General features: G+C 44.3%; 2 protein-coding genes and 1 pseudogene across 3 annotated transcripts; all 3 read right to left on the reverse strand.

Moving 5' to 3' along the window:
• Window positions 1-56,549: 56,549 nt before the first annotated feature.
• Window positions 56,550-118,803, reverse strand: LOC144681720 (protein FAM3C-like). 2 transcript variants are annotated; one of them, XM_078543622.1, is made up of 10 exons: window positions 118,699-118,764; window positions 114,175-114,236; window positions 95,896-96,014; window positions 77,815-77,922; window positions 74,637-74,766; window positions 72,067-72,125; window positions 71,915-71,965; window positions 66,867-66,951; window positions 64,073-64,199; window positions 56,550-57,261 (listed from the first exon to the last, which is right to left on the reverse strand). In XM_078543622.1, the coding sequence occupies exons 3-10, from the start codon at window positions 95,906-95,908 to the stop codon at window positions 57,172-57,174; spliced, it is 663 nt and encodes a 220-aa protein (XP_078399748.1). In that variant the 5' UTR covers window positions 95,909-96,014; window positions 114,175-114,236; window positions 118,699-118,764; the 3' UTR covers window positions 56,550-57,171. The 2 variants fall into 2 exon arrangements, with proteins under 2 accessions (XP_078399748.1, XP_078399749.1); XM_078543623.1 differs by lacking the exon at window positions 114,175-114,236 and having other exon boundaries at window positions 118,699-118,803.
• Window positions 118,804-225,414: 106,611 nt separating this feature from the next.
• cfap20dc (CFAP20 domain containing) lies at window positions 225,415-769,059 on the reverse strand. The gene is made up of 16 exons (XM_078543624.1): window positions 768,871-769,059; window positions 768,455-768,541; window positions 726,180-726,273; window positions 650,412-650,484; window positions 529,983-530,097; window positions 524,449-524,605; window positions 523,919-524,083; window positions 492,870-493,006; window positions 484,920-485,106; window positions 475,725-475,871; window positions 443,011-443,375; window positions 400,907-401,284; window positions 380,012-380,230; window positions 326,745-326,833; window positions 228,874-228,983; window positions 225,415-226,782 (listed from the first exon to the last, which is right to left on the reverse strand). Exons 1-16 carry the CDS (start codon window positions 768,889-768,891, stop codon window positions 226,670-226,672), a joined length of 2,457 nt encoding a protein of 818 aa, XP_078399750.1. The 5' UTR covers window positions 768,892-769,059; the 3' UTR covers window positions 225,415-226,669.
• Window positions 484,307-485,051, reverse strand: LOC144681417 (large ribosomal subunit protein eL24 pseudogene; annotated as a pseudogene).
• Window positions 769,060-1,153,433: the final 384,374 nt, after the last annotated feature.

Below are 1,153,433 nucleotides of genomic sequence, written 5' to 3' on the forward strand. Positions count from 1 at the left end.
TTTCGTTACAATTACGCTTACATGAGTGAATTGCAAAGTTGCCATTCCATTACGTGAAGCAGGCTTTTTGTTAAATGAGTTTGAATGTCTGAATTGCAAAATTTAAGGTGAACTAATAGACAAGTCCAAAAATTATATAAATACAGATATCATTACGTATTTTAACAATTGGTTTGGAGAATCAAAACAAGTATAACATCTTGTTTGCGTTTCTCAAAACCAAGGCCTCATATTTTACACCTGATCAGCCAACAATTTCTTTTTCTGTCATGCCCAATTTGATAAAAATAAGTGCAAGAGGGAGTTGACTTTATCATTGTTGACTTTGTAAGTAAACTGTTCAAAACCAACTAATATCAACATTTCTTACCATCAACTCCTTTTAATCATTGGATATCCTTTCAAGGACAAAAGAAGGTAATTTCTGGCCATTAGGAGCCCTTTCAAGACTGTTCTTTGTAAAGCAGACACATGATTTATGCTAGGTCTTGCTCTCAATTTGATATTCTGAACAAAAATAACGGGAGAAGGGGTGAAACATGTAAGTTTTCTCAAAAATCTTCTTCCCCAGAATATCCTCATGCTTGTTTATATTATCAGAGTGAAGATCAAAGCTTCATTCCATTTAGTTGTGATATGACAACTGTTCAGGATTTTTATATGAAAATACAAGTTATCTTTTAGAACTACATTGGTCCACTTAGAACATCACAAATGTATCTGGTCTAGGAGTCAACACCATTTTCAACTCTGCTGCTCAGGCATTGATCTGGGAAAGTGGATTGACCACCCATTGCAGAACCCACTTATTGAAATCAATGGGATGGAAATTGTTTGTGTTCAACAATGGACGGACAATCTTGTATATATTACAAGGGAAAACTGAGCACTCTCAGCTGGGAGCCATGCTTGAACAAAGCTGAAGCAGGGCATTGGGATACCCTGTTCCAGCTCCAGTCCAAGTGTGGCTTTTCCCAGGAACACAGGAGAACTTAAATTGCCAAATGATCTTACACAAAATGAAAATATTTGGAGACAAATATTACTTTGAAAGAAAAATTGATTCAGCAATCTTTCCTGCAGAGATAGCCAGATATTTATGAGGCTTTTCTCCTGATCATTTTACATATGGAGGTCTCAACCTGTAAGCTGTAATATTGCACTTTATTTTGATTTAGCCAGGCAACTGAATTGTTCCCTTTGAGTATTCACCTCAGATAATGAAAACAAACCCCTGGCGCTGCTCCTCTCCAATTCCTCCATAGATAATATTCTAGAACTCTATTAGTGGAAGTGGTAACAGAAAAGCTCCTGACTATGATGATTGGCCATTCACTGCAAGTTTCTGGTCAATGTGATGTAACTAACCAGATAACTGATTGCCCTTGGCATAATAAGGTAACCCAGCCTGTTTGAATTCTGTATAATTAATTTGCAAAACCAATCACTTCAGGAAACCAGAGGACAAGGAGAGAATCAGAGTAATAATAATCCCCAGGGTGATTAGCTTGCATTTGCAATTCCTATTGGCCGGGCTCTGTGTAGTATTGGTAGATGTCTGGGAGCAGGTCAATTGCCCACTCCTAAGTTTAGTGAGTGGCAGGGGAGGGGAGACAACTTCCCATGCCGATAAAAGCTCAGGCAAAGGATGATGGTCCCAAATTCAATCTTGGCCTATGGTAATTTGGTTAATTTCTGCCAGAGCAAAGCTGATGGTTTTATTATTGTCCTCAGTGTTCCAGTGTTGGTGAGTGGAAAACATAACTAGAGTTTCCATTCCTCACCCCCTAACAAATGGACATTGCTGAAAGGGCAGGCTTGTGAGTTTCAGATAAAAAACATCACATGGCTTAGATATGATGCCCTCTATGGTTGAACAGTTTGCTGGTTCTCACCATCAAGGCTCATATGCCCACAAGCTATTCGGATGTGATATAATGGAGTTGCTTGTACCCAATGAAACTGTTCCATGACTTAGTGTTTTCAGGAAATGAAATGATGTGAGACACTATGTTAGATTTCCAAGAAGCATCTTTAAGGAAATGGTAAACTACTAGTAAATTTGTTTGAATTTCAAGTTGATGGAAACCCTTGATGTAACCCATGATGTGGCACCTAAAATGACAAGACATTAAAGACTTTATAAAATGCAAGTGGACCACATTAATTAATGGATTCCTGTACAGCTTAGTGTTGTAGTATGCCTTTAAGGGATAGCAGCATGACATCTCTAGAAGGGAAGTGTGTCATGCGATCCAGTTATGGTTTCACTTTTGCTTTTGAGCAGAACACACACATGCACAGCTCTGCTGCTGATGTCTTCAATCTTTCTACCTACAATAAATGTTCTCATGTGCCTGGTCTTAATAAATGAACCCACAACATGTTTACCCAACCCATTGATCTGAAGTGGATTGACCACCCATTGCAGAGCCCACTTATTGAAATCAATGGGATGGAACTGCTTATGAGTGGTGGTGCCTTTATATCATTATAACAACACAACATAGTGCTCAGCGGTGGTCAAACAGCCTGGCAGCATGATTAAGTACAGGTACAAAATGGCGAACAGCCTTAGGTCATGCTACATAGCATCAGACAACCCTCGAAGTTCTGGTCAGACCACAATGGAGCTGCAATGTCAGGCAGTGTTGAAGTCACAGGGTGGTGACTGCATAGAAAAGCTTTGAAGACACAGTGCTGAGATAGGCTCAGATAAGGAGCTGGTAAGCAGATGGGTCCCTCGTGATGAGGTTACAGCGCTTAGCCTGTCAGTCCAGTAAGTGGGACAGCAATTTGAGAGGACCAGCACTGGGCTAGCTCAGTCAGGAAAGGCAACTGACCAGGGTGTGGGCTGGATTGATAGTGAGCAAGGGAGAGTCAGACAAATAAAAAAAAACAAACAAAGCCGTCATAGAAATTGGGCCAGAGAAGGTTGCGATTATAATGGGTGGAGCTTTCGAAAAGCATGTGAAAACAGCTACAGCGACACTCATTCCAAGTACTAATGGAGAAGGAAGGCCAAAGAGATATTGTCAAAATGTCCACAAAATTCCCCTGTTTGAATTTGGATGCAGCTGACCAAATTCAAAATCTTTAAACAGCGTACAGAGCTATGGTTTCTTGATTCAGATGTGTCTGAACCAGATAAGCAAGCCATAAAAATTCACCTAGCAAATGGGAATGAGGGTCTACACAGGCTGAACACGCCAGGATTAACAGCAGAAGAGCTAAAGGATCCCCAGGAGATATAGACTACATTGGAAGACAGGTTCACCATCAGGCTAAACTTCCGTATTCATTGACTAGAGTTCATGTCATTTCGACAACAGCCTACAGAATCCGTAGGCCACTTCGACAGCAGATGTGGAGAAAAGGGTACGCACTGTGATTTTTTTCAGATGCAGAGCTAGCAGACAGAATTGTTGAGTTGGTGAATGCATCCACTCCCATGGAAGCATTCCAGAAAGATATACATGAGGTGACAGTCAAACCAGAAAGTGATGATGATGTGCACGATGAGAAGAGTGGTGAACATGTTTCACACCATCAATCTTGTGGAAAACCATCACACCGTCCGAAGTGTTTGCCAAGATTCAAATTGTCTGTCCTAAGAAAGTTGGCAACTATTTATTATTGGCCAAGACTGACACAGGGGCATGCGCTAACATACTACTTCTGCGGATTCTAAAAGACCATATATCCACAAGCCATGGCAAAACTTATTACTGCGCAACTTTCAACGTACAATGGTTCACTAATTCCATGTGCAGGATCCATAGTCCTGGAATGCAAGTACAATCAATCATCCTGGGTTTCACAGATGTTCTACACCCAGGAGACTAAAGGCCCAGCGAATGTAGGTCTGCCAGCATGCTGTGACCTCGCACTAGTGACAATCCACGGAATCAGTCAGACCTCACACAGCAGATCAACCTCAGAAACTACTCCAATCACCTCAGTTCATGACCTAACATCGAAATATCCAGAATGCTTCAACAAAATTGGCAGTTTCAAGGGAGCTACAACGTTATGCTTGTAGGAGAATACAAGTCAGTCAATTGATCTGGTACATTTTGCACAACACAAATGCCAGCAACTACAAGAAGAAACAGCAAAAGATTCTACACTACAGAAACTGTGGAAAATCATCGCTGAAGGATCGCTTGATTCAATTCGGCATATCCACAAACACTTGAGATGATTTTAGCCTTACTGGGTTGAGCTAGACATCTCCAAGGGAGTCATTTCCAAAGGCAGACAGGTCATCATACCGGAGTCTTTGAGACCTGATATTCTTCAACACCTTCATCACTCTTTGAATTTCAAGTTGATGGAAACTCTTGATGTAACCTCTGATGTGGCACTTAAAATGACAAGAGATTGTAGACTTTATAAAGTACAAGTGGACCATGTTAATTAACGGATTTCTTGCACAGTTTAGTATATCGACATTTATTAATTCACATATTCCTGGTTGCCAGGTAAACATGCCTAAAACAAACCTGAAGTGCTCTTACATTCCCATCTTTTAAAAAGCTGGTTTAGTGCTGGCAGTCTCATCAGTACACAACGTTCCTGTTCTTTGACCTGCAGAGGAGGTTTCCGGTTTATAACAGTGTAATGCTGGGTAATGAAAGTGTGGGTGTTAAGGTATTGATGATTCATTTGTGATGTGACCAAATGAAAGTAACTGTATAGAGAATTTATTGATAAAATATTATAAATACTAGGCAAGAGCAAATACAAGACCAGAGAAGGCAGAGGCAAAAAAAAAAACAAATGTTCACAAAGAGGCCCAATTTCCAATTTCCAAGGTAAGTACTGTTCATTTTTACAAAACAGTGATGCCAAAATGGTTAATGTTCATGATTTGGGATTCAGGTATGCCAAAGATCAGAAGCCAGGTTTATAAGTTTAGAAAGGCTAAGTTCAAAAGAATTAAAACAGATTGGAGGAATGTGTCACCAACACTTGAAACGCCATAGCATACAGGGCTACGGGCCAAGTGCTGGAAAATGGGATTAGAATAGAAAGGTGCTTGATGGCCGGCACAGACAGGATGGGCCGAAGGGCCTGTTTCTGTGCTGTATAACTCTATGACTCTAACATTCCAGTAGAAGACAAATGGAATACCTTTAAAAGAATAATGCTGGACAAGCAGGACAAGGCCAAGGAGCGCAGATTAAACAAATATGACCCTAAGTGGATTAACAAATTCTTTTGAAGGGAGATAAAGATGGAAAATGACTGCTACAAACCCTGAAGAGAAAAAGGAGATCTCTGGGATGAATCTGGGCTTGTGCAGATACATGTCAAAAAAGATGGTCAGCAAGAGAAAGGTGCCAAGGGAAAAGACATGGGCGGAATTTTCCATGCCCTTTGCCATCAGGCATGCTTGGCAGCATGAGCAGACAATATGGCGAGAAGACCAGAAATTGGTTTCACAACGTTGTGAAACCAGTTTGCGATCGTCCGCTCAGTCCATCGATGGTGGGCTGTGTTTCCTGCCAGCGGACGTCAGGAGCCTCATTGTAATACATCTTCACATCATTATAAGGCCAGCCTGCCCGAATCGCCCCCCCCACCACAGCTGCCGCCCCCACCCCCACCCCCACCCCCCCCAGCTGCCGCACCCCACCCCCCCCACAAAACTGTGTGATCGCCCGCCCACGTTGGCATGATTGCATGCCAACGTGTTCCACAACAGCATATATAAGGCACTTTGCAGAGTGCACTTTGAGGGGAACTCGGAGGTGAGTGCACAGAAACGTTGCACAGCAATTGCCCAGGTCGCTAGTTGGACTTCAAGGTTGAGGCGCATTGGGAGGGGTGGAGGGCTGGCCTGTGGTTGAAGGTAGTGCACAAGCACACGTGGGGTGGGGAGGAGGGAAGAGGCCACACTTTAAGGAAACCTTGTATAAAGTGACCATTCCTCTGCAGCTGAGACAGTTCAGGCATGGCCACATTGATATGATTGGAGTCGGGCCTCTAGCTTATCTGCTCACTCAAGCAACGCAGATGAAAGTGCCACCAAGTGCCCCAGAGCTTTTCACTCCTCGGGCACAGACTGCAAACTCATGAGCTTTTTAGTGGGCTGCAGAACAGTCGGACGATTGGGCACGTTGTACAATCTCCTTGCTAAAGCTGGCCATGGAGCAGTCACTGGTGGGGGCACTCACAGCCCCTTGCAATGTCATCATCCTGGTTTGGACCAGTCTCCCCCATGGTTCAAGCTAACAGTGCAGCCTTGCAGTGTGGGTTGGGAGAATGTCCAGGGAGCATGAGGCCGATCCATCGCTTTGGTCCGAAGGCTGCACAAAGCACAGGGAAGACGCCCTGGACTGAGACACCTGCCTTTATCTTGTGCAGAAAGACACAAACACTGCTCATCAGAACAAGGAGCCATAGGCAGGGAGACATTCTTGAGAGTTTATTTACAATAGTGAACGTTATGTACAAGTGATTAACACCCATGCCCAGGCTGTGCAAGGTGTCAGCTGTGGCTCAGTTCATAGCACCCTCACCTTTGAGTCAGAAGGTTGTGGGTTCATGTCCCACTCCAGGACTTTGAACAAAAAAATAGTCAAGAACTGTGAATGTACTCGAAAGAGTTACATCTTCCTAACCTTGCCGCTACATTTTGGTGTTCCCTGGACATCCACAGCAGAGGTTTCTTCGGGGCTTGAGTTGAGGACCTGGGCCGTAGACTCCGTTGGCTGTTTCCCAGATGTGACTGCGGAAGCAAGGAGAGATAATAAGTGCATGGCAGTGGCCTGTGAAACAGGACACATCACTCACAGCATGGTCATCTGATGGATGCTGCTTATTTGGTAGAGCACCGTTGACCTCACCGTCAGCACAGGACCGGTCCAGATCCTTGCCAGCCAGCTGGATGGTTCTGTTTTCAAAGTCCATGAGGACCTTGATTTCAGGCATTCTTCCACCAGTCTGCAACCTCTCCCTGTTGCTGTGTGCCAGCTTGCCCTGCATGAATAGAGATGGAGAAAGTGTAAGCAGGCTGCCTGTCAGGCTAGATAATAAGGATAAAAACAAAAAGCTAAAAGCTACTGTGGATGCTGGAAATCCAAAACAAAAACAGAATTACCTGGAAAAACTCAGCAGGTCTGGCAGCATCGGCGGAGAAGAAATCAGTTAACGTTTCGAGCCTTCATGGCCTTTCGGCAGAACTGAAGCATAGTTAGGAGAAGGGAGAAATATAAACTGGTTTAAGGTGGGGTGGGGGGTGGGGGGCGGGGGGGGAAGAGGGACGTTGAGGGTGTGGTGATTGTGGAGATAAGCAGTGATAGGAGCAGATAATCAAAAGATGTCACAGACAAAAGGGTCAAAGAGGTGTTGAAGGTGGTGATATTTGTCTAAGAAAAGTGCTAATTAAGAATGGAAGACAGGATACTCAAAGTACAGCTCTAGTGGGGGTGGGGTGGACAGACTAACAAGGTTTTAGTTTTAGATTTAAAAATAATGGAAATAGGTGGGGAAAGAAGAATCTATATAAATTATTGAAAAAAAAGGGTGGGGGGGGGGCGGGGGAGAGAAACGGGGTGGGGATGGGGGGAGGTTGAGTTTAAGATCTAAAGTTGTTGAATTCAATTTTCAGCCCGGAAGGCTGTAAAGTGCGTAGTCGGAAGATGAGGTGCTGTTCCTCCAGTTTGCATTGGGCTTCACTGGAACAATGCAGCAAGCCAAGGACAGACATGTGGGCAAGAGAACAGGGTGGAGTGTTAAAATGGCAAGCGACAGGGAGGTTTGGGTCATTCTTGCGGACAGACCACAGGTGTTCCGCAAAACGGTCGCCCAGTTTGCGTTTGGTCTCTCCAATGTAGAGGAGACCGCATTGGGAGCAACGAATGCGGTAGACTAAGTTAGGGGAAATGCAAGTGAAATGCTGCTTCACTTGAAAGGAGTGTTTGGGCCCTTGGACGGTGAGGAGAGAGGAAGTGAAGGGGCAGGTGTTGCATCTTCTGCGTGGGCATGGGGAAGTGCTATAAGTAGGGGTTGAGGAGTAGGGGGTGATGGAGGAGTGGACCAGGGTGTCCTGGAGGGAACGATCCCTACGGAATGCCGTCAGGGGGGTGAAGGGAAGATGTGTTTGGTGGTGGCATCATGCTGGAGTTGGCGGAAATGGCGGAGGATGATCCTTTGAATGCGGAGGCTGGTGGGGTGATAAGTGAGGACAAGGGGGACCCTATCATGTTTCTGGGAAGGAGGAGAAGGCGTGAGGGAGGATGCGCGGGATATGGGCCGGACACGGTTGAGGGCCCTGTCAACGACCGTGGATGGAAAACCTCGGTTAAGGAAGAAGGAGGACATGTCAGAGGAGCTGTTTTTGAAGGTAGGATGCCTGGCATGTGTGGGTGGTGAGTGGTCCCATGGATGGGATGAGGACAATGAAGGTGTGTATGAGAGAGTGAATGGTGATTCCCTTGAACTGGCAGTGAGTGAGGTCCCTGTGGATGTGTGATGGATTTGTGAGTGTGCGAGTTGAGTTATGAGAAGAGTGACTTACTCTGGTGGAACGGAGGAGATCATTCATCCTCTTTCTGCACTGGTTGGCTGTCCTCTTTTGCAGGGTGTCAGCGCTGACCACCACTGCCACCACCTCCCAAGCTGGATTGGTGATGCCACTGCCCCTCTTGTGGCCAGAGAAAGGGTAGAAGACATCATGGCAGACCTCCATGGTGTCCAAAAGGTGCTCGAGGATGCGTCACTAAACCAGGGGGCTAGAGCCATTTTGCCTTTCAGGGCTATCCCATCTTCTGTGCAGCAGTCGTGGGATGGAAGCATTGAGAAGTGAGTGCATGGCTGCACTTTAAGTATGGCGCCCGGCGTGATGAAGCGGTGAGGTGATGATATGGCAGGCGAATGAGAGCTTGCCCGCTATCGAAATGGCCTGTTTCCCAGTAGTGCATAATTAATGCGCTAGTTTGGGACGATATGGCATGAGAAGCCTCCATTGCGGCCGACGGGTAAAACATTGTTTTCCTTGCCCACCACTGCACTTAGTGCAAATCTGGGCAATTCTGCCCAGAATCAAATAGGAAAAACATACGGTAAAAACAATCTCAGTCTTACAATAGCAAGAGAACGGTCAGACAAAAAGTGCAGATCCAAGAGATCCCCCATCATGAACATTGCTCACATCACTCACCTTACTCTCCTGATCATGCAATTTTGTGTGTTCTCCACTTCCATGTCACTCCAACTTAATTTGTTGCTTACCTGCAGACTCAGGCCCACTGTATCTCATGCCCTGAGGGCCTGCTTAGGCCAAACTTGCTCTCCAACCTCTCTAAGCAAAATCTCACCAGGACTGCTCACAGCTCAACAATATGGTACTTATAAAATTGCCTGCAAATCAAAACAACAACTGAACAAAACGTTCCAGCATATTTGATTTCGAAGATAACACTACAAGTCACTGTTATTCAACTGCTGTTCTCAATGCCCCAATGTGCTTGGGGCTGTGGTGCTTCATCGGTGTTTGATCAGTTTTTTTTGAGATCTGTAGAATATTCAGTCCTGTCCATCTGGTATGTTAAATACCTTAATCAACATAGTATTATTTTAATGAAGAGAGGAGCCAACTTCACATATCATGTTCTGCTATTAACACATTCTGCTATCTTACCTTTATGCCACTATCAGCACCTTCTTTACTCTTTATCACTACCATTAACACTCCCTTTGTCTTGTGTCCATGACATTCTTGTCAATCTCTCCTTAGCTCCCATCTATCTCTGACCTTCTATTTTGATCCACCTGCTCCAGCCCCTCCATCATATTTCTACTTTTCTTTAGCTCTGAAGAAGAGTCATACGGACGCAAAACATTAACTTTGTTTCACTCTCCACAGATGTTGCCAGACCTGCTTTTCCAGCATTTTCTGTTTTAATTTCACATATCAACTACTCTATTTCGAAAATCTTATCTTAATCTTACTTGAGGGTGTGGGTCATCTTTGTTGGTGGTACATTCATCCAGTTTTTGAGGTCCTTTAAAAGATAATTTTTTGTCTATGTTGATCTCTTTTACCATCAATCTTTCCCATCAGGATCAGACTTTCTAATTCATAATTTCTTATTACTTGCCCAAGAAATTCCAACTGTCTCTTTGATCTTGGTCAGCAGAGTTCTTTTGGTCTCAGATTTTACTAGCACCTCTTCATTTGTCATTTGACTTGTCCGAGATATCATCATTATTCGCCTCAAAAACCCACAACCCGGCAGCCTCAATTTTTCTCTGCATTGCTTCACCGATCGTCCAAACTTCGTTACTGTATATCAAAATTGGTGTGATGTAGCATTCTAGGATTCTCAGCTTTGTTTTCATTGTTAAGTTTAAGTTGATCATAAACTTTTTCATTTTTTTGAAATGCATCTTTGGCCATTCCAATCCTTCATCTTATTTCCTGGTCGCACTTTCCGTCTGATGTTAACATACTTCCTAGGTAACAAAATTTGTCTACCTGTTTGATCTTCTCATTCTTCGCTGGGGGCTTAAATTCTGTTAAGATTTTCTTTTTGGGCACTACCAGACATTTTGTTTTCTTACAATTTATGCTCAGCCCCTTCTTCTCACTTCAACTCACTATCTTTTGCAGTTTCTCTTCAGAGTCGGCAATAAGAAAGGTGACACTGGTGTATCTTATATTATTAAAACTGTAACCTCCAACTAATAATCCAGGAAGGTCTTCAATCTCTCTAAAAAATATTTTCACTATGCAAACTGAATAAATCTGTAGAGAAAATACACCCCTGTCTGACCCCTCTTTTAATCCTCACAAAATCGCTGAGATCGTTCTCAACTCTTACGGCTGCAGTTTGTTCCCAATAAAGATTTATCACTCTAAGATATTTGCCATCAAGGTCAGGAGACTCTAAAATACTCATTAGTTCTTCATGTTTCACCTTATCGAATGCCTTACTATACTCAATAAAACATCCTAGAGATAGCATTTCTCGTTCTTCTATCTTCTACAAAACCACATTGAAGAGCTGAAATTTCTGGCTTTATCTTACTCCTCACCCTATTTATCAGTACTCGAAGAAGAATCTTAGTAATGTGACTATTCAGCCTGATAGTGTGATGGAATTCACATTCAACTGCCCCGTGTTTTTTAAAGAGCGCAGTGAATATTGATTTACTTAAGTCTGCTAGGATTTCTTCCCTATCATAAATTTGATTAAAGATGAGAGTCAGCTTGTCTATTTCAAAGTCTTTTAAACTCTTAATTTGTTTGATGACTATTTCATCTGGGCCTTTGGCTTTATTGTTTTTCATATTTATCTTATTTATTGCTGTTCTTACTCTGTCTTTTATGATCTTTGGACCAGCCATGTTTTTCTTAATTGTTGACTTTTCTTCTTGTCTGTTGTCCTCAAATATGTCTTTTATGTTGTCACAATTTGCTTAGGGACCAGTGACTTTTGTTTAAAGTAGACAAAGTTTGAAGTCCCAGGTACTGACGAAGAGAAAAATCCACAAGATTCCATGGTTTTTTAAATAAACAAAATAAACTTTACCTTACAAAGTCAGAAAATTAAAACAATTTACAATATCTGTCACACACTCTAACATTCAGAAGTAACACGAGGTAAGTATGAATGAGAATGAACAAGCAAACTGTGGTTGAACACAACACGGTGCACATAAATGGCAGATGTGATGAAGACAGATCCCATGGATTTCTCAGCAACCCACTAGACATCAGTGCCCACTGTAAATTACATAATCTCATTAAATCCCTCATGAGGGGTTTCAAGACCTCACTTTTGAAGATCTAGCCTCTGAATTTCTGCTAAAAGTCACTCTGACTCAAATTGTCTCAACAACTGCTCATCTCCTGATGGTTTAATTTCTTCTCCAGAGACTATTTTCGATTGGCTTCCCGAGGCTGTACTCAAGCACTGACTCACAGGTACAACTCCAGGTCTTCTGCCATGCCAAGCAGAACATTACTATCCCAAAGGGTTACCTTTGCCCCAACGGCCCTCAACACAGAGTCACTGACTCTCCACTGCCCTTACATCTCTCCAGGGCTTCTCCTGAGCCTGCCAACAGTAGCACCTTTGCTGCCTGGTGTTATGAGACAGCCTTTTGGTAAAGCTGAGTTATTTAAAAATCCAAGAGGGAAACTTTAAACAACTGTCATTACCTATATTTTTAAGTGGTATGTTTGAGATGCAACTCTAAGTTCAGGAATCAGACCACCAGTTCTCGAGAGGTTTTATATTAAACTAAACGAAACATTTTATTAATTTACACAAGTTAAATATATACACATGGCTACAAATTACTATCATAACTTATAACAAATTCCCAAACTAATCTCCATTAAGGCAACAGCAACCCACAGGGCAGAATTTTATGACGGCGGGACAGCAGTTCCCACTGTCGTCAATGGGATTTATAATGGCCCGCTGCATTTTATGGTCCCGTCCCCACTGAAATGGGGCCATAAAATTCTGCCCATAGATTTTTAAGCAGACACCAAACAAAACATTTTCACCTTACAAATTCAAAATGAGGTTCATTTCACTTTGGTTCCTGTGGAGACAGGTGTAGGCTTATAGCTGCTTTGATCTTCCATTGCCTCTGCTCTGCACACACAAAAACTGCTGAAGTTATACCTAGCACAGCTCAATGAATGTAAATTCTCATTGTATTACCAGCCTCTTCTAACAATAAAACTCCTTTCATAGTACCAGTTTTATTAGCAATATAAACATAGTGCTTGGTCTCTGCTCGCTTGGTGCCAGATTTCACTCGCCTTCTTGGAAGCTCTATTCAAAAAATGCAAATGCACTCTACCTCTCTTACATCTCAAAACTAGTACACATCAAAGCACCCAGACTGGCTGACTTTAATTCAATTAAAACACAGACTAAGCCTGTATTTTAAATGAAAAATATTTTCCAATAATATTATATACATTAATAGCTTCATGACACCCAGAGCCTCTTCCTCTGCTCCTCTCCCAGTGGTTTCTCTCCCTGGTAGTTACTACTGGTGGTCGCCTCCTGGTGGTTCCTTGCTCGGTGGCCTCTCTCTGTCTGGATTGTCCCTCTCCGAGTCCTCTCCCTGAGTTCTCTCTCTCTCTCTCTCTCTGTCCCGGACTCCCCTTGTTATGGTGCCAAAACTGGGTCCTGTGATCATTGTTTTCACGCCACGCTGGCAAACCCTGAAGCTGTGAAAAGATTGCTGAAAACAAAGCATGCGGGGCCTGAAACCCCGCTGTGGTCCGTGCATGCACTGGAACTCTTGGGCCTACTAGAAAATGGAGTCCTTGGCCTTTGCCTGGAACAAGGTCAGTCCAGATTTCTTAACAATGTATTCAGTCCATCTTGCAAGCACTTGGTCCCTTTCCATGATAACTTCCCCATGTTTCTCTTTGATGCAGCCACCAGATGCATCTTGTGTTTTCCCTTATGTCTTTATGCAGCATCAAGGAGATCCTCTCCTACCCAGGAGAGGATGATTAGTCATGTGCTATAGGTGACACCGGATATTCATCCTGATACTGTTAGCATGAAAAAGAGCATCTGCATTGGAACATGGAATGTGAGAACCCTGTTACAACCTGGAAAATTGATGAATGTCAAGCATGAAATGAAGCGTTTGAAAGTCAACATTCTTGGTTTGACTGAAGCACGCTGGAAAGATGCAGCTAGTTCTACATCAGGTGGCATCACATTCCTCTACTCAGGTAGTCAAAAACACGAGGCAACTGTATGAATCCTCCTCAACAAAGAAGTTTCAAAATGTGTGCAGAGTTACTGGACTATCTCAGAGTGATCCCAGTTAAAATCAAAGCCCAGTCTCTCAATCTTATTGTCATCAAAGTCTACACACCAACATCTGACAGCGAAGAAGAGGATACTGATCACTTCTATGAAAACCTGATGACAGCTAAGAAGAGGATATTGATCACTCCTATGAAAACCTGGTTAAAGCCAAACACCAATGTGAGACAGATGATGTGATTTTTGCAATGGGTGGTCTAAATGCAAAAGTAGGTTCCATCAGGAAGGGCAACATAGTTGGACACCATGTCCTCATGGATTGATTGGTGTACAGCAAGTGATCAGGTTATTCTCAATACCTGGTTCAAGGAGCATCCAAGAAGGGAATATATCTGGAAAAGTCCTGGGGACGTGACCAGAAATCAAATTGACTATGTGACAATAAACAACACATTCTGAAACGCAGTTCAACAAGCAAAGACCTAACCCAGCACTGATTGCGGAAGTGACCATATACCTGTAGTTTGCACCCTCAAATCAAAGCTGAGGAAGTTGAAAAAAACAGGGATATTAAAGAGACTAGCTTATGAACACTCAATACAGAGAGCTCAAAGAAAGAAAAAAATTAAAGTGAAAGTTCAAAACTGTTTCGAACAGCTTGAAGACCAAAGAAACTATTCAACATTGGACATGTTCAAAGCATCAGTATTAAAATTATCAAAAAACATCATTCCGATTAAAGAAAAACAAAAATGGATAACAGATGAACTATCAGACCTGATGGAGCACAGGAGGAAGGTAAAGCAAATAGATCAGTGATAATATCAGGAATTGGATAAATGGATCAAACAAAAATATATTGAAGAGAAGGAAAAGTGGTTGAATAAAAAATATGAAGGAATAGAAATGTGTTAAAATACAGACTCAAGAACAATGCAACACTGGAATGACTGAAAAAGAAGATGTTAACCCCCTCCTATAAAGGATAGAATGGAAACTTGATTGTGGAGTGAAGGAATGCACCCCAACAGAAAAATGAAAGCTTTTATCGATGGCAGCAAGAATACTGGTAGTTGACTTGGATTGCACGTTGCAAAGCTAACACATGATATCAAAGTTCAGAGGAATTTAAAAATTAAGTTTTAATTTCATATATTACATTAGCATAGGCTTTGATTTTATTTAGTTTTAAGATTTCATTTATATTAATTATATTTCATAAAAACATTAGATATTCAATTTACTGAACACAGATTCTTCTACTAACAAGTGCTGTTTTGAAGCCAAAAAGGAAAAATGGATCCTTTTAAAACCTGACGCATGAAATGAACAGGTTTAGTTTATACGTCATTTCACGCTTTCTCTACTCATGTCCTTAGCTGATGCTCTGGAGCTTGCTAAACCCTGAAATTCCCTCCCTAAACCTCTCCTGCTCTCTCTCCTCCTTTAAGATGCTCCTTAAAACCTATCTCTTTGGCCAAGCTTTTGGTCATCTCTCCTGACATACAGTCAGAGTCATAAAATCATTACGACATAGAAAGAGGCCATTCAGCCCATTGGAACCATGTGGGCTCTCTGTAGAGCAATTGAGTCAGTTCCATTACCCCACTCTTTCTTGTAGCCTTGAAAGTTTATTTCCCTCAAATGTCCATCCAATTTTCTTTCAAAATCGTTGATCATCTCTGCTTCCAAGAGTTCATTACTGCTCACTGCATCAAAAAAGTTCTTCCTTGCATCCCCCTGGTATTTCACGCCCAAAACCTGAAATCTCTGTTCCCTAGTCCTTGTACCATTGGTTAATGGGGAGAGCTTTGCTTTGTCCACCGTATCTAAATTTGTCATAATCTTGTACACTTCTATCAGATCTTCCCTCAACCTCCTTTGATCCAAAGAGAACACCCCATCTCTCCAACCTAACCTTGTAGCTAAATTCTCTCATCCCTGAAGCAAATCTGGTAAATCTCCTCTGCACCCTTTCAAGGACCTTCACATCCTTCCTAAAGAGCAGTTACCAGAGCTGGACAAAATATTCCAGTTGTGGCCTAGTCAGTTTCTTTTTTATAAAGATTCAGCATAACTTCCCTCCTTTTGTACACAACACCTCTATATATGAAGCCCAAGATCCCATATGCTTTGCTATCTACTTTCTCAATATGTCCCACCACCTTCAAAGATCTATGTATATGAGTCCCTCTGTCTCTGCACACTCTTTAATACTGTACCATTAAGTCCACATTAACTCTCCTTCAGCCTTCTGCCAAAATACATCACCTCACAGTATTAAATTCCATCTGCCACATATCAGCTCATTCTGCTAGTCTATCTATGTCCTGTTGCAGTATTTCCTTATGTGGCTTGGTGTCAAATTCTGTTTGATAACACTCCTGGGAAGTGTCCTGTGGTGTACATTAAACGCTGTATAAATGTAAGCTTTGCTGCTGCCAATACATCTCACATTTCAAGCCATCTAACTATACCACTTCAACTGATGAATTTCAAACATGTCAAAAATTGTTATCTATACATCCTTTCTCATATCAGGTTATTTTCAAGGAGCGTCCAAGAAGGAAATACACCTGGAAAAGTCCTGACTATGTGACAATAAACAATATATTCTGGAATGCAGTTCAATAAGCAAAGACCTAACCCAGCACCGATTGCAGAAGTGACCATATACTTCTAGTTTGCACCCTCAAATCAAAGCTGAGGAAGTTGAAAAAAACAGGGATATTAAAGAGACTAGCTTATGAACACTCAATACAGAGAGCTCAAAGAAAGAAAAAAATTAAAGTGGAAGTTCAAAACCATTTCGAACAGCTTGAAGACCAAAGAAACTATTCAACATGGGAAATGTTCATTGAACAGTGAAACGCAAAACCTCTGGGCATCCCAATCAATAATGACCCAGATCCTCCAGATCATTGGAGACTGGACGCATGACCCAAGATATGCATTGGGGCCCTGCCCAGGAAGTTTGAACTTCCAATGGACAATTCCCCTGCTCTCTGGGACCCTCATGAATGTCTCCAACTGTGAGCCAGGTTTGGAGACTTTGGACAGTTCCATAGGACTTACCTGGATAGTCACCCAAGAAATGTTAGATGGAAAAAATCATAGTCTAACTCTTGGATAACTAGAGAACTGACCACCCCATTCACTCACACTGACACCCGTCGACTCCACATTGACCCCCACCCCCCCACCCCCAACCCCGACTACTCGCCCGAGCCAACTACCCACTGATTCACCTATCCACTGACCAACCTGCCCATCTGCAACTCTACCCATCTGCTACCCCTATGCACATACCACCTCACCACACTGCTCAACTACCACCCTACCCACCTGCCACCCTTCCCACCTACCACCTCACCCATCTACCACCCCACCCACCTACCACCTTACCCACCTACCACCTTACCCACCTGCCACCTCACCCACCTGCCACCCTACCCATCTGCCACCCTACCCATTTACATAGGAGCATAGGGACAAAGGATTTAGGAGCATGAGTAGGCCATTCAGTCCTTTGAGCCTGCTACCCAATTCAATAAGATCATGGATGATCTGGCTGCGGTGTCAGCTCCACTTTCCTGTCTGCCCCCATAACTCTTGAACTCCTTGCCTATCAAAAATCCATCTAACTCGGCCTTGAATAAATTCAATGACCCTGCCTCCACGGCTCTCTGGGGAAGTGAATTCCACAGATTAATGACCCGCTGAGATGAAAAACATTCTCCACATCTCAGTCTTAAAAGGGAGGGCTCTTATTTTTAAACTGGGTCCCCTAGTTCTAGTCTTCCCCATGAGTGGAAACATCTTCCCAGTATCCACCCTGTCAAGTCCCCTCAGAATTTTAATGTTTCTATAAGATCACCTCTCATTCTTCTAAACTCCAGTAGGTATAGGTCCAATCTGTTCACCCTTTCTTCACTTACCTCACCCACCTATCCACCAAACCACCCTGCCCATTCAATCAATCACTAACATTCATCCATTCACCCATTCGGTAACTTCACAGTGAACACTTAAACATACCTTAGGGCTGTTAGTGCCATAAAAATGGAGTGTGGCTTGTCTTCTCGCTGATGCCACAGCTTTGTGATAGAGTTCCTTCCTGGTCTGTACGGTATTTTTGACAAAGCCGGGCTTGGAGGACCTGACCAGAAAAGCAGAGCACCATCGGGGCATTGAAAAGTTCGAGCAGATTGGCAATCCAACTATGATTGCTGCTTTGGCAGAAGATCCGGGCCAATGTGTAAACTTTGCCCTGGGCTTTCAATTGCCTCACAGAACCCTAAGCTTGCCTGCATTTGTGTATTACACTGTACTACATGCACACATAAAGGTCAGAAGATAACATGTTGCAGATGGAAGTCAATTTGTCACAGTAATTTAACAGCCAGAGCTTGTATTGTTACATTCATCTTGGCAACACCTACGTTCCTCACTGTTTACATCAATTTATCACAATTTATATTCACAAGGCGTGGCATTTGTGTCAAGCCAGGTACATTACAAATTAAATAACAGGAAATTATGTCTAATTGAAGATCATTTAAGCCATTCATTTGGGAATCGTTACGCTTCACAGATCGGTGAGTTCCAAGAGTTATACAGAAGGTCTATAAATGCAAGATCACAGCTTACAGGCTGCACATTTAAAACTCCAGCTTAATTCCAAAATTAGCTGCATGTTAGCTATGAAATCACCATTTCTTGTTGGCAGTGAGAGCTTATTGCTTAACCTGGCTGTTTGATTTCAATACTATTTTGTGATGTAATAATCAAGTTGCCTAAATCTAGGGAAAAAAATCCAAATTTGTGAACCAATGATATGTCAAAATGACATCAGTTCCTGCAAGAAGAGGGATTCGTTAACTTGTTCCATTGGATTAATAGAACAGTTTCATCTTTGCTAAAAAGCATTTACGCAGGCTGGGTTTTTTTAGAAAATGGAAAACAGCTATATTAGAATAATTTTATCAGATTTAATGAGCAGGATAGATCACCATCCAATCACCCCATTGCAGTAATAAAGTTGTGGATACTGACATTACCCCAAACCAGCCAGATATCTCCCCCACAATAGAATACCAAATATCAGATTCTATTTCACACTGGGGTTACATACCCTGGCCTTCTGTTACAACTGAGCAGGGTCACTGTTATTAATAGGGCAGTAATGGGGTTGGTAGCCTCATTCAGCCCAATGATACTGCTGGTGCCATTTTGGCAGAGGACTATCATTGGTGTTTGAAGCATCCACCTATTTCAGGCTTTGGCCCCTTTCAATTTGCAAATCAGAGCCAGAGGATCCCAATTGCAATTTTAGGTGAGAAATGGTTGGAGTATGTGACGTGCTGCCATCTCAGAACCCACCCCTGTGATTGCGATCCTCTCCCCTCACTCACATTTACTTCCCACAGGTTGGAATAGCCCGATATTGGTAAACTTCAATTTGACTGGCTGCATCAAGTGTCTCCGTGTCAGAGTTAGTGCTGTTAGATGGAACAATCAAATTCTACTGCACTAGCTCTATATGTTAATTCCTACAAGAGCTTACAGCCACTTGATTGCATTCAACTACCCAGATGCTCATTTGGAGCCCCACAACTCGCCAGCAAATATTAATGAGGTTACAGCTCAAAAAGCACTGTCAGTTCGCCAAGCGCGGTGATTGACCAACACTCAAAATGAACCTCAGTGGATAGAGGCGCTACTTAGGTAGCCATAAGCCATGCACACTAAAAGTTCTCCTTTCTGAAACTCTCTATGAAGTCAGCTAATCTCAGCTGAGGTTGTGGCAGGGAGCTAAAATTGAGCTCAGCAGGAAGTGGTTAGGGAGGTGGAATAAAATCAACCAGATTTACTTACTACTTAGACAGTTCACACGTGTGATTGTCAGGTGAGAGTGGCAGCAGTTGTTGTATCCTCCATAGTTCAAGAGCCCGGTGACAGCTAGGCTTACACATGAGGATTGAGGGCAGCAGACACCCATAAGAAATGTCAGATGATGGAAGGGGCCATTTTGGGGAGAATTGGTAGAAAAATATAAATAGAAAACAGTAACTGATATCCATTAGGGGAGGTTGAAGGTGGATAAACAGAATAACAATACACGACTACATGCATGCTAAGCAGCAACAGCATGCTACAAACAAAGCTAAGCAATCCCCTAACCAATGGATCACGTCAAAGCTCTGTTTTTCAGTTGTGAATGGTGGACAATTAAACAATTAGTGGGTGAAAGGGACTTCATGAATATTTCCATCCTCAATGATGTCAAACCCACCACATAAGTGCAAATGGTAAGGATGAAGCCTTTGCAACCACCTTCAGCCAGAAATGCCAAGTGGATGATCCACCTCATTCTCCTGCCGAAGCCCCCACCATCACAAATGCCAGTTGCCAGCCAATTTGGTTCACTCCATGTGACAAAGAAATAGTTGAGTACACTGGATACAGCAAAGGCTAAGGACCCTGACAACATCCTGGCTGTAGTTCTGAAGACTTGTGCTCCAGATCTAGTTGTGTGTCTAGCCAAGCTGTTCCAAAACAGTTACAACACTGACATTTATCCAACGAAGTGAAAAATTGCCCAGCTAGGTCCTGTCCACAAAAGGCAGGACAAATCCAGTGTGGCAAATTGTCACCCTACTCTCATAGTGATAGAGTCATAGAGGCCTACAGCACAGAAAAAGGCCCTTCGGCCCATCGAGTCTGCACTGGTCAAGCAAGTACCTAATTATTATGATCCCATTCTCCTGCACTAGGCCTATAGCCTTATATGCTTTGGCATTGCAAGTGCACATCCAAATACTTCTTAAATGTTATGAGGGTTTCTGCCTCTACCACCCTTTCAGGCAATGAGTTCCAGATTGCCACCACCCTCTGGGTGAAAAAATTCTTCCTCACATCCCCCCTAAAACTCATGCCCCTTACCTTAAATCTATGCCCCCTGGTTTTGATCCCTCCACCAAGGGGAAATGTTCCTTCCTGTCTACCTATCTATGCCCCTCATAATTTTATACACCTCAATCATGTGCTGCCTCAATCTCCTCTGCTCCAGGGAAAATAACCCCAGTCTATCCAATCTCTCCTCATAACTAAAACTCTCCAGCCCAGGCAACACCCTGGTAAATCTCCTCTGCACTCTCTCTAGTGCAATCACATCCTTCCTATAATGTGGATTCCAGAACTGCATGCAATACTCTAGCTGTGGCCTAACCAGCGTTTTATACAGCTCCAGCATAACCTTCCTGCTCTTATATTCTATGCCTCGGCTAATAAAGGCAAGTATCCCATATGCCTTCTTAACCACCTTGTCTACTTGTTCTGCTACCTTAAGGGACCAGTGGGCATGCACACCAAGGTCCCTCTGATCCTCGATACTTCCCAGGGTCCTACCATTCATCGTGTATTCCCGTGCCTTGTTTGTCCTGCCCAAGTGCATCATCTCACACTTATCAGGATTAAATTCCATTTGCCACTGATCAGCCCATCTGACCAGCCCGTCTATATCCTCCTGTAACCTAAGGCTATCCTCCTCACTATTTACCACCCCACCAATTTTCATGTCATCCACGAACTTACCTCCTACATTCAAGTCTAAATTATTTATATATACCACAGCAAGGTACCCAACACTGATCCCTGTGGAACCCCACTGGACACAGGCATCCAGTCACAAAAACACCCCTTGACCATCACCCTCTGCTTCCTGCCACTCAGCCAATTCTAGATCCAGTTTGCCAAATTGCCTTGCCTCCCATGGACTCTTAACTTCATTATCAGTCTCCCATGCGGGACCTTATCAAAAGCCTTACTGAAGTCCAAGTAGACTATGTCAAAAGCATTGCCCTCATCTACACACCTGGTCACCTCTTCGAAAAATTCAATCAAATTGGTCAGACATGACCTCCTCTTAACAAAGCCATGCTGACTGTCCTTGATTAATCCCTGCCTCTCCAAGTGTAGATTAATTCTGTCCCTCAGAATTGCTTCCAATAGTTTCCGCACCATTGAGGTTAGACTCAATCATCAGTAAAGTGATTGAAAGTATTGTCGACAATGCTATCATGTGACACTTGCTCACTAACAACCTGTTCACTGGCCCTCAGTTTGGGCTCCATCTGGATTACTTCTTACACCCGTGATCCAAACATGGACCAAAAAACTGAATTCCAGAGATGACGTGAAAGCAAATCCCCTTGACGTCAAGAGTGCATCAAGGATCCCTAGCAAAATTTAAATTTATGGAATCAAGGGAAAAACTCTTCACTGACCAAAGTCATACTTAGCACAAAGGAAGATGGTTGTAATTGCTGGAGGCTAATCATCTCAGTGCAGGACATTGCTGCAGGAGTTGCTCAGGGCCGTGTCTAAGGCTCAACCATCATCAACTGCTTCAGCATTGAACTTTCCTCCATAAAGTCAGAAGTGAAGATGTTCACTGATGATTGCACAGTTTTCCGTTCCCAACTCCCCAGATGATGAACCAGTCTGTGCCAACATGCAGCAGATTTAGACAAAATCCAGGCTTTGGTTGCTAAATGGTATGAAACATAGACACCAGACAAATGCTGGGCAATGGGCATCTCCAACAAGAGAGTCTAACCGCCCCCCCTTGACATTCGGTGCTGTATTATCATTGCTGAATTCTCCACCATCAATATCCTCTTTCTCAATTGAATAGAAACAAAAGTGGACTGGGCACATAAGTAGTGTGTCTACAACTGTAGGTCACAGGCTGAATATTTTGTGGTGAGTGTCTTACGTCCTGACTCCCCAAAGCCTTTTCATCATTCACAAGACACAAGTCAGGGGTGTGATGAGATACTCTCCACTTGCCCAGATGAGTGGCTTCCAACAACATTCAGGAATCCTCACACCATCTAAGACAAAGCAGCCTGTTTGATCGGCACCCCATCAACCAGCTCAAACATTCACTCCCTCTATCACTGCACACTGTGGCTGCAGTGTGCACCATCTCCAAGATGCACTGCAACAACCTGCCAAAGGCGTCAACAGCAACTTCTAAACCCACACCAACTACCATCTGGAAGGACTAAGGCAGCAGCCACATGGGAACACCATCACATCAATGTTCGATTCCAAGTCAGACACCATCCTGACTTGGAACTACATCACCATTCTTTCATCATCATTTTGTCAAAATCCTGAAACTCCCTCCCTAACAGCACTGTGGATGTATCTACAACCACATGGATTGTAGTTGTTCAAGAATGCAGCTCATCACCATCTTTTCAAAAGCAATTATGGATGGGCAATAAATGCTGGCCTTGCCAGTGAAGCCCACATTCCATGAATTAATTACAATAAATGATGGTAGGGATTCTTTTATGGGGTAGTTTAACAAAAAACACATTTTGACAGAAAGGCATTTATCCAGTTAGAGGGCAGGAATTATGTGCTGCTGTTGAACATGTGGATCTTTTTGGCTATTTTCTTTGCTCCATTAGTTAAATCTAATCTCTAAGAACAACTTGGCGTTGATGCTGGACTGCTCTGGTCTGCCTTGGGAGGAGTTTAGCCAGCCAGGTCCTCCTACGGTTTTTAAAAACCTAAAGAACAGAAGTCAAACAATGTTCTGTCCACTGCAATCCCTCTCTAAAAGTGAATGAAAGGACTCTTTGATTTTATGTCTTGTTAATGGAATTACAGCTGGGCCTCATGTCCATTAGATTGGCAGGCTGGCCAGCCCATCACATCAGATACAAGCCTCCCACCCACATGCTGCAAATTCCAGTGGGAATCCGGACTGTATTTAAAGACTGAATGCACTTCTTCTGGGGAAACATAGACACCTGACAAATGCTGGGCAATGGCCATCTCCAACAAGAGAGTCTAACCACCTCCCCTTGACATTCAGTGCTGTATTATCATCGCTGAATTCTCCACCATCAATATCCTTATTCTCATAATTGAATAGTAATATAACTGGACCAGGCATATAATTACGGTGTCTTCAACTGTAGGTCAGAGGCTGTGGCTGCTGCCAGGAAAGCACTACTGGAGTCCCAGGATTGTGGGTCAACCCAGGCCACAGGGAGAGGGGTGTTGGGGGGTTGGCAGCAAGAGCAGGGGGGTGGCTCTCAGCGGCCCCCCCTCTTCCTGATGTCCAGTCCTTCCCAACCCCCACCATCCACCAGGAGATGACAAGCTGTCAATGACCATTACAAATTACATACCATTTAGCAACCCAAGCCTGGATTTTGCCTGAATCTGCTGCATGTTAGCACAGACTGGTTCATCATCTGGGGAGTTGGGAATGGAACATTGTGCAATCATCAGTAAAAATTTTCACTGATGGGAAATACTGGGTGGAAGTTGCTACATAGAAGTTGCAAATATTTCAGGATGGCTGGTGAGAACATTGAAGGTGGCCCTCAAGGTCTTGAATACCTCCTTAGAGGTCCTGCTGTTGGCCATGAGGGCCAGGAGCAAGGCTCCATTTCTCAAGTGCAAGAAATACAACTCTCTGTCTAAGAAGGAGTAGCTGGGGGTTGCACAAGAGTGAGCAGTGGACCTGGATACAGTGCCAGTAAAGATTCAATGACTTCCCTAGGTCCGGGAAGGCGAGTGTCGCATTACCCACTTCTTGCTGTGCACCTGCTCATAGTCACTCTCTTCCCACTTCCACTACTTACACCAATCCTCATCCATATATCACTTCCCTACCATCAATCACAGGATCATATTCCTTATTCCAAACATGCTCGTGTACCTCCTGCTTTCTCTTCTCATCAGTGCTGAGGGAGCACTGCTCTGTTGGAGGTGCCATCTTTCAGATGAGACATTAAACTGAGGCCCCATGTGCCTGCTTGGATGGATGTAAAAGATCCCATGGCACTATTCTGAAGAAGGACAGAAGAGTTATATCTGGTGTCCTGGCCAATATTTATCCCTTAGTGACAAAATGACAAAATACAGATTATCTGGTCGCTATCACATTTCTGTTTGTGAGAGGTTGCTGAGTGCATATTGGCTGCCGTGTTTCCTACTTTACAACAGTGACTACACTTCAAAGAGTCCTTCATTGGCTGTAAAGCGCTTTGAGATGTCCGCTGGTGGTGAAAAGCGTCGTATAAATGCAGGTCTTTTTTAGAGAGCAACCAGTTTGCCAAAGATACCAAACTTGGAGGTGTGGCAAACAGTGGGGATGATACCAATCAACTGCAACAGGCCATAGATAAGCTAGCACAATGGGCAGACAAGTAGCAAATGGTATTTAATGCAGATGATGCATTTTGGCAGAAGGGATAGGAAGAGGCAATGTGGTCTTAATGGCAGAGTTCTAAAAAATTGTGCAGGGATAAAGAACCTGTGGGTTCATATGCTTAAAAGCTTTGAAGGTGGCAGGACATATGAGAGGATAGTTAGCAAAGCATATCAGATCCTGGGCTTCACAAATAGAGGTATTGAGTACAAAAGCAAGGAAGTTATGCTGAACCTAATGAAGTTCTGGTTAGGCCGCAACTGCATTTCGTCCAGTTCTGGTAACTACACTTTACCAAGGAAATGAAAGTCCTTGGGAGGGCATGGGGGAAGATTTACCAGAATAGTCACAGGGATGAGAAAATTTAGCTAAGAGGTAAGGCTGGAGAGATGGGATTAATCTCCTTGGAGCAATGGAGGCTGAAGGGAAATCTGATAGCGTTGTATAATTTTATGACAAGTTTAGATTATGATCTAAGCTGTTCCCATTGGCTGATGGTACAAAGACTAAGGGATACAGATTGAAGGTTTAGGGCAAGATGGGCGGAATCCTGTTGAAGTGTTGGGAGTTTTGCCTGCTGGCTGGAGAGCCAGTGAGAGACCCACACTGCCTCTTTTCGGAAGGCCCACTGAACCACAAGGTAATCAGGCAGTGGTGAGGCCAGTGGTGGGCCTTCCTCTGGAATCAAGATCCCGGAGGTGGAGGTCTGACTTACGGAGAGCTGCTGGCATCTCTGGTGCACAGCAGTGCCACAGGGAGGCTGTGGCTGCTGCTGGAAAAACACCTACTGGAGTCCCAGGATAGCAGAGCGACCCAGGCCCCAAGGAGAGGGGTGCGGGGGTTTGGCTGCAAGGACAGGGGAGTGGCTCTCAGCAGCCCTCCCCGTCTTCCTGATGTCCGGTCTCTTCCCCCCCACAGCCCCAGAAGGTTGCAAGCTGCTGTGCTCACCACAGAGTGACAGGCCTGCCTGCAGCTGGGTTAACCAGTGGTGGCAGGATGAGGCCCTAATGTGGTTATTAATTGCTACTTAAAGTCCTTAATAGGCAGCAGAGCCAGAGGGCCGACCATGGCCTACCCGCCCAGAACTTAATTCTGGCGGAGCGGGAGGGTGGCAGGGTCCTGGTGCACCACCACCTCGCCTAAATACATGCCCATCTCACCTCTAAGTCCACCACCAGTGAGAGCAGAAGATTCCACCAGAGATGTCAGGCAGGATGTGAGGAAAAACGACTTTTCCACAGTGAATGGTTATGACCTGGAACTTGCTGCTTACAAAAGCTCTGGGCGGGTAGGCCATGGTCGACCTTCCGGCCCTACTGCCTATTAAGGCCTTTAAGTAGCAATTAATGACCACATAAGGGCCTCATCCTGCCGCCACTGGTATTAACCCAGCTACAGGGCCTGTCACCCTGTGCTGAGCATGGCAGCTTGCCACCTCCTGGGGTTTGTGTGGGTGGAAGGGACTAGATGTCAGGACGGGGGGACTGCTGGGAGCCACCCCCATGCCCTTGCTTACAAAGGTGATAAAAGCAGAGATGATAAATGATTTCCAAAGGAAATTGAATGAACACTTGAAGGAAATAAGATTGCAGGATTATGGAGATAGAGTGGGAGAATAGGACTAGCTGGATTGCTCTGCAGAAAGTCAACATGGATCTGATGGGCCGAATGGCCTCTTTATGTGGTTTGATTCCACAATCCAACTCTCCCTACCTTTCCTCTCTCACTGACCAACACATGGTTATCTTTCAGGCAACACAAACATAAAAACCACCACCCTAAGCACATTGCAAAATTGAATTTTTAAAATTCCATCATTCCTTAATGGATACAAAAATAAACTAATCACCTTTGTGCAATCCCTTAGTGTCTGTTTTCTGTGTACATTTGCTTATTCTAGTGCTCCGATCAGGTGGTTCCCTAGTGATTGCAGCATGGGGAAGGATGCTGTTCTTTAATTGAGGAGACTGGATTGGCTTCAGCGAATGACCTTGGGCAGCTCTGGGCCTACAAGGCCTGGTTTCAGACTGCACCATCTTGGCTCAGGCTGCATTAACCTTGGCAATCTGGCTGGCAGGCAAGAGCAAGTTAAATGGAAGCAGGAATGTTGTCATCCCGAGATCACAGTAAGTTCCTGCTCCATGAAGCCATTGCTACTCTAGCAAGGCAGTGCCTCAGAGAACTCACTGATTTGTTGGAGAACAGATTAATGGATTGCTGCAATGTCCTTTGATGGAAGCTGCTATATTGCAATGGAAGCTGTAACATCGGCTATCAAATGCTGAACCAAGGTGGGTCCCATAGGTATCCTAATGGAGGTGACCAAGTAAAGCCCTGTGCCAGTTGGTGCTGGTCTCCATCCTCTTTGATATTAAGGGCAGACTTTTTGGCAGGATTTCCACTGCACCAATCATTTGGTGATGTACACCCATCAGTATTCTTCTTATCCTGACTTATTGAAGATCACATCTGATTCTGCTGCAGGAGAGCTAATGTGCGGCCTTGCTTATCAGTGGGCTGGCACCTGCACTATCCCTTTCCCCCCACCTTGGCTTCAGCACACTCGTGCCTGGTGTCTCACCACATGCAGATCCCTCCTCTATCCCAGCCTTTAAAATAAACACAGTGTCAGCCTCTGAACTGGTGATTGTGAGTGTAAGATCAAGTGATAGTGCATTCTTCCCCTTCTTTCTCTGATTGGGATGGTTCCAACTCTTGGGTATCTGAAATATAAAAGTGACAGGGTTGCGTTGTGGTGAGGGGAGAGGATAAAGTAAGTGTGTGCTTACACCATCTACAGTTTGAAGGGTTGCAAGAGATTGTGGGATGTGGAAGAAGTGAGATGAGAGCAGGTGAATTAAGTGTGTGGCTACCCTGAAGATTGATCCCTTCAGCCCTGCCAGTAGCCATTACCTCAGGAGTGCCCCACCCCATGATATATAGCACTGTCTTGTCAACGGATGTTAAAACATAGATATGCGCTTGTTCTCCCCCAGTTGTTTCTTCCTGTCTCCTATTATGCACCACCTTCTCATATAAGAAAGAGGGAAGTGTTTCAGTGAGTGCCCTGAAATATGTTTGGATGATGTGACTGTCATGGTTGAATAGCTTCCGGTGTGTTAGTCACGGGGGCAGGCTTGCAGAGGCTAAGCGTGTGAGAGCAAGGTAAAGCATATGAATGGTAGGGTTGATTCCTGATTGATAGAGATTGTTGGTAGATGGGTGATGGGGCTGAGAAGAATTGGGCAGTGGAGAAGGCTGGTGGAGAAGTTGGCAGGACATGTCATGTGAAGATTGAACTCACTCACCTTGACACCTTGTGTCAGGTTGTTAAACCTCTTCCTGCACAGCATCCACGTTCTTGGAGCAACATTTCTGGCTATTGCTTTTTCCAACTACCCCCTAAGCATATGTCTGGAGGATTTCCTGCCCCAACCGATACAGAATGATGTCTTGCATCAAGATCTCCAGTCATTGTCGGAAAGATTTGGAATCACTATCTTCCATGTTCAGCCATTGCTCAAAGTATCACAGAACAGATTAATTTTTCAAAGGACTCCCACTCCAATGCACCTTCCCTCTAAGAGATGCAGGCTGCCTTTACTTATAGTCAATCACAATATTGGGTCTCCTGCTGATGAATGCAGCCAATGAACAGAGCAGGTAGCACTGGCCGCATGGAGCAATCATTTAAAACAGTAGGCAGCAAAAATTTAACATCTCAATGAATGGACATAGGTTATTAGATTATCATGAACCCTACATTCATGTTCAGGGTTATCCAATTTAATCTTTTGTATCTTAAAGTGGCTTGCATGTCTCAACCTGAAAATGTACAGAGTGCATGTTTCAAATTACAGAAATAAATTTAAAAAAGTCCTCCAAACTGTGAAATGTTATAAAACATGTTCCTTCATATGACTTTGTCACATGAGCAAGCACATGTCATTAATGAAATGTTTTAATTTTTATTTAATTTTTAATAGCTGTTGGAAAACTCATCCTGCCTGTGGATGAGGTTTCCTAGAAAGTGCAAAGGCTGCTTGGCCATTTTCATTCAATTACCTTTTTAATGGCCTTAATAGGCCTTTTAATTGTTGGTGGGTGCGTTGCCAACTCCAGCACACACCTGCTAACCGAAATATTGCGTGAGTGCGCCATGTTATCGGGACGCTCACCAGACATCATCGCTCACCATGTTAAGCTTGTTCAGGTCAGGCGCGCGCCTACCTGACGAGTGTTATATTCTGGCCCATTTGCTTTGAAGTAGATTCCCTGATACATTTAAGAATGGCAACTTGGTGCAGCTTGATTGACACAACTGAAAATGGGTTTAAAACAAAAAAGAAGTATCTCAGCAGATGGAAGTGTGGTGAGGCGATGGGACTGCCAGGTAGAAGAAGAGGAAGGCCTAAGACCAGATGGAAAGAGGTGGTAGCGAGAGGCTTGAACGCAGCGAGATTGGAAGAGGGAAGGGTGACTGACAGGAGGGGATGGAGAAGGGTGTTCAACCAGCATTGTGGCGACCCCAAGTAAAAATGGAGAAGCGGAAAGAAGATGACAAAAGAAACGCATTTGTCATCAATCCACCACCTGAGAGTGACACAATTTTAAATTACTGAAAATAACTTTAGAAGCATACAGAACCATTTGCTAGTTATATTGTGGCATGGTAGACAGTTTCTTAGTAAGTTAAAATAGTGACATTTAAAAGCCTTTTGCACATGCCTATCAGTGTCCTTGCACTGAAAAGATGCACCTTCATTTTTGGATCCTTCTTGAAAGCCTGTGATGAAGCTAAAAGGTGATTAATTCACTGTGGAGTGCAGCCAGCTTTCCGATCAACGTGTTTAAACTAGTGCAAAGAAATCAGGGAAATTTGAGCATAATTTGCATTTAAAATTCAGCGATAAACCAATATCAGGCAAGTTACTCAAAAGCCCAGGCAACGCAACCCTTGATGTTTTCTTCACTGATGTTGACATTTACTTAATGATATCATATAAAATGCAGAATAAGTGAGTTACAGGTGCTGCAAAATTGTATTCGTCCTAGTGCTAGCTCGAGAACTGTCCAATCCCAATTGCCTAATAATTTATTGTATTGTGTAGAAGTTTGTAGATATTTCAGGACAGTCCAGGCTAAAGCTAGATAGTGTAATCTGTATTATAGACTATATTGTATAGATATTGTATATATTGTATATTGTAGACTATATTGTATAGACCTACTTATAGGATAATGTCAACAAAATTAGAGAAGTGATATATGCATTGCAACAAGAAATATTTTCATTAAATTGCAAGTACAAGTTGTGATGGAATATAACAGGTAAATCTATGACAGACCAATTTGCATATATAGAATCACAGAATCACAGAATTATTACGTTGCAGAAGGAGGCCATTCAGCCCATTGTGTCTGCACCGCCTCTCTGAGCGTTTTAACTTAGTGCCTTTTCCCTGTAACCCTGCACATTGTTTCTATTTAAATAGTTATCCAATGCCCTCTTCAGTTCTGCTGAAGGGTCATGAGGACTCGAAATGTCAACTCTTTTCTTCTCCGCCGATGCTGCCAGACCTGCTGAGTTTTTCCAGGTAATTCTGGTTTTGTTTTGGATTTCCAGCATCCGCAGTAGTTTTTTGTTTTTAGCCCTCTTGACTACCTCATTTGAATCTGCCTTCACCACACTTCCAGGCAGTGCATTCCAAACCCTAATTACTCGCTGTGTGAAAAAGCTTTTTCTCACCTTGCATTTGCTTCTTTTGCAAACCACTTTAAAACTGTGCCCTCTGGTTCTCGATCTGTTTATAAGCAGGAACTGTTTCTCCCTATCTATTCTGTCCACACCCTCATGATTTTGAAAACTTCCATCAAGTCTCCTCTTAGCCTTCTCCTCTCCAAGGAAAACAGACCCAACTTCTCCAATCTTTCCTCATAACTGAAGTTTCTCATCCCTGGAACCATTCTCGTAAACCTCTTCTGCACTCTCTCCAATGCGTTCACATCCTTCCTATAGTGTGGCACCCAGAACTGTACATAATACTCCAGCTGAGGTCTCACTAGTGTCTTGTATAAGTTCATCAAAACCTCCTTGCTCTTATACTCTATGCCCCTATTAATGAAGCCCAGAATACTGTATGCTTTAGAAACAGCTCTCTCTACCTGTCCTGCCAACTTTAATGACTTATGTACACTTACACCCAGGTCTCTCTGCTCCTGCACACCCTTTAGAATAGTATCCTTTATTTTATACTGTCTCTCCATGTTCTTTGTACCAAAGTGTATCACCTCACACTTCTCTGCATTGAACTTTCATCTGCCACCTATCTGCCCACTCCACCAATGTATCAATGTCCTTTTGAAGTTTTACACTGTCCCCCTCACAGTTTACAATTCTCCCAAGTTTTGTGTTGTCTGCAAACTTTGAAATTGTCCCCTGTACATCAAGGTCTAGACCATTTATATATATCAGGAAAAGCAATACAGACCTCTAGGGAACTCCACTACAAACCTTCTTCCAGCCCAAAAAGTACCCATTAACCATTACTCTGTTTCCTATCCCTCAACCAATTTTGTATCCATGTTGCTATCATCCTTTTTATTTTACCTACATTTACAGCTCAAGGAATGCAACTTCACAAGCACGAATTTTTTTTAAAAAGGCATAGCTTTTTAAATTTATTAAAGAAAATATAATCAGGATAAAGTACAAACCTGCTATTGGAAAACCTCCACCAATCACTAACTCCAATAATTCAATGGCTCACAGCTGAAGAAAGGGGATATTCTGAAACATAAATCAGAAATCCAACAATAAAACAGCAGCACCATCTGGTGGTGTACGAGGTCCATCCATTAAAATCACCCCAGTCTCATTCTACTGTGGGTGGACAGGAAACGACTTGGCCAACACAAATTCCCATGGAAACCTGCTGATAGTTAAAATCCAGGTTCAAATGTGTGTAGGCAACAGAACCTATGAACAAGATTGAAGTAACAGTGTTCAACTATTCACTCATAGCAATAGCTTAATCCAACAGGAGCACAGGGGTCAGTAACAGCACCAAAGTAACTCAGACAAGAAGTACTGACTGAAACATTGGAGAGTTAGATAATATTAGCCTTGTAAATGTGTGCTGGGTTTTAGTGTAGGGTTTCATAAATTGAGTTGATAAGCTTCTATAATGGCCATTATAATTTAATCTTCAATTATTAAATGTAGCTTTCAAAAGTCATCTGCTTTTTAACATCATTTTCTATACATACCTAATATGCCATGTGGCCGTTAGAAAAAAAGATTTTCCAATAAAATCTTAAGGCAAATATTTAACATTGAGAGGCAGATTCCTCTCACTGTGTGAACTTGAGAATCAAAAGGAATTCAAGTTTAAGAGGTTGAAATTCATTAGTTTTGCCAGCTACAAGGTGCTAAATTCTCCTTTGACACAGCAATTCAGTTGACCCACACAGGAAGTAAGCATGAAATTCGGTGCCTGCCGTATGGTTTGAGGCATTATCTTAGGTGTCTCTGGCAATGAACGAACGCTGGGCTCATTAAAATATTTAAATAGGGATCCTGCACTTCTATTCGGACCCTTTTGGGAAATTGGCACCTGGGAACATTTATTTTGGCCATTCTGAAGACCTCGCAGCAAACATGGCTCAATGAAGGCAACAGTTTAAATGAATCCTCCCTCCACCTGTTGTAGGTTGCTGGCTGCTTTAGCTTAATTTGGTAAATTTGCATTGCGCAAGTCTGAGGGAAGATGCTGATCCGCTCTGTCATCTCTGTGCACTTTGGCTGAACATGTTGTTGGAGACCTTCCTGCCTCTTGGTAAGGGAAGAGGACATTCGCCTCCAGGCCTCTTCCAGCAGTGCCTCCAAAACAAGATCCAAGAACCAGAGGGCCCTAGCAGCTTCCTTCTTGTGTTAGCGACAGTTGCCTACCTGAAGGGTTCTCAAAATTCCCACGTTTTTCATATCATCAACAAGGATATAACTTTTGGACTTTTAAACTGCTGAGTTAAGTGTAAAACCCTGCAGACAGGAGGCTGGGCCCATGAAACCTGGGGCTGCTCATGCCCAGGCTTGTTGAGTACAGTGGGGATTGTTTTACCTGAAACCAGACAACGAGAGGAGACAGAATATGCATTCTTCCCTTTAATATAATCAACCCAGAGAAAGACTTCACCTCACACGAAACTGAAGCCCATCAAACTCTTGCATAAATAATCACTACTAACTACTAAGGCAGGAAGGGACAATCAATTCAATTATGCGAATCCATCAATGCTCCACACATACAATGGCTTTCAGTTCAAAAACTAGTTACTAGGCAGGAAGACAATGATAAACATCATGCGAGCCCATTAAAAATGAGACATACAATCACCTAAGGAAGTCAAACAAAGAACTAACCTTAATTTGGATTCCGATAAGAAATTCGAAAGACAGTATAACTGGCCCGGTCTGTTACGAGAGAGAGAGAGAGAAACCAGCTAGCAGAAGGGTGAGAGAGAGAAACCTGCTAGAAGGGTTGCAGTTTTGAAAGCTGACAGAGAGGGAAACCAGCTAGCAGGCAGTGAGCAGCTGGGAGCGGTTGAAACAGAGTTTAAGCAAGAAGATCTGGGGGTGGCAGGCTCAACCGAAGACAACAAGGCCGCAACCGCAACCCTCCACGAAGATCGACCACCCACAACCGCGTCCTCCACTCAACTGAAGAACCTTCGCAGATTCCACAGACCAGGACCACGTGGGGACGGCAGGCCCCAGAGGACAGAAAGAGCGTACCCCAAAGCTGCAACCGGCTTACCTGGCTGGATTTCGAACTGTCAAGGAACCCTGGGTTGGTGAGCATGATCCCTGACCTCTCCTAGTTCAATTTAGTTAGGTTTTGGAGGTGGGACAAGGGTAAGGGGATTAGTAGCGTGATTTTCCCTTGTTATGCCGTGTGTTCCCCATTCTTAACTAAGTATACCTAGTAGGTCTGTATAATCTCAGTGTAATCCTAATGTTATAAATTCATTTGTGACTTCAATAAACTCAGTTTTTTTCTTGCACCAAAACCGGTTGTCTGCTGCACTTTGTCACAACCCCCAAATAAGTCTAAGGTCTAGAACCCAGGGAGTGGGAGCGATTGGAACTGCTCAGAAGTCAGAGGTGAAACTGACTCTCACCACCACCCCCTATAACCGGCAAAGTGCACCTCCCCTTTAAGAGGTGTAAGCTGCCTTTAAATAACACCTAATGTTCCTACTCCCAGATTGGCAAACTATCAATCATTAGGATTAGCTACATTGGCATGTTGCATATTTAATGAAAGCAGGTTCCTAACCGGTTTGGTTCCTAATTGTGCCCATATAGCCTGTACAGGCTGATTTTGAGACTGAAAACAGGCCTTGGCAAATTGCTATTCTTAATACTTCAGCAAAGGAAATACATATCGCCAGTGACATTCAAGGAGTCTCACAGAGATTTTAACACCAATATTTCTTAAACATTCTATACTTTGTTATATCCTGTGTCAGTTTTGTTAGCTTCCTTTCATGTTCAAATATTTCAACTGTCCTTGGATCAAAATGCATTTTTATAACAATGAATGATAAAGAGTTATTTTTTAAAGAAGTTTCTAATACTCACTGAGGGTGATTTTAACTGTGTGCAAAACAGCCAGTAACAGGGTGGCTGCCCATTACAGGTCCTCATAAATTTCCTTTCCACTCAAGTTGATAAAGGGAAAAATTGGGTGATGTATATAATGGATGGTCAATTGGACAACATCCTTTATATACCATCAGTTAAAATGAGCCCTCATATGTTGCAGAGACACATGGGACGGAATTTTTTGCCTGTCGGGCGGGCGGGCCCGACCCAATCTCCGGCGGGCGGGGAGCCGATTCCCACCAGCGAAGCGGGCCCCACCGCCATTTTACGTGGGCGGGCCAATTAAGGCCCGCTCAGCGTGACGTCCGGCGGGAAGCGCTATGTGCTTCCTGTGCTGGCGGGTGGAGGTTCCCCAAAAGCGAGAGTGCGCTCTTTCGTGCATGCGCATGAAAGAGCACACATTTCCCTGAGGCTAAGTGCTGCCTCAGGGAGATCGCTTACACTTTTAAAAAGATTAAAAATAGAAAAAAAAAACCCTAACATGTCCCCCTCATGTGACAATGTCACATGAGATGGGACATGTTCATAATTTACATAATAAGTTTATTAAACTTTTAAAAACCCCACATGAAACCTCATCCCACCGGTGGATGAGGTTTCATGTTTTTTCTATTCCCCGCTGGGGCTCCTGGCCCGCCCGCCAACCTTAAGGTTGGACGGGCAGGTCCTTTAATTGTATAATTGACCCTGTCAATGGATTATGTACATGGTGCACAGAATTTTGACTATAAATTTATTGATGTCATTTATAGTACACACATTGAGGTTAGATCCATCCTTATAATATTCATAGTCACTTATGGATGTTCATTAGCAATGACCAGGTTTAATACACTGTCACATTACATGTAATTTTATGATCTATTTTACAGGATTGAATTGCCATCTAGTGGGCACTTAAGACATAGCCATCATCACTTGCCTGCATTGTTTTGCACAAACCTATCATAAAGTGAGATCAGATTTAGTTATCAAAATATTTAACATACCAATTGGAAACATCACCGAAGCAAAATTGTAACATAAGCCAGGATCTTAAGGCCCCTCCTGCCCGGCAGGACATTACGGTCTCGCCGAACTGAATGGAGATTTAAATGGCTCACTGCATCTGCTGGGGGGAGACATGCTGCAGCAGGGCTGTAAAACCCTGGCCATAATGTATTAGTACTGTTGGAAAACTGTCTATTTTGAACTATAGATGTCTAGAAGAAAAATGTCAATTTCGCGATGCAATGTCAAAGGCAAACCACATTATAAATTCACCAAGCTTTCCCAGATCCACAGGCTGAGCAGCAGTTTGATTTATTAATAAACAAATTAAGCTTTTGTGCATCTTCAATTTGCATAAATTCATGGTTACGAAGAGAAATAAGAATTCATTCAAGGCAATTTTCATTTATTGAGGAGTTATTGAAATTGTGGGACATCACCACTGTGCTTCATAGAATGTTCATTTTTGAAAACAGAAGCACTAACTCAAAGAATCCCAATTTTAGATTTTTTTCCACTATTTTTTGAGCAATATACTCAGGACTAAGAATATACACTCTGAAATTCTTCTTGCAAATGTATACAAGCTGTGACCTGTGGGTGTGAGGCTTGCAACATTGCTAAATACGTGAGAGTGAGGTGAAGCTATGAATGTGAGGCATAAGTAATGCTTGGTGGAAATTGTTGCTGGGTGAGTAATAGGGGTGTGATGAATTGAGCAGTGTTTGAGGCTAATAGTTTAAATAGTGGGTGTGACATTTGAAGATGCATTTATAGACCTTGATCACTCATGTGGGAGTCATTAAACTTCTAACTGCACTGCATCAAGGTCCTTAGGGCTAGACTTCAGGCTGTGACTGCAAAAGCTATCTGGTCCCACTATCTTCACAATATCTGTCAGGGGGGCATATTGGTCCCCAGTGGATACAGGACCTCTCTCTTCTCCTTCACTTCCTACACTAAGGTTTCCAGTGCTGCATCTAAGAACCTTGGAGCATATTCTTTGATGTTTTGCGCCATTAGCCACTCTTCTTCCTGCTCTGAATGTCTTCCCCCGGCTACTTTTACAACGTGCACCAGCTAGAATGCAGCCTGGCTTTAACCAGTGCTTAAAGGTGTGCTTTAAGCAGCGCTAGCCTGGCATGAATGTGGCCTCACTGCTGAGACATGGAGCTACTGTATTTACCATTGGGCTGCACACAGTAATCATGTAAATGAGGAGGCACACACATTGGAAGGAACATGTGCAGATTAATCACGTATTACAAACTCCGTGCCCAGTTTGAGGGCTATCCAATTTTGCCTCTTCAAAGTCAGCAAGTTATATCAGATATTAAACAAAAAATGCCTACAGTGCACAGTGAAAAAAGAAACAAACACAGAGCCTTCCCTCCAGGCATTATCTGTGTTTCAAAGGGTTAAGCTTTATTCTCTCATCTCAGAAAATAGATGCACCTCACACCCCCAGCAACCCCTACTATCATTTTACATAGTTCAGGTCTGAAATTAATAAATTCAGTGTTGAGATCAGAGGGCTGCATTGTTTCCAAAAAAACAGATGAAATTCTCTTCCTTTGTAGGGGTCCAGAATGGAGAGGTTATGGGAATCGTATTGAGAGTGGTTAACTAGAAAGAGGCTAGGGTTACACTGGCAGACAAAACAGAAGTTTTAGGCATAGTGATAATGTAATCTGCAGTTGATCTCCCCAGTGTGGAGCAGACCATACTATTAGTGGCTGCTGTATACTAGGTTGCAGTCTCAACCAGAGGGAGTGAATGTTGGGGCCTTGACCAATGATATTGATGAAAAAGGTGTCAGGGAAGTTCAAATGTATGTTAAGGTATTGAGAGAGTGAATCGGGGTGCTGTGAGGAACTAGTCTCCTCAGGAGGAGATTCTTGCTTTCTCCATGGGCAGAATTTTCCGGTTGGTGTGTGGGGTGGGCCCCACACGCACGCATGTAAAATGATACACGGTGACATCAGGCGAGCGTCCCGACGTTACCGCACACCATCGCGATATTTCGTTGGGCGGGCGCGCGATGATCTCCGCTGCATGCCCGTCATTAATTAACGGGCCACTTAAGATCCTTGAGGCACCAATTTACGGTGATTTTTCAGCAACCGTGCAATCTTCAGGTCGTCGCACGGGCGCAACGGGCAGGCAGGTAGGAGACATTTGTATAAACCTCATCCACGGGCGGGATAAGAGGGCTCAGTGGGGTTGCGAGTGTGCTCTGTCAGATATTGTTTTTTCAAAGTTATTGATACTTGCCTGTGTGATCTGCAATACTTCAAAATGTATACCAGCTGCTTGGTCTGGACTCACAATCTTCAGGTCAGCACTCTGCAGTGAGGAATCTTTTTTGGGCCTGCAGGTTTCAGGAAGCCTCCCCTTAGCCTGGGAATGGGAGCTGTACTCTCCACTGGAGACACCTCCTCTGAGGAGGAAGGGAGGGCTAGAAGGGGAGGAGGCCAGGAGTGCACATTCAGCTTCCAGGGGAGCCACCTTTGGGAGGTCAGGCGCAGGCACAAGGGGCGCAGGGCCAAGAGGTATTCCAAGGTGGAAGGGGCCGCAGAAGATGCCACTATCCTGCTGCCAGGGTTTACAGGCAGTGAAGCAGCTACCTCAATATGTCTGAGGTGCAGTGCCGAAGGAGGCTCCGTCTCTCAAGGGAGACAGTCAACTATATCTGTCAGATGATTGGGCCTGAGATCTCCCCTAACTGTGTGGGTGGACACCCCATGCCAGTGGCTCTAAAGGTCACAGCTGCCCTCATCTGCTATGCTTCTGGCTCCTTCCAGGGGTCGGTGGGTGATCTTTGCGGTGTCTCCCATTCAGCTGTCCACACTTGTGTCAAGCAGGTTACAAATGCTTTTATTTCAGGTGTGCATTGACCTTCATCCACTATCGTTGGGACTAGGCAAGTCAGGTACAGCGAGCCAGAGGCTTCGCGGCCATTGCTGGCTTCCCCTGCGTCCAGGGTGCTATAGACTGTACACATGTGGCCATCAAGGTGCCAGCAGGTGAGCCCGGTGCCTTCGTCAACAGGAAGGGCTTCCACTCCATGAACGTGCAGATAGTGTGTGATCACAGGATGGAGATTCTGCAAGTTTGTGCAAGGTACCCAGGCAGCTCCCACAACGCCTACATCCTCAGGCACTCCCAGGTGCCAGGGCTCTTCAGTGCTCCAGGCCGGCTGGATTGATGGCTGCTGGGTGACAAGGGCTATCCCCTCAGAAGGTGGCTCATGAAGCCTCTCTGCCATCCAAGAACAGAAGCTGAGCAGCGGCTGTGGTGGAGAGAGCCATTGTTCTTCTCAAGATGCACTTCCGATGCCTGGACTGCTCAGGGGGCGCACTTCAGTAACTCCCAGATCGTGTGTCACTGATAGCGTTTGCATGCTGTGCTCTCCACAATCTGGCGCTGTGGACGATGAAGACGTAGACGCAGTGGCTGCACACGATGAGTCCAAGGATGAGCACACAAAGGGAAATGCTGAGGGGGTAGATGCTGACCCGGGCATACTCCAGGGAGGCAGGGACACCCGGGAGGCTTTAATCAGCTAGCACACCACAGATGGACCTCCAGGACAAGCCTGGGCTGTAGGCTCCATATTTGAGACCTAAGTGCAAAATCTGCCTGGTTAGGAACATTAACTAAGATCCTTGTTAATAAAGCTGAATGTCCCACAGAACACTTATTACATTATTGGAAACCATCCACTTGCAGAAGAAAAGAGGCACCCTTAGCCATGGTGATATGTCTGAATTTAATATTGCAACCAGAGAAATTTAATGAAGCAAAATGAAAAAGGTGTTAAAAATCACACCAACTCATAAAGACCTCATCTCGGGCCAACACAAAAGCACCAGTGATAAACCCGTGGTGTGCCTAAGGTGCCTTATGTTTACGTTTTCGGGTGCTACGTCTTGGTGCTGCCCCCTCGCTGGGAGTGGTATCTGAGACAGCCTGCTGACTCTGCTGTCCTGTTGGTCTCGATGACCTTGGCGATCGTCCTCTGGCCCGTGGAGCCTGTGCTGGCCCCACCTGGGAGGGAGCTGCCAGTTCCATAGCTGGCATCGTCCCAGTCGTTACAGCCTCACCGGATGCAATGGTCACTGGCAGAGGGGCGGAGGAGCTGCCGCCCTCATCTGGAATACCCTGAGAGGAGCCCGCAGAGATGACTGACAGCTGCTGCGCCAACGAGAGGTCACTTCGGACCTCCCTGTTCACCGTGGATGGATGGGCACCGAGCTGGGAAACTTGGTGCCCAGACCATCTCCAACACTGCCACTGACCAGCTGAGGTCAGTCCCGATGTGAGGGCTTGCTAGTCCGAGTGAATCCCCAGGAAGCCCTGATGGGTCTCCTGGATGAGCCTCTCCACGAGAGTCACCACTCACTCCATGGAGACACATGGCACTCGGACATGTGGCTCATTGCATCAGTGATAGTCCGTGTAGACTCCTCCACCACGGACACCAAGCCAAGCATAGCCTCATGTATCTCCCCCAGATGCTGCTGCACACCCGGCTGCATTTCCTGCGTTTGCTGCGTCGCGGACGACTCCAGAAGCACATCATCAGCCACTGACTGAGCATGTGTCTGGTCTCCTGCTGTCCTCTGACTGCTGGCGCTATGGGCACCTCTGTCTCTGCCAGCTCCTCCAGCGACTGTGAAGTGCCCTCACCGCTGTGCCCCGGGACACTAGCCGATGTTCTAATTCCCACCGAGGTGCTAGTATCTGCGCTGGTGCCTGCCTGGCAGAGATGGTGTGACGCTGGTGAGACTTCAGGGCTCTCAGGTGTGAGAGGGGACCCCTGCTGCTCCTCCTCCCGGCCCTGCTCCGCTGATGCTGAAAGGAAGAACAAGGACATTGGATCAGTTAACGTGGAGACAATGTCAGTGTGCATCCTTGTCCCCCGGATCATTATGTGCTCATCCTTCCATAACCAATGGTCAAACCCTGTTGCAAACTTCAATCACTGAACATTCGGCACTGCCATGGCTGTTGGGAGAACAATGGTGACCTCAGAGCTGGGCAAACATACCTGCCCGTGGCACCCCAGCCTCACTGACACTGGTGGACCTGGGCACATGGCGCCTCTCCAAATCTAGGATCTCCTGCTCGAAGTGGCTGAGAATCAGCAACTGTGCCGGGCCGCTGCCAGTCCTCACCCGCTCGGTGGCATTATGTGCATTCTCCTCCTGAAAAGGAGAGAAGAGCAGTGATTAGTGCTACTTGTACCTGGACTCTCTTCGCAGATGGCCCACCCCAACCAGAGTGGGACATTGCAGGGCTCCAGTGTCTTCTCATCCCGCTGCTGTCAAACGCTCACACAATGACGCTAGGCGTGTCTCCATCTCACCACCCCCTTGGCAAAATGCTGCCTACATCACATTAGGCACCACATGGTCTAACCTTCCATACCAAGGAGGTGCAAGCATGTGGAGCGCAGAGGACAGCAGATCGATCGGTGCCGCGCCACCTTGAAGCTCCCCTCCCAGCATGTCAGCACCCTGACTTTGACATGCCCTGGAGTTCCAGCACTGTGCCTAGGTGCAGCCCCTCCAGGTTGCCCCCTGGCTCTCAGTGTACCACATGCAGCGGGGGTAGAACCCCGCGAGTCACCATCCTCTCAGGGTGACCTCGGCATGGACAATATCTGCTGGCCCACCCAGCGAAGGACACATGCTGTCAATGATTCAATGCTGTCACTACACTCAGACTTTGGGGGGGTGTGCGGGCACCAGGGGGGGAATGCCTACCTGCTGGGTTAAGTAACCTATGCCAACATTGGTACTCACCCTTCCTGAGCGCAACAGGTCATTGAAGCGCTTGCGACACTGGATTCAGCTGCACCGCACCATGTCGTGGGAGCTCACCACCTCCGCCATCTCCTCCCAGGCACATTGGGTCATGTGGGGGGGAGCCTCCTCCTCCCGTCCTGGGGTACAAGGAGCTCCTGCCGTGCTGCCACCTCCTTGAGGAGGGCAGCAAGGCAATCATTGGAAAAACAAGGGGTACAGTGCGCCCCTGCCCTACCCTCCTGCCTGGCCTGCTCAGCAGCAGCGCTCTGGGGAGCCCTTCCACTGGCCATGATTCACAGCCTTTGAAAGGCTGCAGCAGCTTTTTTAGAACAGGCCGTCAGGTCACCATTGGGCCTGGCGGCCATTGCAATCCCGCCATTGCCCGCCCACTCCCGCTGTCCCCAGGAGCCGCGAATCACGCTGGGCGGGCCTTAATTGGCCCACCCGCGCAAAATGGCAGCACGGACCCGATCGTGAGTGGCAATCCGGTCAGGCAGACATGATGGGAGAGCCCGATATCGATTTCGGACTGGCTGGCCAATTAATGGCGAGCTAGTGTGAAACGTGCACTGCAATGTGGAATGCTGCTGGGGTGGGGGCAGGAGGGGACGAGCGTGGAAGTTTGCGCATGTGCGCAGGTGTGCGTAATGAAAGCTGTCTCAGGGAGCTGAAGATTTTTAAAATCAAAAGTAACTTACAGATGTTAGAAACATGTCCCCTCGTGTGACTCTGTCACATGAGCAGGGACACGTTATAAATGATATTTCAACTTTTTTATTCCTAATTCCTGTTGGAAACCTCATCCCACCCGTGGACGAGGTATCATAAAAAATCCCAAGGCTGCCTGGCCGATTTGCCTGCCCGCCAACCGTAAGGCTGGATGGGCAGTGAAAAATTACATTTAATTAATACTTTAACGGCCTTAATAGGCCTGTTAACTGTTGGCGCCTACTGACCGAAAAGTAGCGCGAGTGCGTGATGACGTCGGGACGCGCGCCTGATGTCAACGCGTGTCATTTTACGCTTGAGCGGGTCGGGAGCGAGCCCACTTGCTCAGTGCAATATTCAGCCCAATAAGTATATTCATACTGTAAATACAAATTCTAAGGGGAGGACCCACCATCCGTGGTTAACTAAAGAAATTAAAGGAAAGCATCAAACTTAAGGAAAAAGCATACAACTGCAAAAATGAGTGGCAGGTCAGATGATTGGTCAGAATATAAAGAATGGCAGAGAATGAGTGAAAGGTTAATCAGGAGAAAGAAATTACAGTATGAGAGGAAGCTAGCTAGAAATGTAAAAACGGATAGCAAGAGTTTCTACAGGCATTTAAAAAGAAAAAGAGTAAGTAAAGTGAGTGTTGGTCCTGTAGAGAGTGAGAATGGGGAGTTAATAGTAGATAATAAGAAATCTCGAATAGTGTGTCCTTATTTAAGGAAGGATGTAAATGCATTGGAGGCGGGTTCAGAGGAGGTTTACTGGGTCGATAACTGGAATGAGCGGGTTGTCTTATGAGGAAAGGTTGGATAGACTGGGCTTGTTTCCACTGGAGTTCAGAAGACTGAGGGGTGACTTGATTGAAGTACACAAGATCCTGAACGGTCTCGATAAGGTGGACGTGGAAAGGATGTTTCCTCTTGTGCGTGTTTCCAGAACTAGGTGGCACTGTTTTAAAATTAGGGGTAGCCCTTTTAGGACAGAGCTGAGGAGAAGCTTTTTCTCTGAGGCTTGTGAGGCTTCGGAATTCTCAGCGTCAGAAGGCGGTGGAGGTAAGGTCACTGAATATTTTAAAGGCAGAGGTAAATAGATTCTTGTTAAGCAAGGGAATCAAAGATTTTTAGGGGTAGATGGGAATGTGGAATTTGAAGCACAAACAGATCAGCCATGATCTTATTGAATGGCAGAGAAGGCTTGAGGGGCCGAATGGCCAACTTCTGCTCCTATTTCGTATGGTTGGCTACAGATGAAGAGGTGGTCTCTCGTGTGTCGGCCTGCTTTGAGTGCAGCTGGCATCTATTGCGTCAGGACTAATCAGGTGCTGGGCTGCTTATTTACATATGCAACAGGCCTAACATCTGTGTCAGGTGTGGGCACTGCACAATGGTTTTTTGGCCTTTATGGCGAGTAGTCCACATAGTGAGCGTATGCTTCTTGCCTGTCATATTGGAGGCTTAGGAGGCCATTTAATACCCAAAATCTGGATGTTGAGATGCCCAATTTTTAAAAACCATTACCTTGCAAACAACAAAATTGTATTATACAATAGTTCAGTGCAACATCCTGGTGTAGATCTGATCAAACAACGTGTAATACCTTTTAAACTGTTCCTGCTCCAATGAATATTGGCATACTTGGTTGAAAAATTGCCAGTATTTACATAACCAAAACAATCCTGATAATCATTAACCAGTTTTAAGGCTTAAAGTACATTTTGGAACAATGAAGGAGTTCCTTCTAAAATTTGCCTTCATAAAATCAAATCTCAATTTGGATACAAAGAATATAGGAATATTTATATTTAGCTTGAAGTCAAGGTGACACAGTGAGGAACCATGACATGACAAGAGCAGACTCTAACCAGAAATCAAATAGCCAGTGACACATTCCCTTTAATTTTGGCTTTAAATCCAGCCCATTTTCCCCCAAATCAAAGGGCAGCATTTGGAACAAATGGGAAAGAGAGAGTGGAGAAAAAGGAACAACAACTTAGCCAACTGTAGTAATACTCAAAAAAAGAGCAGGATTGGATTGACAGAATACACATTGTGCATCTTTATTGCCAGAGCGTCCTCATTAATGCCTGTCCAAACTTGAAGCAAGAGCATGGGCTGTAACGTCTGAGCTCCCCGGCGTCGGGTTTGGAGGGTGCCCCAAAGATGAGCTGGGGAATCCCTCTGGGAAGTTCCCAGGTAAGGGTTTGCATGGCAATTGCCCAGAAGTGCAAACTTCCTCTGGGTAATTGTGCTGCGCTGGGAACCATCTGAAAATACGGTTTAAATTGTAAACTTCGGATGGTTCCACTAGGGTTATGCCAATAGTTAATCAGAAAAAGGTAGAAGAATCAAATCCTCTTCTAACTTCTGGGTAGCTATTGTAAAGACCCAGACCGATCCCCACACAGGACTCCCCCATCCCTGACTAACCAACCCCATGGTATTCCCCAACTGCTGACCCCCCATGGGACTCCACCCCCCACCCCCCCCACCCCCCACCACTCCCTCCCTCCCCGCATGGGACTTCTTACCCGACAACACCACCCCCACTCTATGGGCACGACTCCTACTCCCCCGACCTGATCTGACTCCCCACCGCCCCATGTCTAACCCACAACTTCAAAATTCCAACCCCCCCAACCCCTCCTGATGTCCAAACCCCCAGCCCCACCCCACAAATGTGCAAACTGCTCCACTCCCTCCCCCCAATGCCTAACCCACTCCACCTCCTTCTGATGTCTGAACTCTCCACCTCCCCCTGATGTCCGAACTCCCTACCCCCACAAATGTCCGCCCCCTCCCAACGAATGTTCAACCCACTGCACACCCCCCACCGATGTCCAACCACCCCAGCTCCTCCCCCCCGCCGAATGTCTGACCCCCCAACTCCCCCGATTGTGCGGCCCGCTGCATCCCCTCCCGAAGTCAGACACCCCTCCCCCTCATTATGATCAGCCAGATCTCAAAGGGCTGAATGGCCCACTCCTGCTCTTAGTTTCTATGTTTCCCCACACCAACCGCCTCCCCCCCATCCGCACCTGACCTCTGAACAACCCCACCCCACAAATCCTTTTCACTTACCTTAGGCACTTACCTTCTCTCTGGCCTGTCAATTTCAATGGGACCTTTAAACAGAACTGCTTTACGGCAACTAATGCCGTAAAAAAAGGGGGCATGTCCTCCTTCAGTTGGATGGTGCTGGACTGCAACGTTGGACTTGGGACAGCCGGCCTGAGTTGGGAGGTTGGGCGAGACAGGCACAGAAGAAATTTGGCATAGGTAAGTGGGCACGGAGTGGCAATCCAATGTCGATTTCCACTCCGAGGAAGTTATGGCCCCATATACTTTTCTCTGTATTCATTTTAATCTGAACACCTCCAGTCATTCAGATTAATGGCTGCTGTGTTCCTTCTTAAAATGATCAAATTGTTCATGTCTGAGGCTTTTCAAGTAGCTGTTCTAATGCACAGTTCAGAGACAGAGGGCATGGCTCGGTTTCTACAGTAGCATTAAGAAAGCTGTCGATCCTGTTATAAACACATACAAGGGAAAGGGAAACCAATATTTACACAAAATGAAAACGTATATTTTCAAAAATACTTTGCAAAAACTTAAAATAACGTCTAAAGTAAAATATATGTTATTTTAAAAACAATATTTTAATGTGTTAGTTCACAATGAAACAATTCATATTATCTGGTTAGTGTTACAGTATTTTGACAATGTTCACAGCACAGTCCCTTCTATCAACTGCTACTAATATAGTACAGCAAATAAAAATTTTTAGAGCTGAAGACATGAATCATCACAAATATTACCAGAAATATTTCACTTATTGCTATATTTAAGGATTGAAACTTGTCATGATCTTGAGGAAGAGCATTAACTTTTAAAAAAGAAATGTGAACTCCCAGTTATTACCTGAAAGAACCACACTACAAGGATTCAAGTTTGAAACTAAAACTTTTACTGTACAAGAATTAAACAAAGCAAGTATTATTAACTTAACTCTATATTTTATAAACTCTTATTATTTAAACCCCAAAATCTTCATAGACCACTTCCCATTCTGTTTTTAATTCCACCCAAGAGTTCCACTATATTTTCCAGAATCTTGAGAGTTATTTCACCTTTCCTGATACCAAACCAAGGTATGCCACAGCTCTCAGCAATTCATTTTAATTCCCCTAAGTTTTCCAGTCTGGCCCTCAGACTTCCAGAGTGCTCTCTCTCGGTACAAGGATTTCACTGACGATCTCTTCCACTCACTTTATCAGGCAGATCTGCACATTTTAATTCCTCATGAGCTTGGATTTTTCATTCTGAGCATGGGCTTTCTGCTTAGTGACCCCAACTTAAGAACACCACTGGTTTGCAATAACCTCTATGCTCCTTGTTCTGGTTGCCGGCAGATGTACCACCACCTTCTCATGATTTTCCAAGCTCACTGCTGTATCTGTGAGAAAAGCACACAGATTAACCCAAAACAAAAGAATACTTCACTGTAATCTATCCCCACAACAATGTGGCATACCTGGTACCAGATAAAGATTTTGATTAATTAACTTCAATTTTAAACTGGTCCTTTGATTTAAAAAGTGTATGGATACTTTAAGGTCTTCCCTTATTTGCTACAAAACATTTATTTGATCAGGGACCCACAGGAATAATTTAAATCACTTATAAAGACAACTGTTATTGGTTGGTTGATTGTGTTGTTAAAGATATACAGGTGATGGGCATTGTCTGATTAAAAACTGAGAGCACATATAAAGAGAGTCAGCTAAGGCATTGGGTGAGTTGTGAGGAGGTAGAGATCTGTGATACTCTTTCGAGTTATCAACAGTCACAGATTGCAACTCTTTTGAGTACAATCACAGTTCTTGGTTTCCAGGAGTGGGACATGAACCCACAACCCTCTGATTCAAAGGCGAGGGTGCTATGAACTGAGCCACAGCTGACACACTGCATCCTGTGAATAAACCTATTAACAAGGAAAAGATCTATGTCTGGTTTTGCATTTTGTTATCTGGCTTAGCTCCATTTACCAAAGTAGCAAAAAAAATGGTTGCCTAAAGGTGAAGATTGGAAATTAAGATTTTTTTCTTCAAACAGAAGGTTGTAATCTGAGTTATTTTTGAGAAGAATGGCTGAAACCAAGCATAAACTGTGAGGGTATGATTTCCTGCCTATATTCTCTGAATCTGGACCTTCTGGCCAATGGAAAATGAAGTAGATATATGGACATGAGTTATGTCCTTACCAAAGAGAAAACAAGGTATGACCTTGGCACTGTTGCTTCCTAACAAAAGCAGGATCAGAGCAATATCCAGGCTTGTGCTGATAAGTGGCACGTAGCATTCATGTCACACAAGTGCCAGGCAATAACCATCTCCAACAAGAGAGAATTGAACCATCTCCCATTGACGTTCAATGGCATTATTATCACTGAATCCCCCACTATCAACATCCTGGGGGGGTTACCATTGACTGAAAACTGAACTGGACCAGCTACATAAAAACTGTGGCTACAAGAACAGGTCAGAGGCTAGGAATTGTGGCGAGTAACTCACTTCCTGACTCTCCAAAGCCTGTTCACCATCTACAAGGCTCAAGTCAAGAGTGGGATGGAATACTCTCCACTTGCCTGGTTGAGTGCAGCTCCAACATCTTTTACAAAGCTCGTCACCATCCAGGACATAGCAGCCCGCTTGATTGGCACCCCATCCACCAACTTAAACATTCACTCCCTCCACCACCGATGCTTAGTGACTGCAGTGTATACCATCTACAAGATGCACTGCAGCAACTCACCAAGGCTCCATCGACAGCATCTTCTGAACCCCTGAACTTCTCCACCTGGAAGGACAACGGCAGCAGATGCATGGGAACACCACCATCTGCAAGTTCCCCTTCAAGCAACATACCATCCTGACTTAGAACTATATCGCTGTTCCTTCACTGTTGCTGGTCAAAATCCTGCAACTCCCTTCCTAATAGCACTCTGGGGTTTCCTACAACATGTGGACTGCAGCACAGGTTCAAGAAGACAGCTCACCATGACCTTCACACAGGCAATTCAGGATGGGCAATAAATGCTGGTCTAGCCAGTGATGCCCACATCCCATGAAAGAAAAAAAGGTGCAAAGTACTTTTGGAGCTAGAGACTCATCAGTTGGACACTGAAGTAGGTTTAAATAATCTATTAAAATTTATGTATAAAATTTATAAGAAAGATGATCTATTAAATGCATAGAGGCACGTTTAGACTTTGATAAATTTAGAAAGATAGGTGGTTATTCTATTGAGGAATGTATTATGGAATTTTACAGGCTATACACAATATTGCAGAATTTCTATTTGAAAATTTCTTGTTCAGTGCTCACTTTCAAATTGTCAGACTTGCTAAGGTGGTGCACATGGATAGGCTCCTTGTCTTAACTGGAATTAGATTCTTAGAAAGACACACTCTTTTGGAACAGATATCTAAGGCTTTAAAAAAAAATCCTGGCAAAGCAGTAATTTCCAGGGCCCTCATGGCACAAGTGAGACATTCGACGGTATCATAAGATATGGAGGATTCAATGTACATGGCATTTTGAAACATTTCAGATATGCAGGGCAGGCGTCAATGCAACAGAGGAATCACAGACAAAAGAAATGAGGATTAAGATCTTTCTGGTAGATCTGGCAGACAACAGGAATGGAGTATTGATAACAGAAGAGTGAATGCCAGGAATTCCCAGGGAATTAGTAACAGGTGTTTTAGATATGGTTTGAAATATCATTGTGGCAAATTGTCCGAAATGGAAAAATGGAGTTCTCAAGGCAGCGCACCACATGGAAGGTTCGGAAGGGGAAGATGATATTGATCAGACTGATGGAATTGTACTGGTCACAAGCTTCAGGCTGGTAATGAGTGTACTGTTGTGGATTAATTACACTGTTTTGGACAGTGGTTGCACATCCACAGTATGTGGAATAGATTGGTTGAAATGTTATTTGGACTCACTTTGTAAAGTCAAGGGATATGAAAGTTCTACATGCTTCAGGTTCAGGAATGACAACATGTTAACATCACTGAAAAGGGTGGTGATTCCATGTAGAAAAGCCAGGGTAAGCCCCTTTATTAGAAAACAATTATCTTTGAACAGTCCGCAGATTTGCAATTTACCCAATTAGGATATTATTGCATTCCTTTAACAAAACCTAGGATCTTTAATCAGAATGTTAAAGAAGTGCTAATTGCATCATGTGATAGGAATTTGAGGAAAAAAAGCAAATTGCTTTAAAGTTACACCAACAATTTGCTCATCCATCTTGTCACAGGTTAAAAATCCTACTAAAGGATGCAGGGGTAGTTGATGATGAATACACAAAGCTTATTGAGGAGATTAGTGCAAAATGTGAAAAATGCAAAAATTATCAGGGGACACCATCACGGTCTATTGTAAGTCTCCCATTAACACGAGACTTTAATGAAGTAGCAGCTATGGATTTAAAGGTGTGGGACAAGGACAGAAACATTTTATTTCCATTTCATAGACATGGAAATATGATTCAATCTGTCTACAATAATACACGGTAAAGACAAAAGAGTGATTGTAGATAAAATCATAGAAAAATGGATCAGGACCAGACTGGGGGCAATGGCTAAATTCCTAACTAAGGAGGGGGGAGGGGGCGAAATTTGTTAATGACTAATTTAGAGATGTGTGAAAATATGAACATTTGAGTGATGAACACTGCAACTGAAAGTCCTTTCAGTAATGGGCTTTGTGAAAGAAATCACATGGTGATTGACAAGATACTCCCATAAGATCTTAGCTGATCAACCAAATTGTAAACTAACATCTACCCTAGCATAGGCAATCCATGTGAAGAATTTTCCTCAAATGGCTTGGGGCTATAGTCAGTATCAGTTGGTCTTTGGGAGATATCCAAAAATACCTTCAGTGGTGTGTGATCATGCCACAGCCATGGAAGGGACTACAATGAATTCCACCTTTTCTGTGCACTTGAATGCCCTACACATAGGGAGAAGGGAGTCCATCAAGGCAGAGGTTTCAGAGAAAATTTGGTGAGCTTTGCGGCATCATAAGACCGTCAGAGATAGACTTTAATCCTGGGGATTCTCCCTCTCTGGGAGAAGGTCAAAAAGAGTGGAAAGGTTCAGGTAAAGTGATAGGGTGTGATGGGAAGATAGTGGTTCTCCAATGTAGTAGTCAAACTATTAAGGTACATTCATCTAGGTTAATCTGGATTGATTATAAACTTGCACACTCTGAGCAATTAGTAAAGGTGATGAGGCACCCTGAACCTCACATATTTGTATGTTTGACAATTATGAGGAGCAGAATATGGTAGATAAGGGGCTGGATGACAATAGGCAAAGTGATAACAATGTACAGGATAGGGCTATTTTTCCCAAAAGATAACAGCCGAAAGTCGATACTAGGGTAACATGTGTACCAGAAGGGTCCAGTGAATGGAGGGATGCCACCATTGTAGGAGAACAGGGAACGCCATTGGCAAATTCAAACACTGGCTAATGTTCAATATGATGGACAAGAGGGAAGATCTATGGACCAACAAAATGAGGTGAAACATTGGAAAGCTAGAAAACACAGTACAAGTTCCCATAGCAGATCTGGAAGTAACATGAGGCCCTAGGAAATGATCACGTACCTGCAACAGAACCTCTGATTGTGGGAGGGAGAGATCACATAGCTGTGGTCCAAAACAAGATAGGAGGGCAAGGCCAGGCCTCAGTTTGACTAGAACAACTACTGTAGAATAAAAGAGGAATGTCACTAGAAGTAAAAGCCCTTATAATCGGAAAGTTTTGGTGGCTATAAACAAATTAGAAGATAAATTGATGACAGGTAAAACAAAAAGAGTTGGATAGTTGGAAAGAATTTGAGGTCTCTCTGAAGTGCCCAATAGGGGAGAGCCAGCCTTATCAAACAGGTGGATATATATGGAAAAAGTACACCCTGATGAGATGTATAAGGCTAAAGAGGGACTAGTGGCTGGAGGTTTCAGAGAGAGACTTGGTGATCAAGATGGTAGAGTGGACTCCCTCACTGCAGGAAGAACGATCTTGAAGATTTTCTTAGCTCTTTTAGCCACATATTGGTGGGAATGTAAGTCGATTGATATAAACACTACATCTTTGTGGGGTGAAAAGTTTCAAAGAGAAGTGATTCTGAAACTGCCGAAAAAGTGAATGATATAGAAGGGAAGCTGTGGCAGCTAAATGTGTTTATGGATTAAATAATGCATCGAGGGTATGGTATTTCCCAGTTAGGTCTGTCTTGCTGAAAGTAGGCTGTATTCAGCTAAAAGAAGACCCAGCAATGTTCTATTGGCATCACAAAGAGAAACTCACAGGCATCTTTACGATGCATGTCGATGATTTTCTATGGGGTGGGGGTGGGTTCTGCAGAATTTGAGCAATTTATTATAGGTGAGATAAAAGAGGAATTTAAGATTAGAAGTCAGGCTTCAGAGGTCTTTAAATATATAGGGTTAGATATTGATCAGAATAGGTCCAGAGAATGTCTAGAAATTATTAATCATATCATGAAAAATCGGGCCAGGTCCTCATAAAAAGGTGATATTGCATCCAAAGAAGAACAGAACAGTTAAGAAGATTAATTGGACATTTAAACTGGCAATGCAGTCAGACAAGACCCAATGCCAGTAATGAAGTATTGGAACTTAGTACTATGATGAAACACACTACAGTTGAGAAGGTTCTGAGAGCAAATAAAACATTAAAGAAATTAAATTCGGTGAAAAACACACTCGAGTTTCTATCCTTGGGTGATTTGAAAGATAGGAAGTCAATTGTTTTCAGTGAAGTTTCCTATGTCTATCTTCCGGATGGTATTCGACTACAGCTCGGTTTATAATATTCTTGATGGGTGAAAATGGAAAATGTTGTCCCTTGGCCTTGGAAGCCAAGAAAATAAAAAGCATGGTTAAAAGTACCCTAGCTGTAGAAACACGGGCGCTAATGGAAGCTAGATATGGGATTGTACCTCTCTAACATTCTAAAGGAAATCCTATACAAAGGGTATTCTGAAAAAGTTTGCCCATTGAATGCTATGTGGATGACCATTCTGTCTGGGGTAATGTTCATTCAGCAAAGAATTTCATTGAGAAAAGGTTGAAGATTGATGTTAAATTTTGGGAGAGAAAAGAGGTTTCTAAAATAAAATGGGTAGATACAGATACAATTATCAGACTGTTTTACAAAGAGGAATGCTCGCTCCATGAAATTGTTAGGAGTCCTAGAAGAGGGATGTCTTGTCTTATGATGAGTTGTAAGAAATATGGAAAACCAAATTTTTTCTTTGACTGTATTGTAATTAGTTAAATATGTTATAAAGTTTTTGTTTAAAGAAAGAAAGGGGAATTTGTTAATGGTTAGTTGATTATGTTAAAGATACAAAGGTGATGGGCATTGTTTAAGGACTGAGAGCACATATAAAGAGAGTCAGCTGGGACACTGGACCAGTAGCTAGGCGGCTGAGACCTGTGATGTTGCATCCTGTGAATAATCCTACTAACAAACAAAAAAATCCGCATCTTGTTTCACACTTCATCTGGCTTGGATCCATTTAACATAGGCATCTTGTCTCTATCAATAAACTCAGGGAGAAGTTACCCATTGTTTAGTGTTTTCACACTTCCACCTCTGACCTCGAAGTAAACATGTGGTAGAATTTTCCACTCGGCATGCGGGTGTGCGCCCGACACGCTGGAGTGTGAAATAGTGCGTGATGACGTCTGGCGAGCGTCCCCACGTTATCGCACACTTGCGTGATGTTTCGGTCGGCGGGCACGTGCAAGAGTCGGAGGTACACCTGCTGACAATTAAGAGGCCTATTAAGGCCATTAAAGTAGCAACTGATGGCGATTTTTCACTGCCCGTCCAATATTACGGTTGGAAGGTGGGCGAATCGGCCAGGTGGCCTTTGCCTTTCTGAGGAAACCTCATCCAAGGGCAGGATGAGGTTTCCATGATTAATTCAAAAAAAGATTACAATGTTTTGAAACAATTTCCATCGTCCATATGTTGAGGTGTCTTGGTCTGACGCGTGGACATTTTTCCTGATTTTACATTCTGTTTTGATTGATTTTAAATTCATCAGCTCCCTGAGGCAGCTCTCTGCCTTCAGGGAGCTTTCCTTCCGCGCTCCCCCGTGCCCGCGCTGACTTCAGCGCTCGCCCTCCTCCCGCCCCACTCTGGCAGCACTGAGCCTTTCAGTGTGCCTTTCACGCTGGCTGGTTGTTAATTGGTTGGCCAGAGTGAAATCACGGTCAGGGCTGATCGCGGTCCCCTTCCCCAGCCGCTCCCGGGCTCACCGATCCAAAAACCCTACCCATGGACTATCCTTTGAATGGTAATTATCTTAGGGATGTTTACCTGTTTTTCAAATCCAGGGTTTTCCATTTACCTTACATTTAATAAGAACATAAGAAATAGGAGCAGGAGTAGGCAATTTAGCCCCTCGAGCCTGCCCTGCCATTCAATACGATCATGGCTGATCTCATTTCGGCCTCAACTCCAATTTCCCGCCCTCTCCCAATAGCCTTTCAACCCATTACTAATTAAAAATCTGTCTATCTCCTCCTTAAATTTATTCAGCATCCCGGCACCCACTGCACTCTGAGGTAGTGAATTCCACAGATTCACAACCCTTTGAGAAAAGTAATTCCTCCTCATCTCTGATTTAAATCTACCACCCCTTAGCCTAAAACAAAGAATGCCCCACAAGGGGAAACATCGGCTCCACGTCTACTTTGTCTATCCCCTTTAGCATCTTATATACCTCAATTAGACCTCATCTCATCCTTCTAAGCTCTAGTGAGCATAGGCCTAAACTGCTCAATCTCTCCTCATAAGACAAGCCCCGCGTCTCTGGAATCAATCTAGTGAACCTCCTCTGAACCGCCTCCAATGCAACTACATCCTTCCTCAAGTAAGGGGACCAAAACTGTGCACAGTACTCCAGGTGCGGTCTCATCAATGCCTTGTACAACGCTTCCCTATTTTTATACTCTATTGCTTTAGCAATAAATGCCAAAATTCCATTTGCCTTCCTTATTACCTGTTGTAGCTGCATACTAGCTTTCAGCAATTCATGCATGAGGACACCCAGATCCCTCTGCACTGAAACATTCTGAAGTTTCTCTCCATTTAAATAATAAGTCGCCTTTTTATTCTTCTGACCAAAATGGATAACTTCACACTTATCCACGTTAAACTCCATCTGCCTAATTTTGGCCTATTCACCTAACCTGTCCATAGCCATTTGCAAATTTCTTATTTCTTCATTGCAGCTTACTTTCCCAACTATTTTGGTGTCATCTGCAAATTTAACTATAGTACCTTCTATCCCTGAATCCAAGTCATTAATACAGATTGTAAATAGTTGAGACCCAAGGACTGAACCCTTTGGCACCCCAATAGTTACAGCTTGCCACCCAGAAAAAGACCCTTTTATCCCGACTGTCTGCTTTCTGTTGGTTAGCCAATCCTCTATCCAGCTAATATATTACCCCTAACTCCGTGTGATCTTATCTTGTGTATTAATCTTTTGTGTGGCACCTTATCAAAGGCCTTCTGGGAGTCCAGATATACTACATCTACAGGATCCCCATTATCCACTTTGCTTGTCACATCTTCAAAGATCTCTGACAAATTAGTCAAACACAATTTACTCTTCATAAAACCATACTTTAATCCTAACTAAAAGTTATATCCCTAAAAAATACGAATCATGAAATTAGGCATTTTCATAACAAACTTTTCAGAAAGCTATTTTGAAGGAGGTAAAACTAATTGATCAAAGTGAACTATAAATTTGAGATATTTTGAAATTTTTTTTCAAGTGAGGGTTATTAGTGCAGAGAATTGAATATTTTCATTTTTGGGTACCTATTATCAATATTCAGCATTCCTAGTTGCCCAAGCAGCTGCAAAGTAATGCTGTCGCTAGCTTGTGTCGATGACTTGTCTCAGCCTTGAATGTAGCAAAGCAATGTTCATTGCATCAGCACAATACTTTCATTTCCCAGAAGCAGCTGTTCTTGCCCTCTCTCTGAATAAGATTAACAACCAATATCAAACTTTGGACAGCTTAATGCTATAGGTTCATATCCTCTGGGAACTGGAATCAAATTTCCCAAACTCATTGCACATATGGAACTTACAGTCAGCAGGGATCAGAGAGAGAGGAGAAATCTCTCTTATGACTCTGGGCTAATAGGTAATTGAGTTAACTTGCAGATACCAGGTGCAGAATCATAAAAGCTGCCAAGTAACAGTTCAAACATGTCTGTAATTATCCTCCAATTGTCAAATTCATTATATGAGTGTTACAATATTTCTCTCTCTTTTTCTTTAATTTGTTTGTGGGATTTGCACTTAACTGACAAGGCCAGTATTTATTGTTGATCCCTAACTGTCTTTGAAGAGGTGCTGGTGAGCCACCTTCTTGAACCACTGCAGTCTGTGTGTAGTTCTAGGATTTTGACCCAGCAATGATGAAGGAACATCGATATGTTTCCAAGTCAGAGTGGTGTGACTTGGAGGGGGACGTAGTGTTCTTGCCCTTGTTCTTTGAGGTGGTAGAGTTCATTGGTTTGGAAGGTGCTGTTAAAAGAGCCTTGGAGAAGTGCTGCAGTACACCATGTAGATAGTACACTCTGCAGCCACACTGTTCCAGTGGTGGAGGGATTGGATGCTTAAGGTGCTAGATAGGTTGCTGCTCAAATAGGCTGCTTTATCCTGAATGGTTTTGAGCTTCTTGAATGTCGTTGGAGTTGCAGTCATTCGGGCAAGTGGTCAGTATTCCATCACTGTCCTGACTTGTGCCTTGTAGATGGTAGAAAGGCTTTAGGGAGTCAGAATATGAGTTACTCACAGCAAAACACCCAGTCTCTGACCTGCTCTTGTAGCTATAGTATTTATGTGGCTGGTCCAGTTAAGTTTCTAGTCAATGTTGGCACCCAGCACGTTGATGGTGAGGAAGTCAGTGATGATAACGCCATTGAATATGAAGGAGAGATGGTTAGGTTCTCTTTTGTTGGAGATGGTCATTACTTGACACTTAAGTGGCAAGTAACATTTGTGCCACACCTCAGTCCAAGTCTGGATGTTGTCCAGGCCTTGTTGCCTGTGGGCACAGAATGCTTCAGCATCTGAGGAGTTGCGAATGGTACTGAAAATTGTGCAAGTATCCCCATTTCTGACCTCATGATGGTGGGAAACTGCTTCTAATCGTACCTATCCGACACCGTGTTATGGTGAGTTGACTGTATAATTGAGATACCTGAAAGGCGTGGGGTGGTACAATAACAGAGCATGTTATGTCGAACAAACAAATTTGCAATGAAATATATGTACACACTTGAATTTACAGCAATAGCATTAGCATGAAATGTAATATGCAAACAAAGTGCACTGTTAGAATTTCCTTAGTTTTATCAGTGCAATCCGGGAGAAATTGGCTGAACCAATGCAGAAGGTCAGGAAATTTTAAACGCAAGTTACAGCAATAGTAAATTTAGTTTTTGCACTCTGTAACATTAGTTCAAGCATAATTTTCCCCAAAACTGACTCTGCCCATGAAACTGGCCACAACCCCAGATTGACATAATGAATATGGCCAGTTTCAGTCAATAACAGTCTTTAAATTGTAAAGTATTAGTTTCATTTCTGACTACATACACCCACTCTAAGTTCTGCCATCCAGCCCTTGTATCATTTTGTTCCACATTAAACAGTGTAAAATGCATTTCAATGGCCCAGTAATGCAAACAGACAATGAAATTTTACATGGCGACAATAATAAATTTGTGAAGATGGTAAAAACTTTTAAAATGGTCATTTAGTGGTGATGGGAATGGTGTGCCAATGCGGTGCCTCCAAAGAGTTAAAAAAATATAGCAATCTATCAAGAAGTAACTAATCCAGCTTCCTTGGCACGCAACCCTCCATTTCTACTGCTTCAGGCCAATCTCCGTACTTATTCTTTGCTTTGTCGTTCTTCAGGACCTGTTGAAGAAAAATGCATCCTTAATGACAATACTCATGGGGCCGAATCTTCCATTCAGGGTCGGAACCCCTATTTCCGACCCTGAACAGACAAAAAAAAATACACACTTACCTTCCTCCAATATTTCAGGGCAGTCTTCCGAAGGAGAATCCTTCCAAACTGACTCGGCACTGGAAGCCTCAGTGGGAGCAGTGGAGAGAATCCGTGCAGAAACTACACCCCCTTTTTACAGCACTTACTGCCATATTTTGTAAGTAAAGAATTTAAATGTCCCAAAGATTCTTTGAAAAGCTACGGAGAGAAGGTAAGCGGGTGGAGTAGGTTGGGTGAGGGGCTAGGATGAGTAAGGTGAGGAGGCAGGGTGGTGAGGTCAGGTTAGGTTGAGGGGAGTCGGGGTGTCAGGGGGATAGTCAGAGGATCCGGAGGGGGTTTGGGGCTAGTTAGGTTGAGTCAGGGGGGGTGGGGGGGTTCAGTGAAAACGATTTGGGGGTCCATTGTATAGTTACCGAGATGTTAGACCAGGTTTTAATCTATCTAACATTCCCTGTGTAACAATTCTGGTAAATAAGTCAGAACTGTCCAAAGTCTCTGACTCTGACTCAGAGTTGGAGTTTTTAACCAAGGGGTCCTGGGGAGCAGGGGAACTGCCCATCAGGTTCAAACTTACCGAGCAATTCCCACAGAGTCATCGTGTCGGAACTTCGCACATCTTAGAGGGTATGTCCATCCAGTCTCCAACAAATGGAGACCAGAATATCTGGGCCAAAGTGTATCTTTGTTTCTTGATTGGAAGGTAGCCATTCTCAGTGACAGTTGTGATATACTGTTCTTTGTTTGGGACTGAACAAGTTTTCTCCGATTTATGGACCTTCCCAAAATGTACAACCAACAACAGGTATTTAAGTATTTCAACACTTCTAAGTGAAGAATTTACAAAATGTTCCAGTCCCACAATGAAGCTGGGGCTGTGTATCCAGTCTTTGCCTGAGTTCACACTAGTACATCCTTTTTCATTGTTATCCGTAAGGTTCTGCTGTCCTGTTCTCTGTTAAACAGACAGAAACAACTCAGCATCTGGGCAGCAATAGCATTTAAAGATGGGAAGTTGCATTGGGTCTACACTTGAGAATAGCAATGAATAGACTGGACATTGGCATGCTTGGAACATTGGTTTTCACCCTCTGCCCCATGCTTATGGTTGTCAATAGGGAATTTCATGAATGAAAAATAACAGATTGTGAATTGTCAGATAGAAATGTAAAGTGTGAACCATAATGTGCGCAAATGTGAAATTGTCCATTTTGGCAGAAAAATTAAAACAATAAGCGTATTATCTAAATGGTGAGAGATTACAGAGCTCTGAGATGCAGAGGGATCTGGTTGCCCTAGTGTATGAATCACAAAAGGCAAGGCTTGTATGTAGGTATAGCAAGTAATTAGGAAAACTAATAGAATGTTATTGTTTATTGCAAGGGGAATTTATTATAAAAGTAGGGAGGTTATGCTTCAGTCGTACAGGACACTGGTGAGGCCACATCTGGAGTACTGTGTACAGTACTGGTCTCTGTCATGAGGATATTAATGTATATAATGTTATTGGAAATTATTTTAAATTGGACTTGTAGTAGGGTCTGTGTCTGTGGGTGCGAGTGTGTGTGTGTGTTAATTGGATTAAAGCCAGCTAGTCTGGGTACTTTGATGTGTAGTAGTTTTGAGATGTTAAAACAATAAGGTAGAGGGTATATTTGTATTTTGTTGAATAAACCATTTAAAGACTGGGGGTGAAATCTTGCTCCTAGCTAGGAGACACCAAGCAATATGTTTATATTACTAATAAAATTACTAATAAAATACTATGAAAGGGGTGTTATTTTTAGAAGAAGTGGATTTCAAAGGGCCTGGTGATATGAGAATTTACACTCAAAGGGAAGGCTAGGTATATACATAAGGGTTTTGTGCAGAAGTCAGAGGCATGTAAGATCTAAGCCTGTAAACCTACCTCTGTGACTGCGAAGGAACCAAATTGAAAGAAATCTCATTTTGAATTCGTAAGATAAAATGTGCTTTGCCTGGTGTCTGTTTAAGTCTATAGGTTATTGTTGCCTTGGGGAAGATTACCTGGGAGTGATTAATTTGGGGATTTGTTTAATAGTTATTATGGTAGTAATTTGTAGATGTGTATGTGTTTAATTTCTTATTAAATTTAATAAGTTTTTAATTTAATTTATATAAAACATCTCTGGAGGCTTGGTGGTTTCATTTCTGAATTCAGAGTTGCATCTCAAACATACCAATTGAAAATATAGGTTATGACAGTTGATTAAAGTTTCCCTCTGGGATTTATAATAACTCAGCCATTACCAACTGCTGTGTCATAACAGTCGTCTTATTTAAGGATGGATATAAATGCATTAGAAGCAGTTCAGAGGAGGTATACCAGACTAATACCTGGAATGGGTGGGTTGTCTTATGAGGAAAGGTTGGACAGGTTAGGCTTGTATCCACTGAAGTTTAGAAGAGTAAGAGACAACTTGATTGAAACCTTTAAGATCCTGAGGGGTCTTGACAAGGTGGATGTGGAGAGGGTGTTTCCTCTTGTGGGACAATATAGAATAGGGGTCACTGTTTAAAAATAAGGGGTCGCCCATTTAAGAAAGAGATGAAGAGAATTTTTTTCTCTCAGAGGGTAGTGCGTCTTTGAAACTCTTTTCCTCAAAAGGCTGTGGAAGCAGAGTCTTTGAATATAAGGCAGAGATGATAGATTTTTGATAACCTCTCATCCCCTTGTTTATTGGGGGGTAGGCGGGAGGTTACAATCAGATCAGCCATGATCTTATTAAATGGCAGAGCAGGATCAAGGGGCTGAGTGGCCTACTTCTGCTCCTAATTCATATGTTTGTACGTTGACCAAACCATGAGTACATTCATCAAGATATCTGAAAACTGGACATATAGTTCATGCACATTACATCGACTGGAACTATGGGTTGCGGTTTCCTGTTCCCAATCAGGACGGGCATGTTCAGTTGCAAGATATCGTGAGATAGCCCTAGGCACGTTTCCCGCCGACGTCAAACCAGGAAGCGATTGTCCACTCCCCCCATCAATAGCGGGGCTGCGTTTCCTGCCACCAAATGTTGTGAACGTCATTAACATGTATTTGCATCTCATTATTGTGGCCATATGCCAGAATCATCCCCCCCACCATGTCAAATTTAAATGTCGCATCAGCGTGTAGGAGGATGGCAGGATTTACAATTGCTTTTAAAAGACATGCAGCTGGCAAACTGAACTTCGAGGGGAACTCGGAGGTGAGTTCACACAGCTTAGCGCAGTGCTCATGAGGAACCCTGAGAGGCATGCAAGGAATCGGTGCTGGGGATTGAGGTGGGGAGTCACAGGCAGGTGTTCACAGCGGTTTCTTCCTGGCTGGCTTTTAGTGTGGTGCTGGGGCGAGGGTCCAGTATGAGGGCGGGGGGGGGGCAAGGTAGCACGGACTGTAGGAAGGGAACCTCGGGCCAAGGGCTCCAGTGTGTGTGAAGAATGTGGAAGGTTGCACACAAACACATGACTGCAGGGGTCGGGTGGGGGTAGGGGGGAAGGAAGGGGCCATGCAAATGGAGAAATAGTTCAAAAATGCGGCCTCTGCTGCAGCTGAGCCTGGTTAGCATCAGCTCAGTTGACATGCTTGGAGTTAAGCTAGTGAAGCAATTATGCTCAATCAAGCAACACTAATTCCTGAGAGTGCCAATGATTGCTCCTCTAGTTTTAACACCTCGGGCGCAGACTTCAAAATCAACTGAGTGTTATGGAGCAGCAGAACCATTGGGTGACTGGGCAAACCTGAGGATCCCCTTGGGAGAAGTGGGAATGGAACGCTCACTGAAGCACTCCGAACCCCTAGCATTATTGTTATGTAGGCATTGAACATTCACCCTCATGGTCCAATGAAACCACGCAGCCTTAGTGTGCAGGTTAGGATAATGCTAGTGCCTGAAGAGAGAGCTCAGGATGCAGTGAAGTGGCCTAAGCTGTCGTCGCTTGGTCATGTAGTGTGGGGCAGTGCAGAAGGTACAATGAGACTCATGCCGCAACCTGGACTTTGGTGGAGCACACCATTGGGATCTTGAAAATGAGGTTCTGGTGCCTCGATGGATCTGGAGGAACATTCAGGTACACTCCCCAGAGGATGGCACGCATCATCGTGACTTGCTACGAGCTACACAACCTGGAGATGCAAAGTGGGGAGGACCTAGATGATGAGGAGGTGAAAGCTGCATGTTTCCTCCGATGAGGAGGAGGCAGAAGGGGATGAGGGTGATAAGGTCTTGGAAATGGAGGATGCAGGCGAAGAGGCCATTGCACTGGCCAGATGAGGCAGGCGTGCTTGTGAGGCCCTCATTGCCACAAGATTCCATGAGGAGGATGACAAGACGCAGGGAGGACACTCCTGAGATCTTCACATCACGTCTGGGAATGTCTGACACCTGTCTGGCTCAGGGCAGCGCACGTACACTCTGTGAAGAGGCTCATATCATGGAGACGCTGCTGAGATACAACGGGCACATGGACTTGATCCTTTGGCAGGCTTCATCACCTGTTCCCTTCAGCACCACACCTTTACCTGTCAGGAATGGTGTCAAGATTGTGGGGGGCAGCCCTGCCTCAAAGGCGCTGAGAGCACACAGAGAACATCACAGGACCCAGTGATGCTTGAGTACGAGATTCTTGCAGCAAACGCAATCTACATCAAGGTGCTGGCTTCACTGATCTGGAGAGTGACTTTGAACCGGGTCAATTACTATGGTCAGAAGGTTATACACTGCACAGAGAAGAGGCCCTGGACTGCGACACTTGCCTTCAGTTTGGGCAGGAACAAAAGTTTTACATCTGGAGGAAAAAGAGGAAATTTGAAGGAAACTGAGAAAGAACATCACATTTATGATGTAAAGGATGTAGCACGGATTCAATGCCAAAGGGGAGAAGTGTTCCCACTGCCTGCTCCTAAAAATGAGAAAATGACACAATGAGACAGAGTGGATGGAGATAATCAAACAGTATATGAAGAGGGGTGTTAAGAACGAATTTAATGAAAGAGGGAAATGGTTTAAAAGAGCAAGCTCAGAAAGGAGAAACAGATGGAAGAGGATGGTGATGGAAAAAGATAAAGGGTTAGGTGGAGGCTAAGAGGTTTAGGGTTTCAAATCTATTTGATTAAAAAGTCAGGAAATGGGCTCAGTGGAATGGAGAGATGTTAAGATAGCCTTGATATAAATTGGCTTTGGCCAACGCTGGACTGAGAATTAAATATCCCAAGTTATAACATTTTCAGGAGGCAAAGAAAATTAAAAAAACTGGGAAGAGGGATGGCATTAATACTAAAATACACTATTACAAGAATAGAAAAGAACATTTATATTAATGCCAGTACGCAGTGTTTTTCTGGTATAACTTATGATACAACTTGCATTTGCGAATTAGGAACCTAACTCCTGCTTCATGCCACACTGCAAGATTAGTTTGCCCTTTACTCAGGAAAACCAGGGGAAAAATTTTTCCCCATTGGTGGGGAAGTGCAGGAGTGGGTGTGGGCCCGATCGGGGGCGCGCTGCCATTTTACGTGGGCAGGCCACTTAAGGCCCGCCCAGCATGACGTCCGCCAGGAAACACTATGCGCTCCCTGTGCAGGCGAGGGGGATTCCCTCAGCCGAGAGTCGAGCGAAAGAGTGCATTGATCTCCCTGAGGCTAAGTGCTGCCTCAGGGAGATCGGCTCCAAATTTAAAAATGCTAAACAAATGATAGCAAGATTTCCCTGACATGTCCCCTCATGTGACACTGTCACATGAGTCGGGACATGTCCATTACTTTTACTGAAACCTTTATTAAATATTTAAAAACCCTCATGAAACCTCATCCCGCTCGTGTATGAGGTTTCATGCTTTTTCTTAAGGTTGGATGGCCAGGTCCATTCATGATGTTAATTACTTTTTAAATGGCCTCAATAGGCTGTTGACAGGTCGGCGGGCACGCAGCTGATTCGGCTACGCCCCTGATGCTGGGTGATGTCGGGAGTTCCACCCCAGGAAGATCCTCCCCCAGGTCGACATGTGGACAAATGGGCAGCCCTTAAAGCAACTATGGTAGACCACAATCAATATAGTCTTAAAATATACTTACCTGAATGTGGAGCTGGGAGCTGGGAGAAGGACCCCACATTCAAAGAATGCAGGCGACCACCTCTCTCCATCATTCTGATTGCTGCCACTCACCTCCCCTGCCCAGACATATTAAATCGCTGCTTTCCACCCACTTCCTTGCTTATCTGAAGGCCACAATGCAACACCAGCAATGGCCTGATCTCCAATCCTGTTTAGCTGGCAAGCTGTCTGTAACTTTTCACGGCTCACTAGGCTGATGGAAAAGAGGCCCACGGCCCAATATCTGGGCACCTCAGGCCATGCCGTTCAGGCACAATGTTTGTTGCCTGTGCCCTCATGGACAAAAGTGGGCGGGTTTGAATTTTCGGGCAAGAAAAGTATGCCCAAAGATGCCATAATACTTTAATTTTGCTTTGCTTAGTAAAGCTTCATAAAAATAGTTTGAAGTATTACAAGGTGGAACAGAACAAAACTGTTAAACACCACAAGTACACAGCCATCAGCACTCAAATCATGAACATACAAAAAATTTGTACATAAACTAATCAGCATTCAATCCACCTATATATAAATCAATTGTGTACAAACCATCAGCACTCAAATATTAGATCAGATTAATTAATTTGGGTTGAAATGATATTTTGTTCATACCTGTTCAAATGGACTTTTCTCCTTAATTGGTTTTCCTCCAACAAAAACCCAGTTGTCTCGAAAATTCACATTATGAATTAAAGAGCTTCCTAGCTCAGTAAAAAGTGTTCTTGCTTCATCAGTCATCCTAAAAAAGTCAGTGAAAAAATTATACTAATGATCTTTAATTTATAATAATAATTTATAATAATGTTTAATTTATATTTACTTCACGCAACCTCACTTTTTTTTAGAGAAACGCAGGCTAAACTGCAAAAGTGATAAATAAGAACTATTATGAATCAGAAGAGTCTGGATGACACTCTGAATTAACACACTGCCCTTTGACTTCTGGAGCTGTGTTTTAATACAGCTGAGGCTGAGGAGATGAAGCCCTCTGCATGGCTGCAAGGGAACTATCTAAATGAGTTTGGACAGTTGATATATTTGGTGTGAGGCACAGGATGAAGATGTGATATTCAACATTTCCACCTAGCAACAATAAAAACTTCCATTTATATAGCGCCTTTACTGCTGAAAAATTCCAAGTCACTTTCTAGAGGTGCAAGGAAAATACCAAAGCAAGTGATATTAATCGTGATGATCTTGACCAAGAGGAGGCTAAAGTATGGCCTTAAAGGGAGAAGAGTGTGGAGGGGTAAGGGAATTTCAGTCAGTGGGACCTAGACAGCTGCTGAAGGCATAACTATCAATCGTGGAGCAAAGGGAGGAGGGAGGCACAAGATGTTGAAGCCAAAGAAACAAAGTTTGGTAGTGAGGATGGAAAGAGGTTACAGAGATGTGGAGGAATGAGGCCATGAAGGAAGGAGGCCTAAACTTTTAAATTTGAAGTTTTGGGGCACTGGAAGCCAATATTGGTCAGAGAGGACAGGGGTGAGATGTGAGAGTGAGGATGGGCAGCAGAGTTTTGGGAAGGCTGACTTATGGAGGAGGGAGAATGAGAGTCCAGCCAAAAGAGCATTCGAATAGTTGAATCTGAAGCTGCCAAAGACATAAATGAAGGCTTCAGCAACAGACGGGTTGAAGTAAGGTTGAAAACAGAGGTGGGAGTGGCCGCCCTTGAGGTAGAAAAGTCATGGGATTGAAATATTAACTGAAGTTCAAATTGCATACCAAGAATACTGACAGTCTGATTGAACTTGACACAATGGCCAGGATTGGGGATGGGGTAAATGATAATGTTACTGAGGTTGTGGTACGGGCTGATATAGAATTGATCTTTCCATCAATTAGCTCATCCAAGACAAGCATTGTTGCATGTGATTTATTTACATTCTCATAAAAACCATTTGCAAATCTGCACAACATGGAATTCACATAGAAGTTATAATTTATCTCAATGACCCAAATACAAATATTGTCAACTTGCTTTGGGGTGATGTCTATGCAGACTTAAGTTAGTTATATTTTGGCATTATTTAATTTTATTCCAGGATGCTGGCATCTAGGCATCATTTACCCTTTAGAACCTGGCTCTCATATCCTAGTAGCAGGTGCATAAACATTTTTTTAATAAACTGCATTTATAAACCGCATTTTAGGGTAAGGAAATCTAATATAAACTTGGAATGCTGGCACACAGATGAGCAAGAGCCATTAAAATGCAAAGTGTGGATACTGAAACAATGGCTACCACAGACAGACCCACCCAAAATCAGCTTGGAAATACACAATGGGTGAAGTAGAACAGGCCATGATACAGCTACTGCAAAGAGATTGCAAGTGACACAGGTAATGTCAAGAAAGTTTTCAGCAGAGGAAACAGGCTGAAAAGCTGCGCTCTCTCCCTCTCTCTATTTTGGAAAAAGTGTATGTCACCCAGTTCAAGAAATTAACCATCAGAAGCCCATCAGTGAACTGAGAACTGTATATTATTTTAACTTTTTTTGTTGGGCCCTAACTTCCCTTATTTCTGATATGTCTGTGTGTGTGGTGTGCATATGTGAGTGTTTGTGTGTGTGCGTGTGGTGTGCGTGTGTGAGTGTTTGTGTGTGTGCGTGTGGTGTGCGTGCGTGAGTGTTTGTGTGTGTGCGTGTGGTGTGTGTGTGTGAATGTGAATGTGTGTGGGTGTGTGTGAGTGAGTGAGTGTGTGTGAGAGCCTGTGTGTATGTGCGTGAGTGTTTGTGTGTGTGGGTGTGTGTGTGTGTGAGTGGGTGTGTCTGTGTGTGAGTGTTTGTGTGTGTGGGTGTGTATGAGTGGGTGTGTGTGTGAGTGGGTGTGTGTGTGTGTGAGTGTTTGTGTGTGTGGGTGTGTGTGTGTGTGAGTGTGTGTGTGTGTGTGTGAGTGTGGGTGTGTGTGAGTGGGTGTGTGTGTGTGTGTGAGTGTTTGTGTGTGTGGGTGTGTGTGAGTGGGTGTGTGTGTGTGAGTGTTTGTGTATGTGGGTGTGTGTGAGTGGGTGTGTGTGTGTGAGAGTTTGTGTGTGTGGGTGTGTGAGAGTGGGTGTGTGTGTGTGTGAGTGTTTGTGTGTGTGGGTGTGTGTGAGTGGGTGTGTGTGTGTGAGTGTTTGTGTGTGTGGGTGTGTGTGAGTGGGTGTGGGTGTGTGTTGTGATGTTGCATTTTCATTATTTTTCTCAGGTTTAATGATTAATATTTGTTCTCTTTTTAACTCAAGAAAACCTTTATTGCTCACTGCATAAATAGTTAAATACATTTGGATTCAGAAAAGGCATATCCTCGTAAAAAATAAAGTTAAAACCTTTGTTGTGACCAACTGAGGAGGCTGAATAGAGAGCCAGTATACTCCTTCTCACCTGGTCTTAACAATGACCCATGATCCAATCCTGCCTTTACTTACTTTGTTGCCGGATCATCAAAAGAAGCAAGTAGAAAAAGAGTGCCAGGTTTCACCCGATTTAAGAAATTCAACAGCAGCTTAACATCTGGAAAAAAGGAAATTAGAATTCCCTTACTTTTATTAATTTAATTTTCTTATGATATGTAGATCTGTTCATTGGTTTGCATTTATAGATAATGGGCCAGAACTTCCGAGAGGTGGCAGTCACAGTTGGATTCCACTATGCTCCTTCTTCCCTATCTTAGTCGGCACTGCACATTCCTTGCCCAGCCTTCTGGCTCGGGCCTGGTGAGAAAGGTGCTCTGCAGCGGTTCCCAATGCCTTCAGTCAAGGGCAGCAGGGCTGGAGGAAAGGAAGCCATGCCCCTTTTTTTTCACAGAGCTAGCTACCATAAAGCAGATAAGTTTAAAGTTCCAGTACTTTGAGAAGCCAGGTACAAGGTAAATATGTAAAGTAAGTGGGTAGGATTTGGTGGTGGAGGTTGGGTGGTCATCGGGTGGGGGGCGCGTGGATCATCTAATCAGTGGGGCGGTTCGGGTGGTCAGTCGGAGGCGTTGTCGGGGGTGGGGGGGTAATCAGGTGGGGGTTGGGAAGGTAGTTGGGGAGTGCTGGACAAGTAGTTGGGGGTTGTAGTTGGAGGTGTGGGGGTAGTTGGGAGTCAGGAGGGTAATTAGCAGGTGGGGAGGGTAGCTGGGGGTTAGTAGGGTGATCAGAAGGGTAGTTGGGGGTGGGGGAGCTAATTAGGGGGTCCAGTGGGGGGTTGGGGGGGGTGGGGAATCAGTACTATAGTTATTCAGGAGTTAGAAGTGGTTTTAATCTTTCTAATTTTTCCTAGGTAACTATTCTGGTAAGACAGTTGGAACCATCTGAAGTCTCTGATTTAAATTGGAGCATTGGATGGTTCCCAGTGCAGGGTAATTGCCCAGTGGAAGTTTGAACTTCCTGGGCAATTTCCATGCAGCCCTTGCATGGGGACTTCATGGTGGGAACTCCACGCCAGCACAACTTTTGGGGTATCACCAAGGGCCCAGGAGAGAGGGCTGCAGATGGTGCCAAACATTGGGATCTGGGGCTGGTGGGGATGGGGGGGGAGGGGTGGGGTGTCCGGGCTCCATGTTTTAAACAGAGTTTCTCATCATCCAGTCTGAACAGCCAGAGCCGCAGACCAGCTTAAAAAATTTGGAAGTGGAGAGATCCGATCTTTTAAAATCCAGTCTGTTAGTGTCAATTTCACCAGTTGATGCATTGCTTCCGACCTTCAGGCAGCTTCGTTGTTCCAGTTTTTCTTTTGAAAAGCCTGCCAGAAAACCGAAGGTCAACAGCAGCGCAGCAAATGTCAGGAGTGTTCTTGCTTGAAAAATGGTCAGTTAAATCCCTGCAATTTTAGAGTGTGAGTGTACATGTGGTGCACGTGTGGTACATGCAGTGTGTGTGCGGGTACATGCGGTGTGTGTGCGGGGAGTTTAAAGAATGAGTGGGGGTGGTTGGTGCAGGGAGGTTGGAGGGGGAGCTGGGGAGGGAGTGGGGAGCTTGGTGGTGCAGAAGGGGCAGAGGCTTGTGGGGGAGGTGGGGAGGGGGTGGGGGGTTGTTGGGGGGAGATTGGAGGGAAGGTTAGACAGGGCATCGGGGGGAGGTTGCAGTGCGGGTTGGAGGGAGGTTAGAGGGGGTGTTGGGAGAAGATTAGAGGGGGGTTGGCGGGGAGGTTAGAGGTGGGGCTGGGGGGAAGTTGGAAGGGAAATTAGAGGAGGTTTGGGAGGGAGGTTGGAAGAGATTTTGGGGGAGCTTGGAAAGCGGGTTGGAGGGATGTGGAGGGTTGAGGGGAGGTTGGGGGGGTTGTAGGGGGCCTTGGGGAGGTTGGAGGGGGTGTTGTGTGGGAAGGTTAGCTACAGAGTTGAATTGTCTTGGAAAATGCAGTGATTTCTTTGTAGGCACTTTCCTAAGGTCAGTTAATTGTTCCGTGATTAATTATCCTTAGGGAATCAGCATTGGGCTTCCAATTTCACCATTGCTACAGTCACTCTGCCTACTGCATGCAGATGTAATGAAAGAAAAACAAAACCTACATTTATACAGCACCTTTCATGATGTCTCAAATCGCTTTACAGTAGTTAAGTACTTTTGAGCTGTCGTCACTGGTATAATGTAGGTAATGTTATCAAATGGCGGAGCAGACTCTAGGGGCCACATGGCCTACTCCTGATCCTAATACGCACATTCGTATGTCATCTGGGATGAATGAAATGAACTGGGCTAGATGGCTGGCGAACAGAGGGTGGAATGATGGCTGGAGTTCTGTTTATTTCGCTGCTGATGAAAGTTTACTGTGAGCAGGCTTTGTGGGTGATATTGCCAGGACAGGAGTGTGTAATGGGCTCATAGTAAATCAGAAACCTGTTTTACACTGCACATGATTCTCATGAGTCTTTTCCATTGACTTCAATCTTGTCCTTTTGTTTACTTACCTATTATCCCACTCTATCTTGTTGCTTTTATGAGTTTTTGGAGGTATTGAAAGGATGTGATAAAGTTGTGTTGCATAGTAGGTATTGAAAATATATTGTAGCATGAGGCAGCAATCAGCAGAGTGTTCAGACTTGCTGATCAAGAAAACACAGATACAATTGTGAACCATTCAGTCTCTGTCCTCTGGCCTCTGTTGTGTTGCACAGACACACCTGAGAGCTCCAAAGTTTCTCACTGAGAGTGAAGACCTATGTTGTTCAATCATTCCACCTTGTTGCTCAGGAGTCATTTGATCTTTCTACTCTGTAGGATTACTGATAAAATAGAACCCTATTACACCCCTTCTGTGAAATAATTATATTGAACAATATCATGCACCCAGGCAGGAGAAAGTCTTCTACTTCTACAGAATGGAAAAGATCTTGTGCAGTTTAGTTGCAAGTATTGAATCTTTCCCCCTAATATGAATTGACTGCCACTGTGTCCATAGGGTGCAATGTGCAGGACATGTTAATGAGGGCTGAGGCAATCACCAAAATTAGTTTTTATCATCTGCACAGTGTTACAAATAAGTGCTGGGATATTTTCCTGTCAACTGAACAATATTGCACAATACTGTTAAAATAAAAGTTGTACTCTCTAGTTCATTTAATAGTTGCAGTGGGATCACCTATAGGGTGCACACAAATTAACACTGCATTATATTTTTGCTGCTCTTAATATTAAAGAGCCATGCTGCATATATAAATATCAGACGGTATTTGTAACCAGATTCCAACAATGGCCCTAGTTATCAGTTTACTAGGGAACTACAGGCCAGTCAGTCCAACCTCAGTGGTGGGGAAACTGTTGGAAGAAGCTCTGAGGGACAGAATTAATCTACACTTGGAGAGGCAGGGATTAATCAAGGACAGTCAGCATGGTTTTGTTAAGGGGAGGTCATGTCTGACCAATTTGATTGAATTTTTCGAAGAGGTGACCAGGCGTGTAGATGTGGGCAATGCATTTGACGTAGTCTACTTGGACTTCAGCATGGCTTTTGATAAGGTCCTGCATGGGAGACTGATAATGAAGGTAAGAGCCCATGGGATCCAAGGCAATTTGGCAAATTGGATCCAGATTGGCTGAGCGGCAGGAAGCAGAGGTCAAGGGGTGTTTTTGTGACTGGATGCCTGTGTCCAGTGGGGTTCCCCTTGCTGTTTGTGGTATATATAAACGATTTAGACTTGAATGTAGGAGGGTTGATCAATAAGTTCGCGGATGACACGAAAATTGGTGGGGTGGTAAATAGTGAGGAGGATAGCCTTAGATTACAGGAGGATATAGACGGGCTGGTCAGATGGGCTGATCTGTGGCAAATGGAATTTAACGCGGATAAGCGTGAGGTGATGCACTTGGGCAGGACAAACAAGGCACGGGAATGCACGATGAATGGTAGGACCCTGGGAAGTACCGAGGATCAGAGGGACCTTGGTGTGCATGTCCACCGGCCCCTTAAGGTAGCAGGACAGGCAGATAAGGTGGTTAAGAAGGCATATGGGATACTTGCCTTTATTAGCTGAGGCATAGAATATAAGATCAGGGAGGTTATGCTGGAACTGTATAAAACGCTGGTTAGGCCACAGCTAGAGTATTGCATGCAGTTCTGGAATCCGCATTATAGGAAGGATGTGATTACACTAGAGAGAGTGAAGAGGAGATTTACCAGGATGTTGCCTGGGCTGGAGAGTTTTAGTTATGAGGAGAGATTGGATAGACTGGGGTTATTTTCTCTGGGACAGAGGAGATTGAGGGGGATAGGACTGAGATGTATAACATTATGAGGGGCATAGATAGGGTAGACAGGAAGGAACTTTTCTTCTTGGTGGAGGGATCAATAACCAGGGGGCATAGATTTAAGGTCAGGGGCAGGAGGTTTAGAGGGGATGTGAGGAAGAATTTTTTCACCCAGAGGGTGGTGAGAATCTGGAACTCACTGTCCGAAAGGGTGGTAGAGGCAGAAACCCTCATAACATTTAAGAAGTATTTGGATGTGCACTTGCGATGCCATGGCATACAAGGCTATGGGCCTAGTGCTGGAAAATGGGATTAGAATAATTAGGTACTTGTTTGACCGGTGCAGGCTTGATGGGCCCAAGGGCCTTTTTCTGTGCTGTAGACCTCAATGACTCTATGACCTTTCTGTGATTGTTTGGTGAATTGTTTGGTGAATGTTGAAAGGGAAAAAATATCATGCAAGATTGAGGGGGTTGGCGGGGGTTGAGGGGTGGGGGGGGGGGTTAAATTGGGGGGTGGGGAGGAATAAGGGACCCAGAACAGAAGAAATCGATTTCTCCCCCTGGCCATGCATACCACCCCAATATGACTCTCGTGAGGTTAGAAGTTATGCGCCATTAATTGATATTGAAACTATTATCTTCTGTTTGTGCTTATATTGAATCTACCTCACTCCCCTCCCTCTCCCCCACAGCATCTAGCAATGGTGAAAGGTGATAGATTGGGTGGATTACATTTCCATTTGTGCAGGATTTGAAAACAATTGAGTTAAATCAAAGCAAATACAGTTAAATTTTAAAAAATCTTACCTCCACTCCACATGTCAAAAAAGTCAGTTGCTAATAGTTGGCCAGTCGAAGCTGTAGAATAAAGAATAACATTACATATTACAAATAATTACTTGGCAATATGAAGCTATAGGAGTATTTACACATTACATGTTCTTGGACAATTTACTCACCATTAACTAGAGCAATGTTTAACCCTCTTCCGATGTTATTCCTTATACCACTCATGAGTCTATAGGAAGGGGAAAAAAGGGATATCTCAAACAGCAAGTCATTATTTTACCAGGATTTTGAACTTGTGATTAGTGCAGTGTCTATGTGATAGTCTTTGACAGTGTAACGGACACTTTAAAACAGGCTTGTCCAACCGGCAGACCATGGACCATGTGCCGCTTTTGAAGCCAATTTTCAAAATGCTGGTCAAACTATTGAGCCTATCAGCAGCAAATGTGGGAGAGAAACAGTCTCTGATTGGAGGAGCAGTGAACACCAGCGGCGGTGAGCGTGCTGGAAAGAGTTTTTCTTTCGGGTGAGGTGGTGGCCGAACCAAAGCGCTGGGGCCCGGAGAGTGAGAACACAAGCTCTGGAGACTGGGGAGCGGGAACACGAATGCCGGGTCCCGGGTATGGGGAACAGAAGCACTGGGGCCTGGGGAGCGGGAACATGAAGGCCGGGTCCCAGGGAGTGGGGAAAGGAGTTGGCGGAGCCTGGGGAGCAGGAACGCGAGTGCCTGAACCCAGCAGCAGGGAACCAGTGTGCCGGGGCCCGGCAGCGGGATGTTAGGAAGAGCATGGGGAGCACATATAAAATAAAGGGTACAACTCTAAAGCGGGTGGTGCAGCAGAGGGATCTGGGTGCATATGTGCATAAATCATTGAAGACGGCAGTACAGGTTGAGAGAGCAGTTAATAAAGCATACAGCATCCTGGGCTTTATTAATAGGGGCAAAGAGGACAAGAGCAGGGAGGTAATGGTGAATTTGTATAAGTCACTAGTTCAACCTCAGCTGCTGTATTGTGTCCAGTTCTGGGCATCGCACTTTAGGAAGGATGTGAAGGCTTTAGAGAAGGTGCAGAAAAGATTCACGAGAATGGATCCAGGGTGAGGAATTTCAATTATGAAGATAGATTGAAGAAGTTAAGACTGTTTTCCTTGGAGAAAAGAAGGCTGAGAGGAGGTTTGATATTCAAAGTCATATTGATAGTCAAAATCATGAGGGTTCTGGACAAATTAAATAGGGAGAAACTGTTCCCACTCGTGAAAGGATCGAGAATGAGAGAGCACAGATTTAAAGTAATTAGCAAAAGAAGCAAAAGTGATATGAGGAGAAACTTTTTTACGCAGTGAATAGTTAAGGTTTGGAATACACTGCATGAGAGTGTGGTGGAGGCAGGTTCAATTGAAGGAAATTAGACTCTTATCTGAAAAGATGAAATATGTAGGGTTACGAGGAGGAGGCGGGGAAATGGCACTAGGGTAGTTGCTCATTCGGAGAGCTGTTGTGGACACGATGGGAAAAATAGCCTCCTTCTGCATTGTAACAATTCTGTGATTCCGTGATTTTCCAAATTCTTGGGAATACAAGCCTCTTGGAGAAATATCTCTTTGTAATTTAAACCTTGGAGTCCTGGTATCAATCAGGTAAATCTACGTTACACTCCTTCTTAAGGCAATATATTCTTCCTAAGGTGTGCTGCCTAGGGCTGGTACTAGGTACCAGGATCTAACTAGGACTTTGTTTGGCTGAAGCACAGTTTCTATCTCATTGTATTCTAGCCCTCTAGTTCCATTAGCCTTTTTGTTCACTTTCTGTACCTGTTCATGACATTTGGGAAATACTCTGATCTATCCTTTTTCGGTCTAAGTTCAAACCCCTCACACATGTCTCTCTATCCATCTTTAAGCCACTCCCTAAAACGTACCTGGTGACTAATGCTTTTGGTCATCTGCTCTTACGTGGCTTGGCGTAAAATTTTGTTCGATAACACTCATGTGAAGCTCCATGAGGTGCCTTACTACATGAATGGCACTATATAAATGGAAGTCATAATTGTTATTGTTGTTTTAGGGCCATCCATGCGCTGCTGGTGCCAGATTGGCAGAGCTTCTGCTAATGTCACTCCAAAAGGAATGGATGGGTGTGGCACAGGTGGACTTATTCTGTGATCAACCTTCTCTCCTCCAGATAAACATCTCATTCACTTGTCTCCTTCACAAGATGGGTTGACATGAGGTGGGAAACGCAGTATGCTGCCAGTGCTAGGGACCAGCCAGCACCCTCATAGATGCTAAGGCACTATAAATGTACTGATTTCTGAATTAAGTGCAATGCTCATTTCTATCCAAACATGACAAATTTCTAATCTTTTCTAAGATTTCAAAGCAAAGTACTGGGTAAGCACAAAAATAAATAATTGAAAGCCAAAGATTAGATTTAGAAATAGAAATAGAAACTACTAGAAAAACTCAGCAGTTCTGACAGCATCTGTGGAGAGAGAAACAGAGTTACCGATTCGAGTCCGTATTACCCTTTTTCACAGCAAATCCAAATATCCGAATAAGGGGCCCGACACCTGTTTGAAGACTGGGTGACCACTTAGCAAAACGCTTCCATTCAGTTGGAAAGCACGGCCCTGGGCTTCTTAGATTTAGAATAACCTTCAACAAAAGAAACCTTATGGAATGTTTATAATTCAAAGAATGTTTACGATCCAGTTGCAGCAGTTATATCTTGGTTACTCACACTTTATCATTGAAACAAATGTTGGGTCCGACAACACTAGCTGCCCCACTTCTGATTCTAAATGAAAAATGGTTTTCAGGACAGTGTATTTCCATTCCACACAGGGGCTTCTTAACTCCTCGTTCTGCAACTGTAAAAAGCAAAACATTTATAATATGCTCCTTCTAACTCAAAAATGCTATGGCCTAGAAATTGGTTGATGTCATTCCTGCTTTCCAGGTGTAAAATGGGTGTCAAAGCATCCAATGTGGCAGGTGGAAAGCGTGCACATGTACTGCTGCCTGACATATCGAACTGCTGCCTGACATATTGATAAAGGCAGAAAAGGAAGCATCCAGGGACAGTGCTGAAACAAGCAGTAGGCACTTCACATATCCAAATAAGGGACCCAACACCTGTTTGAAGACTGAGTGACCACTTAGCAAAACACCTCCTCTCAGTTGGAAAGCATGACCCTGAGCTTCTGGTAAAGCCCCAAACACTCCTTCCAGATGAAACAGCATTTTGGGTGTACTTCTTTCAGTTTAGTATACTGTAACTGCTGTTCACAGTGTGGGTCTCATCTACATTGGGGAGACCAAACATGGATGGGGTGACCACTTTTGTGGTCAATCATTCTGACCGGGTTCACAGCTGACAAAAAGTCATATGCCACAGCAGCTCACAATATTTTACGTAAAAGTGCGCATGCATGATTAGTTCAGCTACACAGAAGTCCCTTTGTCAAGCTTCTTGGCTGGTTGACTGAAGAATAGGGAACAAAGTGAGTACAGGTGAGGTAAGAGTGAATAGGGAAAACAACAGTGCATCTCTGTAACCAATCAGATTGAAGGATTATAAAATTAACAATGTGAGAACTGAGAAGGAAGTGTGGGTTAGTATGGATACATTTATGTCAAATCAGATACAGGGTAAAAGAAATAATGAAATGAAAATAAGTTTGAATTGAGAGAGAGAAATGAGAAACAGAAAGGAAAAGTAAAAAAAAAAACATTTTTAGTATCTCAAATGACAATTAAAAACTGACAAAATGAGACTCTGCACTTGTAATAGTTAAATTTTTGATGCCAGAGAGGATGATTGGCCGTATTATAATGATCATGTTGTTAAAAAGATAATTAGACTGAAATGGATAAGATTTAATTTTCTGTGGTGTATTTAGTTTGGATGCACTGAGCAAAAATAAGGGGCTGAATTTTCATCCCCATATGTGGGCCGGTGGGCACCATCGTGCCCCCAGGCCTTTTCCTGGAAGCATGATGGGGGTTGGAAGTAGTGGGTAGCCAATTAAGGGAAATTAAAAGCTTGTTGTTAGAAACTGGCTGAAATTTTACAGTCAGTCTGAGGGCCCAGAGAGGTGTCAGGGACCAGGTCTGCTTCTTGGAGGCAGCCTTTAGCTGCCAACCATGGGGCCACTGCTTCAAGCAGGCTTTGAGGCCCTCGACCTGCCTGGCTACAGCTGCAGTCATAGACTATCCTGCAGAGGGATTCCCCTCCACAATGGTGGCCTGGATGTTGAATCCATTTTTAAATTTAAAAGTGTAAAAAGTTGAAAGAGAGGTCACCTTAAAATGGAGGCACTCTATTTCTTTCTCACCTGAAATGTAAGCTGCTACTCTTTCTAAGCTGTAGGGTTTCTTATTGGCCCCACCAGCTTTGAGAGCCCATCCGCCATCCTTAATTGGATGCAGAGCCCACTCTGACCATTAACTGGCCAATTCAGTGACTGTTTCCATGAAATGTGGGGTCATGGCCCCATTTGACTCCAATGTCAGGGTCCCGACCCAAAACCCAAAATCCTGCCCAACCAACATCACACCATTCAATGCATTTCAATGATGAGTCAGTGAGATGTCACCTTCACAAAACTAAGGTTGGAATGGTGCATCTCAGATAGCAAACTTTGGCTTTCCACTTTCAACTATGCATCTACTGATGCCTGAAGTTGCTGTAGCATTTGTGAAAAACAGAGAGCACAATTTACCTCACCATTATTTTGTCAGTGTATAGATATGAAGAGTACTGGTTTAATTGAAACTTCCAGGAATTTGTATGTCAAGGTCTTAGGGCAGCATAAAAAGACTAAGAAACATAGTTAAGATCCTCTTTAAACAAAAAGAAAAACTATGAAATTTATAATTAAGAAAGGGAAATGATATAAAACTGAATGGAGGTGATTTTTCATTCTTGCTGAAAAGAGAGACATGATGCTGAAGCTTTTCATCTTGCATTCATCAGGACAAACACAAGAATGCCAAATTTCAAATGATCACAACAATTTATACCACACAAGAAAAGGATGCTGATTAGTTGGCAACGATTGTCGTAATCGTTTGAAATTTGCCTTTCTTCTCTTTGTCCTGATGAGTGTAAGACGAAAAGCTTCAGCAACATGTCTCTTCTTGCAACAATATTCAAGTTCTGTACTGCTAAGTGACTGATCTTTCATTTTTGCTGCTGGGTGGAAAGTGAGCAGTAGCAGATTGCCTGTTTTACATGCCATCTGAGTTTTGGCTTCAAAGAATAAATAAATCAGAACATGTGGGTATAACTGGATTTAATTCCATGATCTTACTGGCAACATCAGAAGTTTTAGTAAAACTGGGCTGAAACTCTTTAAAACATAAATATTTCTTGTTCCAGTTAGCAGGCAATTCGTAACTGCAATTGTTCCTCAATGCCCAAAGCACCGGACAAAGCCAGAGATTATTTTCTCTCAGTCAAGCACCCAGCTGTTGACTTGTCAGGAGTGAAACTAAATATTGGAGCAGGTTGTCCTCTGAGCAGACATGCTTAGTTTTATTACTCAGTCGTGCTGAAATAGTTGGGAGTTCAATTTGAACCCAGGACTCTTTACTTTGGCATTCCTTGGGTAAATGAAAACCAAAGCAACCGATCACAGTTCTGACCAAGATGCAAACTAAAGCGTTAACACAGCTCTCTCTTTCAGGTGCTGACTGAATCACTGTGTAATTTTTTGATCTCATTTCAGATTTTACCTGAATTGATTTTTTGTCAAAATTCTTAAACCATTGTCCAGGTTTATACTTCAATTTTCAGCCTTGATCAAATCTAACAGTTGCTCTCACTGACAGAATGAAGTAAATATTTCCAATAGAATATGTTACCTCTGCTTTTCATCTATTAGTATTATAAATATTGAACCCAGTGTCCATACCTTTGATATTTTTCACATCATTCAGCTTTTCTTTAGAATCCACGAGTTTACTTGCCAAAAACAATGTGAGACCACTGACGAGCAGCACCACTACACCACGTATCAAAGCTGTAAGATAACATGGAAATGAATTATTCTTCTGTAGTAAGGTGAGGTACCCTGTCCTTTTAAGAGAGTGCACGTGTACTGATCATGTGACAGCACTGATGAATCACTGTACAGCGCAGGCAACTGGGAACTGTAAGTTTAGTTCTGGAGGTTTCTGAGTGAGCACGTATAATCTTGTGCTCTGCCCTATGTCTCAATAAACCATCACTGTTTATTCTTACATCAGTCTCTCCCCGTTATTGATTGCAAACAGCAATTGAGGAGAACAAAGGAAGGTGTGCAGTTAGAGTTTGGTTGGCCAACTAACTCATTTACCCAAGACATAAAAGTGGCGACAACAATAAAGAACAAAAATAAATAAATTTCAAGATGGGTGAGCAAAGCATTGGAAAGAGCATAGGCAACAGCTGGCAATCGAAGCAGAAAGCAGTGCTGCAAGTTTAAAATTTTAAAAAACCTTGTAGAATCGTGATCACGGGGATCCCGCCAAAACTCAAAAACAGCGCAAAACCCAGCAGAGAAAAACCGACAGCTACAGATGCAGAGTTAAAAAAAACGGTGACTGCTCTTAAACTGGCAATACATTTAAAAGGGTAAATGCATGAAAGATAGCTATGGACAGAAAATTATAAGAGACCCCAGAGAGAGGGCGACTCCATGGTAAGCCAAACACCTAAATTTGTCATTACCTGGAAAGCCTATTGGAAGTGCAGTCCCCTTGCAGTCATTCACGATGCCACAGCTCGAGAGTGTCAATCCATTCAACCCCATTGCAGACGACTGGTCTCAGTATGTTGAATATCTAGCGTTCTTTTTTGCCATTAACGACATCATGGGGGAGGAGAAGAAGAGGGCGATTCTTTTGTGCTCATGCGGGAGCAAAACGTATCGGCTGATCTGCAGCCTTAATCGCCTAGCGCCCCAGACTCAAAGACTTTCGACGAATTAATAAAAATTGTACAGAGCTGCCTGAGACCAAAAGCCCTTAGTTACAGCACTTTAAGTTCAATTCAAGGAACAGGCTTCCAGAGGGGACAATAGCTGACTATGTGGTCGTTTTAAAGGCATTAACTGAGCATTGCAAATTTGGAACGTCCATTAGTGATATGTTGAGAGACCAGCTGATATGCGGGATTGGAGATGATGCTATCCAAAGGCGTTTGCTACCTGAACCTAGTCTAGACTTCAATAAGGCATTAGAGTTAGCTACCGCGATGGAGAGTACTGTTAGAAATTCCAAAGTTTTAAAAGGTGCACAAAATGGCGCCGTGCATCTGGTCGAGTGGGATAATCTGGCAACAAAAGGCGTGAAAACGTCACACTCCACGGAAAGGTGGGAAACGCTCTCTAGCTCCAGACCATTGAAAAACAATGGTACTGCAGTGAAAACCCACAAAATGAATGAGAGAAATACATCCAGGCCTCCAGTGGGCTAACGACGGCTCAAACAAGTTGAGGCCTTTTTCTGCCAGCGCTATGGCCACATAAGGCGGCACTGCAGAGAAAGGCTAAAGCAACATTATAAAGGCAGAAGGAAAAATCGTGAAATATGCCTCATGGAAGAGCCAGAAGAAATAGAATCAGACATCCATTCGTTATATAACCTCAAAGTGAGTAGAACTGAACCAATCCAAGTAGCCATAATGATCAACAGACCACCCATTAAGATGGAAGTTGATACGGGAGCAACAATGTCTGTCATTAAGGAACCCATCTTTTGAAGTTAGAATTTTCGGACACAAAGCTGAGGACATATAGGGGTGAAGAAATAAGACTGAAAGGGTTATATCAAATCTTGGCAACGTATAGAGATCAATCTGAAAGGTTGCCCTTGTTAGTGGTAGCTGGAGAGGGCTCCAGCTTAATAGGCCTCAACTGGCTTGAAAAGATTAAATTGAAATGGACCGCAATTTTTCAAATTACAATGAAAGGCTTACAGGAATTGTTGCAAAAGTATGCTTCCGTTTTCAACGACGTGTTAGGAAGGATTCGAGGCCAGAATCCATGTAGACCCAAATGCAACCCCCAGATTTATAAGAGCCAGGCCAGCCCCTTATGCTCTATGGGACAAAGTTGAAACCAAACTGGACAGACTGGAAAAATTGGGCATCCTACAACCAATGCAATTTTCTGAGTGGGCAGCACCTGTAGTACCTGTACTGAAGCTGGACCAAAGCGTGCGTTTATGCGGTGACTATAAGCTAACTGTCAATAAGTGGACAAACTTGATAGACACCCGATACCCAAGATTGAGGAATTGTATTTGAACCAGGGCACACCACAAATTTGAAATCAGACATGAGCCATGCCTACCAGAAGGTAGCATTGGTAAAGGACTCTAGGGAATTCGTCACCATTAACACACACCGAGGTTTGTATCAATACACATGTCTACCTGTTGGAGTCTCCTCGGCGTGTGCTATTTTCCAAAGAATGAAGGAAAACTTGCTCCAAGGATTGCCCCATGTTATCGTTTACTTGGATGACATATTGGTCACAGGACTGACCAACGATGAACACTTAGCAAATCTAGAAGAGATGCTCAAGTGCTTGACACAAGTGGGGGCATGTTTAAAACAAGAGATGTGTCTGTTCCAAGCTAAGGAGGTCATTTACTTGGGCCACAAGGTTGATGCGCAGGGCCTGCATCCAGTGGAAGAAAAAGTTCAGGCCATTTGTGAGGCACCTGCCCCAAGAAATACCACAGAGCTTAAGGTCTTTTTAAGCATGGTAAACTACTACGGCTGATTCCTCCCAAACCTCTCGATTGTGCTGGCCCCATTGTACAGCCTGCTTAAGAAGAACCAGAAATGAAGTTGCCAAGCCTCACACCAGGATGCCTTCCTGAAAGTGAAGCGATTGTTAAGATTGTCGGCCTTGTTGGCCCACTTTGACCCCAAGAAGGAATTAACTTTAACATGTGATGCGCTCCCTTATGGAATAGGGGCTGTCCTTCACAATCGGATGGCGGATGGTTCCGAACAACCCATTGGTTATACATCTCGCACACTCAGTGTCGCAGAGAGACAATATTCCCAAATTGAAAAAGAGGGTTTATCTATTATGTTCAGCGTCTGGAAGTTTCATCAATATCTCCACAGGATCCATTTCCATATTATAATCGGCCACAAGGTCCTACTGGGATTATTTGGAGAAGATAAAGCAATACCACCTGTTGCATCGGCTCACATCCAGAGATGGGCACTAATATCAGCCACCAATGAATACACTTTTGTTCACCGTTTGGGAGCTCAAATCGCACATGCCGACGCACTAAGCCGCCTTCTCCTGCCAGCTAATAACGGGGAGGCTCCCATTCCCCAGGAACTGGTCTTAGTGCTAAATTTTCTGGATCCCTGCCCTGTTCAGACCAGACAAATCCGTGAGTGGACAAGTCGGACCCACTATTGTCTAACGTCCGGGAGCCGGTCTTGAATGGTTGGTCAGGTAGGTTTAAATCCGAGGAGATGAATCCCTATTCTGATCACTAATATGAAGTCTCCTGCCAGGGCAGCATATTACTCTGGGGAGCAAGGGTTATTGTGCCCCTGCGGGGGTGAAGGCCGTTATTAGCCAAGCAACATAGTGCACACCCGGGCATTTGCAGGATGAAGATGCTCGCACACAGCTATTTGTGGTGGCCAGGCATGGACTTGGATATAGAAACCCTGGTCAAAAAGCTGTCCTCAATGCCAGCAGGTGCAAAAGCTCCCCCCTTAGCTCCTTTGCATCCATGGGAATAGCCGGGGAGACCATGGATGCGCCTCCATGTTGATTATGACTCCCACTCCAAATGGATGGACGTCTATGAAGTCCGGTCGCCCATGCCAGCTGCCACCACAGACCGTTTACGGCAGAGTTTTGCAGTGCATGGGTTGCCGGAGGATCTCATGCCCGACAACAAGACCGCTTTTACCGCTTTTACCAGCGGGGAGTTCCACAGGTTCATGACCCTTAGTGGCATTACCTATATCAAAAGCTCACCCTACCACCCAGCATCAAACGGTATGGCTGAGCGGGCAGTCCAAACCATTAAATCTGGGATGAAAAAGATGGAAAGGGATTCCATTGGCACGAGATTGTCCCGGTTCTTGTTCACATACCGGAATATGCCACACACAACGACCAGCATTGCAACTGCAGAACTACTAATGAAGGGACGTCTCCGCACCAGCCTGACCTTTATCCTGCCGAATTTAGTGGGGAGGGTGGAGAAAAGCCAAGAGGCACAGAAGGCCAGGCACGATGGTCATGGTCGCGAAAGAACATTCACAATGGGAGATGCTGTCCTCGTGAAGAACTTTGGAGGTGGGCCCAACTGGCTGTTAGGCGAGATGAATGCAGTAACTGGACCCCTCTCCCATAATGTATTGGTAAATGGCCGAATAATTAGACAACATGTGGATCATCTCCGCAAAAGAACATCAGTCCTACAAGAAGAAATGCAGTCTTCATCTACGTTCGAGTTTGTGCAGCATGTAGAGGACAGGTCACATGATTGGGAAGCGCCGGTGGGGCCTGTGGGACCCGAGGGGGTCAGGGAGACAAACCTGCCAGTTTCAACTGAGGAGCCTAGAGGACAACTATCCCCTGAAAAGGAGGTCTTGGAAAAACCAGCCGCGGATTTTGGACTGAGACGCTCAACACGTCCGAGAAAGCCTCCCGCAAGACGTGACCTGTAAATAGTTCTTGTGTAAACAGTTAATGTGTTTTATGCTTGTTAGCTGTACTTTTAAGTAAAGGGGGAGGGATGTGGTAAAGTGAGATTCCCAGTGACTTTAAGAGAATGCAAGTGTACTTAGCATGTGACATCACTGATGAATCACTGTACAGCGCGGGCAACTGGGAACTGTAGGTCTAGTTCTGGAGGTTTCTGAGTGAGCACGTATGATCTGGTGCTCTGCCCTATGCCTCAATAAACCATCACTGTTTATTCCTATATCAGTCTCTCCCCGTTATTGACTGCAAGCAGCAATTGATGAGAACATAGGAAGGCATGCAGTTAGAGTCCGGTTGGCCAACAAGTTCATTTACCCAAGACATAAAATCTTCATATCATTACAAGTGAACTTTACTGTTCATAAGATAGTTTCTGGGTGGTCAGCTCCCTATGGACCTCCTTATGAGTCCATCTCTTTTCTTGGCCACCAATTTCCCTTTCTCAACCAATCTCCTCTTTTCCGCTGTTTAAGGCCCCCTGCTGCTAATTATTACTGCATTTTAGCCGCAACTACAAGTTGATTGCCAGTGTAAACTGTCATGGTCCATTCCCTGAGTGGGTCTTCTCTTTGCTTCCCTAAATGAACAGTGAATCTTTTCTCAAACTTGGCTTCCAACTTCTTGGATTTCTTGATGCCTGAAGATGATGTTTTCTGCACTGGATTATACTGTGAAACTCAGCTGCTTTGTCTTTGATCTGCTACTCTGTTGTTTTAATCTGTTTACACAGTAACTCTGTTGCCTACTTGCACATGCTCATTCCCCACCTGCTACGCCCACGGTTTCTCCTGCCAGTGATGTCATTGTTGTGAGCTCTGTGTCCACCTCCGTTCGATGCCCCTTTCCCAACCCCTCACCGACACGCTAACTGCTGCTTTCCCGACCCCTTCCTAACCTCTTGCCGTTATGCTTGCTAACCCTCTCCCAACCCCTCTCCTGACCACTCACCATCCCTGCTGTATCTCTCCTGATGCCTCGCAGCCTGTCTGCTGACCCCTCGCTGTCAAAATTGCTGCCCCTCCCGGACCCCTCGCAGCCCCTCTCCTAACCCCTCGCTGTCAAGCTTGCAGCCCTCTCCTGCTCCCTCGCTGCCCCACTCCCGGCCCTTCGCTGCCCTCTCCTGACAGCTCACTGCCATCTCGTGACCCCTCGCTGCCATGCTCGCTGCTGCTCTCTACCCATTCACTGACCCACTTGTTATCCCTCTCCTGACCCTTTGCCACTCTGCTAGCAGCCTCCCACTCACCGCTTTTTGTAGCAGGCCCGCACCACACCTCTCCTGTGCCCTTGCCACCTCGCTTGCTATCCCGGTAACCACCTGGTGAAGGGTTGTGTGTGGGGTGGTGAGGGGAAGGCAGGTGGAAGAGGTGAATGGTAGGGAGAGAGGCAGTGAGTGGAGGAGATGAATGATAGGGAGAGGGGCAGTGAGTGGGGGAGGTGAATGGTAGGGAGAGGGGCAGTGAGTGGAGGAGATGAATGATAGGGAGAGGGGCAGTGAGTGGGGGAGGTGAATGGTAGGGAGAGGGGCAGCGAGTGGGGGAGATGAATGATAGGGAGAGGGGCAGTGGGTGTGGAGGTGAATGGTAGGGAGAGGGGCAGCAAGTGGGGGAGGTGAATAATAGGGAGAGGGGCAGCGAGTGGGGGAGATGAATGATAGAGAGAGGGGCAGTGGGTGTGGAGGTGAATGGTAGGGAGAGGGGCAGCAAGTGGGGGAGGTGAATGATAGGGAGAGGGGTAGTGAGTGGGGGAGGTGAATGATAGGGAGAGGGGCAGTGGGTGGGGGAGGTGAATGATAGGGAGAGGGGCAGTGGGTGTGGAGGTGAATGGTAGAGAGAGGGGCAGTGAGTGGGGGAGGTGAATGATACGGAGAGGGGCAGCGAGTGGGGGAGGTGAATGGTAGAGAGAGGGGCAGCAAGTGGGGGAGGTGAATGATAGGGAGAGCGGCAGCGAGTGGGGGAGGTGAATGGTAGGGAGAGGGGCAGCGAGTGGGGGAGGTGAATGGTAGGGAGAGGGGCAGCGAGTGGGGGAGGTGAATGGTAGGGAGAGGGGCAGCGAGTGGGGGAGGTGAATGGTAGGGAGAGGGGCAGCGAGTGGGGGAGGTGAATGACAGGGACAGGGGCAGTTAGAGGGAGAGATGAATGGTGGGGAGAGGGGCAGCGAGTGGGGGAGGTGAATAGTAGGGAGAGGGGCAGTTAGTGGGAGAGATGAATGGTGGGGAGAGGGGCAGCGAGTGGGGGAGGTGAATGTTAGGGAGAGGGGCAGTGAGTGGGGGAGGTGAATGATAGGGAGAGGGGCACTGATTGGGGGCGGTGAATGGTAGGGAGAGGGGCAGTGCGGTGGGGAAGGTGAATGGTAGGGAGAGGGGCAGTGAGGGGTGTGAGGTGAATGTTGGGGAGAGGGGCAGCGAGTGGGGGAGGTGAATGGTAGGGAGAGGGGCAGTGAATGGGGGAGATAAATGATAGGGAGAGGGGCAGCGAGTGGGGGAGGTGAATGGTGGGGAGGGGGGCAGCGAGTGGGGGAGGTGAATGGTGGGAAGAGGGGCAGTTAGTGGGAAAGATGAATGATGGGGAGAGGGGCAGCGAGTGGGGGAGGTGAATGGTAGGGAGAGGGGCAGCGAGTGGGGGAGGTGAATGGTAGGGAGAGGGGCAGCGAGTGGGGGAGGTGAATGGTAGGGAGAGGGGCAGCGAGTGGGGGAGGTGAATGGTAGGGAGAGGGGCAGTTAGAGGGAGAGATGAATGGTGGGGAGAGGGGCAGCGAGTGGGGGAGGTGAATGATAGGGAGAGGGGCAGTGAGTGGGGGAGGTGAATGATAGGGAGAGGGGCACTGATTGGGGGAGATGAATGGTGGGGAGAGGGGCGGTGAGTGGGGGAGGTGAATGGTAGGGAGAGGGGCAGTGCGGGGGGGGGAGGTGAATGGTAGGGAGAGGGGCAGTGAGGGGGGGAGGTTAATGGTAGGGAGAGGGGCAGCGAGTGGGGGAGGTGAATGGTAGGGAGAGGGGCAGTGAATGGGGGAGATTAATGATAGGGAGAGGGGTAGCGAGTGGGGGAGGTGAATGGTGGGGAGAGGGGCAGCGAGTGAGGGAGGTGAATGGTAGGGAGAGGGGCAGTTAGAGGGAGAGATGAATGGTGGGGAGAGGGGCAGCGAGTGGGGGAGGTGAATAGTAGGGAGAGGGGCAGTTAGTGGGAGAGATGAATGGTGGGGAGAGGGGCAGCGAGTGGGGGAGGTGAATGATAGGGAGAGGGGCAGTGAGTGGGGGAGGTGAATGATAGGGAGAGGGGCACTGATTAGGGGAGATGAATGGCGGGGAGAGGGGCGGTGAGTGGGGGAGGTGAATGATAGGGAGAGGGGCAGTGGGTGGGGGAGGTGAATGTTGGGGAGGGGGGCAGCGAGTGGGGGAGGTGAATGGTGGGGAGAGGGGCAGTTAGTGCGAGAGATGAATGGTGGGGAGAGGGGCAGCGAGTGGGGGAGGTGAATGGTGGGGAGAGGGGCAGCGAGTGGGGGAGGTGAATGGTGTGGAGAGGGGCAGCGGGTGGGGGAGGTGAATGGTGGGGAGAGGGGCAGGTAGTGGGAGAGATGAATGGTGGGGAGAGGGGCAGTTAGTGGGAGAGATGAATGGTGGGGAGAGGGGCAGCGAGTGGGGGAGGTGAATGGTGGGGAGAGGGGCAGCGAGTGGGGGAGGTGAATGGTGGGGAGAGGGGCAGCGAGTGGGGGAGGTGAATGGTAGGGAGCGGGGCAGCGAGTGAGGGAGGTGAATGGTGGGGAGAGGGGCAGCGAGTGGAGGAGGTGAATGGTGGGGAGAGGGGCAGCGAGTGGGGGAGGTGAATGGTGGGGAGAGGGGCAGGTAGTGGGAGAGATGAATGGTGGGGAGAGGGGCAGTTAGTGGGAGAGATGAATGGTGGGGAGAGGGGCAGCGAGTGGGGGAGGTGAATGGTGGGGAGAGGGGCACTAAGTGGGGGAGGTGAATGGTGGAGAGAGGGGCAGCGAGTGGGGGAGGTGAATGGTGGGGAGAGGGGCAGCGAGTGGGGGAGGTGAATGGTGGGGAGAGGGGCAGGTAGTGGGAGAGATGAATGGTGGGGAGAGGGGCAGTTAGTGGGAGAGATGAATGGTGGGGAGAGGGGCAGCGAGTGGGGGAGGTGAATGGTAGGGAGAGGGGCAGCGAGTGGGGGAGGTGAATGGAGGGGAGAGGGGCAGCGAGTGGGGGAGGTGAATGGTGGGGAGAGGGGCAGCGAGTGGGGGAGATGAATGGTGGGGAGGGGGGCAGCGAGTGGGGGAGGTGAATGGTAGGGAGAGGGGCAGCGAGTGGGGGAGGTGAATGGTAGGGAGAGGGGTAGCGAGTGGGGGAGGTGAATGGTAGGGAGAGGGGCAGCGAGTGGGGGAGGTGAATGGTAGGGAGAGGGGCAGTTAGAGGGAGAGATGAATGGTGGGGAGAGGGGCAGCGAGTGGGGGAGGTGAATAGTAGGGAGAGGGGCAGTTAGTGGGAGAGATGAATGGTGGGGAGAGGGGCAGCGAGTGGGGGAGGTGAATGATAGGGAGAGGGGCAGTGAGTGGGGGAGGTGAATTATAGGGAGAGGGGCACTGATTGGGGGAGATGAATGGTGGGGAGAGGGGCGGTGAGTGGGGGAGGTGAATGGTAGGGAGAGGGGCAGTGCGGGGGGGGGAGGTGAATGGTAGGGAGAGGGGCAGTGAGGGGGGGAGGTTAATGGTAGGGAGAGGGGCAGCGAGTGGGGGAGGTGAATGGTAGGGAGAGGGGCAGTGAATGGGGGAGATTAATGATAGGGAGAGGGGTAGCGAGTGGGGGAGGTGAATGGTGGGGAGAGGGGCAGTGAGTGGGGGAGGTGAATGATAGGGAGAGGGGCAGTGGGTGGGGGAGGTGAATGGTGGGGAGAGGGGCAGCGAGTGGGGGAGGTGAATGGTGGGGAGAGGGGCAGCGAGTGGGGGAGATGAATGGTGGGGAGAAGGGCAGCGAGTGGGGGAGGTGAATGGTGGGGAGAGGGACAGGTAGTGGGAGAGATGAATGGTGGGGAGAGGGGCAGCGAGTGGGGGAGGTGAATGGTGGGGAGAGGGGCAGGTAGTGGGAGAGATGAATGGTGGGGAGAGGGGCAGGTAGTGGGAGAGATGAATGGTGGGGAGAGGGGCAGTTAGTGGGAGAGATGAATGGTGGGGAGAGGGGCAGCGAGTGGGGGAGGTGAATGGTGGGGAGAGGGGCAGCGAGTGGGGGAGGTGAATGGTGGGGAGAGGGGCAGCGAGTGGGGGAGGTGAATGGTAGGGAGCGGGGCAGCGAGTGGGGGAGGTGAATGGTGGGGAGAGGGGCAGCAAGTGGGGGAGGTGAATGGTGGGGAGAGGGGCAGCGAGTGGGGGAGATGAATGGTGGGGAGGGGGGCAGCGAGTGGGGGAGATGAATGGTGGGGAGAGGGGCAGCGAGTGGGGGAGATGAATGGTGGGGAGGGGGGCAGCGAGTGGGGGAGGTGAATGGTAGGGAGAGGGGCAGCGAGTGGGAGAGATGAATGGTAGGGAGAGGGGCAGTGAGTGGGGGAGGTGAATGGTAGGGAGAGGGGCAGTGAGTGGGGGAGGTGAATGCTAGGGAGAGGGACAGTGAGTGGGGGAGGTGAATGGTGGGGAGAGGGGCAGCGAGTGGGGGAGGTGAATGGTAGGGAGAGGGGCAGTGAATGGGGGAGGTGAATGGTGGGGAGAGGGGCAGCGAGTCGGGGAGGTGAATGGTGGGGAGAGGTGCAGCGAGTGGGGGAGGTGAATGGTAGGGAGAGGGGCAGTGAGTGGAGAGCTGAATAGTGGAAAGAAAGGCAGTGAGTGAGGGAGATGATCCAATCGAGCTATATTAAAATCATTAAGGGATTCAATAGGGCAGTGAGGGGTCGGGAGGGGCACTGAGTGTAATAGTGAGCGGAGGTGGACAGTGGGCGCATAATAATGTCAGAGCTGGGAGAAATCGCGTTGGCACCAGTGGACAGAACGGATGCAAGTAAGCATGTGCAACTGGTTCTGTGCAGCAGCAGCAAATGCAGCCGACTTTTAAAGCATCCGATCAGTTTACAGCCCTTCCCCCGCCCCATCCCCTCACTGCTCTTCACTACGAAGCCTGTGGCTGACCTGTACTGGCTCAACTGGTTTTTCAGTTTCAGCTACAGTCTTGTTCTTCACCACAGATTCACCTCCAGGGCTGAAGTGTATTTTGTTGATTCTTTGGGATCTTATCTTCGACTTCACCATTGTCTTTTTTTCTGGCCAGCAGGTAATTCTGCACTAACGTCTAGATCTTTATTCCCATGGAAATGCTTCCATCAGTACATCCCCCAATGCCCTTTCCTTTCAAGTAGCTTCTGGAATTCATTCACCCGTCACACCCAACTCTGAACTTGAGCAATAGTTTCTTGATGCCATGCCAATTCCACCCCACCTACATGTACTTCATCCCTTCACAAGACATTGGACTTTAACTCTAGACTCCTTCCTGCTGTCCCATCTCTAATCTCCATTTACTACAAGGGTATATGTATAATTGCTCCATAACCAGGCTAATGTAATTTGAATTAAAGCAACATACTGCAGATGCTGGTGATCTGAAATAAAAACAGAAAGAGCTGGAAAATCTCAGCAGCATCTGTAGAGAGAGAAACAGAGTTAACGCTTCAAGTCCAATGTGACCCCTCGTCAGAGTTCTGAAGAAGACTCATATTGGACTCAAAACCTTCTCTCCATAGATGCTGCCAGACATACAGAAATTTTCCAACACTTCCTGTTTTTATTTCCACTCTAACTAGAGTTTCCCTGTATTCCAGTGAAGCTCAACGCAAACTGGAGGGACAGCACCTCATCTTCCGACTAGGCACTCTACAGCCTTCCAGACTTAATACCGAGTTGAACAATTTCAGATCGTGAACTCTCTCTTCCATCCCCACCCCCTTTCCGATCCCCCTTTTTCCAATAATTTATAATTTTTTTTACAAATATATTTTTCTTTTCCCTCCTATTTTTAAATTTATTTCAATCTATTGTTTCATCTCCACCTTTTAGCTCATTTCGATCCCTTCCCCCCACCCCACCCCCACTAGGGCCATCTGCCACTAGCTTGTCCTGCTTGCTATCCTTAATGTCCCCATTAGTACATACTTTAGATAATATCACCACCGTTAACACCCCTTTGTCCTTTTGTCTATGACATCTTTGGCAGTCTCTTCTTGGCCTCCACCTATCACTGGCCCCCTATCAAGCTCCACCTGTCCCACCGCCACCACCCCCCCCACCCCTTCCCCCCCCCCACCACCCCCACCCCTCTACCAGCTTATATTTCATCTCATTTCTATATGTCTCAGTTCTGATGAAGGGTCATACAGACTCGAAACGTCGGCTGTATCCCTGTCAGACTGATGCTGTCAGACCTGCTGAGTTTTTCCAGGTATTTTTGTTTTTGTTTGAGTTTCCCTGTGCTCGTTCATGTGTGTTTTGGCTGATTTCCCGACCTAAGCTCCTTACTTCTATTTCCATTTGTTTTTCTACCCCAGTCAATTTGTTTTGCTTTAAGATAAAAGCAAAAAACTGCGGATGCTGGAAATTGTCCCACCCCTCCCCTTAAATCAGCTTATATTTCATCTCTCTTCTATTTTTACTTAGTTCTGTTGAAGAGTCATACGGACACGAAACGTTAACTGTGTTCCTCTCCGCAGATGTTGCCAGACCTGCTGAGTTTTTCCAGGTATTTTTATTTTTATTTTTATTTTTGTTTTGTTTTTTCTTTACCTTTCCTAGACTCCTCCTAGGATCCTTTCGTTATGCCTCATTTCACTTGTTTCTTCTGAAAAACTCTGCCCTCCAAAATCCTTAGCCCAACTCTTACTCCCTCAGCCCCTATACTTCTGTCATCATTCACAGGTTTCACTTCCTCTCAGATAAGCTTACAGCTTCCTGTGTGCTTCCCTTGACATCTTCTGAAGGGCCCCATCAAACTGCTCATCATTGCTTGCTTATGAGCAGCAACTCCAAATTGCCCCTCCTATTCTCTTGCTGACCTTCCTAACCAGCACCTGCCCGGTAGGGGCCAATCTTGCCGATTTCTTCCTTGTCCAAATCAACCCTCCAAGCGCTAAGCCTGTGGACTCTGCCTGTGGATCAGTTATCCCTGCCCTTCTCCGCATCTCCCTCCAGATTTTCTGTTCACTTGTATGTAAACAAAGCCAATCCATCAACCCTGTGCCAACTGACCTACAGTTGTTCCTGGTTAAGCAACACCTCAATTTTAAAATTTGCATCTTTGTTTTCAAATCCTTCCATGGTCTTGTCCATCTCTATCTCAGTTATCTTCTTCAGCCCTAAACCCTCCAAGATATCTGTACTCATCTAATTCTGACCTCTTGATCATCCCGATTTTAATTGCTCCACCATTGGTGGCGAACCTTCAGCTGCCAAGGTCCTAACCTCTGGAATTCCCTCCTTAAACCCCTACACCTCTCTTCCTTTTTTAAGATGCTCCTTAAGAGCTATGACTAAGCTCTTGGTTATCTGTCCTAATGCCGCCTTATGTGGCTCAGTGCTAAATAAGGTCCCTTGAGCACCTTGGGACATTTTACAATGTGAATGGTGCTCTTTAATACACACTGTTGTTTTTAAACACTGTGATGAATATTCTGATATGCACATTGAACAGTTCTGAACTGGAATCAAAAAAAATGCAAATCATGTGTCTTATAATATAAAAACAAAAAACTACTGCGGATGCTGGAAATCCAAAACAAAAACAGAATTACCTGGAAAAACTCAGCAGGTCTGGCAGCATCGGTGGAGAAGAAAAGAGTCGACGTTTCGGGTCCACACGACCCTTCAACAGAACTGAGTATAGTTAGGAGAGGGGTGAAATATAAGCTGGTTTAAGGTGGGGGGGCGGTGGAAGAGAAGTTGAGGGTGGGGTGGTTGTAGGGACAAGCAAGCAGTGATAGGAGCAGATAATCAAAAGATGTCACAGACAAAAGGATCAAAGAGGTGTTGAAGGTGGTGATATTATCTAAGAAAAGTGCTAATTAAGAATGGATGGCAGGACACTCAAGGTACAGCTCTAGTGGGGGTGGGGTGGAAAGATTGACAAGGTATTAGTTGTAGATTTAAAAATAATGGAAATAGGTGGGAAAAGAAAAATCTATATAAATTATTGAAAAAAAAACAAAAGGGAGGGGGAGGAAACGGGGTGGGGATTGGGGGAGGGGGAGTTTAAGATCTAAAGTTGTTAAATTCAATATTCAGCCCGGAAGGCTGTAAAGTGCCTAGTCGGAAGATGAGGTGCTGTTCCTCCAGTTTGCGTTGGGCTTCACTGGAACAATGCAGCAAGCCAAGGACAGACATGTGGGCAAGAGAGCAGGGTGGAGTGTTAAAATGGCAAGTGACAGGGAGGTTTGGGTCTTTCTTGCGGACAGACTGCAGGTGTTCTGCAAAGCGGTCGCCCAGTTTGCGTTTGCTCTCTCCAATGTAGAGGAGGCCGCATTGGGAGCAACGAATGCAGTAGACTAAGTTAGGGGAAATGCAAGTGAAATGCTGCTTCACTTGAAAGGAGTGTTTGGGCGCTTGGACGGTGAGGAGAGTGGAAGTGAAGGGTCAGGCGTTGCATCCCCTGCGTGGGCATGGGGAGGTGCCACAGGTGGGGGTTGAGGAGTAGGGGGTGATGGAGGAGTGGACCAGGGTGTGCCGGAGGAAACGATCCCTACGGAATGCCGCCAGGGGGGGTGAAGGGAAGATGTGTTTGGTGGTGGCATCATGCTGGAGTTGGCGGAAATGGCGGAAGATGATCCTTTGAATGCGGAGGCTGGTGGGGTGATAAGTGAGGACAAGGGGGACCCTATCATGTTTCTGGGAGGGAGGAGAAGGCGTGAGGGTGGATGCGCGGGAGATGGGTCGGACACGGTTGAGGGCCCTGTCAACGACCGTGGGTGGAAAACCTCGGTTAAGGAAGAAGGAGGACATGTCAGAGGAACTGTTTTTGAAGGTAGCGTCATCAGAACAGATGCGACGGAGGCGAAGGAACTGAGAGAATGGGATGGAGTCCTTACAGGAAGCGGGGTGTGAGGAGCTGTAGTCGAGGTAGCTGTGGGAGTCGGTAGGCTTGTAATGGATATTGGTGGACAGTCTATCATCAGAAATTGAGACAGAGAGGTCAAGGAAGGGAAGAGAAGTGTCAGAGATGGACCATGTGAAAATGATGGAAGGGTGGAGATTGGAAGCAAAATTAATCAATTTTTCCAGGTCCCGACGAGAGCATGAAGCAGCACCGAAGTAATCATCGATGTACCAGAGAAAGAGTTGTGGGAGGGGGCCAGAGTAGGACTGGAACAAGGAATGTTCCACATACCCCATAAAGAGACAGGCATAGCTGGGGCCCATGCGGGTACCCATAATATGATGTGTTACAGTGAGGTCCAACTTTCATTCCAACTGTTCCCCAAACAATGGGTTCTGAATTAAGAGTAAATTTTGGAATTACTCAGCAGGTCAAGACGCATCTTCTATCCCACAATGTCCCACAAGTTCAGATCATAACCACAGCTAGCATATTTTCAGAGGTACAGCAGACACTGTTAATTATTCTGCTCTTGTCGTTTACACCCCTCCTAAACCTATTTTTTGTTCTTTTATTGTCCTCTTACCAAGCTCTTTTGCCTTGTAGCATCATCCCTTTTTGTCACTTAATCACTCCTGCTTTCCGCCTGATCACAGACCTCTTTTTCTTTCCTTCCCTTCCTTCTTTCCCATTACTTAAAACCTTTACTTTCTCTCTAACCTTTTCCAGATCTGATGAAAGGTCATCAACCTGTTTCTCTTTCCGTAGATTCTTCCTGCTCTGCTGGGTATTTGCAGCATCTTCTGTCTCTATTTCAAATTTCCAGTATCTGCAATATTTTGCTTTTGTATTGAGAAGTTCTGAATGCCAGCCAATCTACCCAGATGCCTTCCCACAAGGAGAGAAAACTGATAAACAAGCCCATTCAATCAATTTATGCAACTAGTTATAAAACATCAGACTAATTGGCAATGGAATGCTGTCCAAGGAGATATGGAAGGAGAAAGGAGAAGGGATAAAATATCTTATTTTAAAACATATAATCTTCTATTGTTAGAAACAGTGAGGGATTAGTGTTGTAAAATTCATGATGGATTCTGATATAGCCAAGTCCACCAACATTTGGGGGTTTCTGGTTTCTTTGATACATGGAGCTGAAGTTTTAAACGACCACTGAGGCGAGACTGGGGGTGGATGGGCCTGCAATCTTCTAGCACCGGCCGGCTGGTTTGCCAGCACGTTGTCGACTTTGGGTAGCCAATGATGACCCTTAAAGGGCCTATAAGGCACAGTCAGCGACTGGAGTTTTTTTTTCAAATTATCCTTACCTGCACTCCCTAGTTTTGTGGTTCTTATCCCCTTCATTATTTTCCAATCAACTCACCCAATTTTAACTCTATTCATTAAAATCTGCTTTCTTGAAATCTGGATCAGTTAATTGTGTTTTTCTTATTTAAATCCAACAACATTGCAAGGGGAAATATTCCCCAGTCTTCAGATATTGTACCATTTAAGATCAAGATTGGCCTCTACTTTTTCTCTATTAACTATTTGAGAATTCATCTCTTGGAATGTGTAAAGCCTCATTTCAGTTTATTTAGATTTAATTAATGTGCCCCACGACTTGGATCCTCCTATCTCAGACCTCTTTTTTTTTTAATACAAAAACAAAAATACCTGGAAAAACTCAGCAGGTCTGGCAGCATCTGTGGAGAGGAACATAGTTAATGTTTCGAGTCCGCATGACTCTTCAACAGAACTAAGGAAAAATAGAAAAGGGGTGAAATATAAGCTGGTTTAAGGAGGGGCGGGGTGGGGGGGTGGGACAAGAAGAGCTGGATAGAGGGCCAGTGATAGGAGGAGATAACCAAGAGATGTCACAGACAAAAGGACACAGAGGTGTTGAAGGTGGTGATGTTATCTAAAGGAATGTGCTAATTAAGGGTAGAAAGCAGGACGAGCAAGGTACAGATAGCCCTAGTGGGGGTGGGGTGGGGTGAAGGAATCGAAAAAGGCTAAAAGGTAGAGATAAAACAATGGATGGAAATACATTTAAAAATAATGGAAATAGGTGGGAAAAGAAAAATCTATATATTTATATAGATTTTTCTTTTCCCACCTATTTCCATTATATATTTATATAGATTTTTCTTTTCCCACCTATTTCCATTATTTTTAAATGTATTTCCATCCATTGTTTTATCTCTACCTTCAAGCCTTTTTCGATTCCTTCACCCCTTCCCACCCCCACAAGAGCTATCTGTACCTTGCTCGTCCTGCTTTCTACCCTTAATTAGCACATTCCTTTAGATAATATCACCACCTTCAACACCTCTTTGTCCTTTTGTCTGTGACATCTTTTGGTTATCTCCACCTATCACTGGCCCTCTATCCAGCTCTACCTGTCCCACCGCCCCCCCGCCCCCCTTAAACCAGCTTATATTTCACCCCTTTTCTATTTTTCCTTAGTTCTGTTGAAGAGTCATGTGGACTCGAAACGCTAACTGTGCTCCTCTCCACAGATGCTGCCAGACCTGCTGAGTTTTTCCAAGTATTTTTGTTTTTCTTTTGGATTTCCAGCAGCCGCAGTTTTTTGCTTTTCTCTCTTTTTTTAATCATGCGTATGTCACTTTATCAGTTTACAGCACTTGTTAATTACCATCTAACTCAACCTGGATGTTTACTCTGAAGTTAAACTGACTTCCTTCACAACAGCTGCATTGTTATGTAACAAGTGACCACGACTCTGAATTTCATTTTCTGTCCCTTCTAATCCATGTTTAATGAAACTCATTGCCACTTTCTGATCTGAACCAATTCTCCAGTAAACTGATTAAATCCACCTGCACATTCCATGCATCAGTCTCTATCTCCAGTCCCTTAATTTTTTTTGTATCAGTATAAATTTCCCCAGTTATCAAAAACAATTTGTCACTACAAATTAAGTATCAGGTGGTCTGGTCCAGTCTCTTTGTTAACAGATAGTACCCACACATTGTTGAACTGTAATTACTTGTATAATCTCACCTCTTGGTCAAGCCTATCTTACAAATTCCTTTTAAATTGGGAGTCGTAGATCTTCAGTGAACATCTCTTATAACAGAATTAATTCTTATATCACTGCAGTGGACAAACAAAATTCTAAATGGGAAAGCTGCCATGGCCAAGTTACTTGAAGACTTTGAAAGTGAAGTTCCTACCTGTGATCCTCATTTCTTATGAAGTACAGTATGCAGGGTCTCAAATATAATTTATTTGTGTTTTCAAAACTGTTCCAGTTACTTCCTTGTAAATGATCATTACATCACCTCAGTACTTCCTGAAACGGCAGATCAATTATCAAAGTAATTAAATTGCAAATACAGCCTTTTTTAGTCACTGATTACTCAGTTGCTCTATCATATGTTTAATTCACTAAACATGAATCTTGAAAGATATGATGTCAATATAAATGCACAACATAAAATGCACAGAAATATCTAACAGTGGAATGGTGCTATATTTTTCATTCATCAAATAGCAGTGTTCTCCTCAATTGCCCTGAAATATTTTCTACCTAGCACTGCAGTTCTATTTTGAGCAAATGCAGAGGGTAGAATTTTGCTGTCGGCGAGCAGGGGGCTCGCCAATGCGTAGAATGACGTGGGATGACATCGGGTGGAACCCCCGATTTCACCGCGCCCCATTTAAATTTTCAGGTAGGCGGGGGCGCAGCAAAATCAGCTGTGCGCCCGCCGACCTGTCAATGGCCAATTGAGGCCATTGACAGGATCAATTAAACAATTAAAGGACCTGCCCGTCCAACCTTAAGGTTGGTGGGCAGGCCAGAAGCCCCAGCGGCAAATAGAAAAAACATGAAACCTCATCCACTGGCAGGATGAGGTTTCATAGTGTTCTAAAAAGTTGAATAAAGTTTTACTGTAATTTATGAACATGAGGGGGACATGTTAGGGAATTTTTTTTTCTATTTTTAATCTTTTTAAAAGTGTAAGCAATCTCCCTGAGGCAGCACTTAGCCTCAGAGGGATGTGCGCTCTTTCATGTGCATGCGCGAAAGAGAGCACTCTCGCTTTTAGGGAATCCCCTCCCTCCTGCACAGGAAGTGCATAGCTCTTCCCGCTGGATGTCGCGCTGGATGGCTGCAGGGCCCACTTCTATGGCGGGGATCGGCTCCCCGCCCGCTGGAGATTGGGTTGGGCCTGCCCACCCGACAGGCAGAAAGTTCTGCCCAGAGAGTTTGCAGAGAGACATCAACAGCTAAGATACCTTGATCTTTCCAGCTAGAAAATATGGAACAGTAATCAGTGTCATGAATAAATAACAGAGAAAACAAGAGTAACAGCAGTTACAGAAGATAAAAGTTTGGAATAAGAAATGGCCACTCAGCCCATCAAGGTTCATTCTTCTAGTACATCTCACAATGGTTGTTTTGTTTTAGAGTTTTTTCTATGCTGCTTACTCTAGATTTTATGGTAGCCATATCTGGGATATCTCTCCATGGATGAATCCTACCTCCATTTGTGAGTATAGGTAGCTTGCCTCATCCCACATGCTTTTTATTCTACTTAGTTAAGCTTGGGGCAAAATCCTGATTGTACTTTTTTTAACCTTCTTCAGTAGAATTTTCTCAGGCTCCTGCTACTGAGGGGGGCCTTGCATGTAGCCTTGAGTTTATCAGGATGTCATGGGTGTGGTGATATGAATAGGTAGAAAATCACAGGAAATCTACTTCCTGCTGTATGTGAGGCCCCAGTGATTGTGAGGTAGCTCAGAAAATACCGTGCTTAATGAATACTAACTGAATAAAGCAACACCCATTAAGCTAAAATTATTGCTTTATCTTTGGCACAATGATATGTATAATTATAATGGGGGCTTCAATTATCCAAATATAGGCCAGGATTTTCCCCTCGGCGATTTGGGGACGGGGCCTGCTCGCTGTGGGGAAAATAACGCGGAATGACATCGGGCGGAACGCCCGACTTCATCCCGGTCCATTTAAATTTTTAGGAAAGCGGACGGACAGCGAAATCAGCTGTCTGCCCGCCGACCTGTCAATGGCCAATTGAGGCCATTGACGGGTTAATTAAAGTAATTAAAGACCTGCCCGGCCAACCTTAAGGCTGGCGGGCAAGCCAGGAGACCCAGGGGGCTCCAGATTATTCATGAAACTTCATCCACTGGCGGGATGAAGTTTCATGTCCATTTTGTAAAATATTAGTGAAGTTTATGTGTTCATTATTAACATTGTCACATGAGGGGGACATGTTAATAATTTTTTAATGTTTATATTTTAGAAGTTTTTTCCACTGTCAGTATTCTCCCTGAGGCAAAGTCCTGCCTCAGGGAGCAGTGCACTCTTTCGCACGCATGCTCAAAAGAGCACACTTTGACAGATGGGGATTCCCTCCGCCCCCTTCCCCCCCCGGAACAGGAAGCGTTGGGAAGGCTGCTGGGCGGGCCTTAATTGGCCCGCCCACTCAAAATGGCGGTGGGTCCCATTTCAGTGACAGGGGTCGACTGGCCGCCCGCCGCCAAGCCGGTGGGGCCCGCTCGCCATCCGAGGGCAAGATTCTGCCCATAGACTGGAAAGAAATAGTGCAAAGGGACAAGAAGAGCGAGAGTTTCTGGAATGTGTTCAAGATAATTTTCTGCAGCAGTATGTTTCCGGTCCAATGAGAGGGCAGGCAATGTTGGGCCTGGGTCTGGGGAATGAGTTGGCCCAAGTGGATCAAATATCAGTGGGAGAGCATTCAGGGGACAGTGACCACTATATCATAAGAGTTAGGTTGGTCATGGGGAAGGACAAGGAACAATCCAGGGCAGGGATAATTAATTGGGAGAAAGCCAACTTCAATGGGATGAGATAAAAGCAAAATACTGCGGATGCTGGAAATCTGAAACAAAAACAAAAATAGTTGGAGAAACTTAATAAGTCTGACAGCATCTGTGGAGAGGAATACAGTTAATGTTTCGAGTCTGTATGACTCTTCATCAGAACTAAGGAAATATAGAAATGTGGTGAAATATAAGCTGTTTGAGGGGGGTGGGACAGGTAGAGCTGGATAGAGGGCCAGTGGTAGGTGGAGGCAAAGAAGAGATTGCCAAAGATGTCATAGACAAAAGGACAAAGGGGTGTTGACGGTGGTGATATCTGAGGAATGTGCTTATGGTGACATTAAGGGTAGAAAGCAGGACGAGCAAGTAACAGATGGCCCTAGTGGGGGTGGGGTGGGGGGAAGGGATCGAAATGGGCCAAAAGGTGGAGATAAAACGATAGATCAAAATAAATTTTAAAATAGGCGGGAAAAGAAATATATATTTTAAAAATTATAAATTATTGGAAAAAGGGGGATTGGAAAGGGGGTGGGGATGGAGGAGAGAGTTCATGATCTGAAGTTGTTGAACTCAGTATTCAGTCCGGAAGGCTGTAAAGTGCCTAGTCGGAAGATGAGGTGCTGTTCCTCCAGTTTGCATTGAGATTCACTGGAACAATGCAGCAGGCCAAGGACGGACATGTGGGCATGAGAGCAGGGTGGTGTGTTGAAATGGGGGTGTTGGGGGTGGCCTGGCAGCACAGACTGAAGGAAGTACACAAGCACATGCCGGGAAGCTGGTGGAAGGTGTGGGGTGGGGAGTGGGGGGTTGGGGGGGTGGATGGTGGTGATGGTAGTGAGGGAAGCAAAAGCTTGTTAAGAGTGGGCATTCATCCGCAGCTGAGACCATTCAGCAGCTACATTGACATGCTTGGAGTCGGGCCTCTGAAGCTTTTCTGCCCACTCAAGCAACGCAAAAGCATGAAAGTGCCTCCAAATGCTCCAGAATTTTTTGCCCCTCAGGCACAGACTGCAAATTAATGTGTGTTTTAGGGGGCAGCAGAACAATTGGCCGACTGGGCAAGTTGTACAATCCCCTTGTGAAAGGTAGGCATGGTGCAGTCACTGGTGGAGGCACTCATAGCCCCTTACACTGTCTTTATTATGGTTTAGAGCAATATACCCCATGGTCCACGCTAACAGCGCAGTTTTGCAGTGCAGGTTAGGAGAATGCCTGTGCCTGAGATGACAGCACAGCATGCAGTCCAACAGCCAAAGCTGTCAACAATCGGTCAAGTGGAGTGGGGCGAAGGTGGGTGGGTCATGAAGCGCACTACACGCTGGCCAACCTAGTGGTGGCTAGCACACGCCTGCATGCATGAAGGGCCTTCAGACTTAACCAAGTGAGGTTCTTAGGACACATATGCTAACCCGCACCTCTCTCTTTTTGATCCTGCAGGAGGAGGACATCAGCATCATGGAGCCTGGTGATTTGGCAGTGTGCCTCATGGCTTACAGGGAGCAGAGAAAAAAAAGAAGAGAGCGGTGGAGGCGCCTGGCTTGGCAAAGGGAGGAGCACCTCCCTCAAAGTGAAGGGACGGCAGGGTCTGCTGTGCACGCAGCTGAAGATTCACAGCGAGCTGTCACTTGTAGGTGTCTTGCTAGACCCAGGGTCTATAGATGGCGCCTGTCATTCTTGGAGGTGATTACGAACCAGTGTCGCTGAAGACTGCACATGTCTGGGGAACTGGTCAGTCACATATGCCACCTGATGCGGGATTTGGTGCTACGGGGACATGGAGGACATCCACTGCCAGCGGCTGTGAAAGTAATCGTGGTGCTCAATTTTTATGCCAGGGGTCCACAGGTGACCTGTGCAGGATCTCGCAAGCCTCCATGCACAAGTGCATCCAGGAAGTCACAGACGCCATCTTCGTGAAGGCACAGAACTTTACGCCATCAACTGTACTTATGTGGCACTTAGATCTCTGTGGCAACAAGCGGTCAACTATGTCAACTGCAAGGGCTTCCAATTGCTGAATGTTCAGCTGGTGTGTGAGCACCGCAAACACATTCTACAGGTCTGTGCCGATTCCCAGGGAGTGTCCATGCCTCCTACATCTTTAACAGGTCTCACATCCCTGACATCTTCCAGGGTCCACAGAGGCTGCAGGGTTGGCTCCTCAGGGACAAGGGCTACCCACAGAGGACATGGCTGATGACGCCATGTGGCTGCAGCAGAGAGGTGGTATAACGTGGCTTATGTGTGACTCAGATTTTGGTGGAGCAAACGATAGGAATTTTGAAAATGAGGTTCAGGTGCCTCGACAGGCCCGGTGAAGCACTGCAATACAGTCCCCAGAGGGTGTCAGGCATCATCGTAGCTTGCTGCACGCTCCACAGCCTGGCGCTGCAACAGGGAGAGGACCTGGTTGAGGAGGAGATGGAGGAGCTGCATGTATCCTCCGATGAGGAGGGCGGCGAAGGAGGTGACAATGATGAGGTCGTCGAAGGCAAGGATGCCGGCCATGAGGCCATCGCATTGGCCAGACAAGGCAGGCGCAAGATTCGTGAAGGATGATGACAAGATGCAATGAGGACAGTCTTGGCATCCTCACCTTGCATCTGTGAATGTTTGACTCCTGTGTGGCTGATGGCAGCGCACATACCCTCAGTGCTCAGGCTCATGTCATGGAGATGCAACGGAGGCCCTAATAGTCACTAGATTCCAGGAGGATGATGACAACATGCAGTGAGGACACTCCATGGATCTTCACATTGCCTCTGTGAATGCCTGACTCCTGTCTGGCTGAGGGAAGCTCGCTTGCGCTCTGTGATCAGGGTCATAGCATGGAGACGCAGCCGTGAAACTTTAAATGCACCTGATCCTTTGTCAGCCTTCAGCACCTGACCCCTTCAGAAGCACAGCATCACTGGTCACACTGGTCCCACCTTAAAGGTGCTGAGAGCACCCAGAGAGAATGACGGAACTCTGTGACACCTGCCCATGACATTCTGGCAGCAATGACATGCATCATCGAGGTGCAGGCATCAGTAATGCATCAAGTGAGTGTGAAGTTGGACCATCACTTTGGTCTGAAAGTTAGACACTGCACAGGGAAGAGGCCCTGGACTGAGACACCTGCCTTTATCTCGTGCAGGGACCAAGGTTTCACTTCTGGGCGATACGACTGTGTTCATCATGACAAGGAGCCATAGGCAGGGAAACATTCTTGGGAGTACATCCATGCCCAGGCTGTGCAACTACATCTTCTTAACATCTTGGTGCTCCCCTGACATCCCCAGCGGAGGTGGAGGCAGCCTGTGATGATCTTGGTGAGTGTCCTCTGGAGGGCCGAGACCTGGAGGGCCCTGGCCTGCTTTCAGGATCCTGCTGTGTGGCAGTGGTGCGCTCCTTGGCCTGTGGAGCTGGAGCTGCTGAGGTCACAGGAACAGGTGATCTGGATGGGCCGGGCACGCCCGGAGATGCCTGGGTGAATGGTCCCAGGGTGTGCACCTGCTGATCCTCCTCCCTCTGGGTGCCCGAGGGCCCCTTGATGACTCCCTGAGGAGAAGAAGGAACTGGAGTGAGATCGAGCTGGCCTGCACCCCTCTCAAGTTGACACTGTTGGAGGCCAACTATGGTGTCAGCAATGGAGTTGAGCTCGCACAGCAGTGCAGGACCAATGTCCTGGACCAAGGTCTGCATGACGGCCACCATCCTACCAGTGTTGACCTCGGTGCTTTGGCATGCTGGTGCTATCACCTCAGACTGAAGGTGGACAGACTCCTCCATTGAGCCTTGCAATCTGAGGAGTACAGCAGACATTCCTTCCTGATGTTCTCGAGCTTCCCTTTGCAGCTCCAGCAACTGAGGTATGACCGAGCCCAGAGGCTCCTCATATGCCTTGGACTCAACAGATTTCTGGCCTCCAGCAGTCCTCCGAGTGCGGGAAACCTGGGAAGTTCCTAACACTGCCTGCTGTGGATCAGACAAGTATGATGTGCTCACCAGATTGTGACCCCAAGGCTACTCTAGAACTAGGTCTCTCTGAGTTGTGTGTCTTTGCGCTGGTGAAGGGTGTGGGGGAGCGCTGTGATGGGTCTTCAATTAGGGTGCCATCCAATTCTTCTTCCAAGTTGTCTTTGGGGCTTGAGTCGAGGACCTGGGTTGTGGACCCCCTGGGCTGCTTCCCAGATGCGCTTGCGAAAGCAAGGAGAGATAATTAGTGCATGGCAGGAGACTGCGGAACAGGGGAACTAACGCACAGCATGGTTGTCTGATGGATGTTGCATCGCTGGACTTGGTTGAGCACCACCGACCTCACTGTTAGCACAGGAATGGTCCAGATCATTGCCAGCCAGCTGGATGATTCTATTTTCAAAGTTTGCAAGGACCGTGATGTCGAGCATTCCTCCACCAGACTGTGACCTCTCCCATTTGTTGTGTGCCAGCTTGTCCTGCATGAATACAGATGGAGAGAGTGTAAGCAGGACACCTGCCAGGCCAGATGATAAGGATGCCTGGCATGTGTGGGTGGTGAGTGGTGCCATGGACGGGATGAGGACACAATTCGCAGGACAGATGAAGGTGTGTGTGAGAGAACGAATGGTGATGTCCCTTTAACTAGCAGTGAGTGAGGTCCCTGTGGATGTGTGATGGATTTGTGAGCGTGTGAGTTGAGAGTAATGAGAAGAGTGACTAACCCTGGTAGAATGGAGGAGACACTGGATGGCTGTGCTCATTTGGTGCTGACCACCACTGCCACTGCCTCCCATGCTGGATTGGTGACCTTGCTTGCTGGTCTTCATCCAGAGTGGGGATAGAGGGCTTCATGGTGGGCCTCCACTGTGTCCAGTAGGTGCCCAAGGCAGGTGTTGCTAAATTTGGGGGCAGCATGTTTCCTCCCTTTGGTAGCCATGACTTTCTAGCAGCTTCCAATCCCTTAGAGAGTGCTAGCTCTGTGCAGGGGTGCCCCTTAAATACGGCACCTGAAGGCCTGAGGTGACAGCAGGGCAGGAAAATCAGAGGCCGTCAGGCAGTGACCCGGTGTGTTTCCTGGGAATGCATTATTAAGGAGGGAATGTGTCGGGAATGGGAGCATGAAAAGCCACCATCATAGCTGGCAAGTAAAAGGTTTTTTTTCCCACCCACTATCGAACCTAGTTCAAATCTGGGACTGTTCCACTCTGTCTTTCTGCACCTGGTTTTTGATATAAGGATACAAGAAAAGGCCATTTAATCCCCTCCTAAATGCCAACCACCAACTTCGTTTTGGACTTAACTCAATTAACTTAAATTCCTGACAAAAGATTATGCAAATTCTCTTGTACCAAAGCCAAATCAAAAATAAGGGCCAGTATTTTTACATCCTGCATTGTAAATCTTCAATCAATGACATTCATTTTTGGAGCTAAGCCTACTATTCAAAGATACTAATTAATCAGCAGTCCATTGCATATATCCACGGCTTGGGACTCCTGATCTTAGTTCTTATCTGAAGTTCATTACTCACATCAGCAACAACAACATGCATTTATTTATGTAGTGCCTTTAACTTGGAAAAATGTCCTACGAACATACAGACAAGGAGTAGTAGGCCATTCAGCCCCTCGAGCCTTCTCCGCCATTTAATAAGATCATGGCTGATCTGATAGTAACCTGAAACCTGTATCCCACCTACCGCCGATAACCTATCACCCTCTTGCTTACCAAGAATCTATCCACTTCTGCCTTAAAAATATTCAAAGACTCTGCTTCCACCACCTTTTCAGGAAGACAGTTCCAAAGACTCTCAACCCTCTGAGTGAAAAGATTTCGCCTCATCTCTGTTTTAAATGGGTGACCCCTTATTTTTAAACAGTGACCCCTAGTTCTAGATTCTTCCACAAGAGGAAATATCCTCTCCACATCCACTCTGTCAAGACCCCTCAGGATCTTATATGTTTCAATCAAGTTGCCTCTTACTCTTCTAAACTCCAGCGAATACAAGCCTAGCCTGTCCAACCTTTCCTCATAAGACAACCCACCCATTCCAGGTATTAGTCCGGTAAACCTTCTCTGAATTGTTTCCAGCGCATTTACATCCTTCCTTAAATAAGGTGACCAACACTGTACACTGTTCTCCAAATGTGGTCTCACTAGTGCTCTGTACAACCGAAGCATAACCTCCCTACTTTTCTATTCAATTCCCCTCACAATAAATGATAACATTCTATTAGCTTTCCTAATTACTTCCTAAAACACTTCACAAAAGTGTAAACAAAAGTGGACACCGAACTAAAAGAGATATTCGGAGGGATGAGCAAAAAGGTTCGTCAAGAGGTTTTAAGGAGGCTGGTAAATGAGGTGCAGGTGGAGAGTGAGTTTATGGAGGGAATTGGAGTATTGGAAGCAAAGGGAGCAGGTGATAGGACCGCCAATGGTGGAATGAAGGGAGACGGAAATGTACAAGAGGCTAGAGTCAGGGGAATGAAGAATTTGGGATAGGGTTACAGCACTGGAGGAGGTTACACAGATAGAGGGGAACAACGGCGTGAAAAAAGAGATTTTTAAATTGTGGAGTGCAGTGATCTGGAGCCAATTTAGGTCAGTGATGACTAGGGTGATGATGAGTGGTACAGAATATGGCCAGCAGAGTTTTCCTCTTGGACTGTGCTCACGATCCAAGTTAAACAGCCAGCTGAAATCTACATAATAAAATTGTTCATAGCATTAAAGACCTTTGCTAAATCTTTGCTGTAATGAAAACAATTTTTAATCTGAGAATAGCTATTGATAATTTAGGGTTCTTAATCTGGAATTATCCTAAAGGCTGGTTGCTATGTTAACCTTAATGTTTTCATTATTAACAGCCAAGACCCAAGAAACAAGCCTGAAGCAACTTTCATGTGCAATGTTCTTTGTGTGCACTGAATACACCAATTATAGATTGGTATTGTGTGCAAAACAATCTGGATTCTAACAATGACTTGCAAGTCTAAGCAAAGGTAGAGATGTGTTCCAAACCACACCTTATTTTACTCCAGTTTCATTTTACTGCTTGTCATAAGAAACATGAGCACATAACAGGATTAGGAATCATAAATGAGGTGGGGGAGGTGCAGAATAATGCATGCCAATGAGAATCCAGGTGTTGGGGAATCTGTGAGAAATACACGATGGAATAAAAACAATCCGCAGATAGAAAGAGACAGATTCCTAGTCACTTATTTTGAGCATATTTGATTGTGGAATCAATCTGGTGTTTCACTGTGAACTTAACTTATTCAGTAATAATGGCTCAGGGTCTTCCGATCTCCAGATAATTGGAGGCCGGACATATCCTGAAAGATGCACTATGGGACACTTCGGAAGTGCCAACTGACTCCTTGGGAACAGCCCGGGAATTTGAACATACAATGGGCAATTCCCCTGTTTCCCAGGAATCTTTGGAAAAGTCTCAAACTCTGAGTTAGAGTCGGAGACTTTGGCTTACTTACCTGAATAGTAATCCAGGAAATGTTGGATAGAAAAATCCTAGTCTACCTCCTGGGTAACTATACCAAACCATATCCCAATACTTCACGCTGACCCACTACACCCACAATCCCCACCACCACCCATCATCCTTCCCCCCACCCCCGACCACCTCCTGTCTTCCCCCCACCCCTCACCATACCTCCTGACCCCTCCCGACTTCCCCCGAAACCTGACCTCCTGACCTCACCACCTGACTCCCCCCCCAACACTCCTCGCGGCCTGACCTGACCCAACTTCCCAACCTGACCTCACTAGCCCACAATCCAATACCCCCTGACCCGACCTGACTAGCCTCCAACCTGACAACCCCTCCCGACACAACATGACTACTCTCCGATCCACCTACCCAACTCACCCACCTGTTACCCTGCCACCCTACCACCTCACCCACCTGCCACCCTGCATACCTACCACCCTACCCACTTGTCAACCTACCCACATGCCACCTAGGCCCAACCATCTTCAGCTGCTTCATCAATGACTTTCCCTCTATCATAAGGTCAGAAGTGGGATGTTCATTGATGATTGCACAATGTTCGGAGCTCCTCAGATACTGAAACAGTCTGTCTCCAATGTAGCAAGACCTGGACAACATTCAGGCTTGGGCTAATAAGTAGCAAGTAACATTCGTGTCACATAAGTACCAGGCAATGATCATCTCCAACAAGACACAATCTGACCATCTCCCCTTGACATTCAATGACATTACCATCACTGAATCCCCCACCGACTACATCCTGGGGGTTACCATTGACTAAAAACTGAACTGGACCAGTCATAGAAATACTGTGGCTTCCCAAGCAGGTTAAAGACTGGCAAGAAACTCACCTCCTGACTCCCAAAAACCTATTCACCATCTACATGGCACAAATCAGGAGTGTAGTAGAATACTCTCCACTTCCCTGGATGAGTGCAGCTCCAACAACACTCAAGAAGCTCAACATCATCCAGGACAAAGCAATCGCTTGATCAGCACTCTATCCATCAACTTAAACATTCACTCCAATCACCACTGATACAGTGGCAGCAGTGTGTACTATCTACAAGATGCACTGCAGCAACTCACCAAGGCCCCATCAACAGCACTTTCCAAACCCACAACCTCTACCACCTAAAGGGACAAGGGCTGCAGACACATGGAAACACCACGACCTGGAAGTACCCCTCCAAGCCTGGACAACATTCAGGCTTGAGCTAATAAGTAGCAAGTAACATTCGTGCCACATAAGCGTCACGCAATGACCATCTCCAACAAGAGAGAATCCAACCATTGCCCCTTGATGTTCAATGGCATTACCATCACTGAATTCCCCCACTATCAACATCCTGGGGGTTACCATTGACCAGAAACTGAACTGGGCTAGCCATATAAATACTCTGGCTATAACAGCAGGTCGGAGGCTAGGAATCGTGCAGTGAGTAACTCACCTCCTGACTCCCCAAAGCCTCTCCACCATCTACAAGGCACAAGACAGGAATGTGGTGGAATAGTCCATATTTGCCTGGATGAGTGCAGCTCCCACAAAACTCAAGAAGCTTGACATCGTCCAGGACAAAGCAGCCTGCTTGATTGGCACCACATCCACAAACATTCACTCCCTCCACCACCAACACACAGTAGCAGCAGTGTGTACCATCTACAAGATGCACTGCAGAAATTCACCAAGGCTCCTTCGACAGCACCTTCCAAACCCACGACCGCTACCACCTAGAAGGACAAGGGCAGACACATGGGAACACCACGTGCTGGAAGTTCCCCTCCAAGTCACTCACCATCCTGACTTGGAAATATATCAACGTTCCTTCACTGTCGCTGGATCAAAATCCTGGAACTCCCTTCCTAACAGCACTGTGGGTGTACCTACACCACATGGACTGCAGCGGTTCAAGAAGGCAGCTCACCACCACCTTCTCAAGGGCAATTAGGGATGGGCAATAAATGCTGGCCCAGCCAATGATGCCCACATCCCATGAATGAATAAAAAAAAGTCACTCACCATCCTGACTTGAAAATATATAGGCTTTCCTTCACTGTTGCTGGGTCAAAATCCTGGATCTCCCTTCCCAGCATCACTGTGGGAGTACTTACACCACATGGCCTGCAATGGTTCAAGAAGATGGCTCACCACCACCTTTTCAAGGGCAAATAGGGATGGGCAAGAAATGCTGGCCTTGCCGGTAACACCCACATCCCATGAAAGAATAATAATAAAAAAAGTGTTGAAGGTGCAGAGCAGGTTGAGAAAGTAGTTAAAAAGACACACAGGATTCTGGGTTTAATAAACAGAGGCACTGAGTACAAAAGCAAGGAACTTGTGACGGACCTTTATAAAACAGTGGTTCGGCCTTAACTGAAGGATTGTGTCTAATTCTGCGCGCCCCACTTTTGGAAGGAAATGAAGGCTTAAGAGGGGGTGCAGAAAAGATTTATGAGAATGGTTCCAGGATTGAGGGACTTCAGTTACGGGGATAGATTGGGGAAGCCGAGGCTGTTCTCTTTGGAGAAGAGAAGACTGAGAGGGGATTTGATAGAGATATTCAAAATCATAAAGGGTCAAGACAGAGCAGATAGAGTAGAAACCGTTCCCATTGGTGGAAGGGTGGAGAACTAGGGACACAAAGTTATTGAAAAAAAAAACCAACACTGACATGAAAGTTTATTACGCAGTGAGTGATTAGTGTCTGGAATGCACTGCTCAAGAATCTGGTGGAGGCAAATTCTTTCAATAGCAATTTGGGTAAGCGCCACAAGAGAAAACATATGTGGGCTACGGGGAAAGGGCTGAGGAATGGTGCCAGCTTAGTTGCTCTTGCACAGGGCTTTTATGATTCTCTGATTCTAGGAAGTGAATGTGCATTATGAGCTGGCAGGAGGCAGCTTCAGGAATTGATTCTGAAGCTTACAAGCAATTTATTGACAGCTATTCGATGAGTATATTTACAAGCAGCTATAATTATCTTGATTCCCAAAAGAAGCATTATGAGAAACAAAAACAAAAGTAGCTGGAAAAACTCAGCAGGTCTGACAGCATTTGTGGAGAGGAACACAGTTAACGTTTCGAGTCCGTATGACTCTTCATCAGAACTAAGGAAAAATAGAAATGAGGTGAAATATAAGCTGGTTGAGGGGGGGTGGGACAGGTAGAGCTGCTCCCTTAACCAGCTTATATTTCACCTCATTTCTATATTTCCTTAGTTCTGATGAAGAGTCATACGGACTCGAAACGTTAACTGTATTCCTCTCTGCAGATGCTGTCAGACCTGCTGAGTTTTTCCAGCTATTTTTGTTTTTGTTTCAGATTTCCAGCATCTGCAGTATTTTGCTTTTTATCAGAAGCATAATGAGGTTATTTTTAAAGGAACAGGCCAGATTTACCACTAAACATGATAATCGTGCTCCAATCCTCAGGCTAGCCATAAACAGCACCACAGTAGCTCCAATAGTATAAAGATGATAATATTGAAGAATGCTCCACCTCCATTTTCTTCCTATTCTAAGTTCCTCAGGTTTGATGATGACAGTGGTGGGTGGCAAAGGCTGGGGGGTGCAGAATTCTTGATGGGAATATTATTAGCTCCTCTTGATACGTTTACAAATTTTTTTGGAAGTTTGTCTCTCCAACCCAGTCAGAGTGCACTTCAAGAGTAATAAGTGGCTATTTTTTTATGCTTCACAGCAGAGCCTAAAGTTTTTGTTTTAGTGCAGAGCTTTCATTGGTACTATGAATGCTTAAAAAGCCCCAACCTCAGAGTAATATTGTGCTTTTCCCCCTCTTTCCATGTGACAAAACAACGGAATCATGTAGGTACGGGACGCATGAGCACAGTACAGACAGGAGATTATGGGCTGAACTTTCCCGTTGGCGTGCGGGGGCAGGCCCCACATGCACGCACGTGAAATGACGCGCGGTGACATCAGGCAAGCGTCCCAACATCACCACGCGCCATCGCGATATTTCATTTGGCAGGTGAGTGATGATATCCAATGCACATCCGCCATTAATTAACGGGCCACTTAAGGCGATTTTTCAGCACCTGCGCAATCTTCGGGTCAGCGCGCGGGCGCAACGGGCAGGCGGGTAGGACACATTTGTATAATCCTCAACCACGGGCGGGATAAGAGGACTCAGTGGGGTCGCGAGTGTGCTCTGTCAGATATTGTTTTTTCAAAGTTACTGATACTTGCCTGTGTGATCTGCAATACTTCAAAATGTATACCAGCTGCTTGATCTGGACTCACAACCTTCAGGTCAGCACTCTGCAGAGAGGAATCTTTTTTGGGCCTGGAGGTTTCGGGAAGCCTCCCCTTAGCCTGGGAATGCGAGCTGAACTCTCCACTAGAGGTACCTCCTCTGAGGAGGAAGGGAGGACTAGAAGGGGGAGGAGGCCAGGAGTGCACATTCAGCCTCCAGAGGAGCCACTTTTGGGAGGTCAGGCACAGGCACAAGGGGCGCAGGGCCAAGAGGTAGTCCAAGGCGGAAGGGCCTGCAGAAGATGCCACTATCCTGCAGCCAGGGTATACAGGCAGCGAAGCAGCTACCTCAATATGTCTGAGGTGCAGTGCCGAAGGAGGCTCCGTCTCTCAAGGGAGACAGTCAACTATATCTGTTAGATGATCGGGCCTGAGATCTCCCCTAACTGTGTGGGTGGACACCCCATGCCTGTGGCTCTAAAGGTCACAGCTGCCCTGAACGTTTATGCCTCTGGCTCCTTCCAGGGGTCGGCGGGTGATCTTTGCGGTGTCTCCCAATCAGTTGTCCATGCTTGTGTCAAGCAGCATACAGATGCTCTGCTCAGGCGTGCATTGACCTTCATCCACTACCGCTGGGATGATGCCAGCCAGACACAGCGAGCCAGAGGCTTCGCGGCCATTGCTGGCTTCCCCCGCGTCCAGGGTACAATAGACTGTACACATGTGGCCATCAAGGCGCCAGCAGGTGAGCCCGGTGCCTTCGTCAACAGGAAGGGCTTCCACTCCATGAACGTGCAGATAGTGTGTGATCACAGGATGCAGATTCTACAAGTCTGTGCAAGGTACCCAGGCAGCTCCCACGACGCCTACATCCTCAGACACTCCCGGGTGCCGGGGCTCTTCAGTGCTCCAGCCCAGCTGAATGGATGGCTGCTGGGTGACAAGGGCTATCCCCTGCGAAGGTGGCTCATGACGCCTCTCCGCTATCCAAGAACAGAAGCTGAGCAGCAGTACAATAGGAGCCACGCCTCCACAAGGGCTGTGGTGGAGAGAGCCATTGGTCTTCTCAAGATGCGCTTCTGATGCCTGGGCCGCTCAGGGGGTGCACTCCAGTACCCCCCAGATTGTGTGTCACTGATACTGGTTGCATGCTGCGCTCTCCACAATCTTGTGCTGGAAAGGGGGGATGCTGTGGATGATCCTGATCCTTCGCTGGGAGTGGCATTGGAGACAGACTGCTGACTCTGCTGTCCTGTTGGCCTCTGACCTTAGCAGTTGTCCTCTGGCCCGTGAAGCCTGTGCTGGCCCCGCCTGGGAGGGAGCTGCCAGTTCCACAGCTGGCAAATCCCCAGTTGTCACAACCTCACCGGATGCAACAGTCATTGGCAGAGGGGCGGAGGAGCTGCCGCCCTCATCCAGAGTGTCCTGAGAGGAGCCCATAGAGATGACTGGCAGCTGCTGCGCCAACATGAGCTCGCTTTGGACCTCCCTGCTCACCGTGGATGGATGGGCACCGAGCTGGGGAACTTGGTGCCCAGACCATCTCCTACACCGGCACTGACCAGCTGAGGTCATTGCCGATGTGAGGGCTTGCTGGTCAGAGCGCATCCCCAGGAAGCCCTGATGGGTCTCCTGGAGGAGCCTCTCCACGAGAGTCGCCACTCTCTCCATGGAGGACGCATGGCGGACGGACGTGTGGCTCATTGCTTCAGCAATAGTCCGCGTAGACTCCTCCACCATGGAGACCAAGCCAAGCACAGCCTCATGTATCTCCCCCAGATGCTCCCACACACCTGGCCGCATTTCCTGTGTTTGCTGCGTCGTGGACGACTCCAGAGGCACATCATCAGCCACCAACTGAGCATGTGCCTGGTCCCCTGCAGTCCTCTGACTGCTGGTGCCATGGGCACTCTCTGTCTCTGCCAGTTTCTCCAGCGACTGTGAAGTGCCCTCACCACTGTGCCCCGGGACACTAGCCGATATTCTAATTCGCACGGAGGTGCCAGTATCTGCGCTGGTGCCTGCCTGGCAGAGATGGTGTGACACTGGTGAGACTTCAGGGCCCTCAGGCGTGAGAGGAGCCTCTGCTCCTCCTCCTCCCGGCCCTGCTCCACTGTTGCTGAAAGGAAGAACAAGGACATTGGATCAGTTAACGTGGAGACAATGTCAATGTGCATCCCCCAGATCATTATGTGCTCATCCTTCCATAAGCAATGGTCAAGCCATGTTGCAAACTTCAATCACTGAACATTCGGCGCTGCCATGGCTGCTGGGAGAACAATGGTGACCTCACTACTGGGCAAACATACCTGCCCGTGGCACCCCAGCCTCACCGACACCGGTGGACTTGGGCGCAAGGCCCCTCTCCAAATCTAGGGCCTCCTGCTTGAAGCAGCTGAGAATCGCTAACTGTGCCGGCCCTCTGCCAGTCCTCACCCCCTCAGCAGCATTATGTGCATTCTTCTCCTGAAAAGGAGAGAAGAGCAGTGATTAGTGCTACTTGTACCTGGACTCTCTTCGCGGATGGCCCACCCCAACCAGAGTGGGACATTGCAGGGCTCCAGTACCTCCTCACCCAGCTACTGCCGAACACTCACACAAAGATGCTAGGCCTGTCCCCCCCCACTAACCCTCTACCCCCTTGGCCAAATGCTGCCGACATCACATTAGACACCACATGGTCTAACCTTCTATACCAAGGAGGCGCAAGCAGGTGGAGTGCAGAGGACAGCAGATCAATCGGTGCCACGTCACCTTGAAGCTCCCCTCCCCGCGTGTCATCACCCTGACTTTGACATGCCCTGGAGTTCCAGCACTGTGCCTAGGTGCAGCTCCTCCAGGTTACCCCCAAAACAGTAATGTGGGTCTCAGGGTACCACATGCTGTGGGGGCAGAACCCATCTCTTCACCACCCTCTCAGGCATGGGCAATATCTGCTGGCCCACCCAGTGAAGGACACATGCCGTCAATGATTTAATGCTGTCACTACACTCAGACTGGGTGTGGGGTGTGGGGTGTGGGGGGGTGCACTAGGTGGGAAAGCCTACCTGCTGGGTTATGACCAATGCCAACATGGTAACTCACCATTCCTGAGCGCAACAGATCGTTGAAGCGCTTGCGACACTGGATCCAGGTGCACCGCACCACGTTGCGGGAGCTCACCAACTCCACCTCCTCCCAGGCACATTGGGTCATGTGGGGGATGGTGGAGGGGGGTCCTCCTCCTCCCATCCCGGGGTAAGAGGACCTCTCGCTATGCTGCTACCTCCTCGAGGAGGGCAGCAAGGCAATCATCTGAAAAACGAGGGACACAGTGCCCCCCTGCCCTACCCTCCTGCCTGGCCTGCTCACCAGCAGCGCTCTGGGGAGCCCTTCCACTGGCCATGATTCACAGCCTTTGAAAGGCTGCAGCAGCTTTTTTAAACAGGCCGTCGGGTCACCATTGGACCCGGTGGTCATTGCAATCCCGCCGCCGCCCACTCACTCCCGCTGTCCTCGGGAGCTGTGATTCACGCTGGGCGGGCCTTAATTGACCCGTCCGCATCAAATGGCGGCACAGATCACGGGCGGTGATCAGGTCCATGCTTGCCGGCGCTCACACCCACTCCACTAACCCCCCCCCATGCCAGCCACAAAATTCTGCCCTATGTTCCCTAGATATGTCTGCTGGTAAGAACAGGTTCTGCAGAGACCAACAAGATAATCAGCACTTCTGATTTAAATGTAGCTTCATTTTTATTTAAGTCAAACTAAAAAAAGTAAAGTGCCATTCTGCTTAAAATCCTTTGTGAAAGGGTCTATCTACTTTGTGACCGAGTTTTTCAGTTACTCTTGTTAAAACTGTTAGACCAATTAATCATTCCAGCTACACTCTTGATCTTTTGCTTTCATATGGAAAGCATACAGAAGTAAAATGATGGGTAAATAAACTGTTCATTTGAACCATTACCTGAAACGCCCATGACTGTCAACAAAGGAAATTTTGAAATGAATCATTCTAATCACTTGTACCTAAAATAAAATGATGAATGAACATTTTTGCCTATGTTTAATTGCTCTCAATCCAGAACTTGATGTTGAACATCTTGTTTTACTTGATGTTTTGACAAAATTTCATGATGTATTGTGTTCCATGTTAATCTGCTGAGTGCATATTCTTTTGTTAATCCAGGATGGAAACATATTGTGCAACCTTCCATTGTTTATTTAGGGACTTTCAAGATTTTCAATTATTTTCAATTTGTATTCAGTCATTTTAATCGCTTTTCCATTAAAAATAAGTGGTAATATATGGCACATGTTTATTGAGGTGTAACAAGCACATGATCACCCCCTCAAGTGGGTTGGGGCAATATTGCCATTATTTTAAAATTACTACGGGGATATGTTGTAATGAATGAACTAAGACAATTGGATCATGCGTTACTCTGTACAGTTGCCTCACTGTGGGATAAAACAATCGAGCAATGCCGCAACCAGTGTTATTTGGTCTGTCTTCAGAAAATTTGGAGAAATATATATACGTAAAGGACATGGAAATGTAGTTCAGGTCACAAGGAGATCCATTCTCAAACCTTGGGTGCTGCTACTGTACAAATGGATAGAGGCCAGCGTGAACCAACTCTCATAGAAGTAAAAGCAAAGAACTGCGGATGCTGGAAATCCAAAACAAAAACAAAAACAAAAATACCTGGAAAAACTCAGCAGGTCTGGCAGCATCGGTGGAGAAGAGCACAGTTGACGTTTCGAGTCCTCATGACCCTTCAACAGAACTAAGTAAAAATAGGAAAGGGGTGAAATATAAGCTGGTTTAAGGGGTGGGGGGGAGTTTGGGACAAGGAGAGCTAGGTAAAGGGCCAGTGATAGGTGGAGATAACCAAAAGATGTCACAGACAAAAGGACAAAGGTGTTGAAGGTGGTGATATTATCTAAAGGCACGTGCTAATAGCGAAAAGGGTAAATAGGGTGGTCAACAGGACTTTAAACTAGAAAGTGGGGGGGTGGGGAAGGGAAGGGTAAAACTCCAAGAAGTATGACTAATGGGAAACAAAGCAGCAGGTTAGCGTGTTGGGGTGTGGGGGGGGTTGGATTCAACCTCATGGAAAATTATGAAAAAACTGAAAAGAAAGGAGAGCCCAGGAGAGGCTATTAAAGTCTCCAGAACACAAAATAGGACAGAGTGTTTGGAAAGGGCTAGGAATCTAACTTCAAGCACATCAGATAAAGGGACAACAATGAGAAAAGGGACGGGAAATACAGGACTGAAGGTGTTATATCCGAATGCACGCAGTATACGAAATAAGGTAAATGAGCTTGTGGCGCAGATTGAAATTGGCAGGTATGATGTGGTGGGCATTACGGAGACATGGCTGCAAGGGGATCAGGACTGGGAGCTAAATATCCAAGGATATACATCCTATCGAAAAGATAGGCAGGTTGGCAGAGGGGGTGGGGTTGTATTGTTAGTAAGAAATGAAATTAAATCAATAGCAAGAAATGATGTAAGGTCAGATGATGTAGAATCTGTGTGGGTAGAGTTGAGGAACCGCAAAGGTGAAAAAACCATAATGGGAGTTATGTACAGGCCTCCGAACAGTAGTCAGGATGTGGGGCACAAGATACACCAGGAGATAGAAAAGATGTGTAAGAAAGGCAAGGTTACAGTGATCATGGGGGATTTCAATATGCAGGTAGACTGGGAAAATCAGGTTGGTAGTGGATCCCAAGAAAAGGAATTTGTGGAATGTCCACGAGATGGCTTTTTGGAGCAGCTTGTGGTGGAGCCCACTAGGGAACAGGCAATTCTAGATTTAGTGATGTGTAATGAGGCAGATTTGATAAGGGAGCTTAAGGTGAAGGAACCCTTAGGAGGAAGTGACCATAATATGATAGAATTTACCCTGCAATTTGAGAGGAAAAAGCTGGAATCAAATGTAATGGTATTACAGTTGAATAAAGGCAACTACAGAGGCATGAAGGAGGAGCTGGCCAGAATTGACTGGGAGAAGAGCCTAGCAGGAAAGACAGTGGAACAGCAATGGCAGGAGTTTCTGGGAGTAATTTGGGAGACACAGCGAAAATTCATCCCTAGGAAGAAGAATCATACTAAAGGGAGGACGAGGCAACCATGGCTGACAAGGGAAGTCAGGGACAGCATAAAAGCTAAAGAGAAAGCATACAATGTGGCGAAGAGCAGTGGGAAGCCAGGGGATTGGGAAGCCTACAAAGGCCAACAGAGGACAACTAAAAAAGAAATAAGGAGGGAGAAGATTAAATATGAGGGTAAACTAGCCAGTAATATAAAAGAAGATTGCAAGAGTTTTTTTTAGATATATAAAGGGTAAGAGAGAGGCAAAAGTGGACATTGGGCAGCTGGAAAATGACGCTGGAGAAGTAGTAGTGGGGAACAAAGAAATGGCGGAGGAACTAAATAGGTACTTTGCGTCAGTCTTCACAGTGGAAGACACGAGTGACATCCCCAAAGTTCAAGAGAGTCAGGGGGCAGAGGTGAGTATGGTGGTCATTACCAAGGAGAAGGTGCTAAGAAAACTGAAAGGTCTGAAGGTGAATTAATCACCTGGACCAGATGGATTACACCCCAGAGTTCTGAAAGAGATAGCTGAAGAGATAGTGGAGGCGTTTGTCGTGATCCTTCAGGAATCACTGGAGTCAGGGAGGGTCCCAGAGGACTGGAAAATCGCTAATGTAACCTTCCTGTTTAAGAAGGGAGTGAGGCAAAAGACAGGAAATTACAGACCGATTAGCCTGACCTCGGTCGTTGGTAAGATTTTAGAGTCCACTATTAAGGATGAGATTTCAGAATACTTGGAAGTGCATGGTAAAATTGGGCAAAGTTAGCATGGTTTCATCAAGGGGAGGTCATGCCTGACAAATCTGTTAGAATTCTTTGAGGAGGTAACGAGTAGGTTAGACAAAGGAGAGCCAATGGATGTTATCTACTTGGACTTCCAGAAGGCCTTTGACAAGGTGCTGCACAGGAGGCTGCTCAGTAAGATAAGAGCCCATGGTATTAGAGACAAGGTACTAGCATGGATAGAAGATTGGCTGTCTGGCAGGAGGCAGAGAGTGGGGATAAGGGGGTCCTTCTCAGTATAGCGGCCAGAGTTCTGCAGGGGTCAGTGTTGGGACCACAACTTTTCACTTTATACATTAATGATCTAGATGAAGGAACTGAGGGCATCCTGGCTAAGTTTGCAGATGATACAAAGTTAGGTGGAGGGACAGGTAGTATTGAGGAGGCAGGGAGGCTGCAGAAGGATTTTGACAGGTTAGGAGAAGGGGCAAAGAAGTGGCAGATGGAATACAACATGGGAAAGTGTGAGGTCATGCACTTTGGTAGGAAGAATAGAGGCATAGACTATTTTCTGAATGGGGAGAGAATTCAGAAATCTGGAGTGCAAAGGAACTTGGGAGTCCTAGTCCAGGATTCTCTTAAGGTTAACTTGCAGGTTGAGTTGGTAGTTAGGAAGGCAAATGCAATGTTGGCATTTATTTCGAGAGGACTAGAATATAAAAGCAGGGATGTGCTGCTGAGGCTTTATAAGGCTCTGGTCAGACCACATTTAGAATATTGTGAGCAATTTTGGGCCCCGTATCTCAGGAAGGATGTGCTGGCCCTGGAGAGGGTCCAAAGGAGGTTCACGAGAATGATCCCAGGAATGAAAGGCTTAACATATGAGGAACGTTTGAGGACTCTGGGTCTATACTCGATAGAGTTTAGAAGGATGACGGGGGATCTGATTGAAACTTACAGAATACTGAAAGGCCTGGATAGAGTGGACGTGGGGAAGGTGTTTCCATTAGTAGGAGAGACTAGGACCCTAGGGCACAGCCTCAGAGTAAAGGGAAGACCTTTTAGAACAGAGATGAGGAGAAACTTCTTTAGCCAGAGAGTGGTGAATCTATGGGATTCATTGCCACAGAATGCTGTGGAGGCCAGGTCATTGAGTGTATTTAAGACTGAGATAGATAGGTTCTTGATTGGTAAGGGGATCAAAGGTTACGGGGAGAAGACGGGAGAATGTGGTTGAGAAACTTATCAGCCATGATTGAATAGCAGGGCAGACTCGATGGGCCGAATGGCCTAATTTCTGCTCCTATGTCTTATGGTCTTATGGTCTTATGTATTTTACCTAGAATAACCAGTTAATGATAGTGACCCAATTACAGGATATTTATTCAGTAATAATCTGTAGTTAAATTCCAGAAAATAAGTCAGTGTGTAAAATAATCCTTTTGTTTACAAATATGAACCGATCACCAAAGACACAAAAAAGTACAATGGCCTCAATTGAATTAGATTCTATCAAATTATTTTTTAGAGCTGAAAGTCCATTGAAAAAAAAGTAAGTAGCAAATAGAAAATTCAACAGCACTAAACTGAAAATGAAACTATGGTTTTCCTTTTTGTTAATGGCTGAAGTAAACCAAAATATAAAGCAGTAGAACTTACCTGTCGTTCAGCCATCAAATCACCAGCTCTGCATTGACTGTCTAGTTGTTTTTACCTCGGTGCTTCTTGCAGTGTCCGAAACTATCAAACCAAACTTTGCATTTTGCTGGTAACAAAAGGGGGAGGAGATTGTGACAACGTGGCATCTGCAACCAAAGAAGCACACCCAGTTAATACATTGAGTGTTACATGGATTGGACTCAAGGCTAAAGCTTTAATAACCCTGTAATTTCAATGGAAGAATTACATCTTGTGTATGTAAGTGACACCCAAAGATCGTTCTCCTACAAGTTGTAAATTGCCAGAGGACCTATAGTTGCATCTGTCGCTGAAGTCATCAGAAGGCGGGTATAACTTGTATAAATCAGAAAATAGAGTGTATGGAATTTAATCCATTCCTGTTATAAAACTTAGTTAAGTACGATGTTCTATTAAACAAGTGTACACTCACCTTTGAACTTGACAGCTTTTGCCAATTCCAAAAAAGAAAACAGAGAGCAGGATACAAATTAGCAGAAATTGGAATGATCACTTAGTTTTGGTTTTGTTTTGCTTCTAATGAAACTTCTTAACAACCTTGATAGCAAATTCACAACTTAGATATGAAAAAAAAATACGCTTTCAAAATTAGACTTTTAGAATCCTGTTTTATGTATTCATTTTAGAATTTTCTGGACAGTTCTATATTTTTGATTTGTAAAGTTATCAACTGTATGATGTAAACTTGAAACGATGGATGGCAAAAAACTTGGCCCAAAGGTTGGGTATAGGGAGTGTCTAAAAAATACATCTGTTATTAACTTTTCTAGTTCTATATTACTAAGCACATATCTATAATAATAAAACATGCTCATATAAATTTATATTACTGTAATTACACTCTCCTACCAGTGGTAATGCTGCACTACCTGTTTTACATCACCAAGCCCTTCAGTCTGACCGCAACAAGGTTCCTATAGTCCACCCAACTGCGATTCTGAAATCAAATTAAATTTTGCAGTACATCTACAAATAATATCAAAATATTATATGAAAATATAACCATAATTCATCACTTTAAAATGAGAATTGATTTAGGTCAGGGAATGCTGCTTTACCTGAGAGTACACAGGAGCTCTTGTGAAGATACTACAACGATATCATACCGGATATTAACCTTTGATTTGGGAAAATAGCAAAGACACCACTTAGAGGAATTGATGCTTGTGTTCTGGGATTCCTGCCCTTTCTGTCTGCGCTTTTCACCATATATAGAAACAGCATTCACTGCTTTTAGCTGAATAAAGGTGCTGCTCCCCTCGGTTCTGCTGTTCAGTTTATCCAAATTTTGAGAATATTGCAGGTTACAAAGTTTATGATGGAGACTTCAGATGTATTCTGTGCAGGTGAGAAGCAAAAAGATTTTGTGCACTCTAAGCAAAGTCTGAAAATATGAATAACATTGAAGACACAGAAAACGCTACAAAGTCATCACTTATGTCTCACTTTTTCAAAAATAGAACTGTAGAATGGTTGGATTCTTGGACACTTAGATCAAGTGTGTGGGAGAAGAATAGGTCAGGTAAGCAAAAACCACATGGATCATGCTCAAAAAATTTAAAATGACAGGGGACCCCTTTAGCTTTCCCAGTTGAACATCTTACTTTACCTATGTTACATGGAGAGCAATTAATTCAAGTCAGAATTATTAATTAAGAAAAGAAAGCAGGCTATACAGTGTTTTTCACAACCACTGGACAGCTCAAAACATTTAACAGCCAATGAAGTTCTTTTGAAATGTCAGCTTTTGTAATGTAGGAAATACAAATAGTTGTTTGGTAGTACAGAACTTGAATATTGCTGAACAAAGAGACGTCTAAGCTTTTCATCTTACACTCATCAGGACACTTGCAAGAATGCCAATATAAGGGGAAAACAACAATTTATACCGTATGTGAAGAGAGTGCTGATTGGTTGGCAAGTGGTATTGCCATAGAGAATGCAACAGTGATGGTGACTGACAGTTAACTGCCAAGCATTGTTTGAAATTTAAACCAGGCAGCTTGACCCTGATTGGCCAAGGAATGAGTCAGTGAATGGCTGTCACTTATTTTGTTTAGCTGAAACAGGTACAATGTGTGTACATGTAGATTGTGGAGGTCGGTGGGAGTACCTGTACCACAGATGGAAATCTCCTAAATCCACTCGAATTGACACGAACTTGCACTTTTACATAATTGATCCTGCTGCAAAACCCACAATGCAATGAGGTGTAACTGTGCCTTTAACAATCTAAATTCATAACTGCTGCTAGGCAGCCTCTCTTACCCTGGAAAACTAATTCTAAAATTGTGAAATGTCAAATTTCTCAAGTTTATATTTCAGATTTTACCTTAATTTCATGTATATATACCAAACTTCATTTTACTGTCTGTAAAATAATTAAAAAGTGAAGGTGGTTTTTATCTCCTGGCTTGCTGTTTGTGGGAATTCTTCAATGCGATTGCTGCTTAGTTTGCTTGATGGCATCATTGTTGCTGGATACCATGAGATCCCCTTTAGCTAACGTCAAAATCAAAATAGCACCAGGAGGGGGGAAATCCACAACACAGAAATTACTAGATCGTTGTAGGCAGGTGCCGTTGCTTCACTGCTGACCATGAAATATGAGCCATTCAATTTATTTTCTCACTTAAGTATCATAGAACCAGCTAATTATTGGCATATTGGTCACAGATAAAACGGTTCATACATGTTCCTACTAAACTCGTATCTAAACAATTCAAGTACCACTGAAGATATTAAACTACTAACCAGGCTGCATAAACAAACATAAACCACACCTAGAACAATAGATCACATTACCCATTTGATAGAAGGAAGCTTTTATTTTTAACTGACCAACAATATCTTGCCCAAGAACACAAAGGGCAGAAATTCAATCTCGACCATGAGCTAGTCAATGTGGTGATGAGTTACAACAGGCCACAAAGGTTAAGATGCAGGAAAAGAATTAGAGATTCTGCATTAGACACAGTGCTATTGGTTGCTGAAGGGCTCCCTCCTCATTTTCTCAGTACCACATAAGATGGAAAATATATTGCTCAATGCTAAGGGGAATTTTGAGCTCTGCTCTGCTGACTATATGGACTGACTAAATTGTAACACTAATAATTGAAATCACAAGTTTCATGTGCAAGCTTGTTTTTTAATGTGTTCACCAGTCATGAAGATCACAATATATTCTCTTGTAGAAGCAATGACATAATGTGGTACAAAAGTACAGGATTAATGCGCCATATAAGGAATACTATTTTTCAAAATGAACAGGGTTATTATTGACAAAAGTGTGTTCCAATTCTTCAAAACATACCTTTATATAGCACCTTCCACAACCTCGGGATACCCCAAAGTATTCCACATCCAATAATTTATTTTTTAAAATGTTGTTTCAAAGGCAAACATTGCAGCCGATTTACACATAGCAAGGTACCACAAACAGCAATAAGATAATGAGGTGTTAATCTGCTTTGGTGATGTAGGTTAAGAGTTAATGTTAACCAAGACACTGGGTAAATTCCGATTGTCTTCGAATAGTGCCATGATATCTATTATGTTCGCCTGACAGGGCCTTGGTTTAATATCATATCAGAAAAATAGCATCTCCAACAGTCCAACTGACCCACTGAAGTAACAGCCTAGATTATGTGCTGGAGTGAGGTTTGAACCCACAGCTTTCTGACCCAGAAGAAAGAGTGTTACCACCGGACCAAGCTGGCAATAGATAAAACGCAGCCAGGAAATGTCCAGAAGTTAGGTGCACAATAAATACCATAACAAATCAAATGATGCGGCTAACCAATATAGCAAGCTGATGGACCAGCATTAACATGCAGTGAGGAAGTTGATATATTCCACACACATAAGTATCAATCTCGACTGAGCCCTCATATGCAGACAACAGGTGAAGTCTTGGGGTGTGGGCATTGTTGGTAAGGACAGCATTTATTGCCCATCCTTAATGGCCTTGAACTGAGTGGCTTGTTAGGCTATTTCAGATGGCAATAAGAGTCAACCACATTGTTGTGGGTCTGTCACATGTAGGCCAGACCAGGTAAGGGTCCTACCCTAAAGGACATTAGTGAACCAGATGTGTTTTGACGACAATCAATGATAGTTTCATGGTCACAATTACTAGCTTTCAATTCCAGATTATTTTTCATGAATTGAATTTAAATTTCACCCCTCAGAGCATTAGCCTGGGCCTCTGAATTACTAGTCCAGTAACGTTACCATGACCCTACTGTTTTCCTGTGTCAGCCCGCAATGCTGCCAAATACTCCCCAGCTGCAGAATATCAAAAGCTTATTGTTTTTCTCTTCCAACTATGTTCCAATTATTAAAATGAGGCAGGAAAATAGAATCCATTTATTTTTGCCAGGTTGATACTATGAATTGAATTCCCCTGCTAAGGGAATTTTTAAGTTGGCATCCAATCACCACAAAATAAAATTTTAATCATGTATTTTGCAAATAGAATACACAATGGGCATGTAGAATTCAGAATTTATTTAATCTGTAGTGAAGGTTGAACCATTGGTGAACTACCACATTTAATTTTTTGGGTTTTTCTTGCTACCAGAATAAATTCAGTATTTTGCATTGTTTCCCATTGAATGGCCTCTTTCGACATTATGCAATTTCTTTTTTCAACTGGTCTTTCACAATCATAATTCATTGTCTAAAAGTGACAAAGATCTTTCAGTAACTTCTCACACAATTCCTCCAATAAATGAGGCATACACACTTCCATAGCTTCTGAATATCAGAATAAGTCTTAATACTGAAAGATAAATAAGTTGAATCTGTTTAAATTAACATTCGTTCTTACAATAACTGCTACAGATATCATAGCTACTTTGTTTAATGTCTCTCTATGATAGTTAAGTATGGAAAAAAGTCATCTCGAAGCACAATGATACAATTAACCATATTTGAACACTTGGTAATGCAAAGCAATACTTCAGATATAGAATCTTACATTTGTGTCCCTCCTTCACACTCCCACAGCAAGCATTTGAAAAAAAACAACCTACTTGATTGATTTTTCTTCCATAGAATATAAGGCTTTCTTTTGACCCGCATGTTTTATTACTGTAAATAGCACCTTGAAAGTCTGTCGGAGTCAGACCATCAAAATTCACCAATTTTATAAAAGCAAAGAACTGCGGATGCTGGAAATCCAAAGCAAAAACAAAAATACCTGGAAAAACTCAGCAGATCTGGTAGCATCGGTGGCGAGGAGCACAGTTGACGTTTCGAGTCCTCATGACCCTTCAACAGAACTAAGTAAAAATAGAAAAGGGGTGAAATATAAGCTGGTTTAAGGGGTGGGGTTGGGACAAGAAAAGCTAGGTAGAGGGCCAGTGATAGTTGGAAATAACCAAAAGATGTCACAGACAAAAGGACAAAGAGATTTTGAAGGTGGTGATATTATCTAAAAGAATGTGCTAATTAAAGGTAGAAAGCAGGATAGGCAAGGTACAGATAGCCCTAGTTGGGGTGGGGTGGGGTGAAGGAATCTAAAAAGGCTAAAAGGTAGAGTTAAACCAATGGATGGAAATACATTTAAAAATAATGGAAATAGGTGGGAAAAGAAATATCTATATAAATTATTGGAAAAAGGAGGGGGAAAAAACGGAAAGGGGGTGGGGATGGAGGAGAGAGTTCATGATCTAAAATTGTTGAACTCAATATTCAGTCCGGAAGGCTGTAAAGTGCCTAGTCCTCTGACACCCTACATCACATCAACAATTTACAGTTCCCTGGCCCAAACCGCCTCCTCTTCACCATGGACGTCCAATCCCTCTACACCACCATCCCCCACTGGGATGGTCTGGTGGCTCTCCGCATCTTCCTTGAACAGAGGCCCGAACAATCCCCATCCACCACTACTCTCCTCCGTCTGGCTGAACTTGTTCTCACACTGAACAATTTCTCCTTTAACTCCTCTCACTTCCTCCAAATCATTGAGAACTGTCGGCGTGTCATTAGTCGTCTCAATTTCTCTGCTCCTCTCACCCATACTAACCTGTCTCTCTCTGAACTTGCTGCACTCCGTTCTCTCAGGTCCAACCCTGACATTGTCATCAAACCCGCTACAAGGGTGCTGCTGTTGTTGTCTGGCGCACTGACATCAACCTCACAGAGGCTGAGCGTCAACTCACAGACACTTCCTCCTACCTCTCCCTGGACCATGACCCCACCACTGAACATCAAGCCATTGTTTCCAGGACTGTCACTGACCTCATCTCCTCTGGAGAACTTCCTTCCACAGCTTCCAACCTCATAGTCTCCCAACCTCAGACGGCCCGCTTCTACCTCCTACCCAAAATCCACAAACAGGACTGTCCCGGCAGACCGATCGTGTCAGCCTGTCCCTGCCCCATGGAACTCATTTCTCGCTATCTTGACTCCCTTCTCTCTCCCCTTGTCCAGTCCCTTCCCACCTACATCCGTGATTCCTCTGGCATCCTACATCACATCAACAATTTACAGTTCCCTGGCCCCAACCGCCTCCTCTTCACCATGGACGTCCAATCCTTCTACACCTCCATCCCCCACCGGGCTGGTCTGGTGGCTCTCTGCTTCTTCCTCAAACAGAGGCCCGAACAATCCCCATCCACCATTACTCTCCTCCGTCTGGCTGAACTTGTTCTCACACTGAACAATTTCTCCTTTAACTCCTCTCACTTCCTCCAAATAAAAGGTGTGGCTATGGGTACCCGCATGGGCCCCAGCTATGCCTGTCTCTTTATGGGGTATGTGGAACATTCCTTGTTCCAGTCCTACTCTGGCCCCCTCCCAAAACTCTTTCTCCGGTACATCGATGATTACTTCGGTGCTGCTTCATGCTCTCATCGGGACCTGGAAAAAGTTATTAATTTTGCTTCCAATTTCCACCCCTCCAACATTTTCACATGGTCCATCTCTGACACTTCCCTTCCCTTCCTTGACCTCTCTGTCTCAATTTCTGGTGATAGACTGTCCACCAATATCCATTACAAGCCTACCAACTCCCACAGCTACCTCGACTACAGCTCCTCACACCCCGCTTCCTGTAAGGACTCCATCCCATTCTCTTAGTTCCTTCGCCTCCGTCGCATCTGTTCTGATGACGCTACTTTCAAAAACAGTTCCTCTGACATGTCCTCCTTCTTCCTTAACCGAGGTTTTCCACCCACGGTGGTTGACAGAGCCCTTGACCGTGTCCGGCCCATCTCCCGCGCATCCGCCCTCACACCTTCTTCTCCCTCCCAGAAACATGATAGGATTCCCCTTGTCCTCACTTTTCACCCCACCAGCCTCCACATTCAAAGGATCATCCTCCGCCATTTCCGCCAACTCCAGCATGATGCCACCACCAAACACATCTTCCCTTCACCCCCCCTGGGGGCATTCCGTAGGGATCGTTCCCTCCGTGACACCCTGGTCCACTCCTCCATCACCCCCTTCTCCTCAACCCCCTCCCCCGGCACCTTCCCATGCAGCCGCAGAAGATGCAACACCTGCCCCTTCACTTCCCCTCTCCTCACCGTCCAAGCACCCAAACACTCTTTTCAAGTGAAGCAGCATTTCACTTGCACTTCCCTCAACTTAGTCTACTGCATTTGTTGTTCCCAGTGCGGCTTCCTCTACATTGGAGAGACCAAACGCAGACTGGGTGACCGCTTTGCGGAACACCTTCGGTCTATCCGCAAGCATGACCCAGACCTCCCTGCCGCTTGCAATTTCAACACTCCACCCTGCTCTCATGCCCACAAGTCCGTCCTTGGCTTGCTGCATTGTTCCAGTGAAGCTCAACGCAAACTGCAGGAACAGCACCTCATCTTCCGACTAGGCACTTTACAGCCTTCCGGACTGAATATTGAGTTCAACAATTTTAGATCATGAACTCTCTCCTCCATTCCCACCCCCTTTCTGTTTTTTCCCCCTCCTTTTTATTTTTTCCAACAATTTATATAGATTTTTCTTTTCCCACCTATTTCCATTATTTTTAAATGTATTTCCATCCATTGTTTTATCTCTACCTTTTAGCCTTTTTCGATTCCTTCACCCCACCCCACCCCCACTGGGGCTATCTGTACTTTGCTCGTCCTGCTTTCTACCCTTGATTAGCACATTTCTTAGATAATATCACCACCTTCAACACCTCTTTGTCCTTTTGTCTGTGACATCTTTTGGTTATCTCCACCTATCACTGGCCATCTATCCAGCTCTTCTTGTCCCAACCCCCCATCCCCCTTAAACCAGCTTATATTTCACCCCTTTTCTATTTTTACTTAGTTCTGTTGAAGGGTCATGAGGACTCGAGACATCAACTGTGCTCCTCGCCACCGATGCTGCCAGACCTGCTGAGTTTTTCCAGGTATTTTTGTTTCTGTTTTTGTTCACCAATTTTATGTTGTCTGATAGATAGATCATTATCAGGAAGAGGTCAAATGTAACAATTATGGTAATGACTGGGTCACCCAAAGACACAAAGGGCAGATTTTTTTGATTCCTGTCAGTGGCGGGACTGGATGTTGGAGAGCTGGAAAATTGGCATTGAAGAGTGACATGTTGGTTTGCCAGCATGTTCCAGCCCTGGATAATTTTGGTAGATGCAGGTTTGGGGAGTGGGGGGAGAGTGGGGGGGAGAGTGGGGGGGAGAGGGGAGGTGGGGGGGGTGGGTGGGGATTGTGGGTTGACGGCTTGCACCCACAAACAGTGCGTATTCTGTTAATGCAATTAAAGGCCCAATTGAGACCAATATTTTAAGGCCAACTGGGGGGGCCAGCATCATTTTAAGTGCCCCCCCATCCCCATGAAACAACTTTCACTCCCTTCCCCATGGCCAACATACTGAGATGGCCACAGTTGCAGCCACATGCTACAAGTTTCCCCCTCCACAGTTGGGTTTGGCATCTGTGGACAGTTTTAATCTAACCTTTTCCAAAAGTCTCCGGAGACGCATTAAATCCATCGTGAAGTGGCTCCTCTCTCCTACATACTTCAGCAGCTCCCCACCTCTGATGATGGGGCTGCTGATCTGTGAGTGCTGGAGGACCTCATATTGATCCTCCAGCCTCAGGAGCCCAGCCAGCAACTTACATTGGACACTGAGTGCATTCCCTGGCCATTAATTTGCCAGATTGTAAAAAAGCAAGTCTGACCTCATGCACCGATGCAATGGGACCCCCATCCCAGAACTAAAATCCAGCCCAAAGTGTTGGACCTTAATCGAGACACAATAAATGAAGTGGGTTTATAAGACCTGATTCTGTGGGGTCCCACTGACCAATGGTTGAAAAACTGGTTGCATTCAATTTGCAAGACTAATTCTCTAACGTGTAACCACAGGCAAAATCTGAGCTGAGCCCATACACTGGCACATGGGTATCATTTTAACAATAAAGATCTCCAAACAAATCTTTGGTGAGGTTCTTCTCATACAAACTAGGCACAGTCATAACCTGGCCTAATCAAGTATGCCTCTTTAACAGAGTTGATGGTTTCTGGTTAGAGAGTTGTTTTGCGTTTAAACGCTGAGTTTATCCACATATTTTGTTTTTTTTTGCAGCTAGGTACATAGAACCTGGCTTACTGCTATGTGTCTGTCACTGAGCTTCTTCTGTCAGCTGACAGGATTGCTTTCATTTCTAAAATGGAGCAACTCTCCATTTGTGTGCACTTACATGGCACAGACACACTTATCAGAAGCTCGAGTGATGGGTCCTGCTACATTTGTAATGGAAGTCCCTTCTCCTAATTTGAATAAGAGACTGGCACAGGAAGAGCTCGTTTGGAGTTTGAACTGGAGCTCAAAATGCAGTGAGGTAACAACTTTGAAAAGTCAGAACAGAAAATGCAAGAAATACACTGCAGACCTGGCAGTATCTGTGTTAATGTTTCAGGTCGATGACCTTTCATCAGAACTGTTCTGAGTTTTCCCTCCTCTTCTCAGATGCTGCCAGACTTGCTGAGTATTTCCAGCATTTTCTGTTTGTATTTCAAATTTCCAACATCTGCAGCATTCTGCATTTTGAATAGCTTATACAAGTTCACAACATGTCATAAAAGGGGTAGTTGTGGTGATGCCAGAAAAGTGGGCTAATTATTCCATTAGTCCAGTGCAGATGTATGGACAGCAGGGACTGCTTTCTATGATGTTGTAGAGATGAAGGTGCTGCTGTGGAAAAACCAGTTCAGCCAGTTCAAGCTTGAACTGGCACAAACTGGTTTTGAGCAGGTCTCAGCTAGATTTTACTGGAAGTGATCGATGAACTGTTAGCTCCACTGGACTCATCTGGAATCCAGTAGGGACTCCCAGTTTGTCACCAGTACTTCTCAGCCAACTTGAGCTGGAACCATATGGCACCTGTTGTCAATTTTACTTAACCAAACACCAGTGAATCTTCTCTCGATTATTCCTGATTATGTCATGATCTCAATGACTGACTTTGTTATTCATTTTAATTCCATTAAAGTGCAGGTCTGGGTTTACCCTTGCATCTGCCAGGTGAATTTCCGTGGGGTTGCACGCAGCCTTGCCCACCAGATGCAGCAATTCCCCCGCTCCCCATACAGAAACTGGACGTTACCGTACTCCCCTCCTCCAACAATGTAGTAACTGGCCACTGTTTCTCTTTGTCTCCTAGCTCCAGCTGTCTCTCCTCAACCTCCTCCACACCCCGGCCATGTCTCTCTCCCTCAGTCTTCCTCCTCAGTCTATACCCTCCCTGCAACACCCAACATTTATCTTGTCTCGTGATTGGCGTGTTGTCTTAATGAAGATCCATCTGAGGGGCATTGCAGAAGCAAAATTGCAAAAATTACATAAGTGACAATTTCAATGGAGATTTGCTTGTGTGGAAATGTATCTCTACATTCATATCATATTTATCTTTGTATATTTATAAGGAGAATTGGTATTTCTGTGAAGTGATTCATTACTGTTTTATTGACAGGATTACATCACAATGACAATAAACTACTTCATGACATCAATCATTTGTTTTTATTCTATTAGAAATCCTTGGGATTGCATTTACACTTGCACCCACCAGGCGTTTTGCGAATATGGGATTGTATAACTTGGCTGTCCTAATTAACACATTTTTCTCCACGATTATACATGTGAAATTCTGGCCCCGCAGTGCACAGCAACTAGGTCTCACAGCTACAAAATGTTCAAATGTACAGGAGTCTAGTTCAGGGGCACATAATTTGGAAAATACACAACGTAGTGTATATCACCGAGCTCAATTTTAACACAGGTGGCCACTGCTTCTTCAGCCAGCACTGCCTGGATGTCAGGAGAAATTCCTGTGCAGATCCTCAGGCGTGCAATGCATCGTTTCTGGATCCTGGAATGGGCAGTGTCTTGCATCAGTAGTTCTTTGATCATCATTAGGTAATGACCTTGAAATGCCAAGATGGTTTGCAGCTGTTAAATTTGTTGGTCACCAAATAAAACAAGTGCTTTATTTCTTTGCATATTTTCAGCTCTGTACTGCAGTGGATAAAAAAACACCCCATCTTTGCACATTCTATAATATCCATGAACTATTTCATCCCTAACAACAGTGTAGCTGTTACTTCTTAAGGATTGAAGGCCTGCATGTCATCTTTGCCAAAAAGATCTACCTCTCCAAGGGCTGGGTTTAGCATTGCACAACAGAATCTTCTAATAGTGAGCTTGCAAACTTACCCTTCAGGAGTGGCAGATTTTGCATAAGGAGAAACTTATGCATGTAATGACACAGTCGATGGTAAATGCTGAGTTGTTCAAATCCCAAAGGGAAACTTGGAACAACCGCCATAACTTGTTTTGTAGTTTGTATAAATTTTAAGTTGCGTGCCTTGAATTAAGTCGTAATAAGACCATCAAGTCTTATAGGTTTTATAAAACCAGATTAAACTTTTATTAATAAGGGAAATGATTTTTAAATACATATATAGATCTACAAATTACTACTATGATAACTTTTAAATTCCCCTAATCAATCTAACTCCCAGTTACACTTTTGTTAAGGCAACAGGAAGACATATGGATTTTAAAAGACCCAAGCAAAGAAACACGATACCCTGAACAGTCCAATTCAAAGGAGTTTTCTTAACTTCAGTCCTTTGAAGACAGTAGCTTGAGGCATAGATGCTGAAGGCTTCTCACACTTGTAAGATTTTAAAAAGGCCTTCCCTTACAGTCTTCTCTCCTTTATACATATTTTTCTCTTCGAATGCAAATACCCCTTGTTTCACTATGTCTTTGGATTTTATCTTCCTGATAATCTTCCTGATAATAAAAACCACTCATATCACTAAGTTTTACCAGTAATCTTTGGGAAAAATAAACACACTGTTTCCAAACTTCACCTGGCTAGGTGACACATTTCACTCCTCCTTTGGAAACAATCTGGTCTGTTTTTTTTAAAAATGCAAATGTTCCCTTGACACCTGTGTTTCTAAACTTCCCCATGTTTACCTAATTAGCATTTCAAACCTAACTTCTCTTCTTACATAAAAGCACCCAGACTAGCTGCCTTTAATTCAATTAAGTCTCTCTCACATTCACATACAGATGCATAGACACATCCCACTATTTTGCAATAAATTGCAATAACATTATGAGAATTATATCTTCGTGACAATGCACCACTTGGGAGATAATTCTCCGAGGCCCTTTGAGTTGTTGCTTCACCTGCCAATTGGCTGCCTTGAAGGGGAAACAGGAGTGATTTGACAAGGGGTCCCACAATTCTACGCTTTGTGGAAGACGGTCAGCAAGTGCACATTAAAGGTCATGGCATCATCACAGTACAGAATTTGCACCCTGCCAACGAATGAATAAATCATTGCACCACATTTGCATACCTCATCGGGAGGAATTGATTTTTGTAATGGGAGGAAAGAAACCTGCATGAGCACCACCCAGCGATTTAAATAAATATCTGAAAGTATTCCGTTTAAACATGGCAAGCTGTAGAACAATAGCCACATGTACCATTCACAGGTACATGTATTTCCTTTCAGCTGATGGTCTCGGGGACCTTACAGCAAAACTTGGTGGCTTAATGGAATGCAGACGCTCATCCAGCACCGCTATACTTCAGAGACACCCAATGTAATATTCCTCGCTTGCTATTGAGGAGAGCCACAATTCAGTTAACTGTCTGGCAACTCCCAGTAGAAGGCAGTGCATGAAGTATGGAGGAAATCCCCAAGATAATGGAAAATGTGGCAAGTTCACAAAAGGTACTAGGTCCCTTAACACTGCTAACTGTCCTTCCTTCATCCAGTGCCCTTGACATGTCATAAAGTATTTCATCATTCCTCCTGTCCTCATACTCACAGACGTCTATTGGGTATTTAATAACCCGGTCTACTGTCTTCCCAGGATGGTAGCACAAGTCACACCCATGATATCCATTAAATTTGACTGCATTCTGATTGCAGCATGTTCGGGAGAATCCTTCCAGCGGCAAAGTGGATACAATCTGCTGGTTACCACTTCATCCCCTTGTTTCCATTCAACTCCTTCTTCCAACAGTCGCCTTGCTTCATTGACAACTTTATCCAGGAATAATTAGATTTTCAGTTCACATTTTCTGAATCGCAATCCAGCTAGAATAAGATTACTCATTCTGAGTTTTGGGGGTCCAGCTCGATGATCAAATATACAGGCCACAATGAGAATTTGGAAGTTTAATTTGGGAATTTAAATACTGGATGCCCATCTAAATTGATTATGTATGAGAAGTTGTTTCTATCACTAAGTAGTTGGCCTTCCTCAGACACGTTTCTGTAATATGCTCTGTCATATACGTTCTCAATATGTCCCTCTACCAAATTTCTATGGTTTTTCTCTGTACTTCAGATTCTCTCTTATTTAATTTATTAGGAAGAATGTCTGCACTTGTGCTTTGAAATCTGAAGTAACGAAGGAGTTGCCTCTGCTTAGATTTTTAATGACATGTGGGTGCTCACAATTGGGGCATGGCACCTCTTTTTCTTCAAGGGCTCTGCAAGAGCTGAGATAACTACAGCAATACAGATAATAGAAGCAGAATCGTAGGCTGGCTGCATTGCTGCAAAAGATTTTTTTTTTTGAGAATTGACTTTGTGGAGTTAACTATCAACCTCCCACATAACATATTTACAAGTTCCAGGAGATGCAGCTGACGATAAACAGTGTCTCATGGCGAATGTTAAAACCAACAACATTGCCTCCGCCTTTCTGCATTAAGATCCTGGAAATAGTAGCTCATTGAATGATTCATGGAATAAATGCCACCGGCCCCTCACTGTCTTCATCTTGTTGACTCTCCTCGGCTTCACATTCATGTGCATATTCACTATCTGCAAAGGAAAACAGTGGGTGAAGGTGGAACAGCATGATTGGAGATGGTTTCATGAGGATAGGAAAACAGTGCTGCCTTAGTTTCTCTTAAAGGCTATTTACCATCACATATCCTTTTTAAAACTTCCTTGGAAGCTAAGTCGAAGAGGAGACATTTACCATTCAGAGCAAAGTGAAGCTTCTGGCTGCTCAACTCAGGAAACATTCACAAATTCAAGAGCCTGACTGGAGATTTTATTGCAGCAAGTTGGAAGCTCTTGCACACCATCCTGGGCATATTTTGGCCAAGATGTCATGAATGGTGAGGTCAGGCAGTTTTGGCAGTGGCATGCATCATTGCGAAAAGCGGGGCTGTGTTTAGACTTTAATTGCTTCCAAATGCTTGTGATTGAATCACATTAGAAGTCGTATAGCTGCACCTGGATCCTCTGTGACTGATTGTTCACAAGCCCCATGATCATCAACAATCTCTCAGTGGTGCAGCGCACCTCTTTCTCCGGAATCCTATTCAACAGAGCAATTAGCATGTGATAGTGATGGCTAACTTAGCTTCCAAGCCTAATATGTTGGTCATTTTTGGTGCCAGATGTTCAAGCCTTACCAAACCTTTGGACGATGTCTCTGAAGCTCCTGGTTGATGTATTGCCATCCTGAAGTTCATCCTGCTGTTGCTCTGATTGTATCATTTCAGGTTCCTGCTGTTCTGCATCATGTTGCTGTTAAGGCTAGCCATAACCATTGTTCACATTTGCCAGTGCGTGCTCTTCCATCAAGCGTGACATTTTCCAGCTCTACAGAGTTGTGTGTTCACCACCTGGCTCAAGATAAAGCTTGTAGTTACGTACGCCACGTCTTCTCACTGGCTCCATGGCTGGTCAAATTCAATCTCACTGGAATTCGGGGGCGGGGAGAGCGGTTTGAGTAAGAGACAGTGTAAGGCTATTGAACCCAGAAAACTTCTCCAGGTTCAGACAACAAAGGTTTTGCTGTGGGGATTCAGAGCCTGGCAGCATTTTTCCACTTAATGCCTTAAGGCCTCCTTACGGCAGTCTGGGGTGGTGGGGGTCTTCAGAACCGGACACTCCAGCCCATAAAGAGGGGGCCATCAACGCCAAATGCTGCTGTTGGATCAGCAGGACCTGCCTCCTTGGTCACTCTAATCAATTTAATTTTTTATTGCCTCAGAGGACACCTTTGCCACGAGCAGAGCCCACCTCACTCAGTGGAACTGCCGATGCCGATGCCCTGTGACTGGGTCAGCAGCATCGGGAGTCTGCCCGCTGTCCTTAATTGGATGGCCAGCTCAGAGGCGGCTAATTGGGAGCTATCTCATGGGAAACAGCCTGACTGGCTTCCAGCAAGTGCAGGCCTGACGTCAGGGTCCTGACTCCTGTGCAGAAAACCTGCCTTACTGCTTATTCTCCATGAAACGCCGAATTTAAATATGCCATAAAATATGTATACAATGATGTAAGTTATTGTAATACATTATAATACGTGATACATCTATGTAAAATACATATATAAACCATGCAGAAATTTGAAGTGGGAGAAGGAAAATTATGCACATCAGCATCGTTTCCATTTTAATCTTTATCTACATTTAATATGCCAATTCCATTGCAGTGGCGCCCTACAATGGAACCCCCCGCGCACCGAGGCTGGTGGAGTTGGCCGTGAGAGTAGCTGTGGCCGGCAGGGAAGCCCTCTGCTGTGTTCTCTGCTGGGGGAATCCCTGTGTCCCAGCAAGTTAATGTCAGGGAAGCCCCACTGTGCTCTCCATCAGAGAATCCCCAATATAGACCTGGTTGGGAAACGGGATCCCCCGGGCTGAAGTCGAGGCAAAAAGTTTAAACGTAATTAAATTTAAAAAGGTTACATTTAATGAATGTCCTCAGTATTAACAGCAATGCTAAACTTTCTTGTGGCAAGATGAACGTTTCATTAATGTTGAACTCCTGGACTTACAAATACAAGTTCCAAGATGGCGCCGGTTGGTTAATTGCTTTTCTTTTTTGGCACCCATTTCAAAGTCTCCCATCATCCCCTTGTGTGTAAATCAGAAGTTCCACCCTACTCAAAAGCCGATTGGCTAGTAGCTGTCCCAATGCTGCTCACTGATTGGCTACTGTGCATGCCAGGTTTAAAAACATTTTGAGTTATTCCCTCATGCAGCAAAGGTATAGAGCGGTGCAGATAAGTGCATCTTGGTGCCAAAAAACAATCTGGGGAGAGGAGGAGATGTTTTAAAAGGGTCATATGGAAGAGGGGGTTGGCTGGGAAAGAGAGAATTTAACAATGGTATGGTCATTGAACTTTCACAACTACATGGGAAGAGATTTTAAGAGCCACAGTAATAGATTTTAAAAGCTGGGGGATCGCTTACAAGGGAGATGATTGGGAGGAGATACAGAGTCAAGCAACAGCCTGACATAGTCAAACTCGTGGAATCATTACCTACAAATCATGTCCTAGACACCACCATCACCATTCCTGGGTGTGCCCTGTCCTGGCAGGACAGACCCAGCAGAGGTAGTGGCACAGTGGTGCCACCACTGTGGGAGGGAGTTGCCCTGGGAGTCCTCAACCTCGACTCTGACCCCATGAAGTCTCATGGCATCAGGTCAAACAAGGGCATGAAAACCTCCTGCTGATTACCACATACCATCCCCCCTGAGCTGATGAATCAGTAATCCTCCATGTTGAATATCACTTGGAGGAAGCACTGAGGGTGGCATGGATGCAGAATGTACTCTGGGTGGGGGACTTCAATGTCCATCACTAGCAGTGGCTCAGTAGCACCACTACTGACCGAGCTGGCCGAGTCCTAAAGGCTCTAACATAGCTGCTAGGCTGGATCTGCGGCAGGTGGTGAGGGAACCAACAAGAGGGAAAACCATACTTGACATCCTCACCAACCTGCCTGCCACAGATGCATCTGTCCATGACAGTATCAGTAGAAGTAACCACCACACAGTCCTTGTGGAGATGAAGCCCCATCTTCACATTGAGGATACCTCTACCATGTTGTGCGGCACTACCACCGTGCTATATGGGATAGATTTCAAACAGATCTAGCAACTCAAGACTGGGCATCCATGAGGCACTGAGCAGCAGCAGAATTGTACTCGAACACAATCTGCAACCTCTTGGGCTGGCATATCCCCCACTCTACCATTACCACCAAGCCAGGGGATCAACCCTGGTTCAATGAAGAGTGCAGGATATGCCAGGAGCAGCACCAGGCATACCTAAAAATGAGACGTCAGCTGGTGATGCTAAAATGCAGGACTACTTGCGTGCCAAACAGCATAAGCAGCTAGTGATAGACAGAACTAAGCGATTCCACAACCAACGGGTCAGAGCTAAGCTCTGCAGTCCTGCCACATCCAGCTGTGAATGGTGGTGGATAATTAAACAACTTACTGGAGGAGGAGGCTCCACAAATATCCCCATCCTCAATGATGGAGGAGCCCAGAACATCAGAGCAAAAGATAAGGTTGAAGCATTTGCAACAATCTTCAGCCAGAAGTGCTGAGTGGATAATTCATCTCAGCCTCCTCCATAGGTCCCCAGCATCACAGATGCCAGTCTCCAGCCAATTCGATTCACTCCACGTGATACCAAGAAACGGCTGAAGGCACTGGATACTGCAAAGGCTGTAGGCCCTGATAATATTCCTGCAATAGTGCTGAAGACTTGTGCTCCAGAACTTGCTGCGCCCCTAGCCAAGCTGTTCCAGTACCGCTACAACACTGGTATCTACCCTGCAATGTAGAAAATTGCCCAGGTATGTCCTGTCCACAAAAAGGAAAAATCCAACCCGGTCAATTACCACCCCACCATTCTACTCTCGGCCATCAGTAAAGTGATGGAAGGGGTCATCAACAGTGCTATCAAGTGGCATTTGCTTAGCAATAACCTGCTCACTGACGACCAGTTTGGGTTCCACCAGAGACACCCAGCTTCTGACCTCATTACAGCCTTGGTTCAAACATGGGCAAAAGAGCTGAACTCCAGAGGTAAGGTGAGAGTGACTGCCCTTGACATCAAGGGAGCATTTGATCGAGTGTGGCATCAAGCAGCCCTAGCAAAAGTGGAGTCAATGGGAATCAGGAGGAAAACTCTTCACTGGTTGGTGTCATACCTAGTACAAAGGAAGATAGTTGTGGATGTTGGAGGTCAGTCATCTTAGCTCCAGAACATCACTGCAGGGGTTTCTCAGGGTAGTGTCCTCAGCACAACCATTTTCAGCTGCTTCAATGACTTTCCCTCCATCATAAGGTCAGAGGTAGGGATGTTCACTGATGATTGCACAATGTTCAGCACCATTCACAACTCCTCAGATACTGAAGCAGTCCATGTCCAAATACAGCAAGACCTGGACAATATCCAGGCTTGGGCTGACAAGTGGCAAGTAACAATCATGCCACACAAGTGCCAGGCAATGACCATCTCCAACAAGGGAGAATCTAACCATCACCCCATGACATTAAATGGCATTAGCATTGCTGAATCGCCCACTATCAACATCCTGGGGGTTACCATTGACCAGAAACTGAACTGGGCTAGCCACATAAATTCTGTGGCTACAAGTGTAGGTCAGAGGCTTGGAATCTTGCAGCGAGTAACTTCCCTCCTGACTCCCCAGAGCCTGTCCACCATCCACAAGGCACAAGTCAGGAGTGTGATGGAATACTCCCCACTTGCCTGGATGAGTGCATCTTCCACAACATTCAAGAAGCTTGACACCACCCAAGGCAAAGCAGCCTGCTTGATTGGCACCACATCCTCAAACATTCACTCCCTCCACCACTGACGAACAGTGTATACCATCTACAAGATGCACTGCAGAAACTCCTTAGGCAGCACCTTTCAAACCCATGACCACTACCATCTAGAAGGAGAAGGTCAGCAGAAACATGCGAACACCACCACCTGGAAGAACCCCTCCAAGCCACTCACCATCCTGACTTGGAAATATATTGCCATTCCTTCAATGTTGCCGGATCAAAATCCTGGAACTCCCTCCCGAACAGCAGCATGGGTGTACCTGCACCACAGGGACTGCAGCAGCTCAGGAAGGGAGTGCACCACCACCTTTTCAAGGGCAATTAGGGATGGGCATAAATGCTGGTCTAGTCAGCGATGCCCACATCCTGGAAAACATGAATAAAATTAACATTTTGTCAGGGGTCGATTCTGTATTTTAATTTTGTATAGTTGCCATTTTTCACAGTAAAATTTGCACAGCTTTTACTTTTATGCTGAGCATTTCATCTGGAACCTCCAAACCTGCAGAATCACCCTTATTAGCCTTGGGTGCCTCCATCCATACAAATACACATTGGAAGGGGACTGTGTACTTGTAGCTATTGACATCAGTTGACACTCACTCGAGCCTGCGTCAGCAATAAATATAATAAATAAATTCATAAGCAATAACTATGGACAGGATTGTTCACTGACCGGGCGGGCGCGTGCCCGAACCTGCTCGAGCATAAAATGACACGCGATGGCGTCGGGACGTGTGATATTTTGCTCAGCAGGCACGCGCAGGAGTCGGAGGCGCGCCCACCATTAATTAACAGTCCGATTAAGGCCCTTGACAACCCAATTGACAGCGATTTAACATTGCCCATGCAAGTTTTCACTCGTTGCACGGGCAAAACGGGCAGGCGGGCTGCACAATTTGCAAAACCTCATCCACGGGCGGGATAAGAGGGGTCAGCAGCATTGTCATTATGAATAGTGAGGAGTTTTGGAGATAACTTGCTGCTATTGGCTTTTTGAGACTTGGCAGCTTATTCTCTAATTGGGGCTTCATTCTTAGCATTTCAAGGCCTCATTCCTACACACATTGGTGTCTTCCAGGCCCCCTGAGGACTCAGACCATGTGGACCTTTCCTTACCCTGGTAATGGGGATTGTGGTCTCCACTGGAGGCACCTCCTCTGAGGACGAAGAGAGGGGCAGAAGGGAGAGGAGGCCAGGTGTCCCAATGCAGATTCCAGGGGAGAGACCTGTGGGAGAAGAGGCGCAGGCACAATGGGCGCAGGGCCAGCAGGAAGTCCAAGGCGGAAGGGGCCACAGAAGACACCACTATCCTGCTGCCAGGGTTTACAGGCGGCGATGCAGCTACCTTAATATGTCTGAGATGCAATGCCGAAGGATGCTCTGCCTCTCAAGAGAGACTGTGATCTCCATTTGTCAGATGATCGACCCTGAGATCAGCTCCGACTCTGTGGGTGGACACTCCATGCCAGTGGCTCTGAAGGTCAAGTGGCCCTCAACTTCTATGCATCCAGCTCTTTCCAGGGGTCAGTCGGGGATCTGTGTGTCTCCCAATCAGCTGTCCACAGTTGTGACAAACTGGTGACAGAAGCTCTGTTCAGGCGGGTATTGACTTTCCTTCATTTCTGTACAGACGAGGCCAGCCAGGCTGAGCGAGCCAGAGGCTTCGCAGTGATTGCTGGGTTCCCCCACATCCAGGGTGCAATCGACTCCACACATGTGGCCATGAAGGCGCCAGTGGGTCAGCCGGGTACCTTCGTCAACAGGAATGGATTCCACTCTATGAACGTGCGGGTAGTGTGTGACCACAGGATGCAGATTCAGCAAGTCTGTGCAAGGTACCCTGGCAGCTCCCATGATGTGTACATCCTCAGACACTCCCAGGTGCTGAGGGTCCCCAGTGCTTCAGCCTGACTGGATGGGTGGATGTTGGGTGACAAGGGCTATTCCTTGAAAAGCTGGCTCATGATTCCTCTCCGTCACCCAAGAACAGAGGCAGAGCAGCGGTACAACAGGAGCCATGCCTCCACATGGGCAGTGGTAGAGAGAACCATCGGTCTTCTCAAGACGCGCTTCTACTGCCTGGACCGTTCAGGGGGCACACTGCAATACCCCCCAGAGTGGGTGCCACTGATCAGGGTTGCATGCTGCGCTCTCCACAATCTGGCTCTGGCAAGGGGGGACCCGCTAGAGGAAGAGGCAGCTGCACAGGCCACAGAGGATGAATCCAGTAGAGAGTCAGAAGAGCAGCACGGTGAGGAGAATGGTGAGGGCATGGAGGCAGACCTTGGAAACCTCCAGGGAGGCAGGGACAGCCGGGACACCTTGATCCAATGCTCCTTTAGCTAGGCTGCCAAATAATTGCTACTACCTCATGCCAGGGCTGCCGCCTCCATCGTGGATCACAGAAATGATCCTTTCCTTGGCCCCCAAAATACACTCAGTGCCTGTGCAATAAAGGTTTGAGCCACTCACTTCCAGTATTCCATACTGGCACCTAGCTGGGATACTGGGTGCCCCATCCATCTCACACATGGAGACTGACCAGCGAGGTCAGTGCCCGTGTGAGGGCTTGCAGGTCCAAGCACAACCCCAGGAACCCCTGATTCTGTCCCTGGAGCTGCCTCTCCATGAGAGTCACCACTATCTCCATGGAGGAGGCAGTGCGCTCGGCCATGAAGGTCAACGCAGTGCTCACACTCCACAGGGACTCCTCCACGACGGAGAACATGGCACGCAAACCCTCTATGATCTCTGCCAGATCCTCCCGCACATCCCTCTGGAAGTCCAGCATCTGCTGCCTAATGGACGACTTCAGAGGCTCATCATCAGCCATTAACTGAGTTGTGGGGATCCCCGCCAGTCCGCGACCCCTCAGCATTGTTATGGCTTGTCTTCTCTCTGAAAGGACAGAGGAGCATTGATTAGTCCACTCTGTACCTGCAGCGCCAATGCAGCCTGGCCAACCCAACCAAGGAGCACCTACAGGGCACATCCGATCCATGGCCCTCAAGGCGCAAGGCACTCAGTCAAAGCAGCCAGGGCTCAGCCCCTTGGCCAGCGCCGGTGTGATTGACAGTTGGCACTCAGACTCTAACACCCCTGAGCCCCACGGGGGGTGGGGTGGCCAGCCCAAAACAACTGAACGCACTGACCCATGCCAACACAGCACTCACCCTTCCTGAGCGCAGCAGGTCATTGAAGCGCTTACAGCACTGCACCCAGGTGCGCCGTACCATGTCATGGCTGCTCACTATTGCTGCCACCTCCTCCCATGCCCTCTTGGTGAGGACCGGTGGCCTCCTCCTCCCATCCCTGTGGATAAGGGTGTCCCTCTAGCAGTCACCTCCTCCAGAAGGACAGCGAGGCACTTGTCAGAAAAACGGGGTCCACGTGCCCACCACCCCCCCTACCTGTCCTCCCACCTGGCGTTTGCTGACAGACAGGACTCCATCCTTGCAGCGGCAGACAGATGTCATTCCCTGGCAGCCTTTCTGGGGGGCTGCCTGGGCTGTTTTTAAACAGGCCACCGGGCCTCTGCCCAGCTCAGCCCTTCCCAGCCAATGACGAGCCGCATTTCACATTGTGCGGGCCTTAACTGGCCGGCCAGCGTGAAATTGCGGTCGGGCCCTGATCGTGGGCGGCGGTTGGATTTTCGCCTGCCCTCGCCCGCCTCCGCTGAGCCTGCCCAACGGGGTAAAAATTCTGCCCTATAAGTGCGCTCGAAATAAAGACCACTGGATAAAGTGGAAAAATAACCAGCTCGGACTGGTACTAATAACATAACCAGTTTTAGTGGCATTTCCCAGTGGCACGCTAATTCAGAACTGTTTTTCATTTCCCCCTTCGGCTGGGCCTAGCTGGCACCAGTGTTACTGGAACCTCCTCCTGGGTTAGCTAACTTTTGCCTGTCTTATAAAATTTTTGAAGGCAACACTAGAGCAGTTAATCAACTGACAGAGAACATCTGGCTACAGAAATATGTTTAAGTTGCTGTTAATGGTTTTTGAATTAAGAGCGTAAATCAGAAAAGAACCGACAAACCCAGAGCGACTTGTGGGGGTGGCAGGGAATTTAGGATTGATGATGTGATCTCAGTCATGCTCCTATGAGGACATTAGATGTCTCCCCATTGCCTTTCAAGGGTAAAATTAGGAAACACTTCTACACACGAAGAAGAGAAGTTTGGAACCCTCTTGCACAACAAATAGTTGATACAAGGTCAATTGCTAACTTTAAATCTGTGATTGATAACGTTTTGTGAACAAGAGGTATCAAGCGATATGAGGCGAAAGGCAGATTTGTGAATTAGGGCCACAAACCAGCCATGGTCTCACTGAATGGCGGAACGGACTCGAGGGACTAAGTGACCTACCCCTGTTCCAATGTTCTTGCAGTAGGGAAGGAGAGAAAATTGAAAATACTCCCTGACCTCTACCAAGAGCTGGGACCAGCTCAAAATGGCATTACTGGAGGTTTAGGAGTACTTTCCCATTGGAGCTCCGTAGTCGAGAGAGCCTGGGGAACCTAAAGAGAAAGTTAAAGGTTTTTCATATGCCTAAATCAATAAAAAGGGCAGCCTAGCATACTTCAAATATTTTCCTATGAACAATCCTGATTTCATTGTGCAATGCCATCTGAGGATCCAGCTGCTGTAATGGTGAGTGACAGGAAGGATGTAGACACACACACGCTAATAAAATGTAATAGGAACTGCAATCCCCAAAGAAAAAAACAATGAAAGACCTCAATCTACAAATGCATCTGAACCTAATTTGTGAGAAGCTTGATAAATTATTAGTGGTGCAAGTGATTTCGAACACACAGACCATTTTAATTTTAATATAATTTTGCACGTAAAATAAAACTGCTGTGTTCTGTGAAATTCCCTATTATACTTTGTGAAACATATCAGTAAAACTGAACGATTGACAATACCTTAATTACATCCTGATTGCAGTGCATATCATCAACTAATTTTTTTGCATAATCTTTTTATAATGGCACAACATAATGATTACTTATGGTTCATTTCATAATGATAACATAACTATTACTTAGGATTTAATTTTAGTCTTTGCAATGATGGAAAATGCTGACTTACTCAAATGTATAAAATCAATCACAGTGCTGAATTACTGTAGAATTTAATGGTAAAACTGAATAATGAAACCCCTCAGTAGCAATTTATAATAAATGAACATATCACACTAATAATCATTAGTATTTTCGCAAATATGATTACATAGACGTTTCGTATATCCATGTTGGCTACACTTGTTTGCTCAGTCATTTACCATTTATGTGCAAATGAGACAAAAGTTGATTTGGTTTGCATCAGTGTACATAACTTGTTCGTAATGAGGTTTCATTCTGTTCAATTTCTTCCCATGTACACAGAATCCACAAAAAACTAGCACACACAAAACAGAAGCACTGGATCCAAACTTCATTCAAAGCCTGCACTTTGGGCTTACTGAAAAAGTTAAGTAAATTTCAGCGCAATCTTCATTCTGGTTCCATCAAAAACTTCATTCCAAAAGATTCTGCAAGCAGAAAAAAGTTATAAGAGTAAAGTATGCACTTGTTGAACTTAATCCGATAATTCAAATTATTCATCAAATGCAATGCTGTAAACATAATCCAGTATGGGAAGCAATCTTTGAGGAAAGTGAAGGTCCATAACTCACAAGCACTGAGCAAGGATTCTTCCAATTGTGAAAGATTGGAACTTCATTAACCAATAAGATGCTCCCCTTACTGAATTGTTTCAATGCGTCTTTAAACGAAAAGAAAGCTCATGGGCTAAATACAACAAGAAAGAATATTGTTGGTAATATGTGTCTCAGATACTTTGCTATTTTGTCATATGCTAGTCCTAAATGTTCAGGCATTTACAGAACCTCTCTATGGATAACAAGAAGTGGATGCCGTGTGATAGTAGCCAAGACAATCCTTGATGTACACCCAATCCTTGTCACTTGGAAAAAGAACATTGGTACCTCTTAATTAAGGTTCCAAGTTGTACCCTTTTTTAAGTCATGGAAATAAATTAAATGGAATCAGATGGTGACTTTGAGGGCCCAGGCTTCTGGAAAAAGCTGCTGGCACACATCAGGAAATACTGGATGCACTGGATGGCCAGCCAGCGAGTTTGCATGGATTAGCTCAGGGCATGGGAAGTCCAGCTCCAACTTGCGTCAGAGCTTCGCAGAACATGGTGACCATTCTGTCCAACATGCAGCGACTGGCCCACTCCATGCACAGAACAGTGGCACCCAGCAGTGCCTCTTGCTGGCAGCCTCCCTGACACTGCGGCAATGGAAGCTCAGGCGGTTGTCACCTTGGCTCCAGGGACCAGTGTCAATGGAGACTTTTAGAGTGTCGCGTCACTCCTGCATTCTGTTCTTGTGCAGATCCATTGAGAAGCTGAGGCACAGTCCAGGAGAGTGGCCTTTGGTTCTTGGGAGAGTCGCTTGCTGTCCCCTTTCAGATGACAGTGTGTCTGCTCCCCACCACCCACCGCACCAACTCTGCCTTGTTAATGCAGCCAGCTGGATCAGATGCCTCCTATCCACGGTGAGATAATGCAGTCTGTAGCTGGACCCCGAAAACTCAGAGCTGCTAGAGGGCACCCATCATGGGCAGCTGAAGTGTCATCAATGGAAGCTCAGCAGCAATTCAGCTCCAAGCTGTATTCCCTGGGATACAATTCATAGAAGCACTGGGATAGGTAAATATGCACAAAGGACAGACATTAGAGACAAAGGTGATTTTTAAAAATTAATCCTGTTAAACATTACATGTAGATTGTATTAAGTTGTTGGATTTTTTGAAAATTCTGGATTTGGTGTTGGTTGTCATAGTGAAGTGAGGGCAATACCCTTAAGGCTGAACTGAAAGAGGGAAATCGGATAGTGCTAGAAAGGGTGGTGGTGATGAACATTGTGAAACATTCCGGGATGAGCTGATCTCTGAGAGCTCTCAGAGCTGGGGCGCAGTGGTTGATGCAGCTTGTGTTCCTTTTCGTGCTGCTCTTTCTCCTCTTGCTCTTCTTGCTGCCCATGTGATGGTAAAGACTGGTCCTCCAATACAGCAAAGTTATACAGCTTGCAGCAGATGGCCACAGATCTAGATACACAATCAGGGCTGTGCTGAATAGCTCCCCCTCAGCGCAGCATCATCACTTGAGCTGCCTATGCCTCAATATCATTTCTGGTGACAGCATGGCTCACATTGTAGGCACTTCTGCATCTGTGCCCAGGCTCCTGACAGGAACGATGAGCCATGTCAAGAGGGGAAAGCCCTAGTTGCTAAGTAACTGGGCTGTGAGTAACAGGAATAAAGGTGGCTCAGAAGACTGATACAGGATAAATAAATCATGAATACTGCCCAGGCACCTGAACATTGTTCTACACCCTGAGCTGCTTGTACTCACAACAGAGCTGGAAATTGAGTAGAATCACTTTCTATTCAGAAAGATGCTAGGATGGTTAATTGTGAAGATGCAAGGCACTTTGTGTTCAATGTGGGGAAGCCTGCAATGTGGGTGAAGCCCAGTACTGACCCATTCTGCTTTGATCTGTCCATCGGGAAGGAAATGCAGTTGTTCCTCCTGGCTTAGAAAGCCTCAGTAACCTCTAATAAGACAGTGAACAGAAAACTGGGAGATGTCACCTACTGCAGCCTGAAAGAGCCTGTTGAATAAAATGTTAAAGGCCACAGTGATCTTGATCAGTGTTGTCCATGGCCTGAAGACTGGAATTGTGGCAGCTGCAGGTGACATAGCTCAGTGAAGCGAAGCTGTCTGCCATATTGCTCCTCAGTGAAGTTAAGGTGGGAAAAGCTGTCCCTGAAGACACTGTTAGCATGGCCTCTTGGGCAGTGCCCTCTTGGTTTCCCCTCTTCTCCCAGCTGCTCCTACTTTCTCTTGTTTTCCTCGTTGCTTCCTCTTGTTCTACAGCCCTGAATGTAGACTGACCAGACCACCCATGACTGCAGTGAAATTGCTTTGAAGGCAGCCAAAAATAGTCAAGTATCAGCAAAACCTTCTCAGCAGAAGATACAAATCAATGTACAGGTCAGAAAATAAATCAAGAAACGCTCTTAGGTTAACCAACAGCAGCTGAAAAGGATAAACCAGCAATGATCCTGTGTGTAGGGGATGAGTCCTTTAATTAGTGCAGTGGAACAACCTTTGCTGCCTATTAGACCAAGAACTGCGGAGGAAGTTTATTGTGTGGCAAGTCAGACGTAGGGATAGACCAATTTTAATGAGTGTTGCATAAGCAGGAAGAAGTATATAATGAAAATGCTGTAGAAAGCATGTGTCAATGCTTTTACTTAATTAGAAAGAAAGAGACCGTTTGCTGCCTTCAAGACCCAGTGGCGTGAACGGACTTGGAGAAGCCATCTTCATGACTCCTCTCTAAAATCCACATGAGGGAGTGTCAGACATGAAACTAATGTGTGCCACTCAGTAAGGGCGCTTAGGCTGTTTAAGATGAATGTTTGTCAATAATTAAGTGAATTATGAGACATTTTACTGGTTTAAATTAGTCTAAAGGATGATGGGCTGATCTAACACAAACCATTTAGTGTGAGGAATGTCAGGATCAGCCTTGATGGGCAAATTAAGAGAAACATACAAGAGTGTTTGGTTGACGTGGCAAATGTCTTACTGAGCTCCCAAACATGGCTCAAAATAACAAATGAGATCTAGTTTATGAGAATGAGGGGGGGTTATATCCAGGAAGTGTTATGGCACACCTTTAATGACATCACTGAGAAATACCTTCTCAGTAAGATCCCAAAAGTTCTTCCAGAATTTGCAGCCTCCCTAAAAACGCAACATTAGCCCAGATTTTTGCAGTCAGTGGCAAAGAAGCAGTGCTTGCCGTTCACCTTGCTGACAGCTGCCCGCAAAGTTTTTGCAGGATTTTGATCGGGGCATTTCTCTAGCCTAGCATTTGATTCAATGTGGCGCCCTCTACAGGGCATCAGTGGCATCCTTGAGTAGGACAAGGAACAGCGAGGCTCTTCAACCAATCAGAAGAATCCTCACTGAGACACACAAAATTCAAACTTGGCGGTAGAAAGCAGGCTGTATCAGCTAGATTAACAAAGTTAAATAAAGATTGGGAAAGACAGCTGGGGTTAAAAGAGATAAAAACAGAAAAAGTTTTTTAAAATTATTTAAAAATCTTCAACACTAAATACATGCTAAAGGAATGAGACTTCACTGCTGCAATATTAAATTTACAGGACCAGAGAGATTGTTTAACTGTTATTATTAACACTTAATCTAGGCCAAATGCTTAACATCAAGATCTTGTATTTATGTAGCGCCTTTAAATAGCAAGATGTACCAAGGCACTTTATTCACAGGAGTATTTATTATCAAACAAAATTTGATGCTGAGCCGCATAAGGAGATATTAAGACAGGGGACCAAAAGCTTGTTCAAAAGCATAGATTTTAAGGAGCATCTTAGAGGAAAGAGAGGTAAAGAGGCAGAGAAATTTAGGAAGGAAATTCCAGACTACTAATGGTGGAGCGATTGAAGGGAACACAAGAAGCCATAATTGGAGGAGTGCAGATTTCTCAGTCAATTGTAGGGGAAGAGGAGATTACAGAGCTAGGAAGGGTTGAGGTCATGGAGCAAATTAAAACAAGGATGGGAATTTAAAAATGCTTCATGTAGGCCAGCAAGCACAGGGGTGGTGGGTGAGCAGGACTTGGGGGTGTGCGTTAAGACATGAGCAGGCCTCAAGTGTACAAAAGGTAGAACGTGGGAGACCAGCCAGGAGTGCATTGCAATAGTCACTTCTGGAGGTAATGAAGGCATGAATGAGGGTTTCAGCAGCAGGTAAGCTGAAACAAAGGCCCAGTCCAGCGACGTTACAGAGGTGGAAATAAGCAATATTAGCGATGATGTGAATATATGGTCTGAAGCTTATCTCAGGGGCAAATGTGACACTAAAGTTATAAACATCCTGGTTCAGCTGCAGACAGTTGCCAATGAGAGAGCTAGAGTTGGTAGCTAGGGAGCAGATTTTGTGACAGGGCCCAAAGACAATGGCTCCAGTCTTCCCAATATTTAGCTGGAGGAAATTTCTGCTTATCCGATGCTTAATATTGGACAAGTAGTCAGAGATTTTAGAAACTGTGAAGAGGTCGAGTGAGATAGGACTGGGTGTCACCTGCATACATGTGAAAGCTAACACTCTGCTTTCAGATGATGTTGTTGGGGGGCAGCATGTTGTGGGGGGGCGGGGGGTGGGGTCAAGGATCCCTGGGGGACACCACGGATACAGGAGTGGGACAAGGTGATTTTCGTCCCAATGTTCCATTAGCGCAGCACCATTGCAGCCTGGCCAACCCCAGCTGAGGAACACCTTGTAGGACACATCTGATTAATTAGACAATAATAGAACCAGGTAAGAGCAGTCCCACCAAGCTGGATGATGGCGGAGATGCGTAAGAGGAAGGTGGTGTGGTCAGCTATGTCAAAAGGTTGCAGACAGAAGGATGAGGAGCGATAGCTTGCCTTTGTCACAGTGACAAAGGACAGCATTTGTGGTGGGGCAGAAACCTGTTTGGACGGACTCAAACATGGAGTTCTGGGAAAGATGGGCAGAGATTTGGGAGGCAATAACATATTCAAGAACATTGGAGAGAAAAGAGAGATTGGAGATCACGTGGTGGTTTGAAACGGTAAAGGAGTCAAGGGTTGGGTTTTTTTTAAAGAGAGAGGAAAGGGTGGTAGGTTTGAAGGAGAGAGGGACAATAGCTGAGGGGAGAAAACCATTAACAATATCAGAAAACATGCGAGGCAGGAAAGGAAGGGAAGTGGACAGTAGTTTAGTGGGAATAGAGTCCAGGGAGCAAGAGGTGGGTTTCATGGACCAGATGAGCAGGGCAGGAAGGGGGATAGGAGAGAAGCTAAAGTAAAATTTGAATTCAGGGTTAGGGCAGAGGGGAACCTTACAAGAAGCGTGACCAAGTGAACTAGGGGGAGGGAGGGAAGCAGCAGAGGCAGCTGAACAGATGGTCTCAGTTCTGTCACTAAGATTGTGCTCTTAAAACTTACTGGAGGTGAGATGGAGGAGGTAGGGGAGAAGGGTTAATAAAAACAGTTTTCGGAATGACCCTGGAACAATGAATAATTTTGCCAGACTACAGCAGGACTTGATATTGCACTATGTCCGCAGCCTTCTAGGAATCTGCAAGGAGGTTTCAAGGGATCTGCCAAATAAGACTCAATATTCAGGAGCATAACTTGCTTGACCGCATCAATCAAGTCACCCCTGCATCAGAAGTGCTAACTGATGAACTGAAAATCAATCACTGAGGCAAGTTGACTGGTGCACATGGTAGCTTTGATCCCCGCCATTTTGAAAGGTTTGCTTAAATAGGTTTCAGGGACCAGCAACTGGGTTTCTGGTGGATAGTTCCTGTATCATTGGTTGCCCCGTAACCCTGACTAGCCTACATTGTGAACCCAAGGTGGTCTTTTGGTGTAGGGGGTAACATATTAGCATGGATAGAAGATTGGTTGGCTGGCAGAAAATAGAGAATATGCATAAATGGGTCTTTTTGACTGGCAGGATGTGACGAGTGGAGTTCCGCAGGGGTCTGTGCTGGGGCCTCAACTTTTTACAATTTATATCAATGACTTTGATAAGGGGAGTGAAGGCATGATAGCTAAATTTGCAGATGACACAAAGACAGGTAGGAAAGTATGTTGTGAAGAGGATATAAGGAAGTTGCAGTCAGATATAGATAGGTTGAGTGAGTGGACAAAAATATGGCAGATGGTTTATGATGTAGGAAAATGTGAAGTTGTTCACTTTGGTAGGAAGAAATAAAAAAGCAGAGTATTACTTAAATGGAGAATGGCTGCAGAATTCCAAACTGCAGAGAGATCTAGGTGTTCTCGTGCTTGAGTCACAAAAAGTTAGTATGCAAACACAGCAAGTAATTAAGAAGGCTAATGGAATGCTATTCTTTATTATGAGAGGAACTGAACGTAAATGTAAGGGTGTTGTGCTTCAGTTATACAGGGCATTGTTGAGACCACATCTCAAGTACTGTGTGCAGTTTTGGTCTCCTTATGTAAGGAAGGATGTAAATACATTGGAGGTGGTTCAGAGGAGATTTACTAAATTGATACCTGGAATGAGCAGTTGCCTTATGGGGAAAGGTTAGACAGGCTAGGCTTGTTTCCACTGGAGCTTAGAAGAGTGAGGGGTGACTTGATTGAAGTACACAAGATCCTGAACGGTATGGACAAGGTGGATGTGGAAAGGATGTTTCCTGGATAAGTGTGAGGTTATCCATTTTGGTCAGAAGAATAAAAAGGCGACATTATTTAAATGGAGAGAAACTTCAGAATGTTTCAGTGCAAAGGAATCTGGGTGTCCCCATGCATGAATCGCTGAAAACTAGTATGCAGGTACAGCAGGTAATAAGGAAGGCAAATGGAATTTTGGCATTTATTGCTAAAGGAATAGAGTATAAAAATAGGGAAGTGTTGTTGCAACTGTACAAGGCATTGGTGAGACCGCACCTGGAGTACTGTGCACAGTTTTGGTCCCCTTACTTGAGAAAGGATGTAGTTACATCGCAGGCGGTTCAGAGGAGGTTCACTAGATTGATTCCAGAGATGCAGGGCTTGTCTTATGAGGAGAGATTGAGCAGTTTAGGCCTATACTCATTGGAGTTTAGAAGGATGAGAGGAGATCTAATTGAGGTATATAAGATGCTAAAGGAGATAGACAAAGTAGATGTGGGAGCGGATGTTTCTCCTTGTGGGGCATTCTAGAACGAGAGGCCATAGTTTTAGACTAAGGGGTAGTAGATTTAAATCAGAGATGAGGAGGAATTACTTTTCTCAAAGGGTCGTGAATCTGTGGAATTCACTACCTCAGAATGCAGTGGATGCCGGGACGCTGAATAAATTTAAGCAGCAGATAGACAGATTTTTAATTAGTAACGGGCTGTGGGGAGAGGGCGGGAAATTGGAGTTGAGGCCGAAATGAGGTCAGTCATGATCGTATTGAATGGCTGGGCAGGCTCGAGGGGCTGAATTGCCTACTCCTGCTCCTAGTTCTTATGTTCTCTTGTGGATGAGTCCAGAACTAGGGGGCACCCTTTTAGGACAAAGATGAGGAGAAATTTTTTCTCTCAGAGGGATGTGCGGCTTTGGAATTCTCTGCCTCGGAGGGTGGTGGAGGTGGGGTCATTGAATATTTTTAAGGAGAGATAGATTCTTGTTGGGCAAGGGAATCAAAGGTTATTGGAGGTAGATTGGAATGTGGAATTCAAAACAAAAACAGATCAGCCATGATCTTATTGAATGGCAGCCAGGGACCGAATGGCCTACCCCTGCTCCTATTTTGTATATTCAGAGATTTATCAGCTGATAAGCGTTCTTTTTTACTACTGTCACTCTGCCTGGTAAAGGCTCAGTCACAGTCACACAGGCTGGATTCTGTGCTCCCTAGCTCACCAAGCCCTTTCACTTGTCATTGGCCTAGAGAAGATCCAGTATTCAGATCCAATGTTAGTATTGAAAACTAGCCCCTGTGCACCTGGCCAGGCGGTGGAGTTGGCATTTTATCCTCTTCTCTTGCTTGATTTATGCCAGTGCTGCCAGATAGCAAATGGCTCCAGCAGCACTTTTCAACGAGCCACTCTGAAGGAACTTGGACTTGAAACTCTGGATTACAATATGTCTGACTGTAGCCATATGACTCATGGGAAACCAATAACCAAGCTAATGTCAGCTTCCCATCCCCAAAACATTCTTCTTCAGCTTGATGTTTGATTCACCATTTCCCCCTTTGAATTTAGTCTCTAAAAATTATTTTGGGGGTTTGGTTACCATTTACCCCCTTTTACTAATTTCTGCATATTTAGGTTGATCATTTTTTGCTTTTTGATGAATCATTTCAAACTTGATCTCTTCAGTGAGATCCTCAAAGGAGGAGAAAATGCCAAAGGAGTATGAGGACAGACCAAGCTGTGATTTGGGGATAAGGGCCACCTTGGCAGTCTGGCGAGGGAACGTGGTGGGAAGCTAGAACCAAGCAGAAAGACTCCATTAGGGGAAAGGTGTCATCATCCTCAACCAGGATTCCCTCAAGACCATGATGTCAATGCAGTCATCCACAATACACATGGGATGGGAGAGTTGGATGAGAAGGATTAGCCCCAGAGAGGTGTGCTAGGGAAGGGGCAGTCAGGGTTGCTGCTCATAAGGAACCAGAGACGGGCCTCATTAGGCCCTTCAGAGGTACAGGGGGAAGCTGGATGCATATCAAAGAGGGATTCAAGCCTCGGGCAGTGGCAGGAGAGTAGGAAGGTTGAGGGATGCTGAAGGGTTAATCCATTGAGTTGAGAGGGTACAATATGTGAGAGGTGAGAAATGGGAAGAGGCAGGACAGCAGGAGTGAGGGCCTTAGCAGGGGTAAAGAGAAAAGAGTTTTAAAAAGGGACAAAAAGTGAAAAAAGAAGTGATTTGCTCGGGTGTGGAGCGACAGCCAAAATATGCATGTGAATGAACACAGGGAGAACACAAATAATATAGGCCTGGTTATGTAGCAATTTTTAGGATAAATATCCCAGTGGTAAATGATGAATTGAGAAGAGACAATAGGAGGGAGTCCAGAGTGCAGGTTAGAGGTTCTCTGGTGGAATAAAGTTGATGTAGGTAGAGTGGAATTGGCATCAGTGAACTGTTGCCCAAGTTCAGCAGGAAGAAACCCCCAACTGCACAACTTAAATGGATCAATAATTGTTTTCAAGTTCATTGCCCATTGATTTCTACTGGCTGTTGCTACGATTGTACATGTGTTGGGGCTTTCTAGAGTTCCTCAAAGTTGCTGAAGTCGACAGGGAGTGATGGAGCAGGTGCTGAAGGACTTGGTCCTGACTTCAAGGCTTCTTCTCAAACCATTTGCTCCCAGACAGGGAGTCAATAGTAGATATGTCTCTTGGGATACAGCACGACTGGAAGAATGAGCAGATGGCACAATGAGCAGGACAGGCTGTGAGAGGAGGATGAGGGGGAGGGGAAGGAGGACCCTCAGCAGGAGAAGCAGTATGTGAGACATTTGCATTTCGCTAAGTATGTCCTCACTGAAATCTGCCACCTACTGCAGCCACCTACTGCAATGCCTCACAGCATGGCAGTGAAGGTGAACGTTTATGCATTGGGCTCCATCCGGGTAGGAGCTGGAGATGTGTTCGACATCTCCCAGTTTGTCATCTACTGATGTATAAAGAGGACTGTGTATTCAAAGAGAGCTGACTATATCTGATTCTCTCTTGCCAGAGAACAGCAGCCAGAGCAAGCGCACGGTCTTGCTTGGATTAGTCTTCACCATGATGTAGCAGGCACACACATCACTTTGTGGGTGCTGCATGCCAACCCTGAGATGTATCAAAAATGAAAAGGATTCCAGTCCCTCAGCATCCAGCTGGTGTGGAGAATCATGCAGGTGAATGCCTGATACCCTGACAGTAGTCAAAATGTCTTCATACTGTGGCAGCGCACTCTGCCATCTGCATTTGAGCCATCGTGGTGAACCAGGGGCTGGCTATTGAGTAACAAGGGCTATCCACGGACAACATGGATGATGACTCTGGTGCACAAATCACACATACACAAGGGCAGCATGCGAACAATAAAAGCCATGCTGCCACACCAAATGTGATAAAGCTGACCATTAAAGTGCTGAAACAATGTTTCCACTGCCTGGACTGCTCTGAAGGAGTCTACAGTGTTTGGCAGAGCAGTTATTAAGCTTCATGTAGTCCTAGTGTTCCTACGCAGAGTTCAGTGTTTTTTCAAACATTCATGGGATGTGGGCTTCGCTGGCTGGACCAGCATTTATTGCCCATCCCTACTTGCCCTTGAGAAGGCAGTGGTGAGCTGCCTTCTTGAACTGCTGTAGTCCATGTGGTGTAGGTACACCCACCATGCTGTTAGGGAGGGAGTTCCAGGATTTTGACCCAGCGACAGTGAAGGAAGGGGGATATATTTCCAAGTCAGGATGGTGAGTGACTTGGAGGGGAACTTCCAGGTGATGATGTTCCCATCTATCTGCTGCCCTTGTCCTTCAACGGCTGCTGCACGGCTGGTGGAAAGCTGCAGACTTTCAGCGCAGATGGTCTTGAAGAATAACTTCAGACAATGCCATCTCAGCATGTTGGCTGCTTGGCTGACAGGTAAAGGAGTTGTAGCATTAGAAGGATGGGCGCTGCCATCCTGAGGCTTCCAATACAGCACCCAGAAATTGGGCAGCTTCTGTTTGTGTTGCAATGGAAGTTGGGATAGTGGCCACCAGATGCTGCATCATGGTTGTGTCTGCAGATGTTCTCATGAAGCTGGCCACCACTTCCATGCTGGAAAGGGTGGGCTCCAAGCTCTGCACAAAGCCCTGATCAAAGTTGGCGCAGGACGCTCCATGTCACTGACATTGCAGGCCTGCCAATGCACCAGGCTTTTCATGATCTATTTCCATCAGCCTTCTCCTGTAGCCTGCACCACTGAAATGCTCATCTGAGTCCTCTGCAGCAGAACTCATGCACAACCCTGCTCTCCAGGGAGCTGGCACCTGCACTACCCATGCCCCATGCTCTGGCTACAGGTCACTTGTGCCTAATGTCTCACCACATGCAGATCCTGCCTCTAAGCTACCCTCTAAATTATGTGCAGGGGCAATATGAGAGTTAATCAATATCCTGGGGGCTATAATTGACCAGAACTGAACTGGACTAGCAATATAAATACTGTGGCTACAAGAGCAGGTCAAAGGCTAGGAATCCTGCGACGAGTAATTGACCTCCTGACTCCCCAAAGCCTGTCCACCATCTACAAGGCACAAGTCAGGAGTGTGGTGGAATACTCTCCACTTGCCTGGATGAGTGCAGTTCTAACAACACTCAAGAAGCTTGACACCATCCAGGACAAAGCAGCCCACTTGACTGGCATCCCATCTACAAACATTCACTCTGTCCACCACCAACGCACAGTAGCAGCAGTGTGTACCATCTACAAGATACACTGCAGGAATTCACCCAGGCTCCTTAGGCAGAACTTTGCAAACCCATGACTGCTATCATCCAGAAGTCAAGGGCAACATACACATGGGAACACCACCACCTGGAAGTTCTCCTCCAAGTCACTCACCATCCTGACTTAGAAATATAACGCAGTTCCTTCGCTGTCGCTGGGTCAAAATCCTGGAACTCCCTCCCTAACAACACTGTGGGTGTACCTGCACATGAACTGCAGTGGTTCAAGAAGGCAGCTCACCACCACCTTCTCAAGGGTAACTAGGAATGGGCAATAATTGCTGGCCTAGCCAGTGACACCCAAATCCCGTGAACAAATAAAAAAAATGGCTGCAGATGTGAGATTGAGTGACATTGTTTCTTCATCATCACTGTCTTCTGCAACTTCCACTACTGCCTGGCCAGGTGGCAGTTCTTGGCTATCCGAAAGGAGAAAGGCACAAGGATGAGGCTGTGATGAGGGGAGGGGAAAGCAACTGGTGCATGCTTACATTATCTGCAGCTTATAAATCAGAACAGCTTGTGGGATGAGGAGGAAGTGGCATGTCAGAAGTGAGATTAGGTATGAGGATACTATCATCTTCTATCATTTCAAGATTACCTCTCACCACTCCAGCAATGCTCACTCCAAAGATGGTAGGCACTGGCTCCTTCATGGGGATATGGACATGCATCACTGCCTATCCCCTGTCAGTTAGCACCTGCTGCGTTGGTTGTGTGCCACCTTGTCTTGCAAGAGAGAGTGAAGTATGTCAGTGAGTGTAATGCAATCTGTCTGGGTGATGTGGCTGTCGAGGATGAATAACTGGCAGTGTGTGTGTAAGCTGTGAGATGTGGGTGTGAGGCTTTCAGCAGTGCTAAGTGTGTGAGGATGAAATGAAACTATGAATGTTAAGTATAATTTATCATTGACAGATATTGTTGGTAGGTGAGTGATGGGGGTGCAGTGCATTGAGCAGCGTGTGAGGCGAGTGGCACAGTTGATGGCACATGGCATATGGCACTCATGTGAGGTCACTGAACGTTTTGTGACACAACTTGTAGATCCTGGGGCTTGATTCCTGACACTGGCTGCCTTGGCTACCTGTTCCACTGTTACTGTCTGTCTGGAGGCCCCAGTGGACACAGCACATCTCTCCTCTTCTGCATCTCCTCAACCGAAGCTTCCAGTAAAATGTTGGAAAATCCTGGTGCCTGCTCACTCCCACGTTGTGGCATTATTCTATCTTTTTCCATGTCAGGATAAGTTCCACAACAACTTCCAGCACCTGCTCCAGCTATGCAACTCCCCTTTAAGAGGAAGCACTGAAAAAGCTCAGCAGATCTAGCAGCTTCTGTGGAGAGAAAAACAGAGTTAACGTTTCAAGTCCGTATGGTTCTTCTTCAGAGCTAAAGACAAACTGCATTCGTTGCTCCCAATGCGGTCTCCTCTACATTGGAGAGACCAAATGCAGACTGGGTGACTGCTTTGCGGAACACCTTCGGTCTGTCTGCAAGCATGACCCAGACCTCCCTGTCGCTTGCCATTTCAACACTCCACCCTGCTCTCATGCCCACATGTCTGTCCTTGGCTTGCTGCATTGTTCCAGTGAAGCCCAACGCAAACTGGAGGAACAGCACCTCATCTTCCGATTAGGCACTTTACAGCCTTCCGGACTTCACATTGAATTTAACAACTTCAGACCATGAACTCTCTCCTCCATCCCCACCGCCACCCGCCCCCCCACCTTTTTTATCTCCTTTTTTCAACACTCATTTTTATTTTTTAATTTCTATTTTTTATCCACTTATTTTTATTTATTCTCATTTTTATTCATTGTTTTATCCCCAGCTTTTATCCAATTTTTGATCTTTTTTCCCACCATTGTCCCCTCCCCCATCCCACCCCTACTTGGGCCATTTGTCATTTGTTCATGTTGTTCTTTCCAGAGTGTTTACCCCTGTCCTGCTTTTACCACATTCTGCTTTCTGACCTTAATGCCACCATCGGGCCCTCCTTTAGCCAGTATCGCTATCATTAACACCTCTTTGTCCCTTTGTCCATGACATCTTTGTCAATCCCTCCTTTACCTCCACCTATCGCTGGCCTTCTATCCAGCTTCACCTGCTCCACCCCACTTAAACAGTATAAATTTCATCACATTTTCACTTCTCCTTAGCTCTGAAGGAGAGTCATACGGACTCGAAACATTAACTCTGTCTTTCTCTCCACAGATGCTGTCAGACCTGCTGAGTTTTTCCAGTGTTTTCTGTTTTTGTTTCAGATTTCCAGCATCTGCAGTATTTTGAGAGGTGCAGGTTGACTTTAGGTAGTGCCGTTTAGCTTTAACTTGTATTTGCCCCCTGCTGAATGATGCAATCATTCAACAGCACCGTTAATGCTAGTTGCATAATGCAATCATATTAATCAGTAGGTATGACAAAACTGGGGAAGCAATGGGCATGAGTTAATCCTCTGTCTGAGGACATCTAGTTTAGCCCCCAGTAACTCTTGCTCCTCCAAATACAGACCAATAGCAAAGAAAAAAAAAACTCCCTTAATTATTATGAACTAGTTATTTTTGTACTTCTTGAACCCCACATTGATATAGAACAGAGACCTATTCACAAAACACGAATGTAAAATCTTACCTAAAATGTTAAGCACTAGAACTAAAAATGTTCTTCCTGACCAGAAAGAGAAAGACCAAATTGGATTTATTAAAACTAGAATCAAAGGTGTATCACAAGGTAGATAAATAGGGTTGAACTCCACTGAAAATGAAAAAGCTGGACAAGTGCAATGCTTATTGTATACAGGTCAGAAATTTTGACTTTGAAGAAAACGTTATTAGAACTAAACAAACACTGTAAACACATCATGTCAAGGCAAATCCTGGCTTAAACCCATTTTATTGACTGAAGCTCACAATGCAATCAGCATGTTGCTTCAAAGAAACCTGTTAGAGATGACCCCAATTTCTAAAAAAGAATGCATTATAGCTGTTTGATCTCGTCTGACAATTCAAGTTAATATCCCTTGGTGGTACAGAACATGAGTATTGCTGAAAAAAGAGACATGCTGTCAAAGCTTTTCGTCTTGTACTCATCAAGACAAACTCGCAAGAATACCAATTCTAAAGGGAACAACAATTTATACTGCATGTGAACAGAATGCTGATTGGTTGGTAAGTGGTCTCTGATTGGTCAAGGTGCTGTCATGGAGAATTCACCAGGGAACAGTTAACTGCCAAGCTTTTGTCTAAATTCAAACAAAGCAGGTAGACTCTGATTGGTCAAGGCATTGCCATGGGGAATGAACCACAGAATGGCTGATTTCCAAGCTTTTGTTTAGTTGAAAAAGATGCAATGTGTGGACATGATCTTTCTGTTTACAAAGGACAGTGCTCTGTGTGTGAATATACGTAGCTTCTAGCACATGTAAGTGAGCCACACTGCAAGTCTGACTGATAATCTTACACTGGTTGTCAGCGTAATTCTTAGCACTATCAGGATTGCTTAGCAAGTGCTGTCCACTCACGGAATCATATCTGATGTTGGACACAATATTTTGAGTACTGCAAGCACAGGCTGATTAGGTACGGTCAGTACTTTGCCTGTTGCAGACAGCCGAAGGGGCATGCTGTTTGATATGATCCACTGTTGGGATGTACGGCCTACATACCTGGCATCACACCACCCCTGAAATTCATATACAAAACTACTCATTTGCATGATAGGCAGAACATTTTTTGGCTTGACGGCAGTATCCTGTTAGTGGAGAATACTACTTGTGTTGTTACTGCATAGTAGCAGCGTGAAACGTTAGCTTCACCTGTTGTTCAAATTTTTGAGACACGTTACCCTAATCTGAGGTAGACTGGGCACTTTTCAGGACCAAAGTGACAGCCTTAGGCCCATTCATGGGTTTGTGCAATATACGGTGAGCAATGATCTGATCAGGGTAGTCATTATTATCCCAAAGGATGGATTTGATGCGCCTACTTCAGGATAATGGGAAGAAGGCAGGGGGATGGCGCTAGGAGCTTTATTAACTGCTCTCTCAACCTGTCCTCCCACCTTCAAAGACTTAAGACTTATACACATATACACCCAGGTCCCTCTGCACCAGCATCCCCTTTAGAATTGTACCCTTCATTTTATATTGTCTCTCCATGTTCTTCCTGCCAAAATGAATCACTTCACAATTCTCTGCATTGAACTTCATCTGCCAACTCTCCACTCATTCCACCAACTTGTCTATGTCTTTTTGAAGTTCTACACTATCCTCCTCACAGTTCACAATGCTTCCAAGTTTTGTATTATCTGCAAATTTTGAACTTGTACCCTGTACACCAAGGTCTAGGTCATTAATGTACACCAGGAAGAGCAAGGGTCCTAACACCAATACCTGCAGAACTCTACTACAAACCTTCCTCCGGACTGAAAAATATCCATTAACCACTACTCTCTGTTTCTTGTCACTCAGCCAATTTCATTTCCATGTTGTTACTGTCCCTTTTATTCCATGAGCTAGAACTTTGTTCACAAGTGCCTTTTGGAAACCTATGTTCATCACATCAACAGCACTGCTCTCATCAACCTTCTCTGTTACTTCATCAAAAAAACTCAAGCAAGTTAGTGAAACATGATTTCCCCTTAACATATCTGTGCTGGCTTTCCTTAAATAACCTGCAATTATCCGTCTGACTATTAATTTTGTTCAAAATTATTTTTTCTAGAAGTTTCCCCACCACTGAAATTAAAGTGACTGACCTGTAGTTACTGGACTTATCTTTACATCCTTTTTTGAACAAAGGTGTAGCATTTGCAATTCTCCAGTCCTCTTGGACCATCCCCTTGTCTAAGGAAGATTGGAAAATTATGGCCAGTGCCTCTGCAATTCCACTCTCACTTCCCTCAGTATCCTTGGATGCATCTCATCCAGTGCTGGTGCTTTATTAACTTTAGGTATAAACAGCCTATCTAATACCTCCTTATTAACTTTAAATACTTCTAGTATATTTATTACCTTCTCTTTCACTGTAGCTTGGGTAGCATCTTCATCCTTGGTAAAGAGGGATGCAAAGTATTCATTTGATACCTCAGCTATTCCCCTGCTTGGTCCCTAATCAGCCTTATTCCTCCTTTTACCACCCTTTTACTATTGATTAGTCTTTGAAAGACTTTGTGATATCCTTTTGTGTTAGCTGCCAGTCTCTTTTCATACTCCCTCTTTGCTTCTCTTACTTGCTTTTTCACTGAACCTTCCATATTCAACCTGGTTCTCCATTGTATTATCCATCTGACATCTGTCATAAGCACACCTTTTTTTCCCCTCATCTTAATCTCTATCACTTCTGTCATCCAGGGAGCTCTGGATTGATGATGTGATGTATGTTTGAAGAACATTGTTCAAACATAGCAAGGTTAATTTGCTGGACAAAGGGAGTCATTGAGGCTTGGCAAGGGTGATGTGTGCATGCTGCTTGATGCGGGAGAGGGCATGAGTTTTATATTAGCCAAGTTTTGTGAAGAGTGGAAGACTAATGAGGATAACAATTAAGAAAACAATCCTAGAGGCACAGGCTTAGGGTTTCAAAAGCATTGGACAGAGGTAAGAGTGTAAGAAACAAGGTTCTGAAGATGAATGCACTCTTTGCAATGGGCCAAATGTGGGATTTGAAGTAAACAGGAAAGCAATGAGCAGCCAGGGAGTCAGGGATGGAATCGGAGCCAGTGGCATTAAATGCTGATGGGGTTTGAAAGGATGGCTTCAATTTTACCTACGTTGAAATAAAGAAAATTTTAACAGTCAAAGTGAGGCTGAGTATGAGAAAGAGCAAAACAATCATATGAGAATAATCTAGTCTATTCTTCTGAGCCATTATTATTCCCAACTTGGAAGTGCTTGATTTTAGCCCAGAGGTGAGTTCTGAGTTGGGGAACTGTTGAGAGATCAGGAATTTGGAAGATAAAAGCACTGACCTCTACCTCGTAGAGGCTGAGTGTCAACTCGCAAACACTTCCTCCTACCTCTCCCTGGACCATGACCCCACTACTGAACATCAAGCCATTGTTTTCAGGACTGTTACTGACCTCATCTCCTCTGGAGATCTTCCTCCCACAGCTTCCAACCTGATAGTCTCCCAACCTCGGACGGCCCGCTTCTACCTCCTACCCAAAATCCACAAACAGGACTGTCCCGGCAGACCAATCGTGTCAGCCTGTTCCTGCCCCACGGAACTCATTTCTCGTTATCTTGACTCCATTCTCTCTCCCCTTTTCCAGTCCCTTCCCACCTACATCCGTGATTCCTCTGACACCTTACGTCACATCAACAATTTACAGTTCCCTGGCCCCAACCGCTTCCTCTTCACCATGGACGTCCAATCTCTCTACACATCCATCCCCCACCGGGATGGTCTGATGGCTCTCCGCTTCTTCCTTGAACAGAGGCCCGAACAATCCCCATCCACCACTACTCTCCTCCGTCTGGCTGAACTTGTTCTCATACTGAACAATTTCTCCTTAAACTCCTCTCACTTCCTCCAAATAAAAGGTGTGGCTATGGGTACCCGCATGGGCCCCAGCTATGCCTGTCTCTTTATGGGGTATGTGGAACATTCCTTGTTCCAGTCCTACTCCGGCCCCCTCCCACAACTCTTTCTCCGGTACGTTGATGATTACTTCGGTGCTGCTTCATGCTCTCGCCTGGACCTGGAAAATTTTATTAATTTTGCTTCCAATTTCCACCCCTCCATCATTTTCACATGGTCCATCTCTGACACTTCCCTTCCCTTCCTTGACCTCCTTGTCTCAATTTCTGGTGATAGACTGTCCACCAATATCCATTACAAGCCTACCGACTCCCACAGCTACCTTGACTACAGCTCCTCACACCCCGTTTCCTGTAAGGACTCCATCCCATTCTCTCAGTTCCTTCGCCTCCGTCGCATCTGTTCTGATGATGCCACTTTCAAAAACAGTTCCTTTGACATGTCCTCCATCTTCCTTAACCAAGGTTTTCCACCCACAGTGGTTGACAGGGCCCTCAACCGTGTCCGGCCCATCTCCCGCGCATTCGCCCTCACACCTTCTTCTCCCTCCCAGAAACATGATGGGGTTCCCCTTGTCCTCACTTATCACCCCACCAGCCTCCGCATTCAAAGGATCATCCTCCCCCATTTCCGCCAACTCCAGCATGATGCCACCACCAAACACATCTTCCCTTCACCCACCCCGGCGGCATTCCATAGTGATCGTTCCCTCCACGACACTCTGGTCCACTCCTCCATCACCCTCTACACCTCAATCCCCTCCCATGGCACCTTCCCATGCAACCGCAGAAGATGCAACACCTGCCCCTTTACTTCCCCTCTCCTCACCGTCCAAGGGCCCAAACACTCATTTCAAGTGAAGCAGCATTTCACCTGTACTTCCCTCAACTTAGTCTACTGCATTCGTTGCTCCCAATGCGGTTTCCTCTACATTGGAGAGACCAAACGCAGGCTGGGTGACCGCTTTGCAGAACACCTTTGTTCTGTCCGCAAGCATTACCCAGACCTCCCTGTCGCTTGCCATTTTAACACTCCACCCTGTTCTCTTGCCCACATGTCCGTCCTTGGCTTGCTGCATTGTTCCAGTGAAGCTCAACGCAAACTGGAGGAACAGCACCTCATCTTCCGACTAGGCACTTTACAGCCTTCCGGACTGAATATTAAGTTCAACAGTTTTAGATCATGAACTCCCTCCTCCATCCCCACCCCCTTTCTGATTTTTCCCCCTCCTTTTTGTTTTTTCCAATAATTTATATAGATTTTTCTTTCCCCACCTATTTCCATTATTTTTAAATGTATTTCCATCCATTGTTTTATCTCTACCTTTTAGCCTTTTTCGATTCCTTCACCCCACCCCACCCCCACTAGGGCTATCTGTACTTGCTTGTCCTGCTTTCTACCCTTAATTAGCACATTCCTTTAGATAATATCACCACCTTCAACACCTCTTTGTCCTTTTGTCTATGACATCTTTTGGTTATCTCCACCTATCACTGGCCCTCTATCCAGCTCTACCTGTCCCACCCCCCTTAAACCAGCTTATATTTCACCCCTTTTCTATTTTTCCTTAGTTCTGCTGAAGAGTCATGTGGACTCGAAATGTTAACTGTGCTCCTCTCCGCAGATGCTGCCAGACCTGCTGAGTTTTTCCAGGTATTTTTGTTTTTGTTTAGGAATTTAGAAGAACTGGTTTTCTGAAAGATCTGCAGTTTTTGACTGCAGGGCTCCTTTAATTTTTTTCTGTTGCTTTCCTGCACACAGGCAGACTGACAGTCAGACTGGACGGCTCAAGGGTAAGAAGTGGGGGCGGGGTTGGGCTGCAGACAGCTCATGGTGGTGGGAGGTTTAAGTACTAGCTTGTTGGAGTACAGAAAAATACTTCTGCTTCTCCTGGTCCACAAGCAATACGGTAAAGGTTATGAATTCAGCCCTTCACCTCTCCTTTCAGTTGCCAAGTTACCCATGGCCTGGGAAAGCTGGCTAAAATAAGCTAAAAATCGAATGACTATTAAAATAAAGGCGGGCAACCTCATTACAATATATAAATGACTATGCCCAGTTCCTGCGAGTGGATTGGACACCCACCCTTCATCCTGCCATCGTTGAAACCAGAAGTGAGTGGATTTAAGAGTTGGACATTCCTGCTTCAGATTTTTTGCATTTTAAGTTCTGACCTGACCCCAGGTCAGCCCCAAGTTATCAAAGTGATAAATACTCTCTCATCTTACATTTTGACATGCACATGACTGCTTTCAAAATATCCAAGAGCTGCTTCTGTGGATTTGTATAAAATAAACAAAATTCAATATTAAAATACTCAGTGAAAAAGTGAGCCTTTGTAGGCTGAAAATAATCCATAAAATATGTTTTACTATCATGTTTATGTTTTATTTCCATTTTGCTTTTATGTTGTACTGCAATATAAAACCTCAATATATTATGACTACATCAAAAGAGAAAACTAAATTAGTGAGATTGCAGATAGTCTCATCAAAAATAATATGTCTGTTATTATTTTACCTCATCTGAATCATTGCTGTCTAGATGCTGCCTGCAGGGGGCAGCCTCCTCTGAAATATTCAGTTCCTCATGACGCCTCAGTGTTGAATATATATATGTGTGATTGCTGCAATTGTACAAACATATTAATAATTAAGCATAATTAATTAAGCTTATGATCATAAGATGATGTGGTAAATCAAAAAGATGTTTGTTGCACAAAACATAGGGCTGTAACTTCCTCGGAGTGACAATCAGCATCGGATTTCCGCCCACTTACCTACGCCAAATTTCCTCTGTGCCTGTCTCGCCCGACCTTCCAACCCAGACCGAGTGAGATCCAGGCAGCACAGCTGTCTCCGAAGTCCAGCATTGAAGTCCAGCACTGCTGAATTGAAGGAGGTCACGCCCCCTTTTTTATGGCATTAGCTGCTGTAAAGCAGGTCAGTTTAAAGGTCCCACCGAAATTGACAGGCCAGGGAGAAGGTGAGTGCCGAAGGTAAGTGAAAACGATTGGGGGGTGGTGGGCGTGTTCAGAGGTCGGGTGGAGATGGGGGGAGGGGGTCGGACATCAGGAGGGGCTGCAGTGGCCCGCACATTTTGGGGAGGGTTGGGGCGCTGGACAATCGGGGGAAGCGGGAGGGATGGAGGGTCAGACATCAGGGGGTGGAGGTTGGGGGGATGGGCATCAAGGAGCTTGGGGGTGTCAGACATTGGGAAGGGGTGGAGGGTCAGGGGGGTTTGGACATCGGCAGGGGTTAGAGCGGGCTAGACATTCGGGGCGAGTGGAGGGCTGCGTGTTTGGACATCAGGAGGGGGTGGGGGTATCAGACATCGGTTGGGGGGGCTGGACATTGGGGGGAGGCTGGGACCGTTGGACATCGGGGGGGGCTGGGGGGTTGGAATTTTGGGGGGGGTGTGGGTCGGACATGGGGGAATAAGAGTCGGGCCCACTGGTGGGGGTGGGGTGTCAGGTGAGGAGTCCTGTGCGGGTGGGGGGAATCCCATGGGTGGCTGGCGGCTGGGGAATACCATGAAACGGGGTAGTTAGTCAGGGGTGGGGGAGTCCCCTGAGAGGTCGGGGTTCTGGGGGGAATACCGTGGGGGGATCGGTCTGGGTCTTTACAATAGTTACTCAGAAGTTAGAAGGGGTTTTAATTCTTCTAACCTTTTCTGAGTAACTATTGGTGTAACCCTGGCAGAACCATCCGAAGTTTGCGATTTAAACCACATTTTCGGATGGTTCCCAGCGCAGCACAATTATCCAGAGGAAGCGTGCACTTCTGGGCAATTGCTGTACAAACCCTTACCTGGGAACTTCCCAGAGGGATTCCCCAGCTCATCTGTGGGTTACCCCCCAAATCTGGAGAGATCGGAGGTTATGGGCCATAACTTAATGATAAAATAAGCTATAGGTAATGGCTGGGAAGAGAGACATGTTGCCAAAGCTTTCCATCTTGCTCAGGACAAATGCAAGAATGCCAATTTTCAAACAATCACATCAATTTATACCACAGGAGAACCGCCTTTGTCCCGATGAGAGCAAGACGAAAAGCCATGGCAAGAACGCTCTTTTTCCAGAAATAGGTAATTACCTTTTGTTTAGTCCAAATTCAGATTCAGCATTTAAAAAAAGGATGGAGAATACACAAAGTGCCATGCTTCTGTACGGGAAACCTGAAAAAACCGTCTTATCACATTCATACATGTGTGGAAATGGGCCATTTCCACTTTTTTTGCCATCATTCCCCCTCCTGTTTAATGCATTCACAAATCTAGATTTGGAACATGTTAAATCTCATTGGTTGCCATTGATTTAAACAGATCCAGAAACTCCTTGATTGTTCAAATGAACTATTCAGATAAAGCTCTGTGCGTTGATAGCAAGAGAAGCCAGTATTGAAACTGAACCTAACTTGAATTTAAACTTGAGTTGCAGGGACAAATTCACATTTTATTTTTATGTTAACTTAAACTACCCCTAAAAATGTCTGTCATGTCCTCTGAAATTCCACATTCCCCTTCCCTGGCAAACCATTTGCGATGAGATAAATGTTTGTATTGATTTCTCCACAAGCACCTTGCCTTCAACTTTAATCTTCTTGCTCCCAAGAGACCTTAAACAATCCCTCACTTCCGTCACTCTCCCGGTACAGCAGCTACTTCCACAAGTCAGAAGCTCAAAATAGCCAGATATGCAAAAAATTCCCAGTTGAGCTTTTGTGGTTGCGACTGGTGTCAGTTAAACCCTGACAGTTGTGCTGTCAGGAAGTAAGACCAAAGGCTTTAAATAAATTTGGAATCCATGAGGGAAAAAAAGCCACCAAACAAATGTTCAGTGGAATTGTGTTGGGAAGTAAAGAGAAAGAAACAAGACACTGAAACAGTGAGAAGAAGAAAAAATCTTATAATGAATCAAAAAAAATAGCATTGGATAGTCATTAAGAAGCAATTTAGGGAGTTCCATTAACTGAAGGATTACATTAGATGGCATAATAGAGTGCGGACAGCTGTAACACGGCTAAATGTCTCTCAATTTAATCTGGGTGCTTGGAATTATACAATGGCACAATAAGAAAGTCAAAACATTTCCATTAAATTAATCCTAGGACCAGGTTTGGACACTGTAAAATTGAACTTGAGGCCTTCTTGCTCAATATGGCTCAGCTACTCACCAGATAAACTCATTGAATTATGAGGAGCTCACTTGGCCCCTTTCCTAAATCCTTCCTTTCTATTACTGACACTCTTTCAGAGTCCTCTGTATGCATGAGGAACAGGATGGACAGATGTTCTGTTCCATTCTTTGTTATGTTAAATGTATTCTACCACTTAATGTGCAAGGGGTAATGTCAATTCATGCTCAATTCTATGTTCAGTACCAAAATCTGACAGAGGGTCTGGTTCAAACAAAAAACTCACCTTGTGGGAAATAAAGCACTATCAGTTATAATTTCTGACTCTAGTAATTCATGAGCAATAAAATACTATGCCTATATGTCACCCCACCATGCTTTGGTCTTATATCAAACTATTTAATTTCCAATATGTTGTAGATTCATTACAGGTAATGAGAAACACAAATTCTGCTGAATCACCAATATCTATAATTGGTGATAAGTTTAAAATTACAACCCTACAAAGTGATACATTAATATATATACAAGGTTTTTAAACATCAAAAAGTTACAATCCCAAAGCACATTATTAGTCATAAAGCTACAAACACACACATATCTCCCTGAAGACCTCAGATGCATTTTTCAATTTGAATCAGATAGGCAGCGGATATTTTTTTAGAAGGGCGAGATCAAACAAATTTAAATAACAGTTAAAATCCAAGAGCTGTCAAGCAAATATATGTCAGAACACATTCCATAATATGTATATATTTGAACTGCATGACTTAGCCTTTTCCTTGGATACCTCACTCAATCTGCACTTGCAACTGAGGAAGGCTGTTATTTAACTTCCTAATGTGCTTAAAATCAAAGTGCCACACTACAGTTTAGACAATGTTCTTTCCATGTTAGAATAACATGACTCCTCAGATACTGAAGCAGTCCATGTCCAAATGCAGCAAGACCAGAACAAAATCAGGTTGGGCTGACAAGTGGCAAGTAACATTTGTGCCACACAAGTGTCAGGCAATGATCATTTCAAATAAGACAGAAACTAACAATCACCCCTTGATATTCAATGGCATTACATTGCTGAATCCCCGACTGTCAACATCCTGGGGGTTACCATTGATCAGAAATTGAATTGGGCAAGCCACATAAATACTGTGGCTACAAAAGCAGGTCAGGGGCTAGGAATCCTGTGGCGAGTAACTCACCTCCTGACTGCCCAAAGCCTGTCCACCATCTACAAGGCACAAGTCAGGAGTGTGATGGAATACTCCCCACTTGCCTGGCTAAATGCAGCTCCAACAACACTCAAGGAGCTTGACACCAACCAGGACAAAGCAGCCTGCTTGATTGGAACCCCATCCACAAACATTCACTCCCTCCACCACCGACGCACAGTAGCAGCAGTGTGTACCATCTACAAGATGCACTGCAGGAATTAACCAAGGCTCCTTAGCCAGCACCTTCCAAGCCCACGACCACTACCATCTAGAAGCACAAGGGCAGTAGACACATGTGAACACCACCACCTGGAAGTTCCCCTCCAAGTCACTCACCATCCTGACTTGGAAATATATCACCGTTCCTTCACAGTCACTGGGTGAAAATCCTGGAACTCCCTTCCTAACAGCACTGTGAGTGTACGTGCAATACATGGACTGCAACGGCTCAAGAAGACAGCTCATCACCACCTTCTCAAGTGCAATTCCGGTTGGGAAATAAATGCTGGCCCAGCCAGCGATATCCACATCCCATGAATGAATAAAAAAAATACTTGACCATAAGTGTCCATTGAAGACAATCCAGTGTTTAGGAGGAATTAAGCAGCTGAAAAAGAATCAGAGGAGTAAACAGAGTGTGGGAAGCTGGTACTGCCATAGGCACAATGAGCCAAATGGCACCTTCTGTTCTGAAATGGGAGAACCAGATCTCCCAGGCTCCCGATTATCGGAGACTGGATGTACAACCCAAGATGCGCATCAGGACCCTGCAGAAGTCCCAACGTGCTGACCTCTCTGGGAATTGTATAGGAAGTTTCGGCTTCTGAGGGGAAACTCGTCTGCTCCCTGGGACCCTCTGTGAATGCCTCCAACTTGGAACTAGAGGTGGAGACTTCAGACAGTTCTGTGGGACTTACCAGAATTGCTACCCAGGAAACGTTAGACAGAAAAATATTCATCCTGAACTGGCTCTTCAATCACTCACACTGACCCCCCCAGCAACACCTTGACACCCAACAACTACTTCCCTGACCCCCCGACACCACTAGACTACCACCCCCCGCCTGACCAATCCCTGACCCCAACCCACCTGCCATCCACTCACCTGCCACCCTACCCACCTGCCACACACCCACCCTCCATCTTACCCACTTGCCACCCTACCCACCTGCCACCTCACTTTCCTGCCACCCCACACATTCACCCACTCACCCATTCACTAACTTTCACATGGGATATTTAAACTTATAGTGTAGCAGCTAGCACTGTAAAAAGGGGTCATGTCTTGACTACCCCCCCCACCGCCACCCCCACGACACTGCTTGGCTGCGATGGGGTTCTCTAAGTGACACTGTGTTCTGCATTTCTGGAAAGCTGGACACGGAAGACCCGGCAAGAAATGTGGAGCTGTGTCGAGGCGTGGAAAATTTTCACGGAAGATCCAGGCCAAAGAAAAAGTCACACGTCCGGTAGAGTACACAAACTTAACTCCCACAGCGGATAATCCCACTGTATGTCATTTAGAACTAAATCTCACATGTGTGGACAGTGAGCAAATTTACAATTTAATTGGATGCACTAGCACAATAGTGCCACAAGGTGGCAGGATACAATCACATCGTATGTGTGCCTAATTCTAATAGCAACTTCAATGCAGATTTTCCCATTTCTTATCCAAATTCTGCACGAATATTTGTGCTTTATGAAAATGGCTACTGAAAACATACTTTCAGGATTTTCTGCAGTGTTTTGGTGCAGTTGCCCTCCTCCATGCCATTGTTGCAACTTGACCCTAGCTGATGAGTTTAGCAAAATGTAAATAGCCTCAATGAGCAATGTATCTATATTCTTGTGAAAATCCTCTCTAATCTAAGTGAACAGGGATGCTATGAGTTACTAACTCGGTACGAGTTAACAACTACTTACAGTCAGTTTTATCCCTCATTCTGAAGCAGTACTGAGGGACTGCTACAATGTCAGTGGCATTGTCTTTTAACTGGAACCCTAAACCAAGGCTCCACCTACCCTCTCAGGTGGACAGTAAAGATCCCATGGTGTTACTCAAAGAAGACCATGGTGTCTTGGCTGATATTCATCCTTAAAACAATACCACTAAAACAAATTATATTGTCATTTATCTCTTGGGCTTTTCTGCTAATTAGCAGTGTGTAAACTGAGCACGTGGCTACACTAAAAAGAAACATAGTAAAACGCGTTAGCGCAATCCGAGATTATGAAAGGCGATACACAAATGCAAACTCTTCCTTTTTTCTTTACAACAATGACCTGTATTTACATACAGGGCATTTAATATCAAAAAATATCCCAAAGCATTTCACTGAAACCTAATCAAAAAGAAAAGGTCACTGAGCCAAGAACAGATACATGCACTGGGACCTTCTGGCCCCACCCGCTGTGGGAATCATTGTGGGCGGGGCAGAAAATTTGATGGACATGCAAAAGGTCCGTTGACTTTGGGCGGGGATTTCCAGTCCAGCCTATTAAATGCAGGGATCAAAAGTTTGATCAAGCAGCTGGGTTTTAGGGTGGGCCTTAAAAGGGGAGTGGGATGCAGAAAGGTAGAAGATTTTAGGGAGATAATTTCAGAGTGGGGAACTCAGATGGCTGAAGGCACTGTTGCTAATTGCGGAGAGAATATTGTATACGCATGGGCTAAAGTTACAAATAAAGAAGTCCTTACCTTTGACGAAAGCAATACTTTCTGACAATGTAGCTCGCAGATAAGAAAGCTAACAGAGTCACAATCACTACAGTTACAACAATGCCTGGGTGGGGCTGGATCTGCAAAAGTTCAATGAAAGGAAAAGTTATAGTAATATTCAAAAACAAATTGTGTACTCGCTTCCTTTCTATAGCCTGCAATTAAAATTACATTAATCTTTCTTCTTTTGATCATCAAGTCTATCCAACACAATAATGTTGAAACTCAATCTGTATCGTAAAATTTCGAAAACATCAGAAAGTTAACCATGTGTTTTAACCGGGGGTATGTTGGAAGATAGTTGACTAACCTGCTCCAAAGTGGCTGATCAGGTATTGAGATATGTTAATGAGGCTGAGTGGCCCAAATTTTACCAGCATTTTATTCTTGATGCCCATGGGCCAGGTTTCCCAGGCCTTAGGAAACTCAGCAACTCAAGAGAGGTAAGAAAGGCTGGATCCATCCAGCAAATGCCTTTATAGTACTGCTTATGGCCAGGAGTAATAGGAGCACTTCTCCACCAGCCCCCCAAGCCCCTCCAAATCTCACTGTCCCAACATGTCATCCTCCCACCATCTGTCCGAAATCCACCAACTCCCTCAGTGACCTTCCATCCACAATTTGCCCCCCCACAACCATCCATCCACAAGTTGCCCCCCCACAACCATCCATCCACAATCTGCACCCCCCACCCAACCATCCATCCACAATTTGCGCCCTTCAAACTTTCCATCCACCATCCACAGTCTGTCCCTCACCCCCCACCAAACCTTCCATCCCACAATCTCCCTCCACTCACCTTTACCCTTAATTTCCCCCATAACAATCTCTCCCTCCTTCCATCCTCCCTGCACAGGCCTTCTTGCCAAGAGCTTCTCAATCTAGCTGGCTGCCAGCTGAGAAACGGGATTAAAAAAGAGATCCTGCCATTAAATTTAGCAGGACCTCCATATCACTCACTTTTCCAGGTTTCTAGCTGCAATGACCCATTCCCCTGCCCCCTCCCTGTAAATATTTGGGTGTCAAGAGTCTTGGAGAGCTGTGGGACTGGAGGAGATTACAGAGGGAGTGAAGGAAAAGTCTGTTAAGGTTTTTAAACATGAGGATGAGAAGTTTAAAATTGAGGCGTTTGAGAAACCAATATAGGTCAGGGAGGATGTGATGGGCAAATGAAACTTGATACAGGCCACAGAGTTTTGGATCAACTGAAGTTTATGGATGGTGGAGGGTGGAAAGTTAAACAAAAGTGCATCTGGAACAGTCAAGTCTGGATGTGACAATGCATTACTGAGGATTTCAGCTGATACAGAGAGGCTGGAGTAGGGCATCAATACTACAGAGATGGAAATGGGCAGTCTTTGTGATAGACAGGGTTTGAACCAGAAACTCAGTTCAGGAACAAATAAGATGCCAAGGCTGTGAAGAATGTGGCTCCAGCTGAGACAGTGGTTGGAGAAGGAGATGGAATCAGTCACGAGATTACAGAGCTTATGGCAGAGACCAAAGTCAATGATTTTGGTCTATCCAATATAACAGCAAAATATTGTGGATGCTGGAAATCTGAGATAGAAATAAAAAATGCTGGAAAAACTCAGCAGGTCTGGCAGCATCTGTGGAGAGAGAAACAGAGTTAACGTTTGAGTCCATATGACTCTACCCAAAACAAAAACAGAATTATCTGAAAAAACTCAGCAGGTCTGGCAGCATCGGCGGAGAAGATAAGAGTTGACGTTTCGAGTCCTCATGACCCTTCAACAGAACTAAGTAAAAATAGGAGAGTTCTTAGTTCTTATGGACTTAGTTCTGTTGAAGGGTCATGAGGACTCGAAACGTCAACTCTTTTCTTCTCCGCCCATGCTGCCAGACCTGCTGAGTTTTTCCAGGTAATCCTGTTTTTGTTTTGGATTTCCAGCATCCGCAGTAGTTTTTTGTTTTTAACTCTACCCAATGTTCAACTTGAGGAAATTGTAGCTCACCCAGGATTGGATTGTGGGCAAACAATTTGAGAACACAGAGATAATGGAGGGGTTAAGAAAGGTGATGAAGACATAAAACTGACTGTATCAGTACATATATGGAACCTGATCCCATGTCTTCAGATGATATTGCTAATGGAAAGATAAGGAAGTGGAGGAAGCTGAGGATAGCTCCGGAGGGATTCCAGAGGTAATGGTGCTTCAGATGCTCCAGCTACAATTGGCTAGATAAGAGTGGAATGAAGCAAGGGCTGTCTCACTGAGCTGGACAATGAAGTAGGATGATGAGGTGACCATGCCAAAGACTGCACAAAGATCGAGAAGGATTGGCAGAGAAAGTGCATCATGGATATAGTCTTAAAGGATGTAATTTGTGGCTTTGATTAGGGCCATTTCAATGCTGTGACAGGGGTAGAAACCCGATGGAAGAGCTTCAAAGATTGTGTTGGACCAACACATCCATGGAGCTTGCAGAGGAAAGGGAGGTTGGGAAGGGCAGTCATTTGCACTGGCAGAGAGTGGGGTTTGTGAGCTGACGCTGTTTAGGGTTTTGAAAGGAGCGGAACAATATCTGAGGAAATTCATTTTACAGATTAGAACATGGGGGCTAGGAAGAAACATTGGACAGTCAGTTTAGTGGGAATGAGGTCAAGCAAGTAGGAGGTGGGTCTCAGTCAACTGGAACTCAAGGGCTGAACATAAATAGAAGATCAGCTAGAAAATGATGTAGGTTCAAGTCTAAGACAGGGGGAAACCTTGGGGCAGGTTTGGCTTGTGGAGCAAGGTAAAGAGGAGAAATGACGGCCATCAAACAACTTACAGATCAAACCTTTCTGTTGTTGACATAGACTGAAGCTTCTGAAGTCTATTTGCTAAAAGTTGGACATTCTACTGGGCTTTATTAACCTCTGAGATTATTTCCATTAAATATGGCGATATCGTCATTTCCTAATTACGGAAATGGTTTTCCCTTAAAAATGTATTTGAAAAGAATGTTCAAAACATATCACATACTCCAAATCGGCATTTAAGTTGCCCCCTAGTGTATGAGAAACAAACCACAAAGGAATTTCATGTACCACTGAATTCATCTTATTTTTAGCCTTAAATTAATTTGTCCTGGTTAATATTTTAACAAGGAATATTTTAACAGAGCAGATTATGAAGAACTTTAGTACATGATTATATCATTACAATTCAGCTGTTACTTTTTCCTTTCTGTGTTAGCAGTTCAGCCAAGTCCAGGGATATAAATCACAACCAACGGACTTCTCAAAATATTCCCGATATTTTCTTTGCAGAAGGAGTAAATGGGACTGACAGCAGTGGTGAGAGATAAAGAATTAAAACCAGACCACAAGGGGGTGCTATTCATCAGTCACAGAAAGAGAATGTCACGTGGCTCTCTTTAAGGCCTGGGGATGTCTGACTTATCAAGGTAGAGCAAGCACAAATCAAGAAGCAAGATTTTAGAACATTTCATTTAATAGCATTCATTTTTATACTTTGGAAAACAGAAGGTCATTTCCAGGACTGTGGAAATAATGGGAACAGTATAATTAATTAGCCTCCTGACTACCAAACAATCAAAGACCGACCCTTCAGAATAAATGGGCAGGTGTAATAGAAATCAAAAGGGATTAATTCAGTTCTGCTCTGCCAACATTTATTACTTCACGATAAGCTCATTACTCTAGTTTAAGAGTACAGTTACATAGTAAGCCTTGAATATTAATCAATCCTGAATAAATAGAAATTATTTTGGCCACAAAATAAATACACCAAATAGCATCCACTTTAGGAAAAATATATTTGAAATGACTATTAAAGCAGCCTAAGAGATGGAAAATGAATAGTGTAGAATATGGACATTGCTACATTTACACCCACAAAGTCAAAGGCATTTAGTCATCTGCTAATCAATTTGAAGTCTTCCAGCATGTTTTTATCTGAATATAATTGGCTGCTTGATTTGTTGCTTCATTGTACTTTTTTTTAAAAGCAGATAGATATTTTGATTAGAAAAAGTGGGGGGGGGGGGGGGTGCTACCATGCAAACAAGTTAAAAGATTATTCCTTTCCTTCATTATTTTTTAAAGATGTGTACTTACACAATGGCTGCTTATAAAATAAATGAGGGGAAATTAATTTTGAGGAGTTACTTAATCCTGGAGCATGTGATTGTCATACTAACAACAGAAACATTTCCTTCAAATTTTCTTGTTTTCAGAGGAAGTAGGTGTTCCCACTGTGGGAATACATGTTGCAGTGAAAAATGTAATTGGTCATGAATGGAAGGCATGAGGTTGGATCAAGCCCGAACCTGTCTGCTGAGAATCGTTGGACACTGATCCCACACTAAGGAGTTACTTAGCCCTGCAGCATGTGATTGTTATAATAACATCAACAGACACAATTATTAATCAAAAATCAAGCTAGTTGGTCACTTCAAATGCATGTTAATCCAGCCTCCTCATGCTATTCAGCCAACAGTTTCGGTAGCAAAAGAGATCAGGGGTCACTCACTGGTTGACTATCTTATTGTTCCTGAGGGAAAATGTTTAATCTCGACTCTGTGTCTCCCCTTGAAATCATAACTTATATCATGATTTCTGTTTTATGAATATATCCAGGGTCTATCACTCATTGCAAAACAAGTTAAACACTGTATCCTCTGCAGCAAACATCTCGTACCTATATACCCCAAAATTACTGTTCTTTCACGAAGATCAATATCAACTTTTTGACAGAATTTGTCTCTGCATGACCATTTTCTGATGTTCAAAGTTTAATATGATCAACCTCACCTGCAAAAGGGAAAGTGATTCAAATGTTTTATCTGGGGATATTACAAGTACTACCCCTGATTTTCCTGGAGGCTTGTGACTGGCACAAAACAAAGAGGAAATTATAGAGGAAAACAACTTATGCCATTAATTATGCCACTTGTGACAAACATCTGGGAAAATGTGCCAAAATTGCGAGCACTGTCCCACAAATTAGTTAAAGCAAGCAACAGTCTGACATAGTCACACTCACCGAACCATGAGGTGAGAGTGACTGTCCTTGACATTAAGGCAGCATTTGACAGAGTGTGGCATCAAGCAGCCCTAGCAAAACTGGAGTCAATGGGAATCAGGGGGATAACTCTCCGTTAGTTGGAGTCATACCTAGCACAAAGGAAGATGGTTGTGGTTGTTGGAGGTCAGTTATCTCAGTTCCAGGATATCACTACAGGAGTTCATCAGGGTAATGTCCTAGGCCCAAACATCTTCAGCTGCTTCATATCAATGACTTTCCTTCCAGCATAAGGTCAGGAGTGGGGATGTTCACACAATGTTCAGCACCACTTGCAACTCTTCAGATACTGAAGCAGTCCATGTCCAAATGCATCAAGACCTGGACAATATCCAGGCTTGGGCTCACAAATGACAAGTAACATTCACACCACATAAGTGTCAGGCAATGATCATGTCAAAGAATAGAGAACCTAACCATCGCCCCTTGACGTTCAATGGCATTAATATCACTGAATTCCCCACTATCAACATCCTGGGGGTTACCATTGACCAGGAACTGAACTGGACTAGCCATATAAATACTGTGGCTACAAGAGCAGGTCAGAGGCTGGGAATTCTATAGCAAACAACTCACCTCCTGACTCCCCAAAGTCTGCCCACCATCTACAAGGCACAAGTCAGGAGTGTGGTGGAATAATCTCCACTTGCCTGGATGAGTGCAGCTCCTACTACACTCAAGAAGCTTGATACCTTCCAGGACAAAGCAGCCCACTTGATTGGCACCCCATCCACAAACATTCACTCCCTCAACCACTGATGCACAGTAGCAGCAGTATGTACCATCCACAAGATGCACTGCAGGAACTCACCAACACTCCTCAGACAGCACCCTCCAAACCCACAACCTCTACCACCTAGAAGGACAAGAGCAGCAGACGCTTGGGGACACCACCACCTGGAAGTTCCTCTCCAAGCCACTCACCATCCTGACTTGGAAATGTATTAGTTCCTTCACTGTCGCTGGGTCAAAATCCTGGAAGTCCCTCCCTAACAGCACTGTGGCTGTACCTATACCACATGGACTGCAGGGTTCAAGAAGGCAGCTCACCACCACCTTGTCAAGGGCAATTAAGGATGGGCAATAAATGCTGGCCTAGCCAGCGATGCCCACATCCCATGAATGAATTTTTAAAAAATCATACCTTACTATGAATGTTCCAGACTCCACTATCGCAATTCCTGGGTCTGTCCTGTCCCACCAGAGGTGGCAGCACAGTGCCATACAGTCAGGAGGGAGTGGCCAACATATACTCCAAACCCCAGGAAGTCTGATGATATCAGGTCGAACATAGGAAAGGAAACCTCCTGCTGCCCTTCCTCAGCTGTTTAATCAGTACTCCTCCAAGTTGAACATCACTTTAAGAAGCACCATGGGGAGCAAGGGCACATGTAGTAGGGAGGGAGGGACTTCAATGTCCATCACCAAAGGCGGCTCAGTAGTACCACTCCTAACTGAGGTAGCTGAGTCCTGAAGGACATATCTGCCAAATTAGGTACATGACAGGTAGTGAGAGAACCAAAAAGAGGGAAAATCTACTTGGCCTTTTCCTCACCAATCTACCTGTCACAGGTGCATCTATACCTGATAATATTGGTAGGAAAGACCACCGCACAGTCATTGTGGAGATGAAGTCCCGTCTTCACAACGAGGTACATTCCACCGTGTTGTGTGGCACTACTACCATGCTAAATGGGATAGATTCAGAACAGGTCTAGTTGCTCAAAACTGGGTACCCACGAGGCACAGTAGGCCATCAGCAGCAGAAGAATTGTATTCAACCACAATCTTTAATCTCATGGCCTGGAATTTCCTCCACTCTACCATTAGCTTCAAGCCAGAAAATCAATCGTGGTTCAATGAAGAGTGCAGGACAGCATGCCAAGTAACAGCACCAGGCATATCTAAAAATGAGGTGCCAATCTGGTGAAGCTAAAAAAGGACTACATGCATGCTAAAGAGCAGACACACCATGTGATAGATAGAGCAAAGCAACTCTACAACCAACGGATATGATCAAAGCTCTGCAGTCCTGCCACACCCAGTCATGAATGGCAGTGGACAATTAAACAACTAACAGGAGGGAGAGACAGCTCCACAAAAATCCCCATCCCTCAATGATATGGGAGACCAGAACATCGGTACAAAAGACAAGGCTGAAGCATTTGCAAACATCTTAGACAGAAGTGCCGAATTGATGGTCCATCTTACCCTCCTCCTGAGGATCCCAGCATCACAGATGCCAGTCTTCAGCCAATTTGGTTTACTTCGTATGATATCAAGGAACTGGATATAACAAAGGCTGACTTTGTGGCTGTGGTACTGAAGACATAGTCCAGAGCTAGCCATCCCTTTGGCCAAGCTGTTCCACTACAGCACTGACATCTAACTGATAATGTGGAAAATTGTCTAGGTATGTCCTGTCCACACAAAGCAGGACAAATCCGATCCGGCCAATTGCTGCGCCCTCAGTCTACTCGCAGTCATCCAGTGATGGAAGTTATCAACAGTGCTATCAAGGGGCACTGACTCAGCAATAAGCTGTTCATCAATGCTCAGTTTGAGTTCTGGCAGGGCCACTCGGCTTCAGACTGCTTTACTGCCCTGGTTCAAACATGGACAAAAGAACTGAATTCCAGAGGTACAGTGAGAGTGACTGCCCTTGATATCAAGGCAGCATTTGACCAAGTGTGAATCGAGGAGTCCTAGCAAAATTGAAGTCAATGGGAATCAGGGGACAAACTCTCCACTGGTTGGAGACTTATCTAGCTCAAAGGAAGATGCTTGTAGTTGCTGGAGGCCCACCATTTCAGGCTCACAACATCACTGTAGGAGTGCCTCAGTGTATTGTCCTAGATGTTATGCCTAGTACAGGCATGTAGATTGAACAAATTTATAAAGGTATTTTTAAAAGCCACATTTTTAAAGACTGCAAGAGATGGTATCCGGGGATCAATAGACTTTTCTTGTGGATTGAAATTAGCATGTCTCCAGAGAGAACAAAAGAGTACATTACTGACTGATGTGATTCGTTGTAGGTCAGACCAAAGGTAAACAAAAGCCATCAACACCTCATTGGAATATATACAAAGGTGTTTGTCTGAAACCACAGGTGTGAAAAGCCACAGTGCAGAATGCTAATCGAATTGATGCACCACCTTACTTGGACAATGACTTGGCACTGGATATGAAGTCACATGGTTAAGGCTGCTCTCTTTGCTCTCTGCCTTTAAAACATTACAGCAGACTTCCAGCAGAATTCCATCAGAAATCATTGGACTGCTGCAATCAACTAAGCAGCCAAGGTAGCCAACTGCAATACCTTGAAAGAGAAAGAAGGATTCTCTTATATCCTGTTCCAACTTCAAGTTCAGCTAAGAAACCAACCTCCTGGCAGATCCACTAAAGGAACCATTGCAACCACTGAGAAATCTGTTTATCAAGACCTTCACTCCAGCCAAAGCATTAACTCAGCTAAGAAACATCAGGCTTGTGATGAAAGAGAGACTGAGATAAATTTCATTTTTATAACAACTGTTTTTATCTTCATCTATATTTGTGTGTGTGCGCGTGTGTGTGTCTGTCTGTGTGTGTGTAGTTGTGTGGGTGTGTCAAGTGAGTGAGACATCGTGTTTTAGTTAGCTTCCGGGCAAGTATGTAAGAAATAAGATAACCTTCCTCATTTTTAAATACACAAAAGCTTGCTACTGGGTTATTAAAAATTGAGTAAACCAATTCAAGGGTAAGAAAACACGTACATCGACATACAAACATATTGATCATGGGCAATAAAAAGAAAGCACATAAAATTTGTCCATGACATAAGCTTAACTGTCTCCAGTTGTTTCATCAATAACTTTCTTTCAGCGTAAAGTCAGAAATGGAGCTGTTCACTGATGTTCAATACCATTTGCAACTCCTCAGATACTCTTTCAAGTTATCAACAGTCACAGATTGCAACTCTTTTTGAGTACAATCACAATTCTTGGTTTCCGGGAGTGGGACATGAACCCACAACCCTCTGATTCAAAGGCGAGGGTGCTATGAACTGAGCCACAGCTGACACCTCCCACTTGCAACTCCTCAGATACTGAAGCAGTCCGTGCCTGCATGCAGCAAGACCTAGACAAAATTCAGGCTTGGATTGATAGTGCAAATAACATCCATGCCAAACAAGTGCCAAGCAATGACCATCTCTAACAAGAGAGAATCTAACCATCTCCCCATGACATTCAATGGCATTACCATCATGGAATCCCCCGCTACTGACCAGAAACTTTACCAAACCAGACAAATATATACTGTGGCTACAAGAGCAGGTCAGGACTGGGGACTTGGTGGTGGGCTGGTCACCTCATAACTTCCCAAAGTGTGTCCATCATCTATAAGGCACGTCAGGAGTGTGATGGAATACTTTCCACTTGCCTGGATAAGTGCAGCTCCAACAATGCTCAAAAAGCTCGACATCATTAAAGACAAAACATCCCGCTTGATCAGAACCCCATCCAGCCCACATTAAACATTCACTCCCTCCACCACTGATGCAGAGTGGCGGCAGTGTGTACCAGATACAAGATGCACTGCAGCAACTTGCCAAGCCTCTTCCAACAGCACCTGTCAAAACTGCGACCACTACCATCTGGGCAGCAGACGCATGGCACCACCACCACCTGCAAGTTCCCCTCCAAGTCACACATCATCTTGATTTGGAACTATATCATTTCTTCACTGTCCTGGAACTCCCTTCCTAACAGCACTACATCAGCACAAGGGCAGTTAAGGATTGGCAACAAATGCTGGTCTCGCCAGCAACGTTCATGTTCCAAGGACAAATATAAAAAAAGCTCCATATTTTCTGGGGACTTTTGTGCAACTCTTCTATCATCTTCACTGAAAATAGACAGTAATTATTATAGATCCACCTCCCATTAAAATCAACGCTGGACTCAATTTTCTAGCATTTAAACCAATTCTGATGTATCTGCCACTTAGACAGAAAGATAATTATCTAAGTAGTCTGGCAGCAGTTGATTTATTGCTCCCAAGATAAGATTTAAACATCTCGTTGTTAGAAATATATTCCTGCTGCAAAGATTAAACAACCAGAATCGTTCAGTGTCAACCCTGCACCTGCAATTTTCAATTTTATTATCAGCACACCATTCAACTCATTGCATCATTTTCAAAATTTAAAACACCCCTTCTCTTTTCCCACCATGTTTGACCTCACTAGAGCCGTAAACACAACAAATATATATTTTCTGTTTTCTCTACTTGACTTATTCATCAATATTATTTCAATCAGTTATGAGTAAATTGGTGTACACATATCACAAAATAATTTCAAGACTAACTACCGAGGAAAGTCAACACGTTTTTTTTTGCTATCTTCAAAGTTTTACAAACTTCAGACACATTCAAACCCAGAACTTTTATAATGTTGGATCTTGAAGTGGCCTGAACTCAGATCAACACAGCGGTGAAACAAACAAAAATCTTGAAGCTCAAATGGGGACACTACAGCTTAAAACAATTACAAATGGAAGCTTATTTAACTAGAGAAATAAAGAAGATTTTTAAAATTAAAAATTAAAAACTTAAACAATGTTAAAAACATGTCCCCTCATGCGACTCTGTAACATGAGTAGGGACATGTTATGAATGAAATTTTTTTTTTAATTATTTAATTTTTATTTGCTGTTGGAGATCTCATCCAGCCTGTGGATGAAGTTTCCTAAAAAAATCCAAAGGCCGCTTGGCCTTTTTGCCTGCCTGCCAACTGTAAGGTTGGATGGGCAGCAAAAATGTTCATTTAATTATTACTTTAATGGCCTTAATAGGCCTGTTAATTGTCGGCGGGCGCATTGCTGACTCCCACGTGCGCCCGCTGACCAAAATGTCGCGCGAGTGTGCGATGACGTCGGGGCACTCGCCCGATGTCATCGCGCGTCATTTTACACTCGTTCGGGTTGGGAGCACGCCCACCCGATGAGTGCAATATTCTGCCCGTGAAGAAGGAAAGTAAATTGGAATGGATACATGAGAGTCAAATATGGTACAGAAAGAGAAATAAAGAGAGGGAAAGATAGATTGAATTAATAGAGAGAGAAAAAGGGACAGAAAGAAAAAGCTAAACAAATTAATTTAAAATTTCAAATCTCTTAGAACAATTTACCACCTGAAGGATTGAGACATCACAATTTAAATTGCTCACTTTCTTCGCCAGAGTGGTTGATTACCACTGCATTAACAATGATCATGCATTACGCATATATTATCATGCAAGTTTTAGAGATTCACAACTTATGGCCTATCCCTCAATTCTTTAGACTTGCTGGTCAATTTGCACATTAATAACTGTGTCATCATTAATGTGCCATTATTTTTTCAGCAAAATTGAATGCCTGATTCGTTGCTATGCTTGCTGTAACATAATCTAACTAGAAAAACCAGCAGAATTTGAAGTTATCAATAGCTAGGTTTGATGCACCAGATTCCAAGGTTTACAGTACACATCATCAGTCTTGACATTGCAAAAAAAAATGAAGCTGCTATTAAGTTTTGTTAGGTCAAAGTCACAAGGAAGTACCATTTTGTGACACCAAAATGCTGTAACTAGAAACTTTATTAGAAAATTTTATAGGCCATCCTATGTTGTAAAAATACACACAAGTTGCTGTAGTTGTTAAAAATATTCATTGCCATGAAGGATAAAAATATTGTAAACCACCCAGGGCTTGTTACATTATTCATTGAATGCATGAGATTATTAAGCTCTCCAAATGCTTAGTCTAGTTAGTTCATAGGCAAACAAATCAGGGAAGATATCAGCAGACTAGGCAATGTAAAATGAAAGGAATTCTCATGAAGGACTACAAAAGAAATATGGTGCAAGTGCACCTCTGAAAGGTCACATTTATTCGTAACGGAACAAGCCAGCAGATATGAAATATTAGAAAAGTATGGTTTATTTTCAGCTATGAGGAACATTGACTATCTTTCAGATACTAGTTGGGAGTCACATTACTGCTGTGCTGTTATTTACTTCTTTTTGTCTTTTCCTCCCTCACAATCCCTCGGTTTTCAGAAAAGTATCATCACTGACAGCAAACTGGCGCTAACATTGTGAATATACCATATTGCTTTGTAATGTAATAAATTCTATTTGTTCTCTGGTCAATAATGTACATTAAAATTGTGCCTTTGATGTAGCATTACATCTCAAGGCACTTCTCAACTGGAGATCAAAGAATTATTTGAAAATAATAGGCGAAATTTGGAGAGATGGCTGAAGGCATGGGTGAAGAGGTCTTTGAATTGAGAAATACAGCTAGGTAGATGGGTATGGGGAGAGATAGTAGAGTAGAAGATGGGAGGGGGAATAAGTGAAATGTACAATGGACAATAGTCTGTGAAAAAGGAGATGTAGAGCCTCCAGTTTCAGAGATAAAGTGGAATAAGAGCAAGAGTAACATTTTCTTCATCCGAGTGGATGGGGAACCAATGGAAGATAGCACGATCATGGGGATTAATGAGTGGAACTTTGTACAGAATAAAACACAAGTGGCAGTTCATATAGCGTGGAGTTCAGGAGGGAAACAAGTAGGGTGTTCATGTTCAAAAACAAAAATCAAATTTAGAGATGACAAATGCCTGGCTGTGGATTTCAGCAACAGTGAGGTTGAGCCAGATGGGAAATAATTCAGAGCTGGAAGCTTAGAGCCTTGGACTGGATGTTTTGGTTTGGAGACCAACTCAGAGTTGAAGGCTTTTTACGCCATCAGGTTGAATGAGCATCCAGGAAGATAAAAGCATGGGGTCTCTCAGAGGCCAGATGAGGATGGCTTTGGTTTTACCATTATTGATTTGGAAAACGGTTTGAGCCGAATCTTCTGAGGAGTGACAATCAGGCAACAAATGGCAGCTGCGGGTTGAAAAGTGGAGATGGAAAGATAAAGCTAAGTAGTGTGGGCAGACACTAGAAATTTATCTTGAGGTATTTAAATAAATGTGATCACTGAATTTCAGCTCTTTTTTGAACGGAAGATTGTGCAGTGTAAGGAACAGAATGCTAGCTAGTTGTTACTGCATATCAGGATTATACTGGGAAGCAAAGAGCAGTGAATTAGTAAATCTAATTAGCAATAATAAAAAAACAAGTGCTATCTCGGCAGGGTTTCCTTTTCAAATGCACTACCAATTATATTCTTAATACCACTTAATCCCTGCAATCGTCAATTTTCTTTCCCCTCTTGCGAAATTCAATTATTTCCACCCTCGCGATTTGCTGGGATCTATATAGTGGAAATAACTCACTGTAAGTCCATGCTCAACTAATAAGCAGCGTTACTAGCAACTGGAGGAAACTTGGATTTGAGGCTGTGGTTGGGTGTGTGCATTCACCTGAGTTGCTGAGTCCACTGTTCCCTGTGAGCTCTTCCCTGCCTTTTTACCAGCAGATTTTACCACCTCGGGCCCGCTGTTTAAGTAAGAAGCCGAAGCCGCTTCTTTGGTACTGGCGCCTTTAATAAAGAGCCAGGTTGCTGCGTAGATTACATTTAGCAGCAATGCGCCCCACTCTCTCTGCGACATTTCTCTGCCGGTTTGTACCCGACCCGCATCTGCCCAGCAACCACTGGCAGCTTCATTCTGATTGGCTAAAGTCTTCGGACTCTGTGACGTCCCAGCCCAGCCTATGCCACTTTGACTGCTCACCTGGATCAGTGAGTCAGTCAGGCACACCTGGATCAGGCGGGCCAGGCACATCTGGATCAGCAAGTCAGGCACGTCTGGATCAGCGAGCCAGGTACAATTGGATCAGGGAGCCAGGCACGCCTGACTAATGCTGTACATAATTTCAGCCTGGATGCCAAAACACAAATTGCTTTGTTCTGACACTAACATTGTACTGTAAATACTTCCTAAATTGCTCTCATCTTCATTTTAGTCTCCAGGTTCATTTCAGTCTTTCTGCTCCTTCATTTTAATTCCACTTCATTCTCCCTTTCTGACATTTAATGCCGCGGGACTCGGCTGAAGGAAGAATCGGAGCAGCTTGGAACTCGAGTTGCATATCAATTCAGCATGTACCTACTTACAAAACCTATAGTGCAGCCTCACTTAGCTGAGATTTTCTTGTTTCAAATCCCACCAATCTACTGGAGGAACAGCTATTTCTACTGTTGGGTGAAACCATAAGATGGAGCCCCATGTCTGGCTAAGATAATGTAAAAGGTTGTGTCTGATCTGTGAGCTGGTTGTTGCCTTGTCAAAAATAAAATCACTGTTTACTCATTGTGCATCTTTCAAACATCAACACGAAAATCAGAAGTGAAGATCATAAAAGTCAAGTACAAATGATTAGAATCAAGGGCAAGTTACTGTACAGTGCATGATTATTAAACTAACCTAATGTTTTCAATCTATTCTAATGAGTTTAATATTTTGTAATGCTATGTACAATTTCCAGTATATATCAAAGAAATTGAGACCAGAGTCAATTTAAATCCGTCCCCCCATTTCTCAGTGAGATTAGTGCCTTATTGTATACTGATTATGCATTCTTTAAACACTAAACTACATTATTAAATAGTGTATTATTCTGATTGCCAGGTGTGAAATAGACAAGTTCAGTATCAGATTTGCTTTATTCCTGCAACTGGGAAAGGCGGCCTCAGAACAAATGTCAGGGAAACATTCAAAAATTGGAAATGTTAATTTGAAGTTAGGATAAGACTGAATTGACCTGCAAAATCAGGTGCACTGACCAAATTGGGGCAGTTGAGTGGATAACCAAATATTAAATTGATATATAAACCCTGTGTACTCACTGGAATACTGATTTTTTGAAAATTAATAATGCTCTCAGCAAGCATTTGCATTTAGACTCTGTTCATTGCTAATGCAACAAAATTCCAATGGAAGCTCAGTCTTGATTTGAAAACTGTGAGCTGTACAGTTAATCTTACAGGCAGTTTTTATTAACATTGTTTTAAAAAGTAATTGCTCTTTTACTTGCAGTTGAATGGACACTGGTGTGAGATCTGGCAAACAACATTGAACTCACACATGTACCTAGGTTGTTTAAGCTCCCCGAGTCCACCCAATTTTCATTCATTGTTTATATTTCAGTGGTTCATTTCAATAAATTTAAGTAATTAAATAAGGGGAATGAACCAATTTGATTGAGCTCCCTCAAATGGCTTCTTCTAAGCCTTATTTCTCTCTCTCCATGTAGCACCCTCAGTTGCCCAAGGGTTGCTAATCATGGCTGTCCACACATCTCTATTTCTAGCAGCCTTTCCATGAACACCATATCATAATGGGCAAGTGGAAGAGGAAGGCCCCATGAACTACCATAGCCAGTACAGGGATTGAACCCACATCGTCAGCATCCTGAAGTAACATGCTGTTAACCAATTTAGCTACCTGACCTTCTGAGCCAGATAGCCCTGATCTACAACAGCCAGTTTGTGATAATTCACCTCTCCCCTCCCCCTAACATATATAAACAGGGGTTCATAATGAAATCTTACCTATACAGGATTATTTGAAGTCTATTAATTCCATTTACATGTATTGAATGTAGAATGAACAAGTGAACTATCACTGAGTCTAAGTGCTACCTTTAGTTTTCAGGAAACATAAGTAGCATTCATATCGAGTGAACCAAAAGAAAGAGCAGGCATTAATTCACGTTAAAAGCCTGAAATCTGAACGTGAACATTGTGATGTTCTGTAGGAGATGTTAATACTGTATTCATTGTCACATTCTAATAAGGGATTTCAAAATTGCCATATCCACTAGTAGTTACAATAAATATTCCAGTGTGTTTTATGCTTGAATAAGGAACCCTTGAGTTGATTAAAGCACTTAGCTGCAACTTGCTTTTAATCAGTTCCCTGTCTCATATTCCTGCATAAAACATGCTGTAACATTCATTATACAATGGTTCCCACTTAGCAATCCATTTTTATTCTGAACTCCACTATAATTTGCATCTATATCTTCAGAATCAATTAATTTGCACAGACATCATGGCCGAAGCTCCGCAGTGGTAATGACAAGGAAACCGTCAGCATTCGCCATCATTACTCCACTGAAACTGACAGCAATTTCAGGAGTCTGCACATGCGCAGAATAATGTGCAAATCCAGAAACTACTGCCATTGATTAAACACTCCTCCACAAGGTGCGTTGTTAAGGTCCCTTCAGATTGTAATCCCTAAGCATCACAAAATTTTTCCTGGTGTGACCCCATTTTAATGCCTCAGACTTCATGTGACCCCAGAGTGAAAATCTGGGGTGGGGGCAGTATGAGAGCTATTGGGCAGTGGCGGGGAGGGGAGATTTTAGTTTCTAACTGGGGAGTGGAGGAACAGGAGTTCATTGTTGGGGGAGTTGATGAAAAGGCAGGGTTTCTACAAAATCAAATAACATTTTTTTTGCTGCAGCAGTCCATTGGGCCACACCCAGCAATAGAAAGAAATGTGAGGATTTAGAGGGGACTCACAGCTATCAAATCTTAGTCTGAACTCCATGACAGCCATTGCTGCCTTGGAGTTCATGACCCCAAAATATCGTTGTGTGACCCGACTGAGGGCTGTGACCCACAATTTGGGAAGCTCTGCCCTGAGCAATTCCCCCAAGTCTGGAACCCTCCGAAACTCTGAGCTAAAGTCGGAGAATTTGGATGGTTCCGACTTATTTACCAGAATGGTTACCCAGGAAAAATTAGAATGATTAAAGCTATACTATTGACACCCTGCCCCCGATTATATCCCCTGATCACCCTACTAGCCCACCAGCTAACACCCCCCCCCTCCCCACCAACTAGCACCCCCGGCCGACTACCTCCCCAGCTATCCGACTACTTTTCCAAACACCAGACTACCCTTCAACACCCCTGGACTACACTTCAACACCACTGGACTACCCTTCAACACCCCTGACTATCCTTCGACCGCCCGAGAACTATCTGACCCCCCAAATGCTCCCTGGCCCAACTGCCCCGACTCCCGACTACCCCACTGACCCGACTAACCCCCAACCCGACTACTCTCCCTGACCACACAACTACCCCGACCCCCGACTAGCACCCCAACCCCCTGATGACCCCTGACTAGCACCCCTAACTCCCCAGACTACCCCCAGAACCCTGACTACCTTCTGAGCCGACTATCCCTCTGACCACTCCCCAAACTAACTACACTTCTGACCTGAATACACCCCAACACACACAACTACCCCCAATCCCCAAATACCCCCGACACCCCCACCCCACCCAACCCCCACACCCACTTATTTGCCACCTTACCCCCTCACCCACTTACCTTTTCTACTTAGCTCTTCAAAGTGGCTTTGGGACCTTTAAACTTACCGGTATATGGCAGCTAGCGCTGCAAAAATGGGGGTGTGGCTTGGCTTCCCCCTATAATCCTGCCTTAGGAAGGAAGGAATCACAGAACAGGTACGCTCCACAATTCTGAGGAGGCCCGGTTTGGAAGTCTGGGCGAGAAATGTGGATCTCCGGTGCAAGGTAAGTAAGTAGGAGCAGAATGGCAATCTGACAATGACTGCCACTCTTCAGAAGATTCAGCCCATTATTTTTTGTTCATAATTCTAGTCTGCAAGACACAAACAAAATCATTTAGGGGAAACATCAGAAGGAAACACCAATTTGTTCAACATTTTTGATACAGCTTGTGAAATCTTAATCCAATTATTCAAATTTTCTAGTTAGTTACATAAAGTTTTTTTTATAGCTGATTCTATTAAACTTAGTTAGCCTTTCTGAATCATATTATTGTGCAATGAAGCCCATTTAATTGAAGACATTGTACGTGAATATGAACTTAAGCAAATAATAACTCAGTTTTGAAGTCTTTTTCCTCCAAGGGCCCACGGGTGAAAGTTAATTTTGGACTAAGTGAAGAATGCATACTGGTGGATCAGCTGACGGGTATACATCCCAGCTGACGGGTACACATCCCAGCTGATGGGTATACATCCCAGCTGACGGGTACACATCCCAGCTGACGGGTATACATTCCAGCTGACGGGTATACATCCCAGCTGACGGGTATACATTCCAGCTGACGGGTATACATCCCAGCTGACGGGTACACATCCCAGCTGACGGGTATACATCCCAGCTGACGGGTACACATCCCAGCTGACGGGTATACATCCCAGCTGACGGGTATACATCCCAGCTGATGGGTATACATCCCAGCTGACGGGTATACATTCCAGTTGACGGGTATACATTCCAGCTGACGGGTATACATCCCAGCTGACGGGTATACATCTCAGCTGACGGGTATACATCTCAGCTGACGGGTATACATTCCAGCTGACGGGTATACATTCCAGTTGACGGGTATACATTCCAGCTGACGGGTATACATCCCAGCTGACGGGTATACATCTCAGCTGACGGGTATACATCTCAGCTGACGGGTATACATTCCAGCTGACGGGTATACATCCCAGCTGACGGGTATACATTCCAGCTGACGGATATACATCCCAGCTGACGGATATACATCCCAGCTGACGGGTATACATCCCAGCTGACGGATATACATCCCAGCTGACGGATATACATCCCAACTGACGGATATACATCCCAGCTGACAGATATACATCCCAGCTGACGGGTATACATCCCAGCTGACGGGTATACATCCCAGCTGACGGGTATACATTCCACCTGACGGGTATACATTCCAGCTGACGGGTATACATCCCAGCTGACGGGTATACATTCCAGCTGACGGGTATACATCTCAGCTGACGGGTATACATCTCAGCTGACGGGTATACATCTCAGCTGATGGGTATACATCCCAGCTGACAGGTATACATTCCAGCTGACGGGTATACATTCCAGCTGACGGATATACATCCCAGCTGACGGGTATACATTCCAGCTGACGGGTATACATCCCAGCTGACTTGGAAATATATCGCTGTTCCTTCGCTGTCGCTGAGTCAAAATCCTGGAACTCCCTTCCTAACAGCACTGTGAGTGTACCTACACCACATGGACTGCAGCAGTTCAAGAAGGCAGCCCACCACCACTTTCTCAAGGGCAACTAGGGAGGGGCAATAAATGCTGGCCCAGCCAGTGAAGCCCACATCCGGTGAATGTATAAAAAAAACTCTGGTCCCTCTGACTACACAAAATATATTATTTTGCTTTAATTAGGAGGGCATACAAATATTTTCTCTTTATTCTTTCATGGAATGTGAATGCATTTGTTGCCCATTCCAAATTGTCCTCAAACTGCATGGCTTGCTAGGCCATTTCAGAGGGCAGTTAAAATCAACCACATTACTGTGGGCCTGGAGTCACACATAGGCCAGACCAGATAAGAATGACAGATTTCCTTTCCTACAGGACATTAGTGAACCAGATGGGTTTTTATGACAATTGATGATAGTTTCATGATCACTATTACTGAGACTAGCTTTATATTCTAGATTTTTATTCATTGAATTCAAATTCCACCAGCTGCTGTGGCTCCAGATTACTAGTCCAGTGACATTACCACTATGCGACCACCTCCCCAAAGGGAGTCTGGGTCTTTATGAATGCAGGCGACTCCTTTTAATATTGAAATGAGGCCTGTGCTCATTTAAAATGGCTCTGATCAATTTAACAATGGCTGAACAAACAGAAGAGGATGCTGGCTTCAGCACCGCTAAATAAGTTATTGTTATACCTGTTTTAGGCTCATAAAACATACAGTTATTTGGATTTAGACACCAGTGTCGAAAGGTAATAAAGCAAGGATGTTTTAAACGAGACCAAATAGCATCCATTTTAAATAGGATCATAACAGTTTGAAGATTGCAACATCTTAGCTGATCAGTCGGCTGTGATATTTTGCATGTACACGTTCTGCTGACAGAGCTTGCTTCAATTGGGACAACTTGTTTATATTTGTGCTTTGAAACCTTGATTAACTGGTTTCTATTTCAACGGCACATTTCAACAATATTGACAATTTCACGGTTGCAACATGATGTTGGTGCACCCAAGTCAACAGTGAAGAGGATTGACCTCACTTAAAATTGAGGCAAGCAAGAATTTTGCCCTCTTAAAGGGCAAAAACAATATTTTTAAATGTGTTTGAAGAAACTTTTGTGGAAGCTAAGTGCAGGGCCAATGTGAGCAGCATATCCCTTTCCAGGATGGTGCATTGAAGGTCTTCATGTATGTGGTGCACTGTTTTGAATTGGAGTTCAGTGAAGATGCATGGATGCAGTATTTAAGACAGTCAATGGCATATTACAGGATGTCCTCAACATGTGACCACATTTGAAGATTAAAGACCATATTTTTCTCTCTCCATTAATTTTACTGGAAATGTGTAAGCATGACTGATGAGCAATACTGGCAGAAAGTGGGAATGGACTATTCTTTAGGATTTCACCGTGATTAGATACTTGCTTCCATATTATGATGCACTTATGAAAGTAACCCCACAAAAACTTTGCTTATTAAGTACTGTTAAATCCTTGAAATCAAGATAAGGAGGCAGTTGAGGAATTCAAGCCCCAGGCTACGACTTGAATGCATTTGTGTTAATTTTCAACTACTGACTGCCCACTTCTAGTCACTGAAAATTGGAGGAGACCCTTTAGCCCCACCATACACACCGAAGGCCAATCTGATGAAGTTTTCATTTCAGTCTGTAAATGGATGAGCAGCATGCTGACCTGTTTCTGGCAGGAGACTGCTTAAATGTGCAAATCTGTGTCCTACGCTGGTTATAGGAATCTGATTGCAAATGTTTAGGTACAAATGGGCAGAGCATGTACGCTCCAAAGCAAAAGGTTTGAGTGGCTACTTAAAAATCTACTGAAGAGTTTTTTTTTGATGCTAGGAGGTGATCTCCTCCTTGCCAAGGCCTGACCTGCTGGGTCAGCTGAACACTGGAGCCTCCCCATTTTCCACCCTCCTGGTGAATTGTTGCAAGAAATCTGTTTGGCGCCTGCCGGTCCTTTTCCTTCTGCTAATGCTAATGAATTCAAGTGGATAGAAAATGCATAACAAAATGGCACCTAACCACATTCTTAATTTGCACCTTTTAAATTCTACAAATAAGAGCTTTACCCTATTGTTGAGTAGGTGGAGATAGAGTTATATGACTGTCGTCCAATTTTGCAACCAGCACTACCTCAAAGCTCAACTCCCTGCAGAAATGTAGAATTTCTCCTTATATTTCTGAGTTCCATAAAATTCATTCCTCATTTCAGTTATGTTGGGATTTAGTCAAGCTGAATTAAACAGAAGCTTTGGAACTCTATTAATATTGTCACAGATAGAATCATGATAAGGTCATTTACTGCAATCATATCTATTGTAATGTAAAAAGATAACGGTAGAGACTTTCACCCAGCAAAGACCTCCTGATCTTATTGAATAGCGTATAGTCCATTTCAATTATCTTAGCATGATATGAATGCCCAATATGTCAAATTATCTAAAATTCATTTGCAATGAGAACCAATTCATCTCTTGTCATGATTCACTCATGGTTCAGAATTAGTATTTGGTTTTTTTTAACCCCAGTTAACCTGATGATCGACCATCTTACTAAGTTTTTTAAATAAACTGGTGTGAGAGTAAGCAGCCCGCTAGCTTTATGGAAAACAGTCAAAATGCTGCTCTGGGTTAGATTCATAAGAGGAGCTCTGCGGGACAGCATGTCACCTTAACCTTCAGTTTATTTCCAATTTACGTTTTAGTAGAGCCCTCAGCTTATGAACCATCAAATAAAAGGCGGTGATAATAAAAAAATCTGCTTTAATTGACTGTATAACATGTAGGCTGCATTTTATCATTCTTTCCTTGCAGTAGGAAACTGAACCAAATTATATCAACAAAATTTATAATTAATCAATTGTTAATGATCACATGAATGACAAATAGCAATCCTTGATATTCTGAAAAGAGAAATTGAATATTCAAAGTACTGAGAATAATTTAATAATATGTCACTCTAAAGCAATAAATCTGGTTTCTGTTTCAATAAATTCATATGAGTCAACTGGAAGGCAGAGCAAATGAATCTCTGTAAATAACAGTGGAGATCTGCATGAAATTATCTGAACCATCAAAAATCTAATTTCAAATAACACCTAAACTATAAATTTATTGAGCAACATTTCTGATTGCAATAGGATGGGTTTGCTTTTACAGATATGTAACTTGCTTCACAATGAATTTTAATATGCTGCACTGACCAATCTCATATCAACTAATTTAGAAAAAAATTCACTAACAGTCAAGAGAAAAGTGTATGACAAGTCCAAATCCACAACCAATTAATTCAATTGTTTGTTTGTGTCCACTGGGAGTACAATTTGTGCAAGTGTTTGCTAAGTTTTCATTCAATGTACGACAGCCCTGATTTTAACTCTAGACAAATGTGGTGGGAGGCTTACAATATGACTTAGAAATTCAATCACTGCAACAAAACAAAAACAGGCTTAGGATATTTTAAGTCCTGGGTTTCATTATCATCTCATGAGTGGGTTTCTTTATAGGTCACTAACACAACAGGAAATTTTCCCAACTTTGCTCTAGTGCAGTCATATTGATTGTGGTTATGTTTTCTGTAAAAATTACTAGCGGGGAAATGATGCAACGTATCATGTGATTCAGACTCAGTCTGCTGTGAGGAACCAAACAGGTCAAACATATGTATAAGTTCTCCAACTTTGTAATACTTTGTTTAGGGGGAGGTGATGGTTTAGTGGTATTGTTGCTGGACTAGTTTATGGGGAGGCGATAGTTTAGTGGTATTGTTGCTGGACTAATAATCCGGAGTCCCAGGGTAATGCTCTGGCGATCTGGGTTTGAATCCCATCACGGCAGATGGTGGAATTTGAATTCAAATTAAAAAAAATCTGGAATTAAAAGTCCAATGATGACTATGGAACCATTGTTGATTGTTGTTAAAAAAAAAAAATCCCATCTTGTTCACTAATGCCCTTTAGGGAAGGAAATCTGTCTGGTCTGGCCTGCCTGTGACTCCAGACCCACAGCAGTGTGGTTGACTCTTAAATGGCCGAGCAAGCCAGTCAAACTGCTACAAAGTCACAAAAATGGAAAGAAACTGGGCAGACCACCTAGCATCGAACTAGGCACCAGAAATGAAAACAGCTATAAAACAGGACTACTTGCATGCCAAACAGCATAACTAGCAAGTGATAGACAGAGCTAAGTGATTCCACAACCAACAGATCAGGTCTAAGCTCTGCAGTCCTGCCACATGCAGTCGTGAATGGTGATGCACAATTAAACAACTCACTGGAGAGGAGGCTCCACAAACATCCCCGTCCTCAATGATGGAGGAGCCCAGCACAGCAGTGCAAAAGATAAGGCTGAAGCATTCACAACAATCTTTAGCCAGAATTGCCGACTGGATGATCCATCTCGGCCTCCTCCGCAGATCTCCAGCATCACAAATGCCAGTCTTCAGCCAGTTCGATTCACTCCACGTGATATCAAGAAATGGCTGAAGGCACTGGATACTGCAAAGGCTATGGGCCCTGACAATATACTGGCAATAGTACTGAAGACATGTGCTCCAGAACTTGCGGCGCCCCTAGCCAAGCTGTTCCAGTACAGCTACAACACTGGCATCTACCCAGCTATGTGGAAAATTGCCCAGGTATGTTCTTTACACAAGAAGCAGGACAAACCAACCCGGCCAATTACCACCCCATCAGGCTACTCTCGATCATCAGTAAAGTAATGGAAGGGGTCATTAACAGTGCTATCAAGCGGCACTTGCTTAGCAATAACTTGCTCACCAATTCCCAGTTTAGGTTCCGCCAGGGCCACTCAGCACCTGACCTCATTAGAGCCTTGGTTCAAACATGGACAAAAGAGCTGAAATCCCAAGGTGAGGTGAGAGTGACTGCCCTTGACACCACGGCAGCATTTGACTGAGTGTGGCATCAAGGAGCCCTAGCAAAACTGGAGCCAATGGGAATTGGGGGAAAACTCTCCGCTGGTTGGAGTCATACCTAGCACAAAGGAAGATGGTTGTGGTTGTTGGAGGTCAGTCATCTCAGCTCCAGGACATCAGTGCAGGAGTTCCTCAGGGTAGTGTCCTAGGTGTAACCACCTTCAGCTGCTTCATCAATGACCCTCCTCCCATCATAAGGTCAGAATTGGGGATGTTTGCTGATGTTTGCACAACGTTCAACACCATTCACGACTCCTCAGATATCGAAGCAGTCCATGTCCAAATGCAGCAAGACCTGGACAATATCCAGGCTTGGGGTAACAAGTGGTAAGTAACCTTCACACCACACAAGTGTCGGGCAATGACCAGCTGAACGAGAGAATGCGACCATCGCTCCTTGATGTTCAATGGCATTACCATCGCTGAATCGCCCACTATCAACATCCTGGGGGGTTACCATTGATCAGAAATTGAACTGGACTAGCCATATAAATACTGTGGCTACAAGAGCACGTCAGCAGCTAGGAATTTTGCAATGAGTAACTCACCTCCTGACTCCCCAAAGTCTGTCCACCATCTACAAGGCACAAGTCAGGAATGTGATGGAATATACCCTACTTACCTGGATGAGTGCAGCTCCTACAACACTGAAGAAGTTGGACACCGTCCAGGACAAAGCAGTCTGTGTGATTGGCACCACATCCACAAACATTCACTCCCTCCACCGCCAATGCATTGTAGCAGCAGTGTGTACCATCTACAAGATGCACTGCAGGAATTCACCAAGGCTCCTTAGACAGCACCTTCCAAATGCATGACCACTACCACCTAGAAGAACAAGGGCAGCAGATAAATGGGAACACCACCACCTGGAATTTCCCCTCCAAGTCACTCACCATCCGACTTGGAACTATATCGCTGTTCCTTCACTGTCACTAGGTCAAAATCCTGGAACTTACTTCCCAACAGCACTGTGGGTGTACCTACACCACATGGACTGCAGCGGTTCAAGAAGGCAGCTCACCACCACCTTCTCAAGGGCAACTAGAGACGGGCAATAAATGCTGGCCCAGCCAACGAAGCCCACATCCCGTGAATGAGTAAAATAAAATACTGCTACCAACTTCTCAACTCCTTAATAAATGAATCTACATATTTGTGTGATAACCAAACTCTTATGTGTGGCCGGTGCCTTGTTGTTTATTCATTCTCAAAGAACAAAGAACAAAGTACAAAGAAAGGTACAGCACAGGAACAGGCCCTTCGGCCCTCCAAGCCTGCACCGATCATATTGTCCGTCAACTAAAACATTTTGCACTCCCGGGGTCCATATCCCTCTATTCCCATCCTATTCATGTATTTGTCAAGCTGCCTCTTAAACACCACTATCGTACCTGCTTCCACCACCTCCTCTGGCAGCGAATTCCAGACACTCACTACCCTCTGCGTAAAAAACGTGCCCCGCACATCTCCTCTATAGTTTTCTACTCTCACCTTAAATCTATGTCCCCTAGTAATTGACTCTTCCACCCTGGGAAAAAGCTTCTGACTATCTACTCTGTCCATGCCACTCATAATTTTGTAAACTTCTATCAAGTCGCCCCTCAATCTCCGTCGCTCTAGTGAGAACAATCCGAGTTTCTCCAACCTCTCCTCATAGCTACTAACCTCCAGACCAAGCAGCATCCTGGTAAACCTCCTCTGCACCCTCTCCAACACCTCCATATCCTTCTGGTAATGTGGCGACCAGAATTGCACACAATATTCTAAGTGTGGCCTAACCAAGGTTCTATACATCTGCAGCATGACTTCCCAGCTTTTATACTCAATATCCCTGCCAATGAAGGCAAGCATGCCATATGCCTTCCTGACTACCTTATCCACCTGCGTTGCCACTTTCAGTGACCTGTGGACCTGTACACCCAGATCCCTCTGCCCGTCAATGCACTTAAGGGTTCTGCCATTTACTGTATAATTCCTGCCTGTATTAGACCTTCCAAAATGCATTACCTTGCATTTGTCCAGATTAAACTCCATCTGCCATTTCTCCGCCCAAGTCTCCAACCGATCTATATCCCGGTTGTATCCTTTGACAATCCTCTTCACTATCTGCAACTCCTCCAACCTTAGTGTCGTCTGCAAACTTACTAATTAGCCCAGTTACATCTTCCTCCAAATCATTTATGTATACTACAAACAGCAAAGGTCCCAGCACTGAGCCCTGCGGAACTCCATTGCAGAACACAGCTCTCCATTCAGAAAAGCACCCTTCCACTGCTACCCTCTGCCTTCTATGACCAAGCCAATTCTGTATCCATCTTGCCAGCTCACCTCTGATCCCGTGCGACTTTACCTTCTGTACCAGTCTGCCATGAGGGACCTTGTCAAAGGCCTTACTGAAATCCATGTATATAACATCCTCTGCCCTTCCATCGTCGATCATCTTTGTCACTTCCTCGAAAAACTCGATCAAATTAGTGAGACACGACCTCCCCTTCACAAAACCATGCTGCCTCTCACTAATACGTCCATTTGCTTCCAAATGGTAGTAAATCCTGTCACGAAGAATCTTCTCCAATAATTTCCCTACCACTGACGTAAGGCTCACTGGCCTGTAATTTCCTGGATTATCCCTGCTACCCTTCTTAAACAATGGAACAACATTGGCCATTCTCCAGTCCTCTGGGACCTCACCCATAGCCAGTGAGGATACAAAGATTTCTGTCAAGGCCCCAGCAATCTCCTCCCTTGCCTCCCTCAGTACTCTGGGGTAGATCCCATCTGGCCCTGGGGACTTATCCACCTTAATATTCTTCAAGACGCCTAACACCTCCTCTTTTTTGATCTCAACATGATCCAGGCTATTTACACACTCTTCACCGCTAAGTCCTTCTCTTTGGTGAATACTGATGAGAAGTATTCATTTAGTATCTCTCCCATTTCTTCTGGCTCCACACAGATTCCCACCTCTGTCCCTGAATGGGTCTACCCTTTCCCTGGCTACCCTCTTGCTTTTTACATATGTATAAAAGGCCTTGGGATTTTCCTTAATCCTGGTTGCCAGTGACTTTTCATGACCCCTTTTAGCCCTCTTGACTCCTTGCTTAAGTCTCTTCCTACTTTCTTTATATTCTCCACAGGCTTCATCTGTTCCCAGCCTTCTAGCCCTTACGAATGCTTCCCTTTTCTTTTTGACTAATCTCACAATCTCAAGCACAAGGATAAGAAAAACACATCAATAATGAGCTCTAGAGCTGGAGGTTAGTCACCCCAGTTTTACCATAATTTAGAACCTCCTCCTTAGTGCTTCACACTCTGCTTACTACTTCTACCTCCTGCACTGCCCTTCCCACAACCAGTGCTGATGTACCTGTCTTAGGGCAGAATGTCCCCCCCCGTCGGGGGGGTTGTGCGGGGGTGGGCAGGAGCAGGCGCGAACCCGATTGGCGCCCCCGATCGGGTCTGCGCCGTCATTTTACGTGGGCCGGCCAATTAAGGCCCACCCAGCATGATGCGCACCCGGAAGCGCTGAGTGCTCCCTGTGTGGGCCTGAGTCGGGGCCTGCACAAAAGGGCATAGAAATCTGTGCCTCAGGGAGATTAGTTAAAGTTTTTAAAAGCTAAATAAAGAAAAGAAAATATTTTAAGACATGTCCGCTCATGTGACTGGGACATGTCAAGTAACATTAATGGAAAACTTTACTTAATTTATGAAAACCTCATGAAACCTCATCCCGCCCGTGGATGAGGTTTCATGAAAAATGCGAAGGCCGCCTGGGCTCTTTGCCTCCCTGCCAACCTTAAGGTTGGACGGGCAGCTCATTTAACTATTTTAATTAGTTTTTAACAGGCCTTAATAGGCCTTTGACAGTTCGGCGGGTGTGCAGCTGAGTGGGCTGCGCACCCACCAAACTGGAAATCTAAATGACACGCGGTGACGTTGGGATGCACGCCCGACATCACCGTGTGTCATTTTACGTGTCGGCAAGTGGGGGCAGGGCCCACTTGCCAACTGGAAAATTCTTCCCTTAGTGTTCCCAGTCCCTGGGGGTCAGGCCATTGTGCTTTTCTACTCTGTTGCCAAACCTACTGCTCCAAGTTATCTCACTTTCAGCTGACTTCTGCTAAATCCCACATACCTGACTCCAATTTGCTGCATTTTTCCTAGTATCTTCCTGTGTATCCTGGGCATTAGTACAAAGGTAACAGGTAGAATGAATACATACCAAAAGGACATATAGCAATCAAGATATTCATTGCACTTTATACTGAAAAACATAAATTGCAGAATTCATTTTCTGGAAGGTCAACAAAAATCATAGAATAGAACATAAAAGACTGTCATATTCATTTGCCATACATCTTTGATCATAATAATATATTGTATGTTATGTGACACAACACTTCTGATGGTATAGAATGGTATAGCCTCTGGCTCATTGTGATCTGCTGGTTGATCTGCATAAAATTTTGAGGACATCCACAACACTCCAGAGTCATATTTCAAAGCATCAAAATATAAAAGAAAAAGAAAGACAAACATTCTGGTTTTTTTATCCTGAATGGAGCTGGAAATGTACAAACACCTGATTCACAAAATTCATCTCTGTAGCATAGCTAGAGATGACGCTAAGGGAGCTTAGTACCACTTTGCTGGGACAGTCAGTGCCGGAAACCTGTGAAGCAGCTTTATGCTCCAAACCAGCTGCTGTGATGCCAGGATACCAGTCCGGGCAATGGTAGTGTACATCACTCTGCAAAAAGGAGTGCAAAGATGGGCCTTGTATTAATATTCTTTAAAGTGCTAGGTATCCAAATAGAAGGTAAATTAACTTTTAAAACATCTGCTATTGCAAACTGTTTGGAAGTACTCTGGAGCATTTTTAGAGGTGCTGTGATAAGTTCCTAGATTTGCCAGAGAGTGTTGTTGTATCCTGACAAGGAGGAATTTGGTGACCTGATCATCTGCAGGTTGCAACTGGTGTGAGGACAGCAGTGGCAGTGCCTCTGGATCAACAGAGAGACAGAGCAGAGGTTGCTGAGAGGGGGAGCTCTGTGCCATGCCCTCTGCCAACTTAGAAGCAGACTGCTCCATGCTCCTCGACAGTGACAGGAGGCTGTCTGGCAGGCCAACCAATGCATCCAGAATCTCAGTGTGCAAGCCCATCAGCGCTTTCCTGTGTGCTGTCCCATTGAGGTCCTTATCTGAGTCCCCAACAGCAGTTCTCATCTGTCATCTCATTCTCTGGTGAGCTGAAAAATGAATCATCCTTTACCCCTGCCTGGCTGCAATCTACTTTTGGCTGCATGACTCACCATGCACAGATCCCAACTCTACAGTAGGCTCCAGGGTACATGTCATGCCAGTATTAGAAGTGATGACTGAGTGTCAAATCAAGTGACTGGGCCTCTTCATTAGAGCTCTGCTGCTGTGCTCTCTGTTTTCCTCCTTGGGTTGCTGTGGCTGGACAGGCAGCAGTTCTTGGGCGTGTGAAAGGAGGAGATCAGAAGGCAAAGGTTGGAGTGAGAGAAGGGAGTTGGGGTGGAAAGCAAGAGGTTCATGATCACTTAAACATTGTGCCAGATAGCAAGGTGAGGGTGAGCTGGGAAGTGAGAAGGGATGTAATGCAAGAACATATTGAGGAGAATCTGGATGTTAAGCCTGAGTCCTGAGTCCCAGGGATTAGTGCTAGGTGAGTGAAGGGGGTGTGGTGCATTAAGCAGTGTAAGAGGTGTTGTTGCAGTGGATAGAAGATGTCATGTAAAGGTGTCTTCACTGACCTTGACCATCTACATGAGGTCATTAGGTTTCTTGTGGCTTTGCTGCCAGGTCCTCAGGTCCAGAAGCTGGGAATTGACCTTCCTGGCCACCTGCTCTCACTTCCTCCTTCAGGGCCTCCTGCACCTCCAGCCCCCAACCAGGAACACCTCCGTGCTGCATCCTTTATCCTGGAATCCTGACCCTGCCTTTGTGTTTGATTTTTCATCACTTAAATCGCCTCCAATATTATTCAGTGCAGTTTCCATTTAAGAGGGACAGCCTGCTTTTAAGAAGATCAGGCTGGTGCACAAAATGGTATCTGCACAAAGCTCTTTGGACCCCTGCTGAGCACAGGGGCAGCCTGGAGTGTGAAGAAGATAGAAGTAGCAGGGGACCCACTTGGCCACAAGCAACAATCATATATATGATTTGCATGCTGTTAATTCGATTGGAACTGGTGCAGGCAGGTTTCTAATTGTGACCTGCGTATCCCAAAACTGACATGTAAATTTCTGGCTGCTGGCATCCTACAAACTTCCCTCACCAAACAGCAGTTAATCTTTGACTGACTTGGATAGTGGTCTTAAAGGGACAGACCAGATTAGCAAAAAAACTTCAATCATACTCCAAATTCTACAGTGCCTTTTCTTTGTCTTCTGCTCCATCATCATTAAGGCTGGCAAAGTTAGACAGAAAATCTGCCTGTGCAACTAAATGGGCGATCTGCTAGATTTCTATCATGGTTATGGTGGCAGAATGGGACTTGCCCCTACGTAGGTGTCAGCAGTACCATTAGATATCAGTTAGTTGGGCAATAACAGAAGACTATAGAGTAACATGATATCTGTAACATTTGTATTAGTGTTATTGCCTTTTATACATTTTCATCAAAATATCGAGATTTTAGAATCTCTTTAGAATCATTTCTACATCAGTGCTCTTTAGCTTTGGGTATTCATTTTATTTGTCAGAATTGTTTAGTAATTAGATTAAAAACATTTCTTATTTCCCTTTTATCTTTCAACTGACTTAAAATTACATTTTTGTATATCACAACATTTCATTTCTATCAAAGCAACTCGGATGAAAATACTGCTCATGATTTGTTTGGGTGACAGCTTTCTGTGTGCAGTCATGTTGACCATGGCCTTTTATATTAGCAAAAATGCACTGTAGGTCAATATTCCCTTTAGTTTTTCGTTGAAGTAAGCATTTTTATGAACAGGAATATTTATGTGCTTACAAAATTCTACTCAGGCCACCAAAAGTTCATGTCAACCAAGTACAGCTGTAAGAAAATTGTTGCAATTTATTAAATTGTACTAAAGTTTATTACTTGACTGACCATTAGTAAAGGATTTAAGCCTCTCACTACTAGTGTTACTTGAAAATGGAATGCACCTTCTGACCTTCCTAAGGTAATTTCCCAATGGAGGCATTTTGGAAAGGTTTCAATATATTTCTAGAAAAAAACACAAAATTAATTTTAACAAATCCTGAGGCATTATAAGCCCAGATCATAAATCTAGATTCATCTGACCAACAAATATTAAATGAAGCTTAAAATTTCCTGAAAGTTGATCATATTAAAGTCCAGACCATATAATGACAACTTTGGTTTCACAGATTTGACTTTGTGGACAAACCAAGAGCTGTCCCAGTAAACAAAGATATGTGAGTGAGCCTCATGCATAAAAATTGGTATCACATAGTGAAAGAGTCAAGCAGAATATCTATTATAAGTGAACGTTGGATAGAAAAATGTTCCTGCCATAAAATTGGCCAGCAGAAGGCATGGGAACAATCCCTGTGCCTGAATGGACAGGCCAAGGGCATACATATTATTGGGTCTTAGGCATCATTATTGAACTGGTGAGCTGTGGATACCAAATAGGCATCCGCAGGCAGCTCACCTGAGAAGAGGCAATGAAGATCAGTCCCTTGCATTGTTGACGGTGACCCTCAGATAAGTTATCAAAGAGGACTTGGAGACAGAGGGCAACCAGGCATAATAAACTGGTGCAGCACAATCAAATTTCTAGGCCAACATTTTTGAAGGCAGCATTAAAAGTAGAATTTTCTTTCTGCTTTAGTTATTCACCTTCATGTGGAAGTGGAGATCACAGGACTTGTCCCTCTAAGTTTATATCTGTGTTGGTAACTTCATTGTTTGGCCATTTCCATTAATAAGACAGTGGGCATGGAGAGGCTGTGTGATGGCTGGTGGAATCATCAGAGATGGGGGGAAGATGTCTCCAATGGTTAGTGTATGTTTGATATTTCAGGAAACTCATGGATGGAGGAATCGATTCTGAATAAGGATCTCATGAACTTCCCTAGCACACTGCACTCTCCCCACCCATCCATAAACAGAAAGGTGTTTTTGATTTGCTTCGCCCTTTATAAGCGGTGGTGTATTTACCAACCCCAGAGTTCTGGTATGATCTAATTTTCTATTAATAACCCCACAGCAAACTCAAGATAGGATAAATTCAAAGGGTTAGTTTATTTGAACACTCTCAAAATGTGGGAGGAGGGTCACAATGTTGCCTCCTTTGCATTCATGCAGTAAAAGGGGGGTGGGGAAAAAAGATTTACAGAGTAGAGACCACAGAGAAAACAAATTGTTTCGCATGGGTTCCAGAGTCAAGAATCAAAGTCCAATGAGCTATTCCTTCACAGAGGTTAGTGAGCTGAAAACCGATGCTGGATAATTCACTTTTTCAGTGGTGTTGACTTTAAAAGATAAGATTGACGTGCAGAGATGAATCAGCCTTGTAAGCGATGGTACAGGATTCCTGGTAAAATCAGTGTAGATGGGGCCAGGTGTCCAACCTGGGCCAGAGTTCCTTTTCTGTGAATCTGCAAGTCAAATGGTAAAAAGGCAGACTGAGACTTTGCAGTCCAGCAAGGCAATATTACCGGTTCCACAAGCCAGAGGCCCCATGTCACATGACTCCTACCTCTCTACACTGTAGAGAAAAAGTAACAGTGACAGGGGAATCTATAATTAAGGGAACAGAAGGTCATTTCTGTGGCCACAGATATGAATCCAGGATGGTATGTTGCCTCCTTGGTGCCAGGATCAACGATATCACTGATTGGCTGCAGAACACTCTGAGGGAGTATGATGAACAGCCAGAGGTCATGGTCCATATCAGTATCAACTACATAGACTGAAAGAGGAACGAGGCCCGGCAGACAAATATTAGGGAGTTAGGAAGGAGGCTAGCAAGCAAGACTTCAAAAGTAGCAATCTCTGGTTTACTCCCAGTGCCACATGCTAGTGATCATGGAAATAATAAGATAGCAGATGAATGGGGGAGGTGGGGGTGGGGTGCGTTGGTGGTGGGGCTTTAGATTCCTGGAATATTGGGATAGGTTCTGGGGGAGGTGGGACCTGTACAGATTGGTCAGGTTGCACCACAACAGAGCCAGAGCCAGAACCAATGTCCTCACAAACTGGTTTGCTAGTGCTGCTGGGGAAGGTTTAAACTAACTTAGCAGGGGAATAGGAACCAGGATGTAGCATTGAAAGACAAACAAGATCTATAAATGATTGGGATAGCATTAGAGTAAAAAATAGTAACGTATTAGGTGAGTAAGAAGGAATGCAATAAGGTCTAATTTAAGTTTACAGGTCAAGCACGTAAATACATGAAGCATGGTAAATAAGGTTAGAGAACTGCAGGCGCAGATAACCACATGGGAGTATGTTGGTAATAACGAAAACCTGGCTCAAAAAAGTGCAGGACTGGATATTAAATACTACTGGATACAAGGTGTTTAGGTAAGCTAGGGAAGGAATAAAAAAGGGGTGGCAGTTTTGATTAAGGAGAATATTACAGTGCTGGAGAGCCCTAGAGGGCTCAAGGACAGAATATATTTTGTTAGAATTAAGAAATAATACATGACTCAGTGTATTCTATAGGCAGCAACTAGTGGGAAAGATATAGAGGAGCAGATTTGCAGGGAAATTAAAGAGAGGAGCAAAATCTATAGAGTAGTGGGACGTTAATTACCCTCATATAAACTGGGATAGTAATATTGTAAAGGGCAAAGAGGAGAAGGAATTTTTGAAGTGCATTCAGGAGAATTTCCTAGGTCAGTAAGTTTCCAGCCCAATGAGGAAAGAGGAATGCTGGATCTGGTTCTGGGAAACAGATGGGTCAAGCATGAGTACGGGAACATTTAGTGAATAGTGATTAATGTATCATAAGGCTTGGGTTAGCCATAGAAATGAAAAGGAGAATTTAAAGTAAAAATACTTATTTGGACGAAAGCCAATTACAGTGGGGTGAGAATGGATTTGGTAAATTGGAATTAAAGATTGACAGGCAAAACTGTAGTTGAACAGATGGCGACTCTGGTACAGTCAAAGTACATTCCCATGAGGGAGAAAAGTAGGACAACCAAACCAAAGCTCCCTCGATGATAAAAGGAGAGAATCGGATGAAGCAAAAAAAGGGTGCATATGACAGATATCAGACTAATAATGCAAGTGAGAACCAGGTTAAATATAGAAAGCTCAGAGGACAAGTGAAAAAGGGAATAAGGGAGGCAAAGAGAGAGTTTGAGAAAAGGCTGGCAGCTAACATAGAAGGCAATCCAAAAGTATTCTATACGCATATAAATCGTAAAAAAGCTAGAAGAGGAGGGCATGGGCCAATTAGGGACCAAAAGGGGGATCTACGCATTGAGGCAGAAGGCATGGCTGAGGTATTAAATGAGTACAAAAGCAAAATATTGCAGATCTTGAATTCTGTTTAGAACTCTGAAGCTTATTGGGTCATCTTACTGGGTGAGAAAACCTTAAGTTATTCACAGCCCCAGAGCTATAGTTAAAAGTTAAGGTAAAAATCCTGAGAGCATCATGCAAAAAAAAGCAAGTTAAATGAGCCTCACAAGGAAAATTGCATAATGAGTCCAGGTCCAGGAAGGTCCTATTTGACAAGGTTAATGCCAAAGCAATTCCCATCATCAAAGTAAACAATCCAGACTGTCTAAGGAGGAAGATACAATGACAATATGCTTTACTTTTGGTAAATATATGAGCTAGCAATATGTCAGTGCTGTCAAACATGCAGAGATAGACCAACAAGTATGGTGAGACTATCAATAACCATATCTGAAATCAAATGAATCATTAACGGCCGATATCATATTTCAGTAATGAACTGGTATAGCAATGAGTTTAATTTTACTGGCACTCAGAACGGCAATTTGTTGAAATAAATCAAGGATATTCCAGAGAGGGATTACAAGGACCTTATGTGAACACGGGTCAAATAAAAGATCAGGTCATACATCACCTGGAAGACAAAGGAGTATTTCAGATAACTTGACAATGTCAGAAAGAGGTCATTTTGGAAAATTAATGAGGGAAATGAAAGACTTGCATGAAAATTATGTCAGTTGCTTTTCACCATAATGTAAACTTGAATATGCCAGCAATAAAAAGTTTTTATAAAGTTATTCTTGTCCATAAAATGCGTTCAAGAATGGATCATGTGATGTCAATATTGCCAATGAAAGAGATAACTGTGCTTGTATGTTACTACAGTGGTTATTAACTATTCGAGGATTATAGTTTGGTGCTAAGGATGTCACCAGCAGACAGCATTCTCTTTTTTAATTTAATCTTGCATCAAATTCCATTGCAGGGAGTTTAATGATCTGGACAGTTATTCCAGTTGCAAAATCAAAGATATCAGTGACTGATTTACTCATTTCTGGTATAGAGTCAATGGAGAGATTTTCACTGACACCACTGGGTAGTAGAGCTATAGCAGATGTAAAAAAAAAGGTAAAGAAAGGCTTTGTCCCATTTTGCTTCTCCCAATTCAGCTGACAAAATCTTTGTAAAGCCCTACCAATTGGTGGCCAGAACGTTAGTCTAGTTCAGCTGGTAGGCCCTTATACTACATAAATGCTCTACAAAAAGACCCATTTGCCATTTTGGGACACAATCGGGTGGACCAGCTGAAAAGGAGGCAAAAAGATATGCTTTTGTTTTTGCTGGGGCAAGAAGAGCAGAAGTGCTTGTTTGGGCTCCACAAAAGTAATGTGGGTTGTGTTGTGATATGCCTTTAAGGGATAGCAGCATGCCATCACTGGAAGAGAAATGTGTCATGTGATCCAGTTTTAGTTTCACTTTTGCCTGTGATCAGAACATAGCACAGCTTTCATGTCTTCAAGCTTTTTATCCATGTTCTTATGTGCCTATTCTAAATTAATGAACCCACACGTGTTTCCACAATCCCTTGTGAATGATTGGTGCTTTCATATCATTATGATGACACAACAGGTTGCTGCTGCACTGACCTCCCCCATTACTCCCTCCTGTCAAGAGCCTCCTGCCCCAGGCATAGCTTGATGCTGGCTATGCAGGCCTAGGGCCGCCCAATATTGCACCATCCCCCCGGAGCCAGTGAGCTGCAGTAGGATACCCATTTGTTGGCTCCAGCCTTCTGGCTGTATATAGTCATAAAGTCTGACCCTCAAAATGGACTGAGACTCCTGTTGGTTAGGATTCCTGGTTGGCATTGGTCTACTGAGTGATCCCCTGAACTTAAACTCTACCCCAATGACTCTTCTGCCAAAATCTGTTGGGACACATGAACTGTCAAATACTGAACATCAGAGAATATCTGGTTATGTTAAGCTGTTATTGATAGAATTCTCCACAGGCCATTCTAAAGGAGTGGAGATGACCTCAATTAGGTTTGTCAAAGGATCACCACCTGAAGCATTAACTTGCTTTTGGCTCTGCTGGGTAAATCCAGCTTTTTCAGTTTTATCCCCTGGTGACATAATAGCAGTGACTTTACAAATAAAGGTTTTATGGTAGGATGGGTTATGTTATATATATTCTTCTAAAAATCCATCAATTGTTCTGTGAGTTTGCCTCATTAGGTGTTTATATTTTAACTTTAACACATACAGTGATGACTTTCCTTCAAAAAATTTGACTTTAAGATTTTGTTAGAAATAAAGAAAATAGGAAATCTTCCAATTATACTCACAATGCAATACATATATTGATCATCCAGAAGTGTACCCACTGCCGTCACAGAGCTGAACAAAATTAACCAACTTTCAGATTTAAACATATCACACACCAGTATTTTATCAACTGTTTGAAAGTGCCCAAAGAATGCAGGGTAGTGATGTAGTTTTCTTACTTTCCTTCAGGACTATAACAAGAGCACATCTTATATCTCTAAATACCATTGGATCAAGAAAGCAACACACACATCCTAGATTTAAACTAGTAAATTGGAATAACACAACTCACAGAGAGACTTTGCTGTTGGGTGATGCATATTAATACTTCTATTAACCTTCCTCTGTGTGAAGTATAAAACTGGGTTCGTTCACTCTCTTGGTCTATTATTTCCTGTCAAGTTGATGTAAAGTGGCAGTGAATTTTCTTTAGGATTGTAATTCTACTATTAGTCAGCAGTTTAATATTTTTTACAAGTTATTCATTTGCTACTTGCTAATAATCAAATCCGTAAGGTCATGAAGAATTGATAATTATCATCAACTTTAAGAACTTCTCTGAAAGAATGGAATGGTAGGAATTTGCATGAAAAATTCTTGCATTTCCTTGACATAGATTTTAAGATTTTTGTCCTTTGCATGGTCAATAACATGAACAATTGATATCTCTGAATAGCATTCCAAGCCCTTGTCTCAGATGTCCCCCAATATCACGGATACATGCAGCTGTAAATGTTCTTCGATTTGTCCTTGAACAAATAATGAGGCAATCTACTCTTTTTGATCAACTGAAAAAGAAGCATTTCTTTTCAGTACCACTTGATGTCACTTTCTCTCTTGCCATGAGATTTAGGAGCATCAATTCTCTGAAATTATTTTTTGAGTTTTAGGTTGTAATTAAATGGGGACTGCATTTAGACTAGTGTCCCTATAGTGTAATAAACAGCCAGCAGATGCAAATTCTGGCTTTTCCTCACATTTGCCTGGTTTTCGCATAGGCATGGAGGCTCCACAGCATATCCAAAATTTCGGACAGACCCTGGATCCAGAAATCATGCTCCCACATCCAGCAGAAGCTATTTTTGCTGGGGATGGGGAGACAGGGGTGGGACATCACCCCCACTTGTGAGAAACCCAAACTCAGCGGGGCCATTTGAATTCAGTGCTATTCAAATAGATCCCCACTTTCGTTGCAACAAGGGTCTTATTATGAAATGTGTGAGTTACAAATCTTTAAATGCTCTTAACAGGCAGATATGGTATAAGGAACTCTCAAGCTGTCAAGGTATTTAAATTGCCAACCCTTTAAAAATTGAAAACCCTGCCTGACTGTGTCTGAGAGAATTATAAAACCTCAAGCTGTCAAGTTATTCAAAAGGACGGCTCTTTAAAAATTGCTAAAAACACAGCCTGCCTATTTCTGTGAGAGTTGAATAAAATTGGTTCCAGCAGTTTCAATAGCCGTTTGTTGACATAACCTTAAGTGCTATCATTATAGCATTATTAATGCTTGGCTGATTTCCGCAACTTACAATTACCACAATGCGAGTTGGAATGTTGTAAGTTCACAGTTTGATTGATGTTCAAAGAGGTTATTAAAGGATTAGCTGTCATTGATGTGAGATTATGAATGCAAGTCTGTTTGTTTTGATAAGGGATTAAGGACTTGAAGGGATTTCAATGTTTGAATGGGCTTTCATGAATTAGTGTTTTTTATATAATGAACTCTGTAATAGATATTTAAACTTTAATTTATTTCATCTCAGCATTGCTCCTGAGGTCTGCCCATAGTGGATTCTGGATGAGTTGGCATGGAGGGTGTAAGGGCAAAGGATGCTGAGTGGGAGGGGTCATGAGTTGGCATGTTGGCACTAAATTGGCATGGGAGCTATAAGGGGCCATGGGAGTGGATGGGGGCATGGAGGGCCTGAGGGGACAATGGGGGTGTGGGGGTCATGGGTTGGCATGTATGAGCATGGGAAGTGGGTAAGTGATGAAGGAGTGTGAGGGATCAGGGCTAGAGGGCCTAATGTTTAAGAAAATAACTGGGACTCTACAACAGGCCTTTTATACTGCTCTCTTGCCCACATGTCTGTCCTTGGCTTGCTGCATTGTTCCAGTGAAGCCCAACGCAAACTGGAGGAACAGCACCTCATCTTCCGACTAGGCACTTTACAGCCTTCCAGGCTGAATATTGAATTCAACAACTTTAGATCTTAAACTCCCTCCCCCCATCCCCACCCCGTTTCTTCCCCCTCCCTTTTGTTTTTTTCAATAATTTATATAGATTTTTCTTTTCCCACCTATTTCCATTATTTTAAAATCTATAACTAATACCTTGTCAGTCTTTCCACCGCACCCCCACTAGAGCTGTACCTTGAGTGTCCTGCCATCCATTCTTAATTAGCACATTTTCTTAGATAATATCACCACCTTCAACACCTCTTTGATCCTTTTGTCTGTGACATCTTTTGATTATCTGCTCCTATCACTGCTTGCTTGTCCCTACAACCACCCCTGTCCCCCTCAACTTCTCTCTCCCCCCGCCCACCTTAAACCAGCTTATATTTCACCCCTCTCCTAACTATACTCAATTCTGTTGAAGGGTTGTGAGGACTCAAAACGTCAACTCTTTTCTTCTCTACCGATGCTGCCAGACCTGCTGAGTTTTTCCAGGTAATTCTGTTTTTCTTTTATACTACCTGCCTTGGCACTCAGCAGCCTCTGTGTCCACCTCCGATCTGTGTCTGGGGGGGGAGCAGGCCAAACTCCATCCCGCCCCTGCCCCCCCACCCCCACCCCCACTCCACCTCCCCAAACAGACTGAATAACTCGCCATTCAGGGCACTTTTTCCTGAGGCAGGTGCAGCAAGCCCAACCCCCACTATCCCATTTCCCAACTCTCACTATCTGACTCAGGAGTGAAAATGCAGGCTATCGAGATCAGCAACAACGATTTCAGCACATACTTGATTGAACATGTGTACTACTCTCTGGGAAGTTAGGTTTTAATGTTAAAGAAGTATGCTTCTTAATATTAAGATATTTAAAAGTAAGGTTATGAAGTTCTCAGGTAGCTCGAGTAGATTATTTTTAAAAGTTGGCTTCTTACTACCTAGGAACAACGGTGCATTCAATAAAAGCAGCGTCAAAATATTCTTTCCGAGTGGATGACAAATTTTATTTTAGTGTGCTCAGGAATCAAAACAACAAATGAACATTGAGCACTCAAAACCATTCACATCAATGCAAAACCTATAGCATAACTATTCTCTTACAGAGCACTGTGCATTGTCAAAAACCTTCAAAGTGACTCATTTGTACGTTGGAATTTCAATTGCCACAGGATCCCAAATTGCATTTAAAAGTGAACCTTCTGCCTGAAATAGCCAGGCACTCCAGATATCCATCTAAAAGTCCCAATGGAAACAGTGGTGGTCAGCATGCCTGAGTAAACAATAAGTGACCGAATGCCATTTTCAGGCAGCTACTGCCACATTTATTCTTGTCAGCCAGAGTTAAAATTAGCCTCAGGGACTCTCTCATTAACAAGTAGCCCTCAACATTTTTGAAAGCTTTGAAAGACTTTGACAGATAATTATATCCCAACTGCTGAAAGTACAAATATTGGATCCTGATGAATGTACATTCATTTTCTATGTAAGGATCACTCAGGGAAGTGTTCTTGTCCCTACTTCATTACTTTAGTTGTCAAAAAACTGAAGTGATGAAGATCTCATTGTTGATAATTCCACATTCTATGAAGTGGTTCATTCCTAATCTGAAAGGCAATCGATAGCTGGAATACGCAAAGATAACACTATGAAGTCGCATAGCCATGATGTCATTGATCATGATGTCACTCACCAACTTCAACTCAATAAATTTTTATTTTCTTGGATTGGTAATCAAATTGAAACTATGGAAAAATGTTGTGAAAATGAATGAAAGAGCTTGCGGAAGAAAGGGAATCCTCATAGTTGGTAACTTTAATGTTCTATAAAGCCAGTATTCACTATAGCAATACTGCAATGCTCTGGCTGGCTGCGGAGGAAATATAAATCAAATTCTCGCACTAGAAACAGTCCAGTCATGCCAGAAGACATCCTGTACAACTTCAGACAGATTTAGTCAGCTCATCAGTACTCTAAAACATAAAAGTCTTGACTTCCACATGATGCTCCTCATACCTTGCCATAACCTCAATTGGAGATCGATGAAATTCCATTAAAATAGTTGAGAATGGCCAGTTTTCCCGTTCCTGTGGGAGTTCTGACGATCTCGTGTTGGAGACCTTACAGAGAAATTTCAGTTACGTGACTATAACAAGAGTTACCAGGGCGTAAAGTAGGTATCCACATTTATGTCAAAACACAAAAGCTGATGTACCTCAGCATTCTGTTTCAGTCCAAAACTTCTGCAAGGATTACCAACAGTGAAGCTTTAACCAACATATCTCCTGCCTATGGACCTAACCTTCAGACAGCATCATCTGGTACTTATATACAGCCTTTAAAACATAAATACAAAAGCAAAATATTGTGAATGCTGGAAATCTGAGATAAAGATAAAAGCTGCTGGAAATACTCAGTAGGTCAGGTAGCATCTGTGGAGAGAAACCGAGTTAACGGCTGAATTTTATGAACCCGTCATGGCAGGGGTGGGGCCATAAAATGTGGCGAGCGTTCAAAAGTGCATTGACTTCAGTGGGATCATAAAATCCCGCCGGCATCAAATGCCACCCAACATTTCAGGTCAATGACTTTTTCTGATACCGTATCATGAGATCCACACTCAATACCACGCACTGCACATGCATTCTCTTGCCCCCTCTCCTCAGCAGCACCAGCTCACTCTGTCTCAAAGCTACCCAGGTCCACATTTCATTTCATCCTTTGCCTCACCCAACATTTTTAACAGAAAACTTTTTTCTTCCTTTCAGATATGAAGGATAGCCAATTTCCAGAACTGATGGGTAGCAACACCCTTCTGGTTCTTCCCTTTCACCCCTCATGTTATGGTGCCAAAACTATCCCGTTATTGTTGGTTTTGCGCCATGCAGGTGCACTACTGATGTCCAAGATGATCAAGCCCTTTAACTAAAAAAAACAAAGCCAGAAAGGAGCATGCACAGCCTGTCACCCTGATGTGCTTTGCACATGCACCGGAACCCTTGGGCCTGCCAGGAAATGGAGTTCTTGGCCTCTGCCTGGAACAAGGTAAGTTCACGTTTTTAACAAGGTCCTCTTCTAGAAGGGTGGCAGCAGGAGGTCACCTCATCGTGTAGTAGAGGTAGCTCTCTGTTCCTCTCCCTCCAATTCCTTCTCCTCTCTCACCTCCTGCTACTGTTACTCCGCTGATGAGCTATCTTCTTCCAGGGCCTCACCATGCTCAAGGTCCACGCCTCTCTGGTGGGCAATGTTATGGAGAGCACAGCAAACCACAACAATGACTGAGAACCTTGCAGGGTATTGGAGGGCACCACCCAACCAGTTCAAACACCAGAAACGCATCTTCAGAAGCCAGCTGGCCTGCTCCATGGTCGCCCTGCTGAGCAAGCAGGTGGCATTGACTGTATTGTCTATGCCTCTGTTTGGGGGTCCCGTGGAGGAGTCAGTAGCCATCTCTTCAAGGGATATCCCAAGTCCCATAAGATCCATCCACGCACTTTGGGGGTTGTAGTGAAGTCCTGAAGCAGCCTGGACTGGTGGATTATGAAGAAATCATGGCAGTTGCCAGTAGGCAAGTGCACACATGGAGAAAGCTCTGTTATGGTAGCAGATCAGTTGAACATTGAGAGATTGGAAGTGCTTTCGATTGATGGAACTCACTGGCGAGTCGCTGGGTGCCATGATGGTCACATTGTTGCATTTCATGATGCTCTGCACCTGGGAAATCCAGCAATGGAGGTGAAGCCCAATGTCCTTTGTCCCTGCGAGACCGTGCCTGTTGTTAAATGAATGTGTTGGACAGCTTTGTGCTGAAGTTGGCAGGCGGCAGGTAGTGAGAGCTCGGGAGAAGTTCTGGCAAACCGAGAAGGTGACAGGAGGTTGCTAGCTCCATGTTGGAAAAGGTTAGGGCTCAGAAGAAGCCCTGGCATTAGATCTAGGTTAGCAGTGACCAATGAGATGCAGTGGTGTGCAGTTGTTTTTGAGATGTCACTAAGGTATGTAAATGGGAAGGAGGCAAAAGCGAAGAAGTTCAAGGCTACAGTGACTTTGATGGCCACTGGCAGGGCATGATGACCAGTGCTGCAAGGTGCTAGGTCTTCAGTAATGAGAAGACAAATTACTGTGACCATCTGCCTGTAGAGTCACAGTCTTCGGCAAGACTAGGTCATGCTCATCTCCAGGTAGCTCCATCTTCAGTGATCGATCCGGTGTTAAAGGTTTCACTCTCGTTGCATTTCCTGCCCTTCTTTCTTCTCCCATGCCCTCCTGATGTCTGGGTTTTGCTGTTCCTGCGAAGGGTGTTGCCCCACTTCACCACTGGACCCAAAATCTGACAGTTGTGCTCCCATTCCCACCTGGAGCCTTCCTTCTGGGCAGGTGGCTGTTCAATTATCCTTTGTAGCTCTTCCCCTGCTCTTCTGCCTCTTTGATGGCAGAATGATGCCAACTTCATTCAAAGGCCACTTTGCAGGGCAAAAGGCATCCTCTTACCAAATGCCCAGGCACCCTTTGCCCCACTGTCCCTCTTATGCAACTTGAGCGCTTCCCTGGGGCAGCCATAATCAGCTCCCTACTGTAACCACCTCCCCTCAGCTGTTATGAAACCGACAGCTTCAAAAATCACCCCAGCTTCCCCAACAAGTTGAAACAAGCTTTTTAACATTCTTGGTTGGCCTCAATGGGGAGGAGAGCGGGATTCCTGTCACACCCTGGTAACTATTGCCAGCACTGGGATCAATGCCTTGGAGAGAATTTTGTCACCACACGAGGTGAGATCATGGCGGAGAGGGGTTGGAGGGGTAAAATTGGGGGTGTCCATGCCACATCAAATCCCCAACCATGTCTCGTCATGGGGAAATTTTACTACAAGGAGGCTAGAAGAAAATTTAAATCTTCAAATGCCCTATTAAGGGGCTATTTTACCAGGCTGTCGGCATTTTGCCTACTTAACATTTCAAATCTAGCTCATCTTCTACCACATCAAAGCCTTCAGACCAGCTGCCTGTAATCCAATTAAGTTTCACATGCACACACACAGACACATATGGACACAGATACCCCACTATTTTACAATAAATTCCAATAACATTTTGAGAATTATTATATCTTCTTGACACTGACCAGGTCTTGTTTGATATATGAGTTTTGTTTGGCAGTGTTCAAGAATAGCTGAGTTTCTTGTATGCAGAAATGAAGAGATCAAGAGTGGCTTGCAAATCTGGTGTGGAGTGGGAAATTACATTACAAACTGTAGACCATGTATGTCTACAGTGGTCAGTTTAGTTTTGGCACGGAGGCAACTGAGGTTAAAGAGTTTTCCATCTAGATGGTACTTAATACTCACACCAGAGAGCAGTTGATCTTTGTTGAGGTGAATAGCCACCATCAGGTAGATTGTAAATAGTAAGGGGGATATCACACAGCCTTGCTTGACACTGGTCCAGATTTTGAAGGTGCCTGTTTCACATCTTCCACTCAAGACAGCTGCAGTCATATCTTCATGAGGCAGTTGCAAGATTGTGATGAAGTTTGTTGGATCCAATCTCTGGAGCACAATCCATAGAGCCTCATGATTTATTGCCAAATGCTTTGGTCAGGACGATGAATGCAATGAAGAATTCCTGGTGATGTTCTCATCATTTTTCTTGGATTTGTCAGGCAATAAAGACCATGTCAGAGGTTGATCTGGAAGGTCTATAGACGCACTGTGTCTTTGGGAGGATATCCTCATCCACAGGAAGTAGGCAATTCAGGAAAATGTGTGTCACAATTTTTCCTGCTATGGACAAGAGGGAAATACCTCGATAGCTTCCGCAGCATGATTTATCACCCTTCTTGAAGGTAGTTACAATTGTCAAATTCTTGGATTTGGGTGGAGAGGGGAGACAGAGAGGGTTCTTTTTCCTCTCAAATCTGCAGGATGAAATCATGATGGGATCAAAAGCCTACCCGCTTTAAAGGCCTCAGCTGGAAACCCATTAGGGTCATAGGCTTTGTTGTTTTTCATCCATTTGATTGCTTGTTGCAGCTCTCCCATCAATGGTGGTTCACCCATGGATTTTACAACACAGGGTATTGGGGGATAGCCAGGAGGTTATCAGTTGCCATTGTGGATTCATGGTTGAGGAACTGTTGGAAATGTTCTTTCCAGTGTTGACCGATGGCACTGTCATCCTTAGGAAAAGAGATATCATCCTGTGAGTGAAGAGAATTTTGTCCATTTGACCTATAGATGACCCTGGTGGCTTCAAAAAGGTCTCACGTTATGAAGGTCAGTATACGATTGGATGTCTTGGACTTTCTCTTCCCACCACTTGTCCTTTATCTTCTGGATTTGTCTATGGGTGCCACCCTTGAGCTGTTGGAATGCTGCCGTCTTGACTCGCAACCTTGGGCTGTTCTGCCAGGCAACGAAGGCTTATTTTTGTTCAAAGAGGTAACATATTTCTGCATTGCTTTTGTCAAACCAGTCCTGATGACGATGATGCTCAAACCCAATGGCTTGAATCACAGGAGTCTACTACAGCTGACTTTATTTGATCCCACTGTTCTGAAATTGAGTTGGATGTGTGAAGATTTTCCAGGTTGGTTGTGAGCTGTGCTTGGAATTCCTCTCTTCAGTCAGGCTGCTTTAGGGCTGAGACATTGATCTTCTAAGTTAATGATCTGTCCAGCAGGCATCAGTCCCCCAAAAGGATCGACTGATACGTACATCATTTAGATCTTTGACTTGAACAATGACATAATCCAGGAGGTGCCAATGCTTTGATCTAGGATGGCTCCATGTGGCTTTGTATTTGTCCTTCTGGCAGAAGAGGGCATTTGTTATAATAAGGCCACGCTTAGCACACTTTGTTAGCAGGAGGACACCATTTGCATTGGCGTTTCCCACACCATTCCTCCCAATGGTTCTTCTCCAGGTCCAAGAATCACGGCCAATTCTGACATTAAAGTTTCCCAGAGGATGATCTTTCTTTCCTTTTGGGAATAAAATAGAATGGAACTTTTTCTTAACAACTTAATCGGAGTCAAGGGTCAGGTCATAAGTGCTGGTGATGGCGGCATATTGATTACAGCTGAGCTGTAGGTGAAGTGTCATTAATCTTTCATTTATACAATTGGGGAGTTCTTGCAGAGCATCCAAGATATTATTCTGGATGATAAAACCAACTCTGTGAACACAAGGGCTGCTGTCAGCTTTTCATTTCCAGTAGAAGGCGTATCCCCTGCTTGCTCATTTAGCTGCCCCCTCCTCAGGAAGGCGGGTCACACTGATTGATGGTGTCAATTTGAAGTCTTGATGGTTCACCTGATATAATTGCAATTCTTCTTTCTGGATGGTCACTCTTGAGATAACCATGAATGTTCCTGTTGAAATCAAAAGCATTTATTGGCCAAAGCCTAGATTTTTGCTCCCAGGTCAGGTGCGCAGAGATGGAATTCCTGGATCTGCGAACCTGGCCTTTAAAATTGGTGGCCCGCAGTTCCAATTATCATTCCATGGGGCAGGCTAGATTAGAAGTTGGGCCCTCCGCCCCTGGAATGAATGCGGAGGGTACCGGGTGCAGAAGCGGGCTGGGCAGAAGGCCTGCCTTTGTGCTCTGAAACTTTGTTGAATTCAATAAAAAGGATTAAAGCAAGAAACAGTCCTCCAGCCCTCATCCCTCACACACAACCCATGCCCCATCCATGCTAACCCATGCCCCTTACCCACCCCTCATGGCCCCTAATAACCCCTCTTCCCCCACATCCCATTGGCACTTTATAATCCCTATGCTAATTTAGTGATAACTCATGCCAATTCCATGTCCCCCACCCACCACCCTTTGCTCTTACCCCTTCCATGCCAACTCACCTAGTAACCACCATGAGCAAACTTCAGGAGCCATGGTGACATAACTTTATTTTGTGTGTCTATTGATGACATCACTATTTTAAACAAAAAACACTCTCATTGATAAAAAAAAATTCAATACACACAAATTCCTTCAACTAATCTCTAATGAAAAACATTTCTATTCTATAATCACTTAGAGCTGTCAATCAAATTTCTCACTTAACAGCACCCCCCACTATAATAATCATAAAATCAGTCATTGCAGCACAAATCCTATAATGATAACCCTCAGCCTTATATCAACAGACAGAACGAAATATCAAGCACTGATTTATTTGAACTCCAGACTGTTTTTAAAATTTAAAGCAGAGTTAAATCCATTTGACAGTTTTAATTTTGACAGTTATTTGACAGTTCTTTGACAACCTGACAGTTCTTTGACAGATGTGACAGTTCTAATGAGTTTATGTACAATCCCAAAACATGCCTTATCTCTCCCAAAGGGTGGCTTACCTACTCCAAAGAATGCTTTACCTCTCCCAAAGGTGTCCCGGGACCATAATCAAACACACCTTATCTCTCCAAAGGGGTACCCTGGCTATCCAAATGAATCCACCAAGTTCAGATTAGCTTTTACCTGGCCTAATCTGCACATTCTGGGTTTCAAACTCCTGGCCTACCCCTACCAAAATCGCACTTCAGTGGAGGCAACTGATGGTTTAAATGGCCAGCTGCCTCCATAAAACGTGCATGCGTGAAATCTGGCCCGACTCCAGTCCTGGCTCAGTGAAAATAGGAAATGCTGTGTTTGGGGGTGGGTCTTAGGATTTTCAGACATTTCTACTATTTTCGCCACAATGGAGAGGCTCAAGTCTTTTTAGTTAGTAAGCAACTATCAGGGTCAAATTTGTAACATATCTGTACTCATTACTGTCACCTCACTGCACCCTGTTGAAAAGAAATGGAACTGTTCAAAATCTACTGTTTATTACCGTGTACAGGTACCGGACCTCGTTTCTAGGAAGCTCGGGACCAGATGTGTGCCAGATTTGGGGGTTTTACGGAATTTGGGTCCTAGGCCTAGCATATGCTTATAATAAATAAAGAATAAAAGGATTTTGTTCAAATTGCTAGCCAGGGCAGCAGCCGGTTTTCGGGTCCTTACAGATTTTCGGACACCGGATAAGGGGTTCGGTACCTGTAGCAGGTCAACATAATCAGAAATATCCCCTTTTGCATTTTCATAAAACTCTGACCGCTGAGGATTCTGGCATTATTTTTTGTTGTTGCATCATTTATTACTGTCTACAATATTTTGAGAATAAAGCCATCAAATGAATCTCTTAAATCAGGTTTTGAGCTTTCACTCAGTTATGAAACTCTTAAGGGAGAGAAGAAGTTAAACATGGCTGTTTTTGGAAGATTTTATTTGTCGTCTAAGATCATTTAATTTAATCAAAAACAAATTTTGACACTTTGTACTGTCTAAAATATGTTCACGTTGAAACTAGTCCTTCAGCTCTAAATAGGTTCAAATTTAAGTAAAAATTATAAAGAAAATCTCCTGCACATTGAATTATTTCTGGCACAAAATTATGAGCATCTCAACAGCACAAAAATAAATCACAAGACTACTAGTGTGATTGAAAATTAAAGTTTTGCAGCTGTTTTACAGGTTTACTTTCACCAATTTTCACAAGTTATTTATAGCACATTGAAGGGAAAAATTGGGTTGGCTAATCTACTCTGTGAATGAAATGCCAACATGACTGCTGTGACTGAATTGCATGCTGCAATTGCACACATACTGACAAATATAATGGCCTGGATTTCGTGGTCAGTGGCAAAGTGATGGTGCTAGTTCGCTGATCTTGAATAAAGCTGAACACAAAGATCAAGCAATTTCGATGTCATGGATTTCCCCTTTCCCAAAGCCAGTTTGAATCTGGTGTCAAGGGGATCTTTAGGCATCCAGCACTAGTGCTGTCATCAAGCAGGGTAAGCAGGCATTCACATTGAGGCATTCTCACTGACAGCAAACCAGGAAGTAAAATGCATTGATTTTTTTTCACTTTTAATTAAAATTTTACAGAGAATGAAATAAACTGTTGGGACTTACAGATAGGATTAATAAAGTAGCTGAATTATTATAAACAAATTTCTTAAAAATCTTTTAAAACGTGTATTTTTTTTATCATGATGGAGAAAATTAACATTCTACAAATATAAACGATAAAATTAGTTTTTCAGGGACAGTAAGGCTATCATAAACTTAGTACACCATGAAAAACCCATTTACACCTCATTCAACAAGGCATTACATTTCCAAGGGTTTTTATAGTGAGGCTAATAGCTTAAAGGGGCAAGTTTTCATCAGTTCAGCGATTTCTACTTGATTGCAGCCTGAAAGGACTTCAACAGCGCACCCTGTGGAAGATGGTGTTAGCTGATAGTAACTTCTGGATTTTTGATCGTCATTACTCCCACAAAATTTGGGTCATTGTATTTCCTAATCAGTTTTGCCATTTATGTGTAGTGCTAGTTTGTTAATTTTTTTTGCATAAATGATAAAATAGCTTATATTATCCAAACTACCAGAAATAACGAAATACATGTTGCTGGTCTAAAAAGGCTGTTATTTGGTGACAATTAAATCGATATCAACACTAAGTGCTAACCAATTTTTCTTAATCTTGGAGAAAACTTGAATACATTTTAACAAAGATAAGCAGACTTTATTGAATACTATAATAAGCTATTGATGCCCACACCCTGTGAAAACAAATCAGTAAAAAAAAAATCATTAGATTATATATACCTTTCCCCAGGAACTATAGAAACACATTACAACAGTAAAACTTCACATTTCAAATCTTAAATCAAACTACACAAAACCACATTGGGAGCATTTGCAGCATGAAATATCTTTCAAATTTCCCACATCAAATGACACATTAGTTCTAATTCAGCTCTGCACTGTTACAGCACTGACATTAACCTACTGTCTGCACCAACTGTAGTCATATTTGGTTTTCATACATCAACATGAAATAAGTGAAGCATTACACGGATGAAGTTTAAGTAGTGAAATAAACGCACTCCTGCAGGTGGCTCTACATTTTCTAGATAGGTGCATTTAACTTTATAAAAAGGAATTCCTTTATAAAAAATCTGCTTTGCCTTTTGCAGGCCATTTTTATTCTAAGAGAGGAAGGGTGAACAAATACACAGAAGTAAATGAAGCCATAATAAAAATAATATACTGAGGAAGAAGACACCAGAGATTAACACAATAACAACAGAATATCAAATTCGGAATTGGTTCAAAGGAAGTTAAATGAGCTAAAATATATGAAACTGCAAGGTTCTAAAAACTAAAAGGACATCATGAAAGAACTAGCTCATTGGGCAGCTGACAAGGGAAGTCAGGGACAGCATAAAAGCTAAAGAGAAAGCATACAATGCGGCGAAGAGCAGTGGGAAACCAGGGGATTGGGAAGCCTACAAAGACCAACAGAGGACAACTAAAAAAGAAATGAGGGAGAAGATTAAATATGAGGGTAAACTAGCCAGTAATATAAAAGAAGATTGCAAGAGTTTTTTTAGATATATAAAGGGTAAGAGAGAGGCAAAAGTGGACATTGGGTCGCTGGAAAATAACGCTGGAGAAGAAGTAGTGGGGAACAAAGAAATGGTGGAGGAACTGAATAGGTACTTTGCGTCAGTCTTCACAGTGGAAGACACGAGTGACATCCCCAAAGTTCAAGAGAATCGGGGGGCAGGGTTAGTATGGTGGCCATTACTAAGGAGAAGGTGCTAGGAAAACTGAAAGGTCTGAAGGTGGATAAATCACCTGGACCAGATGAATTACACCCCAGAGTTTTGAAGGAGATAGCTGAAGAAACAGTGGAGGCATTAGTGGTGATCTTTCAGGAATCACTGGAGTCAGGGAGGGTCCCAGAGGACTGGAAAATCGCTAATGTAACCCCCCTGTTTAAGAAGGGAGTGAGGCAAAAGACGGGAAATTACAGACCGATTAGCCTGACCTTGGTTATTGGTAAGATTTTAGAGTCCATTATTAAGGATGAGATTTCAGAATACTTGGAAGTGCATGGTAAAATAGGGCAAAGTCAGCATGGTTTCATAAAGGGGAGGTCATGCCTGACAAATCTGTTAGAATTCTTTGAGGAGGTAACGAGTAGGTTAGACAAAGGAGAGCCAATGGATGTTATCTACTTGGACTTCCAGAAGGCCTTTGACAAGGTGCCGCACAGGAGGCTGCTCAGTAAGATAAGAGCCCATGGTGTTAGAGGCAAGCTACTAGCATGGATAGAAGGTTGGCTGCCTGGCAGGAGGCAGAGAGTGGGGATAAGGGGGTCCTTCTCAGGATGGCGGCCAGTGACTAGTGGAGTTCCGCAGGGGTCAGTGTTGGGACCACAACTTTTCACTTTATACATTAATGATCTAGATGGAGGAACTGAGGGCATCCTGGCTAAGTTTGCAGATGATACAAAGATAGGTGGAGGGACAGGTAGTATTGAGGAGGTGGGGAGGCTGCAGAAGGATTTGGATAGCTTAGGAGAATGGGCAAAGAAGTGGCAGATGGAATACAACGTGGGGAAGTGTGAGGTCATGCACTTTGGTAGGAAGAATAGAGGCATAGACTATTTTCTAAATGGGGAGAGAATTCAGAAATCTGGAGTGCAAAGGGACTTGGGAGTCCTAGTCCAGGATTCTCTTAAGGTTAACTTGCAGGTTGATTTGGTAGTTAGGAAGGCAAATGCAATGTTGGCATTTATTTCGAGAGGACTAGAATATAAAAGCAGGGTTGTGCTGCTGAGGCTTTATAAGGCTTTGGTCAGACCACAGTTAGAATATTGTGAGCAATTTTGGGCCCCGTATCTCAGGAAGGATGTGCTGGCCCTGGAGAGGGTCCAGAGGAGGTTCACGAGAATGATCCCAGGAATGAAAGGCTTAACATATGAGGAACGTCTGAGGACTCTGGGTCTATACTCGATGGAGTTTAAAAGGATGAGGGGGGATCTGATTGAAACTTACAGAATACTGAAAGGCCTGGATAGAGTGGACGTGGGGAAGATGTTTCCATTAGTAGGAGAGACAGAGAGACTAGGACCCGAGGGCACAGCCTCAGAGTAAAGGGAAAACCTTTTAGAACAGAGATGAGGAGAAACTTCTTTAGCCAGAGATTGATGAATCTATGGAATTCATTGCCACAGAAGGCTGTGGAGGCCAGGTCATTGAGTGTATTTAAGAGCGAGATAGATAGGTTCTTGATTGGTAAGGGGATCAAAGGTTACGGTGAGAACGCAGGAGAATGGGGTTGAAAAACTTATCAGCCATGATTGAATGGCGGAGCAGACTCGATGGGCCGAATGGCCTAACTTCTACTCCTATGTCTTATGGTCTTAGGGTGCAACACAGCGTGCACACATATTAATAAGAGTGATTGAAAGGAAGCATTATTCTTCCATGTGGGCAAGTCATTCCGTTGTACTTATGGCTGAAGACTGAATGGCATTGGTCTATGCCGACATGTAGGCTGTCTGCTCAGCATGCTAGTCAGGCAACAGCACTTGATAACCAAAAAAGGGGCAAGAAAATAAGTTAGAAATATGAAAAATAAAAGCAATACTTTATTTACATATATTGTATTTTTTGACATGTTGGAAGAAGAGCCTTACATTTTTTCATTGTTCTGTGGATTTTCCAAGCAACACTCTAACTGGATCTGAGAATGTTGATGAATGACCCACTCTTAGATCTATGGCAGTTAGATGAAATTCATGAATTAGTTACTCAGAAGTGACCACAAGTACATAGGCTAAAGCTGTTCTAAATCATCCACGCTCTATTCCCAGGTACATGGTACATGGTACACTCAGTAGTTTTCCACATCAAAACTGCTGAGCAAGGGAATTTAGTGCCTTAAAAATTCTAACAAACTAATTTATGGATCTCATAATTTCAGTGGAAAATCATATTTCTTAGCAATGAGTCACAACACAAAACAATACACTGTTCAATGTTATTTTTGCCTAATATAAGGGGTGTCAACCAGTGCAAGGAAATGGAGAAGTATATTTTTTGCAGCCAGTCTGCTCTTCAGTTTGATGGCCAGTGCGCTTCCCAAGGAAAGCTTTGTCCTCCACAGCTCTTTTTTGCACAAAAAGTAGGCACAATGAGGTCCATTTGGTCTCCAAAGGTAATAACAGGATCTGTGTTAGCCATGGAGCACTTGCTAATGCTGCCTGAACTCAGAACTGAAGAATGGCAACCATGGAATTCCACCTCAATGTAACTTGGCAGCTTGGTGAGAAAGAGGGAGAAAAAATTGAGGAAAAGGGTATTTTTTTTCACCTCTGGGAAATGGGTTTAGTCTGATACCAACAAGAACATCTTGTTGTGTCTTTAATATAAAATATCCAAGGCGTTTCACAGGACCATTGTAAAACAAAATTTTACATTGAGCCATTAAAGAGATATTAAGGTGATCAACCAAAAGCTTGGTCAAAAATCTATTTTTAATGGAGCATCTTAAAGGAGGAAAGAAAGGTTTAAGGAGGGAATTCCAGAGGTTTGGGCCTTAGCAGCTGAAGGCGCAGCCACAAATAATGGACCAATTAAAATAGGGGTTTCTCAAGAGGCCAGAATTAGAGGACTACTGATATCTCAAATGGTTGTTGGGGCTGGAGGAGGTTACAGAGATAGAGAAGGGCGAGGCCATTGAGGAAATTGAAAGCAAGGGTGGGAATTTTAAATGTGAGTTGTTGCTTAATTGGGATCCAATGTAGGCCAATGAGCACAGGGGGAAATAATCTTCTGATGAAAAATCTTCGATCTGAAACGTTTACTCTGTTTCTCTCTCCACAGATGCTGCCAAACCTGTTGAATGTTTGCAGCATTTAGTTTTTATTTCAGATTTCCAGTGTCTAGAGTATTCTGTTTTTATATTTGTGGAAATTGTCTTCTGTCTGGGCTGCCCTGCTCGATGCGAGTTTAGACAGCTCTGAATCAGTGTTCTTTGCCAGCGTGCGGTAATAGTAGAAAACAGCTGATAATTCTGCACAAATCCATATTAAAATTGTCAGTTTTATTTAAATCCACAGGAATTGCTGTTATAAGATGTGGAAATACAGCATTGATATGGTGAGACTTGTTTCCCTGACATTGGTGTAATGTTGGGCAGTGTATCAGAAGCTTTATGCTGCACAATCCATTGCTATACCTGATTTGTCAATTGCAGGCTGTTGACTTTCAAGTATCTAGGATGTCCATCAAACAAATGGATTTGGACCTGATTATGCAAATTAGTTTAACTGCGCTTATTTTCGGACACTATTTGCTCCACCCAATTAATCAGGATCTTCAACTGCCTAACCAGTAGTCCTTAAAGGCACTGCTGAAGGCTGCCCTCAAATAGGGAAGTGAATTTTTAATAGTTTTGTTTCTGTGGGAGCTAGGAGAGGCACTGGTCTGGGTTTACTCTCGCCAACTCACCTCTTGGAAAGCGGGTACCTGCAGGCTGGTTTGGCATCACCATCAACCAATTTCTTCAGGCTCCAACTTGTGAGCTGCACCCAGGAACTCAGTTAGTGGTTTTATGCAGATGAGGCCAAATGTCTAATTTTGAGTGGGCCTCAGGTAACATCATTGGACATGCGATGACCATTTTGCAGTGGTTTCCAGCAGGGAGCCAGTTTCTCAGCCTCTACGTTTACACTTGTTAGCTTTCCAGCAGGGGTTACTGAACCAGAGATGGAAACTTGGCTAAAATTAATCTTAGGGTATATTCACCCACTTAGCACAAAAAGAACTGGGTCAGTGCTCCAGTTTAATGCACCACATAGTTCCCTTTCTAAATCTTTTACAAATTATTAAAACCAATTAATTTTGCGCTTTGCCATTGTGGGGAAACTCTTTGCTCAGCTTATAGTTTTGCCAACTTAAAGCTCTCCTTTAAAAAGTGATGTAAAATATAAATTCAAGAACCATTATAATTTGCCAAAACTAGTTTTTTGCTGAGATATTTATGAATGAATCTGAATAACTCAAATGTTCGGCAATTTATCGTCAAGATAATAATTATGAGGTTACCACTCTCCAGTACAGGATAAAATCAGTGATATATATTTTATACAGTGTATGTGCTGCATCGATGTGAGCTTGACCAACTGCAAACGCAAGGGACAGGATTTTTCATATTGGGTTTGGACCTTGACGTCAGGGTCAAATGCATACCCTGACCTCACATTATATCAGGAGCGGTAATCCATCATCAATTTTGGCTAGATTGGCCAATTAGTGGCCAGAGGGCATGCTCACCGTCCAATTAAGGATTGCGAAGTTGAACTCGCGAAGTTGAAGGACCAATAGGAGGCCTTCCAGCACTGAAGGAGCTGCAGCCTGACATTGTAGTTAAGGGAGAAAGGGGGCACCTCCAGCCTGAGCACTTTGAAATATTTGAAATAAAAAATGGCCGCAGCTGCTGGACCACCACTGTAGGCAGGGTAATCTGAGAGTGATCTTGGGGTGTTGGTCCTGTAGTCTGATGTTGGGAGGCTGCCTCCAGTCACCTGCCACAGTCACCTGCTGCAGGGGGCCAAAGGCTGACTGGAAAATTCCAATTGGTCTCTTATCATTGGCCTTGGTTGGCCTGTTAATTAGCTTAACAAGCTACCCACTGTTTGCAAACGAGAAGCCCGATCTGGCCTTCCTGAAAATGGCTCAGGTGTGGGATGGCGTTGGCAAACCAGCTGAAATTATGCATCCGCCCATCTCAGTTCCTTTCCCCCACTGGCCTCTGAAAATCTTCCCAAAGTTCCCTATACCTAGTAATAACATTTGTGAAGGCCATTTCTAAATTTGACAAATTTAGTTATAATGCTCTATTTGTTAAATGCTAATTATATTTCCTTGGTTTCAAAATAAGACATGGTTCACACTAAACAGCACATGCATGCAAAAACACAAACATGCACTTGAGAACATAGTTAGAAAAAGAAATATAAGAAAGCATGGATCTGTTCAGTTACAATGCTTGATAATTAAAAAGAGGGTGATGTGTGCTGAAATGCTGCTGCAGACCTCAGATGCTGGATACATTCATTTCTACATCATTCTGTCTTCTTTTGGATTGAAGTATTTTTATCTGATTTTATGATGACTGCCAGGGTTGTCTTTGAAATGATATGCTCTTGGGGGTCTCAGAAAAATTCAAGCTGTTACCATGCAATCGTGTTGCTTCAAAGGTCTCAGTCTTCGACTCATGCTAGTTCATAGTATTTTCCTGTTTTTGGATCAAAGTAACAATTCAAACAAGGATCGTACAACAGATCCAGTACTTCATCCTGATCTTCAGTATTACTTGCAGTATCGTCTGTCAAATATAACACCAAAGGATTAGGGGGCAAAAATGAAAACACTCTATTTTCTTAAAATGTCTTCCTCTGCACTTTTTACATTTTGGCTCAAGACACCAAGATCATTGAATAATGTAGGAGTCATAGTAGATTCGCTCACTTGCATGAAAAACAATAAGGTAGTACATATATAAAAACAAAAAGCTAAAAGCTACTGCGGATGCTGGAAATCCAAAACAAAAACAGAATTACCTGGAAAAACTCAGCAGGTCTGGCAGCATCGGTGGAGAAGAAAACAGTTGACGTTTCGAGTCCTCATGACCCTTCGGCAGAACTGAAGTATAGTTAGGAGAGAGGTGAAATATAAGCTGGTCTAAGGTGGGGGGGCGGGGGGAGAGAGAAGTTGAGGGTGGGGTGGTTGTAGGGATAAACAAGCAGTGATAGGAGCAGATAATCAAAAGATGTCACAGACAAAAGTAGTACATATTTTGCGCCAATTACCTCTAATGCTGGCAATTCATCAAAACTAAATTTATTGATTATATCTTTTTTCTTCTAATACTTTTAAGATTCAACCTTCAATAATTTCACCTATGAGTCACAAGGCTGTAGGTTCAAGTTCTACTTCAGGACTTGAGCACAACAATTTAGGCTGCCACTCCAGTGCAGTACTGACAGAGTGCCACACTGGAGTGACAGCCGTCTTTCGGGTGAGACATTAAAGGGAGGCCCTGTCTGCCTTCTCAGGTGGACATAAAAGCTCAGCTGTGCAGCCAAATCTCTAGACCTATGTTTTTTTCCTGTTTGTGTTTCACTATGAAAAAAAATCTATTTAACATTTACAGAAGGAAGCTAAACTTGTTGGTAGAATTGGGAAATATTTTGTAATTCATTATGATTGAACATTATATTCAAATTCCCTCATCCTCACATTTTGCTGGTATGTTTTCATATATGTTTTCAATATTAAACGTGCAATGGAAGTACAGCTGATAAATAACAAACATTTGTTCTTATCAAAAGAAATATTTGTGTTTGATGTGCAGACTACCAGAATTTCAAACATAGCAAGATACTACTCTTTAATCCCATTTTAACAAATACTTTGAAGTTATTAGAAATTCCCAAATTTGTGATTAAAACTCTCGGACTGCTTAGATATCTAATGTTATCATTAGTGTTTAAAAATTCTAACCAGTGTTTTGATAAAATGAATAGACATCAGCACCTGTATGTTGCGCACTAAGTAATTATTGCTTAAGTATTCATTTATAATGAATCATTATATACATCCTGTCATATAACACACTCTGTTCCTTAGATGCACATAGAGCTATAATGGCACAGGGGGAGGCCATTTGGCCCATTGAATCCATGCTAGCTCTCTGCAGAGCGATCCAGTCAGTCTCATTCCCCCACTTTAATCCAGTAGCCCTGTAGTTTATTTCCCATCACACTTCTTTTGAAATCATTTATCATCTCCACTTGCATCACCCTCATGGGCAACGCGTTCTGGATCATTATCACTCATTACATTAAAAAGTTCTTTATCACATTCCCCCTGCATCTCCTGCCCAAAACCTTAAATATGTGTCCCCTAGTCCTTGTATGACCTGCAAATGGGAACAGCTTTTTTTTGTCTACCTTATCTAAACCAGTCATAATCTTGTACCTTTATCAAAACTCCCCTCAATCTCCTTTGCTCCAACGTGAACACCCTGAGCTTCTCCAACGTAACCTTGTAGCTAAAATCACATCCCTAGAATCATTCTGGTAAATCTCCTCTGCACCCTCTCAAGGACCCTCATTTCCTTCCTAAAGTGTGGTGACCAAAACTGGGCATTTTACTCGAGTTGTGGCCTAACCAGAAAGGTTCAACATAACTTCCCTGCTTTTGCACTCAATATTTATTTATGAAGTCCAAGATCCCATGTGCTTTGCTAATTACTCTTTCAATATGTCCTGAGACCTTCAAAGATTTATGCACTTAAAATGTGAGGCCCCTCTGTCCCTGCACTCTCTAGCACTGTGTCATTAAGTCTATATTGTATATTGCATCCATTTGTCTTGGTAAATTATTAAGTACAATAGATATGAAATTTTCATACTTCCTAAATCCTGAAGAACAGCAGGTTGCCTGGGTGAAAGGGTATTTTTCAGATCTTTCAGCTGTTCACTGGGTAGAATGATGGGGGGACTGTAAATATTACCCCAGTCACTGTAAGACATAAGAAAATAACGATTTAATAAAATGGAAAATAAATTACAGCTAAACTTGAAAATGTTATGTTGGAAAAACCTAATCAATATCAATTGCAAAAACATTTCTGAAAATGATATGGGACAGAAACATTCAACTGGCTACTGAAATATAACAGAATTAGTAATTAAATTACTATTATGATTAGTATTGTATCTATAGCATCACTAAACTCTTTGGGTTAACTTAACTGGTTGTTGGCTAGGTTGCTAGATGGAGTGCAGAAGGTTCATGGAGTGAGAAAATACTGCAAAAATGGAGTTCAGCCCCTTGGATGATCATTACATCATAATATATTGCACCATAATATTATGTTAAGAAAGTCAATCATCATTAAATTATAATTAATCAGCAAATATAACAAGGAGGAATTTAAGGCAACATCTTAAACACAAAACTGCATTCTTTTTCTGCTTGATAACTTCAGGATAATTTGATATGCAGTTCAAGTACTGCAAGGAATTAATTCTGACAGACCTGTGGTAGGTGAGGGTTGAGGGATAGACCCAATATGTTACTGCATTTTAATTTTGGTAGCTTAACACAGAGGAAATTATAATTTTGAAATATTGACTATAAAATTAAACCATTGTTTTAATACAACATCTTACGAGAGAACTAGAAACAGTGCATTCTAACTTTTTCATCTGAAATTGCATTATTATTCATACAAAATTGGAGAGGTGTATTTTATAATTAAAAATTGAAATAGCTTTAGATGTGTTTTCATCCTGGCAAATATAGCCACTTATACAAATTGAATAGCACAGCTGTTAAAAGGGTCCATTCACTCACAAAATATGTGCATCATTTCTCAAAGGCAGTAAAACCACTCATTACTTTTATTGACCAAAGTGGGTCACGAGATTCCAACTATACCATCACATCATAGGCTTCACATCCAACCACTTAATATTTCAATGTTGACTTCGGGGTATGCTGCTTTGCTTTTGGTACCTGATGTGATTGTTCCAAATTAATAACCATGGTTATCAGTGCATGACAGCTTGCCACTCCATCACATTCACATGAAGAACTGTCTAAGAAGCAAATATCATTACTTACCATTATTTCCATGGAGTGGGGTGTGAAAATTCTTTTTAATATACACAAAACATTTTCCTAAATATTTTATCGTGAATGTTGATGTGTCACACCCTGTATGAGAAATAAAGTTTGTCGGAAAATGGACTGGAACTTGTACATTAGGTTTGTCCAACTACCCACATTCAAAATTACAGCCTTGACAGGGTAATTGTTTTAAAATATTTTTTTTAAATGGAGGTTAATAGTTTAAGGTCAAATTAGATATGTTTCTTTCAGAAAATAACATTTTGGATCAGTATATATGAGTAACTGGAGATTTGACATGTGGCAAATATTGCATGTTTGGGAGGGACCATGGTTGCCAAAGCCGTGCACCTTTGGGGTTTTTCACATGGCATTTCTGAGCCACGTGTAGACTAAATAGTAGAGATTGATTACTATGATTTGGGTCAACAACTCTATTATTATTGTATCATGTGACTACCAGGAGGGTAGAAGGTGAACTAAATGGACCTTGGTTTTTTTACTTCTCGTAATTCGAGTAATGGTGGGGGAATTTCAGTACTGAAAAATAAAACATACTTCAATTTTTTTAAACCTAGAATCAGAATTTAACAATTGAAAGTTTGCACAGCACAGATGACATGCAAAGCAAGATTCCCTCTGCACTGCTATGCACCTAAGTCCAAACCAACTTCAAAAAGTCTGGCTTTCAACCAGAGAAACCTTTCTAAGCTCCGCATTTTGCATAGCCTTTTTCTTCAGTCCAATTAGTTTTGAATTGTGCAGTGCTCTTTACTACAGACTTGTGCTGTCTAGAAGCTAATTGTATTGAGGACCAACACATTTTGGAACACTTTCACTATTTTCCGACAAAAAGGAATTCGGAAAAAGAATTAGTTTTAAATGCTGAAGTTTTAAAGAGAAGTATCTTCACATAGTTCTAAAAAGGTACTGAATGATAACTGGTTAAGAGGCTGAGAAAAATAGACTACAAGCAGATAAAAGCAAAATACTACAGGGGCAGAATTTTTCATATGGCAGGCAGGCTTGGCAGGAGTGGGTGGGGGCAGGCATAGAGCCGATTGCTGCCCGCGAGCCGCCATTTTACTTGGGTGGGTCAATTAAGGCCCGCCCAATGTAAGACACAACTGGTAGCACGCTACCTGTGCGGGCGGGGGGAGGAGGGAAAGAGCACTTCAATCTTCCTGAGGCACAGAGCTGGGCAATTATCGCGCATGAGCATGGGTCAGGACTTCTGAAGGGGCTTGATGTACGCCATTGCTACATTTGCTGCTGATGGCATCAGAAGATCTGGCCTAATGTTTTAGGTTATTCCATTAGAATTCAAAGAAATTAGAGATTTAACAGTATTTAAGCAAGTAAAAAGGCAAGGAAAGTGTGGGAGAAATGGGAGGAACAAAAGGGAAAGTCTGTGCTCTGGCAGAAGTCAGGAGAGTTCATGAGATTGGTCCCTGGGTTGAGAGGGTTGTCCTATGATGAGAGGCTGAGCAAATTGGATCTACATTCTCTGGAGTTTAGAAGAATGAGGGGTGATCTCATTCAAACATTCAAGATTATGAAGGGGCTTGACAGGGAAGGCACTGAGATGTTAGGCAGGGTTTTCCAGTCCCACCAGCAGCAGGCGGAATGGGAAAATTCGGAGTGTGGCCAAAGGTCTGTTTCCCGCCAGCATAAAAATGGCTTGCAGTTTTCCGCTCCCGAGTTTCATGGCGGGTCAGGTAGCCCGCAGCGCCATGTTGGGAAATGTATTTGCATGTATTTGAATATCATGAATGCTCATTAAAAACCTAGCTCACTGGAATCATGCACCCCCCTCCAAGTTACCTGGCCACACTAGTGTGAATCATGACCAGATGAAACAAATGTGCACCTGGCGAATGGCACTTCACTTGCAACCTCGAGGTTTGTATGGGCAGTGCTCGCTTACCTTTCACAGTGCTGTGTTTGTGGCTGCGCTCGCAGCTGCTCCAACTCCGTGCCGAGGCTGCTCAGGCAAGACCAGCAGGACGTTGGGGGGGGTGGGGAAACGTTGGAAGGCAAAGACTTGACTGGAAGTGGGGGGGCGTGTGTGGTGAGAAAAGACAGAGGCAAAGGAAGTGGTTGGAAGGCAAAAGCTTGGTGGGGAGAGGGGGGCTCGAGTGGAGCCCAGGGGGGAAGGGGAGGAAAGAGAACATGACTCAGCTGGTCAGGGGCAGGGTGGGGCTGGGAATGACTGGGAAAGGGTATTCAGAGACACATGACTGGGGGGTGGGATGACTTGGGAAGGGATGGACAGAGAACATGACTGTGGGGAGGGTAGGGATGACTGGGGAAAGGGTGTTCAAAGACACAAGACTGAGGGAGGGGGATGACTGGGGAAAGGATGGACAGAGACACATGACTGGGGTGGGGTGGCAATTAGGCAGGGCCAGAAAGCACAGGCAGTCCTGTTCTATTATGTACCATATAACAAGGCTGTGCTTGGCGCGCAAGTCCAGGTCCCAGCCCAGGGAGGGGGAGGGCCTGTCTGTCCCTTGTCAGTCGTGCACAGCATGGTGTGCAGGGTATGATCAATCCTTCACACACTTTGGTCTTGGGGGGTTGGTGGCTTAGGACTGCGCCACAGATGGCACAGTAGCAGTCAGGGGAGGCATCTGCAGCCTGTAAATTGGGAACAAAGGGCAGAATTTTCCCCCCATTGGGGGGGAAGTTTAGGAGCAGGTGTGTGGAGGCGTGCCTCCGATTGGCGCCCCCAATCGGGGGAGCGCTACCATTTTACGTGGGCGGGCCAATTAAGGCCCGCCCAGCGTGACATCCGCCAGGAAGCGCTAAGCGCTCCCTTTGCGGGTTGGGGGCGGGGGGAATCCCTAAACTGAGAGTGCGCTCTTTCGTGCATGCTCACGGAAGAGCGCACTCATCCTCCTGAGGCTAAGTGCTGCCTCAAGGAGTTCGGCGCCAAATTTAAAAATGTTAACAATAGAAAAAAAAATTCCCCTGACATGTCCCCTCATGTGACACTGTCACATGAGTTGGGACATGTCCATCACTTTCATTAACACTTATATTAAAAATTTACAAACCTACATGAAACCTCATCCCGCCCGTGAATGAGGTTTCATGCTTTTTCCAATGCCCGCCAGGGCTCCTGGCCTGCCCGCCAACCTTAAGGTTGGACAAGCAGGTCCATTAAATACTTTAATTACTTTGTCAATGACCTCAATTGGCCATTGACAGGTCGGCAGGTGCACAGCTGATTCTGCTGAGCCCCCACCCACCTGAAAATTGAAATGCGGTGGGGTGATATCGGGTGTTCCACCCGACGTCATCCTGCGTCATTTTACGCGTCAGCGAGCAGGCCCCGCACGCCGACCGGGAAATCCTGGCCAAATAATAGTGGGGTGCACTTGATGGTTTCACAGGACTCGGTGCATTATTGTATATTGGGCCTCAAGATGAGGAGGGGTCAAGTCAATATGGGGAATCAGGACCTCCACAGAAAATGGTTCGGGGTTGGGGGGAAGGACAGGGAGAGCAACAATGATCACAATGGGATCCAGGATTAGAGGGAGAGGAAGAAGAGTGATAGGAGGGAGGGAAACCTGCATGTGATGCTCTTCCAGGACTATCAGATGGTGATGGGGTGGGGTGGTTGGAAGCTGATTTCATAATACAAGCAGAGCAGCACTATTTCACCAGCCGATCCAATGATGCAGTTGATAATAAGCTATGAAAAAAATCACTGGGGAGGGGTCTGAGGGCTTGTGGGAGGAGTCAGTTACTGCACTTTTGGGCCGACTGAAAAGGAACCCTAATAATTTCCGCATCAGGACGTTGACAGCAAGACTCAGCTTAGACATGTCAGGAAGACTCAAATGTCAATTGAAGTATTTCAGAATTTAACTCATGGTGCGCATTCTTGCAAAAAACCATTGTGGCTTGGGGCCAAATGTTGATTGGGTTTGAATAACCATTTGTCCCTCTCATAGGAATGTGCAAAGGTCAGAAGGATTGCAAAGGGCCAACAGCTAAAGTGCATGTGCAAAAAAGCTCCAAAGACCTCCACACATCACAGCTGAGAGGTTCAGGCTTTACATGCCTCAACCAGTGCAGTCATTACATTAGTGCAAGGTTGGGCTCCAGTCTAATTCAAAGGAGATAGCCTGACAGTGCCCTGGCTGAGGCTGCTAGTGCCTGACTGTACTCATCCAGATCCTACTCCCTTTGTGAAAGCACTGATGCCTGGGCCGTTTGAGGGGAATGTGCTTCCAGTGATCATTAAGGCTGTGCGACAGCTGCAAGGGACAACCTGGGGATGGAATGCCTGGAATGAGGCAGCCCAAGGGCTTCACAATGACTACTTAGCTTGGCAATGGAAGGTGATCATTGCAAGGTTCTGTTCAATCATATCTCTCTTCAATGTCCCACAGAGATGAGGAGGAGTGCAGAATGGATGGAGCAAGCAATGCTGCCTTTTTCATGGCAATCAGGCAACTAAGGAGGAGAAGAAGGGCCCGTCGCCGTCAGGCAGGGCAAAGGGAAGAGCCTTGCCCTGAGGAACATGAGCCAGCAGGGCCCTAAGACGACCCAGAAGCTGAGGCTGACAGACCAATACTACAGAGCCGTTTGGCTTGACCGAGAATGTACCCTTCTCACACCTACAGATGAGTGAGAGTCAGTGCTGTAGACGCCTTCGCTTGTCAAGGGATGTTGTGGCTCAGATCTACCACATTCTTCTGGATGAGCTGATGTCACATGATCTGGGAGGCTATCCATTGTCAGTGGCTCTAAAGGTGACTGCCACACTCAGCTTTTTTACAAGTGGCTCGTTCCACTGGGGACCTCTGCGGGACATCACGATCCTCCACTCATAAATGCACCTGAGAGGTTACCGAGTCCCTATTTAGCAAGGTACACAATTACGTCCAGTTCTCCCTGGATGACCCAACCAGGTTGCCAGAGCAGTTTGCAAAGGTGCAGGGTGCCATCAACTGCACACATGCGGCATTAAGAGCTCCCTGGCAGCAGCCACTACAATTCATCAACAGAAAAGGCTTCCACTCTCTCAACGTGCAGCTGATCTGTGACCACTTGAAGTAGATTATGCAGGTCTGTGCGAGACACCCTTGGAGCTCGCACGACTCTTACATCAGATCTTCAAGAGCCCTCAGTGCATTCAGGGTTGGCTCATCATTGATAAAGGCTATCCCCAAAAGACGTGTGGCTAATGACAACTATTCGGAGGCCATAGAGTGCTTCAGAGGAGAGGTACAATGCGGCTCAATCTGTGACATGCTCCTTGATTGAGCAGACCATTGGCATGCTGAAGATGCATTTCAGTAGTCTGGACCAGTTAGGTGGTGCTCTCCAGTACTCTCCCCAAAGGGTGTCCTACATCATTGTAGTTTGCTGTGTGCTACACAACCTGGCACTCCAAAGGGGGATGAGTTGCCAGATGGAGTTGGAGGAGCTGCACATCTCCTCCGATTAGGAGGGCATCGAGAAAGATGAGCTCGATGAGGGTGAGGAGGTTGAGGCAATAGCACGGACCAGACACTGCAGACGTGCCCGTGAGATCCTTTTAGCCACAAGTTCCAGGAGAATGATGACGACTAGCGCATATGAGCCTCTTTCACCTGTGCCCTCCATGCAGGCTCGACAATAGCACCTTCTTTCATATCCTCAGCATCTCAATGAAAGACATCAATCTCTGAATGAGCAGTTACAATCTTATGTGACAATAGCCTCATCTTTGGAAGGCTAGGCAGCCTCTGGAGCAGGTGGCATTCTGTTATGGGATAAGCACTCCACCAGGGCACATTGTGAAGAAACTAGGCACGGTTCAGTCTTTTCAAGCATCGCGCCAACATTTCACTGCCCATGGCAGCCTTTAAGAGGCAAGATCAGCACTGCAAACCTCAGCCCATGCATAGCAGTATGCCTGGAGCATTGCAAGGTGCCTCAAGGAGGACAATCATCAATCGCTTTAACACCTGAGGTCTGATCTGAATCCGGGCTGCGCTATTTCTCCACAGGCCATCCTCCTGCAAGAATAATGTTCTAGCCTCATGATCATACTGAGTCCCCAGCATAAGATTGTTCTTTAGGACGCAGTGATCTGACATTCTCAGTCATGGATGAGAGCCTGAGAGTCCGGTCACCTTTGTCTGCACAGAGAGAGCTTCAGCAACATCATCTCTGACCATTGATAAGCACTCATGACTGAGCCTTCATATGGAGCTTCCCAAATTCCTGTTCAGCGATGCCTCGGCATCTGTAGCCCCAAAAATGCCAACACTACATTTAGGCATTAATTAGTAACTTTGCTCATATATAGTGGAGCTTCGCTCTGAGTCCATTTGAGGCCTCCACATTTTCATTCCAGCAGTTTCAGATATACACACGGAAAGCTGTCACACTGAAAACATTGTCACAATCAGATAACCATGTCGATCGCCCATTGGAGAGCTGGCTCGGGGATTATGTCAAGACACGCCAGCCAGACCTTCAGGTTCAGAGTGGCATCCTTCCATTTAATAGTCCAGCATCATGAGCCTAGACACACACCTCTGATCTCGCATAGTCGTTACTGTTTAGCAGATATTTCAGGAGTCACCAAGTGTCCGCTAGGTCCATAGCTCTGCATTATGCAAGTGGAGCATGGAAACTACCATAGGGGTGATGTCTAGCTGCTCACGCGGTCACAACTTCATGCTACAGGTCGTCATGAGTACCTAAGATCCCAGACTTTAATTTGAAATGTAGCCCATACTCAAACATGACAGACATTACATGGAGGCCATTGAAAGATGCACCAAGTTAGATTGACCCCAATGCGGCTCGATATCACAACCTATAAGATCCACATCGACCAGTCTTCAGTGCAGAAGCATCAGGAAAATAAGCCAAACTGCAAAATCTACTCATGAGGCTACGTATGATCCTCTGACGTAAGTCTAAGAAACGCACTGCCCAACCATCACGTTGATAGAGCAAGAGGCTTTGCTCATGTTGCTGCTGTGGACATAAAGGCAACTCATTGTACTGAGATTGTGCAAGACACCATAGACCTGAATCACGCGATGGGAGATTAGTGAGGAGGGAGAGCACCTGTTACACTTATATGACCTCAGCGCATTGCATCAGATAGATGAATCATTCACTAGATGAGAATTTCAGAGAAACACAATATATTTACAGATGTACAAAATATACACAGTGAGTGAACACCCATGCCACATTTGGGCTCTTAAAATTTCTTAATTTTTCTTATCCTACCACTACGTCTTGGTGCAGCCCCAACATCCACAGCAGAGGTGAAGACAGCCTGCTGACTGCTATGTCCCGTTGTCTGTGATGACCTTGTCGGGCATCCTCTGGAGGGCCCAGACCTGCTTTGGGTCTCCTGCTGTGGGACAGGTGCACCTCTCTTGGCCTGAGGAGCTGGAGTTGCTGGGGTCACAGGCAGAGGGTTCTTGGAATGGTTGGACAGCCCTGGTGGGTCCTGGGTGGATTTCCCTTGGGTGTCCAGCTGATGCTCCTCCTCCCTGTGGATGCCCGAGGGCTACTTCCTGGCCCTTGAGGAGAAAGGGCTCCTGGAGGGAGATTGAGGTGCCCTGTCTCCCTCTCATCTAGCCACTGCTGGAATGCTGTCATGGCAGAAGTGATGCTGCGCAGGTCCGAGCACACATTCAGCACAAACTGTTGCACCAAGGTCTCCATGGAGGTCACCACCCTTCCATTGGTGACCTCAATGCACTGGCATGTTGGTGCAATAGCATCAGACCGAACGTGGACGGAGTCCTACATCCTCTGTTCTAATCAGGTGACGACCTCTGACAACCCTGCCTGTCTTTGAGCTCTAACATCACCTAAGGGCTGATTCAAAAGGATTGTCATCAGACTCAGACTCAGCAGGAGCCTGGCCTCCAGCAGTTCTTCCAGTGTCAGTGACCTTGCTTTCATCTGCTGTGGACTGGAATCTGTGCTGTGCTCACCAGGTGGTGACCCCAAGCCTGCTCTAAAATTAGGTCCCACTGAGGCTTGTGTCTCTGCGCTGGTGGAGGTGCAGGTGAATGCAGTGACGGCTCTACATCTAGTGGGTCCTCAGGATACTCATCTGAGGTGGTCTGGGGTTGGGGCTGATCGGCTGACTGGCGGTGTGACTCCTCCTTTTCTTGTTGGTGCCTATAATAGAGAGAAGAGAAAACTAATGATTGGCTGGATAGTCACCGACATTAAAAGGCACTCACAGTTTTGGAGGGTGGGCGAAGACTAGCGGATGGGGCCTCACTGGCTTGTTGGGGACGCCGATCTCGCATTCAGTGCAGGAATGGTCCCAGTCCTCACCTGCCAGCTCTGCCGCCTTCTCCTCAAAGGGCATGAGTGGTCTGACCTCCAGCAACCCCCTCCGTTCTAGGATCTTTCCCTGTTGTTGTGGGCAATCTTTTCCTGCACAATGACAGATGGAAAGACTGTGAGCAGGACAGATGCCAAAGCAGATGATAAGCTTGCCTGACTTCTGTGTTTACTGATTGGACTTATGCAAGGGCTGAAGACGTGACACGTGCAGGATGTGACAAGAGATGAAGATGTAAATGCGTGAGTGAGAGAATCAGTGATGATTCTCTGGTGCAGATACGATGGGCTGAATGGCCTCTTTCTGCGCCATAACTTTTCTATGGTTGTATGATGATGTCCCTTGTGCTGGTATTGTGAGAGATCCCTGTGGACTGTAAACCTGGGAATGCCGATGGCCTTGTGAAAGTATAAGTAGAGACTGAGGAGAAGTTTGACTTCCCCTGGTGTAGCGGATGAGATCATTGATCCTTTTTCTGCGCTGGATAGTGGTCCTCTTCTGGAGACTGCTGGCACTGACAGCACTGGTGACATCCTCCCAAGTCTTGGTGGTGAGGTTGGTGGACCTCCGGCTTTCATCATGGGATAAAGGCCTCCCACTGGTCCTTGACTGCCTGGAGGAGTGCCACCAGTGCCTTGCCACTGAACTTAGGCGCACTGCGTTTATCTCTTCTCAGGGTCATCACTCGCCACAAGTCCTTGGCTGCAGAGATTTACTGTGTGTGCAGGTGCTTTATAAATACAGTGCCTGGAAATATGAGCTAATGAGGTAATGGCAGGGTGGATGAATCCCAGCCTTCCGCACCATGAGATATGGCGTGCTGCATGTTTATGCATACATAATGAGGTGAAAAGGGAATGATCCAGCACAGCAACCCCCATACCAGCCGGTGGGAGCCACATGGCTTTCCTGCCCACCGCTACACTTAAGTCTCCGGAGCATAAAGTTCCACCCGTTGTTTCCCCTGGCTGGGGAATCTAGAGCAAGGGGTCACTGTTTCAGGATAAAAGGCCAATCATTTAGGACTGAGATGAGAAGAAATTTCTTCACTCAAAGGATTGTGAATCTTTGGAATTCTCTACACCAGATAGTTGTTGATGCACCATCATTGAATGCATTTAGTGCTGAGATAAACAGATTTTTGGTCTCTTAGGGAATCAAGGAATATGGGAGTGGGCTGGAAAGAGCTGAAGCCCAAGATCAGCCATGATTGTATTGAATGACGGACAGGCCTTGACAGTCCGTAAGGGCTTCTCCTGCTCCGATTTCTTGTTTTATGTTCTTATGAATGATTAAATGACAAGCAAAAGGGACAAGTTGTTGTTGTAGCTGCCAGGAAGTTTAAGTACAAAACAAATATCAAACAAAAATATTACACTGTTCTTGTATATAAGGCCTTGATTAAGCTTTATTTAGAATAGTGTCCAGCTTTGGTCCTTCACATGGTGAGTAATACAAACACCCTAGAAAAGGTTCAGGAGAGAGCAACTAGGCTGATATTAATTTGAAGGTCATGTTATACAAAGACATTGAACTGTGCAATAAATTGCAACTAGTGCAATCAGTGCAAATGCACTGCAAATATTTTTTAAAAAATGAACAAGCTCCTGAGTGTGGTTGATATCATATAGGAAGTAGCTGGGAAATTGGAAGATGCATCTCCTGGTCACTGTTTTTTCCTGGAAACTAGGATTGAAAACACATTTCTCCAGGATGTTTCCACCACCATGCCCCCTGGCCAAATGCTGGCATGGCTCACATCTTTATCTGTCCAGCAATATTCTCATTTCAGACAGGGTCAAAGCATTGGGTCATTGGGCAGGCATTGACCTTGCCCCTCTCTTACAGCAGCAGATCAGAGCCTTAATTCTTCTAGTGACTGTTACTGGCCAAATCAAAATCCACTGACCTCCAAGATCCAGGATGCAATAATAGCTACTACAAACAAATACAAACAAAAAGAAACAAGGGGAAAGTACACCAAATATCTTGTGGAAGGTAGGAATGATCAAAAACAAGGTCATTTGAACTAGAAAATAACACATTGCAAGTGAAATGAATCAGGAAACCAGATAGAAATTGACAGCTAGCTCAGATTCCAACAGCCTATGATTCAGAATATCAATCAACAGCTGCCTTGATCTCTAATCCTCTATCTGCAAAATCAATTTAACAGCACAAACAAGCAAAAAAATCCAATTGGGAGAAAAAGAAAAATGAAACTGAAACATAAAAATTATGATAAATGACAAATTTAAATTAATTATGGTCTGGCCAAGCAGTATATACTGACAACTATCAACAATTCTTCCATATTTCTTTGCTAATAAAAAGCAAACTAACAAACAAACAAAAAATAATTACAAGGTGTGATTTTGAACTTTCAATATAAGGTTATTTTGCAAAGAAGTTGAACAGAAAATTTATTTTAATATCATTCAAGATACTGAGCATTTTTTCTGTTGTTTTGTTTGAACAGGAGTTTATTGTAACCAATAAGTTTGGGACCCTACTGTTTGAAATTGACAATTCAGATAGACTTGCATTTATATATTTTCACAACTACAGAATGACTCGAAGAGCTATACAGCCAAAGAAATAATTTTGAAATGTGGTCGCTATTGTAATGTAGGAAACATGGCATCCAACTTGCACACAGTAAGCGTCCACAGACAGCAAGGTAATAATGATCAGATAATCAGTTCTTTTTTTAAAGTGGTGTTGGGTGAGGGGTAAATATGGGCCAGGATACCAGGATACCCTTGCTCTTCTTCAAAATAGTGTCATGGGAACTTTTATGCCTACCTCAGGGTGCAGTGAGGGTCTCGGTTGAACATATCTGAAAGATGTAATCTCTGACAGTGCTGCGCTCTCTCAGTACTGCACTGGAGTGCTAGCCTAGTATTTTGTGTTAAACTCTTTGGGTGAAACTTCAACCCACAACCTTTCCACTTTGAGGAAAGAGTACAACCCAATGAGAAATGGCTGACTCTGTCGGCACAAATCAAACTCTTGATTAAATTAATTTTACCTCAACCAGAAATTACATCTGTGTATTGATGCTTGTTGTACTCTGAAAAAAGTATGAGGCATAAAAAATCCTTAACAATCACTAGTTGCATTACATTTGTGGTGGAGTTAGACTGTAGGTCAGATTTCAGGATCTAGCACGCCTCGCTCATGAATTACAGTTAATCAACCACAAACAAAACCAGGTGAAATTTACCACTTACCTCTCAAGGTGCAAGATTTGTTTTATTTTATTTCTCCATTCTACCTGCACCAGTATTATCCTCAATGGGAAACGAGGTAGTGGTTGGGTGGATTTGCCAAATACAACACTTGAAATGATGTATGAATAAATTGAACTCAATACAAGTAAATTGCTTTGAGAAAAAAATTGCTAATATCTGCCAAAATCCAACATTGTGACTGCCTCTGTTGTCATTTTCTACGTTTCAAGCCAGTATGTTTGTTTTCTTAATAATAATGCAGTACAAACAGAAACCTTTCAAATTTGTAGTTAATGGATTTCTGCTAAGGCTAATGTAATTTGTAGGTTGAGTGATATGTACAGCTGGGACTTAAAGAATTACTGAAGTGTGCATCAGCTAAACATCTTGCAGCTTTCAAAAACAAAAAATTACGAATAAATAAGCATGTACTAACAAAGCAAAATTAACATCCACGTGCTCAATCACTGCTTCACTTTAGAAAATTCTCATTGTCAAATGAGATAAATTCAGATTATTTTTCCAGCACACATGGTGAAACACTTGAGTAAGTGTTAATATAACAAGGAACCTTGGAATAGAAATTTGTCTCGATCAGAAGCACAAAATGAATGGTATCGTACGGCCCAACTGTTTTGCACCCTGTTCAATGGGAGCAGCCAATGGGATACCACTCATCTTGCCTTACTGGCCAAGACAAACTTCTATCCTAAAGTCCCTGAGAAAGATCAATATTCACCACTTAAAACTACATTTTCAAAACATGGATATTTCAATCTCAAAAACAGCAGTTACACCAATCTTTAGATTGGCTCTAATTTTTCTGTCAAGCTTTAAAAGGCTTTAAATATTTAGGTGCGAATGCAAAGATATGAGGGTTACATTACTAATTATCTCCAGCTATTTGCAACTATTCGTTGTGACTGCAAAGATAGTCTGATCTACCTGTGTTATGGTCTGTTAAAGCAAACATCATTAAAATGATTAGATTACCTGCTCCATGAGGTGCCCATTCCATGAACTACAACAATGCCCTTAGCAGATTTATCTGAGCTGCTAAGCCTTGATGACCCTCCTTCAACCAAAAAAGGCTGGGGATATATCAGGTACTCACACAATTAAATTGCAGCAGCAGTAGAAAGAAGCTCATGGCTAGAAGGAAAATTATTTAAATAATTAGACTGTGCTTTGATTTGTTTCAGAAGGATCTGGATCTGTCAGTAGCTTCCAAATCAGTTACCACCACCTTGCAACAAACATTATGAGGGAAAAATGAGATGGTGGCTTGTACAGCATATTTACACCTAGATAGAGTTATTATATGACTTTATAACTAAATATGTGGAGCTGCAATTTGGGTTAGTAAAGCCCTTCTTATAATAGAAAAGGTACTCCATTGTAAAGAGCTTTGGGATATCCTGAAGTCACGAAGGTGCTATATGTATGCAAGTCTTTCTTTCTTGGCTGTAAACACTAAAGATAAACTGGGAAAACCTAGCCATAAACTGCTCGTTCCTTCGGGCCATGTGTGCAATCAACTGAGTATGATTGCATGAACTTTTTGTATTGGCTTTCACAGTTTTGCCTATTCTGACCTTGAACCAGCAGTTGAACAGTGCTGATCAACAGGGACCCATTTCCTCACTTAACTGCTTTTCCCTGCAAGAAGTGCTTGATCTCAGAAATTCAGTAGAGGGGAAACAATAAGCAAGTACCTGTGCCCTATAATGCTGTTGGACAGTGTCCTGGAGCTCAGTGGTAACATTCTCGCCTCTGAGTCAGAAAGTGTAATTTCAAGTCCCACTCCAGAGATCTAAACTCATGAATTTTACCAACCTTCAAGGGATGGTGGGTGGAGGGTGGGCATAAAATAGCAAGGGAAAGGGCAGTGGGGTGGAATGCCTGCTGCATTCCTGACACCATGGGATTTTATCGGCAGCGGGTAAGGTGAAGGACAGCTACCCACCCAGAGGCCAACTGAGGCCCTTCAGTGGCTAATTAAGAGCTACCTAAGGGCCTCTTCCTGTTGCTGCTGCTGGCATTTTATCAGTTCTGGTAGGCCCCCTGCCGCATGAGAAGACCACTCAGTAAAACTCTGCAGGCGCAGTGGGGGAGCCCTCCTGATTGGGCACTCTGTGACCCACGGAGGGGTACCCTGGCAGCAAGGGCTGAAACAGTGGAAACAACCCCCTCTACTCTCACCAACCACACCCCTAACTCCCCCTGCCAGCCAAGGCCCGCCTGACTGGCCTTGGCAACCAGCAACACCACTTATCTTGTGGGGTGGTTGGCGTCCATTTTTGACAGCTGCTGTCCCAGAGGTAGCCACCATTGCTGGTGTCACTGCTGAGAGCTGCCAGCCAATTGGAAGGCTGGTAGCTGTTGGGGGTGGGCTCCTGTCTTTAAAAAGGATGAAAGCCTCAGCGTCAGGCAGTTGATTGCCTGCGCGCTGAAAAATGAAGCTGCGGTTCCCCCACAGGGCCAAAGTGGGGCTGCCCTTTACTTTCTGGCCTGGCAACAGGAGACCCATTACTCCCTCAAAATTCAGCCGAATCTAGATGAATGTTCCAGTACAGAACAAGGGAATGCTGCATTATCATCGCTACCATCTTTCAGATGGGATATGAAATCAAGGTTCTGTCTACCTTTTCAGGATGTAAACGATCCCATGACACTATTCTGAAGTAGAGCAGGCATGTTCTACCCAGCATCCTTGCTAATATTCACCCTCAGCCAATACCTACAGTAAATAATCTGTTTATTATTTTATTGCTGTTTCTGTCTAAATTGGCTGCCTTGTTGCCCATATTACAACAGTGACTATGCTTCAAAAACACTTTGTTAGTTATATATTGCTTTGAATGTCCTGCAGTTATGAAACACGCTATATAAATGCAAGTCTTTCTTTCAAACAAAAACCACCTTTAAGAGCTATTTGTACTAGAAGTTTCAGTGGCATCATATGAGCATACAAATTAGGAGCAGGAATAGGCCAACTTAAGGTTGGACGGGCAGCTCATTGAATTGAATTAATTAGGTTTTGAATGGCCTTAATATGCCTTTGACAGTTCGGTAGGCGCGCAACCGAGTCGGCCCCACCCCCGCTCGCCAACGGGAAAATTCTTCCCCTTATTTTTAAATAGTGACCCCTAGTTCTAGATTCTCCCACAAGAGGAAACATCCTCTCCTTCTCTGAACTGCTTCTAATGCATTTACATCTCTCCTTAAATAAGGAGACCAGTACTGTACACAATACTCCAGTTGTGGTCTCACCAGTGCCCTGTACAAATGAAGCATAACCTCCCTGCTTTTGTAAACAATTCTGTTCTGTTCTAACATTCTGTTAGCTTTCCTAATTACCTGCTGTACCTGCATACTAGCCTTTCGTGATTCATGCACTAGGAAACCCAGACCCCTCTGAATCTCAGAGCTCTGCAATCTCTAACCATTTAGATAATAAACTTCCTTTTTTCCCCTGTCAAAATGAATGATTTCACATTTGCCCACATTATACTCCATTTGCCAGATCTTAGCCCACTCACTTAACCTATTTATGTCTCTTTGCATGTCCATAAGACCATAAGACATAGGAGCAGAAATTAGGCCATTCGGCCCATCGAGTCTGCTCCACCATTCAATCATGGCTGAGAAGTTTCTCGACCCCATTCTCCCACCTTCTCCCCGTAACCTTTGATCCCCTTACCAATCAAGAACTTATCTTCACAATATGTCCTCTTCACAATTTACTTTCCTACCTATCTTTGTGTAATCAGCGAATTTAGCAACCATTCCTTCGGTCCCTTCATCCAAGTCATTTATATAAATTGTAAAAAGTTGAGGCCCCAGCACTGATCCCTGTGGCACACCACTCATCACATCCTGCCAACCAGAAAAAGACCCATTTATGCCAACTCTCTGCTTCCTGTTAGCTTGCCAATCTTCTATTCATGCTAATATTACCCCTATATCTTTTTGCAATAACCTTTGATGTGGCACTTTATCAAAAGCCTTCTGGAAATCTAAGTACAGTACATCCACTGCTTTCCCTTCACCCACAGCACATGGACTTCTTCAAAGAACTCCAATAAATTGGTTAAACCTGGTTTCCCTTTCACAAAACCACATTGACTCTGCCCTGATTGCCTTGAATTTTTCTAAGTGCCCTGCTATAATACCTTTAATAGTAGCTTCTAACATTTTCCCTATGACAGATGTTAGACTAAGTGGCCTATAGTTTCCTGCTTTCTGTCTCCCTCCCTTTTTGAAAAAAGGAGTTACATTTGCTATTTTCCAATATAATGGAACCTTCCCTGAATCTAGGGAGTTTTGGAAAATTAACACCAATGCATCAACTGTCTCACTAGCCACTTCCTTAGGGAGAAGTCCATCCAGACCTGGGGATTTGTCAGCCTGCAACCCCAACAATTTGCTCAACACCATATCCCTGGTGATTGTAATTTTCCCAAGTTCCTCCTTCTCTTCCATTCCCTGATTACAGCTGTTTCCAGGATGTTACTTGTGTCCTCTATAGTGAGGACCGAAGCGAAATACCTGTTTAATTCATCTACCATCTCCCTATGTTCCATTATCAATTCCCCAGGCGCACTTTCTATAGGACCAACGCTCAATTTGTTAACTCTTTTCTTATTTAAATATCTATAGAAACTCTTATTATCCATCTTCTATATTACTAGCTAGCTTTCTCTTATACTCTAATTTTTCCCTCTTTATTAATCTTTCTGTCATTCTTTGCTGTTCTTTAGATTCTTTCCAATCTTTTAACCTGCCACCCGTCTTTGCGTTATTATATGCTTTTTCTTTAAGTTTTATACTATTTATAACCTTTTTAAGGGTCAAGGGTCCACCCCTTGGAATTTTTCTTTCTCATTGGAATGTATCTATTGTGCATTCTGAAATATCCCTTGAAATGTCTGCCCCTGAACCTCTATTGACCTAACCCTTAACCTCATTTGCCAGTTCACCAGCTGGTTCTGATTTCATGCCCTCATAGCTGCCCTTATTTAAGTTTAAAATGCTAGTCTTGGATGCACTCTTCTCTCTCTCTCAAATAGAATGTAAAATTCGATCATATTATGATCGCTGCTACTGAGGGGTGCCTTCATTATGAGGTTATCACTATGAGGTGCTCAATATCAGGTCTAGTATAGCCTGTTCTCTGGTTGGCTCCCGAATGTGCTGTTCTAAGAACTCCTCATCTACGCTACCTTTGTCCATCTGACTTTTTCAAGCTTTATGTAGATTAAAATCCCCCATGATTATTGCTGTACCTTTCTAACAAGCTCTCATTATCTCTTCTTCTTTGCTGCTCTACCGTTTAGTTACAATTAGGGGGCTTGTACACCACTCCCACAAGTGATTTCTTGCCTTTATCATCTCAACCTAAACCGTTTCTACATCCTGGTTTCCTGAACATACGTCATCCCACTCAAATGTGCTAATACCATCATTAATTAACAGGGCCACCTCTCCACCCTTTCCTAACTTCCTGTCCTCCCTAAATGTCACATACCCTTCAATATTCAGGTCCCAATCTATGTCATCCTGTAGCCATGTCTCTGTAATGGCTATCAGATCATACTTATTTATTTCTATTTGCACTATCAGTTCATCTGTTTTGCTTTGAATGCTATGTGCATTTAGATATAGAGCGTTTAGTTTTGTTCTTTTATTATTTTTGTAGCGTCTATCCTTATCTGCTTATTTACAGATTTGCATTCTCTGTCCTTTCCTGTCACAGTCTGTTTATTATTTCCCATATTAATACCTTGCTCTCTTGCCTTGTCTCTACTCTTTGGTTTACCACATCTTCCCAAATTTGATCCTTTGCCCCCACTATTCAGTTTAAAACCTTCTCTACTTCCCTAGTTATGCGGCTCACGAGGACACCAGCCCTAGCATGGTTCAGGTGTAGACCATCCCAACAGTACAGATCCTATTTTCCCCAAAACTGGTGAAATGAAATTAAATAAAGGAGTTCATAAGATTTCAGGTGTGGTGGGAAGTGTATATATTACAATGCATGAGATATCAAAATTGCGTGGGACAGGCTGGATGGACCTGAGGATACTTTTACCTTTCACTGTTCATATAGTGGTATGTTAAGCTCATTTTGTGAAGCGGCAGGGCAATAATTTGTCTGATTTCAATCATGTTGATAAATAATTAACCTACATCTCTGTTAAATTACCTGGTCCTAGACCAAGCGATAGCACAGAGTATCACATTAGGTCATATGACCGCTGGGTTAGGAAAGGAAAAATCAAACAGAGTTCTTGCTCATTATAGTCAGATGTGATAGGATTAAGCTGTAAGCACATTTTGATTAGCTTACATATGAAGTGTGACCATTTAGAGAAGATACCAGAATTGTCTAGTGTCAAAAAGAAACAGAGAATGCTGGAAATACTTGCCAAGTCAGGCGGCATCTGTGGAGATAGAAACAGAATTAATGTTTCAGATCGATGGCCTTCATCAGAACTAACATCCAGCAAGGAAACAATGCTTGCACAGAGAAGGGGGAATAATTGGCAAAAAATGGAAGAAAAGATTGAAAATATGAAAGTACATTTATCTTGAGAATCATCAATGGAAACTCAAAAACTGCAACTGTTTTGATCTGTTTCCATATTTTGAGGTGCCTTCATGTGCTCATGTCTTACTGTACCTTGATGAGGCTTTGAGTTTGACTTGAGATAGTCAGCATATAGTTTTTCTTGAAACTTTATTAAGAACTATTTACAAAATCCTCAGGGTAAGTACATGGTTTCCAGGACACAGGCTGCTCAGCGTCGTGATCTCTTGGAGCCTCTCAGTCATCTGACTCTTGATGTCATACTTACATCATTATTAGCCTCGTCGTCTCATTAACATAATCATTAACCCATTACTTTACAAAAACCATTAGACAGAAAACGTGGTTGTAGAAACACCTGAGCCACTATTTTGCCTTTTTAATTTATCTTTGACAGACTGATCTTATGAGCATCCCAAAAGTCAGGATCTAAGCTATTTGGGACATTATCAGTAATCTTACAATTCCTGGCAAAAATAATTATATTACTGCAACTCTGGAGTCATCTCAATGGGGAAGATTTTCCCCTCGTCGGGCGGGCACAGCATGCAGGCTGGGGAACAGCTGCAAGACTGACCGCTGCCCACAATCGGGCTCCGACCGCGATTTCACACTGGCTGGCTAATTAATGGCCTATCAGTGTGAAAGTCACGCTAAGAGCCTCAACGCTGCCGGGGTGGGGGCGGGAGGAGTGTGAGCGCTGAAGTGTATGCTTGCGCGGGGGAGCATGTACTGACAGCTCCCTGAAGGCACAGAGCTGGCTCAGGGAGCTGAAGGATTTTAAAATGAAAAATAAACATTTTACATATGATATAAACATGTCTCCACACGTTACTCAGTCACATGAAGAGGGACATGTAAAAAAGGATGTTAACTTTTTTTTAGTGAGCGTTAGAAACCTCATCCCGCCCGTGGGTGAGGTTTCGTTAAAAGTGCAGAGGCTGCCTGACCTATTCACCCACCTGCCAACTGAACGGTTAAGTGGGCAGCAGAAAATGCAACTTAATTAATTACTTAAGGGCCTCTCATGTGACCCCCGCCGCCCGAAAGACCGCAAGAGTACGGGATGATGTCGGGACGCTTGCCTGACATCATCGTGCACTATTTCACTCCTGTTCAGGTTGGGTGCGTGCCCGCCCGCTGGACAAAAAATTCTGCCCAACGTTACATAGTCAAAAACAATGATTTTAAAAAGTATCCCGTTTGAACTTCCCTTGCTCGGCTACAAACTGCAGGATGACCTGCCCCAATCACTTTGTTAGGATTGATATTTTCCAAATGCATGATTATCATTGTGGGGAGAGAATTCTTTGTGTAATGTTGTTCTGAAAATTCATTCTTTATAAACAGGATTGCAATTTTGTTACACGTAGTGCACAGAAGAAGTCATTCTTTTTTGGTGGAAAGATTTTGGCAAAGCTTTTTTTGTTTGTAAATATAATTTAAACTTCAATTAATGGGTTATAATAAGCATATATGGCACTTGCAATTACTGCCCTCACTCATTGGGAGGAATCGTCCCAGATTTGCTCTAAGTGCAATAGCGGGCGGGTAAAACATTGTTTTACCTGCCGGCCACAATGGCGCTTTTCATGCCGTATTGTCCCACAGCCACCGCACTAATTATGCATTCCCGGGAAACACACCGTTTCCATGCCGGATGGGCTCTCATTCTCCTGCCACACCATCACCTTGCTGCTTCATCACACCAGGTGCCATATTTAAAGTATAGCCGTGTGCACACCTTTTAGTGCTTCCAGCCCACAACTGCTGCATGGAAGACATAGCCCCGAAAGGCAAGAAGACTATAGCTTCCAGGTTCAATGACACGTCCCTTGAGCATCTTTTGGATGCAGGATGGGTAGCAACATCACAAATCTGGCTTGGGAAGTGATGGAAAAGGTGGTCAGCGCCAATGCCCTGCAAAAGAGGACACCCACCCAGTGCTGTAAGAGGATGAATGATCTCCTCTGTTCCACCAGGGCAAGTCACTCTTCTCATCACTCTCAACTCTCACACTCTCAAACCCATCACACATCCATAGGGCCCTCACACACTGCCAGTTCAAGGGACATCACCATTCAGTCTCTCAAACACACCATCATTGTCCTCATCCTGTCCACACATGCCAGGTATACTTATCATCTGGCCTGGCAGGCATCGTGCTTACATTCTCTCCATCTTTATTCATGTAGGACAAGCTGGCACACAGCAAGAGGGCGAGGTTACAGACTGATGGAGGAATGCCTGAAATCAATGTCCTCAAATGTTTCACAGGCCACTGCCATGCATTAATGATCTCTCCTTATTTCGCAGGCACAAGTGGAAAACAGCCAAGAGAGCCCATGACCCAGAGCCTCCAATCAAGTCCCAGAGAAGCTCAGAAGAGGAATCCACTGAAACCCTACCTGAAGATCCATCACAGCACTCACCCACACCCTTCACCAGTGCGGAGACACACACCTCGATGGGACCAACCTTACAGTAGCCTCAGGATCAGAATCTGGTGAGCACATTGCACTTTCTGATCCATAGCAGGTGGCAGTAGGGATTTCCCAGGTGTCCAGCAGTTGGAGGACTGCTGGAAGCCTGAACTTTGCTGAGTCTGAGTCAGATGATGAGCCCCTGGACTTGGTCATGTCACAGTTGCTGGAGCTGCAAAGTCAAACACGGGAACATCAGGAAGTGATGTCTGCTGCACTTCTCAGATGGCAAGGAACAATGGGGGAGTCTGTCTGCCTTCATGCGCCGGCATGCCAATGCATTGAGGTGAACACTGATACATTGGCGGCTGCCATGGAGACCTTGATCCAGGGTGTCCCTCCAGCACTGCTGCATGGGCTGAACTCCATCGCCGACACCATAGTTGGCCTCCACCAGTGTGTACACGAGAAGGGTGCAGGTCAGCTCGATCTCACCCCAGCTACCCCTTCTCCTCAAGGAGTCAGCCAGGGGCCCTTGGGCGCTCATAGGGAGGAGGATCAGCAGGTGCACCCCTCAGGGCCATCCACCCAGTTGACTGCGGTAGTGTCTAGTCCATCTGAATCCCCTCTTCCTGTGACCTCAGCAGCTCCAGCTCCACAGGTCGAGGAGAGTACCACTGCCACACAGCAGGACCCTGAAAACAGTCCTGGGCCCTCCAGGTTTCAACCCTCCAAAGGATGCCTGCCAAGGTCATCGCAGACAGGGTGTAGCAGTCAGCAGGCTGGCTCCACCTCCGCTGTGGACATCCAGGGTGCATCAAGACAGAGCGGCAGGGTGAGAAAAGTTAAGCAGATGTAGTTGCACAGCCTGGGCATGGGTGTTAATCATTTGTACATAATGTTCACTATTGTCAATAAACTCTGGTCTGGTGGAGTCTTGCAATATAGTCCACAGAGAGTCCACAGAGGATGTCACACATCGCCCTTGCCCTTCACAATCTGGCACTGCAATGGGGAGAGGAGCTGGCTGAGGAGGAGATGCAGGAGCTGGAGGTCTCCTCTGGTGAGGGGGATGTTGACAGTGATGAGGATGAGGGGGCCATCGAAAGCGACAATGACAGTGACGAGGCCCTCACACTGGCCAACCGAGGGAGGCGCACTTTAGAGGTCCTTATAGCTGCTGGTTTTGTGGAGGATGATGACGACATGCAGTGAGGAGGCACCATAGATCCTCATATTGCACCTATGAACATTTGACTCCAATCTGGTTTATGGCAGCGCCAAATCCTCTGTGATAATTCTCCTGTCACGGAGACGGAGTGGAGTCCCTAATAGTCATTTGATTGCAGGAGGATGATGATGACATGCAGTGAGGACACTCCACAGATCTTCACATAACCTCTGAGAATGTCTGACTCCTGTCTGGCTGAGGGCAGCTCACTTGCGCTCTGTGATCAGGGTCATATCATGGAGACGCACCCATGAAACTTTAAAAGCACCTGATTCTTTGTCCGCCTTCAGCACCTGGTCCCTTTAGGAGCACAGTGTCACTGTCACAGATGCCCTCTCCCTGCCTATGGTTCCTTTTTATGATGAGCAGTGTTCATGTCACTCAGATGTGAAACCTATCCGCACAACATAAAGACAGGTGTCTCTGTCTAGAGCCTCTTCCCTGTGCTTTGTGCAACCTTCAGACCAAAGTGATAGTCCGATCTCACACTTCCTGGACACATTACTGATGCCTGCACCTCGATGGTGCTTGTCATTGCTGCCAGAATGTCATGTGCAGGCGTCACAGAGTTCCATCATTCTCTCTGTGTGCTCTCAGCACCTTTGATGTGGGGCTGCCCTCCATCTCTTCAGCGTCTGTGACCAGTGACACTGTGCTCCTGAAGGGGTCAGGTGCTGAAGGTGGACAAAGAATCAGGTGCTTTTAAAGTTTCATGGTTGCGTCTCTGAAGAGGAGATGTTACACTCTCTGATCCTGCAACAACCACACAAGACTCAGGCTTCCTTTTAACCGGTTTTATTCAAGCATGTGCAAGGGAGCCGCAACCATTCCAAAGAATGGAGACCCAACTCCCTGATTGATTACATTTCATTACTTTTGTACTTTTTCTTATCATAACACATTTGAGTACATTTGAATACATCCAACTGGTAACCGACACACTGGTTCCATACTATCTCTATCCTATTGAGTACATAAACATGTGATTTTGCTTTCCAATTATTCTAAAGGATGTATACATAATTATATTATCCAATCAGAGTTAAAACATGTACACAAGGACCTTGGTTTTTGCAACTCAAGACTGTTTGTGTTTCATCAAAGCCCCTTCTTTGTCCATTGTTCATCTTCCCATATCTAAGCTAAAACCATTTGTCCTCTCCTTGTCTGAGAGATGAGCATACTTAATCCAATTTCATGCCATGTTTTATCTCCAGTCTGGCTCTCAAGGCTGTGCAATGTCCATCTGGTTATCCTCAGTTGTTAGTATGTTTAGCATCAATGGCTGCCTGGAGATTTAAGTGTGATCAGCAAATTCTTACTGTGTTTTCGTTTAATGTATTTAATTTCCCCCCTAACAGTCTCCATGATGTGACCCTGATCACAGAGCGCAAGCAAGCTGCCCTCGGCCAAACAGGAGACAGACATTCTCAGAGGTTAGGTGAAGATCTGTGGAGTGTCCTCCCTGCATATCGTCATCATCCTCCTGCAATCAAGCGACTATTAGGGCCTCCACTTCGTCTCCTTGACAGGAGAATTATCATAGAGGGTTTGGCGCTGCCATAAACCAGATTGGAGTCAAATGTTCATAGGTACAATATGAGGATCTATGGTGTCTCCTCACTGCATGTCGTCATCATCCTCCACAAAACCAGCAGCTATGAAAATCTCTAGAGTGCGCCTCCCTCGTCTGGCCAGTGCGAGGGCCTCGACACTGTCATTGTCGCTTTCAAGGACCTCCTCATCCTCATCACTGTCAACATCCCCCTCACCGGAGGAGACCTCCAGCTCCTGCATCTCCTCCTCAGCCAGCTCCTCCCACCATTGCAGCGCCAGATTGTGAAGGGTGCAGCAGGCGACGATGATGTGTGACACTCTCTGTGGACTATATTGCAAGACTCCACCAGACCAGACCAGAGATATCACAAGCCTTCACCCGCAAATGCATCCACGAGTTCACGGATGCCATCTAAACCGGTCCAGGCACCGGAACCTCATTTGCAGCATCCCAAAGGTTTGGCTCCATCAAGTTATGAGTTGCAGCATGAGCCTCATTATATCTTCGCTCTGCTGTAGTCTGAGACCCCCGCACGGGTGTCATCAGCCACATCCTCTGCGGATAGCCCTCGTACCCTAGGAGTGAACCCTGCAGCCTCTGTGGGCCCTGGAAGATGTCAGGGATCTGTGACTGACCGAGAATGTAGGAGTCGTGGACACTCGCTGGAAACTGTGCGCAGACCTGCAGGATGTGTTTATGGTGGTCACACACCAGCTGCACATTCAGTGAATGGAAGCTCTCGCGGTTAACATAACTGCCCCCTTGTTGAGACAGAGATCTGAGCGCCACGTGAGTGCAGTCGATTGCACCCTGCCTGTGGGAAACCCAAGCTCTGGGCAAATCCAATCACTCTTACATCCTGACTCCCTTGGTCCCGGACAAAATGCACAAAGTTGTGTGCCCTCACGACGATGGCATCCGTGACCTCGTGGATGTAGTTGTGGGTGGAGGCTTGTGATATCCCACAGAGGTCACCTGTGGAACCCTGAAAGGAGCAACTGGCGTAAAAATTGAGCAACGCTGTCACTTTCACGGCCACTGGCAGTGAATGCCCTCCATGTCCCCATGGCGCCAAATCCTGCAGCAGGTGGCAGATGTGATCAACCAGTTCCCTAGACATGTGCAGTCTTCAGTGACACTGGTTCTCGGTTATCTGCAGGTATGAAAGGCAGCGTCTATAGACCCTGGGTCCAGCTAGGCACTAACCAGTGACAGCTCGCTGTGGCTCTTCAGCCTCATGTGCAGGAGCCCCAGCCACCCCTTCTTCCTGAGGGTGCTGCTCCTCCCTCTGTGCAGCCAGGCATCCCCATCACTCTCTTTTCCGTCGTCTCCATACGCCATGAGGCAAACAGCTAGTTCACCAGGCTCCATATTCCTGATGTACTCCTCCTGCAGGATGAAACAGAGAGATGTGTGGGTCAGCTTGGGTGGTCTAAGAACCTCCCTTGGGTAAGTCTGAAGACCTCTTAACACATCCCAGAGACTGCTGGCCACCATTTGGATGGCCAGAATTTAGTGCGCTGCATAGCTGCCCGAAACCCCGCCCACCTCCGCTCCATTCCAGCTGACCAATTGACGGTAGCTTCACCCTTTGGACTGCATGCTGTGCTCTCAGCTCAGGAGCAAGCATTCTCCTAATCCACACTGCAAGGCTGCGCTGTTAGCTTGAACCATGGGGGAGGCTGGTCCAAACCAGGATGATGACATTGCAAGGGGCTGTGAGTGCCCCCACCAGTGACTGATCCATGGCCAGCTTTAGCAAGGAGATTGTACAATGTGCCCAATCGTCCAACTGTTCTGCAGTCCACTAAAATGCTCATGAGTTTGCAGTCTGTGCCTGAGGGGTGAAAAACTCTGGAGCACTTGGTGTTACTTGCATGCCTTTGCATTGCTTTAGTGGGCAGATAAGCTAGAGGCCTGATTCCACGCATGTCAATGTGGCTGCGCCTGAACTGTCTCAGCTGCTGAGGAATGGTCACTTTATGGAAGGTTTCCCTACCGTATGGCCGCTTCCCTCCCTCCACTACCTTCAACTGCAGTGCAGCCCTTGCCCCCAACCCCAAGTCATCTCAACCGAAGGACAGCCCTTGCCCCCATCCCCAAGTTGCCTCAACTGCTGGGCAGCCCTTGCCCCATGTCTCCAATGCGCCTCAACCTTGAAGTCCAACTGGCGACTTGGGCGATTGCTGCGCAACATTACTGTGTACTTACCTCCGAGTTCCCCTCAAAGTGCAGCCCGCCAAGTGCAGGCCATATCTATGCTGTTGTGAAACACGTTCAGCATGCAATCACGCTGACGGGGGTGGACGATTCAGCGGGGGCGGGATGATTCCAGTGGGCTGACCTTATAAAGATATGCAGATGTATTATAATGAGGTTCCGATGGCGGGAAATGTGGCCCGCCATCAATGGGCTGAGCGGATGATCACAAACTAGTTTCACGATATCGTGAAACTGATTTTTGGCTTTCTCGCCATATTGTCCTCTCACACTGCCGAGCACGCCAGCTGGCACGGATGATTCTGCTGATTGTTTAAAGTACTTACAATGCTTACCATGAATGCCTATGAGATTAAGGGCAGAATTTTGCCCTTGGTGGGCGGGCGATTCCCACCGGCTCGACGATGGGCGGGCAGCCGACCCCCGCCGCTGGAGTGGGCCCCGCCGCCATTTTAAGTGGGTGGACCAATTAAGGCCCACCCAGCGGGCTGCCCGACGGGAAGCACTATGCACTTCCTGTACGGGGCGGGGGGGGGGAATTCCCCAACTGTCAAAGTGCTCTGTTTCGTGCATGCGCGCGAAAGAGTGCACATCTCCGAGACTAAGTGCTGTCTCAGGGAGATCACTAAACGTTATTTAAACATCAAAAATAGACAAATAAAAAATTTATTAACATGTCCCCCTCATGGGACGATGTCACACGAGATGGAACATGTTAATAAAAAGGACATAAAGTTTATTAAATATTTTTAAAACGGACAGTGGATGAGGTTTCATGTTTTTTCTATTCCCCGCTGGGGCTCTTGGCCTGCCCACCAACTTTAAGGTTGGACGGACAGGGCATTTAATAAACTTAATTATCCTGTCAATGGCCTCAATTGGCCATTGACAGGTTGCCGGGCGGACAGCTGATTTCGCTGTCCGCCCGCCTTCCTCAATATTTAAATGGACCGGGATGACATCGGGGGTACCCCCTGTCATCCCGCGTCACTTTCGCGTTGGCGAGCGGGCCCCGCCCCCAACTCACCGACGGAAAAATTCTGGCCTAAGTACCCATTATACCCCAGCCTAACTAGAAGTGTTCTTTCACAAACATCCTTACAAATATTCTGCACAAAATAATCCTCCCATCTAATGTAACTGACTGTTGCAAATACATGTCATTGCACTCCAATAGGATACATGCTGAAGAGAGGGTATTACTGGTGTAATTTTAATTTCTCTCTTTCAGGTAATTAAGTCTTGGTGCAAGCATTGGAAGGTGTGGCTAACAGAGTGTGGCTTTGGTGGCTCAGTGAAGTAGTCAACTAGCCACATGAGGTAAAAATCCTCATCCTCGTATTCAAATCCCTCCAAGACATAACCCCTCCCCCATTTCTGCAGCCTCCCCAGCACTATAAGACTTCAAGATCTCTGCGCTCCTCAAATTCTGTCATCCTATGCAGCCCCAATTTTAATTGCTTCACTATAGGCAGCTGCCAAAGCCCTCAGCTCTGGAAATCCCCACCCTAAATCTCTCCACCTCTCACTCCTCCTTTAAGATGCTCCCTAAAACCTACTTCTTTGACCATGCTTTTGGCCATCTGTCCTAATACCTTCTTCTGTGGCTGGCAGTCAAAATTGTTTTTAAGGCTGTTTTTGTGTCAACACCATGCTAGATGGCACACTTCACACACGCATGTGTAGGTGGTGTTTTGCAGCGTTATGTCACTGTGAACGACAGACCAGGCAGCAGCCAGTAAAAAAGATGGTGCTGCTCATATCCTCACAGTGCGGAAACAGAAACAGTTCCGAGCCTCAATATCCTGAGAACTTGAGTTTTGTTTTTATTGATAATGCTCTTGTTTAGTACCTTGGGATTTTTTGTCACGTTAAAGGTGCAATATAAGTGCATGTTATTGTTTTTTGTCCAGTATCATGTGGGCCAGTTTTGCAACACCATAGCCCAAGGAGCTTTTGACAACACCAGGAAAATCTGCAGAAACCCCTCCTCCTCTTCTCCTCAACCTGACATGCTAGAAGCCCTAAGGGCAGCTGGCACCTCTCCCATGGATACTCGACTACAGCCACAGAGGTCTGTGGCTGCAGAGTAAGATGGGCTACCTCTTGCAGCTTTGACAAACTTGGGAATTAAATAAAGGCCATCACGTTTATGTATAATATCAATCAAGATCCATCAGGGATAATTCACTAAAAAGACAAAGAAAGAAAGGATAAGGCAGTTTAGAGAGTGTGAGGTTTCAGGGTGTTCATGGACTAGCTGGAGACTAAAAAGTTCTTGGGACACGTGCCAATAAAGTTATATTCTGGAGATCTTTGCATCTGAGTTCATTTGAGAAAATGAATCAGGGATACTGATTGTCCACATGCACGAGGGTTTTTTAAAATGCTAGCACTTTAGAGGCAGCAACATCCACCAGTTCCACAAGAACAATAGTCCATATATCTTTCTGACTTCCTAGAACTCTCTTCTGAAGGGTAGGGAAGCTTTTCTCCTGCTAGTCCAACAATGCCATGCACTGATAGCTCTAGGGCAATGGTTCCAAAAACAATTTTGGCTAAAGAGCCCATTCCAAATGAATTAACAATCATGAATCCCACATTTAAATTATAATATTATATAATACTCATAACCTGGAAGCGCCACAGGTAAAGAGCGTTTTCATAATGCCTTAAGAAAGCAACTATTTATTTGCAGATAACAGTGAAATGGATATGCCTGCTTCTCACAGCAATGTCTGTTGATCCTTGGCAGGAACACCGAAAGGGCAGGAACTTGGAGAAAGAAAGCACTAGGGGAGCAAGGGAGAGCAGGAACAAGGTGGGTACAGAGCTCAGAGTGGGCAGAAGTACCAGAAGAGAGTACTTGGGGAACAGGAGAGCAAGAACACGGGGCTTGGTGTGCAGGAGGTGGTGTGTGGTGGTAGTGGTGGAGGAGAAGAGCATGCTTTCTGACACTGCTCACTTAACCACAGGGCCCTGGGTGGTCGACCATGTCTCCCACCCACAAAACCAGCTCTGTGTTTCAGTCCTTTGGAAAATCATATATCTCCACTTTTTTCAGGCAGTATCCTGTGAGATTAAGCTAATTTTTATTCCTAGTTTATATTTGTAGCTGCAGTGTCGGGGGTACAGTATTGTATTTTTCTCTTAAATCTATTATATAGTTTACCATTACCCTAAGAGAAGCATAACTACCCAGTAGAATGTGATAGACTGCAATTCATTTTTCTCTTGCTCGATGCAGCTACCACAAGCAAACAAAATCTTTATTACTCGTATAAAGATAAGTGATAATTTTAGAATGCAAGACTCTAGATGCTGAGCAAACCCAAATTAGGTTGCAAAGCCATAGCTCACACAACAGATGGTTCACACTGGGAACCTGATTTTGCAAAATTACTCCCAATGACTGTTTCAAAATTGCTGTAGCATTACAAAACATAACAAAACCAACATATTATTGTTCATTTTAAGAACATATGGTGAATTATGATTTAATTATGTGAGTCGCCAATCTTACTCCATAAAATTATCCATTGGAAATTTGAAGTAAATAATTTGAGCAGATATTAGATGAAGGAAAACATGCAGTCTCCGAAAGCAAAGGTTTTCTGGCACTCAAGAGAATGAAGTGTTCCACTGCAGATCATTAATTACATTTAACTTTTCTTACTCTGAAATTGGAGCTCTGGAATCTGACATTACGAAGATAAAAAGCAAGGTTGATTATAGTTTTCTGTGTCCACCTGGTATCTTTCATCATACTGGTGAAGCTAGAAATTATTGATAAAAAAAAATCTTTTGAAAACAATGCCGTTTATCTAAAATAAAAATGGATGGCCCATTTCGGAACAATTCCTAGCTAATTATAGAATTGTGTCTCCTATTCCTTTAGTGGCTTTAGTGCCTTGAGCAATGATCATTATCCTTTGTGTTATGTCATATGCAATCCTATGAAAGGAAAATATGGCTGCTATGCATTCTGTTATGATGTGAGCCAAAAAAAACAGTTGGAGCACTTAGAGCCTTCAACTTTATTTAAATAAGAGAAAAATTACATGGAACACCTGGAGTACCTAAACATTGGTCCAGCTCTTTTGTTCCCAGGAATGGGTTTGGTGGGGGGGAGTGGGTAGTACCCCAGAAAATGGGCTGGGGAATCCCCCGGAAGTTCCCACACAAAGACTGCAGGGGAATTGCTTGGGAACTTCAAATTTCCAATGGGCAATTACTCTGCACCTGGAACCATCTAATACTCCAATTTAAATCAGAGGCTTCAGATAGTTCCAGCTCTCTTAGCAGAATAATTGAACAGTTACCCAGGCAAAGTTAGAAGGTTTAAAACCATTTCTAACTCCTGCATTTTAAAAATTGCCCTTGAGAAGGTAGTGGTGAGCTGCCTTCTTGAACCGCTGCAGTCCATGTGGTGCAGATACACCCACAGTGCTGTTAGGGAGGGAGTTCAAGGATTTTGACCCAGCAACAGTGAAGGTACAGAGATACATTTCCAATTCAAGATGGTGAGTGTCTTGGAGGGGAACTTCCAGGTGGTGGTGTTCCCGTGTACCTGCTGCTCTTTTCCTCCTAGTGGTAGTGGTCGTGGGTTTGGAGGGTGATGTCTAAGGAGGCTTGCTGAATTAATGCAGTGCATCTTGTAGGTGGTATACACTGCTGCTACCATGAGTTGGTTGTGGAGGGAGTGAATGTTTGTGGATGGGGTGCCAATTATTTTTTTAATCAATTTTTTAAATCAATAATTTGTAGTTTCACCAGTATGATGAAAGAGGCCAAATGGACATAGAAAACTATAATCAATCTTGCTTTTCCATCTTCATAATTTACTATACTAGTGACCTCCTTGACCCCCATTGACCCTCCGACTACACACCCCCACTCCCAGACTCCCCTCCTGCCACCCTGACTAAACCCCATCTCCCAGGTTACCCTTCCCTCCCCTCTGACTACTCCCCATCCCCTATCCTCACCCCCGACTACCTACCCATACCCCGACTAACACCCCACACCTGACTACCCCCCCACGTCTGACTACGCCCCCACACCTGACTACGCCCCCACACCTGACTACCCCCGACTATCGAACAACGACTACTCCCCCAACCCCACCCCAACTACCCTCCCGACATCCTGACAAACACCCCAACCCCCCGACTACATTCCATCCACCCGAATGCCACACTCTGACTACCCCACTATCCTCCCCGACTAACCCCTCACCCCCGACAACCATCCTAACACCCCCGACTGCTCTCCCCACCCCCGACTACCCACCCCAGCTCATGACTACTCCCCCAGCCCCGGTGAGTACCCCCTAACTACCACCCGACCCTCTGACTAACCCCCCTGAACCCTAATAGACTCTCTGAAGACACCCTACCACAGGAGCCCCGACTACCTCCCACCCCCACCGACTACCCTCCCGACCCCCGACTACCCTCCCGAACCCCTAGCTACCCTCCCGACCACTCCCCAAACCCTCGGCTACCACCCCAAACTGCCGACTACCCACTCCAGACCTGACTAATCCCCCACCCCCTGACTGCCCTCCTGACCCCCTCTGACTGCCCACTAATCACCCAGACTCTCCAACTACACACCCACCCACCAAAGGACCCCCCCAAATGGACTCCCCAACTACCTCCCACTCCTTGACTACCTCCCATCCCCAACTACCCTCCTGACCCCCCTGACTACCTACCTCAACCCCCAACTACTCCCGCTCCCCCACAACTACCCTCTCAACACCCCGAATTACCAGCCCCACCACCGATTATCCCTGACTACCACTCCATCCCCGACTACCCTCCCCACCACCAGACTACCTCTGACTACCCTCCCCAACCCCCAACTACACACCCCAAACCCACTGACTACCTCCCCCAACCCCCTTCTGCCCCCCATCCATCCTAACCCCAAACCATCCAAAGCTCCCCCGACCTATCCAATGCACCCACCCCCCACACGAGCACTCTAACACCTCACCCACTTACCTTATACATTTACTTTCTCCCGGCTTCTTAAAGTGGCTGGGATCTTTAAATTTATCTGCTTTATGGCAGCTAGTGCCATAAAAAGGGGGCCTGGCTTCACTTCACTCTATGCTGCTGTCCTGCACTGAAGAGCCCCAGGAGCCGGTACGCTGCACATTTCTCACCAGGCCCGAGTCAGAAGGTCGGGTGGGAAATATGCAGCTCGCAACTAAGCTAAATAAAAAGGAGCGAGTGGCATTCTGACTGTGATTGCCATTCCTCGGAAGTTCCAGCCCATTGCTTTGGATGTTCAATACTCATTTAAAAAGGGCACTGCAAGGGAAGTCCTTTGGGACAGAACTTTTGAGGATTGGCATCCATAGTTGGATTGCCACTCCACTCCTTTTTCCTACCTTGGTTGGGAGCTATACATTTCTTACCCGACTTTCAATCCTGGTCCTGGTGAGAAATATGCAGTGTACCTGGTTCCCAAGGCCTTCCAGTGGAGGGCAGCAATGTCAGGGGAAAGGAGGCACTAGCTGCCATAAGCCAGGTAAGTTTAAAGATCCGTTTTTTATATGTCACTTTGAGAAGCCAGGGAGAAGGTAAGTTTATAAGGTAAGTGAAGTGGTTAGGATGTGTGAGGGGTGGCGAGGAGTGGGTACGATCGGCTGGGGGGGGTGAGTGAGGGGGTAGATGGGGGGGGGGGGGGGGGTTGGGGGTGCAGTCGGGGTGGAGGAGCAGTCGGGGGGGCAGTCAGATGGTGGGAAGATAGTCGGGGGTGGGGGTTATTTGGTAGGTGGGCGGGGATAGTTGGGGCTAGTCAGGGGGTGGTAGAGGGTAGTCGGGGTTGGGAGGGTAGTCAACAGGTTGGGAGGGTAGTCAGGTGTTTAGGGGGTGTAGTATAAGGATCTGGCACTTGTAGGGTTAACGTGGGACTGAGTATAGTATTGTTCACACAGTGATGTAACAGAGCACATGATATGCACCTAGGGGTCAGTGTAATGTTGGACAGAGCTGTGTGCACAAGCAAGCATGGAGACAGCTCCTAGCTTGAACCTTTTACTGTATATATGTATACAGTTTTGTAGTTAATAAATACATACAGTTAACCTACTTAAGACTATGAAGGCTTCATTAAGACCTACCAAACAGGATCCAACACCCTACAACATGGTGGCAGCAAATGGAAAAAACCCAAAACTTCACAAAAAATGCAGAGAAAAACTAAAATCTTACAAGATTAAAGAAAAATTCGAAGAAGTATTCTGACCTGAAGAAAAGCTTGAAAAGCAGATGCGCAGAGGAAAATCACCAGTGGAAAGCTGCAAAGAAAGGCTTGGAAGCTGAAGGCAGGAATTTAACATTCCTCACTGCAGCAGAAGATCCCAGGGGATCTTTTGGAAATCTAGCTTCAATTCCCAGAGTGCAGAGTCAGCAGACCTAGCAGGGGTGAGTTAAAGCTTTTAAATTCCAGGATAAAGCAAGTCCTGAGAAACTTTTAAATAGTTCGGTGGCCAGAAATTTACATTTAAAAACTCATTTGAAAAAACCAGATTTCTGAGTTGGCACCTGAACACGTGGCACCGAGCTTGGTTTGAGAAACGAAAAATAATTCATTAATTTGGAAGTATCGCGACTTTTGAATCAGCTTTAAAGACCAGCAAAGGCCAGGATTCAATACTTTCACGACCCTAAAGCATAGCGCTGAAACAGAGAAATCTGCAGCTAGTCAGTCCAAGCAGCCATTGTTTAAAATTTTTCCAAGGAAGAGCTTGAGCTCCATTGCAGCAGCAAACCCTTTATCTTCAAACAAACGGCGGTGCATCTTGAATTTCAGCAATTTCTCAAAGCTAAACCTACACTTTAAAAATTTTTAACCGTGAGTCCGAAATCCATTCTTCCAGATCAATTTGGACTTATCCAAGGCCCAGATCAATCACATAATTGGGCACTTTGGGGAAAAAGATTCCTTAGATATCGATTGCTTCAGGATAAAAATACAGAAGCTCAACAAGTTAACACACTGCTTTATTCACTAGGCTCGATAGTGGATGACATTATTGCTACATAAGGAATCAACAAATCATCTGCTAAATGTGATGAAGTACTAAAATCATTTGGTGTTTATTTTAACCTAAGAAGCAACAAAATCCTCGAAAGGGTTAAAGTTAATAAGCATGTCCAGCAGCCAGGAGGAACTGTTGACTCATTCATTAATGAGTGTACAGGATGACTGAAGACTGCAAATATGGAGACCTAAAATCTGAACTTATCAGGGACAGAATAGTTGTAGGAGTAGTGGAAGATGCACTCTCAGACATGCTGCAAGTGAAGGAAGATCTAATCTTTGAGAAAGCTATCCAAATTGTTAAGCAGCTTGAATTCTGCATGTAGCACTGGTCCATTTTAGGAAGGGAAGGCAAACCGTGGTACAAAGGAGACCCTGCAGTCCAGTTAGTTAAACAGCACAGAAACAAGGACACTCCAGGCCAAGGGAAGCAATACCCTAACCGACCAGCAGAGCAACCATGCCAGCACTGTGGAGCAAAGTGCCCCCATAGGCAAGATCAATGTCATGCAATTTCAGCCCAATGCTTTCAATGTCATAGAATTGGACACTTTGGCAAACAGTTCAAGGCCAAAACATCTAAACGCACAGAAGACCCATAGATGATTCATGAGGTTGAATCTGCACACCAAGAGGATGCACAGTCATGTCTCTTGGGTGAAATCAAAGATCCTGGATTTTAATATTGGGACGTGAACATTTTGGTTAACAGCCATCTCACAAACTTTAAATCTGACTTCCAGTCATAGGCACAATTCTGGAACCACTAATGTATGGTGGCAAACAAATCTTCGAGCTAACGTATGTCATCCATAGCTAGTCTTTCTCTCTCTTGGGCAGAGATGCCTATGTAGCCCTGAATCTCCTCAAAATCGCAGATGTCAAGACAACTTCTGTCGTAAATTATACACAACTGTAAGTTCCTGAGGGCTCAAACAGGAAAGAGTATCCTGACTGGGACTACAGCTCCGAATTGTCTTCTCTCTTTGCAGAGCAGGTTTGTTCAGTTTCATTACAGGTGCTGTAAAGCCCTCATTAGTCACACCAGCCAACCACTCAGACGGGTACCTCGACACCTCCAGCGGAGGATAGACAAGGGAGCAACCAACAATCCTTCGCCTCTGGTACCAACGATTGTTGCTAAGGTCAACATTGCAACCACAGAGCAAACGCTGCAACTTCTGGCCAGCATGACAGTGCCACAGACGGTTGCTGACACCACATCACACAGTCAAACGCAAAGTTGAGCTTACTGAAAAAAACACATCCTCATAACAGGAAAGGCCATCTTCTGTCGCAGGACATGACGATGACCCACACGACAAATGAAGAGGAAATAAATGACATGGAGATGAGCCCAACAGTCATTCAACCTGTAAGAAACAGGATGGAACAACAACCACCTATCTCCACAACTGTTGAATCAACCAAGAGCAGTTCGATACCAAGGAATGGAAAAAGAGGATAAAAAGATATCCGGATGCCAGAACAATTTCCAAATCAACACAGCCTACCACTCCTCCAACAGTAGTGCGAACGAGATATGGAAGGGTATAAAGCCTCCAGACTGCCCAAACCTACAAACTCTGAAATTTGAAGCAGGGGGGAGATAGGGTAGTAATAACAATATAAATACAAGGGGTAAACTAGAAGAACTTGAAATACATTGGATAAAGACTTGGGGGAAGATGTAGAATAAGGGACTGGGACATGTAGGGTTAAACTGTGGATGCTGGAAATCTAAAACAAAAACAGAATTACCTGGAAAAACTCAGCAGGTCTGGCAGCATCGGCGGAGAAGAGTTGACATTTCGAGTCCTCGTGACCCTTCAACAGAACTAAGTAAAAATAGGAGAGGGGTGAAATATAAGCTGGTTTAAGGTGGGGAGGGCGGGGGGGGAGAGAAGTTGGGGGTGGGGGTGATTGTAGGGACAAGCAAGCAGTGATAGGAGCAGATAATCAAAAGATGTCACAGATAAAGGAATAAAGAGGTGTTGAAGGTGGTGATATTATCTAAGAGAATGTGCTAATTAAGAATGGATGGCAGGACACTCAAGGTACAGCTCTAGTGGGGGTAGGGTGGAATGGAAAGACTGACAGGGCATTACAGGTATAGATTTAAAAATAATGGAAATATGTGGGAAAAGAAAAATCTATATAAATTATTGGAAAAAACAAAAGGGAGGGGGAAGAAACGGAAAGGGGGTGGGGATGGACGAGGGAGTTCAAGATCTAAAGTTGTTGAATTCAATATTCAGTCCGGAAGGCTGTAAAGTGCCTAGTCGGAAGATGAGGTGCTGTTCCTCCAGTTTGCGTTGGGTTTCACTGGAACAATGCAGCAAGCTAAGGACAGACATGTGGGCAAGAGAGCAGGGTGGAGTGTTAAAATGGCAAGCGGCAGGGAGGTTTGGGTCTTTCTTGCAGACAGACCGCAGGTGTTCTGCAAAGCGGTCGCCCAGTTTACGTTTGGTCTCTCCAATGTAGAGTTAACGTGGGACTCATTACAGTACTGTCCACACAGTGATATAAGAGAACACATGACCTGCACCTAGGGTATATTTCTTGTGTTTTTTTTAATTCTTTCATGGGATGTGGCATCACTGGCTGAGCCTGCATTTATTGCCCATCCTTAATTGCCCTGGCTTGCTAGGCCATTTTGGAGGGTCAACCACATTGCTGAGGGTTCTGGAGTCACTTATAGGCCAGACCAGGTAAGCACAGCAGATTTCCTTCCCTAAAGGACATTAGTGAACCAGATGAGTTTTTATGGCAATTAACAGTGGTTTCATCGTCATCATTAGACTTTTAATTCCAGATTTTCCTTTTTAAATTGAATTCAAATTCACCATTTGCCGTGGTAGGATTTGAACCCAGGACCCCTGAGCATTACCTTGGGTATCTGGAGTAATAGTCTGGTGACAATATCACTACACAACTGCCTGCCCTATTAACTACAAGTGCCTTGTAGTTAATGAATACATACAGTTAACCTACTTAACCCTACCAAGACTTAATTAAGACCTACCAAATAGTATCAAACACCCTAAAATAGGGAGTAGTATGGGGAGGTGCTAGGGTAGTTGGGGTGATAGCCATGGTGGGATGGGGTGTGGGGGTTGCCGGGGGGTCCAATGGGGGTGGGGGGAGTTCGGTAGTTGATTCGTACTATGGTTACCTAGGAGTTATAATGGTACTATAGTTACCCAGGAGTTAGAAGAAGTTTTAATCATTTTAATTTTCTTGGGTAACTATTGTTTGAAACCATCTGAAGTCTCTGATTTAAATCGGAGTATCAGATGGTTCCCAGTGCAAGGTAATTGCCCATCAGGAGTTTAAACTTCCCAGGCAAATCCCATGCAGTCCTTACTTAATGATTTCCGGGAGTCCCCTAGTGCATCCTCTGGGGTACCTGTGGGGTACAACCCCGAGAGATTGGAAATAAATGGCCTTTAGGGTTCTTAAAGTAGGCTCTTTAAGAAAATATTGCCAGTACCTGTTCATTATATAATAATGATGCTATGGTGCCGATATAGTTGATCTATGTCTGCTTTGACATTTAAGTACAAAGGCACTTCAAGTCTGTACAATCAGCTTCTTAAAGCTGTGCTTCAACTTAGCTAGCTCAACTTATGTGCATCAGGGTTATTGTATACTGTGCTGCTTATAAAAGTATTTCTTTAGGCAGCTTTCTTCTTTCAAGTTTTAAAAGAGATCACCAGACGATGGATGCCAAGCAAACATGTTGGCACCTTTCTTAGGATATGTCATTCACCTGTCTGTACATGCAGGTAGACACCATCATAAGAAAACTACAATTCCATAAGAAAGTTGTCATGCAAGTGCACATATTACTGCAGTAAAAGTTAAAAACCAATTAAACAGAGATGTCAGTGCTGATCAAAGTACCTGCTGCCTTGAACTTTGAATTGAGTAACTGAAGCCTGTTCCAGCCTGTAGTGCACTGCATATGCCACAGATGCTTGTTTGCAAGGGCTGCTCAATTCATTTATTCCTTCCTAGAAAACATGCAGCAACACAACTTAAACCTACAAGGGGCCTTGCCATAGAGGAAGCAGAAGATGAGAAGCAGTAACTGGTGGTAAAAGATGACCCTGACAAGTATTTTCATAAAAACTCATTACTCAACAAGGTTCTAAAGGCAGGCTATAATTAATGATGCAGCGGTTCAAGAAGGCGATTCACCATCACTTTTTCAAGGGCAATTAGAGATGGACAATAAATGCTGGCCTAGCCAGTGGCACCCACATCCCATGTATGGATATAAAACAAAATTAAATGCCTGAAACATCTAATGCACAAGTCATTTAAAATTAGCTTACACCTTGGCCTAAGAAACTAAATCATTGTAGCCAACATCCACAGTCCAACATCAGAACCCACCAATATAACAGCATTTCTTCTCAAATATCTCATGCTGTCTTAGTTGGAATAAAAGGCAGTCTTTGGAGGGGAGTGCACAGGCTGCAAAACCCAGAGGATGTCGACCAAGAACATCTCAGTAGTTAGAGCAGGGATCTGAAGAGCTTGCCCCTGCCTCTGTTGAAGCCAAAGGGGTTGCATCATGTAAAAGTGCTAGGAGAAAGAAGATTAAATATTTGTTGTTGCACAAAGGTATGCACATAGTTTTGTTAGACAATGTTAGAATGTAAGTTTCAGTTTAATTTTTGAGCCAACTAAGTAATATGTTTCCACCAATTTCCCATGTTGCCATATGTAGTTGTTGCCTGGCAAGTGGTCTTTTCACTTCTGATGAATGGTAAGACAAGTATTGGTGCCACAAGATTCCATGGTTTAAAACAGAAGAATTTAGAAGAGCATTATGGCACAGCTGATGGTAAATGCTAAGTTGTTCAAATCCTCAAGGGAAACAACTGCCACAACTTGTTTTGAAGTTTGAATAAATTTCGGGATGTGTGCCTTGAATTCATATCGTGCCACGATATTCATAGCAAAGCTTGCAGATTCACTGTAGGAGACAGTTTTTGTGCGTAGTTTTGGAAGTGGACCTTGTTGGGTTCCTGGTATAATTGTCTCAGAAACTTGTCCCTTGTCCTTACAGGTGGAAGTGGAAGGCCGAATTGTTTGTAAACACGTGAACCATCTTCGGATTGGGGAGACATTCCAACAACCAACTATTCTGCCTGTGATTAACGTCGAGCCATCAATCCCTGAGGTGACAGATCGACCTAGAATAAACATGCCCGATGTCTCTGTAGAGTTGCCTAACTCTGAACTACCACTTTCTAACGATGTATCTGGTGCTGCAGATTCTGATCATGTCGATCCTGTGGAAGAACCCAAAATGGTAGAGCTACGCCACTCTAATTGAATAAGGAAAACATCTCAGAGGATTAGGGTGGAAATTTCCATGCCCGTCAGAGATTCTTGATCAGTGGCGTGAGTGGGCAGTATGGTGCGATCGGTTTTCCAACAGCAGGAAACCAGTTCATGATCGTGTGCTCAGCCCACTGGCAGCGAGCCACATTTCCCCCCATTGGATGTATAGAACCCCATTTAGTACATCAGCATATCATGATCAGGTCAGCCCACCGGAATCGCTCCCCCCCCGCTGATCATCCATCCACGTCGGCAGGAAAGCACGCCGACATATTTCACAACAGCACATAAAAGGTGTGCACTTGGTGGCCTGCACTTTGAGGAGAACTCAGAGGTGAGTACACAGTAACGTTGTGCAGTGCTCGCCAGGGTCGCCTGTGGGATTCAAGCTTCAGGGGCGTTGGGGGTCAGGGTTAAGGGCAGCCCTGCCATTGAGGCAGCTCGTGGCAGGGGTTAAGGGCAGCCCTGCCATTGAATATAGCGCACAGGCATTTTGGGGTGGAGGGTAGGGTGGGCGAGGGAAGTGGCCATGCATTAGGGAAACCTGTATAATGTGACCATTTCTGGTTCCCGATTATTATTTCCCCAGCCTTATTCTCTAAGGGGCTTATGTTCACTTTGGCCTCTCTGTTCCTTTTTATATATTTAAAGAAGCTCTTACTGTCTGTTTTTATATTACTTGCTAATTTCCCAAAGTTTATTTTCTCCCTGTTTGTTATTTTTCTGGTCATCTTTTGTTGATTTTTAGAACTTTCCCAATCCTCTAGTTTACCACTAATCTTTGCCACATTGTATGTTTTTTCTTTCAATTTTATACTATCCTTAACTTCCTTGGTTAACCATGATTGGTTTATCCCCTTCCTAGAGTCCTTCTTCCTTACTGGGTATATCTTTGTTGCGAGTCATGAACTATTTTCTTAAATGTCTGCCATTGTTCTTCAACTGTCTTTTCTGCTAAAATCCTTTTCCAGTCCACTCCAGCCAACTCTACCCTCATTCCTTAGTAATTACCCTTATTTAAGTTTAGCACTGTTGTTTCTGACCCAAGTTTCTCACTCTCAAGCTGAATGCTAAATTCTACCATGTTATGGTCACTGTTTCCTAAAGGATCTTTTATTCTGAGATCATTTATTAAACCTGCCTCATTACACATTATCAGATCCAAAATAGCCTTATCCCCGGTTGGATCCACAACATATTGTTCTAGGAAACTGTCCTGAATACACTCAATGAATTCTTGCTTGTGGCTACCTCTGCCAATTTGATTTTCCCAATCTACATGAAGATTAAAGCCACCCATGATTAATACACTGCCTTTTTTACATGCCCTCATTATCTCCTGATTTATTCTCTGTCCTACAGTATAGCTACTGTTGGGGGCCTTTAGACTGCTCCCATCAGTGTCTTCTTCCTCTTATTATTTCTTACCTCCACCCATATGGATTCTACATCTTCCAGTCCAAGATCATTTCTTGCTATCATACTCATTCCATCTCATACTAATAAAGCTACCCCACAACCCTTTCCTTCCTGCCTGTCCTTTCGAAAAGTCGCAAATCCCTGAATATTTAGTTCCCAGCTTTGATCTCCTTATAATCATGTCTCCGTAATGGCTATACGATCATACCCATTAACCTCTATTTGTGCTGTTAATTCATTTATTTTGTCCCGAATACTACATGCATTTAAGTAAAGAGCCATTAATTTTGCCTTTTTGCCATTTTTTTGCCCCTTTGACCGTATTTGCTGCTTTTTAAAAATGTTTGTACATTCTGTTCCTTCCTGTCACACTCTGGGTATCATTACCTAAATAGATGCCCTGCAATGCTGCCATATCCTTTTGCTTTATAAGCCTACGTATCCCCTTTCCAGAACCCTCCCCCCTCTATTTAGTTTAAAGCCCTCTCTACAGCCCTAGTTATTCGATTTACCAGGACACTGGTCCCAGCACGGTTCAAGTGAAGCCCATCCCACTGGAACAGCTCACTTCCACCCCAGTTATGGTGCCAGTGCCCCATGAACTGAAACCCTTTCCTCCCACACCAATCTTTGAGCCACGCATTTAACTCTTTGATTTTATTTACCCTATGCCAGTTTGCCCATCACTACCCTCAGGTAGTGATCCCGAGATTATTATCTTAGGGGTTCTGCTTTTTAATTTAGCTCCTGACTGTTCAAATTCTTTCAGCAGAACCTCCTTTTCAGTCCTATTAATGTCGTTGGTACCAACATGGACGAGGACAACTCGTCCCTCCACTCCCACTCCAAATTCCTCTCCAGCCTGAGAGAATGAGAGAGCTCTGTGGTGCCTGCCCACTACATTTTGGCAGCAATGACAAGCACCGCCGAGGTGCAGGCATCAGTAATGTTTCCAAGGAGTGTGAGTCCAGACCGTCACTTTGGTCTAAAGGCTGAACAGAGCACAAGGAAGAGGCCCTGGACTGAGACACCTACTTTTATCTTGTGCAGAAAGGTTTCACATGTGAGTGACAAGAACACTGCTCACCAGAACAAGGAGCCATAGGCAGGGAGACATTCTTGGGAGTTTATTGACAATAGTGAACAGTATGTACAAGTGATTAACACCCGTGCCCAGGCTGCGCAACTAATTATCCTCAACTTTCCTAATCCTGCCGCTACATCTTGGTGCTCCCCGGACATCCACAGTGGAGGTGGAGGCAGCCTGCTGACTGCGATGCCCTGTCTGTGATGAATTTGGTGGTGTCCTCTGGAGGGCCAAGACTTGGAGGGCCCCGGCCTGCTTTTGGGATCCTGCTGTGTGGCAGTGGCATCCTCCTCGGCCTGTGGAGCTGGAGCTGCTGAGGCTACAGGAAGAGGGAAGTTGGATGGGCTGGACACTCTTGGAGTCACCGGGATGGATGGGTCCGGAGTGTGCACCTGCTGATCCTTCTCCCCACGGATGTCTTGGGCCTTGAGGAGCAGGGGTAGCTGGAGTGAGATTGAGCTGCCTGGCACCCCTCTCGCATACACACTGTTGGAGTCCAAATATGGCATCAGCGATGGAGTTGAGCCTGCGCAGCAGTGCAGGAGTGAAGTTCTGGACCAAGGTCTCCATTGCGCTGCAACACCCAACCGGTCTTGACCTCGGTGTGTTGGCATTCCGGCACTATCACCTCAGGCTGAATGCGGACAGACTCCTCCATCATGCCTTGCAATCTGAGGAGTGCAGAGGACATCCCTCCCTGACGTTCCTGAGCTTGCCGTTGCAACTCCAGCAACTGTGACATGATCGAGTCCAGGGGCTTGTCATCTGACTCCAGTCTCCAGCAGTTCTCCAAGTGCCAGAAACCTGGGAAGTCCCTGCCTCCACCTGCTGGGGCTCGGACAGTGCAATGCGCTCACCAAATTGTGATCCCGGGGCTGTTCTAAAGCTAGATCCCACTGAGGTGTGTGTCTCTGCGCTGGTGGAGGATGTGGGTGAGCGCTGTGACGGGACTTCAGGGAGGGTGCCTCCATATTCCTCTTCAGAGGTTTCTTCGGGGCTTGATTGGAGGCCCTGGGTCATGGACTCTGTCGGCTGTTTGGCAGATGTGCCTGTGGAAGCAAGGGGAGATAATTAGTGCACGGCAGTGGCCTGTGAAAGAGGACACATCACTCAAGGCATGGTTGTCTGATGGATGTTGCATCGCTGGATCCTCACTTGTTAGAACACACCAACCTCACTGTCAGCACAGGAACAGTCCAGGTCCTCGCTGGCCAGCTGGATGGCTCTGTTTTCAAAGTCCGTGAGGACCTTGATTTCAGGCATTCTGCCACCGGTCTGCATCCACTCCCTCTTGTGTGCCAGCTTGTCTTGCATGAATAGAGATGGAGAAAGTGTAAGCAGGACGCCTGCCAGGCCAGATGATAAGTATGCCTGGCCTGTGTGGATGGTGAGCGGTCCCAAGGATGGGATGAGGGCAATGAAGCTGAGTGTGAGAGAGTGAATGATAGTGTCCCTTGAACCAGCGGTGAGTTATTTTTATTCATTCATGGATGTGGGCTTCGCTGGCTGGGCCAGCATTTATTGCCCATCCCTTGTTGCCCTTGAGAAGGTGGTGGTGAGCTGCGTTCTTGAACTGCTGCAGTCCATGTGGTGTGAGTACACCCACAGTGCTGTTAGGAAGGAAGTTCCAGGATTTTGACCCAGCGACAGTGAAGGAACGGCGATATATTTCCAAGTTAGGATGGTGAGTGACTTGGAGGGGAACTTCTAGGTGGTGGTGTTCCCATCTATCTGCTGCCCTTGTCCTCTAGATGGTAGTGGTCGTGGGTTTGGAAGGTGCTGTCAAAGGAGTCTTGGTGAATTCCTAAAGTGCATCCTTTGCATTCCTGAGTGAGATCACTGTGGATGTGTGATGAGTTTGTGAGTGTGTGAGTTGAGAGTGATGAGAAGAGTGACCTACCCTTGCGGAATGGAGGAGATCATCCATCCTCTTACGGCACTGGGTGGCTGTCCTCTGTTGAAGGGTGTTGGCACTGACTACCGTTACCACTGCCCCCCAAGCCGGGTTAGTGCTGTTGCTGCCCATCCTGCGGCCAGAGCGAGTGTAGAGGACATCCCAGCTGGCCTCCACGGCATTCAAAAGACGTTCGAGGGACGTGTCGCTGAACCTGGGGGCTTCAGCCTTCTTTGGTTTCAGGACCATGTCTTCCGTGCAGCAGTGGTGGTCTGGAAGCACTGAGATGTGTGCTTGCGGCTGGACTTTAAATATGGGACCCGGCGTGTTGAAGCGGTGAAGTGATGGTGGGCAGGTGAATGAGAGCCCACCTGCTATAGAATCAGCGCGTTTCCCGGGAGTCCATAAATAATGTGGCAGGTTTGGAATGGTACGGCGTAAAAACCCGCCAGCCGTTTCACCCGCCCACTACCGCACTTAGTGCAAATCTGGGATGATTCTGCGCTCAATCTTTAATCACCTGAGTTGTATATATGTATATGTTGTTGGATATTCACATGGTCTCTGTAAATAGAAACTGTAAAAAAAAACTGAAGGGGGAGGAAATGTAGTAACTGAAGGTATAGGCTTTTCTAATGTCTATCAGGGGTCACATGATTGTTCTTGGAGGCTCCGACCAATGAGCCCTAAGCGTGGGTAATCCTGGGGGGGGTGCTTCCAGTCGAGCATGTGGCATCTGAAAAGCTCTCTGTAATAAAGTTCATCTGTTTCTTGTTGAAACCTGTCCGGTACATCAAGGTATTACAGTTCTTTTCCCAATTTCCTTTTTCAATTAGGGTATCTCAAAAAATACAAGGTTTCATCACAAATTCCATCACAGTACCTTTTCTTGTCGTGTCTTCAGCCCCTTCAATTGCCACTATAAGACCATAAGACAGAAGCAGAAATTAGGTCATTCGGCCCATCGAGTCTGCTGTGCCATTCAATCATGGCTGATAAGTTTCTCAACTCCATTCTCCCGCCTTCTCCCCGTAACCTTTGATCCCCTTACCAATCAAGAACCTATCTATCTCCGTCTTAAATACACTCAATGACCTGGCCTCCACAGCCTTCTGTGGCAATGAATTCCATAGATTCACCACTCTCTGGCTAAAGAAATTTCTCCTCATCTCTGTTCTAAAAGGTCTTCCCTTTATTCTGAGGCTGTGCCCTCGGGTGCTAGTCTATCCTACTAATGGAAACGTCTTCCCCACGTCCACTCTATCCAGGCCTTTCAGTATTCTGTAAGTTTCAATCAGATCACCTCATATTCTTCTAAACTCTATCGAGTATAGACCCAGAGTCCTCAAACGTTCCTCATATGTTAAGCCTTTCATTCCTGGGATCGTTCTCGTGAACGTCCTCTGGATGCTCTCCAGGGCCAGAACATCCTCCCTGAGATATGGGGCCCAAAATTGCTCACAATATTCTAAATGTGGTCTGACCAGAGCCTTATAAAGCCTCAGCAGCACATCCCTACTTTTATATTCTAGTCCTCTCGAAATAAATGCCAACATTGCATTTGCCTTCCTAACTAACGACTCAACCTGCAAGTTAACTTTAAGAGAATCCTGGATTAGGACTCCCAAGTCCCTTTGCACTCCAGATTTCTGAATTCTCTCCCCATTTAGAAAATAGTCTATGCCTCTATTCTTCCTACCAAAGTGCATGACCTCACACTTCCCCACATTGTATTCCATCTGCCACTTCTTTGCCCATTCTCCTAATCTGTCCAAATCCTTCTGCAGCCTCCCTGCCTCCTCAATACTACCTGTCCCTCCACCTATCTTTGTATCATCTGCAAACTTAGCCAGGATGCCCTCAGTTCCTTCATCTAGATCATTAATGTATAAAGTAAAAAGTTGTGGTCCCAACACTGACCCCGTGGAACTCCACTAGTCACCGGCTGCCATCCTGAGAAGGACCCCCTTATCCCCACTCTCTACCTCCTGCCAGACAGCCAATCTTCTATCGATGCTAGTACCTTGCCTCTCACACCATGGGCTCTGATCTTACTGAGCAGCCTCCTGTGCGACACCTTGTCAAAGGCCTTCTCGAGGTCCAAGCAGATAACACCCATTGGCTCTCCTTTGTCTAACTTACTCGTTACCTCCTCAAAGAATTCTAACAGATTTGTCAGGCATGACCTCCCCATGATGAAACCATGCTGACTTTGCCCTATTACCATGCACTTCCAAGTATTCTGAAATCTCATCCTTAATAATGGACTCTAAAATATTACCAAAGACCGAGGTCAGGCTAATTGGCCTGTAATTTCCCATCTTTTGCCTCACTCCCTTTTTAAACAGGGGGGGTTACATTAGCGATTTTCCAGTCCTCTGGGACCCTCCCTGACTCCAGTGATTCCTGAAAGATCACCACTAACGCCTCCACTATCTCTTCAGCTATCTCCTTCAGAACTCTGGGGTATAATCCATCTGGTCCAGGTGATTTATCCACCTTCAGACCTTTCAGTTTTCCTTGCACCTTCTCCTTGATAATGGCCACCATACTCACCTCTGCCCCCCCACTCTCTTGAACTTTGGGGATGTTACTCGTGTCTTCCACCATGAAGACTGACGCAAAGTACCTATTCAGTTCCTCCGCCATTTCTTTGTTCCCCACTACTACTTCTCCAGCGTCATTTTCCAGCGGCCCAATGTCCACTTTTGCCTCTCTCTTACCCTTTATATATCTAAAAAAACTCTTGCAATCTTCTTTTATGTTACTGGCTAGTTCACCCTCATATTTAATCTTCTCCCTCCTTATTTCTTTTTTAGTTGTCCTCTGTTGGTCTTAGTAGGCTTCCCAATCCCCTGGTTTCCCGCTGCTCTTCGCCGCATTGAATGCTTTCTCTTTAGCTTTTATGCTGTCCCTGACTTCCCTTGTCAGCCACGGTTTCCTCGTCCTCCCTTTAGTATGCTTCTTCTTCCTAGGGATGAATTTTTGCTGTGTCTCCCAAATTACTCCCAGAAACTCCTGCCATTGCTGTTCCACTGTCTTTCCTGCTAGGCTCATCTCCCAGTCAATTCTGGCCAGCTCCTCCCTCATGCCTCTGTAGTTGCCTTTATTCAACTGTAATACTGTTACATCTGATTCCAGCTTTTTCCTCTCAAATTGCTGGGTAAATTCTATCATATTATGGTCACTTCCTCCTAAGGGTTCCTTCACCTTAAGCTCCCTTATCAAATCTGCCTCATTAAACATCACTAAATCTAGAATTGCCTGTTCCCTAGTGGGCTCCACCACAAGCTGCTCCAAAAAGCCATCTCGTAGACATTCCACAAATTCCTTTTCTTGGGATCCACTACCAACCTGATTTTCCCAGTCTACCTGCATATTGAAATCCCCAATGATCACTGTAACCATTGCCTTTCTTACACGCCTTTTCTATCTCCTGGTGTATCTTGTGCCCCACATCCTGACTACTGTTCGGAGGCCTGTACATAACTCCCATTATGGTTTTTTACCTTTGCGGTTCCTCAACTCTACCCACACAGATTCTACATCATCTGACCCTACGTCATTTCTTGCTATCGATTTAATTTAATTTCTTACTAAAAAAGCAACCCCACCCCCTCTGCCAACCTGCCTATCTTTTTGATAGGATGTATATCCTTGGATATTTAGCTCCCAGTCCTGATCCCCTTCTCCGTGATGCCCACCAGATCATACCTGCCAATTTCAATCTGTGCCACAAGCTCATTTACCTTATTTTGTATACTGCGTGCATTCAGATACAACACCTTCAGTCCTGTATTTCCCGTTCCCTTTCTCATTGTCATCCCTTTATCTGATGTGCTTGAAATTAGATTCCTAGCCCTTTCCAAACACTCTGTCCTATTTTATGTTCTGGGGACTTTAATAGCCTCTCCTGGGCTCTCCTTTCTTTTCAGTTTTTTCAGAATTTTCCATGAAGTTGAATCCACCCCCCGACATGCTAACCTGCTGCTTTGTTTCCCATTAGTCATACTTCTTGGAGTTTTACCCTTCCCTCCCCCACTCCCACTTTCTAGTTTAAACTATGTTCTCACCTTCTAGAGACCAGGGACATGGTTACATAGTGCCCAAGGGTGTGGGAGTGAGGGGGCAGCCCTGATAGTAAAGGATGACATAAGGACATTAGTAAGGAAAGATCTTATTAAGTACAATCAGAATGGGTGAAGATTAGGAATAGCAAGAGTCAGAAAACACTGCTGGAAGTGGTTTATAGGCCCCTAACAGTGGTTTTAACATTGGACTGGGCATTAGACAAGAAATTATTGGAGCATGTAGCAAAGGCAATGTAATAATTGTGGGGAATGTTTATTTTCATATAGACTGACCAATCAAATTGCCCGGGGTAGTCTAGAAGATGAGTTTGGAGAATGTTTTCGTGTCAGTTTCCTGGAGCAATATGTTGTGGAACCAACTAGGGGTAAAGCTACTTTACATCTATGAGGCAGGGTTAATTAGTAATCGCACCAGTAAAAGATCCGCTGGAAACTAGTAATCATAATACAATTGAATTCCGTGTTAAGTTTGAAAGTTACATGCTTCAATCGCAAACAAGAATCTTAAATCTAAACAAAGCCAATTACATAGGTATAAGGAGAGAGCTGGCCATGGCTTCTTGGGTAAATTGTGACGGTAAATAAACAGTAAATAAACAATTCAAAATGTCCAACAAAAACACATTTCATTGAAAAACAAAAACTCAGAGAGAAAGATCCATCCTTGGCTCACTCAGGAAGTTATGGATAGCATTAGATTAGAAAAAAAGGCTTTTAGTGTTGCAAAGAATAGTAGCAAGTCTTGGGATTGAGAGTGTTTTAGGAACCAGCAAATGACCAGCAAAAAGTTGATAAAAAGGGAACAATTAGAAAACAGGAACAGATCCAGGAATATAAAAGCAGATTATAAGAGCTTTTATATAAATAGGAAGAGAGTAGCTAAAGTAAGCATTGGTCCCTTAGAAGCAGAAACAGGAGAGATTATTATGGGGAATGAGGAAATGGCAGAGACATTGAACAAATATTTTATGTCTGTCTTCACAAGACACAAACTGCATACCAGAAATAGAGGCACTAAAAAGAGTGACGTTAACCTCAGCAGAGAAAATGTATTGGAGAATCTTAAGGGACTAAATTGTGACAAATCCCCAAGATCTCCTGGCCTACATCCTACAGTGCCAAAAGAGATAGTAACAAAGAAAGTGGATGCACTGGCTATGATTTTCCAAAAGTCCCTAAATTCTGGATTGATCCCAGATTGGAAGTTAGCAAATGTAACACCACTATTAAAGAAAGGAGGGAGATAGAAAACAGCGAACTACAGGCCTGACATCAGTCATCATGAAAGTGCTGGAATCTATTATTAAGGAAGTCTTAACAATGCACTTTGAAAATCATTAGACAAAATCAACATGGTGTTACGATAGGAAATTGTGTTTGACAAATTTATTAGAGTTTTAGAGGATGTAACCAGTAGGGTAGATAAAGGGAAATCTGTGGACGTAGTATAACAAGGGTTCCAAAAGTTTGATAAGGTGTCACACAAAAGGTTACTAGGCAAGATAAGGGTTTATGGAGTTGGAGGTAATATATTAGCATGGATAGCATATTGGTTAATGGGCAAGGAGCAAAAAGTAGGAACAAATGTGGCAATTTTAAGTTGGCAGGCTGTAACTAGTGGAGTTCCACAAGGATCAGTGGTGGGACTTCAGTTATTTACAATCTACATTAATGACTTAGATAAAGAGATGGAGAGTAATGTATCTAAGTTTGTTGATAATACAAAGCTAGATGGAAATTTAAGTTGTTAGAAGGATGCAGAGAGACTGCAAAGAGATATAGACAGGTTAAGTGAGTGGGCAACAGATGACAGATGGGAGTAAATTCTGGGGAAGTATGAGATTATTCACTTTGGTACAAAGAATAGAAAAGCAGGATATTTTTTAAAAGACATTAAACTTGTAAATGCTGATGTTCAGAGAAACTTGGGTGTGCTTGTACAAGGAACACAGAAAATTAGCATATAGGTACAGCAAGCAATTAGGAAAGCAGCTGGCATTCTGGCCTTTATTGCAAGGGGATTGGGCTGCAACAATAAAGAAGTCTTGCTATAATTAAACAGGGCCTTGGTGAGACCATACCTGGAATACCCCCAGTTTTAGTTTCCCTATTTAAGGAAGGATATATTTGCATTGGAGATAGTACAGCGAAGGTTCACTAGGTTCGTCCCTGGGATGACAGAGTTGTCATATGATGAAAGGCTGAGTAAATTGGGCCTATAATCTCTGAAGTTTTGAAGAATGAGAGGTGATCTTATTGAAACATACAAGATCCTGAAGGGGCTTGATAGGGTAGACACTGAGAGGTTATTTCCACTGGCCGGGAACCTAAAACACAGGGCACAGTCCCAGGATAAGGGATCAATCATTTAGGACTGAGATGAAGAGAGATTTCTTCATTCAAATGGTCATGACTCTTTGGAATACTCTACCCCGGAAGGTTGTGGATGCTCCAGCATTGAATATATTTAAGGCTGGCATAGACAGGTTTTTGGTCTCTCAGGGAACCAAGGGATATGGGGAGTGGCAGGAAAGTGGAACTGAAATCCAAGATCAGCCATGATTATATTGAATGGCGGAGCAAGCTGGATGGCCTATATGGTCTACACCTGCTCCGACCTCTTGCGTTCTTGTATTGCTTTCACTGGTGAGTTCCAGGAAGCCTGGGAAACTTGTGTACCCACAGATAAATACCAAAAGCCATCTTAATATCTCTGATTGAACAATTAACGTACTGAAATTGACACCCTCCTCCGCCAAGGGAGTTGCTCACACCTACTCTAATGTGCTGCAGCTAAATGCCAAATTGGGCAGGTTGGAGCTGGCTTCTTGGTGCGCTGTCAATTTCTCCACTTTTAAGCCTCTCCCCACCTGCTCCCAAATTCACATGCTCCTGCAAGGTAAAATTTACCCAAAGTCTCACTACACATTATAGTTTGAATGATAACAAACTTAATTTAACCACTATGTGATGCAGATGTCTTCCATACAGTTTGTGAGAGCGTATGGTACATGCTTTCTAGCCTTGTGTTCCTCGGTTAGAAAGTCAATAGGACTCCTGCAACAAAGGACACAATGTATATTGATGCAGACACTGACAGTCTGCATAGCAAATCTGTCACTATTTTAGTGGAGTAATTCAATGTTATAGATGTCATATTGCTTTGAGAAGCACTGACATGATCAAGACCATCTCCTGCTCCTGGACATTCCCTCATCTGGCCACTGATTGATGTACAAGCAGACATCTGGGCAGCAATGAAATTCATTCTTGAACATGGTGAAAATCCAGACAAGTTGGATTGCTGTAACTCATGGTCTATATTTCCCTAATCAAAGCACCATTGAGATTTTGAACTCAGCTAAGATGGACTGCATGGTAAATGACTCTAGAGTGGCTCTGCTCTCCATGGTTATCTACAGCTGCGTCAGGCAGCACTGCACATATGTGAATTGTGGAGTCCTCCATACTTACCCAAATGCTACAAGTGTTTGACAGACTTTCAAATGACTCCAGGAGAAGCTGAAATTGAGGTATCAAGCTGCATTAGTGAGTTCAAAATAAAATAAGAAAATGGGCCCAGTGGCTAAAGGACCGTTAGAGCCTTCCCTCTGGCCAACAGGTTATATCTCTTGAAACTTCACCCTCACTTGCCCCTATTGATTCATTCTATGTGCATAAATAAGTGCATCCTCCTAAATCTAATTAGCCTTTCCATCCAGATTACATATACCTGCGTTGGTCTGCAACTGCAGAAATGGTTAATGCAGGGTGCTGAGATGCTTGGGGTTCTTTAGTGGGTAGTAACTCATCCTCCTTTAGATCACTTAATCCTGATACTGTAATGCACTCTCCTCATAACAAGTCACAGTTTAGGTTAGTGTGTGAAAATTTCTCCTGCAGGAAAATCTAAAAGGGAAGTGTATCGGCAATAGTAATGTATAATATGTGCCACCAAAGTGCCTAGGCCACGGGGTACAATATTGAAGCATGTAAACATGCAGCATTCATGAACCTTATGTTGGCAGCACTCCTGGTGCTTCTTGTTTGTCACATTTAATTGTGCATAGGGTCCATACAATGTAAATCACATTGCAGAGTATACAACATGATGCTGCTATCTGTGTATGTGGACAGTTTGCGAAATGCAAGGCACTACTTTTCTGTGATTGTACACAGAGTTTAGATTGAAGTGTATGGTAATGAATAAGGGATTATTGCTGAGAACGTCATCCGTGCTGCTCCCACATTACTGCCATAACTTTCCCAGAATTATTGCGTTTCCACTAGACTTCCAGCAAAATTATGGCAGAGTGAGAGCAGCTCTTAGTTAAAGCCCAATTTCTTCTCCATCTGGTTCCATGTTTGGGCCAGATGTGACTGCTCTGCCACTGTTCTTTATTGCAAATTGGCTGCTCATCCATTTAGAGCAATCCTTTATTCCAGGTATTCTTTCAATTAAATAAGTTAGAAAGGAACAGGGGTCACAAGTTGTGTAAGGCCAAATATAGCTTAGGGGCTGAATTTTCTAGCCTTTTGGAGACAGGCTAGGAGGAAGGAGGGCTGGCAATATGGCGGGGGAAAGTATTGGAAGAGGGGCCCAATGTCTTCCCGCTGGCGTGGCATATTGCCAGTGGCAGGAACCTCAGTAACATGGCTGCCCACCAGGCAGGAAATTGAGCCAATTAAGGCCCCAATTAAGGGTCGCTTTCTGCCCACATGGGCATTTTGCCAGGTAACGCCTGGCAGCCTCCCAGCAGGTTCTTGGGGTTCTACCTTAATGGGTGCTCCCTGACCAACGGAGGGTCCCTGCTGGTGGGAATGAATGCTCCTGTACCTGTTTCCACAAATTGAATCAAATCCGCCTCTCCCCCAACCCCTTGCCCCATTGCTCAGCATGTTCCATGCACAAGCATTGAGGCACTTTCTCTCTCATGCTGGAACATCAGCAGTGGCTGTTTCATCTTGAGTTCAGGGTGCAGATGGAGTTTCTTTAGGGTTTGCCTGCTACCCAAAGAATGCTACCATAGATTGTTATTTGTAAAAACCATTCTGGTTTATTTACAGATCTATATACATCTCAGTACTCTACATGAGGTTGTACTCTTGTTTCCCGCCAGATCACAGTTTCTTAGACATGTGACATTGCATTATAGTTACATCAGTATCAGGTGCTCCTGGTGTTGACCTTTTACTCTACAGTGGCTACCTCTAGTGTGGCACTGACAAGACTTTCGAGTGCGGCTCTTCAATTGGATGGCAGTCCTGGCGGTGCCCTATTAATTGGCCACCGCCAGTAAGATGCTACCCAAGTTCCTGCTGCCCACCAGAGTGTGGTTGGCTCCTTCTTTTGGCCCCAGCAGTAGGGCTTGAATAGAGCCCAGAATGAAAAAACAGTAAAAACTGGGAAATAAGAATACTGGTCTGAACTGGTCTTGTATACCTTAAAATGAAACACCAGTAAAAACTGGGAAATAAGAGTATTGGTCTGAACTGTTTTTCCTTCTGGGAGGTCACAATTTTGAGTTGTGTAAGGTCAAATCTAGCTAATGGGCTGAATTTCCCAGCTCTTTGGAGGCAGGCTGAGAAATGAGAGAGCTGGCAATGTGACAGAAGAAAGCATTAGAGGGCGGTGGGGGGCCCAATGTCTTCCTGTCAGCATGGCATATTTCCAGCGATGGGAACCTTAGTAACATAATTTTGTCAGACAGCCTGAATGCACCCGGGGACCTTCAGCTGCCAATCATTGTTTGTGTGCTCACTCGTATTCTTGCACATTGTCACTAAATTGGGCTGTTCATTCTCAGCCAATTTTTTGTTCCTCTGAATAAGGATAACTTCAAGGGTATCAGCAGCTCTCGAAGAGCCAGAAAATATGGCTATTACCTCATCACTCATGTTCCAGGCAATGGGAGACTGAAAGATTATTCAAATTTCCTGACCATGTTACAGCATGAGGTTAGTTTCTTGCCCACAAGTGCACATAATGCCTAATGGAACAGGAACATATTATCATACCCTATGGTGTCTTACATTCAAACATTTATGTCTTCAGGGTTAATGTTAGGAGGCTGAAAGATCTTTACAGTCAGTTATTTGTATTTATGCAAAACATAAATTAACCTTTGCTTCCTGAAGTGTTTGATTTTCATTTCTATGTACATTCACTGCTTGTTGCAGACCTGTAATAAGTCACAGATTGAAGATTTGACGAAGTTTAAATTTCATACACCTTGATAATCCCTTGTAAGTCAGGCCAAAGACCCTTATCAAACCATACCTAAGATAAAAATAGGAATGGCTGTAGTAGAACACACAATTTAGATCACAAACAAATTGTAAATATTTACTCAAAGGAGGAGTTGGAACCTCTCTTTACCATTTCTCCCCTGTAGGAAGTAATTCATTCTGTGATAAGACGTGGCTGCTAGAGGCTGTCTGGCCCTTATCCAACCAACCACTCTTCTACATGTAGGCATACACAGTGACTGTTCACAGATTAATTAGCCAAAGAAGGCATTACAGTAGTGAGAGCCCAAATACTTCCTCACATGTGCCCAGATTTTAATGGAGTCACAGAGTTGGAAACCTGCCCTATTTCCGACAGACCCTATTTTCACCAGGGGTGCGGAGAAAGGGGATGGGATGTGATTCACATGTGGAGGAAAACCAAACCCAGCAGGACCATTTAAACTCAGTGCTGAGTTCAAACATACCCCATTTTTACTGAATCAAGGTCTGTTTTCCACAATGTGACTTACAATTTTTAAGAGTAGGTATGAATGTACATAAAAGGTGGTTAAGATCTGTGGGATTGTCAAACTGTCAAGTTATTTAAATCCTCTGCTCTTTAAATTTCGAAAACAAACAGCCTGCTGTGTCTCTGAGTTAAAAAAGGTGCTGCAATTTCAATAGCTGTTTGTTGGCATAAGCCTGAGGGCTATCGTTACATTATTATCACTGCTTGACTGCTTCCACAACCTATCATCAACACAGTGGGAGCCTGTAAATTCACAGTTTGATTGACAGATCCAAGAACTTATTAAGGGAGTAGCTGACTTTGATGTGAGCTGCGAATACAAATGTTTGCTTTTAAAAGGTATTAAGTTCTTGAAGGGATTTAAATGTAACAAATGGACTTTTATCAATGAGAGTGTTTTTTATATCGTGAAGCCTGTAATAGAATCTTAGAAGGTTATTTTGTTTCATCTCAGCATGGTTCTTGAGGTCTGCCCACAGTGGATACTGGGCAGTTGGCATGGAGGGTGCAAACCATAGTGGGTAGGGGGCATTGGTTGGCGTAAGTTGCACTAACTTCGCAAAGTGGCTATAAGGGGCCATGGGATGAGTGTCAGCACAGGTTGGCACTAAGTTGACATAGGGACTATAAGAGCCCAGGGGTGGGTAGAGGGGTGTAGGTTGGCATGGAGGGAACGAGGGGCCATGGGGATGAGTAGAGGGGCATAGGTTGGCATGGACCATATGAGGGGTGATGGAAGGCGGGTAAAGAGGCATAGGTTGGCATGGAGTATATGAGGAACCATGGTGGGGTGGGTGGGGACATGAGTTGGCATGGAGAGTGGGTGAGGTGTGTGGGAATGTGAGTGGTGAGGGCCAGAGGGCCTAAATACTTTTGTTACAACTGGGACAAAGTCCCAGAGCACTGTGGCGGGCCTTTTAAACAGCCTTCCTTTGCACTCAGTAGTCCTCGTGGCTGCCTCTGCACTGTTTCCGGAGGTGGTGGGCTCAACTCCAGCACAATCCCATCCCCCAGCCCCCGGAACGAAAATATGGCCATTCAGGTCTGTTTCTCCCGAGGTGGGTGTGCTGAGCCAGGAATTCCCCCGACTCTGCACACCCGCCTCGGGAGCGAAAATCCAGACTCTGGTGTGCACACTCTCAGGTGCAAGCAAGTTTGGGCGTGGCAGGTAGAACAGCCATATTAAGTTTTACTTAATATAAAATAGATACACAGACACACAACCATATTTCAGATTGATTCTACAATGTGGTTGTAAAAGTGCACAGTTGCGCCTGGAGTATTTGAGGCATTACCTCATTAAATGTTCATGAGAAGAAATCAGAAATGTAACCAGATAGTCAAGTAAATGTAAGGGAGTATCCATCTGTGAATAATGTGTTATGAATATACTGGATAGAGATAAGAGATTGAAAGCTATGAGAATTCATGTTTGGGAATGTCCTGAGTGTAATTAACAACCTGAGACATAATGAGCATGCAAAACAAACAATAAAGGCTAACATTGTCACTAAACAAACTTACTTTTCAATTGCATATGCATAGAACATAATGGCATTTTGTGCCCATATATGTCCTGAATAATTAAACATAAAAAAGGTGCAACACAATGGCGCTTCTTGGGGACTTTAACATAGTCTTGCTGAGGATAAACAATCAAGGTGACATGCTTGCAACCTCCTGGTAAGTCCTTTGTACTTTAGTAATTATCGGTACTTATCCCATGTATACTGCATGTAAGAATTATATGTTATCACAGAAATATTACAGCACAGAAGGAGACCATTCAGCCCACTGTGTCTGCATCAGCTCTTCATATGAGCAATTCACTTAGTGCCATTCTCCCGCCTTCTCCCTGTAACCCTGCACATTCTTCCTTTATGGATAACAACTAATTCTTTTTTGAATGCTTCAATTGAACCTGCCTCCACTGCACCCCCAGGCAGTGCATTCTAGCCCAAAACCACTCTCTGTGTGAACAAGTTTTTCCTCATGTCACTTTTGCTTCTTTTACCAATTACTTCAATTACTTTACTTTCATTTCAGGAATGGGAACAGTTTCTCCTTATCTACTCTGCCCAGGTCCTCTGACCAGATCTCATTGACTTGATCTAATGAAAAGTATAAACCAGAAAGTTCAGTGTTTCCCAATCCTCAAATTTGATCAAGAGTTAAAGGTCACATGATAATATTATATAATACCTCCACAAAAGGACAACAATATACATGACGAGCACTCTCTCTCTCTCTTCAGGTACTATGCCCTAAGAAGGCGTTAGCGACCACGGACTGCCATGCGTAGGCCCATGGTTATGCCTGGCAAGGAACTGCAGTTGTTTGCCATTGTTTATGCAGGTTCTGGCTGACCAGGAAATCTCCCGCTCTTACGCCCTGCCATAGGCATAGCAGAAGGATTTACAGGTTGACAGTCAATTTGCTTGGCCACACCACTAATGTCCTTCTGTAGCCATTAAGTCCTGGGGTGGGACTCAAACCTGGAGCTTCTGCCTCAGAGATAGGGACGCTATCCATTATGCCACAAGACCTCCTATCCATGACAATGGCCCAGATCTTCTCTTACCCGAAGGGTCATACCCCGCAAGGTGCATTGCGGGACCCCTTGCAAGTCCCCTGGCAAGTTTCAACTCCGATGGGCAATTACCCTACGTCTGGAATCCTCTGAAACTCTGATTTAAAATTGGAAAATTTGGGGGGCTCTGACTTTGTTAGCAGAATAGTTACCCAACAAAAAGTTATGAAGATTAAAATCAGTTCTAACTCCTGGGTAACTATGCTTTGTTTTATTCATTCACAGGATGTGGGCTTCACTGGCTGGGCCAGCATTTATTGCTCATCCCTAGTTGCCCTTGAGAAGGTGGTGGTGAGCTGCCTTCTTGAACCGCTGCAGTCCACGTGGTGTGGGTATACCTACAGTGCTGTTAGGAAGGAAGTTCCAGGATTTTGACCCAGCGACAGTGTAGGAATAGCGATACATTTCCAAATCAGGAGGGGAACTTCTAGGTGGTGGTCTTCCCATCTATCTGCTGCCCTTGTCCTTCTAGACGGTAGTGGTCGTGGGTTTAGAAGGTGCTGTCGAAGGAGCCTTGGTGAATTCCTGCAGTGCATCTTGTAGATGGCACACACTGCTGCTACTGCGCGTTGGCGGTGGAGGGAGTGAATGTTTGTGGATGTGGTGCCAATCAAGTGGGCTGCTTTGTCCTGGATGGTGTCAAGCTTCTTGAGTGTTGGGAGAGCTGCACTCATCCAGGCAAGTGAGGAGTATTCCATCACATTCCTGACTTGTGCCTTGTAGATGGTGGACAGGCTTTAGAGAGTCAGGAGGTGGGTTATTTGTCGCACTATTCCTAGCCCCTGATCTGCTCTTGTAACCACAGTATTTATATGGCTAGTCCAGTTCAGTTTCTGGTCAATGGTGACTCCCAGGATGTTGATAGTGGGAGATTCAGTGATGGTAATGCCATTGAAGTCAAGGAGCGATGGTTGGATTCTCTCTTGTTGGAGATGGTCATTGCTTGACACTTGTGTGGTGCAAATGTTACTTGCCACTTGTCAGCCCCAGCCTGGATATTGTCCCGGTCTTGCTGTATTTGGACATAGACCGCTTCAGTATCTGAGGAGTCGCGAATGGTGCTGAACATTGTGCAATCATCAGCGAACATCCCCACTTCCGACCACATGATGGAAGGAAGGTCATTGATGAAGCTGCTGAAGATGGTTGGGCCGAGGACACTATTGGCCATCCCAAACCCCCAGACTACCCCTGCCCCCGACCCATCCTACCCACTTACCCTTTGTCCTGTCAAAGTGGCTGGGCCATTTAAACTTACTGGTTTACAGGCAGCTGGTACCATGAAAGGGGGGAGGTGTGGGGATGTGGCTTCACTTCCCCCGACAATCCTGCACTGCACTGAAGGCCTCCAACAGCAGCTAGATACAGATTTCTCAGCAGGTCCGAGGTGGAAATCCGGGCAAGAAATGTGTAGCTCTAGACTAATGTAAGTAAAAAGTAAGGTAAGTAAAAATGCAACAGTGATTGCCATTCCACGGAAGATTTGGCCCATAATCCCGCAGAAATCCAACAACACACGCATAAACTTTTTTTTCCTCCTGGTTGATGCTTATCTCACCCAGCTAGTTAAGCATACGAACATAAATTGTTACTTTGGTGCTGAAGTCTGGACTGGTCTTAAATCATAACCAACCATTTTTGGTCTGAATTGATTTATACCATTAAGACTCTAATTTCCAAGGTAACTTGATTTCAAAACTATTATTGTAGAGAGAAGTAGCATATGAAGTAACTTAATATTCTACAATATAAGATGTGAAATTTTCAGCATTACAAATTTATAATTATATTTGTACATGTAGGATAATAAGACATGATTAGAAAAAATTGTCTTAAATGCTAAAAAGACCAAAAAAAGCAGTTCAACAGTCATAGTGAAAAGGGATTGTGACTGTACGATTCAGGAAAAAGAAACATTCGAGCATCCATTGAGCAACGTTAACCCTTAGGAAAAGAAATCTGTTTATTCTGCGAAGTGTTACTCAGGAACCAATCTATAAATCATGCCAAATAATTAGCTGGTACCCATATTTTTAAAAAGTTAATGACTCCATTAAAATGAGCGAGAAAGGAATTAGATATAAATGCATGATGAGCTGATATGGTTTTCAGTTATTTTCAGGCTAATATTGCTTGTTGGTTATACCATAAAACCATACCATACTAATCTGCCTTTCCTCACGCTTATGGGTTGCATGAAAATAATTTATTTCCAGTGAGTTGTTTCTCAACTTGACAAATATATTTCACAAGATACATTCAAATGAGAAAAGACCTTCAAGTACATTTGATCTCATCCTTACAGAATACCAACCTGTTTTCCTAAGACTGTATCTGATCGTTCCTGCATTGAATCCAGTGGCCTGTCATCAACCATCCATCCAAGTAACACTTTGCAGTTCCTAATCATCCTCTGTACATAGAAATAATTCCATCTCTCGTCTTAAATTTGGTCTGACCCTGTACTTCCTTTTAGTATTGCCCTGGCATATCTGGAAGCATGGTTTCTCTATTCTGTAAAATATCCTGTATAACTTTATGAAGTCCTTATTGAGACACAGCTTTTCGAGCTTCAAGGACCCTGGCTTAATTAGTTGTTCCTAACAGCATTCCTCTCTTAGACTGAGGCTCAGGTATATTGCTCTCTGCTACATTGAGCGGAATGGTCCCAGATTTGCACGAAGCGTGGTAGCGGGTGGGGAAACGATGTTTTACCCACTGGCCACAATGGCTGCTTCTCACGTCGTATCGTCCCAAACCTGTCGCATTAATTATGAATTACCAGGAAACATGCCGTTTCGATGGCGGGCAGGCTCTCATTCGCCCGCCACGCCATCACCATCACTTTATCACACCAGACACCACCTTTAAAGTGCAGCCGCGTGCACACCTCTCAGTGCTTCCAGCCCAGGACTACTGCACAGAAGACAGGATGGCCCTGAAAGGCAAAAAGACTGCAGCCCCCCAGTTTAGTGACGCATCCCTCAAGCGCCTTTTGGACGTAGCGGAGGCCCATTATGTTATCCTCTACCTCCGCTCTGGCCACAGGAGGGGCAGCAGCATCCCCAATCCAGCATGGGAAGCAGTGGTCAGCACCAATGCCCTGCAAAAGAAGATAGCCATCCAGGGACGCTACAGGCTGAATGGTCTCATCCATTCTGCCAGGGTAACTCACTCTTCTCATCGCTCTCAACTCACACACACACAAACCTATCACACATCCACAGGGGTCTCACACCTCAAGGAACAACACCACTAACTCTCACACACACCCTCACATCTCCATCAGGCTTATATCCTCTGGAGCTCACATCCTCACCCTGTCCATGGCTCCGCTCACCACACAAACATTCCACACAGTGCCATGTGTCCTGCTCACACTCTCTCCATCTGTTTGCATGCAGGAGAAGCCTGCTCACATCAGCAGGGAGAGGTCCCAGAAAAGGGGTGGAGTGGCTGACATTAGGCCCCTCACTCACTTTGAGGAGTGTGCCATCACACTGACTGGTGAGGACGTGGACCATGCCTGTGGTGACGGTGAGGTCGGTGGCGAACACCCTTGTGAGGACCCTGCACCACATCATCCCTCTCTCAAAACAAATGCGAGTATTACTTTTGACTCTGCTGCCATGCACTAATTATCTCTACTTTGGCTCACATGGAGCTCTCCCAAGCAACCAACACCCTCAGCCAGCCAGTCCCTCAACTCCATCCAGGTCCTCATCTCCAGCCAAGAGGACACCTCCTCCATTGAAGAGCTGGAAATAAGCAGCCTGGAAGACCTGTCACAGCGCTTATCCACACCCTCCACCAGTGCAGAGACACACATCTCGATGGGACCTAGATCTAGAGCGGGCTCAGGTTCGCAATCTGGTGATCACTGCACAGACGCATGTCTGCAGCAGCAGAAGGCAGGTTCAGCCAAGCTCCCCAGCACTTGGGGGGCTGCTGGGTGAGAGGCATCTGTGAGGTCTGAGTCAGATGACGAACCTCTGGATTTGGCCTTGTACATCTTCCTCTTCCAAACACAGCTGGACCTTCCTCTCCACCCTCTTGACCATCATCCATTGTGAGCAGACCCTCAGCGGTGACTTTCCAACTTCTGGGCTGCTTCACAGTAGAGCCATGTCCATGAGAATCCACCCAGCATGTCACAGACGTTCCTCCAGTGTGCTGTTGCTGTTGGGCTCCAGCGTCTTCTGCTCCTCGGGTGTCCGCAATGTGAGAAAGGCCCTGGCGATAAGTCCTGACTTCTGCACATCCTACTTGTCAAGACGTGTTCTGCACCGGCGTGCAATTACGTCGATATGGGCAGATAATCCCGGCCGGCTGGCCTTGTAATAATATGCAGACGTATTACAATGAGGCTCCCGTCGTCTGATGGTAGGAAATGCAGCCCGCCATCAACGGGCTGAGCGGACGATTGCAAACTGGTTTCACGATGTCATGAAACCGATTTCTGGCCTTCTCACCATATTGTCCGCTCATGCCGCTGAGCATGCCCGACGCCAGCGGGCACAGAAAATTCCGCCCATTGTCTCTGGGGCCTGGATGATTCCTCATTTCACAGGGATTAGAATGTATGCAGTACTTCAGGTGCAGCCTGACCACAACACTGTTCAGCATTACTTCTAGAGATATAAATTCAACAGATATGAATTCCAAGATCATACACATAGTAAATGATGTTTATGCATTCCTGATGAGAGCAACACTTTATTATGACCTCTCTCACGCAAGCCATAATAGCAAGCAAAACTCTGCACAGCAGAGATTGATTAATGCTTGCTTTCTATGTCGCAATGCTGTAATTATAAAATCTGTTACAAATGTATTCATCCTCTGTTATCTGCCACTTCATAATTCACATAATAGTCAGCTCAGCTCAAGGCTGAACTCACCATTACATCCAGGACAAGAGTGTATCAAAGAGCATGTAGCACCTTTCACAATGGTAAATTTGCACATAATATTAATATCTTAATTTTTACAAGCTACCTGAGATGAAATGCTAAATTGACTGAAAGTAAGCTATGAATAAAGTACACAGCCCTGTCAAGTATCCTCTACATTATTCATTGCTCTCATTCCTTGTACACTTCATGCTAATTTAGATATTTTAGGTTACATTATAATAGAACCAGTTTCACAAGGTTAATTTATAAATTAAAGCACTTTACAGCGCAAATCTTAAACTAAGATGCAAAAAATCAGAATAGGTAGAAAATTATGATTAACAATCTAAAATATGAGTGAAAACAGGAAGTGCTGGAGAATCTCAGCAGCTCTGGTAGCATCTGTGGAGGGAGAAATAGAGTTAATGTTTCGAGTCCAGTATGACTCTTCTTTGGACTATTTGGGACAGAATTTTCTGGCTGGCAGGGGGCGGATGGGTGCGGACCCGATCGCCACCTGCGATTGGGTCCACGCCGCTATTTTATGCCGGCGGGCAATTAAGGCCCACCCAGCGTGAATCGTGGCTCCCGAGGTCAGTGGGAGTGGGCGGGCGGTGGCGGGATTGCAATGACCACCGGGTCCAATGGTGACCCGACGGCCTGTTTAAAAAAGCTGCTTAAGCCTTTCAAAGGCTGTGAATCATGGCCAGTAGAAGGTCTCCCAGAGCGCTGCTGCTGAGCAGGCCAGGCAGGAGGGTAGGGCAGGGGGGCACTGTGGCCCTCGTTTTTCCAATGATTGCCTTGCTGCCCTCCTCGAGGAGGTGGCAACACGGCGGGAGGTCCTGGGCGGGAGGAGGCCCTCCCCACATGACCAAATGTGCCTGGGAGGAGGTGGCAGAGGTGGTGAGCTCCCGCAACGTGGTGTGGCGCACCTGGATCCAGTGTCGCAAGCGCTTCAACGACCTGTTGCGCTCAGGAAGGGTGAGTACCACGTTGGCATTGGTCATTTAACCCAGCAGGTAGGCTTTCCTCCCTGGTGCCCCCAACCTCACCACCCCCCCACCGCCAAAGTCTGAGTAGTGACTCCATTAAATTATTGACGGCATGTGTCCTTCGCTGGGTGGGCCAGCAGATATTGCCCATGCCGACGTCACCCTGAGAGGGTGGTGAAGAGATGAGTTCTATCCCCACAGCATGTGGTACACTGAGACCCACATTACTGTTTTGGGGGTAACCTGGAGGAGCTGCACCTAGGCGCAGTGCTAGAACTCCAGGGCATGTCAAAGTCAGGGTGATGACATGCTGGGAGGGGAGTTTCAAGGTGGCGTGACACCGATCGATCTGCTGTCCTCTGTGCTCCATGTGCTTGCGCCTCCTTGCTATAGAAGGTTAGACCATGTGGTGCCTAATGTGATGTAGGCAGCATTTGGCCAAGGGGGTAGAGGGTTGGTGGGGGGGACAGGCCTAGCATCTTTGTGTGAGTGTTCGGCAGCAGCGGGGTGAGGAGGCACTGGAGCCCTGCAATGTCTCACTCTGGTTGGGGTGGGTCGACCGCGAGGGGAGTCCAGATACAAGTAGCACTAATCAATGCTCTTCTCTCCTTTTCAGGAGAAGAATGCACATAATGCAGCCAAGCAGGTGAGGACTGGTGGCGGGCTGACACAGTTAGCGATTCTCAGTTGCTTCAAGCAGGAGGCCCTAGATTTGGAGAGGCGCCATGCGCCCAGGTCCACCGGTGTCGGTGAGGCTGGGGTGCCACGGGCAGGTATGTTTGCCCAGCAGTGAGGTCACCATTGTTCTCCCAACAGCCATGGCAGTGCCGAATGTTCAGTGATTGAAGTTTGCAACATGGCTTGACCAGTTTATGGAAGGATGAGCGCAGAATGATCCAGGGGACAGGGATGCACATTGACATTGTCTCCACATTAACTGATCCAATGTCCTTGTTCTTCCTTTCAGTACAGCAGAGCAGGGCCAGGAGGAGGAGCAACAGAGGCCCCCTCTCACAACTGAGGGTCTCAGTAGCATCACACCATCTCTGCCAGGCAGACACCAGCGCAGACACTAGCACCTCGGTAGGAATTAGAACATTGGCTAGTGTCCCGGGGCGCAGTGGTGAAGGCACTTCACAGTGGCTGGAGGAGCTGGCAGAGACAGAGAGTGCCCATGGCGCCTGCAGTCGGAGGACTGCAGGGGTCAAGGTACATGCTCAGTCGATGGCTGATGATGTGCCGCTGGAGTCATCCGCGATGCAGCAGCTGCAGGAAATGCGGCCGGGTGTGTGGGAGCATCTGGGGGAGATACATGAGGCTAGCTTGGCTTGATGTCCATGGTGGAGGAGTCTACGTGGACTATCGCCCAAGCAATGAACCTCATGTCCAAGCACCATGCATCCTCCATGGTGAGAGTGGCGACTCTCGTGGAGAAGATCCTCCAGGAGACCCAAAAGGGCTTCCTGGGGATGCGCTCAGACCAGCAAGCCCTCACATCGGCACTGACTTCAGCTGGTCAGTGCCAGTGTGGGAGATGGTCTGAGCACCGAGTTTCCCAGCTCGGTGCCCATCCATCTACGGTGAGCAGGGAGGTCTGAAGCGACCTCACATTGGCACAGCAGCTGTTGTCTCTTCGGGCTCCTCTCAGGGCGCTCCGGATGAGGACGGCAGCTGCCCCTTTGCCAGTGACCATTGCCTCCGGTGAGGTTGTGACAATTGGGGAGATGCCAGCTGTAGAACTGGCAGCTCCCTCCCAGGTGGGGCCAGCACAGGCTCCACAGGCCAGAGGATGACCACCAAGGTTGTTGAGGCCAACAGGACAGCAGAGTCAGCAGGCTGTCTCACTTGCCACTCCCAGCAAGGGATCAGCACCAAGACGTAGCACCTGAAAACCTAAACACAAGGCACCTTAGGCATGCCACAGGTTTATCACTGGTGCTTTTGTGTTGGCCCGCAATGAGGTCTTTATGAGTTGGTGTGATTTTTAACACCTTTTTCATTTCATTCAGTTTCTTTGGTTGCAATATTAAATTCAGACATGTCACCATGGCTGAGGTTGCCTCTTTTGTTCTGCAAGTGGATGGTTTCCAATAATGTAATGAGTGTTTTGCGGGACATTCAGCTTATTAACAAGGACCTTAGTTAATATTCCTAACCAGGCAAATTTTTGCACTTAGGTCTCGAATATGGAGCCTGCAGCCCAGGCTTGTCCTGGAGGTCCATATGTGGTGGGCTAGCTGAAGGTTCATTGGATTAAAGCCTCCCGGGTGTCCCTGCCTCCCTAGAGTATGCCTGGGTCAGCATCTACCCCCTCAGCAATGCCTGTGTGTGCTCATCCTCAGACTCACTGCTGGAGTCATCGTGTGCAGCCGCAGCCAATGCGTCTACATCTTCATCATCCACAGCGTCACCTCTTTCCAGCACAAGATTGTGGAGTGCGCAGCATGCAACCACTGTCAGAAACACACGATCTTCAGGCTATTGGACTGCGCCCCCTGAGCGGTCCAGGCATCGGAAGTGCATCTTGAGAAGACCAATGGCTCTCTCCAGCAGAGCCCTTGTGGAGGCCTGGCTCCTATTGTACCACTGCTCAGCTTCTGTTCTTGAATGGCAGAGAGGCGTCATGAGCCACCTTCTGAGGGCATAGCCCTTGTCAGCCAGCAGCCATCCATCAAGCCGGGCTGGAGCACTGACGAGCTTCAGCACCTGGGAGTGTCTGAGGATGTAGGTGTCGTGGGAGCTGCCTGGGTACCTTGCACAGACTTGCAGAATCAGCATCCTGTGATCACACACTATCTGCATGTTCATGGAGTGGAAGCCCTTCCTGTTGACAAAGGCACCGGGCTCACCTGCTGGTGTCTTTCTGGTCACAGGTGTGCAGTCTATTGTACCCTAGATGCAGGGAAAGCCAGCAATGGCCGCGAAGTCTCTGGTCGCTCTGTCTGGCTTGCCTGGTCCCAATGGAAGTGGATGAAGGTTAATGAACGCCTGAACAGAGAGTCTGTAACCTGCTTGACACGTGTGGACAGCTGATTGGGAGACACCGCAAAAATCACCCACCGACCTCTGGAAGGAGCCAGAGGCATAGAAGTTGAGGGCAGTTGTGACCGTTAGAGCCACTGGCATGGGGTGTCCACCCACACAGTTTGTGGAGATCTCAGGCCCAATCGTCTGACAGATATAGTTGACTGTCTCCCTTGAGAGACGGAGCCTCCTTCGGCACTGCACCTCAGACATATTGAGGTAGCTGCTTCGCCACCTGTATACCCTGGCAGCAGGATAGTGGCGTCTTCTGCGGCCCCTTCCGCCTTGGACTACCTCTTGGCCCTGCACCCCTTATGCCTGTGCCTGACCTCCCAAAAGTGGCTCCCCTAGAGACTGAATGTGCACTCCTGGCCGCCTCCCCCTTCTAGCCCTCCCTTCCTCCTCAGAGGGGGTGCCTCCAGTGGAGAATTCAGCTCCCATTCCGAGACTAAGGGAAGGCTTCCTGAAACATGCAGGCCCAAAAAAAAATTCTCACTGCAGAGTGCTGACCTGAAGGTTGAGAGTCCAGACCAAGCAGCTGGTATGTGTTTTGAAGAATTGCAGATCACACAGGCAAGTATCAATAACTTTGAAACATCAATATTTGACAGAGCACACTCGGGATCCCAGTGAGCCCTTTCATCCCACTTGTGGATGAGGTTTATACAAATGTGTCCTACCCGCCTGCCCGTTGTGCCTGTGTGCTGACCCGACGATTGCACGGGCGCCGAAAAATCGCGGTTGATTGGCGTGTCAAGGACCTTAAGTGGCCCGTTAATTAATGGCGGGCACACATCAGAGATCATTGCGCGCCCACCCAACGAAATATCGCGATGGCGCACGGTGAAGTCGGGACGCTCGCCCAATGGCACTGCGGGTCATTTCATGCACGTGCATGTGGGGCGGCCCAACGGGAAAATTCTGCCCTTGGACTCGAAATGTTAATGCTGTTTCTCCCTCCACAGATGCTGCCAGGCCTGCTGAGCTTTTCCAACACTTTGTTGTTATTTCATTCTCCAGCATCCACAGTATTTTGCTTTTATTTTTTATTACAATATGATCCTGTCATGTCCTTCATTAAATTTCTAAAATAAATTATTTTTAATTTGTTTTTGTCATTCATTTTTCGTCACAATCGACTTAACACTTAGCCACAGCTTTGAGAACAATGTCAATTGAGTAGTTATGTTGGATAATATCAAGTGCTGATTTACTAAATATATACATATTTTCCTTCATTTATTCATTGGACAAAGGAATCTCTGGCAAGGCCAGCATTTACTGCTGATCACTAATTGCAAAACTGAGTGGCTTGCTAGGTCACTTCAGAGGCGAGTGAAGAGTCAACCAAATTGGGTCTGGAATCACATATAGGTCAGACTGTGCAAGGGTGGCAGACTTCCTGCCCTAAGTGGCATTTGTGAACAGATGAGATTTTACAATAATCCAGTAGTTTCATGGTCACCACTACTGATAGTAGCATCTTGTTCCAATTATTTTAATTAAATAACTACATTCAAATTCTCCATTTGCTGTGGTGAGATTTGAACTCATGTCTCCTGTTCTTTAGCACAGGACTCTGGATTACTAGTCCAATAGCATAACCATGTAGCCCAAAGAAACCCAAGGTATAAATTGTCTGTTACAGACAGGGATGAGAGAGAACTGAAACCCCTGTTCCCTTCCCTTTACTGTCTGTAACCAGTGTGTTTTTGATAAGGAAGTGGTTCTTAACCCCCAAGTGTATGGCCAATTTGAATAACAAGCAGCATGCTTTTGTGGGTTAAACAAAAAGTGTTATTTATTCATGTGTTCGTCCCAAAAATCTAGTGCTATGTCACTTGCACACATGCACACACACATACACACACATATAGAAAAATACAGTTAGAGAATAGTGCATTTTTACAAGTTATAAACAAAAGAATAGTTCATAATTCACGTGTCTGGCTCATCTTGAAAGAAAGCATGCATTGCAGGTCTGATGAAGAAGATGTTTTCACTCCTGCACTGTAGTCTCAGTGAATTCAATAGCCAAAGCCATATATCAGAATTGTTGCAGGATTCTCTCAAAGAGATGGATTTTCAGCAGGTCGTGAAGTTAGTTACTTGTAGTCTTGATACCAGGAGGTCGGTTTTCTGTATTGGTGGACTTGTAAAGGAATAGGCTTGGAAATTTAATGCTGCTGCTGTCTCCAGGTCTCAAGGCATAGATGTTGTTGCTTTTTCTGCTGTTGCTGTTTCTGCAGTTGTTCTATGTAGTTCTGCAGACATCATTTAAAGCCGTGTGACCAACATGGCTACCTTACCATGTGGTCTTTCTCAGATCTCTGCCAAATAAGGTGTTGGGCTTAAGTTAATTAGCCACAGCCATCCACTCTGGGGTTTGTCTTGGTTTCATAATGACCTATTCAAGTCAGAAATGCAGTTTGGATGGTCTCAGGATATGGGTATTCACACCTCTTTCGTCTGGAATGTTCCTTTGTCCTATCGAAACAGTGTGGCAGTTTTTTTTGAAACCACAGACCAAGAGTCAGGTGACCCCTTAGCAGCCATCTTTTGTAGCCCAACCATGTTTAAAAGAAAAGTTAGTTCCTGAAGATTCCTAATTACAGATTACAGTTCGTGTTTTAGAAGTTATGGATAGGATATGCCTCTACTGGGCATGACACATCTAATAATCAACAATTATGTAAGAAATTACTAGCAGATTCACATTTTAGCTACAGTATAACACAGAAATAGTTCATCATCAAATAATTTCTTTCTATAGTATCATACTAGTATTGGAAAACTATTAAATCAACAAAAAATATTCTGAATACAGTTTTTAATGAAGATTTTCTTTGGGCTACAAACAATCAGCAAAATTGCTCCAAGTTTTGCAATCTATCACAGATACACTAATATTTCATGGATAATATAAATATCCTAGTTTATAGTTAAACTATAACTAGCATTTCTTTAAAGTTTTGTCAGAACATTATGAAACTTATTTAACTATCTTGAAATGCAGCAATAATTCCCTTACCCACAATAGGTGCTGATACCCTGCTAAATCAGTTTGATTGATTTGCATGTTCTAAGGCTGCCAGTCAACTCAAACATTTGACTCCAAAAGAACAAGTAACAAGTTTTGAGTTTGTGGACTTCCAGTACTTGTGACCCATTTGATTTACTCAAAAGCGTTTAATCAGTTTCTTGTTGAGTCACTGGATGAAATGCAGCATGAATGTTTCAACTCAGGAAAAATATCCTGAAGTGTTTTTTATTGGTGGCAAGAAATCGTGGCTGAGCAGGGCATTTAGTATCACTGGTAAAAAGAAAGTGGAAGGATATTGGCTGAAAGATGGAAGCACCATTTTTAAAATAAAACTATGAATAAATTGGCCTGGAGCTTTTGCTAGGGCGCATTGATTTTGTTGGTGGAATTCACCCAAAATCAGTAAAATCAGCACGAAAAATCACATAATTTTCAGTACAAATTAAGTACAGCGCAAATTGAGTTTCTATTTTAGTCATTGTTTTCTGGTTTCCAAAGTTTTCCCAGTCTTCTGGCCTACCAATAATCGTCACAGAATTGTATGCCTTTTCTTTCAATTTGAAACCATCTTTAACTTCCTTAGTTGGTCAAAGATGGATCATCCGTTGCACAGAGTTTTTCTTTCTCAATGGAATATATCTTTATTAAGTGATATGAAATATCTCCTTAAATGTCTGGCACAGCTTACATACCGTCTTACCTTTTAACCTGTTTATCCAGTCACTCTGTCTTTACACATTTATAATTGCCTTTATTTAAGAGACTTGTTTCAAGTCCATCTTTCTCACCCTCAAACTGAAAGTGAAATTCTATCAGGTTATGATCACGCTTCCCTAGCTTATCCTTTACTGTGAGATCATTAATTAATCTTATCTTATTACATATTATTAAGTTTAAAATAGTCTGTTCCCTGGTTGGTTCCAAAACATGTTGCTCCAAGAAACTGTCCTTAATTCACTCTTCAATCTATTAATTTGTCCTCAAGGCTACCGTTGCCTATTTGATTTGTCCAATTTATATGAAGATTAAAATTTCCCACAATTATTGCAATACCTTTCTTACAAGCCCCCATTACTTCATCATTTATACACTGACCTACATTGTAGCCACTGTTAGGGGACCTCTAAACAACTCCCACCAGTGACTTCTATTCCTTGTTATTTCTTATCTCCACCCAAAATGATTCTCCAGCTGTCTCATCAATGACATTCTTTCCAACATTAGGTCACAAGTGGTGATGTTTGCTGATAATTGCATAGTGTTCAATACCATTTGCATCTCCTCAGATAATGAAGCAGTCCATGTCCACATGTAGCAAGCAAGACCTGGATAACATAAGTAGCAAGCAACATTCATGACACTCAATTGGCAAGCAATGACTATCTCCAACAAGAGAGAATCTAACCATCTTCCCTTGACATTCAACAGTATTACCATCGCTGAGTCCCCCACCAACATTTTGGTGTTACCATTGACCAGAAGCTTAACTGGACCAGTTTTTTAAATACTGTGGCTACAAAAACATGTTACAGGCTGGGCATTCTGTGGTGAGCAACTCACCTCCTGACTCCCCAAAGCCTGTCCGCCATCTACACAAGTCAGGAATGTTATGAAATACTCTCCACTTGCCTGGGTGAGTGCAGTTTCAACAACATTCAAAAAGCTTGAAACCCCCTAGGCCAAAGCTACACAAGTCAGGAATGTTATGAAATACTCTCCACTTGCCTGGGTGAGTGCAGTTTCAACAACATTCAAAAAGCTTGATACCCCCTAGGCCAAAGCTACACAAGTCAGGAATGTTATGAAATACTCTCCACTTGCCTGGGTGAGTGCAGTTTCAACAACATTCAAAAAGCTTGATACCCCCTAGGCCAAAGCAGCCCGTTTGGATTTCCACCCTATCCACCACCTTAAGCATTCACTCCCTCAACCATCAGCACAAAGTGACAGCTATGTACACTGTTACGAAGAGGAGGGGGTTTAATTTAAACAGCCCTGATTTCTCCTCTCACCACCAGTCTCCCCTTTATGTTTGGTGGCATATTTTCCTAACCCCTCAGTTTTGGTGTAATCCAATTTGCTATTAATAACCCCACAGCAAACTCGAGATAGGATGAACTAAAAGAGCTAATTTATTTACACACACTAAAAGGGGGGTGAGATGGGGGTCAGAACATGACCTCCTTCATGCATACAATAAAGGTGGGACAGAGAACAGAAAGAGGCACAGGGCAAAGACCACAGACAAAATACAAATTATTGTTTCACATGAGTCCAGAGTCCCGAATCAAAGTCCAATGGTGAATTCTTTCACAGAGTTCACCAGCTGAAAACGGATGCTGGATAATCCACTATTTCAGTAGAGATGGCTTTCACAATGGGATAGGCACATAGAGATGTGTTAGTCTTGTTGGTGCTGGTACAGAAGTTTAGGGCTTCCAGTAAAAAATGGTGTAGGTGGGGAGCCAGGTACTCAAACCTGGACAGAGCTCCTTTTCTGCAGCTGGCTGCTGGATGGAAAATGGCAGTCTGTTTTTCAGCTCCACAAGACAGAGAAACTGGTTCTCCCAGCTAAGGGGTCATGTGATATGAACCCAACTTCACCACTTTGGTTTGGACAAAGGATATACACTCCTTTGTCTAGCTTTCTGAAATGGTTAATGTTTCCACCATTAATAATTTCAAAAGAGATTTCAGGATCCTTTGTCCTATCAGAGAGGTAGTCTCTGTTGGTTGGGTCTGGCCTGAGAAATGTAAATGGCCCTTGTAGAATTCCTTTGGAATTTGGTCTCTGCAATCACAGGTTTTTGACAGCTTTTTTTAAACTTATTTGTTCATGGGATGTATGTGTCACTGGCAAGATCAGCATTTATTGACCATTCCTGATTGCCCTTGAGGTGATGGTTAGCCTCCTACTTGAACTGCTGTAGTGTAGGTAAATCCACAGTGCTGTTAGAGAGAGCTTCAGGACTTTGACCCTGAGACAGATAAAATTCCAAGTCAGGCTGATGTGTGGCTTGGAGGGGAACTTGCAAGTGACAGTGTTTCCATGCATCTGTTGCCCTTGTCCTTGTTTTAGTCTCTTCTAATGGCTGTTACAATCTTATATAAAGTGAGTATGAAGCTAGTTATCAATGTTACAAGTCAATAATGCAAAACTGTCAGAGTGCTGATGCTGTGTGTTGAAGATATTTTATTCCCCAGTAGTGACACCGTTCACATTGATGAACACAAGTCAAAGCTCACCAAAAGAAATGGAAAACTGGCTACATTTGTTACCCCATTGTTACATAAAGTATCAATCAGGAATTCTGCAGCAAGCTCATTTATTCAATAATAATTCAACACATTTGATTTTTATATTTATAATATTAAGCTCTATCGGTATACATAAAAAGACAAAAAAAAATCATTCTAAAGCAAATCGAAATCCAATTCTTCTACCATTTCTAGAAGACCTGAGGGTAGTTTCTAATGAGTTATGGCTCAGTTAACAGTGTCATTTGTCTTCCATAATGCAAACAGCTTCCAGCCATTACCGTTTTATTTTCTTTTGATGTATATGGCTCACATCTTATTTGTTTATAATAGGCAGCTAGAAAATTCAGACATATGATAGCCTAACGTTTTTATAATGGGAAGAATTAAAAAGTTACTGCAAAGTGTACAATGGTCAATAGTAATAGATCTGAACCAGCATCTAATTTACATAATAAAAACAGAAGGTGTTGGAAATACTCAGCAGGTCTGGCAGCATTTGTGAAGAGTGAGAAACAGGCCTGGCAATGTTTGTGAAGAGAGAGAAACAGAATTAACGTTTCAAGTTGAATATGATCCTTCTTCAGAGTAGCTTTTTCATGTTTTCCACAGGTGTGCAGCCACATTCAGAGAGAAAAAGATTTATCAGTCGTTAGACTTATCACTTGGTAAACTAGAGTTTGCACTAAATACAAGAATAATCAATTTCTAATATTTCTCTTAAAATTCATGCTTGCCTAAGCCAGTAACAGAGATTTCATGGGTAAATTCTATAGCTTTGAATTACCCACAGCAAATGCATATATCATGGCCAGGATTTCCTGGTCAGCGAGCGGGCATGGGGCCCACTCACCGACGCGTAAAATGAGGCGGGATGACGTTGGGCACAACGCCCGACGTCACCCCACATCATTTCAATTTTCAGGTCAGCGGGGGCTCAGCCGAATCAGCTGTGTGCCTGTCAACCTGTCAATGGCCTATTGAGGCCATTGATAAAACAATTTAGATAATTTATAGGGCTGCAAACCTTAAGGTTGGCGGGCAGGCCGGGAGCCCTGGTGGACTTCAGAGAAAGCATGAAACCTCATCCACGGGCGGGATGAGGTTTCATGTAGGTTTTTAAAAATTTAATAAAAGTTTAACTAAAAGTGATGGACATGTCCCAACTCATGTGACAGTGTCACATGAGGGGACATGTCAGGGAAATTTTATTTTTCTGTTTTTAGCATTTTTAAATGTGGAGCTGATCTCCCTGAGGCAGCACTTAGCCTCTGGGAGATGAGTGCGCTCTTTCGCGCACATGTGCGAAAGAGCGCACTCTCGGCTGATGGGAATCTCCGCCTGCGCAGGGAGCGCATGGCGCTTCCTGGCGGACATCACGCTGGGCAGGCCTTAATTGGTCCGCCCACGTAAAATGGCAGTGCGCTCCCAATCGGGGGCGCCGTTCAGAGGCGGGCCTTCACGCGCCCGCTCCTGAACTTCCCCCCGACGGAGGAAAAATTCTGCCCCATGCCTCAATAGAACTGGAGTGAAACAAGTGGAAGGAACATGGAAGTGATCTGAAACAGCAAGCAGATCACGTGGAAGGAGGAATGCGGAATGGCTAACATTCTACAATTTAAATATTATATTGTGAATTATTATATGTGGGTTCAGCTTGTTGCATACAGGACTGCTGAAATTAGTGATCTGATATTTTTCATGGGATGATCATATTTACTTTGGCATGGATCACAGGGACGAAAAGTCAGGATCTATGAGCACTAGATGTACTCATGAACAGTAATCGGTTAAAATTACTCTTTAACAAGAAGGGTGGATTTTAACCCAGAGTGGATTTGAGGCAAAATGTACCTACTGGCATAAATTTCAGGCTGTGGTAGTTTAACTGCCAGGCTTCATTTACATGCGGCCATAGGTAGCTAGCCAATACTAAGGGAGTTGATGTGGTTCTTTGACACTTTTCTTCAGTGCGGTACATAGGGAAACCTGGTTTGTGCCAGTCACCTTCATGTTGTAAATGCCCAGCTCGTCATTATATCAGGCAAGGTTCCGTTTGAAAAAGATCTAGCAATCTCTGCGGCGTGGATTTCATCTTTCCTGATGTTACTTTCATTCCAACTCAATGGGATCTCAGCGTCCAGCAACAGTGATATCATCAAACAAGCTAAGCAGACAATCTCACTTAAGAATTCTCACAGACAGCAAACCAGGAAGTAAAGACCACTTATTATCCTTCACTTTTTCATCATTTTACAGACAGCAAAATAAAACTTGGAACACGCACATGGGATTAAGTTGGAAACTGAAATATCATTAACAAACTTTAAAACAATTAAAATATCTATGGGTTTTATCATAATGAAGAAATTTGACATTCTAGAAATATAAAATTAGTTTTACAGGGCCAGAGAAGTTTTAAGCTGTAATTATGAACTTAGTGCGCTGTTAAAAACCCAGTTATATCTCATTCAACAGGGCAAATTTGTTTCAAGGGTTTTTACAGAGAGACCTACAGTGGTTTTGAAAGATTTGCATCGCACTTCAACTGTGCACCCTAAGGACGAGTAGGAAATCACTGGCAGCAACTTCTGGTCTTCTTGGTTTAACTGTAGGAGTGGGTGCCAGAAATTGCTGTCAGTTTCACAGTGATAATGAAGGTGAACACTGACAGTTTCACCATCGTTACAACTGTGAAATCTAGGCCAAACAGCTTAATCTCTATTATGCTAGGCTTCCAACTTCATCTTCAGCCAGAAATGGCCATGGATAATCCATCTTGGCTTCTTTCTGAAGTTTCCACCATCACAGATGCCATGTGATTTCAAGAAATGGCTGAGTGCACTGAATACAGAAAAGGCTAATGGCATTGACAACATCCTGACTATAATGCTGAAGACTTGTGCTCCAGGTCTAATCACGCCTCTAGCAAGCTGTTCCAGTAAAGCGACGACAATAGCATCTACCTGACAAAGTGTAGAATTGCCCTGGTGTGCCTTGTCCACGAAAAGCAGGATATGCCCAATCAGCCTACTCTTATCGTCAGCAAAGTGGTGGAAGGTCTCACCGAGAGTGATGTCACTTACTCACCAGTCACATGCTTACTGATGTCCAGTTTGGGTTCTGCCAGCAACACTTGGCTCCAGACTGCTTTACAGCCTTGATCCAAACATGGGCGAAAGTGCTGAATTCCAGAGGTGAAGCAGCATTTGACCCAGTGTGGCATCAAGGAGCCCTAGTAAAATTGAAGTCAATGGGAATCAGAAAAAAAGTCTCCACTGGCTAGAGTCAAATCTAGCACAAAAGACAATGGTTGTGGTTGTTGGAGGTCAGTCGTCTCAGCCTCAGGGCATTGCAGCAGGAATCCTTCAGGACAGAGTCCTAGACCTAGACATCTTCATTAATGTTCTTTTCTTTGTTAGATCAGAAGTGGGGATGTTCACTGATAGTTGTACAGTGCTCAGTTCCACTTACAACTCCTCATATCATGAACCAATATGTGTCTGCAAACAATAATACCTGGACAACATTCAGGCTTGGTCTAATAAGTGACAAGTAACATTTGAGCCACACAAGTGCCAGTTAATCTCCAATGAGAGAGAGAGCTTAACCAGGCTAGGCTCTTTCCACTTAGATTAGGAGAGATAAACACGAGAGGACATGGCTTTAGGGTGAAAGGGGAAAGGTTTAGGGGGAACATTAGGGGGAACTTCTTCACTCAGAGAGTGGTGAGAGTTGGAACGAGCTGCCATCTGACGTGGTAAATGCGGGCTCACTCTTAAGTTTTAAGAATAAATTGGATAGATACATGGATGGGAGAGGTCTTGAGAGTTATGGACTGGGTGCAGGTCAATGGGATTAGCGGAATAATATTTCGGCACAGACTAGAAGGGCCGAATGGCCTGTTTTCTGTGCTGTAGCGTTCTATGGTTCTATCTCTGTCTGACATTCAATGAAATTACCATAACTGAAACCCCCCACCTTCAACACCCTCTTCCCCATGAAAACGTGAAACAAATTAACTTTGTATCTAGGTAGGAATGCCTATTAGCTATCCTTGACCTCAACTCCCTTTTAGCTTAGAAGTAAATGGATAATTTACAGATCAATTGTTTACAACACAATACCTACATCATCTTTCTTGGACTTTGGGAGGCTCAGGATCTACTCAGACTGCTGCTATTGTTCCCAAGTGTAAATACCTTGCACCTTCTTCCCAGCAAAACAATCGAAACCTTCCTTTATAAAAACAAAAAACTACTGCGGATGCTGGAAATCCAAAACAGAAACAGAATTACCTGGAAAAACTCAGCAGGTCTGGCAGCATCGGTGGAGAAGAAAAGAGTTGACGTTTCGAGTCCACATGACCCTTCAACAAACCTTCCTTTGATCTCTAACAATCAAACCACCCAGGCTTACTGTCAGGCAGACTGTAGAACAGGTCACATGACCCTTTCAGGTACCCTAAATTTAAAGCTGCAGTCCCAAAATCTTATAAACCTCATAATTGCAAAATACCTAACCAACCAACAGCTGATCTGGCCATTATCACATTGATGCTTGTGGAACATTGCTGAATACAAATTGGCTGTTGCATTTCATACATTACAAAAGTGACTACATTGAAAAAGTATTTAATTTGGTGTGAAGTGCTTTGGGACATCCTGTGGTCATGAAATACACTATATAAACATAAGTCTTTTTTTGTCCTTATTTCATTTTACTGTTGTTGAAAATATTGAATCAAATGGGTGCATAACTTTGCCCCATTCCTCTTTCGGGAGGTGGATTCAGAAAACTTTTCATCCACTTTAAACATGGAATTTGGAGCTAGAGTATACGTATGTCCAGATACTCTCTCAGCTTCCAACTATTTCATGAGATTCTCCCCCTGAATTTTATAATACTCTAGAATTTTCAATAAAGCCAGAACTGATTCTGAACATTCCTCATGAGAACAGAATATTTTTTTGATTATTTTCCAGGTGCAGGAGTCATTGATGGCATCATACTGATCACAGGTATAGACTGCTGCAACTGTAAAAATTGAGCCATTCAGAATTACAGTGCTGGGGATATATTGGTCATACTGTACCTCATTGAGAACATTTTATATCAACTATGGAATCATATTTTGATCATAAATTAAAGGGTCTTAAATAAGAATTTACTTCACTTCAAGCTTTTCTACACATTCTAGCAAGTATGAGGAAGGTCTATGAGATAGCCAGGTTGATTAATGAACATATAAATGCAATTTTGTAATTAATAAGTTAGGTTTTGGTACAATAATGCTGGTATGTTTCTTCATTCTATGTAATTGAAAAATAATAAAAAGTTGAACAATATGATAAATACACACGTGAGCATTTAAGGGTCCCATTTAATGCATATGCTAAGTATAAAATGTCAGCTGTGGCTCAGTTGATAGCACTCTCTCTTCTGTGACACTAGATTCTGGGTTCAAGTTCTATGCCAAGGCTTGAGTATAAAAATCTATGCTGACATTCCGGTCCAGTACTGGGGAAGCGCTACATTGCTGGAGGTGCCATCACTCAGATGAGATGTTAAACTGAGGTCCTATCCATCTGCTTGTATGGTTGTTGAAGATCCCATGGCACCAATAAGAGGAGGGGAGCCATCCCTGGTATCCTGGTTAATATTTATCCCTCAATTAACATCACAAAAATCCGATTATCTGGTCATTGTCACATTGCTATTTATGGGAGTTTGGTGTGCACATATTGGCTGCTATGTTTCCTACGTTACAACAGTGATTATACTTCAAAAAGTAGTTCATTAGCTATAAAGTGCTCCAATTATCATGATCATAAATATAAATTTGTCTTTCTATGACTATGTAAATTTGTGCACAAGGCAACTGTTAAGTCATGTGATCTGGTTTCCTCCTCACAGTATATATCAATTAGTCACTTATTCTATGAGTTTGATATTGTCTGTCTTGGAGTTGATAATTAATATCAAAGTAACATTTGCACAAACAAATTTTAACAAAAGTTACTGCTTTATTTATGGTCTTTTGATGGGAGATTTCGCATTTGGATTCAGTTGAACCAATCAGAATTAATAGCAGCATTAGTAATGTTTAACAGAGTTCAACTCCGTGAATATCTCTTTAGCAGTTTATTTAATATTTGGACCAAATGCATAATTGCACCCTATCAGATCATCTGTTGTGGAGGGCTTCCAACAGGTCTAATCTTACATTAGTTGCACTGTTAAAATAATGTATTCCTGAAAATTCATTTGAACCCTGATAAAACAAAATAATGCCGGTTTATTCTTTTCCCTACAACTTCATAGTGAAGTTAAAGGGCTCCTAAATTACTCCACTACACTTTAAGGAACAACACTAAACCCCCAGTAAACCAAGTTTAATAGTGTTATATCACTTCAAGCTTTCCTTTAAAACTATTTAAAATTAGATTGGTAGGTTTTACTGTAACTCACAAAAGGTTCTCCCAGTTGGATTCTGCTTTTCTTTCAATGCTGTACTGCCATCAAAATAACTGGCTTTTTCTAAAATCTATTCTGGTCTCTAACAATGTCATTCCTTACAATCACAGTAGAATTCACCTTTAATCTGGGTAAGATACAACTGCAAAGAAATATCTGAAGGTGTGCATGATTGCACATTTATTTTCAAAGGATTTTGTTTAAATGATGCAATAAGGGAAAATCTAAAATTTCTTTTCTTAAAAATATATTCTGTGAAAACAAGTACAGAGGGAGAAAATTAATTTTATCTAATGTGATGTTACTATTCCTAAGAGGTTTATAGCATCAAGAATTGCCAAGTAATTCATTTAAGTTGCTTTCATTTGTGATATTCAAATTTGGTTGTAGAAATCAACGCTGAATATTGTACTTCAGATATTCTAGCTCGGCCATGCTAAGCAGTGATTTTCATTTTTAGTAGCTGTTTCCCATTAAAAAATGTCTCTAACAAAAGTGACCTTCACTTGGAATGAAGGACAATGCACCAGGACAAGAAAAATGAATAGTGTGAAGATCCAGCCAGTGCAGTGAATTCAAGTAATTATTGCATGTAAAGCTGGTTTCTATGCCAGCATCACTGCCAAGGTGGATTGGGGTCAGTTACTATTTATCACTTGTCAAAGTCAACACTTTTTGAGTAACTAATTACCGGTGTACTGGAGTCCCAAATATGACATAGACAAAACAAGGATTGAGCAATATTTCAGAGACAGCTCTGCTTTATGCACTTAATAAAAACTATAAATGAATCTGCATCATTACACACCCTAAATAATATGCATTACTGTGCCACTGATGGACTTGTAATAGTGTGCATTCCAGTTCTGTGCTTTGGATATGCCTTGAGAATGTGTTAATGTTGCACCACATTGAACAAGTTTGTATCAGTTAATAGTACAACATTAATCCTAAATAATTTGCATTCATTCTAAAATTGGAGGACAAGAATCAATCAATCTTGCTCAAGAATTCATGATTTGTATAATAAAATGACAACATACCAGATTATGTGGTGGAACTACAGGAAGTGACACCTTGAAATGCCTGGTCTAAGGTCATGCCAGAGAACTTTTGTTAAGTATCTGCTCCTTAACCACACACTGTGGAGAGACGCCACACAGAGGTCAGGTGTGAATCTCTCCCCTCACATCCATGGATGTGAAAAGCAGAGAAAAAATTACTTTGGGCCACTAAAGTGAGTGGTAAGCACAAGAGCATCATAAATGGAAACCTGGGTTCTCATCCCAAATCAGGCAGAATGGAGTCCAGACAGCAAACAAAATGACCGCCGAATGGCGCGGCCAGAAATTCAGCCTCTGCTTCTGATCTCCACCATTTTCCCAAGGGTGGAGGAGGGAGAAGGCCTTGGAATCTGCCACTGCTATTAATACTGCAATTTGCATTGTTGTGGGCTCATCAAGAGCCCAGCCCAGTAAGCTTTCCAATTTTCAGCAAAGTGGCTGGAGTTCAGCAGCTGTCAGGAATCAAATCTGCGCAATGGAGGCAGGGACAGTGTTGGTTGTAAACTTATGTGAAAAGATCCAGTTTGAAATGGCATTGAAGAGACTGTGCATGGCAGAAAAGTCTGACCGCATTATGTAAAAATTCACTGATCTTAATACCGTGTAACCAGCCTACCCTATCCTGGGTTCTAGGCCTCCAACTGCCCTCCAAAATGTGGGAAATTTGAGCTTTGGCAACTTTTCTCCTAAAACATTAATTTGCAAAAGGCAGCCACACCAATGGCTGCCAATTTGGACCAGAATGATGCCCACTTCCTTGGTAACCCGCCTCCATTCTCATCCGCTGGCTACTAATTTGGTATCAGACCTGTCTCTAGGCCCATTCCCTGGAAAGCCCCACTTCCTGGCAGGCTGGCGATGGAGGTGGTTTCGCACCCTGGAATTGAACCCACTTCCCGATTCCTGCCACCGAGGGGAAAATCCAGTTCCCTGATACCAAGTTGCTTTACCCTCCCTCTCTCTGCCAAAAACCTGGAGACTGATTTAAGAATTTGGGGCTTTATCACACAAGCTGAGAAAATTAAAGGATTGACCTGATAAAGGGCTGTAAAATTATGAAGGGCTATGATAGTCAGTCAGACCATAACAAGAGGGCACAAATTTAACACCTTTGAAGTCCTCGGAATGTTCCAAAAGTCCTGATAACAAAAGAAAACAAATCTTGAATGCTAACATGGGTGAATATCGAATAAGAGACCTGTGTTGATTTTCCCACCAGCAGATCTTTGCCATCATTAAACAGTGATGCAAGATTTGTCATCATTATCCAACAAAAAAGTCAAACACATATTTTGTAGGCATATGGGGCTGAATTCTTGGGACCCCCAAAGATGGGAATGGAGGCAGGCAGGGGGGGAAGCAAAAATAACAGCATCAGGTGGCATGTGAATTTCAAGGTGTCGATCCTGGCGCTGGCAATAATGAGCAGCACGGGTGAGATCAAAATCCTGCTTTCATCCCCATTAAGGCCAATTATACCATTAAAATGTTGTTTAGAGCTTGTGAAAGGGGAAGGGTGGGATATTTAAAGGGGCAGACAGGTTGTAGAAGCTGTTCAGAACAACTAAAGGGAGGCAGGTGCACAGAGGGGAGGCAGTCATGGCTTCATAAGAGGGTCACAGGAACAAAGGATGGCTGGACACTTGGTACAGAGATGCTCTTGGTGCTCCACAGGTGGCAGGGAGAGTGGGCACAGTGCCTAAGCTTTGAATGTGATTAGCAATCCCCAGGATCACAGGGGCAAGACTACCAAGGATAACTGGGCTGCCACCTGCTTAAAAGGAAGGCTCCAAGGTGGCATTTGGGACATGACTCATATTCTGGGCCCCTTGGCAATGACAGACAACATCCTTTGTAGGAAGGGCAGAATTCCAGGCATTGGGATAGCATGAGAAAGGAAAGAAGGGCATGAAGGCAACGGAGGCAAAACGCTCAACAGGATCAACCACTCAAGGTGGAGCTATCTGCAGATGATTTGCAGATAAGACCCAGTGCCACAGGAGACTGCGGCTCTCCAGGAAGATGGTCACAGACATCTGTGCCCTCATCATTGAAAACCCTTGCACCTCACAGAACTGGTCGCCATGTCCTGCCAGCGGCCAAAGTCATTGAGCCTCACTGTGGCTTGAACTTCTTTGCTTCTGCCTTCTTTCAAGAATCAGCTACTGACCTTAGTGGCATCTCAAAAATGGCTGCATCTTGCTGGTCACCCGTTCTCTCTTTGCCAGGGCTTGGATAGCAGATTCATTTAACAAAGGGATAAAGAGCATAAGATTTTTCCTCCATTGCTGGACTCTCCCAAGTGCAAGGCATCACTCATTGGAACAACGTGGTCATCAAGTACCCAGTGACTAGCAAGTGTGATCAATCAACAGGAAGGGCTTCTACTCCCTCAATGTCCTGATCTGCTACCACAGCAAGAGCTTCTTCCTTGTGTGCGCTTGCTTTCCTGGCAGCTATTCTGACTCCTTCATACTCAGCCAGTCCAGGCTGCCTCATCATTCCAATCCCCAAAGTGCATGGATGGAACCAAGGGTAGGTACAAGGAAGAACCATGGCTACTACCCTCCCTACTGGAGTCCAAGGCAGAGGCACAGAGGCAATGCAGCCAATGCCACTTGCTCAGCAGGACAACTATAGAGCAGGCCCACGGGCTTCTGGATATGTGATTCGGTGCTTGGATGAGTCGGATGGTGCCCTCCAATACCCTTCTGCTAGGGTTTTGGTCATTGTGGTGGTCTGTTATGTTCTCTATAACATTGCCCTTCAAAGAGGTGTGGACCTTGAGGATGGTGAAGCCCCGGAAGGGAACAGCTCATTGGCGGAAGAGCAGGAGGTTAAGTAAAGGGAAGGTATTGGAGGTAGAGGGAGATGGCATCAAACGGACAGGTGTCCCTGGTGCATGACAAGGTGGCCTTTTCCTGCCACCGTCCAGGAAGAGGACCTACCCCCTTATCCTCACGGCCTTCAGCATTAGATCCAGGTTGGCATCGATGAAGTGAGGGTCTGCCCTGCCCCTGGTGCCAGGCCTTCAGCTCTCCTGTGATATCTCCCTTCCCTCTAGCACTTTGGAAAGCTTTGGCACAATCAGCAGACTTCTCTCTTAGGACAACAGGCAGCCTCAGTGATGGCTGCAGTGGGGTGTCTAAAAGAGCCCCATGCTCCTCTGACCCACCTCCATTCCAGCCCCCACTGGCTCCAAGTAGACAGCAAACTCGTCTCCATATCAATTAAGGACTCAACTCTTTGAAAATCTGAAAGTTTCCCACCGGAGGTGGATTTCAGACCCCAAACAGACCCAGTTCTTGTTCCCTTCTCCATGGCAAAAATTCAGCTCATCCCGCCCTACATGGTTGACCTGTACAATAATGATGAGCTAATTTCTACTTTTTTTTGCACTCTCACGTTTTGGTTGGATCATCAAGTGCCAGTAGCTAGTAAAAAGATGCTACCTCCCATTAAAGCTGAAGCGCAGTTTGGCAAATAAAAATATGGGGTAAAATGACCTCTAAAACATTGTAGCTTATGGAGACCGGCAATAAAGAGCGCCAGGAACATAGGATAATTGCAGAAAAAGGTCAGGGTGGACAGACGTGTAATGTCTTTGATTTCCCCTCCCTTGAAAGGCTATTTAAAACAAGGGCTGAGTGAGCATGAAACAATAGTAGATGATGGGATTAAAAGAAAATGGGAAGCGGCTTTAGGTTCAGTCAATAAAGATAATTGAAAAAGAGAACATCACTTTTTAAAAAAATAATTGGTTCCTATCCGCTGTTACATTTCTGTGATTTATTTGTGATTTCATAGCTATTATGTGTGATTGGCTTAAATTAAGAAATTTCAATTATTGTACATTGATTAATTGGGTTTTCAAAGTCTTCAGGAAGTGACAGTAGAGGGCAATATCACTACAACTCACATTTGCTTATGTTGTTAAGATAGATAATATTAATCTCTGACTGAAATGATGGAATAGTCTTTTACCACCGACGCTAATCACTAACTGAAACATACAGCTAATGTACGAGTAAGCAACTGTAGCAGAGGATTTAATTCGATAAATATGTTTAAATCTGGCCATGATGTCAAGTATACAATAATTCAAAATATACAGAAAATGTATTAAAAAGTAAGTAAACATGTTATTCAGTGATCCAATGTGCACCAATGTGTCTTCATAAAGTGCATGCAACCCATTTCGTTCCTGTGCCATTAAAATAGGATGTGCACATTTCATTTTAAATGCTTCGCTGTGCTAGTTAGCAATCCAGTCCACAAATGAGTAACTGCAAGGATAAACAAATTAGTCCTCAAAGTAAGATTGATTACTGCTTCCATGTCTGTAATGCCACAGTTCTACACCTTTCCACACATTATCAATTCCTTTCATGCTTCTAAATACAAAGGCCATGTCAGCCAACACAGTGCACTGGGTCAGCAACATGCAGTCATGTAGTGTCTTACAGGAGTAAAGCACAATTCACACTTACAGTACCCCTTACTGTAGGCAATCATTTTCAGACATTTACAATGATCTTCAGCCAGGAGTGCCGAGAGGATGATCTTAGTCTTTTTCTGAGGTTCCCACCATCCTGGATGCAATAATTCAGTCAATTAGATTCAGTCTGCATGATATCAAGGTCACATGGCAAAGACTACGGGCCTTGACAACATTTTTGGTGCACTATTTCTCCAGAACTAGCCACACCTCTAGCCAAGCTGTTCTATTATATCCAGAACAATGGCAAATACCCAATGAAGTGGAAATTGCCCAAATACATCCTGTCCACAAAACGTGGGACAAATCTAATCCATCCAATTACTGCCCCATCAGTCTATTCACAATTATCAGTAAAGTGATGAATGGTGGCGTCAACAGTCCTGTCAAGCAGCACCTACTCATCAATAACTTGTTCATTGACACTCAGTTTTGGTTCCGCTAGGACCACTTGGCTGCAGGTTGCATTACAACCTTGATCCAAATATGGGCAAAAGAGCTGAATTTCAGAAGTGCGGTAAGTAACTGCCCTTGACATCAAGACAGCATTTGACGAGGTGCGGAATCAGGTAACCTAGTAAAACTGAAGTCAATGAGAATCAGAGGAAAAAGTCTCCAGTGGTTGCAGTCATACCTAGCACAAAGGAAGATGGTTGCAGTTATTGGAGGTCAATCACCTCAGCCACTGGACATCGCTGCAGGAGTTCTTCAAAACAGTATCTTCTGCCCTTACGCTTCAATAGCTTCATCAACGATCTTCTCTCAAGCGTAAAGTCAGAAGTGATCATGTTCATTGATGCTTGTACATTTTTCTGTTCCCTTCACAACTAATGAAGCAGTCTATGTTCACTTGCAGCAAGAGCTGGACAACACTCAGGTTTGGCCTGATAAGCAGCAAATAACATTTGCATTACTCAAGTGCCAGGTAATGTCCATCTCCAACAAGAGGGAATCTAACAACTTCCCCTCGACATTCTATGGGATTAACAATATCAAATCAACCACTGAGAGTCTTCATTGACCAGAAACTTAACTGGACAAGCCACATAAATAGTGTGGCTACAAGTGCAGGTCAGAGAATGGGTATTCTGTGGGGATGAGCTCATCTCCTGACTCTCCAAAGGCTTTCCATCATGTACAAGGCATAAGTCAGGAGTGTGATGGAATACTACCCACTTGCCTGGATGAATGCAACTTCAGAAACACTGAAGAAGTCCAACACCACTCAGGAAAAAGCAACCCGCCAACTTTAAGCAATTATTCCTTCCACCACCAGTACACACTGCAGACATGGTGCGCCATCCACAAGATGCACTGCAGCAACTCACCAAAGTTTCTTCAAGAGCACCTGCCACACCTGCAAGCTCTACCAACTATAAGGACAAAGGTAGCAGGTGCACTGGAACACCACCACCTGTGAGTCAAACATCATCTGACTTGGAAACAATATCACTGTTCTTTTATTGTAGCTGGGTCAAAATCCTTGAACTCCTGCCCGAACAGCACTGTGGGTGTACGTACACCACTCGGACTGAAGTGCTTCAAGAATGTGGCTCACCACCACCTTCTCAAGGGCAATTAGGTATAGGAATAGTTGTTTTGTAGTACAGAACTTCAGGATTGCTGAAAAAGAGTCATGTCAAAGCTTTTTGCCTTGCACTCATCAGGACATTTGGCAAGAATGTCAATATAAGGGGAACACGACAATTTGCTGATTGGTTGGCAAGTGCACTCTGATTGGTAGAGGTGTTGCCATGAAAAATGCACCAGTGATGGTGGCTGACAGATAACTGCGAAGTAAATTTCAAATAATGCTTGGCAGTTAACTGTCTGTCACCATCACTGGTGCATTCTCCATGGCAATGCCTTTACCAATCAGAGGCTACTTTCCAACCAATCAACATTCTCTTCATTTACAGTATAAATTGTTGTTTTCCTCTTATATTAGTATTCTTGTGAAGTGCATGATGAGTGCAAAACAAGAAGTTTTGACATGTCTGTTTATTCAGCAATAGGCATAGGTAATAAATGTTGGCCTTGCCAGCGATGCCCACATCTCATGAATGAATAAAAACATCTCTAGGAGAGGCAAGCATTTTTAGCATGGTGCCTACCTTTTTCCCCAATGAGATTTTGCCGGAGCAGAAGCTTATATTATCAGATAGTCCATCAAGATTCTATGGGCAGAATTTTCTGCCTGTTGGGCGGGCCATGCGGGAGTGAGCGTGGACCTGATCGCTGCCCGTGATCGGGTCCGCGCCGCCATTTTTACACGGGTGAGCCAATTAAGGCCCGCCCAGTGTGAAATGCGGCTCCTGAGGGCAGCAGGGGTGGGCGGGCAGCGGCGGGACTGCTATGACCACCGGGTCCAATGGTGACCCGGAGGCCTGTTTAAAAGAGCTTCGGCAGTCTTGCAAAGGATGTCAAACATGGCCAGCAGAAGAAGGGCTCCCCAGAGCGCTGCTGGTGAGCAGGCCAGGCAGGGGGGTAGGGCAGGGGGGGGCACTGTGCCCCGCATTTCTCAGACGATTGCTTTGCTGCCCTCCTCGAGGTCCTCATTCCCAGGGACAGGAGGAAGAGGCCCCCTCACATGACCGAACGTGTCTGGGAGGAGGTGGCGGAGGTAGTGAGCTCCCACGACGTGGTGCGATGCACCTGGATCTAGTACCCCAAGCATTTCAATGACCTTTTGTGCTCTGGAAGGGTGAATACCATGTTGGCATTGGTCACTTAACCCAGCAGGTAGGCTTTCCCCCCTGGCCGCCACCCCTCCCCCCCCCCCAACTCTGAGTGCAATTACTGCATTGAATCATTGACGGCATGTGTCCTTCACTGGGTGGGCTAGCAGATATTGCCCATGCCAAGGTCACCCTGAGAGGTTGGTGATGAGATGTGTTCTGCACCCACAGCATCTGGTACAGTGACACCCACATAACTGTTTTGGGGACAACCTGGAGGATCTGCACCTAGGTGCAGTGCTGGAATTGCAAAACATGTCAAAGCCAGGGTGCTGACATGCTGGGAGGGGAGCTTCGAGGTGGCGGGCCACTGATCCATCTGCTGCCCTTTGCATTCCATGTGATTGTGCCTCCTTGCTTTGCAAGGTTGGACCGTGTGGTGCCAAATGTGACGTAGGCTGGATTTGGCCAAGAGGGGTGGTGACAGGCCTGGCATCTTTGTGTGGGTGTGCAGCAGCTGCGGGGAGAGGAGGCACTGGCGCCCTGCAATGTTCCACTCTGGTTGGGGTGGGACGGCAGTGAAGAGATTCCAGGTACAAGTTGCACTAATCAATGATCTTCTCTCCTCTTCAGGAGAAGAATGCACATAATGCCGTCACTCGGTTGAGCACTGGCAGAGGGTTGGCCCAGTTGGCCATCATTACCAGGTTCGAGCAGGAGGCCCTCGATCTGGAGAGGCACCATGCGCCCAGCTCCACCTGTGTTGGTGAGGCTGGGGGTGCCACGGACAGGTATGTTAGCGCAACACTGAGGTCACCACTAGTATCCCAGCAGCCATGGCAGTGCTGAACGTTCAGTGATTGAAGTTTGTAACATGGCTTGACCAATGCTTATGGAAGGATGAGTGCATTATGATCCGGAGGACAGGGATGCACATTGACATTGTCTCCACGTTAACTAATCAAATGTCCTTGTTCTTCCTTTCAGCATCAGCGGAGCAGGGCCGGGAGGAGGAGCAGCAGGGGGCCCCCCTCTCAAACCTGAGGGCCCTGAAGTCTCTGACCCACCAGCGTCACACCATCTCTGCCAGGCAGGCACCAGCGCAGATACTAGCACCTCAGTGGGAATTAGATCATCAGCTAGTGTCCCGGGGCACAGCGGTGAGGGCACTTCACAGTCGCTGGAGGAGCTGGCGGAGACAGAGAGTGCCCATGGCGTCAGCAGTCGGAGGAGCTGCAGGGGACCAGGCACATGCTCAGTCGGTGCTTGATGGTGTGTTTCTGGAGTCATCGGTGAGGCAGCAAACGCTGGAAGTGCAGCAGGGTATACGGGAGGATCTGGAGGAGATACATGAGGCTATGCTTGGCTTGGTCTCCATGGTGGAGGAGTCTACGTGGACCATCGCCACTGCAATGGGCCTCAGGGCTCAGCGCCATGCTTCCTCCATGGAGAGAGTGGCAACTCTCGTGGAGAGGCTCCTCCAGGAGGCCAATCAGGGCTTCCTGGGGATGCACTCAGACCAACAAGCCCTCACATTGGCATTGACCTCAGCTGGTCAGTGCCAGTCTGGGAGATGGTCTGGGCACCAAGTTTCCCAGCTTGGTGCCCATACATCTATGGTGAGCTGGGAGGTCCGAAGCAACCTCACGTTTGCGCAGCTGCTGCCTGTCGTCTTTGCGGGCTCCTCTCAGGGCGCTCTGGATAAGGGCGGCAGCTCCTCCGTCCCTCTCCCAGTGACTGTTGCATCCAATGGTCTGCAACAACTGGGGAAATGCCAGGTGTGGAACTGGCTGCTCCCTCTCAGGTGTGGCCAGCACAGGCTCCACGGGCCAGAGGACGGCCGCCCAGGTCATCGAGGCCAATAGGGCAGCACAGTGAGCAAGTTGTCTCAGGTGCCAGTGCCAGTGAGGGGATAGCACCTAGGCGTAGCACCCAAAAGTGTAAATTTAAGGCACCTTAGGCACACCACGGGTTTCTCACTGGTGCTTTTGTGTTGCTGCAATGAAGTCATGGTTAGTTGGTGTGCTGTTTAACACCTTTGTAATTTTGTTTCCTTAAGTTCATTTTGTTACATCATTAAATTTAGACATGTGACCATGGCTGAGGGTGCCTCTTTTCCTCTGCAGGTGGATGGTAACCCATAATGTTATGAGTGAGTTGTGTCACGTTGAGCTTTATTGACAAGGCCCTTAGTTAATGTTCCTATCCAGGCAGATTTAGCACTCAGGTATCGAGTATGGAGCTTGTAGCACAGGCTTTTGTTGGAGGTCCATCTGTGGTGTTCTAGCTGAAGGTTCATTGGATTAAAACCTCCCGGCTGTCCCTGCCTCCCTGGCGTATGCCCGGGTCAGCGTCCACCCCCTCAGCATTTCCCTATGCGTGCTCATCCTTGGACTCACTGCTGGACTCATCGTGTGCAGCCGCAGCAACTGTGTCTACATCTTCTTCGTCCACAGCGTTGCCCCTTTCCAGCGCAAGATTGTGGAGTGCGCAGCATGCAATCACTATCAGCAACACATGATCTGGGGGGTACTGGAGTGCGCCCCCTGAGTGGTCCAGGCATCGGAAGCGCATCTTGAGAAGACTGATGGCTCTCTCCACCACAGCCCTTGTGGAGGCGTGGCTCCTATTGGACCGCTGCACAGCTTCTGTTCTTGGATGGCGGAGAGGCGTCATGAGCCACCTTCTGAGGGGATAGCCCTTGTCACCCAGCAGCCATCCATCCAGCCGGGCTGGAGCGCTGAAGAGCCCCGGCACCTGGGAGTGTCTGAGGATGTAGGTGTCGCGGGAGCTGCCTGGGTACCTTGCACAGACTTGTAGAATCAGCATCCTGTGATCACACACTATCTGCATGTTCATGGAGTGGAAGCCCTTCCTGTTGACAAAGGCACCGGGCTCACCTGCTGACGCCTTGATGGCCACTTGTGTACAGTCTATTGCCTGGACGCGGGGGAAGCCAGCAATGGCCGCGAAGCCTCTGGCTCGCTGTGTCTGGCTGGCCCGGTCCCAGTGGTAATGGATGAACGTTAATGCACGCCTGAATAGAGCGTTTGTAACCTGCTTGACACAAGTGTGGACAGCTGATTGGGAGACACCACAAAGATCACCCACTGGCAGCAGGATAGTGGCGTCTTCTGCGGCCCCATCTGCCTTGGACTTCCTGTTGGCCCTGCGCCCCTTGTGCCTGTGCCTCTCCTCCCAAAGGTGGCTCCCCTGGAGGCTGAATGTGCACTCCTGGCCTCCTCCTCCTTCAGGCCCTTCCTTCCTCCTCAGAGGAAGTGCCTCCAGTGGAGAGCACAACTCCCATTCCCAGGCTAAAGGGAGGCTTTCTGAAACCTGCAGGCTCCAAAAAGGATCTTCACTGTAGAGTGCTGACCTGAAGGTTGAGAATCCTGTCCAAGCAGCTGGTATTAGTTTTGAAATATTTCTGTTCACACAGGCAAGTACCAGTAACTTTCCCAATTAAATATCTGACTGCGCATATTCACGACCCCACTGACCCCTCTTATCCTACCCGTGGATGAGGTTTATACAAATGTCTCCTACCCACCTGCCCATTGCGCCATTGTGACGTCCTGAAGATTGCACAGGCCTCGAAAAATCGCTGTCAATTGGTGCCTCAAGGGCCTTAAGCGGCCCGTTATTTAATGGCAGGCGCACATCAGAGATCATTGCATGCCCACCCACCGAAATATCGCGATGGCGCACCGTGGTGTTGGGACGCTCGCCGACGTCACCGTGCATCATTTTACACGTCGGCATGTGGGGCCCGCCCCCGCACACCTAAGGGAAAATTCTGCCCTATGTTTTGAGCACTGAAATACAATGGACATCACAAATAATTTATACACAAAGCTGTTAAGTATTGCAACTGATGATCTCAAGTGTATTGTAACACTTCTAATTGTAATGAGTAATAGATAAACACTTTAGTGAAACAATACTGGAAAACAAAATGCAAACTCAAGTCTTGTTAAAATCAGACACCTTACAGACTGAAAACAAAAGAGACACTGTCAATGTTTGGGTGCTTGAAATAGAAACAGAAAATGTTATAAATAAAACACAGATCTGTCAATGTCTATAAAGAAGAATGACAGTTAATAGGAAGGATATACTTACATTGGAAGCAGTTCAGAGAAGATTCACTAGGTTGCTTCCTGGCTTGAAAGGTTTGCCTTATGAGAAAGGTTGAGCAGATTGGGTCTATTCTCATGGGCGTTTAGAAGAATGAGAGGTGACCTTATTGAAACATACAGGATTCTGGGGGTCTTGACAGGATAGATGCTGAGAGAACGTTTCCCTTCTTGGGGGATTCTAGAAATAGGGGGCACAGTTTCAAAATAAAGGGTCTCCCATTTAAAATCGTGATGAGGAGGAATTTATTCTCTCAGAGGTTGTTAATCTTTGGAATTCTCTTCCCTAGAGGGCAATGGGGGCTGGGTTATTGAATATATTCAATGCTGACTTAGATTTTTGATCTACAAAGGGGTCAAGTGTTATAGTGGGCTGGCAGGAAAGTGGAGGTAAGGCTACAAGCAAATCAGCCAAAATCTTATTGAATGGTAGAGCAGGCTCGAGGGGCCAAATGGCCTACTCCTGCTCCTATTTCTTACGATCTTAAAACTGCAACGGAACATGGGACTGAAAAATAGGCAGGCAGGTTTATAATACTGGAATGAATTATATCCTGCACTTGTTGCTCGGAAGGAATAGTTGGTGTTGGATTACCATCTAACCTCATACCAATCTTTTGACCATATTCATTATATGTTTGAAGCTAAAATTTGAGACTGTTTAGGCCAAAGTAGAGTGTGCTGTACAGGTTTTTGACATTTAATTAAGCATAATGAGCAAAATGATTTGTTGAAATAATACTGGGGGTGGGGCAGACGATGACATGAGTTTATTGTCATCTGTAAGTGCTTGTATTTGATTTTGACGGCGAGATGTGATAACCACACATTTACTGCTGAGTTAGAAAAACAGTGGTAGATAAAACCCTCCAAACAAAATTCAATCAGATCTTGTAAATTAAACAGTTCAGCAACTTGAAAAGCACCCCTTGTTCTTTGTTAATGAGTGTGAATTATTGCACAGTGGTGTCAAAACTGGTTAAATTATACACAAGTACAAGGTAACTCACATCATTGATGAATAAAAGCTGTAAATATTACGACAATGATTCTTTAAAAGCAAAAGGACATCGAGATTGTTCCCAATAAAATTCCAACGAGTTTTGGATGTCAAAATGCTTCAATTAGTGCAACACAAAGAAATACTAATAATCAGAAATCTGGAGTCTTAGGAAGCTGAATGATTTGAGGAGGGTGGCTGAATTAAGCCTTGAAAGTACATGATCAGAGATGTGGCCTACTGGTTTCCATTCTCTATGTGAAATGTGTGTGTCTTTCAGAACAGACCTACCTCCTAATTCAGATCCAATTGGAAACCTCACTCTGAGTGAGATTTTGTGGCAAAAGAAAACAAATAGAGGGTACTCTCCTGAGGTTGAGGCATGTTGTTGGGAATAGATATAGGTGCACACTGCATTCAACAGTGTTGCAACTGATCTGGAAGTGCTTGACACTAGTACTGAGTAACTGAAATGGGAAAATTTCCATTCCCAGCACTAATGCCACTACCCTGATAAGCACAAAAAATTATCAGGGAGGATCCTCAGATATTGGAAATAAATTTATTTTCAAATATGAGATGACTTGTACATATGTAATGCGCTATGTATAAATAAGAATATGTATGCAATGTATATAATATACATTATAAATCTATAAAATGTCATTCTTCCAATTTTATCATTTTTTTGCTAATTTTGAAACCAGAGTGGTTAATTTCTTGGACAGCAGTTTTTATGATGAGCATCGTCTGATTAAAAAATATTTTTAAAAATGCAATGTCAGTGTCGACATCGATGATTTTTTGCATTCAAAATATAGGATGAATATATTCTTGAAGAACGCATAACTGTGCCTGGGAAAATGAATGCCACAATTTGCAATAAGGAAAGAAGTGTGGCTCGTGGGCTACTTCAGAGGCTGACCTTTTGGAGAATCATTCCAGTGAAGGTTATTGACAAACTTTTGATAGAAGTTAATGCATTTTATGAATTGGAACTAGTGAAGATAACTGATCTATTTTGAAATAATGTAAAAATGAAAATGTCCATTTATATTAAAGACAAGTTAAATAAATAGTTGATTTTTTTAACCAATTCACTATGTTATCATTTCTCTGCATGAAGGCAGATTCCAGTTCAGAATTCTAAAACCCCCAAATACTGCAAAGTGCTTTAGGGTCCTGCACTTGCAGTTTGTAAAGTATTTCAGAACTCACTGATTCTCTAGGTCATTCTTTCTGTAATATATACATCTGGGAGGTGGCTTGTTTTGTCTCAATTTATACAAAATGTTCTATGGGAATTTGCATTTGTCCAATTAAATCAAAGTTGTAGTATGTTTCAAATTGCTTGGATTGCTCAAGGTGCATTGTGAATGGCACTTTAAATGTTGATATTATTATAGTTATCTGACACATAGTAGATCTGTTTTTATCAATATATATATTACAGTAAATTGTCTAAATGAGTGTAAAATATTAAAGATTACGTCAAATGCAATTTTATCTTGAATTCATTAAATAGTCCCAAAATGCAGGCAATTTTAGACAAATTCTATGCTGTAATATTTAGCTCAATTGGTATTTTAGCCATTGTGCCCTAAGTCACTACAGCTAGATCTAACAGCAGGTGGAAAACATAAACTTGTAGTAATTATCATAAACGTTACATAAGCATCACTACAAACATGTAATGAGGTTAATGAATACTTGATGATTCCTGTAACAGAGATTGTAGTTTTCTGAGTATTATACCCAAACATTTTCTGTTTATGGTGCTGTTGAGGCATTTGTAAAGCTTCAGGCAACAGCATAGAAAAACCCCAAACTCTCAATTGCCACACGACTAAAAATTTATAATGCCTGTGTACTAAGTTGTCTGCTGTATGGTGTTGGACTACACATCAAAAGCAGGAGCACAGACTGAATTCATTCCTTTTATTTTGCTTGAGAAAAATTCATAGGATCCATTTGCAGCATTGAGTCCCCAACACTCAAGCTGAGGTACTGCAGCTTTCAAACTCAAAGTATCATGGGAATGTTCAAGCAATGCGACTACGATAGTTCAGCCATGTCGTTAGGATGGATGATGGTCACCTACTAAAAAATGCACTGTACCTGATGCTGAGAGCTTAATGCTGCCAGTGGACCTATTGGATGGCCAAAACTAAGATACAAGAATTCATGCAAGTGAGATATTATTTCATGCTGATTGACTTCAACAACTGGGAACAGTCTGCGTATGACTGAAGTGCTTGTTGCCAAAGTCTCTACGCTGGAGCATGACGAACTACATCGTCAGATTGACACAAAAAAGGAACAGTAGTCCCTGCATCAGCAAATTCTTTTGTTATATTTGCTAATGGGATGTGGGCATCACTGGCCAAGCCAGCATTTATTGCCCATCCCGAATTGCCCTTGCTCAGAGAGCATTTAAGAGTCAACCACATTACCATGGGCCTGGAGTTACATGTAGGCCAGACCACATAAGGACAGCAGATTTCCTTCCCTAACAGACATTAGTGAGCCAGGTGGGTTTTTACAATAATCAGCAATGGTCATCATCAGACTTAATTCCAGATTTTTATTGAATTCGAATTTCACCATCTTCCATGGTGGGATTCAAACCTAGGACCCAGAGCATTACTCTGGGTCTCTGGAATACTAGTCAGCAACAATACCAGTATGCCACTGCCTCCCTGTAAATGATAACTTATGATGGCCCTACTGCAACTGACAATGCCTTGCTTGAATTGGACTGAACACTCACAACAAATGGGCAGTGGATGTGAATTGTCGGCAACAATGCAAAGCCAAAGAAGATGTGCTGAAAATGAAGTTGAATATCTCGCCATGGCAATTGGTGGAATTTCAAAAATACAATTAATTTGGAATACAAAGCTAGTCTCAGGAATGGTGACCATGACAATCATTGATTGTTGTAAAAACCCATCTGGTTCACTAATGTCATTTGGAGAAGGAAATCTGACATCCTCAACTGGACTAGCCTATGTGTGACTCTAGACCCATAGCAATGTGGTTCACTCTTAACTGCATCCCGAAATGGCTTAGCAAACTACTCAGTTCAAGGGCAATTAAGGATGGGCAACAAATTCCATTTATGCCAGCAACAGCCAGATCAAATGAAGGAATAAAGAAAACTGTTTACACAGCTTCTTAATTACAGTTTAGAGAGAAGAAATAATATTAATTCTTAAACAAATAAATATTTGCAAAAGGACTGAGCCTATTTCACCTGGGCATACAGATATTGTGAGTGTGTAAACCATCTTCTCAAGCATGCCAGATATTCAATCATTGTTTAGTTAGTCACTTGGTAGTACAGAATTTGAGTATTGCTGAAAAAAAGGGATATACTGTTGAAGCTTTTCATCTTGCACTCATCAGGACAATTGACAAGAATGCCAGTATAAAGGTTACAACAATTTATACTGCATGAAAGGAGAGTGCTAATTAGTTGGCAAGTGGACTCTGATTGGTAGAGGCATTGACATGGAGAATGCACCGGGAACACATAACTGCCAAGCTTTTGTTCAAATTCAAACCAGACAGGTCGACTCTGATTGGTCAAGGCATTGCCATGTGGAATGAACCAGGGAATGGGTGCATTCTCCATAGCAATGCCTCTACCAATTAAAGTCCACTTGTCAGCCAATCAGTACTCTCTTTTCACGCAGTATAAATTGTTGTTGCCTTCACTTTTGGTATTCTTACAAACTGTCCTGATGAGTGCAAGGCAAAAAGCTTCGATAGCACGTCTCTTTCTTCAGCAATACATTATTCAATTACAAAAAGTGTTGCATTTGGAGTTCACTGGTAGTTTACAGTCACCTGCATGAACACTGATGAAATGAGACAGAAAAATGAGCAGATTCTGGGTGCACACCCTAAGTTTATTTTCGTTGTATTCACAGATGATGCTTAGTCAGCTGCACTCTTGGTAATAGCTGCAGTTGAGGAAGTGGAAGGTACGTAGGAATGGGCTATCTCAACTTGACCATTTCTGGTGGCATGAAGCCTGTCTGGTTCAACTGATGGTGTGCCCATGTTATAGTGCCGATCTGACTAAAATATCCTTCCTGCATTTTGGGACTGTTTAATAAAGCATGTGTTTGGTGTGATTTTCCTCTATGAAAGTGTCCAAACACTAGAGAGCAATGCCAGATTACATGTTCATTGAAGCTGAAGTGGGTAGAAGACAAATAAAACACCAGATTACTTTTTTTGTAAAGTTTTGTTTAAAGATATAAAGCAGACAGATTATGGTAAGAAAACTCAATAACTGTGAAATTTCCTCCTAATCCTAAAGGTAAAACAACAATGAAACCATAAACCCAAAATAGTGCTACCATTCCTCAAAGGATTAAGGATAGAAACATATTCATACTAACATCTGGTTAATAAAAGGGAAGAGGGATTCCAAGGGAGGAGTTTATAATAACTCTTGGTAAAGAAATACATCACATGGCTGATATTCCAACATCAAAACATCAGAATCATGTTTAACAACCTTATCTTTGTGGGTTTTTTTTAATGAACAAACTAGTCTAATCCTGAGATGGGTTGAAAATGTGAAAAGATTGCAGAGGCAAATTTTGGTAGGAGTGTAAAACTAATTGAGAGATCAGCATGAATGCTGCAACACATTAAGATGAAACTTTGATAGTATTAATGAAAAACCTGAAATGTACAATCATTATCTGTGCTTACCGTGGGTTTGAAAGAAGAAGTGGATTCATTTTTTTCTGAGACAGAGTCAGAAGCATTTCATTCTGGTAGTGATGGCCTTGATTGGCTGGCTGTAAAAGTCAGGGACATGTGTTAGGTATTGACACGCAAAGATTCTTTTAAACTGATACTTCATTTTTAATCAAGCAAGCAAATCTAAAGACTGGTCCTCCTAAAGGACTTACATAATATAAAAGAATAAATATAAAATTCCATAGTCCTTGTCCTGGGTTGAGTTATAGCAAGATGAGTTTATTCAATTTCTAATTGCACAATTTCTCCAGTGGCTTGATGTGAGAAAACTCATTACTTTTCAAACGAAATTAGTTAAAGACGTTGCTTCATAATATTTAGAACAAGACAGTTCTGCACCAGTTTTATGCAAAGGGAAGAAAAACATGACCTATAATTCACATAGAAAAATAAATAAATGGGAAGATATGAATATACCACAACTCCCTATCTCAAAGGACAGAGGTTTTCTTTTAAAAAGATTCTTATCAGAAGACCTGGCAATCAAATTAAAAAGGCAAATTATTCCACACAAGAAAAGTGGAAAAGAGAATTTATTCCAAGTATTCAGTCAATTCTTACCATCAATCAGCAGCCAGTGAAGTGCTTGTAAAATATATTTATTTATAAACTAATAAGCCAATATAAATCATGTGTAGAACAGGTCAGAGGTTTGCTATTCTGTAGTGAGTGGCTCAGCTCCAGGTGCCTGGATAGGAGAAGCACTGGAATACCATGGCTGCAGCAGCTTAATGTACATGGGATGCAGTGCCGCAACTCAACCAGGCATCTTCTGCAGTAACTCCCAAACCTCCCTCCACATTGGAAAAGGGCAGCAGACATATGGGAACATGATTACCTCCAAGTTGTCCTCCAAGTCACCCAGTGTTTTCCCCTGGACACATATTCCTTCAATGTTGTTGGGCCAAAAATCTGAAACTTCCTACTTAAGAGCATTGAGAGAGTACCTTGATCACATGGACTGTAGTATTTTAAAAAGGCAACTAAGGATACACAATAAATGGCAACCTTGACATTGATGTCCAAATTGCAATTAAATGGTCAACTTGTGTTTAATTTGCAATCCAAGCAGACATAAATACTTCTGTATTTCCTCATAATAATTGGAGACATTAAAAGCCTTAACAATAAGGTTTTGATTTGAAATTCTAAACATTTGTTATTGTAATGCACTAAGCTCTGGAATTCCCTCCTTAAACCTCACCACCTCTCTTTAAGACACTCCTTAAACCCAAACCTTTTTCCCAAGATTTTGGTCACCTGTCCCGAAATCTCCTTATGTGTTTCAGTTCAAATTTTATTTGATTATGCTCCTGTGAAGAGCTTTGGGATCTTTTATTATGTTAAAGGCGCTTTATAAATGCAATTTTTTGTTGTTGCAACTTTTTCCAATTATTTTTGGCGGGTAACTAGAAATTTTTAATTCAATACTAGATGGGTCAAAAATAGAACCTTTAAGAAAATTCATTTTTACAAGGTTAAATCACAAATATAGGGTGGAGTCTTCCCCTACCGCCTTAAGTTCTGTGGCGGGATGAGGAAGTGGGAGTAATTCCCGTTGTGGAGCAGGGCAGGCTTTTGTGCGGAATCGTGCAATTCCCCCTTGTTAATTATGCAGGCGCATGTTCCACATCGGGTCTCGTGGCGGGGCGGGCAGGAAGTCGGACAGCCCACCGACATGTCCGGGCACCATATTTAAAAGCCCTTCAATATTGGGAAGAAGGAAAGGATGAGCAGGAGAAGGTAGCAAGCCGTGGCTCCCAGCTTCAGCGACTCATCCCTCAAGCATCTACTGGTGGTGGTGCAAGAAAGGCAGGACGTCCTCTTCCCCAGGAATGGCTGCAGGAGACCATCCCAGCTGACCACTGCGGCCTGAGAAGAGGTAGCCAGGGCGGCCAGCATCCATGTGGTGCAGAGGAAGACCGCACTGCAGTGCAGGAAAACCGTCAATGATTTAATCTGCGCCATGAGGATCAGTGAACCCTCTACCCTTCCAACCCACCTCATCTTATCTATGTTTGTCTCATGGGACCTGGACGTTACTGGCAAGGTCACCATTTCTCTGGTCCATCCCTAAATGTCCTTGACAAGGTGCTGCCTTATGGAACCCCTGCAGTTCATGTGTTGTGCTGTGCTGTTAGCGCAGGAACTGCAGCATTTTTACCCAGCCACAGTGAAGGCACAGCCATGGGGTGGAGTGCTGGGGAATTTGAAGGTGCTGCTGCTCCCAAGCATCTGTTGCCCTTGTCTTTCTAGCTGGAAGAGCTTTCAGGGTTGGAGGGCGCTGATCAAGGAACATTGGTGACATGCTGCAGTGTGTCTTGTACATGGTACACATTGCACTTTTTCCACTGTGCACAGGTGGTGCAGAGACTGAATGTTGAGGGTGCTGGATGGAGTGTCAATCAAGTGGGCAGCTTTATCCTGGGTGGTGTCCAGTGTCCTTGGAGATGCACTTATCCAGGCAACTGCAGACTATTCCATCTCACTCCTCACTTTTTTTTCTATTCATGGGATGTGGGGTCATTGGCTAGACCAGCATATATTGACCATCCCTAATAAGAACATAAGAACTAGGAGCAGAGGTAGGCAATTCAGCCCCTCGAGCCTGCCCCGCCATTCAATACGACCATGGCTGATCTCATTTTGGCCTCAACTCCAATTTCCTGCCCTATCCCCATAACCTTTCAAACTGTTACTAATTAAAAATATGTCTATCTCCTCCTTAAATTTATTCAGTGTCCCGGGATCCACTGCACTCTGAGGTAGTGAATTCCACGGATTCACGACCCTTTGAGAAAAGTTATTTCTCCTCATCTCTGATTTAAATCTACCACCCCTTAGCATAAAACAAAGAATGCCCCACAAGGGGAAACATCGACTCCACGTCTACTTTGTCTATCCCCTTTAGCATCTTATATACCTCAATTAGATCTCCTCTCATCTTTCTAAACTCTGGTGAGTATAGGCCTAATCTGCTCAATCTCTCCTCATTAGACAAGCCCCACATCTCTGAAATCAATCCAGTGAACCTCCTTTGAACCGCCTCCAATGCAACTACATCCTTCCTCAAGTGAGGGGACCAAAACTGTGCACAGTACTCCAGGTGCGGTCTCACCAATGCATTGTACATTGCAACAACACTTCCCTATTTTTATACTCTATTCCTTTAGCAATTAGTGCCAAAATTCAATTTCCAATTGCTCATGAGAAGGTGGTGGTGAGTTGGCTTCTTGAACCACTGCAGTCCATGTGGTGTAGGACACCCACAGTGCTGTTAGGAAGGGAGTTCCAGGATTTTGACCCAGCGACAGTGAAGGAGCGACGACATATTTCTAAATCAGAATGTGTTTGGCCTGGAGGGGAACTTCCAGGTGGTGGTGTTCCCATCTATCTGCTGCCCTTATCCTTCTAGATGGTAGTGGTCATGGATTTGGAAGGTGCTGTCTAAAGAGCCCTGGTGAGTTCCTGCAGTGCATCTTATAGATGGTACACACTGCTGTCACTGTGCGTCGGTGGTGGAGGGAGTGAATGTTTCTGGATAGGGTGTCAAATAAGCAGGCTGCTTTGTCATGGATGGTATCAAGCTTCTTGAGTGCTGTTGGAGTTGCACTCATCCAGGCAAATGGAGACTTTTTCATCACACTCCTGACTTGTGCCTTGTGGGATGGTGGACATGCTTTGGGAAGTCATGAGATGAGTTACTCGCCACAAGATTCCTAGCCTCTGACCTGCTCTTGTAGCCACAGAATTTTGTGGCTAGTTCAATTCAGTTTCTGGTCAATGGCAATCCCCTGGATGTTGATAGTGGGGGATTCAGTGATGGTAATGCCATTGAATGTCAAAGGGCGATGGTTAGATTCTTTCTTGTTGGAGATGGTCATTGCCTGTCACTTGAGTGGCATGAATGTTATTTTCCATTTGTCAGTCCAAGCCTGGATATTGTCCAGATCTTGCTGCATTTGGACATGGACTGCTTCACCTGTGCCATGCACATGGTGGATGGACTTTGGAGAGGCACGAGGTCAGTTAGCAGCCACAGAAGTAACGGCCTGTGACCTGCTCTTTCATCATACGTTCTCACAATCCATCTATCCATCTTTATGCAGAAGATGGTGGCCCACAACAGGAGGGAGAGAGAGAAAATGGGAGGGACATTACGTGAGCTCCGGCCCCTCTCACAATTTGAACAGCAGGCTGCTGAGCTGGCAGGGGAGGACCGTGACCATGCCTGTGCCAATGGCAAGGTCAGGGTCCCCCAGCCATTTGGTGAAGAAGCATGCATTATCCAGACAACCTCAGAAAATCAAGGTGATTGATGAGTGCCAAGTTTCAGCCAGCCTAGGCAGTCAATCCTTTCTTCCTCTCTCCATTCTAGATGCCAGCAGGAAGAGGGCGAGGCCAGCTCCCACTCCTGAAGTCAGCCCCAGCCTGCAGGAGACCGTGGAAGAGGACGAGGGCAACTTCTCAACTGTACAGCCATCACAGTATTCACCTGAACCCTCCACTAGCCCAGGGACACACACCTCGGTGGCTCATGTATCTAGTTTAGGCTCGGGCTCACACTCTGGTAGTCATCGAGCATACACATGTCCACAGCAGGAGGAGGCAGTGACAGCCAAGGTCTCTGGCACTCAGTCTGAGTCAGATGATGAGCCTCTGGAAGCAATTATGGAGAGGATGCTGCAGTATCAATGAAACGCAGGGTAACATCAGGCAGATGTGTCAAGGGCCCTCAACAGAGCAGCACGAGAGGCGGAGGAGTCCGTCTGCATGATCTCTGATGTAGGAGCTCCGACATGCGAGTGCATCGAAGCCTCCATGGGGACGATGACAGATGCCATGGAGAACCCAGTTTCTGCTGGAGATGTGCTCAGACCTGCACTCTGTCACTGTAGCCATGGGTGAACTTTCACAGTGGCTGCACACGAGGAGTATGGGGCATCTCGACTTCCCTCCAGGTGCCCCTTCTCCTCAAGGAATTGGGAGGCGGGTGCCCTCAGGCTCCCAAAGAGAGGAGAAGCATCAGGTAGACAGCCTGGGGGCATCGACCCAGGAATCTCCAAGAGTATTCAGGCATTCCCACTCCCCTCTTCCGGTGACCATAGCAGCTGTTGCTGCTCAGGCCGAGGAGGGTGCACTTGCTCCTGAGCAGGAGACCCAAAGCAGGCCAGGGCCCTCCAGAGGATGCCTGCTGAAGTCATCACAGACAAAAGAGCATGGTAGTCAGCAGGCTGCTTCCACCTCTGTTGCAGATGTCGGGGAAGCACCTCGATGTAGCGGTAGAGTAAGAAAAATTAAAAAGTATGAATGAACTGTGTTGGCAAGGGTTTTGAATCATTGTAAATAGTTTCTGCACTCCCAAGTATATGTTCTGTTGCACTATTTGGAAGTCTTCTACATTCATTCTTGCTGCTCTTGGTTTTAATAGTCGCATGCAGGGGGAACCAAGGATGGATCTTCTTCCCCCTAATACATGGATGTGCATGGAAACATCGCTCTTAAACAAGGGTGATGACTGCCATGTGAGAGGCCTTCCACCCGCATGATTCCTCTTGCGTCCACTGCCCTCAAAACTCTATGGACAGACCGTGTCACAATGGAAAGACTGACCGCATGAGCCTTTGTCGGGCAGGTCCATTCCCCCGGGAGGATGGAGGTTTGCAGACGCGATTTGGTTGCCATTCACCGCATGCCCCTTGTAAGCATTCTCCTCCCTCCCTTCCCCCACTCTTTCCCTAACTCTGCCTGGAGCTGATAGCCAGTGGCTCAGGGTGAATGGCAGCTCCATACCTTGCTCGGATCCTGTTGTGAGAATCCTCTGTGCCAGACCTGCTGCCGTGTGGCCTTCACCAAATAGTGAGGAATAGCAAATGAGAAAGCTTTCCTACATTTTCCACGTTTATTATGATTTTCCTTTAGTTGCCCATTTGTGCTGACCTTCAGCTCCACCCACCTGAGCAGACCGTCCCCCAACTTCGATGTTATGCAGTAGGACATCAAGGGCATTGCCTTGATCTGGAGCTGGCTCTGTCTCAGGATGGTGCATGTTTCATTTCAAACTGTCTCTACCATGTTTCACCCTCCCCTGTCACCCACCAACTTCCCCTAATCATTGTCGACCCCCCCAGTATCACTTTCGCTTTCCCCTCAATAACCTTTGAGCCTCCCTGCATCACCCTGGACCCTATCACTGTTAATTTGGACATGCCTTCCCTCCCCACTCAGCCCACCCAAATCAGGGTTTCTATGCCCACCCTGATCCTCCCCACTCCCACAATCTGTGTCACAATCTGTGTTGCTATCCTTGTCCCCATCAATGACACCCCCTCCCGATGAGAACTATACCTGCCATACCTTCTCCCACCCTACTGTGTCCCGCTTCCCCCTATCAGTCACCGTCCTCTCATATCACCAGCGCCCCCAGTTCTCCCCTCAGGATTTGAATGTTGAATCAACTGGCCCCTCACTGTGAAGCACTCTGGCCCCACCCCACCTCTCTCTCTCCCCGTCCCCTTCATGCTTTCCTTCCCCACTCACTCCATCCAAACTCCCACCCTGTTCTCATCCAAACTCCAGCTTGTTCTCTTCTGGATCCCACCTCTGGTTCTCCTCCAGAACCCCCCTTTGTTCTCCTCTATCCCCCCTTCTCCTCTGGACCCATTACCCCCAACTTCGTATCTTCTGCGCGCACCATACCTGTGGACAGTTCCAGTTGTGCAGCCAGCTTCAACTTCAGGCAAGTACTTTAAAATTCTCTGTTGCCGGGTGCACACCACAAATGCCCATTCAGGTTACAGAATGGTGTGAATCCCCATTGGTGGGGTGAAACGTTTGGCAGGGCACACGGTTCCAGTCTCTGGGTGGTTTAATGAGCATGCATGAGGTGTATAGTGGATTCCCACTGAGCTTCAGTGGGAGACCTGACCCACCATCAACCTGCCATGTACGTTGGGAAAGGACGATCCTGGCTGGCTCCAGATGTCAGGAAACCAATTTTTTGCTCCCGGCCATATCTCCTGCCCCTGCCCACCACGAATCCTGTTGGTGGTGGGGGCAGTGTGGGAGCTGGTAAGATTCCACCCATAATTTTGAATTATATAGTACTAAAGGTCCTTTTGAATTTAACTATGGGAAAAATATTTCCTCCGTCAGGCAGGGTTGGGCGGGGGCGGGTGCGAACCCGATCGGCGCCTCCCATCGGGGATGCGCTGCCATTTTAGGTGGGCGGGCCAATTAAGGCCCACCCGTCATGCGCACGTGCCCGGAAGCACTGTGCGCTCCCTGTGCAGGCGGAGAGATACCCTGGGTGGTTCCCTGCGCTCTTTCGAGCGTAGAGATCTCCCTGAGGCACGAAGGTGCCTCAGGAAGATCCGTTTGACATGTGTAAGTTTAAATAAAGGAAGGAAAAACTTTTGAAACATGTCCCCTCGTGTGACACTGTCACATGAGCTGGGACACGTCAAAGAATTGATGTAGAAAATATTTATTACATTTTAAAATGCTTCATGAAACCTCATCTCGCCCGTGGATGATGTTTCATGAAAAATGCGGAGGCCGCCTGGGTTCTTCGCCTGCCCGCCAACCTTAAGGTTGGACGGGCAGCTCATTTAATTGAGTTAATGACTATTTAAATGGCCTTAATAGGCCTTTGACAGTTTGGTGGGCGCGCAGCCGAGTCGGCTGCACACTCCGCCGAACTGAAAATCTAAATGACGCCCTATATTTTGCCCGCACATATCACTACTAGAGTTTCCACTTACCACTTGGTGGTGCTGTAACCTTATTTTTATGCTTCATTTAGTGTAAGGCTTTGGGGAAATTATTGAACCTTCTTGAAATCTGAAATTTCTGTTCATGCATGAAATAACTGCGGTCAGATAAACACAAATGACAAGAGTGGCCATTACAAAAGCTCTATTCCTCGATACAGAAGCTAATAAATGATATTTATTCTGTAATTCACTATAACAAAAATATCTGAAAGAAAGTGTGTGAGGTCACCTTGCTGAAATTCAAAATGTTTGCTTTGCCATCGATGGCAGAGCCAAAAAACATAATATCTATCTTTGCTTTTGTAACTAGCTGGAAACAAAACAACATTGCCTTGTTTTACAATACTAATTAAATGGCCTAATTATGCTTGCTTCTGATACTTTACTTTTGGTACTAGCCTGAGCAAAAATGAGCTATCAGAACTGAAGCATATATATTAATAGATTTACCGTTATAGAGGTACTCTGCAGTGCTTCTACCTCAAATAATCGATCATTTGATATAGGTCAGAGAATTTTTTTTAACAAGGGAAAGGTGACACGTCGGTTCCTACTTTTCCATTAGGGTATTTCTCAATTTTCCCAGTCTTGAAATCTACAACTACATGCCACCATTCTCTCCACTCTAAATCAGACTAAATTTTCTTGATAACATGTAATAGAACAACAGACCAACATACTCAAAGAGATCATTGGGGCTGGTTGAATTGCTGGTGTTATAAAATGATCAATGTAGGGTGATTATGGGCCAGATTTTGCAGTTAGCAGTGAAGCAAGGACGCACTCCACAAAGTAAGGTATTAGTAATCTCTCTGATGAGAATTTCAACTCTATCGCTGTGAAGTGGTGCTGCAACTGACTGCAGTGTTCTTTACTGGGCATGCGCAGCAAAGAGCAGCAGTGATATCATGAAGCTGTCCAAGCAACCAATCACGTTAATGGATTTTCACAGGTGAACAGGAACCAAAAAACACAGAAATAAACTAACTTCTAAAAATTTTTACATAAGGCAAATTAAAGATTGAGAAATATACAAAGGGTGAAGGTAGAAGCTAAAATATTCTGAAAAAAGGTTTTGTTAAATTTTTTTTTAAAGAAATTAGCTTTAAAAAATCTACTGATTAATCATTTAACATCACTCCATGATTATAACATTTTTTTTTCATTCTTTCATAAGATGTAGCATTTGTTGCCCATCTCCAATTGCCCCAGAGAAGGTGGTGGTGAGCCTCCTTCTTGAACTGAGTGGTCTTGCTAGGCCATTTCAGAGGGCATTTAAGAGTTAACCACGTTGCCGTGGGTCTGGAGTCACGTGTAGGTCAGATCAGGTATGACAGATCCCCTTCCCTAAAGCACATTAATGAGCTAGATAGGGTTTTTACGACAATCCATGATAGATTCATGGTCACCATTACTGAGGCTAGTTTTCAATTCCAGATTAATTAACTGAATTTAAATTTCACCATCTGCTATGGTGGGATTTGAACCCATGCCACCAGGGCATTAGCCTGGGCCTCTGGATTATGAACATACAAAAAAGGAGCAGAAATAGGCCATTGGGCCCCTCGAGCCTGCACTGCCATTCAATAAAGTCATGGCTGATCTGCTTGTGTTTCAAATTCCACATTGCCATTTTCCTCCAATAACCTTTGATTCCCTTGACTAACAAGAATCTATCCACCTCCGCCTTAAAAAGCTCAATGACCCTGCATCCACCACCTTCTGAACACAGAGTTTCAAAGTCGCACAACCCTCAGAGAAAAAGTTTCTCCTCATCTCTGTCCTAAAAGGGCAACACCTAATTTTAAAGCAGTGCCCCCTAGTTCTGAACTCACCCACAAAAGGAAACATCCTTTCTATGTCCAGCTTGTTGAGACCGTTCAGGATCTTATATACTTTAATCAAGTCGCCCGTCATTCTTCTAAACTCAAGTGGAAGCAGACCCAGTCTGTCCAACCTTTCCTCATAAGACAACCCGTTCATTCCAGGTATCAATCTAGTAAGCCTCCTCTGAACCATCTCCAATGTACTTACATTCATCCTTAAATAAGGAGACCAAAACTGCACACAGCATTCGAGATGTGGTCTCACCAATGCCCTGCATAACATAAGCATAACATCCTTACTTTTATGTTCAATTCCTTCCATAATAAAGGATGGTATTCCATTTGCCTTCTAATTACTTGCTGTACCTGCATACTAAGTTTTTGTGACTCATGTACTAGAACACCTAGATCCCTCTGCACCTCAGAATTCTGCCGTCATTCTCCATTTAATTACTACTCTGCTTTTTTATTCTTCCCGCCAAAGTAAACAACTTCACATTTTCCCACACTACACTCCCTCTACTAGATTTTTGTCCACTCACTCAACCTATCTATATCTGTCTGCAGCCTACTTATGTCATCTTCACAACATACTTTACTACCTAGCTTTGTGCCATCTGCAAATTTAGTTACCATGCCTTCGCACCCCTCATCTAAGTCATTGATATAAATTGTTAAAAGTTGAGCCCCCAGCACAGACCCCTACGGGGCTCCACTCGTCACATTCTGCCAATCAAAAAAAGACCCATTTATGCATACTCTCTGTTTTCTGCCAGCCAGCCAATCTTTTATCGATTCTAATAAGTTACCCCCTCCACCATGAGCTTTTATTTTCCGCAATAACCTTTGATATGGCACCTTATCAAATGCCTTCTGGAAATCCAAGTACAGTACATCTACAGGCTCCCCTTGATCCACAGCACATGTTATTCCTTGAAAGAACTCCAATAAATTGGTTAAACATCATTTCCCTTTCACAAAACCATGCTAACTCTTCATGATTACCTTGAGTTTTTCTAAGTGTCCAGTTATAACTCCTTAATGGTCAATTCTAACACCTTCCCCACAACAGACATCAAGCTAACAGGCCTACGGTTTCCTGTTTTCTGCCTCCCTTTCTTCTTGAATAGAAGGGTTATAAGTGCTACTTTCCAGTCTGATGGCACCTTTCCAGAATCTAGGGAATTTTGGAAAATTAACACCAACACATCTACTACCTCATTCGCCACCTTTTTTAAGGCCCAAGGATGAAGTCCATCAGGACTCATCGAGACTTGTCAGCCCGCAGCTCCCTCAATTTGCTCAGTACCGCTTCCCTAGTGATTGTAATTTCACCAAGTTCCTCTCTCCCTTTCACCTCCTGATTTACAGTTATTACTGGAATATTTTTTGTATCATCTATAGTGAATTCAGAAGCAAATTATTTGTTTTTTTCATCTCCCATTTCCTTATGATCTACCATTAACTCCCCATTGTCACTCTCTAGAGGACTAACGCTGACTTTACTTACTTTTTTCCTTTTTGAATAGCTATAGAAACTATTGCTATCTGTTTTTACATTTCAAGCTAGCTTCCTCTCATACTAATTTCTTTGCCCAATTAACCTTTCTGTCATTCTCTGCTTTTCTTTATATTCCAACCAATCATCTGACCTGCTACTCACCTTTGTGTAGTTATATGGTTTTTCCTTAAGTTTAAAACTTTCCTTAACTTATTTAGTTAACAATAGGTGGTGAGTCCTCCCCTTAGAATTTTTCTTGTTAATAGAAATATACTTATTCTGAGCATTCTGAAATATCCGCTTAAATGTCTGCTACTGCTTCTCTATTGATCTATCCTCTAGCCTAATGTCCCAGTTCACTTCAACTAGCTCAGCTTTCATCCCCACATAGTGATCCTTATTTAAGTTTAAAATACTAGTCTTAGAGCCACTCTTCTCCCCTTCAAACTGGATGTAAAATCTTGTGGTCGCTGGTACCTAGGGGTGTCTTTACTCCGAGGTCATTAATTATTCCTGTCACATTACACAATACCAAGTCTGCACTCTCGATTGCTTCTAAAACATGTGCTCTAAGAAACTATCTCAAAAGCACTCTATTAACTCTTCATCCAGGCTACTCCTGCCAATTTGATTTTTCCAGTTTATAGTAGATTAAAGTCACCCATGATTATTGCCATCCCTTTTTCACAAGCCCCAATATTTTTCTTGTATACTTTGCCCTACATTGTGGTTACTGTTAGGAGACCTGTAGAGTACTCCCACTCGTGACTTCTTTCTCTTACTATTCCTCATCTATACCCAAACTGATTCTACATCCTGATCTCCTGAAGCAAAGTCATTCTAACTATTGCACCAATGCCACCTTTGATTACCAGTGCTACCTCTCCGTCACCTTTACCTAGCTTCCTATTCATCTTGAAGGTCATATGCCCCTCAATATTCAGGTCCCAATCCTTGTCATTCTGCAGCCATGTCTGCGTAAAGGCTATCAGATCATATTTATTTACTTCAATGAGTGCTAGCAATTCATTAATTTGTTATGAATGCTATGCGCATTCAGATACAGAGCCTTTAGTTTTGTCTTTTTGTTACCTTTGTAACATCTAGTTTTGACTGTTAGTGTATTCCTAGGTTTTTTCATTCTGTCCCTTCCTGCCATTCTCTGACCCTCATTTCTCATATTACTATTTTGCTCTCCTGCCTTGACTCTGTGCCTTGATTTGCTACATCTACTCAAGCTTGATGCCTCTCACCCCTTGTTTAGTTTGCAGCCCTCTCTACTTCTCTAAGCAGCTCACTAGAACACTGGTCCCAGCATGGTTCAGGTGTAGGCTGTCCCAACAGTACATCTCCCACTTTTTCCAGTACTGATGCATGAACCTGAAACGACTTCTCCCACACCAGTTTTTGAGCCATGCATTCATTTCTCTAATCTTATTTGCCCTATGCCAATTTGCATGTGGCTCAGGTAATAACCCAGAGATTATTACCTTTGAGGTTCTGTTTCTTAATTTGGTGCCTAGATCTTCATACTGACTTTGCATAACCCCTTTTCTTGACCTGCCTATGTTGTTGGTACCTGCATGTACCGCAACTGGATCCTCCCCCTCCCACTGTAAGTTCATCTCCAGCCCTGAGCAAAAGTCCCAAAGCAAGTGTCCCAATTACTCAGGGCCAGTTCTGATATTCATCAAATTTTAATCACATCACAATGAAAAATCCTATTACACCTGATCAAGCAAGGTGAAGCTTTTTAAGGGGTTTCAAATGGTGATGTGATTCAAATAGCGATGCTGAAATTCTCACTGATTCCATGATTACTGGGTCTGTGGGGGTTCACAGCATAGTCTATGTCAAAACCCTAAGTGACTGGCTACAACTTCAGGATACTGCACTAATGTGTGTTTATGCCACATCTTGAAGTTGCGGTCAGTTTCAGAGGGGTAATGACAGTAAACTTTCACATTTAACATTCAATCACCCACCCCTACCCCTGAAACTTCTTAAGCCTAGTTGAAAGGAAGCAGTTCTTGAGTTAAAATTGCATGGGTAGACTCACCATCAACTTAATGGCAGTTTATTTTCAGTGTCATGAATACGAGCAATTTGTAATCTTATGACGTCTTAAGACCTTGATGCAATTTTAGTTTCCCAGTGTTGAACCCATTCAGTAAAGCTTGGATTGATTTTTAAAGTCTGTCAGGGGACTATGACTTCACACTCGATATTTCAATAAAATATACATACATATTTATATATATACTATATATTATATATATATATATATATATATAGATATGTGTATATTCTCATCGCTAATTTCTAAAATGTTGAAAACTGGACAAAGACCTTTTAAAATGGCTGAAGCTATGTCTGTCTGTGATCCTTGAACAAAAGGAGCTACCATGGCAGTATCGCAGGAACTTATACTTCATTATCTCTGAAGAGGTGCTAATAGCCTCCTGTGGGCTGCAGAGATCAAATTCAGAGACAACTATTCAAAGGCTATCTGCATTTCATAAGACAGGCCTGGCCAACCGGAACCTATTTGTCTGCTGGGACAAAGGACCCCGCAACCTCCCTTTCAAGTTTTAATGGTTGGAACATTTAACAATCTTGGGGACCCAGACAAAGGGATACACAACCTTTGTAAAAGCCAGAGTGGAGAGGTGGGAATCATGTGGCATGAACCGCTAGCTGGTGGAACCAGTTATATTGCCTTGCTGCGCTGCACACTCAGTCTGCCATCTTACCATCTACAAGCAGCAGCACAGAAAAGCTGCTCTCCCCAGATTGAATACCTGGCTCCATCTTCATTGTTTCTTCTGGAACTTCTGTACCATTTCCTACCAGACTGATATATCTCTGCGTGCCTATGTGAACTCAATTCCACCGAAAAGTGAATTATACAGCATTGGTTTTCAACCTGCTGACCTCCGTGAAGGAATACCTCATTGGACTTTGATTCTGGACTCACATGAAACAATAATTATTTTCTCTGTAGTGTTGCCCTGTATATTGTTCTTTTCTCTATCCCTCTTTTACTGTATGAATGCAAAGGAGGTGAAGTTGCTACCCTCCTCCCGCATTTGAGTGTGTGCAAAGAAACAAACTCTTTTGAGTCCATCCTATATTGAATTTGCTGCTGAGTTATTATGAAAAATTGGATCACACCAAAACTGAGGGGTTGGGAAATACACCACCACTTATAAAAGAGGAAGCAATTCAAAATCAAAACACCTTTCTGATTATGGACAAGTGGTGAGAGGAGAAATCAGGACTGTTTAAATTAAACTTCTTCCCTCCTGGGAGGCAATGGCATAGTGGTATTGTCACTGGACTAGTAATCCTGGGACCCAGGGTAATGCTCTGGGGACCCAGGTTTGAATCCTGCCACGGCAGATGGTGGAATTTGAATTCAATAAAAATCTGGAATTAAAAGTCCAATAATCAACAATTGTTAATTGTTGTAAAAACCCATCTGGTTCACTAATGCCCTTTAGGGAAGGACATCTGTCGTCCTTACCTGGCCTACATGTGACTCCAGACCCACAGCAATGTGGTTAACTCTGAAATGGCCTAGCAAGCTACTCAGTTGCTGCTACTCAAACCACTACAAAGTCACAAAAAAGGAATGAAACCGGATGGACCACCCAGCATCGACCCAAGCAACGGAAATGACAACTGAAGCCCTGTTGGCCCTGCAAAGTCTTCCTTACTAACATCTGGGGGCTAGTGCCAAAATTGGGAGAGCTGTCTCACAGACTAGTCAAGCAACAGCCTGACATAGTCATCCTCATGGAATCATACCTAACAGATAATGTCCCAGACTCCACCATCACCATCCCTGGGTATGTCCTGTCTCACTGTCAGGACAGGCCCAGCAGAGGTGGCAGCACAGTAATATACAGTCGGGAGGGAGTTGCTCTGGGAGTCCTCAACGTCGACTCCGGACCCCATGTTTGACCTCATGGCATCAGGCCAAACATGGGCAAGGAAACCTCTTGTTGATTACCATGTACTGCTCTCCCTCAGCTGATGAATCAGCTCCTCCATGTTGAAGATCACTTGGAGTAAGCTTTGAGGGTGGCAAGGATCCAGAATGTTCTCTGGGTGGGGGACTTCAATATCCATCACCAAGAGTGGCTTGGTAGCACAACTACTGACCGAGCTGGCCGAGTCCTAAATGACATAGCTGTTAGACTGGGTCTGCGGCAAGTGGTGAGGGGAAAACATACTTGACCTCATCCTAACCTGCCTGCCGCAGATGCATCAGTCCATGACAGTATTGGTAGGAGTGACCACCTCACAGTCATCGTGGAGACGAAGTCCCGCCTTCACATTGAGGATATCCTCCATCGTGTTGTGTGGCACTACCACCGTGCTAAATGGGATAGATTTCGAACAGATCTAGCAACTTAAGACTAGGCCTCCATGAGGTGCTGTGGGCCATCAGCAGCAGCAGAATTGTACTCGACCACAATCTGTAGCCTCATGGCCCGGCATATCCCCCACTCTACAATTACCATCAAGCCAAGGGATCAACCCTGGTTCAATAAAGAGTGCAGGAGGGCATGCCAGGAGCAGCACCAGCATACCTAAAAATGAGGTGTCAACCTGGTGAAGTTATAACACAGGAGTACTTGCATGCCAAACAGCACAAGCAGCAAGTGATAGAGCTAAACGATCCCACAACTAATGGATCAGATCTAAGCTCTGCAATGCTGCCACACTCAGTCGTGAATGGTGGTGGACAATTAAACAACTTACTGGAAGAGGTGGCTCCACAAATATCCCCATCCTCAATGATGGAGGAGTCCAGTACAGCAGTACAAATGATAAGGCTGAAGCATTCGCAACAATCTTCAGCCAGAAGTGCCGAGTGGATGATCCATCTTGGCCTCCTCCGGAAGCCCTCAGCATCACAGATGCCAGTCTTCAGCCAAGTCGATTCATTCCATGTGATATCAAGAAGCGGCTGAAGGCACTGGATACCGCAAAGGCTATGGGCCCTGACAACATTCCGGCAATAGCACTGAAGACATGTGCTCCAGAACTTGCTGCGCCCCTAGCCAGGTTGTTCCAGTACAGCTACAACACTGGCATCTACCCAGCCATCTGGAAAATTGCCCAGGTATGTCCTGTACACAAAAAGCATGACAAATCCAACCTGGCCAATTAGCGCCCCATCAGTCTACCCTCCATCATCAGTAAAGTAATGGAAGGGGTCATCAACAAGGCTATCAAGCAGCACTTGTTTAGCAATAACCTGCTCACTGATGCCCAGTTTGGGTTCCGCCAGGGCCAGCTCCTGACTTCGTTACAGCCTTGGTTCAAATATGGACAAATGAGCTGAACTCCAGAGGTGAGGTGAGAGTGACAACCTTTGACATCAGGGCAGCATTTGACAGAGTGTGGCATCAAGGAGCCCTAGCAAAATTGAAGTCAATGGGAATCAGAGGGGGAAACTCTCTGCTGGTTGGAGTCATACCTAGCACAAAGGAAGATGGTTGTGGTTGTTGGAGGTCAGTCATCTCGGCTCCAGGACATCACTGCAGGAGTTCCTCAGGGTAGTGTCCTAGGCCCAACCATTTTCAGCTGCTTCATCAATGACCTTCCTTCCATCATAAGGTCAGGAGTGGGGATGTTCGCTGATGATAGCACAATGTTCAGCACCATTCGTGACTCCTCATATACTGAAACAGTCCATGTCCAAATGCAGCAAGACCTGGACAATATCCAGGCTTGGGCTGACAAGTGGCAAGTAACATTTGTGCCACACAAGTGCCAGGCAATGACCATCTCCAACAAGAAAGAATCCAACCATCATCCCTTGATGTTCAATGGCATTACCATTACTGAATCCCCCACTATCAACACCCCGGGGATTACCATTGGTCAGAAACTGAACTGGACTCGCCATATAGATACTGTGGCTACAAGAGCAAGTCAGGGTCTAGGAATTGTGTGGCGAGTAACTCACCTCCTGACTCCCCAAAGTCTGTCCACCATCTACAAGGCACAAGTCAGGAGTGTGATGGAATACTCCCCACTTGCCTGGATGAGTGCAGCTCCTACAACACTGAAGAAGCTCGACACCATCCAGGACAAAGCAATCCACTTAATTGGCACCACATCCACAAATATTCATTCCCTCCACCACTGATGCACAGTAGCAGCAGTGTGTACCATCTACAAGGTGCACTGGAGGACGTCACCAAGGTTTTTTAGACAGCACCTTCCAAACCCGTGACCACTACCACCAAGAAGGGTAAGGGCAGCAGATAGATGGGAACACCACCACCTGGAAGTTCCCCTCCAAGTTACTCACCATCCTGACTTGGAAATATATCGCCGCTCCTTCACTGTTGCTAGGTCAAAATCCTGGAACTCCCTTCCTAACAGCACTGTGGGTGTACCTACAGCACTGTGGGTGTACCTACCCCACATGGACTGCAGCGGTTCAAGAAGGCAGCTCACCACCACCTACTCAAGGGCAACTAAGGATGGGCGGTAAATGCTGGCCCAGCCAATGAAGCCCACATCCTGTGAATGAATAAAATAAAATTCACAGGATGTGGCTGTCACTGGCCTTCCTGAACTACTTCAGTGCAAGTGGTGAAGATATACCGGCAGTGCTTTTAGGTAGGGAGTTCCAGGATTCTGATTCAGCAACAATGAAAAATTTCCAAGTCAGTGTGACTTGGAGAAGAGTTTGGAGGTGGTTGTGTTCCCACACTTCTACTGCCTTCGTCCTTCTAGGTGATGGGGGTAGGGGTTTTGGGAGTTGCTGACCAAGAAGCTTTAGTGCATTGCCCCTCTGTTTGGGAAACCAAATGCAGGTTGAATGATTGCTTTACTGAACACCTCCCTTCAACCTGAGCTGTTATCCTGAGTGTCCATTTGTTTGCCATTTTAATTCTTACTCGCATTCAGACCTCACTGTCCTTGGCCTGCTTCATTGCTCACAATGAAGCTCAATGAAAGCCTGATAAGCAGCATCTAAATATTTGATTAAGCGCTTTGCAACCTTCTGGGTTCAACAATGATTTGAATAACTTCATATCATAACCATTGTTCCCATTTTTCTTGGACAGCAGGTGCAGGCAATGGTTCTTCAGTTGCTATTTACTGCTCCTTTGATTTGTGGAATCAAAGCATAATGGCACGCGGAGACTGACCTCAACTCCGCCCCCACTCTTGGAAAACCTGCTCCAGTCACGATTGGGTTATTATTTCAGGTTGACTCTTCACAGACGCTGTCTGACTTGCTGACTATTTCCAGCATATTGTGTGTTTAAGAGGAGGTTTATTAGATTAATACCTGGAATGCGCGGGTTGTCTTATGAGGAAAGGTTGGACAGACTGAGCCTGTTTTAAGAGCAATAGTTCTTTGGTTCTGGAAACAAGTCTATACATTCTCTCGCATTCAACAGGAGTTTTAAACCAAGAATTTAACCAAACATGCCCAGTAAAACTGATCAACTGCCTAATCTGCACCATACCCAGTGTTTGGCTCCACTGAAGTTAATGAATATGCTAGGTTAAAATTGAGGCTTTAGACTTTCCAGCACCTTAATCTTTTGTTGCCATTTCCTTCCAGAACCTGCCAGCAAAAATAATAGTTAATTTACCATGAGAGGCCAAGTAGTTTTCATTTCCATCAGTACATTCTAACATTTCGCCAGTAATAAACCTCAACCATTAGTATTTTAATTTCTTTCCTGGATAATGGCCATACTTATTTATGGCAATTGAAGAAGGAGGCAGAATGTACAGTACTAAAGTCCCTATGATATATGTAAAACTTTTAACGGGAGGATAATGAATACAAATTTAGAACCAAAGAACCAAGGAAAAAATTTCAGGCATTGCATCAAAGGATTTTGCCATTATGCAAAATGTTGGCTATCTGGCAGATTTTGAGTTATCAGGACTTTTGAAAGGCTTATCAGTCAAATTAAATTGACAATTTGCAGCTAAATAATAATGTGCTCATTTGCATATATAATATGAATTAACTGCTGCTTTGGATTTAAAAAGACCACTAGCATTTCAAAAACACTTATACTGCAATTTTTAGTCTTTGCTGGAATTGTGTATTGTAAATTTGTCCACAGGTACTTTTCACAGCAGGATTTATGAAGCATTGGTGGGGCGGTGGGGGGTCCGTGGCTGGTGGGGAGGGGAGTGCAGTCTTTGATTTCCATCAGGACAGGTATTTTTGGCAGCATGAGTCCCAGGCCATTTTGAGGCATTGACCTCATCTCGATTTGGTAAAAAGTGGCACCAATTGATCTCGCTGTTACATCTTGCCAATTTTAGGAGGGTAAGACAACTGGTCAACTCAAGGCTTAAATGATAGAGAAGGCAATCAGGGAGTTTCATATGATCAGGTAACAGGGCAGAGTTGTTTTGGTGCTTCTTAAAATAAATTAAACATTTCCTTAGTCATTTTGTGAGTGGCTTCCAGTGATCCCTTTAAGATCACCCAAACACCTGATACAAATAGATGGAACAGGCAAGATACATGCTGCCCCCATCTGCACCTGAAAATTGCAATCATGGTAGTAGGACCACAATTTGCATATTAAAACAACTTTCTTACTTTTCATTTACAGACCTTCCTGAAAAGTACAGGAGGTGGGCTTAGCAATAGTGGGATAGTCAAGTTACCCTCACCAGTCTCTTTACATTTTCAGCTGGCAGTTGTCTATTTTTTAAGTGAGAAAAGGGCAGCTGATGATTGAAAGTTGTCCCCATCCTCCCTCACTTAATAAAATCATCAGACCAAAGATGTAAGGTACTTTCCTTTCATAGCTACATGTTAAAAAGCTATATGTTGCAAAACAGAACATCCATTTTTTGGAGTCACTTCTATCAAGACAAACTCAAATATTTGTAATAGGGAAGGCTTCACAGATATAGTGCAAAGGTAGTATAACTTGAACTTTCCTCTGAAAATGTTGATGTCTTTATTTGACTTACTATAATCATTATCATAGGAACATACACAGAATCAGAAAAGACTCTGCTGTTAATTTGGCTGATCCCAAAAATTGGTATAGTTCAATCCTACATTCTCTCTGATTACAATCAAAATTTCCCTTTACATTTTCTACATTTCTGCCTGTACTGCTTTCACAGGAACATTGGAAAGATCAATATGACAAAAGTGTGTTTAAATGTATTTTAAAAATGCTATTATTTTAACACAAGGGGTATTCACCTGCATCTACATCCTGGCACATTTTTATAATGGCATGGAATTTCCTGGAGGCTCTTATAAATCTGGAAGCCTACAAGCAGCAAATGACATTAATAACCAGTAAATTTTGTTTTGGTGGTCTACTTTGAGGGAGCTATTTTTCCCAGAACAGTTAGAGAACTCTCTGGTGTTTATTTGAATAGCACTATGAGATTTTTTACATTCATCTGAAAGAGCAGACAGAGCTTTGATTTAATGTCTCATCCGAGAAACAGCACTTTCAACTAGGCAGCATTCTTCAAGACTCCACTGAAATGTCACTTTTGATAAATGTTCAAGTTCTGCAGTGGGAGTTCAACTCACAACCTCTGACTCCTAGTTAAGAGTGCAAGTTAAAAAAAAACAAGCTGCCATTTTATGACAGAAAGCAACAAGTAGCAATTCCAATTCACTTCTCAAGATTATTTTCTTTTTCCATCTGAAACTGATGAGGCGTCAGAGACCTGATTTTAACTTGTGTAAGTTGAAGGGTTTTGAGTGAGTTCAAAATTTGCACTAGGAACGTAAACCTTGTTATCTGCTTAGTAGGGTGTTGCTTCCTGCTAAGTATAGCTCAGTGACAGAAACTCTCAAGCTCTGCACTGCATTAGATGAAATCTATTGCTGATTGCAATATTAATATCTAATTTTGTGAATCTAAAGAAATCTCTCCTTTACTAATAGCCATCAATGATATCTTACTTACTGGAGCCCAACAACAATTCAAAGGGTAGGATTTTGGCCCTGATGTAGGAGTGGGAAAAGATGGTCCGGCAGCTCTGGCTATTCTTAATTTCAAATACTTTAGAAGCGCTGAGAGGGTTCCTCAAGATGGAGGTGCCCTCTCTCTCCCCTACCTGCAATGGTAGACTGCAGCAACTTTTGTACTGGAGGGCCTCCTATTCCCTCGTGGAAAAATCAGTTGCCGCCAGTTGGAAAACCCAATTGGGCAAAACTGGCTTTTACTGGAATAACAGGTCACAACCGGTTTTAACTGAAATAACTGGAGATTATGGGTGGAATTTTCCGAACCCGCAGGTGGTGGGCGTGATAGGCGGGGTGCATGGAAAATATGGCAGGACCCACTTCACGATGGCATGAAGGCAGGTCGCGATCTTCCACTCAGCCCGCCAATGGCGGGCTGCGTTTTCCACCATCGGTTGGCTGGGAGCTAATTGTAATACATTAGCAAATTATTAAAAGGCCACCCCGCCAGGCTCTTGGAACCCCGCCGAATAGTCCATCCACATCGGCGGGAAAGCACACCGACGTGTTTCACAACAGCACACAGGGGAGGTGCACTTGGTGGCCTTCACTTTGGGGGAACTGAGGTGAGTGAGCAGCAGCGTTCTCCACAGCTCGTCTGTTGTTTACAGGCTTCAGGGGCGCCAGGGGGCGGTGGCAACTGATGTCTGGCCTCGCAGGCAACTGCTGAGGAGTGGGGGGTGTATGGGGGCAAGTGCTGGCTAGCCTCAGAGGTGACTGCTGAGGGGTGGAGGTGTTTGGGGCAAGTGCTGCCAGCCTCAGAGGTGACTGCTGAGGGGGGTGGGGGGGGGGGGGGGGGGGGGGGTCAAGTACTGCCCTGACGCTGCATCTCGTGCACAGGTGGGGGACATGGTAAGGAAGGGAAGCAGCCACGCATTAGGGACATCTATATAAACTGACCATGCCTCCGCAACTGAGACAGATCAGGCACAGCCACAGTGATATGATTGGGGTCAGGCTCCTGGCCTGCCCACCCATGCAAGCAACGCGGAGGCACCAAAGGGCCAACAAGCACTCCATATCTTACCCCGCCCTCCCCCCAGCCCCCCACCCCCCTGGCACAGACTTGGAGTCCGTTACCACTTTACTGGACTGCAGAGCAGTTGCACACGTTGTACAATCTCCTCACCAATGCTGGCCATGTAGCAAACACTGCTGGAGGCGCTCAAGCCCCTTGAAATCTCAGCATCCTGGTTTGGACCAGTGTCCCCCATGTTGCAGGTTGACAGGGCAGCCATGCAGCACATTCATTTCTGGCCATCCAAGGGGTGACCAGCACTCTCCGGGAAGCATTAAGGGCAGTCACACAGGGCCAGGAAAGGTGCTAAGTACAGCCATGATAACAACATCGCTCTCCCTTTCATGCTGCAGGAGGACCATGTCAGGATCATGGGTCCTCGTGACCTAGCTGTATGCCTAATGGCCTACAGAGACCATAGAAGAGGAAAGAGTGACTGAGGCACCTGTCTGCGCATAGGCAGGAGCAGCAACCTCATGCAGAAGGGGCAGCAGGGGCTCCCACACACGCTGCCCAGGAGCAACAGCGAGCTGTGGCTGGTCGGTGCCTAGCGACACCCAGGGTCTATAGACGTTGCCTGCTATTCCTACAGATGACTGAGAACCAGTGTCGCTGACAACTGTGCATGTCTAAGGACCTGGTGGCTCACATCTGCCACTTACTGCAGGACTTGGCGCCATGGGGACATGGAGGGCATCCAGTCCCAGTGGCTGTGAAAGTGACTGCGGCTCTCATGAGGTCACGGATGGCATCTTCTCCATGGCACACAACTTTGTATATTTCGTCTGGGACTGGGACAGCCAGGATGCAAGGGCCATTGGATTCGCCCTGATCTTGGGGCTCCCACAGGTGCAGGGTGTGATTGACTGCACTCATGTGGCACTCAGGTCTCCACTGCTACACTCAGTGGACTTCATGAACCGCAAGGGCTTCCACTCACTGAACGTGCAGCTGGTACGCGACCACCAGAAACGCATCCTGCAGATGTGCGCACGGTTTCCAGGGAGTGTGCACGACGCCTACATCCTGAGTCGCTTGCAGATCCCTGACATCTTCCAGGCCACAGAGGCTGCAGGGTTGGCTCCTTGGGGACAAGGGCTACCCGCAGAGGCTGTGGCTGATGACACCTGTGCGGCGGTCTCAGACTGCAGCAGAGCGACACTATTATGAGGCTCATGCAGCAGCTCGCAACTTGGTGTTGAATTCTGAGTGAAGAAGGGAAAATTTGTTTTTTTTTAATTTTCTTAGCGAGGAGCAGGTGAGGATTTGACAGTTTTAACTGGAGGCAGGTCTGAGACTATGGAACTGCTTTAACATAACTTCTTTAAACATTCAAATAACATCTTTGCTCTTTTTTCAGACGGATCTCTTTTTTCACTTAATTTTTCAATGCCTGTCAGTGTTTGCCTTAATTAATTCCTCAATCAACATTATATCTGTCGAATTGTACAGTATCACATCAGCAACATAAATCCCTATATGGTGCAATGGATCCCATCAAAGAGTGGTGGACTAAAAGAGATAGTAGAAAGTGGATTTCGAGTTCTAAGCTCATCCTCATGCAGTCAATTGTTAATTCTCCTTGGAGTTTCACTAAATACTTTAGCAGAGAGGTCAGTGACTAGGGGGAATGATTTGCAGAATGATTAGAGAGTAGGTGAGACAAACATTTTTCACGCAGAGTTATAGAGGTCTGGAGCTCACTGCCTGAAAGGGTAGTACAGGCAGAAACTCTCAACTCATTTAAAAGTTGTCTGTATATGCACCTGAAGCGCTGTAACCTACAGGGTTACAGACCAAATGCTGGAAAGTGGGATTATAGGCTGGGTAGTTTGTTTATCAGCTAGTGTAGACACGAAGGGCCAAGTGGCCTCTTTCTGTGGCATAAACTTTCTATGATTCGCACAGATAGATTTCAGAGATTTCTTTTCATCAAAAGGGGCGAGAAGATTTGAGAATCTTATAGCACTTGGAAACCATTTGCCTGATACAATGCCCCAAACAACTAAACAGGTAAATCTAAAATGTGCCGTGTAATGCCATTAAATTATTCTTGATCCATAGACAACTGTGAAGAGATCAAACAGAAGGTACAGAGTGGCCCAAGGTTCAGGGTGTCCAAAAGTGTGAACATCACTGTCCAGGACAAAAGCAGTGATGACAATACCCCCGCACTGGAAGAAACGAGCACTCAAAGATGCAGCCAGGGTAAATACCTTCCCATTGATTTCCGTTGTGAATGGTTTATGAGATCTAAAATCAAAGTTAGATGTTTTCAAGAATATCTTCTCTCTGACAGAATTAAGAAGAAGTCTGCCTGCAACAAAGGCCTGAGAACAACAATGGAACAGAGAATGACTATAAGGTAGATTTGCTAGCCTCCCGGTCCAAGAATAAGCAGCTGGAGGTTATGAGCCACAAGCTACAGGAGGAAATTGTGGAACTGTCAAAAATATGTGAAATACAACGGTTATTTTAATGTTACATAGTACACCACTTTCTGTGACTAATGCAGCTCTGTCTAGTCGGAAACAGATGATAGTGTGAATTGGATTTTTGTAACAGTCCCCCCCAACACTGATATATGAATGATGCAAATTATTTTTCATCATGTTGCTAGGTGAGGTGATCCACCAGCACCACACAAAGAGTGTTGGAGATGCCTGCACCCACTGCTGCAACGACCTGGGCAGAGTCAGCAAGCCCCCTATAGAGAGCACAAAGAGACCAGTGAGCAGTTATTCATTGCAATTGATGGCAAGGTAATGATTCTTGGAACTTATTTTCAAAACATTAGATAATCAATGTTGGTTTCAACAAAAAATGACAAATCATTATGACAGTAGGTGCAGTGTTAATCTTGCCTCCATCACTAATGATTTGTCATTCATTGAGACTGAACTGTTGACTAGCCTCACGTAGATTCTAGTTAATCTATTTTACATGTAGGATACTGAGCATGTCCCTGATTCTACTCTCGGGTAAAACTGCCAGGTAGTATTGCGATACCAGAGGGAATGTGGAATAAGTCACATGGCCAAAGGTCGAATCCATAATGCGTCAAGACTTTGGGCAGAATCGACCCAGATTTGCACTAAGTGCGGTAGCGGGTGGGAAAAACGGTGTTTTACCTGCTGGCCGCAAAGGCGGCTTCTTACACCATATCATCCCAATCCCCCCACATTAAATATGCATTCTGGGAAACATACTGTTTTGATGGCGGGCAGGCTTTCATTTGCCTGCCACACCATTACCTCGCCGCCTCATCACGCTGGGCGCCATGTTTAAAGTGCAGCTGCGCACACACCTCTCAGTGCTTCCAGCCCAGGACTGCTGCACAGAAGACAGGATGGCCCTGAAAGGCAAAAAGACTGCAGCCCCTAGGTTCAATGACGTGTCCCTCCAGCACCTTCTGGATGCAGTGGAGGCCCGCCATGATGTCCTCTGCCTCCACTCTGGCCGCAGGATGAGCAGCAATATCGCCAATCTGGCTTGGGAGGCGGTGGCAGAGGTGGTCAGCGCCAATGCCCTGCAAAAGAGGACAGCCACCCAGTGCTACAAAAGGGTGAATGATCTCCTCCGTTCCACCAGGGTAAGTCACTCCTCTCATCACTCTCAACTCACACTCACAAACCCGTTCCACATCCACAGGACCTCACTCACTGCCAGTTCAAGGGGCATCACTAATCACTCTCTCACACACCATCATTGTCTTCATCTTATCCATGGAATCACTCACCGCCCACACAGGCCAGGTATACTAATCATCTGGCCAGGCAGGCGTCCCGCTTACGCTCTCTCTATCTCTATTCATGGAGGACAAGCTGGGGCACAACATGAGGGAGAGGTCGCAGACTGATGGAGAAATGCCTGAAATCAAGGTCCTCAAGGATCTTGAAAACAGAGCCATCCAGCTGCCCGGCGAGGATCTGGACCTGTGCTGAGGTCAGCAGTGCTCTACCGAGTGAGGATCCAGCAGTTCAACATCCATCAAACAACCATGCTGTGAGTGATGTGTCCTTTTTCACAGGCCACTGCCATCCACTAATTATCTCCCCTTGCTTGCAGGCACACCTGGGAAACAGCCAACGGAATCCATGAGCCAGGGCCTCCAATCATATCCCAAAGGCACCTCAGAAGAGGACTCTGAGGGGATCCTCCCTGAAGAACCGTCAAGGCGCTCACCCACAGCCTCCACCAGCACAGACACACCTTGGTGGGACCAAGCTTTAGAGTAGCCTTCGGATCACAATTTGGTTAGCACACCGTGCTGTCTATTCCACAGCAGGCGGCGGCAGGGACTGCCCAGGGCTCCGGCACTCGGAGGACTGCTGGAAGCCAGAAATATGACGAGTCCGAGTCAGATGACGAGCCTATGGAATCGGTCATGTCACAGTTGCTGGAGCTGCAAAGGCAAGCTCGAGAAAATCAGGAAGTGATGTCCGCTGCACTCCTCAGATTGCAAGGCGTGATGGAGGAGTCCGTTTGCCTTCAGGCTGAGATGATAGCGCCGGCATGCCAATGCATCAAAGTCAACACTAGTAGGATGACGGCTGCCATGGAGACCTTGGTCCAGGACATCGCTCCTGCACTGCTGCGCAGGCTGAACTCCATCGCTGACACCATAGTTAGTCTCCAACAGTGTGTATGCAGGAGGGGTGCGGGGCAACTCAATCTCACTCCAACTTCCCCTCCTCGTCAAGGGGTCAGCCAAGGGCCCTCAGGCACCCATATGGAGAAGGATCAGCAGGCATAGCCCCTGGAACCATCCACCCAGGTGACTCCGGAAGTGTCCGGCCCATCCGGATCCCCTCTTCCTGTGACCCCAGCAGCTCCAGCTTCACAGGCCAAGGAGGGTGCTACTGCCACACAGCAGGACCCCAAAAGCAGGCTGGGGCTCTCCAGGTCTCAGCCCTCCTGAGGACACCTGCCAAAGTCATCACAGACAGGGCGTAGCAGTCTGCTTCCACTTCCATTGTGGATGGTTGGGGAGCAGCAAGATGTAGTGGCAGGGTTAGGAAGGTTAAGAAAGTGTAGTTGCACAGCCTGGGTATGGGTGTTAATTACTTGCACATAATGTTCACTATTATAAATAAACTCCCAAGAATGCCTCCCTGCCTATGGCTCCTTGTTCTGATGAGCAGTGCTCATGTCACTCAGATGTGAAACCTTTCTGCACAAGACAAGGGCAGGTGTCTCAGTCCAGGGCATCCTCCCTGTGCTTTTTGCAGCCTTCAGATCAAAGTGGTGGTCCGGCTTCAATTCACTGAACATATTAGCGATGCTTGTCATTGCTGCCAGAATGTTGTGACCAGGCGTCACAGAGTTCTGTAATTCTCTCTGTGTACCCTCAGCACCTTTACAGTGGGGTGGTCCTCACCTCTTCAGCATTTGTGACCAGTGACGCTGTGCTCCTGAAGGGGTTAGGTACTGAAGGCAGAGAAAGTATGTGCCCAAGGAGTGAAAAGTTCTGGAGCACTTGATGGCACTTTGATGCCTCTGCGTTGCTTGAGTGGGAAGAGAAGCTAGAGGCCCGACTCCATTCATGTCAATGTGGCTGCACCTGAACTGTCTTAGCTGCAGAGGAATGGTCACTTTATACAAGGTTTCCCTAATGCATGGCTGCTTCCTTCCCCCTCAACCCTGCAGGTGCTTGTGCACTACCTTCAACTGCAGGGCAGCCCTTGCACCCCCGCCCAAATCGCTTCAACCACAGGATGGCCTTCTCCCCGCTCCCAAGTCGCTTCAGCCGCAGGGCAGCCCTTAACCCCACTCACCCCCCCAACACGCCTCAACCTTGAAGTCCAACAGGCAACCCTCGTGAGCGCTGCGCAACCTTACTGTGCACTTACCTCCGGTTGCCCTCAAAGTGCAGCTCGCCAAGTGCACACCTTATGTATGCTGCTGCAATCACGTCGACGTGAGTCGTGAGTGGACGATCCAGTGATGGAGGATGGTTCCAGTGGACTGGATTTATAATGATATGCAGATATATTACAATAAGGTTTCAAGCTTCTTGAGTGTTTTGGGAGCTGCACTCATCCAGGCAAGTGGGAGGTATTCCATCACACTCCTGACTGACGTCTTGTAGATGGTGGACAGACTCTGGGGAGTCAGGAGGTGAGTTACTTGTCATGCGATTCCTAGCCTCTGACCTGCTCTTGTAGCCCACTACGTATATGGCTAGTCCAGTTCAGCTTCTGGTCAATGGTAACCTCCAGCATGTTGATAGTGGGGGATTCAGTGATGGTAATGCCCTTGAACGTCAAGGGGAGATGGTTAGATTCTCTCTTGTTGGAGATGGTCATTTCCTGGCACTTGTGTGGCGTGAATATCACTTGTCACTTCTCAACCCAATCCTGGATATTGTCCAGGTCTTGCTGCATTTGGACATGGACTGCTTCAGTATCTGAGGAGTTGCGAATGGTGCCGAACATTGTGCAATCATTAGCGAACATCTCCACTTCTGACCTTATGGTGGAGGGAAGGTCACTGATGTAGCAGCTGAAGATGGTTGGGCCTAGGACACTACCCTGAGGAACACCTGCAGTGATGTCCTGGAGCTGAGATAACTAACCTCCAACAACCACAACCATCTTCCTTTGTGCTAGGTATGACTCCAACCAGCGGAGAGTTTTCCCCCGGATTCCCCATTGACTCCAGTTTTGTTAGGGCTCCTTGATGCCACACTCGGTCAAATGCTGCCTTAATGTCAAGGACAGTCACTCTCACCTCACCTCGGGAGTTCAGCTCTTTTATCCATGTTTGAACCAAGGCTCTAATGAGGTCAGGAGCTGAGTGACCCTGGTGGAACCCAAACTGGGTGTCAGCGAGCAGGTTATCGCTAAGCAAGTGTTGCTTGATAGCACTGTTGATGACCCCTTCCATTACTTTACTGATGATCGAGAGTAGACTGATGGGGCGGTAATTGGCTGGGTTGGATTTGTCCTGCTTTTTGTGTACAGGACATACCTGGGCAATTTTCCACATAGACGGGCAGATGCCAGTTTTGTGGCTGTACTGGAACAGCTTGCTAGGGGCGGGGCAGGTTCTGGAGCACAAGTCTTCAGTACTATTGCCGGAATGTTGTCAGGGCCCATAGCCTTTGCAATATCCAGTGCCTTCAGCTGTTTCTTGATATCACGGAGTGAATCGAATTGGCTGAAGACTGGCATCTGTGATGCTGGGGACCTCCGCAGGAGGCTGAGATGGATCATCCACTCGGCACTTCTGGCTGAAGATTGTAGCAAATGCTTCAGCCTTATCTTTTGCACTGGTGTGCTGTGCTCCCCTATTATTGAGGATGGGGATATTTGTGGATCCTCCTCCAGTGAATTGTTTAATTGTCCACCACCATTTGCAACTGCATGTGGCAGGACTACAGAGCTTAGATCTGATCCGTTGGTTGTGGGATTGTTTAGCCCTGTCTATCACTTGCTGCTTATGCTGTTTGGCATGCAGGTAGTTCTGTGTTATAGCTTCACCAGGTTGACACCTCACTTTTAGGTTGCTCCTGGCATGCCCTCCTGCACTCTTCATTCAACCAAGGTTGATCCCCTGGCTTGATGGTAATGGTAGAGTGGGGGATATGCCAGGCCATGAGGTTACAGATTGTGTTCGAGTACAATTCTGCTGCTGCTGATGATGGCCCATAGCACCTCATGGGTGCCCAATCTGGAGTTGCTAGATCTGTTCGAAATCTATTCCATTTAGCACACTAGTAGTACTGCACAACACGATGGAGGGTATCCTCAATGTAAAGGCTGGACCTCGTCTCCACAACTGTGTGGTGGTCACTCCTACCACTACTGTCATGGACAGGTGCATCTGCAGATGAGGACAAGTATGTTTTTCAGGGATGATGATGTCTGGGACATTATCTGTAAGCTATGATTCCGTGAGGATGACTATGTCAGGCTATTGCTTGACTAGTCTGTGAGACAGCTCTCCCAATTTTTGCACTAGCCCCCAGGTGTTAGTAAGGAGGACTTTGCAGGGTCAACAGGGCTGAGATTGCCATTGTCATTTCTGGTGCCTAGGTCAAGGTGCTAGGTGGTCCATCTGGTTTCATTCCTTTTTTGTGACTTTGTAGCGGTTTGTTATAACTGAGTGGCTTGCTAGGCACTTCAGAGGGCATTGCTGTGGGTCTGGAGTCATGAGTAGGGCAGATTTCCTTCCCTAAAGGGCATTAGTAAACCAGATGGGTTTTTACATGGTCATCATCAGACTTTTAATTCCACATTTTTGTTGAATTTATGTTCCACCAGCAGACTTGGCAGGATTCGAACCGCAATCCCCAGAGCATTACCCTGGGTCTCTGGATTACTTGTCCAGCGACAATACCACTATGCCATCACCTCCCCCTATTTGGGGTATCCTTTGATGACAAGTTACTATACAGAGACACATTAAATTTGTTATGACACAAACTATCAAAGAACTCAGAGGGTGATAAGAACACACTTATCAAATGTGACAAAAATCCAATGAAGGGTTTCAATTATTGGCTTTAACACTGCAGAACTGATAGATGAACCAAACAGACACGTGTGAGGTGTCAAGCATATTGATTTTTGAAATGCATCAAAACTAATATCTGATTAAAAAACACTTTTGAAGTTTGATAATAACCTGAAGAAACATTTGAAATTGTGATCAAAGGCAGTGCCAGTGTGTCTTTTCACTTCAAAATGATGGGAGTGAAAGGAAACTAACAATAAAACCTACATGCATTTTTAATGACTATTCATAATTAGCATTATAGTCTGCAAATATAATGGTTTAAGTTGAGTCATTTAAGGAATAGTTCTGTGCTTCATGAATTCCTCTGGAATTACAAGTTGTCTTGCTATCATGGTTCTTCCACACTTGCAGAAATTGATTTCCCTTAAGATAAACCCTTTATTTGATAAAAATTAAGCTTGAATTTTTGTTACCTCCCTATGTCATTGTGGCAAAGGATAGTTATTAAAAATGAATGTCCTCTCTTGCCAAACCCATGCTTGGCTAGCTGTATCTTTCCAATTCCACCATCTATTCTCAACAAGGTAAGAAAAATGTTCCTCCTATGAGGCAGCAAAAAAAACCCTGACATTAGGCTCCTAGAAGCTATACAAATAAAGCTTTAGTTGATTGGGAATACACCATTGAGAAGAGGAAACTCCTAAGTGGGTACAAATCGACTCAGCTCCAGGATGAATTGACATCTGTTTTTAAGTTAACTGCACTTTAGAAAGAATGTACCTAAGTATGCATTTTAATTTTCCTAATTTGCTTTCTTTTCTACTGGAACCATTTTTAAATTTAAACAAATCTGACCAAAATGAATTGTGTTAGCCTACTTCTAGCTGAACCAAAATGTTCCAAAAACCTCAAGAACAGCAAAAGATAAGGTGGCTATTACCTCAACCTCATGGCCTCTATCCTCAATAAGATCAATTCTGATCGCTTTCTATTATCCTTTACCACTCACATTCCCCTACTCCCTTGAACTTGAAGGGACAAAGATGCTGGTCATTTTGTGGAATTAACCATAATGGGCAAGAGTAAAGATGTTGCTTCAGACCGGAGCATAAAGGTGGTGGGCGAACGTGAAATGCAGTTGTTGGAGAAAATTTCAAGTCAAGGGGATGGGTAGGTAACTTTAACTTTGTGTGCTGGGTACTCTGCATCAGGATCCATTGGCGTGTGGAGGATGTGATCAGAAGCAAAAAGCAATGAATGGTCATCAACCTGAAACATTAATGCTGTTTCTCTCTTCACAGATGCTGCCTGCCCTACTGAGCATTTCCAGCATTTTCTGTTTTTGTGAAAGCAATTACCTACCTGTTGTAGATCTACAGCCACAAAATTGGGATGCACAGCACTTGTTTTTTTTGGGCACTACCAGCAGTCATAGAGGTCCAATATCATGTGGGCAGTGCGCATCCAGCAGAAGTGTGCAGAGTAGACAGATCATGCCATTAATGCTGAGTTGATGCTAACACTGCCATTTTGGAGCTCAGCACTCCAGTTAATGCCCTCTCTTGATCATGAATGGATAAACACACATTCAGCAGCAAGAAGGAGCCCTTAGCCCAGTGCTATTTATAAGGAAATCTATTATTTTCAGGTTAGTTGATCATTGATTTCTATTGGCTATTGCTACAATTGTACATGTGTTTGGTGCTTTGATTAGGATATTGACTGAACAGGAGGAGGCAGATAGTAGAAATAATGGACAGATACTCTAATTGGCAGCCTGTGACTAGTGGTGTCCCACAATGATCTGTGTTGGGTCCTCAATTATTCACTGTATTTGTTAATGACTGTGATAATGGGATAGAAAAGCACATATCCAAATCTGTTGATGACACAAAGTGGCATTGTAAGCAGTGTAGTTGGAAGCATAAAATTACAGATATGTTGATAGATTAAGTGAAGGGCAAAACTGCAGCAAATGGATTTCAATGTATGCTATTGTGAGGTCATCCAGTTTGGAACTAAAGAGGATAGAACAGGGCACTTTCTAAATGATGGAGAGTTAGAAACAGTGCAGGTACAAAAAAACTTGGGAGTCCAGATACACAAGTCTTAAAATATCATGAATAGGCACAGAAAATAATCAAAAAGTTTAATGGGATACCATTGACCGCACACACTTTGAGATCACTGTTTGTCAACTCTGAGATGTACTGAAACCAAAAGGAATTCTACTCCCTCAATATCCAGCTGGTGTGCAGCCAAATGCAATCAATCATGCAGGTCAATGCCGGCATCCTGGCAGCAGTCATGACTCTTTCATTCTGCGGCAGTCCGCTGTGCTATCTGCATTTGAGGCACCAAGACAGACCAAAAGATGGCTATTGGATAACGAGGGCTATCTGCTGACCACATAGCTAACGGCTCTGGTGCACAACCCACGTACATGTGGGCAGCATGCATACAATGGAATCATGCTACCGTAAAACATGTAATAGAAAAGACACTGGCGTGCTGAATCAACCACTGCCTGGGCCACTCCAGAGGAGGCCTGCAGTATTTGGCTGAGTGAATGTCACGATTCATGGTTGCCTGCTGTATGCTGTACAACCTCACCATCCTAAGGATGCAGTCCTTGTTACCAGTTATATGGTGAGCAGCTGAGGAGCAGGAGGAGGAAGAGGAGCTTATCCTGCTCCAGCTGAGCTCAATGTGATCATGTCATCCAACTATGGTACCAGTGAGCACAACCCCAATTCCCCATTGCCAACAATCTTACACCTTATCTGTCCTCTGTTACTGACATTACAGCATCTGATTCACCATAATACAAAAATAGAAGCCACCACAAATAAACAATCCTAACCAAATTTATAAACTAAAGCATGCCATATTGCACACAAATGTCAACCAATCACCCTTGTGCATTTCTTTAGTGTCTGTCTTCTGCGTGCCTTTGCCTTTCCTAGTGCTCCTATCCATTGCTAGTGGCTGCAGCTTGGCTGGTGAAAGGCTGCTGGCTTTTACTGGGGGAGACTGCAGATCCCCTTGGAAGATGACTTTGAGCAGCTCTGGGCCTAGAAGGACCAGCTGTGGACTGCATGGGTGACAGCAGTCTGGGCTGGCTTGCTGACAGAAACATCAAGGGCACTGGCAATGTGGCAATGTTAGGAGGATGAATACTGTCGTCCTGAGAGAGGACAATAGGTTTGTGCTCCCCAAAGCTATTGCCACTTCCCAGGACTGCACCTCAGCAATCCTATTAATCAGGAAGAGGGCAGATCACTGGACTGCTGTGACATCCTGAAAATCCCTTTGAACACTGGTAACTGCAGCCATGTTAGCAGCTGTCTGAGTTTGCAGGACCTTCCTGACCTTCCACTGCAACATTCAGACATTGTGTTCTTTCTGCTTGCTATGCAATGGAACAGAGGACATTGATCATCAAACGCTATGATATTTGGGTTCACAAGTGTGCTAATGGTGTCAGCTACCATTTCCACACCGGAAAGGATGGACTTCAAGCTCTGCGCAAGTCCCTCTGCAAATTGGTGCTGAACTCCTCCATGGTCCTAGACACTGTATACAGGTTTTCTGGCAGGCCTGCCAATGCACCAAGAATTTTATATGCACATCCATAAGCCTTCTTCTGTAGTCTGTCCAATTGAAGTGCTCATCTGAGTGCCCTGCTGCTCATGCCCTGTGTCTCATCACATTCATGTCCCACCTCTAAACTATCCTCCATATCTGAATTAGTGATTGCAGGAATGATATTGAGTGATGGTGTTTCTCTATCATCAGTGCCTTGTTGCTTTTCCACTGTTATGACCGGTCCCCGGGCGAAGTTCCCCCAAATTGTTATGCTCCCGGGTGAGGAGGGATGAACTGGCTCCCCTTCTTTATTCAACCCTCTCGGTTGGCTGCAACAAAGTTGATTTGAAAAGGATCCCTTCCCTCATGGAAACCTTTTCCCAGTCCAAATGTATTTATGTTTCAAAAGGGAGGCAATTTAACCAGGCTGTCGAGTCAAAGAAAGAGTCAGCTTATTAGTTACTAAACACGAGAAAAAATAATAAAAATGCAACACACATACACACAGATTAGAAATGAGATATTGAGTCCAAAAATAAAGTTTTAAAAGATATACGAATCAGTCCTTTGGCTCGTTCGTGAGGAGTAGATGGTGAAATGTTGCAGCCGTTAAGTTGGGGTGATTCTGGTAGCGCTGACTTTGGCAGTTGAGCAGTTGGTTTGGAGATTTTTGATTCTGTAGGTTAGCTGAAAGGAGTTGGCCTTTTTCCTTTTCAACTGTGGCTTTGCTGACTTTTGCCTTGCTTCCACCAATCAGAGAGAATTTTTTTTTTTAACTTGCAAGCACAGGGATGCCCAGTTGGTGTTCTTCAGCTGTAACCTTCACAGCACACACACATCAGAACAGAACACCAGAACCAGGGTTGCAGTTGGCTTTTTTAAACCCCTTTCCTTGTGTATTCCTGGAAGGGAAAAAACAAACGTGGTTTTTACCCAGATCTGTTCTCTACTCAACTTAGTTCATGTTCACAGTCTGGGATATACCTCAACAGGTGGCGGTTTCGACTGAGATAGTAATCATTTTCCATTTTCTCCACAACCACAGGAGATCGCAGTTCAGTTTGCATTGTATCTTTTCCTTTGAAGTGTCTCTGTCTGAAGTAGGCCGTGTCTCACCTTTGAGGTGCGACATTCCGTTCTCTCTGAACTAGTTGGTCAAGTAATCCATATAGAAATTTTCCAGCAAGTGGTTACCTTAGTCTCAGCCAGCTTTTGCTTGTATGTCCTTTTTTAAAAAAAACACATTTTACTTAAAAGTTCAATATGTCCATAAGTAATTTGGGGAAAGGATCTGTGGGATCATGACACCACTTATTGGAGCACTGTTTGCTATATGCGGGTAAGGACATGCAGCTGTTCCTCTTCCCTGACAGTGAGCACCTGCTGTCTCTGGTTGTGCACCAGCTTGTCTTGCAAGGTACAGGGAATTGTGTCACTGTGGGCAGAATTTTCCGTTTGCCGGTCGTGCGGGCCCGACCGGGCAATTGCCGCTGAAGAAACGGGCTGCACTGCCATTTTCCGCGGGTGGGCCAATTAAGGCACGCCCTGCGGGTAAGCGACTCCCGTGGAGAACGGGACAATAGTCGCGGGGGGGGGCAGCAGCCTGCATAAAGAATGGCCAGGCAGCCTGCTTGAGGCAGTGCACCACGGCCACTCGTGGAGAGAGGGAGGGGGGTGCGGATGGAGAGCAGCATGAGCAGGTAGAGGGGGGCAGGCTTCAGGAGAGGCCAGCGGGAGGCCACTGTGCCTCCCGATTTTCCGATGCATGCCTTGCTGTCCTCCTGCAATCCGTCGGCAACTTCTGTATCCGGAGGATGGGAGGAGGAGGGCCCCCCATGTCACCAGCCAGGTGTGGGAGGAGGTGGGTGACGCTGTAAGCGTCCATGACAATATGCGGTGCACTGGCACACAGTGCAGGAAACGATTCAATGAGTTGCTGCGCTCTGGAAGGGTGAGTGCCATGTCGGTCTTGGCCATTTGACCCAGAAGGCAGCCTTAGCCCTTGACCCCGCCCCCCCATGTCTTGCTGTTGTTACTGCAGAGGGCATCTGTCGCATGCTGGGTGGGCAAATGGGTACTGAACATGCTTACACCAGCCTTAGTGGTTGAGGAGAAGAAGGGTTCTCCCTGCAGCATATGTTGGTCTTTGTGGCATTTGAATAGTCTGGGGGTAACCTGCAGGGGACGCCGCACGACACATACTCAGAACTCCAACACATGTCATATTGATGGTAATGAGATGGTGCAAGGGGTGCCTCGAGGTGTTTTGGGCAAGTGCCATCTGCTGGCATTGGTGCCACACCTAGTTGCGCCTCCTTGCCATGGGCGCTAAGAGCCATGTGATATTCAAAGTGATGGACGCCGAATGTGTCCAAGGTGGCCGTTGGGGGAGGGGGTTGGGACCAGCCGTACTATCTTCTGGGGACTGATTACCAGTAGTATGGACAGGAGCCGCTGGAGGCCTCAGATGGGCTACTGTGGTTGGGGTGCGACGTGCATGTGCAGACTACATGAGCAAGCAGCCCCACTAAATCCTCTTCTCTGTTTTGCAGGCAAAAACTCACCACAATGCCCGGGAGCGCCAGAGGACTGGAGGTGGGCGCGCCCTCCTGCAGCGCCTCACGCCTTTTGAAGAGCGGGCCAAGGAGTTGGGCAGCAGTCAGGAGGCCAGGGCGGCCGGGGGCGGTGAGGCTGGGGTCCGGCGGCCAGGTATTTGAGGTCCACAGTCCCATCCACTCTGTCTGCACACCATCCAAACCACTGATGGTTGCTGCAATCGTTAATGCTAAAACACTGCTCATTCACAGACTGAGACACTCTGATGTGTGGGTCATACAGAAGGGTCCCTCGCCCCCTTGAGGAATCGCGTCTCCACCACCTTCCAAAGTCACCTTACCCATTTGTGACCACTATCACCATGGTCTAATATGCCATTGGATCTCTGCTGCACAGCCAAAGACTTATTTCATCTTAGGGGGTTTGGGACCTCCAGCACCTTTTCAGCCAGTGCGCCCCACATTACTTTGTCCAAAAGGTCCTCAGCACCTCAGCTGTGAACATCATGGCACTCAACTTAGATGAATGCCACCAAATTACTCATCCCTGCGGCAAGGGGAAATGTTGCCTTCTGCCCACCCGGCCTATGCCCCTCCTTACGGAATGGAGGCCAATAATGTGACCTCTCAATCTCCTGTGATCGACGGCAAATGTCGCTACTGTTTGCGATGTTTCCTCAGCCCCGCAACTATCCAGGCCACAATGCATCCACGTCAGGTACCTCTGCATTCTCCCCACTCCAATGGTTCATAACATGCCATGTGGCATTCCTGAGGCCATCTGACCAGCCTGTCTGCATGTGCGTTTAATGTTTGGGGCTCGTCTTGACTCTTTTTCAATTCACCAATGTTCTTCCCTTACGGGTCTTGAAGGATGAGCGACTTATGAGGCTGGGGGGAAAGGGTTGAAAGGTTGAACTGAATGTACGCTAACTGATGCACTGTCCTTGTTGTTAATTTCAGCATCACCACCAGAGAGTCCCGCACCTCGACCCCGCGGCCCCCACTCCACACCTGAGGGCCAACAAGTGCAACTTGCGGCACATCATTTCAGCCAGCCAGGCACCAGTGTAGACACATACACCTCGGTGGGGACTTTACTGTCGGCTAGTGTCCCGGGTCACAGTGGAGAGGGCATATCACAATCGCTGGAGGAGGTGGAAGGGGCAGAGAGTGCCGATGGCTCCAGCAGTCGGAGGGCTGCAGGGGATAAGGCACATGCTGACTCCGGCACTGATGACGTGCCTTTGGAGTTGTCCCCATTGCAGCAGCTGCAGGAAAGGTGGCAGGAAGTGCGTTTGCATCTGGCAGGGTTGCATGAGGGAATGGTTCAGTTGCTCTCTGCGACGGAGGAGTCTAGGCAGAGTGCAAGCGAAGAATCCACCCTCAGGGCAGAGCTTCAGGATTCCTTCAATGAGAGATTGGCGACTCTCATAGAGAGGGGCTTCCACCAAATGGATCAAAATATGATTGGGTTACACTCTGACCTGCAAGCCCTCACAGCGGTTCTGGCCACAGGTGGTGTTTTACATTGTGGGACTTGTTGTGGACACCAGGTGCCGGCATTCAGTGCCCATGCATCTGCGGTGAGCCGGGAGGTAAATTTGGGCCTCACGTTGGCGTAGCAGCTACCTGCCATTGCTGTGAGCTCCTCTCATGGTGCTCCGGATGAGAGCAGCAGCTCCTCCGCCCCTCTGCCAGTCAACGTTTCTTCCGTTGAGGCAGCGACAACTGGGGAGGTGCCAGTTCTGGAACTAGCCACTCCCTCCCAGGTGGAGCCATCACAGGCTCCATGGGCCAGAGGACGTCCACCAAGGTCATCGAGGCCAATAGGACACCAGAGTCAGCAGGCTGTCTCTCAAGCCACTCTGAGCGATGGGGCGGCACCTAGACGTAGCACCTGAAAACATAAGCATAAGGCATCTGAGGGATGCCACGGGTATGTCACTGGTGATTTTGTGTTGGCCTTAGAATAGGGACCCATATTTTTGTGATCGCTAACAAGTGTGTGTTTTTGTTTTGGACAAAATAAAGTCTACCTTTGACCATGGCTGAGGGTCTTTTGTTTGTGGTGCATTTTTCTTTTTCACATATTTATCATGAGTGTTTGAGTGGACATTGATGTTTCTGTACTAAGCCCTTATTTGCAGCTGAACAGGTGGAAGATGTGGCACCTAAGTGCCACGTGTGGAAGTTCCAGGCAATGCTGTTCCTGCTGATCCATGTGTGTGGAGCTAGCTGAAGGTTCTTTGGATTAAATTGTCGTGGGTATCCCTGCCTCCTTTGTGTAAATGCGGGTCATTGTTCTGCCCCTCATCATCGCCCTGTGCCTCCTCATCCTCTGAGGCACTGTTGGATTCATCATGTGCAGCCTCATCCAGGGCGTCACGGTCTTCATCGTCAACTGCATCCCCCCTTTCCAGCGCAAGATTGTGCAGGGCGCAGCAGACTACCACTATCAGAGAGACGCGATCTGGGGGTACTGGAGTGCGCCCCTGAACGGTCCATGCAACGGAAGTGCATCTTGAGAAGACCGATGGCTCTCTCCACCACAGCCCTTGTGGTGCCCTGGCTCCTATTGTACCGATCCTCAGCTTCTGTTCTTGGAGGGCGTAGTGGCGTCATGAGCCACCTTCGCAGGGGATAGCCCTTGTCACCCAGCACTGAAGAGCCCCGGCACCTGGAAGTGTCTGAGGATGTAGGCATCGTGGGAGCTGCCTGGGTACCTTGCACAGACTTGTAAAATCTGCATCCTGTGATCATACACTATCTGCATGTTCATGGAGTGGAAGCCCTTCCTGTTGACAAAGGCACTGGGTTCACCTGCTGGCGCCTTGATGGCCATGTGTGCAGTCTATAGCACCCTGGACACGGGGGAAGCCAGCAATGGCCACGAAGCCTCTGGCTCGCTGTGCCTGACTTGCCTGGTCGCAGCGGAAGTGGATGAAGGTGGATACCCATCTGAACAGAGCATCTGTAACCTGCTTGACACAAGTGTGGACGGCTGATTGGGAGACACCGCAAAGATCACCCACCGAGCCCTGGAAGGAGCCAGAGGAATAGAAGTAGAGGGCAACTGTGAGCTTCAGAGTCGCTGGCATGGGGTGTCCACCCACACAGTTAGGGGAGATCTCAGGGCCAATCATCTGACAGATATAGTTGACTGTCTCCCTTGATAGTCGGAGCCTCCTTCGGCACTGCTTCTCAGTCATATTGAGGTAGCTGCTTCGCCGCCTGTATACCCTGGCAGCAGGATAGTGGCATTTTCTGCACCTTGGACAACCTCTTGGCCCTGCACCCCTTGTGCCTGCGCCTGGCCTCCCAAAGGTGGCTCCCCTGGAGGCTGATTAACCAGTCCTGGCCTCCTCCTTTTTCTATCCCTCCCTTCCTCCTCAGGGGAGCTGCCTCCAGTGGAGAGGTCAGAACCCATATCCCCAGGATAAATGGAGGCCTCCAGAAAGCCGCAGGCCCGAGAAAGATTACTGTCTGCAGACTGGTTTCGAAGTTCAAACTGGTTCCAAGAAGCTCTTGGAAATCGATGAGAACTGCTAACAATCACACAGGCAACTTTTAAATACTTTCATCAATTATAACTTCGTCAAAAATATGAACAACCCCTGAGTCCACATATCCCGACATTGCAAATGTTTTCTTAAATAGTCTCCTACCCGCCTTCCCGTTGGGCCCGTGCGCTGACCTGAAGTTCACATGGGCCCCTCAAAATCGTACACAATTGGCAAGTTAAAGGGCTTAACGAGCCCTTCAATTAATGTCGGGCGAACTGAATGCGCCTGCCCACCAAAATATCGTGATGGCGCGCGCTGACGTTGGCACGCTGGCGCAACATCAGCGCGCGTCATTTTACGCACTGACGTGCGGGCTACGTCATCCGCACGTCAGCCAGAAAATTCTGGCCTGAGTGTTGGTTCGTGTGATATGGTCAGGGTAGGCAGGAATCTTCCTCTTATAACCTGCTTTTCACTGCATTCGATGCATTCTTCCTTAGTCCCTCCTTCCTCTAAGTAACACAGGGGAGACCCCTTGTGGAAAGAACAATGACTTAACCCCAAAGCCATCTTACAAAGCCCCTTAACCCACACAGTTGAGAATAAGAAAACAAATGCTCTAAAAAAAAATTCACCAACAGTCAAAGAAAGACAGTTTGAATTGTACCTGTAAGTTGCTGGCTGACCTTTGACTAACATTTTATGTAAGGCACAGCCTGTCAAGATGCAATTTATATGGGCCTTATTAGTAAGTGAGGTTGCACCAGCAAAATGCCCAGTAAAATATGAACTACCACACTAATGTACAATGAAGCTATTGCATTTCACGATTAAGGACCTTCTTCATCTGCCCCAAGCCATCAGAATGGCATATAATGTTCAAAAGGTTGTGGAATCCAGGATTATGGTTCTGCGCTCCATTTTCCAGTCAGTTGCATCAGATGAATAATGGCTGCACACTGGTTGTTCTTGACACAAAAATCAGCTCCCACATTTTTTTTCACTGGGAAGCATCACACCCACACATTTTCATAAACTTCGGAAGGGGAGTGCATGCATCTTTTATCTTCTTCCAGAAAAAAATGAACTAAAGCTTGCAGGATTGGAAAAGACAAATCATACACCTATGAAGTCGCAAAATGGGAGGCTGCTTTTTATGTGATTTATCTCACAGCACAAAATTAGATGTTAATAACTCCTGCAGTTTGTGGAAGTTTATTGAGATCTCAATAAAGACTATAACATAGGGAAGTAATTTATTTTTTGTGTGCTTGCCATGTGATGAGTAGAGAATGTAATGATATTGATTATGTCATTTTGAACTCCATGAACAATATATACTGGGTTGCTTACAAAGCCTGTGCCTATCAGTTGCTAATTAAGCCAAGCCTGCCTGAGCTAGTCTGTTGTAAAGAAGACAGATTCTGAATTCTGTTTCTGCTGGAAAGACAAAGTGTTTCTGACTATGAGCTAGCTTTAGTCTCTGGACAATGTAAAGAGCACTTGACAACTGAGGGATCACCACAGGTTCAAATGCTTCTGGGAATGTATAATCAAATTGATGCTAGGCACACAGATTAAAATTCCCCAATCCCCTGGTGATGGTACCTGTCATTTCAACTAACTTAAGTCGATCATACAACAAAATCAGACCAGGCTGACTTGATCTCCTGGTTACATTAAAAATATGCAAAAATAGTTCCTTCAGAAAATAGTTTCTGGATCAAATAACTATCAACTTCTACAGATCTTATGTTTTTAGTTTTCAAATTAAGGAGTAGTAACAGAGATATCAACATCAGGGGCATGCTACTTATAAAAAAGGGAAACTGCACATCTATTTAAATATTTAGAACTATGTTTACTTTTAAAAGTGAGATGTCTGAAAAAGGTGACATTTCTAAACCAAAATGAGCAATCGGGGATGGGCAACAAATGCTGGCCTTGCCAGCAATGACCACATCCCATCAAAGAATAAAAAAAATTCTCACTCTAGATGACACGCCTGTGCAGAAAGATTTCCCTTTATTTTAGGAAGCATCTTGCATTTATTAAGAAAGCTGGATAAGGGATAACCTTATGGGCGTCATAGTGAATAACTTGAGTAAGCAGTTTTATTTTGGTGAATGCGAATATGACAGGTCTTTCTAACATGGTGTTCAATTTATTTTGCTTGTTTTTCAAATTATTGTGAGCTTTTGTTAGGCTATGACTGGGATTTTCCACGCCTGATCACGTTTGGTGGCGTGATTGGAGAATCCTGCGAGAATACCCTCAGCACGTTTCCCAACGACGTGAGTCCAGGAAGCAAATGTCCCCTCCCCCAATTGTTAGCAGGCCGCGTTTCCCGCCATTGAATGTCAGGAACTTAATTTGAACGCAATTGCATTACTGTGGCCACTTGCTGGAATCGCCCCCGCCCACCCACATCCAATTTAAAGCCCATGTCGGTGTGATTTTACGACAGCGTGATTTACAACTGTCTTTAAAAGCTGTGCACCTGGCGACCTGAACATCGAGGGGAACTCGGAGGTGACTGCACACAACTTTGCATAGCGCTCACGATGATTCCAATGCAAGGAAGTGGCTCTGCAAATTCGGTGGGGGGGCGGGGGTGGTGTCATAGGCAAGTATCCACAGTGGCTTCTTTGTGGCTGACTTGTGGTGCTGGGACAAGGGCGACAGTGCTGGGGAGAAGAGGACCTCAGGCCAAGGGCGACAGTGCAAGGGGGGAAGGGGGAGACGGGAACTCCAGGGCAAGGGCGTCAGTGTAAGGGGGGTGTCATGGCAGCACATGATGGCAGGGGGGAGGGGTGGGGGAGAAAATAGCCAGGCAAATGCCAAAACTTCACAAAGATGAACGCCCTTCCACAGCTGAGAGTGTTTAGCTTGAGCACAATTGACATGCTTGGAGTTAAGCTAGTGAAGCAATTGCACCCACTCAAGCAGTACTAATTCCTGACGGCGCCAATGATTGCTCCTCTACTGTTAACCCCTCACACGCACACTTCAAACTCGAATGAGTGCTATGGTGCTGCAGACCCATTGGGCGACTGGGCAAGCTTGAGGATCCTCTTGGGAAAAGTGGCCATCAAATACAGATGGAGGGGTGTACTACTAGTTCCTTGCAATAGGTTTAAGTTGACATTGAAAATTCACCGTCATGGTCCAAGCAAACTGCAAAACCTTGGAGTGTAGTTTAGGACAATGCCTGAACCTTGGGTGAGAATTCAGGGTGCAATCGAGTGGCCAAAGCTGTCACTACTTGATCATGTGGTGTGGAGCAGTGCTGGGTGGGGCATGGTGAGACAACATACGCACTAAACATTGGGCATCCATGTGGTGGCCTGGATTCTCTGGCATGCGTTAAGGGACCATGAGAGGTAGCCGCAGGTGATGGCTTGACCAAGGGTGGTCCTTAGAAGTCAACTGCTGACCCCCATCTCTCTCTCTTTGATACTGCAGTGAGGAGACCATCAGCAACTTGGAGTCTGGTGATCTCACTGTCTGCCTCATTGCTTGTAGGCAGGAGAGAAGGTGAAGAATGCGACAGAGGCACCTGGCTCGCCAAAGGGAGGAGCAGAACCCTGAAGACCAAGGGGTGGCACAGCCTCCTCTGCACGCAGAGGATGATCCCCAGAGAGCCGTCTCTTATAGGCATATCGTTCGACCCAGGGCCTATAGACGGCGCATGTGCTACCTGCAACTGAGCAAGAACCTGTGTTGCTGAAGCCTGCGCATGTCAAGGGAACTGGTCATGCACAGGTGCCACCTTCTGCAGATTTTGGCACCACAGGGACTCGGAGGGCATCCACTGCCAGTGGCAGTTAAAGTTACCACTGCGCTCAATTTCTACAGCAATGGAAACTTCTCGTGCTCCACTGGGGACCTGTGTGGGATCTGGCAAGCCTCCCCATAAATGCATCCAGCAGATCATGGACACCCTTTATGCCAAGGCACACAACTTTGTCAACTTTGACAGAGATCAGGGAAGTCAGGAAGCAAGAGCGCTGATATTTGCTGAGATTTCCGATGTCCCACAGGTGCTGGGTGACATCGACTGCACTCACATGGCTCTTAAATCTCCCTGGCAACAAGCAATCCAGTATGTGAATCGCAAAGGCTTCCATTCTTTCAATGTTCAACTGGTCTGCGACCATAGCAAATGGATCATGCAGGTGTGTGCAAGATACCTCAGAAGCGTTTGCAACTCGTGCATCATCAGCAGGTCTTAGATCCCTGACATCTTCCAGGAACCACACAGGATGCAGGGCTGGCTCCTCGGGGACAAGGGCTAACCCACAAAGGGCATGGCTCTTGACGCCCATGTGGCAGCCTCAGACACCTTGTGAGAGATGGTACAACGAGGCTCATGCCGCAACCCAGAATTTGGCTGAGTACACCATTGGCATCCTGAAAATGAGGTGCCAGTGCCTCCAGTACACTCCCCAGAGGATGTCATGCATCATCATGGCTTGCTGTGTGCTACACAACCTGGCAATGCAAAGTGGGGAGGGCCTGAATGATGAGGAGAAACAACTGCACGTTTACTCCAATGAGGAAGAAGTCGAAGGGGATGAGGGCGATGAGGTCGTGGAAGGTGAGGTTGCAGGCGAAGAGGCCATTGCACTGGCCAAACGAGGCAGGTGTAGTCGTGAAGCCCTCATTGCCACAAGGTACCAGGAGGATGATGACGAGATACAGTGAGGACACTCCTGAAATCTTCACATTGTATCTGGGAACACCTGACACCTATCTGGCTGAGGGCAGCACACGTACACTCTGTGAAGGGGCTCATATCATTGAGACACTACTGAGATACAGCAGGAAGATGGGCTTTAAGACAACTTGATCCTTTGGCAGGCTTCATCACCTGTTCCCTTCAGCACCACACCTGTCAGGAATGGTGACGAGATGAGTGTCTCTCAGGTGCTGAGAGCACACAGAGAATATCATGGAACCCAGTGACGCTTGGGTACAAGGTTCTTGCAGAAAACAAAAGCCATATGGAGGTGCAGGCATTACTAATCTGGAGAGTGACCTTGAAGCCCGACAATCACTTTGCTCACAAGGTTACACACTGCACAGGGAAGAGGCCCTGGATTGCAACACTAGCCTTTATTTTGTGCAGGAATCAAGGTTTCACATGTGATTGACATGAACACTGCTCATCATAACAAGCATCCATAGGCAAGGAGACATTCTTGGGAGTGTATTTACAATGGTCACCATTAAGTGCAAGTGATTAACACCCATGCCCACGTTATACAATTAAATCTTCTTGACCTTTCTAATCCTGCTGCTATGTCTGGGTGCTCCCCTGACGTTCACAGCAGAGGTGGAGGTGGCCTGCTAACTGTTATGCCATGTTGTTTGTGATGACCTTGGTGGACATCCTCTTGAAGGCCGAGACCTGGAGGGCCCTAGCCTGCTTTTGGGGTCCTGTTGTTTGACAGTGGAACCCTCCTCAGCCTGTGGAGCTGCTGTGGTCACAGGAAGCAAGGATTCAGATCGACCGGACACTTCCGGAGTCACCTGGATGGATAGCCCCAAGGTGTGCACCTGCTGATCCTCCTCCCTATGCGTGCCCAGGGGCCCCTGGCTGACTCCTTGAGTGGAAAGGACAGCTGCAGTGAGCTCAAGATGCCCCACCCTCCTTTTGCGTTGATACTGATAGGTGCCAGCAAGTACCTCAGCGATAAAGTGCAGCTCCTGCAGCAGTGCAGGATCGATGTTCTGGACCAAGGTCTCCATGGCAGCCGCCATCCTATCAGTGTTGAGCTCCATGTGTTGGCATGCCTGCATTATCACCTCAGCCTGAAGGCGGATGGACTCCTCCACTGTGCCTTGCAATCTGTGGAGTGTAGCGGACATTCCTTCCCAATGTTCCCGAGTTTGCCTTTGCAACTCCAGCAACTGTGACATGACCGAGTCCAGAGGCTCCTCATGTGACTTGGACTCAGCAGATTTCTGGCTTCCAGTGGTCCTCTGAATGCCGGCAACCTGGGAAGTCCCTGCCACCGCCTGCTGTGGATCAGACAATGCAATGTACTCACCAGATTGTGACCCCGAGGCTACTCTAGAGCTAGGTCCCACTGAGGTGTGTCTCTCTGCGTTAGTGGAAAGTATGGGTTAGCGCTGTGCCAGGTCTTTATTTTCAGTGTCTGCGGATTTCTCTTCCATGGTGTCCTTGGGGCTGGAGTCGAGGACGTGGCTCGTGGGCTCAATCCGCTGCTTCCCAGATGTGCCTGTGAAAGCAAGGAGAGATAATTAGTGCATGGGAGGGGACTGCGGAACAGGGGAACTCACTTACAGCTTGGCTGCCTGATGGATGTTGCACTGCTGGATCCTCACTTGCTTGAGCGCCGTCGACCTCACCATCAGCACAGACATAGTCTACATCGTCGCCGGCTAGCTGGATGGCTCTATTTTCAAAGTCTGTGAGGACCTAGATGTCGGGCATTCCTCCACCGATCTCTCCCTTTTATTGTGTGCCAGCTTGTCCTGCGTGAATATAGATGGAGAGAGCGTAAGCAGGACGCCTGCCAGGCCAGATGAGAAAGATGGCAGGCATGTGTGGGTGGTGAGCGGTGCCATGGGCAGGAAGGTGTGTGTGAGGGGGTGAATGGTGATGTTCCTTGCACTGGGAGTGAGTGAGATCCCTGTTTGGTTTGAGAGTGTGTGAATTGAGTAATGAGAAGAATGACTTACCCTGGCAGAATGGAGGAGATCATTCACCCTCTTTGGCACTGGATGGCTGTCCTTTTTTGGAGTGCTTTGTGCTGCTCACCGCAGCCACCGTCACCAATGTAGGATTTGTTACCTTAGATGAGGTTCTTCGCCCAGAACGGTAGGTAAATGGCATCGCAGTGAGTCTCCACTGCGTCCAGTAGAAGCATCGCTAAATTTGGGGGCAACAGGTTTTCTCCCTTTGGTAGCCATCAGTTCCCAGCAACTTCATATCCCTTGAAGAGTGCTAGCTCTGTGCAGGGGTGGCCTTTAAATATGATGCACAGTTTACTGAAGACCTGAGGTCACGGCAGGGCGGGCAAATCAGAGGCCGCCCTGCCAGTGATCTGACGTAAAAGCTCTGCCTCGCAATTTTTCAAATAAAGTGGCGCACGATATGCCGGAAAAAGCTGCCATTGCTTTTGGCGGGTCACATGTCAATTTCCCCGCCCAATATTGGACTTTGTCGATTTCTGGAACAATTCCGCCCTAAAAAAACTTCACTTCAAAAACCTGAACCTCTCTTTCTATGAATGAACAGCTTTATTCTATTCTAACCCCTATAGTCTCTGCATATTCTAGAACTTGAAAAGTTAAAAATTCTTTCCTGGTTGCACATGTTTCACAATATAACCCTATATTGGCCTCTAATTTTCTAGAAACTAGCACCAAAACACCGGCTTAGGGAACAGCATAATTGCGATTTTAAGAGCAAAAGGTTGATGAAATCTTGGCATTAGTAACATATATTTACGTTGGTTTTTACACTACATCCAAGCTTCCTTAGTTTTTTTGCGCCAAACTTCTAAACCTGTGCTGAAACCCTCTGGTGCTCATCAACTCTATCCCCACACAAAAGAACATTTACACTAGATTTAATAGTACTGAAGACTTGTGCTCCAGGACTTGTCGTGCCCCTAGCCATGCTGTTCCAGTACAGCTAACACTAGCATCTAACCAGCAATTGTGGAAAATTGCCCAGGTGTGGCCTGTACACAAAAATCAGGACAAATCCAACCCAGCCAATTACCGCCCCATCAGTCTACTCTCGGTCATCAGTAAAGTAATGGAAGGGGTCATCAACAGTGCTGTCAAGAGGCACTTGCTTAGCAATAACCTGCTCACTGATGCCCAGTTTGGGTTCCACCAGGACCACTCAGCTCCTGACCTCATTAGTGCCTTGGTTCAAACATGGACAAAAGGGCTGAACTCCCGAGGTGAGGTGAGAGTGACTGCCCTTGACATAATGGCAGTATTTGACCGAGTGTGGCATCAAGGAGCCTTAGGAAAACTGGAGTCAATGGAAATCAGGGGGAAAACTCTTCACTGGTTGGAGTCATACCCAGCACAAAGGAAGATGGTTGTGGTTGTTGGAAGTCAGTCATCTCGGCTCCAGGACATCACTGCAGGAGTTCCTCAGGGTAGTGACCTATGCCGAACCATTTTCAGCTGCTTCTTCAATGACCTTCCTTCCATCATAAGGTCAGAAGTGGGGAAGTTCGCTGATGATTGCCCAATGTTCAGCACCATTTGCGATTCCTCAGATACTGAAGCAGTCCATGTCCAAATGCAGCAAGACCTGGACAATATCCAGGCTTGGGCTGATCAGCAGCAAGTAACATTCGCGCCACACAAGTGCCAGGCAATAACCATCTCCAACAAGAGAGAATCCAACCATCGCCCCTTGATGTTCAATGGCATTACCATCACTGAATCGCCCACTATCAACATCCTGGGGGTTACCATTGACCAGAAACTGAACTGGACTAGCCATATAAATACTGTGGCTACAAGAGCAGGTCAGTGGCTAGGAATTGTGCGACGCGTAACTCACCTCCTGACTCCTCAAAGCCTGTCCATCATCTACAAGGCACAAGTCAGGAATGTGATGGAATTCTCCCCACTTGCCTGGATGAGTACAGCTCCTACAACACTGAAGAAGCTGGACACCGTCCAGGTCAAAGCAGTCCGCTTAATTGGCACCACATCCACAAACATTCACTCCCTCCACCACTGACGCACAGTAGCAGCAGTATGTACCATCTACGAGATGCACTGCAGGAATTCACCAAGGCTCCTTAGACAGCACCTTCCAAACCCACGACCACTACCACCTAGAAGGACAAGGGCAGCAGATAAATGAGAACACAACCACCTGGAAGTTCCCCTCCAAGTCACTCACCATCCTGACTTGGAAATATATCGCTGTTCCTTTACTGTTACTGGGTCAAAATCCTGGAACTCCCTTCCTAACAGCACTGTGGGTGTACCTACACCACATGGACTGCAGTGGTTCAAGAAGGCAGCTTACCATCACCTTCTCAAGGGCAACTAGGGATGGGCAATAAATGCTGGCCCAGCCAGCAAAGCCCACATCCCGTGAATGAATTAAAAAAAAATTCTGAAGTATTGATTTAAAGCTATAAAAAATAGCAAAGCATAAACCAAAGCTACTATTTATGGAATTTTACAGCAAGTTACTTGACAATTATTTTTATTTAATCTTCCTGAGGCCTGCACTGTACGACTTTTCTGGGCATAAAAAAGTACGGTATTAAAAATGGAAAAGATTCTATGGTCGCACTTTCTTGGAATAGGGATTTAAAGAAGGCACATGCGCAAATGCTGCAATTTCCTTAAGCACCAATTGTTTACACTGGTTTCTGTTTGTTTATGGTAGTTTTCATGTTCCGGCAAATGCTAATGAACTTGGCAGGAATTTTGCATAAGTATTGGTTGGCAAGTTCAATTTTAAGAGCCTGAAGACTGAAAATAAAATGGAATAAATATTTTATAAACAATTAATATAACCCATCTTACATATAATAGGAATGATAGTTTAACATACTAGCATAGAAATATTAACAAGCCTTTACAACATTTTTTGTGCGCTATTTCAATGGAGGTGTTAATCTGTTTATATTGAATAGGATAACACCTTGTTAGAATGGGAGGAATTAGCAAGAACTCACTATGGCGATTCATTGAGTCTGTGGGCAGTAACAGTTTTATGGACAAAGCCGGGCTTCCAGCACAATGCTTCTTAACCAGCACATTAGGTTGCGCAAACTCAATTTATGCTCAAAATTCCTCAATCGTTTCTGCTGGTTTAGCCAATTTTAGGCAAATTGTGCTGGAAAATCCAGCAACTCTGCGCCAATGTGTCTGCATTTTTTTTTGGAAAAACCTTGATTAACAGTCACTTGTAATTACACGGTTGCAGACACTAGGATCAAGCACAACATGATAGTTACATGGGTTAGAATACTTTAAAGCAAACAAAAGGAAATTGAATTAGCTCCAAAAGAAAAGGGAAAAGCCAAAATTATAATAGACTGAAAATAAAAGGAATAAATATTTTATAAACAATTAATATAATCCATTTTACATATGAGAATAGAAATTATAGCTTATCATATTAGCATAGGAATATTAACAAGTCTGTATAACATGTTTTGTGTGCTATTTCAACAGAGGTATTAATCTGTTTATTTTCAAAAACACCTTGTCAGAATAGTGAACAGAGCAATAACAATAATATAATACCTCTAAAATAATAAAACATCCTAAAATGGAACATAAAACAAAATGTAACACTGAGCCACATAAGGAAATGCATGGACAGATGGCCAAAGCTTCGCTGAAGGGGTAAATTTTAAGGATGAGCTCAAGGAGGGAAGAAAGGTAGAGAGGCGGATAAGGTTAGGGAGGAAATTCCAGAACTTAGGGTCTTGACAGCTGAAGACACAATCACCAATGATGGAACATTAAAATCAGGGATGCTCAAGAGACCAGAATTAGAGGAGCCCAGATATCTCAGAGTGTTGTGGGGCTAGAGAGGGATATAGAGATAGGGAGGGAGAAGGCCTGTAGGGGCGTGAAAGCAAGAATGAGAGTTTTAAAATCGAAGCATTGCTTAACTGGGAGTTGTTGTAGGTCAGCCAACACTGGAGTGATCAGTGATTGGATGACCTCAAATTTCCAGATGGTAGAATGTGGGAGACGGGCCAAGATAGCATTGGAAAAAAATCAAGTCTAGAGATAACCAAAGCACAGATGAGGGTTTCAGCAGCAGACGAACAGAGGGAGGGGTGGAGTTGAGCGATGTTGTGCAAGTGGAAATAGGCAATTATAGAGATGACGCAGATATGTAGTTGGAAGATCATCTTGGGATCAAACATAACACCAAGATTGCAAACAGTTTGGTTCAGCCTCAGTTTCCAGGGAGAGGAGTGGAACCAGTGCTTAAGGAATGGATTGTCACTCCGCTCCTTTTTACTCACCTTAGTTTGGAGCTGCAGACTTCTCACCCAGACATCCGACCTGGGCCTGCTGAGAAATGTGCAGACTAGCTGCTCCTGGGGGTCTTCAGTGCAGTGCAGGATTATCAGGGGAAGTGAAGCTATGTTCCCTTTTTACAGCACCAGCTGCCATAAACCAGGGGAAGGGCTGGGGGTGGGGGGGGAGGGTGTCAGGAGGGTAGTCAGATGGTCACAGGGTGTAGTCGGAGGTTGGGGGGTGGGATGGGTTAATCGAGGGGTGGGGATTAGTCAGAGGTACAGGGATGGGAGGGAGTTGGGAGGGTTGGGGGGTAGTTGGATAGTCAGAGAGAGGGGGCAGTCGGGTGGTCGGGGCTGTTGAGGGATGGGGTTGTTAGTTGGGTGGTCGGAGGGGGTCAGGGGTGGTGTGTTAGTTGGTGGGGTGGAAGGTGGGGGGATAGTCAGGGTCTGGGATTGGGGGAAGGTCAGTGGGTAGACGGGGTGGGGTGGGGAGGTCAGGTGGTAGTGAGGAGGTGGGGGGGTTTAATCAGGTGGTTGGGAGGGTCATAGGATGTGAGCATTAATTGGGGGTGTGAGGGGTGGGAGGCAGTCGGGTATGAGGAGGTCGGGAGGTTAGTCGGATAGTCGGCGGGGATAGTTGGAGGGTTGGGGAGGTAGTTGGTGGGGTCCAGTGGAGGGGTCTAGGGGGTCAGTAGTATATTTACCCAGGAGTTAGAACTGGTTTTAATCCTTCTAACTTTTCCTGGGTAACTATTCTGCTAAGAGAATCTGAACCATCCAAAGTCACCAACTTTAAATCAGGGTTTCGGAGGGCTCCAGACTTGGAATAATTGCCCAGTGAGAGTTGAAACTTCCCGGTTAAGTAACGCTTCAATTGTAAAACTCTCATCATTGTCTTCAAATCTCTCCATGGCCTTGTCCCTCCTTATTTCTGTAATCTCCTCCAACCCCACAACTCTCTGAGATAACTGTGCTCCTCTAATTCTGGCTTCATGTGCATTCCCAATAATAATTGCTCCACCATTCATGGCAATGCCTTCAATTGTCTCGGCGCCAAGCTCTGGCATTCCTTCCTGACACCTCGCCGCCTCTCTACCTCCCTTTCTCCTTCAAGACACTTCTTAAAAGCTATCTCTTTGACTAAGCTTCAGATCACCTAACCTAATGTCTTGTTACGTGACTTGGTATCATATTTGGTGAAATGCCTTTATTATGTTGAGTGTGCTATATAAAGTTATTATTGTTGCTGATGTCATGAAGGAGCAGTACGTACATGAGAAATAAGAGGGGGGCAAGGTCAGATCCTTGGGGGAATACCAAAGGTAAAGGTACAGGTGTGGGAAGAGAATCTGGTCCAGTTGATTCTCTGGCTACAATTAGATAGGTAAGAATGAAACCAGGCGAGTGCAGTTCCACCCATCTGAATGGTGGTGGAGAGCTTTTGGAGAATGGCAGTGTAGTCAATGATATTAACCGCTGCAGGCAGGTGAAAAAGGACAAGAAGGGATAGTTTACCTTCATCACAGTCACATATGATGTCATTTGTGACATTGACAAAAACAGCGGTGTTGCAGGGGCAAAACCTAATTAAAGGGGAAGATGGGCATGGATCTGGGAGGTGACAGTACATTCAAGGACTTTGAAGAAGAAGTGATAGTTTACAAGGACTGTGTGGTCAAGGGTTGGTTTATTGGGGAGAGGGGTGATGATGTCAGATTTTCATTAATCGCTCACAGACTAACTTTTTTTATTTTTTCATGGGGTGTGGGTGTCACTGGCTAGGCTAGCATTTATTGTCAATCCCCAATTGCCCTCGAGAAGGTGGTGGTGAGCCGCCATCTGGCTTATGTGGATGTTTTCCTGATTTCCCTTGTTATTGCTGTGTACATACAAACTGCACAACTACAAAACTGACTGTAAATGCACATCTGAACAATTTATTAAGCCATTCTGTCAGACTCACTGGTCCTGTATGCTGGGTACTCCAGATGCTTGTATCATCACTGCTTGTGCTCATGCTATCATCACCGTAGACACAGTATCCAAGCTGAACGGCATTTAAATGGTTTGTCTTCCCATCATCCTCCATTTCTTCAAGTTGCTGTCTTCGTAAACTAGCCAGCATTCTTGCTTCATCAGATTCACTCATATCCTTTGGCTGATAATTCAACCAGTTATATTCCTAGCAAGGAAAAATAGTAATAATGATATAGCTCCAACATTGCTTTTCTTCACCAGAACTCATTACCAAAAGAAGGTAACAGGCATAGACCTGTGAATGTCATTCATTCTTCATTGAAGAACATTGTTGACACTTTTCTAGTTATTGGTTTTGTGCTTCTTAAGTGATGAAATATTTTTTCTGACACATTTTTCCAAGTATTTAAAAACATGTTGTATAAATCAAACATTAAAAACATGCATTTATATTCCAAAGCAATCTCATGGGTTTAAATTTACATTATCTTGTCATGAAGTCTCCACTGATAAACTTTCCTCTTTAGGTGCATGCAATGAATGACATACCAATTCTTCACTGCCTGTCAACAGCAGCTGATGATCAGCCAACAAAAGCAGCCATTTGTTGACTGATCCTTTTAAATAAGCTTCTTTAAAAACAGTCTGCATCAGCAGAAAATAGAGTTGGAATCTGTTCTGTAAACTCTGTGAAGCACAACCAAGTCAATCCTCAAAAAAGGTAATATTAATATACTCAGTCTCTTCTTTTGGTTATCAGAAAAATGCATTCTTCAAAAATCTCTCTGAAAGCAGAAATTTGACTGTAATCACATGCTAAGATCCTTCCAATTTTGCACAAATAGCTGCTGAACAACCATCTTATCAAATCCCTTCACATTGAATGCAGGAATTCTTGCATTGTTTCATCAATGTGTCAAAATCAATTATTTGGATTCAGATTTCGAACCCCTCACGTCTTCTCCTTCCCCCTCAAAACCTGTCGAGAAACTTCTTGTCTCAACTTGCCTTCTCTTCTTGACATCCTGATGCACTCAAGAATTTATCATGTGGAGAACTGGTGAATTTAAACCTGCATCTAACTTCTCTGTCGCGCAGCTCATTCAAAAAGAAAATTACAGCACCATTATACCATTTTATTTTTCTGCTTCCATGTCCTCCTACAGTATATCATTCACTCCCTTATCAGCTCTACTCTGATCTTTTTCAGAGGTATGCGAATATAGCCTTGATTGAATCACAACCAACTTTCACTCCATCCTGGTAGGGAAGTACCTCTCACACAGTTGCAACGTCTTCCAGACTACTTTATTAAAATCCAGAACGTGTTTCATAGATAATTCTGGGCATGATTCAGATCTGGATCAATCTGCAGCACAGCCTGCTGTTACACTGGCACATTAGTCCATTATGGAAAATTGTTGAAGTTTGGACATTAGCTTCACCATCTATTATTTTCTTTATCATCCTTAAGGGTCTCAATTGTTCTGTAGAATTCTTCCAATTATAAGTGTATTCAAATATTCCCATGGACATTGTAATTTATTCCAGCATCAACTTACTTTTCCCTAAGTCTTAATATATTTTTCTCCATTTTCTATGATTTGATATTGTGACAATTTTAACTTCCACATGCACACTGACAACACAGGCTCTACTATCCTTGTCCATTGATATAAATGGCTAATATATAACTGTCTAAAAGACCTCCTTCTTTGCTGTAACCATTCTATATTCTATATGATTGTGTTTCTGGCCTTAATTCCGCCAACATTCCAATAGCCAAGATCTGTCAATTCTCAGTGGGCCACTTGACCCCAAGACAAATTTCTGCTACCAAACCTGTTCTGTTACCAAGGTTGCTTTCTTCCACCTCTGTATCTTTCACTTTCCTGCTTAAAACTGAATCTATACTTTTAATATCTTGAGGCTAGTCTTCTTCGGTGTTCTTCTAGAATGGTCCCAGGGATGAGGATTAACACTTCATGGATAAACTGGAGAAGCTGGGGTTGCTCTCCTTAGAGCAGAGAAGGCTAAGTGCAGGCTTGACAAAGGTATTTCAAATCATGAAGTGTTTAGATAGATTGAATAAAGAGAAACCCTTCCAATGGCTGAAGAGTCGATGACCAGAAGGAACAGATTTAAGGTGACTGACGAAAGGATCGGGGCAACCTGAAGAATAACTTCTTATGCAACAAGTGGTTATGATTTGGAATGCACAGCCAAACAGTATGGTGGATACAAATTCAATAGTAATTCTTAAAGGGAATTGGTTAAGGTTTTGAAGAAGAAAAAATGCAGGGATATGGGGAGAAAGCAGGTGAGTCGGACTTACTGGATTTCTCTTCAAAAGGGTCAGTGCAGACTCAATGGGCTGAATGGTCTTCTTCGTTGCTGTATTATGCTATTATTCTAGGTAACCTTCAAACATTCATCATCCACAAATCACAATTAATTCAGAAAACTGAAGACTGCGTTGTCACCTCCAATTCCTCATCACCTTTGACCTCTCTAAGTTCTATTGGCTCCTGTGTCCCAGCAGTTCAACTTCAACAATAACTTACGTTTATAAAAACTTGCATTCAAGATCCTCATCCTTATGTTTAAATAACTTCATGGTCTTGCTCCACTCCATGGGCAGAATTTTCCGTTTGTCGATTAGGCGGGCCCGACTGACTCGGTGGCGGGCAGGCAGTCGATTGCCGCTGGCGAAACAGGCCGTGCCACCATTTTCCGCGAGTGGGCCAATTAAGGCCCGCTCTGCGGGTAAGCGACTCCCGTGGAGAACGGGAAAATAGTCGCGGGGGCGGGCGGCTTCAGACCGCCAGTTCCAATGGGGAGCCGGCAGCCTGTATAAAGAGTGGCCAGGCAGCCTGCTTGAGGCAGAGCACCATGGCCACTCATGGAGAGAGGGAAGGAGGACCGATTGCACAGCAGCATGAACAGGAGGAGTGGGGCAGGCTGCAGGAGAGGTCAGCGGAGGACCACTGTGACTTTCTGATGCATGCCTTACTGTCCTCCTCCAAGAGGTGTCTATCCGTCGACACCTGCTGTATCCGGAGGATGGGAGGAGGAGGGCCTCCCATGTCACCAGCCAGGCGTGGGACGAGGTGGGTGACGCTGTCAGTGCCCATGATGATGTGCAGAAAAAGATTCAATGATTTGCTGCGCTCTGGATGGGTGAGTACCATGTCGGTCTTGGCCATTTGATCCAGAAGGTAGCCTTACCCTTGGAGCCATTCCACCCCCCCCACCCCCCGCAACGTCTTGCTGTCGTTACTGCAGAGGGCATCTGGCGCACGTGGGATGGCCAAACGGGTACTGACCATGCTTATATCAGCCTTAGTGGTTCAGGAGAAGAAGGGTTCTCCCAGCAGCATATGTTGGTGTGTGTGGCATTAGAGTAGTCTGGGGGTAACCTGCAAGGGAGGCCGCTAGACACATACTCAGGACTCCAACACATGTCATATTGATGGTGATGAGATGGTGCAAGGGGTGCCTCAAGGTGTTTTGGGCAAGTGCCATCTGCTGGCATCGGCGCCGCACCTAGTTGCGCCTCCTTGCAATGGGCGCTAAGATCTGTGTGCTATTCAAAGTGATGGACGCCGAATGTGTCCAAGGTGGCAGTTGGGGGAGGGGGTTGGGACCAGCCGTACTATCTTCTGGGGACTGATCACCAGTAGTATGGACAAGAGCCACTGGAGGCCTCTGATGGGCCATTGTGGTTGGGGTGCGGCGTGCATGTGCAGAGTACATGAGCAAGCAGCCCCAATAAATCCCCTTCTCTGTTTTGCAGGCAAAAAGTCAGCACAATGCCCCGGAGCGCGAGAGGGCTGGAGGTGGGCACGGCCTCCTGCAGCGCCTCACAACCTTTAAGAGCAGTCCAAGGAGCTGGGCAGGAGGCAGGAGGCTAGGGCGGCCGGGTGCGGTGAGGCTGGGGTCCAGCGGCCAGGTATTTGAGGTCCACAGTCCCATCCACTCTGTCTGTCCACCATCCAAACCACTGATGGTTGCTGCAATCGTTAATGCTGAAACAATGCTCATTCACAGACTGAGACACTCTGATGTGCGGGTCATACAGAAGGGACCCTCGTCCCCTTGAGGATTCGCGTCTCCACCACCTTCCAAAGTCACCTTATCCCATTTGTGACCACTATCACCATGGTCTAACATGCCATGGCATCGCTGCTGCACAGCCAAAGAATTATTGCATCTTAGGGGGTTTGGGACCTCCAGCAACCTTTCAGCTAGTGCGCCCCACATTACTTTGTCCAAAAGGTCCTCAGCACCTCAGCTGTGAACCTCATGGCACTCAACTTAGATAAATGCCACCACGTTACTCATCCCTGCGGCAAGGGGAAATGTTGCATTCTGCCTACCCGGCCTATGCCCCTCCTAATGGAATGAAGGCCAATAATGTGACCTCTCAATCTCCTGTGATCCATGGCAAATATTGCAACTGTTTGCGATGTTTCCTCAGCACCACAGCTATCCAGGCCAGCATGCATCCAGGTCAGGTACCTCTGCATTCTCTCCACTCCAATGGTACATAACATGCCATGTGGCATTCCTGAGGCCATCTGACCAGCCTATCTGCATGAGCATTTAATGGTTGCGGCTCCTCTTGACTCTTTTCCACCCCACCAATGTTTGTCCCCTTAGGGTTTTGAAGGGCGAGCGACTTATGAGGCTGGGGGGGAAAGGGCTGAAAGGTTGAACTGAATGTACGCTAACTGATGCACTGTCCTTGTTGTTAATTTCAGCATCACCACCAGAGCGATCCGCACCTCGACACTGCAACCCTCCCTCCACACCTGAGGGCCAACATGTGCAACTTGCGGCATATCATTTCAGCCAGCTAGGCACCAGTGTAGACACAAACACCTTGGTGGGGTATTTACCGTCGGCTAGTGTCCCAGGTCACAGTGAAGAGGGCACATCACAATCGCTGGAGGAGATGGAAGGGGAAGAGAGTGCCGATGGCTCCAGCAGCCGGAGGGCTGCAGGGGACAAGGCACATGCTGACTCCGGCACTGATGACGTGCCTCTGGAGTTGTCCCCAATGCGGCAGCTGTAGGACAGGTGGCAGGAAGTGCGTTTGCATCTGGCAGGGTTGCATGAGGGAATGCATCAGTTGGTCTCTGCGATGGAAGAGTCCATGCAGAATGCACGTGAAGGTTTGACCCTCAGGGCAGAGCTTCAGGCTTCCCCCAATGAGAGATTGGCGACTCTCATAGAGAGGGGGTTCAATCAGATGGAACATTTTATGATTGGGTTACGCTTTGACCTGCAAGCCCACACAGTGGTACTGGCCACGGATGGTCATTCCCAATGTGAGAGATGTTGTGGGCACGAAGCATCAGCACTCGGTGCCCATGCATCTGCGGTGAGCAGGGAGGTCGAAAGGGACCTCACGTCGGCGCAGCAGCTGCCTGTCGTCGCTGCGAGCTCCTCTCAGGGCGCTCCAGGTGAGGGCAGCAGCTCCTCCGCCCCTATGCCAGTCAACGTTTCTTCCGTTGAGGCTGCGACAACTGGGGAGATGCTAGTTCAGGAACTGACCACTCCCTCCCAGGCGGAGCCGTCACAGGCTCCACAGGTCAGAGGACGCTCGCCAAGGTCATCGAGGCCAACAGGACACCAGAGTCAGCAGGCTGTCTCTCAAGCCACTCCGAGCGATGGGGCGGCACCTAGACGTGGCACCTGAAAACGTAAGCATAAGGCACCTTAGGCACTCCACAGGAATGTCACTGGTGATTTTGTGTTGGCCTTAGAATAGGGACCCAAATTTTTCTTATTGCAACGGAGTATTGTTTGGTTTTCTTTTGGACAGAATAAAGTCCACTTTTGTTACCATGGCTGAGGGTGTTTCATTTGTGGTGCATTTTTCTTTTTCACATATTTATCATGAGTGATTGAGTGGACATTGATGTTTCTGTACTAAGCCCTTAGTTGCAGCTGGACAGACCATAAGACCGTAAGACATAGGAGCAGAAATTAGGCCATTCGGCCCATCGAGTCTGCTCCGCCATTCAATCATGGCTGATAAGTTTCTCAACCCCATTCTCCCGCCTTCTCCTCGTAACTTTTGATCCCCTTACCAATTAAGAACCTATCTATCTTGGTCTTAAATACACTCAATGACCTGGCCTCCACAGCCTTCTGTGGCAATGAATGCCATAGATTCACCACTCTCTGGCTAAAGAAGTTTCTCCTCATCTCTGTTCTAAAAGGTCTTCCCTTTACTCTGAGGCTGTGCCCTCGGGTCTTAGTCTCTCCTACTAATGGAAACGTCTTCCCCACGTCCACTCTATCCAGGCCTTTCAGTATTCTGTAAGTTTCAATCAGATCCCCCCTCATCCTTCTAAATTCCATCGAGTATAGACCCAGAGTCCTCAAACGTTCCTCATATGTTAAGCCTTTCATTTCTGGGATCGTTCTCGTGAACCTCCTCTGGACCCTCTCCAGGGCCAGAACATCCTTCCTGAGATATGGGGCCCAAAATTGCTCACAATATTCTAAATGTGGTCTGACCAGAGCCTTATAAAGCCTCGGCAGTACATCCCTGCTTTTATATTCTAGTCCTCTCGAAATAAATGCCAACATTGCATTTGCCTTCCTAACTAACGACTCAACCTGCAAGTTAACCTTAAGAGAATAGGTGGAAGATGTGGCACCTAAGGGCCACGTGTGGAAGTGCCAGGCAATGCTGTTTCTGCTGATCCATGTGTGTGGAGCTAGCTGAAGGTTTTTTGGATTAAATTGGCCCAGGTGTCCCTGCCTCCTTGGTGTAATTGCGGGTCGTCGTTCTGCCCCTCATCATCGCCCTGTGCTTCCTCATCCTCTGAGGCACTGCTGGATTCATCATGTGAGGCCTCATCCAGGGCATCACGGTCTTCATCGTCAACTGCATCCCCCTTTTCCGCTGCAAGGTTGTGCAGGACGCAGCATATTACCACTATCAGAGAGACGCGATCTGGGGGGTACTGGAGTGCGCCCCATGAGCGGTCCAAGCAACGGAAGCACATCTTGAGAAGACCGATGGCTCTCTCCACCACAGCCCTTGTGATGCCCTGGCTCTTATTGTGCTTATGCTCAGCTTCTGTTGTTGGACGGCATAGTGGCGTCATGAGCCACCTTCGCAGGGGATAGCCCTTGTTACCCAGCACTGAAGAGCCCCGGCACCTGGGAGTGTCTGAGGATGTAGGCATCGTGGGAGCTGCCTGGGTACCTTGCACAGACTTGTAAAATCTGCATCCTGTGATCACACACTATCTGCACGTTCATGGAGTGGAAGCCCTTCCTGTTGACAAAGGCACCGGGGGCTCACTTGCTGGCGTCTTGATGGCCATGTGTGCAGTCTGTTGCACCCTGGACCCGGGGGAAGCCAGCAATGGCCGCGAAGCCTCTGGTTCACTGTGCCTGACTTGCCTGGTCACAGCGGAAGTGGATGAAGGTGGATACCCATCTGAACAGAGCATCTATAACCTGCTTGACACAAGTGTGGACGGCTGATTGGGAGATACCGCAAAGATCACCCACTGAGCCCTGGAAGGAGCCAGAGGCATAGAAGTAGAGGGCAACTGTGAGCTTCAGAGTCGCTGGCATGGGGTGTCCACCCACACAGTTAGGAGAGATCTCAGGGCCAATCATCTGACAGATATAGTTGACTGTATCCCTTGGGAGTCGGAGCCTCCTTCGGCACTGCACCTCAGTCATATTGAGGTAGCTGCTTCGCTGCCTATATACCCTGGCAGCAGGATAGTGGTGTTTTCTGCGGACCCTTGCACCTTGGACAACCTGTTGACCCTGCGCCCCTTGTGCCTGCACCTGGCCACCCAAAGGTGGCTCCCCTGGAGGCTGATTGTCCAGTCCTGGCCTCCTCCTTTTTCTATCCCTCCCTTCCTCCTCAGGGGAGCTGCCTCCAGTGGAGAGTTCAGAACCCATACCCCCAGGCTAAATAGAGGCCTCCGGAAAGCTGCAGGCCCGAGAAAGATTACTGTCTGCAGACTGGTTTCAAAGTACACAAAAAGCTCTTGGAAATCGATGAGAACTGCTAACAATCACACAGGCAACTTTTAAACACTTTCTGCAATTAAAACTTTGTGGAAAACATGAACAACCCCTCTGCGTCCACATATCCTGACATTGCGTGAGTTTTCTTAAAAAAGTCTCCTACCCGCCTGCCTGTTACCCATGCGCCAACGAAGGTCGCACAGGCCCCTCAAAATCCTGGACAATTGGCAAGTTAAGGGCCTTAACGAGGCCTTCAATTAATGGCGGGCGAACGCCCCGCTGCTGAGCGTGCCTGCCAACCGAAATATCGCGATGCTGCGCGCTGACGTTGGCACGTTCACGAGCGAAATGTCAGCGCGCGACATTTAAATGCTGATGTGCGGGCTCTGCCACCCGCACCTCAACCGGAAAATTCTGGCCCATGTTACCAGTCTTCTCAAAGCATATGCCTCCATTTGCACCACCATAACACTGGGTCATACCTTGTTCCTTTCTTCCTTCCTCCATTTCGAAATTGGAAGTTAATCTTTTAGCCATGTATGTCCACCTTTTAGAATTCTCTACCTAGATCACTCTGCTTTGGCACATTTCTTGTTATTTTTAAAACCTTCCTCTTTGACCATATGCTTGACTCTCCACCCAACCTTCTCTGTTTTCCTTTTGTTTCATTCCCACCATTTTCCTCCTTGAATATCAAATCAAGGAAATTCCTGAATGTGAGGAGCATAACAGAAATATAAGTTGATGTTGCCATTTAAATTACTTACACACAGACCTATTTCTACATGATACTCTTTTCATTTTAGTTTTCCACTTGTTTACTTTATGTTTAGGGATTTCTCCTCAACTATTATAACAAATTTATCCTGCACAACTGCTCTTTCCAACTTTAAAATTCATATTTTGGAATGTTCATTTTATCAACAGTTACTCCAACCAACACTACAATGCACTGAAACTTGCTTAAATAAGTACAAATCTGCACTGTGTATTTAGCTTAGCTGGCATTGAAATGAATGCAAGTCACTGCACGTCTGCACTCATTGATGTACAGTATATGTGCTTTGTGATATCAAGCATGTCCAATAGCATACCAAGGTTCATAGCACATGATGTTTGACCCACCTGACAGAACAAGTTGAATCGACTCAACAGTTTGAGCCTAACCATTCAAGGGGCTTCAACAAAAAGGGAGTATTTTTAGTGTATGTCATGTGGAATGTTTCCTATCCACAAGTGAAATAGAATTTTATGCTGGCGGGATTTTACGGTTCTGCTGAAGTCAATGGACTTTTGAACGGCTCGCTGCATTTTATGGCCCCTTCCCCGTAAAGTTCCGCTGATGGAAAGAAAAAAATTCTAGGATAACTGTGCAGTAATCAAACTTAAACCTCAAATGTTAATCTTGCAGCACAAGTTGAAATATGAAAGTCTTGTAATTTGTAATAAGGATCTGGTTTGAAGATATTCAAAAAAGTAGCCAGTTTTCAATTTTACCTTGCTTCATTTTCAGTACAGATTGATTGCTAATCTTTTTGATGTTAAACACTGAAGTATAATTTAAAAGGTTTTGCTGAATGATATTCTTCACAAACCGAGAAATGCCTCGGTTTGAAATGATTGAACAGCTGCATTTAAAAAATGGTCTGTTGTGTACCTACTTAATGCACTGAATACTGATAAATGGCTATCAAGTTTCTGAAGAAATGGGTCACCATTATTTTAAACCAAATGTAAAAAAAAAGTAAACTATTGCATTCAGTATTTCATTTTGAATAAACAGAAAATATTTAACATATTTTATGCAGAAATTAGATTATTTTTCTAAAATGTGCTGCTATCTCCATATTTATTCTCCAAACAATTAAGAAACTGATTCTGGAAACCTTTAATACCGGAATGAAGAACATTGTGTGATGGAATTGAATGGGAAGTAGTTTGCTTCATTTAAATTCTAAGCTTGGTTCTGGTGTACTATTATCTGGAGTTGATTGACCTCTGTCACCGTGTCACCAGGTATAGGTTAAGGTATAACTCGATCTTAAGGTATCAGATCCCACCCATACCTGGGTCTTAGAGTTTTCAACAAAATGGGGGTGAGCTGTCTATTGATTGCCAGGTTAATGAATTGCTCATCATATACTGTCTCTAGGGAAACAAGGATGAAACTCAGCTCAAAAGCATTTAACCACCTGTTGCCTTTGTCTTTTTCTTTCAACTTGTGTCAATATGCCTTGCTTTAAAAAGCAAACATTTAAAAGGAGCTCCTGTTTATCCCTGCAGAAAAAAAAAAATCCTACAATATAGCACAACTTTTTACCCAAGACAGTTTCACTAACAGAACAGACAAAATAATGGACAAAAGGCACATTGAGATCCCCTGCATCACAGATGTCAGTCTTCAGCCAGTTCGGTTCACTTCACATGATATCAAGAAATGGCTGAAAACACTGGATGTTGCAAAGGCTATGGGCCCTGACAACATTCCAGCAATAGTACTAAAGGCTTGTGCTCTAGAATTAGCTGCGCCCCTAACCAAGCTGTTCCAATACAGCTATAACACTGGTATCTACCTGGCAATGTGGAAAATTGCCCAGTGTGTCCTGTTCACAAAAAGCAGGACAAATCCAACCCAGCAATTACTGCCCATCACACCACTCTTGATCATCAGTAAAGTGATGGAAAGTGTCATCAATGGTGCTATCAAGCAGCGCTTACTCAGCAATAACCTGGTCACTGATGCTCAGTTTGGGTTCTGCCAGGGCCACTCAGCACCTGACCTCATTACAGCCTGGGTCCAAAACATGGGCAAAAGAGCTGAAATCAAGAGGCGAGATGAGAGTGACTGCCCTTGACATCAAGACAGCACTTGACCAAATACAGCTTCAAGGAGCCCTAGCAAAACTGAAGTCAATGGGAATTAGGGGAAAAAGTCTCCACTGGATAGAGTCATACCTGACACAAAAGAAGATGGCTGTGGTTATTGGAGGTCAATCATCCCAGGACATCGCTGCAGGGGTTCCTCAGGGTAGTGTCCTAGTCCCAACCATCTTCAGCAGCTTCATCAATGAATTTCCCTCCATCATAACGTCAGAAGTGGGAATTTTTGCAGATAATTGCACAATGTTCAGCACTATTTGTGACTCCTCTGGTACCGAAGCAGTCTGTGTTCATATGCAGTAAAACCTGGACTGTATTCAGGCTTGGGCTGAGAAGTGGCAAGTAACATTCGTGGCACACAGGTGCCAGGCAATGATCATCTCCAACAAGAGAAAATCTGACCATCGTCCCATGACATTCATTGGCATTACCATCGCTGAATCCCTCACTATCAACATCCTGGGGGTAACCATTGCCCAGAAACTAAACTGGACAGCCATAAAAATACTATGGCTATAAGAGCAGGCCAGAGGCTGGGAATTCTGCGGCGTGTAACTCACCTCCTGACTCCCCAAAGTCAGGAGTGTGGTGAATTGGAGAATTCACTCTCCACTTGCTTGGATGAGTGCAGCTCCAACAACATTCAAGAAGCTTGACACCATCCAGCGCAAAGCAACCTGCCTTATTGGTACCCTATCCACCACCTTCAACATTCATTCTCTCCACCACTGACACACTAGTAACAGCAGTGTGTACCATCTACAAGATGCACTGCAGGATCTCACCAAGGTTCCTTTGACAGTACCTTCCGCGACCTCTACCACCCAGAAGGACAAGGGGAAGCAGATGCATAGAAACACCACCGCCTGCAAGTTTCCCTCCAAGATGCACACTATCCTGGTCTGGAAATATATCAACATTCCTTCACTGTCACTGGGTTAAAAATCCTGGAACTCACTACCCAAAAGCATTGTGGGTTTTCCTACAGCATACGGGGCGGAATTTTACACCAGTGGGATTTTACAGTCCTGCAGAAGTCAATGGACATTTGAACAGCTCGCCGCATTTTACAGCCCCACCCCTGCTGTGACAGGGTCGTAAAATTCCACCCATGGACTACAGTGGTTCAAGAAGGCAGCACACCACCACCTTCTCAAGTGCATACGAATAAATGAACATACGAACAAGGAAAAGGAGTAGGCCATTCAGTCCCTCGAGCCTGCTCCGCCATTTAATAAGATCATGGCTGCTCTGATAGTAACCTGAAATCTGCAACCCACCGACTGCCACTAACTTATCACCCCTTGCTTATCAAGAATCAATCCACCTCTGCCTTAAAAATATTCAAGGACTCTGCTTCGGCCACCTTTTCAGGAGGAGAGTTCCAAAACCTCACGGCACTCTGAGTGAAAAAATTTCACCTCCTCTCTGTTTAAATGGGCGGCCCCTTATTTTTAAACAGTGATCCCTAGTTCTAGATTCTTCCACAAGAGGAAACATCCTCTCCACATCCACCCTGTCAAGACCCCTCAGGATCTTGTAAGTTTCAATCAAGGCACCTCTTACTCTTCTAAATTCTAGAGGATACAAGCCTAGTCAGTCCAACCTTTCTTCATAAGACAACACACCCATTCCAGGTAGTAGTCTGGTAAACCTTCTCTGAACTGCTTCCAACGCATTTACATCCTTCCTTAAATAAGGTGACCAATACTGTACGCAGTACTCCAAATGTGGGTCTCATTAGTGCCCTGTACAACTGAAACGTAACCTCCCTACTTTTGTATTCAATTCCCCTTGCAATAAATGAAAATATTCTATTAGCTTTCCTAATTACTTTCTGTACTTGCCTTTTGTGATTCATGCACTAGGACATTCAGATCTCTCTGCACCTGAGGGCTCTGCAAACTCTTACCATTTAGATAATATGCTTCTCTTTTATTCTTCCTGCCAAAATGGGCAATTTCACATTTTCCCACAATATACTCAATCTGCCAGATCTTTGCCCACTCACTTAACCTACCTATATCTGTTTGTAGCCTCCATATGTCCTCTTCACAACTTACTTTCCAACCTTTCTTTGTGTCATCAGCAAATTTAGCAACCATCCCTTCAATCCCTTCGTCCAAGTCATTTACATAAATTGTAAACAGTTGAGGTCCCAGCACTGTGACATGCCACTCATTACATCTTGCCAACCTGAAAAAGGACCATTTATGCCTACTCTCTGCTTCCTGTTAGCCAGCCAATCTTCTATCCATGTCAATATGTTACCCCCTACACCATGAGCTTTCATTTTCCACAATAACCTTTTATGTGGCATTTTATCAAATGCCTTCTGGAAACCTAAGTGCAGTACATCCAATGGTTCCCCTTTACCCACAAAAACCTTTACCCCTTAAAGAACTCCAATAAGCTGGCTAAACACGATTTCCCTTTCACAAAACCATGTCGACTCTACCTGATGACCTTGAGCTTATTCAAGTGCCCTGCTATGACTTCTTTAATAATACCTTCTAATATTTTCCCTACGACAGATGTTAAGCTAACTAGCTTGTAGTTTCCCACGTTCTGCCTCCCTCCCTTATAGAATGATGGAGTTGCATTTGCTATCTTCCAATCTAATGGGACTTCCCCGAACATAAGGAGTTTTGGAAAATTAAAACCAATGCATCAGCTATCTCACTAGACACTTCTTTTAAGACCCTAGGATGAAGTCCATCAGGACCCAGGCTCTTGTCAGCCCGCAGCTCCAACAATTTACTCAGTACCATTTCTCTGATGATTGTAATTTTTCTGACTTCCTTTCCCACTTCCATTTCCTGGTTTATAGCTGCTTCTGAGATGTTACTTGTATCCTCTATAGTGAAAACTGATGTAAAATACCTGTTCAATTCATCTTCCATCACCTTGCTTTCCATTAGCAGTTCTCCAGACTCACTTTCGATAGGACCAACATTCACTTTGATAACTCTTTTCATTTTGAAATATTTATAAAAACTTTTACTATCCGTTTTTATATTTCTGGCTAGCTTTCTCTCATATTTTAATTTATCCCTCCTTATTAGTCTTTTAGTCATCATTTCCTGTTCCTTATATTCTGTCCAATCTTCTGACCTTCCACCTATCTTTGCACAATTATATGATTTTCCTCTAAATTTTATACTATCTTTAACCTTTCTAGTTAACCACGGTTGGTCTCTCCGTCCCTTGGACACTTCTTACTCGTTGGAATGTATCTATTCTGTGCATTCTGAAATATCCCCTTAAATATTAGCCACTGCATTTCTATTAATCTATCCCTTAACCTAATTTGCCAATTCACTTTAGCCAGCTCACCTTTCATGCCCTCATAATTGCCCTTATTTAAGTTTAAAAACTTAGTCTCAGACTCACTCTTCTCTCCCTCAAACTGAATGTAAAATAAAATCATATTATGTTCACTGCTACCTAGGGGCACCTTCATTATGAGATCATTAATTACTTCCTTCTCATTGCACAATACCAGGTCTAGTATAAACTGCTCTCTGGATGGCTCCAGAACATGCTGTTCTAAGAAACTATCCTGAAAACATTCAATGTACACCTCATCTAGGCTATCTTTGCCCATCTGCCTTTCCCAGTCTATATGTAAATCAAAATCTCCCATAATTATTGCCATGCCTCTCTGACAAGCTGCAGTTATTTCTTCCTTTATGCTCAACCCTACCATGTGGTTATTGTTAGGAGGCCTGTACACAACTCCCAGAAGTGACTTCTTACCATTACCATTTCTCATCTCTACCCGATTCCACATCCTGGTTTCCTGAACTTAGGTCATCCATCTCCATTGTGCTAATACCATCATTAATTAACAGAGCCATGCCTCCATCTTTCCCTTGCTTCCTGTCCTTCCTAAATATCCTATACCCCTCAATATTCAGGTTCCAATCCTGTCCTCCTGCAGCCATGTCTCTGTAATGGCTATCAAATCGTAATAACTTATTTCTATGTGTAGTCTCATATCATCTGTTTTGTTTAGAATGCTACGTGCATTCAGATACAGAGCTTTTAATTTTATCCTTTTATTCTTTTTGTAACCTCTAGTTTCATCTGTTGATTTACTGTTAGATTTGTACTCTCTATCCCTTCCCGTCACAATCTGTTTTTCATTTCCCATAATAATACCTTTGTCTTTTGTTTTGTCTCTGCTCTTTGATTTACCACATCTTCGCAAATTTGATCCCTTGCCCCACTATCTAGTTTAAAATCCTCTCCACTTCCCTAGTTATGCAGCTCGCAAGAACACTGGTCCCAGCACAGTTTGGGTGTAGACCATTAGGGACAGGAAATAAATGCTGGCCTGGCAAGCAAAGCCCACATCCCATGAATGAAAATAAAAAAGAATGGAAATGTTTGGTTCGGGGAGAGTATTGGAAAAGTTGTCTAGAGGTAAAAGCAGGGCTGAGGGTTTTAGCAGCCCGCAGGTTGGATCAGGAATGGAGAACGGATGATGATAGGCAGATGAAAATAGGCAGTCTTTGTGATCGAAAGAATATGAAGTCAGAAACTCACCTAAGAGTAAAATAAGTTGCAAAAGTCTGGCTCAGCCTGCGGCAGTGAACAGGGAGGGGGATAGAATTGACAACTAGGGAATGGTGGTGGAGGTTAAAGTCAATGGCTTCCTAATATTTAATAGGAATAAATTCTTGACTCATTCAGGCCTGGATGTTGGACAAGTCTGATAACATATTGGCTGCAGGAGTTTTGAGACAGGTGATGTGGTCAAGAGCTGGGTATTGTCAGGGTACATGTGGAACATAATATCATGGTCAGGATTTTCCATTCGTTGGGAGCGGTGGGAACGGGCGGGGGCAGTTGCGGAGCTGACCACTGGGTTTGGCCTTTTCATCTGCCCACCAACCATAAGGTTGGACAGGCAATGTAAAATTCAGCTTAATTACCTCATTAATGGCCTTAATAGGCCTTTCAATTATCAGTGGGCGCGCAGCCAACTCCCGTGCATGCCCGCTGAATGAAATATCGTGAGTTCACGATGACATCGGGACACACAGCCGACATCATTGTGTGTCACTTTACATTCCGGCGTGTCGGGCGCACGCCCGTACGCCGAATGTAAAATTCTGCCCCGTGTCTTCTGATGATACCGTCAAAGGGCAGAATGTAGATGACAAATAGAAAAGCTGAGGCTAGATCCTTGGAGGACTCAAGAGGCCACAAAGCGGGAAGAGAAGCTGTTGCAGGAGATTTTCTGGCTGCAACTAGATAGACAAGAGTGAAATCAGATGATGGCTGTTCCACTAAGCTGGTTAATGCAGGAAAGTAGACTGATGTAGTCAACCATTTCAAAGTGTATAGGCAGGTGGAGGAGGACGATGATGGATATTGCACTGCAGTCACAGTCACAGAAAAAGCCATTTGTGGCTTTGATGTGGGCTGTTGCAGTACTATGGTAAGGGCAGAAACCTGATTGAAGACATTCAAAAGGGAGTTGTGGGAAAGGCGGAGATGGAGTTTGGAGGCATTTATTATTATTTCATGGGATGTGGGCATCACTGGCTAGGCCAACATTTATTGCCCATTCCTAATGGGCATCTAAGAGACAACCACATGGCTGTGGGCAGACCAGACCAAGTAAGGGCAGCTGATTTTCTTCCATTAAGGACATTAGTGAACCAGACAATCGGCAATGGTTTTATGGCCATCATCAGACTTTTAATTCCAGAATTTTTATTGAATTCAGGTTTCACCATCTGCTAATAGGGATTCGAACTCGGGTCCCCAGAGCATTACCCTGGGTCTCTGGAATACTAGTCCAGTGACAATACCACTATGGCACCACCTCCCCAATAACACATTCAAGAACTTTAAAGAAAAAACAGAGGTTGGAAAAGGGGTAGCAATGTGCAAGGACTTGGGGATAAGAGGGTTTTTATAAGGAGAGTGTGGTGATATTAGCAGATTTGAAAGGAAGGACAGGGAGCCATAGCATCGGTTCCAGGAAGCTAGGTGATCAGCTTAGTGGGAATAGGTTTGAGAGAGCAGGAGGTGGATGTCTTGAACAAGTTGTGCTCAGAGAGGATATGAGAAATGGACAGGGGAAATAAGAGGGAATCTAGAAAAGGATGCGAGTTCAGGGCAAGGTAAGGAGAAACCATGGCTTAGTGGGTAGGGAGGGATGCAGAACAGCAGCTAAATAGGTGGGCTCAATGTTAGTGACAAAAATATTCATGAACTTCTGCACTTGTTGGAGGTGAGGATGGAGGCAACAGGGGAGAGGGGTTTAAGGAGATGGTTGGTAATAGAAAAAAGAAGCAAGGAGTTCAAGATGGTCCTAGAATATGGAGCAATTTTAGCAGAAGAATGTGAGGCTCCATTTTTTTCCAGGCATGTCTGGTTATGAATGATTATGCCAGTTGTGTACCATATACAGTAAAATTTGCCTCCCTTGGATTTGAGGGAACAAAGGTGTAAGCCATACCAAGGAGAATGGCCAGGGTGGGAGAGAGGAAGGATTTTACTTGGGACAAGGGAATCAAAGATAGAGGTGAAGCTGTGATTGTAGAAGTATCATGGTAAATGGAGGGCCAAAGGCTAGACAATTAGGTGTTTTAAAAAGCCGCTGTATGAATTGCAGGGGAGCTTTTTATAAGGGCGGGCACAGAGGAAATAGAGTTGGAAGGGAGTTGAGAGTGGTGAGGTAGAGGCTTGAGCAGATTGCTCTGATGTTGGACATGCCGTCTCTTGTGTGATACATTAAACAAAAGCCCTGTCTGTTTTCTAAAGTGGACTTTAAAGGCCCCATGTTGAAGAAGAGCAGGAGAGTTATCCCTGACGCATTGACCAATGTTTACCCCTCAATCAACATCACAAAAGTAGAGTATTTAGTCATTATCACATTGCAGTTTGTGGGAGCTTGTCATGCTGCCATGATTCCTACATTACAGATTGTCTACACTTCAGAAAGTACTTAATTGGTTGTAAAACGCTTTGGGAAATCCCGAGGTCATGAAAAGCTCTATCAAAGTGCATTTTTTTTCTTTTTAGTATTAACAATTAGACAATGAAGAGATACATCCCTTTCAAATTGCACAACTTCTCTTTTTGCATAAAGCACAATAATCCTTCCAAAATGCAGAAAAGATTCTGAACTGTGGAAATTCATTTGATCTCCAAATATCCAATCAACAATCAATGTACCTACAATTTATAAAAAAAATTGGTTTAAACTGAAAATTGTTACTTCTTAGTTTTAATAAGTTATTTTGTTTAATTTATATGCAAGCAAGGAATTCACAATAAATAAAACACACGCAACATCAACAGCAACTATTGCAATTACTTTTGCCACGAGGCAATGCCTCGTTATTTTGATAATATGATTTTCAACTTTCAACTGGCTGGAAATTTTGAAATTTGAACAGAGACAGGAGCAAAGTGCTTAAAAATGCAAGGCCACATTCCAATGTGAAGATGAGAGACAAACAAATCAACCTCAGGGGAATGTGAAGAAAGGGACATTTCCTATAATACAGACACCCATCGAAACTTGTAACTGTCTCGGGAAGAGGCATTAAAAATGCAAAGTAGTGGATATTGAAACAATGGCCACCACAGACAGACACACCTGAAGCCTCTTGGAAACACATAATGAGTGAAGTATTTAAGACAAGGCTGCCAGCTACTAGAGAGAGATTGCAAGTGACACAAGCCATGTCAAGGAATTCTTCAGCAGAGGAAACAGGCTAAAGGCTGCTCTCTCTCCACCTCTCTCTTTTGGAATAAGTGCATCACCCAGTTCAAGAAGCCAATTCTACCAGAAACCTACCAGTAAACCGAGGTCTCGTAATAGTAGCAATATCTTCTACATCTGACCACCTGCAAGAAACCAGCTACCCCAAATCGGCCGCAATGTTTAAAATCTATGTCTCAAGGACAAAGGACATTTAACTGTATATTCTTTTACCTTTTTTATTTGACTCTAACTCCCTTTATTTCTGATACCTGTATACGTGTGTGCATGTGTGAGTGTGCGTGTCTGTGTGCATGTGTGTGCCTGTGTGTGCATGTGTGTGCCTGTGTGCGCACGTGTGTACATGTACGTGTGCGTACGTGCATGCGTGCCCGAATGACTGCATGAGGGCCGAATGCCTGATGTCGCGTTTTTATTATTTTTCTCGGGTAGTGGTTAATAAATTTGCTTTTTCTTTGACTCAAGAAAACCTTGTTTGATTGGCTCCTTACTGTTCTCGGTTTAAGCAGTTAAACACATTCTGATTTGGAAAAGGCATATCCTTGTAAATAAAGAAACTTAAACTTATGTTGTGACCAACTGGAGAAGGTTGAATAGGGGGTTGCCAATTCATCACTTTTCACCTAGTCATAACATATTTTATAAAGCATAGTGAGATTTAAGTCTAGTTTGTTTACAGCAATTAAGATTGAGGCCACATCATAATTATCGCTACCATCTTTTGGCATTCCAGATAACAGTTTTATATTATGTTTTTGTTACCTACTGCTCAGAAATTAAATTTGTGCTATTTACTGAGCCAAACTACTCATAAACCTATTTGAAACGCAATTAACATTTAATTTTCATGCCTGACCTTACAGAAATAATTGTCTAGACAGTTAGCAATATGTTCCTTAGACATCTCATTTATAACACAGTGCCGTTAAACACTGATAATAAATTCACTCATTTGGAGAGTTTACAGTTGTTTGACAGCTCCAAAGTTCAGTCTCATTTTCACATCTGTGTGGTATTTTTCATTACTGAGAGGGATAAAGACAAGGAGAAACTCCCAGATCAATAGTCGAACAGACAAATCGAGAGATAGAAAATATTTCAGGATTACTGCTGCCAAAGCAGTTTGATTCTAAAGAACATAAACATGTAGAAACATAAAAGGCTAGTTATGTAGAAACATAAAAGGCTAGTTAGTTCATTCAACTTACTCTGGCCTCAAATTCATGAGTAAAGAATCAACCTTGACTCATTTCCTTTGAATGCACAAATGTATTTACTACATTAGTTGGATTTCAAATGATGATTATCCCAAGTAAGAAAGTTTCTTTTTAAATTATAGTTAGTGACTGATTTGGTTTCTTGCATCATCCTCAATTTTTCCTATTCTTCATTCTGAGCTTTAGGAAACAGAATACCTCTCTACATTGGCAGTGAAAGTTAACATCTATCCCTTTGACTACACTTCAGCAATTTTTTTGTCCAGTGAGCATAGACTGAGTTTCCTGGTACTCTCTTCAAGTCTCACCTAAAATATGGAATTCACAAACGAGCACAATATTTCTGAGGTTTCACCAATTCTTCATCACTCCCATTTTCTCTTGATCTTGTATTTTATGGATCTATTTAATGTATGACATTTTATCTGACTCTTTTTTTATAACCTTTCATAAGAATAATGAAATGGGAATTTCACAATTTCTATCGTATTAGCTTGTGACAGATTTATGACTCACAGCAATGTACAATTAGAAGTAAAGTCCATCACAGGGTCAATAACAGCAATACACAATAAATTGGAATAATTAACGTCTTGAATTGGCTGAGAAAAATAACATTATAAAACCCAAGCATATTGTATGGAAGTATTAAATGATCAAAATAAATTGATATTCCACAGGATTTTTCCTATAATCAACCTTGAAGCTCAGCATTTTCTTTCTAAATTTAAATTTATTTTTATAATAGGGAGACAAAAAAAAACTTGGCAAAGCATTAAAGGTATTATCCTTTTATTCTTGCTGACTGAGTTCAAAAATAAGCCAGGTGACGGCATGGAAAATATCCTTTCAGCTTGCAAAAAGATGCAAAAAGTATCTCCTATTTTCCAGCACAAACACCTTGATAAGCAGACAAATTAAAAAATATATACTTTTTATTAAATAAAAACCCCATCTTGAATCAATTCAGATTTTAAGAAATAAAGTACAAGAGAGTTTTAAATCAGGAAAAAAAACTTACACAAGTCTCTGTCGTTAGTCTTGGATCCTCTTTTGGGATTTCTTTTAAGGACCTTTTTACCATTGAAGTCCTGGATTGGCTAGCTTGACCATCTTTCACCTTTATCATGCCTGATGTAGAATCTGGAGCATCTATTCTGGTGGGAGATCTGCTTTGGACTGGAGTGATACTGCTGTGAATTTTTTCCTTGTCTATTTTGCTCAATGCAGGAAAAGGAGTTCCTTTTAAGGTTTGTTCACTTGAAGCAGTTTTTATTGTTCTTTCAGAGGATACAGACATAGAACTATGGGATATATGGCTGACCAATGAGGCTTCAGAGTTCCTGGAACTTGTCCTGGCATCTGAGGGCCGTCTGGTAATCCTATTCAGCAAATCATCCTGAGGTTTGAAAAAGAATTTTGTTACTCAATGTGAAATTTTTATCTAAAATGAAAATCACTCACAAGCAATAGGGGAATAATTATTACACAAAAGAGTACATGATATAACATCGCTTCCTGTCCCCTATTGGCTTCCTCTACTCAGGTACTATCCCCCTCCCTTTCAAATCTGCCATCATTACCCCACCTCCTTAAAAAAACAATGCTCCTCTGCCCTTGCAAATTATTGCCCCATCTCCAGCCTGCCTTTCTTCTCCAGTCCTTGAATGTTTTGTTGTCTCCTTAATCCTGCTAATCTTTTCCACAACTTCAATTAGGTTTTCACTCAGAGCATAGTACTGACATCTCCTCCGACTGTTAACCAGGTGCATTTCCCTTTTTGTCCTCTTGCCCGCTCTGCATCCTTTGACATGTTTGATTACCCCATCCTCCTCCAACCTCTGCTCTGTTGTCTAGGCTAGTTGCACTACCCTTACTAGGTTCCAATCTTACCTGTCAAGCTGTAGCAAGAGTATCTTCAGCAATATCCTCACTCTCTTTACACATATTGTTACCTATTCAGTCACCCAAGGATCTATTCTTGGCTTCCTCCTCTTTCTTATCTGAATCAAGCCCCTTGGTGACATTATTCAAAGACAAGGGGTCAGCTTCCACAAGCACACCGGTGACATCCAGCTCTACCTGTTCATCATCTGTCTCAACCCCCATAACTGCCTGCGTGTGTCAGGTTGCTTGTTGAACATCTAGTCTCAGATGAGTTGTAATTTCTTTCAGTTAAATGTTGGGGTGAATGAAGGCATCACCACAAACATTGTACCCTTGCCTCCCCCATCCTGCCATTTTCTTATGTTGAATCAAACTGCTCACACTTTGGTATCCTGTTTGATGCTGAGCTGAGCTCTAATCCCATATCCACTCCACCTCAAAGACTTCATCTTTTACCCACATTGCCCTGCCTCTACCCTTCTTTTAGCTCATCTGCTGCTGAAATCCTCATTGATATCTATTCTATCTCTAAACTATTTCAGTGCTCTCCTTGCTGGCCTCCCATCCCCAAGACTCTGTAATTTTCAGCTCATCCAAAACTGTTGTGTACCCAATCCTGGACAAATCAATCACTCATATCCTTTCTGATCTATTTCAACTCCCACTCTACCAAGGTCTCATTTAAAATTCTTACACTTGTGATTGATGGTCTTATCCCTCTCCATTTCTGTAACCTCTTCCAGCCCTAAACTCCTCCCAGGCCGTTCCTTCGACTCTGTCCCTCCCTCCTTCATCCCCGCATTGGCAGCCACGCCTTCTGCCACCTCATCCTCAAGATCTGGAATTTCATCCCTAAACCCCTCAACTTCTTTACCTCCCCCTTCTCCTTTAAGGCCCACCTTCAAACTCAACTCTTTGGCCAAGCTTTTGGTCACCTCTCCCAATAACACCATCTTTGGTTGAGCATTCATTTTCATCTGATTTTGCCTCTAGGAAAGACATTGAACTTTTTGTATGGTAAAAGCAGTATATAAACACAAATTTTCATTGCTGCTTGCTCCTTTCAATGAAATCACATTTTCAGTTATTGCATCTTTCAATAAAATGCATTTGAGTGCTTTCGCTCACCATTAAATTAATTTTTATGCAAAACCATGTATTTTGCTTGTTTTTTGATAAACTATGTCAGCCCCTACAACTTATTTTAAAATCCTTGTGGATTCATCTTTTGACAATTCCAGCAAAATTACCTTTAGGAAAAGCTGCTTAATGTGGAATCCATTTAAAAAAAATTATCTAATGATTTTCTATTCCGTTGGATAACAGCCGATTAGTTGATACATTTCAAATGTCATTCATGTTTCAGAGAAACAGGAATCCCTAAAGCTATCATTAATGAAATCAGGAGGTCCTATGTCATTACAAGGAATGACGAAGCACAGCAATGTTGTCTTCATCAGTTATCATCTAGCCATCTTTAAATAGATTTTCAAACTGCATGACCACACTATTTTTAAAATCAATAGTATGCGTAAAAAAATATTGAAATGGTATGTTTAATCCAACTGGTTTTGGGGTATTAAAATAGATAGTTTACTAATTAAAATTTAGAGCAATCATATTTAACTTTTTTGTTGCTTATGTCAAACATGAAAGAATTGCACAAAAAATGAAGATAAAGTCTGATTAAATATTTAGTCTCGTAACTTGCGTGGGCAGTAATAAATGGCTATGGTGAACTTCAAGTTCAAGGAAAATCAAGTGTTTCTGTAAACCAAGTGGAACACATCCCACCAACTCCGAGAGCCCCGCTGCCATTTTACGCTCTTATGAGCATTGATTGGCAGTAGGCAGGACTTCCGGCCCTCACTCAGGAGAAAGTCCTGCCTTGCATCAGATTGGTTGACAACTCTCCAGTCCCTCCAGGAACAGAACAAAAACAGAATTACCTGGAAAAACTCAGCAGGTCTGGCAGCATCGGTGGAGAAGAAATCAGTTAACGTTTCGAGCCTTCATGGCCCTTCAGCAGAACTGAAGCATAGTTAGGAGAGAGGAGAAATATAAGCTGGTTTAAGGTGGGGGGAGGGCGGGGTTGGGGGGGAAGAGAGAAGTTGAGGGTGTGGTGATTGTGGAGATAAGCAAGCCGTGATAGGAGCAGATAATCAAAAGATGTCACAGACAAAAGAATCAAAGAGGTGTTGAAGGTGGTGATATTTGTCTAAGAAAAGTGCTAATTAAGAATGGAAGACAGGACACTCAAAGTACAGCTCTAGTGGGGGTAGGGTGGAAAAGACTAACAAGGTTTTAGTTTTAGATTTAAAAATAATGGAAATAGGTGGGGAAAGAAGAATCTATATAAATTATTGAAAAAAAAGGAGGGGGGGGCGGGGGAGAGAAACGGGGTGGGGATGGGGGGGGAGGGGGAGTTTAAGATCTAAAGTTGTTGAATTCAATATTCAGCCCGGAAGGCTGTAAAGTGCCTAGTCGGAAGATGAGGTGCTGTTCCTCCAGTTTGCGTTGGGCTTCACTGGAACAATGCAGCAAGCCAAGGACAGACATGTGGGCAAGAGAAGAGGGTGGAGTGTTAAAATGGCAAGCGACAGGGAGGTTTGGGTCTTTCTTGCGGACAGACCGCAGGTGTTCTGCAAAACTGTCGCCCAGTTTGCGTTTGGTCTCTCCAATGTAGAGGAGACCGCATTGGGAGCAACGAATGCAGTAGACTAAGTTAGGGGAAATGCAAGTGAAATGCTGCTTCACTTGAAAGGAGTGTTTGGGCCCTTGGACGGTGAGGAGAGAGGAAGTGAAGGGGAAGGTGTTGCATCTTCTGCGTGGGCATGGGGAGGTGCCATAGGTGGGGGTTGAGGAGTAGGGGGTGATGGAGGAGTGTCTGATTCTTTTGTCTGTGACATCTTTTGATTATCTGCTCCTATCACGGCTTGCTTATCTCCACAATCACCACACCCTCAACTTCTCTCTTCCGCCCCGCCCCCCCCCCACCTTAAACCAGCTTATATTTCTCCTTTCTCCTAACTATGCTTCAGTTCTGCCGAAGGGCCATGAAGGCTCGAAACGTTAACTGATTTCTTCTCCACCGATGCTGCCAGACCTGCTGAGTTTTTCCAGGTAATTCTGTTTTTGTTTTGGATTTCCAGCATCCGCAGTAGCTTTTAGCTTTTTGTTTTTACCTCCAGGAACAGTGCTGCAGTGGCTGGAAGAGGCAGAGAACCGGAGAAAGAGGTGTGTCAGAGGTCTGAGTGGAAGGGTAGGGAAGGCCTGGAGGTCGCAAGGTGGGGCAATTGGTGTCTGGGGGTATAGGCTGGGGTGGGGTGGGGGGCGGGCGGTGGAGGTAGGTCTACAGATCACTGGGCCTTAAAAGGAGGGCACCCCCCAGTCAGAAAGGGGCTTCTGATGGAGGCGCCTCCCACTCCCCAACAACTCTGCCTGCCAGAGATCTTAACTCCCTTCATTTCCGGCCTTTCCCCCTGAGCTGTCATCCACCCATCAGCCTAAAAATTGAGGCTGGGCGGAAACGGTCTCCCTTCAACCCCCCACCTCAAAACCTGCTGGGAAAGTAGGGGAGCATAAAGTTCTGGCCAATGGATTTTCAAACCAGGTTACCTAGACTTTAGGGGATCCATGATGAGAACCCGGGGTGCGGGTGGGCGGGGGGTGGTGATGTTCCGTGAGATCATCACATTTCTGTGCTTGTTATAGTACTGCCACATTATTTTTGTTGCTGTATTATAAAGAACAATTTCTGCAATTATAATATTGTTTACCTTTGAACATCAAGACAGGAGGTCATCAGAAGTGTGTGAATATTTGCAAAAGGGCCCCATATAAGTAAACTGCTTGTGTAAATGATCTTTTAAGGATATCATGTGGTAATAAATTTCACCTTTTTCAACAAAACACCTTAGTGTACAACAGCGATGGAAAAGGTTCCAGATTTCTTCAATGTCTTTTCTTCTAACTACATAAAATCTCGCCTCTACAATCATACATAAGCACACTGCTTTTTACTTCATATCTCAGCATCAACAGAATAGGTGCAGCTGCAAACTCACAAAGGTTGACAACATTCAGGAAAGAGAAATACCACTTGATTGGTACCGATGCAATTAGGCTCAATATTCACCTTGCCCATAATGGGCACACTGTGGCTATAGTATGCACCACTAACAAAATGTACCACAGCCACCTACTAATCTTACTTTGACAGCATGTCCCAGCCCTGTGATCTCTATGATTAAAAACAAGAAGAGCAGCAAGATCAAGGGAACACAATGGGCAGAATCTTTGGGTCAGCGTGCGGGGGCGGGCCCCGCTCGCCGACACATAAAATGACGCGCGGTAACGTTGGGCGTGCGTGCCGATGTCACTGCGTGTCATTCCAATCTTCAGTTCGGTGGGCGCGCACCGGAGTCGGCTGCGTGCACACCGAACTGTCAAAGGTCTATTAAGACCATTTAAAAACTAATTAAAGTAATTAACTGAGCTACCCATCCAACCTTAAGGTTGGCAGGCAGGTGAAAAGCCCAGGCGGCCTTCTCATTTATCATGAAACGTCATCCACGTGCGGGATGGGGTTTCATGAAGTGTTTATAAATTGAATAAAATTTTTTATTACAGTTCACTGACATGTCCCAGCTCATGTGACACTGTCACATGAGGGGACATGTCTTAAAAATATTTTTTTTCTTTATTAAAATTTTTGACAATCAAACTAATCTCCCCAAGGCAGCTCTGTGCCTCAGGGAGATTTCTGCACTCTTTCGTGCGTATGTGTGAAAGAGTGCAGGCCCCAACTCAGCCTACTCCCCCCCCCGCCAGCACAGGGAGCGCACAGTGCTTCCGGCTGCTCGTCACGGTGTGCGGGCCTTAATTGGTCCACCCACGTAAAATGGCGGCACACAGCCAATCGCAGGCAGCCCCCTCGATGGGGAGAAAATTCTTCCCAATCAATTTCAAGTTGCACACCATCTTAACTTGGATGTAATTATCATTGCTGGGACAAATACTTGGAGTTCCCTTTCTGTCACCAACATGGGAACATCATTAGCGCAAGGACTAAAAGAAAAGGCTTATAAAGTTGCCAGAAGTAGTAGTAAACCTGAGGATTGGGAGATTTTTTAGAATACAGCAAAGGAAGACCAAGAAACTGGTAAAGTAAGGGAGAATAGAATATGAATGCAATCTAGCAAAAAACAAAAAAAAGAACTGTAAAAGGTTCCAAAGGTATGTAAAAAGGGAGCGTTTGGCTAAGACAAATGTGGGTCCATTACAGCCAGAGTCGGGTGAATTCATAATGGGAAATAGAGAAATGGCAGAGAAGCTAAATGATTACTTTGTGTCTGTTTTCACTGAGGAAGATACAGGAAATCTCCCAGATTTAGAGATCCAAGGGACTAGAGAGAATGAGGAGTTGAAGGAAATTAGTATTAGTAAGAAGGTTGTATTGGAGAAATTAATGGGACTGAAAGTTAATAAGCCCCTGGGACTTGATATTCTGCATCCCAGGGTGTTGAAAAGGTTGCTATATAGTGGATGCATTGGTGGTCATTTTCCAAAATTCTGTGGATTCTGGAATGGTTCCTGAAGATTTGAAGATAGCAAATGACACTCCACTATTTAAGAAGGGAGGGAGAGAGAAAACAGGGAACTACAAATCTGTTAGCCTTACATCAGTAGTAGGGAAAATGCTAGAATCTATTATAAAGGATGTGATAAATGGATACTTGTATAATCACGATCTGACTGGGCATAGTCAGCATGGTTTGTGAATGGGAAATCATGTTTGACAAACTTGTTGGAGTTTTTTGAGGAAGTTACTAACAAAATGGAGAGAGAGTCAATGGGCGTAGTATACTTGGATTTTCAGAAGTCTTTTGATAAAGTCCCTCACAGGAGGTTGATTAGCAAAATAAAAACACATGGGATAGGAGGCACGATTAAGGATTGGCTAACAGGCAGAAAACAGAGAGTAGGAATAAACGGGTCATTCTCACGTTGGCAGGCTGTAACTAGTGGAGTACCACAGGGATCAGTGCTTGGGCCCCAGTTGTTCACAATATATATCAATGATTTGGATATGAGGACCAAATGTAATATTTCCAAGTTCGCAGATGATACAAAGTTAGGTGTGAATATGTGTTGTGAGGAAGAGGCAAAGCGGCTTCAGAAGAATTTGGACAGAGTGAGTGGGCAAGAACATGGCAGATGGAATATAATGTGGAAAAATGTGAGGTTATCCACTGTGGTAGAAGGAACAGATGTGCAGTGTATTTCCTAAATGGTAAGAGATTAGAATGTGTAGATGTGCAAAGGAACCTGGGTGTTCTTGTCCATAAGTCACTGAAAGCCAACAGATGCAGGTACAGCAGGCAATTATGAAGGCTAATGGAATGTTAGCCTTTATTGCAAGAGCATTTGAGGACAGGAGTAGTGAAGTCTTGCTTCAATTGTATAGAAGCTTGGTTAGACCGCATCTGGAGTAGTGTGTGCAGTTTTGGTCCCCTTATCTCAGAAAGGATATTATTGCCATAGAGGGAGTGCGACGAAGGTTCACTAGGCTTGTTCCCAGGATGGTAGGACAGTCCAATGAAGAGAGATTGGAGAAACTGGGCCTGTATTCTCTAGAGTTTTGAAGAATGAGAGATGATCTCGTTGAAACCTATAAAATACTTAAAGGAATAGACAGGGTAGATGCAGGTAAAATGTTTCCCCTGGTTGGGAGTCTAGAGCCAGGGGGCACTATTTGTGCCTTTAGATCATATAGCTTAATGAGAATGCTGCGCGCATTCAGTGCAGAGTGCCCTTAACTTTGTCTTTTTGACATCATTTTGCATTCGAAGCATACTCAATGCTCTGCTTTGTTTCTCCTGCCTTCGCAAAACTCATCTTCCACAATTTCAAAATAAGGGGGAAGCCACTTAGGATCGAGGTGAGGAAAAACTTCTTTACTCAGTATTGTGAATCTTTGGAATTCTCTACCCCAGAGGGCCGTAGAGGCTCAGTCATTGAATATGTTTAAGGTAGAGATTGATAGATTTCTGATTAACAATAATGTAAAAGGTTATGGGGATAGTGTAGGTAGTTGGCATTGAAGTGTTCGATCAGCCATGATTGTATTGAATGGGGCTCAAGGCCTGAAGACAGGAGGGAGCGGGGTGGGGGAGAGTTCGGAGGCTGGAGGGAGGGAGATGTGGGAGAGTTTGGAGGCTGGAGGGAGTGGGTGTGGGAGAGTTTGGAGGCTGGAGGGAGGGGGTGTGGGAGAGTTTGGAGGCTGGAGGGAGGGGGGTGGGGGTGAATTTAAAGGCTGGAGGCAGGGGGTGGAGGAGAGTTTGGAGGCTGGAGGGAGGGGGTGTGGGAGAGTTTGGAGGCTGGAGGGAGAGAGGTGTGGGGAAGTTTGGAGGCTGGAGGGAGAGGGGTGGAGGAGGTTTTGGAAGGAAGGGGGTGGAGAGAGTTTGGAGGCTGGAGTGCAGGGTGGGCTAAAGAGAGTCGAGACTGGAAGGGGAGAAAGTGGGGAGAGTTTGGACCCTAAGACTGTGGTTGCGGGGTAGTGGGGAAGAGAGTGCTTAGGCCCTGAGACTGGAGAGGGGGGAAAGTTTATACCCTAAGACCTGGTGGAAAATATAGACCGAGACTAAAATGAATGAAGAACTGATGGGGATCAGGTGGTACTCTAAGCATGTATTGTATGGGGGAACAATTTTTTTGCACTAATAAAAAACTGAATAAATTCAGATATTATTTAAGCAATTAATTTCCTTATATTTTTCAACACTGGTGGCTGAATGCATTGGATAGCTTGAGTGCGTTGGATAGCTTTGAGCGTACTATCAAATTTGACGTCAAACTCATTCCAAATGAGAGCTTTTGATGTCAAATTGTAATTGAGAGCATTCAGTACAGTTGAAAGCAAAAATGATGTTAACATTTTTGGGTAGGGTTATGAGCAAATGCTGTGCATTTCCAATTTTTATTCAAGATTTACAATGTGTGTGGTTTCTCTCTTTATGCCAATTTTTAGAAGATTTTTGGATCAGTCATAACATGTTCAGAAACTATCTCTTTAAATGTTGTGATCACTAAAATATATATTAGTCTTCAACAAATTAGAAAGTTGATTATTTCCAAAAAACATTGATCAACTTTGCAAGAATAATTGCTGTGAGACGTAAGTATTCTGACAATGAGAATGATTTCCCCATGGAACTGGCTGTGCCACAACTGAACAAAACTCTACAATGGATGATGCAGATAAACACTTAGATGAGAGCTGAAAAAGTGACTGCATTCCCTGAACTATTATTCAAAGATAGGATGAGTTATTGAACATGGAAGGTCATTTAGCAGTTACGAGAATAGCAATATATGTGGACGTTTTTACTTATATATACTGTTTCTTTCAGGAACTGTTGAAAACCAGAAAATAGTAATGTAACTAAATCATGATGTTGGCATTGATTAGGCTTTGTGGAAACTTGTTCTGTTTACATTTTCTGCTGTTGCTTCCATCTTTTCCTTATTGGCCTGCAGTTTGGAACACTTTATTACTTTGCCTTCAATCACAGTAAGGTGGCTCAGCACAGCCACCTGCTATTACCTAAATTGCAATGTGTCAGGATTTTCAAAAGGATCCATTTGTAAGACTTCTGGAATGTTCTCTGCCCCTCTGGTACCATCATGTGGTTTGCTTGGGAATTGCCTTTTTGCCATTTTATGGGAGTTTTCTATCCCTCTTTTTACGCTCTGTGCACTCCACTACTTGAAGGTTAAAGTATTTGTCAAAGGCTTTTAACATTTCATCAAAACTGGTTGAGGATTCATTAATGCACTGCATTAGGATTGTTTCATCAGCAAGTTCACCAAACGAGTATAAGTGCATTAATCTGGACTTCCTCTGCTTTTCTACTTAGGTCTGATGTTCTCCAGTAATTTAAATTTTTTCTTCTCCAGGATGCCTAATTTGCATTAGGTTTGGCCCTTGCATGAGTCCAAATTGGTCTGGTAAGATAGATTTTTGATCATGGTCATTAAATTTAAATGTGTTTACAGCTTTAAATGCTATTAGGAAATCCAAGATGGTACTGCTGTGCACTTCTTCACAATGGAGTTTCCTGCACTTGCTGATTTTGACGGGCTCCTGCAGTAATGGTGTTCGCTATTTCTCGGTTTTAAATTTTCAGTGGCAACTCCCCATATCAACCTTTCTGATTCTTCCCTGCAACATCTAAGTATTTTCGGCTTGTGAAACCATCAATTCCTGGATTTTTCTCAGTCTTTTAACTGCCAATTATTTGTTCCTTAATTATTTTATTTTTTGATTGGAGTGAGCTCAGCCGCCATGTGGTCAGGCACCGACTCAGAACCCGGGCTTTGTAAAACTGACAACTCTGACTGCTGCTGACTGAAAAGCTTCTTTAAACGCGTTCTGGCCAAAACTTTAATTATTTAGCTTACTCTTGCTAGTTCTTCTGACTCTGCACTCTTTGGGTATTGAAGCTGGACTTCCACAGGATTCAATCGAGTCTTCTGCTGCAATGTGAAGTTTTATTTCTGCCTTCTGCTTCCAATCCTGCTTTAGAGCTTTTCTTTATCGATCTCTTTCTGTGCCTTCGCTTCTGGTGCTTTTCATCAGGTCAGAATGCATCTTTTTCAAACTTTCAAGTTTTAAATTTCTGCTCCAGCTTCTGAGAGGTCCTGGCTTGTTCCAATAGCTGCCACCAAGTTGTGAGATGTTGTGTGCAATTCAGTAGGTCTTATGAAGAGGTTCTGGGTCTTGCATAGCTTAACAGTAAGTGTTTATTAATTACGAGTAACTATAGGTGGAATTTTCCCTGAATTGCACTAAGTGTGGTGGCAAGCTTGAAAAAAGACGTTTTCATGCCGTATTGTCTGCCGCCTGATTGATTATGCAGGCACAGGAAACACGCTGTTTCGCTGCCGAGTGGCCTCTGAGTCGCCTGCCACATTGTTACCTCATCATTTCCTCACTCCAGGTGCCATATCTCAACTGCAGCCGTGCACACAATTCTCAACGCTTACAGCCCAGGACTGCTCCAGTAAAGATATGGCCCCAAAAGTCAACAAGAGTTCAGTAACCTCTCCCTGGAATGCCTTTTGGAGGCCCAGCATGATGTCCTCTACTCCCGCTCTAGCCGCAGGAGGTCCAGCAATCTCACCACTCAGCTTCGGAGGCAACGGTAGTGCTGGTCAGTGCTAATGCTGCACAGAAGAGGCTGGCCATCCAGTGCAGAAAGAGGATGAAAGAAATTATCCGTGCCGCCAGGGTAAGGCAACCATCTCATCACGCTAAACTCACACTTAGTAAAGTAATGGAAAGGGTCATCAACAGTGCTATAAGCGGCACTTGCTCAGCACTAGCCTGCTCACTGACGCTCAGTTTGGGTTCTGCTAGGGCTACTCAGCTCCTGACTTCATTACAGCCTTGGTTCAAACATAGACAAAAAAGCTGAACTCCAGAGTTAAGGTGAGAGTGACTGCTCTTGACATCAAGGCAAAATTTGACTGAGTGCAGCATCAAGGAGCCCTAGCAAAACTGGAGTCAATGGATAAAAGCAAAATACTGCAGATGCTGGAAATCTGAAATAAAAACAGAAAATGCTCGAAAAACTCAGCAGGTCTGACAGCATCTGTGGAGAGAGAAACAGAGTTAACATTTCAAGTCTGTATGATTCTTCTTTAGAGCTAAACAGAAGTAGAAATGTGATGAAATTTATACTGTTTAAGTGGGGGGTGGAGCAGGTGAAGCTGGATAGAAGGTCAGCGATAGGTGTGAGCCAAGGAGAGCTTGACAAAGATGTCATGAACACAAGACAAAGGGAGTGTTAATGGTCATGGTAAGGGCTAAAGAAGGTGCTGATAGTGGCATAAAGGTAAGAAAGCAGAATGTGTGAATAGCAGAACACGGGTCAGCAACTCTGTGAAAGAACAACATGGAACAAGTAACAGATGGGCCTTTTGGGGGTGAGGTGAGGTGGGGGGGGGCAGTATTTGGGAGAGAAAGGATAGAAAAGGGATTTTATAAAAGGGAATAGAACAATGAATAAAGGAATAGAAACAAAAATAAGTAAATAAAGAATAAAAATACATTTTTAAAAAGGGATTAAAAAAGGGGTGAAGATAGAGGAGAGAGTTCATGGTCTGAAGTTGTTGAACTCAATGTTAAGGAAGGCTGTAATTGGAAGATGAGGTGCTGTTCCTCCAGTTTGCGTTGGGCTTCACTTGAACATTGCAGCAAGCCAATAACAGACATGAGGGCATGAGAGCAGGATGGTGTGATGAAATCGCAAGCGACAGAAAAGTCTGGGTCATGCTTGCGGACGGGCCTAGGGTGTTCCGCAAAGCGGTCACCTAGTCTGCGTTTGGTCTCCTCAGTGTAGACCAAACACTGGGGAGACTGCATTGGGAGCAGCGAATGCAGTAGACCAAATTGAAGGAAGTGCAAGTGAAACACTTCTTCACCTGAAAGGAATTTCTGGGCCCTTGGACGGTGAAAAGGGAAGATGTAAAGGGGCAAGTGTTGCACTTTCTGCTATTGCAAGGGGAGGTGCTGTGGGAAGGGGATGAGGTGTTGGGCGTGATGGGGAAGTGGACCAAGGTGTCCCGAGGGAACGGTCCCTACGGAATGCTGACGGGGGAGTGAGGGGAAGATGTGTTTAGTGGTGGCATCATGCTGGAATTGGCAGAAATGGTGGAGGGTGATCCTTTGAATGCGGAGGGTGGTGGGGTGAAAAGTGAGGACAAGGGGGACCCTATCATGATTCTGGGAAGGAAGGGAAGGTGAGGGCAGAGGTGCGGAGTCAATGGGAATCGGGGGAAAAGTCTCGGCTGGTTGGAGTCATACCAAGCACAGAGGAAGATGGTTGTGGATGTTGGAGGTCAATCTTCTCAGTCCCAGGACATCACTGCAGGAGATCCTCAGGGTAGTGTCCTAGGCCCAACAACCTTCAGTTGCTTGATCAATGACCTTCCTTCCATCATAAGATCAGGTGGGGATGTTTGCTGATGACTATGCAATGTTCAGAGTCATTTGCGACTCTTCAGACACTGAAGCAGTCCATGTACAAATGCAACAAGGCCTGGACAATATACAGGCCTCAGCTGACACATGGCACACCTCACAAGTGCCAGGCAATCACTATCTCCAACAAGAGAGAATCTAACTATGGTCTTTGACATTCAATGGCATTACCATTGTTGAATCCCCCACTATCAACATACTGGGGGTTACCATTGACCATAAACTGAACTGGACTAGCCATATAAATACTGTGGCTACAAGAGCAGCTCAGAAGCTCAGAATCCTGTGGTGAATAACTCACCCCCGATTCCCCAAAGCCTGTCCACCATCTACAAGGCACAAGCCAGGAGTGTGACAGAATACTCTCCACTTGCCTGGATGAGTGCAGCTCCAACAACACTCAAGAAGCTTGACACCATCCAGGACAAAGTAGCTCGCTTGACTTGCACTCCATCTATGAACATTCACTCCCTCCACCACTGACACACAGTGGCAGCAGTGTGCACCATCTACAAAATGCACTGCAGAAACTCACCAAGCCTCCTTAGACAGCACCTTCCAAACTCATGATTACTACATTCTAGAAGGGCAAGGGCAGCAAACGCATGGGAACACCACCACCTGGAAGTTCCCCTCCAAGCCACTCACCATCCTGACTTGGAAATATATCGCGTTCCTTCACTATCGCTGGGTCAAAATCCTGGAGCTTCCTGCCTAACAGCACTGTGGGTGTACCTACACCACATGCACTGTAGCGGTTCAAAAAGGCAGCTCACCACCACCTTCTCAAGGGCAATTAGAGATAAGCAACAAATGCTGGCCTTGCCAGCAATGCCCACATTCTGAATGAATAAAAAAAGCTCAAGTGTATCACACATTCACTGGCATCCCACTCACTGCCCCATGAAGGGACATCACCACTCACTCTGTCACACACGCCATCACATCTCCATCTGGCCTCATCTCCTCTGGAGACTGCCTCCTCAGCCATCACCATGTGTACCCACACACACCCTGGGATACCCCCTTCCCCAAGCAAGCCCCAGCCCTGCAGCCATTGAAAAGCCTTACCGTTGGTCTGGTAGGTGGAGGCCTGCCCGTGACCCCCCATAAAAGTGATGTGGTGTTGCCTGCGAAGTCTGGCGCTGATAACCATGAGTGCTGCCCGAAGCAAGGTAGGCAAACGAACCTCGAAGTCCCGAGCGAAGTGCAGGTCGCCAGGTGCGTATCGATTATGTACCGTTGTGAAACATGTTGGCACGCAATCACGCCAACGTGAGCGAATGATCCAGTGTGGGGGAATGATTCCAGCCAGCAGGGCTTATAACGAGATGATAAAATATTGAAATTCGGCTCCCGATGTGTGGCGGCATGAAATGGATGATCGCAAACTGGTTTTACAACGACGTGAAACCGATTTTTGTGATCTCCCAATATCTTCTGCTCCCGCCTGCTATGATGCCTGCCACAAATGGAAGCGGAAAACCCTAGCCTATGTCATATATTCAGCATAAGGTATAAGCTAGGAGCTGTCTCCATACTGTCTCCAGTCCAAGGTTGCCCTCTAGACTGGGGTCTTGTGTTCCTTTACGCCACAGTGTGGGCGGTACTATACTCAGTCCCATGTTAACTCTTTCTATGCCAGACCCTTATACTACAGCTATTGGCTCCAACAGCATTACAATGCCCCAAATCAACAAGTAGGACAATTTACAATGATTTAAATTGTGCCAATCTGCACAGCTAGTTCAAGAATTTAAAATTTGCTCCCACAGTTCTGGAGACTTCATGGATCAATATAACTTGTAGATATTAAACTTCCCTTACAAGCTCAAGCATCATTACACACCTCCTCTCCATTTCCTGTCCCTTACAGAGATGATAAATGCCATTAGCCAGCAGTACTCTAAATTGACATGTTGTTAAATCCAGGTTTATTAAAAATATGCCAGAGAATCCATATTTGACAATTTTGAAAATTATCACTCACCATATAAAACAAAAATACCACTTGTGCCTTGAGTACCAGTAAACATCGTGAATGTTTCAAAATTGCACTGAGCAACAATGCTGTCAAGAAATATACAACAGAAAAAGGAAAAACCTACACTTGTATGTCTTAGTAGTGCAGAGGAAAGTTAACTCTACCAGTCCTCAGCACTATAATCAATTCACTTACACCTCTGCAAGGGAATAACTGTGATCGATAACAGGAAAACGTAACTCTGACATAGCTACTGAATACGTAAATTGAAGGAGCTGAGGTGTGCATATAAGCATAACAACTTCATTATTTTAAATCTGTTGAAAAACCGAGCTTTCTCCCCCTCAAAATTTGAGTCATGTGCATTTCTTAATATGTTTCTATTTTGTCTCTTATATTTTTCAAAAACATAAACATATCAGAATTGGCCGTTCTGTTATCAGGAAAATTAAAGAAAGGATTTTCATCTTCAATCCCACCTCTGCCTTGGTTTTTTTATTCTTTCATAGGATGTGGACATTACTGGCAAGGCCAGGATTTTTTGCCCACCCCTAATTGCCATTGAACTGACCTTGCTCAGTCAATTTAGAGGACATTTAAGAGTCAACCACATTGTTGTGGATCTGGGGTCACATGTAGGCCAGACCAGGTAAAGATGGCAGATTTCCTTCCCTAAAGGACATTAATGAACCAGATGGGGTTTTGTGACAGTCAAAGATAGTTTCATGGTCACTATCACTGAGAATAGCTTTATATTCCAGGTTTATTAACTGAATTCAAGTTTCACCAGCTGCCATGGTGAGATTTGAACCCATATCCCCAGAGCATCAGCCTGGGTCTCTGGTTATTACAGACATTACCACTAAGCCACCATCTCTGGGGGTTGGCCCTGCTGCTTCTCAAAGCAGGTCCGAGGCAGCAATGGAGGTGGGCAACTGCAAGGTGGGTAGGTTAAAGGCCTGACTCCATCCGATGGGACATCTGCCCAGTTCTATTAACGGTTGTTAGGCCCCTTAGCTCTCACCCCTCACACCCCCACTGTGACACATCCATACACCCCATGCTACCTCCATATCACCCATGCCCCCTCGATATACCCCATGCAAACCACCCCATCACTGCATTCTCCATACCCACTTTTCCAGTATTCACTAGGGCAGAAACAATGAGCCCTATAATAACACTGGCAAGTCTTTGAAATTAAGTCTTTGTAATTAATGATCTCATAGTGAAGGCGCCCCTAGGTAGCAGCAACTGCAATATGATTGAATTTTACATTCAGTTTGAAGGAGAGAGGATTGGGTCCGAGACTATGGGCAGAATTTTACGGCCCCGTTTTGGCGGGGACGGGGCCGTAAAATGCAGTGAGCCATTATAAATCCCATTGACAACAGCGGGAACGCAAAATCCTGCTGTCGTAAAATTCTGTCCTATGTTTTTAAACTTAAATAAGGGCAATTAATTATGAGGGCATGAAAGCTGAGCTGGCTAAATCGAATTGGCAAATTAGGTTAAGGGATAGGTCAATAGAAATGCAGTGGCTAATATTTAAGGGGATATTTCAGAATGCATAGAATAGATAAATTCCAACGAGCAAGAAAATGTCCGTGGATAACTAGAAAGATTAAAGGTAGTATCAACTTAAAGAAAAGGTAAATAATTGTGCAAAGATACATGGAAGGCCAGAAGATTGGACAGAATGTAAGGAACAGGAAATGATGGCTAAAAGACTAATAAGGAGGGAAAAACTAAAGTATGAGAGAAAGCTAGCCAGAAATATAAAAACAAATAGTAAGAGTTTTTACAAATATTTTAAAAAAAGAAACGAGTTAGTGTTGTTGTGTTGTGTGTTGGTCCTATAAAAAGTAAGTCTGGAGAATTGACGATGGAAAACAAGGAGATGGCAGATGAATTGAACAGACATTTTGCATAAGTTTTCACCATTGAGGATACAAGCAACATCCCAGAAGCAGCTATAAATCAGGAAATGGATGTGGGGAAGAAAATCAGAAAAATTACATTCACCAGAGAAGTGGTACTGAGTAAATTGTTGGAGCTGCAGTCTGACAAGAGTCTGGGTCCTGATGGACTTCATCCTAGTGTCATAAAAGAAGTGTCTGGTGAGATAGTTGATACATTGGTTTTAATTTTCCAAAACTCCCTAGATTTGGGGAAGGTCCCATTAGATTGGAAGATAACAAATGGAACTCCATTGTTCAAAAAGGGAGACAAAAAGTGGGAAACTACAGGCCAATTAGCTGAACATCTGTCGTAGGGAAAATGTTAGAAACCATTATTAAAGTGGTTACTGCAGGCCACTTGGATAAGCTCAAGGTCATCAGGCAGAGACAACATGGTTCTATGAAAGGGAAATCACTTATTGGAGTTCTTTGGGGAAGTAACAGGTGTTGTGGATAAAGGGGAACCGGTGGGTGTACTGTACTTAGATTTCCAGAAGGCATTTGATAAAGTGCCCATTATTGCAGAAAATAAAAGCTCATGGTACAGGAGGTAGCATATTGGCATGGATAGAAGTTTGGCTGGCTAATAGGAAGCAGAGACGATGCATAAATGGGTCTTTATCAGGTTGGCAAGATGCAACGAGCGGTGTGTCACAGGGATCAGTGCTGGGACCTCAACTGTTTACAATTTATATAAATTACTTGAATGAAGGGATGGATGGGATGGTTGCCAAATTTGCTGATGACACAAAGGTAGGTAGGAAAGTAAGTTGTAAAGAGGACATAAGAAAGCTACAGAAAGATGCAGGTAGGTCAGGTGTGTGGGCAAAGATCTGGCAAATCGAGTATATAATGTGGGAAAATGTGAAATTGTCCATTTTGGCAGGGGGAATGAAAGAGAAGCATATTATCTAAATGATGAGAGATTGCAGAGTTTTGAGATCCAGAGGGATCTGGGTGTCCTAGTGCATGAATCACAAAAGGCTAGTATGCAGGTGCAGCAAGTAACTAGGAAAGCTAACAGAATGTTATCATTTATTGCGAGGGGAGTTGAATACAAAAGTAGGGAGGTTATGCTTCAGCGGTAAGGGCACTTGAGAGACCACATTTGGAGTATTGGTCACCTTATTTAAGGAAGGATGTAAATGTGTTGGAAGCAGTTCAGAGAAGGTTTACCAGACTAATACCTGGAATGGATAGGTTGTTGTATGAGAAAACGGTGGGCAGACTAGGCTTGTATCCACTGGAGTTTAGAAGAGTAAGAGGTGACTTGATTGAAACATATAAGATCCTGAGGGGTCTTGACAGGTTGGATGTGGAGAGGATGTTTCCTCTTGTGGGAGAATCTAGAACTAGGGGTCACTTTACGAATACGGGGGTCGCCCATTTAAAACAGAGAGAAGGCGAAATATTTTCACTCAGTGGGTTGTGAGTCTTTGGACCTCTCTTCCTGAAAAGGTGCTGGAAGCAGACTCTGACTATTTTTAGGCAGAGGTGGATAGATTCTTGGTAAGCAAGGGGGTGATAGATTATCAGGGGTAGGTAGGATGCAGATTTCAGGTTAATATGACATCAGCCATGATCTTATTAAATGGCAGAGCAGACTCTAGGGGCTGAATGGCCTACTCCTGCTCCTTGTTCATATGTTTGTATGGAATGCCCATGAAACTGTCAAAATAATCAGTCAAAATCCCCTTGAAAAAAACTGTCTCTCATATGAGCTCATAAAAGTGTCAAACACAGTTAATCATACTCCTAAAGAAAAAAGCTTTAATCCTGAAAACACCTCTTAATCTTGTTAAAATAAACAAACCTGCCAATCGACTGACCTGTCAAAGAAGTCAGTTCACTGTATTCACCTCTGGAGCCTTTGTTAATACAGCTGTGCAATGGAAGCCCATTATGAATGCTTGGCTGAGCCTCAAACCCACTAATAGATCCAGCTCTGTAGGTGATTGTTTACACAGCTATGAAGGGAATTTTTGGCTTTGTTTGATTAACAGTTTTATGAGCCTGCAATAACTTCATCCTTCTTTGAAGTGGAATGCCTGTTTGTTTATTCTGTTTTGGATATATAGTCCTTATTTTATGAACAACATTAAAGAGAAATAGCGTTAACTGAATCAACATTAAGTGAGGACTTAACCATACATGTTGCCCCTTGGTGACATCACCCAAAATCACCGCGCAAGTTTCCACACATATATTGATGACACCCATATCTACCTCAAACTACCTATCTTGACTGCTCCACTGTCTTTAAATTGTGAAACTGCTTATCCAAAATCTAGCATTGGATTGGCAGAAATTTCCTCCATTGTCTTCAATCCCTGTTACAAACATTGTTGCCTTGCCACCAATTTGATCACTCTCTGAACTAGGCTGTTCGCAGCCTTGCTGTCATATCTGAGCCCAAAATGAACTTCCAACCATATGTCCGCACCATCATATCATGACTGCCTATTTTTCAGCTCTGCAACATCATTGAATTTTGCCCCTAACTCAGCTCTTCTGCTGCTGAAAACCTTATCCATGCCTATGTTGCCTCTGGACTTGACTACTTCAATGCATCCCTAACCAGCCTGCCATGTGCTACTCACTCTAAACTTCAGATTATCCCAAACTCTGATGCCTGTATCCTCACTCGCACCCATTCACCCATCAGCCCTTCTTGCTGTCCTGCATTGGTTCCTGGTAAAGCAATGCATTGATTTTAAGATTCGCACCCTTGTTTTTGTTAGGATCCCCAGCCGAGGCTATCACTGGACAAGGCTGATCCCAGGGTGGAACCCAGCTTGATAGATCCTAACTTTCATTTATTTGTTTAGTTACATGGAGAAGGGCTACTGAACAGAGCCACTGGAGTCAGCTAATGAACTTTTAACAAAAGCATAAAACATTTATTAAACAAGAAAAGATTAACTATATTACAATACTCCTTCACCCACATCTATACCTTTACCGATGTATACAGATTTGTAAGGCTAACACAAGTTACATAAGCTATCCTATACTTTAATGTTCACAGTAAGTACATAGTCCACATAAACCAATTGGCAACCTGTTTTCAGGCACACCACACTCTGAAACCAAGTGAAGATGCCACCTCAACCAGATACTATGCATCTCTCCTCAACTTCCCCCAGATGCTTGTCACACTGTGAGCCAATCAGTCTCACTGAACTCCACCTTTCACACGAGGGTTTTCAATCACCACTCTCCAAGAGCTTGCCTTGGAATCTTCTCCCAAACGGACACTTTCTCTCAGACGCCTTCCACAAGGGTTCATCTCTAGGGTTTTGGACTCTCCTTCTGATGTTCCTCTCCCCTGGGTCACCACATGCATTCAATCTCTCTTCCATTCACTCTTTCTCACCGACTTAGCTGTCAACAGTACATCACTGCTTCACATGCCCATAGCAACGAGTTACAGACCTTCAGTTGCCTCTTTGGCAAATCTTCTGGCTTCTCACAAGCTTTTATATTGCTTTGATTCTGCTTCCTGCAGCTTGGGGCTTTAAGCTTGAAGCCTTTCTTTACCCCTCAATCTTATCTTCACAACAGGATGTTTTCCAGTTTCCTGTCCTTCCTTTGACTAGAAGGTCTTCTTGGGACTTTCTCCTGTTACGCTCTCCTGGATTTTGGGGGTCTTTTCTTTAGCTTGTGTCTGGCTATCTGTCCCCTTTGCTCCAGTCTCTCCTGGCAGCTACTTTCAAAACCAACTGAACTCAAACAGCTTCCAAAACAAACTGCTGTTTCTAGTTTCTTGTGTGTGTGTCTGTGGGAGGGACCTGCCTCTCTGGACCCCTGTTGTTAGGCAACAGCCCAGTTTCTCTAGTCTTGTTTGTTTAACTTAGAGTCATAAAACTCATTAGAAATGCAGGGACCTTTTAAAATGAAACTAAAACTCAATTTGACCTTCTCTTAACACACAGATCCAGAAATACAAATCAAACTTAAACATTAAAGCTAAAACTCATTCCTAACACCCACAAATACAAATGTACCTTACTTAAACTATCTCTATTTCCTAACATTTTCAATTTCTTTTTAAATTCCTTCTTGAGATGTGAACTTCTCTGGCAAGGACAGCATTTATTGCTCATCCCGAATTGATCTTAAAGAAAGAAAAAAAGACTTGCATTTATATAGCACTTGGTACAACCACCGGATGCCTCAAAGCGCTTTACAGCCAATGAAGAACTTTTTAAGTGTAATCACTGTTGTAATGTAGTTAACATGGCAGCCAGTTTGTGCACAGCAAACTCCCACAGCAATACGATGACGATCAGGTAATTTATTCTTTTATGATGATGATTGAGGGATAAATATGAGCCAGGACATTGGGGTAAGTCTGGTGCTCTTCTTCAAAATAGTGCCATGGGATCTTTTACATCCACCCAAACAGGCAGATGGGATCTGGGTTTAAGATTTCATCCATAATGCAGCATCTCTGACAGTGTAGCATCCTCTCAGTACAGCACTGCGGTGTGAGCCTTGATTTTTGTACTCAAACCCTGGGGTGGGAATTGAACTCAGAACCTTGTGAATCACAGGTCAGTGTGCTACCATGGCTGACAGAAAATGGTGCTCAGCTACCTTCTTGAACTGCTGCAGTCCATATACCGTAGGTACACCCACAGTGCTGTTAGGGAAGGAGTTCCAGGATTCTGACCCAATGTCAGTAAAGGAGTGATGGGGCAACATTTTCCCCCTGTCGGCAGGGGTTGTGTGGGTGCGGGCGCAGGTGGGCGGGTTCTTGATCAGCGCACCAGGTTGGGGGTGCGCCGCCATTTTACGTGGGCGGGCCAAATAAGGCCGTCCAGCGTGACGTCCGCTCGGAAGCGCTGTGCGCTCTGTGTGGGCAGGGGGATTCCCTGAGTTCTCATTCCTGCCCATATCTAAGCCTGGTCTCCGTTATACTCCAGTGATCCAGAATTCATTAATATTTTACTGCAAACATCTGCTTTGGGACAAACTTTACTATTTCCATTCATCATTCTGGTTGCTATCTCAATCTGTTTGCATGCTGAAATATGTTCTGCTGGATGCAGACTGTGTTTGCCTTATAAAGGCTTTTAACTTTTTAATTGGCACAATTCTATATTAGCTTTTAATAAAATGGTTTTCCAACAGAAGAAACTTACATTTGATTTGTCTTGCTGTTTCTTATATCATTAATATTCCCCAATTCTGGGCATGAACAGCACAAAATGGATACAGCTCATTCATACTGCCACAATTTAATGAGATGATTAAAATTGAAGGTTAGACCATTAAGAGTCAAAATCATTAGCAATGTGCCAACAACCACATTAAAGAGCTAAGTTAATGTAATTTCAATTTTTTTCTGCCTCATAAACAAGGATATCAGGTTTTAATATTTATAAATGAAATAGAGTTGAAAGCAAAAATAAACCCACATCATTACCTTTCCTTTGCTTTGTAAACAATTTTTGCATGGCAGAACTATTAATGTCAACATTGCAACATTTACTCTACTTTCCGATTAATTTTCGAGCCTGAAGTCTATACCACACAATGGATGATGACAACACTGATGCATGGCTTGTAAATAAATTCATTTGTGTCAACATTAATCTCTGACAGCAACAGTTAATCATCATAAAATGGAATACAACTGCAGTTTTTGTTTAGTACACTTTTCCAAATTAGAAAATCTAAAAAGACTTCTTGAAGCAGCAGATTTACTTGAATTATGTTATCTAAACAATGAAATGAATTTTCACTTATGCTGCTAGGAGGAAAATGGGTGGAAGTTGACTGGTCATCCCCCTCACACATTGTTCAATTTTTGCTTCCATTGACAATACTATTTCTACATCTGGTTGTACATAGGAATGTACAACATATAAGCCACCAAACATTGTGTTTGTCAAAAAATATCTTCCATGATTTCAGCAATAGCGTTTTCCATTTTTATTGTGTGTAAAACTGGATAAAGCAGCCATAATCAATTTATCTTATGAATCATATTCTGTTAAGTATTTGTGGGTGTTAGGAATGAAGTTTAAAATGGGCAACATTTTTAGCTTGGCGGGCGGGCACGCGCCCGACCTGCTCAAGCGTGAAATGATGCGCGTTGACGCCAGGTGAGCGTCTCGACATCACCGCGCAGTCATGCGATAGTTCGGTTGGCAGGTGCACTCAGGAGTCGGCAGCGCACCCGCCAACAATTAAAAGGCCTGTTCAGTCCTTTAAAGAATCAATTAGGTTAAATTTTTCGGTGTCCATCCAACCTTATGGTTGGCAGGCAGGCCAATTTTTTGGAAACCTCGTCCATGGGCGGGATGAAGTTTCCTAAAGCAAATAAAAATAAAATAAAAGTTTTAAAATTTAATTAATTAATAACATGTGACAGAGTCACATGAGGGGACATGTTTTATTACATTTTTAATTCTTTATCTTTTTAAAAAAACTTCTTTATCTCCCTGAGGCAGCTCTGTGCCTCAGGGAGACTCTGAAGCTCGCACTTGCTTGCCCCGCTCGCCCTCCTGCCCCACCCGCACAGACAGCGCCGTGCGCTGCCGCTCACATTTCACGCTGGGCGGGCCTTAATTGGCCTGCTTTCCGGCCTCGATCGTGGGTGGCGGTCGGCCTTCTGACTGCCCCTGTCGAACCCGCCCGACATGGGCTAAATTCTGCCCTATGTGTTTCTGTACTGGTCTGTTAAGAAAAGAGGAAATTTGAGTTTTAGTTTGGCTTTAAAATATGACTGCATTTTAATGAGATTTTATGAATCTTGAAGGGGAGTTGAAACAAACAAGATAGGAAAAAATAACTGTGCTGTTGCCTAGCAACAGGGGTCCAGAGAGAGAGGCTGCACACACGCACACACACACACACTAAAAGCAGTTTGAGTTCAGTTGGAAGCAGGTGCCAGGAGAGACTGGACACAGCAGAGGGAACTGCAGAGGAAGCAGGTTTCCCCAAAGAACAGAAGAAGGAAGGCCCAAAGAAGACCTTCTGGTCAAAGGGAATAAACAGGAATCTGGGAAAAGTCCTGTTAAATGAAGTTAAGTGTGAGGAGCAGAGAAAGGCTCCAAGCTTAAAGGGAGAAGCTGCGAGGTGCCAGAAGATCCAAGGAGACAGCTGAAGGTCTGCAACTCTTTACTATGGGCAAGTGAAGCAGTAGCGTTCTGTTGGCATGGCTGAGTCAGCGAGAGAGTGTGTGGAAGGAAGCTTGAATGAATATGGCGATCTGGGGGGGGGGAACATCAGAAGCAGAGCTCAAAACCCTGGATGTGGCCCTTGCAGAAAGCGTCTGGGAAAAAGCGTTAGTTTGGGAGAAGATTCCAAAGCAAGTTCTTTGAGAGTGGAGATTGGAAACTCTTGTGTGAAAGACGGAGTTCAGTGAGGCTGGTTGGCTCAGGGTGTGACAAGTGTCTAGGGGGAGTTGATGAGAGATCCATAACATCTGTTTGGAGTGGCATTTTCATTTGGTTTCAGAGTGTTGCCTATTGGTTTACATGGACTGTGTACTTACTGTCAACATTAGAGTATGTTAGCTTTTGTAACTTGTGTCATCCTTATGAATCCGTACAGATCTGTAAAGGTATAGTTGTGGGTGAAGGAGTATTGTAATATAGTTCATCTTTTCTTGTTTAGTAAATCACAGAATCACACAGTGCAGAAGAGGCCCTTCGGCCCATCGAGTCTTTACTGAAACGTGAGAAACACCTGACCTACCTACCTAATCCCATTTATCAGCACTTGGCCCATAGCCTTGAATGTTATGACATGCCAAGTGCTCATCCAGGTACTTTTTAAAGGATGTGAGGCAACCCGCCTCTACCACCCTCCCAGGCAATGCATTCCAGACCGTCACCACCCTCTGGGTAAAAAGGTTTTTCCTCACATTCCCCCCTTAACCTCCTGCCCCTCACCTTGAACTTGAGTCCCCTCGTGACTGACCCTTCAGCTAAGGGGAACAGCTGCTCCCTATCCATCATGTCCGTGCCCCTCATAATCTTGTACACCTCGATCAGGTCACCCCTCAGTCTTCTCTGCTCCAACGAAAACAACCCAATTCTATCCAACCTCTCTTCATAACTTAAATGTTTCATCCCAGGCAATATCCTGGTCAATCTCCTCTGCACCTCCTCCAGTGCAATCACATCCTTCCTATAATGTGGCGACCAGAACTGCACATAGTACTCCAGCTGTGGTCTCACTAAGGTTCTATACAACAAATGTTTTATACTTTTGTTAAAAGTTCATCAGCTGACTCCTGTGACTCTGTTCAATAGTCACTCTCTACGTATCTAAACAAAAAATAAAAGTTAGGATCTATCAAGCCGGGTTCCACCCTGGGATCAGGCTTGTCCAGCAGTAACATCAGCTGGGATCATAACAATTCTTATACATTAAAAATACTGAGTTATAACAATACCTTTCAAACTGCATGGACCCCATCTATAGCCATTGTGGACATGTTAACATTTTTCCTGTAATACCTGTGATAGAGGTTCCATTTTTTATTTTAAGTGTTCTGTTTTTGATAAAACATTATAAGGCCATAAGACCACAAGGCATAGGAGCAGAAGTGGGCTATTTGGCCCATCGAGTCTGCTCCGCCATTCAATGAGATCATGGTTGATCTGATATTCCTCAACTCCACTTTCCTGCCTTGTCCCCATACCCCTTGATTTCCTTACTGATTAAAAATCTGTCTATCTCTGCATTGAATATACTTAACGACCCAGCCTCTACAGCCCTCCACGGTAAAGAATCCCACATATTGACCACCGTCTGAGAGAAGAAATTCTCCTCATCTCTGTTTTAAATGGGTGCCCCTTACTCTGAGATTATGCCCTCTGGTTCTAGACTCTCCCACAAGGGGAAACAACCTCTCAGCATCTACCCTGTCAAGTCCCCTATGGATCGTATATGCTTCAATAAGGTCGCCCTTCATTTTTCTAAACTCCAATGAGTACAGGCCCAACCTACTCAACCTCTCCTCATAAGAAAATCCCTCCATAACCGGGATCAACCTAGTGAACCTTCTCTGGACTGCCTCCAATGCCAGTATATCTTTCCTCAGATAAGGGGACCAAAATTGTTCACAGTATTGTAGGTGTGGTCTAACTGGTGTCTTGTATAGTTTTGGCAAGACTTCCCTATTTTTGTACTCTATTCCCTTTGAAATAAAGGCCAACATTCCATTTGCCTTCCCTATTACCTGTTGAACTTATATGTTAGCTTTTTGGGATTCATTAACAAGGACTCCCTCTGTGCTGCAGTCTTTCTCCATTTAAATAATATTCAGCTCCTCTATTCTGCCTGCCAAAGTGCATAGCCTCACATTTTCCCACATTATATTCCATCTGCCAAGTTTTTTCCCACTCACTTAGCCTGTCTATATCCCTCTGTAGATTCCTTGTGTCATCCTCACCACTTGCCTTCCCACTTATTTTTGCGTCATCCGCAAACTTGGCGATAGTACATTCACTTCCCTCATCTAAGTCATTAATATGTATTGCAAATAATTGAGACCCCAGCACTGATCCCTGTGGCACTCCACCAGTTACAGGTTGCCATCCTGAAAATGCCCCCCTTATCCCAACTCTCTGTCTTCTATTAGTTGGCCAATCCTCTATCCACGCTAATATACCATCCCCAACACCATGGACTCTTATCTTATTACATAGCCTTATGTGCAGTACCTTATCGAACGCCTTTTGTAAATCCAAATATATTACAACTACTGGCTCCCCTTTATCTATCCTGCTTGTTGCTGTCTCAAAGAATTCTAATAAATTTGTTAGGCATGATTTCCTCTTCATGAAGCCATGCTGACTCTGCTTGATTAGATTATGTATTTCTAAATGTTCTGCTATTACATTCTTTATAATAGACTCCAACATTTTCCCAATGACAGATGTTAAGCTAACTGGTCTATAGTTACCTGTTTTTTGTCTCCCTCCCTTTTTGCATAAGGTTGTTACATTGGCCGTTCTCCAATCTTCTGGGACTTTTCCAGAATCTAAGGATTCTTGGAAGATTACTACCAGTGCATCCACTATCTCTGTAGTTAAGCTACTTCCTTTCATAGCCGAGTATGCAACCTATCAGGTCCAGGGGACTTATCAGCATTGTCCCAGATTTGCACTAAGTCTGGTAGCAGGTGGGAAAAACAACATTTTATCCACTGGCCACAATGGTGGCTTTTCACATTGTATTGTCCCAATGTCGCCTCATTAATCATGCATTCATGGGAAACATGACGTTTTGATGGCAGGCGGGCTCTCAGTTGCCCACCACGCCTTTACCTCACAGCTTCCTCAGGCTGGGCACCATATTTAAAGTGCAGCTCCAGGCGGATCCCTCTCAGTGCTTCCATTCCAGGACTGCTGCACAGAAGACGTAGCCCAGAAGGCATGAAGACTATAGCCCCCCGCTTGGCAAGAAGATTGCAGCCCCCTGATTCAGTGACATGTCCCTGGAATGCCTTTTGGATGCAGTGGCGGCCCGCCATGACATTCTTTACACCCGCTCTGGGCAAAGTCCAGCAGGTCATCAATCTAGCATAGGAGGCAGTGGGAGCGGTGGTCAGCGCTAATGTCTTATAAAAGAGCACAGGCACCCAGTGCAGAAAGAGGATGAATGATCTCATCTGTTCCACCATGGTAAGTCACTCTTTTCATCACTTGAAACTCTGACAAACCCAACCACATCCACAGGAATCACACTACTGCCAGTTCAAGGGACATCACCACTCACTTTCTCACACACCATCACTGCCCTTATCCAATCCATGGCACCACTCACCACCTGCACATGCCAGGCATCCTTATCATCAGGCCTGGCAGGCGTCCTGCTTACACACTCTCTCTCTGTATTCATGTTGAACAAGCTGGCACGCAACAAGAGGGAGAGGTCGCAGACTGGTGGAGGAATGCCCGACATCAAGGTTCTAACAGACTTTGAAAATAAGTCATCCAGCTGGCTGGCAACGATCTGGATCATTCCTGTGCTGATGGTGAGGTCAGCAGTGCTCTACCAAGTTACGATCCAGCAGTGCAACATCCAGCAGATAACCATGCTGTGAATGATGTGTTCTGTTTCACAGGCCACTGCCATCCACTAATTATTTCTCCTTGCTTTCGAAGACACTTCTGGGAAGCAGCCCAGGGCACTGAGGTCCTTGATTCAAGCCCCGAAGAAACCTCGGAAGAGGAATCTGCTGAAGCCCCAACTAAAGACCTGTCACAGCGCTCACTCACATCCTCCACCAGTGCAGAAACACACACCTCGGCGGGACCTAGTTCTAGAGTAGCCTCGGGGTCACAATCTGGTGAGTGCATCACACTGTCTGATCCACCGCAGGTGGCAGCAGGGACTTCTAGATTTCCAGCACTTGGAGGACCGCTGGAGGCCAGAAATCTGCTGAGTCTGAGTCAGATGACAAGCCTCTGGGCTTGGCCATACCTCAGTTTCTGGAGCTGCAAAGGAAAGCCCGGGAACACCAGAAAGGAATGTCCACTGCACTCCTCAGATTGCAAGGCACGATTGAGAAGTCCCTCTGTTTTCAGTCTGAGGTGGTAGTACCGGCATGCCAATGCACGGAGGTCAATACTGGTAGGATGATAGCTGCCATGGAGACCTTGGTCAAGGACATCGGTCCTGCACTGATGCATGGGCTGGACTCCATTGCTGATGCCATTGTTGGCCTCCAATATGAGAGGGTGCGGGGCAGCTCGATCTCACTCCAGCTTCCCCTTCTCTTCAAGGAGTCAGCCAGCGGCCCCCAGGCACCCATAGGGAGGAGGATCAGCAGGTGCACATCCCGGGGCCATCCACCCAGGTGACTCCGGGAGTTTCCTGCTCATCCAAATCCACTCTTCCTGTGACCCCAGCAGCTCCAGCTCCACAGGCCAAGGAGGATGCCACTGCCACACAACAGGACCCCAAAAGCAGGCTGGGGCTTCCAGTCACTGAAGCATCCTTCTGTCATCACCCTCTGTCTCCTACAACTAAGCCAATTTTGAATCCACCTTATCAAATTACCCTGTATCCCATGTGCATTTGCCTTCTTTATAAGTCTCCCATGTGGGACCTTGTCAAAGGCTTTGCTGAAATCCATATAAACTACATCAACTGCACTACCCTCATCTACACACCTGGTCACCTCCTCACAAGATTCAATCAAATTTGTTAGGCATGACCTCCCTCTGACAAAGCCATGCTGACTATCTCTGATCAAACCTTGCCTCTCCAAGTGGAGATAGATTCTCTCCTTCAGAATTTTCTCCAATAGTTTCCCTACCACTGACGTGAGACTCACTGGCCTGTAGTTCCCTGGCTTATCTCTACAGCCCTTCTTAAATAGCAGAACCACATTAGCTATTCTCCAGTCCTCTGGCACCTCCCCCATGGCCAGAGAGGAATTAAAAATTTGGGTCAGAGCCCCTGCGATCTCCTCCCTTGCCTCCCTCAGCAGTCTGGGACACAAATCATCCGGACCTGGAGATTATCCACTTTTAAGCCTGCCAACACCTCTAATACCTTGTCACTCTCTATATCAATTTGCTTAAGAACTTTGCAGTCTCTCTCCCCAAGTTCGATACCTTCATCCTCATTCTCTTGGGTGAAGACAGATGTGAAGTATTCATTCAACACTCTAGCGATGTCATCTGGCTCCACTCATAGATTGCCCCCTTGGCCCCTGATGGGCCCTACTCTTTCCCTGGTTATCCTCTTCCCATTGATATACTTATAGAATATCTTGGGATTTTCCCTACTTTTACCAGCCAGAGTTTTCTCATATCCCCTCTTTGCTCTCCTAATTGCTTTCTTAAGCTCATCTACTGGAGTGCTGCCCTTCTCGCCCCCCCCCCCTCCACCAACTAGTCTCAACTGGAGTGCTGCCCATGCACCCCCCCCACAACTCACCACAACCAGAGCAATGCCCTTGCCCAACCCCCAAACTCACCTCAACTACAGTGCAGCCCTTCCCCTGGCACCCCACTGCCAGGCAGCTGGGAAAAAGCAACTTGTCTGTGCCCTCACTTTAATGTGTGATGCCTCAACCTTGAGGTCCAACAGGCCACCCTCGCGAATGCTGCACAATGCTACTGTGCATTGACCTCCAAGTTCCCCTCGGAGTGCAGCTTGCCTAGTACATGTACTATAAATGCTGTTGTGAATGCCCGGATGATCCAGTGCGGGGGGATAATTCTGACGAGCTGGGTTTATAATGATATGCAGATATATTACAATGAAGTTCCCGACGTCTGCCAGCAGGAAATGGGGCTGACCATTGACAGGTGGAGCAGACGATTGCAAACATGTTTTACAACGGCAGGAAACTGATTTTTGGCCTTCCCACCATATTGTCTGCTCACGGCCACCACTAGCGGGCACGGACAATTCCGGCCTATGTGACAGCCTAACTCTCTACATTTGATTTAGCTTTTGAGAATAGATATGAAGCGATGACTAAAAAAAATTGAAGGCATAACACTACAGATGTCAAAAAACTGAAATAAAAACAGAAAATGCTGGAAACATTTAGCGAGCCAGGCAATGTTTGTGGAAAAACAAAAACTGTTAGCATTTCAGATATTACGGCCCTTCGTTAAGAGATTTATCTGGTTGTGCTTGGAGGCTCTGGCCATTCAGTGCAGCAAAAGCACAAACTGAAGCAATTGGTCTCTTCCTGATACATCAAAAAAGGGAGACTTTCATTTATATAGTGCTTTTCACGACATCAGGACATCTCAAAGCTCCTTAAAGCTAATGAAATACTTTTATGAAGTGTAGTCATTGCTTTAATGTACGAAATACGGCAGCCAATTTGGACACAATAAGGTCCCACAAGCAGCAATGTGCTCGTAACCAGATAATCTGTTCTAGTGAAATTAATTGAGAGACAAATGTTGGCCAAGACAATGGGGATAACTCCCATTTTCTTCTTCAAAATAGTGTCACAGTTCTTTTATGTCCACTTGAGAGAGTAGATGGGACCTTGGTTTAATGTGTCATCTAAAATACTGCTGCCCTGACAGTGCAACACTCCCTCATTATTGCACTGGAGCGTCAGCATTAATCGTTGCAATCAAGTCCTGCAGTGGGACTTGAACCCACAAAACTTCTGACTCAGAGATGAAAGTGATACCAGTTGAGCCATTCTGCCTAGTTTGGTGACTTGCTGTATCAGTATCTTCACCGCTGCATCAAAAACCTCAGGGAACTGCTGGAATTCATGTTTCTTGCTTCTCTGCAGTCTGTTCTCCATGATAAAAGAAGTAATCCTTTAAAGTGTTGCTGCATACCTTTAAGAAGCAGCTGCACGACTAATTTTCTGCTTCTTATTCAACAAATTATCTACTGGGAGCATGTTCAGTTATTGTATTATAAATAGAGTTATCAATCATATAGCAGTGTACTATTTAAATGGAGAGAGATTGCAGAACTCAGTGGTAGAGGGATCTGGGTGTCCTGGCACATGAGTTACAAAAAGTTAATATACTGGTACAGCAAGTGATTAGGAAGGCAAATGAAATGTTGGTGTGATATTGCAACATGAATGGAATATAAAAGTAGGGAAGTTTTACTGCAGTTGTACCAGGCCTAGGTGAGATCACATCTGGAATACTGTGTACAGTTTTGGTCTCCTTATTTAAAAAAGGATATAATTGTGTTAGCAGTTCAGAGCAGGTTCACTTGACTCATTCCTGGGATGAAGGGATTATCCTATGAAGAAAGGTTGAACAGGTTGGGCCTAGACACATTGAAGTTTAGAAGAATGAGAGATGATCTAATTGAGACATAAAATCCTGAGGGACTTGATAGGGTGGATACCGGGAAGACGTTTCCTCTTGTGGGGGAGGCTAGAAATAAGTAGAAGACAGTTTAAAAATAAGAGGCCTCCCCTTTAAAATGGAGATGAGGAGAATTTTTTCTCTCAGAGGGTCGTCAGTCTGTGGAATTCTGTTCCCCAGAAAGCAGAGGTGGCTGGGTCATTGAACTTATTCAAGGCTGAGTTAGATATGTTTTTGATAGACAAGGGAGTGAAGGATTATGGGCGACAGACAGGAAAGTGGAGTTGAGACCACAATCAGATCAGCCATGATCTCATAGAATGATAAACGACCAGGCTCAAACAGCCAAATAGTCTACTCCTGCTCCTCAACCCTATGGGTGGGATTTTATGGTGGTGGGATTTTACGGTCCAGCCAAAGTCAATGGGCTTTTGAATGGCTTGCCGCATTTTATGGTCCTACCCTCAACGCGACAGAGCCGTAAAATTCCGCCCTATGTTCCTATCAGAATTGAATACTTCACAAGGTAACTCCTCCTACCAGCATTGTACATGCCTTTCTTATTGCCTAGTTAATTACCACACACACACACACACAAGTGGGAAGGCAAAGATGTATGTGTGACACAGTTTGCTCAGAAGTAGGAAGACACAAAAGCAGGCTCACACTCATCTTTGAAGCTTATGATATTGTTCAGCATAAGTGGTTGTGTGCTGTGTTTATCAAGTCTTTTTTGCATGCTTGTCTGAAGAGATATTTGTCACATATATTGTGCAGTTTTCACAAGCTTTCTGGACAGGATTATGTAATACTTTGTAGGGTAGACTTTGATACAGTAATATGAGTGCAATCTGGGCAGAATCAGGAAAATCAGCACAAAAGATCAGGGAATTTTGAAGATTACATTTAGGTTTTCTGCAACTTATATGTTGGTTTAAGATTCAATTCACTAGATAGGGGGTGCAGAGGAGATTCACCAGGATATTGCCTGGGATGAAACATTTAAGTTATGAAGAGAGGTTGGATAGACTTGGGTTGTTTTCGTTGGAGCAGAGAAGACTGAGGGGCGACTTGATCGAGGTGTACAAGATTATGAGGGGCATGGACAGGGTGGATAGGGAGCAGCTGTTCCCCTTAGTTGAAGGGTCTGTCACAAGGGGGCATAAGTTCAAGGTGAGGGGCAGAAGGTTTAGGGGGGGATGTGAGGAAAAACTTTTTTACCCAGAGGTGGTGACGGTCTGGAATGCACTGGCTGGGAGGGTTGCCTCACATCCTTTAAAAAGTACCTGGATGAGCACTTGGCACGTCATAACATTCAAGGCTATGGGCCAAGTGCTGGTAAATGGGATAGGTAGGTCAGGTGTTTCTCACGTGTCGGTGCAGACTCGATGGGCCGAAGGGCCTCTTCTGCACTGTGATTCTGGATCAGGCCTTGTCTACAAATCAAGTCACAACGTCATGCCAAAATTGCATTTTCAACCAATTGTGTTGGTTTGGCAAGGCTCTTCAATTTGTGCTCATTTTCTTAAGTGCACAGACACTAGGAAGTACGTTCAAAAAGTTGTTTCATATTAAAAATATAAGAAACTGACTAGTTTTTAACCAATTAAACTTATTTTGAGTCACATTAAGTGATGTTAAGTCATCTGGACAGCTGGAGGACTGAACACCCTAATTAAAAATACTTATTTTTGATGATAAATTGGTTTCAGCTGTATTAATAAAACTGTACCAAGTTACGATTCTTAAATACATCAAGGAATACGACTTAATGGAAAGATAAAAAAATAAAACTATTATGTTCTGTTACACTGCCCAATGGCACTGGCTAATTAAGATTTTATGTTTGGGATTATGAAAACTTATTTTACTGGAAACTTGATCTGTAAGGTAAACCAGCTCAATTTTGAGTGCATTTTAGACACAATTCCCTGATTGTGCCCAAAGTAGAATCGTTATCCCTGTATCTTGGACATTATGGGCAGAATTTTATGCCTGTCGGGCGGGTGAGCCCAACCCAATCTCCAGTGGGTTGGGAGATGATCCCTGCCGGAGAAGCAGGCTCCGCTGCCATTTTACGTGGGCGGGCCAATTAAGGCCCGCCCCGCGTGACATCCAGCGGGAAGCACTATGCGCTTCCTGTGCGGGCCGGGGGGGGGGGGGGGGGCTTCCCCAAAAGCGAGAGTGTGCTCTTTTGCGCATGCGCACGAAAGAGCGCACATCTCCCTGCGGCAAAGTGCTGCCTCAGGGAGATCGCTTACACTTTGAAAAATATTAAAAATAGAAAAAAAAATCCTTAACATGAGATGGGACATGTTCATAAATTACAGTAAAACTTTATTAAACTTTTTAAAACCCTGCATGAAACCTCATCCCGCCACTGGATGAGGTTTCATGTTTTTTCTATTTGCCGCCGGGGCTCCTGGCCTGCCCGCTAATCTTAAGGTTAGATGGGCAGGTCCTTTAATTGTTTAAATGATCCTGTCAATGGCCTCAATTGGCCATTGACAGGTCGGCGGGCCCGCAGCTGATTTTGCTGTGCCCCCGCCTTCCTGAAAATTTAAATGGGGCGGGATGATGACAGGGGGAACCCCCGACTTCATCCTGCGTCATTTTACGCGTCGGTGAGCGAGCCCCACCCCCTGCTCGCCAACGGCAAATTATGCCCTTTGGAATCAAAATGGATTCTGGCTGGTTTTGGTGACATATCACAAATTAATTTCTTTTTGGAAAGAAAAGAGAAACAATATGAATGTAATCTCAACTGGGTAACTGAGGAACATGATTTTCCTCCAAGTTTTTAAAAAACTCCTCTTTTGTGAGCATTTCTTTAAGATATAAAAATGGTTATCCATGGAGTTTCCTTCGCACTACATAGAAAGAAACAGAAGAAACAGTAATATGTTTCATGCAAAGGTTGGGTCCATGTCCTGTTTCTATGAAAACACTGGACAGGATTTTGAGCTCGGTGTGCAGGCATGGTCGTCGGGCCTGGGAGCGGCCGGGAAACGGGCCGCCTGTGATCAGCCCCAGACCGTGATTTCATGCTGGCTGGCCAATTAACAGCCAGCTAGCGTGAAAGGCGCGCTGAAATGCTCAGCGCTGCCAGGGAGGACAACAATGGTGAAGTCAGCGTGGGCGCGGGGGAGCGTGGAATGAAAGCTCCCTGAAGGCAGAGGACTGCCTCAGGGATCTGAAGAGTTGAAAAGCTCAGAATAAAGATTTTGAAATGCCAAAACAAATGTCCATGCATCAGAATCAGTCACCTGAGCATCTGGCTAATGAAAATTCTGGCAAACATTTTTATTTTTTAAAATTAATATTGGAAACATCATCCTGCCCATGGATGAGGTTTCCTCAAAAAGGCAAAGGCTGCCTGGCTGATTTGCCCGCCCGCCAACCGTAACGCGATTCTCGCGCACAACAGCCAACCGAAATATCACGTGAGTGCGCGATGACATCAGGATGCTTGCCCAATGACATCACGCGCTATTTAACACTTGAGCGGGTTGGGCGTGCACCTACATGCTGAGTGAAAAATTCTGCCCACTGTCACCTTTTCATGTGTGCTTAATCTAGTGTCTGGAATAGAAATAACTCAATTCATTGGTGTCATTTAGAATGAGGATATCTTACAACAGTTTTCATTATAGTTTTCCTATGATTTAATTTATTCCATCCAAATAAATTTTAATGAACCTCAAATAGGTACTTGTAAAAAAGCAACTGCCTGTATCCAATACATAACGGCTTAAATGAAGCTTCAAATTCTGACTTTGTTAATACGGTATCAAGACATAATAGGTACAAACATTTTGGATTATTATATAATTTTGTATGATACATCAGATTGGTCTGATCCTCTGAAATTTCAAATTCTTTTCCGATTTCAGTTAAGCACATTTAATTTGGTTTATTTTGAAGGGTTTTCCCACTTCTTTGGTTGGCCTCAATGCCACTTCTATTTTTTTGTTTGTGTGGCTGTATGGGTGGTCTGCCTTGCTAACATTTTCCTCAATGTTGTCAGATAATTGCAATTTTCATTTGATGCTGCCTGGGCAACTTGACCAACAATGGTAGCTCATTCCTGCGAGAATCCGAGTCCAAGTAACATTAAAGTTTTGGACTGAATTTCTATTCTTCTTGTTTAGGACCTGAATTTAAGCAGTTTCAATACAGAACCTAGTAGAAGTAGGCTCACAACCTGAAACTGCAATCATTCAACAGCAAAGAGTTGAAGTTCCTATCCTTGGGAATTCTAATGAAAAAGTAGATGCAGTAAAAATCATGCAGTTTATAAAGTGTTAACATACCATTCATCTATTTCTGGCACTTCTCAAGGAATTCTTTGTCCTTTAAGAGAGAATCAATGAACCTTAAAGGTGGGAAAACTGCCACCTTGTGCTTGATTAGGCCTTGTTAAAGGCGAACTGTGGAAAATTGTTCACAATTTTGCAGCATTAGGAGCTCTTTGAAAAGTGCTGGTGTTACTGTCAACTTAATGAATGGCAAGTCTTGCAATATAAGCACAGCAGCTACAATGTATAATATAGAGGAGCTCTGTATCTCACATCATGGGTGCAGCCACATTTGCTTAGCTTCTCTCAGAGGAGGCAGTGGCAGAATGGGAGCACGAAAGAGACTTGGGGCCCATGACTCTAATAAGTAACCCCAAGCCTTAGATCTGCCACAAAAAAGTCAGAAACACAGACACAATGGAGGAGCTGTTTGGCTTCGTAGGTGACTGAAGGACATCCAGGCTCAACCGACAAGCTATGACTCAGGTGTGCCATCTGGTCTGTGAAGACCTGTATGGCTAATCAAACATTCATACTGAACTATAAATGGCAGTGAAGGTCATTGATGCCTTCAACTGATCTTGGTATGGACAACAAATATGACAAAAGTCAGACAGTTTGTATTCTGCAAATCAATTCACATACACTTAATTAGTAACTAGCAGGAGGAGCTAAAATTTTGGCATATCGCTGTCTTTTTCAAAATACAGAGTATAGTTCTCTGTTTCTACATAGTGATTCAATAGCTTACTATTAATTTTATTAAAATAGAAAGGCAATTATTCCTTCAAAGCACAAATGTTATGAGGCCACTACCGGAAAAAGACACACATCAATACACACTTCCATGGGGGTGCACATGATATTTTAATTCTGACGCAAATAAACTTTGTGGACACGGGGCTACGAAGAATGAAAAAATGAATGGCTGGTAATTCAAAGATATAGACATTGCAGCCATAGCTGATAGGAGCCCAGAATTTCCTGCAACACTGCAAATTATGCCTTTGCATCCTTGATCATCCCATTTTGAGCTTCCACCAAAATGTCTTAGAACGTAACCTGAATTGCGAGCTTATTGGTGATTCAGGAATCTCAGAAGCATTCCAATCACATTCCACTCTAAAAGATAAGAACACATTCCAAAGCTCAGAGTGAGGCTTGGCAGTGGGCAGTAAGCGTCAAGATGATTTATCAGTCGTGTTTGAAATAATTTTAAATCACTTAAACAGTTTGCTTTAGTTAAAAAATTGCCATGAAATACTGTGTTCAATGCAGTCTCTCACTTTCGTGCCTCATGCATCAAATCTTTTGACTCTCCTGTTTCTCTTCCATGATAATGCAGAATATGGAATTGTCTAGCAGAAAAGCCATTGCAGCTCTTACCTTTTGAACACACTGAGATGGGTGGAAGTCCTAAACATATTGCCTTCTCAGGATTTTGGATGGCAAAGTTTATGTTCTTAGTAATAGAAAAGCTAAAAAATTAATTGGACATCTATTCCAGACTACAGCTGTAATGGTTTTTTGATGGGCTGCCAAGGCTGAGAATCATGTGAGAACCAACAATAATATTGATACCAGGTGACCAAGAGCTCACCTGAATCATTATTTTTCAGTCTAAGTTGCTGCAACAAAAAATTTATGCAAGTCCAGCAAACATGTGATCACCATTGACTTGACTGAGAGCAGATCTATAATAATCAATTTTTTGCAGCTATGCAAATTTATTGGCAAAGTAGAACATAACAATTCCCAGGAAATTCCTGCACTGGGAGAATATTTCCATAAATCCATTATACATAACTTTAATGTAATATAAACATAATGCCATATTGCACTGAATGTACAGCACAGCCAGATCATTAGGCCCAGTTGGTCTGCATCTCTCCTCTCTCTTCCACTCGAACCTCCTCCCACTCTAAAGACCTTTTCCCAACCTGTCCCTGTATTCCGCTATTCCATTCCCCCACATTGGCATCATCTCTCCTTCTTAAATGTATTAATGCTATTTGCTTCAACCACTCCATGTGGCAGTGGGTTCTACATTCTTACCATCTTGTGTGTAAAGAAATTCCTCCTAAATTATTCACTTGTTCTGTTAGTGGCTATCTTTTATTTATGCCCCCTTATTCTAGACTCACCCACAAGTGTAAATATTTTCTCCACATCCACCTTTTTGAATTCCTTCATAACTTTCAAGATTTCAACCAGATCTCTTCTTCATCTTCCAGTTTCAAATGAAAAGAGCTCCAACTTGCTCAATCTTTCTAAACAGATGCATCCTCTCAATTCTGGTAATATTCTCCACAGTCTTTTGTATACTTTCTCCAGTCCTTCAACATCATTATGTAGTATGGAATACAGGACTGTGCAGGGTATTCCAAGAATAGTCTAAACAAGGTTCTATAATCATTTAACATTACCTCATTGCTTTTATGTTTTATTCATCTGGGCCAGAATCTTCCGGTCGGCATGCAGGAGCGGGCCCCACACACTGACACGTAAAATGACATGCGGTGATGTCATTTGCGCGTCATTCTGATCTATAGTTCGGCAGGCGCACACCAGAGTCGGCTGCATGCCCGCCGAACTGTCAAAAGTCTGTTAAGGCCATTAAGTACTTATTTAAACTGATTGTCCGGGCTGCCCGTCCAACCTTAAGGTTGGTGGGCAGGCAAAGAGCCCAGGAGGCCTTCGCATTTTTCATGGAACCTCATCCACGGGCGGGATGAGGTTTCATGAAGGTTTTAAAACTTTAATAAAATTTTTAAATAAAATTCATAGATATGTCCCAGCTCATGTGACACTGTTACATGAGGGGACATGCCCGAATAATTTTTTAAAATCTTTTTTTCAGTTTTTCACAATGAAATTAATCTCCCTGAGGCAGCTCTGTGCCTCAGGGAGATTTCTGCGCTCCTCCTCCCCCCACCCGCACAGGGAGTGCAGAGCGCTTCCGGGTGCGTGTCACGCTGGGCAGGCCTTAATTGGCCCGCTCACATAAAATGGCAGTGTGTAGCCAATCATGGGCGGCGATCGGCTATGCGCCCGCCCGCACCTGCTCCAGCCTAGCCCGCACGACGGGGAGAAAATTCTCCCCCTGGAAATGAATCTCAGGACTTAATTTTGCACCTTTTAATAGCATTATTCCTGTGTATAATTACTTGTAGTGATATACAAATCTGGATTCCCAGATATCTTTGCGGCTCTATCCAATTAATTTCTTACCTTCCAAAGAATAAGTGTCCTTCTTATTCCTCCTACTGAATGAACTACCTCACACGCTGCTATACTAAACTTAATTTGCCAATTATCCAAGCACTCTGAAAGATTGTTTACGTCTTCCCATAATAATATGGACATATGGTGTCCATATTATTAACTGTACCACTAATCTGGTATTATCTGTGCATTTTGACAATCTAATTTTACTCAGGATGCAATAGCAACAAACAAGATAGGGAGACTAGGTTAGGGACCCTGTAATTTTATCCATGCAAAATAGTGCTAGGAGCACAAGTACTAAAGCATTGTGAAATTTTACAAGAGTCTGTCAATAAACAAATGATCACATTGAGTCCATGGGAAGGCAAAGAAACCATATAGAAACACTTAAAAAATGCCATAAGTTATAGTCCTGTTGAATGACCAAGCTCATCTCAGATACATCAAATGGTGTGAATCCACTAAAGTTTCTTTCAAGATACATTTTATTTTCTCACATGTTTTTCTTCAAATGGAATTCCTAATGCTTGGAAAAGCACTGAGCCTTGATATGTATGCATCATGTACAAAATGATCCTGTTATTTATGTTTCTAGGCTACACTTTCAAGACTGATCACACATTGCTTTGAACTGAAAGTCAGGTTTGACACTACAAGGGCTAATGCCATTTTTTGGTGTACAATGGCTTAACACCAATATTTGTTTGGTCTCACATGGTTCTTAGAAACTAAAGAGGGTTCTTAATCTGCATTAATCTTTGTATGATAATAATAATAAATAATAGCATCAGTAATAGTACAACATTTAATGAGACGGACGCAGTAACTGTATAAATTAAATATGTGATTAAAAGCAATAAGAACCAAGAATAAATTTTTTAATTTGAAGATTAATTAATTTGTTAATTGCTTGATGGCCTTATTTGTAACATATCAACTGATATATTGCCAATTATCTCCTTTGCACCTTGACCACTTTCACTGGCAGTGCAAGCTTCTCATAACTTCTTTGGATCAATTATTACTCACAGTGTAAAGCCCCCTTTGGTCATCAGGTTATTTCTTGATCCAAATAACCGCAAACTACATCATTTCAGAACACACCACAACCAATTTTTGACAGAATATCTGTAGGTACTGCCACCTTAGGAAACAATGTTAATTACCATCATTTTCCATTCTGGATACTGATTGAGGGCCAATTGAATGATAAAAAAAACTTTGATTTATCAGACCATTTTCCTTTAATCAGCTCAGCAGTTTGCTTGACTGGAAATAACACCGATAGTATACTATCCTCTGAACTAAGCAGCAGCTTTATTCTGAAGTATGAATAGCTCTGGAGCTTCAGAACCTTTACTTCATGCAATTTCTGCAATTAATTAAATAGCATTAGTATTATTCCATTTCATGAAGACCATTAAAAATAGTAAAAAAAATAGATGATAGGCATATAAAAAGATTGTTAGTTAATCTATACACAAAAAATGTTCACAAAGCATTCAAGCTTCTCTTTTATAACCTACAATATCATCTTAACTCTGGATTAATTTAGTCTGTCCATCATAAATCTATATGTAATACAAACTTGCAAAAGAAACCTTATTGTAACTTCTTGTGAATCACATGACAATGTTATTCAATAGTGATACCACAATTGCCTCTCACACTCTTCAATCAATGTCATTTGTGCACTACATTAACCCTCATTAGTACTATTTCAATTCTACTGAGACTATAAGAGGCATTACAAAAATAATGGATGATAAATTCTGAATAAAAGGCTGCAATTTAATCTCAGGATTCAGTTAGCATGCATAAACCATGAGAGTGAGTATGAACCTCACGATTAAATTACAGCCTCATTACTCAGACAACTGCCCATAAATTCTGGACTTTTTATTTGCACTATTCTTTATGCTGATATTTTGTTTTAATTCACTCAATGTACATTTTTAACTTTCTCAATCTTCATTCCTAGTTTTATTTATTGTGTATCTTGGACTCTATTTTCTTTAATACTTTGGCTAAATCATCCTTACATTTCCCATCTATTACACATTTAATACAACAATGTACTGATTGAAAATCTAAAGGTCAGGTTACTTTAATTGCATCTGGATTGAGGACGTAAGGGAAGTGCATTCTGTTGATGTTTTTTAATGTTTTGGTGACCACTACAATAAGAAAATGCAAATACTGTTGTGATAGTTCATGTTTCAAGGGAATATTATCTGTTTGCCTGGAATCTGGAAGCTCCCCCCAATAAGGTGTCTTGTTTCATTCATTAGTTGAGTAATTGGGTCTTCCTGACTTATGGAATATGTTCTATATTTCAATGTTATCTATTTCACTGTTATCCAAAGAAGACTCTTGATTCAAGGAAATAAAAATAATCTTTGTGGTGAAAAAATTCCAGAAAATAAAGGCAATCTTTTAATGCAATTTAAAACATTTGATATATATCCATGATTGGTTAATGTTATGTATGATATTTCTAAACAGCACACAGGAAGCTATTCATCAAAGTTTTAAAAAAAATCAATGTATTAAATCCAATATGGAGCTTTAATTCTCACAATCTAATCTCAATGCTCTTTGTGTAACTATCTCATAATATATAGAAATTAGATATATTGGCCCAGGTCTTCTGGTCTTTGGATAGTCGGAGATGCGATATGGGCCTCTCGGAGGTCCCAACCTGGGGACCCGGCAAGAATTGCCTGGGAAGTTTGAGCTTAGGATAATGTTCAAAGGCACCTTGTTGTTCAGATGACCTCAATAAGCTGCTCACAACAAATTATCACAACATGTTTCATATACTATGTTTTTGTACACTCTTGGTCATCTATCATCATGTACATAACCCCCACCATTACTATACATTTGTAGCTACAACAAAATGTTGCTTACTGATTCAGACAAAGCTTACCTCCTCGCTGCTATAATTTCCATGGAAATCATCCTCCAGTTGAGCTCCTCTCTTATCTGCATTTTCCTGTTTTCCATGATCTTTTATATCCACTGTCCACATGAAGCCTTCTGATGAAGTGCTCTGTACCTTTCCATGAGGAGCTGACCTTGGTTGTGATGAGTATGTAAAAATGTCCTTCAATTTTAATTCATCATCTTTTTCATCATCTTCACTTAAAGATGCTGAACCACTTTCATTTTCTGTCTTGCTCGTACTTAGTTGTAAATGTGAATTGTTTCTGGAATGTTCCAGGTAGGGTGTGGAATGTTGGGAGGAAATGTGCTGTAAACTGTTCTCTGAGTGGTCAGGAAAATTACATTCATCTGAAAAATTTAATCAAGCTGTTTTAGAACTTATATTTTTTTTATGATTTCCATAAGAGACTGATAACTTTTAAAAATAAATCTGAACTTCCAGTTAATGGCTGGAAGGATGACATGACAAATTTCACGTTTTCAGACATTTTAAGTTCTACTGTGACAAAAGACTAAAAGCATGTTTGACAAACACCATATTTGTAGGTAATTTAAACTTTAAACCATAGAATGGAATGCCCCCATTCTTATTATTAGCACAACTGAAGAAACACACTTCACAGGTATATGTTACATTGTCCTTTAAGTAGACATTCAGGTCTCCTGAAATCAGTCTAAAGTGATTCTTAGCTTCTGTTCTTTTCCTTTCTCAGCCCAGTAACTTCTAACCCCAGAACTGTCCTTCACAACAAGAGAATTACTGGAGATCTTCTCACTAGTGGAAGCTAGGTGAATCTTCCAGCTTTGTTTTATGAATTTGCTCTTTTCTATCCCAGCATAAGCTTCCACCACATTTCAGCATGGTAACCCGTAGAGATTTTTGGCCTCCAGTTGCTCCCTCTCTCTCCTGGACAGTGGATGATTAACCCACTTGTCTGTGATATTCGATGATATTTTAGGAAAGCCTGTAACCTGATCTTTACAATGACTTCCTCTGCACCCTTCCCCATGGCAATGTGAATCACATGGGCCTTGTATCCAGCTAGAATTGTTGATTAGCTATTCTTTAGACTGCAATGCTATCTAATCCTGGAATCAAATGGACAGTTCAAAGTATATTCTTTTACAACCTGACATTCTTAACATTTCCCTGGGATTTCGAAACTCACAGCTTGTCCACTGGCATCACAGCTGCCTTCTCCATAAAAGCTAACTAGAAAGACAACAATGTGCATTTAATATGAAATGAACCAAAAATGAGAGTGATAACTAGTTCTGAGTTCCAGGAATTAGAATGGGCAGAAATTTCCGCTTGGTGGGCGGGCAGACCCGACCAACTCGGCGGCGGGCGGGCAGCCGATTGTCACCGCCGAAACGGGTCGTGCCGCTATTTTCCGCGGGCAGGCCAATTAAGGCCTGCCCAGTGGGTTAGCGACTCGCGTGGTGAATAGGAAAATGGTCGCGGGGGCGGGCGGCTTCAGATCGCCGGTTCCAATGGGGAACTGGCAGCCTGTAGAAAGAGTGGCCAGGCAGCCTGCTTGAGGCAGTGCATCATGGCCACTTGGGGAGAGAGGGAGGGAGCTGTGAATGCAGAAGAGCATGAGCAGGAGGAGGGGGGCAGGCTGCAGGAGAGGCCAGTGGGGGGCCACTGTGCCCCTTGATTCTCTGATGCATGCCTTGCTGTCCTCCTCCAAGAGGTTTCCAGCCGTCGGCACTTGTTGTATCCGGAGGATGGGAGGAGGAGGGCCCATATCACCAGCCAGGTGTGGAAGGAGGTTGGTGACACTGTGAGTGCCCATGATGATGTGCGGCGCACTGGCACCCAATGCCACAAAAGATTCAATGATTTGCTGCGCTCTGGACGGGTGAGTACCATGTTGGCCTTGGCCTTTGAGCCCCCCACCCCCATATCTTGCATTGGGCATTTGGCGCACGCAGGGTGGCCAAATGGTTACTGACCATGCTTGCATCAGCCTTAGTGGTTGAGGAGAAGATGGGTTCTCCCCACAGCATATGTTGGTGTGTGTGGTATTTGAGTAGTCTGGGGGCAGCCTGCAGGGGAGGCCACTAGGCACATGCTCAGAACTCCAATACATGTCATATTGATGGTGATCAGATGGTGCCAGGGGTGCCTCAATGTGTTGTGGCCAAGTGCCATCTGCTCGCATCGGCGCCACACCTAGTTGCGCCTCCTTGCCATGGGCGCTAATACCCGTGTGCTATTCAAAGTGATGGATGCCGAATGTGTCCAAGGTGGCAGTTGGGGGAGGGGTTTGGGAGCAGCCGTACTATCTTCTGGGGACTGATCACCAGTAGTGTGGACAGGAGCCACTGGAGACCTCAGATGGGCTATTGTGGTTGGGGTGCAGCGTGCACGTGCAGACTACATGAGCGATCAGCCCCAATAAATCCTCATCTCTGTTCTGCAGGCAAAAAGTCAACACAATCTTCGAGAGCACCAGAGGACTGGAGGTGGGCACGCCCTGCTCCTGCGCCTCACCACACTTGAAGAGCAGGCCATGGAGCTGGGGAGGAGGCAGGAGGCTAGGGCGGCCGGGGGCAGCGAGGTTGGGGTCCAGCGGCCAGGTATTTGAGGTCCACAGTCCCATCCACTCTGTCTGTCCACCATCCAAACCACTGATGGTTGCTGCAATCGTTAATGCTGAAATAATGCTCATTCACAGACTGAGACACTCTGACGTGTGGGTCATGCACAAAGGTCCCTCGTCCCCTTGAGGATTCACATCTCCACCACTTTCCAAAGTCACCTTATCCCATTTGTGACCACTGTCACCATGGTCTAACATGCCATGGCATCGCTGCTGCACAGCCAAAGACTTTTTGCAGCTTAGGGGGTTTGGGACCTCCACCACTCTTTCAGCTAGTGCGCCCCACATTACTTTGTCCAAAAGGTCCTCAGCACCTCAGCTATGAACCTCATGGCACTCAACTTAGATAAATGCCACCACGTAACTCATCCCTGCGCCAAGGGGAAATGTTGCATTCTGCCCACCCGGTCTATGCCCCTCCTAATGGAATGAAGGCCAATAATGTGACCTCTCAATCTCCTGTGATCCACGGCAAATGTTGCAAGTGTTTGCGATGTTTCCTCAGCACCGCAACTATCCAGGCCAGCATGCATTCAGGTCAGGTACCACTGCACTCTCCCCACTCCAATGGTACATAACATGCCATGTGGCATTCCTGAGGCCATCTGACCAGCCTGTCTGCATGTGCGTTTAATGATTGGGGCTCCTCTTGACCCTTTTCCACCCCACCAATGTTTGTCTCCTTAGGGTCTTGAAGGGTGAGCAACTTATGAGGCTGGGGGGGAAAGGGATGAAAGGTTGAACTGAATGTACGCTAACTGATGCACTGTCCTTGTTAATTTCAGCATCACCACCAGATCACTGCACCCAAAGACACCGCAGCCCTCCCCTCCACACCCAAGGCCCAACATGTGCAACTTGCGGCACATCATTTCAGCTAGCCAGGCACCAGCGCAGACACAAAAACCTCGGTGGGGAATTTACCGTCGGCTAGTGTCCCGGGTCACAGTGGAGAGGGCACTTCACAATTGCTGGAGAAGATGGTAGGGACAGAGAGTACCGATGGCGCCAGCAGCCGGAGGGCTGCAGGGGATGAGGTACATGCTGAGTCCGGCACTGATGATGTGCCTCTAGAGTTGTCGCCAATGCAGCAGCTGCAGGACAAGCGGCAGGAAGTGCGTTTGCATCGGGCAGGGTTACATTAGGGAATGCTTCAGTTGGTCTCTGCGATGGAGGAGTCCAGGCAGAGTGCACGTGAAGGCATGAACCTCAGGGCAGAGCTTCAGGCTTCCTCCACTGAGAGATTGGTAACTCTCATGGAGAGGGGGTTCAATCGGATGGAAAATCTTCTGATTGGGTTACGCTCTGACTTGCAAGTCCTCACAGCGGTACTGGCCACAGGTGGTCATTCCCAATGTGGGAGATGCTGTGGGCACCAAGCATTGGTGCTCGGTGCCCATGCATCTGCAGTGAGCAGGGAGGTCAAAAGAGACCTCACGTCGGTGCAGCAGCTGCCTGTCGTCGCTGCGAGCTCCTCTCAGGGCGCTCCAGATGAGGGCAGCAGCTCCTCCGCCCCTCTGCCAGTCAACATTGCTTCCGTTGAGGCTGCGACAACTGGGGAGGTGCCGGTTCTGGAACTGGCCACTCCCTCCCAGGCGGGGCCATCACAGGCTCCACGGGCCAGAGGACGCCCACCAAGGTCATCGAGGCCAACAGGACAGCAGAGTCAGCAGGCTGTCTCTCAAGCCACTCCGACTGATGGTGGGGGGGGGGGGCACCTAGACATAGCACTCGCAAACGAAAGCATAAGGCACATCAGGCATTCAATGGGTATGTCACTGGTGATTTTGTGTTGGCCTTAGAACAGGGAACAAAATTCTTCTTATTGGAATGAAGAAGTCTGTGTAATTTTTTTGGACATCATAAAGTCCACTTTTCTGACCATGGCTGAGGGTGTTTCCTTTGTGGTGCATTTTTCTTTTTCACAGACATATCATGAGTGTTTGAGTGGACATTGATGTTTCTGTACTAGGCCCTTAGTTGCAGCTGATAAGGTGGAAGATGTAGCACCTAAGTGCCACGTGTGGAAGCACCAGGCAATGCTGTTCCTGCATGTTCCTCCATGTGTGTGGAGCTAGCTGAACGTTCTTTGGATTAAATTGTCCCGGGTGTCACTGCCTCCTTGGTGTAATAGCGGGTTGGCGTACTGCCCCTCATCATCGCCCTGTGCTTCCTCATCCTCTGAGGCACTGTTGGATTCATCATGTGCAGCCTCATCCAGGGCGTCAAGGTCTTCATTGTCAACTGCATCTCCCCTTTCCAGCGCAAGATTGTGCAAAGCGCAGCATATTACCACTATCAGAGAGACGCGATCTGGGGGGTACTGGAGTGCGCCCCCTGAGCGGTCCAGGCAACGGAAGCGCATCTTGAGAAGACTCTCTCCACCACAGCCCTTGTGGAGGCGTGGCTCCTATTGTACCGATGCTCAGCTTCTCTTCTTGGATGGTGGAGAGGCAGCATGATCCACCTTCTGAGGGGATAGCCCTTGTCACCCAGCAGCCAACCATCCAGCCGAGCTGGAGCACTGAAAAGCCCCGGCACCTGGGAGTGTCTGAGGTGGTAGGCATCGTGGGAGCTGCCTGGGTACCTTGCACAGACTTGTAGAATCAGCATCCTGTGATCACACACTATCTGCACGTTCATGAAGTGGAAGCCTTCTTGTTGACAAAGGCACCGGGCTCACTTGCTGGCGTCTTGATGGCCATGTGTGCAGTCTGTTGCACCCTGGATGCAGGGGAAGCCAGCAATGGCCATGAAGCCTCTGGCTCGCTGTGCCTGACTTGCCTGGTCGCAGCGGAGTGGATGAAGGTCAATACCCGTCTGAACAGAGTGTCTGTAACCTACGTGACACAAGTGTGGACAGCTGATTGGGAGACACCGCAAAGATCACCCACCAAGCCCTGGAAGGAGCCAGGGGCATACTGTGAGCTTCAGAGCCGCTGGCATGGGGTGTCCACCCGCACAGTAAGGGGAGATCTCAGGGCCAATCATCTGACAGATATAGTTGACTGTCTCCCTTGAGAGTTGGAGCCTTCTTCGGCACTGCACCTCAGTCATATTGAGGTAGCTGCTTCGCCGCCTGTATACCCTGGCACAAGGATAGTGGCATCTTCTGCGGCCCCTTGCACCTTGGACAACCTCGACCCTGCGCCCCTTGTGCCTGCACCTGGCCACCCAAAGGTGGCTCCCCTGGAGGCTGATTGTCCAGTCCTGGCCTCCTCCTTATTCTATCCCTCCCTTCCTCCTCAGAGGAGCTGCCTCCAGTGGAGATGTCAGAACCCATACCCCCAGGCTAAATGGAGGCCTCCGTAAAGCTGCAGGCCCGAGAAAGATTACTGTCTGCAACTGGTTTCAAAGTACACAAAAAACTCTTGAAAATCGATGTGAACTGCTAACAATCAAACAGGCAGCTTTAAAACACTTTCTGCAATTAAAACTTCGTAGAAAACATGAACAACCTCTCTGAGTCCACATATCCCAACATTGCATGACTTTTATTAAAAAATCTCCTATCCGTCGCACGGGCCCCTCAAAATCCTGGACAATTGGCAAGTTAACGGCCTTAACGAGGCCTTTCATTAATGGTGGGCGCGCGTCCTACTGCTGTGCGCGCTCACCGACCGAAATATTGCGCTGACGTTGGGACGCGTGCGCGACATTTTAAGCGCTGACGTGCGGGCTCCACCACCCGCACGTCAGCCAGAAAATTCTGCCCAATATATTTGCCAAGTAATGGAAAATAATTTATTACTGTGTGATTCAATGCACAGGAGGCATAAGAAAGACTGACAAGAGATAACAAGCCATTTTAATAGCACAAATAAAGGATATTCAATTGATAACTATGAAATACAAAATTTATCGTGCAAGAGAGGAAGATCTGATACCTTAAGAGTGATATAGTGAGTCATCCTGACCTTCTTCATTTGGGTTACATTTTGTACTAAAAACCTATCCATAAGGTTTTCTAGTTACACTAAGTGTTAGGTTGCTGAAGAGAGAGACATGTTTTCAAAGCTTTTCATCTTGCACTCATCAGGATAGATGAAAGAATGTCAAATTTCAAAGGAGGCAACAATTTATACCGCATGAGAAAAGGGTGCTGATTAATTGGCAAGTTGGCTCTGAATGGTCGAGGCATTGCAAAACTCAGAATGTCTAACGTTAGATGTGATTCCACAATTGGACAGCAGTACTGAGCCGTCTCATGCTAAGAATGACACCAACAGCCAACTTAATATTATCAGTTGGACTTATAATGTAGCTCATTTATGCTTGCTTGAAGCTACATATATTCATGAGCAGTGGCTTGTCCACTGCAGGCAAAATGATGTCCACATATCCCGACATTGCATGACTGTGCAATGTCCAGACATTGCACCTTTTTGTTGAATAAACAAAAGTATAGGGGACAATAGCTCCCTGCGCATTCACCATGCAAATGTCTCAACCAATCAGAGCTAAGGGGAGGTGGTGGCACAGTGGTAATGTCACTGGGCTAGTAATCCAGAAGCCCAGGTTAATGATCTGGGGACATGGGTTCAAATCCCATCATGGCAGCTGGTGGAATTTAAATTCAAATAATAAATCTGGAATATAAAGCCAGTAACAGTGACCATGAAACTATCATTGATGTCGTAAAGACTCAGCAACCCAGCTGGTTCACTAATGTCCCTTTAGGGAAGGAAATCTGCCACCTGTGTGGTTGACTCTGAAATGTTCAGTTCAAGTGCAATTAGGGATGGCTAACAAATGCAGGCTTTGCCAGTGACACCCACATGCCATGAAAGAGTAAAGAAGGAAAAAAAAATCAGCACCCCCTTTCTTATGCAGTGCAAATTGTTGTTGCCTTTGAAATCTGGCATTCTTGCATCTGTCCTGATGAGTGCAAGATGAAAAGCTTTAACAGCACATCTCTTTTATTTGGTATGACCAAGCAACTATAAGTGTTAGATTTTGAGGCTGTTCACTGTGTAGAAATGGGACAGAACAGCCCTGAAAATTATGAAGAACCCACTGCCCCATTCCCACTGACAGTGTGGATATTGTCATTTTGCTGGGGTCATGACCATAGGTAGCCAGGTTGGCTGCCTGAAACAAATGTTAAGCTCATTTAATTACTTAAATTGGGATCCTGTTATGTCAAAGGATTCCAATATAGTTTTTGGAAGGAAAAAGGGGAGTGTCCATGATGGTTGGATATGCTCAGAAATACTGAAATTGACATTTTGGAGGGCTATTTAAACAAGCACTTACTCACATGCAAATAATCACTTTGTAGGAATTTGCCTGAAAATTATTTGGCATTGTATTGGAGCATTGTGAAATTGCTGTGTATAATTTTTCTCAGTGAACTGCAATTATTTGTTAGAATTCCTTTAGCATTAGGGAGGGTCTGGAAACTTAGCAAGAATCAGAGTAATTTTGATCACTCAGGTGAAGGAGGAGGGGGAGGAAATGGAGCAGTACCACCAACAGGAAAAACATGTTGCATTAGATGCAGAGGGAAGTGCATAGGGTGTTCCTCACATCTGTCCCTACCCTCAACATAGGGATTTTACAGATCAAGGATTTATTTCCTCCTAACTATACAGTTGTCCCAGGTTTTCCAGGCAAACTGTACAGCCTCTGACAGCAGAACCTGCAACCCGCCCTGCCAGTTGACAATTTCTGTCTGTTGTCCTTAACATTTATGCATTTGGCTCATTTCAGGCTGAAGCAGTGTACCTAGTTCACTTAAGCCAATCAGCTGTCCATGTCTGGATTAAATGAGTCTCTTATCGTGAAGGCAAACGACCACAACAAGTATGAATCAATATGAGCGAGCAGGGGCTTTATGTTAGTTGCTGGGTTCCAGCAAGAGCAGGGAGCAATTAACTGAATACAGGGCCATAGGACAGCGTCACATGAGCCTAGGTCACTTCTCAATGGAAGAGGTATCATTCCCTTAACCTTCAGTTGATCTGTGATCGTGGGCAAAAATAATGCAGACTGTGTCTGTTAAAAAGGCAGATACCCTGCTGAGTACTGTCCTCAACCATGCCTTTACCTGTGCTCCTTGAGATTCCTTCACCGATCCTACAGCAGGGGAGGCCTCCAAAAGGTGCTAGGCCCCTTATTTGCATATACCTATTACTGGTGTGAGCATTGCAGGGTGATTTTTTTGGCCAATCACAAAATAGGGTATAATAACTGGTCTTTTACATACACCCTTACAAGTGCTTCTCCAATTTCTCCGAAGATTAATTAAAACACTTGGTAAGATAGATATGAATCATTAAAGCTGCCTTAATTAACACACAGCAAAAATTCAAGTCAAATTCTACTTCACCTGACCTCACTTTGTTCCCAAAGAATGACAATAAATAATGAAACACAGGCCCTATGCCGAGGGGCTGAATGGACTACTCCTGCTCCTAATTCATATGTTCATAAGTATGTCGAGAGGCAGAGCGTGTTAAGTGAAAATGGTGGTGTTGGTCTAATTTCTTTTGGGTAGAGGCAGCACCTCCAACAAAGCAGTGTATGCACTGTAGTGATTCCGACTATGACCTCCTGATTCAGAAGCAAATGTACAACCACTGGGCAAGGCTGATGCTTACAACAGATATTTAAATTTGCCTCAACCCTTTTTATACCATTTCCTATACAGAATAGTCAGCAGACCCTAAATTGTGCTACTGATCACGATTGCTACAGAGTGCAGACATTTGATAGGAGAGCAAGGACAAGTGCTAGCGTGGGTCAACGCCCTGTGCACAGTCTCATGAGAAATGGAGGCAGCCAGCAAAGGATTTGCAGCTTTCGTAGATTGGCTCATACTGTGCCAACTTTATCACAGTTAAAAACCTGGTGGCCATCACATACAGTCATGGAAAAGTTCACTATTCACATAACAAAAGTCAGAGATGACTTCACAGTATGGGATCAGCTAACGCCGCATCCGTCTCATTTCCCATCAACAGTGTTGGAGGTGGGTTTTATATTGGGCTTTCAGCACAACTTGCCAGCCATTTCTTCTCCGCCGATGCTGCCAGTCCTGCTGAGTTTTTCCAGGTAATTCTGTTTTTGTTTTGCCAGCCTCCAAGCCTGGTCCCCCTTCTGAAGGCTCTGCGGAGCTGTCAGAGTTGGTGAGCCTGTTTCCATCATGAGCCTGCCTCTCCAGCACGACAGAAGGATGGGCAAGCACCTCCACAATGGACACAGAATCAATGGAAAATTCCCTGTCCCGATCCCGTCTCAATGACAAAAATCTGGCCTATGCCTCTTATTGTTCAGGTCTCATATCCTTTATTAACTACTTTGTAAACTTCAATGATTTGTGGAAGCACCTCTTCCTGCACACTCTTTAAAATTGTACCATTTAGCCTGTATTGTCTCTCCTCATTCTTCATATCAAAATGTATTACCTCATGCTTTTCTGTGTTGTATTTCAGCTGCCATGTGTTTGCCCATTCAGCCAGCCTGTCTACAAACTCCTAAGGTGTTTTACATACGAACATAACCTCATCTCCACATTTCCAACTACTCCCGGTAACCTTTCGCCCCCTTGCTTATCAAGAATCTATCTACTTCTGCCTTAAAAATATTTAAAGGCTCTGCTTCCACTACCTTTTGAGGAAGAGAGTTCCAAAGACTCACGGCTCTGAGAGAAAAATATTCTCCTCATCTCGGTCTTAAATGGGCATATTAGAAAGTATGAAAAGCTTGGAAGTATTGGAAAGTTTTACAATCTTCCTTAATTTTTACTACACTTTCAAGATTTGTGTTATCTGCAAATTTTGAAATTGTGTCCTGTACCGCCAAGTCCAAGTCATTAATTTATATCACAAACAACAGTGGTCCGAGTATTGAACTTTGGGAAGCTCCATCATATATTTCCCTCCGGTCTAAAAAACACCCATTCACCACCATTATGCTTTCTATCACTAAGCCAATGTCATATACATGCTGTTAATGCCCCTTTGATACAATGGCATCAATTTTGTTAACAAGCTTAATATGTGATAACTTATCAAAAAGTCCACATACACAGTATCAAATGCACTGCTCTCATCCACCCTCTATTACCGCATGCAAAAACATAAACCAAGTTAGTCAAACACAATTTGCCCTGAACCAATCTGTGCTGACCCTCTTATATTAGTCCATGCTTGTCCAAGTACCTGTTAATTTTCCCTTGGATTATTATTTCTAAAAGCTTCCCCACCATCAACATTAAACTGACTGGCTTCCCTCTTTTGAACAAACTATAACTTTTACAATCCTCCAGGCCTTTGGCATCAGTTCAGGCAGAGACAGGATGAGCAAGCTAGTTCAATGTACAATGTAGCAAATCATTTGGCATCAATGGTTTTGGAAGATTAAAATATAAACAATTCAAAAGTGTCATATCATTTTTAATATTAATAGGAAAATACTACCCCACAGGCCTGAAGGGTTAATTAAGTTGTAGCTGATTTTCTCAAAATGCTTCTCATGCAAAAGGGTGAAGAGCTAATGTTTTATTGCTATATTCCTTCTCATGTTGCCTTACCCATGGCAATGAAAATTTTCCTCTGCTTGATAAAAAAAATGCAAATCATTTTGTAATTGTGGCATTGCAACAAATGAGATGAATGCAAGAATAATCACGTACACACCTATTTAACCTTTCAAAGCAGATTTATGTCTTAACTTCTGATTGTGCAGTAGTGATTTTAATGAGGATTTCAAAAATGAATAAATAAAGCTGACAAGTTCTAACCAAAGTTCATCCAATTGCCTCATATGCCCAACAAAAAATTCCCAGTGTTAATCTTATGAAAAATGCTTTGTTGACTGATTACACATACTGATAACAGTCGGCAGTCAGATATAAAGTGCAATAAGTAACAAAAATGATACTTGATAAAAGCAAAAAGAATCTTTGCTAAATATACATAATTGCATATAACCTACACCACATGGAGTGCAGTGGTTCAAGGCGGTGGCTCATCACCACCTTCTCAAGGGCATTTAGGGATGGCAATAAAAATGCTGGCTAGCCAGTGATGCCCATGTCCCATCAAAGAATTTTTAAAAATCGGCTGCTACAATTCTATGCATTTTGCAATATACAACATATAGAATACAGAATTTTAATGCTCTACCCTGTAGCGAGTTTGGCGGTGGGAGGGCATTTAATCAGGTGGAAGGGTGGCTGGTGGGGACCCTGTCGCCTTCCCTTCTCCACACCAATGAATTCCGTGGCAGGAAAGTGCATGGACGGTCTTTTGGCCTCGCAATTAATGCCCACTTAAGAGCCTCATCCCAGGCAGAGCGCTCACCATGCGGGGCGCACAACATGCAAACCTATGCAGGGTTGCTTTTGGCGCCCAGGAGCGGATCCTTTGTTCAAAGCCATTCAGTACCAGATTGAGGGACCTGGCCTTGGATAGGGGGAGCCCCTGAGAACCAGCCCCTGCTCTTGCTGCTGAACCCCCACTACCCTCCCCCATGATCCCCAGCAGCAACCCCACTCCCACCATCACTCATCTGTGGCCTGAGATCCAGCAAAGGTTAGTAGACTTTATTTCTTCAGTTTTTATAGGCTGACATTACAAATGAGAGAGTGACTGGGAAGGGGGCCTGGAGGTGGGGCTATTCTGGAGGGTGAGGACTTATGCAGAGGAATCAGAGATTGCTGTCTCCATGGGGATTGTGCACTTACGGAGGAGGCTCCTCAAGTAAGGAGGAAATGAGGAAAAGGTGAGAGAAGAGTCCAGCTGTCCAGGTACAGGTGCGGCCTGTGGTCCAGGCAGGTGAGGGGCCTGCTGCTGCACCAAGAGCCAGAACATGTCAGACAACAACAGCAGGCAATCCATGAAAGGAGAAGACATTGTCTTGCACAGAGTGTCTGCAGACAAAAGGTGAATTATCTTCAGTTCTCAGAGTGTTAGTAATAACTCAGTGTTAACAAAATAACTGAGTAGCAAAGCCTTTTTACTTAAGGAAAAGGTTAGTTTATTTCACACTTGCTCTGGAAGTTACTCAAGAAAAGATAGTCACTAACACATACACAAAGTTTAGTTAAAGAGGAAGATAAAAACAATGAGCGGAATTATCCGTTTTTGAAACTAAGTGCGCTGGAGGGTGGGCTCCATGGCACATTTCCCACTACTTGGAATGGTGATAAGTTGTGCCCGATTCTGTGCTTGAAAGCTCATTAATTATGTGCAGGCGAGTATCTCTCCGAATCACCTGATAGGTTCTGAGCTGATTCATCCGGCCTGCCACTACCTGATGGGGTTGAAGGTCCGGGTGCCATATTTAAATGCCACCAGAGCACACATATCTCACTCTCTCCAACCCACCTGTCTCTAGGAGACATGTCAAGATGTCTGGCAACCATAGAAAGAAGGCAGCAAGCCACAAGGTGGCGGCTGCACCCCGCTTCAGCCTCGATGCCTTCAAGGCATTGATGATAGGCATGAACATTGGGATGTGCTTCATCCCAGGGACAGCTCCAGAAAGCATACCAGCCTCACCTCTTCAGCCTGGGAGGCCATCGCCAAGGATGTCAGTGTAGCTGGCCACTGCACCCAAAACGCCATCCAGTGTAGGATCTCATCCTCTCCTCCAGGGCTAGTCATCCTTCAGCTCCCTCCAATATCAAACTATCAAAGGGCTACTCTCTTCCGGGATCTCTCACAGCCATTAGTGGGGGACACATATCAACCACTGATTGTATCATGGAAACTTTCAATATCACCACCATCTCATCTATCATGCTGCTCACACTCCATCCTCAGCACCGTCTGGGAAGGGCTCACCTCACACAGAGGGCATGCATGTTTCCCAAACTATGCTCCATCCCTTCTCATCACATGCCTTTCTTTTGTTGTCATCCAGGGCAAGTTGGCCCACAACAGGCAGGAAAGATCGCAGACCAGGGGAGGGGCAGCTGACATAACTGTCCTCGTGGAATGAGGAGGATGCTGCTAAGATCGCTGGGGAGGGCAGGGATCGCTCTTGTGAGGAAGGAGAGATAAGATTGTATCAGCAACCTAGTATGGATCACACCTCCATGAGTTTACCACATCCTGACAATCACAGAGTGACATGCAATCTTGTAATCCGCATGCTCATGAACTAAAACTCTATTCTCTCTCTTATAGGCATCAGCAAATCAAGGCCCACAAGGCTGGCCAATATAAGACCTAGCCCCCAGACCATATCTGATGAGGAAGCTGAGGGCATTGTTCTAGATTCGGCTCGGGCTCACCTACTGGAGAACACCTCACTTGTTCATCTCTGCAGCAGCTGGAGGCAGGGATAGCCCAGTTTTCTGGCACTCGGAGGGCTGCTGGAGACTAGCCATCTGCTCAGTGCAAGTCAGATGATGAGCCTTTGCAAGCAGCCACCAAAACAACGCTTGAGATGCAACAACAGGTGGAACATCAGGCAGAGATTCAGCAGTCACTCAGCAGACCAGAGCGAACATGGAGGTGTCTATTTGCGTTCTGTCTGATGTCGTGGCGCCAACATGCAAGCACCTCGAGGTCACCATGGGAAGGTTGACAACCATCATGGAGACCTTGGTCCAGCAGGTCTTGCTGGATTTGTGTTCAACCTTGGACTCTATGGCGACACACAGTGGGCACCATCAATGTGTAGGCAAGAGGGAGACGGGGCACCTTGATCTCCCTCTAGGTGCCCCTTCTCCTCCAGGTGTCAGGGCAGGAATCCACAGGGAGGATGAGCATCAGCCGGACACCAATGGGGCCTCCACTCAGGATACTCCGAAGTTGTCCAGTCGCTCAGAATCCCCTCTGCCTGTGACCCTATTCACTCCAGCTGCTCAGGCAAAGGAGGAGGGTGCATAAGCCCCTCAGCAAGACAGCCTTATCAAGCTGGGGCCTTCCAAGCCTTGGGCCACCAGAGGATGTCTGCCAAGGTCATCACAGACATTAGGATGTAGCAGTCAATAGGCTGCCTCCATCTCTGTTGCAGATGTTGGAGCTGAACCCAGGTGTAGTGGTAGGGTTAGAAAAGTTAAGAAATATTAAAATCACTTTTGGGTCATGGGTGTGGAACCACGTAAAAATATTGCACTTTTGTAAATACATCTGATGTTTATGTGAGTGGTTTGGTCAACTGAAGGCGTCGTGATTATGTACGTTTGAATTCTCTTATTTCGAGGTTTAGCCATCCTCTCACTCAGTGATAGTGTCCCTCTGTGAAATTCACATTCATGTGATGTGAATCTCAATGAAGATAGTTTCCACACCCTTGTGTGATGTCAGGAAGATGTGTTAAAATGTTTATTGGAAGTGTGTGATTCTTCCTGATGAAACACCATTGTGTAAGGGCAGGTCAGCAGCCTTGAAGAATTAACTGCTGTTGTGTTTCCTCAGTAGTAGTGCCAAAGGACAAGACATGGACAGGAGGAGGACATCCCCAGCCATGTCCTCATCTCAGTGGCTGCTGTAGTTTCTCACTAGTGTGGCGATGACTGCTTCAAGTAAGGTTTCGCAGCATTCTTGCTGTTGAGTCAACTCTCACTTACCATGGCAAGTGCATACAGGGGGCACCGCTGACCTTCTTAGAGATCGTGGCCTGGTAAATCATAGAAGGTGTAAGTCTGAAAGCTGAACTAGTTCTCGATGTGACAGATTGGACATCCATTTCAATGAAAGGGAATGGCATTCAGGGCCAGGAGAAATGTGGCCATCTCCCCTTGCCTTCACTTTACTCCACTTGGAATCTGGTAGCAATTAAAGTGACACGGGCACATCTCCCTCATTTTACTTCCTTTATGGCGTCAACCCGTGAAAGCTGACCCTCATCACCCACTTCAGGTTCCTGGGCCTCCTGAACTTCATCCTCCGAGGAGTTCTCATCCTCCTCCATTTCACCCTCTGGCAAGGGATCACCTCTTTGCAGTGCCAGGTTGTGAAGGGCACAACACATAGCGACAATACGATAATGTGGGAAACCCTATTGGGAGTGTACTGCAGTGTGCCACCTGAGCAGTCCAAACATCTTGAAGCGCATCTTCAGAATACCAATGTTCTGCTCAATTAGGGACTGTGTGGAGCTGCAAGCTGGTTGTACCTCTCCTCCAAAGCACTCAGAGGCTGATGCACCGGTGTCATCAGCCAGCATTTCAGTGGGTACCCCTTAACCCAAGCAGCCATCCCTGCAGACGATTAGGGCCTTCAAAAATCTGAGGAATCTGGGAATGACTCAGGATGTATGAGTCATGGCAACTCCCAGGGTACCTGGCACAAACTTGCAAATGTGCTTCCGATAATCACACAGCAGTTGAAAATTGATGGAATGATAGCCTTTACGGTTGATAAACATTAGGGGCTGCTACCCTTAAAGGCACATGGGTACAGTCAATTGCACTCTTCACTCTTGGGAAGCCTGAGATAGCTGCAAACCAGTTGAATCTCAAAGCCTGGCTATCTTTGTTGACTGCAAACCTCACACATTGATATGCCTTTCTGTAGAGAGCATCTGTGATCTCCTTGACGTATCTATGTGTTGCGGGCTATGAGATGCCGCACAAGTACCCTGTGGATCCCTGGAACGACCTGCAGGCAAATAAATTGAGTGTGGCCTCCCACTCCACGGGGCATTAGGTGTTCATGAAGAATGCAACAGATGTGATCTACCAGAGCTCGGCATAAACAATGCACGTGGCATTGTCTCTCACTCAATTGTAAATAGGAGAGTCTTCTTTGGTATACCTTAGGTCTGGTGAGTTGCCTCCATTGTCTGGGTCTATCGTCCTGAACCTCATGTTCTTGCTGCGGCTCCCTTTGACCCTGGACCTCAGGCAGGGCCTTCTCCTGAAGCTGCACTTGGCATCGCCTCTCCCTTCTTCTCCTCGTCCATTGTATTAGAACCCTCAAAAAGGCGGCATTGAGCCCTGGATTCATAAGTGTCTTATATTTCTCTCTGAAATGAAAGATTGAATAGATTAATGATTAATAGGTGAACATTGTGAAGCTCACAATCTGTAACCGATAGCAACTCTAATGGTCTGAAGTGGCTTTAGCCCCACTAGCCTTGTCGCTGATGCAGCCTTGCAGCTGAGGTGCTAACAGACATGTCAGATGACCAAGATGCCATTCCTGAGATGTAACATCTGGAACCCACAGTGCTTAGAGAAGGTTTGAATGACATGCGTGATCTCACCTAGCTCAATGCTCCAATCTCTGATCTGGCATACTAATTACAGAATCACAGCCCTGTTACAGTGTCGAAGGAGGCCATTCAGCCCATCGTGTCTTCACCAGTTCTCTGAGCATTTTAACTTAGTGCCAATCTCCTGCCTTTTACCCATAACCCTGCACATTGTTTCTATTTAGGTAATCATCCAATGCCCTCTTGATTGCCTTAATTGATCCTGCCTCCACCATACTTCCAGGCAGTGCATTCCAAACCCTAAATACACGCTGTGTGAAAAAGTTTTTTCTCACCTTCCATTTGCTTCTTTTGCAAAACACTTTAAAACTGTGCTCTCTGGTTCTCGATCCATTTACTAGCAGGAACACTTTCTCCCTATTTACTCTGTCCAGGCCCCTCATTATTTTGAAAACTTCTATCAAGTCTCCTCTTAGCCTTCTCCTCTCCAAGGAAAACAGTCCCAACTTCTCCAATCTTTCCTCATAACTGAAGTTTCTCATGCCTGGAACCATTCTTGTAAACCTCTTCTGCTCTCTCCAATGCATTCACATCCTTCCTATAGTGTGGCGCCCAGAACTGTACGCAATACTCCTGCTGAGGTCTAAGCAGTGTCTTATATAAGCTCATCATAACCTCCCTGCTCTTCTACTCCATGCCCCTGTTAATGAAGCCTAGAATACTGTATGCTTTAGAAACAGCTCTCTCTACCTGTTCTGCCACCTTTAATGACTTATGTACGTATACACCCAGGTCTCTCTGCTCCTGCACACACTTTAGAATAGTATCCTTTATTTCATACTGTCTCTCCATATTCTTAGCACCAAAGTGTATCACCTCACACTTCTCCGCATTGAACTTCATCTACCACCTATCTGCCCACTCCACCAATGTGTCAATGTCCTTTTGAAGTTCTACACTGTCCTCCTCACAGTTTAAAATTCTTCCAAGTTTTGTGTTGTCCGCAAACTTTGAAATTGTCTCCTGTACACCAAGATCTAGATCATTTATATATAGCATTTATATATAGCACCCACCTGGTTCACTAATATCCTTTAGGGAAGGAAATCTGCTGTACTTACCTGGTCTGGCCTACATGTGACTCTAGACCCACAGCAATGTGGTTGACCCTTAAAAAATGCCCTCTGAACAAGGGCAATTAGGGATGGACAATAAATGCTGGCCTAGCCTACGACACCTACATCCCACGAATGGATTTTAAAAAAGCAGGAAGAGCAAGGGTCCCAATACCGACCGGTGGGGAACTCCACTAAAAACCTTCTTCCGGCCCGAAAAATACCCATTAACCATTACTCTCTGTTTCCTATCCCCCAGCCAATTTTGTGTCCACGTTGCTACTGCCCCTTTTATTCCACAACCTATAACTTTCCTGTCATGAGGCTATTAATGTATATAATATTATTGGAAAATATTTTTCTTTTAAAATCGAGGTTTAGTCTGTGGGTGTGTCTTAACTGCATTAAAGCCAGCTAGTCTGGGTGCTTTGATATGTACTAGTTTTGAGATGTAAACGGAGAGATAGAGTGCATTTGCAGTTTTTGAATAGAGCATTTCAGAAGTGGGGTGAAAACTGACATCTATCTAGTAGATACCAAGCAATATTACTAATAAAATTGGTACTATGAAAGGGGTTTTATTGTTAGAGAGGTTTAGTTCAGAGGTTGGTGATACAATGACAATTTACATTTAATGGGGGTGGTAGGTATAACTTCAGCAGTTTTGTGTGTACAGGGCAGAGACAATGTGAGATCAAAAGGCAACTGCAAACCTCCAACTGTCTCCACAGGAACCAAAGTGAAAATAACCTCATTTTGAATTCGTAAGATGAAAATGCTTTGCCTGGTGTTTGGTTAAGTTTGTGGGTTGCTGTTGCCTTAATGGAGATTAGTTTGGGGATTTGTTAAAAGTTATGATAGTAATTTGTAGCTATGTGTATATATATTTTAACCTGCATAAATTAACTAAATGTTTCATTTAGTTTAATGTAAAACCTCGAGAACTGGTGGTCTGATTCCTGAATTTAGAGTCACATCTCAAACATAACACTTAAAATTATAGGTTATGGCAGTTGTTTAAAGTTTCACTCTGGGATTTCTAAATAACTCAGCTTTACCAACTGCATAGGTTATAACATTTCCTCACAAGTCTGTTGTGTGGTACTGTAACAAACACCTTTTGGAAGTCCATATACACCACATCAACAGCCTTGCCCTCATCAACCATCTCTGTTACCTCTTCAACAAACTCCAGCAAATTAGTTAGATATGATTTTCCTTTAACAAATCAATGCTGATTCTTCCGAATCAATCCAAACTTTTCCATGTGACTATTAGTTCTATCCCAAATAATTAACAACAAGTTGCTCATGATTAATGACTGGATGCCCTTTGACCCATTATGAATGCCAATTCTGGAAAGCACATGACAGTTCTCCATTGATGGGATGCCATATATGCTACACTTGTGCCTCCATAACAGTGCCTGCAATCCCAAATTTCACATTCCTGTGTGTTAATGTTGAAACGCAGCAATTGTGATATTAAGCCATAGATTCTTACATTCCCCTGTTACAGCACTGAAAAAGGCATGGGGTCCGGTGACTAGCTTCTCAGCTCAGACTCAAGTTTAATCTTGTCACCAACAAGTTAGAGGGCACCCCCAGAAAGAGCCCCTCAGTCTAAGAGTGCACTCCTCCCACACAGCCTCAGACCCCTCCTGTTCAGATTTGCTTTTACTTTCGATTTATAACTGCGCCATAACTTTGATAGTGCAAGATGGTGGTTCTGCGCTATTAATTCGACACCAGCTTTGACAGTCCCTCTCTCACTGTCCATGTCCCAGAAATCTACCTGAAACCTCACGATGTGAAGGTAGCGCTCTCTCCTGTTATTGTCCATCCTCCCCCAGTAATACTGGATCCCATTGTTGTCGTGGTCCACATTCCATGGACCTCTACCAGCCTTCCTATATAGAAGCTGTGTGCATGGGCACCTGCTCAGGAGAACCTCCTCCAGGGAAGGTTCTCACACCCCCTGTTTATTATGTTTTTCCCAAATACAGGTTGCAGATGCCTCCCACAACCACTACCATCCCATCTGCAGCCCAGTACAGAGACAGAGAAGCCCATGGACAGCGACTGTGAAAACGCCCTGCATATCTAGCTGTGCAGTATTCCAATTGAGCACAGAGTCCTTGCCCCTCCTTGGAGCGGGAGTATAATGTGCTCGCCATGGCCTGCTGCACCCTATGACTGTCTGAATTCTCTGATCTTGACTATGAGGTCCACAGAGCCCCAGGACTGACTCTACTTTCTGATTCTTGACTGCAAGCCTTTGGACTGTCTCTAGTCTCTGACTCCTGACTTTTTTAATTCATTTACGGGATGGGCAAAGCTTTCCATCTCCTTTGCCCCCCGTGTGTTCCCCCTCCCCTCCGTAAGCCCTTGCAAAGCCTTCCTGTCCCTTTGCCCCCGCCCATGTGTTCCTCCTTCCCCCAAACCCTTGTAAAGCTTTCCTGCCCTTTGCCCCCACTGTGCTTGTTATCCTTCCCCCTAACCCAACCCAGTTGAAATGCTGGTCTCTGAATGTTCAGCCCTGTCTGAGTACCGCTGCACAGTGATGTCCTTGTGACTATGGAGGCAGCCACTGGGAGCAGACCAACCCTACACCCTTGGCTGTGTAGCGTTCCACTGACATCGTAATGACGCTGGCGCAGTGCTGTGGCAAGTAGGGTATATGTGTGCACTCACCTCAAAGTCGCGATCAAAGTGAGGCCCGACCAGTGCACGCCACTCTTTTTCAATGATATTCAGACCAACGTGATTTCAATTCTAATTTGTACTGCCTGGTATGAGCTCTGCATGTCTAAGTGAGGATTCTGCAATCTGACTGGTTGAAGTGCCTTGCTGTTGCTCTCTTGGAGGGTACTGTGCTTGATCAGGTGCCAAATGAGAGTCTCTACTTAGAAGAACTTCTGTGGGCAGCTGCCTGCGTTATGAATGGCAAGTGGCATTCTTTTGACATTGACTGGACAATCCAGGCCAATGTCAATGTTTTAATTATATCCATTTAAATTACTTTGCACCTCAATATTAGAACAAAAGTGAGAATATTGTTACATTTCTAACCTAACCTGTACCTTCACAGACCTGAAATGTTAACTATGGGCAGAATCGTCCCAGATTTGCACTAAGTGTGGTAGTGAGCGGCATAAAGGATATTTTACCCGCTAGTCGCAATGTCGGATTTTTGCGCCTTATTGTCCCATTCCCGTCTCATTAATTATGCATTCCCGGAAAACGCGCAGGGTGGTTGGCGGGATATCATCTGATTCACCCGCCCTGCTGTCACCTCAGGCCTTCAGTAAACCGGGTGCCACATTTAAAGGCCGCCCCTGCAAAGAGCTAGCACTCTTCAAGGGATAGGAAGCTGCTGGGAACTGATGGCTGCCAAAGGGAGGAGACATGCTGCCCCCAGATTTTGCGACACCTCACTGAAGCGCCGACTGAACGCAGTGGAGGCCCACCGCGATGTCCTCTACTCCCGGTCTGGGTGAAGGCTGGCAAAGGAGGTCACCAATTAAGCATAGGAGGTGGTGGCAGCAGTGGTCAACGCCAATGCCCTGCAAAAGAGGACAGCCATCCAATGCAGGAAGAGGATGAATGGTGTCATCCATTCTGCAAGGGTAAGTCACTCTTCTCATTACTCCCAACCCTCACGCTCACAAACCCATCACACATCCACAGAGATCTCATACCTCAAGGGATAACACCACTAACTCTCACACACACACTCTCACATCTCCTTCAGGCTCATATCCTCTGGAGCTCACGTCCTTATCCCATCCATGACCCCGCTCACCAGACAAACATTCCACGCAGTGCCATGTGTCCTACTCACATTCTCGATCTGCTTTCATGCAGGAGAAGTTGGCTCACAACAACAGGGAGAGGTCCCTGACCAGGGGTGAAGTGGCCCACATTAGGCCCCTCACTCACTTTGAGAAGCATGCCATCGCGCTGACAGCTGAGGACATGGATTGGGCCTGTTGCAATGATAAGGTCAGCAGTGGATACTCTTGTGAGGATCCTGCACCACATTAGACCACACATAACGCAACTGAGAGTGCTCTTTCTCCTGCTATTGACTCTGCTGCCATGCACTAATTATCTCTACTTTGGTTCATAGGGAGCTCAGCCAAGCAACCGACCCCCTCAACCAGCCAGTTCCTCAGCTCCATCCAGGTCCGCACCTCCAGCCAAGAGGACACCTCCCCCATTGAAGAGCTGGAAATAAGCAGCTTGGAAGACCCGTCACAGTGCTTACTCACACCCTCCACCAGCGCAGAGACAAATCTCGGTGGGACCTAGATCTAGAGCAGGCTCAGATTCACTATCCGGTGGTCACCGCACTAGCACATGTCTGCAGCAGGAGGCAGGTTCAGCCGAGCTCCCCAGCACTCGGAGGACTGCTGGGGAAGAGGCATCTGTGAGGTCAAAGTCAGATGACGAGCCTCTGGATTTGGCCTTCCACCTCATTGTGGAGAGTCAGTAGAAGGCAGGGGAACATCACACAGAGCTGTTGGAAGCCCTCAAAAGAGTGGCACACAAGTCGGAGGAGTGCATCCGCCTGCTCTCTGTGCAGTGATGCCCACATGTGCACGTACGGAGGTCTCCATGGGAAGGATGGCGGATAACATGGAGACCCTGGTCCAGCAGAACGTGGAAATGGGTGCAGACCTGCACTCCATCGTAGTAGTATTGGGCAAGTTCCTGCAACCCAAGAAGGAAAACAGGGCACCACAATGTCCCTCTGGATGCTCCATCAGGCCGGGGCCCTCGGTCACCTGAAGGGAGGAGGAGCGGCCGCTGAAAACCCCTGGGTCATCTACTCAGGAATCTCAGAGGCTGTCCTTTCCCTCTGAGTACCTTTTGCCTGTGGCCCCCTCAACCTCGTCCTCTGTCACTGAAGAAGGAGCAGCTGGCCTATAGGAGGACTGCCAAAGCAAGCCTCGGCTCTCCAGAGGATGCACGCCAAAGTCATCAGAGGCAACAGGGCTAACCATTGCATAGACTGTCTCCACCCCTGCTCCGTATGTCAGGGCAGCACCTCAAAGAAGTGGTAGGCCTGGGAAAGTTAAGAATTTCTGATCACAAGTATTTGCACGGGTGAACACATTTTGTCACTTTATAATCTGAAAATATATTCACTTTCACTGAATAAAGTGTAATGGTGTCTTTCAGCTTCATTTACAGGCTTCGCAAGTCCTCCCCCTTACACCCCCCCAACTAGCAGTTCAGCTGCCCGCAACCGAACCACAAGTGATTCTGGAGGGAGAAGTGTGTGTGTGTGGCAGGGCCTTTCAGAGCCTTGTGCAAGTTCTCTCCCACGCATGCGCTGCCTTTCTCCATCACACTCATCTCAATGTCCTGAGCATTTTCAATGCTGCTTGCAGGGGTTCTCTTTCAGTTGTCCATCTGAGCTGACCTGCATCTCCACCCACCCGCTGATCACACTCCCCATGCAGCGCCTGTGCCCATCCAACACAAGACTCCTTTCACTTTCGATTTTAGAAGCATTGCGGTTCTTAAGATGTCTTCAGTTCCCCCGTCCTTTCCCCTCCCCCAATCCCCCATATCCTTTCCCCCATCGCTGTTGACCCTCCTGGCATCACCTTCCACCTCCCCGCCATCACATACCAGCCAGAGCCCTTTTCTTTCCAGGATGTCCAGGTGAACGTGCATGTTCCCTATCTTCCTGAGAATTCCACCCCAATCCACGTTGACCTCCTGGACCTCCTCCTTCCCACCCCCAGGGTCCGTGTCTGCCTCCTAGTCCCCATCAACAACCCTTGCCATCCCCTCTACCGCTACCATTGCACCCTTCCCCTCCCAGCCCCATGGCTCACTCTGCCTTCTCTCAGTCTCACCATTTCCTCCTACCACACCTACCTTCAGTTTGTTCCCCACGAGGCAGTCATCGACTCCACAGATCCCTCCCTTGCACGTTCACCTGGACATCCCCACCTTCCTTACTCCTTCCTCTACCCTTACTCCCTCCTCCCCCCCAGACTCCTTCCCCCTTCCGAACTCCTTACCTTATACCTTCCTCCCCCTTACACCTACCTCCTCAGTTGCTGCATACTCCCCCATTACACCCTCTACCCCATACTCCCTCCACACCCTCCCAAACTCACCCCCTGACACCATCGCTCCACCCTCTCAACTTCACCTCCCCGGTACACCTTCCTCTCCCAGTCAAACCTAGACCTTACTCTCCCACACTGTGCACCCCACCTCCCCAGTACATCTTCCTCTCCTACTCACAACTGGACCTTCCTCTCCACCCCCTCAATGATCATCAGTAGAAGACCATGACCAAGGCATTAATGTCCCGAAGCAGACCCCAGACATCAATGGTGCCCTTCCACCTTCTGTGTGCTGCTTCGCAGCGGAGCCATGTCTATCACAATCCACCCAGCATGTGATACACCTGTTCCTCCAGGGTCCAGTAGCTGTAGGGCTTCAGCATCTTCTGCTCCTCGGATATCTGCGATGTGAACAAGGCCCTAATGGTAAGTGCTAATTTCTGCACGTCACACTGATCAAGACTTGTTCTGGACCAATGTGTTTTCCTGCCTACGTGGGTGGTAAATTTGACGTGGGGGGCATGATTCCGGCGAGCAGGGCTTATAATTAGATGCAAAAGTATTATAATGATGTTCTCGACATGCGGCGGCGAGAAAAGCGGCACGCCATTGACGGGTGGAACGGACGACTGCAAATTGGTTTCACGACGGCGCGAAACCAATTTTTGACTTTCCCGCCATATTGGCCGATCACGTCCACCATGATGCCCAACGCCACCGGGGTCTGAAAATTCCGGCCTATGTTCCCCCCTCCACAGATGCTGCCAAACCTGCTGAATATTTCCAGCATGTTCTGTTTTTATTTGAGAATATTGTGATAGGTTTCCCAACTAGCAGATACCTTCAGAGGCTGTATATATGCAAAACAAATACAATGTACGGTTTAAATCTATCAATTATTGAAATATGAGATATAAAACACTCCTCAAATACTCATTAAGTAAAGCAACTATTTAAAAAAAACAATTTTGGAACTTAGGCATACAGAACAGAAAGGGTGCAAATGCATTAATTCAAATCAGGGTTGCAGGAGGGATGCGACAACTGGTCTCAGAAATTTAGAATCAGGTGGTGGAGGTGCAATCAACCAGGGTACTTCATCCTGCCAGCTCTCTAGTGACATTATGGTCAGGTGTTTCCCATGTGTCGGTGCAGACTCGATGGGCCGAAGGGCTTCTTCTGCACTGTGTGATTCTGTGATTACAGCAGTGCACATTTTGTATGGATTATGGTCACATGCTGCCTCTATATGGAAAAGCTAAGACATTCAATGCAGAGACTCACATCAAATGAATGAAAGCAAGGTAACAGAGAGCAACAGGCAGCCAAGAAACATTAATGGATGAGTCCCCACCCTCAGAACAGGGGTGAACATAATAATGAAGTCATTAATATTAAATCTTAAATATATGTAAATTCACCAAAATTTGTTTTAATAGCAGGAAAAAATCCTGTATGATAAAAATCCCGGAATAGTTTAGGAATTGATGATCTACAAATTTTAAAAAATGACTGAACTTGTGAAGATACACAGCAAGTAAAACCTTCAAATCAAGGCTCAATAGCAAGTTACTCAGGAATCAGGGTGCTGCACAGTTTAATTGAGATCCCAGAATTACTGCTTACATTTTAGAAATAAATGCTTATATGAAAAGCTGTAAGTAATTAACAGCTTTTGAACCCATTTGGTAACTTTAAATGACTGCCTAGATTCTAGCTGCAAACAAAAAAAAGGTAGGGAAGAGTTTTGGCCAATCAGTAACTAATGAGGTATCTGGTAAATATTGCATTTTGAGCTCAGTATTTCTGTGTGTCCAGCAATTGTTTTCTACATTATTGTATGCATTCAAAAGTACTTCTAAGTCTGAAACAAGAAAACTGATCCTTTTTAAAAATATCTATCTGCTTTGATTTTGTCTTTGTTGGTCCTGGTTGAGTTCTCTATTTTCTCTTATTCTTACTTTTTCTTTTATGTAGATTTTTCTCTTCAATTTCTTTCAAGAAAAATTTTCATCGATTTTCATTTTTAATATACTTTTAATTTATTACCATTTTTTATTTCATTTTACTTCTTCAATTTTTTTGCATTATTCTCATAGTGCTTCTGATTCCTTAATCATTGAATTGTTTCTTGTTCCTCTTTTACTTCTCCCTACAACATTTTTGACTGGCTGTCAACTCCTATTTGAAGTTTAAAACATGTGTAAATTCTCTAATCATTTTGATTGTAGATATCTTGTAGGTTTTGATTTCAAATAGCTTTTGTGGCAGGTGTTCACAACTTCCAGAAACAGACCAGCATAAAACGACATAACACCACTGTTAAGAATAACTGAAACATTTATTATCTGAGCAGTTGGTCTAAATTGCATGCAGTAGGAGTTCAGATTTTGCACAGTATCTGACAGAGTATTCAGCCAGGTCTGTCTGAGGAATTGGTGAAACACTCATGATTAGTAATGAGATCAGATCACTAACACAAAATCAAAATATTGCAGATGCCGGAAATCTGAAGTAAAAACAAAAAAATGCTGGAAATACTAAGCAGGTTAGACAACATAATTCAAGAGAGAAATATGGCCCAAATCTTTTGATCAGCTGCGTAGCCACTTTTTCCATGCTGATCAGACAAAAACTACCCACTTACCTGGATACAATTTTTCTGGACAAACTTCCGAACCCTGATGCAGAAGAACTCTCACAGGAATCCATGAAGAGAGTAGCAAAGAGAATCATCCAAGAAACCCCTTTTATGGTACTAGGTGCTATATTCTGCTAAGAGTTTAAAGGTCCTAAAGCTGTTCAGTGAGTTAGTGAATGAGTGTATGAGTGAATGGGTGAGTGTGTAAGTGGGTAGGGTGGGTGAGGTAAGTGGGTAAAAATGGGGAGGGTGAGTGAGGTAAATGGGTAGGGTAGCAGGTGGGTGAGGTGGAAGGGTGGCAGGTGGGTGAGGAGGTAAGGCGGCAAGTGGATAGGGTAGTAGTATGGCAGGTAGGTAGGGTGGCAGGTGGGTAGGGTGGCAGGTGGATGAGATGGGTAAGTGGATTGGGGAGGTTTGATCAGGTGGGGGAGTGGTCGGGTAGTGGGGTTAGTCAGGTCGGGTCAGGAGGGGTAGCCGGGTTGAGTTGGGAGGGATGTCAGGGGAGTAAGGCGGATCAGAGTGGGTTGTTAGGGGGTCGATGTGGGAGTTTGGATGGTCAGTGTGAGGGACTGGGGGGGTCGGCTGTCTCGTTACCCAGGAGTTAGACTAGGATCTTTCTGTCTAACATTTCCTGGGTAACTACCCAGGTAAGTAAGTTGGAACTGTCCGAACTCTCCGACTCTTAGAGTCAGTGTGTCGAGACTTCCCTGGGGTCCCAATGTGCATCTTGGAACGTACTGCTGGCCTTCAATGATCTGAAGAAGATCTGGGCCAGTGTTAATGTTTTGGATCAATCACCTTTCATCATTAACCTGAAAAGTTAACTCTGTTTGTCTCTTCGGATGCTGCCTGACTTGCTGAGTATTTCCAACATTTTCTATTTTTATTTCAGTTCAGAACTTTTGTTTCATATTTATAGTATCCCTTACAACACAAACATGGCATTTTTTTTACCTACATTTGTCATATGTATCTGCATTAGATCAGGAGTGAAATTTGCTGAGGTTAGAGCCATTCTGTAAGCACATAAAAAAATGTTTTGTACTTTTAAAATGGTACCAACTGACGCTATATGATTTCCACGACCAAGTACATGGCCAATAAGCACCCCTTTTCAAAAAAAATCTGAGATTAACAACCTAACAGTGTGAAACAGAATGCATAATAAAACTACATCAGTACACGTACAGCTGAAACTAAACATCCTTCAGCCTTACAGATAGGCTTGGATGCAACACACTGTTACGCCAGTCCCTTGATGTTTTCAGCTTTCATGTTGTGGTTTGGTATATTCAAACACTTTTCCATGGAATAAATTTTGGATTTGATACATCTTAGTGTTATTTTAACATTATAGCAAGTTATCAGGAAGCCTTAAAATCTCTTATCCATAAACAATCACACACAATAGAAGTTATCTTATTTCACATGCTCCTAGCAAACATTCAAACATTCGATAGTTGGAATATCCCTTCCTGTCGCACTTTATATCAGGATAGCTTCAAAAAGAGGAGTGGTGTAACAAATTAGCAGACAGTTCTACTTTACAAGCCTGCACGTGAAAGAGGATCAGGAATCAAGCGTAAAATTCCTGTGGGACATGGGCTATGTGTGGGAATTCTACGAGAAAGGGAAGTAAGGCCTAGTGTACACTTTAGTCTGATGCTAAGGCTAAAAGCAAATACATCTAACCCATAAACAGGACAATACAGTTTTTGCTATCTATGAGAAGGAATAAATTAAGTTGCAGTAAATGAGATTTGCTTATAACTGTTGATGTTTCTTGCTGATTGTAAAATAGTTTGTTATTGGCAGCTTAGCCATTCATTATTCAGTTCCCCTACTGACCATGAGATCATATACAAAGGGCATAGTGTCCAGTTCAGATAACAAGAAGTGCCACTGTTGCATCCCTGGATCCCTGTCTGAATATTAGACAGCAGAGCTGCAAGGTCAACTTAGTGGAGTGACCAGCACCAGAGTGTAACTGAACTTTTTCTTGTAAAAATAATTTATAAAGATCAAGGGGAAAACTTCTGGCTGAATATAATAATTTTGAGTTCATTGGAATAAAATATGCAGAACCAAAGATTCACCTGTCAATTTCCTACACCGGTTAATATTGTGATCGATGTCTTTTACGCATTTGAGAAGTTGTGCTGTGAGTCCTGAAAAGGTGTATGGTTTAATGCCTCATTTGAAAGATGGGACCTCTGATAGACTTAAGTACCAACCTGAATAATGTGCTCAAATTTCTGCAATGAGTCAAAGCTGAAGTTGAAGTTAGAAGGCTAATGTACTTATTGCAAAATAGAAGTATTAAACTAAACACACAGGAGTGAACTTTATGGCCCCATGCTGATGTATTAGAAGCCATGGGGGTGGTGGTGGGGGACATTGTTCGTAAAATACAACAGGTGGCCTGCCCGCTGCCTTCCCGTCCACCCACAACCTATCTCCCATATTAGGGTGGGTGGCTATGGCATCAGGCAGCCCGCCAATTAATGGTCACTTTAGGGCCTCAGTCTGCCTCCGCAGCAATTTTCCATCCAGCTAGGGAATGTGAGAGCAAGGCAAGCAGCTTGGTATTTTCACTGCACAAGCTGCTGGTGGGAAGGAAGGAGGGTACCTCCTTTTCGGGTTCCTGTCTGCACATTGGAGGCACTCCCCCCAATATTGTAAGCCCCCTTTGTCCTTCACCCCCAGCCTCTTAAACCTGACCCCCACCACCGCCCCCCACCACCCTCCCCACCTCACTAGGGTCTGCCAAGCAGGCCTGACCAAAATTTCTGACTTACATGAAGTTAGGGATCCATTGCTCTTCTTAATTGTGGACTGCTTCTAGTCCCAGCAGTGATCAATACTTGCTTATGGCACTGCTGGGACTAGAGAGCTGTCGGCCAATCAGACTGGCTAGCAGTTCTCTAGGGCAGGACTTTCTCTCAGAGGTGGAAGTCCCATTCTGAACCAATTAAGACTGCCCCCAACATATTTTCACGGTGGGCCAGAAGGAAAAACCAGTAAAACTTGGGGGAGAATCTTAGCTCGGTGAGTGGGGAGGCATAAAATGACGCGGGGCAACTTTGGGCGCGCGTCCCAACGTCACTGCACGTCATTTAGATTTTCAGTTCAGTGGGTGTGCAGCTGAGCTGGCTACTCGCCCGCCGAACTGTCAAAGGCCTATTAAGGCCATTTAACTAACAATTAAAATAATTAACGGAGCTGCCTGTCGAACCTTAAGGTTGGCGGGCAGGCAAAGAGCCCAGGCGGCCTTCGCATTTTTCATGGAACCTCATCCACGGGTGTGATGAGGTTCCATGAATGATTTTAAATTTTCTCAAAAATTTTTATTGGAAATAATGCACATGTCTCGGCTCATGTGGCAGTTTCACGTGAGGGGACATGTCATAAAACTTTTTTCAACACTTTATTGAACTGTTAAAACTTAAAACTAATCTCCATGAGGCACCTCTGTAAAAGAGCGCACTCCTGACTCAGGGAAACCCACCCCCGCATCCCCCCACCTCCAGCCCGCACAGGGAGCGCACAGCGCTTCTAGGTGCATGTCATGCTGGGTGGGCCTTAATTGGTCCGCCCATGTAAAATGGTGGCGCAGACTCGATCAGGGGCGCCGATTGGGTCTGTGCCTGCTGCCACCCACCCCCGTACAACCCCGCCCTCCCCACAACAGGGGGAGAATTCTACCCTTGGAAATGAATTGAACTAGTCCAAACTTAAGGTATACAAGACCTGTTCGGACTGGTACCAGTCATTTTCCAAGTTTTACTGTTTTTCCCTTCTGGTCACTGGGTTTCTGGTTGGCGCCATGCTTACAGATTTTTCGGCAGTGGGGAGGGTTGGTAATCCGTTGCCCCCCCAACCACCTTGTAAAATCCAGCCCAGTGTCCTTTCATGTATTTTATTTGTTGAGGTATTGTCTCCAATAGCATCTTCTCTTATCTTAAATGCTCACCAGCAGACCAGTCCTTAATGGATAGGGTTTTGCTCTGAGGAACAAGCAAACAATCCCAGCCATAGGTTTGACTTGCAGTTGCCCAACAATTTCCTATGGGCTTTTGCACGACTAGTTGCTTTTGGCCAACTGTTAAAAAGTACAGTGCCTTCTGCAGGGCATCTGGAGTTTGTGTAAACAGGGGAATCAAGTTTAACAAATCAGATTGAAGAATTGTTAATGAGAAGCGCAGAATCTTAACCAGCAAGTGTTAGTTAGAATAGTGAATGCAATATGAAATCAGATATGGAAAGTTAAATAAAAAAGAGAGGGAAAGAAAGACTGGATTAAGAACATCGGAGCAGGAGTAGGCCATTCAGCCCGTAAAGCCTGCTCCACCATTCATTTAGATCATGATTGATCATCCACCTCAATGCGACTTTCCCACGCTATCCCCATATCACTTGATCCAGAAATCTATCGATCTCCATCTTGAACATACTCAATGACTAAGCCTCCACAGCCCTCTGGGGTAGAGAATTCCAAAGATTCACCACCCTCTGAGTGGATAAATTCCTCCTCATCTCAGTCTTAAATGAGAGATAAAAGAGACTGCAAGAAAAAGTTTAAAAAATGTATTTACTTTTTGTAAAAAAATCTCCAGCAATAATTAAAAGCTGAAGGAACACGACATTACACTTGTAAAGTTCATTTTCAGCACCAGAGAGGTTGCTTGTTGATAATTTAGACTTCTCATGCCATTAAAATTTGGACTAGAATGGATAAGTCCCAAGTTTTTTTTGGCCAAAGCAAAATGCTCCAAATGCCGGATATGTCTCCTAAAAACAGAAAATGCTAGAAACACTCAGCAGGTCACGCAGCAAAGTTAACATTTCAGGTTAATAGCAGTTCTGGTGAAAGATTATTGACTTGAAATGTCTACTCTGCCTCTCTCTCTCCACAGATGCTGCCTAACCTGTTGAGTGTTCCGAGCATTTTCTGTTTTCGTGAAGCATTGTTCATTGGAGAGGTACAGAGGTTATTGAAAATTCTTTCCTTTTCCCTCCCCTCCCCAATAGTAACTTCCTAATTTATTTTGGTGGATGTTCAGGGATTTAATTTCATTCCACAAGTATCAGTTGAGAGGTGATGCTAGATCTATCTTTTATGACAAGAATATCATTGCTGAGAAGACATGTAAATTTAATGTTTGTGTAAATGTTTACCTGCAAAATGCTATAACCTCTGAAGGAGGAGATTGCTCAATTTTTCAAACCTGATGTCTATTCATCCCCATAGTCATTTCCAACACAAAAGAAGTTCATTTATCACACTGTGTCTGAGCCAGATGCTTGCGGAAATTAGAACAATTGTGTGCTGTGGAACCTAGAAAGACTGAAAGTGCTCAAAGGCAGTTCATGTAGGACACTTAAAGCCAGATAACACATCTTTCAGGCTGTGCTGAATTCATATTCAAGTCCAAAAGTAAGGAATTGGGTTAACCAACCATGCACCCCTGTCTCGTTGTTGGTATATATTTCAAATCCAGACATGTTTTTTATTACAGTGTTGAATTTGACCTTTAATAATAATTTCAGAATACTTTCTCACTGAATGTCATCAATGCCACAATGAGCTAAAAACAGCCAAGAATTATGACCCGATGAAATACTCTCATATGACGCAAGAGAAAATATATTTAGCGACAAGCATTCCTTGCACTTACTTAGATCAAATGCCTACTTTAGCAATATTTGTGGAAGATAATGAATGAAGAACCATTACTTCTTTGAAGTTTAAACCCAAAATTATTTCCATTATATTTGACAGACCCTGAACAAATACTGCTTATGATTTGAATGTTAATGCAGAAATACATAAACTCAAAAAGTGGATGCAGAATTTTGCCTCACTCAGAAACAAAGCATAGACACCATTAGTATGTGAAAAGTATTTTTAAGAAAACAGTATTTTGGTGTTTAGAGAAATTTTGAAATCTTAAAAGTTGTAATTACATAGCTAGCTACAAAATGTTGGAGTACTTCAAATTCTTAGCTTAGCATATGCATCAATATACATCATTCGTACTAAATGCACTAGAATATTTAATTTTGCATTTCTAGGTATAAAATGGAAAACCGACAGTAAAATTAGAGAATGAATAGCATTACCACTGATCGAGCCATTCCTTTCTGTGTCATTAATCCGTAAACGTAATTTTCTACGATTATTCCTGTCAGAAGATGGTTCCTGTGGTGGATGAGGCTGTTCGATTTGATGTTCTTCTGAGAAAACTTCATTCCCATCGTTAGGTTTAACTTACAAAGGATGAGATAAACAATGTGGTTAATTATTTTCTATCTGTAGTTCCCTGCTATATGTAAGGTAAGTACTACCCATTCAAGGCATTAACATTGAAGAGAAACTAATTGCTGATAGTAAAATTGTTTTTATTCACAAATTATTCGTCATTTTCTCAATGTACCATGAAAGATTCTCAGTTGTTTCGTATTCCTTTGGTCAATGTGCACTATGTTTAGTTAAACCCCACCACCCCTATTCCCCATGTCAGAAGCATCTTTTTAAGGTAAAAGTTATAGCAAATTACTGTGAACTCATTGTTTCTTTATTAAATCAACCGCTTGGCACATTACTTAAGAGAGAAGTATTTCACAGGAGACTGACTCTATAAAAGAAATGTGAACCCATAAAGCAGAGATGGTGAATTCCACTGTCAGGGTTGAATTACTTTCCAGTTTCTTCATTGTCTCTATGTATTTGGATAACTCAAGCTCCCTTGAAAATACTTGCACTTACCACTGTTTGCATTTAGGTGAGGTGAGAGTGAGAGTGACTGCCCTTGACATTAACATAGCATTTGACCAAATGTGGCATCAAGGAGCCCTAGAAAAACTGAAGTCAATCTGAGTCAGGGGGAAAGCTCTCCCCTAGCAGGAATTATACCTAGAACAAAGGAAGATGGTTGTGGTTGTTAGAAGTTAATCATCTCAGTCCCAGGACATCAGTACAGGAGTTCCTCAGGGTAGTGTCCTATAAGGCCCAACCATCTTCAGTTGCTTCATCAATGACCTTCCCTCCATCATAAGGTCAGAGGTGGGGATGGTCACTGATGATTGCACAATATTCAGCACCATTTGCAACTCCTCAGATACTGAAGCAGTCCATGTCCGTATACAGCAAAACCTGGACAGCATTCAGGCTTGTGCTGATAAATGGCAAGTAGCATTCATGCTACATAAGTTCCAGGCAATGACCACCTCCAACAAGAGACAATCTGAGCATCTCCTCTTGATACTCAATGGCATTACCATTGCTGATTGCCCCACTACCAACATGCTGGGGTTACCATTGACCAGAATGAACTGGACTAGGCAAATAAGTACTGTTGTTACAACAGCAGGTCAGAGGCTGGGAATTCTGCAACAAGTAACTTACCTCCTGGCTCCCCCAAAGCCTGTCCATCATCTACAAGGCACAAGTCAGGAATGTTATGGAATGCTCTCCATTTGTCTGGATGAGTGCAGCTCCAACAACACTCAAGAAGCTTAACACCATCCAGAACAAAGCACCTCACTTGACTGCCACCCCAACCACCACCTGAAACATTTAATTCCTCCACCACTGACGCACAGTGGCAGCAGTGTGTACCACATACAAGATGCACTGCAGCAACTCGTCCAGCCTCCTTCGACAGCACCTTCCAAACCCATGGCATCTAACACCTAGAAGGCCAAGGGCAGCAGATGCATGGGATTACCACCACCTGCAAATTCCTCTCCAAGCCATACTTGGAACTATATCACCTTCACTATCACTGGGTTAAAATCTTGGAACTCCCTTTTTATCAGCACTGTGGATGTACCTACACCACATGGACTGCAGTGGTTCAAGAAGGCAGCTCATCACCACCTTCTCAAGGGCAATTAGGGATGGCCAACAAATGCTGGTCTAGCCAGCAACACTCATATCCCATGAAAGAATAAATAAAAAATGAACTTCATGGGACAAAATACGTGCCTCAAGCACAAGGAACAAGGCATGGTCAGAATGTTTTCTCAAAACAAAAATTGGAAAAATCTCTCATGCCACATATGATCCAAATGAAGTCCTGTCGCGCTCAGGCCAGATCCAGTGGGATGACTAACATTTAAAATGAAAATTTCTGGAACAAGAGTACAAAACAGAATTAAGGGTATATTCAACCATTTGTAATATTTACCCCGAATCCAGATCAAAAAATTCAGAGCAGGTGGGGATTACTCGCCATACTAACACGTCTAATTTGAATCACTCCATAACTGGAGGCCATTTTGTCTAAGACCAGGAATTTCCATTTATCGGGCGGGCTCGGCAGGAGCATGCGGGGGCAGTTCCGGAAGCGACTGCCGCCTGCAATCAGCTCCACACTGTGATTTCAAACAGGCGGGCTAATTAAGGCCCGCCCTGCGTGGATCGCGAGTGGTAGCGCTGAGCACTACCTGTGCGGGTGGAGGGAGGAGGGAGAGTTGGGTCCAGTGCTTGCGCGAAAGAGCGTTTCAATCTCCCTGAGGTACGGAGCTGCCTCAGGGAGATTGAAGCACTTTTAAAAAAAAAAATAAATGCATTAAAAATTTAATGAAACATGTCCCCTCATGGGACTGTGTCACATGATATGGGACATGTTTTCATTTTCAAAATAAAGTTTTTATTTAATGTGTATTAGCTTTAGGAAGCGTCATCTCGCTTGTGGATGAGGTTTCCTAAAAAACATAAAGGCCCCTTGATCTTTTTGTCTGCCCGCCAACCGTTGAGTTTTATCGGGCAGTGTAAATTTGAAGTTAATTAGCTTTTTAATAGCCTTAATAGGCCTTTCAATTATCGGTGCGCACGTAGCTGACTCTGGGGCACGCCCGCAGAACGTAATATCACAAGACAGCGCAATGATGCCGGGACGCACGCCTGACGTCATCGCACATCATATTACGTTCCGGCGTGTCGGTATGCATCCGCACGCCAAATGTAAAATTCTGCCTTAAGCTCTGTAATTTTTTCCCTAAAACTCTCCATCTTCTTTTCTCTCTTTCCTCCTTTGAGATATTCCTTAAAAGATATCTCGAGATGCGTGGTCGAAGACAAAAAGATCTGAAAATTAGTGGCCTAAGACAAAAAGATCTGAAAATTTCTAGGAATGAGGAACCATGTACACATTATAGCGCAAAGCGGCAAAGTCACTACGGTGTGAAAAGCCTGAAATTATAACACTTTTTATGATCTGTAGTGAAAAGAAAATGCTTCTAGGCCACTTCAAATTAGTGAAATTATTAGGCTTCAAGTGGGTAGAAGCTTTAGTTTTCCCTTTGTTTATGATCTGTTACCATCGAGATAGTTTTGATGCACCCTATTTCAGTGTCAAGCTTGCACTGTGAGCAAATGGCTGGGCTCTATCCACGAGATTGCTGATAAGGCTAATCTTATAACACATAGAGCTGCCAGAACTCCAATGCATATATTGACCACTGAAGGTAGGCTTGCAGTATAGCTGATTTCTCAATAGCACATTGAGGAATGGGAGCTTGTTAGACTGTTCCATTTCAAAGGTGAATCCACTAACAGGATGCTGCTGTCAAGCCAAATAGAAGTTCTGTTTACCGTACAAATGAGTAATGCTGTATATGAATTTCAGATTCGGTGCAATGCCAGGTAGGCCTTATGTTCCAATGACTGGCGGATCATATCAAACAGCGTGTCCTTTCGGCTGTTCACGATAGGTAGCGTACTGACCATACTCAATCAGCCTGTGCATGCAGAACTCAGAACATAATGTCTAATGTTAGATGTGATTCCACAATTGGACAGCACTTTCTGAACAATCCCAAGTGTTCTAAGAATTACACTAACAACCAATTTAAGATTATCAGTGGGCCTCACAATGTGGATTACTTATGCTTGCTAGGAGCTAGATATAGTCATATGCAGGGACCTGACCTCTGTGGGCAAAAGAAACATTTTGAGGCATTGCAACATTTTAAATTAAACACAAATTAAAAGTGTGGGAGACAATCATTCCCAGGTGCATTCTCCATGGCAACGCTTTGACTAACCAGAGTTGATTTGCCAAACAGGGTAGACTTGCCACCCAATAGGCACCCTTTTCTCACACAGTATAAATTTTTGCGCCTTTTGAAAATTAAATCATTATATTATCTCATCTCAACATGGCTCCTGAGTCTGCCCATGGTGGATAAAGGGTGAGATGGCATGGAGGTTGTAAGGGCCAAGCATGGTGGGTGGATTGGCATTTTGGTAGGAAGAATAAAAAATCATATATTAAATAGGGAGAGATTCAAGAACTCATTGGGACAGAGGGATCTGGGTGTCCAGGTACATGAATCACAAAATGTAGGTACAGCAAATGATTAGGAAGGCAAATTGAATGTTGTTGTTTACTGCAAGAGGACTGGAATACAAAAGTAGGGATGTTTTGCTACGGTTGCATAGGGGATTGGTTTACAGTTTTGGTCTCCTTATTTAAGGAAGGACATAATTGCATTAGCAGTTCAGAGAAGGTTCACTTGACTGATTCCTGGAATGAAGGGGTTATCCAGTGAGGAAAGGTTGGAAAGGTTGGGCCTGTATCTATTGGAGTTTAGAAGAATGAAAGACGATCTGATTGAAACTTGTAAGATCCTGAGGGTACTTGACAGGGTGGATGCTGAAAGGATGTTTCCCCTTGTGGGAGAGGTCAGAACTAGGGGCACAATTTAAAAGTAAGGGGTCTCCCATTTAAGATGGAGATGAGAATTTTTTTCTTTTAGAGGGTGTTGAGTCTGTAGAACTGTCTTTCTCAAAGAGTAGTGAAGGCAGGGTCATTGAATATTTTTAAGACTGAATTAGATTCCTTGTTGATTGACAAGAGAGTAACGAGTATAGGGGGTAAGAAGAAAATTGAGTTGAGGCCACAATCAGGTCAGTCATGATTTTATTGAATGGCAGAGCAGACTTGAAGGGCCAAATTGCCTACTCCTGCTCCTAATATGTATATTCGTATTAAGTTGGCATGTGTGCTATAAGGAGCCATGGGAGTGGGTGGAGAGCATGGGTTGGCATGATTTAGCATTCAGTTGGCACAGGGGCCTGGAGGTGGCATTGGATTGGGGGGTGATGGGGTTTCAGGAGTGAGGGCTGCAGGGCCTAAATTTCTAACAAAACATCTGGGACAAAGTTCCAAAGAACCAAGGTGGGCCTTCTAAATAGCTCATCTCTGCACTTGGCAGCCCCTGTCACTGCCTCCGATCTGCGTTCGGGGCGGTGGGCCCAACTCTATCCCACAACCATTCCCTCCCCCCGGTATGAAGATCATGCCATTTGTGTGAGTTTCTCCCAAAGCGGATATGGCAAGCTGGGAAATTTTCCGACTTGTGCTACCTGCTTTGGGAGCAAAACTTCAGGCCTTCATCTTCAAATTTAAAGAAGGGTGTACTTGCATTGCAGGCGGTGCAGAGAAGGTTCATTAGATTGGTTCCTGGGATGAGACGGTTATCCTATGAAGAAAGGCTGAGCAAATTGAACATATACTCTTTGGAGTTTGGAAGAATGAGAGGTGATCTCAATGAAACATACAAGATTATGAAGGGAAAACAGAATTACCTGGAAAAACTCAGCAGGTCTGGCAGCATCGGTGGAGAAGAAAAGAGTCGACGTTTCGAGTCCTCACGACCCTTCAACGGAACTGAGTATAGTTAGGAGAGGGGTGAAATATAAGATGGTTTAAGGTGGGCAAGGGGAGAGAGAAGTTGAGGGGGGGGCGTTGGTGGTTGTAGGGACAAGCAAGCAGTGATAGGAGCAGATAATCAAAAGATGTCACAGACAAAAGGATCAAAGAGGTGTTGAAGGTGGTGATATTATCTAAGAAAATGTGCTAATTAAGAATGGATGGCAGGACACTCAAGGTACAGCTCTAGTGGGGGTGCGGTGGAAAGACTGACAAGGTATTAGTTGTAGATTTTAAAATAATGGAAATAGGTGGGAAAAGAAAAATCTATACAAATTATTGAAAAAAACAAAAGGGAAGGGGAAGAAACGGGGTGGGGATAGGGGGAGGGAGTATAAGATCTAAAGTTGTTGAATTCAATATTTAGCCCGGAAGGCTGTAAAGTGCCTAGTCGGAAGATGAGGTGCTGAAAACACTCCTTTCAAGTGAAGCAGCATTTCACTTGCATTTCCCCTAACTTAGTCTACTGCATTCGTTGCTCCCAATGCGGTCTCCTCTACATTGGAGAGACCAAACGCAAACTGGGCGACCGCTTTGCAGAGCACCTGCGGTCTGTCCGCAAGAAAGACCCAAACCTCCCTGTCGCTTGCCATTTTAACACTCCACCCTGCTCTCTTGCCCACATGTCTGTCCTTGGCTTGCTGCATTGTTCCAGTGAAGCCCAACGCAAACTGGAGGAACAGCACCTCATCTTCCGACTAGGCACTTTACAGCCTTCCGGGCTGAATATTGAATTCAACAACTTTAGATCTTAAACTCCCTCCCCCTATCCCCACCCCGTTTCTTCCCCCTCCCTTTTGTTTTTTTCAATAATTTATATAGATTTTTCTTTTCCCACCTATTTCCATTATTTTAAAATCTACAACTAATACCTTGTCAGTCTTTCCACCGCACCCCCACTAGAGCTGTACCTTGAGTGTCCTGCCATCCATTCTTAATTAGCACATTTTCTTAGATAATATCACCACCTTCAACACCTCTTTGATCCTTTTGTCTGTGACATCTTTTGATTATCTGCTCCTATCACTGCTTGCTTGGCCCTACAACCACCATCTCCCTCAGCTTCTCTCTCCCCCCGCCCACCTTAAACCAGCTTATATTTCACCCTTCTCCTAACTATACTCAGTTCTGTTGAAGGGTCGTGAGGACTTGAAACGTCGACTCTTTTCTTCTCCGCCGATGCTGCCAGACCTGCTGAGTTTTTCCAGGTAATTCTGTTTTTGTTTTGGATTTCCAGCATCCGCAGTAGTTTTTTGTTTTTATTAAGATTATGAAGGGGCTTGATAGGGTAGATACTGAGAGATTGTTTCCCCTCGCTGGGAATCTAGAACACAGCGGGATAGTCTCAGGATAAGGAAACCAATCATTTAGTACTGGGATGAAGAGAAATTTCTTCACTCAAAGAGTTGTGAATCTTTGGAATTTTCTACCCTAGGGGGTTGTCGATGCTCCATCCTTGAATATATTTACATCTGAAATAGGCAGATTTTTGGTCTCCCAGGAAATCAGGGTATATGGGAATGGGTGGGAAAGTGAATCTGAAGCTGAAGATCAGAGATAATCTTATTGAATAGCGAGGCAGGCTTGACAGACCATATGGTCTACTCCTGGTCCTATTTCTTATATTGCTATTTGAAACAATATTATAGATTTTGAAGTCAATTTTCTTTTGTGCCTACAACAAGGCAGTAACCTTAACTAAGAATGGGGGTAACAACATTTATATACTGCCTTTAATGGAATAAAACACCCCAAGATGATTCACAGAAACATTATCAAATGAAATCGGACACCGTGTCATAAAAGGAGATATTAGGTCAGATAGCCAAAAGCTTGGTTGGTTAGAGATGCAGGTTTTAAGGAATGCCTTAAAGAAGGAAAGGGAAGTTCAGCGAGGGAATTCCAGAGCTTAGGGACTAGGCAGCTAAAGGCAAACCCACTAAGGGTGGAGTAATTTAAAAATGAGGGAAGTGCAAGAGGCTATCATTAAAGGAATTGGATAGTGAGTCTGTGAGTCTATTTTCAGCATAGGACACAAGGCACAGAATTCAAACAAGTTGAAGTTGTGTGAGGGCAAAGGCAGTGCGGCCTTTGGAAACCAAGGCCAGGATTTTCCGGTCGTTGGGTGGGCTTGGGAGCAGTCGGGAAGCCGACCGCCGCCCACAATCAGGCCCTGACCTTGATTAAAGGCCAGTCAGTATGAATCGCTTGCTGCAGTGCTGCCTGTGTTTGGGGGGAGGAGGGAGAGTGTGGATGTTCGTGCACAGTAAAAGCTCCCTGAGGCACAGAGCTGCCTCAGGGAGCTGAAGATTTTCCAAATAAACAATAAAGAATTTTGAAATGTGAAAAAAAATGTGCCTGATGTGACTGTCACATGAGCAGGGACATGTTAGAGATGAGTGTAAAAAGTTTTTATTTTTTTAAATCACTAGACGAAACCTCACCCTGCCCGTGGATGAGGTTTCGCCAAAAATGCAAAGGCCACTTGGCCTTTTTGCCTGCCTGCCAACCAAACGGTTGCACGGGCAGTGAAAAATTTTGATCAATTAGCTCATTAAGGGTCTTAATAGGCTGCTTAATTGTCGACGGGTGCGCTGCCGACTCCTGCACACACCCACCGACTAAAATATCGCGCGAGTGCACAATAACGTGGGAATGCTCGCCCGACGTCACTGCGCGTCACTTTATGCTTGTTCGTTTCGGGAGCATGCCCGCTGTATGAGCGCAATATTCTGCCCGAAAGTAATGAAAAAAGCAAATAAACTTAATTATGCCAAAGATGTGACATAATGTTTGAAAAGAGTTGGACGATGAACAATAATTCCGTTGTCCAAATTCATCTTCAGTTTAACTAGGTTGCAGTAGAGGTAAGGTCTGTAAACGTGGAAATCACATAGAATAATGGTGAAGAAGGAAATAAAAGCTTGTGGGGCAGAAAATCAAAAAAAGCTTTTATTTTACATCAACAACTGATAATTATATTTAGCATTTCCAACCGACACATGGAGCCTGAGGCTTCATTGGCTTAGCAAACTTCTGCTTGAGTGCTGATTTCTGAGTAGCCTTAGCTGTAGCTGCGCTGACTTTCTTTGTTGCAGCTTCGGCCTTCTTAGCCTCCTTGGCAGCCCTGATTACCTGTTCACGTTCAGCCTTGCGCACCTCAGGCTTCTGATTCCTCTTAGCCATAATCTCAGCAAGAGAGGCACCAGTAATAGCCCGTTGAAACTTCACTGCATGATGGGAGCGCTTTTTCTGAATCTCTTCAGGCTGCCCTTTTTTGTGCTTGCGCCTGTACAAGACAGTCCAGTGGATCTGTCGAGGGTTTCTCACGGAGAGGAAGGCTGACTCACATTTTGATTTCAGAAACTGGAAAACCTTCCCATCGATTCTGGCATATTGCTTCCCGTGACCCGGGTATATTTTATGCCCACTCAAACTGCAGAGTTCGACCTTCATTACTGTGGTAAAAAAATCAAACGTTGACAGAAAAAAAGCTTATATAATGGACACTCTTAATGTAGCTATCTGGGACACTCTCAGCTAGGCTCAATGGTGTGATGCTTAATAAAAATTTGTACTATTTCTTACTTCTTACCCAAAATAACAGCTTCTGATGTTTGCTTTGTAAAGCAAATACTTTCTTGGTTTATTTGGTTAACTTGTTCTGGTCGACTTGAAGCCTGTCTTTCTGACCTGCCAGTCAATCGTTCTGAGATGTCTTCTTTATTACAACGCAGTTGATAGGAGGATCTGGTCATTTTGTTATCCAACAAACCTGATAGCTAAAATCATTAAAGGAAATGAAAATAAATTCTAACTTCATTTTGTATCAGTTAAAAAAGAAGCTATTACTTAAAGGCTGGGAAATCTAGAACACAGGAGTAAAGTTTCAGGATAAGGGATCAATCATGTTGGGCTGCGATGAAGTGAAAGTTCTTGTCTCAGAGGATTGTGAATCTTTGTAATTGTCTATCCTGTAGGGTTGTGGATGCTCCATCATTGAATATATTTAAGACTGAGATAAACAGGTTTTTGGTCTCTTAGGAAATCAAGAGATATGGGGAACAGGCAGGAAGGTGGAGTTGAGGCAGATGATCAGCCATGATTGTATCAAATGGTTAAGCAGGCTCGAGGGGCCATATGGTCTACTGCTACTGTTTTTGTATTCTGTAAAAGATTGTTAAACAGATTTTAATTAAATCTATTGAACAAGGTGTTATACTTGGATTAAAATATTCAAAAATAAATTGGGTCAAACATAACCAGGGAGAAAAGGGACTCTTATAACAATACCAAGCCAGGCAAAGAGTCACAGAGAGAAGCTACCAGTCCACAGGTAATAAAGTTGCTTTTCTTTCAAAGCTTAGCTGTTTTTCCCTCCCTGCCTCCTTTCTTTCCTTCTTTATGAAATCTTTATTTTAATTTTGTTCTGTTCTTCACTCTCGCCATAGCTTAGATTTTCGCTGGGTCAGGTTGACTCGGAGGCCCTTTAAAATGGCGGGTGGGTCCCAATTCCAGGATTCCAAACCCCATTCCCGTCGAATGCAATTTTTGGGAATGCCTTTAAAATGTGCGGCCTGGTTCCTGTCAAAAGTGCGCATCTGGGACTCCTGACCTGGCCAGCTACAGTGCAGAGAAAGGCATCTCTTAGTCCTTACAATTTTCATGGAGTCGGGCCAGGTTTTTTAAAGAGTCATGGTTCATGGCCCATCAGAGGACCTTTTAAAAGGTAAGTTCAAAGGTCCCCCTCATGACTCCTCTGCCCTTCCACCTACCCCTATGGCCTCTTATGCTGCCTACACAAAGCTATGACACTTCCATCCCTATTGAACCATTGTACACATTGTAGAACCAATGAGCCCTACAGCATAAAGTGGCATGTGTTAAAGAAATGGATAAAAGTCATTCATTGAGAAGTAACTCCGATTGATAAGAAAGTCTGAAGTGTAAGCTAAAAAAAGTATCAATCATTCAGGCCCTTTGAAGTTACAAAAACCACAAACCCTTAAAACCACTTAAACAAACATTGTTAAATTGATACAAAAACAAAAATAGCTGGAAAAACTCAGCAGGTCTGACAGCATCTGCGGAGAGGAATACAGTTAATGTTTTGAGTCTGTATGACTCTTCATCAGATGAAGAGTCATACGGATTCAAAACGTTGACTGTATTCCTCTCTGCAGATGCTGTCAGACTGCTGAGTTTTTCCAGCTATTTTTGTTTTTGTTTCAGGTTTCCAGCATCCGCAGTATTTTGCTTGTATCTTATTGTTAAATTGTCTGCAGATATCAGAGGGTCTGAGCTATCAATCAAATGATGTTTCCTCTGGGGAGGAGGTGTACTCGTATTTTAATAGCTGTCTGAGCTCTCAGCTGAGCGTACATTGAGGCTGTACCTGGAGTGGTACTTGAACCATAACCTTCTCACTCTAGAGGTGAGTGTGTTATCAAATGAACCGCGGTTGACACACTGCTATGCTGTATGTTCACTTGCTGTGAAATAAATCAGCTTAGGAATTTTCATCCAGCGTTGTTTTGCCAGGCATGTTGTGGTCTACCTTACACAAGGTTGGAGAAATAGGTGGAACGCATGTGCATAGGGCATGAATATCCAGTTCAAATCATAAATGATACCAGTATTACACTACCATAAAAATCAATATTGGACAATGCAACTCAACCCTGCACATAAGGAAAGTAGAATCCGCTTACGGGGCAACTGATGCTACTAAATTGAAGATTAAAAATTGCAGACTTGAATGAATATAACAGTCAAAAACAAAAGGACAGTATTACTTCCATACAAATATACAAAAAGTTAGCAACATTCAGCATATCATGCAAAATCTGTGAAAAGAATAGATGAGAATTGGCGTTTTGATTGCAAACCCTTTGTCAGAACAGTTTTCATGAATTACATAGTTTTTAATGGCAAGGAAACAGGCTATTCAACATAACTGGTATATGTTGATATTTATGCTCTGCACAAGTCTCCTTCCACCGTACTTCATCTCATCCTATCAGCATATGCTTCTATTCATTTATCCCACACATACTTTTCTAGCTTCCTCTTAAATCCACCTATGCTACTCGTCTCAACTACTTCATGTTATGGCAAGTTTTGCATTCTAACTACTCTCCAGATAAAGATACTTCTACTGACTTCCTTATAGGACTCCCCCAGGATGGAAACATCACGTCCGTGTCTGTTCTATCAAACCCCATCATAATTTTAAAGACACTAATAGATCATTTCTCAGCCTTCTCTTTCTAGAGAAAACAGTCATGGCCTATTCAATCTTTCTGGATAAAAACACCCAGTCTATTCAGTCTTTGAATTGCCTATACGCTTTACTGTTCTTGTTTGTTTCCCAGCACCTGCAATTTTTTGCTTTCTGTCTATATAAAAAATTACCCCAACTCAAAAATATAAAAAGCCACCAGCAAAAAATTCCCAGCATGAGTGTAGGGAGGTGGACTGTGAAGAGCTGCATATGAGTATGAACCAGGAGCCAGCCTGGGAAGATGCAGGATCATGAGCCACAAGACCAAGGGTGGGAAGAAACTCTGTTCAAGGAGGAGGGGAAAGGAAGACTGTAATATTAACTTGAAACAGCTAGGATGGGTCATACCCCAGATTCTGAGTGGCAACACTGTCCTAGAATAGCGGGGAACTGGCAGATTGCAATCAATATTTACATTTACTTTGGATGGAGGGAAGTTGAAACGTAGAGGAAAGGAAGATACAAGGTTAAAATTGATAACTGTGATCCAGAAAGGTTTAAAGTTAACAACAAAGTAAACTTAACTGAAGAGAAAGAAAAGATTCTGAAAAAAATCCAATTTAGAAAGTTCATAGGTCAGATTGTGGGACTGCATATGACAAATTTATATGGGCAAAACTTATTAGAAATTTGGACACAGGAATTTATAATAGAAAAGAATTGACACAACAAATTGAAAGAAGTGACAACTGATGCCAAGATTAATAATCCAGAGAATGTGAACTCAAATTCCACCATGGCTATTTGAGAATTTTAATTCAGCATAAAAAGGTCTAGAAATAAAAAGTCAGCATCAATAAAAACGGCCATTAGTTGCTAGATTGCTGTAAAAACCCAAATGACTCACTTTTTCTTCAGGGAAGGAAATCTGCCAATCTTACCTAGTCTGTCCTATATGTCACTCTAATCCCACACTAGTGTAGTTGTCTCTTAACAGGCCTTTGGTTTGACTTGGCAAGCCACTCCATTGTATCAAATTGCTATTCAGGGTAACTGTAGATGGGTATCAGCAACATCCACAATCCCAAGAATGGACATAGAAGAATTAGAAATGTTGCATACACGGGAAGTGCACACAAGGCAAAAGGCCCGAGAAATTGGTTCATATCTGACTTCAGGTACGAAGCCAGCTGCAAACACAATATCCACAATAAAACTTAGGAGCAAGAGAACAATGTGAAACTGGTCCTCTGGCATCACCATGCATCAAAAAGGCATTAGTTGCAAAGGGGATGCTGGCACCAGACCTACTATAATTAGTCAGGGAGGGGTGTGTGATGGGAGGTTGTTGAAAAGGAGATCAGGAAGGAGGCAAGCGCTGCCAGGCAGCAGCTTATGTTATTAATGTGGAGCCAGGGAGCGCCCTCCTGCTCCTTCTGGTTCCACATTCAGACAAGTTGAAACATTTTTACGTTACCTCCTGCAATTCCTTTGAAGGCAGCTGGTTTGGCTCCTGTTTGCTTTATAAAACTGACTGCAGAATACACAGTCCAATGTCAGAAAGGGGCCTGATCTAGACATTAGTTCCATTGTCCATGCAGATTGGTGGCCTAACTTCCACTTCAGGCAAGTGTTCTGGGAATTTACAGTGTGTTCCATCAAAATTACATGTAGCACATATCCGGCAAGGAATGAATGCAAGCAGACTACACGCCTCATTGGTGCCTTCAGCACCTCTTAATGCAGGAAGAGTGGCTCTACAGGTTTCTGGGCCAAAAATGTTAATAAAATATGGCTGGACAATGGGGTGAATGTCATAACAGATAGAGTTTGGTGTCTTTTGTAACAAAGATGGTCAATCAGGAGAAGGAACAAATTTGACCTATTACGTCCTTAGGACTTCCCGAAGTGTTTCAGAGTCAATTAAATGTTTTTGAAATGTAAAGTTAGCAAGTGCAGCAACCAATGTGTGCACAGCAAGATCCCACAAACAGAAATAAGATAAATTACCAGATAATCCGTTTAGAAATATTGAATGAGAGAACAACAAACTTCGTTGGGGCATGAGAGGAATAGTACTGCTCTTTTTTGAAAGGTTTCTTGGAATTGCTTACACTCACACCAAGATAACGTACAATTTAATACCTCATTGGAAAACTGGCACCTTTGACTGAGCAACATTCTTACAGTGCAACCCTGATGTTATCACCAAGAACACATATTCAAGGCCCTGGAGTAGGACTTCAATGCATGACCAGTGACTCAGATGAATCTTCTACCTCACACAGATAGATCCGCACAAAACAAGGTTCTTCATACTGAAATCTTTTATATGAAGACATTCATGGTATAACATAGAAACATAGAAAATAGGAGCAGGAGTAGGTCGCTCAGCTCTTCGAGCCTGCCCCACCATTCAATATGATCATGGCTGATCCTCTATCTCAATGCTGTACTCCTGCACTCTCCGCATTCCCCTTGACGCCTTTAGAGTCCAGAAATCTATTTCCTTCTTAAATATATTCAGTGACTTGGCCTCCATAGCCCTCTGTGGTAGAGAATTCCATAGGTTCACCACCCTCTGAGTGAAGAAGTTTCTCCTCATCTCAGTCCTAAATGGTCTACCCCATTATCCTGAGACTGTGACCCCTTGTTCTAGAACTCCAGCCAGAGGAAATATCATCCCTGCATCCAGTCTGTCCATCCCTGTCAGAATTTTATATGTTTCAATGAGATCTCCTCTCATTCTTCTAAACTCCAGTTAATACAGGCCTAGTCGGCCCGATTTCTCCTCATACGACAATCCTGTCATCCCAGGGATCAGTCTGGTGAACTTTCGCTGCACTCCCTCTATGGTAAGTATATTCTTTCATAGGTAAGGAGACCAAAATTGTACACAATATTCCAGGTGTGGTCTCACCAAGGCCCTATGTAGCTGCAGTAAGACATACTTGCTCCTGTACTCAAGTCCTCTCGCAATGAAGGCCAGCATACCATTTACCTTCTTAACTGCTTGCTTTGTTGCACTGGATCTGCATGCTTGCTTTCAGTGATTGGTGTACAAGGACACCCAGGTCCCTTTGTACATCAATGTTTCCCATCTATCACCATTTAACTATACTCTGCTTTTCTGTTTTTCCTACCAAAGTGAGTAATTTTACACTTATCTATGTTATACTGCATCTGCCATGTATTTCCCCACTCACTCAACCTGTCTAAATCACCTTGAAGCTCTTAACACCCTCCTTGTTGCTCATGTTCCCACCAAGTTTTAAGTCGTCAGCAAACTTGTAAATATTACATTTAGCTTCCTCATCCAAATCATTGATATATATTGTGAACAGCTGGGGCCCAAGCACTGACACCCTGTGGTACCCCACTTGTCACCACCTGCCACTCCACAAAGACCCATTTATTCCTACTATCTTTTTCCTGTCTGCTAACCAATTCTCAATCCATGCCAATATATTACTCCCAATCCCATGTGCCCTAATTTTACACACTCTTATGTGGGACTTTATCAAAAGCTTTCTGTAAATCTAAATACACCACATCCCCTGGTTCTCTCTTATCTATTCTGTTAGTTACGTCCTCAAAGAACTCCAGTAAGTTTGTCAAACATGACTTCCCTTTCATAAATCCATGCTGAGTTTGTCTAATCCCGTTGAATTTTCTAAGTGTCCTATTATCACATCCTTTATAATAGACTCTTGCATTTTCCCTACTACTGATATTAGGCTAATCGGTCTGTAATTTGCTGTTTTCTCCCTCCCTCCTTTTTTAAATAGTGGGGTTACATTTGCCACCCTCCAATCTGCCAGGACTGTTCCAGAATCTACAGAATTTTGGAAGATGACAAACAACGCATCCACTATTTCCATGGCCACCTCCTTTATTACACTGGGATGTAGATTACGGGCCCTGGGAATTTATCAGCTTTCAGTTTCATTAATTTCTCCAGCACTATTGTTTTAGTAATGCTGATTTCTTTCAATTCCTCCTTCTTACTAAATTCTTGGTTCCCCAGTATTTCTGGGAAGTTATTTTTGTCTTCTTTTGTGAAGTCAGAATTAAAGTAGTTGTTTAATTGCTCTGCCATTTCCTTGTTTTCTATTATAAATTCTCTCATTCCAGACTGTAAGGGACCTACATTTGTCTTCACTAGTCTTTTTCTTTTTACATATTTATAGAAGCTTTTAAGTTCCTTGCAAGTTTACCCTCATGCTCTATTTTCCCCCTCTTAATCAATCTCTTGGTCCTCCTTCGCTGAATTCTAAACTACTCCCAATCCTCACTTTTTCTAGCAGCTTTATATGACTCCTCTTTGGATCTAATACTATCCTTAATTTATTTTGCTAGCCATTGTTGGGTGGCTTTTCCTGTTGTGTTTTTGCGCCAGAAAGGAATGTATAACTGTTGCAACGCATACATTCGTTCCTTAAATATTATTGTCTATCAACTGTCATGCCTTTTAGTGAAGTTCTCCAATTTATCTTAGCGAATTCATGCCTCATACCTTTGTAGTTTCCTTTGTCAAGATTTAGGACCCTAGTTTCAGATCGGGCTACTTCACTTTCCATCCTAAAGAAGAATTCTATCATGTTATGGTCACTGTTCCCTAAAGGACCCTGCACAACAAGATTTTTAATTAAACTCTTCTCATTGCACAATCTAGGATAGCCTGTTCCCCAGTCGGTTTCTTGACATACTGGTCTAAAAAAAAATCTCATACACACTTCAGGAATTCATTCGCCACAGTATTATTGCTAATTTGGTTTGTCCAGTCTACATGTAGATTAAAATCATCCATGATTGCTGTGGCCCCCTTGTTACATTCATCTCTAATTTCCTGTTTAATGCCCTACCTTACCACTACTGTTTGGGGGCATGTAGACAACTCCCACTACTGTTTTCCACCCTTTGTTGCTTCTTAGTTCCACCCAGACTGATTCTACATCTAGAGTTTCTGAGCCAATATCCTCTCTCACTATTGCACTGATTTCATCCTTAACTAACAATGCCATGCCACCTCCTTTTCCTTTTGCCTGTCCGTCCTAAATATCGAGTTCCCTTGCATATTCAGTTCCCAGCCTTGCTCACCCTGCATCCATGTCTACCAATCTAAGCTGCATTTATTTCTTTGTAGAACATTTTTTCCCAAAATGTAGCCTTTATTCTTTACAATTTATGTTCCATACCATATGACCACAAAGTAAATGTATCTTCAAGAATGGCAATACCCTTAGAACATCAATGTCATATTTGAAATACCATTTGAAGTATTGAGATTCTATAACCAAACATCATTTAACAGCTACTTACATCTTTAGATCCTGTTGTCCCAATTTTTCTACCACTGGTTGGAGGTGGTCCAAGCACTTTTGAACCAAATGCAATATGAGATATATTTTGGTTTCTAACAGTACGTGCACTGGCTGTCCCATGATTGGTCTGCTGGTCTAATGTAAAGGAGAAAAGTAATTTCATTTTGTATAAATCATGAGTTTTGCAGTCTCTTCAATATCAGCATATAACTGCTTGCAGTTTCATTAGGAATACAACACTAGAGAAACAATCTAGCTTCATTACAGTCCATAAGAGGCAAAAGTAAAGTATAAAGACTATTCAGAAATGAGGTGAGGAACATAAAGGATGCAAATGAGCTATTAAGGCAGGATCTTTGAATATCTTTAAGACAGAAGCAGATAGATTCTTGATAAGCAAGGGGGTGAAAGGTTATCAGGGGTAGGCAGGAATATGGAGTTGAAGTTAAAATTAGATCAGCCATGATCTTATTAAATGGCGGAGCAGGCTCGAGGGGCCAAGTGGCCAACAACGGTTGGACACAACAACTTATATTTATACAGCATCATTAACGTAATAAAACATCCCAGGGCACTTCACAGAAAAACTATAAAACAAAATATGACACTGACCCGCATAAGGAGATATTGAGCTGTAACTTCAGATGGAGTGGCAATTGAGTTGGATTGCCAATTCCAATTCAGGCCATTGAGATCTTTGTAGTGCAGCTCACTCTCGGTGCCTACTGGCGAGAGCAGCTCAGTCACAGGTAAGAAAGCCATGCCCCATTTTATGGCACTAGCTGCCGTAAACCAGGTAAGTTTAAAGGTCCAGCCAGGATTAAAGGTCTTTAATAAGCCAGGGAGAGGGTAAGTGCATAAGGTAAGTAGATAGGATTTGGAGTGGGGGGTGATGGTGGTCATATTTTCAGATGGTTCTCAGCAGAAGGTCTGAGGGAGAGAGGACCTGGCCGGGTGGTGGGTGAGGGGAGAGAGGTCGGCAGTCTGACCTAGCAGTGGGTGGGGGGGCGGTTGGAAGTTGGGCCTGGCTGCGGGTTGGCCAGGGTGGGGGGAGTGGTTAGAAGTTGGGCCTTGGGAGGACGAGCGGTGTGGGGGTGACATGGGAGTCAGGCATGTGGGTAGCACATGTTCAGCCAGGCCTTGGGGTAGGGAGTCCCAGTGCAGGGTGGGGAAGAGTCCAATGGGGGTGGGGAGTCCCATGGGGAGAGGGTAGTTGGGGGTGAGGGGAGGTTGGCGAGTCCACGGGGGTGAAAAGTTTCCTTTGTGGGGTTTGGGAAAGAGTCCTGTGGGGCAGGGAGTCCCGTAGGGGGCCGGTGTTCGTCTGCACAATAGTTACCCAGAAGCTACAAGTGGTTTTAATTCTTCTTTTTCTGGGTAACTCGCGATGTTACACAGTCGGAACCATCTGAAGTTTGCAATTCAAATCACATTTTCGGATGGTTCTCAGCAGAAGGCAACTACCCATCAGAAGTCTGCACTTCCAGGGCAATTCCTGTGCAATCATAACCTGGGAACTTCCCGGCTGGTGGGGAGCCGTGGGGTGGAGACGGATGGGGAATGCCCAGCGCATCTTTGAGGTACCGGCCAGATACATTGCCCCAGAGCTCGGAGGTTACATCCCATTACGTCAGATGACCAAAAGCTTGGTCAAAGAAGTAGGTTTTAAGGAGTGTCTCAAAGAAGGAAAACAAGCTGGAGAAGTAGAGCCATGCATGAAGGGAGAGAATTCCAGAGATTATGGCCTAAGCAGCCAAAGGAAAGCCACCAATGGAGGAGTGGTTAAAATCAGCTATTTTCAAGAGGACAGAATTAAATGAGTGCAGATATCTCAGGGCTGTGCAGTTGGTAGAGTCCAGACAGTTTTTTTGTGTAACGCAAGGTAGTATTTTGAAAGATTACCTCCAAGTATTCACAAAAGAAGATAAGAACAACTGGCCTCGACAAGCAGAGGTAACCTAATCAGCATTAAAGATTCTGATACAAATGAGAAGGGAGTCTTGAGCAGACTAAAAGAGCTTAAAACTAATGAAGCCCTGGTACCTAATTATCTAATCTAGAATAGGAGATTTTATAGAAATTGATTATCTTGACGAGGGAAACAATGGACACTATGGAGTTACCAGTTGATTGGACATACGTTAATATGGTGCTTATTTAAAAAAAAAACGATTAAAAAGGTGGCACAGGAAACCTTAAACCCATTAATTTTACTATTTTTTTATTTGGTCGTGGGATGTGGGCAACACTAGGCCAGCATTTATTACCCATCCCTAATTGCCCTTGAGGAGGTGGTGGTGAGCTGCCTTCTTGAACTGCTGCAGTCTATGTGGCTTAGGTACACCCATAGTTGCTGTTAGGGAGGGAGTTCCAGGATTTTGACCCAGCAACAGTACAAGAATGGTGATATAGTTCCAAGTCAGGATGGCATGTTGCTTCGCAGGGAACTTGCAGGTGGTGGTGTTCCCATGCATCTGCTGCCTTGTCCTTCTAGGTGACAGAGGTCGCGGGTTTAGAAGGTGCTGCTGAAGGAGCCATGGTGAGTTGCTGCAGTGCATCTTGTAGATAGTATACACTGCTGCCACTGTGCGTCGGTGCTGGAGGGAGTGGATGTTGAAGGTGGTGCACGGGGTGCCAATCAAATGGGCTGCTTTATCCTGCATGGTGTCGAGCTTGAGTGTTGTTGGAGCTTCATTCATCCAGGCAAGTGAGGAGTTTTCTATCGTGCTCTTGACTTGTGCCTTGTAGATGGTGGATAGGCTTTGGGGAGTCAGGTGAGTTACTCACTGCAGAATTCCCCGCCTCTGACCTGCTCGTGTGGCCACAGCATTTAAATGGCTAGTCCAGTTCAGTTTCTGGTCAATGGCCGCCCACAGGATGTTGATAGTGGGGGATTCACCGATGGTAATGCCATTGAATGTCATGTAGAAATGGTTGGATTCTCTCTTGTTGGAGATGGTCATTGCCTGGCACTTATGTTACTTGCCACGTATCAGCTCAAGCCTGAATGTTGTCCAGGTCTTGCTGCATAAAGGACAGCCATGAATGGTGATGAACATTGTGTAACCAAAAGCAAACATCCCCACTTCTGACCTTGGAATGGTGGGAAGGTCACTGATGAAGCAGCTGGTGATGGTTGGGCCTAGGACACCACCCTGAGGAACTCCTGCAGTGATGTCCTGGGATTGAGATGATTGACCTCCAACAACTACAACCATCTTCCCTGACTCCAACCAGTGGATTTTTTCCCTGATTCCCATTGACTCTGGTTTTGCTCGGGCTCCTTGATACTGGACTCCATCAAATGCTGCCTTAAGACCAAGGGCAGTCACTCTCACCTCACCTCTTGAGTTCAGCTCTTTTGTATATGTTTGAGCCATTGCTGTAATGAAGTCAGGAGCTTACTGGCCCTGGCAGGACCCAAATGGAGTGTCAGTGAGCAAGCTATTGCTGAGTAAGTGCCACTTGATAGCTCTATCAACAACCCCTTCCAGCACTTTGCTGATGATCGAAAGTAGACTGATGGAGCGGTAATTGACCAGGTTGGATTTGTCCTGCTTTTTGTGGACAGGACATACTTGGGCAATTTTCCACATTGCTGGATAGATGCCAGTGTTGTAGTTGTACTGGAACAGCTTGGCTAGAGACACAGCTAGTTCTGGAGCACAAGTCTTCAGTACTATAATGGAATGTTATCAGGGCCCATAGCCTTTGCAGGGCCCTTATCCAGTGCCTTCAGCCATTTCTTGATCTCACGGAGTGAATCGAATTGGCTGAAGACTGGCACCTGTGATGCTGGGACCTCAGGAGGAGACCGAGATGGATCATCCACTCGGTACTTTTGGCTGAAGATTGCTGCAAATGCTTCAGCCTTGTCTTTTGCACTGATGTGTTGGGTTCCTCCATCATTGAGGATTGGGATATCTGTGAAGCCTCCTCCTCCAGTTAGCTGTTTAATCATCCACCATCATTCACGACTGGATGTGGCAGGACTGCAGAGCTTAGATATGATCCGTTGGTTGTGGGATTGCTTAGAGCTCTATTGCTTGCTGCTTTCACTGTATGGCATGCAAGTTGTCCTGTGTTGTAGCTTAACCGTGTTGACACCTCATTTTTAGGTATGCCTTGTACTGCTCCTGGCATGCCCTCCTGCACTCTTCATTGAGCCAGGGCTGATACTCGGCTTGATGGTAATGGCAGAGTGGTGTATGCTGGGCCATGAAGTCACAGATCGTGATTGTATACAATTCTGCTGCAACTGATGGCCCACAACGCCTCATGGGTGTCCAGTTTTGAGTTGCTAGATCTGTTCAAAATCTACCCCAAGTAGCACGGTGGTAGTGCCACACAACACGATGAAGGGTATTCTCAATTGAAGGCAGGACTTGGTCTCCAGAAGGACTGTGCTGTGGTCACTCCTACCAATACTGTCATGAAGAGATACATCTGTGACTGGTAGATTGGTGAGGACGAGGTCAAGTAGGCTTTTCCCTCTTGATGCTTTCCTCACCACCTGCTGCGGATTCAGTCTAGCAGCTATGCCCTCTTGGACTCGGCATGCTCAGTCAGTAGTCGTGCTACCGAGGGACTCTTGTAATGGACATTGAAATTCCCCTACCCAAAATACATTCTGAGCCCTTGACCCTCTCAATGCTTCTTCCAAATGGTGTTCAACATGGAGGAGTACTGATTCATCAGTTGACGTTGGGGCGGTATGTGGTAACAACACAAGGCTTCCTTGCCAATGTTTGACCTGATGCATGAGACTTCATGGGGTCAGGAATCAATGTTTAGGATTCCCAGGGCTACCCCCTCCTGACTCTATGCCAGTGTGCCGCCAGCTCTAGTGGGTCTGTCTTGTCGGGGGACAGGACATAGCCAGGGATGGTGATGGTGGTGTTTGGGGAATCGTCTGTAAACTATGATGGTATGATCCTGTGTGTATGACTATGTCAGGCTGTTGCTTGACTACTCTGCGGGCCAGCTCTCCCAATTTTAGCACAAGCCCCCAGATGTTAGTAAGGATGATTTTGCAGGGTTGACAGTGTTGTGCTATGGGTTCGTTTAATGTCTCAATGATGAGATCTTGAGACTTGTGTGTTTAAACAAGAACCATTTATTGTTAATCTTTAACTAAAATCTGTCCATAGTTAATGTCATGTATGTTACTGCTGCCATGCAGGTAGGCTGCTTCTAGAGAGTTCTCTCAGTCTATTACCATGTGACTCTATATATCATACCAAGGGCAGTGCTATTCCCCACCTCACGTTAAACGAGGGACATTTCCTTTTTTTAAAGCCTTTAAAACTGCGGCAACTGGTTCCTCTGGGCTGCAAAACCAATTTCAGGGCAATTCTTCTTTCTTAAACTTTGCAGGTTTCTTTTTTCTGTTCTGCCTGCCTTTTTATTTGCAGGTTTGTTTTTAACTTGCAGCTGTCCTCCAGCTTCTGCATTCTGCTGAGCCCCTGGGACCACCACCTATTCTATAATGTAAATACAGCCTTGTCTTTGTATTGTTTGCTGTCTTGTGAACTGATCAGGTTTTTTGACTCTGTGTCACTCATGGTCTTGCAATTTTTATACTTTTGCTCACTATCTTGTGAACTGACCAGAATTCTTCACACTGCATCACTCAGTGTCTTATAAATTTTTGTGTTTTTGCTCACTTGTCTTTGTGATCTGACCAGGTTTTCTTTATTTTTACTCTGCATCACTCAGAGGTCTTGCAATGGACTTCCACTCACTCTGGTGGATTCTTCAGCTTCTAAGTCTGTAGCGAAGCTCCTTCAACTGTTCCTTCAAATTTTCTTCTTAGGCACACCTCTCTAGTCAGGCTTTTCATATCTTGGGATATTGTTCTGTGTACAAATGCCACCATTTAAAATGCCACCTTTCAAATCACCGCTGATCACCATGTTGTGTACCACCACTGATCACCATGTTGTGTTATGGGTTTGTTTGATATCTCCATGACGAGATCTTGAGACTGGTATGTTTAAACACAAAGCATTTATTATTAATCTTTAACTATGTACAGATCCCAGTTAATGTCTGCAGGCTGCTGTTGCCATGGAGGTAGGCTGCCTCTAGAGTGCTTTCTCAGTTTATACATCATACCATGGGCAGTGCTGCTCTCCAGCCTCACATTAACCCGTGCTCTGAAGAGCACCTTTACATTACAATGGCATGCAGACACATACAACATCATACAACAGATAAGACTAGGTTTGCCAAAAATTGTCATTTCTGGTGCCTAGGTCGATGCTGAGTGATCCATCCAGTTTCATTCCTTTTCGTAGACTTTGTAGCGGTTTGATATAACAGAGTGACCAAATAATAAAATAGCAGATTATCTGTACAAAAATAATCTATTAACTGTATCAGATTCAGAAAGTACACATCTTGCCTAATAAACGTTCCTGATTTTTTTTAAAGAAACTGCAGACAAATGTGGAATTCCCTACAACATGGTGAACATAGATTTCCAAAAGTATTTTGGCAAATTTATACACAAAGGACTATTAATTAAATTAGAAGCTGTTGGGATTAAGGGTAAATAGGGATGGATGGGGATGGAGCAGGAAATACTGAATAGAGTATCTGAGTATCTTGGTGTTTGGTGTTGGGAGCACAATGGTTTCTAATTTACATCTATGACTTAAGATTCATAAACTCAATGTAAATTGGTCAAATTTTACACCAAGAGGACCAGAATGGCAGGGGACACACACACAATCCACCACACTCTAGAGCAATGGGAAACATCTAAAATGGTGTTCACAGAGTTCAGGGAAAATATATTCTGCAAAAAGGAAAGAACAAACTAAGCACGAGAAGTGGGACTCCATGGATGAATAAAGACAGTTGGGAATATTTGAGAGTTAGGAAAGAGGCATGCATTAACTACATGGGCAGCAGAGGAGTGCATGATACCAAGAAATTAGAAGTAAAAAAAAACAATGAGGAAGGCAAAGAGGAGCCACAAAATTAAATGATCAAAGAACATAAAACTAAATAGTAAAATATTTTACTGGTACATCATTAATGAAGAAGGAAGGCTGTGATGCAAGTAGGACCACTAAGGGACAGACAGGATAATACCACAGGCAAAAATAGAGCGATGACAGAAATATTAAATAATTATCTCGTTTCGGTATTTACAAGGTAGATAGAACAGGTAGACATACTATTGAATGATGAGATGAGTAATGAGATAAGTGTATTTATAACAAAAAAGAGAATGTATTGAATAAACTAAACAAACTTAGAGGATAAAACCCCTGGTCCAGATGGATTGCATCCACATATTTTACAAGAATCTAGGGAAGAGAAAGCAGAGGCATTATTACTCATAGTTAATAATTCATTAGAATAAGGTGTAGTGCCAGAGGACTACCAGAAAGCTAATGTAATTTCTCAGGGTAGTGTTCTAGTCCCACCCATCTTCAGCTGCTTCATCAGTCCACCTTCCTTCCTTCATAAGGTCAGAAGTGGGGATGTTCACTGATGATTACAAAATGTTCAGCACCATTCATGACTCCTCAGATGTTGAAGCAGTCCATGTCCAAATGCAGCAAGACTGGACAATATCCAGGCTTGGGCTGACAAATGGCAAGAACATTCGCACCACACAAGTGCTAGGCAATGACCATCTCCAATAAATGACAGTCTAACCATCATCCCTTGACATTCAATGGCATTACCATCGCTGGATCCCCTTCTATCAACATCCTGGGGCCTTACCATTGACTAGAAACTGAACTGGACTAGCCATATAAATGCTGTGGCTACAAGAGCAGGTTAGAAGCTAGGAATCCTGCAACGAGTAGCTCATCTCCTGACTCCTCTCCCAAAGCCTGTCCAGCATCTACAAGGTACAAGTCAGGAGTGTGATGGCATACTCTCCACTTGCCTGGATGAGTGCAGCTACAACAACATTCAAGGAGCTTGACACCATCCAGGACAAAGCAGCCTGTTTAATTGGCACCCCTTCCACAAATATTCACACCCTCCACCACCGACGAACAGTGGCAGCAGTGTGTGCCATCTACAAGATGCACTGCAGTAACTCACCAAGGCTCCTTTGGCAGCACTTTGCAAACCCACGACTGCTACCATCTAGGGGGACAAGGGCAACAGATACGGGGGAACACCACCAAGCCACTCACTATCTTGACTTGGAAATATATTGCATTCCTTCACTGTTGCTGGGTCAAAATCCTGGCACTCCCTCCTTAACAGCACTGAGAGTGTACCTACACCACAGGAACTGCAGGGGTTCAAGAAGGGAGCTCACTGCCACCTTCTCAAGTGCAATTAGGGATGCTGGCCTAGCCAGCAACGCCCACATCCCGTTAGTGAATTTTTTAAAAATTTAAGGAGGAGGACAGACGTGTCCAAGGAATAATAGACAAATCAGCTTAACATCAGTGGTAGGAAAAATAATAAAATCCTTACTAAACAAGAGAATAGATGAACATCTGGCAAGAAAAATATAATAATGACAAGTCAGCTTGGGGCAGAATTTTTGCCTCGTCAGGCAGGCGTGCGCCCGACCCGCTCAAGCGTGAAATGACGCTCGATGAGGCCATTAAAGTATTAACTTAAATTTTTCGCTGCCCATCCAACCTTACAGTTGGCCAGCAGGTGAAAAGGCCAAGCGGCCATTGCATTTTTTAGGAAACCTCATCCATGGATGGAATGAGGTTTCCAACAGCAAATAAAAATATAATAAAAAATTTTACATCTCATTCGTAACACGTCCCTGTTCATATGACAGAGTCACATGAGGGAACATGTTTTTAACATTTAAAAATTCTTTATTTTTGCTTTTCAGACTCTTTATCTCCCTGAGGCAGCTCTGTGCCTCAGGGAGATTTTCCAGCACGCATGCGCAAAGTTCCCCGCTCGCCCTCCTCCCCCCCACCGCACAGGCAGCGCTGAGTGCTGCAGCATGCGTTACACACTGGGCGGGCCTTAATTGGCCTGCCAGCGTGAAATTGCGGTCCGGCCCCGATCGCGGTCGGCGGCCAGATTCCTGACTGCCCCACCCACCCACACCGAGCCCGCCCGACAAGGGCAAAACATTGCCCTTGGATTTCAAAAGGGAAAATTTTGCTTGACTAACTTCACTGAATTATTTGAGAAGGTAACATAGGGAGTTGGCAATGGTGATGCAGAAGATGTAATTTATCTGGATTTTCAAAAGACCTTTGATAAAGTGCCCCATAACAGACTAATAGATAAGATCAGAGAATGTGGAGTCAGGGGTCAACTAGCAAAATGGATTGCTTGCTGGCTTCAAGATAGAAAGCAGAGAGTGAGAATAAAGGGTAGTTATTTAGAGTGTCAGAAGGTGTGATGTGGTGTTTCACAGGGATCAGTACTGGGACCAATGCTGCTCACATTTTGCATGAACGATATGGACTTGGGCATCAAAAACACAATTTCTAAATTTACAAATGACACCAAATTGGGGGCATGGTCAATACTAAGGGGGATTGTTACAAATTTCAAGAGGGCATTAATAACCTTGCAGAATGGGTAAATACTTGGCAAATGAAGTTTAGCACAGATAAATGTGAGGTAGTACATTTTACTAGGAAGAATAGGGAGGTCACTTATTACTTGGAAGGTGCAAGTCCAGGCGGGGTAGAGGAACAGATGGATCTCAGAGTACAAATATATTAATCACTAAAAGTTGTGCCGTAGGTTAGCAAGGCCATAAAAAAAAGCAAACCGAGCCAAAAGCTTTATTCTGGAGGAATAGAATTGAAAAGTAGATAAGTTATGCTAAACCTGTATCTAACTTTGGTTAGACCACACTTAGAGTCCTGTGTGCAGTTCTGGTCGCCATATTATAAAAAGAATAAAGAGGCACTGGAGAAGGTACAGAGAATATTTACAAGGAAGATACCAGAAATGTGTGGGTATACATAGCAGGAAAGGATTGACTGGCTGATCTCTTCGTTCTTGGAAAACGAAGGCTCAGGGGTGTCCTAGTAGAGGTCTTCAAAATTATGAAGGTTCTTGACAGAATATCTACAGAGAAAATGTTTCCTCTCATGGGGAAGAGCATAACTAGAGGCCATCAATATAAGATAGTTATCAAAAAATCCAACAGGGAATTCAGAAGAAATTTCTTTACCCAAGGGTGGTGAGAATGTGGAACTTGTTGCTGCAGGGAGCAATTGAAGCGAATAGTATAGATGCATGTAAGGAGAAGTTAGACATGCACATGAGGGAGAAGGGAATAGACGATTATGATGGCATATTTAGATGAGGAAAGATGAGAGGAGGCTCAAGTGGAGCATAAACACCGGCATGGATTGGTTGGGCTGAATGGCCTGTTTCTGTTGCATGTATCCTCGATAATCCAATATAAATGTACCACACACTACATTAGAAAGAGCTCTGAGGTCATTCAAAGAGCTGATGTTAGGCACATTTATAGAAATCAGGGCCGATTGTCAATGGAAAATTAAATTAAGATTTACTTTGAATATCTTCTTTGCATGCTGCAGTCTGTTTTCTCAAGAGCACGATAGCCAAACCAATGATTCTTAGAGGTACAATTGGAGGCTGCCATTGAAAGGGTAAGCTATAAGATTTTTTACTTTACTGAATGTAGAGCTAGGAGGAGCAGAATGCTTGAAACTGTGGGCTGTTGCCAGCCACCCCATTGTCCCCTTCCCACTACCTTTCCACAGGCTTAGCTGAAACAGCAGCCAGCATCCTAGCCATTTAAATATGATTTAATTTTACTTTTCATACAGTATTTGTCTCCAAAGAATTTATATACATCAAAAAAGCAACTAAAATGTTTTGGAAACTTAACCCATGGAGAAAAACAGGGAGAAGGAAGAAAGACTTGCATTTTGCAGTGTCTTTCTTTTACAACCACCAGACATCTCAAAGCTCTTTACAGCCAATCAAGTACTTTTTGAAGTATAGTCACCATTCTAATGTAGGTAATACAGCAGCCAATTTCTGCTCAGCAAACTCTCACAAACAGCACCGTGCTAATGACCAGAAAATCTGTTTTTTTTATGATGTTGATTTAGGGATAAATATTGGCCAAGCTTTTGTGGATATGTCCTCTACTATTCTTTGAAATTGTGCCATAAGACTTTATACATCCACCCAAGCAGTGCTAGCAAGTGACAATTACTCAGCAATAACCTACCATCGACACTCAGTTTGGGTTCCACCAGGACCACTCAGCTCTTGACCTCATGACAACCTTGCTCCAAACATGGATAAAAGAGCTAAACTCAAGAGGTGAGGTGAGAGTGACTGCCCTTGACATCAAGGCAGCATTTGACCAAATATGGCATCAAAAAGCCCTAGCAAAACTGGAGTCAATGGGAATAAGGAGGAAAACTCTCCACTGGTTGGAGTCATACCTAACACAAAAAAAAATGGTTGTGGTTGTTGGGGGATCAATCATCTCAGTCCCAGGACATCACTGCAGAAAGTGATGACCTAAGCCCAGCCATATTCAGCTGCTTCAGCTTCTCTCCATCATAAGGTCAGAAGTAGGGAGGTGCGCTGATGATTGCACCATGTTCAGCACCATTCACGACTCCTCCAATACCGAAGCACTCTGTGCCCATTCTCAGCAAGACCTGTACAATATTCAAGCTTCGGCTGATAAGTGGCAAGTAACATTCACATCACGCAAGTGCCAGGCAATGACCATCTCCAACAAGACAGAATCCAACCATCTCCCCTTGACATTCAATGGCATTACTATCGGCGAATCCCCCACAAACAACACCCTGGGTGTTACCATTGACCAGAAACTGAACTGGACCAGCCATATAAATACTGTGGCTACAAGAGCAGAACAGAGGCTGGAAATTCTGCGGCAAGTAACTGACCTTCTGACTCCCCAAAGCCGGTCCACCATCTACAAAGCACAAGTCAGGAATGTGATGGAATACTCTCCACTTGCTGTATAAGTGCAGCTTCGACAACATTCAAGGACCTTGACACCATCCAGGGCAAAGCAACCTGCTTGATTGGCACCCGATTTACTACCTTCAATATTCACTCTCTCCACCACCACTTACAGTGGCAGCAGTGTGTACCATCTACAAGATGAACTGCAGCAAATCATCAAGGCTCCTTAGACAGCACCTTCCAAACCCACAACCTCTACCACCTAGAAGGACAAGGGCAGCAGATGCATGGGAACACCACCATGTGCAATTCCTCACCAAGTCGTACACCATCCTGACTTGGAACTATATCGCTGTTCCTTCATTGTCGGTGGGTCAAAATCCTGGAACTTCTTTCCTAACATCACTGCGGGTATACCTACACCACATGGATTGTAGTGGTTCAAGGCAGCAGCTCACCATCATCTTCTGAAGGGCACCCACATCCCGTGAAAGAATTTTTAAAAAGAGTAGGCAGATAGGGACTCAGTTTAACGTCTCATCTGAAAGATGGCAACTCTGACAGTGCAATGCTCCCTCAGTATAGCATAGGGGTGTCATACTTGACTTCTGTGCTCAAGACTTGGAAAAACAAGGAGTAGCATTAATAATCAAGAGCATAACATATGTCACCTCCCAAAGGCTAATCAGTCAGATGTATATGAGAGCACAAAATTCAGCTAAAATAAAAGCAAAATACTCTGGATGCTGGAAATCTGAACTAAAAACAGGAAGTGCTGGGAAAACTCAGCAAGTCTGGCAGCATCTGTGGAAAGAGAAACAGAGTTAACATTTTGAGTCAAATGTGACTCATAATTGGAACTAAAGGCAGGTAGAAAAATGTGATGGGTTTTATGCTGTTGAAAAAGTGGAGACGGTCAGGTGGAACAAAAGAGGTCAGGGATATTAACAGGATCCAAGCTGATTGATGAAGCTGAAACTAAGACACAGAACTTTTCTTTATCAAGAAAGTTTATTGACTTGTTCAGTCTCACAGCTCTCCTCCCATTGCACCATGTCCCAGCTATCCCCTATTTATATGTGCTGAAAGACAATTGATACGCATCACCTGTTTCTCTTAACCTTAACAATGTAACTGACATTAACAAACCTGAACAATGTAATTAACAAGATATTAACAGATTCCCCTCTTTTCTTTAAGTCAAATTTTTAAAAACACAAGAACAATCTTTAAAAAAAACGAATTGTAAAGAAACAAAATTATACATATATTTCATCTTCAATGCCTCACATTATAGTACAACCAACCATGAACAGGTCCCATATTCTCCTTTCTGTAAAAAAAACTTTTCTAAAAAAAATGTTTAATAATTTCAAAGCAAACAAAGAAAATATATGTTTTCCATATTCTCATTATAACACAAAGCATCTCACTTCCAGCACATCTAATAATTTCTTGGAGCAAGCACTTCTCTTTGTAAAACAGTCTGACAATGGTGACTTGAATCCACCCATTTCATTTTGGAAATTTGTCTTCATTCCACCATTTTCTTTATATCAGCAAGGTCAATCCTCAAACTTTTTTCAGTGATACCCTTTATCAAATGAACATTGTCCCAAAGAGAACGGTGATCCACATGGCATTGCTAAAAATGATTAACTTCATATCTTTGGGATCACCCAAGGCTGAAAACTTGAGAGTGCATTTCTCAGAATTAAATTTCTTTAGTGTTTTATTTGCTATAAGAACCTCAACTGTAGCATGTTTCATCATAGTACTCAGTTCCAAAACATCAGGCCTAGTCTGAGTGCCCAACCAGTTCAGCCATCTAATCAAACTTCTTAATTGGTCCATTTCTTCCTTGGACGCAAGATCCACTTTTTGTGAGGATCTGGCCCGATTTATTGGGATGTGGTTGACATTTTCTAAGATTGTTGATTCAAAGCCACTCCTGACTTATTCTGCTTAATGTCCAACCTTGTATTTTTTTTATCCATTCATGGGATGTGGGCATTGCTGGCTTGGCCAGCATTTATTGCCTATCCCTAATTGCTCTTGTTCAGAGGGCATTTACGAGTCAACCACATTGCTGTGGATCTGGAGTCACATGTAGGGCCAGACCAGGTAAGGACGGCAGATTCCTTCCCTAAAGGACATTACTGAACCAGATGGGGTTTTACGACAATCAACAATGGTTTCATGGTCATGAACAGACTTTTAATTCCAGATTTTTTTACTGAATTCAAATCTTGGCGGGATTTGAACCCAGGTCCCCAGGGTCTCTGGAATACTAGTCCAGTGAGAATACCACTATGCCATCACCTCCCTTGTATGTTTAAAGGCACCCCGCCACCCCCCTCCCCACCAACATCTCCCCAAAGCCTGACTTACAATCTTAAACTCTTCTTTATCTTTTGCCCATTGCTCAAATTTTGCAGAACCTCCCCACAGAAAATCATCAACATGAACCATAAAGATGCCTGCTAGTTTTTCCTTGGATACCAACACAACATAGCTGGGTCTGCTTTTAGCTGAATACAACCTGTTTTCAGCAGAACAGACCTAACTGAGAAATACCACGCCCTTGGTGCATCATTCAACCCACGATCACACTTATTTAATTTCCAGTTTCCCTTCTGTATTGCCAACTTCTTCAGGTGGTTTTAAAAAAAATTACCTTTGAAATTTCTCACCCTGCAAAAATGCAGTTTTTATATTAATTGATTTACATTCCTACAAATACCTTGCAAAACAATCTAAGGAAATCTTCAAGCTCACTATTCCTGCAGTGGAGGAGTCCACCCTGACATCTTGATTACCAAGTCTCTTTTCGAAACTCTGAGCCACTAGTCTAGCTTTAGCCTTATACATGTAACCATAAAGTATCTTTTCTATGCATATCCACCTGTTGGATAAGGCTGGTTGTCCCCTGTCTAGTATTTCAGTGCATTCTTTCCAAGCTCTTTCCAGCTCTTCTTGTTTGGCATCCTGTACAACTTATCTTCTAATTTATTAGCAGCCACTAAAACTTCTCGATCATATGGGTTTCTACTTCTCATGGCATTCCTAGCCTGTTCTATGGTCCTTGTTCTTGTCAAACCTCTTATCTCCTTCTGGACTACCACTACATGATCCCTCCCTCTTACGATCAGAATTCCTTTTGCAAGTCCATGATTTTTTCCTAGGGCCATGATCACTTGCCTGTCCATTTTCAGAATTCACAATGCTTTTTCTGGCCTCCCACATCTTTACTTCATTTTACCAATCCAAGGATCTTGCCTGCTGTTCCTCATCTTGCACATTTAGCCAATGTTTGTATTTGCTGGTGGTTTTTTCTACTCTCCCTATAATGGTGGCATCCTTCCATTCACTGCCCCTTCTGGCATATATGTCACTGTAGTGCCAACTTTTTTTTTATTCATTGGATCTGGGCATCGCCGGCTAGGCCAGCATTTATTGCCTTTCCCTAATTGCCCTTGTTCAGGAGGGCATTTAAGAGTCAACCACTTTGCTGTGGATCTGGAGTCACATGTAGGCCTGACCAGGTAAGCAGAGCAAATTTCCTTCCCTAAAGGACATTGGGAAGCAGTTGGATTTTTACAACAATCAGCAATGGCTTCATGGTCATCATTAGATGTTTATTGAATTCAAATTTCACCATCTGCCATGGCGGGGATTCAAATCCGGGTCCCCAGAGCATTAGCTTGAGTCTCTGGATTACCAGTCCAGTTATAATACCACTACACCACCACCTGTAGTAGTCCATTGGGATAAATAGCCTTATCCTGCACTTCAGTATCACTTTGTTCATATTCAGTCAGCCTTTATCGGCCATAATTTGGTCTTTGTAATTGTCCAGCATATGTGCATGTAAAGTGCATGATGCCTTATCACTTTCTATTATTTGTTCAGATTCTGTAAATGCATAATGGTGCCAATTAGCCTTGAGGAATGCACCCTAACAGTTTGATTAACATATTGTGAATTACTGTTTTTCCATCATTGCCTATAACCTTGCCAGGCCTTTCCACTCTTTCTGCACTTCTCTTTTGTAATATACTATGTGTCCTGGATTTAAATTTATATCTAATGGCCTTATGCAGTGCCGTAAGGCTCACCCAATTTTGTTGGAAACCTCAGCTTTGATAATTGCCTTTCTCCCTGCATATGGACATTCGAATGTTCAGAAAAAATTGAATTAATTGTAGTCCCTTCCAACCATTTGAAGTGAATTATTTGCATAGACTGCCCACGCCAGGGCAGATGTCAGTTTACAACTTGGTTGGTCAGCTAAGATTTTGTGAAGTATCTCATCAATTACTGCTTGATTTCTTTCACAAAACCCATTACTAAAGGGGTTACTAAAGGGTTCATTACTAAAATGTTCATATTTTCACACATACTTTTAAATTTGTTGTTGGCAAATATCCCCCCCACCCCCATTTTCAGTTAGGAATTTAGCCGGTGCTCCCACTCCAGTTCCTAACCATTTTTTTCATTATCTTGATCACAATTACCTTTTTGTCTTTACTATATATCACTGTTGACAGACTGAATCTAGTTGCCTTGCCTTGAAGTGCAAGAGAAAATTGTTTTTGCCCTTATCCCATACCTTCAAGTCCATTGCTATAATTTCATTAAAGTCTCTTGCCAATGGGAGACTCACTACAGGCCATGATGGTGTCTTCCTATATTTTTTTGTTCATATATATCGCATTTCTCACTGATGTCTTCTATAAGTTTAGCAAATTCATCATCAATTACCCCTGCATCCTTTAGTAGGATCTTTAACTTATGTCAAGCTAGATGGGCAAACTGCCAATTTAGTTTTAAAACAGTTTGCCTTTTTTCCTTTAAACTCCTACTCCCTGATGTCATAAACGCTTCTTTAACATTCTGATTAGAAATGTTAGGTCTTGTTAAGTGGATATAATAATGCCCTAATTGTATAAACTGTATATCTACAGATTTCCCAAAAATGCTTGCTTTATTGTGTTCAATATCTAATTTCATTTAAGTCTTTTTCATAGCCGGCTTATTCAACCATAAGGGTATTTTACTGGATACGACATCTGTGCCAATAAAGTGGCTTATCCCAGCTATTTTACATGGAATCACCACTCTTTTTAGTGACTTCAACATGCTGTTAGCCCCGAACCTGAAGGAAGTAGAACTTTCATATTTATTAACCTTACTTTGCTCTTTACTATTTAGAGAATCCAGGTAATGCTTCAACCAACCCACTCCACATACTGTGGATGTGCACCAACTATCTAACATAGCACAATTAAATGAATCCACAGCTAGAACACCCATTACCAGAATAAAGCTTCTTTTGACCAGGGCAAATCCCCCTGACTGATCAGTATCATCATCTTTCCCTTCTGAACTCTCCGTATCATGTATCATTTCAAAATCATGATATCCCATTTCAGACAATTCATCGCATAATGATATTTTGAGTCACATCTGAAACACTGTTGAGCATTCCTCAGTTATTCCTGGGGTTCATTCTTCTGTTACCCAATGCCTGTCATCTGTCAGAGCTGCCAAAGGGTCTTTATCCTCATTCCTTTGGTTTGTGGTTCTTCTTTTATATTGACGCTTCCACCCCATATCTGAATGATCCCGAAATGCCACGAGCATTGAATCCTCTATCTTTTATGTTACCAATGAAGGTCCATTTGTGCCATGAAAATGGCTGGAAATGAATGTTTCCCCAGGAAAACTTTTGAAAGCTTCAGACATCTGTTCCAAAAGCGTATCTCTTTCTGAGAATCTAACTCCAGTCAAGACCAGGAGCCTATCCTATCCATGTTCAATATTTTAGCATAATCCAACAATTTGAAAGCAAGAAATGAATTAGGAATCTCCAAATAGAATCTCTACAATCTTGTATACAATTTGTTACATTCCATGATATATGCATCTATGGAATAACCGTCTATTTTTCTAAGTTTATCAAAGTCTGACCATGCCTTGTATGCATTTAATAGATCATCTTTCCCATAAATTTTGTCTATAAATTTTAAGAGATTCTCCAAATCTTCCTCAGTGTCCAACCGATGAGTCTTTAGTTCCGAAAATACTTTGTACCTGATCCTGCTTCTGGTGGGAAGCGCAAATGCCAGGCTTATTTTTACTTTGGTAAGGAAGTAATCCATGTTCATATGATCAATGGAAGAATGAAGTGGATATAAGGTTCAGCTTCACAGAACAACAGTGGAAAATCATAAAACAAAAACAGAATTACCTGGAAAAACTCAGCAGGTCTGGCAGCATCGGTGGAGAAGAAATCAGTTAATGTTTCGAGTCCACACGACCCTTCGGCAGAACTGACTATAGTCAGTTCTGCCGAAGGGTCGTGAGGACTCGAAACGTTAACTGATTTCTTCTCCACCGATGCTGCCAGACCTGCTGAGTTTTTCCAGGTAATTCTGTTTTTGTTTTGGATTTCCAGCATCCGCAGTAGCTTTTAGCTTTTTGTTTTTACCTCAGTGGAAAATCATAGCCTGATACTTGGTTTCAGCCATTCTTCTCCAAAGTAACTCCAATTACAACCTTCTGTCTGAAAAGTTTTAGTTTCCAGTCTTCACCTTCAGGCCACCATCCTCTGCTACCAATGTTAATAGGATCTAAGCCAACTGATGAAACCAAAACTAAGACACAGAGCTTTTCTTCATCAAGAGAGATTATTGACTTGTTCAATCTCACAGCTCTCCTTTCATTCAACTCAGTGTCCCAGTTATCCTCTATTAATATGTGCTGAAAGACAATTAATACTCTTTGCCTGTTTCTCTTAACTGTAACAATGTAATTGACATTAACATTAACAATGTAATTAACAAGACATTAACAATGGATAGGTTAGAGGGTGGGAGAGGTTAAATGACAAAGGTGATATGAAACAAAAGACAAAGAGAGTGTCAACAGTTGGAGTAAAGAGTTGTAGTAAATTGGCCCTGAGTAAGCATTAATGGAAAAATAAAGACAGCTCTGTCTGAAAGCAAAAACATGAAAAACAAGATTCAGACTGGCACCTGGCATAAAAAAACATCAAAATGAATTTGTTGAACTCAATGTTGAGTTCAGAAGGCTGTGAAGTGCCTAATCAGAAGACGAGGTGCTGTTCCTCAAGCTTGCATTGGGCTTCACTGGAACATTGCAGCAGGTATAGGACGGAAAAGTGAGCATGAGAGCAAGGTGGTGAATTAAAACAGCAAGCAACCGGAAGGTCATTGGTGGCAATAAAGGATTTGCCAGAGTGTTGCAGAGGGAATGATCTCTCTTCGGAATGCTGACGGTAGGGTGGGGGGGGGGGGTGGGGGGGGGGTCGCTTCGGGGGAATCATCACCTTGCCCCCTTCCCAAAGCACCTTTCCATGCAATTGCAGGAGGCATAGCACCTGCCCTCTTACCTCCTCCCTCCTCACTGTTCATAGCCCCAAATACTCCTTCCAGTTGAGCATGCGCTTTACTTGTACTTCTTTTAATTTAATACACTGTATTCACTGCTCATGATGCAGTCTCCTCTACACTGGGGAGACCAAACGCAGAGTAGGTGAACACCTTGCATAGCACCTTGGTTCAATCCGTAAACATGACTCTGACTTTCCGGTTGCTTGCCATTTTAATTCACCACCTTGCTGTCAGGGCCAGGGTGAGAAATCATGGGTCCTGGTGCTTCTTCTGCTTCCAGGCCCCTTATCCCCACCCTCCTTTAACCCTCCCCCTCAATGAAGTGGAGCCAATTGACATGTAGCTGCTTCAATGATTCTTTGAGCTAGAAACTATACCAAGTCAAAAAAGGCTGCCGGATTTGAGCAGCTTAAAAAAATGCCCCAGCTCTGAGGGAGCCATTTTATGATCTTGTTGCTGCAGGACATTGTCACAAAACCAGTATGTGACTTTAATTTATATTGAGTATATTGTGAAGATTACTATATCACTGATTATTGTCTCAAATGCAAATTTTCTACCATAACTGGAAATATTTATGCATGTAGAAACCTCTGGAATATTTGCAGTAGGGTGTTTTCCTCTCAATGATCCAGGTCAATTTATATTAAGCAGGCCTGTTAAAAATAATCTATGTCCCATTGTGGTCTCTTACATATAAACACCCTGATAGGATTGGTCACCCAGATTCCAGAATTGAAGCCCTAGCTGTTCCAATACTCAGTGGCCAAGCTTCTTGACCTCGTCCCACTCGACAGTGGCCCTTCCCGACCTCATTCCGCTTGATGGCCAAACTTCCCGAACTCCTCCCACTCGACACCCCTCTCCTCAAGCACTCAGTCCCAAGGGCTTGAGAGAGGGGTTTTGAGCGAGAGGAGGTCGGGAAGCTTGGCTGAGGAGAGCAGACTTGTTACATTTGATGTAATGTGATACCAGGGACCGAAGAGCTGGGACATTGCGTCAGGAAACCGTGAGGCAGAATGTGGGGATAAGACCACTAGCTTAATGCTGATGTGGGAACTTTACCTTGTTTACCTTGAGTTCCAGATCTGAGGAAAGTGTCCATCGCATCCTCTGACACTAATACTCAATAAACAGAACTCTCCTCACATGAGGAAAGCAAGACAGGAGGGAATGGAGAACCTGGCGCAACCGACTCAGCCAACGATTGCTGTTGTTCTGCCAGTGTGTTGAAAATATTTGCTTGAGCTCGGGCCCCACCTAAAGCATGGACCCCAGTGTTTTGCACCTTGTGCATCCCCCTCTCCTGCGCCTACTCTCATGCTCATTTCTGTCCCTCTTGCTCTCTAACCTATCCCTGACCTTTTCTTTTGTTTTACATGATCCTCCCCCCTTTTCAACAACATAAAACCTATCATATTTCTACCTCTCTTCAATTCCAAAGAAGAGTCATAGTGGACTTGAAACTTTAACTGTTTGTCTCTCCACAGATGCTGCCAGACCTGCTGAGTTTTTCCAGCACTTTGTTTTTATAACACAAAATTCAGCTCCCTACTGCTGTTGTTGAAAAATGAATTTTTATGCACTTTGCTCATTTAAAGTTTGCAGTATATAATGATTAAAAAATGTTTTTGATATGCTCTGGAGCAATAATTCGCTGGGGGCTGTCTTAATTGATTTCAAGTTAGACTTCCGCCCCCATCTGGCAAGAAGTTCCACCCTAGAGTGCTGCCAGCCAATCAGAGTGGTTGTAGTCTCAGCAGCGCCAAGGTGAGTAGTGGCCACTACTGGGACAACAAGCAGTCCCAGGAGAAGAAGTGTCATGGACCTTGGGTGAGTCCTGGGATTTTAGACAGGTCTGCCTGACAGACCCCAGTGATTGGGGGGGGGGGGGGCAGGTGGTGGGGGATGGGGGGGGGGCGCCCATGTCTTAGAGGTCAAAGGTGGAGGCTTAAAGGAGAAGGGGGTATGAAATTGGTGTTGGGGGGGGAAACCGGTGCCTCCAATGGGCATAGGGGCCCCTTCAGAGGAGGCACCCCCCATCCTGCCCACCAGCCACCCGTGTGGTGAAAGCTCCCAGGCTGCCCGCCTTGCCTCCGCCTTCCCCGGCCGCAAGTATTATAGTGGCGGAGGCGGAATGAGGCCCTTAAGTAGCTATTAATTGGCCAGTTAAGGGCCTCAACAGGCCCAATGGTGGGCAGCTGCCTGACGCTTTATCCACCCACCATAACATGGGAGAGAAGTCAGGGGTGGGCAGGAAGATGGCGGGTAGGCCACCCATTTTATTTTATGAGCTGACAGGAGGCTGTGAATACGTCAATAATAGTGTAGCCATATAATAAATGAAATGCTGCTGTTGCCTTCAGAGACATCAATTGGTTGTTTTCCCCAGTGCCTCTAGAGTTTATGGTATGGTTTCAGTAGCAATTCAAGCAATGCTTCTGGGAAACTGTCTCTTTCCTAGTTGGCCTGCTAGAGGTTGTGCTTGAATTGCTGACTGGTCACTTAGTTCCACCTGTACAGACAGCTATTGTTGGCCTCTACAGATCATTTCCAGCCATTGAGAAAGCTTCAGAAATCAGGAAATTCAAACTTCTGTAAGTAGTTGTTTCTGTGGAGACAATGACAGATTCCACTGCAGCAGGAGCTAAAGCTAGTGAAGAACTGCTTCTGGATCAAGTATGCCAGTGACGGGCTGTAAAATTCACTCCTATAAAACCCTTAGAATAATTTGACATGCTGCCTTCTCCAACCTTGAAACACTTGGAGTTCACCCAGCAAGCCCTCCATCAAAAACCGTGTTAGCTCTCAGAGCCTGTTCAGGATTGGGCAGCCCCAAACTTAGTGAAATTGGGTTAAGGCTTCTGCAGTTGCCACAGTCTGCTTATGTCACCTTGATGTCCTGTTCCCCGAGCTGCTTGTCTGTAACTCTATAATTGACATGATAGCCATTAAAACAGCATGGATGAATAAGTTTCCACTTTCATACCCCATACACATCAAGCCAAACTCCAGCCACAGGAATACCTGAGGTCATTCAGCATGTCCAAATTCAGGCAATATGATTGCTATTGCAGGAAAGAAATATAAATTGTGCTGAGTAATAGTTAGGAGTCATCCAGACCAACAATTGCAACTGTGGTAATTTTTGTTCTATTAGAAATAATAAAGGGATAAGAAGCCTCTGGCATCTAATAACAATGAAGCACAATATTTGACTGACCAGCTGAATCAATGCCATCACATAAGAAACAGATAGGAAAAGTTTCCAACACTTGGGATAATTTTCCAAAACCCACATTATTTTGAAGGGGACTTGTTTTTTTTTTATTTCAGAGTTTACAAAAGAGAAATTAGTTTATGGAAGGAATTCTCCAAACTGTTTAAATAAGAATTCTTATGACCAGGCAGGCACAATCTTATTCCACAGAAACTACAAAGCAATGGCCTGAGAGAGGACTCACTGGGGGAGGAATTGGTTCAACCCCAAAAATGGGTGTGGAGATAGTCCACAATTGTTTACTGCAGTGCCAGCAACACGACAAATTCATGTTGCCTGCATCTTTACATGGTGGCAACATGCAACCTGCACTACAGGTGTTATTCACTGGCTCCATATATCAGTTGGGACCTGATATCACTAGTGGCTGGTGCTAGTCAAAGACAGCCTGCGCCTCATATGGTGTTTGGTTGGGGGGGTGGGGGGTATGGTGTTTATCAAGGATAGGAAGTGAGTCATTTGAAAGTTGAATCTATGCTCTGGAACTCTGAGCAATGAGTGAACATGTGACACAACATGCACCAACGTTTTCAGACATTATCTGAATGGGGCCAGGAGGCCTCCAGTCAGACACTCAGGAGGCAGTGGCGAGAAATCACGACACAGGTCACTGTCAGCAGTGTTGCTTGAAGGGCTTAGATTTAGTTTAACAATCTCACACAACTTGCCAAGGTCAGTGCCCAGCATGGTACAGCATCTGACGGCCAATGTCACAACTTCCTTTGCAACACAAATAACTTCCATCAAAGATCTGAGTGCTGCAGTGGAGGCTCAAACTACTGCCATCCCAGTTCTGAATACCACTGTTTAAAGGGGCTTCCATGGCATCACAGCAGTCCGTCAATATGTTCTCCAACAGATGAGAAGGATTGCTGAGGCATTACCTCAGGAGAATGGCAGCACCTTCATGGGTCAAAAATGCATTTTCCTCACTCAGGATAATAGCATTTGTGCTTCCACCCGTCACTCCACTATTGCCCCTGTTGCTGTCAGTCAGTCAGCCAGCCCTAACTGTAGAAGCCCAGGCAAAAATGGTGTAGTCTGAAGCCAGAGTTTCTATGCCCAAAGCTGCCAACGGTTCCAAAGCCCAAAGGTCACCCTCCAAGGAGATCTGCAGTCCACGCAATTAGAGGCCAACAGCCTTCCACCACGCATGGTGCAACCACTGGAGAAGGACCAGGCACGCAGTTTTACTGGCCTAAAAACTCCTTTCAAGTGAAACAGCATTTCACTCGCACTTCCCTCAATTTAGTCTACTGCATACGCTGCTCTCAATGCGGTCTCCTCTACATTGGAGAGACCAAACGCAGACTGGGTGACTGCTTTGCGGAACACCTTCGGTCTGTCCGCAAGCATGACCCAGACCTCCCTGTCGCTTGCCATTTCAACACACCACCCTGCTCTCATGCCCACATGTCCGTCCTTGGCCTGCTGCAATATTCCAGTGAAGCTCAACGCAAACTGGAGGAACAGCACCTCATCTTCCGACTAGGCAGCCTTCCGGACTTAATATTGAGTTCAACAACTTCAGATCATGAACTCTCTCCTCCATCCCCACCCCCTTTCCGATCCCCCCTTTTCCAATAATTAAAGATTTTTTTAATATATATATATATTTTTCTTTTCCCACCTATTTCCATTATTTTTAAATGTATTTCCATCCATTGTTTTACCTCGACCTTTTAGCCTATTTCGATCCCTCCCCCCCACCCCACCCCCACTAGGGCTATCTGTCACTTGCTTGTCCTGCTTTCTACCCTTAATGTCATCATTAGCACATTCCTCACCTAATATCACCACCGTCAACACCCCTTTGTCCTTTTGTCTATGACATCTTTGGCAATCTCTTCTTAGGCTCCACCTATCACTGGCCCTCTATCCAACTCTACCTGTCCCACCCCCCTCAACCAGCTTATATTCCACCTCATTTTTATATTTCTTAGTTCTGATGAAGAGTTATACGGACGCGAAACGTTAACTGTATTCCTCTCCGCAGATGCTGTCAGACCTGCTGAGTTTTTCCAGTTATTTTTGTTTTTGTCACAGTTTTACTGGATTTTGCTGAACATTTTACTTGAAGGAGCTGCCAAACTATAGAATTTAAAAACAAACTTTGTGCGATTTCTTCAGATGTGTCTATAATTGGCAGTTTCTTGAATTGAACAGAAAGCTACACAATCTGCTTGGCTCCAATTACTGTTATCAACTTGCTTCTTTTAAAACCTTTGAATCAATTTTGGGTTTTCGTACAAGAAAGAGGCTTTCAGCAATCTTGAGAGTTAATCCAGTCCAAAATGTTCACTGTTAGCTAGCCAAATACTAACATTTTCTTTTTCTGTTCTTATAAACAAAGTATGTCAATTAAATGTAATTATAGAGTAACCAATGATGTGGAAGCCAAAACTAAAAGGCAGTGGGAAAGGAAATAAATAGGTGAAGACATAGGAAGGAGAGCAATGGAGTAAGGACTGTAAGAAAAAGAAAAAAGAAAAACAGATCAGGAGGTCGTAGCAAAATGAGCAAGACTGTCAAACAGATGGGGGAAATGATTTGTAGTATATGCACATCACTGTACAAAGTACATTGAAAGAAACTAGCACGATGTTGGTGCCAAAATTGACAGCACTTTGCTTAAGTGGAGAACAGCTCTCAGAAAGCAAAATTCAAAAATTTCATAAAGGAAATTGCTATCAAACTTCAGAATTCTCAGATATGCCAATTACACCAATACCTGCTGACTTTGGGATGTACAATGCCTACATTTTTAAGCATAAACATATGCCAGCGCATTACTGGTGTGAATCTGGCAGTTTTTTGTCATGTGGTGCGGAGCCAGAGGGTTGAGTGCCACAGCTTAAGATGTGAGTGCCAGAGGGTTTTGGCAGAATTTTCTCACAAGTGAAACAAACGGCAGGAACATTCTAGCATAGGGACATTCAAGCAGAATAATATTTGCATGAATTAATTATGCACTTATTTTGTCAGGAAAAACAGCTCAGTTCCACTCTTATGCCGAAGGGTCAAAGAAACCCTTCTAAGAAATTCCATTTTCTCCTCAAGGCATTAAGCTGGATAGATAACAGCTGTGCGGGCCTTTCTATCACTACTGCAGTGCTGAGTGCCAGAAAAATTATTGGAATGGCAGGTGCAGAAGAATTTTTTCTTGTTAGTAACCATGTGGCTATAATTCCTCAGGATATGACTGCTCCTGCTTCAGGCAGATATAAACTTGAAAGTCCATCTTTCATGATTGGGGTAGGGAAGGAGATGTGAGGGGTGTGTAAATTTCCAGTCCTCTAAACCCAACTCTGGTCATTCCTTCCTGTGGTCTTGAATAAGAGGCGGTAAGAACAGCACTTTTTTTAAGCATTTTGTTTTTTGAGGGTGAGGATTGGCAGTCCACCTTGAGGTTGGTACCCTTAACTCACTCAGCGTACTGGCCCTCAGAAATATGTCAGGTTAGAACTGAGCCAGTGAAGCAGGAACTTCTAGAGTAGAAAGTTCCCACACCTAGCTTCACCAGCATGAACCACCACCACCAACACTTTCTCCCTAACCCTGTTATATGTCATTTACCTCGTAGAAGGTGGGCAAAGGATTCACCCCTACAAGGCAAGGCAAAAGCTCCTGGACATAGAGAGCCATACTGGAGTTCATCTGCAATTTTCCAGCAGGTACAGGATATTAGAAGAATTACTGAGGAATTTTACTGCAGAACAACTGACGCCATTACCTTCTTGACAAGAGATTTGTTTTCTACAATAACTTTTCTATTGCACACTCCTGTTTGAAGTGACACATTGACGACTGTAGATTTGGATCTGAGAACAGCTGTTGCTCAATGACAATACATAAGAAAGAAGGTTACGATGGCACTTACAACTTCTGACCAACGTGGAGAACAGATATTCTGTCACTGTAAAATGGTTACTGGCCACAATTAATTCTACTCAAGTCCTAACACTTCCAATGTAGAGTAAAGAAATTGCACCATGAGGATTTGGTGATTTGGACCAGTCAGAAGAGCACTGTCTGGGTTTGAAATGCATTCAGTTCTAAATGTCCTATCTGGCTTTCTGTAGTCAGGTGACCTCTGCCACAAGGCAGTCTCTGTAAGCAGACATCTTGAGATCAGTTCAATAATGACCTACAATGAGGAAGCACTGCTGTCTTTAAACACGAAACATGGTGTCAGGAAGTGGAGATAAATCAGAGTTTTAAAAATTCTGGAATTGCTGCAGAGAGGACATAGCTCAAGAAGGCACACGGAAATGTTCAAATCTGCTAAAAGCTGCTGAAAAAGGATAAGGAAAAGCAAACAAACCAAAGACTGCAAGTAAGATACTGAGTGAGTTAACATGGCTGCTGTAACTTCCACTTCCCAGCTGCTATTGAAGTGAAAGGCAATATGTGACAGGATTGGCAGTTTTTCCACTTGCAATGGCAACACTGCGAGCTAGCAACAAATTTAACTAAATAGCTGGGATCAATAAGAGTAGCTGTACTTCTCACACTGCTGGGGAGGGACTGCTACAAAGTGCATAGCACTCTAAATCTAACCAGCAAACAATGATAACAGACGACAGAGATTTTTAAAGCCTTGAACAAATGCTTTGAACCCTGAGTGAATGTTAGGTATGAATGCTATGTATTCAACACTAGAGCCCAAGGTGAAGCAGAAACCATAGATCAGTACATGAATGCAGTGACACAGCTTGAGAAGCATGTGAATTCAGGCAGCTAAAAGATGATCCGATCAAAGATTGAATAGTCTTAAGTCTGATGAAGAACTATACACGATCCAACAGGTTGGCTCCATCAAGTTGATAGGGGGTCAATGGTTTGTGACTGTTACAAAGATGACCGCAGAAGGAGAGGGTCCATAAGACCACAAGACATAGGAGCAGAAATTAGGCCATTCGGCTCATCGAGTCTGCTGCACCATTCAATCATAGCTGATAAGTTTCTCAACCCTATTCTCCCGCCTTCTCCCCGTAACCTTTGATTCCCTTACCAATCAAGAACCTATCTATCTCCATCTTAAATACACTCAATGACCTGGCCTCCACAGCCTTTTGTGGCAATGAATTCCATAGGTTCACCACTCTCTGGCTAAAGAAGTTTCTCCTCATCTCTGTTCTAAAAGGTCTTCCCTTTACTCTGAGGCTGTGCCCTCAGGTCCTAGTCTCTCCTACTAAAAGAAACATCTTCCCCATGTCCACTCTATCCAGGCCTTTCAGTATTCTGTAAGTTTCAATCAGATCCCCCCTCATCCTTCTAAACTCCATTGAGTACAGACCCAGAGTCCTCAAATGATCCTCAAATGTTAAGCCTTTCATTCCTGGGATCGTTCTCATGAACCTTCTCTGGACCCCCTCCAGGGCCAGAACATCCTTCCTGAGATATGGGGCCCAAAATTGCTCACAATATTCTAAATGTGGTCTGACCAGAGCCTTATAAAACCTCAGCAGCACATCCCTGCTTTTATATTCTAGTCCTCTCGAAATAAATGCCAACATTGCATTTGCCTTCCTAACTACCAACTCAACATGCAAGTTAACCTTAAGAGAATTCTGGACTAGGACTCCCAAGTCCCTTTGCACTCCAGATTTCTGAATTCTCTCCCCATTTAGAAAATAGTCTATGCCTCTATTCTTCCTATCGAAGTGCATGACCTCACACTTCCCCACGTTGTATTCCATCTGCCACTTCTTTGCCCATTCTCCTAACCTGTCCAAATCCTTCTGCAGCCTCCCCACCTCCTCAATACTACCTGTTCCTCCACCTATCTTTGTATCATCTGCAAACTTAGCCAGGATGCCCTCAGTTCCTTCATCTAGACCATTAATGTATAAAGTGAAAAGTTGTGGTCCCAACACTGACCCCTGCGGAACTCCACTAGTCACCGGCCGCCATCCTGAGAAGGACCCCCTTATCCCCACTCTGCCTCCTGCCAGACAGCCAATCTTCTATCCATGCTAGCACCTTGCCTCTAAAACCATGGGCTCTTATCTTACTGAGCAGCCTCCTGTGCGGCACCTTGACAAAGGCCTTCTGGAAGTTCAAGTAGATAACATCCATTGGCTCTCCTTTGTCTAACCTACTCGTTACCTCCTCAAAGAATTCTAACAGATTTGTCAGGCATGATCTCCCCTTGATGAAACCATGCTGACTTTGCCCTATTTTACCATGCACTTCCAAGTATTCTGAAATCTCATCCTTAATAATGGACTCTAAAATCTTACCAACGACCGAGGTCAGGCTATTCGGCCTGTAATTTCCCGTCTTTTGCCTCACTCCCTTCTTAAACAGGGGGGTTACATTAGCGATTTTCCAGTCCTCTGGGACCCTCCCTGACTCCAGTGATTCCTGAAAGATCACCACTAACGCCTCCACTATCTCTTCAGCTATCTCCTTCAGAACTCTGGGGTCCAGTGAACAAGAAGTGTCAGATAGACACTGGTGTACCATGCAACATAATGACCTTCACAGACCTGTGCAAAGTAGCTCAACATGGCAATCCAAAAAGGAAGCCCTCGAAAATAAGGGCGAGGCTATATGATGCCACAATACTCATGCCGAGGACAAATTAGTCTGAAAGTCCATTGCAAGGGCAAGAAGGAAGATCTAGAGTTCCAGATAATAGATGGTATGCAACAGCCACTCATCGCAGCTGAAGCAAGTCTAAAACTTGGACTGGTAACACTAAATGTACCAACAGGGAATGGGCAACAAAAGACTCCAGAGAGAGGGTGGCAGAAAGCACCAGAGAGTGGGAAACAGAAGGCCCCAGAGAGAGGGAGACATTATTCAAGTAAATCAGAAGATGATTGCCAACCATGTAAATGCAATGAAATGCATGAGCAGAAGGTAAATGAAGCAGTTCTACAGGAAAATATTCATATCAGAGCTGAACTGGAAGAGTTGAAGAACAAGATTCAAGCTGAGTATATACCTTTGAAAGTGCACGATAAACTGAAGTCTTCAATGAATCAAACTGTGCGAGATCTGAACAAGCAAATTTCAGAGATGACACAAAAGGTACCAAGAAGAAATAATGACCCTCAATTCCACAATTTGCAAAATAAAGTGGGAGTTGAAAAATCTCAACCAGATGCACAGCCAGGCAAAACAGCAGGCAGAAAAGGCACACAAATAAGTTGCGACCCTGAAAGACTCTTTGAAGAATCAATATGTAGCCATAAAAAACGTGAGGAGCTACCGATATGATCCAGAAGTCATCAACCCAGCAGAGACCGACTAGTAGAACACACATTTGTTAATGCATGAGAACAGTAGGTGTACAATAGATAACCTGGGTAACTCTCAGTCACACATGAACGTGCATGCAAATTTGTCTTTTGTTTGCTAGGAAAAGGGGGATGTTTGTTTGGTATGAAAAGGGAATGTTGGGTTTGAATGCAATCAATTCTACATGTCCTATCTAACTCGTCAGGTGATCTCTACCATGAGGCAGTTTTTGTACGCAGACTTCAAGATCAGTTCAACAAAGCCCTATAATGAGAAAGCACTGAGGAAGCACTGCTGTCTTTAAACACGAAACAAGCACCATCAACAGCTCAGCCAGTGAAAAGGGGAAACTATGAATGTGATACTATTACATTGAGAAAAGACAAATACAAATCCAACAGCAGCTCTGAAGCTGAAATGTTCACAATTATTTATATTGCACCGGCACTGCAACTGAAACAGTGTGGAGAAAGCAACAAATCAATTTTGGGCTTTTCAAGTACAAAGCCCTATCTCCCAAATAATCTTTGGGAAATCTTTGTTTAGGGGGTGCCTGCTATATTTTCTCAACATCAGATAGGTAGAATGTAATGAATGAAAAATCAATTCAAATACCTTGTCAATGAAATCTTAGCTCACTTAACTTCAAATGTGCCTGAAATACCAATCACCAGATCAAGATTTAATTCATGTGTGTTCAGAATGTGACAATATTTCCTGAACTTTAATATTGTGATATTCAAAAAGCAGACATACAGAATGGATAAACATTCTGATGAATAATTATCCACCTCAAAATTAACATCTAATTACTGGCAGCAGGAAATGTTTGTCAAGTGCCCTGACAATGTTCAAAGAAGGTCAAAATAAACCGAGTTACACATTTAAGTGAAGTGATTAATAGATTACACTACTAACTATAAGGATACCAACTGAACAGTTTGATTTTTCAGAGATCTGAAAGAATGATCAGAGAAGTCTTGGGAATCTTCAGTAAGATTTAGTATCAATCACTTGATTTAGGTTAATATTGACAAAATAATGTACCATAAAGTCTGCATTGTAAACTATATACAGCTAGTATTTATTGTATTAGTCAAAATGCTTTACACCAATTCAAATTGACTTATGAAATATTATAAGCAATAGTAAACCTCTTAGGTTAAATCTAACTTAGAGTAAATCTTGCAACCATACCCAAATTTGTTGTAGTGAGGGTTTGGCTTCCAAGCCTTAATTCTCCCTGTCTAAGTTTTACAACATTCACGAGCTGTGTTACTTGATCTACATCAATGCCTAGCTGACAGCTCTTTGGAATTACATCTGTGGGTCCATCAGTGAAACACTGTAAAGAATACATATCTGTGAAAGAAGAAGAAATTCTTTAGTCATCTGATAAAAATTTTGGAAATACCACAACAATGTGTTAAAACGTAATTAATACATCAGCCAGAAACAAACGTTGAAATGACTAATCAAATGTACAATTTATATGAATGACTCTAGAGGGCACTTGCCAAGGTAGCTCAATGTAGGTTAGGAGCTTTGTGATTTGTTTAAGTCTTATTACAAATACAGCAGTTATAAAAGTTAGTAAGATGCTGCTGAATTATGTTTGTGATTTGTTTCTGCAACTTTGTAATTGCCATTTTAGTGTCATTTAAGGAATATTTTTAAATACCATCCCACTTAATATTATATTGGTCTAGGCATTTCCAATCACATACCATTCTCAAAAGTAGTATCTTGTGGCTGTAGTTTCATAGTGAATATTTTCCTTAGTTTACAATTGGCTGAGACAACAATCCTGTCTAAGGACTGAAAACCAGCTCCTTTAAATGCAGCATTAGCAAATGATACCATATCAATGCAAATATTGTTCCACTGCAAAGAAAAGAAATCCAGTTTAGTTTTTCTTGAATTTCTTGGCCTGCAATACAGTCTGTAGCATTAACGGCCCTATCTTGTCGACTATAGTTGGCATAATAACGTAGAATTCTGGAACTTCAAGATGCTATGCCGCAAGATGGTGAGTTACAGGTTCCTACCACAATTCTCTAAATGGGAAGTAGTCAACATCAATCTTGTTGCTGTGGAGAGCAATTAGCAGAGGCCAACTGCCTCATTGTAGGGGTGAGCAAAATAAGTTCAATGACTGAGCATCTGAAGTAGCAGCCAGTTTCAAACTGGTACTGTCAAAGGACTAAATGTTTAGCTCTAAGCTTTGGAAATATATAGCAGCAGAGATTCAAGGAAGGGGAATAAATGTAAAACTAATATAAACAAACCATTAATTATAACATCACACCTGTTTTCGACATAAGTGATGTACAAAATGCAACTACAAGCAATATTTACTTTTTCAGTTTTATTTACTTCTTAAATGTATAACATTTTATACAATATACACACACAGTCTAATAAATATAGAAAATGATGATGCAATTTTCTTTTTAGGAAACATTTTGAATAACTTGTGGGAGAAAATCGTAACAGCATCATATGCAAGCTATTACATATCAGTAATCAGATTAACGCTAGAAATCACATTAAAACATCACCTGCAGGAAAATAAAACAGATAAAAACTTGTTAGCAAAACTAAAGTCCAAAGGATTAAATGGGCAGTGGGTGTGTGGATATAAAATTAACTCACAGAAAGTGGATAGTAGGGGTGAATGGTCATTTTCCTGCAGTGTCAACCACATTAAATCTGTGTCCTCTGGTTACTGACCCTTCTGCCACTGGAAACAGTTTCTCTTTATGTACTCTATCAAAACTATTCATAACTTTGATCAAAGCAGTGTCCTCTAGGGGTCATTTTTTAGGACCACTGCTCTTTTTTGATATATGTAAATGATCTGGACTGGGGTGTACAGGGCATAATTTTAAAATTTGCACATGATCTGAAACTCAGAAATGTTTTAAACAATGAGGAGGATAGTGACAGACTTCAGTAAGACATAGGGCAGAATTTTACGGCCCCGTTTCTGAGCCATTATAAATCCCATTGACTTCAGCGGGAATGTAAAATCCTGCTGCAGTAAAATTCTGCCCATAGACTGATCAAATAGGCACGGCAGGTGAAATTGAATGCAGATAAGTATAAAATGGTACATATTTTAGTTGGAAACTGAGATGAGAAGAGGCAATATAAACTAAATGCTACAATTCTAAAGAGGATGGATGAACATGAGAGGCCTGGAGGTACATGTATATGAAACTTTGAAGGTGGCAGGTAGCAAGTTCTGAAGATTATTAAAGAAGCATATGGGGACCTTGGATTTATTAATAGAGGCATAAAATACAAAACAAAGAAATTATGCTGAAGCTGTATAAAACAATGTTTAGGTCTCCACTGGAGTAGCTTATTCAATTCTAAGCACCACACTTTAGGAAGGATGCAAGTTCTTAGAAAGGTTGCAGTAGAGATTTACTAGAATGGTATCAGGGATGAGGGGCTTTAGTTATGTGTAGAGACTAGAGAAGCTGGGATTATTCTCTTTACAGCAGAGACAGTTAACAGAATCTTTGACCAAAGTTATGAATAGTTTTGATAGAGTAAATAAAGAGAAACTGTTTCCAGTGGCAGAAGGATCAGTAACCAGAGGACACAGATTTAATGTGGTTGACAAAAGAAGCAAAGGTTATTTGAGGAAAGGTGATTTTTTTAAACACACAGCAAGCTATACTCTGGAATGCATTGCCATAAGGGGTGGTGGAAACAAATTCAATAATAACTTTCAAAAGGAATTTGATAAATGTGTGAAGACAAAATAAGGCAATGCTATGGGCAAAGAGCAGGAGGTGGGACAAGTTGGATAACTCTACCACAGACATGATGCACCAAATGCTGTCCTTCTTTGCTGTATTGATCGATGATTCCATGAAAATGTAACAGCTAAAAGTGGATATTTGTACATCAGAAACGTTGACACAGCCGTTTCCTACAAAACACATGGCCCAAACAAGTGCTGTGATATATGGTTTGGCTAGTTTAGGATCTGCAACAGTTATTGTTCTTGTTTTGGTAACAGCACTATTAAAAATTATGGAAAATCTATTGGAATTGTACGGCAGTAAAAATTGCCAGGCAGCACAATAATCTTATATCGCACTTAACATGATACTAATGACTCAATGCAAAAGTAAACAGTATCTGTACTGGTACTTAGGTCATTCTGACTTCACAGTCACCATTACTCAGCATTAGTGGTCATCAACTGCTTTGAAAGGTTACAATTTTGAGATTTTAATGCACAGCTAAGCTATTTATAAACACCCATCTGTATAACAGTGCCTACACAACAAAGTTATGTAGCAATCGGGTTTTTCAATAGAATACTATAATTATATCAGTGTAAATTTAAACAAGCAATGTTTCATTAACTTTAGTTTCATTACCTTAAATGCTAATCAAAGTTCTTGCTATAATACATTTTAATGCTTTCTCCTCAAACCCAACAAATCTGTCATCATGGGGAGGACGCAATGAATGGGAAAGGAAGAAAGATTATGTTTCATCCACAAGCAGTATAAGAGACCACAGAATCATAGAACTTAAAGCATAGAAGCTAGTCCTCCAGCTACTGTGCCTGGCTTGGAGCTAGTTCTCCAATTAAACACAGGTGGTCTTGCTAAGGACACAAAGTAAGCAAGCACAAAGGTAGCAGTTCGTGACTGAATACAGCTTGAGACAGTGTAAGTTTGAGAATTTGGTAAGTGAGGGAATTCAGTGTAGTGAGGGAGGAGGTGTTGATCTGATCTTTTACAAAAAAGGAGTGCTCCAAGAGAGGGAGCTAGAGACCAGCAGTGGGACATGAGAGCTGAAGCCCAGAAGCATTAATTAAGTGAGCAGGTAGGTGAGTGGTTGATGAGATTTAAGATGTTTTTCAACACTCTATAAATGGAAGCAGTAGTTTAAGTTGGTACTGGGGAGATACAAGTATTAAATTTAATTTATAGCTTAACTAGTTAAACCGCTTGATATAACTACAGATAATCATTGGGTGATATTTCTAAATACAATTTGTTAAATAAAAAACAGCAAAGATGGCAAAAGAGTTGATGTGTAGCAGCTTTAGCATGTGGGAGCTAGTGGACAACTGTGTGATCCACAGCAGCCACATCTGCAGTAAGTGTCTGCAGCTCGAGGTACTTTGGCTCAGAGTTGATGAGCTGGAGGCTAAACTTCTGAAACTGTGATGCATCAGGGAGGGGGAAATCTAGAACTGGGGACAAAGTTTAAAAATAAGGGGCTTCGCATTTAAGATGGAAATGAGGAGTAATTCCTTCTCTTAGAGGGTCATTAGTGTTTGGAATTCTCTTACCCAGTGATCAGTGGAGGCTGGGTCATTGAATATGTTCAAGGCTGAGTTAGACAGGTTACTGATTAACAAGGGAGTCAAGGGTTATTATGGGCTGGGGGGGCTGGGAGGGGGGTGGTTGGGCAGGCAGGAAAGTGGAATTAAGGCCACAATCAGATTAGCATGATCTTACTAAATGGCAGAGCATGCTCGAGGGGCTGAATGATCTATTCCTATTTTTTATGTTCTCATGTTCTTATAATTGGTGCTGTTTATTGCCCTAATTTTATATATGGGAGGCAATGGCATCATGGTATTGCCGCTAGACTACTAATCCAGAGACCCAGGGTAATGCTCTGGGGACCCAAATCCTGCCATGACAGATGGTGGAATTGGAATTCAATAAAAAACTGGAATTAAAAGTCTAACGATGACCATGAAGCCATTGCCGATTGTCGTAAAAACCCATCTGGTTCACTAATGTCCTTTAGGGAAGGAAATCGGCTGTCCTTATCTGGTCTGGCCCACATGTGACTCCAGACCCACAGCAATGTGACTGACTCTTAAATGCCCTCTGAACAAGGGCAATTAGGGATGGGCAATAAATGCTGGCCTAGCCAGTGATGCTCACATCGCATGAATGAATTAAAAAACATTCCTTTTCAAATTAACAACTAGCATAGTGTTTTCCTCCACTATATAAGAATTTCCTCCGCTATATAAGAATTCCAGCAGCTGAAAGTCATGTGCACCAATGTTAACAAGAATACTGACCTCTTCTGTGATATAATTATTGCAGATTACATGGATAATTCAAATCTGTATAGGTTATATTTGCATAACTACTTGTTTAAAATGTTCTGTTGCATTCAACTTTTGGAAATGTTCCAGCAATTTGGGTAATGTCACAATTGATGTTTATTTGGTTACTGGTTACATCCTATTCGTCTTTATAAAAGCCAATTTTTACACTGGAGGACTAAAATTTACAGAATTGATTGAACTATTAATCTCTCATTTACCTTGAGCAAGAACATGCAAAGGTTCAGGTAACAGTGATTGTTTGTGACATTGTCATTTCAGCATCAAAGGTCTTGGTTAAAAAAAATTGCTGTTATTTATTCACAGTAAAAATCCTCTTATAAAAGTATGAATTATCTTGTTCTTCAAAAATTCATCTTAGAAAACTGCAATTATTTTGATTGTTGGAACACACCATATTTATTTATTGTATTCTAGGAAGGGTGATTTGAGGTTAGTTTACACTCGATTTTTGTGCTGTACATCTTTCCTGCACAATTCCAAATCATGAATAAGAAATACTGGTTTTGTGGGTCATAATTCTATGGAAAGCTGACAGTACAATTATTGAAGGTGCTACATCACATTCTGACTAGAGTGTCTTAGTGTATTTTAGGTGGCAGAATATGGTGCCCCACAGAGGACAATAATACAGCCAGATAAATTGGCCCATTTGCCAAAGGACAGAAAGCTTGAAGAAACTGTACAAGGGTACCAATGGGCAACTGTTTTTGGAAGTCAGGTGTCTCACACAGCTTAACATAGCAATCTGCACTTATTAAATATTGGTTAACTCTCTAGGTGTACTTCTGTATATATGGAACAGAGTTCCAGGCAACAAAAAACCCAGCAGAGTTCCAAGTATTAAGAGTAGTTATACAAAACTTCACTGTTGGCATTCTATGAAGGCAGGTACAATTACATTTGTTAAGAGGATGAAAATGTACCACTACAAGATGGATTTCTCTTTTAATATATTCCATAGTTCAAAATATCAAACAGAAGGAAAAAATAATCCAAAAAATTATGGAAGCTGATGCAACTCATTTCAAACCTGGAAAGATTCTGAACCATTAAGAGTTAAACTCCTCTATACCCTATCTGAAAGATTATACAATTTTGCAGCTATTGAAAATTATTTTAACAATGACGTACAATTTTACGTTTGATAATACTCAGTGGTATTTTTGCATGCAGTGGGGTTGCAGACAATTCCTTGTGGATAGTTGATAAATACAGTCGTCGCTTGATATTTCCCAAATCAGTAATTCTGAAAAGAATGAAATAAGAAGATCCTTGTCAATCCTATAAATCTCTCTGAAGAGAACCACATATATTCCTATCATTTATATGCAGGTCATACAGAATATAGATGGGAAAACCGAATTTAAAAATAAACCTTTTACAAGATAAGTAATGAGTTTTCATTCCCATATTCAAACTTGGTGGCCACAGGCCTAAGCATAATGGAACCACTTTACATGCTAATTCATCTCCATGCTTGATACAGAATTTTACTCGTCCAGTAACTTGGGAAGAAATTCAATTTGTATACAGAATGGACATAAAGCTCTGATAAACCTTCTTGTTCTTGCACTTCAATTTTGTATCCTTTCAGAGCAATGTGTTACCAAATAAAGAAAATATGCAGTTTCATTCTCAAAAGTGCACCTGACATTTCATATAGGATCTGCCACGCTCAAAGTCTGGCACAAAAACATTTTCTGTCAGTTCCAGTTCCTGGACATGCATTTCCAAATCTGAATTACAATGCTCAATTTTACTGCTCACCACATAGGCCACTGATCTCTGCTACAGTGCATGCACATGAATATAACTTTAATACATTTAGACAAAAGTGTATGATCACTTGGAATAGAACTGCTTCTATTGGAAAACAGCACTCAGTCTTATACAAGAAAACCTCTGCATCCCCATGTCCAAGGTGCTATACACTAGAATTGACAAACAACCAACTGTCTCAGAGGATTGCTCACAGAATGAGATTTCAAAGTTTACTACTTTGTATAGCAATGCTTATAGCTTGAACTTTCATTGCTAAACAGGGTTTCAGAGAAATACAAGAAGTAATAAATCCCTTACAATAATGAGAACTGTTATAAAGAAATCTGCTTAAATTTGAAAAACGTTAAGTGTTATTTTCATTACTTATGTTTAAACAAGGTCAGTTTAGCTCAATTGGCTAGATGTTAGTGTGTTGATTAGAATAACACCAACAGCGCAGGTTCAATTCCCATTCCAGCTGGGGTAGACTTGGGATCTGCCTCCTCCCCTACCCCATGCTTGATGTGGAGTGGTGTCCATCAAGTTATATAATCAATTGTCTCTCCAAAAGAGAAAAAAATACTTCCAGTCCCTTGGCTAATTATCTACCTGCTTATGCAGGGAATGCTGATGACATCACTGGGGAAACAAGCTGGCAGTTGGTTTATTTGATAGTGTAAGGGATTAAAAATAATGAGCAGGAAGGAGTTACTGAGAAAAAATATCACATTGTTACACATCAGTCTACGAAAATGCAGAGAAGACAACAGTATTGCTCAAGATATAGAGCACCAAAAATAATATAGATTTTCAGCACAAAACTTGGAGAATCTACATTCAAATTATATCAGTGGTTTTGAGACTGGATGCCCTTTCTCATATTTTCTCTCCCTTCCAATTTTTGGATATTTCCAGACAAAAGCATCAACTCAGGCTGAGAATGCAAGCAAACACCACGCTTTATGACCTCATCAATCGCTGCTAGGAAAACAGCTGATGGAAGACATAGAAGAACATTCCAGTAAATTCTCACTCCAGTTTTGCCTACTTTCATGGTCAAAAGCACCTGATCTCCCCTTTGAGCTCAAATATTTTTTCTAGGGCAAAAGTAGTTTTGTAATCATTCTCCTCCATACCAAGTACCAAAACATGATTCATAGAATCATGCAGCACAGAAGGCTATTTGGCACATCATGCTGTTTGAAATAGCTATCCATTAATCACACTCCCCTGCTTTCTCTCCATAGGCCTGCATAGGATTGTCTAACTTTGTTTTGCACCTGCATTGTGCAAATTTCAGTGTAATATCATGTATGCATGCTGGGAAAGGCAGAGAAAGAGAATCAAAGACAAAACATTGATTGGACATTTGCATATTAGTGCATGTTTTGGCATCTTCATCTTAAAGAGGGCATTATTATACTGAGGATGTTATTATTATTACAAGTCCCAATCAGTAATATGAACTGATTACAGGCATCAAGATTCAACATCCAGCAACTAACTTAACAATTAAGTGCAAAAATAGACTGAACTCAGCCTATTTCAAATCTCTTTTAAGTTTTAAAAATTAATGCAATGAAAGGATTTTTAATGAAGTGTTTAATTCTTCGTCTCATAAGACAAATGCTTAAACATAAAGCATTAAATGTAAAATGTAAAATGTAAACATAAACATTAAATGTAAAATACTGATTTATACAGAACAATTGGAATTCATCAACTGAGACTAAGTGGTAAGGGAAGTTTTAGATTTCTATGCAGTACGTTTTTTGACAAAATAACTACTAATATTATTATATTTCAAACAATAGCTAACAAATACACATATTAAACTAAGTATATAGGTTGTGTGTTCTACAGAAAAGTGCTATGCAACCATTCCTATCAATATTTTTGTTAAAAATTTGCAGGGAGTTGTTACGTTTTACTTATTGTGTCATTGTGTTGCCAGCAAGTGGCACTCTTAACAGGATTTCCAAAGTTAATCTGTGTACTGGCCTCGACTAAATCACTGAAAACATTTTGAGACTTCAGTACGGAGTTTCAGGACTTTCCTTAATTGAGCTGTGATGTTGTCGAGCCATCCTTGTTCCCATCAACAACCTGGGGTGGTGGGCGTGGAGGAGCAGGATCAAAGGATGCGATGGGACCCAACAGTGAATGTGAGTTGATGCAATAAAGTAGCAAGGAATAATACAGGATCAGGAAAGGGTGGAGGCAGCAACAGACATAGGGCTGAATTTTCCCAGAATTGCACAAAGTGCAGTAGCGGGCAGGTTAAGTGGAGTCCTACCTGCAGATGAAAATGGCGGGTTTTCGTGCCGTATCTTCCCGAGCCCACCTCATTATATATACACTTTCGCGAAACACGCCATTTCCATGGCGGGTAGATTCTCATTCGCCCGCTTGCCATCATCCCACTGTTGCATCACACAGTCCGCCATCTTTAAAAGGCAGCCGCCAGCAAAGCGCTCATCGCCACCAGCTCACCACCGCTGCCAGGGAGACATTGCCAACAAAGGCAAAAAGACTGCAGCCACCCACTTCAACGATAGGTCCCTCCAGCGACTGCTGGATGCCGTGGAGGCCTGCTGGGATGTTCTCTACCCCCACACTGGCCGCAGGATGGGTAGCAATGTCACCAACCTGGCTTGGGAGGCGGTGGCAGCAGTGGTCAGCGTGAAGGCCCTGCAGAGGAGGAGAGCCACTCAGTGCCGCAAAAGGATGAATGATCTCCTCCGTTCTGCCAAGGTAAGTCACTCTTTTCATCACTCCCAACTCATACACTCACAAACCCATCACACATCCACAGGGCCCTCACTCACTGCAAGTGCAAGGGACATCACCATTCACTCTTTCACACACATCGACATTGTCCTCATCCCGTCCATGGAACCACTCACCACCCAGACAGGCCAGGCATTCATATCATCTGGCCCGGCAGGCATCCTGACACACTCTCCCCATCTCTATCCATGCTGGACAAACTGGCTCACAGCAGGAGGGGAAGGTCACAGACAGATGGAGGGATGCCGGAATTCAGAGTTCTGACAGAATTCGAAAACAGAGCCATCCAGCTGGCCAGCGATGACCAGGACCGGTCCTGTGCTGACGGTGAGGTCAGCGCTGCTCTACAAAGTAAGGATCCAGCAGTGCAACATCCATCAGAGAACCATACCGTGAATGATGTCTTCTTTCACAGGCCACTGTCATGCACCAATTATCTTCCCTTGCTTTCACAGGCACATCTGGGAAGCAGCCAACGGAGTCCATGACCCAGAGCCTCCAATCAAGCTCCAAAGAAACCTCTGAAGAGGAATCTGAAGGCATCCTCCCTGAATTCCCATCATAGCGCTCACCCACACCCTCCACCAGCACAGAGACACACACCTCAGGTGGGACCTAGCTTTAGAGTAGCCTCGGGTTCACAATCTGGTGAGCACATTGCACTTTCTGATCCACAGCAGGCGGAGGCAGGGACCTTGCATGTCCCCGCACTCAGAGGACTACTGGAGGCCAGAACGTTGCTGAGTCCAAGTCAGATGACGAGCCTCTGGACTCAATTATGTCACAGTTGCTGGAGCTGCAAAGGCAAGCTCAGGAACAACAAGAAAGTCCGCTGCACTCCTCAGATTGCAAGGCATGATGGAGGAGTCCACCTGTCTTCAGGCTGAGGCGATAGCGCCAGCATTGCAATGCACCGGGGTCAACACTGGCAGGATGGCGGCCGCAGTGGAGGCCTTGGTCCAGGCATTGCTGCACAGACAACAATGATGCATGGTATCCTCTGTGGACTGTGTTGCAGGGCTCCATCAGACCGGTCCAGGCACCGGAACTGCATCTTCAGCATCCCGATGGTCTACTCCGCCAAATCGTGAGCTGCATCATGAGCCTCATTATAGCATCGCTCTTCTGCAGTCTGAGACTGCTGCATGGATGTCATCAGCCACGGTCTCTGTGGGTAGCCCTTGTCCCCAAGGAGCCAACCCTGCAGCCTCTGTGGATCCTGGAAGACTGCAGGAATCTGCAGGCGGCTCAGGATGTAGGCGTCATGCACACTCCCTGGAAACCATGTGCATACCTGCAGGATGCGTTTCTAGTGGTCACATACCAGCTGCACATTCAGTGAGTGGAAGCCCTTGTGGTTGATGAAATCCACTGAATGTAGCGATGGAGACCTGAGCATCACATGAGTGCAGTCAATTGCACCCTGCACCTGCGGGAGTCCCAAGATCAGGGCAAATCCAATGGCCCTTGCATCCTGGCTGTCACGGTCCTGGGTGAAATGCACAAAGTTGTGTGCCATGGAGAAGATGGCTTCCGTGACCTCATGGATGCATTTGTGGGTGGCAGCTTGTGAAATCCCACAGAGGTCACCTGTGGAGCCTTGAAAGGAGACACTGGCATAGAAATTGAGTGCCACGGTCACTTTCACAGCCACTGGAAGTGGGTGCCGTCCATGTCCCCTTAGCGCCAAGTCCTGCAGTAAGTGGCAGATGTGAGCCACCAGGTCCCTAGACTTGCGCAGTCGTTGGCGGCACTGGTTCTCAGTCATCTGCAAGAATGGTAGGCGGTGTCTATGGACGTTGGGTGTCAATAGGCGCTGACCAGCCACGGCTCGCTGTTGCTCCTGGCTAGCGTGTAAGGGGAGCCCCTGCTACCCCTTCTTCATGAGGTTGCTACTCCTGCCTTTGCGTGGACAGGTGCCTCAGTTGCTCTCTCCTCCATCTTCTACAGTCTCTGTAGGCCATCAGACATACAGCTAGATCACCAGGATCCATGATCCTGACGCGGTCCTCCTGCAGCATGAAAGAGAGAGAGAGAGAGAGACGTGGTATCATGGCTGTACTTAGCACCTTTCCTGGCCCTGTGTGACTGCCCCTTAATGCTTCCCGGAGAGTGCTGGTCAACCACTGGATGGCCAGAGATGAGTGCGCTGCATGGCTGCCCTGTCAACCTGTGACATGGGGGACACTGGTCTAAACCAGGATGCTGAGATTGCAAGGGGCTGTGCCCGCCTCCAGCAGTGACTGCTACATGACCAGTGTTGGCGAGGAGATTGTACGTGTGCAGTCCAACTGCTCCGCAGTCTAATGAAGTGGTGGTGGACTCCAAGTCCGTAATGGACCGGGGTGGGGGGGTGGGCAAGACATACATTAGCACTTGGTGGCCCTTGGGTGCCTCCGCGTTGCTTGCATGGGTGGGCAGGTTAGGAGCCTGACCCCAATCATATCACAGTGGCTGCGCTTGATCTGTCTTAGTTGCTGAGGTATGGTCAGTTTGTACGTGTGTCCCTAATGCATGGCCACTTCCCTCGCTTACCCTGCTCCCCACCTGTGCGCAGGATGCAGCGTCATGGCAGCACTTGACCCCCACCCCCCTCAGCAGTCGCCTCCAAGTCTGCCCAGTGCATGCCTCCAGACACCCCCAAACCCCCAGCAGTCACCTCTGAGACTGGCCAGCACTTGTCCCCAGACATCCCCCAGCAGTCACTTGCGGGGCCAGGCATCAGTTTCCCCTGCCCCCACGGCGCCCTGAGGCCTGTAAACAATGGGCGAGCTGTGGAGAACGCTGCTGCTCACTCACCTCAGTTCCCCCAAAGCAAAGGCCGCCAAGTGTACGTCGCCTGCGTGCTGTTGTGAAACACGTCGGCGTGCTTTCCCGCCCATGTAGACAGATGGTACGGCGGGGTTCCAAGAGCCTGACGGGATGGCCTTTTAATTATATACTAATGTATTACAATTATCTCCCCGCCAACTGATGGCGGGAAATGCAGCCCACTGTTGGCGAGCTGAGCGGAAGATCGCGACCTGCCTTCATGCTGTCGTGAAGTGGGTCCTGTCATATTTTCCGCGCACGCCACCTATCACGCCCGCCGCCAGTGGGCTCGGAAAATTCCACCTAAAATAATTAAAGTGAAGCTGGAAAAGTATATATTGAAGAAAAAGGTTAAAATTGCACCTTCTTCATCTTGAATTTCCGTGTTGTACTGCATCCTTACCAGATCCTTCCCATTACCTGGAACCAAAAACCTAACGAAGCTTTCGCCAGTGCCTTACTATTTCCAGAAACTACAAACTGTTCCGAAATTGAGTCTTTCTGTCTTGGACTCTAGGCGTGTGACTTGGTTCTTTGCCAGGCTGTAGGCCTACTCTGTATCTGCTTCACACTTGTTTATCAGTACTACTTCTAAACAGGTTACAGAGTAGGCACGTAGCTCTTAAAGGCATGATTTCAACCTCTCTTCTCTCTCTCTCTCTCTCGAGTCTAACACATGACTGAATAGTGTCAATGATACATCATCATCCACATCATACATTAGCATATCCCATCTGTTAGCCCTTTATAGTACACAAACTAGGTTGCAATTCTACCCACACCTTGCTTCCCACCATTTGCAGCTCAAAAATCACTAGAAAGTGAATGTAGCTATGCCTGCATCCCTTCCCCAACTGGCCCAAACCCTGACAGGATCCCCATACTCACCATCTAAAAATGTAAGCTATATCATTCACAGTTCCATGACCTACTTGATCAGTGTCCTGCACACGTGACAGTAGCCAAATGTGGACTGCACATAATCAAATACATTTCAGTGCAATAAACCCTCAGTGTCTTCAGGAGTCTAAAGCAATTATTGACCCATGTAACTCATACGTTGTTTGCAAGTCAAAACAAGGGAAGCCAGTTTATTTTCCATGTCATTGGTGAGCCACGAAAGCTGCGAGTTTCCCTCTAGTGCTTCCTATCAGCACACTAATTTTATACTTCCTTTAAGTATCTATATATCAGTGCCTTTGAATTGAACTATGGTGTACCAAATTGGACCACAACAAGGGGAGTTTACAGCACAGGAGATCATTCTGCTAATCAGGCTGTCCTTGTTTTATGTTAGTGCAATCCAAAACAAATCCCAAAGTCCAGCTTTCTCCACAAAGCAATGTATCTTCCACTTGAAATACTCCTCCCTTATATGATGTAGTAGTTCCACTTCACCTATTCAGTGATGATGCATCCCATGCTCCAATAGTCACTGTGCGTGAAAAAATTCCCAATTCTAACTTAGTAACAATTTTATATTGATGATGTCCACCACTGTGTCCCAAAGAAAATAGTGTTTCTCACTTACCATTTCAAAACTGCTCATAATTTTTAAAACCTGTTGCCTTTTTGGTCCTTTTGATAAATTTGCTCTTACATTTCTCTGCTCCATTGTACGTAATCCAACATCTGATCTCTACTCAAACATGGTCAGTTGACCTCCTGAGCATCTATGCTCTAACTCTGTGCTCCATTATAGAGACGAAAGACCAATTCTTCAGAAAGTTTGACAATGCTATCAGCAGATTGCTAAGTTATAATGTCTTTTGCTACTGGGTGATTTCAACCTAAGAGTGGACACAGACCACAAGGCATGGCTCTTCTGCCGTAGACATCTTAGCTTGGGAAAGATAAATGGAAATGGACAGAGACTACTTGAGCTTTGATGCTACCAAAAGATTTGTGTACCTAACATTTTCTTTCAGATCAAACCATGCCAGAAAGTGCCTGGAGACATCCAAGATCAGTACATTGGCATCAGCTGGATGTGATTATCAGCAGACGTGACTCTCTCAACAGCATTCTCAACACACACAGCTACGACAGCGCTGAATGTGGGACAGATCACTCCCTGGTATGCACCAGGGTTAGGATGCAATACTTGAAGCTTTTTCCATTCTAAGCAAAAAGACAGTGTCATCAGCCATTTTGCTTATCCAGATAAGAACCAACAGTTCCTTGACTCGATTGAACAGGCATTCACTGCATTCCCACACAAAGTGCAGAAGTGAAATGGAACATAATTTGAGGCACCATTTACAATACCACATTCTCAGCATATGGGAAGCAAGAGCGGAAAATGCTGACTCGTTCAAGGCTAAGATTACGGTATTGGAATCTGTCATTGAAGCCAAGTGATCTCTTAAATGCCCTCTGAAATGACCTAGCAAGCCACTCAGTTGTATCAAACTGCGACAAAGTCTCAATAAAGAATAAAACTGGATGGACCACCCAGCATCGATCTAAGCACCGGAAACAACAATGGCAAACTCAGCCCTGTCGATCCAGCAAAGTCTTCCTTACTAACATCTAGGGACTAGTGCCAAAATTGGGAAAGCTGTCTCACAGACTCGTCAAGCAACAGCCTGACAGTCATCCTCACGGAATCATACCTTACAGATCATGTCCCAGACTCCACCATCACCATCCGTGGGTATGTCCTGTCCCACCGGCAGAGACCAACAGAGGTGGCAGCACAGAGGTATATGGTCGGGAGGGAGTTGCCCTGGGAGTCCTCAACATTGACTCCGGAACCTCATTGCATCAGGTCAAAGATGGGCAAGGAAACCTCCTGCTGATTACCACGTACCGCCCTCCCTCAGCTTATGAATCAATGCTCCTCCAAGTTGAACACCACTTGGAGGAAGCACTCGGGGTGGGAAGGGCGCAGAAGTACTCTGGATGGGGGACTTCAATGTCCATCACCAAGAGTGGTTCGGTAGCACCACCACTGACCGAGCTGGCCGAGTCCTAAATGACATAGCTGCTAGACTGGGTCTGCGGCAGGTGGTGAGGGAACCAACTAGAGGGAAAAACATACTTGACCTCATCCTCACCAACCTGCCTGCCGCAGATGCATCCGTCCATGACAGTATCAATAGGAGTGACCACTGCACAGTCATTGAGGAGGCGAAGTCCCGCCTTCACATTGAGGATACCTCTACCATGCTGTGTGGCACTACCACCGTGCTAAAAGGGATAGATTTCGAACAGATCTAGCAACTCAAGACTGAGCATCCATGAGGCGCTGCGGGCCATCAGCAGCACAATTGTACTCGAACACAATCTGTAACCTCATGGACTGCCATTTCCCCACTCTGCCATTACCATCAAGGCAGGTTCAATGAAGAGTGCAGGGGGACATGCCAGGAGCAGCACCAGGCATATCTTAAAAAAAAGGTGTCAACCTGCTGAAGCTATAACACAGGATTAATTGTGTGCCAAACAGCATAAGCAGCAAATGATAGACAGCTATGTGATCCCACAACCAACAGATCAGATCCAAGCTCTGCAGTCCTACCACATCTAGTCATGAATGGTGGTGGTGGATTAAACAACCATTGGAGGAGGAGGCTCCACGAATATCCATATCCTCAATGATGGGAAAGCCCAGCACATTATTGCAAAATGTAAGAATGAAGCATTTGCTACAATCCTCAGCCAGAAATGCCGAGTGGATGATCCATCTCAGCCTCCTCCGGAGGTTTCCAGCATCACAGACGCCAGTCTTCAGCCAATTCAATTCACTCCACATGATATCAAGAAATGGCTCACAGCACTAGATAGTGCAAAGGCTATGAGCCCTATCAAAATTCCGACAATAGTACTGAAGACTTGTGCTCCAGAACTTGCTGCACCCCTAGCCAAGCTGTTCCAGAATAGCTACAACACTGGTATCTACCTGTCTATTTGGAAAATTGCCCATGTATGTCCTGTCCACAAGAAGGACAAATCTAAACCAGCCAAATACTGTCCCATCAGTCTACTCGCCAACCTCAGAAAAGTAATGGAAGGGGTCAACATTGCTATCAAATGGTACTTGCTTAGCAATAGCCTGCTCACTGATGCCCAGTTAGGGTTCCACCAGGGCCACTCAGCTCCTGACATCATTACAGCCTTGGTTCAAACATGGGCAAAGAGCTAAACTCCCAAGGTGAGGTGAGAGTGACTGCTCTTGACATCAAGGCCACATTTGGCTGAGCGTGGCATCAAGGAGCCCTAGCAAAACTGGATTCAATGGGAATAAGGGGGAAAGCTCTCCATTCTTTGGAGTAATACGCAGCACAAAGGATGATGGCTGTGGTTGTTGGAGGTCAGTTAACTCAGCTCCAGGACATCACTGCAGAAGTTCCTCAGGGTAGTGTCATCAGCTGAATCATCTTCAGCTGCTTCATCAATAACCTTCCTTCCATCATAAGGTCAGAAGTGGGGAAGTTCGCTGATGATTGCATAATATTCAACACCATTCGCGATTCCTCAGATCTGAAGCAGTCCATGTCCAAATGCAGCAAGACCTGGACAATATCCAGGCTTGGGCTGACAAGCGGCAAGTAACATTCATGCCACACAAGTGCCAGGCAATGACCATCTCCAACAAGAGAGAATCTAACTATCGCCCATTGACATTCAATTGCATTACCATCACTGAAACCCCACTATCAACATCCTGGGGGTTACCTTTGACCAGAAACTGAACTAGACTAGCCATATAAATCCTGTGACAAGAAGAGCAGATCAGTGGCTAGTAATCCTGCGATGAGTAACTCACCTCCTGGCTCCCCAAAGCACAAGTCAGGTGTGTGATGGAATACTCTCCATTTGCCTAGATGAGTGCAGCTCCCACAACACTCAAGAAGCTTGACACCATCCAGGGAAAAGCAGCCTGCTTGGTTGGCACCACATCCACAAACATTCATTACCTCCACCACCGACACACCGCAGCAGTGTGTGCCATGCACTGATGCACTGCAGGAATTCACCAAGGCTCTTTCAACAGCATCTTCGAAACCGACAACCACTACCATCTAGGAGGACAAGGGCAGCAGATAGATGGGAACGCCACCACCTGGAAGTTCCCCTCCAAGTCACTCACCGTCCTGACTTGGAAATACATCACCGTTCCTTCACTGTTGCTGGATGAAAATTCTGGAACTCCCTTCCTAAAAGCACTGTGGATGTACCTACATCGCATGGACTGCAGCAGTTCAAGAAGGCAGCTCACCACCACCTTCTCAAGGGCAACTAGGGATGGGCAATAAATGCTGGCCCATCCAGTGAAGCCCACATCCCGTGAATGAATCATTAAAAAAAACGCTCTCTTTAATTACAAGAGAGATCCGGGTGAAAAGATTCAGAGCTGAGAATGCACTTAGAGCTGCAGGAAGTAAATCAAACAGACTGCTAGGCACTGTGCCAAAGACTACTGTTGTAAATTTGCCAGAATATCCAGATGTCCTCCAACACAGGGAATGCTAGGGGCATGTATGATGGGATCAAAAGGCAACAGGTCCATCAGCAAAGAAAACGGCTCCATCGAAAGCAAAGGCAGGGGAGGTCATCACTCACTGCCGTAACAGTTGGAGAGATAGGTCAATCACTACCTTGAGTTTACTCCAGGGAGAACGGTGTCACCGAGGAAGCTCTAGGCACCATAGAGAGCCTGCCTATCGCGGAAGAGCTAGAAACTGAACCCACAGTGAAGGAGCTTAGCAATGCTTTTGACCCGCTTGCCCCTGACAAAGTTCCCTACCCCTACCCGAAAAGTTTGCCTTTATTTGACATCATTTATGTTCAACAGCAATCATTTAGCCATCATTTGGCATCAATTGTGCTCAAAAGCAATCATCTAACTATCGTTTACATTGCAAGTAGCGTAACTGACATCATTGTTATCAATTGCCCCAAACCGCAGCACTCAAATATTTGCAATTAGCAACATCACTTACCTTAAGCATTCTGACGCAAAAAACAATGACAGAGTTTATTTTCCACATTTCTGAATTTTGATAGCTTCAAACATCCGAAAACTGAACTAACTTTAGAAAAAGCAGACTTTGTTTTAACATATGTTCTGATAAGCTAGTTTTATGTTTTCCTTCAGAACCTCTAACAAGCGCAGCACACCCCTGCCCCCCGCCTCCCCGGATTGCAGCAATTTTCTCAACCACCACCCTCCCCAGTGGAGCAATTTTCTTCCGCCCACCCAAACATCCCCATCCTCATCCCTCCATCCCCCACATACAGCAGTTGAAGCTGGCAGCTCTGCATTACTGCCAGTGCCACCGAGAGCAGTGGCCATTACCAGTGTTGCATTGGGGCCTATCCAGGGAATCAGCAATGGATCCTCCGAAGAAAGATATTGTGAGATGGGGTGAGGTTCACAGGGAAGTGGGAAGGGCGAGTGGCTAGGGGTGGAGGGGATAGAGAAGGTGACAGCAAGCGGAGAGGGTGGCTTCCTGTAGGGGCTCCATACCCAATGCCAGGTCCCTCAATTGGGCACAGAGTACCTTTGAATGAGAGAACCCCCTCAGAAGGCCACAGGCAAGCTAGCTGACAGGGTTCACTTGGCAGACTCCCTGATGTCAAATCCCTCACCCACTAGCAGCAGGCCTTCCCATCCCGGATTTAATCGGAGGGAGGCAGGAAGTGGTGGGATCTCCACCCCCACCCTTCCACCCCCAATCTCACAGCATCAAAACCGCCCCCTCCCCCGCCCACCTCCAAACTCGCCACCGACAAGGGGTGGGGGGGGGGAGGGGAGTGCATTAAATTCTGCCCTTGGTCTCTCCTTGGAATAAAGCAACAAAAAAGAAATGCCCAGGGCTGCACAGAGCAGGAAATTTAAAAATAAGCTACATTAAACAATTGTAATAATTATTAGTCTCTGAAAAATTAGTTAGAGAAGTCAGCATCATGGCCATATATTAAAGGCAAATATTTAAAGACTATAACTGCCACATGAAGGTATCCTGGTAGTATGGATAACACAATTATAAAAAGGAATCCAAGAAAATAAAATGTGTCAAGTATTTAAATTTTACTGTACACATCAAGACTGATTTATAGAAATAGATTTTTTAATAAAACAAACAACATGTATTTATGACAAAATTGGTTCACTGTTGATTAAATTTAGCATGAAGTTATCCACATACACTCCAAAAAAGTAATGCAGCTGGGGTTTCAGCATTGGAACATGCAGATCACACAAGTGTTTGGCTGATTAACTTCAAACTGCAACCAAAAATATGTTAAACAAAAAGCTTCATGCTTCTCGTTTTATTTCAGCTCCAAAACTTGTAGTTGTCATTTTCAATGGATTTCTGGCTTGCTCAAAAGGTAAAACATCTTGTCTGTACAGTTTATCTTCTCCAACAGTCAATCTACGTCCCAAAACATAATGAGCATTTGAACACACAAAGCACTTATCTTCACTGCTGGTAAGAAATTCCAATTAGAGTTTATTTCTTATTTCACATTCATCTCTCCGTTGACCTTGTCTATTTAGGTCAAAACTATTTTTTCCAAGTGAATGAACCTCACATTTTCACAGAATGCCTGCATGATTGTTTTTAGTGGTTTACCAGCAAGTAAAATGCTAAGTCTCATCAGGCCACACCCCCAGGATTGATTGCATTATATTTTTCAGTTTTTTCACTAAACACAAAGATATCCTGAATATTCTACTGTTTTTATACAATAATCAGTATTTTAAAAATGCATCCTTTTTAAAGTCCTTCCATCTGTTTGTTAAAAATATTCAGTCTTTTCATTCATTTCATGAATAGCTTTTCCACAGAATCTTTACAGTGCACAAGGTGGCCATTCGGCCCATCGAGTCTACACTGGCTCGCTGAAAGAGCAATCTACCTCATCCCACCCACCTGCCTTAGCCCGTAACCTTGCAATATTCTTCCTTTTTAGGTAGCAATCCAATTCCCTTTTGAATACCTCGATCGAACCAGCGTCCACCACCCTCTCAGGAAATTTGTTCCAGACTCCAACCACCCTTTGGGTGAAAAAAATTTTCCTTGTATCACTTCTACTCCTATTGCCCATTATTTCGAATCTGTGCCCTCTAGTTCTTGATGTACTCTTGAGAGGGAAAAGTTTCTCATTATTTACCCTGTCCATACCCCTCAGAATCTTGAATACCTCTATCAAGTCTCCTCTCAGCCTTCTTTTCTCCAAGGAAAACAGACCTAACCTCTCCAATCTATCCTCATAGCTACAGTTGTCTATCCCTGGAATCATTCTTGTGAATCTCCTCTGTACTCCCTCCAATGCCTACACATCCTTCCTCAATTATGGTGCCCAGAACTGGACGCAGTACTCCAGACGAGGCCTAACTAGTTTCTTATACAAGTTTAACATGACCTCCTTACTTTTATACTCAATGCCCCTATTAATAAAACCTAGAATACCATATGCTTTGTTAACTGCTCTCTCAACACGCCCTTCCATCTTCAATGACTTATGTACATACACACAGAGGTCCTTTTGTTCCTGCACCTCCTTCAGAGTTTCTCCCTTTATTTTATACTGTCTCTCCACATTATTCCTGCCAAAATGGATCACCTCACACATCTCTGCATTGAATTTCATCTGCTATTTGTCAGCCAAATCCACCAATATGTCTAAGTCCTTCTGAAGGTCAAGACTATCCTCATCACAGGTGACAATGCTTCCAATCTTCGTATCATCCGCAAATTTTGAAATTATGCCCTGCACACCACAGTCTAGGTCATTAATATATATCAAGACCAAGGGTCCTAACACTGACCCCTGGGGAACTCCACTACAGACCTTCCTCCAATCTGAAAAACAACCATTTATCACTACTCTCTGTTTCCTGTCACTCCGCCAATTTCTTATCCAAGTGCCTACTTTCCATTTTATTCCATGAGCTAGAATTTTGCTCACAAGTCTGTTTTTTGGCACTGTATCAAATGCTTTTAGAAAATCCATATACACCACATCAACAGCATTGTCCTTATCAACCTTCTCTGTTACCACCTCAAAAAACTCCAGCAAGTTGGTTAAACATGATTTTCACTTAATGAATCCATGCTGGCTTTCCTTAATTATCCTGCACCTGTCTAAGTGACTATTGATTTTGTCCCGAACTATAGCTTCCAAAAGTTTCCCCACCACTGAAGTCAAACTGACTGTTTTGTAGTTGCCGGCATTATCCTTGTACCGCTTTTTGAACAAGGGTGTAACGTTTACAATTCTCCAGTCCTCTGGCACCATCCCTGTGTATAAGAAAGCTGGAAGATTATCACCAGTGCCTCTGAAATTTCCAATCTCACCTCCCTCAGTATCCTTGGATGCATCTCATCCGGTCCTGGTATCTTATCAATTTTAAGTAAAGATAGCCTTTCTTAACCTCCTACCTCTCAAGTGTAAATTCCTCAAAAGCACCAGTTACTGCCTCTCTCACCTCGGCCTGGGTAGCATTCTCTTCCTTTGTAAAGACAGGCGCAAAGTACTCATTTAGTACCTCTGCTACTTCTCTTGCCTCCACGTGCAAGTCTCCTTTTTTTGTCCCTAAGCGGCCCTACCCTTTCTTTTACCACCCTTTTATTATTTACATGCTTACAGAAGACCTTGGGATTCCCTTTTATGTTAGCTGTTAGTCTCTTTTCATGTTCCCTCCTTGCTTTTCTGATTGTTTTATTCACTTCCCCTCTGGTCCTCTATATTCAGACTGATTCTCCATTATATTTTCTACCTGACATCTACATCTGTCATATGCGTACTTCTTCCTTTTCATCTTCACTTCTATCTCTCTCTTCATCCAGGGTGTTCTAGGATTATTTGTCCTACCTTTTCCTTCCAAGGGAATATACCTTGACATTGCTTACAATACTATCTCTTTGGAGGTAGCCCATTGTTCAGCCACTGTTTTTTCCGCCAACATTTGATTCCAATTCACTTGACTCAGATGTATTCTCATCCCATCGAAGTTGGCTTTCCCCGAATTAATTATCCCTGCACTGGATTGCTCCTTGTCCTCATCCATGGCCAACCTAAATCTTATGATACAATGGTCGCTGTCTCCTAAATGCTCTCCCGCTGATATTTGATCCACTTGAGCCAACTCATTCCCCAGAACCAGGTCCAACAGTGCCTGACCTCTCATTGGATCGGAAACATACTGCTGAAGAAAATGATCTTGAACACCTTTCAGGAACTCCTGCCCTTCTTGTTCCTTTGCACTATTCATATCCCAATCCATATTTGGATAATTGAAGCCCCCCGTTATAAATACTTTATAACTCTTGCACCTCTCTGTAATTTATTTGCAGATTTGTTTCTCTACATCCCTTCCACTAGTTGGCGGTCTATGTACTACACCGATCAATGTTATTGCACCTTTTTCATTCCTTACCTCTAGCCAGAGAGATTCGGTCTTTGACCTCTCTGGAACATCCTCACTCTCTAGTACCGTAATACCATCTTTAATCAATACCACCTTTTCTTCCTTTCATGTCTCTCTTAAATACCTTGTACCCAGAATATTTAACACCCAGTCCTGCCCTTCTTTGAGCCAGGTCCCTGTTACAACAATAATATCATAGTTCCATTTGTCAACCTGTGCCTGTAGTTCACCAGTCTTATTAGCCACACTCTGTGCATTCACTTATGTGCACATTAATCCTGATTTAGGCTTTTTAACTTTCCCCCTTGCTCTGACCCCATCTAATGACTTAGGATAGCCTACTCTAGTTCTATCAAACTCACCAAATGTTCTATTTACCTTAATATTACTTTCTGATATATTCTCCTCATCAGTTAACACTTCTCTACTTCCCACTGCCAGTTTTTCTCCTCTCCTCTTTGAATTTCCCCTCAGGTTCCCATTCCCTTGCCGATCTAGTTTAAACCCTCCCCAACAGCACTTGCAAATGTCCCTTCAAAAACATTAGTCCCAGTCCTGTTAAGGTGTAAACCATCCCTCTTGTACAGGTCCCATCTGCCCCAGAACTGGCTTCATAAATCTAAAACCCTCCCTCTTACTCCATTTCTCCAGCCATGTATTGAACTGCTCAATCTTGCTATTCTTATGCTCTCTAGCACATGGTACTGGGAGTAATCCTGAGATTACTGCTCTTGAGGTCCTGCTTTCTAATTTCCTTATTAACTCCCTAAAATCCGCTTTTAGGACCTCAACCCTTTTCCTGCCTATGTCATTGGTCCCATTGTGGACCACGATCTCTGGCTGCTTGCCCTTCCCCAAAAGAATGTCCTGCAGCCGCTCTGTGACATCCTTGAACCTGGCACCAAGGAGGCAACATACATTCCTGGAGTCACGTCTATGGCCGCAGAAACGCCTGTCTACTCCCCTAACTATGGAATCCTCTATCACAATAGCACTTCTACTCAGCCTACTTCCCTCCTGTGCAGCTGAGCCACCCGTGGTGCCACGAACTTGGCTCTTACTACAGTCTTATGAGGAACCATCTCACTCACCAGTATCCAAAATGGAAAAGCAGCTAGAGAGCAAGATAGTGCAGGAATTCCCTGAGGCTATCTGCCTGTTTCTCTTAGATACTATGGTGGTCACCCATTCCCTCTCTGCCTGTGTACTTCTTAGCTGTGGTGTGACCACCTCTCTAAACATGCTATCCACGTAATCCTCAGCCTTGCGGATGCACCACAGTGACTCCAGCTGCCCCTTGAGTTCCATAACCCGAAGCTCAAATTTCTGCAGCTGGTGACACTTCTTGCAGATGTAGTCATCGAGGGCACTTTTTGCCTGCACAATTTCCCACATCCCACGAGATGCACATTCCACATGGCTGAGCTGCACTGACATACCTTAAACTTTATATAAAGTGTTTACTCACCTGTCACTAACCAATCATCTCCTCTTCTCCCTCTCACACTCTTCATGAAGTTTCGATACTCTCTCCCTCTCATACTCTTTATGAAGTCTCGCTGCTCTTTCCCTCTCACGCTCTGTATCAAGTCTCACTGCTCTCTCCCTCTCATGCTCTGTATGATGACTTGCTGCTCTCCCCCTCTCGTGCTCTGTAAGAAGTCTCACTGCTCTCTCCCTCTCATGTTCTGTATGAAGTCTCACTGCTCTCTCCCTCTCGCACTCTTTATGAAGTCTTGCTGCTCTCTCATCTCACGCTCTATATGAAGACTGATGACATCTGTGTGAGGTACCTTAATTGGGACATTTTTCTATATTAAAGGCTTCACATAAATACAAGTTTCTGTTGTTCTTGTTATTGCAAGGGAAAGGAGAGAAGCACAAGCTACAGGCCTGAGTTTAACTGAAGTGGTGCAAAAAACATTTTCAACAATATTAGATGTGAAGACAAAGAACAGCAAAACACTGCTGCCTGGAAGTTGGAGTTCTTTTAGAAAAATGATTATCTTCCCCTTCAATCTGTGAACAGGTCTTGAGGGCCAGTAACATATTTCCTTCCACTAACATTGAAGCTAAATTTTTCCAGCCCTGTACAGGTGGGTTTAGAGGTAGCAGGGGTGGGAAAAAAGGGGAAGCCGCGTCAGGGAAGGATCCTCCAAAGCCTTCCCGACTCTCGGGAAATTTTGTAGGAGCGGACTGGGAACAAAATTGGCAGCCTGCTCCATAGATGCACCCAATTAAGGGCCCGCTTAGGGGCTATTTTATGAAGGCGACAGTGAATCCCTATCTGAGTGGGCCCCCGTCGAGTTCAGAACCCACCAGCTCCTTGGAGACAGCCTCTTCCCGTGAGGTTGGGCCACCTCTGGCTGCATTAAATGGCTGTGTGAGGGCTCACAGGGATCCAGGAGCAGCCACAGGCATTCTTCCAAAGGGATTATCCCTCCACCCTGAGATGTCTCACGGTACTGTGTCTTCTTTTATTTCAGCTAAAGAAGAAGGCCTTTGTGAGTGCCTTGATTTGGTGGCATCCCCTAGGTCTCCCTCTTCTCCAACAGCACTCACCTCTCCCTGTGGGCTGCTGGCCCGACATCGTGGCACGCACTACTATTGACCTCCTGCTTCCCTTGTCCACTCGCTGTTCTTATTTGGATGGAGCTCCAGGAGGTGGCTTAATTGGCCATCTCTGGTAACACTGCAACTGATGTCTCACTACAGCCACTTCCTGGCTCTTGGCCCAAAATTGAGGCCAATGTTGGGATATACAGGTAAAACACAGCCCTAAATACCTAGAATAAATGGTTGGACTTAACATCAAATGATCAAATAGCTTAGATGGCAGGAAACAACATTTGTACAACCTTTACCTATATCCACTTACAAATGGGTAAATATATTCTGTGCTAATGGGGTAGGCCCTAGGTATTATCGCAGTATGAATAAACTCACCTATGTTTTTGTATTCCACAGCCCCTTATTTTAATGGAATGAAAAAGAAAGAAACAATTATGTTCTATTAAGCTGCTCAATTGATTCAGGCAACATTTTGCGTTTGTGATTATGCAAACAGTTTTAGGCAGAAATGTGAAGTGTGACCTAACCTGCACAATTTCAAGTACATTTTGGCTGTAATATCACAATTACACCCACTTCGTATCTACAAGATTTTACTTTGTTACATTTTTGCCACATCTGTGCATCAATCTTTCTGAATTATAAATTCCTATGTCCATATAAAAAAAAATAACTTATCACAATGTAATTAAACTGTCATGCTTGAAGTGGGGCTGTAACAGCTCAGCTTTGCCTCAAACAAATTATCTGCAAAGAAACTCACTCATATGTTTTAGCTAACTCTACTTTTCTGCTTTCCAATTATTGTAATTTTTGTTTTTTAACTATAAATATTAAGGATAAAAGTCAAAGTATTATTTGGAAGTAAGACATAATGATTGACTTCAAATTTGGGACAGAATTATATCTTTAAATCCTGCTTCAACTATTCCTCATGCTCTAATCTGCAAGACGTGAAGACTCCACTCAGTTTCACTCCCTAGGGATAAGTTTAACTTCTCCGGACACTGTTAAACAAGTTGTAGTCTCCCTTTAGAGAATGACTCGCTTCCACTCTGGTTCGATGGGTTCTGAAATAGCTGGTAAATTCACTGTGCGATCTGCAGACTTTTCCACATGCAAGGCAGATGGTGCTTTAAAGGTTGGTTAGGTGGGTTGTTTGGAGGTTTCTGCACTCCCTCCAACGCCTCGACTTCACCTCTGCACGTTCCCAATGAAGACTCTCAATGTGCTCCGTGCCTTCCCAGATAAGCCTTCTCCATTTTGGTCGATCACGAGTTCAGGACTCCCATGAGTCAGCAGGGATGTTTGACCTCCACAGGGCTTTGAGGACGTCCCTAAAGCATTTCCACTGTCCTCCTGCGAGTCTCCTGCTGCGGCTGAGTTCCAAGTAGAGCAGTTGCTTGGGGAGTCTGGTTTCAGGTATACAAACTACATGTTCAAGAAAGGACAGAGACAGAAAGCAGGAAACTACAAGCCAGTTAGCCCAACATCTGTCATAGGGAAATTGCTAGAATCCATTATTAAGGAGGTTATAGCAAGATAATTAGAAAATCATAATGTGATCAGGCAGAGTCAACATGACTTTGTGAAAGGAAACTCATGTTTAACCAATTTATTAGAGCTTTTTGAGGAAATAACAAAGAAGGAAGATAACCGGGCAACCTGTAGATGTGGTGTACTTGGATTTCCAAATACAGATCAGTTAAGTGAGTGGGAAAAGATCTGGCAGATGGAGTATAATGTGGGAAAATTTGAACTGGTGCACTTTGGCAGGAAGAATAGAAAAGCAGTATATTATTTAAACAGAGAGAGATTGTAGAACTTGGTAGTACTGAGGGATCTGGGTGTCCTGGTACATAATCACAAAAAGTTAGTATGCAGGTACAGCAAGAAGTAGGGGACTTTTACTGCAGCTGTACAGGGCCTCGGTGAGACCACATCTGGGGTACTGTGTACAATTTTGGTCTCTTTATTTGAAAAAAAGACGTATTTGTATTTGCAGCAGTTCAGACAAGGTTCACTTGATGCATTCCTGGGATGAAGGGTTCATCTTATGAAGAAAGGCTGAATAGGTTGAGCCTATACCTGTTTGAATTTAGAAGCACGAGAGGCGATTTTATTGAAACGTAAGATCTTGAGGGGCTTGATAGGGTGGATACCGGGAATATGTTTCCTCTTGTGTGGGAGACTAGAACTAGAGGACACAGATTAAGGATGAGGTCTCCCTTTTAAGAAGGAGATGAGGAGGATTTCTTTCTCTGGGGAATTCAATTCCCCAAAAAGTCGTGGAGGCTGGGTCATTGAATTTATTCCATGCTGAGTTAAATTTTTGATAGACAAGGGAGTAAACGGTTATGGGAGCAGACAGGAAAGTGAGTTGAGACCACACTCAGGTCAACCATGATCTTATTAAATGGTGGAACAGTCTTGAAGGGCTGAATGGCCTACTCCAGCTCCTAAGTCCTATGTTCCTATTTTCTTATGTCCCACCCAGGTAAGCTGGTTTTGTGTGATTAGTGCCTCGATGTTGGGCAAGTTGGCTTGGGAGAGGGTACTGCTGTTGAACCCCCTTTCTTGCCACTGGATTTGGAGGATCTTGCGAATGCACCGTTGGCAGTACTTACCCAGTGCTTTGAGGTACCTGCTGTAAAGTTGTCCAAGCCTCCAACGCATATAGGTGTTGAGTAATATTGGATCGGCCACAATTTTTTCCCCATAGGATTTTCCTTCCCAGTAACTAAGTAAGTTTCTCAACTTCATGCCTGGGCAACAACACAGTGTTGCCTATCCATTATAGAACACACCTGGTCTCCATTCCATTGGAATCAAGTTTATTACTCAGGTGACATATTAGAAGCCTGATTAAATTAAAATTTGCTTTTCTTTCCCCATTTCACAATTGAAGTGGGTTAACTTTCATGTGTATACTGATGATACACAGTTCCACTTTTCCACAACTACTCCTGACTTCATGAATATCACCATGCTGTCAAATTGTGCTCCCAACATCATGTCATGGATGAGAAAGAACTTTCTCGAACCTACTATGTGCCATTTCCACTTCCACAATGTTACCTTATCTCACTTACACTGTTGCTGAAACCCTCATTTGCATCTTTGTCAATCTCTAACACATTCCTCACTGGTCTCCCAAGTTTCATCACAGATAAGTTCTAACTCACCGATAAGTTCTAACTCACATAAAAATCTATAGCTCACATCCTATCCAATATTAAGTCGTGCGCCCCATTCCCCTGTCCTCAATAAATGTGTCTGGTTTCTCTTGTTGGCCTCCCTATCTCCACAACCTCCTCCAGCTCCATGCATCAACGCATGCCTTCCACTTTCAACTTTGGCTTTTATTTGCCTCCCTTTGTTGTGACATTGATGGCAATGCTTTAGCCATGTTTACCTTACAGGAACACTTGCTTTGTTACTTTTCTTACTCCCCCTTCAAGAACCTATCTCTTTGATATTGCTTCCGTAGCTCCATTGAATCTTCCCGTATTACTGTTCTGCATTGGTTTTTTCCCCCTCAAGTATCTGAGATGTCTTACTCTGTTAAAAATACTATATAAATAAAAGTAGCTTCTGTTGAACTAAAATATTTCATTATATCAATACTATCAAGAAATGCCGTTATAAAAATTGTAGTGAAGACTAATTATACAGAAAATGCTTCATTGCACCACTTGAATTAATTGGAAAATTTGAGCTATAAGGAAAGATTGGTTAGGCTGGGGTTGTTTTCTTTGGAACAGAGGAGGCTGAGGGGCAGATTTAATTGTGGCACCTCAAATGATGAGGGGCCTAAATGAACTGAATAGGAAGGACCTATTGCCATTAGCAGAGGGCTCAATAACCAAGGGGCATAGATTTAAAGTAAGCGGTACAGGATTAAAGAGGAGTCTGGACCTCACTGCCTTAAAAGGTGGTAGAGGTAGAACCCTCATCACATTTCAAAAACACTTGGATATGTTCTTGAGGTGCCATAACCTACAGGGCTATGGACCAGGAGCTGCAAGGTGGGATTCGGCTGGATAACTCTTGTTTGGTCGGCATGGACACAATGGGCTGAATGGCATCCATCGGTGCCGTAAGTGTTTCTATGCTTCAATGCAGCACAAGTGAAACTATAATAATTGGTCTTTAACACTGCAACTTCACACTAAACAACAGAAGAAGATTAGCTGTATGAAAAAAAAACAACTGAAATACAAGCACTTTCTCTGAAAAGTACAGCTTCCAATACAAATCATTTTAAAGAAGATTGTTTCACTAAATCCAAGATAATATGGTTCTAATCTAACACTTTGATTCAAGGCCAAACAGTAAACAGTGCTCGAACTTAAAAAAAGCTATAATTGAAACATGTTCATAGTAGTGGAAGACGAGATGAGTATTATACATCAGAAGTTTCCCATTGTTCATATCTTGATTTTAAATGACAATTAAACTACTAGTGGGTCCTGGTACAGAAGATGTAGCAGCTTTTTCAGAAATCAATATTTTTCCATTTGCAACAATGGTATCTCAGAACTAGGATAGTAATTCTTCAAGCATGAATTAACTGCCTAACAAGAATACTAAATCAATGAAAGTAGGATAAAGTTAAAAATCCCACTTAAGACAGTTGTGGCTTTTTAAAATAATGGGAAAAGTGCCAGCAGGTCTATAATGCAATAACCAAGGTCAAACACACTGTTGGAAAATTAATGGTTTGACCATGAGAAAATTTAAGTAGTCAAAACTAAAACCAACTCTTTCAGTGTGCTTCAAACTCTACCTGCTATAATAATTAATCCCAAATTATGCAAATGCTTACATTTTCAAACAAATTCAAGTTACAGATTTTGAGAGTGAAAGTGGGCCTTGTTTCACTGTTTTATCAGGTATAAACATATCGGTATTGGGAGGTGGCAAATTCTAACAGTGATTTTTAGTTCAGCACCTGTTGATCATCCCAGGTGCCTGCCTAAAATAAATGTTCAACCAATTAGAATGTTTAAATCAGGGTCCTTTGCCCCTTTCAGGAATCAGGACATTTATGTGAAACTGGTCCATGCTAGTACCTGAATCACTAACCGCCAAGCCATGGCAGAAAGTCAGGAAGCATGCTACAGAGGCATTATTTAAAGGGATTCTCATATCCATTAAAATAGATTATTTCAGGTTGCGTGTAGATCATTTTTAGAAGTTTTTTGACTGCTTAACAGTGCTTAAAAATTTGCCAGAAAGATTTTTTGGAGATGCAAGAGTCTCGCCTAATTTGTATTCTGCATAATTATTTTCATAATGGTGTTCTGCTGGGTTCACCATTGGGGCTAGAGGATGAGGAGAAACAGTGCAAGTAGAGTATATAGATACTGAGATGCCTGTAAAAATGGGCTAATATGGAGAGGGTGCAGGATGCCCTACATTATACGTGTCTTCAGGACTATAACTATGTCTTATTGATATCTTATTGAAAGATAGCTAACTTGCCACATTTTGTGATTCAGGAACTGCATTTCCTACCGGAACCTAATTAAGAAGCAATAGGTACGGTGTCTCTGCTTCATGAAGGATGCTATCACATAACTGTCTCATGTGTTGCAGACCAACTAGAACTCCACATCTGGACATGAACAGCACTGCTGGTGGCTGCTGAAGTGACAAAGGATATCCCTCGACTGGCTCATGAGTCCTATCAGGAACTCGAACAGTGATGCTGTTGAACACGACAAACAGTCATGTCTCCACCAGAATCCTGATACAACAAATCATCAGCCTTTTAAAGCAGAGGTTCCGCTGCCTGAACAGAGCTGTTGCCATTTTGTTCTACAGCCCAGATAAAGTCTATAAATTCATTGTTGTCTGCTGAACAACTATAACTTTGCCTTGCAAAGGGCCAACCCATGGGAAGAAAGAATTGGCGAGCAGAAAGAGGAAGATCAGCAAGAAGATGAGAAAGCCAACATACGCAACAGCCATTGGGTCAAAGCTGTGCAACAGCAAACAATCAGGTAATTAAGCCCTCCAATCACCAATGTGCCAACAGTCCCTTTTACCATCTCAGCTAGATTCTAATACCCACCACATGAACAACAACAACTTATACTTGTTTAGCACCTTTAAAGTAGAAAAACATCTCAAGTATATCACAGGGCACAATCATGCCAAAGCAAAATACTGCGGATGCTGGAAATATGGAATAAAAACAGGAAATATTGGAAATATTCAAAAGGTCAGACAGCATCAGAAAGGCCTTTAAGCTGAAAGGCTCCTGACCCAAATCATTAACTGTGTTTCTCTCTCCATAGATGCTGCCAGACCTGCTGAGTATTACCAGCATTTTCTGTTTTTATTTCACAGTCAAAGGTTTGTCACTGAGCCAAAGAACAGATGACCAACTGCTGAGCTAAAGAAGTCAGCTTTAAGCAGAGTCTTAAATGAGGAGAGAGAGATGGAAAGGCAAAGATTTAGGAAGGGAATTCCAGAGTTTAGGGCTGAGACTGCTGAAGGCCTGGGCACCAATTGTGGGGTCAAGGAAGTTGGGAATGCACGAAAAGCCAGAGTTGTTGCTAAGTACAATTCTCCGAGGGTTATTGGGCTGGAGGAGGTTACAGAGATAGGGAGGGAGTGAAAGGATTTGAACAGGGGGATGAGAGTTTTAAAATCAAGTCATTAGTGTATCAGAAGCCAATGCACATCAGTGAGCACAGGTTGTTGTGAACAGAGCCTGCTATAAGTTAGGATATGGGTAGCAGAATTTTGGATGAACTCAAGTTTACAAAGAATGGGAGGCTGGCCAGGAGAGCATTGGAACAGTCAAATCTGGAGATTAAAAATGCATTGATGAAGGTTTCAGCACAGATAGGCTGAAGCAGGGATGAAGACAGGTGATAGTATAGAAATGGAATTAGGCAACCACTGCAATGGAGAAATTATACTGTGAGCACAGGATCATCTAGGGCACTGAGGTTGAAAACGATCTGGTTCAGCCTCAGGTGGTGGTCAGGGGCAAGGATGAAATTGATGGATAGAAGCAGAGTTTGTGGTGGGAGCGAGGACAATGACTTCATGAATGTCTTTGTACTGCATATATTCTTGGGGTTGCATTCACATCACTTTGAATGATAACATCAACTTAGACAGCACCTTCCAAACTCACCACCACTACCATCTAGAATGACAAGGGCAGCAGATAGATGGGAACACCACCACCTGGAAGTTCCCCTCCAAGCCACTCATCATCCTGACTTGGAAATATATCACCATTCCTTCACTGTCACTAGGTCAAAATCCTGGAACTCCTTCCCTAACAGCACTGTGGGTGTACCTGCAGTGGTTCAAGAAGGCAGCTCACCACCACCTTCTCAAGGGCAATTAGAGATGGGCAATAAATGCTGGCCTAGCCAGTGAAGCCCACATCCCTTGAATGAATAAAAAATGATAAATTAAGAAAAAAGCAAAACCACGAAGACGCTTAATTTCATATTTCAAAAAATATACAACTAAAACTTGTTTTTATGCAAAGCCTTAGTTTCTGACTTCTACACCCTTTTGCTTATCCTGGTTCTTCTACAAGATAGTTCCCCTGTGGTCTTATGATCTCCGTAGAGGCCAATAAATTTTAAAAAGAGATGAATTTCCCAAACAACCAACGGAAATGAAACACTGGACAAGGTTTTACTTTAAGACTTTTATTGTAACAAACAAACTAAAAACAACACAGATCAAGGCAACTAATACACCAAACTAAAGAAAAAGGCAAGTTTCGCATTCAGTAACTAACACAATCAAAACGCTTTTACACAACGCCATGCCATTGGCCAATATGTAGCATTACAGGAGCAATCCTACAGTTACTCTCATCTCACCAGCAGAGGTTCACTTCTCCCTGCCATGCCAGGTCAACATTTCCAGTGTCCTTTGATAAGCGTTCCGCTCAGCCCGAGTTTTCCAAAACAAGGTACGCCTTGGCAACACTCCATTCCTTAAATCTTCAAGAACCAACTTTAGTGTTAGCCTTAGACAGGGCAGTGTCTGTCTTCCATGGTGCCACTACCACTCTTATAGGACTCAGTTTCATCACTCTCAATGCTTTGCACGAGAACAAAATGCAGGAGCAATATGACCCTCTCAAAGCACCGATCCATGCTCTCCTCTATACCAACAAAGATGCTCGACACCAGAATCAAAATGGCAGCAGTCTGCGCTCCCTTTCAGAAGAACCTCCAACATGGCTTCTGAGAATCTGAAATTTCTTCCTGCCATTTTCAATGTTCACAGCGGCATTGAAGTTGCCTGCCGAAATGTGCAACTCCCCTGTAAAAGCATTAGTAATGCCCAACATGCCACCCCTACCCCTGAAATTACCAAGCTGTCAATGAACAGTACAAATAACACAAGAAGCTTGCATGTCTTAATCAAATGAGGCACAAGCACCAGTATTGGTGTTCATGTCTCTCACTCACATGATCAAGTGTGATGAAGAATTGCACCACACATTGCCTGACAAACTATGAACCTAAAGAAATGTTTCCTCCTTCATTTTTGTTCACAACACTTAAAAATCATGTTCTGCCACAGTTTTCACCTGGGTGATCTGTTTTTTCGCAAAGCTGGTAGTATGACTAACAATTATGAAAATAAATGAAAGTGAAAGATGCATGAATTGTAAGGTTTTTGCACCACACACATGATCATACTGTACACCTAATTCGAACACCAACATATAACCAAGCATGCACTGACCACTTTATTTTTAGTACATGCTCACAAATTAAACCTGTATAATTAACAGCATTCAGCAATAAATGCTACATTGCACCTTCACGATCAAAAAGGGTTATCTGATACTGTGACGCATAACCACAATGACATATGTTAGGCTGACAGAAATGTAGTCTATTACTGTACTGAAAGATTTGTCAGGATTTTGCAATAAAAATAATGGTGAAGCTTTCAGCACCCACTGTTAAGGAGTAAAGTGGGCAGCAACTTCTGACATCCGCACATGCGCAATTAAAAGCAGAAATCAGAAAGTTGGTGTCCCAAGTTGCCCTTCTCCATCCAGAAGTTTTGCTGTAACAGTAACTCGCCAAGAAACTTAGCACTGCAATACACAGAAGGATACAAGGTTGAGTTTCTTACCCTAAATGTGCCAGAAAAAGTTAGAGCTTGTCCATTCAAGAGAATATTTAATATTTACAAAACTTTTAAAAGCTTTGTAAGTTTTAAGTACAAACTGGAGTTCTGAAGAAAGATAATCGACCTGAATCATTACATTTATTTCTCTTTCAATAGACACTGCTGAGTGTTTCCAGCATTTTATGATCATATTGATGCTACTAATGACAGGTCGTAATTTGTGTCCCCTCTCAAGGTTAGTTGTGTAAATTACCACAAGGAATTTTGAGGTTATTTAGTTCTTAAAAGTAAAATCGGTTTCAAGGACCACCTGTAACAGAAGGTGAAGAAATGCCACGGCATGAGTCTTAATAAACTGATTCATCATTCGAGTTTGAGTATGTATTTTTGAACTATCAGAGCATTATAGGAAGATTTCACTGCCCCACTTATTAAATGCAATGGAGGAAGTTAATGGGATACAAGCATTCACCATTATTCTGCAACCGTTCATTATTATGTTTTATTTACTAAGGGCACAATTGGTTCTCTGAGGGAGACACTCCATGTTATTCTACACAATGTGAACTAGATTATTGTTGTCAAATACATATGGTATTGCAAAGGTCGGTAATATAACCATACACTATGGTGTGATTTGAAATCATGTTTACCATGAAATATTGTTAGAAAAACAACATGGGAATAATTAGAAATTAGCATATCTGTAGGATAGAATCTAATGGTGATTTCTTTTTGTTATGGTAGCAATACTGAAATGCTAAACTCAACAGCTATAAAGTAACAGGAATATTCTGTTACCCTAATGCTTATGACAATGCAAATGATTAGGATATATCTCAGTGACAGTGCTTTGATCAATGACTTATTGGCTGCTTTGTTGAACTGTAGATCATGTAGTCAGAAGTGATAACTGTGATTCCATTTATGATAATGGATCTGGGAATTCTCTTTGGATTGATCTTGTGTCCACTAAGTGAGGATAATGAGGCATCAGAAGCAGAAAGAACAACCATTGTGAATCACAACATTGCCAACGACACTATTTTTCAGTCTAAATGGTAGCAGCATGAATCACCATTACTTTTAATGGGGCAAAGATAATAAAGATAATTACATTCCAATTGTTTTTGGTGAGGGGTTACATTGGAGTGACACAAAGCCCCCAGCAAATTATGGAGTGGCCTAGGTCACTCACATCATAATTTCCAAGAATTTCTACAGTGCATGCAATTAGTACATATGTGCTACTATTATGGCACATCTTTTTAGAAAATCTCAACTCATTATCACATCACTTACCTTACTATTGTCTTTGGGTCTTTGCTGTGTACTAATTGGCTGCCATGTTTCCTTGCTTTACTACAGTGACCACAAAGTTGATGATACAAATGACAAGACAAAAACATTGGGCAGGAAAAGAACAGTTAGTCCAAATACCTGTCTTATATAGTTACAAAGCCCTACTATTAATAGAGACTCCTTACACCCTAGGTCCCATATGCTCTACTCGAAATGGTGATAAACCCCAGACCAAAAACCAAAAGTCAACTACGGAAAGAGGAACAGATAAAGTCTTCTCCAATCCCTCTAAGCAAAACTAGCCAGGAGGTAAGATTGTCCATGACATAAGTTATTTGGTACCTAACTCATGTATGATGTGAAATTCACCAGCTCTCTCCTGAGGGCAAATCAACATTCACCGCATAAGCCAGCCATTTGTTCCATACTTCTACTATTCTCTAGAAAAAGTCACCTGACAGCTGACCTTTTCCTTCTTACATAATCAATACGTAACTTATCTGCTTGAAATAATCTGTCATCAGGCACACAAGCTAGTCCTTTAATTATTTTTTAGACCTCAATCAAATAGCTTAAGTCTAGCCTTCTCTAACACATACAGCCAGATCTTCAAGCATTTTTGGATAACAAAGGTGATATTAAACTGAGTGAATTGTGTGATCCTCTTCTGAATTATTTCTAAAAACTCAATATCACCTATGACATGGAGGCACAAGAATTGGCTACAGTCTTCTAAATGAGGGCTAACCAAAGTATGGCACAAGGACAAATTAGTATGTTTTGTAATGGGTAGTCCTGTTTATACAATCCAGTACTCGACTTGGTTTAGCTATAGCTTTGTGGCATTGACCGTGAGCCTCTACACAGTAACGAGCCACGATGCCAAGGTCTTTAGCTTTCACTATGGGTTTCCGTTCAGCTAACTGTAACATGCAAGTATGCTTAGCATTGGTCGTACCCAGATGCACTTCTCTAAATTAAACATAATTTGACAACCTTGAGTTAATTTAACCAACATGGTGAGATCTTCTTGCAGTTGTTTAATCACCTCCACAATCCTAATACCCGAACAAATCTAACTACTGTCTGCAAACCTGCAAATCTTTTCCCTGACGCCATTATCTATGGATACAGGCAGCAGAGCAAAGATTTGATTTAGTTTTGAATACTGGTTTCAGAGACTGTTCTTCTGGGAAGTGCAGCCAGGGCCAATTAGTCCACAGCATTATGTCTGGCTCAGCTGTACAGGAGTCGGGGTTGGGGCAGGAGGAAGAATGAGAAAGTAATAGCAGAAAGGGGTTCTATAGTTGGGAAACCAGACAGGCATTTCTGCGGTCACAGGTGTGAATCCAGGATGGTATATTGCTTCCCTGCTGCTAGGAACAAATATGTGAAAGTATTGGAATAATCTTACAAATTGAATATTACAGAAATAGCTGTCTCTCTCTTTCTCTCTCTCCCCTCTCTTTCTCCCTTATCAAGGAAGTTTCTATCGCAGTCTGCCGGGCTGACAGACACAGTTCAGCATAGGCCTGTTATATCTGCCAAGGACATGACTCCAGCACAGATTCTGGTACAAACATTTCTAAGCCTGTTAAGGTGGGATTCCATGCCCCATATCTAAACCAGCTATCTGGGAAAAGACTAACAGGGGACAGAATTCTCCCCCCATCAGGGAGGGGAAGTTGAAGAGCGGGCGTGCGGAGGCATGCCTCCAATCAGCGCCCCCAATCGGGGGTGCGCCACCATTTTAGGTGGGCGGGCCAATTAAGGGCCGCCCAGCATGACGTCCGCACAGAAGCGCTATGCGCTCCCTGTGCGGGGGGGGGGGGGGGGGGGGAATTCCCTTAACCCAAGAGTGCGCTCTTTCGCGCATGCACTCGAAAGAGCACACTCATCTCCCTGAGGCAAAGTGCTGCATCAGGGAGGTTGGCTCTACTGTAAAAAATATTAAAAATAGAAAAAAAAATTGCCTGACATGTCCCCTCATGTGACACTGTCACGAGTTGGTACATGTCAATAACCTTTAAAAACTCTTCAATTAAATTTTTAAAAACCTACATGAAATCTCATCCCGCATGTGAATGAGGTTTCATGCTTTTTCTAATGCCCACCAGGGCTCCCGGCCTGCCCGACAACCTTAAGGTTGGACAGGCAGGTCCATTAATTACTTAAATGACTCTGTCAATGGCCTCAATTGGCCATTGACAAGTCGGTGGGCACACAGCTGATTTTGCTGAGCCACAACCTACCTGAAAATTTAAACGGGACGTGGTGACGTCGGTAGTTCTGCCCGACGTCACCGCGCGTCATTTAACGCGTCAGTGAGCGGGCCCCGCCCCCCGCTTGCCGACCAGAAAATCCGGGCCAGGATGTCCTAGTAAGTGATAAGCCACAAGACGACTTAATAGTAGGAAACAGGAGGGATCTAGTTTGGGTATTTGCCCTTGTGAATTGAACTGAATAAGTGATTGACATGAGAGAGTCACGAGTCCCCTAGAAATAAGGTATATAAACGGGCTCTCTGGAGGGAAAAAGACACTTCTGGCGGAAATAGATTCCCAAAACTCTGACTTAACACACTGGTTAGTTCAAGAGCACAGAGCAGAAGAGGCTGCCACCATCTACAGAGACCAGCCTTCATCTGCTTCCCCCATCTGCTTCCCCCATCTCCTCGTCTGATCTGGGACCGGTAACTCATTCTCATCTGTTACAGTTGTATGTCTTCTCTGCCTATTTAGCTTATGTATCATATCTAAACTGTTTCTCCTTAATGGACTGCTTTAAAACCACCTATGATCTCCACCCCCTGTTTGGGTAATCAGTGACTCACAGAATCACACAGTGCAGAAGAGGCCCTTTGGCCCATCAAGTCTGCATCGACACGTGAGAAACACCTGACCTACCTACCTAATCCCATTTACCAGCGCTTGGCCCATAGCCTTGAATATTATGATGTGCCAAGTGCTCATCCAGGTGCTTTTTAAAGGATGTGAGGTAACCCGCCTCCACCACCCTCCCAGGCAGCGCATTCCAGACCGTCACCACCCTCTGGGTAAAAAAGGTTTTCCTCACATCCCCCCTAAACCTCCTGCCCCTCACCTTGAACTGTGTCCCCTCGTGACTGACCCTTAAGCTAAGGGGAACAGCTGCTCTCTATCCACCCTGTCCATGCCCCTCATAATCTTGTACACCTCGATCAGGTCACCCCTCAGTCTTCTCTGCTCCAACGAAAACAACCCAAGTCTATCCAACCTCTCATCATAACTTAAATGTTTCATCCCAGACAACATCCTGATGAATCTCCTCTGCACACCTCCAGTGCAATCACATCCTTCCTATAATGTGGCGACCAGAACTGCACACAGTACTCCAGCTGTGGCCTCACCAAGGTTCTATATAACTCCAACATGATCTCCCTACTTTTGTAATCTATGCCTCGATTGATAAAGGCAAGTGTCCCATATGCCTTTTTCACCACCCCACTAACATGCCCCTCCGCCTTCAGAGATCTATGGACACAGACGCCAAGGTCCCTTTGTTCCTCAGATCTTCCTAGTGTTATGCCATTCATTGAATACTTCCTTGTCAAATTACTCCTTCCAAAGTGTATCACCTCACACTTTCCAGGGTTAAATTCCATCTACCACTTATCTGCCCATTTGACCATCCCCTCTATATCTTCCTGTAGCCCAAGACACTCAACCTCACTGTTAACCACCCGGCCAATCTTTGTGTCATCTGCAAACTTACTAATCCTATCCCCCACACAGTCATCTATGTCATTTATATAAATGACGAATAATAGGGGACCCAGCACAGATCCCTGTGATACGCCACTGGACACTGGCTTCCAGTCACTAAAGCATCCTTCTGTCATCACCCTCTGTCTCCTACAACTAAGCCAATTTTGAATCCACCTTATCAAATTACCCTGTATCCCATGTGCATTTGCCTTCTTTATAAGTCTCCCATGTGGGACCTTGTCAAAGGCTTTGCTGAAATCCATATAAACTACATCAACTGTACTACCTGGTCACCTCCTCAAAAAATTCAATCAAATTTGTTAGGCATGACCTCCCTCTGACCAAGCCATGCTGACAATCCCTGATCAAATCTTGCCTCTCCAAGTGGAGATAGATTCTCTCCTTCAGAATTTTCTCCAATAGTTTCCCTACCACTGATGTGAGACTCACTGGAGACTCCCAGATCAAATCTTACAAATGGCAAAATGGCAAAAAAGATCAAGGGCAACATGAGGATTTTTTTTAGGCAGTAAGTGTAAAGATCTAGAATGCATTGCCTGAGAGTGTGGCTGATTCAACTGTGGCTTTCAAAAGGGAATTTAATAATTATATGAAGAGAAAAAAAATTGTAAGGCTAAAGGCAGGGGGGTTGGCATAGCTGAATTTCTCTTGCAGTGAGCTGACATGGACATGACAGGCCAAATGGGTTCCTTATGTGCTGTAACCATTCTATGATTCCATGACATGCAAACCTTAGTCTCTGTGACAGAGACAAAATAGGTAAAGCTCTATAACGTCTAGTATACCAAAAGTAGAGATTCCTTAATGAGCATTTTTTGAGGATCCAGAAGAGATTCATGGAGCTGATACCAGGAGATGCTTGAGCTCAATTTTATCAGGGCAGGAATCAGGCAGGCAAAAACCAAAGTGACTGGAAAACCATTTTGGCCTAAGCTGCAGAGACCCAGGAGATTTTAACTCTCAGGTCACAGAATCACAGAATTGCTACAGCTCAGAAGGAGGCCATTCAGCCCATTGTGTCTGCATCAGTTCTCTGAATGAGCAATTCACTTAGTGCCATTCCCCCGCCTTCTCCCCGCACATTCTTCCTTTTCTCAACCATTCGTGAGATATCACTGAAATTCTTGCGGCACTGTATCCAGGTCCTCTGGGCTACACCGCTACCATTGACCATGGCACCTATCTGCTCCCACTGACTCCACAGTGTCTGTCTGGAGGGCCTCTTGGTTCCCTGTGGATAAAGAATCTCTCTTCTCCACCAACTGCACCAAGGCCTCTAGTGTTCCAGTGGAAAAACTTGGAGCATGCTCTCTGCCCTGTTGCGCCATTCTTCAGTGTTTTTCCTACTCAAACACTCTTCCCCAAGACTTCCAGCACCTGCTGCAGCCAGAATGCACCTCCCCTTTAAGACGTGTAGGCTGGCTTTTAATAAGTGCAGTTTAGCTTTAAGTGGTGCTAGCTTGTTCAGGCAGGTAACCACTCAGCAGTGTACTTAGTGCTGCCTGAATGTTACAATCATATTAACGAGCAGGCAGAACAAAATTTGCATGGTTGCCTGCATCGGAAGCAATAGGCATGGGTAAATCATCATCTACATGTCCCCGATTAGCTGCCTGCTCCAAACCAGCAGGAAGTGGCAGGTGAATGCTTAATGCTGCCAACAAGAGGCCACTGCTAGGAACCAACGGAGCAATCCCTAGCAATTGGGTAAGTCGTGGGAAGAAATTTTCGGAAGGGCCTCAAGACTGGGAGCGTGGGTACATAAGAAATAGGAGCAGGAGTAGGGCATTCAGCCCCTCAAGTCTGCCCTGTCATTCAATAAGATCATGGCTGATCTGCCCCAGGCCTCACTCCTCTTTCGTGCCAGCTGCTCATAGCCCTCAACTCCCCGATATTTCAAAAATCTATCCACCTCCTCTTTAAATACTTTCAGTGATCTAGCCTCCAAAACTCTGAGGTACATAATTCCAGACATTCACTACCCTCTGAGAGAAGAAAATTGAGATTTGCATCTCAGTTTTAAATGAGTGTCCCCTTGTTCTGTAACTATGTCCCCTAGTTCAAGATTCCCCAACTAGTGCAAACATCTTCTGAACATCTACCCTGTCAAGCCCCCTCAGAATCTTGTGCGTTTCAATAAGATCACCCCTCATTCTTTTAAACTCTAATGAAAAAGGCCTAACCTGTTTAGCCGCTCTTGATAAGTCAACCCCTTCATCCCAGGAGTCAGCCTAGTGAATCTCTTTTGAACTACCTCCAATGCCAGTGTATCCTTTCTTAAATACAGGGACCAAAACTGCGCACAGTACTCCATGTGCGGCCTCATCAACACCTTGTACAGTTGTAACAAGACTTTCCTATTTTTAAACTCATCTATGACCTGCTTGACATATGTGTGGACAGCTGATTGGGAGACTCCGCAGAGATGCTGTGTTCAGGTGTGCATTGACTTGCATCCACTACCGCTGAGACGAGGCCAGCCAGAGCGAGCCAGAGGCTTTGCAGTGATCGCTGGCTTCCCCCGTGTCCAGGGTGCTATAAACTGCACACATGTGGCCATCAAGGCGCCAGCAGGTGAGCCCAGTGCCTTCATCAACAGGAAGGGCTTCCACTCCATGAATGTGCAGATAGTGTGTCATCACAAGCTGCAGATCCTGCAAGTCTGTGCAAGGTACCCAGGCAGGTCCCACAATGCTTTCATACTCAGACACTCCCAGGTGCCGAGGCTCTTCAGTGCTCCAGCCCGGCTGGATGGATGGCTGCTGGGTGACAAGGGCTATCCCCTCAAAAGGTGGCTCATGACGCCTCTCCGCCATCCAAGAACAGAGGCTGAGCAGCGGTACAATAGGAGCCACGCCTCCACAAAGGCTGTGGTGGAGGGAACCATCAGCCTTCTCAAGATGCACTTCTGATGCCTGCACCACTTAAGGGGCGCACTCCAATACCCCCCAGATCGTTTGTTGCTGATAGTGGTTGCATGCTGCGCTCTTCACAATCTGGCACTGGAAAGGGGGAAAGCAGTGGACAAGGAAGACGTAGACACAGTTGTTCCGGATGCACATGATGAGTCCAGCAGTGAGATCGAGGATGACCACGCACAGGAGAACGTTGAGGGGGTAGACGCTGACCTGGGCATACTCCAGGGAGGCAGGGACACCTGGGAGGCTGCCCCAATGGCCTACCCTCCGGACTTGCATGATGCACATTACTCCTCTGATGTACTCGTCTCCCGGCCATTGTGAGCAGCCTTGCAAAGGCTGCCAGGTCTTTGTTTAAGCAGGCTGCCGGGCCCAATGGCGACCCGGCGGTCTGTGCACACCCGCCGCCGCCTGCCCACTCCCACTTCCTCGGGAGTCGTGAACAACGCTGTGCTTGCCTTAAGCGGCCCACCTGCGTAAAATGGTGGAGCGGACCCGATCGCCCCGCCTGCGCCCGCTCCCGCACGGCCCGCCCGACATGGGGAAAATTCTCCCGATTAATCCCGACTCTCTGTCTTCTGTGTGTTAACCAATCCTCAATCCAAGCTAATACATTACCCATGTTATCATGAGCTCTTATCTTGTGCAATAACCTTTTATGTGGCACCTTACCGAATGCCTTCTGAAAATCCAAATACACTACATCTACTGGTTCCCCTTTATCAACTCTGCTTGTGATATCCTCAAAGAACTCTAGAAAATTTGTCAAACATGATTTCCCTTTCACAAAACCATGTTAACTCTGTATGATTGCGTTAAGCTTTTCTAAATGTCCTATTTCTTCCTTAATAATGGACTCTAGCATTTTCCCAGCGACAGATGTTAGGCTAACTGGCCTATAATATCCTGCTTTTTGTCTCCCTCTCTTCTTGAACAGGGGCATCACATTAGTGGTTTTTCAATCTGCTGGGACCCTCCTGGAATCCAGTGAGTTCTGGAATATTTTTACCAATGCCTCCACTAAATCTGCAGCCACTTCCTTTAAAACCCTTGGATGCAGGCCATCAGGTCCTGAAGATTTGTCTGCCTTTAGTCCCATTTGTTTGTCAAATACTTTGTCCCTCGTGAAAGAGACTATTACAAGATCAAGATCATTCCTCCCATTAGCTTCTTGCTTACCTGATATCCTTGGAATGTTTATAGTGTCCTCCACCGTGAAGACCAATGCAAAATATTGGTTTAAACTATCTGCCATTTCCCTGTTCCGTTATCAATTCTCCAGTAGCATCCTCCAAGGGTCCCACACTCACTTTAGCTACACTTTCTTTTTATATACCCGTAGAAGCTCTTGCTTTTGTTTTTATATTTCTTGCCAATTTATTTTCATAATCAATTTTCTCCCTCTTTATTAGCTTTTTAGTCATCCGCTGCTGGTTCCTAAAAATTTCCCAATCCTCTGGCCTACCACTAGTTTTCACTGCTTTGTATGCCTTAGTTTTTGACTAGTTACTCTCCTTGACCACCTTTGTTAACCACAGGTGGTTCATCCTTCCCATCGAGTCCTTTTTTTTGACCAAGATAAATTTTTGCTGAGCATTATGAAATATTTGCTTAAATGTCTGCCACTGCTCATCCACTAACCTTCCCCTTCATCTATTTTCCCAGCCCACTTTAGGCAACTCTTTCTTCATACCTTGTAATTGCCCTTATTTAAGTTGAGGACATTGGTTTGAGAACAGAATTGCTCGCCCTCAAACTGAATTTGAAATTCTACCATGTTGTGATCTCTACCCCCTAGCAGGTCATTAACTACGAGATTTCTTATTAATCCTACCTCATTACACATTATTAGATCTGAAATAACCTGTTTCCAGGTACGTTCTGCAATGTATTGCCCTAAGAAACAATCTCTGATGCACTCTACAAATTCATCTTCCATGTTACTTCCCTGCCAATCTGATTGTCCAGTCAATACGCAGATTAAAATCACCTATGACAATTGTAGTGCTCCATCTTACCCGCATCCACTTTTTCCCAATTTATACTTTGTCCTACAGTGAGGCAACTCTTCGGGAGCCAATGGGCGACTCCTACCCATGCCTTCTTCCCCATGTTATTCCTTATTTCCACTCAAACTGATTCCACATCACGATCTATTGCACCTATATCACTACTCACCACCGCACTGATACCTGCCTTTATTAACAATGCTACCCCACCTCCTTTTTCTTTTTTGCTTATTTTTCCGGAACATCGAATATCCTTCAATATTGAGTTCCCAGTCTTGGTCACCCTGCAACCATGTCTCTGTAACAGCTATCAAGTCAGATCCATTTATTTCTATTTGTGCCATCAATTCGTCTATCTTGTTATAAATGCTGCGTGCATTTCAATAAAGAACCTTAAGCTTTGACTTTTTACCATTATTACTCATCCTGCTCCTAAGTTCTGCTGCACTCTTCTGCTTATATTTTCTGCCCCTTCCTGTCACGCTTTGATTATCGTTTGCCTCTTCACTACCCTGCACCTCGGCTCTCTCGTTTGTTTTTGATTTTTTAAACTTCTCTTCAATTGAACCCTCCCCCACCCCTAATTAGTTTAAAACCCTATCTACAATCCTAATTATATGATTCGCCAGCACGCTGGTCCCAGCGTGGTTCAAATGAAGTCCGTCCCAGTGGGACAGCTCTCTCCTTCCCCAATACTGGTGCCAGTGCCCCATGAATCGGAACCCATTTCTCCCACACCAATCTTTGAGCCACGCATTTACCTCTCTAATTTATTTACCCTATGTCAATTTTCTCATGGCTCAGGTAGTAATCCGGAGATTATTACCTTCGTGTTTCTGCTTTTTAATTTAGCCCTGAGCTGCTCGTAGTCCCTCAGCAGAACCCCTTTCCTAGTCCAACCTATGTCATTGGTACCAATGTGGACCACGACAACTAGATCCTTCCCCCCCCCACTCCAAGTTCCTCTCCAGCCAGAAGGGATGTCTTTAACCTTGGCACCAGGTAGGCAACACAGCCTTCGAGACTCTCTGTCTTTGCTGCAGAGAACACTATCTATTCCCTAACTATCCCCTATTACTACTACATTTCTCTTTTCTCCCCCCACTTGAATGGTGCTCTGTACTACAGTGCTGTGGTCAGTTCACTCATCCTCCCTGCAGTCTGTGCCCTCGTCCACACTGGGAGCAAGAACCTCAAATCTATTGGACAAGGGCACTGGCTGAGGCTCCTGCAAAGCTAAATTCTGGATCCCCATATCTTCCTCACACGCAGTCACACCCTCCTGTCCCTCATCACACACCAAATTTGATGTAATTAATCTACGGGGTGTGATCGCCTCCTGAAACACAGTGTCCAGGTAACTCCCCCCCTCCTTGATGTGTCGCAGTGTTCCGCTGTTCGGACTCCAGCTCATCAACCCTGAATCTAAGTTCCTCGAGCAACCAACATTTGCAGTAGATGTGGTCACCGTGGATTGCACCTGTGCCCACCAGCTCCCACATGCTACAGCTGCAACACATCATCTGCCCAGCCATCTCAATTTATTTAATTAATTAATTTGGATGTTAAATATTTTCAAAGTGAATTTCTTAACTGTACTCTTCATCTGTAATAACATCTCCTGATTTAAACCACTTGGCCAATCAAAAGAGACACTGAAGAGATACCCACCAATCACCTACTTGTTTACCTGTGATGTCTCACTCTGGCTCTGACAGGTAGAAATAGGTTGATGGGGCTCACTGCCACCGGTTTTTATCTCCCGCCGTCGCTGCCCTTCTCACAAAAGTCCACTATCTGTGTGCTCCTGGCTCTCCTCTCGCTGTTTTAAACTATAAAACTCCTGGCTCTCCCTCTCACTGTTTTAAACTGTATAAATCCCGGCTCCCCCACCATTGTTTTAAACTGTGAAACTTCCGGCTCTCCTCTTGCTGCTTTAAACTGTTTTAAAACAAAACCTCAGTGATGTATAATTCACCAAATACGGTACATTAACAACATTTTCAACAATATGCACTTATATGGTCCTTTAACAAAGGAAAATGGCCCAAGGTTCTTTGAGGCTGCATTATGTAACAAAATTTGAAACTGAGCCTCATGAGGAGATAATGGGGCAGATGACCTTTGTCAAAGAAGTGGGATTTAAGGAACATCTTAAAGGAGGAAAGTGAGGTAGAGAAACTGAGAGGTTAAGAGAAAGAATTCCAGAGCTATGGGCCTCAGCAAAAGAAGGCTAACAATGGTTAAGTGATTAAAATAGGGGATGAGCAAGAGGCCAGATATCTCAGAGGATGCAGGGCTGGAGGAGGCTAGAGATAGGAAGGGATGAGACCATGGAGGGATTTGAAAACATCAAGGATTAGTATTTTAAAATCAAGGTATTGCTCAACTTGGGGGCCAATGCAGATCAATGATCACAGAGGTGGTGGGTGAACAGGACTTGGTGCAAGTTAGGATAAGGACAGCAGAGTTTTGGATGAGCTTAAGTTCATGGAGGGTGGAAGGTGGGAGACCGGCTAGGAGTGCCTTGGAATAGTCGTTTAGAAGTAATAAAGACATGGATAAGAATTTCTGCAGATAAGCTGAAGTAAGGGCAGAAGGGCAAAGTCAGGTCCTGTCACAGGGGTGGAAATAGGTGGTCTTAGATCAATAAAAAGAGCAACCAGAGAAACTTCAGGGGTCTAATCACGAGGCATCAGAACATGATCCAACATTAACCAGCTGCAGAGTTATATAATAATTCGCAGAAACCTGTGAACAAGAGAATGGCACATTCTCCTCTTCGGAAAGAAGAAAAATAAAATAAAATACTCAATACGTAAATAGAATTGGGTTGGGTTCCTTACACTGGGCAGAATTTTCTGCCTGTTGGGCGGGCGGGCGGGCCCGACCCAATCTCCGGTGGGCGGGGAGACGATCCCCTCCAGAGAAGCGGGCCCCGCTGCCATTTTACGTGGGCGGGCCAATTAAGGCCCGCTCAGCGTGACGACCGGCAGGAAGCACTATGCGCTTCCTGTGTGGGCGGGGGGGATTCCCCAAAAGTGAGAGTGCACTCTTTCGCGCATGCGCACGAAAGGGTGCACATCTCCCTGAGGCTAAGAGCTGCCTCAGGGAGATCACTGACACTTTTAAAAAGATTAAAAATAGAAAAAAAAAATTCCCTAACATGAGCCCCTCATGAAACAATGTCACATGAGACGGCACATGGTCATAAAATACAGTAAAACTTTATTAAACTTTTTAGAACCCTGCATGAAACCTCATCCTGCCGGTGGATGAGGTTTCATGTTTTATCTATTTGCCGCCGGGGCTCCTGGCCTGCCTGCCAACCTTAAGGTTGGACGGGCAGGTCCTTTAATTGTTTTAATGATCGTGTCAATGGCCTCAATTGGCCATTGGCAAGTCGACGGGCGCACTGCTGATTTTGCTGTGCCCCCACCTTCCTGAAAATTTAAGTGGTGCGGGATGACGTCGGGGGTTCCACCTGATGACATCCCGCATCATTTTACACATCGGCAAGCGGGCCCCGCCCCCTGCTCACCAACGGCAAAATTCTGCCCACTGGATCTATGGGATTCCTTGTTCAAGGTACATAGATGAAAATAATATACGATGGGAGGAAATGGGGAGGAGGAGAATAAGTCTCCCTGATCGGATATGCGCACAAGTTGTAAATCCAACTGGAAGTGGTATGATGTCACCAATAGGAATGTTACAAAGAAAAGTGTAGTCAAAGGTAGAATTATTTTTCGGTCAAAGGCGTGATATGTAGACAATTCCTTCAGCCTTCTTAACATTCCAAACCAAGCTACTGAGAAATCGACCCATGTCGGGTTTCTATTTGTTCATTAGTTAAAAATAGAAAAAGTTAAAAAATCATCAAAAGTGCTGAGGCATAAAGATAGAAAGCAATAAGACAGAAAGAAAATAAAAAAATACGAAATAAATAGGTTCAAAACAATTTATCAAAACATGAACTTAGATATTTATGATAACAACAAGTTGAGCTACAAGTAGCAATACTGTTACACTTCATAAATTAAAACAATGGTCCAAGTCAGAAACAACCATTCAAGTGTAAAACAAATACAAACTGTTCTGCTGCCTGAAATAATGTAGCAATGTAATAAGAACACTGCATTTTCCAAACCAGGAATTGTTACAGATGTTTTTATAATTGGGCATCATTTTTAAAAACCTAGTAATTTTAAGATAATTACAAAACAAAGTATGCATATGTTGACACTTGTTCTAAGAAGCATATTTGAAGCACTGTTGTCATTGTCACCCTTTCATTCCTCCATTGAACTAACAATCCACAGCATGTGCTGACAACCATCTGTTCACACCTTCATTAAGCTTTCTTGATGAGCTTCACACCTTCTGGGTTCCAACTTTTCAAACCTATCACATAGTGCATTTATAACACTAACTGTAATAAACACACTTCTAACATGTAACTGTTAAGGTTCAGTAATTTGCTGTTAATTGCGGTCTGTGTGTCTTTTTAAAACTTTCGAACTATTGCCACAGGGCTCATCAGCGCTCATTAGCAAAATACAATAGAGAACTGAGCTACATAACTTGATTCCTGTCAGGGTAGGTAGGAGAAAAAAATTCAGCCAAGTCTAGATTATGTCCTCAAATTCTGGAGAAGAGTTTGTAGCCACAGCCTTCTGCCTCAGAAGTGAAAGTGCTACCGCTGAGCCAGGATTGACACCGAGGCTGAAACTCTGGAAATCTTGGCGTGGCATTGGTGGGACAAAACTCCGAAGAGGAGAATATGCCATTCTCTTGTTCACAGGTTTCTGCGAATTATTATACAGTTCTGCAGCTGGGCAATGTTGGAGTGTCTAGTGATTGGAAGTTTCATTGGTTGCTCTTTATTTTGGTCTAAGATCACCTATTTCCACCCCCATGACAACACCCAACTTTGCCCCCTACCTTAGCTTACCTGCAGAAACCCTCATCTTCTAAACTTGACTATTCCAAGGCACTCCTAGCCAGTCTCCCAACTTCCACCCTCCATGCAATGAGTCTTCATCCACACTTTCCTATTTGCTGCAGTTGGAACTGACTGCTCTCCAGGTGCAACAAAGTGAAAAACTGCCAGACGTACTTGCACTGAAATGGTAAGAAAAGAGCAACAAGAGTGATTTCCCAGTTTAAGATATCCTAGCTATGAGTAGAGGTTAAAAAAGACTTGGACTAAAAGCAAAATGCTGCGGATGCTGGAAACCTGAAATAACTTCTTCAAATTGAAGAGTCATATTCAATTTGAAACATTAACTCTGTTTCTGTCTTCACATACGCTGCCAGAAAGGAGATAGTATTCAAGTACTTAAAATTCTTAGGAGAACAGATAAATTGAACTCTCAAATACATTTGAAATGGCCAGAAGTTCTGGAGACTGGGGACACAAACGGAGGCTTAGAAGATGGAAAGCATTCGGGCAGTTTGTATTTAACTATTGTACCTGTGGAGACATGGAATGGGGATAATTTAAAAAGGAATAGATTAGACATTTGAAGGAATGGCAACTGAGCAGAATTCATTTTTGAATTGGTCAAATGGACCCCTAAGCCTTTTTCAGTCCTGTACTTTAATATAGGAACTTTGCATGAAGATTATTGGAGGTAGAGGTTGAGAATTATGATGATTAAAGGGATTTATTGAAACAAACAGTTCAAATGCCATGGATGAAATAAATCCAGATTAGTAAAACAGAAAAGTGAAGCTATAGGAAGTAAGTGAAAAGGAATTTTAAAACAGATACATAAGGAAGAACTTCTGTACTCAAAAGGGTGCTAAATATTTGGAATAATCTGCTAAACAGGACAGTGGAGGATAAAACTTTGGGGTTGTTGAACATTTAGTTAGATACTTTAATGCAAGAGTGGAGACTGAAGGATGAGTTTTGATGAGCCAAATGGCCTTTGCTGGATCCTAACTGTTCTAATGTTCTGACAAAAAAGCAGGGTCTTTCTGCATGGTTTTAGAAACAACAGACCTAAAATCTGTACATCTCACTGCCACTGTAACCATAGAGAAGGAAGACTTATGACTGCTGACCAAGGTGCCCAGGATTCCATAAAATGCTCTGGGTTGGGTTATTTATGCAAGATGAACAAATGTCTGTCCTAGTATCAGCACAATTTGGGCACCCACTAAATGCAGGTGGGGGGTGAGAAAATTTACAACAGAGGCATATCACAGTGACACAGATGCATGGCCGGCTGAAGAAGCAAAGAGGCCATTTTCCAGAAAGAGTAAAATCCTTCACAAATGGCTATTATAAGGAAACTAATCTTTCAATATTTCATGATTACCAATTGTACCAAGGTGCTTTCCCAGAAAATATTGTATAATGGCAGAATTAGATTAGATGTTAGGTGTATTTTTTCCAAAAGAATAGTGGCCCTGTGGAACAGGCTGCTGACTCATGCAGTGAACATTAAGTTGGGGCAGAATTTTCAGTTTGGCATGCGGGGCCCACTGCGCGTAAAATGACGCGCAGTGATGTCGGGCGAGTGTCCTGACGTCGCCACGCGCCATCACGATATTTCGCTGGGCAGACGCGCGATGAAGTTCGAAGTGCGGCTGCCATTAATTATCGGGCTAGTTAAGGCCCTTAATTCGTAACTTGATGGCGATTTTTAGGTGCCCGTGTGATCTTTGGGTCGGCACACGGGCGCAACAGGCAGGCGAGTAAGACACTTTTCTATTAACCTCATCCATGGGCGGGATCTGCTTTGTGGAGTATTTATTGCAGAAAGTATTTTAAACTTGCCTGTGTGATCTGCAGCAGTTCAGAACAAATTCCAGCAGTTTTCTGTATACTTTGAACATTCAGGTCAGCACTCTGCAGTCAGTAATCTTTAGTGGGCCTGCAGCTTTTCGGAGACCTCCCCTTAGCTTTGGTATGGATTCTGACATGTCCACTGGAGGCAGCTCCTTTGAGGAAGAAGGGAGGGCTAGAATGAGGAGGAGGCCAGGAGTACACATTCAGCCTCCAGGGGAGCCACCTTTGGGAGTACAGGCGCAGGCACAAGGGACGCAGGGCCAAGGGGTAGTCCAAGGTGGAAGGGGCCGCAGACGACACCATTATCCTGTTGCCAGGGTATACAGGCAGCGAAGCAGCTACCTCAATATGACTGAGGTGCAGTGCCGAAGGAGGCTCCGACTGCCAAGGGAGACAGTCGACTACATCTGTCAGATGATTGGCCCTGAGATCTCCCCTAACTGTGTGGGCGGACACCCCATGCCAGTGGCTCTGAAGGTCACAGCTGCCCTCAACTTCTATGCCTCTGGCTCCTTCCAGGGCTTGGTGGGTGATCTTTACGGTGTCTCCCAATTAGCTGTCCACACTTGTGTCAAGCAGGTCATAGACACTCTGATCAGGCGTGCATTGACCTTCATCCACTTCCGCTGGAACCAGGCAAGCCAGACAGAGCGAGCCAGAGGCTTCGCAGCCATTGCTGGCTTCCCCCGCATCCAGGGTGCTATAGACTGCACACATGTGGCCATCAAGGCGCCAGCAGGTGAGCCCGGTGCCTTCGTCAACAGGAAGGGCTTCCACTCCATGAACGTTCAGATGGTGTGTGCTCACAGGATGCAGATTCTGCAAGTCTGTGCAAGGTACCCAGGCAGCTCCCACGATGCCTACATCCTCAGACACTCCCAGGTCCCGGGGCTCTTCAGTGCTCCAGCCCAGCTGGATGGATGGCTGCTGGGTGACAAGGGCTATCCCCTCAGAAGGTGGATCATGATGCCTCTCCACCATCCAAGAACAGAAGCTGAGCATCAGTACAATAGGAACCACGCCTCCACAAGGGCTGCGGTAGAGAAAGCCATCGGTCTTCTCAAGATGCGCTTCTGATGCCTGGACCGCTCAGGGGGCGCACTCCAGTACCCCCCAGATCGTGTGTCGAGTGCTGCACTCTACACAATCTTGCGCTGGAAAGGGGGGACGCAGTGGATGATGAAGACGTTGACGCAGTGTCTGCGGCTGCACACGATGTGTCCAGCACTGATTCCAAGATGGGCAAGCACAGGGGAATGTTGAGGGGCTAGACGCTGACCCGGGACTACACCAAGGAGGCAGGGACACCTGGGAGACTTTAATCCAATGGACATTCAGCTAGCTCAACACAAATGGATCAGCAGGGCCAGCCTTGCCTGGTGCTTCCATACTCGGCACCTAAGTGCTAAATCTGCCAGGTCATCAGCAGGAGCTAAGGGCTTTGGGCATAAACTTGAATGTCCAAACAAACACTCATGACATTTCTCTTAAACATGCACATGCAGAACAAAGGAGCCACCCTCAGCCATGGTAACACATCTGATTTTTACTTTAAACATCAGTTGTTCTCACAATTTCAAAACAAAACATTAAGCAAGCAAAAGAAAATTATCAGGAGCTAATCTCGGACCAACACAAAAGCACTAGTGAGAAACCTGTGGTACGCCTAAGGTGCCTTATGCTTACGTTTACAGGTGGCTACATCTTGGTGCTGCCCCATCGCTCAGAGTGGCATCTGAGGCAGCCTGCTGACTTTGCTGTCCCCTTGGCGGGCGTCCTCTGGCCTGTGGAGCTGTGCTGGGCTTGCCTGGGAGGGATCTGCCAGTTCCACAGCTGGCATCTCCCCAGTCGTCGCAGCCTCACCAGATGAAGCAGTCACTGGGAGAGGGGCGGAGCAGCTGGTGCCCTCATCTGGAGCGCCGTGAGAGGCGCCCGCAGATACGACAGGTAGCTGCTGCGCTGACGTGAGGTCGCCCTGGACCTCTCTGCTCACCGTCAATGGATGGGCACTGAGCTGGGAAGCTTGAAGCCCACACCATCTCCCACATTGGCACTGACCGCCTGTGGCCACTGGCACTGTAAGGGCTTGCAGGTCCAAGCATAACCCCAGGAGGATCTGATTGTTCTCCTGGAGGCGCCTCTCCACAAGAGTCGCCACTCTGTCCATGGAGGAAGCATGACGCTCTGCCATGAGGCTCATTGCATCAGTGATGCTCCGTGAGGACTCCTCCACCACAGACACCAAGCGAAGCACAGCCTCATGAATCACTCCCAGATGCTCCCGTACACCCGGCCGCATTTCCTGCAGCTGCTGCGTCGCGGATGACTCCAGAGGCACATCATCAGGCACCGACTGAGCATGTGCCTGGTCCCCTGCAGTCCTCTGACTGCTGGCACCATTGGCACTGTCTGTCTCTGCCAGCTCCTCCAGCGCATGTGAAGTGCTCCAGCGCATGTGAAGTGCCCTGTCCACTGTGCCCCGGGACACTAGCCGGTGTTCCAATGCCCATTGAGGTGCTAGCATCTGCGCTGGTGCCTGCCTCACAGAAGTGGTGTGACGTAGGTGACACATGAGGGCCCTCAGGTGTGAGAGGGGGCATCTGCAGTTCCTCCTGCAGGCCATGCTCTGATGGTGCTGAAATGAACATTTCATGTGCGTGTACACAGTGACACACTTCATCCCTTTCCCCCTGGCTCATTATGCGATCAACCTTCCAGAACCAACGGACATGAATATTGGTGGGGTGGCAAATAGTGAGGAGAATAGCCTTACATTACAGGCGGATATAGATGGGCTGTTCAGATGGGCTGATGAATGCCAAATGGAATGTAATGTGGATAAGTGTGAGGTCATGCACTTGGGCAGGACAAACAAGGCACGGGAATACACGATGAATGGTAGGACTGTGGAAAGTAACGAGGATCAGAGGGACCTTGGTGGTCCCTTAAGGTAGCAGGACAGGTACATAACGTGTTTAAGAAGGCAAATGCCATACTTGCCTTTATTAGCCGAGGCATAGAATATAGGAGCAGGGAGGTAATGTTCCAAGTGCTGAAAACGCTGCCTAGGCTACAGCTATAATTCTGCGTGCAGTTCTGAAATGCACTTCACGGGAGGGATGTGATTGGAGTAGAGGGAGTGCAGAGGTCATTGACCAGGATGCTGGCTGGCCTGGAGAGTTTGACTTATGAGGAGAGATAGCATAGACTGGGGTTATTTCCCCTGGAGCAGAGGAGATTGAGGGGTGACATAATTGAGGTGTATTAACTTATGAGGGGCATAGATAGGGTCGACAGAAAGGAACTTTTCCCCTTGGCGGAGGGATCAGGAACAAGGTGGCATAGATTTAAGGTAGGGGCCATGAGGTTTACAGGGGATGTGATGAGGAACATTTGCACACAGAGGGTGTTGGAAATGTGGAACGCACTACCTGAAAGGGTGGTAGATGCAGAAACCCTCCTAACATGTAATAAGTTTTTGGATGTGCAGTTGCGATTCCATGGCACACAAGGCCTTGGGCATAGTGCTGAGAAATGGGGTTTGAAGACTTAAGAACGTGTTTGACCCGCGCATCCTCGAAGGGCCGAAGGACCTTTTTCTGTGATCCACACCTCTGACTCAATCACTCTGTGACCGAGCAATGTTGCAACAATAACCAATTAAACAATCATCAGTGCTATGGATGTTGGGAGGGCATTGCGGATCTCACTGTTGGCCTCAAATACCTGGCCATTGCACCCCAGCCTCATCGACGCCAGTTGACCTGGGTGCATGGCGCCTCTCAAGCCCCAGGGCCTCCTGTTCAAAGCAGCTTAACATGAGGTGGTGAGCCTGGCTGCCTCCAGTCCTCGAACGCTCCGATGCATTATGAGCATTCTTCTCCTGAGAAAGAGAGAACACCATTCATTGCAGCTATTTGCACATGGACTCTGCAAGCGCATGCCTCACCCCAACCACAGTGGGCCATATCAGGCCTCCAGTGCCTCCTCTCCCTGCTACTGCTGATCATTTACACAAAGATAGTATGCCTGTTCCCAACCCCCGCAACGGCCACCTTGGACATATGCTGTGTACTTCACTTTAGAAACACACGGTCTTTGCTCCCATAGCAAGGAAGCGCAGCTACATGCAGCGCCGAGGGCAGCAGATGGCTCTTGGTCACTTGAGGCTCCCCCTCCACCATCTCATCATCCTGAATAGGACATGTGTTGAAGTTCTGAGTATGCACCTATCTGCATCTCCTGCAGGTTGCCCCCAGATTAGTCATGTGGGACTAAGAGCAACACATGGTGCGGGGGAGAACTCATCTTCTCATGAACCACTCAGGCTGATCTAAGCATGGGCACTATCTGCTTGCCTACCCAGCGTAGGTAAAATGCCCAACATGATTCAATGCAGTCACAACAGTAAGACTTGCAGGGGCCTCAAAAGCTAAGGCTACCCGCTAGGTTAAATGCCCAAAGCCAACATGGTACTCACCCTCCCAGAGCGTAACAAATCGTTGAAGCGCTTACGGCACTGGATTCAGGTGCGCTGCACCATATCACGGGAGCTCACCACCTCCTCCCAGGCACATTTGGTCATGTGGGGGGGGGCCTCCTCCTCCCATCCTGGGGGACCAACACCTCCTGCCGTGCTGTCACCTCTTCAAGGAGGGCAGCAAGGCATTCATCTGAAAAGCGAGGGGTGCATTGGCTCCCCGCTGGCCTACCCTGCAGCCTGCCCTGCTCTTGTGGCAGACTCTGCAGTCTGGCCTGCTCCTCTGCCCTTCCCTCCAGCCTGGCCTGCTCAGCTGACCCCCTGTGGTGTGACCTCGAATTGGCCATTGTGAGCATCCTGCAGGAGGCTGCCAGGTTTTCCTTTAAACAGACTGCCGGGTTGCCATTGGACCCAGCAGTCTGTGCACACCTGCCACCACCCACACACTCCCGCTATCCACGGGAGTCGGAAAATACGCTGGGCGGGCCTTAATTGGCCTGCCTGCGTAAAATGGCGGCACGGACTCAATCGCGGGCACCAATCGGGTCCGCGCCCGCCCATGCCCGCTCCAGCTCCGCCTGCCCGACAGGCAGAAAATTCTGCCCTTGGAGAACTTCAATTGAAAGCTGGACCTGTTTCCGGTTGGGATGAACATTACCTTGTAGAAAAGGTACACTTGATATTACATTAACCATGTTTAGAGTGGTCTCCTGGACTAGTTCTCTTCACGCAAGGGGGAAAAAATTTCCAGATCCCTTTTCCCCAAATTTAGCCAGGGGTTTTATATGTTTTATTTTGCTTCTCCCAGTAAAGTACATGGTTTTTGGATGGACAGCAAGTGTATACGTGGCCCAGAACTTCCATGGAATGGCAATCATCATCTGATTGCCACTCCGCTCCTTTTTACTTACCCAGGTCAGGAGCTACACACTTCATGCCCGATCTTCCGCCCTAGGCCTGAGAAATATACAGCGTACTTGATTCTGGAGTCCTTCCTATGTTGGGCACCGGCATTGAGGGAAGTGAAGCCATGCCCCCTTTTTACAGCACTAGCTGCCGTAAAGCAGGTAAGTTTATAGGTCCATGCCACTATTAGAAGCCAGGGAAAAGATAAGTGGGTGAGAGAGTAGGGTGGCCGGTGGGGGGGCGTCTGGGGGAAGGGTCGGGTGGTCGGGGGGGGCCAACAGGGCAATCGGAGGGATGAGGGCTTTGGGCGGTCAGGTGGTGCGGTGGTTCGGAAGGGTATCCAAAAGGGTATCCAAAGTCTCCAATTAAATCCTGCTGCAGGGTAATTGCCCATCAGAAGTTTAAACCTCCCTGGCAATTACTGTGCAGTCCTTCAATGAGGACTTCCTGGGGGTCCCCCAATGCACCTCCTGCGGTACGAGCCTCATCCCCTGAGGAAAATGGAAGTCCTGGACCATTATGAACTCAAAAAGCATCAGAGTAATGTGGGCCAGGCTAAATAAGCCAGTGGGTCTTATCCTGCCTATCATTATATGTATATAATTAAACACTTGCATCTTGCCGACAGACTTGTGTTGAAGACAACAGAGGTGGTGTGTCTGGAATTCCTGACGTAATCAAGCCCTACTTCTTTTCCTCAACTTCTGAAAAGAGTGCAGATGCCACAAACATTTGTCTCCAACAGCTGAGGAAATCTTGGCTTAGCTCAAAATGGGGATGGGACTCCATGGTGACTCCACTCATCCTGATTATATCCTACATCTCACTGAAGCAACACACAATTTTTTGGGGGGGCTGATATTTTTCAATCTTCTCTCCACTATTTTCATATAGTATTTTGTCAATTTTTGATGAAAAATACAAAATGACAGTATTAATCTAATATAATGGAGGGTATCGCCCAGGAACTATAGGAATTTGTCAGATAATCAAGAATCTTTATATAATTTAATCATGAGTTTTTAGTTTCTGATTTGTCAGTAATCAAATTACAAACAGGTTAGATATGACCCACATTTTCCATTTTAAAAATTAAATTTGCTAAATTTACTACAGGCTCCAGCTGCTGTGTTACACATCAAGTCCCACCTTCAAATGATCTTCTAGTCGGAAGCTAAATTTAAGAATTGCGTAGATAGTAAATTTTATCAGATTCTGGAAATACTAAGGACTTAATTCATTGGATCAAGAACTCCGAACTTGTAAAAGATCAATTAAAAACACTCAATTATATTTTAACTGTTTTATTATCAATTAAGGTTCTATTATAATCTAGAATCAAAAATAGCTATACAGTCTACCTGATCTAACATTGATAAAAGATAGTAGAGGTGGATTTTATTTTTCTGATTTTCCAGCTTGACTATAGTTAAAAACAAAATCCATGTTGTAAATTGGTGTACACCAGATGAAACTTGCACTGATTCTTTGAAAAAAAATACAAACAATTAAATACCACAACTAAAACCATTATGTCATTAAAAATGACCTTGCATGCTCGGTCATAACAGAAAATTCATAGCTTTGAGAGTTAATGCGTTTCATTACAGGCCTTAATCTATAGGATTTTTATAAAGTGCAGTAGGACTGCAAATAAAAACATGTTGGTCAATTTAATTAATATGAGAGATGCCTGGATACGCACAATTTTGATGCTGTAGAGCTCAAACATGCTGAGTTTCAAAAATCAAGTATGAATAATTCATCAGTACATCAACTATCACTTTTCAATTGTGGGAAACCTAATGAATGCAGTGTGATGGGGATTCATCCATTAGTTGGAATTAAGTAATAACCATGCAATTATACATGCATTCAATGAAACATACAGTTCTGATCTTCTTTGTATGTGGATTAGACATTGATGATGGACAAGATGAATGTTTTAAAGCTGCTGATCAAAAAAGCTCTAAATTCATTTTTCCTATAATTCTCTATTTGACCTTGGTAACTATTTGCAATTGCCCTGAAAAACTGGTTGTCTGCACAGTTTCATTTAGTTTCTTTCTCACTTTTAGTGCTTCTACATATCCTTTTGTCAATTGAAAGATGACAATAAAAAGAGAGGCATTTTGCTTGCAAGCATATCTTAATTTGAAAATAAACTAATCTTATTAAAATATTAAAATGGGTTGTAGAAATTGTAAACTTGTTCTAACATTTGCTGTTACGCTATTATAATTTTCAAAGCATTGTAGGCCTCAGTTTAAAACTCATAAAATACGTGGATTTAAAGGTCACAATTTTCTTTTCTGCTGATTAAACCCTGTTAAACCCTTATGGTTTATGGGTGAAGGTTTTCTCTGAGAGCTCTGTGCAGACTTTATAATGAACCAGATCTCAGGTGGCATTGCTCATGGTCTCGGGGGTTATATGCTGTAGGGATTGTTGTAGAATTGCACACCTGCTCTGAAAGAAGTTTCTAAGGGATCTTCTTAGACAGTATTTCTGTTTACCGTACCATGTAAATTTGTTCCCCTCACGTACACAAATGAAGGTTGGTTCATCTGAAGCACACTAGGATGAGTTGTTCCCAAGAGCTCTGGTAGCTAGGGGCATTGGTGCTTCTACTCTTCCTCCTCTGTATGCTGTTCTTCAGTTTCATGCTCCTCCCTCTACGAATTCACCCCTTGCCACCGAAGTCAGGGTGAGGACTAATCTCTAATTATCACAAAGTTTTACAGCATACAGCTGATGACTGTACACCAACCGGGTAGCCTGGCAGCTTTTACTGGGTGGGCTGGTGTCAGGCAAGGGGTGGTCCCCGTGCCCATTCAAGGCACTCCTCCCACCCCTCAAGGTCAAGGTCTTGCCACACCCCTCTTCCCCCCCCCCCAGGCTCTCAAATCCAGCCTCTGACGCCGCTGATACCCCAAGCTTACCTTCAGTCCAGCCTCTATAATCTCCTTTTCAGGGACTGCCTGCAGTTCCAGCAGTGGCCACCATGCCAACCTGCCGTTGCTGGGATTACAGAGCTTCTGGCCAATAAGGTGCGATTTCTTCCCCAGATGAAGGCGGAAGTCTCGCCCTGAGCCAATTAACCAAGGGTAAAATGACTGCCAGGCAGCCAGCTTTCTTGTGTGGGGCTCCCCACCAACCCTTTAATCATGGGGGTTGGGAACACGGCGTCCCGTAAAATCCAGCCCATGGTTTCAATAAACGATTTATGTTAAAGTTGTAAATCATCTTTTTTCACGTATCTATAAAGTTCAGTGATGTTTCCCCATAGTATGATTGAATTCACACAGTCATACTACATTTCAATATTTAAAAAGAAATTATACTTTCGAAACTGGTATAATCCAGAGAGACTGAGGAAATGAATCAGCAGAAAAGGGAGCAGGGGTGGGCGTTCAATTTATACGCTGAGTATAGGCCTAAACATAAGAAACAGGAACCGGAATAGACCATTCAGCCCCTCGAGCCTGCTCCACCATTCAATAAAGATCATGGCTGATCATCTTGTGTTTCAATTTCCACATTCCCATTGAACCCCGATAACCTTTGATTCCCTTACCTAACAAGAATCTATCTACTTCTGATAAGAACTATCTACCTCTGATAAGAAACATGCATTTGGTGTTGAAAAAACGGGGTTATTTTATAAACCAGCCAACTTATATGACGTGATCTATGGTAAGTGGCTTTGCACATGGGAAAAAAAAAATCCCTGGATGGAACATACACTTAAGTCATTCACAGCGTATCTCATCAGTGCTGTCTCAACTGTGAACGATTGATGATACAGCCATATATCTTGTCAAGTTTTGCTGTAGCACTTAGCTGCTGAATACCGAGTTATTTCCTTGTTACTAGTGTCACTACGGAGGTTCACCATTTAAAAAACTGGCACATTAAAGCCAAAATCTATCAATGACACCCCTGGTCATTAGTAAAATAAGTCATTTTAATTAACACCTAGCAGAAGACAGGATAGGCAACTGGTTGTCAGCATCACCTCCTCGCTATCATTTAAATGAGAAAGGGTGATGAAGGGGCAATTTGCAGTCTTCACAACTGGAATTGGCGGAGGAAAACCCAAATCGAAATAGGGAAAGGAGCATAAGAAACAGGAGCAGGGGTAGGCCATTCAGCTCTTCGGGCCTCCTTTGTCATCCAATGCAAACATGGTTGATCTTCTACCTCAATGCTACCTTCCTGCACTCCCCCCGCACCCCCCTCCCCCCATATCCCTTACTTCCTTAAATATCCAAAAAACTTAGAGTTCTGTCTTGAATGTATCCAATGTCTGAACATCTGCAATCCTTGAGGGTAGAGAATTTCAAAGATCCACAAACCTCCAAAGGTGTTTCTCCTCATCCTCTGCTCCCTTATTCTGAAACTGTGACCCCTGGTTCTAGACTCCCCAGCCAGGGGAAACAACCTCCCAGCATCTTTTGTGTCAAACCCCTTAAGAATTTTATATGGTTTAATGAGATCACTTCTCATTCTTCCAAATTCTAGGAAATACAGGCCTAGTCTCTCAATCTCTCCTTAATGGATAATCTCTTCATCCCAAGAATCAATCTGGCAAACCTTCCCAGGTTAATGTTCTCAGATAAGGAGACCAAAACTGTACACAGTACTCCAGATGTCGTCTCACCAAGGCCCTATACGGTTGCAGTAAGACTTCTTCACAATTGTACTCTAAACCCTTTGTAATAAAGGCTGGCATACCGTTTTCCCCCCCATTGCTTGCTGCAGCTACATGTTAACTTTCTGTGATTCAATACAAGGACACCAAGTTTTTCTTGAACACCAACAATTTCTAGTCAATGCACTCAGAGAAATTTGCCATATCCATGTTTAGATCTTCATAGTCGAAGATAACCATGTCCTAAACTAGAACTAATTCAGTTAAGTTTCAGGTGCAATGTATTCAAAGGTGGCTAATCAGTCCCATTTGAGCACAAAAAGATCTGCTGCATGTCGGGCACACATGAATAGTTAGTGCACAAGAGGTGCTTGTGGTTCTGGACTTGCAAAGCTCATGTTTCCTGATGAAAACGCTGTTCTCCTCATAAGAGGTGGCACCACTGCTGATGAGACTACAGGCGGAATCGTCTAAGGTTTGCACAAAGTGCGGTAGCAGGCAGGAAAAAAGTCATTTTACCCGCCAGCCAAAGCATTTCAATGCTCCTACTATATTTAAGGCGCACCAGAGTGCAGCCTACTTCGTGTCTACAGGCGAGGACTGCTCCAGGCAACGGATGGCACCGAAAGCAAAGATGACGGCAGCCCCAAATTAGTGATGCCTCTGTGGGGCTCCTGTTGAACGCAGTGGAAGGTTGCCGCAATGTCCTCTACCACAGCTCTGGCTGCAGGAGGTCCACCAGAGTCACCAATCTGGCCTGGGAGGTGGCGGCAGCGGTGGTCAGCACCACCGAAGCACAGAGGAGGTCAGCCATCCAGTGTGGGAAGAGGACGAATGCTCTTATCCGTTCTGCCAGAATAAGTCAACCACGTCTTCACTCTCTACTCACACTCTCACAAACCCATCACAGATCTACACGAATCTCACACTTCAAGGGACAACAGCACTAAATCTCTCACACACCCTCACATCTCCATCAGGCTCATATCATCTGGAGCTCGTGTCCTCATCCCGTCCATGGCTCCACTCACCAAACAAATATTCCACGCAGTGCCATGTGTTCCGCTCACACTCTCTCCATTTATTTCCATGCAGGAGAAGCTGGCTCACAAAAGCAGGGAGAGGTCCAAGACCAGGGTGTCGAGTGGCCCACATTAGGCCCCTCACTCACTTTGAGAAACGTGCCATTGCGCTGACTGATGAGGATGTGGACTGTGCCAAGGCAACGGTGAGGCCGGCGGAGAATACCCACGTGAGGATTCTGTACCACATCATCCCTCTCTCAACCCAACTGAGTGTGCTCTCTCTCCTGTTTTTGACTCTGTTGCCATGCACTCATTATCTCTACTTTGGTTCACAGGGAGCTCTGCCAAGTGACCGACATCCTCAGCCAGCCAGTCTCTCAGCTCCATCCAAGTCCTCATCTCCAGCCAAGAGGGCACCTCCTATATTGAAGAGCTGGAAATAAGCAGCCTGGAAGACCGATCACAGTGCTTACCTACACCTCCACCAGTGCAGACCCACACATTTTGATAGGACCTAGATCTAAAGCAGGCTCAGGTTCACAATCTGGTGGTCATCGCACGGACATGTGTCCGCAGCAGGAAGCAGGTTCAGCTGAGCTCCCTGGCACTCGGAGGACTGCTGGGAAAGAGGCATCTATGGTGAGGTCCGAGTCAGATGACGAATCTCTGGATTTGGTCTTTTAACTAATCCGGATTCTGACAACAGTCCTTGCTCATCTCATCTGAACTCTTTTTCATGCTAGGCATGTCAGTCAGGGAAAGAATTTCAGTATTAAGAACCTTGTCTTGCCAGCTGATCTTGAGTAGTCTCTGCAAGCAAGTCATGTGAAAGTGGTGCAGATTGTTTGCATGCCTGGAGTAAAGCGTCTATGTCTCACAAGCATAAAAGAGAGTGAGAAGGACAGTCACTCTGCATACCTTCACTTTTGTTGAAAGACTAATTTCTAATCACTCCCAGATAGTTTTTTACAGCTGGCCAAAGGCAACACTGGCCTTAGCTATTCTGGTGTTGACTTCATTGCCAATGTGAACTACTCTGGAGAAGGTGCAACCGAGATAGGTAAATCTGTCGACTGCTTCAAGCCTTTGGTCATTGACGGTAAAGGTTGGCTCCATGTACTGCTTTGTGGAGCAGGTTGCTACATGTGATGTTGACAGTGAGACCAAAGTTATCACGTGCAGATGACAAGCAATCCATGCTGGATAAGCATTTTAATGCACAGTCACGAGCAAAAAGAAAATCACAAACCATTTTATTTTGGCAGGATATTGAAGTTGACATTAATAAAACAAGAAAAAATTGGTGGCGATGACACAAAGATGTGGCATAATGTTCACCAGTCTCTCAGATTAGATGACAAGTACTATTTGCCCATTTAAAAAATAGGATGGAGCATTTAACATTAACAAGGAATTCTGAATAAATTAAGTCCACATTTACTACATTAGCAACAGAAAACTAGCATGATAAATATAAATCAGCTCAGCTTATTGGAGATCATAAAAATAATATATTAGAAAGCAAAAATAAGTTATACAATACTGAAATTGCCTTTGCACAGAAACATGGGACTGTATTTAACTATACGTGAATCACTGCTTCACAAATAATGAAAAATCTTGTACTTTAGAGTGTAGCCATTAAACTAATAACTCCAAGTGTGATGACCTTTGACCCAGAAGGACAGTAACGAAAATTTGTAATTTCTTTAAAAGGTCTGCGGAATCTGAAATGTTTAAAAAACAGACTTGTAAGAGTTTGCAATTGTAAAGCGGCAATTGTAATTTTCTTGGATAAGAAATACTGGTCCATGTGACCTGGTGACCCTTAACCTGGAAGCAGTACCAATAGGAAGGAAATTAAGGCCAAAAGCCATGTGGCTGGCAGACACAAAGGAGAGCTACAAGCACAGGAGTTGGAGGGTGAAGGTGATCAGTGCACAGACACAAAGAGAAAGCAGACAGAGACAGAAATAGGAACACTGGTAATTCTTGTGAAAAGCAGCAAATCATTCTCATGAAGAGGTCAGCTTTTATTTTGACAGAAAAGCAGACAGGAGCTCTTGGAGGTACTGTGTCAGCTGGCTAAAAGGCCTGAAACTTGGAAAGCTACCTTGGAGCTGCACTGACTATTTTCCCAGAAGTGACCAAGCCATGTTATTGGTTGGTCAATTGAAAAGGAACTCTGTAAAACTACACCAAAATGACTGTCGTGACCCGAGGGGGAGAAGTGTGCCTTGCTGATGATAATAGTACTCATGAAATGTAAAGGTGAAAGCTGTTGTTGGGAGAGCACTCCTGCATGAATAAATGTGGAACTGTGTAGCTACGTAGTGCCATATTTGTACAGTGTTTGTGTAAGGTGAATCTTTGCTGTATCGACTAATTAATGTGAAATTTGATTCATCATTTGCCTGTTAATTGATGTTTAATTTGTGAAGATTACAATTCACATTAAAATAAAAGCTACAAAAAGAGGAATCTTATTGGGGGTCATTTGGTAAATTTGATTATTTTGATTTATGGTTCCCCCGCGGAGATCGTAATAAAAAAAACTAAAGTAATCAAGTTTAAACTGGCAGTTACATAAAATCTTCCCAAATATAATTTCATGTATGTTTTTCAGTTTCATTCATTTTAATTTCTGTTGCATTTCTCCCTACAATTCACTATTTTTAACCATTTCCTTTGTCAATAAATCCAAAAATGTTGCATGTGAAGAATGTGTTCTCCATCCTCTCTTTATCGAAAGACATCCTCCATATTTGCATAAAAAACATGAATAATAAAAATTGTAGAACATGATTCCTTAAAAATTACGTTCGACTTGTTTAATGGCTCTAAGAATACATTGCGCATTATAAAACAGCTAATTCGCTAAAGCAAATGTAATACTTTGCAAGGTCTGCAAATGGTAATAACATTTTTAACAGTTACCCTCCTGTCAAAACTCATTATTATATTTTGATAATTTTGATAAGAGACAATTTTTAAAAAATCTATCTACTGCTGAGGAGCTTCACGCGCTAGGAACACCCGTTTCAAAATCAGGCGGAATTCAACTATAATTTCCTGCAATGAGATGCCAGGCAAAAGCTCCCAGCAGTAATACAAACCTGTAAATATGCCCCTATAATGTAGAAGGAAGGAATTGTTCCCTTTACATCTGTGCTAATAGACCATCTAGTTCAAATTTTAATTCAATTTTAGGTCCCAGAAGTCTAAGGAGCCATAATCCAGTAGGTGTACAATGTAACGTTCAGGTCCATCATCTGTATGAGATTACTTTTGTGCATGATCTTATATGATTCTAGTATAAATGGATGGCTTCAGATAACATAATCAGTGAAGGCTTTAATTAGTGCAAATTTTTACATACTAATTTCAATCAAATGTAAGCGCTATTTATATTATTGTTCTATTGAAATGGTTATATTTTATGCTGCCATTTTGAGGCTTTTAGATTGACCTGTTGGCTGGTGGAAAGAAAGATCTCACATTTATAAAGCATCATTCGCAACCTCAGGATGTCGCAAAGCACTTTACAACCAATTCAGTACAGCGTAATTACTGTTGTAATATAGGGAACACAGCAGTCAATTTGCGCACAGCAAGGTCCCACAATCAGTAGTGAAATAGTGGCCAAAGCATGTGTTTTTAATGAGATTGGTTGAGGGATAAATATTGATCAGGAAAATGGGAAGAGCTCCCCCGTTCTTCTTCAAAATAGTGCCAAAATAGTCCCTCAGAGGGCAGATGGCCTCAGTATGACGTATCCAAAAGAATGAAAGCCAATCTCAAAATTAGTTCCAATGGTCGTCATCTGACGTGAGATTTAATTCATTTCATCTGCCTTTGGGATTTCTAATTAAACTTAAGTGTCATTTAAATAATGTTAGAATAGTTTTGAGTGGGCTGGAGTCAATATGAACCAGATGTAATTAGAATTTGAAAATTATGCAGTTAATGACATCCTTAAAGCATCTGACAATTATTCAAATGACAATGATTTATGAATGAGATTGAACTTGTCCCAACTAAACAGCATGGTATGAACTGTTCCTCTGCCAGTACACCTGACATTCCTACATTCTAAATCTAGTTTTATTACAAATGCAAACTCACACGATGTTATCTTAATTGCACTTTTGTGTAAATATCTATACTGAGAATGACAATCTCGTAAGTTAAAGACTTGTATTCACCCATTACAACTACGTTCCCACTGAACATCTTCAATTATGCCACATTTAAGAAACATAGACTTATCATTGAGTACAGAGTCAAAATCTTTTTGTAGTCAGCTCGTGAGTAATCAGAGGATACTGAAATTCTGGCCCTTAAATTATTTTTTTGTAATCACCTTCAAAAGAACTTTAACAGCTTTTCACCAATATTTGGACCTTTTCTCATTGAGGTATGATCACAAAATGGCGAGCTTCTCATTTCACAGCGTCAACTGTTAGCTAACAAACAAAAAAGTGTACCTAATAGCTGTCTCAGGAAGGTAGTTATAAAAAGAGACTGAATTATTCTCTTCTATCCTTTCAAGGAAACCAATATTACAGGTTGTCAAACAAAAACTCTTTCCACTCTCATAAATAATCTCAGCCTAACCTTTCAAGCTTTACCATATTATTTTGGATCACCTGAGCAGTCCAGAAGCTTCCTGAAATTTTAGACTTCACATCAGTGACATATTATTCTCATGATTCACTGGGGATAGTGCGCTATAATATCAAGCCCCACTGTTCCCCGAGCCATGACAAATGTGAAAAGTTTGATCAAACCACCAGATTGCCCCAATTCTACCTGTTTAATTTAGGTTAACAGAATACAAGCACCAGGATTGTAAACTTAGTAAGTAAGTAACTGTTTATTGAACAAACTATTGTTAACCAGTGGCAAAAAAAAGAAATATGAACTGCTAATTTCTAACTCTATAACTTAAACTCTACCCCTTCTTAAATCCCTATACACACACACATAGGAAACATATAAGACACATACGATTTTAAGGGTGCGATTAACAGTTCAATAGCACCAATTCTGGAGTACAGGATTCGATGACTTGATTTTGATCGATGTCTTCCAAATTCTTTTCAGTTCTTGTTGATGACATGAGGTGGTCTTCCAGCACATTCAGCATTTAGTTCACTGATTGAGCACTTGCCTTTCAATGTTTCTAACAGTGATTTTCCCCGTTGCCTCTTGGCAGGGGTTTTCAGAGAGAGAGCAGGTTATAGAGATATGAGGAGAAAAAGCCAGCTAGCTATTATTGTGTAAAGTATGTTTGACAAATTTGCTAGACTTCTTTGAGGATATAATAAGCAGAGAACATAAAGGGGAACTGGTAGATGTAGTGTATTTGGATTTCCAGAAGGCATTCAATAAGATGCCACATAAAAGGTTAGTGCACAAGATAGGAGCTCATGGTATTGGGGTTAATGTTTCAGCATGGATTGAGGATTGGTTAACACATAGAAGACAGAGAGTCATGGTTAATGGGTCTTTTTCAGGTTGGGAAGACATAACTGGTGGAGCGGCACAAGGATCAGTCCTAGGACCTCAATTATTTACTATCTATATTAATGACTTGGAGGAGAGGGCAGAGTGTAATATATCCAAATTTGCTAATGATACAAAAATAGGTGGGAGAGCATTTTGTGGTGAGGACATAAGGAATTTGTAAGGGGATATAGATAGGTTGAGTGAGTGGGAAAAAACTTGGCAGATGGTGTTCAATATAGGAAAGTGTGAGGTCATGCACTTTGGTAGGAAAAATCAAAAGGCAGACTATTATTTAAATGGAGAGAGACTCCAGAAAACTGCAGCGCAGAAGGATCTGGGTGTTCTTATGCATGAAACACAAAAAGTTAGCATGCAGGTGCAGCTAGTAATTAAGAAGGCAAATGGAAATTTTGGCCTGTATTGCTAGGGGGTTGGAGTTTAAGAATAAGGAAGTCTTGTTACAACTGTACAGTGTGGTGGTGAGGCCACACCCAGAGTACTGTGTACAGTTTTGGACCCCATATTTAAGAAAGGATATACTGGCATTGGAGGCAGTTCAAAAGAGATTCTCTAGGCTGATTCCTGGGATGAAGGGGTTGACTTATCAAGAACGGCTAAACAGGTTAGGCCTTTTTCATTAGAGTTTCGAAGAATGAGGGGTGATCTTATTGAAATGTACAAGATTCTGAGGGGGCTTGACAGGGTAGATGTTGAGAAGATGTTTGCACTAGTGAGGGATTCTTGAACGAGGGGACATAATTACAGAATAAGGGAACACTCATTTAAAATGGAGATGCGAAGGAATTTCTTCTCTCAGAGGGTAGTGAATGTCTGGAATTCTCTACCTGAGAGTTGTGGAGGTTAAATCACTGAAAGTATTTAAAGAGGAGGTGGATAATTTTTGAAATATTGGGGAGTTGAGGGCTATGAGGAGCTGGCATGACAAAGGAGGTTGACGCCTGGGATAGATCAGCCATGATCTTATTGAATGGCGGGGCAGGCTTGAAGGGCTGAACGGCCTCCTCCTGCTCTTATTTCTTATGTTCTTATGTACTGGAATCTTCCACACACAGCAGAGAGAGGTTTTAGGTCTTGTTCCTTTCAGGCAAGGAGCTATTCCACTGCGCTCCCCTCACACAAAACCTGGCCACCTGGTCAGGAGCCAATTAAAACATTGTTGCCAGGCAGCTCCCTTGGTCCAGGACTTCTTTCCACCACCATCCTGTCTTTCATGGCACACACTGTTTCAGGGCTACAACATTCTATATATCTCTCATCCTGTTCCAACAGAGATTGAAGAGAAGTGGCAGTCAATCTGTTCCAACAGATATGTGTTTCAAACTGCAGACATTGTAATTTTAATCCACAGACCAACAGAAAATAAAAAGATATGTTGCTCACACTGTTATAACTGGCAAACAAACTTCAGAGGTCCAAACACCAATGACTTTATACCACTGATCTCAGACCACACATCATGTAACCAATGACGAATTTTGTAAAAATTCTGCATCTGCATCACTTTTAATATTCATGCTCCTGACATTGTCGTTTATTGACATCTCAGTTTTTTTTAATATTGCTTTCCCTCAAAAAAAGGCTTCCAAAATATTGGAGGGGAATTTTATGCCACCTGTTGGGGACTGATAAAGCTGTGTTGGGTTAATTATTTCTATATATATAATGGCTTCTGCATTTCAAAAATATTGCTAATGACACCAATACATCTTTGTAGACAGCTTTGACATCCCTCACTGGCATCACTTATGTGAAGTACATTCTTGTTTCAATGCTAATAATACCTGTGATTATCTTCCTGTGTCCTTTTCAACATATTCAGATGTTCTGTGACATACATTACTCTTTAAAAAAATCCATGACAATCGGTCTCTGAAGTGATACATGATTATTGCTGAAAAAAGACTTGCTGTTGAAGCTTTTCACCTTGCAATCATCAGGACAATTCACAAGAATACCAAATTGTAAAGGGAACAACAATTTATACTACATGAGAAGATATGCACGGCAACACCTCTACCAGAGTCCACTTGCCAACCAATTAGCACTCTTCTCATGCAGTGTAAATTGTTGTTCCCTTTATAATTTGGTATTCTTGAAAATTGTCCTAATGAGTGCAAGATGAAAAGCTTCAACAATGTGTCTTTTTTCAGCAGTACTCAAGTTCTATATTACCAAACCATTATTTGATACATGATTGGCAATACAACAGCCCTTAGGTCAAAGCTTCTGGTGCATGGGAGATATCAAATAATGTCAGGTTATACTGTCCAGATGTTGGATGGCCAAATCTAGAGCCCCTGAGATGTCAAGAAGCTTACAGGGTAAGATAAGGTAGCTTTGACATCCCTCACTGATGTCACCTATGTGGAGTACATTCCCTTGTTTGAATGCTAATAACACCTGCAATTATCTTCCCATGTTCTTTTTAACATTTTCAGATGTTCTATGAAGCACATTACTTAAAAAAAAATACATCCATATCAATAGGTTTCTGAAGTGATACATGATTATTGCTGGGAAAAAAAAGGCACGTTGTTGAAGCTTTTCGTCTTGCACACATCAGGACAATTCACAAGAATACCAAATTGTAAAGGGAACAACAATTATACTGCATGAGAAGAGATGCATAGCAATGCCTTTACCAATCAGAGTCCACTAAAGGGAGTCTTATGTCAGACACAGAGTTCAATGCTAGACAAAGCCAAGAGGACTATAGAAAGAGGAGGGGTGAAATCAAAAAGGAAGTGAAGAAAGCAAAGACAGGGCATAAAAGAATGTTGGCAGTCAAAATCAAGGAGAAACCAAAGATGTTTTATCAATACATTATGAGTAAGGGGACAACTAAGGAAAGAGTAGGGCCCATAAAAGATAACCTATGTGTGGAGGCAGAGGATGTGGGTATGGTTCTTAATGAATACTTTGCGTCTGTTTTCACAAAAGTGGGGGAGAATGAAGACATTGTAGTTAAGAGGAAGTGTGAAGTATAGGATGTGATAAACATAGAAAGGAAGTACTAAGGGGTTAGCATCCTTGGAAGTGCATAAACCACCAGGGCCGGATGAAATGTACCCCAGGCTGTTAAATGAAACCAGGAAAGAAATTGCAGAGGGTCTGACCATCGTTTTTCAATCCTCACTGGGTACAGGTGAGATGCCAGAGGATTTCATGTCTGCTAACATTGTACCTTTGCTTAAAAGGGAGCGAGGGACAGACCAAATAATTACAGGCCAGTCAGTCTGATCTCGGTGATGGGCAAATTATTGGAATCAATTCTGGTGGACAATATAAACTATTTCTTAGAAAAGCATGGATTAATCAAGGACAGCCAGCATGGATTTGTTAAGGGAAGGTTGTGTCTGACTAATTTGATTGAATCTTTTGAGGAAGTGACAAGGAGGATTGATGAGGGTAGTGCAGTTGATATAGTCTACATGAGATTTTAGCAAGGCTTTTGACAAGGTTCCACTTGGCAGAATAGTTAAAAAAATAAAAGCCCATGGGATCCAGAGGAACATAGCAAGCTGGAGAATTGGCTGCACAGTTAATGGCAAGGAGGATTGCTATAGACTGCAGGAAGATATCAATGAACTGATCAGGTGGGAAGAAAAGTAGCAAATGAACTTCAACACAGAAGTGAGGTGATGCATTTGGGGAGGTTAAAAAAAGGTAAAGGATTACACAATAAATTGGAGGATGCTGAGAGGTATACTGGAAGTGAGGGGCAGATTGGAGTAAATGTCCATAGATCCCTGAAAGTAGCAGGACAGATTGATAAGGTGCTTAAGGTGTATCAATTCCAGCTGATGTTAATACTGGAGAAGTCAGGTCCCAGAGTGAAACCTGGCTTGATAAATCCTAATTTTTTTAAGAAGCTACGGAGGGAAGTTACTGAACAAACTCAGAGGAGTCTGATGAACTTTTAACACAAAGAGTAAAATATTTATTAAACAAGAAATAATGAACTATATTACACCAGACAAAAAGGTTGGAAAGATCTCAATGCAAGCACAAGAAAATGATTCAAACTCACACTATTCCTTTTACCCCAGCAATATCTTTACATACACATACACATTCAGAAAGATCGATATGGTAAATTGTTTTATCTTATACTCTAATATTCAGGGTAAGTATGAGGTACATGTGAATTAACAGACGAACTGCAATCAGACACACCACGCTCCAAAGTAAATGACAGATGCGGCCAAAGCAGATTGCATGGATTTCTCAACAACCCACCCAGACATTTGTCACATTCCGGGCCAACTGGTCTCATTGAAACTTTGTCTTTCTGACAAAGGTGTCCAATCTCCGCATTTGAAGATCTCGCCTTGGAATTCTCTCCAAATGTTGTCGCTCCCACTCGACGGCTTCAACAAGGATCCACCTACAGGGTTTAAATCTCACCCTCCAAGATTCCTTTCCCCTAGATCTCAGAGTACACTTAAGCTTCACCTTCCAAACACAATTTCAGATCTTCAGCTGTGCCAAGCAGAACACCACTGCTCCAAAAGACCTGCAGTAAGGAGTCACCAAGCTTCAGTTGCCTCCCCAGATGTTTAGGGCTTCTCTCAAGCCTGCTTTGCTTCATGTCTGCTCCTCGCAGCACTCTCTTTAACTCAGACTATTGCTCTGCTCCTTTCTTTCAACTTGGCTTCAGGGGCCTCTTTCTGATCCTTGTCTTTGTCTCTGCCTAGGACTTTCTTCTGGGACGATCCCCTGCCCCACTCTGCAATGTCCTGCTCCTTGGGACACCCTCCTCAGTAATGGCGCTCTGGTTCAGGTCGCCTGACCTGCTTTCACATCGTTTGTTCTTCCTTGTTTCTGCATAGGTGTGCAGGGCCTATCCCCAGCCAGAGGATGTGAAAACCCCGAACTGCGCACATGCAGCTATTTCCCGGCTGCACTTGCGCAAAAGGCTCAAGGCTTGTCGGGTCCTAGAGTTCCAACCTGAGAGATCAGATTAAGGTAAGTATTTCAGTCTCATCACAAAGGCATATGGAACTCTTTCATTTATTAGCCAAGGCATATAATATAAAAGCAGGGAGATTATGCTGGAGCTATATAAAAAATTAGTTAGGCCACAACTTGAGTACCGTGTGCTGCTCTGGTCACCTCATTACAGAAAGCGTGTAATTGCATTCGAGATGATACTGAGCAGATTTTTGAGGATGTTGCCAGGACTGGAAAATTGCAGCTATGAGGGAAGATTGGATAGGTTGAGGTTGTTTGCCTTGGAACAGAGAAGGCTAAGGGGAGATTTGATTGAGACTTACAAAATTGTGAGGGGGCCTGGATAGAGTGGGTGGGAAGGGCCTATTTACTTTAGCAGAGAGGTCGGTGACTAAATAGATTTAAAGTGATTGGTAGGAAGATTAGAGGGAGATGAAGAAAAATGTTTTCACCCAGAGGGTTGTGGGGTCTAGAATTCACCGCCTGAAAGGGTAGTAGAGGCAGAAACCCTCAGCTCATTAAAAACATGTCTGGATATGCACCTCAAGTGCCATAACCTGTAAGCCTACAGGCCAAATGCCAGAAAGTAAGATTAGACTAGTTGGTTCATTTTGTCGGCTGGCACAGACATGATTGGCCAAATAGCCCTTTCTGTGCCGTAACCTATGATTTTGTGTGTGCAGGTAATCACACTGCACACAAAATAGTTGTTTAATTCTATTGGTTATTAAGATGGATCATCTTTGTTATTTTTATCTCTTCCATACACATACACTTGTAATGTTACTGTTGTAATAAATTTAATTACAGTGGGTGCACATAGCATAAGGAACGGTTGCTAATAGTTCAGAAGTCATAAGGTTAAACCTTTCACCAATGCTTTTGATATGTTTTCCTTTCTCCACATTTGAGAATTCTTCAATGGTGGTTGACAGGGCATTGAACTGTGTCCATTCCATTTCACACATTTTTGCTCTTACCACTGCTTCTTCTCTCTCCTATAACCATGATTGGATTCTCCTTGTCCTCACCTTCCACCCCACCAGCCATCATGTTCAATGAATCATCCTTCACCATTTCTGCCACCTCCAATGTGACACCACCACTAATCAAATCTTCCCCTCCCTCCCCAGAATTCTAAATGGAATGTTCCCTCTGCAACAGCCCCCAATCCACTTCTCTGACACTCTCAACACTCCCTCCCCTTCCCATGTCACCATTCCATGTAATTGCAAAAGCAACACCTGCCCTTAAACCTCCTCTCTTCTCACCGTCCAAGGCCCAAAGCACTCCTTTCCAAGTTAAGCAGCGATATACATGCACTTACTTCAAATTAGCATGCTGTATTAGTGTTCCCAATGTGGTCTGGCTTACACTGGGGAGACCAAATGCAGATCGCTTTGCAGAACACCTACATGCAGTCCGAAAGTATGGCCCTGAGCTTTCAGTGCCTGCCATTTAATGGGAGGAAAGGATGACAAGTCCCCTGGACTTGATGGCCTACATCCTAGGATCTTAAAAGTAGTGGCTGCCAGGTAGTGGATGCATTGCTTGTAGTCTTTCAAAATTCCCTACATTCTGGAAAGATCTCAGGGGACTGGAAAACTGCAAATGTAATGGCCATATTCGAGAAAGGAGGGGGGCAGAAAGGAGGAAACTCTGGGACAGACCGAATAATTACAGGTCAGTCAGTCTGATCTTGGTGATGGGCAAATTATTGGAATCAATTCTGGTGGACAATATAAACTATTTCTTAGAAAGGCATGGATTAATCAAGGACAGTCAGCATGGATTTGTTAAGGGAAGGTTGTGTTTGACTAATTTGATTGAACGCTGGCCTAACATCTGACATTGCGAAAATGTTGGAATCCATTATTAAAAAGTAGTAGCATGATATTTAGAAAATCATAATACAATCAGGCAGAGTCAAAATGGTATTACAAAAGGGAAACTGTGTTTGACAAATTTAATTGAGTTCTTTGAAGAATGTAACAAACAGGGTGGATAGAAGTGGACCAGTAGATGCAGTGTATTTGGATTTCCAAGAGGCATTCAATAAGGTTCCACATAAAAGATTACTACACAAGATAAGAGCTCATGGTGTTGGGGGTAATATACTAGCATGGATAGAGGATTGGCTAACAGGAAAGAGTCAGGATAAATGGGTCATTTTCAGGGTTTTTTTAGAAAAATTAAATTGATCTTTATTCCAGTAACATGGACCAGCAGGCACAGGGCTGCACACGTGCAAGTCTCCCCTACCCTCAGAAATGGGACTGAGTCTCCCCGAAAACTACAAACGCCCTCACCCATAGACACCCGCAGCGAGCAGGGTCATCAGCTTCAGTTCTCCTTCTTCTTGGGGGTTTTGGTTGCGAGGGGGGGCAGGGGGCCCACCTGGGCCAGGGCGGCAGAGAGCTTGTTGACATAGTATAGTCCATTCGCCAAAAAGATGAAGCAGGTTGTGACGCACACCCGGTGGATCGGTGCCAATGCAAAGAGAGACAAGCATACAATGATCTCTGGAAATATCTTGGCCTGGAATCCTTTTCCAAATACCACACTTTCCAAGTTGTTAAAGGCTATTAAGAAGAGGAGGAAAAGAATCAACCCCAGGAGTCCTCCGAGGATGATCAGCCACTCCGTGGATGCCAGCTGCCGACTGTACATCTGCATCCCAGCGAACAGCAGGAGGGTGAGGAGTGAGGAAAGGACAAGCGAGGGTCCTGAGCTGTCAGCCATCGCCTCTTCCGGCAACTGGTAAACTGCAATTAGTTGACTGCCACAGGGATCAGTGCTGGGGCCTCAACTAATTACAATCCGTATCATTGACTTGGACAAAGGGACAGAATTTTTTTTATTCGTTCATGGGATGTGAGCATCACTGGCTAGGCCAGCATTTATTGTACATCCATAATTGCCCTCAAGGTGGTGGTGGTAAGCCACCTTCTTGAACCTTTCAGTCCATGTGGAGAAGGTACACTCACAATGTTGTTAGGAAGGAAGTTCCAGGATTTTGATTCACCATAGTGAAGGAACAGCAATATAGTTCCAAGTCAGGATAATGTGTGGCTTGGAGAGGAACCAGAAAGTGCTGTTGTTCCTATGTAACTGCTGCCCTTGGCCTTCTAGGTGGTTGAGGTTTGGAAGGTGCTGTCAAAGGAGCCTTGGTGAGTTGCTGCAGTGCACCTTGTAAATGGTGTACACTGCTGCCACTGTGCATTGGTGGTGGTGAGAGGGAGTGAATGATTAAGGTGATGGATGGAGTGCCAATGAAGCAGGCTGTTTTGTCCTGGATGGTGTCAAGTTTTTTGAGTGTTATTGCACTCATCCAGGCAAGTGGAGAGTATTCTATTACACTTCTGACTTGTGTCTTGTAGATGGTGGACAGGCTTTGGAGAGTCGAGAGGGGAGTTATCCTCTGCAGAATTCCAAGTCTCTGACTTACTCTTATAGGCACAGTATTTATATGGCTGGTCCAGTTCAGTTTCTGGTCAATGGTAACCCCTAAGATGTTGGTAATGGGGGATTCAGCAATGGTAGTGCCATTGAATGTCACGGGGAGATGGTTAGATTCTATCTTGTTGGAAAAGATCATTGCCTGGCACTTGTGTGGTGTGCATGCCACTTGTACTAGAGTGCATCATAACCAAATTTGCTAATGATACAAAAATAGATTGGAAAGAAAGTTGTGAGACGGACACAAAGGCTGGGATTTTTAAATAGATCGGGTCTGGAATCAGAGGTCGGCAAGCGTGAAATTTGGTGACGCTGGTTTAAGTGCCATTTCTCTGCTGTTACAAATGATGTTTTATAAGATTGTTATATTTTGGGACTGTCTTTAATTAAGGGAAAAATGAAGGGGGTTATGTGACCTGTTCTGAAGTATGTCTAACAGCAGGCCTGGGTGACATGGCTGTTAAAGCAAGGCCCAGTTGTTTTGCTGGAAAGAAGGTGTTGTGAATGTCAGGTTGGAAACAGTTATGCTTTAAGCTTTCCATTTACTTCCAAGATAAAAGACAATTGAGATCTCAAGGATAGCTAATCAGCATCTGCTACTGGATTCAAGGCCCATGTGATTCACATTGCCATGGAGATAGAAAAGCTTCGCTCTCAAAGCCCAAGATATTCCTGAAAACTCTCAGATACAGACAGTTTGACAAGATTCAGAAGAAAAGGGGATTAGCTGGAGGCCGAAAGACTCTATGGTTCACCATGCAGGAATGCAGTGAGGGTTTGTGCTCGGATTGTAAAGACCGAAGTTGTGAGGATCTGAAATAGGCGAGAAAATACACCTAGCTTGCGCTAGAGGGAGTATCGCCAGGAAAAACCCTCACCTTGAAACACAGTTCTAGGGTTAAAAAAGCTACAAGGCTGAGAAAGGAAAGGAGCAGAAGTAAACACTTGGGTGTTGAGAATCACTTTGAACCGGGTCCAGGAAAATTGAATGGGTTTCTCGGTTGTGTTAAAAGTAAAAAGGGGAAAGTTCGGCTCTGTAGTTTGGAGTATAAGTTGCCCACAATAATAGTGTTTAGTCAATGGTGATTTTAATCTGTTTGTTACAGTACAAGTCTTAAAATGTGAAACCTCATGTCAGCTATGAACTGGAAGTTTAAATTTCTACTTTCAAAGTTATTGGTCGATCCTGACCAAGCTATTTTCAATGAGGGAGGCTCAGAGGTGGATCAGCTGCCCACCACTTCCTGGCAGGCAGCTACTTAAAACTATTATTGTAAATGCTGAACTTAGTAAGACTGTTTGAATTTCCAGTGGGCAATGCAAGCAGGCCACATTGACCTGGACCAAATCCAGGCCAACATGGTGGGCTCAGGATGGAAGGTTAGGTGCGTGGGGTACAAAAGATGAAGTGAGGGAACACCCAGTACCAAAACAGCCACTAGACTATAGCTGCAGACTATGGCTTTCCCCTAGAGGAGTGGCCCCTCCAGGATCATGGCCAGGCAGCTGTGAATTTTTAAGAAGTACAAATCAACTTACCTGTCCTTCTCCTCTGCAGACTCTGTGTTCAGATCAGCAGCTCCCACCTCAGCCAGCGGGGCTGCTGATCACTGAGTGCTAAGAGCCTCCCATTGGCGCTCTAACTTCAGGGGCCTACCCTGAAGTTTCAACAGCGAGTCCCAACCCTAGCCTTTAATTGGCTGGGGAATTGAAAATTGTGATGGGCATGCCTGAAGCGTGCAGTACTGGGTCAGGACCCGGAACTAATCCTCATTTCCAGTTCCCAACACCTGATTGAAAAATCCAGTGCTAAGAGTCTGCAAAGGCAGATGGAGTATAATGTGGGAAAACATGAGTTTGTCCACTTTGGTTTGAAGAAAGGAAAAACAAAATTGTATTTAAATGAAGAGGCACCACAGATTGCTGTGGTACAGAGGGATCAAATTATCCTCATACAATAATCACAAAAAGTTAGCATGCAGGTACAGCAAGTAATTAGGAAAACAAATGGAATGCTGACCTTTATTGTAAGGAGGATAGAGTATAAAAGTAGAGAAGTTTTGCTACAACTGAACAGGGCATTCGTGGGGCAAATTTGAAGTACTGCGCATAGGAAGAAATTCAGAAAAGATTCTCTAGGTGGACTCCCGGGATGAATGGGTTGTTTTATGAGGAGAGAGGTTCAGCAGGTTAGGCCTAGACTCGTTGGAGTTTAGAAGAGTGTCAGGTGACCTTGTCAAGGCTGAGTGAGACAAATTTTTGATTGACAAGGAAGTCAAGTGTTATGGGGTAGGCAGGAAAATGAAGTTGACGCCATGATCAGTAAGCCTGATTTTACTGAATGGCAGAGCAGAATTGAGGTTGGTCTACTCTTGCTCCTATTACTAATGTTCTTATCTTAATTCTCTAACTCACACTCTGACCTTTCTACTCTCAGCTTATTATGTTACAATGAAACTCAATGTAAATTTGAGGAATAGCACCTCATCTTTTAATTAGGTACTCTAAAGCCTTCTTGACTCAACGCTGAGCTTAACAATTTCAGACTGTAATCTTTGCTTCCATTTTGTTTCCCTTTCTTTGCATGTTTTGGTCTTACCCTTGTTTGCTTTCGGACAGCAGCTGTTCATCATTCTGCGATTCACACCTGTTCTGTCAATGTATCAGTAATTACGCTCTCAAAGTCCAATAACAATCGTCCCGTTGGCTGACACTGTATAGTAATTACATTGTTAAGACGATTGCATTGTTAAAACAGGTGATGGGCATTGGCTCACCTATAAATGGGTACAGCGGTTCTGGGATTTTGAGATCCTTGTTGACATGAGAGCTAAGTGGCGGAAGAAGCGTATGCGCAGGCTGAAGCGTAAAAGACGAAAGATGAGGCAGAGGTCCAGGTGAACAACTGCTGAAGATGCAGTACTGATCAGTCTTTGTTGAATCTTACATAGCAAATGGACTCTGCGCTTCTGTTTATACATCTTTTTCTAAGACCAACAATTTAGAGGCACTTCAGATGCTGGTCATGAGAAGATCTTGTACATTGGTCTGTTGTGGTACTGTGCCTTCATGTACAGTAGTTGCAAAATAAAACGTGAAAACTCAAAAAAAAATAAATAAAAATAAAAAACAACACTCCAGATTGGAAGGGATGAAGAGAGTCCGTCACTCTGCTGAATTGTCTTTAAGAGTAAACCTGCTTGAGGTAAAAGACTTGCTTTGGACTTATTCTTCTGTGATAAGCAATTATTGGAACTAACATTCTCTAGGGTAGAAAGCAGTATTGAATGAAGTCAGTTGAGCTGAAGTGAGGAACGAAAAATGGGTAATTCCACTGCTGGGAGTGTACTAAAGACACCCAAGCAGTCAGGTAGCAATAGAAGAACAAGTGTGTAGTCAAACTGCTGAGAAGTGCAGAAGCAAAAGGGCAGTAACAGTAGGGGATTTCAACTCCCCTAATATTAATGGGACAATTCAGTGAAAAAGGTACAGAGGATGCAGAATTCCTAAAATGTCTCAGCAGAACTTTTTTAGCCAGTACACAACAAACCTAACAAGAGAAAGGGCAGTTCTGGACTTAGTTATAGGGAATCAATCTGATTTAGAGTAGTTATGGGAAAGGATAAAAATAGACAGTCAAAGGGTGGAATTTAATGGCTGAGGCAGTGGAGCCCTCCCCCAGCTAGATTCACTGATGCCCTTTAGGGAAGGAAATCTGCCATCCTTACCTGGTCTGGTTGACATGTGACTCTAGACTTATAGCAATATGGTTGACTCTGAAATGGCCTAGCATGCCACTCAGTTCAAGGGCAATTAGGGATAGGAAACAAATTCTGGCCTTGCCAGTGATGCAAGATAAAAACCATGTAAGAATAAAAACTGGTGGCAACATCACCATGACCATTCCAAACTCACCTGACACAATTTAATGCCAATCAGGCAATTACTTGGTTGGTGACAGGGTATGTGTCATGTTCAGGGCTATGTCCTGCCTCTGAAAGCTGCTGGCCAATCAGAGGCTGACAGCCCTCCAGTATTTACATCGCCACCAGGAGTGGTGGCCTGCTAGTATTGCAGTAGGCCCAGGCTGTAGATCGTCACTGGAGCCCTCAAGGAAAGGTAGGTAATGGAGGATCACCAGGGCCAGTCAGGTAGACCCCAGCAGGGACGAGGGGTGTTTAGTTTTAAGGGTAGGCAGGGTCTTCATGCATGAGTGGCCCTTGCCTCTAGCAGGTCTCTACGTTGGACACAGGCTAAACAAGTAGGAGGCCTGCATCCACCAGGCCGCAGACTTACCTACCAGGGTTTATATTTGCCCATATGACGAAGGGTATGACGGTCTCAATTGGCCTCCAGGCAGGAAGGCAGTCCTTGACATTTCCCATCCCAGGCCCAATTGGGTGGGTGGGGAAAGCGACAGTCTCCACCCAACACCTTCCTGCCCCATTATATGGTTCCGCTCACCTCCCGGAAAAAATCTGGGTAAAGCTATAAGTTCTACCCAAAGTTTTAATTGGGGAAATGCCAATTTACTAAGCTGAGGTGATATAGCCAAAGGGGACCAAAAGCAACGACTTCAAGGTAAATCATTGTCAGAACAGTGAGAAGTATTCAATAAGGAGTTAGAGATGCTTCTGAACAAATATATTCCCAAAATGAAAAGAGTGAGACTCCCAAATCCAGTTACCATATCCAGTGGCACAAAGCAAAGGGCAATGGTCAACAGGTGTTTTTGTGACTAAAAGGCTAGGTTCCCCAGGGTTCAATACCAGATCCCTTGTTTTTTGTAGAAAAAAGCAAAATACTGTGGATGCTGGAAATCTGAAACAAAAACAAAAATTGCTGGAAAAACTCAGCAGGTCTGACAGCATCTGTGGAGAGAAAGACAGAGTTAACGTTTCGAGTCCATATGACTCTTCTTCAGAACTAAAGAATGTGGTGAAATATATACTGTTTAAGGGGGTTGGGACAGGTGAAGCTGAATAGAAGGCTAGTGATAGGTGGAGGCAAAGGAGGGATTGCAAAAGATGTCATAAACAAAAGGTCGAAGGGGTGTTGATGGTGGTAATACTGGCTAAAGGAGGTGCTAATGGTGACATTAAGAGTAGAAAGCAGAATGAGCAAGTGACAGATGGCCCTAGTAGGTGTCAGGACGGTGTGGGGGGAAAAAAGATTGAAATAGGCTAAAAGGTGGGGATAAAACAATGAGTGGAAATAAATGGACACACTGGTCCACTCCTCCATCACCCCCAACACCTCAAGCCCCTCCCACGGCACCTTCCCATGCAATCACAGAAGGTGCAACACCTGCCCCTTTACTTCCCACCCCCCAAACTCTCCTCACCGTCCAAGGGCCCAATGCACTTCCCTCAATTTGGTATACTGCATTCGCTGCTCCCAATGCGGTCTCCTCTACATTGGAGACACCAAATACAGACTGGATGACCGCTTTGCGGAACACCTTCGGTCTGTTCACAAGCATGACCCAGACCTTCCTGTCGCTTGCCATTTCAACATGTCCCCTCCCCCCACCCCCACTAGGGCCATCTGTCACTTGCTCATTCTGCTTTCTACTCTTAATGTCACCATTAGCACCTCCTTTAGACAATATCACCACGATCAACACCCCTTTGGCCTTTTGTTTATGACATCTTTTGCAATCTCTCCTTTGCCTCCACCTATCGCTGGCCTTCTATCCAGCATCACCTGTCCCACCCCCCTTAAACAGTATATGTTTCACCACATTTTTACTTCTCTTTTAGTTTTGAAGAGTCATTCGGACTTGAAACGTTAACTCTTGTCTTTCTCTCCACAGATGCTGTCAGACCAGCTGAGCTTTTCCAGCAATTTTTATTTTTGTTTGCCCTTGTTTCTTGTGATGTATACCAATGATTTAGACTTGCATGTAGGGAGCACAAGTAAAAAGTTTGCAGATGATACAAAAATTGGTTGTGTAGTTTATAGTGAGGAAGAAAGCTATAGACTGCCCATTCCAGGTATTAGTCTGGTAAACTTTCTCTGAACTGCTTCCAACGCATTTGCATCCTCCCTTAAATAAGGTGACCAATACTGTACATAATACTCCAGATGTGGTCTCACTAGTGCTCTGTATAACTGAAGCATAACCTCCCAACTTTTGTACTCAATTCCCCTTGCAATTGTCATGAAAGTATAATTTTCATACTATTTTTCTGGTTTATTGTGAAGTAGGCTGGGTCTGTCTGTGTGTGATTTAATTACATGTGGAGTGAAGTAGACTGCAAGTTTAAATCATCAAAAGAAGCTAGGTTCTTGACATGCTAATTAGTAAACATGAATGCTGGTTTAGCATGTAAGGTGTGAAGGGAATTTGCATTTCAAAGGGATCTCAATCTGTTTACAACTAGCCAGATAAGCAAGGCTAAGGAATGTGTTTATTTTTCCTAAAGGTTACTGGCAATATATAGTGACAACATGAAAGCTTTTATATTATGAGGGAGATACAGTTTCAAAGATGTATGGAACAGAATTTACATATTAAGAGAGAAACATATATAAAGGAGAATGAAAGGTTATGTGCAGGAAGGCCATGTAAGGTCTAACAGGCATGTGTGAAATAGCTTTAATGAAGCTTTCAGCATTTGTGCATAAGTCTGCTATCTAACAAAACTGAATCTGGAGAAGTACATTTGGAATTCCACTGCCCAGGGTATTGTTTTAACTTGCTGAGTCTGTTTTAAATCTAGAATCTATTTCGGGCCATTGCCTTACAGAGAGTGTAACTGGCGGGGAGTCAGGTTAATTAGGAATTTTAGGTGTTAATAGTAATAATTACAGTCATATGTGTGTTTGAAATTTTTTTATTTTCTTAATAATTATTTTAATTTTTTAGAAAATCTCAGTCTTGGTGGACTTATTACTTCTAAATTCAGAGCACACTTCTCGTAATAAATACAAATTGCAAAACTGTTGTGATAGCACGACCAAGTTTCCCTTGTGGATTTGGTCTGCCTGACACACAATCTGCCATGTCATAACACAATAAATGATACCATTCTATTAGCTTTCTTAATTTCTTGCTGTAATTGTCTATTCAAATGCAATCTATGTCCTTCAACAACTTATAAACCTCAATCAAATTACTCCTAAAATCTAGGCTTATCTAAAATGGAGAGACCCAGCTCTTTTAGCTATCTTGATGACTAAGGATGCATTAAACTGGGAATTAATCTATTGGCCCTTTTCTAGATGTGCCCTCCTCTACAGCATTTCCAAAGCCTCAATATCACCTATAACATGTAAGACGACCAAAAATGAAAATGATATTCTGAGGCCTGAGCAATGTCTCATATAATTATGCTTTCTCTTAGCCAATTGCCCTAAAAATTCACCTGATCATATTTGCATAACAGCTGTTGCTTCACAGCATTGCCCAATAAACCGTTAGAGACCTATGCAGTAGAATACCAAGGTCTCGTTCTTTCTCCACGTAATTCAATACTTTTTATTGAGGGGCGTATATACATTCAACATTCACCCACATGCAAACATTGCACTTTTCCAATTCAAGCAACGTTCTGAAGCTATGCTTTATAAAAAAAATTACTTTATGTATTTATCAGTAGAAAATCACTGATGTAAGTTTTAAAAGGATGAAAAGAGCAAGCTGTTAAGATGGCTGCTGAGAATCAGGTGACTCTTGTAATTTCTGCACAGACTCAATTACCTCAAGCCTCTGGAAAGTTCTTAATTAAATGCCCAGAGATGGATGCCCTTTGTTATGAAAATTATACTTACCTCTTTGAGAGCAGAGGTCGGGAACTTTAACTCCCGATGGACCTCCGAATTTTGTGCATGCGCAGATCAGGGACAGGTTGCATATGCACAGTTCTACATTTTTAAGTTCTTTGGGCTGAGGACTGGCCCAGCATGCATGTGCATGAAGAAAAACTGCACAAAAACCCAGGTTAGGTGACAAAGAGCGGAGCACCATGGTTGACTAGTGTCCCAGGCAGGGGACAAGGAGTGGTCCAAAAGGGAGAGGGGACAAGGAGAGGCCCCAAAAGGAAGTTCTAGGTAGGGGGCAGAGACAGGTACCCAATAAATTAAGGTTTAAAAAAAGGAGTGCAGAAAAACAGGCTCCAAACAGGAAAAGAACTTCAGGTAGCAGACTTTAAGAGGGCTCAGCGGAAGCCCTAGTAATCGGAGAGGGCTCAGGGGAAGCCCTGAATATCAAGAAGGCAGCTGAATGTTGGTGCATTGGGCCACTGGGGCAAAGGTGTCCTTTTGGAGCAGTAATGTTCTGCCTCACACAGTCAAAGATTTTAAGTTGTGCCTGTGAGTTGGTACTTAAGTGCAGACTCGGGAACCCAGGGTAATAGAATCGCGAGAGATGAGTTGAGAAACCCTGCGAGGTGGACTGTCATTGATGCCGTCTGAGTCTGGTAATGCATAGGATTCAGGAGAAGCCCTGAAAATCCAAGAAGGCAGCCAAAGGTTGATGACTCTGTGCTGCGGGCTGTTGGGCAAAGGTACCCCTTTGGAGCAGGAGCATTCTGCTCAGCGCAGTTGATGAGCTGAAGTTGTGTTTGAGAGTTGGTGCTTGAGTGCATACTCCGGAATCTAGGGGAACGGAATCTAAGGGGACGAGATTAAAACCCTGCCAGGTGGGCTGTTGATGCCGTCCGTGCTGGAGCATCTTTTGGAGAGAATTCCCAGATTAGATCTTCAAAGGTGAAGAATGGAATCCCTCATGACAGAGACAGGGTTTCAGTGAGATTGGTTAACTCAGAGTTACTGAAGTCTGGGTGGACTGTTGAGAAATCCATGGACTCTGTAAATTCACACGTACCTCATATTAACCCTGAATGTTAGACTATAAGATAAATATTGTAAATTGTTTTATCTTTCTGACCTTGAATACTAAATTTATTTTTGTTTGCTCAAAACCAGAGGAATCTTGTGGCTTTATTGACCTAGTAAGTGTCTTGAATCTCAAACTCTGTCTTCTTTAAACAAAATGTTATTGGTCCCTAACCGGATCTTACCAAAAGCTTGGGAGTCTTGCCTAGGATCATAACACTTTCCTTGAATGGACATGCTGAGGCAAAACCATATGTGGAATCACACCTCCTATTGCCAGTTCACTTATCAAAAATTGAAAGTCCAGGCCCCATGTCTCTAAGCTCAACACTCAGAGCTGCAGAGAAACCAGTAGGGTGGCAATGATTTATATGGACAATTCAAGTATTGATCATGTGGTCACATGATGAAAACTGACTTCAGATAACAAATCTCATTTACTCCAAGAGCCAGGGAGAAACAAGCCATTCTGGAAACCAACAGCACAGAAGAGCCAGGGTGCAGAAAGTTCTGAGTGGACACCCTCTCTCTCCACCCATCTTGCAAGCTTGAACCTTGTCTGCTGTTTGACTATCCACGTACCAAAGGCAGAGATTTTAAATAACTCAACCCTGAAGCTTCTGTCTCCAGGGGAACAGATAAATCGACTGTCTACATCTTTAAACCACCTCAATGCTGAATCCTGACAGACCACCAAGTCAGCCTGGAACAGTCCAAGGCATAAATCTACAAGGCCCTTGAATCGTTAACTTTTATTAGACTCTAAAAAGCCCATTTAATCATTCCCCCCACTCAAACTTATTGGTATGCGTGCATGAAGGTTGCAGCATTTTTATTATTTTACTTAAATCAAATTTAAGCACAAGTTTATTATTTAAGGTTGAGTTAAGTTTAATTAAATACAAGTTCAAATTTAAGTATAATTGTTGAAAAAGAGCACGTGAGGAGCCGAGAGTTGAAAAAGAGCACGAGCGCGAGAGGCGCCAGGAGTTGAAAAAGAGCACGAGAGGAGCTGGGAGCTAAAATGAGCGCAAGCGCGAGAGGAGCAGAGAGTTGAAAAAGAGCATGAGGGGAGCTAAAATGAGCGTAAGCGCGAGAGGAGCCGAGAGTTGAAAAAGAGTGCGGGCGCGCAAGGAGCCAGAAGCTGAAAAAGAGCCCAAGCGCCAGTGCAGCTGGGAGCTGAAAAAGAACACGAGTGCGAGGGGAGCTAAGAGCTGAAAAAGAGCTCGAGCGCCAGAGGAGCCAGGAGTTGAACGAGAGCACGAGCGGAGCCGGGAGTTGAAAGAGAGAGCGAGCGCGAGAGGAGTGAGGAGTTGAAAGAGGTCACATGGAGAGCAGACCTGCATGAGAAGGGCAGTGGCAGCGAGAGATAATAACCGGAGGCAGAAAGCCCCTTCAACCTGTTTCCAACTGTCAGAACCGAAGTGTGACGTCACAGGAAAACAGTCAGGTGATTGGTGGGTATCTCTTCAGTGTCTCTTTTGACTGGCCAAGTAGTTTACATCTGGAGACGTTATTACAGCTGAAGAATACAGTTAAAAAATTCACTTTTTAAAAATATTTAACATCTAAATTAAATGGAATAGAGATGGCTGGGCAGCTGTAGTATGTGGTCTGTTTGGTGGACGCTGGTGCAATCCACGGTGGCCACATCTACAGCAAGTACTGACTGCTCAAGGAACTTCGGCTCAGAGTTGATGAGCTGGAGTCTGAGCTGTGGACACTGTGACACATCAGGGAGGGGCAGAGTTACCTGGACACTGTTTCAGGAGACAGTCATACCCTTCAGATTAATTACATCAAATCTGGACCGTGGTCAGGGACAGGAGGGTGTGACTGCGAGCGAGGCAGGTATGGGAATCCAAAAGTTAGCTTTGGAGGAGCCTCAGCCAGTGCCCTTGTCGAATAGGTATGAGGTTCTTGCTCCCGGTGTGGTCGAGGGTAAAAACTACAGGGAGGATGAGCGAACTGACCACAGCACCTTGGTACAGAGCGCCATTCAACTGGGGGGAGAAAAGAGAAATGTAGTAGTAATAGGGGATAGCATAGTTAGGGGAATAGATAGTGTTCTCTGCGGCAAAGACAGAGTCCCGAAGGCTGTGTTGCCAACCTGGTGCCAAGGTAAAGGACATCTCTTCTGGGCTGGAGAGGAACTTGGAAGGGAAGGATCCAGTTGTCATGGTCAACGTAGGTATCAACAATATAGCTCGGAAAGAGGTTGTACTGAGGGACTACGAGCAGCTCGGGGCTGAACTAAAAAGCAGAACCACAAAAGGTAATAGTCTCTGGATTTCTACCTGAGCCGTGTGCAAGTTGCATAGGATAAAAAAGATTAGAGGGGTAAATGCATGGCTCAAAGATTAGTGTGGGTGAAATGGGTTCAGATTCATGGGGCACTGGCACCAGAACTGGGGAAGGAGAGAGCTGTTCCGTTGGGACAGGCTTCATTTAAACCATGCTGGGACCAGTGTCCTGGCGAATCATATAACTAGGGTTGTGGACAGCACTTTAAACTAATTAGTGGCAGGGGATTCAATTAAAGGGAAGTTTAAAAAATCAAAAGTAAATGAGAGAGCTGAGGTGCAGGGTAGTGAAGAGGCAAACAATGATCAAAGTGTGACAGGAAGGGGCAGAAAATATAAGCAGAAGAGTGCAGCAGAACTTAGAAGCAGAATGAGTTATAATGGTAAAAAGTCAAAGCTTAAGGCTCTTTATCGAAATGCATGCAGCATTTGTAACAAGATAGATGAGTTGATGGCACAAATAGAAAAAAATGGATCTGACTTGATAGCCATTACAGGGGCGTGGTTGCAGGGTGACCAAGACTGGGAACTCAATATTGAAGGATATTCGACGTTCTGGAAAAATAGGCAAAAAAGAAAGAGGTGGTATAGCTTTGTTAATAAAGGAAAGTATCGTGCAGTGGTGACTGGTGATATAGGTGCAATAGATCGTGATGTGGAATCAGTTTGGGTGGAAAAAAGGAATAGCAAGGGGAAGAAGTCTCAGATGGGAGTCGTCTATAGCCCCCTGAAGAGTTGCCTCACTGAAGGACAAAGTATAAATTGGGAAATAATGGAGGCATGTAAGAAGGGTGCTAAAATTGTCATGGGTGATTTTAATCTGCATATTGACTGGATAAATCAGATTGGCAGGGGTGACATAGAAGATGAGTTTGTTGAGTGCATCAGGGATTGTTTCTCAGAGCAATAGGTTGCAGAACCTACCCGGGAACAGGCTATTTTAGAACTAGTAATGTGTAATGAGGTAGAATTAATAAGAGATATCGCAGTTAAGGATCCTCTAGGAGGTAGCGATCATAACAATATAGAATTTCAAAGTCAGTTCAAGGGCAATCAACTCGGTTCTCAAACCAGTGTCCTCAAATTAAATAAGGGCAATTTCGGAGATATGAAGAAAGTTGTCTAAAGCAGGCTGGGAAAATAGATTAAGGGGAGGGTTAGTGGATGAGCAGTGGCAGACATTTAAGCAGATATTTCATAACGCTCTGCAGGAATTTATCCTGGTCAAAAAGAAGGACTTGATGGGAAGGATGAACTACCCGTGGTCAACAAAGGTGGTCAAGGAGACCACCAATCAAAAACTAAGAGATACAAAGTGGCGAAAACTAGTGGTAGGACAGAGGATTGGGAATTTTTTTTAGGAACCAGCAACAAATGACTAAAAAGCTAATAAAGAGAGAGAAAATTGATTATGAAAGTACATTGGCAAGAAATATAAAAACAAACAGCAAGAGCTTCTATGGATATATAAAAAGAGTAGCTAAAGTGAGCGTGGGACCCTTGGAGGATATGATTGGAGAATTGATAACAGGGAACAGGGAAATGGCAGATTATAAACATCCCAATGATGTCAGATAAGCAAGGAGCTAATGGGAGGAAACATGTTGTAACAGTCCCTATCATGAAGGACAAAGTATTTGACAAACTAATGGAACTAAATGCAGACAAATCGTCAGGACCTGATGTCGTGCGTCCTAGGGTTTTAAAGGAAGTGGCTGCAGAGATAGTGGAGGCATTGGTCAAAATATTCCAGAACTCACTGGATTCCAGGAAGGTCCCAATGGATTGGAAAACTGCTAATGTGATGCCCCTTTTCAAGAAGGGAGGGAGACAAGAAGCAGGAAACGATTGGCTAGTCAGCCTAACATCTGTCGTTGCAAAAATGCTAGAGCCCATTTTTAAGGAAGAAATAACAGGGCATTTATAAAAGCTTAACGCAATCAAACAGAGTCAACATGGTTTTGTGAAAGGGAAATTATGTTTGACAAATTTGATAGAGTTCTTTGAGGATGTAACAAGCAAAGTTGTTAAAGGGGAACCAACCAGAATCTTCGAGTCGGCGAGTGGGGACAGGGCCCGCAAGCCGACACGTAAAATGATGCATGGTGACATCGGGCATATGTCCCAATGTCATTGTGTGTCATTCAGATCTCGAGTTCGGTGGGCGCGCACCAGAATTGGCTGCACGCCCACTGAACTATCAAAGGCCTACTAAGGCCATTGAAATATCAATTAAACTAATAAACTGAGCTGCCCGTCCAACCTTAAGGTTGGCGGGCAGGTGAAGAGCCCAAGCGGCCTTTGCATTTATCATGAAACCTTATCCATGGGAGGGATGAGGTTTCATGAAGGTTTTTAAAACTTTAATAAAAAATTTTAATAAAATTCATTGACATGACCCTGCTCATGTGACACTGTCACATGAGGGGACATGTCTTAAAAAAAAATTTATTTTTCATTAAAATTTTCAAAAATCAAATTAGTCTTCGTGAGGCAACTCTGGGCCTCGGAGATTTCTGTGCTCTTTCGCGCACTCTCCCTACCCGCACAGGGAGCGGACAGCGCTTCTGGGTGCACGTCACGTTGGGCGGGCCTTAATTGGCCTGCCCACGTAAAATGGCAGCGTGCAGAAAATTCTCCCCATAGTGTATTTGGATTTCCTGAAGGTATTTGATAAGGTGCCAAATATAAGGTTATTGCACAAGGTAAGTGCTCACGGTTTTGGGTGTAATGTATTAGCATGGATTGAGGATTGGTTAACACACAGAAGACAGATTCAGGATTAATGGGTCTTTTTCAGGTTGGAAAGGTGTAACTAGTGGAGTGGCACAAGGATCAGTCTTAGGGCCTCAATTAGTTACTATCTATGTTAATGGCTTGGAGGAGGGGACAGAATGTAATGTCTCCAAATTTGCTGACTATACAAAAATAGGTGGGAGGACATGTGATGAGGACATAAGGAATCTGCAAGAGGATATAGATATGTTGAGTGAGTGGCAAAAACTAGGCAGATGGAGTTTAATGTAGGAAAGTGTGAGGTCATGCATCTTGGTAGGAAGAATCAAAAAGCAGACTATTATTTAAATGGAAAGTGACCCCAAAAAACTGCAGCACAGAGGGATCTGGGTGATCTTGTGCATGAAACACAAAATTAGCATGCAGGTGCAGCAAGTAACTAAGAAGGCAAACAAAATTATGGCCTGTATTGCTAGGAGGTTGGAGTTTAAAAATAGGAAAGTCTTGTTACAACTGTAGAGGGTGTTGGCGAGGCTGCACCTGGAGTACTGTGTACAGTTTCAGTCCTCATATTTAAGAAGGGATGTACTAGCATTGGAGACAGTTTAAAAGAGATTCACTAGGCTGATTCCTGGAATGAAGGGGTTGACTTATCAAGAATGTCTAAACAGGTTAAGCCTTTATTCATTAGTAGAATGAGGGGTGATCTTATTGAAACATACAAGGGTCTGAGGGGGGCTTGACAGGGTAGATGTTGAGAAGATGTTTGCACCAGTGGGGGAATCTCGAACTAGGGGACATAGTTACAGGATAAGGGAACACTCAATTAAAACTGAGATACGAAGGAATTTCTTCTCTGAGGGTAGTGAATGCCTGGAATTATCTACCCCAGAGAGTTGTGGAGGCTAGATCACTGAAAGTATTTAAAGAGGAGAAAGAATTTTGAAATATTGGGGAGTTGAGGGCTATGAGGAGCTGACACGAAAGGGGAGTTGAGGCCTGCGGCAGGTCAGCCATGATCCTATTGAACGATGGGATAGGCATGAGGGGCCGAATGGCCTACTTCTGCTCCTATTTCTTATGTTCCTAAATACTATCTGCTTTTATTTTTTAAAAATCAAAAAAACCTGTCTGTATGCGTCTTTTAGTCACAGCATTTATTAGTTAAATACTCAACAAATTGCCAAGCGCATCCTTTTAAAAAAACAAGGAGTGGTAAGAATGGGAAGCCATCCTACCTCTTCACACCTGATTATAGCAATAATCCACCAGACACAAGTCACAGTATTAACTTTTCTAATTCTTAAGGACCAGCTGAAGAATTTGGTGAGATGCTGAAAAGAAGTTCCATCACATGGACATCAAAGATCAAATGACATTACTGAAAGAAGAGCAGGGACATATCTTAATTGGTATTCTTCCCTCAAACAATAGCACCGAGTTTCAAAACTGTTTATCGGATGTTACGAATTCAGAATGGGAGCTGTGTTTGCTGAATATCAGTCAATGCGTTATAAGAAATAATTTGTTATGTGAAGATTTTAAAACTGACAAACGTTCTAAATGCTTAGCATTATGTTGAGCACAAATGTTAAACATAAAATTATACCAGATGTACCTGAAGTTATTTCTGGTTTTTGTGATTTCTCTCTTTATGGTTCTACTATAAATGGTAATTACTGAAAGTAAATTCACCTGTGCTGATAATGGTAAAATACCCAAGTCAGTTAAATTCTGGAGCACTATTCTGTTGGTACTGCACTTATTCCCACTGAAGTGAAGGAGACTGACCCCATCAGAAATTCCAGGGTCAGTTAATATAAATAATGCAGTCAGGAGTCCTGCTAATGGGGCCCTGAAAAAGTTGATAAGGGAAAAGAGGGGCTGAATTGATCCGAGCTAAAGGGAAAAGGCAAGCTTTTAATTTTCCTGGAGCCCAAAGTGAAATACTGGCACAATTTCAAAATCGAAAATGGCGAAGGGGCTATCATATGCAACAGCACAGGTAATGTAAATGCAGTGGCATGTGGGACCAAGGACACCTTTGCAATGTCAGAAGAATGTTGATAACCTTGGTAAACAGTGTTTTGAGCTGAGTAACAAGGTAGACAACTGTGTCACAAAAGGGTGCATGGGTATTGCCTAGAACAACTGCCAAGCATTGTCCTCAATGATATCACACAGCTCCGGGTCCTTTATCCCAAAAGGAAACTTATGTGGTCTGCACTGGAATGCTGTGTTTGACTGCAGTAGAGAGCTTCAGTTGGGCATTAGTGACTGAGGGTTCAATTCTGTCTAAAGTCTAGTCTTTCTTTAATTTAGTAGTTAACTAAAGGTTGCTGTTAGGGTTAGAAGAAGGTGAGTTTTAGACCGGAGAAGAAAGGCCAGTGAGAGCAGTATAAAAGGGTGCGAAAAACAGAGGCCGAGACCGGAGAGGGGAGGCGCACCCTCAAGACCATCAGGCGGTGGAATTCGAAGTGATGTCACGACTCATAAAAAGTGATACGACACAGGGGAGGCAGCTGATTGATCAGTAGGGTCAGGTGAGTACTTCTACTTCTACTTTTTCTACTAATTAAACGGCTGCAGTTCATTAGCTTAAACAAAATAAGGTGAGGACTTTGGACTGTCGGGAGCTGTGGCTCAGTTCATAGCACCCTCGCCTTTGAATCAGAAGGTTGTGGGTTCATGTCCCACTCCCGGAAACCAAGAACTGTGATTGTACTCAAAAGAGTTGCAATCTGTGACTGTTGATAACTCGAAAGAATTTTGGACTGTCGGGAGAATGTTTGGAGTGGAATAAGGTCCCTAGCATAGTCAGTATTCTTTAAAGGGAGTAATTAACGAGCTTAATCTAAAGGGAGGTCATAGTGCAGGAGGAGCATATCATGGGTGCGAGCTCTGCTGCTATGTGGGAAGTCATGGACACTTCCAATGTCCCTAGCGACCATGTGTGCAGGAAGTGTGTCCAGCTGCAGCTACTGGCTAACCACATTTCGGAGCTGGAGCTGCGGGTGGATTCACTGTGGAGCACCCGTGATGCTGAGATTGTTATGGACAGCATGTTCAGTGAGGTGGTGACACCACAGGTAAAGACTAAACAGGCAGAAAGGGGATTGGTGACCATCAGACAGAGTCGAGGAGGGCAGGTAGTGCAGGAGTCCCCTCTCTTTGGATACTGTTGGGGGAGACAACTTCTCAGGGGAAAGCAGCAGGAGCCAGGTCCATGGCGTTATTGGCGGCTCTGCTGCACAAGAGGGGAGGAAGAGGAGTGGCAGGGCTATAGTGATAGGGGATTCAGTAGTAAAGGGAACAGACAGGCACTTCTGCGGCCGAAAAAGATACTCCAGGATGGTATGTTGCCTCCCTTGTTCCAGGGTCAAGGATGTCTGGGACAGATTGTAGGGCACACTGAAGGGGAAGGGTGAACAGCCAGCGGTCATGGTACATTGTGGTACCAACGACATAAGTCAAAAAAGGGATGAGGTCCTACAAGCTGAATATAGGGAGTTACGACATAAATTAAAAAGTAGGACCTCAAAGGTAGTAATCTTAGGATTACTACCAGTGCCACATGCTAGTGAGAGTAGAAATAACAGGATATATCAGATGAATACGCGGCTGAAGAAATGTTGTAGAGGGGAGGGATTCAGATTCCTGGGACACTGGGACTGGTTCTGGGGAAGGTGGGATCAGTACAGACAGGGCGGGTAGCATCTGGGCAGGACCGGGACCAACGCCCTCAGGATGGGGGGCGGTTTGCTACTATTGTGGGGGAGGGTTTAAACTAGAATGGCAGGGGGATGGAAACCTGAGTAGGGAGTCAGAGGAGGGGGAAAATAAGGATAGAAACGAAGTGGAAGGCAGAAAAAACTAGGACGGAAAACAAATGGGGCCATAGTGCAAAATAAAGCTAAGATGACTAACAAGGTTAAAAAGACAAACCTAAAGACATTGTATCTTAATGCACAGAGCGCACACAATAGATGAATTAACAGCGCAAATAGATATAAACACTTATGGGTATAGTTGCAATTACAGAGACATGGCTGCAGGGTGACCAAGGATAGGAATTGAACATCCAGGGGTATTCAATATTTAGGAAGGACAATTAGGGAAAGGAGGTGGGGTAGCACTGTTAGTAAAAGGGGAAATCAATGCAATAATGAGGAAGGATATTGGCTCGGAAAATCATGATGTGGAATCTGTTTGGGTAGAGATAAGAAACACCAAGGGGCAGACAACGTTGGTGGGGATTGTCTATAGGACCCCAAACACTAACGGAGATGTAAGGGAAGGCATTAAACAGGAAATGCGAGATGCATATAATGAGGGTACAACTGTAATCATGAGTGACTTTAATCTACAGGTAGATTGGACAAACCAAACTAGCAATAAAACTGTGGAGGAGGATTTCCTAGAGTGTGTACGTGATGGTTTTTTTAGACCAATACGTTGAGGAACCAACTAGAGAGCAGGCTATCCTAGACTGGGTATTGTGCAATGAGAAAGGATTAATTAACAATCTTGTTGTGCGGGGTCCTTTGGAGAAGAGCGGCCAACAAATGATAGAATTGTTCATTAAGATGGAGTGTGAAGAAGTTGAATCTGAAACTAGGGTCCTGAATCTAAATAAAGGGAACTACGAGGGTATGAGGTGCAAGTTGGCAATGATGAATTGGGGAACCTGGGCAGGGTTGACGGTAGATAGGCAATGGCTAATATTTAAGGAACGTATGCATGAATTACAACAGTGATTCATTCCTGTCTAGTGCAAAAATACAACAGAGAAGGTGGCTCAGAGAGAGCGCGAGCACGCAGAGGTGCACCTCCGATCGGGGGCACACTGCCATTTTACGTGGGCGGGCCAATTAAGGCCTGCCCAGCATGATGTCTGCACGGAAGCACTATGTGCTCCCTGTGCAGGCAGAGGGGGGAAATCCCTAAACCCAAGAGTGCGCTCTTTCGCACACAAAAGAGCACACTCATCTCCCTAAGGCAAAGTGCTGCCTCAGGGAGATCAGCTCTACTGTAAAAAAAAATATATATTAAAAATAGAAAAAGAAAATTCCCTAACATGTCCCCTCATGTGACACTGTCACATGAGTTGGGACATGTCCATAACATTTTTAAAAAAAAAACTTCAATTAAATTTTTAAAAACCTACATGAAACCTCATCCCGCCAGTGGATGAGGTTTCATGCTTTTCCTAATGCCCGCCAGCTCTCCTGGTCTGCCCACCAACCTTAAGGTTGGACGGGCAGCTCCATTAATTACTTAAATGACTCTGTCAATGGCCTCAATTGGCCACTGACAGGTCGGCAGGCGTGCAGCTGATTTTGCTGAGCCCCCACCCACCTGAAAATTTAAATGTGGCGCAGTGACGTCGGGAGTTCCACCCGACGTCACCGACTGTCATTTTACGCGTCGGCGAGCGCGCCCCGCCCCCCGCTCACTGACGGGATAATTCTGGCCAATGGGTTCAAACGCTGAAAAATCCCAGGGTCTGATAATCTACATCCCAGAGTACTAAAGGAGGTGGCACTGGAAATATTGGATGCATTGGTGGTCATCTTCCAAAATTCCATAGACTTTGGAGCAGTTCCTGCAGATTGGAAGGTGGCAAATGTAACCCCACTATTTAAAAAAGGGAGAGAAAAAAAGAGAATTACAGACCAGTTAGCCTAACGTCAGTGGTGGGGAAAATGCTAGGGTCTATTATAAAAGACGTGGTAACAGAACACTTGGAAAGCATTAATGGGATTACACAAAGTCAGCATGGGTTTATGAAAGGGAAATCATGCTTAAATAATTTTACTGGAGTTTTTTGAGGATGTAATTAGTAGAATAGATAAGGGAGAACCAGTGAGTGTGGTGTATTTGGATTTCAAGAAAGCTTTTGATAAGGTCCCACAAAAGAGGCAAGTCGGCAAAATTAAAGCACATGGGATCGGGGATAATATATTGGCATGGAGTGAGAATTGGTTGACAGACTGGGAACAGAGTGTGGGAATAAATGGGTCTTTTTCTATATGGCAGGCGGTGACGAGTGGTGTACTGCAGGGATCAATGCTTGGGCCCCAGCTATTCATGATATATATATAAAAAAAACTTACATGAGAACAAGGAAACCAAATGCAATATTTCCAAGTTTGCTGATGACACAAAACTGGGCAGGGTTGAGAGTTGTGAGGAACATGCAAGGAGGCTTCAGGGCGATTTAGACAAGTTGTGTGTGTGGGCCAACACGTGGCAGATGTAGTATAACGTAGATAAATGTGAAGTTATACGCTTCAGTGTGAAAAACAAAGGCAGCGTATTATTTAAATGGTGATATATTGGGGAATGTGGATGTACAAAGGGATCTGGGTGTCCTTCTACACCAGGCAATGAACGTGAACAGGCAGGTGCAGCAAGCAATTAGGAAGGCAAACGGTATGTTGGCCTTCATTGCAAGAGGATTTGAGTTCAGAAGTAGGGGTGTCTTCCTACAGTTATACAAGGCCTTGGTGAGACCACACCTCACCACACCTGGAGTATTGCGTGCAGTTTTGTTCTCCCTACCTAAGAAACGATAGACTTGCCATAGAGGGAGTGCAGCAAAGGTTCACTAGGCTGATACCAGGGATGACAAGACTGTTGTATGAGGAAGATTAGTTTGACTAAGCCTGTATTCACTAGAGTTTAGAAGAATGAGAGGGGATCTGATTGAAATATTTAAAATTTTAACAGGGCTAGACAGACTAGATGCAGGGAGGATGTTTCCCCTGGTTGGGGAGTCTAGAACCAGGGGCCACAGTCTCAGGATACAGGGCAGGCCATTTAGGGCTGAGATGAGGAAAAATGTCTTCACTCAGAGGGTGGTCAACCTGTGGAATTCTCTACCACAGAAGGCTGTGGAGGTCGGATCACTGAGAATATCCACAAAATAAAGTGATAACTTTTTGGATATTGGGGGCATCAAGAGAGAAAGCAGGAATATGGCATTGAGATAGTATCAGCCATGATCATATTGAATGGCGGAGCAGGCTCAAAGAGCTGAATGGCCTACTCCTAGTTTTTATGTTGACAGTATTGATGTTCAGTGCTTTGCTTCTTGTGATACACGTAAGCAATTTCAAAATTTTAAATCTAGGCCCTTGCTCCTTGACACTTAATCAATTTAATCAATCCTTGTCCATTCCATAGATCCTGCTGGGTAGTGCTGGGGGGCGGTGGGGGTGGAGGGAGAGGGGGAAAACTGTGAAATGAACAAGATGAGGAGGGTGGGACTGGTGAGTCAGGGAGAGAGGGCGAATGAGGGCCATGAAGTTTGGGCTTGGACAAGGAGATTGGAGTAGGGGTGGTGAAGAGAGGGGGAGTCTAGAAAATGGCGGAGGCCTGGGATGCAGTAGTTCCAGCAGACTGGAAACAGTGTCAAGAGACAGACAGCTGGTAAAGGGGTGAATGAAACCTGGGATCTTTCTTGTAAGTAAATAGTGATTGATTGCTCTCACTGGTGGGTGCAGGGGATAGAGGCTGAAGATTCTCACTCAAGGAACAAATGGGGGAAAAAAAGAGGATAGATTTAAACTGAAGGCTATCAGACAATTGTAAATTGCACCACAAGTAGCTATTGAGGCAGGAACGTGAACATTTAAAAGAGAACAGGGTAAGTATTCAAACAAAAATATAAAATAAGCTGATAGGAATGGGCTTACTGGGGAGAATATCAGCACCAGATATGGTCTAGAAATGTTGGTGCTAAGTTTGGAAAAAGGCCAACTATTCTTGTACAATAATAAAAACAGAAAATTATGAAAATATTCAGGTCAGGCAGCATCCGTGGAGAGAAAAACAGTGTTAACGTTGCATCATGTGACCTGCTGACCATTTCCAGCATTTTATTTCAGATTTTCAGCATCTGCAGTTTTTTGTTTTTGGACCTGTTATATAACCACACTACTGCATGAAATGACTGGATGTGGCAGTTCCCAAAGGGAGGAAATTCACACAACCATTCAGATCAGGAAGAGGGTGAGAGAAAAGCCCAGAACGATAAATCTGAAGGTGAAGATTGATACCCGAGCGCAGAGTAACATCACCCCGTTCAGACTATACCAGAAGATCTTTCCTGAAAATTTGGTAGAAAACGGTTATCCAAAGAAAGGCATTCTGAAACCGAGCAATGTCATGCTAACAGCATACGGGGAAACTCGACAGCTTGGAACAATCCAAATCAGGGGGGCACACAAAGGGAAAGATGGTAACTGTATGTTCTACGTCACTGAAACAGATGGTCCAGCTATCTGAGGTTGAGCAGTTATGAAGAACTGCAGATTATCTCCTTAAACCACGAGTTGAAGAGACTACACACATTGAAAAGTAGTCTCCAATTAGATGCAAAGAAGATCTGCTGCAAATGTACCCAGAGTGTTTCCAAGAGATGGTTGAATGCTTTGAAGGTTTTGAGTATCGCATCACTATTGGCTTAGCGATGAAACCAGTGATTCATCCCCACCTAAAGTACAAATAGAACTAAAATGAAAGCTTGAAAGAGAGCTCCAAGAGATGAAAGAAAATAAATTGGTTGCCAGAGTCATTGAGCCTACAGACTGGCTAAATTCCATTGTGGTGAGAGAGAAACCAAATGGACAACTAAGAATCTGCCTGTATCCCAAAGATCTTAATTAAGCCATAAAGAGGGATCACTACCCCATTCCAACACTAGAAAAGGTCGCATAAGCACTGACATGGGCAAAACGGGGAGAATGGGGTTGAGAAACTAATCAGCCATGATTGAATGGCGGAGCAGACTCGATGGGCCAATTGGCCTAATTTCTGCTCCTGTCTTATGGTAAAAGTTTTCAGCAAGCACAATGTCAGAAATTGCTACTGGAATGTGAAACTAGAGGCAGAACATTCGCTGTTGACAACATTCAACACACCTTTTGAACGGTACAAATTCCTGCATCTACCCAAAGAAGCCAGGATGTGCTCCAGCAGAAAGACGACCAGACTTACAGGGGATGTAAAGGAGCAGTCGGCATTACAGATAATATCCAGATATATGGCATAGACGAGAAAGATCATGACTAACATCTACTGAAGCCATGGAGAGAACCAGGAAAGCTGGGATCAAGTTAAACGCAGGCAAATGCATTGTGAAAGAGACAAAAGGCCAATTCTTTGGAATGGTGTACACACCTGCTGGAAGCAAGCCGAGCCCTGAAAGAATCATTGCTATTTCTGGGATGGAAGCCCCAAGAGATGACAGAGTTGAGAAGTTTCCTTGGCTTGATCCAATACATGAGCTCCTTTATACCGCATATGTCAGAACACACAGCAAACCTGCAGCAACTGATGAAAGAACATGTAAAGTACAAGTAGTCAGAGTTACACGACAAAAAGAAACCTGTCATTCTGCAAGTAGATGCTTCTACAAAAGGACTGGGAGCAGCCCTGGTACAAGAAGCAAAGCCAATATTATTCACACCAAAAGCTCTAACCTCAGCTGAGACCAGAAATGCCAACATAGAAAGAGAGCTTTTGGCAGTCGTGTATGGATGTGAGAAGTTCCACACATATCTCTATGGGGGAAAGTTCATAGTGGTGAGTGATCATCATCCACTGGAGCAGATCTACAAGAATCATCTGTGTAAAGCACCAGCAAGACTACAAAGGTTACCCTGAAATAAAAGCCAGGAGGAGAAATTATACTGGCAGATACCCTATCGCGTTTGTCACCACAGGAGAAACATGAGATAGAAAATCTAGGTATAAAGATTCATCACATAGTGAATGTAACACCACCAAAACTGAGGCAAATTAGAGGTGAGACCAGCAAAGATGAGTTACAGATGTACTTTCAGTAAGGATCAAGGATGGCCGGATAAGATACAGCAAACACAGCCAGCAATATGGAGGTATTGATCTATCAGAGATGACATCGAACTGGAAGATAGTGTACAGATAGCCAGATCCAGAATAATCATACCCAAAACAATGCAAGAAGAACTTCTCTAGAAGATACATGAAGGCCACATGGGAATGAAGAAGTGTAAGCTTAGAGCCAAATCAGCTGTGCAATGGATAGACATATACAAAGACATAAAAATATGGTGTCTACATGCATTTTACATTCATTTTGAGGGAGAAATGAGTGCATCCTAGACTAGTATTTTAAACTTAAATAAGGGTAGTTTTGAAGGCATGAAAGCAAAGTAAACTGGCAAATGAGGTTAAGGGATATGTCAATAGGAGTTCAGTGGCAGACATTTGAAGGGATATTTCAGAATACACAGAATATATACATTCCAATGAGAAAGAAAAATCCCAAGGGGAGGGCCCACCATTCATGCTTAACTAAAAAGTTAAAGACAGTATCAAACTTAATGAAAAGGCATATAATTACCCAAAGATGGGCGGCAGGTCAGAAGATTGGAAAGAATATAAAGAACAGCAAAGCATGACAAAAAGATTAATAAGGAGGAAAAATTCGTTTGAGAGAAAGCTAGCTGGTAACAAAGATAGTAAGACTTTCTATAGATATTTAAATAAGAAAAGAGTTAAAGTGAGCGTTGGTCCTATAGAAAGTGTGACTCGGGAATTGACAATGGAAAGTAGGAAGCTGGCAGATGAATTGAACACGTATTTTGCTTCAGTCTTCACTATAGAGGACACAAGTAATATCCCAGAAATAGCTGTAAATCAGGAAAAGGAAGGGAGGGAGGAACTCGGGGAAAATTACAATCACCAGGGAAGTGGTATTGAGCAAATTGTTGGGGCTGCGGGCTGACAAATCTCCAGGTCCAGATGGACTTCACCCTAAGGTCTTGAAAGAAGTGGCTTGTGAGATTGTTGATGCACTAGTTTTAATTTTCCAGAATTCCCTAGATTCAGGGAAGGTTCCATTAGATTGGAAAATAGCAAATATAACTCCTTTATTTAAAAAGGGAGGCAGACTGAAAGCAGGGAACTACAGGCTGGTTAGCCTAATATCTGTCATAGGGAAAATGTTAGAAGCTATTATTAAAGTTGTTATAGCAGGGCACATAAAAAAATCAAGGCAATCAGGAGAGTCAACATGACTTTGTAAAGGGAAATCATGTTTAACCAATTTATTGCAGTTCTTTGAAGGAGTCACATGTGCTGTGGATTAAGGATGTACTGGATGTACTGTACTTAGATTTCTAGAAGGCATTTGATAAAGTGCCACATCAAAGGTTATTGCAGAAAATAAAAGCTCATGGTGTAGGGGTTAACAAATTGGCATGGATACAAGATTGGTTAGCTAACAGGAAGCAGAGTGTTGGTATAAATGGGTCTTTTTCTGGTTGGCAGGATGTGACAAGTGGTGTGCCACAGTGCTGGGGCCTCAACTTTTTACAATATATATAAATGACTTGGATGAAGGGACCGAAAGAATGGTTGCTAAATTTGCTGACGACACAAAGATAGGTAGGAAATTAAATTGTGAAGGGAACATAAGGAAGCTACAAAGTGACATAGGTTAAGTGAGTGGCAAAGATCTGGCAAATGGAGAATAATGTGGGTAAATGTGGAATTATTCATTTTGTCAGGAAGAATAAACAAAGCTTATTATCTAAATGGTGACAGCTTGAGGAGCTCTGAGATTTAGAGGGATCTGGGTGTCCTGGTGCATGAATCACAAAAGGTTAGTATGCGGGTACAGCAGGTAATTAGGAAAGCTAATAGAATGTTATCATTTACTGTGAGGGGAATTGATGACAAAAGTTGGGAGGTTATGCTTCAGTTGTACAGGGCATTGGTGAGACAACATCTGCAGTACTGTGTACAGTACTGGTCTCCTTATTTAAAGAAAGACTTGGCTGCATTAGAAGCCGTTCAGGGAAGGCATACAAGACTAATACAGGAATGGGCAGGTTGTCTTATGAGGAAAGGCTGGAATTTAGAAGAGCAAGAAGAGGCAACATAATTGAAACCTTTAAGATTCTGAAGGGTCTTGACAGGGTGGATATAATACACAGGGCCCTGTACTTTGCAGACAGAAAGAACATGAACATACATTGAGCCTGTTTCAGCTCAGCAAAATAAGTGACAGCCATTCGCTGGTTCATTCTCCAGGGAAATGTCTTGACCAGAGTCAAACGATGCTTGGCAGTTAACTGCCAATCACCATCAACTGGTGCATTCTCCATGGCAATGCCTCTACCACAAGCATCCACTTGCCAACCAATCAGCACTCTCTTCCATACAGCATATATTGTTGTTTCCTCTGACATTGGCAGTTTTTTGCGAATTGTTCTGATGAATGCAAGATGAAAAGCTTCAACAAAAAACGCAGTAGTAGCAAAGGGACACTGACAGAGATTGGCAACATTGTAAAAGTTAACAATCTTGAATAATAGATCAAAAGTGAGGAAGAACCTTTTCTTGTCACTCACATTGTAGATTTAATACCTGAAGCATAGAATTTCTACCTGTCACACTGCTGTAGTCAAAAAGGTACATACTGCAATGCTAGAAATTTTATTTCTGTTACACTATTCCAAATGCACTCAGTTAATGCTGTGCTAATATAATGCTAAAGTTGAGTTCAAGGATATATTTGTAATGGTTATATTGAGATTTGCACAAGTCAAAGTCATGAAAAACAGTACTTAATGAGATTACAAAGTATGCCTAGCTGTTAAGGAGTTAAATAGTATTTCAACAGCCTGCGGTTTACTCGTCACACAACTGTCTTTTCATTTGACTCAGCTTATGGGAAATGACCCTTTGAGCTGGCATCACACGTAAAGCCCCAAACAAGCATCCAAATCCTACTTATAGTTTCCTACAAAAACCAAAAATGCGTTTACAGGACTAAATTAATATCATTTTCTCAGTGGAATTATCAAATAGTTTAATTTCAACAGTCAAATTGTTTATGCACAATGATGCTTTGTTCTCCTGCCACTTTTTTCCCTATTACACAGGTGACAGTTATAGCTGCTGATGTACTGTTGCATGTTCAGCAGGTACCGCATCCAAGTGGACGTTAATCATGTGAGAGCTTGGACAGTTAATGTGGACTATTCAACTGCAGCAGGCCAATTTTGACCTTGGGTTTTCTGTTCCCTAGTCCGAGACACAAGTCCAACTATGGTACCCCGCTGTCATCCCAGCTAGAAGCAGCTAACTCAGCAGGCCGCAATTCAAACTCGGGCATTCTCAGTTGCATGGCTCAGTTACATGTTTTTCTCACCAGAATGAGTTGATGAATTAATAATGAAAGAGCAGTTTTACGTTTCAACATCTTTTTCTAATCCTAGCTGCTTTTCTTCATGTCCAAGCTCTCTCTCTTTTCACAGACAATCTTCCTGCAAATCCAACATCCCATTTATTTCTCAATTCATCTTTACCACAGCATGAAACCTGTCTCTTTCACAGGTCTCTCTATCCATAATGTGGTACTCTTTTCCTCAACAGCTCCATGACAACCAAAGGGTCTATTTCTTCTCACTTGTTCTCCACATTCTAGATATCTTCTCTCCAAACACTGATTTCACATTAAATGAAGCAAAAAAAAATCTGGGGGACACTTATGGTGCATTGTCTTTGAGAATGTGCTATTTTTCATATGCCATATAACATGCAATATATTACACACAATTTTTAAATTAAATGTGTTTTACCAGAATAGCAGAGGAAATGAATTTAATAAAGTTGGGCATGAAATTGGAGAATGTAGAAACTTATGAAAAAAAGGCAAGATTTATAAATTAAATATTTTCACCAGAAATTGGTGAAAATGAATGAGAGGTAGAAAAGGCAGAAATTATAAAATGATACAACATGGTGGAAGCCATGTGGCCCAACATGCCTGTGCCAGCTCTTTAGTAGTTATCCAATTAGTCCCACGCCTTTGCCCTTTCTTTTTAGCCCCAGAAATGTTAAGGTCAAGTACTTAGCCAATTTCCTTTGAAGGTTACGACTGAATTTGCTTGCAGCACCCATTTCAAAGAATGCATTCATAATCACATCAGCTCATTGTGTAAACTTCTTTTCCTTCGTGTCGCCTCTGGTTCTTTTGCCGATAATCTCCTTTCTCTGGTCACTGACCTATATGGCACTGGAAAAAGCTTCTCCTGATAGGGAGGTGATGACGTAGTGGTATTGTTACTGGACTAGAATCCAGAGACCCAGGCTCTGGGAACATGGGTTCAAATCCCGCCACAGCAGATGTTGGTATTTGAATTCAATAAAAATCTGGAATTAAAAGTAGAACGATGACCACTAAACCATTGCCGATTGTTGTAAAAACGCATTGGTTCACGAATTTTGTCCTTACCTGGTCTATGTGACTCCAGACCACAGCAATGTGGTTCACTCTCAAATGCCCTCTGAAATGGCCTAGCAAGCCACTCAATTGTATCAAACTGCTACAAAGTCACAAAAAAGGACTGAAACTGGATGGACCACCAGCATCGACCTAGGCACCAGAAATGACAATGGCAATCTCAGCCCTGTCAACCCTGCAAACCCTTACTAACATCTGGGGGCTAGTGCCAAAATTGGGAGAACTGTCTCACAGACCAGTCAAGCAACCACCTGACATAGTCATCCTCACGGAATCATATCTTACAGATAATGTCCCAGGCACCGCCATCACCAGCAGAGGTGGCGACACAGTGGTATGCAGTCTGGAGGGAGTTTCCCTGGGAGTCCTCAACATTGACTCCAGAGCCCATGACGTCTCATGGCATCAGGCAAAACATAGGCAAGGAAACCACCTGCTGATTACCACATACCGCCCTCCCTCAGCTGATGACTCCTACATGTTGAACACCACTTGGAGGTAGCACTGAGGCTGGCAAGGGCGCACAATGTCCATCACCAAGAGTGGCTCGGTAGCACCACTACTGACCAAGCCTGAAATGTCATAGCTGCTAGTCTGGGTCTGCGGTAGGTGGTGGGGGAACCAACAAGAGGGAAAAACATACTTGACCTCATTCTCACTAACCTGCCTGGCGCAGATGCATCTGTCCATGACAGTATCGGTAGGAATGACCACCGCACAGTTGTTCTGGAGGTGAAGTCCCACCTTCACATTGAGAATACCCTCCATTGTGTTGTGTGGCACTACCACCATGCTAAATGGGACAGATTTTGAACAGATCTAGCAACTCAAGACTGGGCATGCATAAGGCGCTGTGAGCAACACCAGCAGCAGAATTGTACTCGAACACAATCTGTAACCTCTTGGCCTGGCATATCCCCCACTCTACCATTATCATCAAGCCAGGGAATCAACCCTGGTTCAATGAAGATTGCAGGAGGGCATGCCAGGAGCAGCATCAGGCATACCTAAAAATGAGGTGTCAACCTGGTGAAGCTATAACACAGGACTACTTGCGTGCCAAACAGCATAAGCAACAAATGATAGACAGAGCTAAGTGATCCCACAACCAACGGGTCAGATCTAAGCTCTGCAGTCCTGCCACATCCAGTCATGAATGGTGGTCAATAATTTAACAATTCACTGGAGGAGGCGGCTCCACAAATATCCACATCCTCAATGATGGAGGAGCCCAGCACATCAGTACATCTAGCATTTGCTACAATCTTCAGTCAGAAGTGACGAGTAGATGATCCATCTCAGCCTCCTCCAGAGGTCCCCAGCATCACAGATGCCAGTGTTCAGCCAATTTGATTCACTCCACGTGATATCAAGAAACGGCTGGTGTCACTGGATACTGCAAAGGCTATGGGCCCTGGCAATATTCCAGCAATAGTACTAAAGACATGTGCTCAAAAATTTGCCACGCCCCTAGCCAAGCAGTTCCAGTACAGCTACAACATTGGCATCTACCTGCAAAATTGTGGAAAATTGCCCAGTATGTCCTGTACACAAAAAGCAGGACAAATCCAACCAACCCAATCACCACCCCATCAGCCTACTCTCGATCACCAGTAAAGTAATATAAGGAGTCATCAACAGCACTATCAAGAGGCACTTGCTTAGCATAACCTGCTCAGTGACACCCAGTTTGGGTTCCGCCAGGGCCACTCAGCTCCTGACTCAATTATAGCCTTGGTTCAAACATGGACAAAAGAGCTGAACTCCCAAGGTGAGAGTGACTGCCCTTGACATCAAGGCAGCATTTGATCGATTGTGGCATTAAGGTGCCCTGGCAAAACTGAAGTCAATGGGAATCAGGGGGAAACTTTCCACTGATTGGAGTCATACCTAACACAAAGGAAGATGGTTGCGGTTATTGGAGGTCAGTCATCTCAGCTCTAGGACATCACTGCAGGAGTTCCTCAGGGTAGTGTCCTAGGCCCAACCATCCTCAGCTGCTTCATCAATGACCTTCCTTCCATCATAAGGTCAGAAGTGGGGATGTTTGCTGATGATTGCACAGTATTCAGCACCATTCACAACTCCTCAGATACTGAAGCAGACCATGTACAAATGCAGCAAGACCTAGACAATATCCAGGCTTGGGCTGACAAGTGGCAAGTAACATTCGCGCCACACAAGGGCCGAGCAATGATCATCTCCAACAAGAGAGAATCCAACCCTCACCCCTTGATGTTCAATGGTATTACCATCACTGAATCCCCCATTATTAACATCCTGGGGGTTACCATTGACCAGAAACTGAACTGGGATAGTCATATAAATATTGTGGTTACAAGAGCAGGTCAGAGGCTAGGAATCGTGCAACGAGTAACTCACCTCCTGACTCCCCAAAGCCTATCCACCACCTACAAGGCACAGGTCAGGAGTGTGATGGAATACTCTCCACTTGCCACTCTCCACAGCTCCCACAACACTTAAGAAACTTGACACTGTCCAGGACAAAGCAGCCCACTTGATTGGCACCACATCCACAAACATTTACTCCCGCCACCACCGATGCACAGTAGCAGCAGTGTGTACCATCTACAACTTGCACTGCAGGAATTCACCAAGGATCCTTCAACAGCACCTTCCAAACCCAGGACCACTACCATCTAGAAGGACAAGGGCAGCAGACAGATGGGAGCACCACCACCTGGAAATTCCCCTCCAAGTCACTCACCATTCTGACTTGGAAATATCCCTTTCTGCACTGTCGGTTGGTCAAAATCCTGGAACTCCCTTCCTAACAGTACTGTGGGTGTACCTACACCACATGGACTGCAATGGTTCAATAAGGCAGCTCACCACCACCTGCTCAAGGGCAACAAGGGATGGGCAATAAATGCTGGCTCAGCCAGCGAAGCCCACATCACATGAACAAATAAAAATTAATTGGATGAAGCAAAGAGATGGGATTAATGAACTAAAATATTATCAAAGAATCAGTAAAGCAAAGCAATTAAAATGGAGAATGGAATTTGGCGATCAATAATTTAATTAAAGCAGGTTTCAGAAATTAAAAGTGAGCCGGCAGAGAATGGATTGAACCTTAATTAGTAAATAAATTAAATACATGGAAATGAAGCAGGGAAAACAGCCTCAAAGAAAACTGGGATTATGAGAAATAAATTAAATAAAGCAAGAAACAAAGTACAGATGGAGGTCCAAGAAATGAATTATATAAAGATGCAGTTATGAATTTAAGAAGTGGGGTTAGCAACTGTGAACAGCATTAGAACCAGGGAGAATACATTAAATAGGCCACTGGGTTTTCATTGATAAATTCATAAAATATAAATGCATGTCCAGAAACTGAAATAAGAAAAATATTCAGGATTTATGAATTTAAACAGGCTGAAAAATGAACAACAAAAATTGCAGTAAACCACTTGAATAAGTTGGCAATAATACAAAGGAATTGTGGCATGGAAGGGTGAAGGAGTGGGTTGCGGTGGGGAAGCGCATTTGGAGGGTTGATACATGTCAAGAGACCCAAGGGCTATTAAATTGCCAAGGGAGGGAAGGCAAGCAGATAGCAGTATACAATATAAATGGTTACCTCTCCTCTCGGACTGCCTCTCTCCCTTTGAAAATCACCAACAGCAGCCTCCTCCCCCCAAAATAAACCACACACAGCCAATGTGATCATACAACTTATCAGCCTATCACCAGTTTCCTTTTCCTCTCCGATGTCCCTCCTAAATCCCCCCTTTCCCCCAATTCCACATTTGATTCTCTCCAATCAGGTTTTTTCCTCTACCACAGCACCGACATGGCCTAAACCAGTCACAAACTACATCCTGTGTGACTGTGGTGTGTTATCTTTCTTTCATCTACTCGGCCTCTCTGCAGTCTTCAACTCAGCTGACCACACCATCCTCCTCTAATCCCTTTCCTCCACCTGCCCAGCACAGTGGGACTTCACTCGCTTGATTCCACTCTAATCTATCCAATCATAGCCAGAGAATTAGCCGCAATAGATTCTCTTCCTGTACTCAAGTCTCCAAAAAAGCCCAAATAGGATACCTGGGAAATTCTGCATGCTGTCAGATAGATACTAGTATTATCCATTCCACTTCTGGCTGAAGATGGTTGCACACACATCGTCTTTTGCCTTCACATGTTGGGCAATCATAGAAGATAGGAATGGGGATTATCGAACATTCTCCTCCTGTTAGTTGTTTAATTGTTGACCAACATTTGACTGGATTTGGTTGATCCTTTGATTGTATAATTACATAGCTGCCTATAGCATTCTGCTTTCATTGTTCAGCAGGCACGTAAACCTCCGATGTACCATCAGCAGGTTAGTATCTCATTTTCAGGTATACGTGAAGCTGCTCCTAGCATGCCATTCTACACTCTTCGATGAACTAGGATTGCTCATTTGGTTTGATGGTAGTGGACGAGTGAGGGATATGTCAGGATATGAGGTTATTAATTGCAGTGATATACATTCCAAAAGCACTACATAGTTGCCCCGTTTTGAGTTACTCTGTCTGTTCTTGATCTATCCCACTTTTCAGTGGTACTGCCACACAACATGATGCAAAAATGGGAGTCAGTCCTCACAATGATTGTGCTGTGGTCACTCCCATCAATACGGCCATGGATAGATGTATGAGCGACAGTTGATTGGTAGGGAGGACAATAAAATTTGACACTTATACAGCACCTTCAACACAATAAAAGGGGTCAAATATTCACGGAATTACAGCACTGTAGACTATTCGGCCTGTCGAATCTGTACCTGCTCTCCGAATGAGCAATTGACCTGGTGACACTGTCCTGCCTTCCCCCGTAACCCTGTGCATTCCTCCTTTTCAGGAAACAGTCTCATTCCCTTTTGAGTGCTTCAATTGAACCTGCCTCCGCGCAAGGTCAGACAGTGCATTCAAGACCTCAACCACTCGCCGCGTGAAAAAGTTTTTCCTCATGTCACTTTTGCTTCTTTTGCCAATTGCTTTCAATCTGTGCCCTCTTGTTATCAATCCTTTCATGAGTGGGAACAGGTTCTCCCAATCTACTCTATCCTGGCCCCTCATGATTTTGAATGCCTCTATCAAATCTCCTCTCAACCTTTTTTCCAAGGAAACAGTAGCACCTTCTCCAATCTATCTTCAGAACGGAAGTTCCTCATCGCTGGAGCCATTAACATGAATCTTTTCTGCGCTCTCTCCAATGCCTTCAAGTGTGGGGCCCAGAACTGAATGCAATGTACCAGCTCGGGCCAAACTATTCAGCATAACCTCCTTGCTCTTGTACTCTGTGCCCTTATTAATAAAGCCTAGGATACTCTACGTTTCATAAACCATGTTCTCAGCTTGTCCTGCCACCTTCACCGGCTTATATACATATACACCCAGGTCCCTCTGCTTCTGTAACCCCTTTAGAGTTGTACCCTTTATTTTATATTGTCTATTCATACTCTTCCTAGAAAAATGAATCACTTCATATTTCTCCGCGTTGTAATTTATTTGCCACTTGTCCGCCTATTCCACTAATTTGACTGTGTCCTTATGAAGCTCTACACTATCACCGTCATGGTTCACAATGCTTCTGAATTTTGTTTCATCTGCAAATTTTGAAATCATGCCCTGTACACCAAGGCCTGGGTGATTAATATATATCAGGAAGAGCAAGGATCTCTATAATGACCCCTGGGGAACTCCACTATAAACCTTCCTCCAGCCTAAAAACCATCCATTAACCACTACTCTCCATTTCCTATCACTCAGCTAATTTTGCATCCATGTTGTTACTGCCCCTTTTATTCTTATGAGCAAAACTTTGTTCACAAGTCTGTTTTGCGCCTTTTGGAAGCGCATGCACACCACATCAACAGCATTATCCTCATCAATCCTCTGTTATCTTTTCAAAAAACTCCAGCAAGTTAATTAAACACAATTTTCCCTCAACAAATCTGTGCTGGCTTTTCTTAATTAACCTGCATTTGTCCAAGTGACTATTAATTTTGTCCCAAATTATTGTTTCCACAAGTTTTCCTACCACCCAAGTTAAACTGACTGGCCTGTAGTTTATGGGCTTATCTTTACACCCTTTTTTGAACAAGGGTGTAACATTTGCAATTCTCCTGCCCTCTTGCACCTTCTCGGAGTCTAAGGAAGACTGAAAAATTATGGCCAGCGTCTCTGCAATTTCCACTCACTTCCCTCAATATCCTTGAATGTAACTCATCCAGTCCTGGTGTCTTATCAGCTAAGTACAGATGGCCTATCTAATACTTCGAAACAAAAACAAAAATACCTGGAAAAACTCAGCAGGTCTGGCAGCATCTGTGGAGAGGAGCACAGTTAACGTTTCGAGTCCGTATGACTCTTCAACAGTACTGTTCTGTTGAAGAGTCATACGGACTCGAAACATTAACTGTGCTCCTCTCCACAGATGCTGCCAGACCTGCTGAGTTTTTCCAGGTATTTTTGTTTTTGTTTTGGATTTCCAGCATCTGCAGTTTTTTGCTTTTATCTAATACTTCGTCCTTGTCAATTTTAAAACCTAGTGTATCAATTATCTCCTCTATCACCGTGGCCTGGGTAGCATCTTCTTCCTTGGACAGATGCAAAGTATTAATTTCATACCTCAGCTCTGCCCTCTGTCTCAATGTGTAAATCCTCTTTTTGATCCCCAATTGGTCCTACTCCTACTTTCACAACCTTTTTACTATTTATATACTGACAGAAGATTTTGGGATTCCCTTTTATGTTAGCTGCCTGTCCCTTTTCACATTCCCTCTTTGCTTCTCTTATTTGCTTTTTCACTTCCCCTCTGAACCTTCTATATTCTGCCTGCTCTCCATTGTATTATCTACCTGACTTCCTCATCATCACATCTTTCCTTCATCTTATTCTCTATCTCTTCTGTCATTCAGGGAGCTCTGACTTTGTTTGTCTTGCATTTCCCCTTTGAGGGAATGTACCTTGACTGTGCCCGAGCTCTCTTTTTTTGAAGGTAGCCCATTGTTCAACTACTGTTTTTCCTGCCAACCTTTGATTCCAATTTATTTGGCCCAGATCCATTCTTACCCCACTGAAGTTGGCTTGCCCCAGTTAATTATTTTTACTCTGGATTGTTCTTTATCCTTTTCCATAGCCAATGATATAATGATCACTGTCCCCTACTGAAACATAATCCACTTGCCCACCTCATTCCCAAGAACCAGGTCTAGCAGTGCCTCCCCTCTCATTGGACTAGAAACATAACAGTAGAAAATTTTGAACATACTCTAGGAACTCTTGCCCCTCTCTGCCCTTTACAGTACTATTATCCCAGTCTATATTCAGATAACTAAAGTCGCCCATTACAACTACTCTATAGTTCTTGCACCTCTCTAATTTCCTTGCAAATTTGTTCCTCTATACGTTTCCCACTAGTTGGTGGCCTATAGGCGACACTGGACCACGTAATTGCACCTTTTTTGTTCCTTAGCTCTAGCCAAATAGATTGTCTCCTTGGCCTCTCTGAGATATGCTTTCTCTCTAGCACTCCAATGCCCTCCTTAATCAATACCACCATTCCTCCCCCTTTTCTTCCTTTTCTATCTTTCCTGAACACCATGTATCCAGGAATACTTAACACTTAGTCCTGCTCTTCTTTGAGTCAGGTCTGTGTTATAGCCACAATATCATATTTCCACATGGAAATCTAATCCAATCTTATTAACCACACTCCATGCATTCACGTACATGCATGAACCCCTATTTAAACTTTATTACTTTCAGTTACTTTGATCCCACCCATTAATTTACTATTTCTTACTCTAGTGCTATCTATCGCCCCCAATATTTTGTGCATCTTGGTCTTCCTCTCTGATATTTCCTCCTGGTTCCCACACCACTGCCAAATTAGTTTAAACCCTACGTGAAGACAGTATAATAATTTGCATAATATTTTTTCTGGTTATTATAAAGTAGGTTTATGGGTGAAAGTACTGGTGGTTCTGTCTGTGTGAATTAATTACATTTGGAGTCAGGTAGACTGCAAGTTGGGAATCAAAAGAAGCTAGGTGTAGAAATGTGCTTGAAATGCTAATGAGTAAACATGGGTGCTGGCTTAGCATGTAAGGTATGAAGGGAATTTGCATTATTTTTAAATAAATGAAGGGATTGTTGAATTTCAAATGGATGTTGGTCGGTTTACAACCAGCAGATAAGCAAGGCTAAGGAGTTGTTTACTTTTCCCAAAGGTTACTGACAATATTGGCAACATGAAAGGTTTTATATTATGAGAAAGATACAGTTTCAAAGACATATGGAACTATATAACTTATATATTAAAGAGAGGGAAATATATATAAGAGAGAATGAAAGGCAATGGGAGAAGAGGGTCAGGTAGAATCTAATAGGAGTGTGTGAAACAGCCTTCAAGAAGCCTCCAGCCAATTGTCCATAAGCCTGCTATGTAAAGTAACTGAAGTTGGGGAAAAGCCAATTCGAATTCCACTGTCAAGTGGGTACTGTGTTAACTTGCTGGTTTCATTTTAAATCTAAAATCTATTTTGGACTGTTGCCTTAAAGGGAGTGTGTAACTGGGCATCAGGTCAATTAGGAATTTTAAGATTTGTTATAATAGTAAGCAACTGTAGTCTCATGTATGTGCTTGAAATCTTTAATTTTGTTAATAAATATTTTATTTTAATCTTTAAAAAATCTCTAAAGGTCTTAGTGGACTCATTACTTCTGAATTCAGTGCACACATCTTTTCATAATAAATACGAATTGCAAAACTGTTGTGGATAGCACGACCAAGTTTCCCTCGTGGATTTGGTCTGCCTGGCATACATCATCTGCCACATTATAACATTCTTCCCAATAGCACTAGCAAGGACCTATTTAGGTTTAACTCATCCAGCCAGGACAGGCCTCATCTCCCTCAGAGCCGGTCCCAATGCCCCAGGAATCCAAAGCCATCCCCCCTGCCCCATCTTTCCAGCCATGCATTCATCTGCTATATCCCCCTATCTTTATACTCACTTGCACATGGTACTGGGAGTAATCCAGGGATTACTATTTTTGGAGGTCCTGCTTGCTAATTTCCTACCTAGCTTCCTAAATTCTGACTGCAGGACCACATCCCTCTTTCTGTCTATATTGTTTATAACAATGTGTACCATGATTGCTGCTTCCCCTTCCCCCTCTCAGGGTGCTCTGAAGTGTTTAGTGACATTTTTGATCCTCACACCAGGGAGGCAACACATCATTCTGCATTCACATCTGCGGTCATAGAAACACTATCTATTTCTCTAACTATGAAATCACATCACTATTGTTCTTCCAGTCTTACTTGTACCCCGCTGTACAGCTGTGCTACTTGTGGTGCAATGGACTTGGCTCTGGGTGCACACCCCAGATGAACAATCATGCTCATCCGTATTCAAAACTGAATACTGGTTGGAAAGTGGGGTGCACAAAGGGGACTCCTGCACTGCCTGCCTATTTCTATTCAACTGCATGGTGATCACGCATTCCCCTCTCTCCCTGCATACTCCTAAGCTGCGGGGGAACCACATCTATAAACATGCTATCCATGGAGCTCTCAACCTCACAGATGCACTGCAGTGACACCAACTGCTGCTCAAGTTCTGAAATCCAGAGCTCAAGCTGCTACAATTCATAACACTTTCCTGCACAAATGGTTATCCAAGACACAGGACGCATCCTAGAGTTCCCACATAGCACAGGATTTGTACTCGGTTGGAGTAGTCCTCTATTCCTCTATCTGTTAGCTGTTAATCTTGCTACTGCTAATAAAGCTTACTACTGCTAATAAACCTTTACCAATGAACCTTATTAATACTGATAAGCGCAAATGCTTAATACACCTTACTAGTTGTAATAATAAACCTTACTTTTTAGAACTCAACAGTTTATTCCCTAGTTTAGATAAAATAGGAAATACTCACCAGCCAATCACTTACTGCTTCCCTGCAATATCATAGCTTGATTTTTCTTTCCTAACATATGCTTTGAACCCACAGGCTGGCTCCTGGTGCCGTTCTTATATACCCTGCTCTGCTCTCTGTTTCCCACCACTCATAAGTGTTGTCTTGCTCTCTCCGTGCTGTTATAAGCCTCTGTGAGTGCCCTGTTCTCACTGTTTCCCGTCTCAGACTGTTGCCAGGGAGAGGGATGGAGTTGGTAGCTATAGAATGGAGTTTGAAGTGGGGGGAAAAACAATGGGAGGAATTTTCCATGCCCACCGGCGTCGGGCGTAATCGGTGGCGTAAGCGGACACTATGGCGTAATCGGTTTTACGATGACAGGAAACCAGCGCACAATTGTTCCTTAGCCCGCCAATGGCGGGCCGCATTTCCCGGCATTGGGAACCCCATTGTAATACATCAGCATATCATTATCAGGCCAGCCCACTGGAATCGTCCCACGTCGGCTGGATCATCCGTTCACGTCGGTGGGAAAAAACGCCAATGTGTATCACAACAGCACAAAAAAGACATGCATTTATTGGCCTGTGTTTTGAGGGGAACTCGGAGGCGAGTACAGAGTAACGTTGTGCAGTGCTCGCCAGGATTGCCTGTTGGACTTCAAGCTTCAGGGACTTGGGGGTCAGGGTTAGGGGCAGCCATGCAGTTGAGGCAACTTGTTGGTTGGGGGAGGCGGGGGGGGGAGCCACGGGGTGGCAAGGGTAGCCCTGCCATTGGAGGTGACTAATGGGAGGGTGCAAGGGCAGCCTGCTTTTGAGGCAACTTGTCGACTTTGCTGGTGGTTGGAGGAGGGCTGCCCTGCCGTTCAATAAAGTAAACAAGCATTCAGGGTGGGCGAGGGAAGTGGCCATGCATTAGAGAAACCTGTATCCTCTGCAACTGAGACAGTTCAGGCACAGCCACATTGATATGATTGGAGTCGAGCTTCTAGCTTATCAGCCCATGCAAGCAATGCAGAGGCATCAAAGTGCCACCAAGAGCTCCAAAGCGTTTCACCCCACTCCCATAAGACCATCATAGGAGCAGAAATTAGGCCAATCGGCCCATCGAGTCTGCTCCGCCATTCAATCATGGCTGATAAGTTTCTCAACTCCATTCTCCCGCCTTCTCCACGTAACCCTTTGATCCCCTTACCAATCAAGAACCTATCTATCTCCGTCTTAAATACACTCAATGACCTGGCCTCCACAGCCTTCTGTGGCAATGAATTCCATAGATTCATCACTCTCTGGCTAAAGAAGTTTCTCCTCATCTCTGTTCTAAAAGGTCTTCCCTTTACTCTGAGGCTGTGCCCTCGGGTCTTAGTCTCTCCTACTAATGGAAACGTCTTCCCCATGTCCACTCTATCCAGGCCTTACAGTATTCTGTAAGTTTCAATCAGATCCCGCCTCATCCCTCTAAACTCCATCGAGTATAGACCCAGAGTCCTCAAATGTTCCTCATATGTTAAGCCTTTCATTCCTGGGATCATTCTCGTGAACCTCCTCTGGACCCTCTCCAGGGCCAGCACATCCTTCCTGAGATTGCTCACAATATTCTAAATGTGGTCTGACCAGAGCCTTATAAAACCTCAGCAGCACATCCCTGCTTTTATATTCTAGTTCTCTCGAACTAAATGCCAATATTGCATTTGCCTTCCTAACTACCAACTTAACCTGCAAGTTAACCTTAAGAGAATCCTGGACTAGGACTCCCAAGTCCCTTTGCACTCCAGATTTCTGAATTCTCTCCCCATTTAGAAAATAGTCTATGCCTCTATTCTTCCTACCAAAGTGCATGACCTCACACTTCCCCACGTCGTATTCCATCTGCCACTTCTTTGCCCATTCTCCTAACCTGTCCAAATCCTTCTGCACCCTCCCCGCCTCCTCAATACTACCTGTCCCTCCACCTATCTTTGTATCATTTTCAAACTTAGCCAGGATGCCCTCAGTTCCTTCATCTAGATCATTTAAGTATAAAGTGAAAAGTTGTGGTCCCAACACTGACCCCTGCGGAACTCCACTAATCACCGGCCACCATCTTGAGAAGGACCCCCTTATCCCCAACTCTCTGCCTCCTGCCAGGCAGCCAATCTTCTATCCATGCTAATACCTTGCCTCTAACACCATGGGCTCTTATCTTACTGAGCAGCCTCCTGTGCGGCACCTTGTCAAAGGCCTTCTGGAAGTCCGAGTAGATAACATCCATTGGCTCTCCTTTGTCTAATCTACTTGTTACCTCCTCAAAGAATTCTAACAGATTTGTCAGGCATGATCTCCCCTTGATGAAACCATGTTGATTTTGCCCGATTTTACCATGCACTTCCAAGTATTCTGAAATCTCATCCTTAATAATGGACTCTAAAATCTTACCAACGACCGAGGTCAGGCTAATCGGCCTGTAATTTCCCATCTTTTGCCTCACTCCCTTCTTAAACAGGGGGGTTACATTAGCGATTTTCCAGTCCTCTGGGACCCTCCCTGACTCCAGTGATTCCTGAAAGATCACCACTAACGCCTCCACTATCTCTTCAGCTATCTCCTTCAGAACTCTGGGGTGTAATCCATCTGGTCCAGGTGATTTATCCACCTTCAGACCTTTCAGTTTTCCTAGCACCTTCTCCTTGATAATGGCCACCATACTCACCTCTGCCCCCTGACTCTCTTGAACTTTGGGGATGTTACTCGTGTCTTCCACCGTGAAGACTGACGCAATGTACCTATTCAGTTCCTCCGCCATTTCTTTGTTCCCCACTACTACTTCCCCAGCGTCATTTTCCAGCGGCCCAATGTCCACTTTTGCCTCTCTCTCACCCTTTATATATCTAAAAAAAACTCTTGCAATCTTTATTTTTTATTACTGGCTAGTTTACCCTCATATTTAATCTTCTCCCTCCTTATTTCTTTTTTAGTTGTCCTCTGTTGGTCTTTGTAGGCTTCCCAATCCCCTGGTTTCCCACTGCTCTTCGCCGCATTGTATGCTTTCTATTTAGCTTTTATGCTGTCCCTGACTTCCCTTGTCAGCCATGGTTGCCTCGTCCTCTCTTTAGTATGCTTCTTCTTCCTAGGGATGAATTTTTGCTGTGTCTCCCAAATTACTCCCAGAAACTCCTGCCATTGCTGTTCCACTGTCTTTCCTGCTAGGCTCATCTCCCAGTCAATTCTGGCCAGCTCCTCCCTCATGCCTCTGTAGTTGCCCTTATTCAACTATAATACCGTTACATCTGATTCCAGCTTTTTCCTCTCAAATTGCAGGGTAAATTCCATCATATTATGGTCACTTCCTCCTAAGGGTTCCTTCACCTTAAGCTCCCTTATCAAATCTGCCTCATTACACATCACTAAATCTAGAATTGCCTGTTCCCTAATGGGCTCCACCACAAGCTGCTCCAAAAAGCCATCTCGTAGACATTCCACAAATTCCTTTTCTTGGGATCCACTACCAACCTGATTTTCCCAGTCTACCTGCATATTGAAATCCCCCATGATCACTGTAACCTTGCCTTTCTTACACACCTTTTCTATCTCCTGATGTATCTTGTGCCCCACATCCTGACTACTGTTCGGAGGCCTGTACATAACGCCCATTATGGTTTTTTCACCTTTGCAGTTCCTCAACTCTACCCACATAGATTCTACATCATCTGACCCTACGTCATTTCTTGCTATCGATTTAATTTCATTTCTTACGAACAAAGCAACCCCACCCCCTCTGCCAACCTGCCTATCTTTTCGATAGGACGTATATCCTTGGATATTTAGCTCCCAGTCCTGATCCCCTTGCAGCCATGTCTCCGTAATGCCCACCACATCATACCTGCCAATTTCAATCTGCGCCTCAAGCTCATTTACCTTATTTCGTATACTGCATGCATTCAGATACAACACCTTCAGTCCTGTATTTCCCATCCCCTTTCTCATTGTCATCCCCTTATCTGATGTGCTTGAAGTTAGATTCCTAGCCCTTTCCAAACACTCTGTCCTATTTTGTGTTCTGGAGACGTTAATAGCTTCTCTTGGGCTCTCCTTTCTTTTCAGTTTTTTCATAATTTTCCATGAAGTTGAATCCACCCCGCCCACACGCTAACCTGCTGCTTTGTTTCCCATTAGTCATGCGCAGACTGAAAACTCATGAGCATTTTGGTGGACTGCAGAACAGCTGAACGACTGCACACGTTGTACAATCTCCTCACTAAAGATGGCCATGGGGCAGACACTGCTGGAGGTGCTCACAGCCCCTAGCAATATCAGCATCCCGGTTTGGACCAGGTTCCCCCATGGCTCAAGCTAACAGGGCAACCATGCAGCGCACTAATCTCTGGCCATCCAAGTGGTGGCCAGCACTCTCCAGGAAATGTTAAGGGCCTTAACACTTAACCTAGACAGGTTCTTAATACACCCATGCTAACCACGTGCCTCTCTCTCTTTCATCCTGCAGGAGTACAAATCAGGATCATGGAGCCTGGTAAACTAGATGTATGCCTAATGGCCTACAGAGCACAAAGACAACAGAGGGGAGAATGACTGAGGCTAATGGCTGCACAGAGGCAGGATTGGAAACGGCAGAAGGGGTGGCTGGGGTTCCTGCACACGCTGCCAAGGAGCCACAGTGAGTTGTCACAGGCTGGCGCCTAGCGACACCTGGGGTCTATAGACGCGGCCTTTCTTTCCTGCAGATGACCGAGAACCAGTGTCACCAAAGACTGTGCATGTCATGGGAACTGGTCGGTCACATCTGCCAGCTACTGCAGGATTTGGCACTACAGGGACATGGAGGGCATCCATTGTCAGTGGCCGTGAAAGTGATCGCAGCTCTCAATTTCTATGTCAGTGGCTCCTTTCAGAGCTCCACAGATGACCTCTGTGGGATATCACAAGCCTCCATCAAAAAATGCATCTGAGGTCACGGGTGCCATCATTGCAACGGCACATAACTTTGTGCATTTCACCCGGGACCAGGACAGCCAGGATGCAAGAGCAATTGGATTCGCCCAGATCTCAGGTTTCCCACAGGTTCAGTGTGCGATCAACTGCACTAATTTGGCACTCAGATCTCCCTCGCAACACACGGTGAACGACATCAACCACAAGGGGTTTCATTCATTGAATGTGCAGTTGGTGTGCAACCATCAGAAACGCATCCTGCAGATGTGTGCACAGTTTCCAGGGAACATGCACAACTCCTACATCCTCAGTCGGTCACAGATCCTTGAAGTCTTGCAGGATCCACAGAAGCTGCAGGGATGGCTCATCGGAGACAAGGGCTACCCGCAGATGCCGTGGCTGATGACACCCATATGGCAGCCTCAGACTGCAGCACAGCGATGGTATGATAAGGCTCATACTGCAGCTCACAGCTTCGTGAAGCAAACCATTGGAATGCTGAAGGTGAGGTTCCGAAGCCTGAACCAGTCTGGTGGAGCCCTGAAATACAGTCCGCAGAGGGTGTCATGCATCGTCGTTGTCTGCTACGCCCATTGCAACTTGGCACTCCAACAGGGAGACAAGCTGGCTGAGGAGGAGATGGAGGAGCTACACGTTTCCTCCGAAGAGGACAATGCCAACAGGGTGAGATGATCCTTGGAGGTGACGATGACGGGGATGAGGTCCTCGCACTGCCTAGACGAGGGAGGCGCACTCGTGAGGCCCTCAAAGCCGCTAGATTTGTGGTGGTTGACGACGACATACAGTGAGGACACTCCATATCTCTTCAGGGAGCCTCTGAGAAGGTCTGACTCCTGTCTGGCCGAGGGCTGGTCTCGTCCCCTCTATGATCAGGGTCATATCATAGAGACGCAGCCATGAAACTTTAGAAGCATCTGATCCTTTGTCCACCTTCAGCACCTGAGCCCTTCAGGAGCACAGCATCAGTGGTCACAGATGCTGAAGAGATGTGGGTTGGCCCCTCCTTAAAGGTGCTGAGAGCACACAGTGGGAATGACAGAACTCTGTGGTGCCTGCCCACAACATTCTGACAGCAATGACAAGCACCGCCGAGGGGCAGGCATCAGTAATGGTTCCAGGGAGTGTGAGGACGGACCATAAGTTTGGTCTGAAGGCTGAACAGAGCACAGGGAAGAGGCCCTGGACTGAGATACCTGCCTTTATCTTGTGCAGAAAGGTTTCATATCTGAGTGACAAGAACACTGCATATCAGAACAAGGAGCCATAGGCAGGAAGACATTCTTGGGAGTTTATTGACAATAGTGAACAGTATGTGCATGTGATTAACACTCATACCCAGGCTGTGCAACTAATTCTACTTAACTTTCCAAACCCTTCCGCTACATCTTGGTGCTCCCCGGACATCCACAGCGAAGGTGGAGGCAGCCTGCTGACAATGACGCTGTCTGTGATGGCTCTGGTGGGTGTCCTCTGGAGGGCCGAGACTTGGAGGGCTCCAGATTGCTTTCGGGGCCCTGTGGAACAGCAGTGACAAGCTCCTCAGCCTGTGGAGCTGCAGCTACTGAAGTCACAGGGAGACGGGAACCGGATGGGACGGACACTCTCGGATTCACCCAGTTGGATGGGCCCGGATTGTGTACCTGCTGATCCCTCCTCTCTCTGGGTGCCCGAGCGCCCCAGGCTGACTCCTTAAGGAGCAGGGATAGCTGGAGTGAGATCGAGCTGCCCGGCACCCCTCTTGAGTACACAATGTTGGAGGCCAAATATAGCATCAGCGATGGAGTTGAGCCCGTGCAACAGTGGAGGAGGGAAGTCCTGGACCAAGGTCTCCATGCCAGCCGCCATCCTACCACAGTTGACCTTGGTGCATTGGCATGCTGGCGCTATCACCTCAGAGTGAAGGTGGACAGACTTCTCCAGCGTGTCTTGCAATCTGAGGAGTGCAGTGGACATCCCTTCCTGATGTTTCCAAGCCTGCCTTTGCAGCTCCAGCAACTGTGACATGACCAAGTCCAGAGGCTCACCATTTGACTTGGACTCAGCAAAGGTCTGGCCTCCAGTAGTCCTCCTTGTGCCAGAAGCCTGGGAAGTCCCTGCCTCTACCTGCTGTGGATCGGACTGTGCAATGTGTTATGAAATAGCTCCTTAAATGTCTACCACCACCACCACATCTCTGCTGACCTACCCTTAACTAATTTTCCAGTTCACTTTAGCCACCTCTGTCTTCATACCCTTGTAAATTGTCTTTATTTAAGTTTAAAGCACTAGTATTAGACCTACTCTTCTTGCTCTTGAACTGAATATGAAATTTAATCTTATCTGATCACTGCTACCAAGAGGTAACTTTACTCTCTGAGGTCATTAATTAATCCTGTCTCATTGCACATTACCAGGTCCAGAACAGCCTGCTCTCTGGTTCACTCTAGAACATGCTGCTACAAGAAACTATCTTGGAAACACACTGAACTCATCTTCCAAGCTACCTTTGCCAATCTGATTTTTCCAACTTATACGCAGACTAAAATCACCCATGATTCCATGATTGTTGCTGTGCATGTCTTACAAGCCCCCATTATTTCTTCCTGTATACCATGTCCTACAGTGTAGTTACTGTTGGGGGCCTATGAACTATTCCACAAGTGATTCTTACCTTTGCTACTTCTCATCTCCGCCCAAACAAATTCTACATCTTGATCTTTAGTACTAAAGTCATCTCTCACTATTGTGCTAATGTCATGCTTAATTAACAGAGCTACCCCACCATCTTTTCCTAGCTTCCTGTATTTTCAAAATGTCAAATATCCTTGAATAGTCACGTCCCAGCCTTGGTCACTTTACGTCCGTGTCTTAATGGTTATCAGGTCATAGATATTTATTTCTAATTGTGTTATTAATTCATCCATTTTATTATGAATGCTATGCACATTCACGTACAGAGCCTTTAGTTCTGTCTTTTTACTATTTTTGCAAAATCTGGCCTTATCTTCTGGTGCACTTTTAAATTTGTAGATTCTGTCCATTACTGCCACTCTCTGATTATCATTATTCTTATTGATACCTTGTTCTCTTGCCATGTCTTTTCCTTTCAATTTACCACATTTACCCTCACATGATCCCTTGCCCCCACTATTTAGTTTAAAGCCCTCTCTGCTGCCCTGGTTATACAACTCGCCAGAACAGCATGGTTCAGGTGAAGACTGTCCCAAAGATAGAGCTTCCGCTTTCCCCAGTACTGGTATCAGTGTCTTATGAATTGAAACCCGTTTCTCCCACACTAATCTTTGAGCCATGCATTAAATTGCCTAATTTTATTTACCCTATGCCAATTTGCTCATGGCTCAAGGAATAATCCAGAGATTATTACTGATCCAGATATAAAAGCAGGACCTTTGGGGTTCTGATTTTTAATTTAGCCCCTAGCTGCTCATACTCCCTAACTCCACACTCCCTAGCATCATGATGTGGAGTAAAACACATGGCTTATGTAAAAAAATTGTTGGAAGTTATCCAACAAAAAGTTAATTATTTCCATACAATGTACCTGAAGGAGCATCACCAAGTTTTTATATATATATATATATATACGCCTTACTGAAGCATGTTTAAAAAAATGGAAAAATAAAAACCAAGAAAAGCTCTATGACAACCAGGGTATTCTGCAGACATTGACGCAGGCTTCACTTTCTAGTTGGCTTTAAGTTTTATATATTCACATTGTATACGAATGATTTGTAATGATCACAACTAATAACCATCCCTGAAAAATATCAGTTGTAACAAGTACATTTTTTTCTCTTTCATTATATCAATTTATCATCGAGTAAATTCACTGATCCTATTCTGCCAGCAGGGAGCTAAGTTCAGACAGTATAGGCTGGGGAATCAGTATGGCAGTGCTAGTTCTGTAGTTACTCCTTGCATACTTTCAATTGGTCCAGTTCAAATGTTTAATAGTTATTCATGTGTTTAAACTATAGCAAAAACATTACATATTAATATAGAAATTCTACAATAAAATGCAAATCAACTGAAATATTTCTATTCAAAATGTTTTAATTCTTTCATTGAGTGATTGTTGCTACTGCAGCTTACTGCCAGCTTCTGTAGATTCAGCATTGAAGTGGTCACATGCATTGTACACCTTCATTCACTATTTGTTCAGCCCATTAGAGAAATATTAACAACTGATTATTTGCAAAATGTACAACTTAAATGAAAGGCAGTTCACAAGCTTAGGACTGGATGTTTGGTGGATCTTCCGCCATCTGTCCAATGTCTCCACAGTGCAGTCATTAACTTTGCACTGATATGCCTTCTGAAGAAATTGAAAAACAAAAGGCATAATATTTTAATATGAAACAGTTTGCTCTTAAATTGAAGTGGACAAAACTCAATGCTCTCTTCCTAACAACCGCCATAAGAATGTATACAAGAGTCATCTCACTCTAGAGAAAAAACATTCTAACTTTCCTAGGATGCTTCTGTTTCAAATTGATTACACAGGGAAATGTATCATAAATGCTGAAACATTTTCTTAGGTTATTAACATAATCACACATAAACTCTAAGAGCAACCCTGAAAACAATTACTAAACATCTGAATATCTAAAACAAGAGGCGTGTTATTAAAAAGTGGCAGATAATCAGATGTGATTTTATATGCATTATCTACTGGCAAAATATTATTGTTCCACGGGGATCGAGCAGTCCACAATCTATATGACAAATGTGTACTTTCACTGTCATGACAGATAGGCCAAGTCAATATGCAAATACTTGTTGCTGACATCATCAGTAATAGAAAATCAAAACAAAATTGTTGAAAATTACGATAGAGTAAGAGTGAGGGGGATTTTCCCCTCCCTCATCGGTACCCCACTCCCAATAAATCTACAATACTTTAGCAGTTTTATATTCAAAAATAATGTATCAGTGTTTCTTTTCTTGAAATCATACTGTTCTGAACATTAGCCTTGACCACATAATCATAATAATAAGGTAAAGGCTCATGTCACCTTTCAATTAAACACTATTAAACACATACCCTGTTCAAATCCCAGTCTAAGGGCATACAATAAGAAACAGGGAAACATGGCAAAAATATCTGAGTGTTTTACCTGCAGAGAATTGTTATTAATACTGTATTCCTCATATCTACTCAACAAGACCAAAACAGAAATCTTATGAAAGCGGAATATTGTTCAAGAAGAATGAGGGATGATCTTATTGAAACATAAGATCCCGAGGGGACTTGACAGAGTGGATGCTGAGAGGCTATTTCCCCTTATGAGTGAGACTAGAAATAGGAGTCACAGTTTAAAAAAAAGGGCTCTTCCATTTAAGATGGAAACGAGGAGTAATTTGTTCTCTCAGAGGGTCGCAGATCTGTGGAACTCTCTTCCCCAGAGAGCAGTAGACGCTCTCATTGAATATTTTTAAAGGTAGAGGTAGAGAGAGTCTTGACTAACAAGGAAATCAAGGATATAGGGGGTGCCATTGAGGCCACAATCAGATCAGCCATGATGATTTTATTGAATGGCAAAGCAGGCTCAAGGGGCTGAATGACCTACTCTTACTCCTAATTCATAGGTTCATATGTTTCCCCATTCCTCTCCAAAGTCCTTAAATGTGCTGGGACCACCCAACTCCATGCTTATCTCCAGATCTCCTTGTTTGAATCCCTCTAATCAGTTTTCTGCCCAGTCACAGTACCAAAATGGTTCATATCAAAATCACAAATATAATCTTTGTGTCTATGACAAAGATAAATTATCTCTCCTTGTCCTTCTTCACCTGTCTGCAGCCTCTCCATTGTCGCCCAACTGGATGGGACTAGATTCATCTGGTTCCATTCTTATCTATCCAGTCATAGTTATATAATTACCACTATTGCTTTGCTTCCCATTCCTGCTGGTGTCCCCTGGTGTCTCCCAAGGATCTATCCTTGCCCCCCTCCTAATTCCCACCTACATGCGGTCCCTCTGTGACATCATCCATATACACTGTCAAATTCCACATGTAGCTGACAATACTCAGTTCCATCACACAACCACTCCTCCAGCTCTAAGGTTTCAGATTGCATGCTTGACATCCAGTACTGAATGAGAAGAAATTTCCTCCAATCAAATATCAGGAAGACTGAAACCATTGTTCTTAGGCCCCCGCCACAAACTCTGTTCCCAAGCCGCCGACTCCACCCTTCTCTGGCAGCTGTCTGAGATTAATTAAATCAGACTGTGGTGTCATATTTGACCGAGATGAGCTCCCAAACACATGCCCACACCATCACGATGATCGCTCATTTCCATCACCACACACTGGCCCTGCCATAGCTCATCCTTTGTTTTCTCTAGAATTGACTATTCCACTGCACTTCTGGCTAGCCTCCCACCTCAACTTCCATAAACCTGAAGCTATCCATAGCTCTGCTACCTATGTTCTAATTCGCAAGTCCCGTTCACATATCACTTGTGTGCCCACTGATCTGCAGTAGCTTCCAGCTAAGCAATGCCTTGGTTTTAAAATTATCATTCTTATTTTCGCATACCTCCTGGGCCCCACTTTTACCTATCTCCAGAATTTCCTGCAACCCTAAAATTCTGAGAGATATCTGCTCTTCTTCAACTCTGGCCTCTTCACTTCACCATCAGCTATTAAGACCATAAAGCTCTGGGATTCCCTTCCTAAACCACTCTGCCTCTCTTTCCTCTTTTTAAGATGATGCTCCTTAAAACCTATTTCTTTGACCAAGCCTTTGGTTATCTAGCCTAATATATTTTTATGTAACCTGATGTCAAATTTTGTTTTATAATGCTGTCGTGAAGCGCTTTTGGGACCTTCTGCTACATTAAAGGTGTTTTATAAATACATGTTATTGCTGTACAATGAAATGAGAACAAACTTTAACTTTTTTAAGCTGCTTTGAATTTATTCATGCTGTGGCGACAGTCCTTTATTCACATACACTTCTGAACCATTGCTCCAAGATGTCACTATTGCAATTAAGAAAGTTACTGCAATAACAGATGGTGTGTGCTTTCAATTCCCATGCATAGTACAACAGTTGTTGAGAACCAACAATTAAATTAGCTTAATCACTTGAAGCCAGTCTAAGTCATTCTTCCGTTGCAAGTTACTACTTATAATTAATGAATATCATTTGTGGTTCAATTTATTAACTGTCTAACACATCAAACATTTAGCAACATTCATTCTTACAGCAATTCTGTAGAGAAGTCTTGTCCCACAGGCACACAAAGCTGCAACACGAGGAACCGTTGGATAAGGCCAACTAAGATAGAAGAGATAATACAAAAATTACTTACTTTTACCCTGCACAATAGTTGACAAAATACAATTATTCAGAGACAACGACCATGAAATCTCCTGGACCATCATAAAAACCCACCCGGTTCACTGATGTCTTTTCATGAATGGGAATCTGTCTGCTATCCAGTCTGGCCGAGATATGACCACTCCTAGGCTCTTTGGTTGACTCTTAACACCCTTTGAAATGGCTGGACAAGCTATTCAATTGTAATAAAACAACCATTAGTTAGGTCAACTAGGAATGTGTGGCCTTTGTCGGCATTACTCATGTCCAGAAAAGAAAAGAAAAACACATACTTTCAACAACAACAGCTTTGATTTATATAGCACCTTTAATATAATTAAATGTCCTAAGGAGCTTCACACAAGCATTATAAGACAAAATATGACCCAGAGCTACATATGGAGATATTAGGTTAAGTGACGAAAAGCTTGGTCAAAGGTAGATTTTAAGAAGTCTCTTAAAGGAGACAAAAGCGAGGTTGAGAGACGGAGAGGTGTAGGTGGGAAATTTCAGAGTGTGGTGCTTAGGCAACTGAAGACACGGCCGTTGATCGTGGAGCAATGATTAGGAATGCACAAGAGGCCAGAATTAGAGGAGTCCAGATATCGTGGAGGGTTGTGGAGTTGGAGGAGATTACAGAGACAGGAAGGGGAAAAGACATGGAGGGATTTGAAAAGGATAAGAATTTTTAAATCAAGCTGTTGCTTGACCAGGAACCAATGAAGGCCAGTGAGCACAGGGATGATAGAAAAATGGGACATGCTATGAGCTAAGACACAGGCAGAGTTTTGGATGACCTCAAGCTTATGTAGAATGAGGGAGATCAGCCAAGAATGCATTGGAATAGTCGAGTCTAAGATTACGAAGGCATGGATCAGGGTTTCAGCAGCAGGTGAGCTAAGACAGGGGCAAAAGTTGAGCAGTGTTATGGAGGTGGAAAAGACCACCTTAGAAACAGCATGAATGAGGTTGGAAGCACATCTCAGGATCAAATATGACACCAAGATTGCAAACAGGCTGGCTTAATCTCAGACTGCTGCCAGGGGAGAGGAATGGAATTGGTAGTTAGGAAATGGAATTTGGAGTAGGGACAGAAAATATGAGCTTCAGCCTTTCCAATGTTTAACTGGAGTAAATTTCTGCTCATCCAGAAATAAATGTCAGATGAGCTGTCTGATAATTTAGCAACAGTGGAGGAATTTAGAGAGGTGGTCGTGAGATAGAGCTGGGGCATCAGCCTACATGTGAAAGCTAACACTGTATCTTTGGATGATATCACTGAGGGGCAGCATGTAGATGAGAAATGGGAGGGGGCCAAGGACTAATCCTTGGGGGACACCAAAGGTAATGGTCTAGAAGTAAGAAGAGAAGCCATTGTGATTCTCTGGCTCCAATTAGACAAGTAAGATAGGTGGGCTTCTCTACAGGTATGTATGCCAAGAAAAGACAGCTCCATTACACAAAAGCCATTTTTTTCACCCACTGGAGCCTCACTCTTACTTGCACGTCCATTGTTTGTCAAGGAGCTTGATTTACAATCATCCATACTTCAAGGGGCAGTAGGTAATGCAAGTTATTTGGAATTGTCAGTGAATGTCCTTTTTTGTCCAAAGCAAATGTGGAAGAACAGTTTACTTATGCAAATACGAATCGCCTCAGCACTGAACTTTGCACCATTATACGTGCTTCTGAGTGGGGTAAAGTGACACCTTTTAATTTATTATTTCAACAGACATTAGATGTTTCGACTCAGCGAAACGGGGAGAAGCAAGCCTGTTGGAAGCTGTGAATAACTTTGGACTGGTTCCTGTAAAGACTAAAGTGGAGTGTGTGTGTATAATGTCTAAATAGAGCGAGGGGTTTTCAGTCATGTTAGAAAGTTAAAGGGGGATATATTTTCCATAGTTTAGTATATCAATTGCCTACTCAGTATTGTTTAGTTGATGTTGCTTTTAGTGTGCTTGTTACAATAAAAGTCTTAAAATATGAAATCTTGTCATTCAACCAACCCTTTGAGTCAGTCGCTAGAAATTCAAATCTCTTCTTAAAAGTTATTTGTCTCTACGGGGATTATAACAACTGGTAACTTTTAAGACTGGATTTTCTGTGGAAACTAAATTCTATTATGATAGGGCAGGATTTCCAGCCCACATTATGATCAACGACCACATCATCATTTCTAGAATTAGCATGACTTACATAATTGTGGCACAGTTCAGGCAGGCAGTTCATTTCTTTTGGCTGAAAATAGCATGCTGTTGTTAGATATAAAGGCTACAACTCTTAACTTGGTTCTGGCTGCACAAAAACACTTTATTCATCTAAAACATTAAACACAACTGAGCAATGCACAGAATACACTCCTATTGCACCCAATAAGAAGCCTTCTTTGAAACTGATAAAGGGATTATCCCAAGGAAAGCCACATCATATAAGGTGACCAAGGTGATAATTAAGGCCCAGTCTCCAGATGGTTGTATTCTAGAGGTACCCCAAAAGATGCGCTGACATACCCCTCAGAAGTCCCAACACAAGAACTCTGTGGGAACTGCCCAGGAAGTTTCACAAGGGTAATTCCCCTCTGAGTTAGAGTCGGAAACTTGAGGGTTCTGACTCACTTATCAATAACAGAATAGTTACCTAGAAAATGTTAGACAGGAAAAAAAAACATATTTAACTCCTGGGTAATGATACAACTGACCACCCACACCCCCACCCCCAAACCCTGCAACTCCCCTGACACCCACGACCCTCCTATCTTTCCCCAACCCTTCAACTCTGCCCCTGACCCTCGACTCCCTCCCCCTTCCCCGATCTTAACTAGCTACCCTATCACCCTACTACTCTAATCAGCTAGCACGCTATTCACCCTAGCTCCCCACCCACCCAATGCCCTGCCAACTATCACCTTACCCAGTTGGCATCCTAACCCCACTGCTACCCTACCCATCTATCACTCTGCCATCCTACTGCCCTACCCAGCCTGTCATCTACTACCCTACCCATTTATCTCACTCCCACTCATTCACTAACATAGTGAAAAGCTATTTAAATGTCCGAAAGCTCTTCATAGTATTAGCGAATAAAGGTTTACCAAAATATGGCAGCTATTGCTATAGAAAGGGGCCTGGCATGGCTTTCATCCTGCCTTATGAGGAAGGGCTCCCAGGACAAGTATGCTCCACATTGCTGAAGGGGCCCGGCTCAGAAGTCAGGGCAAGAAATGTGAAGCTCAGCGCTGTGTAAAAAAATTAGGAGTGGAGTGGCAATCCAACAGTGATTGCCACTCCTCAGATGATTCAGCCCTTACAATTCTACCATTTAATATATTGCTACTCTGTACTGAAAAATACTTACTGATATTAACCAGTCTGTAAAGACAAGAGGGAACAGCCATACTATTTCAAGATGCACTGTACTGCCACTTGCAATGACAAGCTATTACATTTTCCAATAGAATATGTGTGGATAATGCATCTCCTCAGGTGAACTCACACAATTCAACTTGAGAAGCAAACTGAACTCAAGGTGAGGACATTTTTGTCAAAACATAGCTGGATAATGTCTATTTTTTGCATTACCTTTACCCAGTCTATCTACAGTCATTATAAAATATTTATACGCAGGAACTTTCCTTTTTTGATGGACAAAAGTTCTGCCCTTGTCATAGTTGTGATAAAATGCATATTTCCTATGCCCCCGTGAGCTGTGTAAGCTAGCTGTCTGTGGAGATTGTAACAGATGTTCCAACGCTTGTTACATTTATTCCTGCCTGTAAAAAGGGCAGGACTTCTTAGAATGTTGTGATAGGTCACCAGATCAGTTCAAGGGTCAGTAAACAGCAGTCCTGAGGCAGTCAGTTTTAATCAGAAATCAAGTGTCCCTGGCAGAACTCCCTGTCCCCTCTCCCTTTGGGACAAGTCCCAAAAAGAGTCCTAAGTAGGGGACAGAGACAGGGGATAGAAACAGGTCCCAGTTAAGGAAGAGAGATGCAAAGAAACAGGCTCCAAACAGAACAAGGGCTAGGGGTAGCAGACTTTAAGTAAAGAGGGCTCAGGAGAAGCGCTGGCAATCGAAGAGGGCTCGGGAGAAGCCCTGAAGGTCCAAGTAGGTTGCCAAAGGTAGGTGACTCCATGCTGTGGGACATGGGGACAAAGGTACCCCTTTGAAGCAGCAGTGCTCTCCTCAGCATGGCTGAAGAGCTGAAGTTTTACTCGAGAGTTGACGACTGAGTGCAAACTTGGGAATCCAAGAAAATGGAATCTCAGGAGACGAGATTGAAACCTGCAAGCTGGGTCGCCGTTGACGCCGACCTAGTTGGGGTGACTTTTGGAGGGAATTCCACGGCAAGATCGTTGAAGGTAAAGACTGGGATATCTCATGAGCGAGTCAGAGGTCAGTGAGATTGTTTGACTCAGTGTTACTGACGTTTGGAAGGGTTGTTGAGAAATCTGTGGATTCTGTCCAGGTCGCATCTGTCATTTATTGTGCATTATAGTGTGTTTGACCACAGTTTGCCTGTTAACTCACATGTACCTCACACTAACCCTGAATTCTAGAGCATAAGATAGATATTATAAATTGTTCTATCTTTCTGACCTTGTTTAGTAAAGTTTATTTTTGTTTGCTCAAAACCCATGGAATCGTGTGGCTTTATACACTGGGCAAATGTCTTGAATCTCAACCTTTGTCTACTTAAAAAACATTATCGGTCCTGAACCGGACCTGACCAACAATTTGGGTTTTGGCTGAGGATCGTAACATAGTGATGAAAAATTTAGATTTAAAAACCTCAAAGCTTGCTATCAGAAAAAAACAACGGTTTTTGAAGTTTGGAAAAGGGAAAGAGCATATTGCAAGCAAGGATTGGGCAATTTGTTTTAATTTCAACACAGTGAAGCAGGGAGGATTAGCGTATGGAGAAAGCACTTTTGGAGACCAGAAGGAACAAACCAGAAAATTTTGAATATGCACTAACAAAATACTAGCCATGGTAGTGTCAGTAAGATAAAGTGTGCCGACAAATACTGTGGCGGGGAATGAAAGGTTGGCAATGAGAAGTTAGAGAGGGATAAGAACATAAGAAATAGGAGTAGGCCATTCGGCCCCTCAAACATGCCCCACCATTCAATAAGATCATGGCTGATCTGCTCCAGGCCTCAACTCCTCTTTCGTGCCAGCTCCTCAAAGCCCTCAACTCCCTGATATTTCAAAAATCTATCTACCTCCTCTTTAAATACATTCAGTAATCTAGCCTCCGCAACTCTCTGGGGTAGAGAATTCCAGACATTCACTACCCTCAGAGAAGAAATTCCTTCGCATCTCGGTTTTAAATGAGTGTTCCCTTATTCTGTAACTATTTCCCCTAGTTTGAGATTCCCCCACTAGTGGAAACATCTTCTCAACATCTACCCTGTCAAGCCCCCTCAGAATCTTGTACGTTTCAATAAGATCACCCCTCATTCTTCTAAACTCTAATGCATAAAGGCCTAACCTGTTTAGCCATTCTTGATAAGTCAACGCCTTCATCCCAGGAATCAGCCTAGTGAATCTCTTTTGAACTGCCTCCAATGCCAGTGTATCCTTTCTTATATACGGGAACCAAAACTGTACACAGTACTCCAGGTGCGGCCTGGAGTATACAATTGTAACAAGACTTCCCTATTTTTAAACTCCAACCCCCTAGCAATACAGGCCAAAATTTTATTTACATCCTTAATTACTTGCTGCATCTGCATGTTAACTTTTTGTGTTTCATGCACAAGAACACCCAGATCCCTCTGAGCTGCACTTTTTTGGAGTCTCTCTCCATTTAAATAATTGTCTACCTTTTGATTCTTCCTACCAAAGTGCATGACCTCATACTTTCCTACATTAAACTCCATCTGCCAAGTTTTTGCCCACTCACTCAACCTATCTATATCCCCCGGCAGATTCCTTGTGTTCCTTATTCCTTCCTAATCACAACATGCCCTCCCACTTATTTTGGTTTCATCAGCAAATCTGGATACATTACACTTTGCCCTCTTCTCCAAGTCATTAATATAAATAGTAAATAATTGAGGCCCTAGGACTGATCTTTGTGCCACTCCACTAGTTATGTCTTTCCAACCTGAATAAGATCCATTAATCCAGACTCTCTGCCTTCTGTATGTTAGCCAATCCCCAATCCATGCTAATACATTACCCCCAATACCGTGAGCTCATATCTTGTGCAATAACCCTTTATGTGGCACCTTATCAAATGCCTTCTGGAAATCCAAATGCATTACCTCTACCGGTTCCCTTTATCAACTCTGCTTGTTATATCCGCAGAGAACTCTAGCAAATTTCTCAAACATGATTTACCTTTTACAAAACCATGTTGACTCTATTTGATTGCGTTAAGTTTTTCTAAATGTCCTGTTATTTCTTCCTTAATCGTGGACTTGAGCATTTTCCAATGACAGATGTTAGGCTGACTGGCCTATCGTTTCCTGCTTTTTATCTCCCTGCCTTCTTGAACAGGGGCATCACAATAGTGGTTTTCCAATCTGCTGGGACCCTCCCAGAATCCAGTGAGGCACCAGAACCTCATTTTCAACATTCCGATGGTTTGTTTCACCAAAGTGCAATTTGCAGCATGACCCTTGTTGTACCTTCTCTCTGCTGCACTCTGAGGCCGCTGCACGGATGTCATCAGTCACGTCCTCTGTGGGTAGCCCTTGTTCCTGAGGAGCCAACCCTGCAGCTTCTGTGGACCCTGGACGATGTCAGGGATTTGAGACCTACTGAGAATGTAGGAGTCATGGACACTCCCTGGGAACTGTGCCCAGACCTGTAAAATGCGTTTGTGGTGGCTGCACACCAGCTGAACATTAAGCCAGTGGAAGCCCTTGCGATTGACGAAGTTGACTGCACGTTGCCACGGAGATCTGAGCCCCACATGAGCATACATGATGGCAACCTGCACCTGGAGGTAACTTGAGATCTGGGCAAATACCAGCGGTCTTGCTTCCTGGCTTTCCTGATCCCGGGCAAAATGCACAAAGTTATGTGCTTTCACGAATATAGCATCCATGACCTCCTGGATGCATTTGTGTATGCTGGCTTGCGATATCCCACAGAGGTCACCCGTGGAACCCTGAAAAGAGCCACTGGCACAGAAATTGAGCGCTGTGGCCATTTTCCTAGCAACTGGCAGTGGATGCCCTCCATGTCCCTGTGGCACCCTGTATACAAAAAGCAGGACAAATCCAACCAGGCCAATTACCGCCCCATCAGTCTACTCTCGATCATCAGTAAAGTAGTGGAAAGGGTCATCAACAGTACTATCAAGCGACACTTGCTTAGCAATAACCTGCTCACTGACTCTCAGTTTGGGTTCCGCCAGGGCCACTCAGCTCCTGACCTCATTACAGCCTTGGTTCAAACATGGACAAAAGAGCTGAACTCCCAAGGTGAGGTGAGAGTAACTGCCCTTGACATCAAGGCAGCATATGACAGTATGTGGCATCAAGGAGCTCCAGCAAAACTGGAGTCAATGGGAATCAGGGAGAAAACTCTCCGCTGGTTGGAGTCATACCTAGCACAAAGGAAGATGGTTGTGATTGTTGGAGGTCAGTCATCTCAGCTCCAGGACATCCCTGCAGGAGTTCCTCAGGGTAGTGTCACCGGCCCAACCATCTTCAGCTGCTTCATCAATGACCTTCCTTCCATCATAAGGTCAGAAATGGGGATTTTCACTGATGATTGCACAATGTTCAGCACCATACTGAAGCAGTCCATGTACAAATGCAGCAAGACCTGGACAATATCCAGGCTTGGGCTGACAAGTGGCAAATAATATTTGCAAATGTCGGCAATGGCCATCAACTAACAACATAGAATCCAATCATTGCCCCTTGATGTTCAGTTGCATTACCATCACTGAATCCCCTACTATCAACATTCTGGGGGTTACCATTGACTAGAAACTGAACAGGACTAGCCATATAAACAATGCTGCTGCAAGAGCAGGTCAGAGGCTAGGAATCGTACAACGAGTAACTCACCTCCTGACTCCCCAAAGTCTGTCCTACAAGGCACAAGTCAGGAGTGTGGTGGAATATTCCCCACTTGCCTGGATGAGTGCAGCTCCCACAACACTCAAAAAGCATGCCATCATCCAGGACAAAGCAGCCCGCTTAATTGGCATCACATCCACAAACATTCACTCCCTCCACCACCGACACACAGTAGGAGCAGTGTGTACCATCTACAAGATGCACTGCAGGAATTGACCAAGGCTCCTTCAGCAGCACCTTCCAAACCCATGACCACTAGGGCAAGGGCAGCAGACAGATGGGGACACCACCACCTGCAAGTTCCCCTCCAAGTCACTCACCATCCTGATTGGAAATATAATGCCGTTCCTTCACTGTCACTTGGTCAAAATCCTGGAACTCCCTTCCTAACAGCACTGTGGGTGAGCCTACACCACATGGACTGCAGCAGTTCAAGGAGGCAGCTCACCACCACCTTCTCAAGGACAACTAGGGTTGGGCAATAAATGCTGGCCCAGCCAGCCAAGTCCATATCCCATGAATGAATTTTTTTTAAATTGCAAGATTATCAAAAAAGAATTTGCAAGGTCATTATCAAAAACAAGAATCTACATAATAAAGTATTTTGCAAGCTTTTTCAAATAAACAGAATCAAACTTGAGGTTTTTTTTTAAACTTCCGCTATAAATCCATCACACTGAATAATAATATTCAAGTTAGTCCAAGCATGTAACAGAATGAAAGTTATAACCACTAAACATTTCTTTTAATTCTTTAATGGGATGTAAGCATTGCTCGCAATGCCACCATTTCATCCCAAATTGCGCTTGAGAAAATGACAGTGAGCCACCTACTTGAACTGGTGGAGCCCATATGTCTTACTTCATTTGCAGTGACATGGAAAGTTAGTTAACTTGATCTGGAAAGTAAACATCTTAATACAAACTGAATTTGAAAAATTTGGTTTCACACAGCAGATGTTGAGCTGCCCATTTGCATTTAAAATTTGTACACAAGGCTAATTTAACTGCAATCCCCTCAAAATATATACACGTTATCATCACACATCTATTTGAAGCTGTGTGTTACTGCAGACTCTCTCAGGTGTCGAGGTGCATGCAACAGTAAAGTAAGAAGTTAAAAAGTTACGTGTGCATTGAAACTCTTTCGAGTTACCAACAGTCACAGATTGCAACTCTTTTCGAGTACAATCACAGTTCTTGGTTTCCGGGAGTGGGACATGAACCCACAACCCTCTGATTCAAAGGCGAGGGTGCTATGAACTGAGCCACAGCGCACTGAAGTTACACAAGTGGCAAGTTAATTTACTCATTATCTGACAAATCACTGAGAACCCTGTGATATCCTCATGAAGGTGTTTTTAAATCTACAGTTGTATTAAGGTGTGGAAGGAAAAACATTTCCACACAAACTCAATTTACTCCAGGACAAATATTATAGAAATCACAAATACTCATATATATTCAGCTTTAAAAAAATCAAATGTAAATATTATCCCTGTTTAGAAAACATGTTTTGGTGTTATTGGATTTAAAATACAGGAATTAAACCCCATTTAGCAAAACCAGTCAGTATTCCAATCTATTTAGCAGCCAGATTAAGACTGAACCAAAAATACATTGTGTACTTAAAATCTCCTACAGCGCTACAATTTTTGAAAGTGACAAGACTTGGATCATTGCTTTCTCATCATTTTCCTTAATGAGAAAACAATTATTTTATAAATGTTAACGGAGGGTTTACCAATGAGAATACTGGCACAATGCTCTGCAGATTTTATCCAACTTGCACAAAGTCTCAAGTGCACAAAATATTTCAAGTATAACATTATGTGAACACCATAAGCAAATTTCTTATTTCAGATTTATTGGACTTTTAAGCTGATTTTTCTATTGCTTGCACTGTAAAGGAACAAATTATATCTATAGAGACCTGAATAACTTGAAATATACAACGGTAGCCTGAATACCCAAAGTGTAAACCAGATTTTAAATATCATTACTAATGATCAGAATTAATTTAGTAACATAAGGACATAAATATGGATTAGGCCATTCAGCCCCTCCAGCCTGTTCCACCATTCAATATCATGGCCAATATGATTTTGTTTTAAATCCACTTTCCTGCTTGTCCCCATAGCCCTCGACTTCCTTGCCGATCAAAAATCTGTCTAAATAAGCCTTGAATATATCCAATGACCCTGCCTCTACTACTCACTGGGGAAAAGAATTCCAAACACTCATGACCCTCAAAGAAATTTCTCCTTTACTCTGTTTTAAATGGGAGACCCCTTCTGATCAAACTGTGCCCTTTAGTTCTAGATTCCCCCATGAGGGGCAACACCCTCTCAGCATCTACCCTGTCAAGCTCCCTCAGAATATTATATATTTCAACAAAATTATCTTCCATTCTTCTAAACTCCAATGAGTATAGGCTAAACTGCTATTTCCCATAACTTGGGATTTATTTTCACATGTTGCTGCAAGTCACAAGAAAAGTCACACTGTAATTAATTGGCATATTTGAAACACCATTCCTAACCAAGTCATGAAGCTATTAATGTGTATAATATTTTGGAAAATACTCTTCTTTTAAAATAGAGGTTTAGACTGCGGGTATGTCTTAATTGGATTAAAGCCAGCTAGTCTGGGTGCTTTGATGGGTACTAGTTTTGATATGGAAGAGAGATGGCATGCATTTGCAATTTTTGAAAAGAGCATTCAAGAAGTGGGGTGAAAACTTGACACCTTTCTAGCAGCTACCAAGCAATATGTTTATATTACTAATAACATTTGGTACAATGAATGGGGTTTCATTGTTAAAAGGTAACAATTTTGTTTGGTTATGTCTATGGGTTGCTGTTGCATTAATGGAGATTAGTTTGGGAGTTTGTTAAAAGTTATGATATTAGTAATTTGTAGCCATGTGTATATATATTTTAACCAGTATAAATTGATAAAATGTTTAAATTAGTTTAATGTAAAACCTCAAGAACTGATGGTTTGATTCCTGAAACATCACCTCAAACATAACATTAAAATTATGGGTTATGACAGTTGTTTAAAGTTTAAAGTTTCCCTCTGAGATTTTTAAATAACTCCATTTTACCAACTGCATCAGTCATAACAACCAGGATTTTATACATCACTAAAGCCATTTCTTTTTTCAGACAAATGGACAATGCCAAGTAATTACACAAAATCTTTTCCTCCTTTTCAGGAAAATACATTAAGACTGGGTTAAAATGCCACTATTTTTCCATGGTTGAGGAGGACAAAGGGGATGCAGAGACTCAGAAATTTCAATTTTTCTCCTGCCTCATTTTCCCCTATTCCTCACACACTTTCCAAAGCGATATCAGACAAGGAAGACAAAAACTTTGCTTCATTTCAGCAGATATAGCTACCTAAAGAACCTACACATTTTCGCCTTATTCTTCAACATTCTGCAGATTTGCAGTTTGAATGGGGGTGATCATGGTAAGTTAGAATTAAAGAAAAAAGCTTTATAATTAAAATTTAAGATTGTATATCTTTTATTATTTGTTCATTTTCACAGCCATTGCACATTCCTGAATATTTCAGCAAGCAGCCCCCTGACATCACACAGCCAACATAACCAAAGTTCACCAAGCAAATTACAGCAGCCATTTGTGAAGTAGAAAACTAGTCTTTAGCTATTCAATTCAGACAAAATGAATGAACACTACATATTAATGCAGCTGACAAATTGAGTGAAGACTCAGAGTTTGGTGAGAGGGGAGTTTTAAGTGTTAATTTTCTTAAATTTTGCTCTTAAAATCTAATCTAGCCTGTAATTAGCAGTAACTGGAAAATACTGTGTAAGCAGGCTAAGCTCTTTCTTTCTTACAGGTTAGACAGGGTAAACTCACTCTCAGCTATACAAGCTGAGTTGTTAATTAGATAACTGGTTGAATCTGGTTCCTGTAGCCCCACTTCAGGGGCAGTGGGGGGTGGGGGGAAGAGAACAGGTGTCATTGTTTGTTCCCTCTTTCTCACCCCATAGAAATTGGGTCTTGATTTACAACAGGCAAAGGAGCTAGCTGTTTGGTGAGTATCTGGTAAGTGGATAAGCTCTATTCTATCCCTAAGGTTTAAACTTGTGCACAATTTGGTGGTAAAGTTAATCAAATATATAAGAAAATAACATTAAATAATGATTAATACAATTAAGTAATTACTTAAAACACATTAAGGATGGCAGGACAAGGTCGCAACACGTGGGAGCTCCTGGCTAACAATGTGATCCAGGGCAAACACATCTGCAGAAAGCGTTTGTGGCTTGAGGGACTTTGGCTCAGGGTCATTGAGCTGGAGGCTGAGCTGCAGAGTCTGTGACACATCAGGGAGGGGGAAAGTTACCTGGATGCTTTATACTAGGAGGCAGTCACACGACTTAGGATAGGATCTTTTGATTTGGTACAGTGGCCAGGGACAGGAGGGTGCAACTGCGAGTGAGGCAGGGAAGGGGACCCAGAGGGCAGGAGTGAAGGAGTGTGAGCCTCTGAAATTGCCCAACAGGTCTGAGATTCTCTCAGCTTGTTTGGATGAGAGTGGGGGCTGCAAATAGACCATGGCACGTGGTGCGAGGCCATCCAAGTAGGGGGGAGCAAAAAGGAATTAGTGGTAGTAGGAGGACAGTATAGTAAGGGGGATGACACTGTTCTTTGTAGCAAAGAGTGAGTCCAGACGGTTGTGTTGCCTGTCCCGTGCCAGGATTCGGGACATCTGCTCAGGGCTGGAGAAGAACTGGCAGTGGGAGGGGGAGGATTCAGTGGTTGCGGTCCATGTAGGTACCACTGACATAGGCAGGATGAGTAAGGATGCTCTGCATAGTATGACGAGCCAGGCACCAAATTAAGCAAGACCTCAAAAGTAATAATTTCTGGATTATTATTTGAGCCACGTGCAAATTGGCATAGGGAAAATAAGGTTAGATTAATGAATGCGTGGCTCAAAGACTGGTGTGGGAGAAGTGGGTTCCGGTTTGTGGGGCACCAGTACAGGGGAAAGTGGGATCTGCATCGCTGGGACAATCTACACCTGAACAGTGCTGGGGCTGGTGTCCTCGCGAGCTGCCTAGCTAGGGAAGAAGAGAGGGTTTTTAACTGAATAGTGGGGGCAAGGGACCAAATTTGGGAAGATGTGGTAAGCCAAAGAGTAGGGACACAGCAAGAGAGGCAAGTATTAATATGGGAAATGATAAACAGGCTGTGACAGGAAGGGACAGAGAGTATAGTTCTAAGAGTAAACCAGCAGATAAGGCTAGACCCTACAAAAATAATAAGAGGACACAACTAAGGGCTCTGTATCTTAACGCACGTAGCATTCAAAACAAAACAGATGAACTGATAGCACAAATAGAAATAAATAAGAGCGATCTGTTAGCCAGTACAGAGACATGGCTACAGGATGACATAGATTAGGACCTGAATATTGAACAGTACGGCACATTTAGGAAGGACAGGAAGTTAGGAAAAGTTGGAGGGGTGGCTTTGTTAATTTTTTTTTATTCTTTCATGGGGTGCGGGTGTCACTGGCTAGGCCAACATTTATTGCCCATCCCTAATTGCTCTTGTTCAGAGGGCAAGGCTGTTGATAAGGTCCCGCATGGGAGACTGATAACGAAGGTAAGAGCCCATGGGATCCAAGTCAATTTGGCAAATTGGATCCAGAATTGGCTGAGTGGCAGGAAGCAGAGGATGATGGTCGAGGGGTGTTTTTGTGGCTGGATGCCTGTGTCCAGTGGGGTTCCACAGGGATTGGTGTTGGGTCCCTTGCTGTTTGTGGTATATATAAATGGTTCAGACTTGAATGTAGGAGGGTTGAACAGTAAGTTCGCGGATTACATGAAAATTGGTGGGGTGGTAAATAGTGAGGAGGATAGCCTTAGGTTACAGGAAGATATAAACAGGTTGGTCAGATGGGCTGATCAGTGTCAAATGGAATTTAATCTGGATAAGTATGAGATGATGCACTTGGGCAGGACAAACAAGGCATGGGAATACACAATGAATGTAGGACCCTGGGAAGTACCGAGGCTCAGAGGGACCTTGGTGTGCGTGTTCACCGGTCTCTTAAGGTGGCGGGATAGGTAGATAAGGTGGTTAAGAAGGCATATGGGATACTTGACTTTATTAGCCGAGGCATAGAATATAAGAGCAGGGAGGTTATGCTGGAACTGTATAAAACACTGGTTAGGCCACAGCTAGAGTATTGCGTGCAGTTCTGGAATCTGCATTATAGGAAGGATGTGATTACACTAGGGAGAGTGCAGAGGAAATTTACCAGGATGTTGCCTGGGCTGGAGAGTTTTAGTTATGAGGAGAGATTGGATAGACTCGGGTTATTTTCCCTGGAGCAGAGATTGAGGGGGGATATGATTAAAGTGTATAAAATTATGAGGGGCATAGATAGGGTAGAGAGGAAGGAACTTTTCTTCTTGGTGGAGGGATCAATAACCAGGGGGCATAGATTTAAGGTAAGGGGGCAAGAGGTTTAGAGGGGATGTGAGGAAGAATGTGGATGTGGGGAATCTGGAACTCACTGCCTGAAAGGGTGGTAGAGGCAGAAACCCTCATAACATTTAAGTATTTGGATGTGCACTTGCAATGCCATGGCAGACAAGACTATGGGCCTAGTGCTTGAAAATGGGATTTGAATAGTTAGATATTTGTTTGACCGGCGCAGACTCAATGGGCCGAAGGGCCTTTTTCTGTGCTGTAAACCTCTATGACTATGACCCTATGGCATTTAAGAGTCAACCACATTGCTGTGGCTCTAAAGTGATAGTCACATATAGGCTAGATTTATAGACAGCAGATTTCCTTCCCTAAAGGGATTTTTACAACAATCAACAATGGTTTTATGGTTCCAGATTTTTATTGGATTCAAATTTCACCATCTGTCTTGATGGAATTTGAACACAGGTCGCTGGAGCATTACACTAGGTCTTTGGATTACTAGTCCAGTGACAATACCACTATGCCACCACCTCCCCATGATGGTATTAGCACAGTAAAGAGGGATGACCTAGGTTCAGGAAACCAGGACGTAGAAATGGTTTGGGCTGAGATGAGGAATGATAAAAGCAAGAAGTGACTTGTGGGAGTGGTATACAGGCACCCTAATTATAACTACACAGTAGGACAGTGTATAAAAGAAGAGATAACGGGAGCTTGCCAGAAAGGTATAGCAATAATCATGGGGGATTATAATGGACTGGAAAAATCAGATGGGCAAAGGTAGCGTAGATCAGGAGTTCATAGAATGTTTTCCGGATAGTTTCTTAGAACAGCACGTTCTGGAGCCAACCAGAGAGCAGGCTATACTAGACCTGATATTGAGCAATGAGATAGGATTAATTGGTAACCTCCTACTAATAGCACCCCTAGGTAGCAGTGATCATAATATGATTGAATTTTGCATTCATTTTGAAGGAGAAATGAGTGCATTCAAGACTAAATTTTAAACTTAAATAAGGGCAATTATGAAGACATGAAAGCAGTGTGAACTGGCAAATGTGGTTAAGGGATAGGTCAGTCGAAGTTCAGTGGCAGGTAGTTAAAGGGATATTTCAGAATACTCAGAATATATATATTCCAATGAGAAAAAAAATTCCAAGGTTAGAGCCCTCCATCCATTAACTAAAAAAGTTAAAGGCAGTATCAAACAAAAAAAAAGCATATAATTACGCAGACAGGTGGCAGGTTAGAAGATTGAAAAGGATGTAAAGAACAGCAAAGATTAATAAGGGGGGGAAAATTACAGTATGAGAGAAAGCTAACTAATAATATAATGATGGATAGTTGGAGTTTCTTTGGAAATAAAAAGATAAGAAAATAATTAACAAATTGAGCATTTGTCCTATAGAGTGCACGTCTGGGGAATTGATAATGGAAAAGTAGGGAGATGGCGAACAAATTAATCAGGTATTTTGCTTCGGTCTTCACGATAGAGGACACAAGTAACATCCTGGAAATAGCTGAAAAACAAGAAACAAGAAATGGAAGGGAGGGAGGAATTCTGGAAAATCACAAGCGAAGTGAGCAAATTGCTGGGGCTGCAGGCTGACAAATCCCAAGGTCCGTATGGACTTCACCCTAAGGTCATGAAAGAAGTGGCTCGTGAGATAGTTGATGCACTGGTTTTAATTTTCCAAAATTCCATAGATTCTGGGAAGGATCCATTAGATTGGAAAATAGTAAATATAACTCATTTATTCAAAAAGGGAGGGAGACAGAAAGCAGGAAACTATAGGCCAGTTAGCCTAACATCAGTCACAGGGAAGATGTTAGAAGCTATTATTAAAGTTGTTATAGCAGGGCACTTAGAAAAATTCAAGACAATCAGGTAGAGTCAACATGGTCTTGTAAAAGGGAAATCATGTTTAACCAATTTATTGGAGTTCTTTGAAGGAGTCACATGTGTTGTTTAAAGGGGAACCACCGGATGTACTGTACTTAGGATTTCCAGAAGGCATCGGATAAGGTGCTGCATGAAAAGGTTTCTGCAGGAAATAAAAGTTCATGATGTTGGGGGTAACATATCGACATGGATCGGCTAGCTAACAGGAAGCAGGAAGTTGGCATAAATGGGTCTTTTTCTGGTTGGCAGGGTGTGACGAATGGTTTGCCACAGGAATCAGTGCTGGGGCCTCAAAGTTTTACAATTTATATAAATACTTGGATGAAGGAACAGAAGGAATGGTTGCTACATTTGCTGATGACACAAAGATAGGAGAGAAAGTAAATTTTGAAGAGGACGTAAGGAGGCTACAAAGTGACATAGGTAAGTTAAGTGAGTGGGCAAAGATCTGGCAAATGGAGTATAATGTGGGAAAATGTGAAATTGTTCATTTTGGCAGGAAGAATAAAAAAGCTTATTATCTAAATGGTGAGAGATTGCTATGAATCAGGTGAGAAACTTAGGAGCAGCAGCACAGGACAGAGGAGGAGGCAAATGGTTCTTAATGGATACTTTGAGCCTGTCTTCACAAAAGAGGGGGACAATGTAGACGTTAGAGCTAAGAAGTGTGAAATATTGGATTGTATAAGCAGAGTGAGGTGGGAAATATCAAGGGGCTTAGCATCTTTGAAAATGGATAAATTGCTAGGTCTGGATGAAATGTACCCAATGACAGTGAGGGGGAAGCAAGGAAGGAACTAGCAGAGACTCTGACCATCATTTTCCAAATGCCTCTGTCTGCAGGCCTGCTGTACCATTGTTCAAAAATAGAGGAAGGGATAGACCAAATAATTGCAGGTCAGTCAACCTAACTTTGGTGGGGGGACAAATTATTTGAAAAAATTCTGAGGGACGGTGTTAATCATTTTAGAAAGGCAGAGATTAATCAATAACAGTCAGCATGGATTTGTGAAGGGAAGGTCATCTGTGACTAACTTCATTGCATTTTTGAGGGGCTAACAAGGAGGGCGGATGAGGGCAGCATGGTCCCACACTGAGCATACTTCTCTTATCACTGACCATTACATTATGCTCTTTCTGACATCATGAAAGTAAAAACTACCAGTAAATGCAAATAAGTCGTATAACTTCACTCATCAAATAATGCATACAAAATGAAATTAAATACTTTTAAGCGTTCCTTTAAATGCTGGTCTTCAATGTGCCATTATCTTTCCTAATGCTCCTATGAGGCGCTCCCCCCATTCAGTATAGGACATCAAAGGCTGCTATTCTTTAATTGACGAGACAACAGCCAATTTTCAAGAAAGACCTTGAGTAGCTATGGATCTACTAGGCCTGGTTTCAGACTGCAGTATCTCAGCCTTTGCTGCAGCAGTCTAGCCTGGTTGGCTGAGAGGCAGCAGCAAGTGTCCTGGCAGAATGGCAGGCGTGGGAACAGGATATGGATACACTGCCAATCTCCAAAGATAGCGACTCAGCAACTCTAGTGAACTGCTGGAAAACTAAGAACGAATTACTAAGACACCATGGAAGCCCTGTTGAGCAACTGTATCCAGATCCACTATGGCAGTAATCTGAGTTTACAATGCAGTTGTCTGAGATGCCAATTAAGCATTCAGGCATTTGGTGGAAGCTGTTTGTCTGCAATGGAAGTTGTGACATCAGGCATTGCAACACGGTGGGGCACACTGGTGTGTTCATGGAGGAGATCACTCGCTCCAAGTTTGAAAAGATTGATTCCAACCTTTGCACAAAGCCCTGTGCCAAGCTGAAGTTGGACTCCTCCAGGCTCCTTTGCAGCCTGGGACATCAAAGTCCTCATCCGATTCCTCTGCAGAACTAGTGCGCAACCTCATCCTCGGGAAAGCTGGCTGTACTACTTTCCCCAGCCGCACCCCCACCTTGGCTCATCTGTACTTGTGCCCAGTGTCTCACAACACACAGATCTCACCTCTATCCTATGTGCTGTGTCAGTATCTGAGTTGGTGGCTGCTTAGTGCAGCATCGCATGATGGTATTGCTTCACTGTCTGCTTCCTCTTCTGACTAGGATGATTCTAGTTCTTGGGTATTTGATATGAAAAGGGACAAGGGCTGAGTTGTAACGAGGGGAGAGAAGAAGGTAAGCACATGCATACACCATCTGCAGCTTGTGAGTTAGAGGAGATTGAGGGATGAAGGAGATCTGGGAACAGAAGTATTGGGAATGCAGAAACCCTCAATATCATTTTTTTCCCAGCACCACCGGTATAGCCATGGCCTCTGATGTCGCTTTCTATAATGGTCAGTCTCCTCCATGGGGATTAAAAAGTGCATCTATTCTTCTCCAGTTTTTTGTTAGATGCCAAATTCTCCTACAAAAAAAAGATGGAATTGAATCAGCGAGGGCTGTTCAATGATTGGCTGATTATGGCTTTCATGGTTGCATTACTACTGCATCTATGAGCTGAGAGTTTCAGGTGTGAGGTTTGCAATTATGCTTAGTGTGTATGAGTGAGGTCAGCCATATGAATTGAAGGTTAAGTACTGATTGATAGGTATTGTTGGTAGATGGGTCATGTAGTGCCGTGAATTGAACAGTGGTTGGGTCAGTGTACAGCTGGTAGGATATGCCATCTGAAGATTGAACTCATTCACCTTAACAACTTGTGTCAAATCACTGAATTTCTTCCTGCACCACATCCATGTTGTTGGGAGTTATACTCCAGGCATTAACCCCTAGTGTTACTTTTTCCCCATTGTCCTCTGAGCACATATCTGGAAGGCCTGCTGCTCCCTGCTATAGATACAAGATGTCTCTCCTTATCTCCAGATCTTGCACAAGGCCTCGTGTCTATTATCAGAAAACCTTAATGCATGTTCTCGCACATGTTCAGCAATTTTTCAATATAGTTCAGCACAGATGCAATTTACAAAAGTCTTCCACCACTTCTTACAACTATAAAGCATCTTATATTTAACAGAAGCAGACTACCTTTAAGTAACATGAGCTACCCACAATATTGGGTCCGCTACTGATGCATACTACTGATGACTAAGATGGGTAGCACTGGCTGCATGCAGCAGTCATGTAAAACAGTAGGCAGCGCAAATTAAATTTGCACAGGTTAATCACATACTGTGATTTCCACACCTGTTTTTGGGGTTATCAAATTTAACACCCCACTTCAAGTCTCCTATGATCTGAAACTATTTTTTTAAGGATGCATTTCTTACATACAGGTAGAGTGTTATGTTTTAATATTGGTACGGCCGACAACTTTTTAAAGACTAATCAATACTCAGAGGCGTGGAGGTGATAGAACATTACAGCTCTCGTTTATTCTACTGTAGTAACAGAACTATCAAGACAACATGGATTCTGCCATCCCATTGTGTCTAATGCAGGTGAAGGTGAGACAACTTCAACTTAAGCTGAGCTAGACTGAGGTGGTGAGATTGGAGTCGGCATTCCTTGAATTGGAGATGGCTCGTCCATAAGAGGTGCATCCTTGGATGGTGCTTGAATTGGCAAAAGTTGGCCAACATGTCTCTGCCAGGTGAGATCATTCGCAGATGGACTATGTATGAAACAGGTGCAATCACAGTAGCGGGATCCCATTTAACTCCGGTAGCGTAACTACGAGCTGGGACTTCTTGTGCAGAACAGAAAATTCTTGGCTTTGACATTTGTGCTCTTCTCTCCACTTGGTCGCGCTGTTGATCTTGCAGAACTTGTCATGTTTTTGTTAGTCTTAGCAGTTCAAAGCGAGTGCGCAATTGCTGTCCCATTAGTAGAAATGCTGGCGATGCTTTAGTCGTAGCATGTGGTGTGTTTCAGTATGTCAATAGAAATGTGCCCAGACACTTTTGAATGAAGGAATGTCCTCATGTCTAACCAAAAGCGTGTTTCATGGTTTGAATAAATCTCTCAGCTAATCCATTGGTGGATGGATGATATGGTGCTGAGGTGACGTGACGAATTCCATTACTTCTCAAAAGATTCTCAAACTCCCGCGAGACAAAGTGAGGTCCATTGTCAGTCACAAGTTGTTCTGGTAAACTGTAACGACTGATCATTTCTCTTAGTCTTTGAATTGTGCTCTCAGCTGTAGTAGAGGACATGACTAAAACTTCTGGCCATTTGGAATGAGCATCCACAGCCATCATGGACATTGTTCCTTCAAATGGTCCAGTGAAATCAACGTGGATGCACTGCCAAGGGTTTTCCAGCCAATCCCATGGATGGAGGAGCGCCAATTCAGGCATGTTTCTCACACTCTGACATTTGCTCTGACATGAAGGACAAGATCTTGCCTTGGCTTCACTGTCATGCTCCAGGCCAGGCAACCAAAAAGTAGCTTCTTGCAATCTCTTTCATGCGAACTAATCCACAGTGTCAAAAATGCAGTTGGTCTAACACTGGTTTCCTCAAAGTTGGTGGAATAATAACTTACATGCCCCAAAGCAAACATCCTGAAGTGACTGATAATTCCATCCTCCTTGGAAAGGTAAGGATAAAGTTCAGGCGAGACTCTGAAGTTCAGGGAAGTGTTGCCATGCATCACAAGGTCCATGACTTTGGGCAATGTTGGGTCCACTCGAGTGGCCTTCGTGATTTGGACTGAAGTGATGGGTGTGTTCTCAATGTGTACAAAGTTGAAAACGTCTTTCTGAGCAGTGTCCACATGGCTGACTGATAGTGGCAGCCTCGAAAGCTCATCCGCATTGCCATGCAAGGTTTTTGACATTTTCTGACATTTGATTTCATGTGTGACCATTCAACATCAATGCCCAACGCTGCATTCTGCTTGCAGCTAAAGAGATGCCTGTGTGCGGACCGAATATTGAGGTAGTGGTCATTGATCAGTCAGCAGCGTGAGTTTCCAACCAAACAGGTACTGGTGAAATTTCTGGATTCCGAAAATGATTCCCAGTGCTATTTGAGCTTATTGGCTCTCTGCTTTGCTTTTTTAAAAAAAATTAATTCACGGGATGTGGGCTTTGCTGGCCGGGTCAGCATTTATTTCCCATCATTAGTTGCCTTTGAGAAGGTGGTGGTGAGCTGCCTTCTTGAATCACTGCAGTCCTTGTGGTGTAGGTACACCCACAGTGCTGTTAGGAAGGGATTTCCAGGATTTTGACCAAGCAACAGTGAAGGAACGGCGATATATTTCCAAGTTAGGATGGTGAGTGACTTAGAGGGGAACTTCCAAATAGTGGTATTCCCATATATCTGCTGCCCTTTCCATCTAGATGGTAGTGGTCGTGGGATTGGAAGGCGCTGTCTAAGGAGCCCTGGTGAATACCTGCAGTGCATCTTGTAGATGGTACACACTGCTGCTACTGTGCATTGGTGGTGGAGGGAGCGAATGCTTGTGGATGTGGTGCCAGTCAAGCGGGCTGTTTCGTAAGGGCAGTCCCACTCACTTCACTTCAAGTTCAACTCTCTTGTCCATGTTTGGACCGAGGCCATAATGAGGTCAGGAGCTGACTGGTCCAGGCGGAACCCAAACTGAGCATCAGTGAGCAGGTTATTGCTGAGTAAATGCCACTTGATAGCACTGCTCATGACACTTTTTCTCCTTTGCTGATGATCAAGAGTAGACTGATGGGAAGGTAACTGGCCAAGTTGGATTTGTCCTGCTTTTTATGTACAGCACATACCTGGGCAATTTTCCACATTGCTGGGTAGATGCCAGCGTTGTAGCTGTACTGGAACAGCTTGGCTAGTGGCATGGCTTGTTCTGGAGCACAAGTCTTCAGTACTATAGCTGGAATGTTGTTAGGGCTCATAGCCTTAGTAGTATCCAGTGCCTTCAGCCGTTTCTTGATACGACGTCGACCAAGCCTAATTGGCTGAAGACTGGCATCTGTGATGCTGCGGACTCGGAGGCTGCCAAGATGGATCCTCCGCTCAACACTTCTGGCTGAAGATGGCTGCAAATGCTTCAGCTGTGTCTTCTGCACTGGTGTGCTGGGCTCCCAATCACTGAGGATGGGGATATTTGTTGAGCCTCCTCCTCCAGTTAGTTGTTTAATTGTCCACCAGCATTTACAACTGGATGTGGCAGGACTGCAGAGCTTAGATCAATTCTTTATTTTTAGTTATTCAGTCACTTATTTATTTTTAAATATGGTGAAATGAGAATTTCATGAGAATTTGTTCACCTGTTTATTGTTAAAAACAAATCAGTTTCAACAAACTGACGGCAATTCATCGGGCTGTTTTTGTTACACTTCCAAGTATTGGCCTTGGATGAAACCTACTTCAGATATGTGCCCGGTTTATACACTTATCCAGTCCACCTAGATTCCAACTTATAACATAAATATGAGGTTTTGGAATGACATTTAATGAGGATTTTGAGCTGCCTTGAACAAAACTCAACAGCATATTTGCAAGGTATTCCTGGCTAGCTGAGCAGCCACATTGAAGACCTGCAAACTGCCTCGTTCAGTAGTTGCTAGAATTGATCTAGTAAATCTGATATATTTGGATCCATGCCTACAAAATGTCCTGCAGCTTCCTAGATTTGTGGTTTTAGGTAGTAAGTTATTCTGGTCGCATGTATAAAATAGACTTGACATTACACCATGAACTCACAAAGAGGTCCACATAATAAATGTGAATCATGGCAGCCCTTCTGACCCTGCAATCTATTCAGCTTTGCTGACACTATTGAGGTGTCTTCATTCAATTGGTATGCTTGTCAGACAGCAATATAGGGACAAAATGAACAAAGTATCGTAGAGATGAGATATGCATTAATTTGTAGGCATATAAATAGTAAAAGGTTGTTAGGTGGAAGAGCAGGGCCAATTAGGGACCAAAAAGGGGATTTCCACAAGGGGGCAGGGGGCATGCCTGAGGTATTAAATGAATTCTTTGTATCTGTCTTTACCAAGGAAGATGCTGCTGCCCAGTTCATGGTGAAAGGGGACATTTGAAGAGTTTAAAATTGATAAGGAAGTGTTTTAGATTGGCTGTCTGTACTTCAAGCTGAGAAAAGCGCCAGGACCGGATGAGATGCATCCAAGGGTACCGAGGGAAGTGAGAGTGGAAATTGCAGAGGCACTGGCCATAATTTTTCAATCTTCCTTAGATTCAGAGGTGGTGCCAGAGGATTGGAGAATTGAAAATGTTACAGCCTGGTTCAAAAAAAGTGAAGTTAAGCCCAGCAACAAGGCCAGTCAGTTTAACCTCGGTGGTGGGGAAGCTTTTAGAAATGATAATTTGGGACAAAATTGATAGTCACTTGGGCAAATGCAGCGTTTGATAAAGTGCCGTACAACTTGTGAGCAAAGTTAGAGCTCATGGAATAAAAGGGACAGTAGCAACATGGATGTGAAATTGGCTGAGTGACAGGAAATTGGCTGAGTGAGAGGAAACAAAGAATAGCAGTGAACGGTTATCTTTCAGACAAGGAGGAAGGTTTATGGAGGAGTTCCCCAGGGATCGGAGTTAGAAGCCTTGCTTTTCCTGATATACATTAATGACCCAGGCCATGGTATACAAGACACAATTACAAAAGTTGCTGATGATACAAAACTTGGAAGTATTGTGAACCATGAGGAGAATAGTGTAGAACTTCAAAAGGAAATAAAGAAGTTGGTGGAATGGGCGGATAAGTGGCACATGAAATTTAATGCCGAGAAGTGTGAAGTGATTCATTTTGGATTTGTTTCTCAGTCAGTCAGTGTAACAGTGACAGCACTCCATGAATCTTCGATCCAATACTGAAATGGAAAGAAGCATTTCTGAAATTAGAAGGAAGCAAAACAGCACCTTCACACTGAAATGAAAATCTACTCAACTGTAACATTTCAGCTCTCAACATGCTGAGAGAATTACCACAAGTCATGCAAAAAAAAGTATGACTTTTAAATGATTTTTATGAAGTAATATTTGGAAAATATGAATCTAGATGACAACACTCAGGTTTGGGCTGATAGATGGCGAGTAACATTCATACCACACAAGTGCCGGGCAATGGCCATCTCCAACAGGACAGAATCTATCCATCTCGCCTTGACATTCAATAGTATTACCATCACTGAATCCCCCACTATTAACATCCTGGGGTTACCACTGACCAGAAACAGAACTGTAACAGTCATATAAATACTGTGGCTACAATAGCAGGTCAGAGGCTGGGAATTCTGTGGTGAGCAACTCACCTCCTGACGCCCCAAAATCTGACAACCATCTATAAGGTTCAAGTCAGCAAGTCACTTGCCTGGATAAGTGCAGCTCCATCAACACTCAAGAACCGCAACACCATCCAGGACAAAGCAACCCACTTGATTGGGATCCCAACCACCAACTCCAACATCTGCTCCCTCCAACACTGACGCAGCAGCTTTGGGTGGGATTTTCTGCACACGCCCGCCGCCGGGATCGTCCGGTCCCACCACAAATCAATGGACTTCTAACTGGGGCACCGCCTCGCCCGTGGCAGGTCCTGTCCTCGACGGGGCTGGAAAATCCCAGCCAGTGTACCATCTACAAGATGCACTGCAGCAATTCACCCTCTTAGACTGCCCCTCAGGGTTGAGAATGACTTGCTTCCACACTAAAAATGAGTTCTCAGATGACTGAAGAGTCCAATTCGCGACCTGCAGTCTCTGTCACAGGTGGGGCAGATGATGGGAGAGCGAACAGGTGGATGGGGTACCTGGGTTGCCACATGCTCCTTTCGCTGTCGACACTTGGTTCCAGCTAGCCTTTGGCGATACAACTCAGTGTTCAGCTCCTTCCCGGATGCAATTCACCAAAGCTCCTTTGGCAGCACCTTCCAAACCCGCCACCTCTGTCATCTAGAAGGACAAAGGCAGCAGATGCATGGGAACACCACCACCCGTCAGTTCCCCTTCAATCTACACACTATTCTAACTTGGAACTATATTGCCATTCATTCACTGTCGTTGGGTCAAAATCCTGGAACTGCCTCCCAAACAGTACTGTGAGTGTACCTACACCACATGGACTGCAGCGGTTCAAGGAGGCTGCTCACCACCACCTTCTCAAGGGCAATTAGGGATAGACAATAAAAATGCTGGCCTAGTCAGCGACACCCACGTCCCATGAAAGAATTTATTAAAAGTCCCCACGCAAAGATTGCACGAGAATTACCCGGGAGGTTCAAACTTCCGATGGGCAACTTACCCTACACTGATTTAAACCAGAGACTTCGGATGGTTCCAACTATCTTACCAGAATCGGTACCCAGGAAACGTTAAAATAATTAAAACCACTTATAACTCCTGGGCTACTGGTGAACTGACCACCATCCCCCCAGCCACCCCGACTATCCCCTCCATTCCCTGACCACCTCCTCCCCCACCCCGGGTACCGTCCCTACACCACAAATAGCCTCCTGACCATCCTCCCTCAGCCCTGACTAGCCCCTCAACCCCACCAACTAGCCCCCACACCCACGGCTACCAACCCCCCCAACACTACCCTTGCAATCTCCCCTCCACCTGCCTGACTACCCCCCAAACCTGAACTGGCCACCCGACACCGCCCCCCCAACTGCCCGACTCACCCTACCCCAACTGGCCACCTGACCACCGCCCAGACACCCACCCCTCACCACTCATTTACCCAACTACCTTCTCCCTGGCTAATGCTGTTAAAAGGGGGCGTGGCTTCACTCCCCCATTGCTGCTGCCCTGCGCTAAAGGCCTTGGGGACACACTGCATTGCACTTATCTCACCCGGCTCGAGTCAGATGGTCAGGCGAGGGAAGTGCAGCTCCTGACTGAGGTAGGTAAAAAGGAGCGGAGTGGCAATCCAATTGCGACTGCCACTCCTTGGAAATTCTGGTCCGTAGTTTCCAAGCTATTAGAGTTACTTATCCCCATATCAGTATATGAATCAGTAAGGGGCACACGAGGACACAGGCGGCTAAAGACAGAGTCAACGTTTCAAGTCCATAAGGCTCTTCTTCAGAGCTCTGAAGAGTCATACAGACTCGAAACGATAACACTGTCTTTCTCTCCACAGATGCTGTTAGACCTGCTGAGTTTTTCCCAGCATTTTTTGTTTTTGTTTCAGATTTCCAGCATCCGCAGTATTTTGATTTTATCCGAGATGGAGACTGAGTGAGCAGCGAATTAGGTTCACGTGGAAATTCAGTGCATGGCGGACAAGAGGTGTGGTATACATAGGAATTATTCAAAGTTAATTGAGTAATTATATTATGTTAACTAAATAAACAAACAATGGCAGGACAGGTGTTATGTTGCAGCTGTGGGATGCGGATGCTTTTCGACACCAAGGCGATCAAGGAGAAACACATCTGCAGAAAGCGTAAGCAGCTAGAGGAATTCTGGATCAGGATTATTGATCTGGAAGCCAAACTGCAGACATTGTGCAACATAAGGGAGGGGGAGAAATACATGGACAATTTTTCCAGAAGACAGTCACACCTCTTAGAAAAAGGTTGTTTGTTTTGGTCAGCAGTGAGGGACAGGAAGATGTGAATATGAGAGTGAGGCAGGTAATGGAACCACAGAGACAGTAGTGGAGAGCCTCAGACTTTACAATTGTCAAACAGATTTGAGGTGCTTACAACCTGTTGTGGGTGAAAGCAAAGTCTGCAAGGTGGATGAGCTGGCTGGCCATGACACCATGGTACAGAAAGCCGTTCAAGCAGAGGAAGCAAACAGGAATATAGTGGTAGTAGGGGATAGAATAGTGAGGGGGATTGACACTGTTCCCGACAAAGAGCGAGAGTCCAGAAGGCTGTGTTGCCTGCCCAGTGCCATGGTTTTGGACATCTACTCAGAGCTGGAGAGTAACTTGCAGTGGGAGGGAGAGGATCGTGGTCCAAGTAGGTGCCAATGACATATACAGGACAAGGAAGTGGGTTCTGCATAGTCAGTATGAGAATCTAGGTACCAAATTAAGAAGCAAAACCTCAAAGGTAATAATCTCTGGATTATTACCTGAGCCACTTGCAAAATGGCATTGGGCAAATAAGATTAGAGAGATGAATGTGTAGTTCAAAGGCTGGTGTGGGAGAAGTGGATTCCGGATTGTGGGGCACTGGCACCAATACTGGGGAAAAGTGGGCGGTGTATTGTTGGGACGGTCTATGCCTGAACGGTGCTCTTGTGAATTGTATAACTAGAGAAGTAGAGAGGGCTTTAAATAAAACAAGGGGAGTGAGGGATCAAGCTTGGGTAGATGTGGCAAATCAAGGGGCAGATTCAAGGCAGGAGACCATAATAGTAATAAGGGAAATGAGGGTCACTGAATAGCAAGTTTTATCTCTGTCCCTTCCTAAGAACACACCAATAGTCAAGACTAGATATTACAAAGATAACAAAAAGACAAAACTTAAAGCTCTGTATCTGAATGTGCGTAGCATTCATAACAAAGTAAATGAATTGATAGTGCACACTGAAGTAAATAAACATGACCTGATAGCCATTGTGGGAACACAGCTGCAGGATGACAAGGGTTGGGTCCTGAATATTAAGGGGTATATGACATTCAAGAAAAATAGGAAGCAAGGTAAAGGTGGAGGGGTAGCACTGTTGATCAATGATGGCATTGATGCAATAGTTAGCAATGACCTTCATTCAGGAGATCCGGATGTAGAATCAGTTTCGGTGGAGATGAGGAATAGTAGGGGAAAGAAGTCACTAGTGGGAGTGGTCTACAGACCCCTTAACAGTAACCACAATTTAGGACAAAATATACAAGAAATAATATTGGGCGCTTGTGATCAAGGGATGACATTAATCATGGGTGATTTAATCTACATAAAAACTGGAAAATTCAGATTGGCAGTAGTCGCCTGGATGAGGAGTTCATAGAATGCTTTCGAGATAATTTCTTAGAGCGGGATGTTCTGATTGACAAGAGAGTCACGGGTTACGGGAGATAGGCAAGAAAGTGGAGTTAAGGCCACACCAGGTCAGCCATGATCTTATTGACTAGTGGAGCAGGCTCAGGGGGCCAAATGGCCTACTTCCGTTCCTATTTCGTATGTTCATATGTTCGTACATATAATCATTTCACTGGTGAATGAAGATAAACAAAAATCATTGCCAATTTCCTTTCTAGAAATAATTACAATCCCATCAGGTTAAAGAAATGGGTCAAGATTTTCCTAAGCCTTGGCGGATGGCCTTTGAGGTGGGGTGGAGAGTGCAAAATTATGTACTACGGCATCGGAACAGATTCATCCTGCCAGGTTCATATTTTACTGGGGTAGATGGCAAATCACTTGGTAACAGCAATTAAAGCGGCAATTGAATAGTATTTTCGGGTCTTATCCAATTTTCCAGAAAGTGCACAGAAGCCATGTCATCGCCACATGGCCGTTCGGAAGCTTTCTGTACACAAATTTGCTACCCCATTTCCTGCATTACAATGTTTACACTTCAAAAGTATTTCATTGGCTGTAAAGCTCTTTGGGAGGTCCTGTAGTCATGAAGAGTGCTAACTAAATGCAAGTCTTTTTTAATTGCAATCATGCTGGTAAATAACAATATTCGAACAGTAAATGGCAGATACTTGTAATACTGTCCCTGAAATGTAAGAACTCAGACCTCATGAAATATATAATATAAACAAGAATGTGAAAAAGACAGATTATTCACATTTCCATCTAGCCTGTGTACGTACAGGTCACAGTGTTGGAGGAGTACAAAATCCAAAATGAACAAAATAGCTGGCACGCTTCATCTGTTATAAGCAGCACCTTTGCAATTGACTTGGTGTAAATGGCAAATGGTTAGCTCCCTTTGTCCGATATACACAGCGGCCAGCATAAGTGGTAGGAGATTGCATTCATCAAATGTGGGACGAATAATAAAAAGTTAAAATCAGATCTGTTTGTTTGCTTGTCAAGAGAATACTGTAATCACATGAAGCAGCATCTTTGCACACCCAATATGTATTTGTTGCTACCTTTCCTCCCACTTTTAAAATTACGACTCCTCATTGGTATTTATCTCTTCCTAGCAAAGATAACTACAGAACATGATTCCTGTCATTGTAGGACACTTAAAATTTAACTTATGAATAGAAATTTAAAAGGACATGATTCAAGCTATTTTGTAGCATTGTTCAGAGACAGAACTTTACCTTGTACAAACTGTAGTGTAATGCAATTTTACACACCAAGGAGCATCTAGAAGTGCAAACTAAAACAAATATATTTTCAATCAGGCATTTGTTGCGGCACCATCCAGTGGCAACAATGAAGTGCTACAATTTCAAGTGAAATATATCAGTAAATCAAGCACGGAGGACGACTGCGTGGCTCAGTGGATTAAAACGCCACCTTCTGAAATTTGCAACCTCCCTTCAAAGATGTCTAAATTACGAGGCTGAAACCAAGAAGGTTGCCCTTGCCACATCCCATGAATGAATTAAAAAACCTCCATTTGATGGTGTGAAGAGTCAAACATGAATTGACCTTTTGCAGACTTGACTGAAGCCCTCTAAGCAACCATTCGGGGCATGAAACCGCCCATAATTTAGTATAAATAGGTTAAAATAGTTTACTTAAAAGATTCTAAAAGATAGCAGTAATGAGAAATATAAAAGTTACACCACTGGTGCAGAAGAGTGCTCCTCTGACAATGCAAGAACATTACATATAAGAGAATTTTACTTGTAGGGTGGAATTTTCTATTCTGGAGACTAAGTGCAGTGGCCAGGAAAATCAGCATAATTCCCACTGGGCGGTGGGGCGGATTTTCGTGCCAGATTGTCCACTTTTCAGCTCATTAATTATGTATCAATGAAGCTCTAATCTCTTGGCAAGGCAGGCAGTGATTCGTCCACCCCGTGGGTTGAAAGTCCTGGCGCCATATTTAAACGGCACCTGCACACACATTCACTCACTGCATGTCAAGTGTTGTGGTGAACAGACAAATATGGCACCTTAGAGAAGCAAACCCTCTGCACAATGGTTCAGCAAGGGGTCCCTGGAGATTCTCTTCCAAGCCACCCAGGAAAGGTGGGAGGTCCTCTTTCTGAGAGATGGGAGGAGCAGGTCCATCTGACCATACCAGCCTGAGATGTCGCCAACGAGGTCAGTGCCCATGGTATTCAAAAAACTTACCACCCTGCAGTGCAGGAAGCGAACAAATGATCTGACGGGCTACTGAACCTTCTCTTAACTCTAAACTCACTCCCATAAGGGCATCAGGCAGCCTAAGGGTTATAGTCCACAGAGATGTCACACACTACCAGATGGGGCATCAGCACTGAATGTCTGCCAGCCACTTTACGATCCTGCACAAACTGCGATTTAATCCCTTATTGGGGAGGGCTCGGCACACAGCGGGCAAGCATGCTTCTGAACTGCTCTTTCATCCATAGTGCTCAGAGTCAATCCATCTGTCTTTATTCAGGACAAGCTCGCCCATAAATGGCAGGAGAGAGCAAAGACCAGAGTGGGTACCCCAGAGCTGAGGATACTCTCCTCCCGTGAGGAGCAGGCTGCTGAGCTGGCTGGCGAGGACAGAGCGATCATTCCTGCATGGTAGACGAGATCAGACTTCCCCCAACAAGCCTGTGCAGCTCCATGTGATATACATTGGCCACATGTGGACAATGACGATGACCTATAATTTAGGGCCTTGCCTAGTCTATCACTAATCATCTCTTCTCCCTATTCCAGCTATCATCAAGAAAAGGCAGAGAAAGAGCTCCAGCAAGCACCTCCGATGAGGATGCTGAGGAACCATCGATGAAGACCAGTCACTGCGTTCACCTGCACCCTCCACCACCACAGATACACGCATCTTGGTGGGTCCTAGTTCTATAGTAGGCTTGGTTTTGCAATCTGGTGATCACCTCATGGGCATGTGTCCAGAGCTGGCAGGGGCAGTGACGGCCAAGGTCTATGACACTCGGAGGGCTGCTGGAGATCAGACCAAGTCCAATGACAAACCTCTGCAATTAGCTCTGAGAAATGTTGGAGATGCAGAGACAGGCAGGGTTGTCAGAGACTGTCACCAGACTGGAACGAAGGATTGAGGAGTCCAGCCACATGATGGCATGGCTCCAGCATGCGAGTGCATCAGTGCCTCCATGAGAAGGGTGACAGCTGCCTTGGAGACCTAGGTCCAGCAGAATGCACAGTTATTGCTAAATCTGCGCTCGGACCTGCACTCCATCGTTCTAGCCATGGTGGTGGGGTTCCAGCAGTGGCTAGGTAAGAGGGGGACAGGACGCCTCAACCTCCCTCCAGGTGCCCCTTCTCTTCTAGGAGTCAGGTGGGGGGCCTCGGGCACCCAAAGGGAGGAGGAGCACCAGCCTGACACTCCTGGAATATTCACCCAGGACACTCCAAGAGTGTCCTGCTACTCCAAATCCCCTCTGTCTGTGACCCCATGAATTGCAGGAGGACAGGCCGAGGAGGGTACACCTACCTGACAAGAGGAGACCCTTGGCAGGCTGGGGTCCTGTAGGCCTTGGGCCTCCAGAGGACATCCAAAATCATCTCACACAACAGGGTATAGTAGTCAGCAGGCTGCCTCCACCTCTGCTGCTGCTGTTGGGGCTGCACCTAGACGTAGCAGTAGAGTTAGGAAAATTAAGCAGCTTTGAATGCACAATGTGGCACAGATGTTCATTCACTGTCTATAATCTGCATTACTGTGAATAGATTTCAAATTTATGCCTCTCCAAGTCTCAGGTATTGAATGGCTAATCAATGTGATGTGAGGTCCCGCATTCATTCAAGGGTACCAAATGACCCACCTAGCCCCAATTATCTCTCAGCTCAGCCCTCAGTTCTATTAGGTCTCACTCAATCTCATCACAGTGAATCACCTTGAGTTCCACATCAATGACATGAACAAAGGCACTTCCTACTTGAAAATGATGGCTAGACAATAGACATGGCTTGCATCTGAGGCACACATCACGTGACCTCACGAGAATTTTTCATCAAGGTTAGTGTTTATTCTGATACTGCCACAGTGAAGTCTGTAGTTAGTGATTTATTATTTATCCCGACCAACATTGGGGTCTTTTCAACCAAGTGCACTTTGCACTGAGGGGTTTTGGCAAAAGTATTATTCATCATTGAGCACCATAGCCTTTCATGCCTCCCTGCAGTGTGACTTCATCTCTGCTTTAAGGCTGAAGCTATTCCTTTATTAGTTCCCATTCTCTCCATATGTGATGCTGAACGATGGAAGTTTGTTCCACTCGCTGACATTTGAAACGTCTGCTAGACGGGAAGGAGTGTGTGGTGTCAGAGGTATGTGTTCATCCTGATGAAGCCATCTACTTACTTGTGAGAATGTTACTTTGCTCCTGAACGGCTACCTAACGTTGCTTCACAGAATCTCTCTGTGAAGTCACAGAATGCCAATCGATATGGAATTCATTGCATGACTGTGCACTCAGTGACTTTGGGTTCATAGGAAGGATTAGCCTTTGAGACATGGATAATGTCGAAGCCTGTAATTGTATGAAAGTGATGCTCCGTCACACCTCCTGAGTGTTCATCAATATCTCTGAAGGGAATAAGTTATCATTGGCTGCTGTGTCAAAACTGACTGGGCCACGTCTTTCCCAGATGCGAAGACAATGCAAGACATAAACTTGGCAGGCTTCTGACGAATGCAGAGTAATGAATGTTTGTGAATAACCACTCAATGGTCCTGCAGAACCACTCTGCAAGGACAAAGCTAAACGTAGCTTTCCATCGATGCTGCCGTATGACAGATCACTACATCCTGATGTCTGATGGCATCTTGGGGCTCAGTATCAAGGTGTGGCTTCTGCATTAATCATGCACGAGAGCTGGCGTTTGTAGAGATGGTGCTGTGTGGGTGTAGATGAGATGGTCTTGAAATGTTCAAGTGCTAACCATTAGCATATATTTTTCCTCTTAGAGCCACATTGCTAGTCTGCTATCACACTGACATAATTGGATCTGTGTGTGGAATAGCATGTCAACCAATTGAAGAATGCCATGACCACTGATTTGTTGGCACCATGGGTGAAAGGGCTGCACTATGTGTAGTTGCTTAAGGATATGCATGGTGGATGCTTACCCTATTACACAATGGCCACATGGTTGCTAGGCTACTGCATCTCCCAAGGATGACCCCATTTTTAGGGGTGGTGACTTATGCTTCCTCCATGATCGCTAAGATTGGTGACCTTTCATGATTCGTTGAAGATGACAATGAAGGTGTAGCTGTCTCCCCAGTATCCAAGCATGAAGAGAACTACACTCATAACAACCTGTCTTCGCCTTATCCCTCCTGGAATCTTGTAGCTATGAGTTGTCATGGGCACGTTTTCTGCACCGTGTCCACGCAATGGCATCCTAACGTGACTCATCTGATTCCTTGCCCTCTTCAGATTTAACCCGTTCAACATCTTTCTCATTCGAGGAGACATGTAGCTACTCCATGTCTCCCTGTAGCAAAAATCCCTCTTTTGCAGCGCTAGGTTGTGCAGGGCATAGCAAACAACAATGATGCGGGACACACTCTGTGGTGAGTATTGGAGAGCTCTTCCTGATTGGTCCTCCTCCAGAGGTCCCCAGCATCACAGACGCCAGTCTTCAGCCAATTCGATTCACTCCACGTGATGTCAAGAAATGGCTGATGGCACTGGATACTGCAAAGGCCATGGGCCACGACAATATTCCGACCATAATACTAAAGAGTTGGGCTCCAGAACTTTCCACATCCCTAGACAAGCTGTTCCAGTACAGCTACAACATCTACCCAGCAATGTGGAAAATTGTCCAGGTACGTCCTGTAAACAAAAAAGCACGACAAATCCAACCACCAATTATCGCACCATCAGTCTACTCTCCATCATCAAAGTAATGGAAGGGATCATCAGCAGTGTGGCAAATATGAGCTACCATATCCCTAGACAAGCGAAGGCATATGCTGCACTGTCCTTCGCTCATCTTCACGTACGTGCTGCATCTTCTGCAGGCCTTTAGTCACGCCAAACATCTTTATGAATTTGGTACCTCCCCATCAGCATCTGGTCTCCCTGGGGTCCTGCTGGCTCTTGTTCCTCAGAGTGACGGTCTTCCCTGTGCCAATCAACGACAGGCCCTTTTCCTCATTCTCATCCAAGCGATCAAGAAGGCAGTGTTGCCTGCAGCCTGCATTCTCCACTCCTTGTTTCTGTGAACGGTACAATTGGGCAATCAATGTTAGTTCCTGTTGACTTATCTTCCTCCACATACAAGGCAGCTATGCATTCTCCAGCCCTTGACTTTCCTTTAGGCTGCTCATCGCGTATCAAGGCCACCCCTTGCAGGATGATATCATGTTGGAGGACAACAAGGGGCTGATCTTTCTCCTCAGATACGATAGCGCATTCACAATGTGGGTGCTCATTAAGGTCAGAAGACCCAAATTCTCAGAGCTAGCCTGCATGGTGTTGGTTGTCCTCACCTGGCCTTTACAACAACTATGGGTACACAGTTACCCAGTCCTTTCACTTATGTCCTTACTGCAAGCATGGTGCCTTGAATGCCATGACCAATGCACTGGGAACATGGAGGCTTCTAGAGCTCATGCTACCTCTGCGCAGATGTGGCCATTGATTCTTGGAGCATGCAGCCACTCCGACTTGTCTCTGTAAGGATCAGGTGCCAATTAAGACCATATGCACCTCCATTTAACGGACGGTCGCCTGAATGCACACCATTAGAAAAAGAGTCAAGTTCCTTCATTGTGCATGAGACCCTCGAGTCCAGCACTCAGCTGAGCCATGCTCTCAATGGTTTGAGTAAGTCAGTTATAGGGTGCCCCTTCAATTGGCTAAGATTTGCTGTGCTGAACTCCTCCCACACACCAAGACCCCTCACTGACCAACTTTTTTCTAGCTTGTTTTTCAAAATTGCATCATTCTTAGCTGAATGCAAAAATGGCGCTGTTGACATTTGTGAGACCAGCATCCAATTTTCCCCTATCACCCACCAAGTTCCTCCCATCCTCCTCCATACTCACCGCCTCCTAATTACCATTCCTCCTGTCATCATTCAGCCTCCCTGTTACCCTTGACCCCCTCATTGTTCATGTTGATATTCCTGTCCTCCCCGCAAACCCTTTGACATTGATGTCCCCATGCCCATTGTCAACTTGAATCATCCCCTTCTTGAAACCACATGTGCCCTTCCATGAGACCATTCAATATCACCACCTTCCCCCCCACCGACCACCACCACCCATGACTTTTCACGGACCGACTTACAGGGTGCAGATGCCTCGCCTGACCTCAGCAGGTCAGACAGCATCATGGAGAGAACAGACATATTAACATGCCTGATGTGTATCGTACATCAAAAGAATTAAATAAAAATTCTAGCATTTTAAAATTCGTGATATTACTGGATGCCCTCTGCATCACAGTACCATGCCTCTAACCCTCAGGACCAAACCCCTTGGGTGACTAACCATGCCCTGCACAACATGCTGTGCATGACTGTCACTGCCCAGAGAGGCCTTCCCCCGTCCAAGACCAGGAACCAGAACATGCGTGTCAATTCAATTCACTCCATGTGATATCAAGAAACGGCTCAAGGCACTGGATAGTGCAAAGACTAGGAGTCTTGGCAATATTCCAGAAATAGTACTGAAGATTTGTGCTCCAGACCTTGCTGCAACCTTAGCCAAGCTGTTCCAGTACAGCTACAACACCTGCATCTACTCAGCTATGTGGAAAATTGCCCAGGTATGTCCTGTACACAAAAAGGACAAATCCAACCTGGCCAATTACCACCCCATCAGTCTATTCTCCATCATCAGTAAAGTAATGGAAAGGGTCATCACCAGTGCTATCAAATGGCACTTGCTTAGCAATAATCTGCTCACTGATGCCCAGTTTGGGTACCGCCAGGGCCACTCAACTTCTGACTTCATTACAGCCTTGGTTCAAACGTGGACAAAAGAGCTGAACTCCCGAGGTGAGGTGAGAGTGACTGCCCTTGACGTCAAGGCTACATTTGACCGAGTGTGACTTCAAGGAGCCCGAGCAAAACTGAGGTCAATGGGAATCAGTGGGAAAACTGGTTGGAGTCCTACCTAGCATAAAGGAAGATGGTTGTGGTTGTTGGAGGTCAGTCATCTCAGTTCCAGGACAACATTGCAGGAGTTCCTCAGGGTAGTGTCTTAGGCCCAACCATCTTCAGCTGCTTCATCAGTGACCTTCCTTCCATTAGAAGGTCAGAAGTGGGATGTTCGCTGATGATAGCACAATGTGCAGCACCATTCGCGACTCCTCAGATACTGAAGTAGTCCACGGACAAATGCAGCAAGACCTGAACAATATCCAGGATTGGGCGGACAAGTGGCAAGTAATATCTGCATCACACAAGTACCAGAATGACCATCTCCAACAAGAGAGAATCTAACCATTGCCCCCTTAACATTCAAAGTCATTACCATCGCTGAATCCCCACTATCAACATCCTGGGAGTTACCACTGACCAGAAACAGAACTGGATGAGCCATATAAATACTGTGGCTGCAAGACCAGGTCAGAGGCTAGGAATCCTGCGGTGAGCAACTCACCTCCCAACTCCCCAAAGTCTGACTACAATCTACAAGGCAGAGTCAGGAGTGATGGAATTCTCTCCCCTTGCCTGGATGAGTACAGCTCCAACAACACTCAAGAAGCTCGACACCATTCAGGACAAAGCAGCCCGCTCGATTGACACTTCCACAAACATTCACTCCCTCCATCACTAACGCACAGCAGCAACAGTGTGTACCATCTACAAGATGCACTGCAGGAATTCACCAAGGCTCCTTAGATAGCACCTTCCAAACCCACGACCACCACCATCTAGAAGGACAAGGACAGCAGATAGATGGGAACACCATCACCTGAAAGTTCCCCTCCAAGTCACTCACCATCCTGACTTGGAAATATATCGCTGTTCCTTCACTGTTGCTGGGTCAAAATCCGGGAACTCCATCCCTAACAGCACTGTGGGTGTGCCTACATCACATGGACTGCAGCGGTTCAAGAAGGCAGCTCACCATCTCCTTCAAGGGCAACTAGGGATGGGCAATAAATACTGGCACAGCCAGCAAAGCCCACATTCCATGAATGAATAAAAAAAATGCAAAGACCTCTAACATGGCCCGCACATCTGCAGGACAGTCTGTTCAATGTGCCCCCAACAGCGTGGCCTCAGCCCCAGGACAGTCTGATTCCTTGGATAGTCTTATAACTCTTGTCTGAGGACAGTCTTTCACTACTCCGCTCTGTTCCACAACTCCCCACCTAGTCCTGCCTCTATCTTCCCACTTCTCCTCCACCATTCCTGCCTCCGTCTTCCCCCTCCAGCTGGTATTGTCTCCCATGTCCAGCCTTGGCAGAGCAACGATTTTAAAAGGTAAGTGAAAGCAGCGCCTACGTACCTCGAAGTCATTGATGAAGTGAAGCTCGCCAAGTGCACACCACTTATATACAGTCAGGAAACAGACCATTCTAATTATCTGCTGGCAGGGCACTTAATTTGGAGGAGGAATGTAATTCCAGCAAGTTGACCTTTTAGTAAGCATTCATGAGATGCAAATGAATGCAAATGTGGTTCCTGAGATAGATCAGCGTGAAGCTCAACCCATTAAACGCTTTTAACCCACCAAAGTTGAGAACAAAATTCCAAACTAATTTCCCGCTGGTGGGAAACAGGCTTTTTTTTTATCATCCCAAATTTAGTGCCCCTGCCCATCATGATTCTCATCGTAACCTCTCAGATCTAAAGCTGTTGGATGTGTACATTACATAAATGCATTCTATTCCCAGAATTGATATCTCTTCAGCAGCTCAAAAATTCCCTCAAAATTACAAAATTTAAAGAAAAAACTTAAAACCATAATAAAATTTGTTTTAACTTGGCTTTCACAGTGCATCCTTGGAATGCATTGAAACTTTTTTTTTCACTTCCAGTGCACAATCAAACCAAAGAAAGAGGGCTTCCAGTAACATCACAAATTTTAAAATGCTACAAATTTTATTTTATTTTTCTCATGAAATATCCACATCAGAAATGTTAATGTGTCTATTTTCTCCATGATGCTGTCTGACCTGCTGAGTGTTTCAAGCATTTTCTGATTTTGTTTTTGCCACCAACCTCAGTACAATATGAATGGAGGGCAAAACTGATCACATCACACGTTCATACTATCCTAATTAAGGATCTTACTGGTCTTTAGTCTTAGCAAGCAAGGCAGGGGAAAAAAAGATCAAATCAACGATTAGCCTCTCTCTACTTTGTTGCTGCAAAAGGACAGTGGTTTCTGAAAGAAAACATTAAAGATGCATTGCATGACAAAACAAAGTACTTTTGTCTGATGCATTGTGTTAGTGGCTTGTATGTTGCTGATCATGGAACACGATTAAAATTCAGGTTAATTAAAAATAGCATAGGATTCTTGTACACACGAGAGTCAGAAACATATAAATCTAAATTATATTGCTTGCTTGGTTCATTATATTCAGAATGATGTTACTAACAAGCAGTAATTTAATTGTTCCAGCTGCAATCAATTTCTCCCAACTAGAAGACAAAGCCATTCAATTCAAATGAAAACATATTTTAAGGTGTATGCATGGCAATTCAATATGGTTCAAGGGATACATTTTTAAAACAGATTTCTTTTGTTCTGTCATATCTCCGTGCAACTTTGATTTCCAACAAATCAGCAGACACTGAAGCCAGAATCATATATAATCAATTGAGAACTGTTAAGGTTCAGTTTTATATCAAATGGTAGTGCTCGAGAAATTTTCCCATGATGCAGTTAAAAGTTGTAAAATAAAATGCTCAAAATTATTTTGCATTAAAATGATTGAACAAATTTTTACATTGTAAAGAAAAAATAGTTTCAGCATTCGGTATTTGAAGATTAGCTTCCTTTTATCTTTCAACCCAATGTTTTATTGGAAGAAGCATACATCTTCAGATGCTCTACAACACAAGGAGGACATATTAGGAAGAGAGCTTGCGCAAAAAACTATATTGTCGTTCCTTCACTGTCACTGGGTCAAAATCCTGGAACTCCCTTCCTGACAGCACTGTGGGTGTACCTACACCACATGGGCTGCAGAGATTCAAGAAGGCAGCTCACCTTCTCAAGGGCAACTAGGGATGGGCAATAAATGCTGGCCCAGCCAGCAAAGCCCACATCCCATGATTGAATTTAAAACAAGAAACAGGTTTTAAATAAGATCTTAAAGGACAAGAGAGGTGGCAAGGCAGTGAGTTTCAGAGGGAGAATTTTAGAGTTTAAGGCCTAGATGGCTGAAGCTTTGATTGCCATTCATGGCGCTAAGAATATAAGAAATAGGAGCAGGAGTAGGCCATTTGGCCCCTCAAGCCTGCCTCGCCATTCAATAAGGTCATGGCTGATCTACCTCAGGCCTCAACTCCTCTTTCGTGCCAGCTCCTCATAGCCCTCAACTCCCAGATATTTCAAAAATCTATCGACCTCCTCTTTAAATACTTTCAGTGATCTAGCCTCCACAACTCTGGGGTAAAGAATTCCAAACATTCACTACCCTCTGAGAGAAGACATTCCTTCGCATCTCAGTTTTAAATAAGTGTCCCCTTATTCTGTAACTATGTCCCCTAGTTCGAGATTCCCCCACTAGTGGAAACATCTTCTCAACACTACCCTGTTGAGCCCCCTCAGAATCTTGTCATTTTCAATAAGATCGCCCCTCATTCTTCTAAACTCTAATGAATAAAGGCTGGAGGAAGACAGAAGATTGGAGGATGGTACAGAAATAAGGAAAGATAAGCACTAAATGGATTTGAAGGATAAGAACTTTGAAATGGGTGCTTGGGATCTGGAGCCATTTTAGACTAGGAAGCATAGGTGATGGGTGATCAGGGCTTGGTGTAATATAGAATATAATCAGAGTTTTGGATGAGGTCAACTTTAATAGATGTGGAGAATGAGAAGCCAGCCGGAAAAGCATTGCAATGATCGAGTATGGAGCTGGCAAAAGCATGGCTAAGTCTTCATCAACATATGGGTTGAGGCAGCAGGAGAAACATACAATCTAGACTTTCTTTACGAATGTAGAAAGATCAGCTTGTTGTCACTTTGGACACCGAGGCTTTGAACAGTTTGGTTTACCCTTAGGTAGTAGCCTTGAATGTGGAATTTCCCTTAGTGGAATTCTGGCAGCTCTCCGGCAAAAATGCACTGGCCTGTTACCTGGTAGCCCTGGCATGAGGGCAATCCATTTTGACTGTGGTAGAGTGGCAGTTGGCTTTGGGTTATCCCTGGACATCATGGTCAGGGTGGAGGGCATGCCATAGTCAAGGTTAAGCGAGTGAACACCATGGAGGCTGGGTTGGTTTGTGCTTGGTGGGGGGGTAAATACAGTGGCAGCACTTTGCTCCTGCCTTGGCTGAATGTCTTACCTTGGATGGGAGCACTGAAAGCAGCACAAATGGCTAGGTGGACCTGCAGTTACCAAGGCAGGTGGTGGGCACCAGGCAAGTTCAGGCTTGTTCTGGTGCTTGAGAAGGAAATGCTTGTGTTGAACTACAAAGCACTTTAATTAATGAAAAGCTGGGGCTAGAGGCCCGACTTCACACGAGAACACTCCAGGTCGACGGCGTCAAGAACCTGCGGACGTTATCCTTCATTTTATAACACCCATCCTCCAAAGCCCATCTCTGCAGAGAGACTATCTGTTCATCTGTGACTGAGCTGCCCTGCCATGTCTTAACTCTACTTCCCTTATGTTAACTGTATTCTACTTTGGATTATTTATATTACTTTATATATCGGCCCTAAATTTCCCTTATTCCTGGCGCTTCTCAGTTTAACTAGTACGCATTTGCACCTCGAAAGCAGGAGAAATTCTTTAGGAAGAGATAGATAGTTATACTAAACAAAAACAAAAATACCTGGAAAAACTTAGCAGGTCTGACAGCATCTGCGGAGAGGAATACAGTTAAGGACAAAGAGGTGTTGAAGGTGGTGATATTATCTAAGGAATGTGATAATAGGTGACATTAAGGGTAGAAAGCAGGACGAGCAAGGTACAGATAGCCCTAGTGGGGGTGGGGTGGGGGGAAGGGATCAAAATAGGCTAAAAGGTAGAGATAAAACAATGGATGGAAATACACTTAAAAATAATGGAAGTAGGTGGGAAAAGAAAAATCTATATAAATTATTGGAAAAATGGGGGATCAGAAAGGGGGTGGGGATGGAGGAGAGAGTTCATGATCTAAGATTGTTGAACTCAATATTCAGTCCGGAAGGCTGTAAAGTGCCTAGTCGAAAGATGAGGTGCTGTTCCTCCAGTTTGCGTTGAGCTTCACTGGAACAATGCAGCAGGCCAAGGACGGACATGTGGGCATGAGAGCAGGGTGGAGTGTTGAAATGGCAAGCGACGGAGGTCTGGGTCATGCTTGCGGACAGACCGAAGGTGTTCCACAAAGCGATCATCCAGCCTGTGTTTGGTCTCTCCAACGTAGAGGAAACCGCATTGGGAGCAGCGAATGCAGTAGACTAAATTGAGGGAAGCGCAAGTGAATGCTGCTTCACTTGAAAGGAGTGTTTGGGCCCTTGGACGGTGAGGAGAGGGGAAGTAAAGGGGCAGGTGTTGCACCTTCTGCGGTTGCATGGGAAGGTGCTGTGGGAGGGGTTGAGGTGTAGGGGGTGATGGAGGAGTGGACCAGGGTGTCTCAGAGGGAACGATCCCTGCGGAATGCCGCCGGGGGGGTGAAGGGAAGATGTGTTTGATGGTGTCATCATGCTGGAGTTGGCGGAAATGGCGGAGGATGCTCCTTTGAATGCGACGACTGGTGGGGTGATGAGGGGACAAGGGGAACCTATCATGGTTCTGGGAGGGAGAGGAAGGTGTGAGGGCAGATGCGCGGGAGATGGGTCGGACACGGTTGAGGGCCCTGTCAACCACCGTGGGTGGAAAACTTCGGTTAAGGAAGAAGGAAGACATGTCAGAGGAACTGTTTTTGAAAGTGGCATCATCAGAACAGATGCGACGGAGGCGAAGGAACTGAGAGAATGGGATGGAGTCCTTACAGGAAGCGGGGTGTGAGGAGCTGTAGTCAAGGTAGCTGTGGGAGTCGGTAGGCTTGTAATGGAGATTGGTGGACAGTCTATCACCAGAAATTGAGACAGAGAGGTCAAGGAAGCGAAGGGAAGTGTCAGAGATGGACCATGTGAAAATGATGGAGGGGTGGAAATTGGAAGCAAAATTAATTAATTTTTCCAGGTCCAGACGAGAGCATGAAGCAGCACCGAAGCAATCATCGATGTACCGGAGAAAGAGCTGTGGGAGGGGGCCGGAGTAGGACTGGAACAAGGAATGTTCCACATACCCCATAAAGAGACAGGCATAACTAGGACCCATGCGGGTACCCATAGCCACACCTTTTATTTGGAGGAAGTGAGAGGAGTTAAAGGAGAAATTGTTCAGTGTGAGAACAAGTTCAGCCCGACGGAGGAGAGTAGTGGTGGATGGGGATTGTTCGGGCCTCTGTTCAAGGAAGAAGCGGAGAGCCATCAGACCATCCCGGTGGGGGATGGAGGTGTAGAGGGATTGGACGTCCATGGTGAAGAGGCGGCAATTGGGCCAGGAAACTGGAAATTGTTGATATGATGTAGGATGTCAGAGGAATCACGGATGTAGGTGGGAAGGGACTGGACAAGGGGAGAGAGAATAGAGTCAAGATAGCAAGAAATGCGTTCCGTGGGGCAGGAACAGGCTGACACGATCGGTCTGCCGGGACAGTCCTGTTTGTGGATTTTGGGTAGGAGGTAGAAGCGGGCCATCCGAGGTTGGGAGACTATGAGGTTGGAAGCTGTGGAAGGAAGATCTCCAGAGGAGATGAGGTTAGTAACAGTCCTGGAAACAATGGCTTGATGTTCAGTGGTGGGGTCATGGTCCAGGGGGAGGTAGGAGGAAGTGTCTGCGAGTTGATGCTCAGCCTCTGCGCGGTAGAGGTCAGTGCGCCAGACAACAACAGCACCACCCTTGTCAGCAGGTTTGATGACAATGTCAGGGTTGGACCTGAGAGAATGGAGTGCAGCAAGTTCAGAGAGAGACAGGTTAGAGTGGGAGAGAGGAGCAGAGAAATTGAGACGACTGATGTCAGGCCGACAGTTCTCAATGAAAAGATCAAGAGAAGGTAAGAATCCAGAGGGAGGGGACCAGGTAGAGGGAGAATATTGGTAAGATTACCACCTTCAACACTTCTTTGTCCTTTTGTCTATGACATCTTTTGGCTATCTCCACCTATCACTGGCCCTCTATCCAGCTCTACTTGTCCCACCCCCCTCCTTATATTTCACCTCTTTTCTATTTTTCCTTACCTCTATTGAAGAGTCATACGGACTCGAAACGTTAACTGTGTTCCTCTCCACAGATGCTGTCAGACCTGCTGAGCTTTTCCAGGTATTTTTGTTTTTGTTTTGGATTCCAGCATCTGCAGTTTTTTGCTTTTATTTTAGATAGTTATACTTCCTGATTACAATTGTGAGGTAACCAGTACTTGCAACATGTTAGAAAAAGTTTTGTTTTAAAATAAGTTAATCATTCTGAGTTTTTGAAAGAAGCCTGGTCAGAGTCTCTTTTCTTCTGGGTAGTAGAGGTATTGGTACACAATTGGCCATTTCAGAGAGAAAATTAAACATTTAAATTAATGGTACAGCCTACGGAGTAGTGGGGCTTGATAATTTGCACATTCCTCCCATCCCAGTTGTAACAATGAGTGAATACTGGTTTCCCCAAAAGCATTATTAAAATACTCTTCACATGCAACACTTTCACATTATGAGCATGATTAATAATTGATTTGAAAAGGTGTCCTTCAGTCAAAAAATGTTGACAACGACTGGCTCATTCTGATACAATTATGCTCAGCAACTTGTGCAACAATAATTATCTGTAAAGTTAATTAATAAAAATCTGTGTATTGCTAACAGCACAAGTGATATCAGATCAGTGCACAAACATCCTACTATTGAGGAAAATGATCATTTCCGCTGGCTAAATGATCTTAATTCTCCTAAAGCCACAACCTCTGCCTCTTATTCTATCATATTTAACTATTTGAACCCAAGCTCTTTTCTTTTGGATTCTCTTTTACTTCCAAATCATTTACTTTGGTACTCAATTCTTTTTCTTCATTATTCTCTGGCTCTAACAATTCACACCTTGGTTTCTTCTTGATTGCCATTTGTATAGATCATCTGAAAAACAGGGGGACATAAAAACTGTACACAAACAAACCAGCCAGTCCTAACCCACACCATGGGCAGAATCTTGTGCTGCTCTCGGGAGTTTGAAGCAAGGCAGGTGAGGGAACTTAATTTTACAGGAGACCAAAAATCAGCTTCCTAATGGTGGGAGCAGAGGAGCATAAAAACAGCATGAGGAACTGCGAGAGTTCGAGAGAAGAGGTGACTGAGGAAGTTCAGTGAGGAGAGAGGAGGTGCTCCTTTCCTTTTCTACCTTTCTTCAGAAAGAAGCAGCAGCCTTGCTAAGTAGGACCTGCTGAGTAAATGAGAAAAGTGCAACATTTTTAAACAAGTAGCTATACATGGGTTTATACTTTGGAGGATGGGCGGTATAAAATAAAGGATAAATTCCGCAGGTTCTTGACGCTGTCGACCTGGAGTTCTCTGGTGTGAAGCCGGGCCTCTAGTCCTGGTGGATGCCTGGAAGTTTCCACCACTTGTCTCGGCTTTGGAGCTGCAAATGTAGACTAGTTAAACTGAGAAGCGCCAGGAATAAGGGAAATTTAGGGCCGATATATAAAGTAATATAAATAATCCAAAGTAGAATACAGTTAATGTAAGGGAAATAGAGTTAAGACATGGCAGGGCAGCTCAGTCAAGTGAAATGCTTGTCCTGTAATATGTGCGATGTCATGGATGCTATCAGTGTCCTGGATGACCAAACGTGCAGGAAGTGCTTCCAGCTGCAGAAATGTGAGTTCCGAGTTTCAGAGTTCGAGCGGCGGCTGGAGTCACTGTGATGCATCTACGAGGCTGAGAGCTACGTGGATAGCACATTCAGAGAGGTGGTCATACTGCAGCTTAAGGGTCTGAAGACATAGGGGGAATGGGTGACCGCCAGCCAGCGCAAGAGAAGCAGGCAGGTAGTGGGATCCTGCTCACAAATCGGTTTTCCATTTTGGAAGCTGCTGAGGGCATTGGTTTTTCAGAGGCGTGCAGTCAGAGCCAAGTTTGTGGAATCACGAGTGACTCAGCTGTACAGTTATTTCTGTGGCCGTAGACGTGACTCCAGGATGGTATGTTGCCTCCCTGGTGCCAGGGTCAAGGATGTCACAGAGTGGCTGCAGGACATTGTTCTGGGGCGGGGGGTGATCAGCCAGAGGTCGTGGTCCACATTGGTACCAATGACTTAGATAGGGCGGGGGATGTGATCCTGCAACCAGAATTTAGGGGGCTAGGTAGAAAATTAGCAAGCAGGACCTCAAACATAGTAATCTCCGGATTACTCCCAGTGCCACATGCCAGTGAGTACAGAAATAAGAGGAGAAGGCATATGAATACGTAGCTGGAAAGATGGTGCAGGAGGGAGGCCTTCAGATTCCTGAGACACTGGGGCTGGCTCTCGGGGAGATGGCACCTGTACGAGCCAGACGGGTTGCACCTGTACAGAGCTGGGGCCTAGTTCCTTGCAGGCATTTTGCTAGTGCTGTTGGGAGGGCTTTAAACTAACTCAGCAGGGGTGTGGGACTGAGAAAATATTAGTCAGGAATGCCAGGGTGGACAAAATACTGGGAGGGACAGATAGCACTAGTATAGAGAATAGTAAGTTAATAGATGAAGTCAAGGTGAGGGAGAAAATAACAAAATTTAAATCAGGGTTACTATGCATGTGTGTGAATGCATAGAGTGTAGCAAATAAGATTGGGGAGTTACAAGGTGCAGACTGCTATGTGGAAATATGATGTTGTGGCAATAACAGAGACCTGGCTCAAGGAAGAGTAGAACCAAGTGTTAAACATTATCAGGCTCAAGGTGTTCAGAGATAGGAAAGGAAGGAAAGGAGGAGGGGTGGCCATATTGGTTAAGGAGAGCATTGCAGTGCTGAAGAAAGAGGATGTCTCAAGAGGGTTCAAGGACAGAATCAATTTGGCGAGAGCTAAGGAACAGAAAGGGTGCAATTATATTGCTCGGTGTAGTCTACAGACTGCCAACTAGTGAGCAGGACATAGAAGAACAAATCTGCAGGGAAATTGCAGAAAGATGCAAACATTAGAAAGTAGTTATAATGGGGGACTTTAATTACCCGAATGTAGACAGGGACAGTGATAGCAAAATGGGCAGAGAGGGGCAAAAGTTCCCAGTGTTCAGGAGAATTTTCTACAGCAGTCTATGTCCAATCCAACAAGAAAATACATTGTTGCTCCTAGTTCTTGGAAATGAGGTGGGCCAAGTAAACCAAGTGCCAGTGGAGGAACATTTAGGAGACAATGATCATTGTATTGTACGTTTTAGGATGATTAAAAAAGGACAACAGGTGATCCAGAGTAAGAATAATTAACTGGACAAGAGCCGACTTCAATGGGGCAAGAACAGAGCTGGGCCAGATAGACTGGAACTAAAGATTGGTGGGAGAAACTGTAGCTGAACACTGGGCTACCTTCAAAAAAGAATTGGTTTGCGCACAATGTATATTCCATCAAAGTGGAAAGGTAGGGAAAACAAATCCCTGGATGAAAAAGGAGATAGAAATTAAGATAAAGAAGAAAAAGTACACTTATGACAGGTGTCAGGTAGAAAGTACAATTGAGAACCAAGAGGAAGGTTCAGAGGGGAGGTGAAAAAGCATATTAGAGAAGTGAAGAGAGATTATGAGAAAAGACTGGCAGCCAACATAAAGGGGAATCCCAAAGTCTTCTATAGGCATATAAATAGTAAAAGGGTAGTAAGAGGAGGAATAGGGCCAATTAGGGACCTAAAAGGGAATTTATACATGGGCAAAAGGGCCATGGCTGAGGTATTAAATTAATACTTTGCATCCATCTTTATCAAGGAGGTAGATGCTACCCAGGCCATGGTGACAGACAAGGAAATTCTGTCTCTAGAGAGGTTCAAAATTGATAAGGAGGAAGTGTTGAATAGACTGTCAATACTGACAAGGCACCGAGACAGAGTGAGATGCATCCAACGATATTGAAGGAAGAGAGAGTAGAGCTTGCAAGGGTACTGGCCATAATTTTTCAGTCTTCCCTAGACTCAAGCGAGGTGCCAGAGGACTGCAGAATTGCAAACATTACGCCCTTGTTCAGAAAAGGTTCTAAGGATAAGCCCAGCAATTACAGACCAGTCAGTTTAACTTCAGTGGTGGGCAAGATTCTTGAACCAATTATTCTGGGTAGAATTAGCAGTCACATGGAAAAATAACAGAAAAGGTCAATGAGAATAATGCTGTTGATATGGTGTACATGGACTTTTAAAAGGCATTTGATATAGGGCCACACAACAGATTTGTAAGAAAAATTATTGCTCATGAAATAAAAGGGACAGTAGCAACTTGGATACAAAATTGGCTGAAAAATAGGAAACAGAGAGTAATGATCAATGGACATTTTTCAGGCTGGAGGAAGGTTTGTAGTGGAGTTCCCCAGGGGTCAGTATTAGGATCCTTGTTTTTCCTGTTATATATTAATGATCTAGATCTTGGTGTGCAGGGGACAATTTCAAAGTTTGCAGATGATACAAAGCTTGGGAGTGTTGTAAACTGCGAGGACGACAGTGTAGAACTTCAAAAGGACATAGACAAGTTGATGGAGTTGGCAGATATGTGGCAGATGAAGTGCAATGCTGAGAAGTGTGAGGTGATGCAGTTTGGTACAGACATGGACAGACAATGTAAAATAAGGGGTGAAATTTTGAAGGGGTTGCAGGAGCAGAAAGACCTAGGTGTATATGTGCACAGATCATTGAAGGTGGCAGGACAAGTGAAAAGAGCAGTTAATAAAGCATATAATATCCTGGGCTTTATTAATTGGGGCACAGAGTACAAGAGCAAGGAGGCCATCCTGAATTTATACGAGACACTTGTTAGACCTCAGCTGGAGTATTGTGTAGTCCTGGGTGCCACACTATAGCAAGGATGCGAATAGCGTGCAGAAGAGGTTTACAAGAATGGTTCCAGGGATGAGAAACTTCAGCTATGAGGACAGATTGCAGAGGTTCACACAATGGGCCGAATGGCCTCCTTCTACACTGTAACAATTCTGTGATTCTGAGTTGGCTCCTTGGTGACAGGGGATACCCACAGAAGTAAAAAGTGCTGGAAAAACTCAGCATATCCAGCAGCATCTGTGGAGACAAAAACAGAATTAATATTTTGAGCCCAATATGACTCTTCTTTGGAACTGAAGAGAGGTAGAAAATCCATGATATCTTCACAAGACCTGGCCAATGACACCAGTACAGAACCCACAAAATGCAGCAGGCTAGATATACAATGCTTCCTATTCCTAGGGACAATAAGGACAACTACTAAAGATGAGGTCCCACTGCTTGGACCGCTCAGGCAAAGTGCTGCAGTACTTGCCAGAAAGTGTCCCCAGGGTTATTGTGGTCTGTTGCACCCTGCACAACCTCGCTCAGTAAAAGGGTTAGGAATTTGAAGAGGGAGGGGGTGGAGGAGCCAGATGTCTCCTCTGATGAGGAGGAATGGGAAGACAATACTGCTCATGAGGGAATGGATGGTGAGGAGGCAGCGTAAGATGCCAAGACAACAGAGTGACGCGGCAGACAGCCCATGACACCCTTCTCACCACTAGATTCCAGACCAAGTTAGGCACTGCAACATCTCATTAAAAGCAAAATACTGTGGATGCTGGAAATCTGAAACAAAAACAGAAAATGCTGGAAAAATTCAGCAGGTCTAACAGTATCTGTGGAGAGAAAAAAAAGTTAACTTTGAGTCCTTATGGTTCTGAAGAAGAGTCATAAGGATTCAAAAAGTTAACTCTGTTTTTCTCTCTACAGATGCTGTTAGACCTGCTGAGTTTTTCTAGCATTTTCTGTTTTTATTACTGCAACATCTCTACACCACTATAGGTTATCAATCCCTGGTGACTGGGTGTCAGGGGTTCCCTCGTGGTCCGAACATCTTTGTTTCATTGCATTGTACTTTTGTTTTGATGGCTGCATTAACGTTGACATTTTCACCTTAACACTGCTGGTACTGTGATCCTGTGTATTTGCCAATCTGAAATAAAACACATCCTGCTGGCACTAGAAGAGCTGCTAAGACAAAATCATGGCATCAGTGCCAGCAGGACCGATGCGCTACCTGTATAACACTGCATATTCCCGCCACTTCCGACACCTGGAAGAAAAACTGCTGCAGGCCCTTGGCACAAGCAAGCATGCTATATTGGAAGCTACGTAAACTTGTAAAGTTGGCAGGGAGCCACACATAACACAGGGGTAGGGAACCTATGGTCCATGGGCTGGATCCAGCCCGTTGCTCAATTTCATCTGGCTTGAAAGATTTCTAAAAATTAAAATTGTCTCAGATGTTTTATGTAGTCTGAATGCAATACTAGATCTTTCTATTGTCTCAATGACTTAGGTTTTTTTGTTGTCTCAGGTGCTATTTTTAGTGAGATCTGGACAAACTCATCATGGCAGCTCGTTTGTCTCTAACTGACTGCAATGGTGTGTGAAAACAATTAAGTCCCAAGATAAACTTTAGGACAATATTAGACTTTTGGGTTGGGAAACTTGCCATCTAGTTCAAACAAAAGAATGACACTAGGAATGCTGAGAAACATTATCTTTGACTATGGTTGCTGTTCTGTGGGAAGAGCTCAAACCAGCAGATTACAGGTTGACAATGCAGCTTCATGTACTAAAGCCCCATCCACATTGTTGATTTGTGTGTGTGTGTGTGGGGCCCGCAACTGATTTTGGCTGTGTGAGAATGGCCTGTGATAAGAAAAAGATTCCTCACCCCTGCGCTAATGAGGGGCAATGCCTTACAAAGAACTCTGTCATGCAGGCACCAGTAAGACATGCACAGCCAGGGGGATAAATACTGGGCCCTGGTGCTTCTCCTCTTTCCAGGCCCCTTATTCCCCACTCTCAACCCCAACTTAACCCTCCTCCTCAATTATACATGATATTTTCTCCCCTTTCAAGATTCACCAATTAATGCACCAATCACAGAAAGGTACTCGTAAAATGATAATGCCTATTGTTGGCGCCTGGTTACAAATATAATCTTATATGCAGCATAGATCATTAATTTTTTTTAATTCCTTTTTGGGGTGTAGGCATTGCTGACAAGGCCAGCATTTACTGCCCATCCCTAATTGCCCTTGAACTGAGTGGCTTGCCACACCATTTCAGAGTTAACTCCATTGCTGTGGGTCAAGTAAGGATCGCAGATTTCCTTACCCAAAGGACATTAGTGATCCAGATGGTTCTTTACAACAATGAACAATAGTTTCGTGATCACCATTACTGAGACTAGCTTTTCAACTGCAGATTATTAATTGAATTTAAATTCCACTAGCTGCCGTAGTGGGATTTGAACCCATGCCCCCAGATTATTAGCCCGGACCTCTGGATTACTAGCCCAGTGACATTGCCATTAAACCCCTGTCTCCCCATAATATTAAGAGCAGCAATGGTATAATGCAGTGTTAGTTTGTGCATGCCCTATAGGTGATCCCACCACAACTATTAAATCAAAGTACAAATTTCACTTCAGCATCATGCAATATTATTAATTTGACAGGAAAATATCCCATTAGTTATTTGTAATGCTGCAGACAATAACACTGATTTCAGTGACTGCCTCAGTCTTCATTAACATATTCTGCACATTGCACCACAAACACAGTGACAGTAAATTCATATTTGGAAGAAAGATTCAATACTTGTAACCCAGATAAACTGTACAAGGTCTTTTCCATTCTGTAGAAGAATTAGAATACTATCTCCTAGGTACAAATATTATTCAATTTAATTATTTCATAGAAGAGGTGTAATTGGATTCTATTTTATCAGTAGCCTCCGAGGATAGAAAGATCAAAAGACTCCTGAGCAACAAAGTGGAATGATCGAACAACATAGGTCTTCACTGTCAGTGAGAAGCGTTGGAGACCTTAGGTGTGTCTGACAACTTTTAAGAGGCCAGAGGGCAAATACTGAAATTTTCACAATTTATCCATGTTTTTTCTGTCTGCTGATTGATGCTTCTCGCCACAATACATTTTCAATATCTATTATGTAACACAATGCAACACAATTTTATCACTATTTCATTTTTCAAAAAAATCCATGAAGCGCCAAAATAGAGTGGGATAATAGGTAAGCACAGGGTGTCCTCACTTAAAGTGGTGGTTGTGCTCCTGAAAATCAACACTAAGTGAAATCCCTTTAGGTAAAGCATGGTTTCCCATAGGAATCAATGTTAAAGACGGAGTTAGATTCCTGAGGACAATTTTTATCTGGAAAAATCGATGTAAACATTGAAACACTACTATACATGTTCAGCACTGTGCATTCCTAGCTGAAATAACTTCAAAGTAAAATAAATTACAAACATATCAGAAATACTGTATAAGTTTAAACAGAGGTGCTGTACAGTACAGAGCAGTACCCTGTACAACAAAGAATTCTTTCAAAAAACAAGTCCACTGAATTCCTCAACCAGTACAGGGCAAAGTAAAAATTAAATTTACTTTACGACAGGAGGGTAACTGAAAACGCAGCAAAAAAAACAACCAATGTTCCTCGAATGCACAATAGGGATAAAATGGCGCCAACACAATGACAAGCCAGACTTTACTCTCAGAGTCACCATGTTGGGGCGGTGTGGATGGCGCGATGCTATCTTCACACTGCTCGCATCCCACTTCAAATGCAACACAGACATTAAAACAAGCCCTTTAAAACAATACCGCTTTAAAAGGGGTCACTTAAAATGGGAACTCCCTATAGACTAAAGGACAAGATTGAAGTCAATAGAAAAGACTCTTGTGAATCAGGTTCAGGCCAAAACAGTTTACTGATTCACTATGAGACCATTACGCACTCCTGTCCTAGCAATTTCACCCCACAAAGCCTGCTCACAGTAAACTCTCATTAGCAACAAAATAAACAGAATCCCAGCCATGATTCTGCCCTCTATTCGCCCATAATTATGGATGACAAAGGCCATCCAGCCCAGCTCTTCTCATCCATCCAGAATGACATATGTATTCGGCCCCTCGAGCTTGCTTCACCATTTGGTAACATTTCCTACATTATACTAGTGACTACTACTCAAAAGTTTTTCATTGACTGCAATGTGATTTGAGACATCATGAAAGGTGCTGTATAAACATAGACTTTGTCTTTCTTTCATTATGCCTGCATGCAATAGGCAAAGTGACTGTAGCAATGGTTAAATCGGAGGTCCAATGTTGATTCTCTAAGGATAATTAATCACAGAGCAACCAACTGGGTGTTAGGAAATTGGCTACAATGAAATCACTACATTTACAAAACAATTCAACTTTGTAGCTAATACAACCTTACCATTCTAATTTCTCTGGTGGCAACCCACAATATACCATAAGTGGCATCTGCCCCTTTTATGCTGATGACACTATCCCCAGGATTTGTTAATCAGACATTGACAAACAGTTCAGGAAAAAATGTAGATTGATCTGAAATTTTTCAGAGAAGAATGATACATGATTCAAAAATTTAGTGCGACCTTAACTCAAGAATCGGATATTTCCCCTTTCCCCAGAAGTTGTCATACAAATTGTGTTGTACACTGAATTTACAGCCTAAAATGGAAAAATGTAATTAATAAGAAACTCCAACGGCAAAAACAGAATGTGACAGCAATATCCTGAGAGAAATCATTTTTAGCAGCACTTAAGTCATAGAATTGGGTTTCTATAAAGGCCCTTTCTGGTAAAAGCCGTTCATGCTGTTTCTCTGGGATTTCAATGGATATATTGGCAAAGTTAGATTGGATGATCAGGAATCTTTCCCCCAGAGAAATCAGTCCCACAGGGTGATGACCTTCTGCTAGATTTTAAACAGGATGATTAAGGGTGGGGTAAACCTAGGATGGAGTAGAGACTTGTAGAACAATTTATTAAGTAATATCTTACTGGCAAATAGGGATTTAATTCCCAGACTTTGCAAGAGTAATTAAGTGGGTGATAGTGAGTAAATAACCCTGTTTTGCATCACTCCTGTGGTTTTTAGTTTCTTATATTTATTTTGATTAGGCCCAAGATTCTCAAGCCTCCAGTACATCACACAACATATCAGAATGGAGATAAAAGCAAAATACTGCGGATGCTGGAAATCTGAAACAAAAACAAAAATAGCTAGAAAAGCTCAGCAGGTCTGACAGCATCTGCGGAGAAGAACACAGTTAACATTCTGGTGAAGAGTCATCCGGACTCGAAACGTTAACTGTGTTCCTCTCCGCAGATGCTGTCAGACCTGTCAGAGTTTTTCCAGCTATTTTTGTTTTTATATCAGAATTGAGTCCACTTCAGAGCATAATGAAGATTTAGACTGCTATTTATATGCTGATTTAAATTCAAACGAATTTTGAGAAGTGTACAGTATTTAACTTTGTAGTACTAAACCTTAAAAGTGACACCTCCACCCACGACACCCACCCCTCCATGCTACACATACCACCCCCCAACCTCCCCCCAAACCTCCAATCCCCAAGTGCCCCAACCTCCCCCACCCAAAACTCCCACACCTCCCCCGCCCGCCACAGCATCCAATTGGCACTAGAATAATTAAAGATTTCCATTTTTCAACCAAGAACAAACTCAGTTGCTGCACTGCTGCTGGTGATCTTCAGGCAGCTTCATGGTTTTCTGGCAAGCTTTCAAAAAAAGAAAAAAATCGGCCAAAAAAATTTGTTTTTAAAGCCAGCCTTTCAGTTCTGAAGCTCATCTGAATGACAACAAGAGCTCAGTTTAAAACACCTAGCCCGGAGCCCCCCCTAGCTCCGAGGCCCTGGTTTTTGGCATCGTTTGCACCCTGTCTCCCAGGCCCTGAAGACATGCAATGACTCGGCCGCAGATGCTGCTCAGACAGCAGCCTCAGAGGAACGATAATCAGATGAACTATGGCTGCTAGCTTGCCAGGTGCATTCCAAGACCTCGGCTTTACAAATGTTGCCCACGGTTTAATCCTACACGGGTTAGGATACTTAGATGCCATTACTGATGATGTGACACAATAAATGGTACATCCGAGGCCCACATCATCCAAGACTGATCAGGAACAAAGTGCAATGCCCTTCAATGCAAACGACCATTGCAGCAGCTAGCAACATCATGAAAATACGACGTACATGAATAAAGTGAAATTAAACATATATTTACATGTGACTAGACACCTGCACCATATATTTGTGCAATTAAAATTTATTAATCTTTCTTTACTATTACTAGGTGCAGCCTTATATCTACAGCTGATATATAGAGGCAGCCTGCTGACTGCTATGACCTGTTGCCTGAGATGACCTTGGCAGCCATCCTCTGTGGTCCAAGGCCGAGAGCACTCCAGCCTGCTGAGGGTCTCCTGCGCCGGTGCAGCCCCGCCCCCCCAGCCTGACATGCTAGGGACGATGGGCTCACTGGCAGAGGGGAGGCGAAGGAACATGGCACCATCGGAGTGAGCTGAGATGAAGCCCCCGGGGTGTCTTGCTGGCGCTCCTTCTCCCGGACTCCTTGAGAAGGGGCACCTGGAGGGAGGTCGAGGTGCCTCGTCCTCTTCTCGCCTAGCCACTGCTGCACTGCACCCACTGCATGTTCTCTGGACCTGGCTCTCCAAGGCAGTAGCCACCTTTCCCATGGAGGCAGCCAAGCACTTGCATGACAGAGCCACAACAGCACTAGGAATTTGGACAGACTCCTCCACCTTTCGCTCAGGTCTGCGCATGGCCTCTGGCATCTCTGCCAGATATTCCCCTGCCTGTCTGCATCTCCAACAGGTCTCTAAAAGCTGAATTCAAAGACTCGTCATCTGCATGGGGCCCAGCATGGGCCTAATCTCCAGCAATCCTGAGTGTCGGAGACCTCAGCTGTCATTTCCTGTGTCAGCTGCAGGCACCTATCTGTGATGTGTTCACCACATTGTGACCTCAAGCCTAATCTAGAACATATACCCATCAGGGTGATTGTCTCTTTGCCATTGGAGGGTGCAGGGAAATACAGAAACACTGATTCCTCCGAGGGTTCTGAGTCATCATCCTCAGAGGTGGTGTTCAAGTGCAAGGTGGAGGTGAAGCTGAGGGAAGGCTGCCTCCTCTTACATTTTGCTGCGAGGACCTGCAATGAAGAACAAGAAGAATTAGCTGACGGTTACGCACAGTCCCTTTTCTGAAAAATGTTTCAGACCTTACTCGTGTACGTCCATTTGTCAACACCAGACTGGAGGCATCCTCACTGGATTGCTGAGAAACTCCACTCTCTCCATCTGCCCAGGCTCGGTACCAGTCCTCCCCAGCAAGTTTCACAGCCTCCTCCTCAAAGGGGATGAGGATTTCTACGTGCAGAACACCTCAACCTGACTTTGAGCACTCCCACCTATTATGAGCGGTTTTCTCCTGCAGACAGGCAGACTGATAAAGTGTCATCCCAATGAATGCATAACCACTTTGTGAGCATGCATGCCTATAACAGCTCCGGAGCCCTCCATACTAAGTGTTTGATAGCCACACTGTCCTGCAATTGGTACAATATTCACAGCATAAAGTGGCTCCCACACATTCAGTCCATGTGTTGAGAACTGCAACCCAAACTCCTGGTGGACATCCCTCTGAACTCGCATATTCACACTGTTTGATGCCTTTGAGCTCAGCTTTGCAGTGACTGCACAGTACCACTTACCTTTGCAGAGCACAGATTGTTCAATTTCTTTTGGCACTGGACTCAGGATCCACTGTCGCTAACTTGGGCTGCCCCCTCCATCCAGGCCACCGTGTTCAGACGGAAGGGTCTCCTGCTGCCATCCCACCTTTCCCAGATGGCGTGGAGGAGAACCTGCAGCAAGGCGTTGCTGAACCATTGGGCCACTTATTGTCTGCTCTGAGACATGATGGTAACAGCAGTTAGTTTTCCAATAGGGGTGAATGATCAAAGGATTCCAACAGCAGTTGTAGTGTCAAAGCCTCCAGTCACAATCATATCAATGCTGCTAACTTGCAGGGAATGAATGCCCATCCTTTAAATATGGTGCGTGAACCTTCGACTCTGAGGTAACAGCAGGGGCACCAACTTCCTGCCTACCACGTGATTTGCTGCACTCCTTGACCATGCATAGCTGATTAGCTGCCTGCCATGTAGTCACATGTGGCCAGCCATCCCGCTCAAGTGGAAGTGTCACTCAATTCCTATCTCGCTGCCGATAGGCTTGTCACTACAGGAAGATGCCAACCCATATGATCATCCAGACAATACCTCACATTTACATCTGCTCGTCCTAGTGCAGCTACTTTCCTGTCAAATAATCACAACTTGAAAACCCAACTATCATCAGAAAACATCAAGTTCCTGTAGAACTGTTGATTGTTTCAAAGACCAGCTTCAAGTGTGTGTGTTCATATCCAAACCTATCTAGCAATAAAAATGCCAGTGAAAATTAATTCCATTGTCTAAACACTAATGTTCGCCCAAGCATGCACTAGATGCTGTTTTACTTCGAGTCTGGAGATAATAATGAGAAAATATTTTTCAAGTAACAAAATAGAAAAGTTTTGTTTATGAATTTATTTAATGTGCCTACTGTAGTTAATGCAATAAAATACCACAAATAAAAATTCAAGTTAACCAATGTTAAAAACGGAGTGCCTTCCTGATTTTTGCCGAAATTTTCATTGCCAAAGTCTGATGCAAAACATTGCACAATACACAAACAATCTCCCTCCATCTAGTAAAAATAAACTTCACAGTATAGAAAGATTATACCAAAATTTATCATATTTCCATCATACTTATTCTCAGGTCTAATGCATTTTGCGTCATATAAGACCAAAACTTAGGGACTGTTGCTTATCTACAACAAAACAGGATACAAAGAAAGTTCTACTTTGCATGTTTAAACCTACGGCTATATTTTGATAACCAAGGAATTGATGGCCATGCCTTCAGCTGCCTAGGCTCCAAGCTCTTGGAGGCTGTCCCAATACTTCTCTGTCTCTCTAGCTCATGTTTTTCTTTTAAGACACTTAAAATCTCTCTCTTTGGCCAAGCTTTTGGTCATTTGACCTAATATCTCCTCATGTGGCTCAGTCTCAAACTTTGTCTTATGGTGTGATGTTTCATTACGTTAAAAAGTGTTATGCAAGTTGTTGCTGAATATTTGCAAGTTATAGTTCAACATTCCATTCTCATCCAATCTCAAATATTCCAATAATGTGGTGAAATAAATCATATTTGGACATCTTCACAGGCTCAATTCCAACGGCAATTTTTTTATTGAAGTGTAATGAAATTCAAAACCTGATTATTTATACTGTCTTTTTCCTAGAATGAGGTTATTCGAACAGTTAATTGTGACCTCTTTAAAACACTTTTAATTTCAGAATGAAATAATTGACTCATTTCTTATAAATGCAACATTTGCTCTATTTAAGTAAGGATTATTGGTTTACACATTGTGGTTTTACCTCTGGGGCCCAGGTTCAAGCTGATCGGGTGAAAATCTCAGACTTCACAGGGATAGTCTGAGATGCCTTGTCCATTCTCTCAGATCTTGTTCTGATCTCGTTGAGGTCAAGGACCATCTGCACTCTCTCCGTTTGATATGAGTGACCTTCTCCTGGGTAGTTGTTGATCTTTGTCTTGCTTGTCTCCTTGTCTCCATCCAGATCTGAATAGTAAGCCCAAGTTTCTATTGGCTTCCTTTCCAAGGATATCATGGCGCTTCAGATTCTCCTTATATTTTCCTGGTCCGTCTCAATCCTATAAGATCTTGGTTGGGGAGCTCCCTCCATTATTATGCCTTCTTTTGTTGGTCTCGTATCCATACTCTCTCCCCAGGCTGTAGCAGTTTAAGTCGCGTGCTCTGTGCCTGAAGTTGAAGTTACGAGCCTGTTTGTGTCTTTCTTGCTCCTCGCGTCTTTTAACTCTCTCATGATCATGAGGTAATATTAGGTGGCAGTTTCTGTTGCAGAGCTGGGAGTTGCATTTAGTTGTTTTCCCATTAACAACTCTAATGGAGAGAGCCTGTTTTGTAGCAGAGAGTTTCTGTAACTAAGAAGAGCTAAGTTAATGTCTTCCATTCTTTTTCAACAATTCTTTGATTATTCAAACTCCCCTTTCAGCTTCTCCATTTGCCTGAGGATATCTAGGTGAGCTAGTAACATCCATATTCCTTCACAAAGTTGTGGAATAATTCATTAGCAAACTGCTGATCATTGTCTGACACTACAATGTCCAGAATGCCAGGCATCGGAGATTCTCTTCAGTGACTGAAAGACAGCCCCCGTCGTGATGCTGTGCAATCTGTTCGCTTCAATCCATCTTGAGAAGCGATCACTGACAATGATAAATACTTTGCCTTTAAACAAATCCATTCCCAGGCGCTCCCGTCGCCTCAAATGGAAAGGTGGAGGGTGCCAGTGGTTATTCGCTGCACATTTAAGGCAATTTGATATTAGTTCTTCTCTAGAACTAATGCCTGGCCACCAGACTGACTGTTGGGCTCTAGCTCAACAGTCTGCTATCCCCAAGTGACCCTGATGAATTTTTTGGAGAATCTCAAGTTGAAGTGTTTTAGAGATGACTAGTCTGTCGTTAAAAACTAAGAAATCATCAATGGTTGAGAAACTTATCAGCTTTGATTGAATGGTGGAGCAGACTCGATGGGCCAAATGGCCTAATTTCTGCTCCTATATCTTATGGTCTTATGATCATAAGATTCATTCTCTGTTTGAAGTACTAGCGTAGTAGTCGGTTATGAGTATAATCTGGCCATCCTTTCTGGCAGTATTCTAATATTTAGATACATTCGTCATCCTGTTGTGCTTTTTAATCTCCTATAATCTCTTTTCAGTAGTTGGCAAGTGTTTGGTTATGAGTGAAATATGTACTTCCACCTCAAATGAAATTCAAATCTTTAATTTTGGTTCCTTGGACTGGTATTCCTGATAGACAACTGCAGATGCACTGGTACTTCCTTTGAATGTACTGTCACTGAATCATATCTCATCAGTCTTAGCCTGAAAAATCGAATCTTTGCAATCTCCTTTAGGTTAAGGGGGACCAAATGCTCATGGCTGGTGTCAATTTGAAGCCGCAACCCCATCACGTAATGAGAAATTCTCATACGTTCATGTTATTGCAAATGCTTCTTTCTCATTTGTTGCATTCTTTTTCCCTGTGTCTGAGAATGATCTTCAGGCATCATAACCAGGTCTTCTTTCACCATCTTATTGAACTCAAAATAAAACTATACCCAGACCTATAGATGATGCATCTGCTGCTATGGTCAGCAATTCTAGATCATAGTGCACTAGAATTTCAGGTGAAATTAGAAAATTTTTGATCCTTTCAAAAGTATTTTGCTGTTCCATATTCCAACATCACTGTTGACCTTGTCTCAACGGCGATCTCAAAAGCTCATTGGTTTCTGACAAATTTGGTAGGAACTCACCTATTTGGTTAACCATCCTTCCCAAGGAGTCTTTGCAGCTCTGTAAGGTTCTTGGGTTATGGGAACTAATTACCTTAGTTTTCTATGGGCCGGCTGTTACTCCTGAAGTTTGCACAGTACCCTAAAAATTTAATCACTGGTTTTGCAAATTCACATTTCGCGTTCACTGTCAAACCTGCTTCTTGTAGAACTTTGAAGACCACTGTCACTCCACGGTCAGGTTCTTCCCTCAAAGCATGTATGAATATGTCATCCATATGGCGTATTACTCCTTTCATACCTTTTAGGGTCTGAGAACCGTTCCCTAGAACACCTCTGGTGCAGAAACAATTCTTAAATGGTAGACTATTGAAGCAATAAGGATCAAATTGGGTTATAAAAGTGGTCAGCAGTCTGGATTCTTTGTCCAGGGGCAACTGCCAAAAGCCGCTGTTTGCATCTAATTTTTGAAACTTTCTTTTATTCATTTACGGGCTGTGGGCGTCGCTGGCTAGGCCAACATTTATTGCCCATCCCCAATTGCCCTTGAGACGGTGGTGGTGAGCTGCTTTCTTGAACCGCTGCAGTCCATGTGGCATAGGAACGTGCACAGTGCTGTTAGGGAGGGGGTTCCAGGGCTTTGACCCAGCGACAGTGAAGGAACAGTGATATATTTCTAAGTCAGGATGGTGAGTGGCTTGGAGGGGAACTTCCATGTGGTGGTGTTCCCATGTGTTGTTGGAGCTGCACTCATCCAGGTAAGTGGAGAGTATTCCATCACACTCCTGACTTGTGTCTTGTAGACAGTGGACAAGCTTTGGGGAGTCAGGAGGTGAGTTACCCACCACAGGGTTCCTACCCTCTGATCTGCTCTATCCACAGTATTTATATGGCTAGTCCAGTTCAGTTTCTGGTCAATGGTAATGCCCAGGATGTTGATAGTGGGGGATTCTGTGATGGTAATGCCATTGATTGTCAAGGGGCAATGGTCAGATTCTCTTGCTGGGGATAGTCATTGTCTGGCAATTGTGTGGCACAAATGTTACTTGCCACTTGTTAGCCCGAGCTTGGACACTGTCTAGGTCTGTGCATTTGGCCACGGACTGCTTCAGTATCTGAGGAGTTGTGAATGAAGCTGAACATTGTGCAATCACCACTTTAAGTGAAACGTGGTTTCCCATAGGAATCAATGTTAAAGCCAGAGTTAGGTTCCAGAGGGCACTTTTTGCCCGCAAAATCAATGTAAAAATAGAAACACTGTACCCTACACGTGCAGTACTGTGTATTCCGAGCTGAAATAACTTGCAAAATAAAAGTAATCACTGAATATAACAGAAATACTGTATAAATTTATACACAGGTACTGTACAGCACAGGGAAGTACCCCTGTGCAGCAAAAGCAGAAGTTCCATTGCTGTTCCTCTGGTACGCACAGTACTCCACAATGCAATGAAGAATTCTTTCAAAAAGAAAAAAAAGTCCACAGAGTTCCTGAACTAGTACAGGGTACAGTAAAAGAATAGTTTCAAAATTAAGTTTAATTTAGTACAGCAGAGTACCTGAAAATGCAGCAAAAAAATGTTCTTATTATGTACAGTAAGGACAAAATGGTGACAACACAATCACAAGCCAGAATCTACTCAATCACTGGGCCTGGCCTGGATGCGGTGGCATCATCACATCAGGGATGCGGTGGCATCATCATATCAGGGATGCGGTGGCATCATCACAATGCTCTCCCGTTAATATAGGGAACACTGCACTTTAAATGGAACCCAGACACAAAAAATAAAGCACTTTAAAAATAAACCACTTTAAAAGGGTATCCTTTACGTAGACATTCAATTTCCAGAATTAATCCAAAGTGATTCTTAGTTCCCAAGGGTTTATTCTTGTTCTTTTCTCAGCCTGGCAACTCGTAACTTGCAATCTTGGAACTGTCTTTCTGAGCGAGGTTCTCTTTTCCCAGAGACACTCTCACTAGCCAAGTTAGACATCTCTTCCAGCATTGTTTAACTCCCTACAAATATATTCGGTTTCTAGCTGCTCCTTCTCTCTTTTATTCATTCATGGGATGTAGGTGTTGATAGCTAGGCCAGCATTTATTGCCCTTGTTCAGAGGGCATTTTAAGAGTCAATCACATTGCTGGAGGTCTGGAGTCACATGTAGGCCAGACCGGGTAAGAACGGTAGATTTCCTTCCCTAAAGGACATTAGTGAATCAGGTGGGTTTTTACCAATGGTTTCATGATCAGACTTCACACTTTTAATTCCAGATTTTTATTGAATTCAAATTTCACCATCTGCCCTGGTGCAATTCGAACCCGGGTACCCAGAGCATTACCCTAGGTCTCTGGAAATACCAGTCCAGCAACAATACCACTATGCCACCGCCTCCCCTCCTGGATCCAGGCACACTGAACATACTGATATTCAGTGATATTTTGGGAAAACTTGTAACTTGATTTTTACACTGGCTTCCTCTGCATACTTCCCCATGGCAACGTGCTTCGCATGAGCCTTGTACCTAGGCAGAAATGCTAATTAGCTATCCTTGAGGCCCCAACTCTCATCTTGGAACTAAATGGCCAATTTAAAGCACAACTGTTTCAACCCAACATTCTCAACACTTTTCTAGGGCTCTGGAGACAATCTCCACTGTTAACACAGGCTATTGCCATCATCTCTAACAATCAAACCATCCAGACTGTCAGGCAGATTTCGGGACAGGTCACATGACTCCCTCCATTTGACCTTTCTGCTAGGTACGACTTCAACCAGCAGAGAATTTTCCACCTGATTCCCACTGACTCCAGTTTTGATAGGGTTCCTTGATGCCACACTCGATCAAATGCTGCCTTGATGTCAAGGGCAGTCACTCTCACCTCAGTCATCTTTCTCTTCCTTAAAAGCAGGATAATAGCTCTCCTTTGCTGCTTTAAGAGCCTTGTTGAGATTATGTTTCGATAAAAAATTCTGATATTCTTTTTAAATTAGCTCTCGTAGTTTTTTTTACATTCACTATTACTCGTCCTCCCATTCAGGATGAGCTTTGTCCAATTCCTTCCAAGCAAGAGCCACAGCTTCATTTTGGAGTTTTACTTTATTCTTCAAAACTTTAAAGTGGCCCCGTAATTGCACTGCGTCAGCATTAGCTACAAATCCTTTTTGCTTCAAAGCACTGACTCTCTTTTTGGTTGTCCATTAGCCTGGAATTTTGCTGCCGTATTCCATTTTGACACCTATGGTTTAGAATCTGCAGGCAAGTTCAATTGAAACAGACCAAATTCATTTGCAGCTGCTGTTAACCCTTTATTGCCAGTCTGAGGTCTCAAGGGTTCTTTATTCTCAGAAGTCTGAGCTACTGATTTTTTGGACACATCTTAAGTCGAAGTAGCACTTTCTACAGCAGGATCACAAATAGTCTCAGATTTCAATGGACTTGCCTACCATCCCCAAAAGATTGCAACACTCTTATCTTCCATGAGGTCATTTCCTGGTAGGAAATCAACACTATCTATTAGATACCACTCCAACGATAACAGACCCATTGACTAAAGCAGAGTTTAAATTAACTCTATACAATGGAACAGGTAAACAATTTTCATCAGTGCCCTGTATCAAGACATATTTAGCAAATTCTCTGGAGAAATTCATATCTTCTGCTGACATCAAACTTTGAGCCGACCCTGTATCTCAAAAGGGTAATAATTTTTATGGTTCCTTTAACAGACAAAACTTGAGTTACTTCATCTTCAAATATATAACTCCCATAATCTTTTATGCTCCAATTTATACCCACTGTAAATTTATTAGATGGTATTGGTTTATCAGAAGCTTCATTCACTGGCACAATACTTTCTAGAGAAACATTAGACACGTCCACAAAAACTACTGGCTTAGACTTCAATCTCCAGCAGTCAGCTTTCACATGTTCTGTTTTATGACAATAAAAACCATGTTGCCTTCCTTGATTTTTTTTTTTATCTCCCACACACACTCACCTCTCTGTGAAACATCGGTCTTTTCATTTCTGCTATTCCCATCATTGTAATTAGTGTTCTGTTGACGATCAACTCATTTATCTTTACAGTTTCTGTGTGGGTTTGAAAACAATGGTTTTCTGGCAGCCACATGTTTGTGCAATAGCTCGTAACTGTCAGCTAAAACTGCAACACCCTCATTTTGGAAACTTTACAGTCTTTTAGGTAGGACATGATTCCTAAAGGAGTACTGCTTTATAAATTCTTCCAGTAACATCTCTAAGGTTTCCAAAATCTCGCTCCAACTTCATCACCCTATATCATTGATCAAATATCACTTCTTTTCCTCTAGCAAATTCCACAAAAGTCCAATTCTGTCTTGTCCTCAGATTTCTAAAATTTGCCTGTAAACTTCTGGGATTAATTCACACTTGAGACTGCTATGCTTAATGTGTATATCAGAATCTGTGGACTGTTAATCTGAAAGAGTCAAATAAAGCTCCAATGCTTTTCCAACCAAAACACTTTGCCAGAGGATTGTCCAAATTTCTCATGTCCAGACTAGCTGCTCAGCAATTTTCTCGAACAATACAAAATAAAGCTGAACTCTTTCCTCACTGAATTTAGGCGCTAAGCAAATATCCCTTGCCAAATCAAAACCAGGACTTAAACTTGACCCCTGATCAAATCTGCTACCCCCTCTCCCAGTTCACACAATCAAAGCCTTTCTCTGTGGAATTCAAATTTCCTAGCTTCTCTTGATCTTTGAAATTTGTCTCTTTCTTTTTCTTCCCTTTGGAATTCTAATTCAAGTTCTTGCATTTCTCTTTCTCTCTTTTGAATTCAGGTTTTTGTTTTTCGCCATCTCTTTCCAATTCGAGTTGCTTCATTTGTAACTGAACCCTAGCCAACCCAATCTGCATTGTATCTGGGTTAGTCCTTTCTTCCTCAATGTTCAAATGTTGAGCCAATACCTCAACTATTTCTGCTTTTGTAGCGCCTACATTCAACTATTTCCAATTATTTCCAACTTTTCTGCTATCACCTTCAAATTAACCTTTGTTAACTGTTGCAAGACTGTAAAAGACAAACCCTTTCTTTTGAGGAAAGCTTCAGTAATAGACATGGCCATTTTTAAACTTCTCAATGAATACAACAAAAGTCACTGTGAAATCTTGTTCGTTCAAACTCTGGCCAAAGGCAGTGCCTCATCTCAGCCTGCAGATCTTAAATCTAGCAAGGAACTCCCAATTGCTACGGCCCCTTATAGAGAAGGATAACTTTTACAAAGAAATTCAAACTTCCAGTTAACAGTTGAAAGAATGACACGTCAAGGTTTCATGTTTTAAAATGCTAACTTTAACAAAGGACTAAAAACATGGAATGAAACACTCTTTGCAGGCAACTTATACTTCAAACCAGAGAGCAGAATACCCCCCTCCTTAACCCAACCAAAAAAATAAATACCCTTCACAGTATGCTTTACACTGTCCTTTATGCAGACATTCAATTTTCTCAGAATTGATCCTAAGCAGTTCTTGGCTCCTGAGAGTTTATTCCTGTTCTTTTCTGAACATGATAACTTGAAACCTTGGAACTGTCTTTCACAGTTAGGTTGCCTTTTCCTAGAGACTCTCACTTTAGCCCAAGCTAGGTAGCCCCTCCAGCCTCATTTTAACTCCCCATGAATTTGATCTTTTCCACCCAAGCACAAGCTCCGACCTGCATTCCTGCACTGCAAACCATAGGAACTTTTCAGTTTCTAATTGCTTCCTCGCTCCCAGGTCCAGACAGCCTAAGAACGCTGTCTGTGATATTCAAGGAAAGCCTGTAATACATTCCTCTGCATTCTTCCCCATAGTAACGTGACTCACATAGGCCTTGTATCTAGGTAGGAATGCTAATTAGTTGTCCTTTCATCTTGGAACTAAATGGGCAGTTTAAAGCACAACAGTTTTCAACCTGACATTCTCAACACTTCTCTGAAACTTGAGACTCTCAGTCTCCAATGTTAATACACAAGCTACTGCCATCATTTCCAAGCATAAATTCTTTGCACCTTCTTCCCAGTAAAAGAACCTAAGCCTTCCTTTGATCTCTATCAATCAACCACTCAGGCTTAATGTCAGGCACACTTCAGAACAGATCACACGACCCCCTTCTTTTTACCTTTAAATTTAAAGGCAGTGCCAAAGCATAATTTTATAATTGTAACATGTGGAGTGAATTGAATTAGCTGAAATACAGCTGTTGTGAAGATGGGGACCTCAGGAGGAGGCCAAGATGGGTCATCCACTTGGCTCTTCTGGTTGAAAGTATTTGCAAATGCTTTAACCTCATCTTTTGCACTTACCTGTTAGGCTCTGCCATTATTGGCGGTTGGGGTGTTCATGGAGCTCCCTTCGTTTGTTAGTTTAATAATTCACTACCATTCATAATTAGATGTGGCAGGACTGAAGGGCTTTGATGAAATTCATTAGTTGTGCAATTGCTCAGCTCTTGTCTACAAGCTTGTTGCTTCTGCTCTTTAGCATGCGTGTAATCCTCTTGCAGCTTCATCTGGTTGGCACCTCCTTTTTTAGGTATCCCTCGGGCTGCACCTGGCATTTTCTTCTACACTCCTCATTGAATTAGGGTTGGTTCCCTAACTTGATGGTAATGGTAGAATTAGGGATTGTTATGACCGATGCAGTTGGTAAAGTGGAGTTATTTTTAAAATCCCAGAGGGAAGCCTTAAACAACTGTCATAACCAATAATTTTAAGTGTTATGTTTGAGATGCGACTCTAAACTCAGGAATCAGACCACTAGTTCAAGGTTTTACATTATACTAAGTGAAACATTTTATTAACTTACACAGGTTAAAATATATACACATGGCTATAAATTACTATCATAACTTGTAACAAATTCCCAAACTAATCTCCATTAAGGCAACAGCAACCCATAGACTTAACCAAACATCAGGCGAAGCATTTTCACCTTACGAATTCAAAATGAGGTTCTCATCACTGTGGAGCCAGTTGGAGGCTTGCAGCTCCCTTTTGATCTTACATTGCCTCTGCCTGCACACCCGAAAACTACTGAAGTTATACCTACCACCACTGATGGCCTCACCAATCTCTTTAAGCTTTAAATTTCAACAATGAAACCCCATTCATTATACCAATTTTATTAGTAATATAAACATATTGCTTGATTGCTGTTAGAAAGGTGTCAATTTACACCCCAATTCCTGAATGTTCTTTTCAAAAAATGCCAATGCACGCTATCTCTCTTACATATCAAAACTAGTACACATCAAAGCACCCAGACTGGCTTTAATCCAATTAAGACCAGCCCACAGACAAACCTCTACTTTAAAAGAAAAATATTTTCCAAAATATTATATACATGAATAGCTTCATGACACCATGAAGTTACAGGTTGTGGCAGAATCCATTTCTGCTGCTAAGGGCACAGCTCCAAACACAACATCCACATGCAGTTCTGTTGAAGGGTCATGAGGACTCGAAACGTCAACTTTATTCTTCTCCGCCGATGCCGCCAGACCTGCTGAGTTTTTCCAGGTAATTCTGTTTTTGATCCATGTGCAGTTGCTAGATCTATTCTAAATCTATCCCATTTAGAGCACTGTGGCGCTGCCACAAAACATGGAGAATAATCTCAAAGTGAGAATGAAACTTCATCTCCACAAGGACTGTGTGGTGGTTACTCCACCAATACTGCCATGGATAGATGCATCTTGACAGGTAGGTCAGTGAGGATATGATCAGGTAAGTTTTTCCATCATGTACACTCTCTTACCAACTGCCACAAACCCAGTCAGGCTATATTCTTCAGGAGTTGCCCATTTCAGTAAGTAATGGTGCTACCGAGCCATTCTTCATAATGGACATTGATATCTCCCACCAAGAGTACATTCTTGTCACCCTTACTGTCTCTTTCAAGTGATGTTCAACATGGAGGACTACTAATTCATCAGCTGAGCGCAGTAGGTGGTAGTCAGCAAGAGGTTTCCTTGCCCCATTAGACATCATGGGTCTGCTGTCAATGTTGAGGGATTCCAGGGTCACTCCCTCCCAACAATATAACACTGTGTCCACAACTTTGGTGGGTCTGTCCCACAGTGGGGCAGGGTATTCCCAACAACGGTAATGGAAAAGTCTGGGATGCTGTCTGAAAGGTATGATTTTGCATGTATGACTATTTCAGGCCGTTGCTAGTAGTCTGTCGGACAGCGCTCCCAATTTTAGCAAGGTGGGCTTTACTGGGTCAATGAGTTTGGTGTGCTTTTGTCATGTCCGGTGCCTTGGTCAATGCCGGTTTTATTTTTATGAAACTTTTTTGTAGTGGTTTGATACGACCAAATGGCCTGCTAGGCCATTTCAGATGGCAATTAAGAATCAATCACACTTGCAACAGGTCTGGAGTCAAATATCAGCAGATCAGATAAAAACAGGCTTCTTTCCCTCAAGGACATCTGTGAGCCAGATAGGTTTTTACAACAGTTTGGTAGTTTCATGGTCAGCGTTACTAATAATAGATTTTTTATTTCAGATTTATTATTATTCATATTTAATTAACTCAATTTAACTCCCCGGTTGCTGTGATAAAATTTGAATTCGGTCTCCAGGTCATTAGTCCAGGCCTCTGGATTACCAGTCCAATATCATCGCTACATTATCCATGCGCATGTTCTAAATAGAATCATTGAAATTCAAAAAAGGCACAAAAATTAGGCAACATATGGAGTTTTACCAAAACTAGAACTAAGGAAAATGCCCTACCCTCTTGAATGTTGTCAGCCTTGCAGCTGTGTTTGTGTCAACTGCTTGTGCAGCCTGTAATTTTGAGAAGAACGGCTAGAAAATAAAATATACATTTATTTTGTGATGTAATTCGCCTTTTTTTATGGAAAGATATTATATGTAGAACGATGTGTATATTGTAAACTAGTCAAACGCACAAGACAATATATGGCAAGCTTAAATGAAAGTGTAAATCTTGTTCAATACCGACCCTTTATCACATCATCCAAAATCACTCCGGTTTAAGTTTAAAATTCTTCAGATATTAAAGCAGCACTGGGGATACCCAATTACAAACATTTACTACTAGCTACTGAGCAAGACACCAACGTGAAAATTCACATCTGGTATAAGTTAAAAATAATAGTGCACATTCCAATTCTTAATTAAACATAGTTTCTGTATTCTTGTTCATTCAATATCAGAAAAGTTTGCACACTTCTTAAAAACTTAAGTGACAGTTCAACACCACTGCCTGTATAAAAACATGTTAGTTGTTCTATTTAAACACCATGCTATTGAATTCATAATTAATACTTATTCCAAAGTATATGTTATTGTAAGTAGAAGTGATAATCTTACAAATATTGCTGGAGGATTGGCAGACAGCTAATGTGATCTCTTAATACTGGAAGGGAGATAGGAGTGCAGTTTTGGTCTCCTTATTTAAGGGAGGATGTAAATGCATTGGAGGTGGTTCAGAGGAGGTTTATCAGATTAATACCTGGAATGACCAGTTTGTCTGATCAGGAAAGGTTGGACAGACTCAGCTCGTTTCTGCTGGAGTTTAGGATAGACTTGATTGAAGTATAAAAGATCCTGAACAGTCTTGACAAGGTGGGCAAGGAAAGGATGTTTCGTCTTGTGGATGAGTCCAGAACTAGGGGGCACGGTTTTAAAAATTAGGGGTTGCCCTTATAAGACAGGGACGAGGAGAATTTCTTTCTCGGACAGTGTTGTGCGACTTTGGAACTCTGCCTCAGAAGGCGGTGGAGGTAGATAGATTCTTGCTAGGCAAGGGAATCAAAGGTTAGCGGGTAGATGCTAATGTTGAATTTGAAACATAAACAGGTCAGCCATGATCTTAAACAACAACAGAAAATGCTGGAAAAACTCAGCAGGCTAGCAGCATCTTTGGAGAGAGAAAGAGTTAACATTTCAAGTCAGTATGACCCTTCTTTAGATCTGAAGCTAAGTGAAAATGTGATGAAATTTGTACAGTTTAAGGGGGGTGAGGCAGGTGGAGTCGGATAGAAGGTCAGTGATAGGTGGGGACAAAGGAGGGACTGACAAAGATGTCGTGAACTAAAGGACAGAGGGGGTGTTAATGGTAGTGGTGAGGGCTAAAAAAGGTGCTGATAGTGGCATAAAAGTAAGAAAGCAGAATGTGATAATAGCAGAACAAGGGTAGCATTGGGTGAAAGAACAACATGGAACAAGTAACAGGTGACCCTGTAGGGGAAGGTGGTGGGGGGAAATAAAGGATAGAAAATGGGATAGAAGAGGGATAAAAAGGAAATAAAACCTCGGATAAATGAATAAAAATAAAAATAAGTGGATGAAAAGTAAAAATGAATGTAGGAAAAAGGGGATTAAAAAGGGGGTGAGGATGGAGGAGAGAGGTCATGGTTAATTTTTATTTTTCATCCACTTATTTTTATTCATCTGTGGTTTTATCCCCTTTATCCCCTTCTATCCCATTTTCTATCCTTTTTTTCTCCCCACCACCGTCCCCTCCCCCACCCCTTCCCCTACAGCGCCATCTGTTACTTGTTTCATTTTGTTCTTTCACACAATGCTACCTTTGTTCTGCCATTATCACATTCTGCTTTCTTACCTTTATGCCATTGTCAGCACCTTTTTTAGGCCTTGCCACTTGCATTAACACTCCCTTTGTCCTTTAGTTCATGACATCTTTGTCAATCCCTCCTTTGTCCCCCTTCTATCCAGTGCCACCTGCCCCACCCCACTTAAACAGTATAAATTTCATCATATTTCCACCTCTCTTCAGCTCTGAAGAAGGGTCATACTGACTCGAAACGTTAACTCCGTTTCTCTCGCCACAGATGCTGCTAGGCCTGCTGAGCTTTTCCAGCATTTTCTGTTTTTGTTTTTTAGATTTCCAGCATCTGCAGTATTTTGCTTTCATCAGCCATGATCTTATTGAATGGCGGAACAGGCTTGAGGGGCCGATTGGCCTACATCTGCTCCTATTTCATATGTTCATAATATATCCAAGGAACTGTAGACCAACTGGCATAATGCCGGTGGAAAGTTAATGGCATCCTTAATAATGTAATAAAGAAGATCTAGAAACTGAAATTATATTAAAGATCAGTCAGCAGAGATTCCAAAAAGGAAGGTCATGCTTGACCAACCCGATTGAATTTCTTGAAGCAGCAGTTATTGATAGGGGTAATGCGGTAGACACAATACACTTGGATTTCCAAAAGCCTTTGATAAGGTCAGCCTAAGGTCAGAACATGAGAAGTCAAGGGACACATAGCAGAATGGAGCACGAGCTAGTTACAAAGCAAAAAACAGAAAAGGGGTTAAAAGTAGTTACTCAAATGGAAGGAAATGTTGTCCCACAAGGATCAGTGTTGAAACCATTGTTGCTCACCATTTTACATAAAACTCAAACTGGAATTAAAATTTCAGAACTTATGAATGACACCAAGTTAGTGGTTGTAGTTAATACAGAGGAGGACAATGACAAATTAAAAATTGGCAGAACGGACATGTAATAGGCAGATTAACTTCAAAATAGATAAGTGCGACCTAGGTCATTTTAGCAGGAAGAATAAGGAGGTCACCTAATTCTTGGAAAGTAAGTGCCCAAATGGGATAGAGTAAAAGAGAAATAGGTGTCACAGATATACAGTTCATTAAAAGTCTATAAGATCACTGATGGTACACATTTCTTTAATTAAAGTCAATATGGTCTTCAGTTAAACGCATGAGGTATTTCTATTAATTACTGCCAGCTGTTCTTTTCTAATTGACTATCAGAAAGCACTGCATCTAGCTACCAAGAATAAGCAAAGCTCGCTGGGCTGAGGAGATTAAATATGAATCTCAAACCAGCACAAGTACAGATTCAATATTTCCAATTATTCCGAAATCTGATCACAGCTGTTTCAACGTGTGGAGCTCCTTAGCAACTCACCACACTTTTTCATGGGAAACCCAAAAACCAAAGATTTGTCTTGGGGTTTGCTCTCATGTAACCTCAAGCAGCTGACTCAGAGCTTCATTAGTATAATTCCTGGCCGACGAGGTCAAGGTGACTAGTTAAAAAAAGTGACATTTCATTCTGGGAAAATGATGTAGACAAATAAAAATGTGAAATTAATAATTTATTACCCTATATAAAATATAGATGGTGCATCTTCTTATTAAAATGTATCTCTACAAGCAGCATGTTCCTGTATAGACATGTAAATGCTTATAAAATTTTTTGCATTTACATAATAAATGCTCATGGTTCTCCTTCGCTAACAAGTCATGTCAAGTCATTCGCTAATGTCCTTTAGGGAAGGAAATCTGTTGTCCTTACCTGGGCTGGCCTACATGTAACTCCAGACCCAAAGCAATCTGGTTGACTCTTAAATGCCCTCTGAAATGGCCGAGCAAACCACTCAGCTGTATCAAACCGCTACAAAGTCACAAAAAGGAACAAAACCGGATGGACCACCTGTTATCGACTTAGGCACCGGAAGTGACAACAGCAATCTCAGCCCTGTCGACCCTGCAAAGTCCTCCTTACTAACGTGTAGGGGCTAGTGCCAAAATTGGGAGAACTGTCTCACAGACTAGTCAAGCAACAGCCTGACATAGTTATCCTCATGGAATCATATCTTACAGATAACATCCCAGACACCACCATCACCATCCCTGGTTTTGCCCTGTCCCACCGGTAGTCAGACTCAGCAGAGGGGGCAGCACAGTGGTATACAGTTGGGAGTGAGTTGCTCTGGGAATCCTCAACATCGACTCCGTACCCCATGAAGTCTGATGGCATCAGGTCAAACATGGGCAAGGAAACCTCCTGATTACCAAGTACCACTCTCCCTCAGCTGATGAATCAGTGCTCCTCCATGTTGAACACCACCTGGAGGAAACACTGAGGGTGGCAAGGGTGCAGAATGTACTCTGGTTGGGGGACTTCAATGCCCATTACCAAGAGTGGCTTGGTAGCACCACTACTGACAGAGCTGGCCGAGTCCTAAAGGACATAGCTGCTAGACTGGACCTGCGGCAGGTGGTGAGGGAACCAAGAGAGAAAAACATACTTGACCTCATCCTCACCAACCTCCCTGCCGCAGGTGCATCTGTAGGAGTGACCACTGCACCGTTGTTGTGGAGACAAAGTCGCGCTTTCACATTGAAGATACCCTCCATCGTGTTGTGTTGAACTACCACCGTGCTAAATGGGAGAGATTTTGAACAGATCTAGCAACTCAAGACTGGGCATCCATGAGACACTGCAGGCCAGCAACAGCAGCACAACTGTACTCGAACACATTCTGTAACTTCACAGCTCAGCATATCCCACACTCCACCGTTACCATAAAGCCAGGGGATCAACCCTGGTTCAATGAAGAGTGTAGAAGGGCATGCCAGGGGCAGCACCAGGCATACTAAAAACGAAGTGTCAACCTGGTGAAACTATAACATAGGACTACTTGCGAAACAGCATAAGCGATCCCACAATCAACAGATCAGATCTAAGCTTTGCAGTCCTGCCACATTCAGTCGTGAATGGCGGTGGACAATTAAACAACTCACTAGAGGAGGCGGCTCCACAAATATCCCCATCCTCAATGATGTGGGAGCCCAGCACATCAGTGCAAAAGATAAGGCTGAAGCATTTGCAACAATCTTCAGCCAGGAGTGCCAAGTGGATGATTCATCTCAGCCTCCTCCGGAGGTTCCCAGTATCACTCAGCCACTTCAATTCACTCCAAGTGATATCAAGAAACAGCTGAAGGCACTGGATACTGCAAAGGCTACAGACACTGACAATATTCCAGCAATAGTACTGAATAGTACTTGTGCTCCAGAACTTGCTGCGTCCCTAGCCAAGCTGTTCCAGTACAGCTACAACACTGGCATCTACCCAGTTGTGTGGAAAATTGCCCAGGTATGTCCTGTACACAAAAAGCAGGACAAATCCAACCTGGCCAATTACCGCCTCATCAGTCTACTCTCGATCATCAATAAAGTAATGGAAGGGGTCATCAACAATGCTATCAAGCAGCACTTGCTTAGCAATAACCTGTTCACTGGCGCCCAGTTTGGGTTACACCAGGGCCACTCCTGACCTCATTACAGCCTTGGTTTAAACAAGGACAAAAGAGCTGAACTCCCGAGGTGAGGTGTGAGTGACTGACCTTAACATCAAGGCCACATTTGACCGAGTATGGCATCAAGGAGCCCTAATCAGGGGGCATATTCTCCACTAGTTGGAGTCATACCTAGCACAGGTGGTTGTGGTTGTTGGAGATCAGTCATCTCAGCTCCAGGACATCACTACAGGAGTTCCTCAGGGTAGTGTCTTAGGCCCAACCATCTTCAGCTGCTTCATATCATCATCATAAGGTCAGAAGTGGGGATGTTCACTGATGATTGCACGATGTTCAGCACCATTCGCGACTCCTCAGATGCTGAAGCAGTCCATGTCCAAATGTAGCAAGACCTGGACAAGATCCAGGTTTAGGCTGACAAGTGACAAGTAACATTCACACCACACAAGTGTCAGACAATGACCATCACCAACAAGAGAGAAACCAACCATCGCCCCTTGATGTTCAATGGCATTACCATCACTGAATCCCCCACTATCAACATCCTGGAGGTTACCATTGACCAGAAACTGAATTGGACTGGCCATATAAATACTGTGGCTACACGAGCAGGTCAGAGACTAGGAATAGTGTGACAAGTAACACACCTCCTGACTCCCCAAAGCATGCCCACCATCTACAAGGCACAAGTCAGGAGTGTGATGGAACACCCCCCACTTGCCTGGATGAGTGCAGCTCCCACAACACTCAAGAAGCTTGATGCCATCCAGGACAAAGCAGTCCGATTGATTGGCACCACATCCACAAACATTCAATCCCTCCACCACTAACGCACAGTAGCAGCAGTGTGTTCCATCTACAAGATGAACTGTAGGAACTCACCAAGGCTCCTTCAACAACACCTTCCAAACCCATGGCCACTACTATCTAGAAGGGCAGCAGGTAGATGGGAACACCTGGAAGCTCCCCTCCAAGTCACTCACCATCCTGACTTGGAAATATACTGCCGTTCCTTCCCTGGCGCTGAGTCAAAATCCTGAAACTCCCTTCCTAACAGCACTGTGGGTGTATCTACACCACATGTACTGCAGCTCATCACCACCTTCTCAAGGGCAACTCATGATGGGCAATAAATGCTGGCTCAGCAAGCAACCCCCACATCCTATGAATGATTAAAGAAAAAAAGCCCTTTGGTCTTTATTAACAAGCCTCTCCCTCATAGCCAACATGACGCACTTCAGATAACTTCTCTTCTCTTGAACAGAAAGTAAAGTAGTTTGCATGTATCATACACCATAACAAATGGTCAAGGATAACGCACTGGAGTCTATGGCTTTGCACATTAGTTCCAAGCTTGTAACTTGTTTGCTATTCTATATACATCGTGTTCAAGCAATAACAAACAGATCGCTTTAAACAAGCTGCTCCATTACTTACGTGTCTGTTTGCTGTCCTTAGGCAATTGCATCTTGTTTCTTTGACTGCTACCTTCCAGTATATAAACGTAGCTCTTCACTTCTTTATCGAAAACCTGAAACAATAAATGGCACTTGAGATGCAAACAAAGTAACATTAAAGCATGTTCATTGAACTTCTACTAAAACACATTTCTGGAACAGAACAGGATAAAACAAAGCCAAGTTAATAGATTAGCAAAAGCCATGCTCAATACGCTGCTGCCATCTGAAAAAACCTATAACACGATAAACACAATTATCTTAAAGTTCTCAAAAACATATGGCCTATACAGGAAAATGGGTTCTAGCTGTCCTCAAGCCCCAAACTAAAAAAGACTATTCCACTTGTTAAGTTTTCTCCAACACAACTTCTGTGAAATATCAACGGCCAAATGAAGGGATGGAAAAGGGGTTAAATCTACAGTTCAAAAGTCTTGCAATGCTCATTAGCCTGTCATCCACTATTATGTAAATCATCAATTATGCTCCAACATCAGTATAGACCTGTTCCCACAAAGAAAAAGGACGGTACTGCCAAATCTAAAGCCTCCTGGTAGTCCAGAAGCATACCGGGTAAGATAAAGCAGAAAAAGAAAGCTTATAACCGTCACAAAAAACTTAATACTGTGGAAAGCCTTAGGGAGTATAGAAAGTACAGGAGTGAAATTCTAAAGAAAACTAGGAAAGCAAAGAGAAGGTATGAAAAAATATTGGCAGGTAAAATCAAGGAAAACCCAAAGATGTTTTAGCAGTACATTAAGAGCAAGAGGATAACTAAGGAAAAGGTAGGGCCTATCAGAGGTGTACAAGGTAATTAATGTGTGGATGCAGATGATGTGGGCAGGGTTCTTAATGAGTACTTTGTCTGTCTTCACAAAGGAGGGGGATGATTCAAACATTCTAGTTTAAGAGGGGGACTGTGAAGTATTACATACACTAAGAATAATGAAAGAGGAAGTGCTGGAGGGACTGTCATCCTTGAAGGTGGATGAATCACCAGGGCTGGACGGATTGTATCCCAGGCAGTTAAAGGAAGCCAGGGAGAAAATAGCAGATCACAGAATCACAGAAGAGGCCCTTCAGCCCATCGAGTCTTCACCAACACTGCAGATGCTGAGGATCATTTTCCAATCCTGACTAGATACAGGCGAGGTACCAGAGGATTGGAGAACTGCGAACATTGTGCCATTATTTAAAAAGGATGCAAGGGGTAGGTCAAATAATTACAGGCCAGTTAGTCTGACTTCGGTGGTTGGCAAATTATTAGAATCAATTCTGAGAGTCAGGATAAACTGTCACTTAAAAAGGAATGGATTAATCAGGGATAGTCAGCATGGCTTTTTTTTTTAAAAAAAAGCGGAAGGTTGCATCTAACTTAATCAATATTTTGAGGAAGTAACAAGGAGGATTGAGTGGATGTTGTCTACATGGATTTTAATAAGGCATTTGACAAGGTCCCACATGGCAGACTGGTCAGAAAAGTGAGATCCCATGGGATACAGGGGAACATGGCGAGTTGGATCAGTTTTGAGAATGGAAAGCGGTTTCCAGTACCATTCCACAGGGCTCAGGTGTTGGGTCCCTTGCTGTTTGTTGTATATATTAATGATTTGGACTTAAATGTGGGAGACGTGATTGGGAAATTTGCAGATGGCACAAAACTTGGCCGTGCGGTTGATTGTGAAGAGGATAGCTGTTGACTCCAGAATGTTTAATAGGCGGCTATCCATTTACTGAATCAGGCAGAAGACATTGTGAATCACAACTGTTTTATTGTTAAACTACAGTTCAGTACAAACACTAGTTTCCAATCTTTCCTTCTGGGTCAGGAGGCTCTAGATTTCCCTGTCCAGAAGCAAAAAAATCCTCTACTAGGGAAAATCCCAGCTCTTAAGCACAGGCTTCAATGATCATCACCTGCTCTCAATTCACTCTGAAGCTTGTCCTGGTTTACTCTTAAAGGGGCCTGCATTTCTAACATTGCCAGATTCCCTTTCTTTTATGAAAAAAATTATATTTAGACAAAGGTACATAGACATAAATATTGGAAAAAACAATTAGATTCCCCATTGTTATATAGCAAGGCATCCTTCTTGTAGAACTTTCAACAATTTTTCTGTAGAGGGCATTTCTCTGAGTGAAACGATGCGATAGCTGATGACTAGTGTCTACCCATCTTAGCTCAGAGATTTCTTTCATCTCCAGCATCTGCTTTAAACTGGTTATGTTTATCCTAAGCCTTCATTCATTTACACTTTTTAGCAGAATGCACATTATGCCACAAAGATCGGTTATCTATGTAACATTCTATTGGTATTGTTCTTTCAGTTTCTTTTTATATAGCATTTCCTTCAAGATTTTGGACAGATCGAGAGCAAGAGTTTCAGTGGCTAGTGTGCTCTTCATGACTCTTATTTTCTTCGCCTCCCATGGCAAAGGGCAGCTTTTCCCATTCTCTCCCATGAGGGATCGCGAATCCGCCTGCACTAGGAAATCTATCCCCAAGGTTTGTATGCAAGGCATCACTATAAATGATTAATTTCATGTTATTGGGGTCACCCAAAGCTGGCAACTTCAGCATACACTTCTCTACTTTTTGATTTTTTTACCAGTTTTATTCGCTCTCAAGATGTCTTCCACCTTCAGATTTTTCATGACAAAACTAAGTTCCAGCACATGAAAACTTGCATCTGGTCTTGGCCGTATGCTTAACCAATTGAGCTGTCCAACGAGAGTCCTCAGCTGTTCCATCTCATCCTTGGTAATAGCCGCACCTTTCTGTCTAGGCCTGGTGCAGTTAATTATGACATTGTCCAAATAAGACTGTTATGACCACAGGCAGTGTTAATTGTTGCGCAAACCAAATCCCAGAGGGAAACTTGGTTTATGGGCCATACCCTTTTTTTGTATTCTGAAAATGAGAAACTGACGTACCAATCTCAGCAGTAAGAGGTCCAGTAACATTTTTGGGTTTTTAAAAATTAAAAGTAAAAGTTTTATTTACAAGAATAAAAGAAACTTAAGCACACAAAATTACAGTTACACAATTAAAGTTAGTTTTACAAAACATTTCCCAAAAAGACACTCTACTTGGTCAGACCCACAAGTAAACACTTCCAGGCAACCCTCCCTTCTAGATGTTAACTATAAAGGAAATCCAGCAATATTACACAAGGAACACTGCTGTAGCTTCAATAAAGGCATACCACATGACCTCTAACCTCATCCACTCTGCAGTGGAATCAGCTTCAGAATAAAACTGCTTGTCGCAACCCAAGGCTTTTCTGGCTTGATTGGATGATTGATTCAAACTGTGCCTCCTCTTAGCCCAGAGCTAATAGCTCCCAGCTCAGCTCCAGCTATTGCCACCCTAAGCTCTCCATATTAACTCTAAAATACCCTTTTCCCCCTTTCATCTCTGGTTCCATTGTTCTCTCACCTCTTTGCTACTCAAATCCTTTCAAATACAAAATCTTTTATGTCTCTAATTTGTCTTTGCTTCCCGGTCAAAAAAATATAATATCCTCACTGCTATTTACCTATGGAACTCCTGCAGGATGCAAACATGTTTCTTGGCACTTCTGGCTGGCCTTTCACATTCAAACAAATTCTCAACTTATCTAAAAATGCAAATGTTGATCTAACCTATTTACTTGTACCTCAAATTTAATACCTCTATCCTTTTCGTGTTTCAAGACCCCCCAGATAAGCTGATATCTATCAATCTCGGCCCGGCTTCATTAACACACATGCACACCTTTCTTTACAGAATAACACAAAATTCCCCCAATTTTTAAAAAAAGTCCATTCTTACATCTCCCTCCTTAGCAAAAAAACGAACCATCATCATTCCAGAAAAATGGTTTCATTTTTCAACCATTTCTTCCTTATTACATTTAACTATACAAACAAAACTATTACATTATAGTGTACATGCATTAACCATGAAAATATATACACAAGTCTTTTGTAAAAATAGAGTTCATTCCAATCCATTCTCCAATTGCCAATACCCAAGTTCTTTTGAATTTTAAACTCTTGACAATGCATCAGCAAGCAAATTTTCTCATCCAGCCATACGTATAATTTGTAAGCTGAACAGTTGCAATAATAAACTCCACTAAAACAGTCTTGCATTTCTGTTCCAAAACTTTTCCAAAAATTTCAAAGGATTACAGTCAGTATGTATAACTGTCTCTGAAGAATTGTTTGCAACATACACTTCAAAATGCTGTAAAGCTAACACCAAACTTAAAGTCTCTTTCTCTATAGCTGAATATTTCTTCTGGTGTACATTCAACTTCCGTGAGAAATTATCCTACCGACTTCTCAATTAGTAGTTGTCCATCTTGTAGCAATATGACACCAACACTGACATCACTGGCATCAACAGCCAACTTAAACTGCTTTGTATAATCAAGTGCTATAGAACGGGTGTAGTTGTTAGTACAGCTTTCAAGCTGTCAAATGCATTCTGACACTCCTGTGTCCACTGGAGTTTTTTTGTTTTCCTTTTAAACAATCCAGTCAGCAGAGCAACGACACTGCTGAATTCTGGCACGAATTCCCGATAAAATCCACTCATGCCTAGAAATCTCAAAACTTCCTCTTTCGCTGCCGGCACTGGAAATTCCACAATTACTTTCACATCTTGTGCGGCCAACTGACCATGCCCAACGGCACGGCCTAAATATGTATTTTGCGCTTTCACAAATTCACTTTTAGCTAAATTCACAACAAAATTGGCTTCCTGTAGTTAAATCAGTTCCTTTAAACGTTGTAAATGTTCCTCCCACATTTGACCTATTAAGTCATCAATATAAACAGCACAATTGCTCAGTCCCTCAGGCACTGTGTTTGTTAGTCTCTGAAATGTTGCTGGTGCATTTTCCATACGAAAGGGAATTACTTTGCATTGATATAAACTATCCAGCATCACAAAAGCTTATATCTCTTTTGCTCTTTCCAACAAGGGTACTTGCCAATATCCTCGTAGCAAGTCAATTTTTATGATAAATGTTAACTGTCCCACTCTCTCGATACAATTCTCCAATCATGGAATAGGATATCTCCTTTTGTTACTGCATTCACTTTTCAGTAATCAATACATAATCTTTGGTGATCCATCCGGTTTTGGCACCATTACAATGGGTGAACTCCAATTACTGTGACTGGGCTCTATGATGTCTTTTTGAAGCATACATTAAATTTCTTTTCTCAAAAGCTAATTTTACTGGATTTAATCCATATGGGTGTTGCCTTATTGACTCTGAATTCCCCACATAAACACCATGTATATCTAAATCAGTTTTCCCCATTTATTTCCACAAATTGCTGCGTGTGACTGCAATAGTTCTTTTAAATCACTCTGATGCTTTTCTGGTAGGTAATCCAATATTACATCTAGATTCTTAAGCACTTTCTCATTGCCTAATTTAGTCAGAGGAAGATGAAATTCAGAATCCTTACTTTCTACCCCCATTTCCTTACTTACAACTACCAGTACCACCACCTGTTTATTCTCACTGTCAAAGTATTTTTGAGCATATTTAGACAGCACACTCACTGACTCCTTCTTCTATCTGGGGTATTTACTACATAGTTTACCTCACTCAGCCTCTTTTCGATCTGTTAAGGTCCCCCAAACCTTGCCTTCAACAGTTCGCCTGACACTGAACAGTACCAGCACCTTTTCCCCAGCCACAAAACTACGAGCCTTTGCCCTTTTGCCTTCATCACTTGTTGAGATATCTTTAAATGTTTTCTAGCTAGTTCACACATCTTACTTAATCTTTCTCTGAATTTCATCACATAATCACTCCCTGAATTTCATCACATAATCCAGGAGAGTCGTTTCAGAACTTTGACTCACTAATTTCTCCTTAATCAGTTTGAGTGGTTCTCTTACTTCATGACCATAAATTAATTCGAAAGGACTGAACCTTGACGACTCATCAGGGACACCCCTAATAGCAAACAAGAAGAATGGAATCCCTTGATCCCAATCATGTGGATAGTCTTGACTATATGCTCTAATCATAGTCTTTAAAGTCAGGCGCCACCTTTCTCAGGCACCTTGTGATTCACGGTGATAGGCTGACAACCTAAATTGCTTTATTTCTAGGCTGTTCATTACTTCTTTAAACAGCTGTGACATGAAATTCAATCCCTGATCCGACTATTTATTTTGGTTAACTCCTCTACAATCACCTTTGCTATAATTTTCCTTAAAGGCACTGCTTCTGGAAATCTTGTGGACACATCCATGATTGTCAGTAAGTACGGATTTCCACTTTCAGTCTTAGGGAGGGGGCCAACGCAATCAATCAGGACCCTGTTAAAAGGTTCCTCGAATGCTGAAATTAGAATTAAAGGTGCAGGCTTACTCACTGCCTGAGGTTTTCCTACCACCTGACATGTGCGGCATGTCTGACAGATTTTGACTCCATCTTCATTCAGTACAGGCCAATAGAAATGTTTTTGTACCTTAGCTTAAGTTGTCCTAATTCCCAAATGTCAAGCCATTGGAATTTCATGAGCCACACTCAAAATTTCATTTTGGTACCCAGATGGTATCACTACTTGTTACCCACTTTTCATCTACCAAAATATGAGGTGGTCTCCATTTCCTCATTAACACCTTGTTCTTAATGTAATAACACTCTGGAATGTATTCTGTTTCTGTTTCAGAATAAGCTGTCTGACATAACTGCTTCAAATCTGAATCCTTCTGCTCTAATTCCACTAACTTCACTGAACTACACACCTCAAACTCATCCTCTTGAATATTCTCCAAGTAATTTTTTCAAAGATTGATCCAACTGAATTTCAGCATCCTCCCAGTCTTTTAGATTCTTCCACTTCCTGTTTAAACTTATGCGTTTGTGACCTCGTCACCACACAATCTGGAAACAATCCAGGATGCTCTTTCTGTAAAACCTCTTAATTGTGTCTCAACATGCTGCTCTGGTACAGTAGGCACCCTCAATACCTGTGATCCAACTGTATCATTCTCTAGAATGAACTGAACCTCTGCAACGGGCAATCTTTGTACTACCCCAACAATCGCCTCTCCTATCTTCAAATCACTAAATTTACCTTACACAGTGAAATATGTTTGACTTCGCCATGGGTTCCCTTAATTTATATTTTGTCCTGCAATAACCCTTCTGGACAACAGATAGTATTATCCCATAACATTAAGGACTGGCTAGCACCAGTAACCCTTAAAATTTTGACATCCTTTCCTGCTCTTCCCTGTACACGTGGATACACTCTTCCTTCGCATATAAAATCTGTGAACATCTCTGCAACCTGCCCTTCAGAACTTCCCTGGGTAAGCTGTGAACACATTCCCACCTCTCTAGCTACCACTGATTCTTCCTGATCCACCTGTACATAAATCACTGGTTTATCTTACCTCTAGATCTCAGAGCCCACAGTCCTATTTCCGAGCTTTTCTGAGTTCCAATTACCACAATTGGTTTCTGTTTAACCTCCAACAACTTGATCTCGTGTGTCCAGCTTTGTCACAATGATAACATATCAGTCTCCTTCCTTCAACTCTACTTTCCACCTTTAATAGACTGGTGCCCTTTAGCTTGATCCTTATTACTAGCATCTTTACCATCACTAGGTTTTCTAAATCTCCAACCTCCCTCCTGATTTCCATCTGACCCTTTTCCTACACTCAACTTTTGTGGGAAATATCATACACATTGGCTAAAACTGCAGCTCCCCAGATCTTTATGCTTTGTCTATCATCTAAATATGTCTTGATGTTTACTGGAATGTTATTTCTAAATCCTTCCATAATCATAACCTCTCTTACATTTTCAAAAGTCTCATCTAATTTTGGTGCCCTGACCATTGATCCCAGATAATTTCTTTTACTCTTGCAAACTCTACATAATTCTGATTATGTCTTTTTCTAAGAGTTCGAAACTTCAACTGATAAGCTTCAGGGACAAGCTCATAAGTATTTAATATTGCCTTCTTTACTAGCTCAATCTGCAGACTGTTCCTCGATAAGCTTGCATACACACTCATTGCTGTACCTGAAAAAACACTAACATGATAGTCCAAGCAGCTCTTGGCCAATTAAATTTCATAGCTATCTTTTCAAATGAGGCTAAATATCTTTCAACTCTATCCTCTGTAAATTTAGGCACGAACCGAAGATTTTTAGTTAAATTAAATTCCTCAAAGGAATCAAAGTCACCATCTGAATCACTCTCTCTTTTCTTCCTTCATTCTAAGTTTCACTTTAGACAATTCATACTGTTTATCTCTGAAGTTCTCCATCTCTTTCCCTCTCTCTTTGCTCAATTGTTAACTTCTCTCTCTGAATTTCAAGTCTTCGCATTTCTATCTCTCGTAATGTTTTCTTTTCCTGCTCCTTTTTTTCCCATTGAAGGTTTTTTGTTTCTATTTCTTTTCATCTGTCTTTTTCCTTCTCTTTCTAACTCGAGGTTTTTCATTTCTCTTCCTTCCAATTCAAGCTTTTGCCTTTCTCTATCTCTATCCATATCAAGCTGCTTCAACTGCAACTGAAATCTTACTACCTCCAGCTGTGACACACTAGTTTCAGGCATCCATTCCTCCAACTTGAAAAGCTGGGGAAGTACTTAAAATATACCAGCCTTACGAAATTCCACTTTCATTTCTACCTGCACTTGATTTGCTAATTGTCTCAACTGAGTTTTAGTCAGAGATTTCAAATACTCAGTTACAATTTCCACTCCCAGAAAAGTCGTAGCAATTGCCAAAGCCATTTTGCAGTCTAACTAAACCCCTTCCAAGTTCAGCGTTCTTCTCATACTCGCATCCCTTGGATTGACGAACTCCAACCCAATCAGAGAATTTTTAAAATCCCGCAAAGAGCCCCCATATTTGTTATGACCACAGCCAGTGTTACTTGCTGTGGAAACCAAATCCCAGAGGGAAACTTGGCTTACGAGCCATACCTTTTTATATTCTCAAAATGAAAAGACAATGACCAAGATCTTCCATGCCCGCTGGCGTCAGGCATATTCAGTGGCACGAGCGGACAATATGGCGCGATTGGTTTTGCGACAGCACAAAACCAATTTGCAATTGTCCGCTCAGTCCGATGGCGGGCCACATTCTCCGGACATTGGGAGCCTTATTGTAATACATCAGCATATCATTAGTAAGCCTGCTCGCCGGAATCATTGACTCATGCTGGATCGTCCACCCACATCAGTAGGAAAGCACGCCTGCGTAGAACACATCTTGACAACTGTGACATGCAGAAGTCAGTGCTTAGCCGCCAGGGCTTTGCTCACATCATGGACATCCGATGAGCAGAAGATGCTGGAGCCCAACACCGATCCATCTGGTAAAAAACAAATCTGGTTCACTAATGTCCTTTAGGGAGGAAATCTGTCGTCCTTACCTGGTCTGGCCTACACGTAACTCGAGACCCATAGCAATGTGGTTGACTCTTACATGCCCTCTGTAATGAAGCCACTCAGTTGTAACCGCGACAAAGTCACAAAAGAGGACTGCAACTGGATGGACCACCTGGCATCGACCTAGGCACCAGAAACGACAATGGCAATCTCAGCCCTGTTGACCATACAACATCCTCCTTACTAACATCTGGGGGCTAGTGCCAAAACTGGGAGAGCTGTCTCACAGACTAGTCAAGCAACAGCCTGACATAGCCATCCTTACGGAATCATACCTTACAGATAATGTCCCAGACACCACCATCACCATCCCTGGATATATCCTGTCCCACCAGCAGGATGGGCCCAGCAGAGATGGCGGCACAGTGGTATACAGTTGGGAGGGAGTTGCCCTGGGAGTCCTCAACATCGACTCCGGATCCCATGAAGTCTCATGGCAAAAGGTCAAACATGGGCAAGGGAACCTTCTGCTGATTACCATGTGCTGCCAAGAGTGGCTCGGTAGCACCACTATTGACTGAGCCCTAAATGACTTAGCTACTAGACTGGATCTGCAGGTGGTGGTGAGGGAGCCAACAAGGAAAAACATACCTGATCTCATCCTCACCAACCTGCCTGCCACAGATGCATCTGTCCATGGCAGTATCAGTAGGAGTGACCACTGCACATTGTGGAGACGAAGTCCCGCCTTCACATTGAGGATACCCTCTATCGCATTGTGTGGCTCTACCACGGTGCTAAATGGGATAGATTTTGAACAGATCTAGCAACTGAAGACTGGGCACCCATGAGGCGCAGTGGGCCATCAGCAGCAGAACTGTACTCGAACACAATCTGTAACCTCCCAACCTGGCATATCCCCCACTCTGCCATTACCATCAAGCCATGGGATCAACCCTGGTTCAATGAAGAGTGCAGGAGGGCATGCCAGGAGCAGCACCAGGCACAACTTAAAATGAGGTGTCAACCTGGTGAAGCCATAAAGCAGGACTTCTTGTGTTCCAAGCAGCAAATGATATACAGGGCTAAGCGACCCCACAACTAACGGATCAGATCTAAACTCTGCAGTGCTGCCACATTCAGTCATGAATGATGGTGGACAATTAAACAACTCACTGGAGGAGGAGGCTCCACAAATATCCCCATCCTCAATGATGGAGGAGCCAGTACATCAGTGCGAAAGATAAGGCTGAAGCATTTGCTACAATCTTAAGCCAGAAGTGCAAAATGGATGATCCATCTCGGCCTCCTCCGGAGGTCCCCAACATCATAGATGCCAGTCTTCAGCCAATTCAATTCATTCCACATGACATCAAGAAACAGCTGAAGACACTGGATAGTGCAAAGGTTATGGGCCCTGGCAATATTCCAGCAATAGTACTAATGACTTGTGCTCCAGAACTTGCGGTGCCCCTAGCCAAGCTGTTCCAGTACAGCTACAACATTGGCATCTACCTGGCTATGTATAAAATTGCACAGGTATGTCCTGTACACAAAAAGTATGACAAATCCAACCCGGCCAATTACCGCCCCTTCATTCATTCATTCATTCTCTCAATCATCAGGAAAGTAATGGAAGGGGTTATAAACAATGCTATCAAGCGGCACTTGCTCAGCAATAATCTGCTCGCTGACGTTTAGTTTGGGTTACGTCAGGGCCACACAGCTCCTGACCTCATTACAGCTTTGGTTCAAACATGGACAAAAGATCTGAACTCCAGAGATGAGGTGAGAGTGACTGACCTTGACATCAAGGCTGCATTTGACAGTGTGTGGCATCAAGGAGCCCTAGCAAAACTGGAGTCAATGGGAATCAGGGGGAAACTCTCCACTGGTTGGAGTCATACCTAACACAAAGGAAGATGGTTGTGGTTTTTGGAGGTCAGGCATCTCAGCTCCAGGGCATCAATGCAGGAGTTTCCCAGGGTAGTGTCCTCAGATGTTTCATCAATGACATTCCTTCCATTATAAGGTCAGAAGTGGGGATGTTCACTGATAATTGCACAATGTTCAGCACCGTTCGCGACTCCTCAGATACTGAAGCAGTCCATGTCCAAATGCAGCAAGACCTGGGCAATATCCAGGCATAGGCTGGCAAGTGGCAAGTAACATTCGCACCACACAAGTGTCAGGCAATGGCCATCTCCAACAAGAGAGAATACAACCATCGCTCCTTGATGTTCAATGGCATTACCATCACTGAATCCCCCACTATCAACATCCTGGGGGGTTACCAATGGCCAGAAACTGAACTGGGCTCGCCATATAAATACTGTGACCAACAGAGCAGGTCAGAGGCTAGGAATCGTGCGATGAGTAACCCACCTCCTGACTCCACAAAGCCTGTCCACCTTTACAAGGCATAAGTCAGGAGTGTGAATGAATACTCCCCACTTGCCTGGATGAGTGCAGCTCCCACAACACTCAAGAAACTCGACACCAGGACAAAGCAACCTGCTTGATTGGCATCACATCCACAAACATTCACTCTCTCCACCACTAACACACAGTAGCAGCAGTGTGTACCATCTACAAGATGCACTGCAGGAATTCACCAAGGCTCCTTCCAAACCCATGGCCACTACTATCTAGAAGGGCAAGGGCAGCAGATAGATGGGAACACCATCACCTGGAAGTTCCCCTCCAAGTCACTCGCTATCCTGACTTGGAAATATATCACCGTTCCTTCATTGTCACTGGGTCAAAATCCTGGAACTCCCTTCCTAACAGCACTCTGGGTGTACTTACCCCACATGGACTGCAGTGGTTCAAGAAGGCAGCTTACCACCACCATCTCTAGGGCAAATAGGGATGGGCAATAAATGCTGGCCCAGCCAGCGAAGTCCACATCGCCTGAATGAATAAAGAAAAAAAAATCAGCACATTGGAGGAATGCCCATGGCATGCTAGGTGGATTGCCATGGACATGACTCTACCACGATGCAGCGCACGGAAGTTGGATAGTCACCATTGATGCTCAAAACAGGTGATGGTCGAGGGGGTGGGAGGGGTAGATGTAAGGGAAGGGCGGCAGGAGAGGCCAGGGCAGCGGGAGAGGAGGAAGGGTTCTGGGGGAGGTGAGAGAGGGGGGTCGGTGGCATGAGAAGTTCTGGGAGGGTTGGGGGAGGTTCTGTGGGGGCTGAGTTGCAGCTGAACATATATGGGAGGGGTCAGGTAAGTCCATGTCTGCCTCCTGGGGATCGAACTGAGGGTAGTTGTGGTGTGGAGCATGGGTGAGAATGACTGAGGGCAGAGTGAGGCAGTAGGGTGGGAGGGTGAGCATTAGAAGGGACAGTGAGGGTAGTTGGTGGGAACCCGGAGGCAGACACGGACCCTGGGGAAGGGAAGGGGGTAGTCAGGGAGATGAATGTAGATGGCAATGGGATTTTCGGGAAGAACGGGAACGTGCACGTTCAGCTGCACATCCCTGAAGGATAAGGGTTGTGGCTGGTAGGTAGCTGAGGGGAGGTGGAAAGTGGTCCCAGGGGAATCAGAACTGGGTGTCTGCGAGACGGTAAAATGGAAAGTGAACCAAGAGTCGTGGCAGGCAAGAACATGTGCTGCATGGGAATGTGATCAGTGGGTGGGCAGAAATGCAGGTCAGCTCAGATGGACAACTGAAAGTGAACGCCAGCAGTGAGCATTCAAAGCACTCAGGCCATTGAGATGACTGTGTAACGTGAAGGATCCACATGCGTGGGAGAGTGCTTGCACGAGGCTCCGAAAGGCCCTGCCACACACACACTTTTCCCTCCAGAATCAGTCGTGGGCCAGCTGCTCCTTTTGCAGCGACGGGTCTTCCGGGCTGCTTATTCCCACCTCTTCACTGGAGGAGAAGTCCTTTTTGCTGCAGATGGCGACATGGATGGAGCTGAGGGACTGGCTGGTTAAGGGTGTTGGTCCTTTGTCAGAGCTCCCTGTGAGCCAAAGTAGAGATAAGTAGTGCGTGGCAGCACAATCAAAAGTAGGAGAGGGACCACTCACAGTTGCTTTGAAGGCGAGATGTTGTGGTGCAGGATCCTCAGGTGGGTGTTCACCGTCGACCTCATTGTTGCTGCAGGCAGGGTCTGCAGCCTCACCAGTCAGCACAATGGCACGCACCTCAACGTGGGCCACTCCACCCCCAGTCTGGGACCTCTCCCTGCTGTGAGCAGGCTTCTCCTGCATGAAAACAGATGGAACGAATGTGAGCAAGAAGCATGGCACTGCAAGAAATGTTTGTGCGGTGAGAAGCGCCATGGACAGGAATGAGGATGTGAGCTCAAGAGGATATGAGCCTGTTGGAGATGTGAGGATGTGTGCAGGTGTTAGTGGTGTTGTCCTTTGATGTGTGAGATCCCTGTGGATGTATGATGGGTTCGAGAGTGTGCGAGTTGAGTGTGATGAGAAGAGTGAGTAACTCAGGCAGAATGGATGAGACCACTCATCCTGTAGTGGCACTGGGTGGCTGTCCTCTTTGGTAGGGCATTAGCGCTGACCACCACTGCTATGGTCTCCCAAACCTGGTTGGTAACGCCGCTGCCCATCCTGCAGCCAGAGTGGGGATAGAGGATATCGTGGCGGGCCCCTATATCATCCAAAAGCATCCCAGAGACACATCACTAAAGCTGGGTCTGCAGTTTTCTTGCTTTTCGTGGACATCTTCCCTGCAGTAGTTGTGGCATGGGAGCATGGAGATGAGTGAGCGTGGCTGGACTTTCATTATGGCACAAAAACAAAAAGTACTGGAAAAACTCAGCAGGTCTGACAACATTTGTGGAGAGAAAGGCAGAGTTAACGTTTCGAGTCCGTATGACTCTTCTTCAGAGTCTTCATTGAATATGGCACCCGGCGTGCTGAAGCAGCAAGGTGAGGGAAAGTGGGCAAATGAGAGCCTGCCCACTATCGAAACAGCATGTTTCCTGGGAGCACAAAAATAATGTGACGAGACTGGGATGATACGGTATGAAAACCAACCATTGCAGCCGGCGAGTAAAACGTCGTTTTAACTGCCCGCTACCATGCTTAGTACAAATCTGGGACAATTCCGCCCAACGTACCAATCTCAGCAATAAAGAAATCTAGTAACACTTTTGGCATTTTAAAAATTAAAAGTAGAAGTTTTATTAACAAGAATAAAAGAAAGCTTAAGCACACAAGATTACAGTTACACAATTAAGGTTAGTCTTACAAAACAGTCCCCAAAAAGACACTCTACTTGGTCGCACCCAAAAGTAAACACCTTCAGGCAACACTACCTTAGAGTTAACTATAAAAAATATCCAGTAATATTACATAAGGCAAATTGCTGTAGCTTTAATAAAGGCATACCACATGACCTCTACCCTCATCCACTCCACAATGGCAACAACTTTAGAATAAAGCTGTCTGTTGCACACGAAATAGGAGCAGAAGTAGACTATTCGGCTCGTCAAGCTTGCTCCACCATTCAATAAGATTATGGTTGACCTGTTGGCATTACTAATTCCACATTCCCATCTACCCACAATAACCTTTGATTACCTTGCCTAACAAGAATCTATATACCTCCATTTTAAAGATATTCAATGACCCACCTCCACTACCTTCTGAGGTAGAGTGTTCCAAAGTTGCACAACCCTCAGAAAAAATTTCTCCTCATCTCTGTCCTAAAAGGGCAACACCAAATTTTAAAACAGTGCCCCCTAGTTCTGGATTCACCCACAAGAGGAAACATCATTTCCGCGTCCACCTTGTCAAGGCCATTCAGGATCTTATATACTTCAATTAAGTAATGGAAACAAGCCCAGTCTGTCTAACCATTCCTCGTAAGACAACCTGTTCATTCCAGGTATTAATCTCGTAAACATCCTCTGAAGCGCCTCTAATGCATTAAAGAGGCCAAAACTGCGCACACTATTTGAGATGTGGTTTCACCAACACCCTGTATAACTAAAGCATAACATCCTTACTTTTATGTTGAATTCCTCTCATAATAAAGGGAAGCATCCATTAGCCTTCTTGATTACATGCTGTACTTGCACACTAACTTGTGACTCACGTACGAGAACATCCAGATCCCTCTGCACCTCGGAATTCTGCAGTCATTCTCCATTTAAGTGATACTCTTTTTTATTCTTCCTGCCAAAATGAACTACTTCACATTTTCTGACATTATAATCCATCTGCCACATTTATGGCCACTCACTCAACTTATCTATGTCCGTCTGCAAATTCCTTATGTCCTCTTCACAACATACTTCCCTATCTTTGTGTCACCTGCAAATTTAGCTACTATGCTTTTGCTATCCTCATCTAAATCATTAATATAAATTGTAAAAGTTGAGGTCCCAGCACAGACTCCTGCAGGGCTCTGCCAATGAGAAAATTACCCATTTATGCATACTCTGTTTTCTCCCAGCCAGCCAATCTTCTATCCATGCTAATATGTTACCTCCTACACCATGAGCTTTTATTTTCTGCAATAACCTTTGGTGTAGCACCTTATCAAATGCCTTCTGGAAATCCAAGTACAGTACATCTACAGGCTCCCTTTTATCCACGGCGCAAGTTACTCCTTCAAAAAACTCCAATAAATTGCTTAAACATTATTTCCCTTTCACAAAACTATGCTGACTCTTCCTAATTACCTTGTGTTTTTCTGAATGCCCAGCTATAACCTCCTTAATGATCAATTCTAGCACCTTCCCCACGATAGATGTCAAGCTAACTGGCCTAAAATTTAAGTGGCTGGCGAGAACACTGATCCCTGCACGGTTCAGGTGTCGGCCATCTCAAGGGTACAGCTCCCACTTAGATGCTAGTGTCCAATGAACCGGAACCCACTTCTCCCACACCAGTCTTTGAGCCACGCATTCAACTCTCTCATCTTAATTGCCCTATGCCAATTTGCATATGGCTCAGGTAAGAATCCAGAGATTACCACCTTTGAGGTTCTGCTTCTTAGTTGTTTGATGCCCAGCTCCTCATACTGTAGAACCTATTTCCTTGTTCTACCTATGTAGTTGGTAGCCACATTGATCACAACAACTGGATCCTCCCCCTCCACTCCAAGTTTCTCTCTAGCCCTGAGCAGATGTCCCAAACCCTGGCACCAGGCAGGCAACACAGCTGTCTGGACTCTCACTCTTTGCTGCAGAGAATAGTGTCAATCTCCCTCACCATACAGGCCTTGACTACCACTACATTTCTATTTGCTCCCCACAATTGAACGGCTTCCTGTACCATGGTGCCACTGTCAGCCTGCTCATCCACCTTGCAGGCCTTGCTTTCATCCACATAAGTTTTGAGTGCCTCAAACCTGTTTGACAATTGCAAAGTCTGAGGCTCCTCCACTCCTATCTGCTCAGCCCCTTTACCTGCCTCAGTCATGGTCACATCCTCATGTCCCTCACTGCTGACCAAAACAAATTACCCTTTTCTAAGAGGTGTGACTGTCTTCTGGAAAAATTGTCCAGGTATTTCTCCCCCTCCCTTACGTTGCACAATGTCTGCAGTTCGGCTTCCAGATCAATAATCCTAATCCAGAATTCCTCTAACTGTTTACACTTCCCACAGGTGTTCTCGTCCTGGATTGCCTTGGCGAACAAGAGCTCCCACATTCCACAGCTGCAACATAACACCTGTTCTGCCATTGTTGTGTCTGTTATTTAGTTACTTTAATTAATTTAGAATAATTTCTATATACGCTGCAATTTACTGTGCCCACTAATTGCTGGTACCACCCACAAATAAAACTAAAGGTTATATGATTCTTAATTGCACTGGTTGTGTGTTTATGGTATTTGTTTTAATTATTTTAGTTAACACTTAATTTAACTATTGTATTTTATATTTATTTTATTTTAGCTTTAGTTCTTTCTCTTTATAGATCTACCTTAGCTCTTGTGTTCCAAGCTGGCGATTAACACAGTCCCTTACATCATGCACTTACAGGCCAATCAACTTACTAGTTTCCTGTGATGTCACAGTTGGATTTATTTATTTTTAAACTCAAGTTTCTTCAGCAGCTGAAATGGCGCTCTTGACTGCCTTTGTTCAGCTCCCAGGTAGGAAAGCAGCCCAAGGCTTTTCTGGCTTGACTGGATGGTTGATTCAAACTGCACCTCCTCCCAGCCCAGAGCTAATAGCTCACAGCTCAGCTCCAACTATCTTCATCCTAAGCTCTCCACAGTAACTCTAAAATACCTTTTTTCCCCCATTCACCTCTGGTTCCATTGTTCTGACACTCCTTTGCAACTCAAATATTTCCAAATATAAAATATTTTATGTCTCTACTTTGTCTTTGCTTTGGATCAGTAAAATATAATATCCCCACTACCATGGAATACCTGCAAGATGCAAACATGGTTCTTTGCACCTCCAACTCCCCTTTGATATTCAAACAAACTCTCAACTTATCTAAAAATGCAATGTTAGATCTAAGCTATTTACTTGTACCTCAAACTTAACATCTCTATCGTTTTCATGTTTCAAACCCCCAGACAACCTGGCTCCTATCAATCTCTGCCCAGTTTAATTAAATCACACTCACACAGAAACCCAGCCTACTTAACAGAATTACACATTATTCCTTAAAAGTATTTAAAAATTTGCATCCATCCTCACACTATTGATGTAAAATTACATCTAACTCACACTGCTTAATCTCCAAATCTGCATATTTGAAAGCCCCAGAAGGCCAATTTTAAATTCCTTCCTAATTTGATTAATAACCTTTCTTCAAAGTCCTTAGTGCAACCGCCCCCCCCCCCCCATAATAAATCATCCACATGCATCATAAAGATGCCCAAAAACTTTTCATCATAGTGCCAATAAATAGAACATGGCTGGGTCTGCCTTCAGTTGTGAACACCCTAACTTTAGCAGAACTGCCCTTACCAATAAACAACACACCCCACCCGAGAAGCGTCATTTAACCCAAAAACACATAAAATTCAATTTCCAGAGCTTCCCCTCTATTCCTGGTGCTTCCTTCTGAGGTTGTAAGAATAACTCCCTCGGAGCAGGTTACCCTGAAGGGGAGCTGCTATGATATCAATGGAGTTATATTTCCAAGAATAAGTTGTTAAAAAGGCTAATAAGATATTCAAAATCACTTTTCCAGCCATGGGAAGTCTACTCTGATCTTTCCATCCCCCAAAAATTCCTCACCTCTGGCTACCAACCTAGCCTTGGCCTTGTATGTCCCATCTGGTAGGACCTTTTCTGTACAGATCCATCTGTGGGACAGAACCACAGATTGACCTCTACCATCAACGCCTGAATATACCCAGAATTCTTTCCAGCTTTGTAATTCTCTTAGTTTATCTCTTTTATCACCCTGTCTTCTAATATATTAGCTAAAAAAAACCTTTCGATCACGGGGACTTATACTTCTGTCCTTTGTCCAAGAAGGTTCTCCATTACCCATGCTACACGGTCACCTTGTTAGGCTGCGGCCTCTTTTCTCTTGTTGCGATCTCTCTGGACCACTTCTATCAGAATGTCTACTAGAGATCCTTTCTACTGTACTTGATCTTTTCCTACTCCTAAACCTATCTCCCGAATCAGTACTCAAACTTGTGCTACATTTTCTTACTCTCCACTCTTGTACTCCCTGCTGCCAACCCATGGCCCCCACCTCATCCTGACATTTAACCAATTTTTATATTTTCCCATAGCCATCACTGTTCATCCCACTACCGTGGCTTCCCTCCAGTTGTCTGATCCTTCTGGCTGACACACCACCCAGGAACCTACTTTAGGCAACCGATCCCTGCATGAGGTTACTTTTTCATGTTCATGATCAGTATGCGCATCGGTATATATTTCTTGAGCTCTCAAATCCTGCCCCTCTGGCCCCAAATTGTAGTACTCGCAGGTATGCGAAGTACAAGGTGCCTCATTATCATCACTTTCTCCTGTATTCTCAGAGTTTGAAAATTCATAACTCATCCCAATTACTCATGCAGAATGTGATTTTATTGTCCAATTCCCATGCTGTATTATTAGAGTTTTCCCTTCACCTCCAATAATTTTTCCCGGACTTCTCCATCCGTGTCCTAACTCTTACAATAAACCAGGTCACCAGAACAGAAATTTCCCCCTGACGGTCTTATATGATGTCTTATTGCTCTCCTAATTTTTTTCTGATGCTTCAGCTTTGAGAAAACACTTTCCTACCGGCATGTAGCGCATTTAAGTGGGTGGAGAAAGTAGAGCTAATAGTCATTCCCTCTAAGTGCTGAAGGATCGTCATGTAGTATTTAAGGCAATTTTGGTTTCCGGCCGTATACTAATTGGCATGGGCTATACCCCCCCATCAATCATCATTTTTGCATGCTTTGCCCATGCCAGTGCCATTTTTAACTTGCAATTTGGCTGATCTGCCAGTATTTTGTATAACATTTAATCAATGATGGCATGGTTTCTTTTGCACAAGCCGCGGCTGAACAGACTTGCTGCAGCAGTGTGCATTATTATAATATTTAAGTTCTCATGTCCCTAAACTTGTCGTTTGCAACTTCACCTCCATTATCTGTTCAGAATTTTGTTGGTGACCCAAGGCTTATGCCAAGCCACTTTTCCATGACTTTGTCCACGATTGTCCATCTGTCCTTGTGGTTTATTGCCGTAGATATGCTGAAACTGGTTGCCATATCTACAAAATGTAACAAATATTCCAATCCTTGTCCCATGCTTTCAGGTCCATGGCTACCACTTTGTTAAATTCCCGGACTAATGGGACACTTACAGCCGGGCGTGGGGTGCTCCGATATTTAATACATACATCACATTGAAACGTGATCTGTTCTACAAGGGATTCATATTCTTTATCCACAACTCCGGCATCCTTTAGCAGTAGCTTTAACTTTTGTGATGAAGGATGGGCAAATTGTTTTATGAAATTTCCAGATAATTCTCTACTTGTTGGCCAGACTCTTATCTCCAGAGGTCAACAGTACTTCTTGAACTTCTTGATGGGAAACTCCTAGTTTCCTCAATGGGATATAATAATGTCCGAAAAGTTCACCGCTTTACCAAGGACAAATGCTTTGTCACTCTCCATGTCCAACCGCACCTTTGCTTTGTTCATCGAAGACTTACTTAGCAATAACGGTACGTCACTCTGAACCACATCAGTGCCAATGAAATGACGCATTCCTGCAATTTCGCATGGGAAGACCACTTTCTTTAAAGACATTAATGTATTATCATCCACGAATCAAAAGCAGGTAGGGTTTTCATATTCCTTGACTGTATTTTTATCTGCTTTATCAAGGGTTTCCAAATAACAGTTTAGCCAATCGACCCCACACACTGTTGAGGTACAACCACTATATAGTACAGCACAATTGAATGAATCATCAGTCAAGATACTCATGGGCTGATTTAAGTCTTCGGTCACTAATATATTTTCTTGCCGTTCATCTTTACCATATTCATCATCGGAACCGTCTGTTTCATGAGTTCTACAAATACTTGATTCCTGATTTTTGGACAATTTCTTACAAAGTGATATTCAGTGTTACACCGGAAACACCTATTAATTATTCCCGTCTTTCTGGGATTCATTCGCTGTCGGCTATTACCCCAATCTTGTGTTTTGTCTTGATTCATAAATCTATTAAAGTATGACCAACCTCAGAACATCTTCCAGCAATAACTTATTTGTACAAATGCCTGCAACTAGGCCTGCGATTTTGAGTCAGTAATCACGGAGTCCTCCATTCTCTGTACCACTGCAGAATTTCCAACATCTCTCGTGAAGGTAACTGGAAACAATTGTTTCCCCAAAATTTAGTCATTTGTTCAAAAAGAGAGCCATCACCACGAAATTGAACACCTGTCAAAACCAAAAGCCAATCCATGTGTGAGATTTGTGTAAAATCTAATAATTTGAACACAAGTACAGACTCCGGAATTTCTAGATCGAATTTCTTTGGCCTTTTATATAACCTCTCAAAATCCATGACATTCTTCTATGGACTGATTCTTAAATTTATCAAATATCGACAATGCCTCATAGGCTTCCAATAAGTCATGTTTTTGTAAATTCTGTCCATAAATTTTCATAGACACAGCAATCCTTCTTCAGTATCTAAGTCAGTTACATTCAGTTCCAAAAATACTTTGGGCGGAATTTTCCGAGCCCGCTGGCAGCAGGTGTGAAAGGTGGCATGCACGGAAAATATATCGGGACCCATTCCACGATGGCGTGAAGGCAGGTCGCCATCTTCCGCTCAGCCCGCCAACAGCAGGCCGCGTTTCCCGCCATCGGTCAGCAGGGAGCTAATTGTAATACGTTAGCATTAAAAGGCCATCCGACCAAACACTTGGAACCATGCCGTATCGTCCGTCCACGTTAGTGGGAAAGCACGCCGACGTGTTTCACAATGGCACGCAGGCGATGTGCACTTGGCGGCCTTCACTTTGAAGGAACTGAGGTGAATGAGCAGCAGCGTTCTTCACAGCTCGCCCATTGTTTACAGGCCTCAGGGGCACCAAGGGACGCGGGGGAAACTGATGCCTTGCCCTGCAGGCAACTGCTGAGGGGCGGGGCTGTCCGGGGACAAGTGCTGGCTAGCCTTGGAGGTGACTGCTGCGGGGTGGGGGGGGGGGGGGGGGGTGTCAAGTGCTGCCCTGGCACTGCATCCCACGCACAGGAACTAAGCAACTAAGAAAGATCAGGCACAGTCACAGTGCTACAATGAGGGTCAGGCTCCTAGCCTGCCCGCTCATGCGAGCAACATGGAGGCATCAAAGGGCCACCAAGCGCTCCATACCTTAACCCACCCCCACCCCTCTGCGGCTCCTTTCAGGGCCCCACAGATGATCTCTGTGGGATTTCACAATCTGCCACCCACAATTGCATCCATGAGGTCACAGATGCCATCTTCTCCATGGCGCACAACTTGTGCATTTTGACCAGGGCCGGGACAGCCAGGATACAGGGGCCATTGAATTCGCCCTGATCTCGGGATTCCCACAGATGCAGGGTGTGATTGATTGCACCCACGTGGCCCTTGGGTCTCCAACGCTACACTCAGTGGACTTCATCAATCACAAGGGCTTCCACTCACTGAACGTGCAGCTGGCATGCAATCACCAGAAATGCATCCTGCAGGTAAGCGCACGGTTTCCAGGGAGTGTGCACGATGCCTACATCCTGAGTCTTGTCTTCTCACCTTGGCACTGTGCTGGACCACATGATCCACCCTGACCAGTCCTGCACCGTCCCGGGCCATACCATTTTTAATAATATCCATCTGGTCCAGAACATTAGCCATTTTTCCCTGAGGACTGGTCTGTCGGGCACCTTCCTGTCTCTTGACCAGGAGAAGGCATTCGACAGGGTGGATCACGAATATTTATTCGTGACTGTGCGAGCATTCAGGTTCGGGACGCATTTCGTCACCCGGATCCAACTTCTGTACGCTGCCGCAGAGTGTCTAGTTAAGGTTAACGGGTCCCTGATGGCACCCCTTCGCTTTGGGAGAGGGGTGCGTCAGGGCTGCCCCATCTGGTCAGTTGTATTCTATCTGCGCGGAGCCTTTCCTGCGTCTCTTGTGGAGGAGGTTGTCGGGATTGGTTCTGCACGGACCGTGCATCAGGATGGTCCCTTCGGCTTACGCTGATGGTGTGCTCATGTTCACCGACCCAGCTGATCTGTGGAGGATGCGCGAGTGCCAGGAGGTCTACTCTGCCACGTCCTCTGCCAGGGTCAACTGGGGCAAATGTTCTGGACTCCTGGTCGGTCAGTGGCAGATGGATCCCCTACCCAAGGAGCTCAGGCCTTTCATCTGGAGCAGAACCAGTCTCCTCTACCTGGGGGTCCACCTCTGCCCTGCTAAGGAATCCTGGCTGGCAAACTGGCAGGAGCTGGAGACATAGAAACATAGAAACTAGGAGGAGTAGGCCATTCAGCCCTTCGAGCCTGCTCTGCCATTCATTATAATCATGGCTGATCATCCAACTCAATAGCCTGCTCCCACTTTCTCCCCATACTCTTGGATCCCTTTCATCCCAAGAGCTATATCTAACTCCGTCTTGAAAACATGCAATGTTTTGGTCTCAATTACTTTGTGGTAACGAATTCCACAGACTCACCACTCTCAGTAAAGAAATTTCTCATCTCAGTCCTAAATGGTCTACCCCATATCCTCAGACTGTTACCCCTGGTTCTGGACTCCCCCACCATCGGGAACATCCTTCCTGCATCTACCCTGTCTAGTCTTATTAGAATTTGATCGGTTTCTATGAGATCCCCCCTCATTCTTCTGAACTCCAGCGAATATAATCCTAACCAACTCAATCTCTCCTCATATGTCAGTCCCGTCATCCCAGGAATCAGTCGGGTAAACCTTCGCTGCACTCCCTCTATAGCAAGTACATCCTTCCTCAGATAAGGAGACCAAAACTGCACACAATATTCCAGGTGTGGTCTCACCAAGGCCCTATACAATTGCAGCAAGACATCCATCCCTGTTCCTGTACTCGAATCCTCTGGCTATGAAAGCTAACATACCATTTACATTCTTTACCACCTGCTGCACCTGCATGCTTACCTTCAGCGACTGATGTACAAGGACACCCAGGTCTCATTGCACATTCCCCTCTCTCAATTTATAGCCAGATAATAATCTGCCTTCCTGTTTTTGCTACCAAAATGGATAACCTCACATTTATCCACATTAAACTGCATCTGCCATGCATTTGCCCACTCACTCAGCTTGTCCAAATCACACTGAAGCATCTCTGCATCCTCCTCACAGCTCACCCTCCCACCCAGCTTTGTGTCATCTGCAAATTTGGAGATATTACATTTAATTCCCTCATCTAAATCATTAATCTATATTGTGAATAACTGGGGTCCCAGCATCGATCCCTGCAGTACCCCACTAGTCATTGCCTGCCATTTGGAAAAAGACCCGTTTATGCCTACTCTGTTTCCTGTCTGCCTATCAGTTTTCTATCCATCTCAATACACTACCCCCAAGCCCATGCGCTTTAATTTTACACGCCAATCTCTTATGTGGGACTTTGTGGAAAGCCTTCTGAAAGTCCAAATAAACCACATCCACTGGCTCCCTCATCAACTCTACGAGTTACATCCTCGAAAAATTCCAGTAGATTTGTCAAGCATGATTTCCCTTTCATAAATCCATGCTGACCCTGTCCGATTCTGCCACTATTTTCCACGTGCTCAGCTATTAAATCTTTTATAATGGACTCTAAAATTTTCCCCACTACCGACGTCAGGCTGACTGGTCTATAATTCCCTGTTTTCTCTCTGCCTCCCATTTTAAATAGTGGGGTTACATTAGCTACCCTCCATTTTGTAGGAACTGTTCCAGAGTCTATAGAATCTCGGAAGATAACCACCAATGCAACCACTATTTCTGGGGCCACTTCCTTAATTACTCTGGGATGCAGATTATCAGGCCCCGCGGATTTATCAGCCTTCAATCCCGTCAATTTCCCAACACCATTTCCCTACTAATACTGATTTCTTTCAGTTCCTCCCTCTCACTAAACCCTGTGTTCCCCAACATTTCTGGTATGTTATTTGTGTCCTCCTTTGTGAAGGCAGAACCAAAGTATGTATTTAGTTGGTCAGTCATTTCTTCATTCCCCATTATAAATTCCCCAGTTTCTGACTATAAGGGACCTACATTTGTCTTCGCCAATCTTTTTCTCTTCACATACCTAAGTCACCACTCGCCTGCGGTGCTGGACAGGACTGCTCAGAGTACGGTCTTACCGGGGTCAAGTTCTGGTCATAAACCAGCTGATTGCCGCATGTTGTGGTACTGGCTGGTCACTTTGACCCCTCCCCCCGATCTTGCCACAAAAATCCAGAGAATGCTCGTCAACTTCTTCTAGGACAAAAGGCTGCACTGGGTCGCTGCTGAGGTCCTGAGTCTCCCGCTTAGGGTGGGCGGTCAGGCGCTGATGCGCCTACGCACCCAGGTGGCGACTTTCCACCTTCAGGCCCTGTAGCGATACCTTTAGGTTGAGCCCCCTCCCGAGATAGTGTGCCCTAGCGATGCATTTCTTCCACCAGGTGCATGGCCTGAATTGTGATGTGCAGTTCCTGTTTATATACCTTAGGGGCCTTCGTGGCTCCTTGCAGGCGTTGCCCATCTTTTACCAGGACCTGATCAAAGTCTGGAACATGGTCGCCTCATGACGCAGCTCTCTGCTGTCCGGAATAGCAGCTATCAGGAGACAGCCGCTGCTCAGGAATCCACCCCTCTGTCCTTTTCAGTGGCTGGCAGAAAGGAGGGCTGTGGCTGCCGGGGTGACCAGGATTGGGGACGTGCTGGGTGGTGGAGAAGTGGGCTGGATGCTTCCACAGGAGTTGGCACATTGCACATCTGTGGACATCCGGCTCGTGGCCAATAGCAATCAAGACCTTAGGACGGTCGTGCTCGGCCCTGACATCATACTGAGCCTCGAGGTGGCACAGGTGCGCGGTGGTCTTCCATCTGAGCGTACCCGTTTGGACGGAATTCCACATTGGCCCCAAGCCCCGAACCCTCCCTCCGGAGCCGGTGGCCCGCAACCTGAGTCACTTTGTGGAAACACCTTCCACGTCCTTTAGCGCAGCGCGGAGGGGTTTCCGGTATGGGCTGCTGCTTCACGCCCTTCACTTCCTTGCCCTCGCCATTGGGGAGCCCTCTACAGAGGTATCCTCCTGCTTTCCATCAGGGACCTGGGGTGGGGGCTGTTGCATGTAGCAGTCCCATATAACCGCAGGATGTGTCGGTTTCATGGACTCCCAAGATACCTGCATCTTTTGCGGCCTTGTGAAGTCCGTGGACCACGTATATATAGGGTGTTGTAGGCTGCACTCCCTTTTCAGTTATTTAAAAACCCTTTTATTGATGTTTTGCTTGCACTTCAGTCCCATGCTCCTGATCTATGGACACCCAGTGTTGGGGGGGGAGGAGGACCTCTTCGTGAACCTGCTCCTGGGCCTGGCCAAGTTAGCCATTAACAAGTCCAGGCAGCGGGCAATCGAGGGGGTGGTCCAACCCGACTGTCTGCCCCTCTTTTGCAGCTGGGTGTCCCTGGAGAGGCAGGCGGTGTCTGCTGGCACTGTCGAGGCCTTCCATGCTCGGTGGGCACCACGGGGACTGGGGTGTTTTATTGACCCCTTTAATCACATTTTAGTTTAATGTTTGTAAGTTTCCTTTAAATTGTGTCTTTGGTTTTGCAGTCTCCCTAATTTAGGGACTGCGTTTATTTTGTCCCTCATTTTGTTAATTTACTTTAATTGGTTGACTCCCAAAAGAGTTAAAAGAGTTAATTCTCCTTAACTTTCCTAACCCTGCCGCTAGTGTCTTGGTGCTCCCCAGACATCCACAGCCGAGGTGGAGGCAGCCTGCTAACTGTGACTTTGGTGAGCGTCCTCTGGAGGGCTGAGACTTGGAGGGCCCTGGCCTGCTTTCGGCAGTGGCACCCTCCTTGGCCTGAGAAGCTGGATCTGCGGAGGTCACAAGAGGGGAGTCAGATGGGCCGGTCACTCCCAGAGTCACCTGGGTGAATGGCCCCGTAGCGTGCACCTGCTTATCCTCCTCCCTATGGGTGCCCGAGGGCCCCTGGCTGACTCCGTTAGCGTAAGGGGTAGCTGGAGTGAGATCGAGCTGCCCAGCACCCCTCTCTCGTACATGCTGTTGGAGGCCAAAGATGGTATCAGCCATGGAGTTAAGCCCGCGCAACAGTGCAGAAGTGACATCCTGGACCAAGGTCTCCATGGCAGCCACCATCCTGCCAGCATTGACCTCGGTGCTTTGCAATGCCAGCACTATCACCTCAGCCTGACCTCGACCATGACTTCCATCGAGCCTTGTAATCTGAGGAGTGCAGCAGGCACCCCTTCCTGTTGTTCCTTAGCTTGGCTTTGCAGCTCTAGCAGCTGTGACATGACCAAGTCCAGAGGCTCATCATCTGACTCAGACTTCGCAACGTTCTGGCCTCTAGCAGTCCTCAGAGTGCCAAGGGACCTGGGAAGTCCCTGCCTCCGCCTGCTATGGATCAGAAAGTGCGGTGTGCTCACCAGATTGCGATCCCGATGCTCCTCTGAAGTTAGGGCCCACCAAGTTGTGTGTCTCTGCGTTGGAGGAGAATGTGTGTGAGCTCTGTCGGGACTTCAGGGAGGGTGCCTTCAGATTCCTCTTCAGAGGTATTTTCAGAGCTTGCTTGGAGGCTCTGGGTCATGGACTCTGTCGGCTGCTTCCCAGATGTGCCTTCAAAAGCAAGGGGAGATAATTAGTGCATGGCAGTGGCCTGTGAAAGAGGACACATTATTCACCGCATGGTTGTTTGATAGATGTTGCACTACTGGGTCCTCACTTGGTTGGGCAGCGCCGACCTCACTATCAGCACAACACCGGTCCTGGTCATCGCCGGCCAGCTGGATGGCTGTATTTTTGAATTCTGTCAAAACTTTGAATTCCAGCATCCTTCCACCTGTCTGCGACCTTTCACCCCTGTTGTGAGCCAGTTTGTCCTGCATGGAGAGATGGGGAGAGCGTATCAGGACACCTGCCGGGCCAGATGATAAGAATGCCTGGCCTGTGTGGGTAGTGAGTGCTCCCATGGACAGGATGAGGACAATGACGGCATGTGTGAAAGAGTGACCCCTGTACTAGCAGTAAGTGAGGGCCCTATGGATGTGTGATGGGTTTGAGAGAGAGAGTTAGGAGTGACAAAAAGAGTGACTTGCCCTGGCGGAACGGAGGTCATCATTCATCCTTTTGCGGCACTGGGTGGCTGTCCTCCTCTGCAGGGCTTTCACGTTGACCACAACTGCCACCGCCTCCCAAGCCAGGTTGGTGATATTGCTACCCATCCTGCAGCCAGAGCGGGGGTAAAGAACATCCCAGCAGGTCTCCACGGCATCCAGCAGTTGGCTCGAGGGACCCGTCGTTGAAGCGGGGCGCCACAGTCTTTTTGCCCTTGTTGGCCATGTCTCCCAGGCAGCGGTGATGAGTTGGTGGCGACGAGCGTTTTGCTGACAGCTGCCTTTAAAAGATGGCAGCCAGCATGATGCAACAGCGGGGTGATGGTGAGCAGGCGAATGAGAGCCCACCCACCATGGAAACAGCGTGTTTCACGGGACTGAATAAATAATGAGGCAGGCTCAGGAAAATACGGCATGAAAACCCACCATTTTCATCGGTGGGTAGGACTCCATTTTACCTGCTTACTACTGCACTTAGTGCAATTCTGGGCAAATTCGGCCCTTCATTTCTAATCTTACTTCCTCCTGGTAAAGACAAGGCCAAAGTCATACCTTGCTGCCTCTTGGCTAGAGAAGTGACTCAAGTCCATGCCTCCACCTCATTCTTCCATTGCTCATATGGTTCCAGTTCCGAAAAGACTGCTGAGTAATCAGTTTGTGATCCTGCAGAGTGACTCAGCCATTTCACCTTAAAGCCACTGGGAGCTTTGTTTTTGTCAGAAACAGGGATTGCTTTTTGTCTTCTTTATCTTCCCACTTGAAGAGATCAAAGTCAATCCTCTACTACCATGTTTAATAGGTGGCTTTCCAAACCAGGCAGCAGAAGATAATGAGAGTCACAACTGTTTTATTGTTAAACTATATTTCAGTACAAATACCAGTTTCCACTCTTCCCTTCTGGATCCTTTCCCCTGTCCAGAAACAAAAAACCCCATACTGAGCTAAAACCCAGCTCTTAAGTACAGGCTTCAATGAGCATCACCTGCTCTCAATTAACTCTGAAGCTTGCCCTGGTTTACTCTTAAAGGGACCTGCATTTCTAACAGTGTCACAGAACATCAAAGGTTTGGTTGAGTGGGCAGAAAAGTGGCAATGGGATTCAATCCAGAGAAGTGTGAGTTAATGCATTTGGGGAAAGCAAAGATAGGGAATACACAATAATCAAGAGTATATTGAGAGAGGTAGAGGAAGTGAGACACCTTGTATGTCCACAGGTCCCTGAAGGTGGCAAGACAGGTGGGTAAGGTACTAAAGAAAGCATAGGAATGCTTTCCTTTATTGGGTGAGGTATAGAATACAAAAGCAGGGATGTAATGCTGGAACTATATAAAACGCTGGTTAGGCCACAGCTGGAGTTTTGTGCAAGGTTCCAGTCGCCACATTGCAGGTAGGACATAATCACTCTGGAGAGAGTAGAGGAGGTTTACAAGAATGTTGCCAACGTTTGAAAAGTGCAGCTATGAGGAAAGATTGGATAGGCTAGGTTTGGTTTCCTTAGAACAGAGGAGGCTAAGAGGTGATTTAATTGAGGTGTACGAGATTATGAGGGCCCTATATAGAGTAGGCAGAAAAGGCCCTGTTTCCCCTAGCAGAGAGGTCAATTGCCAGGGGTAACAGATTTAAGTTGATTGGTAGAAGGATTAGAGGGAACAGGGGGGAAAACTTCTTCACCCAGAGAATGGTGAGTGTCTGGGATTCGCTGCCTGATTTGGTGGTGGAGGCAGAAACCCTCAACTCATTTGCAAGGTACCTGGATCTGCACCTGAAATGCTGTAGCCCGCCAAAGCTATGGACCAGGTGGGATTAGAATGGGCAACTAGTTTTTTTATTTTTCAGCTAGCATAGACATGGGTTGAATGGCCTCTTTCTATGCCCTAAGCAATACTTATAACCATAGGTAGTATTTTTAATATTTCGAAGACAACTGTTGTACTGTAACTCCACAAGGTTCATAGCACTTCTGATTCCATCAAAACAAACCTTGTAGAAACAGCACCAAAAATCATTAGCATATATTTAAAAATTGTGTGCCCAGCACATCCTGTTTCTTCAAGTATTCTAAAGGCATCACCTCCTTAGAATTAATAATTGACAATGGCTGAAATGAAGACTTATTTATTGAATCATGAAACAAATGTCTGCTTAACTAGATGTGAATAAATCAAAAGTTGCCTGATTTAGTCAGTAAGTAACAATGAGGAAGGAATAAGCAACATGATAGCAAGCAATCAAATCACTCATACTTTTTGTTCACTACCAATCTTAAACTGGCAATGACCAGAAAGTGACTAATCGAATCATTCCAACTATATCCGAAAGTAAATGGTAACTTTCTCCAGATGAAAATTTAGTGATTAAAAATGACATTTATAACAAAGTCTTCAAAGAAATTAACAGTCCTGAATGAAATGCTTCTTACTTATAAATTGCTTTGTACAGCATTGTAAATCCACACTTTCAGGTACCTCAGCTAATCACCTGGGAACAAGCCTGATGACTGAAAATAGATCAGGAACAGTTCAGGCTAAACTCCTAATTCTCCTAAACTCACCTCCTTTTCAATTTACCAGGCCCCCATCCTCAAGACAGCCAGACCTGAATCCTTGCAGAATGCTGCCAGATCCTGGGACCTCACACCCACAACTGAGACTCCAGAACCTCCTTGCAGTGCCCTCAAACCCTGCTGACTGCACCTACTACTCCCATGCTTTGAGGCTCCATGCCTTCCCCAGCACATCTAGATTCCATTTCCTCATTTCCTTAGTACTACCACATGCTGGGACACCAAAAGAACAGTGACAGACAGCAATAACTCTTCCTAGTACCCTCAGACTTTCAGACACCATCCCCGTTTTCCACGTTGACAACATATCTATTGAATGCCCCCCTGCAAGACTTCGACATCTCGCCTCAGTTCTGTCAGGCCACAGTGTTCTAGACCTCAGGACTGTTGCACTTCCTCCACACCCCTCTCCAATGCCAGTTCTGTCACCTTTTAGACCTTTGATGCATAAACTCCCCAACCCAAGGCTTCCAACCCAACAATTACGCCAAACCAAACCCTGGGAGCCTCCCCTATTTTACATCTATTGCTGCTAAATATCAAACACATATCATCTACCTGTACCATACTCCAAAATCATTCAATGCTACCAAAGCCCAATGCCCACATAACTTCTACAGAACCCCCAGAACCAGCCTACCTCCCTATTCATGTTAAGCTTCATGTACTTAGCTCCAGTCTACATGTTGCCCATCATCTTTCTGTCTATTCTGGGCTTTATAAAGCAACAAGTTAAAATGAAAATATTTAAATTAAGGAACATATAAAAATCAATGCAACTTTACAGATTTTGACACAAAGAATTGGACAGAGTTGAGTAACATGATCCCCAAAACATCAGTAAAAATCCTAGATTGCAAGGTAATGAAAGTATCATTTCATTAATCATATAAATAAGTGGCACTGAAACACTGGGTTTCTGCCACGTAATGCACAAATTATAGGATTTGTGTATTGCTGGAAAAAAAGGGCCACACTGTCAAAGGTTTTCATCTTGTACTCATCAGGACAGATGCAAGAATGCTAAATTTCAAAAAGCAACAACAATTTATACTGCATGTGAAAAGGGATGCTGATTGGTTGGCAAGTCTGCTCCGATTGGTCGAGTCATTGCCACGGTGAATGCACCAGGGAGCTAATGTCCCCAATGCTTCTGTTTGTTCAACAAGAGGGTGCAATGTCTGATTATATATAGTTTCTAGCAAACTTGAGTGAGCAACATTGCGAGCACGGCCGATAATCTTAAATTCGTCGTTAGTGTGTAATTCTTAGCACAATCAAATTGTTCAGCAAATGCTGCCCAATCGCAGAATCACATCCAACGTTACACATTATGTTCTGAGTTTTGCAAGCATGGGTTGGTTGAGTATGGTCCATCTAAAGAGTACATCTTTAGATGTTCTGCCCACCACACAAATGAGCAATGTGGTATATGAATTTCAGTGCCAGTGCGATGCCAGGTACATAGGCCGTAATCCCAATAACTGGCAGACTGTGTCAAACAGCATGTCCCTTTGGCTGTTCACAATAATCAGAGTACTGACCGTACTTAGCTTGTCTCTTTTTTTCAGCATACTCAAGTTCTGTACTATCAAGTGACTATTATTATTGAATTGTGCAATCTGTGAGCAATGCCACAGTCATCTGCTAGTATCTTTAAAAAGCTTAACCGGCACTGTTCATCTTATCTTGAGCCTGTCACTTTTCTATGTGCACATTTTGAATCACACTTGCATAGAATTGGTTATAATTCTGAAACAATATTACATTTATGTAGCACAAGCAATCTAGAAAGCATACAAAGAAACAGCATTTGAATGGAATGGAGAATTCAGAACAGATCAAAATTAGACTACAAAATCCATTGCAGTGATTATCCAAAGCATGCAAGGCATATGTAGACTAGATTATCCATAGTCAATGGCAGATAATCCAACCTATAAGGCTATGGTTGCCAAAACCAATTTGAGACTGGTATAAGTTTTCCTTTGGTTCAGTTATCAGTTTAGCACTGGACTTCTGCAATGTCCTGCAGGTTTCTCAGGCCTGCCTGGAACTTTGAACAGCTGATTAGCAAGCTGCTTTCTGTCTTCTTTCATTTAGGCAAATTAATTTAGTATATTGATTTAGTTTCCAACTGTAACTAAGCAAAAATCCTGTTCAGCACTAAACTGGCAACATAAGTAGTGTCATTTGGCTTGGAGAGAAAGTTGGAAACTAAGTGAAAGGAACTAAATAAGAGAGGACAAAAGGCGTGGCAAACCAGCTGATTAATCACCATTTTAAAGTGCCCAGTATAACACATGGGAATCGGCCATAAGTACTAGAAGTTGTCTCGAAAGAAAGTCACGCAAAAAACGAATGCACCAACCCCCAAAAATGACACAATGCACAGTTTGTTACTTTTTCCCCAATTTTATTTTTCAAGGAGAGTAAGATTGATTTACCTAATTCAAAACAATTTACAATAGTCTCCGAAATAAACAGCTTCACGATTGGTTCTTGGTTTATCTAGTGTTTCTCAGTTTGCCTTCGAAAAGTTTGGAAAGCCACACGTGAAAGACAATTTCCAGCTCAGGTCACAAGGAGGTACTGTGTTACACCCTTGAGTTATACTATCACATAATTGGGTATAATAGGTATATCCCTAAAATTAACAATGTTAAGTCACTTGAGTGACCAGTACATTGCAATTGATACAATCCCCAAGGCAGAACTTAAACTTGTAACAATTTGCTTCTCACAGCTTTTGAATTCTATACCCTTTGAAATAAGTTGTTTGCATTTTTAACTGGATTGCTAATCTGTAATGCCACTTTTAATAATTTTGTTCACCTGTATTCCGAGATCCCTTTGTTCTTCTATCCCATTCAGTTTATGTTCTAAGGATATATGATGTTTCTATTTCTCCTACCAAATTCTATGTTAAAGTTATTTTGCCACTTAAGCCCAGTCTACAAATTTCCTTAGGCTTTCTTTGTTTTATACTGCATTCTTTCTTTGTATTTGCTAAACCTCCCAGTTTGGTTATTTGCAAATTTTGATGAGTTATCTATTCCTAAATCTAAATTATTAATGCAAATTATGAATAAAAGTGGTCCTAGCGCTTACTTGTGGAATACCACTTTCTATCTTCTTCAAATCTGAATAGCTACCCTTCATCCCCCACTTACTATATTTTCAGCCACTTTATGATCTAGTCAGTTGTTTATCTACTGACTCCACTTGCCCTAATCTTTGTCATGAATGTAGTAGCTTATTTGAGGTCTTTTGAAAATCCAAGTATATGGGATCTACTATATTACCATTGTCTATTCTTTCAGTTACCTCAAAGAATTTGATCAGGTTAGTGAATCATGGCAGCCTTTCAGAATCTGTGCTGACTTCTTTAAAATTATATCTCATGTCTCTAGATACTCTTCCATCACTTCTTTGAGTATAGATTCCAGTATCATTCTCACCACTGACTTTAATCTGACCGGTCTATAATTCCTAGGTTTTATTCCATCTTCCTTTTTGTATCTAGTAATGACGTTAGCTCTCCACCAGTCTTCTGACACTTCCCCAGTCTTCTATGAAACTCTTACATATCTTTACTAGTCTTCCTGAGAGTGCATAGGTGCATACCATGTGCACCTGGAAATTGAATCTCTTTTAGTTTTGCTAGTTAATTATTTCCTCCCTTTCTATCCCACTGTATTAATATCTTTTCCAGTTTCCCCTCTAGTGAAGTGTCTATCCCATTACCATGTTTATAAAGACTGAGGTGAAGTCATTATTCAAAGCTTCTGGCATTTTGTGGCCACTGCTCATCAGTTTATCCTACTCAACTTTTAGCAGTCCTGACCATACTTTCATTCTACTTATGTTATTTATGTGTATAGAATACTTTGTTTCTTTTTATATTCCTTGAGAATTTGATTTTGTAATTAAAGACTTTTCTGTCTCTGATCTTCAAGATTTTCTCCCAGTTTACCTTCTTTAGTTCCATCCTCATTTCCTCAAATTGCATTTATCCCCCATTCTCTTTCCTTCATCTTTGTACTGCTTATGTCATGCTCAATCCAAATCTTGAATTTTACTATGTTGTGATCACTACTACTAAGATGCTGTCCTATTTTTACTTCAATCTGTTCCGGTTCATTGCCCATTACCAGAGCTAGTGATTCTTTTCTTGGTGAACAACATACATTGTGAATGAGAAAAGAGTTCAATGTTAACACGTAAACAGTGAACCAAAACCCTGCCTAACCTCCCAGGTAAACAAAAAGGATCCATGGCACTATTTTAAGAATAGGGGAGTTTTCCCTAGTGTCCTGGCCAACATTTTCTCTCAACCAGCACATAAAATAGATAATCTCGTCATTTATTTCATTGTTTGTGGGTACTTGCTGAGCGCAAAATGACTGCCACATTTCTGTTATTATGACAATGGCTGAACTTCAAAAAGTGCTTCATCAGCTGTAAAGTGGGTGTTTCGTATGAAAGACACTATATGAATTGAAATCTGTCACACAATAGTCCATCACGCAATTAATTAAAACAGCTATGCACATTCTGTTGGTTTGATGAGGTCTGCCACACTAGCTGACAAGCAAAGAACTGGTAGGCTTCCCCATGATAGGAAATTAATACAGGAGAGCCAAGCCTGACTTGGTAAAGACATAAATAGTGGAGTGCCACAAGGGTCAGTCCTTGGGCCTCAATTGTTTACTATCTATGTTAATTACTTGGAGGAGGGGGCAGACTGTAATGTATCCAAATTTGCTGCCGATATAAAACTAGGTGGGAGGGCATGTTGTGATGAGGACATAAGGAATCTGCAAGGGGATATAGATAGGTTGAGTGAGTGGGAAAAAACTTGGCAGATGGAGTTTAATGTAAAAAAAGTGTGAGGTCATGCACTTTGGTAGGAAGAATCAAAAGACAGTTATTTAAACGGAGAGAGACTCCAAAAAAGTGCAGCACAGAGGGATCTGGGTGTTCTTCTGCATGAAACACAAAAAGTTAGCATGCAGGTGCAGCAAGCAATTAAGGTGGCAAATGGAATTTTGGCCTGCATTGCTAGGGGGTTGGAGATTAAAAATAGGGGAGTCTTGTTACAACTGTACAGGGTGTTGGTGAGGCCGCGCCTGGAGTACTGTGTACAGTTTTGGTCCCCATATTTAAGAAAGGATATACTGGCATTGGGGGCAGCTTAAATGAGATTCACTAGGCTGATTCCTGGGATGAAGGGATTGACTTATCAAGAACGGATAAACAGGTTAGGCTTTTATCATTAGAGTTTAGAAGAATGAGGGGTGATCTTATTGAAACGTACAAGATTCTGAGGGGGATTGACAGGGTAGATGTTGAGATGATGTTTCCACTAGTGGCGGAATCTCAAACTAGGGGACATGGTTACAGAATAAGGGGACACTCATTTAAAACGGAGATGTAAAGGAATTTCTTCTCTCAGAGGGTAGTGAATGTCTGGAATTCTCTACCCCAGAGAGTTGTGGAGGCTAGATCACTGGAAGTATTTAAAGAGGAGGTATATTTTTGAAATATCGGGGAGTTGAGGGCTATGAAGTGCTGGCACGAAAGAGGAGTTGAGGCCTGGGCAGATCAGTCATGATCTTATTGTATGGCAGGGCAGGCTTGAGGGACCGATTGGCCTACTTTGCTCCTATTTCTTACGTTCTCATGTTCTGACATGATTATCAGGTGGAATTAACAGCCTAAATTCACTCATGTCACTCACTGCGAGCAGAAGAGTCAGGGAGGGAGGCATGCTAGAGGCAGGAAGCGGCAAGTAGGAGGTAAGCTAAAAGCGTTTTCAAGTCATCAAGCAAGTTCACAGAATCGTTAAAGTGCAGCAGGAGGCCATTTATCAAGAGTTACTACGAAGATTTTTGGGCCGGATAATACCATTGATCTAGTCATTCTGCTGCAGCTGGTTTCATAGAATTATTAAAGGAAGGTGGATCCCAAAAACATTTGATGCATTAAAAACACACGGACATTTTCTAGGGAGTTTGTGAAAAGTTTTGGATTCCTAGCCCAGATCCCCAAATAATAATGCAAAGGTTCTTGAGGTTACCTCATGGATCATTTGAAACCGTGCATACTTCCAGTTACTACCACTCCCCAATTCTCTTTTACATACATTGAGAGAGATGGTTTACTTTGTTGAACCAGTTTAATACTTCACAATTTCCTGCATTAAACTCCATCTGCCAAGTTTTTTTCCCACTCACTCAACCTATCTATATCCCCTTGCAGATTCTTTATGTCCTCACCACAACATGCCCTCCCACCTATTTTTGTATCGTCAGCAAATTTGGATACATTAAAGTCTGTCCCCTCCTCCAAGTAATTAACATAGATAGTAAATAATTGAGGCCTGAGGACTGATCCTTGTGATAGATTTTTAATCTACTAAAACTGTAGGTGAAATAAATGCTGCAATTTCCCAAGAACTACCTCAACAGTCACTCTTGCTTCTTGGATTTCATTCTCTCCTTACCACAACACTCTTCTTCTGTTCCCAGAAGTAGTTTCTGCTTCATTCTTCATTTAATTTACAGGGGCACTGAATCTCTCTGACCTTCACTCTCCAAGAGCCAACCTCTCTTTAAATTCACAAAGATACTTTACCTCTGCCTGACTATGTTTGATGTGAAGAAAATTTTGAGCTTTACATAAAACTGCCATGAATAATGAGGAATAAATAAATCACTCAATAAGCTGAAAAGATAAAAGTTGCCTCATGTATGGTAATGTTTATGGTACTAACTTAAAACCTAGAGGTGAAGAGTTCAAACGCCACCATGGTAAATTTAAGTTGAATCCAGTAAATCAGGTAATTTAGTGGACGAGCATGCTACCATATCAATGGCTGGGGATGGTATTCTTTCTTCATCTGCCATTCCTATGGTAACTTCTCAAAAATATATTTATTATATATAGGTTGTTTTGTTTCTACTGGTGGCGCAGTAATTTGACAAGGAAGTATTCAATGAACGGCATAACACTAGGGAGTTCTGAGGAACAATGGGACCTTGGCATGTGTGTCCATAGATCTCTGAACACGGAGGGGCATGTTAGTGGGGTGGTGAAAAAGGGATATGGGATACTTGCCTTTATCAATCGAGGCATAGATTACAAAAGTAGGGAGGTCATGTTGGAGTTGTATAGAACCTTGGTGAGGCCACAGCTGGAATACTGTGTGCAGTTCTGGTCGCCACATTATAGGAAGGATGTGATTGCACTGGAGGGGGTGCAGAGATTCACCAGGACGTTGCCTGGGATGAAACATTTAAGTTAAGAAGAGAGGTTGGACAGACTTGGGTTGTTTTCGTTGGAGCAAAGACTGAGGGTTGACCTGATCGAGGTGTACAAGATTATGAGGGACATGGACAGGGTGGATAGGGAGCAGCTGTTCCCATTAGTCCATTAGTTGAAGGGTCAGTCACAAGGGGGCATAGGTTGAAGGTGAGGGCCAGGAGGTTGGCGGGGGGGGGGGGGGGTTGTAATGTGAGGGAAAACATTTTTTACCCAGAGGGTGGTGACGGTCTGGAATGCACTGCCTGGGAGGATGGTGGGGGCAGGTTGCCTCACATCCTGTAAAAAAAGCACCTGGATGAGCACTTGGCATGTCATAATATTCAAGGCTATGGGCCAAGTGCTGGTAAATGGGATTAGGTAGGTAGGTCAGATGTTTCTCACGTGTCAGTGCAGACTTGATGGGCCAAAGGGCCTCTTCTGCATTGTGATTCTGTGACACATATCCACATATTACCTTGATATTGGTGCACATAAAATTAATTCCACACGTGGATGGCAAAAATTAGAGAGAACATTGAGTCATCCGAAAGAAAGGTTTGAAGTTGCATGCAAATGCCTATGTTACGATCTCCATGGAGACTGATAATTTTTAAAAGGATATTCAAACTTCCAGTGACTGACAAACAATCACCCATCAAGATTTTACTGTAATGCACAAACTAAAAGCAACATTAATTAAACACTATTTCAATAGGCAACTTATACTCTGAACTATGGAACAATCTGATAAAACGCTCACTCCCATTAGTAAATAATGGCAATGTGCCCTACTGCCCTCCATCAGACAAAATGCTGTATACAACTAGAATTGTACATACAAATAAGTTTACATTTTGCTCATTTGCTCTGTTCTGCTGTAAGCAAAGTAGTACCATTGGTAGGAGGTTTGTATATAATTAATCTGACTTTTCATATAAATCTATGCATTAAAATCATTTAGACAACACATCAGGGATTATTACACTTGCAAAAACATATTTTGTTCATATGATTTATTTTGATACATGCTATTCTTTAAGATCAGCATATTTCAATGATTTTTCTGTTTGTCTCACTCTTCATCATTATAAAATATCATTCTGAACATGGCCTTCATATTGACAAAGAAGAGCATACTTATATAAAATGCTGCACCAATTTTCAAAGTTTACCAAGTATTTAATGGTAGGAAGCCACTGAAACAATTGAGTACACAAAGTTCCAAGTTAACGGGAAACATGGTCACACACACACGCACACAAGTTGTTTTCACTGTGATTACTGCAAGAGTCTGACAAGATTAAGTTTCTTGTCAAGTTCAATGAAATGTTTAGATGTTACTGCAATGTTGACAATGTAAGAATCATGAGCTGAGTGTTTTCAGATGCAGAAATCCCAGCATCCAGAGCCTTGAAAAGTATTTACAGGCAGATGACAAAGTTTCTCAGTACTGGGTTGTTTTGCCCATTAATGATAGGCGAATCAAAATTGTTAACCGAGTTTAAATAAAATCCAAGCTCCATTGAGGCAGACACGTTTCATTCTGATTCATATACTTAATATATTAAAACTGTAGAGAAGGCAAATACTAAAACACTTCAACCAGATCCATTTACAGTACTCCATGGAAATGTGATGAAAAAACAACTTCTAACAACCTTAAGAAATGAGAACAGAGTAGTAAGGATTCAGGACATTAGTAAACACAGATTTTAAACTAATAATGATAGGGTTACAAACAAATGTCACATCCATTTATATATGTAAAGACAGGGTGATGAAACAATTTATTTGCAAGATTTCAGTTTCCATGTATTGAGATAAACTTTATGCAGCTGATTTATTCATTTTAGAAAATTAACTCATGCAAACAATCTTAGGTAAATCATAGAAAGCTATGCAATCAGTACAGTTAATCAGAATCAGAAGTTAACCAAAGTAAGATAAGGTTGATGATGACCTGAAGAATCAAAGCACCAATCCCATGCAGATTGAAGATGAGATTAAACAGGTTAATTATTTCACAAATATGAAGTATTCACAATGGCTGGATTCTAAGACTATTCAAGTTCCTTATCTCAGATTCAGTTTGGGTCTGGATAATTCCCAAAATAATAGCAATAAAAGTGATAAAATTCGTTATTTTGCACATTGTGGAGAATCTTTTTAAATATATTCAGAAAGAATGGGCTCTCAGATCAGAATTGGACAAGTGCAAACTACATGCCTGGACGCATATACATGGTAAATAGGTAAGGGGCATCAAAAGAAAAATGAGTACAGGAACAGTGAAAGATAATGAAACTTATGACAGAACAGGTTAGAAAGGGATAATTAGGGAAGTTACAATATGGTACATATATTTTGAGGACTGTCACATGTGCCCACTTTCCAGTCCAGGTCACTGCTCTAACAAAATCTTTAACTATATATGCATTCTGGTTGGTCATCCATAGTAGCTTTTGGGAATCCATGAGTCTTCATTCCCATTCTCTTTCTCACATATGGCTGCTAATAGTCTTGGTCTCTGTACTTGTGGCTCAACAAGTCATTTTATCAGCTTAAGTATTGGTGATCAATGCTTTTGGAAATAGCTTGGTGTTGTCATTTTGTCTTCAAGTCAAGGTGGACTTCATCAGAAATGTCAAGGACTGCAAAATAAACTAAATGGTACAGTTTAAATGGGGTACAGGAACAGAGGGACCTTGGGGTTCACATGCCTAAATCTTTGAAGGTGGCAGGTTAAGTTGATAAAGCTATTAAAAATATATAGTGATATAGAGTTCAAAAGCAAAGGAAATTGCACTGAACTTTTACAAATGACTGTTTAGGCCTCAGGTCTGTTACAGTGTCCAATTCTGGGTATTTTAGAATGGATGCCAAGGCATTGGAGGGGAGAGAGAGATTTACTGGAATGTTACCAGGAACAGGGGACTTCAATTATGTGGAGAGGCTAGAGAACCTGCGATTGTTCTTGCAAGAGAAAGTGAAGGGAAGATTTGATGGAGGTGTTCAAAATTAATCAAAATTTTCATTGGAGTAACTAAGCAGAAAGAGTTCCAACTGGTGGGTGGGCCAGTACCCAGGTAACAGAGATTTAAAAATAATTGGAATCAGGAGGGAGCCAAGGGAAAACTATTTTATGAGCAAGATGTTATGATCTGGAATGCACTGCAAGAAATAGTGATGCAAGCAGATTTAATAGTAACTTTCAGAAGGGAATTTGATATATATTTCACTAAGAAAAAATTGCAGTGCTATGGGGAATGAGCAAGCAGGTAGGATGAATTGGACAGTTCCTACAGAGTCAATACGTGCACAGTGCTATATGATTTGCTGTGTCAGACATGGATCTATTTCTAGCCCTCTCACCTCTGAATCAGAAGGTTGTGGATTCAAGTTCCACTCCAGGGCTTGAGCATAAAAATTAAGGCTGACATTTCAGTTCAGTACTGAGCATTTGCTGTACTGTTGTCTTTCAGATGAGACATTAAAACGAGGTCCCATCTACCTTCTCAAGTGGATGTACAAGATACCAAGGCACTATTTCAAAAAAGAGCTGGAGATCCCCAGTGTCCTAGCCAATGTTTATCCTTCAATTAACAGTGCAAAAAACAGAGTACCTGGTCATTATCACACTGCTGTTTGTGGGAGCATGTGTGCAAATTGGCTGCCGTGTTTCCTATATAACAAGAGTGACTACACTTCAAAAGTACTTCATTGGCAATTTGGGACGTCCTGTGGTCATGTAAGGCACTATATAATAGTGCAAGTCTTTTTTTTAATTCCTGATCAGCCAAACTCTACCAATCTACCCAAATCAACCAAAGATCTTCGGCTTGATATGTTAACTTTGCTTTTCACACAAATGCTGCTGTCCTGCTCAATAATTCCAGTATTTTCCTTTTTTTATTTCAGAGTTCCAGCATCTGTAGCATTTTGCTTTTGTTTTCTATATTTTGGTGTGCTTTTCCTGTCCAAAATTGTTTCTACCCCTTCTTCAACCAGTCTTTAAATGGGAATCAAAGATTGCATCGAGCTGCCACAGTATCATTTCTCACATTACAAGGTTTGCAAGACTTTCGTAAATTTGAAAAGCATTAGGGTGGTAAAGCAAATAAATGCAAGACCCACATATATAGTAAATAAATAGTTCTTATGTTTTTCGATAGTCGTTTCATCTTTCCTTTACATCAAAAACAATCAATTCCACCTACACCTACAACTAGTTAACTTACTTTTTGGACTGCAGGACTGCCGTAAAGCTTCCATTTTGCAACTGGGTCTTTACCTTGTGAGCTGAAGATTTCTACAAATGGTCCTCCCTTTAAAAAAAAGTTGTATGTTTGTTTTCCACTTTGACAAAGCAAGCACTAAATTAAAACAGTCGTAAACAAACACGAGATTACAGAAGTGAAGGAAATTGACAACATAGTTGGAGACTGCACCTGAAAACATTCAACGCCATAAAGGGTGAGAAAAGTTATATTCCACAAATATAAAGCATTGCATTATACAAAATATAAAAGGTCAAAATTGGTTAGCTCTGAAAGACGTTAGCATTGCCTATAATATACCATAATATGTACTGCGATTGAAACTTTGACCATGATTAAAGTACGTTACTTATTCCCTTTCAACATGCGAACATTACCTGATACTCGTTCTTGAACATACTGCAAGATGGTTACAAAGATGTGTAACAGTTTAATAAAGGAGGTGTACAGAAACTATCTGTTTACACCGGTCGACAACCGCTGGCTCACAAGACTGGGCTAAACCTGCCTCCGGCCGAGAAACAACTCGCAGCTTCAGCCACCATTTTGCACCTGCTGCCCATTCGTCCAATCAGAGCGCGGAATCCCACCGAGCGCGAGGAGGGCACGTGCTGAACCTCCCGCGTTGTCATGGTGACACGGACGCTGCAGAGAGACCGTTTGTCGTCTATGCGCATGCGCCCAATTCTTGAAGCCAAAAGGAGCTTCTGTTGCATCTCTGCCCTTGGTCTATGTTGACGGTTGAGCTGCGGAAGCCAGCATTTTTTAATTATTATTTTAAAACGCCATTTTAACGCCAATCAATGTTAGCTTAGCTCACTTGGTCGCACTCTGGCCTATGAGTCAAAACGTTGTGCCTTCAAGTTCCACTCCAGGATTTCACAGCAGGTCATCAAGACTGAGCCTTCAGTGCAACACTGAATTAACAGAGGTGCAATCTTTCAAATGGGACATCAGGTTGAGACGCTGTCTGCCTGTTCAGGTCGACGTAGAAGATCCCAGAGCTAGAACCAGTGGAGATCCAAAGAGACTTAGGGGTCCAGGTACACAGTTTATTAAAATGTCACGAACAGGTACAGAAAATGATCTAAAAGGCTAATGGAATACTAGCATTTACATCCAAAGGATTAGGATACAAGGGGGGTAGAATTCATGCTTCAGCTATACAAAGCCAAGATCAGACATGGAGGTACAGTGAGCAGTTCCAAGCACCACACCTTTGGAAGGATATATTTATTATCATTGATATATTTCAAGAGGACATAGACTAGGTGGTGGAATAGGCAGGTACGTGAAATTCAACATAAAGTGTGAAGTGGTACATTTTGTTAGGAAGGAGGAGGGGAGGCCATGTAAAATAAATGACACAATTCTGAAGGGGTGCAGGAACTGAGAGAGGGGTGTGGGAGTATGTATGCACAAATCGTTGAAGAGGAGTTCAAGAAAGTGTTAGAAAAGGCAAATTGATCCTCTATTTGTAAGTAGAGGCATAGAGTCCAAAAGCAAGGAAGTTGTGATGAACCATTATGATACTCTGGTTCAGCCTCAACTGCAGTATTGTGTCCAATTCTGGGCACAGTACTTTAGGAAGGATGCAAAGGCATTAGAGAGAGTGCAGACAATATTTACTAAAGTGATTCCCCAGGGATGCAGAACGTCAGCTATATGGATAGATTGGAGAAGTGGGGTTTTTCTCCTCAGAAAAAAAGAGAAAATTGATAGGAAATTTGATACAAGTGTTTAAAATCATGAGGTGTCTAGACAGTGTATATAGAGAGGAAATGTTCCTAGTGGCAGAATGGTTGAGAACCAGAGAACACCGATTTAAGGTGAATGACAAAATAATGACTGGCGACATGAGGAAAAACATTCATTCATGGGATATGAGCATCACTGACAAGGCCAGTATTTATTGCACTTGAGAAGTTGATGGTGAGCCGCCTTCTTAAACAGCTGCAGTCCATGTAGTGTAGGTACACTCAGTGCTGTTCGGGCGGATTTTCCAGGATTTTGACCCAGTGGCAATGGAGGAAGGGGCCATATAGTTACAATGCTGAGTGACTTTGAAAGGAACTTGCAGGTGATGATGTTGGTTAAGATGTAGAATTCACTACCCGTGAGGGTGGTGGCGGCAGATACAATTGGGGCTTTCAAAAGAGAATTCGATAAGCACCTGAAGAGAAAAAAAACTGCTGGGCTACAGGGAAAAGGTCACGCAGTGTGATTAGCTGATTTGTTCTTCCAGAGAGCCAGCACACACACAATGGGCCAAAAGGCCTCCTTTACGTGCTGTAACCATTCTATGATTCTGAACTGGCCTTGGAGAGAGTGCAGCATAAAATGATAATGAAAGCAAAAAACTGCAGATGCTGGAGATCTGAAATAAAAACAAAAAGTGTTGGAAAAATCAGGTCTGGCAGCATCTGTAGAGAGAGAAACAGAGCTAATGTTTCGAGTTCAATATGATTCTTCTTTGGAACTGAAGTGAGGTAGGAGAGGTATTGGGTTTTATGCTGTTCGAAAAGGGGGGGTGGGGGTGTCAGGTGAAACAATAGTCAGGAATGGGTTAAAGGGTGGGGGAGATTAAATACCAAAGATGTCATGGGAATGTAATTCAAAGGGAATGGCAATGGTTGTAGTAAAGAAACAAAGCATAGGTTAAGAGTAGGTATTAATAATAAAATAAAGGTCAGCTCAGTCTGAAAGCAAAAACAAGATACAAACTGGCACTTGGCAAAAAAAATTCAAAATAGAGGACAGAGTTCATGGCCTGAATTTGTTGAACTCAATGTTGAGTCCAGAAAGGGCATAAAGTGTCTAATGAGAAGATAATGTACTGCTCCTCCAGTTTGCATTGCGTTTCACTGGAACATTGTAGCAGGCCGAAGACAGAAATGTGAGCATGAGAGCAAGATTGCAATATAGAGGGTGCTATTCCCTTTGATTAAATGCTTGTTGAATGCAAAGGCAATACTTTGAGGAAGTACATAAAGCTGAGCCTCCTATGATGAGCATTTGAGCTTTTACCAACCTTCTGCTGCCACCTCGCCTCTACCTTGCCATCCCTAACAGGTTCTCTTGTCCACATGACTGCAATTTGCAGCATTTCCTCTTCATATGCACTTAGAGTTTTTAGTGCTGCTGCTGCTCCTCCCCAGTTCCATTTCTTTGAAGCTGGTTGTAAACTATCTTTTCCTTTGTAGAGAGAGAAGCATGTCATGGGCACATGAGTGGAATAAACAATTCCCCCATAAAGGGTTCATGCTTTCTATGATGACGAGATTTAGAGATGCATTGGTCCTTTAGATCACGTCCATTTGTAGCCTCTTTGCATCCTACACACAGTTTACTTTCCCACCTAACTTTGCATCATCAGCAATCTTGGATACATTATCCTTAATCCCCTAATCTAAGTCATTGACATAGTCATTGTAAATAGCTGAGGCCCAAGCACTGACTTTTGCAGTAACCCAGAAGTTTTAGCTGCTGACCTGAAAATGAACAATTTACTTCTACTGTTTTCTCTTTGTTAACTAATCCTCAATCCGTGCAGATACATTACCCTCAATCCCATATGCCTTAATTTTGTGTAATAAACTCTTGTGTGGCATCTTGTCAAATATATTTTGAAAATCCAGATATACAACACCCATTAGTTCCCTCTTTAAATACCGTCAGTTACAACCTCAAAGATTCTTCACAGATTTGTCAAATACAATTTCCCTTTCAGAAATCTATGTTGGCTCTGCCTAATCATATTATGATTTTAAGTGCCTTGTTATCATGGTCCTAATAACAGATTCTAACATATTTCCTACCACTGGTATCAGGTTAACTGGCCTGTAATTCTGTTTCCTCATGCCCTCCTTTTTTGAATAGCACGATTGTATTTACTACCTTCCAATCAAGGGACAATTCTAGAATCTAGGGGCAGGATTTTACATCCCGCGGCGGGCTTGTGCCCGACCTGACATAAAATAGTGCGTGATGTCGGGCAAGCATCCCGACGTCATTGCGTACTCGTGTGATATTTCGGTCAGCGGGCATGCGCAATAGTTGGCAGCACACCCACCAACAATTAAGAGGCCTATTAAAGCCCTTAATCAATTAATTTAAACATATTTTTCACTGCCCATCCAACCCTGTGGCTGGGCGAATCGGCCAGATGGGCTTTTGATTTTCTAGCGGGATGAGGTTTCCACAATTAAATAAAAATAAATATAAATTTTTGGGCATAATTTTAATTCTGTTCATGTAGTTGTGAGTGAGTCCCATGTCGGGACAATTTTTTCAGATTTTAAAAATATGTACTTTTGATTTTAAAATTGTTCAGCTCCGTGAGGCAGCTCCCTGCCTTCAGGGAGCTTTCAATGCACACTCCTCCCGCACATGTGCAGACTTTTGCACTCGCACTCCTCCCACCCCGGCAGCGCTGAGCTTCTCAGCGTGCGTTTCACGTTGGCTGGCCGTTAATTGGCCAGCGTGAAATCGCAGTCAAGGGCCAGTCATGGGCGGCGGACTGTTTCCCGCCCAAAAATCTTGCCCTAGGGAATTCTGGAAGATCAATACCAATGCATCCACTACATCTTTTGAAACCTGAGGAGGCAAGTCATCAGGTCCAGGGGATTTACCTTTTTTTTTGTCCAATTCATTTCTCCAGTACTACTTATTTATTAATACTAACGTTTTAAAGTTCTTCATTCTCACTAGAGCTTGGTTCCCTACTATTCCTGGAACGTTTTTAACATGAAGTCAGAAAAGAAAAGAAAGACTTGCATTTACATAGCCCTTTCAAATGTCCCCAAAACACTTTACACCCAGTGAAGTACCTTTGAATTGCAGTCTCTATTGTAGGAAATATGGCAGCCAATTTGCACAAGACAAACTCCCACAAGTAGCAATGTGATAATGACCAGATAATCGGTTTTTATGATGTTAATTAAGGGATAAATATTGGCCAGGTCCCCGGGGATATTTCCCTTGCACTTATTCAAAATAGTAATGCGCTGTAGTATCAAGTCCCACTGCTCCCCGAGCCGAGACAAATATGAGAAGTTTAATCAGACCATCAAATTTCCCCAATTCTACCTAAATGTTTAAATTTAGGTTCAAAGAATACAAGTACCAGGTTTGTAAACTTAACAAGTAAATGACTGTTTATTAAAAAATTGACTATAACCAGTGGCAAAAGAAAGAAATATGAACTGCTAATTTTTAACTCTATAACTTAAACTCTACCCCTTCTAAAACCCCTTTACACAAACACACACGAATTTTAAGGGTGAGAGAAAACAGTTCAATAGCACCAACCCAGAGTTCAGGATTAGATGGGTTGATTTTGATTGCTTTCTTCCAAATTCCTTGCAGGTTATGATGACTGGCACTTGCAGTCTGTGGTTCTGTGGTTGAAACTTGCTTTTAATGTCTCTACTGGTGAATTTCCCCCTTTTCTTCTTGACAGGGGTTTCTCAAAGAAAGCAGAATACAACAGTGAGAGGAATAGCCGGCTATCTACTTTAGCAAGATTACTGGAGTCTTACAAAATACAGGAGAGAGGGGGGTTTCAGATCTTTCCTCATTTTAAGCTAGGAACTGAGCTACTGCACTATCCTCACAATGAATGCCAGTGGATTATGGTCAGTGTAGATTAGCGTTTCTTTGTTATCATGCTATTTTTGTGTCCTTTATCACTGTTCCTTTGATCTTCTTTGCTCCTACTTCAATCCCTTTCCTTGCTTTTTGATTTTGCTCTCTTTTTCTTGACCTTTACTCTTGCCCTGTTCCGCGTCATTACTACTGGACTTAACCCATTTTTCTTTGCGTTTTTGTTCCCTGCCTCAGCTTCTGGAGTTCGCATGTGGGAGTGTGTTTTTCCCTTTCTTTACTTTTTCTTTTGCCCTATCTTTACTTCTAGATTTGACCCTTTTCCCCTCTATCTTTGTATTTACTCTGTTTTCTATCTCGGTTTCTAGATTTTCATTTGGCCCTTTTTTCTCACACTCTGCTTTTACTTCATTCTCGACTTTTAGATTTTGATTTGGCCCATTTTGCCCTCTCTTTGCTTTTACTCTGTTTACGATCTCTACTTCTGAATTTCACCTCTTTACCGTTACTCTGCTCTGGATCGCGTATGCTGGATTTTGACTTGACTTGTTTCTCCAACTCTTTTCCATTAGTCTGCTCTCGTGCTACTTTACCTGCTCCTGTTTTCATTTTGAGTAATGGCCCTACACAATCTACTAATACCCGACTAAATGGTTCTTCAAAAACTGGTATGGGTATTAAAAGGTGTTGATTTGATTACATGTTGAGGTTTACCTACCAACTAGCATGTATGACATATTCTACAAAATTGCACTACATCTTTATGAATTCTTGGCCAGATGAAGTGCCTGTTTATCAATAGTTGGGTTTTCGTATTCCTACATGTCCTGCCATGGGAATCTCGTGTGCTACCCACAATACCTCCTTATGATATTTGGGTGGTACCACTATCCGATGAACAACCATCTATTCCTTATCCGCAGGTCTGAGGGTGAGGGTGTCTCCACTTCCTCATCAGAACTCAGTTTTTAAAGGTAATAGCACTCCAGAACTCCTTCAGCCTCAACTTCAGTGTGAGCTGACTGTGCTAACTTGTTTAACTCTGGATATGCCCTGAGCTCAATTAAGGAAGACATGCCAAACATTCCTTTTGAATTATCCTCATCCTTAAATAAAGTTTCAGCTACTCCAACAGCTGTTTGTGGTATTACTTTGACCTCTGGTGATGGAGTTTGTTTAGCCATTGCTCTGGTCACCACACATGATAGAAAAATACCAGGAACTTGTTCTTGTAACTGCTCTGTCTCTTTAGCCTCTTTCGGACTTCCTGTGATTCACTATCACTCCTTCCAAATCATTCCCCAGGAGTAGATCCACTCCATCCATGGGTAATTTCTTAACCACTTCTACAACCACCGATCCAGACAACAAATCACAGTCTATTTGCACTTTGTACAATGGAACCGGAATATACTCTCCACTTATCCTATTTACCAATACTTTAGCTTCCATTGAACTCTCTGGAGGGAAAAACTAGGTCCTTCTCCAGCAAAAGAGTTTGAGTAGCTCCTGTAACCTTGAATATAGTTATGGGTTTAGCTGCATCATTTGATGAAAAAGGGGTTATCTTCCCTTTAGACAAAAACCCTTTATAACTCATCTACCTAATCCACTTCGCAGCAGTGTTTACCTCCAGACCCTTATTTGTAATTAAAGCTACAGTTTGGTCCATGGCATTTTCTTCGAGTTCCCTTTTCGGACTCACTCTTACGAACTACAATAAGTCCCATTGGCTTCCCCCACAACGTCTAGCATTCTGAACGAATGTGTCCCACTTTATTACAGTGGTAGCACTTCGGCTTTCGAGTTTCACCTTCACCCTCAGTACCTTCCTTCCTGATGTGGGGAGGAGATCACAAAGTATTCCCAGCTATCCATTCTTTACCCTAGCTACTCACCTTCCTTTCACTCTCCCACTTTCTATCCTTTTCAAATTTATGGATGTATTGGAAAAAAGGTTTGGTTTTATGGATCAGCTGAATCGCCAGCCATTATTGCTGCCTGTCTGGCAGTTGCAACCCTTTGGTCTTCTACATGGATTCTTATTACAGAAGATTGGGAGTTTTTAAATTCTAAGAGAATGGTCTCTCTGAGAACATCACAGGTAGTTTCAACTCCTAATGCTCGTATCCACCTGTTAAAACTTTGTTTAAGCCTTTCAAATTCAATGTAAGTTTGTCCAGGCTGTTTACTTAAATTTCAAAACTTTTGTCTGTATCCTTCAGGGACCAACTCATATGCACTCAAAATGGCCTTTTTTACTACATCATAATCCCTAGAAACCTCCTCTGACAGTGAAGCATAAATTTCCTGAGCTCTACCTGTCAATTTGCTCTGCATGGGCAATGTCCAGTTTCCTTTGACCAATTCATCTGTTTAGCTGTCTTCTCAAATGAAATAAAGAATGGTTCAACATCTCTTCAAATCTTGGAAGAGCTTGTGCAAATTTAAACATCTCCCCACTGGATTCTGATCTGGACACAAGTCCTGCCTCACCTCCTGATGTCTCTTTAACTGCCAGCGTTCTAAGTTGGAATCCTGTGTCTGTCTCTTTCTCCCCTTCCTCCTTTTCTAATCTCGCCATTTCTAACTCCCTTTGAAATGCTTTCTTTCCTTTTCTGCTGCCTCTAACTCAAGTTTTTTTTTCCATTTCATTTGCTTGTTCCAGCTGTAGGAAGAGCCAGCTAACTATGGCAGGATCACTGGAGTCTTACAAAACACAGGAGTGTTTTCGGGTCTTTCCTCGTTTCAGGCTACGAGCTGATCTACTGCACTATCCTCACACAGAAACTGGCCACTTGATCAGGAGCCAATCAAAATGCCGTCATCACCAGGCGGTTTCCTCTTAAACCAGATCTTCTTTCCAGCACCATTATGTCCAACCTGGCACACACTGTTCCAGGATAGCAACATTGTAGATTTTCTTCTTCCTACTCCATTGAACATCTCTTTTAAACTGCAGCCATGGTAATTTTTAAAGCCATAGTCCAATCTTAAAGCCATAGTCCAAGAAAAATAAAAGTATGTTCTTTACAATAGTACCATGGGATCTTTTACATCCACCTGAGACGGCAGACAAGGCCTTGGTTTAACATTTCATCTGAAAGACAACACCTCTGACAATGCAATACTCTCTCAGTACTCCCTAGCGTGTTTCCTTCTTGCTACAAGATACAAAATACAGATACAAAAACAAAATATATTTAACATCCCTGGCATTTTCTTATTCCCCATTGTAAGTTCTCCTCTGACTCTTAAGGATCCAGGTTTACATTCACGAATATTTTCCTTTTTATATAACAATTAGAAGCGTTTATAATCTGTTTTTATTTATCTTTGGTAGTTTATTTTCATATTCTCTTTTTCTTAAAATCAATTTTTGGTCATCATTTGCTGAATTCTAAAAGCCACCCAATCCTAAGGCTTATTACTCTGGCAACGCTATAAACCTCTTTCTTTATCACTAACTTTAACCTCTGCTGTGAGCCACAATTGGGCACTTTTCCCATGGGGTTTTCATTCCTGAAGGGAGTGTATATTTGTTGCAAATTATGAATTAAATTATTTAAATTTTTTTCCCCCCATTACCTGTATCATGGGCAGAATTTTTAGCTTGGTGGGCGGGCCCATGCCCGACCCGCTCGAGCATTAAATAAAGCGCAATGACGTTGGCCGAGTGTTCCAATGTCAACACACATTCTTGCGATATTTTGCTAGATGGGCATGCGATGGATACAGATGCGTGGCCGCCATTAATTAAGTGGCCAGTTAAGTCCCTTGAGACACCAAGTGTCTCCGACTTTACGTAGCCCATGCCATTTTCAGGTCATCGCATGGACAAAACAGGCAGGTGGGCAGGCCACAGTTTGCAAAACCTCATCCACAGATGGGATAAGAGGGGTCAGTGGCCTTGTCAAAGCAATGAGAGGGGAGTTTAGGATATCATTTGCTGCTGGTTGCTTCTCTGAACGGGTCAGCTTCATTTCGCTTCAGAGCTGCATTCAGATACTTGAGGCTTCAGTTCAGGACTCAATTGTTGTTTTCCAGGCCCCCGGAGGATTCACACGGCATGGGGTCTTCCAGGTATCAGACAACCTTCCCTTACCCTGGTAATGGAGATTGTGGCCTCTGCTGGAGGCACTTCCTCTGAGGGATGAAGAGAGCGCCAGAAGGGGGAGGAGGACAGGTGTCCCTATTCAGCTTCCAGGGGAGTGACCTGTGGGAGGAGGGGCACAGGCACAAGGGGCGCAGGGCCAACAGGAAGTCCAAGGCGGAAGGGGCCTCAGAAGACGCCAATATCCTGCTACCATAGTTTACAGACGGCAATGCAGCTACCTCAATATATGCCTGGAGGTGCAATGCTGACAGAGGCATGTCTCTCGCAGGAGACAGAGTCCTCCATCTGTCAGAGGATTGGCCCTGAGATCAGCTTCAACTGTGTGGGTGAACACCCCATTCCAGTGGCGCTGAAGGTCAAGGTGGCTCTCAACTTCTATGCCTCCAGCTCTTTCCAGGGGTCAGTGGAAGAATCTTTGGGGAGTGTCCCAATCAGCTGTCCATAGTTGCGTCAAATCGGTGACAGACGCTTTGTTCAGGCATGCATTGACTTTCATTCATTACCATACAGAGGAGGCCAGCCAGTCAGAGCGAGCCAGAGGCATCGCAGTGATTGCTGGGTTCCCCTGCGTCCAGGGTGCAATCAACTGTACACATGCGGCCATCAAGGCACCAGCGGGTGAGCCGGAAGCCTTAGTCAACGGGAAGGGATTCCACTTCATGAACGTGCAGATAGTATGTGATCACAAGATGCAGGTTCTGCAAGTGTGCGTAAGGTACACTGGCAGCTCCCATGATGCTTACATCCTCAGGGACTCCCAGGTGCCGAGGCTCTTCAGTTCTCCAGCCCGAGTGCTTGGATGGCTGCTGGGTGACAAGGGCATCCCCTCAAAAGGTGGCTCATGATGCCTCTACGCCACCCAAGAACAGAGGCCGAGCAGCGGTACAACAGGAGCCATGCCTCCACAAGGGCAGCGGTAGAGAGAACCATCGGTCTTCTCAAGATGTGCTTCCGATGCCTGGACCACTTAGCAGGCGTACTCCAATACCCCACAGATTATGTGTTACTGATAGTGGTCCACAATCTGGCACTGGCAAGTGGGGACGCAGTGGAGGAAGATGATCTTGATGCAGCTGCACAGGCCACAGATGATGATGAGTCCAGTAGTGAGTCCAAGGACGAGCACAGTGAGGAGAACGCCAAGGGCATAGACACAGATCTGGGTAACCTACACGGAGTCAAGGACACCTGGGACACTTTTATCCTACGCTGCTTCAGCTAGCCGACCAAATAAGAACCACTACCACATGCCAGGGCTACAGGCTCCATACTCGATCCCTGACTGGACCAGTTCCTTGGTCAATAACATAAATTATATGCCTTTGCAATAAAATTTCAGGAGACACACATCTATCATAACATCATGGCTTACCCTGCACTTACAGAACGTATGAAGCATACAGAGGCCAGTTGCACAAAATAACATATCATTTACTTGTGAATGTTAAAAGTCACAGAAAGTAACATAAACCAGTGTTTTCCACCACACCATTAAAAAATAAAAAATGGGGGAGCCAAATATCACCCATGATAAGCCCTTGCTGTGCTTAAGGTGCTTTAAGTTTTCACTTGCTGGTGCTACGTCTAGGTGCTCCCCCCTGCTGGCACCAGCATTGGAAACAGTGTGCTCACTCTGGTGTCTTGTTGGCCTTGATGACCTTGGCGGGCGTTCTCTGACCTGTGGGGCCTGTGCTGGCCCTGCCTGGGAGGGAGTGGCCAGTGCCATGGCTGGCATCTCCAGTTGCTGCAGTCTCATCAGATGCTATGGTCACTGGCAAAGGGGCGGAGGTGCTGCTGCCATCTTCCAGACCACTCTGAGAGGAGCCCACAGAGACGACAGGCAGCTCATGCGCCAACGTTAGGTCGCTTTGGACCTCCCTGATGGACGGGCACCTAGCTGGGACACTGCATGCCAATCCATCTCCCACACTGACACTGACCAGCTGAAGTCATTGCTGGTGCGAGGGCTTGCAGGTCCGAGCACATCCCCTGGAACCCCTGATTGAGTCCCTGGAGGAGCCTCTCCATGAGAATCACCACTCTCGCCATGGAGGAGGCATTGCACTCGGCCATGAGGGTCAATGCAGCGTTTATGCTTCGCATGGACTCCTCCTCAATGGGCACTATGGCACACATTCCCTCCTGTATCCCCGCCAGATCCACCCGTACATCTGCTGGACATCCAGCATCTGCTGCCTCAGGGACGACTCCAGAGGCCCATCATCTACCATCGACTGTGCATGGTCTGGTCCCCAGCAGTCCTCCAACTGCTGATGCCCTGGGCACTCTGTCCCAGCCTGCACCAAGCAAATGTGAAGTGCCCTCACCAATGTGCACCGATAGGCTACTTGGCGATGTTATGCCCACCGAGGTGCTGGTTCCTGCTTGACAGAGGGTGTGACGCAGGTGCATGCTGATCGTCAGGGGTGGGCCTTCAGGCTCCTCATAATTAACAGTTGGTGAGCCTAAAAGGGAGAAAGGGGACATGTCATTAGTTTACGTAATGAAACTATCACTGTGTATGCCTGGCACCCTAGTGAGACAGAGATTTGCATCATGGTGCCCTCATCTTTTGATTATCAATGGGGATTCCAGGTTCCAGACTCACATCAAAATAGAGACTACACTGGAATGGTAGCAATAACCGACAGTGCACCTCAGTGCACTGCACTCTTACCTTCCTCTGGCATCCCAACCTCACCGTGGCCGCTTGACCGAGGTGCATGGTCCCTCTCCAGCTCCAGGGCCTCCAGCTTGTATCATGAGAAGATGAGGAGGTGTGAGGGTCTCCTGCCAGTCCACGACCTCTCAGCATTGTTATGGGGTGTTTTCTCCTGAAAGGGCAGAAGAGCATTGATTAGTCCACTCTCTACCTGCAGCGCCATTGCAGTCTGGCCAATCCCATCTGAGGATCACCTCACAAGGCTTAGCCAATTCGTACCCTGGAGCCGCAAGACACTCAGTACAAGCAGCCAGGCTCACCCCATTGGCCAGCTCCTGCCTCATTGACATTTGGCACTCATGCTCTAACACCTGAGGTCCACAGGGGGGTGGGCAGCTCTTAAATGTTCTGCAAAGTGACCCATGCCAACATGGTACTCACCCTTCCCGATCGCAGCAGATTAGTGAAGCACTTCCAGCATTGGACCCAAGTGCTCCTCACTACGTCGTGGCTGCTGACCCTGTACCAGGCCTTTTTGGTGAGGTGGGGGGGCCTCCCCCCGTTCTAGGGGATAAAGGTTTCCCTCTTCGCTGCCACCTCCTCCAGGAGGGCTTCGAGGCACTCATCTGAAAAGCGCAGGGCTGACTATCCTGCCGGCCTGCCATGTCCAAACGCTATGGTCTCCATTGACAACACTTCCGCGTCCTTTGGTGGCAGCATTCCAGGGGCTGCTGAGGCCACATTTGAATCGGCCGCCAAGTTGCCATTGGTCCCGGCGGACATCATGCCCCCGCCAGCCCATTCATGCACATTCCAGTCTGCGTATCACACATGGCGGGCCTTAATTGGTCCGCCCGCGTAAAATCGCCGAGCGCTGCCGATCGCGGGTGGCGGTCGGATTCCCGACCGCTCCTGCCGATCCCAAATGCCAAGGGTAAAATTCTGCCCCATATCTTTTAATGTAGGTCCCAATGTACCTCAAGAAATTCATTCCCATACCTACTTAGTTTGCTTTGTTCAGGTTTAAAACCCCAGGGTGGAATCTTCTGCTCCCACCAGCTGGAGGAAATCATGGAGGGTGTGGCACTTAAATTTTTACCTCCCGCCAAATTGTTTCCCAATGGCAGGATAAACAGTTGGAATTTCATGCTTCCGACTTTCAAGGGTGGGTTAAAGGTGTGTCGAGACCCCATTTGCATGCATTAACATCTCATACAAGCTCATTAAAAGGCCAAATCGTTGGAACTAAGTTCCCCTTCAAATTAAATTCCCTGCCAGCGAGAATTTAGAATGATCAGTTTTATGACTGTAAATAAATGGCATGCACCTGGCGAGCTTCACCTCATCCAACTTTGAGGCCAGTAGATTTTACTTTTGCCTTCTTGGGGACCTCACATAACTTCACTCATATTGAGTGCTGGTAGCAAAAGCTACACCAAGGCTGCACATGAGAGGCAGGCTAAGTGGGGAAGGTCGGGGGGTGGAGGGGGGAGTGACTGTCCGGGGAAGGGGGAAAAGAGTGTCTGGAGAATTCGGGGAAGAGTGTCCAGGGAAGGGCAGGGGACAATGTCCGGGAAGGTGGGGGTGGGGGGGGCGCGGGGTGGGAAAAAAAAGAAGTGTCTTAGAGAGTGGTGTCAGTGGTGTCGATGGTGGGGTCCTGCATGGTGATAGGAAAGAACAGTCAAAATGAGAGGGAGGAGTGGGATGCAATAGGGAGGCAGATCCAGGGTGAGAGTCTGGTAAGTGAAGGTCTCATGTGGGGGTCATGGAGGGGGAGAAGACAGGTGGCTCAGATAACAGAAGGGGACAGGGTCAGGGTGGGCATGGGGATGGTAACAGGTGTTGGTTCTGAGGGGAGGGAAGGCATATAGAGGTGAATTGTAATAGAGTCCAGGTAACAGTGGGAGATTTAAGGGCGACAGAGTGGAGAGGAATGGTGATATTGGGTGGGTCGAGGGTGATGGCAGGAAGTTGGTGAGTGACAGGAGGAGGTTAGAAGGTGGAGGAGCAAGTTTGAAAAGTGATGTGCACCATTTTTCCAAACTGACCTTGACCACGCAGTTAGTCAATCAGTGAGATCCCCCAAAGTGGGAGGAGGGTCTTTAAGTGGGTGGAGTTCAAAGTCAGAAGAAGTAGCCAACTAAAAGGGACACCTGAATATCAATTATGCTCAGTTGTCTTCTCCACTCTATGGTAAAGCACATACGGCAGCAGGTTTGTTCCCAACTCATGGGACTCATAACGTCGAGATCCTAACAAGGTGTGGAGCTGCCATTCATTCTGTATGATTGCCGTCTGCCGCAGTCAGAGGCAGGGATGAAAGGAGTGAAGGAGGTGCATGCCTCCAAGGGGCACAGATAGTGGACGGCAGCCAACTTGTGACTCCAAACCTCCATCCTCCCAGGTGAATGGTCTTGGCTGACAAGTGCTCATCTGGTTAGTCTTTCTATGCTGCCAAGTCAATGGTCTCTTATAGAATCTCTAGGGTAGTGGGAGGCAAGTGGAATAATTTCAGAAGGAGGCTTCTTGCACATGGCTCTCATCACCCTGGTTAAAGAGCATTGTTTTCTTGCGTAGTCATGTACAAACAGGAGAAACACCCATCTCTGGACCTCCAGGATGTCCTTCTGCTAGAAGAGCTGGGGGTGGGGGTACCATGTCTAGAAAGAGCCCAGGCAAAGGGCTTAGCACTGCCCTGCTTGCTTTGAGATAGAGGGGAAACTGTAAAGGACATGCTCACTAAATTTATCACTTCAATTCGTTTAGAGATCCGCTGAGGCATTGATAATGAAGGCTGCAGGCAACCTTACCTTGGTAATGGCCCTCATCCAGATGAGAAGGGCCTATCGCAGGTTGGCACAGGGCCAGGAGGAGCAAGGTTCTGAGCAGCAAGACGCAGCGGGACTTCAAGAAGGTCAAGATGCTGGCGAACAGGGTCCACTGCAATGCTGAACATTGGCCCAAACATGGATGTATCACAGATGGTGTTCTTATCTAGAAATGAGCAAAAGGCAATGCCAGAGGCGTCTTCAGATGTCCCAAGATGTGGTTGCTCACATCTGCCAACTTCTCCAATGCAATCTGCAGCCACAAGGACTCTAGAGGAGTAATGCAGAGCTCCTGGCCTGCAATGAGTGAATGGCTGTCTAGGTGCCATTTAATTATGGCTCCAGGACCTTTGACCCCATGAGGTAACGGCATGGCGGGAAACTTCCTGCCTGCCCCAGATGAGATTTGCGGTGCTTCTCGCAGATGCATAATTAATGAGCTGAACAGTGGAAATCGCACGTGTGCAGCCATCCTGCCACCTAGCAGGAACTGGACTTTCCCACCTGCCACTGGACTGAGATTCCAGAATGGAAGATTCCACTCTAGTTTATAAATTGCTCTCAAACTCTATATAAAATTCTACCCTATTATAATCATCCTTCCCCAGAGGCTCCTTTACTCCTAGGTTATTAATTAACCGTTTCTCATTGCATGATTATAGATCTAAAATAGCCCATTCTCTGTGTCATTGTTCAACATACTGACCTAGGGACATCCTGTAGCCTGCCATGTTAGACTTACAATTACATGTTTAGGTTTTAATTTTTTTTGCCCACCAAGTTTCTGGAAGTCAGAGTTGATAATCACACAGCAAGATCAATGGGGCATCTGGGACGTCAGTGAACAACAGGACCATTCCATGTGCTTAAAGAATTGCCAAATAAACAACAGAAAGACTGAGATGGGGGTTGAACTAGAGTAAGTGAATTCAGTATCAAATCAGGCACAGAAAGAGAAATAAAGAGAGGAAAAGCACATTTAGATTAAGAGGAGATAAAAAAGAGACAGAGAAGGGGAAAGCAAAAATGTTTCACTTTAAAATTTGGCATTTTTAAAATCGTTAAAAAAATTAACTGGAAGGAATGACACCCCGCACATAAATGTTTACTTTCTGGGAAGTGAGGTTGATTGGCAGCCATCAACAATTATCATGTCAAAAATCAGCCAAGCTTTGCTATGGATGGATGGGATGGAAGTTGAGATTGAGGACGCCTTGTGTCTCTGGCATTCACCATTTGGTCTGGGGGTAGTAAATGAAAGTGAGAGCACGTACAAAGTGTAACTGGCGAGGTAAGTGAAAGCAGAACAAGGAGAAGATGAATATAAGGATCAAATGGGTAGTGATAGGAGTAAAGGAGTGATAGGAAAGGAAATGGATCGTGAAAAGGTAGGTCATTAAAATCAGGAATGCAGTATGGTGCTCATTTACTACTGCTCTCATGACAGTCACAAAATGACTCAAATTTTTAAGTTGAGTACTGATGCAGTCAGTTCATGCAGCCGGCAATTTAATTTTATGGAAACATGACCAGTTCCTGAAATGCTTAAATGTAACTACTATTGCTGTGGGCCCAAAGTTCTGCAGCCAACAGGCTAGACCCAGCTATATCAGTTACAAGCTGAAACATTAGCCTGAATTTTGCGCTTGTCAGGTGCGCATGATTGGCAGGCCCAGAAGTGGCCTCGATTTCCACTTCCAGCTGTGATCGGACCCCGAATGCAATTTCATGCTGGCTGGCCAATAAAGGGCCGGCCAGCGTGAAATGCGCCCGGACATTGGCAATGCACTAGTAGCAGGGGTGGGAGTGTGGCGGGCACCTGGTCCAATGGTGACCCAGCAGGGCATTTAGAAACAGCAGAGGCAGCTCCCTGAAGGCTGCCAGGAGTTTAAGGAAGTTGCCTTGGAGACTTGAAATTTGCAGGAGTTATGGCCTCAGCACCTGCTGGGCACTCGAGGGAGGGCAATGCCAGTAGGCACTTGGCACCCCCGAGTTCTCAAACAAATGCCTGCATATTCTAGTGGAGGCAGCAAATGCCGGACAGGACATTCTGATGCCTTGGGATGGCAGGAGGCAGCCACCATACCAGACAAAGCCCTGGTCAGAAGTGGCAGCCCAGGCCGGTGTGCACGATGTAATGTGTCACTCCTGGATCCAGTGCCGGAAATGGTTTAATGATCTGCACTTGGCAAGGGTGAGTACCAATTTGGCATGGCACTGTGTAGCAATGTCATGAAGGATGGCCATCCTTTGATTCTTACACTTCTTAGCACTGCAGAGTGACAAAAGGCACATACACATGTGCTGGCCAAGGCTGGGAGATGCGGCCACTAGTCTTGGGGGCATAGAAGGGTAGGATGTGCCAATTTGACAGGCTCCTCAACCAGGTCCTCCAGGGTTGGCGGGGGAGTGAGGTGGGTATGGTGTTGAAGGTAGAGGGTGGACTAATGAGTGCAATTTGTTCCGAACAGGAGAAGAGAAGCTCTAATGCTGTGGAGCGCAGGTGAATGGGTGGTGGAGTGGCCAACCTGCTCATACTGACCAAATTTGAGATGGATGCCCTCGAGCTAGAGTGCCAATGAGGAGCAAGGTCCTCAGGTCAGAGAGGCAGGGGTTTCGAATGAAGGTAAGAGTCCAGTGGGTATATGTGAGACTGGGGGAGAGTGTAAACGATGTAGGGTCGTCTCATCTCAAATGGAGGACTTCTAAGCGTGATCTAGCAATCACGATGTCACCATGATGCAGTTGTCCATAGTCTCACCCGCCTAGTATGCACATTGTTAGTATTATCAATTATCACATAGTCATTGTCCTCCTCCCTCAGACAAGCTATCCTCCAGAGGCTGTCGGGACCCTGAGGACCCTCCCTTGATACCTGAGGAGGAGCTGCAGACAGATCCACCAGTGTCACACCCTCTCTCCCTACCAGGCATCAGCGCAGACACAAGCACATCAGTGGGCATTAGTTTGTCGGCTCAGATGGTAGCGCAATGTGGGGAGGGCATGGCACACTTGCATGAGGAACTGGAGAGGTAGAGAGTGCCCACGGCGCCAGCTGTCAGAGGACTGCTGGAGACCAGGACGATGCTGGGTCCGAGGCAAATAATGAGCCTCTGGAGTTGTTCATCAGGCAGATAGATGTCCAGCAGAATGCACAGGAGGCTCTGACAAAGATCTGCGTGCCATGGTCTCTTTCATGGAGGGGGCCATGAGGAGCCTGAGCACTGCGTTGACCCTGTTTCGTTCGGCGGGCACGCGCTGGACTCAGTTGCGCACCCGATAACTGATATAGGCCTATTAAGGCCATTAACCAATTAATTAGTGTCATTGTTTACGCTGCCCGTCCAACCTTCAGGATGGACGGGCAGGTGAAAAGGCCAAGCGGAGTGGCCTTGACGTTTTTTTATGAAACCTCATCCACGAGCGGGATGACTTTTCCTAAAGCTATTATGAATCAAATAAAAAAGTTCTGAAATATAAAAACATGTCCCATTTCATGTGACAGTCACATGAGCGGACATCTTTAATTTTTGTTTCCATTTATTTATTTATTTCAATAGCACTTCAATCTTCCAGGCAGCTCCTTGCCTCAGGGAGATTGAAGCGTATGTGCGCGAAAGAGCGCTGGCCCCGACTCTCCCTCCTCCCCCCATCTGTACAGGTAGTACTGAGCGATTCCGCTCGCGTCTTAAGCTGGGCATGCCTTAATTGGTCCGCCAATGTAAAATGCGGCGCAGAGCCAATTGTGGGTGGCGGTTGGATCTGCAACTGCCCCTGCCGAGCCCACCACCCCCCCCAACTGAAAAATTCAGGCCCGTGTATCTAGAGAGGCAGAACATCCTGTGGCACCGGACCTCAGACATTGAGGCAGCAGGATAGTGGAGTCTTTTGCGGTGCCTTCAGTCTTGTTCTCCCTGTTGGCCCTGCATCCCCTTTGCCTGCGCCTCTTCTCCCAGAAGTCTCTCCCTGAGATGCTGCCTGCGGACACCTTGCCTCCTCTCCCTTCAGAGGAGGTCCCACCAGCGGAGTAAACATTCCCCATGTGCTGAAATACAGATGTCAGTGTCTTGTGCACTGAAATGTGCGCTCAGCAGAAATCCTCTAAGAAAGTTGACAAAACAAAAGAGTCCTTAAAACAAAGCTAACAAAATAAATACTGCAGCAGAAATCCACAGGAAAAGTTATGAAATCTCAGCATTAAAGCAGCAGCAAACTCTCACCTGAACTCCTAAAAATTCTCACAGCCAATGTCCCCATCCCCTTTTATCCCACCCTTGGATGAGAAATGAGAAAAAACAGATTGACCACCTCAACAAAAACAGAATTACCTGGAAAAACTCAGCAGGTCTGGCAGCATCGGTGGAGAAGAAAAGAGTGGACGTTTCGAGTCCCCACGACCCTTCAACAGAACTGAGTATAGTTAGGAGAAGGGTGAAATATAAGCTGGTTTAAGGTGGGCGGGGGGAGAAAGAAGTTGAGGGTGGGGGTGGTTGTAGGGACAAGCAAGCAGTGATAGGAGCAGATAATCAAAAGATGTCACAGACAAAAGGATCAAAGAGGTGTTGAAGGTGGTGATATTATCTAAGAAAATGTGCTAATTAAGAATGGATGGCAGGACACTCAAGGTACAGCTCTAGTGGGAGTGGGGTGGAAAGGCTGACAAGGTATTAGTTGTAGATTTTAAAATAATGGAAATAGGTGGGAAAAGAAAAATCTATATAAATTATTGAAAAAAACAAAAGGCAGGGGGAAGAAACGGGGTGGGGATGGGGGGAGGGAGTTTAAGATTTAAAGTTGTTGAATTCAATATTCAGCCCGGAAGGCTGTAAAGTGCCTAGTCGGAAGATGAGGTGCTGTTCCTCCAGTTTGCGTTGTGCTTCACTGGAACAATGCAGCAAGCCAAGGACAGACATGTGGGCAAGAGAGCAGGGTGGAGTGTTAAAATGGCAAGCGACAGGGAGGTTTGGGTCTTTCTTGCGGACAGACCGCAGGTGTTCTGCAAAGCGGTCGCCCAGTTTGCGTTTGGTCTCTCCAATGTAGAGGAGACCGCATTGGGAGCAACGAATGCAGTAGACTAAGTTAGGGGAAATGCAAGTGAAATGCTGCTTCACTTGAAAGGAGTGTTTGGGCCCTTGGACGGTGAGGAGAGAGGAAGTGAAGGGGCGGGTGTTGCATCTTCTGCGTGGGCATGGGGAGGTGCCATAGGTGGGGGTTGAGGAGTAGGGGGTGATGGAGGAGTGGACCAGGGTGTCCCGGAGGGAACGATCCCTACGGAATGCCGCCAGGGGGGTTGAAAGGAAGATGTGTTTGGTGGTGGCATCATGCTGGAGTTGGCGGAAATGGCGGAGGATGATCCTTTGAATGCGGAGGCTGGTGGGGTGATAAGTGAGGACAAGGGGGACCCTATCATGTTTCTGGGAGGGAGGAGAAGGCGTGAGGGCGGATGCGCGGGAGATGGGCCGGACACGGTTGAGGGCCCTGTCAACGACCGTGGGTGGAAAACCTCGGTTAAGGAAGAAGGAGAACATGTCAGAGGAACTGTTTTTGAAGGTAGCATCATCAGAACAGATGCGACGGAGGCGAAGGAACTGAGAGAATGGGATGGAGTCCTTACAGGAAGCGGGGTGTGAGGAGCTGTAGTCGAGGTAGCTGTGGGAGTCGATAGGCTTGTAATGGATATTGGTGGACAGTCTATCATCAGAAATTGAGACAGAGAGGTCAAGGAAGGGAAGGAAGTGTCAGTGATGGACCATGTGAAAATGATGGAGGGGTGGAGATTGGAAGCAAAATTAATAAATTTTTCCAGGTCCTGACGAGAGCATGAAGCAGCACCGAAGTAATCATCGATGTACCGGAGAAAGAGTTGTGGGAGGGGGCCGGAATAGAACTGGAACAAGGAAAGTTCCACATACCCCATAAAGAGACAGGCATAGCTGGGGCCCATGCGGGTACCCATAGCCACACCTTTTATTTGGAGGAAGTGAGAGGAGTTAAAGGAGAAATTGTTGAGCGTGAGAACAAGTTCAGCCCGACGGAGGAGAGTAGTGGTGGGTGGGGATTGTTCGGGCCTCTGTTCAAGGAAGAAGCTAAGGGCCCTCAGACCATCCTGGTGGGGGATGGAGGTGTAGAGGGATTGGACGTCCATGGTGAAGAGGAAGCGGTTGGGGCCAGGGAACTGGAAATTGTTGATGTGATGTAAGGTGTCAGAGGAATCACGGATGTAGGTGGGAAGGGACTGGACAAGGGGAGAGAGAAGGGAGTCAAGATAACGAGAAATGAGTTCCGTGGAGCAGGAACAGGCTGACACGATCGGTCTGCCGGGACAGTTCTGTTTGTGGATTTTGGGTAGGAGGTAGAAGCGGGCCGTCCGAGGTTGGGCGACTATCAGGTTGGAAGCTGTGGGAGGAAGATCTCCAAAGGAGATGAGGTCAGTGACAGCCCTGGAAACAATGGCTTGATGTTCAGTGGTGGGGTCATGGTCCAGGGAGAGGTAGGAAGAAGTGTCTGCGAGTTGACGCTCAGCCTCTGCGAGGTAGAGGTCAGTGCACCAGACAACAACAGCACCACCCTTGTCAGCGGGTTTGATGACAATGTTGGGGTTGGACCTGAGAGAACGGAGTGCACTAAGTTCAGAGAGAGACAGATTAGAATGGGTGAGAAGAGCAGAGAAATTGAGACGGCTAATGTCACGCCGACAGTTCTCAATGAAAAGATCAAGAGAAGGTAAGAATCCAGAGGGAGGGGTCCAGGTGGAGGGAGAATATTGGAGGTGGGTAAAAGGATCCGTTGAACGGGGAGAGGACTCCTGCCCAAAGAAGTGAGCACGGAGATGAAGACGGCGGAAGAAGAGTTCAGCAACGTGCCGAGCCCGAAATTCATTGAGATGAGGGCGTAAGGGTATGAAACTAAGTCCTTTGCTGAGTACTGAACGTTCAGCATCGGAGAGGGGAAGGTCAGGGGGTATAGTGAATATGCGGCTGGGGCTGGGATTGGAAGATGGGGTGGGGACGGAGGGACAAGCAGGGGTGGAGGGTCCCAGATGGGTGTTGGTGTCGATGAGTTGTTGGAGCTTGCGTTCCTTAGCACTTGAGAGAAAGAGAAAAAGTTTCTTGTTGAGGCGTTGGATGAGGCGAAGAATAAAATGAAACTGGGGGCACGCGCAGCTTTGAAAAAGGGTGCTGCGGTGCTGCTGGAGGGAGAGGTCGAGTGTGTTCATATGGCGGCGCATGGCACTGAGTGTGGATCTCAGAATGCAACAGGAAGAGCAGTCCGAGAAACGTTTCATGTCCCAGAGATACCTGTAATCCTGGGTGGGTTCGAAACAAGAGGGATTGAATTTCAGTCGAAACCCACGTTGGGTGAGTCGGAGACGGAGACAGTCACTGAGAAAGGAAATATGGCTGTGAAAGCGGGTTTTAGCAAACACCTTGTCAAACACCAGGAGAGAAATGGAAAGCAATGAAGGTGAACAAGGCAGAAGAGACAGGCGGAATTCCTGTCGGAGAACAGAGCAATACTTCTTCAAGGAAGGCATTTCTTGAAGAGAAGTGGCAGTCAATTAAACACAGAGATAAAAACAAAAAACTACTGCGGATGCTAGAAATCCAAAACAAAAACAGAATTACCTGGAAAAACTCAGCAGGTCTGGCAGCATCGGTGGAGAAGAAAAGAGTCGACGTTTCAAGTCCTCACGACCCTTCAACAGAACTGAGTATAGTTAGGAGAGGGGTGAAATATAAGCTGGTTTAAGGTGGGCGGGGGGAGAAAGAAGTTGAGGGTGGGGGTGGTTGTAGGGACAAGCAAGCAGTGATAGGAGCAGATAATCAAAAGATGTCACAGACAAAAGGATCAAAGAGGTGTTGAAGGTGGTGATATTATCTAAGAAAATGTGCTAATTAAGAATGGATGGCAGGACACTCAAGGTACAGCTCTAGTGGGAGTGGGGTGGAAAGGCTGACAAGGTATTAGTTGTAGATTTTAAAATAATGGAAATAGGTGGGAAAAGAAAAATCTATATAAATTATTGAAAAAAACAAAAGGCAGGGGGAAGAAACGGGGTGGGGATGGGGGGAGAGAGTTTAAGATTTAAAGTTGTTGAATTCAATATTCAGCCCGGAAGGCTGTAAAGTGCCTAGTCGGAAGATGAGGTGCTGTTCCTCCAGTTTGCGTTGTGCTTCACTGGAACAATGCAGCAAGCCAAGGACAGACATGTGGGCAAGAGAGCAGGGTGGAGTGTTAAAATGGCAAGCGACAGGGAGGTTTGGGTCTTTCTCGCGGACAGACCGCAGGTGTTCTGCAAAGCGGTCGCCCAGTTTGCGTTTGGTCTCTCCAATGTAGAGGAGACCGCATCGGGAGCAACGAATGCAGTAGACTATGTTAGGGGAAATGCAAGTGAAATGGCAAGCGACAGGGAGGTTTGGGTCTTTCTTGTGGACAGACCGCAGGTGTTCTGCAAAGCGGACCACCTGCCTGTGTGACGAGCACTAAATCGCACAAGCAACATAAATTCGGATCAATTGGGTTGTTAGTGGGTTTAATTGCCAGCGGGTGTGCTTCTGACTCCTGCGCGTGCCAACGCAACATCATCCACAGTATTTTACTTTTATTTCTGGGAGATTTGGACCTTTAAAAAGAGTTAAAAGCTGAACATTTATCCAGTCTCAAATTAGCAGCCTCTTTTCAAGGTTCCAGGGTGCCCACCTGAAACAGGCATTGTGCTCCTTCAGTATGCCATATAGGGTTTTATCTGTTTTCGGATACCACTCCCAGATTTGGCATAAACTGGAACAGAGTTTGCTCAACTTTACTGGGCCTACTATCCCATTCTTCTTCTCCTCCAGGTAGCATTCTCTATTATTTGAGGGTCACTGAACCATGGCTTATATCATGATTTTACTATGGGGCAGGGTGTGGAGGCAACTAGTCCCGAAGTCTATCTCAGCCAGAACGAGGATCAAACCCTGTGCTGTTGGCTGAACCACATGCGAGCTAACCGAACCACCACCCCCCATCATCCCAACACCCCCCCGCCACTCCATATTCCCATCCAGGTATTGTAAAGATAAACTTAAATTTGTGGAGCCAGGAGAAGCAGGAATGCTTCTCCTGCCTCCTAACATCTGCCAGCTGAACCTGCCCTCAATTATCATCTTGCCCCCTACCCTAGTTCACCCAAGCCCTGTCCCAAGACCTGCTTGCAGGCTGGCTTTAGTTGGAAATGGATGATTTTCTTGAGACAAAAAGGCATCCTGTGCAGCTCACTGAGATTATGCAGATATCATCCAAGACCAATCTGCAGTGAGCCTCGGGTTGGCAATTTCAGGCATATTTTGCAAACGCGATGCCTACTTTGTACTGGCTTCCAATGCTAAACAAACTTCTCAGCTAATATGCCGTTTTTTTTATTTTCCTCAGGCATTCAGGTGATTTCATCTTTTCCACATGTTTCATGTAGGATTCTGTTTCATTGTATTGGCTGTAATTTGCCAAGTTAGGATGGGGTTTCTTTGCTCCTGTGTCTGTTCGTGAAAATTCTTCATTGTGAAATTGCCTTTTCTAAAGTGCTCTGAATCACTGCTGGAGTCTGACATTGTTTGTGTCGTATGTTCAGGATCCGCAGTAAATTCCATCCATCTACTGCTCCACATGCATCATTTCATTCATCATACACTGATTATTGAGGCATTAACTTGCTTATGGAACTGACAGACATACACATTCATTGAACTGGGTAATAAAATGTGAAGCATCCACCATGGAACCACATTGAGCTGATATTCAAATGTGCATCATTTACACAAACATTGGGAAACAGCAATCTACCTCAGAGAATCATGGTTATTTTCAATAGAGAAAGTCAAACTGGCAATACACAATGTACAGCACTTTGTAATTTTGCAAGAGCAATCCTCATTGCATAATTTCTTACCTTGGAGATCTGCCTTATTTTTAATTTATTTGATTGTTTTCTATCTTCCTGGGAAGATGTGAAAATTGGCTGATAGAAGTTTTCATGCTTGCTGTACCTCATGTCCACCCCTGCATAAACCCCCCGCCACCCCCAACGGGGGTGGGGGGGGATTCTACCCATAGTTTTTGCAGCAGGATCAGTCTTTGACTGTCGTTTCTTTCAAAAATTAACTGAGCAGCATTACATTCAAGCTTTGTACCATAGCTGAGAAGCAGCAAATTCTCAATTATTGGGGTTTAAAAACAATCAAGATGAGACCTCAGATGTGGATGCCCTACGTGGGAAGTCAGCTCTCTGTAGCTGAAGTTAACAGGTCACCCTGTGACAGGTATATTAATAAACAGCAGCAGGCACTTCATTCTAATTAGCAGCAATCAAAAATCATTTAAACAGTGTTGTCATTTGTTAGCTAGAAAGGTCAATGAGGATGCTGATGGGGCATGATAGAGCTGGCAGTTTAAGAAATTGTTACTTACACTTAATGAATACATTTCACGCACTGTGTACTGTAAGGATGCCTACTGAAATTACATTGTGTCAGCAAAGAACAGTAGATTTCAATTGAATTTGAACCTTTTAATACAATTCACCATTTGGTTCCTGCATTCCTCCACAATACACATCCCATTACAATAAACCTCATTTGTATTAAATTCTACACAGCTATTCGCTGGCAACACATTTTTTGCCGACCTTGAATAGGATCATTTCCTACCGAAATAGTTACTAAATTTTCATGTTTTATGGAAACCCATTTTCTTTCATTAACCTACGACAATGTGCCCAAAATAAACAGCCTTTTCATATCTTTTGTACTTACTCTTTACAATCCTATTGTTAGGAACTGTTAGTATTTAAAGAAGAAATTTAAACACCCAGCAATTAACCGACAGAACCAAGCCACAAGATTTCACATTTGTTAACAAAAACAAACTTTATATTTACAATAAAGAGAAATTAAACAAAACAAGCACCACTAACATAAAACTATTGCTTATAAAGACTTACGCTATAAGATTAGTTCTACTTTTTACTACCCCCCCCACCCTACCCCCCAAGAATTCCTTCATCTTACGAAACCTTGCAGGTTCATTTACTTTTCCTGGGACCAACCCAAAAGGTATATCACAGCTCTCTGAAATTCACTCAAATTTCTTTTCAGTGTGTCAGCTATTCTTCAAGATACAAAATTTCCTAGGGGTCTTTACATTAGCTTGTGGCCAAGTGACTCTCCAATTTCTTTACTGACCTCAGAACTCTGGGTGGATTCCACAGCTCAAGTACAGCCCCACTGACCCTCTCCCCCACCCTGCCTGCCACCACACCCGTGATTCCTGCAGTGACTTAAAACATCAAAAAACACCATTAGTTTCCAATTGCTTACAGCTATGGCTCAAACTGCAATCAAGCGGATTCCAGAACTCCAACTGCAACAAGATTGACTGCCTTTCACTGAGAGGAAATTTTGAATGTGATTATTTCTGGGTTTAATACACAAGCTTTCACTGAGTTATCAGTAATTGGGAAATTAAAAAATGTGGCAGGGACCGATGAAATTATTTAGTTTCCCAAGGTACCAAAGAGTAGATAATATTTTAAGTATATGACATCATTTAACTAATATAATTCAAACCACAAGTCTTCAACTTCACATAAGGTGGATGAATATGAAGACTGCATTCTAGGAGAGGAAGAAGATGGTGCAATATGATTCTGACTTACCCTGTTACTATTACCTGGAAATAGATTGTTGATAAGATCCTGAAATATTGGCTTTAAACATAGAGTGGAGTCAGGGCTTAAAGTCCTTCACATTGTACCAATTTAACAACATTAAAGAAAAATAATTAAGATATCGGAGTTGGTTTCCGCACATTCCACATTCAGTGCTGTACACGGCCTTAATGCGCACTCTGTCCACTTATTTTGTCATTTTCCTTCAGTTAACTAGCCCTTATCTGTAATAGGTGGAGCACAAATTTAAAAAAGGTGTGTAACATGCAACAGCTAGGAGAACAACATTCAAGATAATTAAGTTGTTACAAAATATTGAAGACTTGTTCAAAAAAAAGAAATAAACTGATGTAGTTTGATGGAGCTGACTTTTACCAGTAAAAACTCCATTATTACAGAAATCATCATATAAGAGATTATTTCTGGCTTTTATGCAGGCAGTATTTCCCACTGCTACCAAATTGATGAGATTTCTATACACAGATGATTGCTGGCTATGACCAGCAGCATTACAATTAGTTATTTTGTCATCTGATACTGGCCAATTGGTGTGCTAAATATTGAGAAGTAAGGAGGGAACTAGGATAATCCATATTATCATGATGCAGTAGTGGATAGACCAAGAGTAGAAGTCGTAGTGTTCTGCCAATGGGCAGTCCTCTGCTCATTTCACCACATCTCAGTCTTGCACTTTCCTCTTCAGTTGCTCATAGGAACCACCCATTTTCAATTTCAAGTTGTCTAACATATCATTCTCTTTTCCCTTTTGGTATACATCCCTCTAATCCTCCTTCAATCATCTCCTTCAGGAAGTTCTCATGTCTTAGAACATAGCCACCCAATGTTTTGTCTTTTCTTGGTGACATTCACGAACAATCTTTCCTCCTCCATCACCCTGAGAACTTCTTCATTGTTCTTCTGTTCTCTCCAACTGATCCACTCCATCCTTCGAGAGCCACATTTTACAACTTTCTAATCTTTGGATTTCCGTTTTTTTGAAGGTCCACATTTCAACCCCATAGACGTTCCAAGACACAGTCTTGATAATTCTTTTCTTAGGATCTCTACTTGATCGTAAGCTGAGCAATTAGTTTTGTTTGGGGAATGCATTCTTTGCCAGTGCTATTCTAGCTGTGATTTACTTTTCACAGTAACCATCTGCTGACAGAGCAGCAGCATAAAAAAGGCAGAAACTTAAAAAAGGTTAAATTTGTAAGCACAGCATCTACTCCACATCACAACTATGCATCTTAGAACAGTGACGTTTCCAGTGAGTAAACTCTGACGCCTGTTAAAATTTTAATTACACATCTTGTCAGAAATCATACTGGAAAAGTTTATAATGCAGACATCCAATTTTGACAAATGTGAGTTAGGAAGAGACATTGGGCTGAATTTTAGGAGTCAAAGTGAGTGGGTTGTGGTCAACAGATGTTAAAATTGAACACTAACTTCAATCTATTTAATGGAGGCAGAACAAGGAGAAGGCAACCAACCTATTTCCAGGAGGTGGGTTGGAAATTTAAATATTTTAATGGGGCTACTGGCCCTTGATTTAACTAGTTCTGTAGATTTCACAGTTGGCAATTGTGTTTCCAAGGCCTCAGGATACCTGACAGCTAATAGGAGGCAAGGACAGTTTTGATGAGAAGTGCCTTTACTGCAGTATTTGTGGATCAGGAAGAGCAGTTAAAAGTCCATAGCATGTGGGGAAATTCAGAATTCCAGGTTTCTCATCCAAAACTATGTCACGTCCACCTCACCCAACCCTCACTCTATCCCCTCTGCCTCCCCACCCCCCACTAGCCCCACACCCCCAGCCCACCATGTTAATATCCAGGCTATTGGAACTAAGGGCAGTATTTTCCCTTCATCGGGTGGACGGGCCCAGGAGCAGCCACGAAATGGACCGTCGCCTGCGATTTCACGCTGGCTGGCCAATTAACGGCCAGCCAGCATGAAACATGTGCTGAGAACCTCAGCACTGCCAGGGTGAGGGCAGAAGGAGCGCAAGCTCTCAAGTCTGCACATGCACCGGGAAGTGCCTCAGGGAGTGGAAAAATTTTACAATGAAAAATAAATATTTTAAAAGTAAGGGAAACATGTCCTCTGACTTAGTCACATGAACAGGGACATATTAAAAATGTTGTTTAAAATTTTTTTAAAAATTACTGTTGGAAACCTCGTCCCACCCGTGGATGAGGTTTCCTAAAAAATGCAAAGGCCACCTGGCTTATTTGCCCGCCCGATGTAAGGTTGGACGGGCAGCAAAAAATACAAATCAATTGCTGTTTAATGGCCTTAATAGGTATCTTGATTGTCGGTGGGCGTGCTGCCGACTCTCGTGTGTGCCCACTGACCGAAATATCGTGCAAGTGTGCGATGACATTGCAACACTCACCTGACATCATCACGCACTATTTTACTCCTGTTCCGATTGGGTGGTGCCTGCCCATGGGATGCAAAATTCTGCCCTAACTTTCAAGAGTTTGACAACATCAGTAATGCAAGCTCCTAGTACCTTGCTGGACAAGATGAAGTTTTGTTAAGCCACTATGACTGAGCGTATGAGTTAATGCGAAGCGACTGTCGTATTGTTTTGAAAAAAGGTTTCTCATTTACCTGAATGTTATATCTTTTCATTCTTTCAACAAAAATTACATTTGCAACATGATACAGAAAGAACTTGGACTCCTACATATAACGTTCTGCATTGCTGAATAGTTGCATTGAGTCCAAAAATGTACTGTGTCAGACTTCTGGCATAAGACCAATCCCTAGTAGTTACTTGCGTAGGTGAACTGCAGAGGAACAAAAAGCACAGCTGCAGCCCGAATTTTTACTTTCACTTTCCAAAATAATCTCCTGCCTTTTATTTTGTCAGTAATTGTTCATCCACTGGAAAGGGAGGTAAGAGCACAGAGCTCAGAAAAAGCAAGTCCTGGAACAATGAGTGAGCTGAGGAGCGCCTATACAGACCAGATATTGCAGAGCAGCCTACCTTGCTGAGAGTCAGAGCGGAGCAGAGCAGACCTGCAGGAAACGGTCGGGAACTGAGGGGCGTGCTGTTTCGCTATTTCAGCTGCTGTAAGGCAGCAGTCCAGCAAAAAGAGAATAAAGCAACTGTGACATCACAGGAAGCTACTAAGTTGATTGTCCCTTAGACTGAGCACATACTGGCCAGTGTGTGAGAAATCAGCTTAGGACAGGCGAGTTCAGGTAGATCTCTAAATAAAAACTAAAGCTTTAAAATAATAAATCAAAATTTGAAAGCTTTAAAATTAAAATAAAACAACAAAGATAAAAAAGCAATAAAATAAAGTAATTTAAACATACATCTAAAACACATACCTTGTAGTTAAGAAGCAAATAATGTTTAGTTCTCAGTGGTACTAGCATTCAATAAACACAGTAAATTGTAGCATCCATAGAAAGAAAGTAATTAAAGTAAATTAACTAAATAACATAAATCAGAATGGCAGGACAGGTGTTATGTTGCAGCTGTGGGATGTGGGAGCTTTTGGATGCCAAGGCGATCCATGACAAACACGTCTGCAGGAAGTGTAGGCAGCTTGAGGAATTCCAGATCAGGATTATTGATCTGCAAGCCAAAATGCAGACACTGCGCAACATAAAGGAGGGGGAAAAATGCCTGGATACTTTGTTCCAGAAGACAGTCACACCTCTTAGAAGAGAGAGTCATTATTTTGGTCAGCAGTGAGGGACAAGAGGATATGACTGTCAGTGAAACAGATAATGGGACCAAGCAGACAGCAGTGGAGGAGCCTCAGACTTTGCAATTGTCAAACAGGTTTGAGGTGCTCACAACCTGTATGGATGGAATTGAAGTTTGCAAGGTGGATGAACTGGCTGGCCATGGACTGTGGTACAGGAAGCCATTCAAGCAGGGGGAGCAAAAAGAAATGTAGTGGTACTAGGGGATAGTATACTGAGTGGGATTGACACTATTCTCTGCAGCAAAGAGAGAGAGTCCATACAGCTATGTTGCCTGCCCGGTGCCAGGGCTTGGGTCATCTGCTCAGTGCTAGAGAGGAACACAGTGGGAGGGAAAGGATCCAGTTGTCGTGGTCCATGTAGGTACCAATGACATAGGTAGAACTAAGAAAGAGGTTCTTCAAAGTCAGCATGAGGAGGTAGGTACCAAATTAAGAAGCAGAATCTCAAAGGTAATAATCTCTGGATTAATACTTGAGCCATGTGCAAATTGGCATAAAGCAAATAAGACTAGAGAGACAAATGCGGGGCTCAAAGACAGGTGTGGGAGAAGTGGGTTCTGGTTTGTGGGGTACTGGCATCAGTACTGGGAAAAGTGGGGGCTGTACAGTTTGGACGGTTTACACCTGAACAATGCTGGAACGAGTATCCTTGCAAATCGCATATCTAGGGAAGTGGAGAGGGCTTTAAACTAAACAAGAGGAGTGAGGGATCAAGCTTGGTTAGAGGGAGCAATTCAACGTTTGGAGTCAAGACAGGAGAGCAAATAGCAATGAGAAATGAGGGTCAGAGAATGGCAGGAAGGGACAGAGAGAAAAAAACCTGATGATACATCAACAGTCAAGACTAGATGTTACAAAGATAACAAAAAGACAAAACTGAAGGCTCTCTATCTGAATGCACGTAAAATTACTAACAAAGTAAATGAATTGATGGCCCACATTGAAGTAAATAAATGTGATCTGATAGCAATTATGGAGACATGGCTGTAGGACAACAAAGATTGGGTCCTTAATATTGAGGGGTACATGACATTCAAGAAGAATAGGAAGCTAGGTAAAGGTGGAGGGGTAGCACTGTTAATCAAATAGGGCATTGGTGCAATAGTTAGAGATGACCTTAGTTCAGGTATCAGGATGTAGAATCAGTTTGGGTGGAGATGAGGAATAGTCGGGGAAAAAAGTCATTAGTGGGAGTGGTCCACAGGCCCCCTAACAGTAGGCAGTGTAGGACAAAGTATTCAAGAGAAAATATTGTCTGCTTGTGATAAAGGGATGGCAATCGTCATGGGTGATTTTAATCTGCACATAGGCCAGAATTTTGCTCAGCAGGTGGGCACACACCCAACCCACTCAAGTGTGAAATAACATGCGTTGACATCGGCCAAGCGTGCCAATGTCAACCCGCATTCTCTCGATATTTAATTTGGCAGGCTGGTGTCGTGAGGGAGATGGAGGCGCGCCCAGCATTAATTAAGAGGCCAGTTAAGGCCCTTGACACACCACTGTCTCCGAATTTACGTAGCCATGCAATTTTTCGGAAACCGCACGGGCAGGTCACAATTTGTAAAAGCTCATCCATGGGTGGGATAACAAGGGTCAGCAGCATTGTCGATGGGAGTAGTGAGGAGTTTTGGAGATCCTATGCTGCTGGTTGCTTATGTTAACTGGGCAGCTTCGTCTTGCTTCAGAGCTGCATTCTCATCATTTCAGGACTCATTGTTGTCTTCTAGGCCCCCAGAGGATCCGACTGTGTAGGCCCTGCCAGGGTATAAGGCAGCCTTCCATATCCTTGTAATGGGGATTGTGGTCTCTGCTGGAGGCACCTCCTCTGAGGAACAGAAGGGAGAGGAGGCCAGTATCCCAATGCAGCTTCCAGCAGAGGGACCTGTGGGAGGAGAGGTGCAGACACAAGGGGGGCAGGGCCAGCTGGCAGTCCAAGGCGGAAGGAGCCACAAAAGACGGTACTATCCCGCTGCCAGGGTTTACAGGCGGCAGTGCAGCTACCTCAAGAGGTCCGGGCTGCAATGCTGAAGGGTGCTCCACCTCTCAAGGCGGGTAGCGACCTCCATTTGTCAGGCCTGAGATCAGCTGTGTGTGGGTGGACACCCCATGGTACTGGCTCTGAAGGTCACAGTGGCCCTCAACTTCTATGCCTCCAGATCTTTCCAGGGTTCAGTGGGGGATCTATGTGGACTCTCCCAATCAGCTGTCTACAGTTGCGTCAAACTGGTGACAGAAAATCGGTTCAGGCATGCATTGGACTTTCATTCATTTCTGCATGGACGAGGCCAGCCAGGCTGAGCGAGCCAGAGGCTTTGCAGTGATTGCTGGCTTCCCCCACATCCTAGGTGCAATCGACTGCACACGTGGCCATCAAGGCACCAATGGGAGAGCTGGGTGCCTTCGTCAACAGGAAGGGATTCCACTCCATTAATGTGCAGATAGTGCGTGGTCACCAGATGCAGATTCAGCAAGCCTGTGCAAGGTACCCTGGCAACTCCCATGACACTTACATCCCGAGCCTCTTCAGTCCTCCAGCCCAACTGGATGGATGGCTACTGGGTGACAAGGGCTATCCCCTGAAAAGGCGGCTCATGAGAACAGAGGCCGAGCAGCGGTACAACAGGAGCCATGCCTCCACAAGGGTGATGATAGACAGTACCATTAGTCTCCTGAAGATGGTGCTTCCGGTGCCTGGACCGTTCAGGGGACGCACTGCAGTACCCCCCCAGATTGTGTTACTGATAGTGCTTACATGCTACGCACTGCACAATCTGGCACTGGCAAGGGGGCGGTGGTGGTGGGGGGGGGAACCCAGTGGAGGAAGAGCATGTTGACACACCTGTACAGGCAACAGATGAGTCCAGTATTGAGTCAGAGAATGTGAACAGTGAAGAGAATGCTGAGAGCATGGATGCTGACCTGGGTAACCTCCAGGGAGGCAGGGACACCCAGGATGCTTTGATCCTATGGTCCTTTAGCTAGCCTACCAAATAGGAACCACTACATGCCAGGGCTGCAGGCTCCATATTCAATCCCAGAGAGGACCATTTCCTTGGCCACCAACATATACTGTGCAATAAAGTTTCAGGTGACACATCCATCATTATATAATGGCCTACCCTGCACCTACAGAACAAATGAAGCATAGAGGCCAATAGCACAAAATAAAATTTCATTTAATTTTTCATGTGACACATTGCTGAACTAAACAGTAACTGGTGTTGTTTATCACACCAGGAAAAGAGTTAGAGCAAAATGGGGGAACAAAATATCACCCGTGATAAGCCCATTTTGTGCTTAAGGTGCTTTACATTTATGTCTTTGGGTACTACGTCTAGGTGCTCCCCCCTTGCTGGCACCAGCATTGGAGACAGCCTGCTCTCTCTGCTGAGTTGTTGGCCTTGATGACCTTGGTGGGCATCCTCTGGCCCATGGAGCCTGTGATGGCCCTGCCTGGGAGGGAGTGGCCAGTGCCATGGCTGGTGTCTCCCCAGTCATCACAGCCTCATCAGGTGCCATGGTCACTGGCAAAGGGGTGGAGGAGCTGCTGCCGGCATCCGGGGTGCCCTGAAAGGAGCCCGCAGAGATGACAGCCAATGTGAGATCGCTTTGGACCTCCCTGCTCACCATTGATAGTCGGGCACCTAGCTGGGATACTGGGTGCCCAATCCCTCTACCATACCGACAGTGACCAGCTGAGGTCATTGCCAGTGTGTGGGCTTGCAGATCCAAGTGCATCCCCAGATACCATCCTTGGAGGAGCCTCCCCATGAGAGTCACCACTCTCTCCATGGAGGCATTGCACTAGGTCATGAGGGTCAACACAGTGGCCATGCTCCATATGGACTCCTCCTGCACACCCTGTTGCACTTCCAACGTCTGCTGCCTAATGGACGACTCCAGAGGCCCATCATCGGATATCATCTGAGCACTGTCCTGGTCTCCAGCAGTCCTCCAACTGCTGGCGCCCTGGGCACTCTCTGCCTCAAACGAGTGTGAAGTGCCCTCACCAATGTATACCGAGATACTAGACAGCGATCTTATGCCCACCGAGGTGCTACTATCTGCGCTGGTGCCTGCTTGACAGAGCGGGTGCAGGTGTGCAGTGAGCATGGTGGTCCTCCGGGGTCAGGGGTGACCCTTCTGGGTCATCATTGCGAATGCCTGCTGGTGAACCTAAAAAAGGGAGAAGAAGGACATGTCAGTAGTTTAAGTCATGACTGTCACTGTGCATGCCAGGCACCCTGGTGAGGCCACAGAGACCTGCATTGTGTTGCCCTCATCTTTCGATTATCAATGGGGACGAGGTTTGAGGCTCACATCAACATAGAGACTACACTAGAACAGTTGCAATATATGACATTCTCACCTCTGTGCACTACACTCTTCCCTTCATCGAACACCTCAACCTCAACGCAGCCAGTTGATCAAGGTGCATGCCACCTCTCGAGCTCCAGGGCCTCCTGCTCATAGTGGGTGAGGATGAGGTGGTGTGGGGGTCCCCCGCCAGTCTGCGACCTCTCAATATTTTTATGGGATGTCTTCTTCTGAAAGGAGAGAGGAGTATTGATTAGTCCACTCTGGACCTGCAGTACAGAGTGGACATTGAAGCCTGGCCAACCCCACCTGAGGACCACCTCGCAGGGCACATCTAATTCATGGCCCTCAAGCCGCATGGCACTGAGTCCAAGCAGCCAGGGCTCACCCCCTTGGCCAACTCCAGTGCCATTGACAGTTGCCACTCACACTAACACCCGAGGTTCACGGGTGGATGGCCAGCTCTTAACTGCTCTCCACACTGACCCATGCCAACACGATATTCACCCTTCCTGAGCGCAGATGATCATTGAAGCACTTCCGGCACTGCACCATGTGTGCATCACCACGTCGGGGCTGCCCACCCTCCTCCCACCTCCTCCCAGGCCTTCTTAGTGAGGTGTGGTGGCCTTCTCCTCCCATCTCTGGGAAAAGGGTGTCCCTTCTGGCAGCCACCTCCTCCAGGAGGGCTGTGAGGCACTCTGAGAAATGCAGGGCTGACTGCCCCAGTGACCTGCCCTCCCGTCTGCCGTGTCCAACCTAACTGGAATCCATTGAGAGTACAGGAGACATCCTTCCATGGCAGACTTCCAGCGACTGCCTGGGCTGCTTTTGAATCAGCTGCCAGGTCACCGTTGGACGTGGCGGACATCATCTGCCCATCCCTTCTCAGAGCTTCCCCAGCCACTTTTCACACTGGGCGGGCCTTAATTGGCTCACCAGCATTAAATCGCAGTCTGTTCCGAATCATGGGCAGTGGTCAGCTTCCTGACTGCCCCTGCCCCATCCCCACTGAGCCTGCCCACCAGTGGCAAAATTCTGCCCATAAACTGGAAAAATCAGATTGGCAGTGGTTGCTTGGATGAAGAGTTCTTAGAATACTTTCAAGATAGTTTCTTAGAGCAGCATGTCCTGGAACAAACCAGAGAGCAGGTTATTTTAGACAAGGTATTGTGTAATGTGACAGGATTAATTAATTACCTCAGAGTAGAGGCACCCCTAGGTAGCAGCGACCGTAATGATTGAATTTTACATCCAGTTTGAAAGGGAGAAGAGTGAGTCTAAGACTAGTATCTTAAACATAAGTAAGAGCAACTATGTGGAAGATGAAAGCTGAGCATAGCTGAAGTGAACTGGGAAACTAGGCTAGAAGATAGATCAATAGAGGAGCAGTGGCATACATTTAAGGGGATATTTCAGAGTATTCAGTATAAGTACATTCCTGCTACAAAGAAAAGTTCTAAGAGGAAGACTTACCAACCGTGGTCAACTAAAGAATTTAAAGAAAGCATAAAACTTAAGGAAAAAAGCATACAACTCCAAAAGATGAGTGGCAGGACAGATGATTGGACAGAATATAAAGAATGGCTAAAAGATTATTCAGGAGAAAGAAATTAGAATATATGAGAGGAAGCTAGCTAGAAATGTAAAAGCAGATAGCAAGAGTTTCTACAGGTACTTATAAAGGAAAAGAGTAAGTAAAGTGAGTGTTGGTCCTGTAGAGAGTGACAGTGGAGTGTTAATAGTAGATAATATGGAAATGGCGGAAGAAATGAACAAATATTTTGCTTCTGTGTTCACTATAGAGGATACAAAAAACATTCCAGTAATAGCTGCAAATCAGGAGGCGAACGGGAGAGAGGAACTTGGTGAAATTGAAATCACTAGGGAAATGGTACTGAGCAGATTGATGGAGCTGCGGGCTGGCAAGTCTCCAGGTCCTGATGGACTACATCCTTGGGGCTTAAAAGAGGTGGCTAATTAGGTAGTCGATGCACTGGTATTGATTTTCCAAAATTTGCTAGATTCTGGAAATGTTCCATCAGATTGGAAAGCAGCAAATATAACTCCTCTATGCAAGAAGAGAGGGAGGCAGAACACAGGAAAGTATAGGCCAGTTAGCTTGATGTCTGTTGTGGGGAAGTTATTAGAATCGATCATTATGGAGGTTATAGCTGGGCACTCAGAAGAGCTCAAGGCAATTGTGAAGAGTCAGCATGGGTTTGTGAAAGGAAAATCATGTTCAACCAATTTATTGGAGTTTTTTGAAGGAGTAACATGCACAGTAGATAACGGGGAGCCTGTAGACGTACTGTACTTGGATTTCCAGAAGGCATTTGATAAGGTGCCACATCAAAGATTATTATGGAAAATAAAAGTGCATGGTGTAGGGGGTAACATATTAGCATGGAAAGATTGGCTGGCTGGCAGAAAGCAGAGTATGCATAAATGGGGCTTTTTCTGATTGGCAGGTTGTGACAAGTGGAGTGCCACAGGGATCTGTACTGGCGTCTCCATTGTTTTTACAATTTGCACCAATGACTTAGATGAGGGGATGAAGAAGTAGTAACTAAATTTTCAGATGACACAAAGATAGGTAGGAGAGTATGTTGTGAAGAGGACACGAGGAGGTTGCAGATGGATATAGATAGGTTGAGTGAGTGGGCAAACATCTGGCAAATGGAGTTTAATGTGGGAAAATGTGAAGTTGTTCACTTTGGCAGGAAGAACAAAAAAAGCAGAGTATTACTTAAATGGAGGACGGCTGAATAATTCTGAGGTGCAAAGGATCTAGCTGTTCTTGTACATGAGTCACAAAAAGTTAGTATGCAGGTATAGTAAGTAATTAAGGCGCTAATGGAATGCTATCCTTTATTACGAGAGGAATTGAAGGTAAAAGGAAGGATGTTATGCTTCATAGAGGGCATTGGTGAGACCACACTTCAAATACTGTGCAGTTTTGGTCTCCTTATTTAAGGAAGGATGTAAATGCATTGGAGGCGGTTCAAAGGAGATTTACTAGATTGATACCTGGAATGAGTGGGTTGTCTTATAAGGAAAGGTTGGACAGACTGGCACCTATCATTGGCCCTCTATCCAGCTCTACCTGTCCCACCCCCCACCCCCTTAAACCAGCTTCACCTCTTTTCTATTTTTACTTAGCTCTGTTGAAGAGTCATACGGACTCGAAACGTTAACTGTGCTCCTCTCCGCAGATGCTGCCAGACCTGCTGAGTTTTTCCAGGTATTTTTATTTTTGTTTTGGATTTCCAGCATCCGCAGTTTTTTGCTTTTATTTTGGCTTATTTCCACTGGAGTTTAGAAGAGTGAGGGATGATTTGATTGAAGTATACAAGATCCTGAATAGCCTTGACAAGGTAGACATTAAAAGTTGTGAGTGAGGAGTCCAGAACTAGAGGCCAATGTTTTAAAATTAGGGGTCACCCTTTTAGGACAGATGAGGAGAAATTTTCTTCTGAGGGTTGTCAGACTTTGGAACTCTCTGCCTCAGAAGGTGGTGGAGACAGGGTCATTGGATATTTTTAAGACAGAGGTAGATAGATTTGTGTTAGGCAAGGGAATCAAAGGTTATTGGGGTTAGATAGGAATGTGGAAATCAACACACAAGATCAGCCATGATCTTATTAAATGGCGGAGCAGGCTCGAGGGGCCAAATGGTTTGCTCCTGTTCCTATTTCTTATGTTATGTTCTTATGAGTGGTCAGTCTTGATATAACAACAAAAACAGCTTGCAATTAGTTTCTTTAAAGTAATAAAGCAACTCAAGATGCAATAATATATTTATATATAGCTAACTTCATTCACATGAGTGCTCAGTTAACTAGAGAATCCAAGATAGATGCCAACAAGTTTTTAATTTCTTTGAGTGATTTGATGGTGTGCATTCTGTTATTGGATGCTGTTGTTGACTGCTCATCTCTGATGTGTAATTTATTGAATTTCGTGATCAGTAGTTTTCATCCCTGCTTGTTAGGTGCTCACCTTAGAAGTTGAAAACTATTTTTTCAAAACTAATTAAATCTCCTATCGCAAATTTTAATCAGTTCATCTTCAGCCTTTTAGAGAATTTATTTTGCACTCCAAACTGTCACCTAAAGGTAACATATGCAAAGACAAACAAGTTAATCCGACAACCAGAGTGAACTACTAAATATGCATGGTTAGATTTTGCTTTCTATGGTGCCTGAAGAGAGTGTCACAGTCAGTCGTGGCTTACATTCGATAAATCTATGCTTTTTGCTATAAAAGCTAAGAATGGTCCCAATAAACTCATTTGGTATTAATACAATTAGTCACATTAATGGCTGTATATTGTGATATGGCACAGCCGATGGTAAATACTGAGTTATTCATATCCCAGAGGGAAACCTGAGACAACTGCCACAACTACTTTTTTTGCAATTTGTATGTTTCAAGATGTGGGCTTTGAATTCAGTCATAAGACCATCAAGCCTTATAGGTTTTTACAAAACTAGATTAAACATTTATTAATAAGAGAAATTATTTTAAGCACATACATATGTCTATAAATTACTGTTATAATAACTTCTAAATCCCCTAATGAATCTGACTCCCAGTTACATCTCCATTAAGGCAACAGAATCTTTACAGTATAGGAGGCCATTCTACCCATTGTGTCTGCACCGGCTCTGAGCATTTTAACTTAGTGCCAATCTCCTCCTTTTCCCCCGTAACCCTGCATTTTATTTCTATTTAGATAATCATCCTATGCCCTCTTGAATGCCTCGTGAACCTGCCTCCACCACACTTCCAGGAAGTGCATTCCAAATCTACTCAGTGCATGAAAGTTCTCTCATCTTGCATTTGCTTCTTTTGCAAAACACTTTAAAACTGTGCCCTCTGGTTCTTGATCCATTTACGAGCAGGAACAGTTTCTCCCTATCTACTCTGTTCAGGCCCCTCATTATTCTGGAAACTTCTATCAAGTCTCCTCTCAGCCTTCTCCTCTCCAATGAAAACAGTCCCAACTTCTCCAATCTTTCCTCATAACTGAGGTGTCTCATCCCTGGAACCATTCCTCTTCTGTACTATCTCCAATGTGTTCACATCTTTCCTATAGTGTGGCTCCCAGAACTGTACACAATACTCCATCTGAGGTGTAAGCAGTGTCTTATATAAGTTCATTATAACCTCCCTGCTCTTGTACTCTATGCCCCTATTAATGGAGCCTAGAATACCAAATGCTTTCGAAACAGCTCTCTCTACCTGTCCTGCCACCTTTAATGACTTATGTAAGACACAGATTTTATAAGACCCAGGCAAAGAAACATGATACCCTGAACAGTCCAATTCAAAGTGAGTTTTCTTTAACTTCAGTTCTTTGTAGACAGCAGCTTAAGGCTTAGATTCTGAAGGCATTTCACACTTGTTAGATCTTAAAATGCCTTCTTTCACACACATCCTTCTCCCCTTTATAGTGTTTCACTATGTCTTTGGACTTTACCTCCCTGATCATAATAAAATTTATCATAGTACTAGTTTTACCAGTAATCTTTGGGAAAAACAAACACTTTTGGAACTTCACCTGGCTAGGTGACACATTTCACCCCTCCTTTGAAAACAATCTAGTCTGGTTTATTTAAAAATGCAAATGTCTTTTTACACTTTACATTCTAAACTTCCCCAATGTTTATCTACTTAACATTTCAAATCTAGCTTAACTTTTATTACATCAAAGCCACCAGACCAGCTGCCTTTAATACAATTAAGTCTCACCAACACAGATACCATTATTTTACAATAAATTCCAATAGCATTATTATAACTTCCTGACAATTGTTGCCAAGCATTTATTAAAGGGTATCATTAAACATTTTATTAAATTCCCTAAGTATAAAATATTAGTATTAGAAAACTAACAAATCTCATATCACAATATATTTTTAAAAATCAGCTTTGCCACCTCCCTGCTAATCATAATAGTATTAATTCTATTTCCACAATGCACAATGGCAAACTTACCTGATAAAAAGGTTTTTTCTACAGTTAGCCTATTCTGCTCAAAATATTTTGTAGCACATGTTCTATAATCATCAAGACGTATATTTAAATCTAAGATCTTGCTTTGACTGCAATGTAACCAGCAGTTATATTCTCCATATAATGATGCAACATATTGCAAAGTATCTTTAACATAAGGCAATTAAAGTTTCGTTATCACAGTGGTTTCAGTCTTTGCATAGTGGGATTTAGCCACATTTCCTCGCAATTTTATCATGCAAAAAATAAATGAGACATGATCTTAGAAATTTAGTTGGCCACATGGAGCTCAGGCTGCTGTTAACATTCATTGGTATTCACATGGCACACAACAATGATTTGGATTTTATGCTTGCATATTGTTTCAGCTTCAGGGTTACTCAATTAATTCCTGTAAGTCAACTTCATGTTCCTTTTACCTGCTTAATATTTAAGTAAGCAACAGCATGAACTAGGGATCAAATAGACAACGGTTGCCATTGTAATCCAGATTAAACCAAGGTTTGGGCAGTATTTAACACAGTCAAATGAATAATATTCAGAACAATGGCCAGAATTTTAAGTCTCATGGGCGGATGTGAAACAGCACAAGTGACATCGGGCGAGCATCCCGATGTCATCCGCACACGGGCAGTCTTCAGGTTGGCAGACACGCAAGGGTGTCGGAGCCGCACCTGCCAACAATTAAAGGGCCACTTAAAGCCATTAATGCCGATTTTACATTGCCGTCCCATTTCAGTGATGCATCCCTGGGGCTTTATGGACATCATTGGAGTCCGCCGTGATGTCCTCTACCCCTGCTCTGGCTGCAGGAGGCCCAGTGTCACTACTTTGGCTTGGGAGACGGTGGCAGTGGTGGTTAGTGCCAACGCTGCACAGAAGTAGTTCCCCATCCAATGCAGAAAGAGGATGAACAACCTCATCCGTGTCACCAGGATAAGGCAGCCATCTCATCACTCTAAGCTCTCACAGTCACAAGCCCATCACACATTCACTGGTCTCTCACTGACTGCCAGCTCAAGGGGCATCACCATTCATTCTCTCACACATACCCTCACATCTCCATCCGGCCTCATCTCCTCTGGAGACTGCTCCCTCAGCCCTCACTCTCTTGAAACCACTTTCATGATCAATGTGTGTCCCCACACACCTCCTGGGATTGTCCCCACACACCCCCTAGGATAGCCCCCAACCCCAGTGATGCCCTAGTCCTGCAGCCTCTTCCCTTGCCTGAAGCCACTTCTCCCCCTTCCCCATAGCCCATCATTAGTAGAGACCAGCCCGTGACCGCCCTCCCTAAAAGTGATGTGGTGCTGATGATCACGAATGCTGCCCGAGGCAAGGTAGGCAAACAAGCCTCAAAGTCTCGAGTGAAGTGCACCTCATCAGGTGCACATTGTTTATGTTCAGTTCTGAAACACGTCAGCATGCAATAACACCGACATGCCCAGATAATCCAGCGTGGGGGGATGATTCCGGCAAGCAGGGCTTATAATGACATGCAGATGTATTAAAATGAAGTTCCCAATGTGCGGCGGTGGGAAACATGGCCCGCCATTGACCCATAAAACTCCGAGTAAACAAACAGGCTCCTCAAACCATCTATATAATGTCAGGAAGATATAATAATTTTCATAATGTTATTTGGAATTTGTGCGAGAGTGTGAGAGTGCACTGGTCTGGAGGCTTTGATGTAAGAAGAGAAGTTTGGTTTGAAATACCAAATAGGTAAACATGGGTGCAGCTTTAGAATATGAGGTGTAAAGGAAGCATTTGCATTTTTAAATAAACCAGACTAGCTTGAATTCAAAAGGAGGGATGAAATAATTCACCTAGCCAGGAGAAGTTAAGAAACAGTGGACAGGATTTTTACCTCATTGAGCGGACACAAAGCTGACCACCGCCCGCAATTGGGCCCCGACCGCGATTTCATGCTGGCTGGCCAATTAATGGACAGCCAGCGTGAATCACGCGCTGCAATGCTGAGCACTGCCAGGGTGGTAGTGGGAGGAGGATGAGCACAGAAGTTTTCGCATGCATGTGGGTGTGTGCACTGAAAGCTCCCTGAAGGCAGAGTTGCCTCAGGGGGCTGAAGAATTTTAAAAACCTAAATAAAGAATTTAAAAATGTTAAAAACATGTCCCCTCATGACTGTCAGATGAGCAGTGACATGTTATAAATGAGATTTAAAACATTTTTAATTTATTTTTAATTCCTGTTGGAAACCTCATCCTGCCCGTGAATGATGTTTCATAAAAAATCCAAGGCCGTCTAGCCGATTTGCCTGCCCGCCAATCATAAGGTTCAACGGGCAACAAAAAATTGCAATTAATTATTATTTTAATGGCCTTAATAGGCCTGTTAATTGTTGGGGCACTCTGCTGATTCCCACGTGTGCGACCGCCAATCAAAATATTGCGTACTATTTTTCTCCCATTGGGTCAGAGGCACGCCCACCCGACAAGAGAAAAATTCTGCCCAGTGTGTTTATTCTTCCCAAAGATTACTGATAAAATTGGTACTATGATAGATTTTTATTATTATAGTTGTAAAGCCCAAAGACAGTGAAACAATGGGAATTTGCATTCAAACTGAGGGAGATGAGGTTGTGTGTAGGAAAGAAGGCATACTAAGATCTAACCAGTGTGAAAAGCCTCCAGCCTCAGTCTCAAGTTGCTGTCCCCACAAACTGAAGTTAGGAAAACTCACTTTGAATTCGACTGTTCAGAGTATCGTGTTATTTTGCTATGGGCAATCTATGGGCAGAATTTTCCACTCATCGGGTGGGCGCGCGCCTGACCCATATGAGCGTAAAGTAAGGTGTGATATTTTCGGTCAGTGGGCGCAAGCGGGAGTCGGAGCCGCGCTCACCATTAAGAGGCCAGTTAAGGCCCTTGACAACCCATTTGATGGCGATTTAACATTTGCCCATGTGAATGAAAAATCGCATGGGCAAACAGGTGGCAGGCAGCCCACAATTTGCAAAACCTCATCAATGAGCGGGATAAAAAAGGGTCAGCAGCATTGCCAGTTTGAATAGTGAGGTGTTTGAGATAGTTTGCTGCTGGTTGCTTATTGGTACTTGGCAGCTTAACCTCTGATTGGGGCATCATTCTTAGCATTTCCATGCACCATTTCATTGGTGTCTCCAAGACCCCCTGAGGATTTGGACTGTGTGGACCCTTCCAGGTATCAGACAGCCTTCCCTTATCCTGGTAATGGGGATTGTGGTTTCTGCTGGAGGCACCTCCTCTGAGGAAGAGGGGCAGAAGGGAGAGGAGGCCATGTATCCCAATGCAGCTTACAGTGGGGGGACCTTTGGGAGGAGAGGTGCAGGCACAAGGGGCACAGGGCCAGCAGGAAGTCCAAGGCGAAAAAGACCGCAGAAGAAACCACTATCCTGCTGCCTGGGTTTACAGGCAGCGATGCAGCTACCTCAATATGTCCGACATGCAATGCCGAAGGTGGCTCCGTCTCTCCAGGGAGACAATGATCTCCATTTGTCAGATGATCAGGCCTGAGATCAGCTCTGACTGTGTGGGTGGACACCCCATGCCAGTGGCTCTGAAGTTCAGTGGCACTCAACTTTGAGGCCTCTGTCTCATTCTAAGGTTCAGTGGGGGATCTGTGTGGACTCTCCCAATCAGCTGTCTACAGTTGTGTCAAGCTGGTGACAGAAGCTCTGTTCAGGCAGGTATTGACTTTTCATTTCAGTATGGACAATGCCAGCCAGGCTGAGCGAGCCAGAGTTTTTGCAGCGATTGCTGGGTTCCCCTGTGTCCAGGGTACCATCGACTGCATACGTGGCTATCAGGGTGCCAGCGGGTGCCTTCATTAACAGGAAGGGATTCCACTGCATGAATGTGCAGATAGTGTGTGTGACCACAGGATGCAGATTCTGCAAGTCTGCGCAAGGTACCCTGGCAGCTCCTATGATGTGTACATCCTGAGACACTTCCAGGTGCCGAGGCACTTCCATGCTCCAGCCCAAATGGATGGATAGATGGCTGCTGGGTGACAAGGGCTATCCCTTGAAAAGGTAGGTCATGATGCCTCTCTGCTACCCAAGAACAGAGGCAGAGCAGCAGTACAAGAGGGGCCATGCCTCCACATGGGCAGTGGAAGAGAGAACCAGAGGTCTTCAAGGTGTGCTTCTGATGCCTGGACCTTTCAGGGAGGCACACTGCAATGCCCGCCAGAGCAGGTGTCACTGATCATGGTTGCATGTCGCACTCCCCACAATCTGGCACTGTTAAAGGGGGGGGAGGGGACCCACTGGAGGAAGAGGATCTTGATGCAGCTCCACAGGCCACAGGTGATGAATCCAGTAGAGAGTCAGAAGAGGAGCATGGTGAAGGAGAATGCTGAGGGTGTGGAGGCAGACCTTGGAAACCTCCAGGGAGGCAGAGACACCTTGATCCAAGAGCTCCCACAACTAGGCTTCCAAATAAGAGCTACCACCTCATGCCAGGGATGCCTCCATTTGGATCACAAAATAACCCTTTCCTTTGCCCCCAAGATACACTCAGTGCCTGTGCAATAAATTTTCAAGCCACCCATGTCCAGCATTACATACTGGCCTGCCCTGCACCTACAAAACAAATGAAGCATATTCGGGCCAATAACACAAAAACAAATGTAATTTAATATGTTAGAACACAGATTATCGAACAGAACAATATCACGTGTTGATGGTCACACCATTAGAAAATAAAATAAAATGGGAGAACAAAAGATCACCCGTGACCAGTCCCTCTTGTGCTTAAGGTGCTTTAAATTTACATTTACGGGTGCCACGTCTAGGTGCTCCCCCGTCACAGGCACTGCATTGGAGACAGCCTGCTGACTCTGCTGTCTTGTTGGCTTTGATGACCTTGGTGATCGTTCTCTGGCAAGTGAAAACTGTGGTGACCCCACCTGGGAGGGAGCGGCCAGTGCCACAGCTGGCATCTCTGCAGTTGCTGCAGCCTCAACAGATGCTAGGGTCACTGGCAGAGGGGCGGAGGAGCGGTTACGGGATGTCTTCTCCTGAAAGGACAGAGGAGCATTGATTAGCCCACTCTCTACCTGCAGCGCCATTGTAGCCTGGCCAACACCACCTGAGGATTACCAATTAGGGCACATCCAGGTCATGGCCCTCGAGGCAGAAGGCACCCAGTCAAAGCAGCCAGGGCTCACACCCTTGGTCACCTCTAGGGTCATTGACAGTTGGCATTCAGACTCTAACACCCCTAAGTTCCACGGGGGATGGTCAGCCCAAAAGAATTCAAACACACTGACCCATGCCAACACAGTACTCACCCTTCCTGAGCGCAGCAGGTCATTGAAGCGCTTCCAGCACTGCACCCGGGTGCGCCAAACCACATAGTGGCTGCTTTCCTGGGCTGCCACATGCCCCCATGCCCTCTGAGGTGCAGTGGCCACCTCCTCCCATCTCTGGGGATCCCTTCTGGCAGCTACCACCTTCAGGAGGGCGGCAAGGCACTCAGTCAGAAAAACAGGGCACCGAGTGTCCGGTTCACTTCACTGCTCCCCTGGTGTCTACATCTTCGTTTATAGCTGTGTCATTGCAGCAACCCCGATGTGGACAGCCTCTTTGGGGCTGCCTGTGCAGTTTTTGAATCAGCTGCTGGGTCACCATTAGACCTGGTGGCCAATAGGCCCCTGGCTTCTCGGATGTTCTGCAGTCAATGTACACTCTGGGCGGGCTAGATTGGCCCACTAGGGTGAAATTTCGGTTGCAGCCCGATTGTGGGTGGCAGTTGGCTCCCCGACCACTCTCATTCACCCCCACCGAGCCTGCTCGACAAGGGCAAAATTCTGGCCTATGTTTTACTGTTGCCTTAAGAAAGGTATAACTGGGAGTTAGATTAATTAGGGGAGCTAGAAGATAGTAGTAATGTGTAGACCTATGTACTATTATTTTATTAATAAATGTTTTATTTAGTTTTGTAAAATCTCTCTAAGATTTGATGGACTTATTAATACTGAATTCAAGGCTTGCATTTCAAAATAAATATACAAACAGCAATACAGTTGTGGCAATTATTACATGTTTCCCATTGGGATTTGAGCAGCTCAGCATTTACCATCTGCTGTGCCGTAACAAAATTGGGAGCTCTTTGCAGGATATATTTGAAATTCCTTGATTGGTTTGGAGTTGGTGAATCTTAAGTTTAAGAGTATGACCAGCACTTTGAATTCAGGAGTTGGTGTGAGCTATTTTTAGAGTGGTGAGACTGCAAAAATGGCTTTATCCATTGCTAAAACTTTTTTGTAAGTAGAAGATACAACTCTGGTTCGGTTACAAAAAGTATTTAAGGGTAAGCTAACAGAGGAGTTGATGGATAAGTTGCTGTTGAGGTTACTTGTAGGGGCAAAGAAAGCAGAAATGGTTGAAGTGATAGCACAGCATTTGGAGTTGGAAGGGATACCTGACACTAGTGAGTCATAGCTGGAGGTAGTGAGACTTCAGTTAGAAAAGAAGTGGCTTGAATTTGATCAAGCAAAAGAAAAGAAAACTTGAATTGGAGGCAGACAAAAAGGAAAAAGAATTGGAATTTTTAAAAAAAACTGGAACTAGAGGCAGAAAAAAGGGAAAAAAGAACGATTATTTAATAAAGAAATGGAAATACAAAAACTTGATCTCCAGAGGGAAAATTTAGCAATGTAAGAGAGACTGAAGGAAAGGGACAGACAGTACCATCTTAAAAAGCTAGATTTTAAAAAGGAGACATCAGATGCGGAGGAAAGTTCTGATGATGAGAAAACATTTAACCAAAGATCGAGTGGGGAGATGTTTAAAATTTGTACAAGCTCATCCAAAGTTTGAGGAAAGGGATATAGAAGCATTCTTTATTTTAAGAGAGCTATACAGATGAAATGGCCAGAGGAAAACTGGACATTTTTGTTACAATCCAGGTTGATGGGTACAGCACATGAGGTTTATGTTTCACTGTCAGAAGAAATGTTGGTGAACTATGATGTGGTTAAGAAAAAGGCTATTTTGAGCACATACAAGTTGGTTCCTGAGGTGTACAGGCAGAAATTTAGGAATGAGAAAAATAGCCTGGGCAAACTTATACTGAGTTTGAGAGAAAACAAAATTTTGACTGGTGGATACGAGCATTAAAAATAGAGATGACACATGCAGCTCTAAGAGAAGTAATTATTTTGGAAGAATTTAAAGACTCAATTCCTTCTGTAGTGAGAACTCATGTGGAGGAACAGAGGGTTCAAAAGGTAAGATAAGCAGAGATAGGTGATGATTATGAGTTAGTTCATAGAGCTAAACTTTTTTTCAATCACCCTTTTAAGTCAGAGAAGGGTAGAAAGTGGGAAGGTGAAAGGAAGGTGGGTAGTCAGGGAAGAGGAGTAGGCGGAAATTCACAGGAAGTTTTTTTTCCAGAATATAAAGGAAGGTCCTGAGGGTAGAGGTGATATTCAAAAATAGAAGTGTTTTCATTGTACTAATGTTGGAAATTGTCCGGAGAAATCTGTTGGGATTATTGGGATACAGAAAAGTACTGTGGGTTCTGAGGTTCAAGCACAGGAAAAAACAATGGTTTGTGCACAGGTAAAACAGGAAAATCAGTGATAGGTAAAAGAGTAGAATGCGTTCACAAGTTACCCAGGAGAATTCTAAGAAGCAGGTTGCAGAAATGTTTACTTTTTGTGTGAAAGGAAGGTCCTTCCACGTGTCCTGGGTGGAGAAGGGAAAGATATTTAACATTTTAAAGAGACACAGGGCCTAGTCAATCCTTAATCCCTAATCTGTTGTTCTTGTTACTCACAATAAGAGGTTGTGGTGGAAGAATTAATCCAGGCTGGTCTTTTGGTTAAAACTGGTTTATTTTCAAGACTAGTAGCTCCCATACAGTGTTCCAGCAATAGCTTTTTATTCTATTTAGATGGGATAATTAATGCTCATCACCTGTTTAACTAGCAATTGGTTTTAACAAGGTGATTGGCATATTAACAGTTCAGGAGGGGAATTGCAGGAACAGGTGATGTTCATGCTAAACCTATTCCATTGTGGAGGGTAAATTTAAAGAGCACATTAAAACATAAGAAATAGGAGCAGGAGTAGGCCATTCGGCCCCTCAAACCTGCCCTGCCATTCAAAAAGATCATGACTGATCTGCCCCAGGCCTCAACCCCTCTTTCGTGCTAACGCTTCATAGCCCTCAATTCCCCGATATTTCAAAAATCTATCTACCTCCTCTTTAAATACTTTCAGTGATTTAGCCTCCACAGCTCTCGAATTCTAGAGAATTCCAGACATTCACTACCCTCTGAGAGAAGAAATTCCTTCACATCTCAGTTTTAAATGACTGTCCCCTTATTCTGTAACTATGTCCCCTAGTTTTAGATTCCCCCACTAGTGGAAACATCTTCTCAACATCTACCCTGTCAAGCCCCCTCAGAATCTTGTACATTTCAATAAGATCACCCCTCATTCTTCTAAACTCTAATGAATAAAGGCCTAACCTGTTTAGCCGTTCTCGATAAGTCAACCCCTCCATCCCAGGAATCAGCCTAGTGAATCTCTTTTGAACTGCCTCCAATGCCAGTATACCCTTTCTTAAATATGGGGACCAAAACTGTACACAGTACTTCAAATACAGCCTCACCAACACCCTGTACAGTTGTAACAAGACTTCCCTACTTTTAAACTCCAACCCCCCAGCATTACAGGCCAAAATTCAGTTTGCCTACTTAATTACTTGCTGCATCTGCATGCTAACTTTTTTTATGTTTCATGCACAAGAACATGCAGATCTCTCTGTGCTGCACTTGTTTGGAGGCTCTCTCTCCATTTAAATAACAGTCTGCCTTTTAATTCTTCCTACCAAAGTGCATGACCTCACACTTTCCTACATCAAACTCCATCCATCAGGATTCCACCCAGTCACTCTATCTATCTATATCCCCCTCCTCCAAGTCATTAATATAGATAGTAAATAATTGAGGCCCAGGACTGATTCTTGTGGCATTCCACTAGTTACGTCTTTCCAGCCTGAAAAAGACCCATTAATCCCGACTCTGCCCTCTGTGTGTTAACCAATCCTCAATCCATGCTAATACATTACCCCCAATATTGTGAGCTCCTATCCTGTGCAATAACCTTTTATGTGGCACCTTACCAAATGCCTTCTGCAAACCCAACTACGCTATATCTACTGGTTCCCCTTTATCAACTCTGCTTATCCTCAAAGAACTCTAGCAAATTTGTCATACATGATTTCCCTTTCACAGAACCATGTTGACTCTGTTTGATTGTGTTAAGCTTTACTAAGTGTCCTGCTATTTCTTCCTTAATAATGGACTCTAGCATTTTCCCAACGACAGATGTTAGGCTGACTGGCCTATAGCTTCCTGCTTTTTGTCTCCCTCCCTTCTTGAACAGGGCCATGACATTAGCGGATTTCCAATCTGCTGGGACCCTCCCGGAATCCAGTGAGCTCTGGAATATTTCAACCAATGCCTCCACTATCTCTGCAGCCACTTCCTTTAAAACCCTTGGATGCAGACCATCAGGTCCTGGTGACTTGTCTGCCTTTAGTCCCATTAGTTTGTCAAATACTTTGTCCCTCCTGGTACAAGAGACTGTTACAAGATCTTTCCTCCCATTAGCGACTGATGCAAAATATTGATTTAAATTATCTGCCATTTCCCTATTCCCCGTTATCAGTTCTCCAGTCACATCCTCCAAGGGTCCCACGCTCACTTTAGCTACTCTCTTTCTTTTTATATACCCGTAGAAGCTCTTGCTGTTTGTTTTTATATTTCTTGCCAATGTATGTTCATAATCAATTTTATCCCTCTTTATTAGCTTTTTAGTCATCCACTGCTAGTTCCTAAAAAATTCCCAATCATCTGGCCTACCACTAGATTTTGCCGCTTTGTATTTCTTAGTTTTTGATCGGATACTCTCCTTGACCACCTTTGTTAACCTGGGTGCTTCATCCTTCTCATCGAGTCCTTCTTTTTGACTGGGATAAATTTTTGCTGAGGGTTATGAAATCTCTGCTTAAATGTCGGCCACTGCTCATCCACTGACCTTCCCCTTAATCTACTTTCCCAGCCCACTTTAGACAACTCTTTCTTCATACCTCTGTAATTGCCCTTATTTAAGTTGAGGACACTGGTTTGAGACCCAAGTTGCTCACCCTCAAACTGAATTTGAAATTCTACCATGTTGTGATCACTACCCCCTAGGGGATCCTTAACTATGATATCTCTTATTAATCCTACCTCATTACACATTACTAGATCTAAAATAGCCTTTTCCCAGGTAGGTTCTGCAACATATTGCTCTAAGAAACAATCCCTGATGCATTCAACAAATTTGTCTTCCATGTTACCCCTGCCAATCTGATTTGTCCAGTTAATATGCAGATTAAAATCACCCATGACAATTTTAGCGCCCTTCTTACACGTCTCCATTATTTCCCAATTTATATTTTGTCCTACAGTGAGGCAACTCTTCGGAGGCCTATAGATGACTCCCACCCTTGACTTCTTCTCCTTGCTATTCCTTAATTCCACCCCAACTGATTCCACATCATGATCTATTGCACCTATATCACTACTCACCATCACATTATACCTTCCTTTATTAACAAAGCTACTCCAACTCCTTTTCCTTTTTGCCTATTTTCCAGAACATCAATTATCCTTGAATATTGAGGCCCCAGTCTTGGTCACCATACAACCATGTCTCTGTAATAACTATCAAGTCATATTCATTTATTTCTATTAGTGCCGTCAACTCATCTATCTTGTTACAAATGCTGCATGCATTCAGATAAAGAGCCTCGAGCTTTGACTTTTTACCAAATCCCTTTGGGATTTGAGCAGCTCGACATTTACCACCTGCTGTGCCATAAAAATAAACAAAGTCAAGCATTTGTAACACAATCCAGGCAGTTGGATTGCGATCAAGAGCCCATAAAACTCTTTGAGTAAACAAACAGTCATCAGAACTGCAATCTCAACAGATGTCTAGACTGAATACATAAAAGCAATGGAAAAAGATTAAAATTTACACATTGTTATCATACTATGCTACCCTTTCAATAGTGTGAAATGTACTCTACCTTTTTATCTGCTAGTTGAACATTTTAACTCATCTGAAGACTTTTCACATTTACCATGTTGATCTTTTATTTGACTGCTTGCCAGTTGGCAGAAGTAGCCAACTGGCAAAATAATTGCTTAACGGTTGTTAAATCTTCCAATCACAGCACTGTCATAACTCACCCGAATGAACACATATACAAATCATTCATTTAATGATGAGCTGTAAAAGAGGCAAAACCATTTTACTCACTTTTTAAACACTTCCTGTCTCCAGTCTATGCTTCATGCTGCCGTTTAACTGGAGTAAAACACAATAGCTGCTAATGTTCGGTTGCCTCCGTGAAAATTAAAAATAACTTACCTGGGGCTGGATCTGAATGATCCCAAAATGCACTCAGTTGTATCCTTCATAGTAGAGGGCAAGTTCCAGGGCCCATTCCTTCCTGCGCCCTTATTAGAATTTCTTCAGGTGAAAAAGGAGGTGGGAATTCCAGCCAGCCACCCAGCTTGGCATTCATTTTTTTTCCCTATCGCACCTCAGGGTCATGAAAATCTGACCCTTAGTGTCAACTGTGTTACAATTGTGAGGATTATCAGATTATTATTCGGAATCGTATCCTTGAATTTCGGGTAAATGAAGAAGATTATGTGACTTGTTCAGAAGTCTGTCCGATTGTAAGCCTGCGTGGTTTGATTGTTAAAGATCAAAGGAAGGCTTGGAATATTTTACTAAGAAGTAGATGCAAAGTATTAACGCTTGGAGACAAGGGCAGAAGTCTTTGGGTTTGCAATGACTAGACTCTGAGAGCGGAATCATCCGTGCCCGTTGGCGTCAGGCGTGTTTGGTTGCGTGAGTGAACAATATGCCCAGAAGGCCAAAAATTGGTTTCACGATGTCATGAAACCAGTTTGTGATTGTCTGCTCAGCCCATCGATGGTAGGTCGCGTATCCCGCCATCAGATGTCAAGAACCCCATACATCAGCATATCATTATGAGACCATTGGACTTATCCCACCGACCCTGGCCTGGTGGATTCTCCATCCACTAATCATGCCGATGTATTTCGCGACAGCATATAAAAGGCGTGCACATGGCAGGCTGTACTTTGAGGGGAACTCAGAGGTGAGTGCACACTAAGGTTGTGGAGTGCTTGTGAGGGATGTCTGCTGGACTTCAAGGTTGAAGCATGTTGGTGGGTGGCAAAGGCTGCCCTGCGGTTGAGGCAAATTTGGGGGGGTGGTAACAAAGGCTGCCCTGCAGTTGAGGTGACTTTGGTGGGGAGGCAAAGGCTGCCCTGTGGTTGAAGGCAGCACACAAGCACATGCGGGGTGGAGGCGTGGGTGAGGGAAGTATCCACGTATTACAGACACCTTGTATAAAGTGACCATTCCTTTGCAGCTGAGACAATTCAGCCACATTGATATGATTGGAGTCGGGACTCTGGCTTCCCTGCCCACTCAAGCAATGCAGAGGCATCAAAGTGCCACCAAGTGCTCCAGAGCTTTTCACCCCTCGGGCACAGACTGCAAACTAATGAGTGTTTTAGTGGACTGCAGAACAGTTGGACGACTGGGCACATTGTACAATCTACTTGCTAAAGCTGGCCATGGAGCAGTCACTGGTGGAGGCACTCACAGCCCCTTGTAATGTCCTCATCTCAGTTTGGACCAGTGTCCCCCATGGTTCAAGCTAAAAGTGTAGCTTTGCAGCATGGGTTAGGAGAATGCCTGCGCTTGAGCTGAGAGCACAGCATGTAGTCCAATGGGCAAAGCTGCCACCAATCGGTCAGATGGATTGGGGTGGAGAAAGGTGGGGTTTCAGGCAGCCATGCAGTGCTCTAAACTCTGGCCATTCAAGTGGTGGCCAGCACCCTCCGAGATGTGATAAGCGGCCTTCAGACTTAACCAAGAGAGGTTCTTAGCACACTCACATGTGTCTTGCTTTCATCCTGCAGGAACAGTACCTCAGGATCATGGAGCCTGGTGAACTAACTGTATGCCTCATGGCATAAAGAGAGCAAAGACGACGGAGAAGAGAATGACTGAGGCACCTGGCTGCGCAGGTGGAGAAGCAGCACCCTCTGGAAGAAGGGCGGCTGGGGCTCCTGCACATGCCGCGGAAGAGCCACAGCAAGCCATTGCTGGGCCGCGCCTAGCTAGACCCAGGGTCTATAGACGCCACCTTTCATTCCTGCAGATGACTGACAACCAGTATCGCCAAAGACTGCGCATGTCTAGGGAACTGGTTGGCCACATCTGCCAGCTACTGTAGGATTTGGCGCCACATGGACATGGAGGACATCCACTGCAAGTGGCCGTGAAAGTAACAGCGGTGCTCAATTTCTACGCCAGTGGCTCCTTTCAGGGCTCCGCAGTTGACCTCTTGGGATATCACAAATGTCCATCCACAAATGCATCCATGAGGTCATGGATGCCATCTTCACGAGGGCACACAACTTTGTGCATTTCGCCCGGGACCAGGAGAGCCAGGATGCAAGAACAATTGGATTTGCCCAAATCTCGGGTTTTCCACTGGTGCAGGGTGCCATTGACGGCACTTACATGGCGTTCATATCTCCATTGCAACACGCAGTCAACTATGTCAATCACAAGAGAATTCAATTCACTAAATGTGCAACTGGTGTGCAACGACCACAAACGCATCCTGCCAGTCTGTGCATGGTTTCCTGGGAATGTCCACAACTCCTAACTTCTCAATTGGTCACAGATTCCTGATGTCTTCCAGGGTCCACAGAGGCTGCAAGGATGGCTCCTCAGGGACAAGGGCTACCCACAGAGGACGTGGCTGATGTCACCTGTGTGGCAGCCTCAGACTGCAGCAAAGCAAAGGTATAATGAGGCTCATGGTGCAACTCGCAACTTGGTGGAACAAACCACTGGGATGCTGAAACTGAGGTTCCGGTGCCTGGACTGGTCTGGTGGAGCCCTGCAATATAGTCCACAGAGGGTGTCATACATCGTCGTCGCCTGTTCTGCCCTTTACAACCTGGCACTGCAACGGGGAAAGGAGCTGGCTGAGGAGGAGATGCAGTAGCTGGAGGTCTCTGATGAGGAGGACGTCAACGGTGATGAGGGTGAGGAGGTCCTTGAAGGCAAAGATTATAGCGATGAGGTCCTCGCACTGGCCAGATGAGGCAAGCACGCTCAGGAGGCCCTTATAGCTGCTAGATTTGTGGATGATGATGATGACATGAAGTGAGGAGACACCATAAGATCCTTACATTGCATCAATGAATGTTTGACTATAGTCTGACTTTTAGTAACTCACATACCCTCTGTGATAAAGCTCCTGTCATGGAGATGCAGTGGAGGCCCTAATGGTTGATCAGTTGCAGGAGGACGATGACGACATGCATTGAGGACACTCCATAGATCTTCACATAGACATTGAGAATGTCTGACTCCTGTCTAGCCAAGGGCAGCTCGCTTGCACTCTGTGATTAGGGTCATATCATAGCGGCACAGCCATGAAACTTTAAAAGCATCTGATCCTTTGTCCGCCTTCAGTACCGCACCCCTTCAAGAGCACAGCATCACTAGTCACAGATGCTGAAGAGATGGGGGCCAGCCCCACCTTAAAGGTGCTGAGAGCACACAGAGAGAATGATGGAACTCTGTGATGCCTGTCCACAACATTCGGCCAGCAATGACAGGCACCATCGAGGTGCAGGCATCAGTCATGTGACCAGGGAGTATGAGGTCGGACCATCACTTTGGTCTGAAGGCTGCACAAAGCACGGGGAAGAGGTCCTGGACTGAGACACCTGCCTTTATCTTGTGCAGAAAGGTTTCATATCTGAGTGACACAAACAATGCTCATCAGAACAAGGAGCCATAGGTAGTGAGACATTTTGGGAGTTTATTTACAATAGTGAACATTATGTACAAGTGATTAACACCCGTGCTCCAGCTGTGCAAATACATCTTTTTAATCTTTCTAACCCTGCCGCTACGCCTTGGTGCTCCCGGGACATATACAGCAGAGGTGGGGGCAGCCTGCTGACTGCTATGCCCTGTCTGTGATTACCTTTATGGGTGTCCTCTAGAGGGCCGAGACCTGGAGGGCTTTAACCTGCTTTCGGGCACCTGCTGTGTGGCAGTGACACCTTCCTTAAGCTGTGGAGCTGGAGATGCTGGGGTCATGGGAAGAGGGGATTCAGACAGGCTGGACACTCCCGGAGTCACCTGGTTGGATGGCACCAGGGGTGGGGGATGGAGGAAGGGGTGCACCTGCTGATCCTACTCCTTATGGATGCCCAAGGGCCCCTGGCTGACTCCTTGAGGAGAAGGAGTAGCTGGAGTGAGATCAAACTGCCCGGCACCTCTCTCATGCACACACTGTTGGAGGCCAACTGTAGCGGTTCCCTTTTTCCTTCAGATTCCCTCCCCACACTCAAGTTGGTGACACCAGATTCACAAGTGTATGGCTTGAACAAAATGACCAGCGAGACAAGTTTCTTCTGGTAATTCACAATTGCTTTATCAAATCACCCACAACTCCACAGTACAAAACCCAAAATGAGAAACAACCCGCCCCCAGTACCTGACATGAAGTCACCAAGACTCGGGCTTGCCCTTACAAAAATGATAACGCCACACAAAGTCCCCACAACTCAGTTTAAACTTACAAAAATATAGGCAAAACACCATGTCTTGTCCTGAAACCTTAAGAAAAAACCCTCAGACCAATATCACCAAGATATGGCTGAAACAAGTTACAAGGTACCGGCAAAAAAACCCACCAAGTTTTCGCCCCAAACCTTCACAAAACCCTCAGACTAATATCACTACAATTTGGCTGAAACTTACTATCCCCAACTTGGCTGGTCTGTCCAGTGTAGAATGCAGGCCTGAGTCAAGGTGAACCTCCTTCCAACTGCAGCCCAGATACTCAGACCTGCTCTTCTTTTATAATGATTTAACTCAGACATGTCAAAACATATTGCCTGTTGTTCCAAAGTCCAATTAATTGATTCCACACAAAGTCTAGACAAATGTCATCAGCTCCTGCTGGTTAAAACAATACGGGGTTTTCCATGGAAGATATATCTAGACAAATATTATCAGTTCTCACTGTATGAATAATTCTCCTGCTGTTTGAAGTGGCACAGTAACAGCACATTAACAGCACTTTGCTCCAAATTTAATCAGAGTTTGAATGACCCTATTCCAGTACTATTGTCTGTAGTGCAGACCTTAGTTGCATAATTTCTTGAGTGTATTGTATTGTTGATATGTCCATTGTGCCATTGTATTGGGTAATCAGATTTCTTGATTACATTTGTTGATGGCAGGTAATGACATTTCCCTGGTACCATTGTTCCCTGACAGCAGTATGCCAATGTGCAAACCCTTTTGATGAGTCACTTTTTTTACTAAATGTTCGAATTAACCCCTTGCCACCCAGCTCTGTACTGCTGACTGCAGCTTATCTTTTTGTAATTACAGTTCCAATCATGAGGTCAACACATGTCCGTGGGTTCAAAATTAAGTTCCATAAGTTTCCCAGTTGGAGGGGATTCTGATCCTACACCAACTATGGCATCAGCGATGGAGCTCAGCCCGTGCAGCAGTGCAGGAGTGATGTCCTGGACCAAGTTCTCCACGGCAGCCGCCATCCTAGCAGTATTGACTTCAGTGCATTGGCTTGAGAGCACTATCACCTCAGCCTGAAGACAGATGGACTCCTCCATCGTGCCTTGCAATCTGAGGACTGCAGTGGGCATCCGGAAAGTGCAAGAGGAGGACCCTGAGATAGGCAGTCAGCAGTACCTAGAGGGAAGTGTGAGAGGAGGACCCTGGGACAGGCAGTCAGCAGCATCAAGAGGAGAGTGTGACAGGAGAACCTGTGTGAGCCGAAGTGTAACATCAAAGAAATACAAGTAGGTGATTGGTGGGTATTTCTTCCGTTTCTCTTTTGATTGGATAAGTGGTTTAAATCGGGAGATGTTATTACAACTGAAGAATACAGTTAAGAAATTCACTTTTAATTTATTTAACATCCAAATTAATGAATTAAATAGAATAGTGATGGCTGGGCAGGCAATATGTAGTATGTGGGAGCTGATGGGCACCAGTGTGATTTACGGAGACCACATCTGCAGCAAGTGTTGGCTGATCGAGTAACTTTGGCTCAGAGTTGATGAGCTGCAGTCGGAGCTGCGGACACTGTGGCACATCAGGGAGGGGAAGAGTTACCTGAACACTGTATTTCGGGAGACAGTCACACACCTTGGGTTATTTACATCACATTTGGACTGTTGTGAGGGACAGGAGGGTATGACTGCAAGTGAGACAGGTATGGGGATCCAAAATTTAGCTTTGGAGGAGCCTCAGCCAGTGCCCTTGTCCGATAGGTACGAGGTTCTTGCTCCTGGTGTGGACGAGGACATAGACTGCAGGGAGAATGAGCGAACTGACCACATCACGTGGTACAGAGCGCCATTCAACTTGGGGGGAGAAAAGAGAAATGTAGTAGTTATAGGGGATAGCATAGTTAGGGGAATAGATACTATTCTCTGTGGTAAAGACAGAGAGTCCCTAAGGCTGTGTTACCTACCTGGTGCCAAGGTTGACATCTCCTTTTGTCCTTTTGTCTATGACATCTTTGGCAATCTCTTCTTTGCCTCCACCTACTACTGGCGCTCTATCCAGCTCTACCTGTCCCACCCCCCTCAAACAGCTTTTATTTCACCTCATTTCTATTTTTATTTAGTTCTGATGACGACTCATACGGACTTGAAACGTTAACTGTATTCCTTTCCGCAGATGCTGTGAGACCTGCTGAGTTTTTCCAGCTATTTTTGTTTTTGTTAAGGACATCTCTTCTGGGCTAGAGAGGAACTTGGAGTGGGAGGGGAAGGAACCAGTTGTCATGGTCCACATAGGCACCAACGACATGTTATGTTTGAGATGCGACTCTAAATTCAGGAATCAGACCACCAGTTCTCAAGGTTTTACATTAAACTGAAGGAAACATTTTATTAATTTACACAGGTTAGAATAGATATACACATGGGTACAAATTACTACTATCATAACTTTTATCAAATTCCCAAACTAATCTCCATTAAGACAACAACAACCCATAGGCCAAAATTTTCTGTTTGGCGAGCAGATGGAGCAGGACCGGGCACGGGCAGGCGCGGACCCGATCGGCACCCATGATCAGGGCTGCGCCGACATTTTGCGCGGTCGGGCTAATTAAGGCTCGCCCAGTGCTTTTCCGACTCCCGTGGATAGCGGGAGTGTGCGGGCGATGGCGGGCGTGCACAGAACACCGGATCCAATGGCAACCGACAGTCTGTTTAAAAGAAGGCCTGGCAGCCTCCTGTAGACTGGTCACAATGGCCACCTCGAGATCCAACTGCAGGGGGTCTGCTGAGCAGGGCAGTCTGGAGGGAACGGCAGAGGAGCAGGGCAGGCTGCAGGGTCTGCCACAGGAGCAGGGCAGGCTGCAGGGTCTGCCACAGGAGCAGGGCAGGCCGCAGGGTAGGCCAGCGGGGGGGCCAAAGTGCCCCTTGCTTTCCTGATGATTGCCTTCCTGCCCTCCTCAAGGAGGTGGCAGCACAGTGGGAGATGTTCGTCCCCCAGGATGGGAGGAGGAGGGCCCCCCCACATGACCAAACGTGCATGGGAGGAGGTGGCGGAGGTGGTGAGCTCCCGCGACGTGGTGGGGCGCACCTGGATCCAGTGCCGTAAGCGCTTCAATGATTTGTTGCGCTCTGGAAGGGTGAGTACCATGTTGGCATTGGGCATTTAACCCAGCAGGTAGCCTTAGCCTTTGAGGCCCCCCCCACAACCCCAAGTCTTACTGTCGTGACTGCATTGAATCATGTTGGCTATTTCTTGTATGCTGGGTGGGCAAACAGATAGTGCCCATGCTTACATCAGCCTGAGTGGTTCATAAGAAGATGAGTTCTCCCCCACACCATGTGTTGCTCTTAGTCACACATGAGTAATCTGGGGGCAACCTGCAGGAGATGCAGCTAGGCGCATACTCAGAACTCCAACACATGTCCTATTCGTGGTGATGAGATTGTGGAAGGGGACCCTCAAGGTCTCGTGGCCAAGAGCCATCTGCTGCCCTCGACACTGCACGTAGTTGTGCCTCCTTGCTATGGGAGCTAAGGCCGTGTGTTTCCTAAAGTGATGGACACAGAATGTGTCCAAGGTGGCCGTTGGGGGGGGGGCGGGGTTGGAAGCAGGCATGCTATCTTTGTGTGACTGATCAGCAGTAGCGTGGAGATGACGCACTGGAGGCCTGATATGGGCCACTGTGGTTGGGGTGCAGCATGCGTGTGCAGAGTCCATGTGCGATTAGCTGCAATGAATGATCTTCCCTGTTTTTCAGGAGAAAAGTGCTCACAATGCATGTGAGTGTTTGCGGACTGGAGGCGGCCAGGCGCATCTGATGATTTAAGCCGCTTTGAGCAGGAATCCCTGGAGCTTGAAAGGCGCCATACACCCAGGTCCATTGGTGTCAGTGAGGCTGGGGTGGAACAGCCAGGTATTTGAGGTCAACAGTGACATCCACTCTATCTTCCCACCATCCATAGCACTGATGATTGTTTGAATCGTTATTGTTGCAACATTGCTCATTCACAGACTGATAGAGTCAGAGGTGTGGGTCATAGACAAAGGTCCCTCGGCCCTTCGAAGATGCGTGTTTCAAGCACCTTCCAACGTGTTCTTATCCCATTTCCGACCACTATCCCCATGACCTTGTATGCCATGGCATCGCAACTGCACACCCAAATAGTTATTACATGTTAGGAGGGTTTCTACGTCTACCACCCTTTCAGGCAGTGCGTCCCACATTAGTGTGTGCAAAAGTTGCTCATCACCTCACCTGTCAGCTTCATGCCCCTTACCTTAAATCAATGCCACCAGGGTACTCATCCCTCCGCCAAGGGGAAAAGTTCCTTTCTGTTGACCCTATCTATGCCCCTCATTATGTTACAAAGTTCAATAATGTCACCCCTCAATCTCCTCTGCTCCAGGGGAAATATCCCCAGTCTATGCTATGTCTCCTCATAACTCAAACTCTCCAACCCAGCATGCATCCTGGTCAACGACCTCTGCACTCTCTCCACTCCAATCACATTCCTCCCATGAAACGCATATCACAACTGCACGCAGAACTATAGCTGTGGCCTAGGCAGCGTTTTCTGCACTTGCAACATGACCTCCCTGTTCATATATTCTATTCCTTGGCTAATAAAGGCAAGTATGGCACTTACCTTCTTAAAAGCCTTATGTACCTGTCCCACTACCTTAATGGGCCTGTCGACTTGCCCAGCAAGGTTCCTCTGATCATCCTTACTTTCCATGGTCCTACCATTCGTCATGTATTCCTGTACCTTGTTTCTCTTGCCCAAGTGCATCACCTCAGACTTATCCACATAACATTCCATTTGGCATTCCTTAGGCCATCTGACCAGCCTGTCTGTATCTGCCTGTAATGTTAGGGTCTCCTCCTGACTATTTCCCACGCCACCAATATTCATCTCCATAGGTTCTGGAAGGTTGAGCGTATAATGAGCCAGGGGGAAAGGGATGAAGTGTGTCACTGTGTGCACACTAACTGATCCACTGTCCTTGTTGTTAATTTCAACATCATCAGAGCCTGTCCGCCAGGAGCAATTGTGGATGCCCCCTCTCACACCTGAGGGCCCTCAGCCATTACCTGCGTCACACCATTTCTGCGAGGCAGGCACAGCACAGATGCTAGCACATCGGTGGGCATTGCAACATCGGCTAGTGTCCCAGGGCACAGTGGAGAGGGCACTTCACAATTGCTGGAGGAGCTGGCAGAGACAGAATGTGCCGATGGTGCCAGCAGTTGGAGGACTGCAGGGGACCAGGCATATGCTCAGTCGGGGCAATATGATGTGGCTCTGGAGTCGTCCACAACACAGCAGCTGCAGGAAATGCGGCCGGGTGTGCGGGAGCATCTGGGAGTGTTGTATGAGACTATGCTTCGCTTGGTGTCTGTGGTGGAGGAGTCCACGCGAAGCATCAGTGATGCAATGAGCCTGATGGCAGAGCGTCATGCTTCCTCCATGGAGAAAGTGGCGACTTTCGTGGAGAGGGGCTTCCAGGAGAACAAGCAGCTTCTCTTGGGGTTATGCTCGGACCTGCAAGTCCCCACAGCGCCAGTGGCCACAGCTGGTCAGTGCCAATGTGGGAGATTGTGTGGGCTTCAAGCTTCCCAGCTCATTGCCCATCCATCGACGGTGAGCAGGAAGGTTTGGGGCGACCTCACTTTGGTGGAGCAGCTGCCTGTCGTATCTGCGGGCTCCTCTCACGGCGCTCCGGATGAGGGCACCAGCTGCTCCGCCCCTCTCCCAGTAACCGCTTTATCGGGTAAGGCTGCGACAACTGGGGAGAAGCCAGCTGTGGAATTGGCAGATCCCTCCCAGGCAGGCCCAGCACAGGCTCCATGGGCCAGAGGACGACTGCCAAGGTCATCAAGGCCAACAGGACAGCAGAGTCAGCAGGCTTTCTCAGATGGCACTCTGAGCGATGGGGTGGCACCAAGACGTAGCACCCGTAAACAAAAGCATAAGGCACCTTAGGCATGCCAAGGGTTTCTCACTGGTGCTTTTGTGTTGGCCTGAGATTAGGTACTTATAATTTTTTCTACTTGATTAACGTTTTGTTTTGGACTTGTGAGAACTTCTGATGGTTAAAATAAAAACCAGGTGTTACCATGGCTGAGGGTGGGTCCTTTGTTCTGCATTTGTATATTTTACATACATGTCATGAGTGTTTGAGTGAATATTGAGGTTTATGTACAAAGTCCTTAGTTGCAGCTGATGAAGTGGCAGATGTAGCACTTAAGTGCTGACTATGGATGCACCAGGCAAGGCTGGTCCTCCTGATCCACTTGTGTGCAGCTAGCTGAAGGTTCTTTGGATTAAAGTGTCCCGGGTGTCCCGGTCTCCTTGGTGTAGTCCCAGGTCAGTGTTTAGCCCCTCATCATTCACCTGTGCTTCCTCAACCTCAGAATCAGTACTCATCGTGTGCAGCCACATCCACTGCGTCAATGACTTCATCGTTCACTGTGTCCCCCCTTTCCAGCACAAGATTGTGGAGAGCGCAGCATGCAACCACTATCACCAAGACAGTATCTGGGGGATACTGGAGTGTGCCTCCTGAGCGGTTCAGGCATCGGAAGCGCATCTTGAGAAGACCGATGGCTCTCTCCACTATAGCCGTTGTGGAGCCGTGGCTCCTATTGTAGCGCTGCTCAGCTTCTGTCCTTGGATGGCGGAGAGGCGTCATGATCCACCTTCGCAGGGGACAGCCCTTGTCACCCAGGAGCCATCCATCAAGAGATTTGTAGACTTTTAGAATCAGCATCCTGTGATCACACACTGTCTGCACGTTCATGGAGTGGAAGCCCTTCCTGTTAACGAAGGCACCGGGCTCACCTGCTGGCGCCTTGATGGCCACATGTGTACAGTCTATTGCACCCTGGATGTGGGGGAAGCCAGCAATGGTGGCGAAGCCTCTGGCTCGCTGTATCTGGTTTGCCTGGTCCCAGCGGAAGTGGATGAAAGTCAATGCATGCCTGAACAGAGCGTCTGTGACCTGCTTGACACAAATGTGCACAGCTGATTGGGAGACACCGCAAAGATCACCCATCGAGCCCTGGAAGGAGCCAGAGGCATAGAGGTTGAGGGCAGCTGTGAGCTTCAGAGCCGCTGGCATGGGGTGTCTGCCCACACAGTTAGGAGAGATCTCAGGGCCAATCATCTGACAGATGTAGTTGACTGTCTTCCTTGACAGTCGGACCCTCCTTCGGCACTGCACCTCAGTCATACTAAGGTAGCTGCTTTGCCGCCTGTATACCCTGGCAGCAGGATTGTGGCGTCTTCTGCGGCCCCTTCCACCTTGGACTACCCCTTGGCTTTGCACCCCTTGTGCTTGCGCCTGTACTCCCAAAGGTGGCTTCCCTGGAGGCTGATTGTCCACTCCTGGCCTCCTCCTTATTCTCTCCCTCCCTTCCTCCTCAGAGGAGCTGCCTCCAGTGGACATGTCAGAACCCATACCCAGGCTAAAGGGAGGCCTCCGGAAAGCTGCAGGCCCGATAAAGATTACTGACTGCAGACTGCTGACCTGAAGGTTCAACGTACACAGAAAGCTGCTGGAATTCGTCCTGAACTACTACAGATCACACAGGCAAGTTTAAAAAACTTTCTGCAATAAATACTCACAGAGCAGATTGACAACCCCACTGAGCCCTCTTATCCTGCCCGTGCATGAGTTTTATTAAAAAGTCTCTTACCTGCCTGCCCATTGCGCCTTGCGCTAACCTGAAGATCGCTTGGGCGCCTGAAAATCAGCATCAATTGCCGATTTAAGGGCCTTAACTAGCCCATTAATTAATGGCGGGCGTGTGTCAAACTTCATCGTGCGCCCGCCCAGCGAAATATTGCGATGGCGCGCGGTGACGTCGGAATGCTCGCCTGACGTTACCGTGCGTCATTTTACGCACTGACGTGCGGGGCCTGCCCCCTGCACGTCAAGCAGAAAATTCTGCCCAAAGACTTAACCAAACACCAGGCAAAGCTTTTTCACCTTATGAATTCAAAATGAGGTTCTTGTCACTTTGATTCCTGTGGAGCCAGTTGGAGGCTTGCAGCTGCCTTTTGATCTCAAATTGCCTCTGCCCTGCACATCCGAAAACTACTGAAGTTACAATCAGCCCCATTGAATATTAATTCTCAGTGTATCAACAACCTCTGAACTAAACCTCTCTAACAATAAAACCCCTTTCATAGTACCAACTTTATTAGTAATATAAACATATTGCTTGGCAGCTGCTAGAAAGACATCAGTTTTCACGCCACTTCTTGAATGCTATGTTCAGAAAATGCAAATGCACACGACCTCGCTTACATATCAAAGCTGGTACACATCAAAGTACCCAGACTAGCTGACTTTAATCCAATTAAGACACACCAGCAGACTAAACCTTTATTTTAAAAGAAATATATTTTCCAAAATATCATATACATTAATAGCTTCATGACAGCATGAAACACAAAAAGTAAGTATGCAGCTGCAGCAAGTAATTAAGGTGGCAAATGGAATTTTGGCCTGTATTGCTAGAGGGTTGGAATTTAAAAATAGGGAAGTCTTGTTACAACTGTACAGGGTGTTGGTGAAGCCGCACCTGGAGTACTGTGTACAGTTTAGGTTCCTGTATTTAACAAAGAATATACTGGCATTGGAGGCAGTTCAAAAGAGATTCACTAGGCTGATTCCTGGGATGAAGGGGTTGACTTATCAAGAATGGCTAAACAGGTTAGGCCTTTATGCATTAGAGTTTAGAAGATTGAGGAGTGATCTTATTGAAACGTACAAGATTCTGAGGGGGCTTGACAGGGTAGATGTTGAGAAGATGTTTCCACTAGTGGGGGAATCTAAAACTAGGGGACATAGTTACAGAATAAGGGGACACTCATTTAAAACTGAGATGTGAAGGAATTTCTTCTCTCAGAATGTCTGGAATTCTCTACCCCAAAGAGCTGTGGAGGCTAAATCACTGAAAGTATTTAAAGAGGAGGTAGATAGATTTTTGAAATATTGGGGAGTTGAGGGCTAAGAGGAGCTGGCACGAAAGAGGAGTTGAGGCCTGAGGTAGATCAGCTATGATCTTATTCAATTGTGCGGCAGGCTTGAGGGGCCGAATGGCCTACTCCTGCTCCTATTTCTTATGTTCTTATCCCTTCCTGATATTCCTAAACTTGCCTTTGCAGTTCCAGCAACTGTGACATGACCGAGTCCAGAGGCTCATCATCTGACTTGGTCTCAGCAAATTTCTGGCCTCCAGCTGTCCTCTGAGTGCTGGACACCTGGGAAGACCCTGCCACCACCTCCTGTGGATCAGGAAGTGTGATTGTGATCCAGATTGTGATCCCGAGGCTACTCTAAAGGTAGGTCCCACTGAGGTGTGTGTCTCTGTGCTGGTGGAGGGTGTGGGTGAGCGCTGCGACGGGACTTTAAGGAGGGTGCCTTCAGATTCCTCTTCAGAAGTTTCTGCTGGGCTTGATTGGAAGCCCTGGGTCGTGGACTCCATTGGCCATTTGTCAAATATGCCTGCGAGAGCAAGGAGAGATAATTAGTGCATGGCAGTAGCCTGTGAAGCAGGACAAATGTAGGTCCCTTACAGTCTGAAACAGGAGAGTTTATAATAGAGAACAAGGATATGGCAGAGCAATTAAACAACTACTTTAGTTCTGTCTTCATGAAGGAAGACACAAATAACTTCCCAGAAATACTAAGGAACCAAAGGTCTAGTGAAAAGGAGGAATTGAAGGAAATTAGTATCACTAAAAAAACAGTGCTGGAGAAATTAATTGGACTGAAAGCTAATAAATCCCCAAGGGTCTGATAATCTACATCCCAGGCTACTAAAGGAGGTGGCTGTGGAAATAGTGGATGTGTTGGTTGTCACTTTCCAAAATTCTGTAGATTCTGGAACAGTCCCGGCAGGTTTGAGGGTGGCAAATGTAACCCCACTATTTAAAAAATGAGGTAGAGAAAAAACGGGGAATTACAAACCAGTTAGCCTAACATCAGTGGTAGGGAAAATGCTAGAGTCTATGATAAAAGATGTGATAACAGGACACTTAGAAAATATCAACGGGATTAGACAAAGTCAACATGGATTTATGAACGGGAAATCATATTTGACAAATCTACTGGAGTTTTTGAGGACGTAACTAGCAGAATAGATAAGGGAGAACCAGTGGATGTGGTGTATTTGGATTTTCAGAAAGCTTTTGATAAAGTCCCACAAAAGAAGTTACTGTGCAAAACTAAAGCACATGGGATTGGGGATAATATATTGGCATGGACTGAGAATTGGTTAACAAACAGGAGAGTAGGAATAAATGGGTCTTTTTTCAGAATGGCAGGCGGTGACTAGTGAGGTACCACAGGGATCAGTGCTTGGGCCCCAGCTATTCACAATACGTATCAATGATTTGGATGAGGGAATCAAATGTAATATTTCCAAGTTTGTTCACGACACTAAACTAGGTGAGAATGTGAGTGTGAGGAGGATGTTAAGAGGCTTCAAGGCAATTTAGACAAGTTGAGTGAGTGGCCAAATACATGGCAAATGCAGTAAAACGTGGATAAGTGTGAAGTTGTCCACTTTGATAGGAAAAACAGAATTGCAGAGTATTATTTAAATGGTGATAGATTGGGAAATGCTGATATACAAAAGGACCTGGATGTCCTTATACACTAATCACTGAAAGCAAGCATGCAGGTGCAACAAGCAGTTAATAAGGCAAAATTGAGAGAGGACTTGAGTGCAGGAGCAAGGATGCCTTACTACAGCTGTACAGGGCCTTGGTGAGACCGCACCTGGAATATTGTGTGCAGTTTTGGTCTCCTTACCTAAGAAAGGTTATTCTTGTCATAGAGGGAGTGCAGCACAGGTTCACCAGACTGATTCCTGGGATGGCAGATTGTCGTATGAGGAGAAATTGCGCTGACTAGACCTATATTCACTGGAGATTAGAAGAATGAGAGGGGATCTCATTGAAACATAAAAAATTTTGACAGGGCCGGACAGACTGGATGCAGGGATGATATTTCCTTTGGCTGGGGGTGTCTAGAACAAGGGGTCACAATCTCAGGATACAGGGTAGGTCATTTAGGACTGAGATGAGGAGAAACTTCTTCACTCAGAAGATGGTGAACCTGTGGAATTCTCTATTACAGAGGGCTGTGGAGGCCAAGTCACTGAATATATTTAAGAAGGAAATATATATATATTTCTATACTCTAAATACATCAAGGAGTATGTGGAGAGAGCAGAATTATGCCGTTGAGATAGAGGATTGGACATGATCATATTGAATGGCGGAGCAGGCTCAAAGGACCAAATTACCTACTCTTGCTTCTATTTTTCTATGTTTCTATCACTCACAGCATGGTTGTCTGATGGATGTTGCACTGCTAGATCCTCACTTGGTAGAGAACCGCCAACCTCACTGTCAGCATAGGAACAGTTCAGATCCTCAACTTACCCTGGCGGAACGGAAGAGATCATTCACCCTCTTGCGGCACTGTGTGGCTGTCCTTTTTTGCAGGGTGTTGGCACTGACCACCAGTGCCACCACCTCCAAAGGTTGCTGCCCATCCTGCGGTCAGAGCGGGGGCAGAGGACATCACGGCAAGCCTCCAGTGCATCCAAAAGGCGCTCGGGGGACGCATCATTAAACCTGGGGGCTGCAGTCTTTTTTCCTTTGAGGGCCATGTCTTCTTTGCAGCAGTTGTGGGCTGGAAGCACTGAGAGGTGTGCGTGCGGCTAGATTTTAAATATGGCACCCAGCATGATGAAGTGGCCAGGTGATGGTGTGGTGGGCGAGTAAGACAGCGCCCGCCTTGGAAACGGCGTGTTTCCCGGGAATGCATAATTAATGGAGCGGGTTTGGGATGATACAGTGTGCAAAGCTGCCATTGTGGCCAGTGGGCAAATGTCATTTTATCCGCCCGCTACCGCACTTAGTGCAAATCTGAGATAATTCCGCCCTCAGTCTCCCAAAGTCCCAGAAAGGTGTTGAAGATATCAGATTGTAAACAGTTATGCTGTACACTGTCTATTTACAACTAAGGTGAAAAGTAATTGGGATCAAGGATAGCTAATTAGCATTTCTACTTAGATATGTGGTTAATGCTTTTCATATTGTCATGAGGAAGAGTGTAGACAAAGCCATTTTTTGAAATCAGGTTACAGGCTTCCCTTCAAATGAACATCACAAACAGCAGGTTCTGTGTATCAGCAGAGAGAAAAGATTGCTTGACCTTGCAAGCTATCATAGCTGGGTGCTGGCAGGATACGGTCCCTGGTCAAAGAGACACATCCTGTAATCTTCTACAGGCTCCAGGAGATTTGTTCTAGCATGGCCAGGAGGAAGAAGAATCATTGAAATAGGATTTACCGCTGGTAGTGGAGTTAAGAAATTCTCCAAAAACTGAGGAAAGTGCCTGTAGGTCGTCACTTGAAGTTACTACTTGGCAAAGCGGGGATACAGGAACCTGTTGGAAGCTGGGAGCAACTGTGGACTGCTTGCTCGAAGCACTATAATTATGTGCAGAGTGCAATGTGTGATAGGTATAAAAGGGGAAAGTTCTTCTCTATAGTTTAAAATATAAGTTGCCTGCAAAAAGAAAATAGTGGCTAGTCAATAGCACTTTTGGTTATTTGTTACAGTATATGTTTTAAAATGTGAAATCTTGCTGTGTCATTCTCTCAGCTAGTAACTGGAAGTTCGAATCACTTTTTAAAAGTTATCGGTGTCTACAGAGATCATAACAACTGATCCTTGAAAAATGACTGGTTGCTTGTATGGCTACAGTGTAAAATCTGGCACACCGTAAAACAAGATCACACATTCGATTCTGAGACCTATATCCACCAGTGAGGTTTTTTACTGACAGTGGAGTCTTATAATATTTCTTCTTTGCATGAAAAGATTCCTGACCTTCCTGGTATAAACTTCTGGTGTGCTTTAGGTAACTTCTCAGGTTAGTATAATTAGTCTTTCCCACAAGCATAATCTCAGCCCTTACAAACAAAAGAAGACATATGACAGACTATTGAAGGGGAGGTCGTTCAATAATGAGATTTCTCTATTCTATGAATCGAATATGTTAATTCTTGCACTTGCCCTTATATGCCCATATTCAACCTTACAAAAGGTGCACTGATTAACATTTAATGGAACAAGGCCAGATATAAATCATTATCTATTTTATAATCACAAAGTAAATGTACAGAGCAATGCTGTTAGGGCACAGCTGATGGTAAATGCCGAGCTGCCCAATCCCAGTAGGATCCCTATAATATTCTTATAGATTCTAAAATCTATAGAATTCCAGTAATTTTTACCACACAGTGCCTTTTTTCTTGGGATGTCCTCTGAGGCTGACAGCAACTGGTTCTCCAGGTCTGGCCTGTTCACACTGTCTTCTTGGAGTTCTTACCAGATATCCTGCTGTCTTCTGAGAGATCTAAACAGCTACCCCCCGCATAGGTTTCTGTATTTCCTTAAATGCGTTCCTTCCCTTCGATCTCTCTATTGTCTCCAACAGTCTCTTCAGAAATGCTTTCTTCCCAGAATTGATTAAACTCAATTCTTTACCCTAGCTCTTAAGCTGTAAAAAAATAAACTTACCCTCTCTTTCTCTTACTTACTTACACCTTTTACAACCTGCATATATCCCCCTTTGAACTAAAACAACTCAATTCAAAATTACTCCTGCTATTGCTTTATGTAAAATTCTGATTGAAGTTCCCCTTGGTTCATTAACGTATCAAACCCACTTCTTATTGTTGGTTTTAAACTCTTGCAGTCACTCTGTCTCTTACTCCAATTACCATACTTGCAGCCCCAAACAGACTGTCTCCCAATACATAAGAAATTTGACAGTGATACTACCAAAAGCAAAATATCACAATTTCTTGTTTTATTGACAATACTTCTAGCAAATCACACCTTAGCACAGTTCCTTTTTGTAAATAATGAAAAAATACATCATGTAATGGGCCAAGAAACATTATTTACTTTTTCTCTTAAACTTGACCAGTTATCTGAGCCTTGGTCTGCTTCCTTCTTAAGGGAGAATTGCCAATTCCCTGCCTCACTTGTTAGAATTGGTTGCAATTCACCTTGAATGTGCATCAGCCTTGTTTTATTCACTGTGTCAACAAAAATTGGGGGCCATAATCTCTATTCCCTACTCTGTTCAGCCAGCTACTGCTGCCCCAGGTGGATGTCTAACCAGATAACTTTCTGTTGTATATGCATGACTGTGCTTCTTTACAACATTGCTGGAAGTGCCTGAAATGAGATAATGAGACCTTAATGTCCCAGATCATTAAGATCTTTGGTAGTATCACAGTTACAATGATTGGTTTGCCTGGTTTGACTAGATAACTCTGATGTGCCTCCTGCTATATCTGCAAGCTGCATTTTAACCCTCTGTGAACTCACTTTGCATTAAAAACAGCACTTTAAGATAAATCATAGATTAAATCTTCCAAGGTAATATGGTCAAAAATCCTGATATCCATGACTGCCATTTTGTGTTTTTATGATTAAGCTTAAAGGCTACGGACTCTTGGTTACCAATTCATCATTCAGCAGGAATAATCTCACTCTTTATCTTCTCCAGGTGTAAAGGAGATTTATCAGAATGGTTCCGGGGAAGAGATAATTTAGCTACAAGGTTAGGTTGGAGAGGATAGGGTTGCTGTCCCTGGACCAAAGAAGGTTGAGAGGAGATCTGATAGAGGTGTACAAGATTATGACAGGTTTAGATAAGATAGACAAAGAAAATTTGTTCCCGTTAGCTGATAATACAAGGATTAGGGCATACAGATTTAAAGTTTTGGGCAAAAGATATAGGACTGAGTTTTATGCTGATCGGGCGGGCGCGTGCCCAACCCGATCGGGCGTGAAATCACACGAGATGACATCAGGCAAGTGTCCCTACATCATCCCATGCTTGCCTGATATTTCAGTTGGCGGGTGCGTGCAACAGTCGGAAGTGTACCCGCAGACAATTAACAGGGTAATTAAGCCCATTAATGATGCAATTGTCTGTTATTTTTTGTCGTACATCCAACCTTATGCCAGGCGGCCTTTACATTTTTCATGAAACCTCATCCAAGGGCGGGATGAGGTTTCTGCTATGAAATAAAATAAAAATAAAAATCTGTGGGCAGCATTTTTATCATTTATATTTTCAGGTGCCTGATTGTGATGCTCGGACTTTTTTTTTCTGCTGTTTGAAACTTTATTGGAACATTTTCAGGTCTGCAGCTCCCTGAGGCAGCTCTCAGGGAGCTTTCTCTCAGCGCTTGCCTGTGCCCACATTGACATCATCGCCCACCCTCTTCCCGCCCCCACCCTCTTCCCGCCCCCACCCCAGCAGTGCTGAGCTTTTCAGTGTGCACTTCACGCTGGCTGGTGGTTATTTGGCCAACCAGCATGAAATCGTGGTTGGCAGTCCATTTCCTGGCCGAACTCGGGTCTGCTGATCGCGTCCGCCCGCTGAGCTTCATGCCATGAGGTTTGGTGGGGGGTGGGATTTAAGAAAGAACTTTTTAATACCGCAATGGTAATGACCTCAAATTTGCGGACTATGAGAGTAGTAGAAAAGGAGATGATCAATGATTTCAAAAAGATGTTGGCGAGGCACTTGAGGAAAATAAACTTGCTGGGCTACAAGATTGGAGAGGGGATGAGCCTGACTGGATTTTTCTACAGAGAGTCATGGGCTCAGTGGGCCATATGACCTTCTGTTCCATAATGACTCTATGGCCTGGATTTTACAGCCCCCCCAGGGAGTGGTTGGCAGGCAGGGAGAGCCATAAAATTGGGCACCACTCCCAAGTTTACCTCTTGTGGGGTAGGTGTCGGGAGGTCTGCCTGCCCCGTGGGCCAAAAGCCCTTGAATAGCCAATTAATGATCACTTAAGGACCTCAGTTGCTGGGATTTTACCATGTCAGCAGCACAGCAGGTTTCACTGAGCGGGCTGATAGCCAGTCAAGAAGGGAGAATGTGCATCCTTTAAGGCCCCCTTAAGCTACTGGAGGCCTTCCCACCCCTGCATTTCCCCTCCCCATTACGCTGTCTACTGTGCCCCCTCCACCGCCACCGTTCTATCTGCAAGTTGCATTTTAACCCTCTATGAACTCACTTTACATTAAAAACATTGCGAGATAAATCATAGATTAAATCTTCCAAGGTAATATGGTCAAAAAAACCTAGGGGTGGGCCCAGGTGCTGCCAGCATGGCCCCGGCAAGACCCTGGAAGTCCAGGCTCTATTGCTGAATGCCTTCTTCAGGACTGGCTGCAGTCCCAGCTGTGGCCATCTCTCCTGCTGGTGTTGCTGGCACCACAGAGTCACCAGCCATTTGTTGCTAGCCGGCAACTCTCGGAGGCAGAATTCATCCACAGTTGGGGTTAGAAGGCCCGCCTCAGCCAATTAACTGTTTAATGGCTGCAGGACGAAGCAGCCAAGTGAGGGTTGGCTTGCCTTAGACTTACACATTACGGGGCAGGGACCCCGATACCTCTCCCACACCCCATGTAAAATCCAGTCCTATGGCTCTATGACACTTCCAAAACTTTGAACACTTCAATTGGACACCACTAAACTTTTTGGGCTCCAGGGAAGGCATTTTTAAAAAAATAACAGATCAGGCAGCATCTGTAGAGAGGAAAACAAAGTTAACATTTCAAATGAATAACCTTTCTTCGGAACTGGAAAATATTACAGATGTTACAGGTTTTAAGCAAGTACAGAGGCAGGGAAAGAGAAAAAAGGGGGAACAAACAAAAGTGATGTCTACATGGAAGCCATGAGTGATTAAATGGCACATAGGGATAGTAGCAGGCAAGTAAAGAAACATATTTGTCTGGAGGAGTTGTAAAGGACAATAAAAGAATTATTGCACCTGCTGTCTGAAAAAATTGGAGCAGTGATCTGAAATTGTTGAACTTGAAGTTTGTGAAATACCTAACCAAATGATGAGATGCTGTTCCTCAAGCTTTCACTGAGTTTCATTGGAACAGTGTACGAAATCGAGGACAGAGAGGTCAGAATGGAATGGAAAATTAAAATGACAGACGATTGGATGCTCAGGGTCATGTTTGCGAATTGGACAGGGGTATTCAGCAAAATGAACATCCAATCTGCATTTGATTTGCCCAGTGTAGAGGAAACACCATAGTGAGCAATGAATATAGTATACTAAATTGAAAAGAATCTAAGTAAATTGCTGTTTCAGCTGGAAGAAGTGTTTGGGGTTCTGGATCATGGAAAGAGAGGAGGTGGAAGGCAGGTATTGCACCTCCTGCATTTGCACAGACAGGTGCAGTGGGAAGGGGAGTGGGTGTTGGTGGTGATGGAAGAGTGATCTTAGGGTGTCACCGAGTAAATGGTCCCTTCAGAATGCTGAAAGGGGAGGAGAGGGGAAGATGCATTTGATAGTGGCATTGTTGGTTGAAATGGCAGAGAATGGCTCATTAAATGTGGAGGCTGGTGGGGTGAAAGGTTAGGACAAGGGATTCCCTATTATGGTTATGGGAGGGACATCTAGGGGTGATAGCAGTATTGGAGGAAATGGGATAGACACAGTGGAGGACCCCGCCAACCATATGAAAAGAAAGAAAGATATATCAGAAGCACTAGTGTAGAAGGTGGCATCATTGAACAGATGCAACAGAGACGAAGAAACTGGAAGAATGGAATGGAGTCTTCACAGGAAGCGAGTTGGGAGAAAGAGTAATCAATGTAACTGTGGGACTTATAGTAGACATTGATTGATAGCCTAGCCCCAGAAATAAGAATATAAGAACACTTTAGAGTAGGACTGGAACAAAGAATGCTCCACTTATGAATTTGCCAGCCCTCCCCGCGGCAGGTTCTCCTGTGGTGGGGCCGCAAGCCATTGAAATCGCCATTCAGATCGGTAGGACCGGAAGATCCCACTGGTGTGAGGGGCTGGAAAATTCCAACCATGGCATCTAATTTTTTAGGAACTAATTGCTCTCATTGCTGATGCTATCCTAATACAGTAAATTCATACTGTACCTTACCCATGGCTCCTAAATCCATTTTGCATTGGGCACAAATTGTATTCCATTTCAACCAGTTCTTATCACAAATTTATTTAATACAGGTTGAAATTATGACAAAGTAAGAGAACTTCTATTAATCCTGAGAACATACACAGGTTGTCCCAACATGCTTTGAAACCAAGGGATTACTTCTGAAGTGCAGTCACTGTTATGCAGGCAAATATCAAAATGCCAAAAGCCTAATGGGCCTAAATAAAATCGTTAACAATCAATACTAACATTGAAATAAATGTTGGCCATAACAGATTAATGCATGTTTGAAACAATTTAAAATGACATTTAGTATAAACACTGAAACTTAAATGTTTTGTGCTGATTTCATATGTTGTAAAATTAAAAAGCTTCTAGTGAAAAAAAAAGTACCTGGATGAGCACTTGGCACGTCACAACATTCAAGGCTATGGGCCAAGTGCTAGTAAATGGGATTAGGTAGGTAGGTCAGGTGTTTCTCACGTGTCGGTGCAGACTCGATGGGCCGAATGGCCTCTTCTGCACTGTGATTCTGTGATTGCTCAAGGGCCTTTATATTGCTTGGACTTATTTGGATTAATAAGTCTTGTGTATCAGTAATAAAATAATAGGACCTCTGCCAAGATTTACCATTTTCAAACAGTTTGACTGGAACATGATGTTTCAGTTAATTTTAATTTATCGCAACTCCCCTTTTCTCTTCCATTTCCTATTTCAATGGTGTTTTCAACTGTTAATTCTTGGTGCAAATGAAAGCATATATAACTCCTGGTTCTAGGTTAGTATGCCTGCATCAAATAACTCTTACTTGAATAAGAGTAAAATACAGTAAAATACATTAAGTATTTAAGGAATATTGGATAGTACAAGTATTTACTTATTTTTATATTCATGTATTCAGGTTTGTTTTATATTGCATGGCCATATACCTCTTCAAATTACTCTATTAAAGATTGCTGCCCAATGTGGGGTTTTTTTGCTCTGACCCATCACTCATTGATCTAGATTTGATTTATTTTTCTTACTGTACACAGCAACAAACCTTTTGATTTTAATTGAATTGATTTCCATGCCTTTCACAGTTATCACTCCAAAATTTGATTAATATCATTTTGAATTGAAAATCCCTTACCGACTGCGACACTGGTATTGATAAACTGTTGTTTTACGATGGAGCATTTTAATCTTAATTCATGAATCACTTAAAAACATAAGAAATAGGAGCAGGAGTAGGCCATTCGGCCCCTCAAGCCTGCCCCGCCATTCAATAAGATCATGGCTGATCTGCCCCATCTGCAATCCAGTGAGCCTAATTTTCCTGCTCTATGGTACTCCCTATTGTAATTGTTCTGAAATGTATGATTCTAAATGCTTTTCTGTGAGATTTAAAATGGATTAGGTGGAACATAGGTTAAATGTAAGAGATTTAGGACAAGGCGCAGGAGAATCATTTTTTGTACAAAAAAGTTGTGAGGCTGGAATGCACAAACAAATTTTGTGACAATCTTAAAGTATATTAAGGACAAAAGGGGAGATAAGGAATAGAGTGGGTGCATGGGATTAGGCCTCCTGCCCAAATGAAGCATAGAATCACAAATCATAGAATGATACAGCACAAAAGAGGGCCATTCGACCCATCATGCCTGCGGTGGTTCTTTGGTAGAGAAATGCAATTAATTCTACTGCGCTGCTCTTTTCCCAGAGCCCTGTATTTTTTTTTTCACCTCAGATATTTAGCCAATTCTCTTTTGGATGTTACTATTGAATCTGGCTTCAGGCAGTGCATTCCAGATAATGACAACTCGCTGTGTAAAAAATATTTCCTCGTGTCACCTCTGGTTCTTTAGACAGTAATCTTAAATCTGTATCCTCTAATTCTTTAGCCAACTTGCCACTGGAAACAATTCCTCCTTATTCTTCCACCAAAACCGCTAATGCCTCTACGAAATCTCCCCTTAACTCTCCTCGCTCAAAGGAAACAACCCCAACTTCTCCTGTCTCTCCACGTAACTGAACACCCTCATCCTTGGTACCGTTCTAGTAAATTTCTTCTGCCCCTTCTCCAAGGCCTTGACACCTTTCCCAAAGTGTATGCCCAGAATTACTCCAGCTGAGATCTGAGCATTGTTTTATAAATGCTTGGCATAACTCAATTGCACTATTAATAAAACCAAGGATACTAATTGATTTTTTCTGAACAGCCTTTTCAAATTGTCCTGCACTTTTAAAGATTTATGTACATACATCTCCAGATCTCTCCATTACTACACCCCTTTTAAAATTGTACCATTTGGGCCAGAATTTTACACTCCCTCACCAGCGGGGTTTTAGGTGGGCGGGGAGCATGAAATTGAAGGGACAGGATTCCCGCCGGTTCCCACCCGCCCTGACCACACAGCGATTTTACACTGGAGCAAACAAGGCCTCAGAGAGGAGGCCCGCCTTTGTCCCAATTGAGGCCCTTAAGTGGCCAATGATTGGCCACTTAAGGGCCGTTTCCCGCCCAGCCTCAATTTTTAGGCTGGCAGGAGGATTGAACTTCTGTGGGGAAACCCAAAAAAAAGAACAGAGTTACATCTTGGACAAGAAGTGGGAAGTTGGGGAGGGGGGCACCTCCATCAGAAACCCCCTTCTGAAGTCAGAAGCCGTACCCCTTAAGGTCTGGTGGCCTCCAGACCTCCCTCGAGACCCCAATCATCCCCTTTGCACCCCTCCCCCCTTCCCTACCCTCCCCGCCCTGGAAGCCCTTGAACTTACCTGGGCCTCTGGTACCCAGACTTAGGCTCTGATGGCCTCCTGCATTTCTTCTTCTGTCCACTGGAGCCCTGTCACTGCAGGCACTAGAGAGCTGCTGGCCAATCAGATTGGCTGCAGCTCTCTAAGGTGGGACTTCCTCCTGAGTGAGGGGCGAAGTCCCGCCTGCAGCCAATTCATCTGAGAATCCAATGGCTGCAGAGCACTCGGATTCTTCAGCAAAAATGACACATATCTGCAGAACCTCCTCAATTCTGCTTAAGATGGTCTGGATGACATAGCTCCATCAATGTTATCTTCGAGTAACATAAACAGCTGCAGGAACTACATCTTTGCTTATTCTCAGCTTCTGGATCTAGCCTCTGTCTTCTTCAGCTTTCCTGTACTGCACCATTGGACTCATCAGTATGCTTGCACATGAGCAGGGGAGAGACCTCATCCTGAGTGAGACACAGCCAGAGTGAGATAAAAGCAAAATACTGCGGATGCTGGAAATCTGAAACAAAAACAAAAATAGCTGGGAAAACTCAGCAGGTCTGCTAGCCTCTACGGAGAGGAAGACAGTTAACGTTTCGAGTCCAAATGACTCTTCATCAGAACTGAAGAAAAATAGAAATGAGGTGAAATATAAACTGTTTGAGGGGGGCAGGACAGGTAGAGCTGGAAAGTGATAGGTGGAGGAAAAGAAGAGATTGCCAAAGGTGTCAAGGAGAAAAGGACAAAGGGATGTTGACGGTGGTGATATTAGCTAAAGGATGTGCTAATGGTGACATTAAGGGTAGAAAGCAGGACGAGCAAGTGACAGATGGCCCTAGTTGGGTGGGGTAGGGGGAAGGGATCAAATTAGGCTAAAAGGTGAAGATAAAACAATGGATGGAAATAAATTTAAAAATAATAATAGAAATAGGTGGGACAGCCAGAGTGAGTTTGGGTATTGGCAATTTGGTGCACAATGGGAATTGAACTGGTAAGTCTTTCTCTTTAATTTCTCTTTAATTTTTGTATGCACAGTGGGAATTTGGTGCAGAGGGGGAGAGGTGCTCTTTGCATTTTTTCTTTGCTATCCAACTTCTTAAATTTTCAGAGAGTGGTCTTGCCCTGCTGCAGCAGTAGAGGCTACAAGGGAGAGAAATGACTCGTAAGTAGTGGGTAAGGTCAGGTAAGTATTTACTACTTTTATCGCTTATAGTTTAAGGTCTTTTTGTGGTTTATAGTTTGTATATTCTGTGGTAACGAGGATCAGGAAAGAAAGGCCCTCAAGTAATTGATTTAAAAGGTTTAATTTAAAGGGATAAGTCATGGCAGGAGAGCTCAAAGCTGTGGTGTGCTCCTTGTGCTCCATGTGGGAAGCCGGGAACATTTCCAGTGCCCGGGACCAGCATGTGTACAGGAAGTGTGTCCAGCTGCAGCTCCTGGAAGCTCGGGTTTCAGAGCTGGAACGGTGGGTGGGGTCACTGTGGAGCATCATGGATAGCAGGTTTAGAGAGGTGGTCACACCGCAGCCGAAGGGACTTGAGGAAGGAAGGGAATGGGTGACCACCAGGCAGTCCAAGAGAAACAGGCAGGTAATTCAGGAGTCCCCTGGGGTCCTGCTCACAAATTGGTATTCCATTTTGGAGGCTGATGAGGGCGCTGGTTCCTCCAGGGAGTGCAGACAGAGCCAAGCTTCTGGCACCACAAGCAGCCTGTCTGTACAGGAGGGGAGGAAGAGAGGAAGAGCAATAGTAATAGGAGATTCTATAGTCAGGGGAACAGATAGGTGCTACTGTAGCAATCAACGTAACTCCAGGATGGTAAATTGCCTCCCTGGTGGCAGCCTCCGGGATGTAATTGAACGGCTTCAGGGCATCCTGAAGGGGGAGGGTGATAAGGCAGAGGTGATGGTACATGTTGGCACCAATGACAAAGGTAGAAAGAGGGATGAGGTCTTGCATCAAGAATTCAGGGAGTTAGGCAGTAGACTGGAAAGCAGGACCTCTTGGGTTGTAATCTCTGGATTACTCCCAGTGCCACGTGCTAGCGAGCACAGAAATAGGAGGATAGCGCAGATGAATACGTGGCTTAAGAGTTGGTGCAGGAGGGAGGGTTTTAGATTCCTGGATCACTGGGACTGTTTCTGGGGAAGGTGGGACCTGTACAAGCGGGATGGTCTACATCTGAACCAGAGTGGGACTAACATCCTTGCGGGCAGGTTGGCTAGTGCTGTTGGGAGGAGTTTAAACTAATTTGGCAGGAGGAGGGGACACAGAATGCTGGCAGAATAAGGACACATCATAATACAGTAAAACAATCAAGTCAGAGTGAGTACAGCTGCATTAGTTTTCAAGGGAGTCATTAGGCACATGCAGTTCAGTGTCTTCCACTCTGACAGAGACATTGGGCATGTCTGTCCTTGGCTGAGCAACTGAAACAGGAACCACTAGCTCAGCAATGGTTACAGGTAGAACATCATTTTGTTGGGTACCTCCCTTTTCTAAAAAGATCCACATGCTTACGGGTGTTCTGGCCCTCCACTTGTACGTGATACGACAATGGTCTGGTCACAGCAGTTAATCTACCGGGTAACCGCTTCAGTCCTCCACTGAATTCCCTTATACATACTGCTTCTCCAACAGTAAATTGTCGCTTATGACTATACAAATCATGAGTCACTTTTTGGTTCCCTTGACTTTTCTCTACCTTCCCCTCCAAATTGGGAAGTATCAGGCTTAGTTTTGTTTGAAGACAGTGGCTCATCAGTAATTCTGCATCCTCTTTCTACGCGCCTTCTTCTTTCTACCACAGGATTTAATCTCGGCCTTCTTTTTGGCTTCACTGTTGGCCAGACTTCTCACAGGTGCAATCTCAACTTGTCTTAGTTCAGTAGCTGAGCTACCCATGATTTCATTATCTACTTGCATCTTGGAAAGCTCTATGACTTATGCTTTCAAAACCTCTTTAGCTTCATTTAGCTGATTCTTCAGCTCTTCTGTCTCCTTCTTGTATCTGTTGGCTTCCTCCTGGAACCTTGAACATTGCAGCATCTTCTCTGCCAACTGTTTCTTCAGTTTGTTCAGAGTGATGTTAAATTCTTGCTGTTTCTCTTCGTAATTTTCCAGAGGTACAAACTTTGACCAGAGGGATCCGTGTAGTGAGTGAAGGTCTTTCAGCAGGTTTTCCTTTCCCTTGCAAAGCTCTCTTGCTTCATCTTGAATTCTGTAATTCAGCAGAGTCTCATTGGGTTTCTTATGCTGTTCTTCCATGTCGTTGTTTAAGACAGTCTTCATTTCTTCAGGTTGCTGAATGCTTACACACTCCTTTTTCATCCTGTTGCAGTCCTTGGACTAGTATTCCAGAGACCCAGGGCAATGGTCTGGAGACCTGGGTTCAAATAAACATGGCAGATGATGCAATTTGAATCAATTAAAATCTGGAATTAAAAGTCTGATGATGATCATGAAACCATTGCCGATTGTCATAAAAACCCATCTGCTTCACTAATGTCCTTTAGGGAAGGAAATCTGCCATCCTTACCTGGTCTGGTCTCATGTGACTCCAGACCCACAGCAATGTGGCTGACTCTTAAATGCCCTCTGAACAAGAGCAATTAGGGATGGGCAGTAAATGCTGGTCTAGCCAGCGACATCCATATCCCATAAATGAATAAAAATAATAATTAAAAAGAAAGGAAGATAAATTCATCCGCAATGCCAGTTTGGCAGAATTAATCCCTTTGAACCAGCCACAGCCTACTGGTCTCAACATGTAGAACGTCTTGCGTCCTTCCTTCAAGCCATCAAAATCATGGCAGAGGCAAAGAGAGCGATTCTCCTGAGATTTTGTGGGAGCAAGACCTACAGTTTAATTCAAAGCTTGATGGCTCCTAGTGTCCCAGATTCGAAGACTTTCAGTGAATTAGTGGATCTCATTGAGGGACATTTCCAACCCAAACCCTCAGTCACAATGCAGAGGTTCAGATTCAATTTTCAATTCATGGAATAGAGCCCTGGGAGAGACCATTGCTACCTACATGGCGAAATTAAAACAACTAACAGAATATTGTGATTTCGGTGGAACCCTGAATGACATGCTCAGAGATTGTTTGGTATGTGGCATGCAGGAGGATGCCATTCAACGAAGATTTCTGGCTGTAGTGAATCTTGATTTTAAGAAAGCATTAGAAATAGTGCTTATGACACTACAACTAAAGAAGAACTCTCCCCTAGAGGTTCCCCGCACTGATAACTCATTGGTTTACATAGATCATGTGATCCTACAACACAGGATTATTCTTAAAGCTACAGTCCTATGTTTATCAAAACTATAATTACTACACCATCACAATTTCTCTGCAAATTTTCTCCTCTACTTATTTTCCACCATTATGTGAACAATAGTGCAGACAGTTGGATCAAATAAATCTGTTTTGCATTTCAATTTCTACGTGTGTAATTCTATTTGGGGTGGGTGGGTGAGGTCTTGTGGTGCTGTGGGTACCATCGCTGCCTCTGAGCAGAGGTCCTGGGCTCAATTCCCACTTCAGGACTTGACGGCCAAGGAAGGCATGTTCATAACACAGCTAAACAGGTTGAGTATCATCCTGTAAATCCTTCCATACACCAATAGCAGGGAGTAAGAGTGGGAAAAATTCTTGATCAGCCATGTGATAAAAAGAAAATTGAAGCCTCCAATATCACTATTCATAGCTCCAGACTACGACATACATGTAAAAGTGCATGTTGCCACAGCAACTCAGACTCCTTGGAGGGGCGGTTGGCTCAGTTAACTGTGGATCAGTTTGATGCCAACAGCATGGGGTTCAATTCCCATTCCGGTTGGCGTAGATTTGGGACCTGCTTCCTTGCCCTACCTCTGGTGGAGGTTGTGCCACTGTGGGTTGGACATGTCTTCGGACAGAGAACTGAAGAAGCAGAAGTAGTAATTCTATGGCACTCCTCAGCTAGGAAGGAAAACAATTAACCAACTAGTCTCCTAACCATAAATAAAAACAGAAAGCGCTGGAAAAGCTCAGCAGTTATGGCAGCATCTGTGGAGAGAAAAACAGAGTTAACATTTCGAGTTCAATATGAGTCTTCTTCAGAACTGATGAACTCGGGAATTTCGGAACTTGCCTAACCATATCACTTATGTTGAAAAGTAGATGAGTGTGGGCATTAGGTTAGAACAGGATTGACTTTCAGTTGTAATATCCTTCCCAATGGAATAGTCTTCCTGCACTCACAGTCTAGACTACCATTTGAAGGTAATGCAGAGATAGCGTTGCCCAGGCAATAATACCCAAACAAAAGTTGGTACCTACAGGTCGATTTCCTTAAGCATCTCATCATGTATAACATTTTCATATGTTTTCTAATGACAAGGATCTGTAACATTGGTGTACATACATTCCTACAGAACCTTAAGGGTGAATATTTTGTGGAAAGGAAAGGGAAAGGGGAAAAAGGAAGAAAGGAAGGAAATAGAATAAATAGAGAAATAAGAAATTACACTTGTATGGCTCCTTTCATTACCTCAGGATGTCCCAAATTGCTTTATAGCCAATGGAGTGCTCAGCAAGCTCCCATTAATAAAATAATGACAAGATAATTGGTTGAGAGATAAATATTACCCAGGACACCAGGAAAACCTCCCTGCTCTTCTTCAGGTTCTACGATGGAATCTTTTATGTTCACCTGAGAGGAAGACGGGGTTAATATCTCTTCCAAAATACAGCATATCCGATGGCACTGAAATGTTAATCTGGATTACTTCTCAGGTCTCTGAAGTGCCACTTGAACTGAAGTGGGTATGCTATACCGCTGAGCTAAGGCTGACACTTATGACAAAGCTAGCAGCAAAAGCAACTAATCCATGGAGCCCAATGAACCAAAATCAAACTAAAACTGCAAAGTAAAAAACAAGGCACACAACAGTTTAACAATGGCATACTTGTAAGGAATCTGTTGAACAACCTTGGGTGCAGGATCCCTGCTGTGCCCATTTAAAATGAGTAAGTCACACTTTTAGATGGAATCTTTTAACAATTGGGACACTTGATGAGGAAACCTATTTGATGAAATATTCAATGTAAACAAAGCTTGTGCATGCCATTACTTTGGCTTGATTCTTGCTCCCAAAATAATGACAAGATAATTGGTTGAGAGATAAATATTACCCAGGACACCAGGAAAACCTCCCTGTTCTTCTTCAGGTTCTACGATGGAATCTTTTATGTTCACCTGAGAGGAAGACGGGGTTAATATCTCTTCCAAAATACAGCATATCCGATGGCACTGAAATGTTAATCTGGATTACTTCTCAGGTCTCTGAAGTGCCACTTGAACTGAAGTGGGTATGCTATACCGCTGAGCTAAGGCTGACACTTATGACAAAGCTAGCAGCAAAAGCAACTAATCCATGGAGCCCAATGAACCAAAATCAAACTAAAACTGCAAAGTAAAAAACAAGGCACACAACAGTTTAACAATGGCATACTTGTAAGGAATCTGTTGAACAACCTTGGGTGCAGGATCCCTGCTGTGCCCATTTAAAATGAGTAAGTCACACTTTTAGATGGAATCTTTTAACAATTGGGACACTTGATGAGGAAACCTATTTGATGAAATATTCAATGTAAACAAAGCTTGTGCATGCCATTACTTTGGCTTGATTCTTGCTCCCAATATGGACAGTTGGGAAATTAGACCCATTAAAAATTGGTGTGGGTGGAGAGAAGCCCAATTTCCTAACTGACACCTACTGCTAGTGTGATTCTCTGTTGCATGTAGAGCCTCAGGAAGTGAAAGCATAAAAATGAACCTAGTTATTTTCAGAACAAAAACAACACTGATATCAGAAGGCTTTTCAATTGGAAGAGGCGTTAAAGTCAAGCCCGAATCTGGCCTCAGCCATTGTTGATACATGCATTTCAAACAGAGGCCACTGGGTAGTGATCACAAGCTGATTTTCCTCTCTCTACCCATGGTGCTGAGTTCAATTATAGCATTCCAGTTGTTGGTCCAGTTAGGATCAGCTAACTCAACATAGATCAATCTCAGACTTTCCTGATCTAATGGTTCAGCTATTTATATTCAAACTTGCTGCTTTCATTAAACATTCAGAGCTGGAAGCTGATAGGGAATGACATTTGTAACTTGAAAAACAACCTACACTTAAACATAGGAGCCTGTACCTTACACTCCAGGCTAAATGTTCAGTCTACTGCAGAATACACAATATATTTTTCAACCGAAAAGATGACATTTGAAGCATTCAAACACTCTTTGGCACAATTGATACAAAACTAAATTTCAAAGGTAGTAGGAATGTGTAAAGCAGACATTTTTCCAGTGCCAGATTTTCATTTTTAACACGTCACAGGCAGAACCCTGTGTTACTGTCAGAAAGTTAGATTTCTAAATTTGAATGTGAGCTCCAGGAGAAAAGAAATCAGAAATCTTAGCAGCAATTGTCTTGAATCAGACTCAAACAGAGTGCAATGAACTTCAAAATGTAAATTATAGATACATAAGAGGTTTTCCTGGCTATGTGCCTTTGAAAGAAAGTTTGTTTCACTTTGGTAAATTACCTAGGAGAAAAATGACAAGAGCAATCTTATTCCTTTGCAGCTGGCCGATCAGCTGTGCCTTCTCATCAGGACGCACACTGTGTCTGCCTCCCAGATCGACAGCTAGGACAAGTTAAAAGAAAACACACACACACAAAATACCTGCACATAGAATAGAACTTATCTTTCCTCTGCCTTTAATCTTACACAGTTCTGCACAGAAATAATTGCAAGGTGACCATTTCCAAATCAGCACCTATTATGCCACTCTACCACGTGGTATCAGCTTTTTTTCAGCTAGCTGTAGACTGAAAACTCGCAATTTGATTGAGACCAGATTGCTTAGAAGAAAATCAAAGAGCTGAAAGTGCAAAATGTGACAGGAGGAAAAAAATAATGGATGACCGTTGTACCTAAATGCTAAAGTTTAATTGCAGAAGAGAATAACAGTCAGATTCCTCCAACAGGAAAGATTAATCTGCCACTGTTAATGTAAGCTCAATATATTTCCTATTGCTGTCTATATTTTTAATATATTTCCTATTCCCATTTCTGTACTATCAAATGACTATTTATATTTCCTGTTTTAACATGGCTGGCTATTTCTTCTTTAAGGAGGCTAACATTTAATATTTCAACTTTTCCCTACTGCGCAATGCTAACCTACATGATGCATTGAGGATTTATCCTAAATTCATCTGGACAAATTAATATGATTAAATATTTCAACGTTTCCAATAGCTGTACAATATAATCAAAGTTTAATTGCCTTACAACTCAATCCTTTTAGCACACAGGCTGACCTGCTTTTCATTACCAACTTTGGAGGAAGTGTTATACAAATTAAATAAGATTACTTATTAAGGTACAAAAGCATATTCATGGTCACCATAGCAGGTCATGTGACTTCCTAGATACGAGAAAACACATAACACTCGAGAAAACACATAACTACGCCTGTTTTAGAAGGTTCTGTTGTGCTCTGCAAGACTTAAGTGCAATGAATCAAGTCAAATGCAGCAACATATTCATCTATTAGCAGGTAACCTTACAATTACATGTCATTGCACAAATGACTTATCTATCTGATGTAGTTGGAGAGAGCTGGACTTCTTAAATAAGATTTGAGAGTGACTTGGAAATTGCTTTTGTATTTATCCATTAATCTGTAGCTGTTTCCTGTCAATAAAACTGTACCAGGATGGCTTTTAAATCTTTCCTTTCCCCTTAACCCCTGAGTTTCCAAACATTTGGGGCATTTAGAAAAGCTATTATTTTATCTTTAAGCTACTTTTATACTCTTCACAAATACCACCAGTTTGTGAAGCACAGGTCTCACTTGGTTAGGTAAAACTCAAAGGCAGAACCGCTGATGTCTCAGAAGACCATGATGGATAATAAGGAAATGGCAGACTTGTGAAATGTATATTTGGTATCTGTTTTCAAAGTGGAAGGACAACATGCCAGCAGTTCCAAGAAACCTAAAGATAAGTTAACAGGAGAAACTTAGGGCTGAATTTTTTGCCTGTCAGGCGGGCGGGCCCGACCCAATCTCTGGCGGGCGGGGAGCTGATCCCCACCGGAGAAGCGGGCCCCACCGCCATTTTAAGTCGGGAAGCGCTATGCGCTTCCTGTGCAGGTGGGGGGACGATTCCCCAAATGTGAGAGTGCGCTCTTTTGCGCATGCGCATGAAAGAGCGCACATCTCCCTGAGGCTAAGTGCTGCCTCAGGGAGATCGCTGAAAGTTATACAAACTCAAAAAATAGAAAAATAAAAAAATCATTAACCTGTCCCCCTCATGTGACAAAGTCACACGAGATGGGACATGTTAATAAATTTCACAAAAGCTTTAATAAACTTTTTTAAAACCTACATGAAACCTCATCCCGCTGGTGGATGAGGTTTCATGTTTTTCCAGAAGCCCGCTGAGGCTCCTGGCCTTTAATAGTTTTAATTATCCTGTCAATGGCCTCAATTGGCCATTGACAGGTTGGCGGGCAGACAGCTGATCGCACTGTGCCCCGCCTTCCTGAAGATTTAAATGGGGCAGGATGATGTCATCCCGCGTCATTTTCGCGCAGGCAAGCGGGCCCCTGCTCACTGATGGAAAAATTCAGCCTTTAGTGTATTAATATGTTTTTTTCAAAAATGTTAATAGAGAAAATAATGGGACTTAAGATAGACTTACCTCTAGGGTCTGATCATTTCCATCCCAGAATATTAAAAGGTGAAAAAATTGTAAATGCCTTAGTCATCATTTCTCAAAGCTCTCTAGATTCAGTAATTGTAATTCTGAATTGTAAAATTGTAAGTATCACTTGGTATTTTAAGAAGGGAAGGAGGGAGTAACTATGGCTTGAATTTGACCGAGCAGGCAGACAAACCAACATCATGTGGAAATGCAGATCGGTAGCATGCACAGGCAGGCAGCAGGATCTCCTACAAGATTTTACCAGCAAGAGCCAATTAAGGGCCAGCAGGTGGGGGAGCTGGCCATTTAAAGGTAGTGGGCCGGCCATAGTGTTGGCAGCTCAGACAGAGGTTGCTCCCATCTTCACTATGCAGGATGTAAAAAGCATTCCAGTAATAGCTATAAATCAGGAGGTGGAGGGGAGAGAGGAGCTTGGTGAAATTACAATCACTCGGGAAGCAGTACTGAGCAAACTGATGGAACTGTAGGGTTGACAAGTCTCTGGGTCCAGATGGTCTTCATCCTAGGGTCTTAAAAGAGGTGGTTAATGAGGTAGTAGATGCATTGGTGTTAATATTCCAAAATTCCCTAGATTCTGGAAAGGTTCCATCAGACTGGAAAGTAGCAAATGTAACCCCTCTATTCAAGAAGGCAGGGAGGCAGAAAACAAGAAACTATAGGCCAGTTAGCTTGACGTCTGTCATGGGGAAGGTGTTAGAATTGATCATTAAGGAAGTTATAGCTGGGCACTTGGAAAAACACAAGGCAATTGGGAAGAGTCAGCATGATTTTGTGTAAGGAAAATCATGTTTAACCAATTTATTAGAGTTCTTTGAAAGATTAACATGCGCTGTATATAAAGGAGAGCCTGTAGGCGTAGGGCAGAATCATCCCAGATTTGCGGTACAGGGAAAAGAACATTTTACTCAGCGGCCGCAATGGCGGCTTTTCACGCCATATCATCCCAATCCTGCCTCATTAAACACGTATTCTTGAAAAACACACCACTCCGCTGGTGGACAGCCTCCAATTTGCCCGCCACACCATCACCTCGCTGCTTCCTCACGTCGAGTGCCCTATTTAAAGTGCAGCCGCATGCATACCTCTCAGTACTTCCAGCCCAGGACTGCCACACAGAAGACATGGCCCCAAAAGACTGCACACCCCCGATTTAGTGACGCATCCCTGGGATGCCTTCTGGACACGGCTGGAGCCTGCCACAATGTCCTGTACCCATTCTCTGGCCACAGGAGGGCCATCAGTGTCACCACGCCGGCTTGGAAGGCAGTGGCAGTGGCGGTCAGTGCCAACACAGTACAGAAAAGGTTCGCCATCCAGTGCAAAAAGAGTATGATTGATCTCATTCATGCCACCAGGGTAAAGCAACCATATCGTCACTCTAAACTCACACACTCACAAGCCCATCACACATTCACTGGCATCTCACTCACTGCCAGCTCAAGGGACATCACCACTCACTCTCTCACACACACCATCACATCTCCATCTGGCCTCATCTCCTATGGAGACTGCCTCCTCACTCTCACCCTCAGTTCACCCCCCCAGGAGGCAGTCATTGACTCCACAGACCCCTCCCTTGCACATTCACCTGGACATCTCCCACTCCTTACTCCCTCCTCCACCCTTACTCCCTCCCCCTGGACACCTTCCTCTTCCCCACCAGACACCTTCCTCCTTCCGAACTCCCTCCTCTCCCAGGACACCTCCCAACCTACTCCCCTCCGAACTCCTTCCTCCCTTCCCCCCCCACCCCGGACCCCTTCTCCCCTCCGAACTCCCTTTTACCCGTGGGCACCTTCCCCCCTCCGAACTCAGGGTTCGATAGCTGTAGGGCTCCACCATCTTCTTCTCCTTGGACGTCCACGATTTGAGCAAGGCCCAAACGGTAAGTCCCAACTTCTACACATCACACTTGTCCAATTATGTTCTGGGCTGACTTGCTTTCCGGCTGGTAAATGGTAATGGTAAATCGAGCATGGGAGAGTGATTCCAGTCGAGCCTTACTTTTCATCCCATTACTCAGATGCAAATCGGGTTCACACCGGTCTCCAGTGGGATTCACGTTTTGCCAGACGCCATTGGATGATCCTGCTGTGCTTTCATGCCAGTGTGAAACCGATTTCTGCCCCTCCTGCCAAACTGTCCCCCCTCCCGCCCGCCATGACGCACACTGCCAACAGAACCGGACAATTCTGTCTGCAGTCTTTGTAGTCATTGGTGCTCAGACAGGTGAAGCTGAGCCTCAGACAGCACATCCTTTGAGCTGGCAAGCGCCTTAAGAGACAAAGGGGCTGCCCTCTAGTCCCCATACACCATCTTTGTCCTCATCCAGTGGCTTCTTTAACCCTTGGAACTCCCCTAGCTGCTGTACAAGCACTCCATGTGGATGAATCTCCATCTCTGCGCCACTCTCCTACTCACTGGAGGAGTTAATGTCTGAAAACATGAATTCTTCAGTGTATTGAGCCTCTCAAGAATCTTGTCCTGTTTCCAGTGACTGCTGTAGGCATAGGGGACATCTTTCCACTAGCAGCACTTCACTTTCGTCCCACCCTCTGCTGTGCCTCCAATTTTGTTGGCATCACTTCTTGAAGACACAGTCTGCAGTTTTACAGGATGGTTGCTAGTTCCCTCCACATCTCAGCTGTCACTGAGATCTTGCTTTGTTTGAGTAGGCAAAATTCTGAGGACAGAATTCTGTCACAGCCATGACAACGGGCTGCGAGGTGGGTGGGGTGGCAAAAATGCCAGTGAATAGCATCGAGATGGAAGCCTGACGTATTTACACTGCTACAAAATATTCCCAGAAGTGGTGGACTGATGGGTGGAGGCCACATTTTAAGGCAGCAGGCAGGCAACTGAGAATGTTAAACTGCCAATTAATGGCAATTTTATAAGGTCTTCACAATTCTATGAGAGGCGCAGAAGAACAACGGAGTTTCAGAACCTTGCTATCTACATAAATTGAAATTGTCACTTGCACATCATAGCAGCTTCACTGTTGATCATGGCACCACAGGGATGTCTGCTGCATGTTATTCAATACGTAGTACAGGAGTCAACTCTGACTGAACAGTGTCCTCCACAGAGAGACTTCCATGCACATGGCAGCTAATGCTGCTGCCTGGTGCTATGAAGATGTACTTTCTTTGAAGAAAAAGATACAACTTATAATGCCTTTTTTTCAGGCTGGATTTTGAATAATTTGTAATCCCATTAAGACAATGGAAAGACTGCCAGCCAGCCAAATATGCAGCTTGAATTCCGCTCCCAAATGTGATGAAAAGGAACAGACTCTCAACCCTCCCTGACCACCTCAGCCACCACCCCCCAAAATGGGATGCACGAAAGACCCCATCTCCTGTTGACTTTGACATCATTACTCTTCAAAGGTTTCTGAAATGAGACAACAAAAAAATGTAATTACCTATTCTGCAACACAATGACTACAGCAACATTGGACAGAATTTTTCTCTCGTCGGGCAAGGGCATGCCTGACCCGAACAAGAGAAAAATAGTGTGTGATTATTTCAGGTGATATTTCACTTGGCGGGTGTGCACGACTGACGGCAGCATGCCAGCCGACAATTAAGGAGCCTATTAAAGCCCTTAATCAATTAATTAAATCTGATTTTTTTTGCTGCCCACCCGACGAGGTAAAAATCCTGCCCATGGTTTTAAATTCCTCTGGAATATACAGCCAGCAAGGCTTTTTAAGAACTGTTTTTAACCAAGTCAGAGATTGGAAGGATAAACTTAAAGGCTGCAAGAACCAAGTCTCTCTCTCCCTCTCTTGGACGTATTGAGCATGGATACTGCAAGGTAACCATCCTGAGAAGAGGAATCTACTGCAAACCAAGATCATTTGAGGTTAAAATGTAGAAATCTGCTCCATACAGCCACACCCAGGAAGACAACTGAACAAAATGGACATAGTGTGGAGTCACCACATCGATTACAGCCAAAGGACAGTTAACCGTTTATTCCTCTGTTTATTTTCTTCACAAACTGTAAAATATCTTTAACTCTACCCCTTTATTCTACCACCTGTACTAATGTGTTTGGGGGGCCCAGGAAATGTACATGTGTATGAATAGTGGTCACAATTTACCTAGATTTTTTTAATTCGGGAAGTAGCTTTAATAAATTTATCTTATTCTTTGATTTAAACTCAGCAAACCTGTCTAATTAATTCTTTACAATTTGAAAGTGTACATTGTGGGACTCCCGCAGTATTTCCAAAGCACATCCTGGATAAATTCATAACAAAGCCCAGTTACAGCCAGACCTAGAATGATAAGTTAGGGGAGTCAATTTTTACCCCTCCTCACATGGTCACAACACTGGACATTGCCGCTGACTGGGCGGGCAACCCCATTTTCCAATTTCATATTCATTTTTAGTCATGTTTAGGACTGTGAGCTTAATGGTATGCACCGCAATCAGCTTGCCAGACTGCATCAGGTTATTTATTCTCCTCCTGCACCGCAGTCATGTAAGTGAGACCAGCTCACGCTGTACACCTCCTCCAGCATGCCCTTTTTGTCTGTTGAGTCGGCCTCCTCTTCCCATCCTGAGGGAAAAAGTCTTCCCTCTGTGCCCTTGCTGCCTGGAGGAGCACCTCCCAACTAACCAGTTGTTAGGTCTTCCTCCGGTACTTTTTGCCTTCCAATTGTTTGCTGGCTGCCTTTTAAATATGGCGCCTGCTTGACATGACTCAGTACTTCCTCCCACGCACGCTGCCTAACTGGCCAGCTTCCATGTCTGCCGGCCGTTAATTGGACAGCCCTGACAATATTGCTGTTTCACTTGAAAGCCACTTGCTTTAAATCCCGATGTCTGTACTTCATTGTTGCCAGTGTAAAAGAAGCTTTATCTTAGGCTTTGTCTCCGTAACCTGATTAAAGGCCTCTTTCAAACCTCATTCCCTTATATCCCCATATCCATAACTCAGCTGATGAGCAACTTTTTCAGACTTTTTCCCATTGGTTGGGTTTATTTCTCGTACACTTCACCATTGGTTTCCATTTTTACTTTCCAGTGTTGCATTTTCTATATTCTCTACATTTCCAGTGTCACCAGGCTGTTAAAGCATCATTCCTTCAATATGAAAATCAGCTTAAACATAGTGAACATTTAACATTTATGGACCAATAGAAATGATTATGACTGACATCTGCTTCTCAATGCTGAGTAAAAGCAAAAATGTTGCAGTGCAAAATAAAAACAAAATAAACCGTAAATGCTGGAAATCCTGTAAGTGTGTCCCTGATCTCTGCGTGGCTCACCACTTTAACTTCACCCTCCAATTCCCACTCTCTTTTGTTGCCTTTGGTCTCTGACACCTTTCCAAACAAGCTCAACATAAGCTTCACAAAGAGTTTTGCTTCTTTCCCTGAGGCTACTGCAGCCTACTCGTCTGAATACTGACTTCAGTAATTTCAAAGCATGACTTTCGCCTTCATTTAGTTTGTAGCAGTGGATAAAATTTGGGCCTGTTGGTGTCCATGATTTTGGCCTTTTTTTTTATATCAAGGACTGGCAAATATCCAAAGTGTTTGCAATATACTGCAAGATTTTTTTTCACTTTGTTGCCTTATTTTTAGCCTGTCACAGATCTTTTCACCGTTTTGACTATTTGCCTGTCCTTCTGTCCTTTTAAAGGCTTTTCATTGCCTCATCAATTTATTTAAATTCATTTATGGGATGTAGATGTCGCTGGCTAGCATTTATTGCCCATCCCTAATTGCCCTTGAGAAGGTGGTGGTGGTGAGTTGCCTTCTTGACCACTGCAGTCCATGTGGTATACGTACACCCACAGTGCTGTTAGTTGGGGGGGGCGGGGGGATGGGAGTTCCAGGATTTTGACCCAGTGACAATGAAGGAATGGTGATACATTTCCAAGTCAGGATGGTGAGTGGTTTGGAGGGGAACTTCCAGGTGGTGGTGTTCCCAACTGTCTGCTGCCCTTGTTGTTCTAGATGGTAGTGGTCATGTGTTTGGAAGGTGGTCTAAGGAGCCTTGGTGAGATCCTGCAGGGTATCATCTAGATAGGACACACTGTTGCCACTGTGCATCGGTGGTGGAGGGAGTGAATGTTTGTGGATGTGGTGCCAATCAAATGGACTGTTTTGTCCTGGACAGTGTCAAGCTTCTTGAGTGTTTCAGGAGCTGCACTCATCCAGGCAAGTGGAGAATATTCCATCACATTCCTGACTTGTGCCTTGTAGATGGTGGACAGGCTTTGGAGAGTCAGGAGGTGAGCTACTCGCCACAGGATTCCAAGCCTCTGACCTGCTCTTGTAGTCAAGGGGCGATGGTTAGATTCTCTCTTGTTGGAGATGGTCATTGCCTGGCACTTGTGTGGCATGAATGATACTTGCCATTTGCCAGCCCATTGGATATTGTACAGGTCTTGCTGCATTTGGACATGTACTGCTTCAGCATGTGAGGAGTTGCGAATGGTGCTGAACATTGTGCAATCATCAGCAAAGATCCTCACTTCTGACCTTATGATAGAAGGATGATCATTGATGAAGCAGCTGGAGATGGTTGGGCCTAGGACACTAACCTGAAGAATTCCTGCGGTGATGTCCTGGAACTGAGATGATTGACCTTTGTGGTAGGTATGACTCCAGCCAGCGGAGAGCTTTCCCCCTGATTCCCATTGACTCCAGTTTTGCTAAGCAAGGCCAGGATTTGTTGCCCATCCCTTATTGTGCTTGAGAAGGTGGTGGTAAGCTGTCTTCTTGTGTCGCTTCAGTCTATGTGGTGTAGGTACAACCACAGTGCTGTTAGCAAAGGAGTTCCAGGATTTTGACCCAGCAACAGTGAAGGATCGTTAACATAGTTCAAAGTCAGGGTGGTGTATGGCTTGGAAGTGGTAGTGCTCCCATGCATCTGCTGCCCTTGATCTCAGAGGTTATAGATTTGGAAGGTGCTTTCAAAGGAAATTTGGCACATGCTGCAGTGCATCTTTTATATGGTACGCAGTGCCGCCACTGTGCATTGGTGATGGAGGGAGTGAATGTTGAAGATGGTGAATGGGGTGTCAATCAAGCAGGCAAATGGAGAGAATTCCATCACATTCCTGACTTGTTCCTTGTGGGTGGTGGACAGGCTTTGGGGAGACAAAGAGGTGAGTCACTTACTGCAGAATTCCCAAGGTCTAACCTGCTCTTGTAGCCACAATAGCTGCTACAGTTTAGTTTCAGGTCAATGGTGATCCCCAGGATGTTGATGGTGGGGAATTTAGCGATGCAAGAACTTTGTTGGGATTTTCACATCATGACATCAATTCCTGAAAAAAAATCTATTCAAGTTCAAATGCAGAAGGCTAAATCCAAGAGCCACTTATTAACATCTGGTAATAACCACTTTATAATGTAACACTTCAAAAATGCAATTATCCTTGAGCATCAAGTACAATGGATCATAATTTTAGTTTATCCTGACATAATGATCATTTTAAGTTTTCACAGGATTAAAACCCATCAAAGCTGGTATAAAAAGCAGAATAGCCCTTTTAGCTTTATTTACAATATGGCAGATTGAAAATGTTCATGGACACATTGTTGTGTGACCTGAACTACCCCAGCTGATTGAATGGTGATGGGAGTGAGGAAATAAAAAGAAAACCTAGTTAAACCTTTGTTGAGGAACACTGCATTCAATATCTTGAAACTGGATTTAGTAAACTAAACAATATTGCTTTCCTAACTGTAAGGATTATGACAGCTTTCAAAAATTCTGCTTTCCTGGTTCACATTCAGCTACTCTATCAATATCATAATCAATAACTTTGCCTTCTTAGCTATTGTATTTTGCAATTTTACAGCAATTAAATCTTACATTTGTTTCTGCCTGAATGTTACAAATGGTCCGAGGGAAAGTATCTTACCAAAATGCTGCAAGGTTATGTCAAGCTGTTCATTGAAGTTGGGGAAACGCATTTGTTTTAATGATGCTTAAACAGAAAGTGAACAAAATATTCAACTAATTTTGATTGCATTTTTACATTAAGAAAATTAGTTGAAGCCATGTGGCTACATTTATTCAAGCAGCTGCTAAATATTTCTGGAGAGTGTCATTTGATGTCAAATCAAATGCTACTTCTTTCAGCTTGTAAATAAATCTGTTTAAAAGCCAGCACAAGACTCAGCTTAGTAATATTCAGCAACATCAATAAACCAAAACTCTGCAGTTATCTGTGGAGACCAGAAGTTCTTCAGGATAGCAAAATTTGATTCATCAGCAAGCTTTAACTTTAGCCAGGCATTGCTCTGGTCAGCTTGGAATGAAAGATTTTCACAGCTCAGATCAGTGATAGAACTTCATTAAGGGGATGATGCTGTTTACATTCTTTCATGCTTTGGGCCAAGAGGCAGATGACATTTATAAAGCTTTATAAATAGTTGAGATAGAAGGTAAGAAATTAAATATTAAAAATTTTTCAAATCTATGATGACAATTTTGCTTCAAAAGGCAATTTAATTTATGAAAGGACACTCCTCCAATAGTGGAATCAGAGAATGGAAAAACCTTTGGAATCATTCGTCTAAAGTCTCCATGAAGGGCACTACTCAGCATTTGACACACAGAAAAATGAGCATATTCAGGGTAGAATTATGATTGGCATTACTGACAAGACCTGCCACAAATGCTGCAAATGAAATCAGAGCTGACACAGCAATCCAAATAGCACATCATTCAGAGCAGATAAAATACCAGGTAAAGGGTCAAAAGTCAAAAAGGACCAAGAGAAACGCAGTCCAGGCGTAGGGAAGCAGAGAATGAAATAACCCACAGAAGAAGCGAGTGCTACCAAACTATGAAGTACTAATCTTGTACACAATATAATCATAGACAGAGTCAGGAAGCATGTGTACTCCAAAATGCAGGAAGTGTAAAACCCAAGACCATTTTGAAATGACATATCTGCAAATGATAAATTACCTGATTGTTGTTCTTTTTAGGTCAATTATTGTACTAACGAACAACATAGAAAAATCATTGCGAGTTTAAATTTCAAGATTGACAACAATACAGATATTACCGTTATGTCACAGTATACAGACCATCGTGTTTCCTTTTAAGACCTTTTTAACAAGGGTCATAATCACAAACTATGGGCGGAATTTTCCCAGCCTGCCCGTGACGGGTTTCGTGGTGGTCAGGAGCGGAGAATCCAGCGGCAAGCAAAAAGTCAGAAATCGCCAGTGTAAAAACAGCTTGCAATTCTCCTGATGGTGGGTCGGTTATCCTGCCGACTAGTGGTATGAACACAATTTGCATTCATTAACATGTCATGAATGTTTTTTAAACTGCTGATCCCTGGAATCTTGTCAGGTCTTCTAATCTTGCATCACCAGCGGGAAATTACGTTAGCCTCAAATCTGTTTAAAATGGAGCGGCACGCACAAGTCGGACCTCAGTTTGCTGGTAACTTCGAGGTGAGTGGAGCATATGTAGCCTGCCTGCCATAGTGCTGTGCTGATCTTGTTGCGATGAATGCCACACTGCTGGGGCCGTAGGGTTGGTCTGCTCCTGCACTTTACCTACATTGTCCCGAAGAACACCGCTGTGCTGGGGTACTCATGCAGGCCTCTACTTCCTGAAACACTTCAACCAGAGTGGGCTGTGAGGTGAGGGTGGGGTTGATGAACACGAGGGGGCCAGCAGGAAGGGAGGCTGTGGAGTGGCAGTCAGGGAGAAGGGTGAACATGAGGGGGGAAATGGGGAGGGAAAGCTGTGGATTGGCAGTCAGGGGGAAGGGCGAACATGAGGGGGGGCCTTTCTGGGGATTGCCTTCTAACCTCTTGTTGCCACAGGAGTGAACAGGAGTCTGCTTAGAAAGGAGGAAAACCTCATTGCGCCGAAAGCCACTGAAAGCCAATGGCCTCCCAATAAAGGTTTAAACACATCTCCCTGACATCACATAAGGGTGCGGAGACTAATTCAACTGAGGTTGACATTACAGGAATGTGAATTTCTCAGTGGGACACTATCACTGAGTGGGAAAAAGGCTAAATTTCGAAATAAGAGGATTCCAAAGTACAAAATCACAACGCCTTCAGTTGCCAAGAACATTCACATAACCATCAAATGTATTCACAAAAATACACTTTCTTTATATGTATAGCACACCCGTAACCCAAAAGTGACATCAATTTTTCTTCCTAACTCTACCGCTATGTTTAGGTGCAGCCCCGACATCTGCAGCAGAGGTGGAGGCAGCCTGATGACTATCCTGATGTCTGTGATGACCTTGGCGGACATCTTCTGGTGGCCCGAGACCTGGAGGGCCCCTACCTGATAAGGGTCACCTGCTCAGGGGCAGAGGCGCCCTTGTCGGCTGAGAAGCTGGAGTGGATAGGGGTCACAGGCAGAGGGGGCTGTGAGCGGCTGCACATCCTTGTAATGTCCTGAGCGGAGGTCCCCGGGCTATCTGGCTGATGCTCATCCGCCCTGTGGGTGCCCGAGAGCCCCACCCTGGCTCCTGCAGGAGATGGTGCGCCTGGAGGGAGGTCAAGGTGCATTGTCTCCATGTTGCTTACATCTTGGTGGTGTCCACCAGGGTGTGTGGCCATGGAGCACAGGGCCAAGCGCAAATCCGGCAAAACCTGCTGGACCAAGGTATCCATGGTGGTTGCCAGCCTTCCCATGGTGACCTCGAGGTGCTTGCATGTCAGAGCCACGACATCAGACAGAATATGGACGGACTCCACCATCGTACGCTCTAGACTGTCGAAACTCTGCCTGATGTTCTGCTGCTGCCTGTTGTTGCACCTCCAGCATTGAGTTGGCGGCCTCTTCCAGAGGCTCATCATCTGACTTGGACTGAGCGGGTAGCTGGTCTCCAACAGCCCTCCAAGTGCTGGAAACCTGGGCTATCCCTGCTGTGGGGACGTGTCAGAGAGGTGTAGCCCAGAAAGTGAGCTTGAGCCCAATCTACATCTGTGCCCCGCCGACGTGTGTGTCTCTGAGCTGGTGGAGGGTGCGTGTGAGCGCCGTGACGGTTCTTCCTGAGCTTCCTCTTCGGATGTAGTCTGGGGGCTCGCACTGGTGCTGGACTGGCTTGGGGGCCTCGATCTGCTGAAAATAGAAAATAGAGTTTCAGTTAATGAACATGAGCTAGATAAGACTACATGTGACTCAATGTGATTATCAGGATTTGATGAAGTGATGGAGCTGTAAGAACATAAGAAATAGGAACAGGGATAGACCATTCAGCCCCTTGAGCCTGCTCTGCCATTCAGTAAGATTATGGCTGATCCTCTTAAGTTTCAATTTCCACATTGCCATCTACCCCCGATAACCTTTGATTCCCTTGCCTAACAAGAATCTATCTACTTCTGCCTTAAAAATATTCAATGACCCCACTTCCACCACCTTCTGAGGCAGAGAGTTCCAAAGTCAAATAACTGAAACTGAGAGGAAAAATTTCTCCTCATCTCTGTCCTAAAAGGGCGACTCCTAATTTTAAAACAGTGCCCCCTAGTTCTGGACTCACCCACAAGAGGAAACATCCTTTCAACGTACACCTTGTCAAGGCCATTCAGGATCTTGTATACTTCAACCAAATCGCCCTTCACTCTTCTAAATTCCAGTGGAAACAAGCCCAGTCTGTCCACCCTTTCCTCATAAGCCAACCCACTAATTCCAGATATCAACCTAGTAAACCTCCTTTGAACCGCCTCCAATGCATTTGCATCCTTCCTTAAATAAGGACACCAAAGCTGCACATAGTATTCGAGGTACAGTCTCACCAATGCCCTGTATAACTGAAGCATAATATCCTTACACTTATGTTCAATCCCTCTCGTAATAAAGAATAGCATTCCATTAGCCTTCTTAATTACTTGCTGTACCAGCACACTAACTTTTTGTGACTCACGTACTAGAACACCTAGATCCCTCTGCGCCTCAGAATTATGCAGCTGTTCTCCATTTAAGTAATACTCTGCTTTTTTGTTCTTCCTGCCAAAGTGAACAACTTCACATTTTCTCACATTAAACTCCACTTGCCAGATCTTTGCCCACTCACTCAACCTATCTATATCGATCTACAACCTCCTCATGTCTTCTTCAGAACACACTTCCCTACCAATCTTTGTGTCATCTGCAAATTTAGCCCATGTCTTCACTCCCCTCATCTAAGTCATTGATGTAAATCATTAAAAGTTGAGGCCCCAGCACAGACCCCTGTGGCGCTCGACTAGTCACATCCTTCCAATCCAAAAATGACCCATTTACGCATACTCTCTGCTTTCTGCCAGCCAGCCAATCTTCTATCCACGCGAATATGTTATCCCCTACACCATGCACTTTTATTTTCTGTAATAACCTTTGATGTGGCACCTTATCAAATGTCTTCTGGAAATCCAGGTACAGTACGCTTACATGCTCCCCTTTATCCACTGCACATGTTACTCCTTCAAAAAACTCCAATAAATTGGTTAAACATGATTTTCCTTTCACAAAACCATGCTGACTCTTTCCGATTGCCTTGAGCTCTTCTAAGTGCCCAGCTATAACCCCCTTAATGATCAATTCTAACAATGTCCCCACAGCAGATGTCAAGCCAACTGGGCTATAGTTTCCTGTTTTCTGCCTCCCTCCCTTCTTGAGTAGAGGGATTATATTTGCTACTTTCCAGTTTGATGGAACCTTTCTGGAATCGAACAAATTTTAGAAAATTAACACTAGTGCATCAATGACCTCATTACCTCCCTCGTTTAAGACCCTAGGATGTAGTCTATTGGGACCCGAAGGCTTGCCAGTCCGCGGCTCCATCAACTTGCTCAGTACCGTTTCCCTAGTGATTTCAATTTCACCAAGTTCCTCTCTCCCTTTCACCTCCTGATTTGCAGCTATTACTTGAAAGTTTTTTGTATCCTCTATAGTGAACACAGAAGCAAAACATTTGTTTATTTCTTCCACCATTTACTTACTATCTACTATTAACTCCCCAGTGTCACTCTCGAGAGGACCAACACTCACTTTACTTACTCTTTTCCTTTTAAAGTACCTGTAGAAACTTTTGCTATTCATTTTACATTTTGAGCCAGCTTTCTCTCATACTCTAATTTCTTTCTCCTGATTAACCTTTTCATCATTCCCTGCTGTTCTTTCCATTCTGTCCAATCATCTGTCCTGCTACTCACCATTGCTCAGTTGTAAACTTTTTCCTTAAGTTTGATGCTTTCCTTAACTTCTTTAGTTAACCACAAATGGTGGGTCCTTCCTTAAAATTTCTCTTTATAATAGGAATGTACTTACTCTGAATACTCCGAAATATCACCTTAAATGTTTGCCATTGCTTCTCTATTGATCTATCCTCTAGCCTAGCTTCCCAGTTCACTTCAGCTAGCTCAGTTTTCATCCCCACATAGTTGCCCTTATTTAAATTTAAGATACTAGTCTGAGACCCACTCTTCTTCCTTTTAAACTGGATGTAAAGTTCAATCATATTGTGGTAGCTACTACTCTGAGGTCATTAATTAACCCTGTCACATTACACAATACCAAGTTTAATATAACCTGCTCTCTGGTTGGTTCCAGAACATGCTGCTAAAAGAAACTATCTCGAAAGCATTCGAAGAACTCCTCATCCAGGCTACTACTGCCAATCTGCTTTTTCCAGCTTATGTGGAGATTAAAATCACCCATGATTATTGCCATCCCTTTATCACAAGCACACAATATTTTCCCTTGAATACTTTGTCCTACACTGTGTCCCCTACTATTCCTCATCTCCACCCAAACCGATTCTACATCCTGATCTCCTGAACCAAGGTCTTCTCTAACTATTGCACCAATGTTCTCTTTGATTAACAGTGCTACCTCTCCACCTAGCTTCCTATTCTTCTTGAATGCCATGCAGCCCTCAATATTAAGGACCCAATCTTTGTCATCCTGCAGCCATGTCTCCGTAATTAACTATCAGATCATATTTATTTACTTCAATGTGGGTCATCAATTCATTTACTTTGTTATGAATACTATGCGTATTCAGATAGAGAGCCTTCAGTTTTGTCTTTTTGTTACCTTTGTAACATCTGGTCTTGACTGCTGATGCATTTTTAGGTTTTTTCTCTCTGTCCCTTCCTGCCATTCTCTTACCCTCATTTCTCATATTACTATTTTGCTCTCCTGTCTTGACTCAACACCTTGAATGACTACCTCTACCCAAGCTTGATCCCTTACCCCTCTTGTTTAGTTTAAAGCCCTCTCTACTTCCCTAGTTATGCAATTTGCGAGGACACTCATCCCAGCACGGTTCAGGTATAAACCTCCCCAACAGTATAGCCCCCACTTTCCCAGTACTGTTGCTTATGCCCCACAAACCAGAGCCCACTTCTCCTACACCAGTCTTTGAGCCACGCATTCATCTCTCTAATCTTATTTGCCCTGTGCCAATTTGTACCTTTGAGTTCTGCTTCTTAATTTGGTACCTAGCTCCTCATGCTGATTTTGCAGAACCTCTTTCCTAGTTCTACCTATTTTTTGGTACCTAAATGGACCATGACAACTGGAGCCTCCCCCTTCCACTGCAAGTTCCTCTCTAGCCCTGAGCAGATGTCCTGAACCCTGGCACCAGGCAGGCAACATAGCCATTTGGACTCTCGTTCTTTGCTGCAGAGAATAGTGTCAATCTCCCTCACTATCCTATCCCCTACTACCACTACATTCCTTTTTCCTCCCCCGGCTTGAACGGCTTCCTGTACCACAGTGGCATGGCCAGCCAGCTCATCCACCTTGCAGACCCTGCATTCATCCACACACTTTTTGAGCACCTCAAACCTGTTTGACAAATGCAAAGTCGGAGGCTCCTCCACTAATGCCTGCTCTGTCCCATTACCTGCCTCACTGACCATCACATCCTCCTGTCCCTCACTGCTGACCAAAACAGATGACCCTCTTCTAAGAGGTGTGACTGACTTCTGGAACAAAATATCCAGGTATTTCTTCCCCTCCCTAATGTTGCACAGTGTCTGCATTTAAGCTTCCATATCAATAATCCTGATCCGGAATTCCTCAAGCTGCTTACGCTTCCTGCAGATGTGTTTGTCATGGATCGCCTTGGCATTCAAAAGTTCCCACATCCCACAGCTGCAACATAACACCTGTCCCTCCATTCTAACTTATGTTATTTAGTTAATTTACTTTACTTACTTTCTTCCTATATATGCTACAAAAATTACTGCTGTTTGTTGAATGCTGGTACCACTAATAATGAAAGTTTATAGGCTTCTTAACTACAAAGGTAAGTGTTTTAGATGTTTGTTTAAATTACTTTATTTTTATTGCTTTTTTATCTTTTTTGTTTTATTTTAATTTTAAAGTTTTCAAATTTTGGTTTGTTATTTTAAAGTTTTAGCTCTTTTTATTTATAGATCTACCTGAACTCGCCTGTCCTAAGCTGGTTTCTCACACACTGTCCCTTGGACTGAGCACTTACCGGCCAATCAACTTAATAGCTTCCTGTGACATCATAGTTGCTTCTTTTCCCCTTTTTCCTGACTGCAGTCTCACAGCAGCTCAAACAGCAAAACATTGCGCTCTTTAGGGACTAACTCCCGCAGGTCCACTCCGCTCCCACTCCCTGCAAGGTAGGCCACTACCTGCAATCCCCGGTTTGTATTTATAGACGCCCCTCAGCTCCCAATTGTCTCCCGCAGGTCTGCTCTGCTCAGACTCCCAGCAAGGTAGGCCACTTTGCACTCTCTGGTCTTTATTTATAGGCGCTCTTCAGCTCCTGACTGTCTCCTGCAGGTCCACTCCTCAGCTCCACTCCAGCTCCCAGCAAGGTCGGCCACTCTGCAATCCCTGGTCTGTATTTATAAGAGCTCCTCAGCTCCTGACTGTCTCCTGCGGGTCCGCTCCTCAGCTCCGCTCCCACTCCTAGCTGTGATCCGTAATGGGTTGCTGGGAGAGGCTGATCTCCCCTTCCCCACAGGGATGATCCCGTGTTCCCCAGCCAGCTCAGCTGCAGCCTCCTCAAACTCAGTGAGGGCAATGATGTCAGCCATCCCTCCACCGTTCTGCAATCTCTCGTGCCTGTTGTGCACCACCTTGGCCTGTTTGAAGAAGAAAGGCATGTGATGAGAAATGATGGAGCAGAGGTTGGGTGAGATGCATGTCCCTTGCGTGTGCTCAGCCCTCCCCAGAAGGGCCAGAGGACGGAGTGTGAGAAACATGATAGATGGGATAGTGGTGATGTGAAAGCCTCGGTGAGAGAATGTGTTGATATGTGTCCCCCACTAATAGCTGTGTGAGATCCCTGAAGAGAGTAGCCATTTGAGTGAATGATGCCTTGGTGAGAGTTTGATTTTGGAGGGAGTTGAAGGATGAGACTTACCCTGGCGGAGCGGCTGAGATCCTCTTCCTGCACTGGATGGCATTCCAGGCACGGTTGCCAGCCATGCTGTCCTGCTTCCTGCAGCCAAGCCTGGGATAGAGCACTTGCCTGTGTGCCTGCACCCCTCTGATCAAGGCCCAGAGGACTTGGTGGGTGAAGTGGGCTGCTGCCTTCTTCTTGAGGCTCTCAGCCTTCTTCTTCTGGCTGCAAGACCTCTCTGATGGGCTGGAAAGAGTGAGATTAGGTGTTGGACAGGCCTGTAAATATGGCACCTGGACCTTTGAACCCTCCAGTTGACGGCGGGTAGACGAATCAACTCCCAGCCCTCCAGGCAATTCGAACTGATATGTGCCTTTGCATTATTAATGACCCTCCAAACACGAAATCACACACGAGTTCCCGCTATTCTAGCCACCGGGGTGAGTGCTGCTGAAATTGCCCGCCACCGCACTTAGTCTCATTAGTGGAAAATTCTGCCCTATGTCTTGCTTGAGAGTACTCAACAAATATTTCTTTGGTGACATTGGGCAGATGAAATTTGAGTCTCCAATGACTGTGCTCAGGGCAGTGCTATGACCTATAGCTTGAATACAATCTACATCATTACATTCTCATGCTCTCTAAAGTGGAAGAGGAAATAAAAATGAAGCAAGCTGACATCACTAAGTAAGGTACCGAACCTATGGGATGATGCACTCCAATGTTAATGGTTAATGGAAAAATATGTTCCAAGGGAAATCTGATAAACCAATGGGGCTCCATATACAAACTGGATGTAAACACATTTAGCGCTTTTCATGTCAAGCTATACTTACCCATGTTGCAGTTGCCAACATTTACCTTTATGCTTTATCCTGGTGAAACCTCAGGAGTGAATGAGTAATTTCTCAAGATTGTGACCCTCAACTAAAAGTGTCCCTGTAATCGTCCAAATAACCTTTTGCACCTACAAAATACACACAACAAACTAAAACAAAATACTGCAGATGACGGAGAGCTGAAATAAAAAACAGAAAATGTTGGAAACACTCATCAGGTCAGGCACCATTATTGGAGAGAAAAATAGATTTCATGTTTCAGGCCAATGAACTGTTATTAGAACCAGAAGATGTTAGAGATGAACAGCTTTTAATCAAGAACAGTGCCAGGAAAAATCAGCTGGAAGAGAACAGATTAAGCTGGCAGGAATGCTTAAAAAGTATACGATAACGTAACGTAATTGATTCTGAGACTTGGGTCCTGAATCTTAATAAAGGAAACTACGATGGTATGAGGCGCGAGTTGGCTATGATGGATTGGGAAACGTTACTTAAAGGGATGACGGTGGATAGGCAATGGCAAACATTCAAAGAGCGCATGGGTGAACTGCAACAATTGTCTATTCCTGTCTGGCGCAAAAGTAAAACAGGAAAGGTGGCCAAATCATGGCTTACAAGGGAAATTACAGATAGTATTAGATTCAAGGAAGAGGCATACAAATTGGCCAGAAAAAACAGCAGACCTGAGGATTGGGAGCAGTTTAGAATTCAGCAAAGGAGGACCAAGGGATCGATTAAGAAGGGGAAAATAGAGTATGAGAGTAAGCTTGCAGGGAACATAAAAACTGACTGGAAAAGTTTCTATAGGTATGTGAAGAGAAAAAGATTGGTGAAGACAAATGTAGGTCCCTTACAGTCAGAAACATGGGAATTTATAATGGGGAACAAAGAAATGGCTGACCAACTAAATACATACTTTGGTTCTGTCTTCACAAAGGTGGACACAAATAACATACCAGAAATTTTGGGGAACACAGGGTTTAGTGAGAGGGAGGAACTGAAAGAAATCAGTATTAGTAGGGAAATAGTGTTGGGGAAATTGATGGGATTGAAGGCCAATAAATCCCCAAGGCCTGATAATCTACATCCCAGAGTACTTAAGGAAGTGGCCCTAGAAATAGTGGATGCATTGGTGGTCATCTTCCGAGATTCTATAGACTCTACAACAGTTCCTACAGATTGGAGGGTAGCTAATGTAACCCCATTATTTAAAAAGAGAGATAGAGAGAAAACAGGGAATTATATACCAGTCAGCCTGACGTCGGTAGTGGGGAAAATTTTAGAGTCCATTATAAAAGATTTAATTGCTGAGCACGTGGAAAACAGTGGCAGAATCAGACAGAGTCAGCATGGATTTATGAAAGGGAAATCATGCTTGACAAATCTACTGAAATTTTTCGAGGATGTAACTAGTAGAGTTGATGAGGGGGAGCCAGTGGATGTGGTTTATTTGGACTTTCAGAAGGCTTTCAACAAAGTCCCACATAAGAGATTGGCGTGTAAAATTAAAGCGCATGGGATTGGAGGTAGTTAAGATGGATAGAAAACTGGTTGGCAGACAGGAAACAAAGAGTAGGAATAAACGGGTCTTTTTCTGAATGGCAGGCAGTGACTAGTGGGGTACCGCAGGGATCGGTGCTGGGACCCCAGTTTTTCACAATATATATTAATGATTTAGATAAGGGAATTAAATGTAATATCTCCAAATTTGCAGATGACACAAAGCTGGGTGGGAGGGTGAGCTGTGAGGAGGATGCAGAGATGCTTCAGTGTGATTTGGACAAGCTGAGTGAGTGGGCAAATGCATGGCACATGCAGTATAATGTGGATAAATGTGAGGTTATCCATTTTGGTCGCAAAAACAGGAAGGCAGATTATTATCTGAATGGCTATAAATTGAGAGAGGGGAATGTGTAACGAGACCTGGGTGTCATTGTATACCAGTCGCTGAAGGTAAACATGCAGGTGCAGCAGGCGGTAAAGAACGCAAATGGTATGTTGGCCTTCATAGCCAGAGGATTCGAGTACAGGAACAGGGATGTCTTGCTGCAATTGTACAGGGCCTTGGTGAGACCACGCCTGGAACACTGTGTGCAGTTTTGGTCTCCTTATCTAAGGAACGATGTACTTGCTATAGAGGGAGTGCAGCGAAGGTTTACCTGACTGATTCCTGGGATGGCGGGACTGACATATGAGGAGAGATTGAATCGATTAGGATTATGTTTGCTGGAGTTCAGAAGAATGAGGGGGGAATCTCATAGAAACCTATCAAATTCTAACAGGACTTGACAGGGTAGATGCAAGAAGGATGTTCCCGATGGTGGGGGAGTCCAGAACCAGGGGTCACAGTCTGAGGATATGGGGTAGACCATTTAGGACTGAGATGAGGAGAAATTTCTTCACCCAGAGAGTGGTCAGCCTGTGGAATTCGTTGCCACAGAAAGTAGTTGAGACCAAAACATTGTATGCTTTCAAGAAGGAGTTAGATATAGCTCTTGGGGCGAAAGGGATCAAAGGGTATGGGGAGAAAGCAGGAGCAGGCTATTGATTGGGATGATCAGCCATGATCAAAGTGAATGGCAGAGCAGGCTCGAAGGGCCGAATGGCCTACTCCTGCTCCTAGTTTCTAGTTTCTGTAAAAATATTATGGCTCAAGTCTTAGCTCCTGGCTAGCTTTTGGAGTATCACTTTTGGTTTCAGTTTAAAGCTCACCCACAGCTGCAAGAAACAGTCTTTGAACTTCCAGTCTGATTTGTCCTGGTTTTTGATGTTGGTATTGTTGTTGTTATTCCTCTTCCTCCAAGTGTTTGTACTTCTAGCCAGAATAATGAAGCAAAAATGGCATCCATGACAAGCTGGAAATGCTTAGTCAATTTGACAAAGGCAAAGAAATCAAAACGAAGCAATCTCCAAAATCTGAAATGCCTTGGCAATTCACTACTCACAAAAGCACACAAATCCTAATAATCTAAATGCCTGCAAGTGAGTACCCCTCTAAATAGTTCTTCCAGTCCTGTCAGCCAATTTCTGGGGCCTGCAAGGTTTGAATGAGTAAATTGGCTGCTGGATGAACTCCCATGCCAACTAATTTAAATAGCATTTAGGTACCAATGTCATTATGGATTCCTGATTTGAATATCAGGCACCTGACTATTTCAGGTGGATGAGCTTCTGACCATAGTTATTCATAATGTTAAAATCACAATCTGGGTGTTCCTGGTGTGAACTGGGTAATAAATCTATTTCTGCAATGTAGCTACTCAGCTAACCCATTCCCATAAGATGGCTGTGTTAAAATCAAGATCTAAGCCATTTATTAACATTTACTTTCACTTGGAATTGAAGCAAATCACAGAATAAAATCAATAATTTTGAAGTTTTAAATAAATTCATAATCAATTTCATGCAACTTCAATTGTGACAATGGCACGATGAACAGGAGGATTGCAGAAATTAGGTTAAGTCTGATAACTAATCACCAAGATAGGAATTTATTCTGCAGTTTTCCAATTGATGAATTCCTATGCCTAATTGGACTACTTTGGAAGGTGCTGAAAATCCATTTGCACATGGAGAAGTGGTACCAGGACAAAACTGTGAATACACAAATAAACCTTCCCATTTACTAGGGGATGGTATGGCCTGAAAGAGGAGATCTAATTACAATGGGGGGCATTGCATACTATGCTTTATAGAATTAGAATCCTGCCTAAATGGAAAGTGTCAGGAAGAATTGATGTGCAGAGCTTAAAAAACAATGGCTTCTGTTTTCCAAAATTATTTACAACATTTTGGTGGTAGTGATCATAATTCAGTTGGATTTGGCATAATTATGGAAAAAGACAAAGGTAGACCAGGAATAAAATTCTCAACTGGGGAAAGGCTAATTTTACTAAGCTGAGATGTAATTTAGCAAAAGTTCTGGAAATAGCTGCTTTAAAGTAAATCAGTGTTAGAACCAGTGTTAGTGGGGACTATTCAAAGAAGAGATAGAGAGGGTTCAGAACAAATGTTTCCGCAAAGAAAAGGGGCTAGATTTTATGGTCTCCCACTGGGTGTGTTTTCGGCAGAGCACTACGTAAAATATGATGGGTGCCCAGCTCACCACCTTCCCACCCACCCTTGAGCTGTCCCCCATAAAATGGTAGGTGGTGGGCACCGAAAATAGCAGCCCACCCGCCATATTTTTAAAAATTATTAAAGATCAATTGAACTTGTTAACAAGCCAATTGACCAGGTTATCACACTGCCCATGCCATAATGCAGTATTCATGGGCAGGCAGGTGGGAGTGGGCAGGCTGTTTTTTGAGACCAAGTTGAACAAAGACAGGAAGGAGGGGGGCACATCATTTGGGGGGTGCCCGATGCACATTGTGCACTCCCCTCATAGATGTCAACCACCTTTGTTATTCACTGCCTGTCCTTGAAAACCCAGACACAACCAACCTCTGTCCCATTCCGGGCTCTTGAATCACTCCCTGCCCTAATAGCCCAGGACATCCTTTCTCCAGCAGCCAACCCTCTTATTCATGCTCTTCCTTGCAGTCCCGGCAGCACCCTCTGCTGACCTCTGGCACTGCTGGGACTGCTAGAACTGCCAGCCAATCAGACTGGCTGGCAGCCTCGAGGTTAGGACTTCCTCCCACTGAAGGGCAGAAGTCTTACTTTCACCTGCTTAAGCCCACTGGCAGTGCGTTATGGCTGCAGAGTGGGCTTGTTTTATGTGGGTCGGCTGCCAGCTAACATTTCCTCTGTTGGGGAGAGCAATTTGCAACTGCGCCCCAGAAAATCCAGCCCAGGGTTGGACTCCCAAACCTAGAGCCCCTGGGTGTCAAGGAGCCCACAGGGTAGGGTAAGGCAAAAAAGGCAAGCTTATGTTAGGTATCAAGAGCTCAATACTGCAGAAAGTCTCAAAGGATATATAAAGTGTAGGGATGAAATTAAAAAGGAAATTAAAAAAGCAACAAGAGGGCACAAAAAATATTGGCAGGTAAAATCAAGTGAAACCAAAGATGTTTCCTAAAGACATAAAGAGCAAGAGGTTAATTAAGGAACGAATTGGATCAATTGCTTGCACATGAGCAGAGGAGAGAGCTCATCCTGAGTGAGACACAGCTAGAGTGAGTGTGGGTATTGGCAATTTGGTGCACAGTGGGAATTTGGTGCAGAGGGGAAGAAGTGCTCTTTGCATTTTTTCTTTGCTATCCAACTTCTTAATCTTCAGAGAGTAGTCTTGCCCTGCTGCAGCAGTAGAAGCTACAAGGGAGAGGAATGACTGGTGAATAGTGGGTAAGGTCGGGTGAGTATTTACTACTTTTATCGCTTATCTTTTCTTTGTGGTTTATAGTTTGTATATTCTGTAGTGACGAGGATCAGGAAAGAAGGGCCCTAGAGTAACTGATTTAAAATGTTTAATTTAAAGGGATAAGTCATGGCAGGAGAGCTCAAAGCCGTGGTGTGCTCCTCGTGCTCCATGTGGGAAGCCAGGAACATTTCCAGTGCCCAGGACGAGCATGTGTGCAGGAAGTGTGTCCAGCTGCAGCTCCTGGAAGCACAGGTTTCAGAGCTGGAACTGCGGCTGGGGACACTGTGGAGCATCCGCTAGTCTGACAGCATCGTGGATAGCAAATTTAGAGAGGTGGTCACACCACAGCTGAAGGGACTTCAGGAAGGAAGGGAATGGGTGACCACCAGGCAGTCCAAGAGAAACAGGCAGGTAGTTCAGGAGTCCCCTGGGGTCCCACTTGCAAATCGGTATTCCATTTTGGAGGCTGATGAGGGTGCTAGTTCCTCCAGGGAGTGCAGACAGAGCCAAGCTTCTGGCACCACAAGCAGCCTGTCTGTACAGGAGGGGAGGAAGAGAGGAAGAACAATAGTAATAGGGGATTCTATAGCCAGGGGAACAGATAGGTGCTACTGTGGCCGCCAAAGTGACTCCAGGATGGTGTGTTGCCTCCCTGGTGCCAGGGTCTGGGATGTCATTGAACGGCTGCAGGGCATCCTGAAGGGGGAGGGTGATAAGGCAGAGGTCATGGTACATGTTGGTACCAATGACATAGGTAAAAGAGGGATGAGGTCTTGCATCAAGAATTCAGGGAGTTAGGCAATAGACTAAGAAGCAGGACCTCTTGGGTTGTAATCTCTGGATTACTCCCAGTGCCATGTGCTAGCGAGCACAGAAATAGGAGAATAGTGCAGATGAATACGTGGCTTAAGAATTGGTGCAGGAGAGAGGGTTTTAGATTCCTGGATCACTGGGCCCGTTTCTGGGGAAGGTAGGACCTGTACAAGTGGGACGGTCTACATCTGAACCAGAGCAGGGCTAACACCCTTGCAGGCAGGTTTGCTAGTGCTGTTGGGAGGAGTTTAAACTAATTCAGCAGGAGGAAGGGATACAGAATGTTAGCAGAATAGGGACACATCATAATACAGTAAAACAATCAAGTCAGAGGGAGTACAGCTGCATTAATTTTCAAGGGAGTAAGGCAAGGCTGGATGGCCTCTACTTTAATGCCAGGAATATTACTGGTAAAAACAGATGAGTTGAGGGTGAGGATTGAGACGTGGAATTGTGATATAGTAGCCATCACAGAGATGTGGTTGAGGGAGCAGCAGGATCGGCAGCTCAACATTCCGGGATATAGAATCTTAAGGCAAGACAGGGGAGGGGGTAAAAGAGGAGGAGGCATTGCATTATTAGTTAAGGAGTCAGTTACTGCACTAAGGAGAGATGATATCTTGGAAGGGGCATCGAATGAAGCTTAGTGAGTACAGCTGAGGAATAAAAAAGGGGCAGTTACATTGTTAGGTGTTTATTATAGACCCCCAGATAGTCAGCGGGAAATTGAGGAGCAAATACGTGCACAATTTGTGGAGGTGTGTAAAAACAATAACAATAGGGTAATTATATCAGGTAATTTCAACCTTCCCAACATTAATTGGGATAGACATAATGTTAAGGGCTTGGATGGAGTGGATTTCTTGAAATGCGTACAGGAGAACTTTTTGGGTCAATATGTAGAGGGTCCAACAAGGGACGGCGCAGTGCTGGGCCTAATTCTGGGGAATGAAGCCAGACAGGTGGCTGAGGTGGTGGTGGGGGAGCATTTTAGTGATAGCGACCACAACATGGTACAATTTAAGCTTGTTATGGACAAAGAAGTAGACAAGTTGCAAAAAAATGTTTTGGATTGGGGGAGAGCGGATTTTATTAAAATAAGGCAGGATCTGGCCAAGGTAGACTGGGAACAGCTACTTGTGGGGAAATCTATAGAAGAGCAGTGGGGGGCATTCAAAAAGGAAGTGGGGAGGGTACAGGCTCAACGTGTTCCCTCTAGGGTGATAGGAAGGAGTAACAAGCCCAGAGAACCATGGGTGACCAGAGATATTCAGGATACGATGAGAAGGAAAAGAGAGGCTTTTAGCAGGTACAAGGGGAGCAAATCAGCGGAGGTTAGATAGACTTGGGTTGTTTTCATTGGAGCAGAGAAGACTGAGGGGCGATCTGATCGAGGTGTACAAGATTATGAGGGGCATGGACAGGGTGGGTAGGAAGCAGCTGTTCCCCTTAGTTGAAGGGTCAGTCATGAGGGGACACAAGTTCAAGGTGAGGGGCAGGGGATTTAGGGGGGGATGTGAGGAAAAACTTTTTTACCCAGAGGGTAGTGACGGTCTGGAATGCGCTGCCTGAGAGGATGGTGGAGGCGGGTTGCCTCACATCCTTTAAAAAGTACCTGGATGAGCACTTGGCACGTCATAACATTCAAGGCTATGGGCCAAGTGCTGGTAAATGGGATTAGGTAGGTAGATCAGGTGTTTCTCACATGTCGGTGCAGACTCGATGGAGCAAAGAACCTCGTCTGCACTGTGATTCTGTGAATTAACAACCAAAATGACAACCTGTCTGCAGAGGTGGAAGGCCATGAGCATGGTTCTTAATGAATACTTTGTATCTGTCTTCACAAAAGAGGAGGACAATACACACATCGTAGTTAAGGAGGAGGTGTGTGAAATATTGGATGGTATGAACATTATGAGAGAACAAATATTAGGGCTTTAGCCTCTTTGAAAGTAGATAACTTCGCAGGCCTGGATGAAATGTATCCCAAACTGTTAAAAGAAGCAAGGGAAGAAATAATGGAGGTTTTGACCTTTCTGGCTACAGATGTGTTGTTGGAGGATGGGAAGACTGCTAATATGGTACTGTTGTTTAAGAAAAGAGACCAAGTAATTACAGGCCAGTAAGCCTATCCTCGGGGTGGGCAAACTATTGGAAAAAATTCTGAGGGATAATATTAATTATAATTTAGAAAGGCATGGATTAATCAAGGACAGTGAGCATGGATTTGTTAAGGGAAAGATGTATTTGGCTAAATTGAATATTTTTGGGAGGTAATAAGGGAGGTAGATGAGGGTAGCAGGTTTGACATAGTGTACATGGATTTAGCAGGGCTTTTGACAAGGTTCCTTATGGCAAACTGATCAGAAAAGTAAAACCCATGGATATCTAAGGGAAAGTGGCAAATTAATTCACTTGCGGATGATACAAAATTGGCCATGTAAGGATAGTAAGGAAGAAACAAAAACAGAATTACCTGGAAAAACTCAGCAGGTCTGGCAGCATCGGTGGAGAAGAAATCAGTTGACATTTCGAGTCCTCACGACCCTTCGGCAGAACTGAAGTATAGTTAGGAGAGAGGTGAAATATAAGCTGGTCTAAGGTGGGGGGCGGGGGGAGAGAGAAGGTTCAGTTCTCTTCAGTTCTGCCGAAGGGTCGTGAGGACTCGAAACGTCAACTGATTTCTTCTCCACCGATGCTGCCAGACCTGCTGAGTTTTTCCAGGTAATTCTGTTTTTGTTTTGGATTTCCAGCATCCGCAGTAGCTTTTAGCTTTTTGTTTTTATCTCTAGTAAGGAAGAAAGTTGTAGAAAGATAACAATGGACTATTCGGGTGGGCAGAAAAGTGGCAAATGGAATCCAATCTGGAGAAGTGTAGGGTAATGCTTTTGGGGAAGGCAAATAAGGCAAGGGGAATGCACAATATGGTAATTGAGCAATGTAAAAAGATAGAGGGACATTGAAGTACATGTCCAAAGATCCATGAAGGTAGAAGGATGAGTTAGATAAGGTGGTTGAGAAGTCATACAGGATACTTTCCTTTATTAGCCATTGTATAGATATAGGAGCAGTGAGGTCATGCAAGAAATGAACAAAACAACAGTTAGGCAACAACTAGAGTGCTAAGTACAGTTTTGGTCACTATATTACAGGAAGAATATGATCACACTAGAGTGGGTAGAGAGGCAATTTACTTGGATATTGCCAAGGCTGGAACAGAGGTGGCTGTCTGGAGAGTTAATTGAGGTGTGTAAAATTATGAGCGGCCTGGATAGACCTATTTTCCTGAGGAGCAGTGTCAATATCTGAGAGCCTAGATTTAAAGTGACTGGCAGCAAAATTAGAGGGGAGTTGAGAATGTTTTTCACCAAGAGGGGGTCTGGAAATCAGAGCCTTAAAGGGCTGTAGAGACAAAAAACCTTCATCGCATTTACAAAGTGCTTGGATATGCACTTGAAGTGACATAGCCTGCAAGAGCTGGATTGTAGGATTATGCTGGATAACTCTTCTTTGGCTGGTGCAGAGACGATGGGCAGAATAGCGTCTTTCTACACCATAAACTTCTATGATTCAATATAATCAAACGCAGAGTGGCACTTATTTCGTTCCATTTTCATTATTTGTAGTTTCAATAGTGTACATTCACCAAGTTAAACAATTTTTCTGCAATTTTTCAACGTAACATATAATATAATCCAACATAAATAATGCAAAAACAAAACTCTTTAAATGTGAGAAGAGTACACAATAATTTAAGATACCTTTAACTGGATTCCACATTGTAACAACCTAATATATCTTGTGACTTGATTGGATTGTGGCAAGAACAGGATTAACATGGAATAATTATTGTATCACAATTAAACCACTTAATTAAAAACAATTAGAGGCAAATACCTTTGATAACCTCTTTTGCATTGATTTATTAACTAATGTAGCAGCAATTATAATTGTGTTCATCATTGTTATTTTTACACCATTAGTAAGTTAGAAATATTTCTGACTGAGCAAGCTTTCAATAAGAAACTAGAACTGAATTTTGTCAAAGGTCAAACAATTAAAAAGAATATATGATAAATGAAGCATAAACGTTTAAGAAAATACTGGCACCACGTAATCATTACTGTATAATGAGTAAATCATCGCAATACCACATGCTGAGGAGCACTACAAGCTCCAGTTTATTTTCCTTAATGTTCTCTATACCAAATGGTTGAGGTCAATTGTGATAGAACCATAGAATCATAGAAAAGTTACGGTGCAAAAAGAGGCCATTCAGCCCATCGTGTCTGCATCGGCCAAAAAGAGAAAAAATAAACTAGCCTCTCATTTTAATCCCACTTTCCAGCACTTGGTCCGTAGCTTTTCAGATCATAGCCCTTCAGATGTAGATCCAGGTACCTTTTAAATGAGTTGAGCATTTCAGCCTCAACCACCAACTTAGGCAGTGAATTCCAGACACCTACCACTCTCTGGGTCAAAAAGTTTTTCCTCATGTCCCCTCTAATCCTTCTACCTATCACCTTAAATCTATGCCCCTTGGTAATTGACCCGTCAGCTAGGGGAAACAAATCTTTCCTGTCTACCCTATCTAGGCCCCTCATAATTTTGTACACCTCAATTAGGTAACCCCTTAGCTTCCTCTGTTCTAAGGAAAACAACCCTAGCCTATCCAATTTCTCCTCATAGCTGCAATTTTCAAGCCCTGACAACATTCTGTCACAAACTATCCCATTCTTCTAATATCCTGAGGGGAAGCTCTGTGTTAATACTCCCTAATCTTCATAGTTAATTTACCAAATTCCACAAAATTCATGCAAACCTGCATTGCCACTATTCTTCCTTGTTCTCCAGAGCAATTATATCCTTCTTGTAATGTGTTCCAGAATGGTACACAAAATTCCAGCTGTGGCCTAACCAGTGTTTTATACAGTTTCATCATTGCACCCCTGCTTTTGTATTCAATACCTCACCCAATAAAGTAAAGCATTCTATATGCTTTCTTGACCACCTGTCCTGCCAACTTCAAGGACCTGTGGACATGCACTCCAACCTCTCTCACTTCTTCAACCCCTCTCAATAACTTCCCATTTATTGAGTATTCCCTTGGCCTTGCTTGCCCTCCCCAAATGCAGAACCTCACACTTTTCTGGATTGAATTCCACTTGCCACTTCTCTGTCCATTCAACCAAACTATTGATATAATTCTGGAGTCGACAGCTATCCTCTTCACTATCAACTACGCAGTCAATTTTTGTGTCACCTGCAAGTTTCCCAATCAGGCCTCCCACATTTAAGTCTAAATCATTAATATGTACAACAAACAGCAAGGACCCCAACACTGAGCCCTGTGGAACACCACTGGAAACCGTTTTCCATTCGCAAAAACATCCATTGACCATTACCCTTTGTTTCCTGTCATTGAGCCAATTTTGGATCCAACTCACCACCTTCCGCTGTATCCTATGGGATCTCACTTTCCTGACCAGTCTGCTATGTGAGACTTTGTCAAATGCCTTACTGGAATCCATGCAGACAACATCCACTGCACTACCCTCATCAATCCTCCTTGTTACTTCCTCAAAAAATTCTATTAAGTCAGTAAGACCTGATCCTCGCCTAACAAAACCATGCTGACTATCCGTGATCAATCTGTGTCTTTCTGAGTGACAGTTTATCCTGTCTCTCAGAATTGTTTCCAAACATTTGGGCAGTCATGCCTGCACCTTCCACACAGGGTGTACAATTTATTCAGTCACAAACCATATCCCATTCTTCTAATATCCTGAGGAGAAGCTCCGTGTTAATACTCCCTAATCTTCAAAGTTAATTAACCAAATTCCACAAAATTCATGCAAACCTGCATTGCCACTATTCTTCCTTGTTCGCAGCCTCAATTGATGATATCCAACGTTAGCAACACATGAATCATTTGCTTGGGGTACTTGTAACCAACTGGATGGCATGTAAAAGGGGTGATTGATCAGATCCTGCCAATTTCCAGGGAGGGTTAGGTTATATTTACTCCATATATCTATCCCAATAATGTCTAATTCTATTCCTAGCCAGATATTTATTCAACTCTTTTCTGAAGGAGTTAATTATCACAGTGTTCATTATTGTAGCTATGAACCTGTTCCTCATATTCATTACTCTGTGTGAAAGAAAAATAATCTGATTTGAACTCTTAATTAAAACTGCTTCACTTTAAATCTGCATCCTCTGGTCAGTGCCCACAGTCCAAGTCAAGAAGTTTGCTTCTATCTCTATCTCAGCATTGCAAGATGACATTTCCCCAGGGAAACATGTTCAACTCCGCAAACCTGTTCTTGTAAAGTCCTGAGTCCGAGAATTGATGGCTTTCCATGGACACTCTCCAGCAAATCATCTCATTTTGCAAATAAGGTGCTGGAGAATCAAATTAAAATCAGATTAGCTCTGTTGGTAACAACTTAACAAAAAATAAAATAAAAACAGTACCTCCTTGTTTCAATATTCCTTACATTTAACTGCACTGGACCATTTCCACCATTCATCAAACCATCTGCTAACTTTTTTTTATTAATTCGTGGGATGTGGGCTTCGTTGGCTGAGCCAGAATTTATTGCCCATCCCTAGTTGCCCTTGAGAAGGTGGTGGTGAGCTGCCTTCTTGAGCTGTTGCAGTCCATGTGGTATAGGTATACCCACAACGCTGTTAGGAAGGAAGATCCAAGATTTTGACCCAGCGGCAGTGAAAGAATGGCGATATATTTCCAAGTCAGGATGGTGAGTGACTTGGAGGGGAACTTCCAGATGGTGGTGTTCCCATCCAGCTGCTGCCCTTGTCCTTTTATATGGTAGTGGTCGTGGGTTTGGAAAGTGCTCTAAGGAGCCTTGGTGAATTCCTGCAGTGCATCTTCTAGATGGTACACGCTGCTACTACAGTGCGTCGGTGGTGGAGGGAGTGAATGTTTATGGATGTGGTGCCAATCAAGTGGGCTGCTTCATCTTGGATGGTGTCAAGCTTCTTGAGTGTTGTGGGAGCTGCACTCATCCAGGCAAGTGGGGAGTATTCCATCACACTCTTGACTTATGCCTTGCAGATGGTGGACAGGCTTTGGGGAGTCTGAAGGTGAGTTACTCGTCAAAGGGTTCCTAGCCTCTGACCTGCTCTTGTAACCACAGATTTGGATCTCTTTGAGTGCTGTTTATGAGCCTATTATTTGTTCCCTGGACAAATAACAACATTATAATCATTAGCTTCCATTAGCTTTTAAATTAGTAGAAATACTCTTCTAAAAATGTTGATAAATTACAACAACAGTGGGATGCAGGAGCAGAGGGGCCTGGGGTATATGTGAATGAATTGTTGAAAGTGGCAGAGCTGGTTGAGAAAGTAGTTAATAAGGTATACAGAATCCTGGACTTTATAAATAAAGGTATAGAGTACAAAAATAAGAAGGTTATGGTGAACCTTTATAAAACACTGGTTCAGCCTCAACTGGGGTATTGTGTCCAATTCTGTGCACCACGCTTTCAGACCCAGAAGGAAAAAAAACAGTTCGGACCAGTACTCTTATTTCCCAGTTTTTACTGGTGTTCCCTTTTAAAGTATACAAGACCAGTTCAGACAGTATTCTTATTTCCCAGTTTTTACTGTTTTTTTGTTCTGAGGAAGGATGTGGAGGTTCAAGATTTACAATATTGGTTCTAGGAATGAGGGGCTTCAGATACGAGAATAGATTGGAGAAGCTGGGGCTGTTCTTATCGAAGAAAAGGTTGAGAGGAGATTTGATAAAGCTCAGTGTTCAAAAATCATGACAAGTGTGGACAAAGTAGAAAGGGCGACACTGTTCCCATTGGTGCAAAGGTCAAGAACCAGATTACACTGGTTTAAGGTGAATAGCAAATGAACTAAAGGTGACTTTAAGAAAAACTCTACACAGCAAGTGATTAGGATCTGGAATGTACTGCCTGAGAGTGTGGTGGAGATAGAATCAATTGCAGCCTTCAGAAAGATTTTGGATAATTATCTGAAGAGAAAAAATTTGCAGGGCTACAGGAAAAAGTTGGAGGAGTGGAGTTAGGTGAGTTGCCCGTGCAGAAAGCTGGAATGGACACGAGAGGCTAAAGGGCCTCTTTCTATGTTGTAACCATTCTATGGTTCTATGAAAGCTGCTGCAACACTCTGCTAATCATTTCCATTTCCCCCCTAGAATAGTGATTTTTTTTTACATGAATTATCATTTCCAGTTTCTGAAACAGTTATCAATCCTGCTAGATATTTCCTTTTCATAAATTCCAGGAGTATTAGCCATCTTTAAAAATCTCACACTTCCAACATTCAAATTTTAAATTACATTAACAGGGATGCATATCAATTTGACGATCTGTCCCAGTCAATTTCAGCCACTGATTGGACATGTAAAACGTAAGACTTCTTTATCCTTATGTTTAATGAAATGATATATTATATTTGAAAGTGTTTCAGGTCAGTCTGTGTTATCTATTTTGTGATCTCTGGTTAGCTGGATGTGTATAGTTGAGGACATCATTCTGGCATTTTTAACAGGAGAAATGATTTGATGTCTCCTGTTCTAACAGCTTTAACCTCTCATAGCAGGAATGCACAGATCTCTCACAGCATCCAGCATCAAGAATAACAACTGAAGGGAACAAGCGCAGCAGAGAACATAGGACTAAGAATGAGAGGTTTCTTTCATCTTTTTTTACCTCATCAACCCAACTGTACATGGACCAAGATTTTCCGTTTGGCTGGGGGGGGGAGCGGGAGCGGGCCCGATCGCCGCTCGCCATCAGGTCCGCTCGATTTTACGCAGGCGGGCCAATTAAGGCCCGCCCAGCGTATTTGCCAACTCCCGTGGATAGCGGGAGTGTGCAGGCGGCGGCAGGCATGCATAGGCCGCTGGGTCCAATGTCGACCCGGCAGTCTGTTTAAAAGAAGGCCTGGCAGCCTCCTATAGGCTGCTCACAATGGCCAGTTCCAGGCCGCACCAGAGGAGTTCGGGTGTGCAGGCCAGTCTGGAGGGAAGGCCAGAGGAGCAGGCCAGGCTGCAGCCAGCAGGGGGGCCAAAGCGCCCCTCATTTTTCTGATGAAGGCCTTGCTGCCCTCCTCGAGGAGGTGGCAGCACGGCGGGAGGTGTTGGTCCCCCAGGATGGGAGGAGGAGGCCCCCCCATATGACCAAACGTGCCTGGGAGGAGGTAGCGGAGGTGGTGAGCTCCCGCGACGTGGTTCGGCGCACCTGGATCCAGTGTCACAAGCGCTTCAACGATTTGTTGCGCTCTGGCAGGGTGAGTGCCATCTTGGCTTGGGCATTTAACCCAGCAGGTAGCCTTACCCTCTGAGGCCCCATCCCCCACCTCCCCCCCACCCCCGCCCCCAAGTCTTACTATCGTGACTGCATTGAATCATTTAGGGCATTTTGCCTTTGCTGGGTGGCCAAGCAGATAGTGCCCATGCTGAGGTCAGCCTGAGTGGGTCATGAGGAGATGAGCTCTCCCCTGCACCATGTGTTGTCCTTAGCCGCACATGACTAGTTTGGGGGCAACCTGGAGGAGCTGCAGTTAGGCGCATACTCAGAACTCCAGGACATGTCCTATTCAGGGTGATGAGATGGTGGAAGGGGAGCCTCAAGGTGTCATGGCAAAGAACCATCTGCTGCCCTCTACGCTGCACGTGCTTGTGCCTCCTTGCTGTGGGAGGAAATACCGCGTGGTTCCTAATGTGGTGTACGTATCATGTTGGGGGGGTGGGGAACAGGCCTAGCATCTTGGTCTGAGTGATCAGCAGCAGTAGGGAGGAGAGGCACTGGAGGCCTGAAATACCCCACTCTGGTTGGGGTATGGCGTGCGCGAGCAGAGTCCATGTGCAATTTTCCCTAATGAATGGTCTCCCCTCTTTCTCAAGAGAAGAATGCTCATAATGCATCCGAGCACGCGGGGACTGGAGGCGGCCAGGCACAGCATTCCATATTAAGCCGTTTCAAGCAGGAAGCCCTTGAGTTGGAGAGGCACCATGCACCCAGGTGTCGGTGAGGCTGGGGTGGCACGGCCAGGTATTTAAGGCCAACAGTGAGGTCCCCATTGTCCTCCCAACAGCCATAGCACTGAAGATTGTTAAATTAGTTATTGTTGCAATATTGCTGGGCCATTGGTTCTGAAAGGCTGAGTGCATAATGAGCCAGGGGGACAGGCATGAAGTTTGTCAGAGTGTGCATGCTAACTGATCCACTCTTCTTGTTCTTCCTTTCATCATCATCAGGGCAGGGCCGGGAGGAGGAGCAGCAGATGCCCCCTCTCTCACCTGCGGGCCCTGAAGTCTCACCAGCATCATACCATTTCTGCGAGGCAGGCACCAGTGCTGATACTAGCACCTCGGTGGGAATTCGAACATTGGCTAGTGTCCTGGGGCACAGTAGTGAGGGCACTTCACAGTCGCTGGAGGAGCTGGCAGAGACAGAGGGTGCTCATGGCACCAGCTGTTGGAGGACTGCAGGGGACCAGGCACATGCTCAGTCGGTGCCTGATGATGTGCCTCTGGAGTCGTCCGCGACACAGCAGGAGCAGGAATTGCGGCCGGGTGTGCGGGTGCATTTGGGTGAGATACATGAGGTTATGCTTGCCTTGGTCTCCGTGGTGGAGGATGCTATGCAGACAAACGTCAAAGCAATGAGGCCACATATCCGAGCACCATGTCGGATACAGTTCACTGTCTCCCTTGACAGTCGGAGCCTCTTTCAGCACTGCACCTCAGACATATTGAGTTAACTGCTTCGACGCTGTATACCCTGGCAGCAGTATAGTGGCGTCTTCTGCAGCTTCTTCCACCTTGGGCTATCTTTTGGTCCTGCGCCCCTTGTGCCTGCACCTGTACTCCCAAAGGTGGCTCCCTGGAGGCTGAATGTGCACTCCTGGCCTCCTTCTCCTTCTAGTCCTCCCTTTCTCCTCAGAGGAGCTGCCTCCAGGCTAAGGGAAGGCTTCCTGAAAGCTACAGGCCCACAAAAGATTCCTCACTGCAGAGTGCTGATCTGAAGGTTAAGAGTCCAGTAAAAGCTGTTGGGATGTATTCTGAAGTACTGCAGATCACACAGGCAAATTTAAAAAACTTTCTCCAATAAATACTTCACAGACCAGATTCACGACCCCACTGAGCCCTCTTATCCCACCCGTGGATGAGGTTAATAGAAATGTCTCCTACCAGCCTGCCTGTTGCGCTCGTGTGCCGACCCAAAGATCGCACGGGCGTCGAAAAACCAGCGTCAGGTGAAGACTAAAGGGCCTTAAGTGGCCCATTAATTAATGGCGGGCACGCGTCGAACGTCATCGTGCGCCCACCCAGTGAACTATTGCGATGGTGCGCAGTGACATCGGGACACTCGCCCGATGTCACCACGTGTCATCTTACACGCAGACGTGTGGGGCCTGCCCCCCTGCACATCAAATGAAAAATTCTGCCCATGTAGTTAGTGCTGTACACAATAAATATCCTTCATTAAATCAGAGGTGGAAACCACGCTGTGAATCGCATGTTGATGGTTTACATGATTTTTGATGGTATTGTGAAGCCCCCAGGCTTTAAAAGGCACAGCTCTAATAACGCTATCAGAAAATGTTGGAAACACTTAGTAAACCAGGAACGTCACCTGCAGAGAGAAGTGACAAATCAACATTTCAGATGTTACCCTTCATCAGCCTCTGATGAAGGACAGTGCCTTGTCGTTTCTCTCCACAAGTGTAGTATCTTGCCCGCTGAGTGATTCCAGCATCGTCTGTTTTATTTCTTATTCCTGCATCAGTCATGTTTTGATTTTTGTCCAAATATCTTCCTTCGAGCAGCTAACAATGAATATTTCATCCAGCAAGTTTAAACTTTGTACACTGTAAGTTCAATGGGAGGTTAGTCGAAATCATTTGAAGCTGCCAGTTAAAGAAGTGGAAATGAACCACTCGACCCTTGAAAGTAGACGTAGCCTACAGCAATGTTGCAATAAAGGCCAGGAAATAATGACTACGGAACAGAAATGATACTGAATACATTTCATAGAGACAGGACTCCTTGTCTTAGTGGAGCAATACATCAACTGAAAGGTACATTTTTAGAAATATAACTGTTGAAAGATTCAGGTAATTGGAGTTTTTAAAAAAAAAATCAAGATGATTTTAAAGAAATTTGAATGCAGAGAAAGGCATTAAACACTTAAAATAGATGGTTTAAAAAGCTACATAATACAAAAAACAGATTAACAGAGAAATGCAGCTACAAACCTTTTCCCGCTCAAACCAAAAAAGATGTCCTCTGGGTGAGGAATCATTATGTGGCCTGAGTGCTCTGATCTTGGAACAAATACATATTGCTTCAGTGAATGTACACTGCAAAGAAAATTGTAGCAATTGTTCAAAGCAGTGCAATGTTTTTTTTTATAGAAGAATATGATAACGTATAGGAAATTTTTGTGACAATTTGGCCTGGATTTCACCGAGTCAGGTTGACTCAGGAGCCCTTTAAAAATGGTGGGCGAGTCCCGATTCCAGGATTCCCAACTCCATTCCTGGGTTGTTCAATTTTCAGGAATGCCTTTAAAATGTGTGGGCTGGTTCCTGTCAGAAGCCCACATCCAACAGTCCCAACCTGTCCAGCTCCATTGCGGAGATAGGCATGTCCTACTCCTCTATAATTTTCATGGAGTTGAGTCAGGTTTTTAAAGAGTCATGGTTCACAGCCCCTCAGAAGAGTCGTGAACACTTGTATGCATGAGGGGACCTTTTAAAAGGTAAGTTCAAAAGATCCTCCTCATGCGCCCTATGCCAAGCTCTGCCCCTCTACCCACTACCCAAGGCCCGTCATGCCCCTATACTAAGTTATGGCACTCCCATTCCCATTAACTCACTGTCCACTTTCTAGAAGCAATGAACACTATGGTGTATTTGGGATGTGTATAAAAAAGCTTTGAAAAAAAGGTAATTCATTGATAACTTTCTCCTTTGAAAAATAAGTCTGAATTACAAGCTAATAAAAGTGTCAATCATCCAGGCCCTTTGAAGTCTCAAAAACCACAAAACCTTGAAACTACTTAACATGTGTAAACAAACATTGTGAAATTGACCAGAGAGATCAGGGAGCATGAGCTTCCTCTGGAAGCAGGTATTCTAACAGCTGTCTGGGCTCTCAGCTATGTATGCTTGGCTGAGAGCCCAGACAGCTATTAGAATACTAGAACAGCTGGAGGGAATAGTGCTTTCTTGCTCACACTTTAGTAGTAATAATATAAAATATACCTTTAAAATCTCCTCAAAGCCTTTCCTGAGCTGGTGGAAATAATCCCAATGTCAGTAAATAAAAATAAAAGAAAACCGTCACACTGAACCCTCTGAATACAATAATAAAAGACCAAATATATTTCTTGAAACAATTTTGTGTACTCAGTTTACTGTGAAAGATATAGATTTTTAAAGCTGCACATCAGCCATAATTTTAACAGATTGACTTAGATATAAACTGCATTCTGGAAATGTGCACCTCAAATAGTATGCTTAAATTTTAATATAGCATGGCATGTCAGGAAATAGAATTTGAACTCAATAAAGGACAGAGTATAACTTGGTTGTGTGGTTATGACTTTGAAAAAGAAGCTACTGAGGAGGACATCGAAACAACTAAGATTCTTTCCCAGAACTACCTATGTCCATTAAAATGTTGGCACGAATCATTTTTGTCAGTTTACAAATGGTAAGAATTGAGCCATGTGCTGCCATTTAGTTGATTTTTAAAAATTCATTCACAGGATGTGGGCATCGCTGGCTAGGCCAAAATTTATTGTCCATCTCTAACTGCCCTTGGTGGTGAGCCGCTATCTTGAACTGCTATGGTCCATGTGGTATAGATATGCACACAGTGCTAATAGGCATACAGTTCCAGGATTTTGACTCAGTGACAGTGAAGGAACGGCAATATATTTCCAAGTCAGGATGGTATTTGGCTCGGAGGGGAACTTGCAGGTGGTGGTGACCCCATGCATCTGCTGACCTTGTTACGGGTTTGGAAGGCGCTGTTGAAGGAGCCTTGGTGAGTTGCTGCAATGCATCCTGAAGATGGTACACACTGCTGCCAGTGTGCATCCATGGCGGAACGAATTAATGTTGAAGGCAGTGGTTGGGGTGCCATTCAAGCAGGCCACTTTGTTCCGGATGGTGTCGAGCTTCTTTAGTGTTGTTGCAGCCACACTCATCCAATCAGGTGAAGAGTATTCCATCACACTCCTGACATGTGCCCTGTAGATGGTGGACAGGCTTTGGAGGGTAAGGAGGTGAGTTACACACCGCAGAATTCCCAGTCTCCAATCTCTGACCTGGTCTTGCGGTCATAATATTTATATGGTTGTTCCAGTTCAGTTTCTGGGCAATGTTAACCCCAGGCTGTTCATAGTAGGGTATTCAGCGATGGGAATGCCATTGAATGTCAAGGGCAGATGGTTGGATCACTGTTGTTGGAGATGATCATTGCCTGGCACTTGTGTGGCATGAATGTTACTTGCCACTTATCAGCCCAAGCCTGAATGTTGTCCAGATCTTGCTGCATATGGATACAGATTGCTTCAGTATCTGAGGAGTCGTGAATGGTGCCGAACATTGTGCAATCATCAGCAAACATCCCCACTTCTGACCTTATAATGGAAGGAAGGTCATTGGTGAAGCAGCTGAAGATGGTTGGGCCAAGGACACGACCCTGAGGAACTCCTGCAGTGATGTCCTGGGACAACAAACACAACCATCTTCTTTTGTGCTAGGTAGAGAGTTTTCCCCATGATTCCCATTGACTTCAATTTTGCCATAGCTCCTCGATGCCATACTCGGTCATATATTGCCTTGATGTCAAGGGCAGTCAACCTCACCTCACCTATAGAGTTCAGCTCTTTTGTCCATGTTTGGACCAAGGTTGTAATGCGGACAGGAGCTGAGTGGTCCTGGTAGAACCGAAACTGAGCATCAGTGAACAGGTTATTGCTAAACAAGTGCAGCTTGATGGCACTGTCGACGCCCCTTCCATCACTTTGCTGATGATCAAGAGTAGACTGATGGTGCAATAATAGGCCCGGTTAGGTTTGTCCAACCTGGGCAATTTTCCACATTGCTGTATAGATGCCAGTGCTGTAGCCATACTTGAACAGCTTGGCTAAGGGTGTGGCTAGTCCTGGAGCACAAGTCTTCAGTACTATTGCAGGAATATAGTCACGGCCTTGCAGTATCCAGTACCTTCAGCCATTTCTTGACATCACGTGGAGTGAATTGAATTGACTGAAGACTGGAATTTGTGTTGCTGGGCACCTCAGGAGGAAGCCAAGATGTATCATCCACTCGGCACTCTGGCTGAAGATGGTTACAAATGCTTCAGCCTTGTTTTTTGCACTGATATTCTGGGCTACCCCATCATTGAGGATGGGGATATTTGTGCCACCTCCTACTCCTCTAATTGTCCACCATTATTCACGACTGTACATGGCAGGACTGCAGAGTATAGATCTGATCCGTTAGTTGTGGGATCACTTAGTTCTGTTTATCACGTGCTGCTTCCACTGTTTGGCGTTCAAGTCATCCTGTATTGTAGCTTCACCAGCTTGACGCCTCACTTTTAAGTATGCCTGGTGTTGCACCTGGCATGCCCTCTTGCACTTTTCATTGAGCCAGGGTTCAATCTCGGCTTGATGGTAATGGTAGAGTGAGGGATGTGCCAGACCTTGGGGTTACTGATTGTGGTTGAATACAATTCTGCCACTGCTGGTGGCCCACAGCACTTTATAGATGCCCAGTTTGAGTTGTTAGATCTGTTCAAAACCTATCTCATTTAGTGTGATGGTACATGCCTGACAACATGATGGAGGTATTTCTCAATGTGAAGACAGAACATTGTCTCCACAAGGGCTGTGCAGTGGTCACTTCAACCAATACTGTCATGATGCATCTGTGACAGGTAGATTGGTGAGGATGAGGTCAAGTAGGTTTTTCCCACTTGTTGGATCCCTCACCACCTGCCACAGGACCAGTCTAACAGCTATGTCCTTTAGGACTCAGTCAGCTTGGTCAGTAATGGTGCTACCAACCCACTCTTGGGATGTTAGACATTGAAGTCTCCCACCCAGAGTACATTTTGTGCCCTTGCCACTCTCACTGCTTCTTCCAAATGGCGTTCAGCCTATCACCAAGAAAAAGAAAATAAAGCTCAGGACCAATACAGGAATTTTAGTAGGATGCTTTCATGGTCTGTAATTTAAGCGGTTATAACCATCTTGCCAGTACCATTTACTTACCTTGTCTTGCTGGAGAAGGGAACAGCTGCTTCATCAAAATCTAACAACCAAACATACGCCTAAAGGGATAAACAGAAGCACATCTGCCACAGGGAGAGGGGAGGCAGACCATATAATAAGTAAATTCCACTTGCTCTTATATTCCAGTCCTCTGTAAACTTAGAGATTGAATCTGCCCATGTGAAACTTTAGCAACATGTTCAACCCTGACTTGAGCTTCAAATCACATTCTGCTCATAACCAAAGGCATGCAGTTACTTTCCTTATACCCACCACCAGCTTTATCCACAGTTGCACATCTCCTAGGTTTGATTATTGCATCGTTGGCTTCCTATTCCCCACCCCAATATGTAAAACCCAACCATTATATTTTACACTCCACCACACTACACTCAGCCGTCACCCACTTCTTCACTAAACTGAATTAACTTCCTGTCACCCCAGTACACAAAATTTAAAAGCTTCATATTTAAATTCTGCTTGGTTTCACCTTACCCTATTGCTGCAACCTCCGCCATCACTACACCTTCCCATTTTCGTTCCACTCCTGCTTTCTGAGTAACACATCATCCTTCTTTCAAACTGTTGGCAACAAAGTCTTCAGGTGCTCGACCCCATTTTCTAGAACGCATTCTTTAACCCCTCCACTTTTCCACTTCTCTCTGTATCTTTTTGATCAAGCTTTCAATCCTAACTTCAGCACCAGCGTTCAGTGTGCACATCTTTTAAGCGTTCCCCCTTTAAATCATGTTAAATTTCATTTTACAATAGAGGTACTTTATAAATGCATATTGTTGTGATGGGCACTCAGGATCATGACTGCCATGAGTTCTGGCGATCTTCCATTCTGAGTTGTCATCTTACATTACACACTGGGTTACTCATGGAGGAAGGGGAGAATTCTTATTTGCAGCACTGTCATAAGCTTGTGCTTTTTGAAATCAGTTTTCTGATTTTGCAACAGCTAGTTCACAGAAGTAATGGGTGAGATCCTCTCCTCCCGCCTGTGGAGGGAATTGTGGCAGGTGAGGGTGAGAGATATGGTGTTGTGATGTGGCAGATGATGTGTGCCAGGTGGATCAAATCCACGAGGGAAACTTGATTGCGCATTTACAACTGTTTTTCAATTGGTATTTTATTTCAAGATGCATGCCTTGAATTCAGAAGTAATAAGGCTACCGCAACTTCAGAAATTTTTAGAAAACTAAATTAAACATTTATTAACAAAATAACAGATTTCAAACACATACATAAGTCTACAAATAACTATTATAATAACTCCTAAAACCCCTAATTAATCTGACTCCTAGTTACACCTCCATTAAGGCAACAGTAAAAAACAAATAGGTTTAAACAGACCCAGGCAAAGCAACATAATACCCTGGATAGGAGAATTCAAAGTGAGTTTTCTCAGCTTCAGTTCCTGTGGACAGCAATTTGATGTACAGAGGCTGGAGGCTTTTCATGGTTGACTTTTTGGATCTGAGAATGCCTTCTCCCCTTACACATAGCCTCATCTCCTTTATACATGTTTGTCCCTTTTTAATGCAAATTCCCTCGTTCCGATGTGTCTTTGCAACTTTAGTTTTCTCATAATATAAATCTTTCATAGTACTAAATTTATCAGTAACCTCTGGGAAAAATAAACACACTGTTTGGCTTACCTTCTTCTGGCTAGGTATAACATCTTACCATCTCCTTGAAATTCAAACTAACCTAATTTATCTAAAAATGCAAATATTCCTTGCACCTCACGTTCTAAAACTTCAGCCATGTTTATGTATTTGGCATTTCAAACCTAGCTCCTTGTTGATAACTGAAGGCTTCCAGGCCAGCTGTCTCCAATTCAATTAAATCCCACATACACACGCATGCATACAGAGAAACTAATCCAAACCCCACTATTAACTCACTTTTACAATAAATAACTATAATATTATGAAAATTATTATATTTTCATGGCACACCCCCCCTTACGGGAAAATGAACCATCATAATTTAAAGAGACAGCTTCATTTTCTTAACCCATCTTACATTACCTCCTATACTTATCTATATATTCACACTATTACATTACCAGATGCATGCATTAAAAGAACAATATATATACAAAGATAAAAGCAAAAAACTTCGGATGCTGGGAATCCAAAACAAAAAGAAAAATACCTGGTAAAACTCAGCAGGTCTGACAGCATCTGCGGAGAGGAACACAGTTAACGTTTCGAGTCCGAATGACCCTTCAACAGAACTAAGTAAAAATAGAAAAGAGGTCAAATATAAGCTGGTTTAAAGGGGGTGGGACAGGTAGAGCTGGATAGAGGGCCAGTGATAGGTGGAGATAGCCAAAAGATGTTATAGACAAAACGACAAAGAGGTGTTGAAGGTGGTGATATTATCTAAGGAATGTGATAATAGGTGACATTAAGGGTAGAAAGCAGGACGAGCAAGGTACAGATAGCCCTAGTGGGGGTGGGGTGGGGGGAAGGGATCAAAGTAGGCTAAAAGGTAGAGATAAAACAATGGATGGAAATACATTTTAAAAATAATGGAAAAAGGTGGGAAAAGAAAAATCTATATAAATTATTGGAAAAAAGGGGGATCGGAAAGCGGGTGGGGATGGAGGACAGAGTTCATGATCTAAAATTGTAGAACTCAATATTAAGTCCGGAAGGCTGTAAAGTGCCTATTTGGAAGATGAGGTGCTGTTCCTCCAGTTTGCGTTGAGCTTCACTGGAACAATGCAGCAGGCCAAGGACGGACATGTGGGCATGAGAACAGGGTGGAGTGTTGAAATGGCAAGCGATAGGGAGGTCTGGGTCATGCTTGTGGATAGACCGAAGGTGTTCCACAAAGCGGTCACCCAGTCTGCGTTTGGTCTCTCCAATGTAGAGGAAACCGCATTGGGAGCAGCGAATGCAGTAGACTAAATTGAAGGAAGTGCAAGTGAAATGCTGCTTCACTTGAAAGGAGTGTTTGGGCCCTTGGACGGTGAGGAGAGGGGAAGTAAAGGGGCAGGTGTTGCACCTTCTGCGATTGCATGGGAAGGTACCGTGGGAGGGAGTTGAGGTGTAGGGAGTGATGGAGGAGTGGACCAGGGTGTCCCGGAGGGAACGGTCCCTGCGGAATGCTGCCGAGGGGGTGAAGGGAAGATGTGTTTGGTGGTGGCATCATGCTGCAGTTGGTGGAAATGGCGGAGAATGATCCTTTGAATGCAGAGGCTGGTGGGTTGATAAGGGAGGACAAGAGGGACCCTATCATGGTTCTGGGAGGGAGAGGAAGGTATGAGGGCGGATGCGCGGGAGATGGGCCGGACACGGTTGAGGGACCTGTCAACCACCGTGGGTGGAAAACCTCGCTTAAGGAAGAAGGAGGAGATGTTAGAGGAACTGTTTTTGAAAGTGGCATCATCAGAACAGATGTGACGGAGGCGAAGGAACTGAGAGAATGGGATGGAGTCCTTACAGGAAGCGGGGTGTGAGGAGCTGTAGTCGAGGTAGCTGTGGGAGTCGGTAGGCTTGTAATGAATATTGGTGGACAGTCTATCATCAGAAATTGAGACAGAGAGGTCAAGGAAGAGAAGGGAAGTGACAGAGATGGACCATGTGAAAATGATGGAGGGGTGGAAATTGGAAGCAAAATTAATTAATTTTTCCAGGTCCAGACGAGAGCATGAAGCAGCACCGAAGCAATCATCGATGTACTGGAGAAAGAGTTGTGGGAGGAATGTTCCACATACCCCATAAAGAGACAGGCATAACTAGGACCCATGCGGGTACGCATAGCCACACCTTTTATTTGGAGGAAGTGAGAGGAGTTTAAGGAGAAATTGTTCAGTGAGAGAACAAGTTCAGCCAGACGGAGGAGAGTAGTGGTGGATGGGGATTGTTCGGGCCTCTGTTCGAGGAAGAAGCAGAGAGCCATCAGACCATCCTGGTGGGGGATGGAGGTGTAGCGGGATTGGACATCCATGGTGAAGAGGAAGCGGTTGGGGCCAGGGAACTGAAAATTGTTGATATGATGTAGGATGTCAGAGGAATCACGGATGTAGGTGGGAAGGGACTGGACAAGGGGAGAGAGAATGGAGTCAAGATAGCAAGAAATGAGTTCCGTGGGGCAGGAATAGGCTGACATGATCGGTCTGCCAGGACAGTCCTGTTTGTGGATTTTGGGTAGGAGGTAGAAGCGGGCCGTCCGAGGTTGGGAGACTATGAGGTTGGAAGCTGTGGATGGAAGATCTCCAGAGGAGATGAGGTCAGTAACAGTCCTGGAAACAATGGCTTGATGTTCAGTGGTGGGGTCATGGTCCAGGGGGAGGTAGGAGGAAGTGTCTGCGAGTTGACGCTCAGCCTCTGCGAGGTAGAGGTCAGTGCGCCAGACAACAACAGCACCACCCTTGTCAGCGGGTTTGATGACAACGTCAGGGTTGCACCTGAGAGAACGGAGTGCAGCAAGTTCAGAGAGAGACAGGTTAGAGAGGGTGAGAGGAGCAGAGAAATTGAGACGACAGATGTCAGGCCGATGGTTCTCAATGAATATATATATATATATATATCTCGAAATTTGTCCAGAAACTTTAAAGGACTGTGGTATGTATGAACAATTGTTTCTGACAAATTGTTTGCAATGTAAATCTCAAAATGCTGCAATGCTAACAGCAGACCCAGAGTCTTCTTTTCAATCGTCGAATATCTCCTCTGTTGTACGTTCAACTTCCGTGAAAAATACCCTATCGGTTTCTCAATTCCAGTTTCATCTTGCAACATTATGGCCCCAATGCCTATATCACTTGTGTCTATGGCCAATTTAAATTTCTTGCCATAATTGGGCACTGCCAAAACTGGTCTCGTAGTTAATACAGGTTTCAAACTGCCAAATGCCTTCCGACACTCCTGTGTCCATTGAAACTTTGTGTTTTTTTTAATAGTTCAGTCAATGGAGCAACCACACTGCTAAAATTTGGTACAAGTTTCCAGTAAAACCCACTCATGCCCATAAATCTCAAAACTTCTTGTTTTGTTGTAAGCACAGGGAAATCCACACTAGCCTTGACTTTCACATCTCTTGCAGCCACCTTACCATGTCCAATGGTATGGCCTAGATATGTAACTTGCGCTTTTGCAAATTCACTTTTAGTCAAGTTCATCACCAAATTAGTTCCTTATAATCGACAAAACAATTCTTCCAGATGTTAGAAACGCTCCTCCCATGTCTGACTGAAAACTATCAAGTCATCAATATAAACAGCACAATTGCTCAGACCTGCAATTACTTTGTTTGTCAGTCTTTGAAGTGTTGCAGGTGCATTTTTCATACCAAATGGCATGACTTTAAACTGATATAGCCCATTTAGCATCACAAAAGTTGATATCTCCTTTGCTCTCTCTGATAAGGGTACTTGCCAATACCCTCTCAGCAAGTCAATCTTTGTGATAAATTTTGATTGTCCCACTTTCTCAATGCAATCTTCCAACCGTCATATAAGATATGAATCTACTTTTGTCATTGCATTCACCTTTTGATAGTCCACACAAAGTCTTTGTGTTCCATCTGGTTTCACTACCAGCACAATAGGCAAACTCTAGTTACTGCAACTAGACTCAATTATGGCATTTTGAAGTATGAATTCAATTTCTTACTTTACTTGTGATAACTTTGCCGGATTTAATCTATAAGGATGTTGCCTTGTTGAAGATGAAACTTCAACACACACATCATGTATAGCTAAATTTGTCCTCCCCAGCTTATTCCCGCAAAAAGCTTTGTGTAACTGCAATAGCTTCTCCAAATCACTTTGACACTTTGCCTGGAAGGCAACTCAATATTAACATTTAAATTTTCAAGTACACCCTCATTATCCAATTTGATTAGAGGAAACTCACTTTCAGAAACCTTCATTTCTACCTCTTTGTCCTTATCTACCACCACTAATACCTCCTTTTGGTCATCTTCCCTGTCAACATACTTTTTAAGCATATTTACATGGCACACCCTCTGCTTCTTTGTTCTATCTGGAGTATTTATTAAATAATTTACTTCACTCAGTTTCTTTTCAATCCTGTAAGGCCCCCTAAACCTTGCCTTTAATGAGTCACCCAGTACTGGTAACAGAACTAGCACTTTCTCCACAGCAACAAAACTACGAGCTGTAGCTTTCCTGTCTGCCTTCACTTTCATCACATGCTATGATACCTTTAAATATTCCCTAGCTAACTCGCATGCTTCGTCCAATCTTTCTCTGAAGTTTGATACATAATCCAGGAGAGTAGTTTCCAAATTTTGACCCACCAATTTCTCATGAATCAATTTCAGTGGTCCCCTTACTTCATGACCATAGACTAATTCGAAAGGACTAAATCCAGTCAATGCATTAGGAGCATCCTTAATAGCAAATAACAAGAATGGAATTCCCCTATCCCAATCCTTTGGTCGGTCCTGACTATATGTGTTCATCATAGTTTTTAAAGTTTGATGCCATCTTTCCAAAGACCCTTGTGACTCAGGATGATAAGCTGTTGATTTAAACTGTTTTATCCCCAAACTGTTCATTACTTCTTTAAACAGCTGTGACATGAACCCTGATCTGATTGTATTTCTTTCGGTAAACAGTGCCTTGTTAAAAAGTTTAGTCAACTCTTCCACAATTCTCTCTGTTGTAATATTTCTCAAAGGTATCACTTCAGGAAACCAATGCATCCATTATTGTCAGTAAATACCGATTTCCACTTTTAGTCTTAGGGAGGGGCCCTACACGATCAATCATGACCCTAGCAAAAGGTTTTTCAAATGCTGGAATTGGAATTAAAGGTGCCAGCTTAATCACTGCTTGTGGTTTCCCTATCAATAATGTGTGACATGTTGTACAAAATTTCACTACACCTCTAAGCAATCCAAGCCGAAAAATGTTTTTGTATTTTCACCTGTGTCTTTCTAATTCCTAAATGCCCCCCATTGGAATTTTATGAGTTATTCTCAGGATCTCATTTCCATATTCAAATTGTATAACAATCTGATGCACTTCCCTCCAGTTTTCATCTGCTGAAACATGATAAGGCTGCCACTTTCTCATTAAACATTACCATTAAGGTAATAACATTCAGGAATACATTCTGCTTCTGTTTCCAAATAAGTTGTCTAATATAACTGTCTTATTTGCGTATCCTTTTTCTGTAACTCTACCAACTGCCTTGAGCTATATACCACAGCTGTATTATCTTCCATCCTTTCTTTCTGAACAATCTTATCAATAACAGTGTCAGCTAATTGGACTTCCACACCTTCTCCATGCCTTTTAATTTGTGAGCCTGTAATCTTGTTATTACAAAATCTGGAAACAATCCAGAATACTCTTTCTGCAACACTTCTGTTGAAAGCACCTCTACACACTGCTCAACCACCATAAGAATCACCCACATCTCCGATTCAGCTATATCATTACCTAAAATAAATTGAACCCCTGCAATAGGCAATTTTTCCACTACTCCAACAATCACCTCATCTGTTTTCCACTTACTCTTCAAATTTACCTTCCACAATGGAATAGGTTTAGCATCTCCATGAATCCCACTTATTATCACTTGTTCCTGCAGTACTCCCTCTGAAAAACAAATATCACTATCCCACAACATTAAGGATTGACTAGCCCCTGTGTCTCTTAAAATTTTAATATCTTTACCTACTCCACCTTGCACACATGGAAAGACTTCCCCTTCACATACAACATTTTTCAACATTTCTGTAACCTGCTCCTCAGAACTCCGTTGGGTAAATTGTGAACACATTCCTACTTCTTTACCTATCATTGATTCTTCCTGTTTTACCTGTACACAACCCACTGTTTTTCCTGTGCCTTAACCTCAGAATCCACAGTACTTTTACTTCCAGAACTCTTCTGCATCCCAATCATCCCAACAGATTTTCCCTGGAATTCCCAACACACTAACTTCTTGTGACCAACTTTATTACAATGAAAATACCTCAATTTTCGAGTGTCACTTCTACCCTTAGCAGTCACATCTGTTTTGCAATTTGTATTTTATTTCAAGATGCATGCCTTGAATTCAGAAGTATTAGGGCTACCACAACTTGAGATTTTTTAGAAAACTAAATTAAACATTTATTAACAAAAAAAAAGATTTCAAGCACATACATAACTTTAGTTGTCTCACAATATAAATCTTTCATAGTACTAATTTTAGAAAAATAAACACACTGTTTGGCTTAGCTTCTTCTCACTAGGTGTAATATCTAACCATCTCCTTGAAATTCAAACTAACCTAATTTATCTAAAAACACAAATGTGCCTTGCACCTCACATTCTAAAACTTCAGCCATGTTTATGTATTTAGCATTTCAAACCTAGTTTCTTGTTGATAACTCAAAGCCTCCAGATAACTCAACTGTCTCCAATTCAATTAAATCCACACACACAAACACGCACACACATATACACACAGAGAAACTAATCCAAACCCCACTATTAACCCACTTTTACAATCGATCACAAAAATATTATGGAAATCATTATATTTTCATGATAATGGCAACAGTCAAAAAGTTTGTTTCCTGGCATCGGGAAATGAGGTCGGAATCTTGTTCTGCTGACTTTCATGGCAGGTTAATGATGGATCGACTTTCCCACTGGTGTACATCAGGAATCCCTTTTGCAACTCAGGAATGCTCATTAAAACCCCAGTAGACCGGAATCTTGTTCCCCCGTTAGATTTTCTGCCCTGCTAGTGGGAATTTGTCCTGTTTCACAACTCAACATAAATGGCATGCATCTGGCAGTTGCATAATTAATCAAGTGAACAGCGCAGATTTGGCATGCTCAGCCACCTCGCTCTCCAACGGGAGTCACTCCAACTTCCCACTCCCGCCACCGGACTTAGCCCCGGAGTGGAAAGTGCTGGCCATCGTCCCTCATGGTGATTTTCCATTCAAATTTTACAGTCAGCAGGATCAGGAGTAATGCTTTACTTTAGATAGGAAGAGTGGCTTTAATTTAGTCAAGTCTTACCTTTTAATATTATGTGGTTACATAACTATGGAAATAAATGCCGCATTTGCAGATTTATGCCACTACAATGGATTTGTTATATTAAAATTGCCTAACCTGTCACTGCACATGGAATCAATTCTGTCATTGTATTAGAGAATTATTTACACAGGTTTGACTTTATATCAAGTATTTTTCCTGTTGAATTCATTCACTGCCGCCCAATGAATGAGACGATTCTTCAGAATTGTGCCATCATTGTGGGCTCGATCCCTGCATAACTCTAAGAAGCGTATCCTCTCTCCTGAGCTAATTTTCCCTGTTCAGCCCACCATTGTTAATTGAACAAAATCAACATATCAGTATAAAATCAGATCCCAAAAGCAATAATTAAGTGAAGCTTTTATTTTATAAAGAATATTAAAAACAGATGAATGAGTCAGCCAATCCATAGTTCCATATTAGGTTTGCTAAAGTAAAACTTGACATACAGGCCTGTAACTTCCGAGCTCACCAGCGTCGGATTTGGGGAGTACCCTAAAGATGTGCTGGGGAATCTCTCTGGGAATTTCCCAGGTAAGGGTTTGCATGGCATTTGCCCAAAAGTGCACATTTCCTGTGGACAATTGTGCTGGGGACCCTCCAAAAATGCGGTTTAAATCACAAACTTCAGATGATTCCGCTGGGGTTATACCAATAGTTACTCAGAAAAAATTAGAAGAATTAAAACCTCTTCTACCCTCTGAGTAACTATTGTAAAGACCCAGACTGACCCCATGGGACTCCTCCATAGCCCTGCAACCCCCTGTCCACACAGGACTCTCCACACCCCCCAAACTCTGACACCCCCACCCCTCACCCCCCGACCTCTGACACCCCCCATCCTGACCTCCGACACCCCCAACCCCTGAGCTGTGGCACCTCCATCCCCCAATCTCTGACATCTCCGAACCCCCCCAACCTCCAACACAACCCACCCCTAACACCCTCCACCTCCCTCCGACCCCCAGCCCCTCCAACCCCCGACCTCCGACCCTCAAATCCGACCCCCCGACCTCTGTCCCTCTACCCTCCGACACCCCCCACACCCCCCGACCTCTGACAACCCTACCAGCCCAACCTCTGACGCCCCACCCCCTGACACCCCCAGTCCCCCGACGCTCCCCACCCGCCCCTGATAACCCTCATCCACCACTAACATCCAACAGCCCCCATCCCTCAACCTCCAATCCCCCCACACCCCTCCAACCACCTCGCTCCCCACCCCCTCTCTGACCCCCAGCGCTCCTCCGACCCCCACTCCCTCCAATATTCCGACCTCCGACACCACCCCCCCACCCCCCCGAGCTCCAACCATGGCCCTTTAGACTCACCTGCTTTACGGCAGCAAGTGCTGTAAAAAAGGGGGCATGGCCTCCTTGAATCCACTGAACCTACACTTCACTGCGGCCTGCGAAGAGTCGTTCGATGCAGGCCCCAAGCAGCACCGGTGAACGGAAGTGGCAACATAATTTTCAAGACCAGGTAAGTAGGTATTTATTTGTTCTGATTCCTGCTGGCCAGCATTTTCTGACAGTAGTCGGAGGTTACAGCCCAATCTCTCAGTTTGTGATTGATTCTTAAATAAAATTTTCACAGGACAGAACCTAAAGATTTGCTATCAACGTATCTGAAATGTTTAACCTTAGCTTCTTCTTTATAATAGCAATATGGCTGATGATGCACTTTTCAACAACACTCATTACTGGAAACAAACACAAATTCAAGCACGGAACAAAAAAGTTTGACTATCCTGAGAGTTTACTGACAAGCATGAATGGTTTGATAACTGACATTCAAATAATCTTGAGAAATATCAATTTCCATTTGGTGTTTTAATGCACTATTTTCTGTATATAAGTATATACTTTTGTAAGTTACATTTCCTTGAAGGTGCACTGCTGCACATCAGTCAGAGGAGAACTGATGATACAATAGTCAGTTTGTTTATATCAGATTCCATTTCTGTCTCTTTATTTTTTAATCGATGGTTTGAGATTAGAAATATCACTTCTCTGAATACATACAACGAAGGATTCAAGCAGTGACCAGGCAGTTGCACTATATGTTCGCCTTCAAAATCATGGTTTTCTCTTTCTACAACTCTCCAGCACTTGTTGTCACAAACATTTTGAAGATTTCATGGTATTACCTCTGAGACCAGAAACTACCCCAAAATCAATCATGAAAACAGAAAATGCTGGAAATACCAATGAAGTTTTCTACATCATCCATGCTTTGTCAAATTATATTATTCACATCTATTATATGACATTGCATCATTTTCTTCAAGTAAATGACCAAAGCAAAAGCTTTAATTCAGCATTTAACTGGATTTACAACATGATCATTGGATGTGCTGACGTAACAAACAAGCAAAGCTGTTACCTCTTTCTAAGTGCGTGCCTTGTTGGAATCATTGAAAACCTGCCTTACTTTTTTGTATTGCTGATTATTTACGACACTCATTTTCTGTTACATTTCATCAATGAAAATACAGTTCTATAGTTAAAAAAAAATCGGGTCAAGCTTCTTCTTTATCAGTTTTACTCATACGTGGCTGAGCTGCAAGTTGTATCTTGAGAAAGTTCAAACAACTGTGGTAACTTGTCATTATATTTTTGATTTCTTCTGAAAGATGTAGGGCGGAATTTTCTGAGCCCGCTGTTGGCGGGCGTGATAGGTGGCGTGCATGGAAAATATGGCGGGGCCCGCTTCATGACATCATGAAGGCAGGTTGCGATCTTCCACTCAGCCCTGTTTCCCGCCATTGGTTGGTGGGGGGCTAATTCTAATACATTAGCATATAATTAAAAGGCCATCCGCCAGGCTCTTGGAATCCCGCCGTATCATCCGTCCACATCGGTGGGAAAGCATGCCGACGTGTTTCACAACAGCACGCAGGCGATATGCACTTGGCGGCCTTCACTTTAGGGGAACTGAGGTGAGTGAGCAGCAGCGTTCTCCACAGCTCGCCTGTTGTTTACAGGCTTCAGGGGTACCGACGTTGGGGGCAACTGATGCCTGGCCCCGGAGGGTGTCTGGGGGCAAGTGCTGACCAGCCTCGGTGGTGACTGCTGAGGGCAGGGAGGGGGGTAAAGTGCTGCACTGGTGCTGCATCTCACGCACAGGCAATCGAGGTGAGGGTAGGGTAAGCGAAGGAATTGGCCACGCATTAAGAATACCTGTATAAACTGACCAGGCCTCAGTAACTCAGACAGTTCAGACACAGCCACAGTGATATGATTGAGGTCAGGCTCCTAGCCTGTCCGTCCATACAAGCAATGCATGGGGCACCAAAGGGCTACAAAGCGCACCATACCTTCCCCTCCCACCCTTCCAGCACAGACTTCAAGTCCACCACCACTTTATTGGACGGCGGTGCAGTTGGACTGCACACGTTGTACAATCTCTTCGCCAACACTGGCCATGTAGCAGTCACTGCTGGAGGTGCTCACAGCCCCTTGCAATCTCAGCATCCTGGTTTGGACCAGTGTCCCCCATGTCACAGGTTGACAGGGCAGCCATGCAGCGCACTCATCTCCGGCCATCCAAGCGGCGACCAGCACTCTGGGAAGCATTAAGGGGCAGTCACATAGGGCCAGGAAAGGTGCTAAGTAAAGCCATGATAACCACATCTCTCTCCCTTTCATGCTGCAAGAGGACCACATCAGAATCATGGATCCTGGTGACCTGGCTTTATGCCTGATGGCCTACAGAGACCATAGAAGACAGAGGAGAGAGCAACTGATGCACCTGGCCATGCAAAGGCAGGAGCAGCAACTTCATGAAGAAGGGGCAGCAGGGGCTACTGCACACGCTGCCCAGGAGCGACAGCGAGCCGTGGCTGGTCGGTACCTAGCGACACCCAGGGTCTATAGACACCGTCCGCCATTCCTGTATGTGACCGAAAACCAGTGTTGCTGATGACTGCGCATGGCTAGGGATCTGGTGGCTCACATCTGCCATTTACTGCAGGACTTGGCGCCAAGGGGACATGGAGGGCATCCACTGCCAGTAGCAGTGAAAGTGACCGTGGCGCTCAATTTCTATGCCAGTGGCTCTTTTCACGGCTCCATAGGTGACCTCTGTGGGATTTCACAATCCACCACCCACAAATGCATCCATGAGGTCACGGATGCCATCTTCTCCATGGCACACAACTTTGTGCATTTCGTCCAGGACCGGGACAGCCAGGACGCAAGGGCCATTGGATTCACCCTGATCTCAGGACTCCCACAGGTGCAGGGTGCAATTGACTGTACTCATGTGGCACTCAGGTCTCCATCGCTACACTCAGTGGATTTCATGAACCGCAAGGGCTTCCACTCACTGAGCGTACAGCTGGTATGCGACCACTAGAAACGCATCCTGCAGATGTGTGCACGGTTTCCAGGGAGTGTGCACGATGCCTATATCCTGAGTCGCTCGCAGATCCCCGCAGTCTTCCAGGGTCCACAGAGGCTGCAAGGTTGGCTCCTTGGGGACAAGGTTGACCTGCAGAGGCCCATGGCTGATGACACCCGTGCAGCAGTCTCAGATTGCAGCACAGTGACGCTATTATGAGGCTCATGCAGCAGCTCACAACTTGGTGAAGCAGGCTATTGGGATGCCTGGACCGGTCTGGTGGAGCATTTCTATCATCTGCCCTTGCATGTGTCTCACTATCTCCATCTGTCTTCATGCAGGACAAGCTGGCTCACAATAAGCAGGAGCGGTCCCAGACTGAGGGTGGAATTCCCAAGATCAAGGTTCTTGCGGACTTCGAGAACAGAGCAATGGAGCTGGCTGGAGAAGCTGCAGACCGTGCCTGTGCTGACGGTGAAGTTGGCGGCGCACACCCAAGTGAGGATCCTGCACTGCAACATCCATCAGACACATACTGTGAGTGATTTCTCCTGCTTCAGAGTCACATCCCATGCATTAATTGTCTCTCCTTTCTTTTGTAGGCACTTCTGGGAAGCTGCCAAGGGCATTCACAAGCTAAGCCCTCAACTCCAGCCCCGACGACACCTCGGATGAGAAACCTGAGGACAGCACCCTTTAAGACCTGTCACAGCGCTCATCCACATTATGCACCAGTGCAGAGACACACCCCTCATTGGTACCTAGTTCTAGTATAGCCTCATGGTCACAAGCTGCTGAACACAGTGTACCATCTGGTCCACAGCAGACGGAGGCAGGGACAGCAGAGGTCACCAGCACTTGGAGGATTGCTGGAGGCTATGACTCTGTTGAGTCCCATTCTGATGACAAGCCTCCGGACTAGGTCCTAAATTAGTTGCTGGAGTTGCAAAGACAAGTACAAAAACATCCGGAAGGGACGTCAGCTGCACTCCTCAGATTGCAACAATGGAGAAATACATCCGCTTTCAATTTGAGGTGATGGCGCCAGCATGCCAATGCACCAAGGTCCACATTGGCAAGATGGCAGCCGTCATGGAGATCTTGGTCCAGGACATTAATCCTGCACCATTGCAGGAGCAGCACTCCATCCCTGTAGCCACTGGTGGCATCCATCAGTGTCAAAGCAAGAGGGCTGTGGGTCACCTTGGTCTTGCCCCAGCTGCCCCTTCTCCTCAAGGAATCAGCCAGGGGCCTTCGGCCACCAATAGGGAGGAGGGCCAGCAGCTCTACGCCCCGGGGCCATCCACCCAGGTGACTCCAGGAGTGTCCAGCCAATCCAAATCCCCTCTTCCTGTGATCCAATCTGCTCCAGCTTCACAGGCCGAGGAGAGTGCACCTGCCCTACAGCAGGACATCCAAAGCAGCCCGGGGCCCTCCGAGTCTCGGCCCCCCAGAGGACGCCCGCCAAGGTTATTACAGACAGAGTGCAGCAGTCAGCAGGTTGTCTCCACCTCCGCTGTACATGTCAGGAGGGCACCAAGATATGGCGGCAGGGTAAGGAAAGTGAAAAAGATAGAGTTGCACAACATTGGCACAGGTGTTAACCACGTGTAGAGAATGTTCACAAATGTAAATAAATTCGCAATCATTTCATATCTCCTCTTGTCTATGTCTCCTTCTTATGATGAGCTATGTACAATCGTGTGTGATACCTTGGTTCTTGCACAAACTTATGGCAATTGTCTCTACCCTGGGCCTCTCTTCTGTGCAGTGTGCTGCCATCTCACTGCAGTGAGTGATCCGCTTCAACATAATTCTCCATATCAGTAATGCCTGCACCTTCATGTTAAGTGCTTGTGGAACGACCCTCGTTCCCATGCATTGTAGGGTCCTGTCATGTGTATTCTTAGCTTTGTACGATTGAGGCAGAGGTGTGCCCCTATTTCATCTGCATTTTTGAAAGGTGAAGGTGTGGTATGTAAGGAGAGATGTGCTCACGCATGAAGAAGGCTCATGTACCGTCCAACTCCAACTGCCCCCTGTCTCTCGGCAGGGTTTTGATGATATGAGCCTATAATCAGAGCTTATCAGCATTGCCCTCAGCCTAACAGGTTTCCAATGTTCCCAGTGTCAATCTGCTGAGCTCAACAAAAAGTGACAGCACCTTGCCAGCTCAAGGTGATGAAGCAATGGCACATTTGTGTGCAGGTGCTGAGGTGCCCAACCTTAAGCGTCTCTCAACCTGTAGTTGTGACTATTGCGTGGAGAAGGATCCTGTCACAAAGCTGGTAGACAGCATCGTGCGTCCCATTGCCTTGACACTCTAGTTACAAATGGTGATTTCCAGAGGCCAAACCAGCCTTTAAGTATGCTCTGGAATTGCACTTCATTGCTTCAGACAATATGGAGAGGTGCAATGGGATAGGAGCGAGTATGTGATGAAGCAGAAAATGCTCCTCATTAACAATGATGTGTGCCCTTGAGAGCTTCATGTTGCCTGATCATCTTGAACTTCACAAGGTCCAGGGCTGGCCATGAGGGCACACTGGTTGTGTGTAAGAGGAGGCATCTCAATATTAAGGGTTAAATTCTCTCTAAAGTCTAATCTTTCTTTAATTTAGCAATTAACTAAAAGTTGCTGTTAGGGTTGGAAGGTGAGTTTTAGGCTTATACAGGCTCTCCTTGCAACTGTAATTAATTAATTAGATAACTGGCTTAATCAGATTTTCAGAGGCTAGGTTCAGAGAGTATAAAAGTAGGCTTGATTTTGTCTGCACTGGAGTACTCTATTTGGCTGCAGTACAGAGCTTCAGTTGGAGATTGGTGACTGAGGGAGTTTAAGGGTTAAATTAAGAGTTAAATTCTATCTAATGTCTAGTCTTTCTTTAATTTAGCAATTAACTAAAAATTGCTGTTAGGGTTGGAAGAAGGTGACTTTTAAACTGGAAAGGAGAAGCCAGCGAGAGTGGTACAAAACGGCGCAAAAAAAAGAGGCCGAGACCGGAGAGGACAGGTGTACCTTCCGGACCTTCAGGCGCTGGAGTTTGAAGTGACATCACGATTCAAAAAATGATGCCACGCAGGGGAGGCAGCTGATTGGTAAGTAGGGTCAGGTGAGTACTTCTACTTCTACTTTTTCTACTAATTAAACTGCTGCAGTTCATTAGCTTAAACAAAATAAGGTGAGGACTTTGGGCTGTAGTGGGAGTGTTTGGAGTGGAATAAGGCACCTAGTGTAGTTAGTATTCTTTCAAGGGAGTAACTAACGAGCTTAATCTGAAGGGAATTCATGGCAGCAGAGCTCACACCCATGATATGCTCCTCCTGCAGTATGTGGGAAGTCATGGACATTTCCAGTGTCCCTGGTGACCATGTGTGCAGGAAGTGTGTTCAGCTGCAGCTACTGGCTAACCGCATTTTGGAGCTGGAGCTGTGGGTGGATTCACTGTGGAGCATCCACGATGCTGAGATTGTTGTGGACAGCACATTCAGTGAGGCGGTCACACCGCAGGTAAAGACTGAACAGGCAGAAAGGGAATGGGTGACCACCAGGCAGATTCGAGGAAGGCAGGTAGTGCAGGAATCCCCTGTGACCATCCCCCTCTCTAACAGCTATACCGTTTAGAATACTGTTGGGGGAGATAACTTCTCAGGGGAAAGCAGCAGGAGCCAAGTCCATGGCACCACGGGTGGCTCTGCTGCACAAGACGGGAGGAAGAGTAGCAGGGCTATAGTGATAGGGGATTCACTAGTAAGGGGAACTGACAGGCATTTCTGCAGCTGCAAAAGAGACTCCAGGATGGTATATTGCCTCCCTGGTGGCTAGGTCAAGGATGTCTGGGAGAGGTTGCAGGGCATTCTGAAGGGGGAGGGCGAACAGCCAGTGGTCATGGTACATATTGGTACCAACGACATAGGTAAAAAAAAGGGACGAGGTCCTACAAGCTGAATGTAGGGAGTTAGGACGCAGATTAAAAAGTAGGACCACAAAGGTAGTAATCTCAGGATTACTACCAGTGCCACGTGCTAGCGACAGTAGAAATAACAGGATATATCAGATGCATACGTGGCTGAAGAAATGGTGTAGAGGGGAGGGATTCAGATTCCTGGGACATTGGGACCGATTCTGGGGAAGGTGGGACCAGTACAAACAGTACGGGTTGCATCTGGGCAGGACTGGGACCAATGTCCTCAGGGTGGAGTGGGGAGGGGGGCATTTTTTGCTAGTACCGTCGGGGAGGGTTTAAACTAGAATGACAGAGGGATGGGAACCTGAGCAGGGAGACAGAGGAGGGGGAAACAAGGATGGAAACGAAAGACAGAAAAGTAAGAAGCAAAAGTAGAAGGCAGGAAAAATAAGGGCGATAAACAAATGGGGTCATAGTGCAAAATAAAGCTAAGATGACTAACAAGGTTAAAAAGACAAGTCTAAAGGCATTGTATCTTAATGCATGGAGCATTCGCAATAAGGTAGGTGAATTAACAGCGTAAATAGTTATAGACGATTATGATATAGTTGCAATTACGGAGACATGGCTGCAGGGTGACTAAGAATGGGAACTGAACATCCAGGGGTATTCAATATTTAAGAAGGACAGACAAATAGGGAAAGGAGGTGGGGTAGCACTGTTAGTAAAGCAGGAAATCAATGCAATAGTGAGGAAGGAAATTAGCTCAGAAAATCATGATATGGAATCTGTTTGGGTGGAGATAAGAAACACATAGGAGCAGAAAACATTGGTGGGAGTTGTCTATAGGCCCCCAAACAGTAACAGAGATGTAAGGGAAGGCATTAAACAGGAAAATAGAGACGCATGCAATGAGGGTACAACTGTAATCATGGGTGACTTTAATCTGCATATAGATTGGGCAAACCAAACTAGCAAAAGTACTGTGGAGGAGGATTTCTTGGAGTGTGTATGTGATGGTTTTTTAGACCAATACATTGAGGAACCAACTAGAGAGCAGGTTATCCTAGACTGGGTATTGTGCAAGGAGAAAGGATTAATTAACAATCTTGTTGTGCGAGGTCCCTTGGGGAAGAGCGACCATAAAATGATAGAATTGCTCATTAAGATGGAGAGTGAAGAAGCTGAATCCAAAACTAGGGTCCTAAATCTAAATAAAGGGAACTATGAGGGTATGATGCGCGAGTTGGCAATGATGGATCGGGGAACCTTACTAAAAGGGTTGACGGTAGAGAGGCAATGGCTAATATTTAAGGAATGTATGCATGAATTACAACAATTATTCATTCCCGTCTGGCACAAAAATAAAATAGGAAAGGTGACTCAACCATAGATTACAAAAGAAATTAGGGATAGTATTAGATCCAAAGATGAGACATATAAAATTCCCAGAAAAAGCAGCAAGCCTGAGAATTGGGAGCAGTTTAGAATTCAGCAAAAGTGGACAAAAAGATTGATCAAGAAGGAGAAAATGGGGTATGAGAGTACACGTGCAGGGGACATAAAAACTGACTAAAATGCTTCTAGAAATATGTGAAGAGAAAAAGATTAGCAAAGACAAATGTAGGTCCCTTACAGTCAGAAATGGGGGAAATTATATAGGGTGGAAGAAATGGTGGAATAATTGAACACATATTTTGGTTCTGTCTTCACAAAAGAGGACACAAATAATTTCCCAGAAATGTTAAGGAACCAAGGGTCTAGTGAGAGAGAGGAATTGAATAAAATCAGCATTAGTAAAAAAATGGTGCGAAAGAAATTAATGGGGTTAAAGGCTAAAAAATCCCTAGGCTTTGATAATCTACATCCCAGAGTACTAAAGGAAGTGGCCCTGGAAATATTGGATGCATTGGTGGTCATCTTCCAAAATTCTATAGAGTCTGGAGCAGTTCCTACTGTTTGGGGAGTGACAAATGTAACCCCACTATTTAAAAAAGGAGGAAGAGAAGAAACAGGATTACAGGCCAGTTAACCTAACATCAGTAGTGGGGAAAATGCTAGAGTCTATTATAAAAGACGTGGTAACAGAACGCTTGGAAAGCATTAACAGGATTAAACAAAGTCAGCATGGGTTTATGAAGGGGAAATCATGCTTAACTAATCTCCTGGAGTTTTTTTAAGGATGTAACTAGTAGAATAGATAAGGGAGAACCAGTGGATGTGGTGTATTTGGATTTCAAGAAGGCTTTTGATAAGGTCCCACATAAGAGGCTAGAAGGCAAAATTAAAGCACATGGGATCGGGCGTAATGTACTGGCATGGATTAAGAATTGGTTGACAGACCGGAAACAGAGAGTGGGAATAAATGAGTCTTTTTCCGGATGGCAGACAGTGACTAGTTGGGTACCACAGGGATCAGTGCTTGGGCCCCAGCTATTCACGATAAATATAAATGACCTGGATGAGGAAACCAAATGCAATATTTCCAAGTTTGCTGATGACACAAAACTGAATGGGGTTGTGAGTTGTGAGGAGGATGCAAGGAGGCTTCAGGGTGATTTAGACAAGTTGTGTACATGGGCAAACACAAGGCAGATGCAGTATAAAATGGATAAATGTGAAGTTATACGCTTTGGTGTGAAAAACAGGAAGGCAGAGTATTATTTAAATGATGACCTATTGGGAAATGTGGATGTACAAAGGGATCTGGGTGTCCTTGTACACCAGTCAATGAAAGTAAATAGGAAGGTGCAGCAAGTAATTAGGAAGGCAAATGGTATGTTGGCCTTCATTGCAAGAGGATTTGAGTTCGGAAGTAGGGGTGTCTTATTACAGTTATACAAGGCCTTGGTGAGACTACACCTGGAGTATTGTGTGCAGTTTTGGTCTCCCTACCTATAAAAGGATAAACCTCCCAAAGAGGGAGTGCAACGAAGGTTCACTAGGCTGATACCAGGGATAGCAGAACTGTCGTATGAGAAGAGATTGGTTTGACTGGGCCTGTATTCACTAGAGTTTAGAAGAATGAGAGGGGATCTGATTGAAACGTATAAAATTCTAACCGGGCTAGACAGACCAGATGCAGGGAGGCTGTTTCCCCTGGTTGGGGAGTCTAGAACCAGGGATCACGGTCTCAGGATATGGGGCAGGCCATTTAGGACTGAGATGAGGAAAAATGTCTTCATTCAGAGGGTGGTCAACCTGTGGAATTCTCTACCACAGAAGGCTGTGGAGGCCAGGTCACTGAGTATATTCAAGAAAGAAATTGATAATTTTTTGGATATTAGGGGCATCAAGGGGTATGGAGAGAAAGCAGGAATATGGCGTTGAGATAGAGGATCAGCCATGATCATATTGAATGGCGGAGCACGCTCGAAGAGCCAAATGGCCTACTCCTGCCCCTAGTTTCTATGTTTCTAATATCAGGCAGCCAAGTGTCTGACCTTGTCATGCTCAGGTGCTCTACCTCCATTTTAGGGTTAGGAGAAATGCACCTAAGTTTAACTGCCCAATGTCAATGTCATTTCGGGCAGTGTACCACAGCTGACTGAGTCATCTCTAAGTGCAGTCACAGCAGCGGTATTTCATCGGCTGCCTTGTCCCGAATGTTATGTTCCTGTTTCACCATCAATTTAACACTTTGTGTGTAGCTGCATTGGTTCCGATGGATTTCTTTCAGGAGCTTTGCCAGATTGAAGGCATGTAGGCACTAGCCCACTGAGGATCGTGCAAGTGCCCCCGCGTCTTGGAGGGTGCTGTTGCAACTGGGATGCTGGACGAACGTGTGAAGAGGCAGCACTTTCTTATGTCAGGATGCCCCCCTCCAGGTAGCACCTCATCTCAGCACAGACACATGCCCCCAAGGCTTGCTCATCCTTCCAAGCATCAGTGCAATGTGAGCATGGTGTGCATCAATGCAGTTATCTGCAAGTTCATGGGTGGAATTAGAGGAGTAGCTATGCTGATAGTCATGCAGGCCCATAATGGAGGAGAGTTGTCCAGGAGGATCCTCAATGAATCTCGTCGTCCTTCTCCTGGAAACTGCAGGTATTGAGGGGCTCACAAGCATGCCTGCCTCGTCTGGCTCATGCAGTGGCCTCTTTGCCTGCATCCTCAACTTCCAAGACCTCATCACCATCATCCCCTTTGAAGTCCTCCTCATCAGAGGAGACGTACAGCTCCTCCATCTCATTATTTGCCAAGTCCTCCCCACTTCGCAGTGCCAAGTTGTGTCACGCGCAGCAAGCCACAATGATGCATGAGATCCTCCGGGGGGGTGTACTGGAGTGCTCCACCAGATCTGTCCAGGCATCGGAATCGCATTTTCAGGATCCCTATGGTGTGTTCCACCAATGTCCAGGTTGTGACATGAGCCTCGTTGTACCTTCTCTCAGTCGGAGTCTGAGGCCACCACAAGGGTGTCATTAGCCAACTGGCAACGTATTCTCTCCAAGACCCGTGGCATCAAATCATGCAGAATTTGGCAAATGTGAGTCACCTGATCCCTTGACATGCGAAGGCGTCTGTGACACTGGTTGTCACTCATCTGCAGATAACACATATGACATCTATACACCCTGGGTGTAGCGGGGCACCTACAAATGATGGCTGTCTGAAGATCTTCCTCTCCGTCCAGCAGGAGGACCTGCTCCCCCTTGGACTTAAGGTTTCTGCTCCTCCTTTGGCAAGCCTGCCGACTCCGTCACATTCTTTTCATTCTTCACTCCTGCCTATAAACAATAAATACAGACAATGATAACACCAGGCTCCATTTTCCTGATGGTCTTTTCGCTACTATCAGTTAGAAACATGCAAGAGTCAGCATTTGTTTCCAAAGGTCCAATTTCTGTCAAGGAATCGCCTGTGATTGTGAGCTTAAGATCTTTTTACGCATGCTGGAGAGTACTGGCCCCTAAGATGATGCCCAGTGCGGGATGCGCATTAAAGTTCACCACAAACCACCACCCCGCCACCAGCCGACATAACTGACTGCCGACAACTTCGGCTATGTGACTGGATGTTCTTCTTTCAGCCCAGGTGCTGGGATCATCATCACATGCACTCCAAGACTGTGCTGTTTGGACTAAACATGAGGGTTAATGTTTGGTGAGTACATGAGGTTAATTTAGGGGTTCCAGGTGCTTCTTAACTGTGAGTGGTGAATGGCCACATTTCCAAAGGGGTCCTCAACCTTGTCCAGTTGCCCAATAGATCTGCAGTTCCATAATACTCTGGTGAATTTGAAGGCTACAAATGAGGGGTTAAAATTAAGTGAACCATCATTGCCACTTTGAGGGATCAGTGTTACTTGAATGGGCCTTATTGCTCCACTTTCCTGACTCCTTGTATATCAATTGAACAGCTGCTAACCTGTCTCAGCTGTGCCTCTGTCCTCATTTTGGAACTATCATTTCAGCTGGGTGGCTCTTTAGTGCCCCCTCCGCGCCCCCCCCACCCCCAGCCACCCCAGTCATGTGTCTCAGTACAACCTTCCGCACTCTTTTCCCCAGTGAAGCCCCTGCCCTGCAGCCCCTTCCCTTCCCTCAGTCCTGTCTGGCCCCTTCCCCAATGAAGCCATTTCCCTGCAGCACAGTAAAGCCACCCACACCTTAACCCTGGTATGGTAGCTGTAGAGACTTGCCTGTGAGACCTCCCTGAAACCGATGTGGTGCAGCCTGCAAATCCTGGTGCTGTCCTCCGCAAGCGCTGCATGAACTAACCTAAGAGTCTCAAGCAAAGTGCAGGTTGCCAGCTGCATGTTGTTTAAATCCATTGTGAAGGACATAGTTCTAATTGCACGCCAGTGTGAGCTCTTAATCTTAAAGTGTGGAGGGATGATTCTGGTGACGAGGCATCATAATGAGATGCTGATTTATGCTAATGACATTCGCGGCGCTTGGCGGCGGGAAACGCGTTGACAGCTAAGTGCACAATTGCTTCTTTGTTTTACATCATTGTAAAACCAGTTTTGGGCCTTCTCATGGTGCTTGCCATGACACCCGTTGTGATCGGGAGCAGAAACTCCCGGCCATACCATTCATAAGTTACATTCATTTGGGGTTCAAAGTGTGCCTTCAAGGCTTTCAAAATTTCTGCAGTCTGTTTTTTCTGTTCCTTGGATAGATTTAGGGTGGAATACAACTTATAGAAGTCTCTCCCCAGCAGTGTTAAAAGTGTTGCTGCTCATATTAGCTCCAGCTTGTTAATTAAATTTGTTGCAATCTCATAGTTTTGCCAATGCAAGTGGAAAATTTACCGGTTCAGCTGCATATCTCCTTTCATTTCGACAGGAGCTAGGAGTGGAAAATTTACAGTAACTTTTGTCTCACACAGTATTTTACTTGCAGCCTTCAGCTTTTGTTAGCTTTTCCTTGTCTGTGTTTTTTTTTCAGCAGCTTTTAGCAAGTTGGAACATTTCAGTGTTCCTCTTTTAGTAACTGTGGCTTCTCTTCCAGCTTTTCAAAACTCAATCTCAGCTCCACTTCTGACACCATGTTACGAGCTCAAAGACTTTCTAGTGTAGTGTCTCTGTTGAAATGAATGTATCATGGCTGTCCAGAGATATTTCCTCATGGTAAAGGTCACATGACTATGGCAAGCCAGGTAGAATACTTAGGCTGTAATTTACCGGCCCCATTGGCATTGGGCATCATGACGGGTGAGGGGGGGACAATATAACAAGAAGGCCAAAAATCAGTTTCACACTGCCATGAAACGAGTTTGCGGTCATATGCTCCAACCATCAATGATGGGCCGCATTTCCCACCACAGCATGTCGGGAACCTAATTTCAATACTTTAGCATTTCATTGTAAGCTCTGCTCGCCAGAATCATCCCCATACGCTGGATCATCCAGGTACGCGCTGACGTCTTTCACAACTGTCCATAAATGGCATGCACCTAGCGAGCTGCACTTCACGGTCATCAGCGCCAGGCTTCGGAGGCAGCACCACATCACTTTTGGGGGGGCTCATGGGCAGGTCTCTACCTACCAGGCCAGCCATAAGGTGGGGGTGGCTTTTCAATGGCTGCAGGGCTAGGGCTTACTTGGGGAAGGGGGAGAAGTGGCCTCAGGCAAGGGAAGAGGGTGCATGGCAAGGGCTGTACTGGGGAAAGGGGGTATCCCAGGGTGTGTGTGTAGGCACATGTTGACCTGTGCAAGTGGCCTCAAGATGGTGAGGCTGAGGAAGGAGTCTCCAGAGGAGATGAGGCCAGATGGAGATGTGTGGGTGTGTGTGTGTGAGGGAGTGAGTGATGATATCCCTTGGGCTGACAGTGAGTGAGATGCCAGTGAATGTGTGATGGCCTTGTGAGTGTGTGAGTTTAGAGTGAAAAGAATGTTGCCTTACCCTGGCGGCACAGACGAGATCAATCATCTGTTTTCCGCACCGGATGGCTGACCTCTTGTGAACAGTAATGGCACTGACCACCTCTGCCACCACCTCCCGAGCCGGAGTGGTGACACTGATGGGCCTCATGCAGCCAGACCAGGAGTGGAGGACATTGTAGCGGACATCCGCGGTGCCCAGGAAGCGTCCCAGTGATGTGTCACTGAATTGGGGGGCTGCACTCTTCTTCGCTTTTGGGGCTATGGCTTCACCGAAGGAGTCCTGGGCTGCAAGCATTGAGAAGTGTGTGCACAGCTGCAGTTTAAATGTGGCACCCTGTGTGAGGAAGCAGCAAGGTAACGGCACGGCGGGAAAATAGGAGATCGCCTGCGAGTGAGACAACGTGTTTCCTGTGGCTGCATAATTAATGAGGCAGGAATGGGACAGTATGGCGTGAAATCCTGTCATTATGGCTGGCAGGTAACATGACTTTTTTACCCCCCCCCCCCACCGCTACCACACTTTGTGCAAATCTGGGATGATTCCGCCCTTAGTAATGATTGCATTTCAAAACCCAAACAAGCTGGAAGTTCAACAAGTGGAAGCCTTTTCTGTTGATGAAGTTGCAGGGCTGTCCAGCAGGAGCCTTCAAGGCATCATGAGTACAATCAATGGCTTCCTACATCCTGGGGAAACCTGCAATCACTCCAAACCCTCTGGCTCTATCCAGTTGACCCTGTTTGTCCAGTGTGAAGGAGATGTAATTCCCTTCGAAACATATTGGAGACCTGGACCAGTGGTGTGCAGCAGGCTGTGTTATGCCACTGAGGTCTCCACATGCTGCCTGAAGGAGCCTGTCGTGAAGAAGTTGAGTGTGAAAGTGACCTTCAGAGCTACAGGGATCGGGTGCGCCCCAACGCAGTTGGAGATCTCCCCTGCGAGCATGTCACATAGTGATGTGACTGTGGCTCTTGATAGCTTGAGCCTTCTCTTGCACTGAGTCTCTGACATCTACAGATAGCTCAGTCTCTGCCTATATATTTGAGGGGCTGCATAAGTCCTTCTACATCTCTGCTGAGCATATATGATGCCTTCATTACCCTTTGGGTCTGGTGTAGCTCTGGTCCCACCATGTACCACCAGTGCATCCTGGACCTCCCATTCAGCCCTTCTTCCTCTCACTCTCCACCTCCTTTTCCTCCTCTTCTCCTCACTGAAGTGAGGGTGTAGTAATTCTGAACTGAAAACACTGTTAAAAATCCAGTTACACCTCATTCAACAAGGTGTAACCTTTTCAAGGATTTTTGCAGCGAGTGCAACAGTGGGAGTTCTCATCAGTTCAATGATTTCTAATTGATTGCAGTCTGTGGGAGCCTCAATGGTGCACTTTCTGGAGAAACGTAGAACCACTGACAGCAGTTTAACAGTTGTAATGTTTCACCATCATTACCACTGTAAAAGCCAGGCCACTGGTTCTATAATCAATTTCTTCTTATCTGATTTTTAAGTGGAAAGACTCCATAAAACCAATTCCTGCTTCCAGGTCTACACTTCAGAACTTCTGTCTGTGATCAAGAGACATAAATGATCTATTAATAAGCATACTGGTCCATTGAAAGCCAGCATACAGCACAATATATCTTTCAAGGGGGCACTCAGGAGACTCCCCGTTTTCTCTTATGGCCAGTCTACCCCTGCGTGTAAATAATGTAAATTAAACAAAAAAAAATTGTGACAAAAGTTATATACTGCAGATGCTGGAAATCTGAAACAAAAACAAAAAATGCTGGAAAAACTCAGCAGGTCTGACAGCATCTGTGGACATCTCTCCACAGATGCTGTCAGACCTGCTGAGTTTTTCCAGAATTTTCTTCTTTTTTTTGAAAAAAAAAGTTGTGCCTTCCAGAAGAATCGATAAAAGAAGTGATCTTCGTTCATGGGCACCAGTGGCGCACATTTTATTGAATTATCCTATTCAATGCATTTGACAAAGCGAGTCATTTGTTGACTGTGAATTACCTGTCATTCAATTTCTGAGTGAAACTGCTTTTGTTCATCATTTATGGTGAATCATAAACACATTCTTTATTCTCTCATTTATAATTTTGCTACAGATAAGGAAAAACAAAATTTTTATCCCACAATGTTGTGAATTATATCCTTGCACTACAACGTAAACAACATTCAAAAATATACTTGAGGTGCCTCAACCTATAGGACCAAGGAACAGAGCTGAAAGGTGGGATTAGGCTGGCTAGGTCTTTCTCGGCTAGTATGGACACGATGGGCCAAATGACCTCCTTTTGTTCTGTAAATCTTTCTCTGTTTCTAAAAATAATGAAATCACTGCCCTTCCCTCTTACCCAGCTGAGAAAAAAATAGAATTATTTTAATTTAAACTCAAAACACGTGTTATGAACATAATGGGTGAGAACTTGCCTCTTGTAGGACCTTGCACCGACCTCTGTGTCCCCTTTGCCACCAGCTGCATCCTGTACGACATACATAGTGCTCTGTTCAGTGTTCTTGCATGCATCGGAAGGCTGCAAACGGCCAGTATCCTGATGCCACAGAGCCCAACCAGCTGATATGAAGTCAGCATTCCTAATTTGGAGAATGAAAGTACAGTCAGAATCTTCATTGTTCACTCTGCAAACAGCAACTATGAAGCTGCAAGATAGGCCCTTTACTAGAGTTATTTAAAAGGACAGGTACACAACTTGCAGGTAAGGTGCTTTTTCTTTTGGAACTGTTTCTAATGCAATGTTGTGTAGAAGCACTCTGGAGTGTTCTTGGAGGTATTTTGGTGAGTTCTTGCATTTGCCTGGATTTGAAGCATGACTGGGAGATGGAGCAGATGCTGTGGAGAGGGGCAATGTTGTGCCATGCCCTCTCAGAACTTGCAACTGAACTCCTCCATGCTCCTTGTGACAGGAGGCTGTCTGGCAGGCCAGCCAATGCACCATGTAGCAATATTTTTGTGCAGCTTCCCTTTAAGGCATACAGCCTACCACTAAGGAGAGCATGCTGGCTGTGGAAAATGATTGGTAAACAATGCAAGTGGAAATTGCCTGCTGTTGGCAATCTGCATGGGCGCAGGCAGGTTGTGCCCAAAAACCAGGACAACCCAATTTTGAGCCCATTACTTCAAAGAAATCTTGCAATATCAATTTTATTTCAAGTAGTAGCACTGTTGATAACTCATTTGCCCATTCATTACTTACTTGTGGAAATAAATATGAGATCAGCTCACTGAAGTATCTCCGGGAGATGAATTCCTTTATTTTTAAAAATTCATTCACAAGATGTGGGCTTCGCTGGCTGGGCCAGCATTTATTGTCCAACCCTAGTTGCCTTTGAGAAGGTGGTGATGAGCTGCCTTCTTGAACCGCTGCAGTCCATGTGGTGTAGGTACACCCACAGTGCTGTTAGGGAGTTCCAGGATTTCGACCCAGCCACAGTGAAGGACCGGCAATATATTTCCAAATCAGGATGGTGAGTGACTTGGAGGGGGACTTCCAGGTGGTGGTGTTCCCATTTATCTGCTGCCCTTGTCCTTCAAGGTGGTAGTGGTCGTGGGTTTGGAAGGTGCTGTCAAAGGAGCCTTGGTGAATCCCTGCAGTGCATCTTGTAGATGATACACGCTGCCAATCAAACAGACTGCATTGTCCTGAACAGTGTCCAGCTTCTTCAGTGTTGTAGGAGCTGCACTCACCAGGCAAGTGGGGAGTATTCCATCACATTCCTGACTTGTGCCTTGTAGATGGTGGACAGGCTTTGGGGAGTCAGGAGGTGAGTTACTTAGCGCAGGATTCCTAGCCTCTTACCTGCTCTTGTAGCCACAGTATTTATATGGCTAGTCCAATTCAGTTTCTGGTCAATGGTAACCCCCCAGCATGTTGATAGTGGGGGATTCCATGATAGTAATGCCATTGAACATCAGGGGTCAATGGTTGGATTCTCTCTTGTTGGAGATGGTCATTGCCTGACACTTGTGTGGGGCGAATGTTACTTCCCACATGTCAGCCCAAGCCTAGATATTGTCCAGGTTTTGCTGCATTTGGACATGGACTGCTTCAGTATCTGAAGAGTCGCGATTGGTGCTGAACATTGTGCAATCATCAGCGAACATCCCCACTTCGGACCTGATGATGGAAAGAAGGTCATTGATGAAGCAGCTGAAGATGGTTGGGGTGAGGACACTACCCTGAGGAACTCCTGCAGTGATGTCCTGGAGCTGAGATGACTGACCTCCAACAACCACAACCATCTTCCTTTGTGCTAAGTATAACTCCAACCAGTGGAGAGTTTTCCCCCTGATTCCCATTGACTCCAGTTTTTCCAGGGCTCCTTAATGCCACACTCGGTCAAATACTGCCTTGATGTCAAGGGCAGTCACTCTCACCTCACCTCGGGAGTTCAGCTCTTTTGTCCATGTTTGAACCAAGGCTGTAATGAGGTCAGGAGCTGAGTGGCCCTGGAGGAACCCAAACTGGGCATCAGTGAGCAGGTTATTGCTAAGCAAGTGCCGCTTGATAGCACTGTTGATGACCCCTTCTATTACTTTACTGATGATGGAGAGTAGACTGATAGGGTGGTAATTGGCCGGGTTGGATTTGTCCTGCTTTTTGTGTACAGGACATATCTGGGCAATTTCCCACATAGCCAGGTAAATGCCAGTGTTGTAGCTGTACTGGAACAGCTTGGCTAGGGGCACCGCAAGTTCTGGAGCACAAGTCGTCAGTACTATTGCTGGAATATTGTCAGGGCCCATAGTCTTTGCAGTATCCAGTGCCTTCAGCCATTTCTTGATATCACATGGAGTAAATCGAATTGGCTGAAGACTGGCATTTGTGATGCTGGGGATCTGCGGAGGAGGCCGAGATGGATCATCCACTCAGCACTTCTGGCTGAAGATTGTTGCGAATGCTTCAGCCATATCTTTTGCACTGCTGTGCTGGGCTCCTCCATCACTGAGGATGGGGATATTTGTGCAGCCTCCTCCTCCAGTGCGTTGTTAAATTGTCCACCACCATTCATGACTGGATGTGGCAGGGCTGCACAGCTTAGATCTGATCCACTGGTTGTGGGATCCCTTAGCTATGTCTATCACTTGCTGCTTATGCTGTTTGGCACACAAGTAGTCCTGTTTTGTAGCTTCACCAGATTGACACCTCATTTTTAGGTATGCCTGGTGCTGCTGCTGGCATGCCCTCCTGCACTCTTCATTGAGCCAAGGTTAATCTTTTGGTTTGATTGTAATGGTAGAGTGGGGGATATGCCAGAGCATGAGATTACAGGTTGTGTTCGAGTACAATTCTGCTGCTACTGATGGCCCACATCGCCTCATGGATGCCCAGTCTTGAGTTGCTAGTTCGAAATCTATCCCATTTGGCAAGGTGTGTTATGCAGAACATGATGGAAGGTATCCTCAATGTGAAGGTGGGACTTCGTCTCCACAATGAGTGGTGGTCACTCCTACCGATACTGTCATGGCCAGATGCATGGGTGTAAGACAGGCAGGTTGGAGAGGATGAGGTCAAATATGTTTTTCCCTCTTATTGGTTCCCTCACCACCTGCCGCAGACCCTGTCTAGCAGCTATGTAATTTAGGACTTGGCCAGCTCGGTCAGTAGTGGTGCTACCAAGCCATTCTTGGTGAGGGACGTTGAAGTCCCCCACCCAGAGTACATTTTGCACCCTTGCCACCCTCAGTGCTTCCTCCAAGTGATGTTCAATATGGAGTAGTACTGATTCATCAGCTGAAGGAGGGTGGTACGTGGTAATCAGCAGGTGGTTTCCTTGCTCATGTTTGGTCTGATACCATGAGACTTCATGGCGTCCAGAGTCGATGTTGCGGACTCCCAGGGCAACTCCCTCCCAACTGTATACCACTGTGCTGCCACCTCTGTTGGAGTCTGTCCTGCCGGTGGGATGGTGATGGTGGAGTCTGGGACATTATCTGTCAGGTTGGATTCTGACAGCTCTCCCAATTTTGGCACTAGCCCCCAGATATCAGTAAGGAGGACTTTCCAGGGTCAACAGGGCTGCGATTGCCGTTGTTGTTTCCGGTGCCTAGGTTGATACCGGATGGTCCATCTGGTTTCATTCCTTTTTTCTGTCTTTGTAGAGGTTTGTTACAACTGAGTGGCTTGCCATTTAAGTCAATGTCAACTACAGTGCTGTGGGTCTGGAGTCACATGTAGGCCAAAGGGATGACAGATTTCCTTCCATAAAGGGAATTCGTGAACGAGATGGGTTTTTACAACAATCAACAATGGTTTCATGGTCATCATTAGACTTAATTTAAAAATCTAGATTTTTAAAAAATTGAATTCAAATTCCACCATCTGCCGTGGCAGGAGCATTACCCTGGGTCTCTGGATTATTAGTCCAGCGACAATACCTCTACGCCATCGCCTCCCCTTTCCTCAAAATCTGAGGAAGTCTATTGTCGTTCATTCTCCTCCTTTCTTGTTCTTTGGTAGGGACTGTATTAAAACAAAAGGTCAATTTTGTGAAGCAGTCACATGTTCCAAAAGACAACAGGATATTGCATTACGAGGTTTCAGCACAGGCTTTTCCATTTCATTCCTCTTTGTTTCTAAGTCATTGGCACAACATCCTTCCCAGGAGTGCAAGGCTTTTTCTGATGTTGATAGCATCAAGTGGTACAATATTAATCCTGTTACACTAATTTTCTGTAACTGGCTCACACCGCTATCTATGTAAGTCAGCCCCAAGGGTCACTGGATGTTGAATAGGATTGTAGCAGGAACAAATGAGGTCATCTCTAAGTGATGATTTTGCACTGTGCTTTTTCTTCCCCTGTTGGTTGCAGTAGAATTGCAGACATCAACCAAACTCTGCACAGATTCAATACCCATTTGTTAAAGGGATGATTTTCTTTGCTTAATGGCAGGAAAAAGCTATAAATATTTCATGCCACATTAAATATTGAAGAGAATCATTTATAAAATATTTTTCAGATTAATTGCCATGATCTGATGAACAATTTATTTTTGTTCTATTCAAGATCCAGGGTTATGTGCGAAGCACAAGTGAACATAGTTGTCAATGCCGGTGCTGTGGCCGTTTGCATAACCTGGCCACTCTGCAGCCAATCCATTACATGGATTTAACTCCAGCACTATACTGGTCTTACGATACAATAATATCATTAAAGAGGGATGAATGTTACAGGATAAGTCTGTTCTCTTCAAATGATGGAGATCTCAACTAGTCAGAAGTAATCAAAATCATATGCAAGGATCCGAAGCGATGCTGAAGTCTCATCAAGAAGGCGAGTGATTGATAATAATAGCTTAGAACAGCTAAAGCTGTTGCCTACAGTGACACTGTGATGCGACATGACAGCCAGTGTCATGAAACTGTCAATAGTTCTAATTTTGAAGTGTTAAATAGCAGCCTCAAATAACAGCTGATATTTGAAGATTGTATAATTTAAGTTCCTAGACAGAAGGCTAGTTTACAATCAGGATTTATAAACATATAGAAAACGCCGTGGAAACATTGCTTTTCCATGTACTAATTTTATCATGAATCTGTGGCTGCAATTATATCAAAGGGGATAATTTTTGGCTGTGCTTTTGGGCACTAAAGATTCTCCAAGGGGGCCAGACAAACTTTGAGCTGAAACACTGATTAAGCCTGTTTAGTGCATACGCTATCTTGGTAAAGGAGTTGAAACCAGTGCTAGGAATGGCCATCCAGACACACCTTAAAGAGCCAATTGTCAGTTAAAATGCCTGCCGATGCTCATTAAAGAAGTTGCATGGCTTTTATGCAGCATGAGACGCTTCAGCTAATGTCTTCTCCTAATGATGACTTGGCTGATTGGAGTTAACACAGTATAGATATTGATTTCAGGCATTACTTGAAGGGACTTGCCTTTTCATATTCATTGCTGTTGGAGTTGTGAAAAACGCCTCTGAAACTATCAGGGGATTTTTTGGAACACCTTGACAAGGCTTTACAAACACCCAGGCACCATTTATTCCAGAAATTCTCCAAAAACTTCACCTTAAATGAGTAAGGATGAGAAATTGGACTCAGATATAACATTTTTGGTGATGCAAGTGTCACTGGGGATCCAAAATGGTGTCCACAGCATTATGATCTCAGTTGAGACTAGTAACCTTTTTTTAAAGAAAATATCCAAAATCCCAGTTATTTACTGAAAGAATGAAGCCACAAGATTCCACAGTTAAAAGCGAAAGAATTTTTACCATTCAAGAGTCAAACAAAACAAGCACTAAGTACCATCTTAGTTAACCATCTATATTCTTAAAACCCAGAATCAAAATAAATTAAACATGAATTAACAGGCATTTGTGGTTGAGAAGGCAGCTTACCACCACCTTCTCAAGGGCAATTAGGGATGGGCAATAAATGCTGGCCCAGCCTGCGAAGCCCAAAACCCATGAATGAATTTTTTAAAAGTCCTGATTTATAGAGATTGCTGGTAGGTGAGTGTAGATGTGATGATTTGAGGAGTGGCTGACGCTGGTGGTGCAGTTTGTATGGTATTTGAAGATGCATTCACTGACGTTGACACTCATGTGAGGTCACTGAACTTCTTGTAATGCTGCACCTGGTCCTTGGAGCTTGACACCTGGCATTGACCTCCATGGCTATCGGTTCCAACTGCCTTTTTGCCATGTTTCTGGAGGGCCTTCTGAGATACGGAACCTCTCTCCTTTTTTCCACCTCCTCCACAAAAACCTGGGTGCCTGCAGCCTCCCATGTTCAGCCACTATTCTGTCTTTTCCAAGTCAGATTCAGTTCCAGCAGGACTTTAAGGGGTTCAGGTTAGTTTTAAGTAGTGTGAACAATTATCGATGTTGGGCCCCCTCCTGCTGCATGCAGCCAATCAACAATGCATTTAGCGCTGGTCACATACAGAAACCATGTAAATGATTATGCAGTATGCTGTGAATATCTGATTCCATAACTTGTGTGCCTTAAAGGTATAATTTTTTGTTTTAGGAATGTAATTTTTAGGTTAGGGATTAAAGTGTTAAACATCTGAATGAGAAACTCAAAGAAGTCTGAAGTAAGTGCAATTCAAACAGACCTGGGGTAACTATAGTTTAAAGGGTAATCTATGTTTATTTAATGAGGTCAGAATAAGAAGGGAGAAAGCTTAAACAAAGGATGACCCGTCTTTGCAATTTTGGTAGGGACAGCAAGCCTATAGTTATTTCAGAAGGGGATTAAATTATTTGTTTAGTTCCCGGATCAATAAAGCTAGAAGCATCTTTATAAATAAGGGGATTTCTATTTGGAACATTCCAAGTATGTTACGTTGCCAGGTAGATAGTCTGTGGGGGTTAGGGAAGTTCCTTTGTTTAATTTATCTGTGTGTGTTTTTTGCTCATAGAAACAGGCAGAGGCAGTTGCAGCCTTGGGTCTTGTGTAGTTCGCAGCTCACTGACTCTCAGAGTTGAAGGAGCAAAAGAGATAAATGTTAGCCAGACCTGCACCTTAAGCAGAGAAAATACTAACTTTATCATTCACCATGCACAATATGGGTGGGAGCTCGTGCTCAGTTTGGAGACATTGTTTGTGAAGGTAAAAGAGGCGGGAGAATTTTCTAGCTCGGAGCTAGAGGATGAAATCTACAGTAATCCTCATAGTGAAAACAAACAGTTAACTTGAAAAAGGCAAGGGGAGAGAAAGTCTGCCAAGAATTGTTAAGCATCTGTGAACCAGGAGAATAGAGCAGTTGAAAACAAGGGGTGTTTCTAATTTTCTGTTTAAATCATTGCACAGAAACTACAAATGAAGCTCAGGCTCAAGCTGAAAAGTCCCAGACTTTACAAGGCAGCTGTGGAAAAGTTTGAAGTTACTCCCAAGAAAGGATGTCGGAAGTGCACCCAACAACAATAAAGGAACAATTAGGCAAATTAAAAAAGCAATTCACAGTGATTTTATGTGGCCCGTGCAATTTCACATGACATATTACACACTCGGTGCATGGGCCATTTGGCTAGGCAGCTTTCACATTTTTCATAAAACCTCGATCTAGGGCAGAATAAAATATAAACAGGATCTTGGCAAGGTGAGTAGGTATGAGTTTTGCTGCGAGTTGGTTTACAGACAGTTACTGGCATTTTTTCTGCGTTCTGGAGAAACCTTTGATTTCTCAGCATTTGCAGAGGCTTTCTGCCAAGAGGCCCCTTCAGTGTACTATGCTGTGCAATCATCTTTAAGAAAATGGGGATTGTCTACTCTGCTGGAGGGACCTCCTCAGTAAAGGAGGAGAGGGCCAGAAGGGAGAGGAAGCCAGGTGCCCACAGGCAGTGTCACAGAGTGGAAAGAGAGGCACAGCCAATAGAGGTGCCGGGTCAGCAGGAAGTGCAAGGAAGAGGGGTTTGTAGAAGACACCATTATCCAGCAGGCAGTTTACAGGCAGCACTCTTGCTACCTGGACATGTCTGAGGTCCAGTGCTGAAGGAGGCTCTGACTCTCCAGGGACACTGTGACCTCCAAATGCGAGATGATTGCCAACTTCAAACTGTGTAGGCGGCTCTTAAGGTTACAATGGCCCTGAATTTTTTTGCCTCAGTTTCTTTCCAGGGGTCAATGGGGGATCTATGTGGTGTCTCCCAATCTCCCACACCTGCGTTAAGCTTGTCACTGATACTCTGTTCAGACGTGTCAGTAACTTCACTCGCTTCAGGACCGACAAAGCCAGCCAAGCTGAGCGAGCCAGAGGCTTTGCTGCAATTGCTGAGTTTCCCCACATTCAGGGAGCCATAAATTGCATGCATGTGGCCATAAAGGCGCCAGCAAGTGAGCCGGGTGCCTTCATCACTAAAAAGGGGTTCCACTCCCTGAATGCTTGTTTGTGACAAGACTCAGATATTGCAGGTATGCGCCAGGAATCCTGGAAGTTATCATGATGCCTACATCCTCTGTCAATCCCAGGTGCCAAGGCTCTTTGTTGCTTCAGCTCGCTTGAATGGTTGGCCCCTAGGGGACAAAGGCTATCCCCTGAAAAGATGGCTCATGCTGCCACTCAGACACCCAAGGACAGAAGCAGAGAAGAGCTATAATAGAAGTCATGCCTCCACAAGGGCTGGAATTGAGAGGACCTTTGGACTACTCAAGATGAGATTCCACTGCCTAGACCAATCAGGGGGAGCACTTCAATATCCTCCAGAGCACAGTTCACTTCTTGTCGTTGTCTGCTGTACACTGCACAGTCTGGCTCTGTCAAGGGCAGACCCATTGGAGGATGAAGACAGTGATGCTGCTCCATAGGCGGCAGAGGACAACTCAAGTGCTGGGTCTGAGGAAGAGGCGGAGGAGCTCCAGGGTGAGGAGGTTCATGCCGAAGTAAGGAACCTTATAGGAGGCAGGGAGACCAGGGAGGCCTTGATTCACCATACTTTCAGTTAGACATCCAAGGCATGGCTTGAAAGTGAGGGCAAGGGTGACACCACCTTACTGAACGTTCCTGATGAGACCATCCTGTGACCCTTAAGTCGAATTACGACCTCTGAAATAAAGGTTTCAGCCCTTCCCCTGTGTTACACACAACTCCTAGGTGCTCACCTCTGAAAAACATGAAGCACATTCAGGCCATTACACATAATGAGATATTTATATGCTGGTCTCTAAAATATAAATTAAACAGAACACACATCTCAATAAAAGTTACATTACCCTCTTGTGCTCAAAGTAACTTGAAATTCCGTTTGCGAGTACTGCGTCTTAGTGTGCCCCACCCCCCACCCCCCACTCCCCTTCGCTGGCAGCAGCATTGGAGACAGCCTGCTGACTCTGATGTGCTGTCAGCCTTGATGACCATGGTGGCTGTCCTCTGGTGGAGCCTATGCAGGCACTCTCCGGGTGGGAGCGTCCAGCGCCATGGCTGGGCACTCCTCAGTCATTGCATTCTTATCAGATGCAGCGGTCACAGGCAGAGGGGCAGAGGAGCTGCTGTCATCAGCCAGAGCGCCCTGAGAAGTGCCTGCAGATGCAAACTGCAGCTCGTCCACCAGTGTGAGGTTGGTTTGAACCTCCCTGTTCACCATGGATGGACAGGCACCTAGTAGAGTTACTACGTGCCTCATCCATCTCTCACACTGGCATTGACCTGCTGAGGTCACTGCCAGTGTGTGGGCTTGCAGGTCCAAGCACAACCCCAGAAACCCCTGACTTTTGAAAATGGATGAGTAACGGGGACTCTTGATTTGAACATTTCATTCGAAATGCCACTCCATGAGTCATCACTTTCTATGGCGGGGGCTGTGCATTTGGACTTGCGGGACAACAAAGTGCTCATGCTCCTCATGGACTCCTCCAAGACAATGACCATGGCATGCAGACCCTCAGGGATCTTTGTCAGATCTTCCCATGCATCCTACTGGGCATCCAACATCTCTCGCCTGATGGACAACTCCAGAGGCTCATCATAGGCCTCAGACTCAGCATGTTCCTGGTCTCCAGCAATCCTGCGACTGCTGGTGCCCTGTGGACACTCTGCCTCCACCAGCTCTTCATGTGAGTGTGATGTGCCCTCACCACTGTGCACTTCCATGACGTGCCTGTGTCTGCACTGATGCTTGGTATGGGGAGAGGATGTGACGCGGGTGCATCTGTCCACTGCTTCTCCTTGGGGGCTAAGGGAGGGTCCTCGGGGTCTGCGGTGCATCATGAGGATGGCGCATCTGGAAGGAAGAGAAAACGTCAGTTGCAAACATCATTACAAAGTCACTGTGCATGCACTACTGTTGCTTGTCACAATGGACGACTGGCTCAATGAAGCATTGTGAATGGATGAATGGTTTGAACATCTCATCTGGAATGCCACTACCCTACATCTCTTATACACTCCCCTAGTATCTTCCCTGTCCACTGGAATCTTACCTTCCTCGAAGACACCTGCCTCTCCATGACCTGTGGACCATGCTCCACGATTGAATGCCAAATCAAGGGCTTCCACCTCAAACTTAAAAGGATCAGGAGGTTGGGAACCCCACCATCCATTCATGCGAACTCCTGTGCATTATGGCTTCTCTTCTCCCATATGGACAAAAGTGCTTTCATTAGTCACTCTACTTGCCACACCAGACGAGCCTTGTTACCCCTTCACCCCGCAGGAGACCCAGATGGAGGTGCCCATTAGATTTGCACAACTCACCCTTGCACACATCCAAGCCAAGCAGGCACATTTCCCAGCCTTTGAAGGCACAGAGACATGTGACACTCTGCATCTCACATCTGTGAATGCCAGAAGTCCGGCCACTCTCAGGCATATAGACACATTTCCATGCCAACTCCATGCTTACCCTTGCAGAACGCAAAAGGTCATTGAACCTTTTTACGGCACTGGATCCAAGTGCAGTGCACAACATCATGGGCAGCCACCTCCTTCCATGTCTTCTTTGTTTGATGAGGTGGCCTCCTCTTATCATCCCGCAGGATTATTATCTCCTGCCGGGCACTCGCTGCCTCCAGTAGAGCATGCAGGCAATCGTCTGAGAGGCGGGGAGCAGAGTGCCCACTGGCGTTGCCCCCCATCTGGCGTGGGCTCCAGGCTCTGAGGCTACAGATATGAAACTTGTTACTCCTTCCAGGCAATGTCAGACAGCTCCCTGAGGCTCCTAAACATCTCTTAGCTGCCTTCAGGGAGCGACCTGTGCACTTTAAAAACCACCACCCCACCCCGGAATCGCTTCGGACCCGGCACCTGCCACCTGCTCCCGTCCCCGCTGAGCCAGTGTCATTGCGCGTTTCACACTAGCCAGCGTTAATTTGCCAGCCAGCATGAAATCAGGGTTGGCATCTGATTGCGGGCAGCAGTGGATCTTGCACCCATTTCCAGCCCTGTCGATTGCACATGCACACCGAGGGTAAAATTCGGACCCAGGGTTGTGGAACCCACTATCCAGAAGGCTATACTGGATTGTGGCAATTGCATGCCAAATAATTTCTGCTATTGCACTATTTTCATCTAATGATATTTCTTTTCGACTGTACATATGGAGTTTTTTTTCCCATTAACTGCTTTTGAGAGATGAGATTTCCTATCACAATTCATGACATTATTTCAGTGCTGCCTAATGCAATGGTTTCCACTACTGAGTGCAGGAATTGAAATGTCTAACATCCAGTAATGATATCAATGTAATGGAGAATCAGAGTGATCGACAGCCACAAACAATTGCAATGCATAAATGAACCACAACTTAATTCACTTCAGCAAGAATTCTATTTTAATGTATCAAAAACAGTAAAGTTTATCACCAGGATTCTTTTGCAATTAGCCCTAATCGAAAATGTACTTTAGAAAATGACATTTTAATATCAATGTTGTATGAGATAGTACAATTTTAACTCTTTTACTTAAATTAGGAATAAAATATTTCCTCAATTGTTGTTCCACACTGAGATGTCTGTACAGAGTATGTAAAATACACTTATAATTCCATTAAGTTCACTGCATTTGCATGGCTGCCATGAATCATAAAGTATGTCTTGCAGAAACCTCTTTTCAGAAAAACTAGGACTTCATTTTGGAAAAAAATATAGCCTGTTAAAGTTACCCCAAGGCAAAACACATACTTGTATTTGCTTCTTGTAAATTCCAAGTCTTCAAATGAATCATGTAGCATTTTATAGGCAAGTCATTTCTTCATTACCCATCATGTTATAGTACATGCTTCAGTAACTGATACAAGTCGTTTCATTAAAGGATTCACATTTACCTTTGTCCATGTTAGGACGGAAATTTAAATGACAATTATCTGGACAATAATGTGGTCAATTTCCCAATTATTTCCATAACTTTGAGTGGTGAGCCATGCTCTTTTTTATCACAAATGTGCTTACTACATATTATACTTATGCTGTATGAAAAATTTTGATTTGCAAGATTACAGCTAATGATATTATTAATGTAATAGCAAATGAAGATATTTGAAAATAGCATTGCATGTGAACGTCCAGGAACCTCAGTGCACTGCTCTCGGATAGTGTTCAGATTTTGCTTGGCTCCATCAAACAATTCCAGAGCATTAGCATCTTCTTTGTGTCACATTACAATGCAATTATTGCAAGTCACCTTAGCCTTTTTGGGCTCTTTTCAATAGTCCCAAGCTGATGCCATATTGGTAGCAGTGATGTTTTTACTGGGTATAAGTAAGACTTACCACATTATAATATTTGAGCAGCAGTTTACAACATATACTTGAGAATTATATTACCCTGGTGTTCTTTTGGTAGAAACTGTGATTTCCATGGACCTTCTGTAGTTTGTCCTCGTTCACCCTCCAGGTACTCACTGTTGAATCTTCAACACTCAAGTTATATCAGTAAACAGGGACTAGCAGCAGAATTTGTCTAATCACATTTTCTTCCATAGTCCCCCTCCCCTCAACCTACCCAATCTTATTGGGTGATACATATATGATCAGGCATAGACTGTGCTTGGGCCCCTCTTATCTCTGTCTTCAGTCTCATCACAAGCTTCTATTTTCTCCAGGTCAATGGCCCATCCTGCAAACTTTGAAACATATGGCCTTACTGATTGCAATTATGTCACAAAACATTTTCCCCTTGAATAACTTAATTAGAGAAACAAACATAACTGTGGCATATCAAAGCTAAGAAATTAAATGTAGTCCACCAAGGCACAATATTCTAAACTAATTAAACAGGTTGTTAATTGTCAAAGGAATAAACAGAATACTCAACAGTCTGGATAAGCCTATTATTAATCGTAGCAGTTTAAGGTGAATGCACTGTCTCAGGCATTCCTGCCATTTTTAATTCTTTTGGGTCAGTTTCTGTAAAACTACCTTCTAAAACCATATTTCCTTACACGCTACATGAAAATTTATGTACTGCACTTTTTGCATTGATTCAAATTCATTTCGAATTCTAACATTTTTATTTATCCCTGGGATATGGGTTATCAAGGTCAGTATTCATTGCCCATTTCTTGTTGCCCTAGACAAGGTAGTAATTGGCCATCTTCCTGAATCACTGCAATCTGTGTGGTGAAAGTACTCCCACAGTACTATTAGGTAGAGAGTACCAGGATTTTGACCCAGTGACATTGAAAGAACAGCAATAAATGTCCATGTCAGGATGATGTGTGACTTAAAGGGGAATTTACTGGTGATGGTGCTCTCATGTGGTAGCTGCCCTTGACCTTCTTGGTGGTAGAGGTCATGGGTTTGAGAGGTGCAGTCAGTTGTCTTGATAAGTTTCTCCAGTGCACCTACAACAGATTAAGTCACCCAAAATTTCTTTGATTTAATAGTATTAGCTGGAGGCAACCTGCAGAAGGTAATCCTAAACTGTTTCCTGTACACTGTTGAAACAAAAGTTATTAATGTTTAAACTGTACAGATTTTACATATGCAGGTTTATCACTGTGGTAAAAATGTTTGGTGGGTTTTCAACCCAAAACTTTCTAGTATGAGAAAGTTGTTGGAGATGGTCATTGCCTGGCACTTGTGTGTCATGAATATTACTTGCTTCTTATCAGCCCAAGCCTGAATGTTGTCCAGATCTTGCTGCAATGGACACGGACTGCATCAGTATCTGAAGAGCCGAGAATGGTACTGAACATTGAGCAATCATCAACTTGTATCAATCTTCAACTACTTTGCAATCTCCCTCATGTCCCCAGCCATCTAACGAGTTCCACCTTCTGTTTTTATGGCAGCCACCACCCCACCCCCACCACTGGGGCAGAATTTTGCCCTCGTCGGGCAGGCACGGTGGACATGCCCGGGAGTGGCCGCAAAAGCATGCGCTGTCCGCGATCGGGACCGGATCGTGATTTCACGCTGGTGGGCCAATTAAGGCCCATCTAGCGTGAAACGCGGCACCGCACTGGCCAGGAAGGGCCAAGCAGGAGCAGGGGCTTGTTAGCCGCCAGTCCAATGACAACCCGGCGGCCGGTATAAAGAAGGCCCAGGCAGCTTCACAAAGGCTGCCATGGAAGGGCCTCTGGGTGCCTGTGAGACGGTCGATGCAGTCGCATGCGTCAGCAAACGCTAGGACGGAGGGCAGGTCGGGTGGGCACTCTGCCCCCCCAGTTTTCCGATGAGTGTTCCACCATCTTCCTGGAGAAGGTGGCTGCCAGGAAGGAGACCCTTGTCCCTAGAGATGGGAGGAGGAGGCTACCGCACCTCACCAAGAGGGCATGGGAGGAGGTGGCAGTGCTGGTCAGCAGCCGTGACATGGTGCGGCACTCCAGAAGCACTTCTATGACCTGCTGCGCCCAAGAAGGGTGAGTACAATGTTGGCATGGGTCAGTGTGCGTAAGTGTAAAGGTGTGGCCGTCCCACCGTGGACCTCAGGGGTGTCTGAGTGCCAACTGGCAATCAAGCTGCAGCTGGCCAAGGGGGTGAGCCCTGGCTGCTTGGACTGAGTGCTTTGCGGCTCAAGGGCCATGACTCGGATGTGCCCTGTGAGGTGTTCCTCAGCTGGGGTTGGCCAGGCTGCAATGGCGCTGTAGGTAGAGACTGGACTAATCAATGTTCCTCTCTCCTTTCAGGAGAAGACAAGCCATAACCAGGCCAAGAGGGCAGGAAAAGACGGAAGGCCTCCCAATCTGCTGCTGCTCACCCAGATTTTTAACAAGATGCCCTGGATCTTGAGAGCCAGCATGGTCTCCATGCAACCGGGCGTGGAGAGGCAGGGGTGCCAGATGAAGGTAAGAGCGCAGTGCACAGAGGTGAGACTTTTGGATTGTGCAACCATTCTAGTGCAGTCTGCCCCCGGGGCAGAATTTTATGCCTCGCGGGCAGGTGCGCGCCTCACTCGATCGGGTGTAAAATAGCACAAGAAGCCATCAGGCGAGCATCCCAACGTCATTCCGCATGCGCGTAATCTTCAGGTCGGCAGGGGCATGCAAGTGTAGGAGCCGTGCCCGCCATCAGTTAAAAGGCCATTAAAAACCCAATTGATCACAATTTTACGTTGCCCATTTGATTTTGTGGTCATTGCATGGGCAAAATGGGCAGGTGGGCAGCCCACATTTTACAAAACCTCATACAAGGTGGGATAAAAAGGGCCAGCAGCATTGTCAGTGTGACTAGTGAGGAGTTTAGGAGATAGTTTGCTGTTGGTTGCTTATTTGAACTTGACAGTTTCATCTCAGTTCTGAGCTTCGTTCTTAGCATTTCTAGACTTCATTTCAGGACTCATTGGTGTCTCAAAGGCCCTCAGAGGATTTTGTCCGTGTGCACCCTTCCGGGTGTCAGACGGCCTACTGTAAGCCTAGTAATGGGGATTGTGCTGTCTGCTGGAGGCAACTCCTCTGAGGAGAAAGAGAGAGGAGCAGAAGTGAGAGGAGACCAGGTGTCCCAATGCAGCTTCCAGGGGAGTGACCTGTGGGAAGAGAGGCGCAGGCAAAAGGGGCACAGGGCCAGCAGGAAGTCCAAGGCTGAAGGGTTTACAGACAACGATACAGCTACCTCAATATATCTGAGGTGCAATGCCGAAGGAGGATCTGCCTCTCCAGGGAGACTGTGACCCCTATTTGTCAAACGATTGAGCCTGGGATCACCTCCAACTGTGTGCAAACTCCATGACAGTGGTTCTGAAGGTTGCAGTGGCTCTCAACTTCTATGCCTCCGGCTCTTTCCAGGGGACAGTGGGGGATCTTTCTGTCCAGCTGGTAACAGAAGCTCTGTTCAGGCGGGTAATGGCATTTATTCATTTCCATATGGATGAAGCCAGCCAGGCTGAGCAAGCCAGAGGGTTTTCAGTGATTGCTGGGTTCCCCTGCGTCCAGGGTGCAATAGACTGCACACACGTGGCCATCAAGGCGCCAGCAGGTGAGCCCGGTGCCTTCGTCAACAGGAAGGGCTTCCACTCCATGAACGTGCAGATAGTGTGTGACCACAGGATGCAGATTCTACAAGTCTGTGCAAGGTACCTGAGATACTCCCAGGTGCCAAAGCTATTCAGTGCTCCAGCCCAACTGGATGGATGGCTGCTGGGTGACAAGGGCTATCCGCTGAAGAGGTGGCTCATGACGCCTCCCCACCACCCGAGAACAGAGGCAGAGCAGCGTTATAATAGGAGTCATGCCTCCAAAAGGGGCGGTGATAGAGAGGACCATAGGTCTTCTGAAGATGCGCTTCCGATGCCTGGACAGTTCAGGGTGAGCACTACAATAACCCACAGAGTGGGTGTCACTGATATTGGTTGCATGCTGCGCTCTCCACAATCTGATACTGGCAAGGGGGGACCCACTGGAAGGAATGGATCTTGTCGCAGCTCCACAGTCCACAGAGGATGAATCTAGTAATGAGTCAGAAGAGGAGCATGGAGAGGAGAACGCTGAGGGCATGAGGTAGACCTATGTATCCTTCAGGGAGGCAGGGACACCAGGGATGCCTTGATCCAATGCTCCTTCAGCTAGGCTGCCAAAGAGCTGCTTCCACCTCATGCCAGGGCTACCGCCTCCATCCCGGATGTCTGAAATGACCCTTTCATTTGAACCCAAAGTCCACTCAGTGCCTGTGCAATAAAGTTGAAAGCAACTCACATCCAGCATTACATACTGGCGCACCCTGCACCAAAATAAAGGTGAAACATACTCAGGCCATTACGACAAAAACAAAATTTATGTAATTTTCACAATCAAAACAAGTTAACATAACCTTCTCTGGTGTTCATTTCCAAACCAGTAAACATAAACAAAACATTACAGAACAGAAGATCACCTGTGATCAGTCCCTCTTGTGCTCATGGTGCCTTAAACTTACGTTTGAGTGCAGCATCTTGGTGGCAACCACCCCACCCCCAACCCCCCCAGCCCTCTCTGGCAGCGGCATTGGAGGGGTCTTGTTGCCTTGATGACCTTGGCGGTTGTCCTCTGACCAGTGGAGCCTGTACTGACCCTACCTGGGAGGGAGCTGCCAGTGCCATGGCTTGGATCTCCCCAGTCATCGCAGCCTCATCAGGTGCCATGGTCACTGGCAGAGGTTTGGAGGAGTTGCTGCCATTATCCAGAGTGCCCTGAGAGGAGCCCGCAGAGATGACAAGCAGCTCATGCGCCAATGTGAGGTCGCTCTGGACCTCCCTGCTCGCCATTGATGGCACCTAGCTAGAATACTGGGTGACTCATTCATCTCCCACACTGGCACTGACCATCTGAGGTCATTGCCTGTGTGAGGGCTTGTAGGTCCGAGTGCAACCCCGGGAACCCTGATTCTGTCACTGGAGGTGCCTCTCCATGAGAGTCGCCACTCTCACAATGGAGGAGGCAATGTGCTCGGCCATGAGGGTCAACGCAGTGTTCATGCTCCGCATGGACTCCTGCACAACAAAGGCCATGGAATGCATACCCTCATGGATCTCCACCAGATTCTCCCACACATCCCGCTGGACATCCAGCATCTCCTGCCTAATGGACAACTCCAGAGGCTCATCATCTGCCTTTGTCTCAGCATCGTCCTGATCTCCAGCAATCCTCCAACTGCTGGCGGCCTGGGCATTCTCTGCCCCTGCCTGCTCCTCAAGCGAGTGTGAAGTGGCCTCACTGCTGTGCTCTGACATTCTAACTGAGGATCTAATGCCCACTGAGGTATTGGTATCTATGGTGGTGCCTGGTTCAGAGAGTGGGTGTGATGCAGGTGCAGCTGAAGCCCGGCGGTCCTTTGGCATCAGGGGTGGGTCTTCAGGCTCCTGCAATCGAGTGCCTGCTGGTGAATCTAAGGGAGAACAACAACATTTCATTAGTTTAAGTCATCACACTGTCACTGTGCATGCCAGGCACTCTGGTGAGACAATGGAGATCTGCATCATGGTGTCATCATCTTTCAATGATTAATGGGGAATCCAGTTTTGAGGCTCCTATCAATGAAGAGACTACACAAGAATGTTTGCACCATCCAAAACTCTCATCTCTATGTACTCTACTCTTACCTTCGTTTGGCACCCCACCTCTCCACAACCGGCTGACCAAGGTACATGGTGCCTCTCTAGCTCCAAGGCGTTCTACTCATACCTTGCCAGGGTTAGGAGGTTTGGGGGACTTCCGCTTGTCCATGACTTCTCAACGTTTTTATGGGTCGTATTCTTCTGAAAGAACACAGGAGTATTGATTAGTCCGCTCACTACCTGCAGCGCCATTGCAGCCTGGCCAATCCCACCTGAGGAACACCTTGCAGGGCACAACCAAGCCGTGGCCCTCAAACCACAAGGCACTCAGTCCAAGCAGCCAGGGCTCACCCCGCTTGGCCAGCTCCAGCGTCATTGACAGTTGGCACTCAGACTCTAACACCCCTGAGCTCCGCGGGGAGACTGCCAGCCCATAACACTTCACCACGCTGACCCATGCCAACACGGTACTCACTCTTTGCGAGTGCAGCAGGTTGTTGAACCTTTTGTAGCACTTCACCCATGTGCGCCACACAACCTCATGGCTGCTGACCTCAGCTGCCACCTCCTCCCACGTTCTTACTGTCAGGTGTGGTGGCCTCCTCTTTCCATCTCTAGAAACGAGGGTGTACCTCGCAGTAGCCACTTCCTCCAATAACACCACGAGGCACTCGTCCGAAGACTGGGGAGGCCGAGTGCCCACCCAACCTGCCCTCCCGCCTGGCATCTCCAGCCACAGTTGAGGCCATAGTTTCAGTCTCCAGCACGCAGAAGATATGTTCTTCCCTGGCAGGTTTCAAGGAGCTGCCTGTGCTATTTTTAAACGGCCTGCCGAGTTGCCATTGGACCCGGCACCCGACAGGCCCCCACTTGGCCCTTCCCGACCATCGGGAAGACGTCTTTCACGCTGGGCAGGTCTTAATTGGCAAGCCAGTGTGAAATCACAGTTATGGACTGATCACTGGCAGGGACCTGTTTCCCGACTGGTCCCGGGCCCACCGATTGCGTGTGTCCGCCAAGGGTAAAATTGAGACCCTGAACACTCAGCTACCTTTCTTTGGTCTAATAATCACTGACCTCATAAACAGCTTCTCTGTTCAAACACCATTCAACTTTCCTTCAAAAAGATCATCACCTTCTTTAAAAGAAAAGCAAATATTGATTTATTTGTTCTTTCTAACTACCATGCCTTTTTTAACCTCCTTTACTTCTCCAAGATCCTTAAATGTGTTGGTGCCTCTTCCAAAATTCCCTTTTTGGATGTCTTCAGTTTGCTCTGTTCAAGATCACCATTGTCAGAGACATGAATCATAGGCTCTATGACTGCAACGTTAGTCCTTTATTCCTTCCTGTTCTTGACCAGTCTGTAATTTTCAAATGATTGCTCACTTGGTGTCATTCATTGTTTTCCCTCTGTGGTGGAGGGTGCAGGTCATCAACTCCTAGGGTGGAATTTTCCGTGGCATCTGGAATCATGGCAGGCATGAGCAGACAATATGGCAGGAAACCAGTTTGCAATTGTCCGCTCTGTCTGTCAATGGCGGGCTGCATTTCCCATTGCTGCACATTGGGAACGTTAGTTCAATACATCTGCATATCATTATAAGCCCTGCTCACCGGAATCATCCCCCCCCAACGCTGGATCGTCCAGGCACCATGCCGACGTGTTTCACAACAGCATTTATAAAGTGTGCACCTGGCGAGCTGCACTTTGAGGGGAACTTAGAGGTGAGTGCTCACTAACGTTACGTAGTGCTCACGGGGATCGCCTGTTGGACTTCAAGGCTGAGACGCAGCGCATTCAGGCGAGAGCACAGGCAAGTTGCTTTCTCCTGGCTGACTGACAGTGTGGTGTCAGGGCGAGTTGGGGCGTGCAAGGGCTGCACTGCAGTTCAGACGAGGTGCAGGGGCAAGGGCTGTACTGCGGTTCAGATGAGGTGGGGGGGCAAGGGCTGCACTGCGGTTGAGGCGTGTTGGGGGGGCAAGGGCTGCACTGCGGTTGGGGTAAATTGTGGGGGCTAAGTGCTGCACTATAGTTGGGGTGAGTTGGGGGGTGCAAGGCAGCCCATTCTTATGGTAGTGGTCAAACACCTGCGACAGGGGACATGGGGGAGGGAAGCGGCCACACATTAGTGAAACCTTGTTTAAAGTGACCATTCCTCTGCAGCTGAGACAGTTCAGGCACAGCCACATTGACTGACATGCTTGGAGTTGAGCCTCTAGCTTATCTGCTTACTCAAGCAGTGCAGAGGCATGGAAGCGCCACCAAGTACTCCAGAGCTTTTCACCCCTTGGGCACAGACCGCAAACCAATGAACATTTAAGTGAACTGCAGAACAATTAGATGACTGGGCAAGTTGTACACTCTTCTTGCTAAAGCTGGCCATGGAGCAGTCACTGGTGGAGGCGCTCACGGCCCACTAGCAATGTCATCATTCAGGTTTGGACCAACCTTCCCCATGGTTCAAGCTAATAACGCAGACTTGCAGTGTGGGTTAGGAGAATGCCTGCACCTGAGCTGAGAGCACAGCATGCAGTCCAATGGGCGAAGCTGCCGCCAATCTGTCAGGTGGAGTGGGATGGAGGTGGGTGGGGTTTTGGGCAGCCATGCAGCGCACTAGACTCTGGCCATCCAAGTGGTGATTAGCACTCTCCGACATGCGCTAAGGGGCCTTCAGACTTAACCAAGAGAGATTCTTAGTACACCCATGCTAACCCATGCATCTCTTTCTTTCATCCTGCAAGAGGACTACATTAGGAACATGGAGCCTGGTGACCTTCCTATACGCCTCATGGCTTACAGGAAGCAGAGATGAAGGAGAAGAGAGTGACAGAGGCATCTGACTGGAGGAGCCTCAGCCAATGCCCTTGTCCAATAGGTAAGAGGTTCTTGCTCCCGATGTGGACAAGGGCACAGACTGCAGGGAGGATGAGCGAACTGACCACTGTACTGTGGTACAGAGCACCATTCAAGTGGGGGGAGAAAAGAGAAATGTAGTAGTAATAGGGGATAGCATAGTAGGGGAATAGATACTGTTCTCCGCAGCAAAGACAGAGAGTCCCGAAGGTTGTGTTGCCTACCTGGTACCAAGGTTAAGGACATCTCTTCTGGGTTGGAGAGGAACTTGGAGTGGGAGGGGAAGGGTCCAGTTGCCGTGGTCCATGTAGATACCAACGACATAGGTAGGGCTAGGAAAGAGGTTCTGCTGAGGGACTACGAGCAACTTGGGGCTAAATTAAAAAACAGAACCACAAAGGTAATAATCTCCGGATTACTACCTGAGCCACATGCAAATTGATGTAGGGTAAATAAGATTAGAGAGGTAAATGCATGGCTCAAAGATTGGTGTGGGAGAAATGGGTTCTGATTCATGGGACACTGGCACCAGTACTGGGGAAGGAGAGAGCTGTTCCATTGGGACGGGCTTCATTTGAACCATGCTGGGACCAGTGTCCTGGCGAATCAAATAACTAGGGTTGGAGATAGGGCTTTAAACTAATTAGTGGGGGGGAAGAGTTCAATTGAAGGGAAGTTTAGAAAATAAAAATTAATCGAGAGAGCAGAGGTACAGGGTGGTGAAGTGGCGAACGATAATCAAAGTGTGACAGTAAGGGGCATAAAACATAAGCAGAAAAGTGCAGCAGAAATTAGAACCAGAATGAGTAATGATGGTAAAAAGTCAAAGCTTAAGACTCTTTATCAGAATGCACGCAGCATTTGTAACAAGATAGATGAGTCGACAGCGCAAATAGAAATAAATGAAAATGACTTGATAGCTATTACAGAGACATGGTTGCAGGGTGACTAAGACTGGGAACTCAATATTCAAGGGTATTTGATGTTCCGGAAAAATAAGCCAAAGGAAAAGGAGGTGGGGTAGCATTGTTAATAAAATAAGGTATCAGTGCGGTGGTGAGTAGTGATATTGGTGCAATAGATCGTGATGTGGAATCAGTTTGGGTGGAAACAGGGAATAGCAAGGGGAGGAACTCACGAGTGGGGGTCGTCTATAGGCCCCTGAAGAGTTGCCTCACTATAGGACAAAGTATAAATTGGGAAATAATGGAGGCATGTAAGTAGGGTACTACAATTGTTATGGGTGATTTTAATCTGCATATTAACTGGACAAATCAGATTGGCAGGGGGTAACATGGAAGACAAATTTGTAGAGTGCATCAGGGATTGTTTCTTAGAGCAATACATTGCAGAACCTACCCGAGAACAGGCTTTTTTAGATCTAGTAATGTGTAATGAGGTAGGATTAATAGGATCGTAGTTAAGGATCCGCTAGGGGGTAGCGATCACAACATGGTAGAATTGCTAATTCAGTTTGAGGGCGAGCAACTTGGATCTCAAACCAGTGTCCTCAACTTAAATAAGGGCAATTACAAAAGTATGAAGAAAGAGTTGTCTAAGGTGGGCTGGCAAAATAGACTAAGGGGAAGGTCAGTGGATGAGCAGTGGCAGACAGTTAAGCAGATATTTCATAATGCTCAGCAAAAATTTATCCTGGTCAAAAAGAAGGACTCGATGAGAAGGATAAACCGCCCATGATTAAGAAAGGCGGTCAAGGAGAGTATCCAATCAAAAACTAAGGCATACAAAGCGGCGAAAACTAGTGTTACGCCAGAGGATTGGGAATTTTTTAGGAACCAGCAGCAGATGATGAAAAAGCTAATAAAGAAAGAGGGAGAAAATTTATTATGAAAGTAAATTGGCAAGAAATATAAAAACAAACAGTAAGAGCTTCTAAGGGTATATAAAAAGAGTAGCTAAAGTCAGCGTGGGACCCTTGGAGTATGCAACTGGAGAATTGATAATAGGGAACAGGGAAATGGCAGATAATTTAAATCAATATTTTGCATCAGTCTTCACAGTGGAAGACACTGTAAACATCCCAAAGATAACAGATAAGCAAGGAGCTAATGAGAGGAAAGATCTTGTAACAGTCTCTATCATGAGGGACAAAATATTTGAGAAACTAATGGGACTAAAGGCAGACAAGTCGCCAAGGCTTGATGGCCTGCATCCAAGTGTTTTAAAGGAAGTGGCTGCAGAGATAATGGAGGCATTGGTCGAAATATTCCAGAACTCACTGGATTCCAGGAGGGTCCCAGCGGATTGGAAAACCACCAATGTGACGCCCCTGTTCAAGAAGGGAGGGAGACAAAAAGCCGGAAACTATAGGCCAGTCAGTCTAACATCTGTCATTGCGAAAATGCTAGAGACCATTATTAAGGAAGAAACAGCAGGACATTTAGCAAAGCTTATTGCAATCAAACAGAGCCAACATGGTTTTGTGAAAGGGAAATCACGTTTGACAAATTGCTATTGTTCTATGAGGATATAACAAGCAGAGTTGATAAAGGGGAACCAGTAGATGTAGTGCATTTGAATTTCCAGAAGGCATTCGGTAAGGTGCCACATAAAAGGTTATTGCACAAGATAAGAGTTCACGTATTTGGGGTAATGTATTAGCATGGATTGAGGATTGGTTAACACGCAGAAGACAGAGTCGGGATTAATGGGTCTTTTTCAGTTTGGGAAGACGTTCCTAGTGGAGTGCCACAAGGATCAGTCCTAGGGCCTCGATTATTTACTTTCTATGTTAATGACTTGGAGGAGGGGGCAGAGTGTAATGTATCCAAATTTGCTGATGATACAAAAATAAGTGGGAGGCCATGTTGTGATGAGGACATAGGGAATCTGCAGGGGGATATAGACAGATTGAACGGGCCAGACACTCCCAGAGTCACCTTGGTGGATGGCCCCGGGTATGCACCTGATGACTGTCCTCCCCTATGGGTGTCCAAGGGCCCCAGGCTGACTTCTTGAGGAGAAGGGGAATCTGCAGAGGTCGAGCTGCCCTGCATCCCTCTCACGTTGACACTGTTGGAGGCCAACCATGGTGTCAGCGATGGAGTTAAGCCCGCACGGCAGTGCAGGACCAACATCCTGGATCATGGTCCCCATGGCAGCCACCGTCCTGCCAGTGTTGACCTCGGTGCATTGTCATGCTGGCGCTATCACCTCAGACTGAAGGCGGATGGACTCCTCCATCATTCCTTGTAATCTAAGGAGTGCAGTGGACATCCCTTCCTGATGTTCCCAAGATTGCCTTTGCAGCTCCAGCAACTGAGGTATGACCGAGTCCAGAGGCTCGTCATGAGACTCGGACTCAGCAGATTTCTGGCCTCCAGCAGTCCTCTGAGTGCTGGAAACCTGGGAAGTCCCTGTCGCTTCCTGCTCTGAATCAGACAGTGCGATGAGCTCACCAAATTGTGACCCCAAGGCAACTTTAAAGCTAGGTCCCACCGAGGTGTGTGTCTCTGCACTGGTGGAAGGTTTGGGTGAGCGCTGTGACAGATCTTCAATGAGGGTTTCAGCAGATTCCTCTTCTGAGGTGTCTTCGGGATTTGATTGGAGGTCCTGGGTCATGGACCCCCCTCAGCTGTTTCCCAGACGTGCCTGCAAAACCAAGGAGAGATAATGAGTGCATAGCAGTGGCCTGTGAAACAGGACACATCACTCACTACATGGCTGTCTGATGGATGTTGCACTGCTGGATCCTCACTTGGTTGAGCACCACCGGCCTCACCATCAGCACAGGAGTGGTCCAGACTTCGCCGGCCAGCTGGATGACTTGATTTCAGGCATTCCTCTACCAGTCTACGACCTTACCCTTTTGTTATGTGCCAGCTTGTCCTGCATGAATACAGATGGGGAGAGTGTAAGCAGGATGCCTGCCAGACCAGATGATAAGTAAGCTTGACATGTGTGGGTGGTGAGCAGTCCCATGGACGGGGTGAGGACAATGAAGGTGTGTGTGAGAGTGAATGGTGATGTCCCTTGAACTGGCAGTGAGTGAGATCCCTGTTGATGTGTGATGGGTTTGTGAGCATGTGAGTTGAGAGTGATGAGAAAAGTGACTGGCAGAACAGAGGAGATCATTCATCCTCTTTCTGCACTGGGTGGCTGTCCTCTTTCACGGGGCGTTAGGACTGACGACCGCTGCCACGGCCTCCCATGCAGTATTGGTGACTTTGCTTGCTTGCTTTCGACCAGAGAGGGATAGGGGACATCGCGGCAGGCCTCCACTACATCCAGTAGGCACTCGACGGAGGCTTCGCCAAATCTGGGGGCAGCGTGTTTCCTCCCTTTGGCAGCCATCAGTTTTCAGCTGCTTCCTATCCATTGAAGGGTGCTAGCTCTTTGCAGGGTCAGCCTTCAAATATGCCGCCTGGGTTACTGAAGGCCTGATGTGACAGTGGGGCGGGCGAATGAGCGGCCGCTCCACCAGTGCCCCTGCATGTTTACTGGGAATGCAAGATTAATGAGGCAGGATTGGGATGATACAGCGTGAAAAAACGCCATTGCGGCCAGTGGGTAAAACAGCCTTTTTCCCGCCCACTGCCGCACTTAATGCAAATCTGAGACGATTCCGCCCTTAGTTTCATTTCTACTTATCCCAAAGAAATCAGCATATTTCCACCAATGGTATTTCCTCTTGCTGCCACATTGTCACTTCCACGGTAGCTCAAGGTTCAATTCTTAGCTTCCTTCTCTTCCCCATTTAAATTATTTCCCTTATCCACAGTATCCACATGTACATGATCAGCCTCCATCTGTGTGCAGATGACATCCTGCTCTCACTCACATCCTTGATTCCATGACCAGGTTTGTGCTTACCGAGTGCTAATCAAATATTAAGTCCAGAACACCCTCCAGTTGAGCAATGGAAAAACTCAAGTCATCTGGTTGCTTACTGAGGTCAACCCCAGGTAGCGTACAAGTCCATTGTTCTGTTTGATCCTGAGCTAAGCTTCAAATCCCTTATCCGAATCATCATTAAGACCACATATGTTCACAGCCCATCTCCACCCTTACCACCACTAAAACCTTCATGTATACTTTTGTTACCTTAAGAGCTACTTTTTCAATGTGCTCCTTAACAGCAACCCAAACTGCACCTTAAATAAATTCCAATTTGTTGAAAACTCTGTTGCCTTTCTGCTGTCCTGCAGGAAGGCTTTCTAGCCCAACATCCTTGTTCTTATCAATCTCCCCTGGATTCCTATTATTCTGTGTACCAAATTTGAAATCTTTGTCCTTATTTAGAATTCTATCCACATGATTGCTTCATTCAACCACTGTAACCTCCATTGCTCTTGGTAGCACCCACAGTGGAATGACTTTCAGCCATCCTTGTACTACCCTCTGGAACTCCCTCTCTAACCTTCTTTGCCTTGCTATTTTCCTCCTTTTTAAAAGTCACCTCAAAACCAAATTTTCAACTGTGCTTTCAGTCAGCTTCTGTACTTCTACTACCGTGCGGTTTACTTCCCTTCTGTCAAGCTTCTTAGAGCAATTTATTTAGTTGAAGCATCTACACAAATGCGTGGAGTTGCTTTTGTTGTTATTTTATTCAGTTGCAAACATACCCAATAAACTCAAATTAAATGTATTACTATACTCGATCATTTGAAATTTTGTAGCACCAATGTAGAAAATGTAAGTTTGCAATCTTTACTTTTACTGCTCTGGTAAAAGCATGCTTCCAAATTAATTATCCCCTTATTTATTCTCTGTTGTTTAGAAAGATAATTCTCAAATGAGATGCAATTGTGATGTTTTCTCATCAGAATGTTAACTAAATAAATACATTGCAAGCTGGTAGTTCACTTGCAATATATCAGCTGCCAAGAGAGAGTAACAGAATGTTTCTAATTTACTCCAGGAGCATCTCAGGCACAGTTAATGCATTGGCTAATGTTATTACTAAGGATCCACTCAAGATAACAGTGACATTATAAAATTCTAGTGGGTGTTTGCTGGAGATATTATTGAATATGCATTTTGATTAATAGCTAGTAAAAAATGTATTTTCCATACTTTGCGTTATTTTATGTGCACTATGCTTCACAAAACAAATTAGTGCAAAGATTCCTGAATTTTTCATTACGCCTGAGGTTTGAAGACTCAAAACAATCATACAACCTATTTCTGAAATTATCCAAAAATACATTGCTATTCAAATAAATGAAGCAAAATATAATTAAACTATGTTGATGGGCTTCTGAAAATCATTTGTCAAAATGTTATAAAAATGAATTGCTGGAAATTGCAATGCAAGATAGAAAGTCAACAGATGTTCCTGTAATTAGAACAAAGCATTGTTAGAGGCAAAACAATTGCTGCAAAGAAATGATTACCACAAATTTGTAACAGAAGCAACATTAGCTCCTGAAGAAAAATGACAAAAATATAGTCTATTATCTGTCTATTGCATAATGTTGTTAACCTATAACGCCAATGATGCTCCCTTGGTGTCCCAGTTAGTGGAGAATAAATTCCATGGCCATGAGTTTAGTCATTGGCAGGTTGCAAGTTTGCCCATGTATCACAATGATTACTACAGTACTGATCATAAATACTAGTTGGGGAAAGGTAAAATACTATGCTCACTTATTAAACTGTAAAAGGAGGAAAATATAAGCTTTACTGAGTGACAAAACCACACTGAAAGGAAGAAATTTGAGCAATAAAGAATAACAAATCACGGCTACAGCCTAAATCATGCACATTTAAGCTCCACTTGACATTCATCATTTCCTGGGACTTTACCATTTGCAAGACAGTCAATGGCCTTGTTGAGCTCTACTATGGTGGGCTCGCTGTCCAGCTCCTCCATGACAGGAAAATCTGGAATGGCACTGAGAGCTTCTTCAGGGACATTGCATAGAGTTCGAGATAGTGCTCCACCCACAGTATCACAGTATCTTTACAGTGCAGGAGGCCATTTGGCACATCGAGTCTGCACTGGCTCTCTGAAAGAGCAGTCTACCTACTCCCACTTCCCTGCTTTATCCCCATAACCTTGAACATTCTTTTCAGATCGCAATCTATTTCGCTTTTAAATACCACGATTGATCCTGTTTCGACCACCCTTTCAAAAAGTTTGTTCCAGACTCCAACCGGCCTCTGGGTGAAAAAAATTATCCTCATGTCTTTACTCCTTTTGCTAATTATTTTTAACCTGTGCCCTCTAGTTCTTGATGTTCTCTTGAGTGGGAACAGTTTCTCACTATTTACCCTGTCCATACCCCTCAGGATCTTGAATACCTCTATCAAGTCTCCTCTCAGCCTTGATTTCTCCAAGGAAAACAGTCCCAACCTTTCCAATCTATCCTCATAGCTACAGTTCTTTATCCCTGGAATCATTCTTGTGGATCTCCTCTGTACTCTCTCCAAAGCCTACACATCCTTCCGCAAGTATGAAATGGATGCAGTACTCCAGATGAGGCCCAACTAGTGTCTATACAAGTACAACATGAGCTCCTCACTCTTGTACTCAATGCCCTTATTAATAAAGTCTAAGATAGCATATGCTTTATTAACTGCTCTCTCAACATGCCCTACCATATTCAATGACCCATGTACGTATACACCAACCTCCCTCTATTCTTTCACCTCCTTTAGAGGCTCTCCCTTTATTTTATACTGTCTCAGTATATTTTTCCTGCCAAAATGAATCACCTCACATTTCTCTGCATTGAACTTCATCTGCCACCTTTCCATTTGCTTGCTAGGTTCAATGATGATCACCACTGTCTTTGACTTCAAGGAGGTTGATTTGGTTGCCGCTGAGACTGTTGCTTTCTTGATTCCTTCACACATCCCTCCAGCATCCCCAGAATCAACAGCAGATTGTATGCTGTTGCAGAGTTTCAGACAGTACTGATTGGTGCAGTGCCGAGCATTCTGCTGAGACTTAATTCTGGCAGCTCTGGCAGCATCTAGGTTTTGTTTGCTGGGGACTTGCTTGTAGTTCATGAGGGCTATCCTCTTGGTTGCAGTAACTGGCTCCATTTTATTCTAATAAGCCTCAAATCAATCACCATTTCTCTGATCTCTTCTTCCCATATGCAGTAAGTTATAGATGGTGTCATGCAGATGATTCCACTATGACACCGCACTCTGGCCTTGGGTGTTGCTATCAAAAGGAGGCTGATCGAGAATGTTGAGGAACTCCAGGATCCTTTCTGGATCAGTGGTATGGCAAGTGTCGGTCAGAGGACGACTTTTCTTCTTGGATTGTTATAGTTTCCTTGGCTGAAACCTGACCTTGCTACATACCAGGGAGTGGTCAGTGTCACAGTCAGAACTGTGATAGCTACAGGTGATGAGGACACTGTGAGTTCTTTGTTGATCACAGCTGTCTCGCATGTGTCATCAACCTACATATGGTCATTGGTAAGGCCCAGTCTCATGGTCCCTACATTCCAGCTTGTGATGTGAAAGACTGCTGTCCTCTTAGTTGCTTTGGTCTTGACTGGTGCTTAGATTAGCAACGCACCTGTCGAGAGATGACTCTCTAAGCTCCAAGCACCCATTGAAACAAGAGGCCGTGGCAGGACAGCACCTAGCTGACTTGGGGCTGCTCAGATTGAGACAGGCAGTAGCCATCCAATGACACGCGATGATCTCGCCTACCATCATAAGTAACTCCAGCACTCGTGCTCGACACTAATCGAGTGAGAGTATATAACCGCTAACTGTTTCTTCTTGGTGTTGTGCCAATGTAAACAATGAAACTGGAGTACCCTCTGCAGGGCACAGGCCTGGGCAAATAATACGGAGACCCTGAGCTGCCCAAGAATCATGGCCTCCCTCTTGGTATTGCTAGTATTGTCCAAAGTATGAAATAAGTAATGTTTGGTACCTGCTCTGCTGAAGTTGTGGGAAAGCTGCCTGATAGATGACAAATTACTGCCCATGGAGCTCCACTCCAGATTTTCTGTCAGGGTTTACTCCCTTAGCTTTCTTCTCTCCTGAGACAGCCACAAGGCAGTGGGGCCACTTAGCTGGGGGTCTGGTTACACGGGCACCAGGGCAAAACCACACAGCTGGGGGGAGTGGGGGAGAGGCCATGTGCCATGCATTTAGGGCCAATCCTCCTCCAGAAACCCCTCTTGTTTACTTTGGGTCCATGAGGTACCCAGTTTATGTTTGTCGCCACTACATAGGGCTTGCTGATGAAAAAGCTATATAATGGCAGGAGAGGCTTACGCAATCTCTTTTCACAATAATTATACTGCTAGCCAGCGGTGTCTCCAGTTGATGCGATACGTGAAGTGGGTTAGTGTGGTGGGCGGTGCGTAGTGGTCAGTCTCTTGCTTTCATGTAGCATTTACTACTGGAGATAGTTAATAGGACAACCCAGATCTTTCTATTATTTACTTATTGAAGGAAAAATGATAATTTAAGGAATGGGAAGCTGTGAGAAAAAAGGATAAAATCCTGGAAGAATTAGTGCATAGGTTAAACATTTCATAAAAGTATTAAAACTAAAAATAAGTTTCCAAAAGTCTCCAAAGTCTTTATTTTCCTGTGCATTTTGGAGCAGTTAGGTTTTTGGAAAAACAATATAGGACCCAATTTTAACTCTAAGTGAATGGATTTTGAGTTAAAATCTCAATAAATTGAGATTATTCAATATGAATTACAAAAGAATGACACAGCTGACACAGAAATAGTGGAATCCCTTATCAACAGGAAGCAGAGAAACAGTTGACAAATTTTAGAATCCATAACTTGCCATGCGAAGGAAATCTCAACAATAAGCATAACAGTGATCAGGTGAGGCATTTGAAAGTTTGAAATGAGACAGAGCTTCTCATTTTCATAATATTGAAAAAGTTTTCATAATTTACTTCTGCGACAAAAAAAAGCACCAAGGAAAAATTTGCAAGATGCATGGCTAGACTCAATGCATACATTCCATATACCCGGTGGAATAGCAAATTACATTTAAAATTCATGCCTAATATTCTTGATATGCACACAAAGCACATCCTCAATAAGATAGCAAACATTTAAACAGGAAACAAGAAATGCTGGAAAAACTCAGCAGGTCTGGCAGCATCAGTGGAGAGAGAGGCAGGGTTAACGTTTCGAGTCTGTATGACTGGACGGACTCGAAACATTAACCCTGTTTCTCTCTCCACAGATGCTGCTAGACCTGCTGAGTTTTTCCATCATTTTCTGCTTTTATTTCAGATTTTCAGCATCTGCAGTATTTTGCTTTGGTCTAAACATGAAAATTGTCCTTCATGGAGCAAATTGCACCAATCACATCCGAATGCTTTATATCTCATTACGTTGTTGAGTTAGTAAAACAAAATCCACCTCAGGTTTTTATTTATCTCCTCTGTGATTATAAGATACAATTTCATGATTATATTCTCTTCATTCAACATGATCTTTGAAATTGCTAAAATTATTAATCCGGGTCCTGAAGCTGAGTTGGCAAGGTGATCTTTTACCTAGAAGTAATTGCAACAGGACAGCACTTTCCAGATAATGGATTTGTGGCATTAAATAAATTCAGATGCTCTATTGTGCTCCAAAAAGATAAGGGGAAGGAAGCTCATAACCCAAGATCAATCTTAACTTTGCTCAACATTGGAGTATAATTAATCTTTAGGAGATAAGTAAAGCCTATGTTTCACAATGGCCAGGTATTTCACAGCTGCTGATCCAGGCGTGAAAGAAAATGAGACTAAACTAATTATTCAATACAGTTTATATTGCCAAAAGAATACGACTCTTTATGTTTTAAAGTCCATGGAAATAAAGAAAAGTAATCAGCCACGAGTCAAATCAAGATTGTATCAGAAATCAAATTGGAATTTCAACTGATTCTACATAACTGGAAAGAAAATTTCTGAATCCAACCTTCCTACAGCTTCATCAGATATACCCCAGTCTATTCCTTTGTAGGTCTTTTACAAGCTCTCTTGAGCCTTAGGCAATAGATCTCTCTCTCTGAGACTCAAGTAATAAAAGCAAACTCTCCAAGAGAAATCCTGAGTCTGAAGTTTTCCAAGACTTGAGTTTAAAGTCGCATGCCCCCAGTCAGAGTTTAATACTCCAGCTGTGTTACAGTCAGATAGTTGAAGTACCAAACCTTGCTTAGTCACTTTATGGACTGTGATTCAAAATTTTAGACTTCATACTGTAAATACATATTAACTTTCATATTCATGAATTTTGTTGATCAGTTTTTAAAATGTGAAAAATATTGCTGTGTAGCAATTATAATGAGGTATAACTGCATAAAATATTACCACACTACATTAAATTTAACAACATCACTGTTGCACAGTGCCTGCAAATATATATGACAGACACATTTGTCTGATTTATGGATCTGCTGCAGAAGCACCATAAACACATCAGAATGCACAAGTTTTTATTTATGAATTTCTGTCCAAAATACAGACGCTGCAGTTGGTATAGTTAATTATTCTAGCAGACCTTTGATGGGTCATAACTCTCAGGATTGTTACACTTAATGTTAAAAATTCACCTCTTTTTTCTGTTCTGCATCGCTTCATGCCAAAGAAAAAGATTCTTTTTAAATTCTGGCAGTAACAATTTTAAGATATGTAAGAAATGATTGCATTGGTTTGAAAATGTACAACAGGATTACGTTTTTTTTCATCCTATACATTAAGTTGAATGAATTGTGTGATGGTATCACTAGCACATTTTCCCTCCCATATACTTGATTTTCCATGTATGCGCATTCCATATCAATGCCCAGATTAATAATTTTGTCATAACTTCTTGTGCCATAAAAGTCATGGTTTAAATGAATCAGTGGGGCATGGCTTGTTGCATCAGTTGCATTCATTTTCCAGGCTAGTGCCGCTTTGAAAATAACATTCAGATAAGCTGAGAACATATTTTGTACCATTAAAACATAACACTGGGTATGTGATGCGACTCGTGGTGCATCAGAGATACAAGGAATTTAATGCTGGTGATGGTGAGCTCGCCCACTGACTGAAGAGCCAGTGGCAACCCCGCCATGGCCATTTTGCACCCCTCCATCCTGATTTGGTGCCAATTATCTGTTAAAGGCAGGCACCTCGACGTCTTCAGGGTGTATACTCCGCCTCTGAGAACTGCTGGCCAATCGGAAGAGGGTGGGGGGTAGGAAATAGAGTTGGGAAGGCAATGGAGTCTCCACCCTGCACACTCCCGCCTGATTATACGGGTGCCCCCCCCCCCCCCCCCCCACTCCCCAACACCCCCACATTCCCCTACCCCTGGCCTCTGAGGTAGAATTAAATTCTGTCCAAAGCATTATAATGTGTGCCCACTATGATGGTGCCTTTGACCAAGCATCTGCTTTCCCTGTCCAGTCAGAGCATTGTCAAATTGTAACAAGACAAGCTCACCACAAGATTGGCCCAGACTTTTGTGACAAGTATGGAAACGCTATCCTTTTGGGAGGATTAGCATTCTGTGTTACAGTATGGAGTTATGTTGCGACGCAAACTGGGCTCACTATTGGCAAGATCACCCCTCGAAATTGGAGGGAAGACTAAAGGAATGGATCAAGTGTTTGCAAGAAATTGAGTACAGATGAACTGGATTGCAAATTTGCTTCTGTGTACATGGCTTCTGACTTATATTTTAGTCTTTAACCAAAATCCAAAATTACAACAATGCTGAATCAAATATAGCTACTGAATGATTACCTCTGTATATTAGGTCTCTTAAAAAATCAATAAATTATAGAAACTTTAAAAAGTATCAAGAATAGCTGTCTTCGTGCTTCTAGGAAGTAGAACATGGCCAGGACCCCAAAGAAAAGCATTTGGTATCTACCTATTGTATAATAAACAGTACTTTCTATCTTAAGAAATGACTGATGATTTTTTTTCATAAGCATCTTGTCCATTCCCATTATTTGGAGCTTGTAATGATCCATAACTCTACAGATGTATACACACGCCCCTTAGCCCAGTGGTGGTACAAAAAGTCCTGAAGGAGCACTGCATTGCAAGAGGTACCATCTTTGGGATGAGGGTTAACCTGGGACTCTGTCCTCGGGTGAATGTGAAAGATTCCATGGCACCAGCTGAAAAAGAGGCAGAGTTTGCTCATTCCCTCAACCAACATACCCATTACAGACTATCTTCCTGTTATTTCACTGTTCTTTGTGGGGCCTTGATGTACACAAATTGGCTGCTGCATTTTTCTACATTACAACAGTCACTATACTTTAAAAGTACTTCATTATCTGTGAAGTGCTTTGGAACACCTTGAAGTGGTAAATGGTTGCAGAAATGTAAGTGTTTTCTTTCTTACCTCACACTTAATTGGTTGATAAGCCTGTCAATTAAAGTCCTTGGACAAATGAAATCTTTGAATATATAAAACACTGAGTAAGACAAACACATGCTCAATTGCAGGCAGCCATTATTGAACTAACTTTAATTACACCTCCCCAACAGAGAGGGCAGTATAACAAAATGCTCAGACCTTGCAATATTCTACACTTGAACCAATGAAACATTTGAAAACGAGAATGGTAACAATAATATAGCCACAAAATTATTATATTACATAGAATTGTACAGCACTTACAGCACTGAAACAGGCCATTTGGCCCAACTGGTCTGTGTTGATGTTTATACTCCTCTATTTCTCTAGATCCTTTTTCCCTCATGGGTGGGTCAAGCCAACTCCTTAAATGCAGCAATATTATCTGCATTGCTGACTCCATGTGGCAGTGGATTCCATATTCTTACCACCACTATTTCATATTTATGCCCCCTTGATCTGGACTCACACACATGGAAACAGCTTCTCCACATCCGTTCAGTCGAACCCTTGACAAAAGGCCCAACTACTGCTTCTGCTTTCTTTTTCACTTTGGTAACTGAAAAGAGATGCTGAACTTTTAACACTTATATTTTAGTCTTTAACCAATATCCAAAACTACAACAATGCTGAATCAAATATAGCTACTGAATAAAGGACATGCCTTTCCACTATATTTGAATGTATTAAAATTGTCTCCTAACATGGCATATACTGCTTTTTCGCCACAATGCAAACAGGATGCAGCTAGTGTTGATTTGTAGTAAGTTTACACAGGTGCCCTGTAAGGCAAAAAAAACAATCCCACCATTGTTATTCATCAACAAGTAAGTACAGAAAGTAAAGCATTGCTCAGAGCTCACAGCTCCCAATGTTGTAATGGTGTCAGGTCCCAATAAAAATCGTAATTCTTTTTTCATAGTCTCTGAAGCAAGATTTTATAAACTGCACTTTAGGGGTTCAGTCAGCCTCCAACAATCAGAAGCAAAAATCTAACAACTACACAATGTATTAATGTTACAATAAATGAAACCACTCTTGTTGCAATAAGGTATAGAACATGCCAGCCTTTGAACAGCTTATTGGTTCCTGAACGCACTGGATTATACAGTGTGAGAACACAACAGCAGCTTGCATTTATATAGCACCATTAACAGAGTAAAAAAAACCAAGGTGCTGCTTTAAGGGAGGTGATGGTGTAGTGGTATTGTCACTGGACTGGTGATCTAGAGACCCAGGGTAATGCTCTGGGGACCCAGGTTCAAATCCCACCACAGCAGATGGTGGAAATTAAATTGAAATTGAATTGAAGGAAATCTGTCATCCTAAATTGGTCTAGCCTACATGTGACTCCAGACTCACAGCAATGTGGTCGATTCTTACCGTTACAAAGACACAAAAAAAAGGAATGAGACTAGATGGACCACCCGGCATTGACCTAGGCACCAAAAATAACAATCTCAGTCGACCCTACACAGTCCACCTTACTAATGGGCGGTGGCGGGGCTAGTGCTAAAATTGGGAGAGCTGTCTCACAGATGAGTCAAGCAACAGCCTGATAAAGTCATCCTCATGAAATCATATGTTATGGATAAAGTCCCAGACATCACCATCCCGCTAGCAGGAGAGACCCAGCAGAGATGGTGGCACAGTGGTATACAGTCAGGAGGGGGTTGCCCTGGGAGTCCTCAACATTGACTCCAGACCGCATTAAGTCTCATGACCTCTTGCTGATTACCATGTACTGCACTCCCTCAGCTCCTCCATGTTGAACACCACTTGGAGGAAGCACTAAGGGTGGCAAGGGTGCAGAATGTTCTCTGGGTGGGGGACTTCAATGTCTGTGGCAGGTGGTGAGGGAACCAACAAGATGGAAAAACATATTTGACCTCATCCTTGCCTGCCTGCCTTACAACCATGCATCTGTCCATGACAGTATCGGTAGGAGTGACCACCACACAGTCATTGTGGAGATGAAGTCCTGCCTTCACGTTGAGGATACCTTCCATCGTGTTCTGCGTAACACACTGTGCTAAATGGGATAGATTTCAAACTAGCAACTCAAGACTGGGCATCCACGAGGTACTGTGGGCCATCAGCAGCAGCAGAATTGTACTTGAACACAATCTGTGACCTCATGGTCTGGCATATCCCCCACTCTACCATTACAATCAAACCAAAAGATCGACCCTGGTTCAATGAAGAGTTCAGGAGGGAATGCCAGGAGCAGCCCCAGGCATACCTAAAAATGAGGTGTCAACCTGGTGAAGCTATAACACAGGACTAATTGCGTGCCAAGCAACAAGTGATAGACAGAGCTAAGCAATCCCACAACCAGCAGATCAGATCTAAGCTCTGCAGTCCTGCCACATCCAGTCATGAATGGTGGTGAACAATTAAACAACTCACTGGAGAAGGAGGCTCCACAAATATCCCCATCCTCAATTATGGAGGAGCCCAGCACATCAGTGCAAAAGATACGACTGAAGAATTTGCTACAATCTTCAGCTAGAAGTGCCGAGTGGATGATCTATCTCAGCCTCCTCTGGAGTTCCCCAGCATCGCAGATGCATGTCCTGAGCCAATTTGATTCACTCCACGTGATATCAAGAAACTGCTGAAGGCACTGGATACTCCAAAGGCTATGGGCCCTGAGATTATTCCGGCAAGTCTTCAGACCTAAATTCGGCAATAGTACTGAAGACTTGAGATTATTCCGGCAATAGTACTGAAGTTGCTCCAGCACAGCTACAACACTAGAATTTACGTAGCTATGTGGAAAATTGCCCAGGTATGTCCTGTACACAAAAAGCAGGACAAATCCAACCCGGCCAATTACCGCCCCATCAGTCTACATTTGACCAACAATGGCATTAAGGAGCCCTAGCAAAACTGGAGTCAATGGGAATCAGGGGAAAACTCTCCGTTGGTTGGTGTCATACCTAGCACAAAGGAAGATGGATGTAGTTGTTGGAGGTCAGTCATTTCAGCTCCAGGGCATCACTGCAGGAGTTCCTCAGGGCAGTGTCCTCGGCCCAACCATCTTCAGCTGCTTCATCAATGATCCTCCTTCCATCATAAGGTCAGAAGTGGGGATGTTCGCTGATGATTGCACAATGTTCAGCACCAATCGCGACTCCTCAGATACTGAAGCAGTCCATGTCCAAATGCAGCAAGACCTGGACAATACCAAGGTTTGGGCTGACAAGTGGCAAGTAACATTCACACCACACAAGTGTCACGCAATGACCATCTCCAACAAGAGAGAATCCAACGATCACCCTTTGATGTTCAAAGGCATTACCATCACTGAATCCCCAACTATCAACATCCTGGGGGTTACTATTGACCAGAAACTGAACTGAACTACCCATAAAAATACTATGGCTACAAGAGCAGGTCAGAGGCTGGGAATCCTGTGACGAACAACCTACCTCCTGACTCCCCAAAGCCTGTCCACCATCTACAAGGCATAAGTCAGGAGTGTGATGGAATACTCCCCACTTGCCTGGATGAGTGCAGCTCCCACAACACTGAAGAAGTTTGACACCATCCATGAGAAAGCAGCCCGCTTGATTGGCACCCCATCCACAAACATTCACTCCCTCCACCACCAATGCACAGTAGCAGCCAAGGCTCCTTCGACAGCATCTTCTAAACTCATGACCACTACCATCTAGAAGGACAAGGACAGCAGATAGATGGGAACACCACCACCTGGAAGTTCCCCTCCAAGTCACTCACCGTCCTAACTTGGAAATATATCGCCTTCCTTCACTGTCACTGGGTCAAATCCTGGAACTCCCTTTCTAACAGCACTGTGGGTGTAACTACGCCACATGGACTGCAGCAGTTCAAGAAGGCAGCTCACCACCACCTTCTCAAGGGTAACTAGGGGTGAGCAATAAATGCTGGCCCAGCCAGCAAAGTCCACATCCCATGAATGAATTGGAGAAAAATCTTTTATTCCGCAGATGAGTTTACAATCTTGGAGCTGTCGGGTGTAGAACAACTGCAGGTTGAAGAATGAAGAGACCTGGAAGAGATTTGGAGAAGTGTTTGTGAGGCTGTCTTCAGCTGCATTCAAGCACAGAGGTAACATTTTTTAAGGGAAACTTTGAGCCATTTAGTGACATCATTTTGCATCGGGCAATAGAACCAGAATCTTATTGGTCCGGATCCACCAGTGTCTGGATCATCAGAGACCAGATGTATGACTGAATATGTGCATCGGGACTCCACAGAAGTCCTGCTGTGCTGATCTCCTTGGAAATTACCTGGTTAGTTTTAACTTCCGATAGGCAATTCCCCTGCTCCCTGGGTCCCTCTGTAAATCAGCGTTGGAGACTTTGGACAGTTCTGTGGTACTTACCTGTATAGTTCCCAGGAAATGTTAAACCAGATTAAAATCTAAACTAACTTCTGGTTAACTATGGAAATGACCCCCTAATCACCCACACTGATCTCCCAACTACCTCCCAAACCGACCTGACTAGCCCCTGACCTGACTACCCCACCTGACCCAACAACTCTCCCCAATTCACTTACCTACTCACCACCTGCAACCATATCCATTCACCCACCCACCCATTCACTGACATTCACATTGCACCTTTAAACTTACCATATGGAAGCTAGAGCCATAAAAAGGGGACAATCCTGTCTTCCCCTGACTCTCCTGCGACCCAATGGTGTTCTCCAAGGGATGCTGCGCTCCGTATTTCTGGTAAAGCTGGGCTCCGAAGATCCATAAAGAAACGTGTAGCAGTGCTGAGGCATGGAAAAGTTTAAGCAGAGCAACAATCTGATGATGATTGCTGCTCCAGGCTACTGGCTAATAAAGGATTTTAAAGACAATCAAGTTTACCTATTAATAATAAGGATTTTTAAATTATCATTTTAGACATGCCATTAAGTTTAATTTTTGCCAAGAAGTTTTGTGATGTTGTTGCACACAAGGGCTGGATCTTATGTAGCCTGTCACGGCGGGAACTATGGTGGCTGGGCTCACTTAATTGTGGGAGAGGCCCTGTGTCAGTCTTCCAGCAGTGGGGAAACCTCCCCTAGTTATGTCGGAAGATGGAACGGACTGACCTGAGGATCTTAGCCACCGACAGCGTGATATCAATTCAGCTCATTGATGACCATTATCCCTGAGCCCACTGCAATTTAGTGATGGCTCAGGGGTAATGGGTATGTCTGAGGCCACATGGCTCTCCCGATCACTTGGAAGGCCACCCAGCAAGATCTGTCACAAGAAGTCTGATTTCTTTTGGAGGGCTGTCAAAAGGGATTAATTTTGATCCAATTGAAATGGCAAGTGTTGGAAATGCTCAGCATGTCTGGTGGAATCTGTGCATCAGAATTAGTGCAGATCGTGGAACTGAAGTATTGACTCTGTTTCTCTCCCCACAGATGCTACCTGGCCTGCTCAGTATTTCCAGCATTTTCTGTTTATATTTCAGATTTCCAGCATTTTCTGTTTATATTTCAGATTTCCAGCATTTTCTGTTTATATTTCAGATTTCCAACATCTGCAGTACTTTGCTCTCCATTTATATGCTCCATAATGGGCATTTGTAAGTGTGGTTAGTTTCAATTTAAAGTGAGAAAGTATTTATCACTCAATACAAAATGTAGTTTTTCCGTTAACAAAGCTCACTTGTGTGGATAGATACAGCACATTATTGCAGGTGAATTGTTTGGTGCTAATTTACCAAAAGGTTTTCCCATTTTTAAACTTGGAAGTGAAACCAGAAGTCATGCACCAATGGTATATGTCACTGTTAGTTCAAGATATCCTCATTTGTACATTGGATTGTTGTTGTGGTGCTTGAGGTACAAGTCTTTTGGATATTGTTGTCTGGATATTGCATAGGGCCATGTTCAAAGGAGTGGAACTGGTTGCATAATATGAATGACCGAGTTGTGTGCAATTGTCTGATTTAAAGTGTATCATACTGAAACCTGAGCTTTTGATGGCCTTTATAAATAGAGGCAGAAAGTACAAAAGGCAAGAAGTTTTGCTTAACCCATATACAACAGTTCAACTATGACTATGGTTCCCAATTCTGGGCAACCAAAGGATATGAGGGGAAGGGTTAAGGGGCGGTGAGGGATGGGGTAAGGGGCCTAGAAACAGGAGAAGCACCAGGACTCTTGATTTCTCTCCCTGGCCCTACTGTGAACCCCCAACCGATGACAACCATCCTGCATTCACACACCTATGGCCAAAGGTCCCTCGGTGAACCTGGCCTCAAGCAGGCGCGGTGCCGCCTGCAGCCACATCTCCCGCTGGCGACATTAGGAATTGCTGGGCTCTGATGGGCCAGCAGCTCTTGGTGGGTGAGACTTCCTACACCGGGGATCTCAACAGTCAGGGAAGACCCAAAAGCGACCAATTAAGTGCCTGAAGGGCACTTGATTCGGTCAGATCTCCCCCACAGAACTGACAGGGGTTCTCCGATTGGTGGGCGAGATCTCAATCCTTCAGACAAACTCCTGGCCAAGACATCTAAATATTGAACCTTCCTAAACAAATCGCTCTCCTAGTCTATCCAAATCCCTAACGAAAGTCCAAAATGAATATAATGGACTTGATTTTGCAGTCAGCGGAAAAGCAACAGCACCTGCTAATAATGTCAAAGAAAACTGCCCACAAAGGCCTAACAATCTCTGTGCTTTGGATTTCCTCTTTCCCGACAGCAGTTTAACTTTGGTGCCAAGTCTAGGAGATCTGTCCACGTTCAGCAGCAATGTTGTCAGCAAGCAGGGGAAGCTGCCAATCACACTGAAGTATTTTCATAGACAGCAGCCAGAAAGTTAAAAAATATGAGCCTATTGAATGACTGAACAGGCTGTAGGGACTGTGTGGACTACACATGCTCCTATTTCTTCTTTTTTTATGTTGATGATGATGGGTTCCCCTTTCACTTCGATGGATGAGCGTTCAGCAAGGAGACTAGTTGTTCATCTTCTAGGTTGGTGTTGGCTCACATGTGATGTCAAACCAAATCTTGATTTGTAGATCCGAGTGTAAATATTTCATATGAAATCACTGTTGGAAGGGTGGGTGAAAGTGTTGGCTTTGCAATATGCTCCCTTATTCTGAAGGGACCTGGCTCAGTTCTCCTTAAATGTTGAGACTGCCTGATGGCAGAGACTTCTCTATTTCAATATGTACAGGGTTGTTTTATCTCATGTAGTGCGGTCCAACTGAGATTGGCTTTCAGGGTGTCTTTGTATCTAAGTTTGGGACTTTGGATGTCTTTGTATCTAAGTTTGATATGGGTTCCCATGCTCAGCTGGCTGTAGAATGCTGCTTTTGGTGTATGAGAAACCTCAATGTGAACCACATGGCAGACCCAGCGAAGCAGAGCTCTGGTGAGTATGCTCTCGGTGCCAGGTATGCAGCCCCTGGCAAGAACTTCAGTGTTAGGGATTTTGTCTTGCAACTTGATGTTGCAGATAAATCTTACTCAGCGAATGAACCTAGTTAATTTATGAGTTGCCAGTATGTTGTCCATGCCTCACAGCCACAGAGAAGTGATGTGAGATCCACTGCCTGGTAGATGTGGCCTTTGTTTTGAGACAAACTCCATGCTTTCTTCAAAGCCTATGGGCGGCATGCTGAATGCTGAGCTTGCTTTTGAAGATGATGGGCAATTTCATCATCAAACATAGTTTTGAAGAGGATATTCCCAAGACAGCCGAGCTCCTGAACTGAGCTGAAGGGTGTATTGTTGATTGTGATTATGGGGTCTTGGGCTTTGTTGCCAGGCTCAGGTTGGTGCAAGATCTCTGTCCTTTTCAGTTTTATTGTAAGCGGTCAGCAAGCAGCTGGATGTCCTTTGGAGTGTGTGCTATAAGAGCACAGTTATCGGTAAAGCAGAGCTCACTTATTAGCTGTTCTATGATTTTTGTGCGAGCCTCGAACCTTGGCAGATTGTAGAGATTGCTGTTTGTCCTGAACTGAACAGAGGTTGAGATATTTGAGTGCATACAAAGGCATGGCCGAAATGTAGATGGCAAACAGAACAGGAACCATTATGCAGCCTTGCTTGGTGCCATTGATGACTGGAAAGGCATCTGATAAGGCACCATTTTACATCACATTGGCCATCCTATTGTCATGAAATGAACGGATGGCCCTGATCATCATTTCAGGGCAGCCATATTTGTATAGCACCTTCCACAGGCCCTCAATGTTTACTGTGTTGAAGGCCTTGGTCAGGTCAATGAACAATACCTAGAGGTCCTTATTTTGTTTGTTGGACTTGAATTTGACATACCACAAAGATCATGTTGGCCTTTCCTCGTCCAGCATGAGAGCCACAGTACAATTCAGGGTACTCCAAGTCTGTATGATGAGTGACAATCATATCAAGAATAACCCTTGCAAAAATTGTTGCTGCTGTGGAGAGAAGTGAAATGCCATGATTATCATCATAGATGGACATGCTTCCTTTCCATTTGCACAGGTGAGTTAAGTAAACATCATTGCAATCTGGGCACAACGCCCTGGCTCCAGATTAAGCAGAAGAAGCTAATGAGCTTCCTAGCCATGTGAACTTCTCTGTACTTGAATATTTCAGGTGGAATCCCATTGGCTCCCAGAGACATATCCACAGAAAGTTGTATTGTAGCTTTGGTGATTTCGGCTTAAGATGAATCAAGGGCAAGCTCATCCAGAACGCAATGCTGTTGAGGAGATTCAGTGGCGTCATTACACATTGTGGCTGCTTGGTTCAGGAGAATATTGAAGTGCTCTGCCCAATGAAAGAAAACCTCATGCCTGTGCGTTAGGAACTGATTGCTGTCTGCTCAGAGGACAGGTGTCGTACCATTAGTTTTGGGGCCAAAGACAGATCGGAGACATTCATAGAGGACCTTCAGGTTGTGCTATCAGCAGCTTCCTGAAGTTCTGCAGCCTTGTTCTCCCACCATCCGTTTTGCATCTCTCTTAGTTTGGCCTGCAGCTTGTATTTTGCCTGATGGTATCAGGCTTTTCTTGCCGGTGATTTCACATTGTGTGCAACATCTTGTAGCTTGGCTGTTTTTAACAACCAATCTTGGTGCCTCCATTTGGCAAATCTAAGGACTTCAGCTGTCGTGCTACGAGTGACATCTCTTAATTTCTTCCAAGGATCTTCAATGTCTATGTTATCTACTGGGATACCATTAAGCTCTACAGCTAATTTTGGTCCAGTTTCTGTATCCTGGTGAAATATTTTTGAGTGGTTATATCAAACTTCCTTTGTAGTTTGACTCAGTGTTGTAGAGGTTTAGGTGTTACCTTCAAGGACACAATGCCCCTGACAAGCTGATGGTCTGACCAGCATTCAGCGCCTCTAAGGCAGCGGGTAGAGTCCATGTCTTTGCAGTCCCTCAGTCATACAATAATGTAGTCCAATGTGTGCCAAAGTCTAGATCTGGGGTTCTTATATTATGATCATCTTTAACATGACGCTTATGTTAATAGCTTATATTTTCAGCAGATGGTTCTACTTTTTAAATTTAATTTAAAATACTTCCCCTGTGCTGTAACTTCCATTGAGTGATGCTTAAGGTCCTGCCTACCGACTCTCGACAGTTTTATACACAAGATTTAGTGTTTGTGTAAGGCAATATCTATCATTGTAACCATCTTTAAATGGAACCTTCAACATCTTAAGCTTCTTCTTGGTAACAGTTGTCCTGACTGTTTATTCAATTGGATAGATCCATTTATCCAACAAAGGGCTGTAAATGACTTGTGTTCTGAGCCAATACAGGGTTACCTTCAATACTGCACAACCATGATATTCATCACAGAATGCTCAGTGGACTATGTCTGGAAGGTGATCCTGTGCACAGTCAAAAATTGAGTAATTATTAGGCACACACTTGGTGCAAACATCAGTTAGAAAGTTCATAAATCCCCTTCTATTACTTTTATCAATGGAAGCAATTTATTTTCTACAATGGAATTCACATTTGAAATAATTGGAAGTGAGCAGTTACAAATTTAATTTCCGTATTGCTGAAAAAAGAGACATGTCTAAGCTTTTTGCCTTGCACTCATCAGGACACTTCGCAAAAAAACCAATATAAGGGGAAGACAACAATTTATACAGGGTGTAAAGGGAGTGCTGATTGGTTGACAAGTGGACTCTGATTGGCAAAGGCATTGCCATGGAGAATGCACTATTGATGTTAAACTGACAGTTAACTGTCATGCATTGTTTGAAATTTAAACCAAGCAGCTTGACCCCTAGGTCACGGCACTGCCCTGAGGGATGAGTCAGAGAATGGCTGTCAATTATGTTGCTTAGTTGAAACAGGCACAACATGTTCCTTCTGTCTGAAAAGAACAGGGCCCTGTGTATTAATATATGTAGCTTCCAGTACACGCAAATGCGTCACATTGCGAGCCCGAATGACAATCTTAAATTGGTTGTCAGCGTAATTCTAGCACATTGAGGATTATTTAGCAAACGTTGTCCAATCACGGAATCACATCTAATGTTGGACACTGTGTTTTGAGTTTTGCAAGCATGGGCTGGTTGGGTGTGGTCTGTACCTTTACTAAAACAAGAACCACCATTGCTTAGTTCCTCACTCAAGTATCAAACCATAGCACTAAAGCAAAATACTGTGGATGCTGCAATCTGAAGTAAAAACAGAAAATGATAGAAATGCTCAGCAGGTTTGACAGCATTTGTGGAGAGAGGATGGGAGTCAACATTTCAGGTCGATGATCTTTGATCAGAACTGAAAAAGGTAGAGATGTCACAGGTTTTAAGTACAGAGGCAGGGAAAGGGGACGAGAACAAAAGGGAAGGGTTGTGATCAGGTGGAAGGCAGAAGAGATTAAATGACAAAAGGGATGATGGTGCAAGTGTTATGATTCCAGCTGAGATTCCTCAACTATACCTTTACAGAAATATACAGTTTTGTAAGGAAAACACAAGCTGCAAAAGCTATCTGATACTCTGATGTTCATAGTAAGTACAGTATATGTAAATGAATTGGCAACCTGTGGTCAGACACACCACATTCTGAAACCAAGTGACAGATGCCACCCCGGACAGATGCTATGGATCTCTCCTCAACTACCCCCAAATACTTGTTACAACGTGAGCCAATCAGTCTCAGTGAACTCCATCTTTCAACGAGGGTTTTCAATCTCCACTTTCCAAGAACTCGCTTTGGAATCTTGTCCCAAACCAACACTTACTCTCAGACACCTTCCGAAAGGGTCACCTCCAGGGTTTCGAACTCTCCTTACAATGTTCCTCTTCCCTGGGTCAACACATGCATTCAAGCTGTCTTCCATGCACTCTTTCTCACCGACTCAGCCATCAACAGTATCACTGCTTCACATGCCCATAGCAAAGAGTTACAGACCTTCAGTTGTCTGCTTGGACCTTCTGGCCTCTTGCAATCTGTTCTCGCTTTAAATCTGCTTTCTGCAGCTTTTGTCTCTTTAAATCTGAAGCTTGGAGCTATTTCCTTTGCCTCTCACTCTTAACTTCACTTAACAGGGCCTTTTCCAGGTTCCTGTCCTGTCTTTGACTAGAAGGTCTGCTTGGGACTTTATTTTGTTCCACTCTCTTGGGTTTTGGGGTATTTTCTTTAGCTTAGGACTGGCTATCTGTCCTCTTTCCTCCAGTCTCTCCTGGCAGCTGTCTACAAAACCAATTGAACTCAAACAGCTTTCAAATCAAACTGCTGTTTCTAGTTTCTTCTGTGTGCCTGTGGGAAGGACCTGCCTCTCTGGAATCCTGGTGCTAGGCAACAACCCAGTTTCTCTACTCTTGTTTGTTTAATTTAGCTGCAACAGTTGTAAAACTCTCATTAGAAATGCAGATACCTTTTAAAGTGAAACTAAAGCTCAATTTGACCTTTTCTTAACACGCAGATACAGAAATAAAAATCAAACTTAAAGCTAAAACTCATTCCTAACACCTAAAAATACAAATATAACTTACTTAAATTATCTCTATTTCCTAATGCCAGGCAAAAGGGGATGGTCCAAGCTTCAGATTTAAAGAGACAAAAGCTGCAGAAAGCAGATTTAAAGCGAGAACAGCTTGCAAGAGGCCAGAAGATCCAAACAGACAACTGAAGGTCTGTAACTCTTTGCTATGGGCATGTGAAGCAGTGATACTGTTGACGACTGAGTCGGTGAGAAAGAGTGCGAGGATTAAATTCTTTAATTTGTTAAAAAATTAGAGGAACTGTGAATGGGAAAAAAAAAACAGGAGCATAACCAATGGTTGCCTTCCAATAAATAAAATGAGGGCAGAAGTAATGATCTGAAATTGTTGAACTCAAGGTTGAGTCTGGAAGCACAGTGCCTATTTCCAAGATGCACCTCACTGTCACTCCCAAGGGGCTCAGTCTCAGCACCTCTCATCTGCGGAACACAGAAAACTGCTCTCAATGATAGACTGCAGATCATCAATAGAAAAACAGAAAATGTTGGAATTACTCAACAAGTCATGCAACATTTATGGTGAATCTGTGCTGTGTGCAGATCATTCGTACCCTGCAAGATGATGCCACACAGTCTGGAGGCAGTCTCCTCCACACTCAGCCATGGTTCTTTCTTAATTTTAGGCAATTTATCCAATACACTATAAAACTCTTTGTGTGATGCCAATGATATTTTTGGCCCTGCTGGGGCCCTGAATTCCTCAACTATGTCCTCCTCAACATATCTCAGAGGTGGGGTCACCATCCAGCAGCTCCTCCCTGGGCTGTCCCTGCCATCAATATATACTACTGTTACTTATTTTCAGTGTATCTCCAAATGCAGACCCTACTGTCTGGCTGTCCAACCTACATGGAGAGCCAGCATTTAAGGTGGTACCAGGGAAGGATTGAGAGCTGAATGATACATTCCCAAGAGGGTGTTCCCCTTGCAGTGGTTCTAGCAGAGGAAGAATTTGCTTCAGGGAAGGGCCTAGATGAAAGAGAAAAATGTCAAATGTTACAATGGCTGTTGGAGGCAGGATATTTCCAAATAGAAGTAAAGCCTGCTGCACCTTTGCTGAGGGGAATGAAGGGTTACGAGTAATACTCAGACACTGCTCACATGATCTAACAATCTAAACTGCCCTGATGATCACAGCATCCAGGTCACTGACATGCATGACTTACTGTTCTCTCTGGTTTAATGCAATGATGTTGTTTTCCTCCCCTGGTCCTATTCCTCTCCTTCATGTTGTGTGCTGTGATGTTCTGCAGGCAGAGAAGGTGCAAGTCAGTATCTATTGAAAGGTCAGTGGAACTGTGTGGGATTTGTGCATATACTGGATGGGTTAACAGGTCAGGAAGAAGCAAGATGGAATGAAGATGTGGAGGTGATGAACGTAAAGGACTTCTGATCTCCCTCTCTCTCTCTCTCTCTCTCACTGCCAGTACTGCTTGTTCCCAGACCAGCAAATTAAAGTTGCATAAAAATACTGTAACTGCAAACAGGAATGCAACCTTGCTTTAAAAGGTGTATCCTCATTTTAAATACTGTTAGAACCAGAAGAGACACAAGGGTCTGGCAGGCTACCCAATCTTAACCTAGATAGGGAGGGAAGCACACTGTGCATTTTTAAGTGACACCCAGAATTAAAATCACCCTAGCCTCCCATTGGCAAGTTTAATGTTCACCCCATTGGCTGGTTGTACCACCAACCTCAACCACCCACACTTGCAGCATTGAAGAGTTACAACTTGTAGAGTTAAAATTGGGACTTGTGTACAGCATTAATTGGAATAATTTAAATTGACAAGCTTACAGAGCATTTTAAGAATGATAACTATCTAATGCATAAAACATAGCAGCTCTTTTTCTAGCAAACGCTCTAATTTCATCATTATATTAGTTTAGCGATCCTTGTCTGCAGGTCTGAGTGTTAGCAAGGGCAACGCCTATCAAACTAGCTGGGAAGAATGATGCTCTTGACACTTATGCGCCCCATGACAGAAAAAGACAGGCTTCATCAACTGTAGTTCACATCATTGAAAAGCTGTGATAATTTAATTTGTTCTAACAAAATATCCCATTCTTAGCTTTAAGAAGGCTCTCCTTTTCCCAACCTTTACATCATTATCATATTTCCACTCAGCACAGTACCCACTTTATGTCAAATAATGATTTTTAATCCACCAGCTGGAAACCTTAATTGAACTTATAAAAACAGACTTTTTTAAAAAAAAACAGAGAATAAAGTCACCTGAGATTACAGCCAATGATGGCTACCTAAATTTGCATTGCTATACATTCAAATTAATTGGAGTGGAGACAGTCTGTCTGCAAAATCCAGACTATGAATTCAGAGGCCAGAAATATCCTCCCGTCGGGGGCATTGTGCGGGGGTGGGCACAAACCTGATCAGCGCCCCCGATCAGGTCCGTGCCACCATTTTATGTTAGCGGGCCAATTAAGGCCCACCCATCATGCCGCTCGCCTGGAAGTGCTGTGTGCTCCCCATGCGGGCGGGGGGCGATTCCCTGAGTGGTTCCCATGCATGCAAAAGAGCACAGAGATCTCCCCGAGGCACGGAGGTGCCTCAGCGAGATTTGTTTCAGTGTTAAACTTTTAAATGAAGGATTTTTAAACTTTTGAAACATGCCCCCTCATGTGACAGTGTCACATGAGCTGGGACATGTTCATGAAATTTTGGAAAACGTTTTACTGATTTTTTAAACACTTCATGAAGCTTCAACCCACCCTTGGATGAGGTTCCATGAAATATGCAAAGGCCGCCTGGGCTCTTCACCTGCCCGCCTACGTTAAGGTTGGACGGAAAGCTCGTTTAATTGTTTTTAATTAGTTTTTAACAGGCCTTAATAGGCCTTTGACAGCTTTGTGGATGCGCAGCTGAGTCGGCTGCGCACCCGCCGAACTGACAAATTAAATGACGCGCGGTGACGTCGGGACGCACGCCCAACGTCACCGCGCATCATTTTACACGTCGGTGAGCGGGCCCTGCCCCCCGCTCGCCAACGGGAAAATGCTGTCCAGGGAGTGTGAAGGCCACCCTGTCTTATAGGCTGGGATTTTCCGGCCCCGTCGCGGGCAGGACCTGCCACGGGCGAGGCGGTGCCCCAGCCAGATGTCCATTGACTTGGGGCCGGACCGGAAGATCCCGGCGGTGGGCAGGTGTGGGAAATCCTGCCCATTGACAAGGCATTAAGCCAATCAACTGAGGTAGGAAAATAGGAGCAGGAGTAGGTCATTCAGCCCCTTGAGCCTGCTCCACCATTCAACTAGATTGTGGCTAATCGTCTACCCCCATGCCATTTTCCCACGCTATCCCCATATCCACTCATGTCATTAGTATCTAGAAATCTATTGATCGCTATCCTGAACATACTCAATGATTGAGCTTCCACAGAACTCTGGAGTAGGGAATTCCAAAGATTCACCACCCTCTAAGTGAAGAAGTTTCTCCTCATCTTAGTCTTACATAGTTTGCACATTATTCTTTTTGTTAATTCATTCACGGGATGTGGGTTTCGCTGACCAGGCCAGCATTGCCCTTGAGATTGTGGTGGTGAGCTCCCTTCTTGAACCGCTGCCGTCCATGTGGTGTAGATACACCCACAGTGCTGTTAGAAAAGGAGTTCCAGGATTTTGAGCCAGCGACAGTGAAGCAATGACGATGTATTTCCAAGTCAGGCTGGTGAGTAGCTTGGAGGGGAACTTTCAGGTGGTGGTGTTCCCATTTTCTGCTGCCCTTGTCCTTCTAGGTAGCAGTGGTCATGGGTTTGGAAGGTGCTGCCGAAGGAGCCTTGGCGAATTCCTGCAGTGCATCTTGTAGGTGGCACACACTGCTGCGACTGTGCATTGGTGGTGGAGGGAGTGAATATTTGTGGATATGGTGCCAATCAAGTGGGCTGCTTTTTCCTGGATGATGTCAAGGTTCTTGAGTGTTGTGGGAGCTGCACTCATCCAGGCAAGTGGGGAGTATTCCATCACACTCCTGACTTGTGCCTTGTAGATGGTGGACAGGCTTTGGGGAGCCAGGAGGTGAGTTACTCATCAGTCTATTCCTAGCCTCTGACCTGCTCTTGTAGCCACAGTATTTACATAGCTAGTCCAGTTCAGTTTCTGGTCAATGGTAACATCATGATGTTGATAGTGGGGGATTCAGTGATGGTAATGCAATTGAACATCAAGGGGCGATGGTTGGATTCTCTCTTGGTGGAGATGGTCATTGCCTGACACTTGTGTGGCGCGAATGTTACTTGCCACTTGTCATCCCAAGTCTGGATATTGTCCAGGTCTTGCTGCATTTGCACATGGACTGCTTCAGTATCTGAGGAATGGCGAATGGTGCTGAACATTGTGCAATCATCAGCGAACATCTCCACTTCTGACCTTATGATGGAAAGAAGGTAATAGATGAAGCAGCTGAAGATCGTTGGGCCTAGGCGACTACCTTGAGGAACACCTGCAGTGATGTCCTGGAGCTGAGATGACTGACCTCCAACAACAACCATCTTCCTTTGTGCTAGGTATGACTCCAACCGGCGGAGAATTTTCCCCCGACTCCCATTGACTCCAGTTTTGCTAGGGCTCCTTGGTGCCACACTCGGTCAAATGCGGCCTTGATGTCAAGGACAGCCAGTCTCACCTCACCTCAGGAGTTCAGCTCTTTTGTTCATGTTTGAACGAAGACTGTAATGAGGCCAGGGGCTCAGTGACCCTGGCGGAACCCAAACTGGGAATCAGTGAGACTGTGTCCCCTGTTTCTAGACCCCCCCAGCCATGGGAAACATCCTTTTTGTATCTACTCTGTATAGCCCCTCAAGAATTTTGTAAGTTTCAATGATATCACCTCTCATTCTTCTAAATTCTAGAGTATACAGGCCCAATCTCCTCAATCTCTCCTTATAGGACAGTTCCACCATCCCAAGAATTAGTCTGGTGAACCCCTGCTGCACTCCCTGCTCAGCTAGTATATCCTTTCTTAGATAAGGGGACCAAGACTGTACACAATACTCCAGGTGTGGTCTAACCAAAGTTCTATACTATTGAAGCAAAAATACATATGGAGCAAGATTGGAGGCAACATAATTGCTAATCATAAAGTACTGGAAAAACTCAGCAGGTCTGGCAGCATTTGTAGAGAGAGAAACATAGGCCTAAATCTTAAGCTCAACAAGCAGGGGCGGGGCCCGCTCGTCGAGGTGTAAAATAACGCATGGTGATGTTGGCCTGCTGAACTATCAAAGGCCTATTAAGGCCATTCAAATATCAATTAAACTAATAAACTGAGCTGCTGTCCATCCTTAAGGTTGGCAGGCAGGTGAAGAGCCCAGGCGGCCTTCGAATTTTTCATGTAACCTCATCCACGGGCGGCATGAGGTTTCATGAAGGTTTCATTAATTCAATAAATTTTTTCATTAATGTTCATTGACATGTCCCAGCTCATGCGACACTGTCACATGAGGGGACACGTCTTAAAATGTTTTCCTTTCTTTATTAAAATTTTGGGAACTTAAACTAATCTCCCTGAGGCAGCTCCATGCCTCAGGGAGGCCCTGACTCAGGGAACCATCCCCGCCTCCCCCGCCCGCACAGGGAGCGCTCTGCGCTTCCGGGCGCATGTCATGCTGGGCGGGTCTTAATTGGCCCGCCCACATAAAATGGCGGTGCGGACTCGATTGAGGGCGCCGATCGGGTCTGTGCCCGCCCCTGTCTGCCCCCGCACAACCCCCTGTTGGGAGTAAAATTCTCCCCATAGTTAACATTTGCATTCAATATGTGTCTTCTTCAGAACCGAAGAGAGGTAGAAAGCTTTTATGCTGTTGAAAAAGTGGGCAAGGTCAGGTGGTATAAAAGGAAAGGTCAGGAATGGGTTCGAGGATGGAGGAGATTAAATACCAAAGATGACATGGAACAAAAGGCAAAGGGTATGGTAATGGTAGTAGTAAAGAAACAAAGCATTGGTGTAGTGTAGGTGTTAATAGCAGAATAAAAGTCAACTCTACCTGAAAGCAAAAACAAGGGCCAGGATTTTACTGTCTCCCACCTGCGAGTTTTTAGGTGGGCAGGGGAGCATGAAATTGAAGGGACAAGATTCCCTCCAGGTTTCCGCTCACCCTGACCACACAGCGATTTTACACTGGGGTGAGTGGGGGGGAGGACTCCAACTCAACACCTGCCCCTGCCCTTGCCCCAGTTGAGGCCCTTAAGTGGCCAATTATTGGTCACTTAAGGGCTGTTTTCCACCCAGCCTCAATTTTTAGCTAGGCGGGATGATTGAAGTTGTATCAGGGAAGGACAAACATCAACAGAGTTACATCTCGGGTGGGAAATGGGGGGCCAGCTCCATCAGAAGCCCCCTTCTGAAATCGGGCGCCCGCCCTCCCTTAAGGCCCAGTGGACTCCGCACCTCCCTCCCTATGCACCAGAAAGTAGGAGTCATGCTTGTGGACTGAGCAAAGATGTTCCACAAGGCAGTCACCCAGTCTGTGTTTCGTCTCCCCAGTTGTAGAAGCTGTGAGCAGCTGTAGACTAAATTGAAAGAAGTACAAGTAAATTGCTGCTTCACCTGGAAGGACTGTTTGGGGCCTTGGACAGTGAGAAGAGAAGAGGTAAAGGGGCAGATGTTACACCTCCTGTGATTGTATGGGAAGGTGCCACGGGTAGGGGATGAGGTGCTTGGGCTGACAGAGAAGTGCAGCAATGTATTTCGAAGGAAACAGTACCTTCAGAATGCTGACAGAGGAGGGGAGAGGAAAGTGTGTTTGGCGGTGGCATCACACTGGAGGTGGTGGAAATGGTGGAGGATGATCCTTTGAATACAGAGGCTGATAGGGTGGAAAATTAGGGCAAGGGTTACCCGATTGTAGTTCAAGGAGGGAAGAGAAGGAGTGAGGGCAGAAGTGTGAGAAATGGGTCGGACACGGTTGAGGGCCCTGTCAACCAGAATGGGGTGGAATCCCCGGTTAATTTTGTTTTCCCTCAAGTGCCAGCTTGTATCTTGTTTTCGTGTTCTCACTTTTAGATAGAGCTGACCTTTATTCTGCTATTAACACCTACTCTGGACCAATGCTTTGTACCTTTACTATTACCATTACCACTTTCTTTGCCTTTTGTTCCATGACATCTTTGATATTTAATCTCCTCCATCCTCTAACCTATCCCTGATTTTCCCTTATGTTCCATCTGACCCTCCCCACTTTTTGGATAAAACCCATCACGTTTCTACCTCTCTTCAGTTCCGTAGAACAGTCACATTGGACTTGAAACGTTAACTCTGTTTCTCTCTTCATTGCTGCTGCAAGGCCAACTGAATTTTTCCAGCACTTTGTTTTTATTTTAGATTTCCAGCACCTCAGTATGTTGCTTTTATTAAGACTAATCACTTAGATAATGGGACCCTGGCTAAGATAGCTTTCCAGACATGAGCTTAATAAGTTACCCTTGGAATACATGGACAATGACCTTATTTGGGGTCCTCCAGGCAGCTGGAGAAGGAAGGTCAAATGACAAGCCAACCCTTTGTATGTTTTAAGCACGTTTTCTCAGCAGAACTGAGGACAAGGAGCTTAGAGAGAAGACCCAAGTGGAGCCCCCTCTGCCTCCCTGTCACTCCAACCTACCTGGCATGCTTCGAACCCTGCTTGAAAATTGTAACAATCCAGGAACACTCCTGCTGCAAACAGATACTTCTTAAAAGAAATTCGGCCCAGCACTATCATCTCCAGAAAAACAACCAAATCAGCCGGCTACACCTTTAAATTGGAAGCGTCAGGACCACCGAAGGAAAGTCTGAAGCCAATTGTGTCACCAAATTACAGACTGTATATTCCTCGTTATGGGCTCTAACTTAATCTCTTTCTTTGTTAAACTCAAGAAAGCCTGTCCAATTGATTATTTTATGATCACAGTGCGTAAACAGTTAAGTACTTACTGAATTGGTATGTATATCCTCTTCAAACAAATAAACCTGTTGTGGTTAAATGAGGAGAGGGCGAAGAAGGGAGCCATTTGACCCCTCCTCACCTGGTCGTAACGCCACCTTTATCTTTTCATGGCTGATACTCTTGAATCAATAAGAACCAAATTCACAGCAGTTTTATATAATCAACTCTATGGGAGCTGGACTGAAACTGCCAGAAATAATCCTATAAAGTGAAGAACTTCATTATCCTCATTGCATTGGTGCAATTTGAGCTCAGGGCCTTGAGGTGAAAAGATGGTATAGCAGTATTCTGATACATTTTCTAGGACCCCCATGGCAAGAGTTTATTAAGCTTCGAGATATTGCACAAATTTTCAAGCTTTAAGTCTATTAATGAATGAAACAGAAGCAACTATCACTTTGTATTTGAAGCTATTGATTTCCTCAAGTAAAAGACTGAGTTACAAAGCAAAAGTAATGATTGAGTGATTCTGCCTATAGCAGACATCTGCAGAAAAAATAATGTCGCTTTTAAGACCATAAGACCATAAGACTTAGGAGCAGAAATTAGGCCATTCGGCCCATCGAATCTGCTCCGCCATTCAATCATGGCTGATAAGTTTTTCAACCCCATTCTCCTGCCTTCTCCCCGTAACCTTTGATCCCCTTACCAATCAAGAACCTATCTATCTCGGTCTTAAATACACTCAATGACCTGGCCTCCACTGCCTTCTGTGGCAATGAATTCCATAGATTCACCACTCTCTGGCTAAAGAAGTTTCTCCTCATCTCTGTCCTAAAAGGTCTTCCCTTTACTCTGAGGCTGTGCCCTCTGGTCCTAGTCTCTCCTACTAATGGAAACATCTTCCCCACATCCACTCTATCCAGGCCTTTCAGTATTCTGTAAGTTTCAATCAGATCCCCCCTCATCCTTCTAAACTCCATCGAGTACAGACCCAGAGTCCTCAAACGTTCCTGATATGTTAAGCCTTTCATTCCTGGGATCGTTCTCATGAACCTCCTCTGGACCCTCTCCAGGGCCAGCACATCCTTCCTGAGATACGGGGCCCAAAATTGCTCACAATATTCTAAATGTGGTCTGACCAGAGCCTTATAAAGCCTCAGCAGCACATCCCTGCTTTCATATTCTAGTCCTCTCGAAATAAATGCCAACATTGCATTTGCCTTCCTAACTACCAACTCAACCAGCAAGTTAACCTTAAGAGAATCCTGGACTAGGACTCCCAAGTCCCTTTGCACTCCAGATTTCTGAATTCTCTCTCCATTTAGAAAATAGTCTATGCCTCTATTCTTCCTACCAAAGTGCATGACCTCACACTTCCCCACGTTGTATTCCATCTGCCACTTCTTTGCCCATTCTCCTAACCTGTCCAAATCCTTCTGCAGCCTCCCCACCTCCTCAATACCACCTGACCCTCCACCTATCTTTGTATCATATGCAAACTTAGCCAGGATGCCCTCAGTTCCTTCATCTAGATCATTAATGTATAAAGTGAAAAGTTGTGGTCCCAACACTGACCCCTGCGGAACTCCACTAGTCACTGGCCGCCATCCTGAGAAGGACCCCCTTATCCCCACTCTCTGCCTCCTGCCAGACAGCCAATCTTCTATCCATGCTAGTACCTTGCCTCTAACACCATGGGCTCTTATATAGAAGAGGTCAAAAACATCACCATTACTACAATAAAAATAATAGTATCAAAAATATCCCTATGTAATTTGGAATGGTAACATGGGGCAGGATTGTCCTATGTGTAAAATGACACACGGTGATGTCGGGCGGAACTCCCGGCATTACTGCGTCCCATTTAAATTTTCATGTAGGTGGAGGCGCAACAAAATCAGCTGTGCGCCCGCCGACCTGTCAATGGCCAATTGAGAACATTGACAGAGTAATTAAACTAATTAATGGACCTGCCCGTCCAGCCTTAAGGGTTGGCGGGCAAGCCAGGAGCCCAGCTGGGAATTAGAAAAAGCATGAAACCTCATCCACGGGCGGGATGAGGTTTCTTGTAGGTTTTAAAAAATTTAATTAAAGTTTTTAAAAAAGTTATGGACATGTCCCAACTCATTTGACAGTGTCACAGGAGGGGACATGTCAGGGAATGTTTTTTTTTTTATTTTTAATATTTTTTACTGTAGAGATGATCTCCCTGAGGCAGCACTTAGTCTCGGGGAGATGAGTGCACTTTTTCGTGCACATGTGCAAAAGAGCGCACTCGCAGGTTTAGGGATTCCCCCCCGCCTGCAAAAGGGGCACACAGCACTTCCATGCGGACGTCACGCTGGGTGGGCCTTAATTGGCCCGCCCACATAAAAGGGCGCTGCGCCCCCGATTAGGGACGCCGATCGGAGATGCGCCTGTGCGTGCCTGCACTTCAACTTTGCCGCCGATGGGGGGAAGATCCTGCCCATAGTGATTATGATACTGAACTAGTAATCCAGGTGCCTGGACTAATGATTGGGAAACATGATTTCAAATCCCATCAGGGCAGTTGCGGAACTTGTGATTGGTTATTTAATTAAATGTGAATTATAAAAACTAGTATCAGTAATGGAGACCATGAAACTACTGGATTGTTATAAGAACTGACCTAGTTCACCAATATCCTTTAGGGAAGGAAATTTACTGTTCTTACCTGGTCTGGCCTATATGTGACTCCAGACCCACAGCTTGATGACATTGATCTTTATTAATTGTTCCAAATAACATAGCATTTCCAATGGGAGAAGACCTTCATTCCATCTAGCCCATCCACCCTCAGCTGTCTCTCTAATGAAGGCCTTCTCCCATCGGAAATCCTACTATGTTATTTGCAACAATTAATAAAGATCAATATCATCAGAATTCTGGTGTACACGTTTCATACTTTCCACAATATTTATCATAACAACAAGATCTTGTGTTCACAATAAAGTCCACATAAATTCTTGAAATATGACCAAATCTTAATTCATGTTTAATTTTATCTGTAAGGCTATAATTAATAGTCAGATTTGACCTTGCTTGAATACAGTGTTCCCCAGTGACAGAAAGAAATAGAATGAAAAATCTGTTGACTTTGTGTGTGTTCTGGAATAAATTGTTTAATGATCATTCCATAACAGCCAATAATTCAAAGCTCACTTGGGGTACCTTCTCTCTCAACAGCTCGAATATATTTAGTTATTTATAGTCTGCGACAAATGTAACATGGATGTCAAAACTGTAAACTAATTAGTAGGTAATGACCCCTGTTTAAATAATCCACTCACACAGTACTGTTGTTTGGAGTCGAATCTGTCGAATTCTCCTATTCCCTAGAACAAAATGTGAAAAATAACTTTATTCACCTTTCACTAAACAATATCGTATGCAATGGATAACAAACATCCAATGCAAGATTCAGGTTTGAAAAAACTCAGTGGAATTGCAGTAAATAATTCACAATACCAGTGGTTTCCCTATACAAAGCAGCCCCAATGGCCTTCTTGGACCCTTTTAATAGATATGTCACCAGCCTTCTAATTTAAAATACAATGCCACAGAGCCTTTTAAATTAGAACCAAATCATCTTCAAGGGTTCAGATATCTTGTAGATTGTCTAAACCTTGTGAGTGCATGCACAAGTCACCAACCCATTTCCTTGGCCTATTTACCATACATTGATTTCAGCATAAGGCATTCCCAGAGTTCAAAGCCACCTTATGGACTACAAGAATCAATACACTACCAAATAGGCCGCTGTAAGAGGATATGCACTTACAGTTTCACAACTGTTCTCCTAAAGAAAACTTCTTTTAAAAATTTGTGTAATAGAATATAATAGTACTATAGATTCCCTCCTGGTTCCATGTCTCAAGATTCGGATTTATTATGGCAATGAGAAACGAGAGTTGACCCAGCTAGTTCCGACTTCCAACAGAACAAGGCAAATGAAAAATAAAAGTTATTGGTCCAGATTTTGTGCTCAGCTGCAATGGAATGGAACTCGCCAATCATCTTGAGAAAATCTGCCCGCAAAGCTTTAGGGGAGTCTAGAGTACGGACTTCCACTTTGCTGACATCAGTTTGAATTCAGCACCTTTAACAGGCCTGTGAACTGGGCAGGCACATGGGGAAACTGATCAACCAATCAGTTTGAAGAATTCTCATGGATGGCAAAATAAGAAGTTAAAAGCAGGAAATATAAATTGCATTTAAATCATTGCACAGAAAGTATACACATGGGATTAATGGAAGAACTTTAAAAGCAAAAAAGAAACTTCAGATAAATACTTTTTGTATTTAAAACATATGCGAAATTCCTTTTTTTTTTCTATGAAGGTATGAGACTCCACACTTTTAAAATTAATTTTTCAGGGCTGGAGGGATTGTTCAACAGTGATTTTGAGTTAGCATGCTGTGAAAAACCCAGTTATTACTGATTGAACAAGGCTTAAGATTTTTATCAGTCTTTGCAGTGAGGATGATAGGTAAATAGTTTAAATTCATGACAAATCAATGATTCTGTGTCGATTCATTGGCAAAGACTGCAACAGATGATCCTGTGGAGAAGAAGCTTTTCACTGACATGTGCAGGTGCTAGAAGTTGCAATCAGTTTTACCCAGTAATAACAGTGACACTGACAACCTCGCCATTATTACTACTGCAAATTCTGGGCCAATGTACCAGAGCTGCAGTTGGAATGCCCGAGAAAGAGAAACTCAAATGCTGGATTAGATGCTAAACTTTTTAGAGCAAGCAAGAGAACACAACCAGATGCTGTCTCCTCACTCTCCAGTTTTGAAATGTGATTAACATATGAGCAGTTTTAACTGTATTTACTGCACAGAACTAGAACTCTTGTGTATTGAATCTTCTTAACAACATATCAGAATCAAAAAAATAACTGTCTTGAATGTACTTATTCTCACAAGTGTTCAGCAAATCCAAGTACTATATCAAGTACTGGGTTGGCTAAGAGCAGAGGATAGATGTATCAGGTGTTTCTCATCAGGTTTTGAATTAGTTTTACAGGAATAACCCGAAAACTAATCGTATAGTCTACTATTGTGGTGTCTTTCAGAGTCCTGGGCTGGACTTTCAAAGGAAGGGACTGAATTTTACGCCTTGTGGGCGGGCACGTGCCCGACCCATTTGGGCGTAAAATAGCGCGAGATAACGTCGGGCAAGTGTCCCGATGTCATTCCGCACTCACGCGATCTTTGAGCTGGCGGGCACTTGCAAAGGTCGGAAGTGTCCCTGCCGACAATTCAGAGGGTAATTAAGCCCATTAACAGCGCAATTGACTGTGATTTTTCATTGCCCGTCCAACCTTATGGCTGGCGGATGGGCGAATCAGCCAGACGGCCTTTGCATTTTTCATCAAACCTCACCCATGGGCGGGATGAGATTTCTGTGATGAAATAAACTATAAATACTTTTCTGCGGACAGCATTTCCATTCGCTAAATTTTCAGGTGATTGATTATGATGCATGGATACTTTTTCTCAGCTTTTGAAACCTTTATTTTTGCTAGTTCAGGTCTTCAGCTTCCTGAGGCAACTCTCTGCCTTTCGGGATCTTTCAGTCAGTGCTGGCCAGCGCCCGCATTGACGTCATTGGCTGTCCTCTTCCCGCCCCGGCAGTGCTGAGCTTTTCAGCGGGTGTTTCATGCGGGCTGATTGTTAATTGGCCAGCCAGCATGAAATCGCGGTCGGGGGCCGATCACGGTTGACAGTCTGTTTATCGGCCGATCCCGGGCTCGCCGATCGCACCCGCCTGCCAAGCTGACAATTCAGGCCCACGTTCCCAGAGGTCTTCTTGGGAACTCAGCGCTTCCGGGACAGTTTTGAATTTTCAAAGGATTGCCTGGATTGGAATTAGCAGGAAACACGGTTGCCGCCAATTAACAGCCCCTTAAGGTCATTAGGAACTCGCTAAAGGGCCTGTCCATTCAGGATTGGAATTTTAAAATATTTTTATGGCAAGTCTGAATAATCTTGCACACATTTGTGCGTGTTTGTGCACAGCTGTCCGATTCGCTGTGGGGCCCTGGTACATAGCTTTGTATTTGTTTTTAAATTTAGTTTGTGTCCAAGCGGTGCTGGCATGAGCACTGCTCGTACCCTTCTTGCACATGGCCACTTTCCACTGTGCTCCAGCTTCAGGAGCTGCCTGCTCTAGTTGGCAAGTTAGCGGCAGCCCCTGCCATGGCTGCTGCCTGCCTTTGCTGCTGGCCCTTTAGCTGAGCACCAAACTTGCCACCTAGCCAATTAGGCCATTTGCATTTGAAACTAGCATTAGACAGTGATGCAGCTCGTGAGCGGGGTCGGAACCCAGAATTCATCCAGCTGTCGGACCTGACCCTGTATTGAAAATCTGGGCCCTATGGCACGAGGAGAATCCACAACGTTACATACATATGCAAGAACAAAACCTGTGGATGCCGGAAACCTGAATTAAAAACAGAAAATGCTGGAAAGACTTAGCTTGTCTGGCAGCATCTGTGGGGAGAGGAACAGAGACCATGTTTCAGGTCTGTGACCCTTCATTAACTTGAAATGTTAATTGTTTCTCTGTCCATAGATACAACCAGACCTACTAAGTATTTCCAGCATTTGCTGATAATACATGTATGAATTTGAAGAAAGCACTTTATGATTAAAACAGCCAATCCAATAGATCGATTGGCTGATTCAGTTAAAACCCCCAAAAAAGCGAACAATTGAAATCTCATTCTGTGTCATTGAGAGGGCATTCCTCCCTGGTTTTTGAAGGCACCATTATCAGTGAAACAAATGGCATGCCTGGAGCATGGCATAGAACATCCAGCTTCAAATGTTAGCAAACAGATAATGGAAGTGACTTTGGATTAGACCTTCAGGTGTATTCAGTTTATTGGCTGCTAACAATGTTCTGGGAATTGACATAACACTGGTACAAACAGTATATGTTTTCCAGCAATTACTCAAAATGCTACACCAATACATGCCACTGCATTCATTGTATTTCGAGGAACCATGTGCAGGGAGGCTATGGAATTGAAATAATATAATCTATAAATAATCAAAATTAATCTCTAAAACATTTTATTTTAATTATCCCTTGGATAAAACGGATACACATGCAATGATGATATGGTGATGAATATCTATTTAACAAGACTTACATGCTTAAGCCAACATTCTTAATTTTACCTGCAGACAGCAGGCTGCAACAATGATACAAAACACTATAGGGATCATTTGAGCCCTGTCTGTCAGTAGAAACTGAATGGACAGATAGTTAAAAATGGTCCAGGCAACTCACCCATTAACGCCCTACTCTCCTCCTGCAGGCTTTTACTTTAACTTGCTCTTCTGAACAGGCAAGTAGGTCACCAAGGCGGGTGTGGTCCTTTGTGGAATTAACCCAACTGCTATTTTAGACACGGCTTTCCTGCCAAGTCAAACAGGTGTATGAGAAGCCGGTGCCAGAAAAGGACCAAATAGGCCAGTCTTCTAACCTTTTTAACTTTACTTTTCTCCTCCTGCCCAACAAGGAAGGTTTAAGCCCATCCTGCCCCAGGCTCCTCACCCCATCTTCCCACAAGTGCAAGACCCTCTGAAGCTCCCTTCTGGCAACTTACCTGAATGGTCTCTAGCTACGGCATCCTGCCACCTGTCTTTGTGCTCTCGCTTGCCAGTCAGCTAACCAGGTCCCAATGGCTTTATGGTGGTAAACAGACTGGGCCATCCAGATAAGGCCTTGTCATCAAAATAGCCCAGGCTTCGCACAGCCGAGGCCTGGACAGTTTGCCATCAGCTGATCAATTCCAGTCGCGCTAAAAGTGGGGCTATATATATCCTGCTGTCTATATATTTAGAATTATGGTGAAGCTCTCCATCTATTTGATTACTACTCACTATACAGACTGGTATTCTACACTATTGAGATTGACCAGAATTTCCTGCAGCATATTTTGATCTTTGTCTCTACACTGAAAGCTATTGGTCTATATCCCCTTCTGTTTTTTTCTTTAAAATAATACTAAGGTGTTGTTTGACCAGATGAGGAGCGGGTCAGATGTCTTCCCTCATTTCTCTCTCCTTGTTTGACCGCAACTGGTTATTTTGTTTGAAAAGGATATGCTTGCCAATTCAATAAGTACTTAATTGTTTATGTGATGTGATCATAAAAAAACTAATAGGAGAGGTTTTCTTAACAAAGAATTTACAAGTATTAACAGCAATCTAAGTAAAATAATAAAACACACACACACATATACGGGGCAGCATTTTACATCCCGTGGGCGGGCACGCGCCCGACCCAATTGGGAGTAAAACAGTGAACGATGATGTCAGGCGAGTGTCCTAACGTCATCGCGCACTCGCGTGATGCTTCACTCGGTGGGCGTGTGCAAGTGCCAGTGTGAAGCCTGCCATTAATTAAAATGGCCACTTAAGGCCCTTAAGAGTCCAATTGATATGATTTTTCCATGCCCGTGCGATTTCCAGCTCGTCGCACGGCAAAACGGGCGGCAACCAGCCAACATTTTCACAAACCTCATCCAAGGGCGGGATAAAAAGGGTCATAGCTTTGCCGGTGTGAGTAGTGAGGAGTTTTGAAGATAGTTTACTGCTGGTTGCTTATTGGTACTTGGTTGCTTCATCTCTGCTCGGGGCTTCATTCTTAGCAATTCCAGGCTTCATTTCAGGGCTCATTGCTGTCTGCAAGGCCCTCGGAGGATTCAGGCCATGTGGACCCTTCCAGATATCAGACATCTTCCCTTACCCTGGTAATGGAGATTGTGGTCTCTGCTGGAGGCACCTCCTCTGAGGAGGAAGAGAGGGACAGAAGGGAGAGGAGGCCACGTGTCTCTGTGCAGCTTCCAGGGGAGGGACCTATGGGAGGAGAAGTGTAAGCACAGGGGGTGCAGGACCAGCAGATAGTCCAAGGCAGAAGAGGCAACAGAAGATGCCACTATCCTGCTGCCAGGGTTTACAGGCAGCGATGCAGCTACCTCAATATGTCCGAGGTGCAATGCCGAAGGAGTCTCCTCCTCTCAAGGATGAGCGTGACCTTCATTTGCCAGATGATTGGGCCTGAGATCAGATCTGACTGTGTGGGTGGACACCCCATGCAGTGGCTCTCAACTTCTATGCCTCCAGCTTTTTCCAGGGCTCAGCCGGAGATCTGTGTGGAGTGTTACAATCAGCTGTCCACAGTTGTGTCAAGTGGGTGTCAGAAGCTCTGTTCAGCCAGGTACTGACCTTTATTCTTTACTGTACAGATGAGGCCAGCCAGGCTGAGCGAGCCAGAGGCTTTGCAGTGATTGCTGGGTTCCCCTGCGTCCAGGGTGCCATCGACTGCACACATGTGGCCATCAAGGCACCAGCGGGTCAGCCGGGTGCCTTTGTCAACAGGAAGGGTTTGCACTCCATGAACGTGCAGATAGTGTGTGACCACAGGATGCTGATTCTACAAGTCTATGCAAGGTACCCAGGCAGCTCCCATGGTGCTTACATCCTCAGACACTCCCAGGTGCCGGGGCTCTTCAGTTCTCCAGCCCAACTGATGGCTGCTGGGTGACAAGGGCTATCTGCTGAAGAGGTGGCTCATGATGCCTCTCCACCACCCAAGAACAGAGGCAGAGCAGTGTTATAATAGGAGTCATGCCTCCACAAGAGCGATGATAGAGAGGACCATAGGTCTTCTGAAGATGCGCTTCCGATGCCTGGGCCATTGAGGGATGCACTACAATACACCCCAGAGCAGGTCTCACTGATCATGTTTGCATGCTGCACTCTTCACAATCTGGCACTCGCAAGGGGGGACCCACTGGAGGAAGAGGATCTTGACACAGCTGCACAAGCCACAGATGATGAGTCCAGTACTGAGTCAGAAGAGGAGCACGGTGAGGAGAATGCTGAGGGAGTGGAGGCAGACCTTGGAAACATCCAGGGAGACAGGGACACCAGGGACACCTTGATCAAATGCTCCTTCAGCTACCCTTCCAAAGATCAGCTTCAACTGCATGCCAGGGCTGCTGCCTCCATTCCAGATGTCTGAAAGGACCCTTTCATTTGAACACAAAGAACACTCTATGCCTGTGCAATAAAGTTCAGAACCACTTACGGCTGGCATTACACACTGCCATACCCTGCACCAATAAAATAAAAAGGTGAAGCATACTCAGGCCATGACGACAAAAGCGAAATTTATCTCCTTTTGACAATTCCAACTATTTACATAAACTCTTGTGCTCATGGTGTCTTTAACTTAAACTACATCTAGGTGCTCCCCTATTGCTTGCACTGGCATTGGAGACAGGCTGCTGACTCTGCTGTCTTGTTGGCCTTGATGACCTTGGCAGTCGTCCTCTCACCAGTGGAGCCTGTGCTGGCCCCGCCTGGGAGGGAGCGGCCAGTTCCACGGCTGGCATCTCCCCAGTCACTGCAACTACATCAGATGCCACAGCCACTGGCAGAGGGGCGGAGGAGCTGCTGCCATTGTCCAGAGCGCCCTGAGAGGAGCCCGCAGAGACGACAGGTGCTTGTGCGCCAACGTGAGACTGCTCTGGACCTCCCTGCTCACCACTGATGGGCAGGCATCTAGCCGGGTGCTTCAGCCATCTCCCACACTGACACTGACCAGCTGAGGTCACTGCCTGTGTGAGGGCTTGCATATCCGGGCGCAACCTCAGGAACCCCTGATTCTGTCCTTGGAGCTGCCTCTCCATGAGAGGCACCACTCTCTCAATGCAGGAGGCAGTGCGTTTGGCCATGAGAGTCAACGCAGTGCTCACACTCTGCATGGACTCCTCTACAACAGAGACCATGGCACGCAAACCCTCATGGATCTCCGCTAGATGCTCCCGAACATCTTGCTGGACATCCAGCATCTGCTGCCTGATGGATGACTCCAGAGGCTCACCATCAGCCTTTGTCTGAGCATCGTCCTGGTCCCCAACAGTCCTCCGACTGTCGGCGCACTGGGCACTCTCTACCTCCGCCTGCACCTCAAGTGACTGTGAAGTGCCCTCACCAATGTGCACCGAGATACTAGCCACCACTCTAATGCCTACCGAGGTGCTGGTATCTGCGCTGGTGCCTGCTTCAGAGAGCGGGTGTGATGCGGGCGAAAATGATGCCCAGTGGACCCCTGGAGTCAGGGGTGGCCTTCGGGATCCAGAGAGTGAGTGCCTGCTGGCGAACGTAAAAAGGAGAAGAAGGACACATCATTAATTAAAGTCATCACACTGTCATTGTGCATGCCAGGCATCCTGGTGAGACAATGGAGATCTGCATCACGGTGCCATCATCTTCCAATGATCAATGGGGACTCCGGATTCGAGGCTCACATCAGTAAAGAGAATGGTTGCACAGGCCGAAAATCTCATCTCTATGCATTGCGCTCTTACCTTCATCTGGCAACCCTGCTTCTCCGCGCCCAGTTGCATGTGGGGCGTGCTGGCTCTCGAGCTCCAGGGCATCTTGCTCATATCTCAAGAGAATTAGGAGGCTAGTGGGGCCTCCGCCGGTCCGCAATCTTTGTATTTTGTTGTGGACCGTATTCTCCTGAAAGGACAGAGGAGCATTGATTAGTCCACTCTGTACCTGCAGCGCCATTGCAGCCTGGCCAACCCCGCCTGAGGAGCACCTGGTAGGACACTTCCAAATTGTGGCCTTCAAGCTGCAAGGCACTCAGACCAAGCAGCCAGGGCTCACCCTTTTGGCCAGCTCGGGCGTGATTGACAGTTGGCACTCAGAATCTAGCACCCCTGAGGTCCATGGGGGGATGGCCACACCTTAACACATCTGCACACTGACCCACGCCAACGTAGTATTCACCCTTCCTGAGCGTAGCAGGTCACTGAAGTGCTTCCGTCACTGCACCCATGTGCACAGCACCAAATCATGGCTGCTCACCATTACTGCCACCTCCTCCCATGCCCTCTTGGTGAGGTGCAGTGGCCTCCACCTCCCCATCCCTGGGGACAAGGGTGTCCCTCCTGGCTGCCACCTCCTCCAGGAAGATAGCAAAGCACATCAGAAAACCGGGGTGCCGAGTGCCCACCCAAACTGCCCTCCTGCCTGCTGTGTCCAGCCACACTCGGGTCCAAAGCAAAGGTTCAGGGAACGTCCTCTATGCCAGCCATCCAGGGGCTGCCTGGGCTGTTTTTCAACTGGCGGTTGGATTGGCATCGGGCCTGGCAGCCAACAGGCCCCCACCCCCGCTCGGCCCTTCCCAGCGAGTGTGGAGCTGCTTTTCACGCTGGGCAGGCCTCAATTGGCCCGCCCAGCGTGAAATCGCTGTCGGAGCCCAATTGCGGGCGGCAGTCCGTTTTGCGGCCGTTCCCAGGCCCACCCAACAAGTGGAAAATCCTGCCCAGATAGTTTACAGAGTGGAGACGGATAGGTTGGCCTAATGAGAGTTTGTGAAAAGTAAAAAGAAATATAGGGCAGGATTTTCCCCTGGTTGGGCGGGCGTGGCAGGCGGGCCTGGGAATGGCACTGAGACTGACTGCCACCTGCGATCAGGCTCCGACCACGATTTCACCTCAGACCTGCCAGTGTGGGGGGGCAGGGGGAGCGCTGAGTGTGCACATGCTGGGGGGGGCAGGGGGAGCGCTGAGTGTGCACATGCTGGGGGGGGGGGGACAGGGAGAGCGCTGAGTGTGCAGATGCGCAGGGCAGTGCGCTCTGAAAGCTCCCTGAAGGCACAGAGCTGACTCAGGGAGCTGAAGAATTTTAAATACAAAAATAAACTTCTTACAAATGATATAAACATGTCCCCACATGTGACTCAGTCACATGAGGAGGGGGATGTAAAAAAGGTTGTTAAAAAATTTTTATTGGTTTTTTAGTAACCGTTGGAAACCTCATCCCGCCCATGGATGAGGTTTCGTGAAAAATGCAAAGGCCGCCTGGCCTATTCACCCACCATCCAACTGAATGGTTGAGCAGGCAGTGAAAAATGCAAATTATTTAATTGCTTAAGGGCCTTGATAGTCCTCCTAATTGTTAGCGGGCGCACTGCCGCCTCTCGCACATGCCCGCCGACTGAAAGATCGCGAGAGTGCGCGGTGATGTTGAGCCGCTCAGCTGACGTCATCACACACTATTTGACTCTTGTTCGGGTCGGGCGCGTGCCTGCCTACAGGATGTAGTTTGTAGTTTGGTTACTCGGCTGGCTTCAGACTTTCCTTTAGTGACCCTGATGCTTCTGATTTAAAGGTGTAGCCAGCTAATTTGGTTGTTCTTCTGGTAACAGTAGTGCTAGGCTGAATTTCTTTTAAGAAGTCTCTGCTTGCAGCAGCGGCGTCCCTGAATGGTTACAGTCAGCAAACTGGGCTCAAAGCTTGCCTGATGGGTTGGAGAGACAGAGAGAGAGAGAAAGGAGGGATCCTACTTGAGTCTTTTCTCTCAGCTACTTGTCCGCAATTGTACTGAGAAAACATGTGCTTAAAACATACAACGGTTTGGCTTGTCATGTGATCTTCCCCAACTGCTGGGGGAATCTAAATAAGGTTACTGTTTGTGTATTTCAATGGTACTTGATTAGTTCATGTCTGGAAATCTATCTTAGTTAGAGTCTCATTGTCCAAGTGATTAGTCTTAATAGTTTGTCTCCAACAGTTGAATATCTCAGGTGAGTGCCTTAATGCCTCTTCAATGGGACAAGAAATGTGGGTCCTTCACATAGGAGTTCATTGTCTTTGTTGGGTTTTGCATGCTTGCTAATTCCTTCCCAATGGATTAGGATATGGAATGTTGGACAATGCAAAAGAACATAGACAAGTTGGTGGAATGGGGGGACAGATGAAGCTCAATTTGGGGAAATGTGAAGTAACTTATTTTGGCAAGGAGAACATGGAGAGACAATATAAAATAAAGGGTACAACTCAAAATGGGATGCAGTAGTAGAGGGACCTGGATGTATATGTGCATAAGTCACTGAAGGTGGCAGGATAGGTTGAGGGAGTGGTTAATAAAGCAGACAGTATCCTAGGCATTGGAGAGAGTGCAGGAAAGATTCACGAGAATGGTTCCAGGGATGGGGAACTTCAGTAATGAAGATAGACTGGAGAAGTTGGGACTGTTTTCCTTGCAGAAGAGAAAGTTGAGAGGAGATTTGATAAAGGTATTCAAAATCATGAGGGGTCTGGACAGAGTAGATAGGGAGAAACTGTTCCTACTCATGAAAGGATCGCAAACGAGAAGGCACAGATTTAATGTAATTGGCAAAAAAAGCAAAAGCGACATGAGGAAAACTTATTTACGCAGCGAGTGGTTAAGGTCTGGCATGCACTCCCCAAGAGCGTGGTGGAGGCAGATTCAATCGAGGCATTCAAAAGGGATATAGACTGTTATCTGAAAAGGGAGAATGCATCGGGTCACTGGGAGAGTGTGGGGGAAAGTCACTGGGCTAATTGCTCATTTGGAGAGCTGGTGCAGAAACGACAGGCCACACCCTCCTGCACTGTAACAATTCTGTGATTCTGTGGGTTGCAACTTTGGCTGTAACCTCAAGTCACCTTTAAGCTGTGCTTTAAAAAGTCTGTCTTTTAAATTCAATTCAGGCTTCTGGCCGGTGGATTAAAAATCATTATTTGACATAAGCACATCTTCATGACAGGTGCCATAACAATTGGTGGAGCTGAAAACAACTGTAATGAAGGCACAAAAATTTATTTTGTCCTTTATCTTGAAACTTGAAGAGTTCTTTCTGGGGTAACAATAGTTTACCTGTGTTCCACCAACACTAGGTCAAAATGTGATGCATCTCCATTTCAGCCTAGAAGGATCAGAGTTCTGAGCAATGACATTGATTGGTACAGAGTTCCATAAAAGAAAGTGGCAGGTAAAGCCTCACCAAGGTATTCTGTGAACACAGAGTGCTGCACTAGCTTAAAGGAGATGAGAATTGATCAAAAGAAAGCCATGCTGTGGATCAGCAGGCAACAAATGTAGAATCTACAGCTACAATGACATAACATTTCAGACAATGTTAGGGTAAAAAAGCCCAGGGCAAAATTTTAAGCTGAGCAGGCGTGCGCCCAACCAGCTTGAGTGCGAAATGACGCGCGTTGCCGTCGTCCAAGCGTGCCAATGTTAATGCACAGTCGCGCGACAGTTCGGTCGGCAGGCGCGCGCCAGAGTTGGCAGCACGCCCGCCCACAATTAAAAAGGCCTGTTAAGGCCTTTATACAATCAACTAACTTCAATTTTTCGCTGCCTGTCCAACCTTACGGCTGGCGGGCAGGCGAAAAGGCCAAGCGGCCTTTGCATTTTTTGCATGAGCAGGATGAGGTTTCCAAAAGCAAATAAAAATAAAATAAAAGTTTTAAAATTAAATTAATAACATGTCCATGCTCATGTGACAGAGTCACATGAGGGGACATGTTTCATTACATTTTTATTTTCTTTATTTTTTTTAAATAGCTACTGATCTCAGGGGGATTATGAAGTGTGCACTCACACGCACGTGCGAAGGTTTCGCTCACCCGGCTCACGCTTCTCCCACCTCGCCCGCACAGGCAGCACTCAGCGCTGCTGCTTGTGTTTCACGCTGGAGGCCCGCCAGTGTGAAATCGCCTTCCAGCCCCGATTACGGGCGGCTTCCTGACCACCCCCGCTCGCCCCCGCCCATCCGCCACCGAGCCCGACCAACACGGGTGAAATTCTGCTGAAAGATGATATCCATAAGCTCCAACCAAATTTCTGGACAACAACTCAGGATTGCTTCAATTATCACTGAAAATAGATGCCCCCTAGACCTGTAAGGCAGGCAGAGATGAAAATGGTGTGAGACTGAATTACATCAACTGACTGCTATGTATGAGGCTCCTGCTTATTTCTGATGGAAACTCTGGCTGCTAGGATACAAATCAACCTGAAAAGTGGGGCAAAAGCTCAACAGTGACAAGTTGGTGCAACGATTTGATTTTGGCTCTGCTTACTTGTAAACACAGATAGTAGCAACCTGATGTCACTGTGGTTTGACTCCCAGCGGCAAGTAAGGGGGAAAGAAACATTACAATAATATCCTTGCAAGAAATTGTCACATATATTTATATAATTTTATGCAACATCTACTGAGAGAAGAAGTGACATGATAAAGTGTGACAGTCACCAGCAATTGAGAACAGCAACTGCAGAAACAATTTGTACTTACACACAACACCCCTGAGTTTCCTCAGCTCCCAGCTCATTCCCAGACATTGGGACAATGAAAAGGGTGAGAAATTTATCGAGACCTAGAACCACTGGTCTCCATCCTGAGGAGAACTGAATGGGATGTTCCATCTGTTCCATACATGTTCTGGCATTCTGAAATAATATGGCCAGCAGAATAATGTTACCGATTGGATTTCTCCTTGATTGCTTCTTCTGTGCACCCAATGATTTAGATACTTGAAATTTACTGGCAGCAAAACCAGCGAAGGAAAGCAAGTGGGATCCACGTTGGTGTTCAGGCTTCACGGGAGACTCGAGGCAGCAGAAGTGAAACCAGCTTTTTTGAAAAGGGGCTGATTTCTAACTTTTTTAAAAAACTCTCCAGCTGGTAGTGCTGGCTACTGCTCACAGCACAACATCTTGCACATCCCTCAGCCTATCTTCAGGGCATGGAAGATGCATCTGTTCAGCACTGCACGGCCCCTTCCTAAGATGTTTACTTTTAGTGACTCTTCCACGACCTTGAAAAGTCCACCAGGATTGCAAGTCATCAGCAGATTGCAGTTCTCAACCTGACAGATTTGCAGATTCTCAGTCAAGATTATTGTAACGAAAAAAACTGAGGTTTGTGGCAGAACTTAAAAGGGCATTGGTTTCCCAATATTTAGACAGCAAGAGAGCAGTTAGCAAAAACCCTGAACTGCAGCTAATCCTCATCCTTCCCATCCTAAATCCCCTCTTTCCAGGATTTGCAGTTTCCTCCTCATGCTGGTTTCGGACAAAAATATTAGGAAGTCACCTTCTTGTGTGCTCTTAATGATTTTTCTGTTTTGTCCTACAAACTGATGGCTGTAATTGTTTTGATGGCATGCAGTAATATCCAAATGCCAGTAAACAGCCCCTATGGGTATTATCACAAGTATGTGATATGTTAGGTGCTATAATTACTTCTGTATGAATGCACACAGGAATGTAAGTGAAGGAAATCTCTCAGGGAATGGTAATGCTAAGTGCACCCTGTACAAAATGAGCATTCAGAGATGACATTCAACATTATTGAAAATAGGGCAAGGAGGAGGTAATTGTCACTGCTATACGTGCTCAGTGGATTTAAATAATTGAATACAAGTGTGTTATCTTACTTTGGTTGACCTTCCAACATTGCCTCTAGTTACACAATACTTTGGTGATTGTATTCATGCCATCTCCTTCAGCATTCTCATCAGAAGAGGGTTCTCCTCTTCTAACAAGCTTTTTCTGTCATTATTTCCAATGGCTTGTTCTGAAAAGTGAGAAGTCCTCTACAGTGCATAACCCTTTCCAAAACAAGAATGCTGCTCTTTTTTATTGATAGCAAGCATTTCACAGCAGCATTTGATTTTCTACCCTGCAATGGGCAAGCTCCCAAATAAATGCATTGTTCACTGTTGGCGCTCACCTCCCTTGTAATGTTGTACTCATATTAACTTCCAGCTGGGCTTATGGAAAATCTAGGATGCAGAACAAAATTAATCTTAGACTTTACTTGCAATATTTAAACAAATGGAAGTTTAGAAACAATTTATATGTGAAAAGCATATTTGCTTCATAGGCCAGAATTTTACCTTCGGCACGCCTGACACGCCTGAATGTAATATGATGCGTAATGACGTCAGGCGTGCGTCCCGATATCATCGGGCACTCACGCAATATTTTGGTCAGTGGGCGCGCGCCGGAGTTGGCTGCGTGCCCACCGATAATTGAAAGGCCTATTAAGACCATTAACAAGGTAATTAACTTGAAATTTACGCTGCCTGTCCAACCTTACGGCTGGCGGGCAGGCGAAAAGGCCAAGTGGCTTTTACATCTTTTAGGAAACCTCATCCACGAGCGGGATGAGGTTTCCTAACGCTAATACACGTTAAATAAAAACCTTATTTTGAAATTAAAAACATGTCCCATCTCATGTGACACAGTTACATGAGGGGACATGTTTTACTAAATTTTTATTGTCTTTATTAGTTCTTTTAAAAAGCGCTTCAATCTTCCTGAAGTGGCTCCATGCTCAGGGAGATTGAAGCGCTCTTTCGCGTGCATGCGTGAACTGCGCACCAGGCCCCCTCTCCCCCCCACCACAGGCAGCGCTCAGCACTGCTGCTCGTGATCCACGCAGGGTGGGCCTTAATTGGCCAGCCTGCGTGAAATCGTGGAGCGGAGCTGACTGTGAGTGGCGGCCAGTTTCCCGACTGCCCCTGCCCACTCCCGCCGAGCCCGCCCAAAGAAGGGAAAACTCTGGCCATAATGTTGTGATAAACATGTCATCAGATCGAGAAGAAAGTTGTTCAATCGATTATCAATGTCTTCACAATCATGACATATACATTGCTATTCTTTGCATGGTGCTAAAAAAATACCTCAATGCTTTTGTAACATAAAAGTTGGAATCAGATTTTGTGCTTACTTCCAGATAACGTGACAAGGTTCTACAATTGAGTTAAAAGACAATTATACTCGTGCTGGATACCAATCTTTTATGTCTTTACATTTTTAATGTATGAGGAGAGACAATACAATAAATGGTGCAAATTTTAAAAGGGGTACAAAAAGCCAGGGGCCTGGGGGTGGTTGTGCACAAGCCTTTGAAGGTGGCAGGACTGGTTAATAAGGCAGATAATAAAGTATATGGGAATGTTGGCTTTATAAATAGAGGCATTGAGTACTAAAACAAGGAAGTAATGCTAAAGGTATACAAACACTCGCTCAGCCCAACTGGAGCATTATGTCCAATTCAGGGCAGCACACTACAGGAAGGACGTGAAGGCTTTAAAAGGGTACAGAAGAGATTTACCAAAATATTTCCCGGAATGAGGGATTGCACTAACATAGATAACCTTGAGAAACTGGAGAAGCTCTACTTAGAGTAGGGATGGCTAGGAAGATGTTTAAGGTCACAAAGGACTTAGGTAGAGTAAATAAAAAGAAAGTGTTTCCAAGTCGATAAGCAGAGAGCACAGATTTAATGTGATTGACAAAGGAACCAGAGAGGACATGAAGAAAAGCTTTATAATGCAACACATGGTTAGGATTTGGAATGCACTTTCATAGGGTGACGGATACAGGTTCAACACTAGCCCTCAAAAGAGAATTGGATAAATACTTGAAGGAGATAAAATTGCAGGGATATTAGGAAACAATGGGGGAATGAGACTAATTGGATTGCTTTTCAAAAGTTCCAGTGCAGACTCGATGGACTGAATGGCCTCCTTCCATGCTGTGCTATTCTATGATTCTACAGGTGCTGTTCAGTACTGAATAGATTCTAATTTCTCTTGACCACCTATTCAATACTTATTGAATGCATTTCCCCAAATAACGTACAAATGAAACATGGATTTTAACTTCCAGTGGGATCCAGCAGGACAGTTGGTTCCCTGCCCACCTATGACCAACTTTAATGGCTAGGCATCATTTAAATCCAGTCTCCTCACCCATTCCAGGCAATTCGAGATGGGAAGTGGTACAAAATCACACAGAACAGAGGCCACCTTCGACAACAAGTTGGTGGCAGGATGAGCTGTCGGAGTATCTTGCAGAGGTCTTGTGATCAGGAAAAGAGGGAGGGGAGACCAAAGCTTGTTTTTGTTGGGCCCCGAGGAACAGCCCTTCTTTGCCTTCTAGTTCCACGAGGACAGTAAAAGATTTCACCTGTTTGGGTTTTTGCTTATCTAATCTTTTTCCCCGCTCTCTTCCGCTGGCCAGCTTCCACTCAGGCTGTCCAGTTAAAATTGCAGTGATGTCTTCGGGGCCAGCTATATAGAAAAATAAAGGTCTCACTGGCTTGGACACGTAATTCTGTCTCTTGCTCAGTTGAGAAGGAGTTATTTGCTATTGGTCAGCTCATGGCAGTTCCAAAGCAGACAAATACTGCAGGTGACAAACTGCGAACTTGCCCAAATTTACAATGGGTAGGTAGGAGTTAAATTGCTTCGCTAATTTTTATTTTAATGCATAAATAAATAAAACTGCATGTGCAGATCAATAGCCTCAATATTTTGAATAATAAGTACTTCACATTCAAAACCAACACAGAAACAACTGGCTGCTATTTGAATTTAGAAAATGTAAGAACAGCATTTCTAATTTTTGACCCCAATAATGTGAAATAAATTAGCAAACACTGCAACCTTTTTAAAGGTCCATTCACTTCTGAGACTGATAGCCTACTTAGCAATTCATAAGTCACATCATGCTGATATACAATCAATCAGCCTGATGGAAGGTGCGACTTCTCAGGCAATTCCAAAGCAGTTTTAAAACCACTGACCTTGCAGATTTTGTTTCACATTTTCTTTTATAGCTAATGAAGTCCAGTGAAGTACAACCACCTGGGAGGCATAGGCAAGAGCTATAATAAGTTTATCAAAAAGGTTTGAAAAGTTAACAGAATCAGGAGAGCATGTAATTTTGTGCTGATCATTCTTCTGAATTGGTCTTAATTGAAACTCAGTAACCCATTGACGAGACAGTCATTTGAAGTAAAGATATCAACTATTCTCAATTTAAGACCCTGATGCAGTGGAACATACCCTTAAATTCAATAATATGGCTTAAAATACACTTGGAGTAAGGAATATGTAGGCACTATAGGTCATTCTCATTCTCATGATGGCTCTGATATAATTATATGATCAGTAAAATTTAATATAAAATGCCAGTATTTAATTTCCTTCCTTTAAATGGTTAATGTGAAGTTTAATGCAGAGAATATTATTGCCTACACCACAAAGCACACTTTTAAAAAAATGCACCTGATTTCATTGCACATGAGCTGCACACTTAAGGGGGATCAAGCAGGTTGTTACTATGCTAATGGCATCAACAATATAAGCATTCCTCTGTTAGATTTGATATCCACAAGAGGGATTTTGCAATAAAATTCTCCTCATAATTTTAGTACAGAATATCATTTGACTGGAAGTGCTTTTTAAAGATTATTTCAGTTCTTGCAGCAATACCAAGTGCTTACATTATTCCTTGTAATTGTTTTGTATGTGGCATGACAGTTAAAACTAATACACCAGATAACTAGGGGACTTCTAGGTCTCAGTAGAGATTAAAACTGCCTGCGAAGGTTTAGTAGCCATTACTTGCAGTCAGAAACACCAGTCAATTTAATGTACAGACACACTACCCTTGCTCCACAGGTTACTTTTGTAGCAAAAGCTGTATTAGAAAACCTGAAAATCATTAAAAACAAACAGGAAAGAAAATGATCCTGTCTACCCAATTTTCTTGGTCAATACACTAATGGCATTCTCAGAAGTACATATAAAATAATGCTGTCACATAGTAAAAAAAGATTTAGGGCTTGGTAGTCATTAGAAACTGTATAACCTGTCTTGAAAGACAATGCAAGAATTGGAAAGTTAAAATGAACATCCACTATCCCTACCAGAAATTGTGACATCATTTGTGTTCAACAGCATTCATTTACACTTATTTGACATCAATTGCACTCAAAAGCAATCCTTTTGCTGTCACTTGATATTATTTGCACTCAAAAGTAAACATTTAACTATCCAAAATTCAGTGGTGAGTGGAGAGGCCTTGAGACTTGGTGGGGTGGCGGGTCGGGGGATGTTGATTGGTGGGGTGGCTGAGGCACAAGACTTAGGGAGGGGGGCCCTAGATGGGTGGGGTGGGGGGGGGAGGCGGGTGGGGGACAGGGGAGATGGTTTGGGCCCCAGATTGGGGGGGTTGAGGAGTGGCGGTGGTGGAGGCCCAAGACTGGGGGGGAGGAGAGAGTTGTCAGTGGTGGTGGGGGTTGGGGGGTGGATGCTTGGGAAGGGAACCACCAGGGAATGCTGAAAGTGAGGTGCGGGGGGTCAAGGGAGGCACCAGCAATGCTGTGACTCATGCCAATCGTCCCACATGTTTTCTTCCCAGGATGGCAATTAATGAATTAATAAATTGAATTAATAACTGATGGGGATCTGGTGGTGCTCTCAAGCATGTATAGCAGAAAGATTGCTTGGACTAAACATAAAAACATAATAAATTCAGATATTATTTTGTAATTAATTTCCTCGTGTTTTTGAATGCAGGTTGGTGAACACGCTTGATGCCTCCCAGTGCTGACAGCATGAAAAACTCATTCTAAATGAGAACATTTGATGTCAAATGATCATTGATTGTTTTTGAGCATATTGAGCATATTTAAATGCGAAAATGATGTCAAAATTTTCTGGTAGGGATATTATGAATATAATACACCTGAAGAGCTATTGTGAAAATTATGTGATTATCCAGCATCGACTAGTTTTCTCCCTTTACTGTGTTGGGCATCCGGGAATTCTCAAATTGCAGCTACTCTTGTATCGGTGCATGATTACTCCTATGTTCATAATATTTCCATGCCGCAATATGAATTCTGTTATTCACAGCGATCAGCACAAACAATGAGTTTACAGTCAGACAGTGTCTTGGGTTCAAAATGATCAGAACTTATGATTTATGCAAAAAAGTATCACTTGTTGTGCAGAAAGAAGATATTGGCTTTTGTTTGAAAAGTACCAATTTTCTCTTCCTTTGCATTTATTGCATGCATGGAAGAGCTTCAGGTCAGGGTGTAATGTGAATCAGAGGGAAAGCTGACCTTCCTTGACATGACCATGCTGATGCATCTACATCCGTACTATTGGGTCACTTGCCTGCTATAACAGCCTATTATTTCTGTTTCTCATTCTGTCAATCCCTGTTGCCTTTCGGAACTAATTCATCACTTTATGCCAGTTTCACATTATTGACTCTTATCTGTCCAGGGATGAATTTGAATTCTATCCCACAGGAAAAAATAATTTCTTATGTGACTGAGCTACCACACAAGATAAAAATTAAATTCAAATTAATTCCGGAAATGTAATCCAATAAATGGTTGTGCAGATAAATTGTGTTCTAACTCTGGACTGAATACTAACTGGTGATGATATTAAATGGTGTAGGTTATAGATTGTAGGTCTTAGTCACCATTCTAAGTTTGTATTGAACTCTGTCTAACTGTTGAGCATTACACAGCTTAAATTATGAGTTTGTAAAGTAACTAACAATTTTTAGATAGTTTCTATAATCAATATCAGAAAATGATGCTGTGTACACAATAGAGTTAAACAGCAGATGGTAATAAGAGTGGAAAAGTCTCCAATTGGAAGAGTTCTAAGCCGGAATCTTATGGAGGTGTCAGCCACTGGCTGGAGATCCAGCGAGAGCCTGCGTTTCCTCTTTCCAGGAAGGTCTGCCACATCATGTACCATTCAGGCGCTTGACAGGCCAGAGGTCAGCCTTTCCCTGGAATCAAAGACCCTGGGGACGGAAGTCCTGCCCACACAGAGCTGCCGGCTAATCAGAGGCCAGCAGCTCTATTGAATGGCAGCGCCACCAGGAAGGCAGTGGCTGCTGCTGGTATGACACTCACCCGAGGCATGGGATCATTGTTGGATCCAAGACCACAGATCTGTGATGGCAGGGCAGAGGCTCCCAGGCAGGAAAGCGAGGTCAGCAGTAAGGACGGGGCGTGGCTGTGGCCGTGGTCGTCAGCAGGCTCCCCCCAACCTTTCCCAATGCCAGGTCCCTACATCAGACACTGAGTGCCTTTGAACAAGGAACCTCTCCACCAACCCCCATCCAGAGCTCGCAAGCAACTTATCATGGTTTGCTTATCATGCTCTCCATGTGGTGAGCCCCTTGCCCACTGCTATGTTAATACAAGCATGGCATGAGGCCCTTAAGTGGGAATTAATTGGCCACTTAAGGGCCTCAATTGGTAATGGGGTGGGTAGGCCATCCATGGGCCTTCCTGCCATGGACTTAACCGGGATAGAGATGGGAAGGTGACAGGGCCCTAACCCCACTCTTTCGCCTGATTAAGTGCCCCCTGCCACCAAACCCGCTATGGGGGAGTGAGTAACTGCAACTGTATGTTTTAAATTTAAGTTCAGACACTTGGCATTTAAACAATTAATAGAACTACAAAGAACATATTGAGAGCTCCAAAGAAGTTTCATGTTAACTGTGTTTGAAGGCACAGTTTCAATTTAAAGCTTTTTGACTGTTCAACTAAAGTGCCAAATTAAAGCCCCAAAAAACTATTTGCTTTCAAAGTGTATTTTTTCATGTGGTTGTCCAATGCAGTGCTGTACTTTAGTGTTTACCTTAAAGTTGCCTTAGTGAAATTACACTGGAGTTCTTTTGTAATCCAGGTAAATAAAAATAGAGTTAACTAAACTACTGCACATAAATATGTTTTTGACATATAATTAAAATGTGCATTTTATTATCTGAAATTATAACAAAAATATCTGTAGAAACAATTAAATCATGAAAGCATCCAAAATCAGCAAGAAAATGAATGCAGACACTCTCAATTTTTAAGTGATGGCGTGATGCACAAATATTTCTCAGCACTTCTAGATTCTCCAATCTCTTGTACTTTACTGGGCTCAATTGTGACGAGTAGAATTTGCCTCAGTGAAAAAATCATCTGGGATTCTTTGCTTCTAATCATATCCAACTAACCCTGCTAGAAATGCACATTTAGAGCCATCAGACAAAGAGAGGATTTGGCCGCACTGCAGCAAATGTGGTTGAATAGAGTTCCAAAACCAGTGGTTTCAGCAAGGAACTCAGTTGGTACAGTTAGGAGAGGGCAGATCTCGGTGGGGGGGAGGAACGGCGGGTGTGGGGGGTGGTGGTTGGGCAACACAAGACTTGAATTTTGAGAGGTCGGGATTCCTGGCTCCTCAAAGATCACTTTTACATTCAAAACTTACCTGTTTTTGAATGGCATGCCACTCCACTTCGGGTGCCACTAGGTGGAGTGCGAATCCATTGGCACTGAAAATTGCAAATGGAGTCCTACAACTGGAATAGGATCCGATTTGCACAGGTAATGAGGCTCCTGCCTGTTTGAGGATGAAAGCACCAGCTGTCTATTTCAAGCTCCGCAATCATGTCAGATAGGTCTCAGATGTCCAAGAGAGGCATTTTTTTCCAACTTTCAACTGCGACAACACAGATAATTATCCGGGATAACAGGTCAAACAGTTTGTTGAAAAATTGCTCGCTGGACTAGGAAAAACCCTGCAAATAAATAGACTACGGTCCCAGAAATCCACCATTCCCCCAAACATCTAATTGTGAAGGTACCAAGGGTGATTGTCTATTATCCATGGAGAAGCATCACAGACAATTAATACCTTCAAGGGAGGAGAAGGCGATTGCAAGAAAAGGCTAAAAATTAACAGAAAATACAAGTTTAAAAAAGTTTTCTAAAATAGGCCCACCTTTCTTGGAACACTAGCAGATCTGCTTATGGTGCAAGATTGAATGACATGCCATTTTATGAAGATAGTATTGTTTAGGATGTATTATTCGGGTGTTATAGTATGGGCAGTTCCTGACTTTTGCTTTTAAATATAGGAAGAGAAGCTTTTAAAGTCGTAAGTTAGGGCAGAATCACCCGTGCCCGCTGGTGTCAGGCCTGTTCAGTGGCATCAGTGGACAATATGGCGAGAAGGCCGAAAATTGGTTTCACGACATCGTGAAACCAGTTTGTGATCGTCCGCTCCGCCCATCGATGGCGGGCCGCGTTTCCTGCCATTGGACATCGGGAACCTCATTGTAATACATCTGCATATCATTATGAGCCCAGCCCACCGGAATGGTCCCCCACCCCATAGAGATCGTCCACCCAAGTCAGCGTGATTGCACGCCGATGTGTTTCACAACAGCATATAAAAGGCGTGTACTTAGCCAGCTGCACTTTGAGTGGAACTCGGAAGCGAGTACACAGTAACGTTGAGGAGCGTTCGCCCGGGTCGCCTGTTGGACTTCAAAGTTGAGGGGCGGGGTGGGGCGGGGTGGGTGGGGGGTAGGGCAAGGCAAGGCAAGGGATGCCCTGAGATTGGTGCAAGGGCTGCCCTGCAGTTGAGGAGCGTTGGAGTAGGGCAAGGGATGCCCTGCAGTTGAGGAGCATTGGAGTAGGGCAAGGGATGCCCTGTAGTTGAGGTACGTTGCTGGTGAGGGCAAGGGCTGCCCTGAGGTTGAGGCGCATTGGGGTGGGGGCAAGGGCTACTCTTCGGTTGAGGTGCGCTGGGGGAGGGTGGTGAGGGCATGTCCACACACACTGCCGAAGAGCCACAGCGAGCTGTTGCTGGTCAGCGCCTAGCTAGACCCAGGGTCTGTAGACGCCGTCTTTCATTCCTGCAGATGACCGAGAACCAGTGTAAGTGAAGACTGCACATGTCTAGGGAACTGGTTGGTCACATCTGCCACTTACTGCAGGAGTTGGTGCCACGGGGACATGGAGGGCACCCACTGCCAGTGGCAATGAAAATGACCGCAATTGGATTTGCCCAGATTTCGGGTTTGCCACAGGTGCAGGTTGCGATTGACTGCACTCACATGGTGCTCAGATATCCATCGCAACACACAGTCAACTACATTAACCGCAAGGGATTTCATTCGCTGAATGTGCACCTGGTGTGTGACCACCACAAACGCATCCTGCAGGTCTGCGCACGGTTTCCAAGGAGTGTCCACAACTTCTACATTCTCAGTTGGTCACAGATCCCTGATGTCTTCCAGGTTCACAGAAGCTGCAGGGTTAGCTCCTTGGGGACAAGGGTTACCCACAGAGGACGTGGCTGATGACACCTGTGCGGTGGTCTTAGACTGCAGCAGAACAGGTGGAGCAAACCATCGGGATGCTGAAAATGAGGTTCCGGTGCCTGGACTGGTCTGGTGGAGCCCTGGAATATGGTCCATAGAGTGTGTGTCAGGTATCATTGTCGTCTGCTGCACCCTTTACAACCTGGTGCTGCAACGGGGAGAGGAGTTGACTGAAGAGAAGATGCAGGAACTGGAGGTCTCCTCTGATGAGGAGGATGCTGACAATGATGAGGGTGAGGAGGTTCTCAAAGATGACGATGACGGCAATGAGGCCCTCGCACTGACCAAATGAGGCAGGCGTGCTCGGGAGGCCCTCATAACTGCTAGATTTGTGGGGGATGATGACGACATGCATTCTCAAGGCAACTAGGGATGGGCAATAAATGCTGGCCTAGCCAGCGAAGCCCATATCCTGTGAATGAATATAAAGAAGGAGAGCTGCCCCACGCCCCTCTCGCATACATACTGTTGGAGGCCAACTATGACATCAGCAATGGAGTGGGGGCCATGCAGCAGTGCAGGAGCGATGTCCTGGACCAAGATCCCCATGGCTGGCCACCATCCTACCAGTATTAACATCGGTGTGTTGGCAAGCCGGCGCTATCACCTCAGCCTGAAGGCAGATGGACTCCTCCATCATGCCTTGCAATCTAAGATTGCAGCGGACATCCCTTCCTGATGTTCCCAAGCTTGCCTTTGCAGCTCCAGCAACTGAGACATGACTGAGTCCAGAGGCTCATCATCTGACTTGGACTCAGCAAATTCCTGGTCTCCAACAGTCCTCCGAGTGCGGGACACCTGGGAAGTCCCTGCCTGAACCTGCTGCAGATCAGACAGTGTGATGTGCTCACCAGATTGTGATCCCGAGGTCACTGTAAAGCTAGGTCCCACTGAGGTGTGTGTCTCTGCACTGGTGAAGGGTGTGGGTGAGCGCTGTGACGGGACATCAGGGAGGGTGCCTCCATATTCCTCTTCAGAAGTTTCTTTGGGGCTTGACTGGAGACCCTGGGCCGTGGACTCCATCGGCTGTTCCCCAGATGTGCCTGCGGAAGCAAGGGGAAATAATTAGTGCATGGCAATGGCCTGTGTAACGGGACACATCACTCAAAGCACGGTTGTCTGATGGATGCTGGATCCTCACTTGGTAGAACAGCGTCGATCTCAGCGTCAGCACAGCAATGGTCCAGATCATCCCCAGCCAGCTGGATGGCTCAGTTTTCAAAGTCCATGAGGACCTTGATTTCAGGCATTCCTCCATCGACCTGTGACCTCTCCCTCTTGTTGTGTGCCAGCTTGTCTTGCATGAATAGAGATGGAGAGAGTGTAAGTAGGATGTCTGCCAGGCCAGATGGTAAGTATGCCTGGCATGTGCTGAGTGGTCCCATGGATAGGATCAGAACAATGACGGTGTGTGTGAGAGAGTGAATGGTGATGTCCCTTGAGCCAGTAGTGAGTGAGGGCCCTGTGGATGTGTGATGGGTTTGTGAGTGTGCGAGTTGAGAGTGATGAGACGAGTGACTCACCCTGGCAGAACAAAGAAGATCATTCATCCTCTTGTGGCACTGGGTGGCTGTCCTCTTTTGAAGGGCGTTGGGTGCTGACCACTGTTGCCACTGCCTCCCAAGCCAGATTATTGAGGTTGCTGCCCATCCTGCGGCTTGAGTGGGGGTAGAGGACATCATGGCGGGACTCCACTGCGTCCAAAAGGCGCTCGGGGGATGGGTTATTGAACCTGGGGGCTGCAGTCTTTTTGCCTTTCAGGGCCATGCCTTTGCAGCAGTCGTGGGTTGGAAGCACTGAGACTTTAACTATAGCGCCTGGCACGATGAAGCAGCGAGGCGATGGCATGGCGGGCGAATGAGAGTCCGCCTGCCATGGAAACAGCGTATTTCCTGGGAATGCATAATTCATGCGGCAGGTTTGGGACGATACAGCGTGAAAAGCCGCCATTGTGGCCGGCAAGTAAAACGTCATTTTACCCACCTGCCAACGCACTTAGTGCAAATCTACGATGATTCTTCCTTTAAAGTTTGATTAAAACAGCTGAAAATAGGTTTAACCCCCCCGCCAAAAATAAGCATTTTAATCAGCATCAATCCATCACCTCTTGAGTAACCCGATTTTAAGTCACTGAAAGTTACTTTAAAAATAATTAAAACTCTTCTCCAGATACATTGTGGTACATTAATCAGTTTCTTAGTAAATTGAAAAAAAAAATCACATTTAAAAGCTTTTAAAATGTACCTTTTAGTTACCTTGCATCCAAAAGAACAGGTTAACTTTAAGAATCCTTGAAAGCCTGTGAACTTGTGCAACTGTGATTAATTCCCACCCTCGGATGTAGCCAATTTTGTGGATACAACCTTCTTCCAGCGCAATGTTTTTATAACTAGTACTGAAGATTGTAGAAACTTGAGTTGCACTCAATGTAAATTGAGCTTAAAATTCTGCAATCTTTTGTGCCAGTTACATTGATTTTGGCTGAATTGTGCTGAAAAAAACACAGCACAATCAAGCAGGAACCCCTGGCCAGTGTGAGCGACCTAGTGCATAAGGCCACAAGGTGTAATTTCTGTGCTTCCCTGTGCCAAGTTTGGATGAACTGGTCTTGGACAGCTCCTCAGGTCAATTAGAGGTCAAACTCATGTACCTTTATATTTAAACAAAAAGTTACTCCTTTTGATAAGCTATTGTTCCACAACAAAACTGGTACACTCACAATTAAGTGAAGGAAATAGAAGCTTAGGACAGAGTAGTTGCATGCAAACAGATTGATTGTTTCCGCTCAAAGAAGGCCTGAAATTGAAATTATTAAAAGTAGAACGGCTCCTCGGTTTCAGGCATTTTTCAAGTGCCTAATTAGTAGATCAAAAGTTCTGGTACCAGGGTAATTGTGTACTTCAATTTTCGTTGTTTTTCTTGGGGAATTTTGTTGATTCGCAGCCAAATGTCTATTTTCAGCACAGCATAGCGGCAAGGTGTTATATCATACATGGAAGCCATAATTAACACCACCCACTAATCACTGATAAGGACAAAGCTGTACTACCTAATACCCACTCTAAGTAGGCAGGGGCATGTCATTGTGTGGCCTGCTCGGTGAAGAATAATGTGAGAGATTGGGAGAAGAGTAAAAAGTTCAAGGGCAGAATTTGACAGCCCCTCCCACCGGTGGGGTCTTCTGGCCCCGCTGAAGTTAATGGAGTTTTGAATGGCTCGCCGCATTTTCTAGCCCTGCCCCTGCCACGACAGGGTGGTAAAATTTTGCCTTAGGTGTATTATTGTAAGACAATTATTCACAACTATTGTGCAACAATAGAGTTTATTTTCAATACTATTAGGTAAGATGATTTTATTTTCAGTGCACAATTCTAGTAGTTCATGGATAGCCGGGATGTTCTGTTTCCATTTGCGGCAGGCGTCATAGTGGGCAGGAGCGGAAAATATCGGAAGATCGCAAAAATTGGTTTCACGTCGTTAAAAAACCAGTTTGCGTTCGTCCGCTTCACCCGTCAATGGTTGGCCATGATTCCCGCTACTGCACACCGGGAACCTAATATCAATACACTAGAATCTCATTATAAGCCCTGCTCGCCGAAATCATCCCCACAGGCTGGATCATGAGCTTACCACGCCGACGTGTTTCACAACGTGACAGAAGCAACATGCACCTGGCGGGCTGCACTTTGCACAGGACATCGAGGTTCGTTTGCCTACCTTGCTTCAGGCAACACTCGCAGTCATCAGCAGCAGGCTTCATAGGCAGAACCACATCGCTCTTAGGGGGACTCACAGGCAGGTCTCTATCTACAGACCAGCGGTAAGGCAGGGATGACTTTTCAGCAGCTGCAGTGCTAGGGGTTGCTTGGTGAAGGGGGTATGTATGGGACCACATGTTGATCTGTGCAAGTGGCCTCAAGATGGTGAGGGCTGAGGAGGCTCCAGAGTAGATGAGGCCAAACGGAGATGTGAGGGTGTGTGTGAGAGAGTGAATGGTGATGCCTTTTGAGCTGGCAGTGAGTGAGATGCCAGTGAATGTGTGATAGCCTTGTGAGTTTTTTTAATTCATTCACAGGATGTGGGCGTCGCTGGTTCAGCCAGCATTTATTGCCCATCCCTAATTGTCCTTGAGACAGTGGTGGTGCGCTGCCTTCTTGAACCGCTGCAGTACATGTGGTATAGGTACACCCAGAGTGCTCTCAGGAAGGGAGTTCCAGGATTTTGACCCAGCGACAGTGAAGGAACAGTGATACATTTCCAAGTCAGGATGATGAGTGGAACTTGCAGATGGTGGTGTTCCCAAGTGTCTGCTACTCTTGTTCTTCCAGATGGTAGTGGCCGTCGCTTTGGAAGGTGCTGTCTAGGGAGGTTTGGTGATTTCTTGCAGTGCATCTTGTAGATGGTACACACTCCTGCTACTGTGTGTCGGTGGTGGAGGGAGTGAATGTTTGTAAATGGGGTGCCAATCAAGCGGACTGCTTTTTCCTGGACGGTATAAAGCTTCTTGAGTGTTGTTGGAGCTGCACACATCCAGGCAAGTGGAGAGTATTCTGTCACATTCCTAACTTGTGCCTTGTAAATGGTGGACAGGCTTTGGCGAGTCAGGAGGTGAGTTACTTGTTGCATGATTCCTAGCCCCTGACCTGCTCTTGTAGCCACAGTATTTATAGGGCTAGTCCAGTTCAGTTTCTGGTCAATGGTAAATCCAGGATGTTGATACTGAGGGATTCAGTGATGGTAATGATATTGAATGTCAAGGGGCAATGGTTAGATTCTCTCTTGTTGGAGATGGTCATTGCCTGGCACTTGTGTGGAATGAATGTTACTTGCCACTTATCAACCCAAGCCTGAATGTTGTCCAGGTCTTGCTGCATTTGGACATGGACTGCTTCAGTATCTGAGGAGTCACGAATGATGCTGAATATTGTGCAATCATCAGCGAACATCCCCACTGCTGACCTAATGAAGGAAGGAAGGTCATTGATGAAGCAGCTGAAGATGGTTGGGCCTAGGCCACTACACTGAGGGAACCCCTGCAGGGATGTCCTGGAGCTGAGCTGACTGACCTCCAACAACCACAACCATCTTCCTTTGTGTTAGGTACGACTCCAACCAGTGGAGAGCTTTGTCCTCGATTCCTATTGACTCCAGTTTTGTGAGGGCTGCTTGATGCCACACTCGGTCAAATGTTGCCTTGATGACCAGGGCAGTCACTCTCACCGCACCTCTGGAGTTCAGCTCTTTTGTTCATGTTTGAACCAAGACTGTAATGAGGTCAAGAGCTGAATGGCCCTGGTGGAACCTAAACTGAGCACCAGTGAGCAGGCTATTGCTAAGCAAGTGCTGACTGATAGCACTGTTGATGACTCTTTACACCACTTTACTGAGTGTGAGTTTAGAGTGATGAGATGGTTGCCTTACACATCTCGGCATGGATGAGATCATTCATCCTCTTTCTGCATTGGATGGCCAACCTCTTCTGTTCAGCATTGGCACTGACCACCACTGCCACCGCTTCCCTAGCCAGAGTGATGAGATTTCTGGACCTCCTGCGGCCAGAAGGAGGGTAGAGGACTTCACAGCAGGCCTCCAAAAGGCCTTCCAGGGATGGGTCACTGAACTCTTCCTGGCTTTGGGGGCCATGTCTTCACTGGAGCAGTCCTGGGCTGCAAGTATTGAGAACTGTGTGCGCAGGTGTAGTTTAGATATGGCACCCAGAGTGAGGAAATAGTGAAGCAACAGTGTGGTGGGTTATTCAGGGCCACCCACCAGCGATACAGCATGCATAATTAATGAGGCGGGAAGTGGACAATATGGCACAAAAACACACCCTTGCGGCTGTTTGGAAAAATGTCTTTTTTCATGCCTGCCACCACACTTAGTGCAATTTAGGGAAAATTCTGGCCCAAATAGGTTAGAGGTCTAATCTTTCTGGCAAATACAATTAACTCAGATAATCTCAGTCTCAGGATATAATTTCTGTAGTGCAATATCCTCCAGTTAAGCAATTTGGCAAACTTGTTTAAAGCAACTATAAGCTGAAATAGTTTCTGTCAATAAAATCTGACAAATCTATTATTTAATCATTTGTTCATGTGCGTTGTCTTCAAGTGTCATTAATCTTTGTACATTGATACTTTCTTCACAGCAATGGCATGGCAAATCGATATTTACTGCCAATCTTCTTGTCAAGCCTATTATTATATCCTGAGCCTTATTGAACATTTGTTGGCTTTGTAAATGCTGCCAATTATATTCAAATGACTTCCTGAGAAGAGTGTCTGAGGAATTAACTGACACAAGGTGAAAAGATGTCAGTTCAGGAGCAATGTGTTTCCATATTGAGCAACCCTTGCTGGGAATGCATCTGTGCAGCTACTAGTTCAGGACAGGATTGGCCTGGCACTGATGTTTTCTGTAGTAGTATAGCCTACTTACACTCACCGTCTGGCTCTACACATGAAGAATAGATACTTGAATACATTACTAAAATACTTTGGAATTTTGCCATTGGAAACTGGATTAAAATATTCCAAGGTGATTACACTTGAAAGATATATTTGATCTACTGCTTATAGGCTTTAGCTAAATTTTAATCAAAAGATATTATGTGGACCAGTAACTTTAGAGTCTGGCTTTATTTTTACATGTACAGTGTTCCACTGAGTAACTTAGCCAGACAGGTTCAATCTCTGATCTGTACTAAGTTGTTCACCTGGGATACCAATAATTTTACTCATTGGTATCCCTGGAAGTTGGAGGGAGGAAAAAACTGACCCTAGCTTCCCATGCCTTCTTGTCATTCAGTGATCCATGTGTGGACATCGAGTGAACAGAAAATCAGGTTATTATCACATACATAACAGTCTCTTGGGTAAGGTACCTGAGGCTGCCTGGCACCCAATAAACCGCAGATTAAATTAATTGACCTCACAACCCCAGTGGGGAGTTGCATTCTCAGGGAGAATGGGTTGGAGGCCAGGCGAAAACTCCATAGCTCCAATTTTCTAACCTACACTGCCTTTGATCATTTCTCCCACTAGGGATGCATGATTGGTGAACGTGCTTTCATGTCCCAGTTAAGAGTCAGCATCTTCTGGAGGGGAAGAGAGGGGAGAACATTATTTTATAATCTTTAAGAAAATCACTTTATATTGGCTGTAAATTCCTTGCATGGAACTTCTCCCAACCAAGATTTAGATCACTTTCTTGGGCAAGTGCTTAAATCTCAAGAAAACATAATGATAAATTACTCCCGATTTAGATTAGTTGTCTCAGACGCCACAAGACAGACTCGACACTTGGCTTTCCGCTAAATGTCTGGCTGCTTCTAATGGGTACCATAAGTTGTTTCTCAGAAGTTTTCTTTCCCTGCATTCTCTCTGTATCTCTTTACCTCAATTAGGCATGAGATTCAGTTATGAACACAAACTGTAGATAGTTTTTTCTATTCATTTATGGTATGTGGGCGTCACTGGCTGGGCCAGCATCTATTGCCCATCCCAATAGTGTTGACTTCTCACATATGCTCATCGCTCTGCAACTGTTCTACTCTCTACATGATGCAGGAGAGAACTAAAATTTCTGGGGTTCCTTTTGACTACCGCATTCCACCTCACCCTGTCTGGACTTGGCTAAACAGCTCTACTGGCTATAGGATAGAATTTTCCCCCCCGTTAGAGGGGGTTGTGCGGGGGGCGGGCACGGACCCAATCAGCGCCCCCGATCAGGTCTGCGCCACCATTTTACGCGGGAGGGCCAATTAAGGCCCGCCCAGCGTGATGCACACCCGGAAGCGCTGTGCGCTCCCTGTGTGGGTGTGGAGGGGTTCCCTGAGTCGTGAGTGTGCATGCGCGCGAAAGAGTGCAGAAATCTCCCTGAGTCACAGAGCTGCCGCAGGGAGATTAGTTTCACTTATGAAACATTGATTAAAGGTGAACAAAAATTTTAAGGACACGTCTCGTCATGTGAAACTGTCGCATGCGCTGGAACATGTCCATTCAATTAATTAAAAACTTTTAAAACACTTTAAAAACATTCATGAAACCTCATCCCACCCATGGATGAGGTTCCATGAAAAATGCAAAGGCCGCCTGGGCTCTTCGCCTGCCCGCCAACCTTAAGGTTGGACGGACAGCTCAGTTTATTAGTTTAATTGGTATTTAAATGGCCTTAATAGGCCTTTGACAGTTCTGCGGGCGCACAGCCAACTCGGCTGCACGCCCAAAAAACTGAAAATCTAAATGACGCACAGTGACATCGAGATGCACGTCCAACGTCACCACGCGTCATTTTACGCCTCGGTGAGCGGCCCCACCCCCGCTCGCCGAGCCGAAGATTCTGCCCATAATGTCCCCCAGCCATCACCCTATATTAATTTGGCTATAAACTGCTAGTGCCACCTGATGCACACAGACTGCAACAATCTGATTCCAAATGCCACTTCACCTGATATATTTGAATTCAAAGTACAGACTTAAGTTTAAATTAACAGTAATTATACCTGATAATTGCAAAATACATTTACAGCTAAACACTATTTCCACTTATAAATGAGCCTCTCAGCTTGGCAGCAGTTGGATCTAGATGATCAAAGTCACGCACTAAACAAATGTCCCAGGAAGGATTAAGCATTGACTTTCCACTATGAATCTTTCTGCTTCTAATGGGAATTTGCATTGTATTTTGTGCATTTGTTATCTTTCCTTCCTCTGCAGTCTCTCGCTCTCTCTGTCTAATTAGCATGGGAATCAGTTGAGTGAAGCCAAAAACATCTTTTATTCACGGTCAAAGTGACTTAATTAAATCTACTACATTATACTCAGTGAATATTAGACTATTAGGAAGTATGTTCTCAGCAGCCCAAAAGTTACAGATATGAAGTGATCTCCTTTACAGCTCAGTCAATGTCTCCTGCATGTTTAGAGGTAGAAAATACAATGTTCTAAACTATGTAAGCACAAATTATAATACCTTTCAGACAGGCCCAATCTTGCAAGCATTACCTACAATTTTGGAGTAATGATGTTCCATTAGGCTGAAGGGTGACTTTTCAAAGTGAAAACCTAAAGCTGAAGAAACAACGTAAAATTTCAAATGTCGCTTCATATGTCAGATGTGCATTCAGGTGGAGTCACAATTAACAGAAAAAGAACAAAATTGTAAAGAGCTTGAAATAAAAGTTTCCATTAGATACTACATTTGAAGAGGCAGCCAATTTTGGGACAGGTGGAACAAGCTGTGCTGTAAAACTGTTAAAGCCCTAGATGTTAGCATTTAATACGTATTTGCTCTATAATTTTTAAAATACTGCAATTATGGTGTTGATTTTAACACACTTACCAGGAATGGTGCAGGTGGGAAGTTAAGATGTGGTGGGAAAATGCACCATATCACGGTAAGCCCACTCTACACCCCAGCCAAGTAGAGCCCCATTTTATAGCCAGGCATCATGGTGACCCACATCATGTCATTAGTGCTAACCACGAAAGTCACTCGATCCGCTGCCAATACCAGGAACTACATCATAGTCAGAGTCATCTAAGAAGTAAAGGTAGGTAATTATCTTTTCTAAGGATTCCATGTGAACCAGAAGCAGCAGGAAGTCTCCCCTGGGCTCCATATGGATTCCTTGGGGCTCCTCCTTGGGGTTCTTCTTTCAAGTATCAGCACACCCAGGGAACCTTAATCCAGCACCAACATCATGATGGGAACCATTGTCTATGATACCCCATCGCAATGGCTTCTTGCATCTTCTGGCCCTGATTTCATTACTGCACGTAACTGATTTACATCGGTTTTATGCTGAAACGTTGCAACATGTCAATTTCTTTGATCATTTGCACTGCTTCTGAGATACATTCACTGAAACCCACTTCTCATTTGCATACCCCTGCCCTAATACAAAAGACCAACTCACACATTTCCTGAATTTATGGCAGTAATGCATTTTTGTAGAGTTAGGCCCAAAATGTAAGGAACAGCAGGATCCAGGTCACTTGGGGCAGAAATTTGCATTGAGCGGACGGGCATGTGCCCGACCCACTCAAAGGTAAAATGGCGCACGATGACATCAGGCGAGCATCCCGACGTCATCGCGCACTTGTGCAATATTTCAGTCAGCGGGCGGGCATGGGAGTCAGCAGCGTACCTGCCAACAGTTAACTATGAAGCTCATTAAAGTCACAATTGAATGAAATTTTTTGCTGCCTGCCTAACCTCACGGTGGGCGGGCAGGCGAAAAGGCCTAGCGCCACGAGCGGGATGTGGTTTCCAACTGCAATTAAAGATTAAATAAAATGTTTGAATTTTATTCATAACATGTCCCTGCTCATGTGACAGAATCTCATGAGGGGACATGTTTTTAACAGTGGTAAATTTTTATTTTTGTGTTTTTAAATCTTCAGCTCCCTGAGGCAGCTTTGTGCTTCAAGGGGCTCTTATTGCGCGCACTCGTGTGCATGCGCAAAGTTCTGCGTTTGCCCTCCTCCCGTCCCCACCCCGGCAGCGCCGACTGCTGCACCGTGCGTTTCAAGCCACTAATTGGCCAGTGTGAAATCGCGGCCGGCACCCGATTGCGGGCGATGGTCGGCTTCGTGACCGCTCCCTGGCCCACCCACCTGACAAGGTAAAAATCCAGGCCCTGCTGTCGGTGTAACTGAGCTGTTCTGCCTCAGGAACAAAGGGACTGCTGGACACGAAACTACCCTTTTGTAGTAATTGAAGTTATTGCCTCTCCTTGCTTAGAACTGGTAGAAGTAGTATGTTTGGATTTCCAGAAGGCATTCGATAAGGTGCCACATAAAAGGCTATTTAGGTTATCTCAAGATAAGAGCTCATGATATTGGGAGTAATGTACTAGCATGGATTGAGGACTGGTTAACACACAGAAGACAGAGAGACGGATTAATGGGTCTTTTTCAGGTTGGAAGGACGTAACTAGTGGAGTGGCACAAGGATCAGCCCTAGGACCTCAATGATTTACTATCTATAGTAATGACTTGCAGGAGGGGGCAGAGTGTAATGTTTCCAAATTTTCTGATGATACAAAAATAGGTGGGAGGATATGTTGTGATGAGGACATAAGGAATCTACAAGGGGATATAAATAGGTTGAGTGAGTGGGCAAAAACTTGGCAGATGGAGTTTAATGGAGGGAAGTGTGAGGTCATGCACTTTGGTAGGAAGAATCAAAAGACAGACTATTATTTAAATGGAGAGAGCCTCCAAAAAAGTGCAGCACAGAGGGATCTGGTTGTTCTTGTGCATGAAACACAAAAAGTTAGCATGCAGGTGCAGCAAGTAATTAAGGTGGCAAATGGAATTTTGGCCTGCATTGCTAGGGGGTTGGAGTTTAAAAATAGGGAAGTCTTGTTACAACTGTACAGGATATTGGCAGTGCTGCACCTGGAGTACTATGTATGATTTTGGTCCCTGTATTTAAGAAAGGATATACTGGCATTGGAGGCAGTTCAAAAGAGATTTACTAGGCTGATTCCTGGGATGAAGGGGTTGACTTATCAAGAACAACTAAACAGGTTAGGCCTTTACTGATTAGAATTTAGAAGAATAAGGGGTGATCTTATTGAAACGTACAAGATTCTGAGGGGGCTTGACACGGTAGATGTTGAGAAGATGTTTCCACCAGTGGGGGAATCTCAAACTAGGGGACATAGTTACAAAATAAGGGGAACTCATTTAAAACTGAGATGTGAAGGGATATCTTCTCTCAGAGGGTAGTGAATGCCTAGAATTCTCTGCCCCAGAGAGTTGTGGAGGCTAGATCACTGAAAGTGTTTAAAGAGGAGGTAGATAGATCTTTGAAATATCGAGGAATTGAGGGCTATCAGGAGCTGGCTTGAAAGAGGAGTTGAGGCCTAGAGCAGATCAAGCCATGATCTTATTGAATGGTGAGGCAGGCTTGAGGGGCCGGATGGCTGACTCCTGTTCCTATTTCTTATATTCTTATGTTCCTGCTGTCTATCAGGGTCACATGATGTCCTTGGAGGTTCTGAGCAATCAGCCCTGCATGCAGGTAATCTGGTGGGCGGGGCCTCCTGACGAGAGTCCTGATTGAGCATGTAGCATCTAAAAAGCTCTCTGTAACAAAGTTTATCTGTTTTCTTGTTTAAACCTGATCGGTCCATCAAGTCATTGCATTTGGCGACAAGAGTAAAATAGCCTCCAAAGCATTTACACCCTTCCTTAAATAAGGAGACCAAAACTGCACACAGTATTCGAGGTGCGGACTCACCAATGCCCTGTATAACTAAAGCATAGCATCCTTACTTTTATGTTCAATCCCTATCATAATAAAGAATAGCATTCCATTAGCCTTCTTAATTACTTGCTGTACCTGCATACAAACTCTTTGTGACTCATGTACTAGAACATCTAGATCCCTTTGTATCTCAGAATTATGTAGCCATTCTCTATTTAAGTAATACTCTGCTTTTTTGTTCTTCCTGCCAAAGTGAACAATTTCACATTTTTCCGCATTAAACTCCATTTGCCCGATCTTTGCCCACTCATTCAACCCATCTATATTCATCTGCAACCTCCTCATGTCCTCTTCACAACATATTTTCCTACCTATCTTTGTGTCATCTGAAAACTTAGCTACAATGTCTTCACTCCCCTCATCTAAGTAATTGATGTAAATCATAAAAAGTTGAGGCCCCAGTACAGACCCCAGTGGGACTCCACTCGTCACATCCTGCAGTCAGAAAAAGACCCATTTATGCATACTCTCTGCTTTCTGCCAGCCAGCCAATCTTCTATCCAATCTTCTATCCCGACCAACATTTCCCAACCAGGCTACGGCCTTCTATGGGCTTCTTGTTTTGTAATAATTTGGTAATCCAAATACAATCATGTCTATTGCTGCTTGCAGACTTAATTGTGCAACAGTTCTTCAGGGGATTTGGGAAAGCGAGCTGAGTTGCAGTAAGAATGTGTGGGGCTGGCAGTCTGAAGCATTCTGTACAATTTAATTAAATGGAATTTTCTGTGAATACTAAATATATTTCCATTCACATAATTTATATGTGGAATTGAATTTTTGACAATGCTTTCTAAAACATTTCATGATCAAGATGGGGGGATAAGCAGAAGCTAGATAAGCATACATGGGAGAAGAGACTATAAGGTTATACTGATAGACTTAGATGAGGAAGAATGGGAGGAGGCATGAGCGGAGCATAAACACTGGCATGGATTAGTTGGGCCAGCTTTATTCTGTGCTCTATGTAATTCTATGTAACAGTTAACTTTCATTCATTTGAAGGTTCCCATTTTGTCAATATTTTGATAACATAATTTAAGTAAATTAAATAGATCTCCTGAGGTTGCAGTGCCACTTAAAAGGCAAATTAATATTACATCTTCTCATATTCTGAACTTCAATGCCTTGTACCAAATCATTGAAAATGCATATGTTGATTCCGCAGGGGAATGGTCTCTATGTAAAAATATAAAAGATTAATAATAAGGTTTTATGAGTAAATTCAAGCATAAACGCAAGTGTTATATCCTAATAATCATGGCTCATTTGCTACCCTGACACTCATTGGCTTCTGCTTCCTCAATAATTCAACTTTAAATTCTCATTCTCATATTGAAATCCCTTCATGGCCTCATCCCTTTCTATCTCTGTAACCTCCTCCAGCCCTACAACACTCCTGGCCCCAAACTCTTGGTTCCTCTTACTTCTCATTCCACCTCCTTTAAACCCACTTTTTCGACTGAGTTTTTGGCCAGCTCTCCCAATATTCCTGCTTAACTTTGGGAATATAAAAAAAATGTAACACAAGATAATTCTGTGTGGGACAAAGGATCTTTTACAATTAAAGGGTTGGTTCCCATCAGTGGCCAGAGCGAGGAATGTTACTTTCATCTTGCACTGTCTTGTGCCATCATTTAAAGCTAGAGTAAAAGTAGTTACCACAAATAGAGCTAGAACAGATCGAATTACTATCTGGATTGTCACCAGGTGCTTTTATAGCCAAGTAAACTAAAAGGTTTCCCAGCTAACAAACAGCTCTGGCTTTATTCAAGCAATTAAAAATTTGCTCATTATACATCAATTATACATATTACAACACTGGCATTTACCTGACAATGTGGAATATTGCCCAGCTATGTCCTGTCCACAAAAAGCATCACAAATCCAATCTGGCCAATTACCGCTTCATCAGTCTACTCTCAATCGTCAGCAAAGTAATGTAAGATGTCATTGACAGAACGATCAAGTGGCACTCACTCAGCAATAGCCCTGTTCACCAATATTCAGTTTGGTTTTTGCCAGGGCCACTCAGCTCATCACCTCATTGCAGCCTTGGTCCAAACATGGACATAAGGGCTGAATGCCACAGATAAGGTGAGAGTAATTGCCCTTGACATCAAGGCAGCATTTGACCAAGAGTGGCATCAAGGAGCTCTAGCAAAATTGAAGTCAATGCGAATCAAAGGGGAAATCCTCCACTGGTTGGAGTCATACCTCGCACAAAGGAAGATGGCTATGGATGTTGGAGACCATGTATCTGAGCCCTAGGACATTGCTGCAGGAGCTCCTCAGTGTAGTGTCCTCAGAACAACCATCTTCAGTTGTTTCACCAATGGTCTTCCCTCCATCATAAGGTCAGAAGTGGGGGTGTTTGCTAATGATTACACAATGTTCAGCACCATTCACAACTCATTACTGAAGCAGTCCATGTCCATGCGCAGTAAGACCTGGACAACAGCCAGGCTTGGGCTGATGAATGTCAAGTACCATTCTTGCCACAGAAGTGCCAGACAATGACCATCTCCAACAAAAAAGCATCTAACCATTGCTCCTTGACATTCAACAACATTAGTGTCAGAAAGATATTGGAATTTATTGTGAAATAGTGGTATCTGTGTCTAAATGTGTCTGTGTGCATGTGTGACACTTAATTGGATTAAAGGCAGCTGGTCTAAAGGCTTTGATGAATTAGAATATGAGCTAGGTTTGAAATGTTAAGTAGGTAAACATGGAGGAAGTTTAGAATGCATCTTGTTGGAGATGGCCATTGCCTGACACTTGTGTGGCGCAAATGTTACTTGCCACATGTCAGTCCAAGCCTGGATATTGTCCAGGTCTTTCTGCATTTGGGCATGGACTGCTGCAGCATTTGAGGAGTCGTGAAAGGTGCTGAACATTGTGCAATCATCAACGAACATCCCCACTTCTGACCTTATGATGGAAGGAAGGTCATTGATGAAGCACCTGAAGATGGCTGGGCCTAGGACAAATGCTCGGGAAAGTTCAGTTGATGAAAAAAATCTTTAACCTAAAAACCAGTGGGGAGATATTTAAATTTGTACAAGCTGTTCCAAAGTTTGAGGAAAGAAATGTGGAACCATTCTTTAGTTCATTTGAGAAAACAGCTAAATAAATGAGATGGCCACATGAAAACTGGAAATGGTTGTTACAATCCAGCTCGGTGGGAAGAGCACATGAGGTTTATGCTTCACTGTCAGAACAAATGATGGTGAACTATGATCTGATAAAAGGGCTATTTTGAGTGCATGAATTGGTTCCTGAGACATACAGGAAGAAATTTAGGAATATGAAAAAACAGCCTGGGCAAATTTATATTGATAAAAGCAAAATACCGCGGATGCTGTAAATCTGAAACAAAAACAGAAAATGCTGGAAAAACTCAGCAGGCCTAGCAGCATCTGTGGAGAGAGAAACAGAGTTAACATTTTGAGTCCGTATGACCCTTCTTCAGAGCTGAAGGGAAGTGGAAATGTGATGAAATTTATACTGTTAAGGGGGGTGGGGCAGGCGGAGCTGGATAGAAGGCCAGTGATAGGTCGGGACAAAGGAGGGATTGACAAAGATGTCATGAACTAAAGGACAGAGGGAGTGTTAATGGTAGTGGTTAGTGCTAAAAAAAAGGTGCTTATAGTGGCATAAAGGTAAGAAAGCAGAATGTGATAATAGCAGAACAAGGGCAGCATTGTGTGAAAGAACAACATGGAACAAGTAACAGATGGCCCTGTAGGGATGGGGTGGGGGGATGGTGTGGTGGTGGGAAAAAATGGATAGAAAATGGGATAGAAGGTGGATAAAAAGGGGATAAAACCACAGACAAATGAATAAAAATAAAAATAAGTGGATAAAAAATAAAAATGAATGTTGAAAAAGGGGGATTAAAAAAGGGGTTGGGGATGGAGGAGAGAGTTCGTGGTTTGAAGTTGTTGACCTCAATGTTAAGTCCAGAAGGCTGTAAAGTGTCTAATCGGAAGATGAGGTGCTGTTCCTCCAGTTTGCGTTGGGCTCTATTGGAACATTGCAGCAGGCCAAGGACAGATACGTGGGCATGAGAGCAGGATGGTGTGTTAAAATGGCAAGCGACCAGAAGGTCTGGGTCCTGCTTGCGAACAGACCAACAGACCAGAGGTATTCCACAAAGCAGTCACCCAGTTTGTGTTTGGTCTCCCTGATGTAGAGGAGACCGCATTGGGAACAGCGGATGCAGTAGACCAAATTAAAGGAGGTGCAAGTGAAGCGCTGCTTCACCTGAAAGGAATGTTTGGGCCCATGGATGGTGAGGAGGGAGGAGGTAAAGGGGCAATATAAACTTATATTGAGTTTGAAAGAGTAAAACAAAGTAATTTTGACTGGTGAATACGGACATTAAAGATAGAAATGAATTATGCAGCTCTTAGAGGTAATTCATTTGTAAGGATTTACAGATTCAATTCCTTCGAGAACTCATGTGGAGGAACAGAGGGTTCAAACAGTAAGACAAGCAGCAGAGATAGCTGATTATTATGAGTTAGTTTATAGATCTAAACCTTTTTTCCATCACCTTTTTAAATCAGAAAAGGATAGAAAGTGGGAAAGTGAAAGGTGGGTAGACAGGGAAGAGAAGTAGTAGCTGGAAATTCCCAGAAAGTACTTTCTCACAATAAAAAGGAAGGTGCTAAGGGTAGAAGTGACATTCAAAAATTGAGGTGTTTTCATTGTAATAATGTTGGACATACGAAATCTGCGTGCTGGAAATGGCAGGGAAAATCTGCTGGAATTATAGGGGTGCAGAAAAGTACTGGAAGTAAAAGTGAAGTGGGTTCTGAGGCTTAGGCACAGGAAAAATCAGTGGTTTCTGTACTGGTGAAAAAGGGAGAATCAGTGATAGGTAAAGGAGTGGGAATGTGTTCACAATTTACCCAGGAGAATTTGGAGGGGCAGGTTGCAGAAATGTTTAAAGATTTTGTGTGTGAAGGGAAAATCTTTTCGTGTGTACAGGGTGAAGTAGAGAAAGGTGTTAAAATTTTAAGAGACACAGGGGCTAGTCAATCCTTAATGTTGTGGGATAGTGACATTTGTTGTTCAGAAGGAATATTGCAGAAACAGGTGATAATAAATGAGGTTCATGGAGATGCTAAACCTATTCCATTGTGGAAGGTAAATTTAAAGAGTAAATGGAAAACAGGTGAGGTGATTGTTGTAGTAGTGGAAAAATTGCCCATTGAAGGGGTTCAATTTATTCTGAGTAATGATATAGCTGGGTCACAGGTGTGGCTGATGCCTATGACAGTTGAGCAGCCTGTAGAAATTTTTTCAACAAAAGTGTTGCAGAGAGAGCATCCTGGATTGTTTCCAGATTATGTGATAATAAGATCATAGGTTCATTGGTTAAACCAAGAAGAACAGGAAGTTCAGAGGCAGGGAGAAGGTGTGGAAATCCAATTAGCTGACACTGTGTCTGATAAAGTTCTTCAGGAAGAAAGACTGGAAGACAATTCAGCTGAAGTATTTAACTCAAGGAGGTTAGCGGAGTTACAGAAAAAGGATTTGCAAATAAAACATTTATATCAGACAGCTTGCTCAGAAACAGAGGCAAAATGTATTCCAGAATGTTATTACCTTAAGGGTAATGTTTTAATGAGAAAATGGAGGCCTTATCATTCTTCAGCAAATGAAAGCTGGAGGGAGGTGCATCAGATTGTAATACCATTTGGATATAGAAATGAGATTCTGAGGATAGCTCATAAAATTCCAATGGGGGTCATTTAGGAATTAAAAAGACACAGGCGAAGATACAAAGACATTCTTTTTAGCTTGGATTGCATAGGGATGTAGTCAAATTCTTTAGACCACGTTACACATGGCAGGTGATAGGGAAACCACAAGCAGTAATTAAGCCGGCACCTTTAATTCCAATTCCAGCATTTGAAGAACCTTTCACTAGGGCCATGACTGATTGTGTAGGAACCCACCCTAAGACTAAAAGTGGAAATCAGTACTTACTGACAATAATTGGTGCATCCACCAGGTCTCCTGAAACAATACCTTTGAGAAATATCACTACAAAGAAAATTGTGGAACAGTTAACTAATTTTCGTTTTGCAAGATATGGTTTACCTAAAGCAATACAATCAGATCAGGGTTCAAATTTCATGTCACCACTGTTTAAGGAAGAAATGAATAGTTTGGGAATAAAACAGTTGAAGTCAACAGCTTATCATCCCGAGTCACAAGGGACTTTGGAAAGATGACATCAAACTCTAAGGGCAGAATTTTTCGCAGGGTGGGTGGGTGCATGCCCAGCCCACTTGAGCGTGAAGTAACGTACGTTGACGTCAGCCAAGCGTCCCGAGGTCAACGTGCACTCTCGTGATATTTTGGTCGCCGGGCATGCTCAGGAGATGGAGGCATGCCCGTCATTAATTAAGGGGACAGTTAAAGCCCTTGACACACCAATTGTTGGCGAGTTTTTGTAGCCTGTGCGATTTCTCAGCTGTTGCATGGGCAAAACAGGCAGGCCACAATTTGCAAAACCTCATCCATGGATGGGATAAGGAGGGTCAGCATTATTGTCAATGTGAGTAATGAGGAGTTTTGGAGATCGTGTGCTGCTGGTTGCTTATTTGAGCTGGACAGCTTCATCTCCCTTCAGAGCTTCATTCTGAGCATTTCTAGGCTTCATTTCAGGACTCATTGGTGTCTTCCAGGCCCCCGGAGGATTCAGACTGTGTGGACCCTTCCAGGTATCAGACAGCCTTCCATTACCCTGGTAATGGGAATTGTGGTCTCTGCTGGAGGCACCTCCTTTGAGGAGGAACAGAGGGGCAGAAGGGAGAGGAGGCCAGGTTTCCCAATGCAGATTCCAGGGGAGTGACCTGTGGGAACAGAGGCGCAGGCACAAGGGGTGCAGGGCCAGCAGGATGTCCAAGGTGGAAGGGGCCGCAGAAGATGACACTCTCCTGCTGCCAAGGTTTACAGGCAGTGATGCAGCTACCTCAATTTGTCCGAGGAGCAATGCCGAAGGAGGCTCCGCCTCTCCAGGGGGACTGTTAATTCCATTTGTCAGAGGATCGGGCCTGAGATCAGCTCCGACTGTGTGGGTGGACACCCCATGCCAGTGGCTTTGAAGGTCACAGTGGCCCTCAACTTCTAAGCCTCCGGCTCTTTCCAGGGCTCAGTGGGGGATCTGTGTGGAATCTCCCAATCAGCTGTCCACAGTTGTGTCAAACTGGTGACAGAAACTCTGCATTGACATTTATTCATTTCCGCACAGACGAGGCCAGCCAGTCCGAGCAAGCCAGAGGCTTTGCATCGATTTCTGGGTTCCCCTGCATCCAGGGTGCCATCGACTGCACACATGTGGCCATGAAGGCACCAGCGGGTGAGGCCGGTGCCTTCGTCAACAGGAAGGGCTTCCACTCCATGAACATGCAGATAGTGTGTGATCACAAGATGCAGATTCTGCAAGTCTGTGCACGGTACCCAGGCAGCTTCCATGACACTTACATCCTGAGACACTCCAGGTGCTGAGGCTCTTCAGTGCTCCAGCCCGACTGGATGGATGGCTGCAGGGTGACAATGGCTATCCCCTGAAAAGGTGGCTCATGACGCACCTCCGCCACCCAAGAACAGAGGCCAAGCAGCGGAACAACAGGGGCCATATCTCCACAAGTTCAGTGGTAGAGAGGACCTTTGGTCTTCTCAAGATGTGCTTCCAATGCCTGGACCGTTCAGGGGGTGCACTGCAATACCCCCCAGAGCAGATGTCACTGATAGTAGTTGCTTGCTGTGCTGTCCACAATCTGGCACTGGCAAGGGGGGACCCAATAGAGGAAGAGGGTGTTGATGCAGCTCCACAGGCAACAGGTGGTGAGTCCAGTAGTGAGTTCGAGGATGACAATGGTGAGGAGAATGCTGAGGGCATGGAGGCAGATGTGGGTGACCTTGAGGAAGGCAGGGACACCCAGGACACATTGATCCAACACTCCTTCAGCTAGGCTACCAAATAATAACCACCACCACATACCAGGGCTACAGCCTCCACACTCGATCCCAGAGAGGAACATTTCATTGGCCACCAACATACACTCTGTGCCTGTGCAATAAACTTTCAAGAGACACACATCCATCATTACATAATGGCCCACCCTGCACCTAAAGAATTAATGAAGCATACTCAGGCCAATAGCACAAAATCAAATCTCATTTAATGTTACTCGTGACAGATTGCCAAACTAAACATTAACCGGTGTTGTTTGTCACACCATTAAGAAAATCAAAGCAAAACTGGGGAACAAAATATCACCCGTGACAAGCCCATCTTGTGCATAAGGTGCTTTACATTTACATTTGCGGGTGCTACGTCTAGGTGCTACCCCCTTGCTGGCACCAGCACTGGAGACAGCGTGTTGACTCTGCTGTCTTGTTGGCCTTGATGACCTTGGTAGTCATCCTCTGGCCAGTGGAGCCTGTGCTGGCCCCACCTGGGTCAGACCAGCCAGTGCCATGGCTGGCATCTCCCCAGTCGCTGCAGCCTCATCAGATGCGATGGTCACTGGCAGAGGGGTGGAGGAGCTGCTGCCGTCATCCGGAGCTCCCTGAGAGGAGCCCACAGAGATGACAGGCAGTTTCTGTGCCAACGTGAGGTCACTCTGGACCTCTTTGCTCACCATTGATGGATGCTGGGTGCCCCATCCATCTCACACATGGACACTGACCAGCTGAGGTCATTGCCTGTGTGTGGGCTTGCAGGTCTGAGTGCATCCCCAGGGACCACCGATTCTGTCCCTGGAAGAGCCTCTCCATGAGAGTCGCCACTCACTCCATGTATGAGTCATTGTGCTCGGCCATGAGGGTCAACACAGTGGTCATGGTCCGCAGGGACTCCTCTAAAACAGAGACCATGGCACGCATACCCTCATGGATTTCCGCCAGATCCTCCCTCAGACCCCGCTGGACATCCAGCATCTGCTGGCTGATGTACGACTCTAGAGGCCCATCAACATCCTTCAACTGAGCATCGTCCCGGTCCCCAGCAATCCTCTGACTGCCAGCGCCCTGGGCACTCTCTGCCTCCATCTGCACCTCGAGCGAGTGTGAAGTGCCCTCACCAATGTGCACCAAGATACTAGGCGGTGACCTAATGCCCACCGAGATGCTGGTATCTGCACTGGTGTCTGCTTGACAGAGCGGGTGTGACGGAGGTGCATGGGGAGCATAATGGTCCTCAGTATGAATACCTGCTGGTGAACCCAAAAGGGAGACGAAGAACATGTCATTAGTTTAAGTCATCACACTGTCACTGTGCATGCCAGGCACCCTGGTGAGACAACGGAGATCTGCTTCATGGTGCCCTCATCTTTCAATTATCAATGGTGACTCCAGGTTTGAGGCTCACATCAATGAAGAGACTACACTAGAATGGTTGCACAATGGTTGCACAAGCTGAAATTCTCACCTCTGTGCACTGCACTCTTATCTTCGCCTGACACCCCAACATCACCATAGCCGCTTGACCGAGGCCCATGCCACCTCTTGCGCTGCCAGGCCTCCTCGCGGGTGAGGATGAGGAGGTATGGTGGTCCCCTGCCATACCTCTCAATACTGTTATTGGATGTCTTCTCCTGAAAGGATAGAGGAGCATTGATTAGTCCACTCTCTACCTGCAGCACCACAGCAGCCTGTCCAACCCCACCTGAGGAATACCTCGCATGCCACATCTGATTTGTGGCCTTCGACCCGCAAGGCACTCAATCCAAGCTGCCAGGGCTCACCCCCTTGGCCAACTCTGGCATCATTGGCAGGTGCCACTCAGCCTGTAATACCCCTGAGATCCACGGGGGGATGGCCAGCCCTTAACTGTTTTCCACACTGACCCATGCCAACACAGTACTCACCCTTCCTGGTCGCAGCGGATCATTGAAGCGCTTCGGGCACTGCACCCATGTATGCCTCACCACGTCGTGGCTGCTCACCCAGGATGCCATCTCCTCCCATGCCTTCTTGGTGAGGTGTGGTGGCCTCCTCCTCCTGTCTTTGGGGACAAGGGTGTCCTTTCTGGCAGCCACCTCCTCCAGGAGGGTCACCAGGCACTCGTCAGAGAAACGCGGGGCCGACTGCCCCACCGACCTCACCACACACATGGATTCTCCTTCCTGGGTCGCAGCCATTTGGCTGTTGCAACTCCGACACAGGCAGCCTCCCTGGGGCTGCTTGCGCCATTTTTGAATCGGCCGCCGGGTCACTATTGCACCCGATGGACATCAGGCACCCTCCCACACTCACCTCTTCTTGGAGGTCCCCCAGCTGCCTTTCACACTGGGTGAGCCTTAACTGGCCGGCCAGCATGATATCACCTTCCGGCCCCGTTCGCGGGCGGCAGTCGGCTTCCCAACCACCCCCGCCCGCCTCCACTGAGCCCACCCGACAAGGGCAAAATTCTTCCCTAAAAACTATGTTGAGAGTGTATAGTCAGGATTATCCACAGGATTGGGATGGGGAATTCCATTCTTATCGTTTGCTAAAAGGGACGCTCCTAACGCACCGGCTGGTTTTAGTCCTTTTGAACTAGTCTATGGCCATGAGGTAAGGGAACCACTGAAATTGATTCATGAGAAATTGGTGGGTCAAAATTCAGAAATTACTCTCCTGGATTATGTATTAAACTTCAGAGAGAGATTGGACAGAGCGTGTGAGTTAGCTGGGGAAAATTTAAAGATATCACAGCAAGTGATGAAAATAAGACAGGAAAGCTACATCTCAGTTTTGTTTCTGGGGCGAAAGTATTAGTTCTGTTACCAGTATGGGGTAACTCATTAAAGTCAAAGTTTAATGGGTCTTACAGGATTGAAAAGAAGCTGAGTGAGGTGAATTATTTAATAATTACTCCAGATAGAAGAAGGAAGCAGAGGGTGAAGTGAGAGATCTTGGCGTACAAGTACACAGGTCCCTGAAGGCAGCAGTTCAAGTAGACAAGGTTGTAAAGAAGGCATATGGAATGCTCTCCTTCATTGGCAGAGGTATAGAATATAAAAGTAAGGATCATAATGTTGGAATTGTATAAAACACTGGTGAGGCCACAACTGGAGTATTGTGTGCAGTTCTGGTCACCACATTACAGGAAGGACGTAATAGCTCTGGAGAGAGTGCAGAGGAGGTTTACAAGTATGTTGCCAGGGTTCGAAAAGTGTAGCCAAGAGGAGAGATTGGATAGGTTGGGGTTATTTTCCTTAGAACAAAGAAGGCTGAGAGGTGACTTGATTGAGGCGTACAAAATTATGAGGGGAATAGATAGAGTGAACAGGATAAAATTGTTTCCCTTGATGGAGAATTCTAGAACCAGGGGACATAGATTCAAGATAAGTGGCAGACCGTGTAGGGGGGACATGAGGAAGAACTTTTTTACACAGAGGGTAGTGGGTGTCTGGAAGTCGCTGCCCAAGTTGGTGGTAAAGGCAGAAACTTTAAACTCTTTTAAAAAGTAATTGTATCTGCACCTAAAGTGCTGTAAGCTGCAGGGCTATGGACCAGGTGCAGGAAGGTGGGATTAGAAAGGGCACCTGGGTGACCTCGGGCTGGCATGGACAAGGTGGGCTGATTGGCCTCCTTCTGTGCTGTAACTTTTCTATGGCTCTATGGTTCTTATGGTGTGTCATGCAAATATGCTTAAAAAGTACTTTGACAGGGAAGAGGACCAAAAGGAGGTGTTAGTGATGGTAGATAATGAGAAAGAAGTAGGAATGCAGGATTCTGAAATTGATTTTCCTCTAATCAAACTGGATAATGTGGGGGTGCTTGAAATTTTAAATGTAATATTGAGTTACCTTCCAGACAATTGTCAAAATGATTTGGTCACACAAAGATATTTCTGGAAATAAGCTGGGAAGGATGAATTTAGCTATACAAGATGTGTCTGTAGATGTTTCACCTTCACTAAGGCAACATCCTTATAGATTAAATCCGGCAAAGTTATCACAAGTAAAGAAAGCAATCAAATTCATGCTTCTAGTCTAGCTGTAGTAACTGGAGTTCACCTATTGTGCTGGCACCGAAGCCAGATGTAACACAAAGACTGTGTGTAGACTATCGAAAGGTGAATGCGATGACAAAAGCGGATTCACATCCTATACCACAGTTGGAGGGTTGTATTGAGAAAGTGGGACAATCAAAATTTATCATAAAGACTGACTTGCTAAAAGGATATTGGCAAGTACCATTATTGGAGAGAGCAAAGGAAATATCACTTCTGTGACACCAGATGGACGATATCAGTTTAAGGTCATGTCGTTTGGTATGAAAAATGTACCTGCAACATTTCGAAGACTGACAAACAAAGTAATTGCAGGTCTGAGCAATTGTGCTGTTTATGTTGATGACCTGATAGTTTTCAGTCAGACGTGGGAGGAGCATTTACAACATCTGGAAGAATTATTAACTTGATTACCAGAAGATTATTTGGTGGTGAACTCGACTAAAAGTGAATTTGCAAAAGTGGAAGTTACATATCTATGCCATTCCATTGGACATGGTAAGGTGGCTCCGAGAGATGTGAAAGTCAAGGCTATTGTGGATTTCCCCATGCCTACAACAAAACGAGGAGTTTTGAGATATCTGGGCATGAGTGGGTTTTATCGGAAAATTGTACCAAATTTCAGCAGTTAATTGCTCCACTGACTGAACTATTAAAAAAGAACAAGATGTTTCAATGGACACAGGAGTGTCAGAAGGCAGTGACAGTTTGAAAACTATATTAACTATGACACCAGTTTTGGCAGTCCCCAATTATGCCAAGCAGTTTAAGTTGGCTGTTGATGTAAGTGATATAGGCACTGGGGCCACACTGTTACAGGAAGGTGACACTGGAATTGAAAAGCCGATAAGGTATTTTTCATGGAAGTTGAATGTACAACAGAGTAGATATTGAATGATCGAAAAGGAGACTTTGGGTTTGGTGTTAGCATTGCAGCATTTTGAGATTTAGGTTGCAAACAATTCATCAGAAACAACTGTTTATATAGACCACAATCCTTTAAAACTTCTGGACAAACTTCAAGATAAAAGTGCAAGGCTATTCAGATGGAGCTTATTCCTGCAACCATTTAATCTACAGATTATACATGTGGCAAGATGAGAAAATCTGATTGCAGATGCATTGTCAAGAGTTGAAGCTCAAAGGGAAAATTGGACATTTAAAAACTGGAAGCTGAAATGATTTCTGTTGCTACGAAGGATTTGTATATATATTGTAGTGTTAACGCATGCATCTGGTAATGTAATAGTGTAAGTATATAGATAAGTATAGGAGATAGTATAAGATCGGTTAGTAAAAATGAAGCCGTCATTTTAAATTATGACTGTTCATTTTTCAATAAGGAGGAGGATGTCAGGAAGATATAATAATGTTATTGGAATTTATACTTAAATTGTGGTATCTGTGTCTGTATGTGTGTGTGTGTGTATGTGTGTGTGACTTAATTGGATTAAAGGCAGCTGGTCTGAAGGTTAAATGCGTCGCCTAGCCAGGTGAAGTTCAGAAACAGTGTGTTTATTATTCCCAAAGATTACTGGGATTTGAACAACTCACCATTTATCATTGGCTGTGCCATAACAATTACTATTGTTGAATCCCCACCATCAACATCCTGAAGATTACCATGGGCAGAATCTTCGGTTCAGCGACTGAGGGCAGGGCCCGCTCACTGAGGCGTAAAATGACGTGCGGTGACGTCGGGCGTGCATCCCGATGTCATGTGTGTCTTTCAGATTTTCAGTTCGGCAGGCGCGCACCTGAGTTGGTTGCGCACCCGCCGAACTGTCAAAGGCCTATTAAGGCCAGTTAATTATCAATTAAATCAATAAACTGAGCTGCCTGTCCAACCTTAAGGTTGGCGGGCAGGGGAAGAGCCCAGGTGGCCTTCGCATTTTTCATGGAACCTCATCTATGGGCGGGTTGAGGTTTCATGAAGGTTTTTAAAGATTTGAAAAATTTTTAAATAAAATTTCTAGACATGTCCCAGCTCATGTGACAGTTTCACATGAGAGGATATGTCCTAAAAAATTTTTTTTCCTTTACTAAAATCTTTTAAACTTAAACTAATCTCCCTGGGGCAGCTCTGTGCCTCTGGGAGATTTCTGCACTCTTTTGCGCACATGCGCGAAAGATCGCAGGCCCCGACTCAGGTAAACCCCTCACCACCACCACCCCACTCCCCCACCCCCCACCCCCGCCTCACAGGTAGCGCTCAGTGCTTCCGGGCGCGCGTCATGCTTGGTGAGTCTTAATTGGCCCGCCCATGTAAAATGGCGGCACCCAGCCGACCACGAGCGGAAATCGGCTGCCCGCACGCCCGCACCCGCTCCTGCGCAACCACCCCCGACGGGGAGAAAATTCTCCCCCATTGCCCAGAAACTTAACTGGACCAATCATATAAATACTGAGGCAACGAAAGCAGGTCAAAGATATTTGTGTGGCAAGTAACTCACCTCTTGACTCCCAAAACTTGACCACTATCTAGAAGGCACAAGTCTGGATGATGCAGCTCCAACAACACTCAATACGTTCAAGACCATTCGTGACAAAGTAGCCCGCTTGATCAGCACACCTCCAGCATCTTAAACATTCGTTCCCTCCAGCAGTGGCGCAAGTGGCAGCAGTATGTTTCATCTACAAGATGCACTGCAGCAACTCTCTAAGCCTCCTTTAACAGCGCTTTCCAAACATGTAACCTCTAGTACCTAGAAGGGCACGGGCAGCAGACGTATGGGAACACCAACACCTGCAAGTTCACCTCCAAGCCACACTACCAACCTGACTTAGAATTATATAAGCATTTCTTCACTGCTGCAGGGTCAAAATCCTGGAACTCACTCTCTAACAACACTGTGTGCATACCTACACTGGATAGACTGGAATAGTTCAAGATGGTAGCTCATCACCACCTGCTCAAGACAATTATGATGACTAACAAGTGCTGGCCTTGCCAATGATTTTCACTAATGAATAAAAAAACATATTTATGTGTGCTTTTCTATGGTGTTATCACCAAATAAGGGAATCTTTACTGGGATATGTACCTCTACATTTTTTTAGTTACTAGTTGCAATGGGGGTCAAAGGCGAATCAAAAGTATAAAAGGTGCTGCTATTGACAAAAAAATAATAATAAAAGAACATGGATAAAGATCCTTTAAAGAGAGAGAAACATTTTGGAGAAATTTAAAAATCCACCTGCCAGAAATAGGGAAATCCACATCACTTGCATGTAAGATCTATATTTCCTTGAAACAGAAGCAAAGTTAGCATTGCTAAGAAAGAACGGGCATTGGAAGAAGACCAAACTCAAGCTGTTATGCTTGAGGGGGGCCCAAGGTTTCGAGAGGGAAATGAGTTGACAAACCCCACATAAGTTTAGTTTGTCTAACATCTGGAAATCTTTACTAAAGCTGCAAGCTGATCAAAAATACACTGATCTGAACAAAATTGAATATACCACCACAATCTGTGAAATGGCACATACTTCAGGCATTGTCAGGCCTCTCCAGAAACCAGAACTTACCTTAAATGATGCCAGTGACTTGTCCAATGTAATTTTTGTCTTGGGTTCCTCTGTAGCATTGATGATATTATTGACATCCCCTGGAAAATGGCACCATCCTGCCCCTTGCCCCTGCTGTTGAGTCAGAACCAGGATACTTGACTAGCAGCAATATGTTGTGCTGGTTGTAAAGTATTGCATTGGAAGCCGGCCTCACCCACAAAACTGGTCAGGTCTCCTGATTGAATTAATCACCATGGCAAGTTCCCGCTCATTGCTCCCATTTGCAGCTCTTTGAGGAGACTCTCAAAATTGAGCCTTTTTTATTAGGTGCAAGCAGGGTAACCATTTGTATTTTAAGGGACTGTCCCCAGTTTGACTGTGTGCCCTATGTCCCTTAAGAGACGCTTTGTCCTGTATTTCTAGGACAGCCTGTGGGAGACAGAGACTGGGAGTCTCTGTTGAATGATCTGAACGGGACCTCAAGTTGTGAGTTGGTCAGCAGAGAAATGTTAATGTTGTGACTCCATAAGTTCTAAGATTCGGTTGATTTAATCCCTGCCCCCCAACCCATCCCCCTACTGCACCCCCCTCATGCCCACCAACACTGAACCCACGCCTCCCCACTCTTATGGTCAGCAGCAACACCCCTTCCAGTCAAAATTTATTTTATTTCATTAGAGTTGGTTACTCTGGGGGCAAGGCCACTGATAGGCATCTTTTTAAATGCTTTCAATAATATAAAATATTTAGTTCACTAAGAAACTGACTGGTCTCCGGTGAAACTATTAAGCTTTTCTGCGTACTATTTAAAACCATTTTCAGTTATTTAAAATCAGGTCACTCACAGGTACTCATTAAAAATGCTTATTGTTTTGTAATCAACCCATTTTTAGCTGTAAAGCAGTTCTGTGCAAGGAAGTAAAAACAGAAAGAGCTGGAAAAACTCAGCAGGTCTGGCAGTATCTGAGGAGAGAGAAACAGTTAACGTTTTGAGTCTGTATGACTCTCCTTCAGCTCTGAAGAAACATTAACTCTGATTCTCTCTCCACAGATGCTGCCCGACCTGCTGAGCTTTTCTAGCATTTTCTGTTTGTATTTCAGATTTCCAGCATCCGCAGTATTTTTCTTTTATATCCGTAGAGGGAAGGTTTAATATATCACAGAATATTTTTGTAATTCAAGGGGAAAAAACTATTATTGTCTAAACTGCTGCCTACATACTCAAATATATTTTATACTCTAAATTGTATTGGTTCATCGAAGATTTTATGGACAGGATATTGTAGAGGCGACAGGGGTCTTGGCCGCCAGCCTTGCATTGTCCATTTTCGGGAAGGACTGCCACATTTGTGCCACCCAACCAGCCTGTTCCATCTACAAGATGCACTGCAACAACTGTCCAAACTTCCTTTGACAGCACCTTCCAAACCCGTGGGCCATCCCTGGGATCAAGAACCGGGGGCAGAAGTCCTGCCCGCTGAGAACTGCCGGCTAATCAGAGGCCAGCAACTCTTCTGGACTCAGCAGCTCCACTGGGGAGGTGGTGGCTGCTGCTGGTACTATACTCACCCGAGGCCCTGGATAGAGGAGGGGGACCCAGGCATGGGTGAGTGACGGCAGGAGGGGGGTTGCGGGGTTAGGGCCATGAGGCAGAGGGTGAAAGGGGGGTCGGCAGCAAGGGTAGGGGCTGGCTCTCAGCGCGTCTGGAGTACTGTGTACAGTTTTGGTCTCCTAACTTAAGGAAGTGTATAATTGCATTGGAAACAATTCATAGAAGGTTCACTCAGCTGATTCCTGGGATAAAGGGATGTCTTATGAGGAACAGTTTAACAGGTTAGGCCTATACTCACTGGAGTTTAGAAGAATGAGAGGTGATCTTATTGAAACATCTAAGATTCAGCAGGAAATTGACAAGGTGGATGCTGGGACGATGTTTCTCCATGTGGGAGGAGACTAGAACTAGGAACAAAATTTAAAAATAAGCAGTCTCCTATTTAAAATGGAGATTAGGAGGATTTTTTTCTCTCCGAGGGTCTTAAACTCTTGAATTCTCTTCCCCAAAGAGCAGTGGAGGCTGAATCATTGAATATATTTAAGGTTGAGTTAGACAGGTTTTTGATTGACATCGGTGTCAGTGGTTATGGGGGGGGCAAGCAGGAAAGTGGAGTTAAGGCCACAATCAGATCAGTCAAGATCTTATTGAATGGCAGAGTGGGCTCAAGGGGTCGAATGGCCTACTCCTGCTCCTATTTCTTATATTCTTATGTTTTATGTCTTGATGTCAAGGGCAATCACTCTTGCCTCACCTTGGGAATTAAGCTCTTTTGTCCATGTTTGGTTTAAGGCTGTAATGAGATTTGTGTTTACATTTAGGATACAAAAATCCACGTAGATGCAATCAATACTCACTCTACTTTGTGGAATCCAGTGCTTCTGAAAAAAACAATGCCCTCTCACTCTTCTGTCTAGGACCTCTGTTGAAATGTATAAATTGAGCCGCCCTGGCAGAGAAGGCATTGGTGGTATGCCTCATACAGGAATGTACAGCAAATTAGTTGACCTGGCAAAAGATCTCTCTGGCTCCTTGGAGTGGGCCTGTAGTGTAGGATTCAAAGCTGTGCCACAGTCAGACCTGTCTGTCCCATTTGCAAATCTGCCTGCAGCATTGAACAGAGTTCTTCCAGGCTTCAGAGCCGAAACACAGACTTCTTAGAGACAGCTCATGAGAAAGATCCTGAAAAGTTCACCTGGGTTGATACATCCTGCTGGATGCGCAGGTAAGAGGTTCATTCTGAAAAAGAAAAGATCGAGTGGAACTTGGCGAACAGGCAGTTGCACCTTCTGGGATCGGAATAAACAAGTAAGATTGGCAAGAGAGAGGTCAGAGGTTGACTCAGAGAACACTGGCCTAATCTGGCTCTCTTTCGGTGCTACCTGATTAACTTGGTAACCTTTTGGTAGGCTTCCTTTCCCTCCCACATGATACCAATTGGGAAGTCCACTTTAAAACTATCAGATACTTCCTCCCCAATTTTCCTTCAGCATTAGCCCCTCTGCAGGTAATGGACAAGGTAGGTGTAATGGTCTTGAAGATACCTGCAGGCAATCCTAAAAACTTGATTAGCTTCAGCAATTTTCCTTTAGACAATTACCCTTCAACCAGCTGTTTCCAGCAACAGTGCCGGCTGTGGGTTAACTTACATTTAGAATGTACGACAGACAAAATCCTTTTGTCCTGATTCTGTGATTTACACATACCTGCCACTTAGAGACAGGGGGCAGAATATTTTGCCTGTCGGGCGGGTGGGCCCGACCCAATCTCTGGCAGGCGGGGAGACGATCCCCGCCAGAGAAGTGGGCCCCGCCACCATTTTACGTGGGCAGGCCAATTAAGTCCCGCCCAGGGTGATGTCTGGCGGGAAGCGCTATGCGCTTCCTGTGCAGGCGGGGGGATTCCCCAAAAGCGAGAGTGCGCTCTTTTGCGCATGCGCACAGAAGAGCGCACATCTCCCTGAGGCTAAGTTCTGCCTCAGGGAGATCACTGACAGTTTTAAAAAGATTAAAAATTCCCTAACATGTCCCCCTCACGAAACAATGTCACATAAGATGGGACATGTTCATAAATTACAGTAAAACTTTATTAAACTTTTTAAAACCCTACATGAAACCTCATCCCGCCAGTGGATGAGGTTTCATGTTTTTTCTATTTGCCGCCGGGGCTCCTGGCCTGCCCACCAACCTTAAGGTTGGACGGGCAGGTCCTTTAATTGTTTAAATGATCCTGTCAATGGCCTCAATTGGCCATTGACAGGTCGGCGGGCGCACAGCTGATTTTGCCTTCCTGAAAATTTAAATGGTGCGGGATGACGTCAGGGGTTCCGCCCCCTGCTCACTGACGGCAAAATTCTGCCCAGGGTGTTTCTTTAACCCATCCTGAAACCTGCCAGAATGTGTGATAACGCTCGGTGGACCTAAATCCTGCCCCAAAACAAGCACAAATGCCCACCTCAATCCTTTCACAATCCAGGTATTTAGACGTTTTTAAAACCCATTCCTCCATCTCTTTCTGGCATCTTCTAGATTTACTTTCTTTTATTGCCTTCAGATTCCCTTTAATGCTCAGGTTATTATTGCCTCTAAGCTCTCTTCACTCCAATATTAAACCTTCATTCAAGGCATGGAATAGAATCTTTTCTTCCATTGGGTTTTATAAAATTTATATTATGTATAAACTAGAGATTATTTAAATAAATAAAAATTTCCAAGTACTGTAATAAGGTATGAGTGACAGGTGTTCAGTAGCCAAATGTCCAAGTACAGTGTAACCTTTTGGAGAGGAACATTCACAGAATGGCAAATAGTTTTTCTGCCTTGCTGCAGCTGTGCACAGTACAATCACTGAAATGAAGCAATAATATACAGGCTGTAATTTTTAGGTTATCCTTGCAGCCTATTCCATAAAACTAAGTACCCCATTAGTCCAGTGCAATGACCTTAATCTTGAATCTAATATACCAATGGAATAAATTGCCTTTTCACACATATTAACTCCTGTCTCCAAATGTTCATTGGTCTATCATCGAACAGACAAAACAAACAAAACTGTTCACACATTAAACAGCTTTGAGTGTTTGGTAATTTGTACAGCAATATATATTACTAGGAAGGCATTTATCATTGAATTCAATTATACCAAAATGGATCCCTACCAAAAGTCTTTTCATTCAGTTCAAATTTCTGATTTCTTAATTGGAAAGAATGAAGATATTCAGAGCACTAATGTACGGCATCACTGACTGGTGGGACCTCAGTTTTCTCCCTAATCCCCCATATCACTGATGTCCTGATATCAGCTATGCTGTTGCAGCAAGGTGCTGGGTAGAAGCCAAACCTATTCTCATAAGAAAGGAAGGAAAATTGGCAGGATGCCACAACCCACAGCAGCTGTGCCGCTGGAAGAGACTTAGGAACCGGTCGCCCACCCATCTTTTTGGCTGCAGTTGGTGTATGGTCCAGGGAGGATGAGAAAAAAGAAAATATATTCATGAATAAATGCAAATTTAGGCAATTTGAATTTGGATACAGATACTAGGCTCAGCCCCAGCTGGCAGGGCTTTTTTACTAAGAACTCAATAGAATTATTGGATTTAGAGATTGCTGGCAGTAACTCCTATTTTTTGGAAACCCCAGAATATTCTCTATCTGTAAGTATTATAAAATCATAGAATCTTACAGCACTGGAGAAGGCTCATTGTGCCTGTGCTGTCTCTTTGAAAAAGCTATCTAATTAGTCCCAGCCCTTGCCCTTTTCTCATAGCCCTACAAATTTGTCTTCTTCGAGCATATAGCAAATTTCTTTTTGAGTGTTATTACTGAATGTGCTTCCTTTACCCTTTCAGGCAATGCATTCCAGATATTAACAACACATTGCCAAAAAAAATATTTCCCTTACCTCCCCCACCCACCTCAGTTCCATGGTTTTTTAATAATTTCTCTTAGATCTGTATCCTTTGCTAACCAATACTCCTGCCAGTGGTAACATTTTCTCCCTATTTGCCCTTTCCAAAACCTTCATAATTTTGAACACCTCCATTAAATGGCCTCTTAAGCTTCTCTCCTCTAAGAAGAACATTCACAGCTTCTCGAGTCTCTCCACATAACTTAAATTGTCAACCTCAGTATAATTCAAGTAAATCTCTTCTTCAAAATCTTGACAGACTTCCTAAAGTTACATACAATTTTATTTATTCAGTGCAATTGAACCAGAAGCCTTCATTTTAAGTCCTTGCATCAAACAAGAATGGGGTGAGTGCAGATTAAAGTTGAGATAATGGCCTTAGGCCTCAACATATGCAAATATCAGCGTCCTATACACAACTCAGATATTGAGTTATGGTGAGTGCCAGAACTGCCAGTGAAACGGCGGCAAGCAGGGGCCTAGACAAAGGAGGCCCAGAAAAGCTACTGAAATTATTTTTTGTTGGTCTCTTTGTGGTAGGGCAGCAGGAGCACTCCATCAAGACCAGGAAACATTAGGCCTCAACTGCCCCAGGCTTCCCCCACTCTAACACCCTAACTCTAATCACCAATGGACCCCGACTATCTGTCACCACTTATCTTCTGCTTGGGATAGCTCCAAGTCTCTGGAAGTGGCCTCAAGCTGCCTGAAATCCCACTGGCCATCTTGTGATTCCTATCAAGTTCAGGCAGCAGACTCTTGGCCAATATTTACTTTACAGCAACATGGAGAGCTGGGTACTTAAGCATTGACATAGTCTTCGACGTCCCACCAAAGCTTCTTCCACACATCACCACCATTCATTTACTGTTGCCAAGCCAGTTTTCAATTCAGCGGTACTACATGCCACAAATTACATGACTCTCATTCACCTTTAAAAGCCTCAAATGCAGAACTTCATGAAACATCTTTTGAGAATCCAAGTAATTTGTGTGAGAGCGATGAACTACCTCATGATGTATATGACAGTGTTCGTCCTCACGTTATGTCCGCATATGTATGGGCCCCCAAGACATACAAAAGTGATGTCCCTCCACGACCCATCTTATCTATGACCGGTTCTGCACAACATGAATTGGACAAATGGTTGGGCGAATTGTTACAATTGTTACAACCAGTTTTGACCAAGTTTTCACTAACACGGTGAAGGACTCCTACACATTTGCGAGGCCATACAGGACCTGCACATCAATAGCAACGCTGTGCCCATGTGCTCATTTAACATTGATAACCTGTTCACCAATGTTCCACTTAAGGAAACCATAGATATTTGCACTGCAGCACTATATCATGGCGATTTAGACCTGGCACCATTGTGTGAATCAGTATTAATTGAACTTATGAACTCAGCGACTCGCGCAGTTGAGTTCAGTTTTAATGACAACATGTATGCCCAAATAAATGGTGTTGCCATGGGATTGCCCCTAAGGCCCAGCTCTCGCAAACACCTTTTTTGGATTCTATGAGAAATGTGTCTTCAATGGAATGACACCTAACCTCCAACCCCTCGCATATTTCTGATATGTCGATTATATGCTTGCTATATTTAAATCGCAGCTGCATGTAACAATTTCCTTGCATGTCTTAATGGGTTCCATCCTGTGCTCAAATTCACCTTGACGTACTAGTTGAGAAACCTGGCAGGGAATTCTCTACCACAGTCTACCTTCATTGGTCAATATACACGTTGGGGTTCTTACAGTTTCACACGCTATATGATTGGTCTTATCGGCAACCTTGTAAATAGGGCCCAAGCCATTTGCTCACTATGCAAGCTTGATACCGAAATAGGGCACATCAAAGGCATCGTACAGGATAATGGCTAGCCCGATCAGATCATTTTGCGCTGCATATCGCACAAACTCATAAACGGGCCTAAGGCCGTCACTTTCGGCTCCGAAAGGTGCCCAGTCTACCTCAGATTACCCTGGAACTGCAAAGTATCTCAAAAACTTGAGCAATAGGTGAAGCTAGCTGTTTCACGCTGCTACTGTGTAGTAGCAACACGAGTGGTATTCACCACTAACAGGATGCTGCCGTCAATCCAAAAAGACGTTCTGTCTATCTCACAAATGAGTAATGTGGTAAAAGAATTTCAGTGCCAGTGTGATGCTAGGTATGTAAGTTATATGTCGCAAAGACTGGTGTATCAAACATTATGTCGCAGCGGGCAAGGCACAGACCATGTCCGACCAGCTTGTGCTTGCAAAACTCAAAACACAATGTCCAACATTAGGTGGGATTCTGCAATTGAACAACATTTGCTAAATAATCCTCAATGTGCTAAGGATTACGCTGACAACCAATTTAAGATTGTCAGTCGGGCTCACAAGGTGGCACATTTGTGTGTACTAGAAGCTGCGTATATTAATACACCGGGCCCTGTTCTTTGCAGGCAGAAAGAATATGTGTAAACGTTGTGCCTGTTTCAGCTAAACAAAATAAGTGACAGCCATTCACTAACTCATTCCTCAGGGCAGATTACTCAGAATTCCATCAGAATTTGGGGTTAGACAAACTGAGGTAGATCGCAATTGTGAGATAATGGAAAAGGAGTGATAGTGAATCAGAAGCCCGCATTACATCTCTCCCAATTTTTATTTCCACTGGCTTTAATTGGCTGCATTTCCTGGGTCCATCCCTCCTTTTTTCTCTCAATACCGGATAACATTCACAACACTTCAGATACAGCACCTGTAGTTATGGAACGTTTAAAAATTATTAACCAGAAATCCACCCTTCCTGTTATTCCTTTTTTAATTCAGCATATACCCCTGTATTTTCCTTAGATTCCTCAGAACTTGAAAGTTTTTACTTTTTACTGCCAAGCTTTTATATAGAGTTTAAGACAATAGTATCCCTTTTGCCCTTTTCGAGCTGGAGAATTAAGAATGCGGACAAAATATCAACAAATTTTAATTATTACTAGCCCTGAAGTTAAAAGCATGATTTTAAATCAACATTTTGTTTCTATTAATCCATTTCCTTCAAGGAAGTTCACTACTATTGGTCAAATATGAAGCCTAGTACTAAGCATAATAGATTGATCGGACAGCTTGGCAATGCCAGTGATTCTAGGTGAGTGGCAATTTGAATCATAAGGCAAAGGGACCTCAATTAGGCTTTCTTTAGTTGCACTGGAAATCTTTATAAACTTGGCCCAGTCTAAGATATTTTAAAATTCCAAGACTACTTGTCTTTTTAAAGTAAGAGGGTGCTATCGGGTTCAAGAACAAAAATATCTTTCTGTATATAAATATAGCAGTTTTGTTCATCCTCCTTTATAAGGAGGTATCCATAACTTTCCTGGGTCTTCTCATTTGCATATCCATTCGTGCTTGAATTGATGTAAACCTGATGCAAAACAGATGTAAACAGCTGAACTACTAGGGGACTGAAATATCTTTTAAAAATACAGTTCAGCTTATGGTCTTTAGCAGCAGACTGAAGAAAAGAGGCTAGATCCGGAAGGTGAGAAGCAGACAAAACTGGAACAACGTTTGACTCCTTTACTTTACCCTCTAATGACATCACTGCATATCTTATGTTACGATTCTGGTTAGAGACCAGTAACTTTTTTTAAAGAAAAAGAAGGAATCCGAAATACCAGTTATTTACTGAAAGAATGAAACCTACAAGATTCCATGGTTTAAAAAAGAAATTTTATTATTTAAGAGTCAAACAAAGCAAACACTAAATAATGTCTTAAGTACCCTCCTATACTCTAAAACCCAGAATCAACATAAGTTAAACATGAATTAACAGGCAAATTGTGGTCAATTATAAACAATAAACTACGCAATAAATGACAAACACAACTCAGATCTTACGAATTGGCTCGGCAGTCAACTCAGCATATATATGTAATCAAATTCAGTCACAAAGTCCTTCAAAACATCACTCTTCCCTACAAAGAATTTCAGCCCTTCTTCTAGGATTTAGCCTGATCCCCAGCCAATAGCAGTGCACAACTAACCTGAGTTCCATGAGTATGGTCTTCACCAAAATGGCGCACGTCGCAGAACCCCCTGAACTTGGTCTAGATGGTGTAGATCCATCAATGTTACCTTCAAGTAACAGAAACAGCTGTAGTGACTGTGTATTTGCTTATTCTCAGCTTCTGGATCTAGTATCTCTTCTTCAGCCTGCCTGTCCTGTACCAGTGGGCTCATCATCTACCACTGAGCTCTGGATGACTCTGTCTCCCTTTATATAGTTTGAACCAGAAGTTTTGGTTTCCAATCTTAGTTTCAATCTTAGTTTCCTTAGCAACTTAGAGGGTCAGTTTCCTTTCTCAGTTTCCCTTTTTCGTTTCTGTTTTCAATTAGGGTCTGTCTCAAAAAATACAAGCTATGCCCATCGATTCCATTGCATTTATCAATATATTTATTTACTTGGACAGGATTATGAATATACACACAAGCATCGTCTGTGCGACAATCCAGAAAAGAAAAAATGCATAACATCACTCATTTGGGCCTTCAAACCCCGCTGAAGGATATTGAAAAGAGGACAGACCCCTGGGTGTAGGCACAAACAGAATGGTTATTTATATGAACTAAAGTAAGCAAATGCCATAAGAAGGCAGGCATGAGGGAATGTTCAAGGAGAATTATTTCATGATCATATGCAATATGGCATGGTTTGATTCACAAATTTGGTTTGGAATTTTTATTTTGTGTTGGTTATTAATTTTGCATTGTCAGCAAATGAATTCTGCAATGGCCAGTAACAGAGGGCAGCTAAGTTGTGGGAATGTTGGTGATTGGGAAATTGGAGTTGTGTTTACTGGAGTCTCAGTCAGGAGAGTTGCTCCTGTACAGCTTGGCCAGAAAGGAGCATCTAGATCAGTTCCCACCTTTTCCTTCACCTAATCCTGCTCCTCTTCAGCTGGTTGCTATATATCTTGGCAATGTCATGTACTATAATGATATAAAGGCACCAATCACTCATAAGAGATTGGGTAAACACATTGTAGGTTCATTTATTGAGACTAGGCACATGGGAACATTTATACAAAGGTAGAAAGCTTGAACTGTGCTGTGTTCTGCTCACAGGCAAAAATGAAACTAAAACTGGATCACATGACACACTTCCCTTCCAGTGATGGCATGCTGTTATCCCTTAAAAGCACATTACAGCAGGCAAGGACTGTGCCCTCATGAAGGCAAGGTTGTGCAGGATGCAACAGACCATCACAAATCTTGACATCCACTCTGACAAGTACACCAGAGAAACTCAGACAATGGAAGTGTTGTTTCAGCATATCAATGATCTGTGGTAATACATGTCTTGTGGCAGCATGGATTCCATTGTAATATGCCTTTAAGGGATAGCAGCATGCCATCATGAGAAGGGAAGTGCGTTACGTGATCCAGTTTTAATTTCACATTTGCCCGTGAGCAGTACGCATGATGTCTTCAAGTTTTCTACCTTTGTATAAATGTTCCCATGTGCCTAGTCTCAGTTAATGAACCAACAATGTGTTTACCCCAATCCCTTATGAGTGATTTGCTGCCTTTGTACCATTACAAAACATGACATTTCCAAGAGTTATAAAGCAACCAGCTGAGGAGCAACAGGAGGAGCAGGATTAGGTAATGGAAAAGGTAGCAGGTGATCTAGACACTCCTTTCTGGCCTGGCTGTACATGAACAACTCATCTGACTGAGATTGCAGTAAACTCAACTCCAATGCAATGTTACCACGTGTGTGTGGGTTGCATACTGACATCATGAGTCATGTCATCAGTGGATAACTCTTGTTGCCCAATAGCTACCCTTTGGTTTGTTGCAGTGATTCAAATGCAGCTCATACAGCAGATTGCCACAGAATGTAGGCCTTGTGACTGCTGCCAGGATACCTGCCATTGACCTTCAAGATACACTAAGGACACCAGCTAGACATTGAGGGAGTGAAATCCAAATTATCGCAATAGTACACGTTCTGGAATACTACAAGTCAGTCAACAGCTACAGGAAGAGGAGGCAACATTTTTTCATAAGGGATTTGGGTATCTGATCCTTTGTTCCCCACAGGGGTATCGGATGATATGTTTGATCATTTTAAGTTGGGGTATCATGCTTTCCTCACCATTTGGGTGAGGGCTGGGGTACCTTTAATATATAGTTTGATCCTTGGGATGTGGACAAGGCTGGCACTGTTGGCTGGCAGAATTCACAACAAAACAATTTGCTACACAACTGTGAGCTACAAAGCCCTCTAGTGAGAACATTGAAACTAAAGTGCCATCCTTTGTCCCATTAAAGCTATTAGAAGAGCTTGTTGACATTTAATCAGACAGATTCCTCAGAACCAAGTTCAGTACAATGCTGCTGGAGACATTTTAGTGTGAATGCTCCGATGAATACTGCACTGCTTTTTCTACAGCACTGAAAGTGTTGGTCACATTTTGTACAATATACTTATGCAGAATGAGATTTTCAGCAATTACACCAACGAAAATAAAGTACTGATTCAGGACAAACATTGAATATGACATGACTATGACAATGACTACAAAATGTGATTGTTTCAATCTTTTAAATTCCTTTCTGTTGAAGTGCATAGCAGTGATTTTTATTTTGTTTTATTCCTTCTTCTGAGATAGTGAACACTGGTAAGGCAGTATAAATTACTCATTCCTAGTTATTCTAAGGGCATTCTGAATCAACCATATTATGTAGAACTTGAATCACTTATGGGCCACACCAGGCAGTGGTAGTGGGTTCCATGCCCTACATTAGTGAATTAATTGGAATTTTTATGACAACTAGGTCCAAAAACTACCAGATTTATTAACTTCAATTTCACAATTTTTCAGATTGGTTTTGAACATACGACTGCTGGACTGCTCTTTCATACCATACATATTAATCGGATGACAGGTTAATCTTAATCAGTTGTTCGTAATGTACAAGACAGGAAATGCCTTTCAAAATGCTGTGGTAACGTGCTATAGTGGAAGGATCAAATTTCAATTTTCAATTCATATTCAGTAACATATTTTGGAAATGCTTTCCATTTCGCGGTCATTTTATTTTGGTTAATGCACGTAAATCTCATTATGCAAGGAGCACTGTAGGGTGTGGAATAGAACTTTTAAACACGATCAGAGATACATATGAGAAATTAGTGCTCGAACAAAATCTTAATTGGGCTCCCCCTATGGTTTGGTTAATAATTGTACTGTTTTTTCCAGAAGTAAATTAGACAGAACAAGAATTCATAGGGCAGAATCATCCTAAATTTGCACTAAGTGTGGTAGCGGGTGGGAAAAAGGACGTCTTACCATAGTGGCGGGTTTTCACACCGTATCGTCCCAATCCCACCTCATTAATCATGCAATCCCAGGAAACACGCCGTTTTGTTGATGGGCAGCCTCCGATTCGCCCACCATGCTGTCACTTCACCGTTTCCAACACTGGCTGCCATATTTAAAGTGCAGCCATGTGCGCACTTCTCAGTGCTCCCAGCCCAGGGCTGCTGCACAGAAGACATGGCCCCGAAAGGCAAGAAGACTGCAGCCCCCCAATTCAGTGATGCATCCCTGGGACGCCTTCTGGACACCGTTGGAGCACACCACCATGTCCTCTATCCTCACTTTGGCCACAGGAGGCCCATCCCTGTCACCACTCCGACTTGGGAAGCGGTAGCAGACGTGGTCAGTGCCAACGCTCCATGGAAGAGGTTCACCAGCTAGTGCTGAAAGAGCGTGAATGATCTCATCCATGCCACCAGGGTAAAGCAACCATCCCTTCACTCTAAATTCACAAACTCACAAACCCATCTCACTTGCTGCCAGTTCAAGGGATATCACCACTCGCTCTTTCACACATATCCTCACATCCCCAACTGGCCTCATCTCCTCTGGAGACTGCCTCCTCAGCCTTCACCCTCTTGAGGCCACTTGCACAGGTCAACATGTGTCCCCACCCACACCCTGGGATATTCCCCTTCCCCAGCAGTGCCTTACTACTGCAGTGCCTTTCCTTGCCTGAGGCCACTTCTCCCCCTTCCCCAAGCAAGCCATAGCCCTGCAGCCATTGAAAAGCCTCCCCCGCCTTACGGCTGGTCTCATAAGTGGAGATCTGCATGTGAGCCCCCCTAAAAATGATGTGGTGCTGTCTGCGAAGCCTGGCGTTGATGACAGTGAGTGATGCCCAAAGCAAGGTAGGCAAACAAACCTCAAAGTCCCGAGTGAAGTGCAGCTCGCCAGGTGCATGTCGCTTATGTACAGTTGTGAAACACGTCGGCATGATTCCCAGGTGATCCAACGTAGAGGGATGATTCTGATGAGCAGGCCTTATGTGCAGATGTATTAAAATGAGGTTCGTGACATCCAGCAGTGGGAAAGGCAGCCTGCTATTGACAGGCAGAGCGGATGATTACAAACTGGTTTCATGACATTGTGAAACTGATTTTTGACCTTCCCGCTATATTGTTCGCTCACGCCCACCATATTGTCCACTCACGCCCGCCATGATGCCCACGCCAACAGTCACGGAAAATTTTGCCCATAGGTTTTCTCTCTGGTCTGTGCTGAGGTAGCTAATTTCAACTTGGATATTTGTACAGTTAAAGATGAAACTGGCATTGGCAAGTATGGCCTGGGCAGGAGGTGATAACAAGTCAGTCATGGTTGTCATTCTTAAATACTATAGAATGAATCTGGATGGAAAGTGTATGGCTGAGGGTGACATTAGGCTCAGCTGAGGTACCCATCAAGGAACAACTGCCTGCTGACATTCACTGTCCAGGCTTGTAATTGAAGAGTGCTAACTTAAGTGAGATACTGGATTGTGGCCAGTAATGAGACTTTTTCCTAACATGTGGAAAGGAGAAAATGAAACTCTGCTCTGGAGTGCATTGTTTAGGTGTGGAATAATTTTCATGATTCTGTTTGTCTCATAACATAAAAATAAATAATCCACAGCTTAATCAAATGTGACAATTATTAGTGCAAGATAATATAGCTTCATTTCTCCTCCATTGGCTGATCATATCTGCCCATTGGGTAAACATGATATCCAGTAGGTGTCTGACAGTCTTTCCTCAGTGTTTTGCCGGTCAATATCATATCTAAATTGACTGTAGCTTTACTTGACGGGTTCTATTCGACTTAGTAAGGTGCACAGACTAGATTTGAATTTGAAGTAAGGCTTCTTAACATGTCAGCTACTACTGTGGAAACAAAGCATGCAGAATGTGAGTCTCCACCAGGAATTAATACCCACTGGCCAAGCAATCATATCGCAGGTTTCTAATAACCCATGTTCTCATTTAAGGAGCTGACCCTTGACTCTCATGCATATTTGAGATGTCAGCTTAAGGGTTCAACAATTTAGACTTTCCAGGCTCTATATACTTTCATTGCTAAATCAACACAAGTAGATTTTCTCCTGAATATTACAAACTGCTACTGCATTTTTAAAAAATCTCTTGCTTCATTTTAAAAAAATATTTTCTAGTCTGTTAAACGAAGCATTTGGAAAAAAAATATTGTAATCTTCATCAAATGAAGTAATTAAAGAGAAAAATGAACAAATGGTAAACTGGAAATCCCCACAGAGGCTGATAAGTCAGTGCATGAGGATGCAACACTGCCTACTAATGTGTTGTCATGGTGACAAGAGAATCAATATCATTCAGCTGGTCAGATATTTGACAGTAATTTTTGCTAGGTCATGGGATCCAGGAGCTGCAGCAAAATTTATCCTAGAACAAAAGAATTTTCAAATCTTCTTACACACTGTTTGTTACGTTTAGCTAATTGTAGAGACTGCGCATGCAAACTCATTTATTTTCCACCAGATTTACTTTAAGAAACCATGAAATTTTTTTAAAAAACGCCTCTTATTCTCAACATTTCATTCAGCACACAAACTCATACCAAGAACATTGTATTCGTCTTCATTTAATGAAACAAAAATTGATCACAGTCCAGAAAAAAGAGACCAGATCATGAAAATTACTTCCTTTGAACCCACCCCTCCTCAAAATAAACAGCTCAGGATAGAATACAAATAATCAAAATAGAGATTTTTGAGTGTTTGAGGAACTGCAGTCATCTGTAGCTGAGAAACTATTTTCTAATCTGCAATATGCTGACCATGACAAATGCATTCTGAATGTTCAAAAAGAAAATTGTTTTCATAATTATGCAGTCAAAATTCTAATTTGTTCTGAGAATGCAGCCAAAAAATGTAACATACATCAATCATAAATAAATAAACCCAGATTTGAAACACTAACAGTGACTGGGATATGGTGAGTAAAAGATCAGTGAAAATTGTTATTAAATATATGCAGAGGTAGCAGGGCAGTACAGCGGGTTCATGTGCCAATGTGCTGTGTCTGAGTGGAAGCTCATATCAAGGTTTGACCCACTGTTGTTCCTGGCCAGCGTTGAGTGATAAAGGAGAGGCACTAAACTGAAATCAAAGTCAGTAAAAAGGGCGTAGTGGGCACAGACTGGGAGCAAAGGGAATAGAGGGAGGAAAATGATAGGGAGAAGAAATAAAGGAGAATATATTTATTTTTAATTTGTATAAAACTGGGCACAACATCCTAAATTAATTATTAGATTACAAATATTTAGCTCACATACCTTGAATAAAAAGGAAGTTCACTATGGGTAGAGTTTCTATTACAGCTATATAACAAAATGATGTTCTAGAGATGTAATGAAAAAGGTGCCACTTATATAGAAATATGAAACTAGTCTAACATTTTGCTGTTGAAGCTGCAGTTAATGTTATTAGCAACAGCTTTTGGGATGGGATGTTTCTTCAAGGTTTCATCTCTAAATGAATCAGCTTCTCTTTGAGAGCATCAACTTCAAGCTGCTCAAAACCTCATAGATGAGATACAATTTCCCTTTTATCCACATGACAGTAAATTCCTTTGTCCTTTATGGTGATTAAATTGATAAAGGGGCTTGGGAGAGGGCAGCTAGAAATTGTATGGACCTGGTTTGCTGTCAGCTATTGTGCATCACTGTAAAACGTTTTGTTGGAATGTATTTTTAAAAAATTGGTAGCAGTTTGAAATATTGCAGTTTTAACTACTGTAATAAATCTGTCTGTCTTCATGGATGCCACAATGAGCATTGTTAACGGGCTACCACATGACAGGGATGTCATAATGATATGAACGCTCTGCAGCTGACATAGTTTCCATTGATCTCAACCAAAAAATGTCTGGCAAAATGTTGTTTTTGTTACTATTGGGAGCCAAAGGCATGGTTCCAGAATATATTGGGTTTGTTCATCACTGGCCACTGCCAGCTTATTGGCATCCCATTCGAAAGGTTTCTTATATGGTATGAAAGGCATCTGTAGGTTTGAAGAACTATTATCCATAATACAAACTATACAACAAAGTGTTTCACCTGAAAATGGTTAAGAAGTGATTCCATGGACTCAGATGAAGGATTATGAGCTGTGGGCTATACAGATGCATTGATGTCAGTACAATGGGAATGGAATTGCTTGCTTGCTTGCTGTAGAACTTGTTGACAGCGTCATTCACTATTTGAAAATTGTATGCTTAAACATTCCTCTGACAGCACTTTAATGAGAAAATAGGGGACATGGCTTCCCTCATAAAGTGGCAGAATATTTTGAACACAAAGTTGTTCTGATTTATGAAAGCCAGGCACCTGCACTATATATTTGCTTACTAACATAAACAGAAAGGAACACAGTTATTAAAGTGGCTAAAATCACTTGGTAAGACAGTGTCCGACATTGATAGATGAGAATTCCCTGCTCCTCTTTACCAAAGCTGCTGACTGGCTACATTCATAATTTATGAGGTCTTGGGCAGAAAAGAATGCCAAAGGTTTCCGAATATTTTAAGACATTCTTTTAGATGTCACACCGGGTACCGTGTGCTGTTAAGCAATGAGCTGGAGACTATATGCACTCCAGTGAGACAAGGAATTAACAGCAACAATATTTAAGGAGACTGCAATCCATCTGAAATCAATTAAAATTTTCTGCCAAAACAGCAGAAGGTATGTTAGGACATCCCATTAAAATGAAGCATTGCCTAATGAGACTTCCATTCCTGCCATGGAAGAATGCAGCACTACTTTTAGTTCCGGGGCACATTGGATGCTAAATCTCCAGCACACCAATGAAATTTAGTGGTGATCAAAACCTCGGGTGGACCTGTAGGTGGGAGGGCAGTTCAAAGGACTACACACTTTCAAGTTAAGCACATTAAGCCTTTTGTCTCTTCTTGTTTCCAGCTGGCAATTACATTTTCATGTGGTTTAGAACCATGTGCAATTATTCATTTATTTTTCTCTTTGCACCCTTTAATAACATCAGAAGGTTCCTGCTCAGCCTTGAGTTAAAATTCCAGTCAGGTGCCAATGACATCATCAGGACCCTGCATGCCTATATAAAGAAGGACCCCGCCAGCATTGGCCATCCTTGTTGCATGCTCAGGAGAGCAGGTTTTTATTCTGGAGAGAGAGTTAGAAAGGCCAGCATTTATTGCCCTCATGAATGTGATGGTAGACTGTCTTTTTGAACCTCTGTAATCCATATACTGTAGGTGCTCTGACAGTGCTGTTTGGTAGGGAGTTCCAGAATTATAACCAAGTGACAATGAAGCAACAGCAATATATGTCCAAATCAGGGTTGTGTAGCTTAGCGGGGAACTTGTAGCTGATGGTGCTCCTTTTTCCTTGCTGCCCTAGTTTTTCTAGGTCATAGAGGTTAAAGGTTTGGGAAGTGCTGCCAAGGATGAGCTAATGAGTTGCTACAGTGTCTCCTAAAGGTAATATATACTGGAGCCATGTTGAGCTGGTGGCAGAGGGAATGGATTCTTAAGATGGTGGATGTGTTGCTAATCAAGCAGTTCTCGTGAATGGCGTCAAGCTTCTTGAATGTTGTTGTAGCCACACCTAACCAGACTAGTGATGAGTATTCCATCAAACTACTGAATTGTGTCTTCCAGATAGTGAAGAGTCTTTGGGGAATCATGCGATAAGCCACCCACCACAGAATACCTATGCACTAATCTGCTTTCGTAGCCATGGCATTTATGTGGCAGCTCCAGTTGACACAAAAACAAAAAATATTGAAAAAACTCAGCAGGTCTGACAGCATCTGTGGAGAGAAAGACAGAGTTCACGTTTCGAGTCCATATGACTTCTTCAGCTCTGAAGAAGAGTCAAACGGAGGCGAAACGTTAACTCTGTCTCTCTCTCCACAGATGCTGTCAGACCTACTGAGTTTTTCCAGCATTTTCCGATTTGTTTCAGATTTTCAGCATCCGCAGTATTTTGCTTTTAGCTCCAGTTGACATTCTGGTTTATTTGGTGGGCGTCAGGGTGTTGATGTTGAGGAATTCAGTGATGCTAATGCCATTGAATGTCAGTGGGAGGTGGTTAGATTCTCTCTTTTTGGAGGTGGTTATGGACTGGCACTTGTGTGGCACAAATGTTACTTTCCGCTTGTCATTCCAAGCCTGGACGTTCTCCAGGTTTTGCTGTATGTGCGCATGCATCATTAACTGAGGAATTGCAAATGGAACTAAGCATTTTACAATGTTCCTACATATTCTTATTTATCCATTCTTGGGATTTGGGTAACGGTGGTAAGGCCAGCATGTATTGCCCATTCCAAATTGCCCTCCAGAATGATGAGCCGTATTCTTGAGTACAACTCAGTGGTTTGTTAGATCATTTCAGAGGACAGTTAGAAGTTGACCACTTTGCTGTGTTTCTGGAGTCACATATAGGCCAGACTGGGAATGAGTAACACTCAAGAAGCTCAACATCATCCAGGGCGAAGCAACCCGCTTAATCAGTACCCCATCAATCACCTTAAATGTTCATTCCCTCCACCACTTGATGCAGTGTGCACCATCATATGATGCACTGCAGACACTCGCCAATCTGCTCTCGACAGCACCTTCCAAACCTGTGACCTCTGCCACCTAGAAAAAACATGGGCAGCAAGTGTACAGGAACACCACCACCTGCAAATTCCACCCCCCACCACCCCCGGGGTTATAATCCCGAAAGGCCCTCCCTAACAGCACACAGGCTGCAGTGGTTCAGGAAGGCAGCTCACCTCCTCACAGGCAGTTAGGAAAGTTAGGAATGGACAATAAGTGATGGCCTTGCCAGTGACGCCCACATCCTAAGAACAAATGAGAAAAAATGCAAGCCAGATGAAAAATAATCACAATGATTGTTACTAGCCTGAAATTTTACAAAGTCCTTCCTGAAACACCTTTTCTCATTTCCTCTGCACTCTTAGCCCATAATTCCAGAGCATGAAGGTGGTCAGCGATCTGCTAACTGGCTTTAAGGAGCATACTCTTCTGCCCCAAAGATGACAACATTCCTTTGCTGCCTCTTCTCTGAGTGAATTTGCAAAGAAATACCTGAAGAGGTCTATCTATTTCCTCTTCCTGCGATATTTAAAGGACCTGCAAATGGTTTTTCAGCAAATCTTTGTAATCCTGTAAAATGAAGACGGTGCTTTTAAATTGTGCCATCAGAATTGCTGCAGTGTCAGGTATCCCAGCTTGACATCAGCTTCCTCCATCCAATCTAGACAAAGAGCAGGCCTCAGAATTCACTCAAAGTGATGTACTGAAAACTGTGCTGAGACCAGAAAATTGACCTTTGATCTTCACAACTCTTTCTGTTGTATACATGAGTAAATCTAACCTGAGCAGCTTGATACCCTGTAAGGTTACTGAGCTGCCCAGATGTTTTCCCATTTGGTATCCTTATTTTTCAATCTTACACTTGCACAAAGTCAGAAAGGTTTCCTAATTCTTACATATTTTACACTGATTGTTACTGTATTAAGTCACAACCCTTATCACATGAATATGTTTTAAAGAGTTAGGATTTACAAAAACTGACCAAGTTCCTGAATTGTGTTCGCCAGTTGGCAGGATTTTTTCCCAAGTTATAAAGATAATTTCTCCTTTATTTCCTGCAGTTGACCAAACCTGAAATGATGATGTCAGAAACAAAAACAGCCAATGATCCAAAACGCTTTGGGTAGAATTTTTCACTGAGCGGCCGCGCGCGTGTGCCCAACCCGCTCAAGCGTAAAATAGCACGTGATGGCGTCGGGCGAGCATCCCAGCGTCATCGCGCACTCACGCGATATTTCAGTAGGCGGGCACACACTAAACTCGGAAGTGCACCTGCTGACAATTAAGAGGGCAAATAAGCCCATTAACGGCGCAATTAACAGAGATTTTTCACTGCCCGTCCAATGTTACGCTGGGCAGGCAGCCGAATCAGCCAGGTGGCCTTTGCATTTTTCAGGGAACCTCATCCACAGGCAGGATGAGGTTTCCGTGATAAATTAAAACGAAAATAAACCTCTGTGCACAGCATTTTCAGATGACTGATTATGAAGCTTGGACACTTTTTCATGTTTCTGGTGACCTTTATTTTAGGCTCTTCAGGTCTTCAGCTCCCTGAGGCAGCTCTCTGCCTTCAGTGGGCTTCCTGTGAGCGCTCGCCAGTGCCCACGTTGACATCAGCGCCGGCCTTTGTCCTGCCCCCACCCCGGCAGCGCTGAGCCTTTCAGCGCGCGCTTTACACTGGCTAGCCGTTAATTGGCAAGCCAGCGTGAATTCGCAGTCGGGGGATGATCGCAGTCAGCGGTCCGTTCCCCGGCCAATCCTGGACCCACTGATCGACCTCGCCCACCGACCTCAAAATTCTGCTCTTTGGCACTGACAGGAAAAGCTCAGTCCCTAAAAGCTTTCACATTGATCCTAAAATGGCTGAATCAAGTTTGTTATTTTTAGAACATGTAGTTGTCTGAATACTTTCAAAAGATTGATTTTTGGAGGAATCATTTATATGGCAGATTAATTAGATTTGACTTTGTAAAAAAATCTGCCTTTGATAGACCTATCTGGAGGTGTAAAGCAACCCTTAGTCTTTTATCACTATGGGCAATTTTTAATCAAATACAATACATGGAAAATTACCCAAAGATTTTTCAACCCTGTGGGTGATCATTCTACCCTGAGGCAGTACACAAAAAACCTGCCAATAAAAACATCAAAACAACATAATAAAACGTCCCAAGGCATTTTACAGGAGTGTTGTTAAGCACAAATTTGGTACCAAACTATATTAGGAGGTATTAGGGCAGATGACAAAAAGCTTGATCTAAGATGTAGGTTTTAAAGAGCATCTTAAAGGCGGAAAGAGATGTTAAGAGATGGAGAGGTTTAAGGAGGGAATTCCAAAGCTTAAGGCCTTGGCAGCTGAAGGTACTAGCACCAACTGTGGAGCAATTAAAATCAGTGATGCTCAAGAAGCCTGGGCTAGAAGAGTGCAGTTAACTCAGCAGGATATGGGGCTGGAGGAGATATAGAGTTTGGGAGGGGCTAGGCCATGGGGAGATTTAAAAACAAGGAAAAAAATTTTAAAATTGACGCACTGCTTAACCGGGAAGCCAATAAGTCAGCGAGCACAGGAGAGTTGAGTGAACGGAACTTGGTGCAAATTAGGGCACAGGCAGCAGGTTTATTAGATTACCCCAAGTGGAGGGCAGAATGTGAGAGGCCAGGCAGGAGTGTGTTCAAGTCAAATCTAGATCTAACAAAGGCATGGATGAGGGTTTCAGCAGCAGATGACCTGAGATGGGCAGAGTCGGTCGATGTTGCAGAGGTTTTTTTTTTATTCATTCACAGGATGTGGGCTTCACTGGCTGGGCCAGCATTTATTGCCCTTGTTCAGGGGACATTTAAGAGTCAACCACATTGCTGTGGGTCTGGAGTCAAATGTAGGCCAGACCAGGTAAGGACGGCAGATTTCCTTCCCTAAAGGACTTAGTGAACCAGATGGGAAATAGGTTGAAGTAGGCAGACTTAATGACGGCCTATGTGGTCAGATGCTCATCTCAGGGTCAAATATAACATCAAGGTTACAAACAGTCTTGTTCAAACTTGGACAGGTTGCTGAGGAGAGGGATGGAATCAATGGCGCTGGAACAGAGTTTGTGGCGGGGACCAAAGAAATGGGTGTCAGTCTTCCCAATATTTAATTGAAGGAAATTTCTGCTCCTCCAGTGCTGGATGTCAGACAAGGAGGGTGGGGGGGGTGGTGGGGTGGGGGGGTGGTGGGGGGAAGAAATCTTGTGCCCTCCTCCATGGCAAGTTTGGTATCAATGGGTATTTACTCAGGTGGGAGAGTGGAGGGTAGGGACCCTGCTCCCTAGCTGCCACCCAACCCACTGTGTCCATTGCAGAAAGGCCTGTGGACAGCCTTCCCACCCAGCCTCCATTTGAGGCCCTTAAGTGGGAAATTAATGCCCACTTGGAAGTTAATGCCCACTTAAGGGTCTTATCCTGCTGATGCTGGTATGAACCCAACAGCAGCTAGGGGGAGCTTGCCAAGCAGGGAGCACAACACACAAACCCTGGCATGTTTGCTTGCAGGAGGTGTGCCCTGTTTCTCAGACGGTGGGTCTCTCATTCAAAGGTATTCAGTGTCCAACATTAGGAAGGGGGAGCCACCCTCTGACTTTGTTGCTGACCCCCCTCAGCTCTTACCCCATCATCCCCACCCCATTAACCCCCTCTCCTGCTATCAGTCATCTATAACCTGGCATCCAGCCACAATCCCAGACCTTGGGTGGGTATCATACTGGCCAGCCAGAAAATCGGATAGCGACTTTCGGGTCAGGCATATGTGCAGTTCAATGCAAAAACCAGGAAGTGGCTGTCTGATTTGCACTGCTCCTTCGAATGCTTCACTACACTGGCACCTCGTCAAAAAGATAAAGCATTAAAATACATAAATGTGTGAAATTGCTATACTAACCCATTAAACGCACTGAAAATGGTAGGACTGGTAGAATCTAATGAATGTGAATTTTTAGCAGCATGATAAGTTTTAATTATGGTCAAAACAACCTCTCTGGCTCCGAAAATGTAATTTTACAAGTGTGGAATTTCAATCCTTCAGAAATTAATTATTGTTGGAGAGACAAAAATAATTGATTTTTCTTTGTTTACTTTTTCTTTCTCTCTTCCCTCTTTCCCCGGCCCTACTTTTCTGACCCTTACTTTATCTTTTTTGTTTATTCATGGAATGTGAGCATCACTGGCAAAGTCAGCATTTATTGCCCATTCCAAATTGCCCCTAAGAGGATGGTGGTGAGCCGCCTTCTTAGGGAGGGAGTTCCAAGATTTTGACCCAACAACAGTGAAGGACCAGTGATATGGGGCCAAATCTTCTAATCTCTGAATCGTCGGAGGCTGGATATACCACTGAGATACACTTTGGGACCATGTAGAAGTCCTGATGCATGGACTTACATATGAGATACCCAGGAAGTTTCAACTTCCAATGGGCAGTTCCCCTGCTCCCCGGGACACTCCGCAAAAGTCTCCAACCCTGAGTTAGAGTTGGAGACTTTTGACAGTTCCATGGTACTTACCTGAATAAGTACCCAGAAAATGATTAAAACCTAATTTAACAATAATTACAAAACCGATTCCCCAGTCACCAGCCTTGCCCATCCCCCCCAGACTACTCCCTGATCTGACCTGACTAACTGCCTACCCACTTACCCACCTCAACCACCTAACCACCTTACCCGCTTATCATCTACCCACCCTACCCCTTAGCCATCTCGCCCACCCCTCCTCCTCCACTTATCACCCTACCCCATTTACCCACCTCACCCACTTAACCACCTACCCAACTCAGCCCCTACCCACTTACCCACCTCACCTACCTACCCACCTACCCCCTTACCCACCTCACCCACCCAACCCCTCTCCCACATCCTCCTACCCCACTTTCTCACATTCCCACCTCACCCACTTAACCCCCTACCCACCTCATCCCCTACCAACTTACCCACTCTATCAACCTCACCCACTTAGCCACCTCACCCATTTACTTTCCTCATTCATACACCCATTCATCCATTCACCCATTCTCAAACTTTTTTTTTATTCATTCAAGGGATGTGGGCTTCGCTGGCTGGGCCAGCATTTATTGCCTATCCCTAATTGCTGGGCAGAAGGTGGTGGTAAGCTGCCTTCTTGAACCACTGCAGTCGATGTGGTGTAGGTACACCCACAGTGCTGTTAGGAAGGGAGTTCCAGGATTTTGACTCAGTGACAGTGAAAGTGTGTAGCTTGAAAAGGAACTTCCAGGTAGTGGTGCTCCTATGTATCTGCTGCCCTTGTCTTTCTAGATGGTAGTGGTCGTGGGTTTGGAAGGTGCTGTCTAAGGGACATTGAAACAGAACATTTAAACTTACCATTTGACAGCTAGTCCCGTAAAAAGGGGACGTGTCTCCTGTGCTGATTCTCTTTGCATGTCTCTTTGCGGAGTCCTGCACTGAGCAGCTTCTTCTAGCTGCTGCATCAGGGGTCGGACCCTTTTAAACATAACCAGGTAAGTGCATAATTTTCTGACTGATCAGTGTCAGACACAGCGGTTCCTATGCTGATCAGAAAATTTGGTCCAAATTACGATGGTGTGTGACTTGGAGGGAAAATTGCAGGTGGTGGTGTTCCCATGCATCTGTTGCCCTTGTCCTTCTAGGTGGTAGAAGTCGCAGGTTTGGAAGGTGCTGTCTAAGGAGCCTTGGTGAGTTGCTGCAGTGCATCTTTTAGATGGTACACACTGCTGCCACTGTGCGACATTGGTGGAGGGAGTAAATGCTTATAGTGGTGGATTGGGTGCTGATCAAGTGGGTTGCTTTGTCCTGAATGATGTTGAACCTCTTGAATGGTGTTGGAGCTACACTCATCCATGCATGTGGAGATTATTCCATCACACCCCTGACATTCCTTGTAGATGGTGAACAAACTTTGGGGAGTGAGGAGGTGAGTTACTAAGTTCTCTCCTTTATGCAGCAGCACACCGCAAACTGTTGCCACCAGCAACTTGGAAGGAGCAAGGTGCATAGAGGTTCAAAATCACAGCCACCTTAACAGCCGCTGGCAATGTGATCCTTGCTTTGCAATGGTGGCAGATTTCAATGGGGATGTATTTTTGCAAAGCACAGATATCTCAAACATTGGTTGTGGCTAAAGTTCAGGGAGGACAATTGTTCCTCAAATGCCCTTTGTGGATATGGCCTCCTGCTACAAGTCCTTTGGACCTTCCTCTTCCTCTATCTTCTAGCAGCTTGTCCAACTCTGCGTGGCCTCTCTTCATTCTCCCAGTCATGCATAACATCAGGAGGAAGGTTTACCATTTCACCTGTGTCCAGCAGCAACTTCTGTGTTTGCAGAGGTTTAACTCAGCAAAAAGAATTACTTCTGTACCTGCCATGCCACTCTGTATCCTCATGAAACTTCTGCCGACTATAGAAAGCGCCCAAATCTCTTAGAATTGCAGCAACGCCTTAAAGAAATATACTGGCAATTTACTTGTATGAGCGTAAGAGAGGGCACAGGCAGTAGTGAGGAGTTCCAAAATGACAGCAGTGGCAACAAATCAGCATTGCATGATCTGACTACTCTGCAGGCATTTTGTGCATGCACTAACCCGTTTACAAGTATGTCTTCCAGTGTATTTCCCATCAGAAGTGAATGCATGGGCTGCAGATGGCATTCCGGGTGCATAAGGGGCCTTGCAGTGCCTAACAAATGGGTGCTACCAAGTACAGTTTTGCCCTCTGCTGTCTTAGTGAGGATACTTCAATCTGGTTGAAGAGACTCGCTGTTATTTGCCCTGGGCACTCATGCCACATATTCCCTGTAGAGGGCACTGCGATGAAAAGAATCTCTTAGAAATCATCAGTTGCTGTTCAAAAGCCCGTGATAAATCTGTGGGGAGGTGTCAGCTGTGGCTCAGTTCATAGCACCCTCGCCTTTGAATCAGAGGGTTGTGGGTTCATGTCCCACTCCCGGAAACCAAGAACTGTGATTGTACTCGAAAAGAGTTGCAATCTGTGACTGTTGATAACTCGAAAGAGTATAAATCTGTGGGCAGCTGTGAGTGCAGTGAACAGCAAGTCCCATTCCTTCACCACTGACTACAAAATCCAGACCATAGTATATCTGTAAGTAATGGATTTTCAGAAGCTTGGTATCACTGCTTAGCACCTGTAAATTAATACTTGAACGTACTTCTTACCACCAATACAATGATACCAACTTCTTACTTTGAAAACAAAATCATGTTTTGAAGGAGCACGGATATTGACTTCAGTGAAGTTTAGATAGAAATAGCTAACTTCCAGCCGCAAGGCAAATACACTGGATAAATGTACACACTATAACCAGACAGACACACACACACGTCTGTATAAAATGACCATAATGGGAGAACAAACAACAGCTGAAGTAGTTTGGTGGTTGAGCAACTTCAGCTGATTAATTTCATAGGATTGCAGCCTTAAAACATATTTAGTAGCTGCATCAAATGTCTGCTCACAGATGTCCCTCCAAGCTAAGGAGAGTCTCTATGAGAAAGCATGGAGGGCATGGCCAAGGAATATGAAATAATCACAGATGCAAATAATAAGACAGTGATGCATCTCTTTTGTCTTGTTTGATTTCAGGGATGAATAGAGAAGGAGGTAGGGTTGGGGAATGGAAGGGGGATGTGGGTGGTGAGTGATACAAGGAAGTGATCAGAGATGCCCTTATCTGTAATGTTCTACATATTCAATACTAAATTGCTCTAATTGAGATATATAAAAAAGACACAGAAGCTTTGGAGAGGTGCAAAACATTTACAAAGATGATGCCAAAAGTGTGAGTTTATATCTAACAAAAAAGAATGAACTTGCTGGGTCTCATTTCTCTTGTAAATAAAAGACTGAGACTGGCCTAATAGAGGTCTTTAAAATTTTGAAGGGATTTGATTGAGTAGACTTATGGGGAAGAGCAAAATTACAGAGATAAGACTGTTAGAAGATGGTCACCAAGAAATCAAATAGGGAATTCAGAAGAAACTTCTTTACCCAGGAAGTGATGAGAATGTGGAAGTCACTACTACAGGAAATAGCCGAGGCAAATAATACAGATGCATTTACTGGGAGGTTAGACAAGCATATAAGGGAGTATGGTAATAGAAGGTTATGCTGGTAGAGTTAGATGAGGAAGGATGGGACAAGGCTCGATTGGAGCATAATCACTCCTATGGACTGGTTGGCCTGTTTCTGTGCTGCGTATTCTGCATAGTCTATGTGATTCTATGATTGGACCTCTGTCGAGGGTACAAGAAAGTTGTTTAGTGCATCACCACATTTATAAGATGAACAAGTGCTCAGACCTGGTCCCAGTACATATCCAAACTGAGATCACCAGTGACTAAACAGATAGAACATCTTTCAACAAGCCACACTTCTATAGGCTTTTAATTTATTCTTTCATGGGACATGGGCAGCCTGGGCAAGGCCAATATTTGTTGCCCATCCCTAATTACCCTTGAAAATGAGTGGCTTGCAAGGCCATTTCAGATGGCAGTTCAGAGTCAACTACTGCTGTGGATCTGGAGCTACATGTAGGCCAGGCCAGGTAGGAATGCGGATTTCCTTCCCTAAAGGACAATTGTGTTTTTATGACAATTGATGGTAGTTTCATGTTCAGCATTATTGAGACTAGCTTTCAATTCTAGATTTTTTATTAAATGAATTTAAATTCCACCAACTACCGTGGTGGGATTTGAACCCATGTCCTCAGAGCATTAGCCTGGGCCTTTGAATTTCTAGTCCAGTTCAAATTCAACTCCAACTAGTTTGTATGTATTCAGAGAAGATTTTGTATAGTTCAATGAAGCATCACTTGGCCCACTTCTAAGTGATATCTTGAACAACACTTCTGTTCATCCTGTGCTATGTAATTTGTTTATAGTGAAATGCACAACCCAAAATATGTAGCATCAGGATGTGACAAAAGGAAGAATAATGTGCCAATCAAGCATTCGAAATCTGTTCAGAGCTAAAAAAAAACTTAACAAGAAAGAAATTTCCTCTGAGAACTGTGAACATAAATGCTACCTGCTTATGACGAGTCCATTGAGTTTTGATCGTGATTGCAGTGGACAAGTTAAATCCTCCAACTTTAACAAAGACATGTGATAATTTGCTTCCCTACCTTAGATGACTCAAAGAACAAAGAACAAAGAAAAGTACAGCACAGGAACAGGCCCTTCGGCCCTCCAAGCCTGCGCCGATCATATTGCCCGTCAACTAAAACATTTTGCACTTCCGGGGTCTGTATCCCTCTATTCCCATCCTATTCATATATTTGTCAAGCTGCCTCTTAAACACCACTATCATACCTGCTTCCACCACCTCCTCTGGCAGCGAATTCCAGACACTCACTACTCTCTGCGTAAAAAATTTGCCCCGCACATCTCCTCTATAGTTTTCTCCTCTCACCTTAAATCTATGTCCCCTAGTAATTGACTCTTCCACCCTGGGAAAAAGCTTCTGACTATCTACTCTGTCCATGCCACTCATAATTTTGTAAACTTCTATCAAGTAGTCCCTCAATCTCCGTCGCTCTAGTGAGAACAATCCGAGTTTCTCCAACCTCTCCTCATAGCTAATAACCTCCAGACCAGGCAGCATCCTGGTAAACCTCCTCTGCACCCTCTCCAACACCTCCATATCCTTCTGGTAATGTGACGACCAGAATTGCACGCAATATTCCAAGTGTGGCCTAACCAAAGTTCTATACAGCTGCAGCATGACTTCCCAGCTTTTATACTCAATACCCCTGCCAATGAAGGCAAGCATGCCATATGCCTTCCTGACTACCTTATCCACCTGCCTTGCCACTTTCAGTGACCTGTGGACCTGTACACCCAGATCCCTCTGCCCGTCAATGCACTTGAGGGTTCTGCCATTTACTGTATAATTCCTGCCTGTATTAGACCTTCCAAAATGCATTACCTTGCATTTGTCCGGATTAAACTCCATCTGCCATTTCTCCGCCCAAGTCTCCAACCGATTTATATCCCATTGTATCCTTTGACAATCCTCTTCACTATCTGCAACTCCTCCAATCTTAGTGTTGTCTGCAAACTTACTAATTAGCCCAGTTACATTTTCCTCCAAATCATTTATGTATACTACAAACAGCAAAGGTCCCAGCACCGATCCTTGCAGAACTCCACTAGTCACAGCTCTCCATTCAGAAAAGCACCCTTCCACTGCTACCCTCTGTCTTCTATGACCAAGCCAATTCTGTATCCATCCTGCCAGCTCACCTCTGATCCCGTGCGACTTTACCTTCTGTACCAGTCTGCCATGAGGGACCTTATCAAAGGCCTTACTGAAATCATGTATATAACATCCACTGCCCTTCCATCGTCGATCATCTTTGTCACTTCCTCGAAAAACTCGATCAAGTTAGTGAGACACGACCTCCCCTTCACAAAACCATGTTGCCTCTCACTAATACGCCCATTTGCTTCCAAATGGTAGTAAATCCTGTCACGAAGAATCTTCTCCAATAATTTCCCTACCACTGACGTAAGGCTCACCGGCCTGTAATTTCTTGGATTATCCCTGCTACCCTTCTTAAACAATGGGACAACATTGGCCATTCTCCAGTCCTCTGGAACCTCACCCGTAGCCAGAGGATACAAAGATTTCTGTCAAGGCCCCAGCAATTTCCTCCCTTGCCTCCCTCAGTACTCTGGGGTAGGTCCCATCTGGCCCTGGGGACTTATCCACCTTAATATTCTTCAAGACGCCTAACACCTCCTCTTTTTTGATCTCAACATGATCCAGGCTATCTACACACTCTTCCCCAGACAAATCGACCGCTAAGTCCTTCTCTTTGGTGAATACTGATGAGAAGTATTCATTTAGTATCTCTCCCATTTCTTCTGGCTCCACACACAGATTCCTGCCTCTGTCCCTGAGTGGGCCTACCCTTTCCCTGGCTACCTTCTTGCTTTTTACATATGTATAAAAGGCCTTGGGATTTTCCTTAATCCTGGTTGCCAGTGACTTTTCATGACCCCTTTTAGCCCTCCTGACTCCTTGCTTAAGTTTCTTCCAACTTTATATTCTCCACGGGCTTCATCTGTTCCCAGCCTTCTAGCCCTTACGAATGCTTCCCTTTTTTTTTGACTAATCTCACAATATCCTTCATTATCCAATGTTCCTGAAACTTGCCATGCTTATCCTTCATCCTAGCAGGAACATAACTCATGTTAAGGCACAGTTACCCAGGTACCAGTAACCCTCTAGTAGCTTATCCAAGCTATTTTTCTTCATGTGCGATTCGAGCCAGCAAGGGTCAGCAAACAAGGCAACAATGGTGGACATTACAAATACTCCATATCTTCACTTAAGGTCCACGTGTACATTCCCATGTAAATTGTACATTGAGAATCAAGTATCAACCTTTTTTGTAGTATATGTATACACCGTATACACCGAGAATCAAGTATCAACCTTTTTTGTAGTATATGTATACACCGAAGTTATTTGTAGTGGGAAACAGTTTCAATAGGAAGAAGATTGTTTACATTTTCGGTACACAGCAGTGGGTTATTATAAAGCTGTGGGAATTTAGTTGATCCATCATACTTCTAGCCATTATTCTGGAGGTACAGGACAATATGTAACTTTGGCTCTGGGAGAATATTCATTGCAGCATGTATTTTAATAGTGCTGCATTGGCATCCTCACATCAAGCTAAGAGTGAAATAATTTGCATTCTGCTGGGTAGATGTCAGAGTAGCTGGTGAATGCTGTAGTTGAACATTTTCAACAAAAGCCAGCAAAGGCTTTTAATTTGAAACCACAGGAATAGTACACCTGCACCTCTGAGCTCCACATCCAGGTAAGTACGTTTTAAAAAAAATGTACAACATGAAGAGTAAAAGAAGATAGAGAAAATTGCAAAAAGAGAGGAGTTGAAGAGAAAGAGAGCCGAATCGGGGAGGCAGAACAAAACAGCAATACAATGTCAACAGAGACTGATAAAAGAATGAGCACAGTCTCTGACTTACCATGTGTAACACCACAGGCAACTGTCTTGTATTATATAAAGTTCACTTAACAAGCTGTGCACTATCAAAGTTCAGAGTCACCACACAAAAAAATGAACGTGAAAAAAGCAAGTGAGCACTGCTAAATGCACATGATACCATGACCAAGGAAATCTGTGGAAATTTCTGAGAGCCAAACATCATTCGTTTCCAACATTCACAGACAGGAGAATGAAAAACTACATTTGGGTAAGTGATTTACATGTTTTTATCGTTTTACATTCCTTGTATTTTTCATTTTTTTGAGAAAGTCCTATTTTCCCAGTGGAACATTTGCACTGCATGCTGATTATTGTACCAGGGAGTACAAGAACTTATATAACTTAAATTTAAATAATGCCTTTAACATAGTAAATTGTCGCAAAGCGCCTTGCAGGGGCATTATAAAACAGAAGTATTTTGTTTTGGTTTTGCCTCCGCCGCTCCTCATGTTCCAGACTGCAATATCAGCCAGCCTCGTTGTAAGATGCAAGAAAGCCAGGCGACACACTTCCTTATCGGATATCACAGATATTGGCATTGCAGGTTTTCTTGCAGTTTCTTCAGGAAAGAAAATTCAACTTCTTTAACCCTCAAGTTGTCTATTGTGCTTTTACGTATGATCTTTGTGGCTGTACTCGGCTGTGTCTGTGCTTTTTCGGCAGATTGTTAAACTTGATGTTTGAAAATGTAACCTGTTAGGAAATTCCAATATTTACAAACAAAGATGCTCACCATCTGTGAAGGTGGCTGGCAAACATTACGGTGACATCATTCCTCATGTATACAGAATAATGATATGGGGAGTCACACTGAGCTGTACTCACACAAGTGTCAGGTGTCCCAGTCTCCTAGTTTCTGAGCTTTCCTTTCACTTGCACAGCTTTTTAAAACGTGACATTTTTCAAGATTCAATAAGACGAAAGGATTGCGGCTGTTAATAAATAACAGGAAGAAAAGCAGTAAACTATTTGGCATCTGTGGTAAAGTGAGGTACCCTGTCCCTTTAAGAGAATGCAAGTGTACTGATCATGGATCATGTGACAGCACTGACGAATCACTGTACAGTGCGGGCAACTGGGAACTGTAAGTCTAGTTCTGGAGGTTTCTGAGTGAGCACGTATGATCTGGTGCTCTGCCCTATGTCTCAATAAACCATCACTGTTTATTCTTACATCAGTCTCTCCCTGATATTGATTGCAAGCAGCAATTGATAAGAACATAGGAAGGCGTGTAGTTAGAATTCGGTTGGCCAACGAGCTCATTTACTCAAGACATAAAATTTCCTGATGTTATTAAATAGATAGTCTGTCAGTGAGGTAATGCTGCAATAACTTCAAAATGTCCAACACAGAAAGAAAAACTTCAGGAATTGAGGCTTCATGAGTCCTATTCATGTCACTGAAGAAAACCTCTTGGCTTTTTAAACACATTGCACGTATTTCAGCGAACAACGGGCACTGAATATGCCGTAGGAAGAAGGTACCAATAAAAAGGTCCTGCACCGAAACTTTTCTTTCAAATCACCTACCATGGTTCAGGGTTACTGCTTCATGTTTACAACTTCTGTACCAGAAGCATTCGACCAACAAGTTCATCAATTATCTCTCAGTTGCCTTTAACATAAAATGGATCTGAAAAATATTCAGCAATATGGAAGAGGAAAGTAAGGGATCTGTGAGAGTGAAGAACCAGAGTAAACTAATTCAGAATGCACATGCACATGATATCAGTAAACCACAAGAATGAACCTGAATTATAGCAACTAAGCAATCTTCCTCAGTGGCATCTCTAAACCTATTTTTTGCAGCATTTTACATTTAGTACTTTGTTCCTTTTGTAGGAGATCTTTGTGAACACAGTATACCCTTAAGTGCACAATAATATCCACAAAAAGAGTATCAGTGCCTACTAACATCCATGAAAGGGTGCTAATGAGTTTTACAGAGTGGTTTCTGAGGATTACATGCTTTGCGAAAAGTGCCTACTCACAGTCATGGCTACTGGTAAACGATGTGTTGCATTTTACTCTGCTAACACCCCCCTGTTCCCCTTCTCTGTCTTGAAAATAGAAACTCATTTTAGAAGATATGATTGATCGTCTAAACGGTAAAAGAAAACTCATTATTTTGCCAAATACGAGACAGCTCTGTGTGACATATGATTTATCTGATGCTGTTCTAGATGACCTACATAACTCATTGTTGCAGCAGTGATGACAATAATTTAATGTCATCATAAAGAGTAATGTAACCATCTACTGTGGTGATATAAATCAGAATTCACTCAGGGCCTTTTAGTATTCTCTATTTCTACATCTCCGATGGACTTTTGTAAATAAATAGCCACTTGGGCTATACTGTACAGTCATGGGACACTGCCAAGTTGCAAAATCACCAGCAGGTGGGGCATTTTCCCATCAGTGAATGTTCTTTATCCTTAGGAGTAGCATTATCATCAAGAATATAAAATTGTACTAAATATCAAAAGGAAAATAGTGTGCATGCTGGAAATCTGAAATAAACGCAGAAAATGATGGAAAGGCTTAGCAGGTCAGGCAGTATCGGTAGGTAGAGAAACAGAGAGCTCTGTTGAAAGGTTAGCAAGCTAAAATGTTATGTTTTTTTCTCGACAGATGTTGCCTGGACTGCTTAGTACTTCCAGCATTTTCTGTTCTGATTTCACTAAATAATATAGCACAAAGCAAATAAAAAGACATTAGGCCCGTCTTTTATAACAACACAACCTGCCATCCCATTCCTCTCCACTTCCCTTCCAGCAAACTTCATCACTATCCTTGATTCAAAATTGCTGCAATATATATGACCTTATTTGTTCATGTTCTGTGTCCAGAGGGGTGAAGGGTTTAATAATCCAGAATCCTGTGACAGATCTCCCATCACTAGATATCTGGGATCAAAGACAAACTGAGGAACTGGAAGCCATGTCAAAGATAATGGGGATCTCACAATCCCTATAGTCTTCACAGCCATTTTCCTAAAGAATTAGAAGCACAGTAAGTAACTAGAAAACAACACAATGTATACCAGGAAGAGTATGGTTCAGTGAACACAGTTATTAGGTTAGTCTGTTGACAAATATTTTTTCCTTTGCAAAACAAGCACTTATGACATAGAGTCAAAGAGAAACTGGTTTTATGGATGAATGGCTGAAATCAGAAATAATTAGCCTATAAGTCAGACATATGTCCGTTGTTTCACCTCTCTCCTGAGCTCTTTGACCAATCCTACACTGTTACACAAATTAGAATAGGCAGCCGAGGTTTGCAACCATTCTAAATAACATTGCAGTGGCTTTTATTAATAAGTTCCTTAAGCAGCAAATACTGTAGCTTGTCTAGATCCATATGCTAATTTGCAGCTTTAAAATTGCACAGAATATGGAAACCAATAACAAGCACGGTATTAAGAAATTGAAATCCTTTGGAGCTCAAAATAAATGCAGTACCAAAGGCACAAGCCTATCTGCAATGTACAGTAGCCTTCTGTAAGTGGGCAATATTGCACTTGTTACGTATGTTAGTGGAGAGAAAGATAGGGATGGAATTTCATCTGGTGAGGACTTTGAATGTCCAGCAGGTGGAATGCATCTCCTCCCAAGTTACCTGACAGTCCCGGCGAGAGGTCCAGCCCATCCCGCTGATGTGCTGTGGGTGGAAAGCAAAACCAGGCCTCTGAGCCAGAAAGATAAACTGGGGAGGGACGCCTGGAGTGGGAGTGGCTGTGGCCTACACTGAAGCCCATAAAAGCACTCCTGCTCCTCTCGGTCCCAAAAAACACAGTACAACTGACTTGCAAGGCTTCTCACAATTGGACCACCATCAGAAACTGCATGGAAGGCGTATGCTGCACACACTGCCCAATACTTCTAAAATGGCAAACAGGGTCCTATGTAAATCACAGGAGCCCAATTTTGGCCCAGCCAGGTGCTCTGGTCGCAATAATCTCTGGAGTCAATGTTCCCCCTGAGCTGGGTGAGGGCATTGCCTTGCAGCATTCTGCAATGCACCATGCAGTGCAATAAACAGGCTGTGCACAACAACAAAAAATTAAAGGGAGCAATCCCAGGGCTATATTCTGGCAGCCAGGTCACTGGTGAAAACTGGTCACGAGGTCATTCCCCATTGTTTTAGATTGCTCCTGCCCCATTTCCACGAGGAGTGTGACCTCAAACCTCTCCATTTGTCTCTGCCTACTTATTTGTTCTTAGAAAATTGAATAGAAAGCAAACAAATGCTTTTTATTGAAATAGTGAAACATGCATTACTGCATTGGTACAAGTCACATTTTAACATTACTTCTCGTCAGACAAGGGTATGTGCTGGTATGGAGGGGGCATGGGCATGAAGGGGGTATGAGGATGCATGGGGAGGGTGGGGACATGAGGCGACATGGAGAGGGCATGAGTTGGCATGTGGAGTGGGTGAGGGGTGAGGAGGTGTGAGGAGTGAAGGCTGGAGGGCCTAACAGCTTTCAAAACAACAGGGATACTGTCCCAGAAAACTGAGGTAACCAGTCCACCTTGGCATTCACCCACCTTGGTCATCTCTGATCTACTTCCGGAGTCAATGGGCCGGACTTGATAACGCCCCCACCGCCCTGGAGTGAAATATGCATGCGACAGGGCCCTTTTTATCAAGGCCGGTCTGCCGAACCAGGAAATTTCCCGACTTGTGCTATCCAACTTGGTAGCGAAAATCCTGCCCTAAGCCAGAGTAAGAGCAGCATGAAGCTAACAAGGAGAGAAAAAGCTGATATTGTTCCATTAAAAAGTACATGAGATAAAATCTTACAGCACAGAAAGAGGCCATTTGGCCCATCATGTCTATGCCAGCTCTTTGAAAAGTTGTCCAGTTCAGTCCCACACATAGGTTTATCCCCATAACCCTGAAAATTAATCATCTTCAAGTCCATGTCCAGTTGCCTTTTGAAAGTTCCCACTTCCACCAGTCTTTCAGGTGGTGCATTCCAGGTCTTAACAACTCTCTGCGTGAAGCAATTTCTCCTCATTTCCACTCTAGCTCTGATGCCAATCATTTAAATCTGTCGCCTCTGGATTTTGACCCACTTATCAGAGGAAACAGGTTCTCCCATTCTGCTCTATCGAATCTGTCATAATTTTCAATAGCTCTATTAGGTCTCCCCTTAACTTTCTCTGCACCAAGAACAGTCCCAGATTCTGAGCTCTTTCTCCATCCTTGGATTTGTGAATAGAGACGTGGGGCTGAAGGTTAACATTCCAACCTACTTGCAGTGTGGGAAGACCAATAGTGCAATGGAAAACTCGAAGTTTCAGCTGTATGCTTATCAGTGGCACGGTATTTGCAGCTGACTTCTAGTTTCCCAATCAATTTCAGCGGCTGGCTGTGATGATGACCTGCTCTGGTTTGTTTCAGCTCCACTGCTTAAAGGGACCCTGCGGGGGACAGAATGGAAGCATTGTGGAGCTGTGTTTATCCCCTCTGTTTTGTGGGGTGGCCGAGTTGAGGGCAAGGCTGCTGTAGCTGCTGCCGGTGCTTTTCCTGGTGCTGCTCTTCCTGTTCCTCATCAAAGATCCAAGGAAGGGCTGCATAAGGGACTCCCATGCTGCTGTGAAAGCTGACAGCAGGGAAATGTAGATCAAAGGCAAGAAATGGTAGCAGAAATGGCCTCCAAATTATTGGAAATCACCTCCAAAATTAGTAAAAACACACTCTCAGAACATGTCACGTGAGCAAAAGCCTTTCATTTAAGGCAAGGAAGAAGTCACCTGACCTCACTATTCACTGGCTCTCTGCCTGTCAATTGCACAGCCCCACCAATTCCCACTATCTCTCGCGTTTTTCAACCTGGTGAATTCCAGGAAGCTGGGGAAACCCATGTGCTCAGAGTTAAAGATAGAATCCAGCGTTAAAGCTGCAGTTAATGAGCATTTTACATGTAAACGTTAGCCCGTCTTGACCTAAGGGAGTTTCCCACACATGCTTGAGTTAAATGCAGAACCTGCCGACTTCCCGAAACATCAACAGTTCCTGGTTCTAATTGCCCCTGCACAGAATTACACTTGCCCTGGCAGGTTAAAATTCAGCCCGTAGAGTGAAAAGGTAAGGAAGTAATGGTCAGGCCTCAAACATAGCATGTCCTATTCTGGACACAAACACATTTGGAAGAATGCCTTGAGGAGAGTGTAAAAGGTAATTTACCAGATGATATTGTGAATGAGGGATTTCAGTTTTGTGAGGAGACTAGAGAAGCCGGGGTGGCTCCCCTTAGAGCAGGGGACGGTAGCAGGAGATTTAATAGATACCTTAAAATTATGAAGGGACTTGATAGAGCAAATAAGGAGGAATTATTTCCATTGAAGATTTGTCAGTTGTGAAATAATTGGCAAAAAAAGCCGAGGAGAGGTGAGGGCAATTTTTGCAGATGTTAAGAATGAGACCCTACTTACATATTCTCACCGAGATTATTAAAATTGAGCCTATTTCTTAAAAATACTTTACCAATTGAAATCTTGCCTTGATTTTGGATTTTGTTCATTTTCACCCACATGTATCTCACCCAACATAATATTCAAATCTAGACAGTTGCAGCTGCTCAGATGTTTACCATTAAGAAATAATCTTACGCACAAAGTATGGTTTCATATCATTTGAAACTTGCATCATGCAAATTTAAAGGGGCTTTAAATGCTGAACTTGGGTTTGTATGTCATAAATTCATGCAACTGAATGCATTTCAAGTGAAAGAAACTTTTTTCAAAAAGGTGGCATCTGTGAAATATTTTTCAACCTAATTTTAATTGTTTTTGTCTTTAGCTTCATTCATGACTATTCCAGACAGGAATTGTGCATCGAAAGGCGAGTATTGTTGAAGTAGTGGTTGGAGTTAATTACATTTTGATTAAAGTTAATTAAACTAGGCTCAGTGCTTGGGGCACTTGGAAGGTGGGACTCATGCACATTACATATAAAATTCATAGAAACTGACTGATGTGATTCCTGCACAAATTAAATCTCCTGTTTATTTCCCTGCTTTTCTTTACATTTCATCTTTCCTTAGCTCAACCCCCTCCATGTGAAAAGGCATCAGGAAATGAGGCACAATGCCTGATATCTTTCAATGGAGACATCACTCATCTTTTTAGCCCTCATGGTCTTAGTGTCATCAGCTGGGTGTCAGGGAATTTTAGTTATGTCAAAGAGAAAGGTCCTTGATACTCTAATTCTTAGCTCACAACATACTGTCACCTAACATAGATTGTTACAAGGGGGTTCCATCAGAAGTCCTGATTAAAAAATGTAATCAGAGGGACAATGCATGCACTCATATGGGAAAAACTAATCTCCATTCCATTCACATTCTATTTACCTCATGTTCTGCCCCCATAACGGAAAAGGTTGTGAATAGCCACTGACTTAGAACTGCATCTGAAAGGAGGGTCAGCCTGAATGCTACACTCGCACTGTGCTTCCAAGATCTGACAGGGAGTATTCAATCTGTAATAATGTTGACAGTTAACCCTGCATCAGGACTACAAGGAATGGTCACAGGTGTCACTGTCTGTCCAAATACTTCCTTAATCTGCCCTTAGCTTCCATAGCTGAACATAAGGGATCTTCAGACAAGGAAACAGCTCCTCTTGGTTAGCAGGATCTTGTTTCCCACTGGGACAGGTGCTACACAGAGAAAACTCAGTCTCCAGGGGGACCAACCAAGTTGCTGACTGCTCAATCTTGTCTCAACAAGGGAGCATCTCAAAAAGGTAGAAGAGTAGGTTGAGCAAATAATTTAGCTGGCGCAATACGTGTGGGCACAATGTTAAGAAGTAGTTGTAAGTTAGGATGAGTGGATTGGTACCTTTGGATGGTGATTTGCAAGGTAAACATGGATTGATCATATGGAAATCTCCATTCATTTCTTTGTATGTGTGTACATTTTGAGGGTTAGACCATTGTAGTAGAAATGTAGATGAGTGTACCTTTTCAGACTTGGGAAGGAAACAGACAGGGGCCATCGACAGTAAGGAACTTTGAAGGGGTCTGGAGAAGACCAGTATGGTGACTTCATTTGTTATGTTGAATTTTATTTATTGTGGAAATGGAGGTAATCCTCCCCCAATATCCTTCCCTCTCTATCAAGCCCCTCACCTCTACCTCAGCTTCCAGAAGCATAAGCCTTTCCTTGTACATTCATCTCAGGGAGCCAATTAGCATGAGCTTGTATCAGTAAGTGAAAATGGAGCATTAGTGACCTAGACAGGAACCTGTTGGGCAGCTTACAGCTGGGTTCAGCTGCAGAACTCTGGCCAAAGCTCATAGGGGCTTCCTTTGGAAGAGGCGTGCTATCTGGGCAACAATATTATACACAGTTTCTGGACAGCATGCAAAGCACTGGCAAAGGTCTGATTTCCACTCAGGAGAAGTCCACCAGCTGTATTTGGTAAATGTGACCGTTTATCTGAGCTGCAGTCCAATAGAGGCATGGCAACTCCAGGGTTATCTGCAGCTCAGAACCGAGAAGCAAAGCTCGTTCATTAAGCTGGGACAGTTACTCATGATTATTTTCATGTTGCTCCTCATGGGTTTGAGTTCCATACTGCAAGAATATTTCTTCTCTGGCTCTAACAGGCTAGAGGATATAGCCACTACGTACGACTTCCCTGCCTCATTGTTGCCCAGAGGTGCAGTCCTCATGCCGATCGCCGGACAGGCTGAGGAGTATCCAATTGTAAAGACATGACTAGATTAGGTATGAATGAGGCCACTGACTCAAAGTGAAACCTCCAATCACTCTGCTCAAATGACTATAATGTGTCAGAAATTGAAGAATACCACTCACCGAAGCTTTGGATATCGTGCAAGCTGTTGTAGGGTCATTGTGTGATCGAGCACAAGCAGGCAGTGGGCCACAGCAATCCTAAGAGGCCACAATTATGTCACAACACACAGTTTGCTCACTTACTGTTGCACTGTGGGGAGCACTGAGAAAGAATACTAAACTAGGCCACAAAGCACACAAATCATAGATTGTAACAAAGAAGAACCAGCAGGGTAAAGATATTCTTGCAGTACTCACTTTTAGGAAATTAAATTTGCCTGCAATCTATTCCTACTGCGTTTCAAATCGATGGTGGGGTAATGTAGCCTGAGATTTTCACAGATGAAAGGAATGAGATCTATGATAATTGAATTAGTGCAGATACTTAGGTCAAGGAAGGTATATTTGGAGCGCTATGGTGAATGTCTCAACTATCAGTGCTTCCAGCTGCCAGCAAAGGAATTTCCGCAGGAGCCTCTTTCAGGCTTCTCATCTTGAACTTCCTCAGCTCTGGGCTATGAGTGGAGTCCTGTCCTATTTCCTCAGTACCTCTTTGGATGCCAAAGCTGTCCAATACAGAGCACAAAGCAACAATCTTAGAAGTTTAGTAGGGTTGTATTGTAAAGTTCATCCAGATTTTCCCAAACATCTAAAGCGTTACCTCTTCTGTGTTTATATATGATCCTTATGGCTGCACAGGTATGACCATGTATGCGTTTTTTGGTTGTTTTTGGTGGATTCAGCCATGCCATGAACAAAGTCATGAGCAAAGTGTAGTAACTGAGAGAAAGCCCTCCAGCTGTCTATGAGGGGGTCACGTGATATTTTGGGGGGGGCTCCGAACAGTGAGCCATAAGCGTGGGAAATCTGGGGGGTTGGGGCTTCCTGACAAGAGTCCTGATTGAGCGTATGGCACCTGAAAAGCTCTCCGTAGTAAAGTTAAGCTCTTTCTTGTTGAATCCTGTCCATTCCATCGAGTCATTACATTTGGCAATGAGGGTAAAATAGCTCTGAATCTGCACCTCATCCTGTTATCATGAACACATTGAATCTTAAGAAAAAAAAGAAAAGACTACTCACCAGTCATGTCACTCTTCAGCAGAATCAATTCTTATGATGCAGCTATGGAAGACTGAAGCCAGCCTGGAGAGCGCCTTGGGTTTCAATTCGTAGCAAATGAGATTACCGTGGAGGAAAAGCAGAAGGCCATCCTTCTGAGTGTATGTGGCGTAAAACATACAACATAATTCGCATGACGGCCCCGAGCGTGCCTGGTTCTAAGGCCAGCATCTTCCGGTTGGCGAACAGGGGTGGGGCCCGCTCGCCGATGCGTAAAATGACGCAGGGTGACGTCGGTCGTGTGTGCCAACGTCACTCCGTGTCATTTAGATTGTCAGTTCGGCGGGCGCACATCTGAGTCGGATGCATGCCCACCAACCTGTCAATGGCCTATTTAGGCCATTCAAAAAACAATTAAGCTCATTAGTGGACCTGCCCATCCAACCTTAAAGTTGGCGGGCAGGTCGGGAGCACTGGAGGCCACCTGAAAAAGCGTGAAACCTCATCCACGGGCGGGATGAGGTTTCATTGCTGAATCAAAAAATTAACAGACACTTTTAATTAACGTTACGTCCATGTCCCAACTCATGTGACATGAGTTTGCATGCGCGAAGGAGCACACTTCCGATTTTAGGAATCCCCACCCGCCCGCACAGGGAGCGCATAGCGCTTCCCTGCAGACGTCATGCTGGGCGGGCCTTAATTGGTCCGCCCACTAAAAATGTGGGCGCGCCCCCAATTGGGGGAGCCGATCAGAGAGTCCTCCACTTATGCTCGCCCCCGCACTTCCCCCCCAATGGGGGGAGAATTTTGCCTCAAGTCTTATAATGAATTATTGGACCTCTGAAAATGCAGTCCCAGCCGAAGCCATCCGTAATAATGCAGCGTTTTAAATTTAATTCTAGAGTTAGAGCACCGGGACAATCCATCGCAATCTATGTAGCGAATCTGAAGCAGCTGACAGAACACTGTGACTTCGGGGACACATTAAATGATTTGCTGCGGGACCGATTCGTTTGTGAAGTTCAGGACGACGCCATTCAGCGATGTTTACTCACAGAGGTCGTCATCGACTTTAAGCACGTCCTAGATATCTCCCTCACCATGGAAAGCGCTGCAAGAGATTTGCAGGCTTTGCAACACATACAACATGGCGCCATTCTTCATTTGGGATGGGTACCTACCGCTGAGTGTGGTGCAAAAACCAGACCCACAGTATCAAAGCGAGAGGCAATGTCCACTGTTAGAAACATGAAAAGGCCGAGTAGAAACACTTCAGCAGCAACTCCAAGGTCTAATTGTTATGGATGTGCTGGTGACCATGGAGCGGACACCTGCTGATTCAAGGAGCTAAAATGCTGTTACTGCCATAAGAAAGGTCACATAGTAAGGCAATGCAGGGCAAAGTCAAAGCAGCCCATAAAGCAGCAAACCAACATGACTGAACTAGAAAATACAGCAGAACCTGAAGCTGCTGACACTGACATTTATTCCGCGTATGACATAACTGCAGTAAAAACCAAACCTATCACTGTGACAATCCAAGTTAATGAGAAGCCACTAATAATGGAGGTGGATACAAGTGCCTCGACTACAGTGGTGGGAGAGCACACTTTCAAATATCTAAAATGAAGGTACCCAGCCACTGAATCTGGAGCGGACAACCACTAAATTGAAGACATACACTTGAGAATCTATACAGGTGAAGGGCATCACCACAGTACCAGCGTCTTATAGGCAACAGACAACCCAGCTTCCAGTGATAATAGTGACGGAAGAAGCACCTAGTCTTCTGAGCCGAGACTAGCTATAGAAAATCAAACTTGACTGGTCTGAAATATTTCACATGAAAACAGAGGAGTTCCTGAACTGCTAAGGAAATATGACAGTGTATTTCGGGATGAATTAAGGAAGTTAAAAGGTTTGCAAGCAAAAATATATGTGGATCCTCAGACGACACAATGTTTCTTTAAGGCCAGACCTGCGCCTTATGCATTGAAGGAGAAGGTGGATGCAGAACTGTGCCGGTCAGAAAAGCTGGGCATCATCCAACCTGGGATGGGGCCCATAGTTCCAGTGGTTAAGCCTGACCAAACTATACGCATTTGTGGGGGCTATAAATTGATTGTAAATAAGGCAACAAAACTTGACAAGTACCCCATTCCAACTTATATGCAAAGCTGGCTGGAGGCAAGTCCTATACAAAATTGGATATGAGCCACACCTACCAACAATTAGAAGTGGATTGTACATCGAGAGAACACGTGATTATTAACACACACAAGGGTCTTTATCAGTACCCTCGCCTATCCTTTGGAGTCTTATCTGCATGCGCTATCTTCCAGAGAACAATGGAGAGTCTTTTGCAAGACTTCCCCGAGTGGTAGTATACCTAGATGTTGTTCTGATCACAGGGTCAACTGAGACCAAACACTTGGCCAACCTGGAGGAGGTGCTAAGAAGGTTCATGGAAGCCAGTGTACGGTTAAAGAAGAAAAAATGCACATTTCAAGTGCCAGAAGTTACTTATCTGGGTCACAGAACAGACGCCATGGGTTTGCATCTGGTAAAAGAGAAAGGTTGGGCAATCAAAGATGCACCCTCACCATCCAATCTGACTGAACTAAAGCCCTTCCGGGGTATGATCAACCTTTATATCCGCTTCTTATCTAACTTATCAACTGTGTTGGCACCATTACAGTTGTTGTTAAAAAGGAATCACCGATGGTCGTGAAATTCCCAACAGGAAGAATCCTTCATGAAAGTGAAGAAATTGTTGCATTTGTCGTGTTTATTGGTACACTACAACCCATCAAAAGAATTGGTATTAAAATGTGATGCCTTTCCTTATGGGGCCGTTATCACATAGAATGGAAAATGGATCAGAAAGGCCCATAGGCTATATCTTGAGAACCCTCTGCTCAGCCAGGAACGGTTATTCCCAGCTAGAAAAGGAAGGCTTATTGGTGGTATTCGGGGTGAAAAGTTTCCACCAGAATCTGCATGGACGATATTTCACCATTGTGTCAGACCATAAACCATTAATGGGTTTATTCAGAGAGGATAAAGCCATTCCCCCAATAGCATCAGCAAGAATACATTGTTGGGCTCTGGCATTATCTGCATGCGAGTATAATTTTATGTGCCGCCCTGGCTTACACATTACAAATGCGGGTGCACTCAGTCATCTCCTGTTACCAGACAGCATTGTACATGCTCCTGTTCCACAAGAAGTTGTGCTATTACTGAATTTTTTGGATTCTTCACTCACGTGTGTGAAGCAAATTAGAAATTGGATGAACAGAGATCCAATATTGTCGAAAGTGAGAGATTTTGTTTTGCAAGGATGGTCAAATTCGTCTGTAACTGAAAATTTGAGACCATTCCATGCCTGAAACACAGAGTTAAGCTGTCAAAGTGGAATTTCGTTGTGCGGAACAAGAATTGGCGTCCCATCACAAGGTAGAGAACCGCACTTGACAGAGCTTCACAGCGCGCATCCAGGCATATCAAAGAAGAAAATGTTTGCGCGAAGTTATGTTTGGTGGCTGGGCAGTGACAGTGACATTGAAGGCATGGTCAAGCACTGTCTCCACTGTCAGCAACAATAGAAGTTGCCTGTTTCAGCTTCCCTGCATCTGTGGGAGGGGCCTGGTCGACCCTGGGTTAGACTACATATCAATTACGTAGGACCATTCTTAGGTACCATGTTTTTGTTGATTGTAGATGCACATTCAAAATGGATGGATGTAAATGAAGCCAAATTGCCAACATCGAGTGCAACTATTGAGAAGCTGCATCATTGTTTTAGCATTCATAGTCTACCTAAAATTGTCATTTCTGATAATGGTACTGCCTTTACCAGAACAGAGTTTCAGAAATTCATGGATCTGAATGGAATCCACCATATAAAGACAGTCCCTTCACATCCCTCATTGAACGGTTTAGTCAAGAGAGCTATACAAACTTTCAAGTCTGGTATGAAAAGGTTATCAGAAGTTACTCTAGGATCTCGACTTTCCCACTTTCTTCTCAGTTATCATACACCACATTCGACTATGGGTTCAACGCCATCTGAATTATTGATGAAACATCACCTATGTACAGGGGTTAAGCCTGGTGTTTCAAAATTTAGAGGGGAAGGTAGAGCGGAATCAGGGTAATCAAAAATTGAACCATGATATACAAAGCAAAGCTCGCACATTCCATGTGGGTGACAGAGTATTCATGCAAAATTTTGGAAGTGGACCTTGTTGGGTTCCTGAACCATTGTCTCAGAGACTGGTCCCTTATCTTTTGAAGTACAAGTGGAAGATAGAACCATCCATAAGCACGTAGACCATAGTTGTGCTAGAGAGACATTCTAACAACCAACTATTCCACCTGTGATTAACATCAAACCATCAATTCCTGAGGTGACTGATTGGCCTAGAATAGACATGCCTGATGTCTCTGTAGAGTTGCCAAATTCTGAACTGTCACTTTCTAATGATGTGTCTCATGCTGCAGTTTCAGATCCTGCTGATCCTGTTGAGGAACCTCAAGTGGTAGAGCTACGCCGCTCTAGCCATATAAGGAGAGCAGCTCAAAGACTTGATCTTTAATCACCTGAAGTTGTATATATGTATATGATGTTGGATTTGAAATGTTACTCTGTAAATAGAAATTGTAAAAAGCTAGAGGGGAATGAAATGTAGTAACTGAGGGTATAATCCCTCCTGTTGTCTACCAGGGGTCACGTGATGTTCTGGGAGGCTCCGACCAATGAGCTCTAAGTGCAGGCAATCCAGGGGGTGGAGCTTCTTGATGAGAGTCCTGATTGAGCATGTAGCGCCTGAAAAGCTTTCTGTGATAAAGTTTAGTTGTTTCTTGTTGAAACTTGTCCTCTCCGTCAAGTCATTACACAAAGACACAACTTAGAATTCCTTTTCTGTGGCATGAATAATTCCTGCAATATGGATTAAAATGGGCTTTCATTTACATGACCCTATTTTGATTGTAACAGACAATCTGCATGTGGATGACATTAAACTTTTGCAGGAATTTTTTGTAGGACTTTAGGAAATGCTGGTCCGGCAAACAAAAGAAGTATCCTCTCATTCTGCTGCTTGTTGTCCAGGGAGAAAGTGCAGAACTTGGTTACTGTGGTTGGTCACCTGTTTGATGTGTCAATGAACTGCAGGTTGGCTTATGTTGCTAATGCCCCTGTGGTACCATGTAATGAGTCAGAGGCATAGAGGTTTAAGGCTATAGTGATCCTGACAGCTTTAGTGTTATCTTTGTGATGTAGATTGGCTGGAGATCAGTTTCCAGGAAACACCTGTCCAGTGAAATGCTGCCTACGAAGACAGCTTTCTTGAAACATGTCAATTTTAGTGTCCCTTTGTCTGTTGCTACAGGCCCTTAATGATGGGTGCAGACAGTTCATTGCAGGTGTAACCTCACTGGCTGATATTCCTTTTTTCTCTCTCTCCTTCTGCCTCCAAATCACACAAAAATAATGGGATTTCCATAATTGTAAAATATAACTGCAAAGACTAAAAATATTTCAGATAAATCTCTTAATCCAAACATTCAAAGATAACCTCGCAAAAAAAAGCAGAAATAGCCCAGACTATAAGTAGACACTTTATTTTCAGTTTCAGAAAACTGCAATTGAAAATTACTGGTCTCTCTTTAAACGTTGACTTCATCCAAAGCTAACTTAATACTGTTAAGACTGATACACAGCATCTGCCCAGTGAGAATAATGAAAAACAGTGCGGATGCTGATCACATATCATTATACTTTATTTAATAGTGGAATAACAAGCATGCCTGTTTTCAGTGAGGACTTCTTGATCAGCCATCTCACACGGTCCTCTCTGGAGGTGTACAGTAGGGGCAGAATTTTCCCGTTGGCGTGCAGGGATGGGACCCGCACACCGACGCGTCAAATGACGCATGGTGACGTCGGACGAGCGTCCCGATGTCACCGTGCGCCATCACGATATTTCATTGGGCAGGTGCGCGATGATCTCCGATGTGCGCCCGCCATTAATTAACCACTTAAGTCCCTTGAGGCGCAAATCAATGGCAATTTTTCGGCGCCTCTGCATTCTTCAGGTTGGTGCTCGGGCGCAATGGGCAGGCGGGTAGGACACATTTGCATAAACCTCATCCACGGGCGTGATAAGAGGGCTCAGTGCCGTCGCGAGTGTGCTCTGTCAAATATTAATTTTTTTAAGTTACTGATACTTGCCTGTGTGATCTGCAATACTTCAAGACGCATACCAGCTGCGTGGACTGGACTCAACCTTCAGGTCAGCACTTTGCAGTGAGGAATCTTTTTTGGAGCTTGCAAGTTTCAGGAAGCCTCCCCTTAGCCTGGGAATGGGAACTGAACTCTCCACTGGAGGTACCTCCTCTGAGGAGGAAGGGAGGGCTAGAAGGGAGAGGAGGCCAGGAATGTACATTCAGCCTCCAGGGGAGCCACCTTTGGGAGGAGAGGCGCAGGCACAAGGGATGCAGGGCCAAGAGATAGACCAAGGCGGAAGGGGCCGCAGAAGACACCACTATCCCGCAGCCAGGGTTTACAGGCAGCGAAGCAGCTACCTCAATATGACTGAGGTGCAGTGCTGAAGGAGGCTCCGTCTCTCAAGGGAGACAGTCAACTATATCTGTTAGATGATCGGGCCTGAGATCTGCCCTAACTGTGTGGGCGGACACCCCATGCCAGTGGCTCTAAAGGTCACAGCTGCCCTCAACTTCTATGCCTCTGGCTCCTTCCAGGGCTCGGTGGGTGATCTTTCTGGTGTCTCCCAATCAGCTGTCCACACTTGTGTCAAGCAGGTTACAGACGCTCTGTTCAGGCGTGCATTGACCTTCATCCACTTCCATTGGGACCAGGCCAGCCAGACACAGCGAGCCAGAGGCTTCGCGGCCATTGCTGGCTTCCCCCGCGTCCAGAGTGCAATAGACTGTACACATGTGGCCATCAAGGTGCCAGCAGGTGAGCCCGGTGCCTTCGTCAACAGGAAGGTCTTCCACTCCATGAACGTGCAGATAGTGTGTGATCACAGGATGCAGATTCTACAAGTCTGTGCAAGGTACCCAGGCAGCTTACATGACGCCTCCATCCTCAGACAATCCCAGGTCCCGGGGCTCTTCAGTGCTTCAGCCCGGCTGGATGGATGTCTGCTGGGTGACAAGGGCTATCCCCTCAGGTGATGGCTCATGACGCCTCTCTGCCATCCAAAAACAGAAGCTGAGCAGTGGTACAATAGGAGCCACACCTCCACAAGGGCTGTGATGGAGAGAGCCAACAGTCTTCTGAAAATGTGCTTCCGATGCCTGGACCGCTGAGGGGGCGCACTCCAGTGCCTACCAGGTCGTGTGTTGCTGATAGTGGTTGCATGCTGCACTCTCCACAATCTTGTGCTGGAAAGGGGGGATGCTGTGGACGATGAAGATGTAGACACAGTGGCTGCGGCTACACACGATGAGTCCAAGGATGAGCACACACAGGGAAATGCTGAGGGGGTTGACGCTGACCCGGGCATACTCCAGGGAGGCAGGGAAACCCGGGAGGCTTTAATCCAATGAACCTTCAGCTAGCCCACCACATATGGACCTCCAGGACAAGCCTGGGCTGCAGGCTCCATACTCGACACCGAAGTGCCAAATCTGCCTGGATAGGAACATTAATGAAGTGCCTTGTTAATAAAGCTGGATGTCCCACAAAACACTCATTACATTATTGGAAACCATTCACCTGCAGAAGAAAAGAGGCACCCTCATCCATGGTGACATGTCTGAATTTAATATTACAACCAAGGGAACTTAAGAAAGCAAAATGAAAAAGGTGTTAAAAATCACACTAACTCAAAGACCTCATCTTGGGCCAACACAAAAGCACCAGTGATAAACCCGTGGTGTGCCTAAGGTACCTTATGTTTACGTTTTCGGGTGCTACGTCTTGGTGCTGCCCCCTTGCTGGGAATGACATCTGAGCCAGCCTGCTGACTCTGCTGTCCTATTGGCCTCGATGACCTTGGTGGTCGTCCTCTGGCCCGTGGAGCCTGTGCTGGCCCCGCCTGGGAGGGGGCTGCCAGTTCCGCAGTTGGCATCTCCCCAGTCGTTACAGCCTCACCGGATGCAACGGTCGCTGGCAGAGGGGCGGAGGAGCTGCTGCCCTCATCCGGAGTGCCCTGAGGAGCCCGCAGAGACAACTGGCAGCTGCTGCGCCGACGTGAGGTCGCTTCGGACCTCCCTGCTCACCGTGGATGGATGGGCACCAAGCTGGGAAACTTGGTGCCCAGACCATCTCCCACACTGGCACTGACCAGCTGAGATCAATGCCGATGTGAGGGCTTGCTGGTCCGAGCGCATCCCCAGGAAGCCCTGATGGGTCTCCTGGAGGAGCCACTCCACGAAAGTTGCCACTCTCTCCATGGAGTACACATGGTGCTTGGCCATGAGGCCCATTGCATCGGCAATTGTCCATGTAGACTCCTCCACCACGGACACCAAGCCAAGCTTAGCCTCATGTATCTCCCCCAAATGCTGCCGCACACCTGGCCGCATTTCCTGTGTTTGCTGCGTCGCGGACGACTCCAGAGGCACATCATCAGCCACTGACTGAGCATGTGCCTGGTCCCCTGCAGTCCTCCAACTGCTGGCGCCATGGGTACTCTCTGTCTCTGCCAGCTCCTCCAGCGACTGTGAAGTGTCCTCACCGCTGTGCCCTGGGACACTAGCCAATGATCTAATTCCCACCGAGGTGCTAGTATCTGCGCTGGTGCCTGACTGGCAGAGATGGTGCGACGTTGGTGAGTCTGTGACTTCAGGGCTTTCAGGTGTAAGAGGGGACCCCTGCTGCTCCTCCTCCCGGCCCTGCTCCGCTGATGCTGAAAGGAAGAACAAGGACATTGGATCAGTTAACGTGGAGACAATGTCAATGTGCATCCCTGTCCCCCAGATCATTATGCGCTCATCCTTCCATAAGCAATGGTCAAGCCAGGTTGCAAACTTCAATCACTGAACATTCAGCACTGCCATGGCTGTTGGGAGAACAATGGTGACCTCACTACTGGGCAAACATACCTGCCCGTGGCACCCCAGCCTCACCGACACCGGTGGACCTGGGCGCATGGCGCCTCTCCAAATCTAGGGCCTCCTGCTCAAAGCGGCCGAGAATCGCCAACTGTGTCAGCTGCCAGTCCTCACCCGCTCGGTGGCATTATGTGCATTCTTCTCCTGAAAAGGAGAGAAGAGCAGTGATTTGTGCAACTTGTACCTGGACTCTCTTCGCGCACGGCCCACCCCAACCAGAGTGGGACATTGCAGGGCTCCAGTGCCTCCTCACCCCGCTGCTGCCGAACACTCACACAAAAATGCTAGGCCTGTCCCCCCCACCAACCCTCTACCCCCTTGGCCAAATGCTGCTGACATCACATTAGACACCACATGGTCTAACCTTCTATACCAAGGAGGCGCAAGCAGGTGGAGTGCAGAGGACAGCAGATCAATCGATGCCATGTCACCTTGAAGCTCCCCTCCACGCGTGTCAGCACCCTGACTTTGACATGTCCTGGAGTTATAGCACTGCGCCTAGGTGCAGCCCCTCCAGGTTACCCCCAAAACAGTAATGTGGGTCTCAGTGTACCACATGCTGCAGGGGCAGAACCCATCTCTTCACCACCCTCTCAGGGTGACATCGGCATGGGCAATATCTGCTGGCCCACCCAGCGAAGGACACATGCCGTCAATGATTCAATGCTGTCACTACGCTCAGACTGGGTGGGGGTGGGCTGGTGGTTGGGGGGGGGGGGGGAGGTTAGGGGGAAAGCCTACCTGCTGTGACCAATGCCAACATTGTCCTCACCCTTCCTGAGTGCAACAGGTCGTTGAAGCACTTGCGACACTGGATCCAGGTGCACCGCACCACATTGTGAGAGCTCACGATGTCCGCCACCTCCTCCCAGGCACATTTGGTTATGTAGGGGTGGGGGAGGGGGGCCTTCGCCTCCCGTCCTGGGGTACCAGGACCTCCCGCCGTGCTGCCACCTCCTCAATGAGAGCAGCAAGGCAATCATCAGAAAAACACGGGGCACTGTGCCCCCCCTACCCTCCTGCCTGGCCTGCTCAGCAGCAGCGCTCTGGGGAGCCCTTCCACTGGCCATGATTCACAACCTTTGAAAGGCTGCAGCTACTTATTAAAACAGGCCGTCGGGTCACCATTGGACCCGGTGGTCATTGCAATCCCGCCGCCGGCCTCCCACTCCCACTGACCTCGGGAGCTGCAATTCACACTGGGCGGGCCTTAATTGACCAGCCCGCGTAAAATGGCGGTGCGGACCCGATCATGGGTGGCGATAGCGTCCGCGCCCGCCCACGCCCACTCCCGTACCGCCCGCCAGAAAATTCTGTCCCAGGTGTCAGATATCAGGAGCCTGAATTTTCCTCAAAATTTCCTAGCCTCTGACTGCCCATCCCATATTGCCACAAGTGGTGATAATGGTCAGAAAGAACTGACTCAGTTCAGCCTTCTCTCTACTCATTGCTTCAGTGTTGTGATTGGACATCTCTCATTTGAAAGTTCATTAAGGATCTGGGGATGCAGGTAGATAGCTCCTTGAAATTAACAGTCAGAGGGCGATAGCAAGAAAGAAGGCAAAAAAGACTTTGGGGTTTGCAGGCAGGTAAAAATAACGTAATACCAAGGAGTAACAGAGCGAACTTAAATGCTGTTGCCTGTTGGTTATTGTACGACAGTATGGGCATTCTACGTAAGAACATAAGAAAACATAAAAAATAAGAGCAGGAGTAGTCCATACAGCCCCCTGAGCCTGTTCTGTTGTTCAATAAGAATATGGCTGATACTCTACCTCAAGACCAGTTTCCTGCCCTATTACAACTGAGCATTCACAGCCCTCTGGGGAGAATTCCAATGATTCAGAACTCTCTAAGTGAAAAGATTTCTCCTCATTTTAGTCCAAAATGGCCATCCCCTTGTCCTGATCTGCCCACTAGCCAGGGGAAACAGCATCCAACTCGTCAAACTGTAATGAATTATACGTGTTTCAATGAGATCACCTCTATTCTTCTAAATTTCAAAGAACATAGGCTCATTTTACAAAGTTTCTCCATGTAGGACAACACTAATACCTGAGGAATCAATCTAGTGAACCTTCCTTTTACCCTCACTCAGGCAAGTGTATCCTTCCTTAGGTAAGGAAACCAAAACTGTACACACTCAGGTGTGGTCTCAACAAAGGCCTATGCAATTGCAACCAAACTTCCTTACTTTGATAGTCAAACTCTTTTGCAGTGAATGAAGATTAAGATATCATTTGCTTTCCTAATTGTTTGCTGAACCTGGGTATTAACATTCCGTGATTTGTTTGCAAGGACACCCAAGTCCCTCAGTATACTAACATTTACCAGTCTTAAAAGAAATCTTTGTACCAAAGTAGGTACTTTCTAGCTTTGGAGAAATGCAGACACCAGGGGCAGAATTTTTAGGTCGGCGTGCGGGCGTGATCAACGGGTCTAGGATCAGCCGTGGAACGGACCACTGACCACCATCAGCCCCTGACTGACCAATTAATGGCCAGCCAGTGTGACGTGTGTGCTGAAATGATCAGCACTGCCGGGGTGGGGGCGGAGGGAGGGTGGGCCTGGGCAAACACTAAATGAAAGCTCCCTGAAGGTAGAGAGCTGCCTCAGGGAGCTGAAGATTTTAAAGCCAATAAATAAAGTTTGTAAAATAAGGAAAAAAATGTCCAAGCATCACAATCAATCATCTGAACATATCCGTGATAAAAACGCTGTCCATAGATTTTTAAAAATTTAATAACGGAAACCTCGTCCCGCCTTTGGATGAAGTTTCAAGAAAAATGCAAAGTCTGCCTGGCTGATTCACCTGTCTGCCAATCGTAAGGTTGGATGGACTATGAAAATTTGAGACAACTACAACTTTAATTACCTTAATAGGTCTCCTAATTGTCGGCAGCCGTGCTTCTGACTTCCGCGCGCGCCAAACATCTTATATGTTTCAATCAAGTTGCCTCTTACTCTTCTAAACTCCAGCAGATACAAGCCTATCCTGTCCAACCTTTCCTCATAAGACAAGCCGCCCATTCCAGGTATTAATCTGGTAAACCTCCTCTGAACTGCTTCCAACACATTTACATCCTTCCTTAAATAAGGCTGCCAATACTGTACACGGTACTCCAGGTGGGGTCTCACTAGTGATCTGTATAACTTGAAGCATAACCTCCCCACCTTCCTATTCAATTCCCCTCGTAATAAATGATAACATTCTATTAGCTTTCCTAATTACTTGCTGTATCTGCATGCTAGCCTTTTGCGAATCATAACCTAAGACACACAGATCCCTCTGCTTCTCAGAGCTCTGCAATCTCTCACCATTTAGATAATATGCTACTCTCTTATTCTTCCTGTCAAAAAGGACAATTTCACATTTTCCCACATTATACTCCATTTGCCAGATCTTTGCCCACTCACTTAACCTATCTATATCTTCCTATAGCCTCCTTTTGTCCTCTTCACAACTTATCTATCTATCACTACCTATCTTTGTGTCATCAGCAAATTCGGCAACCATCCCTTCCATCCCTTCATCCAAGTCATTTATATAAATTGCAAATAGTTGAGGTCCCAGCACTGATCCCTGTGGCACACTGCTCGGTACATTTTGCCAACCTGAAAAATACCTATTTATGCCTACTCTCTGCTTCCTGTTAGCCAGCCAATCTTCTATCTATGCCAATATGTTACCCCCATACCATGAACTTTCATTTTACCCAATAACCCTGATGTGACACTTTATCAAATGCCTTCTGGAAATCTAAGTACAGTACATCCACCTTTATCCACAGCACATGTTACTTCCTCAAAGAACTCCAATAAGTTGGTTAAACATGATTTCCCTTTCACAAAACCATGTTGACTCTGCCTGATTATCTTGAATTTATCCAAGTGCCTGCTGTAACTTCTTTAATAATAGCTCCTAACATTTTCCCTATGACAGATGTTAAGCTGACTGGCCTGTAGTTTCTCACTTTCTGTCTCCCTCTATTTTTGAGTAATGGAGTTACATTTGCTATCTTCCAATCCAATGGGACCTTCCCTGAATCTAGGGAGCTTTGAAAAATTAAAATCAATGCATCAACTATCTCACTAGCCACTACTTTCAAGACCCTAGGATGAAGTCCATCAAGTCCCGGGCACTTGTCAATCCGCAGCTCCAACAATTTATTCAGTACCTCTTCTCTGGTGATTGTAATTTTCCTGAGTTCCTCCCTCCCATTTCCTGATTTATAGCTGCATCTGGGATGTTACTTGCATCCTCTGTAGTGAAAACGGATGGAAAATACCTGTTCAAATCATTTGCTATCTTCTTGTTTTCCATTATCAATTCTCCAGACTCACTTTTTAGAGAGCTAGTTTGTTAACTCGTTTCTTTTCAGATTATTTATAGAAACTCTTACTATCTGTTTTTATATTTCTGGCTAGCTTTCTCTCGTACTCTAATTTTTCCCTCTTTATTTCTTATCCGTTGCTATTCCTTATATTCTGTCCAATCTTCTGACCTTCCACCTGTCTTTGCACAATTATATGCTTTTTCCCTAAGTTTGAAACTATCTTTAACCTTTCTAGTTAAGCACGGATGGTGTGTCTGTCCCTTGGACTTATTCGTACTTGTTGGAATGTATCCATTCTGTGTATTCTGAAATAGCCCCTTAAATGTTTGCACTGCATCACTATTGACCTATCCCTTGACCTAATTTGCCAATTAACTGGTCATTGGAAATAATGTGACCATTAAGCTTTTAGGATTATTGCAAACACTAATTGTTCTTCAGGGAACAAACTTACTGGGCAGAACTTTACGGCCCCGTTTTGGCGGGGATGGGGCTGTAAAATGCGGTGGGCCATTATAAATCCCACTGACGACAGCGGGAACATAAAATCCCACTGTCGTAAAATTCTGCCCACTGTCTTTACTTGGTCTGACCTATATGTGACTCCAGTCCCACAATAGTGCAGTTCACTCTCAACTGCCCTCTGAAGTGGCCTAACAAGTCATTCAGTTGTATCACACACATTCGCATAACAGCTAAGAGTGAGTAATCAATTCCGGCCTTTCCAGTGATGCCCATATCCTGAGAATGAGTTAAAAAAACATCCTCACTTGTAGTTAAGAGCAGGATCACATTCTCCTCAGACAGCAGTTTATGATCCTGCATAGGAGAAAGTTGTCCATCTTCAGTCAAAAGCAGCATTCAAAAGGATTCTACAATGCTTCCTGAGATGATGAGAAACTTTTTGAATGTTGGTTTTAAAAGCTTATTTTGAAGCACATTGTTAAACCTTTGCAGTTGCAAAAGACGATTTTTTCAACTATGCAGTTAATTTGAAAACAGAATGGAAACATGAAAAATTTGTTTGTGAATTAATAATGAATGCAGCTTACCATCATAACCTAACATTTGAAACAGATACAATTACTGCACATTGAGAGAATTCATGTGGTTGCATAATGATGGAGAATGTAGGATCTGATTGACTCTGTGAGAAGAAGGGTCTCAGTAAATTTCTTACAAATATATGTAGCTCCAGCCAGAAGGCTGACAACACATTTATCGCACTATCTGGAAAATGTTAAAATTTGAATTAAAATTTGAATTGAATTGAGAAGCATTCTAAATAAAAGGTATTCGTTGCAGAAATATAATATTCCATAATAAACCAATTGCTATTCTAGCATGTGAATGATTTCTATAACTTGATTTTCAGCTGCTTCTCAGACTGCTTTTTGGCTACAATGCTATTTGACCTCCACACTATCCATCTCATTTTACAGAAAGGCTTTTCCTACATGCAGAATGGTGCACTGTATGAAATGCAGCTATTAACTGAGGTTTAAATCCTCATGTCCCTATACCCAGGAAATGAAATGATGATCACTTTAAGTTACTGATGAGGATTCACCTTCGATGAAATTACCTTGGCTGAGCTCAATCTTTGTTGTTGGTACAAATCCATAAAAACTATCCTGAAAATTTATAAATTGTTAAGACCACAAGACATAGGAGCAGAAGAAGGCTATTTGGCCCATCAAGTCTGCTCTGCCACTGAATGAGATCATGGCCGACCTGGTAATCCTCAACTCCACTTTCCTGCCTTTTCCCCATAACCCTTGATTCCCTTACTGATTAAAAATCTGTCTATCTCAGCCTTCAATATACTGAACAACCCAGCCTCTACAGCTCTCTGCGGTAAAGAATTCCACAGATTCACTACCCTCTGAGAGAAGAAACTCCTTCTCATCTCTGTCTTAAGCAGGCAACCCCTTACTCTGAGATTATGCCCTCTGGTCCAAGGCTCTCCCACAAGGGGAAACAACCTCTTAGCATCCACCCTGTCAAGCCCCCTAAGAATCTTATATGTTTCAATAAGGTTGCCTCTCATTATCCTAAACTCCAATGAGTGCAGGCCCAACCTACTCAACCTCTCCTCATAACAAAATTCCTCCATACCTGGGATCAACCTAGTGAACCTTCTCTGGACTGTCTCCATAGCCAGCATATCTTTCCTAAGATAAGGGGGCCAAAACTGTTCACAGTGTTCTAGGTGTGGTCTAACTAGTGCCTTGTATAGTTTTAGCAAGACTTCCCCATTTTTATATTCCATTCCCTTTGAAATAAAGGCCAACATTCCATTTACCTTCCCTATTACCTGCTGAACTTGTATGTTAGCTTTTTGGGATTCATGCACGAGGACGCCCAAATCCCTCTGTGCTGCAGCTTTCTGCAATCTTTCTCCATTTAAATAATATTCAGCTCTTCTATTCTTCCTGCCAAAATACATGGCCTCACATTTTCCCACATAATATTCCATCTGCCAAGTCTTTGCCCATTCACTTAACCTGTCTATATCCCTCTGTAGATTATTTGTGTCATCCTCACCACTTGCCTTCTCACCTATTATTGTGTCATCCGCAAACTTGGTGATAGTACATTCACTTTCCTCATCTAAGTCATTAATATATATTGTAAATAATTGTGGCCCCAGCACTGATCCCTGTGGCACTCCATTAATTACAGTTTGTCATCCTGAAAATGCCTCCCTTATCCCAACTCTCTGGGCAGAATTTTGCCCTTGATGGGTGGGCGGGCCCGACCGACTTGGCGGCAGGTGGGCAGCCAATCGCCGCCACCAAAATGGGCCCTGCCGCCATTTTAAGTGGGCGGGCCAATTAAGGCCTGCCTAGCGGGCCGCCCAACTTCACGCGCTATGCGCTTCCTGTGCGGACGGGGGTGGGGGGGGGATTCCCCAACTGCCAGAGTGCGCTCTTTTGCGCATGCGCACGAAAGAGTGCACATCTCCCTGAGGCAAAGTGCTTCCTCAGGGAGATCCCTGAAAGGCAGTGAAACAGTAAAAATCGAAAAATAAAAAAATCATTAACATGTGCCCCTCATGTGAAAACGTCACACGAGATGGGACGTGTTAATGAAATACACAAAAACTTTATTACAATTTTTAAATTCCGATATCAAACCTCATCCCGCCACTGGATGATGTTTGTAAAAAAAATCACTTACCCGCCTGCCCATTGGGCCCATGCACCGAGCCGAAGTTTGCACGGACCCCTCAAAATCCTGGTCGATTGGTCACTTAATGGCCTTAACAAGGCCTTTAATTAATGGCAGGCACTCATCGCGCTGCATAGCGCACCCGCCGACCAAAACATCGCGATGCCGCGCGCTGACGTCGGGACACTCGCGTGACGTCAGCACACGACATTTTAAGCGCTGATGTGCGGACTCCGCCACCCGCACGTCAGCCAGAAGATTCAGCCCTCTGTCTCCTATTAGTTAGCCAATCCTCTATCAATGCTAATATACTACCCCTAACACCATGGGTTCTTAATTTATTAAGTATTATGTGTGGTACCTTTTCGAACACCTTTTAGGAATCCAAATATATTACATCTACTTGTTCCCCTTTATCTATCCTGCGTGTTACCTCCTCAAAGAATTCTAATAAATTTGTCAGGCACGATTTCCCTTCAGGAAGCCATGCTGACTCTGTTGATTATATTATGCTTTTCTAAATGCTCCGCTATTATATCCTCTAACATATTCCCAGTTATGGTGTTAAGCTAACTGGCCTATAGTTACCTGTTTTTTGTCTCCTTCGCTTTTTGAATAAGGGTGTTACATTGGCAGTTTTCCAATCTTCTGGGAGTTTTCCAGAATCTAAGGATTCTTGGAAGATTACCACCAGTGCACTCACTATCTCTGTAGCTACTTCCTTTAATACCCTAGGACACAACCCTTCAGGTCCAGGAGACTTATCAGCCTTTAACCTCATTAGTTTCCCTAGTACTTTTTCTCTAGTGCTAGTTATTATATTTATTTCCTCCACCCCTTTTGCCCCTTGATTAGTTAGTATTTTTGGAATGCTATTAGTGTCTTCTACCGTGGAGGCTGATGCAAAGTTTTTATTCAACTCCTCTGCCAATTCTTGGTTCCCCATTATTATTTCCCCAGCCTCATTCTCTAAGAGGCCTATTGCTCACTTTGGCTTCTCTCTTCCTTTTTATATATTTAAAGAAGCTCTTACTGTCTTTCTTTAAATATATAAAAAGGAAGAGAGAAGCCAAAGTGAGCATAGGCCCCTTGGAGAATGAGGCTGGAGAAATAATAATGAGGAACCAAGAAATGGCAGAGGAGTTGAATAAAAACTTTGCATCAGCCTTCAAGGTAGAAGGCACTAATAGCATTCCAAAAATACTAACTAATCAAGGGGCAAAAGTGGTGGAGGAAATAAATACAATAACTATCACTAGAGAAAAAGTACTAGGGAAACTAATGAGGCTAAAGGCTGATAAGTCCCCTGGACCTGAAGGGGTGTGTCCTAGGATATTGAAGGAAGTAGCTACACAAATAGTGGATGCACTGGTAGTAATCTTCCAAGAATCCTTAGATTCTGGAAAACCCCCAGAAGATCGGAAAGCTTCCAATTCAAGATAATTCCTTGCTATCATTCTTATTCCATCTCGTACTAACAAAGCTACCTCACCACCCTTCCTTCCTGCCTGTCCTTTCAAAAAGTCACATATCCCTGAATATTTAGTTCCCAGCTTTGATCTCCTAGTAACCACATCTCCATACTGGCTATAAGGTCATACCCATTAACCTCTATTTGTGCTGTTAATTCATTTATTTTGTTCTGAATATTATGTGCATTTAAGTAAAGAGCTATTGATTTTGCCTTTTTATCATTTTTTCCCCCTTTTAGCTAACTTATTCTGGAATACCTTAAATTGCTTTGATTAAAATATTCAATTGAACAGCTTCTATTTTTGTTCTGGTCATTTGATTGGATAGTTTAGATTTTAAAATCCAATCAGTTCCCAAACTTTTTACAAACCTAGTGCTAGGTTAAATTGCTCCCTATATGGTATAATGATTTACAAGCTTGTTATTATGGTGCAGCAGTGGGTTCTACTCCATCACCAGAGTAACTTGACTGATGCTGAACATCATGTAAGGACAACAAATCATTGCAAATGATTCATAGGATTACATAAAATACACAGCACAGAATTAGGCCATTTAGCCCAACTGGTCAACATCAATGTTTCTACTCCACACAATCCTCCTCACACTTTAATTACGTCTTTTTGCCCTACCCCAGTTTCCCTCTGTTTCCTTCTACCTCATGTATGCATCAAGCCTCCCCTTAAATGTATCAATGTCATCTGCTTCAACCAGTCCATCATCCGATTTTTCAGGTCGGCAGGCGGGCGTGATCGGCAGGCCCGGGATCGGCCAGGGAACGGGCCGTCCTCTGTGGCCTGTGGAGCTGTGCCAAGATCCTCTTCCTTCAGTGGGTCCCCCCTTGCCAGTGCCAGATTGTGGAGAGTGCAGCATGCAACCAATATCAGTGACACCCGCTCTGTGGGAGTATTGTAGTTCATCCCCCGAACAGTCCAGGCATCAGAAGCACATCTTCAGAAGAGCTATGGTCCTCTCTATCACCGCCCTTGTGAAAGCATGACTCCTATTATAACACTGCTCTGCCTCTGTTCTTGGGTGGCGGAGAGGCATCATGAGCCACCTTTTCATCGGATAGCCCTTGTCACCCAGCAGCCATCCATCCAGTCGAGCTGGAGCGCTGAAGAGCCTCGGCACCTGGGAGTGTCTGAGGATGTAAGCGTCATGGGAGCTGCCAGGGTACCTTGCACAGACTTACAGAATATGCATCCTGTGGTCACACACTATCTGCACGTTCAGGGAGCAGAAGACCTTCCTGTTGACAAAGGCACCCAGCTGACCCGTTGGCACCTTGATGGCCAAATGTGTGCAGTCAATTGTGCCCTGTATGTGGGGGAAGCCAGCAATCACAGCAAACCCTCTGGCTTGCTCAGCCTGGCTGGCCTTGTCCATACAGAAATGAATAAATGTAATTACCCGCCTGAATAGAGCTTCTGTCACCAGCTTGTCGCAACTGTGGACAGCTGATTGGGACACTCCACAAAGATTCCCCCACTGACCCCTGGAAAGAGCTGGAGACCTTGAAGTTGAGGGCCACTGTGACGTTCAGAGCCACTGGCATGGGGTATCCACCCACACAGTCAGAGGTGATCTCAGGCCAAATCATCTGACAACTGGAGGTCACAGTTCTCTCTGGAGAGGCGGAGTCTCCTTCAGCATTGCATCTTGGACATATTGAGGTAGCCGCATCGCCGCCTATAAGCCCTGGCAGCAGGATAGGAGCATTTTCTGCGGCCCCTTCCACCTTGGACTATCTGCTGGCCTTGCACCTCTTGTGCCTGCGCCTCTTCTCCCACAGGTTCCTGCCCTGGAAGCTACATCCGGACACCTGACCTCCTCTCCATTCTGCCCCTCTCTTCCTCTGAGGAGTTACCTCCAATGGAGACCACAATCCCCTTTACCAGGGTTACAGAGGCGGTCTGATACCTGGAAGGGTCCACAAGGTCTGAATCCTCCGGGGACCTTGGAGACACCAATGAGTGAACTGAAGCCTGGAAATGCTAACAAAGTAGCCCCGAACAGAGATGAAGCTGCCAGGTACCAATAAAAACCTGCAGCAAACTATCTCCAAAACTCCTCATTACTCACATTGGCAATGCTGCTGACCTTTTTTATCCTGCCCTTGGGTGTGGTTTTGCAAAATGTCGGCTGCCCGCCTGTCCATTTTGCCCATGCGACGAGCGCAAAATCGCACCGAACGAAATGTTGCGTGAGACGCTCACTCGACCTCATCTCGCACCATTTCACATCCAATCGGGTCGGGCGCGCACCCGTCCAATCAACATTAAATTCTGCCCCATGTCTCAGCAAGTTCCACATTCTGAACAAACTCTGTGGAAAGAAATTTGGTTTTTTTTCTTCATTTGATCTGTTAACATCTGCCTTATATTTATGCCCTCTCATTCTGGACTCATGCACAAACAAAAACAATTTCCCAACATCTCACCTGTCATTGCCACTTCATAATTTTATAACAAGCTGAAAAAGACAACTTGAAATGCTGTCAGAGACCCATAACGTTAAATTAAGGGAGACAAAAAGTGCTGCAGGTGGGAGCAGGAAGTTGCAAACAGACATAGGGTGGAATCATCCCAGATTTGCACTCAGTGGGTAGTGGGCAGGAAAAGGATGCTTTACCCGCTGGCTGCAATGGCAGCTATTCACACCATATCATCCCAGTTTCACCTCATTAATCATGCATTCCCAGGAAACATGCTGTTTTGATGGCGGGCGGGCTCCGATTCACCCACCACACCATCATCTTGCTGCTCCATCACGCTAGGTGCCACATTTAAAGTGCAGCCGCGCGCACATCTCAGTGATTCCAGCCCAGACTGCTGCAAAGAATACACGTCCCTCGAGCGCCTCTTGGGCGCCATGGAGGCCCGCCATTATGTTCTCTACCCCTGCTCTGGCCACAGGAGGGGCGCAGCATTACCACTCCAGCTTGGTAGCCAATGGCAGTGGTGATCAGTACCAATGCTGCGCAGACAATGTTGGCCATCCAATGCAGATAGAGGATGAATGATTTCACCCATGCCACCAGGGTAAGGCAACCATCTCATCATTCTAAACTCACACACTCGAGCCCATCACACATTCACTGGCATCTCACTCACTGCCAGCTGAAGAGACATCTCCACTCACTCTCTCACACACACCCTCACATCTCCATCTGGCTTGATCTCCTCTGGCGACTGCCTCCTCAGCCCTCACCATCTTGAGGCCACTTGCACAGATCACCTTGTTCCCCACACACACCCGGGGATACACACTTCCCCAGCACAGTCCTCGCCCTGCAGCCTCTTCCCTTCCCTGAAGCCACTTCTCCCCCTTCCCCAAGCAAAACCCAGCCCTGCAGCCGTTGAAAAGCCACCTCAGTCTTATGGCTGGTCTGGTAGGTAGAGACTGGTCCCAGAGCCCCCCCTAAAAGTGATGTGGTGCTGCCTGCGAAGCCTGGCACTGATGACTACAAGTGCTGCCCGAGCTAGGTAGGCAAACAAACCTCAAAGTCCCGAGCAAAGTGCAGCTTGCCAGGTGCACATCGCTTATGTACAGTTGCGAATCACGCCAACGTGCTCAGGTGATCCAGTGTGGGGGGGATGATTCCAGTGAGCTGGGCTTATAATGATATGCAGATGCATTACAATGAGGTTCCAACATCCAACAGCAGAAAACGCAGCCCACCATTCACTGGTAGACTGGAAGATTACAAACTGGTTCCACGACATCATGAAACCGATTTTTGGCCTTCTTGCCATATTGTCCACTCACGCCACCAAACACCCCCGAAGCCAGTGGGCACGGAAAATTCCACCCATAGTCAGAGTAAGCAAGTGGGCATAACCATGGCAGATGGAGTTTAAAAACATTGAGGAAAAACATGAGATCCCAAGAAAGAAAAATCGGTGTGAGAAACAAGGAGCAGAGATTTGGGAATTCAAGCACTTCAATCACTGGAAGGCAGATACAAAAAACAAACGAGAAGGCTGATGGAATGTTGGCCTTTATCCCGGCAGGGTTGGGTCACAATGGGGAGGAAGTTATGCTTCACTTGTGTAGAACCTACGTCAGATCCTATATGGAGAACTGCATTCAATTTTGGACATTGCACCTCAGGAAGGAGATGTTAGCCTTGGAGGAGTGGTGGTTTGGGGCAGCAGCTGTGCAGTGCAGATTGACCATAATAATAAAGTTGCACAAATGGTTTGTATTCCCTTGAGTGGAGAAGATTGATGGGTGACCTGATAAAGATGCTTAATATGTTAAAAAGACACAATAGGATGGGTACAAATAAACTATTTCCTCTCGTGGTGGAATCGAGACATATTTTAAAATTTGAGATAGGCCATTTCACAGGGAAATCAGAAGGCAATCTTTGTGCTCAGAGAATAGTAGAAATCTGAAATGCTTTTCAGCAAAAGGCTGTGGGTTTTGGGAAAATTGTAGCTTTTCAAAGCTGAAATTGATAGACATGTGTTAGATGAGTGTACCAAGGGATGTGGAGTTAAGATAGGTAAATGGAGCTGATATCAGCCATGATCTAATTGAAATAATGGAGCAGGCTCAAGGAGTTGAATGGTCTATTCCTGCTCCTATGCTCATGATCAGTGCTTTAATGAAAGCACATCTGCGCATAGGTGCAGATCACTTGGGATCATAATGCTCAGTGCAACCTAACTGTAAGGGACAGATTTAATGGACCAGCCAGCCTTTTCCGTGCTGTTATTGTTGCATGTTCGTACGATAACTGGTACAAATATAAATGAAGTCCCATTTTCTTGGAGTTAATCCTACTTGAGTAACAACTGATATTTCTATTCCTAGGCCTGAATTTTTCAGGTGGTGGGCGGGCTCAGCAGGAGCGGGCGGGGGCGGTCGTGGAGCCGATCGCCGCCCATGATCGACTCCGCACTGCCATTTTACGCGGGCTGGCTAATTAAGGCCCACCCAGCGTAAGCCGTGAGCCGTAGCACTCAGCGCTACCTATGCGGGCGGAGGGAGGGAAGAGAGTCGGGGCCAGCACTCTTTTGCACATGAGCGTGAAAGAGCGCTTCAATCTCCCTGAGGCATGGAGCTGCCTCAGGGAGATTGAATGGGTATTGTAATTAATGAATAAATGGTTTAAAAATTTATTTAAACATGTCCCATCTCATGTGACTGCATCAGATGAGATGGGACATGTTTTATATGTAGGAACATTTTTTATTTAATTAATAAAAGCTTTAGGAAACCTCATTCCGCTCATGGATGAGGTTTCCTAAAAAACGCGAAGGCCACTTGGCCTTTTCGCCTGCCGCCAACCTTAAGGTTGGACGGGCAGCGTTAACAATTACCTTAAGCACTTCCTTAATGGCCTTAATAGGCTGTTTACATATCAGCGGGCACGCAGCCAACTCCGGCGTGCACCCGTCGAACGAAACATCGCAAGACAGCGCGATGACGTCAGGGCACATGCCCGGCGTCACCAAGCATCATTTTACACGTCGGTGTGTCAGGTCCGCCCCCACACACTGACTGAAAAATCCTGCCCCTAATGTATTACATTTTTGAGTTATTTATTTCAGATGAGGATATTAGAGAGGTTCAGTTTTAAGATATTGCAGCAAAACAATTTTACACCTGCAAGCAGTTGTATATCCTTTTCTAATTAGACATACATAACATTAATCAAATTAGGCAAATTTTCATTTCAGCCTGATCAAAGAATGTAATTATATTGCAAATAGGTTCAATTCATGAAGTCTGAGTGTGTATGAATAACATGGCATCTTTATCATGCATCAGTGAAATATTAATGCTTGAGTTTAATGAGTGATTTGAAATTTAAATTTAATGAGTTTGAATTTCCACGGGGGTTCTCCCAAAGATCCAATTGTAATTCTGACAGTCGAGCCCTAGAAACCCTAAAGAGACCATTTGTGTAGATTTTCCACCCTAAAATACAAAGACAATGGGAAGTGCCCCTTGAGAAATTCAACCCTATAGGATATATTTATATATTTTTTTATATATTTGAAGTGAACAGGAAATCATTGCCTTTGAGAGGTCAGTCTGGTAAAAGAGCAGGCACACTGGAGTGTTGAGTTTCTGCCAAAGATAAACCCTCGTAAGACTGCAGCTGTGAATTTCAATTTATTCCAAATTTACAGCTGTTCTGAATCACAATGCTCTTTCCTATCATCTTGACTACCTCTGCCATTATAGTAATGCAGCATTTAGTTGGTATCACTGAATCTAAAAGGAAGCTGTCCATGTGTGGAAAACTGAATGACAATGGGATTAGGTTAGAATGGGATCACTGTTACCAATAGCAACAACTGTGTTGTTTTGGTAATGTCAGGCAGTAATACTTAGCAAATTTAAAATTCCCAATGACCAGTCCCCATTAATTGCCATGGGGAGTAAAATGTTCACCTTCACACCAAATTAAAAATGCGCATGGAGCTTGGGGTAACACATCCGACTGGAATCAGCACCTTTCTTTGTGCTCTGTACTATAGATCCACGCATAGTTATAGTTCAGTGATCCAATACATAACAGAGAAAGGGACAAGAAAAGGCCCATCAATCCTCTCCTTCTGTATACTATGTGTATTCCATTTTATCATGATCTGTGCCGAACAGATTTCATGTCCTGAGGGGATGCTTTGCAAAGCTCAACCTTGTTCCCAATAGGTAAATTGAACATATCTCCACGTAATCAATCTAACCTCTTATATATCCATATTATCGTTAGCACATCCACATCTCAGGACCAGCTCAGGCACTATTATGTTCTACATAACATTTGCTTTGCTCTGTTCAAATGCTCCTTATATCCCTCAGTTTAGTGACTAACCAGATATTTTGCCCAGCTCTTTTTTTTATAGTTTTTAATTGACACAATTGCATCAGCTGAGAGTCCATTCCCCTGCACATCCAGATGATATGTCACTTTCAGGTTGGCAAACTGTTACTGGTGGACTGCCACAGGGATCAGTGCTGGGGCCTCAACTATTTATGAAGAGATCAACTGTATTGCAGCTAAATTAGCTGACAATATGAAGATAGATAGGAAAGCAAGTTGTGAGGAGGATACAAAGAGTCTACAAAGAGATATAGATAAGTTGAGATTGGGTAGAGTTTAATGTGGGAAAATGTGAGGCTGTCCACTTTGGCAGGAAGAATAGAAAAGCAGAATATTATTTAAATGGAGATAGACTACATAATGCTGCATTACAGAGGAATGTGGGTGTCCTTGTATATGAATCACAAAATATCAGAATGCAGGTACAGCAAGTAATTAAGAAGGTAAATGGAATGTTGGCTTTTATTGCAAAGGGAAAGGGATATGAAAGTAGGGAAGTTTTGCTACAACTCTACAGGGAATTGGTGAGTCCAAACCTAGAGTACTGCATGCAGTTTGTCACCCTACTTAAGGAGGGACATACTTACACTGGAGGGAATTCAGAGAAGGTTCACTAGGTTGATTCCTGGGATGAAAGGATTGTCCTATGAGGAAAAGCTGAGCAGATTGGTCCTATACTCATTGGAGTCCAGTAGAATGAGGGGTGAACTTATTGAAACATATAAGATTTTGAAAGGACTTGACAGATGCTGAGAGGATGTTTCCTCTCATAGGGGAAGGTAGAACTAAGGGGCACAGTTTCAAAATAAGGGTCTCCCATTTAATATGGAGATGAGGAGGATTTTTTTCTCTTAGAGGGTTGTTAGTGTTTGGAATTCTTTTCCCCAATGAGCAGTGCAGGCTGAGTCATTGAAAATATTCATAGCTGAGTTAGACATATTTTTGATTGACAAGGAAGTTAAAGGTTATGGAGCGGGTGGGGGGTGGGGGCAAGCAGTTAAGTGGTGTTAAGGCCAAATCAGATCAGCCATGATCTTTTTGACTGGCGGTGCAGGTTTGAAGGGCCATATAACCTACTCCCACTCCTATTTATTATGTTCTTATGGCAGAAGTAGTAATTCCACTATCTGAGTTGCTGACTTTTGACAGGTTTAAGGCCTAGATGTACTGTTGAAGGATGATGATCTATACCACACTCAAGGCAGGGCATTGGTCACCCAGTATCATGCCATGAAAGGAATTGTTAAATTTTGTATTTTAAAAACTGAAGTGTAAACCAAACCAAATTACATTGAAAGTGAAGCATATTGGAATCTATATTAGGTAATCAATGTTCTGTAAAATAGACCACTTGTGATGTCGGGCGGGCATACCCATCTGCTTTGTTCATTAGTTATGTCGTCTGCCATTGCTCAATTTATTTTGGAGTAACCATCAGTCTTCATTGAGTATTTACTATCATATTCAGTTCAGATCAGCATCATACAAATTGAATCTGATTGGTAGTGTATTTGTGTTTGAGCACTACAACATTCTACTAAGTGTGTGCTATTACTCCGATTTACTGAACTAGACAGACTTACAGACCAGTCCCCAAGGAATGGACACACAGATTTGTAATATTCAATGGCAATCTTTATGCAGTTATTGTAGACAAGCTATGGCAGTTCAGTATTGTCATATTTTACAGAGGAATATCACTGAATACAGTTGGCAAACAACTGTTCTATTTCAAGTCCTGGAATTTTACTCTGTTGAAACATATCATTCCACAATCAAATTAATGGAGAAATACAACTACCCTTCTAAAGAAGATTCATTTCTGACAAGGGTTGCTAAATCCTATTCTGACTAAACCAGAATGGTCACCTAGATACGATCAGGAGCATTAGACAAAACAAGTATAAGGTAAACTTTTGTGTAAATCCAACAAACCAGACAGTGTTCAGTATGTGACCTGATGATGAGATCTGATGAAAGGTCGCAATCTGAAATGTTAACTCTGTTCCTCTCTCCACAGATGCTGCCAGGCCTGCTGAGAAAGTGCAATACTTTCTGATTTTATTTCAGATTTCCAGCAGTATCTTGTTTTTCTATTAGTGTTCAGTATGAACATTTTTGAGGACAAAATCAAGGCAAGTTCTCAGTTCTTAGAAGAAAGATCAACAATAATTGGAAATGTGGATGAAAATAGACCATTATTCAGGAGGGGAGTCAAAACAAACCCTAGAACCTGATCTTTTCATTGCACGTTACGTATTTGCACTACTTTCCCCTTCCCATTTTGTTCACACATCCATTCTGATAAAGCAGACTATCCTGTGTCAAATTAACAATGAGTTTTTCCAATAGGCTTTTGGACATTCACTTAAAAAAAGCTGCACATTAAATTCAATTCCAACACAATCTCAGATTGTTGGTGGGTTTCAGAGTAGTCATCACATTGTAAATTGATTTTTCCCTGTCGTTTTATACAGCTAGAAATCTTTTGATTATTTTTTAAACGCTAGTCGATCCTTGAAATTGTCCAGCACTAAAACACCTACTAAAATACTAGCAATTTCTTAGGCTTTAATTCCAAAATTAATATGAATGCTTAATATATTGCAAAAATTAGGGACTCCTTTGAAAACTACCTGGTCCCAAACAATGTTCCAGTGCATTATGGATAGGTATTTCAGTCATACAGTATTTATGACACCAATTGATATTCAAATGTACCAACATACCACTATAGAACTGTTTTCATATTTTAAAATTCCTCTGAAGCTGGACCATATTAATATCTATGTGGACATATTTTATAACAAAAGCATATCAATGGCAAAATCCACAGTTGGGTAATCTCTGCTACTAACAATGGTGACACAAAGGGTGAAAAGCATAATCGGACTTCAAAACAATTTTTAGTGAACAACACAAAGCGAAGTTTAGAGGCACTGAGCAAGTATGTGAATTGGAACTGCCCTGGTTACACTACGATGTAGTCTGGTCAAAATCATCAATAGGAATGACAGAAGGTTGCTGCGTTTTGACTGGAGGTTGTTCTTCTTTTCCTTCCCCAATCATCAGCAGAGCAGAAAAAGGCAACTTAGAGGCCCAGAAGTTAAATAAATACTGTTTACAATTGAGAATGATCTACTACCACCTTGATAGTGCTGTCTGATGCACAAACCTTGACATTCTTTGTCAATTGCAATTTCTCCACAGTGGAGTCCCAGTACTGCTGGAGGATGGACATGGACATGCTGTTGAAGTATGGAATTTTAACACCATAATTTAGCCTTTTTTCTTGCAGTGGGGCAGCAGGGGTATTGACTCAATGCTGCTCACTGAGGGGGGCTGCTAAAGAATAGTCTTTGTGCACCCGTTATAAAGGCCTCCCAAGTCAGGAATAATGTAAGACAGACACATGTTAAAGCTTATTCCATTGTCGTAACCTTGACATCAGCTTGAGAAAGGACAACTCTACAACATCAATGTGATATTTCTATAACCCACATAGGCCCCTTTTGTAGCCTAAGAAAGGTTGTCAATTTGTGCCAAGTTATGGCTAATTTTGAGCTATGAACTCGTGGCCACCTGGGTTGAAACTACCAACATTTTAATTAGTACCTTTACAGCCATCAGAAGAAGACAACTTCTATCCCATTGTTCTGGATTGGGTTTAAATCCATGTTCCAGAAGTGAATGATAGTGCACTGATTCACTACAAAGCTGACTTCCATTCCCGCCCCCCCTGTCCCTGTCTCCAGTGCAATTTGCAGCACTAACATGATCTAGCAGCTACCGCAGTAATACAATTCACTCACAGGTAATTGTGGCTCAGTTCTAGGAAAATTGTTCTACATGGCTTTCTAAGCACAATGATCAATTCCCTGAACCGAGCCACCTTTGTTCCTTGGGAAGAAATACAACAATGTAGCCACGATACAGTATTTCAAGCAAGGTCATTTTGAGACACATATATTGAATATTGTCTGTTCTATAGAAATTGGATTAGCAGGAATACTCCTTCCAGAATTTGGTAATGAATAAAAAGCAGAGTTCCCACAATGTTCATATTCATTTGCTGGTTTTTCTTTTCAGTTGCTAGTTGCAGGACACTAAAAGGATTCATTCAATTGCACATTAAAAGCCAGGGACATAATTAACCCTTTACAAAGGAAGCTTTATGATTAGATTTGTGAAAATAACGATTCCCTTCTTTTGCTTTTCTTGTTTGTAAGTAATAAATTAAATTTGTTTGCAGGCATGGTATTTAATTTCTAAACAAAATGGACGTGAAACATTCAAATTTAATAATGCTAGGAGAAGGAACACAAATGTGTTGCGGACTCAAATAGATGCATCATAGATTGTAATTAGCCTCTGTTTGCAGAATTCTTTCCAATTTGTTGAAACGAACATTGCTGCTAATTTTACTTTCATGGAGATTTTGTGGAACCTTGTTTTCACCTGCAGAAAATAAAATTCAGAAATGAATCATTAAAACCTTTGGGAACAAAAGCCATTGTGACCATTTTCACATATTGTACATTTTTGGGAGAGACTGCAACTGCTGAAGAGTGCATTGATAAATGGGCAAGAAAATTTACAACATAATGCCTTTCAGACAACAAATTCTTAGCTAGATCACAGGGTCGAGAGACCCAAGAAGAAAGGGAGAGAAATAGGGAAATAGTTGATGTCATGGTATAAGAAATAGGATAGCCCCAGAAAACAGGCACAGCAATCGCCATGCTAGATTAACCCACACCCATTGATTGCAATGCAGGCAGCATGGCAACATGGGCCCTGGGTCTTGCCAGCGTTGACCATGCTTTTCATGGCTGGACTTATTAGTAGGGGAGCCAATATTGTGAGTGGCTACTGCCAATTAAAGTTAGCTTGCACCTTGTGGCTAGAGCAGGAACTGGAAATTGTGGCTGAAGAGAAACTAACCTGGGAAAGAATGAAGAATGGCACAGCAGGGGAGAGAGGGGGTTCCAAGGTTTTCAGATGCTGCATTAGAGATCTCGTTGGAGGAGGTGGAAAGGAAAAGAGATGTCCAATATCTGTAGGGGCATCAGGGGGTGGAAATGAAAGCTCTCTGGACACGCTCAGAAGGCAGTGGAGATCAATGCCAACAGTTAAACCTTGACCATTTCAATGCAATGTCACAAAAAGTTCTATGACATCACAAAAGTGGTCAAGATTAGTGAATGCATCTTTATAAAATGGCTACAGAACAGGAGGCCATTCGACCTGTCATGTTCATGCTGGTTCTCTGCAAGAGCAACTCTACCAGGCCCACTGCTCCGCCTTTTCCCCATTGTCCTCATACTTTTTCTATTCCGATAATACAAACATACATACATATAAACATATGAATTAGGAGAAGGAGTAGGCCACTCGGTCCCTCGAGCCTGCTCCACCATTCAATAAAATCATGGCTGATCTAATTTTAAACCTCAACTCCACATTTCCTGCATATCCATGATAACCTTTCACCCCCTTTGCTTATCAAGAATCCATCTACCTCTGTCTTAAAGATATTCAAAGACTCTACCTCAACCACCTTTTGAGGAAGAGAATCCCAAAATGTCACAACCTTCTGAGAGAAAATTTTTTTATTCATCTCTGTCTTAAATGGACGACCGCATTTTTTAAGCAGTGACCCCTAATTCTAGGTTCTCCCACAAGAGGAAACATCCTTTCCACATTCACCCTGTCAAGTCCCATCAGGATCTTATATGTTTCAATCAAGTCGGCTCTTACTCTTCTAAGCTTCAGCAGATCCAGTCCTAGCCTGTTCAGCCTTTCCTCATAAGATAACCCGCTCATTCCAGGTATTAGTCTAGTAAATCTTCTGTGAACTGCTTCCAATGCATTTACATCTTTCCTTAAATAAGCAGATCAATACTGTACACAGTAGTCTCACCAATATCCTGTATAACTGAAGTATAACCTCCCTGCTCTTGTATTCAATTCCCCTCACAATAAACAATAACATTCTATTAGCTTTGCTAATTACTTGCTGCACCTGCACACCAAACTTTTGCGATTCATGCACTAGGACACCCAGATCCCCCTGCATCTCAGAGCTCTGCAATCTCTTATCATTTAGATAATATGCTTCTTCTTTATTCATCCTGCCAAAACCTCACATTTTCCCACATTTTCCCAGATCTTTGCCCACTAACCTAACCTACCTATATCCTTTTGTAGCTTTCTTACGTCCTATTCACAACTTACTTCCCTAACTACCTTTGTGTCATCAGCAAATTGTGTAACCATACCATTGGTCCCTTCATCCAAATCATTTATATAAATTATAAAGAGTTGAGGCCTCAGCGCTAATCCCTGTGGCACGCCAGTCATCACATCCTGCCTATCAGAAAATTCCTCATTTATGCCTACACTCTGTCTCCTGTTAGCTAGCCAATCTTCTATCCATGCCAATATGTTACCCCCTACACCATGAGCTTTTATATTCTGCAATAACTTTTGATGTGGCACCTTATCAAATGCCTTCTGAAAATCTAAGTACAGCACATCCACCAGTTCCCCTTTATCCACAGCACATGTTACTCCTTCAAAAAACTTCAGTAGATAGGTTAAACATGATTTCCCTCTCACAAAACCATGTTGACTCAGGCTGATTACATTGGATTTATCTAAGTGCCCTGCTATAACGTCGTAAATAATAGCTTCTAGCATTTTTCATTGTTCAACATTATTCAATTCCCTTTTAAAAGCCACAATTGAATCTTCCTTCACCACACTTTTAGGCAGTGCATTCCAGGTCATAACCATTTCCCGTGTAAAACTTTTTTTCTCATGTTGCCATTGGTTCTTTTATCTTAAATCAGTGTCCTCTGGTTCGTGGATCTTCCACCAGTGAACACAGTATCTCCCTCTCTACTGCATCCAGACTCCTCATGATTTTGAACACCTCTATTAAATCTCCTCTTAACCTATTCTTCTCCAACATCAGCAACTCCAGGTTCTCCAATCTGTCCACATGATTGAAACCCCTCATCCCTGGAACCATTCTCATAAATCTTTTCTGCACCCTCTCTAAAGCTTCATTTCATTTGGAAAGTGCGAAGCTGAGAATTGGACACAAACCTCCAGTTGAGGCTGAACCAGCGGTTTATAAAGGTTCACCATAACTTCTCTGCTTTTGTACTCTATGGCCCAGATTTTCACTACTGTGGCCGGTACACAGAGTCGGGAAAATTCTTGGCTCAGCGCACTGTCCAGATTTTCATTCCTGGGAGTGATGGGGGGTGTGTGCATGCTGGAGCCGGGCCCACCACTCCCCAGAAACAGTTCAGAGGTAGTCACAGGGGCTGCCAAGTGCCGAGGCTAGCTGTTTAAAAGATCCGCCTTGGTGCTTTGGGACATAATCCCAGTTATAGTATATGAAGTTCAGCCTCTAGCCGTCTCTGCCCCCCACCCACTCCCAATGCTCCATCCATGCCAACCTATGCCCCTTTACCCACCCGCCATATCCCCATATAGCCCTATGCCAACTTGGTATCAAATCATGCCAATCCACGACCCTCCATCCATCACCCTATGCTCTCCATGTCAACTCACCCAGTATCCACCATGGGCAGACCTCAGGAGCCATGCTGAGATACAATAAAATGAAGTTCTAAGCATACATTACAGAGCTCACGATATAAAAAAACACTCTCGTTGACAAAAGCCCATTCAATACAGCTATACCCATTCAAAGACTTAATCACATTTTTTTTTCATTTATTCATTCACGAGATGTGGGCCAGCATTTATTATCTATTCTTAATTGCCCTTGTGATGGTGGTGGTCAACCACCTTTTTGAACCACTGCAGGCCATGTGGTGTACATATGCCCACAGTGCTGTTAGGAAGGGAGTTCCAGGATTTTGACACAGCGCCAGTGAAGAAATGGTGATATATTTTCAAGTCAGGGTGGTGTGTGGCTTGGAGGGGAATTTGCAGGTAGCGGTGTTCCCATGCATCTGCTGTCCTTGCCCTGCTAGGTGTTAGAGGTTGAAGTGGGAACCAGGGGGCTTATACTAGTTGGGTTAATATTAAAATGCTTTATTATTCTTAAAATAATTGCTGTAGTTATGAAGGCTTCTTACATAGGCATGATGGGATACATGTCCAAAGTGACTATGGGTACACTGGCTTAGTCGCTAGCAATTACTGCCTTAAAAGCCTGTATAAACACAGTATTCATTGTTATACAGTAGAAGGAGATAAGGGGAAACTGAAGGTCATTCCCATGGCTGAGGGTTGAGATAATGGGAATATCTACTGATGAAATAGTATGGTTAGTTAGGAAATTAATGAGAAACATTGTAATGAAAAGTAGGAAAATAAGGACAATAAATATATGCTGCAAACCTTGTAGCTTTGAGAGCGGTTCCTTGGGCTGGCTGAGGCTCTCTCTCTCTCCCTCGCAAGTGCTTGAAACGAATCTTTGCTTGCTTGAATTTCACAGACTCGAGAGTTGTTACTTTTACCACAACAAGGGTGTGGGTTTGGAAGGTACTGTTGAAGGAGCCTTGGTGAGTTGCTGCAGTACATCTTGTATATAATACACACTGCTGTCGCTATGCATCAGTGGCAGAACAAATGAACGTTTAAGCTGGTGGATCGGGTGCCAATCAAATGGGCTGGTTTACCCTGGATGGTATTGATCTTCTTGAGTGTTGTCAGAGTTGCACTCATCCTGGCAAGCGTAGAGTATTCAATCACATTCCTGATTTGTGCCTTGTAGATGGTGGACAGGCTTTGGGGAGTCAGGAGATGAGTAATGCACTGCAGAATTCCCAGCCCCTGGCCTGCTCTTGTAGCCACAGTATTTATATGGCTGGTCCAGTTCCGTTTCTGATCAATGGTAACCCCCAGGATGTTGATAGTAGGGGATTCACCGATGGTAATGCCATTGAATGTCAAGGGGAGTTGGTTGGATTCTCTCTTATTGGAGATTGTCATTGGCTGGCACTTGTGTGGCATGGAAGTTACTTGCCACTTATCAGCCCAAGCCTGAATATTGTCAAGGTTTTGCTGCAAATGGATACCAACTACTTCAGTATCTGAGGAGTCGCGAATGCTGCTGAGCAGCGCGCAATCAACAGCATACATCACCACTTCTGACCTTATGATGGAAGGTATGTCATTGATGATGCAACGGAAGATGGTTGGGCCTAGGACACCACCCTGAGGAACTCCTGCAGCAATGTCCCAGGATTGAGATGATTGACCTTCAACAATCACTACCATCTTCCTTTGTGCTAGGTATGAACCCAACCAGTGGAGAGATTTTCCCCTGATTCCCACTGACTTCAGTTTTGCTAGGGCTCCTTGATGCCACACTCAGTCAAATGCTGCCATGATGTCGAAGGCAGTCACTCTTATCTCATCTTTTGAGTTCAGGCCTTTTCTCCATGTTTGGATGAAGACTGTAATGAGGTCAGGAGCTGAGAGGCCCAGGCAGAACCCAAACTGAGTGTCAGTGAGAAGGCTCCTGCTGAGTAATTGCCACTTGATATCACTGTTGACGATGCCTTCCATCATATTCTTGATGACTGAGAGTAGACTGGTGGGGTGGTAATTGGCCGGGTTGGTTTCATCCTGCTTTTTGTGCACAGGACATACCCGGGCAATTTTCCACCTTGCCAAGTAGATGCCAGTGTTGTAGCTTTACTGGAACAGCTTGGCTAGGGGCATAGCTAGTTCTAGAGCACAAGTCTTCAGTACTATTAGTAGAATGTTGTCAGGGCCCATAGCCTTTTCATATCCAGTGCCTTCAGCCGTTTCTTGATATCACGTGGAGTGAATCGAATTGGCTGAAGATTGGCATCTATGATGCTGTGGACCTCAGGAGGAGGCTAAGATGGATCATCTCACTACAGCAACTGGTTAATTCAATGAATAAATCTGGAATATAACGCTAGTCTGAGTAACACTGACCATGAAACTATCATCAATTGCTGTAAAAACCTAGTTGGTTCACTAATGTCCTTTTGGAAAAAGAAATCTGCCATCCCTACCTGATCTGACCTACATGTGACCCAAGACCCACAGCAGTGTGGTTGACTCTTCATTGCCCTCTGAAATGGCCTAGCAAACCACTCAGTCAAGGGCAATTAGGGAAAGGCCACAAATGCGGGCCAGTGACGCCCATATCCATGATAAAAAAATCCACCCAGCACTTATGGTTGAAGATGGTTGCAAATGCTTCAGCTGCCGGAAATTTTCAGCCCCGCCATGGCGGGACCCACTGCGGGGGATGCATCAGCCCAGCCAAAAGCCCATTGGCTTTCGATGAGACCAGATAATCCCAGCGACGGGTGGGACCAGAAAATCCTGCCCAGACTTGTTTTTCATATTGATGTGTTGGGCTCCCCCATCATTGAGGATTGGGATATTTGTGGAGCCTCCTCCTCCACAAATTGTCCACCACCATTCATGACTGGATGTGGCAAGACTGCAGAGCTTAGATTTGATCCATTGGTTGTGGGATTGCATGGTTCTGTCTACCATATGCTGCTTCCACTTCTTCTGCTGATTGCCATGCAATTAGTCCTGTGTTGTAGCTTCAGCAGGTTAACACCTCATATTTAGGTATGCTTAGTGCTGCAATTGACATGCCTTCCTGCACTATTTGGTTGATACCTTGGCTTGATGGTAATGGTGGAGCGGGAATTTTGCTCGGCCATGATGTTACAGATTGTGGTTAAATACAATTCTGTTGTTGTTCATTGCCCATAGCGCCTCATGGATGCCCAGTTTTGAGTTGAAGAACTGTTTGAAATCTATCTCATTTAGCTCAGTGGCAAAAGCAAACATTTGTATTCATAGCCCCACATCAAAAGCAGCTGGTTCCATAATAACCTCTTGGAGCTGTCAATCAAACTGTGAACTTACAGGCCCCCCACTGTGACAATAGTCGGTTGTGGTAACAGCCAAGCAAGTAATAACAATCCAATAATGATACCTCTTAGGCTATGTCAACAAACAGCTATTCGAATTGCAAGCATCGATTTTTTTCAACCCAGAGACACAGCAAGTTCTTTTTTGTTCAAAATTTAAAGAGCTTGGGATTTCAATAACCTGACAGCTTGACAGTTCCACAAACCATATCCACTTTTTACACACATTCATGTCTACTCTTAAAAATTGCAAGTCACATGCTGAGGGGAAAAATAAGGTAAGTTTAATTCAACACTGAGTTTAAAGGGCCCTGCTGGGTTCAAAAGTCCCCCATGTGTGAATCACACCCCATCCTCCTTCAAGTGCTCTCCCTCCCTCTGACGAAAATAGGATCTTTCGGAAATGGGGGCAGGTCACCCAGACCCAGGACCCCGGCATCATTTTTGGATAAGACATGGAGCCTCCGCAACTCTTTGAAAATCCAGACCAGTGCCTGTTTATAAAGGTCAGGGTCCCATATGCCTTATTAATGGCTTTCTCAACCTGTCTTGCCACCCTCAATAATTTGTGCACATATACCCCCAACACATGTTCCTGCAACTTCTTTAGAATTGTATCCTTTTTTTTCTTAAAAACAAAAAACTACGGCGGATGCTGGAAATCCAAAACAAAACAAAAACAGAATTACCTGGAGAAACTCAGCAGGTCTGGAATCAAAAGACATAACAAAATCCTGGACTGCTTGCAGCAGTTTATCGCCAAATACGGCTGGACATCTCACCTAGAACCGAGGATCTTCGGAAAGGACGGAGAAGTAGCGGTGGTGGATGTGACAGTACGTTTCGAAGATAATAACAAATCGTTGGAGAAAGCTTGGGCTGAAAAAGAGCACAAATACCAACATCTTGAGGAGGAGATACTGGAACTGACAGGCGGCAAGTCAGTAAAATACTTCGGATTCGTCATGGGTGCGAGAGGGAAGTGGTTCGACAAGAATAACAGCCTCATGCGATTCCTGAAGATCGACAAATACAAATCCTTCGCCCAGCTTACTTGGAGACTGACGATCTCCCTGACATTGGAACTTTTACAAATCTTTGGAGACCAGTAGTCAGAGAATCGTTTCAAAGAGACCACCTGAAGAGATGTCACAAGACCCAAGATGAAGGACGGAGAGGCTCTACGAGATGGGTATTGTATATCTCCAGGGTGGGAAGTCTAACGCCTGATCCCCGGTGGGCAGGTAAGGTGGATAATTTGTACATAAGAGTTAAATGAACTTGTATAGTCTGGCATAACGGTGGTGGTTTTTACCTTGTTTAATTGTTTGGGAAGTGGTTACACTGTGTTAATTATAATTATGTTAACTATTGCGGCTTTTTCCTGGGTTAATGTAAAAAATTTAATTAATAAATGTAACACACAATCAGATGATGTGATTCAGGGTAGGTCTTCGGACCACTAACCATGTGATCAGCTACCTAGTTTCATCAGTACCTAAGTGACGAACTTCCACTCTTACTCAAATTTTTGTTTCCTACTGAAAATCAAGATCGTCCCAGAGCTCCACTTCCACCTGATTCACTGCCCTTGGTTGCGGTTTCCTCACTGCCCTTGGATGTGGTTTCCTGGAGTTAAGACACAACGTGGACGACCAGCTTATATTTCGCCCCTCTCCTAACTTTACTCAGTTCTGTTGAAGGGTCATGAGGACTCGAAACGTCAACTCTTTTCTTCTCCGCCGATGCTGCCAGACCTGCTGAGTTTTTCCAGGTAATTCTGTTTTTGTTTTGTTTTCCTTTTTTTTCTTACTGCCTTTCCTCATTCTTCCTACCAAAATATATCGCTTCACTCTTTTGTGCATTAAATTTCATCCATGTGTCCATTTATTCCACCAGCTTGTCAATGTCCTTTTAAAGTCTATCATTATCCTTCTCATAGTTCACAACACTTCCAACTTTTGTGTTATCTGCAAATTTTGAAATTGTGCCCTGCACACCCAGTCAAGGCCATTAATATACATCAAGAAAAGCAATGGTTCTAATACAAACCTCTCCAGCCATGCGAAACTCCACTAAATAACTTCCTTCAATCCGAAAAACAACCATTCACCACTGGTATAAAAGCAAACTTCTGCAGATGCTGGAAATCTGAAACAAAAACAGAAAATGCTGGAAAAACTCAGCAGGTCTAACAGCATCTGTGGAGAGAAAAAAAAACAGAGTTAACGTTTCGAGTCCTTATGACTCTTCTTCAGAGCTGAAGAGAAGTAAAAATGTAATGAAATTTATACCGGTTAAGGGGGGTGGGGCAGTTGAAGCTGGATAGAAGGCCAGTGATAGGTGGAGGCAAAGGAGAGATTGCCAGAGATGCCATGGACTAAAGGACAAAGAGGTGTTAATGATAGTGATACTAGCTAAAGGAGGTGCTGATGGTGACATTAAGATCAGAAAGCAGAATGTGATAATGGCAGGACAAGGATAAGCACTCTGGAAAGAACAACATGAACAAATGATAGATGGTCCTTATGGGGGTGGAGTGGGGGAGGGGGCGGTGATGGGAAAAAAGATTGAAAATAGGATAAAAGGTGGGGATAAAACAATGAATAAAAATGAAAATAAATAAAAATAAATGGATAAAAAATAAAAATTAAAAAATGAAAAAATAAAAATTAAGAAATGAGAATGAATATTGAAAAAAGGGGATAAGAAGGTGGTGAGGATGGAAGAAAGAATTCATGATCTGAAGTTGTTGAACTCAATGTTAAGTCCAGAAGGCTGTAAAGTGCCTAATCAGAAGATGAGGTGCTGTTCCTCCAGTTTGTGTTGGGCTTCACTGGAACATTGCAGCAGGCTAAGGACAGATATGTAGACATGAGAGCAGGATGGGGTGTTGAAATGGCAAGCGACAGGAAGGTCTGGGTCATGCTTGCAGACAGACCAAAGGCGTTCCGCAAAGCGGTTACCCAGTCTGCATTTGATCTCTCCAATGTAGAGGAGACTGCATTGGGAGCAGCGAGTGCAGTAGATTAAATTGAGGGACGTGCAAGTGAAGCACTGCTTCACCTGAAAGGAGTGTTTAGGCCCTAGGACAGTGAGGAGGGAGGAGGCAAAGGGACAGGTGTTGCACCTTCTGCGATTGCAAGGGAAGGTGCCATTCATCACTACTTGCTGTTTTCTGTTACTCAGCCAACTTCATATCCATGCTGCCACTGTCCCTTTTATTCCGTGTCTTTTAACTTTGCTGACAACTCTCTGATGACAGTCCATGCACACCATGGTTTAGATGTATGATTCTTGCTTTGCATTCAAGTGCTTGAGGCTTCAAATCCCAGACAGAGTTCTTCCTTTTGTGTCCCTTGATTTTTTAATTAGTTTATTTGATTTTGACTTGAAAGAGTTACACTTTCTTCAAAAAAGGGCAGCCTTTTAATTTGTCCCTTGATTTTTAAAATTAATTTATTTGGTTTTGACTCAAAAGAGTTACACCACATCACTCACATTACCCTCATTAACCCTTTCTATTATTTCAACAAAAAACACACAAGTGGGTTAAACATGATTTACCATGAATAAATCTGTGCTGGTTTTCTCTAGTGTTACAGACAGGGTAGAGAGGCAAACTGAAGTCCTTTATATTTCTCATCGTCTGTCCATAAACAGAGTTATTTAATTTTTGAAATAGGCTGTGGCCTGTTTTCCAGACCCTTTGGAAGTCAATTTTAAAGTCACTTGCATCAAACTTTCTTGAGGGTAAAATGAGAAGTATCATTTAGTCATACATTCAAACCCATTCAGTCATACATTCAAACATACATTGCAACTACATACGCAGACACAAGCACACATGGGGATACGAAAGAAAATAGCTTTACAATTAGGAATAACTTAAAACCAAAAAGAAGAAAGATATGTATATTAATATTAATTCACATGTATGTCAGAGTCCAGTGAGGGTTCATTCACGTAGGAGTTAAAATTAAGGTGGGTTCAGCTAGCTAAAGGCAGGAGTTGCCAAATTCCTTCAAAGTTGGTGATGACACAGCAAGATGACGTTGGTATACAGAGAGTTGGTCCGCTCTCCAGGCGAGGCAGGAATTTTCCAGCAAGCCAGGTCTTGAGGAGGATTTGACTTGAGGAAGGCTTTGTTGTCAGCCTGGAGTCTGGCATTGGTGTTGATAGGCTGGATGTTTAACAGTAGACTGACCCTGTGAGTCCAGAAATATAACATTAAAACTTTCCAAAAGCCAAAGGAGCTTAGGTCATGTGCTGTTGCCCATTGATGAGTCAGTTTCAGGTTAACAATTAGTTTCTATGCCTCTGGTCAAAACCCAATGTTCACCTTAGGAGACAGATAGTGGTTATTGGCTCCTCCGCAGGTATAATGAGTTTTGATGCCTCACTGTGGAGACAGGCTATTTGCTGCTCCCCTGTTTCATTGATTGTAATGGATCCACAAGGACCAGGGTTGAGCTTTGTTCTGTAATTACTGTTGGACGTTTTCAGAACTGTAGCCAACTTGCAAATCATGTGACCTGTAGCAGCCATTTTTTGTCCCAGCAAAGTCCATTTTTAAATTAGCAGAAAGTAAGGTTTGATTTAAACAGTTTATGATCTCTTTCATGTCTTATGGACATGACACTTAGTTAATCCACATTTGTCTAAGTGACTGTTAGTTTTTTCCCAGTTTATTGGTTCTAAAATTTTCTCCCATGACCGAGGTTAAACTGTAGTTCTTGGGCTTATTCTTACATCTTTTTATGAACAAGGATGTAAGATTTGCAATTCACCAGTACTCTAGCCTCATCCCTGTGTGTAAGGAAGAGTGGAAGATTATGGCCAATGCCTCCACAATTTCCACTCTCACTTCACTCAGTATCCTCAGATGCATCTGATCTGATCTTGATGATCTTTCAACTTTAAGGACTGCCAGCCTTTCTAACACTGTCCCCACCCCCGTCCACCCCTTTATCCAATGTTAGCCCATTCAGTGTCCCAATGCCTTCTCTTTCACTTTGGCTTTGGTAGCAACTTCTTCCTTGGTGAGGACAGAAGCAAAATGCTCATTTAGTGCCTTAGACTTAGACAACTAGACTTGCTGCCTTCATGATTGAATCCCCTAATTGGCCCCACATGTCCTTTAGCTACATATATGCCTCTAGAAGAATTTTAGATCCCCACTGATGTTAACCACCAGTCTCTTCTCATATTCTCTCTTTGTTTCTCTTATTTATTTTTCACTTCCCCTCCAAACTTTCTCTATTCAGTTGTGTTCTCACTTGTATTATCAACCTGACATCTGTCAGATGCACCATACCAAATGCCATATCCTACTAACTGCCACGGTAATCTCAGACACTGTTTAAATCACCACATCCCCATCACTCGCCTAACTTCCCTATCAATTAGGCTCATACCTCACATTCATAACTTCAACTCACCCTCACACACTTAGCACTATTGCAAGCCTCACATCCACATTTCACAGACAACACAAACTTTCAGTTGTTCAACTATGACAACCACATTAGCCAAACAGATTGCACAACATTCACTGCCCCACTTCCCTCTCTCTTGCAGGACAAGGCGGCACATAACTGGAGGCAATAGGAGCTAACTAGATACAGGTGGGTGCACATTTATGTCGTATCTGTAGAGTAAAATGTTAACATCAGAACACCTGAAATTGATGAAACTGCTGATGTAACTGTGATGCAATGTCACATAATTAAATAACTGAGATCTGGTGGGAAGCAGGAGTACAACCTTGTGTAGAGTACTGAGATGTACATTGATCTGTAAATAAACAAGAATGTATTTTATGAGTAACAGTCTATGGTAGCAGTAGGACAACAGGAAAACCCTAAGGAAACCCCATCTAGACCCCGATTGCAAGATGAAACATGGTGTGAGCAGACAGAGAGTAAAGACCCAAAAAAACTCCAGCAGAAGACTGCAGACCTAACAGACATACAGATCCTTTGTAAAAAGGATATGAAGAAGAAAGATTACAGACTCACCTGAGAACTGAGCATTGTGAGTGTAGCAGATGCAAGCGGACACACAGACCTGGAGTCCAAACCGCAGTGAGTACAGATAACAACCTACAAGCCAAACTATTGAAGCAGCAAAAGATCTAGAGCTTAGGACAAGCATGGAGTCTACACTGCCACTTCCAGAAACTTTCTGCAGTGCTGAAGGCTCACAACAGGTTCAATACTGGAACAATTGGAGGAAGAAATTCTCCAGATACAGGACAGCTTCAGGTTTGTATAAAAAGGAACAAAAGGATCAAGTCTGTACCTATGTAGTCGGGGCTATTGCACACAATATCATAGTAGGACAGGGAGTTGATTAGGCTTCAAGTTCATACGATAAAGTCCTCCAGGCATTCAGTTCATGCTTCAGTGTTCGAAAAAAATTAGTCATCAAACGAGCAAAATTTACTAAGAGGAAACAAAAACTGGATGAAATGCATGGATTCATTGATAAATGACCTGTACAGACTAGCAGAAAATTGCAACTACAGGATCCTCAGTGATGAATTAATATGCGATACATGAGTAGTTGGGGTCTTAGATGAAACTTTCTCCAATCTCTTGCAAATGAGGGAAGATATAAGTCTCACAAAGGCAGTACAGATAGCATGACAGACCAAGTTTCGGAAGCAAAACAGAGCGGGTTGTTTGTAGGGAAAATGATGTCCCTTGGAAAAGAATGAGTGAAGCCATTCAGTATGTTGGATGGAAAAGGGAAAGCACATTGAAGCAAAAGCCCATGAAATCAGGGAACAGCATGACAAATGCCATCTTGAAATGCTAACAAAACAGAAAATAATTATTGGACCATTAAATTAGAAGTTGATGGTCACCCCCAACGAATTCAAACTAGATAATGGCACAGGTATTTCAGTATTATCTGATAAAGTAAAGTGGCTTACAGCCATCCTCCATTCAATTGCAAGGTCCAGGAGGGACTACACTGAAAGTAATAGGCCAATGCTTGGTGAGATTAAGAGATTTTCAAGCTTAGGGAGGATGAAAACAGAATTTCATGCAACACTAACGGCAGCTGCTAAGCCTATATGCCTCTTCACAGTGAGGGAGGTCCCTTCACCACTCTTGGACAAAGTCAAGAGTGAGACTGAATACAAGTTAGAACAAGGGGTCATCTCTCCAGTAACCATACTGACAAAGCAGTGCTCTGGAATGATCACAGTACCAAAGCCTAATGATTCAATTAGAATTGACGTGGAATTGACTCAATTAAACAAACCAGTAAAGTGTGAGATCCACCTAATGGGATCTTTGAATGAAAGTCTCGCCAAATTAGCAAAAAGCACCCTCTTCACAAATGAGATTCAAACAGAGCCTTTTGGAAGTTGCCTCTGGACAAAGAATTCATATTGTTAACTACTTTTATCAGCCCATTTGGTCTCAGACCCTGAAAGGCATGGAAGGAGTAATATACGATATGGACAACATTCTCATACACCAGACTTGTCCAACACATGGCCCCCAAAGCCATTCTTTGTGGCCTCCAGAGCCACTGTTCAAAATGCTGGTCAGAGAGGTAAGTGTAGTTGAAGATTCTGCAAGAGGCTGCTCTTCAAATCATAGGCCATTACTCTCCCATGTGAGCCTGTCAACAGCTAATGTAGGAGAGAAAGAGGCTGTGATTGGAGGAGCAGCGAATGCCAATGGCGGTGAGCATGCTGGGGAAAAACAAAGGCTGCCGTGGGGGTTGGTGGGGAAGGAGAGGCTGCCGGGACCAATGGGGAAGCAGAGAGAGTGGCTGCTGGGGCCACAGGGGAAAGAGAGGTTGCCGGAGCCATGGGGGAATGGGAGGCTGCAGGGCCATGGGGGAAGGACAGAAAGAGTCTGCCAGGGCCATGAGAGAAGGAGAGGATGTGGGGGCCACTGGGGAAGGAGAGATCTTTGGGGGCCACAGGGGAAGGAGAGATCTTTGGGGGCCACAGGGGAAGGAGGGAGAGAGGCTGCACGGGCCATGGGGGAGGGAGAGGCTGAGGGGGCCTGGCGCTAAAACACTGATTACAAGGTCTGGCGGAGACACGCTGCAGAGCCCAGGGTTGGGAGTGGTGGAAAAGGCTGGCTGGTGTGAGAGAGAGAGAGAGAGAAAGAGAAAGTGTGTGAGAGAGCGAGTGTGAGTGTGTGAGAAAGAAAATGAGTGTGAGAGAGAGAGTGAGTGTGTGAGAGAGAGGGAGCGAGTGTGTGTGAGAGAGAGTGTGTGTGTAAGTGTGTGTCTGCCCTACTCCCAGTTTCAGGATTCTCACTCGCCCTCATCCCCACACACCAACAGATAGTTATACCCATTCACACAGTGGGTGAGGGTGAATGAGTGAGCACCCTAGGACCTGGAGTGAGCCAGACACACACTCTGACCCTCTAAAACTCTAATAGTCACCTTTATTGATTACTTTTCTTAAAATTATCAATTTATTGCTTTGACATTGCTTTATTTTTGCTCAGCAAGTTGTTTCTTTTCTTCATACTCAACTTTTTTTTGAAATTCATGTATCTTTCCAAAATTTCCTTATCGTTCCCTTGAGTGAGAAAAAAATGGAAATGTGCCCCCCGCCCCATGCAAAAAGGTTGGACAAGCCTGTCATACATGGTTCATCAAGGGAAGAATACGATCATTGTGTAAGAACAGTCCTCAAAGTCCTACTAGAAGCAGGTCTGATGTTGAACAACAAATGTGAACTTGTAAATGGCTATGATAAAATTCTTAGTGCAAACTTCAGGAATTACTGCTGACCTGCAAAAATCAAGGTGATAAGAGAGTTCCCACAGCCTAGACCTTCACAGAATTACAAAGATTCCTTGGGTGAGTCAACCAAGTAGGCAAGTTCCTACCAAACTTGGCAGAAATCAACAAGCCATTATGATAGCTGTTGAGACGAGGTCAACAGTGATGCTGGAGCATGAACCAGCAGAATGCTTTTGGCAAGATCAAAAATCTCCTAATTTCATCAGAAATTCTAGTGGACTACGATCCAGAAATACCAACAATTGTAGCAGCGGATGTATTACCTACAGGCTTGGGCGCAATGCTGTTTCAAGTTCAAAAAGATGGACAATGGAGACCAGTTTATTGTGCCTCAAGATCTCTCATGGACACAGAGGAGAGGTATGCAACCATTGAGTCAGAAGCGTTAGCAGCCACATGGGTCTGTGAGATGTTCTCTGATTATGTCATGGGATTAAGGGTTAAAATTGAAACCGACCACATGCTTTTGGTTACTCTTCTTAACTAAAGCAAATTGCAAAAATGCCATCTAGAATTCAGCATTTTAAACTGAGATGCATGAGATACAATTCAGCTACTGAGTACATTCAAGAGAAGCACCTGATGACAGCAGATGCACTATCAAGAATACCAGTGAAAGGAGTCAAGCAGTAAGATTTAAATTTAATTGAGGAAATGGAAGCATATACTTTACTCATTACTATACACTTTCTAGCCACAGAAAAGAGATTACAAGAGATTAAAAAAGCACAACCACAGGATGATGAATGCATCCAAATAATAGAGTATTGACAGAATAGATGGCCGGATAATACTCCTAACAAACTAGTACCTTGCCAATACTTCGAACAGAGAAAACATTACACAATCATTGATGGTTTCTTTGTTTTTAACAGCGGACTAGTCATCCCTAAAACACTTCGACTTGACATTCTCCAAAAATTGCATTAAGGTCATTTGGGAATAACAAAATGTAGAGCAAGAGTCTAGCAGTCAGTCAGGTGGCCAGGCATCAGTAAGTCCATTGAGGAATTGATCATGAATTGCTTTATGTGTGCAGTGAATAGCCAACAGCCGAGCGAACCACTGGCACCCTCCACTTTTCCTTCGAGGTCATGACAGCGCCTGGGAATGGATTTATTTGAGTTCAAAGGCAAAGTTTTCATCATCATCATTGAGTCATTCTCCAGGTTTCTGAAGTGAGTAAACTGCACAGCATCATGGCAGAGATAGTCATTATGCCACTAAGAAAAATATTCACAACACAAGGCATCCCAGATGTTGTGGTGTCAAACAACAGTCCTCATTTAACTAACGAACTGTTCCATAACTTTGCGCAGGAATATGGTTTCATGTATGTGACTAGTTTGCCTAGATATCCTCAGTTGAACAGAGAAGCAGAAAAATAAGTTCAAGCAATCAAGGAGCTGATAAAAAAGAACCAAGATATTAACTAAGCCCTTCTTAGCTACGGAACCTCACCACTAAAAAATGGGTTCTCACTATCAGAATATTGATGGGAAGATGGCTGCAAACACAGCATAGTGCTTTACAATAAACACAACCTACTATTGCATCAGATGATCATGAAAGAGTTAGGAAGCATGAGGAGCAACAAACAGATAGTCACGAGGCTTGAAAGTGCTACAGCCTGGGAAGAGAATGTGGATATGAGAACAGAAAGAAATCATTGTATTAGAAGGAGGTCTAAACATAGATCTTATATAATTGTGACGGGCCAGGGAAATGTCAGAAGAAACCAAACAGCCTTAATATCATTGGGAAGAAAACAAATGGAACCTTGGACGTACTGTTTAGATCTGGATGGAGACAAGGAACCAGCAACAAAAAACTCTACAACCATGCAAGTGGAAGACATTCCTATCGAACAACGAGAGAGTGCAGTTTGTCCTCAACCTTGAAATGAAATCAGGACCATATCAGGGAGATTGGTCAAGGCACCTCAAAGACGAACCCTGTGAAGGCTGAGACTTGGAGGAAATGTAGGAGTATGTATATAGTTGTGATATAGACTTAGAAGTGCAACAAGCACTGGCAGCTAGCCTTAAATAAAAGAGAGGTCTGAGGCACAAGGACCGATTTTGGGTGAACTTCTGGTCTCCTAGTTTAGGTGCACAGTGGAAGTGTGCAATCAGTTATGGACCCACAACAGTCCATAACAAATGTTTACCCCAATGTTCTTTGCTTAAATTGGTGTGAAAATTGAGCCAATACTATATGCTTTAGGGTGGGATAAAAACAGCTTTACTATCTCTACTTCTGTCTCCCTGTTTCTTCCTCTTCAGTTGTTTATTCTCCATTACTGTTAGCCTCATCTTTCTTCACAGTTACTCAACTATACAATATTGAACTGCTGCTACATCCTTGGCACAGTTCCCCGTTCCTGTCACGATGAAGCACACTGACATATTCAAATTCATTGACAATCTACACCAATTCCTCTGCTGCATGACACCAATTCTTGACACCCGACTCAATCCCAGATATTTCTTTTTCATTCATACCATTCAGTGAAGGGAACTTGCCACCAAAGGATGTGAACAAAATCACAGCTCTTGTAAAGAACGTATTTTTAAATTTTTCTTTGATTATGGCTTTAAAATTGGACTGTGGCTTTAAAAAACTACCAGGGCTGCAGTTGGAAGACATGTTTGCTGGAATAGGATGAGGAATAACTAGAATGTTGCTATCCTGGAACATAGAGTGCCATAAGGGAACAGGCTAGTGCCGGAAAGGAGTTCTGGACTAGGGGGAACTACCTAATGACACCATTTTAATTGGCTCCTGACCAGGTAACCAGGGTTTTGTGTGGTAACAGTGCAGGCAGAACAGCTCCTAGCCTACAAAGAGGGAAGACACAAAAACCTCTCTCTCCTTTGTTTGTAAGATTCCAGCAATTCTGCCATAATAGCTAGCTGGCTATCCCTCATATTTCTGTAACCTGCTTTCTCTGGAAACCCCTGTCAAGAGGAAAAGGGGAAAAGTCATCAGTAGAGACATTGAAAAGCAAGTTTTTCAACCAGCGAACCACAGACTGAAAGTGCACGGAAGACTACCTGATATCATCAACAACAAATTGCAAGGAATTTGGAAGACATCAAGCAAAATCAACCCATCTAATCCTGTACTCCAGATTGGTACTATTGAACCTTTTTATCTCACCCTTAAAATCCATGTTTTGTGTGTTTTATGTATGTGTGTGTGTGTGTTTGTGCGTAGGGGTTTAAAAAGGGGTAGAGTTTAAGTTATTGAGTTAGAAGTTAGCAGTTCATATTTCTTTCTTTTGACACTAGTTAAAGACAGTTTGTTTCATAAACAGTTATTTACTTGTTAAGTTTACAAACCTGGTACCCGTATTCTGTTAACCTAAATTAAACAGTTAGGTAGAGTTGGGGCAATTTGGTGGCCTGATCAAACTTTTCACATTTGTTGTGGCTCGGGGAACACAGGGGCTTGATATTACAGCACAACATCCCCATGAGTCGTGACACACTACACTGGTGATAAATAGACTCAGGTGATTTCCAATAACACAATATATTTGGCAAACTGGGCACAGATTATACTTCTTCTAGAATGGTATTTGACCTCTCACCTTAGCCACCAGAATAATTATAATGGTTTTAACCTTTAAAAATATTTACATATGCCATGCAGTTAAATTACATTTTGATTTACTCAAGGTTGTGAGCACAGTAACTGTGCAAACTAGTCATGCGAGAGAACATTCCCAGAGAAATTGTAGACCACTATTGCCTCAGTACAAATTTATATTCAGAAATTAACTAATATTGACTCTGTGTAGTCCATAATAATTGCTGCTCTCAGCTCCAGCAGTAACTGTAACATGGAACCCAGCTGAAAATGTAATGACTTCTTCACTGAAGGTGACTAATTAAGCAGAGCTTCAATTATTCTCAGATTGTTATGTGGAAACATTTTCACAGTTAGGAAGAAACCCCAACTGGGTAGTAGTTAGCCAAGTGGAGATAACACATAGAAAAGTTTATCAGGGCAAAACTACACTTCAAGGGAAATTTAGCAGCAAAAAGCACTCCATTACTATAAATAAGATGATTTGCAAAGCTGAAGAGTAATTGACTTGGGTTATATTTTAGTGCTTTGAATTGAATCATTTTGACCAAACATAATAAATAGCGGCTGATTGCAAAATATTTTTTAAAAATTCACTTTCCACTAATAGGATATTTTGTAATTTTTCAGTGCCAATAATCTGTAGAGGAGACAATTGTCCTGACACTTAAACCCTTCTTCACCATAACACTGTAATAGTGCCATTGCAGGAAGATTTAAAACACAGCATAATTCCACATTATAGCTTGATCAAATTTTCCTTCAATAAATGTTATACAAGGCTGACAATATTTAACCTGTTGATGCATTACCTCCCAGCTGAGCACATAAGAGAGAAATAAGAAACAAAATTCTATCAGTTTTCTATCTGAATGAAAATCAGTTTTTTTCTTATAACCCAATCTCCTGGAAAATAATTTGATTGTGTGTCAGCTAGTTTTATTGCATTGATTCCTAAGGGAAGTGAATAGAATTTCAACGTCATTTACAGGTATTTTCCTTCTGCCAGTACTTTAATGCACTTTCATATGATTGGCCTCAAACATTGTAAATCACAGGGCACAAAAACACATTGAAGCTGAAGGCTGCCTATCTGTCATCTTTAATACAACCACACGGGATCACTCAGTCACACAAACCTTTTGGTATATGCTCATTGTCCTTTTTCATTTTAGCAAGGGTCTCCTGAAGCCCTCCTGAACAACAATGATCTATTACTCTCTGAGGCAAAAACCCAAAAATAATAAGAGCTTCCTGAACCTTCGCTCCAAAAACAGAAGCCAAGAACAAAGTGAGCGCCCGCATGAAAGAGAAAAAAAAAATCACACTAATCCTAATTCCACAGGGTAACAATGCTCAATTCTGCCTAAATTCTTATTGCTCCCTACCCAATTGTTACAGAAATTGTTTAATGCTTTTAGTAGGATTCGATCTGTTCTGGTGCAAAAAAAAATTTCTTTGCTTCATAAAGCATAGGTGAGAGATAAAGGTTACAGGATGATGCTTAGTTGTGCCATGTTTCTGTGTCAGGAGATAATGACTTGTAATCAGTCAACTGCTTGATATCCAAAAGGTTTTATCTTTCAGAAATATGCAAAAATATTCATTCCGTAGCTTTAATGTTCTTTTTTAAACTTCCTGAACATCTAATAACAACTGACTAGAAATCAGAAAGGCATGTTTTAAACATGAGGTTTCTGTCCTTAAGGCTCGCTTTGGCCATCTCCCACTGCCTTACTTCTTCATTGAGCCAGGAAGGAGGAGTGAACTACAGGCTCAGCAGCAACTTAGTGAAGGTTTCTTTTTTTCACTTATTCAAGAGATGTGGGCCAGCATTTATTGCCCATCCCTAATTGCCCTTGAGCAGGTGGTGGTGAGCTGCCTTCCTCAACTGCTGCAGTCTCTGTGGTGTAGATACATCAATAGTGCAGTTAGGGAGGGAGTTCCAGGATTTTTACCCAGCGACAGTGAAGGAATGGCAATTTATTTCCAAGTCAAGATGGTGAGTGGCTTGGAGGGGAACTTCCGGGTGGTGGTGTTCCCATGCATCTACTGTCCTTGTCCTTCTAGATGGTAGCGGTTATGGGTTTGGAAGGCGCTGTCTAAGGAGGTTTGGTGAGTTCCTGCAGTGCATCTTGTAGATGGTACATACCGCTACAACTGTGCACCAGTGGCGGAGGGAGTGATTGTTTGTGGATAGGGTGCCATTCAACCAGGCTGCATTGTCCTGGATGATGTCAAGTTTCTTGCTGTTGGAGCTGCACTCATCCGAGCAAGTGGAGAGTATTCCATCACAGTCCTGACTTGTGCCTTGTAGATGGTGGACAGGTTTTGGGTAGTCAAGGGGTGAGTTACTCACCACAGAATTCCTAACCTCTCACCCGCTCTCGTAGCCACAGTATTTATATGATTAGTCCAGCTCCATTTCTGGTCAATGGTAACCCCCAGGATGTTGATAGTGGGGGATTCAGAGATGGTAATGCTATTGAGTGTCATGGGGCGATGGTTAGATTCTCTCTTGGTGGAGATGGTCATTGTCTGGCACTTGTGTGGCACGAAAGCTACTTGTCACTTGTCAGCCCAAGCCTGGATATTGTCTTTCTGCATTTGGACATGGACTGCTTCAGTATCTGAGGTGTCGTGAATGGTGCTGAACATAGTGCAATTATCAGCAAACTTCCTCACTTCTAAAGTTAAGATGAAAAGAGGGTCGTTGATGAAGCAGCTGAAGATGGTTGGACCTAGGACACTACCCTGGGGAACTCCTGCAGTCTAGATAAAAGCAAAAAACTGCGGATGCTGGAAATCCAAAACAAAAACAAAAATACCTGGAAAAACTCAGCAGGTCTGGCAGTGTCTGCGGAGAGGAGCACAGTTAACGTTTCGAGTCCGAATGACCCTTCAACAGAACTAAGTAAAAATAGAAGAGAGGTGAAATATAAGCTGGTTATAAACTGGTTATAAACCAGCTAATATTTCACCTCTCTTCTATTTTTACTTAGTTCTGTTGAAGGGTCATTCGGACTCGAAACGTTAACTGTGCTCCTCTCCGCAGTTGCTGCCAGACCTGCTGAGTTTTTTCAGGTATTTTTGTTTTTGTCCTGCAGTCTAGTCCTGGAACTGGTCACCTGACAGCAAACCAGGCTTTTGTTAATCAGTTTATTTCTCCACCCAAGACAGAGGGCTTGCTGCTGTTGACATATGTCCTCCCTGTGACCCATTGAAGATTGGTAAACCTGTTCGAATTCTGATGACAAGGACATTCTTGATCACAAAAAACAGTGCATGACCCCGATACAGAGCCAGAGTTCAATTTTTTAACCGTTTAATTGTGGCTGCTTTTCAACATTGTTATAAACTGTCCTCTAAAATACATGAAATAGTTTTATTTAAGCATAAAGCTAGTATCTACATTTCACATGTGACAATTTGTGGTGCTATTACTACTGAGAAAAGTTTATAATTGGCTATCTATTTGATAATCTCCTGAGATAATCTCCTGAGATACCGAGTGGGGATATCAGGATCCTCCCGCTATAGAACTGAAGAAGTTAGATCCTTACCAAGAAGTGCCAATAAGTTTTGTTCATGTCTAGTTATGCAGAGCGTTTTCCATTCTTAATCAGTGCTTACTGAGGATAATAAATTGAAATGCAGTGCCAGTCTTAAACTGAACAATTTAATGTCAGAGTATATTTTAATAATTCATGCCAATTACCAGGAAATGAAATACTTTTAAAGAAGAGGGGAAGTTAATATTTGTAAGAGCTCAAAAAAGCTTGTTCATTATTAATTAATATCTAATTTGGATTGTCATAGGTTGACTTTGCCTTTAAGTGGGAAGAAAAGTACTTCTGATTCAAAGTATTCCCCATTGTCTATGAAAAAGCTTATAACATTCTAAAAGTCCCACCAGAGGCCTACTATTTCAAGTTCTGATTCTCTCTCTACTTAGGTCATCAATTGGAGTTCAAAGGTTTTGGATATTAAAGACTCTGGCACACAGCCTCTACATAGCTAGGCACTGGGAACCATTTTTTTTTAATGAGCAATGCAATGCCATACTGCTGGGATTAACATATAACATGCGAATATGATGCTGTCCAAAACAAAGTCTCCACAAAACATGTATGGTTACAACAAAGTGGGAGTCATATCCAACCATCTTTAACTGTGTAGCATATCTCTCTAAACAATTATAAACTGCAATTATTTTTTCCAATATACAAATCCTAATGATCTGATTATCCCTTTGAATACTCAATGGATTTGTATTTGGAATAATACAACATTGATGTCTCCTCTAGCAGTTCAAATCCTATAACATTGCCATATCCATAGACTAAGGCCTCCCAAAGTGGGCAAGTTGGTCAGTCTCAATGGAACTCTGAGTGAGGAGGGGCTCAAGTGCATTTTTTGACATGGTAATCATCAGGAGTACTACCAGCAAAGATTGACACACACTTCAGGAATTTTTCCCTACTGGAAGGATAACATGGCACACTAAATTGACCCCTGAATTAGAGGGTTGCCCCACAAGGAGAAATTGAGTAACGGGACGATACCCTCTCGAGTTGAGAAGAAAGAGAGGTGATCTCGTTATAACATATCAGGTTCTGAGGCAGCTTGACAAGGAAGATATTGAGAGGTTCTTTCCCCTGACTGGAGAATCTAAAGCTAGGAGACCTAATATCAGGATAAGGGACGGCCATTTTGAACTGAGTGAGGAGAGATTCGTTCACTCAAAGGATTGTGAATCTTAGGAATTCTCTATCACAGAGCCTGGTGGGTGTTCAGTTGCTGAGCAACTTCAAGGCTGAGAATGATTGATTTTTGGACTCTAAATTAATCATGTGATATGGGAATTGGGCGAGAAAGTGGAGCTGAAGTCTAGGATCAACCATGATCTTGGGCGGAACAGCAGGGGAGGGAGTGTATGCCCTACACCTGTTCCTATTTCATACGTTCTTATGTTAAGCGATTGCATTAATCCGAATTGTAGTATTTCACCATCCGTCATCCAGGTTTTGATGAAAGGTCGCCAGCCTGAAACATTGGGCAGGATTTTTGTTTTCCAGGTCATGATCCCTCTGTCAGGATGAAATGCAGGTCGGAACTGTAGAAATGTCAGCAGCAGGACCCAGAGGGTGATTTTGAGGGAGCCGCCCAATTAACTGGTCTCCCCCAGGAATCCAGTCCAGTTAAGGATGGCAGGTGAGCTCCTAGGAGGTTGGCCAGCTGTCATAGAGCTGGAGCCCACTGTCTGAGGCAAGCACTGCAAAAGTATGTAGGGAGGCATAAAAGGGGTAAATAAGAGGACCAAAAGGGTTAGGGCATCAGACATGAAGGGGGAAAGCCTGCACAGTAACGGGCACTGCCACAGTTCTGGCTGATCTTTGGAGTGGCACCTTCCACATTGAATGGACCCCCAACTCCAATATCTACCCGGCCTGCCACTAGGAGGCCACCACTGTTTCAGAATGGCCTCCTGATGCTGCTGTAATCTCATAGCTTTCTTTAATTTGCAATTTATGAATGGTCTTCTCTCTCTCAAACTTTTCCCAGAGCAGTGTATCTATTTTGTAATATTAACGCTAAATATGTCTTCTGTTATAATTTAATCATAATATACTTAACCAAGTCAAATGTACACAGAACGAGTCAGTTGATCTTATTTAAGCTCATCTAAATCACACAACAGTACAGTGCGACCTAATGGGTAATCCTTGGTCTCTGATCCACTACTACTAATACCCCAATCACATTAGAGGTGAAATTTAGTTCGAAACTTAGCAATCACAATTTACACATACCTGATTCAAGTCATATCGATCTGAATGAGCCTTGTTCAGATTTTGGATGAAGAGATTTTTTTGTACCAAACTACCAGAGTTAATTGCCAAATTTAGCTTTTGCATTTTCAACTAGAACACCTGCACCAGACATGTCTGAATATACATGGGTATTGTTAAAAAGGAATGAAACAATTGTCCTCCCATCAAGGAGGAGTCAAATATAGATAGCTGATCCATAAATCTGCATTGATTTGAGACAGTATCTCTGCCTTTGTTACACTGCAGTTGGCTTTGGTTTCAGAATGAAATCTCTCTGAGAGGCTACACTGAATATGGATTGTCCCTGCTTGTACTGCCTGCACATAGTAGGTGGTCCATAATGGCCAATATTGTTGTGCCCACACATTGTGATTCGAAAATTGATTATCTTTATTTTCCATAATATCTGCAGAATAGATATCTACAAGGAGAGGTACAAAAATACTATAGAGCGTGATACCAATTAGCAATATTTACCAGGACAAAGCTCAGCATTCCAAGCAGGGTCTCACAATATTGCAGTAGAGTGGTAGCTTGGATTGTCTGCTCAGGCGCTGAAATCAGGGGCTGGGTTTTATGGCCCCCCAGCTGTGCATGTTTTTGGTGGGGGGCATGTAAAATACGAGGAGGGGAAAGCCTACTGTCTTCCCGCAAACGTCGGACCCATTCCCCATAATATGGTGGGTGGGCAGGTACCGAAATCAGCAGCCTAACCGCCATTTTAAAAAAATAATTAATGGAAATTGAGCTTGCCACCAAGCCAACTGACCTGAATTTCACTCTGCCATGCCATAAAACAGCTGGTATGAGCAGGCGGGCAGGAGTGGGGAGCCCGCTTTTGAAAAACATTTTTGGAAAGGCCGGAAGGAAGGGGGACACAGCATTCGGGGCTGCTCCCCAAGATGTTGCCCTGTTTTGTTACTCCTCGTGTGAGCTCCAAAACCCACCCCCTCCCATCCCCTCGTACCCACTCACTCATCCCCCCCCCACCCCCCTCCCCAACCTCTCCCTAAGTTGCCTGGTCCCTCCCTGCCCTAAAACCTGGCTCCGGGATTCATTGAAGTTCTTTGTGAGACTGCTTGCAGTCCCAGCATCGCCCACTACTCACTCAGATCTGGCACTGCTGGGGACTGCTCGAGCTGCCAGCCAATCAGAATGGTCAGCAGCTCTCAAGGGTGGGACTTGCTCCTACTGGGGGTACAGAAGTCCCACTCTCAGCCTGCTAAGACTGCCGGTGGCACATTATCACTGCAGGGCAGGCGTTTTTTAGTTCCCTTGGCTGCCAGCCAACTTTTGCAACAGGGTTGGGGGGGTGGGGGTGGGTGCCGTGGAAGGGCAAACGATATTCCCCTCATTAAAATTCACCCCCAAGTTTTAGCATACAAGCTTTTGGCTTAGAGGTAAGAATGTCAGTAGCTAAATTAAGAAAGCACATCATTTGTTGGATCACGCTCCAACTTATCCACTGGTGAACTAATAGCATTCCTCCTAATTACTCTGTGCTCTCAGAAACAGCAACCCTGAGCTGACTGTCCTCCTTACAATTCCCAGTTATTATAACTACTAATGTTATGAGCCTAATGAGAGATAAATAACTTTTAAAAAGATATTTGAATTTCCTGTGACTGACTGAAAGGATCACATGGCAAGATTACAAACATTAAGCCTTTTACTATAATAGACAACATAACAACAGCGACTAGACACTGTTAGTCATGAGTAGTTGTGAATGGTGGAGGAGGAGGCTCCACAAATATCCCCATCCTCAATGATGGGGGAGCCCAGCACATCGGTGCAAAAGGCAAGGCTGGAGCATTTGCAACCATGTTCAGCCACAAGTGCTGGGTAGATGATCCATTTTGCCCTTTTCCTGACACAGATGCCAGTCTTCAGCCAATTTAATTCACTCCATGTGATACTAAGAAACAGCTGAAGGCACTGGATACTGCAAAGGCTATGGGCCCTGACAACATTCCAGCAATAGTACTGAAGACTTGTGCTCCAGAATTAGCCACGCCCCCAGCCAGGCTTCCTCCAGTACAGCTACAACACTGGGATCTACCTGACAATGTGAAAAGCTGCCCAGGCATGTCCTGTACAGAAAAAGCAGGACAAATCCAACCCAGCCAACTACCGCCCCATCAGTCTACTCTCGATCATCAGGAAAGTGATGAAAGGTGTCACTGACAATGCAATCAAGCAACACTTACTCAGAAATAACCTGCTCACTGATGCTCAGTTTGGGTTCTGCTAGGGCCACTCAGCCCCCAAAGTTCATTATAGCCAGAGTCCAGGCATGGAAAAAAGAACTGAACTCCAGCCATGAGGTGAAAGTGACTGCCCTTGAAATCAAGGCAGCATTTGACTGAGTGTGGCATCAAGGAGCCCTAGCAAAACTGAAGTCAATGGGAATCGGGAAAACTCTCCACTGGTTGGAGTCATACTGAACACAAAGGAAGGTGGTTGTGGTTGTTGGAGGTCAACCATCTCAGTCCCAGGACATCACTGCAGGATTTCCTCAGTATAGTGTCCTTGGCCCAACCATCTTCACACTGCTTCTTCAATGATCTTCCCTCCATCATAAGGCCAGAAGGGGGGATGTTTGCTGATGATTGTACAATGTTCAGCACCATTCGCAACTCCTCAGATACTGAAGCAGTCCATGCCCATATGCAGCAAGACCTGGACAACATTCAGGCTTGGGTTGATAAGTGGCAAGTAACATTCGCGCCACACAAGTGCCGAGCAATGACCACCTCCGACATAAGAGAATCTAACTGTCACCCCTTGACATTAAATGGCATTACCATCTCTGAATCCCCCACCATTAACATCCTGGAAGTTACCATTGACCAGAAACTGAACTGGACTAGCCACATAAATATTGTGGCTACAAGAGCAGGTCAGAGGCTGGGAATTCTGTGGCGAGTAAGTCACCTTCTGACTTCCTAAAGCCTGTCCACCAGCTACAAGGCACAAGTCAGGAGTGTGATGGAATACTGTCCACTTGCCTGGATAGGTGAAGCTCAAACAACACTCAAGAAGCTCAACACCATCCAGGACAAAGCACCCCATACACCACCTTACACATTCACTCCCTCCAACACCGACGCACAGTGTCAGCAGTGTGTACCATCTACGAGATGCACTGCAGCGACTTGCCAAGGCTCCTTTAGCAGCACCTCCAAACTCATGACCTCTCCCAACTAGAAGGGCAAGGGCAGCAGACACATGGGGACATTAGCACCTGCAAGTTCCCCTCCAAGCCATTCACCATCCTGGCTTGGAACTATATTGCCATTCCTTCACTGTCACTGGGTGAAAATCCCGGAACCCCCTTCCTAACAGCATTGTGGGTGTATCTACACCACATGGACTGTAGTCGCTCATGGAGGTAGCTCACCACCAACTTTTCAAGGGCATTTAGGGATGGGCAATAAATGCTGGCCTAACATACATTCCATGAAAGAATACAAAAGAAACTATTTCAGTGTGCATCTTATACTTTGAACTGCAGAAAAGTTTCCCTGTTTAACTCTTAATTGGCCGAAAATCCTCCTCCTCAGTTGTATTTTACTCTGTTCCTGAAGTGGAAACTTCATTCTTCAGGAACCAGCCCAAAGCTATTCTTAGATCCCAAAGGCTTGATTCCTTTTTCCTTTTCCAGCCTGTTATGACGTGGCAAACAATATGCGCCAGGCAGACCAAATCCACAAGGGAAACTTGGTCATGCTATCACAATGGTTTTGCAATTTGTTTTTATTATGCGATGTGTGCACTGAATTCAGAAGTAATAAGACCACCGAGACCTTTAGAGATTTAAAAAAATTAAATTAAATTAAAATATTTATTAACAAAATAAAAAGAAGTCAAGCACATACACAAGACTACAATTACTACTATAATAACTCCTAAAATTCCTAATTAACCTGACTCCCAGTTACACTCCCTTTAAGGCAATGGTCCAAAAATAGATTTTAGATTTAAAACAAACACAGCAATACCCTGGACAGTGGAATTACAAATGGATTTTCTCCAGCTTCAGGTTCGTTGATAGAAGACTTAGCACAAATGCTGGAGGCTTCATTTAGGCTATTTCGCACACTCCTGTTAGACCTTACATGGCCTTCTGACACATAACCTTACATGTGTTTCTCTCTTCTTAACATGTAAATTCTATTGTTCCATATGTCTTTGAAACTGATCTTCCTCAATATAAAAACTTTCATGGTGCCAATATTGCCAGGAACCTTTGGGAAAAATAAACACATTATTTAGCCTTGCTTATCTGGCTAGTTGTAAACAGACTAAAATCCCTTTGAAATCCAAATACCCCTTCATTTATCTAAAAATGCAAATTCTCTTCACACCTTACATGCTAAGCCAGCATCCATGTTTACTCATTAGCATGTCAAGCACCTAGCTTCTTTTGATGATTTAAAGCTGCAGTCTGCTTGACTACAAAACATAATTATATCACTCATAAACCCAACTATACCATAAACCTACTTCATAAAAAACCAGAAAAATATTATGAAAAAGATGTTAGTTTCATGACAAGCTGCATAACTTCTGATCCTCGAACTGACATTCAGAGTGAGGGTTACTCTGGAGATTCCTGCCACTAGCCAAGCAAGATGAATCTTCAAGCCTTATTTAAAACCTCATGAACTTGGTGTCTTCAATCCGAGCATGAGCTCCCACCCATGTTCTGCATGGTGAACAACAGAGACGATTGCATCTATTTCTCTGCTCTCTGTCTCTCTCACATTTTTGCAGACTGACCCATGTGTGAGGTCCAAGGACATCATAAGAAAAACCCTGTAACCCAATTGTGTAATGGCTTGCTATGGACTCTTCCCCTCTCCAAGTGCATCTCCATGGCAAAGCGATTCACACGAGCCTTGTATCCAGGTAGAAATGCTAATTAGCTATCCATCAATCAGACCTCCAATTCAATTCTATCTTGAAATTAAATAGATAGTTTAAATTATAACCATTTATAAAACCTGATATTCTTAACACCACCCTGTAAGAGTTGAAGACTAACAGTCTATCCAGCATCCCCACAGCTACCCTGGCAATAACCAGGTATGAATATCTCGTAAGAGAAACTAGGCCGTCCTTTAGCCTTTAACAACCAAGCCAATCAAGCTTGTTTTCGGGCAGAATTCAGAACACAGGTCACATGACCCCTTATTTCTCCATTTTACCCTAAATTAAAGAGACAGTCTCAAAACATAACAATATTGCAAACTTCATATTTGAACACTTATAGAAATAAGACTTTTAGAATTACTTTGTATTGTTCTATGCTCAACTCATATTTCCCTTATTTGGAATACTGTTAGCAGTCACCAGGTGAAAGCTGCTGTGACACTTTAGGGTAATTCATTATACATAGATAAGAATACAATTTATCTTCGTACAGTTTATTATTTAACTTGCTATAAAATTAATACATAAACAGCATAATCAAAATTATGGCCTAACATTCAGTCAGATATTTGGCTCAGCCTCTGATTAATGTATGAATTTCAATTTTTAAAACCTATTGAAACGAATTCTGTCTCAAATTCACCAATCAGTAGGTCAAAAATGAATGAACGAGTGAAAGAAAAATCATAGAATTATACAGCACTGAAAGAGGCATTGTGCCTGTGTTGGCTCATTGAAAGAACTAACCAATTATAGTTAACTCCAGCTCTTTCCCCAGTCCTGCAAATTTCTCCTTTTCAATTCCCAATAACCAATTTCCTATAGAAAGTTACTATTAAATTTGCTTCCACCGCCCTTTCAGGTAGCCAATTCCACATGATAACAACTAGTTGTGTACAGAAATTTCCCCTCATCTCCCAACTGGTTCTTTTGCCAGATGTAAAATGATTTAAATGCAAGATCACTTCCTTAAAGCATTCCTGGTTTACATCTTAAATTTTATTTCAAAAACAAAAATCTTAAACTTAGACTGAACAAATGTTCTTGGGGGCAGATTTCAGCTTTGGTGTCATAAAAATAAAGTCAGATCCAAATAATTAGGTCAGCCTAGATCTCTTTATAGATCACTCAAGAAATGTGGGAAGAATGCTTCCATATGGCTGAACAATACATATACATTTCCATTTTTAGATCGGCAGAGTTTCAAATACCTTACTCCATTGCTAGCTATTTATTCTTGCAAATTCAGCGAGGTTTTTTTCAGTCACCTACCCTTTACTGTTGTGGTTACAGTTGAAGCAGCAGTCTTTTGTGTGACCAGCATCTGAAATGAGGTGTCAACATGGTGAAAGGACTACATGCATACTAAACAGTGGAAGTAGCATGCTATCGACAGAGCTAAGCGATCCCACAACTAAAGACCAGGACAAAACTCTGCACCCCTGCCACATCCAAATAATTAAACAACTAATGAGAGGAGGGAGCTCCAAGGGCTTCGTCATCCTCAATGATGGCAGAGTCCAACACCTTAGTGTAAAAGACAAGGCTGAGGTGTTTGTAACCATCTTCCACCAAAGATTGTCCAACTCAGCCTCCTCCTGAGGTCCCCAACATTACAGATACCAGCCTTCAGCCAATTCAAGTCACGCCACTTGATATTAAGAAAGAGCTGAGTGCACTGCATACAGCAAAGACTCTGGGCTCTGATAAAATCCTGGCTGTACTGCTGAAGACTTGTGCTCCAGAACCAGCCATGCCCCTAGCCAAGCTGTTCCAGTACAGCTACAACACTAGCATCTACCCGCCAATGTGGAAAACTGCCCAGGTATGTCCTGTTAAGAAACAGCAGGACAAATCAAAGCTGGCCAATTATTACCCATCAGTCTACTTTCAATCACCAAAGTGATGGGAGGTGTTGTCAACAGTTGCACTTACTCACCAATTCACTGATGCTTAGTTTGGGTTCAGCCTGGGCTACTCAGCTCCAGGCATCATTAAAGCCTCAGTCCAAACATTAGCAAAAGAGCTGAATTACACAGTTCAGGTGAGAGTTACTGTCCTTAACAGCAATGCCAAATTTAACAGAGTAGGGCATCAAGGAGCCCTACTAAAATTGAAATCAGTGGGAATCAGAGGAAATCTCTCCACTGGCTAAATTCATGCCTAGCACAAAGGAAGGTGGTTCCAGCTGTTGGAGGTCACCATCCTGGCTTGGAACTATATCACCGTTCCTTCACTATTACTGGATCAAAATCCTGGAACTCCCTCCCGAACAGCACTATGGATGTACCTACAACAGATGGATTGCTGTGGTTCAGAAGGTGGTTCACCACTACATTCGCAAGGGAAATTAGGGAGGGGCAACAAATGCTGGCCTTGATGGCGACACTCACATCCTATGAATTAACTAAAAAAATCTCTTCTTAGCGTGAGGTCATTGTTCCAAGTATTCCTCAGAGTGGTGTCCTAGGCCCAACCATCTTCAGCTGCTTCGCCTTCCTCATAAGGTCAGAATTAGGGATGTTCATTGATGATTGCACAACGTTTAGTTTCATTAGCAACTCCTCAGCTAATGAAACAGTCTATGCTGGTATACAGCAAGACCTGGACAACATTCAGACTTAGACTGATAAGTCGTAAATACCATTTGTGCCACACAAGTGTCAGGCATTGACTATTTCTAACAAAGGAGAATCTAACCACCTTCTTTCAATGGCATTACCATCGCTGAATCCCCCACCATCAACATCCTTGGTGTTAGGGAATAGAGATAGTTTAAGTAAGTTATATTGGTATTTGTGGTGTTAGGGATGAGTTTTATCTTTAATGTTTGCGTCTAATTTGTATTTTTGTATTTGTGTGTTAAGAAAAGGTCAAATTGGTTTTTAGTTTCATGTTAAAAGGTGCCTACATTTTTAGTGAGAGTTTTATGATTTTAGCAGCTAAGTTAAACAAACAGAGTTTGTTTGTTTAAACAGGAAACTGGGCTGTTCCCTAGCAACAGGGGTCCAGAGAGGCAGGTCCCTTTCACAGGCACACACAGAAAAAACTAGAAACAGCAGTTTGATTTGGAAGCTGTTTGAGTTCAGTTGGCTTTGAAGACAGCTGCCAGGTGAGGCTGGAGCAAAGGAGACAGAAAGCCAGTCCCAAGCTAAAGAAAAGATCCCAAAAATCCAGGGGAGTAGAACAGGAGAAAGTCCCAAGCAGACCTTTTCATCAAAGGGAAGGACAGGAACCTGGAAAAGGTCCTGTTAAGTGAAGTTAAGAATGAGGGGCTGAGAGAAAGGCTCCAAGCTTCAGATTTAAAGAGACAAAAGCTGCAGAAAGCAAATTTAAAGTGAGAACAACTTGCAAGAGGCAAGAAGGTTCAAAACGATGGCTGACGGTCTGCAACTCTTTGCTATGGGCATGTGAAACAGTGGTGTACTGTTGACAGCTGAACCTGTAAGAGAGAGTGCATAGAAGAAAGCTTGAATGCATATGGTGACCCAGGGGAGAGGAACATCAGAAGAAGAGGTCGAAACCCTGGAGCTGAACCCTTACGGAAGGCATCTGAGAGAAAGCGTCGATTAGGGAGAAGATTCCGAAGCGGGTTCTTGCAGAGTGGAGATTGGAAACCCTCGTGTGAAAGATGGAGCTCAGTGAGACCAATTGGCTCATGGTGTGACAAGCATCTGGGGGGAGCTGAGGAGAGATTCATAGCATCTGGTTGAGGTAGCATCTGTCAGTTGGTTTCAGAGTGTGGTGTGCATGACCACAGGTCACCATAGATTTACTGGACTGTATTTACTGTGAACATTAGAGTATAAGATAGCTTTGTAACTTGTGTTATCCTTACAAACCTGTATGGGCAGAATTTTCTGGCTGGTGGGGGGGGCGGAGCGGGAGTGGGCACGGGCAGGTACGGACTCGATCTCCACCCGCAATCGGGTCCGCACCACCATTTTACACGGGCGGGCTAATGAAGGCCCGCCCAGTGTGAATCGCGGCTCATGAGGACAGCGGGAGTGAGCGGGCTGCGGCAGGATTGCAATGACCGCCGGGTCCAATGGCGACGCAGCTTTTTTATTTAAAAGCTGCTGCAGCCTTTCAAAGGCTGCGAATCGTGGCCAGTGGAAGGGCTCCCCAGAGCGCTGCTGGTGAGCAGGCCAGGCAGGAGGGTAGGGCAGGGGGGCACTGTGCCCTTTGTTTCGCCGAGGATTGCCTTGCTGCTCTTCTTGAGGAGGTGGCAGCACGGCGGGAGGTTCTGGTACCCCAGGATGGGAGGAGGAGGCCCCCCCACATGACCCAACGTGCCTGGGAGGAGGTGGCGGAGGTGATGAGCTCCCACGACGTGGTGCGGTGCACCAGGATCCAGTGTCGCAAGCGCTTCAACGACCTGTTGTGCTCAGGAACGGTAAGTACCAATGTTGGCATTGGTTACTTAACCCAGCAGGTAGGCATTCCCCCCCTGGTGCCCACCCACCCCCCCAAAGTCTGAGTGTAGTGACAGCATTGAATCATTGACAGCATGTGTCCTTCGCTGAGTGGGCCAGCAGATATTGCCCATGCCGAGGTCACACTGAGAGGGTGGTGAAGAGATGGGTTCTGCCCCCGCTGCATGTGGTACACTGAGAGCCACATTACTGTTTTGGGGGCAACCTGGAGGGGCTGCACCTAGGCACAGTGCTGGAACTCCAGGGCATGTCAAAGTCAGGGTGATGACATGCTGGGAGGGGAGCTTCAAGGTGGCATGGCACCAATCAATCTGCTGTCCTCTGCGCTCCACATGCTTGCGCCTCCTTGGTATAGAAGGTTAGACCATGTGGTGCCTAGTGTGATGTAGGCAGCATTTTGCCAAGGGGGTGGTGAGATGGAGACATGCCTAGCATTGTTGTGTGAGCGTTTGACAGCAGCGGGGTGAGAAGACACTGGAGCCCTGCAATGTCCCACTCTGGTTGGGGTGGGCCATCTGCGAAGAGAGTCCAGGTACAAGTAGCACTAATCACTGCTCTTCTCTCCTTTTCAGGAGGAGAATGCACATAATGCCACCGAGCAGGTGAGGACTGGCAGCGGCCCGGCACAGTTGCTGATTCTCAGCCACTTCAAGCAGGAGATCCTAGATTTGGAGAGGTGCCATGTGCCCAGGTCCACCAGTGTCGGTGAGGCTGGAGTGCCATGGGCAGGTATGTTTGCCCAACAATGAGGTCACCATTGTTCTCCCAACAGCCATGGCAGTGCCGAATGTTCAGTGATTGAAGTTTGCAACAGGGCTTGACCATTGCTTATGGAAGGATGAGCACATGATGATCCGGGGGACAAGGATGTACATTGACATTGTCTCCACGTTAACTGATCCAATGTCCTTGTTCTTCCTTTCAGCATCAGCGGAGCAGGGCCGGGAGGAGGAGCAGCTGAGGCCCCCTCTCACACCTGAGGGCCCTGAAGTCTCACCAGCGTCACACCAGCACAGATACTAGCACCTCGGTGGGAATTAGAACATCGGCTAGTGTCCTGGGGCACAGCGGTGATAGCACTTCACAGCTGCTGGAGGAGCTGGCAGAGACAGAGAGTGCCCATGGCACTAGCAGTCAGAGGACTGCAGGGAACCAGGCACATGCTCAGTCGGTGCCTGATGATGTGCCTCTGGAGTTGTCCGTGACACAGCAAGTGCAGGAAATGCGGCCGGGTGTGCGGGAGCATCGGGGGAGATACATGAGGCTATGCTTGGCTTGGTGTCCATGGTGGAGGAGTCTACGCGGACAATCGCCCAAGCAATGAGCCTCATGTCTGAGCACCATGCGTCCTCCATGGAGATAGTGGTGACTCTCGTGGAGAGGCTCATTCAAGAGACCCATCAGGGCTTCCTGGGGATGCGCTCGGACTAGCAAGCCCTCACATCGGGACTGACCTCAGCTGGTCAGTGCCATTATGGTAGATGGTCTGGGCACCAAGTTTCGCAGCTCGGTGCCCATCCATCCACGGTGAACAGGGAGGTCTGAATCAACATCACGTTGGCGCAGCAGCCGCCAGTCGTCTCTGCAGGCTCCTGTCAGGGTGCTCCAGATGAGGACGGCAGCTCCTCTGACCCTCTGCCACTGACTGTTGCATCCGGTGAGGCTGTGATGTCTGGGGAGATGCCAGCTGTGGAACTGGCAGCTCCCTCCCAGGTGGGGCCAGCGCAGGCTCCACGGGCCAGAGGACGACTGCCAAGGTCATCGACGCCAACAGGACAGCACAGTGAGCAGGCTGTCTCAGATGCCAGTGCCAGTGAGGGGTCAGAACCAAGACGTCGCGCCTGAAAACGTAAACATAAGGCACCTTAGGAACGCCACAGGTTTATCACTGGTGCTTTTGTGTTGGCCCGCAATGAGGTCTTTATGAGTTGGTGTGATTTTTAACACCTTTTTCATTTTGTTTCATTAAGTTTCTCTGATTGCAATATTAAATTCAGACATGTCACCATGGCTGAGGGTGCCTCTTTTCTTCGGCAGGTGAATGGTTTCCAATAATGTAATGAGTGTTCTGAGGAACATTCAGCTTTATTAACAAGGACCTTAGTTAATGTTCCTAACCAGGCAGATTTTGCACTTAGGTCTCGAATATGGAGCCTACAGCCCAGGCTTGTCCTGGAGGTCCATCTGTGGTGCACTAGCTGAAGGTTCGTTGGATTAAAGTCTCCAGGGTTTCCCTGCCTCCCTGGAGTATGCCCAGGTCAGCATCTACCCCCTCAGCATTTCCCTGTGCGTACTCATCCTCGGACTCACTGCTGGACTCGTCGTGTGCAGCCGCAGCCAATGCGTCTACGTCTTCATCGTCCACAGCGTCACCTCTTTGCAGCACAAGATTTGGAGAGCGCAGCATGCAACCACTATCAGCGACACACGATCCGGGGGGTACTGAGCGGTCCAGGCATCGGAAGCGCATCTTGAGAAGACCAATGGCTCTCTCCACCACAGCCCTTGTGGAGGCGTGGCTCCTATTGTACCGATGCTGAGCTTCTGTTCTTGGATGGCAGAGAGGCTTCATGAGCCACCTTCTGATGGGTTAGCCCTTGTCACCCAGCAGCCATCCATCCAGCCGGACTGGAGCACTGAAGAGCCCTGGCACCTGGGAGTGCCTGAGGATGTAGGCGTTGTGGGAGCTGCCTGGGTACCTTGCACAAACTTGCAGAATCTGCATCCTGTGATCACACACTATCTGCACGTTCATGGAGTGGAAGCCCTTCCTGTTAACGAAGGCACCGGGCTCACCTGCTGGCGTCTTGATGGCCACATGTGTACAGTCTATTGTACCATGGACGCGGGGGAAGCCAGCAATGGCCGTGAAGCCTCTGGCTCACTGTGTCTGGCTGGCCTGGTCCCAACGGTAGTGGATGAAGGTCAATCCACGCCTGTACAGAGCATCTGTAACCTGCTTGACACAAGTGTGGACAGCTGATTGGGAGACACCACAAAGATCACCCACTGAGCCCTGGAAGGAGCCAGAGGCATAGAAGTTGAGAGCAGCTGTGAGCTTCAGAGCCGCTGGCATGGGGTGTCCACCTGTACAGTTTGTGGAGATCTCAGGTCCGATCATCTGACAGATATAGTTGACTGTCTCCCTTGAGAGATGGAGCCTCCTTCAGCACTGCACCTCAGACATATTGAGGCAGCTGCTTCACCACCTGTAAACCCTGGCAGCAGGATAGTGGAGTCTTCTGTGGCCCCTTCCGCCTTGGATTACCTCTTGGCCCTGCACACCTTGTGCCTGCGCCTGACCTCCCAAAGGTGGTTCCCCTAGAGGCTGCATGTGCACTCCTGGCCTCCTCCCCCTTCTAGCCCTCCCTTCCTCCTCAGAGGAGGTGCCTCCAATGGAGAGTTCAGTTCCCATTCCCAGGCTAAGGGAAGGCTTCCTGAAACCTGCAGGCCGATAAAAGATTCCTCACTGCAGAGTGCTGGCCTGAAGGTCGTGAGTCCAGACCAAGCAGCTGGTATGCGTTTTGAAGTATTACAGATCACACAGGCAAGTATCAGTAACTTTGAAACATCAATATCTGACAGAGCACACTCGTGACCCCATTCACCCCTCTTATCCCGCCCCTGGATGAGGTTTATACAAATATGTCCTACCCGCCTGCCCGTTGCGCCCGTGTGCCGACCCAAAAATTGCACAGGTGCCAAAAAGTCGCAGTCGATTGGTGCCTCAAATGGCCCATTAATTAATGACGGGCACACATCAGAGGTCATCGCGTGCCCGTCCAATGAAATATTGCGATGGCGCGCGATGACATAGGGACGCTCGCCCGACGTCACCGCGCATCATTTTACTCACATGAGTGCGGGGCCCACCCCCGCACGCCAAAGGAAAAATTCTGCCCTATATATCTGTGAAAGGTATAGTTGTGGGCGAAGGAGTACTGTAATAGTTCATCTTTTCTTGTTAAATAAATGTTTTATTCATTTGTTAAAAGTTCATTGGCTGACTCCGGTGGCTCTGTTCAGTTGCCACTCTCCACGTATCTAAACAAACAAATTAAAAGTTAACATCTCGCAAGCTGGGTTCCAATCAGGGATCAGGCTATGCCTGGGGTATCCTCAGCTGGGATCTTAACATTGCAATCACCATTGACAAAAAACTGAACTGGATCACCCATATAAAACTGTGGCCACAAAAACAGGTCAGAGGGGAGGCTGGGAATTCTGCGAAGAGTAACTCACCTCCTGACTCCCCAAAGCCTGTCTACCATCTGCAAGGCACAAATCAGCAGTGTGATGGGATATTCCCCACTTGCCTGGATGAGTGAAGCTCCAACAACACTGTTCATTTGTTTCATAACTTCACACAAACATTTTTCCTTTGGGGAAATACTGGAATGATAAGCAGACTGATTATCAATTTGTTTAAACTATGTCACGAACGCTTCTTCTGTGCCCAACAAGTCCTGGAGTGGACCTTGAGCCCAGAGTTCCCAGCTCAGAGACAGACCTGCTACCTACTGAGCCACAAGACTTCCTCCAACAACACTCATGAAGCTCAACATCATCCAGGACAAAGTGGCCAGTTTTACTGGCACCCTTTCCACCACCATAAGCCTTCACTTTCTCCACCAGCAGCATACCATGACAGCAGTGTGTACTATCTCAATAAAGGCCAAACACTGCAGACACTGGAAATCTGAAACAAAAACAAAAAATGCTGGAGAAACTCAGCAGATCTGACAGCATCTGTGGAGAGAAAGACAGAGTTAACGTTTCAAGTCCACATGACTCTTCTTCAGAGCCTATTTTTTATATTGATAAATTTTTCCAGGTCCAGACGACAGCATGAAGCAGCACCGAAACTGTCATCGATGTACCGAAAAAAGAGTTGTGGGAGGAGGCCTGAGTAGGACTGGAACAAGGAATGTTCCACATCCCCATAAAGAGACAGGCATAACTGGGGCCCATGCGGGTACCCATAGCCACACCTTTTATTTGGAGGAAGTGAGACAAGTTAAAGGAGAAATTGTTCAGTGTGAGAACAAGTTCAGCCAGACGGAGGAGAGTGGTGATAGATGGGGATTGTTCAGGCCTCTGTTCAAGGAAGGAGTGGAGAGCCCTCAGGCCATCCTGGTGGGGAATAGAGGTGTAGGGGGATTGGACGTCCATGGTGAAGAGGAGGCAGTTAGGGCCAGGGAACTGGAAATTGTTGATATGACTGAGGGCATCAGAGGAATCGCGGATGTAGGTGGGAAGAGAGTGGACAAGAGGAGAGAGAGCGGAGTCAAGATAGAAAGAAATAGGTTCCATGGGGCAGGAACAGGCTGACACAATCGGTCTGCCGGGACAGTCCTGTTTGTGGATTTTGGGGAGGAGGTAGAAGCAGGCTGTCTGAGGTTGGCAGACTATGAGGTTGGAAGCTGTGAAGAGAAGATCTCCAGAGGAGATGAGGTCAGTGACAGTCCTGGAAACAATAGCTTGATGTTCAGTGGTGGGGTCATGGTCCATGTGGAGTTAGTAGGAAGTGTCTGAGAGTTGGCGCTCAGCCTCTGCGAGGTAGAGGCCAGTACGCCAGGTAACAACAACACCACCCTTGTCGGCAGGTTTGATAACAAAGTCAGTGTTGGACCTGAGAGAACAGAGTGCAGCAAGTGCAGAAGGAGACAGGTTAGAGTGGGTGAGAGGAGCAGAGAAATTAAGTTGGCTGATGTCACGCTGACAGTTCTCAATGAAAAGATCAAGGGCAGGTAAGAGGCAAGAGGGAGGGGTCCAGGTGGAGGGACAATACTGGAGGCAGGTGAAAGGATCTGTTGAACAGGGGGAGGACTCCTGCCCAAAGAAGTGAGCACGGAGACAAAGGCGGCGGAAGAAGAGTTCAGCATTGTATCAAGCCCGAATTCATTGAGATGAGGGTGTAAGGGTATGAAACTGAGTCCTTTGTTGAGTACTGAACGTTCAGCATCAGAGAGGAAAAGGTCAGGGTGTATAGTGAATACACGGCAAGGGCTGGGATTGGAAGACAGGATGGGGTCAGAGGGATGGGAAGGGGTGCAGGGTCCTAGATGGGCGTTGCTATCAATGAGTTGTTGGAGCTTGCGTTCCTTAGCACCTGAAAGGAAGAGACAAAGTTTCTTGTTAAGGCGTCGGATGAGGCGAAGAATAAAATGAAACTGGGGGCAAGGACAGCTTTGAGATAGGGTGAAGCAGTGCTGCTGGAGGGAAAGATTGAGTGTGTTCATATGGCGGTGCATGGCGCTAAGTGTGGATCTCAGGATGCGGCGAGAACAGCAATCCAAGGAGCGTTGTGTATCACGGAGATACCTATAATCCTGGGTGAATTCGAAACATGAGGGATGGAACTTCAGTTGGCACCCACATGGGGTAAGTCAGAGACGGAGACAGTTACTGAGGAAGGAAACATGGTTGTGAAAGCGAGTTTTGGTAAACACCTTGTCAAACACCAGGAGAGAAATGGAAAGCAACGAAGGTGAACAGGGCAAAAGAGACAAACGGAAATCCTGTTGGAGAGAAGAGCAGTACTTCTTCAAGATAGGCATTCCTGAAAGAGAAGTGGCATTGAATGAAACACTAAGATAAAGGCAAAATACTGCGGACGCTGGAAATCTGAAACAAAAACAAAAAATGATGGAAAAATTCGGCAGGTCTGACAGCATCTGTGGAGAGAAAGACAGAGTTAACGTCTCGAGTCTGTATGACTCTTCTTCAGAGCCTCTGAAGAAGAGTCATATGGACTCAAAACGTTAACTCTGTCTTTCTCTCCACAGAGGCTGTCAGACCTGCTGAGCTTGTCCAGCATTTTTTGTTTTTGTTTTTGTTTGTGTGTACTATCTGGACCTATGAGAGTGGATGTGTAGAGTTTTTAATTTTCACGTATTTTTAAAAACTTACCTTTTCAATTGGTTTCCTGGAGCAGGAATCAGGTCTCAAGTATTGGCCACTGCTTTGGGAGGCTTGACCTAGAAGGACAAGCGCTTTGTTCCCCTCTAAGCCACATACCATCCTGACTTGGAACTATAATAGCATCCTTTCACTGTCACTGGGTCACATGTTGAAAATTCATAAAATGAATCCACAAAAGCCTAAATTTGATCAACTTATGCTGTGGTAACAAAATTTCTCATATGCAATAACTTCTCAGAGTTTCAACAGAATTCCTTAAGGACATTAGTATACATGATGGATAACAGAAAGGGCCAGCATGGGAAGAGTTAACCAGGGCTCCAGCAGAACTCCTGTGCCTGAATTGATTGATAAGGGTGTCAGCTAGTTTAACAGTGCAAGGCTTTGTTTTATAGAAGTGCAAACTCCAACTTTTATTTGTTAAACATGATAATGTAATCCTTAAACCAATTAAATTAACTAATCAGTGCCTAATTACTGGTTTGTAGTTGTGTGTGAGGAAATGGTTGGAACAGATGGTTTTGGAGTGAGCGAATGAATAAGGAAATGGAATCTATGGTTAGAAGGTGATAAGAATGTTAAGGTTGAATAAACAAGTAGGGTGTGTCTTTGCAATGAAATATTGCATCAGAGGATGGGATAAGCAGGCTTGGCAAGTGACAGCTTCCTAAGAATGAATAGTAAAGAGACTTGTGGTTAGAAGGCACACACATGCCTGAACAACAACTGAGCGCAAGAAGAATGTGCTTTGTGACTGAGTAACTGCTACATACTGATATAAAGAACAAGGACACCAGGGTGTTAATTCCGCAAAAGGGAGCCATTGCCTCAAACACTGTGGTTGACTCTTATCTGCCCTCTTGAAATGGCAAGCCGTCCAGTTGTATAGGGATCAGCAATAAATGTTGGCAGTCCCAGTGATACCCATATCCCAAAAATAAATTTTAAAAAGACAAACTCTCATGTCATAAAGCTTATGTAACACCTAGGAGACAAAATAAGTTGCTTTTAGAGCAAGAGTGATAGGACAAGGTATAAAAAGAGAGGCTCTGCACCTTGTATGGGACCAAAGGTGAATTTCAATCGATTAGCCGTGCCCCCAGGATAAAAGTAACTATAGTATCCTGCAAGTTAAAGTTACAACACTGCAGAATGTAATGTCCTCTTACTTATCAGCGGTTAATCCTGCATGCTTTGCTGGTATGTATGAAGTCAGGAATAACTGAAAATTAAATTATTTTTAAAAATATCCATTTATCTAGTCTGATTCGACAGCCCTGAACCCAAAATTATATTTAAAGCAATAGTGCATGATTATCTAACACACAGGGAAAAAAAAAACTAGTCACTATTTGGCACAACTTTGCAATCTTATTCAGGAAGTCTAAAAGGAAGGTTGCTGTAAAGAGATTAGAGATTTGCATTTTTATAGCAAATTAGATTTTCCAAAATTACAATTCAGGCACATATTGGGACAGAGTAACAGAAATTTTGTGCTTCCATGGCCATTGCGTAACGAGTCTGAAAGCACTCAATTTTAACACTGGATTTCCAAAATAGAAAGAGGTATTGCATTCAAGAATAGTGATATTCATCATCGAAGTGTGCAAATATTCACCAACATACTGACAATTTTAGAGGACAATATAATTTGTAGCTCTACACATTTCTCTAATTTTTCTTTGACTTATAAGACATTAAATAATGGAATGGTTATGATATTAGATTACAATCCAGAGGTCATGAGTTAACAGCTAGTTATAAATTCGATAAATCAGGGCAGGACTCCTGTTCCTATGTTCCTATGGAATGGAGGCAGGCAGGTGCATCACTTCACACCACCAGCCAGCTGGTTGCCATCACAGCTCTGACTGTCAGCGATTTTGCTTAGGAGGGTGGAAGACAGGGTTCGGCAGCCTGCCTGGTTCAATTTAAGAGCCAAATAAGATAGTTAACAAGCTTGTTGGAATTCCAGTTGGAATTGTTGTGGGGTGGTTCCACTCTTAATTCATTCCGCAATGGATCAGGAACAATCCAAGTGAAAGGAGGCGATAGTACAGTGGGGAGCCAGTCATAGCCATGTCATTCAATTACTTGAACCCATTAAAGGGTGCAGGGTTGAGGGGGCACTCAGCCATTGGCAGACAGGTGCCATCCATTGAGCAAAGTTAGTGGATCAAGTGGTCTGTGCACGTTTGGGTAATGGAAGGGGTCATGGCCCTCCAAGGATCACAAGGTCATCAAAGGGGGATGTCCACTAAGCATTGTGAGTGCAGCTGATCACAAGCAAGGCAACAGTTGGACATGGGATTAAGGTACTCGGAGATAGGGTTGAGTAGTGATGAGGTTAAACATCCTCAGGAGCAGAGGCAGAGCTCTAGGCTTGAGGGAAATGGAGAGGAACAAAGGGCAGGAAGGCAACAAAGGCCTTACCCTCAGCAGCAAGTTTACTGCTGAAGAAGAAGATACCTGGATATGTTAGAGAATCAGACCCATGGGAGACTGAGCCTATCTAAGCAGTTGGGATCTGAGATTTGCGTCCTCATTAGGAAGACTTCAGACCTCACAGTGCTGCTCGCCATGCCCAGCCAGTAGCTGTTAAAGTCACTGTGGCCTTGAGTTTCTTCATCTCTGACTCATTCCAAGGATCAGCAATGGACATTGGTGGCATCTCTCAAGCAGCAGCACAGCATTGCATACTCAGGTCACTGATACTCCTTTTGTGAAGATTGGGCAGTGCATCCAATTTCCGACAGATGGAGCCTCGCAGGCACGGAGGACATTGGAATTTGCCTCCATTCCTAGATTCCCCCAGGTGCAGGGCATCATTGATTGCAACCATGTGACCATCAAGGTACTCAGTGACTGGCCAGTAGGATTCATCAACAGGAATGGCTTCCATTACCATACCAGGGCTTCCTAAACCATTGGTTGTTACTGCCTTAGGGATTGCGAGATGAGAATTTTAGGTCCTGCATTCCAAGGCAGCAATGGCAACTGTTGAGTGGAGATTCTGGCGAACAGTCCTGGGATTGGTGCCAAGGCACTATTACATGCGTGCACATGATTCTTAACCCCTTCAATATGGTTGGAAAAAACCATCGGGCCCCTCTCAACAACTCTCCCCCTCCCCCACTAGCTCTCAGCCTGAGGTTGCACCAATTTTCAAGAATTAAAATGGGGTCACAATGGGAAAAAGTTTGGGAAGCACTGCCTAAACATTCCGCTGGGATATATCACAACAATAGCTTTACACATTTGTTGTTTGCCATCCTAGCACGTGCCACAACACTTTCATCCTCCAGCAGTCCAAAGTGCCACGTGTCATCGCTGAATCTTCATTAGATGGATTCTAGAGGACAAGGTTAACGCTTAAAGAGGTGGTTACACACCTCTTTATGTGGCCCCGAGATGAAGGCAGAGAGGCACAACAACCAAAGACATCTGCTCACAAGGACCACCATGAGGCAGGCCATAAAGCTTCTGATGTGAGGTTCAGGTACCTAGACCAGTTGGGTGGTGCTCTGCCTTATTCCTGCAAGGATCTCATGCATTGTGGTGGTCTACTATACTCTCTGTAACATGGCTCTCCAGAGAAATCTGGACCTTGAAGAGGGTGAAGCGCTAGATTGACCCAGTTCATCGGAGGAGAAGGGGAAGGAAGATCCAGAGCAGAACAGAACCCATGCTGAGCAAACAGGTGTCCAGGTCTGGTTCAGGAGTCTCAACTCTCATCAGGATGACATCAAGGCCAGGGCACATCTAACCCAGGCACGCTTCATCTTATCACTGCTCATCCAGCAGGATATTGATCTGCCTCTGAGAACACATCTATTAAAAGCACAGCCTTCAAAAGATCCACTCTTACTGCCAATGGACAATGCATATCTGTCCAGTGGTCTCAGGGACCCTGTTCAAAGACTATTACTTCCTTTCATCACTTCTTATTCTTTTCCAGCCTTGCCACTGAAGAATGGAAGCTCATATGTCTGGGAACATGGCTGAACATTTCCAATGTTACTCATAAATTACAATGTGCACATTTACAAGTTACATAAAGCCCTGTGATCCACTTAGTGCTCTGACCAACAGACTGGTCTTAACTGTCAGCCATCTCAACTCTGCAGTCCCCTTCTGGCCTTGGGTGTGGTGGAGGCAGTCTGTTCGTTTGTGTCTGCTTGTGGCTGGGATGCATGTGGTGGTCTGACTCTTTATGGGGGCACCTCCAGAGGCTGCTGCATGGCGTCAATACAAGGGTAGCCTCTGGCACGGGGACCTGCTGCAAAGATGGTCTCTCAGTCAGAGGGACGAAGGAGGCTGATGATGACGTTGGTTCTCCATGAAGGATGGTACCCTCATCCTCATTGGTGACTGTCTCAGCCCTTGGATGGTGCTCTTGGTCGCTGGAGGGGACCACCAGCTGGAGTGCAACTTGCATCTACTCCTTGCATCTTGGCACCATCTGCATCATTGACCAGTCAATGCTCCAGAGCATTGCATAGATACTGTGCATGTCAGTGCACTGTTTCTGCATTCACTCTGAGTGCTGCTGCATATAGTTCTACATGAAGCTGGCCATCCTCTCGATGAGGGAGCTCATGTGTTCCAAACCCTGAGCCATGGTGGTATACATGACCTGAACAAATTCCTCTATTCTCAGCCCATGGTCCTGCACTGCATCAGGGAACTCTGATATCAAAGCAGACCCACCTTGCCTGTGATTCCTGAGGCCCTACATCTCCGTCCAGCTGAGCATGGTAGTGTCACTCCTCCATTCTCGGAGGAGAGCTGTCCAAGGCTGCCTCTGCCTCCATCACCTCCTTCTGTTTACTATGAAGTACTCTTTACCCTTTCTAACCATGGGTGGGGAAACTGGATTGATCACCTGGCATCGGCCTAGGCACTGAAAACGACAGTAGCCATCCCAGCCCTGTAGACCCTGCAAAGTCATTGTTACTAACATCTGGGGGCATGTGCCAAAATTTGGAGAGCTGCCTCCCAGGCTAGTCAAGCAACAGCCTGACATTATCTTTAAGATATGATTTTGTGAGTATGACAATGTCCCAGACACCACCATCGCCATCCCTGGGTTTGACCTGTCCTACCAACAGGACAGACCCACCAGTGGTGGTGGCATAGTGACACACAGTCAGGAGGAAGTTGCCTTGGGAGTTCTCAACATCGACTTTGGACCCCATGAAGTCTCATGGGGCATCAGGTCAAACTTGGGCAAGGAAACCTCTTGCTGAATACCACCTACGTGCCCACCCCCCCACCCCTCCTCAGCTGATGAATCAGTACTTCTCCATGGTGAACACCACTTGGAGGGAGCACTAAGAATGGCTGGTGCACAGACTGTACTTCGGGTGGGGGACTTTAATGTCCATTACCAACAGCGGCTCGATAGCACCAGTACTAACGGAGCTGACTGAGTCTTAAAGGACATAGCTGCTAAACTGGGTCTGTAGCAGTTGGTGAGGGAACCAACAAGAGGGAAAAACATACTTGACCTCGTCCTTACCAATCTGCCAGTCGCAGATGCATCTGTCCATGGCAGTATTGGTAGGAGTAACCACCACACAATCCTTGTGATGACAAAGTCCCGTCTTCACATTGAGGATACCGCCATTATGTTGTTTGGCACTACCACCATGCTAAATGGGATAGATTTCAAACAGATCTAGGAACTCAAAAATGGGCAACCATGAGGCCATCAGCAGCAGCAGAATTATACTCAACCACAATCTGTAACCTCACGGCTCCACATATGCCCCATCTACCATTACCATCAAACTGGGGGATCAACCTTGGTTCAATGAAGAGTGCAGGGGGGCATGCCAGAAGCAGCACCAGGCATACCTAAAAATGAGGTGTCAACCTGGTGAAGTGACAGCACAGGACTACTTGCATACCGAACAGCGAAAGCAGCATGCGATAGACAGAGCTAAGTGACAACCAGACCCACAGTCAATGGATCAGATCTAAGCTCTGCTGAAATGTTGTGACGGCCCATAGCCTTTGCAGTATCCAGTGCCTTCATCCGCTGCTTGATATCACATGGCGTGAGTCGAATTGGCTGAAGTCTGGCATCTGTGATGCTGGGGACCCCTGGAGGAGGCCGAGATGGATCATCCACTCGGCACATCTGGCTGAAGATTGTTGCAAATCCAGCCCCATCTTTTGCACTGATGTGCTGGGCTCTTCCATCAGTGAGGATGCAGGTATTTGTGGAGCCTCCTCCTCCAGTTAGTTGTTTAATTGTCCACCACCATTCATAACTGGACATGGCAAGACGGCAGAGCTTAGATCTGATCCATTGACTGATTGACTGTGGGTCTGGTTGTCACTTAGCTCTGTCTATCGCATGCCGCTTTCGCTGTTCAGTATGCAAGTAGTCCTGTGCTGTCGCTTCACCAGATTGACACCTCATTTTTAGGTATGCCTGGTGTTGCTCCTGGCATGCCCCCTGCACTCTTCATTGAACCATGGTTGATTCCCCAGGTATGTCCTGTCCATAAAAAACAGGAAAAATCCAACCTAGCCAATTACCACACCATCAGTCTACTCTCGATCATCTGGAAATTGACGGAAGGTATCGTCAACAGTGCTATCAAGCAGCACTTACTCAGCACTTACCTGCTCACTGTTGCTCAGTTTGGGTTCTGCCAAGGCCACTCAGTTCCTGACCTCATTACAGCCTTAGTCCAAACCTAGACAAAAGAGCTGAACTCCAGAGGTGAGGTGAGAGTGACTGCCCTTAACAACAAGGTAGCATTTGACCAAATCTGGCATCAAGGAACCCTAGCAAAACTGGAATCAATGGGAAGCAGGGGAAAACTCTCCACTGGTTGGAGTCATACCTAGCACAAAGGAAGATAGTTATGGTTGTTGGAGATCAGTCATCTCAGCTCCAGGACTTCACTGCAGGAGTTCCTCAGGGTAGTGTCTTGGGCCAGCTGCTTCATCAATTACCTTTCCTCCATCATAAGGTCAGAAGTGGGGATGTTTGCTGATGATTGCACAATGTTCAGCACCATTCGTGACTCCTCAGATACTGAAGCAGTCCATGTCCAAATGCAGCAAGACCTGGACAATATCCAGGCTTGGGGCTGACAAGTGGCAAGTAACATTTGTGCCATGCAGGCACCAGACAATGACCATCTTCAACAAAAGAGAATCCAACCATCTCCCCTTGACTTTCAATGGCATTACCACTGCTGAATCCCTGGCTTGATAGAACCTAACTTTTTCTCTGAAACCGTGAAGGAAAGTTACTGAACAAATTTACAGGAATCAGGTGCTGAACTTCTAACACAAAAAGTAAAATATTCATTGAACAAGAAAAATACAAACACAAGAAGTTTCAAATATTCACTATTCCTTTACCCCAGCAATACCTCTACAGACACATGCAAATTCAGAAAGATTAAATAACTTACAACATCAATCTTATGCTATCATATTCAGGTTAAGTATGAGGTACATGTGAATTAACAGGCAAACTGCGGTCACACACACACCACAGTCCAAAGTAAATGACAAATGCGCCCAAAGCAGATTCCATGGATTTCTCAACAACCCACCCAGACATTTGTCACATTATGAGCCAACCAGTCTCACAGAAACTTTGTCTTTCTCACAAGGGTACCAATCTCCACATTTGAAGAACTTGCCTTGGAATTCTCTTCAAACATTGCTCCCACTTGGACGGCTTCAACAAGGATACACCTACAGGGTTTCAACCTCGCTTTCCGAGATTCCTTTCCCCTGGATGTCCGAATACACTCAAGCTTCACCTTCTAAGCACAATTTCAGATTTTCGGCTATGCCAAGCAGAACACTTCTGCTCCAAATATCCACAGTAAGGAGTCACCAGCCTTCGGCTGCCTCTTCAGATCTTCAGGGCTTCTTTCAAGCCCACTTTGCTTCAAGTCTGCTCCCCGCAGCTCTTTCTTTAACTTGGAGCCTCTTTCTCTGCCCCTGTCATTTATCTATCTATCTCTGATCCCTGTCTTTGTCCCTGTCTGGGACTTTCTTCTGGGACCTCTTTCTGCCCCACTCCCTGGTTTTAGGGCTTCTTCTTGGCCAGGATTTTACATTCATCAGGCGAGCACGTGCCCGGCCCAAACACACATGGAATTGCGCGAAATGACAACAGGCGGAAATGACGTTGAGTGTACATCTCAACGTCATCACACAGGCAAGTAACAATGAGGTCAGCGGGCAAGCGGGAGTCGGAGCTGCACCCACCAACAATTAAAGGGCCAATTGAGGCCATTAAAAACCCTGTTGTCCACGATTTTACATTGCCTGTGTGATTTCACACTCGTCGGATGAGTAAAATAGGCAGGCGGGTAGCCCATTTTTAATGAAGCCTCATCCAAGGGTGGGATGAAATGTCCAGGGTGAAATATAATGAAAAAGGATATCTGGGGATTGATGATTTTTGAGTTAATTGGGCAGCCAGCATGAAATTGTAATCAGGGCCAGTTGCGGGTGGAAGAGCATTTCGCGTCCGCTTCCCAGCCCACCAACTTGGCATGCGTGCCAAGCGTAAAATGCAGGCCTAAGATAAAAGCAAAATACAAGATGCTGGAAATCTGAAACAAAAACAGAAAATGCTGGAAAAACTCAGCAGATCTAGCAGCATCTGTGGAGAGAGTAACAGAGTTAACGTTTCGAGTCCTTCAGAGCTGAAGAAAGGTCATACAGACTCGAAATGTTAACTCTGTTTCTCTCTCCACAGATGCTGCTAGAACTGCTGAGTTTCTCTAGCATTTTCTGTGCTTGTTATGAAATTCAGGCCCTTGGTTTGGGGCCTTCTCCCTATCCCGCTCTGTGGGTCCTGCTCCCTGGGACACCTTCTCTGGAATGGCGCTCTGGTTCAGATCACCTGACCTGCATTTTCACACCGTTTTCTTCTATTCATTCCACACAGGCGCACAGGGCTTGTTCCCAGCCTAAGAACGTAAAAACCACTAACTGCGCATGTGTAGCCATTTCCCAGCAGATGCATGCGTGAAAGGCCTGAACTACACAAAAAAAAACAAAATGAGCAGGTGTGGCCATTTCCCAGCCGGTGCATGTGTAGCAGGTCCTAAGCTCTGACCTCCAACTGCCGATTTAAAAGTAAGGTAAGTATTCAAGTTTCATCACACCAGCCATATAAATACTGTGGTTACCAAGGGCAGGTCAGGGGTTGGGAATTCTGTAGAGAGTAAATCACCTCCTGACTCCCCAAAGCCTGTTCACCATCTACAAGCCACAAGTCAGGAGTGTGATGGGAAACTTTCCACTTACCTGGATGAGTGCATCTCCAACAACATTCAAGAAGCTTGACACCATCCAGGAAAAAGCAGCCTGCTTGATTGGCATCCTGTCCACCACCTTCAACATCCACTCACTCCACCACCAACGCAGTGGCAGCAGTGTGTACATCTACAACATGCACTTCAGCAACTCACCAACGCTCCTTTGACAGCACCTTCCAAACCCATGATCTCTACCATCTTGAATGGCAAGGGCAGCAGATACTTGGGAACACCACCACCTGCAAGTTCCCCACCAAATCACTCACCATCCTGACATGGAAATATATCGCCGTTCCTTCACTGTCACTGGGCCAAAGTCCTGGAACTCCCTCCCTAATAGCACTGTGGGTGTATGTACACCACATGGACTGCAGCGGTTCAAGAAGGCCGCTCACCACCACCTTCTCAAGGGTAATTAGGGATGGGCAATAAAAATTCCAGCCTAGCCAATGACACCCACATCCCATGGAAGAATGTTTTTTTAAATCTGCACTGTCGGAGTGTAGGCATGAATGATGTGATGGTGCTGGCTCTGCTGGTTCAGCGTTATCAGAGGCCCCAGTGATGCTGCTGCTACACTGTCATGCTCCCTCTCCACAAATGTGGGAGACACAAGAAAATCATGAGAACTTGTCTCTAACAGCTGATGCCTCTGCAGAGTTGAGGCTTCTCACTGCAGCTGAAGTTTTCACATGCACTCTATCCCTTTCATCTGCAAAATTAAACATCTTTTCATCCCCTCCTCCAGGTATTCCTATCTTTCCATTGCCCACTTC

Source organism: Cetorhinus maximus, chromosome 6 (genome assembly GCF_964194155.1).
Source record: "Cetorhinus maximus chromosome 6, sCetMax3.hap1.1, whole genome shotgun sequence".
Lineage (NCBI taxonomy): Eukaryota > Metazoa > Chordata > Chondrichthyes > Lamniformes > Cetorhinidae > Cetorhinus > Cetorhinus maximus.

What these genes read in the sequence shown, in the direction of transcription:
- cfap20dc (XM_078543624.1), bottom strand. Translation starts at nt 768,891, where the DNA reads ATGTTCAAGAACGAGTATCAG. An exon ending in GTATTATCAAACGTAAAATT is followed by an intron (nt 524,606 to 529,982) that starts GTACGTCATTGT and finishes TTTTCTTTGCAG; the next exon opens with TGGAACAATATTTGCATTGA. An exon ending in CCTCACTACAACAAATTTGG is followed by an intron (nt 493,007 to 523,918) that starts GTATGGTTGCAA and finishes CCTTTACATTAG; the next exon opens with ACCAGCAGACCAATCATGGG.
- LOC144681720 (XM_078543623.1), bottom strand. An exon ending in TGATGTGAAAAATATCAAAG is followed by an intron (nt 74,767 to 77,814) that starts GTATGGACACTG and finishes TGCTTTTTACAG; the next exon opens with TTGCAGAACGAGGAGTTAAG. An exon ending in TTTGATGATCCGGCAACAAA is followed by an intron (nt 64,200 to 66,866) that starts GTAAGTAAAGGC and finishes TGACTTTTTTAG; the next exon opens with GATGACTGATGAAGCAAGAA.